General features: G+C 43.1%; 2 protein-coding genes, 1 long non-coding RNA gene and 2 pseudogenes across 3 annotated transcripts; all 5 read left to right on the forward strand.

The window, feature by feature from the left end:
* Positions 1-79739: 79739 nt before the first annotated feature.
* On the forward strand, positions 79740-590866 carry LOC124795438. Its single transcript, XR_007016693.1, has 4 exons — positions 79740-79926; positions 340896-340973; positions 571796-571878; positions 590738-590866. It is a non-coding gene; the product is annotated as an uncharacterized LOC124795438 (long non-coding RNA).
* Positions 391136-391252, forward strand: LOC124796807 (annotated as a pseudogene).
* An 11507-nt stretch (positions 590867-602373) lies between the features above and the next one.
* LOC124796023 (protein tincar) lies at positions 602374-646322 on the forward strand. The gene is made up of 8 exons (XM_047260107.1): positions 602374-602731; positions 614722-615179; positions 618504-618658; positions 620162-620655; positions 622579-622738; positions 622819-622966; positions 632737-632925; positions 643580-646322. The coding sequence occupies exons 1-8, from the start codon at positions 602374-602376 to the stop codon at positions 644693-644695; spliced, it is 3078 nt and encodes a 1025-aa protein (XP_047116063.1). The 3' UTR covers positions 644696-646322.
* On the forward strand, positions 605291-605407 carry LOC124796508 (annotated as a pseudogene).
* A 242826-nt stretch (positions 646323-889148) lies between the features above and the next one.
* Positions 889149-1049853, forward strand: LOC124795033 (phosphatidylserine lipase ABHD16A). Its single transcript, XM_047258810.1, has 12 exons — positions 889149-889255; positions 889346-889396; positions 904486-904725; positions 904812-904882; positions 924347-924513; positions 937982-938099; positions 950076-950211; positions 970475-970639; positions 978102-978286; positions 983280-983413; positions 1048566-1048711; positions 1049275-1049853. Exons 1-12 carry the CDS (start codon positions 889184-889186, stop codon positions 1049383-1049385), a joined length of 1596 nt encoding a protein of 531 aa, XP_047114766.1. The 5' UTR covers positions 889149-889183; the 3' UTR covers positions 1049386-1049853.
* The last annotated feature ends 103580 nt before the right edge of the window (positions 1049854-1153433 follow it).

Consider the following 1153433-nt stretch of genomic DNA (forward strand, 5'->3'; position numbering starts at 1 on the left):
CCTGCGCTGTCATTTGCTATCACAATTTTCACCCTACTGTTTGCAAATTATTTGAACTCATCCGGCAACGTATTTCTCAGTATCTGACGAGGCTATTTTATTCACTCGACGAAGTCATTTCGGTTGTGAAACAGTGGACTCACGAGCAATTAGCATCGCACGAAAGTACTGAAGAAATGCGGACCCACTGACGTTAATTTTTCGGGCAATTAGCTGTCTCAGCTCCTGCGGCGGCAATGAAGAGGCGGTTTGTAGCCTCTTACGTCGGAAGTGAGTAATTTCCTTTATCGTGCACATCTTTCCCAGGCGTTTCTTAGTCGTTTAACGTCACACGAGTCCCCTTTTTACGAGCAATTTAGTGCAGTCGCACGCGACTATTTCGGCAGCGTCTCCGCGATGACTCAAGGCGGAAAGGGGCATAATGAGAATTTTCACAGGTAACCCAGCGATTACATCGCAATGTGGTTGTTACGTGAGATTTTAGCATTACGCTGTAAGCGAAGTACTTGCTGCAAACAACGTACTCCGACACGATCTGTATCTCTACTTCAAGTACAGAAACCTCACACACTGCAGTGGTGAACAACATGAGGGAACGCAGTCACCTACATTGTGAGTGTATGCCCTCCCTTGTACTTCGTTACTGCATTTTCTACGTGGTTCCATAAAATAACATGCCGCCTAACAAACAAGCTTTGGAATCTCTAACATTGGTTGATAATATTTTCATATACATTAATAACAACAACAATAATAATAACAACAGCAATAGTAATAATAATAACAATAATGATAATAATAATACACTGAATGAAGGTAATAATTACGGAGGAATTTCTCCACTCCCTGTCACATATATTATTAGCTTGTAATCTTGAAAGAGCACAACAACTGCTAGAACCCAAAATCTCAGATTTCCAAGCTGTTTCGGGCCAAACAGTTCGTGCCCAGAGCAAATTTTGAACCTGTTCAAAAATGTGTGTGAAATCTTATGGGACTTAACTGCTAAGGTCATCAGTCCCTAAGCTTACACTCTACTTAATCTAAATTATCCTAAGGACAAACACACACACCCATGCCCGAGGGAGGACTCGAACCTCCGCCGGGACCAGCCGCACAGTACAAGACTGCAGCGCCTTAGACCGCTCGGCTTAGCCCGCACGGCAAATTTTGAACCTAAAATTAATCACAAAAATAAGTAAGGTACAAGGCAAACCTACGGTATACGTCTTTGTCGACTTCTAAAAGGACTATGACTCAGTCCACGGACCCACACTATTTAATATTCTTGAAGAAAAAGGATTGGATCTAAAAATACAGGAAATCATTCAGCCACCGTTAAAAAATACAACATCCAAAGTGAAATTGATGGGAAAACTTTCGAAACCATTCGAGATAAAAACTGGGGTTAGACAAGGTGATGGGCTATCGCCTTTGTTGCTCAATGTAGTTCTAGACAGAGTCATGGAAGAATGGGAAAAGAAATTTGAAGAAGAAAATTGCTGGAAACCAATTTCATTAGGAACCAAAAAAAAAAATAACCTGCGAATCCCCTACTTAGCTTTGGCGGACGATCTCACAATAATGGCATATGGTTGTGAGATGGCTATAAAATAGATAGAAACTCTAAAATAATGCGCAGAGAAAGGCGGCCAGCAGATATCATTTGAAAAGGCAGTGTTTACAACAACAAATTTAGAAATTTTCAAATTACAAAACAAATATGGAGAAATTAACAGAGTATCACACATTAAATATCTAGGAGAAATTATCACTGAAAAATATGCACAACAAGAAAGAATATAAAAAGCTCGTAAAGATTTAGGATTAGTGCAAAACCTCTACAATAAAAAATGCTTACCTTTAAACATTTAGACATTACAAAAGAGTAATTAGACCATCAATGCTATATACCAGCGAAACCTTGGCACTATACAGGAAATCGATATAGAAAATCTAAAGAAAGAAGAAAGAAAAATAATTAGGAAAATTCTGGGACCAGGATGGACTGCGAATGGATATAGACTACAGAAAACATCCAAAATTGAAGACCATTGTAACATAGAGACAGACATGAGGAAAAGACGCCTCAAATTCTATGGCCACATAAGGAGACTAACAAAAAGAATAGTAAAATACGTAGATACCCTTTCTAATGGAGAATAATGGATCCAAAATGTTAAAAAATGACTTGGAATTAGCCAAAATCAACAAAGATGAAATAGAAGTAAGGAACAATTTTAAAATAATAGTAGGAAAATGAGAGGTTAAACCAGAGACGATAGCCCGAAGAACCGGAACAAAATGGAGCGAAGAAAGAAGAGCTAAATTCTCGTACACAATGAAAAACTGGTGGGCCAATAAAAACAAATAAAATAAAAAAACAGAAGAATAAGAAGAACGGAAAAGGAACCATCTTTACTTAGCGCCTTCCTCTCTGGGAGCTTTGCGACTAATAATAATAATACACTGAAGCGCCAAAGAAACTTGTACACCTGCCTAATATCGTGTAGGGTCTCCGCGAGCACGCAGAAGTGTTGAAACACGACGTGTCATTAATGTCTGCTGGAGGGAACTGACACAATGAATCCTGCAAGGCTGTCCATAAATCCGTAAGAGTACGAGAGGGTGCAGATTTTTTCTGAACAGTACGTTGCAAGGCATCCCAGATGTGCTCAATAATGTTCATTCCTGGGGAGTTTGGTGCCCAGCGGAAGTGTTTAAACTCAGAGGAATGTTCCTGGAGCCACACTGTAGCAATTGTGAACGTATGGGGTGTCGAATTGTCCTGCTGGAATTGCCCGTCCGTCGGAATCCACAATGGACATGAATGGATGCAGGTTCAAATGGTTCAAATGGCTCTGAGCACTATGGGACTTAACATCTGAGGTCATCAGTCTCCTAGAACTTAGAACTACTTAAAACTAACTAACCTAAGGACATTACCCACATCCATGCCCGAGGCAGGATTCGATCCTGCGACCGTAGCGGTCGCGTGGTTCCATGGATGCAGGTGATCAGACAGGATGCTTACGTACCTGTCAGAGTCGTTTCTAGACGTATCACGGCTCCCATATCACTCCCGCTGCACACGTCCCACACCATTACAGAGCCTCCGCCAGCTTGAACAGTCCTCTACTGACATGCACGATCCATGGATTCATGGCTTCAAATGGCTCTGAGCACTATGGGACTCAACTGCTGAGGTCGTTAGTCCCCTAGAACTTAGAACTAGTTAAACCTAACCAACCTAAGGACATCACAAACATCCATGCCCGAGGCAGGATTCGAACCTGCGACCGTAGCGGTCTTGCGGTTCCAGACTGCAGCGCCTTTAACCGCACGGCCACTTCGGCCGGCATGGATTCATGACGCTGTCTCAATGCCCGTACACATCCATCCGCTCGATACAATTTGAAACCAGACTCGTCCGACCAGGCAACATGTTTCCAGTAATCAGTAGACCAATGTCGGCGTTAATGTGCCCAGGCGAGGCGTAAAGCTTTGTGTCGTTATCAAGGCCACACGAGTGGGTCTCCGGCTCCGAAAACCCATATCGAATTGAAATCTGCATCAATTTGTGGAAGGGTTGCACTTGTCACGTTGAACGATCCTATTCAGTCGTCTTTGGTCCGCTCTTGCAGGATCTCTTTCCGGCCGCAGCGATGTTGGAAATTTGATGTTTTACCGGATTCCTGATATTCACGGTATACTCTTGAAATGGCCGTACATGAAAATCCTCTATTCATCGCTACCTCGGAGTTGCTGTGTTCCATGGCTGGTGCGCCGACTATAATGCGACGTTCAACCTCACTTAAATCTATGTACCCTGCCATTGCAGCAACAGTAACCGCTTCACTTGTCTTATATAGGCGTTGCCGACCACAGCGCCGTAATCTGTCTGTTTACATATCCCAGTATTTGAAAATGCTTGCCTATACCGGTTTCTTTGGCGCTTCAGTGTAGGAGCGACCTTGGAAAGAAATACGAGAAAATATTTGTGCGAGTTGGCGGTTTCGACTATTGTTAATTTATCCATGTTAATGCTGGCTGAACAGTATGACTGTGGATGAAATTATCTGGAAGCTCATTTCTTTCTGTACGCAGGGGACTTCAGAAAGTAAGTCACACACGTCCCCCCCCCCCCCCCTTTGCCTCTAAGACCACTGCGCAACAAGAGTGGCGCACTGTCAGAAGAGGGCACGTACTCTGGGCATCCTGCAGACACAGTTCTGCTATGATATGATACCATGTACATCACAAATGGTTAGTGAATGGCGTACTTCAGAGTTGAAATACTTGGGACAGTACAGTTCTTGTGATCATAACATCTGAGCTGCACACATTTCACCGTGAAATTCTGGAGGTATGTGGACCAAAGGCAATGTCGCGTCCAGCAGTAGTGAAATGTATTAAACAATTTGACCAATGCCACAGAGACTTGAGTCAGTTGAACGGGAAATTCAGATCTTGCACTGTTGGATTTCCATCTCTTCGTCAAACTGAAAGAACAAAGAACATCTGGGATGGAGGGCGGGCGGGTGGAGGCAAATATTTTGCAACGGTCCAACGGCGAGGATGTTCAAGAAGCGCTTGTCGAATGTCGAATGGGTTCACTGTTGGTGATGATTTGAACACTTGCTTTGCGAAGATCTGGTAATACGTTCAAATCAGTAGCATCCATCTATGTCCGTTTGAGGTGTTATAGGGTATTTGATCTGCTATAATAATGTGTAACTTACTTTCTGGAATTCTCTTGTGGCTTTAACTACACCAACATATAATCAGTTGGTCGATACATTTCTATCTTGTTTTTCATCGGTTGCATTTTGAAGTTGCATCTTTATTGCGCAAAATAACAGTGATACAGTTCACTAGCTTACCTGGTGAATATTTGCGTTTGCTTATAAATTAGGTGCTCTTACTTTTGTCCTGTAACTTGTAGCACTATTTTCATCTATAAAGGCGAAGATGGTGCTACAATTTGCATTATAAAAATTAAGTGCAACTACTATCAAACGTAAATATACAACTCAGGAAGCATGTAGAATTATAAGAAACGTTTCATCAACTACTGATATTTAGGATTTGCTTTAAACTTAAAATGTTGAGTGGTTCGGGTTTTATAAAGTCGGGTGTAGACTACGGTCTGCTGGTTATTGCGTTGTACACAAATTAATCCGTCAACCACGTCACAGTGTTGTGCTTTTTCATGTGATGCCTTGTCCTGCCTGAGGTGATATACTTCAAGTTGATTTATGAGTTGCTGCTTCTGGTAATAATTCTGGGCTACCTTTCTTCATGAATATTTCCACATTTCGTTTTATTCTCTGCATACAAATCTCCTTGAGAGAGAGGCCTTCTAACCCCTGCCAGGCACTTTAATGTGATTTTCAGACTATGAAACTTCCTTGGATTTTGAGATGATGTTCTCAAACGGCAATGGCGCAATTTATTTTTATTATTTCATGCCAGTTGGCTTGGTCATTCGATTTTTGCGCGACATTGTTTGTCTTTTTCCATATTCTAGTCCAGTTGAAGTACATATACTTACTTTGTATTGGGTTCCTTTGCGCCGTCTTCGTGGTTCCGTTATATCAGTTTTAAGCCTTAAAGAGTGTAAGATTTTTCTACATGTAAGCGGTTTCTACACATTAACACCTAACGTAATCTAGCTAGGAATTTATGAGGCCCATTTTAATCGGTATGAACTTGCTGGAGGCTCCAGAGCTGCAAAAAGACATTTGGTTATTGGGTCATAGTTGTTTTCCTCATTGAGCCGCATGTAAAAGTTCAAATGGTTCAAATGGCTCTGAGCACTATGCGACTTAACTTCTGAGGTCATCAGTCGCCTAGAACTTAGAACTAATTAAACCTAACTAACCTAAGGACATCGCACACATCCATGCCCGAAGCAGGCATCGAACCTGCGACCGTAGCGGTCGCTCGGATCCAGACTGTAGCGCCTAGAACCGCACGGCCACTCCAGCCGGCCATGTAAAAGTATTATTAATTAGTTAATAGTAATGACGCGACATTCAGTTACCATTTAGCAGTTTATAATATGTTGCACTGCTTGTGCGAGACAAATTAATACTGTAGCAAAAGCCGGGTAGAAAAACCTGCACTGCAGTCGTTATGGGGCAAGTTGAATCGCTTGTATGGTTTCTGAGGTGCGCTCCTGTAGCGCATTCGGCAACAAACTACCTTGGGAAGTTAGGTATGTGTGTTCCATTGCTGCTCTGGCACATACTTCTCTCGTACATAGATAATGCAAAACAGAATTCTGCCCAACGCTAGGCTGAATGCGACCTGGTGACATTGCGGGCATACGACACGACTATACACTGACGAGCCCAAACATTATGAAGATCTGGTTATAGCTTGTTTGTCCGTCTCTGGAACGAAATACGTCACTGATTCAGGGAGCCGATTGTTTGTTGGTAGGTTTGCGGCGGTATGTGGTATTACCTGTCTACGCACAGGTCATGTAATTCGCGTACATAACGGACCACTAACATGTGTACGTGGTGATGACGCCCGATAGCGATATAAGATTTACATCAGGCGAACTTGATCGCCGACACATCAACGAAAGTTCACTGTACCACTCCTCGAATCACTGTAGCACGGTTGTGCCTCCGACACACGGACAATTATATTGCTCCCAGAATGAGATTTTCACTCTGCAGCGGAGTATGCGCTGATATGAAACTTCCTCAGACGAGGTACTGGCGGAAGTAAAGCTGTGAGTACCGGACGTGAGTCGTGCTTCGGTAGCTCAGTTGGTAGAGCACTTGCCCGCGAAAGGCAAAGGTCCCGAGTTCGAGTCTCGGTCGGGCACACAGTTTTAATCTGCCAGGAAGTTTCAATTATATTGCTGAAAGATTGACCTCGCCATCGAGAAAGACATCAAGCACGAAGGGACGTACGTGGTTCGCTGCTACCAGCGTATCTTCGATTACTACCACAGTTCCCATGCAAGCGAAGGAGAATGTCTTCCACAGCGTAATACCGCTCCCATCAGCCTGCATCCGTGGCGCGCTGCACGTTTCGAGCCGCCGTTCGTCTCGATGATTGTGTTTGTAGAGACGACCATGGACCTAGTGTAGCAAAAATGTGGTTCATCCGACAAGCCAACACGTTTCCATTGATCGACGGTCGAATCTCAATGGTCCTGTGCTCACTGCAATCGTAATTGACGATGTCGTCAGATCAAAATGTCTGCAGACAGCTCCATGTTCAACACTGTACGATGAATGGAGTGCTCCGAAACACGTGTGAGTGCACCAGCATTGCGCTCTTTCAGCAGCCCATATCTTCGATAGGATAATCCCCCATAGATCCATAGATGACCATCTATCCTGATTTACAGAGAAAACAAGCCTCGTAACCCCACGTTCTGTGAACAGCCGTGGACGTCCAACTGTTTAGGGCCTAGTGGTAGTCTCACTGTCTTCCTACATCTTTCTTTAGATGCTCACGAACATAGCACAGGAACATTCGACCAGCTTCGCCGTTTTCTCGAGATATTCGATCACAGGCTGTGCGTAATAATAACCCTCCCTTTGTCAAAGTCGCTTACCTGAATGGATTTCTCCATGTGCAGCCCATATCTCCGATAGGATAATCCCTCGTCCGTGTCTGCTCCGCTTACATACCTTTGTCACAGCGTCACGTGCCCGCAACGCAACCAGGGGGCATCCAACGTCACGGCGGGTGGTGGCCACAATGTTTTGCTAATCAGTGTATAAATGGAGCCATGACGAATGGGGAATTATCCTAGTGACGATATGGGCCACAAATGGGAAAAACTTCTGAAATAAGCGACTTTGATAAACGCGAGTATGCTTTGGCCCTAGCCTGGTAACGATCGTCTCGAAACTGCGAAGCTGGTCGGCTGTTCGTGTCCTACTGTCGTGAGAATCTATGGAAAGTTGATTAGGTAGAAGAAACTACGAATAGGCGACAAGATGTTTGACGTCCACATGTTCAGTGACTTGCCCTCCTTGTGCACTAGAAGAGACGGCGATCTTTGGCGGATCTGACCACAGAAGCACAACTGTGGTGCAGGCACAAGTTTTTCGGAGCACACCATTCGTCGCACATTTTTTTAACATACAACTCAGCAGTAGACGACCAATTTCCATATTGACCTCACAACATTGTCAATTACGAGTATGAATGACACAGGCTCATCGAGACTGGATCAATAGGAATGTGTCGCCTGAATTACGTTCCTGTTACATCACACAGGTGATCCTGTCCAGATAAGCTGTCATCCAGGCGGGCGGCTGGTCGAAAAATACACCGTACCGTGGGCGCAGGCCAGTGGAGACACTGTTTTGCTATGCCTAATATCTTCTCCAGCGGCGATTGCACGTTCCGGCAGGATGACTATTCGTGTTACAAAGCCAGGGTACTACAGTATTTTAGGGAACGTGATGTATACTCACGTTGGTGTACTGGCGACCAAATTCGTCTGATCAGACCTCGATAGAACACTTGTGGGACGCTATAGGCCACCAGCCCCACGTCCAAAAACCATCGGCCGGTTTTCTACGGGAACTGCGTGACCTGTGCGTTGACATGCAATTCCACACATCTCCTGAAACATTCTAAGGACTTGTCGAAGCCATACCCGCAAAATCGCTGTTGTATTGTCTTCGAAAGGTGGACCTATAAGCTATTAAGCAGGTGAAACTTCCTGGTACATTAAAACTGTGTGCCGGACCGAGACTCGAACTCGGGACCTTTGCCTTGGAAGTAAAGCTGTGAGGACAGGGCGTGAGTCGTGCTTGGGTAGCTCAGTTGGTAGAGCACTTGCCCGCGAAAGGCAAAGGTCCCGAGTTCGAGTCTCGGTCCGGCACATAGTTCTAATCTGCCAGGAAGTTTCATATCAGCGCACACTCCGCTGTAGAGTGAAAATATCATTCTATTAAGCAGGTGGTGATAATGTTTTGGATCATGAGTGCATAATCAACCAAAAAATACACTCTAAGACAATAAAAGCAACACACCAGGAAGGAATTATCCGAATGGGACGGGAATTGGTAGGTGTGATGCACATGTACGGACAGATAAATTATTACAGTTTCGGAAATATTGGATGATTTAATCGAGAAGACATTGGCAAAGCCGGCCGCGGTGGTTTAGCGGTTCTAGGCGCTCAGTCCGGAACCGTGGGACAGCTACGGTCGCAGGTTCGAATCCTGCCTCGGGCATGGATGTGTGTGCTGTCCTTAGGTTAGTTAGGTTTAATTAGTTCTAAGTTCTAGGCGACTGATGACCTCAGACGTTAAGTCGCATAGTGCTCAGAGCCATTTGAACCATTTGAACATTGGGAAATTGAACAAGTCAGTAATGTGTTGGTCCAACGCTGGCACTTATAAAAGCAATTATTCGGCTTGGCATTGATTGACAGAGTTGTCGGATGTCCTCCTGAGGAACATGGTGCCAAATTCTGCCCAATTGGGGTGTTAGATCGACAAAATCCCGAGCTGTTTGCACGGCACTGCCCATAACGCTCCAAACGATCTCAGTTGGGAAGAGGTCAGGTGACCTTGCTTTCCAAGAAAGGGTTTGGTGAGAACGAAGACAAGCAGTAGAAACTCTCATCGTGTTTGTACAGGCATTATCTTGCTGAAATACAAGCTCAGGATAGTTTGCTATGAATGGCAACAAAATGCTGAGCTGTAAGGATGCTGCTGATGACAACCAAAGGAGTCTTTTCATGAAATGAAATGTCACCCAAGACAAGAATACCTGGTTGACGGATCGTACGGCGACCCACAGTTAGGCTGGAATCCCACCGCTGTTCAGGGTGCCTCCAGACACGTCTTTGCTGGTCATCGGATCTCATTTCGAAACTGGGTTCGTCGCTGAAGGCAATTCTATTCGAACCAATGAGATTTCAGTACGCACTGCGAACGCACTTTTTGGTGTAGAGGTCAATGATAGAGCAAGGGCTGCCGTGAGCTGAGCCCCATTCTCTGAACCGCCTAGTAATGGTCCTCGTGCTCACTGAAGCACCAGCTGCACATCGGATCGATCATAATGTTGAATCCGGGTCTCTGAGTGCCTCTTCGACAATTGCTCGGTCCTTTCGTTCTGTCGTCTCGCCGTGTCCAGCCATGGTTCATCCACTGAATTGGTTTTGGAATTCCAGCTCGAGCTGCAGTTCCCGGCTTATGGAATGTCCTTCTTGTTGTTTTAATGAGTCCTGCAGTGACTTTTGCGGCTTTCCTTCTTTATTATTTTTCGTCAAAATCTTCTTCAGTGACCGTCCTCCACAATTACTCAACACACACTTTCGTCGACGTTGTAACTTTACTGTTGTTGTTTTTTCGCTTTCCCTGTTTGCGTTAGAAATCCTCGATACGGCGGCTCTGGAAACTCTACTCACTTTGGCTACCTTGGTTCCGGAAGCACCCACCTACGAGCACCAACAATTTGCCCTCGTTCGAATTCAGTCAGCTCCGACGTAATGCACTCACAACTACAGAGGACACTGTTCCGACCGCGACTGACGCTTACATTTTGAGGACATTGCACAGGTGCCGTCCAAGGTCGGATACAACGGCGCAACCTTCTGGCTCGGCTGGCATCTGCATTCATGATCAAACACAAGCATCTCGCAGTGTTTCCATATTTCTGTCCAACTCTGTGGTTGCCGAACGAAGACAAAGGAAGCAAACTCGGAACAAGTCACTAACTTTGAATCACTTCGTCATATGTGTAAGTAATTGACAAATCTAGATTTCTCGTTTTCCACACATCATAGTGTGCTGTGTCCTGGAAACCTGAGGTACAGTAATGTGCACAAACAACATCTCGAAAAAACCCTTCTATACTTCTAATGTAGCCAGCTTGTAGCAAGTTACCTATTAAATCATCATTGTTTCTTCAGTACTCACAGCGCTCCCATAATGAACTGTTGCTCACAATGAATGTATCTCCCTTACTGTGAACGGGCTGTAAAATAAACATTCTATTTAAAAACTGTGTTCCATTCTTCATTACGTCTTATGTGTACATATTCTTCTATATTATTTCATGTTGTATGATTTGCTAAATATGACAACAAATCTTAATCACTCATTAATGTTTTTACAATGTTGATGTGAATCTACATTATGTTAATTTCCAATTTAGTGGATCCTCATAACAACTAAATAGTACACTCCTGGAAATTGAAATAAGAACACCGTGAATTCATTGTCCCAGGAAGGGGAAACTTTATTGACACATTCCTGGGGTCAGATACATCACATGATCACACTGACAGAACCACAGGCACATAGACACAGGCAACAGAGCATGCACAATGTCGGCACTAGTACAGCGTATATCCACCTTTCGCAGCAATGCAGGCTGCTATTCTCCCATGGAGACGATCGTAGAGATGCTGGATGTAGTCCTGTGGAACGGCTTGCCATGCCAATTCCACCTGGCGCCTCAGTTGGACCAGCGTTCGTGCTGGACGTGCAGACCGCGTGAGACGACGCTTCATCCAGTCCCAAACATGCTCAATGGGGGACAGATCCGGAGATCTTGCTGGCCAGGGTAGTTGACTTACACCTTCTAGAGTACGTTGGGTGGCACGGGATACATGCGGACGTGCATTGTCCTGTTGGAACAGCAAGTTCCCTTGCCGGTCTAGGAATGGTAGAACGATGGGTTCGATGACGGTTTGGATGTACCGTGCACTATTCAGTGTCCCCTCGACGATCACCAGTGGTGTACGGCCAGTGTAGGAGATCGCTCCCCACACCATGATGCCGGGTGTTGGCCCTGTGTGCCTCGGTCGTATGCAGTCCTGATTGTGGCGCTCACCTGCACGGCGCCAAACACGCATACGACCATCATTGGCACCAAGGCAGAAGCGACTCTCATCGCTGAAGACGACACGTCTCCATTCGTCCCTCCATTCACGCCTGTCGCGACACCACTGGAGGCGGGCTGCACGATGTTGGGGCGTGAGCGGAAGACGGCCTAACGGTGTGCGGGACCGTAGCCCAGCTTCATGGAGACGGTTGCGAATGGTCCTCGCCGATACCCCAGGAGCAACAGTGTCCCTAATTTGCTGGGAAGTGGCGGTGCGGTCCCCTACGGCACTGCGTAGGATCCTACAGTCTTGGCGTGCATCCGTGCGTCGCTGCGGTCCGGTCCCAGGTCGACGGGCACGTGCACCTTCCGCCGACCACTGGCGACAACATCGATGTACTGTGGAGACCTCACGCCCCACGTGTTGAGCAATTCGGCGGTACGTGCACCCGGCCTCCCGCATGCCCACTATACGCCCTCGCTCAAAGTCCGTCAACTGCACATACGGTTCACGTCCACGCTGTCGCGGCATGCTACCAGTGTTAAAGACTGCGATGGAGCTCCGTATGCCACGGCAAACTGGCTGACACTGACGGCGGCGGTGCACAAATGCTGCGCAGCTAGCGCCATTCGACGGCCAACACCGCGGTTCCTGGTGTGTCCGCTGTGCCGTGCGTGTGATCATTGCTTGTACAGCCCTCTCGCAGTGTCCGGAGCAAGTATAGTGGGTCCGACACACCGGTGTCAATGCGTTCTTTTTTCCATTTCCAGGAGTGTAGTTGTTTCCAGGGCTCTCGGGTGTCCAGCCGGATGCGATCGTTGAAGTCCCACGATATTTCGGCGAATAACGTTTCGGCCATCATCACCTGATGATCACCTGGACATCCGAGAGCTCTGGAAACAACACATACGCCGGGAAAGCCTCCGACCACATATAAACTAAATAGTAGATCCTGTGTGGATGAGTTCAAGGTCGATCAACAGATTGAGTTTAAAAAACGTCAAATACCGAGACCTCTTTAAAAGATACTGTTTTTCCTACCATACAATAAACTTTTAAATGCCTGGGATAATTCCTGGAACAGAATAAAACAGCTCAATTCAGAAACCAAAAGGTGTGTAACAACACTCAACTTTCCCGTCAGACGGTAGTTTTGACGTGGTGGAGATGATGTATGAAACCACACTCGATGTTGGCTACAACCGATATGCCACCTGCCACAGTGTCCGAGCAACAGCTTCTTGTGGCGACGGGGGCCTGTGCACCTGCCTATAGAGGTACTACTTCCGGAGTAGCGTTGGTTCAAAAAATGTTCAAATGTGTGTCAAATCTTATGGGACTTAACTGCTAGGGTCATCAGTCCCTAAGCTTACATACTACTTAACCTAAATTATCCTAAGGACAAACACACACACCCATGCCCGAGGGAGGACTCGAACCTCAGTCCATGACTGCAGCGCCTAAGACCGCTCGGCTAATCCCGCGCGGCTGTAGCGTTGGTGACTGCGCTTGCATCGTAAATGAAACATCCCGTAATTGTTACGACGCCGTTAAGAAACGTTTCATCTTCGAGGCCTGAAGCCCACGTTTTATGATCGCCGTTTCCGGTCGGTGTGTCATAAGCGCGAGCATTACCGACACGTCGTGGCCCCTCCACTCTCTTCACGGTTACGCCCCAACGTTAAACGACCACTGCAAAGAAGCGAAGAGCTGCAGTTTTACGCGCGCTTTAATATTCCAATAACAGTGCAGCCAAGAACAACAGCTGAAATGTCCCGCATCGCAGCAGTGTTGTGCAACTACCTTCTACAATACGAGACATAAAGCGCCGTTTATTGAACGAGCAAACTTTCGAGTTGCGTCTCTCTCCTAGAGGAAGAAATCCTTATATGAGGGATATTGTTAATATAATGGAAGAAAGTATTTGCGGTAGTAATATGAATACGCGAGCATACGTCACAGAAAACGGAAACTGTGTGATCTATGATTCATAACACTTTTATTGCTATGAGATATTGATCCTTCAGAAACACGACCATAAGAAAAGTACTTCTGGCCTCTATGTTTCCGTGGTGGAGTGGGACTGGATGTAATTTACGTATCCACACAGATACCTCAAGTTCTGGTACTGATTTATGACAAACGAAACTGGGAGCAATAGTAAGAGTTTTTCACATCAACTGATGATGATGTAGAGTGATTTTTACTAAGTATCTGAAAGCTGTGAGGAATCACCTATTAAAAATGATGCAAAATATTGTCAATAAATCTGTTAGTTCGCAAATTGTTGAGGGTGTAGACAATTCAACTACATTCGCTCAATAGTAGAAATTCATCTCGATCATGTGAGATATCTATGGGTTCCTACAGAGAGTATGCGAAAAACCTTTCCCCGCTTCTAGTAGAAATTTGGTCAAATAAATAAAGTCGTATGTTCGAGTGTAGCTGACAGCCGCTTATATTGGCCCCCTTCCACAATTTAAACTACCTGTCCTGTCCTGCTAATTTAGCAGGGTATTAAGGGATACGAAAAAGGAGGTGGCCTTTCCTGATATCAGGAGGGATTTCGGATGGCTCCACAGAATTAAACGCCTAATCACTACATAAAACTGTTTTAGAATTGTGGGACAAAATGCCTGGCAGAGGGTTCATCGAACCACCTTCACAATTCTGTTATTCTAATCTCGTATAGCGCGCGGAAAGAATGAACACCTATATCTTTCCGTACGAGCTCTGATTTTCCTTACTTTATCGTGGTGATCGTTCCTCCCTATGTAGATCGGTGGCAACAAAATACTTTCGCATTCGGAAACAAAATTGGTGACTGGAATTTCGTGAGAAGTTTCCGTCGCAACGAAAAACGCCTTTCTTTTAATGTCCAGCTCATATCCTGTATCATTTCTGTAACACACACTCCCATATTTCGCGATAATACAAAACGTGCTGCCTTTCTTTGAAATTTTTCGATGCACTCAGTCAGTCCTATCTGGTAAGGATCCCACACCGCGCAGCAGTATTCAAAAAGAGGACGAACAAGCGTAGTGTAGGCAGTCCCCTTAGTAGGTCTGTTACATTTTCTAAGTGTCCTGCCAATAAAACGCAGCCTTTGGTTAGTCTTCCCCACAACATTTTCTGTCTGTTCTTTCCAATTTAAGTTGTTCGTAATTGTAATATCCAGGTGTTTAGTTGAATTTACGGCTTTTAGATTGGACTGATTTATCGTGTACCGAAGTTTAACGAGTTACTTTTAGCACTCATGTGGATGACCCCACCCTTTTCGTTATTTAGGGTCAACCGCCACTTTTCACACCATTCAGATATTTTTTTCTAAATCGTTTTGCAGATTGTTTTGATCTTCTGATGACTTTATTAGTCGATAAACGACAGCGTCCTCTGCAAACAAGCGGAGTCGGCTGCTCAGACTGTCTCCCAAATCGTTTATATAGATAAGGAACAGCAAAGGGCCTATAACACTACCTTGGGGAACGCCTGAAATCACTTCTCTTTTACTCGATGACTTCCCGTCAGTTACTATGAAGTGTGACCTCACTGACAGGATACCGCAAATCCAGTCACATAATTGAGACGATGTTCGATAAGCACACAATTTCACATCGAGCCGCTTGTGTGGTACAGTGTCAAAAGCCTTCCGGAAATCCAGGAATACGGAATCGATCTGAAATCTCTTGTCAATAGGACTCAGCACTTCATGTGAATAAAGAGCTAGTTGTGTTTCACAGGAACTATGTTTTCTAAGCCCATGTTGACTGTGTTTCAATAAACCGTTTCCTTCGAGGTAATTCACAATATTAAAACACAATATATGTTCTAAAATACTGCTGCATATCTACGTTAACGATATGGGCCTGTAATTTGGTGGATTACTCCTACTACCTTTCTTGAATATTGGTGTGACCTGTGCAATTCGAGATAAGAGAGGAGTCGAAAGTTGTAAGTGAAAGTTATTCTTAAGCCCCTGGCATCGGAATACGCGTATCGGTACTTGCAACTTTCAGAAATGGTAGTACAGACAAAAAAGGAAAAACTGTTCTGGCGTAACCACAAGCGCCGGAACGAAGACGACGAACAGAAGTCCAGAGAAGGCGGTGAGGAAACGTCAGCGAATAGCCTCCTGACATGGACCGAGCCGTGCCAGGAGCGACCCGCAATAAGTGAATATAAGAGCCTCGGCCGCTCAGATCTGCTCCGTATACGGACAATAGTGGACAGGATTCGCCGGGCAGTATTAGTGATGTGTGTCAGCTTCCAGGAACGTTACACATAGCGAAGGACTCTAAATTATATTGCATGTCACCCCTCGTTTGCGACTACTACTTGTGAATCTCAAAGTTAAGTATTGTCAACATGCTTATTTGAAATAAAACTGCTAGAGACACCATGTTAAATTCGCAGGACAGGACAGGTAGTTTAAATTGTGGAAAGGGGCCAATATAAGTGGCTGTCAGCTGACTCGAACATACAACTTTATTTATTTGACCAAACAATACAAGATCCAAGAATTTTTTTGCAAAAAAAAGGCATTAATTTTTGGAACTCAATAACCGGCTGAATACGCCATACAATCTCATGCCTCAAGGGTAAGACCACTTTAATTTAAAATCGGCTGAAAGCCAATAACTTAAGACTCAAACCAAAATCAGAAATTTAAAAGGCAGAAGGCCTTATCTTAAATCAGTTCTTTCAATTGGACTGAAGGTCCAAACAATCTCATTCCTTAAGAGCAAAACAAATTTTATTTTATAAAAAAAATTGGCTGAACGCCCATCTCTTAAGACTCAACCAAAATTAAATAATTTAAAAGGCAAAGGCCTTATCTTAAAACAGCTCTTTAATTATGCTGAAGACCCAAACAATCTGACACCTTAAGAGCAAACAAGTTTAATTTAAAAATCGGCTGAAGGCCCATCGCTTAAGACTCAACAAACTTAATTTAAAAAAAAGGCCAAAGGCCTTACTTAAAACAGTTCTTTAAATTAGGCTGAAGGCCCAAACAATCTTACACCTTAAGGGCAAAACAACCTTAATTTAAAAATCGGCTAGAAGTCATACAAAAACAAACAACAAGAACAAACAAGAAAAGGCAGTACACCCAACGGCGCTCAGAAGTTTCCGAGGGTCTGCCTCGAATTCAAACACTAACGCTTGCTTAGGTGAGACAGGCAGTCGGCCCAACGATTCTCGATCCGACGAGAACCAACCTACAGACAGTCAACGGCCCCACCAGCAAGATAACTTCCATTCCACCCGACCAGCACACAACAGGGAGTTCAATGGAACAACGTAGAAGGCATTGGCGCCCACAACCAATTATACATTGAGCTGTCAAACTACACACCATGCTGGACAGCGACAACACGATGAGCAAAAACACTGCCTGAATTTACGTCAACGGCCAGGGCAGGTAACCGGAACGTTAACGGCCCCTAGGCAGAAGATTCCGCTGGCGCACTTAAATTCAAAATAACCAAGTACAGTTAAACTCCACCGGAGGGTGGCTAAAATTTGCCAACATGAAAACACTCGTTGTTGCTCGCGGGAATGTCCCAACAGCCGGCAACGATATCCAAACGACACAACGTGAACAGTCGTGACTTGCTGGTAGATTAAGTCAAAACTCAACTTGCGTGTCTAGGATCGGTGAGCCACGGACCTCGTAGCAATGGGAGCAGCACCACACTCTCTGACCGCGCGTGGACGCCACCAGCGGCCTCGGCCAAACTACGCGCCGCGAAGATTTCCTCGCTGCTCCACGCCAACCGACCAACTGGTCGCACACAGCACAGCCAGAAACTATAAGCGCCAGGCCAAAGATAGTACAAGGTGCGAATATGGATACACACCGCTGCTGCCACTCGCGGAGAAAGACAATAACAGCATAATCGCGATAACCGCGGCAGACTAAACACACAATAGCAACCAAGGTTTAATCCAACACATAATATGAGCCAGCCATGGCTCACTACTAATGTTATTTGTTTGAATTGTTGTATAGCATTCCGACAACGTAGCATCCTATAGGCACCTTGTAAGCGACGAGTGGACAAGATCCCACAAATACATGTCTAATAAACATTGACTCTAAAGTGGATATCTTAAGAGCTATGGGCACCTGTCCAGTAGAAGAAATGTTTTTCACAGTAGCGAATATGAACAAGTGGGAAGCATACTTTCGAGTCCGAACTCAACTATTGACGAATAGACATAATCCTCTTTCAAACCAGAGCCACACTCACTCTGCGTGCAATCTTACTGGCAGCAGCACTCATTACGATACGTAGGCTACCGCTTTTGCAAATTTATATTTATATGGCTTGGTAGAAACCCTATATTTAGAAAAGAGACTTTGATAATATTGCTCACAAACTCCGTACCTTGTCCAATCTCCAATTTCAATTCCAAAAAAGCATTCGATTCTAATTAAAGAGGTTTCCCTGCAGCTACAATATTTCATCATTTACATCGTGCATCCAGAACATTTTTTTACTTCTTGCGATATTATTTCGGCTCAAAACCTTCTTTGACTTACGACACTGCGGAGTGACTCAGAGACTTACTGTGAAATGCAGCTCACGTATTATCTGTGAGGCAAGAGCATTGAATTTCACAGCCTATTTACATCTGCCTCTTTATATATACTTTGTTAACTCTATACTTTGTAACCCTCTTCGTATGCCAGAGGGTTCTTTGCGTTGTACCGCAAGTCTGGGTTTCTTTCCGTTCCAACTACGTGTGTTGCATAGCAAAAGTCACTGCTCAGAGGCCTCATTGCGTGCTGAAATTAATCTAATCTTCTCTTCGTGGTCCCTGCCGCATAGACACGTGGGACTTGAAATTTACAATCCTCAAACCAGACACAAAGGGCAATCAGAAGAAAACGCAAACACAAGTTTGTAGATGTCAAAGATTTATTACACATAGCCCCAAAAACAGAATTACTAAATCGTTTACAACACCGGCGTTCCAATAGCCAGCAATAACAAATGTAATTAAAAACGTTATAAAGTCTTTACAAGAGCATATGGAGTGAAACAAGTTAAATATAGATCCTTCATTGTAACTAAATAACAAAGAGCCCCAGATAAATATAGATGACAAGCATAATTGCCCACAAATTTAACAGGAATTTACCGGGACTAAATCCTCATGGTAAAACAAGCGACAGTACAGAATATTAATTAACAATTTTATGTATAAAAGCAAATTCCCCAACTGGAACCTTAGACCAATAAACAGATAATAGAACAACGGAATACCAACAATTATGTAGTGACTTATTCCACTGAACTCACTCGTGAAATCCCTTTCAAGTATATCAACAATATTTAGGCAGAAAAGACGTTTAAGTTCCACGCAACAGCGGGCACACACCAAAGGATGATGCACCCTAATACAAGAAGGACCAAACTAGTAGGAACAGAGGACGCGCCTTGGCACAGCCCGAACACATTAACGAAAGGAATCTCCAAATAATTACGAGAGAGAATACTCAACTTTTGTCAACTACTGGGACGAGCAGCGACTGTGACAGGATACAGCCAAGTATCGCCGAGCGTCCCCAAGACGTAGCTGGCCTAGGTAACGCCGTCCGAACATATTTCAGTCAACGCGCCGTCCGCTGTATGGGTCAATCCGGAATCGCTTGTAGTACATTGTGTCATTAAAAAAAAAGAAAGGACAGTCAACGAAACCAAAGGATACAAAACAAACCCCCTTATTTCAGAGTTATGCCGTCCCCCCTCCCCCCCCCCCCTTAAATTTAATACCCTTAACACATGCAAGACCTCTGATAAATAGCATGGAAAATATTTACTTCTTAAAGCTCGTAATTGTTTACTCTTACAGGCAGACCCCAATAACAAGCATAAAGTCTGTCGAACCAAGTGCATAAAAACCCATAATACAAGACACCAAAGTCACGATCCTTCAGTTGAAGACCACAGAAAAAATAGTAAGATACTCAAGTAACATTACAAGCACACTGTCTTAACACTAAACATGGCCTGCGCATTATCCTAGAGTGACTAGTGCAGCCTTCACACTACTCACGCTTAGTACTCCTGCCACTGAGCAGTGTTTTACCCTCTTAACGCCACTACTCAATTTATACCGGAACCTAGAGTATAAATCACTGTTTCCGGCTGTGAACATAAATTACTATCAGATTGATCACAAAACACAACTTCAAAGAAATAGCAGATGGCCACCGTTAGTAGCAGCAAACGACGTGAATCCACATAGCATACACAGGCATCCAGCATCAGTTAGTACAACATACACACTTGGTAGTGCATTGGAGGCCAGCACCACCAACCCGCCGCCGTCGCACTCCTCAAATCATAACACCGCTCAGAGAGCACCCAACGCCCCTCCGTAACGGTCACTCCAAGACCCGCCAACACAGCATATGCCCAAGCAACGGGCAAGCACGGTCACTATAGCCCCGGAGCGGAAAACTGAGACATAGCCGGAAGCGCCGCGCTTAAATAACGACCAGAAGAGGAAAACCAAAGAGAAAACGAGCATGCGAGAACGAACGGGATTACTACCCCTGCTAGATAAGAGAATCGATGGCGCCAGCGACTCCCCAACGTCTCAACACGTACAGAGCTAAAGAATACCTCTAGATTCTGCTCTTAACACTAGCTATCCGGGATAATTGGTGTCCGTCTGCGAATTCACGTTTTGCAGCGTTTCTGTGACGCTCCACCGTGAGTCTAACAAACATGTGACCATTCGCGTCGCCCTTCTTTATATATTTTGATCGTTTATTTTGTCCTCTCAAGGAATGTAAAGGTGCGCTTTTACACTCGCAAGTCGTTCACCAACTAGCCATGGCAATGATTGGAAGGGTCTGAACCGAAATTCTGGAATAAATAGTAGTGATGCCCGGGAGCACGGCAAAAAATTTCGGAACACTGAGCAAATTTGTAAACATTTACAAAGTAGCATCATCCTACTGTATTGCCAGGATGGCCGTCCCCTAGACTGAAGCGCCTAGAACCGCTCGGTCACAGTGGCCGGCCAGAACACAGTTCTATGCTGCGATAGCATACGTTAAAAACGAGCGTCATCATTGACGAACAAATACAGAAATTCCTGTAGCTCCGGATTCTGTCTTTAAACATCACAAACATTTAAATTTAAGATACAGAAACCTCTCTGGCATGCATTTATGCTCCAACAGACTAGCGACCATTATCTCAGAAATTGAACTGTGAGCTGACAAAGCCTCAGGTGCTTTTGTTATTAAGATTTGTCGTGACACCTAACAAGATGCTTATACATTTATTTTGTGAGATACATAAGGTTCCTAGCTTTATCACCCAAAATTTTGGACAGTTCACGAAATCACCAGATGGCTCGTCATTTGCAATACAACTGTAGAAGTCAACCACCAACCCTCAATTTTTAAAGAGTGAAACTCCCATGTATAAAACAGCTTTGGGCGTAGTATTATTTTGCAAATGTATTCATTCTTTAAATATTTTACGTTAAACATGTAAGTGAGAATAAGTTTAGAAAAGGTTTGAAATTACACTTTGTTGGACGTCGCTAAGTGCTCTCATTATGAAGCACTGGATAATACTGTGTTGGTAGTTTGCGATCCGTTCTAATCAGAAGCTATTTGTTCACACATCTCATTGTTTATGACTTCCTGTCTATTAAACTATGTGTCGTACTACGATATACTTTTGCAGGTACTTTCAGTAGTGTATGTGGATACTGTCTGCAAAATGTGTTGCCAATAGAGAGAGCGTCACAACTTACACTACAGTTTTACTTCATGGATAGCCATAATGTAGTAAGAGACACGATAAACTTTCTTTTCCTTTCATGTGTGTCGCAAAGGGAAAAACTTCGTAGGGGTTTGAAATCATGTATAAAGATTGTTGATAGTAGTTGAGTTGCCTCATTCTAGTACACTAGATGAATATAGTCTGGCTAATTTGTACGTCGTGAGCTATATTGCCACAAGACATTACATAGTTCCTAACTATAGCACATCTTTCATTGTGTTAAAATTTACATTAGATTATACGTCTTAATGTGTACATTATAACAGCATTTCACACTTTTAATGGTGCTTATTCCAAGCACATCTGAAGACTTTGGTAGTATGATTTTATGCAGTTACGTTCTTCAATACTTAATGAATAAATTACGTTATATATCAATTTAAAACCAGCCTGGCCATCCATTTACCTACAAAGACCCTCCAACATAATCTCTGTAAACCTATCGAGGGCTTGTTCAACCCATGTCACGTAGAACCACTGCTGCGTTTTGTTCTAAATGCCGATCAGGACTCTGTTCAGCAGGTAGTCGAAGTATTTCGCCTCATCATTATCATGTCACACTTCAGACAAATATGGAGCTCGGGTTGGATTCTAGACCCACGCTACCTCAATATCAGTCTCAGACAGTTGTTTATAACATAGACTGGTCGTCCATAAGAAGCAATCCGCGATGCGAAAAAGTGATTGATTTTCAGATATGGCACGTTTTCCGGTACTCGCGCGTCGTTTAAGGGGACCACACCGTGGTTCAGGTCGAAAAAAATCGATTTTCAGTTTTCATCATATATCGATAGATTAAGGTTTTATTGAAGTACTCTGAAAATGATTTTGCTGAAAAAAATTTGTTTCGAGCATTTATTGAGCATTTTCCTACCATGAGTGTTTATGTGACACGCCCACTTTTCTGTCACCCACTTTTCTGCATATATTTTAGGTCTTTATATCCCCTACATTACACGTTAGGGATTTTTTTATTACTCCCGAGTGTGTTGACTATCCTTGCAATGCAACGGTCGCTATTCTTTTGTTTCTTCTGTTTGTAAACAACACGCTTTCAAACACACGGTTAGTTTTGTTCAAGTGTGATTGCGAGTAGTTGTTATACTTACGTTTGCAGTGCTTGTTTACGTGTGTTTTGTTGTGTGTATTGAAGACGACGAAACGTAAAGGCATTTTCAAGAAACGATAATTTAGAGGCAACAAGTCCATGTCGTGGATTGTGTCCATCAGGAGAAAATTCATGGTGCAAATACAATAGGGCTGAGGCAACTGGAAAATCTTATTCTCACCAGCATTTTCTTCCTGTTGCTGTTATTACAGCAATTAAACCTATTTTCAGAGACTTGACTCATCCTGACCTTCTAAGGAAATGTGTGCATGGGCAGACACACAACCCAAATGAATGTTTCAACAGCACAATTTGGAACCGCCTTCCTAAAACTGTATTTGTAGGCACGTATACAATTAAACTAAGAGTTCATGATGCTGTTATTACATTCAATTGTGGTAATATTGGAAAGTGTTGGGCACTGAAAAAGCTGGGAAGTAATCCTGGTGAAAATATGATCACTGGGCTGCAACATTGCGATAAAATGAGGGTAGCCGATGCAGACAGGTCTGCATCTATTATGGCCAAGAAAGCAAGACAAACATCCAGGAAGGCGAAAAAGAAGCTGGAAGACCTGCTAGAGACCAAAGAAGGGCCATCATATGCAGCAGGACAATTTTAATTAACTGTAACAAATTTCAAAAGTTTTTTTCTTTAAAGTCAATTTCCCGCAAACTAAAAATTTCAGTACATATACCCCATTATATCAGAAACTATCATAGATAAATGAATGAAATAACATAAAAAGCCACCTCTGATACTACATTCATTAATATTCCCCCATCAGGAATTTCACAAAGAAATTTATGCAGAAAAAACTTAATATTTTTTGTTAATAAATTTAAAACGTATTTCTTAAAAACCATAAAATGGAAAAAAGTAGATTTTAGTACAGTTGACTATTAGCATCATGTAACATACAGTAAAAATATTAAGGTCATGCATCAAATAGTTTTTTTCAGAAATGGGTCAAACACTTGCCTAAATTAACATGGGTTGGATAGGCCGGGTGTGGTCCCCTTAAGAAGCGCAGTGGGCAGAAAAGCTTGTGCTGAGTTTTTCGCCGTTCCCCATCCACACAATGCGGCTACCAGTCGCACAACCAGCCGTCGTCGGTCGACTTCCGAGCATCCCGCTCTCAGCGGGGGGAAACTTTGCAGACGTGGGCAGGTCCACTCGGGCGAAATGAAGCGCAGCCGCGCAGACGTAACGCACACGGCCGTCCCTGGCTAATTGGCCGCCTTTGTTGTCACCCGACGAAAATCACCGGTTGTCGCTCCCTCTGTGCACTAGTTCGAAAAGAGAACAACTCCTCTCATATTCTGTCATTTAAAGCACCGCGGGAGATCATTATCCTAAAAACAATACCTGCGCACTCTGGCTCGCTTATTGAACATTGTGTGGTGGTGGTGGTGGTGGTTAGTGTTTAACGTCCCGTCGACAACGAGGTCATTAGAGACGGAGCGCAAGCTCGGGTTAGGGAAGGATTGGGTAGGAAATCGGCCGTGCCCTTTCAAAGGAACCATCCCGGCATTTGCCTGAAACGATTTAGGGAAATCACGGAAAACCTAAATCAGGATGGCCGGAGACGGGATTGAACCGTCGTCCTCCCGAATGCGAGGCCAGTGTGCTAACCACTGCGCCACCTCGCTCGGTGAACATTGTGTGAGGGGTGCAACTGCAGAAGTCGCTTTTTCTCTGTCCAACAGTCTTATTGCAAACAAGTCACATAATTTGCTACCTGATGTTTTCTGCAAGGTCGTAACTGCACCACTAAGTCGACTACGCCTGTCAGTATAGACTAATCATTTAGCGTCCAGGTGTCCACACTTCAGCACCTAACCTACTGTCCAGGAGGAAAAAAAAAGCGTTAATGGCTTGCTCTTGACACATGTACTTGGAGGTATTAATCAACCTAGAAATGTACTAGTCGCAGTAGCTACAATTATTAGTCAGAAAATGAAGTTAATACTAATTTAATATTGTTCGGTAAACTGTCCTCAGTCTCTAATAAAAACCTCTGCACTTATATCCCTAACACCACAAGTGATATAGTCTTTACGCTCTGTTTTGACCAACATTGGGCGTAACTTCATGACATTATCTACAGTAATAAAAGGTAATTTTGAAGTTAACATTTGATTTTATATACTAATGTGCACACAGCGTAGTCCATAGGCGAGAAACCACCCTTCCACTACAAAAAGAGGTGGATAAGCAGGAATTAAAAGCATTATAAGATGGGACGGGGGTTAAACCAGCGGCGGTTCCTTTAAAAGCCACCATCTTGCATGCAACTGGTAATTTTCAAACGGAGACCAGGTTATAAATAATTCGACGACATCTGACCATAGCTTTATTCATTTGTTAATGGCGGACATTGCACTACCTCTTTTTCTTGTGCCTTTGTCCCGTATAGAGGCAGGATCCGCATGGTTATGAATGGATTTGGCATGGTTAGTTTAAGGGGTAGCCGTTATTCTCTGGGATGGAATTTGCACACCCCATAAATCTGCTTGTAGTGATATTCATGTGAAAATTAGCGACGTTTTCTAATGTTCGCGAATCGTGTAAATGAGAAGGGACAGGGGTACCCGACTGGTATTCACTTAGTGGAATGCGGAAAACCGCCTAAAATCCACATCCACGCTGTCCAGCACATAGACCGTAGTCGTTAATCAGCCGGGTGGATCATATCCAGGGATGGCGCACTTCCCCGATCCGGAAGCGGAACTTTAACTAAATGGTTCAAATGGCTCCCAGCACTATGGGACTTAACTGCTGAGGTCATCAGTCCCCTAGAACTTAGAACTACTTAAACCTAACTAACCTAAGGACGTCACACACATCCATGCCCGAGGCAGGATTCGAACCTGCGACCGTAGCGTTTGCGCGGTTCCAGACTGTAGCGCCTAAAACCGCTCGGCCACCCTGACCGGCGAACTTTAACACACATGACTCTTCGGTGGGTGTAGACGTTGCACCTGAGTGTGGCAATCTGCACTCAAGCGTATATTTTTTATTCCAGTCCTCTGATAGTCCATCTCCTACAGCCACCTGCCTCTGTCCATCTCCTCCCACACTCCTTTCTATCCATCTCCTCCTCTCTCCTCTCTCTGCACTTCTGCTCTCCCGCCTCTGACAGTCTGCTCCTTTCCCCTCCTCCCTCTATACCATCGAGCGATTGGTGCAGTGGTTAGCACATTGGACTCGCATTCGAAAGGACGACGGTTCAAACCCGCGACCGGCCATTCTGATTTCCCTAAATCACTTCATGCAGATGCTAGGATGGTTCCATTGAAATGGTATGGTCGGTTTCCTTCCCCATCCTTCCCTAACCCGATGGGACTGGTGGCTGCGCTGTTTGGTCCCCTCCCCCAAATGAACCACCTAACCAACCTATCCCTCTATACAAATTCCTCTTCCTCCCCCCCCCCTCCCCTATAAGCTTCACAACCCCTCTATCTCCTCCTCCCATTTTGTTCATCCCTTCCTTACCCCCGCCCCCCTCTCTCTCTCACTCTCTGTCTACTTTATTACTCATTTCCTAATAGAAGGACGTTGGCTCTTACCCCCACTCTGTCTTTCCAGACAGTAAGTAGTGTACCAAACCTGGCTGAGATCGATCTAGGGATTGCCCGTAGCTTTTCCCACGCACGCACATGTCACATATATTTAACCTATTTCAAACATTTTTCTTCACATTGTTCACCTAGCGAATTTCACCCTGTAGTTTCGGTTACACGTAGCTCAATGTTCATGACGTCACATATCATGGACTCTGTGTAGCACAGTGATATAATTTTGTAGGTACTTCCAGCGGCATATGTGGATACTGTCAGCGGAAAGTATTACGAATAGAGTTAGTGGTAACGAAGTAATAATTTTAAACGTCACGTATGATGCAACAGTTTATCACGCACCTCAGTGTTTATTAGGTCGTATTTCCTGAACTATGTATCATGCGATAATATAATTTTGTATACACATTGAGTGGCATATGTTTCACATGTATTCGACATATTTCACACATATTTCTACACATTGTTCACCTAGAGAATTTCGCCCTGTAGTTTCGGTTTCATGCATCTCAGTGTTTGTGACCACACATCTCCTTAACTGTGTGTAGCACAATGATATAATTTTGTCGGTACATTCAGCGAGACACCTGGTTACTGTCTGCGAAATGTGTTGCGAATAGAGTTAATAGCAAAGAAGTAGCTTCATATCTGACGCACAGCGAAAACGTCGTAAGCTATGAACTTTTTTCGTTTACTCATTTTGTGGAGGCTGGCAGTGAGAAAAAGTTTGCTAAAAGTTTGAAATCACTTCTTTTTATTCCCACCCCTATCACAGGTAAATGGTTCTCACACCCACGGTGATTCTTTCTAGAGAGTAAGTGATATATGTGCCTACTTTGGCCGAAAGTGGTCCAGTGATTTAACAGGAGATGTGGAACATACGTATAGGCTTACATATATTTTCATAATATATATAGATAAAAAGTATTAATTGCGCCAGCTGGATGATTGTAATGAAAGCACAAAATATGATTTTTTTTACTGCCACAAAATTTCTCTTTATAGTTCACAGTGAAACTGATAATTTACGTTGATATGTTTGAGCCAAAGCAACTAACATGAGGAATTTAAACACGATAGCAGGGGAAGGAACTGAGACAATATGGCCTCAGTAGTAAAAGGGAGAGAGGGAGGGAGAGAGAGACTAATTGAGTTTTGCAACAAATTTCAGGTAGTAATAGCGAATACACTGTTTAAAAATCACAGTGGGAGGAGGTATACTTGGAAACGGCCTGAACACACAAGAAGTTTCTAACTGGATTACATCATGGCCAGAGAAATATTCCGAAACCAAATATTGGACTGTAAAGCATGCCTAGGAGCAGATATAGACTCAGATCACAATCCAATAATAATGAAGATTAGAGTGCAATTTAAGAAAACCGCTCGAAGCAATCAGCGTGGAAAGAAGTGGGACACTGAAGCATTGAGGAATGAAGAGATAAGTTTGATGTCCCCTAAGGTTGTGGATTCTACGGTAGTGAATATAAGAGTAGATAGCTTAGTTGAAGAGAAAGGTATATTACTAAAAAGGGTAGTATAGGTTTTAAGAAGGTAAATGCGGAGGAAACATTGGTAATGGAAGAACTGTTTCAATTGGTCGACGAAATGCAGTGAAAGAGAAATACAGAAATATAAGTCACTTAGGAACGAAATAATGGAAAGTGCAGGGAAGCCAAGGCGAAATGGCTACAAGAAATCGAAAAACAAATGGTCCTCGGAAGGACATATTCAGAGCATAAAAAACGAAAGCACACTCCGGTGAAGTTAAAGCAAGAGTGGCAGCATCATGAGTGCAATGAGAATTCCAGTGTAAGGTGCAGAGGAGAGAGCGGAAAGATGGAAAGAATACACTGAAGGCCTCTGCGAGGGGAAGGACCTGTCAGATGACGTGACAGTAGGCGAAATAGGAGCCGAAAGGCAGATATAGAGGATCTGCTACCAGAGTCAGAGTTTAAAATGCTTGCGATCAAATGAGGCGGATGAGGTAAATGACATTCCTTCGAAATTTCTGATTCAGTGGAGGAAGCGGTAGCCAAACGACTATTCCAGTCAATGTGTAGAATCTATGATCTGGAGACATAGCATCCAAAGTTTGGAAAAATATCATCCACACAATCCCAAAGACAGCAAGGGCACATAACTGCGACAGCTATCGTAGAATCAGCATAATAGCTCAAGCATCCAATCTGCTGACAAGAATAATATACTGAAGAGTAGAAAAAGCAGAGGATGGCTTAGATGACGACCGGTTTGGCTTTCGAGAAGATAAAGCCACTCAGAGATAGTTTTGACGTTGCGCTTAAAAATGGAAGCAAGAAAAATCAAGACACTTTCATAGAATTTGCCGACCTACAATAAGCGTTCGACAATGTAAAATCGAGCTAGACGTTCTAAATTTCTGAGAAAAACCGGGGTAATATAATAACATTTTCTCGGGCTTCCAGCCGCGTCAGGAGGTTAGAATCCCACGAACTTTCGAACGAGCTCTCCTCAATTGTCAAGTGGTTGGATTGTTTGGGGGAGGAGACCAGACAGCGAGGTCATCGGTCTCATCAGATTAAGGAAGGACGGGGAAGGAAGTCGGTCGTGCCCTTTCAAAGGAACCATCCCGGCATTTGCCCGGAGCGATTTAGGGAAATCACGGAAAACCTAAACCAGGATGGCCGGACGCGGGATTGAACCGTCGTCCTCCCGAATGCGAGTCCAGTGTTATAGCCACTGCGCCAGCTCGCTCGGTGTCAAGTGGTAAGAATAACTGGTGTGTCGCCGTGGCCGAGGGTAATATATAGGGAAAAACGCGAACAACACAATATTTGCAAGAATCAAGAGGTAACAGAAAAATGGAAAATCAAGAATGAGGTCTTCAGATTTTTTTTGTAGAATTTTTCTTGATGCCAGTCTCTAACGAGATTAAGTCAATCAGACAGCTGTTGATATTGTGACTTCTGCTTAGCGAAATATTTACAAATATGTCAAACTACCCAGCATAAAAATGGAGTCCCATCAAGTGCAGATACAGAAACTGAATAGAATTATTTGGACGATCTTATAAGACTGTATTTTCACGAATTTTGAACACAAATTTTTGATTCCACAACAGTCTCAAAGAGAGATATTGAAGTATCTTTTACCGACTTTATATGAACATAATGTTGTTGACATTTGTAATACGATTGTGGAGTCAGTGAGTCAAATCTTTTCAACTGAATCTGGTATGTTATTGTCGATGGCGTGGAAACTTTTTTCCCAGTTAGTGCAACATCACTTGAAACGGTGGACTGTCCTGTGTCGATAGCAAAGTACCACACGATGACATCATCTACTGAGATATCTGACGAGCAGACCGACGACTTGGTTAAGCCCCTGTGGGCTAGTGCGCGACCGGTTTGCCGATTTGAAAGAAGTCAACGGCCGCAGTCAGTGTAGTGAGCCTCAAATTGTCGGAAAATATACCACTGTTCCTCATCCATTTTGTGGGTAAATTTCACTTTACTACTGATTATTTTTCATTTCAGCAAATCCCAACTGCTCGGTAACGTCCCTTTATCATCTCCCACTAACGTCTTTCTCTTTATGTGATCATAAGTACCATAACATTTACCAATGTTTATGACGGCATCTGCAGCTGACTCCCTAAAGCGACTTCTGTAGCCTCCTTGGGACATTCACATACAATTTGTCGAGTACATCTATGGGACTGATATTGCATAAGTTGCCCTTGAAATTCACGGACGTCCGCAACGACGTCGTAGCGTTAATTTTTCTCGTGTGGGTTGTGTGTAGCGCGTCTCGACAATGAGGGGTCTTGAAGGGTAATTCAGCATGAGGGGAGGGGGGATGAGGTCGTGTATCTATCACTATTGGTGACACAAGGTCAATTATCTGGACGTTGAGTATTCAGTATAGTGAAATGTTACGAATCACTTTGGGCACTGAGTAAAGTTGGTTTAATTAAAGCAATCATGTAGCAGTAAGGGTAGCAATATACACAAAGTGTTGTGTATAACTTCGTACACAACGATAAGGAGAGGTGGGCTAGAGAATGGTGCAACAACTATCGTCGTAGGAAATCTGGACCGGAGCTGAAATGATTAGTGAACAAGTTAACACAACAAGCAGAAGATTTTCTTAAAAGACTCATTACAGATAATACAGTCATAGTATTACAATGTCAACAAGGATTGGGCTCCATAAAGTAAGCAAAGACAATGGTGTAGTAGCAAAGTGGCTCCGAGCGCGAATAGGTTTAGTGGCTTCCGCCAGCCGTCTTACGTCGTGTCGGCAGAGGGCGCTCGTAGAACAGAGCCACTGAATATGCGGCTCAGTGGGCGTGCGCCATTGGCTCCGTCAGATTCCGCTTGACCGCTTTCGGCATGAGACAGAAACTTGCCATTCTGTTACCAACCCTGATACGCTGTGGGGTGGTACCAGTATGTGATACCAGAGAAAGGTTAATGGCGACCAGAACATTGAAGTCAAGAACTGTATTAAATATATGTCATGAGTAAATCTATGTTTTACCCTTGTTAGGTAGAAGACTGTGATCAAATGAATCGTCTGAATGCTAGGACAACACGCAAGAGTGTAAGTAATTACCATAATGATAAAAATCAGCTACGGATCACTGATTTATAGTTGAGGAAGCATGAAAACAAAACTTCTCACAAATGCAGCCTCAAGGACAGGGGGAGGGGAACTTCGAAGGACCATTAAAGTAGCCATGGAAATCTTTCGACTTTTGGTCTGCAATCGACGGACGACTGTGCACAATGAATTGTGCCAGAACCCTAATTGATAGGACATTAGTACCTGAAAGTTTGCAGTTCTAGTAGAGATATTGCAATCTAAGTATATCTGGAATGGAGAAAAACGTTTTGGCAAGAGCAACATCTGTAGCACAAAAAAATAAGGCGTTGCTCAAAAGCAACAACAGTTGCATACAAAGTGACTTGTGGAATGAAGAATCTGAGCAGTCCATTCGAAAGTAGACACACACTCAGGATGGAATATTGCAGAACGCTATGGAAGACAGGAGTGTTCTATGTACTCATGTGTACAGTTCTGTTGTGCCTGGTGACAGTCACTTGAACTACTGCCGGGAGGTCCCAAAGACAATTGTAGTCACTGATGGTAAGCCACTGATCCAGTGTGATCTAGCTACGGCCACATGCAAGCGACATCCACCACTCGCAGACGCTTCCGTCTGAAGAACAGACTTAAAGCAACAAACCACTAATGCACGACCAGGTAATGATAAACATTAAAATTACACAGTAAAAGTTCCTGGGCCCCCCTGCTCTTACCCTTCATAACTTGGTGCCTTGTAATAGCGTAGTGGCGCTTCGTTATTGCTTGTCAACGAGTGGCAGCAGCAGCGGTTATCGATAGCCAGTACTGTGGTACTATATTTGATGCCACGGCTAGTATTTCCAGGCCATCGTGTCTCAGGCAGTTCGGATTTGGACAGAGCAGCGAGGAAGTCCGCAGCGCGAGGGCAGGCCGCGACCACTGGCGGCGCGCAGGCACTGTCGGACCGAGGGGCTGTCGCCGACGACCGAACCCAGGATGCCTCAAGCTGAGTGAACCTTATCCAGTAGTGAAACCTCCACCGTTTGAGATCTTACTGTTGTTTGCGTGTTGCTGCTCGCAGGGTCGGTGAGACCAACAGCAACAAGTCCGAGCCTGTCAGGTTGGCGGAAGCTATTAGCCGCCTTCTATTGCTTGGTGTTAGTTTGGATGTAGTGTTATTATTACTGAAGTGCAACCAGCGGTATCTTACTGCCTAGTGGCCGCTAACGCCCCAGTTACCTGCCCTGGAGGTTAGCATATTTTGCGGCAGTGTACTTTTTCCTCGTCTTGCCGATGCTGTCCGACATGGCGTGTAATTTGACAGCTTCCTTGATTGGGATATGGATAACTGTTTTCCTTGCCCACCTGGGTTATGGTGGTTCCTTCTGCCTTTTGGTGTTTTAAACACCAGATTCTGGAGACGCAGTGCTGTCTGTCACTTCGCTCTCAACTGAATTATTCCATCGTTGTACTGGTTATCTGGCGTTAGGTGGATTTGCTAAGAAGGTTTGTCGGCGTTTAAACCATCTCTAGTTTGTGTTGCCCTCCTTGGACGAACATTGCACTTGGCTGCCTGTCTCACCGCTTACACAGCTATAGTCACCTTCCTCAGGTCGATCCTTTCCTCACGTGTAATTCAGGCCTTTAGCCGTTGATTGTTTGTAACACTGCTTGTGGCTTTCAGCCGACAAATAGTTTTCAATTATGTCGTAATAATGCCTTCAGCCGTCACCATAGCCTGTTACAGTTTGTTAAGATCGTTTTAAAAAGGTTTTAGTATTTTTAACGTGTAATTGTCCGCTTTATTTGCAATTCAGGCCTTCAGCCGTTGGGTAATCCGAAATTTGTTGTGGCCTTCAGCCGATTTTTTCTTAATCAGGCCTTCAGCCGTTAATTGTTTGTAACATTGCTTGTGGCCTTCAGCCGACAAATAATTTTCAATTATTTTTTAATAAGGCCTTCAGCCGTTAGTGTACCAAAATCTTTTAAAATGATTGTTTTAAATTATTTCTTCAAATAAAGTGCATGTTTTTATTGTAACCAACGGTAGCCAACGGTAGCTGATTACAGCGTCATCCACAATCGTTGCCTTATTCTGCCTGTCCCTGACTACCAGATAACAGTTCCCTTGTCAATTTTATATTTCTCTCAAAATCGGTACTTTCAGAAAAGCAAATTTGAGACTATGAGACTCGCTGTGTCGTCCGAACAAGACACAGCCAGAGCAAAAGCACCACAGGCGCAGAGCTGCGTGCTGGTGCCAGTGCCATACAGACTCGCCACTTGCGCCAGTTCCACCAGCGCCACGGGCGGCGCTCAGGATGAAGATATTGACTTCGCCTCTGGCCGAGTACAATACGCCAATGACCGGACGATAACGGACACAAGCCTACTCGGAAAATGGAAGAGCAGATCTCGCCCACTTGGTTATACATCATCGTCCAGGGCTGACTTAGACAGGGAACGTCGTTTAGTGAACTCTTAGAAGTGAACAGATAGTTGTTGTAAACTGCATTTGCTATGTACTGTGAAGTTTACCTACGAGTATTTGCACCTATCGATTGACATCCTTTTTTGTGTTATATTACAAACAGTGTTGCAGACTTCTTTATTCAATTAGTCGCAAAGATAAGTAAACCTTTTTAACTCATTTGTGTGACTTTGTTACTAATTTGTTGGAGTGCTGTGGAAGACCATAGGGCATAGCTGTATAATAGTGGCAGGAAGAGATTGTCTTAGCGGTGTACTGCACCAGCCTGCCGAGGTGGACGAGCGGTTCTAGGCGCTACAGACTGGAACCGCGCGACCGCTACGGTCGCAGGTTCGAATCCTGCCTCGGGCATGGATGTGTGTGATGTCCTTAGTTAGGTTTAATTAGTTCTGAGTTCTAGGGGACTGATGACCTCAGATGTTAAGTCCCATAGTGCTCAGAGCCATTTGAACCATTTTGAACAAACCAAAACCGTGTCGATCTACAAATACACCAACAGCATACAATGTCCAGAACATTCCAGTGATAGGAACACTTAACATTGCGGCCACGTATCAGAATCAGCAGAGTGCAGTTTCCTTTCAAGTAATAAGAATTAGACAATCAGTCAATATTTTTGGTGTCGACTTGTTCTATTTGTTTGGAATAAACATTGTGGCCAGTGTACTAGCTGTGTCCCATTTCAATTAAAGTAAGTTCTGTGACGAATTTCAAGAACTCTTTGCTCCTGGCGAAGGTTAAAGCCAATAACGTTGTAGCGCACGTTATGCTTAAAGACAACGAGCAGCCGCGCTTTTTCGAAGAACGTGCGATGCCTATTGCGCTTCGTGAAGAGGTTGCAAAAGAACTGGCTCACTGGCAAGAAAATGGCGTAATCGCAGCAATCTCTGCGAGTCTGTAGTCTTCCTCAGTAGTTTATGTTCGGAAGACATCAGGAAAAATTAGGATTTATGCCGATTTCAAGACCACTGTGAATCCTCAGACAGTTGTGGATACTTATTCTTGCCTTGCCCTGACGAACATGGATCGCTTAAGCGCTGGTCGTTATTTTTCATAATTGACCTTCGCGATGCCTATCTGCAGATTCCTCTTGATGAATCTTCGCAAAATGTGTTTGTCATCAGTCGACATTTCGGATTTTTCAAGTTCCTTTGTTTGCCTGTCGTTAGCGCATCAGCACCTGTCATTTTCCAACGCTACCTACTGACTACTTCTGTACCTTCATGCACGAATTACCTGGACGATATTGTAGTTGCTGGCCTCACAGCAGAAGAATATCTTGCCAACTTGCGCACTTTATTTCAAGTTTTGTCTGAGGCCGGACTCAAGTGTAATAAAGAATATTTAGGCCATGTTATCAATTTTCGAGGAGTTCCTCCGACACAGGCACATTTGCAAGAACCGCCTAAGAATGTCACAGAACTACAATCTGTCCTAGGGAAGCTGTATTATTATATTCGCTTCATCCCTAACGCAGCTCATTAAGCGGATCTCTTGCATCGCCTTCGCCGTAAAAATGTTCCTTTTGTTTGGTCCCACGATAGCGACAGAGCCTTTCAGAAATTGAAAGCGGCATTGCTCAGTGATCGATGCTTGGTTCATTTCGATCGAAACAATCCTCTCATTTTGGCCACGGACGCATCGTCCTATGGAATTGTTGCTGTTCCGTCGCACCGGATTGGTTCGACAGACAGACCTATTGCCTTCACTTCCATGCATCTGAACAAAGCTCAGCAGAACTATTCCCAAATAGAAAGGGAAGCTCTCGCCATCATTTTATGAGTGACTAAACTTCACCAGAACTTATATCGTCGAAAATTCCATTTGGTCAATTACCACAAGCCTTTGCAGTTACTCTTCAACCCGGCCAAACATATTCCTCTTCGTACTGCTCAGAAATTACAACGTTGGGCTCTTCTTCTCTCCAACTACCAGTACGGGATCATTTATCGGCCCGCTTCTAAGTATGCGAATGCAGACGCTCTCTCCCGTGTACCTATGGAACCTCATGCTGACTTCGACACTTTCGAAGCAGCATGTTTTCAAATTGATGCTCAAGAAACTGACATTTTCGAGCAGTTTCCGCTTGATAATCGAAGTAGCGCAAGCCACTTCTTCCGATCCCGATTTGCAAGTTTTGCTCTGATACATGGTCATCTTCTATCAATTCCCATATTTTGTGCATACACATGTTCTCTTGTTGTTCATGGTGTCAATTTGCTTCACTCGGACTCAGGACATTCGCGTGTGGTGACACCAAAAGTTCTTCGAAGACATGTACTCAGCTTATTGCATCAAAGTCATTGGGGTGTTGTCCGTACAAAACAATTAGAGTTCAGACATTGCACATGGCTTGGCTTGGACGCGCAAATAGAAAGGATGTCTGAACGGTGTCAAGCGTGTGCGGAACACCAGAACGTCAGGCCGCCAAGCCAGAGTCGCCTTGGCAGCGTGTGCGCATAGACTTTGCTGGCCCTTACTGGAACACACTCTGGTTATTAAATGTCAACGCATATAGTAAATTCCTGTTTATTGTTCCCGTGTCATTGACAACATCTCGCTCCACTTTGCAAGTACTTGAGTCCATATTCTGCATCGAAGGTCTGCCTGAATTGCTCGTCACGGACAACGGACCTCAATTTGTCTCTGCAGAATTTGAAGATTTCTGTATGGCGAACGGCATACGCCATCTCATATCAGCAACATTCCACCCACAGTCAAATGGTGAGGCTGAATGTTTTGTTCGTGCGTTCAAACAGCAAATGGACAAACTTTACTTGCGTCATCCATGCGAACAAGCCTTGCTTTGCTTCTTGCCCATTTATCGCTCCCAGCCCCGCAACGGCCCTTCGCCCGCCGAATTGCTGCACGGGCGAAATCACCACACGCTCTTGCATTTGCTCCTTGCCCAGCATCGATCGGCGCCTACAGACTTCAGTCAGCAACATAGCAGATCAGCCAACCTGTGTTTTAGAGAATATATGCCAGAAAGAAGCCACGGCAGCGCGGCGTCATTACTAATTCAATTGGTTGGCGTGTGTTTCAGATTCGAGGCCCCGATGGATTGCAGAAGCGGCACCTAAATCAAATTCGCCCTTGTCGCTTGCAAAGTTCTGCCGCTTCTCGTATGTTCAGATTCCTGGCCTTCGTGGTCAACTCAACCTGAGCGCTATCCGTCAGAGTAGGGTCACGCGACGGTGTTTCTGGACCTCGAACCGATGGACATCGATCCGACGCCGCATCCGTCCACTAGCGAACGCCCGGCGGCGCCTGCCACGCCACCAACGCTGGGTCAGCCCCGCGCAGGGGCCTACCAGGGGGCCTCCAGTCAAGGAGGTGCCGCTATGGATTCAGGCCATCAACAAGATGATCTGCGGATGGGTGGTGCGACGCACCTTCTGCGTCGTTTTTCGGCCAGTGTTCCCTCGCAGACTCAAGACAGATGTCGAGATCCGAGTAGCGACTCGGCTTTGGTTACAGCAACGGTCGCCGTTCCAACACTAGTTCCAACAGCCATGCCTCTGCCTCATTGTCGGTATGGTGCTCGGTCGTACGTGACGACGGTGTGGTGGTTTGGGGGGGGGGGGGAGGGGGAGGGGAGAGGGGATGAGTGCCGTGTCATCCGAACAAGACACAGCAAGGGCAAAAGCACCGCAGGAGCAAAGAGGCGAGCTGGTGCCAGTGCCGTAGACTCGCCACTTGCGCCAGTCCCACCAGCGCCACGGGCTGTGCTGAGGATGAAGATATCGACTTCGCCTCGGCCAATTGCAACCCTAGCACAATCCGCCAATGACCGGGCGACAACGGGCAGAACCCTACTCGGAAGATAGAAGAGCGGCTCTCGGCCGCTTGGTTATAGATCCTCGTCCAGGACCGACTTAGACAGAGAACGTCTTTTAGTGAACTCTTAGAAGTGAACAGTCGGTTGTTGTACATTGTATTTGCTATGTACTGTGAAGTTTACATACAATTATTTGCTCTTAACCATTGAGGGCCTTTCTTGTGTTATATAACAAGCAGTGTTGCAGACTTCTATACTCAACTAGACACAAAGATAAGTAAACCTTTTTAACTCATTTGTGTGACTTTGTTACTAATTTATTGGAGTGTTGTACAACCTTCGTTCTCCTATCCTTTTACCTGACCCTGGGGCATAGCTGTGTAATAGTGGCGGCAGACATCGTCTTAGCGGTGTACTGCACCAGAAGCCGTTTCACGGACTCACGAATTCGGCCTACCGTAACAACAGTGGTAACTCGGCCTCCACTGCAGTAGCGACGAGGCCTTTGTAAAACTGTGGACGAGAATCTGCAAAAGGCTATCATTAATAGGAAGGCACACTGTCATGAATCTTACTGTGTGAGGGAAACATGGTTTTTTTCGGGTGTCAGTCTTTGACTTTTTTGGTGCAGACAGCCAAAAATTTCTCTCCTTTTCAAAACTCTTCCTGTCAGAATAGCACTTGCACCCTACACGCTTTATCATTTGTTGGATATATTCCAGTCTCCCCTACAGTTTTTAACCTCTACAACGCAGTACCGTGGAAGTAATTGTCTGATGTCGTAACACATGTCCTATCATCGTGGCCGTTCTTCTTGTCAGTGAAATCCACATATTCCTTTCTTCACCGATTCTGCGAACAACCTTTTCATATTGTCAGTGCACCTAATTTTCAACATCTTTCTGCATCGCCACACGTCAACACAACGATTTTCTTCTCTTCCGGGTTCCTCACCGTCCAAGATCCACTACTGCACAATGTTATTCTCCAAACGTATATTCTCCGCAGTTTCTTCCTCAGTTGAACGCCGGTGTTTGATCCTAGCAGACTTGGGCAGAAATTCCCTCTTCGCCCGTGTTAGCCTGCTTTATATGTTCTCCTTCCTTTGTCCGTCATGCGTTACTTGGCCTCTAAGGCAGCAGAATTCCTTCACCTCACCTACTTCGTGATTTCCAATCTTGATGTTCATTTTATTGCTATTAACTTTCCTGTTACTTCTCATTACTTTAGTCTTTCTTTGGTTTACTCTCCACCGCTATTCTGTACTCATTAAACTGTTCATTCTATTCAAAATGACCTGTAATGCTTCTTCACTTTCACGAAGGACAGCAATGTCATAACCGAATCTTATCATTGATATCGATTCACCATGAATTTTAACCCTCCTCTTGAACCTTTCTGTATTTTCGTCATTCCTTCTTCCATGTATAGACTGAATAGTAAGGGTGAAAGACTACATGCCTGTTTTCCACCCTTTTTAATCCGAATAATTCGTTCTTGGTCTTCCTTTCTTGTTGTCCCCTTTTGGTTCTTGTACATATTGTCTGTCTCCCGTCATTCCCTACAGCTTACTCTTATTTTTCTGAGAATTTCGAATTTCTTGCTTCACTTTACGTTGTCGAACGCTGTTTCTAACTCAAAAATCCTATGAACTTGTCTTGATTTTCTTAAGTCCTTTCACTGTCAAGCGCAACGACAGAACTGCCTCTCCGGCAGAGGAATGTATTCTGTGCTTTCCACCTTATTTGATTTCAAGTTTTCGAAAGTTCTGTTTGACTTTAATACTAGATCTCTTATACATTCCATATCGACTCCCATTTCTTCTCCTACCACTTCATCAGACAAGTCCGCCTCCTCATAGCTTCATGTCCCCTTTCCAAAGATCAGGTCTATCCTCGGCTTTTAACAGGGAAGTTCCTTTTGTAGTCTTGATGTTGACACCTTTTCTTTTAGTTTCACCAAAGGTCGCTTTGAGTTTTCTAGATGCTGAGTCTGTCCTTCCAACGACCATTTCTTTTTAGATTTCTTCACATTTTTCATGTACCCATTTCGATTCACTTTCCTTTAATTTTCTTTTTATTTTGTTCCTAAGTGATTTATACCGCAATATTTCTGTCGTTTCATAAACAAATTTGTAGTTCTTTCGTTCCTCTATAAGTTGAAACATTTCTTCTGTTACCAACGTTACTTCGCAACTATCTCCCTATTATCTACATTTCTCTTTTCAGTTTCTGAGTGCCCTTTTTAGAGACGTCCATTCCTCTTCAACTAAAATTCTTCCTGTGGCATTCGCTATCGCAGTATCAGCTTTAGAGAACAAATGCACATCATGCAACTTTTACCCACAATTGGTCTTACGGACGATGCTCCTACTCTTAATTTTACTCTACATCAATACTGGGTCTCTGTCTGATCCTGGGTGCACTACAAGGCGCCATTTGATTTCGAAATCTTTGACTTACCAAGATGTAATTCTGCTACAATCTTCCCATGTTTCCAAGTATATTTCTTCCTCTTGTGATTTTTGAGCCGTATATTCGCCGTTACTAGCTGAAATTTATTGCAGAACTTTCTCCTCACTGACTCCAGCTATAGAGCTCATATTCTTCTGTAAGTTTGTCTTCTATTTCCTTCCTGCTACAGTGTTCCAATCCCCAGGGATAGATTTTCATCCACCTTTACATACTTTATCTATTCAGTTTCTGACTGTGAAGCACGCATGGTCACCTAATCTTTTTTGTTGTTGGTTTGCTGTAGATTCTAATGAAAATAATCTTACAACTCAACTGTTCACAATTGCTCTTTCTGCCCTGTATCCCACTCCCATCTCGCAGTTTTCCACTGTATTTCATATTGTGCTATATCAATCTGACCAGAAATCCGTATCTTCTTTCTATCGCCGGCCGGGGTCGCCGAGCGGTTCTAGGCGCTACAGTCTGGAACCGCGCGGCCGCTACGGTCGCAGGTTCGAATCCTGCCTTGGGCATGGATGTGCGTGATGTCCTTTGGTTAATTAGGTTTAAGTAGTTCTAAGTTCTAGGGGACTGATGACCTCAGCTCTTAAGTCCCATAGTGCTCAGAGCCATTTGAACCATTTTTCTTTCCATCTCACCGTACTGACTACCTATAACCAGACTGAGCCATTTCATTTCTCATTTGAGAAACAGTTTTTGATATTGCTGAGCAATAGTCATACAATAATTTTTAAATGAATACGCCGCTATTTGACCGTATTGTTTTTTATATAATTACGGCCCAGGTTTCGGCCTTGTATGGCATTTTCCAATGATTGAGTTTCTAGCTTTCGTACCCCATTTCGATTTCTGACATTCCGCGCTCTGACTCATAAAATGCTACCCTTTCCTTGAGCATTCAGTATTTTTGTCATGGCACTTTCTAACACGAGCCTTTATATTACTTTATATCCATTTGACCAGAAATCCTTATCTTCAAAAATGGTTCAAATGGCTCTGAGCACTATGGGACTTAACATCTGTGGTCATCAGTCCCATAGAACTTAGAACTACTTAAACCTAACTAACCTAAGGACATCACACACATCCATACCCGAGGCAGGATTCGAACCTGCGACCGTAGCAGTCGCGCGGTTCCGGACTGAGCGCCTTAACCGCGAGACAACCGCGGCCAGCTCCTTATCTTCATTCCGTTTCCCTTAACTGAGCCCTTCTGTATCTTGACTGAGTCTTTGAGTTTCCTTTTTCATATTCTGTAGCTGTCCTACCATACCCAGACTTCCTACATTCCAAACTCCAACTAGCAGAATACTACTGCTTCGTTGGTTATTCACTGTTTTTCTAATGACATTTTCTGACAAATGACTTTATTTTTGTTGTTGTTGGGCTATTCAGTCTGGAAACTGGTTTGATGAACCTCTTAAGCTGGTCTGTCAACTGTAGCCCCTCCTCTTGTTTCAGTAATTGTTTTGTTTTTTCACGGTAAAGCAACTTTCTTTTAGTTTCATAATTTTTATCGATTAATTCCGCGCCCCTTTCGAATCTAAGCTTATTCACGTTCATAGGTACATGGACAGTGCAAAAGTCTTTTTGAGTTGCTTATAATAAGTATTCATTTGTATTTTGTCATTGCAAATACTTTAAAAGCGATTTTGTGTGTGTGTGTGTGTGTGTGTGTGTGTGTGTGTGTGTGTGTGTGTGTGTGTGTGTGCGTGTGTGTGTTTACGTGTGTATGAGAGAGAGAGAGAGAGATAAAGAGAGTGTGTGTTTGTGTAATCTTTGCACAGATTATTCAGGTCGTTGTCGTGTTTTCATGTTGTACTGTTTATTTTCGTGAGTGATTTCGTAAGTAGTGGCTTCTATGCCTCACTTTCCTGTTCAACAGCACCTGCGTGTCCCGTAATTACTCGGATAACTTTGCATTTGAAGCGTATAATTGGTTTTCCTTTGTGCAAACGTGGCACGCTTTGGCCGCACTGGGAACATAAAAGGCGTCTGCACCAATTATCGCACAAACTCTCGATGGCACAGAGTCGCACCTTCCATAAAGCACATTAAAAAGGGCATTAGTGCGTGCTATGTGATGTACAACACACGAAAATAAAATCTAAGCAGAGACTTGTGATTTCACAACAAGCAGTTTAATGACGAGTTATACTAGTGCATTATTAGGGAAAGGGAGATGTGATCTCCAACTTTGCTATGCAAACTTTTCAAGCTTCGTTACTGTTTCAGGCATCTGAAGAGTAAGAATGATCCCTAGGAAGAATTGTTACTTCAGCTCCAAGATACACTCAACGATCTCTGTGTTCAACGCGTTGAATATATCATGTTCTGCGATGCTTACGTTCAAAATAATACAGTTTGTTTTGAGTGTATTGGAGCACACAATATCCAATTTTTTCCATAAATGCTACTGTGTAATTATGGACTACGCCATAGGAAAGACACGTATGAAGTACACTACAAGAAAAAAAGAATCTGATCGCATTATGTAGTGCGACTCTTTTTCAGCCTTGAATCGTGTGCTTATGATAAGACAAGCTTTATCAAAATCAAGCAACGCAGAGTCAGCGGAAAAGGGCGTTACTAAAGGCAACTTCTTGTACTCGTTGCTGAATGATATCGCGAAACAATGTCGATCAGAACACAACAAAACTACAGAAGCAGCTTCAGCAAACAGCCTTTATTGAACATAAAATTTTTAGGTCTCATCAATTATCTGCAAAGTAATACATATAGACTGATCACCAAAGGAATCGCACATTTTCTTACTGTAGCTTATTACCTCATTTCTCCCACATGTCGACGCCGGCCATATGCACACCGCACGTTAGTAGCCTCAAGGACACGCTGTGTGTATTTTTGTCTAACACTGCGTCCAGCCATCATAACAGCTGCGGTTCGACAGCAACGGAGTCCACATGATTCTTCAGGTATGTCATATTCAACTGACTTTACCCATTGATGTTACAACCCGTAGAGCTAACATACTGTGAGGAGGCTGATGGATGAGTTTCACTAACTGAGGCAAAAAGTCCCAGACGTTTTCTACGGGAGTAAGGACGGGTGATTTAGAGAGCCAGTCGAGGTGTGGTTGAGTGGCCGAATGTTTGTCAAGACAGAAATGTACGCGTGCAGTCCTGTGAACATGGCTATTGCAGGAGCGTCTGCAGCATACTCATCATGAAGATGTAGAAGAAAGAGGAACGTCTGGTCAATTACGTTGAAATAAGCCATCAATTTCAAGGTCACGAATGAACTGGCCCAGGTCATGGTACGAACGCACTCTGAATACATCACAGAACCACCTACAGTCTGAAGTACACACTGTACTGTGAAATTGTATTTCGTGGCACGGTTGATTTCCTACCCACCTAACTGGCAGTGCTCCTCGATCGCTCATAGTTGGCGGCATTTGACTCACAGCAACGCTGCTCCGGAGGCTAACTGGGGTGGCGCGGCACTGAAGAAGTTAGTTAGTTAGTCAGCTGCACTGACAAGGAGAGCGCACGAACTTCCCTTCACCGATTTCATTCATGTTGACAGGCTATGTAGGGAATGGCTAGAACTGTAACACATGTAAACTGTAAGACGAAACTCACAACCGTTTTCGAGAAAATCAAGTTCGAAAATTTTAGGTATGGTTATGTAGTTTGCATGGTCGAGTCCGCAGCCGAGCGAGTAAGCGCTTAGTTCCAATAAGAGTGAGGTTTCTGGATCGAATCTCGCTGCCGTTACTTTCCCTTCATTCCCACTTAATTCTAACAACAAGTTTATTATGTATGAATGTTTAACTATTGTATTATTTTTATCATCTATATCTTGAAAATAAAGAAAAATAATTCGTAGAGATATTGGAAACAAAAACTGGATAAGCGATATCTTTGAATCAAATCAGTACACGAGTTTCGTCATGTCGCCGATGTTATGCGCTGTCAGGCTTGGCTAGCACCTGAATGGTCACCAACCAGGTCTGCCGAGTGCTTTTGGCAAGTGAGATGCACTCAATCCTTGTGAGGCCAATTGAGGAGCTACTTGACTGCGAAGTAGCGGCACCGGTCATGAAAACTGACGACGAAGACCGGGAGAGCGGTGTGCTGACCAAATGTCCCTCCATATCCGCATCCAGTGACGCCTAAGGGCTGAGGACGACACGGCGGCCGTCGGTACCGCTGGGCCTTTAAGGCCTACTCGGACGGTGTTTGCTTTGTTAGTATCTACATTTGTGACAAGTATAAGTATATGAAGATAAGTATATGACGATACTGAAAGGGTAATACAGTGCGTAAATTGAGATGAAAATCTAATGGTCATGGGGGTCTGGAATGCAGTTGCAAGGGAAAGAGTACAAGAAAAGGTTACAGGAGAATGTGGGCTTGGGACAAGGAATGAGAGAGGAGGAAGACTGATCGATTTCTGTAATACATTTCAGCTAATAATAGCGAATACTCTGTTCAAGAACCACAAGAGGAGGTCGTAAACATGGAAGACGCCAGATGATACGGGAAGAATTCAGTTAGATTACATCATGGTCAGACAGAGATTCCGAAATCAGATACTGGATTCTAAGACGTACCCAGGAGCAAATATAGGCTCAGATCACAATAAATAAACGTCGCATGACTAGGGCCTCCCGTCGGGTAGACCGTTCGCCGGGTGCAAGTCTTTTCGATTTGACGCCACTTGGGCCATTTGCGCGTCGATGGGGATGAAATGATGATGATTAGAACAACACAACGCACAGCCTCTGAGCTGAGAAAATCTCCGACCCAGCCAGGAATCGAACCCGGGATTTTAGGATTGACCGTCTGTCGCGCTGACCACTCAGATACCGGGGGTGGACTCAGATCACTATGTAGCAGTGATGAAGACTAGGCTGAACTTTAAGGGATTAGTCACGAAGAATCAGTACGCAAAGAAGTGGGATACAGCAGCACTCAGGAATGACGAGATACGCTTGAAGTTCTGTATGGCTATAGATACAGCAATAACGAACATCTCAGTAGGCAGTACAGTTGAAGAGGAATGAGCATTGCTAAAAAGGGCAATCACAGAAGTTGGACAGAAAAACATGGGTACAAAGGAGGTAACTGCGAGTAAACCATGAGTAACAGAAGAAATACTTCTGTTGATTGATGAAAGAAGGATGTACAAAAATGTTCAGGGCAATTCAGGAATACAAAAATAGAAGTCTCTGAGGAATGAAATAAACAGGAAGTGCAGAGAAGTTAAGACGAAATGGCTGCATGAAAGATGTGAAGAAATCGAAAAGGAAATGAAGGACTGACTCAGCATATAGGAAAGTCAAAACAGTATTCGGGGAAATTAGAAGCAAGGATGGTAATACAAAGAGCGCAACGGGAATTCCACTGTGAAATGCACAGGAGAGGGCGGATATGTGGAAGGAGTATACTGAAGGCCTCTATAAGGGGAAAATTTGTGTGATGTGATAGAAGAAGAAACAGGAGCCGATTTAGAAGAGACAGTGTATCCAATATTAGAATTAGAATTCAAGATAGCTCTGGAGGACTGAAGACCAAATAAGGCAGAATTTCTAAAACCATTGACGGAAATGGCAACAAAACGTCTATTTACATTGGTGTGTAGAATGTTTGTCTGGCGACATACCATCTGACTTGCGCAAAAGTATCATCCGCACAATTCCGAAGACTGAAAAAGCTGGCAAGTGCGAGAGAGCTTAGCAGCTCATGCATCCAAGTTGCTGGCAAGAATAATGTACAGGAGAATGGGAAAGAAAATTGAGAATGTGTTAGATGTCGATCATTTTGGCTTTAGGTAAGTTAAAGGCACCAGAGAAGCAATTCTGACGTTGCGGTTGATAATGGAAGCAAGATTAAAGAAAAACCAAGACACCTTCATAGGATTTGTCGACCTAGAAAAAGCGTTCGACAAAGTAAAATGGTGCAAAATGTTCGAAATTCTGAGAAAACTACGGGTAAACTACAGGGAGAGACGGATAATATGCAATATGTACTATAGCCAAGAGTCATAATAAGATTGGACGACCAAGAATGAAATGCTCGGATTAAAAAGGTTGTAACACAGGGATTTAGCCTACTGTCCAATCTGTACATCGAAGAAGCAATGATGGAAATAAAAGGAAGGTTCAGGAGTGGAATTAAAATTCAAGGTGAAAGGATATCAGTATCACGATTCACTGATGACATTGCTATCCATAGTGGAAGTGAAGATGGATTACATGATCTGCTGAATGGAATGAACAGTCTAATGAGTCTTTGTCTAAGGACTAAAGAAATGAGAAGCAACAGAAATGAAAACAGCGAGAAACTTATCAGGATTGATGCTGACGAAGCAGATGAAGTTAAGGGGTTCTACTACCTAGGCTACAAAATAACCAGTGACGGACGGAGCAAGGAAGATATCAAAAGCAGACTAGCACTAGAAAGAAAGGGCGTTCCTGGCCGAGAGAAGTCTACTAGTATGAATGTTGAACATTACGTTGATTGATAAGGTAAGGAATGAGGAGGTTCTGCCCAGAATCGCAGAGGAAAGGAATGTTTGGAAAACACTGACAACAAGAAGGGGCAGGATAATAGAACATGTGTTAAGACATGAGGGAATGACTTCCACGATACTAGAGGGGGCTGCAGAGGGTAAAACTGTAGAGGAAGATAGAGACTGGAATACATTCAGCACATAATTGAGGACGTAGGTTGCAAGTGATGCTCTGAGACGAAGAGGTTAGCGCATGAGATGAATTCGTGAGAGGCGGCATCAACCCAGTCAGAACACTGATTAGTCAAAAAAAAAAAAAAGGTGTGTAATACGCTCCTGGAAATGGAAAAAAGAACACATTGACACCGGTGTGTCAGACCCACCATATTTGCTCCGGACACTGCGAGAGGGCTGTACAAGCAATGATCACACGCACGGCACAGCGGACACACCAGGAACCGCGGTGTTGGCCGTCGAATGGCGCTAGCTGCGCAGCATTTGTGCACCGCCGCCGTCAGTGTCAGCCAGTTTGCCGTGGCATACGGAGCTCCATCGCAGTCTTTAACACTGGTAGCATGCCGCGACAGCGTGGACGTGAACCGTATGTGCAGTTGACGGACTTTGAGCGAGGGCGTATAGTGGGCATGCGGGAGGCCGGGTGGACGTACCGCCGAATTGCTCAACACGTGGGGCGTGAGGTCTCCACAGTACATCGATGTTGTCGCCAGTGGTCGGCGGAAGGTGCACGTGCCCGTCGACCTGGGACCGGACCGCAGCGACGCACGGATGCACGCCAAGACCGTAGGATCCTACGCAGTGCCGTAGGGGACCGCACCGCCACTTCCCAGCAAATTAGGGACACTGTTGCTCCTGGGGTATCGGCGAGGACCATTCGCAACCGTCTCCATGAAGCTGGGCTACGGTCCCGCACACCGTTAGGCCGTCTTCCGCTCACGCCCCAACATCGTGCAGCCCGCCTCCAGTGGTGTCGCGACAGGCGTGAATGGAGGGATGAATGGAGACGTGTCGTCTTCAGCGATGAGAGTCGCTTCTGCCTTGGTGCCAATGATGGTCGTATGCGTGTTTGGCGCCGTGCAGGTGAGCGCCACAATCAGGACTGCATACGACCGAGGCACACAGGGCCAACACCCGGCATCATGGTGTGGGGAGCGATCTCCTACACTGGCCGTACACCACTGGTGATCGTCGAGGGGACACTGAATAGTGCACGGTACATCCAAACCGTCATCGAACCCATCGTTCTACCATTCCTAGACCGGCAAGGGAACTTGCTGTTCCAACAGGACAATGCACGTCCGCATGTATCCCGTGCCACCCAACGTGCTCTAGAAGGTGTAAGTCAACTACCCTGGCCAGCAAGATCTCCGGTTCTGTCCCCCATTGAGCATGTTTGGGACTGGATGAAGCGTCGTCTCACGCGGTCTGCACGTCCAGCACGAACGCTGGTCCAACTGAGGCGCCAGGTGGAAATGGCATGGCAAGCCGTTCCACAGGACTACATCCAGCATCTCTACGATCGTCTCCATGGGAGAATAGCAGCCTGCATTGCTGCGAAAGGTGGATATACACTGTACTAGTGCCGACATTGTGCATGCTCTGTTGCCTGTGTCTATGTGCCTGTGGTTCTGTCAGTGTGATCATGTGATGTATCTGACCCCAGGAATGTGTCAATAAAGTTTCCCCTTCCTGGGACAATGAATTCACGGTGTTCTTATTTCAATTTCCAGGAGTGTATATGGAGCACTGCAGGATTTAGCTGACACTGATGCTAAAAAAAGGGAAAAAAGAATTATTGCGACATACAGTATATGTAATGAACGACAATTTTTTCATGTTCATGGTTTTCTCCATATTTTTATTGCAGAACAGATCTGATTTATATTCACACCGAATTGTATCACCCCAAAATTCTGCGGCGTACGACGATATCGAAGCATATTACCGAGTACTGTGCCGCAACGAAAGATAGAATTTTCTTACAGTCTTCTCTAGAAGGTTTCTATTCGATTACGTATGCGCAATATTGTAATCATTTTATAATGATTTTCATCCGCCTATGATTATAAACGTCGCAAGGCTGCACCAGTGGAGTGCACTTTGGAGGAGGAAATGCTCTAATACTGCACGTTGGCAACGCCTTTCCATCTTGAAGAATTTCATTGGGCAAACGCGGTTTCGTTTACCCTCCCCTTGAACCGAGCAGCAAATAAAACTGTTCTACTCTCACGTACGGCCTCAAGACGCCGTTTAGAAAATTCTTGTGTAATGCTGTTGTGAGTTTGCCAACTTCGAAGATGTTATCACAGCGTTTCTGTGTTTGCATACGTACTGAACAAAAAACAAAACAAAACAGAAAAAGGAACAGCAAGGAGATTCCATCGATCAATGGACCTCGCTCTTCTGAACCTAAGCGCTTACATGCTCAGTTACGGACTTTTTAAGCAGTTGTGGGTATACAGATTCTGTAACCAAGCCTAAATTTACAAAGTCGAATTTCTCAAAAACTGTTGGGAGTTGCGTCTTCCATTTTACATATGTTGAAGTCCCAGTCTTGCCCTCACACCCTGTCAATATGAATCACCTCTGTTAGGGAATTTTCGTACGGTCCTCTTGTGAATGGTAAGCACAACATCGTCTGTAGGACAGCGCCTCCACCGAGGTGGAAGCGGCGGACAAGCCTGCAGCGCCTCGTCGGGGCCAAGAATCGACGCAGTTGCCGAGGTTGTCCGTATCGGCGACCTGGTCTTGGATGTGTCGGTCAGCTGGACAGAAAGATGCTGCGACTGTAACTTCAGCCACCGCTGCAAGCCACAATGGCTAGCGGCGGACGAATCGTGAGGCGGCAACGTTTCGCTACGGGACGCTGTCAAGACTTGATCTGGTATGACGGGGGAGCACAAGTTGTCGTCGCAGACCAGAGTTGGAGCAGACCAGAGACTTAGTTGGTGTCCAGAAACTTAGACGGAAGTTCCAGACTGCAAAGCGGTGTGCCACTGAGCCGGGCTGCCTGTATAGTCACTATGGTCGACAAGGGGTGTGGCCAACCTGTTGCGGACATTGCCTGCCTGGAGAGCGGATTATATCTTTTCCCAGTGACCAGAAAAGGCAGCAACCATAGCTAGAGGTGGGGAACAGTGGGGGTTTGCTATTGATATAGTGAACAGAACACTAGGAGCGTACTTTAGTCGTCCACAGTCATTGGTGGACAATTGACAAACTGTGAGATTGATAATCAAAATATCCACGGGTGTACTGCCGGTCTACAGTGTCCAACGTGAGATTGATGTTACTGTGTGGCGGCACTGAGCACAGTGAAGGCAGCCAGCAATTGGTGTTTGTTTGTTGTAATTTTGGTAATGTACGATGTGGTTGTGAGGAAGCAAGAGTGTGTGTTCCGTATTAAGTTTTGTTCTCCATTTGAGGGCGTGTCCTACCATTCATTCTTCAGGGTGAGTCACTAACTATTGCCACATAGAATAACTCCGAAAGTATGATAGTAGCTGAAAAATTTGTGGGACAAATGTTGCGTGGGACTACGGGGGCCATAATATTACGTTGGTTTGTTGTTGCTAGGTGGGGTCGCGTCAGAGACATGAAGGTCAACTCTGCTTTTTAAATGGGACGCTGTAGTTTGGTACTTATTTTCTGATAGCGGCTATCGAGACGAATCCAGTTATGTGTAACAGTGAGGTCTTTCAAGGTCAGCAAAGGTCAAAAAGGTGGCATGAACGTCCGTTTACAGAAGGTGTTTGAAGTGATGACCATTGGTATCAATGCAGTGCTGCAATGTTCTTATCATGTATTGAGTGGTATTCCTTATCACTTCTAGGCACTTCAGTCTGGAACCGCGCGACCGCTACGGTTGCAGGTTCGAATCCTGCCTCAGGCATGGATGTGTGTGATGTCCTTAGGTTAGTTAGGTTTAAGTAGTTCTAAGTTCTAGGGGACTGATGACCTCAGATGTAAAGTCCCATAGTGCTCAGAGCCATTTGAACCTTATCACTTCAGCACTTATCGAAGCACATGCTCTGACAATTCTCTCTCGTATATCGTGCAAATAATAAATATTCGCCGAGTACAGAGTATTCATCTAACGTGCCATTGACATGTAAACACCATTCTACGATTTCGCAATACAACAGTAATAGGAACGGTAAGACTAGTATCGTCCAATCAAGCAAATGTGAATGATGTATTCCTCAAAGACCAAATCGATATGCTGCTCATTTACGGAGGATGCCCACGAAATTCAGTGAGAGCTAGAGATTTTCACCCTGAAAGATGTCCTCAACGTACTCACCCTACACGTCGTACATTTAAACATGTGTGATAAATTGAGGACAATTGGATCTTTAACTCATCCAAAACATATCCGGCAAAGAAAAGTTACTAACGAGGAAACGAAAATTGGTACTCTTGTCACTGTGGTTCGAGATCCTTGTGTTAGTTCGCGTCAGATCGCAAAGGAATCTGGCATGAGCCAGAGTAGCGTTGTTCGTGTTCCGCATCGCCGTAAATATCATCCTTACCATATCAGTCTCCACCAAGAATTAACTGGTACGGATTGTATGGGTCGCATTGAATTCTGCCGATGGGCTGAACTTCAGATTCACAGGGATGACGCATTTATTAATTTGATTCTACTTACTGACGAGGCTACATTCGCGAACTATGGAAATGTTAATTTGCATAACATGCATTATTGAGCGACTAAAAATCCATGTTGGCTGCGGAAAGTTGCACACCAAAAACCGTGGTCGGTGAGTGTACGGTGTGGGATTCTGGAGGACAGAATTATAGGCCCCTATTTCATCGAAGGAAATCTCAATGGTAGGAAGTACACCACATTCCTGCAAGAAACATTAGGTCTGTTATTGGAAGGAATACCTTTAAGAACAAGGAACAGAATGTGGTGTCAACACGATGAATGTGCGACTCGTTTTCCACTGATGACTAGAAATGAGTTGCAGAGACAATTCCCAAATCGTTGGATTTTACGCAGAGGAGATGTGTCATGCCCGGCTCATTCGCCAGACTTGACACCCCTGGATTTTTTCTTGTGGGGCTTCGTAAAAGACATTGTTTATAAAGACGTTAAATGCGAGATAGAATTGTGAGAGCATGTGCATCGATAAGTGCCGATGTGATAAGGAATACCACTCATTCCATGATAAGAAGATTGCAGCACTGCATTGATCACTTCGAACACCCTCTGTAAATGGACGTACGTGCCACCATTTTGACCTTCACTGACTGTACTGTTACACATAATTGGATTCGTCTAGATAGCCACTATCAGAAAATAAGTACCAAACTATAGCATCCCACCTAAAAAAAAAACAAAGTTGACCTTCATATCTCTGAAGCGACCCCACCTAGCAACAAAATACCAACACCATATAATGGCCCCCGTTGTCCCATGCAACTTTTGTCCCTCAAATGTTTCAGCTCCTATCATACTTTCGGAGTTATTCTTGGTGGCAATAGTTAGTGACTTACCCTGTATATTGTGTATGTAATAACGCTGAGACGTGTAACTACCGTACATAGCTGCAAGCTTTCTAAATTTTATATTAGTGGTTTCATCTTTCGACTAGGTAGCTTCGTAATGCCCTACTATATGTAGCAGTAGTGAGAGGCTGGTGGAGGCTCTACAACGGACCTAACTTCTTAGCATTGCTAATGAAAATCTGCAAGCACTGTCACTCTGTTACGTGTTCTATAATGATATCCAGAGTGTCCTATAAGTAAATACTCAGCCGATATCTTCCCCCACCATGTCAATTAGCTTACTGCACGTGACATGTAAAGGTTCTGTACCAATGTCTTCACCAAAACACCTCGACAACTGTTGTGATTAAAATGTCACTCACCTGTCCATTTCATCCAACTCATAAGCAGACTGCTTCTCTGCCCAACTATGACTGAGAGCGCAGATATGGAATTCAAGCGCACTTCAGTCGCATGCAAAATACATACATATATGTGATACACATAAACAGCTAAAATATCATTTAGTAAGAGCTGCTGTAGCAGCAAACAACTCTAAAAACGTGAGTAGCCAGTGCAAGTTTGTTATACGAAAGAGTCCTTTCACCGAACTAATTAATCTGATGCGTATTGGTTTATTAATGGTAGTTTGCTTGGTGGGAAACTTGGTAGGAAACTTTAATTACTAAGCAGAGCAATCAACAAAGAAATAAATGATCCCTGATTGGAATTAAATCACGAACTTCCAGCATGCTGGAGTAACTTGGGTCAGCAACCTCTGTTAAACAATAGAACGGCAAATCAGTCCAAGTTGCAAATATATTATTTTTTCGTTCGACTACTAGTCTCGGACCGAGACCCATTTTCAAATCAACATAACAAAGGCGAAACTGGCATTTCCGAAGATCTCAAAAAATGTTTAATGTACGTTTAGAGTGCATACAGATGGGTCTCGGCCCGAAACTATTCATCGAAAGAAAAAGAAAATATTGGCAACTTGGACTGGTTTTTCGCTCTATGGAATAAAACTGTCACTACTAAAGAATAAGTGATGACTTTGCTTTAGATAATGTATTTAGAGTTTTATTTCAGGTCGTAGTTAAATGATTATAAAGGCCTCAGCATAAACTGTTATATCATCACACACTATTATGAGACAACTGAGTAAAGTTCTTGCTCCTGAAATGGCCTTTTACAGCACAGAACGCAAATTTAGCTGAGGTATTACTGGAGAAGAATGGTAAATTGAGAACTGACTTGTGCCCGCAGCTCGTGGTCGTGCGGTAGCGTTCTCGCTTCCCGCGCCCGGGTTCCCGGGTTCGATTCCCAGCGGGGTCAGGGATTTTCTCTGCCTCGTGATGGCTGGGTGTTGTGTGATGTCCTTAGGTTAGTTAGGTTTAAGTAGTTCTAAGTTCTAGGGCACTGATGACCATAGATGTTAACTCCCATAGTGCTCAGAGCCACTTGAACCATTTTTTGAAAACTGACTTGCATTTACTGACGCGTTTTAACAATGTTTATGGATGGGATTCTTCCTGATAACTCGCAGCAATGTAATGTCGGTCGGCAATAGGCAGTGTGATTGCAGAGATGTGCGTGCTGCAGCTTCCTACCTGAGACGACTGCTGTAGGATCTCTGGGGTCCACGCTCCGTTGTCTCGTTGTGCGCTCACCCGCCGAAATACTCCATAATAACTTTCCTTGTTTCAGTAAATTTAATATTAAGCATACGAGATAATTTCCGGAAAACAACAGTCCACGGCTAGCCGATTATGCACCCTGAAGTGCAGTCCACCCTGAAGTGCAGTCCACCCTTTTATTTTTCACAACGCCAGTACTGAATTTTTTTGGAACTTTGCCATCACACAAATTTCAGTTACAGTTTTGAGCATACAGAGCCTTATGATACACAGTTCACCGTCTGAAGTGACAGTCTGTCTCACTCGTAGTGTTTAGCTTTACTCGTAATTGCAACAAAACAGCATCCACCATCGCTCCTCAACTGTTCGTGTAGTAGTCTCCATAGATATTAATTTTTCTAACAGGCCGAAGTTCCTCCAATTAGAACGAAATTACATAATGCATAATAACAGTATTACACAATAAATAATAATATTGATTCTACATAATACATTACATTGTATCTGTACATACAAAATGATTACAATCCAAGATAAGCTACGTTAACACAGAAAAGAAAAAAAATTACTGTAAAAAATACAAACAGATTTCACTAACGTCGTATAGAACGTCAACGATCAGTTCTAGCAGACGTACAATATAATAACATAAACCAAATAAACTAGTTACAGTTATTGGTAGTAAAGGTAGCTCCTCCTGTGATTTTATTCATTTATTATACTGTGTTGTTATGTTTACTCAGTTGAAATGTACAACTAACTGAATTTGTAGAGATTATGATTTCTATTCTGTTGTTCTTTGTTGATGCACGTTTATGTGCCACAGGATCTGAACCAGATACGTGTTGTACATATTTCAGTTGCTTAGGAAAAGTTTCCTATTTTGTAATTGCTATTGTGCGATGCCAATTTTTACTGAAGAGCTGTTCTGGGCCAAAACACTGTTGATTTCTTATTCACTGCCAATCACTTCTGTCGGTGTCCTTATGTTTCTCTGCTAGTGTATATGCAGTTAAATAAACGCTATTGTAAAATAATGCCATACTTGCACAACTGCCAGCCCAAATCCCACTCCACCCGAATCCTGCACTGCATCATGTAGCATGTCTAACGCTTCATTGTGCCGTCAGCACACTCGAAGCCTTATATCATTTGCAAAGAGTCAAAACTGGGACTTGTAGGACCACTCTACACACTAGTCCGCTACTGTCCAATCAGTTTCAGTGTCGCTTGAACCTTGGAGACGTGTGAAGGCTCCAAATGACCGATGTATGCAGTTCTCCTCCCCGTGTCGATATCTCATACTGCGCTGATTTCTTATGACAGACCGGCTCCTGCAAACCACCTCGTTGCTATGTCTTACGTCAGTGTTGCAGGATCTACAGTGACCAGTGTACTCTTTCAAGGGGTTATCTAAAAAGCACTCTGTATGTTCTTCCGTTATGGTGATTTTCTTTGATAATTTTACAACGCAGAGACAGCGTTGAAGAGCCATACTAAGACCACTCGACATCGACTAGCTTGGGTTTTATGGGAAGAATTTCGTGGTCCTCGTCAAACGAGGGAAGCGTGGCGCATTTTTTTTTTTGTTGCGAAAATGTAGTTTACCAGCGGTAACTTCGTCTGCCTGTGGGATAGGAGAGGAAACAGGTACTTCATTTGGTCCAACATAAGGAAACCCTTCTCGTGTTCACCACCACCAGCCGAACTACCCTCTAAGTGAGTACAGTTGAACTATTCATGTGCTTTACGGAACATTCATATCGAAATTTACCGCAAGTTACCAATTATCATGACAAGATTTGAGAGTGCGATACGTAATTTGCACGAACTGCTGAAATTTCATTTCAAGATCACATATTTTCATTCTTATAAAGCAACAGTTGCAATGTTGATACTGTTACAAGACATTACTTTCGTCGATTAGCTCAATTTCTGTGATATTAAACGTTCTAGAGCTCGTTCGGAATTTAAGAGACTTTTGACATATTAAAAACGGCATTAATATCCTGTTGTGTTGGAGTACACTTACTGAATGCTAACACATGTGGAACAACAAAAATATTTTAAATAAAACATTGCACTGTATTTCTAGAGATTAAATTATGTGCCCTGATTTACTTGGCAAATCAGATGACTGATATACAGACTTGCAACATGTTTGCCAAGTGTAGGTTTGAAGCAAAACAAAATAAAGGGTTGTTAATAAAGTTCGTAAAATAATGTCACTAACCGTTCAAGTAACTTCTTCTGCCACATTTATCGATCGTATAGTTTTGCACTGTTCCGTATAGTTTCCTTTAATTACATTTTTCATATTAATTAAAGGAAATACTTCACCAAGAACCCTGGATGAACCAGTTAAAATTATATGTTTGGTTTTTTAAAGATTGTCAGTAGTTTCACATTACCCTCAAAGTGAACAACAAAAATGTTGAAAAACAGTGTGTAGAAGTAGCGTCATACAAACGTAGGTAAAGGAAAGTTACGTGCAAAAATGTGTATTTCACTCTGCAATATAAATGAGCTGTCTGAAAGGTAGAATCACTCCACTTGCGCGGAACGCAAAGCAGTGCCTGACATTTCGCATATCTGCAGAACCCATTTTCAGGGAATATTTCCCGAGAAAGTAAAGTGCCTGAGTTTGAGCGCCTGTTCCATACACGAGATTCGCAAGTTATGTGGTTCATTTACTGAAATTAAATTGTCACTGGCGGACATACTCAAGGGACTTTTCTTATGACTGAGGTAGCTAACATATAGGGTGAATCTTATTGACGTTTAAAAACTCTCGAAGCTGTGTAGAAGGCGTTGAGACGAATAATTTAATACAAGATACATGGGGCCGCAAATGTCGGAAAATATCCTAAGAATGGATGACAAATGTTGAATATGTGACGTCATCAGATGACATACCTCGCTGTACGTGCAGCGGTTGGGTTTGTCGATCCTATTTTCGTCTGTAGAGGACAGTGCTAAACATCGCTCCGCTAGGGCACTCTGTTTTCGTTATTGCGTTATCCGATGTGATACGTTAGTGCTCGCGGTAGTGGTAATACAAGACCGCGATGTATCGATTTACATCGAGCTGCTGTTGTAAAGGATCAGTAGTGTTCTGTACTTACAGTATGCTACGTTCTTTTTTTTGTTTTGTTTTGAAACAATGTAAACAAGTAATGTTTAAGTGTTAATACAAACGCCTGTGCTTAAAAATTAAATGAATATTTCTAAATGTTTTCTTCCGAACTTTTACCAAATACCTGTACAGTGTCATGCCTAATTCATTTCCTCGAGCAGACGGGCACGAGTTAAACATCGAATTGAAACCGTCCTAGAACGCAAACGGCGTGTTTCCGAATATTGCTTCCTATCTAAAATATTATTTACTCACTCCCCTCTACAAGCCCTAGAAGTGTGCAACCGGGATTTCCGAACACTCTGTATAGTGAGCAAGCTGAAACAGAAGTAGGCTGCGGCAGTCATGCAGAGATGAACAGCCATGCACAATATAGGCCAGCATGTAGAGCTGCATCAAACCAGTCTTCGGAACAGAGACCACAACAACAATTCTACCACCAAGTTTCTTGGTCGCAACTTCATTCTTCCAGGTAATAAATAGGTCAAGAGTCTATTATACGCAGGAGGTGACTACAAGTGCAACGGGGGTTGAGTGCACGAGCCCACTCGAATAGCAAACGGTTGTGAAAACACACTAGACCTCTTAGCAACAAATAATCCTGAGCTGATAACGAGCATCAAAACGGATACAGGGATTAGTGGACAAAGGGTTATGGTAGCGAGACTGAATATTGTAACTCACAAATCCTCCAAAAAATATACCTATTCAAAAAAACATAATAATTCACTTGACGCCTTCCTGAGATACAATCTCCACTCCTTCCAAATTAACAATGTACCAAGAAGTGTAGACCAGATGTGGCTTGAATTCAAAGAAATAGTATCTACAGCAATTAAGAGTTTTATATCAGCTAAATTAACAAAACACAAAACGCGTCAGAACACTATTGCAGAAACAACGAAAAAAACATGCCAAATTTAAACGAACGCAAAAGCTCCAAGATAGGCGATCTTTTACAGAAGCTCGAAATTTAGCGCGGACTTCACTGCGAGATGCTTATAATAGTTCCCACAGCAAAACTTCATCTTGAAACCCGACAGAAAATCCAAGAAGGTTCTCGTAGCATGTGAAGTATGTTAGAGGCAAAACACAATCAATAACAAGGCTCCTTTCAGAGTATGCCGATGTAATACCTCCATACTTAGCAATCATATACAGCGTGTGTCATAATTAATGGCGTAAACGCATACAGTTGAAAGTACACGATAATAGAAGCAAAAAAGTCTCAGTGAACATAGGGTCGAAAATGCATACCTTAAGAGCTACGAGCAATTTTTCGTCTTCGATACTGTAAAACAAATCTCTTCTACTGCAAGTTCTTTGGTTTCCATAATTTGGGAACTGTTAGTATGGACCAAAAAAAGAAAAAAAAAGTACAGTAAACATGAGCTCTGAAATGCATTCCTTAAGAGCTATGAGCACTTGTTCATCTTTGCTACTTTGATACACAACTCTTCTAATGATCAAGTGCTCGTAACTTTTAAAGTTTGCTGGACATTTTTTTTCTTATTTTGGTTCATACTACCTCTTCCCAAAATATGGAAAGCAAAGAACCTGCAGTGGAAGAGATTTGTTTCACAGTATCGAAGATGAAAAATTGCTCGTAGCTCTTAAGATATGCATTTTCGACTGTATGTTTATTGAGACTTTTTTGCTTCTAGTATCGTGCACTTTCAACTGTACGCGTTTACGCCATTAATTACGATACACACTGTAGAAACATGCGCTTGACGAAAGGTCCGACCCAAAGATTGGAAAGTTGCACAGGTCACACCAATATTCAAGAAAGGCAATGGGAGTAATGCACTAAATTACAGGTCCACATCATTAACGTCGATATGCAGCAGGATTTTTGAACATATATTGCGTTCGAACGTTATGAACCATCTTGAAGAAAGCAGTCAATTGGAACACAGTCAACATGGATTTAGAAAACATTGTTTTTCTGAAACACAACTAGCTCTTTACGCACACGAAGTGCTGAGTGCTGTCGACAAGGGATTTCAGATTGATTCCATATTTCTAGGTTTCCCGAAGGCTTTTGACACCAACCTCTCAAGTGGCTTGTGATCAAATTGCTCGCTTATGGAATATCGTCTCAGTTATGCGACTCGATTCGTAATTCCCTATCAGAGAGGTCACAGTTCGTAATAACTGACTGAAAGTCATCGAGTAAAACAGAAGTGATTTCTGGCGTTCCCCAAGGTATTGTTATAGATTCTCTGCTGTTCCTTATCTAAACAAACGATTTAGGAGACAATCTGAGAAAACGTCTTAGGTTGTTTTCAGATGATGCTGCCTTTATCTTCTAGTAAAGTCATCAGAAGATCAAACTGCAAAACGATTTAGGAAAGCTATCTGTATGGTGCGAAAATTGGAAATTGACCCTAAGTAATGAAAAGTGTGAGATCATCCACATGAGTTCTCGGTTACACGATAAATCAATCAAATCTAAAGCCGTAAATTTAACTAAATACCTAAGAATTACAATTACGTACAACCTAAATTGGAAAGAACGCGTAGAAAATATTGTGGAGAAGGCGAAGAAAAGACTGCGTGTTATTGAGAGAACACTTAGAAGATTTAACAGATGTTCTAAAGAGACTGCCTACACCACGCTTGTCCGTCCTCTTCTGGTAGTACTGCTGCGCGGTGTGGAATCTTTACCAGATAGGGTTAACGGAGTACATCGAGAAAGTTCAAAGAAGGCAGCACGTTTTGTACTGTCGAGAAGTAAGGCACACTGACATGATGCAGGATTTGTGGTGGACATCATTAAAACAAAGGCGTTTCTCGTTGCAGTGGGATCTTCCCAAGAAATTTCAATCACCAACTTTCTCCTACGAATGCGAAAATATTTTGTTGACCAACCTACATAGGGAGAAACCAACATCATAATAAAATAAGAGAAATAAGAGCTCGCACGGAAAGTTGTCGGTGCTCGTGTATTCCGCGCGCGGTTAGAGAGTGGAATAATTATTGTGAAGGTGGTTCGATAAACACTCTGAAAGCATGTAAGTGTGATTTGCAGAGTATCCATGCCCAAGTACACTAGTGTCAAAAATTAAAGCAACAAACTGCTATTTTCCCGTCCTGTGACTAATTCACGATATAATCATACAGACTCTCAGCAGATGTCGTTATGATCGTGTTCTGCACGGAAGATGGCGTTGCGGTCAACGGAGAACCACACCTGCAATGACGTCAGAACACTTCTCAAGCGGGTTACTGTTTGCAGGGCAGTACCACATCCACAATCGCTGTGTACACAGTCACAGACGGTGCAGTATGGCACAGAGAAGACGTCTACAGACTCACTGCTGTGGAGGGCCATAGGAATAATGGACGCAGGAGAGTTGAAAACTGATGTGGCCCGATGTCTTAATGTGAAAAATGGTTCAAATGGATCTGAGCACTATGGGACTTAACATCTGTGGTCATCAGTCCCCTAGAACTTAGAACTACTTAAACCTAACTAATCTAAGGACATCACACACATCCATGCCCGAGGCAGAATTCGAACCTGCGACCGTAGCGGTCACGCGATTCCAGACTGAAGTGCCTAGAACCGCACGGCCACACCGGCCGGCCCTTAATGTGAATCGTTCTGTTGTTTCTTGGATGAGGCGACAGTTTATAGAGACCGAAACTGTATCCCGAAGACCAGGACAGGGCCGACCACGTGTAACGTCGGAAAGGTTGGACCGTTGGACCGTTATTTGGCTGTAAGGGCACAACGGTACCGCCTTAATACTGCACTGCAATTAGCATCGGACTTCGCAGCATCCGCTGAACGTGTTGTATCGAGGCAAACGGTGTAGAGCGGCCTTTATTGTTGGAAACTTTCTGCCTATTTACCGCTGGCGTGTCTTCACAGAAGGGAACGATTAGAGTGGAGCCGTCAACATGCCACCTGGACGGTCGAACGGTGGGTCAATGTTCTTTTCATAGATGAGTCCCGATTTGGTCTGGAGAGTGATTCTCGACGGAGCCACATCTGTAGGGACCCAAACATTGTGCAAAGAGACCGATATCGAGGAGGATCCCTAATGGTATGAGCAGGGATTATGTTGACCACTCAAACGCCTCTTCATGCGATTGTACAGGTGAACCAGCAAGACTTAACTGCTGTCTGGTAACGTGAGGAGATCTCATGCGGGGTTGTGTGAGGTGCTGTGGGGCCAGACTTTGTACTGATAGACGATAATGGTCGACCTCAAAGAGCACGGGTAGTTGATATTCTTTTACAAACGGAATATTGCACGCATTCCGGAGCCTCCTTGCTCTCCCGATTTGAATCCCATATGGCGTGTGTGGGATGCACTAGGGGGACGGGTTTCATCACGTCAAAGTCCACTACCCACTCTCCAAAACTTGTAAACAGCTCTGCAGGAAGAATGGGTGTTATTGGCTCAACATGAGATTGATGACACCATTCACAGCATGTCCCGTCGTTGTCAGGTCTGTATGGGCCAGAGGTGGTCAAACCCCATACTGAGCACATTAACCAGTTGTCAGAATGTGTGTGCAAATCCATTAAGTTGGAAAAAACAAAGAACATCTTTGTCTATAGTTATGCATGTTGCAGTTGATTAATGTAAATAAGTTATACAGAACTGCAACCAGTCACTTTTTTGAATAATTATGTTTTATTCCATGAACCGGTTTTCGAACCTTTTCAGATTCATCTTCAGATGGTTTCAGGAAGTTACATCATTACTGGTAGTAGCACAATGCTGGGTGCTGGCTTGCGACAGTATAGGCGGCTTTTTTCGGTTAGTGTCCATCTGTCTGCCTCCATTTTGATGTCCACTAGTTATATAAGGACACACACTTCCACACAAACTATATTAATTTACACTTGGCAGCGAGACTTTTCCAGCATCCAGCATGCGCTTTACAACTTTTTTTTTTTTACAAGCAGCAGTTGTAGAGCGCATGCTGGTGCTGGATGCTGGAAAAGTCTCGCTGCTAAGTGTAAATTAATATAGTTTGTGTGGAAGTGTGTGTCCTTATATAACTAGTGGACATCAAAATGGAGGCAGACAGATGGACACTAACAGAAAAAAGCCGCCTATACTGTCGCAAGCCAGCACCCAGCATTGTGCTACTACCAGTTATGATGTAACTTCCTGAAACCATCTGAAGATGGCCGGCCGAAGTGGCCGTGCGGTTAAAGGCGCTGCAGTCTGGAACCGCAAGACCGCTACGGTCGCAGGTTCGAATCCTGCCTCGGGCATGGATGTTTGTGATGTCCTTAGGTTAGTTAGGTTTAACTAGTTCTAAGTTCTAGGGGACTAATGACCTCAGCAGTTGAGTCCCATAGTGCTCAGAGCCATTTGAACCATCTGAAGATGAACCTGAAAAGGTTCGAAAACCGGTTCATGGAATAAAACATAATTATTCAAAAAAGTGACTGGTTGCAGTTTTGTACAACTTATTTGCATTCAATATATAGTCACGGTTCTAAAATATCCATAATGGATAAGCATAAGCAGTTGATTAAGTTCTGTGTTCTTTATATTGTTTCTACTTTATTATCACCTGTTTTGTAGCAAAATAAACGCAGCCTTGAAACATTTCCGTCTATTACTTTAATTTTGGACACCAGTGTAGATTTAGACGTTTGTGACCGTCCCTCGTGTATAGAGTACCAGAATTTAGCATGGTAGTGTATCTGGATATTGGTGAGATTGTACAGAGAGTGGATAAAGTTTCCAAAAGCATCGGATGTGTTCACACCGACAGAGGGGGCTGATGACTCGTGAATAGCTATATCCAGATCCGCCGCTCACCATGTTGATTTAGGTTTCGCGTGGTTTCTGTGTAACGCTTCAGACGCATGGCGGACTGGTTACTTCAGAAAAGGCCGTGGGAAACGTTCCTGTCCAAGCCGAATTCTTTCTCCCCCCCCCACCACCACCACCTCTTCCTTCCTCTGACAGCCTTGACGACGGCGGGCCGTTGCCCCCTGGCCTCGCTGCCAGCCTGCATCGGATGCGTGACAAATTAAGTGAGGCCAGTCCGGCGGCGCCTGGGAGGTCACGAGACGTCTGGCCAAACAGCGATAAGCGGGCCACCTTCCCAACCCACGGGGGAAGTGCGTGCCCGTGGTCGCGTCGCCGTGCAGTGCGTTGCACCCGGCCTGTTCCTTCACACGCGACGCTGGCGGAAGACGTCCCATTGCCAAATTGTTAGTTTCGGAGAGGCAGCAGTGTTGTTCGTCAAAGCAGTTATCGTGACAAGGGAATGGGAAAGCACAAACTACTGTGTAAGAGTCTCGTGGACATTGAGTTCCTAAGGATACTCTGAGGTGACAGAAGGCATGGAATACCTGCTAATATCGAGAATGGCCTCAACATGTCCTTGGGAGACCGATTCAGAAATACTGAACCACTACCTCTACAGCCGTCAGTAATTGCGAAAGTGTTGCCAGCGCAGCAGTTTCAGCACGAAATGACATCTCGATTATGTCGCATAATTTTTCGATGGGATTCATTTCGGGCGATCTGAGTGGCCAGATCATTCACTGGAGCAGTCCAGAACGTTGTTCAAACCAGTCGCGAATAGTTGTGGCCTGGTGACGTGACGCATTGTCACCCATAAAAATTCCACCCTTTTCTCAGAACGTGAAGTCCACGAATGGCTGCAAATGGTCTCCAAGTAGCCGCACAAAACCGTTTCCAGTCAATGATCGATTCAACTGGGTCAGAGCACCCAGTCTATTCCAAGTAAACACAGCCCACAAAGTTACAGAACCGCCACAAGCTTGCACAGTGCCTTCTCGACAACTTGGATCCATGGCTTCGTGGGATCTGCGCCAGACTCGAACCTTACCATCGGCTCTTACCAACTGAAATTGGACTCACCTGATCAGGCCACAGTTTTGCAGTCGTCTAGAGTCTAACAGATAGGGCCAAGAACCCACAGGAGGCGCTGCAGGCGATGTCGTGCAGTTAGCTAAGGCACTAGCATCGGTCGTCTGCTGCCATAGCCCATTAACGCCAAATTTCACCGCACTCTCCTAATAGATATGTTCGTCATACGTTCCACATTGATATCAGCGCTGTGGCCGAGCGGTTCTAGGTCCTACAGTCTGGAACCGTGCGACCACTACGGTCGCAGATTCCAATCCTGCCTCGGGCGTGGATGTGTGTGATGTCCTTAGGTTAGTCAGGTTTAAGTAGTTCTAAGTTCTAGGGGACTGATGACCTTATATGTTGAGTCCCATAGTGCTCAGAGCCATTTGAACCATGTGAACTTTAAGTGAAGGTAGCCGGCCACTGCGTTGTCCGTGGTGAGACGTAATGCTTGGAATTTGGCATTCTCGACACACACTTGACACTTTGGATCTCGGAATACTGAATTCCCTAACGATTTCCGAAATGAAATGTCCGATGCGTCTAGCTCCAACTATCATTCTGCGTCCAGACTCCGTTAAGTCCCATCGTGTGGCCATAATCACGTCGGAAACCTTTTCCCATGAATCGTCTGACTACAAATGACGGTTCTGCCAAAGCACTGCTCTTTTATATCTGCTGTACGCGATACTATCATCATCTTTATATGTGCATGCCGCTATCCAGTGACTTACGTCACCTCACTGTATATACGTCTACCAACAAAGAATTAGAAGAAGGGAATTCTATAAACCCCAAGAAGCTGGACCATGGAAGGAACAAATTTATTAATACTATTTTATTTGCGGACGGCCAAGCTCTCTTAACAGAGAACGGAAGCGCTTTACAGGAAAATGTCTTTAAATTGAATAATGTTTCATAAATTTGTCGAATGGTTATATCTGTAAATAAAACTAAAGTAATAGCAATAGCAAGGAAACATAATGAGCAAAAACAGTGATAAACATAAGATGATAGAATAGGTAAATTCCTTTAAATATCTCAGGGCAGAGGTGTCATCGTACAAAGCTAATTCAGATGTAGTTCAAAAGACACAGAAATGTAACTCTACAAATGGTTGTATATGGAGGTGTCTTAGTGGATGAAATCTGGTTTCGCAGGATACAGCGGGTCAGGTTATGATTGTGGAGGGGGGCTGTAATCAGTTACTGTCAGTTGCACAAAACACACAAACTTTTATTTTCCTAAGAACGACTTAATTAAACAATGCCTTAAAAGGATCAAAATAAAACAATATGCCTGAAGGCCTAGTTAAGAAAACTTGAGATACCTCCTGGGCTGTACGCCCAAAACCACACCGAAAACAAGAACGACTGAAGGCCTGAACACAGGTTATAAAAATTCGCTTTAAAGAATACACGTGGCTGATGGCCTTGCTTAAAAAAATATTTCGCGTGAATACTTGGCTGAAGTCCACACACGAGACATTGAACAGTCCAGGGCTTAGGGCCTGGATAACAAGAATTTCAGATAGAGCAAATCTAAAAAAAAATCATTTTAAACAAATGAATCTTCAAATTTTTATTTAAAATGTCTGAAGGCCTTATCTTATAAATATTTCACGTAAAAGCTCGGCTGAAGGCCACACAATGGACATTGAACAACTCAGGGCTTGAGGCCTGGATAACAAGCATTTCAAACTTTTAAAATTCAGTTTTTAAACAAAACAATCTTCACATGTTAATTTAAGTCAACAGAAGGCCTTATTTTAAAATTGAAACAAACAAAATTAATAGACGGCTGAAGGCCTCACGTAGTACTTCAGACAAAAATGAAAATCACAATCTAAAACCAACATAACAGTGATGCTCAGATATGTTCCAAGGGTCGGCCTGAGGAGGTAGCTCTAACATAAGGTGAGGTGAGGCAGGCAGCCAAGAGTAAGGTTAAATAATCGGATGGCAACCCGACCCAGGGATGGCTGAAGGGCTGACCAACAACCTAATCAGTTCCCTTCCACCCGACCAATAGTACGACAATGGAAAATATCAGCTGAGGACGAAGATACCAGCTGCATTACGTCTTCTAAATTGGCGTCTAAAAACAACCAAGGCACAATAACCACTCTTAAGAAAAAAATATGAACAAACAACTAAAAGGCTATCGAACTACACACCGTGCTGGACAGCATCTACATGGCGAGGAAAAACACATTGCCGGAAAACTATGCTAACGACCAGGGCAGGTAACTGGGGCATTAACGGCCACAAGGCAGAAAATACCGCTGGCGCACTTAACTGATAAGTAACAACCACACAGGAAGACGGCTGCGAAATTTCGCCAACTCCAACACACCATACGTTGCTGCTAGCTGGAACGGCCCAAGAAGCAACAACCGACAATGAACGAAGAGATGTCACAGCTGTTGAGGTTTCATCACAGGTTAACTGATCACTCAACTTCAGTGTCCAGGTTCGGTGCGCAACGAACTTTGTAGCTCTCGCAGCTAGCACCTCACAATCCGACCGCACGTGCACGCCACCAGCCGTCCCGGCCTGACCCCGCGCCGCGCCGGGGAGACTTCCTCGCTGCTCTGTTCCAACAGAACAACTCAATCCAGCACGCTGACAGCATTAAAATAACTGCTCAGGCAGAACCACCCAAGCTACACATGGTTGCCCGAAAACACTTCCACAAACAACTTGAACAATACTATAACAGTCACTGTGGAACAACAAGGACGAATCAAAAGTCGACATACACAGAGAACCCAGAAGCGTGCGATGGGACGACCGACCGAACGACCAACCAAGGTCGTCCCCATTCTAGTCATGTGTGTCGGCAACGGTCGGGCAAGTCATGGCTGTCCGGACCTCACTGCTGCTCCATCCCGACTGAACTCCCAACACACGACGACCCCGAAATACTAGCGGTCGCTCCAAAGATGGTACAACAGGGTTCTTATCGATAAGCGCTGCTGCTACCACTCACAGGAAGGCAAGCCAGGAACTTAGTGGCGCCAGTAAGTCGATTAAGAAATGGGATGACAGTACCGCAAAGACAAGATGTCAGCTGGTTTCTAAGAAAAGGACAGTAAGAAAGAAATAAATCAGCTGAGATTAGGTTTCTGTACTTTTTGGATTGACATTAAGAGATAGAGTACGAAGTGAAGACATACGACAGCAATTCGATGCAAAAACAACAGTGACAAAACGGATAAGGAACTAGCAAAAACAGTTACTTGGCCACATCACTTGAGCGCATGCCACAGTAAGCATTACATTTTATCCAGACTAGAAGATGGGGTGTAGGACGACCAGTGAAGAGATGGACACAACACTTTTGCTTAATTCTTTTGGTTTAGGAACGGGTAAACGCTCACTCTTTGGAATGGAAGAAAAAGATTATTGTACGGAATATCTTCACAAATATGTGACTTACTCGAGGAATGTTTGACTAATAGAAACGAGTACGTTATACTACACGTTGAATGTTCCACAGAAACGGAAGTATCATCCTATGGGTCCCCATAAAACGCAGTAGGACCTTTAATGTTTTCGTTATACATACTATTCGATGAAAACCATCCGGAACAGTCCTCCATACTGCGGAAGTGACTTCTAGATGTCACAACAATAGACCCCACAGTGTAAAAGGAGGCGGGGAGTATTGTATTGTCAGTAAAAAGCAGTAGCAGCAGACTGGGTCGGTCAGGAGAGCTCAGTCACGGGATGTCTGAGTAACAGATCCATCAGGGACATTTGAATGTTTGTAAACTGAAGTGAAAATGCGAAGGAACAACCACAGCTAAAACAAGACTAAGCAGGCCACGTGAACTGACCGACAGGAATCGTCGAGCAGTGCAAAGCATGGCTGTAAAAAATCTCATGAAATCAACGAAAGGAATCACTTGTGAGTTCCAAAGTTCTTCCAGCAGTCCAACTAGAACAATGACTGCCTACGGAGCACAATAATGGAGAAGCTTTTCATAGGCCACACGTATCTGTAATCAATGCTAAGCGGCGCTAAATGTGGTGTAGAGAGCGACGCTAGTGGATAGTGTCATCAGTGAAGTACGGAGATGGTAGTGTAACTGTATGAAAGTCTTTTTCGTGGTTAGAGTGTGGTCTCCTTTTTGGACATAAGAAAATGCTAAATGCGGAAGGATATGAAGACATCTTACACTATTGTGTACTGCGTACAGTAGAGGAACAGTTCAAAGGGGATGACAATCCCCTCTGTCATAAAGCAACATCTGTGGAGCGACGGTCTGTGGAGAGTAACGTTCTTAGTATGGTCTGGCCTGTCCAAAATTCCGACATGGACCGAATGGAACACCTAAGGGATGAGTAAGTACGTCACACCGCTCGAGATGCCAGCGTCCAACATCATCGTCTTGCCTGGTTTCGACTTTTGAAGAAGAATCGGCTGCTATTACTACATAAACATTCAGAAACCTCATTGAAATTGTTTCCAGCAGAGTTCAAGCCATCATAAAGGCTAATGGTGGACACGCCCATATTGCTGCCCAGTAGTAAGTGTCTGGATGGTTTATAAATACCATACATGAAGTTCGCAAATTTAGATGCTGTTTCTAGGAAATAGAGACTAAATTTCACACTCAGGAGTTAAATATAGACACAAAACGGTTCAAATGATTCTAAGCACTATGGGAGGATGGTTGTGATAACTGAAACCGGTAGAGATGGTTCAAATGGCTCTGAGCACTATGGGACTTAACATCTGAGATCATCAGTCCCCTAGACTTAGAACTACTTAAACCTAACTAACTTAAGGACATCACACACATCCATGCCCGAGGCAGGATTCGAACCTACGACCGTAGCAGCAGCGCGGTTCCGGACTGATGCGCCTAGAACCGTTCGGCCACAGCGGCCGGCTAAATATAGACGCAAAAGAGGCCTTTTACTAGACACGTTCAGTAGCGTGTAATATTACGGTATGTTGATAATTTTTACTTTTGGACCGTCTAACTGCAACTGAATGAAACAGAATTTCCGTACCATACGCGTTTCGCCTTTATTCTTTGCAAGGGATCTTCAGTGGCCTGGAATATGTACATAGTTTTACTATTTAGTTTACATTTTCGAACCACTTTACATAGAAAAGTCGCTTATGTCAGTGGATTTCCCCACTTGATAACGATGATTATGACGATGACGTTTGGTTTCGTGGGGCGCTCAACTCCGGTTATTAGCGCCCGTACAAATTTCTTGTCATTGCTAGAATAATTCGCCCTCCCCCCCACCTCACCCCACCCTCTGTCTCTACTCTGCTTGTATTCTGTCCTTACCATGTGTCATGTAAGCAATGTCATCACGCAGCACACAATCTTGTGGTGAACAGTGATGTTTTGGCTCATCACTATATTTGTATGAAATTACTGACTCGTGAACTGTCTGTAATGCAGCGGCGTTCTATGCAGGTTAAAAATAGTATGTTAAATAACTTGCACAGACTCGTTCAACATCATTAAGACCTATCATACAAATCATCTTTGATACTCACATCGTAGATTTTCACAATTTGCCTTGCCCCTTGTTTCCGTAATCGCAGCTGCTGGTCCTGAACCGCAGATAGTCAAAGCGGGTTGCATCCATATCAGGCGCTCTAACTGCTGACACTGCCGTGGTGTGTATTCGTTAGGCCAGATGCAGGCGCGGCGGATTTTTTCAGCCGCAGTCAATTAACCGTCGCCGGTCATATAAATCTAGCGTTTACACACGGTGGTAAAATCTCTGTCACTGTTGCACGCGTCTCCAGATTATTGGCGGTATACTTTCATTATCAAATCAGTTAATTATTGTTTTCAGCACACAATGTTGTTTGAAATCAACAGAGAGCAAATTACAGGTTTATTGTTATTATGTCGACGAGCCAAAAGGAGAAAAACGTAGCGACTAATTTGGGTTCAGCCAATTAATGGGAGAAGAGGGTAGGCTGGAGCTTTCTACACGTAGATGTTTCCATCGTTTTATTACTTCCTTATCCAAAAAAGAAATAATGATGTACCGTGTACATTATCAAAGTTAACATAGAAAACAATAATTAATTTCTTCTTTGGAAACCAAATAATTTTGTTCCTTTTTTCAGATATCTAGCTAGAGGACCTGCTTTCACAGACCATCATTTCTTCAGAGAAGGAATCTCAAACGCAAACGTGATACAGATATTTGTGAAGCACTGTGATAGATTATGCAAAGCAAGTGCATACCTTCCCTTACAGAAGAAATGTGGCAATCAGTAGCAAATGAATTTGAACCTGTAGCAAACTTCTCCCATTGCTCAGGGGTAGTAGATGGAAAATAAATTGAGAACATTTCATCGACCATCCACAGTTTGCTAACGATATTGTCCAAGCCTGCGTTATTCTTCATGATTATCTGAGAGATACAGATCGATACATGTTTGTCGATACATCGTCAATTACAGGGCTGGAAAGTACTGAAGGAGAGAATAGTACAACAAAATGCCTCGAAGAAAACGATGTCAGTAACATTCTACGTGATTTATTTCATATGTCGTTTAACAGTGGATGAATGACTCTGAGCACTATGGGACTTAACATCTATGGTCATCAGTCCCCTAGAACATAGAACTACTTAAACCTAACTAACCTAAGGACATCACACAACACCCAGTCATCACGAGGCAGAGAAAATCCCTGACCCCGCCGGGAATCGAACCCGGGAACCCGGGCGTGGGAAGCGAGAACGCTACCGCACGACCACGAGCTGCGGACTTAACAGTAGATGTTCAAGATATAAGGGCATTTTGAACGGCATGACGTCGGCACAGATAATGATCAAATTAGCTGCTTTCTTGTTGAACACAAGTATTTCAACGCAGATTTTTTTTTATCTTCTATTAGTGTAACACCAGAAGCAGGTCGCAAGCATTATAAAATCGTCTTCAAAACAGTTATATTGTTACTGATTTTCCAGCAATTTTTATATTTCCACAACTAAAACATTTGCCAATAATAGCCCACCGTTTTTGTCTAGATAGTAAAAAAATGAATAATTAAAACAGAAAAATCCTGCAATTCCAAGATCCTGTGCCACTACAGAGTCAGAGTGTGAGCATTACCACTTCTAGAATCTCTTAGTCGAATTTCTTGTAGTACATTTATGTGAAAAAGTATGTACTTATCATTTATCGCTATTTCCTCCAGCACATCAAAGTCGCTACGAACTCTTACGCAGATATTTCTGGTAGCGTCTTGGCCCTTGAATGTGTTGGAGGTTTTATCCTACAAAACAGGCCTTTCTTGAATTGATGAAATTAAAATTTCGTTATCTGTATCTTGGTTACTGGTTATCATGTTTGCAACAGAAAAATCCAGTTAGCAACTGTGTACTTTCACGAAAGCTCAACTCACACCGACGGCAGAAAATCCGCTACGTGCGTAAACGCGCATTTGGTAACGTACGCCACTATTTGGGCGGCGACGTTTAAGCTACCATTGGCGCCAGTGGCAGCCGGCGGTCGCACAGCTACCGGCCAAGGCAGATTTACCGCTCGTTTTTTTCTGCTTAATGCACAAGCTCTAATTTACTTCAGTGGACTACTGTTGGGACGATGGTGACGGTCAATCAAGCGCGGTGGAAAAATCAGGTTTGTGTGTAATCGACCTTAAGGACACGCAAAGAATGAGTCACTTCTTATACACGAAGATTTCGACAGGTATTCTGTGATAGCTCCGGCGGGTGCGTGTATTCTGTTTTGTCATTCTTTGGGAAACATTAAGTGCAAGTAAGCATCTCTCTGGGTGACACCTTAGTAACTTTGAAACAATTCTCGTTAGGTGAACAAGAAACTTAACATATGTCACTGGTAAAACGAGTGGTTGGAGGCGATAAACGCCAAATTATGGTCAATGAAATCAGCCACTCTAGCGAAGCAAGTGACGTTTAGCCGCTTAAGAATAGGACGCTGTCCATTGATAATTCCCTCCTCCGGTAGGGTGATTCACCAGTTTGTGAAGCTTGTGGAACTTCACTTATGGGGCAACACATATTTAAAGACATGTGTTTCTTATGCTGACGTAAGGGCAACCCTTTGCTTGGCTGGAGACGTGTCCATGGTAACTGACAATGTCCACAACAATGAAGTTTGTGAAATGTCGGGACTCCTACCTAAAGTGTTGGGGAGATGTAAATGAGCTCTGCGTGGATGGCTAGACGCTTGTTTTTTATTAACTGGATAGTCATCCATATATAATAGACAGTTTTAGCATTTTTATTCAGCTGAGTCTCGTTTACTAAGAAGGATCTCGTGTCAGGATAAAGTAGTTTTATTCGACTACGATGAAACCAGTCAAAGAAAGCACAAACAGACACGAATTTTTTCAAGTATAATTCATTTTTATTCAAAGATAATCTGCCTTTTAAGCATTTTACTCGGTTTTTCAAAAATATTTTACAGGTCATAATGACATATTTTTGCCTGCAGATACAGTAAACTCACGACTAATTAGCACCCAGCGTGGAAACAATAATCCGAATGTTTTAAGTGGCATAGTATGTTATGTCATAAGGACTTTTTTCAGAACGACTGGTATATTTGAGTACATGAAAATGTAAGCCACTAATTTATTTTATGAGTGACGGACTACGTATTTATAGTCTGGTAACCCTACACCCTAAAAAAAAACTGCTTGTATGTGTTTCTGGAAAATTATGGCAGCAGTTTCGCTTTTGAGACAGACATTGTTGAAACTATGACATGTACACAACGATATCTAGCAAAGGAGCTAATGACCAGGTTGCCGGGAACCCGAAAACTAACATCATAAACATCATTAATATAAGTTTACGAAGTGTGTTTGAAAAATTACGGAAATTTGTGTAACCTGCAAAGATTTTATTTTTTCGTTTACATTATTGTTATCCCCTTCACAATAATAAAACGTTTCGTAGATGACTGTCTACTGGCGTTAAATATGTTGAAAAAAGTATATTTGTGCCATCAGCTGTGCAATTGTATGTTTATTCTCTACCGGTTTCAGTTCTCACAACCATCCTCACAGGAGAAAGATGGTGTACATCAGTAGAATAAAAATACACTTTGGTCAAATATGACCCAATCAAACGTAGAAGATACCTAACTGCCATAATAGTCTGTCTGAACGTAGTCCATATAAATGTTGCTGCGCCTTGGCACAATTACGGTAGTGTGTAATGTATAAATGTGCCAAGATACAGCAACGTTTAAATGGACTACGTTCAGACATATTACTATGACAGTTAGGTGTGTTCTGCATTTGGTTGGGTCGTATTTGACCAAAATGATATATACTTTCTCCTGTGAAGATGGTTGTAATAACTCAAACCGGTAGAGAATAAATACAGACTTGTACAGCTGATAACACAAATACGCTTTTTTCAAAACCCTTCAAAATAGTCCCCATTAGATTTTATACACTTATGTCAGCGCTTTTTCCAGTTCCCAAAATACTTCTGGAACTCAACAGTTGCGATAGCTTCTCGCTCTCTCATAAATGCGTTATTGCTCTCGTCTAATCTTGTGAAACAACTTCCCTCGCAAGTTTTCTTTATTTTTGTTGTTGTTGTGGTCTTCAGTCCAGAAACTGGTTTGATGTAGCGCTCCATGCTACTCTATCCTGTGCAAACCTTTTCATCTCTGTGTAACTACTGCAACCTACATCTTTCTGAATCTGCTTAGTGTATTCATCTCCTGGTATTCGATTTTTACCCTCCATCCTTCCTTCCAGTACTAAATCGGTGATCACTTGAGGCCTCAGAACGTGTCCTACCAACCGATCCCTTCTTCTAGTCAAGTTGTGCCACAAATTCCTCTTCTCCCCAGTTCCGTTTGTTCAGTAGCTCCTCATAGTTACGTGATCTACCCATCTAATCTTCAGCATTCTTCAGTATCACATTTCGAAAGCTTCTATTCTCGTCTTGTCTAAACTATTTATCGTTCATGTTCACTTCCACACATGGATACACTCCATACAAATACTTTCAGAAACGACTTCCTGACACTTAAATCTATACTTGATATTAACAAATTTCTCTTCTTCAGAAACGCTTTCCTTATCATAGCCAGTCAACGTTTTATATTCTCTCTACTTCGACCATCATCAGTTTACGTCCCAAATAGGAAAACTTATCTACTACTGTAAGTGTCATTTGCTAATCTGATTCCCTCAGCATCACCTGATTTCATTCGACTACATTCCATTTCCTCGTTTTGCGATTGTTGATGTTCATCTTATATCCTTCTTTCAAGACACTGTCAATTCCATTCAACTGCTCTTCCAGGTCCTTGCTGTCTCTGACAGAGTTACAATGTCGTCGGCAAACCTCAAAGTTTTTATTTCTTCACCAGGGATTTTAATTCCTACTACAAATTTTTTCTTTTGTTTGCCTTACTGCTTGTTCAATATACAGATTGAATAACGTCGGGGATGGGCTACAACCCTGTGTCACTCCCTTCTCAATCACTGCTTCCCTTTCGTGCCCCTCGACTCTTATAACTGCCATCTGGCTTCTGTACAAATTGTAGATAGCCTTTCACTCTCTGTATTTTACCCCCGCCACCTTTAGAAATTGGAAGAAAGTATTCTAGTCAACATTGTCAAAAGCTTTCTCTACGTCTACAAGTGCCATAAACATACGTTTGCTTTTCCTTAACCTATGTTGTAAGAAAAGCAGTAGGGTCAGTATTGCCTCGCGTGTTCCAACATTTCTGCGGAATCCAAACTGATCTTCCCCGAGGTCAGCTTCTACCAGTTCTTCCATTCGTCTGTAAAGGATTCGTGTTGGTATTTTACAGCAGTGACTTACTAAATGATAGTTCAGTAATTTTCACATCTGTCAACACCTGCTTTCTTTGGGTTCAAATGGCTCTGAGCACTATGGGACTTAACTTCTGAGGTCATCAGTCCCATAGAACTTAGAACTACATAAACCTAACTAACCTAAGGACATCACATACATCCGTTCCCGAGGCAGGATTCGAACTTGCGACCATAGCGGTCGCGCGGTTCCAGACTGTAGCGCCTACAACCGCTCGGCCACCCTGGCCGGCCTTTCTTTGGGATTGGAATTGTTATGTTCTTCTTGAAGTCTATCGATCTAATTTTTGAGAGGTTTGTATTCCTTTCCGCCTGCTTCGTTTATTGCATTTTCTCCCTTAATCAATTATATTCAATATATCTTCTGTTACCCAAGAGTTTTTACTAGCCCTCGTGTTTTTATCTACTTGATCCTCTGCTGGCTTCACTATTTCATATCTCAAAGTTACCCATTCTTCTTCTACTGTATTTCTTTCCCCTGTTCTTTATTAAATAACACAAAAAAGTCGCATAGAGCTATGACCGGCATATACGGAGGACGGGACTTCATTACAGTATTGTTCTAGGCCAAAAATCTACGAAAGAGCAACGAACTGTGAGTATTATCAATCCAAGCCATGAACTGTTTTGCTACAAAGAGCAGTTGCTCCCCGGGCAACAGTCGGAATCTGGAAAGGAAATGGGATGATACATCAGTTTCTACTCCTCGTGGAAGAGTCGCTCGATTGTATCGAGCGGGAAGACTGCTTTGGACAGTATTCCAAGACTTTCAAGAATGTTAGACTATGTACCGCATGAGGGGCTCCGGTATAAGCTCATGGTCATGGAAGTGCATTTGTCAAACGAGCACCTCGTCAAAACATATTTGAATGGAATCAGGTTCTAGGTCAGAATATAGGTAACCTTGACGAACAGTTGCATCGGGGCAGAAGTATATCAGATCTCTGTACATGAACCACTCCTGTATATTCCGTACTTCGCGGACAAGGACAGGTCGCGTACCATTGGTCCTCTATGTTGTTGACACGGCACTCTTTTCCGTCTACAAAGACGGGCGATGAAATAGCGTCTGTGTTTTAACGGAACCAAAACACAGACCAACATCGCTGGAAGACCAGTGCAAATAGCATTGAGCCGATCCAACGGTTGGGGAACGGCTGCACCTTGAGCCAGCATACCCCAGTACCTAGGAGTAACTGACAATCGACTAACATGGAAACAGCATGGGGACGACATCGTCAGAAAAGCAAGAGAAAGAGATCGACTGCTTCATTTCTTCCTCAGCCTACGGACAACGCTGCCACAACATTTTGAGGTAACATTATACCTCACACCGTTGAGCGAATTAGTAGAATACGCCACAGTGTTATGGAGCAGCGCATCGCAGACATACGCTGGACGCCTGCAGCGCCTCCATCACAGAACCTTCCGTCTAGTGATGCACTGCGCGAGACTTTCCGTCCGCCAACCTGCCCAAGGTCACACAAGTGCCTCCCATCAGTGAAGCGTTTCGCCAGGCGTCGCCGCTGTTTTATTCGCTATCAGTACAGAACCACAGACAGCGACATTTACGTACTGACGAGAAATGTTGATGGTTTTAAACACAACTAGTTTGAATCATAACTAAGAAACAAAATGCGAACAGTTGTGCTGAATAATTCAAACAATGTTGGAAGGAGAGAAAATTTTAGTAGCTGCGGAGAAATTACAAAGAGAACTCTTTAGAATGCTCCAAATTTTTGGGAGCCCACATAGATGAAAACACGAACTGGGAGAAGCATATTACTAAACCACTAAGGTGTTCAAACAGTTAAGTTCACCTACTTTTGCTCTTCATATAACTGCTGGTTTTGGAAACGGACGAATCAGCCTCCTGGCATATTTTGCTTATTTGTGCATAAGAATATCTTATGGAATAATTTTCTGGGACAAAGTAACACTTAGAAAGAAAGTATTGATTGCACAAAGGCGAGCAGTGACAATAATAGTTGGTGTTAACCCGCAATCGTCATGTAGTTGTTTCTTCAAGGAGTCAGGTAATTTACCTCCAGCAACATAATATAAATATTCGCTAATGAAATTCGCCATAAATGTTTCATCTTAGTGTTGTCCAAACCTACGAGACTAAAGGAAAAAGAAAGACATTTATTACCGTTATTAAAGGTATATGTGCGGCAGAAAATTCAGTATGCAACATTGGTGATCGTTTGCCCAATAACATAAAACGTGTGCCTCGCAGCAAAGCAAGTTTTAAATAAATCTGACCTAAAAATATTCCCCCGAATGGGGCCCCCCGGCCAACAATTCCATACGATCATTTCATTTTTTTTTCATAAAAGAATCGTTAAAACGATCTATGGAACACGTAAATAACTAGCTGCATAGCTCCATCAGGTGGTCGTGAACCTGCTGTGCAACTAAGATGTTCCTAACAAGCAAGGATTCACCATATATATTGCAGAAACTGAAGGGCAACCAAACGAAATGACAGAAAACGCCGGGCGCTGTGGCCGAGCGGTTCTAGGCCCTTCAGTCCGGAACCGCGTTGCTGCTACGGTCGCAGGTTCGAATCCTGCCTCAGGATTGATGTGTGTGATGTCCCTAGGTTAGTTAGATTTAAGTAGTTCTAAGTCTAGGGGACTGATGACCTCAGATGTTAAGTCCCCTTGTGCTTACAGCCATTTGGACCATTTTTTGACAGTAAACAAACAACAGAGAGTTTGGAGAGAATTTTCAAGTTTGAACCCCACAGACAGTCGGGGATCTACATCCCAAGAAAAAAAGAGCGACACACCACGGAGGATTCGAATGGGACGGAACTCGGTGGTTGTGTCTGTACATGTACAAACAAACAAATAATTACAATTTCAGAAAAATTGGATTATTTTTTTCAACAGAAACAGTTTCACAAATTGAGTAAGCCAATAACGCAATGCTCCGCCTCTGGCTCTAATGCAAGCATTTATTCGGCATGACATTGATTGACAGAGTTGTTGGATGTCATCCTAACGGATATCGAGCCAAATACTGTCCAGCTGGCCCGTTAGATAGTCGAAATCCCGAGGTGGTTGGAAGACCCTGACCATAATGCTCCAGATGTTCTCAATTTGAGAGAGATCCGGCGACCTTGTTGCCCAAGGTAGGGTTTGACAAGCACGAAGGCAAAACGTAGAAAATGTAGCTCTGTGGGGCGAGAATTATCCTGCTGAAAGTTTATTGATCTGATCGTATGGCTAGGGCCTTCCGTCGGGCAGACCGTTCGTCGGGTGCCGGTCTTTCAATTTGACGCCACTTCGGCTACCTGCAGTCGATGTGAATGGTAGGATGAAGATGATGAGGACAGGAAAACACCAAGTCCCTGGGCGGAGAAAATTCCCCGACCCAGCCGGGAATCGAACCCGGGCCCAGAGGATTGGCAGTCCGTCACGCTGACCATTCAGCTACCGGGGGCGGACAGTCGTACTACAATGTAAGCCCAGGATGGCTTGTCATGAAGAGCAACAAAACGGGGCGTAGAATATCGTCGACATATCACTGTGCTGTGAGGGTGCCGTGGATTAGAGTCGAAGCGGTCCTGCTATGAAAAGAATTGGCACCTCGTTGTCGGCTCGTATGACGGGCGACTGATTGGTCTCCCACTGCTGCCCTTGGCGTCTCCAGACACGTCATCTGCCTGAATTTCGTTGTCTCGAACTGCCTTCTGTGATGAGTCCCGCCTCGAACTGAACTCCGTTCACCAGCGAAGACGTGTCTGCGGCGTCTCCAGACATCGGCGGGATACCAACCTAACTGCTGCCCGTCATAGGGTTCAGCAAGCAGGAGAGATGGTCTGGGGTGCCATTTATTTCCACAGTAGGACCAGTTTGGCTGTCATCTGCGCCACCCTTACAGCAAAATGGTACGTTGATGATATTCTGCGCTCCGTTTTGTTGCCCTTCATGACAAACCACCCTGGGCGTACATTTCAGCAAGACAACGTCCACCCGCAAAAGGGAGACTTTCTATTGTTTGGCTTCGTGTTGTATTCATGCTTGACAAACCCTACCTTTGCCAGCAAGATCGCCGGGTCTCTCCCTAACTGACGATCTTCCGTGTCAATTGGAGACAATTTGGCACGACATTCCTCAGAAGGACATCCAACAAATCTCTCAGTCTGTGTCAAGTGCTTGCATAATGAACAGAGGTGGACCAACGCATTATTGACTTGTACAATGTGTGAAGCTCTTCCCTTCTACATGTACATCTACATACATACTCCGCAATCCACCATACGGTGCGTGGCGGAGGGTACCTCGTACCACAACTAGCATCTTCTCTCCCTGTTCCACCCCTAAACAGAACGAGGGAAAAATTACTGCCAATATGCCTCTGTACGAGCCCTAATCTCTCTTATTTTATCTTTGTGGTCTTTCCGCGATATGTAAGTTGGCGGCAGTAAAATAGTACTGCAGTCAGACTCAAATGCTGGTTCTCTAAATTTCCTCAGTAGCGATTCACGAAAAGAACGCCTCCTTTCCTCGAGAGACTCCCACCCGAGTTCCTGAAGCATTTCCGTAACACTCGCGTGATGATCAAACCTACCAGTAACAAATCTAGCAGCCCGCCTCATAACTTCTATGTCATCCCTCAATCCGACATGGTAGGGATCCCAAACGCTCGAGCAGTACTCAAGAATAGGTCGTATTAGTGTTTTATAAGCGGTCTCCTTTACAGGTGAACCACATCTTCCCAAAATACTACCAATGAACCGAAGACGACTATCCGCCTTCCCCACAACTGCCATTACATGCTTGTCCCACTTCATATCGCTCTACAATGTTACGCCCAAATATTTAATCGACGTGACTGTGTCAAGCGCTACACTAGTAATGGAGTATTCAAACATTACGGGATTCTTTTTCCTATTCATCTGCATTAATTTACATTTATCTATATTTAGAGTTAGCTGCCGTTCTTTACACCAATCACAAATCGTGTCCAAGTCATCTTGTATCCTCCTACAGTCACTCAACGACGAAACCTTCCCGTACACCACAGCATCATCAGCAAATAGCCGCACATTGCTATCCACCCTATCCAAAAGATCATTTATGTAGATAGAAGACAACAGCGGACCTACCACACTTCCCTGGGGCACTCCAGATGATACCCTCACCTCCGATGAACACTCACCCTTGAATAAATCACCCAAATTTTCTGAATTAGGTACCGTTTGGATAATTCCTTTGTGGAGTCTCGTTTTTTTTTTCTTAGTTTGTCTTAGTGTTCATTTATTTATCCCGTCATCACCAACAGCAGAAGCATGGGGACCAGAGACTCTAACAAGCTGTGACTCCGTCCAGAACCGAACCCTGGATCTCTCCTGTCAGCTCAGCAGAAGGTACGCGGAAAGAACGTGAAGCGGCCAGCTTCCCAGCGCAGTCACCGGCCCCGAATCGGCCAGCGGCGAGAAACAAACAAGTAGCAGGCAGGCAGCTGGGAGGCGGAGCGGGCAGGTGGTTCGGGTGCGGGATGCTGCGGCCGCGACGGCAGCGCCCCTGGCGGCGGCCGCGGCAGGCGGGGACGCGGCGGGCTGCTGGCGGCCAGTGCGAGTGTGAGCGGGGCGCGCCATGGTCGCCTCTCGACCCTCCGGCTGCCCGCCCGATCGATAGGCGCCGTCGCGAGCCGCCGCGTCCGTGTCGTAGCGTAGCGTAGCTTACCTTACCGTACCGTGTGGTGTCGTGCCAGCCGCCTGCTGCCGCTGCTGTCCGCTCTGCCCCGCTGCTGCAACACGTGTGCCGGCTGCAGCCCAGGCCGCGGTAAGTGACGCGCCGAGCCGCTCAGGCACAAGTCTGACATGACATCCACGTGACAGCGGCCAACACGATTCCTCACCATTAGATTAGTGCCGGGACCGTGCGGGCACTAAAAATATGACGAGCTGTGCAGTTTAAATTTAAACATGCCAGTCCATTTTTCTCTTGACGATGTGTCTAGCGAGGCTTTGGAGCTTAATGGTGTTGTCATCAAGTGACAATATCTGAAGGTGCTCGTGTCTGAAGAGTTTCACTGGTCATAAACCAAATAACGTGCGACCTGTGGCGAGTTATCTGTACCTTAAATGAAAACACTTAAAGTGCCTCCCCCACCCTCACCCATTACTGGCGATCCCCTGAAATCTTGGTAGTGGTGACAGACTGGTCTGTAGTGTAGCCAGTTGGCAGCGTTAGTGTCATATTTAACTCACTTTCCCATTTTACGTAGTTATCATTATAAGAAGAGAAACAGGAAAATAAGTAGAAAAAACTTTTGTTAGATAATTGACAACTCTCGGACGAGCATTTTGATATTCATTATGTAGGGCGATCATTGTACATTAACTGCAAGAAATGCTAGACAGTCACTACTTTTACCCAAAAACGAGACAATTAGAACGAAAATTTACCTCTGCCTCCCGTACGAAAATATAACTTGATTTTGTAAAATGCTGAATAATTGTTCTGTCGGGGAACTATGTGATTAAAAAATTATCCTTTTCTGTTCTTTTATTAACTTCACCATAATCACTGGTTTTATTTCAGCTGTGATCTACAGCAGTTCTCAGATCATTGTTGCAGCGCGAGTAGTATACCACAGAGGCGCATGCGCTCTCATAAATTTATCTCGGGGGAGCTGTAGTTGACAACCGAAGCCTGCAGTTATAGCGGCAATTCAGTGAATATTGTCCGGTTAGCATAAAAATAAAAAAAGATGTACTTTTACAAATGACGGTATAATCTAGTGTTTTACAAGTGGTGATGTGTTAAACATCATGAACAATAAATATGGCTGTTCACAGTCCGCTGTATTGCGTCTTTCGATGAAGTAACGTGTGCTATGACAGCAGTTTTATGCGTGCAGTTCAGTGACTAGCAAGAAGGGTATTTACTTGTGAAAAATCAAGTGCGTACACAGGATACGGCTACGTAAACCTCGAGCATAGCCATATATACACAGTGACTGGTATTAAGTTGATGAGCTGCATTTTGTTGTCTGACTCATTGCGATCCCATTTCTGCAATCGCTTGTTAGATGCACTTAGGTGAGAGGTTGATACTTAAAAGTTAGATTTCAAAGTTCGACGTTTTCTTATGGAAACAGGGATAAGTGTGTTTCTGTTACTCGGATACTTAACAAAAGGAGACAGAATCTACGTAAGAGGCAGCGATCATTTCGCCACTTTTACCAACGAAATTAGTGCAGATTGGAAATATTTTTTTAAAAATATTTCATGAAAGACTAGTTTCACTGTTTGTCATAATCATTATCTACTGATGTATGAAACGAAAAAAAAATCGGTCTACTCAGATATGACTAGTAAAACTTGGATACTATGATCTAGATGGCTTCCTTGTTTCCCCGTTTTACCAGTGTCTGGACTGTCCAGAGGCAAAATCCTGCACGCCACAACCAAAGCGATGCTGCCTCGAATCAAGATTTGACTTCTGAACAAGCTACATCCTCATTGTTGATCCTGTTGCATAACATGACAGGATATCAACACAACCTAATACTTAGATGTCTCTTTATCAATGACACCTCTATGAAGACATGAGGCAACGAAGATGAATACAATATTTAAGTTCCCGACCCTGAAACCCAATACGGTTTTGTGTTTGGTATCATCCCGCTAACATCTACGTCCATACACAATATGCTACTTGTACAAGAGACGAACCTCTTTCTTTTTCAGTTCATTCAGTGAGGTATTTTGCAGATTTTCTGAAGGCAGCCACACCTCCTTCACCTTGGCATAAAGACGCTGATTCAGCGGAGACGGGCGGAGGCTGGAGGCTTTCTGTGCGGCCGTGGCTGCCTGCTCGCCTTTCGGTGGCACTGTTAATCCGCACCGCGCCTCCTGATTGGACTAATTCCCGCAGCAGCCTCGCTCGCAGGGACGGATTGACCCGAGTCCCCCAGGGAAGGCGACAAATCGATTCCGCAGGATAATTGGACGGAGCCTCAAAGAAACGTGATCCTCCCTGTCGGCGGGTATAGTTAATTACTTCTGTCGAGAGCAGCTCACGGAGAAAATTCCAGGGGAACTGAAAGAGTAGCTCGTCTCTTGCGAGTCCAGACCGCGTCCTCTCGAGTTCTCGCTTGAAACGCATCCTGATGGAACGTTCGTGGCGCAAAGGTCCAATCAAAGAAACTGCGGCCATGAAAGAAATGTAAAAGAAACTTCATGCACTATTTAGAGAGGAGATGGCGAAATGCATTCACAATTGAAGGGAAACAGCCCTCGGTAACTATTTTTAAACGAATTAACCGGTTTTCAACACTGCTGGGAGTGTCTTCCTCAGAATTTAAATCAAAGAAAGGTCTACAACATGGTCACAGAATTATGACAAAAAACGTGTAATACAGAGTATAAGTACGGAATCATCGTGAAAGACTGGCAGTACTTATATTCCATTTTGGCATATTTCTTATTTGTACTGCCAGTCTTTCACCATGATTCCGTACTTATACTCTGTATCACACGTTTTTAGTCATAATTCTGTGAGCATGTTATAGACCATTCTTTGATTTAAATTCTGAGGAAGACACTCCCAGCAGTGTTGAAACCCGGTTAATCTGGTTAGAAATAGTGACCGAGGGCTGTTTTCTTTCAATTGCAACTATTCACGGTCTCTGAACGTGCAGCCATGTACAAAATTTTGAAATGTATTCAGTATATGTCCCGGTTTCTGTACGGAGGACAACAGATGAGCATGAATAAGAACTAATCTCTAAAGTAATACTGGTTTTGCGTACAGGTCTCGTGCGGACAATTTGTTTTGTCACGAGCGCAACGTTACATCGTCGCTTACTACATCCGATCGCGTGCCGGGAGACAGAGAAGCTACCCTGTGAAATGTTATTGTAGACACATATTTATGGATATAATGTGAGTGTTATATAAAGATAGAACAATCAGGCAGAATGAAAAATGACTAAGGAAGACAAAAGGTGTACGGCCGATTCTTGAGTTTTGCTCATCAATGAGCAATCCTTGCCAGGTCGGATTAACAGGAAGGCTAGATAAGATTCAACTGAGAGCTGCACGTTTCGTCACGGGATTGGTTAGTCGGCACGAGAGAGTTACGGAGATGCTGAACGAACTCCTGTGGCAGACGTTAAAAGAGAGGCATTATGTATCGCAGAGAGGTTTGTTGTTGAGTTCTCGAGAGAGTACGTTCCCGGAAGTCAGGCGATCTCCGGCATGAGTCTCACGAAATCACCACAACGAGTAAATAAGGGAAATTCTGGCGCACGTAGCTTTACCTGCAACCGTCCTTCGCACGCGTCTTTCGTGAATGGAACATGAAGCTGAGAAAAAGACAGTGTTACCAGAGTACCTACCGCCACACAGCGTAATGTGGCTTGCGGAGTAGATGTAATAATTATTGGACGGGGATGCGCTTGGCTGTATGTAGGTGTGGATATGAGTATGAGTGAGATCTTGTGTGTGTGTGTGTGTGTGTGTGTGTGAGAGAGAGAGAGAGAGAGAGAGAGAGAGAGAGAGACAGCGAGTGAGTTTATTAGTTTATTAACGCGCGCCACTGTATCACTTTGTCATCTGTATGTGCTATTGACATTTTTTGTTTTGGGAGAGAGGAGGAGAGCTTTTCATATCTAGCTACTCCACTCTGTCATCATAAAACACCACATGTTTCGATAACAGTACAACATTTTGAATTCCCTCCGGATGAGGCGAACTGGAATATTCCGCATCGTTGACTAATCCAGACTCTCACCGTGTGACGCTTTACAATACTCAGGATTCAATGGCGCTGAAATAAGACTTCCTTCTGGAATAGGCGTTAACTTTACCTTCAGCACTAACTGGATTCTTTTGAGGTACCACAGCATTGAATTTCAAAAATGGTCATTTCCTCGTGGTATCTGGAAGCAGTAATCCCATGTGACATTGACGGGCAAAAGAATCGTAGTGTCCTCTCGCTAATCAAGAACAGTGTATGATATACGTTGCACCTAATATTCCAAGGACATCCTGTTTCCAAATTATTTGTGTAACACCTTGATTGACGTTTTAACCACGTTTATGTGTGCAAAACAGATGCTTATAATTTTATTTTTTACAATCATGCGAAGTTCTGGATATAAAGTCGCCTCGCTGGTTGTAATTCGGCGATGTGAAGTAGAGTGCGAATTAAGAAGCAACAGTGCACTACAATCTACCGCACCTATAATGACCTGTTGGTCAGAAAAGGGTGCGTAGTACAGAAAATTAGAAACGTATATCTGGGTCTATTTCAGACAGGTGCAAATTTCAGAGCACGTGGACATAACTAACAACATTAAACATGAACGAACTCGCCCATCAGGCGACAAAGGCGAAAAGAAGGTGTGAGGCCGGAGAACGAGTCGTGTAGGCTATGGGTAGTTCTGTTGGTATGAGCATTGCCCGTGAAACGTAAGTCCCTACTCGGCGCACAGTTTTACTCTGAAAGGAAGTTCAAAACACCGCCCACTCCGCTGCAGATTGAGTTGTAAATTCTGGGCATTACTCATTTCTTCTAGTGACCAAGAGGAGGTCCGTTTGGGACGTCCATACTGAGATATCGGTTCTCCATTTCCTTGCCGCATTTTTGCGTTACTACCCTAATGTCGCCGATAAACAGAGCTGCCTATTAAGTAGCGAGCGATGTCTTCGTTCGACAGGCTCAACGGTGGTCCACAACGTGTGGAACAAGCAGCCCACGTTTAGTCGCAGACTACTGCTCACCATATCCGACAGATCGTTTATACACTACTGGCCATTACATTTGCTACACCAAGAAGAAATGCGCATGATAAACTGGTATTCATTGGACAAATATATTATACTAGAACTGACATGTGCTTACATTTTCACGCAATTTGGGTGCATGGATCCTGAGAAATCAGTACCCACAACAACCACCTCTGACCGTAATAACTGCCTTGATACGCCAGGGCATTGAGTCAAACAGAGCTCGGATGGCGTGTACAGCTACACCTGCCCATGCAGCTTCAAAACGATACCACAGTTCATCAAGAGTAGCGACTAGCGTATTGTGACGAGCCAGTTGCTCGGCCACCATTGACCAGACCTTTTCAATTGGTGAGAGATCTGGAGAATGTGCTGGCCAGGGCAGAAGTCGAACATTTTCTGTATATAGAAAGGACGGTACGGGACGTGCAACATGCGATCGTGCATTATCCTGCTGAAATGTAGGGTTTCGCAGGGATCGAATGAAGGGTAGAGCCACGGGTCGTAACACATCTGAAATGTAACGTCCACTCTTCAAAGTGCCGTCAGTGCCAACAAGAGGTGACCGAGACGTGTAACCAATGTCACCCCATACCATCACGCCGGGTGATACGCCAGTATGGCGATGACGAATACACGCTTCCAATGAGCGTTCACCGCGATGTCGCCAAACACGGATGCGACCGTCATGATGCTGTAAACAGAACCTAGGTTCATCCGAAAAAATGACGTTTCGCCGTTCGTGTACACAGGTTCGTCGTTGAGTACACCATAGCAGGCACTGCTGTCTGTGATGCAGCGTCAAGGGTACCCGCAGCCATGGTTTCCGAGCTGATTTTCCATGCTGCTGCAAACGTCGTCGAACTGTTCGTGCAGATGGTTGTTGTCTTGCAAACGTCCCCATCTGTTGACTCAGGGATCGAGACGTGGCTGCACCATCCGTTACAACCATCCGGATAAGATGCCTGTCATCTCGATTGCTAGTGATACGAGGCCGTTGGGATCCAGCACGGCGTTTCGTATTACCCTCCGGAACCCATCGATTCCATATTCTGCTAACAGTCATTGGATCTCGACCAACGCGAGCAGCAGTGTCGCGATACGATAAACTGCAATCGCGATAGGCTACAATCCGACCTTTATCAAAGTCGGAAACGTGATGGTACGCATTTCTCCTCCTTACACGAGGCATCAGAAGAACGTTTCACGAGGCAACGTCGGTCAACTGCTGTTTGTGTACGAGAAATCGGTTGCAAACTTCAGCACGTTGTAGGTGTCGCCACCGGCGCCAACCTTGTGTGAATGCTCTGAGAAGCTAATCATTTGCATATCACAGCGTCTTCTTTCTGTCGGTTAAATTTCTCGTCTGTAGCACGTCATCTTCGTGGTGTATCAATTTTAATGGTCAGTAGTGTATGTATGTATGTGTGACGCGAGGCCCTACAGTGCAACGCAAGCCCCGCCGCGCAGTCTGAGCTGAGCGTGGCGCGTGCTGAGGATACCGCATCCGTAGCCGCCGCTGGACCGCAGCCAGCACGCACGGCGGCGCCTGCCAAGCCCGCGCCCCTCTGCTGACACAGTCGCGCACGCACCAGCTGTGCGTTCACTGTGTTCCACTTGTTACCGGCCGCTACTACAGGCTCCTTCGCGACGTAACCGCGCTTTCCAGTGCTGTGCGGAACCGATAGCCCCGTAGGAAGGCTGCCATCACCACGTGGCGCTCCGGCCCGTTGTAGCATGTGGTGTATCGGATGTTTCCTTCTTTGACGTGAAAACATCTATTCGCTCCTCTGTCGAACTTTCGTGAGAAAGTAGATTTGAACAGCTTATATTAGGTTAGTTCAGAAGTTCGTAGAATTTTTGTTTTGCACGTTGAAAATTTGGAAATTTGTGGTAAGTTATATAACAAAATCTCCACTAACAGTTAATTAGTTCAAAAATTATGCCAATAAAAAGATAATTTTTAGGGTCGTACAAACGGTTAAAACTATTTTAGTGGAGCCTTTATATCAGTATCTCTGTCAGTGCATCCGGATACTGTTCAGGGTTGGCATGTTTCGAGTAGCATTTTAATCACGTGCTAAAACACTGTTTAATACACTTTCTAAATAAAACACGCCTTTGTCGTGTTGTTGTTGTGGTCTTCAGTCCAAAGACTAGTTTGACGCAGCTCTCCACGCTACTCTATCCTGTGCAAGTCTCTTCATCTCCGAGAAACTACTGCAACCTACATCCTTCTGAATCTGCTTATCGTATTCATCCCTTTCTCTCCCTCTACGATTTTTACCCTCCACCCTACCCTCCAGTACTAAACTGATGATTCCTTGATGCCTCAGAATATGTCCTGTCAACCGATCCCCACTTCTAGTCAACTTGTGCCACAAATTCCTCTTCTCCTCAATTCTATTCAGTACCTCCTCACTAGTTACGTGATCTACCCATCTAATCTTCAGCATTCTTCTGTAGCACCACATGTCCAAGGCTTCTGTTCTCTTCATGTCTAAGCTGTTTATTGTCCAAGTTTCACTTCCATACATCACTACACTCCATGCAACAGAACGGCTTTTGCTGCCATTGCCAGTATACATTTTATATCCTTCCTACTTCGACCATCATCAGTTATTTTGCTTCCCTAACAGCAAAACCCATCTACTACTTTAAGTGTCTCGTTTCCTAATCTAATTCCCACAACATCGCATGGTTTAATTCGACTACATTCCATTATCCTCGTTTTGCGTTTGTTGATGTTCATTTTATATCCTCTTTTCAAGACGCTGTCCATTCCGTTCAACTGCTCTACCAAGTCCTTTGCTGTCTCTGGCAGAATTAAAATGCCATCAGCAAACCTCAAAGTCTTTATTTCTGCTCCCTGGACTTTAATTCCTACTCCAAATTTTCTTTTGTTTCCTTTACTGCTTGCTCAATATACAGATTGAATAACATCGGGGAGAGGCTCGACCCTGTCTCACTTCCTTCCCAACCACTGCTTCCCTTTCATGCCCCTCGACTCTTATAACTGCCATCTTGTTTCTGTACAAATTGTAAATAGCCTTTCGCTCCCTGTATTTTACCCCTGCCACCTTCAGAATTTGAAAGGGAGCATTCCGACCAACATTGTCAAAAACTTTCTATAAGTCTACAAATGCCATAAATGTAGGTTTCCCTTTACTTAACCTGTCTTCTATGAGAAGGCATAGGGTCAATATTGCCTCGCGAATTCCTACGCTTTTCCTGAATCCAAACTGACCTCCCCAGAGGTCAGCTTCTACCAGTTTTTCCATTCTTCTGTAAGGGATTCGTGTTAGTATTTTGAAATCGTGGCTTATTAAACTGATGGTTTGGTAACTTTCACATCTGTCAGTGTGTGCTTTCTCGGAATTGGAATTATTGTATTCTTCTTGAAGTCTGAGGGTATTTAGCCTGTCTCAAACATCTTGCCCACCAGATGGAAGAGTTTTGTCATGGCTGGCTCTCCCAAAGCTATCAGTAGCTCTAACAGAATGTTGTCTACTACCAGTGGTTTTTTGTTATAGTTTTATAACTATCGTTATAGTGTTTTAATCAATTTATAAAGAAGTATTTTTTTTCATTTTTATGTATTTTTACCCTGCTACGGGGTAAATCACACGTGAGGGGTAGTGGGGCTCTCACCACGTCTCGTCAAATGTCACTATGGGGTAAGCGATCCATGTTTTTAAGAAAACCCGTCGCGTAAATAATGGATGTCCCTTCAGCTCAGCCTTCGACCATGGCGTCGGAACACACGCCTCTTTCCGACCCGATACCGCAGGGCCTCGTGACGTGTAACCGCATCTATCTATACCTGCGCTCATCTCACCTGTCGCAGTCCGACTGACAGCTGGCCGCCCACAGCCGACCTGTCAGATTCAAACTGCCCTGCGGCAATCGAGCCTGCTTCTCGTTACGTCACACAATCTGATACCTCCCCGCATCTAAACGTTTCCAGAAATACCTCCAACCAGTTGCCTTTTGTGATTCGTCAATTCTTATTTACGTGACCGGTTTCAAATCACCTCGTGATTCGTCATCAGATGGTACGCATTTAATGGAACCGCTCGCAGTGAATAAAACTGAAAAACCGGTACAGGTGATTGGTTGCAGTTGTTTCTGGACACCTTTATTCATCAAAGTCGCACTGTACTACGCACACACACAACGGATAAAAGTTTTATTTCCCGCACCTGCTGGTCTGTTCCAAGTACAGAGCATACTTTCATGATTGTGTCACAGATGTTGTCCGAATTCTAATCTAGAGGCTAAACGCAACATATACACTACTGGCCATTAAAATTGCTACACCACGAAGATGACGTGCTACAGACGCGAAATTTAACCGACAGGAAGAAGATGCTATGATATGCAAATGATTAGCTTTTCAGAGCATTAACACAAGGTTGGCGCCGGTGGCGACACCTACAACGTGCTGATATGAGGAAAGTTTTCAACCGATTTCTCATACACAAACAGCAGTTGACCTGCGTTGCCTGGTGAAACGTTGTTGTGATGCCTCGTGTAAGGAGGAGGAATGTGTACCATCACGTTTCCGACTTTGATAAAGGTCGGATTGTAGCCTATCGTGATTGCGGTTTATCGTATCGCCACATTGCTGCTCGCGTTGGTCGAGATGCAATGACTGTTAGCACAATATGGAATCGGTGGGTTCCGGAGGGTAATGCATGTTGCAGGTCCTGTACGGGCCTTTCTGGATACAGAAAATGTTCGACTGCTGCCCTGGCCAGCACATTCTCCATATCTCTCACCAACTGAAAACGTCTGGTCAATAGTTGCCGAGCAAATGGCTCGTCACAATACGCCAGTCACTGCTCTTGATGAACTGTGGTAAAGTGTTGAAGCTGCATGGGCAGCTGTACCTGTACACGCCATCCAAGCTCTGTTTGACTCAATGCCCAGGCGTATCAAGGCCGTTATTACGGACAGAGATGGTTGTTCTGGGTACTGAATTCTGAGGATCTATGCACCCAAACTGCGTGAAAATGTTATCACATGTCAGTTCTAGTATAATACATTTGTCCAATTAATACCCGTTTATCATCTGCATTTCTTCTTTGTGTAGCAATTTTAATGGTCAGTAGTGTACTTACTGTCGTGATCTAAACTCTTCGTAATTGATCGAAGTACTGAAAATTACTCCGTCCAGTTTGTGTGCCGTTTACTACCACAGATTCGAAATAAACAAGACGCAGTCGCATAAGTGTGACCACCACTTCGCCGTCAAGGTTCTATAACCACTCACAAACGGCAGGTGGCAGCACTGGCATTGGAGGGTATATAAAGCATGTCGGGAGGACGCAGAAAACAGCGCAGTCGATGTCGTATTGCGAAAACGGAGCGATTTACCTGCCCTCCAAAAAGGCATAATCAGTGGCTTTCGGGCCAAAAGTGAAATCATTTCCGAAAGGAGACCGTGTTAAACTATACCGTGCATGGTAAAATGGCGCTCTGCATAACCGGCACCGAGGCAACTCTGATGCACTACGGCCCATAGATGACAGGGTTGAACGATGGCTGCCGAGATGCGTGCTGGCTAATAGATGTGCAGCTATTGAGCAAGTGACCGCCCAGGTGGACCCCGCGATGACAGTTCAGCGAACGTCGTTGCGTAGGTTCTCCGCAGCAGGTGCCTGGTCCATGCACCTATGCTGTCTGCATTTCACTGGCGACGAAGGGTGGATTTTGCACATGAATATCGCAATTGGACGTTCAACGAGCGGCGACAGGCGGCATTTTCAGATGAATCACATTTTATGCTCCACCCGACAGATGGCCGTTAGCATGTACGGTGTGAAACGTCTGGCAAACACCCTGTATGCGCCAGGTTTGGTGAATCTTTCCATGGCATTCCCTGGGTGATCTCGCCGTTCTAGAAGGCACAGTGTATCAACACAAGTACGCATCTATTCTTGGGGACCATGTCTATCCCTATATACAGTTTGTTTTTCCTCGGCAAGATAGCATCTGCCAGCAGGACAATGCAACATGTCACACAGATCGCAGTGTACATGCGTGGTTCGAAGAGCACCAGGATGAGTTTACCAGACTGCCCTGAACCCCAAACTCACCGAATTTAAATCCAATCGAGAATCTATGGAATCACCTCATTTGGCCTGTTTCCGTCATGGATCCTCAACCCAGAAACATAGTGCAGATGGCCACTGCACTGGCGTCAGCATCAATACTTTCTGGAAGCACATTGACTCTCTTTTTTGTGTCATCTCGTTGTCACTGTATGCTTTTACCATGGGATGCAAGGAGAGGATATTGTTTGGTGGCCGGTATCCTCTTCTACAACAGACCCGCCAGGATAGCCGAGAGCGCTAACGCGCTGCTTCCTGGACTCGGGTAGGCGCGCCGGCCCCGGATCGAATCCGTCCAGCGGATTAACGACGACGGCCGGTGTGCCAGCCAGCCTAGATGCGGTTTTTAAGCGGTTTTCCACATCCTACTAGGTGAATACCGGACTGCTCCCCACGTCCCCCCTCAGTTACACGACTGGCAGACATCTGCAACACATTCACACTATTTCACGATTTACACTAGACGCAGACAGCGGGGGTACACTACTTCCGTCCCGGGGGGTATGGGGTGGCGGCAGGAAGGGCATCCGACCACCCCTTAAAATTAACCATGCCATATCCATACTTAACTCTGCCGACCCTACGCACAATGCGGAATCAAGGCAGTAGCAAAAGAAGAAGAAAGAAAGATCCTCTTCTACAACACAAACTGCACACATGTATTAACAGGATTCTTTAATCATAAGAATAGAAAGCTATTTATCTTTAAGCTAATCCATGTGTCGTGGTACAAGCTCTTCTGTAACAGTCCACATTGGCCTCACTGCTGGTGAAGTACAAGTCCCGTTGTGTGCACTACTCTGATCGCTAGGTACTGACTGACTCTCTTTGCGACTGCGCTGACTGACTGCAAGTGACTGACTGGGCCCACCGGTCCGCGGCGGCGATCTAGATACTGGCGGTCGAGAGGGAGTTGGCGGCACGTTTCTTGCGAGTTTGTCATTGGCCTCTCTCCTGATAGGCTCGCTTACTCCAGTGCCTACTATCGATCTTCTCACAGCCTCTTTGTCGACCAGAGTGCTGGCAGCTTACGCCAGTACACTCTTCTTGCACATCTCGCAGAAGTCTGTGCTGCAGAAGATTGTTATCCAAGCTTTTGACAGCTGGTCATATTAATGTGACTGAACAGTGTACAACCAGGTTCACTTATACCTTAAGCAGCATTTGAAATTTGTCTGTATACGGAAATTACGATAAGATGTATAGTGATCAAATAACTTCCGGGAGTTCAGCCAGGTAACACTTTCAGCGACCGCCGATATTTCGGCAGGAGAACACCCTGTTATTTTCAAGGCAAACTGCAATGGACAGGCGGCGTTGCAGTTTGCCTTGAAAATGGCGGGGTGTTCTCCTGCCGAAATATCGGCGGTCGCTGAAAGTGTTACCTGGCTGAATTCCCGGAAGTTATTTGAAAGTTGTATACGCCAGGAGAAACTCAGGTCTCACATGTATGGTGATGTTTTCCACGAAGAATAGTGAGAAGCATTGTCTGTCAAGAAGCAATCTGGTTTCGCTGCAAGACTTCTTCACAGATTAAAGCAACTGGAATCACTCAACTCGAACGGGGATATAACAGTCTATAGGGATATGAAATGATATTATCACATAGGGACAGTGGTAGGTAAAGCACGTGGCAGAGCAGTTCGCTGGTGGGATACTGGCTAAAGGTATTTTGCAAAGGAAATTGCTAACAAAACATTCGTGGGACCCGTTCTGTAGTCTTGGCCACCTGTGTTCTTGAGTTTTGCGCAAGTGCTTGGAAAGACTAACGTATAAAACAAGGATAGTACGAATGGTGAGAGGCTTGCTTGACCCAGGGAAGAACGGCTTGGAAATTCTGGAAACCCTGAACCGGCAAACGCTAGATGAGAGGCGCCAGCTGTCCCGCTACACGGCTGCCGTCTTCTTGCAAATTTTCAAGAACCAATATTAAATTAATATACTACAGGCCCTTAGGTGTCTCTCCTGTAGCGAGGGCGAAGACAAGATGAGACTAATCACACCGCGCACTTTTCCCGCACTTCATACACGAATGGATCAAAAAGTGATCCTAATGCACGTTGCTATGGGAATTACCATCTCCCATGCAGTTAAAGTCGTTTGCAGAGTACAAATGTAGGTGTAGATAGAGCCGAAACAAGCTAGACGATTTCAGACCAGTTCACACTGGACGTCAATAGTACGGCATGGCATGATGTGTGTACATGTTTTTGGCTTCTTTATGCCATTTTTGTACAGGCGTTACGAACCACATGACCACAGCAATATGCTGTATGCATCTTACTGTTGACACTCGCAAGTAATGCGATAGTTATAACCTTCCGAAGAAGGACACTAAGTACCTGAAACCGCTTAAGAAACTAAATTTCTTTTATGGAGCTGGTTGCTGAAGATGGGTAAAACGCCAAGTTTCATGTGTGCTACAGGTCTAGATACTAATTTATATGACCGAAGAAGCAGCCGCCTGTATTTTAAATGGTTCTTTCTGTCTGTCTTAGATTTAGATGACGTGGGCACAAATAGTATAAGGCAGTAAAGCAATAGTTTACTGTTAATGCAGTATAAACCTTTAAGTTTCTAGAAGTTGCTTCTGAGCAAATGGCTCTGAGCACTATGGGATAGTTGCTTCTCGTCAATCAATGTATACCATGACCCGTTCCACATAGCTGAAGTCTCCTTCATGGTATATATGGAGTAAGCTGGATGAATCAATGAATGAGCTAAGACAGAGGTCGAAGTGATATGGGGCATCCTCAAGGCTGAAGTTTTGCCTCTTTAGCTGAACTATCTGAATGAGATAGAGCGATTTAGAAGATGCTTCCCGAACAGTAAAATCTCACCGTCCTTCCTCGAGAAAAACTGTAAGCTGAAACTTCTCGCCACTGCGTTTCTTTCACTGTGATATTCTCTTGTGCAACTCTACAACTAAAGTGAGATTAATAGAAGCGCTGCAGCTTGTGCTACCGCCCATGTGACGGAATGCGCTGTGAAACTGTCAGAGTCCAGTGGAATCATTGCTCGTGGCCGTATGGAAGGCAGCAAGCAGTGTGGCGTGCATGCCACGAGGCGGTGCGAGATATCAGCGCAGGTCCAGACTGGACCGGTTGGTGGGTGCTGCAGGTGCAACGGCCGAACGGGGTCCCGTCTGGAGCCCCAGCCTGCCTGCGTACTCACGCAAGGTGTGCGGGAAAACATCTCTCAGTCATACAAGGTAGGAGGTATTGGCGAAAATGTGAGGGCGGGTAGTCAGTTGTGAGTTTAATTGGTAGAGCACTTTCCTGGTCCGGTCTGCCAGGAAGTTCAGGTTTTCTGTAATTTATTTACAATAAGATGTGATCGTCTCTATGACGCAGGAGTTTTCGTAGTGTTCCCAGTCTGAAATGATTATTACAACAATGAGGACGCATAGCGCCCACGAAACGACAAGAATCGCTGATCAGTAACATCGTTAATTCGCGACTACTTTAGGTGGCGTTCTAGTAATCAAGACATATTTTCGGGGAGAACCGGATTCAGGTCCCTGTCAGTTCTTCCAGATTCAGGTGTTCCGTAATCTCTACATATAAACGGCAATGTCCTGACTGAATGACTCATTATCGCCTAGCCCATACCGCTAAGGACAGAAACTTGAAATTTGGAGAAGGTGTGGATCTTATATTGTAGGCGTCATTTAAGAAGGGACTTGACGTAATTCCAACCCTAAGGGAGTGAAATAGGGGATAGGCCTAAATACTTTTTTGAAAAATTTCGTTATTAAGGCAATTTGAAGCTAATAGGAAAATTGGTATTTTTTTCGGTCAGAAATAAAAAGCACGTGTTCCACCACTTTTGGCATATTAACCCTATGAGTGTGATACAGTGGCCGAAAGCTTTTCTGAAAATGTATCATTATTAAAGAACTGCTAAAGTATTTTTAAAGCATTTTTAAATCTACAAATGTGAACACTGGTATTTGATTTCTCGGTTGCAAATAAAAAAATGTGTGTTTCACTGTTTTTGGAAACTGCATCCCTAAGAGGGGGAAATAGGGTATGAGATATTTTTATGAAAAAAAATTATTGTGAAAGCATTTTTAAAGCTATATCTATGAAGATTTAAATTTGGCTTTACATTTAGAAATAAAAATATATGTGTTTCACTGTTTTAGGAAATTTTGTTCCTATGTGGGTGAAGTGGGCCATGAAAGTTTTGATGGAAATATTTCATTGTGCTAGAATTTTTGAAGCTAAATGCATGAATTTTAAATTTGGCCTCTCTCTTAGAAATAAAACACGCATGTCACTGTTTTTGGAAATTCAACCCCTAAGGGGATGAAATAGGCGGTGATGCGTTTTATGAAAATACTTCATTGCGAAGCATTTTTAAAGCTAAATCTTTGAAAATTGGTGTGTGGCTTCTCGGTTCGAGACGAAAAAGTAGGCGTTTCACTGTTTTTGGAAATTCAACTCCTAACATGGTGAAATAGAGTCAGACTGATCCACTGAGTCATCATTGTCCAGCCCAAACCTCAGAGGAGAGGAATTTGAAGTTCGGAGACGGTGTAGATCTTATACTGTAGGCTTCGTTTGAGAAGGGATTGTCCGCAATTTCACTCCTAAGGCCACGAGATATCAGATGAAATGCCTTTTCAAAGTATGTCGCTACTAAAGGAATTTTGAACTACGAAAACTGATATTTGGTTTCTCAGAAATATTTCAGCAAGAAGAAATGTTTCAGGATTTTTGCAAATTCAGCCACAAAGGGGGTAAAATAGTCAGTGAAAGTTTTTTTTTAAGTAAATAATTACTGAAGAACTACTAAAGGATTTTTAAGGCTAGAAATTCGCCTTTCTGTTAGAAATAAAAAAATACTTATTTCAGTGTTTCTTTACATTCAATCCCTAAGGGAGTGCAATAGGGAATGAAAATTTTTAAGAAAATATTTCGTTACATTAAAAAAAATTGAAATTGGTCTTTCACTTCTCGGTTGCATATAACGAAATATTTGTTAGGGGATGAAAGATGCCATGGAAATGTCTCCACAAAAACTGAAAAGGCATGATTAACAAAAAACTTTGGACTCCAACTACCGGAATAGCTTTTTGGTTAGAAGTACATTCGAAAAACACCATGCTCACATGGCCTTAATTAGCGTGAAAAGCTTAGAAGGTGTTGCAAATTGCGAACAACATAAAAATTCGATTAATAAAAACAAAACAAAACATCTTGCAGGCCGCTCAGTCCACGTGAACGAAGCAGCCGGCGCTAAGATAGTATCTGTTTATAAAATTAAGTAATATTCCTTATTTCTGGTGAAGTGAGATAGTAATCTAGCACTAAAGACCTCGTCGTCGTTTGTTATGTATCTTAAAAATGAGTAAAACACTTCTGTGCTCAAATCAAATTCTCACTCACTGACCTTTGTTTCCAGTTTATGACTGGGTATATTACCTACACGGAGAATTAGTCCTTCACTTCACAGGTACATGCACGCTGTTATGAAAATTGGTATCAGATTAAAACTGTGGACCAGACTGCGCTACATACTTGGTTTGGGTTCGAGTCTCGGTCGGCTACATAGTTTAACCCCTCAGATAGATTCATAAGAGCGAGCACTTCGCTGCGCACTGGAGGATTCACTCTGGAAACAACTCCAGGCTTTGGATAGGCATTCTTTCTTTTTCCAAGGGCTGCTCGTCCAGTAGTGTACGCTGGAGAGCTTCTGTAAATCGTGAAAAGTAGAACTCAGATGATGGCAGAAGAGGAGCAATCAACCGTGAGATGTGCGTCTGCAGCTCAGTATTATAGGAGCGAAAGGTACAGTCTTTATCTGCCAAAAGCTCCCGTGACAGATTTTATTCGTTCGGCGTACAAGTGGCGCCAGTGCAGTAATTACTGTGGCAGCTTGAACTAAGAACTGTAAACAACATATATGCATTGGACCAATCAGATGTGAGCAGACAGCGTTAAGTAGTGGACATGTGACCGTAATATGTCAGCGTTTTTGTGCCTCCGTTTCGAGCTTTATTCGGTAAAACGGCTACAGAGACATCTGAGTCCATGAAAAAGCCTTACGGCGCTAATTTTTCAACTTGTGCACGAGTTTTGTTTAAAAGTTTCAAGGGATGTATGTCTCTGGAGGCCAATGAGAGGCCAGGACCGACGGAATCATTGAATATATTGGTAAGCTTATTAAAACCGACCGTCATCTCTCATGCAGAGCTATCGCTGGAAAACTGAACATCTCTAAATCGAGTGTTCGCGAAATTCTCCAGAATGACTCGATGAAACGGAAAGTGTGTGTAAATTTTGTCCCTCGCCCATTGACTCCCAAACAGAGACAACGACGCATGCACGCTGCGCGACTTGATTGAAATGAAAAATGCGAACAGTTCTTTTTTTTAAAAAAAAAATCATCAACAGTGACGAGGCTTGTTGTTATCAATACGAAATTACCACAAAACGACAAAGAGCGGAATGGGTCTCTTATGGTTGGCCAAGACCGAAGAAGGTGCGAATGACAAAATCAAATATGAATACAATACTCGTCATTTTTCTGATGCTAACGGAATTATCCGCAGCGAATTTGTTCCGACCACCACCACGGTGAATTGCTAGTATTATTTGGGTGTCATGGATAAGTTGCGCAGGAAGCTTCAGTCCGCAACAATTGAAGGAGAGGGATTTCTTTTTGGTGGCGAAGTTCCCGCTCACATGGCTGCCGTTGTAGTGCAGTTACTAGCGAAAAAACAAGTGCCAGTTTTCAACCACCCTCCATGTTCATCCGATTTTGCACCGAGGGACGATTTTTTAATCCCCAAAAATAATCATTCATATGAAGGATCAACGCTTTGACGACATAACCGACAATCAGACAGTTCAGCATTATGCTGCGCGTTGTACGCAAGTGGGGAGAGACTATGTAGAATACCTGAAGCACTAAAACTTTTACCAACACTTACACTGCTACAGACATTCTTTCTGCATTCTGCGGCTGTTTTGTGGCTGTACTTCTCACCAAATGCTGATACCTGTGGTGAGAGATGGCCTTCCAGCTGTCATGAAATACTAAGGGAACGATTCACTGAAATAAAATTATTTTTGGGATTCTTACAGTTTGATGTCTTCACTTGATAAAGGACCGAACTTCTTTTCTTTATTCCTCATAGGTAGTGTGCAGCATCAAATTAAATGAAACATTGCATGCTACTTCAAAGAGTTCGAACGAGTTGGCCCAGTGATTAGGACAGCGGACTCGCATTCGAGAGGACGACGGTTCAAATCCGCGTCCGGCCTTCCTGATTTAGATTTTCCGTGAGTTCCCTAAATCGCTTCAGGCAAATGCCAGGATGGTTCCTTTGAAAGGGCATGGCCGACTCCCTTCCACATCCTTCCCTCGTCCAATGGGACTGATGACCTCGCTGTTTGGTCCCCTCCTCCAAATCAACCAACCAACCAATTTCAAAGGGTTTGTAGATGTAAAGCCGCGCGGGCTTAGCCGAGCGGTCTAAGGCGCTGCAGTCATGGACTGTGCGGCTGGTTCCGGCGGAGATTCGAGTACTCCCTCGGGCACGGGTGTGTGTGTTTGTCGTTAGGATAATTTAGGTTAAGTAGTGTGTAAGTTTAGGGACTGATGACCTTAGCAGTTAAGTCCCATAAGATTTCACACACATTTGAACATTTGTAGATGTAAAAACACATTGCGTTAACTTTGTGTGTGGTTAATTTTAGCTCATATATTGAAGTGTCTGAAATGTAGATAAGAGACTGATTACCATAGATGTTAAGTCCCATAGTACTCAGAGACATTTTTGTAGATAAGATATCGAAATTTTATTTAAAATTGAGAGCAGAAAGGTATCTCATTTCCATCTCGATTTTTAGAGTTTACGGACGGCACACGCGACGTGCCCGGTTCCATCCTTGCGAATCGGGAATTACGTGGTCATAAAAATCTTCATATTTCCCAGACGGTTGAAGATGTAGAAACGAGGTCTCTTACGAATGTTAGAATGGAAAGAGCACATATGTTGCATATGGAAGTAACTCGTCCGCAACTACGAGAGGTCGGCGGAACACATCAATAGCGCTTCAGGAGAACCAAGGGACCGCGTTTAAACATGTTCTCATGACCTAGGGAGCGGCAGAGCATGACGAGTTAAAGAGTTAATGCAGTGTTGAAACTGGCCTGGCTGGGTCTATGGAGCTACTGCTTCGAATTTGTGAGAGTAAAAGCTGGGATGACGTGAGCATTAATATGATAATGGAAAGAAATGTTTCAATGTACGCGGCACGGCCTAGGGGGAAGGGGAATTGCAGAGGCAGGTTAAGACTTCACCACAGTAAATGGGTTCACATAGATGTAGGTTGCGATAGCGGCGCCACACCAGTTCTCAGAATGAAGAACACAACAGTAATATAATATTTTGAAGTTGCCTTATTGCAGTGTCTAAATTGAGTCACTCAATGTTTGGATGTGCCGATCCAAAGACAAATGTATTCTGTTCTGTGCTTCGTAGGTGGTCAAGGGTCGTCCTATAAGCGATCAGGAGGGACCCCTCCGTTGACTCGTTTTTCTTCGGCGCTAAACACCCCTTTATACAAATTCGTGTGCGCTGGCATCTACCGCTCTCGTTTCCAATTTTTCTTTTTTTTTTTTTTTTTCGGGCGAGAGCAGTATTTGCATGTATAATGAAGTCGGTTAACAGCGGAGCGCCCGAAATAAGGGTTCGTCGCGGCCCCGTTCATCTTTTCCGTCTCCCCCTTCTGCCGCTCGTATCGAGCGACGCGGTGTTTCCGGTATCGGCGCGTAACTTCCTCCAGCCGCGCGAGACATCCATCGGCGCGCCGGCAGCAGTAGCGGCAGCAGCAGCGTGATTGCCGCATTGTGCCCGCCGCGGGCAATTTGTTTTCTCGAGCGCTCTCGGCCGCGAGCGAGTTTCGCGCCCCTCTGCCGGCCCGTAACGAGTTTTACTGTCTCGAGCCGAGCTCTTTGGCCGGCGCTGCTCGTTAGCCCGTCGACCGCGGCGGCGGCGCTCGACGAGTTTTTCGAGGGCCTTAACGACGCCCTCCTGCCGGTGCCGGCTAAACCCCGGCGCGTGCCGGCGCGCGACTCAGCTGTTTGGCTAGCGGCGGTGTTGGCAGCCCTGGCTGGCCCTGTCGCCGGCCGACAAATGAAGCCGAATTGAGAGCTCGCCGCGTCGCGTTCTTCAGGCGCGCCTGAGTGATGGGGGAGCAGCGAATGCAGACTGCCTGCTCCCCTCGGCTAATGTTTCGGATGAGGCGTGACCTACCGTGCCGACTTCCCATTACTCTTCTCTCGATGCGTATCGCAGCCTTTCGGTAGCTGCCGTACACCGCGCGCAGATAACACAGCTGGTTTCTAACATTTTAATCCAAACTAAAACCTCCGGGCTTGCATGAAATTTATACGTGACGAAGCAATAAATTTTCTACGGTACGTTCTCCTTCATAAACCAAACTGCAAATTACAATTCTTTGATTTTACTTATTCTACAAAATCTTACTACGACGATTAGGTAGCCTTAGAAGACGAATCAAAACGCAATAAACCCATTTCTAAATCTCTTTTGGGGTTCTGTACCTCAGTCGGTAGAAACGGAACCCTTATGGGATTCACTCTGTTGTCCATCCGTCCGTCTGTCTATCTGTCCGATTTGTAAAAACCATTTTCCTCAGGTACGGGTAGACGCATTAAGTTGAAATCCGTATCACATTATAAGGTCTTACAGTCCATTGGCGATGTAAAAATTCTAAGTTTCATAGTCAATGAAGTCAAAAGATACACCATTTATACCATATGTTTTGATACTCGAAAATTCACACGAAAACCTACAGCTTACTTCCCGTAGACCAAGAATCAAGTAACCTGGAAAGAACAAAAGGTTTCACAATACAGTCAGAGGAAAATTTCCAAAAATTGTTAATTTGTAATTATATCGCACGAAAAAAATATTTTTGTTCTTTGTTGTCAGACGGTCTGTCTGCCCGTCCGTCTGTTAAGATCACTTTTTCTCAGAAATGGGTCGACATATGAAGTTGAAATTCTATGGTCCCTAAGCACTATAATAAACGTAAGCTTCTAAGTCAATCCAATCAAAAAACAGGCATTTACCTCACACATTTTTATACCCGAAAACTCACTCATTAAAACCTATAGGATATTCTCGTTGACGTAGAATCATGAAATTTGGCAAGAAGCAAAATTTCAGTGTCTGATTATTGCCATATAAGTGTGTACAACATAAGACTCTAACAATTACGAAATTTTCTTGTTACAAAAATTATAGACATTTAAATAAGTTGCATTATTTGTGATACAATGAAAACAAAGAGATCAAATTAATACTAATTCACGAATATTTTTAGTTATCTAAGGGACAAAGATTTCCTTCAATTAACAGTTCTGACGAACAAACATTTATTTTTGCGCGTGCGTTGGTTACCTTGAAATATAGCAACGAAAGTCTTCTCCATCCATACAGTCAACAAAATATCAAGATTTTCATCTCCATAATGAAGTATTCCAGATAATTTTTCCCAGATTAACAAATATCAGATCTCCTTCTTTAAAAAAAAAAAAAAAAAAAAAAAAAACTGCTGCTAACTATCTAAACCTCTAATAAGAATGCCCAAGCGCTACGCCGCTGACTGGCGACCAAGTATACCGCAGATTACTTTAAGCACAGTCAACACTCTTATCCATTACTCGTGCAACGCGCTCATACATCTTACATCTTTGTCCCAGTACAGCAAAGGTCAAATATTCACAATGGCAGAAAACATTTTAAAACCTTACATTAGACTTGTCCGCAAATTTTATTTGGGCACTACAGTCTGGAACCGAGCGACCGCTACGGTCGCAGGTTCGAATCCTGCCTCGGGCATGGATGTGTGTGATGTCCTTAGGTTAGTTAGGTTTAATTAGTTCTAAGTTCTAGGCGACTGATGACCTCAGAAGTTAAGTCGCATAGTGCTCAGAGCCATTTGAACCTATACCAGCTTCTTTGGCGCTTCAGTGTATATTTCGAACTAAAGCTGTGTTCTGAGATATTACATCTGGCCGAGGTGATTGGTTACTTAGTCATTAATCTGGCAATATTGCCGATACTAATTCACCTGCTGATTATACAATGTTTTCCAGTGTGATACGTCAATATTTTCTAGCGTGTTGGAAATTTGTGATAAGGACTATGGGACCAAACTACTGAGGTCATCGGTCCCTAGACTTACGCACTACTTAATATAACTTAAACTTACTTACGCTAAGGACAACACACAGACACACGCCCGAGGAGGACTCGAACCTCCGACGGAGGAGCCGCGCGAACCGTGACATTACGCCTGAGACCGCACGGCTACCCCGCGCGGCCTCCAGTGTGTTACGTTGCACAGCATTTTCCTCGTATACTTTCCATCGATGGATACTAGGTCAATATACTTTATCAGCGGAAATTCTAGTACTCGAAAAATATTGCCTGGTGCGTCAACTTGATCAATTTCGGGAAGTTTACTGATTACTGTGAAGATGCGCGAAAGAAATGTTGTTTAGGAATATCAGTTAAAGGCACAAAGTACAGAATTGTATCTGCTCAAAATATAGCTCTTAATGAACCGTTCTGCAGCATGGAGCTTCCACAGCGGCAGTCTTGTGTAAAAAGCGCTCGGTCTGCTATAGTCTCAATTGTGAATCAAAGCGCAACGATTTAAGAATTATGTCTATTCTCTTCATTCACCGTAAACGACATCTACAGTGATACTATAAATATCTTCGTGGCGAGGCACTCTGTCAAATATGCACACATTAAGCAGAAGTAAACATTCCACGGATTATGAAAAGCCAAATCACAGAGATACATGTTCAAATATGTTAAAGATGAAAACCATGGTCTCGAAGCGGCTGAAAAAATCAAAATTCAGTTGTGCGTGACCACTGCCTGCATGTGATATGTTTGGCAATTTATTGGTAGCGCTTGACATGGTCGAAACATGTCAGATATGACATACTGATAAATCGTCATTTTTCAAAAAACCATACAGTCCTGGCGGAATCATGGTCCTAACATTTCATAGTGGTTGTGCAATCGAAAGTACAGACGTTGAAACTGAAGCATGTTCTTACTACTCCCATATTAGGCAGTTCTTCCTTGGTTATTATGTTTATCAAGGTAGACCTGTTTTTCGTGGATCATTTCTGACGTTTCGCTTGAAATGGCTGTCCATGCCTATGTGTGAATCCATCCCGGTGGTACTCTGCCTGTCTTCCCTTGCCCTGGGAAGTGTAAAGACGATTAATCCACGACTAGCCACATAAGAGCAGCTTCTCTTTCCTGCTTCCAAGGCTGAAATCTTACATCTTTTCCGCATAAAATTTCCCTGGGCTCACTGGTGTGAAATAAGTTGCCACGATTATAGACATCTAGTTTCGAAACACATCAGAGAAGCAAATCCGGCACGTTCGTGCGCGCTGGACGCTAAGGTTCTTGAGCAACATTTTGAGGAGCTGTTGCAAGGAGAGAAACGGGCCATTGTTGCACCAAAACTGTCACTTCATAGGTCGGAGGAAGACAACGGCATACCACCTCCAACAAGGAACGTGCCTACCTAGTAAAGCACCGTTGCGTTCTTACTAACCATTGGTTGATGAGAGGTTCACCCTACCTTTAAATAAATTTGAACCGCGAAGTAGTTAATTTTACATACGTAAATATCAAAATACTTTTACGAGCATATGACATAAAATACAAAAAAAAAAAAGACCAGAGTGGCCGAGCGGTTCTAGGCGCTACAGTCTGGAACCGCGCGACTGTTACGGTCGCAGGTTCGAATCCTGCCTCGGGCATGGATGTGTGTGATGTCCTTAGGTTAGTTACGTTTAAGTAGTTCTAAGTTCTAGGGGACTGATGACCTCAGAAGTTAAGTCCCATAGTGCTCAGAACCATTTGAACCAAAAAGAAATTGAAAAAACTGCCAAATGTTTTGTGAATTGATTTGTCTAAAAGAAATAAATAAAACAGATTAGAGATACATTCGATGCACCTTTGAATGACGCTCGAAATCCTGCACAGCACCCGAGATGCTCATACGTTAGTGACCACTGAGCGAAGTATCACCAGACAAATATCTACCACTCACTACTCCTCAAAATTCTAAGCTTCTAAGTCAAACATTGAACGTTAAACGTCCTATCGGCACATCGGCACATGTGCTGTACAATATCCCGAGCGTCGTTCAAAGACGCGTCATAATTATGTTTCTCTAATGTAGTTTATTTTTCGCTCTTAGACAGATCATTTCTCAAAATACTTGATCTATTCTTCACTTATTTCTTGTCTTATTTTTAAGTTTTGATCAGAAAGCATCGAACATGTTTAAATATCGACTGGTGCTCTATTGTTATTAAGAGAATATAAATAAAGAGAAATCAGAGAATTTTCAATTGATGCTGTTATTTGATACTTTTTGACATTTCACTTCTACAGCTAGCGGCAACTGTTCGTAAAGTAATTCAGTTTTCTCTCAGATTACTAATGAAATTTTTGTTAATTACCCGTATTACGTTAGAGTTTCTTGCAAAACTAGACCTCAGGCTTCTGAGTTTCATACGCCATTTGTTTTTTCCCCCATTCTTCGTTTGGCTATGAAAATTCGGACAAAAAACCATTAAGTAGTTTATAGAGAGTCTTATTTTCTTTCCGCTCAAACATTCGAGCAAAAATTACGCAAAATGAAAATATATGAAACAGTCCACCGAAGAATCCAAGTGTAAGCAGAAATGTAGAAACTATTATCTGCTGAAGGTGGCTTTAGTTAACAAGTCACTTATTTCATTAAGTTTGCAGTGTCATTCCGTAACAAAAGGAGCGTTCCTCATGCTATTAATTTTTTTTGCGAAGCTTTCCAAACACATTCTAAGTTCGTCGGTCTCTAACCCCTAAAAGATTTGCGACTGTTATCACTTCAGTATTACCTGAAAGGTTGTCGTCAATTGCCTTCGCTGCAAAGGTGTGAGGTCTTTCATGACGATACATCAGCACAACACCGTAACGATGGAAACTTAGAGCATTACCGTAAAGTAATAGTGAAAGTGAAGAGCAGATGACATCGGTAGTGCTAAAGTCAGGAATCTAGCTCTGGAGATCGTGTGATTGTGGCAAGGCGTTCGGATTATTTCATTTGAATGAAGCGAAACTGCAAATGAATGTGGAGTAGAACCAGAAGTGTCCCTTCTGAAACTGCCAGACTACAAAAGACAGCACAAAGGAAAGGATCCTGGAAAGCGAGAGCCATGGCTCAGGTGGCACTGAGTGAGTCGATTCGGCGCACACCTGCAGATTATCGCCGGAAGACGAAAATGCGGGCGCAATGCCACACCCGCAGTTCTTCTGTCTCGATAAAAGTACGGACGGCGGGAAATTCGGTGTAGGAAGCTCCTCGTTCGTGTAGTATGTACAACATAAAAGATTTTAATGCGACTGGTTACAATGAGAAATGGTTGGAGCCACAATTCCCTGGCCCTCGTCTGTGAAATGTTGTGAATCTCATAAAGTTCATCGAGGACACTATTCCTAGATGTGCCCGTGAAAGTTGCTCATGGGATGTGGAGAGAATAATGAGAACGCGTCTGTTTTGCGAAATAGACTGCACGTATTGTTCTGTAATGACGTCTAGTGAATAGGGCAGCAAGGAGATACCAAAGCAAAAATAAAGAGTCTGTAAGCTGTCGATTCATTGTACATACCGCACGATTTCATTACAGCGCATTGTAATAGCGTGGTGAATCACACTTCCATTGTAGTCTGCAACTTTTCAGGCCGGTCGTACATTCATGCCCAAAGCATTTCACGTCACACCTCTGCTGTCAAGTGTCACTCCAAGCCACATCCCCTCCCTGCCTCCCCAGTCACTGACTACCTCACCATCTCCCCACGACAATTATTCGCGGGCTAGCGACTTCATACAAAGCGCAGCATTTACGATTGGTCAGCGATTCACGACTCAGCGGTAGTTTAATTGAATACAACAGGGAGGGACATCCCTCACCCCTCTGCCCCCCCCCTCTCTCTCTACACATTCCCTCTTTTTTTGCCTCTTCTCCCACTCCCCCTCTCTTCTTTTTGCGAATTTAATGAAGCGTAATGCGCTGCAACACCTGCGGTCGTGAAATGTTCCCAGCGTTCCATTAGCCACAAATTACGGTCCACATTTAATTAACTCCGCGCCTGCGGTGTTCCAGTTGTAAAGGAAAACGGGATAGGGGGAGGGGGGGGGGTAGTAACAACCGCCCGCCGTGATTTCTGTGGGACCGCAGCTCTGTGATTGTGGCCCAGCCAGCGAGAGGTCATTAGTAGCGCAGCAGCTGCAGGATTCTGAAGACGTGAGCAGAGGAATTTGTTACCCAGAGCAAGATTAAACCAAATCTGCTTTGTTCGCTACTTGTATGTCTTGATCCGGTGATCGTGTTTTGTTCGCCCTACCTTTTCCTATTTGTTTCGGACTGTGACTCAATGTTACTCAATGTTTACATTGTTTCCTCAGTACGGGTTGATACCTGTTACCTTCATACCAGTTGTGCTGTTGATCGGTAAATGTAATCGTTTCATGTACATCACATGCACTGTAGCAACAAAAAATCTTAGTACACTACTGGCCATTAAAATTGCTACACCAAGGAGAAATGCAGATGATAAACGGGTATTCATTGGACAAATATATTATACTAGAACTGACACGTGAATGCATTTTCACGCAATTTTGGTGCATAGATCGTGAAAAATCAGTACACAGAACAACCACCTCTGGCCGTAATAACGGCCTTGATACGCCTCGGCATTGAGTCAGAGCTTGGATGGCATGTACAGGTACAGCTGCCCATGCAGCTTCAACACGATACCACAGTTCATCAAGAGTAGTGACTGGCGTATTGTGACGAGCCAGTTGCTCGGCCACCATTGACCAGACGTATTCAATTGGTGACAGATCTGTAGAATGTGCTGGGCAGGGCAACAGTCGAACATCGTCTGTATCCAGAAAGGCCCGTACAGGACCTGCAACATGCGGTCGTGCATTATCCTGCTGAAATGTGGGGTTTCTCAGGGACAGAATGAAGGGTAGAGCCACGGGTTGTAACACATCTGAAACGTAACGTCCACTGTTCAAAGTGCCGTCAATGCAACAAGAGGTGACCGACACGTGTAACCAATGGCACCCCATACCATCACGCCGGGTGATACGCCAGTATGGCGATGACGAATACACGCTTCCAATGAGCGTTCACCGCGATGTCGCCAAACACGGATGCGACCGTCATGATGCTGTAAACAGAACCTAGGTTCATCCGAAAAAATGACGTTTCGCCGTTCGTGTACACAGGTTCGTCGTTGAGTACACCATAGCAGGCACTGCTGTCTGTGATGCAGCGTCAAGGGTACCCGCAGCCATGGTTTCCGAGCTGATTGTCCATGCTGCTGCTAACGTCGTCGAACTGTTTGTGCAGATGGTTGTTGTCTTGCAAGCGTCGCCATCTGTTGACTCAGGGATCGAGACGTGGCTGCACGATCCCTTACAGCCATGTGGATAAGATGCCTGTCATCTCGACTGCTAGTGATACGAGTCCGTTGTGATCCAGCACGGCGTTCCGTATTACCCTCCTGAACCCACCGATTGCATATTCTGCTGACAGTCATTGGATAACGCCAACGCGAGCAGAAATGTCGCGATACGACAAACCGCAATGGCGATAGACTACAATCCGACCTTTATCAAAGTCGGAAACGTGATGGTACGCATTTCTCCTCCTTACACGAGCCATCACATCAACGTTTCACCAGGCATCGCCGGCAACTGCTGTTTGTGTATGAGAAATCGGTTGGAAACTTTGCTCGTGTCAGCACGTTGTAGGTGTCGCCATCGCCACCAACCTTGTGTGAATGCTCTGAAAAGCTAATCATTTGCATATCGCAGCATCTCCTTCCTGTCGGTTAAATTTCGCGTCTGTAGCACGTCATCTTCGTGGTGTAGCAATTTTAATGGCTAGTAGTGTAAATTGGAAAGCTCTAAAAGTGTGTACTAATATTTTTTCCGGCAGTGAACATGAACTAAGCAGTGGTCACTGTTTGATGTACGAGAGGTAAACTGCAGATGTTACGATGCTGCTCTGCAAAATCTCGCACGAGACGCAGCACGGAGCAGAGTCTTACATTAGTAATTCTTCCACGTGTTCTCTTAGGAGACATTAAATGGCGGAGATCCGCCCCCATTGCGAGGGACGTGTCCCCTAGTTGGAAATAGCTTTTTCTCGAAACGGTCGTACCTCACAGGGGACTGGAAGCAGAGGGTGGGCCGTGAGGAGGGTCAGGGAGCGCGCAATTGCTGGGGAAAACTGCAGGCTGTCCATCAGGCGATGCGACGCCGTTGCCGCTGGTACACTGCAGCGCCGTCCGGTGATTCGCTCTCTGTCTGCCTCCAAAGCGCGGACCCGTTTAATAATGCAGCGCTGCCGTACTCTGATGGAAAAGTCTTACTCGATAGAGCATCAGTCCGAATATATCAAAGTTTATCCTTTCTGGAGGTGCTCATCACGTAACTGATATTAAACGATTAAACGTTAATCGCATATGGAATAGACGTGCGTCATTGATATGAGCGTTGTGACCCTGTAATGGAACTAGTCAATGACTCATCTTTCGTTACGTACCGAATTACTTGACACACTCCATAAATTTACTATACGAGACAGAAAAGTTCAAATTGGAATCTTGCATTTCATATAGTTTCAACGACATAAATAAAATGGTTTTGTGCACTTATAAATAGAATATATGTACAGGAATAATATTAATTTCATTATTTTTCAAAAAACTTAATTATTTTTCATACATTGGTTTCATTTCAAAACTAGGTTACCCAATTATTATCACATTTGAAGGCATTCACATTACAACTGTTAATTATAAACTCTCAAAATATCTTTTGAAAAGATATTCGTTAAGTGAAGCCCGTCGGCCACTGTGTTGTCCTTGGTAAGGGGTAATGCCTGAAATTCGATATCCGCGGCACATTCTTGACACTTTGGATCTCAAGATACTGAATTTCCGAAATGGAACGTCCCTCGCATCTAGCTCCAACTACCATCCGCGTTCTAAGTGTGTCAATTCCCACCGTATGGTCATAATCACGTTGGACACCTTTTCACATGAATCACCTGATTACAAGTGAGCCGGCCGGTGTGGCCGTGCGGTTCTAGGCGCTTCAGTCTGGAACCGCGTGACCGCTACGGTCGCAGATTCGAATCCTGCCTCGGGCATGGATGTGTGTGATATCCTTAGGTTAATTAGGTTTAAATAGTTCTCAGTTTTAGGGGACTGATGACCACTGTTAAGTCCCATAGTGCTCAGAGCCATTTGAACCATTACAAGTGACAGCTCCGCCAACGCACTGCGTTTTTGTACCTCGTGTATTCGTTACTTTCGCTGTCTGTATACGTGCCTTTCGCTATCCCATGACATTTCTTCAACCAAATAGCACTGAAGGTGTGGTTCTGTGTCTTAGAGATATTGAGAGACAGAAGTTCATTAGAGGCACCTACTTACCTGTCCACCAGACAGACATTTTGTAACTTTCTGGCAGATCAAAACTGTGTGCCAGACCAAGATTCGAACTCGGGACCTTTGCCTTTCGCGGGCAAGTGCTGTACCATCTCGACGGCACACAATTTTGATCTGCCAGGAAGTTTAATATCACCGCACACTCCGCTGCAGAGTGAAAATCTCATTCTAGAAACATCCCCCAGGCTGTGGCTAAGCCATGTCTCCGCAATATCTCTTCTTTCAGGAGTGCTAGTTCTGCAAGGTTCGCAGGAGAGCTTCTGTAAAGTTTGGAAGGTAGGAGACGAGGTACTGGCAGAAGTAAGGCTGTGAGGAGGGGGCCTGAGTCGTGCTTGGATAGCTCAGATGGTAGAGCACTTGCCCACGAAAGGCAAAGGTCCCGAGTTCGAGTCTTGGTCCGGCACACTGTTTTGATCTGGCAGGAAGTTTCATACCAGCGCACACTCCGCCGCAGAGTGAAAATCTCATTCTGGAGACATTTTGTAGATTCTCGCCTAGTTAATCAGGATGTTTTTCAGAGTTTCATATAGTTCTTTAGTTCACAATTCTGAAGAAAGCACTTCGGAATGCCTCAAAATACTACCACTTCGTAACAATCTGTAGCAACTTAAGACCCTGAACCGGGCACAACGCCAATGATTACGCGGTGAACACGTGCTCATGTATCTAATCATTTGCTAACAGCCTTCTGTTGGAATTACGACATGCCCAGGTAATGCTGCCAATTGGTGGGACGTGGAGTCTAACATTCAGTGAAAAAATCGTAATTTGCCATTTGAAAATGAGGGCTCATATGCAAATTTTAAGGTCAGTTTCGTGTTCAGTGGCAACGAATGAAAGGACGTAAAGCCCATTTTATTTCCATATATTTTGTGTTAAGCAGGACTGTACTTCACTTTCGGGGCGTACACGCATTGCTAATGCCGGCGTCGTCAGTTCTTTGCAGCGCCGAGTACTGGACGTGCCGCAGTGGGGGTGTCTGCATATGAGAGCGGTCAGCAAAACGAGCAGCGGCCGCGGGTAGGCGCGCCCAGAAAAACGAAGCCGACGCCAGCAGCGGCCGGCCCGGCGCGGCCCAGGCTGGCGGGGCGCCAACCCAGCAAATCAGTGCGGCCGGCCACGTTACGGACCGCCGCCTCTCCTCTGCCCATTCACTGCGAGCGGTCGGGGCCCATAATGAGCTCTACACTTCTTCCACCACTATCTCCACACGAAATTCTCACTACCCCTTTAACGCAGCGTAATTATTCCCTTTGAGAGAACTCTGAAAGACCTAAATACATTACTGGCCATTAAAAATGCTGCACCAAGAAGATGACGTGCTATAGACGAGAAATTTAACCGACAGGAAGAAGATGCTGCGATATGAAAATGATTAACTTTTCAGAGCATTCACACAAGGTTGGCGCCGGTGGCGACACCTACAACGTGCTGACATGAGCAACGTTTCCAACCGATTTCTCATACACAAACAGCATTTGACCGGAGTCGCCTAGTCAAACGTTGTTGTGATGCCCCGTGTAAGGAGGAGAAATGCGTACCATCACTTTTCCGACTTTGATAAATGTCGGATTGTAGCCCATCGCGATTGCGGTTTATCGTATCGCGACATTGCTGCCCGCGTTGGTCGAGATCCAATGACTGTTAGCAGAATATGAAATCGGTGAGTTCAGGAGGGTAATACGGAACGCCGTGCTGGATCACAACGGCCTCGTATCACTATCAGTCGAGATGACAGGCATCTTATCCGCATGTCTGTAACGGATCGTGCACCATGTCTCGATCCCTGAGTCAACAGATGGGACGTTTGCAAGACAACAACCATCTGCACGAGTTCGACGACGTTTGCAGCAGCATGGACTATCAGCTCGGAGACCATGGCTGCGGTTACCCTTGACGCTGCATCACAGACAGGAGCGCCTGCGATGGTGTACTCAACGACGAACCTGAGTGCACGAATGACAAAATGTCATTTTTTCGGATGAATCCAGGTTCTGTTTACAGCATCATGATGGTCGCATCCGTGTTTGGCGACATCGCGGTGAACGCACATTGGAAGCGTGTATTCGTCATCGCCATACTGGCGTATCACCCGGCGTGATGGTATGGGGTGCCATTGGTTTCACGTCTCGGTCACCTCTTGTTCGCATTGACGGCACTTTGAACAGTGGACGTTACGTTTCAGATGTGTTATGACCCGTGGCTCTACCCTTCATTCGATCCTTGCGAAACCCTACATTTCAGCAGGATAATGCACGATCGCATGTTGCACGTCCCGTAGCGGCCTTTTTGTATACAGAAAATGTTCGACTTCTGCCCTGGCCAGCAAATTCTCCAGATCTCTCACCAATTGAAAAGGTCTGGTGAATGGTGGCCGAGCAACTGGCTCATCACAATACGCCAGTCACTACTCTTGATGAACTGTGGTATCGTGTTGAATGTGCATGGGCAGCTGTACCTGTACACGCCATCCAAGCTCTGTTTGACTCAATGCGCAGGCGTATCAATGCCGTTATTACGGCCAGAGGTGGTTGTCCTGGGTACTGATTTCTCAGGACCTATGCACCCAAATCGCGTGAAAATGTAATCACATGTCAGTTCTAGTATATTTGTCCAATGAATAGCCGTTTATCATCTGCATTTTTTCTTGGTGTAGCAATTTTAATGGCCAGTAGTGTAAAAACAAGGCTCCTGGAGTACAAGACGTTTTATCATCATTATTAACATCCTTGAGATAACCAACCATTACGAAATAATTTATCCATTTTACTGCTTGTTGAGCTCCGTGGATGTGGGTTACATTACAAGAATTACAGAAAATAGCCACTTTTTTATGTAACTTTATTTTTGCCAATACGCGTTTAGGGCTTTAACCCATCTTCAGTAATGTAATGTACATTTCAATCGTCAGTAAGTATATCGTTAAAACTTCGACAGGAATTTGGATCCTGCAGCTGGCCTATCCGAATTAACAATTTTCTTTAGCTACTACATTTCGTGAGTTGTATATTTACGATATACACTGAGGTCGCAAAAGTACTCCTAACATCGTGTAGAACTTCATTCTGTCCAGCGTAGTGCAACAACTCGACGTGGCATGGACTCAACAAGACGCTGGAAGCCCCTTCCAGAAATATTGAGGCTTCCTGCCTCTATAGCCGTCCGTAATTGATGAAGTGTTGCCGGTGCAGCACTTTGTGCACGAAGTGACCTCTCTATTATGTCCCATAAATGTTCGATTAGTTTCATACCGGGAAATCTGGGTGACCAAGTCATTCTCTCGAATTGTCCAGAACGTTCTTCAAATCTATTGCGAGCAATTGAGACCCAGTGACACAGCGCTGTGTCATTTCATATTCCATTGTTTGGAAACATGAAGTCCATGAATGGATGCAAATGGTGTCCACGAAGCCGAACATATCCATTTCCAGTCAATGATCGGTTCATTTGCACCAGAGGACCCAGTCCATTACAAGTAAACACAGACCAGAGTGCGTCGAAAACCTGGGTCCATGGCTTCGTGGGGTCTGCACCACACTCGACCCCTAACATCAGCTTTTACCAACTGAAATAGGGATTCAGCTCACCAGGCCACGGTTTCCCAGTTGTCTAGCGTCCAACCGGTATGGTCAGCGCCCAGGAGACGCGCTGCAGATGTCCTGCTGTTAGCAAAAGGCACTCGCCTCGGTTGTCTGCTGCCATACGTCATTAACGCCAAATTTCGCCGCACTGTCCTAATACATACAATCGTCGTACGTCCCACATTCATTTCTGCAGTTATTTCACGTAGTGTTCCTTGTTTGTTAGGACTGATAATTACACGCAAACGTCGCTGCTCTCAGTAGTTAAGTGAAGGCCATCGGCCACTGCCTTGTCCATGCTGAGGCGTAATGCCTGAAATTTGGTATTTTCGGCACACTCTTGATGCAGTGGATCTTGGAAGACTGAATTCGCTAACAATTTCCGAAATGGAATGTCCAAACGTCTGGCTCCAACTACCATTCCGCGTTCAGAGTCTGTTAGTTCCCGTCGTGCGGCCGTAATCACCTTGGAAAGCTTTTTACATGAATCATCCGAGTACAAATAACAACTCCGCCAATGCGCCTAACTTTCATACCTTGTGTATGCGATGCTAAAAAAATGGTTCAAATGGCTCTGAGCACTATAGGACTTAACATATGAGGTCATCAGTCCCCTAGAACTGATATACACTGAGGTCCCAACCTAAGGACATCACACACATCCATGCCCGAGGCAGGATTCGAACCTGCGACCGTAGCTGTCGCGCGGTTCCGGCATGAAGCGCCTAGAACCGCTCGGCCACCGCGGCCGGCTATGCGATGCTACCGCCAATTATACGTGCCTATTATATGTACCTATCGCTAGTCCATGACTTTAGTCACCTCATTGTACTTTGCGAGTTATATATTTATGGTATATTAATTGTTAGATGTACTTACTTTCTGCTCTTACTCTATAAATGTGGCACAAACACTCGTTCACATATTTTTCTTCCTTTCTCGAGGCCTTTGTCCCGCTCCAACGCGTGGTCGGCTTTGTTATGACGGATTTGGCAGTGTTAATGGCAGAGGGTGGCCGGATGCCCTTCCTGCTGCCACCCCGAACCCCCTGGGACGGAAGAAGTGTACCCCAGCTGTCTGTGTCGAGTGTAAGTCATGAAATAGTACGAACCTTTTTCAAATGTCTGTGAGTCGTTTGACTGAGGCGGAACTTGGGGACCATCCCGGTATTCACCTAGCAGGATGTGGAAAACCGCCTAATACCCATATCCAGGTTGGCTAGCATACCGGCCCTCGTCGTCAATCCGCCGGGTGGATTCGATCCGGGGCCGGCGCGCCTACCCGAGTCCAGAGAGCAGCGCGTTAGCGCTCTCGGCTAACCTGGCGGGTACTTGTTCACATATATCTTGTGTTAAAACCGCACAGTGTCCGTTTGTCATCTTTGTTTACATCGGAAATTATATCTGTCGGCAAAGTTATATTTAGCTTCGAAGTTCTGAAAGCACAGTTTCAAGTTTAAGCTCATGTATGACAAAAAAAAAAAAAGTTCTAGTTGCTTGGCGTGAATACATTCATTTTAAAAAAGTTTCAGTTCTTTTTAAAGCTTCAGGTATATAGAACCTTAAATACAAGCAGTACTTTCAGAACCTTTAAGTAAAATATAACCTTGACAACAGACATAATTACAGAAGATATGTTTTTGGGCGGAGTCCGTACCACGGATATTATGTAGGAACTGCGCTTTTGAAATTTGTTTTCCCATACTGCATTTCAGTTAATATCCAAGTATTTCTTTTCTGTTTTATTTCGCAGGTCACTTTTTTTCTTTTTCATATAAAGTCTCTTACTATTGCTGTAATACCGTGTTTTTTATTTACTGTATTTTACTGTCAAGTTAACTTGCTTTGATGTAAGAAGCTCTTACATGTAGCAGTCCTTTAAACAACTAGCTATCAGTCAGTCTGTTCTTCTGTTAAGGGTATACGAAATATAAACAGAGTTTGGGATAACCCTGTATATACAGGGTGAACGCTGTAAATACAGGGTGTTTCAGGAAACTCTATCTATGGGGTTCAAGCAATCCGCAACACCTTGAAAAACCACGTGCAAGATTTTCGCACCATCTCACTTGCTACACACAAACTATTAGTCCTTCAGAAAAATGAACAGCGCCTTTTTGCAGAAAATTTAATGTAGTTGAATTGTTTACTGGGACACGTTTTCGCTGGAGGCCACGGTTTTCGAGTTACTCGAGAAAAACGCGTTTGAGTCACTTTCGTAAGTTTTTCATGAATAATTCGGTAACTACGGTCTCTAGTTTTTGAAGGCGTTACGGGTTGCGTAAAACTGATACGTAGGGGCAGCTGAATCATCCTCCACTCTCGACCCCTCGCGGACCAGAAATGCAGATCCAGCAGACGGGGAAAGGCGCTGAAGTGCGCGGGCACGACATTGAGAAAGGAAGAAGTTCGCCGGCGAAACATTTATTACGGCGCTCAGTTAGATTAGCGAGCGAGAGCCCCTCTCGTTCCGCCAATGTGATTAATTACGTGGCAGCGGCGGTAAGGAACGGTCGAGCGCCCGCCAGCGCCGCTCACACGCACCGCCGCAACCCAAACAGCGGCGGCCAGAGAGAGGCAGGCCGTGTCTCGTGTCGGGTCGCCTCTGCCGCTGCCGCCCCCTGCCACGGGCCGCAGTAATTGCTCATTCTGGTAAGAGGCCTGGAGGGGGGGGGGGGGGGGGGCTGCTGGCAGCAGCGCTGGCGGCCGCAGCTCATTAAGCGCCTGGTGGCGGATTCGGTAATGGCTGCGGTCCCTGAACCCGGTCGCCGCAGATCGATCGGCCCGTCCCACTTGCTGCCCGCCAACGTCACATGTCTCGCAGTGACGGGCCCCACCCGCTTCCGATGCATAGCACCCCCGGCTCCTCCGATGTCTTCCGTTCCCCCTGCTTTCGTTAATATAATTTTAACTTTGAACCACCACCGAGAGCTATTTTGCATTAGATTTGGCACACTACTCAAAAATGGTTCACATGGCTCTGAGCACTATGGGACTTAACTGCTGTGGTCATCAGTCCCCTAGAACTTAGAACTACTTAAACTTAACTAACCTAAGGACATCACACACATCCATGCCCGAAGCAGGATTCGAACCTGAGACCGTAGCGGTCGCGCGGTTCCAGACTGTAGCGCCTAGAACCGTTCGGTCACCTCGGCCGGCCGGCACACTACTACTCTGATGTTACGCTATGGTAACATCGAGTGCATATACACTGTCTAACCAATAGTATCCACGAGAGGTGAAAGGAGGCGGAGAGTATTGTGTTGTCAGTGCAGAAACGGTAACAGCACAATTTGTCACTCAGGAGGGCTCAGTACTTTGAACGGGGACAAGTCATTGTAGATGTAAATTTGTGGTAAGGTCTCATGGGACCAAACTGCTGAGGTCATCGGTCCCTAAGCTTACACACTACTTGATCTTAAACTATTGTGTTGTATTGTATGTTAACCGGGCGCCTAAAAACGATGGAGAGGCTCTGCCCCCGCCGCAACCGCAGTGGTCCACAACCCCACGACGACTACCGCAGTCCACTTCACCCCTCCGCCGCCCGATACCGAACCACTCGTTCAGGGTTATTGTGCGGTTCGGCCCCCGGTGGAGGCCCCCCCCCTCCCCCTCAGGGAGCGTCTCACACCACACGAGTTTAACCCCTATGTTTGCGTGGTACAGTAATGGTGATTTACGCCCACGTGGAGAACTTGTTTGCGCAGCAATCGCCGACATAGTGTAGCTGAGGCGGAATAAGGGGAAGCAGACCGCATTCGCCGAAGCAGATGGAAAACCGCCTAAAAACCATCCACAGACTGGCCGCCTCACTGGACGTCGACACAAGCCCGCCGGGCGGATTCGTGCCGGGGACCCAGACACTCCTTCACAGTCCGGAAAGCCGTGCGTTAGACGGCACGGCTAACCGGGCGGGCTTAGCTTAAACTAACTTACGCTAAGGACAACACACACACCTATGCCCGAGGAAGGAGTCGAACCTCCGACGGGGGATGCCGCGCGGACCGTGACAAGGCGCCTCAGAATCAAGTCATTGTATGTCGCCTGAATGACCAATCGGTCAGGTACATCGCAATCCTTCTAAATCTGCCCACCTAGAATGTTCGTGATGTTACCTCAAGTGGGAAGTTGGAGGAGCAACCACAGCTAAAGGTGGACCAGGCAGACCTTATGTACTGACAGACATTGACCACTGAGTACTGCGGAGATTCGTTGCAAAAAACCAGGTGGAATCATCACTGGAATCACCCACGGGTTCCAAAGTGCTGTCAGCAGTTCAGCTACCAGAGTCACTGTAAGTAGGAAGTAAACAGAATGGTATAAAATGGTCGAGCAGCTCTTTATAAGCCACACATGGCCACTGTCAGTGCTAAGCAAAGCTTGAGATGGTGTATAGTACGATACCATTGGACAGTGTACGAAGGGAAGCAAATGATTTCGATTGATTTATCACGCTGCACCCTGAGGCAATCCGACGGATGGGTTTACGTATGGCGAATGCCTGGATAACATTACCTACTAATATCTGTAGTGCCCACACAGAAATATAGAAGAGGCGGTGTTACGGTTCGGGGCTCTTTTTGGTGATTAGGGCGTGGGCCCCTTGTTGCACTTAAGAAAAAGCTACAAGCGGGACGTTATGACGCATTTTACAGAATTGTATACAGGTCACAGTTGAGGAACAGTTTGGAGAGGATGATCCTAGCACCATGACGATGCACTCTATCATAAACCAGACTCTGTGAGACTATAATGTTTCTGAAATGGACTGGGCTGTCCAGAGTCTCGACCTGAACCCAGTGGAACAACTTTGGGATGAATCAGAACGTCGGATTCACTCCAGACACCGGCATCCAACTTCACTACCTTTTGTGGTTCCGGTTCTTGAGGCAGAATGGCCAGCCTTTCTTCCACAGCATTCAGACACATTATTGAAATTGTCCCCAGCAAAATTCAAGTTGTCATGAGGCGAAGACTGGACAAACTCCATATTACAGTCCTGTAATACATATCCGGATACTTTTGATCAGATAGTGTATGCACGCTGCCCAAAAAGTTAGTCCTAATGGCCTCAGTTTGGCGAGGAAGAGGGTCTACAAATTTTTTTTAAGTTATGTTATCCAACTGAAACCACTTATTGATGATAAGATCCCCTATAGCTACCATACTGCAAGATAGCAAGATAGCAACTGCTCCGAATAGTCCTAGACATTTGCTTTGGCATTCACATTGGATGATTTAGCAGGCATGTATGTGTACACCTCTGTGAACATGGCTTCGTCATACTGGAAAACACTTGCTTACTAACAGCGTTGAAGTTCTGCGTCATGTTCATGGTAACATGAATGAATGTACCCAAGAATTGTCTAGGAACATCACAGAATCACCTTCGATCTGAATTATACCCTCTACACATAATGTGGTAAACGTCTCATTGGGGTATCGATGCACTCGATACCCTGTATCGATTGAAAAGAGGTAAAATCCCGACTCGTGACAGCACACTGTACACATCCAGTCAGCTGATGCCTAGGCAGCATGTTTTTGGATCTCTGAAGACGTGAAGCTTTATGTGCCACTGTTAACAGTAGCCCTTACATGGCTCCAAATGTCTGTTACATGTGGCCCTGTACAGAATTTCGCTCGAAAACTGACAAATGGACCAGGATCCAATGACAGCGGCAGTGTCGACCTTGAAAACGTTACACTTGTCTACGTTCCCTCTCAATATTTTTACGTGTCCACTGTTCCTATTCCGTAGTACGTAGCTACGAGAGGTGAAGTGTCCACCCTTGGTGGGCACTAGAAAACAGTCCAGGTACGGGGAACAACGAAACTGTTATTGAACACAATTTCACGAAATTATTCGCCACAGAAAAACATGGATGGTACTTCAGTAAGTGAAACAAAAAGGATGCTATTCCTTGAGTAAACGAAATAAAGTAAAAGATGGTTTGCAAATAACAGAGACACCTAGACTTCCAGACTCACAATGTAAATAAATATGTTTCGTGGTACTCGAAAAAGAGTTGCACACGCTTCAGTGAACACAATCTTAAAGATTTAAGACGGTGAACTACGTTTGTTTAGTCACATTTTCTTAAATGAGCAGAATCTTGAAGTCTTAATAAAATTCAGATTAAAATGAAAAAATAAGTTTCTCAAAAATGGCTCTGAGCACTATGGGACTTAACATCTGTGGTCATCAGTCCCCTAGAACTTAGAACCACTTAAACCTAACTAACCTAAGGACATCACATACATCCATCCCCGAGGCAGGATTCGAACCTGCGACCGTAGCAGTCGCGCGCTAATAAGTTTCTCATTTCAGGTTTAAAACCGAAGTCCAAAATCAAGCTTCAGCCAAGAAGAATAAATACATAGCAACACTTCCGGTGTACTTCTCTGAGAAAGTATTGGAAGCCAACAGTAACGAAATATCTAAGTCTGACAAGGATTGAAAACTTCCAGTCTGACAATACCTCGTTGGCTAGAAGGGCAGCAGTACGGTTATACGAAGTCACAACTATCAGCTCACTCACTGCCACTTGGAGTCCCAGCTGAGGAGCTGGCAAGCTGTCCAGAAGTCGACAGCCTAATCCTTGGTGCAGTGTAGTGGAGATCTTCAAGTTACTGGCTGCGACTGAACTGCTGTCTGCAGCTCGTTTTCTGGCCTAAATAGCCGCAACATCACTTGCAGGCCAATTTTGGATGTGACATGGTGGATGCATAAAGAGGTGTAATTTGCCATCGACCCCTATTGTTGCCATGTACGCCACCTGGTGGCCTGGCCAGAGTGCTGTTGATACCGTCTACTGGTCTAGCCACTGAATTCCAGCGTTGTGAAGTTCAATATCGCCTGCACTGTAGGGGATGAGTTCACTACAACCTGAACAGCAAATCAGTTCTGAGTGGTGTCGTCGGCACCTGGTGTCCAGAGCGCAGTAGCAAAGGGTTACACCAGTCCTTGTAGGCATGTTGCACAGCCCGTGTTGGTACATCAACAGATCAGCAACTTCATTCATGGGGGGAGGGGGGGAGGGGGGGGGGGACGACACTGTCGTACTGTCATGCTAAAATACGATAGCTTCTTTCAGCCATTGTGCCATGTCTTCACCTAGAGCCATCTTGTTGTGTTGATTCCATACTATCACTGGCACATACAACGCCACTTCACTGCCACGATTTACATCAGTGGTGCAGGATCACACAATGGCCTGGTACCAGCCCTACACCATCAAGAATGCCGCAGACTGATCAGTGTAGTCTCTTAAGGGGTGACTAATAACTTTTTATGTTTCAACCAGGATAAGTTTTCCCGACTTGCTCTGCTATATGGCTTCTGTTGGCACAGTCCTGGCGAAATCAGTACGCTCAAATTTGAGAGGGTCGAATCCCTGCGAGGCCACACTAATTTCCTGTTATCCGTGGTCACCTTCGTTAACTTAAGACAAAACGCACTATCATTCATTCTTGTCATGTTAGATCTCAGTGTCGATGGCACATTAAATATCTTTCGTTTTGCTAACCTACAACCAGCAATCAACATTTAGGTTTCTCACGACCTTCCCAAATTAGTGCAATGGATGCTGACGTCTTTTCTTTCAGAAAGGTTTTGGTCAGTCGTTTGCCAGTCTTGACTAACTGAGCCAATGCTCTCTGTCTATGGAGCCGAACGAAAGGTGGAAAAACAGCAGGGAAGTTCAGTCACATGCCCGAGAATGTTTATTTACGAAGTTGTCAACAACATGGAGCCCCTAATCAACATAAATGTCTGCCCCTGTAGCTGAGTGGTCAGCGTAGATCGCTGCTGTGCGGAAGACCCAGGTTCGATAGCCGGTACTGCCAAGGATTTTTCCTTGGTGAAAGAATTGTTACGGATGCACTCAGCCTCGCGATGCCAATTGAGGAGCTACTTGACCGAGCAGTGCGGCTTCACGGTCTGGAAACTCTGCAAAACGGCCGGGAGAACGGTGTACTGACAACACGCCCTTTCATACCACACACTGTTTATGAATATGGCGGACGCAAGACACTCAGGACGAGGACTGTCGATGTATGAAAGTCAGTACTGAATATTCACAGCAGGAAGAAGTGTATTGGAAGTTAAGTAGGTTAAATTTGACTGTCTCATTACCAACGGAGTAGAAGCTCATTTTCGGAGTAAAGGTTGAAAAGAGCCAATCGTTGCATTGTGGCATTCGTCCGACGAGATAAAGGAAAATCATGAGAAATCCAAATTTGAAAGAAACTTTAGCCTCAGTATTCCCGAATACAAGATCATTGCACAATCACGTTGTGTGTGTAAGTCCGCTCATTACACAGTGCGTTAAAAAAAAATACCTTGCGAGTAAAGCTCTTGAAAAGGGAAGTACCAAGTGAAGTGAGAGCCGTAGGTACATCTGGTACAAACAGAACAGCAAAATAATGCAGAGACGTGACTAGACACTATGGTCTCGTCACAGTCGCGAAGTATGCTGCTGCCCTCTGCTGCAGCTGGACTCACCAGTACCGTAATTCATTGTCTGAATGAGGTACGCTCAGTATGTTGAGGAAGACAGACATGAAGCTGAGAACATCGTACTTGCCGTTCCAGGCTGTTCCTATGCTGATTCTGAAACAAGAGTCGTGCTCGTCCAACACAGCGTAGCGTCATCAATATTACGGCCATTTTATACACGGTTATTTCACGCACAGAATGTCATATACTATCACACTGGTACAACTGTTTATTTGTGACACAAAGCGAGGCAGCATACGATTGTCACCTAAACGGGCCGAATTTGCAAATGAGCAGCTATATCAAGCATTATGCCTAGTCATATATGTAGTCATCTTAAGAAATAGAACGTAAATGGTCTTTCCTACCCGATATTCTAAAACTTCATCCTGTTCCCTCTCAAAGAACGCCCAGAGTTCATTCAAGACCTGATTTTATCGTACAACAAGCACACATGTGGTAGTTATGATAATTTTTTATTTGTATATTTGTTCATCAAAGGATCATCTCACAATGGCATATGAATTGTCATGGCAATATCATGCAACTCAGTAGCTCAAATTATATACACACACACAGTATATATAAGCACGCTTTATGGGGACACGATAAGTAGTAGGCCGTGGCCTTGATAAAGGACCGATTCAGGCATTTGCCTGAAATGGCTTAGGAAAACCGCGGCAAACCTAAATCAGGATGGCCGGCCACAGAAACTCTCCATCATCTCAAATACAGGATGCCACATGATGTCATGTGGACTATTGGGGGGCCAAAATTGTCCGTCATTGAAACGACCTGGAAATCTGAATGAAATGACTCGCATGTCGAAACGCTCGTGCATGAAATCCAGCACAGTGACCTTGCAACATCTTGCATGAACCACTGCGTGATGAATGGCAACGCAGTACTAAGAAACTGTGAAATGAAGTTATTGTGGGCCATGCTCAGATAACGTGCACTCTTCACCGTTTCTTCAAAGAAAAAAGGTCCAGCAAGTCCGTGAGTGGAAACTGCGGCTCACACCGTAATCGTCGGAACATGACGTTGTCGTTCATGAAGCACTTGCGAAGTTTCAGTAGCCGAAAAGCATACATTTTGTTTATTAGCCACACCGTCCAAATGAAAATGCACCACGTCTGAAAAGCAAACGTTCTTGACAGTTCGTTCCCTATCCTCCGCCCAACAATCCTCTCTGCCGCATATGTTGGGCAGTGAGCTTCTGAGCAGAGGGCATCGTGTACGGCTACAACCCGAGGCCACTCCTAAGAATCCACTGAACGAAGTGTCTAGAGATATGCCCAGTTGCACTGTTGCCTTTCTGCACAGTTTGCAGGGTCTTCTCTCTTGGGCAACTCGTACCGCTTTAGTATTCTCCGGCGAACAAGCAGGCTCGGCCGAACTCGCTTCGCTTACGACAGTGATCCTTCCCGTATAAACTTATCACACGGCCTGTGAATGATTCTCGTCAAGGGGCCCGCTGTGTGCTAAACTGTTGGCGAAACCGCCTCCGAGTAGCAACAGAACTATTCGTGTCGTGAAAAAGTAATACAACTGCCTATGTTTTGCGCGGTCTTAACAGCTGCATCTCTTAACAGCTGCAATTGGTCCATTTTGTAAAATGTTGTTCGATTTATACTATAAAATTTGCTTCACATAACTTATAACATAAAACGTCGTTTTGCTCTTCATCACTGCACACACTAAGTACACCCGTTGGTGACTAGTGGACCACGAATATGCTAAGAAGCGTTTACTTCTTGCTTTCAGAAGACACTTCAGGAATACAATTTATTTGGCAGCTTCATTTCGATGCCTTTCAAATTCCTCCCGTTGGAGAGTGCTACAACGTTCGGCGGAAGATTCTTCCTGGCGTAAAACTTACGTCTCTCCTCCGGTTGGTTGCCTAAGAGGTCGCTGATTGGTCGCGCTTTGCACGTATCCTGCTGCCTACGCTCTTCCTGTGTTGCAGAATAGCCTCATTAACGAGACCAAACCTGCTTGCAGTAGCTTGGAACACTATATGCGGACGGTGCATGTCCTTGTTACAGCAAACGACCGTGCAGGTAGCAGGAAAACGTATTGAACGTTGCTGCCCATGTAACAGTTTCGTACAAGTGCGCATTGCGGTTGTTTTGCAACAGCAGGTGCATCATTTGCGCTACGTGGACGCTGAGCGTATTAGGTTGTGTGACGAAGCAACCTATTCGTCTGCAGTCTACATGATTCGCTGTCTCTGTCAGGTTAGATATTCATTTATTATCATGACTGCCAATATTATGATGAAACCTAACATCTATTGTGTTGCACCTATAACCTAGATCACTACTGAATCTCAGTAACGGGAAAATTCTCCTCACATCTCCCATCGAAATTATTGGGAATTGTGGAGATAGTAGAATCCTTAATTGTAGAAACACACAAGAAAGGGACGGTAGATCGCCCATGTGATGTCCTATCAGGCTAATTTTCGATATGATACAACATCCAAGAGCTTATCTGTAGTGTATATCGCGCAAAGTGCAACTTGCAAGCTGTCAGAAAACTACTGCCTGTTGTCTCTTTGAAATATAGCTGTCAGACTAATTAAACTTCGTATTAATCGCTCAGAACTCTCAGGCAACAACGTAAGTACCTGCTACCGGCCCAGAGATTTTCACTACTCTTTAGTCATCTATGCACTATCCACATTTCGCTGCTATATAACGGGTGCCCGAGTCGATGATATTCGGCACTTAACTCTCAGTACGTGTACCAATATTATTTGTTACAATTAATTTGACCTATATTCTACCATGACGGTTTACTACTGGCCACACAACACTGAAATGAAAGTCATAAGAAAAGTCTGGTAATACTTCCAGCTACTGCTCTAAGTAATATCTCTCCTATTACTTTTTACAGGGTTATTTGTGTCCTCCCGCAGCTTTTGTGCGTGTAGTATGTGGCAGAGAATAGAGTGTACGCTTACACGACGTCGTAGTATATTCCTAGAATCGTCTGTGATTAAAGAGAGCTTCCTGGAATTTTAAGAGTAGCTGTTTCATGTACGACACTATTTGTAGAATCTCCACTTGAAGCTTGTCCATATATCGTGTCGAGTGTATTTATCTTTAACAAATTTCGGAATTCTTATCGGAATTTCTTCTACAATCATTACAGCATGGTACGCCTGTCACTGAGCAGCTTAAAAAGGACCCCATGCAAGATTGCTGTGTTTCTGCAATATTTCTTTCTCCTCCGCTCTGGAGTAAACAGCGGCTAGGAATACCTCGGGTAGCAGTGACCAGTTGCTGTGCAGGAAGGAGGAAAATAATGTTAAGACGCAGAGACGGCCCTTTTCCTGGAAGAAGCTAGGAGCAAGTATACTAAGTAGTGGCTGATGCAACAACACTGCCACTACTAACTGTCTCACGCTGCTATAACCGCTCTTTGTTTTCCTTCACATAAACAACGAAGAACGACGCTGTTACTGCGAAATACCGCAAGCTGCTGGTCGGTTTCACTTTCACTTGGTTTCAACAACGAACGCCAGAGCCTCTGGGGCTGGCTGTTGTAGATCGCATTTACCACTCCAAATGCAATGTAGGTGAGTGCAAGTCTCCACTGTGTGCGAAGATGTACCAGCAGAGCTGTACCGTGTTAATGGTGTCTTTTGTCGCTCTTTGTTTAAGACGGGTATTATTTATGTAAATACCTTTCACTACTGCATTCAGACTGCTTCTTCACCTCGTATATTAGGAAAATTACCTGTTACGGTACTCCATCTCTTGTATGACTTTCCTATATTTCTTTTTCCAATGCGTTTATAATTGAGAGCTTTTACCGGTGCCTTTTTCCGCACATACAGTCTACATGTTCACTCCATTTTCCGTTATTTTATTTTTTTCGTTTACATTATACATCTCCAAATCCTTCCTTACATCTTCATTTGTTTTACGGTTGTTTCTTTTACATCCCTCCACTCTTCAATAAACTTCAAGAAACCTCATTTCTTGAGCTTGTATTCTTCTTTCTTGGTATCTTGTTACTCACGCTTCACTTCCGTCAGTAATGGTTGGTACTGCTATGGTTTTCTAAAACCCCATCTGGGCTTCTTTCCTGGTTTTATTCTGCAAACTTTTTACCATCGTTATATATAGCAAAGTAAATATATTTAATTTTTGGTTCTTGACATGATTGTATACGTATGTGATGTCGTGTCCTTGATATTTAAAATGTTTACTTGATTCAAGCTTTTATTATTTAAAACTATTTTTGATCTTACTAGTTATACGCCCTGAAATTTATCTTCATTGGCCTTATGTTTCCCATACCTAAACAATTTCAGTGATTGTGTATAGAGTGTTAACAACATTTTAAAGAGATGGATAACTTTGTGTAGGTATTATGTTTCATAGCATTTCTCTGTTCACATGATCAAATGCATTTTCAATATCGATAAACCCAAGATGTATTTCGCTACTCAATTCTCGTCTCTGTTCTCTAAAAATATTCTCATTATTTGATCGTCAGTTTCCAAAGCTTGATTGTACTTCAGGCATTAGATTTTCCATGATATTTTTTGCTCTTGCATTTCAGCATTTTGGCATCTAATTTACAGGCTGTACTCAGGAGGCTCCCGCCCTATATATTCAGAGTTCCACTGAACAGTGAACGAAGAAGAACCTGGCTGCCCTTTGGAATAAGTTGTTCGTTATGGAACAGAATAAAGATTACCCTTCTACATACAGTGAATGCCGTAAAGATGTGGCCTTCTATGCATGGTACACACAGTGCTGAATATGAATAAGCTGTACTTTCATTTCTCCTACCTTACTCCTTGGAAGAATGCACTAGAAGAGATCTTTTCTTCCGTTATTTTGGTCTTAGAAATTGTCTATATGAGCTGTAAAACTGTACTGAAGAAACTGACAGCAACCCAAGTCTTGAAAATATTCCGGACAACATTCACTAATAAATGCGTACGACTAAGTATACATTTCACTTTGGCTCTAGGACATCGCCATCGCCAATCACCAGTTCAGCTTTGCATGCTGGATCACCAACGGAGCGCGGTGGCGCGTTCGAGACACACTGGTCGCGTATTCTGGAGGATGGCGGTTTAGATCCCCGTCCAACCATACAGAATTATGTTTTGCCTGATTTCAGTGAATCCTTGAACCAAATACCGGGATGGTTCCTTTGAAATGGCACGGCCTATTATCTCCCCTATCCTATCCCAGCCTGAACATGTATTCCGTCTCTGATGACCTTGGCAGCGACCGGACATTAAACGGAAATATTCATTATTATATTTACATCTCTCCAATTGGAAGAGAAATTTATTTTTATGTGAGGAGTAATGTCATATAATGTGCTGAAATTGTTCCGCTTCCGTCATTCCATTGAAAATCACAGGTAGATGCCGTGTTTCTTGACTTCCGCAAGGCGTTCGATACAGTTCCCCACAGTCGTTTAATGAACAAAGTAAGAGCATATGGACTATCAGACCAATTGTGTGATTGGATTGAAGAGCTCCTAGATAACAGAACGCAGCATGTCATTCTCAATGGAGAGAAGTCTTCCGAAGTAAGAGAGATTTCAGGTGTGCCGCAGGGGAGTGTCATAGGACCATTGCTATTCACAATGTACATAAATGACCTTGTGGATGACATCGGAAGTTCACTGAGGCTTTTTGCAGGTGATGCAGTGGTGTATCGAGAGGTTGTAACAATGGAAAATTGTACTGAAATGCAGGAGGATCTGCAGCGAATTGACGCATGGTGCAGGGAATGGCAATTGAATCTCAATGTAGACAAGTGTAATGTGCTGCGAATACATAGAAAGATAGATCCCTTATCAGTTACCTACAAAATAGCAGGTCAGCAACTGCAGGAGGATCTGCAGCGAATTGACGCATGGTGCAGGGAATGGCAATTGAATCTCAATGTAGACAAGTGTAATGTGCTGCGAATACATAGAAAGATAGATCCCTTATCAGTTACCTACAAAATAGCAGGTCAGCAACTGGAAGCAGTTAATTCCATAAATTATCTGGGAGTACGCATTAGGAGTGATTTAAAATGGAATGATCATATAAAGTTGATCGTCGGTAAAGCAGATGGCAGACTGAGATTCATTGGAAGAATCCTAAGGAAATGCAATCCGAAAGCAAAGGAAGTCGGTTACAGTACGCTTGTTCCCCCACTGCTTGAATACTGCTCTCCGGTGTGGGATCCGTACCAGATAGGGTTGACAGAAGAGATAGAGAAGATCCAACGGAGAGCAGCGCGCTTCGTTACAGGATCATTTAGTAATCGCGAAAGCGTTACGGAGATGATAGGTAAACTCCAGTGGAAGACTCTGCAGGAGACACGCTCAGTAACTGTTTCGAGAACATACCTTCACCGAAGAGTCAAGCAGTATATTGCTCCCTCCTACGTATATCTCGCGAAGAGACCATGAGGATAAAATCAGAGAGATTAGAGCCCACACAGAAGCATACCGACAATCCTTCTTTCCACGAACAATACGAGACTGGAATAGAAGGGAGAACCGATAGAGGTACTCAAGGTACCCTCCGCCACACACCGTCAGGTGGCTTGCGGAGTATGGATGTAGATATAGATGTAGATGTAGAAAATTAAACAGCTACCTCTCCCCATTCCACCTCTCATTTTCTTGCGAGACAGGTAATTGGCAGCTGTTTGATGAGAGGTTCTAAACACCTCTGGGAGACGTCAGTGCTGAATTAAAGTTAGGTTGCGCATCTCCAGATGTTGAAAAGACCGACGTCAAAGTGCTTGGGACTAAGTGTGTACCAAAAATCACTGCCACGAAACCCGTGCAATAAATCATCTACATATTAATTCTACGTGTTTATGCATCACATAATAATTTTAAGTCAAATCACTATATTTTTCTGGATGGAGGGTGTGTTTAGCTCAAGGTGGTATAGCATGCCGATTTGCTGCAGATAACCAAGTTTTGCAACAGCAGAACCCGACGTACGGAATTTCTCGCCATTGAAGTTTTAGGATGTGAGCGTACCACCAAAGTAGAATATATATTCAATCATATGTCCGTTCACAGGACAAAAAGTTATGCCGCCATTCTAGAAGGGCATCGAATGTCTCTGCAGAGTGAAGAATAACCTTTTCAATTACCTCCACAACATTTACTTTTGTGATACTGATATTTTTTCCTTCTCTAATTGTTCAAGTGTAATCATCTGAACCACTGTGAACGCCTGGGATGCGATATTAGCATGTTCATATTTGCTATATTCTGGCCAGCCAATAAAACTATGGCTAATTTTTTGTCTTGTGTTTACATGAAGATTTCACATCGCAGAGGATGGAGTCTTTATGTTTGCCTCCATACTAGTCATGGACATTTATTCTTAATGCGGTGTTCCGCGTCGCCGGTTGCTGCCTTAAGGATTACGCTATTTAACCCCAAAATGCTCACTCATAAATATAAATACAGGGATCCGAACCTATACACTTTAATTCATATCGATGAAATCTACTACGTACGAAATCTGAAGAGTCCATACTCTATAGCATTCCGTCTTTGAGCTTAGGACCAACTTAGCTATCGCTGTGAGAAGAAACAGCCCGGGGCCGAAATATGGAAGTTAGTGTCTCTCATAGTCTCATATGGGTACCTTTCCACTATCTGAAACTTGGTTCTTCCGTCTCCATCTTTGGTTATCATTTTATTTGCGGCTGTGTTTTCCTGTTGCTGAATCAGAGCATCATTCACAGACATCTGTACTATTTCGAACTTCTCTTCGAAAGTCTCTTTAAGAGTTGGTATGATTTATCATGCAGTGTATTCTATTTCAGCACGACACAACACTGGATTTGAAATTCATTACTGAATCACACAAAGAGAAATACAGCCATATACTCATACTTATTACAGCAAGCTTACGAATTTCTCCTCTTTCCGTGGTTGGTATGTGAGGCTTTTTCAATCCCAAATAAAGAAAAAATCCTTTCTAGTTCGTTAACACTGAGATTCGTACCATTGTCAGGCAACATAGACGTTTGTGTTGTGAAGTACTGTCATGATAATTCATAATCGTATAGCGACAGTGAGTACTCTGCACGAATGCTGACATCCCAGGTTCCGTGTTTTTCCCTTGCCTGAGTGAATCTGATCAGCTTTGCCCTTTCTCCGACGTTATTGTATGAGGATAAATTTGTTTGCGACAGTGGCTCAGCATATAACGCAAATTTTCCACTCAATGAGACAGTGTTAACAAGACGCCAGTTGTCCGAAGTAATCCATATTAGTTGTAAATATATAGCTATACAATATTTGTCGTTAATTCTCTTGACCTTGTGCAGATATTTAATTTCAGAATCAGATTTACGCCAGTAAAATAGTTTGTTCTATTCTCCAACGCTACTCATATAAAATAACAAGACTTAAACAGCTATGTTTTCCTCATGTTTGACAGAGTTTGCCAGTTACGAAGGTAGAAGCACATGTTCTTTCAATAATTGCCGGTATTCCGACTTAGTACGAATTCTATATATTCGAAAAGTGCATATAAAAAGAACTGTTTAAAAAACATAGCTACAAAATATTTTCACATATTGCCTCCGCATCCAAAATGTTGTCAGCTATAATCCGACGTTTACAATTAGTTGTCATTCAGGTTCATATAAGTATGAATGGTCATCTCTAAATTACGTCTTCTTTTCTAGGATACATCTGAAGGAATGTATTATAACAAAATACAATTTTTATAGACTAATTAGAACGCAAAACTAGAACAGTTCATTGTGGTTCAAATGGTTCAAATGGCTCTGAGCACTATGGGACTCAACATCTTAGGTCATAAGTCCCCTAGAACTTAGAACTACTTAAACCTAACTAACCTAAGGACATCACACACACCCATGCCCGAGGCAGGATTCGAACCTGCGACCGTAGCAGTCCCGCGGTTCCGGACTGCAGCGCCAGAACCGCTAGACCACCGCGGCCGGCAGTTCATTGTGGTGGTAGCCTCAAAACACAGAAGTGGGGTCCTGAGATAAGTCTGCAGAATGTCTTTTTTTAAACTGAGTGGTGTTTGGTTTGTGTGCGTTCAGTCATTTTTTAGTTGTACAAATAGATTCTAAAACCAGATAATGCAAGAATCGGTAACCTCTTAAAGAGTGCATTCTCTTGACTATTAAGACATAAGAAGAAATAAAGACACTTACAATCGGCGAGATTCAGTTAGTTAGGTCAAGCATCTTTTCTGCAAGGTTCCTAGTTATGTCGCCGTTTTGATCATCTAATTACCACATCCAACAAGTCTTGTTTCTTTCACTAAATCGACAGCAGTTAACTGTGGGTGGCAGCCCGTCACGCCAAACAGACAGTTGCAAACTTGAAGGTCTCTAGGAGAACAGGCGGTGCGGCGCCAGAAATAGCCTTTGCTATCTGGCGAAATGGCGCCAGTATCGATGACGGAGGAAGGAGGGCGTCTGGTAATCAGCGAGCCGCTTCCGTGTCCGCTCGCGAACGCGATTTCCTGGCGCCAGTTTCCCGCCGCGCCAACGATCTCTGCTTTCCGGCGCTGACGCTCGAATGCTGGTCACGTCCAGGAGATATTACATTCACCCAGCCTCCCATAACACTCTGGACAACGATCCCAATGCGAGTGCATCGAATGCTGAATGTTCATTTTTTCCTTTTTATTGAGAGCAGAATTCGGAAGGTAGAGAAGCAATTGATGAAGCAAAAGACGATATTCGAGAACGTGCGCAGTGCTCCGAGGAATGAGGATAGTTTAAATTCTTCCCAGTTATCGCCGATAAGAATTCACTAACCGTAGTGATATTTTTTTCTAGGGAGTCGAATATTTCATTATGCTCAATCTGCATTAGAATATCCAGGTATTTTGAAAATATTTTGGATGTGGACCTCTAAGCTGCGCTCATTGTAGCAGACTAACGCCTTCATTCACTCTGTTCTTACTTATTTCTTGAGGATGGGACATTAAATTGTCGATCAGGTTGAAGAAAAATAAGGATTTTCTTAGGGACTTCAATACTATGCAATATTACAATAGCCGGGAAGGAAAGAAAAACTAAACCAAAAAGCAAGTTCATGCAGAAACGAAATGCGTACTAAACTAAAGCCTAAGAACCATCGTAATTCTATGTGAACAACTGTGCCCGTATCGTGCCATTGTCAGATAATTCTGCCCTACGATAGTCCTCGTCGAACACTTACAAGGGGACCGGATCTACACATGAGATTTACACATGACCAGTTACGCGTATGTAGGGCTTGGCGAGAAATGAATGTGGTTGATATGGGAGATCCAGATGGCCAAACGTTTAGAAAAAGATAGTAGTTGTGCCGTGGGTTGGGCGAGGCATGAGGCATTTATGTTTAAGTAGTTTGCAGGTAGCTGCCGGCGCAGCGGAAGGAGCATAGAACGTTAATCCGACGGTCGTGCGCTTGCGTGCACATGCGAAAACTCTTTTTTACTGTCAACGTTTACGTTATTTGCACTGCAAATAAACTAAAACAATGCTCAATATAATATATTTATTAATATTTTCCTAAAACGCTCGAAAGGGAAAGGAGAAGAAAAAAATTGTTGTTGTAAATGACTTTTCAAGAAGGGATTATAACTAAATAGTAGAGGACACCGTATTCCGTTAGTTTCATTTTGACATTCAAACAGCCTCGACAGTCGCACGCGAAGAATAGCCGAAAAAATCGACCACACGGCCGTTGGGGACAACGCTAGCTATAGTTAAGGAGCTCAATAGCTTGCTAGCTCTCGGCCGAGTAACGTGAAATTTTTTTTAGAATACAGTGAGAACACTATGCGAATACTGTGAAAATATCGAGTCGACCGAAAATGCCTGATAGGACAGGTGAAAATAATTATGTGACAGCATCCACAGCGGAGTGTCGAATCACCGGTCGAAAATGGCGCGTGATTATACTTTCCATCTTTTGGCCGAAAACGATCTGATCACATCATAAAGTTCCACAGTAATAACTGAAGAACACGTACAAATTAGAAGTAAAATACACGAGGAAGTAGTGGAACTTTTATCGGTGTGTACGTTTATACGCGACGATGACTTTATTTGGTCCGATGAAGTCGACGATCGAGAGGAATATGAAGAAGAGGAGGCTGAATATAAAAATAAAATAAAACGTTTCCACATGCTTCGCAAAGAGACTCGACCCCTTGACTCTTGGACTGCAATGTAATCGCTTGGCCCTCTGGAGCTTTTTTTTTTTTAAAAAAAAAAAAAAAAAAAAGGTTCAAATGGCTCTGAGCAGTATGGGACTCAACATTTGAGGTCATCAGTCCCCTAAAACTTATAACTATTTAAACCTAACTAACCTAAGGACATCATACACATCCATGCCCGAGGCAGGATTCGTACCTGCGACCGCAGCAGTCGCGCGGTTCCGGACTGAAGCGCCTAGAACCGCTCGGCCACCGCGGCCGGCTCTTCTGGAGCTTCGACTCCTGTCATTTTCATTTCTGGCCAAGACCTGCATACACTAAAAATTTGGACGGAAGCGGTGGTTACGATTAGGTGCAGTTTCATTCCTACTGGAAGTACACTGAACTCGCATTCGGGAGGACGACGGTTCAGATTCCGTCCGGTCATTCAGATTTAGGTTCATTGTAGTTTCCCTGCATCGTTTAAAGGAAATGCTGGTATGGTTTCTTTGAAAAGGACACAGCCGATTCTTCCCCTAATCCGAGTCTTATGGTCCGTCTCTAAAGACCTCTTAAACTGAATCTTCGTTTTCCTTGTATATTGCAAGTCATTTGCCATTGCATTTCTTCAAGTATGTACCTTATCAGGTTCAGAAATACATAGTAAAGCTGATGCATGAGCTGAGTGCGACGTAACGACGTGTTTGTGTTAATAACTCTGAGCTGTGATAAGAATGAGTGAAGTGAAGTGAATGCAAACCAACGCCGATGCCATCTGTTCCTCTTGAAAAGGGTCGTGGTCAATATCAGCTATAATGTAACTGCTTCCGCTCTTTCCATCAACCACTGTGATGAAGTTCGTGGAAGTAGAAGCGACATGGTGGCACGCTCTCCCCTCTCCCGACAACGGGAGCTTTATTTGTTACTGAGACTCGAACCAGCGACTTTAAGATACAACGTCACGGAAATTTGGCAACCTCTAGCTCGAAGGCGGGTCGGTGGCAAACGTTCCAATACATTGCCACGGGAGACGGGAGGACATCTGTCAGTCCGGTAACGTCCTGCGTCGGACAATAGGAGAACTGCTGATGGCAGTCCATATTAATGACGTCGCACACATCAATAACACTCCCGGAATGCTTGCGCATATGCCTGTCCCGCATGACAAAATATTGCTGGCGGTTAGCTGTCCTCTGTTCCAGGCACATTTATTCCGCAGCTGCACTCTCTGTATTGCTTGGCCAGAAACTTCGAAAGTAGGTGGGCGTACACTGTACACTTGTGCGAACCATAAATATGATTGATTGCATTTGTGGCGTACCAGCATTAATGCTGCTCTTTATACCATCCTCGCATCTCTTCTATGCATCTGGAAGATTCAGTTTCGCTTAACAGTATCTGATCTTTTCGATAAAAATCCTTCTGCGTATGGACGGTGTCGAATGTGATAAAATTACCGTTCCAGGTTCCTGATGAAGGCTGCTTGCAGTAGCAGCATACACGTGGATAAACTCATCAAGCGCGACGCGTTCGCGCACCCGAATAATTTCATTGAATTGAGCTCTAACCACGACTAGGCGCGTAATGTTTGTTCTGCTCAAATTTTCTGATAGAGAAGCATGTGGAATGAATAAATAAGTGGAAATAAATAAATAAATGGAAATATTCCTTATATAGGCTGCATCAAAATTCGCGTACTGGGAGGCTATAGTGCGATTCCTTTCATACTAGCAGTAGAAAAAAATCTCCCAAAAAATTTCGTCCCCTGCAAATTTCAGTAGAAAATGAGCATCAAAGGAAGGAAATATGGCAGCTCTGTAGTTATAGGTACAGTAAGTACTGTCATTTAATACGCTGTAGGTGTGTTTCCCAGGTAGTGCAGTGGATACTTTTTTGTCTTAAGAGTATTCGAGTTGGAGCGTTAGGTCCTGGCTTTAGATACTTCTTTCTCGTCTTTATTTTCTAGTTTTGATATGCCCAATAACACTGTAGAGAGTCCAGTTTCCTAAACTACACATATCCTACAACTGCAGGTTTTTAACGTTCTGCAAAATAACTATTGGTCAGACATCTGACACATATTCATAATCATCAAAGAAATTACCTAGCATAGGACAGAAGTAACAACAAAAGTTGTCAATGCGCAAATGTTAAAGATATTTACTATATTCCCGACCAGTTCTTTTCTTTTTCGGAAAAGGCCTGTCCACGTCGAGGTAATCAGAAACTAGTTTGCAAACAAGAATCAGGTGCAAAAAGCAGTCTGTTTCAAGAAACATCCCAGTGCCTACCTAAGGCGATTAAAAAGCAACTGAAACGTAAATCAGTATTGCAGATCAGTGATTTAATACCAGCTCCCCTCAAATACTAGTCGAGTCTTAGGCCCTATACCTCCGCATCTCGCTCGATCGCCGTTGCGAGTAGTAGCCAGCTTTCGTTTTGTATAACTTAAGATAACTGTGGAAAATTTAAAGCGCGAATGATAGTACAGGATTTTATTTCGGCTGCAGCTGAATAGAGTCCAACGACTGGCAATTGGTTATATTTTTTTCTGAGTTTTGTAGTTGCAAGCTCTGCAGTTAGAACGTCTACTGTCTAATCTAATGTCGACCGCAGCGTCCATAGCTACCTACACAAAAAATGTTCAAATGTGTGGCCGAGCGGTTCTAGGCGCTACAGTCTGGAACCGCGCGACCGCTCCAGTCGCAGGTTCGAATCCTGCCTCGGGCATGGATGTGTGTGATGTCCTTCGGTTAGTTAGGTTTAAGTAGTTCTAAGTTCTAGGGGACTGATGACCTCAGAAGATAAGTCCCATAGTGCTCAGAGCCATTTTCAAATGTGTGTGAATTCTTATGGGACCAAACTGCTGAGGTCATCGGACCCTAGACTTACACACTACTTACTGGACTCGCATTCGGGAGGACGACGGTTCAATCCCGTCTCCGGCCATCCTGATTTAGGTTTTCCGTGATTTCCCTAAATCGTTTCAGGCAAATGCCGGGATGGTTCCTTTGAAAGGGCACGGCCGATTTCCTTCCCAATCCTTCCCCAACCCGAGCTTGCGCTCCGTCTCTAATGACCTCGTTGTCGACGGGACGTTAAACACTAATCACCACCACCTTACACACTACTTAAGCTAACCTACGCTAACGACAACACACACACACACACACACACACCCATGTCCGAGGGAAGACTCGAACCTCCGTCGGGAGTGGCCATATATATATATATATAGTGAGAAGGGACTTAAGATTATACACGTAGAAATAGAAGATTTAATAAAACATTTTTATTTACTTACTAAAACCTGACTACAGCTTAAGTTTTGCGTCCGCATGCAATAATGTTCGTCAATTACGCTTTTGAGAGATGATGAATGAAATGTATGTTCAAATAGCAAAAAATGTTTTTACTTGATATGAATACAATTTAATAAGTTAATTTCAATTTTACAAGTTTCAGATTTTTTTACCTTAGTTGTACTGTGGGACCTTGTTTCTTGCCGAAATTCATTATTCTAGATCAATGGTAAGCACTCTGTAGGTTTTGATGAGTGAGTTTTCGAGTATCAAATATGTGACATAAATGGCCGTATCTTTTAACTGAAGTGACTTAGAAGCTTAAAATCTTTAAACCTCCAAGAGAAAATAGATCTGAATATGTGACATAAATTTGAGTTTGATACGTCAACGCGTTCCTGAGAAAAAGGGTTTCTAATAGTCGCACAGCCACACAGACAGACAGAGGAACAAAAAAGTGATCCTATAAGGGATCCGTTTAAGAGACTGAGGTACGGAATGCTAAAAGGACAATAGTGAAGCTTGTGCAACACGACACGCTCTTTGGAAGTGTAGCAATCCACCCAACACTTGTTAAAGTTGTTTATTTGTAGCATCAGTAACGAATTGCAAAGATTTTGCTTAGCAGACCGATTCGAATCGCGTAAACTATTTACGCCCTGGTTTAACTGTCGGCAGTGGCCTGCTCGCTGCAGACGCGACGAGACTTAACAGCCGCGCTGACAACGACCAAAATATTTGGCCCGAGGCGAGGAGTATGCGCGCCACATGTCGCCTCGTCGGCTCCAAGCTCTGCTTTCTTTATTGCGCAGACGCGGGCATGGGCGTATCCTGCATATTGCCCACTCACTGAGCCATGCAGCAGCATTCTTACTTCACAATACAGCGTTGTTTCTAAAACGCAAAAACTGTACTTACTAACGTAATAGTGGTGTCATATAAAGAAGATATAATTTTTTCCCTAAGAAAATTTGTGGTTTGTCAACATATCTACATGTACATATACACTCCGCTAGCCACCAAGCAGTGTGTGGCGGAGGGCACAATTTGCGCCAAAGTCATATTTCCCCCCCCCCCCCCCCCCCCCCCCTGTTCTACTCGGGGATCGCGCGCGGGAGAAACGATTGTCTGAACGCCTCAGTACGAGCTATGAGCTCTAATTTCTCTTATCTTTGAATAGTGATCATTGTGCGATTTGAAACTTGGTGGTAATAATATATGCTCTACATCCTCGGCGAAGATCGGATTTCGGAATTTACTGACCTGCCCCTTCCGTCTATCTGCAAGTGTGTCCCACTTCAAACTTTCTGTGAGATTCGTAACGCTCTCGCGATTGGTAAAAATACTAGTCACGAATATAGCCGCTCTTCTTTTGACTTTCTCAATCACTTGAACCAGACCCAACTGGTACGTGTCCCACACAAACGAATAGTACTCTAATACTGGACGAACTAAAGTATTGTAAGCTATTTCCTTTGTTGAAGGACTGCATCGCTTCAGGATTCTACCAATAAACCGCAATCTAGAGTTCTCCTTGCCCGTTACTTGTGTAATCTGATCATTCCATTTGAGATCATTTCGAATAGTCACATCCAGATACTTGACGGATGTTACCGCCACCAAAGACTGGGCATTTATTTTGTAATCGTACAGTAATGAGGATTTTCTTCTTGTTATACGCAGTAGGTTATACTTACTAATATTGAGAGATAACTGCCAGTCATTACACCACGCATTTATTTTCTACAAATCCTCATTGATTCGTTCATAACTTTCGTGTCGATACTACTTTCCTGTAGACTACAGCATCATCGGCAAACAGTCTAAGGCCGCTGTCAATACCACCAACCAGACCGTTTATGCAAATCGTAAAAAGCAGCGGACCTATTACGCTGACCTGGGGCACACCTGAAGTTACGCTTGTTTCTGTTGCAGTCACTCCATTTAGGACGACATACTGCTCTCTGTCTGTTAGAAAACTTTCTGTCCAACCGCATATGTCATCGGATAGACCGTAAGCGCGCACTTTTTGGAGCAAGCGACAGAGCGGAACCGAGTCGAACGCCTTTCGAAAGTCTAGAAATATGGCATCAACCTTGGAGCCGGTATCTAGAGCCTGTTGTATCGGGATAAATCCCCTCTGGCCGCGTTCGGTCTCTAATGATGCACTGTGGACGGGACGTCCAACCCTATGCTTCCTCACTGGTCGACGTTGTTAAGGCAGACAGATCGTCTCACTGAGGTAGGTGGTTCAAATTCTTTTGTCAGGATAAATTAATAATATTTGCCGGCAAAATAAGAGATGGTGGTCTTGTGTCGTTCCTGAGTCAATACTGTTAAGTTCAGAACTTTCAAACAGCCAATTGTGACACTGTTGAGAATCATTACGACCTTCTGTAGTCGGTTTTTCTTTGTTTTACTTTGCTTTCTCTAGTCGGATGACTTTATATAGGACTGCATCTTCACGAGAAACAGACTTTTAACTATCATATCAAGTTGACAATTGACAAAGCCTCCAAAATTATCCACAGACTAGCAAGACTCAACACAACTCAATACAAACTACCTTTTAAGACAATAAGGACTTACCACATTGCGATATTTGAATTCATTGCATGCTTCGCCGCAAGTGCATGTGCTCAAAGACTGAACATACAGACTAACAAGACAATTGAAAGACGAGGTCAGCGTAGTGCACTCCTGAGAATGAGCGGAACCTTCAACACCACATCACTAGAGCCACTTTGCGTTGTGATGGGGACCTTCCCTATAGACATAACAATACGGATAGGGCTGCACTTTATGGATTTAAGAGGTACAGGCTCGATAAAGTCACCGAAACTACAGAAACCAACATTATGAACAAAACACAAATGAAACAATTGCGGATTCAAACATGGCACAGAGAGTGGGACGCAACCGACAAGGGTCGCCGTGTACACTCTTTCTTTCCTGACGTACGCGAAAGATTACAACTGAAACATGTCGACCCAAGCCGGGGGATGGTCCATTTCCTGACAGGCCACCGGCCGTGACCGGTACATTTAAACTGCATGAGACTAACTAACGATGAAATATGCGTTTGCGGAGAAAATGAGACACCAGAACATGTCACACTGCTATGCAACAGTGCGGTTCTAGGCGCTTCAGTTTGGAACCGTGTGACCGCTTCAGTCGCAGGTTCGAATCCTGCCTCGGGCATGGATGTGTGTGATGTTCTTAGGTTAGTTAGGTTTAAGTAGTTCTAAGTTGTAGGGGACTGATGACCACAGATGTTAAGTCCCATAGTGCTCAGAGCCATTTTGCTATGCAACACGCTTGCACAAGCGAGACCTATACAGAATGACAATGACATCATCAGAATAACACGCAATCCCGAAGACTGGAACTCAATAAATGTCGTAGCCGACATTGTATAGAACACGCTGCATGAAGAATACAAGCGCCAAAACCCATATGGAAGGAGGCGTAGAGAAGCACAAATAACGCAACGAACCACATGAGAGGACACAAGCACAGCCACAGATACCGAAACCGAGGAAGGAACCAACACACTAAGTGAACAGGACTCAGAAGGGATCAAACGTAAGGGACCCAAACCAACAACGCATGACTGCACGCCACAACACAATCACAAACAGGCCGGCCGGAGTGGCCGTGCGGTTCTAGGCGCTACAGTCAGGAGCCGAGTGACCGCTACGGTCGCAGGTTCGAATCCTGCCTCGGGCATGGATGTGTGTGATGTCCTTAGGTTAGTTAGGTTTAATTAGTTCTAAGTTCTAGGCGACTGATGACCTCAGAAGTTAAGTCGCGTAGTGCTCAGAGCCATTTGAACCATTTGAATCACAAACAACACAACCGGTAGTAACAATCATAAAACAAACACCGACACCACATACTACGAGTCTAGTAATAACGCAATGTCACTTGGGAGGAGAAGGCTCGAAGAACTTTTATAGCGAGGATCCTACTCCCCAACGACATATTGCATAGTGTTTAAAGTATACTGTACACAAGCAGTAACGTTGTTGTTGTTGTTGTGGTCTTCAGTCCTGAGACTGGTTTGATGCAGTTCTCCATGCTACTCTATCCTGTGCAAGCTTCTTCATCTCCCAGTACCTACTGCAGCCTACATCCTTCTGAATCTGTTTAGTGTATTCATCTCTTGGTCTCCCACTACGATTTTTACCCTCCACGCTGCCCTCCAATACTAAATTGGTGATCCCTTGATGCCTTAGAACATGTCCTACCAACTGATCCCTTCTTCTAGTCAGATTGTACCACAAAGTTTTCTTCTTCCGAATTCTGTTCAGTACCTCCTCATTAGTTATGTGATCCGCCCATCTAATCTTCAGCATTCTTCTGGAGCACCACATTTCGAAAGCTTCTATTCTCTTCTTGTCTAAACTATTTATCGTCAGCAGTAATGTCTTGTTATGTGTAGATAGAAGTATAATCTCTTCTCTATTTAAAGCTACAATGAATTAATTTTATATATCAAATGTATATCCTATATAATGTATCTGTAGAACTAAAAATGTAATGTATTAAGTTATTTATGGAATAATGCATTCAGGTAACAATGAACTACATTCTATTTCTACTAACAAATTTATAAACAGAAATTTATTTATCATATAAGGCTAAAATTCATGTATTCCATGTGTCAAATGCTCAGTCAGTATTTAATCTATATAATACCAGGCGTATGTATCGAAAGTACCATACAGAATATACCGCAAACTACCAACAATAGTACAAACAAATTGCTGTTGAATATCATGTGACGTCCTGACTTGCAACACTCCCAGTAATATACCAATACACACAGACACAGTAAACATACATAAGCACAAACCATTTAAGATGAAAGTAGCTCGAGGGTCTGCCGAGACCTTGGTTCCAATGGCTCTGAGCTCTATGGGACTTAACGTCTGAGGTCATCAGTCCCCTAGAACTTAGAACTACTTAAACCTAACTAACCTAAGGACATTACACACATCCATGCCCGAAGCAGGATTCGAACCTTCGACCGTAGCAGTCGCGCGGTTCCGGACAGAAGCGCCTAGAACCGCTCTGCCACCACGGCCGGCCTACCGAGACCTACTCACCTGAAATAGGTAGAAATAGGCCATTACCAACCAACATGCTACATAGGCTATATTACACATCCAGATATAGTATATCACGTCCCTCTACGGATTACAAATTATTTTCACCACACTCATTCTATTACACTCTTCTTTGACATTTGCATCGTATAAATTACATTCTCATCAACTAGGCAGAAACAAATTATATAGATCCATTTTAACAATAGTTAAATACTCAATTCGCTGTAACCTTAGAGAAATTTTTGTATATTACGTTCTTTATATTACTGGAAAAAGCATTAACAACTGTATACCAATAACACTGCAATAATGAGAAGTGTTTGCTGTTGGATTTAGAAGCATCCGACCCACCTTACATTTCAAGGCGGTGGGTTACTCTGTACTGTTAATGAAATAAATAAATGAAATTTACAGTCAAAATTTACAGTGGCTGACATTTGAAATATCCACTTATAAAAAAATAATCTCTAAAGCTGTTTAGTTATTTAATGGTACTGGTAACTGTTCTAGTCATGTCCATTTTACACAATAGATTTACAAGTAAGATATAAATAGATCTATACATAACCGTTTATCTTATAATTGAAAAATTAATGCTCTGAATCGATATGTTTAAATTACTTTCCGAAGTAAATATCATCAGACATAACTTGCGTTTCTAGCTGAAAGACGATTTCATTTTGCTCACCGATCCCCAAAGCCCGATTTTGGAAGATTTAGAAAAGGCCGTTATCTGAAGCAGACTACATTTGATTCTTTGTCCATCTATGAAAAATCCCAATAAAAGCTCAGAAATCACATTAAGATTCATGAAAAATAATAAGAATTATACAAAAACGAATTATTGTTTATCTCAATTTCTGTAGATTTCTGAACGAAAAATAATTAAGTCCTGGAAAAATATGGTCCTGAAATATTTCCACGCAACAAAATTATGTTTACAGATAAAATGATTTCTTAATTCGGCACAATAATACTATTTCGTGGCAGAGAGCAAGTGATACAGACTGATTCAGCTACGCCTAACTGAGGGCTTTATGCAACCTGCAACACCTTCAGTTATCACGAGCAAGATTTTCATGATCTCTCTCTTGCTACATGCAAACTAGCAGTCCTACAGAAAAAAATGAATGTAATCTTTGTGTAGGAAATTGAATGTAATTAAATTGTGCATTGGGATACGTTTTCGCTAGAGAGTTTAGTTTTCGTATTATTCGAGAAAAACGCTCAAAGTTACCTTCAAACGCGTTTCTGTAGAATGGCTTGAAAACCGTGGCCCTAGCGAAAATATATCCCAGTACAAAATTTAACTACATTAAATTTCTTACAAAAGGGACCTGCTCATTCTTTCTGTAGGACTAAAAGTTTGTGGGTAGCAAATGACAGAATATGAAAATCTCACGTGTGGTTTCTGAATGTGTTGCAAGTTGCATAAAATCCATAGGTAGAGATCTCTGAATCACCGTGTATAATAATGTAGAGAAAGTCCTACAAAACGTCACATTCTACATAATAACGCAATGGCCACAATAGATAAAAACTATTATATGCGTCGTTTTTGTTCCCATAATTATCGTCTAAAATGTGATTAGCATTTTACAGAAATCAAGAAAATGTGCCTGGGCATTGAGTCAAACAGAGCTTGGACGGCATGTACAGGTACAGCTGCCCATGCAGCTTCAACACGATACCACAGTTCATCAAGAGTAGTGACTGGCGTTTTGTGACGAGCCAGTTGCTCGGCCACCATAGACCAGACGTTTTCAATTGGTGAGAGATCTGGAGAATGTGCTGGCCAGGGCAGCTGTCGAACATTTTCTGTATCCGTAAAGGCCCGTACAGGACCTGCAACATGCGGTCGTGCATTATCCTGCTGAAATGTAGGGTTTCGCAGGGATCGAATGAAGGGTAGAGCCACGGGTCGTAACACATTTGAAATGTAACGTCCACTGTTCAAAGTGCCGTCAAAGCGAACAAGAGGTGACCGAGACGCGTAACCAATGGCACCCCATACCATCACGCCGGGTGATACGCCAGTATGACGATGACGAATACACGCTTCCAATGTGCGTTCACCGCGATGTCACCAAACACGGATGCCACCATCATGATGCTGTAAACAGAACCTGGTTCATCCAGAATGAGTACACCATCCCAGGCGCTCCTGTCTGTGATGCAGCGTCAAGGGTAACCGCTGCCACGGTCTCCGAGTTGATAGTCCATGCTGCTCAAACGTCGTCGAACTGTTCGTGCAGATGGTTGTTGTCTTGCAAACGTCCCCATCTGTGACTCAGGGATCGAGACGTGGCTGCACGATCCGTTACAGCCACGAAGATAAGATGCCTGTCATCTCGACTGCTAGTGATACGAGGCCGTTGGGATCCAGCACGGCGTTCCGTTTTACCCTCCTGAACCCACCGATTCCATATTCTGCTAACAGTCATTGGATGTCGACCCATGCGAGCAGCAATGTCAAATGGTTCAAATGGCTCTGAGCACTATGGGACTTAACATCGATGGTCATCAGTCCCCTAGAACTTAGAACTACTTAAACCTAACGACATCACACAACACCCAGCCATCACGAGGCAGAGAAAATCCCTGACCCCGCCGGGAATCGAACCCGGGAACCCGGGCGTGGGAAGCGAGAACGCTACCGCACGACCACGAGATGCGGGCGAGCAGCAATGTCGCGATACGATAAACCGCAATCGCGATAGGCTACAATCCGAGCTTTATCAAAGTCGGAAACGCTATGGTACGCATTACTCCTCCTTACACGAGGCATCACAACAACGTTTGACCAGGCAAGGCCAGTCAACTGCTGTTTGTGTATGAGAAATCGGTTGGATACTTTCCTCATGTCAGCACGTTGTAGGTGTCGCCACCGGCGCCAAGCTTGTGTGAATGCTCTGAAAAGCTAATCATTTGCATATCACAGCATCTTCTTCCTGTCGGTTAAATTTCGCGTCTGTAACACGTCATCTTCGTGGTGTAGCAATTTTAATGGCCAGTAGAGTAAGAAGTCAATGTTTGATGCAACACCTTGTGAGGGAGCCCTTTAGAAAGAGCAGCGGCGGCGCTCGGCGGGCGAGTTTTAAAATTAGCGGCGTGCCGTCTTGTGCTCCGCGCTGCTGGGTCTCATTTGCACAGTAACGAGTAGACGCCGCGCCGGACCATACGGGGAGCTGGGCCCGCCGTTCCTTATTAGAGTTCGTCATAAACGCGTTCGCCGCGCCTCGTAAAACTTACTCTTTTAGGGCGAGAAATTGGGGCGACTTTAGATGCTACTACGTTCGCCCGTGTTCTCCCATCACATAAAAATGTGATTCGGTTTAAACGTTCTAGCGTACGAGTATAGTTAGTTACATAGCCCCCCTCCCTCTAACTCAGAATCTGTAAGGCTAGAAATTGGAGACGTGAGAGAGTAAAATTTAACACGAAGTCTAGCTCTGCCGCAGAATAAATATTTGACGCAGACACGGCGCTAGTTAGAACAGTAATATTGATCCGTTTCTAAAATTAGCCGACCTGAACTGGAGTCGTTAGCCCGCTAACGGTGGTGTCCCCTTAACATCACGGAAACCCGAGTGTCGGGGCGACCACACAACAGCCGGTCAACATGTTTGGTAGTAATAGCTGTGCTGTCCAGGGACTCCGATCTCAGGGCTGTATAAGGAAACGTGCCCAGTCTATGCATGACACTACTGTACAGCCGCAACTATCTCTTGTGTGGTCTGTCATACAACAAGAATCTTTTCGTCTCTGAATCCCTTTTCAAACAGTTTTAGTCAGCACTGTTTTCTTCTGAAAAATATTTAATAATTCAATTTATACTGAAAAGAGCTAACGCTACCATTTCAGAATCATGATACCCTACAGCTCGCAAGAATTTCTGGTCGTCTTATTTGAAGAGAAACCTCTCAGCTGTGTTGAAAACTTTCTTGCCAGCAGGTTTCGCTTATAACTGATCATCACGAAACAATAAACAATATGTTACCTATCTTGTATTTAACTGGAACGCGACGCCTTTCGAGACTAAAGCTCTCATCATTTGACCGTCTGCGTTTAATTCATAGCACATTGCACTTAAAAATAAATAAAAAGAGTTATAAAATAAACCATCGTCTCCAATGCAGATGAGAGTCTCACTTTCGAAACGTGTAGCTTTCTATGCTACATAACTACAACGACTGGTTTTACAATCTTCACCTCACAAACGTAGTAAATAGTATCACAATTTTGGAAGAAGGTTTTGGGAGGGGGGTGGAGTTATGCGGAGGGTGGGGGTAGTAGATGATGTCTATCTTTTAGAGTCAGCCAGTTCAGTTCTTCTTCACCTCCGTGAATCAAATAAATTCGTGAGCCCTCACGCTGTCCTTTGTATACCATCGTGAGTCTCCGCTCCACTAAATGTCGATTGGAGGTTTGGGATTTGATTCAGGCTTTGGCGCACAGTCCCCTACTCATGAAATGTTTGCCAGGAAGTCTCGACCTCAGACCATTCTTCGGCGCTCATGTCTCTTCACCAATTGGTCCATCACGGGGGATGGTAAAAACGTAAAATTGTTGATATTTTTTTATATCTGGTCTACTTCCAAGTCGTTAAATAAAGAGCAGAAAATCATTTGTACGAGACAGGGACAAAAATAGGCTGCAGTGTGTGGGAATCATGCAGACGTTCACCTATATGCATTTAACCTCTTCGTCCGTGAGATTAGATTTTGTGAATGAAAAACTTATATTTGCGGCTGATACATTGTTCTGGGAAAAATTAAGACTAAGGTACTACGTTTAAGATACGGTTGTGATTCAGCAAAATATTAGGCACGCGGCATCAGGACTCGAATACGTTTTTTTATCCCAGTAAGATATGTTTTCAGGGATTTCTTTGGTAGGTTTTATTTATAATCTGTCAACTGAAAAAAAAATATTTTTAAGTACTACAAAATGTTATTTTATAATTCTGTCTGGAACTAATATCAGAAAATTTTTCATACGTGGGCACTTCATGAAGTAAGTTACTCGTTGTTATGGTAGGCCAAGTAACATTTATTCACTACACTTCAAAGTGACACAGATAAATGACACTGTATTTCAGCGTAATCGCCAAGTCTTTGTAAACAACGATCAGACTGTCCTATCAGCAGTTCAGTTCTTAAATGATAAAAATGCGCTCCTTCGTGATCACGGAGCCATTCGAGAACCGCTGGTGAACATCCTCATCGACGGAAAGTCTGCAGTTGCTGCCAATTAGTTCCTCGATTGGATGGACATTGGTGTCTGTGGTCGACCCCGATGGCCTTCCTTCCCGTCTGTGCTGCCTTGGTCAAATTGTTGGCACCATTTTCCGAGAAGTCAAATACCAGTTGTCATAGATGTAGCCTTAAGAATCCTTTAGTATCACTTTAGGAATTATGTACTTACAAAGTGTCTTTCATTCACTATTTTACCCCCTTAGTGGTTGAATTTCCAAAAAGGCTGGAACACGTATTTTTTATTTTCTGACTGAAAAGCTAAATACCAGTTATCGTAGTTCTAGCTTCAAAATTTCCTTAATAGAGACATACTTTCAAAAAGCCTTCGTCCCTATTTCACCCCCTTAGGAGTGGAATTTCGGAGAATCCTTTCTTAATGATGCCTGTAGTATAAGATCCACACCCTCCCCAAATTTTAAGTTTGTATCATTAGCTTTTTGGGCTGGGCAATGTTGAATCAGTGAATCAGTCTGACCCTATTTGACCCAGTTAGGGGCTGAATTTCCAAAAACAGTGAAACACGTACTTTTTCATCTCTAACCAAGAAGCCAAACGCCAATTTGCTAAGATTTAGTTTTCAAATGCTTTCGCAATGAAAAATTTGCATAAAGCGTTTCTCCCTCTTAGGGGTTGAATTTCCAGAAACAGTGACGTGTGCATGTTTTATTTCTAACAGAGAAGCCAAGTACAAATTTTCATAGATTTAGCTTCAAAAATGCTTGCACAGTAAAATATTTCCGTAAAAACTTTCATTCCCCGTTTCACCCTCATAGAGGTTGAACTTCCTAAAACATGAAACACGTATTTTTTTATTTTAACTAAGAAGCCAAATTTAAATTTTCATAAATTTAGCTTTGAAAAGGCTTTTATAACAAAATATTTTCATAAAATGTCTCACCCCCTGTTTCATCCCCTCAGGGGTTCAGCTTCCAAAAACGCTGAAACATTTATTTCTGTATTTGTAACCTAGAAGTCAAATAACAATGTTCATAGATGTAGCTTTAAAAATACTTTAATAGTTTTTTAATAATGATATATTTTCAAAAAAGCTTTCACCCACTATTTCGCCCCAGTAGCGTTAAATTTCCAAAAATGCTGAAACACACGTATTTCTTTATTTCTGACTGGGAAACCAAATAGCAGTTGTCGTAGGTTTAGCTTCAAAACTGCTTTAATAGCGACATTAAAAAACAAAAAAAATCTTCATCCCCTATTGCACCCGCTTAGGGTTGTAATTTCGAAAACTGCCTTGTTAAACGAAGATCCACACCTTCTCCATATTTCAAGTTTCTATCCTTAGCGGTTTGGACTGGGCGTTGATGAATCAGTCAGTCGGTCAGGACATTCACCCGTCTGTTCTTTTGGATAACAATGTGTAGTATTTCCAGTCGAATAAAATAAACCTGTGACAGTATGTGGTGGCCGAGCGGTTCTAGACGATTCAGTCCGGAACCGCGCTGCTGCTACGGTCGCAGGTTCGATTCCTGCCTCGGGCATGGATGTGTGTGATGTCCTTAGGTTAGTTCAAAATGGTTCAAATGGCTCTGAGCGCTATGGGACTTAACTTCTGAGGTCATCAGTCCTCTAAATCTTAGAACTACTTAATCCTAACTAACCTAAGGACATCACACACATCCATGCCAGAGGCAGGATTCGAACCTGCGACTCTAGCGTTTGCGCGGTTCCAGACTGAAGCGCCTAGAACCGCTCAACCACAACGGCCGGCTTGTTTCTTCAATGTATGGATTTGACAGGAGAGGCAAAAGACAACATCCTTGTCTTACATACAATTTAGTACGAGCGCTTCATTCTTGGTCATCCATTCTCCAGTTGACAGTATGATAACTAAAAAATGAGAAAGAATTCTTTAAATTGCAGTCTTCGTTTAACACCCGACACTTTTCAGTTGCTCGTTTGAGGGCTAGCCCACGTCGATGTGCTCGCGGACTGATTGAGAATATTTCGGATAGAGAAAGGTGTCCATTCAGACGCTGGCGGTACACGCTGCCGACACAGCTCTTAAATCCAGAGGTAGAACCGCGAAACCGCAACAAGTTAGAGTGAGGCAAGACGGAATGGGCAAGGCCCTCCGGTAAGCAAAGAAAAACAACAAAAAGACAGACTTTCTTGGCCGTAGGTGAAAACGACTGAAAGTAATAGCATTTCTCTCAGTTGCACGGTCGCATAGCCGTTTTATCGAGAACCGTGTTCACAGTCACTGTGCTAAGTGAAACATTGCATGTCGTGAGTACACACTCCGATTTTATACTGCGTAAATTGTAAGCTACGGTAAAGTGAACCACTGATCATGTGCCGCATCCGGCACTATTACCTAGTATACGAATGCATGGTGACTATTCTTTCCGACACCCGAAAGACTAGATATCGCACAGAATCCGCAGTTATGATATATATTATTTAAATTGAAGTTGGAAGGGGGAGAAAGGAAAGGAAAGGGAAGGTACTATTGACGTCAGCTGCACTGGGGCTTTATGCGGAATCAGTGGCGATGAGTGAAAGTGTGCGCCGGACCGGGACTCGAACCCTCTATCTTCTGCTTACTAGGCAGTTGTATTAACCACTGTGCCACCCTGACACAGTGTTCGTAGCAACTTTGCCGATCCCCATCCATGTCTCCATGTCCTCCGTGCTCGTTACTTTGAGATTCGCAAACTTTTCTTTTTTCTTTCCGACATCTCTGAAAGAACAGACTCCACACCTTCTTATAACTGATTCGCTTTGTTAGGCAATTAATCCACAACTTTCATTAAAATTTACGTTCGATCTCAGGCGGGAATGTGGATAGATGGTGCTAGGTGGTAGTGTGGATCTGTCGGAAGCGTGCAGATGGTCCGCGCATTTGTCACAAACACTACCTAGTAATCAGAAGATCCCAGCATCGACTCACGGTGCGGCACACACTTTTACTCGTCGCCACTGAATCTGCATAAAGTCCCATCGCAGCTGACATCAGTAGTTCCTTTCCTTTCCTTTCTCCCTCCTCCAGTTTCAGTTCACATGCTGTTACCTAGATTGGCACTTTCAGGTCAAAGCCAGGGGTTGGCCATACTTCCTTGTGCTTTGTGGTCAGCTCTCTCTCTCGTTGCCGAAGCGTTCATCTGACTTCTGTGAGGATACGGAAGTGGGCAGTCATCGCACGGAGCCACGAGGCAAATCGGTTACTCGTTCGCTCTCGAGGAGCAGGTTGTGGTTTGTTTGTGGGACCGGCCGCACACAGAAGCGGTCGCGAGCTTGCCGGATCGCGTATTCTGGAGGCGGCGCAGCCTGAATTTACGGCAGTGACTGTAGAGTGTCTACCCAAGGTTGACGCATAGAGTGAGTTCTGGCCACCATCACTGCATGCTTCTGATTGAAATAGGTACTGTTCAAAGTGAGGCCATATCGTCATTTTCCAGTTACCTCTCACACGCATTGAGTTCCTGTGGTTCTATATTGCGACGGGTTTTGTAGGAGGTGAATGCATTTTAGACTTGTAGGTAATGCTACTACACTACTGGAAATGGAAAAAAGAACACATTGACACCGGTGTGTCAGACCCACCATACTTGCTCTGGACACTGCGAGAGGGCTGTACAAGCAATGATCACACGCACGGCACAGCGGACACACCAGGAACCGCGGTGTTGGCCGTCGAATGGCGCTAGCTGCGCAGCATTTGTGCACCGCCACCGTCAGTGTCAGCCAGTTTGCCGTGGCATACGGAGCTCCATCGCAGTCTTTAACACTGGTAGCATGCCGCGACAGCGTGGACGTGAACCGTATGTGCAGTTGACGGACTTTGAGCGAGGGCGTATAGTGGGCATGCGGGAGGCCGGGTGGACGTACCGCCGAATTGCTCAACACGTGGGGCGTGAGGTCTCCACAGTACATCGATGTTGTCGCCAGTGGTCGGCGGAAGGTGCACGTGCCCGTCGACCTGGGACCGGACCGCAGCGACGCACGGATGCACGCCAAGACCGTAGGATCCTACGCAGTGCCGTAGGGGACCGCACCGCCACTTCCCAGCAAATTAGGGACACTGTTGCTCCTGGGGTATCGGCGAGGACCATTCGCAACCGTCTCCATGAAGCTGGGCTACGGTCCCGCACACCGTTAGGCCGTCTTCCGCTCACGCCCCAACATCGTGCAGCCCGCCTCCAGTGGTGTCGCGACAGGCGTGAATGGAGGGACGAATGGAGACGTGTCGTCTTCAGCGATGAGAGTCGCTTCTGCCTTGGTGCCAATGATGGTCGTATGCGTGTTTGGCGCCGTGCAGGTGAGCGCCACAATCAGGACTGCATACGACCGAGGCACACAGGGCCAACACCCGGCATCATGGTGTGGGGAGCGATCTCCTACACTGACCGTACACCACTGGTGATCGTCGAGGGGACACTGAATAGTGCACGGTACATCCAAACCGTCATCGAACCCATCGTTCTACCATTCCTAGACCGGCAAGGGAACTTGCTGTTCCAACAGGACAATGCACGTCCGCATGTATCCCGTGCCACCCAACGTGCTCTAGAAGGTGTAAGTCAACTACCCTGGCCAGCAAGATCTCCGGATCTGTCCCCCATTGAGCATGTTTGGGACTGGATGAAGCGTCGTCTCACGCGGTCTGCACGTCCAGCACGAACGCTGGTCCAACTGAGGCGCCAGGTGGAAATGGCATGGCAAGCCGTTCCACAGGACTACATCCAGCATCTCCACGATCGTCTCCATGGGAGAATAGCAGCCTGCATTGCTGCGAAAGGTGGATATGCACTGTACTAGTGCCGACATTGTGCATGCTCTGTTGCCTGTGTCTATGTGCCTGTGGTTCTGTCAGTGTGATCATGTGATGTATCTGACCCCAGTTATGTGTCAATAAAGTTTCCCCTTCCTGGGACAATGAATTCACGGTGTTCTTATTTCAATTTCCAGGAGTGTATATTATATAGGTACGCTCCGAACAAGATGGCGCAGTGGTTATCACACTGGACTCGCATTCAGGAGGACGACGGTCCAGCCATCCTGATTTAAATTTTCCGTGATTCTTCTAAATCGCCTCAGAGAAACGCCGCCGGGATGATCCCTTTGAAATGGGACGGCTTTTCTTCCCTAATATGAGCTTGTGCTCCATCTGTAATGACCTTGTTGTCGACGGGACGTTGAACACCAATCTCCCCCTCTTCCTCCCCTAAGCTAAGAAGCCATGTCTTACTGTTTCTGAGTTGCTTCACGGTAGTCTCTGACTTTTTTGACATTTCCTTATATTTTTATGAGCTGTAGCGGATTGACATTCATACACTAAAGTGCATGTTATGACAATGACCGCTTGGGATCCAACGGACTATGCCATGGAAGTTACCATTGTCATCAATGATTCCATGTAAATTCAGATTTGATACCGGCCTGCTTGTAAATTGTTAAAATGACCATGTGTTTTTCTAAAATATAACTATATTGTAATTTTATTTTATTTTAAGTAAATTAGTACTTGTCATCGTAAAAAAAATCGATTAGGGAGAGTTTTTGTAAATATTTCTTTTTTTTCTTTTTAACTGAGTAAATGTTGGAAGTAATTGTTCCATTGCTCGTTATGCTTATACTTAATTTCTTGTGATGCTGAATGCTGTAGAATTTCATTGAATCAGAGTGTTTAAAACATTTTTCAGTTTTCAGTTTCATTTCAGTTAAAAAGACAGGTTTATTGTTCAAGAAAATTGCACTTTTATTTTGATCTTGACTCCAGTTATTAATAAATGAATAAGTATCCAAACGTCAGCCTGAACGCGATCAATCGATTCCAGCGTTCTAAGCCGGCCGGTGTGGCCGAGCGGTTCTAGGCGCTTCAGTCTGGAACCGCGCGACCGCTACGGTCGCAGGTTCGAATCCTGCCTCGGGCATGGATGTGTGTGATGTTCTTAGGTTACTTAGGTTTAAGTAGTTCTAAGTTCTAGGGGACTGATGACCTCGGATGTTAAGTCCCATAGTGCTCAAAGCCATTTGAACTAGCGTTGCATTCCCTCCACCCAAGTCACTACGCTACAACCATTAATGTATACGAATTGTTATTGTTGTATTGAAACATTTTTATTGTTTTCTATTTATTACTAAACCTTAGGCAACTGTGGTACGTTAAAAATGGTGTGACGGAGAATGTTCGTGGAAAGGTGTGGGAAAACAGGAAGTAAGTAACTGTGACCGCCACCCGCCCCCAACCAGATCCGTGCCTGACCGGTTCACTACAATCGTGTCGTCAAGGTGTCAGGAGTGGTATTTAAGATACGGCCTTTTCCCTTTCGCAGTTCTCGCCTCGTTACTGTACCGCTGTTTCGTAAAGCTGATTTCTCTCCCATTTCTGGTATAGTTAAATGAGCCATAACTCCGTGTCCCCAACATGCATTAATAATAAAATGAAATTACGTGCGCAAGTTGCGTGCAAGTAAATAATATCCTCTAAATTAATTAGAACACAGTCCGAAGACGTGTAATTCTTGTTTTCCAGGCGAAATTATCTCTCGAAAACACGTTTGTAATCTGAGCCAGAAAAAAGGATAAGTGAAAAGTTCGAGTTACTTTCTACTTCGTGCGGTGGCGTTCTAGCTTCCCGCGCCCGGGTTCCCGGGTTCGATTCCCGGCGGGGTCAGGGATTTTCTCTGCCTCGTGATGACTGGGTGTTGTGTGATGTCCTTAGGTTAGTTAGGTTTAAGTAGTTCTAAGTTCTAGAGGACTGATGACCATAGATGTTAAGTCCCATAGTGCTCAGAGCCATACTTTCTACTGACACTTTGAATGGTTTTCGTTCGCTACATCAGAACAAATTTTAAAGGACATCACTTTACCTTCGCTAGGATTTTCAAGCTCTTAACAGCAGTCTCTGAACACTGATCGGCGTTCTGAGCAATAATGTCGCTATGTTTCAGGTACGAATGTAGAACACAGTAATACCTTTCTGATTACTGCGTATAGAACATGGTGCTTTTGTCGTTGTTACTACAGGAAAAACGACTGTTTTCGGCGAAAGTTTCGATATTTATTCGAGTTACCTTAAAATGAATTGCGTCTTTGCAATGCACCAATTTTTCGTCAGCGTGCTGTTTGACACCGGATGTTGAGTTGGGCGTTAATTTGGCTGTGCGCTTAAATACCGCCGCCTGGCAGCTTGCGTGTGCAATATCAGTTTCATTAGCGCTGCCGGGGACTCAGGAATCCAGCGGGCTACCTGTAATTAAGCTGCTCGCAGGGCCGTACAGGCATTACAGCTGCCCATTAATCCTTGGCCGGGGCTGATGCCGTTCTATTATTAGACATAAGCCTAATGACAGCACACGGCCCCGGGATTACCTTGAGCTAAGAGCTGCTGCGACCCGCCGGCCAAATCACTTTCCCAGCGAGTATCAGATATGTCGCTTTTGTTATTTTATCCCAACATTGGAGAGTCGGTTTATTTTTACATCCGGAAGTTTGTACTTGTGATGTAGGGGAGCCGTGGGCCAATTCTCGCCAGTAGGTTTGCTCCCGCATCATGCTGTCATTCTTGCGTCGCCTGCTGACAATGTCTCTACGCAGAAACAATACTTATTGTTGTTAATTTGTCCGGCATGGAAAATCTGTAATTATCACAGAGACGTTTCAACGCAGCAGACTTAGGTGGTTAAAGAATGTATCACGCACTACGGTCGCAGGTTCGAATCCTGCCTCGGGCATGGATGTGTGTGATGTCCTTAGGTTAGTTAGGTTTAAGTAGTTCTAAGTTCTAGGAGACTGATGACCACAGATGTTAAGTCCCATAGTGCTCAGAGCCATTTGAACCATGTATCACGCACATTTTACACTGAAGCGCCAAAGAATACGGCGCTGCGGTCGGCAACTCCTGTATAAGACAACAAGTGTCTGGCGCAGTTGTTAGTTCGGTTACTGCTGCTACAAAGGCATGATATCAAGATTTATGTGAGTTTGAATGTGGTATTATAGTCGGTGCACGAGCGATGGGACACATCATCTCCGAGGTAGCGATGAAGTAGGGATTTTCCTGTACAACCATTTCACGAGTGTGCCGTGAATATCAGGATCCAGTAAAACATCAAATCTCCGACATCGCTGCGGCTGGAAAAGATCCTGCAAGATCGGGACCAAAGACGACTGAAGATAATTGTTCAGCGTGACAGAAGTGCATCCCTTCTGCAATTCCCTGTAGATTTCAATGCTGGGCCGTTAACGAGTGTCAGCGTAGGAACCATTCAACGAAACGCCATCGACATGGGCTTTCTGAGCAGAATGCCCACTCGTGTACCCTTGACGGCTGCAAAGACTGATATTGGACTGCTGATGACTGAAAACATGTTGCCTGGTCAGACGAGTCTCGTTTCAAATTGTATCGAGCGGATGGACATGTACGGATACGAAAACAGCCTCATGAATCCATGGACCTGTATGTCAGCAGGGGATTGTTCAAGCTTGTGGAGGCTATGTAATAGTATGGGGCGTGTACAGTCGGAGTGGTATAGGACCCTTGATACATCTAGATACGAGTGTGATAGCTGATACGTACATAAGCCTCCTTCCTGATCACCTGCCTCCGTTTATGTCCATTGTGCATTCCGACTGACTTGGAGAATTGTCCAGCAGGACAATGCGACACCCCACACGTCCAGAATTGCTACAGAGTGGATCCAGGAACACTCTTCCGAGTTTAAATACTTCCGCTGGCCACCAGACTCTCCAGACATGAACATTATTGAGCATATCTGGGATGCCTTTCGAGATGCTGTTCAGAAGACATCTCCACCCTCTTGTACTCTCGCGGATTTATGGACAGCCCTGCAGGATTCATGGTGTCAGTACCCTCCAGTACTACTTCAGACGTTAGTCGAGTCCATGCTACGTCGCTTTGAACCACTTTTGCTTGCTCGCGGGGGCCCTATACGATTTTAAGCAGTTGTTCAAATGGCTCTGAGCACTATGAGACTTAACATCTGAGGTCACCACTCCCCTAGAACTAAAACCTAACTAACCTAAGGACATCACACAAATCCATGCCCGAGGCAGGATTCGAGCCTGTGATCGTTAAGCAGGTGTACCAGTTTCTTTGGCTCTTCAGTGTATTATTAGTAATTACATTATAGCTGTTATTCGTATATGGAATCGTTGACACCTTTTACAATAACTGAGAAGTTCTGCATACTGCAAGACAGAATGAAAGAATAGAATTTATTTTACAAAATACCTCTACAGGCCTTCAATATAATCTCTGTTCTTGGTTATGACAGCTTGGAAACTTCTTTATTTCGGACAGGGCACCTGCATTGTTGAACTGTCTGATTACTCGGGTCACCTAACTGGAAGCATCATCAATTGTATCAGAACGTTTTCCATGGAGTTGTTCCTCCAGTTTGGGAAACAAAGTCTGTTTGGTTCGTATCATGACTGTATGGCGGGGGGAGGGGGGGCGAAGTATTTCACTTCCATATTTGTTGACCGCATGTCTCACTGGTAGGACAATAAGCGGCTTTGCATTATCGTTCCAAATGACACCAGCTGCAAGCATGTCAGGTCATCTTTGACGTATTTTCGGATGCAGAATACTTGGTAGAAACAGCAGCATGTAGTACGCGCTTTCTATAAACGTCAGAGGGAACTCTTTTTGCATATGGCAAGACTCTCTTCATGCCACACGCGAAGATCATCATCTGTTTCACCTTTGATTGTTGGCGGCGAAATGTTTTCGACCGTGGAGAGGCGGAAGTTTTCCATTGTGATGACTGAGACTCCAGTTCCTCAAACTCTCGTATCCATGTTTCGTCAAGTGCAGCAATCCCTTTTAGAAACTGCTTTCCTTCTGTTCAATAACTTTGAAGCAATTCTTCTGCGATTTGCTTTCTGCTCTTCACTCTCATCATGCGGAACCCATCTGGCAGCAACTTCTCCCATCTTTAATCTTAAGACTCTGTAAACTGAAGTAACAAAAATTCTGGCCTTATATGCAATTTCCTTGCATGTTACTTGTCCATACTCCCTCAAAACGTCTGCAAAACAGGTAACACAGCGAGCGTACAGAGTCCGAGTTACTTCTGTGGTTGACTGCCAACAGGACCCTGCTCCTCGATCCACTGAAATCAAAATTATTTAGGTCAATGTATAGCTAGCCACTGAAATCAGTTAAAGGAGTCAAGTATCAGCCAAACGGTGAGTAGTCAATAACGCAGGTTCGATTCTGCTCTGGTTCACCTTCTTGTTCGTGAACTGACACTGTGCGTGACATTATGAAGATAAGCCCAGCTCATCAAATAAAGAAAAATAGTAATAAATATACGCTATGGCTTTCATATCTGTTGCAATTCCTCATATGTGATACTGTTATATACTAATCAGATTCGCCAGACACTGAAAATCTCTTCATGGACCTCAGGACCGTTACATACGCTGACGCTTTAAGCAATAACAGTAGTCTGCTTGATATTGTTTCGTCTCCGACTTTATTGAATAAACTATGAAATGTAAACAGCCAAAAAGAAGCATAACATTTTTTGAAGCTCTTTTGCACCTGTACAGTCTTCCGTACGACGTTCGACCACTTTCGTTAAGGTTTCATTGTTTAAGCAGATAAATCTGTGGTCTGCAAGGAATTAGCGACTTCGCACTGATATAAAGCGAAATACTTTTTAGTTAAATTTCTAAACAGTTCATATTTACAAAGTTCCATGTCTGTCATTCTGTCAGCTGTATAGAGAAATAAATTCCATGCATCTCCTTTTCACCGCAGAAATAAAGTCCACTGCAGAACGAGATACGTCAAAAGCAATAATGCGCTCTCTAACTCCATTGAATGTTATCATGTGTCCAAATTTCAGAAACTACGAAAACGACGTACACAATCTGAGCAAACAAGGTTGCACATGCTCACCTGTTTTTGAATGTTTGTACCACTTTCTACCCGTCCACCACCTTAGCGTGATGCCTATGTAGATGCTTTCCTAAATACCTACCTTCCGCCCCACCCCCCTCCACATTAATACACTGCGATCAATTTGACACTGTAACCAAGGTGAAAATTTATGTTTTTGTGCTTGTTTATTCAATTTTGGTTATTCTTTGTTTCAGTTCTGTGCATTTGAATAAGGCCCTAAACGGCCGAAATCGATAATCAACTGTTTACCTTCGCAACTGTGACTGAGAAATAATTGTTTGTAACTAGTCATCAACGGTTTTAATTACATTTCCAATCAAAATGCCATTTTCGATGGAAATCTAATTAAGATGGCATGCAAAGGTAAAAATGTTTTCCTTCAAAAAGTTCTACAAGACAAACCTGCTGTGTTTCTGGTTAGGAAAAAAAGCAAGAGCAACAAATAATAAGTGATTAAAGGTAAACACCTGAAACAGGAATCACGAAAATTACTCAGGCAATCGTGGAATCTTGTGTAGATCGTGACGTCATTTGAGGAAAGCGCCTGCTCTCCTGTCGGCCTGTAATCCGCCGCATTATCTTTATTAGCCGTTCCGCCCGGCGCCCACACAGCACGGAAAAGGGCGTTGGTTGTTTCCCTCTTTTATTTTACGACAGTTTGTATCTCGCCATTGTCAGCCTTACTCGCTGTTTCGTAAGTTGTTTACAGTTACATATTTCCACGCCAATTTCTTAGAAATTTCTCCACTTTCTCTTCTTGTAGGCCCCTTTACACTTGGCGTAATCTCTGTTTAAAATAGCCGTTCTCACACGACACTTAAAGCGTCCGTGGACATGTAGCTGGCTTGGTTTTGAGACGTCACAAAGTGGAATTGCACATTCTATAGAATTCTGCAGCGTGAAAAACAGCAACACACACGTCAGATTTTTGCTTCGTCCGGACGGACGTGGACAACGAGAAGCAAGACCGCGTTCTACGATATAAGCAGAGCTTAAGAGTCGCCATTGTGTCGTTTGCATTGAAGTCAGTATTTGGTCAGTTTTATATTATAACTCGCATTCTATTAATAGAAGCTGTTTCTAACCACCAGCACACTGAAGATGTCTCGAAAACGTGTACGATTTGTTCTAATAAAATGACTGGAAAGACCTTACCGCTGGTTAAAGGATTTTAGTGTATTTTCGTATTATAAGTGGCGTGTAGTGAAATTATGCCGTTTCAAGGCAACGGCATATTGATGATTGAACAAAAACGCGTCTTCTCGAAGCGATTTGCTATAATTAATTGTCAATTAATGACATATCGGCAGTTAGTCTACAAGACGCCATAACAACAGATACGCAGACGTGTTTAACATTTTTTCAAGTTTTTTTAGTACTAATATCAATGTAGATAATTTGAAGGTTAAGCTGTACATCAACATTTGTGTAACGTAATTCCTGAAAGAAAGGATTTGTCAGAGAAACAGTTTAGCCCCAGAGTAGGAGACTATTTCTAGAAATGCAAGTCCCGCAAAGCATGCAGGAGAACTTCTGTAAAGTTTTGCAAAAAACCGATTCCAACAGCTGTAAATTTATGGGATAATTTTGTTGCGGTACTAGTTTCGGTGCTACACACGAAACGAGAAGAACCATGCAGTCGTTTTTGCTTACTAAAGGGACCACTATACCAAACTGGTTTCCCTAGATACCTCTTCGCACGTCTAACGACGTGCAGTTTGGTCCCATAGGAACTCACACACGTCTATTGTGCTGGTATCTACGGAAACCAGTTTCATACAGTGGTTCCTTTCGCAAGCACAAACGACCGGATGGCTTATCTCGTTTCGTGCATAGGAGCTTGAAAATGGTGCCAATGAGGCAGCGTAGCGTAATAAAATTATTCCATAAATTTACAGCTGTATGAAATCCGCTTTCTGTAAGTCGTCGACCAGCTGCAGTGGTATCTATACAAGATGCAGTTACACAGTCTCTGAAGTTTAGAAGATAGAAGAGCTACTGATGGAAGTAAAGCTATGAAGGCTAGTTGTGAGTCGTACTTGGCTACCTCAATAGGTAGAGAATAACAATGTGGGACTGTGGGTCTGCCTTGATGTAAAACACTTTCGTTATTTCTTTATTGTCAAAATAGCTTCAGCGACAAATAACGCAATCACGAGGTTTCTTTAATTCTAAAACATGCAGAAATAGCATACTTATAAAACGTTGTAAAACAGTATTATATGTGTGCTGTTGTTTCGTCGCCATACATCATGTCATCTGCAACTGTATGAGTGGGTGTTAAATACAAAAACGTGAACTTAAGTATGTGAGCGTTATACACTTAGGATTGCGGCAGTGTTCTGGGTACAGTTTTGGTGTGTGCTAGGTTGTTGCGTAGTTTGTCAAGTTCTCTCGTTCGTTGGACGGCTTGCAGCTACTTTTAGACACAGTATCGCTTATTACGAGAAGGTTACGAAAATTGTTGCGGGAGTCCTGACGCCTTCTGTTCCTTCTTTCTCTCTCTCTCTCTCTCTCTCTCTCTCTCTCTCTCTCTCTCTCTCTCTCTGTGTGTGTGTGTGTGTGTGTGTGTGTGTGTGTGTGTATTTCCTGTTCTGTGTCCCGTGTCAGTTGTCTTATAGCGGTAAGGAGTATGTTGTTGCAATCAATCGTAAAACCATGTTGTAAATAAGGTATTATGTAAATATTCACAGAAAACAATACTTGCAACCAAACAGTACAGAATAGTAATATTTTACTATCATTTGTAAGTATGCTATTTCTGCATATTTTAGAATCAAAGAACCTACTGGTGATGCCGATATTTGTCGTTGAAACTAGTTTGGAAATAAATAAATAATAAAAGTGTTTTGCGTCAAGGCGAACCCACCAGCCCATATTGTTGTTTTTGTATGCAAACACGGATCAGTGGAAGAGTTTAAAGATAAAATTATCGCCAATAGAGCACTTCCCGTGGAAAGCAGAGGTCCGACATTCGAGTCCCAGTCTGGCACAAGATTTTAATCTAGCAGGAAGTTTCAAATCACCTCATCTCCGCTGCTGACTGAAAATTCATTCTGTAAAAAACCTTGTTACACACGCTCTTGAAACGGAGAATTGCCAAGTAAAGAAACAGTCTTAAAACAAAAGGTAGATAAGCGCATCGACAAAATAGCTTGAGACGTGACTAGAGATTAAGGTTACAACAGTTTACGGTATTTTACTAATTCGCTTTTTTCTTCCTTTTCAAACAGATCATCTGAACCGTTTGACGACCTGATGCTCGAGAAATACAATATAAATTCTAATGAAATGAACACCCTTAGCTGCTTACAGACGTTGACATACGTCAACGGGGGCAAATGAAAACGTGTGCCCCGACCGGGGCTCGAACCCGGGATCTCCTGCTTACATGGCAGACGCTCTATCTATCTGAGCGACGGAGGACACAGAGGATAGCGCGACTGCAGGGATTTATCTTTGGCACGCCTCCCACGAAACCCACATTCTCAACGTATTGTCCCGCACTACATTCGTAGTGCCCCCGCCCATTTACTCCTTACTCGCGGCGCGTTGCCGATTCCCGTAAGAGTTCGGGCACTGTTTGTGCATTCGCACAGAAGAAGAAGATGGTCAAGTGGCCGGTGAGCCTTAACTATATGTATAAGAAGATGGTATCTGTTCTTTCGGACATGACCGAAAGAACAGATACCATCTTAGTATAAATATAAATTCTTACTTTTGGTGATTTCTGGGGAATTTAAAATGTTGTTCCATCCTTCAGCTTCAGGCAGCACGACTCAGTCAGGCATTTAATACGAATGGGAAGTGAGGTCTGGTCTTTGCGCTTCCTAAAATACGAAATTCTGAAGACGTTAGATTCCAAAACATCGCGTCTCAGCGTTTTGCATTTAGCCGAGCTTGAGTTCTTCAGGACACTGGATACCTGTTAGCACCCTCGTGCACGAGGTGAAATACGATGAACGTGACTGGATGCTGTGCGCTGGGAACGGTGCAGGGCGCCAAGTGATCTGCGATGGCACCCAGAATTAGGTCAGGCGCGGAGCAGCGCAGGCCGGGGGTTGGGCTGCAGCAGACGCGGAAAATTGCCGGAAATAAGGCGCAACCTCGTTACGGCGTAATTGCCCCTAAAATAATAACTGTCGCTGCTGCCGCGACGCCGACGCCCCCAGACGGAAATGCGGCGCTCATCTCGCACCGAGAGCAGGGCGGTATGGACTCCCCCAAACCGGCCTAAAAGCAGCGCTGCGTCTCTGAAAATCAACTGCCCGGTTTCCTGCTGACAAAGAGAAGCAGAGTGGCAACGAAACGCTCTCTGCCATCGCTACGACTTCAGGCAGTCCGAGCTTCGCAACGAGTCGTGGCTGGCAGAGTGCAGTGGGTGTTCCTCCTTCCAATAAATGTAAAAATACTTTACCAAAAGCAGTTATTTTGACATTGCTGTATTAGGCAACGACGTTCCTATCACGTCCTCTTCAAGCCTGTTGCACAGATGACGCCAAGTACCACTCGCGTTCAAGGCACCAATATACGAATCTGGTTCCGTAGATTCAAATATTGGTGCTTTGCCTTACACAAGCACTAGTGGTACTTGGTATCATTAATGCAATACGCTTGAAGACGACGTGACAGGAGCGTCGAAACTGGTTGCCTAACAAGGCAATATCAAAGTAACGACTGTTGGTACAGTATTATTACATTTCATCGACCAGCCGCTGTCTCACGCTCCTGAGCCCAAGACGGAGTTTCATTTACTCCTTCGCAGAGTTTATCACGTCATTTGGAGGCCGTTGTTTCAGGATTTCGAACATCTATATGCCGGCCGCGGTGGCCGAGAGGTTCTAGGTGCTTCAGTCCGGAATCGCGCGACTGCTACGGTCGCAGGTTCGAATCCAGCCTTGGGCATGGATGTGTGTGATGTCCTTAGGTTATTTAGGTTTAAGCAGTTCTAAGTTCTAGGGGACTGATGACCTCAGATGTTAAGTCCCATAGCGCTCAGAGCCAGCTGAACCATTTTGAACATCTGTTTTATTCGAACTTTATATCAGAGAACTATCGCACAGTCAGCTTAATGGATCACGCATCCAGGCTGTCGCCAAGAATAATATATAAAAAAGAGGAAACGAAAACTCGGGACCTGTTAGATGAGGATCAGTTTGGCTTTAGAAAAGGAAAGGACGCCAGAGATGTAGTTCTGACGTTACAATCGATAATGGAAACAAAGCTGTAGAAAAATCAAGGAACGTACATAGCGTTTGTCGACCCGGCTAAAGCGTTTAGTAATGTAAAATAGCACAAGGTGTTCAGAATTCTGAGGAAGTAGGAGTAAACTGTAGGGAAAGATAGATAATACACAATATGTACAAGAACCCAAGGCGAACAATACTGATGAAAGACCGAGAATGAAGTGCCGGACTAAAAAGAATCTAAGAAAGGTTGGTTGGTTGATTTGGGAGAGGGGACCAGACAGAGAGGTCAGTGGTCCCATCGGTTTAGGGAAGGATGGGGAAGGAAATCGGCCGTGCCCCTTCAAAGGAGCCATCCTGGTGTTTGCCTGAAGCGATTTAGGGAAATCACGGGAAACGTAAATCAGTATGGCCGGACGCGGGTTTGAACTGTCGTTCTCCCGACTGCGAGCCCAGTGCGCTAACCACTGCGCCAGCTCGCTCGGTATTAAGACAGGAATATAGCTTTTCGCCCCTACCATTCAGCCTATACGTCGAAGAAGAAGTGACGGAAATAAAAGCAAGGTTTAAGAGTGAAGTTAAAATTCAGGGTGAAAGAATAGCAACGTTAAGATGCCCTGGGCCGCTTACTTTTTGCCCTCGACCTATAACACAACTTTTCAAACGCTTCAGTTCTTTTATTTCCGGTTTTCGCACACTGCATGATACACTTCCTGCATTGCTGTGCTTCGGCGGCAGTGGCCGAGCGGTTCTAGGCGCTACAGTCTGGAACCGCGCGACCGCTGCGGTCGCAGGTTCGAATCCTGCCTCGGGCATGGATGTGTGTGATGTCCTTAGGTTAGTTAGGTTTAAGTAGTTCTAAGTTCTAGGGGACTGATGACCAAAGTAGTTAAGTCCCATAGTGCTCAGAGCCATTTCAACCATAAGATGCCCTGATGACGTTGTTACCCTCAGTAAACGTGAAAAAGAATAACTGAACGTCTTGAATGGAGTGAACAGTACAATGAGAACACGATATGTACTAGGAGTAAACCGAAGAAAGACAAATGTAGTGAGCAATGGCAGAAATGTGATTAGCAAGAAACTGGACGAAGGAATTCTGCTACCTCGGGAGCAAAATAACGGACTAACCAAGGGGGACATAAAAAGCAGATTAGTACAGTCTAAGAGGCCATTCCTGACGAAGAGCGGTCTGCTAGTATCAACCGGCCTTAGAGGAAGACATTTCGGTGAATGTACGTTTGGAGCACAGTATTGTACGGTAGTGAATCACGGGCTACGTAGAGAATCAAAGCGTGCTACAGAAGACTGTTGGAAATTAGGTGGATTGATAAGGAATGAGATGGTTCTCCGCAGAACCGGCGAGAAAATGGACAAGAAGAAGCGACAGGTTGATAGGACAGGTATTCAGACATCAAGGACTAACTTTAACGGTACTGAGGGAGCTGCAAAGTGAGAAAACTGTAGGGGCGGAGAGACACTGGAATACAACCAGTACATAATTGAAGAGATAGGGTGCAAGCGCTACTCTGAGATGAAGGGATTGACGAGGAAATCGTGCCGGGCTGCATCGTGCCAGTCATAAGAGTGATAAAAAATAAATAAAAATGTTAGATGCCTTTCTTGTCGCCACAATCGTCTCTTACGGTAGTTAGCTGAACAGGTCTTTTATCGTAATGATAGGAAACGAGTCAAGACTTGTATGCAAGATTAGTGTTAACATTAATAACTACATTATTTTTTTAATCACACTCACGCAAATACACCAATATTTTATTGACTTCCAGTTTTTAACTAGAAATTCATCAACAGAACACAAGGAGTTGTCCAGGATAAATTGAATCTTTAAGTTGATCTCAGGGTGGGGATGAAAGTACGATGAAATAATAACCAACTTCAAGATATGCGTATCATTAGCTGATTAGCTCCAGTTCTGGAATGATCTCTGCACTTGTTGTTTGGCTTCTTTATATTTTTTCGTATAGGCACAATGAACCACATGACCACAGAAATATGCTGTATGCAACGTATTGTTGACACCCGCAAATAATTCTATAGCTCTAATTTTGTGAAGAAGTGCACAAAGTGTCTGAAACGGGTTAAGAAATTAAATTTCCTTTGATGCAACTGCTTGCTGATTATTTCTATGTATAAAACAACAGTCTCTGAAGGTGAATAAAATACTTAACATATTTATTCTTTAATTTTGTTCATGTATTATGAAAGTGTTTTCCTCTCCAATGCCTACCGTGTGGCAGTTGTGAGGCGAGAACTTCGATAGAAAACATCCATGATAAGCCGTGTACACTTACCTAAGTACATGTGCCGCCGTTTATTAGCAGGTTGAGGCAGAAACTGCTCTCCCTGTAATACCCTCCTGAGGACTCTCTTACGTATCATCCCCACCGCCAGTGCGGGAGACCTGGACATCTTCCTGGTGGTGACGTCAAACGACGAGTCTTCGGGTCGACTGGTTCGGGGCATCGCTGCTTATCTGCGTCCTCACGCACCAGCGCCGCTGCTGCTGACTTTACACGCTCTCTGGGCTACAGCCTGCCTCTGATCAAGCTTTTCCCTTCGGTTCTCATGCCTCCGGGCGACTGGATACGCGTACATGTAGCGTAAATACTTGCATTACACTGTAGGAAACACTGCGACCGGCCGCAAGTTTTCTTCAAATGATTTTATTATACCATTACTAGTTTCGGACCTGAACCCGTTGTGAAATGGTAGCGTTGACTTCTTGTAAGCTTTATATTTGTGCCTTCGTGAAAATCCCTCCTTTACGTATTATAAGACAGAGGTAACAGGAGGGCTTTTCAGGAAGACACATATGTAAAACTTGCAAGAAGTCAACGCTACCATGTGACGGTGGGTTCAGACCCGAAACTAGTAACGGTATAATAAAACCATTTAAAGAAAATTTGTGGCCGGTTGTAGAATTTCCTACAGATGTAATTTATGCAAACAGCTCAGGTGTTCTCCAATCAAAATGGACAAAATAATGTAAATACTTGAGTTTTTAAAAACCGTTCATGTCCCTGCGAACATTGGCGGGACCGTCATTGACTCATAGGTATAGATCGAAATTATGGGGCCAGGAAGTTCTATCAGCATATCTAAATGAATATGCAGCGTACCATCGCTGCTGAGTATTGATGATACTAGAAGGAAGAAAAAGAAATATCTTTTTAAATCTTAATCGGAACATGTGGTTGAAATAACTCCTGTTAATTATTCAAAAAGAGTTTAACATCCACTGTTCAAGTCATACTATTTAACTTTAACCAAATGCACTCCTGAGACTAAATGCTTCTGATGTTACGTAAATTTGAATCGTTAAAAATATACGCAAACGGTAGCATTTGTGTGTCAGATGATGTTTTGAGATAGCTCATCAAAGCAAAACAAACACTTTTTCCTCGTAATGTCGGCTGTTCGTGCACTGATTCTCGGTCGGGCCAGAGATTGTTTTCGCTCAAGGACTTGTGTTGTTCTAATCATTTCATCTCATGTTCACTGCGCAAGTCACAGAAGAGTCGTCAAATAGAAAGCCCTGCACCAGGCCGCCGAACACACTCAGACGACGGCTACCAGCCAAAAATACCATACGATCATTTTATTTCACTTGTAATCAACTATTACAGAGCAGCTATTCCCATTCTGCCAATTGCGTAATATAATGGCGACCATGTCAGGGCGACTTTCTACGCTGTAGTTGTAAAAATTAGCCAGCCGCTGTGGCCGAGCCTTTCTAGGCGCCTCAGTCCGGAACTGAGCTGCTGCTACGGTCGCAGGTTCGAATCCTGCCTCGGGCATGGATGTCTGTGATGTCCTTAGGTTAATTAGGTTTAAGCAGTTCTATGTCTAGAGGACTGATGACCTTAACAATTAAATCCCATAGTGTTCAGAACCACTTGAGCCATACGATACCTTGTAAACAATTCGCACTAGAATCCTGCAAAAAAAAAAAAAAAAAAAAAATTACTGACATTTCCATTTACCTTAGTTTGTTAATGTCAATAGGCATTTTTCCATTTAATGGCAGTTTACATCTGCAAAAAAAAGGTATATTTTCTAAGTATTTTTACAATCTGTTGATAAGAGCCTCTGGCTACGAGTCCATTCTGTGAAAACAGCACATCAATAGCTCTTTCGTTTTCCACAACATTTGCGGTACATGAGATGAGATGAGATGGTCGTATCGCATTGTTGGCCGGGAGGTCCCATGCGGGGGGAGTTCGGCCGCCGTATTGCAAGTCCTCTTTAGTTGACGCCACATCGGCGACTTGTGACTCAATGATGATGATAATGATGATGGACACACAACACCCAGTCCCCTGCCGGGAATCGAACCCGGGCCCCTTGCGTGGTAGGCGGTAACGCTACTGCTACGCTACGGAAGCGGACATAATTTTAGGTGACTCACCCAGTGTAGTGTTGCCAACTGTTACCACGGATTTTTCGTACGTTTTTTGCCTATGTTGCGATATCGTAGTGAGATATTATTATTATTATTAATTGGCGACTCCATGTTGTCTTGTGCACTACGACCAGGTAACAGGTATACTTGAAAAAAGAGACAGCATTGGTCGTATATTTTTTACTATTGCAAAATCGATTTTCTGTCACTGAGTGACTATCTTCAGTGCTATATTGCATAACTTAAATTGGGATGCACTGTTGTCACTAAACTTACGGCAATCACATAGTCTATGTGATTGCCGTAAGTGACCATCTTCAGTGCTATATTGTATAACTTAAATTGGGATGCACTTTGTCACTAAACTTACGGCAATCACATAGTCTATGTGATTGCCGTAAGTTTAGGGACAACAGTGCATCCCAATTTAAGTTATACAATATAGCACTGAAGATGGTCACTCAGTGACAGAAAATCGATTTTGCAATAGTAAAAAATATACGACCAATGCTGTCTCTTTTTTCAATTATTATTATTATTATTATTATTATTACCTTTGTATTGTCTGTGGCGATATATTAAATAATAAATTAGTACCTGATGAGCGGCTTATTGCAGAAACCGGTTTTGTTTCAAATAAACAACGTTCTCTTGTAGGTGGTATCGAATTTTCTCCGACATTACTCTCTTTTATAACCCTAAACAGCGAGGCAGGCGACGAAAGGAGCACCTGCCAGTCTCAGAAGTTAATGAAAACAGCGAATCAATAAAGAGCTGTAAAACATTTTTGATTAAACACAACAGGTGCTAAAAGAAGCGCGAAAACGCTTTGTGCTCTGGGAATGCTCAACTGGTGACAGGGGTGGAAAGGATTGAACGCTCTCTTCCGCCGGTCGGATTGTCGCCTTTGGCTTTGTCGCGGCTACGCGCTGACACCGGGCCGTTGTTTCGGCACACAATAACCTCTCGGCGTCGGCAGCCGCCGGCCCGCCGTGCCGAGAGCGGCTTTGTTGCCGGAAGAGACGCGCTGAGGCGCCGGCCGTCACGACAAAAAACACGGCCGCCATTGACGGCGGAGCGCTTTCAGCTGGTAGTGGCAGCAGCCGGCAAAGACGGCGCCGCGCGGCAGGCCACCCGCGACTAGCGCCTCGCCACTGCTGCTGCCCCCGCTGCTGCTGCTGCCCCCGTAGCCGGCGACACTCGTGGCGAGAGCCCTCCAGCTCTCCAGCTAATCGCCCGGCGCGCCACGGCAGCGCAGTCTCTTTAGCGCCGCTTTACATACGCCGCGACGCCTTTGCTCGGGCACCCCACACACCCGGCCTCTGTGCTCTGCATTTCCCCCACCTCGAGCTGCACTCCTCGTAGCCACCGCTATCACTACTGGCTAAGTGCAAGAGTTTGTAGCCATTCCTCTCCAGTTGCTACTTCAATGGCGCTTATCTTGTTGACAGAAATAACAATTACTCGTCTTTTCCAACTGAATTTTAATAAGTTGATAAGTATGTGCTGCAAATAGTGACAACATTTGGAACGAGAGTTTAGCAGCAGCAATAGCCTGGAGAATGGAAGTTTCGGAGGGGGTAGGGGGAGGGGGGGGAGTGACGTGGGGCTGCAATATTATACGACTTCCCTTTCACAATTACCAAAATTGTAACTTTACATTTGTATATAACTAAATGAGCAAATCATCAAAACCATAATCATAAAACAACAATTAATCGTGGGAACCTTAGCCGGTTACGTATCACACTACTGGCCATTAAAATTGCTACACCACCAAGATGACGGGCTACAGACGCGAAATTTAACCGACAGGAAGAAGATGCTGTGATATGCTTTCCAGAGCATTCACATAAGGTTGGCGCCGTATCACTATCAGTCGAGATGACAGGCATCTTATCCGCATGGCTGTAACGGATCGTGCAGCCACGTCTCGATCCCTGAGTCAACAGATGGGGACGTTTGCAAGACAACAACCTTCTGCACGAACAGTTCGACGATGTTTGCAGCAGCATGGACTATCAGCTCGGAGACTATGGCTGCGGTTACCTTTGACGTTGCATCACAGACAGGAGCGCCTGCGATGGTGTACTCAACGACGAACCTGGCTGCACGAATGGCAAAACGTCATTTTTTCGGATGAATCCAGGTTCTGTTTACAGCATTATGATGGTCGCATCCGTGTTTGGCGACATCGCGGTGAACGCACATTGGAAGCGTGTATTCGTCGTCGCCATACTGGCGTATCACCCGGCGTGATGGTATGGGGTGCCATTGGTTACACGTCTCGGTCACCTCTTGACGGCACTTTGAACAGTGGATGTTACATTTCAGATGTGTTACGGCCCATGGCTCTACCCTTCATTCGATCCCTGCGAAACACTACGTTTCAGCAGGATAATGCGCGACCGCATGTTGCCGGTCCTGCTATCGAACAAGAGCATCATTCAGAGGAAGAACTTCAGAAAATTTGTGATGGGGATCTGTCTATTTCTTCAATAATATATTTAAAGTGCCTGTTAAAATTGAATGTCTTCTGAGTAGTTCCCAGCAATGGATCTGTTTGACAGACTTTCTTTTTGTGCCAATTGGGTGCAATTTTAATGCGCAAATTTAAACCCTGGAATATAAATTTATCTGGAAATTTATTTGCTACCGACATATAATTTTTCAGACTGTAAAATTTAGTACTCTGACTGTCCATTTATGTGTACTTTTTAATAGAACCACACAAAATTACGTGTTTTTGTGTGATAAATAATAAAATGCTGCAGGCTTTGTTTATTGCTATAAAATCAACTAGAAGATTCAAACAACAATTAAATACTTGTAGAAATAAATGTTGTATAGCATAAATTAAAAGTTTCCTATGATTTTTGCCTTAAATCTCGGTTTAAACGTAGGGGTCCAGGGACGCCACCCCGTAGTATATGTTACAGAAAAGTCACCTCTCGAGTTACAGATCAAGTGACTGGACAAGAACCAGTGCTTATGATTCAATTAATAATGACATGATTGAGTTCTGCCTGTAGCTTTAGCTCGAAATATGCAGCACAGATTAAGTTCAAGATGCAAATGCATAAAGCAGGGACTCATCCAAAACTTGTTGAACAAAACTCTTACAAGAATTGTAGTTATTTTTCACATGTGTCATCTACCATATCTGGCAGACAATAGACTTGTAACAAAAAGGCCTACAACTTAAACCGGTAGTTGTTGCAGTCACAACATCGCTGGTACAGTATTCTACAGAAGCACTGTAGGGATCATGTACACGATTGGAGATCACACCCTCAGCGCTTAAATATGGTTATTGAGTCACCGATACTGACTGCAATATAATAAATAACATCAAAATAACGGCTGCAAGTGTTTCACTTTATGACGTAAAATGTTACTGATGTAGCCCAGACCAGCGGTCATTTGTATAGTCATGTTACAGTGTATTAAGCAAGGTTTGAACTACGATACACAGTTAGTGCCCAGGCGCATCATGCGAATCGATTAATTCCTTTTGCAAAAGGTCTTAACTGGGTTTAAATTAAGCTAAGCTAGTGGTACCATTTGTATGTGTACCACTCGGATTTTAAGTGCAAAAACAGTCACCTTCGTTCGGATTTTATGTGGAAGAACAGTCAGCCTTAAATAACTCCGGTCTGGAACGAGTCTCATGGTTCAAATTTGGTCCACCGGTATATCTGACATTGATCTAAGACAACTTTTAACCGTTTAAAAAAAAACTTGCTTAGTTTTGATTTTACGTGCAAAAAAAACACATTTCTCTCGCAAGTTTATGAGGCGCACGGCTTCTATACGTGAAACTTGTACAAATCGATTGAAAATTTGCACGAAGGGAGATACATGGATAAAGGCAAAATGAAATTTTTTACTCGATAATCTCTATGCATTGTCGAGATACGATGGTTTAAATTGACCCAAATGTACATAGCACAGTTCTTATGTGAACAGAATGAACGGAAACCGTTTAAAGCGGAACAAATAAATAAAAAATGCATTGTTACGATAAAATTCAAAACTCTCTTTAAAAAATCTAGCTTCATTCCTAATTTGCGCAAAAAAAGCACTATCTCGTATTTTTCACGCACACGACTTGTGTGTATCAGTTCAAATTTTGTAAGTAGACGAACGCATGTAACTAATGGCCATCCTGTTGCTTTTTGTGAAAGCTTTATCCATTGTCACGATATGAGCGACATGGTTCGATAGACAATAAGGAAACGTGTACCAGATCACTCGCCGCCCGAGTCAACAAAATGTCTGCATCGGTTTCCAGGCAATGACGGAGTGATGTCAGAATTATGGTTGGGTAAAAATTGGGAATCAATATGAAAAAATGTCCCTTTCATAGCACAAAAAAGGTGCGTTAAGGATGTAAATGAAGGGAACTAGTTTTTCGATTTTTTGGCAGTTTCAAAAACATTTAAATTAAAATATCTTGACATGTTCGCGCTTTTTTATGAGTTAATCCTATTTCCCCAGTGGAGTGAGCTGTCGTAGTAGGAAGTTATTGTCATACCTCATCTTGCAATTTACAGACCTGTGCTCAAAAATCCGAATATTCGCCTGCTACAGTAAGCAATATATCATCATAAGACTGAAGAGCATACATGTAATAGCTAGAAAAGTTTTTCTGGTGGGATAAAAGAGTGAATATGTCAATATGTTTTCATTTAGATGTCTTTCAAACTGCCATATAAGCCGATAAGCTAGTTCCCTTCCTTTACACCGCTATCTGCCAAGTAGATACTCTCCCTTTCTTGTGTTGTGGTGGGAGGATTTTTCAAAATAGCTCTGAGCACGATGGGACTTAACATCTGAGCTCATCAGTCCCCTAGAACTTAGAACTACTTAAACCTAACTAACCTAAGGACATCACACACATCCATGACCGAGTCAGGATTCGAACCTGCGACCTTAGCAGTCGCGCGGATCCGGAGGATTTTTCATTTCGGTCGCAATATATATGGCTTTTGCACTTGGTTTCAGTAAGTAATTTTATTGTTTCTATAGTTATATTTTAACCGTATAGAAAATAAATATGTGCAGTATGAGGAAGTTTAACATTAGGAGTAAAGGTAACAGGTATACCAGAACCGCGAGTGTAATAACTCTTCTATTGATAACTGTGTCCGCAGAGGGTCGCAAGTCATAGTGTAAATGCTGTTGAATATAGACGTAACTATCACTTATCAATGACAATAGCCATCGAGAGTTAGCTAGTTAAACTTTCCTGCTAGATGCAAGGGAGAACTCAAAATCGCAACCAAAGTTTTAGTAACTGTATATGGGAACGCTTGCTTCGAACAGCATTTGTGGGCCTCAAATTCTAAAAACTGACGTCGTGGATGCAATGTTGTCTTTCGATGACGGATAAGTCAGTTGGCTGGGAGTTTTCAGTGATATTGGCATAGAATCGAGTCGACATGAAGAATGTGCTGTCAATTGATCAGCTGAGTTTGCGGCAGGCTGAGAAAAGCGCCTTACAAATGCCCGCATTGCTGGGAGCTACGGACCTATTCGCACACGGACGGACGGCCACTGTGGCCGAGCGGTTCTAGGCGCTTCAGTCCGGAGCCGCGTGACTGCTACGGTCGCAGGTTCAATTCCTGCCTCGGGCATGGAGGTGTGTGATGTCCTTAGGTTAGTTAGGTTTAAGTAGTTCTAAGATCTAGGGGACTGATGACCTCAGATGTTAAGTCTCATAGTGCTCAGAGCCATTTGAACCCCCTTTTTTCCTTTTTTTTTTTTTTTTTTTGCAGTTGATGAAAACATTTTCGAGCAGTTAATTGTTCGTCACTCGTGCAGGAAGAAACGGTTGCGCAATTTAATGGAAAGCATCACAACCCGCATCATTACAAGACTTTTCCTGCATTTCATTCACGCTGTGCCACCTCGTGTACCTGTGTCATCTTTTATACAGTGTGAATCATCTAACAGTTGCACCGCAAGTATTGCGGAAATGGAAAGTGCTACTGATGTGCGGTTTTCACAGAATGAATTGGTTGTCAGAGGCTCGTATGATTAGCCGATAAGCAGATTATGTGGTGTGGTATAGTTAATCATAAGCTCATAGGTCCGTGTTTCATAGACGCAACATTGAATCCGCGGAAGTATTGCATCCCCCTAGCAGACCATCTTCCACGGATGCTAGAAGACGTGCTCTGCAGACATGGTACCAACATGATGGCTGTCCAGCCCATAATGCAAGAAGAACTACAGCGTGTCTTCCCGAATTGTTTCCAATTCGTTCGATTGGTCGCAGAGGACCTGTACCTCGGTCATCTCATTCCCGGATTTGACGCCTGTGGACTTTTTTCTATGGGGAAACCTGAGCGATGCCGTCTACAGGGACATACCGACTACACCCAATGATGTGCAACGATGTATTACTGCAGTCTGCTCGAACGTCTCCGCTAAAATGCTAGCAAGTGTGCAGCAGTCGTTCCATAACAGACTGGAAGCGTGAATTGCCGCTGTCGCTGGTCAGTTTGAATACAATCTGTGATCGTCAATTGTCTCGTTACTGGCAGAATCAACACAACTAGTGTACTAGTGTTGTTTTTTAGTGTGTGCTACCACAGGTATTGTTCAAGTGTCGGCGTGGGAACTTTTCAAAATATGATATCTCGTAAACGACTCGCACTAGAATCTTGCAATAAACACCACTGACATAGTTATTTACCCTACTTTTACTTTAATAATGTCAATAGGCGTTGTGCCATTTAAAAAGTGTATCTTCGCACAGAAATACACTTTTTAAGTAGTATTACGATCTGTCGTCCGGTTAACAATACGAGCCTCCGAGTACCAATCCATTCTGTGAAAACCGCACATCTATAGCACTTTCCATTTACGCAATATTTGCATTGCAAGTTTTAGGTGTTCACCCTGCCTGTCAGTGCACTGTAGACAACGGAACAACTCAGTTGCTGATGGGGCAATAAGGGAGAGGTGTAAGCGTGTATAGAGTGTCAGAGGTGCGACGCGCAGCGGAGGCTCGGCGCCGCAGGCAGTGTTTGGGCGCCAGAGCGCTGCTGTAGCAGGCTGGCTGGCGCCTTTGTGGTTGTCTGCGGCGGCGGGCCCAAACTTTGCCTGTGTGCTCCGCGGCTGCTGCGGCTGCGGCTGCGTGACACGGCGCGCTAATTCCCCAAGTTGGCACCCCTGCTGCCGGCTGTCGCCCCGAGCCTCCGTCCCGCTACACTACAGCGCCCCGCTTGAGCGAGCTTTGCCACCGCTGCTCAGGGGCGCTACCATTGCTCCACACAGTACAATCAGTTGCCAACTGGCGAGCAACAATTGGCCTACGCTGAAACGTTAAGGGTGCAAAGTTTCCCAACGTAACCAAATGCAAATGAAACTCATTGCTTACGCTACTATGGGATTAACCCAGAAACCGATACCAGTTACAGGTCACTTATCTATCGCCTTGCAAGGGCAACAAAAGTTTGATTTTCAGTATTTCGTATGATTATAGAGCTAGATATTTAAAATTCTATCATCATCTACTCCTAAAGAAGCATAATCTTATTTTAAAAGTTTAACACAATAAGACATGTATAATAGCGAAAAACCGTGTATTTGTCTTGAGGTAGTGTAACTAGTGGCGCGCAAATACCTGAACTTTTTCAAAAATGTTCAAATGTGTGTGAAATCTTACGGGACTTTAACTGCTAAGCTCACCAGTCCCTAAGCTTACACACTACTTAAATTATCCTAAGGACAAACACACACACACCCACGCCCGAGGGAGGACTCGAACCTCCTCCGCCAGGATCAGCCGCACAGTCCGTGACTGCAGCGCCCCAGAGCGCTCGGCTAACCCCGCGCGGCGAACTTTTTTTCATTCGGTATTTGAGAATGAGAGATAATTTCAGACTTCGTCTAAAATTTTTCCCCTTTACACATTAACGTCACATATTCAACGTATTAACTCATTTGTGAAGTAATGAGACGTTCGAAGCTGTTTCATACATGGTAGCTTGAGTCTTTAAAGAATCGGAGGTTCACTAGTTTAACACTAAATGCCGTTCATTGTCTACAATAAACTACCGAGTCAAGAGTGGATGATAACTCGTGCGGAGGAATTTGAATTAGAAGCAAAGTAGACTATGGAGTGAAACAGGCTGAGGGGTTGTGAAGGCATAATGATAATTTAGCACTGATTCATTTATTAACAACACTACTATTGAACACAGCCATTAAACTGTTAAGTAAAATTCTCCTAAACGATAATTTTAAAATAACATTATAATATAAGCAAAATTTTACTGGTCCATAATCAGTAACAACAACTCCCAAAACAATAATACAAAAAATTTTTATTTGTGCGAAAGAAACAGCAATTGCAATCGTTCACTATCAGTGGAACTAAATCCTTCTGCACGAATGTTACAAGTCTCACTTTCATAAGACGTTCTAACTCAATAATTCTCAAAACGCTCAGTGGGAGGATACTAAACAACTCAACACTGAAACTCTAATCTAAGAGGCACAGTTAAAACATAATTACACATAATAAATACGATATGATCAGATACATCGCAGTGCTGGCGTAAGTCAAAATATTACGCTAACGGAATACCGTCCTTCCATCTATACTGAAAAGTATCGAAACATCAAACTCCAAACTTCAGATTACAGGAACAATGTTTTATCAGTGCTAACGCGAATCTTCTGTCTAAGTCCTTCCCACAAAAAGTAACACTGACACTGAACAAGGTAGACAAAATCACCGTGCTAACAATATTGCGTCTGCAGTCGCCCGTAGTAGACACTGAGCAATCAGGCACACAGTTACGAAATACAAAAAGCACACAACTAAACTAATCCACCATGGTGAGCCATGAAATCCATAAAAAGTATAAACGATTGCCAACTGCACTACGTAATGCTAGTAACGGTCCTTGAACAATACCTAATACAGGGCACACAGCACTAATTAAGCGCTGCCGTTGTGGCCGAGCGGTTCTAGGCGCTTCAATCCTGAACTGCGCTGCTGCTACGATCGCAGGTTCGAATCCTGCATCGGGCATGGATGTGTGTGATGTCCTTAGGTTAGTTAGGTTTAAGTAGTTCTAAGTCTAGGGGACTGATGACGTCAGATGTTAAGTCCCATAGTGCTCAGAGCCATTTGAACCATTTTGAACTAATTAAGCCACGTCCGTGCACTTGAAGGTCTACCTTTCCGGGAACGAGCAAAACACCACCGACTGAGTCTTTCTGTTGAAATGAAATAAATTCTGACATCGTCCGTAACTGGGCACTGAAATGAATTCAATGGTAACATGTGCCAGCCCGGGACTCGAACCCTCCCTGTGTTAGCCGCCGCTCTCTCTGCGTCGACAGCCACTAGCTGACACCCAGCTGAGAAGACTGCAGTGCTGCTTCCCGACAGACTCACGTTTTGTCACTCCGGTCTCCAGCTTGTTGATTTCATATGGCGCTGGTGAGGACTCCACTCTTGATATCAGCGCCTTCCCGGTAATAGCAGTAAACTGCTGCCACCTTAGCGCCACCTACTGAGCGGGGAGGAACTTTGTATGTGCTGTGATATCACGGCACACAAAGACAGGAGAGAAGAAAACATCGCACGGAGTAGTACATTTCCTGTATGCATGGTGTGCAATCTGCAGTTTGTTGGTTTGGGGGGAAGGGACCAAACAGCGAGATCGTAGATCCCACTGGATTATGGAAGGATGGGGAAGGAAATCGGCCGTGCCCTTTCAAAGGAACCATTCCAACATTCTACTGAAGCGATTTAGGGATCGCACGGAAAATCTAAATCAGGATGGCCGAATGGGGTTTGAACCGTCATCCTCCCGAACTGCAATATGCGAATGATCTCTTTGCCGCGGGACTGGTCTGTTGCTGCCCTCTACACTCCACGACACGAGAACCACCAAACCATGAAATAGTTTTCCGAATGGGGCGTAAATCGCTAGATGTGATGTACTCGTAAATGTATAGACAGACAAATAATTACACTCCGAAAAATTGGTTGATTTATTGAAGAGAAAGAGCTTCACGAACTGAACAAGTCAACAACGCTTTGGTTCATCTCTGGCCCTTATGCAAGCAGTTATCCGACTTGGCATTAGTTGACAGAGTTGCTAGATATCCTCTGAGGCATATCGTGCCGAATTCTGTCCAACTGGCGTGTTAACTCGTCAGAACCCCGAGCTAGGTGGAAGTAGCCTATAGGTGTTGACGAGTGACTGTCAAAGTATGTGACATAAGTGGCTGTATCTTTTGATCGCACTGAAGCTTAAACTTTTTACACTCTCAAGGAGCCGTAGATCTTCATATGTGACATAAATTTCAACTCGGTAGCCTGATTAATCCTTAAAAAAAGGTTTTTTAACTGTCGGACAGACAGACTGGCAGATAACAAACTGATCCTATAAGGGTTCCGTTTTTACCGTTTGAGGAACGGAACCCTAATTGTAGAAGACGGTAGAAAAGTCGTGATTTCGGAAATTCTGTAAGAGCGTGGCACCTTCGCTTAGGAAAGTAACCAATCGAGCGTGGATTCCGATTGTAAGCTGTAAAACCAGAATGACGAGAAAAAGTTTATGATTTTAAATACGCGCCACTAGGGGCGAGGGGGAGGGGGGGGGGGGGAGTTAGCGCACTGTGTAGTGTGAGGAGGGTGGGGGATATTCCACAGATGACACTGCGAAAGGAGAAAGATGAGGAGGACTAGTTGCGGTCAGCTGCGAACGATTACATCAGGTTAGCGCCTCGGTCCATCTCTCTGCGAGCTGACACTTCCGTGATAAATCTCCAATTAACTGCTGCTGACGCGACGATTTCAGCGCTAATGTTGTCCAAAGACAAAAAGGAGGAAGAAAAAGAAGAAGTACGCCGAGAGTTTATACGTCTGGGCGAGGCGACCCTCCGGCAGAACCCCTGACGGGGCGTGGGCCATTACTGGCAGCGCCACCTACCCCGGTGGGGGCGCGTAATTGTGCCGGGGTGATAGAGCAGCCACCAGCTGCGCGCCGCCACAATTATACTCGTCCACTCGCTCCGCTCCACTCCGGCCGGGGTCCACTCACTCACCCCCTACCCGCGGCCTCCACACGCCTCCACCCCCGCCACCCCCGCCCGCCGCGGCCGTATCGACCGCCGGCTGGGAGGCGAGCAGACGGCCTGGCGCCGCCGCCTGCCGGTTAGGCTGCCCCGCAGCGCACGCCTCCGGAAAACACGCCAGCAAAGCAATCAACTGCGCGCTACACAAATCGCGATTAAAAAGAGAAGAGCGAATGGTGCCGGCGGCTTGTCCCCACACAGACGTGTGTTGTTACAGCGTCACGAGAACAGCAGCCCACCGAAGCGGTGTAGCACGGTCTCTGAGGACGGAGGAAAATAATTCGGCACGCATCCTATATGTACATGTATGAAACCGAGCAGAAAGGTTGTATCCATGCCATCGTCTGTATTCGGTGTACCAATGGCCAGACACATTACCTTCATGTTTTTTTTACGATTGTCTCTCTGTGCGCGTGTGCTGTACGGAAAAAGGCAACCCGCGGCCGGTCCGGTGTCAACAGGCACCCGGGCTAAAGCTAATAGCAAGAATCTGACCGTCGAAAGAAAACTCAGTCCTTTTTTCCCCTCCAGTGAGCAGCTGTGTTCACGCAGAGCACAATACTGGGACCGATGCAGCGTCACGAGGAGGATAGCTGCCCCCCTGCCCCCCCCCCTCCCTCCCCCGAAGCAGTGCAGCGCGATCTCTCAGGACGGAAAGAAAAATTTGCTAGTACTCGATAAGCACATGTGTCAAGCTGAGCTAAAAAGGCTGTATTCCAATATCAACATCTGCTTTGGGTGTACAAATTGTCAGAACCATAGCGTTCATTTCTTTTTTAACTTTTGCCGGCCGGAGTGGCCGTGCGGTTCTAGGCGCTGCAGTCTGGAACCGAGCGACCGTTACGGTCGCAGGTTCGAATCATGCCTCGGGCATGGATGTGTGTGATGTCCTTAGGTTAGTTAGGTTTAATTAGTTCTAAGTTCTAGACGACTGATGACCTCGGAAGTTAAGCCGCATAGTGCTCAGAGCCATTTTTTTTTAACTTTTGTTTGCGCGCTAGAGCACTGAAGCCGAGAGTGAACGCGCGTAAGCGGGGTTCGTTCCTCATCACTCTATTTTGCAAGCGGTGCGGAAGCATGCAGTCGGCAGTTTCCTCTCACGGTTTTATACGAGCACGCGCTCGCTGAGTGCGGGGCAAGAGGCGAATGGAAAGAGGGTCACCTTCGTCACGACGTAGCGGCACTAATGGTCCTGGCAAGCGTTGGAAGAGATTTAGAATTTCTTTTTCTCTGTCGATTTTCCAGTTCCCTAAGGAGAAAATGGATTTTGTATACCTGAAATTCACCAAGTATCACCACAGCGACTGAGCTTGATTATGAATAACGAAAATTAAAGTGAAAATCGAACAATGAATTTAACGAAGATCGTTGTAAATTTGCGTGAATAAATAGCTGATGAAATAATGCTCCTATTATGTCTGCAGATAAAATCGCTCTGGGAATGGGATGCACCTAAAATCGCACTGGGAATGACAGTTTGGACAGAACAAATGAAAAATATTTACATTGAGGATCATGTAAATGAACGGGTTGCTGTTTCTTTCAATCGCTTCCACCCATGTTCGGGAACACAACCTGTTATCTTTTTATTAGTGCAGAGTCTTTCCCTTTCTGTCTTGACTTACTTCCCTTTCTGTGGACTTACGAACGGTCTCGGATTTGTTGTTGGCAGCAGGTACGGTCAGCCTGTACTGTGAATCTGTGCCACCTCTACCTGACTGGAATAATGTTAGCGGCCAGGGACCGAGCCCATCCACGTGGGCAGCCACTCATGCAACGATTGAAAAATACCCTGTGTTAACCACAACTAGTAATTCAGAAAGGTTTTTCGGAGACCGCTATCAGGCACAAAATTAGTTGACTCTCTTCACTTTTATAGTGAAGCAATATGTTTCATTTTCAGACCACAGTGACAGTAACATTTAGCAAAAGTATATAATCGTTTTTTCAGTCTTGCCGTACGCTGCGGAGAAAGGGAAGGTTAACCGAATATGAGGCAATATTTTCGATTGTTGGTCTGCTGTTCACACAAAAATTATTAAATAATCACTCATCTTTTCAGAGGAAATGGCTCTCTTCTTTTGGTGTGTTCAGTTATCTCCATTGACACGGCTCCTCGAAACTTATTAATCACTGCTCATAAACTTGGAAATAACACTTAAAATACGACATCACAATCACAAATTGCGACGTGGTCGCAGATTAAAATAGTGATCCAGGAAGTGAAGTATGAGTTACTTTTACTTCCGCCGCTGACCAAAACTTTTGGTCTTTAGATTACCGGTTTCAGTCAGCAATGACCATCTTCGGATCAGCAGCAAAAAATGGGAAATGGAATACAACTAGTGATCCAATTACATGTTGGAACAATAAAATATGCCATGATAAAGAATTATTACTTTTGTGGATATGAAAACATGCACTTCAAATATGACGAGGCATAGCCGTTTTGCAATTTGTCCTAAACTCATAAAGCCATAGTGGCTTCGTCACAAAATATACACAAAATCAGCGTAGCATCGTCACTTATGTTTAAAATGTGATGTAAAGTAGGTCACAGTTCTGGCACAGTCATACTGTCACTGCCAGAACTGTGGCCTAGTTCACATTACATTTTAAATATGTGCGACGATCACAGTCACCCATACTGCGCAGGAGAAACAAAATGGCGGTCAAAACAATGTATGTAAAATGTCACAATTAAAAAAAATGCTCCGGGTTATTATGCTGTGGTCGAATGGATTTCATCTTAAAACCCAACTTTTCGTGCGCATCTGCGGAGTACGTTCTCAAAGGGTATCATAGCGTCTTTGAACGTCCGATTCCGATTGTAAGGTACCATAATTTTATAAACAACAGTAAACACTGCTGTGTATATTCGAATCTTTGAGGACTTTTACGCATAATTCATCCCAATGAACGTACGCATGCTGTCTTTGAACAGGATGAGGTGACCTGTCACACTTAACGCGAGTCAATCTAACGAATGTATGTTGAGAAAGGACTGCCAGTGAAGGACTGTAGGCATCGAATTTGCCAGACTTAACCACTTGTGATTTTTTATCTGTGCGGCAATCTAAAGGGAAACGTGTACGCAAATAACCAAAAACCATAGAAGATTTGAAGGACAGTTTTACGTAAATACACACTTCAAAAAAAGTTTTGCATCACCTCGGTTCCAGATTTCCGGAACCTGTACAGAAATTTGGAATAGAGATCAACATAAACATCATTTCTGCCCTTTTTATTCATCGTGTAAACCACACATTCATGTTGCACCACCATGCAGCAAAACCTTCAGAGATGGTGGTCCAGATTTCTGTACACACCAGTACCTCTAATATTCAGTAGCATGTCCTCTTTCGTTGGGGCATGTACACTATCCACAAGCTCATCAAGACACTGTTGGTCCAGATTGTCCCGCTCCTCAACGGCGATTCGGCGTAGATCCCTCAGTGAGGTTGGTGGGTCACGTCGTCCATAAACAGCCCTTTTCAATCTATCCCAGGCATGTTCGATAGGGTTCATGTCTGGAGAACATGCTGGCCACTCTAGTCGAGTGATGTCGTTATCCTGAAGGAAGTCATTAACAAGATGTGCACGTTGGGGGCGCGAATTGTCGTCCATGAAGACGAATGCCTCGCCAATATGCTACCGATACTATTGCACCGTCGGTCGGAGGATGGCATTTACGTATCGAACAGCCGTTACGGCGCCTTCCATAACCACCAGCGGCGTACGTCGGCCATGCCATCCGAAAACATCAGGGAACCTCCATCTTGCTGCACTCGCTGGGCAGTGTGTCTAAGCCGTTCAGCCTGACCGGGTTGCCTCCAAACACGTCTCCAACGATTGTTTGGTTGAAGGCATATGCGACACTCACCGGTGAAGAGAACGTGATGCCAGTCCTGAGTAGTTCATTCGGCATGTTGTTGGGCCCATCTGCACCGCGCTGCATGGTGTCGTGGTTGCAAAGATGGACCTCACCATGGACGTCGGGAGTGAATTTGCGCATCCTGCAGCCTATTGCGCACAGTTTGAGTCGTAACAGGACGTCCTGTGGCTGCACAAAAAGCATTATTCAACATGGTGGTGTTGCTGTCAGGGTTCCTCCGAGCCATAATCCGTAGGTAGCGGTCATCCACTGCAGTAACATCCCTTGGGCGGCCTGAGCGAGGCATGTCATCGACAGTTCCTGTCTCTCTGTCCGAACAACATCGCTTTGGTTCACTCCCAGACACCTGGACACTTCCCTCGTTGAGGACCCTTCCTGGCACAAACAATGCAGACGAGATCGAAGCGCGGTATTGACCGTCTAGGCATGGTTGAACTACAGACAACACGAGCCGTGTACCCCCTTCCTGGTGGAATGACTGGAACTGATCGGCTGTCGGACCCCCTTTGTCTAATAGGCGCTGCTCATGCATGGCTGTTTACATCTTTGGGCGGGTTTAGCGACATCTCTGAACGTCTGTTTCCAGGAGTTCTGGGAACTAGGGTGATGCAATTTTTTTTTTTTTTTTAATGTGTGTGGAAGCTGGAAGAGGGAGAAAGGAAAAGAAATGTGAAGTAACTGATGGCAACAGCTGCATCGGAACTTCGTGCGGAATCAGCGGCAAAGAGTGAAAATGTGTGCTCGATCGGGACTCGAACGCGGGGTAGTTGCTTTAACCATGTGCGTTGACTGACACTCCCACCTAGTGCCACCACTTATCCACAGTCCCCATCCATGTCCTCAGTGCTCGCTAATTTTAAATTCTCACCGGAGGTCGATTGTCAATGTGCATCTGCAGTGATGTTTTGATCCACAGCCCACTGAGGGGTGTCATTTTTATTATTCCACGATGTCTGTTCTTACGCACATGTCCGAAAGAACAGACACTACATGGCCCCCGATACTATACACATATTATGTAAATAGAAGGTGGAGGACGGAGAAAGGAAAGGGAAGGGAAGAAACTAGTAATATGAGCTGCATCAGGACTTAATGCGGAATCAGCGGCAACGAGTTAAAATGTGTGCTGGACAGGGACTCGAACCCGGGATCTCCTGTGTCTTGTGCAGTTTCGTTAACCACAGCGCGAACCAGACGCAGTGTTAATCGCAACTGCGCAGGCTATGTCGGCACGCTCCTTGGCGGACTCACACGCCCACCTATCGCCTCCACTTATCTGCAGTCCATCTACATCTACATGGATACTCTGCGAATCACATTTAAGTGCTTGGCAGAGGGTTCATCGAACCACCTTCAGAATTCTCTATTATTTCAATCTCGTATAGCGTGCGGAAAGAATGAGCACCTACATCTTTCCGTACGAGCTCTGATTTCCCTTATTTTATGGTGGTGATGGTTCCTCCCTATGTAGGTCGGTGTCAACAAAATATTTTCACATTCGGAGGAGAAAGTTGGTGATTGGAATATCGTGAGAATATTCCGTCGCAACGAAAAACACCTTTCTTTTAATGATGTTCAGCCCAAATGCTGTATCATTTCTGTGACACTCTCTCACATATTTCGCGATAATACAAAGCGTGTTGCCTTTCTTTGAACGTTTTCGATGTACTCCGTCAATCCTATCTGGTAAGGATCCCACACCCCGCAGCAGTATTCTAAAAGAGGACGGACGAGCGTAGTGTAGGCAGTCTCCTTAGTAGATGTGTTACATTTTCTAAGTGTCCTGCCAATAAAACGCAGTCTTTGGTGGGCATTCCCCACAATATTTTCGATGTGTTCCTTCCAATGTAAGTTGTTCGTAATTGTAATACCTAGGTATTTAGTTGAAATTACGGCTTTTAGATTTGACTGATTTATCGTGTAACCCAAGTTTAACGAGTTCCTTTTAGCAGTCATGTGGATGACCTCACACTTTTCGTTATTTAGGGTCAACTGCCACTTTTCGCACCATTCAGATATCTTTTCTAAATCGTTTTGCAGTTTGTTTTGGTCTTCTGATGCCTTTATTAGTCGATAAAGGACAGCGTCATCTGCATATAACCGAAGACGGCTGCTCAGATTGTCTCCAAAATCGTTAATATAGTAAGGAACAGCAAAGGGCCTATAACACTACCTTGAGGAATGCCAGAAATCAGTTCTGTTTTACTCGATGACTTTCCGTCAGTTACTATGAACTGTGACCTCTCTGACAGGAAATCACAAATCCAGTCACATAACTGAGACGATATTCCATAAGTATGCAATTTCACTACGAGCCGCTTGTGTGGTATAGTGTCAAAAGCCTTCCGGAAATCCAGAAATACGGAATCGATCTGAAATCCCTTGTCAATAGAACTCAACACTTCATGTGAATAAAGAGGTAGTTGTGTTTCACAGGAACGATGTTTTCTAAACCCACGTTGACTGTGTGTCAATAGACCGTTTTCTTCGAGGTAATTCATTACGTCCGAACACAATATATGTTCTAAAATCCTGCTACATATCGACGTTAACGATATGGGCCTGTAATTTAGTGGATTACTCCTACTACATTTCTTGAATATTGGTGTGACCTGTGCAACTTTCCAGTCTTTGGGTATGGATCTTTCGTCGAGCGAACGGTTGTATATGATTGTTACGTATGGAGCTAATGCATCAGCATACTCCGAAAGGAACCTAATTGGTATACAGTCTGGACCAGAAGACTTGCTTTTATTAAGTGATTTAAGTTACTTCACTACTCCGAGGATATTTACTTCTACGTTGCTCATGTTGGCAGCTGTTCTCGATTCGAATTCTGGAATACTTACTTCGTCTTCTTTTGTGAGGTCCATGTCCTCTGTGCCCGCTAATTTTAGATTCACACCGAAGGTCGGACGTAAACGTGCATCTGCGCTGATGGTTGTGGATTCGTAGCCCACTGAGGCGTATAAATTATATGAATGCGTGGTGTCATTTTCACCTAATGTAATTTTTAAGTAAAAGACAAGATCAATTCAGTAAATACATAACTTTGTATGAGCTTATTTGTTGAAACTTCCTAGCAGACTAAAAATGTGTGCCGGACCGAGACTCTAACTCGGGATCTACGCCTTTCGCAGGCAAGTGCTCTACCATCTGAGCTACCCAAGCACGACTCACGCCCACTCCTCACAGCCTCACTTCTGCCAGTACCTCGCTTATTTGTTATTTCTTTACCGTCTAATTGTTAAATGTTTGTCGTGCTGGCTAATACTTCGAGCGTAATTGGTGAGAATTTTATGCGGCGGCGGCTTTTCTTGCACCACCCTGTACAATCGTAACTAGTTTAAATCAGTGACTAGTACAGTGCTCTTATTTTTTGGAGGTGGGGAAGGGGTTCATGATTTCTCCCGCCTTGGATTCGTGCCTGCTTTCGATTTACGCCTTGAGAGAGAGAGAGAGAGAGAGAGAGAGAGAGAGAAGGAGAGAGAGGGGGTGGGGGAGGGGGGAGGAGATGAGGGAGAGGGTTGAGGAGCACGGGTTAATAATGGCGCGGCAAGCCCTGGCACCGCACGCGGAGCTATCTGGACCACTCAGACTCAGAAAAAGGGAAAGCAAGCAGCGAGCGGGAGCAGTGGTCCGCAGAAAAACACCTGGCAGAGCAGAGCTGACAGATCAGCACAAAGGGGGAGGCGGAGAAAGCGGCGGTGGCCGCCAACTGCGCCGGAAGGAATCGCCGGCCGGCTGAGCGTGAAGGCGCGGCCTGCCGGAGCGAGTAAGCCTCTGAGGACGGCTCTGCGCCAGCGCCGGCAAATGATGCAAATTTCCTCAGGGCGGGAGCGCTGCAAACTTTCACTCGCCAGCTGCTCGGCTCCCCGTGCCACAATGGCCGCGTTGCCAACCGAATTGCTACGGGGCCCCACCATGTAAATAACCTCCCCTTTCAGCGCAGCATATTTTAGAATTTTTTTTTTTCGTTCATTTTCTTTTCTTCCTTTTGTTATACCAGTCTCATCGCAACTTGCTACATCTGGAACACGCCTGATATTCCTCGAAGAAAATAATACTGTGGCTGACTCTTCAGAGGGTAAGATATTCCGTAGTGCTCAATGTGGCGCCCTCTATGAGATGAGATTAAGCCAACTTTTCCCCTAAACTTTCTTATAATTTACACATGTTGTTAGGGCTATCTAATGTTGTAATTTATAATATTAAAAGCCAAAATATCTTTTGTTGAAATAGTTCATTTCATCCTCAGGTTCTTAGATCTGCCAGAAATACAATTACACGTCAGTCACGTCGACATTCTGAGAACATGATCCAGTTACTACAATTCAGCTCCACGCCGGTTTGTCAAATATAAAAAAACTCGAATTCTTCATTTGTGTGGCCATATCGTCCGTAGTTGCTTTACAATTGCTGAGGGTATTTTTGCTTAATGAACTACTGAGAAAGAGAAAAAAAACACATATATCAAAGGGAAACAAGTGGCAATGTCGGCAACACTACAAAACATAATACACACTTAGAAATATACAAACAACGAAAACTGATGTATGAAGAATTGTGCTGTGTAAAAAAATGCATAGTTCTGCAAAGCAGCCTAAATTTAGGCCACAAGTATCAGTCTCTAACGAAGAAAGAAACCAAATACATGCCATTAGACGGTATTTGCTGAAGTAGGCAAAAAATGAAGCAGAAATTATCGTAAGTGAAAACAAACTATTTGTTGACGAATTGTTTCTCCATCCACACCTTTAATTACAGACCGCTGATGATGTGAAACGCCTTTGGGGAGAAAAACACGCATTTTATTGTATTTTTAACGACAGAACAAGCTAAAAAAATACCCATAGCATCTATAAGGAGTGTAAGAGTACTGATGTACGTATTTTTGCTCCTGTGCTCCTTATTGGTGCTACGCATATTTCATTTAGCATTAATGTTGGAGCCATCCGGTCTGGCCGAGCGGTTCTAGGCGCTTCAGTCTGGAACCGCCTCGGGCATGGATGTGTGTGATGTCATTAGGTTAGTTAGATTTAAGTAGTTCTAAGTTCTAGGCGACTGATGACCTCAGATGTTAAGTCCCATACTGCTCAGAGCCATTTGAACCAATAATGTTGGAAGCTGGAGAAAGTTTGTGCTACGGCTCGGACTCGAAGCGTCGTTTTGCTTACGAGGCAGATATGCTGACCATGACACCACCGCAGCACTATGGTCAATATAGCTGCACGAACTACCGAAGTCGATTGCTCTCCCCAACAAAAACTCTAATTCACATCTCCAGCTTGATCACGACATTCGGTACGGACTGTGCATCTGGACCGAGTATCAACAAGGACCATATAGCATGTACGGTGGCAGTACAAGTAAAGAAAATAATTTGTAATATTAAAAGGCAAGATCGCTTGATGTTAAAGAATTTATTTCGTGATCAGTTTCGACAGTAACGAGATGTCATACTCAGGCCCCAGACCTCTCAGAAATATAATTGCACGTCAGTGTCGTCGACATATTGAGAACATACTCCATGTATAACAATACGGCTTCACACTGGTTTGTCACACATGTAAAACTTGCTAAATAAATCTTGTAATTAAATTTTCCCTCAGACATTCAAGTCTCACCTTTATCTACTATAATGGTGGAAGCTGAAGAAATGAATTAAAATTTGTGCCAAGGCCGGGACTCGAATCCGTAAGGGGAAAATAAGCTGGAGACGTGAATTAGAGTTTTTGTTGGGGAGAGCAATCGACTTCGGTAGTTCGTGCAGCTATATTGACCATAGTGCTGCGGTGGTGTCATGGTCAGCATATCTGCCTAGTAAGCAAAACGACGCTTCGAGTCCGAGCCGTAGCACAAACTTTCTCCAGCTTCCAACATTATTGGTTCAAATGGCTCTGAGCAGTATGGGACTTAACATCTGAGGTCATCAGTCGCCTAGAACTTAGAACTACTTAAACCTAACTAACCTAATGACATCACACACATCCATGCCCGAGACGGGATTCGAACCTGCGACCGTAGCGGGCACGCGGTTCCAGACTGAAGCGCCTAGAACCGCACGGCCACACCGGCCGGCCGTGCGGTTCTAGGCGCTACAGTCTGGAGCTTTGCGACCGCTACGGTCGCAGGTTCGAATCCTGCCTCGGGCATGGATGTGTGTGATGTCCTTAGGTTAGTTAGGTTTAATTAGTTCTAAGTTCTAGGCGACTGATGACCTCAGAAGTTAACTCGCATAGTGCTCAGAGCCACTTATTTCATCATATACATCCCCCCACTGGTTGGCCTGGGCCAAATGAAACATCGCCCTTAATTAATTATCTCAAGTAAGTGCAGAAGGGTCCCTTTAATGTTCAATTGTGATTACGCCGTGCGGTTTACAATCTATACCAACCAATGGACTTTATTGGCAAATAAAATCTTGATACTGTGAATGAGAGAAATTTTAGTGGTAATCAAGGAAATTGCAGGATTGTTCAACCGTCGTCTCATGGGCCAGCAACACGGCTAGCGATCCTAATCCCGGTCCAAACGCAATATAAATGCGGCGAAGTTACTCTGGGAGTGCCCCAAAGATGCGTTTTCTATCGCCTCAGACTTTTCGTCGCAAGAAAGGCATTAAAAGAAATGTAAATGAGATCGAAAAGGATCAGCGTTTATACTATAGGGATAAGCAGTTCAACAGCAACCTATAAAGCTTCTCCTAGCGCCTTACGTAAATGAAAAGTGTATACTTCCTATGACGAGCACACTAAACAGCAAAGCTCTCAAACAAACGACCGAGTCATCTACTGTTTAAACTCTGTATCGATTGTGCCACCGCAAACTTTAAGTGCGCTGCCGTTCCTAAAGTTAAGTTCGTCATACATTTTAAGGTCTTGCGTTATAGATACCACACGTAGTACAATGTGTGCCGCATCGGTACTCAACAGCAAAGCACCCTTCTGCTGAAGTGAACAGAAATTTATTCTGACTTACTCAATACACACGGAACAAATTTGTTACTTTCTATGTAAGTCCGCGGCTATCCCTAATTATTAGTCTCACTGTCTCAATATATGAACACGTGAATCACAGATGTCTCCTCATTCGAATGTATTATGTATGTGTGAATGGGTGGGAAGGAAGTTCTTAATAATGTTCATTTGCTTCGTTAAAGGCATCTGTATGTTATAGATAGATAATCTTTTCGCCGTTGATAGATTCTAGTAAACATACGAGTATTAAATAAATTATTTACTCTCTGTTTCCATTATATTATTTTGTGTAACGGAGCCGTAACGAAAACATTTCACATAGTAATGCAATGTAGACTATGCGTTTGGTTTATGAGTGATGATGACAAGTGATGTGTATTTTAGGTCTACTTAAACACTGTGCATGAAGGCATGATACTCATTGACTCTGGCCTTCTTAGGCTATAATTTTATGGGTTCGGTATTCGATCTTCTCTGGATATCAGAAATTTTTCTAAAATATGTGGCGCCGTTCACCTCTGGCATCGCTTTGTGAAAGTGAAGAAATAATACATTCAGTCATCGTGTGGATGCCCTTTAAACTGTATGTCCTCTTAAAGTTTGACAGTGTTCAAATGGTTCAAATGCCTCTGAGCACTATGGGACTCAACTGCTGAGGTCATCAGTCCCCTAGAACTTACAACTACTTAAACGTAACTAACCTAAGGACATCACACACATCCATGCCCGAGGCAGGATTCGAACCTGCGACCGTAGTGGTCGCGCGGTTCCAGACTGTAGCGCGTAGAACCGCTCGGCCACCCCGGCCGGCTTTGACAGTGTCGGAGGAAGGCAATGGTAGGCTACCACTAACAGAACCACTCTAATCCTGTGGGGTTCCAAACAATCTTCAGATTGATAACTATGTTATCTTCGTGCTTACTATTAATGCTGCATTGTTTCTATAGTAGCCTGAGTCTGGTTCATAAATGAAATATGAAGATGCACCATTTTGAAATTCCGCTGCCATTCTGTATTAAAGGGGTGTTCAAAACTCATTTCTAAAATATAAATTTGATATGATTAACCTTTTTTCCAATCCAAGGTCTTTCAACAAGCCATCCGGGACATAACCCTTGAACATTAAGTTCGTATTGGAATTTACTACGCCGTACTTCATACTTCCTATTCCATAGCCTAATTCGCAAGAAAGAAAATTACAAAACCTTTTGTCGATCCATTGTTTCTTGTATAGAAAACGCTAACAAGTATGTCTTCATAAAAGCTCAACCTCTATATACGTATGTCGATAAATTAGCTATGGAATAATTCCATTAGTTGCTCGAGAAATGTTCTTCTTCTCTTTGTTTACATTTCCAGTCATTTACTGGATATCGTCATGAATATCAAGTTTAGCGACTTAGAGGACATGCAAGTGTCTCATATCGAACGTGATGTGTTATTTAGTTATCACAATGCAAGACGGAAGCGGGTACACTTGTTATTTTTCTGTAGACCCGCACCTAAAAATCCAGAGAAAGATGATGAGTTCCACAAAAAACAAAAGTTTGGATTTTTTGGATTTTTACTGTGTAGTAATTCATTAAGGCCCTATTTTAGTAAGTTTAACAAGAGGTGCAGGGGTGAGTTTATGATGTTTGGAAAGTACGAAAGAGCTAGCTGCAGTCTGAAGCGGTTAGGTATCTCGTGAGACGAATCTGAATAGCTCTGAAAGTAGCACTATATTTTGTACGAGGCAATGGTCTGGGTTCGAGTCCTTGTCTAACAAGCAGCTTCAGTCTATTAAGAAGCTACACAGCACTGTGCATTCCTCTATAGAATGGAGGATTGTTTCTTATTTTTCATTAAATAGTCAAAGACCAGGTTACTGATTTTATACATCACGCATATTAGGTCTATCTGGACATCCAGAAGATCTGATGTCTCGAAACACGTCGCTCAATATTACCTAACTAAATGTGTGTCTGGTTAAGGATATCTTTTTGTTTTTTACTACTGTTTTGCACAGTTGCCTAATTTCACAGTTATTGCATGTGCATATGATGAGTCTTTGCTGATCATAGGTGTGGCACGTAGAGGCAAATTAATCGCCGAATGCCCAACCAGACAGATATTTGTATTTGGTATCAGTGCAGTGAAAAGTAGAAGATGCGATGGATATATACTAACAGCAGGTGTGCACAGAGACATTCGTTGTGAAATCTCAAAATTATTTTATTTCGCTGCTTGCTACGAAACTAGCATGAATTCCCCCCCCCCCCCCCCCCCCCCTTCCACAACCGGTAATCTGGTGTCCGTAATCAGTCTAGGTTTGGTTCATCTCATCGACTAAGGCTCTACGCAGAAATGTTGCACGAGCAGGTGTACAAAACCCAATGAATGATTATATATTAGGTACAATTTCTGCAAGAAAAACTGGGGTATGGGAGTGTATACGCAGGTGTAGAAAGAAGACATAGAGAGGACGCCGTGAGTCAGAGAGGCTGCGTTCGCCACGTGCAGAGGAAATACCTTTGCCGATATTTCTGGCGGCGTGGCTTCACGCTCCGCTACAAAGCACCCGCCAGAACACGGATCTGCAGACTGCTGCGGAAGCTTTTCACTCCCCAGTGGCACAGAACACACCTTCGAATGAGACCATATTCGCTGCATACGAATTGCTTCATACATTTTTATAGTTGTGGTCTTTAGTCTGGAGACTGTTTTGAAGCAGATCTCCACTATAGTCCACAATATGCAAAGCTCTTCATACCTGCATCACTACAGCAAAGCTACATCTGGCGAAGTCTTGGTCTGTCTCTGCAATTTGTGTCCCACACACTTCCATACATTACCAAAATAGCATTTCCTCGACACAGCAGGATGTGTTCTATCAACCGATCCGTTCCTTTAGCCCGGTTGTGCCATGTACAGTACATGTACAGCCTCAGCAAACTCTTTACTAAAATCCTTAAGCGACAATGAAATTTAGTTGGAAAGGCTGCTACTAACTCATGCCCATCAACTGTTCAATTCTTCCATTTCGTTCAGAATTTATATGCATTTTTCACTGAAAGCACAAACCGATACCGAATTGTAACTGAAAAATTATCACAGAAAAAAAAAAACAGTTTTACATGTTGAAAAATCTTCGCAATACTCACTAGTTTTGTCGAGCAGAAGTTACGGAGACCATTGTCAACAGTTGTTCCCAAATCAAAGCTCTAACCAGCATATTATCCGATACGGAGCAAAAAGACATCAACTTAAATTAAACAACGCATTCTTTGGAAAAGAGGAATGGTTTCTAAACTGTTCTATTTGCTTTTTTTTTTTTTTTGAACGACATTTTGGAACGATTCAGTGATACAAATAAGATGTTCCAGGACCCGATGATTCTTAAAGCTGTCATGCGTACATTGAAATCACTGAAATCATTTGTTGAATTCAAAAATGACAAGTCTGATAGACACGAAGATGCAGCTAATGGATTATCAAATACTGACCAGTGCGTACAATCACGCACCAGAATCCACTCGATAATATGAAAGAGCAATAAGTTATCGCTATCCTTTAACCAAAAGAGATGCTTAAGGTGTCAGGTTTTATCACAGTGATCGATTAGATACGTGTTTCTCTTACTGAAAGGTTGCATTCATACGAAGATATGAAAGCTGCAAATTTGTATGCTGCTGCACAAGAATTAGTAAAAGTTTACAGAGGCGATTTACAACCTAGTCTTGGTAATGAGTTGGTTAATCGTTGATGCATTTATACAGAAAGGAGTATCAAAAAGGCCAATCTAAAGAGCTGTTCTACTTTCAAATTCTTGACAATTAAAATTTCAGAGCTATATTCCCAAACATTCAAAGTACACGGAGAATGTAATTTGTTTTGATGGTCCCGAACTGCTCTGAAGAGAGCTCATTTTCAAAAATGAAAATTATAAAAAGTAGATTGAGATGAGGCAAAACCACCTGTCAAAGTTATCCTTCTCAGCAGTGAGACTGATTTATTCCGAGAGCTCGATTTCAGCGAACTCATCAATGATTTTTCGTGGAAAAAAGCTCACAAGGTTACATTCGTTAACTACGTGTTTGTTTCTTCTATTTTATTTTATTATGTCATTTTACTATTTTTCCCCGCAACAAATTAATGAAACACTCGAAAAAAAAAATTTAACCTATTTAAAAGTTATTAAGGGCATCCACACTTCTAAATCCGGCCCCGAATGTACTGTTCATCTATACAAGGGGATGGAAACACATTGGCCAGTATAGAAATTGTATTAAATTTATGAAAACTCTGGAACCAAAAAGCACCTTGTAGCTGCCTGTGCAATATCCTAGAAACGCAAGGGCACACATCCTCCATGTCTAGCCCAGCGAGAGGAAGAAAGGAAGGGGTGATGATAAGGCTTTCCCATCGAAATCGAGGTCATTAGAGACGGAGCGTAAGTTTGGATTGTTTCAAGCGCGGAGAAGGAAATCAGCTGCACCCTTTCAAAAGAACTCTACCGGAATTTTCCCGGAGTATAGGGCAATGACGGAAAATTTGAACCTGGGAGGTCGGACGCGGATTCGAATCGTCGCCGTCTCCGATTGTGTCAACCATTGCGCCACCTCACTCGGCAACCGAGAGAAGGCTACCTGCCGGCACTAGAGTTTCACACTCTTCCTTATGTCACAGTACACTCTTTCACAACAGTGTGGTACTTCACGTGCACTCACCTGTCACGCACGTGACTCGAGTACAAACGTAACACAACCCGCTGAAAAAAAAAAGATGAAAATCTAGAAGCTCATTATGTTCCACCACCACAAGACCAACGTTAGTCTCATGTACTGTATTAATGATTTTTAGGCTGGTGGTGGTGGTGGTGGTGGTGGTGGTGGTGGTGGTGGTGGTTAGTGTTTATCGTCCCGTCGACAACGAGGTCATTAGAGACGGAGCGCAAGCTCGGGTTAGGGAAGGATTGGGAAGGAAAGTGCCCTTTCAAAGGAACCATCCCGGCATTTGCCTGAAACGGTTTTAGGGAAATCACGGAAAACCTAAATCAGGATGGCCGGAGACGGGATTGAACTGTCGTCCTCCCGAATGCGAGTCCAGTGTACTAATCACTGCGCCACCTCGCTCGGTTTTTAGCCTGGGGTTGTCTGTATGCAACTGAATAAAAGCTTTTTGCCACAAGCGTTTTGCTTCATTTGGTGTCGTCCGAAGAGCGAGGTGTGAAAGCAAGGTTGGTACCATGCAACACAACCACAAGAAAACGCAGCCGCTGCAAACCGCATCGACGAATGAGCGGCACCGGCGTAGCCACGCCCACAAACGTTTCGCTACACCGCCGCAATTGCTCTTACGGTCGAGCGCAGGACTACGCAACCCAATCCGCAATCATCGACTAAGACGACAGCATCGTCTTCTAGCAGGCCACCTGTGTGATCAATATATTAGGCATAACTCTACAAGAAAATTATTGTTACTGTACTCTGAGTTGGAGACTTGTATTTTGTCTGTATCAAGTGATACGGTAATATTCAGAGCTGATACGTTAATGTCAGAGATATCTGTAAATATTCATGATATGCCTGTAGAAAGGGATTGTGCAGAGTTAAGTAATTCTTCTTGTCTATGTTATTATAAGGAGAACTACAGTGTTACAGTATCCACTCCGTTTCCTCTCAGAGCAAATCAAAGAACCCACAGTTTTACCTAAAAGTGTATTTTCGTCCTGCACAACACTTCAGTTTTTTAAAGCACCGTCAGTGGCAAGAAATACATATACATTTTCATTTGCATGTGTAATAGAAACCACACACATGCATACAATAAAGGAAAAGTGAAAAATATCAGACCACATCAACAACACATAACTGGCACATGCAGCCGCGCTGTGTAACCGTCGTGTGGTCTGAGGCGCCTTGTCACGGTTCGCGCGGCTCCCCCCCCCCCCCCCCCTCCCCCCCGCGGTCGGAGGTTTGAGTCCTCCCTCGGGCATGGGTCTGTGTGTTGTCCTTAGCGTAAGTTAGATTAAGTTGTCCGTAAACCTAGGGATCGATGAACTCAGCAGTTTGGTCCCATAGAACCTTACCACTACCTCACATGCAGACCACAATGATGTACACACACAAACTTTTTGTGTATACGGTGTTATGTTGTGAGACGGCGAAGCAAGCCATTCGACAAAGATATCCACTCGTCCATTAACGACAGTTGTACAACGACCGGTGTAAGTGTGGCCTTGGACGCTTTCTGATATCCTTTTTGGGAAACTACTGGGCGCAGTTACTAATTCAGCAAACGAAAAAAAACGACTCTAAGGACTATGCGGCTTAACATCTGAGGCCATAAGTCCCATAGACTTAGAACTACTTACACCTAACCAACCTAAGGACATCACACACATCCATGCCCGAGGCAGGATTCGAATCTGCGACCGCAGCAGCAGCGCGGTTCCGGACTGAAGCTCCTAGAACCGCTCGGCCACATCGGCAAACGAAATTTTAATATTATGTGTAAATTGAAGGGGGATCACTGCTATCAGCTACAGCGGGACATCAAGCGGAATCAGCGGCGACGAGCGAAAATGTGTACCGGACCGGGATTCGAATCCAGGATCTCGTGCTTAGTACGTAGGTGCGGTAAACACTGCGCCATCCGGGACTCAGACACCATGCATTAAAATAATTGATAAGCCTGGCTGGGCACTGGATCCACTTTCTTCAGTGGGAATGCACAAATACGACCGACATCCTGTGGGAATCTCTAAGTACTAACAGGAGTATAAAGGACAGGGATTAACCGGCCCGTGTGACCGAGCGGTTCTTGGCGCATCAGTCTGGAAGTGCTAGACCGCTACGGTCGCAGGTTCGAATCCTGCCTCGGGAATGGATGTGTGTGATGTCCTTAGGTTAGTTAGGTTTAAGTAGTTCTAAGTTCTAGGGGACTGATGATCTCAGAAGTTAAGTCCCATAGTGCTCAGAACCATTTGAACCATTTGGACAGGGACTGCCGATAGGCGGCGCTCAATGGATCGTGGATCGGCCGTGAGGCGTACCGAGATACTCCGTGCAGTTGCGATAACGTTGTGTCCCGGATGGCGTAGTTGTTAGCGCACCTGCCTAGTAAGCAGGAGATCCCGATTTCGAATCCCGGTCCGATACACATTTTCGCTCGTCACGCTGATTCCGCTAAATGTCTCGCTGCACCTGACAGAGTGATCCCCCATTCAATTTACACACCATGTTCTTTCGAAGGAACAGACACCATGCATTCAAATAAAAATTTAATATACGAAAACACACAGAATAGAGCTCACAAGAGTCGCTGACAGGTGGCATGGTATCATTCGTTGCCGTAGATAACGTCTAAGTCGACAGGTTCAAATAAGCAACACTCCGAAGAAAGAGATGCGGTGTCTACGGTTGCAGACAAAGCGCCGTTAAGCCAGTTCCAGGTAAAACTATCTGCCGCGGGCCGTGTGAGAAATAATTTACCGGTACACCGGCCGGAGTAATTCCACGATGGCGCGTAATGGCGGGGCAGCGGCAGGCTGTGATTAACGCAGGCGGCGCCGGCATGCAGACAGGCTTATAAGCCTGCGCTGGCCCGTCCAGCGGGCGCGGCGCCAGCTTAAAAAAGTCCGCGGCTGCCGGCTGCCTCGTCAACGGATGCGACCACATTGGCAGCACGCATGTATCGCAGCTTCCCCTTATAACTGTGCATTGTCTGTTTGAATATACTGTCTCTTTTTACACTACTGGCCATTAAAATTGCTACACCAAGAAGAAATGCAGATGATAAACGGGTATTCATTGGACAAATATATTATACTGGAACTGACATGTGATTACATTTTCACGCACTTTGGGTGCATATATCCTGAGAATTCGTAATAACGGCCTTGATACGGCTGGGCATTGAGTCAAACAGAGCTTGAATGGCGTGTACAGGTACAGCTGCCCATGAAGCTTCAACACGATACCACAGTTCATCAAGAGTAGTGACTGGCGTATTGTGACGAGCCAGTTGTTCGGCCACCATTGACCAGACGTTTGCAATTGGTGAGAGATCTGGAGAAGGTGCTGACCAGGGCAGCAGTCGAACATTTTCTGTATCCAGAAAGGCCCGTACAGGACCTGCAACATACGGCCGTCCATTATCCTGCTGAAATGTAGAGTTTCGCAGGGACCAATGAAGGGTAGAGCCATGGGTCTTAACACATCTGAAATGAAACGTCCACTGTTCAAAGTGCAGTCAGTGCCAACAAGAGGTGACCGGGACGTGTAACCAATGGCACCCCATACCATCACGCCGGGTGCTAAGCCAGTTTGGCGATGACGAATACACGCTTCCACTGTGCATTCACCACGATGTCGCCAAACACGGATGCGACCATCTTGATGCTGTTAACAGAACCTGGATTCATCCGAAAAATGACGTTTTGCCATTCGTGCACCAAGGTTAGTCCATGAGTACTTCATCGCAGGCGCTCCTGTCTGTGATGCAGCGTCAAGGGTAACCGCAGCCATGGTCTCCGAACTGATAGTTCATGCTGCTGCAAACGTCGTCGAACTGTTCGTGCAGATGGTTGTTGTCTTGCAAACGTCCCCATATGTTGACTCAGGGATCGGGACGTGGCTGCACGATCCGCTATAGCCATGCGGATAAGACGCCTGTCGACTGCTAGTGATACGAGGCCGTTGGAATCCAACACGGTGTTCCATATTACCCTCGTGAACCCACCGATTCCATATTCTGCTAACAGTCATTGGATCTCGACCAACGCGAGCAGCAATGTCGTGATACGGTAAACTGCAATCGCGATAGGCTACAATCCGACCTTTATAAAAGTCGGAAACGTGTTTTTACGCATTTCTCCTTCTTACACGAGGCATCACAACAACGTTTCACCAGGCAACGCCGGTCAAGTGCTGTTTGTGTATGAGAAATCGGTTGGAAAGTTTCCTCATGTCAGCACGTTGTATGTGTCGCCACCGGCGCCAGCCTTGTGTGAATGCTCTGAAAAACTAATCATTTGCATATCACAGCATCTTCTTCCTGTCGGTTAAATTTCGCATCTGTAGCACGTCATCTTTGTGGTGTAGCAATTTTAATGGCCAGTAGTGTATTTCGTATATGGTGCTTTTCCTGATAGCCTTGGTCAGTTAAGACCGTAACCGCGTTACCTGTACGTTAGATGTGTTACATACATATCGGGAGTTACCTCATTTCGACTCCTTTGTTTGCGTATGTGATCAGTATCTTACTAGAGTCCTTTACAAACCGTAAGCTGTGATCTATCTTATTGTTAGTGAAGTAGCCCTCTTCACTGAATCTGCAGAAAGCGTCCTCACTCCTTACCTTACCAGCCCACACACTTCCCAGCATCCTTCTGTAACACCACATCTCAAACGCTTGGGATCTCTTTTTTCCCGTTTTTCCACAGCACACCATTCACTTCCATACAATGCTGGTATCGAACGTGCATTCTCACAAATTTCTTCCTCAGATTAAGGTCGATTTTTTATTCTAGCAGATTTCTTTTGGCCTTGAATGCCCTCCTTTGCCAATGTTAGTCTGATTTTTATATCTTCCTTGTCTCATTCGCCATGCGTCGAGAGGGCCGTTCAATAAGTAATGCCACCTATTTTTGTGAAAGCAGGTAGGTTTTATTCAAGATTCCAGTACATCATATTATTCCCCATTATTTTTTCAAAAACCCTTTCTTCCAACATAATATCTGTTCAACGCGGCGGCCATACGCCACCTATGAGGGCGTGGTACCACTCTACTGTTCGACGTCGAAGCCAACGTCTTGCTGCGGCAATAACCTTCGTGTCGTCCACGTACTGCTTCGCCCAGAGTCCATCCTCCATTGGGCCAAACACATGGCAGTAAAAAGGTGTGAGATCCGGGCTGTAAGGTGAATGAGGAACAAAAGTCCAGTGTTGTTGCGATGATGACAGACGCCCAACAACTCACCATGTTCTTATTCACTGTATTGGGATGCAAATTCCCATGGTGATCAGTGGGAGTTGGTGATATGCACCCTTACTGCTGAACTGGGATTGCGAGATCGTCTGTGTTGATGTTCACAGAAATATATATAATACTGAAATTTGAGCCACGGAACGATAGGTACAAGTAATAATAGTTACAGGTAAAAGAAAATTAGATTCTCTACGGACTGATGTCGTGATTTACGTTGGAGTGGGCTGCTTGTGAAGTCACAAGAGGCAGGGGTCCTGAATCTGCAGATCAATGCGGCGTGCTATGGATCTCCGTTCATGGTGAAGTTCCGTGATCGTGGGATTCGGTAATTAAGGAGATCTACATCTACATCTACATTTACATGGATACTCTGCAAATCACATTTAAGTGCCTGGCAGAGGGTTCATCGAACCAACCTCACAATTCTCTATTATTCCAATCTCGTAAGCGCGCGGAAAGAACGAACACCTATATCTTTCCGTACGAGCTCTGTTTTCCCTTATTTTATCGTGGTGATCGTTTCTCTCTATGTAGGTCGGTGTCAACAAAGTATTTTCGCATTCGGAGGACGAAGTTGCCGATTTGAATTTCATCAGCAGATTCCGTCGCAACGAAAAAACGCCTTTCTTTTAATGGTGTCCAGCCCGAAGCCTGTATCATTTCTGTGACACTCTCTCCCATATTTCGCGATAATACAAAACGTGCTGCCTTTGTTTGAACTTTTTCGATGTACTCCATCAGTTCTATCTCGTAAGGATCCCACACTTCGCAACAGTATTCTAAACGAGGACGGACAACCGTACTGTAGGCAGTCTCCTTAGTAGATCTGTTACATTTCCTAAGTGTCCTTCCAATTTAAGTTGTTCGTAGTTGACATAGCTAGGCATTTAGTTGAATTTACGTATCAAACAGAACCGAATTTCACTCAGAACCGTAAGTAGAGCCTGGTGTCGATATTAGTTAGCTGTATGAAGTGATTGTGGATCGGAAGTTAAACCGATTTGTAGTTGGCATAATAAAGCCTATTAGTAACCCTGCCAGTGCCCATTAGTATGTAATAGTAGCCATTTTGTGGGAAAAGTCTGGTGGAAGGCGGGATCCCTCCGAAACGAGTAAGAAGAGCGCTTCAAGAATGAGAGAACGCTCCCATCTGCCAGGTATCCATAGACATTCTGCAAGCGCATATGAATATCTATGATGGTCTGGCTTTCCGCCAAAAGAAACTCAGTAACAACTCTTTCCTTCGAACGTACCTCCGTCACAAGACTACATTTTGGAAGCTACGTATAGTGCCACTACCTCTAGGGACTTAATGAAACTATAGGGGATGAAGCGAGAAAAAAGTGTTGCATTACTTATCGAACGCCCCTCGTATTTTGCTTCTAAGGTAGCAGACTTTCTTCACGCCATCCACTCTGTGGACGCCAATTTTTGTGTTAAGTTTATAGCTAATCTCGTTTCTGCTACTTCGTCTTTCTTAGGTTTATCCTAACGTAAGATAATGCAGGTCGGTAGGAACAACAATCCTGTAATATTGCACTTCAGAGTTGGTGGTGTGCTGGTTGACACAGTCACGTCTTGTAAATATCTAGGTATATCGTTGCAAAGTTATATGAAATGGAACAAGAACGCAAGGACAGTAAGGGGGGAAGCGAATGCTCGTGTTCGGATTATTGGGAGATTCAAATGGCTCTATGCACAATGCGACTTAACATCTGAGGTCATCAGTCCCCTAGACTTAGAACTACTTTGACCTAACTAACCTAAGGTCATTACACACACCCATGCCCGGGGCAGCCGGCCGCGGTGGTCTAGTGGTTCTAGGCGCGGAGTCTGGAACCGCGGGACTGCTACGGTCGCAGGTTCGAGTCCTGCCTCGGGCATGGATGTGTGTGATGTCCTTAGGTTAGTTAGGTTTAAGTAGTTCTAAGTTCTAGGGGACTGATGACCACAGAAGTTAAGTCCCATAGTGCTCAGAGCCATTTGAACCATTTTTGCCCGGGGCAGGATTCGAACCTGCGACCGTAGCAGCAGCGCGGTTCCGGACTGAAGTGCCTAGAACTGCTCTGCCACAGCGGCAAGTCTTATTGGGATAATTTTAGAAAAGTGGAGCTGGGCAAAAGCCAACAAGTGCAAGAATTATTGCATATTCGGATGAAGAGGTCATGCATGAAAGTTGCCGACAAGAATAAAATACATTAGAATGGAAAAGAAAATTGAGGATCTGTTCGATAACGATCGGTTTGGCTCTAGGAAAGGTAGAGGCAGTTCTGAAGATGCCATTGATAATGGAAGCAAGACTACAGAAAAATCAGGACACGCTCATAGGATTTGTCGACTGGAGACTATTAGGGGTAAGCTATAGGGAAAAAAAGGTACTATACAACATGTACAAGAACCAAGAGAGGACGAAAAGAGAGGAAGGCTACGAAGGAAGTGCTCGGGTTAAAAAGTGTATAAGACATGGATTAGTCTATCTCCCCTACTCTTCTCTCTATACAACGAAGAAGCAATAATGGAAAACAGGTTCACGAGTGGAATTAAAATTCAAGGTGCAAGAATGTCAGTGATACGATTCGCTGATGACATTATTAGCCTCAGTGAAAGTGAAGAATAAGAATTATAGGTTGTGTTGAATGGAGTGAACAGTCTAACGAGTACAGAATATGGCTTAAGAGTAAATCGAAGAAACACGGCGCTGATGACCGCCAGCTGAGTGCCCCACAAACCAAACATCATCATCATTATCGAAGAAACACGAAAGTAAAGAGAATCATTCTGCTACCTAGGCAACAAAATAATGCGTGAGGAAAGGAGCAAGGAGGACGTTAAAAATCAGACTAGCACTAGTAAAAAGGGCATTCCTGGCCAAAAGAAATCTACCAGTATCAAACACAGGCCTTAATTTGAGGAAGAAATTTCTAAGAATATCACAGCATTGTACGGTAGTAAAACACGGACTGTGGGAAAGTCATAACAGAAGAGAATCAAAGCATTTGAGTTGTAATGCTCCAGAATAATGTTGAAAATTAAGTGGACTAATAAGGTAAGGAATGAGGAGGTTCTCCGAAGAATCGGCGAGGAAAGATATATATGGAAAACACTGTCAAAAAGAATGGACAGGATGGTAGGACATCTGTTAAGACGTCACGAAATAACTTCCATGGTACTGGAGGAGTGCTGTAGGGGACAAAAATAGTAGAGAACCACAGCGACTGGAATACACCCAACAAGTAATTGAGGACATAGGTTGCAAGTGCTATTCTGAGTTGAACAGGTCGACACAGGAGAGGAATTCGTGGTGGCGCCCCATCAAACCAGTTGGAAGAAAAAAAAAAAAAACTCAACTATAAAGGAGGCCACGTTTATAATTCCAGTGCGACCCATTCATGGCAACTATTCATGTGTTTAGGTTATCCACCAGATCGAATTAATGGAAGACATCGAAGCATTTCAGAGGCGTGCTGCTAGATTTGTCACCCGTAGGTTCGATCAACATGCGAGTGTTAAAAAAATGGTTCAAATGGCTCTGAGCACTATGGGACTTAACTTCTGAAGTCATCAGTCCCCTAGAACTTAGAACTACTTAAACCTAACTAACCTAAGGACATCACACACATCCATGCCCGAGGCAGGATTCCAGACTGTAGCACCTAGAACCGCGCGGCCACTGCGGCCGGCTCGCGAGTGTTATCAAGATGCTTTGTGAACTCAAATGGGAATTCCTGCAGGTAAGACGAGGTTCTTTTCGTGAAACACTGTTGAGAAAAGATAGAAGACCACCATTTGCGGCTGACTGCAAAACAATTCTACACCACGAAGATGACGTGCTACAGACGCAAAATTTAACCGACAGGAAGAATATGTTGTGATATGCAAATGATTAGCACGTAAGGGCCGCGAACGGAAGAGAAATTAGTGCTCGCTTGGAGGCGTATAAACAGTCTTCCCTCGATCCATTTTAAAGTGGATCAGGAAAGATAATTACTAGTTGTGGTGCAGGGTACCCATCACCATGCGCAATATAGTGGCCTGTGGAGTATGATGCTAGATGTAATAGAAGAAATAGTAGCGATACTAATTTTCGTGGCAGTAAGCGAATGGCATCGAAAAGCAACGGCAGCAAGTTTAGTAGTTCCGGGCGCAGCAGAGGCAATATTTGTAAGTGGCCCACAATGAATTAAAACACGGCCGAGCGCTCGCAGCCCGCGTCTCGAGCGCGGCAGTTGGCACCCGTCGCTCTGGAAGACAATTTCCACCCCTCGTGCGCCTGCTTCCCTGTGGAACTTATCCAATAACAGTCGTTCCACACCCGGCGCAGATTCTCTCTCTGACCGATCCCCCGGCAGGCATTTCAATAAGGCCATTTGCGTATTTATGGGCACGCGGGGTCGCTCGAGGAACCGTAAAATTCCGTAATAACGTCCCGGACCCTCCGGCGCGTCTTCAGGGGCTCATCCGGCTTAACTTGTCACTCTGCTGGAGCGCCGACGCCCTTGTCGGAAGCCACTCGGCTGGCGGGTCGCTCGACGGCAGCTGACCGACAGTCCGCGTCCACAAGTCTTCCGCCGTCTGCTGTTGGGCAAACAGACCGAAGTACGATGATCCGTGAAAGGTCTCTGTTGGATTCCTTTCATGTTAATTTCTTAAATCTGATGTCATTTACGGCATAAATTCCTCTTCTAAATTTACTGTGGTGTTTCTGACTATCTGGGAGGAGACTGAGCAGTGAAACGTGTTACTTTTACACATAAACAAGAACGATCTGTCACACTACTACACTTTAAAACACAGTTTATATGTAATTCATGTCACACAGTCTCATACGGAACCTACATCCGCTTTCTTTTATATGCTGTATATGATAAGATACTGTCATCCCCCTTCCCTTCTGTGTGAGAGGATGAATGAGCAAATGTATTTCTAGTTGCATGCTTGATGGTAGCAGACAAGCCTGTCTGCTAGAGAACAGTAGAACCAATGTCAGAACAGGTAGCTACGCTTTCTAAAAGCAGAGAGGTTTCTATTCTTAGTATGGTCCTGTCCATCCCTTGTCATGTTGGTATAGGAAGCTGCCCCTCTGGACACTTCCGTTTGTATCTGTTAAGCACGCTCAGTAGGGGCCCAGGTCAGTCTGTCTGCGGCGAGCGTCTGAAGTGGTAAGATCTCTGGCTAAGTGCGTGTCTGCTAAGTCCGTAGGACAATGGATTTCTTAAGTTCAGCCTAACTGAAAATTTAATCACCTTTATTTCAGGTTTAGTTCTAAAATATCTAATGTTATCTTAAATTGCAACACAGTGTAATTCGAGTGTGAAGTTCAGAATGTCTTCCGGTAGTTGCTTTGTCACTACTTTGTGAGTAAAGTGGAACCATGTGTTGATCAGTAACTGTAACTAAGATCATCAATCTTAAATGCGAATGTCCATGAGATTATAACGTCTCGTCTTGACAATTTTTCAATATAGCAACTTTTCCTTATGTTCAACCCACGTGGGGTGTTCAAAAATGGTTCAAATGGCTCTGAGCACTATGGGAATTAACATCTATGGTCATCAGTCCCCTAGAACTTAGAACTACTTAAACCTAACTAACCTAAGGACAGCACACAACACCCAGCCATCACGAGGCAGAGAAAATCCCTGACCCCGCCGGAAATCGAACCCGGGAACCCGGGCGTGGGAAGCGAGAACGCTACCGCACGACCACGAGATGCGGGCACGTGGGGTGTACTTTGTGAGACCAGTACCATGTGCTTATACATTTGCTTGACCCATCAGGTTAATAGTAAGACGATAGTAACCAGTTCGAGGTTTTTCTTTTGTAATTGCGTTTCGATGTAATTTATTTTAATTATCAAAATTATTGTGGAGTTACACTCTTTGTGTAAACCAAGTGGACCACGTGAAGCATGTGGTGTAAACATCAAAGTAGCCCTCAGCTATTCTTTTCGGGAAGATTTCACAGAGAGTTAGTATGAATTTAGTACACCAGTGTGTGGTAATTTCATGATGGACAGGATTGCGCTACGAACGTAACTTCTTTGGGTGAAAATTGAATCGATTGGTTGTGATTAATTTCCTCTTGCACATGTTTCAACGTTCTTCGTGTGTTATTTTATGAATGCAGTGTTGTATGTAGTCTCCCAATATATAAAATCACCGGTTATCGTAAGATGAGTACTAAAAGATTATAATTAATGTTAGTCTGGTGGGGAATTTGGTAAGCTAGACTGGATACCTGGTGAAACAGTTGCGCAGTAATGCAAGGCTAACTTCCTCAGATAGCTCACAGCTTTTAACCCACTTTTATGGTCTTGAATATCAGCATAAGTAGCTAACAAAACGACGATCCGTCTCATCAAAAGCTCTACATCCACATATACATCTACATCAATACGACATAAGATAAATAGTGGAGGGAAATCGTACTAATATTATCAATTTTCTTCCTTATTCCTAGCGTAATGAGCGAGGGAAAAGTGTGTTCACGCTGCTGTAAGCAACCTAATTCTCGTATATTATTCACACGATCTCTGTGCAAGACACACTGTAAGTAGGCTGTTTAGGTTTGTATGTTGGTAACGTCACGTAGCGCTCTGTATAAAAATCACTGACTGTGCTGTGTGCAGTCTGTGGCTGGTTTGCATTGCTGTAATATTGTAGTGTTGGGCAGTTCGATGTGAACAGCGCGTAGCGTTGCGCAGTTGGAGGTGAGCCGCCAGCAGTGGTGGATGTGGGGAGTGAGATGGCGGAGTTTTGAGAGCGGATAGTCTGGACGTGTGTGCGCCAGAAAGAGTAAATTTGTAAGACTGGATGTCATGAACTGACATAACTTATGAACACTATTAAAGTAAATACATTGTTTGTTCTCATCAAAATTTTTCATTTGCTAACTACGCCTATCAGTAGTTAGTGCCTTCAGTAGTTAGAATCTTTTATCTACCTGTCAGTATTGGCGCTCGCTGTATTGCTGTAGTTCGAATAACGAAGATTTTTGTGAAACTGATGATGGTCGAAGTAGAGAGGATATAAAATGTAGACTGGCAATGGAAGGAAAGCGTTTCTGAAGAAGAGAAATTTGTTAACATCGAGTATAGATTTAAGTGTCAGGAAGTCGTTTCTGAAAGTATTTGTATGGAGTGTAGCCATGTATGGAAGTGAAACATGGACGATAAATAGTTTGGACAAGAAGAGAATAGAAGCTTTCGAAATGTGGTGCTACAGAAGAATGCTGAAGATTAGATGGGTAGATCACATAACTAATGAGGAGGTATTGAATAGAATTGGGGAGAAGAGGAGTTTGTGGCACAACTTGACAAGAAAAAGGGACCGGTTGGTAGGACATGTTCTGAGGCATCAAGGGATCACAAATTTAGAATTGGAGGGCGGCGTGGAGGGAAAAAATCGTAGAGGGAGACCAAGAGATGAATACACTAAGCAGATTCAGAAGGATGTAGGTTGCAGTAAGTGCTGGGAGATGAAAAAGCTTGCACAGGATAGAGTATCATGGAGAGCTGGATCAAACCAGTCTCAGGACTGAAGACAACAACAACAACAACAAGTGATTCATGAAAGGTATAGGTTAATGTTAGTCAGGGCCATTCTTTTGTAGGGATTATTGAAAGACAGATTGCGTTGCGCTAAAAATATTGTGTGTCAGTTTACTGTTGATCAGAATAAGTAAAGAGAGAAATGTCTGAGTACGTTCAGTTCTGCTCAGCTGTTTGAAAATCAAATGACGTAGGGTTTATCAGCACAGTAATTCATTAATTTTTCAAAGGGGACGTTTCAACACGTTTGTGGCAGTATTATTGTTACACAGTCTTCATCAAATACAAGTTTTCTAAATTTACGCAGTAGGGGTTAATGAGATAGACGGTGCTTTCCTTCCAAAGAGTCTTATTTAATTAACAGCTAACAAAACAGCCGAGATCGCAATAATAATTTACTTAAAAATGATGGCTGGTTACGGCCTTTATGCTGACCATCTTCAGATCTAACTCACTGTAAAGATATAAACAGTGCCAAATTCAACAGGGAACGCAGAAAATACAATGGTGTGAGAAAAAAGACCAGGAATAATTATAATAATTTAACATTTACCAATATGGCTGCAGTCGGCGGTCCACGGAGCAGTTGCGTGAAGTCACGGTCGTTTACTCCTACTGATGGCTAACCTGCCACAGGTTAAATACAGTAGAAAAAGCAAACTTTTACCGCGTATGTGAGCTTCAGCCAATGGATAGTGACTTACATAAGATGCGTTCAAAGTAACGAATAAAATTATAAAACCATTATAAAAGTATTTGTATAACGTTATAAGAAAATTAGCTTACAAAGAAGTATATCAGTTCTGAGCCGTACGCAGTTCGGCAGCTTGCCCGGCGAGTTAAGCACCGCCTTTACCGCTTAGAAGGTCTCTGGAGTTTTCTTTGGTGGAAGAGAGGGAACGTGTTGAGCGAAAAAGGAAGGGAGCGGTTGGAACAGGCGGGTATGGTGGATGGTGTGTCCAGTGGAACGTAGCTGCTTGCTAGAGAGCAGCATTGCCGGCGCACCGTTTTTCTGCTGTGAACGTTGGCGGTCGGCATTCTCCGCGCAGGGCGGTGCGGCTGTTGGTGTGCCGAGCTGAGCCAGCCTAGCCCTGCCATGGCCCTACTTGTTCGCGCATTACCCGGGTTCCTCCCGGAGAATTTGGCGCGATCTGGCGAAACCCAGCGGTCGTACCCCCTTCTGCACAAGATGACCGGAACGTCTTCACCACAGGATTTAGCCGAGCACTGGATCAACGTCTGCTTCGAGTTGCTTCGTTGAGGAAAAAGCCTGGTTCCGCTTCCTTATGTTTATGGTGAGCGTCTTTTGTATGTTCTCCAAACAATTGCCCGCATTGCCTCCTGTTGGTTATTTCTGATGCAGCTTGACACTGGACTTCCGCTTGGATTTTCAATTTTTGTTATGTTGCCGCTCCCCCCCACTTTCATTCAGTGTTTGCGGCAAGTGTTCCACTCTCCCCCGCGAGGAAATTGCCTCATGTCTGGAGTAAATCTTTTAAAAATCTTTCGGCGCCCAGTTTCAAGTAAAGTGCAGACTGTTGTTTTGGTGATTTGATTTTAAGGCCTGAAAGCCTGTGGCTAATTCCACATGTTGTACCTATGTTGGCCTTTAGGAAAGGGATGCGCTTTATTTAGTGACACTGATTTGTTTCTTGCAGCAGTAAGATTTCTTTTCCTCTTAGATATCACAACAACCAAGAAAAATAAATGGATTTTTTTATAAGATGCTTAAATGATTCTTTCTTCTGTTAAATTATATATAAACTGTGCTAAAGATAATTCCATGAGAACAACTGAAGTTCTAAGAACCTCTTTTGTGATCATCAAGCTGATGATAATATCATTGGTATATCTTGAATTGTGGATGATAGTTTGAAGGCTGCTTCAGTATTTATTAAGATTGTGGTGATATTGGCTCTACATTTAAGACGATTGTCTGAAGGACAGACTCAGCATGTAGGCAATTCGAAACAATCTTCGGTGAAATTAAAAGCAATGGAGGTAACATGAAGACTGCAACTGGAATTCCATTGTTAAATGCAGAGGACAGAGCGAATGGGTGGATAGGGTGCATTAAAGGCTTCTATGAGGAGGAAGATTTGTCTGATGTGATGGAAGAAGAAACAGGAGTCGATTTAGAAGAGATAGGGGATCAAGTTTTAGAATCAGAAGAGCTTTGGAGGACTTAAGATCAAATAAGGCAGAAGCGATCCATAACATTCCATCAAAATTTCTAAAATCGTTATGACAAGTGCGAGAACTATCCCACAATCAGTTTAACAGCTCATGCATCCAAGTTACCGACAAGAATAACATACACAAGAAAGAAAAAGAAAATTGAGGATGTGCTAGATGACGATCAGTTTGGCTTTAGGAAAGGCAAAGGCACCAGAGAGGCAATTCTGACGTTGCGGTCGGTAACAGAACCAAGCCTAAGAAAACTCAATCACGTTCATAGGATTTGTCGATCTGGAAAAAGTGTTCGACAGTGTAAAATGGTGCAAGATGTTCGAAATTCTGAGAAAAATAGGAGTAAGCTATAGGGAGAGATGAGTAATATACAATATGTACAAGAACCAACAGGGAAAAGAATGGACGCCCAACAACAAAATGCTCATATCAGAAAGGGTGTAAGACAGGGATGTAGTCTTTCATCCCTACTGTTCAATCTGTTCGTCGAAGAAGCAACGATGAAAATAAAAGAAAGGTTCAGGAGTGGAATTAAAATTCAAGGTGAAAGGATATCAATGATACGATTCGTTGATGACATTGCTATTCTGAGTGAATGTGAAGAAGAACTGCATTATCTGCTGAATGGAATGAACTGTCTAATGAATACAGAATATGGATAGAGAGTAAATCGAAGAAAGACGAAAGTAATGAGAAGTAGCAGAAATGAGAAAGCGGGAGACTTAACATCAGGACTCATGGTCACGAAGTAAATGAGGTTAAGGAATTCTGCTATCTAGGCAGCAAAATAACCCGTGACGAACGGAGCACGGAGGACATCAAAAGCTGACTAGCAATGGCAAAAAGGGCATTCCTGGCCAAGAGAAGTCTGCTAGCATCAAGTATCGGCCTTAATTTGGGGAAGAAATTTCTGAGAATATACGTTTGGAGCACAGCATTGTATGCTAGTGAAACATGGACTGTGGGAAAACCGGAACGGAAGAGAATCAAAGCATTTGAGATGTGGTGCTACAGACGAATGTTGAAAATTGGGTGGACTGATAAGGTAAGGAATGAGGAGGTTCTGCGCAGAACTGGAGAGGAAAGGAATTTGTGGAAAACACTGAGAAGTGACAGGATGATAGAACATCAGGACGACAGAACATCTGTTAACACATCAGGCACTGACTTCCATGGTACTAAAGGGAGCTGTAGAGGGCTTAAACTATAGAGGAAGACAGAAACTGGAATACATCCAGCAGATAATTGAGGACGTAGGTTGCAAGTGCTACTCTGAGCTGAAGAGGTTGGCACAGGAGAGAGATTCGTGGCGGGCCGCATCAAAACAGTAGGAAGAGTTACGACTCAAAAAAAAAAAAAAAAAAAATACTAGTAATTTCTATCCTTCGCCAATAGCAACCTGGCTTTAATTATATATCTCGCTCGAACCTGTTAACTTTAAGTAGCGACATCTGGCGAGTTAATGTTCAGTGGCGCTTTACTCTTAACTCAGTACTGGTTATAGGAGTTTATTTAAATGGTTCAAATGGCTCTGAGTACTATGGGACTTAGCTGCTGAGGTCATCAGTCCCCTAGAACTTAGAACTACTTAAACCTAACTAACCTAAGGACATCACACACACCCATGCCCGAGGCAGGATTCGAACCTGCGACCGTAGCGGTCGCGCAGTTCCGGACTGTAGCGCGTAGAACCGCTCGGCCACTCCGGCCGGCGGATTTTATTTACTGCTGGGCAAAAGCTTTGGTTTCTATTGGATTCTATGAGCGAAATGTCAAGCCAGTCACATATTTGCAAAGATTCTGCGTGTGATATTAGCTCACAAGAGGTTTAACCACTGCTGTTTCCCACGACGACCTGAACGTAAGTAATATCGACGCATGCTGTGGCGTACCTAGGTTGTAGCAGATGGGTTGCATACCCTGAGCGCTTATTTTGTGGGAGCGCAGTTTTTTAATCAACTAAGAACAGATCAAAGGCAAAAGAAAAAGGCAAAATGGAGGTCGAAGGAGGAGGGAAAGGATGAAGAAGAAAGGAAAGGGTTGGAAGGGCATTAAAGTATGAAAGGGAGGTGATGCATGAGGACAAATCATGAGGAGACACGGATTGGACTCTGCACGAGACCTTCCTCTCCATGATATCGAGAAGCTGACATCTGGTTTCTGGCTACTAGATGCAACCAATGCAGCAGTAAGGAGTATATTTTGCGTATCTTCTTTTGTTGAATAAGGCTTTGTATTGACTGGCAATTAATCAGCGAAAAAGGAGTCGCGTTATTGCTACAAACAGTGCTACAGGCTGTTTTCATCCATGTTTTTGAATTTGTCATATAAAAATAATTATTGAAATGTGCACCATTTACTCAATTGCTTAGGAATCTACTGATTGCACTGTCGTGAGAATTTGCAAAATTGGACGGTTTGTTTGTTTTGGAGATTTTAACTGGAAGCATAGTGATTACTGTTAAGAACAGCACGTACATTGTTGTTTTATTTTTGCATTCAGAGGTAGCAAACTAGCAAGGGTGGATGGATGAGGGAGTGAGATGAGGATTAAACAAGAAACGTGGGAAGGGCGGGGTCGCAAAATCGAAGTTTGCTCCAGGCATCAGTTACATTTTTATATAACGATTTCCACCATCGTCGTCTGTCAGCAGTTCTTACAGGGAACTATTATTATTATTATTATTTTGAGTCATCAGTCTTCTAACTCTCCTCTTCCTCTCAGAGTAGCACTAGCAGCCTACGTCCTCAATTATTTGCTGGATGTATTCGAACCTCTGTCTACCTCTACAGTTTCTTGCCCTCTACATTCCCACTGGTACCAAGGAAGTTATTTCCTGATGTCTTAACGTATGTACTGTCATCCTGCCCCTTCTCACTTTCGGTGTTTTCCATATATTCGCCTCCTCGCCGATTCTCTGGAGAACGTACTGATTCCTCTACCTCATCAGTCCACCTAATTTTCAACATTCTTCTGTAGCATATCTCAAATGCGTCAAGTCTCTTCTCTTCCGGTTTTTCCGTAGTCCATATTTCACTACCATACAATGTTCCAAACATAAATTTTCAAAATTTCTTCCTCAAATTAAGACCAATGTTTGATACTAGCAGACTTCTCTTGGGCAAGACTGCCCTCTTTGCTAATGCTAGTCTGTTTTTTATATCCTCCTTGCTCCTTCAGTCATGAGCTATGTAGCTGCTCATGTGACAGAATTCCTCCATCTAATGAATGATCAGCGGACCTGATGGAAAGTTTGTCGCTGTTCTCATTTCTGCTGCTTCTAAATAGTTTCGTCTTTCTTCGATATACTCTCAGTCCATATTCTGTACTCATTAGATTGTTCATTCCATTCAGGAGATCGTATAATTCTTCTTCACTTTCACTGAGGAAAGCAATATCATAAGCGAATCTTATCATGATATCCTTTCACCTTGAATTTTAATACTACTTCTGAACCTTTCTTTTATTTTCGTCATTGGTTCTTCGATGTATAGACTGAGCAGTAAGGGCGAAAGACTACATCCCTGCCTTATACCCTTTTTAATCCGTGCATATCGTTCTTGGTCTTCCCTCTTATTGTTCCCTCTTCGCTCTTGTACATGTTGCATATTACCCGTCTTTGCCGATAGCTTACTCCTATTTTTCTCAGAATTTCGAACATCTAGCATCATTTTACATTGTCCAACGCTTTTTGCAGGTAGAAGCTCTATTGAAGGTGCCTTGATTTTTCTTCCCATTATCAATTCCAACGTCAGTATTACCTGCCTGGTTCATTTACCTTTCCTAAAACCTAACTGCTCGTCGTCTAACAAAGGGACATTCAATAGCGAAATGTACCGGTTCCCGGAAGAACTTTCGACAAAAGGAAAGAGGTTCAATATTGTTTCTCGTTATCCGCCCTCACATCTTCGTTTTGCGCAGCAACCTACGCAACAAGGTGCGCCTGCTGCTTGCGCGCATTCCGTCCCCGCCGCGCGCCGTTGCTAGCGAAGGGGGTTGTGTTTAATTCCGGCTGCGCCGACTTTCCCGTTCGGTTTCGCGGAACCAATCAGCGCCGGATTCCGATACGCTGGTCGATGGCCGGCGGCAGTGCCTCTGCTGCCCCTAGCAGGAGCGAGTCGGCGGCGGCCCGGGGAAGCAAAGCAAAAGCAGCTCTGGTTCCGGGCGCCGCGGGTTATCTGCGGGAGCCGCGCTTATCTGCGGCAAGCGACCTCAGTTCCGCCCGCCCCTGCCTGCCCTGCAGGGTGTAAACACGCCGGCGGACAATGCTCTCTGTGCGTCCTCTGCCGCACAGCACCTAGCGTTCCGCGCACCAGTTCCTTCCAGCTTTTATTAAATTTTTACGCTAGCAGAGCGTCCGACAGTGAGCAGTGTACCAGATACCTGCTAGTGTGGTTTGATATCCAGCGCATTAGTGCATAGAGGCATTGGGACCTATAGGTCAGGAAAAGGCGAAAGCGACTGATTGAGTGACAGATACATTACATAAAACAGATGTATTGAAAATTTCATAGCTCAGCATATTACAATCGTGTGTTCCTTGGAACATTGCCTTTCATCATCAAATATATCGTAACATCAAATTACGCTGAAGCCCCAAAGAAACTGGCATAGCCATGCGTAATGAAATACAGAGATACATAAACAGGCAGAACACGGCGCTGCGATCGGCAGCGCCTATATAAGACAACAAATATCCGGCGTAGCTTTTACCAGTCGAAATCCTGGGAGAACCTATCCCATGGAGTAGGACGGCGAAATACCTAGGGGTTACCGTAGACCGCAGGCTCACCTGGAAGCATCACATCCGTGATGTGAAAGGGAGACCAATAGGATGCCTTCATGCCCTGTATCCGCTGCTAAACCCGCAGTCGTCATTGCCACCGCAACACGGCATCACGCTTTACCTAACATTGGTTCGCCCACTGTTAGAGTATGCGGCCGTGGTATGAGGGAAAGCCGCAGATGCTCACATTGTGACTCTGCAGCGGATACAGAACCGCGCCCTGAAGACTGCCATCTTCCGAGGCGCTTGTCGACGCGCCAACTCCACCAGGACACCGGGATCCTGCCTCTTCTAGACAGGTTTCGCGTCATCGCATGGAAGTTCTACGAGAAGACGGGACGCTCCCGCAACCGGCTCATCCGTGAACCGGGCCAACCACGCGTTGGCCTGACCTGCTGAGGGATTAAGTTTTACTAATCCCTCACCAGAGTGTGTCTTTCTCTTTTTCGTGTTACACCAGCTAGGACCAATCAACAAGAGTGGTAATATATCTTTCTCTCTCTTACAGGAACCGCAGGAATGACAAATTTTGTCTAAACTGCACCACCTCGAGCCAAGGATAGGCTCGTCTTTTCAGCGTCAGCGTCAGCGGCGTAGCTTTTAGATAGGTTACTGCTGCTACAATGGCAGGTTATCAAGATTTAAATGAGTTTGAACGTGGTGTTGTAGCCGGTGCATGGGCGATGGGACACAGCATCTCCGAGATAGCGATGAAGTGGGGATTTTGCCGTACGATCCTTTCACGAAGGTACCGTTAATATCAGGAATCCGGTAAAACACCAAATCTCTAACATCGATGAGGCCGGAAAAACATCCCGCAAGAACGGGACCAACGACGATTGAACAGAATCGTTCAACACGACTGAAGCGCAACCTTTCCGAATTGTTGTAGATTTAAATGCTGGGTCATCAGCAAGGGTCAGCTTGAGAACCACTCAACAAAACATCATCGATATGGGCTTTCGGAGCCGAAGGTCCACTCGTGTACCCTTGATGACTGTACGACAAAAACCTTTACGCCTCGCCTGGGCCCGTCAACACCGACATTAGACTCTTTACGACTGGAAAGTTGCTGCCTGGTCGGACGAGTCTCGTTTCAAATTGTATCGAGCGGATGGACGACTACGGGTATGCAGACAACCTCATGAATCCATGGACCCCGCATGTCAGCGGGGCACTGTTCAAGCTGGTGGAGGCTCCGTAATGGTGTGGGGCGTGTGCAACTGGAGTGATATGGGACTCCTAATATGTCTAGACACGATACTGACAGGTGACACGTACGTAAACATCCTGTCTGACCACCTGCATCCAATCATGTCCATTGTGCATTCCGAGGGACTTGGGTAATTCCAGTAGGACAATGCGACACCCACACGTCCAGAATTACTACAGAGTGGCTCCAGGAACACTTCTGAGTTTACATACTTCAGTTGGCCACCAAACTCCCCAGACATGAACATTATTGAGCATACCTGGGATGCCTTGCAACGTGCTGTTCAGAAGAGAACTCTATCTCCTCCTACTCATACGGATTTATGGACAACTCCGCAGGATTCATGGCTTCAATTGCCTCCAGCACTACTACAGACAGTCGTGTCCATGCCACGACATGTTGCGGCACTTCTGCGTGCTCGCGGAGGCTCTACACGATAGTAGGCAGGTGTACCAGTTTCTTTGGCTCTTCAGTGTAATTCAGACGAAACTTTTTTTTTTCTGCGTACTACCCGGTCGGGCAGTCGTGCGTCTTGAAACACCGCTTCCTTGCACCTTCCTCGGACCGAATCCGCCCGGCGTATAAACAACAAGGGGTCTGTGTACCTGACAGGCCGAATGTGGTTTCTGGGCGGTTTCCCACATCTCACTAGGAGAATACCGGACTGGTACCGTGGTCTCGTTCAGTTATACGATTCAAAATCATTTAGAAACCTTTCGCTCACTTTCACGTGAATAACACCCACGCTGACAGTTGCGGTGCGCGCGTTCCGCGTCCCGGAGGGCGGGGTTACGGGAAGGCAACAGCAATGGCGTCCGGCCACGCCTTAAACTAATCATGCAAAATCCGATCATAATCATGGCGACCCTGCGCCGAAGAGCGGCAAAGGCACAAGAAAAAGAGGAAGAAGGAGAAACTATGTTCCTGTGTAGGCCGTTCTTTTATTTGATAATGTACACTTTATTTCATTATGTAGTGATTAGCTTATTTCGACCCCCTTGGGTATTATCAAGCAACAGCAACAATCCTGTTGTACACCGAACATCCGCATCGCTGTGTGACAGTAGGTACGAGAGCAAGTACCCAGATGTGAAGTCTATACGCAAAATGGAAAAAGTGCAACTCTTATGGGGCCTTTTGTGCCAGCATATAGAAAACGTTAAAATACGTTAGCGTAACTAGCGACGTGGAAACACTCATGGCGTTGTTAAAGTCTTAAAATCGCGTTATAGTATCGGTACGCTTACATTCTCGCGAAAATATTGTAAAACGTCAACGCAAAGAATCGGAAACACGAGATACTATAGTCTGCAGCTGGTTAATGGATTGATTACCTTGACTACATCGCAGGATGAACAGCCTACGGCTTTCTTTCTCTTCTTTAGAGGCAAACAAGTTGATCAATGAATTTTTCGACAGCGTGTAAGTGTCCCTGTTATAACATTCGTTGTGAAAGCGGTAGCAGTTATATCGGTTGGTCAGCATACGTGTACCATTTCAGGACGCTGGAACAGAGCATTGTTGCCACATTATATATAGCGATTTTTCGAAATACTCTTCTGCTGTCGAGTGCAGCCACAAAAGCAAATATACGATGATGTTTGATGAAAGGAAAAACTAATCAGATGCATCTGTCTACTAGACTATGTCATCAAAGAAGACTTTTAGATCAGAATGTGCAACAACAGTTTTAACCGGGGCAGTGGCTATAACCGTTAGTGCTGCATGGAAACAGGTACTTAACGCTGAAATATTGCGGATAAATAAACAGAATTATCCACTAGTTAACGGATTATCGTCGCTACTGACGTTCCTCGGCCGTGGATGTCGACATACTCATTAGTAGTGTATGATAATTTTGTGACTTTGCAACATCTCCATGATGTAATTCGGTCAAATAAATACCAGGTGGTTATAATTAAAGTACAGCACTCACAGAGGTCAAGAGTGGGCTGTAATTATCGTACGGCAGCGAAACTTGGTATACATTCTACGGCGTTAATGCGAAACCGATTTACTCTGGAAGGAAATTAGTTCCAATTTTAGCCAGCAGGTGCAGGTCTGGCGCCGTGAATACAAGAAACATGTATAGAAATATTTCCATATTTAATGGATTAAGAACGGGTCGTGGGCTGAAAAGGTTAAACAAGTTAGAAAGGCATAATGTTGATTTCATTTTTAACCGTGCCTTGTATAATTTGTTCAATATGTGCATAGAGGACGTCGACGACATGCTGCACAGCGACAGATTTGCACCTGGTGACCAAAGTTGGAACTAACTGCTTTCCCAGCGTAAACCGGTTGCGCATTAACGCCTAAGAAAAGTTTCGATGCTACACGATAATTACAGCCCACACTGGCCCTCTGTGAGTAGCTGCATTTAACCACAACCACCCGTACTTCGCCGTTTTGTGCTAGGTTCGCATCGATAAGACCAAGTCTCGTCACCCGCGATGGTTTTCTCAAGAAAAGAACTGTCCGCATTTTGCATTTCAATCAAGCGGCACCAGTCGTTGGTTTTGCTCAGGAATCAAGGCGTGCGGGACAAATTTTGTACACCTTTTTCTCATCTGCAAAATATCGCTACTGATGTACCTCCCTCGAAGACATGGACATAATCGGAAGTTCCATGAATTTGTAGTGTCTCCTTGACATAATTCTGACAACTAAACGCGTAAGTACCACACCGCCCATGAATATGATACACTATTGGCGATTAAAATTGCTACGCCACGAAGATGACGTGCTAAGACACGGAATTTATCCGACATGAAGAAGATGCTGTGATATGCAAATGATTAGGTTTTCAGAGCATTAACACAAGGTTGGCGCCGGTGACGACACCTACAACGTGCTGACATGAGGAAAGTTTCCAACCGATTTCTCATACACAAACAGCAGTTGACCGGCGTTGCCTGGTGAAACGTTGTTGTGATGCCTCGTGTAAGGAGGAGAAATGCGTACAATATCGTTTCCGACTTTGATAAAGGTCGGATTGTAGCCTATCGCCATTGCGGTTTATCGTATCGCCACATTGCTGCTCGCGTTGGTCGAGATCCAATGACTGTTAGCAGAATATGGAATCAGTGGGTTCAGGAGGGTAATACGGAACGCCGTACTGGATCCCAACGGCCTCGTATCACTAGCAGTCAAGATGACAGCCATCTTATCCGCATGGCTGTAACGGATCGTGCAGCCACGTCTCGATCCCTGAGTCAACAGATGGGGATGTTTGCAGGACAACAACCACCTGCACGAACGGTTCGACGACGTTTGCAGCAGCATGGACTATCAGCTCGGAGACCATGGCTGCGGTTACCCTTGACGCTGCATCACAGACAGGAGCGCCTGCGATGGTGTACTCAACGACGAACCTGGGTGCACGAATGGAAAAACGTCATTTTTTTCGGATCAATCCAGGTTCTGTTTACAGCATCATGATGGTCGCATCCGTGTTTGGCGACATCGCGGTGAACGCACATTGGAAGCGTGTATTCGTCATCGCCATACTGGCGTATCACCCGACGTGATGGTATGGGGTGCCATTGGTTACACCTCTCTGTCACCTCTTGTTCGCATTGACGGCACTTTGAACAGTGGACGTTACATTTCAGTTGTGTTACGACCCGTGGCTCTACCCTTCATTCGATCCCTGCGAAACCCTACGTTTCAGCAGGATAGTGCACGACCGCATGTTGCAGGTCCTGTACGGGCCTTTCTGGAAGCAGAAAATGTTAGACTGCTGCCCTGGCTAGCACATTCTCCAGATCTCTCACCAATTGAAAACGTCTGGTCAATGGTGGCCGAGCAACTGGCTCGTCACAATACGCCAGTCACTACACTTGATGAACTGTGGTATCGTGTTGAAGCTGCACGGGCAGCTGTACCTGTACACGCCATCCAAGCTCTGTTTGACTCAATGCCCAGGCAAATCGAGGTCGTTATTACGGCCAGAGGTGGTTGTTCTGGGTACTGATTTCTCAGGATCTATGCACCCTAACCGCGTGAAAATGTAATCACATGTCAGTTCTAGTGTAATATATTTGTCCGATGAATACCCGTCTATGATCTGAATTTCTTCTTGCTGTAGCAGTTTTAATGGCCAGTAGTGTAGATATCTGCTGCAATCATGACAGAGGAGATCGTTGAAAGCGTAAGCATTCGGCGAGAAATCCGAGAAACAATTACCCCGGTCTCTTTCAAGAATCGGAGCAGAAATGCACTCGTTTCACCTTACTTAACCTTGCTGGCTTCTTAGCAACGCTATTGCTAATCAGTATATTTATGCAGAGGAGGTCGCGGGCGTCTTTAGCGAGAAGGTGGCAGGCGGCCGTGTGCCCTGGGCGTGAGTTAATCTGGAGGTGGCAGGCGGAGCCCTTGGTGTGAGTTAATCCGTGTAGCGACAGCGACAGCGGGTGGAGCGGCGCCAGCCCGCCTCCCACGGCGCCGCCGCCAGCGACCTGATTGGATTGCGCCGTAAAGCGCGCCGCACCGCACCGCACCGCGCAGCCCGCCAGCTGGCGCACCCCATACCCTCCTGCAACCCCTCGCTACGCTCCTGTCGAGAGGCAAGGGCGGGCTGGTGCTCGGGGCTGCCACCGATCGCTAGGGACCCTGCAGGCGCCTGGGGTAATCCAAACTACCCTACTTCCCAACAAAAATTCAGCGAAACCTTAGGCGACGGGGACGGCTCTGGCGGTGCAGTCTGTGCCATCGCTGGCTTATCGCCGTCCAGAGTAGCTAATATCACGTACGGCCGCCACCCCATCTCCAGAACAGCAACTGCACAGACCGTTCTTACAAGATATCGGTAATACTTTCATGGGCCAAAAGACTATGAACGCTGTCCAGCGCGAGGTGGACTGCCACATATTGCCGACTGCCGGCAAGTAAGAAAAGTATGTAAGGCAGAGACTTTTTAAGGACATACAACGTCCAGGGACGGCCACAACGGCTCTGTTGGACAGTTCCCGTCATAGAAAAGAGGTCCAAACAAAACTAATTTGATAATTCAATCACAGATTTGAGTTGCCTGGTGGCCGAGCGGTTCTAGGCGCTACAGTCTGGAACCGTGCGACCGCTACGGTCGCAGGTCCGAATTCTGCCTCGGGAAAGGATGTGTGTGATGTCCTTAGGTTAGTTAGGTTTAAGTAGTTCTAAGTTCTAGGGGACTGACGACTTCAGGAGTTAAGTCCCATACTGCTCAGAGCCATTTAAACCATTTTTTGGAGTTGCCTACAAATTTTCAAACTTACTAATAATTCTCTGAGAATGGACGAATCTAATCAACAAGTGATTTAATCAAGTTACCTTCTATTCAGAAAGCTGTTGCACCCAGCGACTGTTATATTGACTCGTAAATTATAGATTGCAGCGATCAGTCGTCCTTTTTTAAATTTTATTGTGCAGATCTAGATTTCGGCTAGAAGCTAGCCAATCCCAATGCACTATTATTTTCACTCAATGCATGTAAACAGTAGTATTAAATGAACCGTGGATAAAGCCCGACCAACAGGCATTACGTGCATTGAGCGAAAATAATAGTGCATTGAGAATGGCTAGCTTCTAGTCGAAATCTACACCTGCAAAATTAAATTTAAAAAGGACAAGACTGATCGCTGCAACCTATAATATACAAGTGATTTAATTCTATGAGAATAATTTTCCCCCGACAACTGCTTACATAGAGGACCATCTACCGGACAGGGAAGAGTAATTTTCACATTCTCCATTTGGCTAATGTAGAAAACGCTCAAAATGACGAGTTTGCTCAATAGCTCCTTGCTATCACGTTTGAATGTAATGTGCAGCCATGTGGCAGCGTAGGCATACCAGTTTTCTCTCGTTCGGAGAAATCGCGTCCAAACAGGTGTCTCAACCTCAGAGACAACAGTTTCAGTGGAACATAATCACCCACTCACTCTATAGTCCTGACTTGGAGCCCAGTGACTATCACTTGTTCCCTAGGTTCGCCGGCCGGTGTGGCCGTGCGGTTCTAGGCGCTTCAGTCTGTAACCGCGTGACCGCTACGGTCGCAGGTTCGAATCCTGCCTTGGGCATGGATGTGTGTGATGTTCTTAGGTTAGTTAGGTTTAAGTAGTTCTAAGTTCTAGGGGACTGATCACCTCACATGTTAAGTCCCATAGTGCTCAGAGCCATTCGAACCATTTTGAACCTTGCTTTTGGGATTACCCTCATATCTTCAAACTTTACTGTCCGATGTCAGTCGAAATAATATGGAACGCTTGAGGCTCATTGTGGATATCGCCCTCGACAGTCATACTTCATCAGATGGCTGGACACTGACGAAATGGAAAGTGTCGCGTCTAAATTAATAGAAAAGAAATGTTCTCGTGAAGTGTACGTGAGACTCTTCATAACACGTTCACGTAATTTGATTACTACTGATAGCCGATAAGGCATTATACTTCACTGTCACTATTCATGTGTGATTTACTGCCATTTACTTGAACATTCTGTAACCGCATGCGCCCGCATCTCGTGGTCGTGCTGTAGCGTTCTCGCTTCCCACGCCCGGGTTCCCGGGTTCGATTCCCGGCGGGGTCAGGGATTTTCTCTGCCTCGTGATGGCTGGGTGTTGTGTGCTGTCCTTAGGTTAGTTAGGTTTAAGTAGTTCTCAGTTCTAGGGGACTGATGACCGTAGATGTTAAGTCCCATAGTGCTCAGAGCCATTTTTTTGTAACCGCATGCTAGTACGTTAAATTGGTGATCCTGTAACTGTGATTGTTTTGTATTCTCAAAAGCAACTGGTTATATTGCTCGGGCAGCCGACACTCTGCGGAAAAAGGCTTGGCCGTGTTTTTAGCACTCCCAGTAAACGCAGAGCTTAAACTTGCAATCAGTCTTAAGCCTCTCCTCGGTGCTTCGCTCGCTGTGACTCGGGTGCCCTTGAACGTAGCAGTGCGTGCTCTGGCGCGGTCTGGTTGCGCGCATTATCGATCGCAGACATAAAGGAGGCGGCACAAAGGGCCGTCAACTCGCTCATTGTTGGCGTCAATTAGAGGCAGCGCAGCGCTCCCCACCGACTGCTACAGTAGGCAGCCGCGCAGCGCGCGCCACAAAGCTGTGTTCAGTACAGCAGGCAGCCCCAGGGAGGCGTTTACTCGCCCTCGTTGCGGGGAGCTTCATTCATTACGAGCTCCAGGACAGGTGAGCTTAGCCCCTCGTCTCCGAGGAAAGCAACTGCTCCGCCCGCTTCCAAAATTCCCAACATCCGCGAGCGCCCTTTGTTTCTCAGTAATATTTAACGGTGTCCTCACGCCAGAAACTGACTCCGTTTGTGGCTCATATCTAGGATTCCTCTGTGGCTGAGTCACAGTTTTGTTACTGAACCCGCCCCGTCCCCCCCCCCCCCTTTCAGTCACTCCGCAAATACACCATAAGAGCGGAAAAAAAACGAAGCACCACTGTAAGATGGCTATAATTTCGCACCTTACAAGCACTCATCCACATACTTTGTCGTGAACTACAAGCACGATTAAGTATCATTTGATAGCTTGTATATCGTGTATACACTACTGGCCATTAAAATTGCTACACCACGATGATGACGTGCTACAGACGCGAATTTTAACCGACAAGAAGAAGATGCTGTGATATGCAAATGATTAGTTTTTCAGAGCATTCACACAAGGTTGGCGCCGGTGGTGACACCTACAACGTGCTGGCATGAGGAAAGTTTCCAACCGATTTCTCATACACAAACAGCAGTTGACCGGCGTTGCCTGGTGAAACGTTGTTGTGATGCCTCGTGTAAGGAGAAGAAATGCGTACCATCACGTTTCCGACTTTGATAAAGTTCGGATGGTAGCCTATCGCGATTGCGGTTTATCGTATCACGACATTGCTGCTCGCGTTGGTCGAGATCCAATGACTGTTATCAGGATATGGAATCGGTGGGTTCAGGAGGGTAATACGGAACGCCGTTCTCGATCCTTGCGACCTCGTATCACTAGCAGTCGAGATGACAGCCATCTTATCCGGATGGCTGTAACAGATCGTGCAGCCACGTCTCGATCCCTGACTCAACAGATGGGGACGTTTGCAAGTCAACAACAATCTGCACGAACAGTTCGACGACGTTTGCAGCAGCATGGACTATCAGCTCGGAGACCATGGTTGCGGTTACCCTTGACGCTGCATCACAGACAGGAGCGCCTGCGATGGTGTACTCAACGACGAACCTGGGTGCACGAATGGAAAAACGTCATTTTTTCAGATGTGTTACGACCCGTGGCTCTACCCTTCATTCGATCCTTGCGAAACCCTACATTTCAGCAGGATAACGCACGACCGCATATTGCAGGTCCTGTACGGGCCTTTCTGGATACAGAAAATATTCGACTGCTGCCCTGGCCAGCACTTTCTCCAGATCTGTCACCAATTGCAAACGTCTGGTCAATGGTGGTCGAGCAACTGGCTCGTCACAATACGCCAGTCACTACTCTTGATGAACTGTGGTATCGTGTTGAAGCCGCAAAGGGCAACTGTACCTGCACACGCCATCCAACCTCTGTTTGACTCAATGCCCAGACGTATCAAGGCCGTTATTACGGCTAGAGGTGGTTGTTCTGCGTATTGATTTCTCAGGATATATGCATCCAAATGTAGTCACATGTCAGTTCTAGTATAATGTATTTGTCCAATGAATACCCATTTATCATCTGCATTTCTTTTTGGTGTAGCAGTTTTAATGGCCAGTACTGTATGAATATTTAAAGGAGACTGACACTGTCACGTACGCCTTGTAAATAATTTTTAACGCTTAGTGCATGAAAAGTGACCGAGTGCCTTTATTAACAGAACGGCGTAATGAATGATTGCCTAGTAGAGGTTGGAACGCCAGTGGAGATGAAACAGCAGGCAGAACTCAAGCTCTGGGTGGAAGACCCGCACAGGTGTTGGTCCTGCTAAAAACAGGAAGTAGGTGGACGGACGTCGTGGCACCTGAGTTCTGGAGCACAATAGGGTGACGGCCGGCCGCTATTGTAGCAGGACCGGAAAGATAACCGGGAATTCTCCATATCTTGGACGCAGGTGAGAGGAACGAAGAAGCGGCACCTCGGAAAACCACGCAGGCTGGGTTATTTCCAAGGACTTTTACCAAAAGCGTACCATTGTACGAGTGTAGGTTTTTCCTCGCACACTCTCCGCTCTGGACGATAGAAGACTAAAATATGGTTGGTCGGTGTTCGGAAGAATCTACAGAGAGGAAGAATACTCCGTGGTTTCGGGAATATGTTTCGATTTCGTAATTACGAGGGTGGGGAGCCGAGCCTTGCTGGGAGGCCAGCGGTGGAGAGACGAGGTCTTCCGTTGTGAGCGCCCGTGTGTGATGGCCGCTCGATATCAGCTTTTGCTGATACAGACGGACTTGCTGTCTATGCTCTCAGGAGGGTTTATAGTTATAACAGTTAGGCACTGTATTGTTGCGAACCTATGCGATTCTGGACTTCACCTCCGGGTTGGAAGTCGTCTTTGAGTACGCAGCGTTCAGTAAGTGAGAGCACTTCTTTGCTTATACTTACGTTGAGACGTTATCTGAACTCTGTCCTTGTGGCTGGGGTTCGCGTTTCTCGTTTGTAGAACACAGAGAGGAGAAGACAGTATTAGCGTTTATTAGTCAGAGGACCGCCTTCTGCCGTCCTAGTGTTTGGAAGCGTTTATTTGTGGCTGGAGTTCTTCCATCGTCGCAGACGAGAGTGAGAACCACCACTTCGACGCACCGGATGCAGTACATACGGCGATATCGCAAGTTGCTTCATCTTATTAGGGCTATAAAGCTAAATACACTCCTGGAAATTGAAATAAGAACACCGTGAATTCATTGTCCCAGGAAGGGGAAACTTTATTGACACATTCCTGGGGTCAGATACATCACATGATCACACTGACAGAACCACAGGCACATAGACACAGGCAACAGAGCATGCACAATGTCGGCACTAGTACAGTGTATATCCACCTTTCGCAGCAATGCAGGCTGCTATTCTCCCATGGAGACGATCGTAGAGATGCTGGATGTAGTCCTGTGGAACGGCTTGCCATGCCATTTCCACCTGGCGCCTCAGTTGGACCAGCGTTCATGCTGGACGTGCAGACCGCGTGAGACGACGCTTCATCCAGTCCCAAACATGCTCAATGGGGGACGGATCCGGAGATCTTGCTGGCCAGGGTAGTTGACTTACACCTTCTAGAGCACGTTGGGTGGCACGGGATACATGCGGACGTGCATTGTCCTGTTGGAACAGCAAATTCCCTTGCCGGTCTAGGAATGGTAGAACGATGGGTTCGATGACGGTTTGGATGTACCGTGCACTATTCAGTGTCCCCTCGACGATCACCAGTGGTGTACGGCCAGTGTAGGAGATCGCTCCCCACACCATGATGCCGGGTGTTGGCCCTGTGTGCCTCGGTCGTATGCAGTCCTGATTGTGGCGCTCACCTGCACGGCGCCAAACACGCATACGACCATCATTGGCACCAAGGCAGAAGCGACTCTCATCGCTGAAGACGACACGTCTCCATTCGTCCCTCCATTCACGCCTGTCGCGACACCACTGGAGGCGGGCTGCACGATGTTGGGGCGTGAGCGGAAGACGGCCTAACAGTGTGCGGGACCGTAGCCCAGCTTCATGGAGATGGTTGCGAATGGTCCTCGCCGATACCCCAGGAGCAACAGTGTCCCTAATTTGCTGGGAAGTGGCGGTGCGGTCCCCTACGGCACTGCGTAGGATCCTACGGTCTTGGCGTGCATCCGTGCGTCGCTGCGGTCCGGTCCCAGGTCGACGGGCACGTGCACCTTCCGCCGACCACTGGCGACAACATCGATGTACTGTGGAGACCTCACGCCCCACGTGTTGAGCAATTCGGCGGTACGTCCACCCGGCCTCCCGCATGCCCACTATACGCCCTCGCTCAAAGTCCGTCAACTGCACATACGGTTCACGTCCACGCTGTCGCGGCATGCTACCAGTGTTAAAGACTGCGATGGAGCTCCGTATGCCACGGCAAACTGGCTGACACTGACGGCGGCGGTGCACAAATGCTGCGCAGCTAGCGCCATTCGACGGCCAACACCGCGGTTCCTGGTGTGTCCGCTGTGCCGTGCGTGTGATCATTGTTTGTACAGCCCTCTCGCAGTGTCCGGAGCAAGTATGGTGGGTCTGACACACCAGTGTCAATGTGTTCTTTTTTCCATTTCCAGGAGTGTAGTTGTGATCACGTTACTTTATTTCTGATTGTAATTTATATGTAAAAAAGAGCATTAAGAGATACTAAGATCTGTTTCAGGGGGTAGTCAGACAGGGCCAAACCATCACTTTAGCGTTATTTTCTGTTGTGCAAATTCATTTTTACACCCGAGTAGCATCATGGACCACAAAGGAACTATCGGAATGGGTCCGACATCGGCGGTGGATGTGATGTACACGTACTGATAAACAAATGATAACAATTTCAGATAAACTGATTTATTCAAGAGAAAGAGCTTCACAAAATCAGCAAGTCAATAACGCATTGTTCCACCTCTGGCCATTATGCTACCGGTTATTCGGCTTGGTATTGATTGACGGAGCTGTTGGATGTCCTCCTGAGGATATCGTGCCAAATTCTGTTCAATTGGAGCGTCAGATCGTCAAAATCTCGAGGTGGTTGGAAGGCCCTGCCCATAATGCTCCAAACGTTCTCAATCTGGGAGAAATCCGGTGACTTTACTGCCCAAGGCAGGTCTTGGAAAGTATGAAGACAAGCAGTAGACCGATGATGCAATGATTAGCACACTGGACTCGGATTCGAGAGGATAACGTTTCAAACCCGCGTCCGGCCATCCTGATTTAGGTTTTCCGTGATTTTCCTAAATCTAAATGGTTCAAATGGCTCTAAGCACTATGGGATCTAACATCTGAGGTCATTAGTCCCCTAGACTTAGAACTACTTAAACCTAACTAACCTAAGGACATCACTTACATCCATGCCCGAGGCAGGATTCGAAACTGCGACTGTAGCAGCAGCGCAGTTCCGGACTGAAGCGACTACAACCGCTCGGCCAAAGCGGCCGGCCACTCCTAAATCGCTTCAGGCAAATGCCGGGATGGTTCATCTAAATGGGCACGGTCAACTTCCTTCCTCATCCTTCCCGAATCCGATGGGCCGATGACATCGCTGTTTGGTTCCATCCCCCAAATCAACCAAGCATCAGTAACTCTCACTTTGTGCAGGCTGGTATCATCTTGCTGAAATGAAAGCCCAGGATGGCTTGCTATGAAGGGCAACAAAACGATGCGTAGAATATCGTCGATGTATCGCCGTGTTGTAAGAATGAAGCGGATGACCACCAAAGGGGTCCTGCTATGAGAAGAATTGGCATCCCAGACAACCACTGCTGGTTGTCGGGTCTTATGGCGGGCGATTGGCAGGTTGGTATCCCCCATCACTGAGAAGAAATCTACTCCAGTCAATCAGATTCCAGACCGAAGACGTGCGCACGTTTCGACATTGCAGGAGTCGCAGCCGCGTGCAAGCTGCCGTCACGCGGGAGACGGGACACGTTTTCGCGGCGTTGCGACGATGACAACCACCTCGATCAACGACTCACTTCGCTTTTGATCACTGGTCTCCGTAGACATTCCCCAAGCGTCTATGAATATCTGCAATGCTCTGGTTTTCCACCAAAAGAAACTTAATGACAGCGCTCTGCTTGTAACGTACCTCCGTTACAGACGCCATTTTGAAGGCTTCTTATAGCGCCGCCACGTATCGAAATTTCATGAAACTATAAGGGCTGGTGCAAGAATGTCCCATGATGTCCCACAACAAATTCGGCACTTTATCAACCAAAATCGGCCGAGAGAGAAAAATGTGTTGCGTTACTTACTGATCACCCCTCGTAAACAAATGTGACGCGGCAAGTATATTGGGAAACAGTTATCCAGTGTGTAACCTGCTGAAGTTTGGGGACTGCAGGAAACGAAAACAAACGCGGGTGCATGATGTAGACCTGTAGCGGCACGTTCTCAGTAGCAGCGGACCGTGGGCCTACAAAAAGCTGCAGCAGTGCTGTGTGGTGTCGGGTGTCGGCTGCAGGGCTTCCTCAACAGGCCAGTCTCCCTGCCTGCCTGTGCCTGCCAGAGGCTGCCGAGAGCACGAATTAACCTGCCGGCGCGCCTTATCTGCGGAGGAGCCTGGCATCCGGTTTCGCAGTGGGTGGCTCGCCAATGTTGCAACGGTAACCCTCGGATACCTGCGGGCGGCACTGGCAAAACTTATTTTTTTGACGGAAGGATATACTTCCTTCTGAACAAGGCTCTAGCTCTCAATTTGCGACAAATATAGTGAAAACGGTGTGCGGTCTTTGTTATTGAATATTTTAGTGAATTTCGATGTTGAAAATGATAAAGATAACTCAATACATTTGTCGTCGTTGCAACTAAACACAAAAATTAAACATTAATTAATCATAACATGTAAACTTTCACGGCCGGCGTCTTCATTAATTAAAACTTCCGGGCTGAATTGCCGTGGTCCATGTATAAAACTTCTTCTCCTTCCTGACGTTTCGTTGCCTACTGCGGGCAACATCTTCCGAGGTGAGTCGGCGACTGGCTGCTAAGCGCTGGAGGTCCCGCTTACATAGATCGCTTAGATGGCACCACCACTCATCACGTGCTTTCGACTTTAAAACTATCTCTGGCTAGCGCCATCTCTCTCGATTACACGTAATCGATTGTCACTTCGTTGGTGCAGAGCCGACCCTTGTTCTTTTTTATTAAAATTATTTTCGTGCTTGTAGATCTCTATAGCTTCCCTATACATGTGGGTATAATAACGTGAGGTCCCAGCCATCACGTTTGTCTCACTAAATTTTATTTCGTGATCACCGTCTTTGACAACGTGTTCCGCTACAGCTGATTTGTCAATTTGTCCCAATCTATAATTCCTTTCGTGCTCCGTTAGGCGGGCATTAACGCTCTTTTTAGTTGTTCCAATGTAAACCATGCCACAGCTACATGGAATTTTATACACACCTGAGGTTGCTAAGGTGTGTCGTGCGTCTTTCACCGATCTTAAACTTTCACTAATTTTCTTGGTAGGTCTAAAGGTTGTCTCCCCTTGAAACTTGGCCAAAACTTTCCCAATACGGTCCGTGATGTTATGAATAAATGGAAGAAAGCTTTTCCAGCCGACGGTTAGTTGTTGTACTTTTTCGGACACTTTTCTTCTAGGGTGGAGTGCTCGATCTATCTCGTTGTTAGTGTACCCATTTCTCTTCAAGGCCGTTCGCAAATGGCTTAATTCATCTTGCAAGACTGTGATAACGATATAAAATTTAGTGAGACAAGCGTGATAGCTAGGACCTCACATTATTATACCCGCATGTTTAGGGAAGCTATAGAGATCTACAAGCACAAAAATAATTTTAATAAAAAAGAACAAGGATTAAAACGACGAGATATGGCCGTCGACTCTGCACCAACGAAGTGACAATCGATTATCTGTAATCGAGAGAGATGGTACTAGCCAGAGATACTTTTAAAGTCGAAAGCACGTGATGAGTGGTGGTGTCATCTAAGCGCTCTATATAAGCGGGACCTCCAGCGCCTAGCAGCCAGTCGCCGACTCACCTCGGAAGATGTTGCTCGCAGTAGGCAACGAAACGTCAGGAAGGAGAAGAAGTTTTGTATATGGACCACGGCAATTCAGCCCGGAAGTTTAATTAATTAATTAATCAGATTTAGTGGTTGTCAAGCTCCGAAGCTGTGTTTCATATTATTTTAAGAAATAGTGCAACCAGCCATTTTTCTGTATTTTTATTCACACCAGTACGCGTTTCGGGTTTTCACCCATCTTCAGTTGGCGTAATACATACTTTAAACTTCAAGTAGCACATAGTTAAAACATTGACTGCGGTTTGGTTGCTGCAGTACGCCCGAGCAAATTAACAATTTTCTTTTCCTAATACGCTTTAAGAGTTGTATATGTACAATAGATTTCTCGTTCGATACACTTACGTTCTACTATGCTTGTTGTCGCTCCTATTTTCCGCATTTATAAGCGTGGGGCTAAGATTTTTTCTTTGACGCTGCACGAAAACAGCGCACTGACATGATGTTTACATCGGAAAATAAAGTCCTCGGTAGTACTTCCAGAACCAGTAAGTAGACTGACTGTAATTTTCCGATGCAAACAAGCTGTATTCCATGTTTTTCGCGCGTCCTGATTGAAGATTTAAATATGTCTTACGCTAGCTGAAGAGGGCGAAAGCTGTAGACATGTAATGGTATAAACAAAAACACATTAAAAAGTAGCTGGTTGCTCTACTTCCTAAAAGTAACAAAACATAAAGGTATTTAAAAATCGACTTTGCAACTAGTGAAAAAAAAACGCATATTTATATCACCACACACGTTTCGTTTTGTTGATATAAAACACCATCAGTGACGTGTAATCGTTTGTTTTCTAGATCTAAAACGCGACAGAGTAGTTTTCCGCGGAGGCTGCCTTCTTCACGGTCTGCTTAACGCGTCAGATTCCTATGAATCTGTAACTTTCGAGTACTTCCTTTGTTTGAATCGTCAGGAAATTTCTGTAGGGGGTGTGGTATTTTATTTAGTCGGCCGAATAGTCATGGATACATCACGTAGTCAGAGAACCATATGCTACCAGAGATTATATCGATGCCTGTGATGGAATTTATAAAACTGCCTGGGAATGCGGTACCAGTTATAGTGGTCGTCAATACGAACGATTTCAGAAAGTACCGACGCCGTATTAACTATCGCGATTTCGATAACTTTACTGTTGCCGAACTCAGCTTCATTAACAAACATACGATGATGTTTGATAAAACAGAAATACTATCCCATACATCTACCTGCTGGGATTCTGTTATCAAAGAATTCGTTGAAATCAGAATCAGTAAAAACAGCTTTAACCGTCGTTCGGTGGTCGGTTCTTGCCAGGTTTGCCCGCGCACTGCTGCGAATCTCACTCGAACGCACGTGTCCTGTCTGACCTCACGCTAGGCGCTGCGTGGTTTACGCAATTGTGGTCGATGATTTCGTAATACTTGTTCAGCACCATCCAGAACTACGATTTGGCGCAAAAGGACTTTCCGTCGTTAGCATCTAGACAGTTAGGAAATTGCCTCATCTCGGTTATATCTGCAACCATCTTCTTCCACACTATATTCATTATTTGGATTTGCAGCTCCTTGTGTTTACCGCCTTTGAATTTGAAACTGTAGGATGTAAGATCCGCCAGTTACGCAAAACACCGTTTTTCCCAAGTTCACAAACATGTTTTAGCACCACTATGTCATCATAAGTGGGTTTCCGTTTTATTTAATCTGTAATGTGAACATTTTTACTAAATGATTACAAAAATTATGTTTGAACTAAATATCCACATAATTTTTGTAATCATTTAGTAAAAATGTTCACATTACAGAGTAAATAAAATGGAAACCTACTGATGATGGTACAATGGTGCTGAAACATGTGAGTGAACTTGAAAAAAACGGTGTTTTGCATAACTAGTGCACCTTACATCCTACAATTTCTTCCACGCTACCTCAGCTGGCTGCAGCCGCGAGGGGTAGCCGCGCGGTTGAGGGCGCCTCGCCACGGTTCGCGGGTTCACGCGGCTTTCCCCGTCGGAGGTTCGAGTCCTCCTTCGGGCATGGGTGTGTGTGTGTGTTGTCCTTAGCGTAAGTTAGTTTAAGTTAGATTAAGAAATGCGTAAGTTTAGGGACCGATGACCTCAGCAGTCTGGTCCCATGAGACCTTACCACAAATTTCCAATTTTTCAGAGGGCTGCGACATTTCAACAGGCTACAGAAGCTTCCAGATGAGCTTAGAGGTGGAAATGATGATGGGATATTCTGTAGCTGAAGCTCATAGAGACTTGAGAGTTACCACTAACATGATATCTACAAAACAGTAAACTGAAACGGATGAATATAGTGAACAAAACAATAAGCAGTCAACGATAAATGCGTAAATAATTAATACGTAGTTGCTTAGTGTTACAGCCAGTCTGTCTTCAGCTGAAATACACCTTCCCCATTTCGTGTGTTTTTCTGAAGCTCAGGAAGAAGGGATTACAATAAATTCTTGCAGTTAGTAAAACTCATTCTGAAATACTATAACCATTTCACAGGATCATCAGCGAGACTATTCAATATCACGTGGAGTTCTTCTTCTCCAGCTCTAAATAGCGGGTGAACACAGTAATGACGTTTATTTCTTTCCCGCATTTGATTTCTCCTTAACAAAACTAAATCCCGAGAGCCACAACAATACCGTTGCCTATTTGCTCCATTGGTGACTGATCGCAGCTCGCACACGGTATATGATGTGGGGATGCACGCTACGCGACACGGCAGCACAGTCGCAACACGGTGCCCTTTGTGGTGTGTGAACCGCTCCTTCGCCTCCCTGGACCTCCTCTACCTGTGACTGGGAGGAACATCTGCCGCTACCTGGCTTCCCTAGTGAGGCCGGCCTGTCCGCAGAGTTCCTCCCTCGCCTCTCGCTCGCTGTTCAGTAGCGCAGACAGTCCGGGCCCCAAAGCCCCTCCTTTGTGGCGGCTTTGACCCCTGCTGTCTGCCGCACAGAAGTGACCCGCTCAACGGTCCGCCGAGAGCCCTGCTGCCACTCGAGGGACAGGAAGAAAGAGGGAAAGCCTGTCAACGCTTTGTGTCTCCTTCCGCCGACGCACAGAACTTCATTCCCGTACAACACGACTCAACTGGCAAGCACGACACTGCATTTTCCTCCTTGCACTCTCTGCTGCTACGGTTTTGACTAAATTTGTACGTACACAGCTGCATCGAATACTGGCGATTTCGTCGATTTCGGCCTATTATGCCATTGCTATCAAGTGAACGCTATGCAGTATTCCTTACGCATACAGCATGGTTGACACGATATCGGCGCGACCTCTTTAAGTCGAGCTACAGTGCACTGACACATCTGATAATAAGTACGAAGGCGTGTAATATTTACTCAGGGTGATTTTTTCCAGCGTTTACAAACTCTAGGCATTGATCGATGCGAGAAAGGTCTTACGAACTTATGTCCGGAAATGTATAGTTTCCTTGGTGTAGATCATTTATTCAATCGTAAATTGTCACAAGGTTCAAAATGGTTCAAATGGCTCTGAGCTTAACTTCTGAGGTCATCAGTCCCCTAGAACTTAGAACTACGTAAACCTAACTAACCTAAGGACGTCACACACATCCATGCCCGAGGCAGGAATCGAACCTGCGACCGTAGCGGTCGCGCTGTTCCAGACTGTAGCGCCTAGAACCGCTCGGCCACCCCGGCCGGCATTGTTACAAGGAGTGCGGTCTATACGCGCTATTCCATCCAACCATAGTTACAGTACGTGTTGGAAATGATTTCCATGTGCCTCAACGCATGTGTGTAAGCGCCGTAACATGTTCTGTCCCACACGTTAACATCGGCCAGGCTGCATCCGAACAGTGTCAAAGGCAGCACGAATACGCTGCTCCAGTGTCTCCACATTTGGACTGGGCTATGCATACACGATGCTTTTGAGAGGGTCTCATAACCAGAAATAGCGCAGGGTGTCAAATTAAACACCTTTAAGCCGTCAATTTTCAACCTTATTTTATTAGGCAACCAGATTCAGCGTTTTACTGCGCTATCTCCAGGTCCCTGACCGACGTGTAGGAGTAATCTACCTCGCTTGTGACCGTTGCAGGGGCCAGAAATACTGGTATTACTAGATATCTGCTACAGTGACTACTTCAAACATTGGTCTGCAGGTGATGTTTCAAGTGGTCATTGTAGCAAATGTCTACTAATACCAGTATTACTGGCTCCTGCTTCGTTCGCAAGCGAGGTCTCATCCCTATACGTCGGGCAGGGGCCTGAAGATGGCGTAGTAAAACGCTGAAACTGGTTGCCTAATAAAATAAGGTTGAAAATTGACGGCTGAAAGGTGTTTAATTTGACATTCTCTATCGAACTGCCGAGTCCCGCGACCATCGCTAAAAAGACGGACATACAGAGAAACCGCACCGGTTGAGCAAGCCATGCAACTGGACCCTCTCGAGCGATCCATTGACCAGGGAAGACACGATTGAGATGACTCCGGACGTTAGCAGCGAAACACCATCATGAAGCAGCCACATAACCCTTAGAATCAAAAATGGCACGTCTTCCAGCAGGTGAGGCAAAGTCACCCGCAAGAAACGCCGATACCTCCGGTCTGTTAGGCGACGTGGAAGGAGGATTGGTCCCAAAATACTGTCAGCTATCTCGGCCCGCACATCCGGCTGCACCGATGCTGATGATTCGCTGAGTTTCGCATACCATCCCGCAGATGACTCTTATGAAAGTTGAAGATACCACTCCGCGAAAAAGTTGTATGACACAAATCCCGGAATCGAGGTTGCCTGCTGAAGAAACCAGTGACAAAACTGCTCCCGACCTGAAAGGTCTGTCGCTAGTAAGCCCTGCACAAGCTGTAAGTGATATGGGCAAAAACAATTGTCATTGAGAATGTTCCACACGGTCGTGTTGCTTACCCTGTACTGGCGGGCCAACTGCCCGGTACTGACACGGTGGTCGCCTTCCACAGCGTTCATAACATTTTCCTCCAAGTATGGTGTCCGAACATTTCGGGTACGTCCTTCATGATTTCCTGCATAAATTCATTAGAGGTTTTTTGTTCCGTATCCTCTCATCGATCAATCCGTAGATTTCCTACACGGTGGAAAAAATATATATAAAGAAACTGTGAACACAGTGTATCCCTAAGCATGAACTGGTCTTTAGGTAACTTATGTTGTTGGTGTACGCCTAAATCACGATTATGAATACATACTCTACAATATGATGAACAGTGTCCGAATACTCCTATGTAATGCGGAAATGACCACTAATGTGACCGGAAGCCGACCCGGAAGAATGCAATAAGACGGATAGTGTTGTTTTCTCATTAGCGAAGGGATGTAATGGTGGAGCAGCTCTTCATAAATCACACATTTCTGAAGTCCACGCTAGGCGAAGCTTGACGTGGTGTAAAGAGCGGATATACTGTATGACTGGAAAAGAGTGATTTGGAGTGATAAATCAAGCTGTACCCTCTGGCAGTCTGATGGAAGGATCTGGGTTCGGTGAATGCCTCGAGAATGTTACCTGTCCTGATTTGTAGTGCCAACAGTGAGAAGGTGGTGTGGCGATATGGAGGTGTTTTACATGGTTAGGGAGTGGTCCCCTTATTGAGCTTGCGGTGACGTTAAATGCAGAAGGATGTGAACACATTTTAGAGGGTTGTGTACTGCGTACAGTAAGGAATAGTTCAAATACGATGATTGATTGTATCGACATGGCAATGCACCCTGACATAAAGCAGCATTTGTCAAGCAAATAGTTTGTGCGAAATAAAATGCCTGAAATAAATTGATTTGCCCATAGACCCCACTTGAACTTAATGGAATACCTATGGTACGAGACAGAACGTCGACTTCGGTCCAAGCCACGGCGCCCTTGAAATGAGTGACGGGTCGTGAAGAATGATGAGTTACCAGTCGTCCACAGACATTTAGACACGTTGTTGACCCATCGTAAAGGCGAAGGATGGACACACATCATGTTAATGTTTATTGACAGGTGTCTGGAAAATTTGATCAGATATTGCACATAACAGTCCAAGTCCGAATGTTCAAATGGCTCTGAGCACTATGGGACTTAACATCTGAGGTCATCAGTCCCCTAGAACTTAGAACTACTTAAACGAAACTAACCTAAGGACATCACACACATCCATGCCCGAGGCAGGATTCGAACCTGCGACCGTGGCGGTCACGCGGTTCCAGACTGTAGCGCCTAGAACCGCTCGACCACTGCGGTCGGCAAGTCGGAATGTCATTTTCAAATTATTACAGGACTGTGGATACAAGTAAAGAGGAAACAATCGTCTACACTTCCTTAAGATAGTTAGCTAAGGCTCCATACCTAGTATTAATTGCGATATTTGATGATTTCACACATTTTAATGTCAACTACATTATGTCTCGTAGAAATAAAATCCTCTCTTCTATGCGGATATCTACGATCTAACCGATTATGAAAGACGCTCCCTCATTCCCGTCACGCACCCACTATAGGAACATAAAAGTAATGTCATTGTACACATTTCAGCGCGAAGCGGTTCAGTGTTTGCAGGCTCATCTTCAGGTACACGTTTGTTACTTCCTTTTTTTTTTCTGCAGCCGCACTGTGCAAGAAGTATCTAATCTTTTCTACTGATATTCAGTTGATGTGATACTATTTTGTTTTCAACTGTTGTCTACAGTCGCAGTTTCGAATCCTGCCTCGGGCATGGATGTAAGTGATGTCCTTAGGTTAGTTAGGTTTAAGTAGTTCTAAGTCTAGGGGACTAATGACCTCAGATGTTAGATCCCATAGTGCTTAGAGCCATTTGAACCATTTAGATTTAGGAAAATCACGGAAAACCTAAATCAGGATGGCCGGACGCGGGTTTGAAACGTTGTCCTCTCGAATCCGAGTCCAGTGTGCTAATCATTGCACCATCGATCTACTGCTTGTCTTCATGTGAATACCAATGCTGTTTACCAGTAACTCGTGCTTGATCCGTGGCCAGATGAAATTCACACTTTATCACACCTCGCAAGGCAACTGAGGCTGACAGCAGCATTCGAAACGCATTGTCGTTGAGTAATCTGAGAGTAATGTTGGCAATTCTTGCCATTGTTTTTCAGTGTAAGAATGAAAACAGTGGTGGATGCTGCCTGCATAATAACTTTTTTTTTTTGTTTCAGGTGAGTGGTGGCGCTAGCAGTGGCAGCTCGCTGTGGTGGCGGTGTCGACTTTCGGCGCGCAGCAACAAAGCGCTAGCCTGCAGGTAGGCTCCGCTGCGCACCTGGCGCCCAGATTGGGCGGAGCTGTTTTTGCTGGCCCGGCCGCCTCTGAGGGCAGGAAGCGACAGCTGCAGCGCGCGGTCCAACCCCAGCCTCCACTCTGACACCACAAAGGCGGCACACTTTCCACACCTCACACGCTCTTCCTTTCTGCACGTACACCACTACTGTACAGCACCAGGACCTAACTTTCGTGCAAGCAGCGAGATTCTTACGGTCTGTAGCATTAAATTTTCCTGTGGGTCCCACACCCGTACAGAAAAATGCCACTCTGGATGTCCAATACAACAGCTCAGCACGCGAATAGTTTGTTTAAAACGAGAGAATCTATTTATTTATTACACTGAAGCGCCAAAGAAATTGGTATAGGCACGCGTAGTCAGGTACAGAGATACGAGTATGTAAACAGGCAGAATACGGCACTGCGGTCGGCAACGCCTATGTAAGACAACATGTATCTGGCGGAGGTGTTAGATCGGTTACTGCTGCTTCAATGGCAGGTTCACAAGATTTAACTGAGTTTAAACGGGGCGTTATAGTCGAAGCACGAGCGATGGCACATAGTATCTCCGAGGTAGTGATGAAGTGGGATTTTCCCGTACGAACATTTCACTACTGCACCGTGACTATCAGGAATACGGAAAAACATCAAATCCCCGACATCACTGAGGCCGGAGAAAGATCCTGCAAGAACGGGACCAACGACGATTGAAGAGAATCGTTCAACGCGACAGAAGTCCAACCCTTACACAAATTTGTGCAGATTTCAATGCTGGGTCATAAACAAGCGTCAGCGTGTGAACCATTCAACGAAACATCATCGATAAGGGCTTTCGGAGCCGAAGGCCCACTCGTGTACTCTTGATGAGTGCACGACACAAAGCTGTAATCCTCTCCTTGGCCCGTCAAAATTGGCCTGTTGATGACTGGAAAAACGTCGTCTGGTCGGACGAGTCTCTTTTCGAATTCGAATCGGTGTGGAGACAACCTCATGAATCCATGGACCCTGCATGTCATCAGGGGACTGTTCAAGCTGGTGGAGGCTGTAATGGTGTGGGGCGCGCGCAGATGGAGTGATATGGGACCCGTGATACATCTAGATACGACTCTGACGGTTGACACGTACGTAAGCATCCTTCCTGTTTGATCACCTGCGTCCATTCATGTCCATTGTGCATTCCGATGGGCTAAGGCAATTCTAGCAGGACAGTGCGACCCCCCAGACGTCCAGAATTGCTGCAGAGTGGCTTAAGGAACACTTTTCTGAGTTAAAACACTCTCCAGACGTGAACATTATTGAGCGTATGTGGGACGCCTTGCAACGTGCTTTTAAGAACAGATCTCCACCCCCTCGCACTCCTGGGCTTCAGGTGTCAGTTCCCTCGGGCACTACTTCAGAAATTACTCGAGTCCATGCCGCGTCGTGTTGCGGCATTTCTGCTTGCTCACGGGGGCCCTATCCGATTTTAGGCAGGTGCATCAGTTTCTTTGGGTCTTCAAAGTATAACCATCAGTCGACATGGTCAGCTTTAGAAGAAATGTTACTGATGGGTTTGTTACTAGGTACACCCAGTGGCTAATCCACGTTCTAAGTCGTTGAGTTCTAGCCGACACATCCTGCCGTTACGGCTGCTCTGCTGCTAACACAATATTTCCCGCATCCTTTTTCACTGACGACTCATTATATAGTGGCGTACAGATACTTTTGCTCAGGTTGCGTATATCAATGGCTGGGCCCGACAACCTGCTTTATATCCATACACCGTCGTTACAGCATCGACGACAGTGGCGTATAGCACTACTGACATTAAGGGGTGTTTGTCAAACGCTTGAAACTGCGGACGCCGTACATAGGAGGCTCCCAGTTTGATTATGTTCCTCTCCTCTGTTTGACGTGCACCACCCACTAAAATTGTTTACCTCCGACGAATATTTTGTCAAAACATTTGCCCCGTCTGGTAGTACGAAGTTGGCGGAGACAAATATTTTGCGGTGCTCTGTTTGTTGGCGTGTCATCTTTCCAGCGAACGCGATCAGCCGAGAGAGTGAAAGGCACGGTAATGTGCGAGTGTACGGTTTCCGCCTCGTTTATTTTCGGGAGTCGTTGTATATTTAACCGAGACGCTCTGCTGTGAGTGTGCGCGAGTATCGAGTAAAAAACGCATCGCCGTCACTCACGCAAACGGAATATCGCCCTTAGGCTTTCTACGTGTATTTTTACCGTCGCACGCCGTGAATCATTTCGTCTGCGATATTCAGTTGAAACTAATTTCGTTCAGACTGATTTATCGAACAGCAAAATCCCTCTCTCATAGCGACATCATGTTTTTATACTAAAGCGCGCTTCTTTCAGATGTCATGAATATTAAAATACCGACAATGGAAAATTCAAACTTTCTGCTGTAATACTGTTATGAAATTATACATTTACATTCTGCATTAATAAAAATGTTGGTTTAACAAACCGTTGAATACACTGTAATCACTTTTTCTACTACTACCGCGTTCTTCTTTATTATCTTTCACAAGTTTTAAATCGTAGAAGTAGAAAGATGCGACAAACAGTGTTTTCTGCTGTTGCGGATTACCAGCCACAACTATGTTGTCGATATCGTACGCTGTCTTTCATTTGTCGCCCGTTTAGCATTTTATGCGAAAGCCATCGATGACGTAGTTTTTTGTTCTTCGCAAGGTTCATTCACGGCCATATTAGGGACTCGTAACCCAGTCCATATCTCTCAAGTCAACGACGCCTATTAAAGACGACGGAAGGAATTACAAGACATTTGTATCATTGGAAAAGCCTCAACTTTCAGAGCCATGTCAATGAATTTCAGTCTAGCATTTGCCTCTTCCAAGAAAAGATTCAGGCGATCCCCAGTATATGGTTCAAATGGTTGTTTCATTTTATACGTAATGGACGTGCTGCTCAGGGAAAACAGTAACTGTGTTGTAAAATATTTGTACCATCCGTGGCTGTACCACAAAAAGAAAAAAGTTTGGCTTGCTCTTGTAACGCTTAAAAGCATCTCCCCACACATTTTGAATGATGTTTCACGCAGTATCAAGCAGTATAGTTTGAAGTTAAATTCTTGTTTCTTCCCAAATATATTTCGTCAAAAATGTTAACCGAGGCCGGCGAACAGGCAAAGTTTGTACTCACCTGTGCGAACGTCACCCTCTGTGTAACTGCGTTTGATCTTCGAAATAAAGTAGTAGAAAACACAAAAAACACATCTAGAGACGACATGGAATGCTGCTCAAAAAAGGTTGAGCGGTGCCATCTGCAATCTCCCAGCTTCTTCCTAGTTGCTGCTATTGTCCGCAATAAGCAAAGTCTTTTATGAAAAATTTGAGAGGAGAGAAGATTACAACAAACTTCATAAATTACTTAGATTTTCGTGTAGAGTTCGCTCCAGTTCTTCTTGTCTAGGAATCTGATTCTTGAAGCCTTGAAGCTGAATTTCTCACATTTTAGGACCTCATGGTTAAAATGGCTCTAAGCACTATGGAACTTCAAATTTGAGGTCATCAGTCCCCTAGACTTAGAACTACTTAAAGCTAACTAACTAAAGGACATCGCACACATCCATGCCCGATGCAGGATTCGAACCTGCGACCGTAGCAGCAGCGCGATTCCCGACTGAAGCACCTAGAACCGCTTGGTCACTAGGACCTCATGGTTGAATTGACCTAAATAAATTTGAAGCTTATTGTTGCAGAATTTTTGTTGTTACATTAATATATTTTGTCACATTTTAGTATATCACAAAGTCTGTTGAATTTTCACATTAAGAAAGCCGAAATTACATTGTTCGCCCAAAGTACAAAAATACGTCCGATCACATCAGAGACATGCTTACTACTCCTTCACTCTGCGGTAATAATAGTATTCCAAAGGGTTTACAATTTTTCTTGACAAATGAACTTCTATTAAGTTCGATTATTATTTCATAAATGAATCCAGAGGTAAACATAAAAAACAGTACTATATTGCGTAATTAATAATAGAAATTTTAAGTGTGCCAAATATTTCGTAATTTCACATGTTTCTAAAAAATAATTTTAACTGTACATTCAGAACTAGTATTTATCGATTATAACATCCATTTTCATAAATTTTAGCTTGAAATATAACATTGTGCGTATAAACTTATATGGAAGTTTTCAGAAAAGCAGCTGAGATAATATTGGCCTGTCCAAAATTCGAAAGATAATACTGCTATCGACAACTACTGTCGAGGAAAAGTAATGCTAGAGAAGGATGTCTCGTTACACATCTCCGACTTGATGCCGAAAAGTAATGTCCTAAATATTTCCTCGTCCATTTGTCTGTTATCTCGTGAACAAAGCGTGTTCATTTTTTGTATTTCAGGACCTAATTATTCGTTATTTTTGCTTGCAATATTCAATAATGCACGCTAAGACGAAAAATACGACGCACCCTGGAAGGAATTATCCAAATGGGACTGAAATCGGTAGATGTGACGCACATGTACAGTCTGAAGCGGGATTCATCACTGGAGACAATTCTATTTCAGTCAGTGAGATTCCATGCCCCGATGACCAGCGAAAGGATGTCTGGTATACCAACCTGTCTGGCTCTTGCCATACGGCCTGACAACCTCGAATGATGGTCTGGGGTGCCATTCCTTTTTATAGCAAGACGCCTTTGGTTGTCAAACGCTGCACCCTTACAGAGAAGCGGTACGTCGAGGATATTCTACGACTCGTATTATTGTCCTTCACGGCAGGCCACACTGCGCTTCAATTTCAGCAAGAACATGCCCGCTAGCACACTGCGAGATTTTCTACTGCTTCGTACTTTACAAATCCTACCTCGGCCAGCAGGTTCACCGGATCTTTCCCCAATTGAGAACGTTTGCAGCTTTATGGGCAGGGCCCTCCAACCATCTCGGTATTTTGACGATCTAACGGGCTAGTTGGACAGAATTTGGCTCGATATCCCTCAGCCGAGTAATTGCTTGCATAAAGGCTAGATGTTAACCAATGCGTTATTGACTTGCTCACTTTGTGAAGCTCTTTCTCTTGAATAAATTATCCAGTTGTTCTAAAACTGTAATCATGTTTGTTTGTGCATGAACATCACATCTGTCGATTTCCGTTCTATTCGGATAATTCCTTCCTCGTGCGTCATATACTTTTTTCTTCCTCGAAGTGTGTTAGAGAGAGATAGTGTGTTATTCAGATTGGTATCAATACTTTTAAGCAGATATAAATATAGAAATTTGTCATTTTTTAGCACTTTTAATAAAGAGAAATGAAAGAAAAAAATACCTGAGACAGGTTGAACAGTATTACAGCCGAAAATACAACAGTACACAGATGAGATGAAGCGTAGAACATAATATACCGCTCGTTTACACTTTGTAGGCCAGCAGTCTATCGAAAAAGACCAGTTGTACTTTCCATGACGTAAATCTCCAAGAAGGGAACAGCAAGCAACAACTTATTAATTTGGTCGCTGGCCAGAAACAGTAAAAGGTTTTCCATCAAATATAAAGTCTTTCAGTATTATTTTATAGAAGGAAACTCCTAAGTAAGATGAGAAAAAAATAAGGTTGTTTTTAATGACGCATTAGCTGTTACCTTCTGTCTCGGGTTCTTCGCCTGACATTAGTTTGATAATTTTTCCGACGTTTCGTCATCACGGGTGGCTGGCATTGTCAAAGCTTCACTCTCCATTGCCAATAGACAATTTACCAACAAGCAGCCACGATAGACTATAAATTTTATACTGTTTTTAATCTGTAAATACCGAAATGTATGGAAACCATATGTATCCATACTGCAGAATGAGCATGGAAGATGGTCCATAAATGAAAAGCGAAAGGCATCTTGTGTAAAATATTCTCTATTTGCGGTAAGCTTAAGACGTCTGAACCATTAATAACTGATGAAGTCATAGAAGTGCTTAAAATTGTCATCGCGTGAAGAAAATAAAACAAATGGTTCTTCCAAGAAGTAGGCAGTGTAGAAGAAGACTCGCAATACAAGGCAGAGTAGAGGAGGGACAACTTTTACTCTCGGATAGGCGAGCGTGCTGAATCGTCGCTGGCCGAGCGGTTCTAGGCGCTGCAGTCTGGAACCGCGCGACCGCTACAGTCGCAGGTTCGAATCCTGCCTCGGGCATGGATGTATGTGATGTCCTTAGGTTAGTTAGGTTTGAGTAGTTCTAAGTTCTAGGGGACTGATGACCTCAGAAGTTAAGTCCCATAGTGCTCAGAGCCATTTTTTGAAGCGCCGCTTCTGGGACAAGGAGGCGCGCCGGCCCAGGATTGAGTCCGCCCGGCGGATTAACGACGAGGATCGCTGCCTCGGTGTGCCAGAGAGCCTAGGTGTAGAATTTACACGGTTTGCCACATCCCACTAGGCGAACAGCGGACTGGTACCAAGTCCAGCTGTAGCTACACGATTCGTAAATATTTACAAAACTTCCGCTCACTTTCACACCAATAACAGTACTCGCAGACAGTGGGGTAAACTTACTCGTAACCCGTGCAGGGTGGTAACTGAGTCGCAACAGGAAGGATATCCGGCCACATGTTAAAAATTAATCCGGTAACAACCAGGCTGTTTCTGCATCTATGCGGGACAAAGGCACAAGAAAAATAAGAACTGGCGTCTGAAAAAGGATTATACATTAAACAGGTGGCTTCTATTTAGGAAGGAAAGTTACGGTTTAAAGTCCCGCCGAGAAAAAGGTCATTGGAACAGAAGATGTATTCGGGAAGTATGGGGAAAGAAATAGGCCATGTCGTTTCCAAAGCATTTGCCTTGAGCGATTTAGGGAAACCACGGAAGACTAAAAGCCTATGTGAGTATTGGAATCGCAGTCTTCCCGAATGCGAGTCCAGTGTGATGCCGCTCGGCTCACATCTTAGGGAAAATCATCATCAGTGTAGGTTCGCAGGAGAGCATCTGTAAAGTTTGGAAGGTAGGAGACGAGATACTGGCAGAAGTAAAGCTGTGAGTACCGGGCGTGAGTCGTGATTTGGGAGCTCAGATGGTAGAGCACTTGCCCGCGAAATGCAAAGGTCCCGAGTTCGAGTCTCGGTCGGGCACACAGTTTTAATCTGCCAGGAAGTTTCATATCAGCGCACACTCCGCTGCAGAGTGAAAATCTCTTTCTGGAATCATCAGTGTACTACGAGGGCCGTTCAATAAGTAATGGAACACTAAATTTTTGTCTGAAAGCAGGTTATTCATGATTCCAGTATACCATATTATTCCCCTCTGTTTTGGCAACAAAACTCTATTCTGCATAAGCTCCATTCAATGCGACGGCCTTACTGTATGCCCGCATGATACCACTCTACTGGTTCACGTTGTAGCCAAAGTTTTTCTGCATCGATAACTTCCCAATCATCAACGTACTTCATCCCGCATGGGTACATTCTTTACTGGGCAAAACGGATGGGCCTTCTTTGCTGTTTATAGTCATCCGTTAGGCAGCGAGAAACCCAGCGGGCACACATCTTTGAGTACTTCCGACTGGTGGACGACTGTCTCAACACTACCAACAGAGACGTTCAGTTGTGCAGCGAGGTCCTTCATTGTGATTCATCGATCACCTCGAATGAGAGTGTTCGCACGTTCCAACTTTAGAGGAGTCACAGCTTTGTGCGTCCGGCCGGCACGTTGGAGATAAGACAGGTTTGCTCGACCTCGTTGCAATGATGACAGACGCCTCGCTCATTGACTCTCCGTGTTTCTGTTCACTGTTAGATCTCCGTAGGCATTCTGCAAGCGCTTGTGGACATCTGTGATGCTCTGGTTTTCCACCAAAAGAAACTCAGTGATAGTTATCTGCCCGGAACACGATTTTAAAGGCGACGTATAGGTCCATCACCTACTGGAACTTCATAATACTGCAGGGCATAAAGCGGGAATATTCCATAATGTCCCACAACAAATTCCTCATTTTTTCAACCGAAAATCTGTTCCATCACTTACTGGACCACCCTCATAAACAATTCGTTCTATCTGGTGTCGTATTCGAACAGTACAACGGCCATGATTTGTCCGAGTGTTTATGACTCTTCGTAATGAGGCTGGCTGTCGGTGAATGCGAAGAAAAAAATGGTTCAAATGGCTCTGAGCACTATGGGACTTAACATCTGAGGTCATCAGTCCCCTAGAACTTAGAACTACTTAAACCTAACTAACCTAAGGACATCACACACATCCATGCCCGAGGCAGGATTCGAACCTGCAACCGTAGCGGTCGCGCGGTTCCGAATTGCAGCGCCTAAACCGCGTGGACACCGCGGTCGGCGAACGCGAAGAGAAGCAAGTGCGTATGTGGGTCACTATGGCAATGCGCGAGCGTGACAAAGAAGCATACGTCACGTTTCACAGCGGCCGCTACTTATCAACGAGAAATTACAGGCAGCGCGACATGTGGCGATGACGAGATTGTGTCGCGGGCTGAGAGGGCTCGAAAAGGCGGCGGCGATTCTATGAATCAACCGCGAACCGCGGGGCAGGGCCACGGGCGGAGCGAGAATAGCGCTCCACAAATAGCGGCGGCGCGGCGCAAGGTAAATAACCTGCCGCTGTTCAGCAGGCACCAGGCGGCCGGGCCCCTATCTGGCCACCTGCTGTCCTCTACCGTCGTGCCTTGGCGGCTCATTTCGTGTCAAGCAGGCGGACACGCGACACGCCGGCCACTGTGCGCATTAAGCCGTAAAGCTGGCTCGACCTTTGTAATGCAGCATCATTACAAATTATTCAAGCGTTTCGTAAGTCAGTACTCGAGATAAATACATAATACAACCCTGTTTTCTTCCAATTTTGTAAGACATTTGTCTATACTTCTATGCACATCTATACCCCATTAGACTAGATGCGCGCGAGCGATTATCGCGTGCTCGCAGCGCCATTTTCTCGCGCGTTTCAGCAGTGCTTCTGAAACAATGGCGCCAGGCACACAAGGCGCGACGCTGCGACTATGCTCGTTAGCCAATGCTGCATCGCGGCGATCTTGCCCATCGTCGCAAAGCGGCAGTCGTTGTGGGTGAATGGGGAGGTGCACACGCCCCAACAAAAACTGCCGTCTGCCTGCCATGAATGCAGCAGGTCTAGAGTGAAAAAAATACCCTGAAATATGGGGCACATTCCTCAAGGACTATCACGATACGATTAACAACAGAACCGCGTGCTTTCAAGTGTATGTGAAGTTTTGTGGGGGTCTGCTGCGAAACCGAAACACACTGATCAGCCAGAACATTATGACCACCTACCTAACAGCCGATATGTCCACTTTTGGCACAGATAACAGCGGCGACGTGTCGTGACCTGGATCCAATAAAGCCTTGGTAGGTCGCACCCCATCTGCTCACACAAGTCATCTAATGCCCGTAAATTCCAGAGAGAGGGAAGACCATCTCTGACGCCACGTTCAACCACATCCCAGATGTGTTCGATCGGATTCAGATCTGACGAGTTAGGGGGGCCAGTGCATCAATTGGAACTCGCCACTGTATTCCTCGAAACACTCCATCACACTCCTGTCCTAGTGACATGGCGCATTATCCTGCTGAAAAGTGCCACTGGCGTCGGGAAACATGATCGTCGTGAAGGGGTGTACGTGATGTGTAACCAGTACGGTACTCATTGCCGTCATGATGCCTTGCACGAGCCCCACTGGACCCATGGATGCCCACGTGAATATTCCCTAGAGCGCAATGGAGCAGCCACCGGCTTGTCTCTGTCCCGCAGTCCAGGTATCAAGGAGCTGTTCCCCTGGAAGATGGCAAATTCGCGCCCTCCCACCGGCATGATGAATAAGGTATCGGGATTAATCAGAGCATGCAGCGCTTCTGCCACTGCGCCAACGTCTAGTGCCGATTCAGTCGTAGCTGCTGATGTCCGCCCTCGTCTCGTGGTCGTGCGGTGGCGTTCTCGCTTCCCACGCCCGGGTTCCCGGGTTCGGTTCCCGGCGGGGTCAGGGATTTTCTCTGCCTCATGATGGCTGGGTGTTGTGTGCTGTCCTTAGATTAGTTAGGTTTAAGTAGTTCTAAGTTCTAGGGGACTGATGACCATCGATGTTAAGTCCCATAGTGCTCAGAGCCATATGTCCTGATGTTAACATTGGTACTTGTGTGGGTTGTCGGCTGTGGAGTCCGTCGTTAGGAGCGTTCGGTGGCTGTATGTTCAGATGTACTTTTACTCTACCCAGCATTAAAGACTGATGTTAGTTCCACCACAGTAACCCTGCCCAGCCTAACACGTCCGACATCTGTAATGAGGGGTGGCCGCCCAAACCCACGAGGTGTGGACGCGGTTTCACCCTGGTTTCGCCACGTGTTTGAAGACACTCACCACAGCGTTCCTCGAACACCTGATAAGTCGTGCAATTTCGTTGATTACTTTATAGACGGCGAAGTACCACAAAGCACCATGGCAAGACAAGTGTATCTATACCTGACCGGTAACTGTCGTAGCGAACACTGAATCTATTTATTGGTTCAAATGTTCAAATGGCTCTAAGCACTACGGGACTTAAAATCTGAGGTCATTAGTCCCCTACACTTAGAACTACTTAAACCTAACGACATCACACACATCCATGCCCGAGGCAGCATTCGAACCTGCGACCGTAGCAGCAGCGCGGTTCCAGAGTGAAGCGCCTAGAAACGCCCGGCCACAACGGCCGGCCAGCTCACTGATACTACATGCAGCGCGTGTGTCATTCCTAGCCAGGTGACGCTCCTATCGCCTGGCCGGGTGTACATTGATAGTAGGCCGCTGGTCATAATGTTCTGGCTGATCAATGTAGGTAAATATTACTGTTAAAGTATTTTGTGTTTGTTTTCTAGAGGTGAAGTTTTTGCTCGAATGCTGCCATTTAAAACTTGGATAGCACTAAGCAGCAAATGCTTTGCTCCTTGGCAATAGTCCTTTCATCTTCAGTTAAGTTTAAAATTTATTCTGTTATCTCAGCCGGTTCATTATAGTCAATGCTTTCCATAATACGGCCAAAAAATACATAATTACACACATTTTGGTAGTGTTTCACGTTTGGGAATAAATAGATTGCCGGCCGGAGTGGCCGAGCGGTTCTAGGCGCTTCATTCTGCAACCACGCGACCGCCACTGTCGCAGGTTCGAATCCTGCCTCGGGCATGGATGTGTGTGATGTCCTTAGGTTAGTCAGGTTTAAGTAGTTCTAAGTTCTAGGGGACTGATGACCTCAGATGTTAAGTCCCATAGTGCTCAGAGCCATTTGAACATTTGAACCAATAAATAGATTCAGTGTTCGCTACGACAGTTACCGGTCAGGTATAGATACACTTGTCTTGCCATGGTGCTTTGTGGTACTTTGCCGTCTATAAAGTAATCAACGAAGACATTTCTTCTACTGTTAAGCGAACTTCCTCCTTGGGTTGATCAGATTTTATTTTCCAGATAACATAGCACACTTTTCAAATCCGTCCCATTTTTCGTCCAGTTTTCTTTTGTGAATTTCGGTATGCACTCTGTGTGCAAGACTCCCGACACAACTTTACAAACTTTCCTTACTATTTTACAAGGTGTTGTGTGTCCGATTCTGCATAAATAATACGGATGAATTAGAGCGTATCCACTGCTCAGATATCTGTAAAAGGTAAGCAGTTCACACTACAGCTACAGTTTTTACTGTTAATTCATCGACGACTGTACATTCATTCGAAAATAAAGAATTTACTTTCATCTTACAGAAAACCATAGAAAGTGTGACGAACGCTCCTTTCAGCAGCCGTGAACTAACTGTTGGTTGAGTCCAAAACCTAGTAGTACTACGTTTTAATTAGTAGTAATTATTTTGCCTTTAAAATCATTTCCGACGTTTGATTCCATATTACATCCTTTCTTACAGTTTCATCTGTGTGTACTTAGCGCAGTATCTGCTGACGTACAACCTCTGTTTAATTTCGGTAGCCATTTTTATGTATAATTTTTTTGTCTAGTGTCCGCTGATTTTTGTTCTGTTCTGTTCCCGCTCTGATTAGGTACAGACGTATTGTCATGGCTCTGTATGAATCTATGTTAAAATGTACCTTAAGTGTTGTAATATAGTCAAAGTTAATTTTACTATGATTTTCATTTCTATATTTCAACCCTCCATGTCACTTTGTTATTAATATTTTATGATTTATGTTTTTTCAGACGATCACGGCTGGGAAAGAGACGCCGACGACCCATTGTTAGTGGACGTATAAGGCCGAACACTTCTCGTGTTCAGTCACTAATTTCAAACCGCGTATATCGCTCCACGTCCCTGAGATCGGTGCGTCGCTCATTTCATTTGCATCTTGCCGCAGTTTTCACGAGAGTGACGCAAAGAATGATTCGACCTGCCGTCCACTAACAGTGACGTCGTTGTGCGACCTACACCAGTCGGACGCAGGCCCCGCTTCGTTCAAATTATTGAGGGTGGTCGATGTTTTATTTTTTAATTCACACTAGCCGCTCCACTCCTAACTCGGCACGGAGCGTTGCAGTTTCATCGCGCTGCGCCGTCCGTATTGCGGACGACAATACGCGCGCGACCGCCATCTAATGGCACTTTCGTCCTTCCTTATTAATTTGGAACGCTAATGTACATTTTTGATTCCCCTTTAAGGCTAGGAAACGTGTCAACCTTCTGTTGCGTTTCTTAAAGTAGTCACAAGCGAAATAAGCAAATACTGGCTGCTTTCTCCCGCCTACGTGCATACTGGTTGGATTCCAATCTAGTACTGCAGCGCGATTTTCGCTGCGATGACGCCGCATCTGCACTGAAACGATTTCTGACGCCACCATCTCGCTGGTAGCGCGCGCGGCTGTTTATCGCTCGTGTGCATCGAGCCTGAGCTAGTATACGCCGAGTGGTGGAGAGCGCTGGTCGCTGCTATCGTTTCTCTCCTTTTATGGTGCGCTGGAAGAATGAATGTCTGTATATGTCTGCACTGGTGTGGATACATCGTCGTCTGATGCGTCCCGCCGGGTAACCCTCACCATCTCAAATCCATTGATCTCAAAGTAGCACTTGCACGCGGCGCCAATTATCTGTTGAATTTAAAAATGGTTCAAATGGCGCTGAGCACTATGGGACTTAACATCTGTGGTCGTCAGTCCCCTAGGACTTAGAACTACTTAAACCTAACTAACCTAAGGACATCACACACATCCATGCCCGAGGCAGGATTCGAACTTGCGACCGGAGCGGTCACGCGGTTCCAGACTGAAGCGCCTTTAACCGCACGGCCACACTGGCCGGCTATTGAATATAGCCCAGTCTCTGTCATCCCTTACCGTTTTCACCATCTAGAGCTATTTATTCCATGGCGTCTTTAACACGTGTCCTATAGCCCCATTTCTTCTTCTTGTCAACGTTTTCCATATTTCTCTTTCCACGCTCATTCCGCGGAAAACTCATTTCTTATCAGTCCATCTAACTTCCATCATCCTTCTAATCTCATCTCTAACGCTTCGGTTCTCGGTTTTCCCATAGTCCATGACTCTTCTATACAGTGCTGTGCTCCAGATGTATGGTCTGTGCCGTGGTTGGCACACCAGTTAAGGTTGGCACTACTTCCTCGTGCGAGTCATTGTACATCGCTGGCGAACGAGGTGTTTATCTAGAGAGAGATGCAGGAAGTGAGGAGCGACAGTTACGGACCGGAGTCACGTCAGTGTGTGATTCGCACCCGATCCGACTCGTGGCTTTGTCGTATACTAAGGCGGAAGATTGTTCTATGGATGTACTGAGAAGGTGGCAGTACTCCGATGGTGCTCCGTAGTAATACCATTTTTACAGCTTATGGAATAAGCGCAAAGTAGAAGCTTTTGTGAAGGTTGTGTTCTGAGGTGTTACAAAGCTGTGTTTCCCGGAAATGTCAAACTAGTAAAGCTGATGCAGTGGGATCTCCATAAGATGCTTAATTTTAGTCTGTCTCACGTGTTTTACTGTGGTTTGGGCATGTATCAAAAGGTCATGACATCTTGGAACCGATGTAATGTGATGTGGTTACATTTAGCTAAACAGGGCTATTAGCGCCAACATTCGAGAAGACAATTACTAAAGGTACTGTCTTGATAAACTTCATCTAATCCTTCTCGGACTTCTGTATTACTTAAGTTGTTGTCCCTTATAACGGTGTTCACGTTCACCTTTAAGACTTGAAACTAGTGAGCTGTTACAAACTTGACTCTTGGGCAACATCTAACTGCATTAGTTCATTGCTGAGCTGTCTATTGTTTTCTGATTTCTATCTCTGGAGGTAAATTAATGGGACTGTACTAAAGTAAACCTCAGCTCGGGATTAGGAAAAATATTTTACTTCATTTAAGGGATCATTTTTGTTTGAAATCCATGTACTCACGTGGAGAACTGAGTGGACAGCGACTGTAAGTTGTGTGCTTGAGTACATACCGTTTTCGTGAATGTGACTTGTAATCATCCTGAACATTGTATGCTCATGTAAACCTATCTGTTGCAGAAATTTGCTTAGGCGATGCGACGCCATAACACATGTAGGATTACAGAGATTTGAAACGGCCTTCTTTTACAGCTTTGAAACTGTGAACGTTGACTGTACATTCAGAGTTCACATCCATTTATGATTCTGGAATAAGTGCATCAGTAATTCTTTTCTTGCTTAAGATTGAAAATTTTATATTTAAAAAATATGATGCGTTTAAACTGTCAGCCATGCTGAGTCAAACGTTTAAACTGTCAGCCATGCTGAGTCAAACGCCCCACCGTTTCCTAAGTTCCAGTATCCTGACCGAGAGAGGTGATTTAGGTTTAGGTTTCCGTGATTTCCCTAAATCGCTTCAGGCAAATACAGGGATGGTTCCTTTGAAAGGGCACGACCCACTTCCTTCCCTAATCCAACGGGACCGATTACCTCGCTGTTTGTTTCCCCCCCCCCCCCCTTCCCCCAACCAACTAGACCCTCCATTACTTATTTGTCCCCTGATTTTATTACAAATTTAATTTCATTTAATAAGCTTTTTTCGCCGATATCAAGCGTCGTGGAATTCCATTTTCTTGCTATATTATTATGTGTCCAGCACTTACATAAATTTACCTCACATTTAACGTCTTCTTAATATCTCTATGGGTTTTTTTTATGTCAGTGGGAATCAGTGTATTGTCATTTTCATATTCGTACGATGTTACTTCCGCTACGCACTGTACAGTGGCTTCCAGAGTACTTAATTTAGATGCAGAACACCCTGCTGGCGGTATCCTGTGTCAGCTGTAGAAAACAGTTACGTTGAAGTGAATAGTGAGTGAGCGCTTTTGTGTCGCAGAGGAAATGCCCTCGTTCAGCATCGACATAGGTGCCAGTTGGCGGCGGGCTTTCACTTTTCGCCGGCGTTCTCAGCGCAGCTGGGTGTGAACCGAGAGCCCGCTAACGCGCGGACCGCCTGCTGCCACCAACACCACTTGCCCCGGTGCAAGGCCCGCACTCAGTTGCTCACCTTGGCCACCTGCACTTGCTGCTTTATTCACATCGGATGTTTCGCTCTGCAGCGGAATGTTCGCTCTAATGCTCGAACCCGTGCCTTTGCCATTTACGGAGCACCTTTAACACGAGAGCCTTTCCTCGTGATAACTGAGTTCACTGCAGCGCCACTGACTCATTACTCATGTAGGGAGACTCGCGTGTCACGAGTTGTCATTCCTGTCTAAAGGTGACGGCCCTAAAATCTGCGCACTTGTGGCATCGACATTTTTAGTGAAGGGCGATTCACAGTGGATCTCAGCGGATTCTGACGAAATTGAGTTTGTGAGACTTGAGTGGATATGGAATGTGCTGGCACTTCTGCGTAGCCCAAGGCACTTCAAGACATTTTCTGATCTCACATTCGTTGGCTTCACCAGCTCACAATCAGACTGTCATCTAGCAACATAAGCTAGATATCGGGCTAAAATACAGATCAGTCCGTCACCACAACCAGGCTTTTCCCTTTCACATTCATTTACTTCGTCAAATCACAACCAAACTGTCACATTGCAAGCTAACCAAACCTCGTGCTAAGTTACAGATTAGTCACCACAGTCACGTGTTTTACTTTCACATTCGCTGGCTTCGCCAACTTACACTATGCAACTAACCCAGTTTCCTCATACAATGTAATAACCCAGTTTCCGCCTAGAAATGGGAAAAAGCTTGAAACTGATAAAGTGAAAATAATCATGAATCGAAACTGGTCGCAGTTTTTCTAACCTTTCAAGATGTATTAAAACTACGAGCGCTATTAGTTTATTAAGATCCGTTCGGTCGCTAAATGGAAACTACAGACAAGGTAAAAAATAATATTTTATTTTCAATAAGTAACTACTACACGTTCCAGCTACTTCTCCACATAGTCGCCACTCCGAGTTGGACATCTGTCGTAGCGCTGTACCAACTTTCCAGAAGTCTCGTCATTGAAGGCAGCCACCTATGCTTTGCGGCAGTTCTGTACGCTGGTCTCGTTGTCTGTGCCAAAACGTTATCTTCATAGCCAACGGTTCATGTGAGCAGAGACGAAACTCAGGAGGAGCCAATACGGGCTTTATTGTGGCTGACTGAACACTTTCCATCAAAAACGCTGGGGGAACACCTTCATTGCCCCTGCAGAGTGCGGCCGAGAATTGTCATGACAGCTATGTTATGTGGGCCGCATGACATCAGAAGAAATCTCTCACCAGGACCTCTTATTTGGTAGGAGATACTATTTTTGAGGCATCTTTATGTGCTCACAGTGCGCTCAGAAATGAAAAGAGCGACGTCGCGCGATCGACGGACATACTAGAGGCACTACCCAACACATATGTGCAAAGTTTTATCTGATTGTAACTGTGATTTCCATTTCGCGATCGGCCAGACACTGAATTAAATGAATAGTCCTCATAATTTTTAATAATACATATTGTAAACTACAGCACGTTTTGCTGCACTGCTAGAGAGAAAACATATTATGAATTTTTCTGTACGCTACCTGCAACAAGCCGCTTATCCCAGCAGCAGCCACAGTCTCTGAAGAATCGCTCATCACAGAAATGTAACTCCGCACAAGCGATCAAAAACCGTCAGATAATGGAGTAGTCACGTTCGACAGAACGTAACGTCGCTTACCCCGGTACCGAATAGTGAAAGTAAGGCTATGAGAGACCGTCCGGGATGTAAAACAGTCGGTATGCAGTAACAGTATTAAGCAATTAGCAATGATAGTAGGGTTTGTCAATGACTAAGCCAAAATTCATAGTGCATGCCGTTAACATTGGTCGTATGGTAAACTCTCCACAGTGCCGTGAGCGGGAAGAATAGAAAAAGTGTTGTCTAAACATTTCGGATCATCAGATATGCCAGTGCCATTCAGTGTCCTGCTGAAAGTTCACTCCACCGATACCTCTCCCGTACTGCAGTTTAGAAACCACCCCTGCCCTCTGGCTATGCCACGCTCCACTATATTGTTTCTGCCACGGATGCCATCCTAGCAACCTGTGGAGCAGAATCCGTATTATGAGGGAACCAGGGGTGAGGTTGTGAATCTTGCCTGGATGTGTCTTTCGGTAAGGGCACTGCGGCGAAAGGCAAGGCCGTGGATTAGATTCTCAGTCCTGAACCCGGCGTCAGTCTGGTAAAACGCATTGTTATAATCAGAGCTAAACAGGTAGTACATGTAATATAAAGGTGCGTCAGTCACTACAGTGACAGGAGAAGTAACACGGTAACTAATTTATCTGCCTGCCCCTGCCCTTTTGTTGGTATTTCAGGGAAACCGTTCATATTTCTGACAGGACGTTTTGCAGTTGAAATGGGAGTTTCGGCAGTAATATTTTCAACTGCAACAGACACTTTTTCTCGTTAAATCTATGTTTATTCTTATCTACTCTGGTAATGATTAAGTTCTCTTTCAGAAAGATCTCGTGTACTTAGATTATGCCGAGATGACATTAATAGATGCCCCCGTCTACGTGTCTATTACCTGGACGTTTAGCCGGTACAGGAAGTATGCAGCGCTAGAGCTGCGCAGACCTTTCACCTTCCAACAGGAAATTAATTTCCTGTCGCTCGTTAAGCCGACATATTCGGTTCGTGAAGGAACTAGGCCTCTAAGAAAACGGTGGCTCGAACCAGGACAAGTTCAGTAAAACATTCACAAACGTGGAAGTACTGTGATTTGGATCGTCGCTTGTGCTACATCTGTGCTCTACAAGACACAGGGAAGAAATGACAATGCGCTTTACTTTTCTGTACAGACCTAGTTACTGGATTTAAGTGTAGAACTCAAAAACCTTCTTTACTAGATAATGGACGCCTGAACGAGAAACAGTTATTACTGCTCTTTGGATGTATTAATTTGTAAACCAACTAACCTGTCTGATATCGAAGAAAGAGCAAATACGAAAGATGGAGTATGAGGTAACTAATTCACGGGGTCAGGACATAAGCCGCTCTTGCGTGAATACATCCATCGGATGGGGATGTTTCGATCGGCTATCTGAGACGGCACCAGTTTTCACTGCCTTTATTTTTGTAGTTAGAACTTATAGCGACCAACATCGTTCACTTAGCCCGTTCTACAGTAGCCATGGAACCTCTTTTTGCGCTATCTACTTGAGGGCGGTATACCACTTACTAAAGGCAGGGCACTAATAAATCGGTTCTAATCTTTCTCTTTCCTGTGAGTAAGCCTTTCTGCTCTGACTTCACCGCCCTCCTTATTTTGAATGTATTTTACGGTTCACCGCAGAATTATGCAAACTGGTTCACCATACGTCCTATAGTTTCATGCTTACATATATTATTTCCAAGTCAACATCCCTTTTTCTCAACTCACATTAATCGTACAGGGATGAATGAGATATCTCTAGAAAGGTTTTTTTTAACCAGTTTCCGACATTGCATATCGATTTTGCGCTAGAACGTATTATTTGTAGAAAATTATAACGTAAAGGAGACTATTAACGATTATAATCAAAAGGGCATCATGGATGCCCAGCGTAATACTATATTTTACGGTGCTAATTTATTAATCATCAATAAGAGACTCTCTTTTCACAGTATCTTCCTACAAATACCATTTTATTTGTTTTAAAGTACTTATCACCTGGATAATTTGTGTACGGCAGTGTCATAAATAATAATCGTGACCCCAGAGGTAGTCCATTATCTCTACCCGTCGTACAAGTTGAGTTTTTTAAACTAATATATTTTCGGAAACGACAAACGTATTCGTCGTTGTAGTCTTGAATTGTGATTTACCTATTGCTACTACGGCCTAATGTGCTTGCCGTAAATGAAAATGGTTGTCTAGTTAAAGTTATAGGTAGCCCTACTGAAAGACTCTGATCTCTGCCCGTCGTACATGCCGGGACAAACATTCCGTTTGCAAAATATGTTTTTGAACACAAATATATATTTGTAATTGCTGCTTCTATAGTGCACTTATGTGTTGCTGCTACAACATAAAGTACGTTGTGCAATCAGAATTTTGTTCAAATGTATGTGCATGGATGTGCACGGTTGTTTCTTCATACTCACAATTACCATTATCCTAACAACTGCACTTATTCCAAATACTGCCGTTATGTGCAATTATAAAAGTGCGAAAGTTTCGAACGGTTCCCATGTTTACAATTAATGCTCAGCTGATTGACGCCGGGAAAACTGTTGTAATACCACGGATAAACTTAGCATCCGTTGCTCCAAGCATGCCTTTTAAATTGAGAAGAAGACAGTTGCCTATTAAAATTGCATTCGCGATCACTATAAACATGTAGCAGGGACAAACGCTGAAAAGATCACATTTGTATCTACCAACCGCATTTACTCACAGACAATTGTATGTAGTCTTTTCAAGGGTAACTAAATCAACTAACATACACATGTCCCTTAAACAAAATGAAAAACTAAGATACACGAAGGTTACACTCTTACGTCAAATATCGTTTACGCCGAGGTATTGTAATGCTCTGTAAAGAATTTTGTTCAAAATTATGTGCATGGAAATGTATAAAAATGGATATATCATGAATTGATGATTATTATCTCACGTCGTTTGATTCATTTTTAAAGATGTTTCAACTACCCTTACAAGACGATTATTTAAAACAACAGAAGTCCGAAAGAATCGCACGGGACCCAGGATTCCTATAACTACTGACATCCTATAGATATATGCACGGCTCCTTTCGTCTTTTGTCTTAATTTTCTTTCGGCTGTGAGCTTTATGTTTCTATTCTTCTTCCAGTCTAAAATATTATTCAAGCACTGTAATTCATCGTTTTTTCTTGGCGTACTTGATGCTAAAATAATCCACGGCTATACTGCGACTGTTGGTGTGCAAAGGACGCAGGATTTTTGCGATCGCCTCTGTCGCCGTCATCAAGTGCGCTGATGGAGTGACGCACTGGTAGCTGAGGGGGCGCTTATGTTATTAGCTCTCCCCTACCCACCTGACGGTCAGTTCGCCAGCCCTCCTGATGATGGTGACAAGATCGATAATCGAAATATTACGCCCTTGGCACTTCAGCAGCCGGACATAGACCCGTGGATTATTTTGTCATGTAAATTCTTCTTCTCTGTGGTTTCTCATTCAGAAATTTTTCTGCAGTATTGCTTATGGTCTTCATTAAAAAGACTGGATTAATGCTGCTTTCTGCCCTGGTGTAATCCTGTGCAAGTCTGTCACCTCTGCAAAACTACCGCAACCTATATCCATTCGGAGCCTCTCAATGTAGTGCTTTCTCTAGTAACAAAAAGACCGTTCCTCGACACCTCAGAATGTGTCCAATGAACCAGTCTCTTGTTTCATTAAGTTGTGCCTCACATTTTTCTCCGCGATGAGATTCAGTACCTCAAGAAAAATGGCTCTAAGCACTACGGGACTCAACATCTGAGGTCATCAGTCCCCTAGATTTAAAACTACTTAAACCAAACCTAAGGACATCATACACAGCCATGCCCGAGGCAGGATTCGAACCCGAGGCCGTAGCAGCAACGCGGTTCCGTACTGAAGCGCCTAGAACCGCTCGGCCACAGCGGCCGGCTTCAGTACCTCCTCATTAGTCTTTTCATCTGCTTGTCCAATCTTCGGCACTCTTTCAAAAGTTTCTCTTCTTGTCTGAACTGTTTATAGTCCATATTGCATACAAAATCTTCCATAAAAGATTTATTTCCGATGTTAAAATATTTATCTTTTCCAAGAATACTTTTCTTGGAATTGCTAGATTTTGCATTTTGTATCCTCTGTACTTCAAGCCTCATCAGTTATCCTGTTTTTTTTTTTTTTTTTCTGCCCACTTTCAGTGTGCCATTTCCTAATTTAATTCCCTCTGCATTGCTTGATTCAATTCGTCTACATTCACAACTACTCTAATTTTACTTTTATTGATGTTTATCTTATATAATCTTTTAAAGTCATTACCGTTCCTGGTTCCTGAAGAGAGACAATAGTCATCTTTCCAGTAATTGTAAGTATAGTAGTATGGATTGTCGACTGATCCCTTCCAGCGTTGTAACATTAGCCAAAAACGCCCAGCTATATTGACAGTGCGAACGGCTGAAAGCAAAGTGAAACTACAGCCGTTATGAATATGAGATTTTCACTCTGCGTGTGCGCCCATATGAATCCTCCCGAGAGAATAGTACTGGTGCCAGACGGAGACTCGAACTCGGGACCTTTGCCTTTCGCGGGCAAACGCTCTACTGACTGAGCTACCCAAGTACGAATCACAACCCGTCGTCACAAACTCTCAGGAGAGCTTATGTGAAGTTTGGAAAATAGGAGATGAGGTAATGTCGGAAGCAAGGTTGCGGGGATTGGTCGTGGGTCATGCGTGGGTAGCTCAGTCAAGCAAGACGAACAACAATGGAATTTTTGTCGTACCTTGTTTATTAATTTTCAAGAGGTGATTTATTTCGGATTATAATGTTACTGGTTTTGAAATATTTGAAGCACTTAAAAAAAAAAGATGGTCGGTGGAGCACTTGTCCGCGAAAGTCCCGATTTCGGGACTCGGTCCGGCACACAGTTTTAATCTTCCAGGAAGTTTCATATAACCGTTATATTTTCCGAAGTCTTTCAGCTGTAGCGTATGACTTAATTATTTTAGCATCCTCTTGGATAAAATGTTGCGGAGGTAACGTAGTCCACCACTCGGACCTCCGGGCAGAGGCTACTAAGGAGGATGTTGCCATCAGAATAAACAAAACTGACGTTCTAAGGGTTGGAGCTTGGATTGTCAGATCTCTTAATTGTGTAGATAGGTTAGAGAATTTAAAATTACAAATGGAAATGTTCAAGTTAGATATAGTGGGAATTAGAGAACTGTGGTAAGACGAACAGGACTTACTGGTCATGTGAATACGGATTTAAAAAAACACAACTGAATTGGGGTAATGTAAAAGTAGGTTCAATAATGAATGATAAATATGAAGGAGGGTAAGTTTCTGCGAACAGCATAGTCAATGTACTATCGTAGCCAGGATAGATACAAAGCCAACACCCACTACAGTAGCACAACTTCAAATGTCGAGAAGATGAGGAAGAGGCTGAGAAATCGTGTGCGGAATGAAAGGATGTTATTCAGATACAGGAATTTAATTTGGTCAAGAGACTGGAATTTGATTAGAAATTGACGAAAATGAAACATAGGACATGGCCTGGGTGAAAAGAATGAAAAGGGAATAAACCTGATAGAATTTTTTACAGAGCGTTATTTAATCTTTCCCAATACGTGATTTAAGAACGATAAAATAAGGCTGTACATGCAGAAGACACCTGGAGATACCGTAAGCTATTTAGATAGGTTACGTAATGGTTGTACAGACACCTTGACACTTGATTTTAAACTGCAAAATATTTCCAGGGCTTGATGTGGTGGATCCTAACTATATTGTATAGGTTACGAGCTGCAAATTACTACTGAAGCAATTGCAGAAAGGTAGGTGAGGAGACATGTTCAGGATAGAGAAGTCTGGAGAGTTGCATCAAACCAGTTTTCGGACTAAAGATCACAATAACAACAGTATTCAGTGCAACGGCTCTTCCCGGGGCATATGCCGCCTTCGGCATACGACGTACTACCTGATCTTATTACAGAAACTCCGAAATTGGAATTTGCGGGAGGAAGGAGCCACATTGTATAGAGGAATATTGCAGCAGGCGCTGAATGCCCGGGAACTCGGCGTGACTGTGCGCTCGCTACCTGCGAGCCCCGGGACTCCCCTCTCCGCCCCTTCGGCCGCCGCTTGATCCCAGCGACTGCCCCTCTGTCACGCTCCCGCAGACGCCGTCTCCCTGCCTGGGCGTCCTGTTACATTGTTGACAATGCCATTTCTCTCCAACGCGTTTCACTGCTATCCGGTGAACCTTCGTAATGGATTTTGTTCAAAATTATAGCGAATATATCAGTGAGAGATACAGCAACTCTGTTCAACGCAGACTGGGTTCGACAACCGCGATCATTGTACAGTAGATAGCGTAGGGTTTCCCTCATCGAAATAACAGGGTTACGCGTTCTGTCCGTCTCTCTCGTGGCAGGGAACTTGCTAAAGCGAATATCAACATGCTGCTCCTGTGCAGTTTTCTTCGGTTATCAGCCGACGATATTTTTCAACGCATGTTTCCTGGTCCTGTTCTGGCGCTATAAGAATTAGCCGGTGAAAATTTCTCAGAAATTCTGCGGTCCCCTGATATAATAACTTTTCAGAATTCCTATTTGGTGCTTTTTTCAATAAATTTCACACCGGTTAGATGCTGCCCGACACAATTTCTTCTCCTGTGCCAACCTCTTCATATCAAGAGTATCAATTACGAGCGTCGTGCCCGCATCTCGTGGTCGTGCGGTAGCGTTCTCGCTTCCCACGCCCGGGTTCCCGGGTTCGATTCCCGGCGGGATCAGGGATTTTCTCTGCCTCGTGATGGCTGGGTGTTGTGTGGTGTCCTTAGGTTAGTTAGGTTTAAGTAGTTCTAAGTTCTAGGGGACTGATGACCTCAGATGTTAAGTCCCATAGTGCTCAGAGCCATTGAACGAGCGTCGTCCTCAATTCTTTATGTTACGATATCTGCTTTCCCCTACTGTTTTTGCCGTGTGCGGTTTCAACTGGTGCCATAGAAGTTATTCCTTAATCCTGTACTTCTTGTCAGTGTTACTACATACTCCTTTCCTCGCCGATTCTAATAAAAATTCTTTATTGCTTATCTTAGCTTTTTTGTGTGGCTATAATAGGCAAACAGTAATTTTTCAAAAAAATGGTTCAAATGGCTCTGAGCACTATGGGACTTAACATCTGTGGTCATCAGTCCCCTAGAACTTAGAACTACTTAAACCTAACTAATCTAAGGACATCACACACATCCATTCCCGAGGCAGGATTCGAACCTGCGACCGTAGCAGTCGCGCGGTTCCGGACTGAGCGCCTAGAACCGCTAGACCACCGCGGCCGGCAGTAATTTTTAAATTTGATACGATTTATTGCACCATTAAGTGGTTTTAGAGCCACTGGACCCTCCGCATCAGGTCCGCCAGTACTACCACCCTAGCATCTAGCTGCAGTACTGCAGCAGCTTCACCTGATTATGGTGCTGCAGCTCGAAAACTACGTATGTATGTGTGTGTGTGTGTGTGTGTGTCTGTGTCTGTGTGTGTGTGTGTGTGTGTGTGTGTGTGTCTGTGTGTGTGTGTGTGTGGGTGGGTGGGTGGGTGGGGGGGGGTTATCATATTCCTTACTATAGGGCAACGATCGCTGTCGGGGTAAGAAACACCTACCTATCATAGTTCAGGAGATGTGACGACATAAACAATGAGATGCGTGAAAAACTGCCGCATCATGCATGGCGTTTAAATTTACTAGTTTTGCACTACTCGCTCTATTCACGATTAATTTCACATACAGTACTCATATACGCCGCCAAATGTACCTACAGATTATATCATGGGAATGCGCATAGTTCAGAAGATACGATGTAATAAACATCGACGTTCATAAAGAACTGCCGCATTGTGCATGACGTTTAAATTTATTACGTCTTTGCTACTACCTCTATTCGCTACACATTGTGGAGGCAGTATCCATACTTGCCTCTGATTGTACCCTAAAAAATGTATCATTGTGTGACATACAATACAAGAGATATGACGTCACAAATACGGAGATACGTGAAAAAAGGCCAACTCATCCGTGAAGTTTTAACACATTTATTCTTTACTACTAATACACACCTATAATCGTGTCAACTTTACGAAATCTCTGAGATCTGGCAGCGCTTTTGACAGCTTTTAACTGCGAAGCGCAAACGGCTGTAGGCGAAAGCAGTCGCCGTCTATACATCCAGAGTCGTTGCAGTGGAGACTTCTGCAAAATCGCGTTGTAGACTCGTGAAGCAGCAATGCCTAGCGTACAGAAACTGTCCGGGATATTCCAAACACAGTTCATTTTTTGCTTTCGTTTGAAAATTGGCAAAATTAATGCCCGGACAATGCCAAGTTTGTCAGCTATTAATACAATAAATCTTATGAAAATATAAAAAAAGCTACTGGTTGCATATTATATCACCAATTTAAATCACACTTTCAGTTCGTCATCCGCAGTGGACATAATTAATTTCTTGTCTTTCCAGTCTGCTTACTTTTCAAACGCTTCGAATCTCTTATTTCCGGTTTTCGCACACTGCATGATACACTTCCTGCGTTGCTGTGCTTCAGACGTACGATCAGAAATTTCATTCTCTAATTAAGGTCGCTGTATGACATTAGCAGACTCCCAGTGATGTATATTGATGAAATAAAGTGGCCACTTATCTAAAGCTACGAACTGATTGACAGACTAGACACGTGTTAGAAACTGCATTGCCACTCAGGAAGAGAGCAGATCACCTGTACCTGCGCACCAGGACGCGGGAGAGGAAAGCAACGGGTGTGCGTGAATAACGTCACTTCCATTATACTGAAGGACGTGCAGAATCCAAGTCCGTTACTCTTTACGTAGTACTCTAAACTAGATGGACTGTAGGCAGCTGTTCAGTGTCAGTTTCAATAAAACGCTTGCGTAATAAGGGCCTAGGTTTGACTGCAGCTGACATTGAACGTTGTTTTACGGATTGAAACTTTTGATATGATGACCGCAACAGCCGAAACGTCATTACAAATATAAGAATACGCCAAGCGATCTAAACAAGTCAGCCCCATATTCAGGACTTCAGAGTTGCAGGCAAACACGGATCCTACACTTCCGTCACGCGCAATCTCACAGTGTAGGTGGTTTCCTTTTGCCATCCTCCGACCAATTGTAAAGTGGTAAGTGTGCAAGCAACTTTCCGGTAAAAGGAAGCAGAGTTCAGAGACATTGTGAATAACAACAAAAAACCCTCAGTACTCAATAACCAATTCAATTATCATAAAAATTATAACAATTAAAATGCTAAAATGATGACATGTTTCGAAAAGCAGCATAGCTGTATGAAGGTGCTTCATTCGCAACTACCGGTTTCACGTCAGTACAGACGCATCTTCAGGTTTATCTGCCAAGGATAGAAATGCTTGTGTGAAATTTTTTGAAATAGTAGAAACGCAGGATCATAGTGTTGGCATTCAACAAAAAACAGTGTCAAATACTCACAGTGGTTATATTTTACCAATGTAGGCGGACAATTACGGAGTCCGCCGGCCGGTGTGGCCGAGCGGTTCTAGGTACTACAGTCTGGAACCACGCGACCGCTACGGTCTCAGGTTCGAATCCTGCCTCGGGCATGGACGTGTGTGATGTCCTTAGGTTGGTTCGGGTTAAGTAGTTTTAAGTTCTAGGCGACTGATGACCTCAGAAGTTAAGTCCCATAGTACTCAGAGCCATTTGAACCATTTTTTAATTACGGAGTCCCAACTTTCGGTAAATTAGCTACGTTAAGAGTCAAATCACATTGGTGGATTGTCATAAAAAATTGGGTATACCCAAAAGATGCCTGTCAGAGTGTACAAAGCATGACTGCTGAATGAACTAAGCCTTGAAAAAATCGGGGAAATATACAATGAGGAGCACACCAAAGTGAATGGGTATAAACGCTTGAAAATTAACTAACGCCTAGGGAAAGTACCATAAGCACACGGGAAAGTAATATGTTTCTCATGTGGATGACTGTGATGACTGCTTGTACACTGTAGTGCCGTGTTTGTGTTGTTATTGACGAAGGGAAGAGATAGATAGAAACCTGGTACATAGTCGAAGAGCACCAAGGTGTTAAGAGCACCTTACGTCTACATCCGGCGGACAGATTACCGTCAACAGCGTCACATGCCCTCAGTACCTTAGGAACTGCGGAGACGTTTGTAATTTAATTTAGGACATTCCCGCAAGGTCCTGTGGTCAGGAACGATACGCTATTTCCCCTCCTCTCCTAACTGGCGAGATACTGGCGGTGAAATCGCCTTACACCAACAGTGTTCGCACCGACCGCTGCCAAAGCGTACGCCACTCGACATGGGTGTGCTAGCGATCTTCTTTCTCCATGAGTCACTGCCATATACACTCCTGGAAATGGAAAAAAGAACACATTGACACCGGTGTGTCAGACCCACCATACTTGCTCCGGACACTGCGAGAGGGCTGTACAAGCAATGATCACACGCACGGCACAGCGGACACACCAGGAACCGCGGTGTTGGCCGTCGAATGGCGCTAGCTGCGCAGCATTTGTGCACCGCTGCCGTCAGTGTCAGCCAGTTTGCCGTGGCATACGGAGCTCCATCGCAGTCTTTAACACTGGTAGCATGCCGCGACAGCGTGGACGTGAACCGTATGTGCAGTTGACGGACTTTGAGCGAGGGCGTATAGTGGGCATGCGGGAGGCCGGGTGGACGTACCGCCGAATTGCTCAACACGTGGGGCGTGAGGTCTCCACAGTACATCGATGTTGTCGCCAGTGGTCGGCGGAAGGTGCACGTGCCCGTCGACCTGGGACCGGACCGCAGCGACGCACGGATGCACGCCAAGACCGTAGGATCCTACGCAGTGCCGTAGGGGACCGCACCGCCACTTCCCAGCAAATTAGGGACCCTGTTGCTCCTGGGGTATCGGCGAGGACCATTCGCAACCGTCTCCATGAAGCTGGGCTACGGTCCCGCACACCGTTAGGCCGTCTTCCGCTCACGCCCCAACATCGTGCAGCCCGCCTCCAGTGGTGTCGCGACAGGCGTGAATGGAGGGACGAATGGAGACGTGTCGTCTTCAGCGATGAGAGTCGCTTCTGCCTTGGTGCCAGTGATGGTCGTATGCGTGTTTGGCGCCGTGCAGGTGAGCGCCACAATCAGGACTGCATACGACCGAGGCACACAGGGCCAACACCCGGCATCATGGTGTGTGGAGCGATCTCCTACACTGGCCGTACACCACTGGTGATCGTCGAGGGGACACTGAATAGTGCACGGTACATCCAAACCGTCATCGAACCCATTGTTCTACCATTCCTAGACCGGCAAGGGAACTTGCTGTTCCAACAGGACAATGCACGTCCGCATGTACCCCGTGCCACCCAACGTGCTCTAGAAGGTGTAAGTCAACTACCCTGGCCAGCAAGATCTCCGGATCTGTCCCCCATTGAGCATGTTTGGGACTGGATGAAGCGTCGTCTCACGCGGTCTGCACGTCCAGCACGAACGCTGGTCCAACTGAGGTGCCAGGTGGAAATGGCATGGCAAGCCGTTCCACAGGACTACATCCAGCATCTCTACGATCGTCTCCATGGGAGAATAGCAGCCTGCATTGCTGCGAAAGGTGGAAATACACTGTACTAGTGCCGACATTGTGCATGCTCTGTTGCCTGTGTCTATGTGCCTGTGGTTCTGTCAGTGTGATCATGTGATGTATCTGACCCCAGGAATGTGTCAATAAAGTTTCCCCTTCCTGGGACAATGAATTCACGGTGTTCTTATTTCAATTTCCAGGAGTGTAGTACTACACTCCAGATACAACACTTTACGAAACTCTTTCCTAATTCATTCGCAATTCTTTTAGATGTCAACAAACACATTATCTGTTCCAAGGAATGTGAGCATCCGTAGCAGAGTGAGTGAAAGAGCGATTGTAAAACGAACGGGATTTACTCACCATTACAGGCAAAATCAACAATAATTGTTTACAGAATTCGTTAGTTTCATGCCTAAGATGGTAGCATTCTCGTTTTTCACGTTGGTATTCCGGTTGATATTGGTTTATTTATCGATTATCATTTTTTATTTGTAGTTTAATGTTGCCATTTGAATTTACATATTGTCATTTTGCGATAGTGAGTGGATGTTAGAAAGAGGAGCACCAAGTGTAGAAATCGGAAGATTTCGACGTATTCTTCTGTTTGACTTCAATAGAAGGTTGACAGCAGCGGAGGCAGCTAAAACATTTGCGTCGTCTATGGGTATAATGCCATTGGACAAGAAAATGGTTTTCACTTTTTAAGGAGGATCGTCTTGACTTTAATGACTCACCACGTTCAGGAAGACCTTCGGGGTTTGGTGAAGTTCGTTTAAACTTCATTACCCCGCTGTGATCTACGTCGATGTATTCGAGAATTGGCAAATGTGATGAACTGTGATCGTTCCATTGGTCGTGCAACATTTGATGCAGTGAGGAAGGTTCAGAAATTGGGTGTATGGGTACCGCTTTCTGCTAGACTGACAAGAAACACTAAACAGGAGTTGAGTTGGGAAGTGACTCCGCACCTACCTTATTCACCTTATCATGGTTCAAATGGTTCAAATGGCTCTGAGCACCATGGGTCTTAAAATCTGAGGTCATCAGTCCCCTAGAGCTTAGAACTGCTTAAACCTAACTAACCTAAGAACATCACACACATCCATGCCGGAGGCAGGATTCGAACGTGCGACCGTAGCAGTCGCGCGGTTCCGGACTGAAGCGCCTAGAACCGCTCGTCTACCGCGGCCGGCCTCACCTGATCTTGCGTCCTCAGATTTTCACCTTTTCCGCTCTCTGCCGAACAACCTTCAAGGAACTTTTCCGGATGAAAATGCGCTCAGAATATGGCTTGACGAGTTCTTCGCCTCAAAACCACGTGATTCCTACAGTCGCGGAATCGAAAAGTTATCTCAGCATTGACTGACTGTTGTAAATATTGAAGTAGAATATATTATTGATGACTAAAGTCTCTATAATCTGTATCTGTTGTGTTTATTAAAGATATGGAGAAACTCTAGGAATTTATGCACCAACTTAATGGTTCCGGTCTTAATTTCTCTTTGTTAAGGCATTTTCGTGCTGTTATGTACATAGTTCCGCGTAGTCAGCGCGTACACAAGTTTCCCACTAGAGCGCGCCCCCGCTAAGCACAACAGCGCAGGCGCAGCGCTCGTCCGTCTCCGCACTACGAGATGGTGCTGCCTTAGAGACAAACCAAATTCTGCTTCCGCCGATCCGCGTATTAATATGTAACGCAGCCAATGAGATTGCTGCTACCGTAGAACCTTTTCTCCTCGCGGATCACACTCGCGCAGTGATACCTGAACGCGTGAGGTATTATAACGAGTGTACAGACCTCCAAGTAGTCAGTCTGCATTAGTCTGTACCAGTCTATAGTCATGTTTCAGTCTGCGCCTAATAAGATTACCATATTCCTGTACGTAGCCATGAAGATAAATGAATAGACACTTTGTCAAGTACCAGAGATATGTGAGAATAAGATTAACGTACCAAGACCAAAGGAACTTCAGATTGTAAATTGTAAACAGCATCCAGAATCAAGTTAAGTAATTTCTATGATTTTTATTATTTTAATAAATGTGTGTGAAAATTAATCAAGTTCTGTTTAAAGTTGGTCACCATAAATCTGCTACTCTAAGCGTGCAAGTGGCATTTCTATCGCCTGACCTAACGGCAGAAGATAAAACACGCCACGATAAGACTACGAGACATATTGCCGACACTCGCCTACTTCGTTAGAGCGACAAGTCAAATAATCTGATGGTGTGTGTACCGAAGGTCTTACAGTACGCACACCACACGTGCATTCATCTACACCGATAAAGAGTTACCATTCATTGCACGAAGCAGAAAATTTATCCAAGTATTTCTGCACCTGTCACTTACGAAAACTGTGTTTCGGAAGTAACAACATCTCTCGGAAATTGGGAGACCGCAAGTCTCGTGTATTTTCTTCAGCGCGCTGGAAACCTTTTAGCCAGTCTCGGTAAGCAAGTAGCCGGCTTTCGAGATGATACGGTCCTTCTGGCTCCGCGCAATCCGCTCTCAGTGCTGGCGAATTGAGCTTACCACATCGGGCTGAGTGGAGACGCTGCCTAGGCAGCCACGTGGAGGCCGCACGCACGCTCTGCGCTCTTTGCGTGAGAGCGGCGCGGCGTAACAGCGCAGCAGCCGCCGCCGGCTATGAAAGAACAATGAGCGCCGCACCGTAGCGCGATCAGCGCCTGGAGGGCCGGCAGCCCGGCACGCAGGCGGGCAGACTGGCTGGTGCATTATGGATGCGCCCGCGAGCTGTCCGCGCTGCCGCCGCCTTTGAAGCGGCGCCGCACTTCACCGCCGGACACCGCGCCACGGAACTCCGGACCACTGCTTCTAAGCGGTCCAGCGCAGCGGCACAACTTTACATGTATTCCCGTCCTCTTTATTCGTTAGTGAGGTGGAGGAGTAACTAACCGGAGCGACCTCAAGTTAGTGTGACCAGATTTCCCAGCTCAAAATATGGGACGCAAATTAGAAGCTGAAATGCATCTTTTTGAGGAAACTTTCGTTACTACTCTATCTTTATAGTAGATTTATGTTAAACTTGTAATGTCATGTGAGCCTCGTTGCCCCCCCCCCCTTTTTTTAACTAATTTGTGTCTGATTTTATTCTGAGAAGCTCAGTAATGTGTGTAAATACCGTAAATGTAAATCTGATTAAAAAAGTACTTGAAGTGAAGTGAAGCGCAGCTGGATAGCTGGACTCTTTAGCGCGCAATCCCCGTAACGATAGTAGTTGTGAATCTTTGAGTATGGACTCTAAAAAAAAAGACAATTGATTTATTAAAAAAAAGAGAACTGTTAATCTGTATCTTGTGGAAAGAGGACGTGTTGCTAGGCCGTCGCTCAGAACGTATTGTTACATTTAATGAGAATTGAGATTTTAGTGATAAAACCGAGTAAAGTATGCGTAAGAGTTGCCAAACATTTATGTATACAAATTTTCTGGAAGTGAAGAATAGAAATATCTTGTTTTTGGAAAAGGAGGTGAACTCTTCACTGTCGTTGCCGTCTATCAAATGGCTCTGAGCACTATGGGACTTAACATCTGTGGTCGTCAGTCCCCTAGAACTTAGAACTACTTAAACCTAACTAACCTAAGGACATCACACACATCCATGCCCGAGGCACGATTCGAACCTGCGACTGTAGCGGTCACGCGGTTCCAGACGAAAGCGCCTAGAACCGCACCGCCACACCGACCGGCTGCCGTCTATCAATCGACAGAATTGTAAGTATACAAAGTTCACTAAAATACAGGAAAAGAAATGCATTCAATAAGTAACGACCTCTCATAATTTCTTAATTAGAGTAATTCGTTCAAATGGCTCTGAGCACTATGGGACTTAACATTGGAGGTCATGAGTTCCCCAGAACGTAGAACTACTTAAACCTAACTAACCTAAGGACATCACACACATCCATGCCCGAGGCAGGATTCGAACCTGCGACCATAGCGGTCGCGCGGTTCCAGACTGTAGCGCCTAGAACCGCTCGGCCAAACCGACCGGCCTACAGTAACTGGATTATGTTCTTGTACAATAGTATGATGCTGAACTCCACCGACCAATTTTGACGTAGCAGGACGTGTAGTTTGAAGGGAGTTTGCGTGCCAAGCAATCTCCTTTTCTCACGAAAAGCAGATTGCTGTTTGATCTCACTTACTTACGACAGTGGTCCCTTAGGTATGAAAAGCTACGTATACTTGGGCTCAAAGCTATCCGCAATACGGTCAAGTAATTGACAGGGTCGTATTTTAAACCTTAAAGAACAATAACTTCCTCCCAATTGAAGTGCGTCAACAACTGGTGCAGAAGCTGATCATTCAAGGAGGCAGCAACCAAAATTCAGGTACCAGTTACGACTTAAAGTAAAAATCTCTATCAAAAATCAATCTCTCTCTCTCTCTCTCTCTCTCTCTCTCTCTCTCTCTCTCTCTCTCTCCGAACACATATATAAATATTCATATTATTAAAAAAAAGTCGTTTTTGTAAACTGCTTGTTGTTTCTAGATTTCCGGAAGGCTTTTGACACCGTGCCATACAAGCAGCTTGTAATCAAATTGCGTGCTTGTGGAATATCGTCTCAGTTCTGCGACTCGATTCGTGATTTCCTATCAGAAAGGTCACAGTTGTAGTAATTGACGGATAGACGTCGAATAAAGCAGAAGTGATTTCTGGCGTTCCCCAAGGTCGTATTATAAGCCCTCTGCTGTTTTTTTATCTATATAAAAGATTTAGAAAACGACCTGAGCACCCGTCTTATCAGAAGATCAAAACAAGTAAGATATGTGTTAGGTGCGAAAATCGGCAATTGACCCTAAATAATGAAAAGTGTGAGGTCATCCTCATGAGTGCTAAACGGAATCCATTAAACTTCTGCTACATGATAAATCAGCCGAATTTAAAGGCCCTAATAATAACTAAATACCTAGGACTTGCAATTATGAGCAACTTAAATTGGAGGCAACACATAGAAAATGTTGTGGGGAAGGCGTTTTGTTGGCAGAATACTTAGAAGATCCAACAGATCTACTAAGGAGACTGCCTACACTACGCATGTCCCTCCTCTTTTGGAGTATTGCTGTGCGGCTTGTGATCCTTATCATACAGGCTTAACGGAGTACACAGAGAAAGTTCAAAGAGGGGCACCAAGTTTTATATTATCGAGAGATAGGGGAAAGAGTGTCAAGGACATGACACAGGATTTTGGGTGGACATCATTAAAACGAAGGCGTTTCTCGTTGCTGTGGAATCTTCTCACGAAATTTCAATCTACAACTTTCTCCTTCATTGGTTCACGGCCGTGTCAAATATGTTGTGAAAGCTGCACCATATTTCGACGAGACAGCTGCTCATCCTCTTCAGGTGCTTACTGACGTGTGGCTGTTCATTCCCCTGCCCCATATGGGCAGGGGAGGGCCAGCAGTGGCACAGTCCACCGCCCTTCAGCCAAATGGCTTTAACAAAAATACAAGGGGAACTCTTACATAGAAAACGGGGGTAAAAACGAGGACCTAAGAATGTAGTAAGTAAATGGAGATGATGGGAGTTAAAATATACACTAATACAGGGACATTGAGGGACAATTAAAAAGTCGGCATAAAGTTAAGAGAACACAGCTGGCAGTTCGTTGCCTACTTAAAATCACTAGAGTCAAACACAAGATAGAAGTCGGCCACAGTATAAAATTCTCACAGAGTGAGATACTTAAAAAACAAAACCACTGGAAACAACGAAACACTCTCAAAGAATAAAAAACCACTGCTAGGGAAGGGAGTTGCCTAGGGATTGGAGGTCGGAGAGGAGGGGAAAAGAGGGGAGGGTCGTGTGGCTGTCTTTTTTTTTCTTTATTGTTATTTTGACACCTTATACAAAGGTAGGGCGGCAGCGGCAATACTACGCAGCTCTTCGGCCACAGATAATACATTTAGTACAAGTGGAGACATCGAAAAACGAAAGAACACGGTGGATTGGCAACAGTAGACACACAAATTTAAAAATACATGAAGTCGTTCACAAGTGCAGCGTCCAAAGAAAAACATTCAGCACTCTCGCACTAACAGAGACGACAGAAATGGCACACGTGAACGAAGGAGCACAAATGACGAAACACTGAATCACTAACACGATGGCACACACAAAAACACTGGCGACGATCTCCAGCACGTGAATGTTCACTTTACTTGTACAAGCCCAGGGACCTGCCAAAAGGGGAAAAGGTGGGGGAGGAGGGAGAGGGGAGGGATAGAGGCCAGTGGCAGAGGAGATGGGAGGGGGAGGAAAGAAGGTAGGGTTTAGGGGAAGCCCAGGGGAGGAGGGGGAGGAGGAAGGGAGGAGGGAGAGAAGGGAGAGAGAGTGCCCTAAGGAAAAAAAACAGGGTGTGGAAGGGGAGGATCAGAGTTGGTAGGGGGGCGGATGGAGGGGATGAGGGCATCATCAGGGAGGAGGAGTTGGTGGAAGCCATCTTGGGCGAGGGTACGGAGAGTGGAGAGATGGAGAGCAGGTGGGATGTGGGAATACCGGCATGGCAGCAGACGGGGGTGGGCAAGGATGGGAGAGACAAGCGGGTGAGGGGAATGAAGTTTATGGGAGGTGTAGAGAATCCGTATCTGTTCGAGGAAAAGGAGGAGGTGTGGGAACAGAAAAAGGTCATACAGGATCCACGTGGGGGAGTGTAGACAGATGCGATAGGTGAAGCGGAGCACATGGCATTCTAGGATTTGAAGGGATTTGTAAAACGTTGGAGGGGCGGAGATCCAAGCAGGGTGGGCGTAGCAAAGGATAAGGCGGGTGAGGGATTTATAGGTGTGGAGGATGGTGGAGGGGTCCAGGCCCCATGTGCGGCCAGAAAGGAGCTTGAGGACATGGAGTTGGGAGTGTGCCTTGGCTTGGATTGTCCGGAGATGGGGGGTCCAGGAGAGGCGACGGTCAAGGGTGACGCCAAGGTACTTGAGGGTGGGGGTGAGGGTAGGATGGCCATAAAGGGTGATATAGAAGTCGAGGAGACGGAAGGAAGGGCTGCTTTTGCCTACAATGATCGCCTGGGTCTTGGTGTGTGGCTGCAATGGCTCGCCAATATATACGCTGACTCGCTAGAAAAGCGCAGGCGCCTAGGGTTGAGGCTATAACGTCATCGTAGAAGAACCATAGAGCACGGCGACATCCAGTGCCCCCTGCCGGACAAACGGGCCACGGACTTCCCATTCGCGATGCGGGGAAAGCACGTCCGCAAGTAGTGGCCCACCGCGCGCGCGGGCCGTATGTTGGCGCCCAGTTTAAGTGTGTGGACTTTGATTCTCCGTGTGTGTTGACTCGGATTCGTTCTTCTGCGACCGATGATGTTTTAAACAACATATCAACTTTCTCCTCGGAATGCGAAAATATTTTGTTGACGCAGAGCTACATAAAGAAAAACGATCATCATAATAAAATGAGGGACATCAGAGCCCTCACGGAAAGATGTAGGTGTTAGTTTTTTCCGCACGTTTTTAGAATGTGGAATAACAGAAAATTATTGTGAAGTTGGTTCGATGAACTGTCTGCTAGACAGTTAAGTGTGATTTGCAGAGTATCCATGTAGATGTAGATGTAGATGTTTATGCTACAACTACACTGATCACCGTACAATTTCTTAAAATTCGGACTACAAAACCTATCAAAATACCTTGCATTACTAATCGGATAAATAGTTTATTGTTGTCACATACCAACAAATCACTTTACTATAACGGTGTCTTTAACTAGGGTAGATAATGATTGTTATTTGCGTAGGTTACTTATTTTCCAATCTCAGTTGGCCTGAAAGTTACGCCGTGTGTAGTTTGTTATATATTGCAGAAGAATTAATGTCATTCAGGCGTTTGATATTTTCAAACGGAATTTTATAAAAATCAGTACATGAAGCATCCTGAAAATGAATCTCATAACTATTTCCTTAACGGCTTCGATACTAAACCTGATCTTTTAATCAATTCATTTATCATTTTTGACCGAGAACACTCTTTCTGCAGTAGCGTTATTGCAACGTAGAATTAGCACAAACGCAGTTATGAGCTAATAATTCTTGCAGGAGTGATCTTGAAGCGTAAGGAATTTGAAAATGATAGACCTCGTTCTGTTTGGTTAATTCCTTGGGTGTGACAACATTGCTCCACATTTGATTATGTTACACGTGACGGTTAGTGAAAAACGGGACAAGATTCGTCCCGTTCGTATTCTGCCAGGAGAACGAGACACTTAAGCTAAATAAGGGATGATTCTATAAAATACGGGACGTTTGGTCACCCTACATTAAGTGGAATGACCACATAAAGCAAATAGTAGGAAAAACAGGTTCCAGACGGAGATCCATAGGAAGAATCTTACGGAACTGTAACTTATCCACGAAAGAAGTGCCTTACAAGGCGCTTGTTCGACCGATTACTGAGTATTTTTTATCAGTCTGGGACCCCTATAGGGTAATGATCATAGAAGGGATAGAAAAGATCCAACGAAGAGCGGTGCGCTTCGTCTTCGGTTCGTTTGGTCGGCACGAGAGTGTTATCGAGACGTTCAACAAATTTATTTGGCAGACGCTACAAGAGAGGCGTTGTGCATCACGGAGGGATTTTCTATTGAAATTTCACGGGAGTATTTCCGTGGAAGAGTTAGACAACTGGAGTTGCGCTCTACCAAAACTATGATTGGTAGTTCTGTTAGAATACGTAAATGACTTAGTAAATGGTAGGATTACCGAAAGTATCGGTAGCACTGGTAGGGAAATAAACAGAAATAAATGTGTAAGAAATCTATATCTACATCTACGCGATTGCTCTGCTATTCACAATAAAGTGCCTGGCAGAGGGTTCAATGAACCACTTTCAAGCCGTCTCTCTACCGTTCCACTCCCGAAAGCCACACGGGAAAAACGAGCACATAATTTTTCTGTGCGACCCCTGATTTATTTTATTTTGTCGTGATGATCATTTCTCGCTATGTAGGTGGGCGCCAACAGAATGTTTTCGCAATCGGAGGAGAAAACTGGTGATTGATTTTTCATGAGAAGATCCCGTCGCAACGAAAAACGCCTTTGTTTTAATGATTGCCACCCCAATTCACGTATCATGTCTGTGACACTATCTCCCCTATTTCGCGATAATACAAAACGAGCTGCCCTTCTTTTTCGACGCCATCCGTCAGTCCCACCTGATGCGGATCCCACACCGCACAGCAATACTCCAGAATAGGGCAGACAAGCGTGGTGTAAGCAGTCCCTTTAGTAGACCTGTTGCATCTTCTTTCTGCCAATGAATTGCAGTCTTTGGTTTGCTCTACCCACGATATTATCTGTGTCATCGTTCCGATTTAGGTTATTTGTAATTCTAATCCCTAAGTATTTAGTTGAATTTACAACCTTCATATTTGTGTGACTTATCGCGTAATCGAAATTTAGCTGATTTCTTTTAGTACTCATGTGAATAACTTCACACTTTTCCTTATTCAGGGTCAACTGCCACTTTTCGCACCATACAGACATCTTATGTAAATCATTTTGCAAGTCGTTTTGGTCATCTGATGACATTATAAGACGGTAAATGACAGCATCATCTGCAAACAATCTAAGACGGCTACTCAGTTTGTCTCCTATGTCGTCAATATAGATCAGGAACAATAGAGGGCCTATAACACTTCCTTTGGGAACGCCGGATATTACTTCAGTTTTACTCGATGACTTGGAGCGAACGATTTCTCTCTCTCTCTCTCTCTCTCTCTCTCTCTCTCTCTCTCTCTCTCTCGCTCTCTCTCTTTCTCTTTTGTCCTGTTATGCACAAACTGAAGCTGAATAAATTTTGACTACCCGTCCAACTAGATCGCTGGTGCACTAACCTCTTTGGTGCGACAGCGCTACGCAGTTGTAAAGTGATCTTCGGTGGTTGGTTACGGCCGGAAGCCCTACCAGAATGCGCGGTATGTTGGCATTCATTTCCAGCGTTCAGCCTACATTTGCCAGCATGCAGAGGAGCAGAATGCTGTGCGTTGGGAAGTATCGTGCACAAAGCTATAGTACTTTATTCGTGTTGTTGTTCCCAATCGTATCATACTCGAGCTAATGTTCTGTAGTACTTACAAAAAAAAAAAAAAAAAAATTAAAATCGAAAAACCAGGTATTTCATGTATGTTAAGTCTGAAATTACCAGAGCCACATTTTTTAAGAGAGGGAGAAACCCACGTGCATTTTCCCTTTCAGGGTTGAAGGATCCTTTTAAACAAGTCAGTGTTTAAAGTCTTACTGCCGTAAGTGCTTGAAGTCACTTTTATAAATATTGCATTTTTCTGTTCGTACTTATTCCGTCAGATTGATAGAACACATGGCTTTGATTCGAGGTTTTCGGCCTGAATATAAGTCAGCTCTTATTTTGTAAGATTTACGGATTGTTTTACATGTACTCGTAATTTTCCTTTGCCTTTTCCAAGTGTCCTACGTGTGGACTTAATAAAGTATGTTATACGTACGTTCCCCGCAAAGACCATTGTGGAACAAGAGTAGCGCATTGCGAGAAGACAGCTCATCTTCTGAGTTTGCTGCAGTACGGATAACAGTTGCATTACAGGGGGTGGGGGGGAGGGGGATGATTCAAATGGCTCAGCCGATTCTTTTGGGAGAAACATCTAAATTAAACACGAATTCGTCGTGAAATTCTGGCTGTATATGGACCAAAAACGATGTCATGTACAGCCGTAGTGAAATGGTGCCAACAATTTGATCAGGGCTGCATATACGTGGTTGATTTAGTTCGGAAAGCACGCCCATCGAGATCGACCACAGACGACAATGAATGTGCAGTCGAGGAGCTGATTCACAGCAGTCGCAGATTTTCCTCCGATAAGGACATTCACACAGCGATTCTCGTATGGCTCCGTGACCGAGGAGCGGAGTTCTATCGTCGAGGAATCGAACATTGATAGAACGTTCGGGCCGTTGTTTAAAGAGACTTGGTGATTATATTCAAAAATATAATGACATGTTTGAGTCACTCTCAATAAAAATTACTTGGATTGCGATAACAATGAGTAACTAGCTTCTTGAAATCCCCTCTTAGAAATACACATGTGGCCATTTTGATATTGTTCCTCTGCTGTCCCTTTATAGTGTGATTTTCTGCATTTTTCCTAAATGACTTCAAGCTGGCACAGTTTCTTTAATAATGAAACGAAGTTCCTCACCATCCTACGTTTTCTCCAGTTTCCATATTCTATGCAACCTTTTCTGGACTCGCAGCTGCGACTGAAGCAAAATAAATACGGAATTGTGCTGTCCCCTTAGCAATCTGTTAAAAAACACAGCCTGCTACATATGTCATACTTCGTAGATTTTTGTTTACGGGTGTGTTACACAGCGCATTTTGTTCCCCGCTTTAGATTGGGAAATGTATCTACTTTTGCAGTAAAATATCACATCTGTGTAAGCCCTTTTTATTATTTATTTCTATATTGTGTTATGACAATGCAACAAAAGAAATACAGCAAGATTAGTTCTTCAGACTACATCGACATCGATTTGGATAGGAATTTCACAGCAGTACCTTTCGCTTCTATATCTTTCGATGATATCTGTCTGCATATCCAGTCTTTTTTTTAGTTAACTGTGTGATGTTGAGATTAGCCGTTAGTTTTTCACTGCTGAGCGAAAGCCACTCGAAGCTGCCTCCATTTGTTCTTATTTCGTGCTGTCGTTAGTGATGGCACTACCCTATTAGTTCTCATTTCGTCTCACCATCTTCTTCTTTGTTTTTCCATTCTTTTTTTTTCTCTTTGGAATGTTCATTCTGTTGGAATCCACTCCACCTATCATCTGTTCTCCAGGCGTGTCCTGCACAATTCTCATTTCACACCACTTGCTGGACTCAGTGTAAGCTAGATCTATGTTTCATTTCTTGCACAATTATTTGTAACTGTGTATCTACATTTTACGAGGGGCTTCATAAAGTTTTACTTATCATCTCAAAAAAAAAAAGCAGATATACATCTGTTGCCCAGTACACACTGAAATCTTCACCCAAGAGCACCATAGGAGGTTGCCAGAGGAGGCAAACCAAAATCGCGCGGTCTATTGAGAAAGTGGTGATGGAATGGCACTGTTTGTTTCCTCTGCTCCACCTGCGTGCAACTATACAGTGACGCCAGGACTTCAATGCGTAACAGAATTGCGGATACGTATCTGCAAACAAACAAAAAATTAATAACGCAACATTTTTTGGAGTTGATAATTAAAACATTATTACTTCCGCTCGTACATTTAGAATGTATCTTTGTAACTCAGTCACTATGAATTTTGTTTTCTGGCTGTACTGATGAAACCTTTGTTTATAGGTTGATCAGAAGTGTACGGATGCTATGGGCTGTGTCCGCAATCCGTCCTTACGACGTCTGTAACTCTCCTCAGGACTTTTTCAACGCCTCTGAATGTTTAGAGCAATGACAGCACAAACGTCCTCAAAAGCTGAATCCAGAGACGGTACTCACGTTGGACGCTGGGATCTGGAGAGGTGGACGTTCTAACTCAGCTCTAACGCGTTCACTTGCGTTCAGTTAGGGACTCTGGACAGGCCAGTCCATTACAGGGATATTATTGTCCATAGACCATTGCCTCACAGATGCTGCTTTACGACAGGGTGTATATCATGTTGACATAAACAATCATCCATCACTCTCCCGTACGCAGTACGTAGTGCTGCAAAATGTGTTCATATCATTATGTGCTATAACGGGACCACACCGTAACCACAAGCAACACCACCGCCTTCACTGTAAGTACTATACATGAAGGCTGGTATGTCCTCCAAGCAGCCGACCGCGGTGGCCGAGCGGTTCTAGGCGCTTCAGTTCGGAACCGCGCGACTGCTACGATCGCAGGTTCGAGTCCTGCCTCGGGCATGGATGTGTGTGATGTCCTTAGGTTAGTTAGGTTTAAGTAGTTCTACGTTCTAAGGGACTGATGATCTCAGATGTTAAGTCCCATAGTGCTCAGAGCCATTTGAACCATTTTTTTCCTCCAGGCACTCGCCAAACCCAAAGTGTCCCATCGGATTTCGGCAAGGTATAGCGTAATTTATCACTCCATATCACTCGTTTCCAGTCATCCATTGTCCAGTGGCGTCACACTTTATACCACTTCAAACATCGCAGAGATGTGTGGCTTCTGAGAACCTGCAAGACCATTGTTCCCCATTCTTTTAAATTCCCTACACATATTCTTTGTGCAAGCTGGAATGCTGGAAGGGCTTTGGAACTCACGAATGATTCTTTCTGCTGATTACTTGCAATATTTATACCCGTCCTCCGCAATGCTCGACGGTCCCTGTCCTTCTGTACATAATATCCGCCGGCTCGTGGTTTAGCTTCGCATTTGTGTCTCCCAATCACGTGACCATCCCTCGACTTAGGCAGTTGTAGTTGGGATGAAATGTCCCTGACGGATTTGTTACTTACAATGACTGGTCTAAATTCAAAGTCACTGCTGTCCTGACCGTCACACTGGTCGGTTACTGCTTCTCTACTGACAACGCAATACTGTCCGCCTCCTTTGGTGGATCTGCCTCTCCTGACATCTAGTGGTCATAGAAGCTTTTGATCAGATAGTATACACTGAAACGCCAAAGAAACTGATATAGGCACGCGTATTCAAATACAGAGACATGTAAACATACAGAATACGGTGCTGCGGTCGGTAACGCCTATATAAGACAACAAATGTCTGGCGCAGTTGTTAGACCGGTTACTGCTGCTACAATGGCAGGTTAGCAAGATTTGAATGAGTATGAAGGTGGTGTTATAGTCGGCGACCGAGCGATGGGACATAGCATCTCCGAGGTAGCGATGAAGTGGGGATTGTCTCGTACGAACATTTCACGAGTGTACCGTAAATATCAGGAATCGGTAAAACATCAAATCTCCGACATCGCCACGGCCGGAAAAAGATCCTGTAAGAAGAGGACCAACGACGACTGAAAAGAATCGTTCGGCGTGACGGAAGTGCAACCCTTCCGCAAATTGCTGCAGATTTCAAATGTGTGTGAAATCTTATGGGACTTAACTGCTGAGGTCATCAGTCCCTAAGCTTACACACTACTTAACCTAAATTATCCTAAGGACAAACACACCCATGCCCGAGGGAAGACTCGAACCTCCGCCGGAACCAGCCGCACAGTCCATGACTGCAGCGCCTAAGACCGCTCGACTAATCCCGCGCGGCCGCAGATTTCAATACTGGGCCACCAACAAGTGTCAACATGCGAACCATTCAACGAATCAACAACAACATGGGCTTTCGGAGTCAAAGGCCCACTCGTGTAACCTTGATGACTGCACGACACAAAGCTTTACGCTTTGCCTGGGCCCGTCAACACCGACACTGGACTGTTGATGGTTGCAAAAATGTTGCCTGGTCGGACGAGTTTCGTTCCAAATTGTATCGAGCGGATGGACGTGTACGGATACGAAAACAGCCTCATGAATCCATGGACCCTGCATAACAGCAGGTGTGGGGCGTGTGCAGTTGAAGTGATATGGAACCCCAGATACGACTCTGTCAAGTGACACCTACGGAAGCATCCTGTCTGATAACCTGGATCCATTCATGTCTATTTCCGACGGACGTGGGCAATTCCAGAAGGACAATATGACATCGCACACGTCTAGAATTGCTACAGAGTGGCTCCAGAAATACTCTGCTGAGTTTAAACACTTCCGCTGGCCACCTAACTCCCCCGACATGAACATTATCGAGCATATCTGGGATGCCTCGCAAGGTCCTGTCCAGAAGAGATCTCCAAGCCCTCGTACTCTTACGGATTTATGGACAGCCCTGCAGGATACATGGTGTCAGTTCCCTCCAGCACTACTTCAGACGTTAGTCGAGTACATACCATGTCGTGTTGTGGCACTTCTGATTGCCCGCGGGGGCCCTACACGATAGTGGGCAGATGGACCAGTTTCGTTGGCTCTTCAATGTAATACACGAGTTTACCTCACTGGTATGTTGATGGCGTCTCAGTAGTGCTGTTTCTTACCCCACCGCAACTCACAGATCCATATTTCGTTGTAGCAGAATTCCCTCCCGTGGGAGGGTGAGGCGGCATCTGCTTGCAGCCAAACCATTATTGTCTGTGGTACCGGGGTATACTCGTGTTTATCCATTTCCCCCCCCAGCTGTCTTAACGCTCCGTGACGACAATGAGAAACGCGGGGCTGGCAGCCGGTGCCTGTTGTTCGTCGGCCGCAGCAGCGCACCCGCGCCACACCCCGTCACGGGCGGCAGAGCCCGGTACGTGGGAGCGCAGCTGCGGGCCGTGTACGGTGCCGTGCGGGGCGCATCGCGTGACTGCATATTAATGCCGCCAGCGCGGCCCCTGCGCTCGCTAATCTGGGAGGCGGCGCTTCCTGCTTCAACACTCCGCGCAGAGCCGCGCCGCCTGACTGATGGTTCGCAGAGCACCAGACACCATCGACCGCGTGCGCCGTCCGCTCCTTCGCCGCGTCCACAGCGCGCTGTACAACATACGAGGGCTGGAACTTTAATAGTGGCAACTATTTATTTACAGCTCGTACAAAATAGAGACGTGTTTCAAACTTTTACTGACCTTCAAAGTAGTCACCAGCATTGTGTATAACCCGTTGCCAGCGATCTGGAAGTCGTAGGATACCCTTAGCACTGCCAGTTGTGTTGACAGTTCGAGCGGCGCGGTCTATAGCCCGCAGTTCTGAAGCGAACGCCGTGAAGTGTTTCCTTCAACTGAGGAAGACAGGACTACAAAAGTTGAAGAAATCAGAAACAGCTTACACCAACGTGCTTGTGCATTGTCCTGCAAAATGATGGTCAGGTCCTGCAGAAAGTGTCTTATGTCTCCATGCTGTTCATTTCTCGAACACAACCCACGACCATCTTAGACACAGAAGTATGACACTTCCTGCAGGACCTCATCATCACTTTGTAGGACAATGCTCAAGCACGTGCAGTGCAAGCTGTTACCGATTTCTTCAACTTTTGTAGTCCTGTCCTCCTCAGTTGCGTGTAATATTACGGTATGTTGATAATTTTTACTTATGGGCCGACTGACAGCAACTGAATAAAACACAATTTTAGTGCCATACGCGTTTCGCCTTTACTTTCTGCAAGGCATCATCAGGGGCCTGGAATATGTACATATGTTTGCTATTTAATTTACATTTTTATCACTGTGCTTATAAATTGTATATATACCACAACATAACACTAACACTAACACACACACACACACACACACACACACACACACACACACACACACACACACACAAACGCAAACACAAATACATACACGAACAGATCACAGATACTTCAATAATTACACTCGAAAGTTTGGCAATAACATTCGATCTTTGGCAAAAACATTTGACAGTCGGCAACAGAAACCAAAACACTGCATTGAAACAAGGGTTGAGTTCATAGTGCTGTGGAATGTGGAAGAAAACCCGCAAATTGGCGTTCATAAGAAGAAGAAGAACAACACCAAAAATGCAACAGCAGCGTAATATGTAAGAAATTGTCCACGCAACCTGTAAGTACAGTTCAAAACATTACCACTTAATAGGAAATACCAAGCACCAGAACTGTTTATAACCTATAGGCACAGTGACAAAGATGTAAATTAAATAGCAAACATATGTACATATTCCAGGCCACTGATGATGCCTTGCAGAAAGTAAAGGCGAAACGCGTATGGCACTAAAATTGTGTTTTATTCAGTTGCTGTCAGACGGCCCATAAGTAAAAATTATCAACATACCGTAATATTACACGCAACTGAGGAGGACAGGACTACAAAAGTTGAAGAAATCAGTAACAGCTTGCACTGCACGTGCTTGAGCATTGTCCTACAAAGTGATGATGAGGTCCTGCAGGAAGTGTCATACTTCTGTGTCTAAGATGGTCGTGGGTTGTGTTCGAAAAATGAACAGCATGGAGACATAAGACACTTTCTGCAGGACCTGACCATCATTTTGCAGGACAATGCACAAGCACGTTGGTGCAAGCTGTTTCTGATTTCTTCAACTTTTGTAGTCCTGTCTTCCTCAGTTGAAGGAAACACTTCACGGCGTTCGCTTCAGAACTGCGGGCTATAGACCGCGCCGCTCGAACTGTCAACACAACTGGCAGTGCTAAGAGTATCCTACGACTTCCAGATCGCTGGCAACGGATTATACACAATGCTGGTGACCACTTTGAAGGTCAGTAAAACTTTGAAACACGTATATATTTTGTACGAGCTGTAAATTAATAGTTGCCACTATTAAAGTTCCAACCCTCGTAGTTTTCTCTTCCGATGCGTATCCGTGAACGCTTCCCAGACCGCCGGCCGGTGTGGCAATCCGATTCTAGGCGCTTCAGTCTGGAACGGCCGACCGCTACGGTTGCAGGTTCGAATCCTACCTCGGGCATGGATGTGTGTGATGTCCTTACGTTAGTTAGGTTTAAGTAGTTCTAACTTCTAGGGGACTGAAGACCTCAGCAGAAGTTAATTCTCTTAGTGCTCAAAGCCATTTGAACCTTTTTTTTGTTTGTTTCCCAGACCACAGGCTTGTGGATCGACTGTTTGGCATAAAAGTGGCGCCATATCTTTTTTTTTAAAAAAAAAAAAAGAAAGAAGGAAGATCGTGTCAGTTGTTTCGACTTCACAACACCGAGCCGGCCTTTGTGGCCGAGCGGTTCTAGGCGCTTCAGTCTGGAACCGGGCGACCACTACGGTCGCAGGTTCGAATCCTGCCTCGGGCATGGATGTGTGTGATGTCCTTAGGTTAGTTAGGTTTAAGTAGTTCTAAGTTCTACGGGACTGATGACCACCGATGTTAAGTCCCATAGTGCTGAGAGCCATTTGAACCAACACCGATGTGATCAACAGTACTGCAGAATCCGTTAGGTGATACGACGGTGGATCAAGGAGTACGCCGAAGTGACAGAAGTCATGGGAAAGCAATATGCATATATACAGATGGCGGTACTGTAGCTTACACAAAGTATGAAAGGGCAGTGCGCTGGAGGAGATGGCAGTTGTTCTGAAGTCATTCATGTGGAAAGATTTCCGAAGTGATTATGGCCACACGATGGGAATTAACAGACGTGGGTCATGTGACCGGGAAGACCAGATTTTTGACCGTGCGATTTTCACCTTTTCAACAACCTGAACAGCGTTTAGAAAGCGATTTCCCAGCGATGACATTCATACAGCGGTTCTCGAATGGCTCCGTCACCGAGAAGCCGTTTTCTGTCGTCGATGAATAGAAAGACTGATTATACGTTGCCGGCCGCTGTGGCCGAGCGGTTCTAGGTGCTTCAGTCTGGAACCACGCGACTGCTACAGTCGCAGGTTTGAATGATGCCTCCTTAGATTAGTTAGGTTTAAATAGTTCTAAGTTCTAGGCGACTGATGGCCTCAGATGTTAAGTCCCATAGTGCTCAGAGTCTTTTTTTTCCGGCGGTTGAATTCAGAGTTGTTCGCTATGTTAAAATTGGCGAGGTGCGAGGTAGGACTCGCACTCTGAGGGATGCGTACAAACTTAATTATGTACACAGACAGTTCATTCGTCCAGGGAATCAAGAATCTCTATGATTTTTGTCTGTTAACGATATTGGCATTGGCCAGATAACGGTCCCGGAAATTACGACACTTCCCAGGATGTTTCAATTTCAAGTTTGAAATAGGCTGACAAATGAAAAAAGAAATATTTTTTGTGTTTCATAGTTATAAATTAACAATATTTGTATTCTTTCCTTTACTTGTAACGTCAAACCTTGCGTCTTGCCAAATTTCAAGTTTCTATGTCAAACGGAGGTGAGTAGGTTTGCAAGTACCAGAATATATGACGTAAATGGCCTTATCTTTCAATTGCACTGACTTAGAAGCCTATAGTTATTAAACCACCAAGGGACTATAGATCTTAGTATGTGACATAAATTTCAACTTGATAAGTGTAAAAATTTCTAAGAAAAGGGTGTCTTAACAAACGAAGGGACAGACAGACAGAGTACAAACAAAACAATTTTTTGTGTGATTAATTACAGATTTACAGCTTTCCGATTTCTTCACGTAGTTGCACTGTGAAACCTTGCTACTTGCCAAATATCACGATTATAGACCAAGGGGAACTACCCTACAGTTTTGGATGAACAAGTGTGTGAGTATCAGAATATGTAACACAAATAGCCGTGTCTTCGGACTGCATTGACTTAGAAGCTTTTTTACACAGTCCAAGAGACATTTGACTTTAATATGTCATTTACATTTCTACTTCATATATTTACCCATTCCTGAGAAGAATGGTTTTTAAGAGTCGGACAGACCGTCCTATAAGAGTTCCGTTTCTGCCGATTGAGTTAGAAAACCCAAAATACACTACTGGCCATTAAAATTACTACACCAAGAGGAAATGCAGATGATAAACGGGTGTTCATTGGACAAATATATTATACTAGAACTGACATGTGATTACATTTTCATACAATTTGGGTGCATAGATCCTGGGAAATCAGTACCCAGAACAACCACTTCTGGCCGCAATAACGGCCTTGATAGGCCTGGGCATTGAGTCAAACAGAGCTTGGATTGCGTGTACAGGTACAGCTGCCCATGCAACTTATCACGATACCACAGTTCATCAAGAGTAGTGACTAGCGTATTGTGACTAGCCAGTTGCTCGGCCACCATTGACCAGACGTTTTCAATTGTGACAGATCTGGAGAATATGCTGGCCAGGGTAGCAGTCGAACATTTTCTGTGTCCATAAAGGCCCGTACAGGACCTGCAACATGCGGTCGTGCATTATCCTGCTGAAATGTAGGGTTTCGCAGAGATCGACTGAAGGGTAGAGCTACGGGTCGTAACACATCTGAAATGTAACGTCCACTGTTCAAAGTGCCGTCAATGCGAACAAGAGGTGACCGATACGTGTAACCAATGGCACCCTATACCATCACGCCGGGTGATACGCCAGTATGGCGATGACGAATACACGCTTCCAATATGTCTTCACCGCGATGTCGCCAAACACGGATGCGGCCATCGTGATGCTGTAAACAGAACCTGGATTCATCCGAAAATATGACGTTATGCCATTCGTGCACCCAAGTTCGTCGTTGAGTCCACCATCGCAGGCGCTCCTGTCTGTGATGCAGCGTCAAGGGTAACTGCAGCCATGGTCTCAGAGCTGATAGTCCATGCTGCTGCAAACGTCGTCGAACTGTTCGTGCAGATGGTTGTTGTCTTGCAAACGTTCCCATCTGTTGACTCAGGGATCGAGACGTGGCTGCACGATCCGTTACAGCCATGTGGATAAGATGCGTGTCATCTCGACTGCTAATGATACGAGGCCGTTGGGATCCAGCACGGCGTTCCGTATTACCCTCCTGAACCCACCGATTCCATATTCAGCTAACTGTCATTGGATCTCGACCAACGCGAGAAGCAATGTCGGGATACGATAAACCGCCATCGCGATAGGCTACAGTTCGACCTTTATCAAAGGCGGAAACGTGATGGTACGCATTTCTCCTCCTTACACAGCATCTTCTTCCTGTCGGTTAAATTTCCCGTCTGTAGCACGTCATCATCGTGGTGTAGCGATTTTAATGGCTAGTAGTGTATGATTTCATGTATCTGTGTCACTTTAACATGTAGTGTAGTGTTCAGTAAAAGATAGACGCCTGCCATTATACTGTGTAACTTGCTTTTTAAAGTCCTCTCATAAAAGGACAGCAAGAGGCACAGGTTGCGACCAATTTTCAGCGCAGAGCCACACCGTTTTCTGTTCGGAAAATTTCTCCGCGCCGTGTGCCTTGTGTGAAGACACGGGATGCCTCGGGGCGATCAAGAGCGCCTTGCGGTGTCTGGACGGGGCGCCGCCCCACGTCTTGAGGCAGGGAGAGAGAGAGAGAGAGAGAGAGAGAGAGAGAGAGAGAGAGAGGATACGCTAGGGCTCCCCCGCGCCGCCGCCTCCCCCGCGATGACTCACGCCGCCCAGCCTTACACCCCCGCCCTCGGGCCATTTATTACATTTCTGGGCCGTGGCGCGGCGCCACGTTGGGACCCCTAGCTGGCTGGCTCCTTTTGCTCAGCCGCTACCCACCTGCTCGGCCGACGCCTCGCTCCTCGTCGCGGCACCTCTTTGCATACAATCTCCCCACCTTGTAATCTGAGGGCGCCTTTTCACGGAATAATAGCCCGGGGCCGCCTAATGGCTTCTCGGAATTCTGGCGAATTCTGGCTGCTGCCGGCGTCTCGGAGGACCCGTGCGTGCCTCCGCCCTCCTCTATTCACAGCGTCACGCGACGGCTTCGTCTGTCGGTTCAGGCGACCAGCCATGGCGGGCGAAACCATGGCAACTCGTATGTTAACATTGTATTAGCGACGACGAGAACCTTTTCTTCGACTCTGTCCGTGTTCGTCCCAAAGAGTACTCCGTCGTGCTAGAAAGAGCGAGTGGAAAGAACACGTCTTGCACGAAGCGTCTTCCGGTGAGTCTTGTGACAAGTATTGCTGCACTGTTTACGATAGCAAAACAACTAAGTAGAATATCTCCTACGTATACAGTCCTCGATGACGAGAGATCTTCTACATCGAAATATGAAAACAGAATTGTTACCCTAGCCACTCAATAAAACGTTAGAGCCAATTATATATATACACTCCTGGAAATTGAAATAAGAACACCGTGAATTCATTGTCCCAGGAAGGGGAAACTTTATTGACACATTCCTGGGGTCAGATACATCACATGATCACACTGACAGAACCACAGGCACATAGACACAGGCAACAGAGCATGCACAATGTCGGCACTAGTACAGTGTATTTCCACCTTTCGCAGCAATGCAGGCTGCTATTCTCCCATGGAGACGATCGTAGAGATGCTGGATGTAGTCCTGTGGAACGGCTTGCCATGCCATTTCCACCTGGCACCTCAGTTGGACCAGTGTTCGTGCTGGACGTGCAGACCGCGTGAGACGACGCTTCATCCAGTCCCAAACATGCTCAATGGGGGACAGATCCGGAGATCTTGCTGGCCAGGGTAGTTGACTTACACCTTCTAGAGCACGTTGGGTGGCACGGGTTACATGCGGACGTGCATTGTCCTGTTGGAACAGCAAGTTCCCTTGCCGGTCTAGGAATGGTAGAACGATGGGTTCGATGACGGTTTGGATGTACCGTGCACTATTCAGTGTCCCCTCGACGATCACCAGTGGTGTACGGCCAGTGTAGGAGATCGCTCCCCAAACCATGATGCCGGGTGTTGGCCCTGTGTGCCTCGGTCGTATGCAGTCCTGATTGTGGCGCTCACCTGCACGGCGCCAAACACGCATACGACCATCATTGGCACCAAGGCAGAAGCGACTCTCATCGCTGAAGACGACACGTCTCCATTCGTCCCTCCATTCACGCCTGTCGCGACACCGCTGGAGGCGGGCTGCACGATGCTGGGGCGTGAGCGGAAGACGGCCTAGCGGTGTGCGAGACCGTAGCCCAGCTTCATGGAGACGGTTGCGAATGGTCCTCGCCGATACCCCAGGAGCAACAGTGTCCCTAATTTGCTGGGAAGTGGCGGTGCGGCCCCTACGGCACTGCGTAGGATCCTACGGTCTTGGCGTGCATCCGTGCGTCGCTGCGGTCCGGTCCCAGGTCGACGGGCACGTGCACCTTCCGCCGACCACTGGCGACAACATCGATGTACTGTGGAGACCTCACGCCCCACGTGTTGAGCAATTCGGCGGTACGTCCACCCGGCCTCCCGCATGCCCACTATACGCCCTCGCTCAAAGTCCGTCAACTGCACATACGGTTCACGTCCACGCTGTCGCGGCATGCTACCAGTGTTAAAGACTGCGATGGAGCTCCGTATGCCACGGCAAACTGGCTGACACTGACGGCGGCGGTGCACAAATGCTGCGCAGCTAGCGCCATTCGACGGCCAACACCGCGGTTCCTGGTGTGTCCGCTGTGCCGTGCGTGTGATCATTGCTTGTACAGCCCTCTCGCAGTGTCCGGAGCAAGTATGGTGGGTCTGACACACCGGTGTCAATGTGTTCTTTTTTCCATTTCCAGGAGTGTACTTGGGATTAAAAAAGAGCAGAGAATTAGGGTGAAGCGTCTGGCTTTCGCGGACGATCTTGCGATTCTAACGAAGAATAGAGAGAGAGCCAAACTTGCATTGGAAAAACCACACCAAATCTCACAGAAAACTGGGCTACAAATCTCCTAGGAGAAAACAGAGTATATGGCAAACAAACCTGTAGATAATCTCCCCATTACTACTCAGTACAGGAAAGTGGCACAAGTTGCCCACTTGAGATATCTGGGAGAGATCATCCAGCCATCAGGACCGAACTCAAGAGCCAATAAAGACAGAATCTCCAGATTAAAAAAAACACATATAAGCTCACTTGGAATCACTATAATAAGGAATCTATTTCTGTCAATGCGAAACTAAAGCATTACAACACAGTAGTCCTACTAGAAGCACTTTATGCTGCTGAAACTACAGTGATTCGTGGTCATACGAAGATCAGAGAGACTGAAAAGCAGGAAAGAAAAATTCTGAGTAAATATATGGGCCAGTGTTTCAGGAAGGAAATTGGATGAAGAGGCCAACTAGAGAGATTTACAAAGACATAGAAACAATAACCGACACCATTAGAAAGAGAAAGATGAAATTTTATGAACATGTCAGAAGGATCAACAAAAGCACGCTCACAAGACAAATTTTTGAGATAGTAAACAAGAGCAAAAACAAGACAAAGTGGATCACTGAAGCCTAAGAAGACATCAAAGAATTGGGGATCACACAAGACACCATAAACAATAGAGAACAGTTTAGAAACATCATAAAGAAACGCACACTTAAACAAGAACATACGAAGAACAGAACGGGAAAAAGATGGTCGGAAGAAGGCAAGAGAGAACACAGTGAACGTATAACAGAATTTGGGAAGAAAGAAGAAGAAATCATGACTACTCAAGTTCAATCGCTCACTCAAAAGGGATGCTCTTCAACAAGATATCTCAAAAGGAAGAAATCGTGGACCAGGGCATCAGACAAGAAGGTCTAATGTGCTATTTTGTATCTACACTATCTAATCGAAAGTATGCGGACACTCCTATGTATCCCGGAATTGCTTACTAGATGAAATGTCGTGTGGCTAGGGCCTTCCGTCGGGTAGACCGTTTGCCTGGTGCAGGTCTTTCGAGTTGACACCACGTCGGCGACCTGCGCGTCGATGGGGATGAAATGATGATGATTAGGACAACACAACACCCAGCCCCTGAGCGGAGAAAATCTCCGACCCAGCCGGGAATCGAACCCGGGACCTTAGGATTGACATTCCATCACACTGACCCCTCAGCTACCGGAGCCGGACTGCTTACTAGATGTCATGAGAGGTCGACCGGTCTAGCGGTTCTAGGCGCTCAGTCCGGAACCGCGCGACTGCTACGGTCGCAGGTTCGAATCCTGCCTCGGGCATGGATGTGTGTGATGTCCTTAGGTTAGTTAGGTTTAAGTAGTTCTAAGTTCTAGGGGACTGATGACCACAGATGTTGAGTCCCATAGTGCTCAGAGCCATTTGAACCGTTTGAGAGGTCGACCCGCCACAATAAAGGAAGGTGGGAGGTACTGTCAGTAGGGAAGCAGTAACAGCAGAAGGGAAAGGGGTATGGGCTAACCACTGGATGCCACCTGCGTAACAAATACAAGAGCGACAGTTCAGACTTTGCAAAAGCTGTCCAAGTCCACTGTTAGTTCATGCGGTTGTGAAATCGAAACGTGAAGAGAAACACTGCCAAACCAAGATGAGGCAGGCCCCTTGTAGTGACGGACAGGGACCATCGGGCACTGTAGAGCGTGGTTGCAAAAAGTCGCAGGAAACCGGCGGAAGGTACTACTCGTTAGTCCCGAAGTACTACCAGCAGTCCAACTACAGTAGCACAATGTCTGTTCCAATGTGTGTGAAACCTTATGGGACTTAACTGCTAAGGTCATCACTCCCTAAGCGTACACACTACATAACCTAAATTATCCTAAGGACAAACACACACACCCATGCCCGAGGGAGGACTCGAACCTCCGCCGGGACCAGCCGCACAGTCCATGACTGCAGCGCCTTAGCCGGCCGGTGTGGCCGTGCGGTTCTAGGCGCTTCAGTCTGGAACCGTGTGACAGCTACGGTCGCAGGTTCAAATCCTGCCTCGGGCATGGATGTGTGTGATGTCCTTAGGTTAGTTAGGTTTAAGTAGTTCTAAGTTCTAGGGGACTGATGACCACAGATGTTAAGTCCGATAGTGCTCAGAGCCATTTGAAGCATTTGTAGCGCCTAAGACCGCTCGGCTAATCCCGCGCGGCCACAAAGTCTGTACGTAGTTAAAAAGAGTGGGGTGCAATGATCGACCAGCTTCTCATGACCCCTACATTCCTATAGAGAATGCTAAGCTGTACTTGAGATGGTGTAAAGACAGTGGATGACTGGAAATGAGTGATTTGGAGTGATGAATCAAGCCACGCCGTTTGGCAATCCGATGGAGGGGTCTGAATTAGGCGGATGCCTGGTGAAGACTACCTGCCATGTGTACTAGGTTCGTGAGCGCAACGGCCTCATAGGCAAACTTCAGTGTCAATTAACTTGGAAAAGGCGCAAAGTATCGAATTTTTTTAACGATTATTTCTCAGCACGTCCTACCCTGCAACACCCTTACAAGCTTCCCACACTTTTTCTGACCACCCTGTAAATGAGTAACTAGTTATGATGTCATGGCTGTCGAATTTCATTAATTTAAGAAGTGGCATGGGTACCAGGGAACAAAGAGAAACTTTATTAACAGTAATATTTAAGAAAACACACAAGGTTTGGCGGCAGGAGTACATCAATAAATGGGCCAGTGCCCCATATAATGTCAGACTCTTTGAGAACCTGCTGAGGAAGCGGTGGTGCTGTAATGGCTAGGCAAATACAACAGCCTTGGTCACCAAGGCGACTAGCCGGCGTACAGCCAGAATATTACAGTGCCTTCTGGAAAGTCCTGGAGAAATCTTTAGGAAGACCTGTGCGGGAGAAACCCGATCAAAACTCCCCGAAAAATCCACAAACGACCAGTTTTCCAGCTGGTAGTAAAGAACAAGCTTTGTGGAATTTATCTGGACGAGTAGCAGTGAGTAATATTTTTGTGTGTGTAAGAATATAAAGAGGAGTAACCGCTGACTCACACTTCTCTCCAATTGCAATTAGAATATTTGACTTTGTATTGTCAGAAGGAGATGCAAGCACAGCCTCTCGCCTCTGATAGTAAAAGGTAGAACTCAGAAAGTGGTAGTTGCTGAAAATGATTAACATATAGACTGGTAGGGAGTATTCATTGATTTGCTCAGATATAAAGCCACTGTAAGACACCTCTCTGAATAGGGATGAACTATTGGAGAATAAATTGTTTTTAAATTGTATCCTTAAGTGTGTGCACCAACATTCACTTCCTGTAAAGCCTACAACTTCTTTCCTAGCTAAGCATCCTAGGAGACTTTCCCCTTCTCAGTCCGCTCAAGATAACTTAGTAGACCTCAGGTCACACTGTCGTCAACGTCCTGATTGCACCACACAGGTCACACCTTCATCCAAAGTTGGTGATAGGGCATGTGCCAGGACACGACAGTGGACCCCTTTTGTAGAGCAAAGATTTCTTCTCTCGCACAAAGCCACTTCTCATGTCTTCTTACTTCTGTCGGTTCTTGCTATCTACCTGTCAGATTGACTCTGTCGTATTGTTAGAGTACCTTACAGAGGCTGGAATCCTTCCTACTTTACGGCGCCGGCCGCGGTGGCCGAGCAGTTCTAGGCGCTTCAGACCAGAACCAGGCGGCTGCTACAGTCAGGTTCGAATCCTGCCTCGGGCTAGGTTAGTTCGGTTTAAGTAGTTCTAAGTTTAGGGGACTGGTGACCTCAGATGTTAAGTCCCATAGTGCTTAGAGCCATTTAAACCATTTTACTTTACGGCCTTATTTGCAACTACTGTTTTCACATTAAAGTATGAGGAGGATTTTTTTACTCCTGTTTACAGGCTCAACTTGAATCATTTTCCGTAACACGTTCTACAATTATCAGAACTGCGCCTCCCGAATAATTAATAACTACTCGTATAATTCTTTATGCATTTGCTTACCAGCAACACACGGAACTAGATAATATGGTGCATTTTCTTTACAAGATTTGTGAGAGATTCCTTACCCGATAATTGACTACTCTGAAGCGCCACATGCTAATCTCCAACACATCTAATAACGAACATAAATTCAGAAATTGAAAAAAAAGAGAGGCAAAACAGTGTATTTTGTGGACTAACGAATAAAGAACAGGAACCAGCGAGAATTGACTACAAATCCAAGTATGGGAAGAGAAATAGTCTCGGCAGATATAGTTTCGCCGTTTTCGTCAATGACGAGCTACAGTACGTTTTCAGGAAAGATTTTGCGTAGCCCACTTTCACATTGTCCTTCTGGCTACCTCAGTTTGCGTGACTGTTCCTGGTGAAAACTGTTTTAACTATCATCGCAATTTTATTCTCCCCATGCTACATTTGTTTAATAAGCGAACGGCTCCCACAAAGAACTATCTATGAAAACTACAGTTTGACAGCAGTAAATTTGGTGTGACCTTCCGTACAGCTGATTTCATATTGCTACCGAATATTCTAGTCTTGGTCCTTTTGGAGATGTTTCTGCATAGCCATATTCTATAAAGATGGAAAATACAAAATTAGCTCAGTGTACGAAAATATTAATATCTTTGCGTGCCCCATCTGCCTTTGGAGCGACGCTTCCAAGGCATACAGATATCTTCTCCCGTGTTTGAAACATTTCTGGGGTGATCCTGTGTGTCGGAGTTAACTCTGAGTCTTGGTGGTGTTGATCTTTAGCCCCACTGCCTTCGCTTTACTTTGGCTCCTCCAATTTGTCTTTCATGCCTCCAAACTTGTGTCGAGCGGGAAGATACTGCCAGAGTCTAATTCCCTACGATAACTTCCTTGGAAAAATTTACCGATCCGTCACATGGTCTGAAGCCAACCGACTTTGAGGAGAGGGACACATATTCTCTCCGGATCGCTGAACCAACATTTATGGTCTATGTTAGCTCTACCTTACGGATGACTTGGTGTTCTTATCCCTCAGACATGAGACGAATTATACAACGTTTGGCAAAAAAGGAAAGAGACTGAGGAACTACTTGTCGTGTCGTACTAGTGCGCGCTTGTGTCCTTACATTGTGACACGTTTCACCAAAATCGATCCACTCGAAAGCAGGAACGGCGGAGCGCCTACGCAGAATCACGGAAAACAACTTAAAGAAATGTGTTAAGAAGAAACAGATGCAGATATCCGTATACTCAAATGGGTTTTACTTTGGAGGTCGCCTCCTCTAGCTGAACATACTTGGTAAGTACACAAACGCAATTTGATTCTGTTTATTTGTATGCTACGTATGTTCCAGCACCGGATTCAGTTCGATCTTTGGTATCGGAACCAATACCTAAAATTGTATCGACACTTAGATTACATTGGATCAAAAATACATGTAACAAAAGTATCAGAAATCTTGTTTGCTATTTTTAAGTATATTCCAAGTATTTCTTTAACACAAAAGCACTTATTTAGGACACAAGCCGAAGTAGGAAAATTATATACGGCAATTAAAAACGAATGTACGTAGCTATTAGAAACGGCTGCAAGTCTTTAATGCATAGCAACACATAGTTAAGAATATACAGAATGTAAAAGAAAGTTCAAAGTTTCGATCGCTGCATAACCGCAGGGAATCGGGAACCGTCGCATGCGCGGAGTGCACGAAGTTCTGTCCCGTAAGTGAAAATGGTCTATCCTGTACATAAGTCATGCTGCTTGTTAAAATTTAACAGTCGTCGTTCTGTCGTGATACGGATTTCTTGGACTGTACCTTTCAGCAAGTCGAAGTACCGTACAATTGAATATGCAGGTTTGCATATTTTTAAATCTAGATTTTCCAAACTGTTGCATCGGTCATCCTGGTTATGACGATGCTGTGTTCTTTGATTTCACATGTGCTTATGAATTGGGCCGTGAAGTGGATTATTGCCTGGATATCGACCTTATGAGAGTCGTGTAGAACACCTATGTAGTGTGTAAAAAAGTGAACTTTCTTTTACATTCACTGAAATTCTTATCGATGTATCGCTATGTATTAAATACACATATCAAAAAACATTTTGCGTCACCCCTGGTTCCCAGAACTCCTGAAGATAGACGTTGACTGTGGATATTGTATCACAAACACAGACACTTTGACTGTTCAGAGATGTCACTAAACCAGCCCAAAGTTGTGAACAACCGTAATTGAGCAGCGCCTATTAGACGTAGGGGGTCCGATAGCCGATCAGTTCCAGTCATTCCACCAGGAAGGAGGTAAAAGACTCGTGTTGTCTATAGTTCAGCCATGCCTAGACGGTCAATTCAGCGGTCCGATCGTGTCCGCATTGTTACTTTGTGCCAACGAGGGCTCTCAGCAAGGGAAGTGTTCAGGCGTCTCGGAATGAACCAAAGCGATGTTGTTCGGACATGGACGAGATACAGAGAGACAGGAACTGTAGGTGACATACCTCGCTCAGGCCGCCCAAGGGCTACTTCTGCAGTGGATGACCGCTACCTACGGATTGTGGCTCGGAGGAACCTTGACAGAAACGCCACCATGTTGAATAATGCTTTTCGTGCAGTCACAAGACGTCGTGTTACGACTCAAACTGTGCGCAATGGGCTGCATGATGCGCAACATCACTCCATTGTGAGGTCCGTCTTTGCAGCCACGACACCATGCTGCGCGGTACAGATGGGCCCAACAACATGCCGAATGGCCCGCGCAGGATTGGCGTCACGTTTTCTTCTCCGATGATGTCGCATATGCCTTCAGCCACACAATCATCGGAGACGTGTTTGGAAGCAACCCGGTCATGCTGAACGCCTTAGACACACTGTCCAGCGAGTGGAGCAAGATGGAGGTTCCCTGATGTTTTGGGGTGGCAATATGGGGGGCCGACGTACGCCGCTGGTGGTCATGGAAGGCGACGTAATGCCTGTACGATACGTGAATGCCATCCTCCGACCGATAGTGCAACAGTATCGGCAGCACATTGGCGAGGCATTCGTCTTCATGGACGACAATTCGCGCCCCCATTGTGCACATCTTGTGAATGACTTCCTTCAGGATAACGACATCGCTCGACTAGACTGGCCAGCATGTTCTCCAGACATGAACCCTATCGAACAAGCCATTGAGTTGTTCCATTAAGTTTCGGGTGTGCAGCCGCAAGAATTCTCCTTCTTCTTGTAATATTTCGGCTGTATAACGTTCAGCCATCTTCAGAGTGAGCCACAAGATTGCCGCTCCAGTGCTCGCTGCGTCCCTTTATACTCGTGTACCGCGCAACTGCGCATGCGGCCACAGATGCAAATGCGCCAGAGACGTTGGTCGGCGGCAGAAACGTGCACAATGCGCGAGTTACATCTATGACTCCGCAGTCGATCTGTGTTGGCATGTCGATATATCATTGTGAGCTGCACTGTGACGACGTCTTTGTGAGTTTATTACACCAAGTGCCGGATTCCATGTTTTATCAAGGTTGAAACCACTATCTCTAATAATTAAGTTCGTCGTCAAGCGAATATCAATTGCCTCCTTCACTATCGAGTCCCAAAAAGATGATGTAGTTGCCAAAATTTCGTCGTTGTCATACAACATACTGTGACAAGTTATTATTTTATCTACAGAAATAGGATTCGGAAAGGATCCTTTATTAGCCAAGATCGCAGTTTATTATTTTTATTGATTACTAGTGTCGGCTGAGGTTGTTACCTGTCTTCAGATCTGTAATTACACGAAAACTGCTTGTAAGGAGGAATGATATGGTACAGTCTGCCAATACAAAATAACCAACGAGGCAAATACATACCACAGGATAAGAAAAAAAATAATCTATATACAGTCACATCGATTATTTTACTAGTGGATAGCTATATTATGGTACTTTTGCGGCACTATTAGATTATCGATACTTGGTGTCTACACCCATACCATGGCTACTGAATCAAAAACATCGATTTATAAATATATCAGAAATGTCGGAGTGTCCCTACGTACACGGACGCAAGAATACATTTTAGTACTGTTTTCGTACGCTGTAACTGAGGTAATCGGCTTTGACGAAAATTGTCACAGCATGTGGATGAAATTCAACATCGAAAAAGAGTCTCCCACGACAAGAGTCATTTCGTTTCTCAAGCTGTGACATAGTCGCGAATGTAAACTGTGATCCAAGAAGAATATAATTTCTTTCTTTAATTCCAGTTCTTTCTTTAGTTCCAGTCAATGAACACAAACAAACAGTCGTCAGACTGTCGATTTCGGTTCATAATGACGATCTTCAGATATTTATTATGTTGAAACAATGTACTCCAGTTTTCTTCCTGGTCCAAGTGCTTAGTGAAATAATAACAGTTACTTCTATTATACAGGAGCAGAGTGTATTGTTTCAACAAGACCAACAGAAGATTTTGAAGATGATTACCCTGAACAGAACTGGATACCCTCACGATGATTTGCTTGTGATCATTGACTGGAATTAAAGAGAGAATTGGAAATAGAGAAAGTTCTTTTGGAATGATAGTATGTGCCAAGTGGATTATCCATCTATTTCTTCTTTACTTGGGAACGGTGATGTTACAAGTACTTCGCTACGCACTCAGATATGGAAGATCCTTTCTCGACGTATTGGATCCTGCATCTTTCGAAAAGCCGACCATAAAATCGTTTTTCCTTTTTTTTCATTTCTCAAGAATCGTATGACCACTTCAAGAAAATTCTAGATCACCAACAAAGAATTATAGAATTGGGTAGTTGTTGAGAGCAACGAGAATGGAAAATTAATTTCCAATATGTTTTCCAAATTTGTCTCAGTGAACATCGGCACCGATTGAAGTGTAAATCAGAAAGTGTGACACACACAATTCGTCGCTTAAAGATATACAATAAACTAAGAATTTCAGCACAACAAAAATAATATGTGAATTTTTGAAGGAGGGACGTGTTCCTTGAAAGTTCTAAATATACCTATAAACGTTTGATGGAGATGTGTTTCACTGTAAAGGGTAGTTTATGGCATTCATAATAAAGACCGAGTTTAGTAAGACAAATCGTGCAGGAAGGAACTAAACCACCACAAGGTGTAAAATAGCCCTTACCAGTGTTATTATGATGAGGAACGAGTAACAAGACAACGTCTTTGCGTGCAGAAAGCACACTCAAGCACAGCTCCCTTCTTCCCTTTTATTTTTTATTCTACCCCTGGCAATAAATAATTCAACGCACCTGTTCGTAACAACGCGAGGAATGATTAAACCCCTCACTTTTTGTCCGATTGTTGCTTCCCATGAATTGCAGATGAGACACATCGATTTTGTTTCCATGTATTAGGATACGCCATAAAACCGTAGAATGGTTGCCTTATTACTACCTCCGGCCGGCTGTCGAGTACATCATAAATAATATCCAGATTACACTGCGTTCTGGCCCTATCATTAGGCCTTGGTAGAAGACGTCTGCTTGAATCTTTTAGTGTAACAAAATGTTGGCTTTCGCGGACGTTTGGTAAACTCACAGAGACAGCAGTAAGATGTGGCGTAAGTTATCCGCAAATTGTTGAAGCTGCCTACTTCATCGTGAGCAGCGTGCGGTTGTTTCGAAGTATACAGACAATTCATGAACTGCAATTGGTAGAAAGGTATTCACATTTCATAACAGCGTCTCAGGAGGAGACAGCATAGGAAATCATAAACCGTCACTTGGCACTGAAATATACGTGGTCGTTAGGGGACCAGAGGTATTTGTAGTGTTGATAGTAAGAGATGTGAAGGAAATAATTACACAAGAATTTTGTTCGTATCTACGCTACAGGCTTTGGTATGAGGCGTCATATAAATCTTGTCTGCATATACACCGATGAGCCAATTCGCCTACTCGTGGTTTCACCTCCTTCACTCACTTTTCATAGATCCTCACAACATTATCACGCAAACAGCCGAGCAGCTGCGGCGTTTCTGAGATGTTCGTTCCTAGATGCTGGGCTATAACAATCTTCCCTTCGCCAAAGTCGTCTATGCCAGTGGATTTCTCCATTTATGGTCGGTATCATCGCTAGAACGATGCCCCATTCGCCTCTGCTCCATTTAAACGGGGTGATTCAGCTGCCCCAACCTATGGGTTTTACGCAACCCACAACGCCTTCAAAAACTGCAAGTAAATTATTCGTATTCTTTCACTCTCTACACCCAAACTGTTAGTCATAAAAAAATGAACAGGGTCTTCCTATAGAAATTAATTTAATTAAATTGTATTACGATACGTTTTCGCTGGAGTCCATGGTTATCTACGAAAAACGCATTTGAAGGGGACTTTTGTACATTTTTCTTGAATAACTCAAAAACTATGGCCTCTTGTGAAAATGCATCCCAGTACAAAATTAAATTTCCTACAAAAGGTCCCATTGCCCTCATCTCGTGGTCGTGCGGTAGCGTTCTCGCTTCCCACGCCCGGGTTCCCGGGTTCGATTCCCGGCGGGGTCAGGGATTTTCTCTGCCTCGTGATGGCTGGGTGTTGTGTGCTGTCCTTAGGTTAGTTAGGTTTAAGTAGTTCTTAGTTCTAGGGGACTTATGACCACAGCAGTTGAGTCCCATAGTGCTCAGAGCCATTTCAACCATTTTTGAAAAGGTCCCATTAATTTTTCTGTGGGACTAATAGTTTGCGCATCGCGAGAATATGAAAATCGTAGGTGTGGTTTTGGAGGCGTTGCGGGTTGCATATAACCCATAGGTAGGGGCAGCTGACTCATACTGTGTACGTTCCTTGCTGTGTCGCATGCCGCCAAGAGGCATTCATCACACGCTGGACAGCTGTCCTCATGTTTCCGCTAATCATAGTAAATATACTGATAAGTTAAATGAAAAAAACTAAGTTATTTACATTTAACGACTGGTAGTCACCATATTGCGTTTGGCGGATAATACATAGCCTGCCTCTGTGGCCGAGCGGTTCTAGGCGCCTCAGTCCTGAACCGCGCTGCTGCCACGGTCGCAAGTTCGAATCCTGCCTCGAACATGGATGTGTGTGATGTCCTTAGGCTAGTTCAGTTTAAGTAGTTCTAAGTCTAGGGGACTGACGACCTCAGATATTAAGTCCCATAGTGCTTAGAGCCATTTGAACCATTTGATAACACATAGTATAGCAGTATCCGTGCCTTTTGCCCTTGCTGTCCTCATGTCTACCGTTTTCCATTCAACTGGTTAAGTCGATTACTACCTGCACGCCTCTACAAGAATTATTTGCTTGACGTATTCCAAACTCTGTCTTCCTCTACAGTTTTTGCCCTCTACAGCTCCCTCTAGTACCATGGAAGTCATTCCCTCATATCTTAGCAGATGTCCTATCATCCTGTCCCTTCTCCTTATCAGTGTTTTCCACATATTCCTTTCCTCTCCGATTCTGCCTAGAACCTCCTCATTCCTTACCTTATCAGTCCACCTAATTTTCAACATTCGTCTATAGCACCACATCTCAAATGCTTCGATTCTCTTCTGTTCCGGTTTTCCCACAGTCCATGTTTCACTACCATACAATGCTGTACTCCAGACGTACATCCTCAGAAATTTCTTCCTCAAATTAAGGCCTATGTTTGATATTAGTAGACTTCTCTTGGCCAGAAATGCCTTTTTTGCCATAGCGAGTCTGCTTTTGATGTCCTCCTTGCTCCGTCCGTCATTGGTTATTTTACTGCCTAGGTAGCAGAATTCCTTAACTTCATTGACTTCGTGACCATCAATCCTCATGTTAAGTTTCTCGCTATTCTCATTTCTACTACTTCTCATTACCTTCGTCTTTCTCCGATTTACTCTCAAACCATACTGTGTACTCATTAGACTGTTCATTCCGTTCAGCAGAGCATTTAATTCTTCTTCACTTTCACTCAGGATAGCAATGTCATCAGCGAATCGTATCATTGATATCCTTTCACCTTGTATTTTAATTCCACCCCTGAACCTTTCTTTTATTTCCATCATTGCTTCCTCGATGTACAGATTGAAGAGTAGGGGCGAAAGGCTACAGCCTTGTCTTACACCCTTCTTAATACGAGCACTTCGTTCTTGATCGTCCACTCTTATTATTCCCTCTTGGTTGTTGTACATATTGTATATGACCCGTCTCTCCCTATAGCTTACCCCTACTTTTTTCAGAATCTCGAACAGCTTGCACCATTTTATATTGTCGAACGCTTTTTCCAGGTCGAAAAATCCTATGAAAGTGTCTTGATTTTTCTTTAGCCTTGCTTCCATTATTAGCCGTAACGTCAGAATTGCCTCTCTCGTCCCTTTACTTTACCTAAAGCCAAACTGATCGTCACCTAGCGCATTCTCAATTTTCTTTTCCATTCTTCTGTATATTATTCTTGTAATCAGCTTCGATGCATGAGCTGTTAAGCTGATTGTGCGATAATTCTCGCACTTGTCAGACTTTTAGCTGTTGTCTTAACAGCATATTGCTTGTAATATTAATCAGTCTGCATCGCATAAGGTCTTCCTTTTAGGGTTTTCTGATTCAGTATGCTGAGGATATCGCCGACTCTACTCTACCTTTAACAAATGTGGCAGTTGTTCTATTAACTTTTTTCCATTTTTTCTATTATTCATATTTCTTTAGTATCGGTCCCTGAGTATGCTGCTCCTGTGTGGAACGCTTCAGCTCATGCTACGCAAGTCGAAATTGCTGTCGACGCCCGCATCTCGTGGTCGTGCGGTAGCGTTCTCGCTTCCCACGCCCGGATTCCCGGGTTCGATTCCCGGCGGGGTCAGGGATTTTCTCTGCCTCGTGATGGCTGGGTGTTGTGTGATGTCCTTAGGTTAGTTAGGTTTAAGTAGTTCTAAGTTCTAGGGGACTGATGACCATAGATGTTAAGTCCCATAGTGCTCAGAGCCATTCTTTTGCTGTCGACGATACTGCAAGGATCATCTCAGGATACTTGAAGCCAACAGCAATGCAGAAACTGTATCCGATTGTTGGAATAGCCCCACCCAACATCCGGAGGGCCACTGCTGCTGACCACGAGAGAACAAAGCAGGAGAATGACCGCCGACATCCTCTGCATGGCAGAAAGATCCCGCCATAAATCCCGCAAGAGTTTCCTTGCGAGGACTACGCCACTGGAGGGAGCACCAGAGGCAATTCGTCTTGCAACATGGAAGAGTTCACTGCCCCTAGACGTCTCACCAAAAGAAGAACTAGCACCTCTCGCAAACAAACAATACCCTGTATGGAGGTCCCTCAACCGCCTGAGAGTGGGCGTCCCCCGATGCAAGATCAACCTGAAGAAATGGAGAATCCTTCCAGCGAGCGATGACACCTTTTGCCACTGCGGGGCTGAAGAAGATCCAAGCCACCTACTTGTACGCCCCCTCCTGGACAACCCGTGCACAGTACAAGATGTTTACGAAGGAAATGACAAAGCTATCGCAGCTGCTATTTTTTGGAAGTGCTGATCGGACTCGGAAATGTAAAGAATGAGTATCGCTAACAGTAGAATAGTACTCAAGAGTGAATAGAAAGAGAATTTTTTAAGTAATGATTATTTTATGCATTCTTCCTATCTCTTCTGCTAGTTATATTTCATTAGGTTCACAGACAATAGTACTCATGAATGAATTATACAAGGATTTAGAAAGTGGTTATTTACTCTTTCTAAAAATTTGTCCATTATCAGCTGCTTTGCGGACGGCCTATTATGATATCGTTCCTGTGGTGTCACCGCCAGACACCACACTTGCTAGGTGGTAGCTTAAATCGGCCGCGGTCCACTAGTACATGTCGGACCCGCGTGTCGCCACTGTGTGATCGCAGACCGAGCGCCACCACAAGGCAGGTCTCGAGATACGGGATAGCTGTCGCCCCAGTTGTACGACGACATTGCTAGCGACTGTACTGACGAAGCCTTTCTCTCATTTGCCGAGAGACAGTTAGAATAGCCTTCAGCTAAGTCCATGGCTACGACCTAGCAAGGCGCCATTAGCCTTACATAGTTTGAAAGTTATCATATGAAATGTCTCATCAGAACGATGTATTCACATCAAAGAATAAAAGATAAGTATTCGAGGAGCTGCATACTTTTCTTATTAGAATTCACTACTTATCCTGTTCCAGACTTGACGCCAGTCGGCGTGTGTGTACGCGTGCCTTTCGGCTCCCTTCTCAGTGTGGCGTAGCTAGCTTGTTACGCCACAACAGTTCCAATGTCCATACAGGTTATTTTTATAACTGACTATGATGCGTCATCGCCTACAGAGTCAAATAGTGAGGTAGGTCTTCACCTGCTCACGGATATTACATTACTTTTACTTATACCGAGACTCGACTGTCAGTTTTCATGCCACGGGATGACTATCCCTGGAAGTCTTCCTGGATTCCGAAGCGCCAGCGCCGTCCGCAAACAGTGCCACATACCAATCAGGACTATCTATTGCGTAATTTAAATAGGTACATAGTTGCAGCCAAGTCATATTTTCTTGAGGTCGCTACTTTTGACTGTGACGAAGTCTCCACGTTGAGATAAAGGTGCAAGGTTCTGTATGCTACGAAATGATGTTGGCCTCAGTCGAAGACTGATTTGATGCAGCTGCCCACGCGAATCTGTCTCTCTGAATAAATATTTCATCCTGCTTCCATTCGAATATGTTTAGTGTATTCAGCGCTTGGGCTCCCTCCACAATTTTAACCTCCCACGCTTCCCTCCAGTTGACTACTCCTTGGTGCATCAACATGTATTCTATCAACCGATTCCTTGTCACTTTTTTGTCATTTATCTTTTTCAGAAACGTTTTCCTTGCTATTGTCAATCAACGTTTTATATCTTTTGTACTTCGTCCATCATCAGTTTTTTCCCATCCAAATAGCAAAATCCATCGACTACTTTTAGTGTGCCATTCCCTAGTCTAATTTCTTCAACATCGCCTGATTTTGTTGACTACATTCCATTACCCCTGTTTTACTTTTGTTGATGTTCATTTTCTAATCTCTTTTAAAGACACTATCCATTCCGTTGAACTGTTCTTCATGGTACATGTCCACCTATGGCAAAATTACAGTGTTTTGTGTAAACCTCTAAGTTTTTATTTCTTCTTCCTAAAATTTTATACCATTCCTGATTTTCTTCTTGGTTTTCTTTACTGTTTGCTTAATGTACAGATTAAATAACATCAGGAATAGGCTGCAACTCTGTTTCACTTCCTCCTACCTCCCTTTTCTAGACATCGACTCTTACAGCTTTAGTCTGGTTTCTGAACAAATTGTAAACAATCTTTCGCTCCCTGTATTTCATCCATGATACCTTCAAAATTTCAGTGTGTGGTGCACTCAACATTACCAAAAGCCTTACCTAAATCTGCATATGCTATAAACGTACGTCTACCTTTCTTTAAACTATCTTCTAAGATAAATCATAGCGTCAGTATTGTCTCATGTGTTCCTGCATTTCTCCGGGACCCAAACTAATCTTCTCCGCGGTCGGCTTCTACCTTTCTTCCATCCTTCTGTAAATGATTCGTGTCAGTCTTTTGCAGGTATGACTTATGAAACTGATGGTTCGCTAATATTTACTCCTGTCAGCATCTGTCTACTTTGCAGTTAGAATTATTAACGTTCTTCTTGGTAAAGGTATAAAAAATCCAAAACAGTTTCTCATTTATGCTGAATGCAGCAGGAAACACCTCATTCAAGGAATATCGTTAGAGTTGACTCCGTCCACACATTACCGGAAATAATTTCAAGGAAAGATGGAGGAAAGATTAGGGTTTAGGCCCCATGACGAAAAGTCCATTAGAGAAGGTACTAAATTCACGATGTATTTCGACACATCTGTGAAAAGGCACATGGAGAAAGATGTTATCAAGAAGCGAGGTACAAACTTGTTACAAGCGTTGAATTAATACTGTAAGTCTAAATTAACTGTCTATTGATTCAGAGTCTTAAAATTTATATATATAGAGTTCAGAATTTGCCTGATCTTAGCGTTGCGGTGTCTTTATTTGATTTTTGGAAGCCGATTGTTGCTTTGATGGACTGATTGGGATGAACAGTGTAAATAAAACAAGGTATTTGTATAAATCTTTCAGGATGTTTGCCGCGCGGGATTAGCCGAGCGATGTAAGCCGCTGCAGTCATGGACTGTGCAGCTGGTCCCGGCGGAGGTTCGAGTCCTCCCTCGGGCATGGGTGTGTGTGTGTTCGTCCTTAGGATAATTTAGGCTAAGTAGTGTGTAAGCTTAGATACTGGTGACCTTAGCAGTTAAGTCCCATAAGATTTCACAAACATTTGAACATTTTTTTTTTTTAGGATGTTTGATAGAGTTATTTTGTAAGAAAACTTTTCGGCCTCTTTGCGATCACTAGGATGATGCTGTATGTAGCTTGATACTGAAACAGGCCATATGGTACATACCACAATTTCGAAAGATTTTGCGGAAACACAATGGACTCAGAAAAAACATTCGCGCGAATCCGAAGATCCTGCAAGCGTAGCGCAGAAGCAGGATCATTATTTCAGAAAATTGTCAGTCGCTCGCAAAAATTTTAGCTTAAATCTTGTAGATTTTATTGCTAGGTATACACATAAGAGAAAAGCATGCCAATATGGTGGGACAAGTGTTATTTCGATGAAAAAGGAATTTCCTAAGCGATTCCTCCGGCATGTACCTGATGTTTCCAAGAAAGATCATACAGTCGGTGGAGCGTTAATTTAAAGTTCGCCGTCGGAGTAGTGGGAAGGAGGCGTAGCTACCTACTGAAGTTAACGGTCCGCTGAACTGTAAAATCGGGGGGAACAAATTATTTTAAACTTTGTTTGCGATTTTGTTTGCGGCGGCGAGCATAACACAGGTGGCCACGCGCGCACGGATTACCGGAGATGAAATTAGTTGTAGGCTTTCAAATTGGGGCATAATGAGGTAGGGGCTAAGTGGCCAGTAATCCGGCAGCGGCCACGTTAATGGAGTTAGGCGGCCGGCGTGCTTGCCGCTGTCCGTCGCGCGTAATCAACTTGTTGACGGAAGCCGTCCGCCATGTTTTATTCATCGGCGCGCCGCGTCTGCGTCTACGGCGTCCGTTGTTTGGCGTGTTGGCCCTGCCCCTTCACCGCACTGGCTGTGTCCAGCACAGCCCTCGCGCCTTGCTGATGAACTGGCCTCTAGCCTCCCCTTTTTCGTGCTAGTTGTCCTGCTACGTATATACGTTGGCAAGCTACGACCATCAAGTGATTTTTGAAGTTAACTTCGCTTGATTGCTGGAAGACCCTCCTGTGTTTCCTTAGCAGGCTAGGCAGCAAACGCGTCTAATTACGCCGCACGAAGACGACTAAGCTTTCTTTAGTAGTGGTTTATTTCTGCATTACATATACGATGGCTGTCCTTTTCTTTTCGCTCAAGGTCTGATGAGTCACGAAAGTAAAACCACATTGAAAATCCTATGTTGGTTTACGCATACGTGTTACACGGTGTTTCTACACTGAAGCGCCAAAGAAACTGGTATAGGCATGTGTAATCAAATACAGAGATATGTAAACAAGCAGAATACGGTGCTGCGGTCTGCAACGCATATATAAGACAAATGTGTCTGGCGCAGTTGTTAGATCGGTTACTACTCCTACAATGGCAGGTTAGCAAGATTTAAGTGAGTTTGAACGTGGTGTTATAGTCGGCGCACGAGCGATGGAACACAGCATCTCCGAGGAAGCGATGAAGTGGGGATTTTCCCGTACGACCATTTCACGGGTGTACCGTGAATATCAAGAATCCAGTGAAACATCAACTCTCCGACATCGCTGCGGCCGGAAAAAGATCTTGCAAGAATGGGAGCAACGACTACTGAAGAGAATCGTTCAACCTCACAGAAGTGCAACCCTTCCGCAAATTGCTGCACATTTCAGTGCAGGGCCATTCATACTTATCAATGTGAGAACCATTCAACGAAACATCATCGATATGGGTCTTGGGAGCCGAAAGTCCACTCGTGTACCCTTGATGACTGCACGACGCAAAGCTTTACGCCTCGCCTGGGCCCGTCAACACCGACATTGGACTGTTGATAACCAGAAACATGTTGCCTGATCGGAAGAGTCTCGTTTCAAATGGTATCGAGCGAATGGTCATTACGATATGGAGACAGCCTCATGTATCCATGGACCCTGCATATCAGCAGGGGACTATTCAAGATGGTAGAGGTTCTGTAGTGGTGTGACGCGTGTGCAGTTGGAGTGATATGGGACCCCTGATATGTCTAGATCCGTCTTTGACAGGTGACACGTACGTAAGCATCCCGTCTGACCACCTGCATCCATTCATGTCCATTATGGATTTCGACGGACTTGGGCAATTCCAGCAGGACACTGCGACACCCCAAACGTCAAGAATTGCTAAAGAATGACTCCAGGAACACTCTTCCGAGTTTAAACACTTCCGCTGGCCACCAAACACTCCAGACATGAACATTATTCAGCATATTTGGGATGCCTTGCAACGTGCTGTTCAGATTGAGTCTGTGTCGCCTGGCCACCAAGAGCTGTTGCAGGACGATTAGATTCACGGATCCAGTTATGTGGCTCCTTCCGTGTATAGCGATTTTACGACTATGACGAGTGGGGCCTGAAGATGGCATCAATGTAATGCCGAAGCTGGTAGCACATAGAAATTCATAAATTTCTACAATACATACGGCTGTTGTTAAATTATTACATCAAGAAGTTCATGCCAGCCGTCGTCCATAATGGACCAACGAAGATGTAGAGAAGTAGCTGGAAGATGTAGCTAACTGTCGCTAATAAAACATTTTAGATTTTAACTATGGCTTCCGTTTCGCTCTCGACGGCGTCTTGAAAAAAAAAAAAAAATCCCTTGCAATTTCAACAAGAAATATCCGGTTTAGGCTGTCACTGGCCATCTTCTTATAGACAAGACGGATAACAATGAAAATTAGCTTTATGTATTGAAATGTTTAAAATACAGTGATGTCCTACTACAGGCTGGACAAAATGGAAGTGGCCCAGTAAACATTTCGTGCACATAAGACAAACAACCCAACTTACACCATTGCGTATCCGGACGAGATGGTGTACTTTGGGGTGTCTGTCTTATGTGCATGAAATGTTTTCTGGGTTAGTACGACAGCTACTCAGATAGTTAGGAACGATCGGTCGCCAAATGGACGCCACAGTAAAAATCAAAACTGTTCTATTTGCCACAGTTAGCTACATCTTTCAATTACTTCTCTACATGGTCGCCGCTCCAACTTAGACTCCCGTCGTAGCGTTGCACCAACTATCCAATACCTTAGTCGTAGAAGAGAGCCTTCTGTGCTTTCCGATAATTTTCTACGTTTTACTGCAGCTTGTTGTATGTACTGAAATGTTGTCTTCATAGGCAGGGGTTCATTTGAGCAGAGATGAAAATCAGAGGGAGCGAAGTCCGGGCTGTGTGGTGGGTGATCACACACTTCCCACAGAAAACACTACAGGAGCGTACTCATAGGCCCTGCAGTGTGAGGCCTAGAACTGTCACGGAGAAGGTGTTGCATCATAGTTTCGTTTTGTGGGGTTGAAATCAGGCGAAATGCCTCGGCAGACACCCGTACTTGGCGGGAGACTATTTTCTAGGCATCTCTAAGTGCTCACTGTGCGCTCAGAACTGAGAAGAGCAACTTGACGCCGTTTATGGGCACTGCCCAACACATCTGTTCAAAACATCGGATTTTCACTGTGGCTTCCTTTTCGTGACCGATCGTTTCTTACTTCCCGAACTACCCTTAACCATTAGTTCACTCTGCATCTCTGTTTTGTAGTTCTGAAGATGGTTAGTGATGCTCGAAATCGATTATTTCTTTTTTTAATTAAGTGGGGGTTATGCGGAAAGTAAGGTCATTAAAAAAAGCTTTTTATTAATAAGACATCTCTAGCACTACCCAAATGGTGCCGTTTCCAAAAGCAAATGACTGTGTTAGGTGAAGAACCGCGCAATAGGAAAGAATTCCACTGGACTCTCATAAATAAGTATTCCATTGTCATTACGCTGTTCTATGCTCGGCAGCCTCTTTGGTGCTAAGCGGTGGGAGTAGGCTGTGTGCTGTTACCGGATTTAAGCCCCTCCATTTTGTAATCATCACGCAACACGAAGATGGACACAAAACTATAATTACGTTTACCTCAACAGATACCCTTACGATTCAAGTCCCACACGCTGCCGTGAAAGGCGTCATTGCGCGCGAGGAAAACGCTTTCCGACTACGTGGCTGGACTTACCTGTCTCTCTCCTAGCCAACAATGTCGTATGACTCCTTCCTGTAGAATAAAGCATCGTCAGTTTCACATCCACTTGTCTGCCAGTCTTTTCATTTGCAGCTCAGTACATTTTGAAAATCGTACGAATGTTTGAAGCCCTTCCTCATTCTCTTTCCTCATGTATCCTTTACAGAAACCGTTACGTAAAATGGTACGTGAAAAAACACCTCGTACTTGTCCTGTTAAAACTTTTTTCAGACCATTAGTGTTTATTCCTTCGTTGTACTAAACAGTTTGAGATTTCGTATTTGTACTTTTGTATCTACTGTTACCCAAGATACGGTTTGCGGTACAGGACGGTGATATATGGCACAATAATTTTTCCTCCTATTCCAACCGTGAAAACGAACCTTGTAACCACTGCTCTTTCTTAGGGGGAGGGAGGGGATGGGGCGTGGATCATCAGTCTTCTGTTTTTGATGCAACCCGCCACGATTATCTCCTCTGTGCCAATCTTTTCATCTCACAGTAGAATTAAGACTGATCTGGAGCTCATTAAGTGAAATATACTGCGTGTCTCCCGTACGAGGCAAGAGCTGTGTCCAGTAATGCGTGGGATCCAATACTGATGCAGACAGGCTCCAATCTGCACACGTTTCGGTCCCCACTCCTTGGACCTTGGCAAGTGGCAGATCGGCTTTAGTCCAACTAGACGACACATTCGCATTCGGGAAGACGACGGCTCAGAACCCCGTCTGGTCATGCAGATATTTTTTCGCTCCAGGCAAATGCAGGGATGGTTGCTTTGAAAAGGCCGCGGCCGATTTCCTACCCCGTCCTTTCGTAACGCGAGCATATGCTCCGTTTCTGATGATCGCGGTATCGACGGGGCATTAAACTCAGAGCCATTTCCATTAGACGAGGTAGGAGCGAAAATCGTTGCTCTAGTAGATCTTCAGAGAGGAGTGTAGAGAATATTTACCCTCAGAACTTGTAGACATTGAAGCTGACTGTAAATACTACGTCCTGCAGAGTGGCAAAAATTATTCATCGAAACGTTAATAGATTCAGGATTAGACTGATATTCAAGATTGATCCGTCCACGTGAATATTTAAGATCACTGTCGCGCATCATATTCATTTCTTTTAATAAATTATTGTAAATAAATTGTTGCTAATCAATGTTGCCGTAACTTCTGCCGTAGTTTGCCTAAACCTGCTTGACCCTGCAATGAGGTTGTGCAGTTGCTGCGTGCGAGTGAATCACCTCAGTAATAGCAACCAGTTTCTGCGGTAGGGGATTCTTTACTCGTCACATTAATGCTTGACATCAAGTACATTTGGTGAACAGAACGATTTCACGAATGCAGAGTCTCGCGGCGATAACATTGAACAAAACGTTGACCGACACAGAACCACAGAATGGCAGCAAAGCAAGTTTCTGTTCCTGATCTTCGTCTGTGGTCGTATTCTGATATTTCCCAGAAATCACTTCTTTACTTGATGAGCGCTGTAGCCGTTATTCCTGAAAACCTTGCGCAGGTGGCTCAGTTCATGGGGCAGGTTATCGTCGCCTGTTGAAAAGACACAAGATCAAATCAATCTTCAGGCTTCCAACGAAAATCCGTCAATTACTGAGACCAGTTAAAGACGCAGTAGGTCTCAGAACACCTGGAGTCTACGAAATACCTCGTGAGTGTGGACAGAAGTACATCGGACAAACAGTACGCACTGTGGAACAACGCAGTAAAGAACATGAGAGGTTTTATCGCCTACGCTATCCAGAGAAATCTGCGTTAGCTGAGCATGCGTTAGAAAACGGTCACCACATAAAATTTGACGATACCTCTGTCGTGGCTCGCACTAACGGCTTCTGGGACAGTTAAATAAGGGAAGCTATTGAAATAAAAATTACCGCAAACACTCTGAATAGAGACCGTGGCTTACAGCTCAGCGCTGCGTGGGATCCAGTGATCGCGCGGTTGAAGAGGGCACATCGAACGCCGACTCAAAACATGCCCATATATGGCAATGTCACGGGCACCGGTGACGTCACAGCCGGCACCAACAGTCCACTGGCAGTCATACCACTTGACAATGGCCAAGGAGTGCTTGGCCGAAAGCTCGTGTAGTTTTAAGCAATTGACGCGGTTGGAAACCCGAGAACATTTTATTCAGAACGATTTCACTTTTCATTATCCCCATCCTCATGCGTTAAGCTTCACCATGATACCTCTCACAATCAACACGCTGCAGCGATCGCCTTCATTAGATTTCCTTTTCTTTTGTTTGTACGTACGTTGTTCGGGTAATGTGCTTCTAACATGCGGAACCTTGACTTACAAGCTGCTGAAAGTTCATACTCGAAACGCTTATAGCCATAAGCGCGGCGGTCTTGAAATGCGATTTGTGTGCGAGACTGAACAGGTGTACTATTTGTCGAACTGATCTCTGCAGGGGCAGGAAGCCAGCTGACGACAGTCAGTCGGCAGTCCACCTGTTCCCTTAGGGCCATAGGGAACGCGAGCTAGTGCCACCTGAGTGATCGTCAGTCCCAGCAGACCACCTCGTGCCACTTTCTGTTCATTCGCACTTAGCTGCTGAGGCACGTATCTGCGGGGTACCCGTGGCTACTCAAGCAGTTTGGACAAGACAGTACCAGAGTTGTGAATCTCTGGAGCTGCAGCATGGACGAGGCAGTTTGAGGGCTACAGATGGGCTAGACGCATGGCGAATTTCCAGTATTCAGAGAAACAATGTCGCGCGGCAGCGAATTTCCATGGGACATGCATAATCGCAATACTTACGATGAGACGATCCGATGGACTGGTCATTGCTCGGTGACTTACAACAGTAACTAACCGATTACATCAAAATCTGGAAAAAGTGTGCTACTATTAAGCTGAGAAAAACAAATGCCTTATGGGTCAAATAACAACAACCAACCGCCGACACCGCAGGCCGCAGTTGTTCATTAGTCGTGCAGCAGTGTTACACTAAGATGAATCTGCTACAGAATGTACTTTATCAGAACGATAACAACCAGGTCAAGAAATGTTGGGACTTCGTTTGATATACTCAAGCTTTGCGTTAGGATTGGTTTGTGAGTTAGTTAGATATTTGTTCGTTCCATACATGAGAATTATTAGAGAAAATATCGGAGTCTGGAGAATCACGTCGATAATTTTAATATTAAGGGCAAAAAATCAGATTGATATTAAACTGAATTCTTTTGAAACCGAACAATTTCGTACATTTGTTATTCTGTGCCAAATATGCCATTCTTGCATTGATGTCTCAACAGTAAATATAAATCCACGGTATTGATGGAGGTGGTATGCGCTTGGCTTTCTCAGACCGATGAACTGACTTACAATAATAATAAACAAACCAAGTGATGGATCGTTTACATTAGTTCTCCTAATATTATACTCGTATCTGTGAGCATTAGGCTTGTTTTCAAACTGTGGCATAGCTGACAAGCTCCGTGGAGGAATAAATGTATTATGAGCCTGTTATAGGCCCAATTCTTTATCGAGTTGTCTACAAGAATCTGAAAGGTAAAAACAGTCATTTGTTGAAATTAAGGGAAACAAACAACAATTCAGACATGTATGAACAAAGTGAATATTTATTTATGAACACATAAAATTCATTTACCGAACCCACTTAAAACTCAAATATTTTCAACCTGCACAGAAATGAAAATAGTTTCAACGCTCCCGCCTTGTGTTATTCATTCTGCAGCAATAAGCATCTGGCCGAGTGGCGATGTGGATTCCAGGCACGCCAGCCACCGCGAGCGGCTGGTTCTCCACATTTTTATGCTAATGTCGCGCGCTCCTTTCTATCTTTGAATGAGCGTTCCGACTCAGATGCTCGTACTGGTAGTAAAAGAAGATAGTTATTACGTTACGCAGAGCATAAGCCGCAGCTCTCTCAAACAAAATGGCATATCGCCAACCTATCCGATCTATAAGTTCTTCTTTCCCAAATTTAAGTACTCAGTAGACGTGTTTTAGACAGATCAAAGTGATTGTACCGCTGACTGAGTATGTGCATGACGCGATGGCCCAGGCCGTAGCTCCACATGCCACTATGCGTTAGTAACAGATGGTATGACTGCACAGAAGACTGCAGGCATCTGGTTTCAGCTTCACCCGGCTATGTCAACTACACAAACGCGGCACAAACATTCGCCAGTTGGCTACAATAAATAAACTCAGTACATAATACGTCACACGCCATTGAAGAGTACATGACACGCCACACTCCACTGCAGTTAACGTTTGCAATAGAAGAAGTCCATGGCAGTTAGATGCTTGAACAACGAGACGCTGTTTGCCAACAATTAACGACATACGAGGTGCGGCTAGAAAAAAACCGGACTGATGCTGGAAAAAACATTTATTTACAATTATTTACAATTTCATGTTATCTCCTTCAATGTACTCTCCTCCTCGGTCTCTACACCGCTCCATACGAATTTTCCACTGTTCATAGCAATGCTGCAGATCATTTTCGGTAAGTCCATACATTACTTCTGTCGCTTTTTCTTTTACTGCTTCAACAGTCTCAAATCTAGTGCCTTTCAAAGCTGACTTGACTTTAGGGAAAAGAAAAAAGTCACAGGGGGCCAAATCAGGTGAGTATGATGGATGATCTAAGATGGGAATGTTGTGTTTTGCCAAAAACGTCTTCACTGACAACGCACTGTGAGCTGGGGCATTGACTTGGTGAAGGATCCATGACTTTTTTCTCCACAAATCGTTCCGTTTTCTCCGTCCTCGCTCACGTAGGGTAGCCAGGACGCTAATGTAGTAATGCTGATTCACTGTTTGTCCCTCTGGTACCCAATCAATGTGCACAATCCCTTTGGTGTCAAAAAAAAACAATCATCATTGCCTTGAATTTCGATTTTGACATTCGTGCTTTTTTTGTCGTGGAGAACCAGGAGTTTTCCAATGCATCGATTGGCGTTTAGTTTCGGGATCGTAAGTAAAAAACCACGATTCATCGCAAGTAATAACATTTTGTAAGAAGGTGGGATCACTTTCAATGTTTTCCAGGATGTCAGAACAAATCATTCTTCGCGTTCCTTCTGTTCAATTGTGAGACACTTTGGAACCATTTTTGAACACACTTTGTTCATGTTGAAACTTTCATGAAGAATCTGCCTAACACTTTCCTTGTCAACTCTTGTTAACTCAGACACTGCTCTGATTGTTAAACGGCGATCTTGTCGAACAAGTTTACCGATTTTTTCAATGTTTGCATCAGTTTTTGCTGACAATGGTCCGCCAGTGCGAGTGTCATCACTGGTGTCTTCGCGGCCATCTTTAAATCGTTTAAACCACTCAAACACTTGTGTTCGCGATAAACAATCATCGCCGTACACTTGTTGTAACATTACAAACGTTTCACTTGCAGATTTTCCTAGTTTGAAACAAAATTTGATGTTAACACGCTGTTCTTTCTGTACACTCAACATTTTCCGACGCACAGACAAAACGTCAACTACTTAAAACAGACGCCACGGGCAGACTGAGTGCAGGAGGCAGATGAAACTCGAGCAGTAGGCGGAGCGAGAGTCACGTGACAGGCCACGCGACTTTCAGCCTTATTGCATTCGTTTTATTGTTTCACCAGTACTAGTCCGGTTTTTTTCTAGCCACACCTCGTGCGATACCTTCTTTTCCGTTATTCGTGTTCCTATCGATCGGTTCGATGACATGACGCATTACATATTCTCAACTGTTCTCGAACAGCTTTAAGGAAAACCTTTAGTGGCTTTCTAAATAGCATTGTCTGCCGTAAATGCATCATTTCAGATATTAAAAGTAAGACTTAAGTGCCTAACGAGAAAGCAACTATTCACGGCGCATGGTCCCCATTAATTCAGAATTCATAATAAATAATCCTCTAGCAATTACGGAGATAAGAGACGAGGCGGGAAAAGCGTTTCGCTTCTTTACCATCAAAAATGAAAGGGCAACCGCGACATTAAACTCATTTAAAGTGTATTTAGATACTTGAGTGCGATACCGCAGCCGCATTTCTTGCGAAATCTAAAAGTAATTGAATCCATAATGGAAGCGGTGTTCCCGGGGGCGATTACTGCGATATTTCTACGGCTGCCAGCGCCTGCAGAGCGACTCAGCCCCTTCCTTCCCCCCCCCCCCCCCCCCCCCCCGCGCCTTTCCCACTTTTTCTGCCTCCCGCTCCTTCTGTGAAGTCGTAAGAAGTAATTCCGAAGACTCGCCCTTCGCAGCCGCAAGAAAGGCAGCAAAGATTGGCCTCGCCGCCCCACTTTTGTTTCCGCAGCTCTCGGGGCTATCGGAAGAGTTATTTGTTGTATGTGAGCTCTCGTAAATCACGCCAGCGCGCCTCCTCCACAACTGTTTGTCGTTCCGACAGAGCAGTTCCGGTGTCTTTCCAGGCGGCTGACTGCCGGCACTACATCAAATATCGACAATGAAGCACGAGTTGCTAGCTCAACGCTTCCTGGCTTCGCATTGCCAGAAAAGTCTCAACACGTTATGATCGTATGGTTAAGAAAACCACCACAGCTATTATACTAGGTGCGTTTATTAAGTCACTATAGGTTTCCTTCAACTCCCTCCACGTGTCAGCTTCTCATGTTGGGTGCTCATTGACAGGACAAGAATTTATTAGGCAGCTTGTTAACTAAGGGGTGAATTTTCGCCTACCTTTGTGTATACGTTATATCTGTGTATCCGCTTCTTTCAGAAAAATGCAGTGGTGAGATAATCCGCCTTGGATTTCGTTGAAACTGTTATGTTTCGCACATAGGTTGCGGAATTCTTGCTCTTTCCAAGTCCTAGCGGATGTTACGGCGTCGTCTTTCATGTCGTAAGCATCCTAGTTTCATTTGGCTGAGATGTGCGATCTCATTTAGATATTCTTCACAATTCCACCTACACTTCTACATCTGTGCTCAGCGAACGATGTGTGGTGGAGGGTACTTCGTGTGCCAGTTTCAATTTCCCTTTGCATATTCCAGTTTCGAATTGTTCGCGGAAAGAACGATTGCTGGTAATCCTTCATGTGAACTCAAATCTCTCTAATTTTATCTTCATAGTCTTTTCACGTGCTATACGTGGGAGGATGCAATATATTAACTCTTCCTAGAACGTATGCTCTTGGAACTTTAACAGTAGCCCACATCGTCATGCAGAACGTCGATGTTTCCAAGGCATTTGACTGTGCGGATCATGTCACACTCTTAGAAAAACTCAGGTTTTATTGAATTGAAGGCTATACACACAGCTGATTTGAATCATATTTAACGTACAGAAAGCAAAAAGTTGTGCTGAATAACACAAATAATGTTGGGAGGTTGGTAAATTCTAGTGAATGGGGAGTTATCACAAAGGGAGTCCCACAGGGTTCAATTTTAGGTCCTCTGCTGCTCCTTATTCATGTGAATGACCTCTCACTTAACGTTCAGCAAGCAGAACTAGCACTTTTCGCAGATGACACGAGTGTTATAATAAATCCCATTCCAGGAAGAGCAACTGAAGATATTGTTAAGGATGTCTTTCAAAGAATTATTAAGTGGTTCTTAGAAAATGGACTCTCCCTTAGTTTTGAAAAACTCACTATATCCAGTTCTGCACACCGAATAGTCATACCGACAATAGATGTAGCATATGAACAGGAGTCAGTTAACAGGGTAGATTTCTCCAAATTTTTGGATGTTCACATCGATGACAACTCGAGCTGGAAGAAGAATATTACTGAGCTCCTCAAACAATTAAGTTCAGCTTCTTTCGCTCTTCGTATAATCGCTAGTCTTGGTAGTAAAAAGATCAGCCTCCTGACGTACTTTGCATATTTCCACTCAATAATGTCTTATGGAATAGTTTTCTAGGGTAACTCACCACTTAGACATAAATTATTGATTTCACAAAGGACAGCAATGAGAATAATTAGTGGTGTTCACCTAAGGACGTCATGGAGGCACCTATTCAAGGAGTTAGGTATTTTAACTGCACCATCAGAGTACATATATTCGCTAATGAAATTCGTTATAAATAATCCATCTCAGTTCGCGAAGACAGTGATGTTCATACGTACAACACTAGAGGGAAAAATGACTTTTCCGATCCGTTATTGAAGCTACAGTTGCTAAAAAAGGGAGTACATTATTCAGCAACAAAAATCTTCGATCATTTGCCCAACAACATAAACTGTCTGGTGGGTAGCAGGTCAAGTTTTAAATCTAGTTTGAAATCATTTCTTTTGGACAACTCCTTCTATTCCATGGACGAGTTTCTGTTTAAGAACTGGTAAAAAAAAAAATTGTACCTCTAAATGTAGTTGCATGTGTAGAACTAAAAATTTCAGTAATATTAATATTAGCACTCTTCATCTGTGTATCTACATCTTGTAATACGACTTGTTCCACATCATAGCAATAAAATAATCGTGAAAATGATCTACGGAACATGACGTAACTAAACTAAACTCTCGCTTGCAGCATCTGTTACCATTATTGGCTGAGCATGTCCGTGACGCTTTCGCGCTTGCTGAATTAATCTATAACGAAATGTGCTGCTCTTCTTTGGATCTTCTGTATTTCCCCAATCCTATCTCGTATGGATCCCACTGATGAACAATATTCGGGCATTGGTCGCACGAGTGTTTTATAAGCTGTCTCCTATGTTGATGGACTACATTACGTGAAGATTTCTCCGATGAATCTCGTTCTGCCATATGTCATAACGGCGATTAATTTTATGTGGTCGTTCCACTTCAAATAGTTTCGTATGCATACTCCTAGATATTTTATGGAAGTAACTGCTGCCACTGATTGTTCTGAAACCGTGTAAAGATACAATAATGGGTTTTTCTGTCTATGAATAAGCAATGCATGTCATTTGTTTATGCTGACTGTCAGAATTGTCACTGCCTGCACGCAACAGTTTTATTGTGTCACGACTTCTCTGTATGTAACAGCATCATCCGCGAAAAGTCTCATGAAAAGTCAACGTTATCTACCAGGTCATTTATATATACTGTGGAAAGTAATAGTCCTCTAACACTACCTTGAGGTACGTCCGAAGTTACTTTTACGTCTGAAGATTTCTCTTCGCTGAGAATGGCATGCTCTGTCCTGTTTGCTAGAAATACCTGACTTTAGTTATATGTAGGTGCAACGAATAACAGCTTTGACCAAACCTGGCGCATGTTACAGTTTATGAGGGTCATTCAGAAAGTTTTGCCTGTGAAAATCATGGTTATGACGGAATGCACGGGTGTGTTGTTGTGTAATGTTGAGAGACCTGCCACACAAGTGTTCATTCCTGAAAGGCTTGCATTTTATGCGTTCTCTGAACGCAATGGAAGAGTGTAGGGGTTCCGCCGATGTGTTACCTCTAGAAAGCAAACACATCGGAGTACTTTTTACATCTGTGAGTTGTTGCATTACGCTATGTTTTGTGTTGAACGTTTCGGAAATTGCTTGTACACTGTTGGTAAGTATTTTGAAAGAGATTAAAGTAATTAGGTCAACAATCCGAATAATTTGTACATGTATTATTCCTTCGAAACGAGTGACAGCGAACCACGTGTCTCTTTATAGAACAATAATCAGTGCATATCCCCAACCAACCACAAAGTTGTAGTTTTGTTGTAAGTTGTGTGCTTAAACTTTAACAGACTTTCTCACTAGCAGTCTTAAAATTGTCTAATTTCTAAATTCTGATTACAGATTCAGATCTAGAATCGGCGTAGCTCCCCAACTTTTGAACATGATCTTATTTATACTCGTTACTTATCAGGCATGTGATTTTTAGCTAATCTGAAATGTATCTGACGGTCTGTAAATTAGACTGCGTAAATGATTGACAAGAATACACTGAATGGCTAACTGTTATGTGATTTAAATGTACCCATTACAGAAACGCAAATGTTGAATCAACATGAAATTTCACTAACTGAAAACTGTTCGTAATATTCTGTCTAAAATGTTCGTTTAGGCCCTACAACAGATTCTTATCTTGCAACGGATAATTTGAGTCTGCTCTGGTTGCACAGACAGAACGATAAACTCAAATAAATCACTCCGCGGCTGTTTGAATTCTTATTCCATTGAATTCAAAAAAGTCTTGACAGCACTGGTTATTTTATTAAAATGTCGGTTTCGGCCTAGGCTTACGCCATCTTCAAACAGCACAATCAGCTGAAGGTGACGATACGTGGAACAGTCAGTAGATGTCAGGCGTTGAAACTGTTTCTTTTAGACTGCTCTTCAGTAAATTAATTTTTGATTCTCTTGTCAAAATTATAAATTAATGTTCACTCAAAAGTGGAAAGTTAAAAATTATACTGAATCATTTTAATGACACAATAATAAGTGCAAACTAATATGAACAATTAGCACTGTCTTTCTCCGCAGTGTCAGGTACAATAATGTCTGCTTCTACAGAATATTTCTCTTACAAAATGTGTTTTCCTGCATTTTTAAAGCAATACTATTTAACTAATCTAAATGGGGGAAAGCTAATTAATACTGAAAACATGATTGATAATCCTTCCTGATTACCAGCATAGATATTACTGGACACAACGAAATCTTTGTACAGCAATAATTTCTGAGCTCGCGCTTGCGTGTAACAAACTCAATGTAAGTTACCTTTTTCTGAAGTGCTGTCTGTTCAGTCGTCTTAAAAATTAATCTTCATCCTCACGTTACAGTCATGAAGCATCTCAAACAGAATTCTCTGTGTGGCGCATCCGCTATCCAAGTTCCTCATTGCGCCATGATAGACAACCTCCTCTTCACGAGTCACCAACTACTAACGCGCAACACTATGACTCCGCTCGACTGTTACATATTTGCTTGCCCGAACTCTACACACAAGGGAACCTCCCCATCGCACACCCCTCAGCTTTTGTTGTAAGTTGGCGCAGTGGATAGGCCTCGAAAAACTGAACACAAATCAATCGAGAAAACAGGAAGAAGTTGTGTAGAACTATGAAAAAAATAAGCAAAATATACAAACTGAGTAGTCCATGCGTAAGATAGGCAACATCATGGATAGTGCGAGCTCAAGAGCGCCGTGGTCCCGTGGACAGCGTGAGCAGCTGCGGAAAGACAGGTCCTTGTTTCAAGTCTTCCCTCGAGTGAAAAGTTTATTTTTTTTTTATTTTCAGACAATTATTATCTGTCCGCGCGTCCGTCCGATGCGAGGTAACTGCGCCGTAGTATGGGGACGCTACACCTAAACAAACATCCAAACACACGATGTCAGTCGACTACAGCGCACGGAAGAGAGAGTATTCCTGCTAACGAGGCTCCCTGGCTGGCAGTTGACTGTTCGCTACTTTGGACGAGAGTGCATTAAATACGTGAGATGTATTCCGTGGGCAATATGAATCCAGCAAATATAGCTCGCGACATCAATAACAATCGCACGGTTTTGCGCTGCGGTCGCAAAACACAGACGCTAAACTTATTACAGTGAACAGAGACGTCAATGAACGAATGGACAGATCATAACTTTGCGAAAATAAAGAAAGTAATCTTATCACTCGAGGGAAGACTTGAACCAAGGACCTCTCGTTCCGCAGCTGCTCACGCTAGCCACGGGACCACGGCGCTCCTGAGCTCACTCTTTCCTTGATGTTGCCTATCTTGCGCATGGACTACTCAGTTTGTATATTTTGCTTATTTTTTTCATAGTTCCACACAACTTCTTCCTGTTTTCTCGATTGGTCTGTGTTCAGTTTTTCAAGACCTATCCAGTGTGCCAGCTTATAACTAAATCTGAGAGGGGTGCGATGGGGAGGTTCCCTTGTCAGTAACGCAACTTCTGGAAATCAGAGACTACGTATCGCTAATGTATTCAGCTTGAGAAGATGTCTAAAGTGACAACATTCCGAGTCGAACGATGATTTTTATTGTATTGGCATTCAGAGATGCACCAAGTGGCAACATGGGAAACAAGCTGTGGCTTACCACCGTTTTAGTTACCATACAAACCTTTCGAACGTCCGAAACGCTGTCGCTAGACTTTTGGTTGACCCAGTATAGATACTGCTTATGCGCCACCTCTGCAGCGTCCTGCGACGTTCAGCGAGGACAAGGATGAATAAACGAAGCTGTCAGCTGCAGCAGTCGCGAGAGGGCCCAGCATCGATCTGATGGAGTGGCAACTAATATTGTCGGCAGAGACGCGCGGCGCGGCGTGAGTAGCCGCGTCAGGTGCAGCGGCTGTGAGGCAGAGCCCAGTGCCACCAGGCCGCCATGTCGCCCCGCACTCGCTCTCAGCACGGGCCGAAATGAAACGCGAGCCGACTTTTGAAAAAGTACTCCCAGGCTGGCCGGCCGTCCCTAAATTGCTGTAGCTCGGCTCAGCTGCGCCATTACAGCGAAAGAGGCGGGGGCGCGCGCTGCCCGGAAACCCGCCATCCGTCTGCATTCCCGGCAGTGGGCGTGGCCAGCGGCGTGTGCCCTCTCATCTTCCAGACTGCGCTTTGCGGCCTGCAACACGCGTACCTCGACTTCTGCCTACCAAGTCCCTACTCAGCTGAGTGCGATAGTCAGTCTGGTTGTTCAAATACACAAACTCATATTTATAAATTAACCTCCTATTTGACTATTAAAGAAGGAAAAAATTAGATTAAAATTTATTACAACATTTTTAATCTAATTTTTTTCTTGGGGTCTTAGGCACTAGCACTGTTGATATTTTTGAAAACGTCTGGTATACGATATATCGATATTTAAGAAATATCATTTTTGGCCCTTGACGTATCTAAATAGAAATCGATATATCGACGGAGAAATCATCGACGTATCCACCTATAAAAATATTGGCTGTACAGTATAAACATGCTGCCAGTTTTAAAGCTGTATAAGTATTGGTTTATTATTAGGTATTGTGTTCATCAACAAGCCAGCAGCCTTCCTACCCCCTTACAGCAAGAACTGAAAGTAAAACTAAGCACGTTCACACTTGGTGATAACCAATTTTCTAGCGATGGTAACTGCATGTAAGTGGCACAATAAAAGGTGTCCGATGCTTGCGTGGTTTGGTTTCGTCAAATGTCGGATTTGTCCGGAACACCTCACTTCGACATCCCTGTTTTTTTTTTTTTTTTGTGCCAACGCCAGCGAGCTAACAGTTGTAATATCGAATTTGTGTGGCGAACGTAAACGTTGCAGATACTGTTGGTAGGGACGAACGCCGATTACGTCAGCATTTCCCCGCACACGTCTCCGCCCACCGCAAAGACTCTAGATTTTTGTTCATCATTTTCAGCAACTGCATTTGAAGAATTCCGATGTGAAGAAATAGCACATCAACTGCACACCAATTGCTTTTAACGCATTGCTATTTCTTCACATCAGAAATCTTATTATAACATTCACCCCCCAAGTGCAATCGGACTTCTTCGTTTGTGCCACTTATACTTGCTTCATACAGTCAAAGAAAAAGACTGGACGTCATGAAGGCTCAGAAAGTAGTAAGACTCCTTCATACAGTGAAAGTAAAATTACGTTGTACTGCAGTTTCAAATATTTACCGCAAATTGCGAAAGAAATATAATATACACACACATCAAACAAAGTTTTGGAACACCTCGGTTCCGAGAGTTCCGGAGCCTGTACAGAAAACTGGAATAGAGATCAACATAATCATCATTTCCGCCCTTTTTATTGTTCATGAAAACCGTACCTTGCATGTTGTACCACCATACAGGGAGAGCTTCAAAGGTGGTGGTCCAGACTGCTGTACACACCGGTACCTCTAATACCCAGCAGCACGTCCTTTTGCATTGATGCGTGTCTCTGTTTCACGCGGCATACTATCCACAAGTTCATCAAGGCACTGGTGGCCACATTGTCCCTCTCCTCAACGGCGATTCGGCGTAGATCCCTCAGAGTGGTTGGTGGGCCACGTCGTCCATAAACAACCCTTTTCAATCTATCCCAGGCATGTTCGATAGGTTTCATGTCTGGAGAACATGCTGGCTACTAGTTGAGCGATGGCGTTATCCTGAAGGAAGTCATTCACAAGATGTACACGATGGGGACGCGAATTGTCGTCTATGGAGACAAATGCCTCGCCTACATGCTGCCGATATGAATGAACTACCGGTTGGAGGATGGCATCCACGTATCGTACAACCGTTACGGCGCCTTCTATCGCCACCAGCGGCTTACGTCGACCGCACATAATGCCACCCCAAAACATCAGAGAACCTCCACCTTGCTGCACTCGCTAGACAGTATGTCTAAGGCGTTCAGCCTCACCGGGGTGCCTCCAAACACGTCTCCGACGATTGTCTGGCTGAAAGCATATGCGATACTCAACGGTGAAGAGAACTTGATGCCAATCCTCAGCGGTCCATTCGACATGTTGTTGGGCCCATTTGTACCGCGCTGCATGGTGTCGTGGTTGCGAAGATGGACATCGCTATGGACGTCGGGAGTGAAGTTGCGCATCATGTAGCCTACTGCGCACAGTTTGAGTCGTAACATGACTTCTTGAGGCTGCACGAAAAGCAATTATTCAACATGGTGGCGTTGCTGTCAGGGTTTCTCCGAGCCATAATCTGCAGGTAGCGGTCATCTACTGCAGTAGCAGCCCTTGGGCGGCCTGAGCGCGGCATGTTATCGACAGTTCCTGTCTCTTTGTATCTCCTCCGTGTCCAAACAACACCCCTTGGTTCACTCCGAGACGCCTGGAAACTTCCCTTCTTGAGAGCCCATGCTGGCTCAAAGTAACAACGCGGACGCGATCGAGCCTTACCAAGTTGTATTAATCGAAAAGTTCGAAAAGTGGTAGGAGAGTCGAAAAAGAGCGGCTCATATCAGACACTCACAAAAATACTCGACAACTTTCCAGTGGGAGGAGTTACAGAACAGATCTTGTGCCTTACTCTAAGGCTCTTCAATGCGTGCATTCCAAGGCCAAACAAGACAAAACTACTTCTTCTCATTCACATCTCGCATAATAACTGCAAGATTAGAAAAATGCTCCTAATCGGAAGTTTTCCGGCAATTGTTACACCCGCGCTCCATCCATGAATACTTCAGCAAGAGCAAAAGTCAGAACTGTGCTGTCCATCGCGCAATTCACGGTGGTCTTTGGAGTACAAATAAATGTAGCGGTGCTGGTGACGGTCATCACGTTGTTTTGGTTCCGGGTCTCGGCGTGCCTCTGTGGATTAGCCCGTATTTTCTGGCTTTAGACGTTCGAGACACTAAGAACGTCACTGATTCAGTTACTGCCCCCCCAGAATCAGATTTCGTCACCCATTAGCAGCCACATTTTCTTACGTCACAGAACTCATCATTTGTAAGAGTCAGTGTTGCGAAATGTAACCAGGCATAAATTCGACAGTCCACTTTTGCCAGATATGCATATTGTATTGATACGATGTGGAAACTGCCGCTCTGCCCCGAATCCGTTCTTTTTCTTTTCTTTCTTTAAAAAAATAATGTTATGAAAACCTCTTTTCGAAACTGTACTCTGGTATTCTTCGAATACAACAGACGCAAACGTCTGTCGCGATTCTTGGCTTTATACTGCTTAAATTGCAGTATACGGAACTGATGATTTTTATTCGCCGTGGATCCGGCATTTGTTGTTGTTGTCGGATGCTCTTACTGACGCCATACCGTCACCTTAAAGAAATTCCACACAGTCCGCTTGCGAATCTTTCCAAACTTTTTATGTTTGTCCGATCCAGCCACGTGTAACAATTGCTTATGATTTATTTCCATCGTTTTTCCTTCGCAATGCTTTTCTCATTATTTCTCTGTTCCTTGGTGAAGGTTTCTCATTTTTTCCCTTCTCTTAAAACCCATAACGTTCTTAATTTTGGCTCTGAAGTTTTGTTTGTTTCGTATGTCTTCTTCAGAAACATACATTAATTCCGTATTTTTTAGATTAATTGGTCCACTTCCTATTCTCTTTTTCCAATTACTTACTATTCTCTTTTTCCAATCTTTTTCCAACATTTTCTGTATTAAAGTAATGCATTCCGCAGCACAGAGTGGATAATGTTCGCGTTTATGGAGCTTACTTTTGTATTGAAGATACCCTTGGAGAGTTCGTACATAGTTTTAATTATTTGCGATCTGATATTAGTTCACTGATTCGAATAGTTTATCTAATATACTTGAATTTTTGGATACTTACAAAATCTATGTAAATTTTTTTCTTCTTGCTTTCGTATTGTAATTGTTTACGCATAAATTCTCAGGATCGAAGAGTGCGAAGCAATAAAGCTTTCTCTATAAAGGCTGTCGAAAATCCTCAGTCAGGATGGTCGATGTGTCAAGCTAACCATGACAGTTTATCTAGTTCACGGATTCGAGTGCAGCCTCCCTCACACTGTAGTTAGCTCTCTATATGTTACACAATACAAGCAAAACAAAAGCTTTCGCAATACTCTGATCCAATAGCTGTCGCTCGGAACACATCGAATGCTGTTAATCGGCTATGGACGCACCGTCGTTGTTAGTGGTTGTTCTCTATGTGATCAACAGGCTCTTCGATTTGTGACAAATCACTTGCTCCCGCCCATACGGGGCACGGCAATCGGTTACGTATCACCCCCGTTAGAAAGTCTCTTTCGTCGCCTCATTGCGTTAACATCCATTGTTTCCTATTTGTGAGTGTTTGACAAGCTACGATGAGTATCAGCGGATGCAATTTTTCCGCATGGAGAAATCTGTTGTACGCCATGCTTCACATAAATCTCCATTTCGTACAATTGTTTGCCAGATTCTGCCGTACTGCGAACTGACGCAAAAAAAAAAAGAAATTAATGCAGCGATGACGAGAAGATCCGACCGCTAGTACCGCACCTCCAACGTTATCGGCATGTGTTAGTGTAACAGAATATGACTATTGTACCATTTATTTCCGCAACAAATTGTTTTCGTAGACATAACTACATTGGGTTTTTGAAAGTGGAGTCAAATTCAGAAAATATGCGTTGCAATCCATGTGTGTGATCCTTCCTGAATATTTCCCATCTAACTTGCAGTTTTAGTCCAGATGATGTACGAATTTTCACGTTGGAAGCCTTGGATGGTAATGTTGCCTTTGCACCCGCGTCACTGCAAAAAGGTGTTAATGAGCCCTGTTTCCGTTTCTTATTAAAGTGCGTGTTGTGAAAATGTGATACGTTTCTGCACAGGTCCTGAGGAGAGGAATTGCATTACCAAATAAACATTATAGAGTGCTATACTGTATAAACAAAACCGTACTGCTGTTCGTGTCTTCGCAAGGAATAAGGATGCACGAAAGGCAATTGCGCTGGTTAATGTCTCTCTGGTACCTAAAGAATGTTGGCTTTATATATGTTTTTTTTTCATTTTGCTTTTGGACTAAATGTTATTTGCAGTGGTTAAGACAGATGAGACACCCTGTACATACAGCATATAACTTGCGCAAGTGCAAATATTTTTATATGTGGTACCTTAATATGTACACACATCAGTATATCGGCTGTTTTATCTCTTTTCTCAAACACGTCACAAACTGTACTACCTGATGTTTTCTGCACGGTCATAACTGCACCACTAAGTGGACTATGCCCGTCAGCATAGACTAACCGTTTTCGTCCATGCGTCCACACTGCAGCACCTGACCTGCTGCCCAGGAGGAAAAATGCAGTAATGGCTTACCCGTGCCAATGTCGGTGGAGGTACTAACATACTACTCCTAATAGCTACAATTATTGATCTACAAATGACTTAAATACTGATATAATGTTTTCCAGTCCACCGTCCTCATTCACCAATAGAAATATCTGCACTTATACCTTATATTACACCTTATGTTCGACGTGGAAGTAGGGGTACAGACTTGTATATAACTCCTACTGTAACTCTGACTCTCCAAGTATACTCTTAATTTACTGTGGTGCAGTACAGTAGTTCAAACATGGATTCCCCAGCTGCCACCTAGGTAAGGTCAAAATGCATGTATAATTACTTTATTATTTAAAAAGACAGCTGTCAGTAATCGTCTTCAGACAAAAATTCATTCTTCAATTACATAACCAAAAAGGATGAATAAAGCTGAACATACCTTATACACAAAGCTATGGTTCACTCCCCCATAATTTTTTACTGTCGTACTTCTGGTAACTATTTAAATTTAGCGTTTTCTCCTTTAGGATATGTACACTACTGGCCATTAAACTTGCTACACGAAGAAGAAATGCAGATGATAAACGGGTATTCATTGGACAAATATTTTATACTAGAACTGACATGTCATTACATTTTCACGCAGTTTGGGTGCATAGATCCTGAGAAATCACTACCCACAACAACCACCTCTGGCCGTAATAACGGCCTTGATACGCCTGGGCGTTGAGTCAAACAGAGCTTGGAGGGCGTCTACAGGTACAACTGCCCATGCAGCTTCAACACGATACCACAGTTCATCAAGAGTAGTGACTGGCGTATTGTGACGAGCCAGTTGCTCGGCCACCATTGACCAGACATTTTCAGTTGGTGTGAGTTCTGGAGAATGTGCTGGCCAGGGCAGCAGTCGAACATTTTTTGTATCCAGAAAGGCCCGTACAGGACCTGCAACATGCGGCCGTGCATTAACCTGCTGAAATGTAGGGTTTCGCAGAGATCGAATTAAGGGTAGAGCCAGGGGTCGTAACACATCTGAAGTGTAACGTCCACTGTTCAAAGTGCCGTCAATGCGAACAAGAGGTGACCGAGACGCGTAACCAATGGCACCTCATACCATCACGCCGGGTGACATGCCAGTATGGCGATGACGAATACGCGCTTCCAATGTGCGTTCACCGGGATGTCGCCAAACACGGATGCGACCATCATGAGGCTATAAACAGAACCTGGATTCATCCGAAAAAATGACGTTTTGCCATTCGTGCACCCAGGTTCGTCGTTGAGTACACCATCGCAGGCGCTCCTGTCTGTGATGCAGCGTCAAGGGTAACCCCAGCCATGGTCTCCGAGCTGATACTCCATGCTGCTGCAAACGTCGTCGAAATGTTCGTGCACATGGTTGTTGTCTTGCAAACGTCCCCTTCTGTTGACTCAGGGATCGAGACGTGGCTGCACGATCCGTTACAGCCATGCGGATAAGATGCCTGTCATCTCGACTGCTTGTGATACGAGGCCGTTGGGATCCAGGACGGCGTTCCGTATTACCCTCCTGAACCCACCGATTCCATATTGCGCTAACAGTCATTGGATCTCGACCAACGTGAGCAACAGTGTCGGGATACGACAAACCGCAATCGCGATAGGCTACAATCCGACCTTTATCAAAGTCGGAAACGTAATGGTAAGCATTTCTCCTCCTTACACGAGGCATCACAACAACGTTTCACCAGGCAACGCCGGTCAACTGCTGTTTGTGTATGAGAAATAGGTTGGAAAATTTCCTCGTGTCAGCTCGTTGTAGGTGTCACCACCGGCGCCAACCTTGTGTGAATGCTCTGAATAGCTAATCACTTGCATATCACAGCATCTTCTTCCTGTCGGTTAAATTTCGCGTCTGCAGCACGTCATCTTCGTGGTGTAGCAATTTTAATGGCCAACAGTGTATTTAAATTTAGCGTTTTCTCCTTTCGGGTACATAGCTCTAGATCTCACTCATGAAAATCCTTCTGATAAGTTCGCTGTTTATACTGTTTTAATGTGAATCTAATTTGAGTGAAACACAGCAAGCGTGGAAATATAGAGACGGCTGACAATTGAGTTAGCGTTGACTGTGCAATCTGTTGTTGCATTCAGTTCTTTCACCATTGAAATATAATTACGGAGCTGTATTGCCTGAGTAGCCTGCTATGCCCTACATCGATAAATTGCTCCCGACATTAACTGCTAGTAAAGGTATCCTGCAATTCATTATGCCGCAGCTGTACGTACATTAACAATAAATATTATCAAAATACGATAAATTCTTTATTCCACAATCTTATGAACTTTATTTTGATCTAGAAATAATTTATAAACATGCATACAACATGTGAACACTTTTTTTTTTCAAATAAAGTCTGTCGATCTGGGATTAAAAAATGCAATTGCTTATAATTTCGTACTACAAAAATTTGTTTTGCTGCCAAAACTATTTTTAAATTTCCATCGACAATCACATTTAGAACGTTTAGTTTGCACTTTAATGGTATGTATGTTGAAGTCAAACGAAGTTGCGAGTTTCACACACATCCGGACCACATATTTATTAATTACCTGCACTGTAATATCGCGGTCTTGGCTTATACATAGCTAGAAACCCCTATAATTGCAGAGAAATAGCATGAAAACAAATTTTGACATCGCTGGTATATTAATTCAACAAATTCGAACTTTAAACATGATATACAATCTTGCTCTGGGGAAATGAAGGAATTCCGACGTTTCTATTACAAACTGACAATTTGTAATAGCGCGAATGTACAGAGAGGCCATTGAGATTGCGAAACACTGCAATAATTTTAATAGAAAAGATAAAGACATTAGCTGGATAAGATATGGATGTCAACATTCCAGCAACAGCGCGACAATCGATTAATTTCAACTGAGAAAGTTGGCAATATCAGAGATCATAGCACAGCAGACGTCACGTGATTGACAGCGGAGCCCTCTGGATGGCTTATATATACGGCGCTCATTCGCGCTCTCGTTGCAATTCGCCGATTTTCCTCTGAGGATGCCTTCCGTTGTCGAAGGCGAAACGTCAAGGGAGGGTCTTATGTATGGACCACGGCATCTCAGCCCGGAAGTGATGACAAGACCTGCCATGAAAGCTTTCATTCTATGATCAAACTGGCAGTTATTTTCCTCGTTCTTGTCTGTATGGCTTTTTCGCTGTTTCCTCGCTGCAAGAAGACCTGCGCCTTTAGAGGTGGCACAGTTGTTAACACAATGGACGTGTATTCTCGACGAACAGAATTCTTGTACCCACCCAACCATCCAAATTTTTACTTTCGATTGTTACCTTAAATCACTCCACGTAAATGCAGGGATAGTTCCTGCAACAAGATCACTGCCGTTCTCTATCATCTCCCTAGTCCAATGGTATCTGATGTTACAAATGGCTCTGAGCACTATGGGACTCAATTGCTGAGGTCATTAGCCCCCTAGAACTTAGAACTAGTTAAACCTAACTAACCTAAGGACATCACAAACATCCATGCCCGAGGCAGGATTCGAACCTGCGACCGTAGCGGTCTTGCGGTTCCAGACTGCAGCGCCTTTAACCGCACGGCCACTTTCGCCGGCTATCTGATGTTACATCACCAACGTCACGATGTAGAAGAGGATTTACGAACGCTTTGTTGTTCATTTTACAGTGTATGGTATAACAAAATCAATGAGCTTTGATGCCTCTTTGCATTGACTATCGTTTGACTTTTAAGAATTTACCGCCTGAGTAATTGGATTCTGCTGTAAGAGGTTTGACTACTCAGCGAGTAGGCTTATGTTCGAGGTCTGACAAGTATTGTAATGTACACGCAAAGTACTTTACGGTGAGGAACGTCACCAATAAATTGGAAAATCAACAGCTGATTCATATTGCAACTTGTGAAATTGATTTCATTTCTTTGTTTTCTTTTATTTTTCCTTTCATTTCTTTTCTTTGCCTTTAAACTTTTTATTCGTTGTTTGTTCTTATTACCTTTTTAGTTACTTTAATTTGCTTTCGCTTGCTCCCCTCTAACTGTGTACCTGTGTGTTGCCCCATTCTGTGTCGGTATTCCTTCGTTTTTCTTTTGACACAAAAATGGTTCAAATGGCTCTGAGCACTATGGGACTCAACTGCTGAGGTCATTAGTCCCCTAGAACTTGGAACTAGTTAAACCTAACTAACCTAACGACATCACAAACATCCATGCCCGAGGCAGGATTCGAACCTGCGACCGTAGCGGTCTTGCGGTTCCAGACTGCAGCGCCTTTAACCGCACGGCCACTTCTTTTGACACAAATAAAATGCAAAACGTCAGCGTAGATGCCAGTAATCGCTAAAGTTAGGGCTTTCTTCCCCGGGAGAAGTCAACTAGTATCAAACACAGGCCTTAATCTGAGGAACAAATTTCTGAGAATGTACGTTTAGGGCACAGTGTTGTATGGTAGTGAAACATGGACTGTCGGAAAACCGGAACAGAAGAGAATCGAAACATTTGAGTTGTGGTGCTCCAGAGGAATGTTGAAAATTAGGTGGACTGATAAAGTAAGGAATGAGGAGGTTTTCCGCAGAATAGGCGAGGAAAGGGACATGTAGAGAACACTAAGAAAAAGAATGGACAGGATTATAGCACATCTGTTAAGATATGATGGAGTAACTGTTATGGAAGTAGAGGGAGCTGTAGAGGGTAAAAACTGTAGAGGATGACACCCAACAAGTAATTAATGACGTAGGCTGCAATTGCTACTGTCCGCAGCTCGTGGTCGTGCGGTAGCGTTCTCGCTTCCCGCGCCCGGGTTCGATTTCCGCCGGGGTCAAGGATTTTCTCTGCCTCGTGATGACTGGGTGTTGTGTGATGTCCTTAGGTTAGTTAGGTTTAAGCAGTTCTAGGGGACTGATGACCATAGATGTTAAGTCCCATAGTGCTCAGAGCCATTTGAACCATTTGCAATTGCTACTCTGCGATGAAAAGGTTGGCACAGGAAAGAAATTCACCACATCGATGCAGATGTAGAGTAGTAGATGTAGATACTTGGTGTTGTACATAAACAACATCTTCTCTTGGTGCACTGTATTTTATTCTACCAGACGCGTTTCGCCTTTTTTCACGTTAAGGCATCATCAGTGGGATCTGTAATGATACAGTTATGATACACTTTTGTTTGATACGTATTATTCGTAGATCTCGCCCCCCCCCCCCCCTCTCTCTCTCTCTCTCACTCACACACACATATATATATATATATATATATATATATATATATATATATATAGGGTGAGTCACCTAACGTTACCGCTGGATATATTTCGTAAACCACATCAAATACTGACGAACCGATTCCACAGACCGAACGTGAGGAGAGGGGCTAGTGTAATTGTTTAATAGAAACCATACAAAAATGCACGGAAGTATGTTTTTTAACACAAACCTACGTTTTTTTAAATGGAACCACGTTAGTTTTGCTAGCACATCTGAAAATATAAACAAATACGTAATCAGTGCCGTTTGTTGCACTGTAACATGTTAATTACATCCGGAGATATTGTAACCTAAAGTTGACGCTTGAAACCTCCGACGTTCTGTTGCGTGTTGTAACAAACACGGGCCACGGTCGGCGATCAGCATCTGCAGGGACATGTTTACGATGACGACCGTGTTTACGAGTGTGGCTGTAGTGCACTGTTGTGGTTTGGTCTACCTGTCGCAGTGTCCGCATGTAGCGCTTGCTGCTATTGTTATTCTGCATTCGTCTCCGCACGCAGACCAACTGTAGTACACCGTGTTACCAGACGTCTGTGATAGTGTAGTGTTGTAGGAACTGTGACCATGGTGTATTCGAACTCTAAAAAGGCGGAGATGATACTCATCTTTGGCGAGTGTCGACGAAATGCAGCTGAAGCCTGCAGGGTGTATGCAGAACGGTACCCGGACAGAGAGCATCCAACGTGCCGCATATTGCAAAATATCTACCGCCAACTGTATGCAACAGGTATGGTCGTAGCACGCAAACGGGTCCGTAACAGGCCCGTCACAGGAGAAGCGGGTGCAGTTGGTGTGTTAGCTGCTATTGCCATGAACCCACACATGAGTACACGGGACATCGCGAGAGCCGGTGGACTGAGTCAAAGTAGTGTCATGCGCATACTGCATCGTCACAGCTTTCACCCGTTTCATGTGTCGCTACATCAGCAATTACATGGTGATGACTTTAATCATCGAGTGCAATTCTGTCAATGGGCATTAACAGAGAATGCGTTGCAGTTCTACCTGTTTACCGATGAAGCGGGTTTCACAAACCACGGGGCAGTGAATCTACGGAACATGCATTACTGGTCCGTGGACAATCCTCGCTGGCTTAGACAGATAGAGCGACAGCGACCGTGGACTGTAAATGTATGGTGCGGAATCATTGGTCCTCACTTCATTTCAGGGGTCCAAACAGCTGCAACATACATCGCGTTTCTACAGAATGATCTGCCAACGTTGCTCGAAAATGTCCCACTGGAAACGCGTCGACGTATGTGGTATCAGCATGATGGTGCACCTGCACATCCAGCAATTAACACTAGGTTGACCCTTGACAGGATGTTCGACGGGCGTTTCATAGGACGTGGAGGACGCATAAATTGGCCAGCCCGTTCTCCTGATCTTACACCTCTGGACTTCTTTCTGTGGGGTACGTTAAAGGAGAATGTGTACCGTGATGTGCCTACAACCCCAGAGGATATGGAACAACGTATTGTGGCAGCCTGCGGCGACATTACACCAGATGTACTGCGGCGTGTACGACATTCATTACGCCAGAGATTGCAATTGTGTGCAGCAAATGATGGCCACCTCATTGAACATCTATTGGCCTGACATGTCGGGACACACTTTATTCCACTCCGTAATTGAAAACGGAAACCACGTGTGTACGTGTACCTCACCCCTCGTGGTAATGTTCATGTGCGTCAGTGAAAAAGACCAATAAAAAGGTGTTAGCATGTGGACGTAATGTGCCGTTCCAGTCACTTCTGTACCTAAGGTCCATCACCGTTCCCTTTGGATCCCTACGTAATTCGGTGCTCTCCGATACACACGATCGAACAGCGGAGGAGTGGTACTCAAGCGTCAACTTTAGGTTACAATATCTCCGGATGTAATTAACATTTTACAATGCAACAAACGGCACTGATTACGTATTTGTTTATATGTTCAGATGTGCTAACAAAACTAACGTGGTTCCATTTAAAAAAAACGTAGGTTTGTGTTAAAAAACATACTTCCGTGCACTTTTTTATGGTTTGTATTAACCAATTACACTAGCCCCTCTCTTCACGTGTGTAATGTTAGGTGACTCACCCTATATATGTATATATATATATATATATATATATATATATATATATATATATATTAGGTCTCAGCATATACTTATTTAGGGTGGCAACTTGTACGTAAACAAATCAAACAGGATGAGATACACAATGAACTCAAAGTAGTTACGTCTTGAAGTCACAGTTTTCTATCAAATGTCTTTATAAGTGACGGAAGACTGATAGTGCATCACAACAACAATGGTATACAAAATGAAAAGTGGGAAGAAAAATGTTTGAAACATAAAAACATGCTTGTTGTTGTTGTTGTGGTCTTCAGTCCTGAGACTGGTTTGATGCAGCTCTCCATGCTACACTATCCTGTACAAGCCTCTTCATCTCCCAGTACCTACCGTAACCTACATCCTTCTGAATCTACTTAGTGTATTCATCTCTTGGTCTCCCTTTACGATTTTTACCCTCCACGCTGCCCTCCAATACTATATTGGTGATCCCTTGATGCCTCAGAACATGTCCTACCAACCGATCCCTTCTTCTAGTCAAGTTGTGCCACAAACTTCTCTTCTCCCCAATCCTATTCAATACTTCCTCATTAGTTATGTGATCTACCCATCTAATCTTCAGCATTCTTCTGTAACAAAATGAAAAGTGGGAAGAAAAATGTTCGAAACATAAAAACATGCTTATGTTTCGTAAATGGAGCGGCAGTGCGACCTCTAGCATCATGTGACCAGATGAGAGGATATGCAGATGCCAACTAAAAACGGAAAGAACTGCCAGTAATTACTTATTTACATAAAAATTGAGAAGTGAACTGTTTTATAATCTACGAATAATACATATCAAAGCAAAAGTGTATCACAACTGTACCATTATAGATCCCCCTAACGATGCCTTAAAGTGGAAAAAGGCGAAACGCGTCTGGGAGAATCAAATGCAGTGCAGGCGTTTTTTGTTTACGGAACAAATACTTCTGTGCTTGCTGCGAAGGATGGCCACGCAAACAAACTCGTTAGATGTAGATACATCTGATGACGAGGCTAGCATCTTCAACATCGAACATGATATAATAAAATGAAGACTATTTAATTACAGTGTGATGCAACTTTTTTTTTCCTAATTAATAAGGGAGAGAGTGTTGGTGGACGGCAGGCTGGGCACCGTATGCAATCTGATAGAGGGACGCGCCAGTGCTGCCAACACGCGCGGCATGCCAGGTAGAGGCCGGTGCATGCGTGCGGCTGCAAACCGCCACCGCCGGGAATGTTAAGCTATCGATTCAGCGCAGCCGCGCTAGGCGGGGGCCGGCGGCGGCGGGGGCTGCGAATATTTCATAGCCTAAGCCTCAATTCCGGGGGCAGCATCACAGTGACACAGGCTCCGCGCCGCGCCTCATATTAACTCTTAAAGTAGACATCATGGCTAGCCGCGGAAAAAAAAAAGAAAAAATATCTGCTGCTACTTATTGTACCAAAATCTTTTCATAGGGCTGTCGCTGAAAATACGTCTGAAAAGAACCTTAAGTTTTTTTTTTAATTCGTGGGGCGTATACTACATAAATTAAAACTTTCATGTGGACCTTCTGTGCAGTAACATAATTTAGTTTATATGTCTCGCAAAACTTCTGGTCGAATGTTTAAGTACTACAGCGCCTCCAGTTTCACTTCGTCACCAATACAAGCTCTTTTGCCATCTAGAACCCACTGAGTGGTCCAAATGCGCGGCAATACGTTGCTGCTGTATTAGTATGTATACAGGATGATCCTCGTAATTCACCGACAATATTTCGGAGATTGTTCAGGGACATTTTCTTAATATTGACCCGGATCCGTAGCCGAGATCTTTAACGTTCGCCTGTGCGTTGGCACCTGCCTCGGAGGTAAGCCGGGTAGAATCCTGGTTATGGAAAAAATTTTCACCGCCGATGTTTCGCTGACAAGGGGAGGTGATCACCAGACTCTGCGTCTGTGTCCTGGATTTTAACTCCGAACCTCTCCGGAGCCGCTCGTGGAGTGAAAGCATGTGATATTGTCGATGGAGGTGCGTGCATCGGACGTTAAGCGTGTTCGCTGCTATTCGAGAAAAGTATACCATGTGCCTCCGAGTTTTCATTCTCTCCCTTCTCTCATCGTCGTACAGTAAGACAGTATACACAAACACTCATTAAAGTTACCTACAGTAAAAAAATACACATAAGGGTCCACATTCCTGCCGGCCGCGGTGGTCTAGCGGTTCTAGGTGCTCAGTCCGGAGCCACGCGACTGCTACGGTCGCAGGTTCGAATCCTGCCTCGGGCATGGATGTGTGTGATGTCTTTAGGTTAGTTAGGTTTAAGTAGTTCTAAGTTCTAGGGGACTGATGACCATAGATGTTAAGTCCCATAGTGTTCAGAGCCATTTGAACCATTTTGAACCACATTCCTCAGTCAACCTATATTATAAGCGATTTTACGTTTTTGCAAACTAATGAAGCAATCAAGGTAAATCTTTTTGCACCTTTTTAATTGATTATTGGACCGCATTATGCAATCTTTTTAAAGAAATTTAGTCACCCCAATCCGTCTGAGGAGTTACATAAAGTTGCCCTGTCCAAAATGAAGTGGGTGCATGACAGAAGAAGTCATCCAGTCTACAAATCTAATCTTAAATAATAAAAAATTCTGAGTCTATAGAATATTGTGCACAAAGTAGCATCACACGTACTTAAAAATTCTGACGAAATAATAAAATGATGGACGTTTGAAATAATGGTGTTTGTTGTGTGTTTTCGGTCACGTTATTTGCAATAAATAATGAATAAATTAATATAAAAATAATTCTATTACTCCTTGGGGACATACCCGAGGAGTTATTCAGGCAAATTTGAGAAAGATATCTTTATTAGTACACCAGAAAATAACAGTATCGCAAGCTGACAGAATGGATTGCGGTCGCGCTAATAAAGCTATCTTTCTTAAATTTGGCTGAATTACTCCTTGGGCATGTCCGCAAAGAGTAGTAGGCTGTTTTTTATTTCAATGTATTCATAATTTATTGCAAATAACGTGACCAAAAACAGGCGACAAATCATCTTTGTTTCAAACGTCCGTCATTTTATTACTTTGTCAATTTTCGAAAAACTGTGCTATCACTCCGTGCTCAGTATCTTACAAACTAAGAAAAGTTTTAAAATTTGCAGACTGCAGGACTTCCGTCATGGACACGCCTCATTTTGGACAGAACAACTTAAAGTTCTCGGATGGGGGGCTTAATGATGATGGAATTTCTTAACAAAAATCACAAATGTTATCTCAGAATCAATTATCCAAGAATCAATAAATAATGTGCAAAAAGATTTCTTTATTTGTTTTCCCAAGAAAAAATCGTAAAAATCGCTTGTATCATTTGCTGACTGGGGAAAATGGACCCTTAACACACAACTAATCTTCGCGAAAATGCAGTTATGTCCCTCGGGGTCTCCCTACCAACCATGCCATAAGACTTTAGTTTTAATGTAAGCGACCCGTCGTTTCCAGTGCCTTATTACAGAGCGATTGCATTCTTTTCATTTCTTACCCCTTTTGTCTTCGTATCTGTATTGAGCTGAAAATATCTGCACAGCAGTGCATAGATCGACGGTACGTGTTGTGTGTCTCGTCTGGAAACAAAATTCTCGTATTCTGTCATACTGGTAGCAGAAGCAATGCCTACTTCACTCTATCGACATCAAGCGTGCATTAAGTTCGGCTTACGTTTCTCTAAGGTTCGTTTTTCCGGCAGTGTTAGTTATATGACAACAGCGATACTCAAGAGTATCGATAGACTTACTAATTAAGACTTGACGGAAATACAACTTGTTCACTGAATGCAACGGAAGAGCGCCACAGCGACTCTACGTTGAACTGTTTATCTGAGGATTGTTGCATTACTCTATCTTCTGTGTTGTAAGTTTTGGAGGTTGCAAGTTGCATGCTTTTTTACTGTTGTGAAGGCGTTTCCACGTAAACTGAGGTAATTATGCTAACAAATCGAAAAAATCCTAATTATGTTGAATGTCTCTTTATAAAAAAAATTATTATTATTAGTTTTACTGATAGCTTCTACTTGGGATTTTGCACTGGCAATTGCTTTGCTTGGATTGTCTGAAAGGTTGTTCGAGAAGCTGCAGCTACTGCAGACAAAGAATCGAAACAGAAATTAAGCTGACTCCATGATTTCCAAGAACCAGATTCTACCGAAGTTCTCTTCAAAAATCGTAACGCCCTGTTTCATACTTCTTTACTTCTGTGACATGAAATATGACAAAACATTTACTGATCTCTGGTTGTAAAAGATAGCCCCTTTAAATCTAAAATGTAATTTTTTTTTTCTTTTTCTCTTTTGGCGTACTTTTGATAATGAATAACATTCCGGAAACTGCTCTCTGGAAACTGCCGCTGCTGCCTCTGCTGCTGCTATTGAAAGCTACTAAAAAGGGGCGTCTCATTAACTGGGCGGCAAACTACAGGCGAACTCTGTGTGCAATGAGTCCACGTAATGTTTCTGCGTTTTAAATTGAAATTGTGAAACTTTACCTAATGAATGACACAGACTGGAACATGAATGATGACGTGCTTATTACGTTAATATTGATTTCTTTAAAAGGTGTTTGGCAAATTTAGAAATATCGCTTAAACAAAAGTGCTCTTCATTATAATCAGGAACTGCAAAGAAATGACAAACTCTGAAAATACTAAGTTTTTTGTTCGGTAGTGTCCTGCTCAAAGAATTATTACGAAACGTATATTTTCATTGTAGGTTACAAAAGTTTGCATTAATTGAATTAATCTTTCCTGAATAGTCGCTAATGTTATATAACTAAGAAGTCGGGGACCTTTCTGTATCAGATACTAAACTGTTATAATGGTGTCAGGCAGCAGCCTGCGCGCAATCAAAGGAAAGATAATTACATGTTACCTTATTATGAAGTCTTCATCAAATCAATCGAAAGCAAAGATATCAAAAACGATGTTATAAAATCTGTTTCCTCGATAAAGATAAAATTTCATCATTCTCGCCATGCTGCTTTCTCGCTCGTGGCTCACTTCACGATTACATTGTCTCTGCGATCAGCCTCCGTGAGGAGCGGCCAATGCAGAGATATTAGTATAGACGCACTGTGTCACAGATGACATTGCGCACTGTCTGAGAAACAAAGTAAGCCCGACTGTCGTCTGTGTGTCCAAGTTATAAGAGAAGCCAATAGTAAATATCAACACACATTTCAACGTTTGTAAGTGTGGGCTTCCACGGCCGTTGTTATAGTCAATAAAATTAATCTGTGTTTGTGACACCATTGTTAATACGTAAAATTCTCCGATGTTTCGGCCACTGTTGCAAATGGCCTTGTTCAAGGTGTTTTTCTAACTATTAGAAAAACACTCTAAGGAAGGTCATTTATGACAATGGCAGAAACGTCGGGGAATTTTACACGTTAATAATGCAGCCACATTCCCTGAAGCGTTGATTGACCACAATAAGTTACTATTCCGTAAGGTGTCACAAAGAACACAGGTTCCTTATATGAAAATACTCTCAAAATATCCCTGAACAACCTCCGAAATTTTACCGGTGGAATTCTGCTTTAGCCCGTATTTAAGAGGTAGCACTCACTCAGAAAGACAGAAGGTGGATGTCAGCATTCATTGATCGTAAGCTTGATCTTTGGATGAACGTAGCGTATTGAGCGCTCGTCAGTGGAAAGAAAAACATCATTTTTCTAAATCATTCTCTGCATTCTCCTAAAACCGTAGCAGCTTATGGCCAAAGGGAGGATATACACATCCAAGAATAATAATCAGGTATGCAGCTATTTCTTTGACTGTTTTCTGTTATTTTTGTCGTGTCGCTCGGTGTTTCGAAGTCACATTGATGTAGCGGGAAATGGACAGTTTGCACTCCGCCTGTATACCCTCTGTGACACTCATACAGCTGCTGAAGCAAGGTAATCCGAAAGAGTAAATACATCCTATGGTGAACGGTTGCCATTTCTTCGCCGTCACAACACTAAAATATGGTCATATATCATTAAATCTTCTCAGCAAACGTCTCCATCGTGTGACGGCCATCTGTTACAGATTTCTAACATTAGACAACCCAAAATACGATGTTTGCTGTGGCCTACATCGGAATATCAATACGAGGGGCTTCAAAAAGTAAGTTACACGATGCGTTCTACCAATCAACTCCTTGATGATGAAAATCCGATGTTTGATCAGGGAGATATTCAAGGAGGACCACTGTGTGAACATCCTCATCATTGGTAAACCTCTTTCCCCCCCCCTCCAGATGTTCTTTTGGCTTACCGAAGAGATGGAAATGGCATGATGCAAGATCACGATATTCCTTCTTTCCTGATCAGCCTCACGTACGAAAGTGTGGGTTCCTGATCAACCTCACATGCAACAGTGTGGGTTCCTGATCAGCCTCACATACAACAGTGTGGGTTCCTGATCAGCTTCACATACGACAGAGTGGGTTCATGATCAGCCTCACATATGACAGTGTGGGTTCCTGATCAACCTCACATACAACAGTGTGGGTTCCTAATCAGACTCACGTACGACAGTGATGGTTCCTGATCAGCCTCACGTACGACAGTGGGAGCTTGGTTATGTTGTTGGCACTATTTCGCTACTGCTGGACTCGTAATTGCGTTTGTCCATGTACCGCAAGAATTTCACCGTCAGTCTGTGTGCAATTTAGGCGTTTTGCTCACGAGAATCGTACTGTTCTGCGTGCTTCAATTTTGGAGAACATTTCCAGTTGCTGCGTCATTTCACTCCCACGCCTGTTATCCACACTGGAGAGAACTCTGCCTACAGGAAACCCAGAACATGCGTTCTCTTCCGACAACTCGTCACTCTTGTAGCACAGTGGAACGACATGTCTAACTTACTTTGTGCAGTCCTTAGGTATCTCTTCGTTATGTGTGTACTTCAACAGATGCTAATTTTATATGGCTGAATTAAGGGTACTTTTTATGCAGATTCTTACGTAACATTAAGCAAGCGGCTAATTACTTTTTTTCTGTTCTAGACCAGAAACGATCGTCTCTCCACCAACTTCTGTGATCACTTCCGAACAAGTGCTACATACACAGTGCAGCAAAATAATGTAAGTATTTATTAGTTTATCCAATAAAATCAAAACTCTTTTTAGTAGTATTGTTCGTATTTCTTGAAAATTATATCCATGAATAAGTAATCCTTCAAGTGGCATTATTTTGACCACACACTGTACGAATTAAGTGGCGTTTACAGTGAACACAGTAACTGAACCACCTGTAAAAGGCTCAGACCCTCATTTGTTTCCGTAATATCAGGAGATATAATGTCTGCAGCTCTTGCGCAGGTTTCACGCAGTGAATACGACGACCAAAATGGTCCCACAGATATTCAGCTGAGGTGAAAGCCAAGAATTTTTATAGCAGCGAAGTATTCTGCTCTCTGTCGACCTGCTTTAGACAATTGCAAACACTACCGTCCGTGTGATACGGCAAGGTCTAACGTTCTTCACGAAAAACAATCGTAAAGTACTGGCTATCGAATTCTTCCAGATTATATTCGAAGTTAGTTGCATCAGAGAAGATTTCCGTTCAAGTTAATGTCATGAAAACATTCAGCAGACCGTAAAGCGGTCCCCAACAGTCGTATTGTTCCATCTGTGTCGAACAGGGTTGTTACTTCTAGACTCTTCATAAATTTCGTATTTATTGTATCATAGACTATTAATATTGGATTTTGACAGCTTTCAAATGCTCTATCGCGTAACGCAACTGTGACATTTGCATTTGTTTGCCATTCGTCGACAGTAGCTTGCAGAATGAAACAAATGACTCCAATTGTTGCTGTTGTTCTGGAGTATACTTGTTTCCAGTAAAAAATTTCGGAGTTTTCTTTTTTACGCAGTTCGTGAATGTATTGGTCCCAGTGCTATTTTGTTTTCAATACATTTTTCGTCCGTTGTGGCATAATGTAACATTGCTACCAACGTTACTAAATTCAAGAAATTCATAAATACTTTCTCTTCCTGAATTAAAGAGCCAACTGAGTCGTAAATGAACTTTGTGTCAGCTTAGTGTCACTCTCTAATGTTTGAGTGCCTTCCTTAATGCAAGTTCGTGTAGGAAAAAATATTTTTCGATAATTTCATTCACTTAATCTCAATATAAAGTTCGCTTTATATTGGTTTTACTGATTTAACTGCTGTTGCACATAAACTAGATTTTGTACAAGAAACTGATGAAATTAACAAATTTTAATTATATTGTGTTACGAATCCTAATTATTCTTTACAGTTTCCAAAACGTATGAAAACAAGACCAATCTTAATTTTCATCAAATGGCTGAAATACGAGGTTAAGAAAAATGTTAGAAAATGACAATGACGATATATTTTTGAATAATACAAATTTTTAAATACGCAATAGTAAGCAAATGCTAACAGAAGAGGTGACAATTGTTATTAAATAGTGGTTCTTAAGTCATCTAAATTAAGCGGGAATGTTATGTATGTCATTTGAAATACATGTAAAAAGCAATACAATGGAATAAAATGAAAGCATTTTGCACAGAACAATGGTTACTGAAATATTCAAAGTGAAACGATCTTTTACTTTCATTTTGATGGTAGATGAATAATCTGTGTCTAAAAAACGAAAGTAACAGACCATCGGATAACATTCATGTGGCACAGCCACGTTTTTTCAAAGTTCAAAACATTAATTGTTCTGTTACAGCCATTACGATGAGAAGTTCCGTTTAGTGCCTTTAACACTGGCAGTTCCCTATTTTCACCTGAGATTATTGCAACACCAACAGCAGAAGAACTCAGAAGGAAAACTCATGGTTATCAGATTTGTGCATTGTTATTATGCACCGTATACTGTGAAACTACTAATTATTCGTATTGCCATTTACATTCCATGAACTGTCATAACTTAAGACACCTTCCCGCTAAGTGCGTCTTTTACTACTTAGTTCTCATTCAAAAAGCCTTCCAAACTTCAAAGACCTTCAAATAATATGGGCTTTGTGGATTTTACTGCCGTGAATTACTATTGCGACTTCCTTCAGAGCGCTCAGGAACGTAGTCACTCCTGCGGGTTAGATTTACTAAAAGCGTTATAACATTTTAAGTACGTAAGATTACTTAAGAAAGTGTTCAGTTAACATGAGCTCTAAAATGCATGCCTTAAGAGCTAAGAACACTGAGGAGATGTGTTTCAGAGTAGCGAAGCTGAATAAGTGCTCGTAGCTCCTCAGGTATTTATTTTAGAGCCCATGTATGTTTAGCGTTTTTTACTTGTTTTCATCCATACTCTCACCTTCCAAAGTTTCCTATCCTAGAATCTTGGCAACAACAGTGCCGGTACCTGTATTCCCCCGTCAGAGCTATCAGAACGATTTTCGCTTGTAACTTCCGACTGGTTCGTTTGCGGATCAGGGGCTCTTGCCTCAAATTGATTCATTTATCCCTCTCAATCAAGCCTGAAACTTTGTAAAATCATCACGGAATCCTCCTGTTTATACAGGCATCGAGCCTGAAAATGCAACGCCATGTAGGGTCGGTTGATAACGTTCCCCGACACGGGTTCCTATCTCATTTTGTTCCTCAAGACACCTTCTGCACCTCCCCGAAATTTGTCGGTGTAATTATGAAATACCCTGTATATACCTCGACGACGATGGCATCATCTAGTATGGTAACCGTCCGTGTCACAAGGCCAGAATCGTTCTACACTGGTGTAGGACCATGATAGTGAACTAACGTTTATTCTTGGGCACCGAATTCTCCTGATCCGAACGGACTTAATCGGGACCGAGCCTGGTGGCGCAGTGGTTATGCGAGAATTAACTTAATTCTGAAAATATGGGAAAAGTAATTACTCAGTCGGAAAAGTGTTGAAAATCAATACGAAAAGGGAAAGAATATTCTGATACAACAAAAAGAAATTACCTTACAAATTAGTAACTAGCATTACTGAGGATAACCCATATACAGCGAGTTATAAACGAGCGAGATGGCGCAGTGGTTGGCACACTGGACTCGCATTCGGGAGGACGACGGTTCAATACCGCGTCCGACCAGCCTGATTTAGGTTGACCGTGATTTCCCTAAAATCTCTCCAGGCAAATGCCGGGATGGTTCCTTTGAAAGAGCACGGCCGACTTCCTTCCCCGTCCTTCCCTAATCCGATGAGACCGATGACCTCACTGTTTGGTCTCTTCCTGTAAACAACCCAACCCAACTCCCGACTTCGGCAATCGCTATCGCGACGTAATCGGCCGCCAGCACCGCGCAAACGGTCATAATTTACGGGACTCGTATTTAGATATCGGGTGGCTCAGACTTCGAAAGCTACCAAGCTAGTTTTCGGATCTATGCCACCCAGAGTCACTGCTGTATTGCTTCACATTTGTGGATCAACATTCTGTTAAGCAGGCGATAATTCTGTTTCGTCTCCTGTGTGTGTGTGTGTGTGTGTGTGTGTCTAGGGGTAGATGAAGGTTTTAACGCTACTGATGTTCACAGACCGTGTTCAAACAGCCATGTGATAAATATTGTTTTAACATTTCTTTTTTGTTGTGTGTGTGTGTGTGTGTGTGTGTGTGTGTGTGTGTGTGTGTCATCAGTCTATCAGTCTTCTGACTGGCTTGATTCGGCCCGCCACGAATTCCACTCCTGGGCCAACCTCGTCATCTAAGAGTAGGACTTGCAACCTACGTCCTTAGTTATTTGCTGGATGTAGTCCAAACTCTGTCTTCCTCTACAGTTTATGCCCTCTACAGCTCCCTCTGACACCGTGGTAATCATTCCCTGATGGCTTAACAGGTGTCCTATCAACCTGTCCCTTCTCCTTGTCAGTGTCTTCCACATATTCCTTTCCTCTTCGATTCTGCGCAGAACCTCCTCATTCCTTACCTTATAAGTCCACCTAATTTTCAACATTCCCTAGTAGTACCACTTCTCAAATCCCTCGATTCTCTTCTGTTCCGGTTTTCCCATAGTTCATGTTTCATTACCATACAATGATGTGCTCCAGATGTACTTTTTCAGAAATTTCTTCCTCAAATTAAGGCCCATGTTTGATCCTTGCATACTTCTCTTGGCCAGGAATGCTCTTTCTGCTAGTGCTAGTCTCCTTTTTATATCCTTCCTGCTCCGTCCATCATTTTGCTGCGTAGGTAGCAGAATTCCTATACTTCAACTTTGGGACCATCAATCGTGGTGTTAAGTTTCTCGCTGCTCTCATTTCTGCTACTTCTCATTGCTTTCGTCTTTCTTCGATTCACTCTCAATCCATATTCTGTGTTCATTAGATCGTTTACTCCATCCAGCATATCATGCAATTCTTCTTCACTTTCACTCAGGATAGTAATGTCATCAGCGAATCGTATCATTGATATCCTTTCACCTTGAATTTTCATTCCACTCCAGAACCTTTCCTTTATTTCCATCATTGCTTCTTCGATGAACAGATTGAACAGTATGGGGGAAAGACTACATCCATGTCTTACACCCATTTTAATACGAGAGCTTCGTTCTTGGTCCTCCACTCTTATTATTCCCTATTGGCTCTTGTATATATTGTATATTACCCGGCACTCCCTACAGCTTACCCCTATTTTTCTTAGAATTTCGAACATCTTGCAACATTTTACAGTGTCAAAAGCTTTTGCCAGATCGACAAATCCAATGAATTTGACTTGATTTTTTTTATCTTCTTTCCATTATCAACCGCAATCTCAGAATTGATCCTCTGGTGCCTTTACCTTTTCTAAAGCCGAACTGATGGTTATTGAGCATATCCTCAATTTTCTTTTCCATCCTTCTGCATATTATCCTTGTTAGCAGCTTGGATGCATGAGCTGTTAAGCTGGATTGTGCGATAATTCTCGCACTTGTCAGCTCATGCAGTCTTCGGAATTGTGTGGATGACATTTTTCCGAATGTCATATGGTATGTTATCAGACTCATACATTCAACGCAACAACGTGAAGAGGTGTTTTGTTGACACTTCCTTCAATGATTTTAGAAATTCTGATGGAAAGTTATCTACCCCTTTTGCCTTATTTGATCTTAAGTCCTCCAAAGCTCTCTTATTTTCTGGTTCTAATGCTGGATACCCACTCTTTCCACCTATCTGCCATCTTCTCTGCATTCAGCAGTGGAATTCTCGTTGCACTCTTTACGCTACGACCATTCCTTTTCATGTCACCGAAGATTGTTTTGACTTTCCTAAATGCTGAGTCAGTCCTTCCGACAATCATTTCTTTTTCGATTTCTTTACATTTTTCATGCAGCCATTTCGTCTTAGCTTCCCTGAACTTCCTATTTATTTCATTCGCCAGCGACTTGTATTTCTGTATTCCTGAATTTCCCTTAACATTTTTGCACTTCCTACTTTCATCGATCAACTCAAGTATTTCTTCTGTTACCCATGGTTTCTTCGCAGTTACCTTCTTTGTACCTTTGTTTTTCTTTCAAACTTCTGTGACTTTCCCTTTTAGAGATGTCCATTCCTCTTCAACTGTACTGACTACTGAGATATTCCTTATTGCTGTACCAATACCTTAGAGAACTTAAAGTGTGTTTCGACATCCCTTAGTACTTCCGTATCCCACTTCATTTCATATTGATTCTTCCTGACTAATCTCTTGAACTTCAGCCCTACTCTTCATCACTACTGTATTGGGATCTGAGTCTATATCTGCTCCTGGGTATGCCTTACAATCCACTATCTGATTTCGGAATCTCTGTCTGACCATGATGTAATCTAACTGAAATCTTCCCGTATCACCCGGGCGTTTCCAAGTATACCTCCTCCTCTTGTGATGCATGAACAGAGTATTCGCTATTACTAGCTGAAATTTATTACAGAACTCAATTAGGCTTTCTCCTCTCTCATTCCTTTTCACGATCCCATATTCTCTTGTAACCTTTTCTTCTCTCCTTCCCCTACAACTGCATTCCAGTCCCCCATGACTATTAGTTTTTAATCCCCCTTTGCATACTGTATTACCCTTTCAATATCCTCATATACTTCCTCTATCTCTTCATCTTCAGCTTGCAACGTCGGCATGTATATCTGAACTATAGTTATAGTGGTTGGTTTGCTGTCGAATCTGATAAGAACAACCCTATCACTGAACTGTTGACAGTAACACACTCTCTGCTCTATCTTTCTATTCATAACGAATGCTACTCCCGTTATACCATTTTCTGCTGCTGCTGATATTACCCTTTACTCATCTGACCATAAATCCGTGTCTTCTTTCCACTTCACTTCACTGACCCCTGCCGTGTCTAGATAGAGCCTTTGCATTTCCGTTTTCAGATTTTCTAGTTTCCCTACAAGGTTCAAGCTTCTGAGATTTCACGACCCGACTCGTAGAACGTTATCCTTTCTTTGGTTTTCAATACCTCCCCCCTGGCTGTTCCCTCCCAGAGATCAGAATGGGGGACTATTCCGGAATCTTTTGCCAATGGAGAGATCATCACGACACTTCTTCAATTACAGGCCACATATCCTGTGGATACACGTTATGTGTCTTTAATGCAGTGGTTTCGAGTGCCTTCTGCATACCCATGTCTTTGATCATTGCTGATCCTTCCGCCTTTAGGGGCAGTTTCCCACCCCAACGGCAAGAGAGTGCTCTGAATCTCTGTGTGCGCCTCCGCCCGCTTTGACAAGGCCATTGGCAGAATGAGGGTGACTTCTTATGCCGGAAGTCTTCGTCTGCCAATGCTGATTATTATTCAGAATTCAAGAGGGGTGGGTTTCGAACACGGAACCGAGAACGTTTTGATTAGTAATCAAAGCTGCTTCCTTTTTTTTTTTCTTTTTTGTTCATCTCAAGTTGTTCGTTGCATTTGTTCCGGGCGCGCGTCCCATGCCACCCACTTCGCCGTTGATTCCTTCACTCAGCTTCTTTCTTATAGCGAACAGCTAACCCTCTGACCGTACACGCTGAGCTACCGTGCCACCATCCTTAGACGACGGGTGCTCTCCTGCTGTTTGAACGTATGTTGCTGATAATGTCGTCTGTTTCCATTAACGCAAAAATTATAGCTGCGCACTGATGATTGTCTAACACGCCCAAGACAATCAGGTGTTTGACGAATAATGGCCACAGCTTCAGCCGAACCGGAAACCAGCTATTCTGGAGTGTCTGTCGATGTCTCGTATACCAAACGCATCATCCCCCCCTCCACCACTCCAAAAGATGAAATCCGTAAGTCAGCAACGTCTCTGATATACGTCAGTTTGAATACCATTTCGGAACGTCACTAACGTCAAAACTATGCACCTGTGAAAGTTTTGTCACTTTTTACCTGCACTAAACTTTCTGAAATTTTGTATACGTAGTTTTGTACACCCGTATATATAAGACTACATTAACTGTACATTCAGAGTTGAAAATTTAAAAGAACTGCAGATGATACGAGGCATGCTTAGAAAGAAAGTGTGCTGTGAGCATTACGGGCTGTGGTTTTTGTTTTTTGAGGCTTGGCAACATCGAGACGCAGAAGATGATTCCATGACCAGAGCGAGCGTAGCACGAACCCGGTGCTAAGTAAATTCACGTTGTAGTGTTCAGTTGCGTGAAAGACGTCGGTAAGAAATGCCGCGCCACGTGCTGTGTCCGCTTCCTACTCACGGGAAGAACAACACCTACCGAAATTTTTTTGCGAATCAAAACGGTTCACGGCGAAGGTGTTATGAACAGAAACGAAAGTCTATAAGCGATGTAGAGAGTTTTGTGCAGGCGGAACAAAAGTTCATTGCGAACAGAGGAGTGGAAGACCTTCCCTTTTGACTGTGCAAAAAATCGACGAAACTATTCGTGAAGGCCGCCGGTTGACAGTGGATGAAATTTCTGTGATGTTTCCACAACTCTACAGAATTCTCTTACAAGAGACACTCATAGAAACGCTGGTACAACGGAAACTACGAGTAAGATTGGTCCCAGAACAATTGACAAAGCAGCTCAAGAAAAATCGGGTCAGAAGCGCCCGCTAGTTTCTTGAGCGGCTTTGATTGGAGGGTGAGGATTTTCTGAGCTGTATTGTGACTGGAGGACTGGAGATGAAACAGCTGGCTCATTACACGCCAGAGGCAGACAATCGTCACAGTGGCGTCACACCAATACCCCATCTGCCAAAAAACTGAAGACCACAATTTCGCGCGCAAAAAAAAAAAAAAAAAAAAAAAATCATGGCCTCTTTGTTTTGGGACCGAAAATGCATCATTTTGGTCCAGTTTCTGCCGCAGGGGGGGACCATCAATATGCATAACGGTATTGTGAGAGCCTGAAACACTCAAAAGGAGCAGAATGGAGGGGAATGATGGCGAGAGGCGGCCGTCCTCACACAGCTTTAGCCACTGAGGTGCTATCGGAGTCATTTGGTTGGAGTGTTTTGCACCACCGTCCTTTTTCCCTCACTTGGTGCCTTCAGATTATCATATTTTCACCTGCCTGGAGGCAAACATGAATGGAATAAAATTTTCAACAGATGAGCAGGTGCAGAAAGAGGTTCCGAAGTGAGGGAAGAAGCTCGCGGGAGAGTTCTTCGAGCAGGGCATAAAGAAGCTTGTACCACGGCTCACCACATTCGTTGAAGAGGATGGCGATTATGTGGAAAAATAGCCAAGTGTATCAACAATATCCTGTATTTTTTCTCAAAATGCACTGTATCTAAAAAAATATAAAAGTCAAGTACACTCACTTTTGCACATGTCTTGTATTTCGTCCGCTGTGTTTGAAACGTATTCACGCGTAGTGACATTCATGGGGATATACTGATAAAGCGCCGGCCGCGGTGACCGTGCGGTTCTGGCGCTGCAGTCCGGAACCGCGAGACTGCTACGGTCGCAGGTTCGAATCCTGCCTCGGGCATGCGTGTGTGTGATGTCCTTAGGTTAGTTAGGTTTAAGTAGTTCTAAGTTCTAGGGGACTTATGACCTAAGATGTTGAGTCCCATATGCTCAGAGCCATTTGAACCATTTACTGATAGAGCGGCATGTTGATTTCGCGATGTATTTTCGCGGCTCGGTAGCAGTTCCGGTTGGTTATTTAGGAGCGCGGCGCTGCTTTTGGTGGGCTACTGGCCTGGGCCCTGGGGTATTTATTTGAGACGCTCTGTTGTGCTCTGCTCCCCTCTCCTCCGCCCCGAGACACGGCCACGTCCCGCACGCCGCGCCCTTTGTTGCGACCGCTAAGCCCCCTCTGGCTGCCTCGCAGCCCTCGCCTTACACTTGCTCGCCTTCCATTCTTCTCCCTCGTCAAAGAGTATCTTAGGCAAATGTACCCGTATTATGAATGTGAAAGAACTTTCCTCTTTTTTCATCTCTCTCTCTATGCCACCGACGCGTGTGTTGGTAAACGTGTCGAATAAAGGGTCTGAATAAAGTGAGCATTTGCCGGCGCCGCAGGGTAAGGAAGAAAGGGTGCCCCCAAGCAAAAATCGGCAGTTGTTTGCAGAGTTATATTTTCTCTGTGCAGCTCCTTTCTTCACCATACACGAGCATGTTGGAAACATCCTACCGACTGCCGCATACTTATTTTTCCACATTTTTTGCAGTACGTACGTGCTTAAGCGGCGTAACACCACTACATCGCGGCCCGCCACGAATTTCTCTCCTGTGCCAAGCTTTTCATCTCAGAGCACCAATTGTAACCTACATTCTCAATTATTTTTTGGATGTATCCCAATCTCTGTTTTTCTCTGCAGTTTTTATCATCTACAGATCCCTGTAGTACCACAGAAGATGAAACATCCCCTTAGAAAAATTAATCAATTACTGTGCTGATAAGCCTCTTACGTTATTTGATTTTCAGACAGTTGAGCAGAACTGAACCTACTCAGACATTTCGCTCTTTACTTATTCTGATCAACACTAAACTGACACACAATATTTTTAGCGCAACGCAATCTGACTTTCAATAATCACTACAAAACAATGGCCCTGACTAACAACAACGTATACCTTTCATGAATCACTTACCTCACAAATATCTTCGTTACTCGAACTACTGCAATACAGCGAGCGCCAATACTGCCAGTTAAATCAAAGATTCTAACTACTGTAGGCACTAACTACTGATGGGCATAGTTAGCAAATGAAAGATTCTGACAGAGAACAAACAATGTATTTACCTTAATAATATTCAAAAGTCATCATATATATATATATATATATATATATCAATTAATGATATACATTATTACAAACCTACTGTTTCTGATGATGGGCATAGTTAGCAAATGAAAGATTCTGACAGAGAACAGACAATGTATTTACCTTAATAATATTCAAAAGTCATCATATATATATATATATATATATATATATATATATATATATATATATATATATATCAGTTAATGATATACATTATTACAAACCTACTGTTTCTGATCGACACACGTCCAGATGGTCCGCTCTCAAAATTCTGCCATCTCTCTCCCCATATCCACCACTGCTGGCGGCTCACCTCCAACTGCGCAACGCTACGCGCTGTTCACATCCAACTGCTCAACACTGCAATAGCAAATATCCCAACAATGCAAACCAGCCACAGACTGCACACAGCACAGTCAGTGATTTTCATACACAGCACCATGTGGCGTTACCAACATAAAAACCTAAACAGCCTACTTACAAAGTTATTGCCTGATGTTTTTACAAGCGTTCTATCATATTGTCCCTTCTTCTTGTTTGGGATTCCCGTGTATTCCTTTCCTCGCTGATTATGCAGAAAACCTTCTCATTCTTTACCTTGTCAGTCCACCTAATGTCCAGCAATCTTCTGAAGCGCGACATCTCAGATGCTTCGATTCTCTTCTGTTCCAGTTTTGTTTGATACTAGTAGACTTCTCGTGGCCAGGAATGCACTTTCTACTAGTGCTAGTCTCCTTTTTATGTCCTCCTTGCTCCGTCCATCAATTTGCTGCGTAAGTAGCAGGATTCCTTAATTTCATCCACTTCGTGATGACTAATTATGATGTTAAGTTTTTCGGTTCTCGTTTCTGTTACTTCTCATTACTTTCGTTTTTCTTCGATTTAATCTCAATCCATATTCTGTACTCACTATATTGTTCATTCCATTCAACATATCCTGTAATTCTTCTCCACTTTCACTGAGGATGTCCGTGTCATCAGCGAATCTTAACATGGACATCATTTGAATTGAATGTTAATCCCACTCTTGAACCTTTCTTTTATTTCCGTTGTTGCTTTTTCGATATACGGATTGAACAGCAGGGACGAAAGACTACATTCCTGTTTTATACCCTTTTAAAACCTTGCACTTCGTTCTTGGTCTTCCATTCTCGTTGTTCCCTCTTGGTTCTTGTACATATTGTATACTACCCGCCTTTCCCTACAGCTTATCCCTATCATTCTCATGACTTCGAACATCTTCCACCATTTTATTCAGGTTGACAAGTCCTACGATCGTGTCTTAATTTTTCTTCAGCCTTACTTCAGTTATTAACTGCGGCATCAGAACTGTCTCTCTTGTGCCTTTAACTTTACCTTACATTATACATTACAAGATATTATTTCCTATTTCACAAAAGATGTTCTAACTGGCTGCTATGAGATGCAATGAAAACGCCATCGCACGTGGCATCATGGACTGTCTCACTCTTTCGAACGTCCTAGCCTGTAGCCGAGCATCGTCACGACGCGGAGTTAAATGCTCTGCACATTAACAACTCGTTCAGCATACGGAACTCTTGTCAGGTGCCCCACAAAAAACAGTAAAGGGGGTAGAAGATCAGGAAAGGCACAAGGCCCTCCTCGTCTTATCCAACTGCTGGGGAAGATGTTGATGTCTTTATGAATAATACTACAGAAGTGTATCAGTCGCATTGTCTGTCGTATTGATAAATTGCCACTGTCCAGCACACGCAGAAATATATATTCCCATTACGGCGTTGTGGCAAAACAAAAGGTCCACGTTTGTGGTTGCCTGTAATTCCGGTCCAAACCATTCGTGCTAAGCCTTCGTTGATGCGTCTACTCAACCATTCCCCGAGAATTTTCTGTAGCTCACAGATAATTGTAGGTTTTTGATGCCATCTTTGCCAGTGGTCGCTTCCTCGTTGAGGAACACTGACGACAGAAATCCCATAATGTTGGTGAACTGTTTCTACAACCAGCAAGAATACTTTCTCGTGGAGGAAAATCTGCTGCCGATAAGCCCTGCACGTGTGCAGGTGATAAGCATAGTATTCGTTTTCATGCAAGATATGCAACTCAGTCCTTCGGCTTACTCCACTCTAGAGAGTCACGTTGCTGTGACTTTTAGTGAGTTTGGTACTAATATCGTGTCACGCTATTTTGTTCAGACTTTGTAAACGATCGCCACACCGCCTCCTATGTTGTCCATCTTTCTGATAGGACTCATTATCACACAGATGCTGAAAAATTGATGCAAAAGTTCGGAGGTGCTGTCTGTCAGAGTAAGCGGTTCGATAAAAACGTGTGCTGTCCCGATAGTTTCTTGAAAGTCATCTCGGCTTACTCCTGGAATCAACAATGGACGATTTGACTTCGACTTAAATAAAAACCAAACAATCTGCAATTAAGAGAATAATGTTGTTTATCAGCGCCATCTACGTTGTAAAATATGCGTTAGTTTATTATGAAGCTTGTAATATGTAATCTAATGTAGCAGCACTAATTAGCCGCGCGGGATTAGCCGAGCGGTCTAGGCGCTTCAGTCATGGAATGTGCGGCTGGTCCCGGCGGAGGTCCGAGTCCTCCTTCAGGCATGGGTGTGTGTGTTTGTCCTTAGGATAATTTAGGTTAAGTAGTGTGTAAGCTTAGGGACTGATGGCCTCAGCAGATTTCACACACATTTGAACATTTGATTACTAATTGCTTTATTGCAAAATCGCCATCCTCTCCTAGACATAAGTTACCAGAATGAAAAATGCTGCTACTGTAGCACAAAACAGGCATATATGGCCTGGGCAGAGGTAGGGATGTAAGAGAACGAAATTAGCTTTTCGGCTTATCTGGCAGCTTCAAAGACATTTCAAAACATATTGACATATTCGCGCTTTTTACGTTGTAGTATAAGTACGCATGACATGCAACATACTGCATCGTGTCAAGTAAAGTAACGTTACATGATGTCGTGTCGTACAACAAGACTCCTGCTATCATGTGATCCAACATGCATTTGCCATGTCGTGTGCAATATGACGAATGCATGGCATTAAAGTTTAAGATGCATTGCATTCTTACTCGGGGGTTCTTCCTGTCGTAGATGCAACCCCACTCTCGCATAATTTCTATTGTAGATACATCCCACTCTCTAGCAGCTCGTAAATTTGTGTCTATTTGTTCTTATGCCCAGCCCCCCTCCAATACATGTAACAGGAAGTGCCCAGTGCGCTGGAGAAGCAGCGATAACTCGTAAAAAAGCGCGATTATAGCAAGGTGGTTTGATTCAAAAGTCTTTGAAGCTGCCAGATGAGTCGAAAAGCCATTTCCGTTCTTTTACATCCCTAACTCTGCCCATCACATATTCGCATTTTTTGTGCTACAATAGGAGCGTTTTTCATTCTGGTTCCCATATTTTACTCTGCCATAATTTTCACGTTAGACCGCCAATAGCTTGACAACCGATAAAAATTTTTGTTGACTCGGATGTCGACTGATCCGGTATAGGTCTTTTTAATTGCCTTTCGAACCATATTGCTTGTATCGTGGCAAGAGACAAAGCTTTCACAAAACAACAGGTCAACCATTAATTACATTTGTCTACCCTCTTACAAAATTTGAACCGATTCGCACAAGTCGGAAACATACTTGTAGGAGTGGCGCGCTTAAACTAAAAAAAATGTGTTTTTTATGCGTAAAATCGCTATGGGGCAAGATTTTTTAAATGTTTAATGCTTATCTTAGATCAAGGTCCGATACACTGGTGGAGCAAATTTGAACCATTAGTCTCGCTCCAGTCCTGAGTTATTTAAGAGTAACTGTTCTTGCACGTAAAATCCGAACGGTGAGCATACAAATGGTGTCATTAGCTGAACATTAATTTCAGCCCAATTAAAATTTTTTTCATGAGAAATTAGTCGATTCCCGCAATTTGCCTGGGCGCCAGCTCTGGTTCGTCATCCAAACGTTGCTTAACGTACTGTAACATAACCACAGTATGACAGATGTGCGAATGGCTATACAAATGTACGCTGGTCTGAGCTAAACCAAAACATTTTATCCCAAATTCCTAGACCAAATAGGAATCGAATACCAAAACATATCTTTTACAGCGTTCCCGCGCCTTAACGATATGTTCTTTGTCGTATCCCCCGTCGCGCTTTTTGACAAAAGAGTTATGTAGGCGGATACCAAGTTCATTCTCCCCTTTACTTTCAATTTATACTATTCTAAGCAACAGAAATACATCACACTGCATAAGGACTAATTATAGGTTTCATATTACAAACCTCCACGGATTGCAAGAAGGCAGGATGTTGCGATTAAAACAAAGCGGGATTCCCGCATGATATCCAGACGTCGTAAGTTTTAGACCTTCTCTAGCTGAACATTTCTGCGGCTGAAGCTTTATTGTGTGATTCTGAATGAACACAAATCTAAGAAGTAGTTCGTAAATATTTCAGAGTGGACTGTAGACACGCGTATTCTTTAATGATTGAGTTCGTAATGTTAGTCATTTGCTTCAGATAGACAAAAATAAAACTTTCTTTTGGTACAGTCAGTAAACGGAGATAATATTTAATTAAGAAAATTAGCGACTACAGCTTTGCGTTTAATTATTTTGGAGAGTTTGTCCCACATGGTCGAAGAAGTAGACACTTCGACATATGTCAAGACTAGTTTATCCAACAACATCGAGTTACACACAACGCGAAGTACACAGTCATTTTCACCCTCGTCTTCAATTATTTGTATTTCGGCGTCTAGCATATTACGGTACGTTTCTCTCTATCTTGTGCTACACAGAATCCCAAAATGATAGATACAGTACATAGTATCCTAGATGACGTGGACGCTATGAAATTGCTTGGCCAGAATATGGATTGAGAGAAGACATTTCCAAACGAGGAAACCTATTTTTAACAAATTTTCGACGTATTGAGAATTAGGGAGACACCTACTGCAACAGGAGTCATTTATCTCAGCCCCACACGTTAACTGCTTGCGAACTCATGAGATGCACTGCAGATTATTTTGTTAGGAAACAGCAAAGACAGATACTGTGCAGTTCGAAAACGGCCCGGTTGGCTAAATAACGTGAGGAAATGAACAGCTAATAGTTGAGTTTGTGGCATGTTCAAAACATTATTTAAATTATCTACTACAGTCAGATGCCTGGACGAAGCACATGAAGAAGATGACGACAGGTCTGGTTCGTGGAAAACTGCTTGCGACATTGGTCACGACAGTGCCGTAGGGCGTAGACATTGGTAGTATGACTAACAAGGAATTACGATCCCGGAAATGAATTTTGCATACAAGTATGGGCGTGTCGGGGACTCCGTCAGAGTTGAACAGCGTGACACATTTCCGCGTAGACAATGACGACAATGTAGAGAGAGAAACTCGGTAACGCATTTACTTCTTACATTCAGTAGTTATACTGACAAGTCTGAGCAACGATATTTTATGGGAACACTATGCACCGAATGTAAACACTTGAAATTAATGTAACTGCCCTGCAAATTCCGATTGAGCTATGCATGCACGCTTCATGAAAATACTGAATGCTTCAAATTCTCTCCAGTTCGTCTTCGTGCTGTAGAAGAATACTGAAAATTAGAAGGATAAATAGAATAATTAATTAAGAGATACTGAAGCTAATTAAAGGGAAAAAAGAAATTTGTAACAGACTAACAGAAAGGATTTGTTGATAGGACACATCCTGAGACATCAAGAAATTGTCATTTTGATAATGAAATGAAGTGGGGGGAGGGGGGTACTGGGTAAAAAAATTGTTGGGGAAACTATTAATTGAGTACAGTAAGCAAGTTCAAATGCGGGTACAAAGGGCAGTCAAATGAAAACCGAACACCCGCCACAGTTGGAACACGGAATGGTTCCATTAAGAAGTAATCACCACACGCCTTAAGACATTTATACCACTGGGAAATGAGACGATCAATTCTTGCATCGCAGAACGCGGTTTGCCGCTGATGGATCCACAACCACACCCCACTCCTGCACCTCCTCGTCCGACAGAAGCCGACGTTCACGCATGAATTTCTTCACATCGCCAAAGATGAGAAAATCACACGCTGAAAGATTCGGGTTGTACGGAGGATGTTACAGTGTTTACCAACCAAGAGCTGAAGCGTAGTCTTCAAGCAATTGGCAATATGCGGGCGGGGATTATCGTGTAACAGGATGATTCTGTCCGACAACATTCTGACAGTCCGCCAAAGAAATCCAAAGCGGTTTACACAGGTTCCGATAAGGTCATGATGATCTTCTTCGACAGCAGGAGTCATCTGCTCGTCGAGTTCCCCGAGCGTGGAATCACAATCAATGCGCAGCGCTATGAAGACACTTTGAAGAAACTGCGACGCGCCGCAAAGTCAAAACGCACAGGAATGCTGTCGGGCGGAATCATCCTGATGTGCGATAACGCCCACCCCCACACCACTAATCAGACGAAGACTACGCTTCAGCGATGTGGTTGAGAAACACTGCAACAGCCTCCACACAGCTCGGATGTTTCATATCTTTGGCGCCCTGAAGAAAGACGCGCGTGGAAGTCGGTTTCAGTCGGACGAGGAAGTCCAAGAGTCGATGCGTTGTGGATCCGTTTGCGACCGACCGCGTTCTTCGAAACAGACACTGATCATATCGTCTCTCAGTAGGATAAGTGTGTTAACACGTGTTGTGGTTACTTTTGAATGGTTTCATTCCACGGTCGCGTCATAGCGGGTGTTCGGGTTTCAAATGATTGCCCCTTATAGCTTCCAGTAGTTATGCAGAGAAGAAGAAGCTTGTACAGAACTGAGTAGCATGGAGAGCTTGTAATGGAGAGTCCTCCTCTAGCATCAATCTTCCCCAGCGTAATTCTCGATACTAGTATTATTTTTCGAATTTTGGAAGGGTCAGCATTATCTCAGTTGCTTTTCTAAAAACTTTCATATAATTTTATACACAGTATTTTATATTTCAAGCTAAAATTTACGAAAAGGAATTACTTTATAAAATATTTTAGTTTCGATTTTATTATCGATAAGTAGTAGTTCCGAATGCACAGTCAGATTTTTTTTTCGAATCATTTGAAATTACGAATTATTTGCACACTTAAAATTTCTATTATTAATTACACGATCCTGTATTGTTTACTATGCTTGTTTCTGGATTCATTTATGACATAATAATCGAAATTAATAATGTAACAAGCCGGTCGGTGTGGCCGAGCGGCTCTAGGCGCTTCAGTCTGCAACCACGCGACCGCTACGATCGCAGGTTCGAATCCTACCTCGGGCATGGATGTGTGTGATGTCCTTAAGTTAGTTAGGTTTAAGTAGTTCTAAGTTCTAGGGGACTGATGACCTCCGATGTTAAGTCCCATAGTGCTCAGAGCCATTTGAACCATTTGAATAATGTAACGAAAACCAGTAGACATTCATTTGTTAAGAAAAATTGTAAACCCTGGAATATCGTTATTTCCGCAGAGTGTGAGAGTCGTAAGCTTGCGTCAGACGTGATCGGACGTATTCTTTGTATAATATTTGCGAACAATGTAATTTTGTCTTTGTTAATGTGAAAAATCAAGATCCTGTATGATACAGTAAAATGTGAGAAAATCAGTGGAAAATATCCAGGGTGTCCCAGCTATCTTGTCCACCCAAAATATCTCTGGAACAATAACAGCTATTGGAAAACGACTTTCACCGGCATCAATGTAGGGCTGGGGCCCATGAATGTGCATATTTGGAAACATTCTAAAACAAAAGCATATGTGTTTTTACCACAAACTTATGTTTTTTTCAAATGGACCTCCTATATTTTTTCTTCAGCAATCCATAGCATGACAAAGCACATACACAACGGCGTTGATTGCATCGCAATATTCCTATTACATCTCGAGATATTAAGACGCGAAGTTGACGCTTGAAACACCCGACATGCGCTTCTATCGCACGTTCTGAGGCTCAGGCGTGAAACCCCATGCTGCCCGTAATCGCGATGTGATTGACATGCGTAATCACACTTCCATAGTTATCAAGAGGTCCGAAACGAATAATACTGTCTGCTGCCATCCTGCATTAACGTCGTACATTCCAGCAGGTATTTATCCCATAGGCTAGGGGTGATGCGGTTCTGTAACATATCTGTGTACCGCAACGTTAGTCACAAAGTTAACTTCGCTTATCGTTAATCCGTTACTAAAAAGGTAATGACGTTCAACGTTAAAACTTTAATTTACTGTAGATCTGGGGCAAGTGACAGTTAATCATTCACTCGTAATAGTAAAATTCATGTTGATGGTTTTAGTGAAACGAGCAAGTGGACTAAAAGTTTTACTGTTGTTTCGGTAAAAATGTTTTGATTTGGGAAGTTCAGGTAGGACATAGAAGATGAATGTAAACATGTTTAACCAATTAGTTTTATTATCACATAATTATCAATGTTATGTTTATGTAATGCGTTAAATGACAAATTGTTGCAAACAAATGTTTCTTAACATCACTGGGTAAAATGGCCCTTTGCAGAAACTTCCACTGTGATACCAGCACTACATACTAAACATAGCGTTCACATCTCATGCTCAAAGTGATGCCCATTGGCTTGCATACATAGGGTCACTCTGCGGATGAAGGATGCCTTACTTCGTGCTACTGTTTCCTCTTTGATGGCTGTACAAGCATCAATAATGCGTTGCTTCATGTCCTCTGGTGTTGTTGGTTCATGTTGGTAAACAGTATCCTTCACTGCTCCCCAAAGAAAATAATCCAGCGGTGTAAGGTCCGGAGATCGGGCAGGCCACCTAACTCGGCCACCTCGTCCAGTCCATCTACCAGGGAACTTACGGTTCAGAAGTCGTCGTGCTCGTAAGGCGTTATGTGCGGGGCATCCGTCATGTTGATACCACATGACCATTCTCCGGTTCAGAGGTACGGTGTCCAAGAGAACAGGAAGATTGTGTCGCATAAATCTGGAGTATTGTCTGCCATTTTGGATGCCATTTATAAAGAAAGGTCCGATAATGGTATCTCCAATAATCCCACACCAAACATTAACTTTCCACAGACGTTGATGCTCCACCTGACGGAGCCATTTTGGATTGTCTGCGGACCAATAATGCATATTCCTCATATTGACAATTCCTTTGTCGGAGAATGATGCCTCGTCGGTAAAGAGAACATCTGCAAAAAAAATTTGGATTAGTCAGAAGTTTTTGCTGAGCCCACCGACAAAATGTTACCCTATTGCGGAAGTCATTTCCATGAAGATCCTGGTGTAAATGAACATGGTAAGGATGAAATTTATGACGTTTAAGAATACGCTGTGCACTTGATTTCGACACACCAACTTCATGTTCAATTTGACGTGTGCTGATTTGAGGATTCACAGCTGGTAGCGAGCACAGCAACCTCAGCACGTTCATCTGTGCTGTTCTAGGACGATGTCGAGGTCTTGGATTTAAGCTTCCCGTTTCATGTAGACGAGATGTGAGACGACCAAACATCCGGCGCGAAGGCGATGGCTTTTCAGGGAATCGTCTTCTGTACAGTCGTTCTGCCTGAACAGCATTTCGTCCACCTACAACAGGGTACAGGACAGGTATGTAGAGTAGGGTAGAAAACAGACATATTAACTTAATAATCATAATGTTCGCTAACAGTACTATCAACAAACAAGCAATCTCATAACGTATTTACCGTCAACGTACATTCTCCATAGATCAGCAGCATTTCTACCATATCTTCATGTGTGTACATTATACTGTACAGTGTAAGTTCCACAACACAACGTTTATTCACAATGTGTACTACCTCCGTGCCGTCTCTAGATTACTCTGATGCACGACTACACTGGCAAGCGGTGTACTGCATGCCAAAGCAACAACAAATGGGATGCTCGGAGGGTGGTGGAGTACAGGAGTTTGCATGGATCGCAAATCATAAACAAGGCGAAGTGGTAACTGTGGCAATAGTGGGAACTACGTTGGACGCTTGACTAGGTAGAGCCAGGCCCTGCGCGACAGGCACAATGGGTCATATAACGCATTAGATAAACCTTATTTTGGGTGTGCAGGATAAATAAGACAACTTGACGGGTGTACACCGATCGGTACTGGTTCATATTGTGTACGTAGATACGTAAAACGTGCAAGAGGGAAACCATTATGTGCTTATGAGAGTTGATGGCAGCAGACCGTATTATTCGTTTCGGACCTCTTGATAAGTATGGAGGTGTGATTACACATGTCAATCACATCGCGATTACGGGCAGCATGGGGTTCACGCCTGAGCCTCAGGACGTGCGCTAACAGCGCATGTCGGGTGTTTCAAGCGTCAACTTCGCGTCTTAATATCTCGGGATGTAATGGGAATATTGCGATGCAATCAACGCCATTGTGTATGTGCTTTGTCATGCTACGGATTTCTGAAGAAAAAATATAGGAGGTCTATTTAAAAAAACATAAGTTTGTGTTAAAAAACACATATGCTTTCGTTTTAGAATGTTTCCAAATATGTACATTCATGGGCCCCAGCCCTACATTGATACCGGTGAAAGTCGTTTTTCAGTAGCTGCTATTGTTCCAGAGATATTTTGGGTGGACAAGATAGCTGGGACACCCTGTATTTACGAAAAAAAAATTCTGCAAACAACAATTTACTCAGTTCTAACCTCCGTAAGGAACCTGATGTTAGAACTTCAGATTCAAGTATCAGACACCTAGACAAGAAAACTGACGCCACCTCAACATGTAAGCTATGTAAACTTGAAAGTTTATTGTAATTTTCGCTCCTCTCAAATCTTCATAAAGGACTTTGCTTATTAATTACTTGGACTGGGCATTGTATAATGTGGACAATAGATGGAAGAACGAACGATGGGGGAGATCACAAGCTGTATCAAGCTACTCTTAGGACTGAAGACCACAACAACTACAACAATAACAACCACCCCTAACAGGTTTAATTCCGCCAGCACATCTTCTTCTGCTTTCTAAACTTCACATAAGTTCTCCCGTATACGTTGTAGAAGTAACACTGCTGAAGATATTGCGGGAAAATGGTTTAGCCACAGGCTACAGGTATGCTTCCATAATGTGAAGCTGTCAGTACGAGTCGGAAGTCGTGCTCGGATAATTCTGAGCACTTACCCACGGAAAGAAGAGATCGTAGGTGTGAGACCGGCACACACTTGTAATCTGCCAGGGTGTTTCAAGTACGATGATAAGTTCAGTGATGATGACTATGTTGTATCGACCATGGTGTTGGCGACCACGAAGGTGGCGACCACGATGATGATGTTAACGATGGTTGGTTGGTTGATTTGGGGGAGAAGGGACCAAACAGCGAGATCATCATCCTATCGGGTTAGGTGGTAGTGGTAAGTCCCTATGGGCCCAAACTGCGGAGGTCATCGGTCCCAGCGGGTTAGGGAGGGCTGAGGAAGGAAGTCAGCCTTGCCCTTTCAAAGGAACTATTCCGGCATTTGCCTGAAGCGATTTAGGGAAATCACGGAAAACCTAAATCAGAATGGCCGGACGCAGGTTTGAACCGTCATCCTCCCGAATGCGAGTCCAGTGTGCTAACCACTGTGGCACCTCGCTCGGTGTTGACGATGAATACGATGATAATAATGACGATGTCTCATAATTTGGTGAAACGTGGCAGATGAAATATCGACCTGCACCGATGGACGGCGCAGCTCATATGGAGGGAAGCTCGGGCTGAAGGTGCGGCACGTGTGAGAGCTGTCTGCAGCAGTAGCAGCAGTGACCGCGTGATCGCGTTACGGCGCGCAATTGCCGGCAAACGGGATTACCGCGGCGCGCGCCAATCACGGCGGGATAGCCTCCGCGAGAAACCCAGGGGAGGGTGCACTTTCAGCTGATCTCTGCCATCTACCGCCCTTCCAAACTCCTCACAACATGTCAGCGAATTGTGAGGGCATGCTGTTGCGCTCTACAGCAACATCTGTAACTTCATCCACACCCAGTTGTTCCGGATGTTCAGCTGAGCTGTTGATTCCATTTGATGCACAATAGTCGGAACAATGTTCCAGCCGTCTTTTTTAGGTGCTGCCAGCTGTGCTGTTATGCGCACTCGGTGCCTGGACTCCAACCCGAATGGGAAGAACTGTTGATATCGCGCCGCTGTTTACATTGTCTGATAGTGTCTGGACTCCTCAGTGTAATGCGAAATTGACCACTAGATGCCACTAGAGGCGGATAGTCTGTATAAGAGGACGCGGGGAGTGTTACAGGTATCAGCAGGGAAGCAGTAACAGCAAAGCAGGTCGACCAGGAGAGGACAGTGACTTCGAATGTGCACTAGGCATTGCTTGTCACCAGAGCAACAAATCCATTGGGGTCATGTCAGCTCTTCTAAAGCTACGCAAGTGGACAGTTCGTGATGTCACCGTAAAGGGCAAACGCAAAGTAACAACCGCAGCTAAGCCAATACCAGGCAGATTTCATGTACTGACGAATAGAGACCGTCGATCATGGTAGAGAGCAGTTGTAAAAAAAAAAAAAAAAAAAAAAAAAAAAAAAAAAAAAAAAAAAAAAAAAAAAAAAAAAAAAAAAAATCATCTTAGGAAATCAACGGAAGTAATCACGGTGCGGTTCCGCAGTGTTAACAGCAGACCAACTAGCACAGGGACTCTGCTTAGGGAGTTAGAATAGACACTACGGTTGAGCAGCTCCTTATGCACTGAAGCGACAAAGTAACTGGTATAAGCATGCGAATTCAAATACAGAGATATGTAAACAGTCAGAGTACGGTGCTGCGGTCGGCAACGCCTGTACAAGGCAACAAGTGACTGGCGCAGTTGTTAGATCGGTTACTGCTTCTACAATGGCAGGTTACCAAGATGTGAGATTTTAACGTGGTGTTACAGTCGGCGCACGGGCGATTGGATCCAGCATCTCCGAGGTAGCGATGAAGTGGGATTTTTCCAGCATGAACATTTCACGAGTGTACCGTGAATATCGGGAATACGGTAAAACATCAAATTTCGGACATCGCTGCGACCGGGGAACGGGACAAACGACGACTGAAAAGAATCGTTCAATGTGGCCGAAGTCCAACTTTTCCGCAAACTGCTGCAGATTTTAATCCTGGCCCCATCAACAAGCGTCAGCTTGCGAACCATTCAACATCATCGATACGGGCTTTCGGAGCCGAAGGCCCACTCGTGTATCCTTCATGACTGCACGACTCAAAGCTTTGCACCTCGCCTGGGCCCGTCAACACCGACACTGGACAGTTGATGATTGGAAACGTCTTTCCTGGTCGGACGAGTCTCGTTTCAAATGGTATCGAGCGGATGGACGTGTACGGGTATGGAGACAACCTCATGATTCCATGGGCCCTGTATGTCAGCAGGGGACTGTTCAACCTGGTAGAGGTTCTGTAATGGTGTGGGGCGTGTGCAGTTGGAGTGATACGGGACCCCTGATATGTCTACATACGAGTCTGACAGGTGACATGTACGTAAGCATTCTGTCTGATCACCTGCATCCATTCATGTCCATTGTGCATTCTGACGGACTTTGGCAATACAGCAGGACAATGCGTCACCCCACAAGTCCAGAATTGCTACAGAGTGGCTCCAGGAACATTCTTCTAAGTTTAAACACTTCCGCTGGCCACTAGACTCGCCAGACATGAAAATTACTGAGCATATCTGGGTTGTCGTGCAACGTGCTGTTCAAAAGAGATCTCACCCCCTCGTACTCTTAGGGATTTATGGACAGCCCTGCAGCGTTCATGGTGTCAGTTCCCTCTAGCACTATTTCACACGTTAGTCGACTCCAACCGACGTCGTGTTGCGGCACTTCTGTGTGTTCGCGGAGCCCTACACGATATTAGGCAGGTGTACCAGTGTCTTTAGCCTACGCCACTGGCCAATGGATGACTGGAAACGACTGATTTGATGAATCATGTTATATCCTGTGGCAATCCGATGTGAGGGTTTGGGTTTGGCGAATGCCAGGAGAACGTTACCTGCTAACAGTGAAATGAGGAGCAGAAGAAATGATTGGACATCACAAACATCCATGCCCGAGGCAGGATTCGAACCAGTGACCGTAGCAGTCGCGCGGTTCTGGACTGGAACGCCTAGAACCGCTCGGCCACACTGGCCGGCTTTTACAGTATGGGGATATTCTTTGTGTTTAGGGCATGATCCTCTTATTGCGATTGAGAAAACGCTAAACGTTGAATGATATGAACACATTTAACATCATTGTGTACTATGTAAAGTAGAAGAACAGTTCGGAGAGAGCGCGTGTTTTTATCAGCATGACAAGGCACCCTGTCATGAAGCAGCAACTGTGAAGCAATGGTTTGTGGACAGTAACATTCCTGAAATGGACTGGCCTGCCCAGAGTGCCGACCTGAACGCAGTGGAACACGTTTGAGGTGAGGTGGAACGTCGACTTTGCTCCAGACCGCAGCATCCAACAGCACTAACTCCTTGGTTTCCATCCTTGAGGCAGAATGGGTTGCCGTTCCTCCAGAGACCACTATTGAAAGTGCCGTCAATAGAGTCCAAGCGACGGTAAATGCGAAGGATGGATGCACCCCATATTAATGTGCACTAACAGGTGTCCGGATACTTCTGTTCAGATAGTGTGTAGCCGTTCGTCTCCCGGCGCCCGCTACAACCTGAAGCTGTATCTCATGACGTATGAAAACGATCTAATCAAATCTCTAAGGTAGAACTGGATTAGTTTTAGGTAACTTATGTAGAAATTCCTGCATCATTATGTTGCACTGTTGACCGATTATGTTCACGAAATTGTAAAAACTATACCTCAATCGGTAGAAACGGAACCCATGTAGTGTCACTTTGTAGTCTGTCTACTAGCCTGTCAGTCTGTCTTTTAAGACCCTTTTTCTTCAGGAAGAGGTAGAGGTATCTAGTTAAAATTTATATCAAATAATAAGGTCTACTATCTGTTGGCGGAGAAAAAACCTTACGTCTCTAAGTCAGGGCAATCAAAAGATACGGCCATTTGTGTCACATATTTTATAGTTGAAAACTCACTCATCGAAACCGCTAGATAAGCTATCCATGTACGTAATTAAATTTGTACGGAAGTCTCAGCGTGGTAGCACGCCAATGTTTTTTAACGAAAGTACGATTATAACGATTCCAGACTAGTTTTGTGACTGGATTAAGAATGTCTTGGTAGCGAAGACGCTGTATGTGTCGTGGTTGAAGATGGTTCAAATGGCTCTGAGCACTATGGCACTTTACATCTGAGGTCATCAGTTCCCTAGACTTTTTTTTTTTGTCATCAGTCTACTGACTGGTTTGATGCGGCCCGCCACGAATTCCTTTCCTGTGCTAACCTCTTCATCTCAGAGTAGCACTTGCAACCTACGTCCTCAATTATTTGCTTGACGTATTCCAAACTCTGTCTTCCTCTACAGTTTTTGCCCTCTACAGCTCCCTCTAGTACCATGGAAGTCATTCCCTCATGTCTTAGCAAATGTCCTATCATCCTGTCCCTCCTCCTTATCAGTGTTTTCCACATATTCCTTTCCTCTCCGATTCTGCCTAGAACCTCCTCATTCCTTACCTTATCAGTCCCCCTAATTTTCAACATTCGTCAATAGCACCACATCTCAAATGCTTCGATTCTCCTCTGTTCCGGTTTTCCCACAGTCCATGTTTCACTACCATACAATGCTGTACTCCAGACGTACATCCTCAGAAATTTCTTCCTCAAATTAAGGCCGATATTTGATATTAGTAGACTTCTCTTGGCCAGAAATGCCTTCATTGCCACAGCGAGTCTGCTTTTGATGTCCTCCTTGTTCCGTCCGTCATTGATTATTTTACTGCCTAGGTCGCAGAATTCCTTAACTTCACTGACTTCGTGACCATTAATCCTGATGTTAAGTTTCTCGCTGTTCTCATTTCTACTACTTCTCATTACCTTCGTCTTTCTCCGATTTACTCTCAAACCATACTGTGTACTCATTAGACTGTTCATTCCGTTCAGCAGATCATTTAATTCTTCTTCACTTTCACTCAGGATAGCAATGTCATCAGCGAATCGTATCATTGATATCCTTTCACCTTGTATTTTAATTCCACTCCTGAACCTTTCTTTTATTTCCATCATTGCTTCCTCGCTGTACAGATTGAAGAGTAGGGGCGAAAGGCTACAGCCTTGTCTTACACCCTTCTTAATACGAGCACTTCGTTCTTGATCGTCCACTCTTATTATTCCCTCTTGGTTGTTGTACATATTGTATGACCCGTCTCTCCCTATAGCTTACCCCTACTTTTTTCAGAATCTCGAACAGCTTGCACCATTTTATATTGTCGAACGCTTTTTCCAGGTCGACAAATCCTATGAAAGTGTCTTGATTTTTCTTTAGCCTTGCTTCCATTATTAGCCGTAACGTCAGAATTGCCTCTCTCGTCCCTTTACTTTTCCTAAAGCCAAACTGATCGTCACCTAGCGCATTCTCAATTTTCTTTTCCATTCTTCTGTATATTATTCTTGTAAGCAGCTTCGATGCATGAGCTGTTAAGCTGATTGTACGATAATTCTCGCACTTGTCAGCTCTTGCCGTCTTCGGAATTGTGTGGATGATGCTTTTCCGAAAGTCAGATGGTATATCGCCAGACTCATATATTCTACACACCAACGTGAATAGTCGTTTTGTTGCCACTTCCTCCAATGATTTTAGAAATTCTGATGGAATGTTATCTATCCCTTCTGCCTTATTTGACCGTAAGTCCTCCAAAGCTCTTTTAAATTCCGATTCTAATACTGGATCCCCTATCTCTTCTAAATCGACTCCTGTTTCTTCTTCTATCACATCAGACAAATCTTCACCCTCATAGAGGCTTTCAATGTATTCTTTCCACCTATCTGCTCTCTCCTCTGCATTTAACAGTGGAATTCCCGTTGCACTCTTAATGTTGTCACCGTTGCTTTTAATGCCACCAAAGGTTGTTTTGACTTTCCTGTATGCTGAGTCTGTCCTTCCGACAGTCATATCTTTTTCGATGTCTTTTTCCTGCAGCCATTTCGTCTTAGCTTCCCTGCACTTCCTATTTATTTCATTCCTCAGCGACTTGTATTTCTGTATTCCTGATTTTCACGGAACATGTTTGTACTTCCTCCTTTCATCAATCAACTGAAGTATTTCTTCTGTTACCCATGGTTTCTTCGCAGTTACCTTCTTTGTACCTATGTCTTCCTTCCCAACTTCTGTGATGGCCCTTTTTAGAGATGTCCATTCCACTTCAACTGTACTGCCTACTGCGCTATTCCTTATTGCTGTATCTATAGCGTTAGAGAACTTCAAACGTATCTCGTCATTCCTTAGTACTCCCGTATCCCACTTCTTTGCGTATTAATTCTTCCTGACTAATGTCTTGAACTTCAGCCTACTCTTCATCACTACTATATTGTGATCTGAGTCTATATCTGCTCCTGGGTACGCCTTACAGTCCAGTATCTGATTTCGGAATCTCTGTCTGACCATGATGTAATGTAATTGAAATCTTCCCGTATCTCCCGGTCTTTTCCAAGTATACCTCCTCCTCTTGTGATTCTTGAACAGGGTATTCGCTATTACTAGCTGAAACTTGTTACAGAACTCAGTTAGTCTTTCTCCTCTTTCATTCCTTGTCCCAAGCCCATATTCTCCTGTAACCTTTTCTTCTACTCCTTCCCCTACAACTGCATTCCAGTCGCCCATGACTATTAGATTTTCATCTCTCTTTACATACTGCATTACCCTTTCACTATCCTCATACACTTTCTCTATCTGTTCATCTTCAGCTTGCGACGTCGGCATGTGTATCTGAACTGTCGTTGTCGGTGTTGGTCTGCTGTCGATTCTGATTAGAACAACCCGGTCACTGAACTGTTCACAGTAACACACCCTCCGCCCTACCTTCCTATTCATAACGAATCCTACACCTGTTATACTATTTTCTGCTGCTGTTGATATTACCCGATACTCATCTGACCAGAAATCCTTGTCTTCCTTCCACTTCACTTCCCTAGACTTAGAACTACTAAAACCTAACCAACCTAAGGACAGCACACATCCATGCCCGAGGCAGGATTCGTACCTGCGACCGTAGCAGCAGCGCGGTTCCGGACTGAAGCGCCTAGAACCGCTCGGCCACACTGGCCGGCCACACACACACACACACATACACACACACACACACACACACACACACACACACACAAAGTTCTTTTTGTTTTTTGCCACATGGTAACTGTGTACAAAGATGACAGTGTCCCAGATGAAACAGTGTCAAAGAGTGGCTATCATTTAGATGTTACGATATGTATGTACTTTGATGTGACTGCAAAAAATTTATGATGTAAAAAGTTTTCATTATATGCAATTTACATTGAATGACCATTGGTTACCATTAAACAAACAGAGAAAGCATTTTGTTATGAAAATTATCAAAAATTTTGTGGTATACAAAGTTTTCGACAAAACAGCGTTATTTTATTGATACAGTCGCTGGTAAGCGAGAGCGTGAAGTGTAAGTTTTGACATCACGAAATCACTGGTTCGATTCTCGCTAGTAGCAATCCTTCTTTTTTTTTGCTTTTATTTAAGTTCTGTCTTTACTATCAAATGGAATCATAATTCTTTTATAAAAGTGCCATCTTTTTAAATTTAATTTCTAATCGCGTGAAAGTAAAATGTTGTTCAGACAAGTTAAATACGTCATTGTTAAATTTAAAAAAACTATACATATATATTGTTCACTATCTACAAATAAAAAGTGTTTTACTTTCTACATAATGTTTCACGTTTTTGCACCATACTTTTATTTATTGTGAGTACTTGCATTTTCTTGCGATTAGTAATTAAAAATAAAAATGTAACGCTTCTAAAAAAATTGTTATTCTATATTTGTAATTACTTCCTCCATTTCGTAATAAATACAAAATTTAAACAAAGGTCACTGCCAGCGAAAATCTAAAAAGTTGTTTCGATACTAATCTTATGTGCCACGCACTCAGTTACCTGGGACTCTGTTTATGTTCGAAATTTTCTGATCTTAAAAGGCGATTCTTTTTAGGTTTTCTGAGATAACATTTTTCGAGATGTGCGTCGTACTGCTTTCGGAAATTAATGTGCGGGTAGTACCTATATGTCATAAGTACTAAGAAAATCGAAGAGGATCGGTGCGTAACTTTCGCTCGTTACTTGCTGGAGCACAGATGGGTCACTGTATCCTGGGTAGGAAGCTGCAATGCCTCGACCATACATTGAGTAAAATGTGGCGTTTCGTTCCGGAGGCGGATTTTAAACAAGTGTTTTGTAATGCGCTGATGTTTGGTGCATGGATATTGCATATTGCTGGATTACGGGATTGGGGAGAGTGAATCAAATAATTAGAAGAGATTACATTGTGAGCACGACAGTTACCGCGGATTAATGGGATGAAATGACTTTTGCATGAGCTGACAAAATGGGCACATTTGCGACTACGGGAAGCGATGGGATAACTGAAAGCTCCCGTGGGTTCGTGACTGGCAGGAACAGGAAACAGTCATTGCTGGTGGCAGGCTTATCTCATTGCTGACGCTGGGGACCACGCACTGCGAATCCCAGAGGTTGGTAGCCGTTCTGTTGAGAGGGAGGGGGGGAGGCAGAGTGCTCTCTCCCTCTCTTAATTGGAATGATATCCGTCGCTGGACTTGAAACTCGTTTTATTATTCCCAAATTACCCACATTGTGTTGCCGAGGTTGCAACTATTTTATTAATTTCCTAGTGACGTGAAGTTCCACTCAGGTCTGTTGTCGCCTTAACAACTTAAGCTGTCCGAACGCGGTTTCAGGACCGACACAAACTTCCATATATCACACTGTCTTCATTTATTGTTTTGAAGCTGCCTAAAGACGACAAGAGATCTGCACATTATAACGAACCTGCTCGTACGATTTACATACCTACCGCTTGGAAAGAACCAGTGTGTAAAAAATAATAAAAAACGTCGTATGGCAACCATATGACACGCTCTGCATATTTTCCCGCTGGCGGAAAGTGGTGGTGAGAGGTACCAGCGTTCCTATTTGCTGGAGAAGTTACTATGTAATAGAAATCACGGTATGCCTAGAAATCCCATGTGATTTGTGACTATTGTTTTTGGAATCGCTAAATTTTTTATCTTGATATCATATTCATTTTATTTTAATTAATATCCAAACACGACGCGTTTCGTAGTTCCATTGTCATATCACAAAAAATAAAAACTTTCTCCCAGAAATATACAAGTACCCTGAAAATGTCGCGACAAGCTTCGAATGTATTCAGAAAAGCACTGGAAATTTTAGAGGATTCCAGGAGAAAAATAGACTACGGATGGCAATTCTTGCCCAAAACCGTCATCCACAGAGGCAACAGAGCATTGTACTCATAGGAGACAAGACCTTTCTACGCAGCCGCTAGCTCCGTCTTCTCCACTGGCGATCTTAGCAATCAGTCGCGATCACTGAACAACAAACAGCATTGCGAGACGTTCCGCCTAAGATCCACCACTGTACAAAGTCACATTTACTGCTCATGGAGTGGCCTAGCTGCAGGCGCTGGCGCCTATAATTTCGATGGTTTGTAGCGTCGTTAGATGACATTTCCAGACACCGGTTCCTGTCCTCCATTTCTTCCTCATGACACCCTTTACAACCCCCCCCCCCCCCCCCCCCAAGTTTGTCGCAACATTTCTGGGACACCATGAACTTTTCAGATTTTCTTCTCTAGCCTACGCGGTAACAGAAGTTTATTACATTTTCTCATCCCATTTTTGAACGATAACGTTTTCTTGGGGTGGGTGCGGCAGTCTTTTCTTGAAATTAGGAAAATGTCCCCAGAAAAAGAAGGTTTTCCCAAATGCGAATAAACGTCTCAAGGTACATGGCCTTGCACTTGTGTTTGAGTTTAAAAGTGTTGCAACCGAGAAAATCTTGTCAGCACTGTATTTCATGGCCTATCTATTGTATTAATACTCTACTGCACTCCAGCAATCGGTATGTGAAATCAAATTAAGAAGATGTATTATCAGAAACCAGTAACAAAGTAAGTAATTTTTGAAAGAGAAGTTATCTGAAACTAAAACAAATTTCCTTTTTCAATACTACTGAAATTATATACATTTCCGAAAGAAGGGACGCCATGCATTCATGTAACTGATAGGCCTCGATGGACTATGAATCGAAAACAATCAGTGCAGATGCACATTTACATTAGACCGTCAGCGGGAATCTAAAATTAGTGGAGTCACAAAATATAAATGGGGAATGCAGATAAATGGTACCGCTAGGTGGGAGTGTGGGTCAGCCGAGGAGCATGCCGAGAAAGTCTGCGTGTTTGCGATTAACACTTGTGTCTGGATGGCACAGTGCTTAACGCAACTGCTTAGTAAGCAGTAGATCCCGGGTTGGAGTCTTGGTCTAGCACACATTTCCACTCGTCGCCGCTCATTTCGCATAAAGTCCAATACAGCTGACATCATCAGTTCGTTATATACTTATATGGTTATGGCGTCTGTTCTTTCGGACATGTCCTAAAGAACAGACCCCATACCCATATAAGTATATAGCTCTCCCAATACCGCGCTGTGGCCGAGCTGTTCTAGGCGTTCAGTCTGGAACCGCGCGACCGCTACGGTCGCAGGTTCGAATCCTGCCTCGGGCATGGATGTGTGTGATGTCCTTAGGTTAGTTAGGTTTGAGTAGTTCTTAGTTCTATGGGACTGATGACCTCATATGTTAAGTCCCATAGCGCTCAGAGCCATTTTGGCAATACCAGTTATGACCTTCTTCTTCTGTGCGGATGCACACAAATTACCAGATTACCAGAACTCTTACGGGACTTGGTAAGAATGTCTTCCACGAGTAATGAGTGTGTTTGCAAGGGACCCTACGAATGTAGTGTGTGAACATATAAGATGAGAATGAGAATCTCACGAGAGGCCTGCGCGACATAGTCCCTGCAGTCGCGCTATCCTCTGTGCCCTCGGTGGCTCAGATGGATAGAGCGTCTGCCATGTAAACAGGAGATCCCGGGTTCGAGTCCCGGTCGGAGCACACATTTTCACCTGTCCCCTTTATATATATATATATATATCATCGCCCCTCAGCAGCTGAAGGTATTAATATATAATTCTAATTTCATCCTTTCCTTTCCTTTATCTCCCCACCATCTACAATTTACTGGTAAAATTTTTGAGACGTTAAAGAACAACAGTTCATTTACAAATATCATATGTTCCATGGTGCAAGACCATCACCCATTTCAAGATAGAAGATAGTGCACTACCAACAAAGTATGGCTTAATAATCTACAGGCTTACGTGTTGAAATAAATTTTATATATATATATATATATATATATATATATATATATATACTCCTGGAAATTGAAATAAGAACACCGTGAATTCATTGTCCCAGGAAGGGGAAACTTTATTGACACATTCCTGGGGTCAGATACATCACATGATCACACTGACAGAACCACAGGCACATAGACACAGGCAACAGAGCATGCACAATGTCGGCACTAGCACAGTGTATATCCACCTTTCGCGGCAATGCAGGCTGCTATTCTCCCATGGAGACGATCGTAGAGATGCTGGATGTAGTCCTGTGGAACGGCTTGCCATGCCATTTCCACCTGGCGCCTCAGTTGGACCAGCTTTCGTGCTGGACGTGCAGACCGCATGAGACGACGCTTCATCCAGTCCCAAACATGCTCAATGGGGGACAGATCCGGAGATCTTGCTGGCCAGGGTAGTTGACTTACACCTTCTAGAGCACGTTGGGTGGCACGGGATACATGCGGACGTGCATTGTCCAGTTGGAACAGCAAGTTCCCTAGCCGGTCTAGGAATGGTAGAACGATGGGTTCGATGACGGTTTGGATGTACCGTGCACTATTCAGTGTCCCCTCGACGATCACCAGTGGTGTACGGCCAGTGTAGGAGATCGCTCCCCACACCATGATGCCGGGTGTTGGCCCTGTGTGCCTCGGTCGTATGCAGTCCTGATTGTGGCTCTCACCTGCACGGCGCCAAACACGCATACGACCATCAGTGGCACCAAGGCAGAAGCGACTCTCATCGCTGAAGACGACACGTCTCCATTCGTCCCTCCATTCACGCCTGTCGCGACACCACTGGAGGCGGGCTGCACGATGTTGGGGCGTGAGCGGAAGACGGCCTAACGGTGTGCGGGACCGTAGCCCTGCTTCATGGAGACGGTTGCGAATGGTCCTCGCCGATACCCCAGGAGCAACAGTGTCCCTAATTTGCTGGGAAGTGGCGGTGCGGTCCCCTACGGCACTGCGTAGGATCCTACGGTCTTGGCGTGCATCCGTGCGTCGCTGCGGTCCGGTTTCAGGTCGACGGGCACGTGCACCTTCCGCCGACCACTGGCGACAACATCGATGTACTGTGGAGACCTCACGCCCCACGTGTTGAGCAATTCGGCGGTACGTCCACCCGGCCTCCAGCATGCCCACTATACGCCCTCGCTCAAAGTCCGTCAACTGCACATACGGTTCACGTCCACGATGTCGCGGCATGCTACCAGTGTTAAAGACTGCGATGGAGCTCCGTATGCCACGGCAAACTGGCTGACACTGACGGCGGCGGTGCACAAATGCTGCGCAGCTAGCGCCATTCGACGGCCAACACCGCGGTTCCTGGTGTGTCCGATTGTGCCGTGCGTGTGATCATTGCTTGTACAGCCCTCTCGCAGTGTCCGGAGCAAGTATGGTGGGTCTGACACACCGGTGTCAATGTGTTCTTTTTCCCATTTCCAGGAGTATATATATATATGTAGGGTGTTACAAAAAGGTACGGCCAAACTTTCAGGAAACATTCCTCACACATAAAGAAAGGAAATATGTTATGTGGACATGTGTCCGGAAACGCTTATTTTCCATGTTAGAGCTCATTTTATTACTTCTCTTCAAATCACATTAATCATGGAATGGAAACACACAGCAACAGAACGTACCAGAGTGACTTCAAGCACTTTGTTACAGGAAATGTTCAAAATGTCCTCCGTTAGCGAGGATACATGCATCCACCCTCCGTCGCATGGAATCCCTGATGCGCTGATGCAGCCCTGGAGAATGGCGTATTGTATCACAGCCGTCCACAATACGAGCACGAAGAGTCTCTACATTTGGTACCGGGGTTGCGTAGACAAGAGCTTTCAAATGCCCCTTAAATGAAAGTCAAGAGGGTTGATGTCAGGAGAGCGTGGAGGCCATGGAATTGGTCCGCCTCTACCAATCCATCGGTCACCGAATCTGTTGTTGAGAAGCGTACGAACACTCCGACTGAAATGTGCAGGAGCTCCATCGTGCATGAACCACATGTTGTGTCGTACTTGTAAAGGCACATGTTCTAGCAGCACAGGTAGAGTATCCCGTATGAAATCATGATAACGTGCTCCATTGAGCGTGGGTGGAAGAACATACTGACGAAACTAAAATGAGCTCTAACATGGAAATTAAGCGTTTCCGGACACATGTCCACAGAACATCTTTTCTTTATTTGTGTGTGAGGAATGTTTCCTGAAAGTTTGGCCGTACCTTTTTGTAACACCCTGTATATACTTTTTCCATGAAAATCTGCAACTCATTAATCAACAATATCTCCCAAATAGTTTTGATGTAATATACAACACTTAAATGAGTAGAACGTGAAATATTTATAAATGTTGCACAAAAGGCAACCCCTCGTCTCACAACAACCACAACTGTAGAAAATGATAGAAACTGCTTATGACAGTCTCTACTGCGCAGTTCTTCATGCGATTCTAAAATCGGCCACTAGACTGAAATATCTATCAAGGAACTCCTGTGTTCCTAGTTACACTATCCTCAAGGTACAACAGTATCCCAAATGGTTCAAATGACGCTGAGCACTATAAGACTTAACATCTGAGGCCATCAGTCCCATAGAACTTAGAACTACTTAAACCTAACTAACCTAAGGACATCACACACATCCGTGCCCGAGGTGGGATTCGAACCTGCGACCGTAGCAGTGGCGCGGTTGCGGACTGCAGCGCCTAGAACCGCTAGGCTATCGCTGCCAGCGCAACAGTATCCCCTGCAGAGTAGAACGAAATACAGATCTGAAGCTATACGCCGGTCGGTGTGGCCGAGCAGTTCTAGGCGCTTGAGTCCGGAACCGCGCGACTGCTACGGTCGCAGGTTCGAATCCTGCCACGGGCGGGGATGTGTGTGATGTCCTTAGGTTAGTAGTTCTAAGTGTAGGGGACTGATGGCCTCAGATGTTAGTGGTTAGAGCCTTTTTTTTTACGGTATGCTGTGTATTTCTGACAGTGGTTTTTTTTTTTTTTTTTTTTTTTTTTTTTTTTTTTTTTTTTTTTAGGGGAATCTGACAATACAGTTTACCGAAACGCGTGATGAATGGATTTTACCTGAGATAGTTACTGTTCTGTGCCAGACACAGTAACATGGAAGACTCAGATAATTTACTTCGTAAAAGGGCTCTTACAATCGCTTGCGTAACGGGTTATTGAGTGAGCCTCTCGTGTCTGTGGGAGCCCTTGGTACCTGCCACAACCGCCGTCAGCGCTGCCCGCACCACCAGTAACGAGACGACCTGGGCCTTCCGCGCGGTGTGGCGACAGTAAGGAGAGGCCGTTGCCCCCTGTCCGACTGCTGCAGTCTTGGTGCGTCGGTCGATACGGCGTGGCGTTCCTGCACAAGGCGCGTCCGGCGGCTCAGCTCTCAGCCGAACAAAGGCTGATGAGCCGAACAACGAGCACCACCTCGGCTGGCGAGCGAGCCTCCCTCTGTACGGCACTGCACCGGACAGCCACTCACCGGAGACCCAGCATCAGCGCACAGACTTATCTTCACCTCTGACTTTAGGCAGCTTCCTCGCACAAATTCCGCTTCGTTTAGTCGGTTCCTCAACATACGTCGGCGATGACAGCTCAGCTATAGTCGTCATAATAAGCTGGACTCAACGGCTTTAGTGCAAACAAAATATACACTGCAGGCCATTAAAATTGCTACACCAAGAAGAAATGCAGGTGATAAACGGGTATTCATTGGACAAATATATTATACTAGAAATGATGTGTGATTACATTTCACGCTATTTGGGTGCATAGATCCTGAGAAATCAGTACCCAGAACAACCACCTCTGGCCGTAATAACGGCTTTGATACACCTCGACATTGAGTCAATCAGCGTTTGGATGACGTGTATAGGTACAGCTGCCCATGCAGCTTAACCATGATACCACAGTTCATCAAGAGTAATACTTGTGACGAGGCAGTTGCTCGGCCACCATTGACCAGACGTTTCCAATTGGTGAGGGATCTGGAGAATGTGCTGGCCAGGGCAGCAGTCGAACATTTTCTGTATCCAGAAAGGCCCGTACAGGACCTGCAACATGTGGTCGTGAATCATCCTGCTGAAATGTAGGGTTTCGCAGGGATCGAATGAAGGGTAGAGCCACGGGTCGTAACACATCTGAAATGTAACGTCCACTGTTCGAAGTGCCGTCAATGCGAACAAGAGGTGACCGAGACATGTAACCAATGGCACCCCATACCATCACGCCAGGTGATATGCCAGTATGGCGATGACGAATACAAGCTTCCAATGTGCGTTCACCGCGATGTCACGAAACACGGATGCGACCATCATGAAGCTGTAAACAAAACCTGGATTCATCAGAAAAAATGACGTTTTTCCATTCGTGCACCCAGGTTCGTCGTTCAGTACACTATCGCAGGCGTTCCTGTCTGTGACGCAGCGTCAAGAGTAACGGCAGCCATGGTCTACTAGCTGATAGTCCATGCTGCTGCAAACGTCGTCGAACTGTTCGTGCAGATGGTTGATGTCTTGCAAACGTCCCCATCTGTTGACTCAGGGATCGAGACGTGGCTGCACGATCCGTTACAGCCATGCAGATAAGATGCCTGTTATCTCGACTGCTAGTGATGTGAGGGCGATGGGATCCAGCACGGCGTTCCGTATTACTCTCCTGAACCCAATCATTGGATCTCGACCAACGCGAGCAGCAATGTCGCGATACGATAAACCGCAATCGCGATAGTCCGCAATCCGAACTTTATCAAAGTCGGAAACATGATGGTACGTATTTCTCCTTCTTACACGATGCATCACAACAACGTTTCACCAGGCAACGCCGGTCAACTGCTGTTCGTGTATGAGAAATAGGTTGGAAACTTTGCCGGCCGCGGTGGTCTAGAGGTTCTAGGCGCTCAGTCCGAAACCGCGGGGCTGCTACGGTCGCAGGTTCGAATCCTGCCTCGGGCATGGATGTGTGTGATGTCCTTAGGTTAGTTAGGTTTAATTAGTTCTAAGTTCTAGGCGACTGATGACCTCAGAAGTTAAGTCGCATAGAGCTCAGAGCCAGCCTTGTGTGAATGCTCTGAAAAGCTAATCATTTGCATATCTCAGCATCTTCTTCCTGTCGGTTAAATTTCGCGTCTGTAGCACGTCATCTTCATGCTGTAGCAATTTTAATGGCCAGTAGTATAAAATAACAGATGAAAGCAGATATACAGCACTGCCAAAACATAAGGGGCGATCAAAAAAATTCCGATCGAGGTCGTTGCTGCAGCGCATATGCAAACCAGCGCGACTTCGACGCGGGTATATGAGCACCGACGTTTAGGCAAGGGGTTAGTGTGAAATTCGCACGGAAACTAAATAAATAAATAAAAACACGCAACACGAAGGAATTATCCGATGGGACGGTAGATGTAATGTACATGTACAGACAAATACATGATTCCATCTTCAGAAAAAATTGGACGGCTTATTCAAGAGAAAGAGCTTCACAAACTGAGCAAGTCAATAGCGCGTTGATACACCTGTGGCTCCCTTACACAAGCCATTATTCGACTTGCCATTGATTGATAGAGTTGTTGGACATCCCACTGAGAGATAAGCCATAACGGGAGTGAACAGTATGGCTCTGGAGAAGAGAGACTGCGCTGTTAGTGAAACTATTTTACGTGCTGCGTTAACATAGTATCACCGACTGAAAGGTCTCAGAAGAGTTCCGATGTCATTAAGCGGTTCAAAGAAGACGAGGATGAAATTCGAAAATACGAGTGAGCACCTGAAAGAGGTAGACATCCTATCGCGGTGGAAGTTATTCACGAGGTTGCTGCTTCTGTAACTAACGGTGCTGCATGTACCCCGATACAGTGTCACGAGAATTGTCCACCCCATGGTCACCTACACGGAACGTTTTCCTGTCTACTTTACACTGATGTCCGTACAAGATCCAGATGGCGCAGCAACTGAAAGCTTAGGATCCGCAACAACGTTCTGAATCTGATCTTCGCTTTCTGGCACGGATCAAAGTTGCCGACATGTGGCCGGGAAATATCCTACGGAGTGACTACGTACATTTCACACTAAAGGGTGCAGTGAATACACAGAACTGCCGAATTTTGGGTATTGTTAAACCGCGTGTTGTGCATGAAAAGTCACTTCACTTGCCGTATGTGTCTGTGTGGTGTAGATTCACAAGCGCCTTTATTTTCGGTCCGCCCTTCTTTGCAAGAATACACCCAGAGAGCCTGTCAGGCGTACTGTGACGTCAGCATATTATCGAGCCTCCTTGTACAACATGTGATTCCTACTTTGCAAGCTGACAAGCACAACAAATTAGTCACATCCTTACGCCAGTATTGCGTCCGAGACTTTTCTACGAGATTGAGATCAGGTGATTTTTTGGCCTAGTCAAGGTGTGATAGGGTTCCTGATTATTCGTCAGACTAGGAACGGATGCAAGGAGTCCTCAAACGTGGCTGTTTTCTTCTTGCAAGATGGTAGTGTGAACATGGTACACGTTATGAAGACATAGAAAAAAGGGAAATACTTAGTCATCGAGAATGTTGACACAAATACCTTAGAAACATCAATAAGTGGCCCATTTCGTGGTGTGAAAACACGCCAAATCATGACGGAATGACTTCTGGTCTGAACTATACTCTCCACATACTGCGGTTAAACGTGTCACTGGGCCGTGGTACAGTCGACACTTTGCATCTTTTGCAAAAAGGTAAAATGGCGACTTATCGGGACACAACACGCGTATGGAAACCACTTTTCCTGTCGCTCGCCCAGTGAAAGATCTGCTGAATACCACATTCCACGAGCGTCTTATCTCCAGAGGTTTTCCAGATGCCTGGCTTGCAAGATCATCTGATCTGAATCCATGTGACTTTCGGGTATGGAGATGACTAAAAGAATGCGTTTGGTCTCTACGTGAACTGAAGGCCAGTGTACAGGAACACGTTGCTCAGATTCCACTGGTACTGGTGCGAGCAACTGTTGACTACATCATTTTCCGGATCCATCTTCTTGTTGACGTCTCTGTTGCTCGTACTGAACAAATTGTGTAAACGGTGGTTAGTAATACAATCAATATTATGCCTTTCTCACTTGTTCGGTCTTTTCTGCCCATGTCCTGGTCGTAACACGTCTTTCTTGCATTCGCAGCGCCATATTTGCACCTGGTGGTCCAAATTGGAACTAATCTTTTTCTGGCGTAAATCGATTTCGCATTAACGCATTAGAATACCTAACAAGTATCGCTGCTACACGATAATTGCGGCCCACACTAGATGTCTGTGAGTAGCTGCACGTTAATTATAACCACCCGGTACTACAGATTTCCGTCTTTCTCATGGTCCATGCCTCTGTTCCATACAGTGCAATGCTCCAAATGTAGCACTTTATCAGTTTTTTCCTGAATGCCAAACTCAACTTGCTGGTCAGCAGAGTCATCTTCTGGTTGAAAGCAGCTTTGGCCATGGCGATTCTTGCTCGGATTTCGTTGGTGCTGTGGGCATCCTTTGTGATAAAACTTCCCAGGTACTTGAACTGCTTCAGATTTTGCAGTTCCGGATTGTCAACAGTTATCTTCAAGTGATTCTCACGTTTTGATATGCAGATCACTTTTGATTTTCCGGTGTTGATTTCCATGCCGTATTTTCTTCCCATTTCCACCAAATTGTTCATCATGTATTGCAGCTGTCTGTGATTTTTGGCGAGCACTACCAGGTCGTCTGCATACTTGGTGTGGATGAGACGTTCTCCTACTTTGAAGTTTCCGCATCCTTTAAGCGCTTCTCTCGCCAGCATTTCTCCATACAGGTTAAAGAGACTTGGCGACAGACAACATCCCTGTCTCACTCTCCTTCCGCTGGCCGGAGTGGCCGTGCGGTTCTAGGCGCTACAGTCTGGAGCCGAGCGACCGCTACGGTCGCAGGTTCGAATCCTGCCTCGGGCATGGATGCGTGTGATGTCCTTAGGTTAATTAGGTTTAATTATTTCGAAGTTCTAGGCGACTGATGACCTCAGAAGTTAAGTCGCATAGTGCTCAGAGCCATTTGAACCATTTTCACTCCCCTTCCTATTTCCACACTGTTCGTTTCTCCATAGTTGAGTCGTACCTTTACCCTTTGTCCCAGGTAAAAGTTCCTTGTAAGTCTCCGATCACTCCAGTTGATTCCTATGCCGTATTTTCTTCCCGTTTCCACCACATTGTTCATCATGTGTTGCAGATCAAGTGGACAGATCGCATAAAAAATGTGGAAGAACGACGAATAGTAGGAGAAAAGTATTCTGCGTACAATTCTTCAGAGAAAGGCCAACTGGATTGGACATGTACTTAGACACGAGGGACTCATACTGATGTCAAAAAAATGTTTCAAATGGCTCTGAGCACTATGGGACATCTGAGGTCATCAGTCCCCTAGGACTTAGAACTACTTAAACCTAACTAACCTAAGGACATCACACACATCCATGCCCGAGGCAGGATTCGAACCTGCGACCGCAGCAGTAGCGCGGTTCCGGACTGAAGCGCCTAGAACCGCCCGGCCACCGTGGCCGGCTACATGATGTCATCGAAGGGAAACTCAGAGGAAACGCAGGACGAGGAAGAAGAAGAATTCAGCATCTGGATGACATAAAGATGGAAGGAGATACAACAGACTGAAGGAAGAAGCTGAAGACAGGGAACAGTGGAATCAGAAATTCTCCGTACGAAGACATGGACCTGCCACTAGGCAGAATACTACATAAACATAAAACTACAGCCTTAGCCGGCCGCTGTGGCTGAGCGGTTCTAGGCGCTTCAGTCCGGAACCGCGCTGCTGCTACGGTCGCAGGTTCGAATCCTGCCTCGGGCATGGATGTGTGTGATGTCCTTAGATTCGTTAGGTTCAAGTAGTTTAGGAGACTGATGGCCTCAGATGTTAAGTCCCTTAGTGCTTAGAGCCATTTTTGAATTACAGCTTTACTTGGCAATTTTGTTCATTTCTTGAAGGGAACCCTGTCATACTGACCCAACAGAGCGCCTGTGAAAAGAAACCAGGCTGCGGTAACTGAATTACGCGATGGCACAACACGAGACTTGATGGAGTAAGGCTCTAGTGGTTCGGTGTGAGCCCGCACAGCCGCGTGGGACGCTCGTAGCGCCTTTGCGGCCAGCATTGACAGCGAATTACTCAGCAGGAGCCGTCAGCCGTCTGCCGTGAGCCGTGAGGCGGCCCTTTTTGCTGGCCTGGCCAGGGCCTCTCACTGCGGCCGGCAGCCCCTGCCACAGAGGGGGCGCGGGCACTGCAAGGTCTTCCCTGATCCGCCGGCGGCCGTGATTGAGCCAGCGCCGCCCCGCGCCTCACAAAGCCGCCTCCTCGCACGCTCACTCGCGCACTCGAGCACCGCCTTCTCGCCCACTCACTCACGTTATAAATGAAGTGGGACACTTGTTGGCGCTCGCCAAATGACAGAACGTCCCGCAGCAAAACAGCCGCTGCCGCCGCACTGGCTGTACTGCTGCACTCTTAATCAGCCGTAGATTATATCGTCTGAAAGAGAGTGTAGATATTAAATGCAAGAAACATATATACAAATAAGTGGTGCAAACCTATGGGCCTGAATGAGAGGCACTGTATTCGCTAAAGCGAGTCTAGCACCCAAAATCCAAGGTATTAGAAAGCAAACCGCTTACCACAGAACATTCATTGAAGTACAAGGTAGGTGGCTTTCACACTTTGCAGGGCATAAACTCTAACACTACACTACTGGCCATTAAAATTGCTACACCACTATGATTACGTGATACATACGCGAAATTTAACAGACAGGAAGACGATGCTGTTATATGCAAATGATTAGATTTTAAGAGCATTCACACAAGGTTGGCGTCGGTGGCGACACCTACAACGTGCTGACATTAGTAAAGTTTCCAAACGATATCTCATACACAAACTGCAGTTGACCGGCGTTGCCTGGTGAAACGTTGATCTGATGCCTCGTGTAAGGAGGAGAAATGCGTACCATCACGTTTTAGACTTTGATAAAGGTCGGATTGTAGCCTATGACGATTGCGGTTTACCGTATCGCGACATTGCTGCTCGCGTTGGTCGAGATCCAATGACTGTTAGCAGAATATCGAATCGGTGGGTTCAGGAGGGTAATACGGAACGCCGTGCTGGATCTCAACGGCCCCTGAGGCAACAGATGGGGACGTTTGCAAGACAACAACCATCTGCACGAACAGTTCGACGACGTTTGCAGCACCATGGACTATCAGCTCGGAGACGATGGCTGCGGTTACCCTTGACGTTGCATCACAGACAGGAGCGCCTGCGATGGTGTACTCAACGACGAACCTGGGTGCTCGAATGGCAAAACGTCATTTTTTCTGATGAATCCAGGTTCTGTTTACAGCATCATGATGGTCGCATCCGTGTTTGGCGACATCGCGGTGAACGCACATTGGAAGCGTGTATTCGTCATCGCCATACTGGCGTATCACCCGGCGTGATGGTATGGGGTGCCATTGGTTACACGTCTCGGTCACCTCTTGTTCGCACTGACGGCACTTTGAACAGTGGACGTTGCATTTCAGATGTGTTACGACCCGTGGCTCTACCCTTCATTCGATCCCTGCGAAACCCTACATTTCAGCAGGATAATGCACGACCGCATGTTGCAGGTCCTGTACGGGCCTTTCTGGATACAGAAAATGTTTGACTGCTGCCCTGGCCAACACATTCTCCATATCTCTCACTAATTGAAAACGTCTGGTCAATGATGACCGAGCAACTGGCTCGTCACAATGCGCCAGTCACCATCTTGATGAACTGTGGTATCGTGTTGAAGCTGCATCCGAAGGTGTATCGGTACACGCCATCCAAGCTCTGTTTGACTCAATGCCCAGGCGTATCATGGCCGTTATTACGGTGGTTGTTCTAGGTACTGATTTCTCAGGATCTATGCTCCCAAATTGCGTGAAAATGTAATCACGTGTCACTTCTAGTACAATATATCTGTCCAATGAATACCCGTTTATCATCTGCATTTCTTCTTGGTGTAGCAATTTTAATGGCCAGTAGTGTATATTCTGGTAGGATTTAAAATACACAATGGACTAATACTAAATGATGTGTGATTCTAATTACGTGCAAAACAAACAAACAAGAAAGTCGTCGGTTCCCAGTTTTTCTTTTACACATTCATTTATGTTGCTTTCCCTACCAATGCTACCAATACTACCGGTAATCTTACCATCTAGTACGTCTTTTATGTAGTGTACCAAAACCACCGAACCAAAATTTGGGTAGAGCGCAACCCTAATTCCTAGTAATTCGAAAAATACGCAGGTGATTTCCGTTTTCAAGAAGCGTCGTGGAACACACGCACATATATATGGACCTAAACCGATGACGTCAATCTGTTGTAGAGTGTTATAAGACGATTTATGCCATACATTGTGACGTACTGGAGACCGGAAATCTCCTCTGTAACAATCAATATGGATTATGCAAACAACGATTGGGACTGGCAATTGCCCCACTCCATAAACGGATGTAACATATTGCTCGTAAATAGTCAGAAACTTCAATTATTCTATGACTACACGATTACCGGACAATCACTGGAAGCAGTCACATACGTTAAATATTTGGCAGTTCACAGACGGAGCGCTTTGAAATGGAACTATCACAGAAATCCATTCACCCATACGGAATATAGTAGACAGATCCAGTTGAAGAATTCTAAGGAAATACTGTCTGTGAGTAAAGGAGGTGGCTTATAAGGGATCCATACCAGATAGGATTGATAGAGGAAATAGAGAATATGCAAAGAACAGCAGAGCAAGCTCTTTTATTGTGCGCGAGTGGTTTACGTCACAAAAACTGTTGTAATCGTGCTGTGGTGGTAAAAATAGCGTAAGCCTACGTTCCTAGAAATGTCAGCCGATAAATTGCTTCCACCCGTGTCTCGCCAAAAGGCCATGAAGGTAAAATTAGATCTGAACTCACACTGAAGCTTATAAATATATTATTTTTAATTTTTTCCAAACTTTGCACCGTCAAACGTGACTGTATTCAATACACTGGAAATATGAATTAAGAAACGCCTTCAGTCACAGATTTTCATGTTTTATGAATTACGCGATGCATTTCGGACCATGCGGGTCCATTATCGGGTGTAGTTCGTCTTAATACATGCCTCATTTTTTTTCTTTCAACTCATTCAAGACTAAAAATAAAGCATGTATTAAGAGAAACTACACTTGATGATGGACCCACAGGGTCAGAAATGGATCATGTACTCAATAAAACACGAAAAGCTGTGAATGAAGGCGTTTTTCAATTCATACGTCCACTGTTATAAATACTTGTTCCTCCTGGGCGCCATTCGCCACTTGAACACAGGGGAGATGGAATTGTCACTAGCACGCAAAGTACCCTCCGCCACAGACCATCAATTGCTTGTAGAAAAGAAATCAGGGTACACCTAGCCTCATTTAGACACTCATTTTTCCCTTGCTGAATACGCTAATAAAATACAAAAGGGAGTAGCTAAGATTGCTCTCAAATACCCTGCGTCACGTAGTGCACATTGGCTTGCAGGGTGTGTATGTAGATGTAACTGAATATCTTCGACTTTCTTGAATGAAATTTTCACTCTACAGCGGAGTGTGCGCTGATATGAAACTTCCTGGCAGATTAAAACTTACCACCTTACTGTAACACCTCGGCTTGAATGTCAAGTGTGTCCAGCGAAAGGCGGAAAGTACTGAAACTGCATCTAGTCATCATACAGTATATTTGCGTGTGGCTCCCAAAGCCGGATTTCATAAACCGATTTCCCAATACCCTTTCTGGTTGGTCACCTAAACGCTCCAATATCGATGCTTGGAATGCGGTTCTAGTTCACGGATTACCACTTCCACCGTCGATTGTTTCTGAATCGTTTCTGTAACGTTCTTGGGTTGTCAGGTAACGTCTTGTTTTCAAAAATTTTCAGCTCAAACGGACGGAGTAACTTTTTGTGCAGTGAATGGGAAGCAGCATGAAGTCAACCTCTAATAATCGATCGAAGAGAGCGCCAGTCATTGTGCTGACTAAATCAGAAATAGAAATATTTTATTTCCAGACGCCATATTTGAGAGATCTGGCAAACTTGTTCCACTCCTTAACATGTAAACATGAGAGCGGAAAACTGTTTCCGGAATACGGTTTTCGACTTCCGGAAGTTGTGTCGCGTGTGAACTTAGTGTGAGTGGGTACTATACGAGGGTAGACAGTGCCTGTAACCTGTTGAGCGGCCGTAGTTGCACAAACGGTACCAGCGATGACCGCGGCGATAATGATAATGACTACGATGACGCGCCGTGCGTCACCTGGCCGCCTGCACGGACGGCGGGGGCGGCTGGTGATGGAGGCGTCAGCTGCCGTCTGATGGATGGCCCGCGCCGTCCGCGCCGCTCCGGCATCGCTCATCGGCCACGATATATATGGCGGAGCCCGGACCCCGGATTGTGCCGTTATAAATACCAATAAGAGTTTTTTTGTTGACGGCGGGCGGGCAGAGCGGATCGCTGCCAGCCGGCAGGGCGCTTTTTAAAATTCCGCCATGATATACGGCAGCCCGAGGCGAAGCCAGAAAGTCTTCCGCGGGGCGCACGTGTAGGAGCAGCTGCCTGCAGTCCGCGCGACCGTGCCGTCCACTTCTCTGCACCCGCGCTCTGGTACCAGGCGGGACGCCTCTGATACGTGCTGGGAAGGATGTCACAACAAGATGTCTAAACAGAATGACACATCTTGTTAGGTCTGCAGACATACAGTGTGTTAAAAAAAGAAGTGGCCCACAGTACTGATCAAAACTACACCGAAGCGCCAAAGAAACTGGTATAGATATGCGTTTTCAAATACTGAGATATGTAAACAAAAAGAATACGGCACTGCTGATGGCAACGCCTATATAAGACAACAAGTGTCTGGCAAAGTTGTCTGATCGGTTACTGTTGCTACAGTGGCAGGTTATCGAGATTTAAGTGAGTTTGAACGTGGTATTATAATCGGCGCAAGAGCGGTGGGACACAGCATCTCCGAGATAGTGATGAAGTGCTGATTTCCCCGTACGGCCAATTCACGACTCTACCCTGAATATCAGGAATCCAGCAAACCTCAAACCTCCGGAAACGCCGAGGCCGGAAAAAGATCCTGCAAGAACGGAACCAACGACGACTCAAGAAAATCGTCCAACGCGACAGAAGTGCAACCGTTCCGCAAATTGCTACAGATTTCAATGCTCGGCCATCAAAACGTGTCAGCGTGCGAACCATTCAACGAAACTTTATCGATATGTGTAGTATCATTGCCACAGATACTACTAAACGCCGACCGCGGTAGCCGAGCGGTTCTAGGCGCTACAGTCCGGAACCGTGCGACTGCTACGGTCGCAGGTTCGAATCTTGCCTCGGGCATGGATGTGTGTGATATCCTTAGGTTAGTTAAGTTTAAGTAGTTCTAAGTTCTAGGGGACTGATGACCTCAAGTGTTAAGTCCCATAGTGCTCAGAGCCATTTGAATCATTTTGAACTACTACAACGCCGCGCCAACACAAGGTTGGCTGCTCGTCGTCTGCCGAGCACAGAACGCTCTAGCGGGCTGTGCAGCTCGACGGAACTGGAGTGTGCCTCATTCACTTCTTAGCTGGATTTAAACCGAGGCTGACGCACTTTCATAATCGGCCCTCAGCCAGTTCGGTAATGTTTGCATTGATTTTCTGAGAAGGGCCCATCAGGCTTAGTCCCTGAGAATATGTGTATTAGTTCATGGTATACCATGTAACGAGATTGTCAGTTTATAGCCACACCTGCAGTCCTACAAACTACTGCAGATAAGTAATTTGATTGTACTATGTGTTTCTTGAATAATAATCCTTCTCTCTAACAGTGTGTCGTACCGCATATTATTGCAACCTGGACTCCTTCCGCTCTTATCAACTCGGCCTCCTACTTATTTGCATTCAGTAACGAGCTGAAAACACCCACGCGTTTTGTGCATCTAAATAGTGAGACACAATAATATGGGCTTTCGGATCCAAAGGCCCTCGTGTACCCTTGACGACTGCACTACACTAAAATTTGCACCTCACTTGGGCCCGTGAACACCGACATTGGACTGCTGATGACTGGAAACATGTTGCCTGATTGGACGAGTCTCGTTTCAAATTGTATCGAGGGGATGAACGTGTACGGGTATCGAGACGACCTCATGAATCCATGGATCCTGAATGCCAGGGGAGGACTGTTCAAGCTGTTGGAGGCTCTGTAATGAAGGGGGGCGTGTGCAGTTAGAGTAATATAGGACCCCTGGTACGTCTAGATACGACTCTGGCATGTAAGCATCCTGTCTGATCAGCTGCATCCATTCATGTCCATTGTGCATTCTTGGGCAATTTCAGCAGGACAATGCGACACCCTAGATGTCCAGAATTGGTACAGAGTGGCTTCAGGAACACTCTTCTGAGTTTAAACAATTTCGCTATCCACCAAACTCCCCACACATGAACATTAGTGGACATATCTGGGATGCCTTGCAACGTGCTGTTTAGAAGGCATCTCTAGTGTTCTGCGTGGTCGCGGGGGTCCTACACGATATTAGGCAGGTGTACTAGCTTCTTTGGCTCTTCAGTGCAGATTTCTCATAATTCGCTGAAAGTTAGGTAATTGATGAGACGGAAGGGGGGTATGCAAACCGTGGTACTCTTCCCCACACAGACCACAGTGGCTCCCGCTTGTAGATAAACTTGCAGTCGAGACATGTTGAAGATGAAAGAAAGTAAAAGGAAGCGGTGGTAATCCGTGGTCCCGGCGGGAGCCTTTGTGAGTAGGAGCGCGCGCGACTGCGCTTGCTGCAGCGGTGGGAGCTGGGACGCAGACAGCCATTGTTTGGACAGAGCCGCAGACGCAGCCGCGGTTGCAGGTGTGGGAGGCGCCTCTGCAATCTGTGGCGGGCGTGCTGCGTGGGAGCGGGCGACGTAACGGCGCCTGGAGAGTGTTAAAGCTCCCCGCCGACCGCCGTAAAACAGCGGGATTTTCAATTCATTGCTCGCGCCACGCGCGAAGGGCCCGGCCGCGACAAAGGCTGTACAAACATTAAAAGCGGCGTTCGCCAGTTGCGGGGGACGAATTAGAACGAGAGAGAGAGGAGAGCGTGAAGCAGGGGAGGGTGAGCCCCTGGTCGCCCTTTGGCAGCCGCGAGAACGTGTCACGCTCACTCCGAGCGGATCCCCTTGCAAGCCCTGCAGATGTTAATATCACGTTTTACCGCCGCGTCTAGAAGTGTCCGCTCCTGTAAAAGGTTATAGAAACAAAAATTCTAGACTGCAAATGCAGCTTTCTTCACAAACATGTATTTGACTACATCTACTTCCATATCACGCAAGCCACCTCACGGTGTGTGGAGGAGGATACACTGTGTACTACTGTGACTTGGGCTTGTCACGAAACGTGCCGCTCTTCTTTGGCACTCCCCTACCAGCCCAGTCTGGTACGGATCTCAGACTGACGAGCAATGTGGTTGAAATGGCTCTGAGCACTATGGGACTTAACATCTGAGGTAATCAGTCCCCTAGAACTTAGAACTACTTAAACTTAACTAACCTAAGGACATCACATACATCCATGCCCGAGGCAGGATTCGAACAAGCGACCGCAGCAGTCGCGCGGTTGCAGACTGAAGCTCCTAGAACCGCTCGGCCACAACGGCCGGCTGATAATTTAGGTTAAGTAGTGTGTAAGCTTAGGAACTGATGACTTTAGCAATTAAGTTCCATAGGATTTCACACACATTTGAACATTTTTTTTCTGCCTTTCCGGCGATTAAATTTATGTGGTCGTTCCACTTCGAATCATCCCGTGCACGTACTCTTAGGTACGTTTTGGGAGTAACTCCTTCCAGTGATTGTTCTGAAATAATGTAATCACACAATGAAGAGTCTTTCTGTCTATGTATTCACAATACGTTACATTGTTTATGTCTAAGGTCAATTGTCACTTCCCGCTCCAATCCTCCATCCTCTGCAAATCTTTCTATTTTTCGCTACACTTTTCTAGCGTGACGACTTCTCTGTATGCAACAGCATCATCCCTCTAAAGCTGTATGGAACCTCCGACGTCATCTACTAGGTTGTTCATTTACAGTTTGAAAAGTTGGTATCACAGGGTAGGTTCTGATGAGTAATAATCATCAAGAAAAAAATTTGATACGTTGCACTGTTTACGATTTAATTAGCTATGAAGTTCGCCAATCAGGTCGTACGCGTGCAAACTCAAGCACTTGCACGCGCTAAAATGCGGTAATCCTTAAACGTCTTCGGGGTTCGTGAGCTACCACTCGCTCAGATGCTCATTACTAGGTAAAATGTGCCCACTTAGGATGTGATAAATTTAAACTAGGTGAGCAAAAGCTACGTCTGTTCTGTGCTCTGTTCCCTAGAAATTCTCTAGTCTAGTCACACATTTGGTCAGATATTCCCTGCGCTCATATTTTGTTTATTAGGTGGCAGTGCAGAACTTTATCAAACACCTTACGGGAATCTAGGAACACGGCATCTATGTGGGCGCTTGTACCTACTGCTTTTTGACTCACGTGGGCGAACAGAGGGACCTGGGTTTCATACGGTCGTTGTTTTCTGAACTCATATTGATTCTTACAGGCCAACGGCCTTGCCGCAGTGTGACACCGGTTCCCGTCAGATCACCGAAGTTAAGCGCTGTTGGGCTGGGCTAGTACTTGGATGGGTAACCATCCGGTCTGCCGAGCGCTGTTGGCAAGCGGGGTGCACTCAGCCCTTGTGAGGCAAACTGAGGAGCTACTTGAATGAGAAGTAGCGGCTCCGGTCTCGTAAACTGACATACGGCCGGGAGAGCGGTGTGCTGACCACATGCCTCTCCACATCCGCATCCAGTGACGCCTGTGGGTCGAGGATGACACGGCGGCCGGTCGGTGCCGTTGGTCCTTCCAAGGCCTGTTCGGACGTAGTTTAGTTGTAGTTTTATATTGATTCATACAGAGGAGATTTCCGTTCTCGAGGAATGTCATAATATGCCGGCATAAAACATGTCCCAAAATTCTACAACAGATCGATGTCACAAACATAGGCCTATAGTTTTTGAAGTCTGTTCGACGATCCTACTTGAAAAAGGGAATTACCTTCCCTTTTTCCGATCTTTAGGAACGCTCCGCTCCTCAGGAGACCTACGGTACGCTGCTGCTAGAAGGGAGGCAACTTCCTTCGCATTCTCTATTTAGAATCGAATTGGTATCTCGTCAGGTCCAGTGGCATTTCCTTTGTTAAACGATTTCACTTGCTTTCCTGTCCCCTGGTCGCTTAACTCGCTGTCTGTCATATTTTCATATATGCGACGATTTAAGGGAGGAACTGTGGTGTTGTCTTGCTGTGCGAAACAGTTTTGGATGAGACATTTAGTATTTCGGCCTTCTCTGTTTGTCCTACGTTTCATTGCCGTTATGGTCGCAGAGTGTCTGGACAGATGGCTTCGATCTGTTAATCGATTTAACGTAAAACCAAAACTTTCTAGATTTTCTATTAAGTAAAATTGAGACTTTGTAAAAGAGTGGGAATATTCTAGTCTCCCTGACGCTCAACACTCCCTATAAAATCCAACCACGATAAGGCTCTATTGCAAAAACTGGTATACTGTCTTGGAGAATGACTGATTTACAATGTTCTTATACAGTGTGTATCAAAAAGAATCATCCGATTCGGCACGTCTGTGTTTCTGAAACTAATAAACATATACAATGAATTCTCGTTTTTGATGATCGGGAAACTTACAAAGCTTTTTTTTTTTTTTCATACCTTTTCATAGGTGACCAATATGCCCCCCTTGAGATGGACGACATGTATCAATGAGGTATTCAAATTGTTCCCACACTTAAGCGAGAACGTCTTGAGTTACGGCTTCCAGAGCTGTAATTACGAGATGTCACAGTTCATTCATGGTTGTTGGTTGTTGGTTGTTGGTAACAGAGGCACATAAACAGAGTCCACAAGAAGAGGGCGGGCCTATTAGTTATAGGGAGCTCCAACGTTAGGCGGGTTATGGAGCCCCTCAGGAAAATAGCGGGTAGGTCGGGGAAGAATGCCAGTGTGCACTCGGTGTGCTTGCCGGGGGGTCTCGTCCGTAATGTGGAGGAGGCCCTTCCGGCAGCTATTGAACGCACTGGGTGTGACCGGCTGCAGATAGTAGCACATGTCGGAACGAATGACGCCTGCCGCTTGGGTTCTGAGGCCATCCTTGGTTCCTTCCGGCGGCTGGCTGATTTGGTGAAGACAACCAGCATCGCACGCGGAGTGCAAGCTGAGCTTAATATCTGCAGCATAGTGCCCAGAGTCGATCGCGGTCCTCTGGTTTGGAGCCGTGTGGAGGGTCTAAACTAGAGGCTCAGACGACTCTGCGACTATAATGGTTGCAAATTCATCGACCTCCGTTATTGGGTGGAGAACTGTAGGGCCCCCCTAGACAGGTCAGGCGTGCACTACACACCGGAAGCAGCTACTAGGGTAGCAGAGTACGTGTGGCGTGCACACGGGGGTTTTTCAGGTTAGAGGGACCCCCCCTTGGGCGAAACGATAAAATACCTGACGGCTTACCAGAGAGGACATTATCATCGTTGATAAAGAACGTCCGTCCTCAGAGACCAAGAACAGGAAAAGTTAACGTAATATTGGTAAACTGCAGGAGTATCCAGGGCAAGGTTCCTGAATTAGTATCTCTTATTGAAGGAAATAGTGCGCGTATAGTATTAGGAACGGAAAGTTGGTTAAAACCGGAAGTGAACAGTAACGAAATCCTAGACACAGAATGGAATATATACCGCAAGGATAGGATAAACGCCAATGGTGGAGGAGTATTTATAGCAGTAAAGAATTCAATAATATCCAGTGAAGTTATTAGCGAATGCGAATGTGAAATAATCTGGGTTAAGTTAAGTATCAAAGGTGGGTCAGATATGATAGTCGGATGCTTCTATAGACCACCTGCATCAGCAACCGTAGTAGTTGAGCGCCTCAGAGAGAACCTGCAGAACGTCGTGAAGAAGTTTCGTGATCATACTATTGTAATAGGGGGAGACTTCAATCTACCATGTATAGAATGGGATAGTCACACAATCAGAACTGGAGCCAGGGACAGAGACTCTTGTGACATTATCCTGACTGCCTTGTCCGAGAATTACTTCGAGCAGATAGTTAGAGAACCAACTCGTGAAGCTAACGTTTTAGACCTCATAGCAACAAATAGACCGGAACTTTTCGACTCCGTGAATGTAGAAGAGGGTATCAGTGATCATAAGTCAGTGGTTGCATCAATGACTACAAGTGTAATAAGAAATGCCAAGAAAGGAAGGAAAATATATTTGCTTAACAAGAGTGATAGGGCACAAATGGCAGAATATCTGAGTGACCACCATCAAACGTTCATTTCTGAGGAAGAGGATGTGGAACAAAAATGGAAAAAATTCAGAAACATCGTCCAGTACGCCTTAGATAAGTTCGTACCGACTAAGGTCCAAAGCGAGGGGAAAGATCCACCGTGGTATAACAATCATGTACGAAAGGTACTACGGAAACAAAGAAAGCTTCATCATAGGTTTAAGAGTAGTCGAATCATAGCTGATAAGGAAAAGCTGAACGAAGCGAAAAAGAGCGTAAAGAGAGCAATGAGAGAAGCATTCAACGAATTCGAACATAAAACATTGGCAAACAATCTAAACAAGAACCCTAAAAAGTTTTGGTCATATGTAAAATCGGTAAGCGGATCTAAATCCCCTATTCAGTCACTCGTTGACCACGATGGCACCGAAACAGAGGACGACCGAAGAAAGGCAGAAATACTGAATTCAGTGTTCCGAAACTGTTTCACTGCGGAAAATCGTAACACAGTCCCTGACTTCAGCCGTCGCACGGACGCCAAAATGGAAAATATTGAAATAAACGATATCGGAATTGAAAAACAACTGCTATCACTTAGTAGCGGAAAAGCATCCGGACCAGACGAGATACCCTTAAGATTCTACAGTGATTATGCTAAAGAACTTGCCCCCTTTCTATCAGCAATTTATCGTAGATCGCTGGAAGAACGTAAAGTACCTAGCGACTGGAAGAAAGCGCAGGTCGTTCCCATTTTCAAGAAGGGTCATAAATCAGATGCGAATAATTATAGGCCTATTTCGCTTACGTCAATCTATTGTAGAATAATGGAACATGTTTTGTGTTCTCGTATTATGACGTTCTTAGATAATACAAATCTCCTTCATCATAACCAACATGGATTCCGCAAACAGAGATCATGTGAAACTCAGCTCGCCCTATTTGCCCAAGAAATTCACAGTGCCGTAGACACTGGCGAGCAGATTGATGCCGTATTCCTGGACTTCAGGAAGGCATTTGATACGGTTCCGCACTTACGTTTAGTGAAAAAAATACGAGCTTACGGAATATCGGATCAGGTTTGTGATTGGATTCAGGATTTCCTAGAAGAAAGAACACAACATGTCATTCTTAACGGTTCAAAATCTGCAGATGTAGAGGTAATTTCGGGAGTACCGCAGGGAAGCGTGATAGGACCTTTATTGTTTACAATATACATAAATGACTTAGTTGACAACATCGGTAGCTCCGTGAGGCTATTTGCAGATGACACGGTTGTCTACAAGAAAGTAGCAACATCAGAAGACTCGTACGTACTCCAGGAGGACCTGCAGAGGATTAATGCATGGTGCGACAGCTGGCAGCTTTCCCTAAACGTAGATAAATGTAATATAATGCGCATACATAGGGGCAGAAATCCATTCCAGTACGATTATGCCATAGGTGGTAAATCATTGGAAGCGGTAACGACCGTAAAATACTTAGGAGTTACTATCCGGAGCGATCTGAAGTGGAATGATCACATAAAACAAATAGTGGGAAAAGCAGGCGCCAGGTTGAGATTCATAGGAAGAATTCTAAGAAAATGTGACTCATCGACGAAAGAAGTAGCTTACAAAACGCTTGTTCGTCCGATTCTTGAGTATTGCTCATCAGTATGGGACCCTTACCAGGTTGGATTAATAGAAGAGATAGACATGATCCAGCGAAAAGCAGCGCGATTCGTCATGGGGACATTTAGTCAGCGCGAGAGCGTTACGGAGATGCTGAACAAGCTCCAGTGGCGGACACTTCAAGAAAGGCGTTACGCAATACGGAGAGGTTTATTATCGAAATTACGAGAGAGCACATTCCGGGAAGAGATGGGCAACATATTACTACCGCCCACATATATCTCGCGTAATGATCACAACGAAAAGATCCGAGAAATTAGAGCAAATACGGAGACTTACAAGCAGTTGTTCTTCCCACGCACAATTCGTGAATGGAACAGGGAAGGGGGGATCAGATAGTGGTACAATAAGTAACCTCCGCCACACACCGTAAGGTGGCTCGCGGAGTATAGATGTAGATGTAGATGAAATAATCACAGACGGGCAGATCCGGTGACCTTGGAGGACACGTGGCGCTCTCTGGGAGTGTCGATCGGCCGTGAGGCGTACCAAAATAGTCCGTGCAGTTGCGATAATGCTGTGTCCCGGATGGCGCAGTGGGTACCGCATCTGCCTAGTAGGAGGTCCTGGGTTCGAATCCCGATCCGGTCGCTCGCTGCCTCTGATTCCGTTTAATGTCCCACTGCAGCTGACAGCAGTGACCCCCATTCAATTTACATATAATGTTTCACAGCTGCGGGATCTGCGTGGGGTCTGTTCTTTCGAAGCAACAGACGCCACGCACTCAAATTAGAAAACAACATTTATAGAGTATAGGACTCGGTGTTAGCAGACAGGCGAATAACGATGTCAGAATTGTCCACATTACGTATTGGCATTGCTCAGGCCCATCACACACTCCATGGGTTGCTCAAAAGTGTCTGCAAGATGGGTACCGAGAACTCTGACCCCCGATCACAAGAGTGCAAGAATAGGAATCAGCCTCGATCACTTGATGCGGCACGCGTGCGGGGGTAATGGGTTCCTGCGCAGTATCATCACAGACGGTGAGACATGGATACTCCACTTTAACCCAGAAACCATGGTCACCACAATGAGGTGAAAGCATCCCAATTCATCAAAGAGGGAAAAGATTCAGAGTGTCACCCTCCGCAGGAAAGGTTATGACCACACTGTTCCGGGACGCGGAAGGTGGAATTCTCCATAATTTCCTCCAGCAAGGGACCGTCAGTGCGCACGCTACTGCGACACCCTCACCAAACCCAGGTCTGCTTTGGCGGAAGAGACCAGGGCTCCTGAGTGAAGGTGTTCTGCTCTTGGGCGACAAAGCAATACCACACACAGCGAGGTGCACACAAGATCAGATTCGTCGCTTCGGATGGGGAGAGTGGATCACCCTTCCTAAAGCCCCGATCTTGCCCCGTCGGACTTTCACCTGTTCCCACATTGAAACCAACACTCTCGGGAAGTCATTTCCAAACCAATGCTGATGTGGAGCAGGCGGTGAGACAATTCCTAGCATCGCAGGACACCGAGTTTTACCAGAGTGGGTTGTCCAAACTGATTTCATGCTACGATAAATGTTTCAGTATCGGTAGTGACTGTGTCGAAAAACAGTGAAAGGTTCATAGTTCATGATACTATGATGTATTTGTTTTTGACAATAAAGTTTACGTGTGAAAAACAATGCCGTACATCGTATTACGTTGATAGTTCTCACGTTGGGTCCTTCTATGTGCGTTTCGCCTTTACTTTTGACACGTTTCTTAGCTGTAGTTTACTGGTTTCAAAGCTGTTCTTCTGCTTCCAGTCTTCTGATTTATCAGCAGCACAGTGCTGAGAATATGAACGCTCGTTTTCATCCTGAAGAAAATGTAAGTTCATATCGTCAGAGCTGTTCTAGCGATAATTCCGACGACTAGAAGCAAAAGAACGGCTTTGAAACCAGAAGAAAACTTATTTTCATTTCCTCAGTGCTGTTCGAGTGATAATTCCAAAGACTGGAAACAGAAGAACGGCTTTAAGATCATCAAAGCGGGCACTGATACAGAAGTCTATGTGATCGCCGTAAGCTTATTGACACCAATGCTTACTAATTTAAGTTATATATTACAGCACTGAAGATGGTCACTAAGTGACCGAAAATCGATTTTGCGATAATAAACAAAAATATACGACCAATGCTGTCTCTCCTTTCAAGTATACCCATTATCTGGTCGTAGTGCACAGGACACTATGGAGTCGCCAATCAACTGATACAGAACCTCAGCTACTAACGTTGCCACTTTCAAAAAATAAAGACGAAACTCGTATCGCGCGATAAAATTGGTTTTATTCAGTAGCACATATAAGGACCGAACGTGACAATTATCAGCCGGCCGCGGTGGTCTAGCGGTTCTAGGCGCTCAGTCCGGAACCGCGCGACTGCTACGGTCGCAGGTATGCCTCGGGCATGGATGTGTGTGATGTCCTTAGGTTAGTTAGGTTTAAGTAGTTCTAAGTTCTAGGGGACTGATGACCACAGATGTTAAGTCCCATAGTGCTCAGAGCCATTTGAACCATTTTGACAATTATCAAATAACACTTCCGTGTTTACTGAAAAATGCAACAGATTACGTGATCAGACTAACATCTATTATTGATCAAAGGAATAACGACATTAGCTGCTAGTGTGCATTGAAGGAATTCAATAGGGAAAGTTCTCTGCCTCGTGATGACTGGGTGTTGTGTGACGTCCTTAGGTTAGTTAAGTTTAAGCAGTTCTAAGTTCTAGGGGACTGATGGCGATAGATGTTAAGTCCCAAAGTGCTCAGAGCCATTTTTTTTAGGGAAGGTTGGAACTATATATCGTACAGGGACACGAACCGTGATTCTTCAGTTTCTCGGGAACGGTCGCCTTGACCGCCTTCGTTTTTTTATCTCATTTTGTTCGTTGTTGTTAGTTGCATTTGTTCGGGATGACATCCGTCCAAGTTCATCGTTGATGAGAGCAGCTGACCCTCTGACCGAACACGCTGAGCTACCGTGCCGGCGCCCCTTTGGCCATCTGGACACGCTTCCTGACTGACTCAAATTCCTAACTTATCCACACACAACTCAGTCTGACATAGTGCACTGCTCATTAATCTCACTCTTCGCAGCGATCACTGATTCCTGTAGGAGTCTGGGCGTGTTTGTGCATCTGCACTGAAAGGACCAACGGCCGTCTCGCCCATGTGTTCTTTCGGACATGTCTGAAAGAAGAGACACCACTCGTTCCACCGATCCCTTAAACTGCGCGTCTGGTCCAGGCGGAGGTTCGAGTCCTCCCTCGGACATGGATGTGTGTGTTTGTCCTTAGGGTAATTTAGGTTAAGCAGTGTGTACGCTTAGGGACTGATGACCTTAGCAGTTAAGTCCGATAAGGTTTCACACACACATCCCTTGATAGTAGAAGTATAAACGCTTTCAAGTTAGGGGTCTGTCATAACCTTCCTACCCCCGTACGGCCGCCTGCTGGCGGCTCAGTTCAACACACCCCTAACCAGATCCTCGGTTGCCGGCCGCGTCCGTGAACTCTCTGCTCTGGGTCAAGAACGCCGCCTGCCTGCAGAAGTCCGGACGGCGGTCGCCTCGGCCCCTGGACTAAGATCAATGCTCCCCACCCCCACTGCCACCCCCGCAACCGCCCCGACTCCGCTGCCGAGGCCGGTGGAGCGCCTCGGCGAACCCTTCCGCCTTCAGACGCCATCCAGACGTCGCGCGTCGTAAAAGACGGCGCCGTCTTTTGTCTTTTACTGTTCCCGCCGACTCTTAATTAAATGGGATCCGGCCGCCGTCTTACCAACACACAGGGCCGTCCATCGTCCGGCACCGCTGATGAAAGGACATCTTCCGGCCTCCTCCTACCGTCTGCGGACACCCGAGGAAACTCGGCAGAACATAGTGACCCAAGGAGAAGGAAGCGTCCGCTTTGAACTTCTCTGCAGACGCCCCGCGAGTTCCGAGCCGTGCCTGCTCGATCTCTCAGCACTGACACAGAGCGACGCGTAGTGCTCTTCAAATGAGCCATCCAATTTCTGTGAGTACAAGGCGGGCCAGTTTCGCAGAAAGACAACACTGCAAGGCACTCCCCTAGTGGCTAAACTTCCGCTGCCGTCTCGCGGAATACGAGGGCGCAGTGGTTACAGCATTGAACTCACAAACGTGTGGAGCTGAGTTCAAATACCTCGTCCGATACTCCAGATTTGTGTTTTATTTGACTTTGTATTACCAGAGGGATTGCTTCGAATGAAGTGTTTCGTAGTCCACGACACGCTGCGTTTCCCACGTACAGAATGGTCTGACCAGCCACCTAATCTGAAGATGCGTTTTCACGGGGCATACTTGCGGAAACGTTTGTCCGCAGTACTGTTCATATCAACACGGACGTAATGTGACTGCAGTGTACAGCCATACTGCGGTATGGCCCGATGGCCCGGTAATATTGATGATGGAGCAGTCTGTTGCAGTTATTTTCCGAGTTGCTGTCAAATTTGTCCACCAAGGGTGGAGAATTTTTTGTATGGCCGAGCCATTCCTATAGCTATCTCGCCCTCACGCTGACAGCATTTGCAGCGCCATATCGTAATCCGAGCAGTAGCGAAATATTATTTCGTTTCAGTTTGAAATATGACGCGTGTACATAGAGGCACTCGATTTGTGTGCTTCTGCAGGAATGTAGAAGTGGGCAACGAGACAAAACTCCGTAAATATGAAACGACACAAAATTCCATAAATACGATACGTAAAACAACGAGCATAGCAATGGAGCACACAAAAATACGTAATGTTTACAAGGGCCGTAATCTGAAAAAGAAAATTCTAATTGCTAGCGTCATAGTAGACCGTCCATAATTTTATTCTACAGGGTGACTCAAAAGTACGCTAACATTTGAAAATCGACTAATTCACGGAATAATGTAGATAGCGAGGTAAAAATTGACACTCACGTCTGAAACGACATAGGGTTTTATCGAAACCAAAAACAAGAGACCGACCGAAATGGCGCAGTGGTTAGCAGACATGACTCGTATTCGGGAGGACGGCGTTTGAAACCCGCGACCGGCAATCCTGATTTAGGTTTTCTGTGATTTCCCTCAATCGCTTCAGGCAAATGCCGGGATGGTTCTTTCGAAAGGACACGGCCGACTTCCTTCCCCATCCTTCCCTAATCTGATTGCACTGATGAACTTGCTGTTTGGAAAATCAACCAATTAACCAAAAACGAGAGCAAAAGCTAGCCAACAGATGTTGTCAATGGACAGCAACCGTCAGTGACGCCGCATGACAGTTGTATGTAAAATAAGCTATATAGAGAGAGGGTATCCACCCCATACTGCTACACACGAGAAAGATCTCTTGCGCACAGTGTTCGGTGAGGATCGCATACCGAGCCGCCATGTCCGTCATGCTTCGCCTCCCAGGTCCCTAAACCTCAGTACGTGTTATCATTGGCTGTGGGGTTACCGGAAGTCACAAGTCTGCCGCGATCTTCCAGCCTCATTAGGGATGCTAAAAGACAACATCCGACGGCAAATTTCTCACCATACATACTGATAAATAACTGGGTGTTGTGTGCTGTCCTTAGGTTAGTTAGGTTTAAGTAGTTCTAAGTTGTAGGGGACTGATGACAATAGATGTTAAGTCCCATAGTGCTGAGAGCCATTTGAACCATTTGAACATACTGATAATCTGTACAGTGCTGTTCACAACATTGTCCCTCGACTAAAGGTATTGTTAATCAGTGACGGCCAACATGCTGATCATTTGTTACAAAGAACATCGCCTTTGCTATAAATCAGTTTTTATGCTAGTTTTTTGCTTTTGCTTCATATGAAGCGCCATCTATTCGTTATTTTGTACACTTTTTTGGTTTCGATAAAATCCCTTGTCATTTTCAAGCATGATTGTCAATTTTTACCTCTCTACCCACATTATTCTGCGAAGTATTGAATTTTCAAAATGTTAATGGATCTTTGCTTCATCCGGTATAAAGTTCCCTAAGACCGCGAAACTCTTTTTTTTTTTCTTCATGACGTGTGTTTCGTTATTCATGTGCGCAACTTGCTAGCTGTCTGAAAAATGCCATATTACAGCCTTGAGCTGCTGGTAAAATCTACAAAGCCTGTTTCGATCGACTAGTCATCATAATGTTCGTAAACAATTCACAGCTTCGTATTAGCCTAAAATAAATATTGTCGTCAAATGCTAAAACCATGAATTAGACACTGTTCTCATATAGTAATATCAATTACATCGTCAGTCTATAAACACCATGATACATTCTTCGGCGTTAACGCTGTGAACAGATTCAAGATATATAACTTACACTGAAGAGCCAAAGAAGCTGGTACACCTGCCTAATATCGTGTAGGGCCCACGCGAGCACGCAGAAGTACCGCAACACGACGTGGCATCGACTCGACTAATGGCTGAAGCAGTGCTGGAGGGAACTGACACCATGAATCTTTCAGGGCTGTCCATAACCCCTTAAGAGCACGAATTGGCGGGGGTGAGGGTGGGGGTGGGGGAAAGAGATCTCTTCTGAGCAGCATATTGCAAGGCATGCCAGATATGCTCAATAATATGTCTGCACAGTTTGGTGGCCAGTGGAAGTGTTTAAACTCGGAAGAATGTTCCTGGAGCCACTCTGTAGCAATTCTGGACGTGTGGGGTGCCGCATTGTCCTGAAGGAATTGCCAAGCCCGTATCTAGACGTATCAGATTGCATACGCCCCACACCATTACAGAGCCTCCACCAGCTTGAACAGCCCCTGCTGACATGCAGGGCGCATAGATTCATGATGTTGCCTCCATACCCGTACGTGTCCATCCGCTCAATACAATCTGAAACGAGACTCGTCCGACCAGACAACATGTTTCCAGTCATCAACAGTACAATATCGGTGTTGACGGGCCCAGGCGAAGTTTAAAGCTTTGCGTCGTGCAGTCATCATGGGTACACGAGTGGGCCTTCGGATCCGAAAGTCCATATCGATGTTTCGTTGAATGGTTTGCACGCTGACCCTTGTTGACGGCTCAGCATTGAAATCTGCAGCAGTTTGTGGAAGGGTTGCACTTCCGTCACGTTGAACGATTCTCTTTAGTCGTCGTTGATCCCGTTCTTGCAGGATCTTTTTCCGGCCGCAGCGATGTCGGAGATTTGATGTTTTACCGGATTCCTGATATTCACGGTAAAAAATGGTTCAAATGGCTCTGAGCACTGTGGGGCTTAACTGATGAGGTCATCAGTCCCCTAGAAGTTAGAACTACTTAAACCTAACTAACCTAAGGACATCACACACATCCATGCCTGAGGCAGGATTCGAACTTGCGACCGTACCGGTCGTTGCGCCTAGACTGTTGCGCCTAGAACCGCTCGGCCACTCCTGCCGGCTTCACGGTACACTCTTGAAATGGTAGTACGCGAAAATCCCCACTTCATCGCTATCTCGGACTTGCTGTGTACCATCGCTCGAGCACCGACTATAACACCATGTTCAAACTCACTTAAATATTGATAACCTACCATTGGAACTGAGCAGTAACCGATCTAACAACTGCGCCAGACACTTGTCGTATACAGGCGTTGCCGACCGCAGTGCCGTATTCTGCCTGTTTACGTATCTCTGTATTTGAATACCTATGCCTATACCAGTTTACGTCGTCAGTCTGTAAGAACCGTGACTGTTAGTGTACTCATTCATCGATGTTAACTCTGTAAACAGATTCATGAATACGATGTATATTTATTTTTCTTTAAAGTTCATAGCCATTTACGGTCCAGTTACAACGTTTTTGTGTGACAAATTACTTTTTTGCTTTACGGCTTGCTGTCCGATATAACACTCCAAAAATTTAAACTTTCAAATATATACAAAAGGTGGAAATATATATAAAAAAACCGACTATATATTATGATCCTATCGAGTTTTAAAATTCTGTCAAGTATTGTATCATAGTAGTGTTTAGTGTGAAGAGCGTTCCAATACAACCTTCAGAAATTAATATAGTGCAGGAAAAGCTTATGTATCCCACATTACCCGACATTTCCCTATTCGTTCTTGGGGAACTGTCGCAATAATTTTGCTTGCGAGAACAGACTTTGCATTAGCCACGTGGCGTGTGTCTCGATATCCAAAAGTGCGCTGGTTATCAGCGTGCTGCTATATCCGACATCGCCTACTTCCTGCTGCACATCCGCCATTTTGCACTGACAGCAGCTCAGTGAAATAAAAGTCTATCGCCGAATACTGTGTATCGGTTTTCTTCCACCCGATATACGAACACGAAAGTTTCGTGGTCTTCTGTCTTTTGTGACTGATTTATTGGCTCAGCGTGAGGGATATTGCTCAGAAAGAATTCTCTCATTCTACTCTGACGGGAAAAAATCGAAAGAGCAAGAGGTTGTTGTGCGACATAAAAGAAAGGTGGTAGGCGTGTTTCTGCGTCTGAAAGATGACGTCTGTTCAAATTTCGCGCCAGTCACATAGGAGTGGCACCAGTAGTGCCACTATGTGGATGCAAGTCAGGTTTGCTTTAAACACGTGCTGTAATGGTCGTGGTACCTTTGAGATTGGAGGTGGTAAGCTGATGTTAATTAAGAATGCCTTTATGGCGACAAAGACACCATTTGCAACATGCCACTGAGTTTGCCGTGTAATAGTCCTACCAGAAGCTGGACGTTCCTTCTGCGATATTGCAGAGAGACTTGACAGGAAAGTAGCCACTGTACAGGACTGATGGCAGCGGCAGTCAAGAGAATACCAGTCGCGAGAAGACCGCGCTTCGGACGGCCACGTGACACTTCCGAGAGGGCAGCAGCTATTGGAGCAGCAGTTGGCGCCACAGTGACACAACAAACCGTTGCAGTTTGGTTACTTCAAGGACAGCTCCGAGCCAGACGCCCTGTAGTCTGCATTCCATTGGCCCCAAACCGCCGCCATTTGCAACTTCAGTGGTGTCATTGGAGGGAAGGGTGGAGGTCTGTTGTGTTTTCTGATCAAAGCTGGTTCCAGTGATGGTCGTGTGTTGGTTAGAAGAAGGCCAGTTGAGTTGATTACAAGCATTGTTTTGTGCTGCTGCTGGAAGCCAGTTAGTGGGATGGAGTCCCATGCCTGTCAACACAGTGACGATTAATGCTGTTTGTAGATGACGCCGGAGTTGCGTCCGATGGTGTCCCTTATGAGCTAGGCAGTTGAGGACCTGCAACCAACTTGCCTGCGTGCTGGACACACTCGACCTACACCTGGTGTTATGATGTGGAGTGCGGTTTCGTATGACAGTAGGAGCAGTCTCGTGGTTATCCCACGCACTGTGACTCAAAATTTGTACGTCGGTCTCGTGACTCGACCCGTTGTGCTGGAATTCATGAACAACTTTCCATGGGGTGTTTTCCAACAGGAAAACACTTGCCCATATACCGCTGTTGTAACCCAACATGCTCTACAGTGTCAACATGTTGTCTTGACCTGCTCGACCTGTAGGTCTGTCTCCAATCGAACACATATAGGACATCATCGGAAGATAACTCCAGTATCATCCAAAGACAACATCAACCGTCCCTGTATTGAGTGCTGCTCGAGTACATGGGATCCGCACCACACGGACTGAAAGAAGACATCGAAGCAGCTCAGAGTGCCGGCCGCTGTCGCCGAGCGGTTCTAGGCGCTTCAGTCCGGAACCAAATGGTTCAAATGGCTCTGAGCACTATGGGACTCAACGTCTGACGTCATTAGTCCCCTAGAACTTAGAACTAGTAAAACCTAACTAACTTAAGGACATCACACATCCATGCCCGAGGCAGGATTCGAACCTGCGACCGTAGCGGTCTCGCGGTTCCAGACTGCAGCGCCTAGAACCGCACGGTCACTTCGGCCGGCCAGTCCGGAACCGCGCTGCTGCTACGATCGCAGATTCGAATCCTGCCTCGGGCATGGATGCGTGTGATGTCCTTATGTTAGGTTTACTCAACAATCTGATAGCGATTGGACACAAACGATTCCATCTGCCACCAGAACTAATAAAATTATACCATAACAGCATTTTGACATCAATTGTAGGATACGGGTCTGGGCCCACAGGCTCACGAGGGTCATGCCTGCCATGGCTGTAGGAAGAGTGCAGCGAAATATGCTCCTGAGATCAGTAGGGGCATACAGAACAACTCCGGGGGGGGGGGGGGGGGGAGCGCTAACAGTACAAATGGAGCTCTGTCCGCTCGATATAAAGATCAGAGAACAAGCGACATGGTACTGGGTCAAAAAGGAAGAAAGGTATAAAATAATCGAACTACTGGGGATTCACGTGGGGAACAAAATGGAAATCAGACGCAGGGGGGAAGATCTTTGGCAAGAACAGTGGGACAATGAGGAAACCGGTCGCAGAACACACGAATTACTGCCCAGTATGAGGAAGCGACTGCAATTAAAACATTTCAAACCTTCAAGAGGACTGCTGCACTTTCTTACGGGTTTATGGACCCTACCCGGCATACCTATGCCGGTTCGGGAAACGGGCTACACCAGCGTGTGACTGTGAGGCACCCCAGAACACGTGGTGTATGAATGTCACCTCTTCGACGACGTAGCGGCGCAATTACGTCAACAGTTACCCATCCATGACACGTACCACCTGCTCAGGCATGAGGGCCACTTCTCAAACTTGAAAAAATTGGCAAACGAAATCTCACACAAAGTCATAAAGGAATTCCTAAGGAACAACAATTAAGATCTCACATTGCTACTGACTTGATTCAGTGCACTTTTCCCGTTCAGCCGAGGCTTCACGGCTGGAATCCGCCACGTCTGGGATTAGGGTGGGGGGGGGGGGGGTTCACCTTTATTACCGATTCAGACACTCACCGGATTCGACATTAGGTTAAATATTAGGTTAGATGTAGGATAAGCTAGGATAGCAACACTAGTATAGCCGGTGCTAGGGGCATGTTCACCGGGATTAGCTCGGTGAACACGGCCAACAACGTAGATTTATACAATGCTGGCGCACCTGTAACGCTGCAGGTAGAATAGACTACCATAAGTAGAAATAGGGTAACAGAATCTAGACACAATAGTAGTGCCCATAGTGTGATTAAAAGAACTAACCATAGAATAAGCTGTAGTAATAACACTTGTATTGTATCAATTTAAATAAAAAAAAGTCTAGGGCCTCAGACGTTAAGTCCCATAGTGCTTAAAGCCATTTGAGCTCAGAGGCAAGCTGCTAGATTAGTTACCAGTAGGTTCGATCAGCTTGCAAGTGTTACGGATATGCTTCGGGAACTCAAGTGGAAATCCGTGGAAGGAAGAAGACATTCATTTCGAAGAACCCTACTGAGAAATTTTAGTGGACCGGCATTCAAAGCTGATTGCAGAATGATTTTATTGCCACCAATACACATTTCGCGTGGGGACTACGAAGATAAGATACGAGAAATTAGGGCTCATACGGAGGCATATAGATAGCCGTTTTCCATTCACGCTGTCTGCGAGTGGACCTGGAAAGGAAACGGCTAATAGAAGTAGAGCATATCCTCCGCCACGCACCATGCGGTGTATTGTAAGGAGATGTACATATTGACCGAGAGCAACAGATATGGAACTCCATCCCACAAACTGACATCCAGCACCTGTACAACGCAACACATCCATATTTGCATGCTTGCATTCAATATTCTAGCGGTTACACCTGTTATTAACGTACGAGGGTGAGTCAAATGAAAACCTTAAATTTGTAATAACAAATCTAAATTTCGTCCTGATCTCCTGTAAGTTGGTAAGCTTGCTACAAACAGCGTGCACACATACCGTCGCAGTATCAGTATAAAGATGGCCGCCCCACTTGTGACTTGCACCAGGGAAGAACAGTGTTCTGTTATTCGGTTTTTGCGTAGTGAAGATGTGAAACCTACAGAAATTCATCAACGAATGAAGATTCAGTTTGGTGATACACGTTTCTCACAGCAGCAAGTCTACAAATGGAGTAGGAAGTTAACAAATGGTGTGCCTTCAGTGGAATATGCTCCTCGTCCAGGTTAGGCACAACGAGTTGTGACTCCACAGAACATTGCAGCAGTTGAAGCCACACTTAATGACATTGCAGCATTTTTACAGATTATTCATGGGTCAGCACACCACATTATGCATGATGTGCTCCAGTTTCACAAAGTGTCTGCGAGATGAGTGCCACGGCAGCTGACTCCTGAAATGATAGAACGACGTGTTGATGCTTGTGAAGAACTTCTTCGGCGCTTTGAACGAGAAGGTGATGGCTTCCTTGCAAGAATCGTTACCGGGGACGAAACCTGGGTTCACTTCCACAAACCGGAAACGAAGAGAGCGAGCAAGAAATGGCGCCATTCCTCATCACCAAAACCAAAGAAGTTTCGAACAGAACCATCAGCAGGGAAGGTTATGCTGACTCTCTTTTGGAACGAAAAAGGCGTCATTTTGGAGCATTACATACCTAGAGGGTCCACTGTCACCAGTGCATCATACACAGATCTCCTAAAAAATCATCTGCAGCCTGCAATCAAATCAAAGCGACGTGGATTTCTGTCAGCAGGTGTCCTTTTGCAACATAATTCGAGGCCCCACACTGCCTCTACAACAGTTGCAACAATCACAGACCTGCATTTTGAGTGTCTTCATCATCCACCATACTCACCAGATCTTGTCCCATATGTTTGGACCACTCAAAGACGCAATGGGAGGAAAGGAGTTCTGTTCTGATGAAGAGGTACGCCACGCGGTGCATGAGTGGTTGCGCGGACTACCAAAAGAATTTTTTTCTAAAGGAATTTATGCACTTTGTAAGCGCTGCAGGACTTGCATTGAGCGTGGGGGAGATTATGTTGAGAAGTGATACAGCTTTGTACCACGTCTGCACAATAAATAATATTTAAAAAAATATTTAAGGTTTTCATTTGACTCACCCTCGTACCAGCATTTCACATTTACAATGACTTACCTCGCGCTGACATTAACCGGTGATTTTGCATCGTTAATCACTTAAAAATGTTACCTAGACAAATGTATTTCCGAAATTTCATTACTCTGCATTAACTGTTTTTTGGAGTTGCAATTTTTTTTCCCCCGTCAGTGTATTACAATATACTGCGTTCGTTATAGGTGACACCGGTTTGACGGAATTCGTTTCCAGCAACAACTCCAAGGAAGGGAGGAGCTGCTGCCAGCTCCTGGATTTTCCTTTCAGGAAGTGTTAGTTTTATTGTTAATAACGCACGAAGTAGGCTCGACGCTGTTTGGAGGGATGAACGAGGGCGAGGCGTGTACAATTTATGCTCCACGCTCCTGGCTATAAAAGAGAAGTGTGTTTAAATGGTAAATAAGCAGCCACTGCAGATGCGTCACACCCAGGTCTGAGTTACAGGGTAAGCTGTCTAGTCCCTTAAAAAAAGGAAAACAAACAGAGCGACTGGATACCCTTTCACGTTTAGGCCCCTCCCGTGTCGCGCTTATATAGCGTCGCTGTAAACAGGAGGCGTGATTTATTGGGCACCGCAATCCCTGGTCGCGTGTAGCGTTTAGATTAAATCACGGCGGTCCCCTCCCCACCTCCCACCCCTCGGTTAATCCGCGCAATATCCGCGGTCCGTGACGTCCTCCGGCCACTGTGGGGGGCGCCATCAGACTTTGCCGTTAAATGCGCTACGCCACTCCAAGATGGAAGCGAGCCGCAACATACCAGTTCAGAATACAACCAAACAGCACCTACTCTGTACCCAAGAACAAATGTCTTCTCGGTATTTTATAATGCTCTTAGATGATGCAGTAACCACACGTTACATTGTTACTAGAAAGAAAATGGCTGTCACGAACTTAGTCACCTTAAGCTGACATACGCTCCCTGTAGTCCACCGGCGCTAAGCGTTGTGATTCGCCGGCCTCATAGATTTGCTGTCGTATGTACATTATCAACAGTGCGGTAACTGAATGTTGTGTCTCTGTGCGAAATGCAGGAGCAAGGGCCAACTTCTAGTACTGCTCCGGTCGGTTAGCGTAAACTGCGAAAAGATATTCGAAAACAACTTAAAATTGTCATATCGAACCTACTTTTTTTTCTTTTGTTTTTTACTAATCTGTCCGCAGCTCGTGGTCGTGCGGTAGCGTTCTCGCTTCCCACGCCCGGGTTCCCGGGTTCGATTCCCGGCAGGGTCAGGGATTTTCTCTGCCTCGTGGTGACTGGGTGTTGTGTGATGTCCTTAGGTTAGGTTTAAGTAGTTCTAAGTTCTAGGGGACTGATGACCACAGATGTTAAGTCCCATAGTGCTCAGAGCCATTTGAGCCATTTTACTAATCTGGCCAACAGTGAACAGGGACGTGTTTTCATAAAAGGATAGAAATTAAAACAGAAACTACGCAATGTCACGATTTTGACAAAAGTTAGAGTGTAGAACTGAACTTTGATACTACGACAGATGAGAATATCCAATGGCTAGAAAAATATAAAGTGACTGCCATCATATCTTAGAAGAAAGATTAAGGAAAGGCGAACCCACGTTTCTAGCATTTGTAGACTTAGAGAAAGCTTTTGACAATGTTGATTGGAATACTCTCTTTCAAATTCTGAAGGTGGCAGGGGTAAAATACAGGGAGCGAAAGGCTATTTACAATTTTTACAGAAACCAGATGGCAGTTATAAGAGTCGAGGGGTATCAAAGGGAAGCAGTGGTTGGGAAGGGAGTGAGACAGGATTGCAGCCTATCCCCAATCTTATTCAATCTGTATATTGAGCAAGCAATAAAGGAAACAAAAGAAAAGTTCGGAGTAGGTATTAAAATCCATGGAGAAGAAATAAAAACTTTGAGGTTCGCCGATGACATTGTATGTCTGTCAGAGACAGCAAAGGACTTGGAAGAGCAGTTGAACGGAATGGGCAGTGTCTTGAAAGGAGGGTATAAGATGAACATCAACAAAAGCAAAACTCGGTTGATGCTGAGGGAATTAGATTAGGAAATGAGACACTTAAAGTAGTAAAGGAGTTTTGCTATTTGTGGAGCAAAATAACATGATGGTCGAAGTAGAGAGGATATAAAATGTAGGCAATGGCAAGGAAAGCGTCTGAAGAAGAAAAATTTGTTAACATCGAGTATAGCTTTAAATGTCAGGAAGTCGTTTGTGAAAGTGTTTCTATGGAGTGTAGCCATGTATGGAAGTGAAACGTGGACGATAAATAGTTTAGACAAGAAGAGAATAAAAGCTTTCGAAATGTGGTGTTACAGAAAAATGCTGAAGATTAGATGGGTAGATCACATAACTAATGATGAGGTATTGAATAGAATTGGGGAGAAGAGGAGTTTGTGGCACAACTTTACTAGAAGAAGGGATCGGTTGGTAGGACATGTTCTGAGACATCGAGGGATCACCAATTTAGTATTAGAGGGCAGCGTGGAGGGTAAAAATCGTAGAGGGAGACCAAGAGATGAATACACTAAGCAGATTCAGAAGGATGTACGCTCCAGTAGGTACTGGGAGATGTAGAAGCTTTGACAGGATAGAGTAGCATGGAGAGCTGCATCAAACCAGTCTCAGGTCTGAAGACCACATCAACAAAGATTGCCATCAAAAGTTAATTATTCTGGTGCAAAGCCTCTGTTTTTTGTATTGTCCGGCCACTTTGTTTTCATTCAGATTGTATAACGATGCACAAAATTTTTTAATGTAATGCAGAGACAGTGTAACAGCAAGAATGAAGTTTTGTGTAAAATGCACTTACTGCGTGCTGAGAACAATACTCTTGTAGTACTATAAAATTTGCGTTTCGCAAAACCCCACGCAAAAATGTGTTTTGCTCGACTTCAAGGGAAGTAGGGCCCTGAAAGTAAGTACAGTTACTTTTGTATATGGTATACCGGCGATCTGGTTGATTGGTGGAGTGACGAAGGGTCAATAAGAGCTGCAAATAAACAAATTTCTTGAGGCACGAAATATTCTCGGTCGTATTTAGGCGAGCCGTCGCATGTAAAAAATCCTGCCGGAGGCATTCAAGTGATCGCGCGCTGTCGGGCGCAGAGTCTCTCATAAATAAAATGCGTTCATACGTGACACGATACAGTAACGATGTCTCAGAAGTTAGCAAAATTAATTTCATAGTTTCCTTAACAACTTACTCGTTAGAAGTTTGAACAAAATCCAAAAGAACGAAATTTCACCAGCGGCCTTTTTTTACACAACGGAACAGATTCACACCTTTTGCAATATTTTATCTTTTGTCTCAGAATACTTTCATATCTCACTATAAAATGTGTACCACATGCATTTACACACTTTGAGAATGTTGACATACTATTTTCAATCCAAATATGTCAGTCGCTTTATTTTTTTACACAGGTTGAATTTTTTTTTAAATTTCTTTTAATGTTAGTTTTTATTTTTTATTTATTTATAAATTATTTTGTAGCAACTGGCAAGAACCATCTTTTGGAAAGAATTCCATCATATTCTAGACTAAAAATAGGGCTACGTAATATTTTTTTCAGAATCTTTACTAACATTTGAAATTATCAGTAAGTGGCACTACCGTAGGGCGGTGGTGTGACGCTTATTTCCTTGGTGGCCACTATAGTAGGCTGGGCACAGGGTGCCATTGTAAAACATGAAACTGTCAAGAAATCATCAAAACGTTATCGACAGGTCATCACTATGGAGTGATTCGGGGATTTATCTGCCTATGTACGAGGGGACTTCAAAAAATAAATAACACTTTGTTATGGCAGTGATAACTTTTATTGACTGCTGCACTACATTCCATCGTGACACAGATACGTGACACTAGTTTTCAACATAGTCGCCATACCTCGGTAAACAACGGTCAGAATGTTCTACCAGTCGTTTAATTCCCCACGGGTAGAAATCCGCTCCTTCGTCCCGGAGACATGCGTCCACGTCCTCAACCTTGGAAAAAGGTCTCTCGCTCTAGATCTGTTGCTGCTCGACGAAAATATGGAGATCGGATGGTGCAAGACCTGAACACAGTGGCGGTTACTTCGAAACTTGCCGTAGAAAACTTTCAAGCACAGCTTGTGCTGTACGCGTCTTATGGGGTGTTGCACAGTCATGCAAGAGAACAATATCTTTGCTTTGTTTTTCCAGATCTCTGAAAAAACTAGCGTGACCACAGTTTGCAGTACTGCAGACGATCTCGGGCGATGGAACGAGCACTGCATATAGAGATGTGCATCTACTTAGCAATGTCCGCAACAGTAACTCTGCGATTGCTGCGCATTATTTCCTCGAATGCCTGGTCGATTCCGTCTGTGGCCTAGGCAAACTGAGGAGCTACTTGATTGAGCAGTAGCGACTCCGGTCTCGTAAGCTGACTTAACGGCCTGGAGAGCGGTGTGCTGACCACATGCCCTTCAATAACCGCATTCAGTGACGCTTGTGGACTGAGGATGACACGACGGTCGGTCAGTGTCGTTAGGCCTCCATGGCCTGTTCGGGTGTAGTTTTTTTTTTTTTTTTTTTTTTTTTTATTAGCACCACCCGCGTCTGTGTAGCTTGGTCAAATTCTTGGCACCATTTCCCTACGACTGATCCATATACCACCGGACTTAACACGAAAAATCTGTATGCAGTTTAGACGTTTGTCCCGCGCACTTCAACTTTGGAGTACGTTTCCAGTTGTCGATCCATTTCAATCGCTCACTGTGCTGCACCTGCTCACCATACAGCAGCAGAATCCGGAACACGTACTGCCTTTCGACAATACGCCTCTCTAGTTGCGCAGTGGTCTTTCGTGGGATATCACTTGAAACATATTTTCGTAAGCCCCTACGTAGGGCCTCGCGAGGTAAGCCTGACCCTTATCTTAGAAGTAGGCTAAATAAAGGCAAACCTACGTTTATTGTATTTGTAGATTTAAAGAAAACTTTTGCGAAATTTGATTGGACCACACTCGATGAAATTCTGAAGGTTAGCAGGGATGAAATACATGGACGGAAACGTTATCTGCAACTTCCGCAGAAATCAAAGTGCAGGTGTAAGAGGCGAAGGCTATGAAGAATAAGCAGTACTTGAGAAATAAGCGAAACAGGGTCGTAGCAGATCCGCGACATTCTGTCCGTACTTCGTGGAGCTTGTGAAGAACCACGGAGAGATTTGGAAAGAGAAAATGTTCAGATGTGTGTGAAATCTTATGTGACTTAACTGCTAAGGTCATCAGTCCCTAAGCTTACACACAACTTAACCTAAATTATCCTAAGGACAAACACACACACCCATGCCCGAGACAGGACTCGAACTTCCGCGGGGACCAGCCGCACAATCCGTGACTGCAGCGCCTTAGACCGCTCGGCTTGGAAAGAGAAATAAAATACAGGGATAAGAAACAAATATTTTGCCTGCAGCTATGGCCTAGCGGTTCGAGGCGGGAACTGCGCTGATGCTACAGTCACAGGTTCGAATCCTGCCTCAGGCATGGATGTGTGTGATGTCCTTGGGTTCGTTAGGTTTAAGTAGTTCTAAGTTATAGGGGATTGATGACCTCAGATGTTAAGTCCCATAGTGCTCAGAGCCATTTGAACAAATATTTTAAGACTTCCTGGAAGATTAAAACTGTGTGCTGGACCGAGACTCGAACTCGGGACCTTCGCCTTTCGCGGGCAAGTGCTCTACCGGCTGAGCTACCCAAGCACGACTCACGCCCCGTCCTCACAGCTTTAATTCCGCCAGTATCTCGTCTCCTACCTTCCAAACTTCACAGAAGCTCTCCTGCGAACCTTGCAGCACTCCTGGAAGAAAGGATATTGCGGAGACATGGCTTAGCCACAGCCTTGGGGATGTTTCTAGAATGAAATTTTCACTCTACAGCGGAGTGTGCGCTGATATGAAACTTCCTGGCAGATTAAAACTGTGTGTCGGTAGAGCACTTGCCCGCGAAGGGTAAAGGTCCCGAATTCGAGTCTCGGTCCGGCACACAGCTTTAATCTGCCGGGAAGTTTCATATCAGCGCACACTCCACTGTAGAGTGAAAATTTCATTCTAAATATTTTGAGGTTTGCCAAACACGTAATTTTGAAGTTTCCCAAGGAGGTAACTCTGTCAGAGGACTAGGAAGAGCAGTTGCATGAAATGGATGGCATTGGGAAGACAACAACAGCAGCAGTACTCTCGCTTCCAGGTTTCAATTTTGGGACGGCGGGCTATGGGAATCACTGTTAGGACGGAGATTTTGCCTCTACATGTATTGCTGGCCGCAGCGTTTAGCACGTCACGCTGGGCTAGAGGGGTGCACTGTGCTGACACGGGTCTGTGCGTGACGTAATCCACGCTTTGTGCTGCGCCGCCCTTTGAAAGGCCGCCGCCACCCACCCACCCACCCACGCGGCCGAGCCCCGGCCTGGTCTGTCGTGTCGTGGCGCTGCTCGCCCAAATGCTCCGTTAATTGCGGGGTGGCGCCTTTTAGCCGTCAGGGGCGGCTGTGATCGCGTCAGAAGGCGAGGCCGCCATCACCGACAGAGTAGGGCAGCGATAGCGCTTATAACGCCCGGAGACGGCTGCCGGCTTCCTGCTCGAGGAGGGCGTTAGGCAAATTAAAAAGCCGAGCTGAGGTACACCGATACCAACACGACGAGGAGACACGAGGGGGCGGAAAGTGGCTGGGGGACGGCCGGCCTGGCTCTTCTACATCGGCGTCCGTAGTGTGCTCATGACCGCAGGGAACGATTCCTGAGAGGACGATAAAGGTCTTGTAGATAGGTGACCGGAAATGCGTTCCAAGTGGAGATAAAAGATCATTGACAGTGTAGGTTTTAATGATTGAAAGCAAACATGAGAACACACGACGCAAGTGGGAGTGTTATGCCTGTACCAGTCTTGTAGCTCCACACTGAAGAGGGCAATGACCTGGATCACCATAATGTAGTGGCCAAATTACCCTTCGTACCGCTAAAAACACGTCTTCCAGCAGGGGACGCAGCGTCACCCGCACGAAGTGCATCTACATCTCTCTGTGAGGCGTTGTGGAAGTTCGCCAGTAATCCCTGCCTGCACCCTGAGACCGAACCGACGCTGATGGTTCGCAGCCGCAATCAGATGGGGATTGGCCGTAGCCTTCAGGTGGGTATTTTGAAGGTTGACGATACCGCTCCCTGTAAAGGTAACCTCACTTGTGATCCGAATGGAATCCCAATTCGGTTTTACAAAGAGTAGTCTACGGCACTGCCTCTTACCTTGTTTGCATTTATCCCGAGTCTCTGGGTCACAGCCAAGCCCCAAGCGAGTAGAAAAAAGCGCAGTTAACTCCTGCGTATAAGAAGGGTAAAAGAACGGACCAGCAATATTGCAGACCAATATCCCTAACTTCGGTTTGCTCAGAATCCATGAACATATTCTCAATTCGAATATAATAAATTTTCTTGAGGCCGAGAGGCTTATGTCCACCAATCAGGATGGTTTTAGAAAGCATCGCTAGTGGGTAACTCAGCTTGCCCTATTCTCACATGACGTACTTGAATTGTGGATGAAGGGCAGCAGGTAGAACCTGTATTTCTATATTTCCGGAAAGCGTTTGACACAGTGCCCCATTGCAGGCTGTTAACAAAGCTACGAGCATATAGATTAGATTCACAGATATGTGAGTGGCTCGAAGACTTTCTCAGTAATAGAACCCAGTACTCTGTCCTCGACGGCGAGTGTTTATCAGCGGCAAGGTTATCGTCAGGAGTGCCTCAGAGAAGTGACAGGCCCGCTTATGTTCCCTATATAAATAAATGATTTGGCGGAGGAGGTGGGCAGCAATCTGCGGTTGTTTGCTGATGTTCCTGTGACGTACTGAATGGTATACGAGATGAGTGATAGCTGGAGGATACAAGATGACTTAGACAAAATTTCTGGTTGGTGTGATGAATGTAGAAAAACGTTAAGTCAGTGCAGATTAGTAGGGAGAACAAACCTGTAATGTTCGGATACAACATTAGTATTGTCCTGCTTGACGCAGTCATGTCGTCAAAACATCTGGGAATAATGTTGCAAAGCGCTATGAAATGGAAAGAGCATGTTAGGATTGTAGCGAAGGCGAATAGTAGACTTTGGTTTATTGGGAGAATTTTAGGAACGTTTGGTTCCTTTGTAAAGGAGACCGCATACAAGGCATTAGTGCGGCATATTGTTGAGTAATTTTCGAGTGTTTGGGATCCGTACCGGGCCGGATTAAAGAAAAACATCGAAATGGTTCATAGGCGAGTTGCTTGGTTTTTTACCGGTAGGTTCGAACAAAACGCGATTGTTACGGCGATGCTTCAGGAACACAAATGGGAATCACTGGAGGGGAGGCAACGTTGTTTTCGACGAGCACTAATGAGAAAATTTACAGAAACGACATTTCAGGCTGACTGCAGAACGATTCTTTTGCCGCCAACGTACATTTCGCGCAATAACTACAAAAATAAGATTAGACAGATTAGGGTTCGTGCGGTGGCATGTAGATGGACGTTTTCCCTTCGCGCCGGCCGGTGTGGCCGAGCGGTTCTAGGCGCTTCAGTCTGAACCGTGCGACCGCTATGATCGCAGGTTTGAATCCTGCCTCGGGCATGGATGTGTGTGATGTCCTTAGGTTAGTTAGGTTCAAGTAGTTCTAAGTTCTAGGGGACTGATGACCTCAGATGTTAAGTCCCACAGTGCTCAGAGCCATTTGAGCCATTTTTTCCTTCGCTCTATCTGCGAGTGGAACGGGAAACGAAATGGCTAGTAGTGGTACAGGGACCCCTGCATCACACAACGTACGGTGGCTTGCAGAATATGTATGTAGATGTAGAACATTTTTTGCTCCTTATCCTCCCAGGAATCGTTTCGTGAAGTTTTTCTCCATTTAGCAATATCACCCTGTGTAAGGATCTGTTATTCCATGTACGTTTGCAAAATGGATTTGTAAATGACGTTCAGTGTGGATTACCAGGCTGTTCATATCGCTAATGGGGCAGGAAGAGTCATGTCTGAAGCGTTCGGTGCTTAGCTGGCCGCCGTAGATCGAGCGAAAGCGCACACTGGCCTCGCCTTCGGGCCATCTAGAGTTAGATTTTCCATGATATCACTAAAACGCTCCAGGCAAATGCCGCGCTGGTTCCTTTGAAAAGATCACGGTTGACTTCTTTCCCCCTCCTTTCGTAATCCGTGCTTGTGCTCCGTCTCTAATGACTGCGCTATCGACGGGACGTTGAACTACAAAATTCCTTCCTTTTTGCTCGCCATCAGCGTCTGTCGCTAAACGTCATTTAACACAGCAGCAGAACACGCGTTTATCGCGAGCAGTACGCGTTTAAACATGCACGGAAATCTATTTCGAACGAACAGAATTCATTGGATTAAAAATCGATCGCTCGTGTCGTACCCAGTCAGTACTTCCACATTTATTACGTTTCGTTGTAGAGCCGTAACGTTATTTGTATGCCATTTCACAGTTTCAATGAACTCAGATTTCGCAGCTGTTTAATTGCCACGCCGACTAGGGAATTTATTTTGTGGGACGGAAACTCATTGACAGTTAACGAATTTAAAAATTTGATTGGGTGACTGGTAACGCCATTTTGCTACAGATCTCTATGTGTCGAGCGTGTGCCCCGTCGATGTACGCCAACACATTTAAGGTAGAGCCTGCAGCTTTGTCGTTTCGTGGTGCTAGTATTGTTCTTTCACAGAACCAAGAGAATTTATCATTGGTCATTTACGGCAAGCGACAGTAGACAGAAGAAATTAGACCTTGATATGAAGTGGCTCTTCAGTATAAATTATCAGAAAAATTGAGCAGCGCGGGGTAAATGCGCGGTCTCAGGCGTCTTGTCACGGTTCGGGCGGCTCCCCCCCCCCCCCCACACACCGTCCCACCGCCCCCCGGCGGAGGTTCGAGTCCTCCCTCGGGCATTGGTGTTTGTGTTGTAAGTTAGTTTAAGTTAGATTAAGTAGTGTGTAACCCTAGGGACCGATGGATGACCTCAGCAGTTTGGTCCCACAGTCCTAACCACAAATTTCCAGAATTTCAAAAAAAAAGAAAAGATTATCTCTTTCTCCCCGGAACATACGTCAAATTTTAATTGCAACAGGTAACTTGTTGCTCCTTCTGGTTACCTCAAATTCACAGCCGCATGAAAATACACCAGCGTGATATGCGTCAGAGACATACGCATCCCTGTTGAGGAACCAGCGACTTGTGGGGGACTGATGACCTTAGAAGTTAAGTCCCATAGTGCTCAGAGCCATTTGAACCAGCGACTTGTGCTTGATAGAAATGCAGATAAATCATTATAATACCCCATGTTCTGTGAGTCGCTATTGATCGCTTCTGTTTCCTTACGGTGCACCAAACTTCGCTTACAGAAATGACAAATTAATCGCAAAGAACGCTAGGCTTTACGCTTTTCCTTGAATTGTCATAAACTGGACTGTCTAAATTATTCAGTAACAAGGTATAACTACTACAGAGTGCGTAGTTTTACCTCTGGATTGCTATGTAGCTTCTATCCTTGATGATACCGAAGAGAGCACAATCATGCCTTGCTTTCTAGTTCTGCCGAGATGGTCTTAGTCGAAGAAAAAATTCTAGCATCATCAGGTGCATCCAGGGAAGCAATTCCTCTTATATCATTATCAATGCCAAAGATCGCGGGAAAGTCGTTGTTCCATCGTTAACTGTAGTGGCAATTGTACCAAGAACCATTTCTCGGGAATCTCAAACCTGTTTCGTCATTCAACGCGAAAATAAAATGAGTGGCCGCGATTGGGATATCGTGTGCCACAGAAGCTCCGAAGACAGTCGGAGATGTATACACTGCACATTTGTAGCCTCATGTGAAGGTGACCGTTTAAGCAGCTGAAACTGGTAACCTTTGTTTTCCACACCGTGATCTTGGCAAACAAAGGTTTTAATTTTTTAAAATCTGTAATATTCAAGTTTACAGATTGCTCTCTCCAAGGTGACACTGTCAATTAATTGAAACATTAATAATACTTTGTCTAGACGAAATCCAATTACAGTTGCCGGCCGGGGTGGCCAAGCGGTTAAAGGCGCTACAGTCTGGAACCGCCCGACCACTACGGTCGCAGGTTCGAATCCTGCCTCGGGCATGGATGTGTGTGATGTCCTTAGGTTAGTTAGGTTTAAGTAGTTCTAAGTTCTAGGGGACTGATGACCTTAGAAGTTAAGTCCCATAGTGCTCAGAGTCATTTGAACCAATTACAGTTTTGTTATCCCCTCATCAAACACCGAGCGAGTTGGCGCAGTGGTTAGCACACTGGACTCGCATTCGGGAGGACGACGGTTCAATCCCGCGTCCGTCTATCCTGATTTAGGTTTTCCGTGATTTCCCTAAATCGCTCCAGGCAAATGCGGGGATGGTTCCTCTGAAAGGGCACGGCCGACTTCCTTCCCTGTCCTTCACTAATCCATTGAGACCGATGACCTCGCTGTTTGGTCTCTTCCCCCAAAACCAACCAACCAACCTCATCAAACGGAATCGTTCGATGTACGTCTTGATAACACTGTTTTAAATTTTTATTTTGGCTTTTTTTTATTGAAAGTGTCAATACTGACTTACTGAGGCAGCAAGATACTTCAGGCGTTCAGTGCCTCGATCTCATTTTTATGACTAGAACAATAATAAACTAAGATTATTCTAAATGTTTGTTACTTACAAACCTAAAAGATCACCTCAAACATATACAGTGTGTGTCTCCTAAGAGTCGCCAGGCGCATTTTCTCTCGTTTTCCGGAGATATTGGCAATTTCGTTTTAGCATTGTGTAGCTGGAGTCAGACCAAACAAATACTGCCCATCACTTCTTTCAAGCGGCGCCCATCGCCGACGGAAAGCGTCCATTTGTTTCTCGTTAGAAAAATGGTTCAAATGGCTCTGAGCACTATGGGACTTAACATCTGAGGTCATCAGTCCTTACTACTTAAACCTAATTAACCTAAGGACATCACACAAATCCAAGCCCGAGGCAGGATTCGAAACTGCGACCGTAGCAGACGCGCGGTTCCGGGCTGAAACGCCTAGAACCGCTCGGCCACAGCGGCCGGCGTTTCCCGTTAGAGACAAAAGTATTTCAAAGCGGAATTTTACGTGCTCATTCGATAGAGTGGTCCTATATTAGTCTAGTCGATATTCGTTTTATCAATATCTATTAACAGTAAAACTCGAAGAACAACTACTACTGCAGCCGTGACTGTAATGGCCTGACCCCGCTGACTGCTACCGCCAGGCATGCAGCGCTACTCAGTCGCTGCTGGATTGCAATTTATTCTTGGTTTTATACTGTCCCTGTTAAAACATACTGATAAAAGAAATATCGGACTAGACCAATTTGGGAGCGCTCTATAGAATGTGCACGTATAATTCCGATTTAAAAGGAACTTTATCTGTAATGGGAAACAAATCGACGCTTTCTGTTGACGCCGCTGCGTGAAAGACGTGGTGAGATTTTTGTTTGGGCTGACTCCTCCTACACCAGGCAAAAACCTGCCGAAACACCACAGAAAATGTCCCTGACGACTCGTGAGAGAAACACCCGGTATACGAAGCCGTGGCCTGCAGCTCTGGACAACGAACGACTACGAGATAAATGTATCTACGGGAGTTGTGGATTAGGGGACTCTACGTAAATAGTGGCGGCCGAAAAATGATTAAAGCAAGTAGATCTCAACGCTTCGTAGCCCAGGAATCGAACTGGCTACCAAAACGTCGAGCGTCACTGCACTAGCGTACATTTTCGACGTCGGTTACGAGGAGACAACTAAGGTTTGGCCGACAGAGACGACCGTGAGAGACAGTGTGCGTCTCCACGGCGGACGGCCAGCTGCGGCGCCGAGTTTTGGCGCAGAGCCCGCGCAGGTGTCTGTCCGGGCGGCCGGCATCGATCCGCGGTGCGTGGAGCGCGTACCCGTGCGTACGCCAGCCTCGCGCTGCGCTCCACGCACGCCGCGTGCCTGCGGGGGTGGGCCCGCTGTTTGCCTGGGCCGCCCCCGCCTCCTGCCTTATCTCGCCGCCACCACCGCCCTCCTTATTTACAAGACGCCCGCGTTGCGCGCATAAACACGCTGGCGGAATTTTTCGCGATAGCGCGCGTGTCGGCGCGGGCGTAAAGTGCGAGTGCAATTTGGGTCTGCTGCAGTTTCGTTAGATACCTGACAGCGCCCTCCAGCGGTTATCTTTTGCCCCACACAGACAAGTACACCTACTCCGCAAGCTATTTGTAGCTTTAACCGATTAAAAACGCAAGAGATCAGATCCTGTACTGGTGTTAACGGAAGGTTCAGTTCGATACGGATAAAAAAAACGGACTTTTACATAATTTCCTTCCCTGAAGTATACACACTGAAGAGCCAAAGAAACTGGTTCATCTGCCTAATATCGTGTGGGGCCCACGCAAACACGCATAAATGCCGCAACACGATGTGGCATGGACTCGACTAATGTCTGAAGTAGTGCTGGAGGAAACTGACACGATGAATGCTGCAGGGCTGTGCATAAATCCGCAAGAATACGAGGGGTGGTCTCTTCTAAACAGCACGCTGGAAGGCAAGCCACCTGACGGTGTATGATGGAGGGTACCTTGAGTACCTCTATCGGTTCTCCCTTCTATTCCAGTCTCGTATTGTTCGTGGAAAGAAAGATTGTCGGTATGCCTCTGTGTGGGCTCTAATCTCTCTGATTTAATCCTCATGGTCTCTTCGCGAGATATACGTAGGAGGGAGCAATATACTGCTTGACTCCTCGGTGAAGGTATGTTCTCGAAACTTCAACAAAATCCCCTACCGAGCAACTGAGCGTCTCTCCTGCAGAATCTTCCACTGGAGTTTATCTATCATCTCCGTAACGCGTTCGCGATTACTACATGACCCTGTAACGAAGCACGCTGCTCTCCGTTGGATCTTCTCTATCTCTTCTATCAACCCTATCTGGTACGGATCCCACACTGGTGAGCAGTATTCAAGCAGTGGGCGAACAAGTGTACTGTAACCTACTTCCTTTGTTTTCGAACTGCATTTACTTAGGATTCTTCCAATGAATCTCAGTCTGGCATCTGCTTTACAGACGATAAATTTTATATGGTCATTCCATTTTACAGCATTCCTAATGTCTACCCCCCGATAATTTATGGAATTAACTGCTTCCAGTTGCTGACATGCTATATTGTAGCTAAATGGTAAAGGAATCTTTCATTCTATGTATTCGCAGCACATTACACTTGTCTACATTGAGATTCAATTGCCATTCCCTGCACCATGCGACAATTCTTTGCAGATCCTCCTGCATTTCGGTACAATTTTCCATTCTTACAACCTCTCGATGATCGTAATATCCAGCACAGATACCGAATGTTTTGCCACAATTTTCACTGCAAATGGTGACAAGCGTATGTTACTAAACCCCCAATTTTTAATGAGTTCCATTAGAACCAAAACCTAACTGGTTCAGAGAGAATAAACTCCCAGCAGTTGCAAGGTCAACTGAGATGGAATCCCTACTTCATCTGTCTAATTCAGTTACTGAAATCAACGTCAGAGTAAAACATTCGCTTCTTTCCGAATTATTAACTGATCAAAAGTTTGCTTCAAAGCGCTGAATGATTATGAAGCATTATTGCGTGGGCTGCCTGTATAATACGAGGCTGCTTCAATAAATAACGAGTCGATATTTTATGCAGCCGTTAATATGGACTTCAGAAACTAAGTTGCGCATGTCCTCCCATGCTACGCACACTGCGCAACGAGTGTCGCATTGTCAGAAGGGAGCACATGTTCCGGATTTCCTGATGACATGTTTCTGCTGAGATACAGATAACATGAGCATCACAGTGTGGGAGTGGAATGGCGCCCCATCTGCACAAGTTCTCCGAAGTTAGAGTAAGCGATTGTTTTTATTTTCGATTTTTTTATGTATTTGCAACATGCTCCATTACAATATCTGTAATACTATATGTGTGTTCGCGTGAGCAGGTGAGTGTGTGTGTGGGTTTGTTGTGTAATGTTTGGCTGTTTGATGATGATGAGGATGATGATCATGAGAGAAGGGAGAGGGTGAAACCTTGTAACAGCACATAGACCACTCCTCTCGGACAGCACCAAGGGGGGGAGAGGGAGTCGCTAAGCTTATCGTCCCCATGAGACTCACGGGTCACCATCAACAGTATCACATTCCCTAACCACATGAGCCACTTCGGAGAGGTTTGATATTTAAACCAGGACACAGGCGCAAAGACTGGTGATCAGGAATTTTACTCTATCACCTCTCCTCCCCTTGCTGGCCAAATACTGAGAGTAAAAATTTTTTCCACCACCAGGCTTCGAACTGGCGCATCCCCGGGCCGACCGCCACCGCACAGGCGTCCGTTAGCGATCTAGTAATGGACTGTTGTGGGAAAAGCATCTAAACAGCGCACTGATTCACCGTGAAATTCTGGCGATATGTGGACCAGTTACGATGTCACGTGCAGTTGTACTGAAATGGTGCCAACAATTTGATCGAGGCCGCACCACCCGCGGCCGCTGTGGCCGAGCGGTTCTAGGCGCTTCAGTCCGGAACCACGAGGCTGCTACGGTCGCAGGTTCGACTCCTGCCTCGGACATGGATGTGTGTGATGTCCTTAGGTTTGTTAGGCTTAAGTAGTTCTAAGTCTATGGGACTGATGACCTCAGATGTTAAGTCCCATGGTGCGTAGAGCCATCTCAACCACTTGAACTATCTTGCACCAAGGGATTTCCATCTCTTACGCCAAGCTGAAAGAATATCTGGGGAAAAAGAGATTCTGTAACGGTCGAAACGGTTACACAGCGGTTCTCGAATGGCTCCGTGTCCAAAGATGGGATTTCTATCGCCGAGGAATTGAACAAATTATTATAGCGTTCCGTCCGTCGTTTGCAACGACTCGGTGACTGTCTTGAAAAAGATTGTCACGAATCTGTCACTTTGAATAGTAGTGCAGCATTCAATGAAAGTTACTTGGCCTGCCATAATAATGTGTAACTTACTTTTTGAAGTCGCCTAGTGTATAAGAAAACTTTGTTGTGGCGCTTCAAATGTACAGTTTCTTCTCCACGTGTGCGAAGTTAACGACTACACCCGATGGCAGAGCCGTAGTGAACAGTGAAAATGGTGTCTACGCAAGACACTCGTTACAAGAAATGTGCTGTAACTCAATTCTTGGTAGCGAAAAAAGAAACCGTGGCTATCATCTTTAAACAAAGGATTCTCTGCGTGAGAAGATGGGAGTGTAATTCATGCAGTGTAAACTTGGCTACGAGCGCACGATAAGAGATTTTACCAACAGGCAATACACGCTGTTATACAAGGTTGACGTAAGGGCATACGAGAACGTTATGGAGACTACGCAAGGAAATAGTACATGATTGACATCGTCATCAAATTCAAACTGTGAAGACTAAAGCTGTTCCGAGAAAATTTTTTTGGAGAGTTATGTATTGAGCGATGGTCCTATTAAGATTACGCCTGTGTTTCTTTTCGTTCTGATGTTTTCCACTGCAGCCCAGAAGTGTCACGTGTATCGTTGTTTCTTTACTTTCCAGGCCATTTTCCACCACTCATTCACACGAGTGCATGTGATGTATAGGGCACAGCGGAGGTCGCCTCAAATCTCATAAAAGGGTGGGGGGAAGGGGGAGGGAGAGTGAGGGAGATAGAGAGCGGTGTGGTAGGGGGGAGAGGGTAGCGCCGGACCCCAGTGATGGCGCCGCCTCGCGCCCACAGCAAAGAGAGAAGCCGCTAATGAAGAGAGCGACGTGCGCTTAAGGGCTTTAATAGGCTCTTTAGTACGCATGGGTGCCGCTATTTTCCGCTTTAAAAGCTGCTCTGCAAGATTAGAAAACATCACAAGCGACGGCGGCTTCGCAGAGCAGAGAAACTTGCTACAAATCTTCGGCATTACAGCGCATGCGATACGGAAAAAGACTCTGGAGGAGTGCTCTTCTCACGCTGATAATGCAAATCGCCTAATTCTCCCCTGTTTCTGCCGTAAACCGCCAAGAATGGAACTGCCCGTTCAGCCGCAACGACGAGTCTGGGTGTCTACCAGTGCTTCTGCCTGAATCCACAGCCTGAAAAGGGGGCGTTTAAGCAGATAACATGTTCGTTTCCAAGTTCTTGCCTTATTTATTTTCTTCGTAGAATAAAACTTGACCGATAAATAAATAATAACCCAACAGCTCTCCACGCCGTGGTGTTTCCAGTGAATGCTGGACGCTGTAGAAGATGCTAAACAAGACACGACCAGGAGTGGGAAGATCGAAGATAACAAGGCACCATGGGCGTTCCATATAGGTCAAGTGACTTGTTATTGTGGACAACAACAATTACTGAGCGAAGGGGGCAACGGTTAGCACAATGGACTCGCATTCGAGAAGACAACACTTCAGATCACCGTTCGACCATCCAATTTAGATTATCCGTGATTTCCTTAAATCGCTCTAGGCAAATGCCAAGATGGTTGCTTTGGAAAGGGCACAGCCGATTTCCTTCCCAATCCTTTTACAATCCGGTCTTGGGCTCCGTCTCTAATGACTACGCTGTCGGCGGGACATTAAGCTGTAATCCTCTTTCTTACTCATAACAAGAAACTACAAGTCACGAGATTCGACACCAACACACTGCACACAGGATATCTGCTGCAAACCATCCCTAGCGCCTGGGATGAAAGGATCAAAACCACATCACATGTGTTATGTTTTCGGATGTTACTCTATCGATTTGTATATCGCTTGTAAATTGGAGCGATTCCGATTCGAGAACAAATAACTGCAATTTTGTCAACCAGTAGCCCACGACTTAGTGGGTAGCTTGCTTCTTTCCCCGCAGCCGCCTGCAAACACACACATCGCTCATTACTGTCGAAGCGGAACGGGCTATTTGTCACAGTTGGAAAAAGCGCGAGTTATCGGCTGTGGTGCGTTAGTCGGCAGTATTTTTGACACGGTGCAGTTTGTTAAATGCTCGCGTGCTCCCTTTGTGAGAGAGAAAATCACGTCCACGTATACACTCCACAGGGCACTGCCCCGTTCATGACGCAGCCCTTTGCACCGTTATTTGTCAGTTTCCTCCCTGTTCCTATCACGAATGGAACGTAGGATCTTACTGTTGGCGCCGGCCGAAGTGGCCGTGCGGTTAAAGGCGCTGCAGTCTGGAACCGCAAGACCGCTACGGTCGCAGGTTCGAATCCTGCCTCGGGCATGGGTGTTTGTGATGTCCTTAGGTTAGTTAGGTTTAACTAGTTCTAAGTTCTAGGGGACTAATGACCTCAGCAGTTGAGTCCAATAGTGCTCAGAGCCATTTTTTATTGTTGGCGCGCCCCGCAAGCGGCCTAATTATTTACCCAGCTCTTACGTTTCTGTCAAGGGAAATATGACAGAGATATTAAAAATCACTTTGAAGTCTGTCTCGAATATTAGTTCTTCACAAATATTGTTTCTTCCGAAGATTCCCTTTTAAGATCCCTAAACAGTTTTATAACTATCACCGAAGAAAAAATTGCAACCAGTTTGAATGACTGATTTCTTTCACCGTAACTGACAATAGCTGAAGAGAAGATCAAAAAAATGTAGACTGGAGCTTAGCCAGTCGTCAAATCTGCTTCAGACCAGGGAGGAGCCTGAGGATATTTTCGTTCTGTCGTTGCAACTACAAGAAAATGCGTGTTTTTCTCGTCAGACGCGTTTCGCTTTGAGATAAAGCATCATCAGTGGTCTGTAATTAAAGATATTTATAATTTGAATTTTTTTTTAAGATCGAAGAACAGTTCGTTAACGATATGTTGCTTTTTGCTTACGGTGATTTCCTTCGTTTTTCGCCTACGTTGGAAAATGCTGTCTGCTAGCACATCTTAGCAGTTTGTCTTCGTTAGACACTGGCACTTGTAGTCTAATTTTTAGTTCCTCTGCAGGACTATGCATTTCTCATGTTTTACACAGAAAACTTTTTCGCACATACTGTTTTCTGTTTATTTTTATATTTCTAAGCGTGTATTGTGGTTTGTGTTTTGTAGTGTTGCCAACATAACATTACCACTAAAGACACAAATAATGAGAAAAAAAACGTAGCAAACCACAGCAATACATTCAACCTGACTACTACAGAAAGGTGGCATACAACGACCTACCAGAATAAATACACACGTGAAATAGGTAACACATTCAAAAAACAAGGCATAAACATTGCTTACAAAACAAACAACTCAATACAAAAACACACCCCAAAGCTGAAACCAAAACCCGACACAAACCAACAATCTAGTATCTACCAGCTCAGTTGCAGACCTGTGAAAAAATATACACTGTAATGACTAGCAGTACATTTGGCACAAGATATAAAGAACATGTTAGAGCATTTAAATACGGTACAAACCATTCAACATTTGCACATCATCTAAAACGAGAATACCACAGATCAAGCAATACTGAAAAAGTTATGAACATCATAAGAATCATTAAAGACGGACACCTCTTCCCTTTCCAAGAAAATTTGTAGTACACAAAGCTTTAACACAAAATAAATATGTCCTCAGTGACTAAATAAATATTAGCAACCAGACACTACATAAAATAACTGAAGAAATTACATCAAAAAGAAAAGAGCCTTTTCCATCCTTCACCCTCTTCCACCCAACGCCATCCCCCCCCCCCCCTCCCAATTTAATTTCACTTCTTGCTCCGCACCTTCTTCCCCAACTCACACTCCATCACACCGCTATACACTTACGTCTAATCTTCATGGCTTCTCTCTCACCAACAAAAAAATTACTACTTCATCACTATTCATACACAGTATATAAATACGAGCAACATAATTAAATAGAATTACACACATGGAATTAAATAAAATACAAAAATAAAGAAAGAAGAGTATAGGTCAAAGACAAACTAGTGGCAATGTCATGTTGGCAACACTACAAAACACGAATAACAGTACATACTTTGAAGTATAAAAATAAACAGAAAGCAATGGTGTGCGAAAAATTTTGCTATGTAAAACGTGAGAAATGCATAGTTCTGCAGAGGAACAGAACAAGTATCGTTGTCTAATGAAGAAAAACTGCAAAGATGTGCTAGCAGACGGCATTCCCCGATGTATGAAAGAAACGAAGCAGAAATCACCGTAAGTAAAAAGCAACATATTGTTAACAAACTGAATTTCGATCTTAAAAACAAATCAAGTTATAAATGTATTTGATTACAGACCACTGATGGTGCTTTGCCTCAATAAAGCGAAACGTGCCTGGTGAGAAAAACACGCATTTTCTTAGAGTTTCAACGACAGAACGAAAATATTCTCAGGAATAGTAAAGGAGCTACGGACAACATGGCCACACAAATGAGAAAATAGGAATGTTCCTTGACGAAACTCCAGACGTTTTTCTTTTCTTTAGCTGTCCTCGTGGAGGTACGGAAAGTAGGCTTTTGTAGTCTGCTTCCTGCTTGTTACCATCCAGTCAGTAGTTAGGGGATCAGACGCAAACATTAAGCTGTCAGAGACGCCCAAAGATAAGCCGTGTGTTGAAGAACATCTGAGACGCTTCACAAGAAAGTAGTACTCAAATGAAATATTTACAGCAACTGATATCGTCTGCTAAAAAAATTAAATTAAATTAAACTTTGTCCTGAATGACACCAACGACATGTGCGTTTTAATTACATTCGCACGTCAAACCGTTGATTAATATCGTGCAATTCTGTCAATAATTTCAATAAATAAATTTTTTCGTTGCCATCGGTGTTATTTTTATTATTGCCACGAATTCTTTCAACAGTTTTCATAATCGAATGCATAATCCGATATTACATGTTGCGTGCATAAATTAATTTTGAATTTTTTTATATATTTATTTGGCTCGTACTGTTGACGGTTATTATCAAAACGGGCTTGTAGCTGAAGGAACAGAAAGAACGTGCCATTATATTAAACAGTCGTTATTTGTGATTTCAGTAGCGCGGAATATCTAAATTATTCATGCAAGGACGGGAACCACATTTTAAATGGTTATGCTGGAATCGGATTTCCGCTGAAGTTAGAAAACTTTTGTGAGAATAATTTGGTATAGTCGTTTGTTTGAATGTTTAATGCTTGGTATCGGCGACGCATTATGAGGAAAACTCGTGTACTGTAATGAACGAAAATAAAAGGATTTACTATGGAGCTATTTGTTTCTTCCCTTCGAAAATTATTCTTTAGTCAAGGGAAACGTAGATCATTTATAAAACTATTGTTCTCGTTCATATAACTTAGATACTTTAGAGTTAATCTAACATTTAAAGAAACTCCCAATCCAAAGACTGGAGTGGTGGGAAACTGGGCTGTTAATACATTTTTACTATTCAGGACAAATTAAATATGTATTTAAGAATAATGGCTATAAACAGTTGGGTTGTTCTTCCGTAAGCAACTTGTGTGAGTCCCTCACGTACACGTTCGTTTTGGTTTATAAATATCTAGTTAATAAGGCTAATTTCAACGTATGTAGCAGAGCTTTCACTCTCGATCCAATTTTCCCAATAAATGGAAGACGTTAAGCAAATAAGCGAGTCAGCTTTCCTCTAGCTTCTTCGTGTTGTTCCAATAGGCTTTCATTCTTTTCTAGAAGGCTTGTTTGCGTTCTGCACTGTTTTTGTTTCGGTTGTTCTGACGCAGCTTCCCATTTGTCTACTTTCTGTCTGAAGGTGTGTCTGTCTGAAATGTCGGTTGGTCCTATGTTTGCGTTTTTGAGGTCGTTCGGAGTTTCGTTCAACAATTTGTTTAAATTATGTTACACAGTCTAGTATCCTTTTTACCAACTCTTTTCTGGTAGTCTGTGGAGAAGACCAAAGAATATCATTCGCCTTTTCTTAATGTCAGTTTCGTCCTTTGAAAACTTTTCTGTTGTTTTCATTGATTGTAACCTATATCCGTCTTGGGTACGTCTTACTCCTAAAATTTTCCTAATGATCTTTCTTTCTTTCTTTTTTGATTTCTTGATGTTCGTGTTTTCTGTTAAGCGTCACAGCTTCGCTTGCGTGGAGGAGTGTTGCTTTGATGACAGTGTCGTAGTGCTGACTACGATTCACAGCTGGAATCAGTCAATCAAAAGGTTGGTTGGTTTGGGGAAGGAGACCAGACAGCGTGGTCATCGGTCTCATCGGATTAGGGAAGGATGGGGAAGGAAGTCGGCCGTGCCCTTTCAGAGGAACCATCCCGGCATTTGCCTGGAGTGATTTAGGGAAATCACGGAAAACCTAAATCAGGACGGCCGGACGCGGGATTGAACCGTCGTCCTCCCGAATGCGAGTCCAGTGTCTAACCACTGCGCCACCTCGCTTGGTCGTAGTGCTGAAATTTTGTCTGTCTTGACATGGACTCTTTGTTCTACAAGTTTTAGACTACCCCTAATGCTTTTCTTTTAACTTTTTCAAGGCGATTTTGCTGCGATATTTTTTCAAGGACTGTCCGTTCGACAAATTATCCGAGGAATTTAAAGTCCGGGCCCCTGTTGACTGTACCGTACATTGTTTTCTGGTTCGTGATTTCTATCTTTGGACGTAAGAATTCAGTTTTCTTGAATGAGATCTGTAACCCTACTTTTTCTGCACATTCTTAAAGTATGTCGAGATGTTTCACGGCAGTCTCTTCGTCCTGCAAGTATAGCAGTTCGTCCGCAAACGCGAGGTATGGTATGAAGAGGTTGTTTCTGGGAAAGCCCAGTAGGATTTGCTTCAAAACTCACATTTCTTGAGTTCTTTCTCCCATTATTCCATACCCTTGCATAGGATGACGCTGAACAGAAAAGAAGAATGCCCATCTCCTTGTCTCACCTTTGTTTGAATGTCAAAGGGTTCAGAGATTTCCCCAGAAATTTTACTTTAGATTTATTGCCAGTTAGTGTTTGTTTTATGAGTTCTCAATTTTTGGGATCTAGCCCGTCACTTCTAAAGTTTAGAATAATAAGGGTTTGTCTATCGAGTCGTACTCCTTTTGAAATCTACAAATGAGCGTACTTGAGGTTTTCGTCTGAGGACTCGCATTTTCAGTGTGGTTTTGAGGCTAAAAATTTGTTGTGGACATGACCTATTCGGTCTGAAGCCAACTGGATATTCTACTAATTTTGGTTCTAATTGCTTTTGTGCTCCATTCAAGAGACAAGATGATAGGGCTTTGCAGCTGACCAGTAAGAGGGAGATCCCTCTATAGTTGTTTAAATCTGATTGGTTGCCTTTTTTATGTAATGGATGGATTAGAGCAATCATCCAGTCATTCAGCATTTTTTCGGTTTGTCAAATGTTTTGTATTATTTGCGTAATTTCTGTGAATAAGATTGGGCTTAAATTTTTCAAGAGTTGAGCTATATTTTCATCCTCCTGTGATACTTTGCTGTTTTTAAATTTCTTGATGTGTGAATAGGCTACTTCTTGTATTGGTGGCGATGACGAACTTTCTATTGTGATTTTTGGATGTATTTTCTGGAATCTCTCTTTGGGCTCCGGAGAATTTAAAAGCTATGAAAAATGGCGGCTAGTTCTTGGCAATTTTCTTTATTTGTCAAGGCTACTTTATACCATCTTCTTTTTCGAAAGCAGAGGTTCTGTGGTGAGCACCGTTTGATTTGGTTCGCAAAGGTCTTGTAGAAATCCTGCGTGTAATTTTTGAAATTATCTTCAGTTCACTCCAGTTGGTCATTGACATATTTTCATCTTAAAATCTTGGATGTTTGTTAGCGAACTTCGAGGAATTTCTTCTGTGTTTCTTCTTTGTTGCAACTGTAATTTTGAAATGCTTTTTTTTTCTCTCTTCTTCTTGTTCTTATTATTATTATCCTACATTTTTTCTTTCGGGAAGCTTGTTTGTGCGTTAAGATGTATTCGTGTATTCATGGTATTGCGTCTTTGACACAGATACTCAATTGGCTAAAAAATTTAAAATGTCCTCAGATAGAAGAGAGGGTTTAACTTCCTCTTGGCGAGGTGGTTATTATTGATGGACGAGGATGGAGAATGAAATCAGCCTTGTGCTCTCGAAAGAGTTCGTCGTAGCATAAGAACTTATGGGATTCAGGGAAACCAATTAAAGCTAAAACTGGAAGATCGAACCGAGGTCTGAGACCTTTTCCTTCTGAAACTGAGTCCACTGTGGTATTGGCAACTGTGCGATCTTGCTCAGTGAATAAATTGCTGACGAGCCATTAGCTCGGACGCGAACAGGGTTAAGTACTGATACCGCCATGGTCCAGACACTCACCTCAAGTGGAAACCACAACTAATCTTTAACTAAATGGCCGTATAAGAATTTGGACTCGTAAACATTGCGATAAAGCGGACTCGCATTAATTTCATAAATTTAAGCCGTTCTGTGAATGATTCGTGAGAGTCGAAACGTACCATGAGGATGTAACTTGTATCTCTTGTTAAGTGTAAGACGATCGGTAATTTTAAATTACGCCAAACACAAAGATGGGCAACTTGAAGGAAGACAACTTCTTAGCCAAGGTCGCATTCGTAAAATTTTGTTTACGATGACCGTTTTCGGTAATCATCTACATCTACACATGTACTCCGCAAGCCACCGTACTGTACCACTACTGACCATTTCCTTTCCTGTACGACTCGCAAACGAAGCTAGGGAAAACCAACTGTCTACATGTCTTCGTATGAGCCCTGATTTCTAATATCTTACCTTCGTGGTCCATACGCGAACGCCGGTTCTCTAAATTTTCTCAATAGCCCTCCTCGAAACGAACGCCATCTTCCCTCTAGAGATTATAAGTTGAGGTCCCGAAGCATCTCCGTAACTCTTGCGTGTCGTTCTTACCTACCGGTGACAAATGCAGCAGCCCTCCTCTGAATTGCTGCGATGTCTTTCTTTAATCCGACCTGCTACGTATCCCAAAATCTAGAGCAGTACTCGAGAATAGGTCCCACTACCGTTCTATACGCGGCCTCCTTTACAGACGAACATTTTCCTTAAATTATCTCAATAAATCGACGCCTACCTTTCACCTTCCCTAGAAAAATTCTCACGTGCTCGTTCCATTTCGTATCGCCTTGTAAAGTTACGGACAGATATTTAAACTACGTGGCTGTGTGAGGCAGGACACTACTGATGCTGTATCCAAACATATGGTTTTTCCTGTTTATCCGAATTAACTTATACACTCCTGGAAATGGAAAAAAGAACACATTGACACCGCTGTGTCAGACCCACCATACTTGCTCCGGACACTGCGAGAGGGCTGTACAAGCAATGATCACACGCATGGCACAGCGGACACACCAGGAACCGCGGTGTTGGCCGTCGAATGGCGCTAGCTGCGCAGCATTTGTGCACCGCCGCCGTCAGTGTCAGCCAGTTTGCCGTGGCATACGGAGCTCCATCGCAGTCTTTAGCACTGGTAGCATGCCGCGACAGCGTGGACGTGAACCGTATGTGCAGTTGACGGACTTTGAGCGAGGGCGTATAGTGGGCATGCGGGAGGCCGGGTGGACGTACCGCCGAATTGCTCAACACGTGGGGCGTGAGGTCTCCACAGTACATCGATGTTGTCGCCAGTGGTCGGCGGAAGGTGCACGTGCCCGTCGACCTGGGACCGGACCGCAGCGACGCACGGATGCATGCCAAGACCGTAGGATCCTACGCAGTGCCGTAGGGGACCGCACCGCCACTTCCCAGCAAATTAGGGACACTGTTGCTCCTGGGGTATCGGCGAGGACCATTCGCAACCGTCTCCATGAAGCTGGGCTATGGTCCCGCACACCGTTAGGCCGTCTTCCGCTCACGCCCCAACATCGTGCAGCCCGCCTCCAGTGGTGTCGCGACAGGCGTGAATGGAGGGACGAATGGAGACGTGTCGTCTTCAGTGATGAGAGTCGCTTCTGCCTTGGTGCCAATGATGGTCGTATGCGTGTTTGGCGCCATGCAGGTGAGCGCCACAATCAGGACTGCATACGACCGAGGCACACAGGGCCAACACCCGGCATCATGGTGTGGGGAGCGATCTCCTACACTGGCCGTACACCACTGGTGATCGTCGAGGGGACACTGAATAGTGCACGGTAAATCCAAACCGTCATCGAACCCATCGTTCTACCATTCCTAGACCGGCAAGGGAACTTGCTGTTCCAACAGGACAATGCACGTCCGCATGTATCCCGTGCCACCCAACATGCTCTAGAAGGTGTAAGTCAACTACCCTGGCCAGCAAGATCTCCGGATCTGTCCCCCATTGAGCATGTTTGGGACTGGATGAAGCGTCGTCTCACGCGGTCTGCACGTCCAGCACGAACGCTGGTCCAACTGAGGCGCCAGGTGGAAATGGCATGGCAAGCCGTTCCACAGGACTACATCCAGCATCTCTACGATCGTTTCCATGGGAGAATAGCAGCCTGCATTGCTGCGAAAGGTGGATATACACCGTGCTAGTGCCGACATTGTACATGCTCTGTTGCCTGTGTCTATGTGCCTGTGGTTCTGTCAGTGTGATCATGTGATGTATCTGACCCCAGGAATGTGTCAATAAAGTTTCCCCTTCCTGGGACAATGAATTCACGGTGTTCTTATTTCAATTTCCAGGAGTGTATTTTTCTGCATTTAGAGCTAGCTGCCATTCATCACATCAGCTATAAACTTTTTCTATCTTGTATCATCCTACAATCTCTCAAAGGCGACGTCTTACTGTGCACAACAAATAACCAAACACTGCTAGCCCACCCAGTTCGTCAGATCGTTTATGTATATAGAAATAGCAGCGGTCCTGTCATACTTCCCTGGGCCACTCCTGACGATACCTTTGTCTCTGATGAACACTCGCCGTCGAGGACAACAAACTGGATTCCATTACTTAAAGAGTCTTATAGCCAGCCACTTATCTCTGAACCTATTTCGTACGCTCGTACCTTCCATACAGTCTGCAATGGGACACCGTGTCAAATGTTTTTCGGGAATCTAGAAATACGGAATCTGCCTGTTGCCCTTCATCCATAGTTCGCAGTATATCACGTGAGAAAAGGGCAAGCTGAATTTTCCACGAGCGATGCTTTCTAAAACCGCGCTGATTCGTGCATAAGCTTCTCGGGTTTCATCTATTTACCGAAATCGGTCATCGTAAATAAAGGTCTTACAAATGTGAACTTAGCCTGAGATAACAAAGATAGCCCACGCGCTGCTTGTGCGGAAGCGTCCTCTCCGTGCTGTGGAACAGTTGCCCCACCAACGCACGCGTCTTGTGTGATTCATACCAGGACAGCCACGCACCACGTTCCGCCGACAGCACCGTTATCTGGCACCGAGGTATTCGGCGTCTGTCAAGCGAGGACCGGGATAAGAGCGTGTAGCAAACCGGAGTGCTAAACGATTCAAGATGCACTGTCTCTCAGTAGTTGCATACGTGATTGTGCAACTCACTCCCGCGCAGCGGCAGACGCGATAAGGTGGAGTGAGGAACGTCATTAGGCCACTAACGAAATTGCGCCTCGTGCTCTGCTTCGACGAGTCGTAACTCAGTTTACGAACCAGTGAGTGCCACGCGCCGATCTGGACAGCACGGGGATTCCTCAACAATTCGCAGAGCATCGCCAGATGTGACTAGAGTGGTTCTGGCGGCGTAATGGTGTGATCGAGAACAGTGTCGAAACGACGTGAAGTTTGTGTGCAGTCTGTGTATTGCGTGGGATGATTTTATGTCGTGTGGAGCTTATGAAAATACAAGATAATCTCTAGCAGGAAATACGGAGTTTGGCTACGAAGTGCGAGCGGGTAATTCAACGCTTGGAATATTCCCCGCGAAAGGACATTGCACGGTATGAGTCCTGGACAAATCTAGGACAGTTGTAATTTGTAAAGAACTTTCATTACAGCGTATAGTCCGTGGCAGAGAGAAAGTTTTGGATCTGTAAACCACCCTTAGGCATTGGCCAAGTCTTGAGGTCGTACTTCATTGTTAGAAACTTCAGATTTGGTCAGTGATTATTTTGAGTTATTAGTATACGAAAAAGTTGATAATACTGTTTAGTGTCAGTCTTAGCGCTCTCCACGTAGTACAGTGCGAATCAAAGATTGGCTGATTTTGGGAAACCGCTCCTCTTAACTGATACAGACGACTGGCCCCGTAGAAAAGTCGTCGCATCAAAAGCTGTAAGTAAAACATATCCTGTTTTTCTATTTTTGTTACTTTATTTCACTCTGTTCAGATAATTAATGTACTTACTGTAGGCTGAGAAAGGACCTAGAAGCTGTGAGAATGAGGCATTACGAAAACTATAAGATGTACTAGTTCGAATATTTACTACAGTAGTTACTATTTCATTGGAAAAAAGTTACAAGAGATTTTAACTGTGTCATATACGTGTGCAATACAACATTAGACTGTGCGTGAGTTAGATATTCGATGACAAAATGGTCTTTAGACCTAAATGATACATACGATGCATCTTATGAGTCTTACGTGATTTTTGTTGTGGTCTTTAGTCAGAAGAGCTGATTTGACGCAGCTCTCCACGCTATTCAGTGCTTCTCCCTTTATAAATTTTACCCTCCTCACTTCAGTTCGTTATCAAATCGACGATTTCTTGATGCCTCCGAATGTGTGCTATCCACCGATAACTTCTTTTCTCCCGAAAGCCGACGCAGTACATCCTCCTTAATTAATCAATCTTCCCATCTAATCATCAGCATTCTCCTGTTGTACAAAATTTCAAACACTTCAGTTCTCTTCTTTTGTGAAGTGTTATTCGCTCATGTTTCACTTACGTATTAGGTAACACTCCAGAGAAATGCCTTCAGAAGAGACTTTTCTGTTCAATGTTAACAACTGTCATTTTTTCAAAAACGTCTTTCTTCCTACTGCCAGTCTACATTTTATATCCTCTCTATACGATTTTCTTCATTTATGCTGCCCAAATAACAAATCGCATCTCCAGCTTTTATTGTCTCAATTCTTAACTAAATTCTCTCAGCTACGTTGATTTAATTCAACTAGATTTCATTACCCTTGATTTCCTGTTGATATTGCCCTCGTAACCTCTTTCCAAGACGCTGTTCACTCTGTTGAATTTGTCTTCCAAACCTTTGGCCGTCTCGCGGAATTACAGCGTCACAGGCAAACGTGGATGTTTCAAAATTTTAGAAAGCATTCTTTCAATGAAAAGTGAACAGCGATCGGTATAAAATATTAAAATTCAGTAAATCAGTCTCGATTGCAACAGATGTTTACCATAGTTGGCAGCCGGATTCGGTCTGTAATTTAGACCATCTTCAGGGCGTAAGCACTGCAATACAATAGTAATACATATTCAGAGGGATTTCTACAAAAAGAGATGGTAACATAGCTAAAAACGTCTACAATAAAAGCTGCAATAATAACCTAATAAACTGTCATACCCATGACGGCGGCTGGTGGTGGTGGATGGAGAAAGGTACGTAAGACACGGACGTCAAATGTTAAATAAGGTAGCTTTACTCGAGAATACGTACCGTAGACCCTGCCATCGCACGTGGCATTACACCATAGACGACCAATCATATACTCATTACGTGAGGTATGTTACATTAAATGGTATACTTGAAACTTATAAAAAAATTATAGCAAAATATACAGAAAAACTATATATACAACGATTCACAAAAAAGTTTGTCATAATCTATTTAAAATAGCGAAATCGATCAAATCATGTCTGTTATTGTCTTGAGGTCCGTGTTGTTACGAATCACATGATGAAAACAAATTGCAAAATGATTTAGAAAAGATATGTGTATGATGTGAAAATTGGCAATTGACCCTAAATGAGTGCTAAAAGGAATCCGTTAAACTTCCGTTACACGATAAATCAGTCAAATCTAAAGGTTGTAAATTCAAGTAAATACCTAGGAATTATAATTACGAACAAATAAAATTGGAAAGAACACATAGAAAACGTTGTGGGGAAGGCGAACTAAAGACTGCGTTTTATTGGCAGAACATTTAAAAAATGTAACAGATCTTCTAAAGAGACTGCCAACGCTACGCTTGTCCATTCTCTTTTGGGCTACCGCAGCGCGGTGCGGGATCCTTACCAGATGAAATTAACGGAATACATCGAGAAAGTTCAAAGAAGAGCAGCACGTTTTGTATTATCGAGAAACAGTGGAGAGAGTGTCACAGTGATACAGGATTTGGGATGGACAACGTTAAACCAACGGAGATTTTCGTTGCGGCGGAATCTTCTCACAAAATTTCAGTCACCAGCTTTCTCCTCCGAATGCGAAAATGATTTGTTGACGCCCACCTAAATACGGAAAAACGATCATCTTAATAAAATAAGGGAAATCAGAGCTCGCATGGAAAGATATAGGTGTTCGTTTTTTCTGCAGGCTGTTTGAGATTGGAATAAAAGGGAAGTATTGTGAAGGTGATTTGATGATCCATCTGTCAGGGACTTAAGCGTGATTTGGAGAATATCCAGTAGATGTAGGTGTAGAATCTTACTCCTTCCATTTCCACCAGCCGCCATCATGGATATAACAATTTATTTGGCTATAATTGTATCTTTTATTCTAGATGTTATTAGCCATATTACCGCCTCTTTGTATAGAAATCCCTTTGAATAGCTTTTAGTATTGTATTGCAGTGCTTACGGCCTGAAGATGCTCTAAATTATAGACTGAAACAGGTTGCCGAACAAAATAAACATCTGTTGCGATCTACTGTTGTTGTTGTGGTCTTCAGTCCTGAGACTGGTTTGATGCAGCTCTCCATGCTACTCTATCCTGTACAAGCTTCTTCATCTCCCAGTACCTACTGCAGCCTACATCCTTCTGAATCTGCTTAATGTATTCATGTCTTGGTCTCCCTCTACGGTTTTTACCCTCCACGCTGCCCTCCAGAACGAAATTGGTGATCCCTTGATGCCTCAGAACATGTCCTACCAACCGATCCCTTGTTCTAGTCAAGTTGTGCCACAAACTCCTCTTCTACCCAATTCTATTCAATACATCCTCATTAGTTATGTGATCTACCCATCTAATCTTCAGCATTCTTCTGTAGCACCACATTTCGAAAGCTTCAGTTCTTGTCTAAACTATTTATCGTCCATGTTTCACTTCCATACATGGCTATACTCCATACAAATACTTTCAGAAACGACTTCCTGACACTTAAATCAGTACTCGATGTTAACAAATTTCTCTTCTTCAGAAACGCTTTCCTTGCCATTGCCAGTCTACATTTTATATCCTCTCTCCTTCGACCATCATCAGTTATTTTGCTCCCCAAATAGCAAAACTCCTTTACTACTTTAAGTGTCTCATTTCCTAATCTAATTCCCTCAGCATCACCCGACTTAATTCTGCTGCATTCCATTATCCTCGTTTTGCTTTTGTTGATGTTCATCTTAGACCCTCCTTTCAAGACACTGTCCATTCCGTTCAACTGCTCTTCCAAGTCCTTTGCTGTCTCTGACAGAATTACAATGTCATCGGCGAACCTCAAAGTTTTTATTTCTTCTCCATGGATTTTAATACCTACTCCGAACTTTTCTTTTGTTTCCTTTACTGCTTACTCAATATACAGATTGAATAGCATCGGAGAGGGGCTACAACCCTGTCTCACTCCCTTCCCAACCACTGCTTCCCTTTCATGTCCCTCGACTCTTATAACTGCCATCTGGTTTCTGTACAAATTGTAAATAGCCTTTCGCTCCCTGTATTTTACCCCTGCCACCTTCAGAATTTGAAAGAGAGTATTCCAGCCTACATTGCCAAAAGCTTTATCTAAGTCTACAAATGCTAGAAATGTATGCTTGCCTTTCCTTAATCTTTCTTCTAAGATAAGTCGCAGGATCAGTATTGCCTCACGTGTTCCAACATTTCTACGGAATCCAAACTGATCTTCCCCAAGGTCGGCTTCTACTAGTTTTTCCATTCGACTGTAGAGAATTCGCGTTAGTATTTTGCAACTGTGCCTTGTCAAACTGAGTTTGGTAATGTTCACATCTGTCAACACCTGCTTTCCTTGTGATTGGAATAATTATATTCTTCTTGAAGTCTAGGGGAATTTCGCCTGTCTCATACATCTTGCTCACCAGATGGTAGAGTTTCGTCAGGTCTGGCTCTCCCATGGCTGTCAGTAGTTCTAATGGAATGTTGTGTATTCCCGGGGCCTTGTTTCGACTTAGGTCTTTCAGTGCTCTGTCAAACTCTTCACGCAGAATCATATCTCCCATTTCATCTTCATCTTCTTCCATTTCCATGATATTGTCCTCAAGAACATCGCCCCTGTATAGAATCTCTATATACCCCTTCAACCTTTCTGCTTTCCCTTCTTTGCTTAGGACTGGGTTCTAGACTGTTTTACTGAATTTTATCAGAAATTTTAATTTCTTCTCACTGAACCATAATTGCCCTTACAAATGTCTCCTTGATTTCCTTCGATTAGCTCTCCAATACGTAACTGTAGTGCGTTGCAGCGTGAGTAGCGGACTTAATAATGTTGCATTTTCACATTTAATTCTCACATCGATCGCGAGATTCTGCAGCGTATTACAACAGGGAAACAAAAGCGCCGTCTACGCCCCAGTAAGCTTATGGAAAGCTCGCTTCGGATGTGGGAGTGACCTAGATAGATGTGACGGTCACTAACAGTAACGCCGCATTCTTCAGTTGGCAAAACAGTGCATTGCTGTGGCGGCCGCCTGGGACAATGCGCCGAGTTAATGCAGCTAGCAGCTGTCTGCTCCGGAGAAGTTCATTAGGAGCGGCTTATTAAGCTGGGTGCAAACGCGCGCTCTGTTAATTACGGATGAGATTCTTTCGCTGACTCTCATCCAATTACAGGCGGGGGGAGTGCAGTCACACGAGCGGAAATTCCGATGTTGTTTAAAGAAAATTATGGGCGTCAGTTAACGCGGATGGGTTTGGATCAGTTTTATCCATTCACCGTGGGATGCTTCAACAGTTACACTAATTTCTGTAAATATCATATCCGGTACACGAATTACTCGTATTTATAGTGCTGCAGTCTATCCTAATTCACTTCCGAATAAAGCATCCTTTCCAGAAACGTCATGAACCAAAAAATTAACAAAAATGAGGGAAACGTCGTATTAATTTGTCCATTTTCCGCTTATATTTCACAATTGCCAATCCCAGAACATAACTTGTTAGAAATCTTAAGACTACAATACATGGCTGCGTGTGTCCGACATACAGGGGTTGGACAAAAGCATTGTAACAATACGAAAAATGCATTCTTGAACATAAATGCAGAGGATAGCCAAGCCTGAAGGTGGCGCTGTCGTATTTGACCACGAACGACAACCGTGCACTGCCCACTACACGTAGCGAGAGTCAGTCTTAGTCGAATAGTATGCTGTGTTCAAATGGTTCAAATGGGTCTGAGCACTATGGGGTTTAACATCTGAGGTCATCAGTCCCCTAGACTTAGAACTACGGAAACCTATGTAACCTAAGGACAGCACACACATCAATGCCCGAGGCAGGATTCGAACCTGCGACCGTATCAGCAACGTAATTCCGGACTGAAGCCCCTACAATCTGTCTGCCACAGCGGACGGCTAGTGGGCTGAATGTCGGAGCTAAGTGAACTCTAGCGTTGCCAAATTGTTGGTACTCTTATGGTGCTTCTGTAACCAAGGCAACCAAAGTTTTTGGTGTTTCAAGAGGCACCAGATCGAAGATCTGTGCTGCATACAGGGAAAGCTGAAAAACTTCACCAGCTACGTCACAAGGCGGACGAAAGTGTGTTTTGAGTGATCGTGAGAGACGGTCGTCGAAGAGGACTGGACGAAAAATAAGGGACCGACAGCTGCAAAAATCACTGCATAACTGAATGTCGCTCTCGTGAATGCTGTCAGCACCCAAACAGTGCGAAGGACGTTCCATAAGCAGGGAACTGCACGGCGAACTGGGATTTCAAAACCACACATCAGTGATACAAATGCGCGTAACAGGGTATGGGTATCGAAGCTATAAACCTGTGCTATGGAGCAACAGAAGAATGTCATTTGATTCTGTTTCACTCTGGCCGAGTTTACATTCCTAGAGTGAAACATAGTGGGAGTTCGGAGATGATTTGGGCACCCAATCGTGGTATTCATGATTAACTGGCCATTTAGGCTGATCAGGTCTCTCCCACCCTACAACATTCACACAGCACACAATATTCACACATCGTTCAGGACTGGTTCCGTGAGAACGACGATGAATTACCGCATCTCCCATGGCCTTCACAGTCACCAGAATTCAGTATTAGTGAGCCTCTGTCGTCTACCTTGGAAAGACAGGAGCGTGATCGCCGTCCGCTTCTATTGGTCGAAACAAGGGGATTCCGTTGGTGCTCTGTTGCTTTTCCGGATCGTGTCCTCAAGGTCCGACTGCCTCAGAATTTTACTGTCTTTGATGCAGAATTGTCTGCGATCTTGCGGGCACTGGAGCAGATGAGACATTCTTCCTGTCCTAAATTTCTTGTCTGTTCCGGTTCACTAACTGCTCTTCACTCATTGCAACGTTTGTATCCAGGAGATAAAATAGTCCAGACCAGGATGCCCTCCTCCAACTATAGCGATTGGGGAAGGTGGTGGCTTTCTGCTGGGTTCCGGGGCATGTCGGCATTGCTGGGAATGAAAGGGCAGATCTCGAAGCCAAGGAGGCGTGTCTCGATCCACAAGTGTCTCAGTGTGCTGTCCCCCTGCACGCACTCACCTCGCTGTTGAGCTCACGAGTCATGCGTCGGTGGGAGGATGAGTGGCTGGAAGTGACTGACAATAAGCTCCGTGTAGTCGAGCCCACAACGCGTGTGTGGTGTACTTCCTTTCAGCCCCGTCGACGGGACGGGGTTCTCTTCACTCGGCTTCAGATAGGCCACAGCCCTATGAAGCATGGCTTCCTGCTCCGACGAGAGGACCCTCCAATGTGCGGTGCTTGTGGCGTCCAGGTCACTGTGCGCCACGTTTTATTGGATTGCGCTTTATTATCTGACTTGCCAGCAAACCTGCCATCTCTTTTAGGCAACACTCGGACGAATGTGGTTAAAGTCTTAAAGTTCTGTGCCATATCAAATGTTTTTACCAAGATTTTAGGGAGAGGATCTTAATTTGCTCACTGTGTTACAAGCTCGCCCATATTTTATGTAAGTGGCCAGCCAGTGACAATTTACTATGGCATTCTTTCTGCTACGTTATCCCTTTCCTTACGTTTTACTTTCTTATGTAGCATTTTCCTTTTTTTGCTGCTTTCTTTGCGTGTGTGCTTCAGTTTTATTAGGTATGCCCACATTCGTTCCCTTTAATGTGTGTCAGGGTGCTGATGACCTCGACGTTGAGCGCCCATAAGCCCCAACACACACACACACACACACACACACACACACACACACACGCACACACACACACACACACACACACCATTATCGTTACCTGAATATGCCACTAATTTGCAGGAAGAAACGGCATAAGATTCCCTTGAAAACCATAAAGGACCCGTGTTTATCGATTCCAATGGACGTCGTTTAGAACGCCGTTCCCTACACCGTATTAGGCACGGTAATGTGTTATCTTTGTGGTGCAAATGGTTCAAATGGCTCTGAGCACTATGGGACTTAACTGCTGAGGTCATCAGTCCCCTAGAACGTAGAACTACTTAAACCTAACTAACCTAGGGACATCACACACATCCATGCCTGAGGCAGGATTGGAACCTGCAACCGTAGCGGTCGCGCGGTTCCAGACTGAAGCGCGGTTCTAACCGCTCGGTCACCCCGGCCGGCCTTTGTGGTGCGTCCGTATTTTTGTCCACCCTCTATATTAGCTGATCTTCGGCTCTTTCGGTAGCCTTGCATCGTAACTTCTCTTAAATTATTCATTTATGGGAGTATTTGGAGAAACGTAAGTTGTATATTAATTTGTGTCCAGGCTGTGAAACAATTAAGGAAAGCACGTCCTCGACCCATAGGCTGCTTGGTCTAAACGCTACAAGGGATGCTTTGTTGACAGTTGAATGCCTTTCTTTTCCTCCGATGTTTTGTCAGACATTTATAAGGTGACTACAGTTTAAGGCGGACTCCAAACCTCGGTGCAGCTTACTGTCTTTCACAGATACCAATCATTACCAGAGGCGGAACAAGCAGTAAGTGACAAGAAAAAGTCATAGGACTATCTGATTTATATTTGTAGTGTGACGTTTACCACTTAGCCTCCAATCCACACGTGGAACAAATCCGGTTATTACTTATCTATCAAGAAAATGTAATTCAGTGCTAAAAAATGTGCTATAGGGAAAAAGTGTACGTGCGCAGACATAAAAAGGGCAATCAAATCTCGACCAACGCGGAAGAGGCTGTGAAACCTGCACGTAGACAACACATCGTGATGTCAATCGGTAACAGATAAGAACACACGAACAACAAGCACTGTCGATCAATAAAAGAAGGCACTTACGGTGATGATGAAAGAGATGTAGTAGTTGCGTGGACAGAATCTAAATTAATAAACTAAATACTATTACGTGTGCTTACTTTCATTCATTTTTATGCATGGTATGATGGTGATTATGATGGAGGCGTTTTATACCTATTTTGTTCTTAATCGTTGGCTTTGCGATACCGAAACTCAGACATTGTTTCATATACTTGTGCGGGTAAGCTCGTGGTCGTGCGGTAGCATTCTCGCTTCCCGCGCCCGGGTTCGATTCCCGGCGAGATCAGGAATTTTCTCTGCCTCGTGATGACTGGGTGTTGTGTGCTGTCCTTAGGTTAGTTAGGTTTGAGTAGTTCTAAGTTCTAGGGGACTGATTACCGTAGCTGTTAAGTCCCATAGTGCTCAGAGCCATTTGAACCATTTGAACTTGGGCGGGTAAAAGTCTATGTGCTGATGTTTGAGAAAAATGAAATACTATCGATTGAGGTTAAGTGATTGACTGATTATAACCTTTTGCTTTTCATACTTTCTACCGCGCAATCACATGAGATTTCACGGTACAGTAATCAATTTCGAACTAAATGGTTCAAATGGCTCTGAGCACTATGGGACTCAACTGCTGAGGTCATTAGTCCCCTATAACTTAGAACTAGTTAAACCTAACTAACCTAAGGACATCACAAACATCCATGCCAGAGGCAGGATTCGAACCTGCGACCGTAGCGTTCTTGCGGTTCCAGACTGCAGCGCCTTTAACCGCACGGCCACTTCGGCCGGCCTTCGAACTAAAGACTGTGGATATTATTATAGTATATTTCTCATACTCATTGTGTGTGAATGCTTCTTGATCTCTTACGTATAACCTACAGCACGCTCTAGTAATTTGAAGTCTAAATATACAACTGTTTTTTGCCACTGATCTCTCTGAGAATAATGAGCGACAATTCTCCCAAGACGTGCGGAGAACAGTATCCCAAAACATTTCCCCAAATGAACCACGTGACCCAGCAAGCTCACTGTTTCGTTTTTTAGACATTTGTTGTCTCCGTAAAATGGTTTACATGTGTTGCGTAAACTAGATGCATAATGATTCAGAATAAATAACATTTTTGTCCCTTCGGAGACGCTTTTGTTCTTCGAATGAATGGGCAACTTGATCAGTCACGTGAACGAAATACAAAATGCACTTCATAACGAATACTGCTGTCGTGGGTAACGTCGATGTCTTGTTTCCTTGGGACCGCCACCAATAGTTTATTGCTGATAAAACAGCATAAAATGAAAGTATTCCACAAAGAACCTCATCGAGATAGGGGCTGTGTCTGCTGAAAACCTATTAAGTTTCTTCATTGAATACTGTATTATCCTGGCGGGAGATAATGCGATATCCTAGAGAACATATTACAAGTTCCAAGTAACAGTACATTCGACCTAGGTCGAGTAAGGATTTAGTACACTTTCTCACTACAGTTCCCTCTGCTGCTTGTCTCGATTTCACGTAAAGAATCAGAGCTTCTGCTCAACTAACCCGGAGCGAATAGCGTCGTCTGCTGGTTCTTTTGTCCAGCACGGTCCATTTGCGATTTGTCTGGGCAGGGACTCTGTTCCAAGCGCTCAGTCGGCCGTGTGTTGAGTACGTACTTACCTTCCACTCTGTCGCACAGTGTCTCTTAAGGGAGAAATATCACACGAGATTTCTCGAGTGTCTCCTGCTTCGTAGCTATAGACACACCTCCCCGGCCCTCACTTTGTGTGTTCTTTTGCCGGGAACGGAACGGCGTCTGGAGGACTCCCGGTGACCATGATGGGATTTACTACGTCATTGTCTGCGGATCAGCCAAGAGACGTTTCAATGTCCGGCAGTGCGGAGGGCTGGCAGCTGGCGCCCCTCTAGCAGGACGCCGGACGCAGAGGGACCGGCCCGGCCGCCCTTGATCGATATTATCTCTGTGACAGGTCTCCCCACACCACTGCCTCCAGAATAGGATGACGCATCCCCGTAAACAGACAAGGTCTTTCTACATTAAAACAAATATTTAAAAACATAGTTTTATTTTCACTGTCGTAAGAAAAATCAAATAGCTCTGAGCACTATGGGACTTAACTGCTGACGTCATCAGTCCCCTAGAATTTAGAACTACTTAAACCTAACTAACCTAAGGACATCACACACATCCATGCCCGAGGCAGGATTCGAACCTGCGACCGCAGCGGTCGCGCGGTTCCAGACTGTAGCGCCTCGAACCGCTCGGCCACCCCGGCCGGCACTGACGTAAGACACTTTAAAAGACACCTTAGGGGATGTCCATTAATAACGTGAGGGGTTTTCTTTAAAATTTGGTCCCTTCCTCTCCTTTTGGTGAGATTTAGTGGGAACCTCCCTTCCCCCCTCACGTAAGGTTTACCACACATTCGGGTAAAAATGATTTTTATTTGTTTTAAATATTGATTGAAACCCTTTTATAACACCATGTTTTATTTAGAAAGTGCATTAAAACGTCTTTTTAACACATTATTAAAAACATTTTAAATTCGCTAAGCCTGAGTAGTATTCGAGGGACAGACAGACAAACACAGACGAACAAAAGACTCCACGAAAATGATACTAATGGTCTGGACAGATCTCTAAAAAAATTACTTTTTATTGAGATATTATACGTATTTATTTACTTTGCAGACGGAAGATAATATTTCTTGTACTTTCCTTTGAATAGCACGATTACGTACTTTTTCACTCTCTTGATTTATATTATCACTAAGAGAATTCTTGTCGGTGAACTTCAGCTTAGCTTCCTTCCACAAACGATTAATTCCTTAAAACTTTTATCCATTATGGATGTAAAACACTGTGACTGTGACGAATAAAGGGGTCCATACATTACTGCAAGCAGTCGCCTGGTCGCAATAATTTCTGGAAACCTTGATTAACTTCGAGCTGGCACGTTTGTTCGACTTGTCGGCATGCTATTTAACACATGCATTGTAAAAGTTTTCACACAAATCCATGTTGAGCACAATAACATCGGCTTCATACGCGTTCCAGAGTATCGCGACTGACTCACTGACTCGTAGCTTTTTCGAAGGTGCGGCACTGTACGCCCCCGAATAAAGTGTGGTACTTGTTTCAAATCGAGAATCCCGGACATGTGCTCGTGTAAAATATTCACTTCATAGCGCCCGCAAAGATTGGTGGGCACTTTAAATTGTCTATGCTCGGGAGTAATTTTTGTAGACCTAAATGAAATCCGTTATGCTAAGGTATGATCTGTGAATCCATCCTTTAAATGAGATTTGGTAAGATTTTGCCGACCCTCCCCCCTCCCCTTTTTGAGCTCACGCAATTAACGGACGTCCTCTTACTGTGTATGTAATGTTGTAGTCCAGAATGAGATTGCCGGCCGGTGTGGCCGTGCGGTTCTAGGCGCTTCAGTCTGGAACCGCGTGACCGCTACGGTCGCACGTTCGAATCCTGCCTCGGGCATGGATGTGTGTGTGTTGTCCTTAGGTTAGTTAGGTTTAAGTAGTTCTAAGTTCTAGGGGACTTATGACCACAGCAGTTGAGTCCCATAGTGCTCAGAGCAATTTTGAACCAGAATGAGATTTTCTCTCTGCAGCGGAGTGTGCGCTAATATGAAACTTCCTGGCAGATTAAAACTGTGTGCCGGGCCGACACTCGAATTCGGCACCTTTGCCTTTCGCGGGCAAGTGCTCTACCAAATTGCCCGCGAAAGGCAAAGGTCCCGAGTTCGAGTCTCGGTCCGGCATACAGTTTTAATCTGCCAGGAAGTTTAATGTTGCAGTGTTTAGCAACAACCTGTCACAATTTAGTTTTCATTTACTACATTGAATGAGTGCCGTTACCGGTTTGGAACTCACACATTCATCGTCAGACGGCTAGAAATCTTTTTGTCAAAACACATAGTACTTTTTTTTTTTTTTTTTTTTTTTTTTTTTACATTTGAGCTACCTTACCATACACAAAAATCCACAGAATAAATTTTTACTGTGTAGCGGAGTGTACTCTGACTTGAAACTTTCTGGCAGATTAAAACCGTGTGCTGAGGGAGGACTCGAACAAAGAATCTTCGCCTTACAGGTGTACTACCACTGAAATATACAGGTAGGCTCGACTCGCGACCCACCCTACAGTTTTACTTTCGCCAGTACGTCTCTCCTAAATTCCAAACTTCGCATAAGTTTTCCTGCATACTTGCGGGACTAGCACTCCTGGCGTGCTGAAAAGTAATACCTTTGAATTTTTTATTTGAAATCTCTTAAAGTTTTTTTAAAAAATAAAACGAACTTTATTAACAAGTTACGTCTTTGTTCTTCATGTATACACATTTATTTCTCAGCATAGTCACCCTGGTGGCGGACACATTTCTGTCAACGAGAGACCAGCTTGTTGATACGATCACTGTAGTATCTTTGACTTCGTCGACGGAGCCACAACTTCACCTCTGCTTGCACTGTTTCATCACTATCAAAGTGAAGTCCTCGAAGCTGTTCTTTTCCTTTTGGAAACAAATGAAAATCGGATGGGACCGAGTCGGGGCTGTATAGGTGAGAGCTTGCCTCTTAGTCATTGCCTCTTTACAGCTTGCTTGCGCCGCGGCCCTGGGCTGACGAACGCTCAGATGCTAAGGACGCGAAAGGCGCGGGGCCAGGTTGCAGCTGTAGAGTAGCACTCAGTTTTGATCCATCAGTAAGTTGCACTGCTTGTACGGCTATCAACCTGACAGAGAACCAAAGGCGTATGATTGCTATTCGTTGACGGTCAGGGAACTTGTTTTCGTGTGTGTGTGTGTGTGTGTGTGTGTGTGTGTGTGTGGACGCGCGCGCTCGCGCCAGTTTCTATTTCTACGTTATTTATTTGTTTGTTTTAAATGAAGTTTCATTGATCACCTCACGCCACGTTAAATAATGACAGCCGTATAAGCAGTGCAACTTACTGATAGATCAAAACTGAGTGCTACTCTACAGCTGCAATCTGGCCCCGTGCCTTTCGCGTCCATTTCTCTTAGCATCTGAGCGATCGTCAACCCAGGGGCCGCGGTGCGAGCAAGCTGTAATGAGGCAATGACTAAGGGGCAAGCGCTCACTTGATGCTGGAAAACTTGGAGTCCTGAAGCGGCCAAGGGTCGCCACAACATGTTTACGTTCAGTGATTGTAGCCAGCCCTGGAAAGGAAGATTTGTGTGAAGTCTTAAACATATAGAGGTGGCAAAGAGCCAGTGCCCGTGAGATGAAACGTCTGCAGGGTGTGTGTAACAAGGGGCGCAACCGTAACAGAGGATCGTAGAAATCGTCCAGTCGCTTGGCCGCTAGACTGACCAAAGTACAAATGCTAGGCGTTGAAAGGCACCATCACCACTGACTATTAAAGAAGTAAATTCCTCCAGCTTCGCACAGTCACTACCGGGGCGTTTGAAAAGTCCTTGCAAGAATAAACACTACTTAATGTTTGGGGTAAACCTTTTTTATTTTTCGACATAGTTTCCTTTTAGACTCATACACTTCGTCCAATGCTGTTCTAAATTGTTGATCCCTTCTGCATAATAGGAATTGTCCAAGTCTGCAATATAGCTATTAGTAGTTGCAACACCTACTCGTTTGAATAAAATCTTTGTCCCGCCAGACATTTCTTCAAATTGGGGAACAAATAGTAGTCCGAGGGAGCAATGTCTGGAGAAAAGGGGGGATGTGAAACGAGTTGGAATCCTATTTCCATTAATTTTGCGACCACAACTGCTGAGGTGTGTGCTGGTGCACTGTCGCGATGGAAATGGACTTTTTGCGGTCCAATCGCAGGCGTTTTTCTTGCAGTTCGGTTTTCAAACGGTCCAATAACGATGAATAATATGCCCCTATAATAGTTCTACCCTTATCCAGATAGTCGATGAGGATTATCCCTTGCGAGGGCCAAAAGACAGTCGCCATAACCTTTCTGGCCGAAGGAATGTTCTTCGTCTTTTTTCGTGCAGTGCTCCCTTTTTAACCCATTGTTTAGATTGTTATTTGGTGTCACGAGTATAGTAACGTATCCATGTTTCTTCTACAGTGACGAAACGACGCTTAAAATCCTGCAGATTCTTCCTGAACGGCTGCAAACGATCCTTGTAACACTTCACAGGATTCCGTTTTTGGTCAAGCGTGAGCAATCCCGGAACCCATCTTGCGGATAGCTTTCTCATGTCCAAATGTTGAAGCAAAATATTATGCACCCATTCATTCAAGATGCCCACAGCACTAGCAATCTCATGCACCTTAACTCTTCTGTCATCCATCACCATATCACGGATTTTATCTATGATTTCTGGAGTTGTAACCTCCACAGGGCGTCCAGAACGTTCAGCATCACTTGTGCCCATATGGCCACTCCGAAAATTTTGAAACCACTTCAAAATGGTTCAAGTGGCTCTGAGCACTATGGGACTTAACATCTATGGTCATCAGTCCCCTAGAACTTTGAACTACATCACACAACACCCAGTCATCACGAGGCAGAGAAAATCCATGACCCCGCACGACCACGAGCTGCGGACTTGAACCCACATATAAACTGTTCTAATCGAAGGTGCAGAGTCACCGTAATGAATGCCAAGCTACTCTTTAGTTTCCTGAAGCGTTTTGCTTTTCATAAAGTAGTGTTTAATGACCACATGAAATTTTTTCTCCTCCATTTTTTGACAATCACTCGGCTTCCTTGATCCACACGAATGCCAAGCAGAAAGAAATAGACCAATATGGCTGAAACTTGGTGTGCGTTCTTTCCAAAGATGCTACTAACTAAACATGACCTCGATACGCGCCGGTGGTGCCATCTCTCAGACTTCGCACGGACTTTTCAAACGCCCCTCGTATTTCACCCAGGCGAAGCTAGATGGTGGTGGTGGTTGGTGTTTAACGTCCCGTCGACAACGAGGTCATTAGAGACGGAGCGCAAGCTCGGGTTAGGGAAGGATTGGGAAGGAAATCGGCCGTGCCCTTTCAAAGGAACCATCCCGGCATTTGCCTGAAACGATTTAGGGAAATCACGGAAAACCTAAATCAGGATGGCTGGAGACGGGATTGAACCGTCGTCCTCCCGAATGCGAGTCCAGTGTGCTAACCACTGCGCCACCTCGCTCGGTGCGAAGTTAGAGGTTAAGGAAATGGCATGCTTCGAATCATTGGTAGGATGCTTCTCTAGCGAACATTTATTACAAAACACTTACACAGATCATGAGGAAGGTTGTTGAAGGATAATGCATCCATGCTAAAACAGGACAACCAGCATGCACAAAGAAGACCAGTGCAAACAGTAACATTTCAACCTTTGTAAAGCTGCCTATGTCGACTGTAGATGGCTTTGAAGTGGAAAAGCGAAGAAACAATCACAGATAAATCTAGACCAGGCAGTCGTCATGTACTCACATAGAGGGATCGTAGAGCATTGCGGAGGGTGCTTGTAAAAAACCGCACGGAATCCGTGGAAGGAATCACTCGCGAGTGCCAAAGTGCTGCTAGCATTCCAGCTAGTACAATGTCGGTGCATAGGGAGTTATAGAGGAGAGGGTGCAATAGTCGAGCAGCTCTTCGTAAACCATACATTTCTGTGGTCAGTGGTAAGCGAAGATTGAGGTGGCGGAAACAGCGACTCCACTAGACAACGAGTTGCCGGCCGATATGGCCGTGCGGTTCTAGGCGCTTCAATCTGGAACCGCGTGACCGCTACGGTCGCAGGTTCGAATCCCGCCTCGAGCATGGATGTGTGTGATGTCCTTAGGTTAGTTAGGTTTAAGCAGTTCTAAGTTCTAGGGGACTGATGACCTCAGTAGTTAAGTACCATAGTGCTCAGAGCCATTTGAACCATTTTTGATAAAATTACGCTGATGACAGCTCCCCCCCCTTCCTAAAACTAGAGCGGGCATTGCGATTAATGACCCTTTGGATAGTCAGGAGAAGTGGTTGGGGGGCTGAGGGAATCCCAGTAGGAGATGGGGTTCCCAGTTTCAGGATTTGTCTTAGAACCAAGAAAAACCGTTCAAAAACCTTGTGCAAAAGTGGGAGATGGGAACTATTTATAATTTAATTCTGGAACAATATGAAATCTTAGTGACTGTGTAGGAGTAAATGTTTACATATATACAGAGCAAAGCTGATGATTGCTGTGTCCCTATGATGTACACAAAGGCAGATAAATAAGCATTTTCCCTTCTTTCGCCCGTGAGTGTAATGGGAAGAAACCCAAATAGCTATAGTGTTCCGCAATTGCTATTACAGGTTTCTAGGGGCTGTAGACGATCTGATAAGAAACCGATGTTTGGAAATGTACCGTTTCGATGCAACATAAGTTTGAAGATAGGATCATTTTCAAATATCATGCTTCACGGTACCAATACAGTGGAAACAATGAGCTCTGATTGGTGTATTGTACAGGAGGTAATCCACGTCGCGTCCCTGCTGTTCGTTGCACAATATCTATCTACGACGCATTCTCTCATACATACAGTCTACAGACTGCTGCGCGTGCGTAGAGCACCGAGGTCAACCCTCCTGGTTGCGAAAATACCGGTTTCTCGCAGCCGTTGTGTGGTCGGACGAAAATGGTATCTGATGGACTGAGGCGACCCGGAAAACGTTATCGACACATGCGTCGTACTTGACCAGAAGAAGGGACCGGTTGGTAGGACCTGTTGTGAGGTATCAAGGGATCACAAATTTAGCATTGGAGGGCAGCGTGGAGGGTAAAAATCGTAGAGGGAGACCAAGACATGAATACACTAAGCAGATTCAGAAGGATGTAGGTTGCGATTAATGACCCTTTGGATAGTCAGGAGAAGTGGTTGGGGGGCTGAGGGAATCCCAGTAGGAGATGGGGTTCCCAGTTTCAGGATTTGTCTTAGAACCAAGAAAAACCGTTCAAAAACCTTGTGCAAAAGTGGGAGATGGGAACTATTTATAATTTAATTCTGGAACAATATGAAATCTTAGTGACTGTGTAGGAGTAAATGTTTACATATATACAGAGCAAAGCTGATGATTGCTGTGTCCCTATGATGTACACAAAGGCAGATAAATAAGCATTTTCCCTTCTTTCGCCCGTGAGTGTAATGGGAAGAAACCCATGAGATGAAGAAGCTTGCACAGGATAGAGTAGCATGGAGAGCTGCATCAAATCAGTCTCAGGACTGAAGACAACAACAACAACAACAACATGCGTCGTGGAGCTCTACTAGAGATATAAAGTCAATGGCGTAATAAATATAAAATCCATAATTAGTCACAGTCGTCAATTAGTTATAGTAAGACAAAAGTGACGAGTTATGGATCTTACGTTATTTGACAGCATTCTGTTTATATCACTTTGTAAGCTGTAGGAAATATTTTATGATACCTAACGATGGTCTGGTTGTGTAATAAATTTTTATTCGCGATGAATCATGGCGTTTGTCAAATACTTACGAGCTGTAGGGAACCACCATCTAAAAATAATAGAAAATTTGGGAAATCAGCAGTTGTTAAGCCTAGCCTCTTAAACAAAAGCAGATTATTTTAGTTCAAAATTGCTTTCTAGGTGGCAATGATACTTATTTATTGTGACCGGTTTGGACTTTATTAAGTTAGCGGGTGCTGGCTGGTGCTAGCGGCTCCTCGGCTGTTCTCGTGCTAGCACGATCGTAACTACATTTATGTATCAGCAGGATAATGTTTTTTCAGTATATCCATTATGGATGACGAACTGCAACTGCGATTTAAATTGACGATTTATTTTGGAATAAATATGCAACCAGTCACTTCCTTGAATTATTGATGTACCATTAACAACTTTTGATCCACTGCTGGCGTATTATCAGATGGAGGTGTTACAGGAATATTATATCGTGGACCAAGTATAGCTAGATGCTGTAGTGATGGCGCTCGCGAAGATGATGGAAGTTTAGTTTTCGGTAACGATACGTTTGATGAAATGGGGACAAGCGAAGCGGCCGTGCGGTCTGGGGCGCCATGTCACGGACTGCGCGGCCCCTCCCGCCGGAGGTTCGAGTATTCAAATGGCTCTGAGCACTATGGGACTTTACATCTGAGGTCATCAGTCCCCTAGAACGTAGGACTACTTAAACCTAACTGACCTAAGGACATCACACACATCGATGCCCGAGGCAGGATTTGAACCAGCGACCGTAGCGGTCGCGCGGTTCCGGACTGAAGCGCCTAGAACCGCTCGGCCACTGCGGCCGGCGTTCGAGTACTCCCTTGGGCATGGGTGTGTGTGTGTTGTTCTTACAAGGGAACCTCCCCATCGCACCCCCCTCACATTTAGTTATAAGATGGCACAGTGGATAGGCCTTGAAAAACTGAACACAGATCAATCGAGAAAACAGGAAGAAGTTGTGTGGAACTATGAAAAAATAAGCAAAATATACAAACTGAATAGTCCATGCTCAAGATGTGCAACATCAAGGAAAGTGAGAACCCAGGAGCGCCGTGGTCCCGTGGGTAGCGTGAGCAGCTGCGGAGCGGAAGGTCCTGGGTTCAAGTCTTCCCTCGTGTGAAAATTTTGGCAAAGTTATGATCTGTCCGTTCGTTCATTGACGTCTCTGTTCACTGTAATAAGTTTAGTGTCTGTGTTTTGCGGCCGCACCGCAGTACTGTGCGATTAGTAGACGAAAGGACGTGCCTCTCCAATGGGAACCGAAAACATTTGATCACAAGGTCATAGGTCAACCGATTCCTCCACAGGAAAACATGTCTGATATATTCTATACGACACTGACGACGGCATGTGCGTCACATGACAGGAATATGTTGTCGACCCACCTAACTTATACACTTCGCGAATAGGTAAAAAGATTCTTCTACCTTGCCCGATTTAGGTTTTCTTGTGGATGTGATAGTCACTCCAAAAAAGTGATGAAAACAAGAGTTTGTCATGTAAACTGGAAATAAACAATTAAAATTTTCACCCGAGGGAGGGCTTGAACCAAGGACCTCTCACTCCGCAGTTGCTCACGCAAACCACGGGACCACCTGGTTCCTCTGTTCACACTTGCCTTGATATTGCCTATCTTGCGCATGGATTACTCAGTTTGTATATTTTGCTTGTTTTTTCATAGTTCCACACAACTTCTTCCTGTTTTCTCGATCGATCTGTGTTCAGTTTTTCAAGGCCTATCCACTGTGCCAAATTATAACTAAACCTGAGGGGGGTGCGATGGGGAGGTTCCCTTGTTAGCATAAGTTAGTTTAAGTAGTGTGTAAGTCTAGGGACCGAGGACCTCAGTAGTTTGGCTCCTTAAGAATTCACACACAGTTTTGATGAAATGGGAAAGTTGTCATGTTTTGGGTTCTTACAGTGCACTGCATTGTGAAATCCATAGCAAATTCGTTCCCATTATGTACAACATCAGTTAGTGCACACAGATATACAGTATATTCCCTCATTCAGCTCCTATGCGATTCATTGCTTCCAGTTTCTAGGGGAAACTAGTGAGACACTGCTTGCATATGCAAATAAAATGATCGAAATTAGGTAACGCCCGATAGATATGCAACACGCTTAATGTACAGGTAACGCGGTTACGATCTTAACTGACCATTGCTATTACGAAGACTACGGTAGTATATGCTTACAGTACTTACGGTAGTGTACGGTAGCCACCGGTAGTTTTACAACTCAGTAAGTATTAACTTGTAAATGATCGAAGCGACATCGATTCTCCGGTTGTGAACATGATCGTTAGTACTGGAAACTCGTTTCTTTCGCTTAAGCGTAAAAAAAAAAAGAAAACGCTGAAGGAGACCGGCCGACATGATGCGCCCTGTTGCCATTAGGCAACCACACGTCCCACTTCGCGTTATCTGGCGGCTCGAGGACAGCCGAAACAACGGAGGTCCTACAGACGAGGTCGAACAAGCCGGTGTAGCGCAAGCTGTGAGGCCGTCCCTCGTGTACGCGGGCGCCGACAGCTAAAGCAGGTGCTTTCAGGTGAAGCAACAGCCGCTGTCCGCCGGCGGAGTGGGGAGATCGACAAGTGCTTTGTATTCACTGCGTGGCGAGCGGATCCCGTGCAGTTCCGGACGGCTGCGTCCCCACCTCACCCAGCGCGGGAAGTGCTCACTCCCCGGCATTCAGGAGGGACTTTAACGGCTTGTACTGCAAGCAGGGTAGTCAGCTCGTGTTACCTGTCGGACGGCGCTACAATCGACAGAGTCCTACCTCCAATGTTACAGCTTACGTAGGAGACTCGACAATGGCGTACATTAGGATGTTATTGCGTGGCTTACTGGCTTAGCCTGGTAGTCATAAAGTTCAAATCTACATTCTTACTCCACAAGCCTCCTAGCTGCGGCTGCATTCCTGGCATTACTCCGCAAAGCGTACTGCTTACGCGGCCGTAGCGGGAACTTCGTGGGTATTTCAATAAATAATGTCTCACAATTTTTTCTCAGAACAGATATATTCTTAAGAGTAATCAACATTTCCCTTAAACATATAATTTTTCTACATGGTCGCTATCTCTTTCTATGGCCTTACAGAAGCGTTGTGTTAGAGCATACCTTCCCTGTTTACAATAGTCGTCCTGTACTCGTAGCCACGGTTTCGCTGCCGGAAATATGCTCTCATCATCTTCAAAATGTACCTCGGGTAGATATGTCTTGACTTCCGTAAGTCATACGACACACTTCCGCACCGCCATTGTAAGGTTCTCATATGTTTTCTGCCATTGTAAATAATTCACCTTTACTGTACTGGAATAAAGATGAATGAGAGCACTGCGTGTGTAGTGAATAAGATCTTTGACTCTGTGTTTAGTTTTGTCTGTGGTTGACTTGTTATTCTATCATTGCAGTGCTGGGAAATTCTTATTTGAGGCAAAGTAGCGTGCAGCTGAGGTTTTCAAAGAATGAGATCTGTTTCCAGGTTGGTAGAGCACTTGCCTGCGAAAAGCGAAGGTCCCGAGTTCGAGTCTCGGTCCGGCACAAAGTTTTAATCTACCAGGAAGTTTCAATGAGATCTGTTTTCTGTGAATCTGGGAAAAGCTGTCTAGAATGCTTTATTATGGAGATGAAAACCCGTTTATAACACTTTCTTGTTCTTTATATTGATGGAGAACATTTTGGAGAAATTTTAAAGGTACGGTTCTAATGAGAAACTTTATAATTGTTAGGGTCTTCTTACGTTGTGCAATCTTTTTGTCAATAATAAAAGTTTGATCTCTCAAAAATGATTTTCTTCAAAGTAAAATCCACCTCCATAATTTACAGTAAAGAGACGGTCATTTTGTCGTGCGTGAATTGGACCTTACCCCTCACGAAGTCACAGATTGTTTCTCACAAGCAAAAAGGACGGAAATTAGCAGCAAGTAGCTTAGTTTCCTTTTGCCGTTGCACCTGCTGATTTGTATTTGCTTTCGAGGACGTTACTACTCCAGACACTAAAACAGCATGCTGAGCAAGAGATAAGTTACTTTTATTTCAGAGCAGATCTCAACTTGCTTTCTTGAGCAAACAGTGTGTAGTCAGGATTGCCTGGTGTTGTGCTAGCAAGCAGATCAATTTTCAGTAAACAGTGTTGGTAATTTCAAATAGCTGTTTTCTTCCGAATAAAGCAGCAATTTATTTTTGTGGATATTCTTAGTCTAACATTGCAGTTCGTATCTTGCTTCGTTCATAATACGTTCCGGTACTGAGTTTTAGTTGTATAGTTTTCACTGAGCCCATAATTAGTTTCCTTTGGCATTTAATTAGATTCATTTGCTTTATTTCAGATTTTGCATTTCATGAATTTAAAGCTACGTATATTTCACGACAGTGTTCACACGCGCAACAGAGTGCCAACCAACAGTCAATTTTTCTCACCAACTGAATACCTTACATAAAGTACACGTTACATGAGGAGAAAACTTCCTAAGGCAATGTATTCATTTTCCTCACATACGGAAAAATTTTTTATAGAAATTTTACACCGCCTACCGACTAAAATACCAGTGTACGGAATATCAGACCAACTGTGGGCCTGGACATGCAGCTTTTCGCGGACGATGCTGTAATATACAGAGAATTTGGAGCATTAGAAAATTGCAGCGAAATGCAGGAAGATCTGCAGCGGATAGGCACTTGGTGCAGGGAGTGGCAACTGACTCTTAACATAGACAGCTGTAATGTATTGCGAATACATAGAAAGAAGGATCCTTTATTGTATGATTATATGATAGCGGAACAAACACTGGTAGCAGTTACTTCTGTAAAATATCTGGGAGTATGCGTACAGAACGATTTGAAGTGGAATGATCATATTAAATTAATTGTTGGTAAGGCGGGTGCCAGGTTGAGATTCATTGGGAGAGTCCTTAGAAAATGTAGTCCATCAACAAAGGAGGTGGCTTACAAAACACTCGTTCGACCTATACTTGAGTATTGCTCATCTGTGTGGGATCCGTACCAGGTCGGGTTGACAGAGGAGGTAGAGAAGGTCCAAAGAAGAACGGCGCGTTTCGTTACAGGTTTATTTGGTAAGCGTGATAGCGTTACGGAGATGTTTAGCAAACTCAAGTGGCAGACTCTGCAAGAGAGGCGCTCTGAATCGCGGTGTAGCTTCTTGTCCAGGTTTCGAGAGGGTGCGTCTCTGGATGAGGTAGCGAATATATTGCTTCCCCCTACTTATACCTCCCGAGGAAATCACGAATGTAAAATTGGAGAGATTCGTGCGCTCACGGAGGCTTTGCGGCAGTCGTTCTTCCGCGAACCATACATGAGTGGAACAGGAAAGGGAGGTAATGACAGTGGTACATAAAGTGCCCTCCGCCACACAGCGTTGGGTGGCTTGCGGAGTATAAATGTAGATGTAGATGTAGACTGAAGCGTTTCAAGCAAACAAAACACAGCTATGTCATTCTCAATGGCGGGAAGTCTTCGGACGTAAAAGTAAGATAGGATGTATCTCATAGGAGTCTGACAGGTCCATTATTTTTCACAACATATGTAAGTGACATAGCAGACGACATCGGAAGGTCCATGAGGCTTTTTGCGGATCTTACTGTTGTATACAGAGAAGTCGCAGAGCTAGAAAACTGTAGCGAAATGCAGGAAGACCTGCAGACGATCGGCGCTTCGTGCAGGAAGTGGCAATTGGTCATCAACATAAACGAATGTAATGTATTCCGTATACATAGGTGAAGATCTAGTATTGTATGACTACACGATTGTAAAGCAATCGCTGGAAGAAGTTTCTTCCGTACAATTTACTGCAAAAAACAGTTAAAGGACGACTTTTTCAAAACGACGTAATTGTCTCCCATTACGACGCCTAAGTTTGAAATTCGGCTCAAAGATGCCTGCAATCTTCCATTATAATGCTGCAAATGCATGGCGCCCTTTGACTTCACCCTCGAGTTCGGCGACGTTTCAAACAGCAAGGCGTCGGCACATACGAAGAAAGGGCCAGAGCTCAGAGGTTCATGTAAGGTGTTAGGTCGGTTGATGATGTCACATTGGTACCAAATTTCACCACAGTTCTGCCCAACGCCACCGGGGACGTGGGGAAGTCGTCAGCCCCGTCTTACCCATATTGTACCCCTTCTTTCTGTGACAATGGTCAGAACCGCGACGCCTAGCGCTGACAGCACGCGGTTTTCTTGTGGGTGGCCGAGGAAAGCATTTCAGACACTTTGCTGCTCGGAATTGGCAAGAAAAGACCTTAGCTGGAGGCACAATGAGCGTCAATAAAGCCACTGCTTTCCTTGAGGCGTTGTTTCTCACACATTTCGTGCTAGTCGAGAACGACAGTTCGCAATGCGATGAGCAACAAGGCAAAATTCTTACCAACATTTGAGACTACTGACACCTCCTGGATGCTTCAGTCCTTCTCTAAGGACATCATGCACCACCAACACAATTGTACGTGATCACACTCCTTTGGAGTGCAGTACGAGCGCAGTTTTTGCTCTGGTGTACCGGGTGGAACCACCAGGGGCTGTTCAAAACCATTCGACGAAATTTGAACGTGATTCCAAGCAATTAAGGGTGCTTATGCTTTTTCAGCCCTCCTGTTTAGGCCCTCCTGTGGCGTGACTACAGAGGGCTGTGACATTGACACACGAGTGACTCAAATGGAAAGTCCTTCTAAGAGCCCCTGTAAGGAATTTAAAAATGTACCTGAACTTTTTTAGCTGCTCAAGAAAGACACAGCTTCAAACGTCTACTCTTCTAGCTCCCTCTAGTGCCATGGAAGCTATTCCCTGATGTCTTAACAGATGTCCTATCATGCTGTCCCTTCTCCTTGTCAATGTTTGCCACATATTCCTTTCCTCTCCAATTCTGCGCAGATCCCCCTCATTCCTTACCATGTCAATCCACCTAATTTTCAACATTCTTCTGTAGCACCATTCTCTTTTGTTCCGGTTTTCCCACAGTCCATGTTTCTCTACAATACAATGCTGTGTTATAAACGTACATTCTAAGAAATTTATTAGTAGATTTCTCTTGGCCAGAAATGCCCTTTTTGCATGTGCTAGTCTGTTTATGTCCTCCTTACTCCGTCCGTCATGGGTTATTTTGCTGCCTAGATAGTAGAATCTCTTAACTTCATCTACTTGGTGACCCTCAATCCTGATGTTAAATTTCTCGCTGTTCTCATTTCCGCTACTTCTCATTACTGTCTTCTTATTCCATTTTCTCTCAATCCATATTCTTTACTCATTAGATTGTTCATTCCATTCAACTTCGCTTTCACTGAGGTTAGCAATATCATCAGCGAATCTTTTATCATTGATATCCTTTCACCTTTAATTTTTATTCCAATCCTGAACCTTTCTTTTATTTCCCTCATTGTTTCTTCGATGCATAGATTGAACAACAGGAGCGAAAGACTGCATCCGTGTCTTACATCCTTTTTAATCCGTGCACTTTGTTGTTGGTCCTCAACTCTTTATTGTTCCCTCTTGGCCCTTGTACATATTGGCCCGCATCTCGTGGTCGTGCGGTAGCGTTCTCGCTTCCCACGCCCGGGTTTCCGGGTTCGATTCCTGGTGGGGTCAGGGATTTTCGCTGCCTCGTGATGGCTGGGTGTTGTGTGCTGTCCTTAGGTAGTTAGATTTAAGTAGTTCTAAGTTCTAGGGGACTGATGACCATAGATGTTAAGTCCCATAGTGCTCAGAGCCATTTTTTTTGTACATATTGTATACTACCCGCCTTTCCCCACACCCTATCCATATTTTTCTCAGAATTCCGAACATGTTGTCCCATTCTTCATTGTCGAACGCTTTTTCCAGGTCGACAAATCCAATGAAGGTTAAGGGCGTGAGTGAGAAATAAACCACCTTCTGCGCACTGTGTCGTCAGTGGTCGGTGTAATCTCTTGAAACAGCATCCAGTTACTCCACGTGACGTAACTGGGAAGAGAAGGCAGGGACTCTCCTGTTCGCTCTTCAGTTTGGGGGAAAGGGGGGAGGGGGGGTTCTCAAACCCTCCCACCTCAAAGCGCTTGAATTGCCAATAATTTACGATTCAATGAATGGACCCACAGGGTTGAAGATATCTCTTAGAGACATTATGTAATAAAATCCGGATTGTTACTATAGTAGTTCAGTATTTTGATTGTGATGGAACCATTTCGCCTAGATTGCCATCTTCAGACCATCTGCCAAAGTTACATTATATTTTTTGTTTTGTTACAATGTTGGTTAATCGTATTTCACGATATGCACATTTGATACTTACGTCCGTATAGCATCAGTGGTCGCTCTCATTGCGTACTGTATTACAACGTGGTGTGGCTTTAGGACTCATGTGCTATAAGCTGTTTCGCTGTCGTCAATCGTCCTTTCTCGTAATTTTTATAATTTGACATTTGATTGTCAGATTCGACACTGACAGTTGGCCATAGATTCTGCATGGTTACAGTTGTTACGGTGTGCTCATGTTATCATTTTAGGCTCTATGTAAGATCTTTGTGTCTATCCGTTTGGTTAAGAATTCAATAAAATTTTGTATGAAATGTTTGTTTTAAATCCGTTTGTTCATTTGAGTACAAAGAACTACACACAGACAGATTGATTACAAAGATCATACATGTAGCCAAAAATGGTGACATCAACACTCCATACCAACTGTAACCAATAGCATCTTTAGCGAACTGTCACATCTGTCAATCTGTCAAAGCACGATTAACATCAGCAGCAAACCACGTAACAATTGACAGCATAAGAGTGCTAAATCTACATCATACTGAATAGAATACTGAGTGAGATCGACCACTGATGATATATGGACCAACTACCAAATTTGGATATCTGAAAATACGATTAACCAAAATTATAATAAAATATAAGAAATATTGTGTAACTTTCGCATACGGTCTGAAGACGGCAATCTAACCGAAGTGGATCGATAACAATAGAAACACTACACTATTATAACAGAAATCTGGATTTTATTACATAATCTCGCTTGAATACCGTTTCCCATCGTCGATGCTTTTATAGCGTTGGTCGTTACCCTGGAGGAAATCTTGTTTTCGGCTGATTATAATGGTACAAAGGAATACGTTCCTCACTTCTGCAACAAACACAGGTGTTGCAGCTAACCACTTCAACACTTAAATTTCCAAGCTTACCAGCAGTTAAGTTTCATACGCACGCCGTAAATGCTGCCCTCACCTTAAAATTCTCCTCTGCGCGGGCACACAGTTTATCGTAACGTGAGAAGCGTTTGCGACGGCAGTGGGCGCTATTGTTTCTCGTGGCAGCCCACATTCGAGCCGCCATTGACTCGTACGCCGGCGGCGACGCCTAATTGGTGAGAGAGGGTAGCCGCGACCGGGAGCACGGCACGCGCTTCGGCGGTAAACCGCAGTACGCGACTCTGCGTCGCACCGCAGCGCGGCAAATTTCCTCGCGAACGCCCGCCTACCTGCGCATAAACGTTAACGGGCTGCGCACAAGGGCGGCCGGAGGGCCCTAAAAGAGAATAAAGGGCCGCGCCAGGGCCGGCCCTACGCGGTTTTTTATAGCGCCCTCAACAGGCCCCGCGCGGACACACGAGCAGCTAAGCGACGCTTGGCGTCGGTTTTGCGGTCTGCCCGCGACAAACGCGAAACACGAAGCAGAGCCCGCGCTCAGAAGCACGTTGCGGGTGTGCCATGTGACACGAAGGGAACGACGTCACAACAGTAGGGATGGCGGTTACCGCTGAAACAACCGGTTTCCAGTTATCTGTTTTTTTTTCCCACACCAGTTTAACCTCACTGTCAAAACTGCTCAAAATTACAGTTTGCTAAAGTAACCGATTTTCTGTTTCCATTTCTATTATTTCCTCCAGTAAACGTAGAAATCTAACAAAGATTTCAAAAAAAATTACTCTCTCCGCTTCAAAATACTTAAAATCAAAGTATTAAATTAAATAGGAAAATAAAAGGAAACTTCCACTAAACTGACAAAAGTTAGGGCATAGCGATATGCACATATACAGCGACTTCCCCAATCGCGCCGGCCGCGGTGGCCGTGCGGTTCTAGGCGCGTCAGTCCGGAACCACGTGACTGCTACGGTCGCAGGTTCGAATCCTGCCTCGGGCATGGGTGTGTGTGATGTCCTTAGGTTGGTTAGGTTTAAGTAGTTCTAAGTTCTAGGGGACTGATGACCTCAGATGTTAAGTCCCATGGTGCTCAGAGCCATTTCAACCATTTTCCCCAATCGCGTACACAAGCTATAAAAGGGCAGTGCGTTGGCAGGGCTGTCACTTGCACTCAGGTGATACATGTGGAACGGTTTCCTGCATGATTATGGCCTCACGACGGTAATTAACAGGCTTTGAACGCGGAATGCTAGTTGGAGTTAGACTTAAGGGCTATTCCATTTCGGAAATCGTTAGCGAATTCAGTATTCCGAGATCCACAGTGTCAAGAGTGTGTCGAGAATACCACATTTCAGGCATTACCTCTCACCACGGACAACGCAGTGGCCGACGGTATTAAAAAAAAATGGTTCCAATGGCTCTGAGCACTATGGGACTTAACATCTGTGGTCATCAGTCCCCTAGAACTTAGAACTACTTAAACCTAACTAACCTAAGGACATCACACACATCCATGTCCGAGGCACGATTCGAACCTGCGACAGTAGCGGTCACGCGGTTCCAGGCTGAAGCGCCTAGAACCGCACGGCCACACCGACCGGCGACAGTATTCACTGAAAGACCGAAAGCAGCGGTGTTTCCATGGAGTTGTCAGTAGTAACAGAGCGCGGGAATTAAGCGTGGAACGTACGACGAACGTACCCGTTAGGACAGTGCGGCGAAAGTTCGCGTTAAAGAGCTGTGGCAGCAATTACCGACGCGAGTGCCTTTGCTAACAGCACGACATCGCCTGCACCGTCTCTCCTGAGCTCGTGACCACATCAGTGACATGGTCAGATGAGTTCCAATTTCATTTGGTAAGAGCTGGTGGTAGGGTTCGAGTGTGGCGCAAACCCTCCGAAGCCACGGACCCTAGTTATCAACAAGTCACTATGCAATTTGGCGCTGGTTCCATAATCTTGTTGGGTGTGTTTGTATGCAGTATACTGGGTCCTCTGGACCAACTGAACGGATCATTGACTGCGAATGGTTATGTTCGTGTACTTGGAGACAACTTGCAGCAATTCTTGGACTTCGTATTCCCAAATAAAGATGGAATTTTTATGAATGACAATGCTCCACGTCACTGGACCATAATTGTTCGTGACTCGTTTGAAGAAAATGGACTCTCCCCTAATTTTGAAAAAACTCACTATATCCAGTTCTGTACGCCGAATAGAGTCATACCGACAATTGATGTAACATGAACAAGGCTCAGTTAACAGGGTAGATTTCTCCAAATTTTTGGGTGTTCACATTGATCACAACTTGAACTGGGAGAAGCATATTGCTGAGCTTCTCAAACAACTAAGTTCAGCTTCTTTCGCTCTTCTTATAATCGCTAGTCTTGGTAATAAACAGATCAGCCTCCTAACGTACTTTGCCCATTTCCACTCAATAATGTCTTATGGAATAGTTTTCTGGGGTAACTCACCACTTAGACATAAAGTATCGATTGCACAAAAGAAAGCAGTGAGAATAATGGTGGTGTCCACCCAAGGACGTCATGTAGGCACTTTTTCAAGGAGTTAGGTATTTTAACTGCACCATCAGAGTACATATATTCGCTAATGAAATTCGTTACAAACAATCCATCGCAATTCGCGGAGAACAGTGATGTTCATACGTACAAGACTAGACGGAAAAACGAGCCTTCCTATCCGTTATTGAAGCTGTCACTTGCTCAAAATGAAGTACATTATTCAGCAACAAAAATCTTTTATCATTTGCCCAGCAACATAAAGTGTCTGGCACGTGGCAGATCAAGATTTAAATCTAGCTCAAAATCATTTCTTTTGGACAACTCCTTCTACTCCATGAACGGGTTTCTGCTTCAGAAATGGTAAAAATATTAATGTTAGCACTATTCATGTGTGCATATATATATATATGCACTCAATATATACACTCCTGGAAATTGAAATAAGAACACCGTGAATTCATTGTCCCAGGAAGGGGAAACTTTATTGACACATTCCTGGGGTCAGATACATCACATGATCACACTGACAGAACCACAGGCACATAGACACAGGCAACAGAGCATGCACAATGTCGGCACTAGTACAGTGTATATCCACCTTTCGCAGCAATGCAGGCTGCTATTCTCCCATGGAGACGATCGTAGAGATGCTGGATGTAGTCCTGTGGAACGGCTTGCAATGCCATTTCCACCTGGCGCCTCAGTTGGACCAGCGTTCGTGCTGGACGTGCAGACCGCGTGAGACGACGCTTCATCCAGTCCCAAACATGCTCAATGGGGGACAGATCCGGAGATCTTGCTGGCCAGGGTAGTTGACTTACACCTTCTAGAGCACGTTGGGTGGCACGGGATACATGCGGACGTGCATTGTCCTGTTGGAACAGCAAGTGCCCTTGCCGGTCTAGGAATGGTAGAACGATGGGTTCGATGACGGTTTGGATGTACCGGCGGTACGTCCACCCGGCCTCCCGCGTGCCCACTATACGCCCTCGCTCAAAGTCCGTCAACTGCACATACGGTTCACGTCCACGCTGTCACGGCATGCTACCAGTGTTAAAGACTGCGATGGAGCTCCGTATGCCACGGCAAACTGGCTGACACTGACGGCGGCGGTGCACAAATGCTGCGCAGCTAGCGCCATTCGACGGCCAACACCGCGGTTCCTGGTGTGTCCGCTGTGCCGTGCGTGTGATCATTGCTTGTACAGCCCTCTCGCAGTGTCCGGAGCAAGTATGGTGGGTCTGACACACCGGTGTCAATGTGTTCTTTTTTCCATTTCCAGGAGTGTATATATATCTTGGATTCTGACTTGTTCCACATCATATCGATAAAGTAATCGGGAAACTGATCTACGGAACATGGCATAACTAAAACTAAACGAAAACTAAAGAACATTTTGGACAATTTGAGGTAATGATTCGGCCGATATGAATCCCATCGAACATTTAAGGGACATAATCGAAAGGTCAGTTCGTGAACAAAATTCTGCACCGGCAACACTTTCGCAATAACGGACGTCAATAACGGCATCGTGGCTCAATTTTTGTGCAGGGGACTTGTTAAGTCCATGCCACGTCGGGTTGCTGCACTATGACGGACAAAAGGAGATCCGACGCAGCATTAGGACGCATCCCATGACTTTAGTCACTTCATTGTAGTCAATCTACCGTTCGCTGCTTTTCTCAAAAAGTGGTAAATAATTGAAAACTACAAAAAAATCAATATTGTCCTATTGATTATAATTTGTTTAACTTTGCTCAAAAATTATGTTGTAATGTGGGATCATACCACTACTTGCTTCTTACGAATAGTCAGTGCTAAAGAGTGAAAACTGAAGCTGAAGAACTCTACTTTTCGTGTTAATTTGTCCGTTTGGAAGGGCTACAACCAGATAGAGGCTTATTACGTAACATAGGCAGCAGATCAGCTACTTTCTATTTTTATTGTATACTATACATTGCCGGCCGGTGTGGCCGCGAGGTTCTAGGCGCTTCAGTCTGGAACGGCCTGACCGCTACGGTCGCAGGTTCGAATCCTCCCTCGGGCATGGATGTGTGTGATGTCCTTAGGTTAGTTAGGTTTAAGTAGTTCTAAGTTCTAGGGGACTGATGACCACAGATGTTAAGTCCCATAGTGCTCAGAGCCATTTGAACCATTTTTGATACTATACATTATACACTCCTGGAAATGGAAAAAAGAACACATTGACACCGGTGTGTCAGACCCACCATACTTGCTCCGGACACTGCGAGAGGGCTGTACAAGCAATGATCACACGCACGGCACAGTGGACACACCAGGAACCGCGGTGTTGGCCGTCGAATGGCGCTAGCTGCACAGCATTTGTGCACCGCCGCCGTCAGTGTCAGCCAGTTTGCCGTGGCATACGGAGCTCCATCGCAGTCTTTAACACTGGTAGCATGCCGCGACAGCGTGGACGTGAACCGTATATGCAGTTGACGGACTTTGAGCGAGGGCGTATAGTGGGCATGCGGGAGGCCGGGTGGACGTACCGCCGAATTGCTCAACACGTGGGGCGTGAGGTCTCCACAGTACATCGATGTTGTCGCCAGTGGTCGGCGGAAGGTGCACGTGTCCGTCGACCTGGGACCGGACCGCAGCGACGCACGGATGCACGCCAAGACCGTAGGATCCTACGCAGTGCCGTAGGGGACCGCACCGCCACTTCCCAGCAAATTAGGGACACTGTTGCTCCTGGGGTATCGGCGAGGACCATTCGCAACCATCTCCATGAAGCTGGGCTACGGTCCCGCACACCGTTAGGCCGTCTTCCGCTCACGCCCGAACATCGTGCAGCCCGCCTCCAGTGGTGTCGCGACAGGCGTGAATGGAGGGACGAATGGAGACGTGTCGTCTTCAGCGATGAGAGTCGCTTCTGCCTTGGTGCCAATGATGGTCGTATGCGTGTTTGGCGCCGTGCAGGTGAGCGCCACAATCAGGACTGCATACGACCGAGGCACACAGGGCCAACACCCGGCATCATGGTGTGGAGAGCGATCTCCTACACTGGCCGTACACCACTGGTGATCGTCGAGGGGACACTGAATAGTGCACGGTACATCCAAACCGTCATCGAACCCATCGTTCTACCATTCCTAGACCGGCAAGGGAACTTGCTGTTCCAACAGGACAATGCACGTCCGCCGTATCCCGTGCCACCCAACGTGCTCTAGAAGGTGTAAGTCAACTACCCTGGCCAGCAAGATCTCCGGATCTGTCCCCCATTGAGCATGTTTGGGACTGGATGAAGCGTCGTCTCACGCGGTCTGCACGTCCAGCACGAACGCTGGTCCAACTGAGGCGCCAGGTGGAAATGGCATTGCAAGCCGTTCCACAGGACTACATCCAGCATCTCTACGATCGTCTCCATGGGAGAATAGCAGCCTGCATTGCTGCGAAAGGTGGATATACACTGTACTAGTGCCGACATTGTGCATGCTCTGTTGCCTGTGTCTATGTGCCTGTGGTTCTGTCAGTGTGATCATGTGATGTATCTGACCCCAGGAATGTGTCAATAAAGTTTCCCCTTCCTGGGACAATGAATTCACGGTGTTCTTATTTCAATTTCCAGGAGTGTACATTGTATACTATACATTAAATTGTGGAGCAAGTGTAGCTAGATGCTACAGATGGAACTCCTTGAACAATTAGGAATTTACATTCTGTAGCTAAAATTACCTAAAATAATTATTAACCTACAAACTGAATCAACCCAGAACTTTTTCTTCCAGGCTTTCCAATTCCTCGCAGGAAAACAATAAAATGACAATAATAAGATATATTCATCCTCCTGCATGAATTATATTCTCCTCGTCATGTATCAACTGTGGCATTCTGTAATTGTTTCACCCTTTTTGTTTATCTTTTGTGTAACTTTCAATCCACTTTATATTAATATTACCTCTATAGGAATAATCCTGCAGCATGCAAGATTCAGTTCAATGTATTATCTGTACTTGTAATATTTATACTGCAATACAATACATCCCAGGCCAAATATTATGATGTAACAAAGTGTGACATCTTTCATATTCATATTCTTTGTAACAACACCCAGTGTCTACCTTCTGCGAAGAAGTGTGAAACGAAGTGCAACTATACAGAGTGTTACAAAAAGGTACGGCCAAACTTTCAGGAAACATTCCTCACACACAAAGAAAGAAAATATGTTATGTGGACATGTGTCCGGAAACGCTTACTTTCCATGTTAGAGCTCATTTTATTACTTCTCTTCAGATCACATTAATCATGGAATGGAAACACACAGCAACAGAACGTACCAGAGTGACTTCAAGCACTTTGTCACAGGAAATGTTCAAAATGTCCTCCGTTAGCGAGGATACATGCATCCACCCTCCGTCGTATGGAATCCCTGATGCGCTAATGCAGCCCTTGAGAATGGTGTGTTGTATCACAGCCGTCCACAATATGAGCACGAAGAGTCTCTACATTTGGTACCGGGGTTGCGTAGACAAAAGCTTTCAAATGCCCCCATAAATGAAATTCAAGAGGGTTGAGGTCAGGAGAGCGTGGAGCCCATGGAATTGGTCCGCTTCTACCAGTCCATCGGTCACCGAATCTGTTGTTGAGAAGCGTACGAACACTCCGACTGAAATGTGCAGGAGCTCCATCGTGCATGAACCACATGTTGTGTCGTACTTGTAAAGTCACATGTTCTAGCAGCACAGGTAGAGTATCCCGTATGAAATCATGATAACGTGCTCCATTGAGCGTAGGTGGAAGAACATGGGGTCCAATCAAGACATCACCAACAATGTCTGCCCAAACGTTCACAGAAAATCTGTGTTGATGACGTGATTGCACAATTGCGTGCGGATTCTCGTCAACCCACACATGTTGATTGTGAAAATTTACAATTTGATCACGTTGGAATGAAGCCTCATCCGTAAAGAGAACATTTGCACTGAAATGAGGATTGACACATTGTTGGATGAACCATTCGCAGAAGTGTACTCGTGGAGGCCAATGAGCTGTTGATAGTGCCTGCACACGCTGTACATGGTACGGAAACAACTGGTTCTCCCGTAGCACTCTCCATACAGTAACGTGGTCAACGTAACCTTGTACAGCAGCAACTTCTCTGACGCTGGCATTAGGGTTATCGTCAACTGCACGAAGAATTGCCTCGTCCATTGCAGGTGTCCTCGTCGTTCTATGTCTTCCCCAGTCGCGAGTCAAAGACTGGAATGTTTCGTGCTCCCTAAGACAGCGATCAATTGCTTCGAACGTCTTCCTGTCGGGACACCTTCGTTCTGGAAATCTGTCTCGATACAAACGTACCGCGCCACGGCTATTGCCCCTTGCTAATCCATACATCAAATGGGCATCTGCCAACTCTGCATTTGTAAACATTGCAGTGACTGCAAAACCACGTTCGTGATGAACACTAACCTATTGATGCTACGTACTGATGTGCTTGATGCTAGTACTGTAGAGTAATGAGTCGCATGTCAACACAAGCACCGAAGTCAACATTACCTTCCGTCAGTTGGGCCAACTGGCGGTTAATCGAGAAGTACAGTACATACTGACGAAACTAAAATGAGCTCTAACATGGAAATTAAGCGTTTCCGGACACATGTCTGTGGTGTCACCGCCAGACACCACACTTGCTAGGTGGTAGCTTTAAATCGGCCGCGGTCCATTAGTACATGTCGGACCCGCGTGTTGCCACTGTGTGATCGCAGACCGAGCGCCACCACAAGACAGGTCTCGAGGTACGGGATAGCACTCGCCCCAGTTGTACGGACGATGTACACTCCTGGAAATTGAAATAAGAACACCGTGAATTCATTGTCCCAGGAAGGGGAAACTTTATTGACACATTCCTGGGGTCAGATACATCACATGATCACACTGACAGAACCACAGGCACATAGACACAGGCAACAGAGCATGCACAATGTCGGCACTAGTACGGTGTATATCCACCTTTCGCAGCAATGCAGGCTGCTATTCTCCCATGGAGACGATCGTAGAGATGCTGGATGTAGTCCTGTCGAACGCCTTGCCATGCCATTTCCACCTGGCGCCTCAGTTGGACCAGCGTTCGTGCTGGACATAAGGACCGCGTGAGACGACGCTTCATCCAGTCCCAAACATGCTCAATGGGGGACAGATCCGGAGATCTTGCTGGCTAGGGTAGTTGACTTACACCTTCTAGAGCACGTTGGGTGGCACGGGATACATGCGGACGTGCATTATCCTGTTGGAACAGCAAGTTCCCTTGCCGGTCTAGGAATGGTAGAACGATGGGTTCGATGACGGTTTGGATGTACCGTGCACTATTCAGTGTCCCCTCGACGATCACCAGTGGTGTACGGCCAGTGTAGGAGATCGCTCCCCACACCATGATGCCGGGTGTTGGCCCTGTGTGCCTCGGTCGTATGCAGTCCTGATTGTGGCGCTCACCTGCACGGCGCCAAACACGCATACGACCATCATTGGCACCAAGGCAGAAGCGACTCTCATCGCTGAAGACGACACGTCTCCATTCGTCCCTCCATTCACGCCTGTCGCGACACCACTGGAGGCGGGCTGCACGATGTTGGGGCGTGAGCGGAAGACGGCCTAACGGTGTGCGGGACCGTAGCCCAGCTTCATGGAGACGGTTGCAAATGGTCCTCGCCGATACCCCAGGAGCAACAGTGTCCCTAATTTGCTGGGAAGTGGCGGTGCGGTCCCCTACGGCACTGCGTAGGATCCTACGGTCTTGACGTGCATCCGTGAGTCGCTGCGGTCCGGTCCCAGGTCGACAGGCACGTGCACCTTCCGCCGACCACTGGCGACAACATCGACGTACTGTGGAGACCTCACGCCCCACGTGTTGAGCAATTCGGCGGTACGTCCACCCGGCCTCCCGCATGCCCACTATACGCCCTCGCTCAAAGTCCGTCAACTGCACATACGGTTCACGTCCACGCTGTCGCGGCATGCTACCAGTGTTAAAGACTGCGATGGAGCTCCGTATGCCACGGCAAACTGGCTGACACTGACGGCGGCGGTGCACAAATGCTGCGCAGCTAGCGCCATTCGACGGCCAACACCGCGGTTCCTGGTGTGTCTGCTGTGCCGTGCGTGTAATCATTGCTTGTACAGCCCTCTCGCAGTGTCCGGAGCAAGTATGGTGGGTCTGACACACCGGTGTCAATGTGTTCTTTTTTCCATTTCCAGGAGTGTAGCTAGCGGCTACACTGACGAAGCCTTGCTCATTTGCAGAGCAGATAGTTAGAATAGCCTTCAGCTAAGTCAATGGCTACGACCTAGCAAGGCACCATTAGTAACATTGCATGTATCTAAAGAGTCTCACTTGCATCGCCACAATCTCCAGATGTACCAAAAGGATGGATCAAAGTTAAGTATTCCAGAAGCTACGTACTTTTCTTTATAGCATTCATTACGTATCCTGTTTCAGACCTCACGCCATCCTGCTTTAGCTTAGCGCGTGCCTTTCGGCTTCCTCTCATTGTGTCTAGGCTGTCTTGTCTAGACACAACAATGTCCACATAACATCTTTTCTTTATTTGTGTGTGAGGAACGTTTCCTGAAAGTTTGGCCGTACCTTTTTGTAACACCCTGTATAGTTATTCTCCTATTTGTTACTTCAAAATAAACGGCATTTAAATTGAAATTGTCGATGTTTAATTCAGGTTTTGTTCGAAAAATGTTCATTTTTAATGTGAAACTGAGGTATGTTGCAATAAAACTAAAAAATAATACAGACTTACCACATAGCACTAGAAACGCAATTTCTTGAAAAAAGTAAAGTTAAAAATACACGAAAAAACATATCAAACGATGCTCCAAAACGGGAGGTATGAATTAAAAAACGCCTTCGGTCACAACTTTTTGTGTTTTATTAAGTACACGACGCATTTCGGACCCCGTGGGTCCATCATCGGGTGTAATTTCATACAATAAAGAGCCATATTGTGCAACTACGAACTAATTTTTCAAAATTAATATTTGTTTGTGCGTCTGCTATGCGTTCCTACACCATTCATCCGATTGCATTGAAACTTTTTCGAGTTGTGTGCTCGCCCGCGAAGCTTTCTGAATTAGTACGACCATACCCCGACCGCCCCTCTAGTGGTGTTGATGTAGTTGAAGGTGAGAATATATGACATGTAAAAATATTGTATTATGGCTGATGTAAGTATTGAATCCACAGTTTTCGGGGACACTAGGGTCATTGGGGCAGTTCTGATCACGCTCCACTCCTGGAAGGCTGGTTCAAATGGTTCAAATGGCTCTGAGCACTATGCGACTTAACATCTATGGTCATCAGTCCCCTAGAACTTAGAACTACTTAAACCTAACTAACCTAAGGACATCACACAACACCCAGCCATCACGAGGCAGAGAAAATCCCTGACCCCGCCGGGAATCGAACTCGGGAACCCGGGCGTGGGAAGCGAAAACGCCACCGCACGACCACGAGATGCGGGCTCTCCTGGAAGGAAAGGCAGACAACTAGGGGTGCAAAGACAGTGACATATCGGCCTAGCTCTGTAACGTCTGAGCAGTTTCTACCGATTTCGGCACACATATCACTTGTTGTATGGAGAAAATTACTGTGACAGTCGAGCAGGCCAAGTACCCCTGTGACTGGTGGCAGGGTAAAAAGGGGTAACATAAAAGCATAAGTCAGGAACGCCTGGTGCGATTTCAACCAAGTCTGGTACACAAATGACGCGTTATTTATCCTAAAAAATTTTGTGGCACTAAGAAACCTCTGATACCTCTTGCAGTGGAGGTGGGCATGAGAAGGTATGGCATTTAAAAATAGTGGAGTTGGAGTGTTTCAAAAGTAGGAAGCGCAAATTGTACCGTTTAACGCGTCAACTAGGTAACGAAAATGAGCACTGCAACAGGCTAATAATTTTGCCAGCGTGATTTGAGGCCTAAGTTTATGCTACACGGCTAAATATCACAATCAAATTTAACATCCTCTATGAAGTTGCAAGACGTAAAACAGCGTAGAACCAGACAGTTTCCTCAGGATTCAGATGAAACTCGCTACAGATACTTATGAAATAAAGTATGTGAACAAATATTTGTGAAATACATGTGACTTATATAGGTGTGTGTGAAATACATGTGATATACGGATGCATAGGCGAAGTGGCAGGCAATAACCTAGTGTGAATTAAGAACTTGGAGATAATCTCGATCCACCGACATGTGTTTACTCGTATTTTATGTGTGTATTCTTGTTTTGACGCAGTCGTCTCCCGAAACACCGGAGGTACCTATGAATTAGACTGTACTTTTAGCGTTATTCCAAAATTTTATCTGAATTCCTGCTTCTTCAACGAAAAACAGCGATGATTAGTTGTACCCCTTCCTTACACGCTTGTTAACACTAGCGCGGCCCCTCCCGATGAAGTTCGAGTCCTCCCTCAGGCATGGGAATGTATGTTGTAGTTAGCATAAGTTAGTTTAAGTAGTGCGTAAGTCTAGGGACCGATGACCTCAGTAGTTTGGTCTCTTAGGAATACACACACATTTGAACATTTTGTTAACACTACACTAAAATTGCTACACCAAGAAGCAATGCAGATGACAAACGGGTATTCATTGGACAAATATATTATACTAGAGCTGACATGTGATTACATTTTCACGCAATTTGGGTGCATAGATCCTGAGAAATCAGTACCCAGAACAACCACCTCTGGCCGTAATAACGGCATTGATACGCCTGGGCATTGAGTCAAACAGAGCTTGGATGGAGTGTACTGGTACAGCTGCCCATGCAGCTTCAACACGATACCACAGTTCATCAAGAGTAGTGACTGGCGTATTGTGACGAGCCAATTGCTCGACCACCGTAGACCAGACGTTTTCAGTTGGTGAGAGATACGGAGAATGTGCTGTCCAGGGCAGCAGTCGATCATTTTCTGTATCCAGAAAGGCCCGTACAGGACCTGCAACATGCGGTCGTGCATTATCCTGCTGAAATGTAGAGTTTTGCAGGGATCGAATGAGGGGCAGATCCACGGGTCGTAACACATCTGAAATGTAACTTCCACTGTTCAAAGTGTCGTCAATGCGAACAAGAGGTGACCGAGACGTGTAACCAATGAAACCCCACAACATCACGCCGGGTGATACGTCAGTGTGTCGATGAAGAATACACGCTTCCAATATGCGTTCACCGCGATGTCCTCAAACACGGATGCGACCATCATGATGCTGTAAACAGAACCTGGATTCATCGGAAAAGATGACGTTTTGCCATTCGTGCACCCAGGTTCGTCGTCGAGTACACTATCACAGGTGCTCCTGTCTGTGATGCAGCGTCAACGGTAACCGCAGCCATGTTCTCCGAGCTGATAGTCCATGCTGCTGCAAACGTCGTAGAACTGTTCGTGCAGATGGTTGTTGCCTTGCAATGTCCCCATCTGTTGCCTCAGGGGTCGAGACGTGGCTGCACGATCCGTTACAGCCATACGGATAAGATGCCTGTCATCTCGACTGCTAGTGATACGAGGCCGTTGGGATCCAGCACGGCGTTCCGTATTACCCTCCTGAACCCACCGATTACATATTGTGCTAACAGTCATTGGATCTCGACCAATGCGAGCAGCAATGTCGCGATACGATAAACCGCAATCGCGATAGGCTACAATCCGACCTTTATCAAAGGCGGAAACGTGATGGTACGCATTCCTCCTCCTTACACGAGGCATCACAACAACGTTTCACCAGGCAACGCCGGTCAACTGCCGTTTGTGTATGAGAAATCGGTTTGAAACTTTCCTCATGTCAGCACGTTGTAGGTGTCGCCACCGGCGCCAACCTTGTGTGAATACTCTGAAAAGCTAATCACTTGCATATCGCAGCATCTTCTTCCTGTCGGTTAAATTTCGCGTCTGTAGCACGTCATCTTCGTGTTGTAGCAATTTTAATGGCCAGAAGTGTAATTTGTTTTTCGTGGACTCCTGCTTATAATAAATACACATACTTGGATTGAGGATTTTTCTTGCAGCATCTCTTTGTTTCCTGTTACGTATTTCATGGGTTTATAAATTCCTTGGTGTAAAACTCTTATGAATCACAGTCCGCCACGTATCGGGTGGTCATGGGCATACTGTGGACTCCTATGTGACAGGACCAAGTTAGCAGCAACTACTGCGCCGCTCCCGTCCCCAGCCACTTTCCGCTCCATCGTGTCTCCTCGTCGTGTCGGTATCGGTGTACCTCGGCTCGGCTTTTTAATTTGCCTAACGCCCTCCTCGAGCAGGAAGCCGGCAGCTGTCTCCCGGCGTTATAAGCGCTATCGCTGCCCCACTCTGCGGGCGATGGCGGACTCTCCTTGTGACACGATCGCAGCCGGCCCTGACGGCTAAAAGGCGCCACCCCGCGATTAACGGAGCATTTGGGCGAGCCACGCCACGACACGACAGACCAGGCCGGGGCTCGGCCGCGTGGGTGGGTGGGTGGGTGGCTGGCTGGCGGCGGCCTTTCAAAGGGCGGCGCTGCACAAAGCGTGGATTACGTCACGCGCAGACCAGTGTCAGCACAGTGCGCACACAGCACCCCCACGGGCCCAGAGTGACGTGCTGAACGCTGCGGCCAACGGGCATCGCCAAAACAAGTAGGGGCCAGATTTCCGTTCCAATTGTAACGTCCCACACCTCACTGCCGGAAAGCAGAACACTGAAAGCGAGAGTGTTGTGGTTGTTGTCATTGTGGTCTTCAGTCCGAATGATTTTGATGCAGCTTGTAACATACAATTCACGGACCGCATGTGTTTGCTCGTTTCTGTGGCATGTTTGCCAGGCAAAGAGGTTTCCTCCAGGCTAGAGTAACTGACTGTCGTTTTCCTGGTCCTCCTAGATGGGTAGTCTTCTCGGGTCGGCTCAACGTCGAGTGATTTCCTCATGATGACCAGTGTTTTCCTCAGCCATTGCCATTCTCAAAGTCCTCGTCGAAAACAGGTTCTTACAGAAGCGCTATAAGTGGGAGGAGCAAATGCCCAATGAAAATGCGCACATTCTGCTCCTGATTCTGAAAGACGTACATATTAAATACATTCATGGGGCGGTTTGTAGACCCCGAAATCGGTCGGCCGGCAGACCTCACGGGTTGTAGGAGTCGCGTGCCATGTGTGGAAACGGTTACTTGTAGTGTGTGTCAGAAGCAGAGACGTGAGTGCTTTTCAGTAGCCTCGCCGGACTCTGATATGGAGACAGACGCACCAGCGTTGGGCATCCAGACTTGTTTTGCTCTGTGTCCCCACGGTGGGAGTCGTGGACTATACGTCATTTGGCAAGGCCCTCTGGCGGAATAAGCTAAGAGGAATGTGTGCGAACTTTCCTGGTGCAACTGCCTTGATGTTTCCGAAGCTTTCCGTTCGCCAACGTTACTTTCGCATGCGGTTACTATTTTGCTTTTGGTTTTTCTCTCGGTTTGCTGTTCCGGCTTCTTTGTACGCTGTTGACGATTTTTGTCCCCAAATTTTGGATTTCTCTCCGTTAGTCCTTAGGATGTACGCACAGTTTTTGCTGTCGACCACTCAGTTCTTTCGGCAGCTCGCCGTCTTTCTCAGAAACCGACACTTGGTACTCCCACACCTGGGAAGTGGGTTCCCATAGTGTTTCTTCGTCATACTGCGAGTTAACTCTTGCATTACAGAAAAGTGAGGGAATACGAAAGTGCGTTCCAGTGCGCGGCCGTGGATTTCTGTTTGAGTCATTTCCGCTTTTCAAGACGGGATTTGCTGTTTAGTGAGTAGACGGGGACCTCACATTAAGTTGTGAAGCTAGGCATCTACTTGGTTGCTTTAGTGATCGAGACGGAGTGTCAGGGTTTTAATTGAAGCCAATCGATACTAATATTGTCAATGCGAAAGCAACTGTTACGTTTTCGCGTCTAAGCCACTGATCCAATTTCGATTATATTTAGTATGGATATAGCTTGAAGACTGATAATTAACATAGACTACTTCAGGAAACGTGTAGTGCAAGATACTTATTGATCTGAAGAACATTAGCAAACAAGGGAAAAATACTTACTCTTTGATAAAGCTATTTAATCTTTGACATTTGAACGTTAACATAATTGTGAAAATGCTTTTATTGGTTGATATGTTCCACATAATACGATTCAACGGAATGAATACAATACTTATACAATTCTCAACGTTTTTCACCAAGACTAATATTTCTGAATGCGAAAGTAACTCTGTTATGTTTTCACGATTAAAATGCTGAAACGATTTTGATTAAATTTGGCATTGAGATAGCTTGAACCGTCAGGAAGAACATAAGCTGGTCTCGGAAAAGAAAACTCGACACCTAAGAGGGTGAAGTAGGAAATTGAGCTTTTTTTTGCATCACTGAACATACCCCACGTTATAAATATTAGATCTGTTGCGCAATGTTCACGTCGTGCAGTGTACAGCTACTTTAATAGCACGATGGATAGATGCAAGTTCCTGCTTGCATCCCTTCGCATGCACAGCTCATCAGCGACGGGGCAGTTGGGTGAGGGGCACAAAACGAGCTATACTTATCCGGAAAACAGGCAGACACGCGAGAGCAGCTGATGTTATGGCACATACAGTAGTCTATTTACTCACCATCACTCATCATAACAAGACTAATGGTGTGTGTGCTCAACCATGGGTGGCAGCTTGTAAATTATACCCATGGCCGTGGAAATTTGAGTACCGTGATTTTAAGTGGCTTTTTCCCGAATTGTCATATACCTGTTTCGTTATTTTGGAGGTTACCGCTGACAGTTGCTAGAGACCAGTTGGAGGCGATAAACTGAACTGTTAGTTACGATATTGCAGTGCCTGTGTTGTTCAGAAGTATAAATACACTCATGCCCAGAAAAAACAGAACACCTTGAATGGTTAGAGATAGGACTTTCATACCCACAGGATATGTACATTATTATGTTCCGCAGAAATTATTAGCATTTCAGTTCCCTTGTTCAACATGTGGCCTTCTGTCTAGTAGGCACAGGGTCCTCCTTGGGCCCTGGTAACTTGATCCATGCGTGATGGCATCGACGCGTATAAGAGGCGAATGACATCCTGTGGTATAGCCATCCATGTTGCATTCACCTGGTTCCAGAGTTCATCTGCGGTGGCGTTGGGTCACAGCTCTGCACCCGTCGTTTCTCCATATCCAACACATTTTCGATTGGCGACAATTCTGGTGATCTGGCGGCCAGGGCAAAAGGCTGACATCCTGTGACACCAAGAAGAGACTTGTTCGTGCAGCAACATGTGGTCGTGCATTGTCTTGCTGAAAAATGGCGTCTGGGGTATTGTGCAGAAAGGGTACGGCTACGGACCGAAGGATGTTATTCACGTAGGTCATACTGGTCACAATGCCATGGACACGCATCAGTTATGATTTGTGGTTGTACCCAATAGCACCCCAGACCATGAGACCTCGAGTTGGGGCTGTATCTGTTGTGCGAATGCAGTCTCTATGATGCCATTCCCTCTGTCTGCGGCGAACCAAATGCGGCCATCATTGCCAAACAAACAGAACCTGCATTCGTCCGAAAACATTAACAGTGACGTCGTTCCATACACTGCTCTCCAGCATATTTCTACGTATTAATCAAGTCTTCTCAGGGAGTGGTCTGGGTGGTGCGACCTGACCCATCTCGTCGTGTTCTACGGCCTCCCTTGAACCATTTTGCACACACCCATTGCACTGCCAAAACACTTGGTCCTACACGGGCAGCAGTTTCCCGGGTGGCTGCATCACATTCTCTCATGCCACTAATGCGCTCTCTGATTTGACGGTACGGTTCGCGAATACGTCTGCGAGGCTTCCTGCACGTCTGCTCAAGTCACACTGATCCATCACTTTCGGTTTATAGCGACAACGAGAGCCGCAGGCACATTTTATCGGTGAGTGGTGTTGCGCCGCGATATCAATGTAGACCCTGAACCGGCGAGGCGACATGGTTCTTATGCTAATCATTTCTCCAGAACATACCAATGTACATGCCCCGTGAATATTAACGACCTATCTCTAGCTGTTCAAGGTGCTCCGTTTTTTTATGAACATGAGTGTACATCCCTGCAACCAACACTGACATGCATGCGTGTCCGAAGGACCATTGGGTCGTATTTCTGAGCAACACAGGAGCAATATTCTGTTTATCTGCCGACACCGGGCAAGTGACTTTCAGTTCTCACCTGTACCGGAATATATGTAATGAATATACTAGTGCAGGCAGTAGACACATGGTTGATGACATATGGATGTCTGGACCTGACCGTTGGTGGCGCTAGGATAGCCTATTAGTAAGTCGACAGCTCGGGATAAACGGGAAATAAGGGTCCCGGTTTGGAACAAATTTTCACTGTCGTCTTTCCATTGCACAGCGATGGTTATCCAAATTCGCAACTGCGAAAGCATTTCATGAACTGTTAATGGTCAACACGCATATTTCAGTGCAGTGGTCGAATCTGAGAATCACTCCTGAAAGTAGTCACACAACTACTACGGCTTTTTATTATTAACGCTGCGTTAGTGCACTGTCTCATGGGTCAAAGCGAGACTCGCAACACTTCTGCAGACTATGTCCACGTGTGTAGCAGTGCAGAGATTAAATGTGCAGCCAGAAAACGCTCCCGATTAAACTTGTCGGACAGTACGTTGCGTAATTTTTCCCGCTCCACGCACATCGCCAAGAGCACGTGAATTCTGGCAGCGGCCTAAGTGTGATACCGCATGACGCAACGTAAGCTCCGAAGCACGGACGAAAGGGGCGTTTCAATCTCTCAAAGGGGGCTCTGAGCACTATGGGACTCAACTGTTGTGGTCATAAGTCCCCTAGAACTTAGAACTACTTAAACCTAACTAACCTAAGGACATCACACACATCCATGCCCGAGGCAGGATTCGAACCTGCGACCGTAGTGGTCGTACGGTTCCAGACTGTAGCGCCTTTAACCGCTCGGCCACTCCGGCCGGTCTTCAATCTCTCGACGCTAGTCTATCATGTGGAGCCTCTTCGTCTCTACGTAACTACAGCAGCCTACATACCGGCAATTCAAGTCAGCGTGTGCACACGTGTATTGACGGCTGTCGCGTCATAGACGGTGCCCATGCTGAACACCCGTAATGTGAGCTAAAAACTTGAATAGACACTCTATCCACTGATAAGTGTCCTATTTCTGTATCTCTTTTAGATTTCATGCAGTCGTCTTCCGAAACCAAAGAGATTCTTGTGAATAACCCCGTGTTTATTGACTATGTCTCACTTAAAACAATTTGCACAGCAATGAAACAAAATATTTTCTTTGTGAATGAAAAACACATGACGTGTGTGACATTCTACAACATTAACCTGTTTTCGGCTATTAGACTATCATCGGGGCAACTTCACACCCGAAACCAGGTTAGTTAAAAAATAAATGTTGCAGAATATTGGGCAAGTGTCGAGCGTTTAATGTATATGTATTATAATATATTAAATATTCTGCCGAAAACTAACGTATCAGTCAATTATCGCAAACGTGTTTCGGTTCTAGCAGTCGACCTTCACGAGGATAGGTGCTTGAACAGAATGCTCAGCTTTTTTCGGGCGCATGTACGCCGCTCGTAAGTGAAAAATAGCTGATACAGGATGTCTTAGAAGGAAGACTCAACTCTATAGTACAAGATAGCCATTTAGCAGCCTAAAGCCGTCGGCACACGGACCGTGCTGTCGAACGTTAACGTTGAGCGTGCCAAGTTGAACGTGCTGCTGAACGCTCAGGAACGAAGCGGCTTGTGCATACGGTACGTGGGCCCCAACGTGGTATACGCGATCGCAAAGAACTCCAGCGGCAGTTGAGGGATGTTTCTACTTCGTAAATCACACTGTTTACTCAACGGGCGCGCGTAAAAATCCCATGTTAGCTCTATTAAAATGCACGTTTCCTCCATCGTCCACGAAAAGGAAAGTACCATGTTCAATCAATAAGGACACAGGCTTATAAAAGTTCCATTACAAACAGTGCGGTACAAATTTGGAATTCTCCTCCGCTTAAGATAAACATTATTTCATCATTCCCACATTTTAGTAAAACCCCAAGGTCAGTCTTACTTGATCACTGTTCCTACCCAGTAGCAGAATCTTTGCAACATGTGAATTACGAGGCGTAAAAGAAAAAGGAGCAAAATATCTTTATACAAGTAGCGCAAGCTGTCCTGTAGATTAAGCCAATCGAGCAACGTCACCCCTCAAAAAAATGTGAACTTATATTTACATAAAATCAAATATTGTAGCAAATACGTATATTAAATAATAAAGTATCAGAACCCAATAAAAACGCGAATGTTAGGAAAAAAATTTTGGCGAACCACCGCCCCAACAAAAGCTCATTACTGGACAACGACGCTACTCAACACGCTAAACCAACAACACGCTCCTTATACTTAATCATATAGTGTTACCCCTTGCTAAAAACGTTAATTGTAGATAATTATGTTGCTAATTGAAATTTAATTATAGCAAATTGTACCAAGAACAATGCGTTTTGGGTGTATCTTCAGTGTGTCGCTGCCTTCAAAATGGTTCAAATGGCTCTGAGCACTATGGGACTCAACTGCTAAGGTCATTAGTCCCCTAGAACTTAGAACTAGTTAAACCTAACTAACCTAAGGACATCACAAACATCCATGCCTGAGACAGGATTCGAACCTGCGACGGTAGCGCTCTTGCGGTTCCAGACTGCAGCGCCTTTAACCGCACGGTCACTTTTTTTTTTTTTTTTTTTTGTAATCTCATTTTGTTCGTTATAGTTCGTTGCGGACGTTCCCTGACGCCCGTTGCAGTTCGTTATAGATCCATTCACTCAGTTTTTTATTACAGAGGGCAGCTAACCCTCTGACCGAGCACGCTGAGCTACCGTGCCGGCTCCACTTCGGCCGGCTGTCGCTGCCTTCAAATAGCCTACTCTCATAATACGCAAGTTACATTAATTCTTTTGCCACGAATACGATGTTTCTCATTATTTTATTGAAACGAATCACACAACTAACAACGGGTTTTCCAGTGAGTCTCAGTTTGCTGCTGCTCAGAAACGGCATATATACATATAGGCTTGAAATGAATGCCAATATGGCGCCTCACAACTCTGTACTGAAGGGAGACAGCGTACGTGTGACGTAGGTGGCGTTCTACCATCTCATTGGTCAACGCTCAGACGCACGCTCAGAATATCTGACATGCAAGATATTGCTCTGCACGTTCGTAAAGACTCCCGAACGAGCTATTCCACGCTATGACGTCAGAAACTCGGCATGCTCAATGCTCAACGTTCGGATGCACGGTCCGTGTGCCGACGGCTTAAGAATGACATTCGTACTCCGCAAACAGGCAAGGGCAAGAGTTTCAGATTAAAGCCTTTACATGCTGTTATTAGCGCTGTACATTTGTTTTTGCTTGAAAGAAGTTCTTAAGTACCTCTGTTTTCCGAAAGAAGAATTTTACAGTCTGGCTTTTTTTTCGAACCTGCAGAAGGTTTTTATAAATTTTTCTACGACTTCGTTCTCTAATAAGCGGTAGAAATCCTGTTCTTTATGGTCAGTTACTTGACATCTGTCAACACCGACATACACTATGTGATCAAAAGTATCCGGGCACGTGGCTGAAAATGACTTACAAGTTCGTGGCGCCCTCCATCGGTAATGCTGGAATTCAATATGGTGATGACCTGCCCTTAGCCTTGATGACAACTTCTGTGCTTGAAGGCTTCTTGGGGAATGGCAGCCCATTCTCCACGGAGTGCTGCACTGAGGAGAGGTATTGATGTCGGTCGGTGAGGCCTGCCACGAAGTCGGCATTCCAAAACATCCCAAAGGTGTTCTATAGAATACAGATCAGGAATCTGGGCAGGCCAGTCAATTACAGGGATGTTATTGTCATGTAACCACTCCACCACAGGCCGTGCATTATGAACAGGTGCTCGATCGTGTTGAAAGATGCAATCGCCATCCCCGAATTGCTATTCAACAGAGAGAAGCACGAAGGTGCTTAAAATGTCAATGTAGGCCTGTGCTGTAATAGTGCCACGCAAAACAAAAAAAAAATGGCTCTGAGCACTATGGGACTCAACTGCTGAGGTCATTAGTCCCCTAGAACTTAGAACTAGTTAAACCTAACTAACCTAAGGACATCACAAACAGCCATGCCCGAGGCAGGATTCGAACCTGCGACCGTAGCGGTCTTGCGGTTCCAGACTGCAGCGCCTTTAACCGCACGGCCACGCAAAACAACAAGTGATGCAAGCCCCCTCCATGAAAAACACGACCACACCATAACATCACCGCCTCCGAATTTTACTGTTGGCACTGGCAGATGACGTTCACCGGGCATTCGCCATACTCACACCCTGCCATCTGATCGCCACATTGTGTACCGTGATTCATCACTGCACACGACGTTTTCCACTGTTCATTCGTCCAATGTTTACGCTCCTTACACCAAGCGAGACGTTGCATTTACCGGCGTGATGTGTGGCTTATGAGCAGCCGCTCGACCATGAAATCCAAGTTTTCTCACCTCCTACCTAACTGTCATAGTACTTGCAGTGGCTCGGATCGTGATGCAGTTTGGAATTCCTGTGTGATGGTTCAAATGGCTCTGAGCACTTTGGGACTTAACTTCTGAGGTCATCCGCCCCCTAGAACTACTTAAACCTAACTAACCTAAGGAAACCACACACATCCATGCCCGAGGCAGGATTCGAACCTGCGACCGGAGCGGTCGTGCGGTTTCAGACTCTAGCGCCTAGAACCGCTCGGCCATCCCCCGGGCCCTGTGTGATTGTCTGTATAGATGTCTGCCTACTACACATTACCACCCTCTGCACCTATTGGCGGTCTCTGTCAGTCAACAGACGAGGTCGGCCTGTACGCTTTTGTGCTTTACGTGTCCTTTCATGGTTCCAATTCACTATCATATCGTAAAGAGTGGGCCTAGGGATGTTTAGCTTTCTGGAAAATCTCGCGTACAGACGTATGACACAAGTGACTACCGATCACTCGACCACGTTCGAAGTCCGTGAGCTCCGAGGAGCGCCCCATTCTGCTCTCTCACCATGTCTAATGACTACTGAGGTCGCTGATATGGAATACCTGGCAGTAGGTGGCAGCACAATGCACCTCATATGAAAAACGTATGTTTTTGGGGGTGTCCGGATACTTTTTATATCATAGTGTATGTATGTTTCTTTAATGTATCATGTTGTGTTCTTAAGTGTACGAGGTGTCCCGCTTAAGAGTCGCCAGGCGATTTTTATCTCGCGTTTCGACAGCTGTTGGCGATTTCGTGTTTGCTACGTATTGCTGGAGTGAATCCAAACAAATAATGGTTATCATACCATTCATGCGACGCCCTGCATCAACGGCGAGCGTCGGTTTGTTTCCCATGAAAAAAAAAAGGTTTTTAAAGCGAAATTTTACGCGCCCATTCGATAGAGCGGTCACAGATTAGTCTAGTGCTACACTTGTTTTATCGACATGTAGTAACACGCCCAGTAAAACACGAGGAATAACCAGTACTACAGCACCACCCTGGCCCTCGCTGACTGCTGCCACTATGCAGAAGCACGTTGCTCAGTCGCTGCTGTAGTACTGGTTATTCCTCGTGTTTTACTGGGCGTGTTACTACATGTCGATAAAACAAGTGTAGCACTAGACTAATCTGTGACCGCTCTATCGAATGGGCGCGTAAAATTTCGCTTTAAAAACTTTTTTTTTTCATGGGAAACAAACCGACGCTTCCTGTCGACATTGGGCTTTGCATGAAACGTGTGATGACCAGTATTTGTCTGGATCGATTCCTTCTACACATTTCAATAATTAAACTGCAAATATCTACCGAAACACTAGCAAAAATGCACCTGGCGGTTCTTAGCAGAGACGCCATGTGTATATTTGACTGCCAGCTTAATTTCAGCCTCCAATTGTGCAATATCGACCTTATGTTCATTTTCCAGTTAAAGTAGCCTGCACGCACGTCAGAAATTTAAAACAGTATCTGGCATACATCAAACATTTCATGCCATGTCTTGTAATGGTTCTTTATTTGCGAAACCATTACCACCCACCAATCCTATTTTTCGATACCGCAGATTAATGAATATTTTTCTGCGTAATGTCTCATATTTTTCACTGTATTCAAATTTGGTTTCATTTTTATATGTATGTACGTCGATATTTTGAGATGTTGAAATCGATATAATATCTAGTGTGAATATCTTTGTACTTACTGTTATCTTTGATGCTCGTTTGTGACTTGTGGCGTGGAAGCGTTCAGAATAGTCAAGTTTTTGTGTTGAATATGAACAGTCTTGACTTTGTGTTGGAAATGAAAAGATGAGTCTGAGTTGTGGACAATGAAAAATGTTGTGTGTTTTATTAAGAGCAGTAACGGCTGCGAAATTGTATGATGAAGTAATGTTTTGAACATTCGAAAGTATAAAAAGTTTAATAAATGTGAATTTTTGTGAAAAGTGAGTGTCAAGAATTATTTTCAAGTGGCCATTGTTTAAAAAAGTATGAAGCACATTGCAATGAAAAACGTAAATCATCAAATTAACCCTGAAAGATTGTCTTCGTAAGTTCTTCAAGTCGGCGTAATTAACATCCGAGTGCCTACCGCACCATCAGCGAGAGTCCTGCTACCTAGACAACATTTTTAATTACAAGACAAAGCCAGAGCGAGATAGTCGTTGGATTGCAAATACAAGATAAGTGATATTATTGTTAATTTTCTTCAGTGACTGTTATCAATTGATGTAGGGATACCTATCACATTAAAGACCTTTTAGTTGCACAATAAAAAGATCATACTTTGAGTGCGCGACGTGATAATTTTTGAACTAATGAACTGTTACTGGAGGTATTGTTATAGTCTAATGCTTGAAATTCGGCTACCTGTACTAATTAGAAAAACCAGGCATTAAAAACCGTATTCATAAATATCTTTTGAATAATTTTAATAGTGTGTGGCCTCTCATCTCCATTTTAGCCGTAGAATTAGAGTAGGTGATGATGAAAGGAAATTAAAAAGATATTAGAGTAGGTGATGATGAAAGGAAATTAAAAAGATAGAAATTAATAGGCATCAGACAATCATGTAGATGGCAGAGAGACTGATGGGGAAAAAATAGCACTTCTGCAGACCCACTGCCCGAACAAAGCGAGTTTCAGGCTGAATCCAGCAACCCACGGTAAACGAGGACCGGGCAGATATGGCGCCAAGCCTGTCAGAATATAAATCAACAAAAATAATTGCCATTAACGAGGACGGAAGAAATGCTCCATGAATAATAATTACAGGTACACGAGGTGTCACTGCATTGTGCTGTCGACAGCCGTGCGAGTGAAAATTAGATATAGCAGTGCCAGCGTGATTTTGAACAGCAGGGAGAAAAATATTCGCTGTGTTTCCTGCCTGCGTTCAGGAGAGGTAGTGAACGTGTGTTTACCAAATATTACGTGATGTCTTCTCTGGTTCAGTGGCAATTAAGAACTTAATAAGTATTCATTATGTTCCTTGAAAACTCACTCAGCGATTGCTATCTATGGTTCGGAACCCGATATATACTAATCACTCGAAAACTGTAATCGTAACTATCTCATCAAGTCGTGTGGTAGCTTACAATATACAGTGGTTCAAATGGTTCAAATGGCTCTGAGCACTATGGGACTCAACTGCTGAGGTCATTAGTCCCCTAGAACGTAGAACTAGTTAAACCTAACTAACCTAAGGACATCACAAACATCCATGCCCGAGGCAGGATTCGAACCTGCGACCGTAGCGGTCTTGCGGTTCCAGACTGCAGCGCCTTTAACCGCACGGCCACTTCGGCCGGCTAATATACAGTGGCTATTCTCGTTAATGTAATTCCATCATATCACAGAGGCAGTTAGCATTTCTTCTGGGACACTCTGCACAATTGCGTATGCTGAAGAGGTGTTCCCTGTGGCAGTCTCTCATTTGCATGAAACATTGCACCTGTCTCTGCGCTGAGTTACAAATTCTCCCTGACACTTTCTGATTCTTGAAGAGACAGTACAATTGGATGCTTCAATTCTTCAGCCATACCATCGAAAATACTGTACACTTCATCTCTTACTTAGATGTCGTTTTATATCAGCAGCAAAAACGCCAGCGACCCATCATAAATGCCGGCCGGTGTGTCCGTGCGGTTCTAGGCGCTTCAGTCTGGAACCGCGTGACCGCTATGGTCGCAGGTTCGAATCCTGCCTCGGACATGGATGTGTGTGATGTCCTTAGGTTAGTTAGGTTTAAGTAGTTCTAAGTTCTAGGGGACTGATGACCACAGATGTTAAGTCCCGTAGTGCTCAGAGCTATTTTTTGAACCCATCATAAATCTATCATATTTCCTAACCATGAGCTGTGGGGGAACCGTGGGCCAATTTAAATGGAGAATTGATTGAAGGCTTCACGTTTCAGACACTTTTGTACTAATTAGGACAATACTTCATACTGAAGTCAGCGGCAGCTCGTACACACACATTTCAAACTGTCTCACAAACGGCTCCTTTGCAGACTCAAGTCCACTGAAACCTTTTTTCTTCTTGAAAAACTAATTCATTAACCATCAGCTGCTTATTATGAACCCATATGTCTAACGGTTTCGGCCATAGATCGTCATCACAGAACGTCTGTCAATATAAACTCTGAATACATGTAATATACACGAAAAAAATATAACAGGACAAAAATGTGGGTACTGGGTATACAATACGCACATGTATTTACAAGGTGAAAATAGATCAGGTGCAAACATGTTTCATGTTCCTTTTAAGTGAAACTCCACAATCAGTAGTCAAATACAAAACTTATAGTAGTAACACAGTATCACAGTGATTAATACCAGCCGCCCGCTGTGGCCGAGTGGTTCTAGGCGCTTCAGTCCGGAACCGCGCTCCTGCTACGGTCGCACGTTCGAATCCTGCCTCGGGCATGGATGTGTATGATGTCCTTAGGTTAGTTAGGTTTAAGTAGTTCTAAGTCTAGGGGACTGATGACCTCAGATGTTAAGTCCCATAGTGCTTAGAGCCATTTGAATAACTTTTTTTATTAATATCAAAGCGAAGAAAAACATGGAGGAACATAAATACATGAAACAAGCAAAGACCATCGTCTGTAAGGTACCAATACAGATGGCGATGTCTGTGATACATCCACTGGCGGTTCAAACGTAACTGTATGACAGAGAAACATTGCATCAACTGCCAAAGGCGAAGTGAGGTATTTCTACTGAACATCTTTGGTAAAACAATTAAAGATTAATGACAGTGAAAGATATCAGCGTTGACTGTAACATAACAAGGAAGTGAAAACCCTTCACAATTGTGAAACCTCATAATTTTTTTAAATAAAGATAACTATACATACATCATGTACTGTGTGCCAAGTAAAGCAAATGAGATACATAATATAAATATATCGTAGTATTGGTAGGGGCTGAGCCATTGCAAGCCTAATTTTATACAATAAATAACGACAGGTTGTACAGAGATTAATTAAGGAACCATATAGTTCTTTAAATGCCAATAGAGCACTGTTAAATAACTAAGACGATACAGCCCATGCTTCTGTGTAACATGTGACTGTCGTATGAAATTATTCAGACTAGACCTGACACGCTAAACATTTGTAAAAAATAAAAGAAGAGAGTAAGTGTGAATGTTCGTAAGACGTACTGCAATAAACTGGGAGTCATACTGGTGTTCACTCAATACCCTAGCATAGGGAAATCATATTAATTAATAATGTGAAAAACCATTTGAATATACACACAGACGTCAGGCTGCACATCGTCCTTAATTGGATGGAAGTGCGTCATTGTCACATCAGAATATTGACGTAAGGCAGTAACACAGAAAAATATACTCTGTAATGAATTTCGGATACAACCATGTATGTACGCCTCAGTCCACACATCACTCTTATTGAATATATAGGTCTACAATTGTCAACGATTAGTATAAGGAACATTATCATCTTTCAGATGTAAACCTAAATTAAAGTTCAGTCTCACATAGAAGTGTACTAAAAACAGTTTGTATTTGAACTGACCTATTCATAGTGTCAAATGGTGTGCCTCTAAATATACGCTGGAAGTATAAAGTTGCAACCACCTTTAAAGTGTGTAAAATATGACCTTCTGTCGGGGTTACATGTAGAGGGAAAATCGTTGGTATGAGTGCCTGCAACATTAAAAACTCTACAAGGCCCGGAACGTGAGAATTAAACAAGCTAATAGCAATCTTAAAAGTGACAACTTAATGCCCAAAATCCTGACACAAAGGAATTAAGACATTAGCTGCCAGTGGGTATTGATTTATATCAGTGGGGAAAATTGAAAATTTGTGCTGGACCAGGATTCAAACCCGGGTCTCCTGCTTGCTAGGCAGATGCGCGGAACAGTACACCATCGGGACGCAGTGGTCACCACAGCTGCACAGAGTATCGTAATACGCCTTCCATCAGACCAAAATTCTCAGTACTTCTGTACGAGGGTTGAATGAAACGTAATGCCTCCACCTTCGTAAATTGGGTTTGGATGGGAATATTTAAAAAAATCAAATGCAGAAATAATCCGTAGAATGTGATCTTTAATTACCAATATTCACTTTTCCACATAATCACCAGCCAATTGGATACATTTCCACCAACGATGAACAAGTTTTGTGAAGCTGTCACGTAAGAAGTTGACACACTTTTTCCGCAACCACAGTCTCACAGTTTTCTCAACGTCTTCATCAGAAGCATAATGATGTCCCAGCAGATCGTCTTTCATTATCGGGAACAGATGGAAGTCAGACAGCGGTAAATCTTTACTGTATGGAGGATGCTGTACGGTGGTGAGAATCAGTCTCTGAAGTTTTGCATCTGGGGTACCTACCGTGCACAGATCTTCCGATAGCCAAGCAAAGCGATAATGAGACCCACACGTTCTTGTGAAATGCCGATTGTGCTTGGAGTTTCTCTCTGAGTGATACGACGGTCGTCCTAAATCAATCTGTCAACTTTTGCTTGTGAAACTCGGCGGTTGCTGTCATAGGACGTCCAACTCTTTGTTTGTCACGCAGGTCAGATGTTCCAGCCTCAACATCTTTTAACTTACTCGCCCAACGACGCACAGTACTCACATCAACACAGTCACCAAAAATTCTTTCATTCTCTGGTGAATCTTCTTTGGGGTGACACCTTCTGCTGTCAAGAATTCAATGACTGCACGTTTCTTAAATCGCACTGATCGACCGTCTGCGCAGGGTTCCATACTTTACACTGTAACAACACAACCGTTCAATGCTAAGGCTTCTCGCCGACTGGAGCTGTAGAGAAGAAGCTACGGAACAAGCCAGTACCTGCCACATATCAATGCTGCCAACTGTTGAAGAGTTACGAAGATGGAGGCACTACTTTTCAGTCAACCCTCGTAGTACCCTGCTCATTAGCCTCAGTACTCGTAGCATCTCGCCAACCTCTGTAGGATTTAGAGCTTGGTGGACATCTACACTGACGAGATCATTGGCCATCATCACCTTAGTTATATATGTCGTGTCTGTTCTTCTGGACGTGTCAGGAAGATCAGACACCACATACATAACTAAGGTGATGATGGCCAAAGATCCCTTCGGTGCAGTTGCACACCAGGCTCGAAATGTCGAAAAGAACAGACACCAGATATATAATTAAGGCGATGACGGCCCGTGATCCTTCCAGTGCAGGTGCACACCACGCTCGAACTGTTACAGGAATCGGCAGATGCCACGAATAATGAGGCTTATGAGAAAGTCACTACATCAGTAGTCTGTGGTATAAGCTGAGTATTTGGATCTGACGGTAAACGTACTGGGGTAGTCTGTGCGGTTGTGGTGGTCACTGTGTAAGCAGAATACCAGGTATTGAATCCCACTCGGACACAAATTTTCACCTTGCCCCAGTTGATATAAATCAGCGCCCACTGGCAGCTGATGACAATTCCTTTGTGTCTTGATTCTTACTGGCTGCAGAATCAAAATGGTGCGTGTTCTCTCGGACATCTCCGAAAGAACAGACACCACATATATACACGAAAACTCTGAGTATCTTCTTAAATTACAAATTGTCAAACAACATTACAATTTTGTATATAAGTCAAATATGGTGGGCAAAGGTTACGGAAAATCATAAGGCAATATTCCTATAATGGTGATCATTATAAATATAAGAAGACCAAAATGTATAAACATGACAAGAATTACATTTGACGGAAGGTGACATTTTGCACACAGTCAGAGATGCAAATACAGACAGAAAAATAAAACTTAAAATTGTTATTAAAATATATAACTTATGGGCACTAATTGTGTCCTGTGATTAAAGAATTTTTTTACATGAAGTTTATGTAACTGACAAGTCTGTAGAACGTTTCTGTTATTATATACCCTTTCCTCTGTCGTTTTCGGTATTAATTATGATATGCCCTGTATATTATCCGGACGATATCTTGATAGCGTCGTTGAGTGCAGAACACATTTTTATTAAATAATATTTACATTTATCTTTATGTGCATCTCCTTAAAAAAAAACAGATATTGTCTGCGTTATTCAAATAATTTACCGCAGGGATCAACCTACAGTCCATTGCAAAGCTGGTCAAGTGAAATAATTTCATTCTTATGCTCGCCTGTGCTGTGTGTGGCGCTCGCGTCTTGCCCTAGCGAAATTATTTCGGGGACTGAAAAAAGGTCGAAGTTTCGTCGTGAATATAAATGCTGTCGGACAGAGGCGCTCCATTTGGGCATGTATATGCATGAACTGCAGCCGCAGGGCGCCCGCACGCTTCCCACGCGCCGCCTGCAGCGCCCCTGGCGGCCGCCGGCCGAACTAACTGCCGCCGTTGCTCATTATTCAAATTATTGCACCCCACGACCCTGAGAATGGCTCCGCGCATTGTTTCTCAACTCTGCAGGGTGCTCTGATATTTAATTACCGCGCTAAAGCAATAAAGAGACGTGTCGGCCAAAGGTTTTTCTCCCGCGTCGGCCCGGAAGCAACCGGGATAAGTTGCGGTTTTGCCGCACGCAAAAAGTTGGCGCTACTTCCGAGTCGGGTAATGGGTCCAAGTCCTACGCAGTATTCAAAGCAGAAGTTTCGGTAATATCTCCACCGCTGGCGGGACAACAATTATGCCAATGGCAGCGCGAGAAGTCAGTTGGACTAAACAGGTAGGTTCCTGGGAACAAAAAAAAGGGGTATTTCTTCTAAGACGTTTTCTGGTACCACGCTGCTACAGCTCTCGTAGTAGCAAAGAGCACAAAAACTTTGCATAGCAGACGACCTGTCAGAAGCATTAAAATTCATAGAAGTTGCCCTGTGAAGTCAAATTTCATTCCGACGTCCTTTGGCTGCGCTTACAGGGAAGGCAGAGCGAAGGAATAACTGCGCAAAGGCGGGAGCAACCTTCCGCCAGCGGGCTTCGCTCAGACGTGAAATGTTATTGACAGTCGCATCGCGTAAAAGGTGAATCAAATTTTCGAGGAGGTAGCATAAAGAGGAAGAGGAGGCCACCCTCCCCCAGCGCGACTAAGGCAGAGTTGCAAACACAGGCAAACTTGACGTCGCTTGAGGTGATGCGGATTAACGATGTCTCGCATCGGGATAACTACGTTCGTTGGGTCGAGTTAGGGTGCTCCGCGGATAACGGCTGATCTCACCTGGAGGTGTGCAGCGCAGATGTTTCCGCGGCGGCGACATCTTTGGAAGTACACCGTAAGGCAAAAAAGAAGACGCACTAGAAGGAGTTATCGGAATGGGACAAAATCAGTAGATGTGATGTACATGTACATACAAACAAATAATTAAAATTTCAGAAAAATATGATTTATTCAGGAGAAAGAGTTTCACAAAATGAACAAGTCAATAGCTCGTTGCCCCACCTATGGTCCTTACGCGCGCTGTTATTCGGCGTGGCACTTATTGATAGAGTTGTTGGAGCCGGCCGGTGTGGCCGAGCGGTTCTAGGCATTACAGTCCGGAACCGCGCGACCGCTACGGTCGCAGGTTCGAATCTTGCCTAGGGCGTGGATGTGTGTGATGTCCTTAGGTTAGTTAGGTTTAATTAGTCCTAAGTTCTAGGGGACTGATGACCACAGATGTTAAGTCCCATAGTGCTCAGAGCCATTTTCGTCACTGTTTCCGAGTAATAATTAGGTTACATCATCAATAGCAAAAATGTAGCAGACACGGTTCTCCAGTTTATATTAAGAGTCGGTAGAGCTTTCGACATCGATAGACCTTCAAGAACCGCGCATTCAACAAGCTTTCTTCGTTCAAATTCTGTTCGAGAATTCAATTCTTAGAGCTGACACAGTAATACTGAAGTCTCGGCTTGAGAACTGCAGACTCCGTCCAGTACAAGCAGCAATCAACGGCTCCTATCTACCCAAGGGGAAACAACCTCACCGGCCGCGCGACCGCTACGGTCGCAGGTTCGAATCCTGCCTCGGGCATGGATGTGTGTGATGTCCTTAGGTTAGTTAGGTTTAAGTAGTTCTAAGTTCTAGGGGACTGATAACCTCAGATGTTAAGTCCCATAGTGCTCAGAGCCATTTGAACCATTTTTGAACCTCACCGGACGTAAAACACGTCCGCTACACACCAAAACCGAATTCTCTCGGTGAACCGATCCCTCGTCCGAAACGCGGAACCACAGTGATCACCACATGGAGTAACCGCAGAAATCCATGTGCGACGTACGACGGACGTATCTGTTACGACAGTGTGGCGAAAGGTGGCTCTATAATGGTGTCGGTTGTGTTTATATGGAATGGATAGGGTCCTCTGGTTATGTCCAGCTACTTGGAGACCATTTGTAGCCGATCATGGCCGTCATGTTCCAGAACACCACAAAAACAGAAACCGATAGTACTTACACCATGGCTCAAAATTAATGGCGTTAAATAATATAAAACCCATAATTCGTCACTGTTTCGCCGGCCGGAGTGGCCGAGCGGCTCTAGACACTCCAGTCTGGAACCGCGCGACCGCTACGGTGATGACCTCAGCAGTTAAGTCCCATAGTGCTCATAGCCATTTTTGATCCAGTTGTTGGATGTCCTCCTGAGGGATATCATGCCAAATTGGCTCGTTAGACCGTCTAAATCGCGAGCTGCTGGGAGGGCCCTGCCCGTATTTCTCCAAACGTTCTCAATTGGGAAGACATACGGCGACATTACTGGCAAGCACAAAGACAAGCAATAGGAACTCTCGCCGTGTACGGCTGGGCACTGTCTTGCTGAAGTGTAAGGTCAGAATGGCTTGCGACGAAGGGCAACTAAGCAGGGCGTAGAATATCGTCAACGTACCGCTGTGCTGTAGGAGTGCCGCGTACGGCAACCAAAGGGGACTTGCTCTGAAAAGAAATGGTGCTCCAAACAATGACTCCTGACTGTCGGGCCACATGGTAGGAGACAGTTGGCGTTGGCGATGTTTGCTTTATTTCGTAGTCAAGCCCATAACCTGTCCAATTTCAGCCCTTGTTCTTTTCTGTTAAAGCAGTTTCTGTGCTTCTGAATTTCTATGGCGTGCCGAGAGCCGTTCGATAGGGGGAAGAAACATTCGCACACTCGGGCTTCGCAGCGCTATTCCTCACATACTAGCAACACGAAATGTCTCTCACAAAATATCGTCCTGCGCATATTTCCGGCAGTAAATGGACGTTAAAGGTTGGCAATTTGGCAACGGTGTAGTCACAGGTATGGTAACTACCTATGTCGGCATATAGGCGTAGTGCTGTGCAGCTGATGCAGTGGATAGCGTTTTTGGTTAGCTCGCAGGAGGTCGAGGGTTCGAGTCTGGATCGATACGTATTTGTTTTTATTTGCTAACGTAGCCAGCGTGATACGGTATCTGGTGTCTCCATCGTCACATAGCGATTACAGTGGGTCTTCTACAAAACATTTGCACTTACATACAACGAACACAGGCCGGCCGGAGTGGCCGAGCGGTTAAAGGCGTTACAGTCTGGAACCGCACGACCGCTACGGTCGCAGGTTCGAATCCTGCCTCGGGCATGGATGTGTGTGAAGTCCTTAGGTTAGTTAGGTTTAAGTAGTTCTAAGTTCTAGGGGACTTATGACCACAGCAGTTGAGTCCCATAGTGATCAGAGCCATTTGAACCATTTTTTTGAACACAGAAATGCAAGTACAATAGTTTTCACTGGTCAGCTTTTAAACATGCATTTTGCACGTCGTGGACGCGAATTGCTTCACATCATTGCATCTACTAGATTCCAAACATGTTTTCTGTGTACTCTCCACCAACACCCCCATCGATTAGGACAAACTATTATTGTCACCACGTTTAGGTCCATTTCATTTCGTTATGGCCATACGTCACAAGTACGGCTAGCAAATTGCTTTCAACATAATTTCCAAATATGTACTATGTAAATTACCGATACATATGGCTTCAGAAACGATCCATGTTGCAGTATTACTTGGCAGAATCAAATTGGCAAATAAAAACAAATACGCTTCGACCCACACTCAAACCCTCGATCTCCTACATGCTAACCCACTGCACCAACTGCACAGCACTACTGCTCTTTGCTGACAGGGTAGTCACCGTGCATGTGACTATAGTGTTGCCCCATTGCCAACCTTTAATGTCCGTTTACTGCCGGAAATATGCGCAGGCCGAAATTTTCTGAGAGATATTTTTGTATGCTGTTATGTGAGCAGTCGCACTGCGAGGTCCGAGTGCAAGAATTTTTCTTCGCGCGGTATAACGCCCATTAGCGAATGAAACAGAGGAAGCGGAGAAATTATGGTCATGCCAGAAGTATCCTACACCATGCTCCGTGAGACGGCTTGCGGATAAAGATGCAACTGTGGAAGGTGGGCCGCGGTTAGTTATTGCTGCACTCGTCATGGTAACGAATGACACATGCCAGTACGTCGGAAGAAGTACTCACAGATCTAGAAGTTGGTAGACGGCACGAGGACATACTTGGAAATACAAAGCGACAGGACGCAATATGAGGGTAATAAAATGGGGTCTTTATACGGCAGCGGACGACAAATTGCGACGATAATGATGCTGACGATATTCATGCGTCCTGATAGCCTGATAATATCCCCGCAAACGTTTAAACGCTAAAAATTACATCACTTCTGAAGTAGAAAACGTGCCAGCGGAAATGAGGGGAAACACGCGACGCGACAATGTCAGGTAAGGTCGCAAGTAAGAGATTTAAAGCTGAAATACAGGGAGAGTGTAAAGTCGTCACCTGAGTACAAAACTGTGTTTCTAAGGAACTATATCAGGTACAGCTACGCCGTCTGTCGCACATGGTAGCTTAACCTACAAAGTATCTTACGGATATACTTCTAAATACACTCCGTTTTACAGCAGCTCGTATTCGAACCGTAAAGTTTGCACAACTGGCTTTGTTGCACTGAACACTTTATCCTTGACGTAAACTCACAAAAAAGAAGGTTAAGAGAGGTTATGTATATGAACATGGTGGCCATGATGTCGATCCGTGCCGGCCGCGGTGGTCTCGCGGTTCTAGGCGCGCAGTCCGGAACCGTGCGACTGCTACGGTCGCAGGTTCGAATCCTGCCTCGGGCATGGATGTGTGTGATGTCCTTAGGTTAGTTAGGTTTAAATAGTTCTAAGTTCTAGGGGACTGATGACCCCAGCTGTTAAGTCCCTTAGTGCTCAGAGCCATTTGAACCATTTTTTTTGTTTTCGATCCGTCTCTAACGGTCCATCTGTCCGGAAGGGTTTTATCTAAGAACTAATAAACAAATAACCCAATATGGTAGTGCAGCATCTTGCTTAAACACTGTCCACGGTTGAAACATCTGTAGTCGAGCTGCAAAGTAAAGTTCCGACATGTCCAGACAAACTTCTGTCGTAATGATAGGATCAGTGAAGAAGAACGGTTTATTAATTGTGTTGTGCATTAAGCGACACCACACATTCACTTCCGGACTGTCTCTTATCTGCTGTACCACGGTATGTGGGTTCTTCAACCCCCAGATGCGGCATTATACTTGTTTACTTTCCCGGAGGTGTGAAGAGTCGTTTCATCGGAAAAACGGAGGTAGTCATTGTCTGCATCGATCCATTCCAGCATGTTGCTAGCAAAGCCCACTCGTCTGGGTCTATCATCTCGCTACGAAGTTTGCAGTAGCTGCACATTGTATGCGTGGAAATACAGCCGTTTGTGTAACAACCTTCACCATAGTGCTCTGAGGTGTACCTGTTTATCTGAAAATATGGCCACCGATTTCCGCGGACTGCGTTGAAATACTATACGATGGTACTCACTCCAACCCTACCGCTTCTTGCCTTGTCTCCATCACTGGCCAGTCCCTTTAAAGTTTTCGTACCGTCCTTTGATGGTCTGCACATCTGTCGACTCTCGACCATAGGCACTTCGGAATTGTTGCTGAACTGTAATAAGCGACCGCGTGTTCAAATGGTTCAAATGGCTCTAAACACTATGGGACTTAACATCTGAGGTCATCAGTCCCCTAGACTTAGAACTACTTAAACCTAACTAACCTAAGGACATCACACATATCCATGACCGAGGCAGGATTCGAACCTGCGACTGTAGCGGTCGCGCGGTTCCGGACTGAAGCGCCTAGAACCGCTCGGCTACAACGGCGACAAGACACATTGCGCTTAGTCCAGCAGTTCACGCCATTGCGACAGAAGCATTATTAAATTGCGCTACCTGTAAGAAGAGAAAGAGAAAAGAAACCAGTGATGTCAGAGCACATTTAGAAATAGGGAAGAAGAGGAAGTAAGAGATAAGCAAACAGTAGTTTCTCACAGTCGAGATGTAACATATCGTACAGGAGAAAGCATGCGGCCTTGCAGTTTACACTGTGTAAACCAAAGTATCCGGACACCTGTTAGTGGAGACTAATATAGTGTGTCCACCCTTCGCCTTTAAGACAGCTTGAGCTCTGCGGGGGACTCTCAGTGACGCGTCTAAATACGTAGGTAGTTCGGAAAGTAAGTTCCATGTGGCAATAAAAAAGGAATCGAATACATATAAAGAAAGCAATTTATTTCACAAAAACATTTAACATTTACACTACTTTAGCCCCGTAATTTTCCAGACATTTTTCATAGCGTGGTGCAAGTTTATGTATTCCTTCGTCATAGAAACTTGCCTTCTGTGTTGTCAACCATGTGGTAACATGTTCCTTACCTCTTCATAGTTACTGAAGCGCTTACCGCGAAGGAACTGCTTCAGATGCCGAAAGAGATGAAAAAAGCTGGGAGCGAGGTCCGGACTGAACGGAGGATGGCCGAAAACTGCCCTGTGAATGCTCTGAAGGATTTCTTTTTGTCACATTCGCAGTGTGCGGTCGGGCGTTGTCGTGAATAAAAACCACACCTTCTGAGAGATTTCCTCTGCGCTTGTTCTGTATGGCGCTGCTCAATTTCTTAAGCGTATCGCGGTAAACTTCTTATTGATTGTTTCAACTCGTAGTAAAAAGTCAGTCAGTAAAATGCTTTGTCTGTCCCAAGGACACTGTGCACATGGTTTTTCGGGGTGTCAAGAGTTGCTGGGTTTAGCCTCAAACGTTTCGGGATATGAAGTCATGGTCCAAGAAACTCTTCTGTTCCTGACGTTTCGTCCAAGACTGCGCTGGACATCCTCAGAGGCGCTCCTCCGCTGAGTCTTGCCGACTGACCGGTCGGACGTCCGAGAGCGTAGGACTGTAGGAAAGAGTTGTGGTCGAAGTAACACGTGATGAGCAGAGATAATACTTGTTAAAGATAAAACTTACCTATCGATTGTCGTCAAAGATAAAATTGTCTAGCGATTCTATAGAGCTACTCTCCATATGTCGCTAAGTTTCATTGCCTCCTCTTTCCTATTAAAATTATCCTGATAACTCTACATAGTCGTGGATAATAATTTGACTTGTAGATAAAATTTCTGTTTCAGAAAACTTCACTTCGTGACTTCCTGACTGAAGAGCATGATCTGCTACTGCTGATTTCTCTGTTTTTCCTGGTCGACAAAGACTTTTGTGCTCTTTTAGCCGTGTATTTACGCTCCTCTTGGTAGTTCCAATATAAATTTTAGCACACGTACAAGGAATTTTGTATACACCACATCTCGAAGGAGGAGGGCGTTTATCCTTCACAGATCGGAGTACTTGACTTATTTTCTTTGTTCGTCTGAAGACCGCTCTCATGTCTTGTTACTGTAAAATCTCACCGATCTGATTCGTCACTTTTTTAATTAAAGGGAGAGAAACTGTATTTTGTCGTCGTTGTGGCTCATCCTTGTCCTTTGGTGTTGCTTGGGTTTAACCATTCGTGGGGACAAAGTGTGGCTCAATTCGATTGATTTCCGTTTCCTTTCAGGGGTGCCATAAGCAACCAAAGTCCCGTCCCCTGCGACTATCTAGGATAAAGATTTCTCGCCATTGTCATCGTAACGTGTCAAAAAATCAAATGCGCTGCCCATCCGTTGTTGTTGTGTTATTCACTAAGAAGTTTAGGCACCCAACGTGCGCAAAGTTTATGAAAACCAAGTTTTTCAGTAACAATCTCGTAAATTACTGTTCGTGAAATCTCTGGAAGTTGACAATCAATAGCATTAACTGTAAAGTTACGGTTTTTCTTAATCACTTCTTCGATTCCATTAACCATTTCATCAGAAATACCGGATGGACGTCCGCTTCGTTCTTCGTCATGCACTTGATCACTCCCTTCCTTCAATTGTAGAACCCATCTTCTCGCTATAGAAGCAATACTCGAATTGTCTCCTTAAACCCCGCAGAAAACAGCATTCAGAAAACAAATTACGCATCTCAATTCACACGCGGCAGGATTTTCGATCAACGGTGCCACTACAATCACTACAAACGAGACAACGACACAGAGCGAGGCCGAAATCGTGTCATTTCGTTCTTCTTGAACGAGAGATACGACTGCGCATGAACGGAACTGCGATCGTAGCAGTACTGCGGAGAAAAATCGAAACGGATCTTACTTTCGGACTACCCTCGTATATGTGGAAGAATGCCAGCCTATTCTTTTTCAAGAGCGGGAACTAGAGAAGGACGCGATCTTGGATGCCGGGATTTGGAGCGACGTCGACGTTCTGACCCATCCCAAAGTTATATCGTTAGATCCACGTAGACAGTTTTGGTAGGCCAGTGCATTTTAGGAGTGTTATTGTCCACAAAAGATTGTCTCACAGACAATGACAGGGCGCACTGTCATGCTGACAGAAACAACCATCGTGGAACTTTTTCTCCTCTGTACGCAGTACACTACGCTGTAAAATTTGTTCGTATCCTTCCGCATTTATTGTTTTGTTAAGCGTGATAATGAGATAACACCCTATCGAGAAAGGAAACTTTAGCCTAACACCACCTCCTCAACACTGTAGGCCCGACACATGATGGCAGTTAAGTTCCCTAGACATTCGCCAAATCCAAAGCATCCCACTTGATTGTCACAGAGCACAGGCGTGATTCATCATTTCAAATCACCCGTTTCCAATCATCACCGAGGGAGGTGGTGTGTGACTAGGGCCTCCCGTCGGGTAGACCGTTCGCCGGATGCAAGTCTTTCGATTTGACGCCACTTCGGCGACTTGCGCGTCGATGGGGATGAAATGATGATGATTAGGACAACACAACACCCAGTCCCTGAGCGGAGAAAATCTCCGACCCAGCCGGGAATCGAACCCGGGCCCTTAGGATTGACATTCTGTCGCGCTGACCACTCAGCTACCGGGGGCGGACACCGAAGGAGGTGGAACAGTGGTTAGTCACACTGGACTCGCATTCGGGAAGACGACTGTTCAAACACGCGTCCATCCATCCATGCTGATTTAGGTTTTCCGTGACTTCCCTTAATCGCTTCGTGTAAATACCGGGATGGTTCCTTTGAAAGGGCACGGCCGGTTTCCTTCCCCAGTCTACTCAAATCCGAGCTTGCGCTCCGTCTCTAATAACCTCAGCTGGCCGTAGTGGCCATGCGGTTCTAGGCGCTCCAGTCTGGAACCGCGCGACCGCTACGGTCGCAGGTTCGAATCCTGCCTCGGGCATGGATGTGTGTGATGTCCTTAGGTTAGTTAGGTTTAATTAGTTCTAGGTTCTAGGGGACTGATGACCTCAGATGTTAAGTCCCATAGTGCTCAGAGCCAGTTGAACCATTTTCTAATAACCTCGTCATCGACAGGACGTTGAATACTAATCTCCTCCTCCTCTTCCTCCAGTCATCCATTGTCCACACCAACTCAAGGGTCGCTTAGTGCTGAATACAGAAATTTGTGCCTAATGAGGTCCCCTATTCTTTTCAACTCCCTGCAGCCATTGTGCCCGCATCTCGTGGTCGTGCGGTAGCGTTCTCGCTTCCCACGCCCGGGTTCTCGGGTTCGATTCCCGGCGGGGTCAGGGATTTTCTCTGCCTCATGATGGCTGGGTGTTGTGTGCTGTCCTTAGGTTAGTTAGGTTTAAGTAGTTCTAAGTTCTAGGGGACTGATGACCATAGATGTTAAGTCCCATAGTGCTCAGAGCCATTTGAACCATTTTTGCAGCCATTGTGCTGTGTGAATTTCTGGTAGCACTGCGCAAATCTCAATGATTTCATGTTATTTTTTTTTACAGCCATCCTCCGCAATACTCCATCAGAACATGACATCTGCTGGGCTTGATTTACCTGTGGTTGTTCCTTTACAGTCACATCACTAACCGTCGACTTCAGCAACTTTAGAAGGGTTGAAGTGTCCCTGATGTATTTATTCCTATGATGACAACTATTCACTGTTCCATGTTGGACGTCACTGAGATCTTCTGACCAACCCATTCTGCTGTTAACTGCTTCTCTACTGACAATCATCTTCGCCTCCTTTTAAATGTATTAGCAGGTCCGCCTCTCGTGACATCTAGTCTTCCGTATTATGTAAGGATACCCGGACACTTTTAATCGCCTGCCGGAGTGGCCGTGCGGTTATAGGCGCTACAGTCTGGAACCGGGCGACCGCTACGGTCGCAGATTCCAATCCTGCCTCGGGCATGGATGTGTGTGATGTCTTTAGGTTAGTTAGGTTTAATTAGTTCTAAGTTCTAGGCGACTGATGACCTCAGAAGTTAAGTCGCATAGTGCTCAGAGCCATTTGAACACTTTTAATCGGATGGTGTACACAATTTTTGTAGCATCGGGCAAGAAGGTAGCGAGGCAGTAGGTAACAGTGGCGGCCAGCTGGTGACCGCAGTAGTCGGCTGTGCCATGCCGCTACTGCTCGTACTGCCGCGGCGGCGGTGCGGAGCGCCGGCGGCAGAAGAAGCCACGGCCAGCGTGCCGGCCCGGCGCAGCGCTCGATACGGCCGGTACGTGCATCCGGCATTAACGATTTTCCACGTCAGGTAGCCGCCTTGTCCCGGCGACTCGGCCTCCTACCGCTCTGGCAATTTCACCCACCGGGCAGTCTGCCGACTTGAAAGTCTTAAAAGATTGGGCCAGCACTTCTGTCGGTAGTCCGTTCAACATCGATAGACCTGCAAGAACCGCCCATTCAGCAAGCTTTCTTGGTTCGAATTCTGTTCGAGAATTCAGTACTTAGGGTTGACGCAGTAATACTGAAGTCTCGGCTTCAGAACTGTTGGCTCCGTCAAGTACAAGCAGCAATCAACGGCTCCTATCTACCCAAGGAGCAACAGCCACACCGGACGTAAACACGTCCGCTACACACCAAAGCCGGCCTTTGTGGCCGTGCTGCTCTAGGCGCTTCAGTCTGGAACAGCGTGACCGCTGCGGTCGCATGCTCGAATCCTGTCTCGGGCATCGAAGTGTGTGATGTCCTTAGGTTAGTTAGGTTTAAGTAGTTCTAAGAAGGCAACCTCCCCATCGCACCCCCTTCAGATTTAGTTATAATTTGGCACAGTGGATAGGCCTTGAAAAACTGAACACAGATCAATCGAGAAAACAGGAAGAAGTTGTGTGGAAGTATGAAAAAATAAGCAAAATATACAAACTGAGTAGTCCATGCGAAGATAAGCAACATCAAGGATAATCTGAAATCCGGAGCGCCGTGGCCCCGTGGTTAGCGTGAGCAGCTGCCGAACGAGAGGTCCTTGGTTCAAGTCTCCCCTCAAGTGAAAATTTCTTCTTTATTTTCGCAAAGTAATGATCTGTCCATTCGTTCATTGACGTCTCTGTTCACTGTAATAAGTTTAGTGTCTGTGTTTTGCGGCCGGCCGAAGTGGCCGTGCGGTTAAAGGCGCTGCAGTCTGGAACCGCAAGACCGCTACGGTCGCAGGTTCGAATCCTGCCTCGGGCATGGATGTTTGTGATGTCCTTAGGTTAGTTAGGTTTAACTAGTTCTAAGTTCTAGGGGACTAATGACCTCAGCAGTTGAGTCCCATAGTGCTCAGAGCCATTTTTTTTGTGTTTTGCGACCGCACCGCAAAACCGTGCGATTAGTAGACGAAAGGACGTTCCTCTCCAATGGGAGCCGAAAACATTTGATCGCAAGGTCATAGGTCAACCGATTCCTCCACAAGAAAACACGTCTGATATATTCCATACGACACTGGTGAGGGCATGTGCGTCACATGACAGCAATATGTTGTCAACCCACCTAACTTGTACACTTGGCGAATGGGTAAAAAGATTCTTCTACATTGCCCGATTTAGGTTTTCTTGTGGATGTGAGAATTACTCCCAAAAAAGTGATGAAAACATAAGAGTTTGTCACATAAACTGAAACAAATGAATCCAACAGTCATAGTTCCACACAACTTCTTCCTTTTTTCTCGATTGATCTGTGTTCAGTTTTTCAAGGCCTATCTTATAACTAAATCTGAGGGGGGTGCGATGGGGAGGTTCCCTTGTAAGTTCTAGGGGACTGATGACCACAGATGTTAAGTCCCATAGTGCTCAGAGCCATTTGAACCATACACACCAAAACCGAATTCTCTCGGTGAACCGATCCCTCGTCCGAAACGCGGAACCACCGCGTGAAGTAACCGCAGAAATCCATGTGCGACGTACGACGGACGTATCCGTTAGGACAGTGCGGCGAAACGTGGCTCTATAATGGTGTGGGCTGCTGCTACTTGGAGACCATTTGGAACCAAGCATGGCCGTCATGTTCCAGACCACCACAGAAACAGAAACCGATAGTACCTACAAAAAATTCAAATGGCTCTGAGCACTCTGAGCCCTCCTCAACCCACGGACAGGCTTTAGGCAGCCAGCGTAGACAGTCATGCCACAGAATGACTATCTGTGTCGTATAATTACTCTATAAAAAGCATGGAGAACGGTTTATCGGCAGTTTCATAGTTCAGTGACACACTGTGTGTGTGTGTCTAAGATAAACAGGACCAATGAACTGACAACTTTCCGTAGTTACGATAGTTTATTGACCGCTCAGTACATACCGTGCTTTGAATTGAAAACAAGTCGTTACCCCTTTAGAAGATGCGTCTGAGCAGAGCTAGGATTCGTTCGTAATGAGAGGAGTGAGTATTTTATTTAAACCTATGTTCTGAAGTCAACAGTAATAGGTACTTCTCATTGTACCACATACCAGGGTTTCTTCCTGATAAAATCACGTTTGGAGCCGGGGTAGAATGACTGCTTAATTGCCTCTGTGCGTCTCGTTATATTATCTTCCAGTCGCTGTGAGAACGACTAGTATGAGATGTAGTAGGCTGATTTAATACTTAGTTAAGTGTCATATTTGTTAGCATTTCCGTTAGTCAAATTCCTGTTGCCCTTCTTTGTATTCATTTAATGCATCCTGGTGATCGTTTTTGGTATGGGTCGAAGCACTTAAGTAATATCATAGCATGGGCCGCACGACTGTTGTACAAGTAATCTCTCTTTCTAGACCGATTGCATATTCCCAGTGCCCGCATCTCGTGGTCGTGCGGTAGCGTTCTCGCTTCCCACGCCCGGGTTCCCGGGTTTGATTCCCGGCGGGGTCAGAGATTTTCTCTGCCTCGTGATGGCTGGGTGTTGTGTGCTGTCCTTAGGTTAGTTAGGTTTAAGTAGTTCTAAGTTCTAGGGGACTGATGACCATAGATGTTAAGTCCCATAGTGCTCAGAGCCATTTGAGCCATATTCCCAGTGTTCTGCCGGTGAATTGGAGTCTGTCTCCTGTCTTACCTATGACTGCGCCTGTGTAATCATTTCATTGCAGATCCCTACAAATATTAGGTTAGTGCATAAGTCCGTAATGTTTTTTGTTTTGCACGTTGGTATTCCGATTGCTATGTGGTTACTTACAGACTGTCCTTTTTCATTTGACGTCCACTCTTGCAACCTGAGTTTACATATTGTCATTTTGTCTTTTTGAGATACTGAGTGGAGCTGTGGACGCTAGGAAATCGAGTGCCAAGTGGAAAAATGAGAACATTTCCGATATATTCTTCTGTTTGGGCTCAAGAGGGGGTGAAAACAGCGCAGAAACATTTAGGCCGTTTAAGGGGATAATGCCACTGGATAGAGTACGAAAAGAAAATGGTTTTATCGTTTTAAGGAGGATCGCTTTAACACTAGTGATTCTCCAAGTTCAGGAAGGCCTTCACGTTTTGATGAAGGTCATTTAAACACATTACTCCACAATGATCCACGTCACTGTATTCGAGAACTGGCAAATGTGATTGTTACATCATCGTGCGGCATTTCCATTCAGTATGAAAGGTTAAAAAGCTCGGATGTATGGGTACTGCATGCTCTAAACCAAAATGACAAAAATCGGCGGGTGGCCATATGTACTTGCTCATCATCAGTTGGCTCACGAACAACATCGACCATACCTATCCTGTACCGTCACTGGTGACGAAAAATGGGGTCTTTATGCTAAGAAAAAGAAAGGAATGATTGAGCCAAAGGAAAGCAGCAACTCCGCAGACAAAGATTTGCGCTCATCAACAAAAGATAATGTTATGCATGTGCTTGAACAGCGACCATGTGGCGTACTACGAATTGCTTCGCCCAGTTGTAACCATCTCTGCTGACGTTTATTGTCAACAACTGAGACATCTTGCAGACGAACAACGACCAGCAAGATAGAGGAAAGTGATGTTGCTCCACGATAACTCCCGCCCGCAATCTGCTAGACTGACAAGAACTCTATACAGGAGTTGGGTTGAAAGTCATTTCGCACCTACCTCGTTCACTTGATCTTGCGTCCTCAGATTTTCACCTTTACCGCTCTCTAGAGAGCAACCTTCAGTCAACTTCCTTTACGGGTGAAAATTCGCTCCGAACATAGCTCGACGCGTTCTTCCCCTCAAAACCACGTGATTTCTACAGTCGTGGAATCGAAAAGTTACCGCAGCGTTGGCAGACTGTTGTAAATAGTGAAGGAGAATATATTATTGATAACTAAAATCTCTGTCATGAGTATCTGTTGTGTTCATTAGAGTTATGGAAATACGCTAAGAACTTAAGCATAACTCAATAACTACACCCAGGTATTTGTATGAGCTGCCCGATTCCGACTGGCACTCGCTGATATTGTAGTCATAGAATACTAAGCTTTTTTCGTTTTGTGAAGTGCACAAATTCATAACACTTCGATATGTTGGTAAATGTGCCAACACCTTGTAGATAGAGGCGGCCTAAAGGCACGCTATCTAACGCAGACGGGCGTGAATTCTGGAACAGGATAAGGAGTGAATGCTAATAAGAAAAGTATGCAGCTCCTCGAATACTTAACTTTTATTTATCCTTGTTGTGTACATCGTTCTTCTTGTTGAGACATTTCCTACGATAACTATCAAACTATGTAAGGCTCATGGCGCCTTGCTAGGTCGTAGCCATGGACTTAGCTGAAGGCTATTCTAACTGTCTCTCGGCAAATGAGAGAAAGGCTCGTCAGTGTAGTCGCTAGCAAAGTCGTCGTACAACTGGGGCGAGTGCTAGTCCGTATCTCGAGACCTGCCTTGTGGTGGCGCTCGGTCTGCGATCACAACAGTGGCGACACGCGGGTCCGACATGTACTAAATGGACCGCGGCCGATTTAAGCTACCACCTAGCAAGTGTGGTGTCTGGCGGTGACACCACACACTTAGCACAAGTTGTTAATCTGTGCGCCATTTTGCAATCTTATCAAGATCCGTTTGAATAACCGTGCAGCTTTTTTCAGACAGTACTTCATTGCAGACAATCTTCGAAAAGTTTGAGAGTACTATTAACTGTCTGCTATGACATAAAACATGAACAGCAAGGGTCCCACCACATTTCTATTGAGCACGTCGGAAGTTACTTAATTCTATTGATGTAGCCTCTGCTGCACAGCCGCAATAACCAAAATTTATGTTCTGCTCGGAGGTGCACCTCATAGGGCGAGTTCTAGGAACAGGTTTCTTATTCTGGAACTCGACATCGAATAAACTCAAGTTTGCGTGATGCACTTTAGTTTGGCTTGCATGAAAGGTCAAGTTCCAGTTTTTATGCCAGCATTTGCGGTCGATGTTCCACAGACAGGAATGCGAACATTTTGTCACGGGCTTGGAAACAAATTTCTACACGGCAGCATTCTCCCACATCTACCAGAACGAATAAATTCTGACGGGGAGAATAGTTTGCAGAAATGTCCACTGAATTTAATTTCTGTTCAACACTGCTCATAAATCATTTCGACAGTGGAGGTACCACTTCGAGAAAAGTATACACGTTACTGAAACTTTCGGAATCTCGTTTCATTAGCATAACTGCGAGCAATTACATCCACGATCCCTGCTGAGTGACGACAATCACACTAAGCTGACTTCATACGCCGCTGACTTATTTTTATTGACAAGAACTTTCCAAGCTACAGTGGAAACGATGGGGTAAACAAATTACGAATAAGGGGCCAAGTAATTTTGCTGTAAAAGTTAGCAAACACCGACGAGAATACAAACCAGAGCGACAGTCATAAACACAGAGTTTACTAACGTAGAATTAGCGTTAGCAGTGCCTCTTCGTCCGAAACGAGCGCAGCCAGCTCTAGAATTGGGCACGTCAGACCTCGCCGGGAAATTAAACTTTTGCAGACTTTACTGGTTTGTGCTTTACGCCTCCGTCTCTCGTGCACTCTCTTGTGCTCCCGGCAGTGACTTTTAATTGTAAGCATAGTTTAAAAGTTTGACAAGTTTTTCTGTTACTCGAATATTTTATAAAATTCTTAACGATACTGATACGTCACATCTTTACCACCCAAAAAGCATGTCGCAATGAAAGTGGAAAACTTTTTAAAGCTCTGCAGCATTGCGCCGAAAAACACCTTATCATTCCGTAAATTATACAAGGTATTTATAAATTTCTTATACAAAAGTAACCTTTAATTGTGAAAAGTGTAAATAACTTAAATAAATGTTTCATACAGAATTGAGTGCAGCATATCTTCAAGTTTTATTCCCGCCTAACACTGTTAGTTCCCGACGTTCCCGCTAGGCGGCATGCGCTAATGAATTATTCCAACAGCCATCACGCCGTCTTATAAAGATGCAGGGCGTACGCAGTGTTGTTTATGGTTTCATGAATCCAAATATACTACTATAGTTCAGAGACAATTCAAGACATGGCTGCTGCGGCTGTTGAGAACACCATTACGGGTGAATGATTCCTCATCCTTAAACAGTACAAACTATACGAGATTCGGCATTACGGCACTGCGTTGGAAAATCCAGTGAGAGAAATGAACGCAGGGCTCAAAATCGGTTGGTCCTAGTGCTTGCACATGTTCTTTATGATATGGGTGTAATACATGTTCCCCCAGTACTCTCCAAATTGTAACCTTCGAAATGTAATTTTCAGGAGCAAGTTGACAGATGCATATTGCAGGATGGTCGACCACACGATTCGATACCATCTTCTCAAAGTCTGGTGTTCGGTCTTTGGCGGTAACCGTGGCCGTATCTCTGTGACGTCATGACACCGTCTTTCGTATGTTGGTAACCACAGAGATAAACTTTTTCCAATTAGGATGACAGCTGTTGGGAAAGCGCTCTTTGTACATTTGTGCTGCTTTACGGGCAATGCATCCTACCGCGCTGCACATAAATGCATGTCTGCCAACTTTCGTGACGATTAACTTTCCATCTTTGACTATGAGTCATGCACTGTAAACACTAACACACCTCACCATGGACAAATCTCAAGCTGCCTGATGCAATGGACAACTGACACCAGGGATAGTGGTGTGCGTGCAGCACAGGTTAATGCGCCGATTCGATGCATGCAGTCGTCGGGTGTACGCTATTTATCACCCGCTGTGACCGAGCGGTTCTAGGCGCTTCAGTCCGGAACGGCGCTGCTGCTACGGTCGCACGTTCGAATCCTGCCTCGGGCATAGATGTGTGTTATGTCCATAGGTTAGTTAGCTTTAAGTAGGGGACTGATGACCTCAGATGTTAAGGCCCATAGTGCTTTGAGCGATTTGAACCATTTTTTGAACACCCGGGATGTTTGCGAGAATGCGGTAGAACTGCACGCGCCGTTGCAAAACATGCATAGAAACTGCCGGTGCCGGCCGAAGTGGCCGTGCGGTTAAAGACGCTGCAGTCTGGAACCGGAAGACCGCTACGGTCGTAGGTTCGAATCCTGCCTCGGGCATGTATGTTTGTGATGTCTTTAGGTTAGTTAGGTTTAACTAGTTCTAAGTTCTAGGGGACTAATGACCTCAGACGTTGATTCCCATAGTGCTCAGAGCCATTTGAACCATTTTGTGTTACGCGATGTACGCTGTGTATGACCATAACATAATAAATATTAATTTCCGACCATTGGTTCCGTATCTCAATAAAATCTGTTGTGGACCCATTAACACCCGTTTCTATATCACCCATCAGAATTGCCACACCATGTAGAACAGTTTCTCAATATAGTAGGTTGTGGGACCACTATCACCTGTTTCAAAATCACCCAGATGACCTTACTAAGAAAATAGGTAATTCGCAACTGTGAAGCCAGAACGAGCAAGAAATCCTAATCCAAGAAGTGCAGAAGAAGAATTAGAAGAAGCAGATAGTAATTCGCCACAGTGCGCTAGTGTTTTTTTTTTTTTATTTAAAGGCGCTTTTCCGAGAAGCTACAAAATGTGGAAATTACGGAGAAAAACATGTTTAGTTTCTGAGCAATGTTTTTTCCCTGTGAAATCGTTAAAATGGCTACATCCACGATATCTAGTTGTAGTGTAGGAAAGGAGGAGAAAGTTTAACGTCTCGTCGACCACGAGGGCATTACATATGGAGCACAAGCTTGGATGGACCAAGAACAGAAAGAAGAACAAGTGGTATTCTTTTCAATTAAACTCTTGTTTCCTGGTCAGGGACTGAATCAGGAATGTTTTCCAGAAATCTGTGACACTTACAAGGGTGCTTCTCGGGGTCCGAGGCTTAAGAAGTAAACGTATTGGTAGTACCGGCAAGCTTCAGTATCAACGAGGACGCACTGCAGCCGCCGGATTTAAAGTTCAGAGCTATGAACACCATAAACACCGAAGACTGTGGTGATTCTGCCACTGCCCCCGTGATGCCTCTGTTATACCCTCTGGGACGTCACGTGTCCTAGGCTTTTCAAAATATGAGAAACAATGCACTGGTTAGATGGTGGCACAAATAATAGAAGCCAGGAACGTCTACAAACTCAATTAGGAGTTATCTACAGACACCACAACTTCTGAATCACGAGCAGCCGTAGAAACATTCTTTCAGCTGATAGCTGAAAACGACGTGGAAACAACGTTCTCAGAAATATGCAAATTTCTGACAATTATCTTCACATCAATGAATACCGATGAGGCTGTGAGATGTTCCTCAGCTCTGGAGAGTATGAAGACGTTTTAAGGCGTACAATGTTAGAGATCAATTTCAGTGCATTAGTATTTCAGCCCGTAGAAGCTCCTGGGCAGCCAAACACGTTAGCACGCCGTTTCTGGGATTCGGGGAGAGGTGTCGGCCCTGGGTCGAATACGCCTGGCGGATTAACGACGAAGAGCGTTGTGCCGGCCAGCTTAGATGTGGTTTTTAGGTGGTTACCCACATCCGACTAGGTGAATACTCCCGTCCGGCCTCAATTACACGATTCGCAAACATTTCGAAAACATTCTCACATTTTCACAAGGGATAACTCTAGACGCAGACAGATGGAGTACGCGAATTCCGTCATCCCGGGTTGGAGGGGAAGGGGGGGGGGGAGACAGGAGGGGGTGTAGGGGTGTCGACAACAAGTGCATCCTGCCACCCTCTTCCACTAACATTGACAAATATTAAGTATTACATTGCCAAATCTAAATTAACATGCCGATCCGACGAATATAATGAAAAAAGTAATTTTTTCCATAGAAAATGGCATTTTTCAATGTTATTTCAGTAAGAAATAGATCAAATTTTTTGGTTCATGGAAGGATAGAAGAAAAAACTGGTTCAAACGGCTCTGGGCACTATGGGACTTACCTTCCGAGGTCATCAGTCCCCTAGAACTTAGAACTACTTAAACCTGACTAACCTAAGGACATCACACACATCCATGCCCGAGGCAGGATTCGAACCTGCGACTGTAGCGGTCGCGCGGTTCCAGCCTGTAGCGCCTAGAACCGCTCGGCCACTCCGGCCGGCAAGGATAGAAGAAATAGACTTTGTGTACAAGCAATGCATATAGATTATTTTAGTCGTTTGTATATGTGGGTCCACGGCCACGGTGTATTTCTTGAGCCAAGCCATTTTCTTGAGTAGGCTGTTTTATTTTTGAAATAATCACTTTATTTCCTTATTTAGCTAGTAGCCAATTTCACTCCCTTGGGCCTAATCAAGCAAACAATACCAAAGCGAAATTAGCTAATAGCTACAATATGAAATAAACTGATTATATAAGAAAAAATAAAACAGCCTACGCAGAAAGCTGACTTCCGTGAATGATTTATTTTATTTATAGTCGTATTTTTTAGTAAAACTGTGCATGTTTCCTATGAACCTTGTAACGAATTTCATGTGGTTTTACATTTGAACCCCGGTTTGGTTTAATCCTGAGCCGCCAGTGCAAAGGAGATGAGGTAGTAGCTGCAAAATATAGGCGATAGTTATAGCGTAAAAAGGTGATGAAATGAAATGATCGTATGGCATTGTTGGCCGGGTGACCCCATGCGAGGAAGTTCGGCCGCCGTATTGCAAGTCCTTTTTAGTTGACGCCACTTCGGCGACTTGCAAGTCAATGATGATGAAATGATGATGGAGAACACACAACACCCAGTCATCACGAGGTAGAGAAAATCCCTGGCCCCGACGGGAATCGAACCCGGGACCCCGTGCGCAGGAAGCGAGAACGCTACCGCAAGAACACGAGCTGCGGACGTAAAAAGGTAATGATCGATGTATACCGAAACAAACAGGAAACTTTATCAAAGTAAAAATGAGGCGCAACCACACGTCGAAGTAGAAGAAATACCTAACTCTCGGCATTTCCCAGGTGACGGACACGATGTTCAACAGTAGGGAGTAAAAAAATAAAAATCTGTTTAAAGAAAATAAAAATTTTAAGATGGTAGTTAGCAGTAAAATGAAATCTAGTTAAAGATGAGGAGCAAACAACCGGAGCCACGGAGCTAGCAGTATGCTGCACGAGGAAACGATCCTTACGCAAGAATAAAATCGGGGAGAGTTAGGGAAGAGCTTGTTATTCTCAGTGAGGACAGTCCGAAGCGAAGTTGAGCCGTGGTTCGTTGCGACTTCGTAGTGTCCAAAACACACAAAGCTGAACACATCTCGTTACTGTGTACCTCACATGTAAAAAGGAGCCTGTACGCTTTTCGGACAGTTTACAGGGCACAAGTGTGATCTTTCATCGCCTCGCTCGTTCGTCGAGTATTTTGGACTTCTACGCCGTATCAGTGGCTCAGAGAGTGATTTTGTGTGCAGTATCAGTACATTTAGCCGTGTGATCTGCAGAGCGAAGCGTGCTCTCTGCGTTATTTGTGAGTACAGAAGCGTACTGAAGGGTCTTCGACGGCGGGCGAATACGTCTTTGTGCGCCGAGCGAGCGACAGCGTGCGTTCTGGAGAGTGCTCGAGAGTTGACAGGCCGCATCGATCAATGGCGAGTACCGCCGGTGCCGACCTCGAGGGCTCTAAATTGCCGTGGAGTCTCGTCGCGTGTCGTAAACCCGCCCGAAGAGCGTTCCCGTGTTCCTGTCTGCCGGCTACTGCGAGCGGTGAACTTGTGTGAACGGCGCGCTGACACCGCGATTCATAATGCAGGTGCAGCGGCAAGCGACGCGGACAAATCGTGACAGGAAGACAGAAAGTCGCTCGGCCAGAGTGCAGTTAATGAGTTGTTCACGCAGATGTGCGGAACGCGTGGAACGGAGTGACAGCTTGTGTTAGGCTCTCACTGTATACAAATTTCACACCCTGACTGTGCTGATTGCTTCAAAGGTGAAAAGGTGGAAAAGTCGTAGCTGGTATCGGCACTCGATGTGTAAGTAATTGTAACTGTTTACAAGGCTTAAATGCACGTTGTCTCGTTGAAGATAAATGATAATGTGCAGTACTTTATACAATCTGAAGTTGTTGATGTTGTGGTCTTCAGTCCTGAGACTGGTTTGATGCAGCTCTCCATGCTACTCTATCCTGTGCAAGCTTCTTCATCTCCCAGTACCTACTGCAACCTACATCCTTTTGAATCTGCTTAGTGTATTCATCTCTTGGTCTCCCTCTACGATTTTTACCCTCCACGCTGCCCTCCAATGCTAAATTTGTGATACCTTGATGCCTCAGAACATGTCCTACCAATCGGTCCTTTCTTCTTGTCAAGTTGTGCCACAAACTCCTCCCCAATTGTATTCAATACCTCCTCATTAGTTATGTCATCTACCCATCTAATCTTCAGCATTCTTCTGTAGCACCACACTTCGCAAGATTCTATTCCCTTCTTGTTTAAATGGCTCTGAGCACTATGGGACTTAACTGCTGAGGTCATCAGTACCCTAGAACTTAGAACTACTTAAACCTAACTAACCTAAGGACATCACACACATACATTCCCGAGGCAGGATTCGAACCTGCGACCTTAGCGGTCGCGCAGTTCCAGACTGTAGCGCCTAGGACCGCTCGGCCACTCTTGCCGGCTGTCCCTTCTTGTCCAACCTATTTATCGTCCATGTTTCACTTCCATACATGGCTACACTCCATAGAAATACTTTTAGAAACGACTTCCTGACACTTAAACCTATACTCGATGTTAACAAATTTCTCTTCTTCAGAAACGCTTTCCTTGCCATTGCCAGTCTACATTTTATATCCTCTGTACTTCGACCATCATGAGTTATTTTGCTCCCCAAATAGCAAAACTCCTTTACTACTTCAAGTGTCTCATTTCCTAATCTAATTCCCTCAGCATCACCCGACTTAATTCGACTACATTCGTTTGCTTTTGTTGATGTTCTTCTTATATCCTCCTTTCAAGACACTGTCCATTCCGTTCAACTGCTCTTCTCTCATCAGAGATATACAGTCGGAATAATGACTGCTGTGAAAGTTGTTACTGTACAACTATTGGAGAGACAGCAACACAGCAAGCGGCGAGAAACCTGATCGTGCTTTAACATCATATGCAAAAATGGTTCAAATGGCTCTGTGCAAACAAAAAAAAAAGGTTCAAATGGCTCTGAGCACTATGGGACTTAACTTCTTAGGTCATCAGTCCCCTAGAACTTAGAACTACTTAAACCTAACCAACCTAAGGACATGACACACATCCATGCCCGAGGCAGGATTCGAACCTGCTACCGTAGCGGTCGCTCGGCTCCAGACTGTAGCGTCTAGATCCGTTCGGCCACTCTGGCCGGCCATCATTTGCACATTCAGACTAATAAAGTTCCAATTCTTTTTCTACTTTACTGCGAAGTAGTTATTTCGCTGAGGTAAAAAACGTCATGGGATATCCCCTAACATCGTGTCGGACCTCCTCTTGTCCGGCGTAGTGCAGCAACTCGACGTGTCATGGACTCAACAAGTCGTTGGAAGTCCCCTGCAGAAACTATGAGCCGCACTGCCTCTACAGCCGTACATAATTGCGAAAGTGTTTCCGGTGCAGGATTTTGTGCACAACTGACCCTGTTAGTTATGTTCCAAAGATGTTCGATTGGATTCGTGTCGCGACTTGGGTGGCCAAATCATTCGCCCGAATTGTCCACAATGTACACTCCTGGAAATTGAAATAAGAACACCGTGAATTCGCCCGCATCTCGTGGTCGTGCGGTAGCGTTCTCGCTTCCCACGCCCGGGTTCCCGGGTTCGATTCCCGGCGGGGTCAGGGATTTTCTCTGCCTCGTGATGGCTGGGTGTTGTGTGCTGTCCTTAGGTTAGTTAGGTTTAAGTAGTTCTAAGTTCTAGGGGACTTATGACCACAGCAGTTGAGTCCCATAGTGCTCAGAGCCATTTGAACCATTTTGAACACCGTGAATTCATTGTCCCAGGAAGGGGAAACTTTATTGACACATTCCTGGGGTCAGATACATCACATGATCACACTGACAGAACCACAGCCACATAGACACAGCCAACAGAGCATGCACAATGTCGGCACTAGTACAGTGTATATCCACCTTTCGCAGCAATGCAGGCTGCTATTCTCCCATGGAGACGATCGTAGAGATGCTGGATGTAGTCCTGTGGAACGGCTTGCCATGCCATTTCCACCTGGCGCCTCAGTTGGACCGGCGTTCGTGCTGGACGTGCAAACCGCGTGAGACGACGCTTCATCCAGTCCCAAACATGCTCAATGGGGGACAGATCCGGAGATCTTGCTGGCCAGGGTAGTTGACTTACACCTTCTAGAGCACGTTGGGTGGCACGGGATACATGCGGACGTGCATTGTCCTGTTGGAACAGCAAGTTCCCTTGCCGGTCTAGGAATGGTAGAACGATGGGTTCGATGACGGTTTGGATGTACCGTGCACTATTCAGTGTCCCCTCGACGATCACCAGTGGTGTACGGCCAGTGTAGGAGATCGCTCCCCACACCATGATGCCGGGTGTTGGCCCTGTGTGCCTCGGTCGTATGCAGTCCTGATTGTGGCGCTCACCTGCACGGCGCCAAACACGCATACGACCATCATTGGCACCAAGGCAGAAGCGACTCTCATCGCTGAAGACGACACGTCTCCATTCGTCCCTCCATTCACGCCTGTCGCGACACCACTGGAGGCGGGCTGCACGATGTTGGGGCGTGAGCGGAAGACGGCCTAACGGTGTGGGGGACCGTAGCCCAGCTTCATGGAGACGGTTGCGAATGGTCCTCGCCGATACCCCAGGAGCAACAGTGTCCCTAATTTGCTGGGAAGTGGCGGTGCGGTCCCCTACGGCACTGCGTAGGATCCTACGGTCTTGGCGTGCATCCGTGCGTCGCTGCGGTCCGGTCCCAGGTCGACGGGCACGTGCACCTTCCGCCGACCACTGGCGACAACATCGATGTACTGTGGAGACCTCACGCCCCACGTGTTGAGCAATTCGGCGGTACGTCCACCCGGCCTCCCGCATGCCCGCTATACGCCCTCGCTCATACGGTTCACGTCCACGCTGTCGCGGCATGCTACCAGTGTTAAAGACTGCGATGGAGCTCCGCATGCCACGGCAAACTGGCTGACACTGACGGCGGCGGTGCACAAATGCTGCGCAGCTAGCGCCATTCGACGGCCAACACCGCGGTTCCTGGTGTGTCCGCTGTGCCGTGCGTGTGATCATTGCTTGTACAGCCCTCTCGCAGTGTCCGGAGCAAGTATGGTGGGTCTGACACACCGGTGTCAATGTGTTCTTTTTTCCATTTCCAGGAGTGTACTTCAAGGCAGTCGCGAACAACTATGGCCCGATGACATGCCACATTGTCGTAAAAGAATCCCATAATTGTTTTTGAAGTCCATAAATGGCTGTAAATGGCCTCTGAGTAGCCGAACATAACCGTCAATGATCGCTTCAGTTGGACCGTAGGTCCCAGTCCATTCCATGTTAACACAGCCGACACCATTATGGAGTCACTACCAGCTTGCACAGTGCCTTGTTGACAACTTCGGTCCATGGCTTTGTGGGGTCTGCACCACATCTAACCCCTACCATCATCTCTTATCAACTGAAATGGTGAGACAACTGACGAGGCCACTGTTTTCCAGTTGTCTAGGGTCCAACCGATATGGTCACGAACCCAGGAGAGGTGTTGCAGGCGATGTCGTGCTGTCGGCAAAGGCACTCGCGTCGATCGTCTGCTGCCATAGCCCCTTAACGGCAAATTTTGCCGCGTTCTCCTAAGGGATACTTTCGTCGTGCGTTCCACATTGATTTCAGCGTTTGTTTCTCGCAGCGTTGCCTGCCTGTTAGCAGTGCCAACGCTCCATAAAAGCCGCTGTTGTCGGTCGTTAAGTGAAGGCCGTCAGCCACTACGCTGTCCGCAGAGAGTGGTCATGCCCGACATTTTGTTTCCCGGCACACTCTTTAAAATATGGGTCTCGAAATATTGAATTCTCTAACTATTTCCGAAATGGAGTGTCCCATGCGTATTGTTTCAACTGCCATTCCCCGTTCAAAGCCTGTCAGTTACCGTAGTGCGGCCATAACCATGTCTGCAACTTTTTCACATGAATCACCTGATTACAAACGACAACTCCGCCGGGGTACTGCTCTTTAATACCATGTGTACCCGGTGCTACAGCCAACTATGTACATATCGCTATTCCATGACTTTTATCACCTCAGTGTATATTTTTGCTTTCCAACTGGCAGGAAAATATCTAGAGACATGAATGACTGCGAAATAAATATAAACAGAGAGGAAACCTACATATGAAATGACGTAAGCTACAACGCCTGCACTAATAAAATTTCTAAATTGCATATAATTGTAGCTTACTGGTTTGATATTATTTTTAATTATTGTTTTGAGGAGACATGATTTACAGGTTGTAAATATTGTTGAAGAATCGTGAGTCATGGACTGTGCGACTGGTCCCGGCGGAGGTTCGAGTCCTCCCTCGGGCATGGGTGTGTGTGTTTGTCCTTAGGATAATTTAGGTTAAGTAGTGTGTAAGCTTAGGACTGATGACCTTAGCAGTCCCATAAGATTTCACACGCATTTGAACTTTTTTTTTTTTTTTTTTTTGAAGAATCGTGGTTGCCCATAGCTGTATTAATCAGTTTACCTCACAACTATTTTCAGTCATAAACGGATTATCTTAAGGTGTTTGCGCAGCAACGCGTAATCATTATAAAACACCATGTTACAAACCAGCATCTCCATTCCACAAGAAATCAGGAACATATATAGCGTACAGTAAATCTGTTATTTATTTTTTTTATCGTATGATGAAAGGAGATACGTATGCACAACATTTATGGACAAACGTGCACAATCACAAAGTTGTACAATCTTACATCTCAAGACCTAGTTCCCTGATCAATACGGTCGCTTCATCCAATGTGTGGTGATTGTCCATTATCGTTCCTTTTACGCTCAAAGAGGACAATCAGTAACGAAATGGTGGATTGTCTGGAAGGAGACACCACAGCCACAATTTATCGAACTAACGGTATTCATACAGTGAACGTGAACAGCCGTCTGAGGATGAAACTGTCCGTTGTAAACCGGTAACTGCGCTGATTGTGTAAATAAATAGCAATATTAACAATTGGTGGTTGCTATTTTCTTCTTTGCAGTGATCAGTTTGTAGAAAATCTTTAAGGTTTGCAGAAGAAAAGGATTTATAATAAACAGTGATTCAAAAAGAAAGAACGGATTTCAGTTGTTTATTAGAGATGAACTATGAAAGGCAGAAGAACATTGTGCATGTCTCTGGATAGACAGAGGAAGGTTTTTTGTTCACATAGACACTATATCACGAATTCAGTATGAGCACCAAGCGTCGCTCGGGAAACATCGAAACGGTAGCCCACCTGATTCTGCACATGAATCAACAGTTCTCTGTGTTTATTGAATCGACAGCTTCAGCAATTCGATTTCTCAGGTCTTGAAGAGTAGCTACCATAGGTGGGACAAAGATTCTCTGTTATATGCCTTCAGAGAAAAAAAAAACCGCAAGGTTTGACATCTGGTGAACTGGTAGCCGGAAAGTAATGAACAAGATCTTGTTGCCCATCTCTTCCAATCCAACGATATGGGATGGTGTTGTCAAGATAACGCCGCATGTCACGGTGAAAGTGAGGTGGGGCGCCGCTATACGTAAAAATGAAATCACTGGAATCTTCTTGAAGTTGAGAAAACAACGAATTTTGCAGCATGTCTAAGTATGACACTCCTGTCACAGTTTCCTCCACAAAAAAGGTCCATAAAAGTGGTGAACAGAAACGACACAAAAACATTCAGTTTCGGTGAGTCTGTTTCATGTTCGACGACGACGCCAGGATTTTGTGACCACCCAGATCCTTATACTATGGCTGTGTGTTTCACCCGATAAGTGAAATGTCGATTGATCCGAAAAGAAAGAGAGTTGAAATGCAGAATTCGTACCTTCTGCTTTAGACGCTGTGACGTAATTGCGGCAGTAACTGCAACAGGCCACACCGTTGTCTGAGTACGTTTAAGTTTCTGGCCTGCTCGTCTTGTGGACTTCCGAGGACTCCGTGTGAATGCATCTCGAATACGCTCGAAATTTTCATCAGACGTGCGTGGCCGATCAGTGCTCTTCACTCTGCATATGCAACGAGGTTCCCAGAATGTTGTATGCCAGTCATAAATCTGATTGTGCTGAGGCGGCTTCTTGCGAAATCGACAGTGGAACATACGTTGCACTGCAACAATGAGTTGGCATCGTTCAAATTCCAACACACAAAATGATCTCTCTTGTGGTATAGTCGCCATGTTGAGATAACCAAACAACAGCTCAGCTGCGTAAAAACTTTGAACCTTCCCCTATCCAGTGACATGCGCAATGTGTTTATATCTTTTATAGTTTCTCTGTAATAAACAACAAAGCTGTCATTTCTTCTAGAATCATCGCAGCGCGGAGTGGCCGCGCGGTTAGAGGCGCCATGTCACTTATTCCGCGGCGCCTCCCGCCGGAGGTTGGAGTCCTCCCTTGGGCGTGGGTGTGCATGTTCTTCTTAGCATAAGTTAGTTTAAGTAGCGTGTAAGTCTAGGATCCGATGATGCAGCAGTTTGGTCCCTTAGGAATTCACACACATTTGCACATTTTTAGAATCATCCGCTATAAACAGGTGTTTGGAAAGCTTTCCTGAAAGTGTTTGTATGGAGTGTTATCTCTTACGGAAGTGCGACGTGGACAATAAAGGGTTCAGATTGGTTGGTCGATTTGGGGGAAGGGACAAAACAACAAGGCCATCGGCCCTATCGGATTAGGAAAAAATGAAATGATCGTGGCCCCATCCGGGGAAGTTCGGGCGCCGAGTGCAAGTCTTATTTCAGTCGACGCCACATTGGGCGACTTGCGTGAGGGTGATGAGGATGAAATGATGACGAGGGCAACACAACACCCAGTCCACAAGGGCAGAAAATCTCCAACCCAGCTGGGAATCGAACCCGGGGCCGCTACATGGGAGGCAGGCACCCTACCACTTTTTTTTTAACACTTTTTTTTCAATCTCATTTTGTTCGCTTTCGTTCGTTGCATCTGCTCGGGGCGGACGTCGTAAGACATCCTTTTAAGTTTCTTGTTGATCGATTAACTCAGTTTTTTTTTTTTATTACAGAGAGCAGCTAACCCTCTGACCGAACACGCTGAGCTACCGTCCACTCAGCTAAGCAGGCGGACATCAGATTAGGGAAATATGGGGAAGACATCGGCCGTACTCTTTCAAAGGAACCATCCCGGGATTTGCCTGAAGCGATTTAGGTTCAAATGGCTCTGAGCACTATGGGACTTAGTATCTGGGGTCATCAGTCAACTGAACTTAGAACTACTTAAATCAAACTAACCAAAGGACATTACAGACCCACGCCCGAGGCAGGATTCGAACCTGTGACCGTACCAGCAGCGCGGTTCCGGACTGAAGCGCCTAGAACCGCTCGGCCACAGCGGCCGGAAGCGATTTAGGGAAATAACGGAAAACCTAAATCAGGATGGCCGGACGCGGGTTTGAGCCGTCGTCCTCTCGAATGCGAGTCCAATGTGCTAACCACTGCGCGATCTGGCTCCGTATAAAGAGTTGAGGCAAGAAGCCAGTAGAAACTTCTGATACTATAGAAGAATGCTGAACATTGGGTGGATGGATCAAGAGACTAATGAAGAGATATACTGAATCTAACTGGAGAAAAACGAAAATTATGGCACAACTCGGGTAAAAAAAAAGGGATCCGTTGATATTTGGTAATGGAGGGAAATGTGTCGGGGGGGGGGGGGGATTGAAAACTGCAGAGGTAGACCAATGGATGGACTCGGTAAGAAGGTTACAGTAGTAATGCGGAGATGAAGACACTGACACACGACAGACGAGATGGAGAGCTGCAATAAACCATATACGAGCTTAAGACGACGACAACAGCAACTGCCACATGAGGTGTTAGCCGTTCCATGGTGCTCTTATTCGTCTGTGGCACCCGTGGTGCGATAAGCTACAACTCTGGTTCATCTTCGGTGTTTCTGGAGGGGACGCTCACCAGCGCTCGATACGTGCAGAATGTTGTTGGGCCTGTTCTTTTGCCATTCTTGCAACAGGACGGTGATGTGTTGGCCCAACACGATAATGCTACCAACTTCCCCGGTCAGCACGATCTCCGGACTTGTCTCCAATCGAGCACGTGTGGGATATGACGAGGCGAGAAGTGACTCATGCGACTCGTCAAGCAACAACTCTTATAGTATTACGTGAACAGGCCGAGTAGCCGTGGCATAGCATATCCCAGGACAGTAGTCGCCATCTGTACGATCGACTGGATGCTAGAATCAGCACTTGCATTGCCGCCCATGGAGGCTACACCACGTAATAATACTGGCGTTTCAGCATGGGTCGATACTTTGTACCTCTGAGCCACTTGTGCAACTGATATGTAAGTGTAATCATTTCTTGTGTTCCATATACACCGTTACAACAATAAGTGTTGGGTGATCTGGAAACTTCCAAAAAGGTACACTAATTTTTTCCGGCAGTGTATCTGGTATGGGTCCCACATCTACGATGGGTAGCACGAATGTAGCGAAGGAAGTTTAGGAATGGAGGTCAACAAGCTCTGAAGAAAAAGGAGGAATTGACGGAGTACAGTGGCAGGACGTGACGCGCAAGCAGAGCGAGACTGCCCCGGCTGCTAACGTCGTGACGACAGCAATCTGCCAAGCCGTCTGTAAAGCCGCGCCAAACGGCGGGCACGTGACCGAGAAGCGGGCCGCCGTCGTTTTTGTGGGCAGCGGCCTTCCGCGATGCGCCGCCGGTCGATACCGAGTGTCCTGCAGCTGCGGGGGCGGCGGGGGGCGCTCCGGGCCGGCCGGGGCGGCCGCGCGATCGAATGCTATACAGTACTGTATAGGGCCGCATTGTCGGCCTCGTCTGGAGCGCACGCCGTCTTCTGAGCTGCCGAGGGGGGACTCGCCCTGCGTCTTGCGCTCCCCAGGCTCCGCCACGAGTCACCACCAGCGGCGGTCTTCATGCGTACTTGGAACCACGGCGTTTCATTTAGGATCGTCTTCGTAATGCTACTGCAGTCATACGCGAGCGCATATACCCACGCATGCGCACGCACACACAGACCCACTACTTCACAAGGTGTTCCGAGACAGTCTGGACGCACCAGATTTTGATGACTATAGTGCCGTTGTTGTCTTCCTCTACGGTTGGCACAGTACAAGCACAAAAACTACGTATAGCTATAGTGTTCTGTGCATATGCATATGAGGGGCATTCAACAAGTAATGCAATACTTTTTTTTGTCGGCCGGTGTGGCCGAGCGGTTCTGGGCGCTACAGTCTGGAACCGCGCGACCGCTACGGTCGCAGGTTCGAATCCTGCCTCGTGCATGGATGTGTGTGATGTCCTTAGGTTAGTTAGGTTTAAGTAGTTCTAAGTTCTAGGGGACTGATGACCTTAGAAGTTAAGTCCCACAGTGCTCAGAGCCATTTGAACCATTTTTTGAACTATTTTTTTCTCGCCCAGTTTCGGTAGAAAAATATGCGGAATTGTTGTGGAACATAGTGGAATATTCCCGCCTCAGTCCCTATAGTTTCATGAAGTTATGATATGTGGCGGCGCTATGCATAGTCTACAAACTGGCGTCTGTAACGAAGGTGCGTTCCAAGCACACAGCTGTCGCGGAGTTCCATTTGCAGATACTCATAGCCACTTGCGGAATGTCTACCTAGACCTGGCAGTGAACAAAAGCACGACGAGTCGTTGGACGAGGCGTCTGTCACCATCGCAACAAGGTCGCCCAAAGCTGTCCGATCTCCCACGTGCTGGTCGGCCGTGAACTGCTGTGACTCTTGCAATTTTGGAACGTGCGGACACTCTCATTCGCGGTGACCGACAGATCACAAACAAACACCTCGCTGCTCAACTGGACGTCTCCGTTAGTAGTCCTGACAGACTCGTCCACCAGCTGGGATTCTCTCAAGGTTGTGTGCTCACTGGGTTGCTCGCTGTCTCACAGAAGACCACTAAGAGCAGCGAAGGACCCTCTGTGTTGAATTGCTTGCGCGTTACGGTGCTGATCGTGACAGTTTTTGTCGAACATATTCACAGATGATGAAACATGGTTCATAAGTTAGAACCAGAAACAAAATGGCAATCCTTGGAGTGGCGCCACAGCATCTCTCCTCCGTAAAAAAAAAAAGTTCCAAGCCGCACCCTCAACCGGCAAAGTCATCGCGATGGTCTTCTGGGATTCTGAAGCGATTGTTCTGTTTGATGTCCGCCTTCACGATGCTAAGATCAGCTCTGAAGTGTATTGTACTACCCTCAGGAAATTGAAGAAACGACTGCCACGTTTTCATCGCACAAAGATGCAAAGGAAATTCTCCTTCTCCACGATTACGCAAGGCCTCACCCAAGCCAGCGCACGCGAGATGAGCCCACAAAACTTCATTGGACCTATAGGCCGAATCTCGCATCTTCCGACTTGTTTCGCTCAAAGAAGGATGCAGTAAGTGGTATGAGGACGATGAGGACGTTATTGATACACCAAGACACTGGCTCCGAGGTCGACCAGTAGAATGATACCGTGCGGGCGCCAGTGGCGACACCTACAACGTGCTGGCATGAGGAAAGTTTCCAACCGATTTCTCATACACAAACAGCACTCGACCGGCGTTGTCTGGTGAAACGTTGTTGTGATGCTTCGTGTAACGAGGAGAAATGCGCACCATCACGTTTCCGACTTTGATAAAGGCCGGCTTGCAGCCTATCGCGACTGCGGTTTATCGTATCGCGACATTGCTGCTCGCGTTGGTCGAGATACAGTGACTGTTAGCAGAATATGTAATCGGTGGGTTCAGGAGGGTAATACGGAACGCCGTGCTGGATCCCAACGGCATCGTATCACTAGCAGTCGAGATGACAGGCAAATTATCCGCATGGCTGTAACGGATCGTGCAGCCACGTCTCGATCCCTTAGTCAACAGATGGGGACGTTTGCAAGATAACAACCATCTGCACGAACAGTTCGACGACGTTTGCAGCAGCATGGACTATCAGCTCGGAGACCATGGCTGCGGTTACCCTTGACGCTGCATCACAGACAGGAGTGCCTGCGATGGTGTACTCAACGACGAACCTGGGTGCACGAATGGCAAAACGTCATTTTTTCGGATGAATACAGTTTCTGTTTACAGCATCATGATGGTCACATCCGTGTTTGGTGACATCGCGGTGAACGCATATTGGAAGCGTGTATTCGTCATCGCCATACTGGCGTATCACCCGGCGTGATGGTATGGGGTGCCATTGGTTACACGTCTCGGTCACCTCTTGTTCGCATTGACGGCACTTTGAACAGTGGACGTTACATTTCAGATGTGTTACGACCCGTCGCTCTACCCTTCATTCGAACCCTGCGAAACCGTACATTTCAGCAGGATAATGCACAACCGCATGTTGCAGGTCCTGTACGGGCCTTCCTGGATACAGAAAGTGATCGACTGCTGCCCTGGCCAGCACATTCTCCAGATCTCTCACCAATTGAAAACGTCTGGTCAATGGTGGCTCGTCACAATACGCCATCACTGCTCTTGACGAACTGTGGTATCGTGTTGAAGCTGTATAGGCAGCTGTACCTGTACACGCCATCCAAGGTCGGTTTGACTGAATGCCCAGGCGTATCAAGGTTGTTATTATGGCCAGAGGTGGTTGTTCTTGATACCGATTTCTCAGGATCTATCCACCCAAATTGCGTGAAAAAGTAATCACATGTCAGTTGTAGTATAATATCTTTGTCCAATGAATACCCATTTATCATCTGCATTTCTTCTTGGTGTGGCAATTTTAATGGCCAGTAGTGTGGTAATATGGCTCGAATGTGTGTCCTGCATATATATTTAACAAAAAGGTTAGCGAGCTGAAACGGAACTCGTACAACACACTTATTTTTAAGTGACACTCTGACTTGGAGTCGCGCCAGCGCCGCAGAAGCCCCGCTGCAGCGCACCCTCTGGCGCGGCATGTCAATGCCCCGATGCGACTTCGCCACGGATTCCAGCGGCTCCCTGACGTGTCTTTCCTAAACGAGGAAAGACGCGGGCGGCTATATTAAGCACGCGCCCCGTCCCAAGCCGAACGGCCGTGCAACCGTTCTCTGTGAGTCTCTCGGGCCAACAGCTGCACCAGACTTGTCAACTCATGTTCAACAGCCGTTTCCTTCCTGTGCTCCACTCTTCCGGTATATCTCACCGAAATACTACAAGTGGTACCAGAACTGTCTGTTACAACTCGCGCGGTAAACGGTGTCCGATGCGCAGTAACCAGTTTTCGTCAAAAACGCTGGGTGAGTTCATTCGTTTGTTCGGAAGGGAAAGCCGGTGAATGGTGAAGAATCGAGGTGCGCACCCTACAGTCTTTATCAAACTATTTTACAGAAACTATTCGGTAAATAATTTCATTTTTGCTTTACTTGTAGCTTTGTATGTCAGGTTCATGATGAGGTACCCATCATTTCGTTAATGGTCATAGTTGTGATATTTACGTGAAAGTAAGACACTAAGCGAAATTCGGAACAGTGTGCAATGAATGATAAATCCAAGTTGCCATGATTTTGCGTTCGGTGCATATTGCATAATATGTTGTTGCGTATGAGATTCAGCTAATACGAGGCGTGTTTTTTAAGTAAGTACCGTTCCGAAATTAAAAAAAGACGTGCTAAGATATCTCAATAATTTTATTGTTACATGAAAGCCTGTACCTTAATCTACTTTTCTACATAATTTCCGTCAATATTGAGGCACTTGTCAGAACGTTGTACCAGTTTTTGAATACCCTCCTCATAGAAGTCTGCCGCCTGACTTGTTAACCACTGCATCACCACTGTTTTGACTTCGTCATCGTCTTGAAGACGGTGGCCGCCCAGGTGTTTCTTCAAGTGCAGGAACAGATGGTAGTCACTGGGCTCAAGTTCGGGGCTGTACGGAGGATGATCTAGAGTTTCCCATCGAAAAGATGTAAGAGATCTTTGGTCTGATTCGCCACATGCGGACTGGTATTGTCTTGCAGGAAAACGATGCCCTTGCTCACCTTTCATGGACTGTTGCTTTGATTCTGGTGTGAAGCAGGCCACCCATGTTTCATCGCCCGTAACAGTTTGGCTTAAGAAATCATCACTGTCGTTGTGGTATTGGTCAAGTAAAGTCAGTGCACTGTCTAAACGATTGGTTTGGTGCACATCCGTCAACATTTTCTGTACCCAACACGTGCGCACAATTTTCGGTAATTCAAGTGCTCGGTCACAATTCCATACAAAACACTACGAGAAACATTAGGAAAGTCATCCCGCAAGGAGGAAATCGTAAAGCGTCTGTTTTCTCTCACCTTATTGTCCACTTCCTGCACCAAACTTTCATTAACGACCGAAGGACGCCCACTCCGTTGTTCATCATGCACATTTGTGCAGCCATCTTTAAATGCTCTCACTAACTTTCTTACTATTCCATCACTCATTATGTTTTCTCCGTAGACGGCACAGATCTCACGATGAATGTCGATCGCTTTTAGGCCTTAAGCACTAAGAAATCTTATAACAGCCCGCACTTCACAGACGGCGGGACTCACGATTATCGGAGGCATCTTAAGCACTCAGTACACAAAGTAAACAAGGAAGAATCAGACTGTGATGGCGCCAGTGCGTAGATGAAGGTACAGGCTTTCATGTAAAAATAAAATTATTGGGATATCTTAGCATGTCTTTTTTTAATTAAAAACGGTTCTTATTAAAAAACCGGCCTAGTATATTAAATTTTTCTTTAGACTTGGGTAGAGGTATCTATCTGTCACCAACCTCGTGAAAAATGATCTGATGTAGACACTCATTTGCGATCACGCCGCGCCAGCGATAAAGACAGAGTGAAATATCCACAACATTCCTCATATTTCATAAACTATTTGAGATATCGAAATGAGATTTTGGCAAATGATGGCACGCAAAGAGAAGAGTGTTCCGCCATATCTTTATTACGTAAAACTTCATTATCTACCGTGTTATTTCAATAACTGCGGACTTTTTCGGTGAAAGAACGTAATTTTAAGGGCCATCGATAGCTGGTGAAACGAGAAATGCTGTGGGCATAGGGACAATATATGTGAAGACATTACAAGTGTTTTTGTACCGAGTATGTACTTTTACATAAGCTACTGACCTTACTTTTCCTCAGTTCCTCACTAAATAAAGTTAATAAACCACTGTTTCAGAATTTTCTCGCAATTGTGCAAGAAGCAAATTTTGACATGATAGCCACAGAAATGTGTAGGTTTTACTCAAAATTCGCCACTCGTGACGCTTCTCTGAAAGTTAGAAATTGTTAACAAGCCAGGCGAAAATAAATCGTTGCGTTTTCCCCCATCTCGGCGGAATTTTTTTTTTTTTTTAGATACTAAGGTAAGCAGAGGTGACGGTAGATCTTTTTGAATGATCACCATGCAACTGAGGATGTGGAGAGGGGCCACTTAATATTTACCAAAAACGTAAGTGTAGGCTTCACTTTAGAACGGCATTTCCCCTCCAGCGCTCGACGTTTCCCCTACAGCGCTCGGAGCTCTCCCCACGCTTCCCCAGCGCATTTGGCAGCCACGGCATTTTGCGCGCACTGTACATCTCTGCTGTCGTAGTTTGAAACCTAGCAGTCTCGAAGTACGGTACGGGATGTTTATGGGGACGCTGGAACAAGCTCGTTGGTTTCCGCATCACAGACGTCAACAAAATGACGACGAATTAAAGGGGGTGATGTGACCTGCATATCGATCTGGTTATCACAAACAGAAAACGTTGGTGCACATATTTATTGGGAGTGAGTGCCCCTCTCCATCTTGCAGAGCCTAATATGCGCTGGAAGTCCATGAAATGTGCGTATGTCACGTCGCGTCTGAATTCCTTGTTGCAGCCTTAAAATAGTTGCTTTGCATTACACCAAATGCAGCAATAGCACACACACGCTCATCTCTGGCAAGTCACGGGCTGGCATACATTTCTGTTAAAAAAAGAAAAAGGAAAAAAAAAGAAAAAACTGACAGAATTCTACTGTAAAACACTTCCTCCTTGCTCTCAGCACTTCGAAGATTCGATGCGATATGTCCACACTGCCAAGTCCTGTGCCGAAGTTATCCATGCTTGTCGGCAAAATACCTGTTTCCAAACTTCTGTTTACTTCGACAGAGTTTCAAATTATATTCTTGATCAACTTAAGCGTCTATTCTAGTTGCCCACAATAGATATGCTCTCAACAAAGCTTCAAGAGACATCAAAAATTGCAAAAGACTTTCGTTAAGGACATTAGCCGTTTCCCGGAATGTTCTTCACCTGAGTGGATCGATTTGAAAAAAAAAAGAAAACAAAAATATCGCTGTTGAGTCTTCATAGGACATGGTGCATATGCAAATGAACTTATAAATAATTTCAAAGTGCCATTCAGTTAACCATTCTGAACATTTAGGAGATTGATGACCAAAGTTGAATACCTCACATGTACAAACTCGTAAATCCATAGTCCCTGCATGTCAGCAGGGGACTGTTCGAGCTGGTGGAGGCTCTGTAATGTCGTGGGACGTGAGCTGTTGCAGTGATATGTGTCCCCTGATTCGTCTAGATACGACTCTGACAGCTGAAACGTACGTAAGCATCCTGTCTGATCACCTGCATCCATTCACGTCCATTGTGCATTCCGACAGACTTGAGCAATTCCAGCAGAATACTGCGACACCCCCACACGTCCAGAATTGCTACAGAGTGGCTCCAGGAACGCTCTTCTGAGTTTAAAACACATCCGCTGGCCACGAAACTCCCTAGATATGAACATTTTTAATCATATCTGGGATGCCTCGCAACTTGCTGTTCAGAAGAGATCTCCACCCCCTCGTACTCTTACCGATTATAGATAGCGCTGCAGGATTCATGGAGTACATTCCCTCCAGCACTAGTTCAGATATTAGTAGAGTCCATGCCACGTCGTAATGCGGCACTTCTGCGTTCTCTCGGGGGCCGAACACGATAGCAGGCAGGTGTACCAGTTTCTTTGGCTCTTCAGTGTAGAAAATGAATAAATCTCTGGATCTAAACGAATTTTGTCACAGTCCCTGTTTCAGTAATTATCGAGTAATAGTAACAATGATAACTGCATGTCTGTCAATAGCTGGGTGAAAGTCTTTCAAATGAACATCACTTCGGCGACTTGGGTGTCCATAATCTACCCCAGCTATCCAATCTTGGGAAGGGAACCTACAGTTCTACATGGAATACGACTCGCGTGTCGTTCCTGGTGACTCCTCACATCCCTGAGAGGTGAAGGCTAGATTAAAAGCTGATTGAAAATTTCCGTGATGCGACCGGGATTCGATCCTGCGACATATCGATCTCCACGCACGAGCATTACCACTAGGCAACCAGTCCCAATTCAGTTCATCAGAAAAAGAGAGAGAAAAAGTTGGACTTGATGCATCACAGAGTGGTAAGGATAAGAAACGAAGAACATTTGGCGAAAATTGAAGAGGCATAGAAATTTACGCGTATAGCTGGGAGTACGGAACGCTACTTTGAACCCCGAACCCCAGAGTGCAAAACGGATGAGATAAAAATACGAGTTCTGCAGACGGGGAAGAGCTTTTCTATTTGAGGGAAGCTTAACGGAAACTCGGATTGGTCGGCCGACCCTCACGCAGCCGACCGCTACGGCGGAGCCCGGCAGAATTGGATCCCCTTCGCCGGTAATCTCATTGCAAGTTTACCGCCCGGCGTAACCTGTCGGCGCCGTCAACAGATTTCGCGAAATTTACGGGGGCTGCGGCTTGTGCGTGCTAGCCGAATTAAATTAAGAGCCTGTTTAAATTCGGGCGCGGCGCAACTCGGCGGTGCGTTGACAAAGGCGCGCACGCGACCCCGGCGTGTAGCCGCTGATCGACAGGGCCTAATCCGCTTGTCGGCGCCAGCAGCGGCAAACACAGGCCGCTATTAGTTCAGCCCAAAGCTGCAGCTGCTGGCGCTGCGCTGTCCTGCGTCGGCTTTCTCGTCCCTGCTTCTAGGGTTGTGCCATGTCATGTGGTACGCTGCTGATAAGAAAATTAATGGAAACCAGCATTATTGTTAAAAATATAACCAATAGAAAGGTATCGTGGATCTTGTTACGTTTGGGAGAAATGCGAAATTTCTGCACGCAGTTATCAGAGTTTAATCTGGTTTGGTTCGAAGCCAGTATAGTCCTGTCATGGTCTCCAGATTATGCCAATACGGTCCGGTCATGGTCGCCGTATTGTAACAATTATGTTTGGTAGAGTGTCACCCAGTTTAAACGAGGGACAAAGAGTGTCTCCACCTTGTGCCCTGCCCATCGGAAAATGAAAAATGATTTTCAAGATCCCTACTTGTGGGGGTTCTAAACTGATCAAGAGATTGGGGAGGTGCACCATGTCTACAACAAAATATTCTTATATCAGAACCGTAATCTTACACATTGGCAAGAACAGCCTATACAAAACTACAGTTGCAGTGAAGAATTCACTTCAGGCACCTGAAAGTAATGCACTGACTTTTGAAAGGAGACAGGCATTGTTAATGAACAACAGAGTGCATACAACGTGCCGTTACTCGAGAACATTAATGTGACCACCATCTATTTTCGACGTCAACGTGCAGTAACTCCTCCTAAACGGCAGGTGGCATCACTAACAGTGGAGGGTACATAAAGCGTGTCGGGGGGCGGGGGGGGGGGGGGGGGAGGGGTCGGAAAATAGTGCAGAAACGGAGAAATTTATCTGACGTCCAAAAGGACATGATTACTAGTTTTCGGGCCAAGGTTAGAAGCATTTCCGAAATGGCTAAATTCGTAAACAGTTCACGTGCCGCCGTGGTTAAAGTTTACCATGCACGGCAAATTAGGTCTGTCCAAAACAAGCGTTAGGAAACGGTGGTGCAACTTAGGCCGTAGATGACAGGGTTGAACGACGGCTGCGGAGATGTGTATGTAATAGACGTACAATTGTTCAACAGCGGACTAATTGGCTACTAACAGTTCAAAAAATGTTCAAATGTGTGTGAATTCTTATGGGACTTAACTGCTAAGGTCATCAGTCCCTATGCTTACACACTACTTAACCTAAATCATCCTAAGGACAAACACACACGCCCATGCCCGAGGGAGGACCCGAACCTCCACCGGGCTCTGAGCACTATGGGACTCAACATCTATGGTCATCAGTCCCCTAGAACTTAGAACTACTTAAACCTAACCAACCTAAGGACATCACACAACACCCAGTCATCACGAGGCAGAGAAAATCCCTGACCCCGCCGGGAATCGAACCCGGGCGCGGAACCTCCACCGGGACCAGCCGCACAGTCCATGACTGCAGCGCCCTAGACCGCTCGGCTAATCCCTCGCGGCGCTACTAACAGTCTTTCCCCAATAATCGCTCAGCGAACATCGCTGCATATGTGCGTCCGGAGTGGCCCATCATCCATGCACCGAAGCTGACTGCTTTTCACCGACAGATGACTACTGGCGTGCACGGCATCAAAGTGAAACCAAAGGGTGGAGGCTGGAGGAGGAACTGTCATGGTCTAAGGAACTCCGTGGGCGATACCGTCATCCTGGAACGCACAGCAGATCAACACAAGTATGCATCTATCCTTTGTAACTACGTCCACCCCTCGCACGATGGCATCTACCAGCAGGATAATGAAACGTGTCACACAGCTTACAGCGTACCTGCGTGGTCCGAACAGCGCCAAGAAGAGTTTCCCTTACCCACTTGGCCACCAAACTCTCCGGATTTAAATCAAATAGAGAATCTGTGGTACCATCTCGATCGGGTTCTTCACGCCATAGATCCTAGACCAGCTGGCCAGCGCACAGGAGTCGGCATGGCTCCACATCCCAGTTGGTATCTTCCAGACACTCACCGATTCTCTGCCAGCACGTCTCGCAGTGACCCGCAATGCAAAAGATGGATTATGTAGGCCTTTGACAACAACTGCTCACATTAATGTGACTCGACAGTGTACTCATAAATACTGCTGGAGAAGGATTTCAGTATAAGCCAGAGAGGTCAGAGAGATCACTGCACTGTCCGCTGCTTGTGGTATAGCGGTTACTGTTGCTGCATCTAGATCGCGAGGTCCCGGGCTCAGTTCCCAGTCAGGTCGGGATTTTCTTCAGTCCAAGACTGATGTTAGTGTTGTCCTCATCACTTCATCTAATCTTCATCGATGCGCAACTGGTGTCAAATACACTTACCACCAGGTGGCCGAACGACAGCAGATTGGGTCTCTTGGCTAATAATGCCATACGATCGTTTCATTGCACTCATGAGATCTCTTGTTACCACGATGGGGTGTTTGAATGTGAGTTGCAGCATCCCAGCATCCAGCAGGCCGCTACAATGCTCCGGCTCGAAAATGTTGCCTGCACTGCGTTAAAATGGTAGCACTTTATCGCGGGCATGTGTCTCTGTCTAAAGAGATGAACAGCCAAACAGTAAAACTAGACGACAAGTGCTTGGAGCCCAAAGCGGTCCTCCGAAAGTGCCATATAACTGCAGCTGCTGATGTCCGAATACGAAGAATGAGATGAGACGGCTGGGTTCCAGGTTTTCATGACCTCGGAGTGACTGCTCCCGACTTAGCTTGTTATGTCAGCAAATAGGCGTCCTGCCAACTACTGAGTGAAACAGTGGACAAACTCTACCTACTGTGACATATAAAGTCATCAGAGCTTTGTATCTGATCGCATTATATGGACATAATCAATTACAGCTGTTTGGAATAAGCTGCAAAATAAAGAGAATTAGTTATTCTACGCAACAATAGCAGCTAATGTTTTCGTTCCTCAGAGGTTTACTGCCTTGGTGCCAACAGACACAATGGATGACGTTACCTGTATCAATGCGCCTCTTCGAAGAAGACTGAGCCGTTCAAATTTTCTGTAGATCGTAACGAATCCCACCATTTTTGAGAAATTGCTAAGTTCTCTCATGATCGTGTCATACGTTATATTCCGGGATACTGCTTGGCAGTGATGCATTCCCAATCGTAGAAGGCAGACTGATACACGTCAGACTTTTGCTTCGTGGAGAGGAACACGCTCACTGAGATGCAAGACCGCTGTCTACGTCACAATGAGAACTCAGGAGACACCATATTCGATTACTTTTTTTATCGATGAAGCCTGTAACTTGTGATTTCTGTATAACAACTCGGGTGTTATGAATATACGGAGTGTCCCAAACAAATACCGACAAACTTCAGGAACAGATTTCCTCACACAAAAACAAGAAAAAATATTGAGTAAATATGGGCTCTAAAGAGCAGTCCTTAAGAGATGAGCAGTTGTGTATTTTCGATACTATGAAACAGATCTCTACTACTGCTAACTCTTTTTTTTCATATACTGAAAGGAGGTAATGTGGACCAAAACAAGAAAAAAAATATCTAGTAAATATGGCCTCTAAAATGCATACCTTAAGAGATATAAGCACTCGTTCAGTAGAAGAGACGTGTTTCACACTAACGAAGATCAGCAAGTTGTCATGGGTCTTAAAATGAGAATTTTAGAGCCCGTGTTTGGTAGTCATTTTTTTCTTGTTTTGCTCAATACTTCCTCCTTACAAACAGAGCGAGCTGGCGCATTTGTTAGCGCACTGCACTCGCATCCGGGAGGCCGACCTTTCAAACCCACCAACCTGATTTAGGTTTTCTACAAATCCCTGAATTTCTTCATCCAAATGCCGGATGCTTCCTCTGAAAGGGCACGGCCGACTTCCTTCCCCATTCTTCCTTCATCCGATGGGACCGATGACTCGCTGTTTGGTTCCCTCCCAAAAATCAACCACTCAACCAACCAACCTCCTCCCTAAATATGGAAAACAAAGACCTTGCAATAGAAGGGATTTGTTTCACAGCATCGAAGTTGAACAAGTGCTCATGCCTCCTCAGGTATGCATTTTAGAGCCCATATTTACTAGACTTCTTTACTTATTGTAACGTCCCCTTAGAAAAATTGTAAATGACTGTGCTAGTAAACCCCTTACGCTATTTGATTTTCAAACAGCTGAGCAAAACAGAATGTACTCAGACATTTCTCTCTTTACTTATTCTGATCATCACCAAACTGACACACAATAATTTTTAACGCAACGCAATCTGACATTCAATAATCCCTACAAAAGAATGGTCCTGACTAACAATAACCTATAGCTTTCATGAATCACTTACCTGACAAAAATCTTCGTTACTCGAACTACTGCAATACAGCGAGCGCCAGTAGTGCCAGCTAAAAATGGCTCAAATGGCTCTTAGCATTATGCGACTTAACTTCTGAGGTCATCAGTCGCCTAGAACTTAGAACTAATTAAACCTAAGGACATCACACGCATCCATGCCCGAGGCAGGATTCGAACATGCGACCGTAGCGGTCGCTCGGCTCCAGACTATAGCGCCTAGAACTGCACGGCCACTCCGGCCGGCTGCCAGCTAAATAAAAGGATTCTAACTACTGAAGGTACTAACTACTGATAAGCATAGTTAGCAACGAAAGATTTTGACAGTCATAATATATATAATTTTGTGACATCCAATTAAAGAAATTTCCTTCTTCTGAAAGACACACGTCCAGATCGTCCGCTCAAAACTCTGGCATCTCTCTCCCCACATCCACCACAGCTGGTGGCTCACCTCCAACTGCACAACGTTACGCACTGTTCACATCCAACTGCCCAACACTACAATAGCGAATATTCCAACAATGAGTCCAACCAGCCACAGACTGTACACAGCACAGTCAGTGATTTTCTTACAGAGCGCTACCTGGCGTTACCAACATAAAAACCTAAAGAGCCTACTTACGTTATTTCTGCATAAGGAACATGTCCCTAAAGTTTTTTGGCGGTTATTGGGACAAGTTGCATGTGCTGTTTGAAAGTACCGGCCCGTTAGCGATCTCTAAAAACATGTCGTTTTTGGTACGCTTTGTTATAATAAAATGACGGTAAATGAAATATTGGTGATAAGAGGCCTTTTGTGTTATAACTTGCATGCTATGAAACTGTGTTCTGAAATATCGACTTTACTGTAGATAAGAGCACTCTCCGTTCAAGAGCGAGTTTGTTTGATTTTGTGAACATGCCACGTACATGGACTGGTGAATTCCGAGATTTCTTACTGCGCAACTGGCTGAACCCTTGCAGTCAGTACCGTGTATGCTACAGAAAGAACCAGATGGCTAGCACATCGACAAGGGAACAAATATATGTTTTAATAGGCGCAGTGAAAGAGGAGCAGTGTCTGTATAATGTTAAAACAATTACCACAATAAACACTGCCGAGCCGAAGTGCTTTTCCGAGTATTTGAAAAAAGAAAATACGTTAGACCTGAGTTAATGGTTCTAAAGGTACGGCAACAAAATTTTTGACTGTGCGTAACGATTCGTTACGCAGTCCATCGACGTGTCGACTATCTTTTTCACGAGTTTCTCTGCTCATCTTCGACGACCGTAACAAAGCTAACGAAGCTGTATTACACGTAACTACTTTCGTAAACGAAACATGTTGTTTGCCTGCCGGAGTGGCCGAGCGGTTCTAGGCGCTACAGTCTGGAACCGCGCGACCGCTACGGTCGCAGGTTCGAATCCTGCCTCGGGCGTGGATGTGTGTGATGTCCTTAGGTTAGTTATGTTTAACTAGTTCTAAGTTCTAGGGGACTAATGACCCCAGCAGTTGAGTCCCATAGTGCTCAGAGCCATTTGAACCATTCTGAGGACGACTTATAAGGTGTGACATAAATAAGTCACGTCGTTTTGTGATGGATGCAGATGATGATGTGGGAGATGATCATGTGACTGATGATGTTGATAACCGTGGTTCTTCGACCGCGGCAAGTCCAATACGTCCACGAGTATTGGAGCAGTACGGTATTCAGACTTTCTGCTGATTACTACTTGTGTTTTTCTTTCTCGGAGCCAATAGAGGAAGACGGGAGTTGTAAAGTTTGTGTGAGGGATTCGCAGCGGCAGCGGTATCGACCTCCGGGCGGGCACAGCCAGCCAGGGGTCGAGTGGCCATTAGCATAAACGCGGCCCGCTGCCCCCTATGTTTATTGCTGCAGGGGATGAGGGGATGGCATTGCAAGGCTCCATCTCGCTCGCTCTGCGCTGCAAAAGGAGCAACACGGCCAAGCGTTCTGCCGGCGATTCACTTTTAACTACGCATTAGTTGCAAACATACGGCAAGCACGTCGGCCACCCGCTACTATCTTCAGTGGACCGCTTACTTAATTACGAGCTTTGCAGTACTAATGAAAACTTACGTTAACGAGAAACTGCTACATTTTAATGCAGGATTTTCCGCGTGCTGCTGGAGAATGGACTGTGCGGCAATACAAGCTGGAGAATGGACTGTGGGGCAGTATAAGGCTAGACTTTCATTACAGGGCTTTAGTGTCATTCGAGAAACGCTTTCGTTTTAGAAGTCTGCTAGCGGCTGCCACCAGCTCTTCAAAGACGGCAAATTTTGCGGTGAACAGACGCCATCTTGCGTTACGTGTCAAAAGGACATCCTGTACAGATTGCTGAGCAGTCAGGACTTGACAGTGGACATCCAGGACTGATGTTGAATGAGAACAGGAAATTAGGTCAAGTAAAGTGCATGTACTTCAGAATACGGAAAACATTGGACGCGCTTAGGATAGCAAAGTTACCAGATTTAGACCCGCCTAGTGAATGTTCGGGAATTGAGACGCGTCTAGGAGAACGGACAAAACATTAAAGAAGTGGGCAACGAGAGAGTTGTCGCTTCGTGATAAGTTCTGTTGGTGGCGTGCATATGGTGGAGTATCGTCTCAGTTGTGTGACTGGATCCGTGATTTCCTCTCAGAGAGGTCACAGTTCATAGTGATAGACGGTAAATCATTGAGTAGAACAGAAGTGATATCTGGCGTTCCGCAAGGTAGTGTCATAGGCCCTCTGCTGTTCCTGATTCACATAAATTATCTAGGTGATAATTTGAGCAGCGCCCTTAGATTGTGTGCAGATGACGTTGTAATTTACCGTCTAGTAAAACCATCAGACGACCAATTCCAATTACAAAATGATCTAGAGAGAATTTTTGTATGGTGCGAAAAGTGGCAATTGGCACTAAACAAAGAAAAGGGCGAGGTCATCCACATGGTTACTAAAAGAAATCCCATAAATTTTGGGTATAAGATAAATCTAAGTGCTGTTAATTCGACTAAATACCTAGGAATTACAATTATGAGCAACTTAAATTGGAAAGACCACATAGATAATATTGTGTGGAAAGCGTAACAAAGACTGCGCTTTTTTGGCAGAACGCTTAAAAGATGCGACAAACCCACTAAAGAGAGAGCCTACATTACACTTGTCCGTCCTCTACTGGAATATTGCTGCGCGGTATGGGATCCTTACCAGGCAGAATTGACGGAAGACATCGAAAAAGTGCAAAGAAGGGCAGCTCGTTTCGTGTTATCGCACAATAGGGGTGAGAGTGTCACTGATATGATACGCGAGTTGGGGTGGCAGCCTTCAGAAACAAACGCTGTTTTCTTTGTGACAAGATCTATTTACGAAATTTCAAGCACCAACTTTCTCTTCCGAATGCGAAAATATTTTTTTAACACCTACCTACGTAGAGAGAAATGATCATCATAACAAAATAAGAAAAATCGGAGCTCGGGGGCGCCCCCCACCCTCTGGGATGGAATGTAAGTGCGTCTAGAGTAAATCTCATGGTCGAGTATGATAACGTTTCCCACACACAAGCGTAGCGTATATTTGAGGAAGGACGTGGAAGGTGGAGCGTTAACGCTCTCGGGTATCCGGGCGATTCATCACATGTAATTGTAGGCGCCACCTTAAAAATGCACTTAATCAGAGACAGTTTCACTGTCGACAACACGTGACAACTTGTGGCGCCCTCTATGCGCCCTATATAAACAGGACCTCCACGGCTTAGCACCAAGTCGTTGGCTCACCGCGGAAGATGTTGCCCGCAGTTGCCAACGAAAAGCCAGGAGGAAGAATTTTTACTGTTAGACTACTGTCTCTTAGTCCGGAAGTTGTAATCAATGAAATATGAACTTCAGCATATCTTATATTTGAGGCAACACGTCTCCCCCAGTGTTATTCACTAGATCAGTAAATAACGTAAAGAGTAACGACCGTAATGCATTGGGATACCTCTGAAATTATCGTTACAACTGTTGATTTTGTCCATAACTCATAATGCTTGAATTGAAGAGCTAGTGGGCGGGATGCGATTTGTATGTGATGGCGCGGTGAAGATTGAAGAGAATGACTCGCTTAATGGACAGGCGGTAGTCATCTAAGACAGTGCAATAGTAAAGCTCGTGGACCGTGATGACAAAAACTTAAGTAAATGAGGGAATTAAAGTAAGCTATTTATCCATCTTGTTCTTGTTGTAACCAACCGAATCACTTTGTTGACGTGGCGTCAGAAGTAAACACAACATTCATCAACAAATGTGTATGCCAAGCTGTCCTCAGTCTAGAACATGGCTCAGCAATCGCGCATCGAGGAAGCTGACCTCTGTGTAATATTAAAAAGTACGTCTTGAATAGAGCGTAAAGGGTTTTGTATGTCACAAAACCATTCACATACACTGCCTGACAAAAAAAAAAAAAGGTAAGGCATGCAGGAGGCATGGCCGGATATCAATGTAATTTTGTACAAGCACGCAAGATCGGCAGGTATACAAATAAATAGTGTTACAAATCTCTCTGACAGAACGACAACCAAAGTTCATTATTGTTGTTCGTTTTTAATGTTGTTTGGTAGGGCATATAAACGGCATGAACAGCGTCAGATGTTCAGTGCTCACAAGGAAAGACACGTAGATTTCACGTACTCGTACGAGAAAGAGCTATCAGCACCTCACATAATTGGAAATGGGCTTAACTGTGGTTCTCCACTTGGCCGGCTGGTCAAATCACGCTGTATCTAGATTTGTGCGGCATTCGAATACGACAGTGACACGATGTTGGACTCCACCGCAACATTAGGGTATGCATATACGCTGAAGATCCAAAAAAACTGGTACAACTGCCTAAAACCGTGTAGGGCTCCCGCGAGCACGAAGAAGTGCTGCAACTCGACGTGGCATTGACTCGACTAATGTCTAAAGTAGTGCTGGAGGGAACTGACACCATGAGTGCTGCAGGGCTGTCCACAAATTCGGAAGAGTACGAGGGGTTGGAGATCTCTTCTGAACAGCACATTGCGAGGCGTCCCACCTGTGCTCAATAATGTTCATGTCTAGGAGTTTGGTGACCAGCGGAAGTATTTAAACTCAGAATAGAGTTCCTGGAGTCTCTCTGTAGCTATTCTTGACGTCTGTGGTGTCGCATTGTCCTGCTGGAATTGCGCAAGTCCGTCGGAATGCAAAATGGACATGAATAGAGGCAGATGATCAGACAGGATGCTTGCTTATGTATCAGGGGTCCCACATCACTTCAACCGCATACGTCCCACACCATTACAGAGCCTCAAAAATGGTTCAAATGGCTCTGAGCACTATGGGACTTAACATCTATGGTCATCAGTCACCTAGAACTTAGAACTGCTTAAACCTAACTAACCTATGGACATCACACAACACCCAGTCATCACGAGGCAGAGAAAATCCCTGACCCCGCCGGGAATCGAACCCAGGAACCCGGGCGTGGGAAGCGAGAACGCTACCGCACGACCACGACCTGCGGACTACAGAGCCTCCATCAGCTCTAACAGTCCCCTGCTGACGTGCAGAGCCTATGGATTCATGAGGTTGTCTCACACCCGTGAACGTCCATCTGCTTGATACAGTTTGAAACGAGACTCGTCCTGCCAGGCAACATGTTCCACTGATCAACAGTCTGATGTCGGTGTTGGCGGGCCCAGGCGAGGCGTAAAGTTTTGTGTCGTGCAGTCATCAAAGGTACACGAGTGGACCTTCGGCTCCGAAAGACCATATCGATGATGTTTCATTGAATGGTTCGCACACTGACACTTGTTGATGGCCTAGCACTGAAATCTGCCGCAATTTGCGGAAGGCTTCCACTTCTGTCACGTTGAACGATTCTCTTCAGTCGTCATTGGTCCTGTTCTTGCAGCATCTTTTTCCGGCCAAAGCGATGTCGGAGATATCATGTTTTACCGGATTCCTGATATTCACGCTACATTCGTGCAATGGTTGTGCAGGAAAATCCCCACTTCATCGCTACCTCGGAGATGCTGTGTCCCATCGCTCGTGCGCCGACTATAACACCACGTTCAAACTAACTTAAATGTTGATAAGCTGCCAATGTAGGAGCAGTAACCGGTCTATCAACTGCGCCAGACACTTGTTGTCTTATACAGGCCTTGCCGACCGCAGCTCCGTAGTCTGCCTATTTACGTATCTCTGTGTTTGAATACGCATGTCTATACCAGTGTAGATCACGACTGACAACCACAGGCACATCTGAATCCCTTTACATCCGTGCCTGCCATCCGAGAACAAGTAATGGGCCTGTGTCATCCTGCTCCTGTGGTTGCAGACTTAAGAACAGCCGCACCAGCAAATTCCCGTTCCATGTGTAGGATGCCCTCAGCAGCGGAACAAAAACGGCTGCATGTGACGTGGTGCAATGAACAAATTGCGTGTACTGCCGGTGAATGTGGTCACATCGTCGGTAAGTGTGGCGGTCACATGGAGAGAGGCCCTGCTATTCCGATGGCTTGGTGGAGCACAGTGATGTTACTGTTGGTGTCAAAGTGTTGTGATCCATCGGCTCAGGTCGCGGCTGTTAGTGACAGTACGTCATGGACATCCTGCATCCTCATGTATTGCCTCTCTCACAACAGTAACGTGGTGCTATTTGTCAACTGGACACTCTTAGTCCATACATGGCACGACTCTCTGTGAACTGTTTGTGTGATGTTGGGGTAATCCCGTGGCCAGCTTGATCTCTTGATCTTTCCTCGATAGAACGTATGTGGGACCAATTCGGCCGTCAGCTCCGTTGCACGACCTGTTCACACCTACGGGAAAATAAATTATTCATTCAAAAATAGTGTGGCTGGTTGCAGTTTTCTTCATCTTCTACATCTACATTGAAATCTATGCTCTGCAATCCGCAGTGAAAAGCATGGCAGAGGATGTGTCCCGTTGCACCAGTTATTAGGGCTTCCTTCCATTCATGTATGGAAAGGACGGTGAATGATTGCTTAAAAGTCTGTGTGTACGCTGTCTAATCTTGTCTTCGCGATCTCTAAGGGGGCGATACGTAGAGGACTGCGATTTGCTCCTAGAGTCATCAGATGGTTCTAGAAACTTTCTAAGTAGGCTTTAAAGGGATAGTGTGCGACCATCTTCATGAGTTTACCAGTTCAGTTTTTTAGTATCTCCGTGACACTCTCCCAGGGGCCATACGAATCTGTGACCATTCGTGTTGCCCTTCTTTATACCTGTTCAGTTCCCCAGGTAGCCCTACTTTGTACGGGTCTCACACACGTGAGCAATATTCTAAGGTGTGTTTCACGAGTGTTTTGTGTGCAATATCCTTTGTAGACCTATTGCATTTCGATAGTATTCCACCAATGAACCGTAGTCTGAGACATGCTTTACCTTCGCCTGAAACTAAGTGATCGTTCCATTTTATGTAAGTATGATCGTTCCATTTTATGGAAGTACCAAAAGTTGCATTCAGATATTTATATGAACTGACCTATTCCAGCTGTGATTACTTGATATTGTAGTCATAGGATACTACGATTTTTCAATTATGAGAACTGCACAAGTTTACATTTCTGCACATTCAAAGTCAGTTACCAATTTTTGCATTACTTTGAAATCTTATTAAAGTCTTACTGAATTATTGTGCAGCTTTTTCCGTAACTGTGTTACCTTTGAAAAGTATATGTTATTATTAATATTGAGTTCATGGTCATTAATATACAACAAGAACAGCTGACGAGCGGGTTTGTAAGTCGTATATCTTTTGTTTATCAGTGTCTCGAAACTGTTAAAGCGAAACGTTCGATAATGGAAGGAAAATGAACTGCAAGACAGCTGTAATTGGTGATCTCTTAATTGTAATCGGTTTGCTGCATTAAAACATCATCCACAGGTGTATTACACAAGAAGGAAAGGATCCCATGTAACAGATACACACATCAAAAAAAGTTTTGCGTCACAGCAGTTCCCAGAACTCCTGAAGATAGACGTTGACTGTGGATATTTTAGCACAGACACAGTCCCTCTGACTGTTCAGAGAGGCCACTAAACCCGCCCTAAGATGTAAACAACCATGCATGAGCACCGTCTACAGCCGATCAGTTCCAGTCATACCATCAGGAAGGAAGTAAACGGCTCGTGTTGCCTGTAGTTCAGCGATGCCTAGACGGGGAGTCGATGAATTATTTAGCTCGCTCGAGGCCCCATCTTTCCTCATTTGTGTATTTCGTTTCCACTCATTGTACTTATGTATGGTTTTATTTCTCGTATTCACTCCGATGTCCTGTTTTATTTATTTTGGCGACTTCCCCTCTTCAGAGGTTTCATTTTTTACTACGAACGTTAGTCGCGTCTTGGTGCGCTAATGTGAGACTGTTGTAAGTACGTTTTAATTTTGATTTTTTGTGCCTGTTTAAATACTTCATGTAAATGGTTCAAATGGCTCTGAGCACTATGGTACTTAACTTCTGAGGTCATCAGTCCCCTAGAACTTAGAACTACTTAAACCTAACTAAGGACATCACACACATCCATCCCGAGGCAGGATTCGAACCTGCGGCCGTAGCGGTCGCGCGGTTCCAGACTGTAGCACCTAGAACCTCTCGGACACCCGGCCGGGATACTTTATGTAAGCTCTACAAAAGTATGTTAAAAGAAGTCTTAAAAATTCTCGGAAAGATTTAAATTTTTTAAATTTTTTTTAAAAGATTCTTATAGAATTTGGATTGTGAGTATTACTTGGGATCCTTTCCTTCGTATATGGTTCACCTCGAATGATGTTTTAATGCAGCGAAGTCGGTTCAAGACAGAAAACAGCAATTACATTCTCTTGCGGTTCATTTTACTTCAAATCATTATCAAGTTTTAACGGCTGTGGCTGCTCGCGTTACGAAGTTCTGTGAAACGGTCGATACTAAGTGAACCGTCCTCCTAGCCCACTGTTGACGAACTTGTGCCTCTGCCGGCCATCCAGAGCCACTGGCCACCGCCAAGTACCGGCGCAGCTGTCGAGGCATCCAATTTCACGCGTACGCCGCGACAAACTGTGACCAAAGAGGGCCGGCACCGCCCACCCACGATTCCTCAATATTCAGATGGGACGTTTGCAGCATCACGAACTCTGAACCCGCGGGTGCGCATGCGGCCGCATATGAAAGTGAAATTCTTCGTCGGCCATGTTTATCCGGGCCCGCAGGCTCATCAATAATTCATTAAACAGTCTCCAGGGCCGAGCGTCCGAGCTTCCGAAAGGAATACGGCAAGGGACGCGGCAGTGGATGCGCGGTGTCCGCCCGCTCCTAAAGATTCATATATTCGCCGTCGGCGGACCACCAGACGGCCCCCGCTCTGGTTGACGTATGAGTGTGTCACACCTCTTATGCCAGCTCAGCTGAACGGTTTACGACTGTGGGGACAGGAGGACGATAAAGCTGCAATAAAGTCCGCAGTATCGCCGCGCCATTAAGCGACTCCCTTGCCCCCTTTTTAAGACGTTTGAATGCCCCTCATCCGACTTTTACGTACTATAAAGCGATAGTGAAATATATCGCCGTAAGATATTTGCTTCTTCCCCGTGTTTTATCGCAAAGATTCGTCTCTCGTGAATAACCCGACGAAATACCCACCTCCGCGGTCGCGGTCGCTAACTCGCGCCTGTGCAGTAGCATTCGACTCAGAGATATGTCGGTTCGAAACCTGATATTGGCAGTATTTGGCCGACGAGGGGAGGAAGGGTGGTGGAGTAAAGTTCCTGATTTTCGCACCAATCTGCTGGATTAAATTCCAGACCTCCTCGCAGTGTCCCACGAATTTAGTGAAAATACTGTTTTTAACTTTTGTGGTAAAATTTTCCAAAAATCTGTAGAGCCCGCTTCTAGCTGCTAAACCTCGTTTATTTTAGAACCGAGGTACAACTGGTTTCTCGATAATGATAATAGTGCCTACTGTGGATAAGACAGAAAAGTACTCACTTGGCTGGATTACATGAAGCTATTAAACCAAGTTGATCTTGCACCGTTCTAAAAGGCACGTACCCTGGCACCATCAAATGCAGTTGATGATGAAAGGATCATCAATAATCTTAGATAATGAGGAACATTTTAATTTGGACCTGAAAAATAGGTCGGATAAGCAGAAGACGAAACTGCGATATCAGAATCCTGAAAATATAGTTCGGTAGCAACTTACTAATGTTGCACTCCTTATAATAATTAGAAAACCAGCTATCTCGGCTGCCATGAAGAAATGATGACATTATGTACAGAGCAGCCGCTAGTAAGTCGTAGAGGAAACTGACTCGGGCCGTACCCACCGCACGGGTGCTGGTATACGCGAGCAGAGTGCATGGGGGTTGTATAAGACCGCGGTACCTTATTTTCCGAAGGCTGGGAGTCGTTTTTCAAATGAAATTGACAACTGAACATAAATGATACAATAAAAGCAGATGTCGTTAGTAACATTACTATAACCGCTTTTAAGACAGTGGAAAAATTCTGGGTAGAGTGCATATTTTTTTAGTTTTTGTACAAATTCCACTAATTAAAAATTAAAACTGAATAAAGTATGAGCTACTGAAATTGGCTTTCAGCCTCAAGGACAACTAGGTCAAATTACAGTAGTGATTACGATTGCAAGGTAAATTAGGAAAATAGCTACAACTGAACAGGGAAACGCTCTATATAAGAGGAAGCTTGTATGTCTCATGAACTGAGGGCATCTTGCTATGTTGATGGTGATCTGTCTGTCGGATGGAGACGTTAAGCTCGACGACACCGAACGTCATAAAAGACACAATTCTCACATATCCGCAAGGAAAGGGGACAACGTGCGCGGAGGAAAAAACACTCTTCCCGACAGGCGGCTAAATCCACCCCGCGGAATATCCCAGCCAGCACTGTCATACGACATTTACGTTTTCATTTGATGAGCTGTCTCGAGATGGAGATAAAATTTTATATTAAAATTTCAGTCGTCAACGTAATTTAAATACGACTGGTTCGTTTATACTGTTGACAAAAGTTTCCGCTTGGGCCCAGTGATAGGACGCAAGCAAAAAAATTTAATTTTGTTACGCACAGAATTAAACAATAGGAAGATGTTCTTCTAAATGGGTGCCAGTCTCCATGAACTTGAAGAACTTCGTTTCCACCGTGTTATTAATTCAAAAGCGAATTTCATTAAGCTCTACCGACAAGTTAGAAGAGCTCACTGCTTTCTCGAGTGCACGATTGGATGATGCGTACTGCTTACGAGGATGATGTGTCTATATTCACTGTGCACTTCACGCCGGCAACCTGATTAGCACTTAATAATGTATGCACTTCAACTAACTACAGTTAGAAACGAAGTACTTGTCCAAAAATGCGGCTTTTCGCGGATGATGCTGTAGTATACAGAGAAGTTGCACCATTAGAAAATTACAGCGAAATGCAGGAAAATCTGCAGCGGATAGGCACCTGGTGCAGGGAGTGGCAACTGACGCTTAACAAAGACAAATGTAATGTATTGCGAATACATAGACAGAAGGATCCTTTATTGCATGAATATATGATAGCGGAACAAATACTGGTAGCACTTAGCTCTGTAAAATATCTGGGAGTATGCGTAAGGAACGATTTGAAGTGGAATGATCATATAAAATTAATTGTTGGTAAGGCGGGTGCCAGGTTGAGATTCATTGGGAGAGTCCTTAGAAAATATAGTCCATCAACAAAGGAGGTGGCTTACAAAACACTCGTTCGACCTATACTTGAGTATTGCTCAGGATCCGTACGAGGTCGGGTTGACAGAGGAGATAGAGAAGATCCAAAGAAGAGCGGCGCGTTTCGTCACAGGATTATTTGGTAAGCGTGGTAGCGTTACGGAGATGTGTAGCAAACTCAAGTGGCAGGCTCTGCAAGAGAGGCGCTCTGCATCGCGGTGTAGCTTGCTGCCGAGGTTTCGAGAGGGTGCGTTTCTGGATGAGGTATCGAATTTATTGCTTACCCCTACTTATACCTCCCGAGGTGATCACGAATGTAAAATTAGAGAGATTCGAGCGCTCACGGAGGCCTGCCGGCAGTCTTTCTTCTCGCGAAACATGCTCGACTGGAACAGGAAAGGGAGGTAATGACAGTGGCACGTAAAGTGCCCTCCGCCACACATCGTTGGGTGGCTTGCGGAGTATAAATGTAGATGTAGGTGTAGATGAAATAAGAAAACGAATGTCACGGTGCGAAAATGATTGAGATTTCTTTAAGACTGAGGAAACAGATAAGCCATAAAACATAAAATTATTGGTCTGACAGCCGTCCAACAGCTTCACTCATATCCGAAGAGGCGCTTTATCTTGGTTGCGCAGTTCATAAGCGTGGGACGGAAGTCCAGGATTCAATCAGCATTTGATATTAGACTTATCTTGTGACAACAGATGTGACATTCAACTCTTGTTTGCTTCATCTTTCTGAGGAAAAGAATTTGCAGCGTGTTTCTGATTCTTCGTCGAATTGCAAACCGCTCTGTAACTTACCGAATGAGCCAACTGTCATAGTGAAAAATATAGGCAAAATGAGGTCTCCAAGGACAACGCTTGGAATAGTACTAGCGGTGCAAAACACATTTCGATTCAGGACACGTTGTTTCCGGCAGCCGTGCTTATCAACACTGGCTCTGAATTGTCGGTATGGATAACACACTTTGAGAGTTTCACTCAGGATCAGTATTATTGCTTATCTCAAAATATTGGCTGCCTAGGAACGTGGCGGCGAAGTCTAACATCAGCATCGGAGGAATCCCGAATAGGCCCCTCCGTTCACCGTTCAGTAGACATTATCTCGCCACGGCTCTTTTTCCACTTCTGTGTCTGTCGAGATAAAAAAAGACTTCATGGATCCAGACAAACAGGTCAGCAACGAGGGGCGTAGCACACTTTCACAGGGGTTGTGTGCCGGCCAGGGGCGGCCGTTATCAACCGGCCAACAGCCTCCTGTCCCCATTGAAGTCGCCTCTTTGTGTCCGCTAATAGCCTCCGTCCGCCAGTCGCGTGCACTTTACATCCGCGCGTTGAACCTTCACTGGTAGCTCGGCAATCCACCTGAAATCCATTAGCAAACGCCCAGCACACGGCGTAGGTATTCAGACTCGGCGAGCTGACTGTGAAAGCGTCGTTTCACTGTAGAGCTAGACTTTTGTGCTTCCCGGTTAAGTCATCAGGTGTCTCATCGCCTGCTGAGGATAATCCGTGGTCATATTCGACTACACTGGTAAAGCTAAAGAGCCTTTAGCATCTGCATACCCCATCTGTGATCAAGAAACCACCTGTATAGGAACACCTGCCAGAAGTCACGTTACATGGAACGAGCGTATGAGTCTAAGTAAATACAAGTCTGCAGTTCATTGGGAGACTTCTAAGTTAGACTAACTCGGGATTTTGACGATCTAACGCGCCATGGAGTAGAAAAAAAGGTTACAGGGGAATATGGATTTGGGACAAGGAATGACAGAGGAGAAAGGCTAATTGAGTTCTGTAATAAATTTTAGCTAGTAATAGCCAATACTCTGTTCGAGAATCACAAGACGAGGAGGTATACTTGGAGAAAGACGGGTGATACGGGAAGATTTCAATTAGATTACATCATGGCCGGAAAGAGATTCCGAAATCAGATTCTGGATTGTAAGGCGCACCAAGGAGCAGATACAGACTCAGATCACAATATCGTAGTGATGAAGAGTAGGCTGAAGTTTAAGAGGTTAGTCAGGAAGAAGCAATACGCAAAGAAGTGCGATGTGGAAGTACTTAACAATGACGAGATAGGCTTGAAGTTCTCTAAGGCTATAAATACAGCAATAAAGAATAGTCCAGTAGGCAGTACAGTTGAATAGGAATGGGCATCTCTAAAAAGGGCAATCACAGAAGCTGGAAAGAAAAACGTAGGTACAAAGAAGATAACTGCAAAGATACCATGGGTAACAGAAAAAATACTTCAGTTGATCGATGAAAGAAGGAAGTACAAAAATGTTCAGGGAAATTCAGGAATACAGAAATACAAGTCGCTGAGGAATGAAATAAGTAGGAAGTGCAAGAAAGCTAAGACGAAATGGCTGCATGAAAAATGTGAAGAAATCGAAAGAAAAATGATTATCGGAAGAACTGACTCAGCATATAGAAAACTCAAAATAACCTACAGTGAAATTAAAAGCAAGGGTGGTGACATTAAGAGTACAACCGGAATTCCATTGTTAAATGGATAGGAGAGAGCGGATAGGTGGAAAGAGCGCATTGAACGCCTCTATGAGAGGGAAGATTTTGTCTGATGTGATAAAAGCAGAAACAGGAGTCGATTGAGATCGGGGATCCAGTATTAGTATCAGAATTTAAGAGAGCTTCGGAGCACTTAAGATCAAATAAGGCAAAAGGGATCGACAACATTCCATCATAATTTCTAAAAGCATTAGGAGAAGTGTCAACAAAACGATTATTCGCGTTGGTGTGTAGAATGTATGAGTCTTGCAAATACCATCTGACTTTCGGAAAAATATCATTCACACAATTCCGAAGACTCCAAGAGCTGACGAGTATGAGAATTATCGCACAATCAGCTTAAGAGCTCATGCATCCAAGTTGCTGACAAGAATAATATACAGAAGAATGGAAAAGAAAATTGAGGATGCGCTAGATGACGATCATTTCGGCTTTAGGAAAGGTAAAGGCACGAGAAAGGGCGAGACTAAAGAAAAATCAAGACACGTTCGACCTGGAAAAAGCGTTCGACAATGTAAAATCGTGCAAGATGTTCGAAATTCTGAGAAAAATAGGGGTAAACTATAGGGAGAGACGTAATACACAATATGCGCAAGAACCAAGAGTGGACAACCAAGAACGAAGTGCTGGGATTAAAAAGAGTCTAAGACAGGGATGTAGTCTTTCGCCTCTACTGTTCATTCTGCACATCGAAGAAACAATGATGGAAATAAAAGAAAGGTTCAGGAGCGGAATTAAAATTCAAGGTGAAAGTGTAGTAGTTATACCACTTGCCGATGACATTGCTGTGCTGAGTGAAAGTGAAGAAGAATTACATGATCTGCTGAATGAGATGGACAGTCTAATGAGTACAAAACATGGAATGAGAGTAAATCGAAGAAAGACGAAAGTAATGAGAAGTAGCAGAAATGAGAACAGCGAGAAACTTAACATCAGGATTGATGGTCACGAAGCAGGTGAAGTCAAGGAATGCTGCTACCTACGCAGCAAAACAATCAATGACGGACGGAGCAATGAGGACATCAAAAAGTAGACTAGGACTGGCAAAAAGGACATTCCTGGCCAGGAGAAGTCTACTAGTGTCAAACATAGGCCCTAATTTGAGGAAGAAATTTCTGAGAATATACATTTGGAAGACAGCATTGTGTGAAAGTTAAACATGGACTGTGGGAAAGCCGGAACAGAATAGAGTCGAAGCATTTGAGATGTGGTGCTGCGACTCGAACCTCCGCCGGGACCAGCCGCACAGTCCAAGACTGCAGCGCCTTAGACCGCTAGGTGCTGCTGCAAACGAATGTTGAAAATTAGATGAACTGATAAGGTAAGGAATGAGGAGATGTGCGCAGAATCGGACAGGGAGGGAATATGTGGAAAACACTGACAAGGAGAAGGGACAGGCTGATATGACATCTGATTTCCAAGGTACTAGAAGAAGCTGTAGAGGGCAAAATTGTAGAGGAAGACAGAGATTGGAACACATCCAGCAGATAATTGAGGACGTAGGTTGTAAGTGCTACTCTGAGATGAAGAGGTTGGCATAAGAGAGAAATTCGTGGCGGGGCTCATCAAACCAGTCAGAAGACTGATGACTCAAAAAAAAAAAAAAAAAATCGCATGATATCCCTCAGGAGGACATCCAACAACTCTATCAATAAATGCGAAGCCGAATAACTGATTGCGTTAAGGACCAGAGGTGGACTAATGCGTTACTAACTTGCTCAATCTGTGAAGCTCTTACTCCTAAACACATCACCCATTTTTTTCTGAAATGGTAATCATGAGCCCTTTATCTGCTGCCAAGCCGCTCCTCGTGGCGAATTGAAATAAGAATAAAAGGGGAAAAACGTGCGAAGCCGCGGCGCATCGCTAGTTGTGCACACCTTCAAGGAGGGCGTCACACTACATCGCTGTATGCTATTCAGTGAGTTCGGTTGGAGATTAGCGGACTCACGGGCCAGTGCCATCGTCATTACTTTCGCTACGTTTAGTCGGCGTAGAATGAGTCGCCGACCGGTGGCCTTGGCTAGCGGCGTACGTGTCGGCTGGCGGCGCCTCTGGGTCCTTGGTCCGCCGGAAGCGCTGCCCATTGCGGCCGGCTAATGGGGCTGAGCAAGCTGTAGCCTGGCCGTGACGTTGGTGTGCCGAGAGCTGCAGCTGGTTTCTAGCCGCATAAATAAACACGCTGTCCACATGGCTGGTATTGTTCACAACTTAGCTTCTGCTTCGTCTTCACTTTGCTGCAAAGTTCACTCGTGCCAGCTCTATCGTTACATTCGACAGTAACACAGACTCCCGTTGGGGAACGTACTAATAATCATCTCTGGCGTAGAGAAACAACTGAAAGAGTTGGAAAGAAACAAGTCGCCGGGTCCGAAAGGAATCCCAGTTCGTTTTTAGAGAGAGTACACTACGGAATTGGCGTCTTACTTAGCTTGCTTTTATCGCGAACCTCTCGCCAAACACGAAGTCCCAAGCGACTGGTAAGGGTAAAACAACGGGCCAACAAAATAGAGACCTATCTCCTTGACTCGGTTCGCTGCAGAATTCTGGAACATCTTTTCAGTTCGAATATGATAGATTTCCTTGAGATAGGAAAACTTCTGTCTACAAATCAGCACGGATTTAGAAAGCATCGCTCTTGCGAAACTCAGCTTGCCCCTTTCTCGCGCGGTATTCTGCGAACCACTGATAAAGGGCAACAGGCAGATAGTATATTACTAGGTTTCCAGAGCGATGTCAAAGTTGGCGTAAGGAGGGCTATGCGTGAAGCGTTCAGTGAATTCGAAAGTAAAATTCTATATACCGACTTGACAGAAAATCCTAGGAAGTTCTGGTCTTACGTTAAATCAGTAAGTGGCTCGAAACAGCATATCCAGACACTCCGGGATGATGATGGCATTGAAACAGAGGAAGACACGCGTAAAGCTGAAATATTAAACACCTTTTTTCAAAGCTGTTTCACAGAGGAAGACCGCACTGCAGTTCCTTCTCTAAATCGTCGCACAAACGAAAAAATGGCTGACATCGAAATAAGTGTCCAAGGAATAGAAAAGCAACTGGAATCACTCAACAGAGGAAAGTCCACTGGACCTGACAGAATACCAATTCGATTCTACACAGAGTACGCGAAAGAACTTGCCCCCCTTCTAACAGCCGTGTACCGCAAGTCTCTAGAGGAACGGAAGGTTCCAAATGATTGGAAGAGAGTACAGGTAGTCCCAGTCTTCAAGAAGGGTCGTCGAGCAGATGCGCAAAACTATAGACCTATATCTCTGACGTCGATCTGTTGTAGAACTTTAGAAAATGTTTTTTGCTCGAGTATCATGTCGTTTTTGGAAACCCAGAATCTACTATGTAGGAATCAACATGGATTCCGGAAACAGCGATCGTGTGAGACCCAACTCGCTTTATTTGTTCATGAGACCCAGAAAATATTAGATACAGGCTCCCAGGTAGATGCTATTTTTCTTGACTTCCGGAAGGCGTTCGATACAGTTCCGCACTGTCGCCTGATAAACAAAGTAAGAGCCTACGGAATATCAGACCAGCTGCGTGGCTGGATTGAAGAGTTTTTAGCAAACAGAACACAGCATGTTGTTATCAATGGAGAGACGTCTACAGACGTTAAAGTAACCTCTGGCGTGCCACAGGGGAGTGTTATGGGACCATTGCTTTTCACAATATACAGGGTGTTACAAAAAGGTACGGCCAAACTTTCAGGAAACATTCCTCACACACAAAGAAAGAAAATATGTTATGTGGACATGTTTCCGGAAACGTTTACTTTCCATGTAAGAGCTCATTTTATTACTTCTCTTCAAATCACATTAATCATGGAATGGAAACACACAGCAACAGAACGTACCAGCGTGACTTCAAACACTTTGTTACAGGGAATGTTAAAAATGTCCTCCGTTAGCGAGGATACATGCATCCACCCTCCGTCGCATGGAATCCCTGATGCGCTGATGCAGCCCTGGAGAATGGCGTATTGTATCACAGCCGTCCACAATACGAGCACCAAGAGTCTCTACATTTGGTACCGGGGTTGTGTAGACAAGAGCTTTCAAATGCCCCCATAAATGAAAGTCAAGAGGGTTGAGGTCAGGAGAGCGTGGAGGCCATGGAATTGGTCCGCCTCTACCAATCCATCGGTCACCGAATCTGTTGTTGAGAAGCGTACGAACACTTCGACTGAAATGTGCAGGAGCTCCATCGTGCATGAACCACATGTTGTGTCGTACTTGTAAAGGCACATGTTCTAGCAGCACAGGTAGAGTATCCCGTATGAAATCTGGCGGTGAATCGAGGAAGTACAGTACATACTGACGAAACTAAAATCAGCTCTAACATGGAAATTAAGCGTTTCCGGACATATGTCCACATAACATCTTTTCTTTATTTGTGTGTGAGGAATGTTTCCTGAAAGTTTGGCCGTACCTTTTTGTAACACCCTTTATATAAATGACCTAGTAGATAGTGTCGGAAGTTCCATGCGGCTTTTCGCGGATGATGCTGTAGTATACAGAGAAGGTGCAGCATTAGAAAATTGTAGCGAAATCCAGAAAGATCTGCAGCGGATAGGCACTTGGTGCAGGGAGTGGCAACTGACCCTTAACATAGACAAATGTAATGTATTGCGAATACATAGAAAGAAGGATCCTTTATTGTATGATTATATGATAGCGGAACAAACACTGGTAGCAGTTACTTCTGTAAAATATCTGGGAGTATGCGTGCGGAACGATTTGAAGTGGAATGATCATATAAAATTAATTGTTGGTAAGACGGGTACCAGGTTGAGATTCATTGGGAGAGTCCTTAGAAAATGTAGTCCATCAACAAAGGAGGTGACTTACAAAACACTCGTTCGACCTATACTTGAGTATTGCTCATCAGTGTGGGACCCGTACCAGATCGGGTTGACGGAGGAGATAGAGAAGATCCAAAGAAGAGCGGCGCGTTTCGTCCCAGGGTTATTTGGTAAGCGTGATAGCGTTACGGAGATGTTTAACAAACTCAAGTGGCAGACTCTGCAAGAGAGGCGCTCTGCATCGCGGTGTAGCTTGCTCGCCAGGTTTCGAGAGGGTGCGTTTCTGGATGAGGCATCGAATATATTGCTTCCCCCTACTTATACCTCCCGAGGAGATCACGAATGTAAAATTAGAGAGATTAGAGCGCGCACGGAGGCTTTCAGACAGTCGTTCTTCCCGCGAACCATACGCGACTGGAACAGGAAAGGGAGGTAATGACAGTGGCACGTAAAGTGCCCTCCGCCACACACCATTGGGTGGCTTGCGGAGTATAAATGTAGATGTAGATGTAGCGTGTTTGGCACAGTGCACCACTGCCCACTACAGACTGTTAGCGAAGGTACGAGCATACGGGATAGATTCCCAGATTTGTGAGTGGCTCGAAGACTTGTAACAGAACCCAGTGTGAATGATATCATGGACATGGTGTACGGCAAGGTGTAGTCGTGGAGTGATTAGATAACTTAGATAAAATCCTTAGCTGGTGTGATGAATGGCAGCTTTCTTTAAATGTAGAAAAAATATAAGTAAATGCACATGAGTAGGAAAAGCAGTCCAGTAACTTTCGAACACAGCATTGGTATTGTGTTGTTTGACAGAGATAGATTAAATATCTAGACATAACGTTGCAAACCGATATGAAACGGAACGAGCAAGTTAAGGACAGTAGTAGGGTAGGCGAATGGTCGACTTAGATTTACTGGGTGCGTATTACAAAAGTGTGATTCATCTGTAGAGGTGACAGTGTACAGAACACTAGTGCGAGCCATTGTTGAGTACTTGATCCCTACTACGTCGGATGCAAGGGACACATGGAAGAAATTAAGAAAGGTGCTCCTAGACTTGTTATCAGTACACTCGATCATCACGTGCCTGTTACAGAGATGCTTCGTGAACTCAAATGGGAATTCCTGGAGAAAAGAAAAAGTTCTTGCTGCAGACACTATTGAGAATATTTAGAGTTGACTGCAGATCGATTCTACAACCCACAGCGTAAGGACCTTGAAGACAAATAACAGAAATTAGGGCTCGTACGGAGCAATGTACACAGTCGTTTCTCCGTCACTTTGTCAGCGCGAGAAAAGGAAAGGAAATGATTAGTAGTGGCATATGGTACGCTCCGCCTTCACCGTACAGTGGCCTGCTGCGTATTGTGTGGATGTGGATGTACATGTAGATATTTTTTATAGCTGCCTATGTACATATACGTACAGTATATACAGGGTGACGAAAAATTCGTGCACTCGGACTTTGCAGCGCAAAATTTCATCCTGCACATATTTCTGGGAGTAAATAGACGTTAAAGATTGGCAATCTGGCAACACTGTAATCATGTATACGGTAACTACCTCTGTCAGGATATACCAGCAGTGCTGTGCAGTCGGTGCAGTGGATAGCGTTTTTAGTTAGGATGCAGGACGTCGAGGGTATAATTCTGGATCGAGGCTTATTTGTTTTTATTTGCTCAAAGTAATTTGCGTGGTACGATATCTGGCATCTTAATAGTTATATAGCGATTAAAGTGGCTATTCTGCTATACATCTACAGTTACACACTACAAACACAGAAATGAAAGTAACATTCGTTTTCATTGGTCAGGTTTTAACGAAACCTTCTGCACGTCATGGACGCGAATTGTTTCGCACCACTGCAACTACTAGAGTCCAAACTTGTTTTATGTGTACCTTCCCCCAATGACCCCATCGATGAATGCGAACTAATGTTCTTGTCACGTTCAAGTCAATTACATTTCGTTAGGGCCTTACGTTACCAGTGGGGCTAGCAACGTGCTTTGTAAATAATTTCTATGGGCCCATTCGAAGAGGGTAGACAGTAAACAGGTTTGCAATCTAGTAGATGCAGTGGCGCAAAACAATTCGCGTTCACGACGTGGAAAAGCCTTCTTTAAAAGCTGACCAGTGAAAACGACTGTACTTCCATTTCTGTGTTCGTAGTATGTAACTGAAAATATTTTGTGGAAGACTCACTGTAATCGCTGTATGATGATAAAGACGCTACATACCATACCAAGCAAATTACTTTTAGCAAATAAAAACAAATAAGCCTCAAACTAGAATCGACATCCTGCATGCTAACCCAAAACGCTATAGACTGCTCCAACTCCACAGTACTGCTCCACTTCCTGACAAAGGTAGTTACCGGACATGTCATTACAGGTTGCCAGACTGCCAATCTGTAACGTCCATTTACTGCCCGAAATACGTACAGGATGAAATTTTGTGAGAGACATTTTTGTACTGTTAGTATGTGAGGAATCGCGCTGCGAAGTCCGAGCGCGCGAATTTTTCTTCACCCTGTATAGCTGTAGCCAGAGCGTATTAAATAGCAGTTCACAACTTTCAGGTCCCTGTGACTGGAAACGAGCGCAGCTCACTTCTGTGAACAAATAGGGCAAAAGAACAGATGCAGTGAATTACAGACCAGTATGGCTGACATCGATCTTTAGCAGGATCCTAAAGTATATTCTTAAGTTCGAATGTTATGACGTTCCTGGAATGAACAATCTTCTCCAAGATAATCGGCAGGAATTCAGGAGAAAATACGTGTGAGATACAACTTGCTTCATACCTACAGGACATCTTAAAACCAGCAGTTATAAGTGAACAGTCAGATTCCATCTTCCTACCGTCTTCGTAGATTTCGGACATCCTACGTCCTCACGTGCTACCTCTCATGCGATATTATCGTGGTGCCATTTATCATCAGTACAATGCACGTGTCTCTGTGAACTGTGTGCGTCATGTCGAGGTAGTCTCGTGGCCGGCAAGATGGCCAGATCTGTTCCCGATAGGACATGTCTGTGAGCAGCTCGGACATAAACTCCGCAGTACCAGTATTCATGATACCAAGGACCAGTTACAACAGTTGCGGCCCAACCTGCCTCAGAAGAGGATACAAAGACCTTACGACACTCTTCTAAACCGAGACTGTGCGTGTATTCAAGCCAGGGTCGTCTGCAACGTCATACTGGTACGTAGTCTCATGCTGCCAAGTTCTTTGCAAATTTAACTCGATTCTGTAATCACTGGAATAACATCACACACCCTCTCAATCAGTGAAGTCTCGTTTTATTTCCTTGCCGGCCGGAGTGGCCGTGCGGTTCTAGGCGCTACAGCCTGGAACCGCGAGACCGCTACGGTCGCAGGTTAGAATCCTGCCTCCGACATGGATGTGTGTGTTGTCCTTAGGTTAGTGAGGTTTAAGTGGTTCTATGTTCTAGGGGACTGATGACCTCAGAAGTTGAGTCCCATAGTGCTCAGAGCCATTTGAACCATTTTTTATTTCCTTCCTTCCTTTCTGAGCGCTTCACTTTTTTGAGCCAAGTGATTTTTGGTAGCAACAGCATTTAGTGAATTTGGTGTGAATCAATCTTTGCCTGACCCATTTTATTGCTTCTCGAAAATGAATATACGGCGGGCGTTCAATAAGTAATGAAACACATTTTTTCTCGGCCAGTTTCGGGAGAAAAAAATGAGGCATTTGTTGTGGGGCATATATTTCCACTACAGCCCCCATAATTTCATGAAGTTCTGATAGGTGGCGACGCTATACGTAGGCTTCAAAACGGAGTCTCTAGCGAAGCTGCGTTCCAAGCAGAGAGCTGTCGAGTCCCTTTTGGCGGAAAACCAGACCATCGCAGATATTCATAGGCCCTTGCAGAATGTCTGCGGAGATCTGGCAGTGAACAAAAACACGCTGAGTCGTTGGGCGTAGCGTCTGTCATCATCGCAACTGTTCTTCCTCATCCATCCTACAGCCAGAATCTTTCACCTTCCTACTTCCATCTGTTTGGCCCCATGAATGATGTACTCCGCTGGAAGCAGTACTTGAATGATGGGAAGGATGGACATAGAGGCTCCCCCAGGAAGGTGGCTTAGGATCGTAAAATTGAAATGGAGATTATTTTGAAAATTGAGGCTTTGCGGGGAATGGAATGGGGAACAGTGTCGTGTTTTGGAATTGTGAATAAAAGCAACCTGCCCACAGAAAAAATGTATCACATTACTTATTGAAGGCCCCTCGTAGTTGCTGGAGATGCTTAGGTGGAACTCAATACATAACAGTAAAATGAGGAGGATGCTATCAGCTCAGTTGAAGCTGTGCGGCGTGCTGGTTCGTTGAGTGGTACTGGCTTGGTAGTGAAGACGTGAGCGCGCCGTTTCGCTGGCCAGTCCGCCGCCTGCTACGCCACGGGACAATGCGAGCCGACAGACAACGGGACGTGACTGGCCAGACAGAGACAGTGGCATCGGAAGCGGCTGTTTGGCGCGCGACACGCTCTTTCGCAGCCGGAAGGTGGCCTCACCCCACCCCTTCTGGAGGAAGTCACGTCGGCGGACTCCGCCCGCACCAAGCCGTGACAGTTTGTACTCGTCATCTCGGGCGCCGTCTTTCATTATAGACAGACAGCGCAATAGTGTTTCAATCGACGATGCACTGGCAGAGTCATACCGGGTGGTTGTACTCGTAATTACAGGGTGGTCCATTGATCGTGACCGGGCCCAAATATCTCACGAAATAAGCGTCAAATGAAAAACTACAAAGAACTAAACTCGTCTAGCTTGAAGGGGGAAACCAGATGGCGCTATGGTTGGCCCGCTAGATGGCGCTGCCATAGGACAAACGGATATCAACTGCGTTTTTCAAAATAGGAGCCCCCATTTTTTATCACGTATTCATGTAGTACGTAAAGAAATTTAGTTGGACCACTATTTTCGCTTTGTGACAGATGGCGCTGTAATAGTCACAAACATATGGCTCACAATTTTAGACGAACAGTTGGTAACAGGTAGGTTGTTTAAATTAAAATACAGAACGTAGGTACGTTTGGACATTTTATTTCGGTTGTTCCAATGTGATACATTTACCTTTGTGGACTTATCATTTCTGAGAACGCGTGCTGTTACAGCTTGATTACCTGTAAATAGCACATTAATGCAATAAATGGTCAAAATTATGTCCGTCAGCCTCAATGCATTTGGCAATAAGTGTAGCGACATTCCTCTCAACAACCAGTAGTTCGCCTTTCGTAATGTTCGCACATGCATTGACAATGCGCTGACGCATGTTGTAAGGCGTTGTCGGTGGATCACGATAGCAACTATCCTTCAACTTTCCCCACAGAAAGAAATCCGGGGACTTCAGATCCGGTGAACGTGAGGGCCATGGTATGGTGCTTCGTCGACCAATCCACCTGTCATGACATATTCTATTCAACACCGCTTCAACCGCACGCGAGCTATGTGCCGGACATCCATCATGTTGGAAGTACATCGCCATTCTGTCATGCAGTGAAACATCTTGTAGTAACATCGATAGAACATTACGTAGGAAATCAGCATACATTGCACCATTTAGACTGCCATCGATAAAATGGGGCTAATTATCCTTCCACCCATAATGCTGCACCAAACATTAACCCCCCAAGGTCGCTGATGTTCCACTTGTCGCAGCCATCGTGGATTTTCCTTTGCCCAGTTGTGCATATTATGCCGGTTTACGTTACCGCTGTTGGTGAATGACGCTTCGTCGCTAAATAGAAAGCGTGCAAAAAATCAGTCATCATCCCGTGCCAGTGGCAGAACTGTACACGATGTTCAAAGTCGTCGCTATGCAATTCCTGATGCATAGAAATATGGTACGGGTGCAGTCGATGTTAATGTAGCATTCTCAACACCGACGTTTTTGAGATTCCCCATTCTCGCGCAATTTGTCTGCTACTGGTGTGCAGATTAGCCGCGACAACAGCTAAAACACCTACTTGGGCATCCTCATTTGTTGCAGGTCATGGTTGACGTTTCACATGTTGCTGAACATTTCCTGTTTCCTTAAATAACGTAACTATCCGGCGAACGGTCCGGACACTTGGATGATGTCGTCCAGGATACCGAGCAGCATACATAGCACACGCCCATTGGGCATTTTGATCACAATAGTCATACATAAACACGATATCGACCTTTTCCGCAATTGGTGAACCGTCCATGTTAACACGGGTAATGTATCACGAAGCAACTACCGTCCGCACTGGCGGAATGTTACGTGATACCACGTACTTATACATTTGTGATTATTACAGCGCCATCTATCACAAAGCGAAAAAAGTGATCCAACTAAAACATTCATATTTCTTCACGTACTACACGAATATGTAATAAAAAATGGGGGTTCCTATTTAAGGAAACGCAGTCGATATCCGTTTACCCTACGGCAGCGCCATCTAGCGGGCCAACCATAGCGCCATCGGGTTTCCCCCTCCAAGCTAGACAAGTTTCGTACTTTGTAGTTTTTTTCGTTTCACGCTTATTTCGTGAGATATTTGGCCCGGTCACGATCAGTGGACCACCCTGTATACTGCTTCCCCCGTATACCTCGCAAAGAGGCCATGAAGATAAAACTGGAGATATTCGAGACGATTTGGAGGCTTACCGGCAATCGTTCTTCCAGCGAACCATTGACGACTGGAACGGAAAGGAAATAAGTCCCCTCTGCTTGCGGAGCATAAATGTAGATGTGTATGGTTCTTGCACTTTCAGATATTCCGCTGACTGTAGTTAACGTGATGTTTACTTATCGCAAAACGATTTTAGAAAGTAAATTTCGTTGCCTTGCACTGGACGAGATAGTTTGATCATCGACACGCGAAGTCAGTGGTGTTGTTTCTGCATAACTACATTGTCTGAGGACTAATAGCACTGAAACATCAGTTACGCGTGCAAGTTCGTGCTGAAATCTCTCTTATCAAATGGTTGCAGGAAATACATTTCCATTACATAAACATGTCATGAACTGCTTCGAGTTTGTTCCACTGCGTCTGTCGATACACAAAGAAAACAGGCAATAATCAACATTGACGATCTTTTAAGATCTATATCTACAGCATATAAATATCCCGCAAGCCATGATACAATCCAACATCGCTATTTGAACCTCCCTTTTATGTTCCACTCGCGAATGGAGCTTTAGAAAAACATCCTAGTTCCTTCGTAGGCACCATCTATTTATTTCTTATGTACTCCTTCCGTGGTTTGAACAATGTAGACAGTAGAATATAGTCTCGAGTATTAGGTCTCTGAAAGTTCGCACTGGTGTTTCCTCAAAAACAGTCCTCTCTCTTCCAACTGCACCCAAGATTGCCGAGCATCTCTACAATGCTGTCGTAGTAACTGAAACAGATAGTTAGGCATCCAACAGCATTCCTCTGGAAGCCTTCCATATCTTTCGTTCAGACCAGGCGAAGCAAGTACTCGGGGAGAGATTGTACAAGAGTCTCGTGTGCTGTCGCCTTTTCAAATGCAAGTAATTCTCTCGACTGTCCTAAGTTGTCTGTTTGTCAGTATTACAATGATTTTGTCTTTCCGTATAGCTTCGCAGTGTCGTCCCGGGATGTTTAATCGATGTGTCTATCTTCTGCGGCATAGTGCTCTTGATGTACCGGTTATTTTGTCTGAGTTACTCAACAAGTACAGTTTTCAAGTGCTATTTAAATTGCCTGACTGGTCACATTCAGAATAAAAGAGTTTCTATAATGCATCTTTGGCTCACTACTGACATATTTCTGTTGCTAATGTGCGCTCGCCAACTAGAATATGTTACTGGTATCTACTCGTCAAAAATTCTTCGACTTGATTATACGTTTGAGAAGATACTCTGAATGATATAGATTATGGATAGAAAGACCTGGAGTCCGCTTGTGATTGATCAACGGAGCTACCAAGAATAAACCAAGCAATGAAAATTTCTTTCCCTGAAGCTAAGAAAGATTACTGAGTTTTTCTTAAATGTAGCCGCCTCACCAATGTCTAGTGGGCGATCTGACGTGGTGATTACGGTTCTGGACTCGCATTCGGTAGGTGCGACTTTCAGATAATTGTCCGTCCATCCAGATAAGGTTTTTCGTGGTTATCCTAAGTCAGTTAAGGCGAATGCCGAAATGGTTTGTTTGGAAGTGGGATATCCTATTTCCTCCACCATCTTAGTCGCATTCTTCTGCTTTGTCTCTAATGATTTCATCGTCGACGGGACGTTGAAGTCCTACCGGCCGTTCTTCGTTTTCACCCGATGTTTGCGGACCAGACCTAACAATCCGCAAAGGCGACTCACACAAGGCCGAATGAATCAGCAGTCTACACAACAGCGTCAGAATATCTGAAACGTGCTCAGAGCTTTCAATGAAGTGACTCAGCGGTCAAGGAACGAATGATAAAGGTTGCTTTTTGAATTACCTGTGTCATAGCGGGGGACACCTAACAGATATGGCCTGGCGCATTAGGGAAGCAGCACGTTTTTAAACGACGGAAGACGTCATAATAATTGCACGAACCTAGTACTCAAATGCAGCAGCCATTCTTCACGAGTCTATCTAAATTTGTTAACCGCACTGCAGAACCAAATTCCAGTCTGATTTCCTTAAATTAGCTCGATAGTCAGGTTCTTAATACGGCAAACCGCGTTATTTATTACTAGCTGAGTACACGGCGTTTCGCGGGTATGTATTTATTCAAATTCTCCTCCCTCTCTCTATACCTATCGCCTCCCCCCTCCCTCTATCTCCTCCTCCCCTCTCTGTGTCCATCTCCTCCCCTCTCTCTCTCTCTCTCTATCTTCTCCTCACCCTTTGTTCGCCTTCTCTTCCTTTTCTCGGTTTATTTCTTTCTCCCCATCTCTCTGCGTATCTCCTCCTCCTCCTCCTCCTCCTTCCTATCTCTGCCCATCTCCTCCTATTCCCTTTCTCTTTTCTTCCCTTTCTCTAACCATTTGCCATCACCTCTCTCTCTGTGCTTCTCCTCCTCCCCATATCTATGTCTTTGTCCTCCTTCCCTCTTTCCTAGTCTTTATGTGGCCATCTTTTCCTCACCCTTCCCTCTCCGTGTTATCACCGCCACCCCAATACGAGGTTACCGGTTCTACCTCCACCGTATTTCCTTCCAGATGGTAATATGTGTACCACGTTTGGTAGAAACAGACCAAGGAGTTGATGAGGAAGTTTTTAGCAATGGCTTCGTCAACTTCTTATTTATATACACTATGTGATCAAAAGTATTCGGACATCTGGCTGAAAATTACTTGCAAGTTCGTGGCACCCTCCATCGGTAATACAGGAATTCAATATGCTGTTGACCCACCCTTAGCCTTGGTAACAGCTTCCACTCTCGCAAGCATACGCTCAATCAGATGCTGGAAGGTTTCTTGGGGAATGGCAGCCCATTCTCCACGGAGTGCTGCACTGAGGAGAGATATCGATGTCGCTCGGTGAGACCTGGCACGAAGACGACGTTCCAAAACATCCCAGGTCAGGACTCTGTGCTGGCCAGTCCATTACAGAGATGTTTCTGACGTGTAACCTCTCCGCCACAGGCAGTGCATTATGAGCAGGTGCTCGATCGTGTTGAAAGATGCAATCGCCATCCCCGTATTGCTCTTCAACATTGGGAAGCAAGAAGGTGCTTAAAACATTAATGTGGGACTGTGGTGTGATAGTGCCACGCAAAACAACAAGGATTGCAAGCCCCCTCCATGAAAAACACAACCACACCATAACATCACTGCCTCCGAATTTTACTGTTGGCACTACACACGCTGGCAGATGACGTTCACCGGGCATTCGCCATACCCACACCCTGCTATCGGACCGCCACATTGTGTACCATGATTCGTCACTCCACACAACGTTTTCCAATGTTCAATCGTCCAATGTTTAAGTTCCTTACACCAAGCGAGACTTTTGGCATTTACCGGCGTGATGTGTGGCTTATGAGCAGCCGCTCGACCATGAAATCCAAGTTTTCTCGTCTCCCGCCTAACTGTCATAATATTTGCAGTGGGTCCTGATGCAGTTTGGAATTCCTGTGTGATGCTCTGGATAGATGTTTGCCTGTTACACATCGCGACCCTCTTCAATTGTCGGCGGTCTCTATCAGTCAACAGACGAGGTCGGCCTGAACGCTTTTGTGCTGTACGTGACCCTTCACGTTTCCACTTCACTAGCACATCGGAAACAGTGGATCCAGGGATGTTTAGGAGTGTGGAAATTTCGCGTACAGACGTATGACACAAGTGACACCCAATCACCTGCCCACGTTCGAAGTCGGAGTTCCGAGGAGCGCCCCATTCTGCTCTCTCACGATGTCTACTGACTACTGAGGTCGCTGATATGAAGTACCTGGCAATATCTTGCAGTGCAATGCACCTAATATGAAAAACGTTTGTTGCTGGGGGTGTCCGGATACTTTTGATCACATGGTGTACATTGTGGACGTCAGCACTGTTCTGTCATTGTAAAACCGAAATAATTTTCGCTTGCAGTTATCTGACGTCGCTTGTGTAAGAACAGTCAATTTGCCAAGAAAATAAAGCATAAAAAATTAAGATTATGAAGCCAAAAAAGCACAAAATCCACTAATATAACACGAGTGTGAAATGCGAAAATACGTAACTTAACGATGTCAGCAGACGACTATACGGTCAAAACTTTATTCGATAGAAACCTTGACGTGCTGTGACGCTACGTAACGGTCCGTTGTCGACCTGTGCGAATGCCGCTTTTTGAAATTCATTATGGAATTGTTTTGACGTGACGTGAGATGCCGGACACTGTGAATTGGCCTTAAACAAACTGCCTCGTCTCGAGATCACGTGACAGTTCCGACTTAATGTTGACAAAATGCGCAGAGCGTAATGACCACTCCAGAGATATTTCTGCTGTATGTGTGATACCAGAAGTGAACATAGGAAAGTTCGGAGATTGACAGTCGCCCGGTAAGTTGAACCAAAGATCTTTGTGTTGAATATTCCGCACAACAAAAAGAAGCTAAGTGCAATATACCAGTGACACTAATATTCGTCCACCCTTGCTGTAGCTACTGTTTCCCTGGGATCTAGGTCGACAGAGACAATAAATGTTCAGTTTCCTGTAGCACTCTTTTTTTGTGTGGCAACTGTAGCAATTCTGCTATTTAAGTTCCCCAATTGATAAGTAAAACCCGTTCAAAAATGGCTCTGAGCACTATGGGACTCAACATCTTAGGTCATAAGTCCCCTAGAACTTAGAACTACTTAAACCTAACTAACCTAAGGACATCACACACACCCATGCCCGAGGCAGGATTCGAACCTGCGACCGTATCAGCCCCGCGGTTCCGGACTGCAGCGCCGGAACCGCACGGCCACCGCGGCCGGCTAAAACCAGTTCAATTAATATATCAGCACAGAGAAATTATTGTGCAAAAAGAAAATAAATTCAATTTTATGTTATTGAATCTTTAAATAGTGTGCAAGAAGAAAATAAAACTAACTTTATGTTATAGAAAATAAAGTTAGTTTATATACAGAAATACGATGCACTGGCATTTTCACTTTTTAAATTCTCTGTCTATTTAATGCAAATAAATGGAGTGAGGTGTTGGTTATGTTGAAGCTTCAGCTCAATATTTGTACAACTGCTTAGCTCACTATATTTCCTCACAATAAAATACTTTTTGTGTGAGAAAAGATTGTCAGTAATAATTCAAGCGGTAGAGCATTTGGCTGCAAAAGCCAAGAATCTGGTTTCGAATTCCGGTCCGGCACACGGTTTTAGTTTAACAGGAAGTCTCAGTTCCATAGAATTTAATATTACCGGACGCAGCGTAATGATTTCTGCGTCTTTGCTAATTCTGAATACGCTGCACTATTGCTTTTCTTACTGCTTATACTTGCTGTAGAGCACGTTCCATTTGCAATTGAATACGCCCTGAGCTGCAGACGCTTCGCAAATCTCCATGAAATGAGTCTTTGTACGTGTTTCTGTTCTGAGTGACTGACGCTGCCGTAACTGTCGGAAAATTTCCAGCGTGTCTCCTTCGCCGGCCAAGGAGAATCACCGTATAATCCAGACCGGTCGTGTGGGAGAGCAGAGGCGAGCGTGCGGTGCGGCAAGCACTCGGTTCCGCCAGAGCGTCGTCTCGAGACTACCGAAACATTTGTTCCACTCCGAACGGGCCCCGCCGCCGACAGGCCCGGAGATCTTCTCAGATGATTGCGGGGACAATTTTTGCTTCGTTTTGGTTTAAAAGGTTCCTTTCGGGACAATGACGGGCGGAGCGATTCGAAACAGAGCAATTAAGCCCTCGTCCCACGAGACGCGCTGCGGAGGAAGAGGATGATGGCAGGCGATAAGGCGGCGACGGGCTAAGTAACGAGCCGAGCCGAGTCGGGGCGAGCGCGCCCGAGCGCAGCCGAGCGGCGGCTGCCGGAGGACGGGGACGCCTTGTTTAGACTGCATTTCCCCAGAGGACACTGCTGTCGCTCTTCACGCTAACGGCTCCTCGCCTGCCGACGGCGCTGCTGCGCCGCTTTCGCTGAGAGCTGAGTGAGAGTTTGTGCTCCTGAGACAAGGGGAGCTGCAGTCTGCGCCTCGGAGATACGCGAGCGCGCTGACAACGCCGGAACGCAAATGTTTCGCCAGCCTCTGGGATTTGTAGCTTTGATACGCAAAGTTTTAAGACGGCATTCTTTGCATTTCTTCGTAACCACTGAGAGAATCTCGAGAGGTTTCTGTTGCTATTCTGATAAGTGGTACCTCGAGGCAGCAGGTACTCTTTTTTTAGCTGGCCACCCCACGAACATGTCAAAACAAAGAAACGTTCATGCTCCCTTTTATGTATCAGCTTCTCCAAGCTCGTTGCTGCAATAACGCTATGCGAAAAATTTAGCGTGTTGTTAGCTGTTTGCCTGGAGGATTCGGAGTGCTGTAGATTGTGTCCAGGTTGATGCCTTGTCCCTAGTTTTCGCAAAGGCGTTCGTTTGATACAGCTCCGCACTGACAGTTTTTTAAGAATGTAAGCATAGCGTTCCAAGGGCAGTCACATTCAATTAAGTTCTCCTGGTTAGGTGATCGCACTGTCAATTCTCCAACGTTTCGCCATCTGTTGGCAATGGCAATGGCCTGTGTGTGTTTTTTATACCTGCTAAATGAGATGTAGATATGTATATAGACAGCTCATCCATCCCGGGAATCGAGAATCCCGACGATGTTTGACTATTAACGAGGTTGATACTGGGAAGATATCGGTCCCGAGACTTCAAGACTTTGGGGAATGTTGTAATTCTAAATTTGAAGTCGAATAATAAATGACAAACGATATATTTTTTCGTGCGATATAATTACAAATAAACAATTTTCGGATTTTTTTCTTTACATGTATAGGATACCTTGCTTCTTACCAAATTTCATGATACAGGTCAACGGGAAGTACCCTACACTTTTTGATGGGTGGACTTGCAAGTATCAAAATATGTGACATAAATGGTTGTGTCTTTTTGCATTCACTTATAAGCTTAATTTTTTCCTATCGCCAAGGGATCATAGATCTTAGTATGTAACATAAATTTCAACTTAATATGTCCATCCGTTCCTGAGAAAAAAGCACTCTTAAGAGACGACCAAACAGTCGAATAACAAATCTCAAAAAGAATTTTTTTGTGATGTAGTTACAAATTAACAGTATTCGTACTTTTTCCTTTACGTTTACGGTGAAAACTTGCAGCTTGCCAAATTTCATGATTCTAGGTCAACGGGAAGTATTCTATAAGTGTTGATGACTGAGTTGTGGAGTACCAAAATATGTGATGGCAATGGCAGTATGGTTGCACTGACTTAGAAATTTCAGTTTCGCAATAAAACCTGGATTAAACACTGAAAATTTCAATTTTGCTGTAAATACTGTTTAGTTTTAAGTAACAGACGGGAAGATAACAAGTGATTATGTGGCCATTTATACACTGAAGCGCCAAAGAAACCCGTATGGGCATGCGTATTCAAATACAAAGATATGTAGACAAGCAGATCGGCAACGCCTATATAAGACAACCGGTGTCTGGCGCAGTTGTTAGATCGGTTACTGCTGCTACAATGGTAAATTATCAACATTTAAGTGCGTTTGAATGTGGTGTTATAGTCTGCACAGGAACGATGGTACACAGCATCTCCGAGGCAGCGATGAAGTGGGGATTTTGCGTTACGACCATTTCACGAGCGTACTGTGAATAACAGGAATCTGGTAGTCCGTACCCGGTAGCTGAGCGGCCAGCGTGACAGAATGTCAATCCTAAGGGCCCGGGTTCGATTCACGGCTGGGTGGGAGATTTTCTCCGCTCAGGGACTGGGTGTTGTGTCGTCCTAATCATCATCATCATTTCATCCCCATCGATGCGCAAGTCGCCGAAGTGGCGTCAAGTCGGAAAGACTTGCACCCGGCGAACGGTCTAACCAACGGGAGGACCTAGTCACACGACGACATCATGAATCCGGTAAAACACCAAATTTTCGACATCGCTGCGGCGGGAAAAAGATGCTGCAAGAACAGGACCAATGACGCCTGAAGAGAATCGTTCAACGTGACGGAAGCGCAACCCTACCGCAAATTGCTGTAGATTTCATTGCTGAACCATCAACAAGTGTCAGCGTGGGAACCATTCAACGGAACATCATAGATATGGGCTTTCGGAGCCTAAGGCCCATTCGTGGACCCTTACTGACTGCACGGCAAAAAGCTTTACGCCTCGCCTCGGCCCGTCAACACCGACATTGGGATGTTGATGACTGGAAACGCATTGCCTGGTCGTACGAGTCTCGCTTCAAATTGTATCGAGCGGCTGGAAGTGTACGGGTATGGAGATAACCTCATGAATACACGGACCCTGCATGTCAGCAGGGGACTGTTCATGCTGGTGGAGGCTTTGTAACGGTGTGAGGCGTGTGCAGTTGGAGTGATATGGTTCAAATGGCTCTAAGCACTATGAGACTTAACATCTGAGGTCATCAGTCCCCTAGACTTAGAACTACTTAAACCTAACTAACCTAACGACATCACACACATCCATGCCCGAGGCAGGATTCGAACCTGCGACCGTAGCAGCAGCGCGGTTCCGGACTGAAGCGCCTAGAACCGCTCGGCCACAGCGGCCGGCGAGTGATATGGGACCCCTGGTACGTCTAGATACGACTCTGAAAGGTGACACTTACGTAAGCATCCTGTCTATCACCTGGAACCATTCACGTTCATTGTGCATTCCGACGGACTTGGGCAATTCCAGCAGGACAGCGCGAGACTCACACGTCCGCTGGCCACCAAACTCCCCAGACACGAACATTATTGAGCATACCTGGGATGCCTTGCAACGTGCTGTTCAGAAGAGGTCTCCACCCTCTCGTACTCTTGCGGATTTGTGGACAGCCCTGCAGGATTCATGGTGTCAGTTCCCTCCAGCACTAAATCAGACATTAGCCGAGTCCATGCCACTTATGCGTGCTCGTGGGGGCCCGACACGGTATTAAGCAGGTGCACCAGGTTTTTGGCTCTTCAGTGTATATTATCACTCAGTTTCTAGATGTTTCACCACATCTGGTTTGTGAACCTAGTAAGACACTGACTACATGCGTAAATAAAGTGATCGACATGTCGTAAAGCCTGATAGGTTCGCGACACACCTAACGTGCAGGGGTAACGCAGGTTGATCTTAACTGAGGAAGGTTACTAGGAAAACTACCGCAGACTACCGTTACTTATGGTAGCCTACGGTAGCTTTACAACTCTAGTTGTTGCTGATGTGAGACGCACACATACTGATGGAGTCCTCGGTTGTGCATGTTGCAGGAGGGCAGTTCCATGGCAGCGTCCGGCGGGGGCGCGCAGACGCTGGGCAGCCGTCGCTGAGGACCCGGTCCACTGAGATCTGCGTGAGTAGCGCCGACTGGCTCCTCTGCTCTGCTCGCCTCTCCAAAGGCGCGTTTATTTCAGACGGACCGGCCCGTAATTAATTACGGCAGCGACGGCGGCCGCTCGAGTATGGCCCAGATTCAGATCCATACACTCGTATTAATTTAGTTCCTCGCGGCACACGCCGCAGGCGCTTTGAATGAAATAAGTTCAAGGCCTCTCCTGCGGCACACTGGTGCAAATTAATTAAGGCACTGAAAGCGACGTTTAATTTTCGTCTTTCCCGCTGGAAATTAAGCCCCTCTTGTAATGGAATCTCCTGCCTCCTTCTGCGTTGCGCCTTTTCCAGATTTGACGTCTTTGTAATCGTCCCTTTTGTTGCGGTGATGTAATTCTAATTATTCCGGCGGTGCTCTCGTTTTTTTGACGCGCCGTAACCTTGAAGCTTCATTTTGATAATGCCACAGGACATCACTGAAATTGCTTTTTCGCGGCTTACTCACTTTATATTATTTTTTCGAAGGTTTCACCCATTACGCAATTGTAGAAAATGAAATTTTTCACCTCTTGGGATCTTACCTACGAAGAAAAAAGAATCTGGCATTGGAAAGATGTGTCTGTCTTCTCATTTCCCCTGGAACATTTTTTTCTTCAGAAATGAGATAAATTTTAACTTTATAATCGATTCAGGGGATATCTTCAGTTCTTTAGATCACATCATTATCATTAGCGTGATTACCACCGTCATTTTTCGTCCACTGCCGTAGAAAGATCGTCCTACAAACTTCTCCTCACCTTTCTCTTTACATTTCAAATTACACTATCTAATCAAAACTGTTTGGACACGTCATTATAATCGGGAATTGACCACTAGAAGTCACGAGAGGCGGCTGCAACAGTATAAAAGAAGGCGCGAAGTGTTGTGTTTACGGCAAGAAAGGAAGGATGAATTGATTGTTGGTGTTAATAACGATCATCCTCCTTTACCTCCACTGTATTACTGCAGGTGACGTGTCACTGAGCACATTTGTTCTGTGCATGCAGTACACGTGAGGCGCCTAGTTGTTTCCACTGTACTGTGTGGAATACGAAGGTTCTGTTATAGTTCACTAACCTGCTGTCTTGAAGTTGATGTCCCCAGCGCAGGAAACAGCACGCAGGTCGTAGGTTCTGTATCTTGGAGCTGAAACTGACTTTTAGCGAGGTTCTATTCTGAAATAATGTGTCGCTTCTTTGGGATGCCACTCGCGTATTTTAATATAGCTACACGAGAAGACTACATGATCTTAATACAACACCTTCTGATACAGCAAAGTACATGATCAAACACAATGTTTACGAAAATGTATCTTTACACTATTTGTGGCACATGTCTGTGCCTCATGACTACCGGAGTGAATCTTTTAATACTGAAAACTGGCAAACACATCCTGTCACAGACAACATGACTGTACATCTCGACTGCCTAATCCAGAGTGACGAACAGGCAATTAAAAATTGGAAACACATCCTACGACAGACAACGTGTCTGTTCTTTTCGACTGCCTAATCCAGAGTGACGAACAGCGCATTGCCGGCCAGAGCGGCCGAGCGGTTCTAGGCGCTACAGCCTGGAACCGCCCCACCGCTACGGTCGCAGGTTCGAATCCTGCCTCGGGCATGGATGTGTGTGATGTCCTTAGATTAATTAGGTTTAAGTAGTTCTAAGTCCTAGGAGACTGATGACCTCAAAAGTTAAGTCCCATAGTGCTCAGAGCCATTTGAACCATTTTTTTTTACGAACAGCCCGAAACACTTGGCGCGCCACACCAGAAATGGCGTGACCCGAACGCTTCCGAAGTGCTTCGTCTGCAATTTCGTCAGTCTTTTGTTTTTGATTTAAATTGTTTTTAATAATTCTAAAATGACTGATTGATAGCCAGCTGTTGAGAGATATTTATATTAAAAAGTGAAGTCAGTCCAATGAGTAGTTTAACTAATAATTATAACTATACTTTAACGTTTTGGCGCCCTTGCTCCGAACACAGCAGCCAATCATAGAGCAGTAGCATTATGCAGGCGGTCTTTCTCACGGGAATGGTACCGAATCTAGCATCTGTCACAGGTACCTCACACCACATTTCGTCATCTATATACTTCTTGCATCTCCACTGCTCTGGGAACAGCTTCTTGGAGCCTAATATGATGGCTGACTAAGCCAGAGATATTACATGTTGTGAGCAGAAAAGTAGTAACAGCAGAATGGTCATTGGATGCCACATGACTAACAAACTCATTAGAGACATTTCAACTCTTGTAAAGCTGCCCAAGTCGACTGTTGGTGATGTGACTGTGGAACGGAAACACGAAGGAACAAGCACGGCTTAGCCAAAACCAAGGAGACCTCAGTTACTGACGGACAGGATGCTGTGTCATCCGAACAATACACTACCAGGGCAAAAACACCACATGCGCAAAGATGAGTGCTGGCGCCAGCGCCGTTGAGACTCACCACTTGCGCGAGTTCCATCCACGCCACGGGCGGCGCTGAGGATGAAGATATCGACCTCGCCTCGGCCAATTGCCGGCCGAGTACAATACGCCAATGACCGTTTCGCCCAAATGGTTATAGATCATGGTCCAGGGGTGACTTAGACAGGGAACGTCGGTTAGTGAACTCTTAGAAGTGAACAGGCAGTTGTAAATTGCATTTGCTATGTATTGTGAAGTTTACCTAAGATTATCTGCCGTGAGTCACTGAGGACCTTTTTTGTGTTATATTACAAGCGGTGTTGCAGACTTCGTTATTCAACTAGGCACAAAAATAAGTAAACCTTTTAACTCATTTGTGTGACTTTGTTACTAGTTTGTTGCAGTGCTGTAGAACCTTCGTTCTCCTATCCTGTTACGTGATGCTGGGGCATAGCTCTGTAATAGTGGCAGGGAGAAATTGTCTTAGCGGTGAACTACACCAGAAGCCGTTTCACGAACTCACATATTTGGCATCCACAGCAGTAGCGATGAGGCCTTTACAAAACTAGCGATGAGGATTTACAAAACAGAAACCGTAGAGCATTGCGGAGAGTAAGGTATAAAACTGCATGAAATCGACAGAGGTAATCATTTGTGAGTTCCAAAGTGGCACCCGGAGTCAAGCTAGCAAAACTGTGCTTAGGGATTTAAACGAATGGGGTACGATGGTCCAGCAGCTCCTCATAAGCCACATTTTTATAAACTCGATGCTAAGCGACGCTTGAGGTCGGGTAAAGAACGACGTCACTGCACAGTGGATAACTGGGAACCATGAACCACGCCATGCACTGTGGAAATCCGGTGGAAGGATCTGGGTTTTTAGAATGCCTAGAGAACGTCACCTGCGTCATCTGTAGTGCCAACAGTGAAGCCCGGAGGGGATAGCGTTGCGGTATGAGGATGTTTTTAGTAGTTCAGATGTGGTCGTCTGATTGTCCTTAAGAAAACGCTATATCCTGAAGAAAATGAGCACATTCTACGTCATCGTGCGCTGTGTACAATAGGGCAACAGACGCAGATAATTTCAAAATGATGGAGCACAGCAATCAGTCGTCCTTTTCTTTCAGGTTTTATTAAAGCAAATCTAGATTTCGGCTAGTGCCTAGCCATTATCAGTGCACTTTTTCGTAGATTCACTATATGTCCTAGTACGTCAGTCCCCTGTTGTTCGGGTTTCTGTCGAAGTTCATTCAAAATTACTGTATAATGAAGGTAGGCTTTGCGGAGAACACACAGAACTGTGGCAGAAGCCCGAACAGGCCGCTCGGGGTAGCCGAGCGGTGTAAGGGGCCTTGTCATGGTTCGCGCGGCTGCCCCCGAGTCCTCCCTTGGGCATGGGTGTGTGTGTTGTCCTTAGTGTAATTTAGTTTAAGTTAGATTAAGTAGTGTGTAAGCTTAGGGACCGATGGCCTCAGCAGTTTGGTCCCTTAAGACCTTCCCACAAATTTCCAAATTTCCAAAGCCCGAACAACAGAGGATTGATGTACTATGACATGTATTGAAACTATGAAATAGTCCTCTGATAATGGGTAGGCACTGCCCAAAATCTAGTTCTGGTTTAATAAAACCTGAAAGGAAAGGACGACTGATTGCTGTGCTTCATCATCTTGAAAGTTCATGTCACTGTCGCTGAGTGAATCCACATTCCTAATCGAAGGTAACTTAAGTCGGAGATAATGACTGTATCTGCAGCATCTCCTATAAAGCAGCATCTGTGACGCAATGATTTGTAGACAATAACATTCCTGAAATGGACTGGCCTATCCAGAGTCCCGACCTGAACTCCATGGAACACCTTTGGTATGAGATGAGTTTGAACGTAGACTTCGCTCCCGATCCCAGTATCCACCATCACTAACTTCTCTACCTTCAAGAACCGTATACTAAGCCGGAAGGGTCCCCAGTATGTCAATAACTACCAAGGGCAACATCCTATGGCAGCGAAAATAGTATTTAACAAGGCCAGTACTATGATAAAGATATCACAGTGTACATGATGGAAGCCACTAAAGGAATATTTTAGGGAATAGGTTTAAAAAATGTATTTCAAAGGCCAAGTCAAATCTTTACAAGTTTACTCCTAGAACAACTTACGCTGTGCCTACGTGACACAAGTTGCCTGTCTTTCAAAACCGAGGCAGTCCTGTCCACTTAAAGCTGCTGACAAAAGGCACCCTGAGACCTCTGCTGAAACTGCTATCGAATTCACGCCATTGGTTTTAGCCAATAGCGTGCGTGGGATACAGGTCACGTGTGTGGGCGCTGGAGTGTTCTGCGGTGCGGAGTACAGTTGCCTCTCCCGCCTGTAATCCAGACCTCGAGCAGAACAGACGTCTTTTCGGAAGGCATAGCCTCTGGCTCTGCTTTTCACGACCGGCCACCAACATAAGTTAACATGAACCGCTTCCCCTTCCGTTGCCCATTTCAATTAATTGTTCGACCTCCTAGACTGGCCTAAACTTGGTAACTTCCGACCTTAGGCGCGCCCCTTGTGTGCCATATACTGAAATATATTCTCTTTATTGTACGTAATTTCCTGTTCTGTCATTTAACGGCAGCCCTGGATGCCCACTCTCAAGTCTTGACCACCCGACCTCCTGCACACTATCGTCACGAGGCATATGTAACAACCTTACCCCCCCCCCCCCCTTCCCTGACCATATACAGTACAACAGTATTGATCAGAACCCGTAATCTGTTAGGAAGTGTCAACTGGGAAGGAGAGCTGCATCTTGGTTGCTATGTCTTTATTTAGTCACGATATCGGTACGTATTTGCTAAAGTTAAGACGGTATTAGTCATCTAGGATGAATTAAGCCTCTTCTGTACGCCATTGATGCAAATGCGAAGTCAATATTGTGGCATAGCTGCCCGACTGATAACTGTGGGAGATAACTAGAAGAAACCATCGTGGAACTCAATCTACAAATACTCAATACATCTCGCAATCCGCCAACATATGAAGGGAAGGTCGGAGCAACGTCTAACACAGACGTCACTCCAGCAAATATGGCAGCGGCGCGCCGTGTGAAAGGCAAAAGGCTGAGAGTGAAATGACATCGAGTGATCACAGTATCAGACGCCACATCGTCACTGAAGGGAAATCCAAGATACTACAGGAAACGTGCGCATGACGCCCAAATCCATTATCAAGAAGGCTAACTTGGAAGAATTCAGAAGAGAATTTCAGTATCCAGAGTCCTTGGCTGGGTGACGATGTAGACGTTGTAGTCCAAGTACTGACAGCGGCCATAGATACTGCCATGGAGGCGTCGATACCTATCAGGAGAGGTCGTTCTAGAGGTGTAACTTGCATCTGTAACGAGGCGCTGCAAAAATTAAGATAGCCACGAGAATAGCCACGAAGCTATAACAGAGCAGCATGATAAAAAAAGGAAGAATCCGAAGACTACATTGATACAATAAGAAAGAGTTATGGAAAACGAAAATGAAACGAAGGAAACACTTCGTGAAGACGAACTGAAAAAACCGATCCCCGAGGAGTACCATACAAAATAGTCTGCGAAAAAAGGACGATCGCCTACAGTCTTGCCCAACAAGAAATGATGGGACAGTAACAGAAAGTTGGGAACAGTCAGCTGACCTGCTAATGGAAACACTGCTTCCTGACAATGGAGAAGAAGTCGAAGCAGAAGATCAACTTATACACTCCTGGAAATTGAAATAAGAACACCGTGAATTCATTGTCCCAGGAAGGGGAAACTTTATTGACACATTCCTGGGGTCAGATACATCACATGATCACACTGACAGAACCACAGGCACATAGACACAGGCAACAGAGCATGCACAATGTCGGCACTAGTACAGTGTATATCCACCTTTCGCAGCAATGCAGGCTGCTATTCTCCCATGGAGACGATCGTAGAGATGCTGGATGTAGTCCTGTGGAACGGCTTGCCATGCCATTTCCACCTGGCGCCTCAGTTGGAGCAGCGTTCGTGCTGGACGTGCAGACCGCGTGAGACGACGCTTCATCCAGTCCCAAACATGCTCAATGGGGGACAGATCCGGAGATCTTGCTGGCCAGGGTAGTTGACTTACACCTTCTAGAGCACGTTGGGTGGCACGGGATACATGCGGACGTGCATTGTCCTGTTGGAACAGCAAGTTCCCTTCCCGGTCTAGGAATGGTAGAACGATGGGTTCGATGACGGTTTGGATGTACCGTGCACTATTCAGTGTCCCCTCGACGATCACCAGTGGTGTACGGCCAGTGTAGGAGATCGCTCCCCACACCATGATGCCGGGTGTTGGCCCTGTGTGCCTCGGTCGTATGCAGTCCTGATTGTGGCGCTCACCTGCACGGCGCCAAACACGCATACGACCATCATTGGCACCAAGGCAGAAGCGACTCTCATCGCTGAAGACGACACGTCTCCATTTGTCCCTCCATTCACGCCTGTCGCGACACCACTGGAGGCGGGCTACAAGATGTTGGGGCGTGAGCGGAAGACGGCCTAACGGTGTGCTGGACCGTAGCCCAGCTTCATGGAGACGGTTGCGAATGGTCCTCGCCGATACCCCAGGAGCAACAGTGTCCCTAATTGGCTGGGAAGTGGCGGTGCGGTCCCCTACGGCACTGCGTAGGATCCTACGGTCTTGGCGTGCATCCGTGCGTCGCTGCGGTCCGGTCCCAGGTCGACGGGCACGTGCACCTTCCGCCGACCACTGGCGACAACATCGATGTACTGTGGAGACCTCACGCCCCACGTGTTGAGCAATTCGGCGGTACGTCCACCCGGCCTCCCGCATGCCCACTATACGCCCTCGCTCAAAGTCCGTCAACTGCACATACGGTTCACGTCCACGCTGTCGCGGCATGCTACCAGTGTTAAAGACTGCGATGGAGCTCCGTATGCCACGGCAAACTGGCTGACACTGACGGCGGCGGTGCACAAATGCTGCGCAGCTAGCGCCATTCGACGGCCAACACCGCGGTTCCTGGTGTGTCCACTGTGCCGTGCGTGTGATCATTGCTTGTACAGCCCTCCCGCAGTGTCCGGGTCTGACACACCGGTGTCAATGTGTTCTTTTTTCCATTTCCAGGAGTGTATCATGGACTATGTTACGGGAATACTATAGAAACAATAAGCTTGTGTACCCCTTTGTACAAAAAGAAATTAGGCAAGCAATTCTCAGGCTAAAAAAGAAAAACAAAATCGCCACTACTGGACGGAAAACCTGCCGAAATAATACAAGCCTTATGTGACTAAATAGGCACCTGCTTACCTGAAGTTTAATGTTAAATTTAATCCATCGTACTATGAAGGAAATGGCCAGCATGTAACCATCCCCTGAAACTAATCATATATACATATTCTGTAATGTGATTCGTCACATATCATTTAAATTAAAAAATCGCGTTAAAATGATTCAGGAAAGATGTAACTAACTAATAAAAATTGAACTCTGCCAATAGTACGTAATATTATCCGTTTGTAATCTGTATTGTCGTCATATCCCATGAAGGAATTGCATGGTCGTTCTAACATATCTCTTGAAGACTTGGAAGTATATTGTATGTAGATCAGGAAGCCTTCGCGGGAGTGTATGACTTCAATAGGTACCAGAGAGATAGAGGGCAGCGGCTTGGCAATAAAAGATGTTATTGGCTGTGGACTGAGTGGGTTAATAGCTGTGAACGGAGGACATTTCTCTTTGATGTGTGCTCGTAACACGTTAGCCGCAGATGGTTGTAAAGCACGCAATGCGATCTTGCACGGAACTCGTTGCCGTGATGGAGACCTCTGCGTGCTGACGTGTCTGTCGTTCTGCAGGGGATATGTGAGCAATGGCCGTTATATCACGCTTATGACAATGAGTGCATTTTCGGCCGAAATGCCCTCTGCCTACTGTTGCTCGTAAACTGATTAGTGTTAAGGTCTTCGATTCAGTGGAGGAACAAGGTCAAACTCCCCTAGATTTCAACGTTGTCGGAGGCTCTTTGGCGAATTCTTCATATATACTCTGCGATCTCTTACCCCCTGTTGAACGTGTACCGAGCGACGAGGAGCAGAAATTAAAGACACCAAAATTACTTAAAAAATTTTAGAACATTTGTGCAATGGTATACGTAAGTTTTGCCGCATTTCAAAGAGCGTAACCCGATGACGTCTTTATTGTAGTGAAGATCAAAAATATCGTCAGATGGATTTATATGAGTTAACACGACATGTACTGTATGTGCTGTGTTTACGACTTTGATGTAACTTTTGGCAGTCCACGATCGGCCGGAGTGGCCGAGCGGTTCTAGGCGCTACAGTCTGGAACCGCGCGACCGCTACGGTCGCAGGTTCGAATCCTGGCTCGGGCATGGATGTGTGTGATTTCCTTAGGTTAGTTATGTCGTGTTTATACCAGATACACTATCTGATCAAGCGCATTTGGAGAGATATCAGTGGACGTTGGTATGGGGTGTGTCCATCCTTTTCCTTTATGACGGCACCGAGCGAGGCAGCGCAGTGGTCAGCACATTGGCTTCGCATTCGGCGGAAGGACGGTTCAAATGCGCGTCCAACCATCGAGATTTAGGTTTCTGTGATATCTCTAAATCGCTCCAGCCAAGTGTCGGGATGGTTCCTTCGAAAATACATGGCCGATTTCTTTCCACATCTTTGGAGCTATGATTCCGCCTCTCATGACCTCGATGTCGACTGGACGTTGAACCATTATATTCTTTCCTAGCGTCTTTCTTTATGACGCTGTGAACTCAGCTACAGACATTTTCATTGAGGTATCTACGTGTCTATGAAGAAAGAATGGCAGCCCATTCTTCCTCAAGAGCAGAAACCAAAGAAGCTAATGATGTTCTATACTAGTTTCTGTAATGAAGTCAACGTTCAAACCCATCCCAAAGGTGTTCCAGTGCATTCAGCTCGGGATTCCGGATATGTCAGTCCATTCCAGGAATGTTATTGTCTATAAACCATTGTCTCACAGGTGCGGCTTTATGGCAGGATGTATTGTCATGCTGATACAATCATTGTCTTTGAATTGTTGCCCTACCGTACACAGCACACATTGCTGTAAAATGTGTTCGTATTCTTCATTCTTCAGCATCCAACATTTTCTTTAGGGCAATCAAGCTACCGCACTCTAATCACGAAAAGAATTCCCATACCGTAATACAATCTGCTTCGTCCTTCACTGTAGGCACTACACATGATGTCAGGTAACGTTCCCCAGGCATTCGCAAACACCAACTCTTACATCGGATTGCCACTGGGCATGGGGTCGTTTATCATTCCAAATCACTGGTTCCCAATCATCCACTGTCCAGTGCAGTCGCTCTTTACACGACCTCAAACTCAGCATTGGCTACAGAAATGTGTGGAATGAGAAGCTGCTCAGCCATTGTGCTCCAATATTTTTAACTCCCTAAGCACGTTCATGGTATCACTTTGTAACTCAGGAGTGAGTCCTTCCATAGATATGATGCGAATCTTCGCAACCAGCCTCCCTGATCGTCAGTACATGAGATCTGCCTGGTTTTTCTTTAACTGTGGTTGTTCCTTTACGTTTCGTCTTCAGAATCAGATCACCAACAGTCGACCTGGATACCTTCAGAAAGGCTGAAGTGTCCCAGAAGGATTTATTGTTCAGGTGACATACAGTGTCTAGTTCAGATTCGAAGTCACTGAGCTTTCTTAACGGACCCATTCTGACGTTACTGCTTGTCTACTGACACACAACTCTCCCCGCCTCCTTTTGTACTGTCGGGTCCGTCTCTCTTGACGTCTAGGGCTCAATTCCACATTGCGTGAGAATGTCCAGATATTTTTAATCAGATAGGGTACACTTTGTTTGCAAAGTGTATGTGATGCAAATACTATAGGAAAAGAGCGTATAACCATTGGAGAGTCACAAGTTACATCAAAGTCGTACACACAACACATAATGTATACGTCGTATTAGTTCTTATAAACCCAGTTGAAGATAATGGTTTCAACAACTGAAACACGCAGTTAAAATAAAATGTAATTGTAAACTTATAGTTTTAATTGATATCAATAACAGTCACGGTAAAGCCTAACCAAAAATGTTCGCATTTACAGAATTTCCTGCTAAGGAAGTTACACATGTATGGCTCAGTGGGTAAATGCCAAACTAAAAGTTCAAAGGTCCGCGCCTATCGCTTTTAGGTTGTTTTCTATCACTTACTGCTTCTCTCACCTTCAGTAATTTTTATTAATGTGAAAAATGCCAAATACACGTAGATCGGAGTCTACATTAAATTGTGCGTCCGCACTGTAACTAATTGGCTAACTCAGTTCAAATATGGGATGATGGCAAAGGCACACACCTACAGCTACATCTACGCAAACCACCTTACGGTATCTAGCGGAGGGTACTTGCTGTATCACTCACACTTCCCCCTTTTTTATTCCAGCCGTCAATGGTCCGCGGGAAAAACGAATGTTGGTAAGAACCCGTGTGAGCTCCAATCTCTCTAACTTTGCCTTCATGGTCTTCTCGCGAGATATAACTAGGCGGAAGCAATATATATCTACTAGAAACGAACGTTCTCGGAACTAATATTGGATGAATATCTCCATGACGTCATTACGATTACTAAACGAATTTGTGACGAAACTCACTGCACTTCTCTGTATCTTCTGTTCCTCTTCTCTATTCTGTTTCTGTTCTATTCTCTACTTCCTCTCTCATTCCTAACCTGTAAGTCTCACAGAGTGACGAACAATACCCAAATACCGGTCAAACCTAACCTGTATACTACAAGATTTTTAGTGGATGTGACTGCTTCCAGTGATTGTTCCGCAATCGCACTATCATAAAATAACGGTGATTTATTACCGTTTATTTGCAATACGTTACATTTGTTTGTGTTGATGGTCAACTGCCAACCCCTTCACCAAGCGTCGATCTTTGCAAGTCTTCCTGCATTTCGCTGCAATTTTCTAATGTTGTAACTTTTTCATATACAACAGAGTCATCCGCGAACAGCCTCTTGGAATGCTCTCTGAATCTGTTCTTCGCACCGTTTCAAGTGTAAACAGTGCACAACAACAGCGGTTTAGCCGGTTTTTATGATTACATTGTCAAAAGTCTTAGATACGACGATGACATGTGTACATGTCAAACATTACTTAACGCTTAACATGTACTGAAGCATAGTCGTATGCAGCGTACCACGCGATAATGGCCTAAGGTCGAAAATGCAGTTGTGAGCCGGCCGAAGTGGCCTAGCGGTTCTAGGCGCTACAGTCTGGAACCGCGCGACCGCTACGGTCGCAGGTTCGAATCCTGCCTCGGGCATGGATGTGTGTGATGTCCTTAGGTTAGTTAGGTTTAAGTAGTTCTGAGTTCTAGGGGACTGATGACCTCAAACATTAAGTCCCATGGTGCTCAGAGCCATTTTGCAGTTGTGAAAATAAATACTTTCTATAGTCAATGCCGAAATGATGTCTTTTGAAAAGCCTCTCGAAGCTTCCGACGCTTTGCGCCAGGTCATACATATTTCGTGGGCAAGTGCTCTACCGACTAAGCTATCCAAGCACGATCCGCGATCCGCCCTCAGAGTTTGCCCCGCAAGCTATGCAGGAAAACGTAAGGTTGGAAGGCAGGAGAAGAAGTACTGGCGGGAATAAAACTTTGAAGGAGGGTCGTAAGTTGTGCGAGGACAATCAGTCAGTAGAGTACTTAACTGCGAAAGGCAAAGGTCCTAGGTTCGAGACCCGGTCCGGCACACAGTTTTTATCTGCTAGGAACATTTAAATCTGCATCCACTCCGGTGTAGTGTGAACATTGGCTCCTACAACATGGAGCGGGCTGCTACCACGGGCAGAAAGCGTTTTTCTGCTGCGGTCGGAGACTGTTAAATGGACTGCTGGCACTGCCTGATAACTATTACGCTTGCACACATTACTCGGAGACGGCAGTGAAACGTGGACTAGTTCGCACGTGCCGTTCGAACTCTGATAGGAACCACGGAGTAAATCGTCACCTAACAACGATTTTAATCTGCAGGTACTTCTACGCCTATACCCCGCAGGCCTTACGGTGCGTGGGCGAGACTTCTTCTGGTACCGTCACCTTTTACCCACTTCCATGTACCATTCGCCAATATCGCGTGGAAAGAATTATTGTCGGTAAACCACCGTAGGAGCTTTAATTGCTCTGATTTTTATTGTCGCTATCATTTTGCGAGACACATGTGAGAGGGAGTATTACATCGTACGACGCCTCTTGGAACGTACGCTCTCGGAGCTTCGACCGTATCCCTGTCTGTGATGTACAATGCTTCTCTAGTAGCGTCTGCCATCTGAGTTCGTTGAGCATTGTAACGCTCTTGCTCCTATAAAAGGATTCTGTGATGAAACATGTCACTTTTCGTTGGCTAGTCTCTATCTCTTCTATTAATACAATCTGCTGAAGTTCCGAGGCGTTGAGCAATAATGAAGAAGGAGTCGAACAAGTATTTTGTAAGCTACATTTCCTTATGATTCCTGCCAGTAAATCTCATATTGGCGCCTTCTTTTCCTATAGTTTTTTGTGGGTTGTCATTGCCCTTTACGTCACTTGGGATGGTTAGTCCCAGGTATTCCTCGGTAGTTACTGTTTCCAGTGATTTATCACCAACAGTTAAATCGAACAGTTTCTCCTCGCTCTTTTACGCGCAATCTGTTACATATGCCTACCGTGAGCGTCAACTTTCATTCCTTGCACTGATCGTCGATGCTTTGCAGGTTCTCCTGAAATTCCCTACAGCCGTCTGGCGTTGCTACTTAATTGCGCACAACGCCATCATCAACTAACATCCTTACGGAGCTTCCGACGTTACCAACTAGACCATTAATATGTGCTGTAAACAGTAATGATCCTATCAAACTCTCTTGGCGTCCTCCTGAAATTACCTTTATATTAGTCGATTTTGGTACTTTAAAAAACGACGTTTTGGGAAGAAAGTCCTAGGTCTAACGATAAATATGGTCGACAGTAAACACAGCTGTTAAACTACCGTAGCCTACCATAGACTGTCATAGACTATGGTAGTTTTCCTAGCAGCCTTGGCCAGTTACGTTTACGTTAGATGGGTTGCATGTCTATTGGGGTTACATTTTGATCGCTTAATTTGCGTATGCGATCAGTGTCTTACTAGATCCCTATAGAAACCGGAACCGATGGATTGTATAGAAACTGAGCGAGGATGTATAAAGGGCCGCGTAACATAAAGAACATTTTTGTTGCAGATAGTTATGCTCCTGTCTGTTAATGAAAAATGAACAGTAATTATACCAAGCTTGAAATTGTCTGTGTTTAATTCAGGTCTTATTCGAAAATTGTTGCTTTGTAATGTGAAACGGAAAGTTGTTGTTGTAGAAATAAGAAAAAAATTCCAGGTTTATCTTACAGCCTTAGAAAACGCGGTTTCTTCAAAAAGAATTAAAATTTAAAAAAATCGAAATAAAAACATGTCAGACACTACTTCAATACTTTGTAGAGTTTACATAAAACATGTCTCTCTTATTCCTAAAAAAAACTTTGGCATTTGCCAATAATAACAGCAAAATCTTACCTTTGATCATGATGAAGAACGTTGTATCGCGTATAAAATAGTAATAATTAAATAGATTTTTTTTTTATTTTTGTGAATGCAAACAGTATTTGCATGGAAAGTAATTGTTTTGGCTACATAAAAGCTCAGAAGTTAAGCTATCAGCTAATTTTTATGGCTTCTAAAACGCAGTTTACATTTTGTAAGGCAGTAAATGCTCAATAGGCTAACACTGAACGATGTTCGGTTCCATTTGCGTGCAAAAGAAACAAACAAGAAACAAAGAGACTTCCTCGGCTCCAAGTTTCTCACTTAAACATTAATTTTTGTTTCTTTCCCTATCAACGCTACCAGTACTACCGGTACTTCTACCATTTACTACGTCATTTCAGTGCTGTACAAAAACAACCGAACCTTAGCTTTGATAGAGCACAACTCTAATAACAAAGCGCTGCCGTGTTCAAACTAACCTTCGGGCGAGGAGAGCTTTACCGTATTTACGTTCAGAGCAAAGCAATATGGCAATTTACAGTATACTGAACTAACTTCATTTTTATACCACAGTAGTGATTACATGTTTCACAATGAAACAATAAAGGCTGTATGGTATCTTGTTAAGGTTCTCGTAAGGAATGCTAACACTGAAACATATTTTTAAATATTGTTTTGCTTTCTTCTGCCTTGTTTAACATACACTATGTGATCAAAAGTCTCTGGACAGCGCCAAAAACAAACAATTTTCATATTAGGTGCATTGTGTTGCCACCTACTGCCAGGTACTCCATATCAGGGACCTCAGTAGTCATTAGACATCGTGAGAGGGCAAAATGGGGCGTTCCGCGGAACTCACAGACTTCGAACGTAGTCAGGGGACTGGGCGTCAATTGTGTCATACGTCTGTACGCGAGATTTCCAAACTCCTAAACATCCCTAGGTCCATTGTTTCCGATGTGCTAGTGAAGTGAAAACGTGAAGGGACACGTACAGCACAATAGCTTATTGGCCGACCTCGTCTATTGACTGACAGATACCGTCGACAGTTGAAGTGGATCGTAATGTCTAATAGGCAGACATCTATCCAGACTATCACACAGGAACTCCAGACTGCATCAGGATCCACTGCAAGTACTATGACAGTTAGGCAGGAGGTGAGAAAACTTGGTGGAGCCGCTGGTCAGAAGCCACACATCACGCCGGTAAATGCCAAACGTCGCCTCGCTTGGTGTAAGGAGCGAAAACATTGGACGACTGAACAGTGGAAAAACGTTGTGTGGAGGGACGAATCACGATCCGATGGCAGGGTGTGGGTATCGCGAATGTTCGGTAAACGTCATCTGCCAGATCGTGTAGTGCCAACAGTAAAATTCGGAGGCGGTGGTGTTATGGGGTGGTTGTGTTTTTCATGGAGGGGGCTTGCACCCCTTGTTGTTTTGCGTGGCACTATCACAGCACAGGCACCTTCTTGCTTCTCACTGTTGAAGAGCAATTCAGACATGGCGATTGCATATTTCAACACGATCGAGCAGCTGTTCATAGTGCACGGCCTGTGCGCGGAGTGGTTACATGACAATAACATCCCTGTAATGGACTGGCCTGCATAGAGTCCTGACCTGAATCCTATGTAACACCTTTGGGATGTTTTGGAACGCCGACTTCGTGCCAGGCCTTACCGGCCGACATCGGTACCTCTCCTCAGTGCAGCACTCCGTGAAAAATTGGCTGACATTTCCCAAGAAGCCTTCTAGCACCTGATTGAACGTAAGCCTGCGAGAATGGAAGCTGTCATCAAGGCTAAGGGTGGGCCAACACCATACTGAATTCCACCATTACCGATGGAGGGAGCCACGAAATTTTAAGTCATTTTCAGCCAGGTGTCCGGATACTTTTGATTACACAGTGTAGCTGCGCTCATTTTGAGGGTATCCGTGTTTATGTGCATAGTTCACGAGTAACTGTGTTGATTAGTTACGGATTGCGGAAGACTAAGGAATGGCCAATACGGCAGTAAGGTTGTTATTGTGGTGCGGTGTAGCGTACTCTTTGCAGTGGCGGCTCTGTCCTCTGGAGGCAGATCGATAGCGTTAAGCCGCGGCTGCGAACGAGTCCCTCGGCGCCGCTCGCCGCAGCTCCAGCTGTCTTCCACAGCCCCTGCAGGAATTGCTGATGCTACCTGCGGGACTCACTCGCTTTGCAGGTTGCATAACCGCCACAGCTTATACACTCGGGGACGCTGCAATAGCAGAGCTGTTTGCCATTTATTCCTGATTAAAAGAGAGCTGTATCCCAACAAAAGAAAGCAGCGCTGAAGTACCTCCATACACATTGCTCTCTTGTCCTGCCAAAGCTTAGTACGGACTTCAATCAGTACGTAAAAAATCACTAAATAAACATAATTATGGCTTTGTCGGAGTAGATTGTGTCTGGATGAATATTAACTTTGAAGCGAACGTTTCTCTGCCTCTTAAATTTAAAATTTGTCTCGTGAGCTAGGCACTGGAAAGGTACTAGGTATATTTTTTCCCTGTAGCTTACACTTGCTAATATCTTTATAACTGTATATATACAATAGAATTCTGTACTTTTGTTTCTTCTTGCTACAGTACTTCGTTCTGATGACTATTCATTTGAATCGAAACCAGTGTAATATGTGCACCAATACGATCAAGACATTTGTGGATAAAAGAGTATTTCAAAGAGATCGCGTCCGCCACTATTATAATATCAAATTTCGTCGAAAGAGGATCTTCTTCATCATAAATCTTTCCACCTTGTTGGCAGCTCTCCATCTGGATCTATTACAAACTAACTTTTTTGATTTCCGCATAATTAGAGACTTCTGGTTTATGTACAATTTGTTTTTAAAATGCCACTCGCACTCTTTCTCGGGCTACCTTTTCTTCTAATGTTATTTCTGGAACATTTACAAGAAACTGCCTGTGTCGTATTATGTGACCAATCCACCCCTGTTTACTTTGTCTCGCCGGTACTTTGCAGGACTTTACGGTTGGTGGTTTTATTTGTTTGTTTTGTCCTTAACAGGTGTCTGCAGCACCATACACCGAACGTTTCAAGAGATTTCCTTTCATTTTTGCCTCTTGTCCACGTTTCGCAGTCACAGACAAATTAGTTCCAAATGCAGCAGCTCTCGGCCATCTTTTCCCTCACTGCAGTACTTACATTGTTTCAACAAATCTCTTTTTTTATTCATGAATGTTGCTTTTGTTTATTTAAATCTTTGCTTTATGTGTTCTTTGCTTCTTTCATCTTCTGTTATGTTACCGCCTAAATATTCTTATTTTTTTTATTTCTTCTAATATTAATGTTTACTTCTTTTGACCTCTTGGAACGCATGATTATTTCTGTTTTTTTTTTCGTAATCTCTACTTTGTTCTTGTCCCTTAGGACTGTATCCATAACCTCCAAGATTCTTTGGAGAGTTCTTTCATGTGGAGCTGTCGCAGCTATGTCATCCGCAAACTTCAGTTTGTGCATTCTTTCTCCATTTAGGCTGCTATCTTTACAGTATTCTTTGCACTCATTTATTGCATAGTCTATGTAGATGTCGAATAGGAATGGAGAGAGGATGCATCCTTGTCTGACGCCTTTAATTCTAGCTTCTTTTTGTGTATTTTTTACTTTACTGTCGCTGTGTGTTATCTGTAAAATTTTTTCTTCATTCTTCTATCTCTTTAGTCTAGATCAATCAAGTTAGAATTTAGATAAGTTTGTTGCAGTGTCGAAGGTGTACAAAAGCTGTGTAACTTTTTTCTTTCGACCCTAATGCTTTCTTCAGTTACCCTCCGAAGACATAATATACCCTCACTTGCGCTTCTGCCTTCTCGGAAGACAAATTGGTACTCAGCTAAATTGACTAAAATTTTGTTCTTAATGCGCCTGTGTATTATTTTTGGTAATATAACAATTGTTTCCTTTGCTGCAGTTGTTATAATGTTTCTTGGATTTTTCCAATAGTGGTTAGTTATTTGAAAGAGGTTAGTTACTTTGAAGTCCCTGTACGTCCTCTAGGCTTGGCTATGCTTGGCAAATGCACACGAGCGACGGAAGAGTGCCTTTCCTTCTACGTGAGCTTCTTGCGTGCTTCTTCTGACATACTTCTGACATATCGATGATGTTTCGTTGAATGGTTCGCACGCTGACACTTTTTGATGGCCCAGAATTGAAATCTACAACAATATGTGGAATGGATGCACTTCTGTCAAGTTGAACGATTCTCTTCAGTTGTCGTTAGTCCCGTTCTTGCAAGACCTTTTTCCGGCCCCAGTGATGTCGGAGATTTGATGTTTCATCGGACTCCTGATATTCATGGTACACCCGTGAAACGGTCGTAGGGGAAAATCCCCACTTCATCGCTACCTCGGAGATGTTGTGTCCCATCGCTCGTGTGCCGACTTCAACACGACGTTCAAACTCACTTAAATGTCGATAACGTGCGATTGCAGCAGCTGTAACCGATCTAACAACTGCGCCAGATACTTGTCTTATATAGGTGTTGCCGACCGCAGCGCCGTATTAACCGTGTTTACATATCTCTGTATTTGAATACGCATGTCTGTACCAGTTCGTTTGACGCTTCAGTGCACCTCTTTATGAGTAGATTATCAACGTATTTAAAATTTTAAGTTTGGTCAGTAATTACAAAAAATATTCAAAATAAATTTTTTGTTGCTCCTGAAAACCGTTAGACAACCTGCAACTGGGACAGCGCACCATGAACCGGCTTAGTCGTGTTAGTGTTACAGGCAAATACAGTGACTACATCGATAAGGCGAAACTGAAGGCGCTAACGGCGATTCCGTTTGCGTTTCCAGGACAGGATGTCGATGACAGGCAGTCTGATGCCATTCGATACGAGCAGCGAGGTCGGCTCTGGCGGCGGAGGAAGCGGAAGCGGCGGAGCTGGGGGCGGCAGCGGCGGCGGGAGCGGCGTCGGAGGCGGCGGGGGCGGTGTGCTCAAGTCGTCGCTGTCGGCGGGCCCTTCGCGCCAGCACGCGGTGCAGGCGACGTCGTCGACGTCTGCGTCGGCGCCGCTGCTGAAGCGCCGGCGGGACGAGGAAGCGGGCAGGGGCGGCTGCCGGCCGCGCGCCAACGGGCTCTGCAGCATCTGGTACGGCCTCTGGGCCGGCGCCATACAGGCCTTCCTCGCCGTTCAGGTGCGTCCATGGCGTGCGCGCGCGCGCGCTCGTGTGTGTGTGTGTGTGCGTGTGTGTGTGTGTGTGTGTGTGTGTGTGTGTGTGTGTGTGTGTGTGTGTGTGTTCGGGGGCCTGCTCCTCCTTTACCAGAGCAACATGAGTCGAAAGCCCAGTCACGGGTGAGGCCTACGAGAAAGATAGGCTGCGGCGCGTACGTCACGAAGCTAGTCCTGCGCTCGCTCAAATCAGCAGCAAACCACGTTTCTACACCTGTTAACTCGTAACTAGGCGTGTCCGTACAAACGAAAACTGAATCTTCTACTGGAATCCGCTACTATGGAATTTTACTGTTATTAGTCCTATAGACCCTAATGATGGGAAGTCCATGGGTCTACTTATAATTTGAAACTTCCTGGCAGATTAAAACTGTGTGCCCGACCGAGACTCAAACTCGGGACCTTTGCCTTTCGCGGGCAAGTGCTCTACCAACTGAGCTACCGAAGCGCGACTCACGCCCGGTCTCACAGCTTTACTTCTGCCAGTATCTCGTCTCCTATCTTCCAAACTTTACAGAAGCTCTCCTGCGAACCTTGCAGAACTAGCACTCCTGAAAGAAAGTATATTGCGGAGACATGGCTTAGCCACAGCCTGGGGGATGTTTCCAGAATGAGATTTTCACTCTGCAGCGGAGTGTGCGCTGATATGAAACTTCCTGGCAGATTAAAACTGTGTGCCCGACCGAGACTCGAACTCGGGACCTTTGCCTTTCGCGGGCAAGTGCTCTACCAACTGAGCTACTTCTGTAAAGTTTGGAAGGTAGGAGACGAGATACTGGCAGAAGTAAAGCTGTGAGACCGGGCTTGAGTCGTGCTTCGGTAACTCAGATGGTAGAGCACTTGCCCGCGAAAGCAAAGGTCCCGAGTTCGAGTCTCGGTCGGGCACATAGTTTTAATCTGCCAGGAAGTTTCATATCAGCGCACACTCCGCTGCAGAGTGAAAATCTCATTCTGGAAACATCCCCCAGGCTGTGGCTAAGCCATGTCTCCACAATATCCTTTCTTTCAGGAGTGCTAGTTCTGCAAGGTTCGCAGGAGAGCTTCTGCAAAGTTTGGAAGGTAGGAGACGAGATACTCGCAGAAGTAAAGCTGTGAGACCGGGCGTGAGTCGTGCTTCGGTAGCTCAGTTGGTAGAGCACTTGCCCGCGAAAGGCAAAGGTCCCGAGTTCGAGTCTCGGTCGGGCACACAGTTTTAATCTGCCAGGAAGTTTCATATCAGCGCACACTCCGCTGCAGAGTGAAAATCTCATTCTGGAAACATCCCCCAGGCTGTGGCTAAGCCATGTCTCCGCAATATCCTTTCTTTCAGGAGTGCTAGTTCTGCAAGGTTCGCAGGAGAGCTTTTGCAAAGTTTGGAAGGTAGGAGACGAGATACTGGCAGAAGTAAAGCTGTGAGACCGGGCGTGAGTCGTGCTTGGGTAGCTCAGTTGGTAAAGCACTTGCCCGCGAAAGGCAAAGGTCCCGAGTTCGAGTCTCGGTCGGGCACACAGTTTTAATCTGCCAGGAAGTTTCATATCAGCGCACGCTCCGCTGCAGAGTGAAAATCTCATTCTGTACTTATAATTTGTTACGGCTGTACTGGCGTACAATAAAATAAAATCATCCTAAAATGATTATCAGTTGCGTAAGGTACCACTTCCAGCCTGTAATGAGTACTCTTAACCCTTTCGTGAGCCGTGGGAAAGATGCTTCCCACTACAATGAACTCGCTCTTAGTCCCGTGGGATTCACAGTTCCCACCTCTGTACGGTGCTACCACCTAGTGAACAGTATAGGGTGCTACTTCCAATCGGAAGTTCCCGCCATTTTTGCTGTACCTTCGCGCAGAGGCATTGTATAGCTGAGTGTTGCTCTGTAGAGGAGCCTTTCAGTGCTGCTTACGTGACATTTTGTGATTTTTTCCTCAACGCTATAGTATAAGGTAAATACTTTAGATTTACCCAAATTTATGAAGGAAAACGTAAAATTGGAACGAGGAGAATTCCAGTTTGAAACAAAAGGAGCCATTTCTACAGTAAAATGGATGGATAACCGTCCAGTTACTTTCCCGTCCTCAATTCATGACACATGAGAAACAGCCACAGTGAAAAGGAAAAACAAGGATGGTACTAGTACAGAGATTTCTTGTCCTGAAGTTGTGGCAGAATACAACAAAATAATGGGTGGTGTCGATAAGTTTGATCAATTACGAGAAAGGTATGCTATTGGCAGACGTTCTGTAAAATGGTGACACAGAATATTTTATTTCCTGGTGGACGTTGCTACAGTGAACAGTTTTCTCCTGTGGAAAATAAGTAAAAGAGAAAGTGGACAGCATGATAAGCTCACATACAGGATCCATCTAGCCAGACAGTTGATCGCTGGCTTCTCATACCAAAAAAGGCGTGGACAAAAACCTGTCTTTCTGGCAAAAGGGGTAAAGTACCTGAAGATTTTCGTCATGTGGCTGTAGGGGAGCATCAACCCATTTTAGGAGAAACCCACTGGACGTGCCGTCATTGTGGTACCAAAGCTGCGGAAAACAGCACTCGCTGTGCTTGTACTTATTGTCAAATACCACTTTGCATAGACCCATGTTTCAGAAAATTTCGTGGCAAGTAATTGTGAACAATCATTGTAATAAAAGAAGTAAATTTATCAAATAAATATGACATATATTGAAAAAGTTGTTTTAGTCATTTAACTCCAAGGAAGGGCAGATGGAAGAATACTTCCCACATTGTTGTGTGACCTCACTTTCACAGTTGGAGTAAATTTGATATTCTGTATGATAAATATACCTATCTGTTAACTACTATCTGCTCTCCATTCATTAAAAAAACTGCTCAATAATTTTGCCCACGAAAGGGTTAAACAGAAGAGACTAAATGCTATAAACACGCGGTTATACCATTTATATCGAGTATTGATCTTAAATTAAATTTTGCTGTAGTACTGTTAATAAGAAAGACTTCATAGTAGCAGAATCCAGTGGAAGATGCAATTCTCGTTAATATTTACACGCCCAACTGCGAGTTAACGGGTTTAGAAACGCATTTTGTCTGCTGAGCTGAGCGAACGAGTTCAGCACTACCTTCGTGACGTACGCGCCGCGGCCTGTCTTTCTCGTGGGCCTCGGTCACGGGGGCATTACGTAACAGAATGTCGGATCACTTTATGTTCTGTCATCAGTCTTTACACTATTTTGATGAGGCCTGCCAAGACTTGCTCTCCTGTGTCATCTCAGAGCAGCGCTTACACTCAGCGTCTTCAATTATTTGTAGGGTACGTACAGATCTCTGTCTTCCCCCACAATTTTTGTCGCTACGTCTCCCTCTGGTGCACGGGTGGGCAGCCAGCGGCCCTAAGACCGGATGTGGCTCGCCATTAGTTTCATTCTGTTCCGCCGAAGAAATTCATGGGAGACGGTGAAGCGCTGGCATTTCACGTTTCACTCATTTTGTTGTCCTGCATTCTTGTGTTTAATTTTGAGAGCTTCTATGTGTGATAATATTCATGTTCTCTTGCAAAGGTGTATTTTGATACATAATTTATGCGATGGCAAGTCGAAAATCTTAGGGCTGAGTTAAAATTTTTATCGATAAACACTGACGTCACGGGTGCTATACCTTCGAACTTACATGAAGGGAACGCTGATACCGCGGTACGGCAGCCAACGGTAAAAATGAGAACACTGTTTTATGGCATCCATACTTTTTAATTTAACCAAAAAGTCTCCTAACTATTAGCAATTACCTGGGCTATGCTACAGATAATTGTTAAGTTAGCCAACGTTGGTTTCCGTGGATGGCTCTCTAAGCTTTTTTGTTTTAAATTTAAAAAAATGCTGTAAAACTGTGTTTCATTTCCGCTCGATAGGTACCCTGTTAGCAAGTCACTCCTATTGGCTCTTGGTCGAGTTCACAGCGTCCAACATGTTAGATTTTTTGGATGTCGCCGTAGTTCACAGTTTTCGTCTTTCTTCTCGGTGGCATCAATTTAACTATTTTCTGGATGAACATAATATGCATGTACTCTTAGATGCCAGTATTTTGATAGATAACTTGTTGGCTGGGCTTGGCTTGTCGGAAAAGGGCGCCATTCACATTATTTTGTTACCTCTCAAATATTAACTTCACGGGTGCTATAGTTTTGACTTTATCTAGGACTGCTGCCGTCGTATCACGTGACGAGGCAGTACACGAGCTTAAGTGGGCATGTGAAACAGGCCCGCGGATAGCCAGAGGTTGGCCATGCCTACTCTAGTACAATAGCAGCTATTTTGTCATGTCTTACAACATGTGCAACTGAAATGTATCTTCCGTCTCGCTGCGCCGCACGAAGTCCAAATTGAGCACACACATACACACACGTAGCGATGAGCAGCGCACGAGATAAATTACACGACTCAATGTTCCGCTGATTTGATCGGATACGTTTACTAATGGACCCAGATTAATTCCATACACTACTACACACATACTATCAGTCTAATAAGGGTCCCCAGCCTCGCTTTGACTTACGATACAGCATTAATATCGACTTTACTCTGATACCACTGATCAACAGCCTATCAAAAGACTCTCGGATTCGACCACTGGATTGGAAAACGAGCAATGCAAACAGCGAAAACGGCGTTTCAAATGATCTCTAGCTCCCTCTCCCCCCCCCCCCCCCCCCTCCTTCGCAACCTATAATCTCCTCTACAAACAAAACAGGATAAAAGTCGAAATTCAAAAAGGAGAAGGATGCACACAAAAACACCACACTTAAATATACTACTGGAACAAAGGAATTTGGGACTTCCTTTAGACTTATCCAAGCCCGCCTCATTCGCGAACAATACCTCCAGGCGGCTAACGACTCCACGCTCTGCTACACGTGTACGCCTGCTAAACTGCAAGAGTCGCGTTGCAAACAGCCAAATATTAAGCTGGTTACCATGCCCACGCTATTGAACACACTTTCGAAACTTTCCACCCGGGAAGGACAACTTGATAACTTCAGATCACTACATGCGCTGGAAATACAATCTATAATACCAACTCCGCCCCAGAGGGTTCAAAAATTGCCTCTTGCACGTTACGAGGGCTGCCGGAGGACTTGTCGATTTCGCGAGCTACAAACCATTCCGCGGAATTATTTTACAGTCAGGCCTTTTGGCCAATGAGCCTCAGCAACAAATGCAAACATCTCCACTGGCCAAACCCAGCTCCCACTAATAGCAGCCAGCAAAGACGTGTTTCTTATCAGGGCTTTCCAAGTTTTTCCTATGTCCGCCTTGGTAGCTGCGCTATCAACCCGGCAAATTGCTAAGCAGAGGTACTCAAGTTCGTTTCCTGGCCGCGTCGAAGATTTTCTCTGTTCGGGGACGGTGTGTTGTGTTGCCCTTACGTTCGATCGTCGTACCTGATATTCCACTATTGAGATGGTTGAATGGACACGCCCGGAAAGCCAATAAATTGAATAAAAGTGAATCGGCACTCTCCGAAAGCCAATAAATGGGAAATAAAGTTTTTCCAAACATGTTCTGGTAAAACCGACCATCCTGAGGAAATCGCTCGCCTTGGAAATAGCGTGGTCAGCAAGACCGGTGCCCATGTAGACGGATTAAAGGAAGACCGACACATTCTCTCGCGGCAGGTCCAAAGTTTCCTTCCAATGGATATCAGAAACTATAGTTCAATTCTTTTATCTTGGCGGTTCGCGCATGCTCGCCCAGACGCGCGAGATTGCTGCGTTGCCAGTTGTACGCGCCAAGAGATGTAGCGCCACAGTATAGTTCGCAAACTTACGTTTAGAGGGGAGCGCGCAGTTTATCAAGTAAAGCCACCACGGCCGCATTAACCCTTTCGCTGCTAGAGAGACGTGCTCCCCTCATTCCGCAATGTGCGCGATTTTGTCATCATTGCACTGGTCGCCTGTGCAGACACATGGTGTTCCGACTGCTTTGACACACTTTATCATTCGATTTCACAAAAACTATTTGGCCCAAAAATTTGATTTTTACACATCTTCTTGACTGATACCTTCCCCCCATAAATGACTTAATTTTGTTTCGATGTTCAATGCAGTTATTGTGCAGCATTAGATGTAGTAAACCATTGCAAGAAATTTTGAAGAGTTTGCAGAGGTAAAAGTCCATAGCATATACTTTCCGTATGGTCGATTTTAGTTGCTACTAGAAATTTCAAAAAATTACATTCAAAGGAATAAAATTCATGAATTAAGACACTCCAATATTGTTTTTAAAACAAAGAAAATATTAAGCAGCGATCAAGGTTTGAAATCAGAACCTTTCACTTAGCAGCCATGCACTTTAACCATTACGCTAACACAGCTCGTCATTCACTATTTTTCCTGGAGGACTTTAAAATATCACGCAAAATACCGACAAACACTGTTGGTATGATTATGAATCACGCACGTTTCGTTGAAGTACAATAGGAAATAAACAATTACCGCTCTTCTTTATTGCGGAAAAGCGGTTAGTGAGATTGATACAAACACCTTTCCTTGCTATCGCCTGAATTAGGAGGCTTATATCTCGTTTGGTTTAATTAATTAATAGAATATGAAGCAATTGGTATAAAGAACGCTTTTTCCAAACTTTCTATAAAAGAAAGTCTGCTATCAAGACATTGCTTTTGTTCAATTACTTTATTTATGACTGAATGTTTCTAAAACTGAAGACACTCGTCCGTGCTCTGCACTGCAGTCGAGCTCTGGCAACGTCGTTCTCTGTTCATTGGCTGACTGTGTTTTGTGACGTCAGATGCGCAGAACGAACCTGAACTCGGCCGCCGTCATAAATGACACGCACTTTAGCTCCAGCCTACCCAATAGCAACAAGACGAGTACACAGATTCGCCCAGGACGTGATCTGTTATCCTGTCCCTTCTTCTACTATCGTTTCTCCCACATTCCTTTTTTCGCTTATCCTGTGGATAACCTCCGCGTTCCTTATGTTACCAGTCCGCCTTATTGTCAACACCACATCTGAAATGCAACGATTCCTTTTTTTTTCCACGAATCACTTCCATATAATACTACGCAGCAGACAAACATCCTCAGTAATTTCTTCCTCAAATGAAGGCCTGTGTTCGGTACAATTCTACTTTTTACGGCGAACAATCCATTTTTGCCTGTGCTAGTCTCTTTCTTATACCGTACTGCTTCATTCATCACGCGTTATTTTGCCTCCGAAATACCAGAATGCCTTCACTTCTTCCACAACGGGGCCCACACTTTCTATTTCAATTCTAACGTTAATGTAATTTCTGGTACTTTTTGTTACTTTTATCGTCATTTTGACTTTCCATCGTACTGGGTAGTGCGAATGCTGCTGACAGCTGTAAATAAACTAGCCTATGGCTCCAAGAACCGTTTTTAATTTCTTTATTACGTAATCGATTTCGGGACTACCAGCTCCATCTTCAGGTGCACCTCGTAATATATACAGTACAGTCAAATGGAAACCGAACACCCGCCACAGCGAGACCATGGAATGGTTCCATTCAAAAGTAATCACCATACGCGTTAAGACATTTATCCCACTAGGAGACGGGACGATCAATTCTTGTATAGTAGAGTGCGATCGGCCACTGACGGATCCAAAACCGAACTCACTCTTGCACTTCCTCGTCCTACTGAAACCGACGTTCACCCATGTCTTTCTTAAGGTCGCCTCAGATGTGAAAATCACACGGTGATAGATCCAGGCTGTATGGAGGATGTTGTAGAACTTCCCAGCCGCATCGCTGGAGTAGCCTTGGTCTGACTGGCAGTGTGGAAGCGGGTGTTATTGCATGCGACAGTTTTCCGACAGGCCGACGGCAGACGGCAAAGCCAACAGCGGAAACATACCACATCTCACCTGCCAAGCAAAGGCCATGATGATCTTCTTCGATTGCAGAGTTCCTTGAGTGTGGAACCACATTCACGTGTATCGCTATAAATACACTTTGCAGAAACTGAGACGTGTCATACAGTCCAAGACGCCCAGGAGAACTGTCCGACGGAATCATCCTATTGCACGTCTACTCCCGACCCCACGCTGCCAATCGGATGAAGACTACGCTACAGCGACTTGGTTGGGAAACACTCCAATATGTTCCATATAGCTCGGATGTCCCACCGTGTGATTTTCTCATCATTGACTATCTGTAGAGAGACATGCGTACACGTCGGTTTCCGTCAGACGAGAAAGTGTGAGAGTGGGTGCAGTTGTGGATACGTCAGGGGCCGACCGCGTTGTACGAAACAGTGGAATGAATGTCTTAATGCGTATGGTGATTGCTTTTGAATGGAACCATTCCAAGCTCTCGTTGTGGCGGGCGTTCGGATTTCATTTGACTGCCCCTCATACATCCACTCAATGTCAGGTACAGTATTTTCGGGATCACAGATGGCTGTCATCGTCGATCAGCAATATGTGCAGGACCCTCATCCACAACACCACACAGAAAGACACCTCAGCGGTCGACAATAGACTAGTCTCGATTATCAGAGTTCCAGAACATTGGTTTTACCGAGTTCAGATCAAAGAGGAGGAAGTTTCGCAGTATTTTTCCGCTATGATCCGGCGCCGAGAGATCACATCCTCTTCTAGGACAGTGATTTCCAACTTTCATCTTACCACTACCCCTGAATGCAATCAGTTTTTATAGAATGATAAAGTAAATCTCAGTGTATCGCAAGTGCTACCTACATCTCCTTTTCATTAGCATGAAAGGAAGCTGACTATTCGCAATCGGGGTAGACACGTCACAAAACTTGCTTCTCTTGCAATGATCCTCTCCCTACCGACATGTCACCCACACCCTGCTTCCCCATTTAAAATCAATCTAGTTAAGATGCGTTCACTACGTTTACTGTTTGTGAATCACTTCATTGTTGGACTCGCTACTTCTGAACTGGCAGAGACTCGAAGACTTCAGGCTACCAATGCTCTGTGTCTGACCACTGCCATTAACTATAATATTACCGCAGAAGCCCTACGGCAGTGTAGTAGCCATTACATAGTTACTGTTGCGTTATGTTATCAACCAGTTCGGTTATCTGTTGTGAAGAGAATTATGAAGGAATTTCTGATCCATTGCGAGGTCTGCCTACAACTTGTAGACGGCATTTTCGCGAGATATTTCAGCGTATATGTTTCAGTTTTACTGTCATAGATTCACCAACACAGTACATGTGTGTAGCGAGTCGACTATATGGGTACGAGGGTCACTCCAAAAGAAAAGCACACTATTTTTTTAAAATCCATCTTTTATTCTACATGTTTGAAAGTTTTACAGTGTATAGATAAATCCTTTAGGAACAATATTTTCAATTCTCCACGTAATTTCCATCCCTCTCAACTGCCTTACGCCATCTTGGAACCAGCGCCTCTATACCCGCACGGTAAAATTCTGGACCAACCTGTTGGAGCCACTGTTTGGCAGCGTGCACAAGGGAGTCATCATCTTCAAACCTTGTTCCACGAAGAGAATCTTTCAGTTTCCCAAAGAGATGATAGTCACATGGAGCCAGGTCAGGACTGTAAAGCGGGTGTTTCAGAGTTGTCCATCCGAGTTTTACTCGCCTGCATGTTCGGTAGTGGACGATAACTTGTATAACTACCTTCTGTTCGGCTTGAAACCAACTGGCGCTATGGAACATCAAACGGTGCACACGCATCAGTCCCCCTACCAACAGATGGCGCCACCATACTTGTAAGGCAAAGGTAGACGCACTGACCAGGTTTCATTTGAATGAACCTCATAATTTAGTTCGGTGACGGAAACAAAATGGAAAGCTCTTGCATATACCTCTCAGCAAATATACACTACTGGCCATTAAAGTTGCTACACCAAGAAGAAATTCAGATGGTAAACGGGTATTCATTGGACAAATATATTATACTACAACTGACATGTGATTACACTTTCACGCAATTTGGGTGCATATATCCTGAGAAATCAAAACCCAGAACAACCATCTCTGGCCGTAATAACGACCTTGATACGCCTGGGCATTGAGTTAAACAGAGCTCGGATGGCGTGCACAGATACAGCTGCCCATGCAGCTTCAGCACGATACCACGGTTTATCAAAAGTAGTGACTGGCGTATTGTGACGAGCCAGTTGCTCGGCCACCATTGACCAGACGTTTTCAATTGGTGAGAGATCTGGAGAATGTGCTAGCCAGGGCAGCAGTCGAACATTTTCTGTATCCAGAAACTCCCGTACAGGACCTGCAACATGCGATCGTGCAATATCCTGCTGAAATGTAGGATATCGCAGGGATCGAATGAAGGGTAGAACCACGGGTCGTAACACATCTGAAATGTGACGTCCACTGTTCAAAGTGCCGTCAATGCGAACAAGAGGTGACCGAGTCGTGTAACCAATGGCACCCCATACCATCACCCCGGGTGATACGCCAGTATGGCGATGACAAATACACGCTTCCAATGTGCGTTCACCGCGGTGTCGCCAAACACGGATGCGACCATCACGATGCTGTAAACAGAACCTGGATTCATGCGAAAAAATCACGTTTTGCCATTCCTGCACCCAGGTTCGTCGTTGCGTACACCATCGCAGGCGCTCCTGTCTGTGATGCAGCGTCAAGGGTAACCGCAGCTTTGGTCTCGAGCTGATAGTCCATGCTGCTACAAACGCCGTAGAACTGTTCGTGTAGATGGTTGTTGTCTTGCAAACGTCCCCATCCGTTGACTCAAGGATCGAGACGTGGCTGCACGATCCGTTACAACCATGCGGATAAGATGCCTGTCATCTCGACTGCTAGTCCTACGAGGCCGTTGGGATCCAGCACGGCGTTCCGTATTACCGTCCTGAACCCACCGATTCGATATTCTGCTAGCAGTGATTGGATCTCGACAACGCGAGCAGCAATGCCGCCATACGATAAACCGCAATCGCGATAGGCTACAATCCCACCTTTATCAAAGTCGGAAACGTGATGGTACGCATTCCTCGCCTTACACGAGGCATCACAACAACGTTTCACAAGGTAACGCCAGTCAACTGCTGTTTGTGTATGAGAAATCGGTTGGAAACTTTCCTCATGTCAGCACGTTGTAGGTGTCGCCACCGGCGCCAACCTTGTGTGAACGCTCTTAAAAGCTAATCATTTGCATATCACAGCATCTTCTTCCTGTCGGTTAAATTTGGCGTCTGTAGCACGTCATCTTCGTGGTGTAACAGTTTTAATGGCCAGTAGTGTAATAATTCCCGCCACGATGGGAACCACTGCACCCACGGCAGCGTAGCAATGTATGAGGAGATGTTGGGCTTGCAGGGGGCGCAACGCAGCGTGCGCGCGGCGTCGGCGCTGGGCTGGTCGGCGGACGTGCAGGCGCAGGTGGCGCTGTGCGCGCTGGCGGCGCTGCTGCTGCCGCTGCTGGTGGCGGCGGCGTGCTGCCGCGTCGGCAACCTGGCCAACGACGGCGCCAAGCTGGGCCGGCACCTGGGCGCGCGCCCCGACCCCGCGCTCGCCGCGTCCTCGCCGCGCCTCTGGGCGCACGGCGGGCCCACCGCGCCCTTCCTGCACCTCGCCTCCGCCTTCTGCCTGCTGCTACCGACGCTGCTGCTCGACGCCCGCCTCCTGCACGAGGGGCTCCTGCCCAGGGGTAAGCGAGGAATCGTTAGCGCCAGGATTTCACCCGGAACAAGTCCCGCCCACTCACCCCCGGTTTTTCCCGGTCTTTGTTCCGCGCCTGGGCTTGGTTTCAGTTGACCCACGTGGTTTACCGCGTTTGGCTGCACTTGGAGTGAATGTTAAATTAATATCTTGCTAGGTCCTAAATTTTGCCACATAATTAAAAGACACGTTACAAAAAACGTGCACAATTGGCCTCAGCTGTGCCAGGTACTTCAACAGCAAACATAAGAGAAAATAATTTAGCACTGAATTCTTTAAATACGAGAACTCAGTATTCAGATGAATAGCCTATGAAGAAACATACTTCTATGTGAGAAAAAGCACCCAAAGCTAAAACAGGAAAAACCTACCCTCAAAGAATAATTTGCTTGGAGAAAGAGGAACCACGGTTTTTAGAACTCAGACAGTATATGCCAAACAAGCACCAGTGTTCACTATAATTCCAGAGGGCATCAAAATTACTTTGCTCTTGCTAGATCGATCCAGGCTGTTTTTGCGTGTTATTCACTGAGTAGTTTTGCTGAAAAGTTTTAGGGGTGGAAGAAGAGCTGGCACAGCATGAAGGACGTTTTACAGCCGTGAAACACTGCAGCATTTATTACCGTCTTAACTGCTCTGTGTCAAACATACACATCATCATTATTATTTTTAAAAATGGTTTGAATGACATGAAATTAATTTATCTTTTGGTTAAAAATAGACAGAACAAAGAATAACGACAGATTATTGTCCTGAGACGTTTGCAACAGCATATAGGACACTAATTACACAGAACCGCCACAATTCTTTATAACCTCGTTTATAATGCGCAGGTATGGCATTGGAAGAATTTAAAAGTTAAAATTCACCCATTACCCCTGCAAATACTAACGAAATATGTCATATAAGCAAATATCTTACTGCTTTCATTAGGCAGTTCTACTTCATGGCATTCTTATATTCTTTAATTTTCGTGAGCTACTATGAGGGTCTACATAAACAAAACGACTTTCACTTATTTCTGTATAACGTTCATTTTAGACAACAGAGTTAGTCGACTGCATCCGTGGCTTTCCTACCGACATGAGAGATTCAAAACCATTGTTTTCGCATTATATGTTTGCTCTGCTGTTTCTCTCAAATAAACGTACTATAATAAGTGAATTAGTTAATGAAAATTTGTCCGTATTGCCTTTCAATAACATCACGTTATTTTTTGTTTTCTATTGCTGGCGATGCTTTCAATTCTCTATAAATATTTTTATTTCTTTAATAATACACATTCGTATTATATTACTATCCAGAAAGACTTAAATTTCTTATAATTACTAAATTTCATCACAGTGTAACATGTGTTGGACTGTGACGATAACAACTTTGATGTAACTTCCAGTTTGCTGAACTGGCTGCTGTTTAGGGGAGGGCCTTCTACTTTGGATAGGCGTGGAGGGGGATGAATGGGCGGGACTTGTTCCGGGTGAAATCCTAGCGCTAAGGGCACGTGGGTAAGCGCACTTCCTATGACCTGTCAGGTCACCCGCGTACTGGATGCAAAATCGTCGATCGGCTCGAAGAAGCGCGAAGAATGTCCGCGTGCTGCAACACCCGGCAACAGTGACAGCACAGACGGCAGCAGACCTCCCTACTGGGAATGAACAAAACATCCGCTACCCGCTTCGACACACAGGCCCCTAGGCCCAACATGAACGGGGACGCACAACTACCAAGCAATCCGATAGATGTCTCTACGGTTACACTACCATGATCCTTTGCGAGTCCAGGGTGCCCGTTTCTGCTCCTCAGTTCGGGAGGAGGCAATTCAAGATAACGGCTCACTGCTTGAATACTGCTCAGCAATGTGGGATCCGTACCAGATAGGGTTGATAGAAGAGATAGACAACATCCAACGCAGAGCAGCGCGCTTCGTTACAGGATCATTTAGTAATAGCGAAAGCGTTACGGAGATGATAGATAAAATCCAGTTGAGGACACTGCAGGAGAGACGCTCAGTAGCTCGGTACGGGCTTTTGTAGAAGTTTCGAGAACATACCTTCACCGAGGAGTCAAGCAGTATATTGCTCCCTCCTACGTATATCTCGCGAAGAGACCATGAGGATAAAATCAGAGAGATTAGAGCCCACACAAAAGCATACCGACAATCCTTCTTTCCACGAACAATACGAGACTGGAATAGAAGAGAGAACCGATGGAGGTACTCAGGGTACCATCCGCCACACACCGTCAGGTGGCTTGCGGAGTATGGATGTAGATGTAGATTTAATATTTATCACAAACAATTCACTCTTTTTTACAATTTGTTGCAATTAAAAATCGTTAATAACATCTCGGTTTTAAAGAGTCGTCAGATCGTTGTTAAGATAGAAGTTATAGTGCAGCTTCAAGCAAGTAAGGTACAGTGTACTGATGAAGGTCAGAAGTAGAAGGAAGTAAGTTCGTATGCGACAAGGTGCCACAATTTTTCTCCATCTTCGCACTTGTTAAAAATTCTTGGGCTTTCGTATTAATTTAATAAAATTGTGCTCTGCAAGGCAACGGCCTTGCCGCAGTGGATACACCGGTTCCCGTGAGATCACCGAAGATAAGCGCTGTCGGGCGTGGTCGGCACTTGGATGGGTGACCATCCAGCCGCCATGCGCTGTTGCCATTTTTCGGAGTGCACTCAGCCTCGTGATGCCAATTGAGGAGCTACTCGACCGAATAGTAGCAGCTTCGGTGAAGAATACCGTCTTACGACCGGGAGTGCGGTGTGCTGATCCCACGCCCCTCCTATCCGCATCCTCCACCGAGGATGACACGGCGGTCGGATGGTCCCGGTAGGCCACTCGTGGCCTGAAGACGGAGTGTTTTTTTTTCTTGTGTTCTGCAGTATTTCATCATATTTACATATAATAGTGCCCTCTATCAGATGCGACTTTGATAGATTTTGTGACATCAGTCTGATTAAAAAACGAAAGATTACATTGTTGCGAGTGTGACGCTGGAAGAACGAGACTAGTACCATACATAGGCCTTAATTTAAAAATGAAATTTCTGAGAATGAAATGTATTCACAATTGCGAATATGGACAACCATCAGAAGTATAATGCAATGGCGACAATGAAAATTTGTGCCGGACTGGAGCTCGAATCCAGATTTCCCACTTATCGCAAGCAGTCGCTTTACCGTTAGGTATTTCTGTTCTTCCTTGTAACAAGTATTTGCTGTTTATTTCGGAATACGTCGCGCTTGCCGACTGTGTGTATGTCTGTAATCTGCATCTAAGTTCTTTTTAACATCGATATATCAATAGCTGATTTTTAATTGTAACAAATCGTAAAAAGAGAGTCACGTGTTTGTGATAAATCTTCAGTGCGCCATTGCCCTCAATTGGCTTCTCCCGAGCTAAACAGCAGCAATGGGACTCGCGAACGATCATGGTAGTGTGACCATAGAGACTTCTATCTGATTCCAGAATGAGATTTTCACTCTGCAGCGGAGTGTGCGCTGATATGAAACTTCCTGGCAGATTAAAACTGTGTGCCGGACCGAGACTCGAACTCGGGACCTTTGCCTTTCGCGGGCAAGTGCTCTACCAACTGAGCTACCCAAGCATGACTCTCGCCCCTCCTCACAGCTGTACTTCCGCCAATACCTCGTCTCCTACCTTCCAAACTTAACAGAAGCTCTCCTGCGAACCTTGCAGAACTAGCACTCCTGAAACAGTTTTAATCTGCCAGGAAGTTTCATATCAGCGCACACTCCGCTTCAGAGTGAAAATCTCATTCTGGAAACATCCCCCAGGCTGTGGCTAAGCCATGCCTCCGTAATATCCTTTCTTTCAGGAGTGCTAGTTCTGCAAGGTTCGCAGGAGAGCTTCTGTAAAGTTTGGGAGGTAGGAGACGAGGTACTGGCGGAAGTAAAGCTGTGAGGACAGGGCGTGAGTCGCGCTTGGGTACCTCAGTTCGTAGAGCACTTGCCCGCGAAAGGCAAAGGTCCCGAGTTCGAGTCTCGGTCTGGAATACAGTTTTAATCTGCCAGGAAGTTTCATATCAGCGCACACTCCGCTGTAGAGTGAAAATTTCATTATAGACTCAATACCTTGTTCTGTAGTAGAGAAGTGGGCTTAAACGAATGTCTGCAAAATAGCCACTTTGCCCAGTAGGCAGGGCAAAGTAGCCACAGGCGGATAAAAGGTAAAAAAAACTCAAAGAACAAGTTTAGGACACAGTGAATAGAAAGGAATTGCGAAATGAAGAACGTAGCCTACACATTTACAGAATGAAATTTATTTAAATTTGAGAAAAAATATTCAAACTTATTAACAATTTACCAAACTATACAAAACGTTAATAGTTTTACTTTCCAAGTTGCAGTGAAACATTTGTCATGAGATCAAAGTCAAATTAGGGTCATAAGTCACTTATCTCTACAATATTCACACACAAACATGTCGTCATCTTCACCACGTCCGGCACATTCTTCATGAGCCCACAGCTTGCAATCAGTGTGTCTTTAGATTAAGCCTCATTACAATTGAAACATTCAGTGTCCTTATCTTCCTTGCTGTATTCTTCTTCATTGTATTCTCCAAAAAGCTGCTTTTTGCACTTTACTCCTAGCTTTCCTATTTGCACTTTTACTTTGTTGCTAGGCCTTTTTATTTCAACATCTGGTTTAGACGTGTTAGTCATTTCTCTTTCTACGGGGTTTGTTCTTCTTTTCTTGGTCTGCTTTTTCTTCTTCGCCTTATCTTCTAACAGCTCGGATTTGTAAGGGCTAGAGGTAATCATCGTTGCCTGACCTCTTCTTTGCCCCTACTTTCTTTGTTGTTGCTGCTCGCCTAATTTGAATTTTGGTAAAGGTAGGCCTGTAATATTTTTTGGGTGTACTGCAAAAGATGTTGACTGTGTTACCTTCTCATCTGCGTCAGCCATGAAAGTGCCCTCATTATTGTTATTGCCACTCACTTCTCCTTTCTGCACCAGCTTCATTTTCAGTAGTAGGACTATCAACTGCTTCTTCACTATTTGTTGCTACAACATCAAATTCATCTTCTTCAATTTGCATAGACGTATTAACTACATCTTTAACACCTTCAGTTCCATTGTTTGTCTCATTTACTGTGTCCCTTCTATTATCATTTAAGTTTTCTCCACAGATCATGCCTATGTCCGATATGCACACCTCTGCAGCAACGAAATCTGCATCTGAAAATATAGACGAGTCAAAGGGACAATCCCGCATTTACGAAATCCATCAATCGCTGTAGATGGTACTGCTGCCAGCAGGAATGCCTCTCCAAGAAGATTACTGATTTGGAATTGTGTTAGGCCGGTATTACACTATCAAATTTCTTTGTCAAAGATTTGATCAAAGATGTGATCAAATATTCCGTCAAATATATTTGACAAAGATCTTTGACGTATCGCTAGAAGGGGTATTACACTGTCATCAAATTTTTCGTCAAAGTTCAAGATGGCCGACAACAACTTGTTATTAACCGCAGCAGTTGCACGTACCGCAATTGCATTGTGTGCACATGCGGAAAAGAAGTGGGGGAAAAAAAGGAACCATACATACGAGGTTGACAGTCTTAAATTCCTGTGATTACAATTTGATAATAAATTCAGTTGGGAGGAGCACACAACAGAACTACAGAAACGCCTTAACAAATCTGTATTTGCAATTTGAGTGTTAGCAGACATAGGCAACATAAAAATGAAAAAGCTTGCACACTTCGCCTACTTTCATTCCATAATGTCATATGGTATAATATTTTGGGGTAAATCTTCAAGTCAAACAAAAGTTTTCAGAGACTAAAAGAGTGTAATACGTATTATTTGTGAAGTAAATTCACGGACGTCCTGCAGAAACCTCTTCAAAGAACTGGGTATACTAACTACTGCCTCTTAATATATTTACTCCTTAATAAAATTTTTCCTAAACAATATATCTCTTTTTCCAACAAACAACTCAGTTCATACATACAATACCAGGAACAAAAATGATCTGCACAAGGACTTAAAAGCACTTACTTTAGTTCAAAAAGGGGTCCACTACTCGGAACACTCATCTTCAATAATTTGCCAGCAAACATAAAAAATTTAGTTACAAATAAAGACCAGTTTAACAGGAGGCTGAAAGACTTACTAGTGGCCAACTCCTTCTACTCCACTGACGAAATTTTTAGTACAAACAAATGATGTATTTATTCATACTATTAGTATTGTTATTTCAGCTTAAAAAAATTGACATGTTCCACATCCACGAGGATCTCCTCAGCACGGATCTATGGAATGAAAAACTAATCTAATCTGGGTGAGGTCGTGGGTTTTACGACGACACGATAAAAGCATTCAACAAAACTTGTTACGTGAGTTTACAGTAGAAGACGTCAAGTCGTACATCAATTACTTAAGAATGGATGAGCATACATTTCTGTATGTGATCAGTGAAGTGTATCCTCATATCACAAAGCACAATATTCACTTAAGAACTGCTACATCTTCAAAAGACAGGCTCACTATAACACTCCGATTCCTTGCTAATGGAGAGGGTTATGTTATGTTATGTTAGGTCCCCAATTCTCTTAATCTATTTTTGTATTCAGGGTGCCTCACGTTGTAAAGCGCCTCATCAGCTTCATACATCTCTATTAATTTTGTAGTTGTCGGCACACACCAATTGTATTTGCCGGCAATACTTATAAAAACACTACAGACGACAGAACGCTGCAGCGATGCTAGCGCTCCATGTGGTAACATGTCACATTGCAGTGAACAGAAGACAAGCGATTTCTTTGATCAAATCTACAGCGAGGCCCTAGATTTGATCAAATATTAAACGACATTTGACAAAGTTCCTATTACACCATCAAATATCTTTGACAAAGATTTTTGACAAAGATATTTGACACAGAAATTTGATAGTGCAATACTGGCCTTATTACCCTTCCTGGGTTGTTTCGAAGAAACTTTTCACAAGCTCTGGCATAGAATGTTTTGAAAGTGCCATAAATGATACATCTAGAGGTTGTAGTTTGTGGCTACAATGTGGTGACAAACACACTACGGTTGTGTGATTTTCTCTGACATGTGGTGTGTCCATCCAGAATAAGTAATACTGGATCGTCAGCCGTAGGTTTTGTGTAATCCAAGAAATGATCAAACCACTTCATGAAAATATTCACCCATTGTGATGGCAGGTAAATGCGGTTCCTGGAGGAGCACCATCTTGAAGTTCAACTTTCATTCTTTGTCTGGGAAATATCACAAAGGGCGGAATGAATGCCCCCCTTGCAGACATGCGTATGACTACTGTTGAAAGCAAACCTTTTTCTGCTGACCTAATAGCACCAACTTGGCGTCTGTCATTACAAGAGAAAACTTCGAAATTTCTAGACTGAACTGTCGTTAGACCAGTTTCGTCAACATTGTAGATTCTATGAGCAGGGTAAAAGTGTTTTTCTTGCACTTCCTGGAGAACGTTGAAAAATCTTTGCACATTAGCTTTATTAAAGCCCTGAGCCCTGGCCATTGATGTGGATTCTGGTTTCCTAAGGCTTATGTTTCGATGTCTTTTCCGAAACTGTGCCACCCAGTCCTTGCCTGCCATCTTTTTTTCTTTATTAAATGGGTGTGGTAGATTATTCCGCTCACCAAGTTGAAACCTCAAGTGTCGTAAATCAGTAACTAATATGCCATAATATCTTCGTCCCATGTCAAAAATATGGCTAAGTTCTTCTTCTTGCTTTTCGTTGAAAACACATCTAAAGTTTCCAAGAATCGTCTTATTTTCAATAGCATCACGATTTTTCTTCTGGAATCTTCGTTTAAGTGTGTTTCTTGGAGCATTGAACTGTTTGGCTGCTGTTGTAAAGGACATCTTTTCTTTTCTTACAGCTTCCAGTGCCTGTTGCATAGCCTGGGAATCCCACGACTGTTGCAGTGATTTTGTCAAATAATTTGACGGCATCTTAGCACATTCGTGCAATAATAGAATCTACGTTTCAAAAATCGGTTAATATATTAATGTTTTAGTATACCTACGTATTTTCAGACAGACTATTTTCTTAATATCAATCAGTTGTTTTAAAATAGATAGCTTAAGCAAGTTATTTAGAGTATGTTCGGGCGAAGTGGCCACTTGGCCACTTTGCCCTACCAGACGACTGGCCACTTCGCCCGATTGGACGAAATTACGCTGATTGTTGTCTGGAAACGACAATACGTAACTACCAAATACATAAATATCTAGTTTCCAAGGTTAAAATATACGTTTTACCAATACTATAGCAATTAAATGTCGCAGTAGATAGATTGTAAATATACGCAATTGAATTGATCATTTCATCAGATGTATAGAAAACACAAAATATGTCACTGCAGACGAGTGCGGCCTTCTATCTCCACGAGACTCGCTCGCAATACCAAAGAAGTCTCTTTGAATAGTTTTAAGTGTTCTTCATTAGGCTGCGTCACTCTCGAAGGGAATAAAAGCAGGTGGCTACTTTACACGCCCTGGCCACTATAGCCGCCCATACCCTACCTCAGTGGTGTTAGTTTGTTAATGCTCTGTATTGTGTCATTACACTGCGGCTCTGCAGGTTAAGTGCTACTTCTACAAACTTAGACGTCCCGTCCTCAAACCCAATGATATACTAATTCCACACTTTTACTAGGCCCCCTGTGATTGGCGGAAGTTAGCTAACTTTGTGCCGCTCTGGAATGTTCACTGTCCTTGCCAACATTAACTACATAACAGTATTGTCCACTGTAACAATAAACAGCCGTTGTGAATTAATTTTGATCCGTATGTGATGTTTTACATAGAGATTGTTAGTACTAATTACGGAAATGAGATAGTCCTTGTAGCGACTCATCGTCAACTTTCGTGTCACCTCAGCAATTCATTAACCTATTACACATTCAGTTGTTTTATGTGCTGTAAGGTATCTGCTGTGGAAGACAGAGGTGCGGGTTGTCTTAGCAGCCAATGCACTACAAACTGATCGCTAGCTTCCACCCCCAGCATCCTCCGCCCAGGGGCCAAGTAAAAAGCATGCAACCAGTATTTGAATTTTATTTCTTTATGCGAAAAGTGCCAAGTTGTACCTTGAACCATCTTCAGTTCGTTAAGTTATTGCCTAGAGCTTTGTCTTAGCCGCCAAATTCATGAAAGCATTGGTAAGAATTTCATTGATGCCAAATTTTTGTGACAAGCAAGTCTATAAATATGATTGCTGCTTGTTTCATATGCAAAAAACTGAACTGTGCTCTCGAGATTCCTGCCTAACCACACCGTCGGAAATCACAATGAATTGAAAAAAAAAAACCCAAACACACAAATTTTTGTGAGAAGAAAGAATATAAATGTTTGTTTCCCTCACAACAGTTTCATTGAAGGAACTCAGAACGGAGAGAGAGCACACTTTTATATGTAATTAATGCCTAATATTGCAGAACATAATTCTGACATATAAATAAGGGTCCCAGAATGTGTTACAAATGTGAAGATAAAAAGAAAACATATATTAGCATGTATTAGGACATGAACATACCTCCTACAACTCTGTAACTGCACGTATCTGACTACATGACCACAGCAATTGCATACAATTTTGAGCATTATTGCTATTCATCTTAAAATCTCTGAAGGATTTTTACAGCCAGTATGTCATTACTTGACATTTAATTATAACAAATTGTACCTAGAGTCAAGTGTTTGCCATAAATCTTACAAGATCTGCCTTGAAACGGCATACTGTTATAAAGTGCAAGTTATAATACAAAAACAACGAAATGCAGTGAATCCAATATGATGGCTAAAAAATAGCGAATTAGGGACATCACATGACTAATTCCCAATTGCAACCAAATGTTAGCCATAGATTTTTCGCTGACTGCCTGTCATACACAATCCTACTTTCCAATTTTAGTCACTTGTTTCATTTGTTTTGGGCTGTGCGAAGAATAACTGCTTAAATTACTGTGTGTGTGCAGTAATTAATCTAATCTCTTTGCAGTCTCTACCGGAGTGACACACAGAGGGGTGATGAAGGTGTCTATATTCTTCATCTAATAGTTGTTCTTGAAACTTCATAATTAGACTTTTGCTGAATAACTGGCATCTCCAGTTGAGCATCTGCCAGTTCATGTTTCTCTGCATTTTGGCGACACTCTTCCACAAGCCAAACAAATCTGTGAATATTCATGTTGCTCTTCTTTGTGTACATTCAATATCTTCCGATAGTAATATTTAGTACCAGTTGATACATCTGAGCAATATCCTATGATGGATGGCATGAGTGTTTCGTAAGCAATCCTCTTGACGATGCCCTCTTCTGAAGTTTTTTAGAGTATGTTGATTAATCAATATAGAGTTGTTTCCTTTTAGATATGCGTATTTTATTTTTCAAAGGCTGCTGTGTCTAAGCACAAACTCTTTATTTCAAATTAAATAAGTGTTACTGGAAATATTTTTAGTCATTTTGCTGCCTAATTTGTAACCACAAATTGGGCACAATTTAATTCGGGCCTTCAAATGCATGAGAAACATTACAGTTCAATATGTGTGTGCTTGAAAACTTACAAAACTCTTTCAATACTTCTCACACTAGCCTTAGAAATCTGTTTCTGAATATTAACACTACAATGGATTACAGGCCTGTCTTCCCTTCTTCTGACCTTACTGAGTTTAATATGGACAAAGAACCCCCCCCCCCCCCCCCCATCTCCCTCAGGGGAAAAAAATGTAGTGTAGGTAGGTGTTTATCTTTCAACAAAATTATTTATCCAGGTTTGTGATAGGGTCAGAACTGAAACTGTTTTATGGCTGGTTACAAGTCACTATTCATATTAAAACCCTCCATCCCCCCAGGTCCAGCCACCCCCCAACGAACTACCACAGGGTCACTTGGAAGAAAAAATATTTCAATATTACAGTGTTTGAACAGAGGACCCTTATATTCACAGGAGTAGCACTTAAAGGGTAGAGCCACTGACCAGTGATATAAATCAGTGGATTAACATAATAACACCATTGGGGGAGCATATTGATACTTTTTTTATTGAATTTGTAAACAATGAGTTGGCAGCTTCCCGTTCTCAAAGAGAGAAAAGTCAGCAGTTGCTACCAAATTGCAGTGAATGTACCAGTTGAAAATATGATGAGCTAAAATTGTCACTACAGTTTAGAAACATGACTTGTGACAACAAACACATGTATCAATGTCTTCAGTAGCCCAGCGTCCCACTTCTGCTGGAACTAGACTCCTGTAACCTTGTCTTCACTACAGGTGGTTATCTCTCATCCTAGAGTCTGGGTGTCCTGCCATTTCGTCTTGCCTTTCCCCCGCATATCTCTCTCTACTCCAGGAAGGAACTAATTGATCTGAAAGTTTGGATCATGTCATCACTACTACTTTTATGTCTGATTATTGCCTCCTAAAGTTAAGCCCTGGCCAGCAATTTTGTATCATAATTTATTAATACACTACATCCAACCACCTTTGTGCCAGAGTATATGTAGAATATTTAGAGGCATTTCCTATAGTAGGGAAGAAATTTTTGCCCATTTGTAAACATATTACAAAAAAATTGCAAACATTAGAAGCAGAGCAAAATATTTCAGTATTAGAAATACCTGTTAAGGAGTTTGCAACAAGAGTCAGAACTTACCTCTGATTGGCTGTGCAGAACTGAGATCTTCAATTGACGTTACAGTCATGTGAGTATCTTTTAAAAGTAACAATTCTCTCATCATGAGTTCATGGTAAAGAGGAAGAACTGCTTCTCTTAGAATTTTTGGCATGAAGATTAAATGTAAACATAACAGTTCTTTTATGTTCTCCATAGGTTATTTTATTCTACATGTTCCACATCAACAAAGTTCTTTTCATGATGTAGCTATAGAATAAACAAAGTGCCTCATCTGATCTAATCTTTCATTGTTTTAACAAGAACCATCACATCTTTCAGAGGCGATATGGCACACCGACCTCGACTTTGTCGTTGGCAACCGTGACAGGTTGGTTGTTCTGAGTTTTCTGAGCACAACTCCAGCAACAACGCCGCTGTCTGTAGTGGAAGGTGGTCCGACAGTGGGATCCGCCTCAGATGGCAACAGCAGTGCACCAGCAACTGGTGGTGCGCTTCCCACTCCACAACCACTAACTGCCACCAACATGACCACGAGTGTACCACCTGCTGCGAGGCTCGCTATCTCTGGAGACCAGCTGCGTGAACCCGCACTGACCATCGGGCCAGTGTCCGCAGAGTTCGCCAATTATGCTGCCGCTTTACTCGTCTACGCCGTCCGATACCCAGCTGTCTTCTGGCACACCAATAAGGCATTTGGAGCACTCTTCTCACTGCAATTACTTGCTAATGGAGTGCAGAGCCTGCTCGCCTATGCTGGTGTCTGCGTTCTCTACAAGGTGAGAATATCCTACTGTTTCATACTCACTAATTAGTGGAAGTGGCTGCACTCTTGTGCAGAGTGCCAAATTGCCATAATTTATTTTCTGAGTGCAAAACCTCAGTAAAGAAAACTGCAAAACATACAGTCAAATATTTGATTCAGCAGATCATTATTGCTTATTATTATCAATGTTTCTGTTGTTAAGCTTATATGAAGAGGAACTTCCACATTTTTTATAAGCATTAGCACATCCATGTGTGCAATCATGGGTATTAACAATTTTAGTTGTGGTAAGTGTTGGGAAAATGTAAGTGTTGGGTATTATGTCTCTATATAGTTTTGCGATATATCCGTTCCTGATGGACAGGACCTTATAATTTTCATTGCAGAGCTGTAGTGTTGTGATGTCGCACATGATGCTCAATAGGAAATTTTGGTTTCATATAGCACTAAGATGTTTGATGGAAAGTTCTGGTAACAAGAGGACTCTGGAAAACAAGTACCAAACAGAACCGTCACTATTACACTGTAAACATTTGTCCCATACATCTTCTATGTTGTGGCAATATTAGGAATAGGATAGATTGCTACTCACAATAAAGATGACCTATTGAGTTGCAGACAAACACAACAAAAAGACTGTTACCCATGTAACTATTGGCCCAAGTGTCCCTCAGCAAAGAAAACACATGCACTTTCACACACGCAAGCACGCCTCACACATATTCAGCCATCAGTACCGGCACCTCTGATTGGATGATCTGAAAGCTGATACATCAGTCAGAAAATCTAATTAGTTGACTACGAGGTTCTCCAATTTCATGTTTAATTCTGTCTTGCAAAGTTCACAGTATTCTGATGAAGCAAACACCAATCATTATAAAATGGCATTGCATGTTGAATACATATATGCTAGTAGTTAATAGCTACTTGAGTAACTTCATTAGGAAGACAGATGCTCCTGACTACGAATGCTTCAGATTATGACATACATATGAATAACATTCGACACTCATCTCATGGTCAATGATGTTAAACTGTCTTAACAGATGAATCTTGATCAAAAACTAATCAAGTGAATTCTAACCTCTTGGGGTATTCAAGTGACTAGATAAGGAGAGATGGTGATGATCATTTCCTGATCATTGTACAGTATCCAAGTGCCCTCAACTAAATCTCAGATCTTGTCTGCACTGTTCTACAGAGACACCACAGTCACAACATATTGTGGCCCACAATTGGATGACAAATTTAAGTTCAGCAACTCTATGCATTCAAAAGGCAGAGGAGATTCAATGTCAAATCTCACTCTCTTCTTTCCTTACACTTCCTTATCCATTTATGTAAATATTAAAACAAACTATACTTTACAACCATTCCATACAATCATCCACTCTGCAAGGCCATAAAGCTGATAACCATACACATATAAATGATATGTAATGGTAGAGCACCTGTACTGTAGGGAGAAATACAGTGTTGCTCATAGCACATGGACTCATCTGTGCTTCAAAAGACAAATACCTTTTATTTGTACAGGGTTTCCAATAGAATAATATAATGTTTTTGGAGGCATAATAAGATTAGCTTATTTTTTTAAATAGTATATACATAGTTTAATGAGTGAAATTAAAATTCAATTTCTTAGTTTTACTTACAATATTGAAATTATAAAATATGTTATAGTTTACTTAAAGATTGCCATCCAATTTTATCAAGTTTTTTTTTCCTCATGCACTCATACAACTTCATTTGGGAGCTTCCCATTGTTCATTCTGTCATCACTGGTGGAGTTGCTGCAATTTCCTGCTGAATGACATTCTTCAGTTCTGTAACTGAATGTCATTGCACATTGAACACTATATCTTTCAAATAATCTCAAAGGTTGAAATCATGGTTATGTCAGGTGTACATTCTGACAATAGAATATTACGATGTCATGGAATCAAACATCCTGAAAATATTTTCTGGAGACTTGCATGGGAATTATTGCTCCACTTTACTGTAGCCAAATTTCATTTGAACCAAACTTATTGTTTTGATAGCAGGAAGTTGTGCTACATTATTATCTACCAACAAAACATTACTGTTGCCTTGTGAGTTGCCTAAGACCAGTACACCTAAACGAACGAGATGGTGTAATGGTTAGCAGACTTGCATTCTCTAGGATGATGCTTCAAATCTCCGGGTGGCCATCCAGATTTAGGTCTTCTGTGATTTACCAAAATCACTTAAGGTGAATTCTGAGATTGTTTCTCTGAAACAACATGTCCAATTTCTTTCCCTAATCTGAGCTTGTCCTCTGTCTGTAATGACTTCATTGTCATGGGACAGTAAACTCTTAATCTTCTGTCCTTCTTCTTCAACATGCCACATGTTGAAACTTTATGTCATATGATGCATCACTGAGAACTGGTCACTGGTGAACTTCTCATAGGTTAACAGCTGACCAGTACAGACAAGTCTGTTCATTGGAATACCCAGACAGAGAAAAATGTGTTTTGCTTACACATTTACACTTCATTCCTATTTATGGACAAAGTTTAAGGTAATAAAGAAAAATTCTTCTTACACATTGATCGTTAATGCCTGATGCAGTAGCATGCCTAACTGTAGAATACCAATGAGACTGTATATTGACAAACTTTCAGTGACAACGTTCTTATTCATTCTTGCACTGCATTTTCATTCTTTTGATTTTGTTTCCTAAGGAGATAGTTTTTTTTCTGAAAAGCTATTGATCCACAGCAATATTATATTCCTCCTGGGACATGAAACATTTCAGTTTAAATTAAAACATGGATAAAATAAAAGCTGCATAATGATAATGGGAGTCTTTAAAACAAACTTCGGTGACAGAAGTGCAATTCGTATAACACATGATAGCTACGGTACTGAAATGGTATGAGTAGTGCTAACATTCAATAATAGTATCAACATTTCACTGACAGTTGTGACAAAATATCAGTGGATACAAATTCATCAGATTACCCCATCACACACTGTACATATAATATGAAAGAGAAACTAACTGTAAATGCAATTTTTTTCAGGGCTGATAAGAAATTAAGAGCATAAAGACAATTCCCCCAAGCAACAATACAGACATTTGGCATATTGCAGGGAACTGATTGTTCAGTATTAAGTGCAGAAATTTTGAATGGAACAAGGATTGAAAATACACACATATTTATGATAACTTCAGAGGTATCTGGATTGTGGAAGAACATCTTTCTGTAAATTGTATAGCTATGGCTTTAGAGGTTTCTAGACTTTATCCTTTACATGTGACATGAGCAGTTTTGAGACAACTTGGATTGTGACTTCTTCTTGCTTACAGGTGCAGGTAGTCGGTGCTGCAGAAGCACTTCCCATTCTTGGCAGTAATGAGTCACCATTCTTGCTCAATCCATTGGTCACGTTGGCGCTCTATGTACTCTCCAGTGTGCTGGTTCTAGCATCCAGTCTTGTCCTCTATCTCTACGGTTATGGCAGGTGAGATGGCTTTCTGTACTCATTTTCTACACAAGAAATGGCCTCCATTTTTCACACAAGAAAATTTAGCTGAACAGCATCCATGGCGTGTAACATATAGGTGTTATTAAACAAAAGGTGAAATTCTTTTTCTGCACCATGTGTTTTTTTCTTTCACATGGGGAATTTCTGGCACAATTTAATTGATTTGTGAGTAAAGGAGACAAGTTACCAAACAATACAAGCACAGACAGAGATTCACATTGCCACTGCCCAGTTATCTTAAGTGTGCCTAAACATTTCATTAAACACAATTTAAAAATAGATATGCAGTTTCTGCAACACAGAAAAGCAGAGGAAAAAGCTGATGATGGAGATGTCTGGCACATGATCAAATTTGTCTTTCTACTACAGATTCCCTGTTGTGAGGTCTAGGTTTTGCTGATGTGCATGGGTTCCACAGCAATTTTTCCAAGTGAGGACTGATGGATGGGGCTGGGTGGGGGTTTGCAAGACTCTGAAATTGCTATTTTTTTATATAAATAACTTGGTGAATTTTGGGATATGTCACACCATAAGAACTAAATTTTTATAGATGACAACAAAAACTTATTATACCCAAGAGAGCTGATGTTTATCAACTCAATATCTGAATAAAAACTCTTTACTTCAGATTCCAGGGGAGGGAGACACAACCCCCCACTCCCACCCGCCACCCAGCCATCACTTGTGGATGCCAATGTTGATGTGATCATTAAAGTGTGTAACTGAATGATGTGGCACACTAGATTTTTTCATGTTTTTTTAATCACAATAAGAAAATGTTGTGCTTTTTGTTTCAGCAGCACCACAGGAGGAATTTTTCACATTCCTCTAATAGAGTGAGATATTGGGAATACAGCCATGCGATAGTATCTTCCACTTATTATATTTAGATATCATCTCTTGTTTTGAAGAAAATGTCCACACCAGTTGTATGTTTCTTTTATTTACATTATGACCAGTTTTTGGCCTCCAAACCATTGTCTAGTGGTCTATGTCATATGTCCTGGGAGGGCAGAGAACATTATGAGCCGTATCAGGATGCTTGACATACACCACTAGATAACAGTCTTGCAGACAGGTCGTGGTTTTAAATAAAAAGAAAAGTACAACTCAAGTGGACATTTTCTTCAAACTATTACAACAATTGAAGCATTGTCACCATGATGTTCCACATGCTGGACAAGAAATTAATGATCTCTTGCCATCATTTATATGTGCTATATGTCAGGCAACTGTTCCTTGTTAACATACAATGTTGACAAGTTTGCTTACAGCCATTATCGTATGCTACTAACATATATTACATTTATTAAAATGTATGTTCTTCCAACTACAAAGCCAATGATGTATTGTAAAGATATTCCCTGCGACATGTTCAAATCCCATTTTGTCAGTCACTCTTGTCACCATGTAAGTAATCTAGTTTTGTGCCTGTACTGTCAATTATAATTTGCAACATTTTTTTTTTTCTTTTGGCAGGTTTCTCTCATTTGTGCATGCGGAGCAAGAACGGCGGGCTGTGCTGGGACGGCGACCTGCAGCACGTGGCTGGGGGTACTTCACACACTGTGCAGCATTGTGTGCTCTGCTTGCCATTGCTGTCTGCAATGCGCCACTCCTGCATGATTACACAGCTGTATATCGTGGCAGCCTAGATGGTGCAGTACTTGCATGTGTAGTAGGTGGCATTTCACACCTTCTACTCTGGGTGCTGTTGTGGCTCCTACTCACCATTAAGCGACGCTGGGCTTTTCGTCTCCGGGTCAGTGTGGCTCGTGCCGAGGTGCGTTCGCCTCGGTCTGTGAGACTTGTGGCTGATGTAAAGCTGTCATCCCGTGATGCGGGCCCTGGTGCACCACTACTTGTAATAGGCAATGGCCGCACCTATGCTATTACGGAGAGCTCACCAAAGCGTGCCATCATGAGTGTTGTGCACCGTGTTGCTGCTGAGCGAAAGCCAAAGGCTGCACAAAGTAAGTCCACTTTCAAGTCAGTAACCTGCAAACATTTGTAAAAATTATGCATTTTGTACATTTTGTACAGATAATGATGATGTATCATTAGGGGAAAATATGCTACAGATCCCCCCACACTGAGCTGAAAATATCTTATGGTGCATGCCTATTGAGGTTCTATTTTTATGAGTCCGGCAATCATTTAAATGAAAAATTAGTGGAGATCTACAGTGGTTTGTACCTTCATGTATGGTTCATGTTCTGTTTGTGTCACACCCATAACAGTGATTTTCCCAGCTGCTGCCTATGAGTGTGAGTCTCTTCATGACTCACAGTTGAAACCATTATCACGAGCATAAAATGTATAATTATATCACACATGTCATGACATTATCATTGGCTCAGAAATATTAAATAATGTACATGTCTCTAAAATCTGGCATATATCACAGGCATTGTAATTAAGGCCGAATTAATGGAGCGAGTAAGAAACTGCAAAGAGGCTATTAAAATGAAAGAGAAGTATGGCAGGAACCACAATGTTACTTGTGACAAGTGACACTGGTATCCACACAGAATGATTTTTGTAGCAATTTGTCTTGTCAATGGAATATACTATCCAATCACATATAAAATCCACTGTAACCTTTGAAAGCCTTTTTATATGGTCATGATCATCAACCAGTTGTCCACCCACATGAATGACCAATGTAAATTGAGGCCAAGGGTAAGGTTGGCCATCGAACAGTGAAACATGCAACTTAGCACACCACATTCAACTTTAATATTTGCTGCATAACTGTTCTTCCAAGGTATCTTTCCATTATGCTTAATTTATGCCAGTCCTCACCTTACACCAGTATGTTATAACTTTCATTCCCTTTATAGGTTGCTGAAACAACAATCATATTGTTCTCTTAGTGGTCTCTCTTTCCTATTTACGTGCCTCTCTCCACCCAACAACCTACTCTACATCACTGTGTTTAACATACTGCTAAATCTTCCTATACCATGGTGAAGATTCAATGATCCTGTATTTCTAATCTCTTTTCTTCCTGTCTCTTCTTCTTATACCCTTTGTTTCTTCCTTCCCTTCACTCCACCCTCCTCTTCCCATCACCTTGGCCTAGTAAGGTTCCAATCCTAGGCAGAGAAGCTATGTATACACTCTGAAAAAGAACTAATGTTCATAAGAAGAGCCACTATGTTGTAGTTCTTATTTATATGTCTATCCACCAACCAATGTTTTTATTAGCTTGATAGTTCCATAAGATATCTTGTGTGTTCAGTACCATTATGTGTGGAAATTTTAACCCTTGTGGTACAAAGGGGTAGAAAGGTACATGGTGTCCAATATTCTAAAATATTGTAATCTAGTCAGTTACTTTATACTTTAAACTATTCAAAAAATGTTTTTCTTTTTTTTTTTAATTTTTCTACTAGATTCCACATAAGTTTTAAACTTTTCACTTTACTTAACAAAAAAATTTAAATTTCAGTAGTAGATGTCACTTTCCCCAGTGAAAGTCATATTCAATATTTCCAGCTTCATGGCCTCACATCAAAAGCTCCCTAAAAAGCATGTTAGTGTAAAAGTCAACAGCAATGAACAATATTCGCATTTTTTAAAAATTTTTTGTGGTGGCCACAAAGTATCCCCCTCCCTCCCCCCTTGATAGTACATGTTATTGAAAGTGTGTTGATATTGCTGAGGGAGTGCTAACAGATATTTTCAGGTTCTGGACCCTACTTACACATCAGTACCTCTTTATGCTAGGATAAATCATATACTAAGTTACAATGAAAGAACTGGAAAAGATATTCATATTTGCATGTTCCTTAAGTTTATTATGATTGTTGTTGATTTATTACCTTCATAGTTTCATATCCTCCTCCATAAATTGCTGTACTTCTATTTTCTTACTGTGCACATTTTTGCAGGTATTGATGATATAAATGAGGAACAAGTGTACTGGTTGCGGCCAAAACCACCTTCACCAAAGACTTCTCCAGATTCTGACAGATTAACATGGTTGAATCGCAAATTAAGCACAAATACGAAACACAAAGTCACATTTGATGATTCACTTTCAACATCAAAGTAAGTGTGGCTCCAAAATAATTTACTAGAAACATTTTGCAAATTAGTTTGATGTTACTTTGGAGGTACATCTATTACAGGAAAGGAAAGTGTCTCTTAGCAAAGTCTCCCAAAAGTGGGAGCAAAGGCAAGAAGGGCCCACAGAATGGTTTGGAGCAAGAGTCAGAAGATGATGGTGACTATGCAACACTGCGAGAGCTGCCTCGAGCAGAAAATGAGGAAAACAAGGTATGCATCAGTGCTTATAAGCCCTGGAGTCTGAAATGTAGATTGACCATAAAGCAAATTATGGATTCGATAAATACTGCTGCTATATATTTTTGGCATGGTCTTATAAGAAAAGCATAAATACAGTGTAGAGTGAAACCATGAAAAGTCCAGATTGAAATATCAACAATATTGTGAAAAAGATAGATTACTACTCTCGACATAATGATGGTGCATAGAGTTGCAGACAGGTATGACGAAGACACTGTTACGTACAAGCTTTTGGCCAAAGGCTTCTTCACAAAAGAAAAATGCACACACATTCACAAAAGCAAGCACACCTCACACACATATGACTACTAACTCCAGCTGTTCTGGCCAGAATGCCAATAAAATGTAGAATAAGACAATTTTAATGACTGGGAGTATAAAGTGAATGGGCTCTGCAACATAGTTGTGTGAAAGTTGTATGAAAAATGAGGAAATTGAATAATTTTTTGTTTCATCCATCTTATTTGCATTGATATAAAATTCAGCTGTATTGGTTACTGGTTTCTGACTGACACACACATTCTCAAACCATACAACTAAAAATCACAAAGTACATATCTAACAATATTGCATACAAACAGTATGTATGTCAACATTATAGGTACTCATATGCTTATAAACATGCCCTGCTATTAGCCACTATTATTCATGTGTTACAAACAATATGTATGTCCACATTACAGGTACTCAATGCTTATAGACATACCTTGCTCTTAGCCATAATTATTCATACAGTATGGTGACAAAAGGCTTCTGTAGAGCAAAGCATACAGTGAGCAATAAGTACCCTCATTGATTAGCCTGTATGTCTGTTGCAGCTGACTGACACAACCAGACTGACAAATACTACCTACAGTAGTCAACAAGATATCTTTGTAGGTGTTGCCCTCATACATACGAGCATGTGCATATTGATGCCTATTAGTTTTCTATGGTGCTGCAGCAACCATTGTCATTAAATGAAAAGATTTTTAAAAGTAAAGAAATATCAAATGCTGATAATTTTGTTTCACAAAATAATGTAGCAATCAAATGAAAATATCCATTTTACATTACATGAAATGTTAACAATTTTTCTTTTTTTTTTACAAAATAACATAGCATCCAAACAGAACATACAAAGACAGGAGGTGATATCATAGCACACCCTCTTGTACACAGCCCCATAGTTTTGTAGCAGATTACAATACCAAGCATTACTACCTTGCCTACAAGGAGTCCATGTTAAAACCTAAAATATGCTGTTCAATACTGTATGTTGGCCACATACTGTCTAAAAATGAAATAAGGTAAAAGACATAAAACAATTACAGCCTTACAAATTACATTATTAGTGTACTTTTGGTACTAAACCCATAGTAATGATTTAAATAAGCATTACACGGCACCATACTGAGCATCATATGATGCATTCATCATTCATGGTGCTAAGGCACATTCAAAACCAAGCCTTATATGTGCATTGATCATATATATAATCGTAGGTAAATATATTAAAATATTATATAACGTGCCACTAATATATTATTACCGTCTGTCCACCTGCAACATTGTTACGAGGGACCCTTTACCACACAACACTGGTACAAAGTGCACTCCGCCATGCAACTCCGTTGAAGCATCCACTGCCATGCAAAATTGGTATGGTGACCTGGTGCTGCAGTCAGACAGGCTTATGCCTCTGTGAGCAATTCCAAAGAGTTATGGCATTCACCATTATAGGGCTGTGGCATCAATTTCATAGTAGTGGGGGACTTTAATTCATTGTGGTGCAGCCAATTTGTTTCAAATATTTACAATTTACCTGTATATACACAAACCTTCCTCATGGATCATTCTATTTATTACCGAAAATCATATCAAAATCCCTACAGTAGTTGCTGAGAATAGCCCTAACATACAGACAGAACTGCAATAGGGGAATTCAATTTATGTATGTATGGCGCTTGAATTTATATATGTTGTTGTTGTTGCGGTCTTCAGTCCTGGGACTGGTTTGATGCAGCTCTCCATGCTACTCTATCCTGTGCAAGCTTCTTCATCTCCCAGTACCTACTGCAACCTATGTCCTTCTGAATCTGCTTAGTGCATTCGTCTCTTGGTCTCCCTCTACGCTTTTTACCCTCCACTCTGCCCTCCAATACTAAACTGGTGATCCCTTGATGCCTCAGAACATGTCCTACCAACCGATCCCTTCTTCTAGTCAAGTTGTGCCGCAAACTTCTCTTTTCCCCAATCCTATTCAACACTTTCTCATTAGTTATGTGATCTACACATCTAATCTTCAGCATTCTTCGGTAGCACCACATTTCGAAAGATTCTACTCTCTTCTTGTCCAAAATATTTATCGTCCATGGATTTTAATACCTACTCCGAATTTTTCTTCTGTTTCCTTCGCTGCTTGCTCAATATACAGATTTAATAACATCGAGAGAGGCTACAACCCTGTCTCACTCCTTTCCCAACCACTGCTTCCCTTTCATGTCCCTCGACTCTTATAACTGCAATCTGTTTTCTGTACAAATTGTAAATAGCTTTTCGCTCCCTGTATTTTACCCCTGCCACCTTCAGAATTTGAAAGAGAGTATTCCAGTCAACATTGTCAAAAGCTTTCTCTAAGTCTACAAATGCTAGAAACACAGGCTTGCCTTTCCTTAACCTTGCTTCTAAGATAAGTCGTAGGGTCAGTATTGCCTCACGTGTTCCTATATTTCTATGGAATCCAATCTGATCTTACCCAAGGTCGGCTTCTACTAGTTTTTCCATTCGTCTGTAAAGAATTCGCGTTAGTATTTTGCAGCCGTGACTTATTAAACTGATGGTTTGGTAATTTTCACATCTGTCAACACCTGCTTTCTTTGGGATTGGAATTATTATATTCTTCTTGAAGTCTGAGGGTATTTCGCCTGTCTCATACATCTTGCTCAACAGATCATAGAGTTTTGTCAGGAATGGTTCTCCCAAGGCTGTCAGTAGTTCTAATGGAATGCTGTCTACTCCCGGGGCTTTGTTTCGACTCAGGTCTTTCAGTGCTGTGTCAAACTCTTCACGCAGTATCATATCTCCCATTTCATCTTCATCTACATCCTCTTCCATTTCCATGATATTGTCCTCAAGAACATCGCCCCTGTATAGAACCTCTGTATACTCCTTCCACCTTTCTTCTTTCCCTTCTTTGCTTAGAACTGGGTTTCCATCTGAGCTCTTGATATTCATACAAGTGGTTCTCTTTTCTCCAAAGATCTCTTTAATTTTCCTGTAGGCAGTATCTATCTGACCCCTAGTGAGATAAGCCTCTACATCCTTACATTTGTCCTCTAGCCATCCCTGCTTAGCCATTTTGCACTTCCTGTTGATCTCATTTTTGAGACATTTGTATTCCTTTTTGCCTGCTTCATTTACTGCATTTTTATATTTTCTCCTTTCACCAATTAAATTCAATATTTCTTCTGTTACCCAAGGATTTCTACTAGCCCTCATCTTTTTTCCTACTTGATCCTCTGCTGCCTTCACTATTTCATCCCTCAAAGCTACCCATTCTTCTTCTGCTGTATTTCTTTCCCCCATTCTTGTCAATTGTTCCCTTATGCTGTTCCTGAAACTCTCTACTCTGGTTCTTTCAGTTTATCCAGGTCCCATCTCCTTAAATTCCCACCTTTTTGCAGTTTCTTCAGTTTTAATCTACAGTTCATAACCAATAGATTGTGGTCAGAGTCCACATCTGCCCCTGGAAATGTCTTACAATTTAAAACCTGGTTCCTAAATCTCTGTCTTACCATTATATAATCTATCTGAAACCTGTCAGTATCTCCAGGCTTCTTCCATGTATACAGTCTTCTTTTATGATTCTTGAACCAAGTGTTAGCAAAATTCTACCAGGTGACTTCCTCTTTCGTTTCTTACCCCCAATCCATATTCACCTACTACGTTTCCTTCTCTCCCTTTACCTACACTTGAATTCCAGTCACCCATGACTATTAAATTTTTGTCTCCCTTCACTATCTGAATAATTTCTTTTATTTCATCATACATTTCTTCAATTTCTTCGTCATCTGCAGAGCTAGTTGGCATATAAACTTGTACTACTGTGGTAGGCATGGGCTTCGTATCTATCTTGGCCGCAATAATGCGTTCCCTATGCTGTTTGTAGTAGCTTACTCGCATTCCTATTTATTATTAAACCTACTCCTGCATTACCCCTATTTGATTTTGTGTTTATAACCCTGTAGTCACCTGACCAGAAGTCTTGTTCCTCCTGCCACCGAACTTCACTAATTCCCACTAGATCTAACTTATAGATTAAAAATAAGTAGAAGGCAGATGAGTTGTTTCAGCTTGATTTGGCATACCTGAAGAAATTTGTGGATTCTTTTTCTCACCTGACTGAGGCCATTATCAAGGCTAGAGGCAGCATTACATGGTATCAGCACGATCTTACCTGGGAGTGACTAATTTTTTGTCTTGTAGGCGTACAGTCATGGGGTAACTACAATGTTGAAGCGCTGTTGTGCATTTCATTTTCTTTCCATTGGCTCTTTTACAATGGGAATTAAATATGAATTATAGTTTGAAATAAAACTTTAACTGACATTTCACACCTTGGGACTAATTTTCTGCAATGAGAGGTCATAATACCATGCACAGACTGTCTGCCATTGCCATGCGCTAGTTCATTTGCAGTTTTCGGGTAGTGTAATGAATATAAGTATTTCACTGTCAGTCACTATTGGCAGGACATTTTAATGTCAACAATCATAGCTCACTCCCTGTTGTCTGATCTTTAACCAAGGTGCAACTGACAGCCAGTGCAACAATGCTATAGGAAATATCAAATAACAAATAGCAAATAACAAATAACAAATTATTCCGGGTGTAACTTACTGAAAACTGCTTAATTTAACATATACTATCTAGAGAGTTTAACATGTTTCATTATTTTACAGTGATAAAGTATTAACAACAATATAGAATGAAGAAAAGCAGAAATAATGTAACAGATAAGCCTCAGGACTTCAAACTGGTCATTTGCCTTTTGTGAGCAGAGCCCTTCCATTCAATCAGTCCAAGTACATTTCAGCAATTGTCTCAATGCTCATATTTGTCACTAGTTTCTCTCCTCATTACTTTCAAATGAACAGTTATCATTTATGTGAAATTTATGTGTTATCATTTATGTATTGCAATGTAATTCATCTCCTTTACTGCATCATAGACACTGAAGTATGCAGCATAATAATCACTAGTACAAACCCCATGGAAAAATGCACCTCAAATACTAACTACAATAGAAAACATATTTCTTCAGACCCTGAATGGCCGTGGATTATCAGTTGAGGTATATACAAGGAGCAAACTGATGATTGGTTAAGTCTCATCCATAAACAAAACAGCTACTTCATTCATAGGCTAACAAAATATGAACATTTAATTTTATGTTTTAATATGCAAACATATATTGCACAGTGACCACATAAATGAAATCATGGAGCTTAGAGCATATATACAGGATGGTCACAATCAGTCTGAAAAGCATGTAAGGGTGTTGCAGTGTATGCTATACTGAGTAGTAACTGTAAAGAAAAAAAATTAAATACGTCATACCATATCCGAGCTATTTTTCAGTGTACACACGAATTCAAGCAGCAGCATGTGCTAAAATATGGTAATGCACAAACATCTGTGGATCTGTGAGTTGCCACTTCTTGAAATGCTGATTGCCAGTTAAAATGTATCTTTTTAGGAAGTGAGCAAAAGCTACTTAGTTCAGTTTCAGGACACCAAACAAAGAACAAGTTTGGTGACACAGTCTCTACCAGGTTGCTTGAATTTATGCGTGTGGCAGCCTGACTGGCTAACTTCAATGCTAAGTAATTGAGAAATGGCACAATGTATCCAATTTTTTTCCCTAACAATTATTTCTCATCACAACCTCCCCTGCAACTCCGTTACATGCTTTTCAGACTGTTTCTGACCGTCTTATATATAGTAAAATCCTAAGTCGCTGAACTAAGGAAGTAACAAATTTGAAACCAACAGTGCATGAGATCTGACTGTTCATTTAGTCAAAATACAAACCATTTGGCATGATACATTGCTCAACATGATTTTTAAAACTCAGGGCCTTAGAGAAGCTTCTTTCAGAATTGCCTCAACTTTGTTGGTTACACTTTTGTGGATCTACTCTATTGTGTTGAATCTTGAAAGTTTCAGGAGTATTTTCAGTTTTGAGAAGAAGAAATAGACCAGAGGTTACAAATATAGTGAATGGAATGAAACATTCGAACTTGCATTTCACAAAGGGAATAGTAGGAGTCATTGCTGCCTAATGAGTCAAGGCATTAGGAAAATATCACTGGAGCTGAAGAGACTGGGTCAAGTTTAGGATTAAAATTAGCAAGCATCCAAACATTTCCTGACAGAATTATTTATTTACTGTTCCACTTGAAAACACATATTCTTTGTGAAAAATGACACTCCTAACAAAGAAACAGGTTCTTTACCCTTGATTTTTGGAAGCACAGGTCTTTTGACCCTACCTGTTTGGAAATCTGAAACTTTGTTTCATGATCATGAACAAAACATCACCAGTACTAATCTTGCCTAAAATGTTTTTGTCACAGCCAGTCATCGTCAACAACTCTAAAAAAAATTAACTTTGATGTCCCATGTCAGGCTGTATGGGACAAATCTGTCACACAGCTTCCAAAAGTGTCAATGGGAAAGTTGTAAATCGAAAGGGAAGTTTGCATTCACTGCTACAGCATACAGTAACATAGTCTTATTGATTCCCAGAGACAGTCAATAATGCCGATTGCAAGCTTATTTGCTGAGATTCCTGATGAAAGTTTAAATCACATTCCCTCTATAAATTTGAAAGGCCAAAGATCATAAATCTAAATTTTATGGTAACACTGTGTGACATATCTAGTTACTTCATGCACTGTCAGAAGGATAGCAGCAGGACTAAATATTATGAAACATGGGCATGGATTAATAAACCCTGCAAAATAAGTTTATTGCTAACGAGAACTTTTTTTACATATTGCAGAAGTACATGTGCTACTTTGTTTAGCACAGTTGACTTCACTTACCTCTCATATATTTGTGATAACACTCTTGTGTACCATTTGTGGAGGATGAATGTTAGCAGCACACAGTGGCACTGTAATATTTACACTTGTTTATTCATTTTCTTCTGTGATTCAGGTATTCATACATTGATTAGCATCCACAAGGAGAATGGAACAAAAGGGGACACTTGCCCATGCTGATTTCCTTGTTACAGCTGAGGTTTTGTCACTGTTCTGCAGTCAAGCTGGATGCACACCTCTGCAGAACAGTACCAAAACAGTGCCTTCAATCTTTTCTGCCACTTCTCTGTTCTCACCTTTCTAGGCCACAGATATGAGCTAATTAGACTATGGCACATGGGTTCAGCACAATTCCCAAGATATCATAAAAACAGAAGCAATGCCACTCATCACTAACCAATTCTCAAAAAGACATCCCAACCTTGCTCCACAATGGAATCCCAGCAGTAGTTAACTTTTTATTGGTGAACAAGTATAACAATGAGGGCTTGCTGATTCTTCATTCAGTTATAAATGAATGAGCTATTGTAGTACACTAATAAGAACACAGCCGTGGTATGCTATAGGTGTAGAGAGCCGTACTTAATCTCAAATACTGTATATCATAATCAAAAAATAAAGTACTGTTTTTGTGCTAGATGAGACGGAAAAAGTGTGCAATTTCAGGCTCTATAAAATTTCCTTTCCAGGACTGGGATGTTCTCAGTGTCTATGGGTGTAATACAGCACCACATACAGTCACAGAACTACAAATCCTGCTTTCCAGTTAGTAGAGCTGCACAATCATGTGACACATGGGAGACATGAGCATTGCCTTGGTTTAGTCCCAGGCTGTTACAAAATGATTCTGCCATGAGGACAGTTTTGGGAGGTTTCCCCACATTCATTGTGATGTACACTGACACTGGGCTGTATTTTACCTAGCCAAAAATAAAAAATGTATCTTGGAAAATATATTTAGCTGAACTTCAGTTATGCCACTCACAATAAACATTATATAGTATGAAAGAAATGGCATAAATCATAAATACATTAACATGATAAGATGTGAAGTATTATGAGAAAACTAACTATTGTAGAAGGCATCAAAGTTCAGTAAATTTATTCATTTATATTTCCCATATTGAGAAGAATTAATGTAGTACTTTCTCTATCATTCTGACATATTTTCTATTTCCAAACTTTATTTATTGTTTCAACTTAACATAAAGAGTATTTTATAGCTTTATTCTATAACTCATTCAGATTCTTGATTTAATCATATGAGGTTGTAATTTCAGCAGTCATATTCATATCAACAACATAAAAGATGTACTTGCATGTACCACTGAAATATGCATATCGTTTTGATGCCAGAGTAATCTACCTTATAAGTACAAAGTAGATTTACTATCGATCTTTTGAGATGCAATGAGTTTTGTGTATTTTTGTCAAATTTAGTATTTGCGGTATGTCATATTTTCAAACTCATCGAATTATTCATATGAAAACTGGATATTTGCCCACCCTTTGAAAAATTCCTACAGATGCCCATGTATACATTGACTGTATTTCCACATATCTTTTTATTCTACATCACATTTCTTATAATACAAACTATACCTTGAATTGTTCTCATTTCACTGATGAATTCAAAGCTGTTTCTGTTCACCATAACATGGCCTGCAATGAATGCTTCAGCTTACTTATGTGTGCTTAAATATTCTTTTAAATGATACTGCATGGTGTATATCCAGATTCCATTTATCTTTTCATTTACGAAAATATCAATACTACTCCCAATAAGACACACTTTATTAACTAAATTGTTACTGGTTACATGTTGCTTATAGAATGCTAATAACTACATTCAATGCTTGCGCAACCATCAAGGATGTGATATCTAACACATTTTTTCCTTACAACTGTTTTAATTATTTTGCATCTAAACTCATAAGAAAATGTTCAAAAGGCCAAGATGCTAGTAAAGCATTTAATTCAATAACCAGTTTCAGGCAAAACTACGTTTACATCTTTGGGTCCCATGCTGTACAAATTTACATATCACCTCCATCTGTGCTATGTACCATGTCACATCACACATATGCATGTGAAGATCATGAAAATCATTGGATATCAGCATGTCAAATTTAAAACAAGCAATATTTACAAACATAAGAATAGCTGCCAAATATAAGTGGTCTTGCTCACACAACAACTGACTACTGACTCTACAAAGTCTGTAGTCCGCTTTTGTGTGAGCATGCCAATGTTCAGTGTTTTTCAAGAGTTTCACATGCATATTTATGATGTGACATGATACATAACACAGCTGGAGGAGATTACGTGAATTTGTAGAGCATAAGATCTGAAAATGGTAATGTAGTCTCACCAAATCTGGTTATTGAAATAAATGCTTTACTAGTGATCTTGGCTTTTCAAAGTTTTTCTCCTGAGTTTATTACACTGCAGATCGTATCCATTCTGGCACAATGTCAGGAATACATATTTTTCTATCTGTCAGCTATTCAATTTAGGGAGTAAATTTCCTACTGTCTATGGAATATCTGAAGCTGCTGTGAATTCTTTGGAAACAGAATACTGTTTACTTCCACAAACTCTTACCTGTTATTGTAACTTGCTCTAAGTTGTGTAATTGCATGCTTACAGCTGCTGGATTCAGCCTCTCGTGAAGACAGCTCCAGTACATATGGGCTTACTAACAAAGATCTGACTCCTGGTGACTACGAAGATCCCAGTCCCTTACTAACACCTGAGCCCCATGGAGAGCCAAGCAGCTCTCACCCAGTAACGGCTCCTGTCACTGTTTCTGTTCACAACAGCTCAGAACCAAACCAGGTACTAAAAAAAGGCTGTCGTATAGTTTTCTAGTTTGTATGACCCGTTAGTCCAGTTAGAAACATAGCACCTCTGTGTGTTAACAATGTATTACATTCTGAATGTAATCTTTTGATATAATTTTGTTAGCAAATACTTGAAAGTTAGGGAGGCTCATACATCTTGTTTGTTGCTTGTTCATATTTTATTGCAACATGTATTTCATTCTGAATAAAATTCTAAGCTGATATGCAACATGAAATCCAATAGAAGAATGATGTAAGTATAAATTTTGTCATATGAGAATGTGATGAAGTCCATTTAGCAAACTATTAGAAAAGAAAAAAAAATCAGAGAGCTAAAGTGCAGAATTCATCGCTACACTGTTGTCTGCATTATATGTTGGGAGCTTACCCAGTTGTGTCTCAAACACAATGCAGACAAAGACGATGAATCGCCTCCTCCTCCCTCCCTCTCTCTTGTTTTAAGTTTAATACTGAGGGATGTTATCTCCTACGTAATCAGATTGTATGTTAGTAAAGAACAAGTATGCCTCTGCCAGACCATTATTTATAGTAATTAAAAAAAATCTTAAGTCACAGGATTGCAAAATGGAAGTACAGAAGCAATATACTGTCATATTTTTGGGTGTAAAGTAAGAATGATGTACATTAATTGTTATACTCCTTTCTAATAATGATGAAGGTAAAAGAATAAGGCTACCACACATTTATTAACTCTTCTTAAATATAAAATGGAGCCTTAAATATTTTTCTGAACTGTGACTTAGACTTGTGCATAAGATTTGCAGAAAACAACTTATTCACTTCAGTGTAATTAACATCTTGCATAATCTATTTATGGATAAATTAGAAAGTCATTCTGACAGCATTTCAGTATGTACTGTAATAATCTTGTTTTATATAATCACTTCAATATATTTAATGTGGGCAGTATACAAGGATCATGTTTGCATGCAGGTTTGAGTTTTTTATTAGTTTCACTCTAATAACATCTATTACTACTCTAAGGAAATAAATTCTAGTTTTCTTAAATCACCTTATCTTTTCAGTTGTAATTTCTGTATGTCCATTGGGACAGCATAAGTGATGGGAATCTACCAGCTCAATTAAGTAAGGTGACAGTTTGGTATTTTTGATGTTGTTGATGGCTTAAGAATAACAGGTGCTTGTCTGCTCCTTCTTTAATACTTTCTTCAGTTTGTGAGAGTTTAATACCTTCTAACACTGCAATCTGCCTGAACTGTATCCTATTTTTAAAACTGTGCTTCCATTAAGCTGTTTAAGTACATATTTGATATTAAGGCTGCATGTTAAAATAAACCAGGGATTTAATTAAACAGAAAGATATTAACACTATTTCAGACAGAACAGGAATGTCATTTCACCAGCTGATGAAACAAAAATAACTGGAGCAGGGTTACAAAATGCATAAAATAGACCTTTATAACTCTTAAAGCACTTCTGTTAGAAGAGAAACTGATATAAAGAAAATAAACAAAGCAAACAGAGATGTACAGATGTCACTAAACAAAAAGAATCATAGTTTCTAATGCCATGTAGGAGCAAGGTGCATGGAAGCAGACAGAATTAACAATGGAGTAGTTACTGAGAATGAACTCCTAATAATGACATGTATGTAGACATTAGGTCAAAGAAGAGAGCTAAAACCAATGACGGGGTGCTGAAAAAAATGAATAAGATGTGAAAGTGACAAAAATTATTGCTTTTTAACTTATACCTTGTCTCTCTCCATGCTGTGAGGTAACTTATCCTTATCCTTTGGTCAATTGTTCTGTACCTTAAGCTTTCCTTCTTCCCCCCCACCCAATATTTCCTTTTTGCTTTCTCTCTTGGTGAGGGAATTCTGAAGACTAGAGATTTGTTCTTATGATCATGGTTTCAGTAATGGGTAAGTAGACATTCCTCTTCTGTTCAAAACAGTGTTGAAAGAAGAATATACATATTCAGTAAAACAATGGAAAATCCAGGATGGAATGTAACAATATTATGAGAAGGAAAGCTGCTACTCACCATATAGTGTAGATGCTGAGTTGCAAGTATACACAACATCTCTGCTATATGGTGAGCAGCAGCTTTCCTTCTCATAATATAAATATACTTATTCATATTTTCAAACTTTGGCAACTGCTACATAGAACAAACGGACTTATTTAACAAAAGAAATGAAACAGTAGCATGAAACATGTTTCACAAAACACAAAATTCCTCTGTCATCAGTTACTTCATATAAGAGACGGTATTATGAAAATGAGACAGATTAGATAATGAGCGGCATACACAATGCTACAGCAGGAAGATGTATGTATAAAAGTGCCCTTTATTAGGAATCAGGAAGGAACAGCGTGAATGTTCACTGCTGTGCCATCTGTCTGTTAGACATGCTCAATGTGAGGTTAGTGAGTTGTGTGGTCATCTAACTTCATTATGGAGGTCAGAAAAGAGGAACAGTGAGGTTTAGCATGGTTTTTGACAGCACAAGGAGTGTTGGGAAGTGAAATTCATGCCCAAATGTCTGCTATATATGGCAAACACAGTATGACATGAGCATGTGTTTATATGGAATACATGATTTTGTGAAGGTTGGGTGTCATTGAAAGACACCATTTGGTTAGGACTGGTTCATCATGTCATTATTACATGTCATTGCTGCAGTGGATGCTGCTGTCACAAACAACAGAGGGCAGATGGTGGAAGAAGTTTGGCTTATGTTACGCATCAGTCACAGTACTGCTCATACCATCCTGATCAAGTATTTGCAGTTCCAGAAAATTTGTGCACAATGGGTTCCACACAGCCTGACTGAGTCCAGAAGTTGAACAAAATGTAAACCTCTCTGTGGCATCCAGAATGGTACACACTGAAGAATATCATTTCCTGTCTCATTTTATCATGGGAGATGAAACATGGTGTTATCATTTTGAGCTGGAGATCAAGCTCAGAGCCAACAAGGGAAGCACATGGGTTCACCCCCAACAAATAAATCCAAGCTATGCATGCCAGCTCTGGAAAAGTCATAAAGACCACTCTATTTGATTTCAAGGGCCTACTTTTTAATGACTAAATGGAACACAGTCACAATTAACAAACAGCAGTATGTGGATGCTTTTCAGAAACTGAAGTGTGTACTCAAGCACAAACGTCTTGGAATGTTGACAGATGGCTTGGATGAAGAGGTACACACCTGGGTACAATCATGGTCCTGGAAGTAACCACAAACATTTTGCCATGAAGGCAACTGATCGTCATGTCTCACAGTGGGTAAAGTGTATTAAAAGGTATAGTGATTCTTCTTCTTGTTTCGAATGGGCCTATTTGAACCATGCTTGTTCAACTGTTGGGCTTTGATCTTTGACCAGTACTGTTGCATCCTCTGCTGGTATAACTCCTTCCTTTCTTCTGTCCAGGGGGTACCTTTTCCTCGGGGCTTTTCCTGAAATCCTCAGACTTTCTTCAGGGTGTGTCTCGCAGAGTGTCTGTTCTGGAGATCAGTTATTCCCAGTTCTTTAATGTCCTTCTCAGTTTCTGTCAGCCAAGTGGTGCAAACTTTCTTGTTTTGCCAGAAGGTGAACAGATGGTTGGTCAGTCTGTTTGGAGGCAATCTTGCAACATGGCTATAGAAAGCTATGGTATCCTGATTATTATTTCAAAATTGAACAGTTAATTTTGCATCTGTCTCATTTTCATTTGATTGCCTCTTATATTGTAGAAAAAGGATAACTCCAGTAGTGACAAGTAACTAAACCACACACAGAACACAAGTTGACTGGGCAAAATTTACAATATTCTGAAATATGAACTTTCAGTCTATGGAAAACCAGGTGCTGAAGGAGAAGAGAACAGGTAATATGAGTTTCAAAACAATTCACAATTCAGTATTGAATGTCATCATGCTGGAACAAACAGAAGACAAGTTCTGATATTGAGCATCAATTTTCTTGTAACTATAGCCTTGTATAAAACGGTCTCAGTTATCATGCTACATCCCCTATACGAACTGAGACATCAAGTTAGCACTCTGTAAGAAACTAAAATGCAAATATGCTCCACAGTGATGTAATGATCATTCTGCTGCATTTCTTCCTTTCTGTGGGACTACATCTAGTAAAATAAATAGGACCTTGGAGATAACACTTGAGAGCTATTTTCTGACCACACAAGAAGATGGAAGTGGTGCTACACCTACTCGTGGACATTCTTGAGTTCAGGGTACCTAGAATTTATAAAATGCTTTATCAGTTTGGAAGCAACTACATCAGTCAGACAATCTAGACAGTTTCTGAACTTTGTGCAGAAACACCAACAGCACATCAAAAATCAAGTTCTGGAAAAATCAGGGTGCTGAGTACAACCACATGAAAATTGTTCGATGAAACAAAAATCTTGCCTCACACATTAGTGTGCTTTGCGTCTGTCGTTGAAATTAATCATAAACATCAAAATGTACAACAATTTTAACTGGGATAGCAGCAATAATCTTAGCAAAACAGGGAAGCAATATCTTGATACTGAGAGACAACAGAGAAACTCACTGTGTTGTTTACATTTTGAAAAGGGTAATGATATCACTACCACCGTTCCAACACAGGCACTGAGTTGGTCTTTGGCAGCCAACACATCACAGTTCTGTAGTTAATTACAAAAATTTTCCCATTTGCACAGAAAATGCTTTGCAGTTCTCTGTACGTAAGAAATAAAGCCTGCATCTGTGCTGTAACAAGGAGATTTCATTACTAAATGTAATTGATGTAATACTACAGTGTGAGCATGGGTAATCAAATAGCATGTGATAAAGTGCCTCCACAGCCAGCCTAGAGAGGTGTGGCTTTGCAACCTGGACAGACAATACAGCAAGCACTGTGCCATGTGCACAACAGCCCAATAAAGCCCAGTGCACCAGGTCATGTTTACTTGCTTATTGAATGCTTAGCTATGAGATTGCCTTTTGATGTGTTCTATAGTTACTAGACTTTGTATTGTTCTTTACTTCATTGTATTCTGTTGTTCTTTTCTTCATATGGAAGCAGAATAAAACTTGGTTGGTGTTACTTCTGATATTGTGTCTGTACCATGTTGCAACAATAATTATCTGCATTAAGGAGACATTCAGAGTTCCATTAGATTCTCATTAGGATAAGGTAGTAGCTGACAACACCATCATGAACCTGATTAGAAAGTTTCCGGTCTCATTGTGGGCAATGCAAATTTATCTTTTCTTTCTGCATCAAGTTCATATTTTACTAGAAGGCTGTATAATACAATGTTATAGTGAAGCAACATTGTTTCTTTCCTCAGTGAATTCTAGAATGTTGGGCCATAATTTTACTCCTATAAAAAACAGCTTAAATTTGATAAGGAAATGTGTGTTACATAGGATACTTTTATACTCCCAAAAATATTACACGTTAAGGCTGCAGAAACATGCAAATCACACTGCTAGAAAGAATTTTAGGGCTCTAAAACTGCTAAGCATCTGGTCTGATTACTCATCAAGAGCTATTTACATAATTAACATAGTGGCAGTTAAATATACATTTTTGAACATTTTCATTCTCAAGTATAAATTCTCAAATACTGTTGCAAATCACTATCTACCGTGAGCTGTATGAGTAATTCTTTCCTACCTCAGTCTAAACTGTGTCATCCTTTATGTAGGCTGGTCACATATTTTTAGCTTGATCATGATGTGTGGACTGCTGAACAGTATCAAGAGATATCATATAAGTCACTTATTCTCACTCTTGTAATACTCCACACTGGTTAAGTCACTCATCTTCTGACAATGTAATATCATCCTTGGTACCTAATCTTTTTTATCATCTTATATGTGTTACATGTAATTTGTAAGATGATGTGCAATGATACAGCGCAACAGGAGCAATATGTTTGCAGCCCACAGCCACATAATAGACAGTGGCTGTGAAGAACTTCTGTTTTCCATTCAGATCCCTTGAGCAAAGGACTGTGCTCAATAATTACAAGAAAGCTTAGGTCACACCTGTCTACAACTAGGGTAGCAGAAGTGATCCACAAAACTACCATCCAATATTCTTGACATACATTTGTTGTAGAACCATCTACAAGAAGGGTAATGTAAGTAATTCACAAAACTGCCATCCCATATCTTTGACATCCATTTGTTGTAGAACCTTAGAAAATATTCTGCGCTCAGATGTAATGAGGTACCATGAACAGAATGATTGCTTCCATGCAAACTAGCATGCATTACAGAAATACTGATAATGTGAACCCCAACTCACTCTCTTCTCACATGAAGTCCTGAAAACCACGGGTTAAAGCAGTCAGATAGATGCAATACTTCATGATTTCTAAATAGCATTTGCCTCACTGTTAAACATATGTTTATTATTGAAAGTATAATCAAGGGTGTACCCAAGGGAAATTTGTGACTGGATTTAGGGTTTCTTGGTAGGGTAAACATAACTTTTACATTGTCACTGACAGATATAGAAGTAGCTTCATTTGTAACCCAGGGAACCTTGCTGTTCATGTCATACATTAATGACCTTGCACACCATATTAATAGTAGCATCAGACTTTTTGCACATGACACAGTTATCAGTACTGAAATAACGTCTGAATAACACTGCACAAACATTCAGTCTGATCTTGATGAGATTTGAAAGTGTGCTAAGACTGGCAACTTACTTTAAATGTTCATAAATGTAAAACTGTGCATTTCACAAAACATTAAAAAATAATATCATATGACTACAATACCAATAAGTCACAATTGCAATCAGTCAACCCTTACAAAGAACTGGGTGGAACAATTTCTGGGGATATGTAATGTAATGGCCACATAGTCTCAGTCACAGGTAAAGCAGATGGTAGACTTCAGTTTATTGGTAGAATACTGAGAAATGTAATCAGTCTAAAAGAGAGATTGCATACAAAACACTTATATGATCCATCATAAAATACTGCTGAAGTGTGTGGGACCTGTACCTAATAGGAATCACAGGGGATACTGAATGTTTACAGAGAAGGGCAGCACAAATGGCCATAGGTCTGTTTATTGTGCGAGGGAGTGTCATGGAACTGCTAAAAATATGAACTGGCAGGCACTTAAAGACAGAAACAAACTATTCCAATAAAGCCTACTAATATAGTTTCAAGAACCAGCTTTAAATGATGCATCTAGTAATATATTACAGCCCCCTACGAATCACTCTGATAGGGATTGTGAGGAAAAGATTACATTAAATACAGTGCACACAAATGTGCTTAAGCTACACAGGCCAACGAAAAAAATTTTTTGAAAAACTTTTTTTTTTACTTTAATAGCTGATATTTATAGATTTTTATGAGCTGAATCCAAGTGTAGCCTTCGTTTTTTTGTGTCACTCATAGTTTTTGAGCAATATGTTTTTTATTATATAGTATAAAAATCCTATGCTATACAGTAAACGGGGAAATTGAAACACTTTGTTACAACATAAGCATGGTTTGTGTTTACAGTAAGCTACTTAAAATAAAGATATGTGTTAATAGCGGTTTCACTTGTCAGCTGGATTTGGTTTGTATTTTCTTTTTCTTTTTTCTTTGATGTGTCTTGTGTATCTTTTTCTACAATGGGTCGCTTGCTGAACTTCTCGGTGAAGTGACCAACAGTAGTCCCCGAAAACACTCTCCTTGCTCCGCATTAACATCTCCCATATTGTCCAGGAAGTAATCAAGGTGACTGTTCAAAAAGTGAACTTTCAGGCTCATTAAACACCCTAAAGTTTTAAACTTCTTTAACATTGTAGCTATAATAGAAACATATTATGGGTCTTTTTCATGTCATAAGAACTTTGTAATGACTTACTTGAATGGTACTCATGCTTCTTTCTCATTTAAGGTCATTGTGGATTCAAAGCTAACATCAAACATCAATTTTCTAATGTCAGGTCCGACAAAACGCCTTCTTTTAGTTTAGCATCTGAAAGGTGTGGAAACTTTTGGCAGAGATACTTAAAACATTGTCCCTCTTTAGGCAAAGCCTTTACAAACTGTTTCATTAGGCCTAACTTTATATGTAGATGTGGTAGGAGTATGTTTTTTTTTATCTAAAATGTTTTTGCATAGAATGTTCTTCTCACCAGGTTTTAATGACTCCCTCACAGGCCAGTTCTTTCTGCACCAGTGTTGGTCCCTAGCCTTACTGTCCCATTCACACAAGAAACATGGAAATTTGATAAAGCCACCTTGCTAACCAAGGAGCATGCATGTTACTTTTAGATCACCACATATCATCCAACCATGAGCAGAATAGCCTATTTTATTTAGCATTATTTCTAGGTTTTCATAGCTTTCTTTCATATGTACAGAATGTCCAACAGGTATAGATGCATACATGTTACCATTGTATAAGAAAACAGCCTTTAAACTAGTTTTGAATGAATCAATAAACAGGCTCCAGTCTTCCTTTTTGTATTCAATACCAAACTCATTCATCAGACCAGGAATGTCTGAGCAGTACACTAAATCATCTTCTTGTTGAAAAAACTTGAAAAGTTGCTGCTCTCTCTTTCTGTACATGTATATGATGGTTCCAACTGCCAATAAATTCTTTTCTCTTAATCTAGAGCCAAGCAATTCACCTTTTTCTTTTGTTAAGCCCAGAGCCCTAACCAAATCGTTGAGCTTTGTCTGAGTAAACAATTGGGGCTCTAGACTTTCTGTATTACAATGGAATTCATCATCATGGAATAGAATTTAAATCATCTGGTGGTTCAGGAACTGACAAATCTACACCATGCCCTACTGGTCGGATGGCAGACGGAAGGTTAGGGTAGCTTATTACCTTCTTGTTTTTCGAATTATGACCAGTAATATCAACACTGCAAAAGTAGCAATCATTGGAATGATTTATTGGCTTCCTCCATATCATAGGAACAGCAAATCTAAAGGCTACCAATATCATCTACATTCATTACACCTCCTTTTTAAATTATTTTAACTATATAACAGCTGTTAAATTCTTTAAGAATCACTTAAGTTAATAAATTTAACTGTAAAATGTGAAGAAATGGTGGGTGATAAAGTTTTTTAAGTATTATATTTGGATTTCCCACCGTAAAAACATAAGAATAAGGTATTTTCAGCAAAAAGGTTTTTCCATTGTTGGCCTGTGCGATCGTTCTCCCCACATTCCATATGTGAATTGAATTGGAAGAAACCCTAATAACTATAAAATGAGAACTACCCTCTGCCATGCACTCCAAGTGGCTGATGTAAATATTTTAATCTCTCACATTTTGACCATTAAGACATTACATAAATGATGCCTTTAGAGTGAATTTTGTGCATAATGTTTTCTATAATTTATCATGTAGTTTGTGGTATTAGTGTAAAAAATGGCTCCACAAATCAGTCATGAATTAATGTTCATCTTCATTTGGATCCAAGCCAGGTAGAAGTAGATGGCCGCTTTTAGAAAAACAAAGATAGGTTTGTCTGGGAAAAGGTCAATTAAAACTTATATACTGCAAAGTGTAGAGATGACTAGCAGTTTCTATGACATTATTCATGGAATGAATTATACTCCCTTGTAAAACTTAAATTGTTTATCCAGTATTCTTCATGTTGTTTGATTAGTTTGCTAAATACTCTGACAGTCACATATTTGTATAAACTGGAACAAAGCATGTTATGGTTCACTAAGTTGCCCAGTCATGAGACAAAAAAGCAGTTATCTTAGGTTGCATACTTGAGCAAAATTTCATGATAATGGATAGTAGTATCTCCTGTTATCAGTAGTCTCACTACTACTGTTCATATCAGAAATACCTTATGCAGCGAATACCATTACGAGCATTTTTTTATGTGAGAGGATGGGCAGCAGTTTTTATGTCAGAAGATATCTCCTTAGAGTTACTAATTTTGAGGATGATGTTGTTCCCCTGTAAGAAAACTAAATTTGCATTAAAATATTGTTATCCAACTAAACATTTTATCTCCAGTCTTTCAAAAATTCGATTACTGAGCTTTGTGCCATGTTACTGCTTTGTGTTTACAACTAGTTGCATTTAAGTTATTTTGCTCTCCTGGTAAGCAAACAGTTGCAGTCTGATGTCATTAGTGTCTGCTTTTTGTTTCAACCTGCTATTAAAACTTCGTTTTTAAACAAAACTTTTTTTTGCGTATTCCTGTAACCATCCAGTTACCCTTTCTTAACATTCTTTTCTCTCTGCTAAGATGTGGCTACAACAATTTTCCTGACTTATTAAAATAATTATGTAATTGAAATTTCACAGCAGTTATGTGTTGCAGTGAAATATGTTTTCAATAGTACATATCATAATGTACAGTTAATTTGCTTGTCTGTAATGCTGATGAAGACTTGACTCTTTATTTACAACAGTCTGAGAACTAAATAACTTGACAGATCAGGTCACTCTAAGAAACTGGAAGAAAGCACAGCCGTGAAATGATATTATAAATCATTATAATTTTGAATAATCTTGAAATAAGTGAATATTAAATATTTAAAAACAGGCGTTCTATGCCTCACAATTGTTTTTACAGTTATTATATTATTTCTCTTATTACTGTATTTGGCGTATTTGTATTTATTTTTCAATGCAGTTTTCGAACTAAGTACTAATCTGCTGTAATATTTTCATTAGTTACAGAGTATGGAAACACCACGCTGTTTACGAAGAGCTGATTCAGGAATGCCTCATGATGAACTGACACCACGATCTGATTCTGTCAGTACTGAAAGTTCTGGAGGTTCACCACCATGTGGAAATCACAGTGAAACATCAAGTGGAGTGCATTCAAATTCCAGTTCAGAAAACCAGCCAGGGAGACGTTCAACAAGTGTTGACGATCTCCCTGCATCAGAACAGAATCCTCGAACACAACCTCCTTGGCGCAGTTTTTCGCTCCAGAGGAATGTACAGCCACCAACATCAAATACAGCAGTTCTCAATCAAACTTCAGGTAGTGCAGGTGCAGCACCACCATCTTTTGGATTTTCTGGTGTAGCTGCCATGCCTTCTACAAATGCAGTTATCGCTACTGATGCAGGAACAGTAGGGGGATGTCCTGCAGTCCTCCTTGAAAATGCTGCAGAGAGCACAGTTGTTATTCGCCGAAAGCAGGTGAGACCAAAGACGAGTGATGGGACTCAGTCTCCTGTCCTTAAGGATGAACCTTTTGGTCGTTCAACAAATATGAGAATGACATCATTTACAGACAACCCGGATGGCTCCAGGCCCGAACAAGAGAACTTCCCATCATCATCATCTACCTTACCTCACTATCCAACACAACCTATACCCATGGCTGCTGTATACCCCCACTGTTCAACCATGCCATTACCAAGTAGTACATCTGGATCGATTGTTCACAACACTACAAATTCATCAGGTACCGGCAGCTGTCACCTTTTCCCCAGACAACATACCACAATACCCACTCACCACAATGGTGTCCGTCTATTCAGTGGGCCAAACCCATTTGTAAAACGTTTTCCACCATACCACCATCAAGTTCTAAATGGACGGCCACCACATATCGCACCTCCGTTAGGGCCACTGGTAGCGATACAGGCAAATTCAAAGACTTGTGGTGTGGATCCACAAAACAGTGGCATAGCTGTACATCACACATTTCCTCAGATCACACCAGTTGTCAAGTACAATCCTCAGCAGCTTCTTCACAAACAGGATAGGGACTCAGCTAATTTTTCAATGGCATCCAGTGGAGATTCTGATCAGTATCTGCCTCATAACTAAAGTTAATTAGAGCAATGGTGTATTTTCATCTACAGAATAAAAGGCCAAAGGAAAAGGCTAGTGGTGTGAATATGAAATGACATTAGCTGCATTAGTTAAATTCAATATCCACATTGTCAAATGGTAATGTGGAAACATTGAAAGCAGTAGTGTGTAATTTTTGTAATGAATTTGTAAGATATATTAACAAAGTCCACCAAAACTTGTTTTAGAGTGAGTATTATTGCTTAATTAAATATTACTGAATTGTATGAAGTAGACATACTTTACATTTTTATATTGAAGCTGGAAATGCAATGAACTCCGTTCAAGTGTTTTGTAAGCACGCATTTGGTGATTAGCGCTGTGTTATTGTTGCTGCTGTTGATCATTTGAAGACAGTTAAGTAACTGACTGATCAACATGACCATATCCTTATATATTTACTTATATATTGTGTAATTTTTATGACAGAGCATATTTTATCAAAATCACTTAAAATTGTCACTTGTGTAGCATATTAGCAGTTCTGAAACACAATTAAATCCCCTTACAGGCTTCTATTTTTTTACTCTGTGTCAAGGTTTTTACAATCTATTCAATTAAATTTGAGGGCCATATAAAAATTTATGTAGTACAAGGTTCTCCTCCACATTTGTAACACCATAATTTTATATGTCATATTGGATACGAGTGCCATTTTGGATTCAGTATTAAAAGTACAGTAGTAAACTTCATTAGCTCATTTTTACCTTTATAAATTATACACATTTATAAGTGAATAGTAAGTGAGTTTGAGTGTTGAAACTAAAGTGCACAAGCAATGTGTAATTATTGACTGCATTACAGTACCTCAGCAGTACTGAAGACATACTAATTTTAAGCTTTCTAGAAGTATAACCAAGTTTTAAAATGTTAAAATATAAAAATTTTAATTTAAATCGCGATACGGATAAGTTATCTCCTGTTGTAACTGTTGCTGTCCTGTGACACAGTTATGTTGTTGTATGTTGTTAACTTGTGATACATCTTCAAATATTATCTTTCTACATATATTAAGGTCACTTTTCTATATCCTAAATGTTCCTCCTGTGCATAACAAAGTCTTGAGCATTATTTTGTGACAAGACTTGTTTAACATCAACATTCGAGTATGGCCTATAATGTAATCATTTAAGTTTATTCTGGAACCACACTGGACAAAGTCATCAAATATATGGAATATTGTTGTTTTATCCCCCAGTATTATCTATTCTATTGTTACTTAAAATGGAAAAATATATATTTAAACTCTCTTTATCACTCTGATTATAAATATTGTGTGGGTATATGTGCAAACACTGCTTGCATTTATATCTGACATTCATTCCTTTTGACTCACAGTGTACATTACATCTGTTACTGCTGTATCAACTACTGTTACATGTACCATACAGATAAATTCTAGGTTTTTATTAGAGCTGTCATCAGTGTGAACTTGCTTACTGCAAAAGTTTTAAGAACAGTAAATGTAAATATAGGTGCACAGGTTATGTATTCTATTTACGCAGAACATGTTTGTTTGATATTGTTCAGATCTAATATGCTTTCTAATAAATTAATATAATAATAAAGTGATGAACAAGCTATGAATAGGAAGCAGTAACATTTTTTTTGAGGGGGGGGGGGGGGGGGGGGAAGGGAGGGGGGGAGTTAGCATTGTATTTTTGAATGGGTAAGCAGTTTACAAAACCAGAAGACAGTATTGTAAAATGACATTCAGCAAAAATATAGAACTGTTGTTTGTTTATAAGTCAATGTTTTTCATAAGTAATCAAGACAATGTACAAAAAGATTCACTTTTGTAATGATGAGGTCATGGCCTTTTAACAGTGTAAAATATTTTGGTATGTTTGTGGCCTAAATGTAATTTTTTTTTCTAAGTAATGTAGTTAATGCAAACAGTGGCAAGTTTTATGACACGTCGACCAAGTTCATTTTTTTAGCATCAGCCTGATTTAAATTGCCAGATGAGTAACGACTTGTAAATATCCATTGATGGGGAAGTAATATAAATTAGAAACCAGTTTTCAAAGCAGTAGTGATTTGCAGCTCTGAAGATGGCAGGGAAATGTTATCCTACCAGAAATGCTGCACATGTCCCATTTTGTTGCAAACCATCTTGTCACCCCATCTCACTAATACTACAAAACCAGAGGTTACGTTTCTTTATATTTATATCTCCTATATTTTTATACAGAATTATTGTCTTTATATCCTGTCCTCTACAGCCCATAATAGTGCTGGGGCAGTGTTTGTGAGTGCTCTCAGAGATTCTAGGGCCTACATTTTCTTTCAATTGAAGGGCACTTCAAGATTAACTTCAAGAGAATAAAAGCATTAGACTTCCTCTTTTAAGCTGAGTCTGTAGCTCTGATGACATCAGTAAGCAAATGTACTACAAAATGCAATGCAAATTACATTTAAAAATACAGATTTTCAAGGAAGGCAACTGATGTGGAAATGTACCATCAAAGATTCAACAAACACTGGAGTTGGGAGAACACAGTAAAGGAGCTTTCACTGTCATAACAGACTGATGCTTTTCCTTGTACAATCAGAAATATTCAATTGCTTCCAAGCTTTAGTTTCTTAGAGGTGGCCTTGCAGCAATCAAAAATAAATGGAGTACAAGTTGGAAATTTAGTTTGAAGGTCTAGTCAAAAACTGTGATGTTCTAATGAAATAAAAAGTGGTAAAATATGTGCTTTATGAAGAGATATACTGCCTACAAGGCATAACTGAAAGATACTTAACATTTACAGAGCAAGATACCTCTTTAAAAATGAGTTTCACAGTCTTAAAACAAATAAAATTATGTGCAAATAATTTTTTTTTTTTTTTTTTTTTTTTTTTTTTTTTTTAAATACTGCCATATAAGCACCAAACGGAAATAGCTGTGCCTGTTATTAACTAAATGTTTTCAATTTAAAATAACTATCAATATAGTTTTACTTTATTTCAATAAGGAGTTTATTCTGTGCAGCTCAATTTTATGAAGTGTCATGCTACATCTTTCAGAATATCACTGGTATCATTATTTATGAACATATCTAAATCTTAAAAATGTGAGTGTTTTCATGTCGGAAAGCTAAATATTTAAATATGTATTAAAATGTAAATAATAAGTATTCTATGTATGTACAAATATAATAACTGCATGATACTGGAGGGATTTTAAGAATATTGACAGCACATTTACAAATATTTATACTTCAGCAGTAAAATAGTCCTTCTCTGCTTATAATTGATGTGATTACAAAATAAATATGCTTTGGATGATATTTACAATACTCTGTCACAATTGTAAATACCACACTTGCATGTTGCTAAGATTGGCAGGTTCACTCCATGTAACTTGGGCTGCAGCTGTCCCTCGGCAGAAAACAGCTTCTGCTTTGAAAATACATTTGAATAATATTCTCAGATGGAGCTTTTGTATCATTAACAAGTATGCAAATATTCTGTAAGGTGTATTATTATTTCACTGGCTTACATTCCATAAGCGTTCCATATCTTTATTCTTAATTTGTGAAACTGATGGCAACAATACATGCTGTGATATGAATTAGTTGTCATCAGTTATGTCATCTTTGCTATGCCTCCACGTGCAAACTCCATCAATAAAGAGACTTCAAAATGACAATACACAATAACAGAAAGTTTGGCTGACAAAAGTTACCTTTTCAAAACACTAACATTTTGCCAGCTTGTTTGATACAAGTTTTATAATCTTCAGTGTTTCATGTGTAGGCATTGTAGAAAATAAAAATTATCAGGGTATCTGTATCACATTATTTTATAATGGATGTAATTTTTATTATTGATTTATTCAGAAGAAGAATGTAAAAGATATTTTTTAATTTCCTTGCTGATTGGTAGAAAATGGTGAATCCACATTAAACAATCTGAAGTAATCAGTTTGATCATCTTCATCCATTTAGCACTCATATTTCCTTTGTGTAAGTAGGATACAGAAGCCTATACATAACTAGCCATGAAAATGTTCCTGCACCTCTGATATTCATTTGAAGTAATAGAAAATTGTCAAAGTTCTAAAACATGGTGTAGCAAATGACTAAATTTTACATGATAATGATTGCTTTTGTGAGTCATAATGATGAATTAAGTCACAGACCTCTGTACCAAGAGTAGGAGCCATAAGATTGTTGCCTTATGTTTTATGATGCTGCACTTCTGCCATTTGTATATAGAGATATAAAAAAACTGCCATGCCCCACAGAGTATGTGCTTGTATAAAGTAAGACTGATTAGGTTGTATGTGTGTAAGATACAATGTTTTGTAATTTGTTTTGGCAAAAAGTAATGAATGACAGTGTATTTATAGATTGAACTATTGATGACTGGAGCCAAATGTATGAGTCAGCATCTGTAACATATAATGTAAGCACTCTTCCCACATGTATTCAGTTATATTCATGTGTATTGACCATTAATAAATGTAACAAATAGAATATAACTTTTTGTGTTATTTTTTCAAACTTAATGACACTGATTATTCCAAGTGATCTTTTAATTGTTGATGTGTAAAGTGTGTTACACCTACAACTTACTTTTTTTTTCAACTGGAGTGATACACTTTTTATGCAGAGTAGATCAGGAAGTTATTTGTCCAAATACAAGGAAACATTATACCAAACATTACAGACTGATATCCTAGAATGTAGTAACTAGATTTTCCAAAAAAGACTGCCAGTAGACCAGAAGCTTCTTTTGCAAATAAGTAGTGTAGTAAGTCATTATAATATACATCAGAATATGATACAAACATCTCTAAATTGTATATCTGAGGGAAAAAATATTTACTTACCAACAACTGAAACAAGAACACAGTAAGCAGATGACTTCTGTGAAGTTTGGAAGGAAGGAGGAGAGGTACTGATTGAAGTGAATCTGTGAGGGCAGGCTGTGAGTCATCCTTGGATAGCTCAGCAGCTGGGCACTTGCTAGCAAAATGCGAAGGTCACAGGTTTGAGTCCTCGTTTGGTAAACAGTTTTAATCTGTCGTGAAGTACTATATACAAACAAACAAAAATCAACATCAAGAATGATTCACCTGACTATAAAGAACTTTATACCAACAATTAGGTATATGATGGTATACAAATGATTTGGATGGCAGGTCTTTTCAAACTTCGAAATTTCAGTATGGTACAAGACCCCACATGCTGCAATCAGAGCAGCTAATTACTGTGTGATGGAATCAAAGAGGAACTAGATATGTTTCTTAGGAATATCCCTCCACATAGTTTGAATGCAAGTTTGATTTCCCTCAATACATAAGAATTCACATCTTGTGTGCGATTATGGCGTTTGTCTTTTACACCACTCAACAATGCAGCATGATGGTTTGTGATCATAATGACAGTGTATAACATGTAGGTGTGCCAACACTAAGCACAAAGCTATATAGTGCCTTAGGACCATGTGGACATCCCACTGCCGTAGTCACATAGTTTGACCCTATACCTGCTCACTGTACTATAGGACTCTTTTCTACCCACTGGTTCCACAGGCATCACTATCAAAACAGCATGTTCTGCAAGAAAACAAATATATAACTTGCACCTCATTTTAGATTTCCACTACTTCTGATCGACTGTCCAAATTCAGCACGACTCTCACTGTAGCATGTATTCAACAGATGCAAGGTAAACATTGGTTAACCAGCGTAAATTGGAAACAATGATGAAACTAATGGAAACATTCAAGTTTAAAAACATTGTTTGAAGGGTTGACAATGTGATAATATACAATATTTTTTTTATTAGTGCTGCCAATTTTCACGATTCTCAGTAAAATTCGTAAGTTTGTGCTCACTATGAGCTACAGTCCCTGGCAAGGATTCATTTTCTCTGAATGGTCTGTACATGCAGCAGGCTCACTATGAGCTACAGTCCCTGGCAAGGACTCATTTTCTCTGAATGGTCTGTACATGCAGCAGATGGAGATCCAAGATGCATGGCTACTCTACCCCCAGCCACCAGGTCCCACAGAGAGATGACTATGGTCTTTAGCATGAAGTTACAACTAAAAGCTGTTTTTGAGTATGCTGCAGAAGTTTTTACTGGGAAGCCCAGACACATCCTCCATATGGCCCCCATCTCCACCCATGCAATTTCCATACTTTTGGAGCCCCGAAGGAAGATATTTGTGGTCTTCAATTTGCTTTGAGCAAAGAGGTGCACACCTGAGTACAATTATGGTTCCATAGGCAACCACAAACATTTTTCCACGAAAGCATTGACCATCTTGTCTCACAGTACGATAAATGTAATAATAGTTAGAGTGATTACTTTTGAAATTATAAATAGTTTACTTACCTTTTCTCATCATCGTGTTTTCATTTAATTACCCTTATAAAATCAGTAGCATGGACACTTCATTATTTTTAGAACTATTAAATATATGTAATTTTAATCTATATAAACAATGTCTTTCTGCACTTGCATTGCAATTATTAAAAGACTGCTAATGGGTTGGTTTTTGTTTTTCCTGTTTAAGATCACAACCAGTGATTGCACGTATTTGTTTGCTTGGAACAGCCAGTGATCATTTCTCTCAGCCTAGTTAGTTTCCGAGTGTCACCTGTGATGGACCAGCAGAGCAAGTTGTTGTTTCATAGTTTAATTCTTAAATTCTGTGCAAGTATTTGTAATTAAGAGATGTAATATTGTGTGTTAGTAATGGTAAAGTGTAGACTGTAGCACAGAAGTCATTTCTTTTGAAGGGTCTCAATAAGATATCAGCCTCCATTGGTGACACATCAGGCAGGTAACAAGTTACATAGTTAGCTTTCTCTGTGTGCTTTCATAGTTAATTCTTTAATTAGTAATGCTAGGATGGGTATGGTGTGTGCATGCTGTGTGTGGGTCCAGGAGGACCTGGCTGCAGTTTACGAATAGCTGAACATGCTTTTGGCTATGGTCAGCCTCTTCATGCCGGTGCCTCAGGGTGTAATGGTGGCAGAGAATGTGGTGTGTTGTATGGGAAACCTCATGTGTTGCTTGTTTTGTGCACGTGCTCTGCTGCAGAGGTACCTTGCAATGGCTTCTGTCACCACAGGGTGAGTACCGTTGTTCAAAGCAGAGAGTCACTGTGGGACTTGGCAATATGGCCTTGTTCATTCACCCTGCAAGTGGACATGTGGCTGCTCCTTGACCAGATCCTAAGCACGTATATGGTAGAGTGATTTGAAAGTTGTTGTGAGCTCCAATTTTAGGCATGTCATGGAGCATCTTACGGAAATAGCCTCCCGGGCCGGAAAAAAATCCAATGTGCACTCTGTATGTCTTCTGGAAGGGGGTTTCATCCAATATGTGGAGAAGGTCCTGCCTGTGGCTATCAAACTTGCAGAGTGCAGTTAGCTGCATGTTGTGGGGCAAATCTTCACCAGTGATATCTGTTTGCTTGGATCCTGAGGCCATCCTCAGCTCATACAGGTGGCTGGTAGAAGTGGTGAAGGTTGCTAGCCTCATGTGCAGGATATAAGCAGAGCTCTCAATCTGAAGCATGGTTCCCAGAATTGATACGGGTCTTTTGGTTTGTAGTTAGTAGAGGTTCTTAGCCAAAGGCTCTGTCAATTCTGTGACAATACTGGCTGCAGATTTCTGGACCTGTATTATTTAGTGGAGAATTGCAAGACTCCCCTTGGTAGGTAAGGGGCACCTTACACAAAGGAAACAGCTACTCGAGTAGCAGAGCACTTAAGTGCACACTGTGCACACTGGGACTTTCTGGGTAGTTTGAGATCCTCTTATGGAAGCTCGCCAGTCAATATGCAGAGAGGAAAAGTAGATCACATATAAAGAAAGAAACTTTGATGGTCCAAATTTTGTCAGTAAATTGTCAAAGTATGAGGGGGAGTGTTCACTACAGTTGACAAAAATAGTGTGTCTGTCGAGGTCAAAAATGAGTCTGACTGTGAAGTTGAACTGATGTGTGTGAAAGGTCTAAGTAAATTCAAGTTACCTACCCAATGATTTTACCAGCCAACTGATCTGCTATGGCAGTCTTAGAATTACTAAAAGAAAGTCTTTAGAATCACTCAAAGAAATTCTATGCTCAGTAGTGTGGAAATACACAGTTCATGCAATGGTAGCTGGAGGCAACCTAAACCCACCAGGTATAGACTGTGACATCTGTGGATTCATTGCAGGTGGTCTAGATAGACAGCCTTGTGAAGTACTTTTGAACACTTTTTCCAAAAACTGCCTTGAGCAGCTAGTTCAGCAGCCCACACACAATGGGAACATTTTAGACCTTGTAGCTACAGGCCTGACCTTCTTGATGACATCAGTATAGAGAAAGGGAGTAGTGATCATGGCATTACAGCAACAATGGTTACTCAAGTTAATAAATCCACCAAGGTTATGAGAGTATTTTCATTAGAATCAGCTGTTAAACAGTTGTTAACATCCCACTCAAACTATGAAGGGACATCAATTAGTTTCAGTATCAAGGATGTACAGTATCATGGATGTAGATGTAGAGGAGGATTGTACAAACATACCATTGTTTGACAGCCACACAGGCTCCTGCATAAACTACATAGTAACAGGCTTCCCTGGCATAGAGAATCAAGTGTTGGAGTTGAAAACAAACAAGTCACCATGTCTGGATGGAATCCTAATTTGTTTTTACAGAGTATTCCTTGGCACTTACAACTCACTTTATTGCAAATCTCTCACGCAGTGCAGAGTCCCAACCACAGAAAAAAGCTTCGGTGACTCCTGTGTATATGAAGGGTAAAAGAATGGACCCCCAAAATTACAGTCCAATATCCTTAACATCGTTGTACTGCAGCATTCTCAGTTCAAATAGGGTCATTCCACATCAAGTGTCCTGAGGGTCCCCACTCAGCCATCTCAGATTCTGTTAAAAACTTATATGTGTATACATATGTGTGTGTGTTGGGTGACTGTGCAAAATTTTGGCTCAAATCTTTCAGTGGTTCCAGAGCTAGGGCCACCTTAGTGGACCCATACTAAATCAAAAAGTGCACGGGGTGAATAATTTGGCCAACTTTGGTATAGCTTTGTGTATCTGTTGTGACAGCCATCACATTGAACTTTTGTACACTAGTACAACTTTTAGTGCTGAATGCAGCTATAGGATTCAAATTGCTCAGAAATTACTATCACTTAAGCTACTTGATCTGAAAGTGCCTTGTAAAATTTACTGCAAAAGATTTAAGTCATACTTTACGCATATTTTACTGTAAGGGAAAACCAGCTATAACCTTGATTTTTGAGCTCCTAGCCAACAACTAGGTGCTCACTACATTACACCAGTATTAACATTTATGAGTAAACAGTTCTGATTTTACTGAACCTTGTCTCAAGTGTCAAACTAAAAATTGCAAATTTACAGCATTTTTTGGGACCAGTTTTTAATATGGCTACCATCTCTAATCTTCTTTTAACTGTCACCACTGGAAAGAGCTCATTTTTTGCTGCAAGAAACATTAAAAAGTAGAATGGCAACTTTCCATATAAGGTTTTTAAACCAGCTTTAAAGATACCTTAGCCTTTGCACATACCGTATGCTCAAGCATGCTTCAATGAACAGTATACAAAAATGAGCAAATAAGCAACATTGTTGTGAACATAACAAAGCAATAAGTTCACACAATGAACCAAGCATCATAAATTTGTTGCTAGAGTTCATGAAACCATTTCCATGGTTCTAGAATTCTCTTCAATGCTTTTCAGCACCTCTGATGGGTAAGTGCATCTCCGACCCAAGGAATTGGCACTTGGAGTTGGCAAAATGCCAATTATCTGCTGCTCTGGGATCCAGCAGGTGTCCTTCCTTAGGGGCCAATGGAATGAATTAGTTGGACCATGTGGATGTATGAAACTGATTAAGGCATCTCGTTCTCGCAATAATGTGTCACAGATGTTTCCAACCCACCATTTGCTGTCATAAATGCAGGCTATGTATTGCCCAGATTGGGAGCAGTCAATTGGATCACTCGAGAAGTGTGCTGATTGATCAGCACTTGCAATAAATGACACTGAGTCACTGGAAACTCTGCTAATTTATAACCATTTTTCATCAATTGGCCTAAAGCACTGGTTTTCTCTGGTCCCCAAACCGTACAATGATTTTCAAATCTCCTTTCTTGCAAAGGTCTTACAACATTAATTTCTTCCTTTATGATGAAAAGGAATTTGATTCTGTGAATTTGTTCATCACAAAATCTGAATATATCACTTGGTGTTAGAATTTGATCTGAAGCTGGCCATTGGAGACTTGCTCTTGCTGCTAATTGCTTTGTTGTGCTCCCAATACCATCACATGGAGACTTTCCACAGCTTGTGGTGAAGAAGTTCCATTCTGGACTGATACTAAAGTCATTGTAATGCTGACATAGATTCATGAAGTTCCTGAAATTTTTGTATTGGGCAGTTGATCCATCGCTGAAATAGCTGATGTGCTTCAGCACTGAAATTGGGTTCGCAAGTGATGAATCAGCTTGGAGCAGAAAACATGAACTGCAACTGTATCATGTCACAAGCAATCACTGATAATGCAGAAGCTAAGAGACTCACGCTTTCCAGTCAAAGCCTTGCACTAAATAACAATGGGATGTAATGTGGCCTGACTATTTTCCTAATGGAAGCCTTGTACAGCGTCCTGCACAATAAATGTAATTTTCTGCAAAATCCATCAGAACAGCCAGCTTTCCAGGTTCTAAATTCTCTTTGGTTTCTTTTAGGTAGTTACTTTGATGCTTTGCTATGTAATGATGGGGTGAGAGATTCACAATTTTGGTCACAATGTTTTGGATAAATTCTTCAATCATTGACTGCTTTGTCTCCAGGGTATCTTGCTCAGTGTGTATCCATTCCTCGTATTCAACTGCTTCATCAATGTCATTACATTCAAATGCAGCTTCTACAGATCTTTCCAATACTTCTAATCAGGGCATTGGTCACACTTGTCGGAGCATGCAATCTTTTGAATCCATATTGCAAACCGTTTTGACTAACAAACTCTTGTAGTCATCCTTAACTGGAGTTGCTACTAGCATCAACTTTATATTTTGATTAGCTGTACAAACACAAATTGAGTATGTTCCTGCTGAGCCAACTGTGATGCATCACTTTGGCTGGAGCTCACAAAATCTGGAAAAGGCAACTTTTGGTATATTTTGTCTGCAATATTCTTGATAGGCTTCTATCAAGTTAAAAAGCAGCAGACATTTCTGCGTATGAACTTTTGGGGCAGAATGTGTCCTTATGGCAACAAAGTCCTTTTTTCCAGGGCAGATTCGACTGACTTCATCACTGTCATAGAATTCTGCTACACTTTCCTTAATATCTTCTTGCAAAACCTTTCCTCACTTTGGATCTGATTTTGCTAATATGCCTTTCTCTTCCTTCAGCTTTCTGGCAGTTTTCACCATTCACTCAGACGCACTGAATTCTTCCAACATTTTTTTAATGCTCCAACTCCTAGGAGCCAAAGTTAAAATCTGAATTTTCTCAGTAGCTGAGGATACCTACAGCTTTGCTTTCAATTCAGTGATGTGCACTTTGTATGCAGAACAATCATGGCATTTTTGACCCGGTTGCGGTTCTATAACATCGTCTGCTTTAGGCCCGCCAATTTCAGCACTTTTGATAGCCACAACTGTTTGAACGTGCCTTATCTTTCGTTTTGCATATCCACTAGAATCCAGGTTTGAAATGCGCTGAAATTTTTATGGTGACACACCACTTGCTGTCAGGCTAGAGTTCAAGCTGTCTGAAGCAACTGTAGAATCATCTTCATCAAACTCTGATGATGGCAATGGCTTGATGGTAACTATAAAAGCAGGGCAATGCTTCTGTCCAGGCTTAACATCAATTGTTGGAAGTTGTTTCAAAAAGTCGGCTGTTGCAACATCAATAGGATGCAGATCTTTGTTGAACACATGATTCTTCTTTTGAAATGGATTGCAGCATGATTTCTGCATTATTGAAACCTGGTCAACAGTTCTGCTTCATGATGTAAACATATTTTGGCATCACACTCAAGCTGAAATACAACTTGTCAAATCAGCAAATTCTGATCCTCCTCAGAGAGGTCACTAAATGACTTCAGAAGGCCTTTGTTCTTGGTGAACTTGGTTAAAGGACACACAGACTTGTTGACTTGTCCAATGGTGCACTGCTCTAGGTCCATATTTCCATTGATTGAAGCCATAACAAGTTGTAACTTCAGCAGTGAATCAACAATGGAGTGAAGGAATCAACCAAGCTGCAAGGTAAACATTCACAGGCAATAACCACAAATGATACAATGATTGACAATTTGCATACAAACATGAATCACACCCAAATCAAATTACATCTTACATAGTGTGAATGTATAAAATGAGAATACTGGAGAACATTCCAGAACATTAAAGAAAATTCTGGAAGTGCCTTGTTATAAAACTGTTGTACTTGCATATAAGTTTCTGGAATCCATGCCCTGTTTTATAAAATAGTCATATCTGCGTATCAAATATCCAGAAATTTCCGGAACACATGCCCTGCTATGAAATAGTCATACCTGCATATCAGTTTTCCAGAAGTTTCTGGAATCTATTATCAAACAGTCATACCAGCATATTGAATTTCCAGAGGTTTCTGGTAGCCATGCCCTGTGTTATAAAACAGCAATATCTGCATCTCAACTTACAGAAATTTCTGGGACCCATGACCTGTGTTATAAAACAGAAACAGTTGTACTGTGCATCAGAGGAACAAAAGTATCATGCTGAAAATAATTTGTACTAACAAATCACATCACAAGTGCCTTGACATTCTCCATAACAGCTCAACATGGCAATACATGTGGTAAGCATAACAGCTTAGGTTTCTTTTAATCTATTTGAAATGCCTTGTATGGAATATTACTATTCTACTTTTTCAGTCCCTTGTAGCACAAAAAAAGGGTGCTCTTTTCACTGGTGTCAATAAAAAGAAGATCGAGTTGATAGAAATATAGAAAACTGATTCTGAAAAGTGCTAGAAATTTGCAATTTGCAATTTGACACTTGAGACAAGGGTCAATAAAATCAGAGCTATTTACTCATAAATGCTAAAACTGGTGTAATATAGTGAGCACTTGATTGTTGGCTAGCAGCCAAAAATCAAGGTTCCAGCTGTCTTTCCCTTATCTTAAAGGATGGTTAAATTAAGGCTTGAATCTTCTGAAATAAATTTTACAATGCATTTTCAGACCAAGTAGCATAATAGATAGCCATTTCTAAGGAATTGGAATGCTCTGGTTGCATTCAGCAACAAAAGTTGTACTAGGATACAAAAATTCAGAGTGATAGATATCAAAGAAGATGCACAAAGTTATAACAAAGTTAACCAAATTCTTCACACTGTGTGCTTTGTGACTTGGTATGGGTCCACTAAGGTGGCCCTAGCTCTGGAACCACTATAATAATTGTGCCTAAATTTTGCACATTGACCTAACACATGCATATGTATACAAAAACAAGTTTTGAACCGAATCTGAGATGGTCGAGTGGAGACCGTTTTTTATTCTAGGACACTTGACATAGAATGACCCAATACAAAAATCTTCCTTGAGACAGAAAAGCCTCTGTCAACAACCCAGCATGGATGTAGAAAGCATGTCCTTTTCTCAGATGATATCCTGAGAACCATGGATGAAGGGCAAGAGGCAGAGTCCATAATACTAGGTTTTCAGAAAGCGTTGGACACGGAACCCACTGCAGACTGTTACTGAAGATATGAACATACTAGCATACGAGCTAAGTTCCCAGATATGTGAGTGGCTCAAAAGCTTCTTAACTAACAGAACCCAGTGTGGCGTCTTCAACAGCGAGTGTTCATCAGAGACAAGGGGATCCATCAGGAGTGTCCCTGGAAGATGAGACAGGACTGCTCTTATTCTCTATATACATGAACGATTTGACAGACAGAGTAAGCAACAATCTGTGCGTGTTTGCTGATGATGCTGTGGTATACGGGGAGATAATGTCATTGAGTGACGGTATGAGTATACAAGATTACTTAGACGAAATTTCTAGTTGGCTCAAAATGTAGATTAATGCACATAAGCAGAAAAAACAATCCCATAATGTTCAAATACAGCATTAGTAGTGTTCTGATTCACATAGTCACATCAGTTAAGTACCTTGGCATACCACTGCAACGTGATATGAAATAGAATGAGCTTGTACACTATGCGATCAAAGTATCCAGACACCCCAAAAACATAATAGGTGCATTGTGCTGCCACCTACTGCCAGGTACTCCATATCAGTGACCTCAGTAATCATTAGACATCATGAGAGAGCATAATGGGGCACTCCACGGCACTCACAGGCTTCGAACATGGTCAGTTGATTGGGTGTCACTTGTGTCATACGTCTGTATGGAAGATTTCCACATTCCTAAACATCCCTAGGTCCACTGTTTCTGAAGTGATATTGAAGTGGAAATGTGAAGGGACACATAGAGCACAAAAGCGCACAGGCCGACCTCGTCTGTTGACTGACAGAGACCGCCAACAGTTGAAGAGGGTCATAATGTGTAATAGGCAGACATCTATCCAGACCATCACACAGGAATTCCAGATTGCATCAGGATCCAATGCAAGTACTATGACAGTTAGGCGGGTGGTGAGAAAACTTGGATTTCATGGTCGAGTGGCTGCTCATAAACCACACATCATGCCAGTAAATGGCAAATGATGCCTTGCTTGGTGTAAGAAGTGTAAAAATTGGATGACTGAATAATGAAAAAACATTGTGTGGAGTGACGAATCACGGTACACAATGTGGTGATCTGATGGCATGGTGTGGGTATGGCAAATGCCTGGTGAACATCATCTGCCAGAGTGTGTAGTGCCAACAGTAAAATTCGGAGGCGGTGGTGTTATGTGTGGTCATTTTTTCATGGAGGGGGCTTGCACCTCTTGTTGTTTTGTGTGGAACTATCACAGCACAGGCCTACATTGATGTTTTAAGCACCTTCTTGCTTCCCACTGTTGAAGAGTAATTCAGGGATGGTGATTACATCATTCAACACGATTGAGCACTGTGGTAGAGTGCTTACACGACAATAACATCCCTGTAATTGACTGGCCTGCACGGAGCCCTGACCCAAATCCTACAGGACACCTTTGGGATGTTTTGGAACACCGACTTTGTGCCAGGCCTCACTGACAGACACTTATACCTCTCCTTAGTGCAGAAGTCTGTGAAGAATGGGCTGCCATTTCCCAAGAAACATTTGAGCACCAAACTGAACATATGCCTGTGAGAGTGGAAGCTGTCATCAAGGTTAAGGGTGAGCCAACACCATGTTGAGCACGCCACAAACTTGTAAGTCATTTTCAGCCAGGTGTCCAGATACTTTTGATCAAATAGTGTAAGTACTGTTCTAGGGAAGGCAAATGATCAACTTTAGTTTATTGGGAGAATGTTAGGAATGGGTGTCTTTTTTGTAGAGAAGCCATGTGTAGAACACCTGTGTGACTCATTCTTGAGTATTGCTTGAGTGTTTGGGATCCCCACCAGTTCAAATTAAAGGAAAACATTGAAGCAGATTAGAAGTGTGCTGTTAGATTTATTACCATTACATTCTGATAATCAAGTGAGTGTTACAGATATGCTTGGTGAACTCAAATGGGAATCTCTGGAGGCAAGCAGCATTTGAAGCTGACTGCAGAATGATTCTACTGCCACAGACACACGACTACAAAGTTAAGATAAGAGAAATTAGGGCTCGTATGGTGGCATGAAGACAGTCATTTTCCTTTCACTGTATTTGGAGTGGACAAGGAAAGGAAATTACCAGCCATGTTACAAGATACACTCTGCCAAGCACATGCAGTGACTTGCAGAGTATGTAGGCAGATGTGGATGTAGAAATCCACCATAAAAGTGTTGGTGATTTGTTGAAACTTATTGTCAAATGGGGTCCAGACAGCATACTGTGAAACTAAAAAATTCATTGAACATATTCTTGCATCAAATGCTTCAGCTAAGAGAACCTTTCCAGCCATAAAAAAGATAAAAAGCTGCACATGTAGTTCACACACTCACGAACAGGATGCTTACATGTATTATTAATTGAAAAGGATATCCTACAGCAACTGATCATGTCTGAGCTTTACAACCCAGTGACCAAGGAATTCATCAAAAACGTAGTTTCATATTTGAAAATAACATTTTATTTTTTTACAACTGCTTCCCTTAACAAAAAGTTCAGTACATTTCAGTGGATTCTCGTATTTCCAGCTACAGGGGAGAGTTTATTTCTGGGCTTATGTGTATGCCATTTCTCTGTGGACTTAATATAGAAGTATGTTGTAAGAATTATCTCAAGTATTAAGATAGGTGTGGAAATAAGAAGATGGCTTAGTGAAGTATTCTGCACAGAGAGAGAGAGAGAGAGAGAGAGAGAATGAATACTTTGCAGAGTCACCAGTTTGCTTTTTGTATGTGTCATTACAGTACGAGTCAAATAGCTGGGTACGGCACACGTGCACATGCCACCCCCTCCCTCCCCCCCCCCCCCCCTCCACACAACACATTATATAATTATTGCAAAGATTTTGTCATTCCAGCAGAAATATTGTGGACCTTGCGGTGTCACCGCCAGACACCACACTTGCTAGGTGGTAGCTTTAAATTGGCCGCGGTCCATTAGTATATGTTGGACCCGCGTGTTGCCACTGTGTGATCGCAGACTGAGCGCCACCACAAGGCAGGTCTCGAGATACGGACTAGCACTCGCCCCAGTTGTACGGACGACGTAGCTAGCGACTATACTGACGAAGCCTCGCTCCTTTGCTGAGCCGATAGTTAGAATAGCCTTCAGCTAAGTCAATGGCTATGACCTAGCAAGGCGCCATTAGTAACATTGCATGTATCTAAAGAGTCTCACTTGTATTGCCACAATCTCCAGATGTACCAAAAAGGATGGATTAAAGTTAAGTATTACAGAAGCTACGTACTTTTCTTTATAGCATTCATTACGTATCCTGTTTCAGACCTCACGCCATCCTGCTTTAGCTTAGCGCGTGCCTTTCGGCTTCCTCTCATTGTGTCTAGGCTGTATTGTCTAGACACAACAGACCTAGTAAACAATATACAAGGTGTGACAATAAAGTAATGATACTGAATTTAAGAACCTACAACATTGCAGCATGTCAGCAGTCGTTGGTTAATATATTAAAAAACTAGAAACCCGCCTCGCAGTCGAGGCGGGTTTCTAGTTTTTTAATATAATAGATACTGAATTTCTTTCCAAGATGTGGCTACCTGCAGGATTGCATAGGCACAATAACTTTGGCCTTGGTCTATAAGCTGCTTCTGGTCCAAGTGGAACATTGATGCAACTGCTCAGTCATGTGTTGTCCTGTAATAAGTTAACATGTGTTTGTGTCTCTCATCATGGAAATGGAACCACATAATATTGTGCAATGGTATGCCGTTTCTTTTTGCGTTAAATTGGGTGAAAACGCGATGACAATTTACAGTAAACTTCAGAAGGCTTTTGGAGAGGAGGTTATGTCAAGAGCTCAAGTTTTTCATTGGCATAAAATGTTTAGTGAAGGCAGAACGAATGTTGAAGATGAAGATCGCAGTGGACGACAATCAACCTCATGGACGAATGTCAACTTGGCCAGGGTGCATGAACTCGCACGATCTGATCGAAAATTATCTGTGAAAATGATTGCAGAAGAACTGAACATCAATCAAGAAAGAGTTCGTCTAACAATAACTGAAGATTGAATTGGATTTTGCAACATGATAATGCGCCATCCCATACTGCTCAGTCAGTACAGCAATTTTTAACCTCAAAACAAATTTCACTACTACCACAGCCACCTTATTCACCAGATATCGCTCCGTGTGACTTTTGTCTATTTTCAAGAGTCAAAACAGCAGTAAAGGGACACATTTTCAAACGATTACAGAAGATGAGTTCCAGAAATGTTACCAACAATGGCAGAAGTGCTGGAAAAGGTGTGTGTAATCAGAAGGGAACTACTTTGAAGGAGACAACAAACGCTACACTTGACTAAAACGGTAAGCAACATTTTTTTTCACATCAGTCTCATTACTTTATTATCACACCTCATACTACTGATTTCATAGATGGTGAAACTGTCTGCCATCACAAAAGAGTCATCACACACAACAGTAAAAAAAATCTTGGAAATGATTTTCAATAACAGAAACTAGAAGACTGATGGATGACCATAAATCAGCAGTGAGATACAGTTTTAAAAGCAAATGGCAAGTTCTAGCAAAGTACACTTGTACCTACCAACACACACAGCACGTAAACAAGTACACTACTAACAAAGAAAACCCCCCCATCGCACCCCACTCAAATTTTTTGGGAAGATGGCCCAATAGATAGACTATCAAGAACTGAAACAGGAAGAAAGTGCACTAAACCATGAAAACAGAAACAGTGTACTGTCCAAGCTCAAGATGTGCAACATCAAGCAAAACTGAAAAGCCAATGCATCATGAATGTGTGGTGAGTGTTGGACTGTGATTGGGAAAATCCATATTTAAATCTCCCTTGTGCCCTATTTATTTATTTATTTCCCACAAAATTATGAACTTTCCATCCAGTCACTGATATGTCTGTTCGTTGTATTCAAATTTGTGTCTGTGTTGTAGTGTAATGTCTGTCTGCAACAGCGAGGTGTAAGGAAGATACCTCCAAGGTGTACATACTTCCTATTTATTCTACACAAGTACCACATGTCATGACTCTAGCTATCCATTTTGGAAGTTTTGATTCTTGAATTCCTTTGTTGTGACATATTTCACACCCGTTATTTGTTGTTTTCCTTTGTATGAGAGATATATGCAGCAACTCACATGCTCTCATTATTCATCACATTTGCTTGCAATGGTAATACATTCTTACCAAATGACTCCTATTCTGAAACCAATGTATCGTATAACAATTGCCAAGACTACAGAAGGAGAACACACATCAGTGACTGGACGGGAAGTTCATAATTTTATGATTAAAAAATATAGGATACAACAGAGATTTGAACATGGATGTCCCACTTTGCAGGCCAATACCATGGCCACACAACCATGACACATTGGTTATTCAGATTGCTTCATGTTGCACATCTTGAGTTGGACCATTCACGGTTTCTATTTTGTGTCTTTTTTTCACAGTGCAGTACACCTCCTTCCTGTTTTCATTCATGATCTGTGCTCAGTTCTTGACAGGCTATCTACTGGACCATTTTACCACTAAATCTGAGGGGTGTGCATTGGGGAGTTTCCCTTGTAAGTAATAACAAACTATTGATCTGTGTGTAATAACAGTGAAATATATCTGGGCCAAAGCAAAGACAATAAACTGTTGTTCAAGGCAGTGCCCGAAAAGTAAATTATTTATAAATAATTCTCTTTGTTGATCACATGCTTCATATACTCAAATAAACCATAATAACCAAGCAGTATAAACAGTCTTGTTACATGCTCGGTTTACGAAATCAGAAATGATCGCTTTTATGAAACACTGCAATTGTTCTAGTGTGCACTAACATGACAGCAACTGGAGATCATTATTTGCCTTTAAATAAACAAAACATAGCAAATTTGCTTAACCATTGTTCCAAAAGATGAAGCTTTAGCTATGAATAAAATGCAATGCATCCGTAAACTTAACAGCCACAGAGACAATACAATAATTAGTTCAGTACTTACGTAGTTCAGTCCAATATACAACCTCTAACCAAGCATAACTAGAATACTGGCAAGCTCTCCACTCATTTTTTTTGTCACAATGACTTTGTTGGTTCCAGACCAAATTTTCACTCTGCAGCAGGGTGTGTGCTGATTTGAAAGTTCTTGGCAGATAAAAACTGTGTGCCAGACTGGAACTCAAATCTGGGAACTTTGCCTTTCATGGGAAAGTGCTCTACTGACTGAGTTCTCCAAGCATGACTCACAATCCACTCCACAAATTTGCTTCCAGCAGTCTCTCATCTCCTACTACCCAGACTTTCCAGAAGTTCTTCCAGGAGAGCTAGCCCCACACAGGAGAACAACTGTAAAGTTTGGAATGTAGGAGATGAGATACTGGTAGAATCTATAGGAGTGGATCATGAATGATGCTTGGATAGCTCAATCAGTAGAGAACTTGTCCACAAAAAGAAAAGATCTCATGTTTGATTCCCAGGGTGACGTTCACTTTTAATCTGCCAGGAAGTTTCAGATTAGTGTGTTTCTGATTTATACATGTTTCATCAGTGTAACAAATGTGGGAAGCCAGACTATCGCTCCTCATTTCTACATCTACATACACACTCTGCAAACCTTTGTGGAGCGCATGGCAAAGGTTACTTTGCGTGAATTGCATGTTAGGGTTTCTCCCCATTCCAGTCATGTGTCGAGTGCGGGAATAAAGATTGCTTAAATGCCTCTGTGCATGTTGTAATTAGTCTAATTTTCCTTTACAGTCCCTATGATAGTTATGAGTAGGAGATTCTTTTCTTAATACTGGTTCTTGAAATTTTGTAATTATGTTTCCGCAGGATAATTTATGTCTTTCTTCAAGAGTCTGCCAATTCAGGTTTTTCAACATCTCTGTGATGCTGTTTCATGAGTCAAACAGGGGAACATTACAATTTGTGCCAACACTACAACTACTGCCTCTACTCTACATCTACATCTACATGGATACTCTGCAAACCACACTTAAATGTCTGGCAGAGGGTTCATTGAGCCACCTTCACAATAATTCTCTATTACTCCAGTCTTGAACAGTGCGCAGAAAAAGCAAACCACCTATATCTTTCAGTGTGGGCTGTGATTTTCCTTATTTTATTATGATCATCATTTCTCCCTATGTAGGTCAGTGTCAACAAAATATTTTCGCATTTAGAGGAGAAAGGTGGTGATTCAAATTTCATGAGAAAATCCTGCTGCAACGAAAAACGCCTTTGTTTTAATGATGTTCACCTCATATCCTGCACCATGTCAGTGACACTCTCTCCCCTACTTTGTGATAGTACAATACATGCTGCTCTTCTTTGAACTTTCTCAATGTACTCCATTAATTCTATCTGGTAAGGATCCCACACTGTGCTGCACTACTCCAAAAGAGGATGGGCAAGTGTAGTGTATGCAGTCTCTTTCATAGATCTGTTGCATCTTCTAGTAGATCTGTTGCATCTTCTAAGTGTTCTGCCAATAAAACGCGTTATTTGGTTCACCTATCCCAAACATTTTATATGTGTTCCTTCCAGTTTAATTTGTTCATAATCGTAATTTCTCAGTATTTAGTTGAACTTAAGACCTTTAAATTTGATTGATTTATCGTGTACCCTAAGTTTAACAGATTCCTTTTAACACTCATGTGGATGACCTCACACTTTTCGTTATTTTAGGTCAATTGCCAATTTTCACACCATACAGATATCTTTTCTAAATTGTTTTGCAATTTGTTTTGATCTTCTGATGACTTTACTAGACGATAAGCGACAGCATCATGTACAAACAAAATGCTCAGATTGTCTCATAAATCATTTCTATAGATAGGGAAAAGTGGAGGACCATTAACACTACCTTGGGAAACACCAGAAATCACTTCCGTTGCTGTATCGTTCTTGATCTTTGTGTCAGCACTTATCGTTATGCCAGAATGTTTCTCTACCCAAAAGCAATGGACCATCGTCGTGTAGGGAGCGCGACAATGGCAGGAGAGGCAGGAGTGTGGGTGCAGTGCTGGACCAAAAACTGTGGCTGCAGGGGACATCAAGCTTCCAGCTGGCAGCTGCTGTGACCACACTGTTCTCTGGAACCGTATATCTGCGGGAAGAGACACTGAAAGCTCATCGTGCAAATGACAGTGGTAAAGTTGATTTTGATGTCGGTGCTGCAAGCCATCTGGACCTGAAATAGAGTACATGCAAGCACCAAGTCGACTGACGGTCTCGCCTCGCATTCCCCATCTGCTGCCACTAAAAACTCTGTGAAAGTCAATATCGTGCAGCACGAAGCAATATTTGTGGCCTTCCTTCAGCGCCGGATGCTGAGGAGGGTGAAGCAGGTGGAGCAGTGTCTGATGGCGGCGGCTGTAAAGCAATTCCACCGGCAGTGGTCCATCTCGTGGGTGCAAATGATAGGAGGCAAGAAATAGTTGAAATGCTTAATCCTTGGCGTGTCGGATTGAAGTTTGGCTTGAAGGTTCTGACACAACGTTCCACTTTGCATTTGATTGTGGATGGAATGGTGCACTAGAGAAGTGCTGTATTCCATCATGTTCACAGAATGTTTCAAATAAATTTGACATGAACTGAGGGCCGTTGTCTGACACTATGACTTCAGGTAATCCTTTGAGGGAAAAAACAAAAGACAACACCTGAAATGTATTACATGACAGTGTCAAGTTCGTTGGCACATTTGAAAAGGAAACTTGCCATATGAGCCAACCACAATCAACCGGTGAGTGTTCCAAAAAGGTCCCACAAAGTCTATGTGCACAAGTTGCTATGGCAATTGTGACTTTGGCCAAGCAATGAATTTTTGTAGCAGAGCGGACTGATTTTCTGCACTTGCATGACACTGTGGCATCATCTGCTCTATTTGGGTGTCCATACCCTGCCAAGTACAGTGTCGACACACTAACAGTTTCTTATGAACAATCCCCCAGTGTCCTTGGTGAAGTAATTGCAACACTTCTTTTTGCAAAGCTTTAGGCATCAACATACGACTGTCTACTGTCATTTTGAACAAGAATCACACCTTTCTGTACAGCAAGTCTACGCTGACAGGCAAAGTACTGGCACACTATAGAGTTCCTTATGCTATGCAAGGAATGAGGCCAAGATGTGCGAATGTATGTTAGCAAAATGTTCAAATCTGAATCAGCTTCTGTGGCCTGTGCAATTTTCTTATAGTTAGCGGAAAAGATTGAAGCAATTCAGAAACCTGAGCATCGATGTGACACCAAGATGCAGTAGAAGTATCAAAGTCTGTATCAAGGCCAATTGGAAGATGTGAAAGTGTGTCTGCATTACCATGTTGAGCTGTCGGACGATACATAATCTCGTACTGGTACTGAGACAACAACAAAACCCATCTTTGCAATTTTTGGGCAGTTCGTACAGGAATTAGTTTCATCAGATGAAACAAGGACTGCAAAGGCTTGTCATCCATTACTAAGTACAATTTTCTGCCATACAAATGGTGGTGGAATTTAGTGACACCACACACAATAGCCACAGCCTTTTTCTCAATTTTTGAATAGTTACCCTGAGCTTTGGACACCACTTTTGATGCAAAAGCAATAGGTCCATCTTCATCACCAATTCTGTGCAAAAACACTGCACCAATTCTGTAAGAGGAAGCATCAACTTGCAATACAAATGGTTTTTCAGGATCGAAGTGAACTAAGCGGAAATCACTGAGCAATGCATCTTTAAGTTTCCGAAAAGCTACTTGGCACTCATTTGTCCAAACAAAGAGGACATTTTTGCGACACAAGCAATGCAATGGACCCGCGATGTGTGCAGCATTTGGTATGAACTGAATATAATAGTTCATTTTCCCTAAGACTGACTGCAATTCTGTGACATTGCGAGGAACTGGCAATTCTTATATGGCTAACAAAGTCAAATGCAGAGGATGTACACCTTGACTGCTTATGACATGACCAAGATACTGCAGCTCAAGTTTTGAAAAAATCACATTTGTCCAGTCTACACTCTAGTCCTGCAACAGATAACATACGAAACAAAGCATGTAAATTTCCAATGTGTTCTTCAGATGTATGACCTGCTACAACAATATCATCCAAATAGCTTGTCAGCTGTTCGAAACACCATTGGAAAATGGCAGGTGCAGAAGCACTGCCAAAAGGCAAATGCAAGTATTTAAACAAGCCCAAATCAGTATTAACTACACACATTTTTTGAGATTCTTCATCTAGTGCTACATGAAGATACCATATCAATCACAGTTTGTGAGTTCACTATAGACTTAAAGTCAACACAGAGGCGAATGCGACCTGAAGGTTTAGGAAGCAAAACCAGTGGACTTGCCCACTGAATAGCTGATACGGGCGCAGTAACTTCGCTATCTTGCAAATTTTTTAAGTTCAGTAGCAACTTTGTCTTCTAATGCAATGGGAACAGTTCTAGCCAGGCAAAATTTCGGCTGAGCATTGTCTTTCAGAGTAATATATGCAACAAAACTGTTAGCCTTGCCAAAACCTTCAGAAAAAGAGTTCCGAGAATTCTTTTAGCAAGCTATCTACACTGTTTTTTGCATGGAATGCAGACACTGACAATACATTGTCCTGAATGTTAAAGCCAAACAAATCAAATGAATGAATACCAAATATGTTCCCACAATCACGTGACTGTAACATCATAAAAGTGACTGTTGTCATATGTGAGCGATACATGGCAGACAAAGTACATTTTCTGAGAATGGGAAGGTCTTGTCCATTATAAGCCATCAGTTCCATGCTAGTTTTAGGCAGATGTGGGGAGCCTTACAGTTCATATGTGTGATGATTTAGAAATGTGACAAAGGCACCCCTGTCCAACTGAAATTTGACATGTTTCCCACAAAGAAGTAAATGAACAAGAAGTTTGTTTGACTGGTGTATCACTGAAGAAACTGCTCACGTGCCAGTTTTGCTAATGCCTTTTGCAGACTTTGAATATACTGCATTAATGACATGGGCATTGTGACTGTATTTTTGTGAGTGGGCCGAATTCTTAGGTTTGTTCCGTTGCAAACATACAGATTGTACGTGTCCTTTCCTACCACAAGCATAACACTAAGTTTGTCAGGAGGGGCAGTCTTGGCGTTGGTGCTGTGAATAACACCAAGGGCAAAACTTATCTCTCTTTACCTGTATAGCCGCCTGTTTAGTGAAATACTTACATGCTGTGGAGCATTGTTCACTCGGTGTGGCTAGCACAAGCTGCCACTGAATGGGCCGATCACAAACAAGGGACTCAACCCAACAAATAGCTGGCTGCTCAAATTTATCAGCTGCCAGAGCACCTGAATCGTACTGATCTAGTATTTGCACTACTTGCTGATATGATGGATCAGACTGTTTCAAAATCTGTTCTCTAAGTTTGACATCAGTTACATTACACACAATCACATCACGGAACATAACATCTGAATATAGCTCACCACAAGCACACTGGAATTTGCATTTCCTTGTCATATCCTGCAAATCTTGTTACCCACTCACGAGAAGTTTGTTCTGACTGTTTTTTACAATTAAAGAATTGATACCTAGCTGCTACCACATTCACTTGTTGGCATAATAGTTTGTTGGTGAATCTACCACCTGTTCATAGGAAAGTTCACTCGGAGTGGCATTAGGAAACAACTTCTGAGTTAATTGGAACACTGCACTTCCTACTGTGGATAATAGATATGGAAGTTTCTCAGTACCTGATATGTTGTGAGCAAGTATGTGTGCATCAAATTGTTGCAACCACTCGAGTCATTCTTCTTCTTCACGTAACTGTCGAAAAGGTGGTATAGCAGAACATGTTGTTCTGTCAGGTGTGCAGCGTTGGCCAGTAGCTGCTGCACTGTGTTGAGCATTTGCTGTGTCTGGAACTGAAACATCTGCATTAGCTGTGTGGCATCTAACACTTGCAGCTGTGGCGCCTGAGCAGGGGACTCGATAGGTGTGGTGGGCATGTTGGAAGAGACAAATGCAAGAAACAGAAAGGCAAGCAAGAAAAATAAGTATAAACACAAAGAAAATTTCTGCAACACCCACCTGAAAACACTGACTACCAAAAGAGAGTGTTGAAGCAAGTAAACACCCCTGCAAATTAAATTAAGGCCCCAGCAAAACATAACAGAAAATTCCATAGCCACAAGGCACTAGATTCTTCTGATAACTCGTCGCCAGTGTGGAATCCTGCCCACTCGCCTCTTATAGGGTGCCTAGGAAGCTGTTTTCTCAGATAATTAGACAACACACAAGCAAATCACATTAACGGAGTTTATTACAGTAACTGAATTGACAATACTTAACTTTCATTTCTATATGATGGGTCACAAGCAACTGGCAACACGCAAATAGTCAATGCCCTTTGATAGATACAATTTCCATGCAAGCTAATCACATAAGTACATAAAACACTACGGCTCTTCTAGTGCTCTCTTCTAGTCCACATCTAGTGCACGTCTTCTACTGTCCAGCTGCGGCTAGGTGGCGTGTCACTTTTATTCTCTTCATGTAGATGCCGCTCCTGTGATGGTGATGTCCTAATCAGCGTGCTATTGGCTGACATCATCTCACAGCCCTCTCAGCTGTATTGTTCTTGATGTGCATTTTCAACTTCACGCGGCGTAATGAATAATCCATTAAATTTCGGGCATGCAGCCGCGCAAATAAAATTTCTTCTACTGATATTTCGGCTGCGTATCGTCCGGCCATCTTCAGAGCGAGTCACAAGACTGATGACAAGGTGCCAAGCGCGGCCTTATATGCTCCACCGCGGCGGTACTGCGCATGCGGGTCACAGATGCTGCGCCGCCTGTGGCGAAAGCGTACGGACGTTCGATGTGCTTATCGATGTTTGATCGGCGGCGATGACACGGTGACGACTTCTCTGCAATTTAATTAGTCCAAGAGCCGGATTCCATGCTTTGTCCAAATTGAAACCTTTATCTCTGTTTATTAAATTGTTGGCTAATCGAATTTCTATGGCTTCCTTGAATACAGAATCCCAAAAAGAAGAGGTGGATGTTAAAATCTTCACATCACTGTAATTCATGGAATGACCCGTATCAATACAATGTTCGGCCACAGCTGACTTGTCTGGTTGTAATAGGCGTGTGTATCTTCGGTGCTCCACACACCTTTCATGAACGGTGCGTGTTGTTTGACCTATGTATGACTGCTCACAATTTCCGCAAGGAATCTGGTACACACCCGCCTTACGAAGCAATAAATCGTCCTTTACAGAGCCGAGTAAAGCCGCAATCTTCGTGGGGGGCCGGAAGATCACCTTAACACTGTGTTTTTCTAGAATACGGCCTATCTTTGAAGAAAGAGCACCCACATAAGGCAGAAACGCCCTAGATCTGAAGAAATTACTATCTTCTTCCGCATCGTATACCTTCTTTTTAGGTTTTACATCGAATGCTCTACGAATTTGTTGCGGAGAATATCCATTCGATTTAAAAATACTCTTGAGGTATGTTAGCTCTCCTTGTAAATTGTCTTCATCGGATACACAGTACGCCTGATGCACTAAGGTCTTAAGGACACCCATGCTCTGAGAAGGGTGATGGCAGCTACTGGCATGAAGGTATAGATTTGTATGCGTTGGTTTCCGATGTACGGCATGTCCTAATGTGCCATCACTTTTACGGCGAACGACAACATCCAGAAAGGGGAGGCACTCGTCTTTTTCTATTTCCATGGTAAATTTAATGTTAGCATGGATAGAATTCAAATGCTGAAGAAATCGATGTAATTCATCCATACCATGGGGCCATACCACGAATGTGTCGTCCACGTACCTCCAGAAGACCGTGGGTTTAAAACATGCTGAGTCCAGTGCCTTGTCCTCGAAGTCTTCCATGAATAAATTAGCTACCAGAGGGGAGAGGGGGCTTCCCATGGCAACACCGTCAATTTGCTCATAAAATTCACCATCAAACTGAAAATAAGATGATAAAAGCACATGTTCAAATAAGGCCGTAATGTTCTTATCAAAATGTTGGTTGATAAGAGCTAAAGAGTCCTTTAAAGGTACCTTGGTGTATAATGATACTACGTCAAAACTAACAAGAACATCCATACTATTTAGCCTGACATTGCTAAGTCTCTGAATAAAATCCATAGAATTACGAATGTGGTGACTACATTTTCCTACCAATGGTTTTAATAAGGAAGCTAAATATTTGGCAGAAAAATATGTTGGTGAACCAATAGTGCTCGTTATAGGTCTCATAGACAAGTCCTCTAGACGCTCATCCTTACCCATCTTGTGAACTTTAGGAAGACCATAAAATCTCGGTGGTACTGCACCTCGTACTTTTAAACTTCTTATGACTTCCTTCGGTAGTGATCTACTCCTTGTACATAATATAAATATTCATGTATCATCCTGTGTCTTTAAATGAATAATTCAATGGATAGATAACTTTTGAATGCATACATGTGTTGAACATAAGTTGCACGCGAGTCCGCGTGTTTTCTAAATTACTGACTTTGGCTCAGCTTGAGTAAGATTTTGTGTACCATTTGGGTACACGTTGACTTAAGAGAGTTTCTTACTAAAGTATTCTGAACTAACTTATGATTGAAATGCCAAACATAGACATTTGTCCTATACTTTCAGTAAGTCATGTTACATGTATGAATGATGATGAATGTAATAAGAGTTTGTATAGAAGGGACTATGTACTGGGATCAACACAGGTCCAATCTGAACCGATGATGATTAATGTATTTCTTCTGACAATATTGGAATTGAGTGCATCATTATCCTGATGGGTATGACAGAATTTCATTTGTTCATACTCCAACTTGAGCAGTTTCGGAACACCGACGGAAAAAATCAAATTCCTTATCGGTAAATGTGTTGCATCAAATTCAAGGTTGAGCTCTATAGTCATCTGCTGCTGATGGTATTTAAAGGTGAAGGTCCCACAGGGAAGGTCTATAATTGCCTCCTTCTCCCGCATAAAATCTAGTCATAGTAACACCGGTACCAAAAGATTTTCTACTAAAAGCAATGTGCACGCTATGGCTCCAATTTCCATTTGAATCTTGGCTTGAGTCTGGAACTTGACTGTCTGGGCCTTCTGTCCTAGTGCACGAACAACTTTGCAGTTTGAAATGGGCAAAACCAGTAATTTTCTAATCTGCAAGACCCTTTTATACAAAGCATATTCTTGACTGACACACTCGCTCCAGTATCAAGAAGTATAGTGGTGGCCACACCGCTTATAATTGCAGTTATTCTTGATTGAATTATTTCTTTCTTCTCTTTGTCTGAAATGGTGGGCTCTTCATATAATTCTTCACAAATGTCCCTACCATTCTGGTATCTAATCATATATATATTGTTCGACCTATTGCCTTCATTTCCATCCTCGGTCACCTGTCAAAGGCATACTAGGACCGATTTTAGTTTGACAGTTTCTGATTATTCGGTTCCTGCTCAGGTGGAATCTCCACTATCCTTGCATTTTGTTGATAGTTAGTGGAAGATGGTGTTACTGATTGATTCCACTGTTGCGGATAAGGATTAACATGCATGGGTATAGCTTCCATAAAATTTATTGGCTGTGAATGCGAACCATATGTTGGTTGCGGATTCCAACCACTAGGACCTGGCTGCTGCCAGTATTCTTGTCCTGACCGCATGTTTTTCGGGTTGTCCTTATGTGGACTATTTTGCCCGTTTTTGGTTCTCCTTTTACGATTAAAATGGTTATTTACATTTTCGTTATCACCCTGTCAAAGATTATTATTCGATACAGATCGGTTTTGATTGCTATTGTTACTGTTGTATTCTACTTTTGATCCATAATTCATTTTATTATTATTTTAACCTCCATTATTGAATTGTTTACTTTTATTTTTCCTAGGACTGTTATTGCACTTGTTCAATGTGTTCCCATTCCATGATGGTTTTCTGTTATTATTATTATTATTATTATTATTATTGCTCCCCTTTAAGAGAGTGATTGAACTTGAATTCATAATTTCATCTCTGGACGTTTTTCTTCTTTGCTTCCCAAAAACTCTTCATACTCTCATAATGCTCCTTCTTCTGTTCAGCTGTCCATTTTTTACCAGGCTGGCATGATGTTCTTTCCTCAAACTTCACATTTTTTATTTTATTCTGGCACTCAGTGCAATCTTTGAGAGTTTTTATGTTGATCTGCTGCAGATCCCTCTGGACTTCTCTCTCAGCCATTCTGTGCCACATTTACTCTTTGTCATAATATTGAAAAGTTTCCTAGCTGTTCTGGAGTTTTCCATCCTGTAGTAATGTGTGTCTAAAATTTGGCTTGGCGTTTTCTGATTTCATCTGTTACTGTGTTGGTCTTTATATTGAGCTTGTTTTGTGGTCTTTTCATCCTAATGCTGTTTTTGTTGATTGCCCTGTAAATCTTCCTGAGAATTTTTCATTCCTGCTTTTCTATTTCCCTAATTTTTGAATGACCATCAATCACCACTGTTTCAGCTGTGTAGATTGCTTCTGGGAGAGTCACTGTTCTACAGTGCCTTAATTTTGCGTCTGTAAATGTACTTCTTGTTGTAATGCGTCCATGTGAGCTTGTAGGTCTTCTGGAGCTTGGTGGTTCTTTGTTCATTGGCAATTCGATTTAATCATGAGGTCTGTATAGTTTCTCCGGGGTATTTAAAATGGCAGACTTGTGCAATTTTACCATGTTTTGTGATTAATGGGGATCTATCTTCTGGCTGTCTTTCCATATATTTTTTTTTCATAAGATATCTTTAGTCCAGTTTTTTGTGAAATTTCATGCAGCTTTTCCACTGTGTGAATCGCTTCTGTTCTGTTATTGGTGATAATTGCAATATCATCAGCAAAAGCAAGGTACTTGACTTTAATTCGGTTCTCTTTTTTGACACCAATTTGTATGCCCTTTACACAAGATTCCCATTCCCTGATGATCTTTTCTAGAACAATGTTGAACAGCACTGGGGATAGTCCGTCCCCCTGTCAGACTCCAGTTTTGATTTTGAAGGGTTCTGATATTTCACCCATGAATTTCACTTTGAATGTTGTTCCTGTAAGTGTCTGTTCTGTGATTTGTAGTATCTTTCGGTCGATCCCAAATTCTTCCATGATTTTATACAGGGTTTCACGGTCCACTGAATCATATGCTTTCCTGAAGTTGATGAATGTAATTACTGTGTTTCTGCATTTCCTCATTTGTAATATCATTTTTAAGCACCAGATCTGTTCCGCACATGATCGACCCTTTCTGAATCCAGCCTAGTATTCATCAATTAGTGGATCTGCTTGGGACTCTATCCTGTTTAAAAGTGTTTTGGAAAGGAGTTTGTAAGTGACTAGGAGCAGAGAAATTCTTCTATAATTGTTTATGTCTGTCTTGTCACCCTTTTTGTGTAGCAGGTGAATTAGAGAGCATTTCCAGTCCTCTGGTATTTGCTCTGTCATCCATATGTCTGATATTACATGATGTTGTTTCTGCATAAGTAGATGATCGCTTAATTTCCAGAATTCAGTAATGATCCCATCTTCTCCTGGTGCTTTGTTATTTTTCAACTGTTTGACTATCTTCATAATTTCTTCAAGATCCGGGGCATGTGAGTCTGGGTGTGTAAATACTGGAGAAGAGAAGACACGTTTTTCTTGGGGTGGTTCGCAGTCGAGGAGGGAACTGAAATACTGGGCTAAGATTTTGCAGTTATTTTTCATGTTAGTTTCCAAGGAGCCATCAGGTTTTTTTGAAGCACAAGCTACACGCTTGATATCCCTGTATGTTTTCTCCGAAAGTCTTATAGAAATTTCTTGTATTATTTTTGATGAAATCTTGCAGGATTTCTTAGAGTCTGTTGTTGTCATATCCCCGTTTTTCTTTTCTAATTAATTTTGAGGTCTGTTTTTGGGTTTCAAGAAAGTTCTTCCAGTTTTCTTCAGTTTTGTGACGGCTAAATTTTTCCCACGCAGTTATTCAGTTTTCGACTGCCTGATCGCAGGTTGCGTTCCACCAGCGATGTTTCCTGGTGCGAGGGGGTTGTTCTAATTTGATGGATTCCTGAATTTTCTCTGTTAGTTTCTTCCAGTCTGTTGACTTCTGATTGATTTGCCTGATGATTTTTTCTTTGTTGAGTTTCAGATACTCTGGATCTGGTTTTGTACTTTTGGGTGGCTTTTTTAACATTCTGTTGGGTTGGAATTTTGTTTTTAGTTGGAGAAGATGATGATCTGATTCAAAGACACCTTTGCGGGTTCTGACATTCAGAATTTCTTTTATATTCTCCTTGGGAAATGCAACATGGTCACTTTGGTATTCACCCTGTCTAAGACTTGGTGATCTCCATGTGGTTAATTTATGTGCAGGTTTTTGAAATTGGGTACTCATGATTTTAAGTCCGAAGTTTCTGCAGAAGTCAATTAGTTTTTCACCATTCTTGTTGGTATGCTTGTGTTTGGTATGGGGGCTAGAGGTATCTCTGAATTTTTTTCCCTTGCCTAACTGTGCATTAAAATCGCATACTAAGGTTTTCACATGGTGCCTTGGTATTTTATTTGTTGTTTCTTCTAGTGTTTCCCAGAAATTGTCCACTGTTTCAGGGTCAATTTTATTGTGATGATTTGTGGGGGCGTGCACAGTGATAAAAGTGTAGGCTTTATTAGCTGATTTTACTGAAAGCAGGGAGCCTCTTTCATTGGTAGACATGAATCCAATCACTGAGTCGAGTATGGAAGTGTGTACGGCGAATCCAGTTCCGAAAAGTGGTAGTCTGTCTCTTACTTTTATGGCAGATTTGCCCTTGTAGATCCTGTAATTCTCTGTGTTAAAGTGTCCTTCATCCATGAATCTAGTCTCTTGCAGTGCAATGATTTTCAGGTCAAATTTTCCCATTGTGTTGGTGAGTTGCTTTAATTTGCCTGTTTTGGTGAGGGTGTTGACATCAATTGTGTTTTCTGTTATTATTATTATTATTATTATTATTAGTACTATTATTATTCACCCCCCCCCCCCCCCCCATGAACCATGGACCTTGGCGTTGGAGGGGAGGCTTGCGTGCCTCAACGATACAAATAGCCGTACCGTAGGAGGGGTATCTGTTGAGAGGCCAGACAAACGTGTGGTTCCTGAAGACAGATAGCAGCCTTTTCAGTAGTTGCAGGGGCAACAGTCTGGATATTGACTGATCTGGCCTTGTAACACTAACCAAAATAGCCTTGCTGTTCTGGTACTGCGAGCGGCTGAAAGCAAGGGGAAACTGCAGCTGTAATTTTTCCTGAGGGCATGCAGCTTTACTGTATGATTAAATGATGATGGCGTCCTCTTGGGTAAAATATTCCAGAGGTAAAATAGTCCCCCATTTGGATCTCCGGGCGGGGACTACTCAGGAGGATGTTGTTATCAGTAGAAAGAAAACTGGCGTTCTATGGATCGGAGCGTGGACTGTCAGATCCCTTAATCGGGCAGGTAGGTTAGAAAATTTAAAAAGGGAAATGGATAGGTTAAAGTTAGATATAGTGGGAATTAGTGAAGTTCGGTGGCAGGAGGAACAAGACTTTTGGTCAGGTGAATACAGGGTTATAAATACAAAATCAAAGAGGGGTAATGCATGAGTAGGTTTAATAATGAATAAAAAAATAGGAGTACAGGTAAGCTACTACAAACAGCATAGTGAACGCATTATTGTGGCCAAGATAGACACGAAGCCCACGCCTACTACAGGAGTACAAGTTTATATGCCAACTAGCTCTGCAGATGATGAAGAAATTGATGAAATGTATGACAAGATAAAAGAAATTATTCAGGTAGTGAAGGGAGATGAAAATTTAATAGTCATGGGTGACTGGAATTCAAGTGTAGGAAAAGGGAGAGAAGGAAACATAGTAGGTGAATATGGATTGGGGCTAAGAAATGAAAGAGGAAGCCGCCTGGTAGAATTTTGCGCAGAGCATAACTTAATCATAGCTAACACTTGGTTTAAGAATCATGAAAGAAGGTTGTATACATGGAAGAACCCTGGAGATACTAAAAGGTATCAGATAGATTATATAATGGTAAGACATAGATTTAGGAACCAGATTTAAATTGTAAGACATTTCCAGGGCCAGATGTGGACTCTGACCACAATCTATTGGTAATGAACTGTAGATTAAAACTGAAGAAACTGCAAAAAGGTGGGGATTTAAGCAGATGGGACCTGGATAAACTGAAAGAACCAGAGGTTGTACAGAGTTTTATGGAGAGCGTAAGGGAACAATTGACAGGAATGGGGGAAAGAAATACAATAGAAGAAGAATGGGTAGCTTTGAGGGATGAAATAGAAGGCAGCAGAGGATCAAGTAGGTAAAAAGACGAGGGCTAATAGAAATCCTTGGGTAACAGAAGAAATATTGAATGTAATTGATGAAGGGAAGAAATATAAAAATGCAGTTAATGAAGCAGGCAAAAAGGAATACAAACGTCTCAAAAATGATATCGACAGGAAGTGCAAAATGGCTAAGCAGGGATGGCTAAAGGATGTAGAGGCTTATCTCACTAGGGGTAAGATAGATACTGCGTACAGGAAAATTAAAGAGACCTTTGGAGAAAGGAGAACCACTTGCATGAATATAAAGAGCTTTGATGGAAACCCAGTTCTAAGCAAAGAAGGGAAAGCAGAAAGGTGGAAGGAGTATATAGAGGGTCTATACAAGGGCGACGTACTTGAGTACAATATTATGGAAATGGAAGAGGAGGTAGATGAAGATGAAATGGGAGATATGATATTGCGTGAAGAGTTTGACAGAGCACTGAAAGACCTGAGTCGAAACAAGGCTCCCGGAGTAGACAACATTCCATTAGAACTACTGACAGCCTTGGGAGAGCCAGTCCTGACAAAACTCTACCATCTGGTGAGCAAGATGTATGAGACAGACGAAATTCCCTCAGACTTCAAGAAGAATATAATAATTCCAATCCCAAAGAAAGCAGGTGATGACAGATGTGAAAATTACTGAAATATCAGTTTAATAAGTCACAGCTGCAAAATACTAACGCAAATTCTTTCCAGACAAATGGAAAAACTAGTAGAAGCCGGCCTCAGGGAAGATCAGTTTGGATTCCGTAGAAATGTTGGAACACGTGAGGCAATACTGACCCTACGACTTATCTTAGAAGCAAGATTAAGGAAAGGCAAACCTACGTTTCTAGCTTTTGTAGACTTAGAGAAAGCTTTGGACAATGTTGATTGGAATACTCTCTGTCAAATTCTGAAGGTGTCAGGGGTAAAATACAGGGAGGGAAAGGCTATTTACAATTTGTCAGAAACCAGATGGCTGTTATAAGAGTCTAGGTGTATGAAAGGGAAGCAGTGGTTGGGAAGGGAGTGAGACAGGGTTGTAGCCTCTCCCCGATGTTATTCAATCTGTATATTGAGCAAGCAATAAAGGAAACAAAAGAAAAGTTCGGAGTAGGTATTAAAATCAATGGAGAAGAAATAAAAACTTTGAGGTTCGCCGATGACATTGTAATTCTGTCAGAGACAGCAAAGGACTTGGAAGAGCAGTTGAACGGAATGGACAGTGTTTTGAAAGGAGGGTATAAGATGAACATCAACAAAAGCAGAACAAGGATAATGGAATGTAGTCGAATTAAGTCGGGTGATGCTGAGGGAAATGAGAGACTTAAAGTAGTAAAGGAGTTTTGCTATTTGGGGAGCAAAATAACTGATGATGGTCGAAGTAGAGAGGATATAAAATGTAGACTGGCAATGGCAAGGAAAGCGTTTCTGAAGAAGAAAAATTTATTAACATCGAGTGTAGATTTAAGTGTCAGGAACTCGTTTCTGAAAGTATTTGTATGGAGTGCAGCCATTTATGGAAGTGAAATGTGGACGATAAATAGTTTAGAGAAGAAGAGAATAGAAGCTTTTGAAATGTGGTGCTACAGAAGAATGCTGAAGATTAGATGGGTAGATCACATAACTAATGAGGAGGTATTGAATAGAATTGGGGAGAAGAGGAGCTTGTGGCACAACTTGACTAGAAGAAGGGATTGGTTGGTAGGACATGTTCTGAGACATCGAGGGATCACCAACTTAGTATTGGAGGGCAGCGTGGAGGGTAAAAATCGTAGAGGGAGGCCAAGAGATGAATACACTAAGCAGATTCAGAAGGATGTAGGCTGCAGTAGGTACTGGGAGATGAAGACGCTTGCACAGGATAGAGTAGCATGGAGAGCTGCATCAAACCAGTCTCAGGACTGAAGACCACAACAACAACAACAACTATTATTATTATTATTATTATTATTATTACCATTGGCAGTTCCTTCAGTAGATTTTCTTACATCCTCCTGCACTAAATCTAATAAGTTAATTACGTTAAGAAACTCCTTTATATCAGTATCAGGGATATAAAATAATTGTTGTCGAATAGTGACTGGTAGTCTTGCTTTCAGAACTCTCAACAAATCTCTAGGTGCTACCGGCTCATCCCAGTGACGGGCCATATTATAAATTTTTCAAAGTATTTCCTTAGCATACCCATCTTTGGGTTATATATTTCGACACTGTAAACTGTTTTGCATAATCTTTCCTTTATAGACGCAGACCAAAATTGCTCTAAAAATTCCTTTTCAAATTCGCCAAAACTCCTGCATGTTGCAGCAGTATCAAGTGCCCACAGAGAAGAAGCATCTCCAGTAATATGAGCGACTACATACTGTACCTTTTTTGTTCTGTCCAGGTTTTTGGCAGTATACTCTTTTAAAGTTTCGAATGAAAACTACTGGGCGGATATTCCATTTACTGTCTTCATTTAATACATGAAATGACCAGTGCTTGATAAGGCTTTCATCATGCACTAATGAATTTAACTGTACTGTACTATTATTTTTTAACCTGTGCTGCACCCTCATGATAGCACGTACAGTCGGTTTCCAAATTCGGCCAATGTTGTGGCGTAACCTGTTGCAGTACAACACGTTGGTTGCCATAACTCTGTTCCCTAGGTGTCTCTGGATAGCTCGCAGGTGAATTTGATACATTGCATGGATTCTCAATGAGTGTTGTTTCATTACATCGCATTGCTGGCCTTTTGGTATTCTGGTTTTCTAAACATAACACTTGAGCCACTTCCTTATTAACTTGGGATTCGATATCTTCTTGCATATTGCCCTGTATAGAATCTGCAGTAATGGCCAAGCTCTAAAACAGCTTATCTAAGTTATTAACTTCCTGCTACACAGTATCAATCTGGACAGGAACATCTTTCAGAGGTTTAATAGTAAAGCACTCTGTCATCAGGCCACAAGTCGCCCATTGGGACCATCCAACAGCCGTGTCATCCTCAGCTGAGAATGCAGATAGGAGGGGCATGTAGTCAACACACCGCTCTCCTGGTCATTATGATGGTTTTCCTTGACTGGAGTCATTACTGTTCAGTCGAATAGCTCCTCAATTGGCATCATGAAGCTGAGGGCACCCCGAAAAATGGCAACGAACACATGGTGGCCCAAATGGTCACCCATCCAAGTGCCGGCCACACCCGACACCGCTTAACTTTGATGATCTGAGGGGAACCGGTGTATCCACTGCAGCAAGGACATTGCCAGAGGTTTAATAGTGCTATTCACAATATCAATGTCTTTGTTGAACTATTCAACAATAGCCTTGTCCCGTTAAACCAAGATTTGACTGAATTTGTCTACTAGATCTTTGTCTCTCTCAACAAATGTTTTATTTATTAAACCTAGAAATTTTCTTTCTCGTTCTTGCTCTTTGAGCTCACATTGTTGTTCCCTTAATATCTCTTCCTCCTTTCGCTTTTGCTCTTTTAGATCCCTAGCTTCCCTACATTCTTGTTCCATAACATTAAGTCTTTGGAACAGAAGTTTTATTAAGTTACTATCAGACAGGGTTGGAGTTGACAAAGTAACAAAGTCCGCCCCCTGCTCTGTTACATTACTCTCAGTCATATCAGCAACTTTTGTCTGAGGATTGCCTGTTATTTCAGGCTGATCCTTAACTTCATTTTCGTTTGGTAACTCTGTTAAAATTTAGTCATTAATTCATGACATATGTCCTAATAATTGCACTGAAGTGTGCTCCATTTGTTCGCTTCGACTCTCTGATACGGCATCAGTATCTACATTAACATCACTAAGTTCAATGGGCTGCTTCTTTGGCCTAACCATTTCAACAAAATTTCTTTACTCACAATGGCAATGAGAGTAAACACTGATAAAAACTTATAACCTATACATACAAAAATAATATCAAGTATAGACAATGTGTGATGCAAAATACTTTGTGGAATTGAGAACACCAACTACTAACACACATAGGTAGCTAATAGCTAGTCCATATACTGTGTGGTATAAACTCTACTTTATGACATTGACAGTTCTAGTTTAATTATCATTTTATCTCACAGCCACAATGTAATGGTAGCTACTCATGAGGCTGCAGCACATACTGGATGAAGTTTTGAAAACTAAAACGCAACAAGTGTTGATCACAAACTGCGTGTACCACATGATGTGCGAACATGAACAAATGTCCTTACCTTAATGCTCATGCTCGTGATGACCCAATGCCCATTAAAATTTATTTTTACATTCCTGTTTGGGGTCTCTCTTCCAGACAATTGCTTTTATCATTTGCACTCCAATCAGTATACATGAAATAAAATAAGGCAATACATTAATATATTGCAATAGTATGATATACCTAAAACATTTTATACATATGTTAATTAAATATGGCGATGTTACAAATTATTTATACATATATATTTTATATCGAGCCCCACGTCGGGCGCCAGTGTGCTGCCTTTTACACCGTGTTGTGAATGTGTAAATTTAGGAGTCCAACATAAATATTTAAATGTATCTACAGTTCTAAATTGTCACTCAATTACTGCATTACCTGGCTAGAATATGACATGAGCATGAATGTGAACTAAATTGAAACACACAACCGTTTTCATATGTTGTCTGTGAAGAAGTGAATCTGTTTAAAATTATTCAGTTAGGTTTGTTGACTACTTTCATACAAACTTAGTTCACTCTTGAATATCACTTCACTTTTATAACATGGAGACACACAACATTGGAATCAGCAAATTTTACTGAAAAGATTTCTGAGCTTTAGCTGAGAAAGATTTATGCTCTGACACCAGCAAAGAATGGTAGAAGTTAAAATAGTTTCTCATAGCATAGATCTGGATATACAATCAAGTTACCTTTACATGGATATTTTTTACAATGGCAAATACATATGTCTGAATTATTCAGCAATTTAAACTCACTGCGTATAGCTTTCATGAAATGGTGGCAGACAAATGAACATCAGTGTATCACAGAATCAATCTGTTCTGATTACATGAAAATAACTGACTGAATTCAATTTGAAAAAACATTAATCAGTATTAAATAATTGTTCTCAGCACTTTCAATCTGAAATAAAACTATAACTCTTGCCAATAAAATCATATAAATATATTACCACTAATGGTGATGTTGTAGCTCGTCTGCAGCAAAGCAAATATTTACTTCAGAGGATCAAGATTAGCAATATTCTTACAGAAAATATGAGATAAACTTGAATAACATTATTCTCAATTTTTCTCCAATAATTTACAATAGGTAGTTTACATAATAGTAACAATAATAATAATAATAATACCAGACCTTATCATAGGCGGCAGATTAAAGTGCATCTTGCTAGCATCATGGCTACTCGAGCAAGAAGAAAGAATGCAACAAAAAATCAGTGATAATAATAAATGTTCTTATAATTAAAAGATATCATTGCTTTCAGTCTATTTTCTGTGGCTTGTGAAGATACTGTCACACTGTCTCTGCACTAGCAAAACCCAAACTGTTTCTCTAACAACACACCTGTCTCTCATGATATCACACATTTAAAAAAAATAATAAAAAATGTTTTTATCAACTATAAAATAGGGGCATGGATGCTATATGTCTTACAATATTGACAACACTGTCCATTTACTGTCAGTCACAGCTTCACTCATATGAAACTAAATTTGCTGTTCATTTTAACTGTTTGAACTGTGGGTTCTTCGTGAAACACTGCATAGTGTATTAATTAAACAAAACAACTATTCAGCATTGTTCCACAAACATTATTGTTAGTGTACAGCCTAGGTTTCAGGTTAAAGCCCTTTTTCTAGAGCACAGCTGATACCAAAAATAGCAACAAACCATAAATAAACATATCAACTTCTTAATCTATCAATAGTTGAATTGAACTATAAAAGTTGACACTTCTGTAACAGTTAGATCTGAGTTCTACAACGGTCACTAGGACAGTATTGACAACAAGTATGAATAACATACACTGGAGCAGGGCAACGTGCACAGGAATTTGTGTCACTGTTTATGAATGAAGGCATCCAGATTTTTTTCTTCTATGTAGAAGTTGTAACACTGCCTAAAAGGTATGAGTTACTGAATTGAGTTTGGTCATTCAATAGTCAATAGAGCAGGTTCAAAAGTCTTTGCAGATGATCTTGTAAATGCCACTTTTCACTATGGCCATTTGTTTATCTTTTCAAGTGAAGACACATCTACCCAGTGTCTGTAGCATATAGAAAAACACTGAGAAACCCTTTGTTTCTGACATGTTGCTTGTTCTTGTTGTTGTGGTCTTCAGTCAAGAGACTGATTTGATGCAGCTTTCCATGCTACTCTATCCTGTGCAAGGTTCTTCATCTCCCAGTACCTACTGCAGCCTACAGCCTTCTGAATCTGTTTTGTGTATTCATCTCTTGGTCTCCGTCTGCGATTTTTACCCTCCATGCTGCCCTCCAATACTAAATTGGTGATCCCTTGATGCCTCAGAATATGCCCTACCAACCGATTCCTTCTTCTAGTCAAGTTGTGCCACAAATTTCTCATCTCTCCAGTTCTATTCAATACCTCCTCATGAGTTATGTGATCTACCCATCTAATCTTCAGCATTCTTCTGTAGCACCACATTTTGGAAGCTTCTATTCTCTTCTTGTCTAAACTATTTATCGTCCATGTTTCACTTCCATACATGGGTACACTCCAGACAATTACTTTCAGAAATGACTTCCTGACACTTAAATCTATACTTGATGTTAACAAATTTCTCTTCTTCAGAAATGCTTTCCTTGCCATTGCCAGTCTACATTTTATATCCTCTCTACTTTGACCATCATCAGTTATTTTGCTCCCCAAATAGCAAAACTCATTTACTACTTTAAGCGTCTCATTTCCTAATCTAAATCCCACAGCATCACGCGATTTAATTCGACTACATTCCATTATTTTCATTTTGCTTTTGTTGATGTTCATCTTATATCCTCCTTTCAAGACCATATCCATTCCGTTCAGCTGCTCTTCCAGGTCCTTTGCTGTCTCTGACAGAATTACAATGTCATGACGAATCTCAAAGTTTTTATTTCTTCTCCATGGATTTTAATTCCTACTCCGAATTTTTCTTTTGTTTCCTTTACTGCTTGCTCAATATACAGATTGAATAACATCGGGGAGAGGCTACAACCCTGTCTCACTCCCTTCCCAACAACTGCTTCCCTTTCGTGTCCCTTGACTCTTATAACTGCCATCTGGTTTCTGTACAAATTGTAAATAGCCTTTCCCTCCCTGTATTTTACCCCTGACACCTTCAGAATTTGAAAGAGAGTATTCCAGTCAACATTGTCAAAAGCTTTCTCTAAGTCTACAAATGCTAGAAACGTAGGTTTGCCTTTCCTTAATCTTTCTTCTAAGATAAGTCGTAGGGTCAGTATTGCCTCACGTGTTCCAACATTTCTACGGAATCCAAACTGATCTTCCCTGAGGCCGGCTTCTACCAGTTTTTCCATCCGTCTGTAAAGAATTCGTGTTAGTATTTTGCAGCTGTGACTTACTAAACTGATATTTCGGTAATTTTCACATCTGTCAACACCTGCTTTCTTTGGGATTGGAATTGTTATATTCTTCTTGAAGTCTGAGGGTATTTCGCCTGTGTCATACATCTTGCTCACCAGATGGTAGAGTTTTGTCAGGACTGGCTCTCCCAAGGCTGTCAGTAGTTCTAATGGAATGTTGTCTACTCCGGGAGCCTTGTTTCGACTCAGGTCTTTCAGTGCTCTGTCAAACTCTTCACGCAATATCATATCTCCCATTTCATCTTCATCTACCTCCTCTTCCATTTCCATAATATTGTACTCAAGTACATCCCCCTTGTATAGACCCTCTATATACTCCTTCCACCTTTCTGCATGTTGCTTATGCTATTAAAAATTTTATCTATAAAAGTTAAACTGCACCCTTTTCTGTTTGGTGTATCTACAATGTTCAGTAGGAATTTGGCTTGCTTCTTTAATCTTTTATTGAGAATGTTGTCAATAATTTTGAATTCAAAGTCATTACTTGTAGCAATTGTTTTTATTGTGTTAAGTTTCTCATCAGTCTTCTTGGGACATGGGTACAGAAAGGAGACTGTGGATCACGTGGTGGAATGCTATATGTATGTAAGCTATTGGACATTAAGAGGAGGCTGAGATGAATGTATCAATAAAGGATTGGGATGCTATATGTATGTAAACTATTGGACATTAAGAGGAGGCTGGGACGAATGTATCTATAAAGGAGTCATTCCTGTAGATTTTAAATTTATGGTTGCTATTTTCTACCTATAAAACAATTTCTAGGAAGTTAACAGTGGATCCTTATCTTAGAGTACCACTGATCTATATTCTCCAAGAAAACAGGTTATCTGCTTCTTTCTTATGAAGTCGCCACTTCCCAGGTGAATGAAATTGCTGGGGCAGGGAGATGGTGGGATAGCAAGGTAGAAGTGGCAGATGTTAAAGTGCTGGGGAGGGAGGGGAATGGAAAGGAGAGAAGTAGGGGAGGTGAAAAAAGTAGACAGAGAGGCTAGTGGGTGCATTGGCAGAATAGAAGGCTGTGTAGAGCTGGAAAGGGAGCAGTGAAGGGGATAGGTGCATGAAGGATATGAACTAATGAAGACTGAGGCCAAGGAGGAAGTTACAGGAATGAAGGATATATTGCAGAGAGAGTTCTCACCTCCACAATTCAGAAAAGCTGGTGTTGATGGGAACGATCCAGATAGTGCAGGCTGTGAAGCAGTCATTGAAGTGAAGAATGTTGTGTCAGACAGCATCCTCAGCAACTAGGTAGTTCATTGGCCACAGCTTGTTGGTGACCATTTATGCGAACAGACATCTTGTTGGCTGTCATACCCATATAGAATGAAGCATAGTGGTTTCAGCTAAGCTTGTAGATAACATGATTGCTTCCACAGGCAGTCCTGCCTTTGATGGTTTGGTGACACTTGTGACCAGACTAGAGTAGGTGGTGGCGGATGTATGGGACACCTCTTTCATCTAGGTCTATTACAGCAATTTTATTTATTTATTTACTTGTCAAGTTCCATAGGATCAAATTGAGGAGCAAATCTCCAAGGTCATGGAACGTGTCAATACACGAAATTACAACATAAAAGTAATAACATACAAAAATAAAATGTTTATGAACCCGAAAATAGTCAGTAAATAAGTTTAATTAAACACAATCAATAACACAACAAGAATCAGCTTAATTTTTCAAAGAACTCCTCGACAGAATAGAAGGAGTGACCCTTGATGAAATCTTCAGTTTCGATTTGAAAGCATGTGGATTACTGCTAAACTTAGTTTATTGAAAATGGATCCAGCAGTATACTGCACACCTTTCTACACAAGAGTTAAGGAATTCCAATCCAAATGCAGGTTTGATTTCCGCTGAGTATTAATTGAGTGAAAGTTGCTTATTCTTGGGAATAAGCTAATATTGTTAACAAGGAATGACAGTAAGGAATATACACATACTGAGAGGTCAATGTCAAAATACCCAGGCTCATGGACAGGAGTCGACAAGAGGTTCATGAACTTACACCACTTATTGCCCCAACTGCCCATTTCTGTGCCAAAAATATCCTTTTAGAATGGGAAGGGTTACCCCAAAATATAATACCATACGACATAAGCGAACGAAAATAAGCAAAGTACACTAATTTTTGTGTTGAATGATCACTCACTTTAGATACCTTTCGAATAGTAAAAATGGCAGCATTAAGTCTTTGAACAAGATCTTGAACATGGGCTTTGTACGACAGTTTACTATCTATCTGAACACCTAGATATTTGAACTGTTCAGTTTCACTAACCACATGCCCATACTGTGAAACTAAAACGTCAGGTTTTGTTGAATTCTGTGTTAGAAGCTGTAAAAACTGAGTCTTACCGTGATTTAGCATTGCTTTATTTTCTACATGCCAAGAACTTAGGTTATGAACCGCACAATTTGAAACCAAGCCAACGTTGCACACAACATCCTCTACTACCAATCAGCAAACAGAAATATTTTAGAGTTACCCATAATACTAGAGAGCATATCATTTATTCAAATAAGGAACAAGAGTGGCCCCAACACTGATCCCCTCCCCCAGTTGACCGTACCCCACTCAGACCCCACATCACAGCCATTCTCAACATTGTGAATACTGACTTTTGCTGTTTGTTGCTAAAGTAACAGGTGAACCAATTGTGAGCTACTCCCTGTATTCCATAATGGTCCAACTTCTGGAGCAATATTTTGTGATCAACACAATCAAACGCCTTACTTAAATTAAAAAATATGCATAGCATTTGAAACCTTTTGTTTAACTCATCCAGTACCTCATAGAGAAAAGAGAATATAGCATTTTCAGTTGTTAAACAACTTCTAAAGCCAAACTGTATATTTGACTGCAAATCATGTGATATAAAATGATCAATTATCCTTACATACACAACCTTTTCAATAACTTCAGCAAACACTGATGGCTTACAAATAGGTCTAAAATTATCTACATTATCCTTTTCTCCCTTTTTATAAAGTGCCTTTACTACTGAGTACTTTAATTGTTCAGGAAACTAATCATTCATAAAGGAAAAATTACAAATATGTCTAAATACAGGGCTTAAATGTGGAGCACAGTACTTTAATATTCTGCTAGAGGCACTCCATCATATCCATGAGAGTCCTTAGTCTTCAGTGATTTAATTACTGACTCGATCTCCCCCTTATCTGTATCACAGAGGAGTATTTCAGCCACCAATCTCGGAAAGGCATTTGCCAAGGAAGTTATATGATTCCCTCTAGAAACTAAATTTTTATTTAATTCACCAGCAATGATCAGAGAATGATTGTTAAATACTGTTCATATATCTGATTTATCAGTAACAGACATATTTTTACTATGAACTGACTTTATATCGTCGACCTTGTGCTGCTGACCAGACACTTACTTCACAACTGACCATATGGTTTTAATTTTATTTCGTGAATTAGCTATTCTATTTGCATACCATATACTCTTTGCCTTCCTAATAACATTTTAAGCACCTTACTATACTGTTTGTAATGGGCTACTGTACCTTGATTGTGACTACTTCTAACATTTTGATATAATTCCCGCTTTGTTCTACATGATATCCTTATCCAACTAGTCAACCTACCTATTACTGCCACTACCCCATTTAGAACACTATAATGGAAAGCAACTCTCAAAGAGCATGAGAAATGTGTTAAGGAAAGCATTATATTTATCATCCATGTTATTGGCACTATAAACATCCTGCCACTCTTGTTCCTTGACAAGGTTTAAAAAACTCTCTATTGCTGTTGGATTAACTTTCCTACATAGTTTGTAATTATATGTGACATTCATGTGAGTATAGAAGCCTTTTAGTGTTAAAGTTAGTGCATCATGGTCTGAAAGGCCATTCACCCTTTTACTAACAGAATGCCCATCTAGTAATGAAGAATGAATAAAAATTAGGCAATGGGTTGTGAGCAGGGGTGGAGTACGGATGAATGAGGATGATGTGAAATTCAATGGGCAGCAAAACACCATGTGGGAGGGGTGGGAAGGGTAGTGGGTAGGATATTCCTCATTTCAGGGCACGGTGAGAGTGTGACTTAGTTGCTCCAGTCCTGTGTGGTACTGAGTCACAAGAAGAGTTCTCCTTTGTGGCCAGATTGTGGGACTTTGGGAAGTAGCGGGTGACTGGAGAGATAAGGCATGGGAGATTTGTTTCTCTACAAGGTTGGGAGAATTTTTTTTATTTTTATGTAAATGTTTCCTTGGGCAAATAAATGTGAATGTTCTGAAATTATCTGGATGACATACCATATTCTTTAATTCTCAGCAATGTGGAAGTATACTGTATGATGTATCTCAATTCACAATGAATTTAGCTTTCATCATTAGTAAACTATATTTCCATTGCTAGTACCTTAATTTTGTTTCTATAGACTGTTAGATGGATGGACCCTCATAATGTCACTTTCCCTGTTTGGGTGCCAAACTGCACAGTAGATAGCATTCACAACACATCCAATTTCGGCACTGACACCTAAGCGCAAAAAACCACTCTTTTTTTTTTAATCATATTCATTATTCAAAATTGGGGTGCACATAAGATTCGATGCCACTTTACGTTTGAGTACAAAGTTGAATCCATCGTTCACAAACAACATCACTGAAATTTAGATTCTGTTCCTTATGTCACAATGCATTATTGTAATTTTCAGCTTTGTTACATTATTGTTGACCTATTACCGTGTAGTGTGTTTGTGTTAGGTAGCCACGAAATGGAAGCCACATGGAGAAGAACATCCTATGATGCTACTTTAAAGCACAAAACAAATCAGTATGCTGAAAAGATGTAACAGGAGGGAGGGACAAGAATTCAGTGTAGCTGAGAGTAACTTTTGCTTAGGGAAGAAACAGGAATTGGCATTATTTGCAACTACTACTACTACTGGAAAGATATCAGATAGCCCTCGTAAGAGAAAAATTCTGATGTTGAAGTAAAAATTTTGGGATTTGTCCCTGACAGGAGGAAGATTGGGCAACCTGTGACTAGTGACACCATAAGAAACAAAGCAAAAGAGTTGGTTCCACTTCTTAATATACTGAGGCTAGCTGTGGATGAGTTGATCACTTCATGAAATTGGCTGGCTTATCTCTACAACCCTGTACAAAAGTATGCCAAAAGCTTCCACATGATTTTGAGAAAAAACTTCATGAATTTTAGTGGTATGTCATCACACTTCGGAAAGCGAAGAATTTTTAAGTGGTCTAAACAGGGAATGCCGATGAGATGCCAATTTGGTAAGATATGCCATGTAATTACATGATTGATGAGAAGTTACCATCAAAAGAAGTTACCATCAAAACATCAGGGTGTGAAAAACAGTGCATAACTGTAATGCTGGCAGTCACAACAGATGGCGACAAAGTTCCCCCTTTCCTAATCTTCAAGCAGGAAACAAGGGCCCTAAAAAATGAAAAGCTGTTCTCTGTTGACATCATTGTTCAAAATCAAGAAAAAGCATGGACAACTGAAAGTTTTAATGCTTGACTTGCTCCAAAATGTATGGGAACTGCATCTTGGAGGGCTTTCCAAACTACCACCAATGCTTTGGCTTGGTGCATTTTGTGGTCATCTCATTGATGATGTAAAAATGACAATCCACAGCTTAGCCGCCAGTGACCTTGTTATTATTCCTGGAGCAATGACTTCTGTGTTACAACATACATTCAGTAACAGTACAAAAAAAACTTGGCTTGCTCCAAAATGAGTGGCAACTGTACCTTGGAGGGCCTCCCAAACTGCCATCAAGGCTTTGGCTTGAGGCATTTTCTGGTCATCTCATTGACAATGTAAATAAGATGATCCACAGCTTAGCCAATGACCCTGTTATTATTCTTGGCGTAATGACTTCTGTGTTACAACATTAGTATAAATAAACCTTTCAAAGGGTACATTCAGGAAAAGTACAAAAACGCTTGACTTGCTCCAAAATGGATGGGAACTGCGTCTTGGAGGGATGTTAGTATAAATAATCCTTTCAGGAACAGTACGAAAAATGGTTTTGTGAACCAATGCTAATGAATATGCTTGTCTTGCTTCTTTTGGTTTTTTGTCACTCTTATTTTTGCTGGAAGTGTATTCTCAGTCAGCAGATGGCACCATAATCTGTTGAGAACCTGACCTACTTGCAACATAATGGCTCATTTCCTACTTCCACCTCTGTCAGTGGTATGACTTGATTTTGCCTGTGGCAATGTGAGTGAGTTTTAATAACAATTTCTAACCTCCTACCCCTTACTTTTCTGTGCCATAAGAGTATTATTATTGGTGAGTTGATGGTATGTAGTACACTAAAGATGATAGTTAAGCTAGTTGTACAATGGAAACAACAGACAATTACGTGAAAAAGCAAAGCTGAGAAACATTTTGAGCGACAATGATGATGGAGCTAAGTGCAGGGAAACTGAATAAGTGAAAGATAATGAGAAAGATACATAGAGAGAATGCTAATGCAGAGTGTAAATACATGGGAGATAATCAAGGCTGAGAGAAATTGAGGAATCAGTTGAGGTGGAAGACAGCAGTGTAAATTAAAACAATGTGAATGATGAGAGAAAGGAAACATACTGGATACACAGTTTCCATCCTCTACACTGGAAAATGCTGATGTTGGGAAAGGAGATTCAAATGAACTGATTGGTAAAGCATGTAAGTAAGTCCTTGTTTTCCTGCAGATACTCAAGAACAGGATGTTGGATGTAGCACATGTAGAATGTTTGCCTGTGGGCATTCATTCTCACTGATAGTTAGGTAATAGTTTTGGTAATGTAAAATTCTGTTTAAATTAATTGTTCAGTTGGTACAATAATGTTTTGTCTTTCTCGCACTTTGGCTTCTATACATAATATTCATCATAGAGATTTATATTTGATTTCAATGCTGTAATTATATCACAATAAGTGGGAAATTAACCTTTATTTTTCTAACAAAATGACTTGTGAAGATAATGAAATGTTAGAGAAGTGCTGTAACAGAACCAGTTGTCCAAATTTTAACTGAACAAAAGTTAACACTTTACATCACGGTCATATCTCAAAGCAATTGTTGTTCACTTTGCAGCCAGCCACATATACTCCCTAGCTCCAACAAGCCTGCTGAGTCAACAATGACAGGAATTACTCCTATTCATGAATGACACTCTTATATCTGAAATAGAAAGGGCCATCTCTTCCTTGTCACTATTTGCAGTTCTTATAGAATCAATGCTGGCAGATTTACCAGCTAGTGGCAAGTTAAGTACTCTGCTTGGTTTATATGACCAACAGGCAGTGATGGCACCTGGCTGGGCCCAGGCCTGCACAAAATCTTCTTGGCCCACCGTTTGCCCCATCCAAATAAGATGGACAAATTTCAGAATCAAAGTCCGAAGTCAAACTTCATTTTATAAAATTAAAATAACTTGTATACAGTTATAGGCATAAAGCAAACCACTGTGCTAATTTGTTAAACAATTTTGTATTGTATTATATTAAAGCTATAAAATAAAACAAATACATTTGAAGTGCATCTTATGATGACAAAGTTAACACTGATCTATCCATCGGTCCCTACATATTGAACAACAAGCAAACGAACTGGTAGACTGATATATTAAATGAATGGTTCTTCCCCAGCTTATGTTTTCTTTTTGCAAATGTGTTTTAAAATTTGCATTAATGGTAAACAGTATCATTGTGGTGTGTTTTATTTTTTGTAGTGAAATGTATGTGCAATTGAAAGTGAACATAGTTACAGTGCAGAATGGCCTGGCTTATCACTTTCTTCAGTCAGCAACAAAAAGTTATAAAGCCAAATTTACAACATCTCTGTCTTTAACTGCAGGAGTTAGTTTTCGTGATCCTGAAAGTGAAGTAGTAAAAAATTTTGTTGTTGATGATGAAATGGAAATGGGAAATGGTGCCACCAGCTATTGTGTAGCACACTGCAGATGATAACTGTTTTCACGATGAATGTGAGAAGTGAACACAATGGACAATGAGTTGGATAATTAGAAAAAATTGGGGGAATCAATGACAAAATAGCATTAGATAATGTCATCAAGATGTGGATTGTTTGAAATTACATGGTGGCATAGTGGAATATATCATGCAGAATGTCATATAAAACACCATATTCAGTATGACTGAAACTGCACTTTTAAGTTTCTGCATAATCACAACCTCAGAAATCAGGACATTTTGAAAATAACCCACAAATTTTTGAAGTGATCATTGGGCTACATTACAGATTAGTCTATCGCCACAGCCAGTTTTCCTCCAGTCACATTGATTCGTTGGCTTCACCAGCTCACACGTAAGTTATAACATTTAAACCTAAACTATAACTCAGGCTATGCTACAGGATAGTCCATTTCCACAACCAGTTTTCTTACTTGCACTTTCATTTGCTTTGCCAACTCACAACCAAACTGTTACATTCCAACTTAACCTAGACCTCAAGCTATACAAAAGACCAGTCTGTTACCACAACCAGTTTTCCTCTAGCCACATTTGTTGGCAATGCCAATTAACAACTGAACAATAACATTGGAGTATGAAGCAGTAACCTAAGAAATCCTCTCATATCCTGATAAACATTCAATAAATACATACGAAAACCAGTAACCAACTTCATAATCCATAACAGCCAGATGATAATCCTTAACATAGCGCTATCCAAGTCGAAACCAAAAGTCAGCAATTCATATTTTTCGCCAAAACAAGTTATTAAACTTAATGATTCTCATTGGCTACAAGCAAGAGAAATGAACCGCACAGCAGCACTCATCAATGGAAGAGATGTCCATACCGTAACTGAACATTACCCTGAACCAAATACCCTCTATTAAGGCATTTTCCTTTTCACTTGTTTGGAGACAGAAAAAGTAATTTCCAGCAAGGTTGGTACAAAATTCATCCATGGCTGGAATATAGTATGATAAATAATGTTGGATTTTGAGGAAGATTTGATAATATTTTTATTTTGTCTGTCTCAGTTGTATGAATATGCAATGTATTGTTGCAGTGGTCGCAGATTTCAAACAGAAATTACAAAGTACATACCAAACAGAAAATTATTTACATACAGTATAAGTGTCCATATTAAAAGTGGTTGTATGATTAAAGACATACCTTGTTATTAACCTAACTAGTTACGCAATACGCTGTCAAAAGATGCAAACTGCTTCATACATGAAAGTTGACACAGCAATTGGTTATTACTGCCACGCCCATGCACTAAGTTCAGGGTGTAAGCTCAGGCGACAGTAATTGATCAAACATATGATTACATAATAACACATTTACTGGCAAAGGTTGGTACACAAACAAACTTGCAAAAGTACTGTCTGAAATGTTCACATACTATGGTCATGTGACTGTGATAAATAGCTAGACCACTGGTCCCAGATGGTGCACACTCCTCACTGATCGAGCACATAGTACGATCTTGCAGTCACAGAGAGACAAAAGATGCTCGTCTGGCCAAATGCACAAATTACCTCTCGTCTCATGGGTCACTGTTTAATTTGTGGGTGCAACGGAATGAGCAAACGCATCAATGGGGAGTGTGCATTGTACTTGACCTATGTTCCACAGCTGCCTGGATCTGTGATCAATGTGAATGTCCACATATCACAGGTGTATAGCTCACACTGGCTTTCACTTTGTCTCTTCCACACCTGTGGGTACTGGACCAGTGCCAAAAGTTGACCTAATGGTAAAATCTAGACTCACTGGTCAATACTGGCCTGTTGCCATCCACTCAAGTCTGTGGTACATTTACCACACATATCCCCCTTTGGAAAACAGAGCTCTGTAGCTGTGAGAAGAGAAAGTGAACCATTTGTGGCCAACAGATATTTGTACTTTGTGCTGACATCAGTGCAGTCATGATGGTAGCAGGATGGTCAGTGGTGATTGGGTGGCAGTGCATGATGTTATGTACAGCTGGTCGGCATGCAGTGGGTGTGTCCTCACATGGCCCACTATATAGTGACAGCAGTAACAGGCATTGCTGTCTGGGAGCTCTCCTAGGCAATGTGTGGCTGGAAATGTTCAATGCAGAGATGTCGCCTTGGAGGGCACTGGCACAAAAACAAAGTATGGTTAAATGAAAACAAAAAACACTAAACAAAACCTTCATCAGGTTACCTTCCATTCGGAAAGTGGATGCACTCAGCGACTGTATGTGACTTATAAATTATAGAGTGCAGCAATCAGTTGTCCTTTTTAGAACTTATTATGAATATTCAAAGAACTGTGACTGACGCCAAAACAACAGGGACTTACATGCACTGAGAATAAAAAATAGCGCATTGACAATGGCTAGTTGCAAGCCAAAATCAGGATTTGCATATTAAAATCTAAGTTCACCAGATGTGCTGTCCATAATGCACTGAGTTCTTGCACATACCCTATATGGAAACATAGCATGGCTGTGGGAGCGCAAAGACTACAGAGAATCTAGGCTCACAGAAAACGCAGTATTGTTGGGACTCGAAGGCAGGTCCAGGAACTGCAACGGACAAACTGGGCTGTGTGGGGTAAGGCATCCGGAACTTGACAAGAACGGCTGTGTGGGGCAAGGCTTTCGGAACTCGACAAGACTCCAATGCAGAGACCGGCATGGGAGTCAATTCAGTATCAATGCCTGACATGATGCAGGCCGAGTGATGCGACAGAGGATCCAGGAACTGCAATGTAAAACAGCTGGTGAGATGGGATGTGATGTCCAGAGCTCAACTCGAGATGATACAGCACTGGAGACAGTGTCTCAATGGCACACAACAGATGCGGTTTGTGCAGGCTGGATCATGTGGCTTAGCATCATTATAGCACAGCAGGGGCATTTGAAATAGACTGGGCAGCCAGCTCATGTGACGTAGTCTGCTGGCTGCTGTGGTGGGGGCAGTCAGCTTGCCCGTGTGGGTGCAATCCAGGCAGCTGTCTGGATGGGATCGAGTAGGCTGAGGTGCATGTGGTTGTGTGGTGACGGCTGGTGGCATCCATGTGCCACCGGAGGCTAAAGGAGTGGGCTGTGCCTTACTGGTTGCATGGGGAGCATTGACCATTGACAGATACTCTGCCAGGTTGAAGAAGTGAACAGTGACCGGGCCAGTCAAGACATAATCCAGCTTTACTAAGTCAGTGTAGACTTTAATTGGTTTGCCATTACATTTGATCTGAAGTCTTCTGAACACAGGTGATCACATGGTGTGGTCCTGAGTAAGGCAGCCTAAGAGTTGGCTGTACCACGTCTATGCGCAATATAACATGCACACAGCACTGTTCAATGTAGCTGCATGCCACACAGTCAGGCAATGTGCATAAACAGCCACGCTGTCAAACTGACAGCTGTCGTCTGTTACTTGACAGGGCAGCAGAAGCGTGCTGCCTACGTGTCAACGAAGGCAGTGGTGACAGTCTTGGCAGTGATGTCTGCCTCTGGCCAGTGCATGAAACAGTCCACCATTCTTTTTTAGATGCTACTGGCCTTGGGACAGAGGAAGGGGACCCATGATGTCAGCATGGAAATGTGCAAAGTGGCATGTCATGCAAGGAAAGGTGCCAATGGGTTCATGGGTATGTCTCCCAACTTTGGCATGTTGTCACATGGTGCAGGTGCATGCCCACTGCTGACAGATTTCCGGAGTCTCTGCCCGATGAAGCGTGTGGCCACTGGAGACACTGTAGTATTTACACCGGGGTGTTATAGCCTGTGGATGTAGTCAAATGCACTGCACCAAAACATCTCTGGGAGAACTAGACTATGTGCGCCTGTTGAGGAATTCTGAACGGGTACCAGCTGCATTGTCAGGCCGCAGGAGGCGTCATGGCAGAAGCTGTCCAATTGTTCACCACTCTCCTGTTCTTAAGCAACATCCTAAGTCACAGGAGAGTAGATAACAGCACAATCGTGAGACAAACAGTCAGCAATAACGTTGTCCACCGGGAAAATGCATTGAAGATCTGTAGTGAACTCCAACATGTACTCCAGCTTTTGTAGTTGGCGTGGTGAACAATTGATGTCGTTGCTGTGAAATGTGAGTTACCATCTTGTGATTGGTGAAAATAATGAAAGGGGCACACTTCTACTGACAAATGGAAGTATTTCTCTGGTACCGAGTGCCGTGGGTTTCGAATCCGTGCCAGACGGCATGGACCTCGATTACCACTAGAGGTCTCTGCAGCCGTCATGTCATAAGCCATGGCTGCATGCATTCTTGGCCTGCGTGTAATGTGAGGGTGCCACGGTGGAGCACGTGGTCCCAGCAGCCAATAGCGAGGTACCTTATCCTGTATTTAAGCACTTGCCTCTTGCTCAGCGAGTCAGTTCGATGTTCGCGTGAGTCTATCAACATCTCACCTACAGACAGCGTGTTTACTTAATTTTGTTTTCTTGTACGAGTGGACATTGTGGATTCGTGAGGTTGCCGCTTGTGATCCCATTGCTTCCTGCATGTTGTTGTTCGAAAGGTCTTGCTCCGTCATCTGTCATTGTCCGTGTCCGTCCTTTCCCACTCGTTTGTTTGTTTGGAGGCTGCTCCCATTTGGTCCTGCCGTGCTTCATTCTTGGCAATCCCATGACTGTTCTGCTCGTGGTTACAACAATTTCACTGCCTGGCACACTGCAAGCAACTCCTGATCATACGCTCTCCACAAGTGTTACAACACTGATAACTTGTGGGAAAAGAAACCGAGTGGCAGCCAGCTGCCGCCAATGCATTGTTGGAGTGCTGGGTCCATAGCAATCTGACTGGTGTCCACAATTATGGCTAAATCCGCATTGTGTATCAGGTGGGTGAGCAGTGTCACTTAAATGAGGACTCAGCAAAGCTTTGTTTCATGATGTCTGTCCAGGTAATGATTGCCCTTCCCTTCGCAGTGGTTTACGCAGCACTGCAGTCAAGGGCTCCAGCACCATGAGAGCATTATGCATGTGGTGCCAGTACAAGCTGATCATACCGAGGTACCAGTGAAGGCCTTTGTTGGTCTGTGGGTGTAGCAAGTTCAAGATCATCTGCACATTGTATGGTAGAGGTTTGGATGTGGTAGGGGTGATTAGATGCCCAACAAATTCGCTCTCAATCACCCTGAATACCCATTTCAGTGGGTTTATGTAGATACTAGCTTTGCTGAGGTGCTGAAAGGCAGTCGTTAGGCAGCTGCGGTGGAGCACGTATGACTTCAAGAATATGAGGATATCATCGAGGTTTGCGAAACAGCCTGACAAGACTCCAAAATACTGTCCAGGAATTCACGAAATGCTGCCAAGTCTAGGCAGCTTTCCAAAGACCAAACTTCAGGTACACGCTCAGGAAGAGTCCAAAGGGGTGACCATTGCCATTTTTTGTATGTCTTCTGGTACCAACGGGATTTGCATATACGCCTTCGTGCAGTCGATCTTGCTGAATATAATCAAATCCGCCAAGGCGTACATAAAGTCTAGCAGGTGTGCCACTGGGTATCTGTCTGGCATCGTCCTTGAATTCAGAGCATGGTAGTTCTCACATGGGCAACATGAATTGTCCTTTTTTGGCATAATGCCTTGTTGCAGCATGGTCTAAAACTTAGCCTTTGCTGCCATGAGGCTATCAGGTGCTTACATTGGTGGCAGGAGGTGGGAAGGTGAAGCATGCTAATACTGTGGTGCAGTGTTGTATCTTTGACTTTCCTCAGTGCACCAGATGGGTGAGTAAGATCCAGGGATTTCCCCAGGATGTCTGTCTACAGTCCAGAGTACACAACGGGTGTTTATGCTAAAGAACACTGCCTGCTGTCACTGTCCCACTATCTTCAAACTTGTTGTAGAGTTGATCAGTCTGTTGTTTGCGGATCTCAGTAAGGAGCTTGTAGTGGCTGAGGAAATCCATGCTCATGTTTAGCTCATTGAAGTCGCCCACAGTGAATCTTTGTGTGAATGTACGGCACAGTTCAAGGTCCACATTATTTGTGATCAGTACCGTACGTTCTTATCATGGGACTGTTTGCCGCCATGAGACACAGTGTTTCAGCCTTTCTACAGTCTGTTACCATTCAAGGGAAAATGGACAAATGTGAACCACTGTCAAACATGTATGTCACACCCCCACCCCATTTCGCTATGAACAGATGCTTTGATACTACACTGTAGCCGGCTGCGTCTAGGCCCAGTAAGAGCTGGCATTTGGGTGTGAGCACACTGAATGACACCCAGTCACTTCATTGCCAAAGTAGGCATTGTACCAACAGTAACCACTTGACCGTGCTTTCCCTGTCAGTGGGGTATCATTAGAACATCTGTCACTGCATCGCCAGTTGTGCAAGCCGGGTCACCTGTAGTCAGGTCTGCTGTTGCTGTGATGATTGCTGTCCTCTGGCCAATCAACCTGTGTGGTGGGTGCTGCCACACAGGGCACTCGAGTTCCGCACTACGTGGTGTAGGTCGGAATCCAAGGTGGAGGATGCAGTAGGTGTGTGTCACTGCGGAGGTGGGGGTATAGTCATAGGCTGCCACGGCTGCGGTACTAGGCGCCTTTGCCAATGTGTTGTGTACCTGATCAGTAAAGTGTGCGAAGGTGTCCACCTGCATATCTGTTGGCATGGCTATTACCGTTTGAATCTGTGCAAGACGGCTGCGCACCCAGATAGTGTGCAAGTCTGGAAGCATGTCAGACTACATGAGGTTCCACAAGTGGAGCAGGAATTGAGAAGGTTTCGGTCACTGCATACGTTGGCTTCGGGAGGGCCGGGTACATGCTTGCGAACCATACCTGTAGCTCACTCTCCAACAGCCAATTATGCCGACAGCTCTTCTATTACCTTCTGGAGTGCCTCAACAGACATCATAATGCATGTACAGGGGAAAACACATGCTGAAGGTAAAACAACACACACAATGTAGCCAAGAACACAAAAAGAATAAACATTCAATATTCAACCCATGTGTGCGCACAGCTACGGCCAGCATAGAAACATTTGTCTGGGAGTTCACTCATGGTTCTATGTCACTTTCACGAATCAAGTCTGCCCTACGTGTTCGCCTACAGATCATGTTGAGATCACCATTGAAACGCGAAAATAGGTTATTTTCACCACTTTCAAGTCTGTTGTGTGGTGAGTCAACTTGGTGTAGATTCAGGGAACAGTAATTTATAAAACACATGATTATGTAACAATACATTTATTCGTACACTAACAGCAAGCGAAAGTATTATCCAAAATGTTCCAATGCTGCAGTTGCGTGACTGCAGTAAACAGCTCAACCACTGATCCCAGAGGGTGCACACTCCTCTATGATCAAGTGCATAGTATCGTCTCACGGTTGCAAGGAGACAAAGGACTTATGTCCGGCCAAATGTGCAAATTACCTCTTGTCTCACAAGTGCACTGTTTAATTCATGGATGTGACAGAATGGAGTGAATGATCGGTGCTTGTTCAGATTAGCGGAGGGTCGGTGAGGAGCAAACATTGTACTCGATCCACATGGTCTGCAGCTGACAGAACCTGCAATCGGCATAAATGTCCACATGGCGCAGAGATCTACCTTGCTCTCACTTCCACTTGGTCTCTTCTGCTTATGTGGGCACTGCACGGTTGCCAAAAGTTGGCCTATTGGTAAAATCTGCTCTCGTGGGCAAATTCTTGCATGCCACCATCCACATGATTCTGTGGTATAGCTGCCACAGAGCCAAATAATGAGCAACAAAGACACTCATTGATACGTCAGCCTACGTGTCTACTGTTTCATCTGAATGACACACTCAACAGGACACCTTGGTAGGTGTCGCTCTCATACATACACACACGAACATATGGCACCCTATCACCTGGTTACGTTGCTGCCTCAACCACTGTCATTTATTGATAACACTTTTATAAGATAAGAAATACCAATTTTACATTACAAGGAATGTTAACAGTCTTTTTTTAAACAACCTAGCACCTAAATTAAACACATAAAGTCTGGAGGTGACGTCTGGCTTGCCCTCCCACATACAACTCTATATTGAGAATGAAATTTTCACTCCGCAGCGGAGTGTGCACTGATATGAAACTTCTTGGCAGATTAAAACTTTGTGCAGGACTGAGACTCAAACTTGGGACCTTTGTCTTTCACGGGCAAGTGCTCTAGTCAACTGGGCTACCCAAGCATGACTCACAACCCGTCCTCACAGCTTTACTTCTGCCAGTTTTAATCTGCCAGGAAACGTGAATTGTGGTTGGGTAGCTCAGTTAGTAGAGCACTTGCCTGCAAAAGGCAAAGGTACTGAGTTCGAGTCTCAGTCCTGCACGCAATTTTAATCTGCCATTAAGTTGCATCTCTATATTGACATTACAAGCTAAAATATTATTGATCTATGTCTTGAAATAGTGATACAATACCAAAAATTGTTACATACCATAAATGAAGCCAATCCTAAAATCTAAAATTCCCATTTTTATTGTATGATATTCACACATTTTCCAAAGAAACAAAATAAAATAAGGTGAAAGATATAAAAAGCTTTGCATTTTTCTTACTTAGATTATTTATGTAACCTTTGGAAACAAATCTCCAGTTACACAAGAAATAAACAATACATAGCACCATACTAAGCAACATCTGACAGAATCAATGTCCTTGGTGTGAAGGCTACATTCAGAGCCAAAGCCTTACTTGCACATTAACATTACATGCATAAAATTGTAGTTACAAGTATTAGATAAAACTGACATTGAAACATCATTTCACAGGCCTTATATTACATAAGAACCTGTTACAAATAACATGTGTTATCACAACGCATAGAGAATATTTCAAGATATAGGTCGATAATATTTTACCTTCTAGTGACAATATAGGATTGTATAGGAGAGGGCGTGCTAGTCAGCTTCTCCTGTCTTTGTATGATTAATTTAGACGATAGGGTATTTTTTTTTTTTTAAATTGTCAACTTTTCTTGTAATGTAAAACTTCTATTGTCTATGTTATAAAAATGTTAGCTAATTGACAGTGCATAGCAAACAAGTAGGTTGCCATATGCTCGTGCATATATGAGGGTAACACCTACCACGATTGAAAGTAAACACACAATATGCTGCAAACACAGTGTAGACACTTTTATTGCTCAAGATGACCAATTTCAACAGTCTTATGGTGCCATCATGAATAATGAAAAATAAGAGGGAATGGTTGGGGGGAGATTACAATTCATGTGACACATCATATAAAATATGCGAAATTTCACATCCCTTATGGAACTTGCTATAAAATTGCCATGTTACATTACATAAAGTCAAAGCATAAAAGACACTCCCCATATATACATGTAGAACCGTTGTGCCATCGATAGCTCATTCCACGTCTCCTGGAACATGATCTTTGGCATGAAGGGGTCATGGAATGTTTGCCACAAGTAATGTTGAGACCATTTGCCAGGAGAGGCTGTGAGTGGAGCAGCATAGGCAGCGCAGGTCTGCAGTGCAATTGGCTGGCTATCCGTTCTACCACCTGTGTGACTTCCAAGTTTGTCTAGCTGAGCATCTTCCGGACACAAGGGACGTGCACTGGAAACAAGAGTGGACACATTATTCCTTTGGCCAACCAGATTTGGATGTAGGCAGTGGGTCGTTGTCATCCTTGCATCTCTTGGCGGCTCCATGCTATTCCACTGTTTTTTGCCACACACTGGCTTCGGATAATCGATGGGCTATTTTTAGTTCGTTGCCTCAGTGCTATGACCAGGTGGCGTTCATCAAGACTGCTCTTTCTCCTCACTGTGAGTGCAATAATTGTGACCGGTTTGTTTCTTGTGCAGGTTTGTGTCTGGCTGCTTCTATATTGTACCCAGTTCAGCCTCCTGTTGTTGTTGTTCCCCGTTCTGTGTCTGGCCAGGTGATTTGAGAAGCGTATTGCTCATATGAAATCATAGTAGTTTCAATTGGTTAATTGTCATAGAGTTGTGATTTGATTGGGCGTTTTAAATATTTGGTGTTTTGTAAATTTTTCTTTGTGTTCAAAGTGTCATTACTCACGACATTTAAAATATTTTTTTTGCCTGGTATGCTGTGCACTAAATCACCAAGTCGCTCTTTAGTTATTTGGAGCCTGCAAGCTTATGCCTCTTAAAGGGGCAAATTTTGTTGCATTTATTTTGGTAGGTTATACTTATGTTTTAACATGAGTGAGTTTCATCAGCTAAACATTTGCTATCTTTTCCATCCTGCATGACAGTTAAGTATTTACCATTTCCATCTCATGGCATGATTTGATGTTGAATCTCAGTTGGCCATTGAATTCCTTTACAGTCAGCTGTAAGTGAGGGTAGTTGCTTTGGTCAGTTACCTTATTATCTTTTAGCAACTTGTCACAACTTTTCGGCCAGCTGATGAGTAAAGTTTTTACTCGTTTTACTTAAAAAATACTTCTCTGTTCATCAGGCTATCATTGTATGTTGTGCCTTGGAGCGTGTACCCACTGGTTGCTTACAAGAAGAGGAGTGTGGTGAGCAAGCATATCAGGCTTGCCCCGGGGCTATTCATCTGGACTACAGTGCCTAATGTGTGGTTGTTTCATATCGTGCAGCTTTAATTGTTTTGGTTTTCTTTTCCTTTTAGGTAAACCCGAATTATTGGTTACATTTTAGTCAAAAACATGTACAGGTATGGAGACAACCTCATGAATTCATGGATCCTGCATGTCAGCAGGGAACTGTTCAAGATGGTGGAGGCTCTGTAATGGTGAGGGGTGTGTGCAGTTGGAGTGATGTGGGCCCCCTGATATGTCTAGATATGACTCTCATAGGTTACAAGTACGTAAGCATCCTGTCTGATCAATTGCATCCATTCATGTTCATTGCACATTCTGACAGACTTGGACAATTCCAGCAGGACAATACGACACCCCACACATCCAGGATTGCTACAGAGTGGCTCCAGGAAAACTCATCAGTTTAAACACTTCAGCTGGCCACCAAACTCCACAGACATGAACATTATTGAGCATATCTGGGATACCCTGCAGCATGGTGTTCAGAAGAGATCGCCACCTCCTCGTGCTCTTTATGGAGAGCTCTGGAGAGTTCATGGTGTCAGTTCCCTACAGCACTATGTGAGACATTAGTCAAGTCCATGCCATGTTGTATTATGGAACCTCTGCGTGTGCCCTACACGATATCAGGCAAGTGTACTAGTTTCTTTGGCTCTTCAGTGTATCTTGTTCAGCGAACAGAAAATGCTGCTGCTATGTAAGGCACAGTTAGACCCCATTAATAATATTTCTAAGGGAGATGTTATGGATGTCATTGCAGAAATAAAGTCAGTTTCTCCTTACAGTAAATTCACAAAGGTATATGAGAGTAAACTAGTGGTTAAAACTCAAAGACTATTGAATAAGGAACTGACTAATGGTAACACTAGGGTCTGGGGCAGGGGGCAGATATAAAACTTGTCAAGAGAATCAATAATAAACTATGTATGAATAAAGCCTTGATAATATGGGCAAATACGGGAAATACCCTTTTGGTTTCTACAGAAAGTGAATATGGTGCCGAGGCTACATGATTTTGGAAGAGGTCAATATTAAAGTGGTAGTGAAAGATCTGACTAAATTTTTTCAAATAGCATTAATGAAGAAGGTGGAGATCATATAGTATCTATTGCAGCTTTGGAAGACACAGAGTTTTCTTTGTACGAACTTAGCTATCCCCCCCTTAAGAGCACAAATGAAGCTTCATAAAGACAGCAAGAGTGTGAGAATAACAATTAATGGTAGATGTGCATCCTTTGTAACTTAGAATACATTTTTGTATAGAAAATTAAAGGAAATCTACAAGTATGAGATGGATTACAGCATTGCTAGTAGGATAAACTTTGTGAATGATGTAAAGCAGTTAGAAATAGCAGATGACATGTTAATGGTTCTATATGATATCGTGAATTTCTATACTTACATTCCTATTAATGGTACACTGTGCACAATAAGAGACAATCTGATCTCCCACGGGAGAATGAGTGCGAGGAAATTAATTTGCTGAAATCTAGCACAGAATACCTGTCATTATTTAGAATTGGATGAGAATGTGAATCAGCAATGTGATGCTCTAGTGATAGGTAGCTATTTATCAGATCTAATAGTGAATATTTATATAAACACACAGGAAACAAAGTTTTTCAGTCAGAATCAAAACTAAAAAAAACTCTTCCCAAACAGGCCATGAAGGCCCAACAGTACCGACTGGCCGCCATGTCATCCTCAGCCCATAGGCATCACTAGATGCTTGGAGGGGCATGTGGTCAGCACCCGCTCTCCCAGCCCTATGTCCGCAGCTCGTGGTCGTGCAGTAGCGTTCTCGCTTCCCACGCCCGGGTTTGATTCCCGGCGGGGGTCAGGGATTTTCTCTGCCTCGTGATGACTGGGTGTTGTGTGATGTCCTTAGGTTAGTTAGGTTTAAGTAGTTCTAAGTTCTAGGGGACTGATGACCATAGATGAAGTCCCATAGTGCTCAGAGCCTTTTGAACCATTTTGAACCAGCCCTATGTCAGTTTCCGAGACCAGAGCCACTACTTTTCAATCAACCACCTCCTCAGTTTGCCTCACTAGGGCCGAGTGCACCCCGCTTGCTAACACCGCTCGGCAGAGTGGATGGTCACCCATCCAAGTGCTAGCCCAGCTCGACAGTGCTTAACTTCGGTGATCTGTTACCACTGAGGCAAGGCCGTTGACTAATCAGAAGCAAGGTTTGTAGGAAAAAGTCAATTTTTATACACGATATGTTGACGATACATTTATTATCATAAAGGGCACAGTGGAAACAAACGACAGTTTAAAGGTGGTATTTAATTTGGATCATAGAGACATCAGATACACATTAGAATGTGAATATTGTTAATGAACTGTGCTGAAAATATAAAGAAGGTAAATGTGTGCATAAGAAAGAGACCAAGTATGTTACTGTAGACTATCAAGGGGAAGTTATCAACAAATTGTTTTCTGAATTCCCAAAGAGATGCAAAATTGCATACAATACCTCCGGTCTTTAAAGAGTAGATTAAGACATGTAGTAATTAAAACAGATGATGATAAAAAATAGCCTATAATAAATTCGAGACAGCTAGTGTCTATAAACTGCAATGCAGTATCTTACAATGTGGTATCTGTGATAAGTACTATATAGAGCAGACAGGTAGGAGTTTTGAGATATGATATAAACAGCACATTAGCCAGAATGCAATGAGCGTTTTACATAGGGTATAAAAAGGGTCCAAATTAGACAGCCTTGAAGAGATGGAAACATTTAAAGTGAAGGTTAAAGAGCCTGATAAAACTGCCAAATAAAACTACTAAAAGAACAGAACGAATTTAAGTAAATTTTTATAATTTTTCAAAGATTTATTACAATTTATGAAGTGTATGGTTCAGATACTGTAATAAGGCATAGTATTATTATGTATGATGTGATGGTTACTGCTCACCGGTGTGTTGCGAGCCTGACATTATAAACTACAAGTACCATCTGACGTGGTACAGTATTTGCACCTATTACATACACATTATTGTGGATATAGATTACAATAGATAGGCCTATATGTAGTATGTAGATAAGATTTTGAAGATGTTATAGCTATAGAACATTATTTTAAATGCTTAGGAGTTATTGTTTGAAACTCCACTGGCAATGCAGTATATTACAGAAATGAATGTGACCATAGTAAATTGTGAGGCAGTTGATACAATAGTGTTTGCACACTTCAGTTGGTTGGAAAAGATAAATGAAATGCTCTTTTGTAGGTACCATGCTTGTGTGGTATGGGGTTTGTGGCCATGACTAGTCTGAAGGTATGATTCATACCGTGGCACCTCCCTAGAATTTTTAATTGTCAGCGTGACCTTTCATATATGTGCCACAGTTTTCATTATATATACTTCTTGTGCATGGATTGGATATGGCTAATTTCGGTAATTTTTTATCTTTGACTATGCCAGGTAATATTAACATACAGTAGCCATTTACAATGACAAATTCATTCACAATGGCTGATAAGCAACAGGTGATCTGTAATATTCCTAGAATGCAGTATCTATCACCAGAAATACAAAGTGGTTAGGGGTTTAAGGCCACAATCTGAGATGGGTGTGTTATGACATTGGATCACTTTATAGTAGACAATATTATATTATGAATGACACAGATAATGCATTTCAAGGTGATATAACGTATGACTTTATATCGTTAGTGTTATCTATGAATGCAACGACTTCGTTCATGCATTGAAATTTAGGAAGATGTCATATGTAATAGTATCAGTTGGCATAATTGCTATGTATATGTGCCATATCTGCTATATATTTGTATTTTTGTAAGCAATATGAGGTTTTTGTTAGTTTTAGTAAGAAGCATTTAGCACAATATAAAAAATGGTAAGGGTTTCGGTTTCATGCCCAGGCATTCCGGCATACAGTATGTATGGTCATAAAATGTGTTGTGCTGTATATATTAATGGTAGCTGTGGTTATTCCCATTCAAAGTCACAGGCAAATGATGTTATATTACTAGTGAGCGTATGGTACATGCATATGTACTCACTTGCCATATTAATGCAGATGATTCCCTTTCATCTGCATGCATCGTGATGACATATGTTATTTTTACCAGGATTTTTGTAATATAAGGCCTATGAAATGATGTATTAATGTCAGTCTTATCTAACACTCTTACATATGATTTTACATATGTAAGATCCAGGTACAAATGAAGCTTTGGCTTAGAATGCGACCTTTGCAACATGGGTAATAACTGTGTCCAATGATGTTGAGTATGAAGCTGTGTATTGTATATTCCTTTCGCAGCTGTAGGTTTTTTTTACAAAATAATGTAGATAAAAAAAGGTGAAACTTTTTTATGTCTTTAACCATCTTTTATTTCTTTAGGCAGTACGTGAATATCATATAATAAAGAAGCAGTGGCAGGAGAACACACATACAACAAGATTTAACTTTTACTAGCTTTCAGAGCCAGTGGCTCCTTCTTCTGGCAGAAGAGTTTAAGGAGGAGGAAAAGGGATGAAGGAAAAGGACTGGAGTGGTTTAGGGAAAGGGGTACAGTTCACAAAAGTCACCCAGAATCCTGGGTCAGGGGGGACTTACTGGACAGTATGTGAAAGAAAGTCTTTCCTTCTCATCCCATCCAGTTAAGTCTCCCCTGACCTGAGGTTCTGGGTGACTTTCCTGAACTGTAATGCTTTCCCTAAACCCCTTCAGTCCTTTTCTTTCACCACTCTTCCTCCCCCTTCAACTCTTCTGCCAGAAGAAGGAGCCACTGTCTCCAAAAGTTAATCCTTTTTGTGTGTGATTTCTCATGCCGCTGCTTGGTGAGTAGATTTTTAATCTCTCCATTGATATTATATTGTCAATAATTTATTATTTTCATTGTTATACAATAAAAAAGACAATTTTAGATTACAGCACTGATTTCCTTTATACAATGTAACAATTTCTGGTATTGTACTACCATTTCAAGCATCGATGTGGCCACGATTTTGTCGAAGGTGAGATCTGATTTGTTAAAGAGGCCCATAAAAAGACTCACGTTTTCCATTTATTCTGAAAATGTCCATAAAGAACGATAAATCACTTTATTTGATAATGATGTTGGAGTTTTTATTTAGGAGTGCTGTATTAGGCAAATCACTAAGACTCACTCACGCTCCACTCTCCCTTCACCCTCTGAAGTGATTCTTCAATCTTCCTTCTTTCAATCTGGATTTGAACTGAGGAAGTAATTAGGAATGGGAGAAGCTAATTTTCTGAGACATCATGATTATTACCAACAGGGTAAACAATTATTCGTGGTGAAAATGCACAGGATCTGGAATTGTTGAATCTTACACTTTCCCAAATTTCCTCATTTAAGTATGCATCTGTCACTTCTTGGAACGTAGAACGATCATTTTTTGCATTACAGAATGCCGAGGAGAATTTGGATCATTATTTATTTATCAGTGGAGAATTTGGAAAAACTAGTTGTTGCAGAAGGATTTTAAATAAAATAAAGTGGATCACAACAATACATTGAATTCCGAAATTGCATGTTTTTCTTTTAATTGTGCATGTTTAGCCTTTGAAAGTGCATGGCATACGTATTTTTAAGATTTAATTGTGCATGAAATTGCTGGCCAGTTATTACAGTGTTACAAGAATGCAAATAGGTTTCGGACGAAAGGGGAAGGAAGGTATGCAGGTGCAGTCGGTTCGGACGAATTCAAGCAGCCCGCCGAAAAAGTCTTTTTAGAAATGAACGAACTGTAGATTGTGCTGTCATCTCACACCCCTTCACAGTTCTGTGTCTGAGCTGGTTTTCATAGTAACTGAGTATTGCGCGGGTGACCAGATTGCCATTTCGGCTACTAATGACAGGATATTAAGCAAATTTTTTAAGGAAATGGAACCATCGCCATTTGGCCGATATTTTTGTCGATCAACGCGATTTTTGGGCGACACGGACAAATTCAAGGATATTTTTATGCACTGATATTAATGTTATTTGTAATGATATTTACCTCTGCCTTGTGAAAAACTGAAATATTGCAACCCCAAAGCTTCCAAATAATGACTCCAGTGCTCACATTAAGCCGCTATAGATGGGTATTTAGGCTTTTTATCTTACCATAACGCTAGTGGACGAATCGAAATAGGTTTCTCTTTTATTTCTCGTTACAAAGTTTTCTATAATCAGAAGCTGTCACAACAGCACACAGCACAAAAACAATAAACGGTAGCACTTAACATTAAATTCAAATGCAAGTAAGAGCTGAAATGATTAACAGAACAACTGAGCTCAGCAAGGCCAACAATTGGTCTTGGCTACAACAGTAATTGTGGTATGCATAGTGTAATTAGATGGTCTACATCTATCGCTGGTCTTGCTGACTATCGATACTGTGCATGCCTTTTTCGTTGTATGACTGAAAATCAAAATATCTTTCAATTTCACTACTTGGCAATTAGGTCGAGTGTAATTTCTTTTAGGAGTTAAAGGGAGAAAGGATCCTTGTTTCAAGAGACAGGATGAAATTTTGCCATGTAATGAGTATACAGGGTTATATAGGGGAAGGCGTTCTAGTTGTCAGCTCCTGGCTTTGTGTTTTTAATTTAGATGCTAGGTTATTAAAAAAAACTATCAATATTTCTTGTAATGTACAACTGGTATTTCATATGTTATGAAAATGTTATCAACAAATAACAATGGGTGCGACAGCACCATAATAAACTAATAAGTTGCCTCATGCTCATGTGTATATGTATGAGGATGACACCTACTAACGCGTGCTGTTGAGCACTAGATATTAAATTTCTCATTTTAAATACGTCGTTCAAGTGAAACAGAAGACGTAAAGGCTGTCATACCAATGATCGTATTTGTTAGTCACGGTTTGATTTTCATGAAAGAAACAGTTCGTGCCTTTTGGCACCATGTTGTGTAACTAGTTGCTGTTAGTAACATGCAATTTCCATAATTATACAAGCACTTTTAATATGGACATGAAGGCCCAATCTATATGTAGATATTTTTCTGGATGATATGTATTTTGTTATTTTAGGTGTGCGGTTTGAGTATGGGTGAGTCAGCCCGAAACCGGTAATCAACAAAGCAATAAATTGCATATTCATGCAACTGAGGCAGAAAAAATAAAAAATCTGTCAAATTTATCTCAGTATTATACAGTTGTGGACCTACCATTCCGAAGTAGCATTTCTCGAATCAGCAAATGCTGCAATTTGTTTTGTCTGTCGATTCTTCCGTCCTTAAACTCATGGCACAAAAAGCGAATTAATTAGTTTTGTAAGCGAGGGTTTCTCTAATTGGAAAAGAGCAACAGAGTATTACTCCAGATTTAAGCAGCGTAGCCCACTCAGATAGCAAGTATTAGATATACTTTGCAAAAGGTGAGGTAGAAGATCGCATTCATATGGCTGGAAAAAAAAAAGAAAGAAAGAAAAACATGTAGTCAAAAAATTCCGGATATTTTGCGATTTTTCCAAAAATCTCAGTTTTTGTGCTCTTAGCGCTTTGACTTATATTTCCGTTTTCAAGAGCACAAAATTCTCTACAAATTCATTTACTACAACTTTCACTGATCCGAAAACCAAGAGCGCTACAATTCATCAAAATAAATAAGTTTTTCAAATTTTGCGCAAAATGGCAAAATATCTCATTTTTGACCACTTTTATTTCATATTCTGTTTAGAAAGATAGAATATATGATGCTGCAAAGCCAAGGGCAGACAAAACCTGAGTGAGATGTCTTGAGCCTAACTTCCTGTACCAGTATGCACCAAATGCGGTCAGTAGGACCATAAATGAACGTGGTCTCACAGCACTTACGAGCGCATGAGCAAGAGAAACACAAACTTTCTCCCATTTTCTAAGAGAGCGCTTGCGTTCCAGTTATCGTTTCAAAGACCAGTTTTGCAGATTGTGGTATCCGGGGTAACAAGACTTCGTATCACACAAAAAGTTATCAGATGGAGGGTACTGTTTGACATCGCACACTTCCTATCTCATATCGTCTAATGTGATATTTGTAGTTACATTGAGGATTCGGTGTCTTTCCTGCAGAGAAACTGATTTTTTTTCGTACTTGGTGCCCAACGTTCTTGAAACAAACAGTTGCTGCCTATGAATCTGTTTCAGTTTTCATCGTATTGTCACCATGTTTCTGGAAAAGGTCAGCCTTTGCATATCGAAAATCAGGACGAGGTGATGTTGATATTTACTCTAACACATCGTCCACAGGAAACTGACACTCTTCTGTGTTGGTCTCCAGGTAGGCAAATATAGCCTCCATCTATTCATCTATTTCTGTCGCAGGTCGGTATCGCCGTTTCTCTCCAGTAGCAGAAACAGCTTTTGGTAGCAAAATCTGTGGTACCACTCATATACAGCTACCAAGTCATTTACGTTTTGAATCCGCCCCACCACTTGCTGGCCAAATTCATCACCACGTCGTCAAGCTTGTTGTAATATAGGAGATTGCACTTGCAAGTTCATTACTTTGTAAACAGAATTTCGTTAGGTATACAGCACTTTTAATTGCTTGGTTAAAGGGGCCTCAGGATTTCCTTTTGCATGTTAGAAGCATTTCTCTTTGAAACTGAAGTGACACATACAGGGTGGTCCATTGATCGTGACCGCCAAATATCTTACGAAATAAGCGTCAAACGAAAAAACTACAAAGAATGAAACTTGTCTAGCTTGAAGGGGGAAACCAGATAGCGCTATGGTTGGCCCGCTAGATGGCGCTGCCATAGATCAAACGGATATCAACTGCGTTTTTTTTAAAATAGGAACCCCCATTTTTTTATAACACATTCGTGTAGTACGTAAAGAAATATGATTGTTTTAGTTGGACCACTTTTTTCGCTTTGTGATAGATGGCGTTTTAATAGTCACAAACATATGGCTCACAATTTTAGATGAACAGTTGGTAACAGGTAGGTTTTTTAAATTAAAATACAGAACATAGGTACATTTGAACATTTTATTTCGGTTGTTCCAATATTATACATGTAGCTTTGTGAACTTATCATTTCTGAGAACGCATGCTGTTACAGCGTGATTACCTGTAAGTACCACATCAATGCAATAAATGCTCAAAATGATGTCCGTCAACCTCAATGCATTTGGCAATACGTGTAACGACATTCCTCTCAACAGCGAATAGTTTGCCTTCCGTAATGTTCGCACATGCATTGACAATGCGCTGAAGCATGTTGTCTGGCGTTGTCGGTGTATCACGATAGCAAATATCCTTCAACTTTCCCCACAGAAAGAAATCCGGGGACGTCAGATCCAGTGAACGTGCGGGCCATGGTATGGTGCTTCGACGACCAATCCACCTGTCACGAAATAAGCTATTCAATGCCGCTTCAACCGCACGCGAGCTATGTGCCGGACACCCATCATGTTGGAAGTACATCAGCATTCTGTCATGCAGTGAAACATCTTGTAGTAACATCGGTAGAACATTACATAGGAAATCAGCATACATTGCACCATTTAGATTGCCATCGACAAAATGTGGCCAATTATCCTTCCTCCCATAATGCCGCACCATACATTAACCCGCCAAGGTCGCTGGTGTTCCACTTGTCGCAGCCATTGTGGATTTTCCGTTGCCAAATAGTGCATATTATGCCGATTTACGTTACCACTGTTGGTGAATGACGCTTCGTCGCTAAATAGAACGCGGGCAAAAAATCTGTCATCTTCCCGTATTTTCTCCTGTGCCCAGTGGCAGAACTGTACACGACGTTCAAAGTCGTCGCCATGCAGTTCCTGGCGCATAGAAATATGGTACAGGTGCAATCGTTGTTGATGTAGCATTCACAACACCGACGTTTTTGAGATTCCCGATTCTCGAGCAATTCGTCTGCTACTGATGTGCGGATTAGCCGCGACAGAGCTAAAACACCTACTTGGTCATCATCATTTGTTGCAGATCGTGGTTGACGTTTCACATGTCGCTGAACACGTCCTGTTTCCTTAAATAACGTAACTATCCGGTGAGCGGTCCGGACACTTGGATGATGTCCAGGATATCGAGCAACATACATAGCACACGCCCGTTGGGCATTTTGATCACAATAGCCATACGTCAACACGATATCGACCTATTTTTGCAATTGGTAAACGGTCCATTTTAACACGGGTTAATGTATCACGAAGCAAATACCGTCCGCACTGGCGGAATGTTACGTGATACCACGTACTTATACGTTTGTGACTATTACAGCGCCATCTACCACAAAGCGACAAAAGTGGTCCAACTAAAACATTCATATTGCTTTACGTCCTACACGAATATGTAATAAAAAAGGGGGTTCCTATTTAAAAAACGCAGTTGATATCCGTTTGACCTATGGTAGCGCCATCTAGCGGGCCAATCATAGCGCCATCTGTTTTCCCCCTTCAAGCTAGACGAGTTTCGTTCTTTGTAGTTTTTCCGTTTGATGCTTATTTCGTGAGATATTTGGCCCGGTCACTATCAATGGACCACCCTGTATATTTGTTCCGTAGGATATTGAAGGATAGCTGCTATCATTCTCTGATCAACATACTTCTTGGAGCATGTTACATGCACAATACTTTCCGCTCAGAACTGAATGCGCCGTCGATCCTGCGAGTCGAATTGTCGCTCGCAGCGTTCCAGCTGGTTGAGCACTTGGTTACAGGCAGTTTACAACGTTGGCTAGTGACAATACACTGATCGAAAAAAATTCGCAAAGCCAAAAAATAATTAATGTAAAGTATTGAAATTTTGGGACTACATTTGTCTAGGTAACATATTTCAGCGATTAACATTGCAAGATCACATGTCAATGCAAGCGCGAGATAAGCCATTGCAAATGTGAAATGCAGGTACGTTCATAGCCGGTGTAGCCGCCAGAATGTGCATGCACTGTACTGTACAGGTTTCGGAGCCATTTTGTGTGTCAAAATGGTTCAAATGGCTCTGAGCACTATGGGACTCAACATCTGAGGTCATCAGTTCCCTAGAACTTAGAACTACTTAAACCTAACTAACCGAAGGACATCACACACATCCATGCCCAAGGCAGGATTCGAATCTGCGACCGTAGCGGTCACGCGGTTTCAGACTGAAGCGCCTAGAACCGCACGGCCACTTTTGTGTGACGGAGTTACATGTCTGTTGCACTTCGTCGGTCAATATACGGTTGAGTTGTCGTCCAGTGCTGTCCCATAAGTGTTCGATCAGAGATAGAGCTCGTGATCAAGCAGGCCAAGAATACATGTCGACGCTCTGTAGAGCATCCTGGGTAACAACAGCAGTATCTGGGCAAGCATTATCCTGTTGGAAAACTCCCTCTTGAATGCTGTTTATGAACCGCAGCACAACAGGTCGAATCACCAGACTGACTTACAATTTTGTAGTCAGGGTGCGTGGGATAACCAGAAGAGTGCTCCTGCTATCTTACACATCACACCCCAGATCATAACTTCAGATGTAGGTTCAGTGTCTCTAAGCATGCAGACAAGTTAGGTGCTGGGCCTTAACTGGCCTCCTTCTAACCAACTAATGGCCATCATTCACACTGAGGCAGAACCAGCTTTCACTAGAAAATACAACAGACCTCTTCTCCGCCCTCCAAAGAGCTGTCACCCTACACCACTCACGTCGCAAATGGTGGGTTGAGGTCAGTAGAATAAACGCTAAGGGTGTCTAATCACCACACTGACGTATAATTTTGCAGCCAGAGGGCGTGGAACAACCACGGGAGTGCTCCTGCTGTCGTACGAATTCGCACACCAAACCATTAACTTTAGGTGTAGGTCCATTGTGCTAAGCATGCAGACAAGTTGAGTGCAGGTCCTTAATTGGCCTCCTTCTAACCAACGCATGGCCATCACTGACACCTTGGTAGAACCAGCTTTCATAAGAAAACACAACAGACCTCCACTCCGCATTCCAACGAGCGCTCGCTCGACATCGCTCAAGTCACAAATGGTGGTGGTTTAAGGTCAGGGCGTCTGTTTTTAAACAATTTGTAAAACAGTTCGTTGTGTCACTGTGGTGCCAACTGCTGTTCAAATTACTGCTGTAGATGCAATACGATGCGCTAGAGCCTTACGCCGAACACCATGTCTTCTCTCTCGTTATGCGACGTGGAGACCGGTCTTCTTAGGACACTACATTCTCATAACCACCGCGGCCAGCAATCATGTACACTGGCTAGGTTCTAGCCAATTCTTCATGCAGTATCGCAGAATAAACATCCAGCCACTTGTAGCCCTATTACACGACCTCGTTCAATATCAGTGAGGTGCTGAGACTGGCGCGAATTTGAACAGACGTCGTCTTTCAGATGTAGCCTACCAACTTCTGTTTATGTCGCACAAATCCCTCTTGGTGTTGTGATTTTTTTCCTGTCAGAGTACGTCTTGGAAGCCTAGAAGAACTATGGATACTGTGTGTATTCTTCTCATGATTGCAAAACTAAGTTCCTATATGCACTGTTTATTCAGTATATAGTAGACATTTCTGGGAGCTACGAGCTCCTACACAAATCGTGGTACAGGCATCAGAAACATTTCTTCCCATCATTGCCGGCCGGTGTGGCCGTGAGGTTCTAGGCGCTTCAGTGACCGCTACGGTCGCAGGTTCGAATCCTGCCTCGGGCATGGATGTGTGTGATGTCCTTAGGTTAGTTAGGTTTAAGTAGTTCTAAGTTGTAGGGGACTGATGAGCACAGATGTTAAGTCTCATAGTGCTCAGAGCCATTTGACCCATTTTTTTTTCTCCCTGTCATTCTTATCATTTGCACTTGTATCCATTGGAACTTTACAGTTACTTGTTATGTCCACTACATCCATACCAATCCTCATCTGGTAGCAAATCAGAAATTGGTTATATCTGTGGATGACGAACTGCAATTTTGACTTAAGTTGTGGATTTATTTGAGTATAACGTGCAGCCAGTTGCCTTTTTGAATTTTTGGTATGATTTATCTTCTGTAGCATTAACTAGTTCATCATGAGCCTGAGGTGTTCAGGAACGTTATCTGCACCATTGTTGCTAGACACTTTGGTCCTGGTGATAGTGCTCTCTCGTGGTGTGGAATGGATTTGTCATGGAGTAGGAGGAGATTAATGTTTAACGTCCCTTCGACAACGAGGTCATTAGAGACGGAGCATAAGGTCGGATTAGGGAAGGATGTGGAAAGAAATTGGCCGTGCACTTTCAAAGGAACCATCCTGGCATATGTCTAAATCGATTTAGGGAAATCACGGTAAATCTAAATCAGGATGGCAGGAACGGGTTTGAACCGTCGTCTTTCCGAATGCGAGTCCGATTTGCCATGGAAATCACGAGGCAGTGTAGTTACCACGACCACAGTTTCTACCTCGGCATGGTGCAGATAATGTTTCTGTAACATCTTGCGAGGATCCTACAGGGTGATTAAAAAAAAAAAAGGAAAGAATGGATTTCAGCTGTTTATTACCGAAAAAGTATATAAACGGAAACACATTCTGTATGTCAACAGACGGAGGAAGGTTCAAAGTTTCAACACAGCCGCTGTTGTTTGTCTGTAGGATCATGGAGACTGCAGCACAAGAGAAATAATTTTGTCTTTCGGTATTGGCGCAAAGTCAATCCATTGTTTAAGTGCAACCTGCACTCCGCCGTCGATTTAGCAAGAAGACGCTTCTGCACAAACAGATTTACGACTGGCATAAAAGGTTCTTGGAAACCGGTTGCATATGCGGAGGGAAGAACACTTGTCGGCCAAGCACGTCTGACGAAAATGTCGAGAGCATCCGAGGTGCTTTGATCCGGAACCCTCGAAGTTCACGATAAGGGTAGGCCAGAAACTTTACCTACTTTCGCCTGGATGCGCGGCGGATTGCTAACCGAAGGGCCCAGGTTCTATTCTAGGTCTGGTCGGAGATTTTTTCCGTTCGGGGAGAGGGTGTTGTGTTGTCCTTGCGTTCGTATCGTCACAATTGACATTACACTGTTGAGACTGCTGTATGGGCACCTCCCATCCGTCGTCAAATGCAGATTGTGAAGCGTCGTCACCATTCCGATGCTCCGGCGAAGCACCAGGTGTGTAATGTTGGCCACCTTGGATTTGTTGTAAATTACTGGTAGCAATTTCATAGTCTCTTCTTGTGTATCCCAATGCGGTACGCACGTTGTTCGCCATCCTGAAATGTCCAAAACGTAATAGAGCCTCGCCAATGACTGCCATCTAAAATGTAAACAAAAATCATACTGACACTTGCACTGCCACCTCTCTTTATCTTTGTCCAACTTGTGCACAAGCCTATATTTCTTCCTACCCTGACTTGGAGACCTCACTGAACGTGAGGCCATTTTCTAGGATGGCCTACGGCTGTGTGTCTGAGAAGGGCTGTGTGATCACTATAGAGGCTCTAATAAATATACCACAGTGGTCTGTATCTACCCTGCCTAAAATCGTAGTAACGATGAGCACATCTAACACCATTTGGCATAAATGCAAATTCTCTGTATGCTTCTCTAAATTGCTCTATCAATTGTTCCACATTAGGTTTATAAAACCAAAGTTCCTCCAATACAATAACAGCAGCAGAAAAATTAATTTTATTTCCATAAAATGTTAAGGCCAACTCGTCTATTCGTTGCTGCGAAGTAGGAACAACGGTGCGGCGCGTTGTAAAACACGCCTGCATACGAAGCCTTACAAGTTGCAGTTACTTCAGCACTTGCGTCCTGGCTACCAAAACAGAAGGTACGAATTTGCGTTTCAGTTCTCCAGGATTATGGCTGTGGACAGTTTTTCCGAACGATTCACATCGGAGGAATCGACGTTTCACCAAAAAAAAAAAAAAAAAAAAAAAGGTTCAAATGGCTTTGAGCTCTAGGGAACTTAACTTCTGAGGTCATCAGTTCCCTAGAACTTAGAACTACTTAAACCTAACTAACCTAAGGACATCACACACATCCATGCCCGAGGCAGGATTCGAACCTGCGACCGTTGTGGTCGCCCGGTTCCAGACTGTAGCGCCTACAACCGCTCTGCCACCCCGGCCGGCGTTTCATCAATCGGGTAAGAATTTGGGGTCACAAAATCCTGGCGCCGTCGTTGAACGTGACACTCATCGAAACTGAATGCGTTTTGTGCCGTTTACGTTCAGAAAGTTTATGGACCTTTATTTTTTGCAGGGGAAACTTGTGGCAGAAATGTCATATCTGGACATGCTACAAAACGCGTTGTTCCCTCTACTTCATGAAGATTCCAATGATTTTTATGCATAACGGCGACCCGCCTCACGCTCACCGTAACTGCAACAAAGACCAGTTCCCAGTAACACAGCAGAAACAATGACCACCTCACACAGTACTGTTAATTATGTAGGTAACAATGGCTGCAACCAAAAACAAATGACTATCGGCCAAAGCCTATCTACTTCTACCGATTCAGGGCTTTTTTTGCTCTAGCTTGGCATTTCGTCGTCGTTATGCAGCGTTTCAGGTTGGGGAGCTGATCGGTCAACTTAACCCTCCGTTGTTCGCGCGGATGACATTCGTCTTCCACATGACTTTCCCGTTCAATTTTGTCTGACAGGGCTGGATTGAGTTCGCGCCATTTTCAGTACCTTTCTGTTAACTCTTCGGCTGTTACTTCCCATCACTGTTGGCTTTCATTTACGAGAGATACACTGTTTATGAAACATTATTATAGTCTGGAGGACTCTTGTCATCCGCGCGAGCTCTGCTGCCACAATCTGAAACAAAGTAAGTCTGTATTACTTTATGGCTATCCTAGATTCAATCGATCTTCAATGTGCATAAATTTAGACTATTGAAACTGATTGCAGCTACCTTCCATGTTACCTAGTATTCTCTTTATTTTTAAATTGTGGAAGAAATGTCAAAGGCAAAAGACCTCGGACAGAGTTTAGCAGAGATCCTAATGTATGGTTGGAATGGTTCAATGAGCTGAGGGATGAAGATACCCACAGTGATAGTGTTGACTCAGAGACTGAGGATTCTGTTCATGAAAGCGGTCATGATTCAGGAACAGAACAAGGAATGTCAGAAAATGATGAATATGAATCATAGGAAGAAGTAACTCAAAAGGATGCATTTTTTTAGGGAAAGATGGAATAACTAATCGGAGGAAAAATAAATATCCTACCAGTGTTAGAAGCAGGTCTTGTAAATTTATTACGCTTTTGCCTGGACCAAAAAATCAAGCTCGTATAAAAAAGACGTCTCTAGGGGAAGGAACGTTAAAGAAACAGATGCGATAGAGATCAGAGCTTTCATTGGTTTGTTATATCTATGTGGATCTTTGAGATGTTCTAGGAAGAGTATATCGAAATTTTGGAATAACTCAAAGGGAAACGGACTTGAATCATGTTATTTATGCATAAGTGAAACCCGATTCAGGTTTCTGCTGAGATGTCTGAAGTTTGATAATATCTGTGATAGAGGTGTTCGCAGAGAGACTGACAAGTTGGCTGCTATCAGATCTATCAGAGAGGTACTTGAACTATTAACGAACAACTGCCAAAAATATACTTGAACTATTAACGAACAACTGCCAAAAATATTTTTCTCCTTCTTACAGTTGACGAACAGCTTTTGGCATTTAGAGGAAACTGCCCGTTCAGGAAATATATTCCTAGCAAACCAGCAAAGTGTGGGTTAAAAGTGTTTCTATTGGTTGATGTAAAAACAGCTTACACTTTGCATTTGGAACCGGTAAGCAACAAGAGGGACCATGTATTGCCAGTAATTCACCTGAAGATATTGTTCTTCGAATGGTAAAACTGTTTCAAACATTAGAATATATTATAGTGCGTACAAATATTACATGTATTATATTTAAATTTAATAAAAATCATAAAACCACTCATAAATACCGTTCAAAGTATACAAATAGACCGCTTGCTTTGTGGATGACACCAGTCATCCGCGCGAGTGACGATGTCATGAATTTTCGCGAGAGTAATGGAGGGTTAAAGTTGAGACTCTGAACGGCTTTTGAGTGCACATCTAGGTCAAGAGTTGCATTTTTAAGTTCAGTTACATTTACAAGAGTGCATCTTACTTTGATCAATGAGCAGACTATACTGTGTGAAATATTACCCGTTCTGTGTAATTGGGATTTTTATGTATCCCGATAAGCTTTAATTAGGAGTCGGGTTTTCAACGGAAAAATCAGGACAGTCCAGCTCAAATGGGGCTACCTGGCAACCTTACCCAACGGTCGTGTCCGTCTGATGATCAGCCTGCAGTGGCTCGAAAACTAATTAATCACACGGAAAATAAACCGTATCAAAAATTCAAAAAAGCAACTGGTTGCATATGATACCGAAATTAATCGCCAATGTTTATATTTTTGCATGGGTCGTTCTTGCAGCGGCCGTTTCAGCTTGAACCAATAATTGTTTTCCCGCAGGTACTATGTATACGTTAGATAGCGGTCATCATTGTGGAGCCTGATCTCGCTGTTCTGCCCTTCGTATATGTCGTTCGAGAAGTTGAATCACGGAACAAATATCGCTGCACTGTTTCTAAGCTCGACGTTAGACAGAAGGCATAAATGAAATGCGCGCATATTAATAGTATAACTACTAGTGAATGAGTTCCAGTTCATCCATATTGTGCTGAGCGAACCGAATTGTTAAAGTTGTTTACGTTGGTAGCCAAAGATATCCTTTAGTTTCTCTGTGAAAGAAGGTCGTCTGTTAAAACTTCATCCAAGTGCTGTAACGTCTGCAGTTTCAGTGGAAGAAGAGCAACTGGAAACACGTCCCCACAGGTAAAAATTTTTTCATGCGGGTCACAAAAATCGTATACTTCATAACACCGACAGCTGCCGCTTGTGTTGTGCCTTACAGCTGAGTGCATTGCTTTTGTGGTTATGTCAGTGCTCTCTCATATTTCTGCACTAGGCTATGTGCATCGTGAATTTGGCTAAAGGAAACAGTGCTGTATAAATATGAGCGAATCAAGAATACTAAGTTATATGATTTGCTTACGTGTCAAACAAAAGCTTGCCTGACTCATCAGAAACTAAAGCGACAACTCTTTTCTTTACTAGTTAACATCAACCAAGGTTGTTATAGCATACATAGAAGTCATTTTCAGCGTCTAAGATATTGTTTCTTATTTATTTTTTATTTTTTAACTCGTTTGAATCACATGTGAACCACGGTACTTGTGTTTTTGCTGTGCTGTTGTCGTCTACCATTTCTGGTGGCCTTGGTGAAGTTTGTAGCTGTTTTCTTGTTGGTACCTTGAACTTTCCTGAAAGTTCATTGTCCCTTCATTTTCCGTATGAACACTATCTTGGGTTCTGTGGACTGTTTCCTAGTCTCATTGTGGTTAACTTCTGCAGGGGACGTTAGGAAGGTTATAGTTTCAATTTCAAAATGGTAGTCCCGCTATTAATTATAAAGTCTTACCTAACATGACGTTCGTGATCTGCAGGGATCCAATGGTTTAACCTTTGTTCGCTACTTTTAAAATCTGTGTCAAGAGGAATGTTCGATATTAGTCGTCTTCTTATGCCAGTGACATTACGTTGCTGGCTGCTGTCACGTCACATTGTGGTGCATATATTCACAGTTTTGTTGTTAGTTGGTGAAGCCAACGAATATTAAAGGGAAAGAAACTGGTTGTGGTGACGCATTGGTCTGTAGCTTAGCCCGAGGTGTGAGTTAGGTTGGGAGATAACAGCTTGGTTGTGGGAGATAACAGCTTGGTTGTGATTTGGCGAATCCAACGAATGCGATACCAAAAAATCTTGGTTGTGGTGACAGACTGCGCTGTAGCTTTGCCTGAAGTCTAGGTTAGTTTGGAAGAAGACAGTTTGATTGTGAGTTGGCGAACCCAACGATTGCGATACTAAAAAAACGTGGTTGTGGTGACAGATTCACCTGTAAGTTAGCCCATTTGAAAAAAAAATCTCCAATACCATCACGTTATAGTCGCTAATTCTTTACGGAATCTTATAGGTCGGCCTACGAGGGTCCGTAGTGTCTAGGTGGTTCTTCTTCTGATGGCTTAAGGAGAAGATTTCGTGGTGGTGGTAGAGTTCACGATTAGCTCTGTACCATCGTCTCCCATCTGTATGGATTTTCGGTCTTACTATCGTTCGCAGGAATTTTCTTTCTTGTACTTCGAGGGCTTTTAAAGGGGTCATAGGAACTCTGCTGCGTAGAGGTCTGACGGTCTGGCTACGTATTATAGTATCTTAATTTGATATTCATCGATAGACGTTTCGAGGTATATATTTTTCTGCAATAGTTTAATCTTCCTTTGATCGAGAACTACCGTTTCACTGAGATCATCTGAGAACCGTTCTCAACGCACTTCCAGCTTTTGGCTCTCTTGATATGCTTGGTAGCGCTGGAGGCGTCTTTATTATTGGTAATGAATTCGGTCTTTCCGGTGTTATCAATAGACCAGTTTTCTCTGTTATTAAATGCAGTGCTTGGAGTAGCATAGAAGCCTCTTGCGTGGGCGTTTGCCAATAAAATCAGGTCATCAGCATAAGCCAGGAATGGGATCCTTATGTTGTCTGCTTTGATCCCTATCCTTAATCAAGTATTCGCTGGTTCATTTACTGATTAGTTTTGTCACAGAGTTAAACAGTATACGTGAAATACCGCCTCCTTTCGTCGTCCTAGAATAATTATGAGTGTGCTTGAATACTTTCCAAGATATTCGATTTTGTAGCGTACTGTATCAGAGTAACCGGTCCAAATACAGGTGGAGGAGGGACGTATTATCACTAGCGCTTAGCTAGACACGAAGGGAATGGTGCAAAAGTATTGTTCTCGATCAGCCGAATCATACAGTGGCATAAATTAAATCTGAAATCTCGACATAGTGTCTTGCCGGTCGAGTGCATGCACAAGTTAATGATGAGTTCGTCGGATAAGAACGTAAGGATATTTACCATCCGCTAGTATCGATTTTCATACTAATCTCTGCTCCAACAAATAGTAATAAAAAATCATTAACAGAACTTTATGCTGCGATTCATATTATGTAGGTTACACATGGTGGTCAGAAACAGCCTGAAAAGCTGAGAGAAATAATTGTTAAGAAAAAAATCGATATGTTGGGCCTTTCCGAATTATTTAACATTGAAGTTATCCAATTAGGTCGTCTCTAGCGCAAATTCAGTCCGACAACCAGAGGTGGTATAGACAAGCGTGCACTTTGTTTGGTTTCCTCAAACCGAGAAACGCAGCTTTTGCTCATTTATTGCTTCAGAAAGAGGCACACTTTAGCTGGTAATGAGCATTTCATCCAGTGGTAACTTATGAACCGACCGATGTCTGTGCATTGCCGCACTTTAACGCGTGCAAGTGCTCGAATTTGCGCGCTCGATGACCTGATCGCTTAAATTCAGCGGTAAACAACTCTGAAACGGCAACGGATAGAATTTTTTTTCTTAACACAACGTCTCTTGCAACGAATATGTCTGACCACCCTGTATACGATGAACAGGAGATGCAAAGTTAGACATCGCTACACAACCATGTTTAAACATTTGCAGTAGCGTATCGTAGCAGCCGGGTGCTATAATTAATTGTTCAGTGCATATACTTAGACTTTATAAAGATGACCGGTAATGTCTCCAACTTTGGTGATAGGAAGATTGGCTCATCTCTTTGATACTGATTATAATTTCTCTCGGTGGAAAGGATTTGTGTGGTAAACTTGCAGATATTGCCTAATTTTTAGTTTACCCAACTCTGCCGACCGGCGATGTATCTCTATTGTTGTGAGTCACTCGGTGTTCAGGGATCATACAGGCATCCATTACAAAACGTTGTCTTATTTGAATCAGTACTGAGTCACTATAAGGCACCTGTATACGTCGTCCGCCCCAGTAGCTGAGTGGTCAGCGTGACGGATTGCCGTCCTCTGGGCCCGGGTTCGATTCCCGGCTGGGTCGGAGATTTTCTCCGCTCAGGGACTGGGTGTTGTGTTGTGTTCATCATCATTTCATCCCCATCCGGCGTGCAGGTCGCCCAATGTGGCGCCGAATGTAATAAGACCTGCGATATGGCGGCCGGACCTGCCCCGCGAGGGGCCTCCCGGCCAATGACGCCAAACGCTCATTTCCATTTCCACCTGTATACGTCGATTGTCTTTGCAGTGGACGTATCAGTTTTACAGCATGTTACTTAGTGTTCTTCTAGAAGATTTACAAGGAAGGAAGATTGGGCAATTAGATCACTAAAGACGGAGTACAAGTACAAGCTCGCATTGGAGGGAGAAACTGACCGTTCACTGTCAACGGAATCATAGCGAAATTCAGTTTAAGCGGTTAAGGCAAGTAACGGAAAACCTGAATATCGATTGTCGAACGGAGATTTGAACCTCCGTCCTGCCATTGTCACCTCTGCTCCATCTCACCCCGGTACTAGCGGAATTGGTAAGCTCTACAACAAAAGGGCATTGAAAATGTGTCATAGTAACTGGAATTATCACGTGCATTCCTTCATTCATTCATTCGTTGTGTGCTGTAGAGCCCATCAAAAAGAACGAGTCAAGGTATACACTATGCATGGTGGCTTAATTAAGAATATTAATGAATAAATGCAATAATTTTACTAGCTGTGTGACCGGTTACGAAGTCTCGTAACCGGTTGGCCCTGACGCAATCTGACTACATATAATAAAAATAAAGAATGACAAGCAATTTCCATTAACACAATTGATTAATTAAGTCTCCTGCAACTATAAAAGCTACGAAACAACAAAGCACAAGTGTAACTGTTCTGTGTGTGGTAGTGTGACTCAACGTACATGTATCTGGCTCGGTTCTTTCTCAATACGACAAAATATTTTAAACACCATTTACAATGAACTAATTGAAAAAACCAGAAATATTATAATTGCACATAGAAACCAGAATTACAAGTCTAATAAATGAACACGATCCAGATGCCTTGTAGACTGTACCTGTGAGCAAGAGGCATTGTCATTAAAGAAAACTGTAATACCTTTTTACCTCATTATATATTGACGAAAATTTTCCATTACACCAGCATCGTAAATCAAAAGCCCATCTCCTCAAATACACTCTGACAATTACAACTTCTTCCATCTATACATTACACCAACCGAACAGCATCTACTCTCTCGCCCAACAGAACAACAACTGCCCTCGACATCCTCTGAACTACTATTGCACCAGTGGAGGCGGTGGAATAATAATCTTTGGCGCAATCTCTGGCGCTGTGACTCAGTGTAGCCACCTTTCAACTAATAACGTGAAAGGAAATCATAAAAAACTATTCCACATAATGTGTTAATAATAAACAGTCATGCTAATGTTAGCTACATTTAACGAAGTAAATTACACTGAAGAGCCAAAGAACTTGGAACCCCTGCCTAATATCGTGTAGGGCCCCGTGAGCACGCAGAAGTGCTGCAACACGACGTGGCATGGACTCGACTAATGTCTGAAGTAGTGCTGGAGGGAATTTACACCATGAATCTTCCAGGGCTGTTCATAAATGCTTAAGAGTTCGAGGGCGTGGAGGTCCCTTCTGAACAGCACTTTGCAAGGCACCCCACGTATGCTCAATAATGTTCAAGTCTGGGCAGGTAGGTGGCCAACGGAAGTGTTTAAACTCAGAAAAGTGCTACTGGAGCAACTCTGTAGCAATTCTGGACACGTGGGGCGTCGCATTGTCCTGCTGGAATTGCCCAAGTCCGTCGGAAGGCACAATGGATATGAACGGATGCAGGTGATCAGACAGGATGCTTAGGTACATGTCACCTAACAGGGTCGTATCTAGACGTATCAGGTGTCCCATATGGCCCCAACTGCACAAGCCTCACACCATTTTAGAGCATCCACCAGCTTGAACAGTCCCCTGATGACATGCAAGGCCCATGGATTCGTGAGGTTGTATCCATACCCGTACACGTCCATCCTCTCGATATAATTGGAAACGAGACTCGTCCGATCAGGCAACATGTTTACAGTTGTCAACAGTCCAATGTTGGTATTGACAGGCCCAGGCGAGGCATAAAGCTTTGTGTTGTGCGGGCATCAAGGGTACACATGTGGCCCTCCGACTCCGAAAGCCCATATCGATGATGTTTCGTTGAATGGTTCGCACGCTGACACTTGTTAATGACCCGGCATTGAAATCTGCAGCGCCGCGCGGAGTGACCGCGCCACGTCACGGAGGTTCGATTGTTCCCTCGGGCATGGGTGTGTGTGTTGTTCTTAGCATAAGTTCGTTTAAGTAGTGTGTAAGTCTAGGGACCGATGACCTCAGCAGTTTGGTCCCTTAGGAATTCAAACACATTTGAACATTTTGAAATCTGCATCGATTTACGGAAGGGTTGCACTTCTGTCACGTAGAACGATTTTATTCAGTCGTCGTTGGTTCCAATCTTGCAAGATCTTTTCCGGCTTCAAGCGATGTCGGAAATTTGACGTTTTGCCGGATTCCTGATATTCACAATCCACTAGTGAAATGGTTGAGCGGGAAAAATCCCCATTTCATCGATGCCTCGGAGATGCTGCGTACCATTGCTCGTGAGCCGACTGTAACACCTCGTTTAAACTCACTTAAATCTTGATAACCTGCCATTGTAGCAGCAGTAACTGATCGAACTGCGTCAGACACATGTTGTCTTATATGTGCGTTGACGCCCGAGTGCCGTATTCTGTCTGTTTACATTATCTCTGTATTTGAATACGCATGGCTATACCTGTTTCTTTGGGGCTTCAATGTATTTGAATACGCATGCTTATACCTGTTTCTTTGGCGCTTCAATGTAGAAAGAAAGCCACTATTCTGAAAAAAACTGCTGGGTCCTGAGGAAGGTCCACCTCTGTAGCTTAGGGAATAGTCCCATCTCCTGCGTCAACGGGAACGTCGCTAGTTTCCCTACCCCCTTCCAGTGTCGCGTGCGCGTGGACAGCTTTTCTTCAGTGTTGTTTGTGTTATCGTGTGTGTCACATCGTGGTTTGGTCCATAACGTTGGTTGCTATGTGTATCCATTGGTAGTGGCGCAGTGCGCTTCATAATGTCGACCATGGCTTCCAAGTGTTTTGTAATTGAATCAACTGTGGGTTCTTGGTGAAACATTGTAAATTAACTAAACAGACACTGTTTTTAGCCGTGTTTCACAATTTATTATTAATGTTATTGCACAACCTAGTTTTCGGGTTATAAGCCGATATTCAAGTACGTTACTGATTCCCAAAGATGATAATCCACACATAAATATGATGACTAGGCAAAGATAACCATTTCAACTTCTTAATGTACATTAAGCTATGCATCGATACCTCAAGAAGTTGAAATGTACTTTAAGCTATGGATCAATACCTCAAGAAGCTGAAATTATTATCTTTGCCTGGTCATCATGCTTATGTGTGGATTATCATCTTTGGGAATCAGTAATGTACTTGAATATGGGCTTATAAACCGAAACCTAGGTTGTGCAATAACATTAATAATAAATTGTAAAACAAGGATAAAAACAATGTCTGTTTAGCTTCCTAGTGTGTTCTTATAAAAGGTATAGTAAGCTAGAGTTTTGACAAATCCACGTGTTTCATGCAGCCTGGGTCTTTGGAGATTCATGGCTGGCTTGCTGATAGCATTCTTATGATCAGATTCGTACTACCTATTTTAATTCTGATAGCTATATGTTTTTCTTTAAGTTTTTGGATTCCCTACGAGTAGATTAGGTTGCTTTTGCGCCATGGTCCTCAAGTTCCCTTTAAGCGTCGTGATTATTCCGTAAGTATAGTGCTTCTTGCTGAAGAGGAACTGGATTGTTTAAATGTCAGAGTGCTCAACGTCCCGCCGGAGGTTGACGACGGTTTACTTAAGGAGGGTTTCCTCACTTGTGGCGATATTAGGGGTATACGACGTGAGCCCTGGTCCACCCAACACCGGTTCCAATGTTATAGCGGTATCCAGTCAGTGGAGATGGCTGTCAAACGTGACACTCCTTCCTATCTAGAGGTCTCTGGTTACTACTTTCATGTAACCTTTCTCTGCGATGAAAGTGGTCGCCTTAGATCTAATTACCTACGGTGGGTGAATGTTTTGAAGTCGTCATTTAAAAACTGACGTTTGCTGATCTCATTTCTGCTGCTCATGAGGTTGGTACTGATGTGGACTGCTAAGGCAGCCAGTCCACAGTGACGGGCAGCCGAAAGAAAGGCACGCGTACACACACGCCGACTGGCGTCAAGTCTGGAACAGGATAACTATTGAATGGTAGCAAGAAAAGTACGTAACTGCTTTATACTTAACTTTAATTCTTTGTTGGTTTACAACGTTCTTCTTGTTGAGACATTTATACGATAACTCTCAAACTATGTAAAGCTAATGGCGCCTTGCTAGGTCGTAGCCATTGACTGAGCTGAAGGCTATTCTAACTGTCTCTGGGCAAATGAGAGGAAAGGCTTCGTCCGTATAGTCGCTAGCAAAGCCGTCGTACAACTGGGCGAGTGCTCGTCCGTATCTCGAGACCTGCCTTGTGGTGGCGCTCGGTCTGCGATCACACAGTGGCGACACGCGGGTCTGACATGTACTAAATGGACCGCGGCCGATTTAAGCTACCACCTAGCAAGTGTGGTGTCTGGCGGTGACACCACAGGTACCATGTCTTATCCGGGTGCAGTGGAACAACAGAGGGATGTGCAGATTATTGCTCCCGAATCTCCGTCTTTGCCCTCGCTGGACGGTGCTGAAATTGTTGCCAAGCCGGCAGCGTCTGCAGAGCAACATAAGAGATGTCGAACACAGGGTGATGAGGAGTCAGACACGTCGTCTTCTCATCCACCCTTCGCTGAAGTAAGCTTTCGGTTGATGTATCTTGTAGTGCTGAGTTCTCCACTCCTGATGGAGTCGGTGGAGCAAAAACAGCTGCTGAGGCCTCTGTTGTTTCTCCTAGTTTTCCTCCTGCTGTTGAGATAACTGCTCCAGAACCAACCAAGAGTGGGTAATCGTTGAGCCGTCTGGCGTTCCAGTGAGTCAACAGCAGCAAATTAAGATGCCCCTGAACTCATCTACTCCCTTGATGTTACCCATTCAGGTGAAGTCCGAACGACCGGTTGTTGTTACTTCTGTGGAGGTGATTGATGATCAGGAAGTGCTGCCTGTCGACTCATCTGTTGTGACGCCTTACACCTCTCTTGTGTGACTATCTCAACTACAGGGGTCTCACCCTGTGGAGTGGGCCTCTGAGGCTCCTTTTTTGCCATCTAATTTGGTTCAAGAACCACCTACGTTCCCAGTTGCAGGTACTGTTTTGGCTCGTAGTCACTGTAAATAACGCGCCCAACCTAAGTGCGCTGCGGCCCATATAAAAAAGAAACATAAAGATTCCAGAGGTAGGGGTGCAAGCCGCCCACCCTCAGACTCGTCGGTGGACTCGGAAATGTTGCTTGAGACACATTGATGACATAATTAAGTTGGTCAGCAGATCGAATTTTGTTTCTTGTTGTTAAAGTATGGAACCTTAAATGTTTCTTCTTTGAACATTAATCACGTGGAATTAAATCTGCGACTCGCTTCATTGCACCAATTTATCTGATTCCTGTGCGGATGTCGTATTCCTACAAGCAGTTCAATTTACTTGCTTTTCTCTCTCGGGTATTTGCACTGTGTTTAATATGGCTCTAGAATGTTCCACGGAAATGCCTTGTTTTTAGGGAGGGTATTCCCATTAAAGGAGTGGAAATTTCGTTAAGCTGTGCTATATGCCTCCATTTTGAGATAATGAGTTCAACTGTCAAAGCCAAGGATGGAATAGATCGAGCGATCACAGTCAATCATGTATTTATGAAAAGAGCAACGAGTTCAATAGAATTATGTCACAAGGTCAGGATAATTTGGTGGCTGAGACATTATCATGAATTCTCTAACATGCTCTTCAAACCGATGAACATGATTCTGGCATTGTGAGACAGACAGCTCTCCTATTGGAAAGTGCCATCAGCATCAGGGAAGACAACAAGTACGAGGAGATGCAATGGTCCAGAATAATATTCAAGTAGTTCACAACTTTGCTGCCACAGGCGCCGTGGATGTCCAGGGGATATGATACATAGCATGAAAGTGTCGTTACCAGTCTGTATCCGTGACACAGTGCAGCTGTTCGCTTGGATGACGGAGTATTCAGACGACACCATCGACCTGGTGTAACAAACAAACGCGATTCATTCAACTAGGCGACATGTTTCCAGTGATCCGCAGTATAATATCTATGACCCCGTGCCAATTGCAGTCGTAACAGACGATATCCCTTGTTCGACAGCAGCACGCGAACAACCATCCGGGTTCGCCGTGTCTGAGATGCTCCTTACCAGGCACAGGGCCATAGCAACGAGCCCTTCGTTAAAAGTCGCTTATGTCAGTTGACTTCCCCGTTTGCGGTCCATATAGTCGCTAGACTGATTCCTCATTCGTCTCTGCTCCACTTATATAGGATGTTAGGGGTACAGGTACAGATTTGAGAGCATTGTTTTTTTAATACGTACCCAGTTCAGTGTGTTGGTTGTTTTTTTCTCTGCATCTAACGGTCTTCCCACAAACACATCACGTAATTTACTACCTAAAATTTTCTGCTCGTTCATAACTGTGTCGTGAAGAAGGACTACGCCTGTCATTACAGACTTTCCGTTTTTCGTTCGTGCATCCACACTTCAGTACCTGACCTGCTGCCCAAGGGAAAATAACCTTTAATGGCTTGCTTTTGATACATGTACACATACCAAAAAAAAGTTTTGCATCACCCCGGTTCCCAAAACTCCTAAAGATAGACGTTGACTTTGGATATTGTATCACAGACACAGTCCCTTTGACTGTTCAGAGATGTCAGTAAACCCGCCCAAAGATGTGAACAACCATGCATGAGAAGCGCCTATTAGACGGAGGGGCTCCGACAGCCGATCAGTTCCAGTTATTCCACCAGGAAGGAGGCACACGGCTCGTGTTGTCTGTAGTTCAACCGTGTCTAGACGGCCAATACCGCGGTTCGATCGCGTCCGAATCGTTGTTTTGTGCCAGGAAGGGCTCTCAACAAGGGAAGTGTCCAGGCGTGTTGGAGTGAACAAAAACGATGTTGTTCCGACATGGAGGAGAGACAGGAATTGTCGATGACATGCCTCGTTCATGTCGTTCAAGGGCTACTGCTGCAGTGGGTGTACGCTACCTACGGATTATGGCTCGAAGGAACCCTGACAGCAGCGCCACCATGTAGAATAATGCTTTTCGTGGAGCCACAGGACGTCGTGTTACGACTCGAACTGTGCGCAATAGACTGCGTGATGCGCAACTTCACTCCCGACGCCCATGTCGAGGTTCATCTTTGCAACCACGACACCATGAAGCGCAGTACAGATGGGACTAACAACATGTCGAAGGACTACTCAGGATTGGCATCACGTTCTCTTCACCGATGAGTGTCGCATATGCCTTCAACCAGACAATCGTCGGGGATGTGTTTGGAGCCAACCCGATCAGGCTGAACGCCTTAGACACACTGTCCAGCGAGTGCAGCAAGGTGGAGTTTCCCTGCTGTTTTGAGATGGCATTATGTGGGGCCGACATACGCCGCTGGTGGTCATGGAAGGCGCCGTAACGGCTGTACGATACGTGAATGCCATGCTCCGACCGATAGTGCAACCATATTGGCAGTATATTGGCAAGGCATTCGACTTCATGGACGACAATTCGCGTCCCCATCGTGCACATCCTGTGAATGACTTCCTTCAGGATAACGACATCGCTCGACTAGAGTGGCTAGCATGTTCTCCAGAGTGGCTAGCATGTTCTCCAGACATGAACCCTATCGAAAATGCTTGGAATAGATTGAAAAGAGCTGTTTATGGACGACGTGACCCACCAACCACTCTGAGGGATCTACGCCGAATCGCCGTTGAGGAGTGGGACAATCTGGACTAAGAGTGCCTTGATGAACTTGTGGATAGTATGCCACGACGAATACAGGCATGCATCAATGCAAGAGGACGTGCTACTGGATATTAGAGGTACCTGTGTACAGCAATCTAGAACACCACCTCTGAACGTCTCGCTGTGTGGTGGTACAACATGCAATGTGTGGTTTTCATGAGCAATAAAGAGGGCGGAAATGATGTTTATGATGATCTCTATTCCAATTTTCCGTACAGGTTCCGGAACTCTCGGAACCGAGGTGATGCAAAACTCTTTTTGATGTGTGTACTAACTACTCATAATAGCTATAATTATTATTCATCAATTGAAGTAAATACTGATGTAATGTTGTCAATGAACTCTCCTGAATATAAATATCTCGATACATTTTCCTAACACTGTATACTTTCCATAACGCTTTGAGTGCCTGCAGTGCTACCAGGTGACATTCAATGTCGCGGTGGGCAGTGGGCATAATGTTTTAGCTCATAATGTCTCTTACCACAACTGGCACGGTTTCTTAGTAAGTTATAGAGTATAGATACATATGGCGGTGATATTCAGAAATCAGTTGCTAAGAACACCAGGAAGGCAAAGCTGAAGCCAATTTTTATCACATTCTGGAGAAGGACCCTGCCATAATGAAATAAGGAGTACCATTGATGCGCTTCATGCACAACATAACAACTTCCGTGCTGGCCTTAGTTTATGAGGAATAGTCTTGCTCTATTTGTTCAGTAAACCACGTTGCTGATTCACGTAACCTGTCGCAGAAGGACACTGTGGAAACATTTTCCATGGAGGGAAAGCGAGTACTCTTCGATGTGAAAACACATTGGTTCAATGTCCCAGTCGGCAAAACTTCACTGCATGGAATTTGGAGAAGGCGTTTGCGTGTTTATGAGAACACAGCTCGTGTACTGGTTATGCTGCGTAAGTTATATTATCCGATACAGCCCGTAGAATTGTCAATGGTAATAGGCAACTTAGCCAGAAGTAATGCAATGGGAAATCACGAAAAAAGCGGTTCGTGTTATAAAAACTGTAACGTTGGATTGCAGCTTCTTGTCAAAGCTGCTTCACATATAAATCGCCGTAGCAGCAAAGGAAGCGAAATAAAATGCGAGAAGGAGAATGGAAGTTCAAAGAAAACAGATAGCAACTCTGACAGTCGCGGACTACATAGCTTCTGTGATAGAAAGAAAGGAGGCCTTACAAGACCTGCAGAATGGAATGAACAGTTTACTTGCCACGTACGTGAGTCAAGGATAAACATAATTAACATGAAAGTGATGAAGATCAGTAGAAAGTTGAATAGCAGTTTAACTAATTACATAACTGGAGACAGTAAAAAAAAAAGTGGCACAATAGCTTGATTTGTCAGAATGACCAAAGAAAGGAAAATGTTAGAATTAATTGAACTGTGTGGAGGAAATTTCCATGAACATAAGAGCTTTACTGGCATAAAAAGTTTTTCCTGAAATCAGGAAGGAAGATATGCGGCAACACTATCTGATTAAAAGTATCCGTTGACCTATTAGTCGAAATTAATACGGAATGTGTCCATTCTTCGCCCTTATAGCACCTTTAACTCTGCTAGGAACACTTTTAGCAAGGTGCCTGAGATGTCTGTGGAGGATTGGCAGCCATTTATTCCTAAAGTGCCGAAACCGGAGAAGTTAGTAGCCTAATGTTAGACGCTAGGGACTGGAGCGAAGTCAACAATAAAACTCATCCCAAAGGCGTTTCAGAGCGTTCAGGTCGGGACTTTGGGCAGACGAATCCATTTCAGGAATATTATTGTGTACAAACCACTGCCTCACAGATGTTGTTTTATGACAAGGCGCATTACCATTCTGATGAGATCATTGCCCCCGAACTGTTCATTACTGTACACATTACACAGTGCTATAAAATGTGTTCATATGCTTCTGCAATTACCGTTTTCTTAAGCACGATAAAGGGACATCCTAATCACTATAAATACTCCCATACCGTAAACACCACCTCCTTCGTACTTCACTGTTGGCACTACACATGATGGCAGGTAACGTTCTTCAGGCATTCGCCAAACTGGGTAGCCTCCGTCGGATTGTCACAGGATATAGCGTGACTCATAACACCAAATAACTCGTCTCCAATCATCCATTGTCCAATGGTATAGCTCTTTATACAATCTCAACCATTGCTTAGCATTATCTACAGTAATGAGTGGGTTATGGGGAGCTATTCGACCACTGTAACTCATTCTTTATAAATTCCTACTGACGGTCATTGTGGTAGCTTGACTTCTGGTAACACTTTGGAGCTCACTCGTATTTTCATACGCTGATTTCAAGCGATTTTTACCAACAACCTCCGCAATGTTCGACGGTTCCAGTCCGTCAGTACACGTGCTCTGCCTAGTCTTGGGTTACCTGTGATTGTTCCTTCGCATTTACGCTTCACAATCATACCACCAAAGTCGACTTGGGCAGATTTAAATAGGTTGAAAAGTCTCTGACGCGTTTACTACTCAGCTGACAGTCAGTGACTATTCCATGTTCGAAGTTAGTCAACTCTCCTGAGCGACCCATTTCTGCTGTTACTGCTTCTCTTCTGACAACACAGTACTTCCCGCCTTCTTTTATACTGGCGTGTCCACCTTTCGCAACTTCTACAGTTGGAGTCAAGCGCGATGGTGCTAGAGTTTAGGCTTGTTCTGAGCATTCTCCGAAAGCCAATGAACGTACAGTAGCACTGTGAGCGCTCTACTGTTAATGCTCGCATTAAACGTGACCGTAGCGAGTTGTTTAGTGAAATTCTATTCCGTTTGTTGCGAGTTGTCATCGCTGATAGTGGAGGTACATGATAAATTTTGCAGAAGCAATCGAGAGACATAATTCGCAGGACATACACATTCTTCGAGCGGAAACCACGCGCAGGCGCATACTGCAACTGTCGTTTGGAAACATCAGTAATGCACTCCCCGTGTCTGCCTCGACAAGCGCGAAGCGCCATCGTTCGTGGATCGGACTATAGTGGTCAATTCCGCATTACATAGGGGTTTCCGGATACTTAAAACCAGATAGTGTGTATGTCTGGAATACGGCTGTGCATGGACGTGAAATGTAGAACATGGGAAATGCGGAGAAGAAACTGGAAGTATCGGGTACATGCTACTTGTAAGAATGTCAAAAACTGAGTGGATAAGGTACTAAAGAAGAGGCGCTAAAAATAAAGTCGAAAACAGTGGAAAACCCCTGCTGAAAGAAGAGACAGTTCAGGAATAGTTGACTTGGCGTCAGAAAGAGCAGCTGGTGGAAAACGTTTCGAGGAATAAAAGGGATACAGGCCACAGAGGATGTTGATGGTGTACCATACGAAAATACACTAGCTTGCTCAACGGCGGATCTCTGGCTAGCTCCAGAAGGAGACTGTCTGGAACACGTAAAACATTAGTTCACTTTATTACAACACAGATACACTCCTGGAAATTGAAATAAGAACACTGTGAATTCATTGTCCCAGGAAGGGGAAACTTTATTGACACATTCCTGGGGTCAGATACATCACATGATCACACTGACAGAACCACAGGCACATAGACACAGGCAACAGAGCATGCACAATGTCGGCACTAGTACAGTGTATATCCACCTTTCGCAGCAATGCAGGCTGCTATTCTCCCATGGAGACGATCGTAGAGATGCTGGATGTAGTCCTGTGGAACGGCTTGCCATGCCACTTCCACCTGGCGCCTCAGTTGGACCAGCGTTCGTGCTGGACGTGCAGACCGCGTGAGACGACGCTTCATCCAGTCCCAAACATGCTCAATGGGGGACAGATCCGGAGATCTTGCTGGCCAGGGTAGTTGACTTACACCTTCTAGAGCACGTTGGGTGGCACGGGATACATGCGGACGTGCATTGTCCTGTTGGAACAGCAAGTTCCCTTGCCGGTCTAGGAATGGTAGAACGATGGGTTCGATGACGATTTGGATGTACCGTGCACTATTCAGTGTCCCCTCGACGATCACCAGTGGTGTACGGCCAGTGTAGGAGATCGCTCCCCACACCATGATGCCGGGTGTTGGCCCTGTGTGCCTCGGTCGTATGCAGTCCGGATTGTGACGCTCACCTGCACGGCGCCAAACACGCATACAACCATCATTGGCACCAAGGCAGAAGCGACTCTCATCGCTGAAGACGACACGTCTCCATTCGTCCCTCCATTCACGCCTGTCGCGACACCACTGGAGGCGGGCTGCACGATGTTGGGGCGTGAGCGGAAGACGGCCTAACGGTGTGCGGGACCGTAGCCCAGCTTCATGGAGACGGTTGCGAATGGTCCTCGCCGATACCCCAGGAGCAACAGTGTCCCTAATTTGCTGGGAAGTGGCGGTGCGGTCCCCTACGGCACTGCGTAGGATCCTACGGTCTTGGCGTGCATCCGTGCGTCGCTGCGGTCCGGTCCCAGGTCGACGGGCACGTGCACCTTCCGCCGACCACTGGCGACAACATCGATGTACTGTGGAGACCTCACGCCCCACGTGTTGAGCAATTCGGCGGTACGTCCACCCGGCCTCCCGCATGCCCACTATACGCCCTCGCTCAAAGCCCGTCAACTGCACATACGGTTCACGTCCACGCTGTCGCGGCATGCTACCAGTGTTAAAGACTGCGATGGAGCTCCGTATGCCACGGCAAACTGGCTGACACTGACGGCGGCGGTGCACAAATGCTGCGCAGCTAGCGCCATTCGACGGCCAACACCGCGGTTCCTGGTGTGTCCGCTGTGCCGTGCGTGTGATCATTGCTTGTACAGCCCTCTCGCAGTGTCCGGAGCAAGTATGGTGGGTCTGACGCACCGGTGTCAATGTGTTCTTTTTTCCATTTCCAGGAGTGTATGAAGATTTACTTAACTTTGTATAATCCATTTCCACTAGAACGTTCTGAGTATTTACAAACGTCTCTGAGTGTTAACGTATCACTTGATACAGACAATTTTACAAGACACTTCACTTGAAGAGTAACTGACATAATGTTCACATTAATGTTCTGCCTAAGACATTTAATACAGTGGTGGCCAATCTAAGACGATGCTTCAGTCTTCGTCATTGACTGCGAATTGGGCTGAGCGTTCCTCTGCTCTGCCGTAAGTAGACGATCCAATGTAGGCGGCATAGCGAAGCTCTAGGTCTAGGAGGTGTGGCTGCGTCAGCGTTTCTCATTCGTTGGCACGGCGTACAGTGACTGTTACTCTGTGGTTTTAGTGCGAGGTGCCAATCTTGCTGTGGCACTCGCCTGTTTGGACGACACTCTAGATATAGTACTTGTACATGGATGGAAACCGAGCGACGTGGCGCAGTGATTAGCACACTGGACACGTATTCGGGCACACTGTCCGGCCATCCAGATTAGGTTTTCCCTGATTCCCTAAATCGCTCCAGGAAATGTCTGGATAATTCTTTTGAGAGGGGCACAGCCGATTTCCTTCCGTGTCCTTGAAATAATCCTAGATTGTACTCCGTCTCTAATCACCTCGATGTTGACGGAACGTTACACCCAATCTGTCTTCATTCTTCCTGAGAGATGAAAACATTAGCAATAGATTGGAAAAGATGGGTGATGGAATCAAACCTGCGAATATATGATTACTTTTTAAAAAATTAAAGGAAAGTTGAACCAAAAATAATATACCATGGAAGTTATTACGAGGGTAAGTGAATTATTATCCGCAAAGTAGTTATAAAATTTTATTGTAATCAAATAGGAAACGTACAAGAACATCATTTTTCGACATAGTCTCCTTTCGTTTCAACGCACTTGGTCCATCGTTGTACAAGCTTCCTGATGCCCTAATAAAAGAAGGTTCTCGGTTGACCTGCGAGCCAGGAATGCACCGCTTCTTTCACTGCTTCGTCTGAGGCAAATCGATGGTCCCTTAAAGAATGCCGGGTACTTTTCCGGCTCAATATTATGTAAAAATCAACACGTATTTCTTTCAGACATTGTTTATAATGTATATGTTTTACAGATTTTTTATTGATATCAGGTGATTCAACACACTTTCGAAACAATTCAGAAGTATTCTGAATATTTTTGAACCTGCTGGGGATAGTAAAAATAATTACAAAGAAATTGATGCAATTTTTTTCCAAAATGCTTCCTCAAATTGAGGTACCATTTAATCCAATGTTATACATTTGAAGGAGACCAAATTTTTACCAGATATGCAGGACATCATGGCTGAGGTACTAGACCTATTTAATTCCACCTGTTATGTATATTTCAGTCCGCAACTCGTGGTCTTGGGGGTAGCGTTCTCGCTTCCCGCGCACGGGGTGCTGGGTTCGATTCCTGGCGGGCTCAGGGATTTTACCTGCCTTGAGATGACTGGGTGTTGTAGTGTCATCATCATCATCATTCGTCCCCATTTCGGTCGGAGGAAGGCAATGGTAAACCACCTCCGCTAGGACCTTGTCTAGTACGGCGGTGCAGGTCTCCCGCATCGTCCCCTACGCTCCTTCGAGTATGGGACCTCATCATCATCATGTATATTACAAGGATAAAAAATATCACATCTTACATTTTAGTTTTTATAATTTTTTCCTAATAAAAATGTTATTTTTTCTGTAATTTAGTTGATTCTGCAATAAAGCTTAGGTCTACTACAGACGTATGGACTATTGCAAGTTACAGAAGAAAATCAGAGCAATGCTTTATAAACTTAAGGAAATATTTGTACCTGAATTCTGAAAAATACAACTTGTAGGAAATTGCAAATGAAGATATGAGTCCAATTAAACTGTGCCTCAGAACATTCCTTAAGCATAGTCTTCATCCTGCAACATTTCCTCATCTTCAAGCTTCCTCTTTGCATTCCTTTTAGCACTTCTTGCTTCTTTGGTAACTTGAAGAGCGAACCTTTCAGCTTCATGCACCCGTTGTCTGTCACAGGCAAGCAATTGACCTTCCAAATTAGAGCCACATTTTATGCCTAAATTTCTCAGGACTTGCGGTGCTATCACTCCATCATTGAAACATATCACTGCATCTACTAAACCAACTATTAATGTGTTTAGCCCTACAAAAACACTAACGGGTAATCTTTCCCATATGCAATGGTTGAAACTTTCATTTGTATTCTGAGTGCCCCCATGAATACATTTACCAAGCAAAACATGGCCACTCAGGTCTCTAAAAATTGGTTTTATTTCGTTCTTAAGGGGCCCAGGAAGAGAATGCTTATGATGGTATATTTGACCACTTTCGTTTGCTTTTTGGTAGCCACACCAAGAATCTGCTCCTTTAGGGCAAAGTCCGTGAACAGGGTGGTCATCTGTGGACAACTTACGAAAGCAGGTGGCCCATACAGCTTTTCTCATTGCTGTAACGTGATTCAGAGGTGCTGTTCGTCTAATGGCCAGTCCATAACAACTCTGAAGAAGGTCTATTTCAGTTTCTGTTAATCTGCCTCGGCCAGACACAGATTTTCCATCAGAGAGCAACTTTCCTTTCATTTCTCTTCGTAGCTTCCTCAATCTAGCACCCATTCTCTTTTGCACATGTCCGCAACACTCCAGTTTTGTCACCAAGGTATCACCATAAACATTGAACTCATTAATTTAATTTTATTGAAAGCTTTAGAGTCCACATCGCCTTGGTACTTCGTATACATAACGTTGTAAACGGACACCGACCTCAGAAATATTTTTATTAGAGCTTCATCACACTCCATACCTCCACTGTAACCATCGTAATTCGTAGAACGCTGATGTTCAATATGTCCTTCAGTGTTACCGTGGCAGGCAGGTGTGGCAGAACTTAGGTAAGCATTCAGCATCAACAATTTTTCCATTCTCCAGAGAAGTAGTACTCACAACACCATTCAAGGAACGATGCCCCCGACGTTGGCGTGTCCCATCAAGTGCAACAGCGATGTCCCTGGTTCCACTAATATTTACAGTTTCATAGATGCTTTAGACACAACCGTGAAGGCACCTAAAAGTATTTTTATGTACTTCCTGAACCTACTGGGAGGAGGAGGAAGGTCCATCAAACCACAAAACGTTTGAGCAGCCTTTCTTCCTCTTCCTATTGCAAGCAATGCATGCACTAACTTCAAATTCACATCATATGAATTATGCACCATGTTCGAAGTCATGTTCGAGGTAGATTTATTGCAGGATCTACACAGAACAACTAATTTTGATGCTAAACTCTTCCTGCTACTTTGTTGTTTAGTTATTCCCAGACAGCCTACATCACAACATTGTTTGCATTTTGCCACTTCCTTTATCAAAGAAGATAAGATGCCCACATCAAAAACAACAAATCCAATGCAAACAGCGTCATTGTTAACACAAATATTTGAATCAGCAGGAGGCGTGCCATGTGGGACTTTCTTCTCTAAAGAACTGATACTTTTAACGGTGTGGCTTGCTTTGTTTGTTAATTGGTTACCACGGAATTTCCTTTTATTGAATTTCTTGATGCGTGGCATAGTTCGTATTCATTGCACAGTAAAGGATATGTACTTGCACAAATATTTGTAGCACTTGGGCAACAAATATTCAGTAACATGTGAACAAACTGCTTCAGCGAAACACAAGTAAATACTAGCAAAGAGAATCATATACAGACACTAGAAACCTGCAGTGTTACCAACATATACAATGTATCATTTGTATAATCTCTGGAAACAGTTCAATTATTTTCGAAATAATACTGGTTTCTGTAAGAGAAATAAAGTGTCCGTGGCGGCATACACGATTGTAACTTTAAAATATGGTGTATATAGGTCAATTTTCATTTGAAACCCTATAATGTATTTATCAATGTAATCAGGAAAGACTATAGAATTTAATAAAGTTATTAAAAATTCGATTTTTCGACCATATTTGAATCAGCAGGAGGCGTGCCATGTGGGACTTTCTTCTCTAAAGAACTGATACTTTTAACGGTGTGGCTTGCTTTGTTTGTTAATTGGTTACCACGGAATTTCCTTTTATTGAATTTCTTGATGCGTGGCATAGTTCGTATTCATTGCACAGTAAAGGATATGTACTTGCACAAATATTTGTAGCACTTGGGCAACAAATATTCAGTAACATGTGAACAAACTGCTTCAGCGAAACACAAGTAAATACTAGCAAAGAGAATCATATACAGACACTAGAAACCTGCAGTGTTACCAACATATACAATGTATCATTTGTATAATCTTTAATGCCTGTTTGAGTGGACCAAACAAGGGATAGTCAGAAGGGGCAAGATCGGGCCTATATGGAGGATGATCCAATACTTCAAATTTGAGTTTCTGTAGCGTTTCAGCAGTATGGGCAACAGTATGCAGACGGGCATTGTCATGCAACAAGACAACACATTTTGACAGTAGTCCTCGGCGTTTGCTTCTAATTGCAGGCTTTAGCCTGGCAGTAAGCACCTCACTGTAACGTACACCGTTTATTGTTGTGCCCCCTTCCCTCACAATGTTCCAGTATTGGACCTTGTGCGTCCGAAAAAACCGTAAGCATAATTTTTCCTGCAGACGGTTGGGTCTTGAACTTTTTCTTCCACGGCGAATTTGTTTCCGTTCCACACTCTGCCGTTTACTCTCCGGCTCGTAATGATGGATCCATGTTTCGTCACCAGTAATGATCCTGTCTAAGAAGTTGTCCCCTTCGTTGCCATAGCGATCCAAATGTTTGTTGCAGATGTCGAAGCGCGTTTGTTTATGCAACTGTGTGTGTTGTTTTGGGACCCATCCTGAACAAACTTTATGAAACGCAATTCTGTTGTGAATGATTTCGTAGGCAATACCATACTAATTTACAGACGATGTGCCACTACGTCAATAGGTAATCGCCTGTCTAAGAGTCACTTCACGTGAACGCTCAATGGTTTCTTCATTTGTGGCGGCAGACGCTCGTTCGGCTCCTTCATCGTGCGTAACACTTGTGCAATCATTTCTGAATTTTTCAATCCATTCGTAGACACTCCGTTGTGGCAAAACACTGTTCCCGTATTGTACCGAAAGTCTTCGAGGAATTTCGGCCCCTGATACGCCTCCCGACCACAAAAAACGGACCACTGAACGTTGCTCTTCTTTGGTGCAAATAGATAGCGGAGCAGCCATGATTAACAAGCACGGCAGCGATAACGAAACTCAAGGTTACTACATAGAACGAAACTAACCTAGCAGCTTGAAAATTGCAAAGATACAACTACAAATAAACAAAGCATGCGTCATCAACGTAAACGACACTACTACCAAAATAAACAAAAATATAACTAAATTGCGGATGGTAATTGACTTACCCTCGTAATAACATAAAAATAATAATTTCAATAATCTGTAAACCCTGTGTAATTCTGATATTCTAAATTGTTTAGTTTTACGGGCTATGCTACAATTAATATAATCATCTGCTTTCTGTTGACAGTTGCTGCATTAAACATGCTCAAGGTGAAAGGCCTATAGAAACGATCGCCAGTTTGATGGAAAATGCGGAACGGATGCACAGAAAGATGAAGAAGATCGTTCAAGACAATACAAAATGGCGAGACGTTATAGTCAAAGCTGCAACAAAGGTATGTTAATGGGTGTCAAACACGTAAGATGGTCAAACAGGATTGAAATAGTGTCACTGGACAAGAGACTAGTCACTTGACTTGTTGAAGTTAATAGCATTAAGGTCATGTTTACGCTATGAAGAATGTGTAACGACGCATGTGTATCTGCTTCGGCCGCCGTGTCTAACATGGGGCGCTAAGGCGAGGTAAAAAAGTGGTGATCTGGGAGCGACTGCTTCAAACTTACGAAAGTTGATTCGCTGAAGTGCGAAGGGCAAACATGTTCTTAGTTCTCCGATTTTGATTTCTACAAAGGAGTCACTCAAAAGTTATAAATTTGCGTCATTTCGTAGCATAATCTCATGCAGTCTTGCATATTTTTTCACAGCTATTGCGAACGCTTCCTTAGGAGTCTGTTTCGACGATTTGAAAATTTCTGATGCAGTGTGCAACCACGAGGAGTGCCAGAAATCGCTAGGAACTTGGTCTGGTGATTTAGGAGCGTGAGAAATCACTTCAAAAATGTTTTCAGGAAGAAACCCTTGCGTCGCTTTCGTCAGGGTGTAAACATGAGGTTAATGCTATTAACCTCAAGTCAGATGATTGTTTTTCAAAACATCTTGATAGCTCACGCAATTGCCACCGTAGGGCTTTTCGGCAGTCTTCCAAAACAAATGTCTCCTCACGAAACTGTGTCGAACCGACTGGTGCGAGGTTGAGATTGTTTCGTTTCGCTGACATGCTACGTTTACACTTCTTTGAACTGTCGCATGCTAGTGCGCACATGCTTCTCATTCATGACACCACGCGTCAGACGTCTCAATCAACTGCGGTGAGTTTAAACAGGTGTCATACTATGCAAGCGCAGAAAACGAATGATTTTTCACTGTTCTTGTAATGAAAATGTCCCCATTTCTAGTATCAATAATACCCCTCACTGTCGCCGGTAGAGTTGTACTGTATGTGCCCTACAGTGCTTTGATCTGTATGACGCGTACGCAAAGAGTGCTTGCGTATTTTAGCTCCATTTGACTGATGAAGTCTTCCAATCATAAGATGTATGGCCACCCATACTTGACACGTAGTAATTCCATGGAAACGTCCTGATCGCTAAAAACTTTATTTATGGCATGTTTCGAGTCGCCATCATCAGATAATTGTGGCAAAATCTACTCAAACGACAAATCAGAAAAGCTAAGGCATAATAATTACAGGGCCAAAATAAGTGTAAGTACTAAGTACAAATACTTGGCCGTGCGGTCTAGCGCACGGCTTTCCGGGCGGGAAGGAGCACCTGGTCCCCGCACGAATCCGCCCGGCGGATTTGTGTAGAGGTCCGGTGAACCGGCCAGTCTGTGGATGGTTTTTAGGCGGTTTTCCATCTGCCTCGGCGAATGCGGGCTGGTTCCCCTTATTCCGCCTCAGTTTCACTGTGTCGGCGATTGCTGTGCAAACAAGTTCTCCACGTACGCGTACACCACCATTACTCTACCACGCAAACATAGGGTTTACATTCGTCTGGTGCGAGACGTTCCCTGGGAGGTCCACCGGGGACCGAACCGCACAGTAACCCTGGGTTCGGTGTGGGGCGGCGGAGGGGTGAAGTGGACTGCGGTAGTCGTCGTGGGGTTGTGGAAAACTGCGGCTGCGGCGGGGACGGAGCCTCTCCGTCGTTTTTAGATCCACGGTTAACATACAATACAAGTACAAATACTTACAATATGCTTAGGAAAGCTCATACAAGTGAACAATACAAGAAAAGCGTACAGTCCCATGTGTAATTTCCGTTACGCGTGTTTGCAAAGGATATTATTTGGAGACTTCGAATGACAGCAGACTCGAGGACCGTTCTGTATCAACTTGGCCACAGATAACGTTGATGTCAAAAATCGAGACAAACCGAGAGATACCTTTTATAATACACAAAACAACGTAAATATTCCTATCACGTTGTATCTGATTATTATCTTCACATTACATCTGGTTATTTTATTTTTCTTTTACAATAAGCGGCATATCGTCAATAAACATATAAAACATAGAATTTGTAAGAGTCAAAACCTGTCATGGGAGAAGATCGCACAGCACATTAGGCAACTAGACACAATGTCCAAGCCGGCCGAAGTGGCCGTGCGGTTAAAGGCGCTGCAGTCTGGAACCGCAAGACCGCTACGTTCGCAGGTTCGAATCCTGCCTCGGGCATGGATGTTTGTGATGTCCTTAGGTTAGTTAGGTTTAACTAGTTCTAAGTTCTAGGGGACTAATGACCTCAGCAGTTGAGTCCCATAGTGCTCAGAGCCATTTGAACCATTTGAACAATGTCCAAATATTCCATCAACGGAGAAAACAATGAAAAGGCCACCATTATAAAGGAAGACATTACAATTTTTAATTACAAGATCTAAACAAAGCAAGAAAACAATCTTTAACCTACTGGGACAACAGATGGGTCACGTCAAAAACAAAACCCATCGCAAAACGGTAATTTTTCCAGCCGTCTCAGGGTGGATTGTGAATGCATAGGAAGAACAAGGGGGAATGATGTGGGGGTGGAGGGGGACAGATGGAGACAGATGTTGAATTACTTGAAGTGGGGGGGGGGGGGCGGGGGGGAGGGACATGCGGAGGTGTGTAGGAAAATAGAAAATAGGCAGAGATTGGGGAGGGGTTGAGAGCCGAGGAACTGGAAGGAAGGGCAGCATGAAGGGATGAAGGGGAACAAAGAAGGAAGGCGAGGGGAGGAAGGAAATGTTGCTCCAATGGAACATTTCCACTAACTTTATATAACAAACATAATGACATTAAATTTATATTACAACAGAAATGACCATGGTTTTTTCAGTACATTATTGTCTTTCAAAGTAGACCATTATGCTGAAACATTTTGAATATTTTTGCAAGTATAACAGTGCCATTAGAGCATATTACTGAATGCGTATTGTAAGCCAAACTCATTGTTTCCATCTTCTGTCAGTACTGTGAAAATATTGGAGGCCTTAGGATTTTCAATCACCTCTCAGGTGACGGAATTCGCGGGCGTATCCCCCATTCTGTTCTATAGAATAATTTGAAACCAAGCGCATTATGCTACTAGTAAGGTAATGGAAGGTACTATTCACAGAAAAGAATTTTCAAGCAGTTCGATAATACCAAATTGTTTCTTTGTAAAGTACCAATGGCGTTATTTTAACATTTCTTTCCTCCAAGCTGTGGATGATGTGAAATGAGAACTACATTATGTGGTTGCTCATGGTAAGAGCTTGTTCGGTGAGGTGTTTTATAGATGAGGACAGAGTGGAAAAAAACGTTGAGGGCGAAACATGGAATGGAATACAATCTGCACATATGGGAAACCAGTGAAGTGGATACTGGCTCTTAGCAAGTGTACCTAGAGCCATCTGACGTGAAATCTCTAACAATTTTGCTGTTCGCCGCCATTCTGTTTGCAACTAAAATACCAGTTGGATGTTTGTTATAAAAACTTCTAGTAGCGCTTTGCCTCCAATACGCGATGTTTTCCCCACGTTATCACCAAATGTCAAAACTACGATTAAAGAAACTATTCGCGTGAATCTGAACGTTACCTGCCTGCCAAAAAAACAATGTGTTAAAAACACAAACTAATCTGCCTCCGTTTTTAAGTACATAATAGGTAGCAGGGATCTACGCTTATGCTTCTGCCAGCCCGCCCCGGGTGTGGAATTGAAAGTACAATAAACGAAAAAAAAAGATACACTGGGATCTATTATAAGTGATATCATTAGTATGTTTGGTGATTTATAAACAGTGTTTTTCAGTAGTTTTATTTAGCAAGAATCTGTGCGTAGTTTTCTCCGCATGTCCCTCTTTCACAGAACAAATTTGAGTAGTCCTCTCTCACAGCGTAGATCAGGCGTGTCCAACCCGCGGGCCGCATGCGGCCCAAAGCGAATGGAAACCGTTTCCCAAAGCAAAGTGCCACGCAACAACGTGGATCCTGGCACACACAGTTCATATAATTTTTGGACTTAAAGTAACGAACAACTTACAGCACGTGGCATACGTAATGGGATTAATATGAGAAAGTAACTCGTCATCCAAAATGCAGACTTACTATGCGAATTTTCTGAACACTCCAATATGTAAAGCTTATGATAATATTTGGACATGAAAAAGGGAAATAACTCAATGGATAATTTCTTGCAGATCTGCGTACAAAAGACTGAAACGTGAATGTGTTATAATGCATACAACTATTTTTAAAATGAGTTAGTGTGTGACACTGTTAAATGTTAAACAAATATTAAAAAAAAATCAAGTATCACTGCGGCTCAAGAAGTGAGCATGTGCCACTCGATCGGTGAAAAAAAGACCATAAAGTCTCTTGTATGTAAATTTATGATAAAGTGACTATCTTGAATTTGAAACTTCCGCTACACGATGCTATTCAGTCATTGGTCCAGTTGCTTTTCGTTTTTTAGTTGTTATTGTTACTGTTAAGTATATTACGCGCGGCCCAAAAATACTCGTCTTCTTGCTTCCATTGTGGCCAAGGTAAGCGTAAAAGTTGGACATCCATGGCTCCCAGATCCTGGGTAGGGTCCTGAGGCAGGTAATACAGTAGCTAGGTCGACGTACTTTTCATTTAAGTCAAAAGTTACACGCTTAGTGTGTTATTACGCCGGAAAATCGATTAATTATCAATTATCTGAAGATAGTGTTCGGATCGTGAAACACAACTTTAAGTTTTTTAGTTATTCTTATGATCATAGATTTTACTTGATAAATTAAAGATAAGATTGCCTGTGATTTATTTCCGTTTGGTGAAGAAACAAAAGACTGATATTTAAATAACTGTAGTGTCTCTTGTTACTTGAATGAAAGAACAAATATCCCGATTTATCACGCCATGGGCTCCTGTAGAGCACATAGGATCTTTCCTTACCGCATCAAGCCAATACACGGCATTCGATTCGCAGTGGATAGAGGTCGTAATGTTCTGGTTCATCAGTATTATAGTGTGGGTCAACACTAAATTGATAGTTATATTACAATGGAAGAGCTAATTCAGTATGCATGGCAATATGTTTCACACAAATAAGGGTCTGTATTAATCCACATAACTTAAAAGAAAGTTTGATTAGTGACATATTCTAGACCGCATCGTATGTCTGCAGTCACGGACTTCTAAACATCAAACATAGCAGCAAAATATTTTTTGGTCCAGTATGCTTGTATTTTAATACACTATCTGATCAAAAGCATCCAGACACCTATTGTGGAAATTACTTGTAATATGGGGTGTGTCCATCCTTCACTTTTTTGATGGTTTGACCTCTGCTGGGGACACTTTCAGTGAGGTGCGTGAATGTCCCTGGAAGAATGGAAGTCCATTCATCCTCAACAACCGAAATCAGAGAATGTAGTGATGTTGGGTGCTGGGGCCTAGAGCGAAATCGACGTTCTAACTGATCCGAAAGGTGTACCATTGGGTTCAAGTCAGCACTCTGGGTAGGTCAGCCCATTTCAGGAATCCTATTGTCCTCAAACCGTTCCATCTCACATTTTGTTTTAGACAGAGGGTATTGGTATGCTGAAAAAACTAATCATCGTCTTCGAACTGTCTCTCTGCTGTACACAGCACACAACGCTCTGAAATTTGTTCTTCGGCGTTTAGCGTTTCCTTAAGCACAATAACGGGACCACATCCTAACGACGGAAAACATACTCACACCATAACACCAGTGCCTCCGTAGTTCACTGTTGGCGCTAAACAGGAGTGGCAGGTAACTTTCTCCATATATTTGGCAAACCCAAACCTTTCCATCGCAATGTCTCATGGCATAGTGTGATTCAAGACTCCAAATCACTCGTTTCCAGTCATTCACTGTCGAGTGGCATCGCTCTTTACATCAAATCGATCGCCGCTTAACATTGCCTACAGAAATGTGTGACTTACGAGGACCTGCTCGACCATTTTACCCGATTCTTTTTATTTCCTATGCACGGTCATTATGCTATTTGGACTGCTGGTAGCACCTCGACACTCATGAGAGATTTCTTCCGCTGGTTTCATTCGATTTTTTAGAACCACCCTCCACAATGCTCGACAGTCTCTGTCCGTCAGTATACAAGGGGCATTTGAAAAGTCCGTGCAAAAATAAAAACTACGTACGTGTTTGGGGTAAACCTTTTTTATTTTTCGACATAGTCACCTTTTAGACTTATACACTTCGTCCAACGCTGTTCTATACTCCTGGAAATGGAAAAAAGAACACATTGACACCGGTGTGTCAGACCCACCATACTTGCTCCGGACATTGCGAGAGGGCTGTACAAGCAATGATCACACGCACGGCACAGCGGACACACCAGGAACCGCGGTGTTGGCCGTCGAATGGCGCTAGCTGCGCAGCATTTGTGCACCGCCGCCGTCAGTGTCAGCCAGTTTGCCGTGGCATACGGAGCTCCATCGCAGTCTTTAACACTGGTAGCATGCCGCGACAGCGTGGACGTGAACCGTATGTGCAGCTGACGGACTTTGAGCGAGGGCGTATAGTGGGCATGGGGGAGGCCGGGTGGACGTACCGCCGAATTGCTCAACACGTGGGGCGTGAGGTCTCCACAGTACATCGATGTTGTCGCCAGTGGTCGGCGGAAGGTGCACGTGCCCGTCCACCTGGGACTGGACCGCAGCGACGCACGGATGCACGCCAAGACCGTAGGATCCTACGCAGTGCCGTAGGGGACCGCACCGCCACTTCCCAGCAAATTAGGGACACTGTTGCTCCTGGGGTATCGGCGAGGACCATTCGCAACCGTCTCCATGAAGCTGGGCTACGGTCCCGCACACCGTTAGGCCGTCTTCCGCTCACGCCCCAACATCGTGCAGCCCGCCTCCAGTGGTGTCGCGACAGGCGTGAATGGAGGGACGAATGGAGACGTGTCGTCTTCAGCGATGAGAGTCGCTTCTGCCTTGGTGCCAATGATGGTCGTATGCGTGTTTGGCGCCGTGCAGGTGAGCGCCACAATCAGGACTGCATACGACCGAGGCACACAGGGCCAACACCCGGCATCATGGTGTGGGGAGCGATCTCCTACACTGGCCGTACACCACTGGTGATCGTCGAGGGGACACTGAATAGTGCACGGTACATTCAAACCGTCATCGAACCCATCGTTCTACCATTCCTAGACCGGCAAGGGAACTTGCTGTTCCAACAGGACAATGCACGTCCGCATGTATCCCGTGCCACCCAACGTGCTCTAGAAGGTGTAAGTCAACTACCCTGGCCAGCAAGATCTCCGGATCTGTCCCCCATTGAGCATGTTTGGGACTGGATGAAGCGTCGTCTCACGCGGTCTGCACGTCCAGCACGAACGCTGGTCCAACTGAGGCGCCAGGTGGAAATGGCATGGCAAGCCGTTCCACAGGACTACATCCAGCATCTCTACGATCGTCTCCATGGGAGAATAGCAGCCTGCATTGCTGCGAAAGGTGGATATACACTGTACTAGTGCCGACATTGTGCATGCTCTGTTGCCTGTGTCTATGTGCCTGTGGTTCTGTCAGTGTGATCATGTGATGTATCTGACCCCAGGAATGTGTCAATAAAGTTTCCCCTTCCTGGGACAATGAATTCACGGTGTTCTTATTTCAATTTCCAGGAGTGTAATTTGTTGATCCCTTCCGAATAATAGGAATTGGCCAAGTCTGCAAAATAGCTATTAGATGCTGCAATCACCTCTTCGTTTGAATAAAATCTTTGTCCTGCCAGCCATTTCTTCAAATTGGGGAACAAAGAGTTCTCCGAGGGAGCCAAGTCTGGAGAACAGTGTTGGAATCCTATTTCCAATAATTTTGCTACCACAACTACTGATGTGTGTACTGGTGCATTTTCGTGATGGAAAAGGACTTTTTTGCGGTCCAATCGCCGGCATTTTTCTTGCAGCTCGGTTTTCAGACGGTCCAGTAACGATGAATAATATGCACCGGTAATAGTTTCACCATTTTCCAGATGGTCGATGAGGATTATCCCTTGCGAATCCCAAGAGACAGTCGCCATAACCGTTCCGGCCGAAGGAATGGTCTTCGCCGTTTTTGGTGCAGATTCTGCCTTGATAACCCATTGTTTAGATTGTTGTTTGGTCTCAGGAGTATAGTAATGTGTCCATGTTTCATCCACAGCGACGAAACGATGCTTAAAGTCCTGCGGATTCTTCCTGAACAGCTGCAAACCATCCTTGCAACATTTCACACGATTCCGTTTTTGGTCAAGCATGAGCAATCGCGGAACCCATCTTGTGGATAGCTTTCTCTTGTCCAAATGTTCATGCAAAATATTATGTACCCGTTCATTTGAGCTGCTCACAGCACTAGCAATCTCGCGCACCTTAACTCTTCTGCCATCCATCACCATATCATGGATTTTATCAATGATTTCTGGAGTCGTAACCTCCACAGGGCGTCCAGAACGTTACTGTAATGTTTACCAAGCTTCTCTTAAGTCTCCTGACGCGTTTTGCCTTTCATAAAGTAATGTTTAATCACCACACTAAGTTCTTTTTCGTCCATTTTTTAACAATCACTCGACTTCCTTGATTCACACGAATGACAAACACAAAGAAATAAACCAATATGGCTGAAACTTGGTGTGCGTTCTTTCCAAAGATGCTACTAACTAAACATGACGTAGATACGCGCCGGTGGTGCCATCTCTCGGACTTTGCACAGACTTTTGAAACGCCCCTCGTATGAGATCTGTCTGTTTTGGATTACTTGTGGACTTGTGGTTGTTCCTTCGCGGTTCCGCTTCACAATCACAACAGCAACAGCCGACAACTTTAGAAGGGCTGAAGTGTCCCTGATGGATTTATTACTCGGGTGACATCAAATTACTGCTCACTGAGCTCGCTTGACCAGCTCATTCTGCCGTTACTGCTTCTCTACACAACATAGTTTTTTTTTTTTTTTTTTTTTTTTTTTTTTTTTTTTTTTTTTTTTTTTTTACACACTGCACTGTAAATCGAAGTACCGTCGTCGACGTGGTGAAAAGAAGTAATTAGGTGCTTAGGTTCACTTTATTATGAATATATGTTTGGGGTCAGCTACTCAGGGTCAGCTACCCAGGGTCCATAAGATACCGCCAGTTGGTGCAATGGGTTAGGGTGTCATGGTACCACAGAACATGGTACCTTATACTGATACAATGGGAGGGGTATTGTCCTCCCCAGAGTTTTTTTATGGTACACTGAGTTATGCAAAATGTCTACCTTGTTGTGCAAGGTCGTCGTCCATTTGCGAGCTGCTTCTACTGTATCCACATGGGGGGGCAGTGTGCAAGTCAGCGATGTAAATACAGCGGCTGGCACGGAGTACCAATCTGAGTAACATATTTTGTAAAACTTGTAGACAGCCAATTTATGTTGGACTGGAAAGACCCCAGACCGAGCTGCCACACAGTATCTTAGAGAGGGCCATCGCCTTGTATAATCGAAGTCTTGCTGTGGCTCTGAGGTCACTATTCTTGGAAAAAAGGGATGAGTTTCTTGGTGATGCCGAAAGCTTTGTTCGTGAGGAGGTCAACATCTTTATGGAGAAAGAAGTGTTTGTCCAAAGTGACCCCCAGGTAAATCACTGTTGCCCCCCAGGGGATATCCCCCCTAGCAGTCTCAAGTTGGTAGGCACTGAGGGGCGTTTCTTGTTGAAACAGATGGCTGTCGTCTGGGCGGGATTTTGTTGCACCTTACTGGTCTTACACCAAGCGGCTGTGGCATGTAGTTGACATTGAACTTGTTGAGCGCGGTTTGATGCGTCATGACACAGACTGCGCGGCCCCTCCCGCAGGAGGTTCGAGTCGTCCGTCGGGCATGGGTGTGTGTGTTATTCTTAGCATAAATTTAAGTTAATTTAAGTAGTGTGTAAATTTAGGGACCAATGACCTAAGCAGTTTGGTCCCGTAGGAATTCACACACATTTGAACAGTTTTGAAGGCGTCGAATGTCGGCGTGAATATGTCTGCTGCTGGTGAGAAAAGCCGCATCATCGGCAAATTGCTTAATTTGTACCCCAGTGACTGTTGGCATGTCATTGACACAGAGATTAAATAGAAGTGGGGATAAAACGGATACTTGAGATACTTGAGGCAGCTTCGTCTGCGCCAGTCGGGTATCAAACGATTGGCCTTATACTGCAACAATCATCTTTCTTTCTGTCACAAAACTGGCTATAAGTTTCACATAACAATTGAGCATCGACGTCAGTTCATCCAGTTTCCGAATTAGTTGTTCCGTTATCATAGGCCCTTTCAATATCCAAGAAGACCTCTGCAATAGCACTAGACACACTGAAATTCCTGGTAACATGTTCTGTCAGACGAAGGAGTTGCAGCTCCGCGGATAATTTACGTTGGAAGCCATACTGTTCTGCCCTGATTGTACTGTCTGCCACCATTGGTTCCAAAATGCGGGCCTGGATGACTCTCGGGAAGATTTTGCCCAAACCACTAAGAAGACTAGCGGGTCGGTAACTGCATAACACAGTACTCCAACGCCTCCTTTTATACTTCCAGGTCCGCAAGTTTTGTGACATCTAGTGGTCAGTTTGCGAAGTTTCGCAGTGCACAGGTCTGTCCGGATACTATTGATCAGGTAGCGTACTGGTGGTTCATTATTACCCCTTTTGATAGCTTAGGCAGGAAGAACAACGGTGTGAGAGTCTCCGACACTAACAAGGGGAGGCCACGACGTTTGGAACGCGGATTTACTGCAAGCTTCGTACACCCGTTGTACTCCGTTGAGGACAACAAAATGTGTAAGCAGTAGCGCGTACTTCTCAAGCGTTATTGAGAAAACTGCAAGATAATTTTGGTCGTTAAATATATACCTGCGCGTGGCCATTGGTACGAGGAAGCGGCAGCACCCGAGTGGTGGCGGCACGGTAGCTCAGCGTGTTCGTTCAGACAGCTGGTTGGCCTCTGTAATAAAAAAACTGAGTGGAAGGATCAACAAATTAACTTGAACGGATGTCATTGTGACGTCCGCAACGACCAAGCACAACGGAAAAAAAAGCGTGTTCGGTCAGACAGCTGGCTGGCCTCTGTCATAAAAAAAAAACTGAGTGAAACGATCAACAACGAACTTCAACGGATGTCATGTGACGTCCGCTACGACGAAATACAACGAACCATGCAAAAAAAAAAAGTGTGGTTAGCGTTCAAGCCCCGTAATCGCTAGATCGCTGGATCGAATCCTGTTCGTCAGTTTTTTTTTTTTATTTTCAACACTCATTTTCTTTACTATTTGTATTACAATTGATATAATGGGAAAAATACGTGTAATCGGATGAACTTTTACTAAATTTACAATGTTATTTAGCAGTCTACAAATTTTTACTACCGCAAATAATATAATATTCATAACTATCGACTACTAAACGACCGCCGGCCGCGGTGGCCGTGCGGTACTATGCGCTTCAGTCCGGAACCGCGTGACTGCTACGGTCGCAGGTTCGAATCCTGCCACGGGCATGGATGTGTGTGATGTCCTTAGTTTAGTTAGGCTTAAGTAGTTCTAAGTTCTGGGGATCTGATGACCTCAAATGTTAAGTCCCATAGTGCTCAGAGCCATTTGAAGTAAACGACCAAACGCATAAAGTGATACTGAAAATGTATGCTTGTCCGTGATTTGAGAAGTCCCCTATACCCGGAAACAGCCCGAAACGACTTGTTACCTGCAAGTTTTGACCGGCACAGACGGCTTTCGAAAGATGTACAATTAATAGTCGCTTTCTACTTTACAAGTTGCAGGGTGGTTTTCTTCGTAAAAAAATGGAAAACATAAAGCTAAACGGCACCAGCTGCATTGAATAAATGCTATTTTTCCGCATACGCAAGGTCTTTTGGTGTTTTCCGTGGGAAAACAAACCTCGTTAACATTTTCGAAAACCTCTCCTTCAGCCGATAGTTTGGAAGCAAACCATGTGTAACGCAGCATTTCCTTAAATATGGGCGCTGATAATTGGTCCTGCCGTATCGAGTGTATTTTAATAGCGTCTTCACGAGAAGCAATTTCTCGTTCTCTTTCGATTAAATACGAACAGTTGTGAACACACGGACAAGCATACATGTTCAGTATCACTTAATGCCTTTGGTCGTTTACTAGTCGCTAGTTATGAATATTATATTACTTGTGATAGTAAAAATTTGTAGACTGCCAAATAACATTGTAAATTTAATAAAAGTTCATCTGATTGCACGTATTTTCCCATTATATCAATTGTAATATAAACAGTAAAGAAAACGACTGTGTTGAAAATAAAAAAAACTGACGAACGAGATTCGATCCAACGATCCAGCGATTACGGGGCTTGAACGCTAACCACTCGGGTGCCGCCGCTTCATCTTAAAAATGGGCACGCACGGGTGTATACCGGGTGATCAAACAGTCAGTATAAATTTGAAAACTGAATAAATCACGGGATCATGTAGATAGAGAGGTACAAATTGACACACATGCTTGGAATGACATGGGGTTTTATTAGAACCAAAAAAATACAAAAGTTCAAAAAATGTCTGAGAGATGGCGCTTCATCTGATCAGAACAGCAATAATTAGTATAACAAAGGAAAACAAAGCAAAGAGGATGTTCTTTATAGGAAATGCTCAATATGTCCACCATAATTCCTCAACAATAGCTGTAGTCGAGGAATAATGTTGTGAACAGCACTGTAAAGCATGTCCGGAGTTATGGTGAGGCACTGGCGTCGGATGTTGTCTTTCAGCATCCCTAGAGATGTCGGTCGATCACGATACACTTGCGACTTCAGGTAAGCCCAAAGCCAATAATCGCACGGACTGAGGTCTGGGGACCTGGGAGGTCAAGCATGATGAAAGTGGCGGCTGAGCACACGATCATCACCAAACGACGCGCATCTGTCGGACATTTTGTGAACTTTTTTTTTTTTTGCTCTAATAAAACCCCTTGTCATTCCAAGCATGCGTGTCAATTTTTACCTCTCTATCTACATTATTCCGTGGTTTATTAAGTTTTCAAATTTATACTGACTTTTTGATCACCCGGTATTTGACGACCAAAATTATCTTGCGATTTTCTCAGTAACGCTTGAAAAGTACACGCTACTGCTTACTGCGAGCAAGATAAGTAAATGCATTCAGAGTGCAGAAGCAGCCAGTGAGCGATACCGCACTTGGTTTCCGGTGTGTGCAGAAGCTGCCGCCGTGCCGGTGCGGCTGCATGGACGACCCGCCGCCGGACCCCGTGTGTCCCGGGAAGCCGCAGGCTGCTAAGGACATCGAGGACGAGCAGCTGCGGAAGCGCTGCCTGCTCAGCATCCAGCAGGTAGGCAGCCCAATGCATCGCCTCCACTCCGTCAGCACCCAGTTGGCTCAAGGAAGACGCTAGACGCAGTAGTTAGCGTTCGCTAAAGCTCTGCTCATGCAGGAAGCGGCCAAAACAAAAAATCTGTTATCATACGAAATATATTTAATATATTTTTTATTCTAATAGCATCTTGCGAACCTCTGGGGTCCGCGGACCACCTTTTGGGAACCACTGGTCTACACCGTTGTCTAACACCCTGGTTAATAATTATTTTTCTAATCGATTTCTACGTGTGTTTATTGCAATGCGTGTATTTTTGTAAAGACTTTTCATTACGTCTCTTAGATGATAAGGATATCCGCATTCAAACATGATCTTCCATACGCTATCATGGCCCACGCTGTCGAAAGCCTTCTCAAGGTCGATATAGGCTATTTGGGTTTCTGTAGTAAATTGCCTGTGTTGTTCCATAATGTTTGTTATTACAAACACATTGTCTGTGCATGAAAGACTTGATCCAAATCCATTTTGTTCTTCAGAGATAATAGCTTCTATGATATTCTTCATAGGGTTATTGATTATCTTTGAGTATAGTTTGTAGCCAACATTAAAAGAACTGACGCCACGGTAATTTTTATAGTCATTACGTTCCCATTTCCTGAAAGGAGAGATCACTTCTACTGTATATCAAGGGTCTGGGATCCTGTTGTCCGTCCAACATACATTTATTAATTGTAAAAGTCTTTTATCTAGTGAGAACCCTCCACATGTAATTAGTTCTGCACTTACTCCATCTGTTCCAGTGGATTTTCTATTCTTCGTGTATTTCAAAGCCTCTTGTAGCTCCTGCACAGTAACTGGATCTACTATTTCGTTGTACATTCTTTTTCCAGTGTCATCTTCGGCCTTCTATGATCACCATAAGTCTGTATAATGATTTATCCACTGTTCATGGGTATGATGTTCAGTGAGGCAGTGAATAGATTAAATTTTATGCAAAGTTAAAAGGTGCAGCCAACCCATATTAACAACATTACATACAGTGTGATTTCGTGATGATGTTACAAACTTTCAGGGATGATGGTGAAGGGCTCTAAGACGCATAGCTTAAGAGCTATGTGCACTTTCCATCTTCTATACTGTAAATTAAGGCATTTCTGCTTCAAGCGCTTTGGTTTCCAAATTTTTGGAGGAGTTAGTATGGATGAAAACATGGAAAAAATGTCGACTAAATCGGGGCTCTACAATGCATACCGCATACCTTAAGACCTTTGAGTACTTCTTCACACCCTCGGGGAAAAACAGATGAGTGGTTGCTATTATGGATTACGTTCGAGAAAACTGTTCCAGCTTCAGCTTCTTAGCTCAGTAGTTTCCTGGACTGACCTACGTCCCTTTCCTGTTAGGCTGTACAGGCTTGTCCCAGGAGCACTGGTCAGTATTCACGGATATGACAGGAATTATCACTCGTCTTCCGTACTGTGAAACAAATCTCTTCTACCGCAAGCCCTTTGCTTTTCATATTTTGAGAGGTGGTGGTATGGACAAAAACAAGAAGAAATGCCGAGTAAGCATAGGCTCTAAAGTGCATACTGATGTGAACACTTGTTCACATTGTTACTGTCAAGAAATTTCCAAAACTTTTCCAAAGTGTTCTTAAAAATGCTTCATCTTTTTTAGAAAGTTAATGAAAAACCTTCAGAGCCGCATTATCTGTATACAGCTTCCTTTATTAGGCAACAGAACCGATTTCTCAACAACATTATACGTGCACTTTCAGGTGATAATAACTTTTGATGTCATAAGGATAGAGAGCATTTACGAAGTACTATCGTTCAAGTTTTAACTCATTAATTGCGTAACCTCTTAAAAGACTGACCATTGAATGGCTAAAGCTGGAATTTATACATTGCAAGGAGAACGTCGAAAGAGTCAAAACTAATGCTCCAGTAAAATACCAAGGCTTTTTTATGATAGACTCAAGGTCGAAAAAGCTGATTGCTTATCAAAGGTAGTCCTAAAATGAATTCCACATTGTAAGAGGAGTGCAGTTAGCACATGCTAGATCTCCGCCAGGTGGATAAAACCATAGTTCATGTAGATCACCCATGATACTGCTAGGAGAGTGGTACAGGAGCTACGAAACTTTAACGTGGTCACCCGGTGACAGCTTCTTGCACAAGGCTATTGAGAATCCATGTTGTGTGGTATCCATTACAGTGGGTTGTTGCAGCAGTCGCGCTGTGGAAGAGGTCATGAGGTGTGCTAATACGAACACAATCGAACACTACTGAAAAAGTAATCACGTCTCTTAAGGAGTGCGTTTTAGTGGCCATGTGTACTATCCCTCCTCTCACACTCGTGAATATTGGCTGTTCCTCCTGGAACACTCTGCATACTGCAAAATTATTTTAGGGTATCTGTCTTGCGGCATTCTGTTTATGTTTAGTCGAGATCGCAATATGATTTCATGATTTTAGTTCTGATGTCAATGAACGTCTTTAGATCTCCAAATACCTTACTCGATAAATTGTTCCTAAATTTAGACAACATTGTCTATGGAGAGCAGCGACCTGAAACTATATTTAGGTTAAAATGAACAGTCGAGATCTTTATTGAGATCTCGACTGTTCACTTTAACCTGAATAAAGCATCATCTCGCTGCTAAAAATGGTTCAAATGGCTCTGAGCACTATGGGACTTAACTTCTAAGGTCATCAGTCCCACAGAACTTAGAACTACTTAAACCTAACTAGCCTAAGGACATCACACATATCCATGCCCGAGGCAGGATTCGAATCTGCGACCGTAGCGGTCGCGCGGTTTCAGACTGTGGCGCCTAGAACCGCTCGGCCACCCTGGCCTGCATCTCGCTGCTCTCCATAGACAATGTTGTCTAAATATATGGATTCTCTTTACGTGTTCTTTCCATTTCTGCTTTTTTCTGTTACTGTAAATATTTTAAGCTCATTTCTAATACCTTCGTTTCTTAATCCGGGTTCTAGTTTACATCCTTTAGCTGATCTGAGGATTTCCATTTCTGACGCCAATATTTGATTTATGTCTTCCTTGTTTGCTATCCAAGCCTCATATCCCTAAAGAAGCAATAGAACAGTTAGCGTTTTACAGAATTTCAGTTGCATTATTTCAGTTGCATTTCTGTACTTGTCTTTTCGTTTAATGTTTTTTTACATTGTTTCGCAGAAACTCTGAAATTTTAGTGTCTTATTAATTACATCTTTATAATAATCAAAAGAAATTTCGCAGCCCAGGTAGCTAAAATGGATTACTTAGGCGATTATTTTGTTTCCTATCAGTATATCTGATCGCACTTGTTGCACTCCCGGGATGCCATTACTTCTGGCTTTCCCACTGATATTTTAAAATTATAATTTTCACCAATTTGGTTTAAATTAAAAACATTTCAGTGCAGTTCTTCTCCTGATGTAGCTATTATAGTCTGGCCGTCAGATTACAGTAATGTTATTATATAATAGTCGTTATTTAGTTTTATTCCTTATTTTTTTGTGTTCTCATTCCACTGTTCAATTATGTCATTTGTATATAAACTGAATAAAATTGGCGAAAGAGAGCGACGTTGTTTAACTCCTTGGTTAGTTATAACGCAATTTTTGCTTATTTTATTCCTTGTTTTTATTACAAATTTAGCTTCACTGCTTAAGCTTTTTATGGGCTTTACGGAGTGTCGCGGAATTCCATTTTCTTGTAATATGGACCAAATATCTGTCCTGTTTAATCTGTCAAACGCGTTGACATACATAGTAGATAAAAACTATATGCATATCATTATTTAATTCCCTTCTTTCATTTATCAGCATCTTTAAAGTGAATAGCTTGCCGCTGTTGTCGAGCGGTTCTAGGCGGTTCAGTTCGGAACCACGCGGCTGCTACGGTCGCAGGTTCGAATCCTGCCTTGGGCATGGATGTGTGTGATGCTCTTAGGTTAGTTATGTTTAAGTAGGTCTAAGTCTTGGGGACTGACGACCTTAGATGTTAAGTCCCATAGTGCTTAGAGCCATTTGAGCCATATTTTAAAGTGAATATATTTTCAATCGCTGCTCTTCCAACATTGTTTTACGCCGTAATCGCAAGTGTCAATCAAAGAGCAAACGATTAACTCTTCATCTTTTCACATAACGTTTCGTGCTGAGACAATACACGACCAGCACTACCTGAATAACTTACGCCTGATCATCTTCACTGTTTGTAGAATCTCTCTGAGACCACTGCCTCGTAACTGCAATTATAAAATGAACAAACGACAAGGTAATTTGGAACTGCATCGGTGAATCCAAAAGTGCTCGAGATTCTCTTATGCACAGGAAGTCTTAAGGTTTAGTTTAGCAGTGTCCACACCGGACGCGCCGCACTGAGCACAAACGTGCGCCGCAGAGCAGCTCAGAACTGCACTGAATGGAGCAGAATGTTCGTAGGTGCGCAGCAATGTGTGCACGCGTGTTAATAAAAAGTGGATAATGAGAATGATCGGTCCAAATAGATACGCGGACGAACGCATTTCGTCAGATGTATCGACACTGCGCGGAGCTTGCTTGTTATTGCGCAGAGCTGCGCGTTTTGTTGGCCACACCCAGCGCGCTGCGCTACGCCGAACCTCTTTTGTTGCTTTTGTGCGACGCGGTGCAGCGCGGCGCGGCTGGTGTGGGCGCGTCTTTACGTTGCGTCCTTCCTCCGTAGAGAGGTTTCACCACTACACGCTGTTGGCCTTACCACTTTCCTTGACGAGGCTGTTCGTGTCCGTGAGAATCTGGATAGCGGGACATGGGGGAAATCTATAGCACAAAATGAAGGGGACGTTCCAGCTGCGTCACAAGCGGTCACCAGCGAGCCGGTTTCTGGCGACCAACTGAACTTAACAGCCACACATTAAAGGATTCATATGTACGCAGGTCTACGACAGATATTATAGCATGTAAACATGATGTGTGCTGAAGACTACCCGTTTATATACAGTTACTATACAGCAAAGACTGTAACATTCATAATGAGCGTTAAAAAGTCACAAAACAATTAATGGAAATCTCAAATGATTTTGCGCGTAACGGCGTTAGAGAAGAACAGCTGCTGACATGTGAAGAACCCCACTGCTGCATAAAATGATTTTAAAATCAGGAGACTTATCTGGCATCCGCCCATTAACGTTATTTATCTGTTACTAGTTGAGTACCTGTCTTTGCCCAGGTATGTATTTATTCCAACTATATTAGTTCATCTCCTTCCCCCTCTGTCTGTTCATCCTCTCTGCCCTCCTCGCTGGCCATCTCCTTCTCTCCGCTCTTTCTGTCCAACTCCTCCACCTTCCATTCTCTGTCCATCTCCTTCTGACCCTTTCTGTGTCCACGTGCTCATCCCCACTCTCCCTGTCTGTACACTCCTCCCACCTCTGTCCATCTGCTGCTTTGCGCTATATCCATCTCCTTCTCCATCGTCTGAGTCCTTCTTCTCCTGACACCTCTACCTTCTCTTCACCCCCTCAATCTCCTTCTCCCCCACATCTCTATTCATTTGCTCCTTCCCCCTCTCTTTGTCCATTTCCTCCTCGCTTTCTCTGTCTATTTTCCCCTCCTCATCTCTCAGTCCACTTCCTCCTCTCTCCTCTCTATGTGCATCTCCTTCTCTTCCCTTTATCTATCAATTTCCCTTCCACCTCTCTCTGTACATCTCCTCCCCCCCCCCATATCTTGGTCCTTGTCCTCCTTTCCCCTGTCGATGTGGCCATCTCTCCCACCCCCTCTTCCCTCTCCACGTTGCCACCCCCACCCCAGTGATTTCTGTTTCTTACTCCCACAGTACTTTTTCCATATAGTAAATTTAATGTGTATCATTAAATGATCCAAGGGTTTAGGAAGATAATTTTACCTTTAGCTTTGCCCGCATACACTCATGCCAAGTATATTTTGATACACACTTCAAAAAAAGTTTTGCATCACCTGCACAGAAAATTGGAACAGAGATCAATATAAACATCATTCCACCCTCATCATCGCTCATGAAAACCACGCATTGCGTGTTGTAGCACCATACAGCGAGACCTTCAGAGGTGGTGGTTCAGATTGTTGTACACACCGGTATCTCTAACACCCAGTAGCACGTCCTCTTGCATTGATACATGCTTGTATTCGTCGTGGCATACTATTCACAAGTTTATCAAGGCACTATTAGTCCAAATTGTCCCACTCCTCAACGGCGATTCGTCGTACATCCGTCAGTGTGGTTGGTGGGTCACGTCGTCCATAAACAGCCCTTTTCAATCTATCGCAGGCAAGTTCGATAGGGTTCATGTCTGGAGAACATGCTGGCCACTCTAGTCGAGCGATGTCGTTGTCCTGAAGGAAGTCATTCACAACATGTGCACGACAGGGTCACGAACTGTCGTAAATTAAGACGAATGCCTCGCACTATCGGTCGCAGCACGGCATTCACGTATCGTACAGTCGTTACGGCGCCTTCCATGACCACCAGCGGCGTACGTCGGCCTCATATAATGCCACCCAAAACAGCAGGGAACCTCCACCTTGCTGCGCTCGCCAGACAGTGTGTCTAACTCGTTCAGCCTGATCGGGTTGCCTCCAAACAGGTCTCCCACGATTGTCTGGTTGAAGGCTTATGCGACACTCATCAGTGAAGAGAACGTGATGCCAATCCTGAGCGGTCCATTCGGCATGTTGTTGGGCCCATCTGTACGCGCTGCATGGTGTCGTGGTTGCAAAGATTGACCTCGCCATGGACATCGGGAGTGGAGTTGCGCATCATGCAGCCTTTTGCACACAGTTTGAATCGTAACACGACGTCCTGTGGCTGCACGAAAAGCATTATTCAACGTGGTGGCGTTGCCGTCAGGGTTCCTCCGAACCATAATCCGTAGGTAGCGGTCATCCACTGCAGTAGTAGCGCTTGGGCGGCCTGAGCGAGGCATGTCATCGATAGTTCCTGTCCCTCTGTGTCTCCTCCATGGCCGAAGAACATCGGTTTGGTTCACTCCAAGACGCCTGTACACCTCCCTTGTTGAGAGCCGTTCCTGGCGCAAAGTGACAATGCAGACGCCATCGAACAGCGGTATTGACCGTCTAGGCATGGTTGAACTACAGACAACACGAGCCGTATACCTCCTTCCTGATGGAATAACTGGAACTGACCGGCTGTCGGACCCCCTCCGTTTAATAGGGGCTTCTCATGCATGGTTTTTTATATCTTTGAGCGGGTTTAGTGACATCTCTGAACAGTCAAAAGGACTGTGTCTGTGATACAGTATTCACAGTCAGCGTCTGTCTTCAGGAGTTCTGAGAACTGGGGTGATGCAATTTTTTTTTGATATGCGTATATTTCACGCATCTCTCATATCTCACCTGTATCTCTAGCGAATTTCGACGTGCAGTTTGTTTTCCCGCAGCTGAATGTTTACGACGTCATATCTTCTGAACTAAGCGTCTCACAATGATGCAATTTTGTAGGTGCATTCAGCGGCATATGTGGATGCTGTCTACTTCGAATTAAAATCAAATTTACACCGAAAGAAATTCGTCAGAAACAAAACACATAGAGAAGTTTGACACGAAAAACATAATAGAATCCAACATAAAGCAGGGAAGGGAAAGACAACAAGAAATATGGGTGGAATTCCACAAAAATTGCAGATAAAAAGCAAAAGAACTGATAGTACCCACGGTGAGGCTCAGAACGAAATGATGCACTAGAAGGATGCAAAAAGGTCTTCCAGAAATACAACAGTAAAAAGTTCTTAGAAAACCTATATCCTATTAACGTGCCCAGATAACAGATTGCAAAACTCACTAGGCAAACCAAGAGAACCTGCATGAAGGGGCAACTGGACGCTATAGAGGAAAATTTCCACAACCATACCACGAGAGAATTCTACAGGAGTTTCGCAATGAAGGTCCGCGGATACACATCTCAAAACATATTTTTCAGAAAACAAGATGGAAGATTCACATTAACAATGAAGACACTTGTCAGACAGTGGCACGTTATTTCTCTGATCTCCGCAACGGCCCTGAACCTGAAACAAGATTCGGAACACGGGATTGCACCCCCACTCACCCAGAGTCACTCCCACCAACATCTGAAGATGTGCACTTAAATTAAAAAAGGAACAAGATATCCAGTGAAGACGACATCATTGCAGAACTACTAAAGAACCTCGGACCAAAGACTTTACAGGAACTTACTCAAATAATAACCACCATTTGGAAAACATAAAAACTTCTTGACGACCGGAAATGTGCACTTATCCATCCGCTGCACAAGAAGGGTGATAGGACGAATGTGAACAACTACAGAGGAATATCCCCAATACAAGTCACCTACAAAGTTTTCTCATCGATCTGACTCTAGAGAACACAAGAACAGTTAGAACACGAAATTGGTGCATAGCAGGCAGGTTTCCGCCCCGGTCGTTCATGCACAGAACAGATTCTCAATCTGAAAACAGTTCCAAAAGACAAGGCTATCAGGGATACTCCAGTAATTTGTACTTTCAAAGATTTCAAGAAAGCGCACGGCTATATTCACCGACAAACCTTGTACAACGTCTTAGAAGAACAGGGACCTGACCCAAAAACACTATGACTAATCAGACAGACATTGGATGACACAATATAGAAAGTTAAATTCATGGGTGAAATCTCTGATCCCTTTATGATCAAAACTGGAGTATGCCAATACGACGGATTATTCCCATTACTGTTCAACCTATAGTTAAATTCATGGGTGAAATCTCTGATCCCTTTATGATCAAAACTGGAGTATGCCAATACGACGGATTATTCCCATTACTGTTCAACCTATTCCTGGACAAATCAATGGGAAAAACAACTGAAAATCCAAGGACAGTGGAAACCAACACGACTAGGACGATCCTGGGACAAGATAGATATCTCAAACCTAGCTTTCGCAGACGATCTGGTCATACTCTCGGATTACAAAGCAACAGCAACAAAACAACAAATAGAAATACGAAAAGGAACGTGGAGTAAAAGTTGGCCTGCAAATATGTTTCCAGACGTCTGAATTCTTTTGTGCAAAATTAAACATACAAAAATTAGATACAAAATACAGCAAGATAAACAATTACACGTTTCAAATGTCTAGGTGAAGGCTTCGAACATACAGGAGGAGAAAAAATCTCACGGAAGACTCGACTACAAAAAATGAAGAGAGCTTACGGCAAAATATTAAAAAAAATAAACTCCTCCCGAACAGGCCTCAGAAAGGCCAACGGTGCCGACAGACTGCCGTCTCATACTCAGCTGATAGGTGTCGCTGGATGCGGATATGGAGGGGCATTTGGCCATCACACTGCTGTCGCAGACGTTGTCATAGTTTTCGTGACTGGAACCGGTACTTCTTAATAAAGTAGCTCCTCAATTGGCCTCACAAGGGCTGAGTGCACCTCGCTTGGCAACAGCGCTCGGCAGACCGAACGGTCACTCATCCAAGTGTTAGCCAAGCCTGCCGCCTCTTGACTTCGGTGATCTGACGGGAGCCGGTGTTACCACTGGCAGCAAGGCCACTGGCACGTCAAAATACAAGGCATGCAGTGAGGTGACAAAAGTCATGGGATACCTCCTAACATCATGTCGAACCTCCTTTTTCCCAGCATAGTACAGAAACTTGACGTGGCAGGGACTCAACAAATCATTGGTAGACCACTGCAGAAATGTAATGAGCCATGCTGCCGGTATAGCCGTCGGTAACTGCGAAAGTTTTCCGGTACACGATTTTGGACACGAACTGCCTTCTAGATTATGGCCTAGAAATTTTCCATGGGGTTCATGTCAGGCTATCTGGATTGGCCAGACAATTCGCAAGAATTGTCCAGATCGTTTTTCAATCCAATCACGAACTATTGTGGCTCGGTGACATGGCGCATCTTCATCCATAAAAATTCCATCATTGTTTGGGAACATGAACTCCATGAATTACTGCAGATGGTCTCTAAGTAGCCGAATATAACCATTTCCAGTCAATGGTCGGTTCAGTTGGACCAGAGGACCCAGTCTATTACATGTAAACACAGCCCACACCATTATGAAGTCACTACCAGCTTGCACGGTGCCTTATTGACAACTTGGGTCCATAGCGTCATGGGGTCTGCACCACAGTCAAATCCTCACGTTGGCTTTTACCAACTGAAATCGGAACTGACCAGAGCGCGGTTTTACAGTCGTCTGGGGTCCAACCGATATGGTCACCAGCCCAGGAGAGACGGGACAGGCGATGTCGTGCTGTTAGCAAAGCCACTCCCGTCGGTCGTCTGCTCCCATAGCCCATTAGCGCCAAATTTGCCGCACTGTCCTAACGCATTCGATCGTCCTAAGTTCCACATTGATTACTGCAATTATTTTACAGTATTGCTTGTCTGTTAGCACTGAGAATTCTACGCTAACGCCGCTGGTCTGTCTTTAACTAAAGGCTGTCAGCCACTGCGTTGTCCGTGGTGAGAGGTAATGCCTGAAATATGGTATTCTCGGCACACTCTTGACAATGTGGGCCTTGGCATACTGAATTCCCTAACGATTTACGAAATGGAATGTCCCATGCGTCTAGCTCCAACTACGATTGCACATTCAGAGTTTGTTAACTCCCGTCGTGTGGCCATAATCGTGTCGGACACATGTGCACATGAATCACCCAGCTGTGCCATTGTACTGTCCTTTTATACCTTGTGTACGCGATACTACCGCCATCTATATATGTGCATATCGCTATATCATGATTCTTGTCACTTCAGTGTAGATAATAACAAATGCCTGTCCGTTCAAACAAAGATCAGACACTACAACACAATAATGAAGCCTGAAATACTATATGTAAGTGAAACACTATCACTCCATGCGAAAAGCAACATGGAAAGCATACTGAAGGAAGAACGCAAAATTATTAGAAAAATTCTCATCCGAAAGATGACAGAAAAGGGATACAGACTGCGCTCTAGGAAAACCACAGAGAAGAAGTAAAACCTAGCAGGTGGTGTCAGCAGGTCACATCCAATGAGTCACCAGCAGAATTCTGACATACATACAGGGAGTCAAGTCAACAGTATCATGGACCATGCAAGTCACTGTTGACCTGGAAAAAGTACAAATTGATCCAATAGATACTGAAGACAGAAACACAAACAGAGACAAGATACACAAGCGAAATGTGAGGCCAGAGACCGAAATCCCCAAGAAACCTGTTACAAAGTAGACTGAAGACAGAAAGAGACTCCGTGGAGAAGAAATGAGAGAATCGTGGAAGATAAGAAAGAATGCTGAAAAGAGGCAGAGTGCTGCCTGTTATCCCACAGTATCTAGACGCAAAATATCTTACACAAATACTCATGAATAGCTGAATTAAAGATGACTGCTGAACTTGAACGACACAGAGAGGCCGGCCGGAGTGGCCAAGCGGTTCTAGGCGCTACAGTCTGGAACCGCGCGACCGCTACAGTCGCAGGTTCGTTAGTTAGGTTTAAGTAGTTCTAAGTTCTAGGGGACTGATGACCTCAGAAGTTAAGTCCCATAGTGGTCAGAGCCATTTGAACCATTTTTGACACACACACACAGAGAGAGAGAGAGAGAGAGAGAGAGAGAGAGAGAGATAGTGATAGCACTGGGCCTTGGGTAAGTCAGGCCTGTGATATTAGTGTATTTAACCGCAATCATATTGTGGGTGCCCAAAGTACAGAACACTTGGCTTCGGACAGCTCACACCATCTACAAGAAAGCCAGTAGAAATAATACACAAAATGTTCAAAACTGTAAAATTTTACACTTCACAAAACAAATAAATGGGTCTAAGACATCCATTCAGTCCGTTGTTGACCAGTCTGGTGTGGGAGTCGAAAATAACAAAACCAAAGTCGAAATTTTAAATTTCAATTTCAAGAAATCGTTAACACAGCAGATTCGTACAAACATATCGTCATTTGGTCATCGGACAGACTCCCGTATGGATGACATAGTGTTGTGGCGTAACAAGCCTGCTACGCCACACTGGGAAGGGAGCCGAAAGAAAGGCACGCGTACACACACGCCGACTGGCGTCAAGTCTGGAACAGGATAACTATTGAATGGTAGCAAGAAAAGTACGTAGCTGCTTTATACTTAACTTTTAATCTTTGTTGGTTTACACGTTCTTCTAGAGACATTTATACGATAACTCTCAAAGTAGGTAAGGCTAATGGCGCCTTGCTAGGTCGTAGCCATGGACTTAGCAGAAGGCTATTCTAACTGTCTCTCGGCAAATGAGAGGAAGGCTTCGTCCGTATTGTCGCTAGCAATGTCGTCCGTACAACTGGGGCGAGTGCTCTATCGTATCTCGAGACCTGCCTTGTGGTGGCGCTAGGTCTGCGATCACACAGTGGCGACACGCGGGTCCGATTTGTACTAAATGGACCGCGGCCGATTTAAGCTACCACCTAGCAAGTGTGGTGTCTGACGGTCACACCACATTCCTCCCCCGCAAATCGGCGAACGGTCGTGTTGTAAGGCTTCCGCCCGCCGTGGGGAGGACCCCATGTTGACGTATGCGAAGAGGTGGGGAGCCTAACAACAGGCGAGGCTGTGCCACCCGCACCCGGCCATTCTGTCCGAGGGGATCTAGGAAACGCCTGAAAACCTAGTCCAGGGTGCACGTCAACATGCGGTGTCTGCGCCGGTAATGAGACAGGAGGGGCCGAAGGGTCGACCTCCATTGCGTCGGGGTACCCGACGCGCGATGACGTCATGTGGTCCGGAGCGGGCAAGAGTTCCATGGCGGAGGACAGCTGGTCACGAGAAGCGATCGGCGGCGCGTGACCCAGGGAGGCGCTTGGCGGCTGCAGCGAAGCGTCGAATGCGGGCGGCGCCGGCGGGAGAACAGGTGGCGGCGGCGGCGGCTGCGGCGGCGCGTCGCCATGGGGCAAAATGGAAGGCATCGTCGGTAACACCTGGGGATGAGGCGAGCCAGTAGATGGGTCCCCAGGGCGCTGACCGGACGGCACCGTCGCTGAAAGCAGAGGCCCCCAAAACCAAATACATCGCGCGGCCGAGGCAGCGAAGAATGCGCCCTGCGAGCCAACGCCGTGAACCTCGATAGTTGCGATAAAATACAACGTCGCCTGGAGCAAAAGCAGGAGTCTGCCGCTGCACTGGAACCTGATGCGGCGGATGCAGCAAAGGCATCAAGGTTCGATGAGGACGACCGTGGAGCAACTCAGCCGGCGAGCGACCATCTCGGGGCTGAGAGCGATACGAAGACAAAAAGAGCAACAACGCGTCCTCCCGAGAATGCGACTCTTTCAACTTCAACATCTGTGACTTGAAAGGCCGGACCAATCGTGCAGCGGCACCGTTTGACTGAGGCGAAAACGGCGCGGATGTCAGATGTTGAATACCATTGGCCTGGCAGAATGACTGAAATTCTGCGGACATGAATTGTGGGCCATTGTCGGAAACAATAGTCTGCGGAAGACCTTCAATGCAAAAGATAGCAGACAACGCTTGGATGGTGGCGGAGGACGTCGCGGAAGACATCCGGACAACAAAAGGAAATTTACTGAAGACATCTACCAGAACCAACCATCGAGCATTCCAGAATGGACCAGCAAAATCGATGTGCAAACGTTGCCAAGGGGAAGTGGCTTTTGGCCAAGCAAAGACTTTCTGTGGCGGTGCGGATTGTTGTTCGGCACACGCCATGCAAGAAGAACACATATTCGTAATCGCAGCATCGATTCCGAACCAAGTACAGTGCTGACGAGCAAGTTGTTTCGTTCGCACTATACCCCAATGTCCTTGGTGAAGAAGCCGTAAAACAGAGGACTGTAACGAACGTGGGACCACTACTCTGGACTGATCATTATCAGAACGCAACAACAAAACACCACGTCGAACAAAAAGTCTCTCCTTGTGAGCAAAAAATCGGCGAACCAACGGATCCTCAATCCGAGACTTTGACAAAGGCCATTGCGTAGCAACAAAACGCAAAACGGTAGCAAGGACAGGGTCAGCAGCTGTGGCTGTAGCTACACGACGAAAATCAATCGGAAACGATTCGACCACTTCATCGGTTTCCGAATCAATGAACAGGCAAGCAAGTTCGGAAGAACCGAATGCTTTATCCTCAGCAACAGGCAAACGGGACAACGCATCGGCGTTTCCGTGCTTAGCAGTGGACCGATACAAGATATCGTAGCGGTACTGCGAGAGGAAAATAGACCAGCGAATGAATTTCTGCGCTGTACGTGGAGGTACAGGCTTGTTCGGATGAAAAAGCGATGTCAAAGGTTTGTGGTCTATGATGATGGTAAAGTGACGACCATACAAGAAATCATGGAACTTAGTAACACCAAACACGAGAGCCAAAGCTTCTTTCTCTATCTGGGAATAATTTCTTTGCGCAGATGAGAGCAATTTGGACGCAAAGGCAATAGGGCGATCATGCGAACCAACTTTGTGCGCAAGCACAGCACCGATCCCGAAATCCGATGCATCTACCATCAACAAAAGGGGTTTCTGGGGATCGAATGGCGTAAGGCAAGTATTAGAAAGCAACGCCGATTTCAACTGGCGAAAGGCGCGTTCGCATTCCGTCGTCCAGACGAACAGAACACCCTTACGGCGTAAGCGATGAAGCGGAGCTGAAATGGAAGAGGCATTGCGCAGAAAGCGATGATAGTAGGTTATTTTACCCAACACACTCTGCAGCTGCTTCACATTTTGAGGGGAAGGCAAATCTTGTATGGCACGGAGGTGCTCTGGACTCGGATGTATGCCTTGGGCATTGATGACATGGCCCAGGTATGGTAAGTCACGAGCAAAAAACACACATTTGTCCTTCCGCAAGCGAAGACCATTTTGTCGCAAGATCTGAAATAACGTTCGTAGATTCGCAAGATGATCTTCTGCTGTCTGTCCGGAGATCACAATATCGTCCAGATAGTTTGCTGCAGTAGGGACCGACGCACAAATAGTTTGTAAATATTACTGAAACAATGCAGGGGCGGATGCACACCCGAATGGCAGTCTTTTGAACCTGTACAATCCAAGATGCGTGTTAACCACCAATACGCGCTGGGATTCGTCGTCCACCGGTATTTGCAAGTACGCATCGGCTAGGTCCAACTTTGAAAAATATTTTCCCGGGCACAGTTTAGCAAAAAGATCTTCTGGGCGGGGCAAAGGAAAAGTAGCAGTCATTAGTTGTGGATTCACTGTGGCCTTGAAGTCCACGCAAAGTCTCAATTTTCCGGAAGGTTTTGGCAAAATTACTAAGGGTAAGGCCCAGAGAGAAGCTTGCACACGTTCAATTACACCCTGTGATTCTAGATCGTTTAATGTTCTTGCGACCTCATCACGCAATGCGTGGGGAACATTGCGCGCTCTGAAAAATTTCGGTTGCGCGTTGACTTTCAGTTCCAAATGTGCTTCATGGTTTTTAGCGCAACCTAAGCCCGGTGCAAAAATGTCTGCAAATTCGTCACACAGACGAGAAACACTGTCTGAAGGCACAGTTTGATTCACTGATAGGACATGATTTACAATAGACATGTTAAACAACTGAAATAAATCTAAACCAAACAAGTTCACTGCAGAAGAAGAACGAAGAACGTAAAATGACACAAGTTTTGTTTGTCCCTTGTATGTTGCAAGAAGAGTGCACTGTCCTAACACAGGTATATTCTGTCCTGAATAACTATGTAACTTAACATTCGCGGCACGCAACGGAGGTGCGCCCAGTTGTTTGTACGTGTCGTGATTGAGCAATGAAACTGCAGCTCCGGTATCGAGCTGGAATGGTATGACCTTGCCATTAAAGTCCAAATCTACAAAAAGTTTATTGTCCTGCTGACGACAAGAGCGACTGTTTGGGGCAATTTGAACAGACACTGGTACAGAATCACTTGCTAATTGACGTGATTTCCGGCGACGTCGACGCACAGTTTTTGTGGGACGAACACAGTCACTGTTAGAGAAAGTGGCACCGGACGGGGTGGAAGTAACTACATGAATGTCCATGGGCGAAGGTCCACGAGCCTGAGTGTCCTTGGTTCGATTCCGGCGCGAAGCAAAGGGCCTGGAATGGTTGTGATTGTCTGATCTGAGCTTTTTCTGGCAAACACTTTGAACATGTCCTTTCCTAGTGCAGAAAAAGCAAATAGCTTGGCGTGACGGGCAATGTTCACGCGAATGTCTAGTAGCACACCGCGGGCATGATTTCACTGGATTTGTGTGCTGGCACGGCACACTTGGTTTAGAGCGCGGCGGCAGCTGCGTCGACGTGCGAGAGGGCAGGTTACCGGGCCGCGCAGCGCGTCCGGCGGGCCGGTTTATGTTACACACTCCTGGCAAAGTTTCAAAAGATTCCTGAGCACAGTCAAGTGTGTCTTGTCTATCCAATATGTCTATCACTTGTTGAAGGGAGGGATTAACTAGTTTCAAAATTTGCTCCCGTATGCGAACATCAGAAACGTTCTGTGCAATTGCATCACGTACCATTGTATCTGAATAAGAAAGGCCACAGTCACAGTCAAAAGCACAGTCCCTAGTAAGGCCTTGCAATGTTGCTACCCACTCCCTATTAGTCTGACCGGCCGTACGTTTCGTACGAAAAAAACGTATACCGTTTTGCAACCACATTAACTGTTTCTTTGAAATAGGCATCTAAAGCAGACAAAATTTCTTCGTAGGACAGAGTTGCTACGTTGCGTCGGGGAAACAATTTCACTATCACACGGTAGGTGGACACACCGACACAAGAAAGCAAAAATGGCTGCCGCTCATTACCATGAATTCTGTAGGCGGCTAGATGAAATCCGAACTGGCGGGACCATTCGGTCCACGACTCGTGCGCCGGGTCGTAGTGCCTAAAAGGCGGTGCAACTGCGAGTTGTGGCTGCGGTAGCGGTGAAGCGGCGGCTGCCGCATCGGTTTGAATGGCACGTTGACCCCGGACGAGCTGTCCAAGGGCATCCAATAATGCCTGCGTCTGCTGATTCTGCAAGCGATAAAATTCGGACAGTACATCTGGAGATTGTGGTGAAGCCATGACACAAATAAATGTAAGCAATCAGAAAGAACACTTCACTCGTCGCCAATCTGTTGTGGCGTAACAAGCCTGCTACGCCACACTGGGAAGGGAGCCGAAAGAAAGGCACGCGTACACACACGCCGACTGGCGTCAAGTCTGGAACAGGATAACTATTGAATGGTAGCAAGAAAAGTACGTAGCTGCTTTATACTTAACTTTTAATCTTTGTTGGTTTACACGTTCTTCTAGAGACATTTATACGATAACTCTCAAAGTAGGTAAGGCTAATGGCGCCTTGCTAGGTCGTAGCCATGGACTTAGCAGAAGGCTATTCTAACTGTCTCTCGGCAAATGAGAGGAAGGCTTCGTCCGTATTGTCGCTAGCAATGTCGTCCGTACAACTGGGGCGAGTGCTCTATCGTATCTCGAGACCTGCCTTGTGGTGGCGCTAGGTCTGCGATTACACAGTGGCGACACGCGGGTCCGATTTGTACTAAATGGACCGCGGCCGATTTAAGCTACCACCTAGCAAGTGTGGTGTCTGGCGGTGACACCACAGTAGTAATAAGCATAACTCGCGTATAGAAACTCCTGAAAGATTTGAAAGAAAATAGGTGACTTGGTCTGGATGGAATCCCAGTTCAGTTTTTCAAAAAGTACACCACGGCATTGGCCCCTTACCTTGCTTGCATTTATTGTGAATCTCTCGCCGAGTGCAAAGTCCCAAGCGACTGGAAAAAAGTGCAGATGACTCCAACAGCCTATATAAGAAAGGTAAAAGAACGGACCCGCAAAATTACAGACCAATATCCCTAACTTTCATTTGCTGCAGTATCCTTGAACACATTCTCATTTCGAATATAATAAACTTTCTTGAGACTGAGAAGCTTATGACCACGAATCAGGATGGTTCTAGAAAGCATCGCTTGTTTGAAACTCAGCCTGCGCTTTTTTCATGTGATGTACTGAGAACTATGAATGAAGGGTGACAGGCAGATTCGATATTTCTAGATTTTCGGAAAGCATTTGAAACGGTGCCCCATTGCAGGCTGTTAAAAATGGTTCAAATGGCTCTGAGCACTAGGGGACTTAACATCTGAGGTCATCAGTCCCCTAGAACTTAGAACTACTTAAACCTAACTAACCTAAGGACATCACACACATCCATGCCCGAGGCAGGATTCGAACCTGCGACCGTAACAGTCTCGCGGTTCCGGACTGAATAGGCTGTTAATGAAGATACGAGCATATGGAGTAAATTCACAGATATGTGAGTGACTCAAAGACTTCTTAAATTGTAGAATCCACTACGTTGTCCTCGGTAGCGAGTGTTCTTCAGAGGTAAGATACACACATAAATGATTTGGCGGCAGGGTGGGCAGCTGTCTGCGGTTGTTTGCTGATGATTCCGTAGTTATGGCAAGGTGCCGAAGTTGAGTGACTACAGAAAGACACCAGACAAATTAGGCAAAATTTCCAGTTGGTGTTATGAATGGCACCTTGCCCTAAATGTGGAAAAACGTAAGTCAATGCGGATGAATAGGAAGAACACACCTGCAAATTTCGTATATAGTATTACTGGTGCCCAGCTTGACACAGTCAAGTCGTTTGAATATCTGGGCGTAGCGCTGCAAAGTGATTTGAGATGGAACGAACATGTTAGAACTGTGGTAGGGAAGGGGAATGGTCGATTTCGGTTTATTGGGAGAATTTTAGGAAAGAGTGGTTCACCTGTAAAGCAGACCGCGTATAGGACTCTGGTGCGACCTATTCTTGAATACTGCTCGATTGTTTGGGATCCGTACCTGGTCGGATCGAAGGAAGACATCGAAGCAATTCAGAGGCGGGCTGCTGGATTTGTTACCGGTAGGTTCGAACAACCGTAAGCGTTACGGAGATGCTTCAGGCAATCAAATTGCAATCTCCGGAGGGAAGGCGACGTGCTTTTCGAGAAACACTATGTGAAAATTTAGAGAATCGGCATTTGAAGCTGATTACCGAACGGTTTTACTGCCGCCAACATACATTGCGCATAAGGACCACGAAGCTAAGATACGAGAAATAAGGGCTCATACGGGGCAAACAGATAGTCGTTTCTCCCTCGCTCTATCTGCGAGTGGAAGAGGAAAGGAAATGACAAGGGGTGGTAGAGGGTAGCCTTGCGGAGTGTCTATGTAGATGTAGATCCATTTGTTCTGGAATTTTTAGAACATATTCTGAGCTCAGGTGTAGTAAGGTGTCTCGAACAGAATCGCCTCAGAGCATATGAAACCCAGGTTGCACTTTTCTCAAAAGACATCTTGAAACCAATGAATCAAGGCAGTGAGGTAGATATAGTATTTGATGAGTTCCGAAAAGTATTTGACTCAGTAGCACACTTCGGCTTATTATTGAAAGTACGATCATGTGGGATACCAATCGAAATATGTGACTGGATTGGGAGTACTCATAATGTTATCATGTATGGAGATTTATCGACAGATGTAGAAGTGTGCCGCAGGGAAGCGTGTTAGCTGTTCATCTGGTATGTTAACGATCTAGCAGACAGTATTAGTAGCAACTCCAGACTTATAGCAGATGATGCCGTTATCTGTAACGAAAAACTGCCCGATATAATCTGCACAAATATTCAGTGAGATCTTGATTAGATTTCGAAGTGCAAGAATTGGCAACTTGGGTTAAATGTTCAAAATTGTAAAATTTTACGGTTTACTACAGTACCAACGAGTCACAGTTGAAGTCGGTCCGCTCATACAAATACCAGGCTGTAACAATTTATATGGGTAATTTTGTAAGTGAAATGATCACATGTCTCACAAGGAAATGGTCCAGTCAGGCGTGTCGAAACAAGCCCTGAAATTTTTTTATACAGGGAGAACACACCGAAAGAAAGCCCCTGTCAAAAATTTTACCTGGTAAGACGCTCTGCAAGTATTTTTAAAAAATGTTGAAAACTACCAAATTCGTAGCTCGCCAGGCAGCTGAGAATTGTACTACTCTGCCGGAGCTGTAGCGGACTGCGCTTGTGCAACGTGTCAGGCACATATGCTTGGTTGATGGTGTAACAGATAACATGATGATTGTAATTCGTAAAGCGAATTACAGTTTTCGATGACAGTTTCTCTGAAACAACTGTCCACAGTTACAGTTCATTCAAATTTGCAATTCATCTAATATCCGTAATAATTGCTAATTGCTTTTGTGGCAGCATAAGTGTTGACATTTGAGATAAAACTGAGCTAACACGTCGAACACCATATGACCGCTGGTGGGCATTTTGAAATATCTCTGCCAGTCCAGTCGCTAATCCGTGGTCATTCGGCGTGTCGTACTTCAAGCCTGTTTGTAGCCTGTGGGCATGTTTTGTATGTTTTAACCATACACCAGAGATTTTTGTGGTGCCAATGAACGACAAAATCATACGCGGACTGGGCAGAATGTATGTACTGACATTGAGTTTTGATGATCAAGAATAGAAAACGTATTGTGACATGTTATATTATTATTTTTTTTATTTTCGTTTCATGAATGCTGTGTAGAAGGTTACAGAAATGCTCGTGAAACAAATTGTACAAAAGCAGAGCATTTACAATAGGCAGCTGTAGAAGTGATGAAATGGAAGACAATTGTCTTGTACCATTTGACAGTTCTTCTTACGTATGGGTGTATGAGGCCATCTGGTCGAAGAGGTCGATAAAAGCCTTTTCTGTGTTATAGTCGATGACCTTAAAACTTACTTGTTTGTTGAGTCACCATGTTTCGCATTAAGCGTTAGAACGTCTCGTTTATCCTTCCATATTAAGACTACCGTTTTGTCTCCAGTCAGTTGGGCTATAACGACCATTTTTATTCAGTTTGACTACATCAGGGGGATTATTCGTTCGATTTGCACGTACCATGCCTTCCAAGTGCGCTGGATTAGTCTTTTAGACAGTGAAACACCAGTGTACCCGTTGTCCGTATAGAGTGTTCTGTTACTATCTGTGAGTCCACCCGGTAATTATGTTACTACCCTCGTGGAAACAGATATGCCGTCTGCTCTTTCTTTGCCAACAAGTCTTTAAATGACCTAGTGTAACTTCCACTAACAGAAAGCTTGAAAACCTTAATCCCATATTATGTCTTTTGTTAGGGATATATTGCTGAAAATAAATACGTCCACGAAATGGTACGCTGCTTTCCTGTATTTTGAATTTCTCCCCCAGAATATCCTAAAGTTGTGAGATTTTGAAAAGCCTGTCTTCTGGATCTCTTTCTGGTTCTTTATTTGATAAATGCAACATCGAAGGTAACAACTTAAATCTTTTACGACTCGTTATTTTTGGAGTCTCAAATAGCAATATAACATTACCGTCTATAAAGTGTTCAAAATAAAGATAGGAGGTAGTCCTTGAAGCTTTTGCACTCCATCTCGATGAATATCAGTGTTTGGAGAAGAGAAAGCAAAATGAATTCTGTCCCTTGCTACAGGTTCCCATTTGTTCCAGTCTGAAAGACTCACAAGAGGGACGTCATCGTTAGATTCATAATCGGTTATGTTTATCATCATCATCCGCAGAACTTGAACTGGGACCGTCAGCAGGCGAAACATTCCGGTCTCAAACAGAAGCATCGGAAAAGCGTGTGGCATCATTTCCAGAAAGAATAGTCTGCATTTCAGCGATTTCTACATCTGAGACACCTCTGCTAGCCATTTTAGTTTAAAATCCGAAGTGAAATAAATCTGTTAAGCTAAAAAACAAAATTCCCAGTTGTGGTCATTTGGTTCCACGATGCAAAATTACTTCCGTGGGCTCCGTGACCACAGGTGTACATCTAACCAAATACATAAAAAATATAAAATAACAGGGTTAGACTAACAAAGGATGTAACATATGATTAAAAATAATCGGTTCAAATGAAGAAAGGGATTTAAGTGTTTGGTCCCACATACCCAGTAACCGAATGCAATAAGGCGTTCAACTTTTTAATCTTAATTGTGTTTAATGCTTTATGTTAAGCAGTGTATAAACCCGGTTTTTGTTCGTAAAATCTGTGTAAAAGGAAGAAATACCTACACGAAGTACACTCCAAAATGAAACGCGCAGAGCTGTCAAAGAAAAACTATCCGGAAGACTTACTGCACAGGGTGGCCACAAAGCCGCGTTACCTCCCATTAACAACCAATGTAAACCACAAACTTGAATAAATAACATGAACAGCAGCTCTTTAGAGGTGTTCTCTTGAGATATGAACCATTTAGAGGTGCTCGTGAGAGGCAGTGCACAGTTACCAAATGTTTCAAATGGCTCTGTGCACTATGGGACTTAACATCTGAGGTCATCAGCTCCCTAGAACTTAAAACTACTTAAACCTATCGAACTTAAGGACATCACACACATCCAAGCCCGAGCCAGGGTTCGAACCTGCGACCGTAGTAGTCGCGCCGTTCCAGACTGACGCCTAGAACCGCTCGGCCACATCGGCCAGCGCACAATTACCGATGGAATCTTCGAGACTGGGCCCTCTGAATCGCAGTTGAAATGAACACTGCTAATTTCAAGCCTTCTTCGACCTGGTTAAGCAGATTCAAGAACTTATACAGTGCAGGAAGTTCCAAAACAACGAAGTTTATTTCAAGTAAAAGCGTAGAGGAAATGCCATTACTTCGTAGCTGAAATGAAGCTGGCTGTTATCCTCAAATCCGCTGTATCTGATGCCGATCAGTGAGGTTTGGTGAAAGAACTGACAGTAAACCACACTTTATTATTTCGAGGCAACAAAAAACACTGTGTTGTACAGTCGATTAATGCTGTGGTATCTTCATATATAGCTATGACAGTGAAAAGAATGAGTGGATTACTGTTTCTGCAAATTTATATCTGTCTTCAGCGACCTCAATGCATTTCAGGACCAAAAATTTAAAAAAGGACTGTTTAATGGCAAAAATCTTATAATCGACCTGTCAAAAGCTGGAAAAATAGGAAAGAATAATGTTTAACATTTCAGTTCGAATAGTTTCTAATCAACTGCAGAAATTAATTCATTGCTTTCATTGGAGTCTTGACGTGGACATAACTATATCTGTTTCTTTCAGAAGGAAGCCGTAAAGACTGTTGCTATAATTCAGATTCCACCCGGAACAACCAATGTGACTTCAAACGAATTTTTACGGCCGTGGAAAGTATTTTTAAGGAAATTATCGGACGATGTACTCGTAGTTTCCGATTGCTCCGTGTCATTTGTGGTTTATCAGGAGAACAATATTCTTAAATTTCAATCATTTATGCATTATTAGTTTGCATCAGCACTATTTACAAATCGTTTTATGTACGCTCGGTATGCAGGACAATAAGAACCTGGATCATTTCTTATTTTAACACAATTCTATATAAATAAAACTAGTAATTACTATGACGTGCCTGAAAGCATTAAATTTCCTTTCGTTATGTGTGCCTGGTATAAGGAAAATATTTGTTTTCGTCATTCAAATGACACTTTGCTATTTGTGACGAAAATGCGTAATAGACAAGGAACTGTTTGATTGTTATTAAAATGTACATTATTCAAAAATAATCTTAAGAACAGTCTACAGGAGATGTTATAAAATGATATATGTGTAAGAAATATTTCATTTCAGTAAATTATAGTCACAAATGATAGAAGTCGTCTGTTATATTGCCTTGATGTACCTTCATCTGCCAGCCACCTTTGTAAGAATTACATATGCAAGAGTTTAGCTTTTGCTGCGAACCGCCTCGTATTCAAAACACTAATGGTACGTGACATTTTTTGTATGGTTTAGATGCTTCAAATTCGCTAGTGTCGCTACGTGGCACTACACACACTTATCACAGCCGATCGCGCGCCAGGCGGGACTGGCTATACAAACTGCTGTCATACACGGGTCTTTGTGCGACAAAAACAAGTAACTTCAGGAATTTTTAAAAAATACTTGCAGTGCGTCTTAGTAGCTAAAATATTGACAGTGAATTTCTTTCGTCGTATTTTTCTTCCACAAAAAATTTCAGGGTGCGTTTCGACATGTCGGATTGGACCATTCTCTTATCAGTCATAGAGAAAACAAAAGACAGATTTCAGTACACTGGTAAAATAATACGAAAATGCAATCAAAAGGAGATACTAACAAAACACTTGTGCGACACATCTTAGGATATCGCTCAAATGTCTGGGACCCATACCAAAGAGGATTAATATGGCATTTTGAACGTATGCAAATAAGGACAGCGCGAATGGTCACAGGTCTGTTTCACCTGTGGATGAGCTCCATGAAGATGATAAAAAAACTGTATTGCAGACGCTTGAAGTTAGCCTCAAACTATCCTGAGAAAGCATATTTATACAAATTTTCAACAACTAACTTTAAATGATTAATCTAGGAAAAAAGTACAACCCCCTACATATCACTCCCATAGAGGTCAAGCAAACAAGATTAGGCTGATTGCAATGGACACAGAGGCTTGTAAGCAGTAATCATTCCCGCACTCCATACGTGAGTGGAAATGGAAGAAGCCCTAATAACTGGTGCAATGGGACATATCCTCAGTCATGCAGTTTACGGCGCTTTGCAAAGTACAGATGTAGACACAGACTTTCGAGATCGTCCAGGGTAGACCTAAAAATATTTGTGGCCTGTACAGTTTTTAATCAGTGCTAACATTTTTTCGCCGAGGCAGCGAGACTTTTAATGTGCGAGAATTCGACTGCTTAGGAAAATAGTGTGCCGTACGTAAACCGAGTGACGTGGCGCGGAGGCTAGCACACTGTACTCTTATCCGTCCTGCCAACCATATGTACGTTTTCCGAGATTTCCCTAAATCGCTTGAGGCTAAGTCTGAGACGGTTCCCTTGAAAAGGACGCTGCCATTTCCCCTCCCTATCCTCCCCCAATCCGAGATTGTGCTCTGTTCCATATAAACTCTCCTCAACGACGCGTTAATCCCAAATCTTCCTGCCTTCCTTCGGTTTTTCCAGAACTAAACATCATGCGTTACAGTTCAGCGGAACCGTGACGGGTTCGGTGAACACCTGCCAAAGGGAACATACAGAAAGAAATAGAATCCGGCAGTTGGTGGGGAATCTACTGTAATTGTTCCTCACATTTCTAGGACGTTAATAATGTGTTCTTCTTTTCAGGAAATAGAACTGAGCAGACACGAGCAAAAGCTATGGAAACTGAAGATGGAATTGGAGCGCTTCGTATCTTCCTGGGCGAGTCGAGAACCAGCTGATATTCCAAAGGTGAACTGTGACACTGCTGATATTACAAAAGACTATGAACTTGACTTTATTGGTTTTTTAATCTAAGTGTATCCAGTAACATTTGTCGGGTATTTAATGAGGATGATATTTCCTCCCCCCTCCCTCCCCCTATACGCAGATTGCGCAAAGAGGACAATCTACACTGAGGAATCAACGTGAGACTAAATGTCACCTGGCAGAGTTTTGGGCACCAACGCGGTAAGGAAAATACGAGGGTGTGCTGAAAAGTAATGCCTCCGAATTTTTTATCTGAAATTTCTTAAGGCTTTTTAGATAAATCAAACGTTATTAACGTTTTACATCTTTATTCTTTATATCTACATATTTATTTCTCAACACAGTCACGTTGGTGATAAACAACACATTTCTCCCAGCGAGTCCCAGTTTGTTGATACTGCCACTGTAGAATGCTTGAAGTTGTTAATGGAGCCATAGCCTCTCCTCTGCTTCCACGTTGATCACTATCAAAGTGAAGTCCTCGAAGGTGTTCTTTAAATTTTGAAAATACACTACTGGCCATTGACATTGCCACACCACGAAGATGACGTGCTACAGACATGAAATTTAACCGACAGGAAGAAGATGCTGTGATATGCAAATGATTAACTTTTCAGAGCATTCACAAAAGGTTGGCGCCGGTGGCGACACCTACAACGTGCTGACATGAGGAAAGTTTCCAACCGATTTCTCATACACAAACAGCAGTTGACCGGCGTTGCCTGGTGGAACGTTGTTGTGATGCCTCGTGTAAGGAGGAGACTGCGTACCATCACGTTTCCAACTTTGATAAAGGTCGGATTGTAACCTAACGCGATTGCGGTTTATTGTATCGCGACATTGCCGCTCGCGTTGGTCGAGATCCAATGACTGTTAGCAGAATATGGAATCGGTGGGTTCAGGAGGGTAATACGGAACGCCGTGCTGGATCCCAACGGCCTCGTATCACTAGCAGTCGAGATGACAGGCATCTTATCCGCATGGCTGTAACTGATCGTGCAGCCACGTCTCGATCCCTGAGTCAACAGATGGGGACGTTTGCAAGACAACAACCATCTGCACGAACAGTTCGACGACGTTTGCAGCAGCATGGACTATCAGCTCGGAGACCATGGCTGCGGTTACCCTAGAAGCTGCATCACAGACAGGAGCGCCTGCGATGGTGTACTCAACGACGAACCTGCGTGCACGAATGGCAAAACGTCATCTTTTCGGATGAATCCAGGTTCTGTTTACAGCATCATGATGGTCGCATCCGTGTTTGGCGACATCGCGGTGAACGCACATTGGAAGCGTCTATTCGTCACCGCCATACTGGCGTATCACCTGGCGTGATGGCATGGGGTGCCATTGGTTACGCGTCTCGGTCACCTCTTGTTCGCATTGACGGCACTTTGAACATTGGACGTTACATTTCAGATGTGTTACGACCCGTGCCTCTACCCTTCATTCGATCCCTGCGAAACCATACATTTCAGCAGGATAATGCACGACCGCATGTTGCAGGTCCTGTACGGACCTTTATAGATACAGAAAATGTTCGACTGCTGGCCTGGCCAGCACATTCTCCAGATCTCTCACCAATTGAAATCGTCTGGTGAATGGTGGACGAGCAACTGGCTCTTGATGAACTGTGGTATCGTGTTGAAGCTGTACCTGTGTGTACCTGTACACGCCATCCAAGCTCTGTTTGACGCAATGCCCAGGCGCATCAAGGTCGTTATTACAGTCATAGGGCCGGCCGAAGTGGCCGTGCGGTTAAAGGCGCTGCAGTCTGGAACCGCAAGACCGCTACGGTCGCAGGTTCGAATCCTGCCTCGGGCATGGATGTTTGTTATGTCCTTAGGTTAGTTAGGTTTAATTAGTTCTAAGTTCTAGGGGACTAATGACCTCAGCAGTTGAGTCCCATAGTGCTCAGAGCCATTTGAACAATTTTTTTACAGTCAGAGGTGGTTTTTCTGGGTGCTGATTTCTCAGGATCTATGTACCCAAATTGCGTGAAAATGTAATCACATGTGATTTCTAGTATAATATATTTGTCCAATGAATACGCGTTTACCGTCTGCATTTCTTCTTGGTGTAGCAATTTTTATTGCCAGTGATGTAGATGAAATTCGGATGTTGCTGCCAGCGTTGACGAGCTGGAGTGTTCTTTCAATTTTCGCTCTGGTGGCCGTTGTATGGAAGACACCACTGAAGTCGGTATGCTTGTGTGGTTGTTCTGGATACTTCGACAGGATGCTTCCTGCAGTAAATGAAGACCCCATATTTTATGAGTTTGTCTGGGGTGTCGGGTGATTCTGGGAATACTGTTACTAAGATGTGAGGTCCGTTATCACTCTGATTATGTAGTGCTTTGCAAACATTGATTTCTTGTTGCGAGTACAGTTCACTTTCAATTTCTATGTTCATGTACTACATGGAAGCTGTGGTTATTTTGGTGGACTGTTTGTGAGAGTGTTATAGTTGCATTTCCTCCAGAAGAGAGGATAATTCGTTGTGAGATGAATGGGAATGTGGATCATGGGTCTTCTGATGATGAAGTCTCCCTTGCGGACAAGTTGCTGGATTTGCACTGCTGCTGGTGTGTACCGCTGAGTGTGGATTAGGTGTGTGTTATGGTTAGAAAATTTGGGGTCACATCTGATTAACAAAAAGGAAAAGGAATGTACTGGGTTTTGTGGTTTTGCAGTGATTTCGATGTGTGTCGTCAGTGTCTGAAAGAGTTACTTGAGTCCTTTTAGTTTCAGTCTTACAATCACTTGTATTGTACGCCCCCGGTAGCTGAATGGTCAGCGTGACGGCTTGTCAGTCCTCTGGGCCCGGGTTCGATTCCCCACTGGGGCGGGGATTTTCTCCGCTAGGGACTGGGTGTTGTGCTGTCCTCATCATCATCCTTTCATCCTCATCTACTGCAGGTAGCCGAAGTGACGTCAAATTGACAGACTGGCACCCGGCGAACGGTCTGCCCGACAGGGGCCCCTAGTCATACGATTAAATAAGTAAAAATCACTTGTATTGCGGCTTGTGTTAGTTGTTGTGATGGGTTTATGTTGGGTGTGGAAGGGAGGTAGTGGGATGACTGCAGGTAGAAATTGTTTACCTGCAGGTACTTTTGTGAGCATCGTACAGCCTGGCCACGATATTATTGCACGTGGCCTCCCGTGGCCGTTATCGGAAACAAGTACATTGGTGGCTAAGAAAAGCTCATCGCACTGTGAATGATTTTAAGGCAGTTGTGCATATACTATCAAGTGGTTCAGTATATCCTCATCAAATATTACGATACGAAAGCACGATAAGGTGACCGAAGGGCTCTCACTACCAGGTGCAATAATATTGTGGCGACTAATAGTTGTTTATGTTGCTAGTGCCATTTTGGTTGGTTCTGGTGTTGGTGTGACTGCTGGCGAAGCTGCAGCGGCTGATGCTGCTGTCGGTTATGAGGTTGGCAATGCGATTCTTGGCAGTGATGCTCCTGATGTCTGGGCAGCAGGCGGCGCCATTGGTGGTGTAGGAGAGTTACAAAAAGGTCTGGCGAATGTCTGACAGATAGTCGTTGCCCACGTTCTTGTCCAAGTAGCTGTTAGTGTCGTGTAAATTGTGGTTGTTGTCACTGTGGCAGCGATTCCAGGCCATGTCATCATTCTGTACTTGTCGTACAGTGGTCCGTCGATGGAGGCAGCGTTTATTTCGTCCATGGCAGGAGAAGGTGATCTCTCAGCGACAGTGTGGTGAAGATGGCAGCGATGAATGTGTTGGCGGCAGCGACAGAACGACGCAATTGTGGAGAGGTTTTAATTAACAGTTTCCAGAACTATAAGAGCAATTTTAGCACTTCATTTACTCAGAGCTAAGGGATTCAAACCCTTGCTGTGAGGGGTATTTTTTTTCCTTTATTGCCCCCATGGGGCAGGGGTGAGCTGGCAGTGCAAAGTTCGTCTGTCTTCAGCACAGAGATTACGTAAAATACTGCAGCAGAGCAGTACATATATAAAGTACAGGGATAAAAGATGAAATGTACTCATGAGAAAGGGGAAACAATTGAAGTTAAAATAAACAAAAAAGGGGTAGTTTGACAAGGCACATTTGCATAAAATCCTCATACAGTTAAAATGACACTCGATGAAGGTGTAGTACTTAAACACTGGTGGAACGAATAGCACAATTAAAAATGGCGTTCACAGTATGGGACGATGGCACTGAACACACACTGCACTTATGTACATACACAGCGAGCACCAAAACACGAAGAAGTAACTGCATCAAAATTCGAAGGACCTGCCAAGGGAGGGGAGATCGGAGAGGGGGGAGAGAGGAAAGAGAGAGGGAGGTAGATGGAGGAGGGGGGCAGGAATGGGTGGAGCCGGTATCACACAAGGGAGCAGGAGATGAAGAGAGAGTGCAAGGAGTGGGAAAGGAGAAGTGAGAAGGTCAGGGGTCAGAAGGGAGGAAACAGCAGAAGGGCGAAGAGAAGGAGAGTGAGCATAAGAGAAGAAGGGAAGAGGAGGGTCAGAGTTGGAAGGAAGGATAAATATTGGGGCAAAGCACATCATCTGGGACAGGGAGATGTTGGAAGTTCCTTTGGAAGAGGAGGTGGTGGGTGTGGAGATGGAGAGGGGGGGGGGGACACATCGGTAAAGGTGCGGCAGCAGGTGGGGAGTGGAGAGGAATGGAGACACCAGCAGGTGAGGGGGATCAGGCGATGGTTGGTGTAGACGATATGGATGTGTTCAACGAAATGGAGGAGATGTGGAAAGGGGATAAGGTCATAGAGGATCCTAATGGGGGACGGGAGACAGATACAGAAAGGAAGGTAGAGAGCATGGATTTGTTAATGGGGATACGACAGAAAAGCTTTTATGAGAAGAAAGAATGAATGTAAATATGAGAGAGAGATATTTATTGTTTTTTTTTGCTTTGTATTTGTTGGTTGTCTCCACAGGCTTGTTAATGACGATGACCTTGCGCTCTGCTGTTGAGAGCCACACAGACAGAAACGCGCAGGATGTGGCGAGAAATCCTTCTGCTATTAGCTCTTTGCGTTCTACCCAATGAGAGAGAGATTATACATAGGGAAGCTGTGGCACGTTCTTTAGCGCTCCTTGCGGTGCTACGCTGTGCTATAATGTGCAGGGCAGTTGCTAGGTGTTTTGCCGCCCTAGGCGAGAACTGAAAAATGACGCTTCCTCTTTTTTACTACCATTGACCTCTCCGATATCCCCCCTTCCACCACCGCCATCAACATCCAGCGGCACAACCATGCAAGTCTCTTATTATATGTGCTATTAATCTTTAATCTAAGGTAGCCATATGTCCTCATTTCCTGGGGATGACCAGATGTCCTCATTTTCTGGGAACAGTCCTCAATTGTCATTTTTTGTGCTTAATTCTCTTAAAACTGATCGAGGACAACAAATATCTTCAAATTCTTACCTTTGTCCTCAATGTTTGACATTTTCGCACCACCAGTCCAACTCTCGACAGAGATTAATCAAGGTCGTTTTTGTTACCGTTTCGAACTCAGTAGTGCCCCCCCCCCCCAATGAACCATGGACCTTGCCGTTGGTGGGGAGAGTTGTGTACATCAGCGATAAAAATAGCCGTACCTAGGTGCAACCACAACGGAGGGGTATCTGTTGAGAGGCCAGACAAACGTGTGGTTCCTGAAGACGGGCAGCAGCCTTTTCAGTAGTTGCAGGGGCAACATTCTGGATGATTGACTGATCTGGCCTTGTAACGCTAACCAAAATGGCCTTGCTGTACTGGTACTGCAAACGACTGAATGCAAGGGGAAACTACAGTCGTAATTTTTACCGAAGGCATGCAGTTTTACTGTATGGTTAAATGATGATGACATCCTCTTGGGTAAAATATTCTTGAAGTAAAGTAGTCCCCTATTCGGATCTACAGGCGGGGACTACTCAGGAGGATATCGTTATCAGAATAAAGAAAACTGCCATTCTGCAGATCTGAGTGTGGAATGTCAGATCCCTTAATCGGGCAGGTAGGTTAGAAAATTTAAAAAGGGAAATTGATAGGTTAAAGTTAGATATAGTGGGAATTAGTGAAGTTCAGTGGCAGGAGGGTACAAGACTTTTGGTCAGGTGAATACAGGATTATAAATACAAAATCAAATAGGGGTAATGCAGGAGTAGCTTTATTATTATATGAATAGGAAAACAGGAGTGCGGGTAAGCTACTACAGACAGCATACTGAACGCATTATTGTGGCCAAGATAGACACGAAGCCCACGCCTAATATAGTAGTGCGAGTTTGTATGCCAACTAGCTCTGCAGATGATGAAGAAATTGATGAAATGTATGATAAGATAAAAGAAATTATTCAGGTAGTGAAGGGGGACGAAAATTTAATAGTCATGGGTGACTGGAATTCGAGAGTAGGAAAGGGGAGAGAAGGAAACATAGTAGGTGAATATCAATTGGGGCTAAGAAATGAAAGAGGAAGCCGCCTGGTAGAATTTTGTGCAGAGCATAACTTAATCATAGCTAACACTTGGTTCAAGAATCATGAAAGAAGTTTGTATACATGGAAGAACCCTGGAGATACTAAAAGGTATCAGATAGATTATATAATGGTAAGACAGAGATTTAGGAACCAGGTTTTAAATTGTAAGACATTTCCAGGGGCAGATGTGGACTCTGACCACAATCTATTGGTTATGAACTGTAGATTAAAACTGAAGAAACTGCAAAAAGGTGAGAATTTAAGGAGATGGGACCTGGATAAACTGAAAGAACCAGAGGTTGTACAGAGTTTCAGGGAGACCGTAAGGGAACAAGTCACAGGAATGGGGGAAAGAAATACAGTAGAAGAAGAATTGGTAGCTTTGAGGGAAGAAATAGTGAAGGCAGCAGAGGATCAAATAGGTAAAAAGACGAAGGCTAGTATAAATCCTTTGATAACACAAGAGATATTGAATTTAATTGATGAAAGGAGAAAATATAAAAATGCAGTAAATGAAGCAGGTAAAAAGGAATACAAACGACTCAAAAATGATATCGACAGGAAGTGCAAAATGTGGATGAAGATGAAATGGGAGATATGATATTGCGTGAAGAGTTTGACAGAACACTGAGTCGAAACAAGGCCCCGGAGTAGACAACGTTCCATTAGAACTACTGACAGCCTTGGGAGAACCAGTCCTGACAAAACTCTACCATCTGGTGAGCAAGATGTATGAGACAGGCGAAATGCCCTCAGACTTCAAGAAGAATATAATAATTCCAATTCCAAAGAAAGCAGGTGTTGACAGATGTGAAAATTAGTGAACTATCAGTTTAATAAGTCACAGCTGCAAAATACTAACGCGATTTCTTTACAGACGAATGGAAAAACTGTAGAAGCCGACCTCGGGGAAGATCAGTTTGGATTCCGTAGAAATTTGGAACACGTGAGGCAATACTGACCCTACGACTTATCTTAGAAGAAAGATTAAGGAAAGTCAAACCTACGTTTCTGTCATTTGTAGACTTAGAGAAAGCTTTTGACAATGTTGACTGGAATACTCACTTCCAAATTCTGAAGGTGGCAGGGGTAAAATACACGGAGCGAAAGGCTATTTACAATTTGTACAGAAACCAGATGGCAGTTATAAGAGTCGAGGGGCATGAAAGGGAAGCAGTGGTTGGGAAGGGAGTGAGACAGGATTGTAGCCTATCCCCGATCTTATTCAATCTGTATATTGAGCAAGCAATAAAGGAAACAAAAGAAAAGTTCGGAGTAGGTATTAAAAGCCATGGAGAAGAAATAAAAACTTTGAGGTTCGCTGATGACATAGTAATTCTGTCAGAGACAGCAAAGGACTTGGAAGAGCAGTTGAACGGAATGGACAGTGTCTTGAAAGGAGGATATAAGATGAACATCAACAAAAGCAAATCGAGGATAATGAAATGTAGTCGAATTAAGTCGGGTGATGCTGAGGGAAATGAGACACTTAAAGTAGTAAAGGAGTTTTGCTATTTGGGAAGCAAAATAACTGATGATGGTCGAAGTAGAGAGGATATAAAATGTAGACTGGCAATGGCAAGGAAAGCGTTTCTGAAGAAGAAAAATTTGTTAACATCGAGTATAGATTTACATGTCAGGAAGTCGTTTCTGAAAGTATTTGTATGAAGTATAGCCATGTATGGAAGTGAAACGTGGACGATAAATTGTTTAGACAAGAAGAGAATAGAAACTTTCGAAATGTGGTGCTACAGAAGAATGCTGAAGATTAGATGGGTAGATCACATAACTAATGAGGAGGTATTGAATAGAATTGGGGAGAAGAGGACTATGTGGCACAACTTGACTAGATGAAGGGATGCGACCATCAGGATGCTGTAAACAGAACCTCGATTCATCCGAAAAAATGACGTTTTGCCATTCGTGCACCCAGGTTCGTCGTTGAGTACACCATCGCAGGTGCTCCTGTCTGTGATGCAGCGTCTAGGGTAACCACAGCCATGGTCTCCGAGCTGATAGTCCATACTGCTGCAAACGTCGCCGAACTGTTCGTGCAGATGGTTGTAGTCTCGCAAACGTCCCCATCTGATGAGTCAGGGATCGAAACGTGGCTGCACGATGCGTTACAGCCATGCGGATAAGATGCCTGACATCTCGACTGCTCAACGACGATTCGTCGTAGATCTCTCAGAGTGGTTAGTGGGTCACGTCGTCCATAAACAGCCCTTTTCAATCTATCCCAGGCATGTTCGATGGGGTTCATGCGTGGAGAACATGCTGGCCGCTCTAGTCGTGCGATGACGTTATCCTGAACGAAGTCATTCACAAGATATGCACGATGGGGGTGCGAATTGTCGTCCATGAAGACGAATGCCTGGCACTATCTGTCGCTGAATGACATTCACGTATTATACAGCCGTTACGGCGCCTTCCATGACCACCAGCGGCGTACGTCGGCCCCACATAATGCCACCCCAAAACAACAGGGAAGCTCCACCTTGCTGCACTCGCTGGACAGTGTCTAACGCGTCCAGCCTGATCGGGTTGCCTCCAGACACGTCTCCGACGATTGTCTGGTTGAAGGCTTATGCGACACTCATCGGTGAAGAGAACGTGATGCCAATCCTGAGTAGTCCTTCGACATGTTGTTAGTCCCATCTGTACCGCACTTCATGGTGTCGTGGTTGCAAAGATGGACCTCTCCAAGGACGTCGGGAGTGAAGTTGCGCATCTGTAGCCTGTTGCGCACAGTTTGAGTCATAACACGACGTCCTGTGGCTGCACGAAAAGCATTATTCAACATGGTGGCGTTACTGTCAGGGTTCCTCCGAGCCATAATCCGTAGGTAGTGGTCATCCACTGCAGTAGGAGCACTTGGGTGGCCTGAGCGAGGCATGTCATCGACAGTTCCCGTCTTTCTGTCTCTCCTCGATGTCCGAACAACATCGCTTTGGTTCACTCCAAGACCCCTGAACACTACCCTTGTTGAGAGCCCTTCCTCGCGATCGAACCGCGGTATTGACCGTCTAGGCATGGTTGGACTACAGACAACACGAGCCGTGTACCTCCTTCCTTGTGGAATGACGGGAACTGATCGGCTGTCGGACCCCCTCCGTCTAATAGGCGCTGCTCATGCACGTTTGTTTACATCTTTGGGCGGGTTTAGTGACATCTCTGAACAGTGAAAGGGACTGTGTCAGTGATACAATATTCACAGTCAACGTCTATCTTCAAGAGTTCTGGGAACCAGGGTGATGCAAAACTTTTTTGTGTGTGTATTTGTAAAAGTCAATATTGCAGTTTCGATTATGTGACTGCTATCAAGAGGAAATTCACTATGTTTTCATGCGGCACATCTTCCGAAAGATGAAAACCGAACTTCGGAAACAATTTTGCGCTGTCTTCTTTACTTGTTAAGGTCTGAAGCGGATTTGCTAGCCCAGTTAAATATGGCACCTGAAAAACAGCTGTTACAGTTTCTGGTTTAGTCAGCACAATCGCTATTTCTCTCCAATGAAATGAGGTGTAAACAGCTTCAGTCTCACATTTCTACTTATCCTTCACTTATCAAAAAACCACTTCGTCCATATTAACCAAAAATTTTTAAAAACAAGACGTAACCTGACAGCCCAAGCACGTTTCAAAACCGGCTGCGTTTACATGGGAGCGAAATTCAATTACGGCAACTAGAAGAGGATTTCCAGAACCGGTTTTAGTAGCCCATGTAAACGAGCTGATTACGTTCCTGGTTACAACCTTCTTGAGTGTATTGCACTCGTAGAATTGCGTAGTAAATATATTGTTTCTGCTGTGCGTGATCTTTACTCTTATCGTAATAGTGGGTGGGTTAAATGATTTCATGGTTGTTTTGATTTCATGAAACATAAGCTGGATTCCTCGCATACTATTCTGTGGTCTCATGTCTGTTTGTTACTGCTAACGGATCCCTGGGTGAACAGTTCGATTTAAATGCATTATAAGTATATTGCTCGTATTGCACGTTATTCTTATTCCCATCACAAATGCCTTCACGAAAGAAGACGAAGTAAATATTCCAGAATTCGAATCGGGAAAAGCTGCCAAAATGAGTAACGTAGAAGTAAATACCCTCGGAGTAGTTAAGCAACTCAAATCATTTAATAAAAGCGAGTCTTCTGGTCCAGACTGTATACCAATTAGGTTCCTTTCGGAGTATGCTGATGCATTACTCCATACTTAACAATCATATATAACCGTTCGCTCGACGAAAGATCCGTACCCAAAGACTGAAAAGTTGCACAGGTCACACCAATATTCAAGAAAGGTAGTAGGAGTAACCCACTAAATTACAGGCCCATATCGTTAACGTCGATATGCAGCAGGATTTTAGAACATATATTGTGTTAGAACATTATGAATTACCTCGAACGAAACGGTCTATTGACACACAGTCAACATGGGTTTAGAAAACATCGTTCCTGTGAAACACAACTAGCTCTTTATTCACATGAAGTGCTGAGTGCTATTGACAAGGGATATCAGATCGATTCCGTATTCTTGGATTTCCGGAAGGCTTTTGACACTGTATTACACAAGCGGCCCGTAGTAAAATTGCGTGCTTATGGAATATCGTCTCAGTTATGTGACTGGATTTGCGATTTTCTGTCAGGGAGGTCACAGTTCGTAGTAATTGACGGAAAGTCATCGAGTAAAACAGAAGTGATTTCAGGCGTTCTCCAAGGTAGTGTTATAGGCCCTTTACTGTTCCTTATCTATATAAACGATTTGGGAGACAATCTGATCAGCCGTCTTCCGGTTGTTTGCAGATGATGCTGTCGTTTATCGACTAATAAAGTCATCAGAAGATCAAAACAAACTGCAAAACGATTTAGAAAAAATATTTGAATGGTGCGAGAAGTGGCATACCTAGGTATTACAATTACGAACAACTAAAATTGGAAAGAACACATAGAAAATGTTGTGGGGAAGGCTAACCAAAGGCTGCGTTTTATTGACAGGACACTTAGATAATGTAAGAGACCTACTAAGGAGACTGCTACACTACGCTTGTCCGTCCTCTTTTAGAATACTGCTGCGCGGGATCCTTACCAGGTAGGACTGACGGAGTACATTGCAAAAGTTCAAAGAAAGGCAGCACGTTTTGTATTATCGCGAAATATGGGAGAGAGTATCACAGAAATGATACAAGATTTGGGCTGGAAATCATTAAAAGGAAGGCGTTTTTCGTTGCGACGGAATCTTCTCACGAAATTTCAATCACCAACTTTCTCCTCTGAATGCGAAAATATTTTGTTGACACCGACATACATAGGGCGGAACGATCACCACGATAAAATAAGGGAAATCAGAGCTCGTAGGGAATGATATAGGTGTTCATTCTTTCCGCGCGCTATACGAGATTGGAATAGTAGAGAATTGTGAAGGTGGTTCGATGAATCCTCTGCCAGGCAATTAAATGTGATTTGCAGAGTGTCCATGTAAATGTAAATGTAGATCCGTTTTTCGTACTCTCGCATTTTATGGAGGCCACCGAAGTGGTCTTTGACTTCTGATAAAATCTGCTGTTTTTACTATCTGTTAATATCATGTGAAAACATTTGCGTCAATACTCTCGTACTTTCAGCATTTGCAAGGAAGAATGGTCTAGGCTCGAAGAGTATAAAGCATACTAATCTACTTCTACATTTACATCCACACTACGCAAGCCTCTGTGAAGTGCACTGTTCAGTGCACTATTTAAAGCAGAATTACATACGCATTGCGTGACAATATGTAATGAAGTTGAATATTAATACTGTCAAAACCTGCTACCATGGGGTTCTCCATTAAACACGAGAAAGTGCGGAAAACGAATGCAAACAAAAATAAAAGCAATATACTTACAACGCATTTAAATCGAAAAAAAGTAATTATTTAGCTGGGAGAGGTAAGTGAGATCTACTCCTCGTATTCCTATCTTCTGCATACGAGAGGAAGCTTTTTCCTCGGCCTGCGGTTGTAAAGGTACGCTCTTTTGACAGCGTCATTTCTGTAGTTTCATTTCGTCCTAGTAGCGTCATGGAAACTACTACAACGGAATAGGTGCCTGTCGCTGACATGGTTAGTGTGGGGACACAGCGCTTGGTTCACACAGCTGCCGCCTACACAGTTCGCTCATGTCAAACATTGCTGCTACTTCTCTAAGGTATTGTAGGATCTCAAAAATAGCCGAGCGGGGACTGAATAAAATATGCTATTTGATCGAAGGCGTCCAAATTTTGCTGATTTTGGATGACTGAAAACTGGAGATAGACGCAATAGTGCAGAAAGCAAGCAAAAAAATGCTGCTGTGTAAATAATAAGGAATTCAAGAATAGGCCAACCTGTCGCTGATTTGTATTACTAAGCGACTATCCTGAGATCCGATCCCAGTTGCAGGTCACCTATCTAATAACTTCCAGGGGAAACAAAAATTTGATTTTCAACTTTTCATGTAAGTAGTGACTGAATTTAAAAATTTAAAATCTGCTCATTGAGAGTTATAATATTATGTGAAACGTTCAAAACAGTGAGACAAGTATTACACATATAAACTGTGTATATGTCCTGAGGAAGCATAACTCTCTGTGCGCAAATATACTGACTATGTTATCAAGGAAGTGAGAATGAGAGCACTTAATGCCTTTTAACAAACTTTACAAATACAGTAAATGCCCAACATTTTTCTCGCTGGCCCCTTTCCCCCCTCCACCCAAAAATAATGAAAGGAAAAGAGATTATCGCTTACTACAGTTTCGTGCTTCATGCATTAAAACTGCCGCATTAGGCATCACGTTTTAAAGTATTGCTTATTTACTACTAACTGTATTCGCAGTACTTTTGCACAGTGTCCACATATTGCTATGAATAAACTTGCAAGTGTATATCACTCTGCCACATTTGGTTCAGGGGGATGTGACGTCATAAACATTGAGCTTTTGCATGAAACGGCGAGCAAATTACACGGACTAGACCCATCCAGTATTTGATAATGTGAGCACTTCGCGACTTCCAACAAACTTTAAACATAATTTCAAACCTGATCTAAACTTTTTTTCGCTAACAAGCTTAATATAAAATATTTAAAAAATTTACTCATTTGCAAAGTAATCGGTGGTTTGAAGCGTTTTTATACGTGGGAATTCGATTCCTTAAAGAATCGGGGATTTATTGGTTAATAATATTACAGGAGCTGTTAGTCGTTGTACCTATAGATAACTGTATTCTGTTTCTCTAAGTTTTTGTAATAGTCTTTTTAAAATTTGTGACTTTTGGCTTGAAGTCATACCGTCGTCTTTGAGTGTTTTAGAATTTTAAAGAGTAAGGTTACATTTATCTAAAAATTACGCAATTAGTTTTGAAATCAGTATATTATTTTGATGTGGGAGCGTTGCTATATCAGTTGTAAGGGCTAATGAGATGTGATTAGCTGTTGGATGAAATCAGTTTGCTGGTTTGCACACAGTTACCGCATCTCGTGGTCGTGCGGTAGCGTTCTCGCTTCCCACGTCCGGGTTCGATTCGCGGCGGGGTCAGGGATTTTCTCTGCCTCGTGATGGGTGGGTGTTGGGTGCTGTCCTTAGGTTAGTTAGGTTTAAGTAGTTCTAAGTTCTAGGGGACTGATGACCATAGATGTTAAGTCCCATAGTGCTCAGAGCCATTTTTTTGATGTCTCCTTCTGCTAACGCATCACATTCATAGTAAGGCGTTAGCTCGAACATGTATTGAGTGGAGGTGGCTTGGGAATGAACCACGATTAAATCTCGTGCGAATTATGGAACTTAATGACTTTTTATTCAGCTTAATTGTGTACAACCAGGGCTTCGAGGGAATGTTTGGCTGTATTTCAAAGTTCAAATGGCTCTGAGCACTATGCGACTTAACTTCTGAGGTCATCAGTCGCCTAGAACTTAGAACTAATTAAACCTAACTAACCTAAGGACATCACACACATCCATGCCCGAGGCAGGATTCGAACCTGCGACCGTAGCGGTCACTCGGTTCCACACTGTAGCGCCTGGAACCGCACGGCCACTCCGGTCGGCTTGGCTGCGTTTGCCCATAATATTTTCCTTTAATGGATATCGATGATTGATACTCGTCTTGCTGTTGGCGCCTTATTATTCTTTATAATGAGTTCTTCAGGTCTGACGGCGGTAATACGATGTTTTTAAGACTGCCATTTTGAGCGGTGGTTTTCGCTAAGACTTCGTCCATTTCCTTATATTTATTGTACCACGTTCTAGGATCCACATAAACTTTATCTTTTGCTGAGATTTTCGTTTTGTTTTGTAGGTTTTATGATGTTCATTATCAGTGAATTAGTCTTCTTAAGAAAGTCTGGTGTGTGCATATCTTGGACTAAGCTTCTGCAATCCGTTAAGTCAAGATGTTTCTCACTGTGTGGTTCCGCAAATAATTTAAAGCTGGAAGTATAGCTGTAGTTTCTGCAGAAAAACGTGAAGTTCCGTCGGAAAGCGAAATCAGTTGCTTTGGACGCAGGAATGCACAACCCAGTCTGCCGTAGTCTCTTGTTTTGGAGCCGTCAGTATAAATCTCGAAGTGCCTCGGAGGATTATCAGCAATGCAAGCTTTTTCTGACTGTTCTGCTCCGGCTATTGTTTTTGTAGGGGAATGGAAAGCATCGGCTGCTGAAGTTATTTCATTATATTGGTAAACAGAAATAGAATATGTTGGCGATCTTTGTTAAAATGTCCTTTATGTCTTTGAAGCTTAAGTATTTTGTTGTTATTCTACTCGAAATGTAACTGACTCGCACTAAAGAGTCGAAAGTTCAATGTACAGTAGCTGCCATAAACAATAGTTCTCTTAGAAAGTCGATATAATTTGCAGTTCACTTACTACAGTGATACACTTAATTTGTTGTATGCAGTATTTTTATCAATGTATTTCATGTAAGAAATATTTTGCAATAATGCTCCATTTTTTTTAAATCTACAAAATTATGAAATTAGCTAAATTTGCGTACAAAAAATTAAAAGAAGGGTTTTTTTTTACGGAGGGTGAGTGGGGAGGGGGTGGCGGTGGGAGGGACATCTAGTGTTGGCAGGTCTGCCAGGGGCGTAAGATCACCTCCCTAAGGCTCTGCCGTTCTTCACTTAGCACTCTACAAGGCAACTCGGTGTGGAACTGGATGCGTAATTCTTCTTCTTCTTCTTCTGCTTTTACGGCCTCATTGGACCACTTCAGTCAATCATTTCTGGTCCTCTTCTTTGGTATTTTCCCCTTCCGAGTGGCCCAGTATCTCTTCATTCGTTCCGATGCTTTTCGTCGTTCCTTATCTGTAAATACCCTTTTCATTGTATGTCGTTTGTCAATTTTTGGTTTAAATCTTATTTCTGTGTCCCTCAACTTCTTTAAATTTGGCGTTTTGTTCTGCAAATCATCCAGAGTTATTTCCAGTTCTTCCATATCCTCTCTTATTTCCTTAAGCCATCCTCCTTGTTGTTTCAAATTCCAGAGTTTCTCAATAATTTTCCTTGATAATCCGGTTTCTGGTGTCCTCAGAATGTGACCACAAAAAGAGATCCTTTTCTTTCGTATAGTATCAGTGATGGGCTCCAGTTCTCTGTATACCACTTCATTTGGAACTATCCGCCATTGCCCAGCTTTTTGATATTTCTTATTTATGCATGTTCTAGCAATTCTTCTCTCTACTTTTAAAATTTTGTCAATTCTGTTTTTCTGGGTGACTTTAAAAAGAGTTTCATTTCCGTATGTAACCTCTGGTTGAACCACCGTCTTGTAATGTTTTAATTTTGTTTTAATTGATAGACATTTTTTATTGTACGTAGACCATGTTAGTTTTTGAGCTTTTATCATTTTATTAGTTCTTGCTCGCCATGCAGGTTTCTCGTCCAATTTATGTGTTATAATTTCACCCAGGTATTTAAATTGTTTCACTATTTTAATTTCCCTATTGTTCACTGTGATGTGATCTATTACAAGTGGATCCGTTACCATTATTTCAGTCTTTTCAGATGCGTAATATTTAACAATTTTTGCAAAATAATGGAGCATAAGAAAACATTTCTTAAAGATATAAAAAAATTACCCTAACTTAACGTATTTTACTTGAAAATCACTTAAAACTATATATTATGTAATTTTTACATTTTTTCAAAGGAATGCTCACATGTTTCCCATTCTGCCCCACCCACGTGGCATACTGGGAGAAGGCAATTTTTTGTGAAATTATTGCAGTTGTTAGGAATATCATCTTAAAAGTGAGACATGAAGTTCTAAATAATCTTCACGGGTTTGCCGCCGGATCACGTTGTGCAAATTCCGCAATATTTTCTCGGAGCAACTGTCCGGCTCTTCAGGTGGTTCAGCCTTGCTGGTGGCTACGTACGACCGACGGTATCCGGACGTCGACGCCCCGTTTCTAGAACTCGAGCGAGATCCTGAAAAATGTACAATCATTTTTAATTCTTAATTGGAAGTTAACTGTTTCTTTATTGAATCCCACAGATCGTGTTATTTTCTGGCTTACGAGTAGACAACGTAGGATGCCTAGTAATAAATCCCACAACCCTGTCTTGCCCAGCAAGACAAGTCTTTTTATCAAATCTATGAGCTAAACCATTTCTTTCTGCTAGTTGATAGGAGAATCATCTGACAACGAGATGTTTCATCTTTGGGCTAAAAAGTCTGCTCTCCATTGACTTCAGACTCATATTTTTGTTCTACAGTGACCAAATTTTTAAATTTCCCATCTGATTTGTCAACTCTGTACTTGGAACTACTGTCTGTTTAACCAACCCATCTTTCCAAAGTTGATCTGGGTACGTTAAACTCCTCAGGTGCTTTTACAAGACGAAACGGCGCAAACAGCCATTTCCATTGATTTAACATCCAATTGCTTTCTGTCAGTCTTTCTAATGTAAGTTCATACCATCTGAAAAAACAAGGGGGGAAAAATTAAGCACAGTATATGGTTTGAAATTTACTTCACTCAAAAAATGATGGGGGTACGTCAGGATTCTATTCAATTTTGCCACATTCTGTACCACTCCAAGACCACATTTCATGTTTACAACTTTTGTGGAGCATAATAACTGGCGGATTTAAACGTATTATGAAACTAATGTGATATGCACTTTAAGATTTCATATCATTTGGGGGCGTACAACTGACAATTAATGGCTTATCTTGCGTTTAAATTCAACAAAAATTATAAAGACACGACTGGAAACAGAAAGAACAACAATTCAACAACATGTCGCTGTACAAGCTAAGTCGAAATAGCTGCCACACCCTCCCTTGCAATCAGAGACATAGTTACAGGATGACAATTATTGAACTATATGAAAAGAAAACATAATTTAAATGGTTCAAACGGCTCTGAGCACTATGGGACTTAACATCTGTGGTCATCAGTCCCCTAGAACTTAGAACTACTTAAACCTAACTAACCTAAGGACATCACACACATCCGTGCCCGAGGCAGGATTCGAACCTGCGACCGTAGCAGTCGCGCGGTTGCAGACTGGGCGCCTAGAACCGCTAGACCACCGCGGCCGGCAAAACATAATTTAGTGCTAAACTACAGCGTGCAGACATTCAGCACCTAAATGTCACTAAAGATAATCGGAGCCATCATTGGCGATGATGTGGCGCAGACGAATAGTGAAATTCTGCATGACTCGCTAAAGTGTCGGAACATCGATGCTGTCGATGACCTCCTGAATGGCAGTTTACAGCTCCGCAATGGTTTTGGCGTTATTGCTGTACACCTTGTCTTTAATATACTCCCACAAAAAGGAGTCACTGCGGATAATGGGGTTGAAAGCATCTTCCAAAACCTTCACGTACCGTTCGGTAGTCAGTGTGCCATCAAGGTTCAAAATGGCTCTGAGCACTATGGGACTCAACTGCTGACGTCATTAGTCCCCTAGAACTTAGAACTAGTTAAACCTAACTAACCTAAGGACATCACAAACATCCATGCCCGAGGCAGGATTCGAACCTGCGACCGTAGCGGTCTTGCGGTTCCAGACTGCAGCGCCTTTAACCGCACGGCCACTTCGGCCGGCGCCATCAAGGAATATCACACCGACTATTCCGTGACTGCACATCAGACAGTCACCATTGAGGGTGAAGAGACTTCTCGATCGCGAAATGCGCATTCTCAGTCTCCCAAATGTGGCAATTTTGCTTATTGACGAACCCACCTAAATTAAAGGGGGGTTCGTCGCTAAACCAAACTGTACATACGACACTAATTTCCATCATGCCCCGCGGCCAACTGTGCAGTTTGAACGTCCTAACGCAAACCGTTCAGAAGTTATGACGATTTTATTTCATGTCGGTCAATAATTATCACCATGTACGTGTCACTGCAGTAAGTTGCAGCACTCTCCAGTCTAGAAAACAGTGCAATGTCATTGTACACCAGTATCCCGTTCTGCCACGAATACCCCTGCGCGAGTCGCATGTCGGTTAAATCATTATTATAACACTATCCGTACCACTGTGTGTCATTGTAAACATCTAACTAACATTTCCGGAAGAAATAGGTCCGATACAGAAGCGAGTAACACTGAATGCAAGGTTAAGGGTGAAGAATAAAATGGGCGTGCTGTTGTCAGTATCAAGTACTGGGGCTGAATGGAGCAAGGTTGTTTCCAAACAAGAAAACGTAGCCTACATCGTAAACATTTATAATGTCACGCAAATAACATTTTTAGCCCAATATCAACGCAGGGTAAAATGAGGGCAAGAAGTTAAACGAGGTGCAATAACTCTGTCACGAGCCATCGGAGGCCACGGGTCCCTTACGCCAAAACACACGGAAAATGTCCCTCAACAACTTACTAAATTTTGTCGAGGTGTTCAGATTCGCTGCCGGCCGGGGTAGCCGATCGGTTCTAGGGGCTGCAGTCTGGAACCGCGCTGCTGCTACGGTCGCAGGTTCGAATCCTGCCTCGGGCATGGATGTGTGTGATGTCCTTAGGTTAGTTAGGTTTAAGTAGTTCTAAGTTCTAGGGGACTGATGGCCTCACAAGTTAAGTCCCATAGTGCTCAGAGCCATTTTAACCATTTTTTCAGATTCACTGCGTAGTCAAGAATGAGAGAGAATGTTTGTCTGTTTCGATTGTCTAATGAAATGCGAACAAAAATCTTGAGACAAAGGCAAAGACACTTTCCTTATAAGCTGGAAGAACGAAGAAATATATTGGTCATGGTTAGTAGGGTGTGGTTGCGGTATGTCCTACAGTATCCATTAGGCTTTGAATAACTCATTGTATTCAAACTACATTTTTCTTTCTAGGAAAATCCGTCTCCGCGAATGAGTAATAGCTTTTAGGTATTATCCTAATGGTTTGAACTTAATTTTTTCCCAAATTATTCTCTGTTGCTCTTTTTACTATCCATGCCCTATCTATACCGTGCAAGGGCACCTATTCACTGGTTTGTAAGGAGAGGGGGGCGGCGGCAAACCAGGAGTATAAAATATTTTTAATATTTTGGAAGACGAATGGCGACTTGTAAGTAGCCGCAAAAAATTTCCGGTTCTGACTTTGTTAAAAACCTGCGTAATACCGACTTGTAAATTATTTTCTTGAAAGAGAAATGCCTGACCACAATATATTTTTTTCCTTTCTCTGAGAGCGTGCGGGGGAGGGGGGCGCAGAGGACTGTGGGCCTTCTTTGCCCCCGGGTATGGGCTCCGTTGATGCCGTGCTGAAGCAGGTTTATACATTTACAGGCACACTGATTTGTTTATGCTGTCGCAAACTACTAGTTCGTACACGAGACGCTTATAAACGCAGCACAGACAGCGAACGCCTTATCAGTACATCCCATGCAACCGAAATGTGTACATAACTGTACCATATTGTGGCCCAGAAGAACTGATCCAGCTGTTCCATAACTGGGCAAATTGAAAGTAGACGTGCGTGTATTACCTTTTTCGGTCCGTCTTATTCTCCCGTCTGGAAGAAAGAATACGACAGAATAATAAACGTCGGCCCTGATCCTCATATAGTTCTGACATTCACCATAATCCTTCCAGGCACACAGTCCTCTTTGTCTGCCTACAGATTATTTCCAGAAACCCGACCAATGGAATTCGACAGTTCTTAGTAGTGAGTTCACTCTGCAACCCACGCAGTTAATCAGCTCCGGCAGAAATGGAGAATCCGCCACATTTTTGTCTCCTAACCCTGTAATCTTTCAAATTATGAATATGGCATCGACTGTGCCCGTGATGTATTTGTGTAGCATTTGTATGAAACGATTTCTGAAAACCGAGGTCCGGGCAGTTCTATCTGTACGTACCAATCGAAAGACTTAATAGCTTCACTTTATCCAGTTCTTGTAGAAACCGAACGTCTGGAATGCTTCGTCTAATGATTCCTAGAAATTAATAATTTGTTCGTAATATATTCGAGATGCGTACGATCCACTTTAGTAGCTGACTCCAATTTCTAAGTGCACTCTTTGATACTGTGGTTGGAATAATTCATTACAGCAGGGCTTCGCAACCTTATCAGCCGGTGGACCCCTTCTTCAGTCGAAAATACATGGCGGACCCCAAGTCAGTCAAGAGCACAGTAACTTTAAATTTCAGAGCGAAACCCTTGGGAACTGAAAGCTTCTTAATGCAATTTCCATGTTCCCAATGAACCACCCCCCCTCCCCTCCCCGCTCCTCACCCCCCCCCCACCCCCCGCCCGCGAAATAATCGACATATGAAATAGGTAGTGCACTGACAAAGCAAGTTTAACATTTAATGATGCCTGGGGCCGCATGCGTGCCAGCGAATGGTGTGATTGGTCGACAAACCTCGCTTCGCGGATGCGTAAAAGGTTTCAGCGCATCTACCGCCGTGAGCCGGCGCACAAACGACCCCCGTATTACTTTGAACACAACTGCTAAGGTTCAGTGACCGTGTCAGAATTATATTGGAACAAATAAGCTCTCGGTCACAAATATTAAGTCAAAATTGACCTGGTTCCGACGCTACTATGAGCGTCGTCTTCAGAATTATACTAGCTGTTCTAAAACATATTAGGTATATAGTACATTAATAAAATTAAAGTTTGTACTGGCTGGAAAAGATGCAGTACTTACAAGTCACATATTAAAAAAGATCTGAGCCGGAAAGGTGACGTCATGAACAGTTGTGAGATGGCGAGCCGCTGTGAACAAGGTTTGCAACCCTTGTAAGCACTGCAGTCAGTACAAACTTTAATTTTATTAATGTACTATACAGGGTGTTACAAAAAGGTACGGCCAAACTTTTAGGAAACATGACTCATACACAAAAAAAGAAAAGATGTTATGTGGACATGTGTCCGGAAACGCTTAATTTCCATGTTAGAACTCATTTTAGTTTCGTCCACCTATGCTCAATGGAGCTCGTTATCATGATTTCATACGGGGTACTCTACCTGTGCTGCTAGAACATGTGCCTTTACAAGTACGACACAATATGTGGTTCATGCGTGATGGAGCTCCTGTACATTTCAGTCGAAGTGTTCGTACGTTTCTCAACAACAGATTCGGTGACTGATGGATTGGTAGAGGCGGACCAATTCCATGGCCTCCACGCTCTCCTGACCTCAACCCTCTTGACTTTCATTTATGGGGGCATTTGAAAGCTCTTGTCTACGCAACCCCGGTACCAAATGTAGAGACTCTTGGTGCTCGTATTGTGGACGGCTGTGATACAATAGGCCATTCTCCAGGGCTGCATCAGCGCATCAGGGATTCCATCCGACGGAGGGTGGATGCATGTATCCTCGCTAACGAAAGACATTTTGAACAATTCCTGTAACGAAGTGTTTGAAGTCACGCTGGTACGTTCTGTTGCTGTGTGTTTCCATTCCATGATTAATGTGATTTGAAGAGAAGTAATAAAATGAGCTCTAACATGGAAAGTAAGCGTTTCCGGACACACGTCCACATGACATATTTTCTTTCTTTGTGTCTGTTGAATGTTTCCTGAAAGTTTGGCCGTACCTTTTTGTAACACCCTGTATACCTAATATGTTTTAGAACATTTAGTCAAATTCTGAAGACGACGCTCATACTAGCGTCGAAACCAGGTCAATTTTGACTTAATATTTGTGACCGAGGGCTTATTTGTTCCAATATGACCCCCGTATTGTTGCGAAACAGGCGTTCAGAGAAGCCACATTCTCCGGCACTAAACTGTGTATGCGTTCTCACTTAGAAACCGTAAAGGCTACTTGGTAATACGACCTGAAGTAAAAGTACACATTTTTTTCACACAAAAAAAATAGTGATCAATTTGGTTTTCACGTTTTTATTCAATAGTTTTATTCATTATTTTACACGATATAGTGAAGGGTGGCCGCGGACCCCTAGAAAGAGCCGGCGGACCCCTAAGGGGTCCGCGGACCACACGTTGGGAAGCCCTGCATTACAGGAAGAACATAATAATTAAACGTCGTCTTGTGTTTGGGCCTAACAGGGCACATCATTAAGAGGAAAGAACGTGCCAAAAATGTCTTGGGACTTGCTGTACATTAAGAGCTGCGACGGTACTACTCTCTAGTCTAGTGAAAGGCAACCTTTTGAGGACTGCACTGCTAGCGTCAATACGGCATGGACAAAGGTGTTGTGTAAGCTTTACTGTTAGGTTTCCCAAGTTGAAAGCGGACATAACGGTCGCTTTGGAGGCCAGAGACAGCGAGATTTTCTCGATTCGCTTCTCCGAGTTGCAGCATGGCATTAAACTCCTGTGAAACGATGAAACTAGCTTCCCGCGGTAACGCACGGTACTAAATCCTACAAGACAGTGCATGGAAAAATGCAGTCGCCCGAAAAAACTGATCTAAAAAACGAGAAATAAAATAATAATTTTGACTGCTACCAACTACCACTAATAATGCAGCATAAATAGGAACAAAATTAGGTTGTGATCATCAAAAGTTAAATTCTCTCAGCACGTCCGACGGTACTTGAATAGCCATTCAGCACGATGTATTGGAAGAGGAGGAGCGGAAGATGAACTTCGACGAGGGGGCCTCCCTGGTCTCCAGACCTCACAACTTGTGACTTTTATCTGTGTGGTTACGTGAAAGATTGCGTGTTTTTTTTATTATCCATCATATGCCTAACACTCTTGGAAGTCTGCGACATCGCATTGTTGAAGCTGTGAATTCGGTGACGAGAAACCGGCTGCTTCGCGTGTGGCAGGAAGTGAGCAATCGTTTTAACATGTGTCTTGTTAACACATGGTGCCCACATTGAATACATAAAAATTTGAATGTTAGAATTGTGTTTCTACCTTTTGTAGTTTGGAATCACTAAATATTGAAATCTGTTCCTTCTTTTTGAATAGCCCTATATTTCCGAACAATCCCGCTATGTAGATACATTAAACCATTCAGGGGAAGTGGTTCCGTTTGAAACCACCTACAATTTTCTCATTTTGTGGCAAAAGGGCAGTGGCTACAATTGGGGACACCATTCAGCAGCCTAGTTGATGCTTCCTCTAGCGACTGTCCCTGGAACCGCTTCAAAATCTGTAAATATTAGCAGGTAGTGAGGCGAGTTGCATATCCATTTTTGTACGCTGTGCGCGATCGTCTTTGTTCTCAAATTGTGACTATATTCTTCTGTATTAGGTAACTTTTATGCATGTATTAAATGCAGAAACTGTTCTGTTTACATTAATACTATATGTACTGCAATAATATCCAAAATAATGCATTTATTTCCGTGAATGTTGTGGTGGTTCCATTTGAAACCACTGCTCCTGTAACGGCTGCATAAGTAGGTGTGACGAATTTTTTTTCTCCCCAGTTTCACGTGATGTATTCTCACAGAGTAAAGGATGAGGAAATTCTGGAGTGCCTTTTCGCAGATATTCCTTCAGATCCAGACTCACAGATTGATGCTAGCAGTGACAGTGAAAGTGACGTGCTAGCTGAAGATAGTGATCTGGATTTGCGAATGAAAACACCCTTTTTATCTCAAATTATTTCGGAAAGTGAGAGTGAGGACCATTTTGACAATGACAGTGATGATAGTTTCAGCACTTATGACGATTTGCCACTGTCTTCAATCGCGAATTTTTCCTGGAGAAAGGACGTCAGTGCAATGAACTTTGCCGCCAATTTTGCAGAGGAAGCTGGTGTACGAGGAAAACTTAAAAATGACAGTGAAGGTATGCAACCAGTAGATTTTTTTGTGTCTGTTTTGTGACACTATGTTAGAACACATAGTTTTCCAGTCTAACCTGTACGCAACACTGAAAGGTGGCAATTTCAGGCCTCTTTCTAAAGCAGAACTAAAAGTATTTTTGGCTATAAACACTCTAATGGGAATCAAAAAACTTTGTTATTATCGTGATTGCTGGTCATGGCATAAGGAACTTCGAAATGAGTACATTTCCCCACTAATGTCGGTAAAAAGGTTCAGCTGGATTTTGACACATATTCACATCAATGACAACGCTGTTATGCCTTCAAGGGAGAGCAGAAATTATGACAAATTATATAAAATCCGTCCACTAATCAATCAGATACTGATAAACTTCAAAGAATTCTATGCACCTACTAAGGAGCAAGCTATCGATGAATGCATGGTGAAGTTCAAAGGACGAATCGCATTCAAACAATAAATGCCCCAAAAGCCAATCAAGAGGGGATACGAAATCTGGAAAAGTTGAAGGCGTAGTGGAAAAATCTTTGGGAGAGTGAGTTGTGAGAGATATGTGTAAAGGCTTGGAAGGCAAGGGATACCACATATAATTTGATAATTTTTTTACCAGTGTCTCACTTTTACAGAAGCTAAAAGATGACGGACTTTTTGTCTGTGGAACAATTAGATCACACAGAAAAGGACTTCCTACGCTAAAAACAGACAAAGAGTTGCAAAGAGGAGAGTTTGAATGGTCAGTTTGTTCTAATGGCACTGCCTGCATCGATTGGAAAGACAAATGCGTAGTCATGTTGCTGTCTAAAATTGATTCCCTGTATGTGTTAAAGAAGTCAGCCGTAAAGGAAAGGATGGAAAAATCACTAAGGTGCCTTGCCCAAAAATAGTGAAATCATATAATGCAAATATGGGATGTGTCGATAAAGCAGATATGATGAACAGTTTTTATGCAATAGACAGGATATCACGAAGGTGGTGGCTAAGGTTATTTTGGTATATAGTTGATATTTCTGTTGGAAATGAATTTATTCTGTTTCGATTATGTAATCCAGCAGCAAATCAAGTGCTAAAGGATTTTCGAAGACGTGCTGCCACAGGCCTGGCAGGCAGTAATGTCTTCAAAGATAGTCCTGGCCATCCCAGTACACCGTCAGAACCATCTGCAAAAAAATTCAAAACTCTTGTTCCCCATGAGAAACGTAAATCGGAAGCAAAACATCTGCCAAAACATGGAACCTCAAGGCGCTGTGTGCACTGCAGCACAAAGAAAGAACCCCACATAAGCAGATGGACATGTTGTCACTGCCTGGTAGCCTTACGCTTATCTGCAGAAAGTAATTGCTTTTTACTGTATCATCAAAAGTGATGACATGTAGCGGGCAGTGGCCTCATTTGAAACCACCCTGTATATGTTCAGTTTATGTATATTTCATTTAATTTTTACATTTTTCTGTCTCACTGTACGAAAATTAATAGAACAAAAACAAGGAAAAATTAAAAATTATTTTTTTTTATTTTGCTCCTGAAAGGGTTAATTAAACAAGTATGGTGTTTTGAATGGAACGACGTACACTTTTTAACGACAGTCGAAGTAAGAAAGAAGAAAGATCAAGATTTAACGTCTCGTCGACATCGAGGCCATTAAAGACGAAGCACAAGCTCGAAATGTTTCAAGGATGGGGAAGGAAATCGGTCGTACCCTTTCAAACGAACTACCCCAGCATTTGCCTGGAGTGATTTAGGCAAATTATGGAAACCCAAATCTGGATGGCCAAACTACAATTTGAATCGTCGTCCTCCCGAAAGCGAGTCAAAGGTGCTAACCACTGGGCCACCTCGTCAGTCGCAAGTTCTTGAATCCTTCGATTCAGTACGTCCTCGTTAGTTCCGCGATCTACCCATCTCATCTTCAGCATTCTTCTGTAGCATGACAGTCGGAAAGATTCAATTCTCTTCTTGTGTGAACTGCTTATTGCATACGTTTCACTTTGGCACAAGGCTACAGTCAACGCAAATACCTGAATAAACCAACCTATTCTGACTGCAAAAGGTTTAAAATGTTCTTTGTTCGTTCGGTATGTTTTTCATTGTTTTTTTCACTGTTTCTCGCATATTTTCGGACTCGATTAAAGAAATACGAAACCTAATATCTAACTTTCTCATAGCAGGAAAATGCATTTCGCCTCACTCAAGAGCAAATGTATATTATGTATTAGACGATTTGTACCTGAAGATGGACCCACAAGTCAGAAATGCATCACGTAATTTAATAAAACACGAAAAAATTATGACTGAAAGCTTTTTTATTCAAACTACCTGTGTATTGAATACAATCACGTTCACAACTTTAAAATACGGATAACTTAAGTTAAGGAAAAGTACCTTAAAAACAAGCTTCGTAACACTTGAATTTTTATTCCAAGTTAAGAAATTCCTTTCTTCAGAAATTTCTTTCTGCGTTTTATATCCTCTCTGCTCGGTCATAATTAGTTATTTTGCTGCCCAAATAGCAAAACTCATCTACTACTTTTAGTGTCTCGTTTCTAATTGCCTCACCAACGCCTGATTTAATTCGACTACGTTCTATTACCCTTGTCTTACTTTTGTTGATGTTCGTCTTATAACTTCTTTTCAAGATACTATCCATTCCGCTCAGCTGGTCTTCCAAGTCCTTTGCTGCCCCTGACGGAATTACAATTTCATAGACAACCCTCAAAGTTTTCATTTCTCCTCCTCGAACTTTAATTCCTGCTCCTGTTTTTTTGTGGTTTCCTTTTCTGCTTGCTCGGTCTGTACATTGAAAACTCTGGGGACGGGCTTAAACCCTGCGTCACTCCCTTCTCTACAACTGCTTCCGTTTCATGCCCGTCGACTCTTTCTATACAGTTTGTACATAACCTTCCGTTCCCTGTGTTTTACCCCTGCTACCTTCAGAATTTCAGAGAGAGTATTCCTGTCAGCATTGTCAGAAGCTTTCTCTAAATATATGAGGGCTTGCTGAAAAGTAATGCTTCCGAATTTCTTATGCGAAAGCTCTTAAGGCTGTTTAAATTAAACAAATGTTATTGGTGAGAACACATTTCTTCCAGTGATGATCAGTTTGTTGATACCGTCACTGTAGAATGTTTGACTTTCTTGGCGGAGCTACAACCTCGCCTCTAGTTGGAAGGCTTCATCACTATGAAAGTAGAGTCCTCGAACGTGTTCCTTAAGTTTTGGAAACAGATGAATATCGGAGGGTGCCAAGTAGGACTGTATGGTGGATGATCGATGCCATGAACCCAAGGCGTCGGGTAGTTGCAGAAGCTGCAGCGCTCGTGTGTGGTCGGACATTGCCCTGCTGAAGAAGAGGGTGCTCCACATGTGGACGAACTCTTCGAATTAGAAACTCGAATATAGCACTCTGTTTCTCAAGCACCTACATAGGTATGTTACATACCGTCACGTTAACGCTTCAATTCAGGACCTACTAGCGGCACAGGATTGCAAGCTGCATCAGCGAAGCAGATCGAGTAATATGCATTGACATGCAATACCTCAACCGATATTGAGAACAGAGTAAAAAATTCGGAGACTACTTTTTAGCACGCCCTCGTACAAATTCTATGAAGATAGATTTGCCGTTGTTTAACCTGTTGTTGTTGTGGTCTTCAGTCCAGAGACTGGTTTGATGCAGCTCTCCATGATACTCTATCCTGTGCAAGCTTCTTCATCTCCCAGTATCTACTGCAACCTACATCCTTCTGATCTGTTTAGTGTATTCATCTCTTGGTCTCCCTCTACAATTTTTACCCTCCACGCTGCCCTCCAATACTAAATTGGTGATCCCTTGATGCCTCAGAATATGCCCTACCAACCGATCCCTTCTTCTACTCAAGTTGTGCCACAAGTTCCTCTTCTCTCCAATTCTATTCAATATCTCCTCATTAGTTATGTGATCTACCCACCTAATCTTCAACATTCTTCTGTAGCACCACATTTCGAAAGCTTCTATTCTATCTTGTCTAAACTGTTTATCGTCCACCTTTCAGTTCCCATACATGGCTACACTCCATACAAATACTTTCAGAAACTACTTCCTGACCCTTAAATCTATACTCGATGTTAACAAATTTTTCCTCTTGAGAAACGCTTTCCTTGCCATTGCCAGTCTACATTTTATATCCTCTCTACTTCGACCATCATAAGTTATTTTGCTCCCCAAATAGCAAAACTCATTTACTACTTGAAGCGTCTCAATTCTTAATCTAATTCCCTCAGCATCACCCGATTTAATTCGACTACATTCCATTATCCCCGTTTTCCTTTTGTTGATGTTCATCTGATATCCTCCTTTCAAGACACTGTCCATTCCGTTCAGCTGCTTTTGCAGGTCATTTGCTGTCTCTGACAAAATTACAATGTCATCGGCGAACCACAAAGTTTTTATTTCTTCTCCATGGATATTAATTCCTACTCCGGATTTTTCTTTTGTTTCCTTTACTGCTTGCTCAATATACAGATTGAATAACAACCCTGTCACACTCCCTTTCCAACCACTGCTTCCCTTTCATGCCCCTCGACTCTTATAACGCCATCTGGTTTCTGTACAAATTGTACATAGCCTGTTGCTGCCTGTATTATACCCCTGCCACCTTCAGAATTTGAAAGAGAGAATTCCAGTCAACATTTTCAAAAGCTTTCTCTAAGTCTACAAATGCTAGAAAGACAGGTTTGCCTTTCCTTAATCTATTTTCTAAGATAAGTCGAAGGGTCAGTATTGCCTCACGTGTTCCACCATATCTACAGAATCCAAATTGATCTTCCCCGAGGTCGGCTTCTAACAGTTTTTCCATTCGTCTGTAAAGAATTCGTGTGAGTATTTTGCAGCCATGACTTATTAAACTGATAGTTCGGTAATTTTCACATCTGTCAACACCTGCTTTCTTTGGGATTGGAAGTATTATATTCTTCTTGAAGTCTGAGGGTATTTCGCCAGTCTCATACATCTTGCTCACTAGGTGGTAGAGTTTTGTTAGGCCTGGCTCTCCCACGGCTGTCAGTAGTTCTAATGGAATGTTGTCTACTCCCGTGGCCTTTTTTCGACTTAGGTCTTTCAGTGCTCTGTCAAACTCTTCACGCAGTGTCATATCTCCCATTTCATCTTCATCTACATTCTCTTCCATTTCTATAATACTGTCCTCAAGAACATCGCCCTTGTATAGACCTTCTATATACTCCTTCCACCTTCTTTGCTTAGAATTAGGTTTCCATCTCAGCTCTTGATATTCATGCAAGTGGTTCTCTTTTCTCCAAAGGTCTCTCTAATTTTCCTGTAGGCAGTATCTATCTTTCCCATAGTGATATGTGCCTCTACATCCTTACATTTGTCCTCTAGCCATGCCTGCTTAGCCATTTTGCACTTCCTGTCGATATCATTTTTCAGACGTTTGTATTCCTTTTTGCCTGCTTCATTTACTGCACTTTTATATTTTCTCCTTTCATCAATTAAATTCAATAACTCTTCTGTTACCAAAGGATTTCTATCAGCCCTCCTCTTTTTACCTACGTGATCCTCTGCTGCCTTCACTATTTAATCTCTCAAAGCTACCCATTCTTCTTCTGTACTTCTTTCCCCCATTCTTGTCAATCGTTCCCTAATGCTCTGCCTGAAACTCTCTACAACCTCTGGTTGTTTCAGTTTATCCAGGTCCCATCTCCTGTATTAACCTATATTTTAAAGTAAGTCTTAGGCTTAGTACTACCTCCCTTGTTCCTACATTTCTCCTGAATCCAAACTATTCTTCCCTGAGATCATCTTCTATAGTTTTCTTCCCATTCGTCTGCAAATTATTCGTGTCATTGTTTTGTAACCATGATTTATAAAACTGATAGTCCGAAAATATTTACACCTGTCAGCACCACCGGCCGCTGTGGCCGAGCGATTCTAGACGCTTCAGTCCGGAATCGCGCTGCTGCTACGGTCGCAAGTTCGAATCCTGCCTCGGGCATAGATGTGTGTGATGTCCTTAGGTTCGTTAGGTTTAAGTAGTTCTAAGTCTAGAGGCTGATGACATCAGATGTTAAGTTCCGTAGTGCTTAGAGCCATTTGAACCAGCAGCACCTGATTTCTTGAAGGTTGAGGGTATTTAGCCTGTCTCGTATATCCTGTACACCACGCGGTAAAGTTTTCTCATGGCTGCCCTTCTGGGGATAAGAGTAGCGCTGACGGAATTTCGTCTACGCCAGTGGCCTTGTATCGATTTAGATCCATCAGTGCTCTGTCAAATTCTTCTCTCAGTATCATATCTCCCATCTCTTCTTTACCAACTTACTCCCATAAATGTGCTGAAATTGAAAGGCAGGACGGCCGGACTCGGCTGTTAACATCACTCAAGGGTGCTCTAACGTCAGGCTCCACCGTTTATCAACTGTTACTTGCTTCCACAAAAACTGTTCACTTAAACCTATGTACACCACATTTCCGGCCGAGGTGGCCGAGCGGTTCTAGGCGCTACAGTCTGGAACCGCGCGACCGCTACGGTCGCAGGTTCGAATCCTGCCTCAGGCTTGGATGTGTGTGATGTCCTTAGTTTAGTTAGGTTTGAGTAGTTCTAAGTTCTAGGGGACTGATTACCTTAGAAGTTAAGTCTCATAGTGCTCAGAGCCATTTGAACCATTTTTTTGTACACCACATTTGAAATAGTTTTTCCCAGCCTCTTCTCATACTCTAGAAGTTATCAAATTCGAAACGACGCCATTTGTAATTAAAATCAGTGGGCTGTGCGTGTAGGCTAAGCTCCAAACTTTTAAATGATTGCGAAGCAGCAAAAATGTGACGTTGTGTAGAACAAAATGAACAGCAATTGTGAAACTGGTGTTAGCGCCCGACACTGTCAAACAAATATGCGATGATTTTTCTAAGGTCCGTTATTTTTGTACAGCTACAGACGCTAGTAACCATGAAGCCCAGAAAATACTTCCGTTAATTGTTCAGTATTATACACCGAAAAATGGCGTTCGAGTGTAATTATCGAAATTAACTCTGGTGAAAAATGAAACTGCCTCTATAATAAGTACGTTTTGCGTCACTGCCTTAGAGGAAAACAATGTTGATAGAAGTAGTGCGTAGCGTTTTGTGGTGACAATGCCAGCACTGATTCTGGGGGAATACAACTAGCTGGAACAACAAAGTACTCGCGAAACTAACTTCTACTTTTCAATTACTTCCCATATGCACTGTACGAAGGAACGTCTAAAAGAATGTTGTGAGTTTATTGAGATCATGCGTTGTTGTCACATACTAAGAGAAGACAGTTATCTTTGTTTACTGCAGTAGACAGAGTATTGAAATTATATGTTGCTTTTGAGTCATTCTCCCTCTCAGAAGAAAAAGCACTTGAATTTCTGACAACTTTGTTTCAGAATCCGCTGATTGAGCCATAGTTATGGTTTTTGCAATGCCAGACGAGTGTATTTCAGGGACAAATACGTAAACTGGAGAAGACAGACAGCAGTATTATAGAAGTAGCTTCGATTTTGGACGACGTTATCGGAGTGTCAGGAAGGCGTAATGAGGAAAAATTTGAATCATTCAAAACGATATTCATGTTACAGAAAATAGAGGTTGTATTAGCTAGGGATATTCAGAAATTTCATTCTGATACTGAACGGTTTTACGAAACATGTGGCGATTATTAAAAATTGTCAAAGAACTTGAGAGAATGTTCCGTTTTCAGATGGATGTTGCTGAACTCAGTGGCCGTTTAGAATTAAATGACAAGGGCAGTAACATTTCTGCAAACTAAAGAATTACCAAAAGATGATAGTGTATTGTTTGACCGGTTCTGCTTCCTCAGCCGGTTCACTGTATCACAATTTCGCAAGCATAGTGATGACTGGCCTAGTAAATCATGTGAGGAGAAACGAACCAATTTTTTTTTTGAGCAGAGTGGTCGCGTAGAAGTGTATTCACAATTACTAAATCTGTGTGGACTCATGTTTAGTGTTCCACACACAGTGCTAACGTGGAAATAGTATTCTGTCTCATGAATGTCCAGTGGGCGGAGGAACAAAATAGATTATAAGTATCAACAGTTGAGGCAATAGGAAAATATGTTTTTAATTATGAAATAGACTGCTCTGACTTTAATGATCACATCATTCTGCGGTAGGATTTTCTTTCTCAAGCTCATAAATCCGATTAATACCAAATTTAGAAGAGAGCAGAAATTTTAAAGTGGGGTTTTGCTAAGCAATGAAAACCCTGCATTTCAATATACTTAAATATTTAATTTTGTGTCTCATAATGCATAGATGTGAAAAAAAGGTAGCTGCGTGATTTATTATTTTGCCACAAGTATTGTTATTATAAAGCCTTTTCTTTGGAGTTATTAAATTAATTATACGTGGTATTAAATGGAATGTAGTCGAATTAAGTCGGGTGATGCTGAGGGAATTAGATTAGGAAGTGAGACACTTAAAGTAGTAAACGAGTTTTGCTATTTGGGGAGCAAAATAACTTATGATGATCGAAGTAGAGAGGATGTAAAATGTAGACTGGCAATGGCAAGGAAAGCGTTTCTGAAGAAGAGAAATTTGTTAACATCGAGTATAGATTTAAGTGTCAGGAAGTCGTTTCTGAAAGTATTTGTATGAGTGTAGCCATGTATGGCAGTGAAACATGAACGATAAATAGTTTGGACAAGAAGAGAATAGAAGCTTTCGAAATGTGGTGTTACAGAAGAATGCTGAAGATTAGATGGGTAGATCACATAACTAATGAGGAGGTACTGAATAGAATTGGGGAGAAGAGAAATTTGTGGTGCAACTTGACTAGAAGAAGGGATCGGTTGGTAGGACATATTCTGAGGCATCAAGGGATCACCAATTTAGTATTGGAGTGCAGCGTGTAGGGTAAAAATCGTAGAGGGAGACCAAGAGATGAATACACTAAGCAGATTCAAAAGGATTTAGGTCTCAGTGGATACTGGGAGATGAAGAGGCTTTCACTGGATAGAGTATCATGGAGAGCTGCATCAAACCAATCTCGGGACTGAAGACCACAACAACAACAAACATTAAATGTGGTTTTTTATTTAGTTGAAAGCAGATTTGGGTCTTTCGCGCGAGAGAACGCGGACCGGCTGCAGACCGAGTGAAATGAGAGCGTTCAGACGAGTGCGCATCAGCCAGTGCTTCGGCTCTGGAGCCGACTTACGAGTTGCAAAGCGAATCGTCTACTACTGGCACTACGCGCGACGAACGAACTTATAATCGACTGATCACACGTTGCAGTGGTGACCATGTGAGCGGGCCAACTAGTAGGACAACGCCGAATGCAGGTGAAAGTTGCCTCTATTTTCGAGTATACAGCCACTGTTATACTGACATCATAGAACTCTAAGGCGCGTTCACGCAGCCCCCATATGCGAGACACTTCCGGGCAGCACTTGTCGTTACTGTTGATGACAGAATAGCACAGGTTGCTTTCCCCCTAGCGATCCTACTGGAACATACAAGCTGCATGCAGCCGTGCGTACCTGCCCCAGTGTGACTCCCACCTCGCCATGAAACGTCTGCGTGGTGACTCGCCATCTAAAAGGTTCTGAATGTTATTCTTATGTCACATGGCTTTGTAAAAAATAAGAACCAATTCGACCTCGCAGAAATTGTATAGTGTCCCAGAAATAGTTAACGCTCGCTTTCTTGATGTCTCAGCTTGTATGCATGGAAATTCTTGCCCTAACAGAAGCTGTTTACGAAAATAGCACAGAATAATGTCGTATGCACTCTTCCTCATGGACCTAACATGATACCCTATCCATCAAGTGTTACCCTTCCTGCATTCAACACACACAAACGTTCCCTCCGTTATGTAGAGGCTCCTATATTTTACACAGATCGCTAATTTGCATTGACAGTTAAACCCGCAAAGTTGTCTACAGATCATCAAATACATACCAGACTCACAAGAATATTGGAAGCCAGGAACATATTTACCAGTGTAACTACAATTGAATATTACGATTGCTCCTACAGTCTGACACCGACTCCTCTTGATGGCTGTGCTTCTGGAACGAATCTCAGTATCTATAGCGCACATAACTTTCCACGTAAAAAATCTCTCTTATACCCTCGCGGTTATCGATGTGCTGAACCTATACATCCCTCACGATAGGACACACAGTCATCCTCTCTAGTCATGCCACAACAAAAAACATAGTAACTTCACAATGCAATACATACCTGTTTTACACAATGTAAGCCGCAATAACTTTACAATATAATAGACACACATTGTACAAAACAGTGCAGTTATCTTTTATATCTGTACAGCATCTGAAAAAATTATGGTATGCCTACACTCACACCGGCTATATGTCATGATGCTCCTCAGTCCTAGGGAAGCACCTTCAGCCTTTTCTTTTTTTCTACAGACGTGACATTCAGCAGCAATAAATTGTTCTACACTGATAACCATATTGCACCGACAACTAAACCTCGCAAAGTGCCATACATATTGTCAAATATGGAAAGACTCTTACTCAATTACACTGCTCTCCCACTGAGGACAGGAACTGGAATATTAGAGTGTGAAACCGATCTCCAACCCAGCAATATGTCACCATGTACTGTGTGAATGTAGGAAACATACAATTAGTATCCTCACCATACAAAATCATCCCTTTTTCATCAGAGCACACTCAGCAGACTGAAGTCGCTCTCAGAATTGTTCTACAAATTTGGGATCGTTTCCCCTTGGCACAAATGCTTTACTGTTTCTGCTCCGAATCTGCTCGCTTTTCTACAGGCATCCCCAGACTCGAAGATTACAAAAACATACTTATTTTTGCATTGTTCACCATAATATTATTCCATTTTCGCGGTACTTCTAGACATCAAGCACTAGGCAGCATCCTACCGATCGCTAGCGCAACATAATTCCCAAGATACAGACTGGAAATTATTTCTCTACAAACCCCAAACTTTGGTGAAGTGCAGCATGCTGTAAACCACTCAGTAACTAGAAACAAATAGAGGAAACTGATATTTCCACTCTCGAATACCAATGTCGGTGATGTAGCAGATTCGAAATCATCCCCTTAATTTACAAGGTCAACTAAGGTGTTTCTCATATCTAGAGAGCTAGCAAACGCATTTTCCACATATATAAACCATTCTCGGTATTCTTGCCTCGTCAGTTCTGGATAAAATTTCGGGCTTTTGACGATTACCTCCATCGTCATCGTCAGGAGCTGACTGTCTTCACTGCTGCTGTAGTAGCCTCTATATAGCCCGAAGACGGCTTCTGATTGGTCGACTTATGATTGGTCGACGATTATATACTGCTGTCGCAGACGGTGTCACTGTGTGCGCTGGTGGTGGCACCGCTTCCGTTTGAACGTAAACATTGGAAGGAACATCTCTGCTGCTTCTCTGCATCAAGCGCTCGTTTCCATGCACAGCTCAGATGGTATCCGCTATTGCAGTTAAAGTTCTTTTGGCTCATTCTTATTTCAACAGCCTCCTTAATAACAGAATCCCAGTATGTGGTGGCATGGGACAGAATTTTAGTTTCATCGAACAAAATTTTATGTTTATTCGTGAGGCTGTGCTCCGCAATTGCCGATTTCTCCAGTTCTCTATTTTTAATGTGGCGTTGGTGTTCTGGACAGCGGTCGGAAACGGTACGAATCGTCTGACGTATATAATTGCTTCCACACTCACAGGGTATATTATAAACTCCAGGGACCCTGAGGCCGATTGTCCTTAACAGGGCGCATCATCTCCTTAATTTTCTTAGGAGGACGAAAAATCGGTCTTATACCTCGTCTACGCAGGACTCTTCCTATTTTGCTGGAAATCGTACCACAAAAAGGAAGAACCGCAATCGGTGTTTCATCCTGTGAAGTTGCAGCCGTGTTCGGGCTATATAGAGGCTACTACAGCAGCAGTGAAGACAGTCAGCTCCTGACGATGACGATGGAGGTAATCGTCGAAAGTTCGAGATTTTATCCAGAAATGACACGGCAAGAATACTTCGTTCCCGTATTTTCCACAAGCTAGATGTACACCCCACATCGATCTTCTCTCAGCTAAATAAAGGCGCGATCACATGTTGGAACACAAACACATACGTTATAAGCCTGATACTCAAATGCAAACATATCATGCACCCCCCTCCCCCCAATACTGCTAAGTATAATACTTGACCAATGATTCCACATGATGTAAACTAATACTGACCGAAAATCAACGATGAGTGGGCATGTGTCTTCTGTTTTTCTTGTGTGTGCCGCCACTGTGTCTTAGAAAGAGAGACATAATCGACCAGATGTTAAAAAACCCGATCACAACAACTACTGTATGTTACTGTCACAAGCGGTCTTGGTTCTAATGGTGGACACAACTGTCCATGTTTAACGCTATACATGGTTTACAAATCGAGGTATGACATTACCCCTGAATGAGGTGTTTTTTTCCGGACAAATACTGTGACGGTGATCGTAGGAATGTGTATTATCAGACCAACACGTAGCCCATGATACAACCTTGTGATAAAATTACCGCATTTTGAAAGTGATTCGGCTAAGGAACGTGGTATGTAAGTGGTATCTGTGACTCCCTCACATCGCCCCAGCTAGATAATTCTATAGTATTTGAAGCGCATTCTGTCTCGATACCATATCAGAGGTTCCGCGATATATCCAGCGAGTTATAGGTGGTGACGGATTGAGAAGAAACACAAACAGTAGTAGCAGATGATGTGCTGATTGAGGTCATAAGAAAATGTACACTAGCTTCTCAGATCTATAGTGTTACGCTATACACTAGAAATGATGTCCATGATTTGGAATAAGGTCTTTCCATTCAAGCACATACATGCGTTGGATCCTATTGACATTTTATTTAATGATTATAACCACTACTCATTCATATTTTTGGCACTCTCATATCTCACAATGAGTCACCTTCCTCGAACCTCTCTGCTGTCAGTCCCTACGCCTCTTGCAACTGATCCCGTTTCTACTGCTTTGCACATGTGATTGTTCCATTTTAAGTCGGAACTGAGCAGTAGTTGGAGAAAACCATATCCACCAACTTCTGCAACCCGTGTAGAAGCAAAGCGACCTGAGTTAGTGCGACAGGAGCATGATTTGACCATTAAGTGGAAATGCGCGCATTGTGGTGTGTCTCCAAACTACTGTACATACAAGTACTACAAATGTGCATCCATTCAAATGTATCAGCCCAAGCCCAAGATGCTGTTATCATTATTCTCAACCCCCCCCCCCCACCTCCAACAGAGAAAAATTACCAACTATAAGAACTGTACTAACCTCACCCGATGTAGAAGTCACCTAGGCGCCATTGCTCACGTGATGTCGCATAGCTGCGATGTGGATCTGGCGCAGAGAGATAATTGTCACAATGCTTCCCAGAATAGCATTCCTAGCAGGCCACCCAGTCTTGTCAAACTGCTACTGCTGTCTGTGTGGAATGACCCTATTAAATATACAGTCACTACAGAGGCCACTTTAAAGTTTGATCACCTATACTCTAGGCAAATGATCATATCCCACAGCCATCTTGGACGACAGCGCCCTCTGGTGGTGGCACAGTGTACTAAGTCAGTTTGAGTCTGGACCTCATGGTGAACACATTGGATGGCCGTACTGCATGAAATTGTTTAAATAAAGACTTATGTTTGGAAGTGAAACATGGACGATAAATAGCTTAGACAAGAAGAGAATAGAAGTTTTCAAAATGTGGTGCTACAGAAGAATGCTGAAGATTAGATGGGTAGATCACATAACTAATGAGGAGGTATTGAATAGAATTGGGGAGAAGAGGAGATTGTGGCACAGCTTGACTAGAAGGGATCGGTTGGTAGGGCATATTCTGAGGCATCAAGGGATCACCAATTTAGTATTGGAGCTGCATCAAACCAGTCTCTGGACTGAAGACCACAACAACAACAAAGACTTACATCCAAGTCCTGTTCCCATGAATCCTTAGTAGGAGGTGGCTGTCGGATCAATGAGGTTAGTCCAAGTGTTCTTTCTTTCGCGCCCTTTTCTTAGCTTAGTAGAGATATGCGAATTGACGTTTCTTTACCACCAAAATTCAAACTTGGTGCCATTTCGTAGGAAGAAGTGGCGGTCGGATGACTTAGGTTAGTGGGGGTAGCCCAAGTGACCTATCTTCCCGCGATTTTTCTTAGGGTAGTAGAGATAACCGCGGTGTGATGCATTATCCTGTTGGAATTTGAACTTCTCGCCACTTTTCTGAGGGAGGGGGGCGTGGCACTTCCCTCCAAAAGCCACCATATTAGATAACGGTACTTGCGTCATCAGTTGACGTCATAGCCGCCATCTTGGATGATGTCATGTGCTGTTGTCAAGTCTACACGCCGCCATCTTGGATGACGGCATCACCGTCATCCGGGATACATCTGGCAACAATGCAGAGTGGGGCTGTATTACCCTTGCCCCAATACTACATTCACTCACTCAGGTTTACTCAACTCACTCATATAGCCCCGTCCCCTTTTGTCTGCGGGAATGATATTTATTTCTAGATACATCTAACTCTTCATAGAGATGTGCACTATAAAATGAACATATTTTTGAAAAATCAATTTTTATTAAATTTTTGACGTCCCATCTCAAATGCTCGGTGGAAAGGGGGGAGGTGGGGTGCCACTGTCAAGCTTTTGCCCTGATTCGGAAATATCGTATATCCGGGGCTGCAAGTTGTTAAACAAAATTTGCTATGATCCTACCATGAGTGCTAAGCATCTGGGCGTCTGGTGGAAGTCGTAACAAAAACGATGATTGACTAAACCCACTATGAAGTCCCCTATCAGATGAAAATCCTGTGCCTGGTCTGCAATCGAACTTTGTCCTTTGGCTTTTGCAGAATGAGTGGCACATAATATTAATCTGCACAAAGTGCCATTGCAGCATTCACTACAATGTCCTGTGATCCTTTCTTTCTGAAAAAGTGAATACCAGCTGAAACAAGATCTGCGAGACTGTGATGACACCTAAACTCAGGTGGTATTTTAATGACCTGCACAGACTTTTGGATTTCCTAAGGGACCAAACTGCTGAGGTCATCGGTGCCAAGTCTTACACACTACTTAAACTAACTTACGCTAAGAACAAAGCACACACCCCCGCCCGAGGGAGGACTCGAACCACCGGCAGGGGGAGGAGGGGGGAGGGAATGGTGGATTCCGTGACATGGCGCCTCTAACCGGGCGGCCGCTCAGCGCGGATGAATAAGTGTCGTTTTAAATCATAACTGAAGAAAAATAGAAACTTTACTTCCGATAAGATAGAGGGTAAGAAAAACAAATCTGTGAATATTTCGTTCTGAACATGCTCGAAACGATTCAAAAATAGGTCCATCAGCTGAATTCTTTCTTTCTTTCTTTTTTGTCGTCAAAAGAGGATTTGGTCGTGTTGACGTGGTTGGATTCGAATTTTATGATAGTTATCAATTTATTGGAAAGGAGACAGCACAAGAACATACGTGAGTTTAGATGGCTCCGTGAGAAAGTGTTGCATCGTATTCCGAAGTCTATTAAGTTGTACGTCCCCTTGTAACTGGTTGGGTAAGTTAATTCAAATATTGGAGAAATGCATGGGCATATCACATTTAATAGGAAAACGCAAATTTTTTATAGCAAAGCGGTCTCGTGTTTAAATTAACATTCTATTTGATTACAACTTTCCCTTATTTGAGGTTTATATTAAAACCTTTTATTGACTAAAGCCCTTCATGAGTTGATAAATATACAGTCCCATTTGGGGGAAAAATATTTTCTTTCAGCAGGATGACGCACTTGCTGATGTGTTCTGATAGCCTTCGTTTAACGTCTACGTTTATGTGTTTACATTGTATTAATAATTTTTTCCGAAGTTTCAGTCCTTGTATGTTATAGAGCTTAATTATATGACCCTCTGGAAATCAATACAATGTGAGATTTTTTACCTCTGAAGTACGTGGGTGGTTTGCAAAGTTCTCGGCCTCACCACGAGAGGTCCACGCTAGCGCAACGAGTTGTTCATGGACTGTTGCCTGTAAACATGTACCACGGCAGTGCTCTTGGAAGAGAGCTGTGGCGGTGACGTGGCTATGTTGTTGTTCCCGCGTAGTGATGTGCGAAGACGGAAAAAAATCGAGATTCGAGCGGTGAGTAAGTACTTCGTAAACAAAGGTATGAAAGCATGCCGACTTCAGAATACATTGGGGAACTGCTTCTTCATATTCAAGTGGAGATATGAATTTAAATTTGGTCGGGAGAACATAGATGATGATCCGAGCAGTCGTCGTCCGAGATGTGTCACTACTTCAGAAATCAATGCTAAAGTGCACAAAATGGTCATGGAGGATCGCCGATTGAAAGTGTGTGAAACTGCTCTCGCTTGCCAGATGTCATCAGAATGGCTATGTCACATTTTAACTGAAGAATTAAAAAGTTATCTGGTGATGGCGCCGCGACACTTGATGCTGGATCAAAAACGCCTGAGAATGGACATATCGGAACAATTTTTGGCCCGTTTTTGGGGAAACGAACAAGATTTTTTTTCGCTGGTTTGGGACCGCAGATGAAACTTGGTTGTCCTACTATACCCCAGAAACAAAACAACAGTCAGAGCAGTGAAAACATGCTGATTCTCTGCCACCGAAGAAAGCAAATTTCTTCGGCAGGAAAGCTCATGGCATTAGTGTTCTGGGATACGAAGGGGATTCTGTTTGTAGCACTGGGCAAGGAATTACTGGAGAATACTGTGATAATCTCCTGGACAAATTGCAACAAAAGATACGCGAAAAAGGCCATCTTCCGTCAAGACAATGCGCTCCCACACGCATGTATCGTGGCCATGGCAAAATTACACGAACTAAGGTATGACCTGTTGCCACACCCGCTTTATTCACCTGATGTGGTTCCGTCAGACTTCCATCTCTTCCCAAAACTGAAAATTTTTCTTGGTGGACGAATATTCACTTCAAACGATGAACTGATAGCCGGAGTTGACAACTATTTTGCAGGCCTGGATGAAACCCATTTTCGAGATGGGATCAAGGCACTGGAACATCGTTGGACCAAGTGCATTAATCTACAAGGAGACTACATTGAAAAATAAAAAACGTTTCAGGGATGTAATTTTTTTCTATCCTGTTCAGAGAACTTTACAAACCACCCTCGTAAATTATCTTCATTACGCTTTTGGGAGCTTTTCTGCTATTTTCTTATGAATTTGGCGACTTGATTCGTGTTTTTCGACATAGAACAAGTAAATAATCCAAATAAATCAGTTACTTACATTCGAAAAAATATTTTGTAACGATTTATGATCAAGTTTTGCTACTCGTTTCTACGATATATTGCATAAAATACGAGGGTTGGAGCTTAAATAGTGGCAACTATTTATTCTTAACCGATACAAAAGAGTTACATATTTGTACCTGTTACTGTCCTTCAAAGTAGTCACTTAGTCAGTAGTCACAAAGTAGTCAAAGTAGTTGGGTAGAATCCGTCTCCAGCGATGTGGAAGTCATAGTATACCGTTAGCAGAGCGTGTTCTGTTGATGGTGCGAATGGAGTGGTCTGCTGCCTGTCGAACCTCCGGAGCAGTTCTGAAGCGAATGCCACGAAGTGGTTCCTTCATCTTCGGGATCAAATCAAAGTCACAAGGACTTAAGTCCGGGGAGTATGGTGGATGGTGCAGTACTTCCCAGTCCCATCGACCGAACAGAGCAGCCACAGCTTGCGCTGTATGCGCCTGCGCATTGTCTTGCCAATTGATGGATGGGTTGCGCAGAAAGTGTCACGCTTCTTTCGCAAAGCTCGTCGCAGGTGATGCTCCAAAAACGAACAGTAATACTGTGCATTGACGGTCTGTCATTGAGGAGGATAACACCATTACAGTCGTACACGAGAATCACCATAACATTAGACCGCTCCATTCGCACCATCAACGGAACAGGCTCTGCTAACGGTATACTGTGCCTTCCACATCGCTGGCAACGAGTTCTGCACAACGCTAGTGACTACCCTGAAGGACAGTAACAGGTGCAAACATGTAACTCGTTTGTATCGGTTGTGAATAAATAGTTGCCACCATTTAAGTTCCAACCCTCGTATATTCTACTTAGTTCACAATGGTTTAAAATTCTGTAATTTTATTGAATTTCATTTTCAGTCGTTTCAAATTTTATCAGAACTACTTCAGTTTTGTCAAATAAATACATTTCTTCATAAATAAGAACGCTCAGCTTCAGAACAGTTTTCTCTAAGTGACTTGTAAGAAATTTATTAAATTCCATTGCAAACAATTGTTCTCACCAGCTTTAATTATGTACAACCGTACATTTCTGATTGACAGATAATTAGTAACTTTTTCTTTTCCGCACATCATAGTGTTGGTAAGAACAGATTTTGTTTTCAACACACTTATGCAATATCGTAAAGACCGTAGGATATCTTGATAATGCGACTGCAACCTCCTCGCGGCCGTCGGCTGAGACTAAAAAAATCGCGTTGACAAGTACTGTGAATGCCTATCTCAGATGAAAAAGACAGTACGCACTCTCAGGACTTCTATCAACTCTACACGAAACATAGAAATCGTAAACACGCTACAATATTAAAATAGAAACATTTAGCTATCGTCAATCAGGCAGCAGTGTGACCAGTACAAATTAAATGTGACACTACAGTGTTCAAACGCCTCCCGTTGCCACGTACAAAGCTGTCTAACCGAACTAAGAACTTCGGTCTGATTCTTCGTATTCTTAAGATATGAGTCGTTTATATTAGTTCACAGGGCAAAACATTGTCTACTCCGTTAAAAGAGAACACATTGGCTGCTTTGGAGCGCTGGAGATAGTTCAGAAATGTTACCAGGTGGTCCCGTGACCCTCCACTTCTGACATAAGTCTTGGTAGTGTAGGTGACATGTATTTTCCAGTCATTTGTATGGAAACTGTGAAGCACGACGGGATGACAGAAAGGGATTATCCTTTTAGGAGATGCCAGTGGCTGTGATATTGTCCAGCGATAACGGTGCCATACCGAAGTGGGCAACGCGAATCTATGCCACTGGCATTAGCGAGGGCTCGCTGCAATCCGCAACAGCGTATGGGAGACGCTCCTCACGACCACGCCTCCCTCACACTGAGGTCAATATACACTGAAGCTCTAAAGAAATTGATATAGGCACGCATATTCAAATACAGAGATATGTAAACAGGCAGAATACGGTGCTGCGATCACCAACACCTTTATAGGACAAGTGTCTGGTGCTATTTTTACATCAGTTACTGCTGCTAGAATAGCAGTTTATCTAGATTTAAATGAGTTTGAAAGTGGTGCTATAGTCAGCGCACGAGCGATGGGACGCAGCATCTCCGAGGTAGCGATGAAGTGGGGATATTCCAGTATGACTATTGCACGAGTGTACCGGGAATGTCAGGATGTAACGCCGGAATTGTCAGGGTTTGTTCGTGTAACCTAAACAGACTCAGAAGGAATCCGGTAAAACATCAAATCACCGACATCGCTGCGGCCGGAAAGAGATCCTGGAAGAACGGGACCAATGGCGGTTGAGGAGAATCGTTCAACGTGACAGAAGTACAACCCTTCCCCAAATTGCTGCAGATTCCAATGCTGGGCCATCAACAAGTGTCAGCTTGCGAACTATCCAACGAAACATCATCGATAGGGGTTTCGGAGTCGAAGGCCCAGTCGTGTACCCTTGATGACTGCGCGACACAAAGCTTTACACCTCAGCTGGGCCCGTCAACACTGACAATGGACTGCTGATGACTGGAAACATGTTACCTGGTCGGACGAGTCCCGTTTCAAATTGTATCGAGCAGATGGACGTGTATGGGTATGGAGACAACCTCATGAATCCATAGACCCTGAATGTAAGCAGGGGACTGTTCAAGGTGGTGGAGGCTCTGTAGTGGTGTGGAGTGTGTGCAGTTGGAGTGTTATGGGACTCTTGATACGTGTAGATACGACGCTGACAGGTGACACGTACATTTAGCATCCTGTCTGATCACCAGTTTCCATTCATGTCCATTGTGCATTCTGACGGACTTGGGAAATTCCAGCTGGATAATGTGAGACCCCAAATGTCCATAATTGCTACAGAGTGGCTTCGGGAATACTCTTCTGCGTTTAAACACTTCCGCTGGCCACCAAATTTCCTAGACAGGAACGTTATTGAGCATATCTGGGATGCCTTGCAACGTGCTGTTCGGAAGAGATCTCCACTCCCTCATATTTTTGCAGATTTATGGACAGCCCTGCAGGATTCATGGTGTCACTGTTTCTTTGGCTCTTTAGTGTAGTATCCAGCTAGCAAGAGCTCGGCCCTAGTTTGTGGCCTTTGCTTCAGCAGTTAACATCATCAAGTAGGACAGTGTGTGCGCCGCGCGGGATTAGCCGAGCGGTCTCAGGCGCTGCAGTCATGGACTGTGCGGCAGGTCCCGGCGGAGGTTCGAGTCCTCCCTCGGGCATGGGTGTATGTGTTTGTCCTTAGGGTAATTTAGGTTAAGTAGTGTGTAAGTTTAGGGACTGATGACCTTAGCAGTTAAATCCCATAAGATGTCACATATTTGAATATCTTACAGTGTGCAAGAATCTTCCATTTGCACTAAACGTCCAGAAATGCCTCAGTTTTGCCAGGGAGTCCGTAGAGGATGGTATAACAGGCGTATAGCACGATTGGTCGTTTTGAGTTTTGTGGAGATTAAGACACTCCGTCATAGGACTATCTTAGTGAGTCATCTTGTAGGATTCTTTCTACCAGTTTTGCCGAGAAGCCCTCGAATTTTACGTGCTTCGCTGCATCAGCGCCGTCAGGGTCTCTGTAAAGTACGACTCTACTTCCTGTGACTCTTAATGATAAAGCGGGAAGCTATATGATTCGGACTAAGGTCCAGAAAGGCACGCCATTACTTTGTTTTTATTTACCAAATACTTTAAACTGATAATATCGACACAATAACGATTAACTGAAAACTAACAACTTCCTGAGAGCATGGTCTTACGACAGAACTAGTTTGGAAGGCATCCTATCGGTGACTGGTGACTATGGGCCACAGGCTGTACCTTGTATTTACACTCGTGATATTTCATAGCCGTTCTCTTATTTCCGTTAGCTTAAGCATTATTCCTTTATTTATGAAGATGAGCGATTTCTGGCGTTGTAATATAGTTGTAAGGAAGAACTCATGACCTGTAGGCTTCCTCTAATAACTGTGATGCAAAAGCGACTTTTATTAGCAAGTATTTATTAAGCACTATGGCTCGCTTCGCGCCAGAATAACTGTGCTTTCGCCACGTACGTCGCTGGTGACGTAACGGACGTTCTTATGTCTAGCCACAGCGCCTCACACCAACACCGACTCAAAGGAAGGCCTCGGCGCTTGTTCGTGACGTCACGCCAGCTAGGCACGGCGAACGCCAGGTCTGTTGCAGGCAGAAACCCTGGGCGTGCTTATCTTTATAAATCTCTTATTTTTAGACAAAATGTTTGGTATTGTTTCGGATTCTACAGTTTTATTTAGATGAAATATTTTCTTTCTATCGTAAAGCTACAAGTGAAGATCATAATTATGTATTACTGAATCCTGTCGAAACAAACGTAGATCAATATGAGAAGATGCTTTGCCCCATTGCAAGCTTCGGAAATTTTACATTCAAGTAACTATATTTACTTGATCCATTTTGTTATCGAAACTTACCCCAACCCCCTTACAATTAACTCGTTTCTTTTATTTATTTATTTATTTTTGTTTGACAACGTCACTGGAAATGTTGTAAGTAGGCTGTTTAGGTTTTTATATTGGCAACGTTACGTAGCTCTGAGTATGAAAATCACTGGCTGTGCTGTGTGCAGTCTGTGGCTAGTTTGCATTGTTGTCTGCCATTGTAGCGTTGGGCAGTTGGCTGTTAACAACGCATAGCGTTGCCCAGTTGGAAGTGAGCCGCCAGCAGTGGTGGATGTGGGGAGAAAAATGGCGGAGTTTTGAAATTTGTAAGACTGATGTCATGAACTGCTATGTATATTATGATTTTTCAACACTATTAAGGTAAATACATTGTTTGTTTTCTATCAAAATCTTTCATTTGCTAACTGTGCCTATTAGTAGTTAGTGCCTTCAGTAGTTTGAATCTTTTATTTAGCTGGCAGTAGTGGCGCTCGCTGTATTGCAGTAGTTCGAGTAACGAAGATTTTTGGTGAGGTACGTGATTTGTGAAAGGTATAGGTTAATGTTAGTCAGGGCCATTCTTTTGTAGGGATTTTTGAAAGGCAGATTGCGTTGCGCTAAAAATATTGTGTGTCAGTTTAAGCACAGTCATGTATAATTTTTCTAAGGGGACGTTTCAATGTGAACTAATTTACATGTGTAAATGTCCAGCTGTTGCCAGTCATTAGATTAAAGTCGTTTTCAACGAAAGGAATTCTAAACAGAAAACAAAATAGCTTCATACATCGAAAATACTGCTGAGCTTAAACTTTCTTAAACATGCACATTAGAAAAGATAAATATTCCCCTCTTGCAACTGAAAGGAGAAACTTTATAAGATAAAAAAATTTTATTTGATAAAACAAATATCTCTCTTTTGCCTCTTCTTCTGTCCCCCACCCCCTCCCCCAACGTGTACAATCGCAAGATATTTCATTAACATTCAGTGCTCCTCACCCCATAGTCAACCAAGATACCTAAAGAAGAGCACCAATATGTTCACAGTTTCTTGTAAAAGCAAACCAGTACAGACGTAACTTCCTCAGATTTACAAATAAGGTAAAAAAAGCGCGAATTCTGTTGCTGCTGGACCATGAAGTTGTTTTTGTATGTCAATCCTTAAAACAGGTGGAAATTTAAGTTCAGGAGTACACTATTTGTTAAGAAGTGCAATGAATTGCACAATTAATTGATTGCAGAAATCTCTCAGAACAATGTATGTTGGTCAACTACCGCCAACAGTTTCACATTTTCCTGTGTCAGAGAGGGAGACACCACCATTATGAGTTTGCCTGCAACAGACGTGGCGTTCGCCGTGCCTAGCTGACGTGACGTCACGAACAAGCGCCGAGGCCTTCCTTTGAGTCGGTGTTGCTCACACCATCCTCCGTTAATCGACGTCTCAATGGGGCACGTAGTTGTGTTAATACTGAACGTTGTACTTCAGGAAAGCAATTTGTGATTGTATACATCAAGTGATGCTTTCATGGTCAGTGACAGTTGAAAATACTCCGCACCCTCCTGTGACAAAGAATTGCGTCAAGATAACTTAGTCTTTTTATTCATTCATGTAATAAAATGAACTAATGTTTCATCTGTTGTAGTTAAAATGAATCATCTCCAGGAGTACTCAAAGAACCCACACTCTGGTCGGACAATTGTAGTTTCGTCTGGTCACAACAGTGATCATACCGTGAATGAAACTGGCCAATTTGTTGGGTTACGAACTCAGACTGTGCAACGAGTCTACAATGAATGGTGTACCATTCAAAATCATGCAACACGGCGTCAGAAGAAATGGTTGTAAAACGATCCTATCTGACAGCGACCGGAGATGAGTATCAAGTCTCGTCAATGACAGTCGGTTTCAAACTCGTCAGGAATTGCTGCTATCCTTCTGAACCGAACGAACACTGTCGAAGGAACTGCGTGGAATGCGCATTTGGAATCGGAAAGTTTGCGAACGGCAGTGTTCATTGCAGTGCATAAAGCTGTACACCTACAGCAGGTCCATCAGCACAGAAACTGGACAATAGCTGACTGGAGGCGTGTAATGTTATCCCGCGAGTTGTCATTTCAGATGATGCGAGATGTCGGAGTGCACCGACAACCCAGTGAGGCATATAGCCCACCCTGTGTGGAGGGTTTAATCCAGGCCAGAGGCGGTCCTGTGATGTTTTGGTGGTACTTGTCGCACCATGACTTGACCCCACTCATTAAGGTAAACGTGAACATGTCAACGTTCTCAATGACAATATGTTGCCTTTTCCTCAACTACTTCATGATGAGTATTTTGTAGACGCTCCAATCATCCTATATTTCGAAGATGACGAAAAGCCCTCTTCATTCCTTGTTTGATAAATGTCACGCACCTCAACTAGCCCTTCAAATCATCCGATTTAAATCCTCAAAAGAACGTCTGAGGACGGTGGGTACAACGTAGCACTTATCATCCCTGCAAATTAGTAGCTGAGACCGGGTGGCTTTAGCTGGATGTCACCTGCCTAAAGAAGCTTGATAACGCTCTTGCTCACCGAGTTGACGCAATTATCAAGGTTAGCAATAGTAAGACGTATTCTTAGCATAAAGATCACTGCTGTTTTGTTCAGAGTGATCTCATTCTGGCTGCAAACACTAACAGACGAACCAGGAGAACTCACCACTACTGAAATAATTGTGGCCAAAATCAACTCCTATTCAGCAGAGTTCCGGTTATTACGTTCCTTTACATCACAGGTGGGCAACCGGCAGTTTGCAGGCCGAATCCAGCTAGCGATTGGTTGCAGTCCGACCCGCGGAAGAAACTCGTGGGTGAGAGAGCGAGGCGTTCGCATTGTACTCCGGCGAGGACGCATTTTCTGGTATTTCCGCCGATGCTCGGTTCGCCTCGGAGTTCCCAGTTCGTGATGGAGGCCAGCGAAAGTTTTGCTAACTCCGCGTATCTGTAGTGCCATTTCGCCGCCGCTGGATTTGAGGCGAATGACCTGCATGTGACCAAAAATTACCAAGTTTCTCTTAGTTGTTTGTCTACCAGAATTGCCTATCTCATTGTTTCTCAATCCTTTCTCGTATTAACATTAGTAAATAATTCTTATCCATTGTGAACGTATTAGAATACTGCTATTGTTGGAATTGAGTGTGTATTGTACTGAATTAGCTGCAACCAGTAGGCTTTATAGGCGTCTACTTTCCCATGATGCCAGGCATCCCATCTTCAGAAGTTTGCATTTATTTACGTCTGAACATTGTTTCTTTACTGATAACGTTGCAAAATTTTGCAACCGAAGTACGACTGCTTCTCTAAAAGGACGTAAGTAAAGCAACAATGATGAGGAAAACATAAAATGAATGTAAGCTCAAAAACGCGTGTCAGAGGTAAATTTGTTGAGGGTATCATTGATATTGGTGCATAAACACTAACGTCATGAACGGTATAATTTTGACTGTATGCGCTAGGAGCGCTGGTGTGGTCTGGCAGCTCACGAGATTGTTTCTGAATCAGGCCCGCGAGTCATCAAAGGTCGCCCATGTCTGCTTTACATGGCTTCAATAAGTTAGAGACACGTTTGACAGAGATAACAGAAAGCTATTTTTGGGATAATATGTGGAAACGTAGTGTTCATTTATTTAGTCGTTAATGCCCGGTACGCAGTGCAATTCGTCTTTCAATTGTTTTTTAAATTATTGGAAGTAGATGCATATAAACGAAGCAGACACACACACGCGCACACACACACACACACACACACACACACACACACACACACACATACACACACACATAAAATTTCTTTATCATTGTGTTATCTGCATCCCTACTAATAATAAAACTGTAAAACCTTGGCGTCTGTCTGATTGAACACGCTAATCTCCAAAACTACTACACGAATTTTCTTGGGGTTTTCACAGATAATTTGGCGTAGCTTGGGGCACTGTATAGGCCCCAGTCCAAGAAAATCTATCATAAAAAACAAAGATATCCTGATTTAAAGTTTTATCTAAAACTGTAATGTCTGTCCATTTGAACATACTAGACGAATTTTCATGGAGTTTCCACAGGTAACTTACACTGATCGGACAAAACCGAAAGGAGTTTTGCGATATAAACGAAAGTTGGTAGACATGTTTCTACATCTGAAAGATGATGTCTCTTCAAATTTCGCGCCATTCGCATAATGCAGATCAGGTTTTCTTGAAGTACATCATGTAACGGTCGTGAGCGTTTGTTACCTTCGAAATTGTAGGTAGTGAATTGATGTTAGTCAAGAATGTCTTTTTCGCGAAAAAGACGCCGTTATCAACATCTCTCTAAATTTGAACGAGGTGATGAAATAGGGCTACGAGGAGCTAGATGTTCCTTCTGCAGAAGGACTTGGCAGGAATGTAGCGGTTGCATGGAGACCGGGTTTCGGACGGCCACGTAACACTACCGAGGTAGAGGACCATAGTGTTCAGCGAATGGCTCTGGCGTATCATACTGCATCTGCAATGGCAATTTGAGCTGACACAACGAACTATTGCATATCGGTTACATTAAGGACAGCTCCGACCCTGACGCCCGTAGCGTGCATTCCACTGACCCCAAACAACCGCAATTTCCGACTTCAGTGATGTTAAGCGAGAGCTCATTGGAGAGCAGGGTGGAGGTCTGTCGTGTTTTGTAATGAAAACTGGTTTTGCTTCGGTGCCAGTTATGGCTGTGTGTTGGTTAGAAGGAGGCCAGTTGAGGGCCTGCGACAAACCTGTCTGGAGCTAGACATACTGGCCTTACACCTGGAGCTATGGTCTGGGGTGCGATTTCGTATAACAGCAGGATCTCTCTTGTGGTCTCTCTCGTGGTTATCCCACACACCCTCACTGCAAATTTGTATGCCAGTCTGGTGATTCGACCTGTTGTAATGCCATTCATGAAAAGCATTCCAGGGGGCATTTTCCAATGGGATAATGCTCTTCCACGTACGAGGGGCGTTTGAAAAGTCCGTGCAAAAATAAAAAAAACTACTTACGTGTTTGGGGTAAACCTTTTTTATTTTTCGACATAGTCTCCTTTCAGACTTATACACTTCGTCCAACGCTGTTCTAATTTGATCATCCCTAACGAATGATAGAAATTGTCCAAGTCTGCAAAATAGCTATTAGTTGCTGCAATCACCTCCTAGTTTGAATAAAATCTTTGTTCTGCCAGCCATTTCTTCAAATTGGGGAACAAATAGTGGTCTGAGGTAATCAAGTCTGGAGAATAGGGGGGATGTAAAACGAGTTAGAATCCTACTTCGATTAATTTTGCGACCACAACAGCTGAGGTGTGCTGGTGCATTGTCGTAATGGAAAAGGACTTTTTTGTGGTCCAGTCGCCGGCGTCTTTCTTGCAGCTCGGTTTTCAAACGGTTTAGCAACGATGAATAATATGCACCTTTAATAGTTTTACCCTTTTCCAGACAGTCGATGAGGATTATCCCTTGCGAATCCCAAAAGACAGTCGCTATAACCTTTCCTGCCGAAGGAATGGTCTTCGCCTTTTTGGTGAAGATTCTTCCTTGGTAGCCCATTGTTTAGATTGTTGTTTGCAGAACCCATCTTGCAGATAGCTTTCTCCTGTCCAAATGTTTATGCAAAATATTATGTACCTATTCATTCAAGATGCCCACAGCACTAGCAATCTCATGCACCTTAACTCTTCTGTCATCCACGGATTTTATCAATGATTTCTGGAGTCGTAACCTTCACAGGGCGTCCAGAACGTTCAGCATCACTTGTGCCCATATGGCCACTCCGAAAATTTTGAAACCACTTATAAACTGTTCTAATCAAAGGTGCGTCACCGTAATGTTTATCAAGCTTCTCTTTACTCTCCTAAGTAATGTTCAATCACCACACGAAATTCTTTATCGTCCATTTTTTTGACAATCACTCGGCTTCCTTGATTCACACGAATGCCGAACACGAAGAAATAGACCAACATGGCTGAAACTTGCCGCCGCGCAGAACTAGCTGAGCGGTCTAAGGCGCTGCAGTCGTGGACTGTGCGGCTGATCCTGGCGGAGGTTCGAGTCTTCCCTCAGGCATGGGTGTATGTGTTTGTCCTTAGGATAATTTAGGTTAAGTAGTGTGTAAGCTTAGGAACTGATGAACTTACCAGTTAAGTCCGATAAGATTTCACACACATTTGAACATTTTTTTGAAACTTGGTGTGCGTTCTTTCCAAAGATGCTACTAACTAAACATGACCTCGGTACGCGCCGGTGGTGCCATCTCTCGGACTTTGCACGGACTTTTCAAACGCCCCTCGTACTGCTGTGGTAACGCAACGTGCTTTACAGAGTGTAGACATGTTGCCTTGGCCTGTCTGATTAACGAATCTGTCTCCAATCGAGCACATATGGGACATTATGGGACGATAACTCCAGTGTCATCCACAAACAGCATTAACCGTCCCTGCATTGACCGACCAACTGCACCAGCAAAAATTCAGGCTGATAGTTTAAAATATCGTCTGCATTCACGGTGCTGCCAATCGATATATGCGAGACGGACTCTCCCGCAGTTTGTTCATGGATGGCATAATTGACTGCCGGTATTTTTTGCTACCAAAATAGCATGTTCATATAGCCATTGATGATTTGTGTAAATTGTGGCCGTTTCTGGGAAAACTTTCTCAATTATGTGTTCGATCGACGAATCATTGACTCAAAAGTTAAATTGAAATGAAATATACTGGGTGTTTACAATTAAAGTGGCGGTATTCCGAGAGCTACACTTCGGGTTGTATTCATCGCAGGACGCTGAAACATAGTGGGTATGTTCATTAATCGGTGCGCTTGCGGAATATGCTGAAAAAACTAATAGTTCCACTTTCTGCCATCAGGTGAAAATGTGGCACTGTTTAAGGAGTCACAGTGTAGTGTGGGCGCAGGAAAAAGGGAGGAACGATCAAACATATGATAACTGTGGGTTTGGCACATTTGGTAGGACGTAGTCACAAGTTACATGTGTTCAGTATGCTATCTCGAGTCAGCAACATGCTGCATCCATAACATAGCATGGTCGACAGTTGCTCGCAGCATATCCAGTGCAATCAGAGCGAAGCGTCGTCATATGCTATCCTTCAGACCAGTAAGGGTCTAGATACATCTCTGACAGACACGATCTTTCAGATACCACCCCACAATCGGAACTCACATGGGTTTGGATCGGGGGATCTGGAAGGCCACACATCTTGAAATTGCCTAGAGATGATGAGGAAGTTACTGAAGGTTTCTAGAAGCAACTCTTTCACTTGGCGAGCAACTTCTTGTGTTGCCTTATCTTGCATGAAAACGGCCGTGTGGAAACAGTTGCGTTTTTGATAAAGTGGAATCAGGTGTTCCACAACAAAGTCCTTCTAACGTGCAGATGTCACTCTACACGTAACAAGCTCGCAAGGTAGCATCTCCTTAATGAAAAATGGACCGTCAATGAAGGAGCTTCTGAAACTAAACTACACAGTTACCTAATCTGAGCGCAGTGGATGTTCCTGCACAATACGTGGCGGAGTAGAATCACATATGCGACAGTTCTGTGCACTCACGTCACCGTGCAGCGTTTTTTGTGCTCGTTCGTCCAAAGAATATTGCCCGACATGTCATCCATTTCCATACTTGCCAAAAATCGAAAGAGCAAAGTCACGACGTTGTACCCTATCATGGGGTTTCATTTGGTGCACATTCTGAATCTTGTAGGAATATCAGTCAAAAATTTGCCGCAAGATCTTTTAAACTGTTGACCATTGGAGAGACAATTCCCCTGTGACTGCTTGCGCACTGGCTACAGCAGCTTCATCAACAACTGTCACGGGAATGCTGCGGTATCTAATTCACCTGTTTCTTCAAATTTCTTGATCTTATTCTTTGATCCATTTCTTGACACGGGGTTTCTTCGCTGCTATTTCTGTCGGCCATATTCCCGCAGTGCAGCGCTGCTATTGCTGCCCTTCTTGTAAAACAACCTAACCAGCAGAGCACGGTCTTTGTTTTCAATAGCCATTGCGTTTCGTACAGACAATTTCAGCCGTCATGAGCGTTTACACCAACAGTCACTCCACAAAAGAAATCAGCATGTGTCACCAAGCGACAAACAGCATACTGACATCAAAACAGCAAACATTTCACATGACTGCCTACAGCGTCGTATTCTCTCCTGGTGGCAGACAATGGAACTATTATTTTTTCAACATGCTCCACGAACGCACCGATACCTACGATGCTTCCACGTCGTACAATGCATACAGCCCGCACTGCAGCAGCCAGAACACCCTCAGTTTTAACTATAACCACCCGTTATTTTGTGAAGACATCAGCTGGAACTTTTCCATTATCGATGTCCAATAAGTGTTTTGAAAATATGGCTGGTGCATTCCACTGTAAATGAATACATATGTTGATCTTTAATGTGCGTTTATGCGCAAGGTGCCAAAGATGTGAGGCTTTGAGGCAAGTGTTTAGTTCATACGCCAGCGTTGTTAATATAACTGGTAGAGTCTGTCGGAAGTCGCCTGCTAATAAAATGAGAGCTCCACCGGAAGGCTGCGCATATCTTCGTAGATCTCGAATAGGTCGATAAAGCGTTCTATCGTTTTCTTACGTGCCATAGTGCATTCGTCTCATGTGGTAAGTTTGCAAATTTGCATTACTTTCCCATGCCAGAACCTTATAAAATATTTCATATTTGAGCCTCCACAAAATGTGTATTAAAAAGGCATCACTGTCTCTCTCGCAGTCGGTTTTAATGGAAAAGCGACAACTTTTTGCTTGAAAAGTTGCAATAGCTACAAACGTTTTCCGGACAACGCTGATCATTTTGCAAAACATTCCGCGTAAATGGGACCATTACTTTTTGAGACAATAAATTCTGAACGGACAGACAAATGGCTTATTTTTATGTAAATAAGGGTAATTGCCATCTGGAAGTTATCGAGAGTGGTATTTCCACACAGTTGCAGAAAGTTGTACACAACTGTAATTAAACATTCAACTGAAGATTTGTAACGTAGTGTAATATCCACGCATATTTTATTCAGAAAAATATTTACGTCATTGTGTGTGGAATCTGAATGAACATTCTCGTGATATTAATACAAAGAAATTCATCGTTACTAAAATAATAAATAATTATTGTCTGTGACATAATTTAATATTCTGTAAAAACGTATATCACAGAATATACCTATGAAAAAAGATAATGAAAATCTCCATCTTTTGTTATCTATGATTCTTCTAGAGTAATCTTTCTTCTTGTTCGAACTATTGTACTGATCGGATGTGATTGATGTCTCATAGCACAGAGGTCTGTAAGAAAACTGTATTATGTTGTTAAGTAATATTGAAAAATAGAGTTTTTGTGTCATTGAAATCAATTCTTTTGTTTGAACTTTTATTTCAATATGATTCTCATCCTATATAATTGTTAAGTTTTCTGGTCAGCTACAATGGGGCGCAGCCATTAGCGCTATTGATCTACAGCGCTGTTTATTGGTAAATGCTGAATAATAAGTGATTAACATCGAGAAATACTTTTAAATGTTAATGCGTATAGTAAAGGTACAGAAAAGATATAATATATATTATTTGTTAGTAGTAAAACAGTGCATGAAGGAGAATCGCTAAGTGGTTGTCTTATGTTAGCCGCCATCTCAGTGAAATACTGCAGCGGCAGTTATGGTCATTATTGCGATAATAATTGTGTATTGGTGGCTCAGAACCCACTCAGAGGTAATAATTTCCACTTAGATTGTGAATAATCTTTAAATATAGTGCAAACAGCATGGTTATTTCGCAACAACTTTTATGAAATATTTTTGACAGGAAATAGTACGTTAGTGCGCGTGTGGTATTGTGTGTCAAAACTGTTCATTTTGCTTAAAGAAAAGTGTTGCCACTTCGAATAACAGTAGCGGTAAATTGGATAGACGATCTGCAACTAGTAATGAGACTATTATGTAACAGCACTGAAGACCGCTAAAAATCATTACTCTTGTGCAGTTGAGATTACTTAACATGCATGCTGGTTGTATAAGATCACTTTTGTGCATGAACTTAGTGCCATTTACACTGCTTAACAGACAACGTTGCTACATGTTCCCTGGTGGAGATTTCTTTAACAAAATAACGATCATAAGCTGAGAGAAGCAATGATTAAATAAATCCTCATGTTACGCTGATAATAAGTAACTGGTTTTGTAGTAGTCCTGCCCAAAATTGTACAACACCGAGACCTCAATCTGCTACCGACACACCACAGTAATTTAATCGTTTACGGTAACGGTGAAATTAAGTATAATATAAAAAAGTAAAAACACCAAAAACTATGGTACTACAGTTGTTGCTTATCCACACTACCATCGCAGCAGATTACTTACTGACAGTTACTGATCTTAACCACTGAGACGTTTCAGATTTTCAGGGTTAAAGAAGAAAAAAGAAAACACAAGACAAAAGACAAAAAAGCGGCGCATCTTGAAGGAATTATCCGAATGGGAAGGAAATCAGTAGATGTGATATGCATATACAGACAAACAAGTGGTTCCAGTTTCAGAAAAATTGGACTATTTATTCAAGATAAAGAGCTTAACAATTGAGCAATTCAGTAACCTGTTGGTTCGTCTCTGGTCCTTACCCAAGCAGTTATTCAGCTTCACATTGATAGGGTTGTTGGATGTTGTTCTGACGGATATCGTGCTAAATTCTTTACAACTGACTCGCTACATCGTCAAAATCCCTCGCCGGTTGGAGGGCTCTTACCATTATGCCCCCAACGTTCTCAAATGGGAAGAGATCCTGCGACCTTGCTGGATAAGGCAGTGTTTACAAGCACGAAGACATACAGTAGAAACTATCGCTGTGTGTGGGTGGGCATTATCTTGGGTTGGGTGGAGTGTGGTGGTTCCGTTAAGTTCCGTTGGCTGATCCCAATGACACTATGGTCGACGGCGCTGGTTCACTTATGGGCCCCTCCTGTTTCAGCTGTTCTAAAGATTTAGTATGTTGTCTCCAGCAATCATGGACCCACTCACACAGATGTTAAGTAATGTTAGCATAGGTCATAGACGTAGAATTCCACAACGGGGGATTCCTGGAAAATACGCTGTAAAAAAAAAATAAAAATAAAAAAACAACGCACCATGAAGGAATTATCCGAATGGGACGGATTTACTATTACAGACAAACAAATGATTACAATTTCAGAAAAAAAACTGGATGATTTATTTAACAAAAAGAGCTTCACATACTGAGAACGTCAATAACACGTTGGTCCATCTCTGGCGCTTATGCAAGCAATTATTCGGCTTGGAATTAAATGATAAAGTTGTTGGATGTCTTCCTGAGGAATATCGTGCCAAATTCTGTCTGACTGGCACGTTAAATCGTCAAAATCCTGAGGCGGTTGGAGGGCCCTGCCCATAAAGTTCCAAACGCTGTCGATTGGAGAGATATCCAGTGGCTTTGCTGGCCAAGGTACGGTTTGGCAAGCACGAAGGCAAGCAGTAGAAACTCTTGTCCTGGGCGGGCGCGCATTATATTGCTGAAATGTAAGCCCAGGATGGCATGCCATGAAGGACACCAAAACGAGGCACATAATATCGTCGACGTGCCGCTGTGCTTTAAGGGTGCTGCGGATGACAATCAAAGGAGCCCATGTGTGGAGAGAATTGACACCCCAGTCCAACACTCCTGGTTCTGCGGCCGTATGGCGGGTGACAGTCGCGATGGTATTCCACCGTTGTCCGCGACATTTCAAGACTTAGACTGGAGTAGAACTGTCTTCAGTGAAGAGTACCACTTAGAACTGAGCCCCAATGACCAGCGAGACGTGTCTGGAGACGCTCCGGGCAGCAATGGGATACCGAACTGACTGTGCCCGCCGTATGGCCTGATAACAAGTAGTGACTGAAGTGCATCTATACATGCTGTATTGAATGCCCGGACAACAGCCGATATGTACACTACTGGCCATTAAACTTGCTACACCAAGAAGAAATGCAGATGATAAACGGGTATTCATTGGACAAATATATTATACTAGAACTGACATGTGATTACATTTTCACGCAATTTGGGTTCATAGATCCTGAGAAATCAGTACCCACAACAATCACTTCTGGCCGTAATAACGGCCTTACTACGCCTGGGCATTGCGTCAAACAGAGCTTGGATGACGTGTACAGGTACAGCTGCCCATACAGCTTCAACACGATACCACAGTTCATCAAAAGTAGTGACTGGGGTATGTGACGGGCCATTTGCTCGGCCACCATTGACCAGACGTTTTCAATTGGTGAGAGATCTGGAGAATGTGCTGGCCAGGCCAGCAGTCGAACATTTTCTGTACCCAGAAAGGCTCGTACAGGACCTGCAACATGCGGTCGTGCATTATCCTGCTGAAATTTAGGGTTTCGCAGGGATCGAATGAAGGGTAGAGGCACGGGTCGTAACACATCTGAAATGTAACGTCCACTGTTTAAAGTGCCGTCAATGCGAACAAGAGGTGACCGAGACGTGTAACCAATGACACCCCATACCATTACGCCAGGTGATACGCCAGTATGGCGATGACGAATACACGCTTCCAATGTGCGTTCACCGCGATGTCGCCAAACACGGATGCGACCATCATGATGCTGTAAACAGATTCCGTATTCATCCGAAAAATTGACGTTTCGCCATTCGTGCACGCAGGTTCGTCGTTGAGTACACCATCGCAGCCGCTCCTGTCTGTGATGCAGCGTCAAGGGTAACCGCAGGCATGGTCTCCGAGCTGATAGTCCATGCTGCTGCAAACGTCGTCGAACGGTTCGTGCTGATGGTTGTCGTCTTGCAAACGTTCCCATCTGTTGACTCAGGGATCGAGACGTGGCTGCACGATTCGTTACAGCCATGCGGATAAGAGGCCTGACATCTCGACTGCTAGTGATACGAGAGCGTTGGGATCCAGCACGGCGTTCCGTATTTACCCTCCTGAACCCACCGATTCCATATTCTGTCAACAGTCATTGGTTCTCGACCAACGCGAGGAGCAATATTGCGATACGATAAACCGCAATCGCGATAGGCTACAATCCGACTTTTATCAAAGTCGGAAACGTGATGGTACGCATTTCTCCTCCTTACACGAGGCATCACAACAACGTTTCACCAGGCAACGCCTGTCAACTGCTGTTTGTGTATGAGAAATCGATTGGAAATTTTCCTAATGTCAGCACGTTGTAGGTGTCGCCACCGGCGCCAACCTTGTATGAATGCTCTGAAAAGCTAATCATTTGCATGTCACAGCATCTTCTTCCTGTCGGTTAAATTTCACGTCTGTAGCACGTCATCTTCGTGGTGTAGCAATTTTAATGGCCAGTAGTGTAACTGTTGGACAGACACATAATACGACTAACGTGTTGTTTGGGCCATGTTGCAGCCTGGAGGCCTGCCGTCACCGGAGCAACTGATGAGGCAGCTGCAGGAGTCTTCGTGCCGCCTGGAGCGTCAGCTGGAGCAGCAGTACCAGGAAGAGCTGGAGCGCATGCCTCCAACCTGCTCCAGCACCGTCTCCCAGCAATCCACAGGCTCCTACGACACTACCCAGTGAACTCCCGTCTACTCAAAAGCGCAGCTTCCAGTTAAAATGAATAAAGTGCTCTTGCAACACACTCACTTGAATCTTTCAACAACAACTTCCTCCAGGCACAGAAACAGGATTGGCTTCTGAGAGAGGATTACAAGATGTTCGCGATTTACTTTCAAAAAAACATTGACTCTGAAAGTAGATGAAAATTATTAACGAAGGTATGAGCACATTGGGTACAAAATGAAATTTGTTACGGTACTGAGGATTTCTTGGTGCGGAGGACACAGTAAGTTATCTTGGATGGGAAGTCATTGTGCCTCCCAGTGAGGTGTATATTAGTGTGCTGGCAAGAACATTAATAGTAATCTCAAACTTTTGGCAGATGATGTAGTTACATACACTGCCAGATAAAAGAAGTGAGGCACCCAAAAGAGGTGAAGGAAACGAACTGAAACGTCACGAGTTGAGAGAATGTGTAATGTTTTTTCAGTGAATACAATATCTAGACAAAGTTACAAATAACTTGAGGCCCTGATCAGTACAAAGTAGCACACTCTCTGGCCTGGGTGTATGCATTGATTATGTTGGGAAGGGTGTCATAAGGCCGTTGTATTCTCTCCTCATAAAAACTGTTCTAACAGGTTCTCAGAATTGGTACTAGGATGGAGCTGAAGTCCGACCTGTTCCCACACATGTTCTATTGGGGACAGACCTGGGAATCATACTGTCCGTGGTAGTACTTCAGCACTGCACAGACAGTTCATAGTAACATGTCGCATGTGTATACAGGAGTTGTCCTATTAAAAAATCGCACCAGGGTACTATCGCTGAAGAGGTAACGCAAGAGGTTCCTCGATGTTTGTGACGGACTGTTGTGTCGTCAAAGTCCCCTCAGTCACTGCCAGCCGCGATGTGAAGTTGTACCCGATGGCTCCTCGCATTATGAGCCAGAAGTAACACCGTGGAGCCTATCCAAAACATTAGAATATTGGGACTTCTCCCACGTCGCCACCATACTCACTGGCGATCGTTATCCGGGGTAGTGCAGAAGCGCGGTTCATCGCTGAACGAAATGCGACGACATTTTTCAGGAGTCCATGCTTCCCAGTCACGCAACCTTTTGTGTGGTGATGATGTTGATGGCACCTTTGCATGGAACAGTAATTCCCTATTCCGGTTGCTGTTAGTCTCCATGTGGCATGACACAGAATGTTGCAGGGAGTCCATTACTTGCTCACAGATGCCAGCACAGATGTGAAGGGCTCACCTCGTGCTTAATGCACAGTATGGCGGTCCTCTCTTGTGGTGGTCAGATCTACCTGACCAGAATCTTTAATACGAGTATGTCTGCCTCACGTTCCTCTGCAGTCCACATTGGGACAATGAAAAAGCCCAGTGTCTCAGACATCTGGATGTTACATTATTTGACCAGCTGGCCAACGGAGACCAAAAATGAGGCCCCTTTCAAACTCTGTCACTCTGTGCTGATATCACAGTCTAATGTGACTACTGGCACCTTTGGGTCTTTCACAGTGATCAGACATCTGTCACTGTTCACTCCACTTATGTACCCTATCAGAACTAGTAACAACACTTACACGAACATCAGTAATGCACTCTAGTTGTCATTCTACCTGTCACAGAGAATTGGAATTCTAATATTTTAGATAACCGTCGATGATCTGCACGTGTACAAAGTTATATTGACATCTGTCCATGTGTTCCCAGTCCTTCACTTTTTCTGTCAGACAGTGTGTCTAATCTACATCTGAATTTATGCAAATCACACGGAAGTACATAGCACAGGATACTTTCCATTGTAGCAATTATTAACACTTCTTCGCCGGCCGCGGTGGTCTAGCGGTTCTAGGCGCTCAGTCCGGAACCGCGCGACTGCTACGGTCGCAGGTTCGAATCCTGCCTCGGGCATGGATGTGTGTGATGTCCTTAGGTTAGTTAGGTTTAAGTAGTTCTAAGTTCTAGGGGACTGATGACCACAGCAGTTAAGTCCCATAGTGCTCAGAGCCATTAACACTTCTTCCTGTTCCACTTATGTGTGGATGCTAGGTAGAATGATCACTTAAGCAACCTCGAGTGTTGTAGTTAGTCGAATCCTTCATAATCATTAAAGAGACGATACTTAAGAGGCTGTAGTATATTCCTAGATTCTTCACGTACAAGTTGATCTTGAAACTTTGTAATTAGGCATTGCGTCTGTCTTGAAGTATCTGCTAGATCAGTTTTCTCAGCGTCTCTGTGATACTCTCTAATGAGTCAAATAAATGTGTGAACATTCGCACTGCTCTTCACCGTACACGTTCAATATCCCCTGTTTTTCCTAGTTGGTGTGGGTCCCGCACACTTGAGCAGTATCCTAGGATGGCTAGCGCGAGTGTTTTATAAGTAATCTCCTTTGTAGACTGATTGCATTTCCATAGTATCCAGCCATTGAAGCGAAGTATGCCGCCTGCTTCACGTACAACTGAGCCTGTGTGATCGTTCCATCTCATATCCTTACATATTCTGACATCCAGGTATTTTTATGAATTGGCTTATTCCAGTTGTGAATCATTGATATTATAGGCACAAAGGAATTAAAGACATCACCTGCCAGCGGGCATCGATTTATGTCATTGGGGCAAGTTGAAAGTGTATGCCGGACTGGGATTCGAACCTGGGTCTCCTGCTTACTAGGCAGACGCGCTGACCACAACACCATCCAGACACAGTGGTCACTACAGACGCAAGGATTACCCTAGCACATATCTCGTCAGACCCCAATTCTCAGCTATACCACACACTACTGACGTAATGCCTTTGATAATTAACTACATTTCTCGTGGCATCTCGACGATTGCCGCAAGTGTTCAGCTTGGTGTGCATCTGCGCTAAAGGGACCGCTAGTCGTCATCGCCTTAAATTACGTATGTCGTGCCTGTTCTTAGGGACATGTCCAAATGAACAGACAAAAATGGTTCAAATGGCTCTAAGCACTATGGGACTTAACAGCGGAGGTCATCATTCCCCTAGAACTTAGAACTAACATACACCCATGCCCGAGGCAGGATTCGGACCTGCGACCGTAGCGGTCGCGCGGTTCCAGACTGAAGCGCCTAGAACCGCTCGGTCACTCCGGTCGGCGAATGAACAGACACCACATACATTACTGATATTATAAGATATTAAACTTTTTCGTTTTGTGAAGCGCACAAGTTTACATTTCAAAATTTTTAAACCGTGTTGCCAGCCCATGCACTACTTTGGATTCCTATCAAGATCGAATTGAATATTTGTGCAGTTCTTTTACACATCAAGTCATTATTGCAAACTGTGTCATCAGAAAAAAATCTGAGGCTGCTATTAATATTGTCTGCAAGGCCAGTAAATTAAAATGGGAACGGTAAGGGCCCCAGTACACTTCCTTGGAGCAAGCGTGCAGTTGCTTCTACATCTGATGATGACTCTCCATACAGAACAGCATACTGTGTCCTCTCTACCAAGATCTCCTCAATCCAGTCAGAAATTTCGCTTGATACTCCACACGATCACCCTTTCGACAGCAAGCGTTTGTATGGTACTGAGTCAAATACTTTTTAGAAGTCATGAAATACTGCATCCACCTGACTGACTTAATTTATTGGAGACACCTCATTATGTTTGAGCTCATAATATGTTCTAAGATTCTACAACAAATGAATGTTAAGTATGTTGAACGGTAGCTTAGTGGAACACTAATATCTCACGAAATAAGCATCAAACGAAAAAACTACAAAGAACGAAACTCGTCTCGCTTGAAGAGGGAAACCAGATGGCGCTATGGTTGGCCCGCTAGATGGCGCTGCCATAGGTCAAACCGATATCAACTGCATTTTTTTAAATAGGAACCCCCATTTTTATTACATATTCGTGTAGTACGTAAAGAAACGTGAATGTTTTAGTTGGACCACTTTTTTCGCCTTGTGATGGACAGATAGTCACAAACGTATAAGTACGTGGTATCACGTAACATTCCGCCAGTGCGGACGGTATTCGCTTCGTGATACATTACCCGTGTTAAAATGGACCGTTTACCAATTGCGGGAAAGGTCGATATTGTGTTAATGTATGGCTATTGTGATCAAAATGCCGAACGGTCGTGTGCTATTATGCTGCTCGGTATCCTGGACGACATCATCCAAGTGTCCGGACCGTTCGCCGGATAGTTACGTTATTTAAGGAAACAGGAAGTGTTCAGCCACATCTGAAACATCAACCACGACCTGCAACAAATGATGATAAATAATAATGGCGTGTGACGAGGGCCTCCCGTCGGGTAGACCGCTCGCCTGGTGCAAGTCTTTCGATTTGACGCCACTTCGGCGACTTGCGTGTCGATGGAGATGAAATGATGATGATTAGGACAACACAACACCCAGTCCCTGAGCGGAGAAAATCTCCGACCCAGCTACCGGGGGCGGACAACAAATGATGCCCAAGTAGGTGTTTTAGCTGCTGTCGCGGCTAATCCGCACATCAGTAGCAGGCAAATCGCGCGAGAATTGGGAATCTCAAAAACGTCGGTGCTGAGAATGGTACATCAACACCGATTGCACGCGTACCATATTTCTATGCACCAGGGATTGCATGGCGACGACTTTGAACGTCGTGTACAGTTCTGCCACTGGGCACAAGAGAAATTACGGGGATGACAGATTTTGCACGCGTTCTATTTAGGGACGAAGCGTCATTCACCAACAGTCGTAAAGTAAACCGGCATAATATGCACTATTGGGCAACGGAAAATCCACGATGGCTGCGACAAGTGGAACATCAGCGACCTTGGCGGGTTAATGTATGGTTCAAATGGTTCAAATGGCTCTGAGCACTATGGGACTTAACATCTATGGTCATCAGTCCCCTAGAACTTAGAACTACTTAAACCTAACTAACCTAAGGACAGCACACAACAGCCATCACGAGGCAGAGAAAATCCCTGACCCCGCCGGGAATCGAACCCGGGAACCCGAGCGTGGGAAGCGAGAACGCTACCGCACGACCACGAGATGCGGGCAGGGTTAATGTATGGTGCGGCATAATGGGAGGAAGGATAATTGGCCCCCATTTTATCGATGGCAATCTAAATGGTGCAATTTATGCTGATTTCCTACGTAATGTTCTACCGATGTTACTACAAGATGTTTCACTGCATGACAGAATGGCGATGTACTTCCAACATGATGGATGTCCGGCACATAGCTCGCGTGCGGTTGAAGCGGTATTGAATAGCATATTTCATGATAGGTGGATTGGTCGTCGAAGCACCATACAATGGCCCGCACGTTCACCGGATCTGACGTCCCCGGATTTCTTTCTGTGAGGAAAGTTGGAGGATATTAGCTATCGTGATCCACCGATAACGCCTGACAACAAGCGTCAGCGCATTGTTAATGCATGTGCGAACATTACGGAAGACGAACTACTCGCTGGTGAGAGGAATGTCATTACACGTATTGCCAAATGCATTGAGGTTGACGGACATCATTTTGAGCATTTATTGTATTAATGTGGTATTTACAGGTAGTCACGCTGTAACAGCATGCGTTCTCAGAAATGATAAGTTCACCAAGGTACATGTATAATATTGGAACAACCGAAATAAAATGTTCAAACGTACCTACGTTCTGTATTTTAATTGAAAAAAACAACCTATTACCAACTGTTCGTCTAAAATTGTGAGCCATATGTTTGTAACTATTACAGCGCCATCTATCACAAAGCGAAAAAAGTGGTCTAACTAAAACATTCATATTTCTTTACGCACTAGACGAATATGTAATAAAAAAATGGGGGTTCCTATTTTTAAAAAACGCAGTTGATATGCGTTTGACCTATGGCAGCGACATCTAGCGGACCAACTATAGCGCCATCTGGTTTCCCCCTTCAAGCTAGAGAAGTTTCGTTCTTTGTAGTTTTTTCGTTCGACGCTTATTTCGTGAGATATTTGGCCCGGTCACGATCAATGGACCACCCTGTATAGTGAAGCACTATCCGGTAACAGATGCACAAATATTCAGTCACACCTTGAGGAGATATGATAGGGATGCAAAGCTGTGCAACTTGTTCTAGTTGTGTTAAATTGTAAAATTATGCCCTTCGCAAAACGAAAGAAAATAGTATTGTATGGCTACAATATCAGTATGTCACAAAATTATAAACAGTCCAGTCATACAAATACCCAGATGCAACAGTTTGTAAGAATATTAGATGGAGTGATCGGAGGGTTGCCATAATTTCTGTCTCACAGAGGTAGACATTTTTCTTAAACTGACAAAAAATGGACATAAGTTTGTATTGCCAATTCCGCTGCTCTTACTAATTTGCACTGTTTGAATGAATTTGAAACAAAATAACTGTCCATTTTTTTAAAAAAGTATTTGCAGGGCACACGTTTGATTCGTGCTTTGCGCTAGCTAAGTGATCCTTAACATCTGCTCTTCCCCCATCTGCAATGAAAACATAACACAAATTACACATTCACTTCATAGTCACTGCTACGGCGTAAAGTCAGCGCCGGCACGCCTGTCGGGAACGGCAGGGAAGAGAAGGCTGTGAGAAGAGGTCAGCCAATCATGCACTCACCGAGTTCCATCCAGGACGACAACGCGACAGCAGCGGCTCCTAGGTGAAGACGACATAAGCGTCGCGCCCGACTGGTAGAGCCTACTTCGATAGCAGTTTCAATGTTAGCCACTTCGTTAGCTATCTCTACTTAGCACAGACTTGTGTCTGTTTGTTCTGAAGAAGACTGATTATTTTATACGTCGCCCTTTGCTTGCAACACATCTATCAAAGTCAAGTATCGTCATTGTCTAGTTGTAACAAAACTCATTAATACGAGTTGTTTGTCTAGCGAACTGCATATGCAGAAGTCCTAGACACAACTGTCACGTCTCCCAATTTTTATGAAGAACCATTCTTCTGAACATATTTCTTGGAATGAACACTTCCTCTTTGGCATTCTGAGTTCACTTGAAACAATCAAACACTTTAATAACAAATTAACCGTGCCTAGACTCGCACAGGGAAACAGAGAACCATGTTACTGAATTGAGATACGGGACGATAATGGAAAGTCACCAGCGTTAGCGCGCCGTAATACTCCTTAAGGCACTCAGACAGCTGCGATAATAAAAACTTGCGTTATTTAGCTTAACAGCTAGAGTTGAAATGTAGATCCAAGCAAGAATTTGGAAAATAAATAAATCGTATGAGAATATTTTTGTGAAATCCGAGACAAACTACTGTTCCGAAAATATTTTTCGGAACACCGATTTCTTTAACCTGAAACCGGGACTTTCCCGAAAAACTGGGACATATGGCAACCCCAACCGATCACATAGACTCAGTCTTATGTAAAGTAGGCGACATACTTCGATTCATTGGTTGGATACTGGGAGAATGCATTAGTCTACAAAGGAGATTGCTTACAGAACACTGTTACGACCCATCACAGAATGTTGCTGAACTGTATGGGACTCATACCAAATAGAACTATCAGGGGATACTAAATGTGTATAAAGAGGGGCAGCACGATTGGTCACAGGTTTGCATGACCTGTGATAGAGAATCATAGGCATTTTGAAGAATCTGAACTGACAGATGCTTTAAGATAGATGCAACTGTCCCCTGAGAGCCTACGTGAAGAGTTAAAACGCGCCAGAAATCTACTGCAACATCCGACATACCACTCCTGTAGGGACCACATAGACAAGATCAGACTAATTACAACGCACACAGAGGTATTTCGGCACTCTTTCTTCCTTACTCCACGTTGTTGTTGTTGTTATTGTGATCTTCTGTCCGAAGTCTGCTTTGATGCAACTCTCCATACTACTCTATCCCATGCAAGCCTCTTCATCTATAAATAACAATTGCAACTTACATCCTCCAGAGTCTGCATACTGTGTTCATTTTTTGGTCTCCCTCTACAATTTTTACCCACCCCACCCCCCTCCCTGGATAGCACAGTGATGGGCTCACTACTGTTTTAGGCAGTCGCGAATTTCTACATGGAACACTTTGAGAAGCAGGCTGTCACTACGGCGGCGATGCGTTTGTCCTGCTTTCTCAGATATGTCGATGACACCTTCATCATATGGCCCCACGGTGGAAATAACACTGCAGCAGTTCGTCAATCATATGAACGGTGTCCATCCCAACATTAAATTTACCTTTGAGATGGAGAAGGATGGCACGCTACAGTTCCCGGACCCTTTAGTTGAATGGAAGGCAGGAGGTCTGCTTGGTCATTCAGTGTACAGGAAACCGACGCACACTAATCCATACTTGAACGGCGACAGTTTTCGCCGTTGTGTACACGAGGGAGCGGTCCTGACCACCTTAATACACAGAGCAAAAGTTGTTTCTGACGACGTCCACTTGCAGTATCAATTGCAGCACTTGAGACACAGAAAAATGTTCAAATGTGTGTGAAATCTTATGGGACTTAACTGCTAAGGTCATCAGTCCCGAAGCTGACACACTACTTAACCTAAATTAACCTAAGGACAAACACACACACCCATGCCCGAGGGAAGACTCGAATCTCCGCGGGACCAGCCGCACAGTCCATGACTGCAGCGCCAAGACCGCTCGGCTAATCTCGCGCGGCACGTGTTTAGAGAGAGCGGCTATAGCAAGAGAGACATTGCAAACCTTTGAGGTTCCCCCGAAGAAGAACGCCTTGTGAATCGGCTGAAGAGGCCAAACTGGCTGCTTTCCTGCTAAACAGTGGAGCAACGAGCAGAGACATGGACTGAGAACAGTCTTCCAGCTCGCCCCCAAGATACGATATATGCTGCGCCCTGCTTAAGACGCGTCGCTCTTCGTGTGCCTGGTGTGTATGATGTCCCTAGCGAATGCAGCAGCATTTGTATAGGTCAGACAATTCGCATAGATGAAGAGAGTTGTACCGAGTACAAGCGACGTATTAAACAAAGGGAGCTTGACAAGTCGGCCTTAGCCAAGCATTGCCTAGAAAACGGGCACTAAATACTGTTTGAAAACACGAGAGACTTGGCTCATGCGTTAACATACTGGCATTCCTTTATAAAAGAGGCTGCTGAGATTAGAATGTGCAGTAAAAATTTTAAGAGAGACAACGGGTACACATTGAATAGGGCGTTGGAGGCGGGCTGTTGATGTCGAAAGGAATCAACGACGAATGCTTGACGCTTGTAGGGAGGTGGGAGCGGCTGTTCCAAACGGAGCGCCGGCCCTCGCGCCACGTGACGTCACTCGGTCCCATGGCGGACCGGAACTGCTATGAGCTGTCCAATCGCCTTCTGCACACTCTTCGTTTTGACCCTGTCTGACTGGTGCCAGCGGCCTGAACCGTGGCAATGTAAGCGGAAAACTGTGCCATCCGCTTAGTACCACTACAGGATCTCATCAAAAGAGAGCAAATTCCGGTTCGGATTCCAGCGATAACATTCTGCCCATCAACAAATAATGAAGGTGGTTGAAGCAGCCACAGAAATCTTCAACCATAAAGGCTACTGCGGATTTGTCTTATTAGACGTGGCAAAAGACTTCGACGAAGTCTGGCACACTGGGCTGCTCCACAAAATGTATATCCAGGATCTCCCCGGAAAGATCGTGAAACTAGTTAGAAACTATCTCTCTGGTACAACATTCTCCGTGAAGACCGATACTTCACTTTCAAGAGGGAGAAGAATACTTGCAGGAGTGCCACAACACTCAGTCCTAGGGTCGACCCTGTACAACCTATACACTTCGGATATCCCTACCACACAGCATGTACAAACAGCGCACTATGTAGACGACGCCCCATTCATCTCCTGTTTGACGAACAGGAACCTGGCAACGAGACGTTTGCAAACCGCCTTAAACAGGACGGACGACTGGACAAAGTAATGGCGCATCACTCTGAACTTAGAGAAGACGCAAGCAATGATGACCACTAGACATCTCTGAAAACGCCGACCTCCCTGAAGATCTATTAAAATGCTGCAACTTCAAAGACAAAACCTCCCGTGGAGAAACACTGCGAGGTACCTCGGTGTGACTCTAGACAAGCGCTTAACTTGGAAGTGCCACATAGAGGAACTTCTCAAGAAGGTCCTTGGCAGGATGGAGATCATATACTCTGACCTCAACAGTAACAGTTTCCTTTAGCAAATCATCGTAGTAGCCGAATAGAAGTTCAAAAAATGGTTCAAATGGCTTTGAGCACTGTGCGACGTAACTTCTGAGGTCATCAGTCGCCTCGAACTTAGAACTAATTAAACCTAACTAACCTAAGGACATCACACATATCCATGCCCGAGGCAGGATTCGAACCTGCGACCGTAGCGGTCGCTCGGTTCCAGACTGTAGCACCTAGAACCGCACGGCCACTCCGGCCGGCGTCTGTAGAAGTCTAATTCCACAGATACTGGAATATGCGTGCCCTGTATGCGGATATGCGGTCAGATTGACGATAGAAAGCCTACACATAGTATCGCATTTCCCCACAGAAGACCTCCATGTTGCTGCAGACATGCAGAAACTGCAGACGCGATTCCGCACCATGGCGGAACAGTTCTCTGCCAAAGCGAGAACATTGCGAAATGACAAAATCTTAAACATGGCTACGAATCAGCAACTGCAGGAATCTGAAGAAGTTGAAGAAATCAGCCATCAAGTTGCAAACAAAGATTTACACATGGTATTACATTAAAATAGCTGATGCCGAGCAGTTCTTGTCAGATATAAAACTGACATAAAAATGAGAATTATTACATGACGTGGCTTTAGATAGCAGCCAGATTACATTTAGCGTAATTCAGAATAAAAGTCCACTGGTAAATGCCCACCTGTAAATGCCCCCAAACAAAGGCTCTTGTCCCGCTGGTGGATCCACCACGCATTATATCCAGTACGATGTCTAGAGGATGATCCGCACTGCAGTAAGTCCGGGATAAGGTTGAAAGGTGGATCCATCAGCGAGGCGACTGGGTGAGGCTTAAGGCAGCCATCCATGACACTCGCATAGACACAGACATACAGAACAATAGAGCAAATGCATTGCATCTGTAGAACATTTGGTTGAGAGTGACTAGGTGCATTCGAGTATAGTGCTATACTGTTCGACTGATGTGCTGTTCTGTAATGCACATAAGAATAATACAAAGTACTGTCTGCATCGTTCCGACAGACATCTAGCACACAAAATAGCGGAGCTGGGCTAGTGATGTGCCATCATTGTGGATCTTTAAGAGCATAAAACGAGGTGTAACAGGTGCGGCAGGATGTCTTGCTTTGTTGTTATTACTGGAGAATCTACACAATGTTGTTACGAAATATCGATAATATAACTTACATAGAAAATGTTACGTTCTTTAGCAGGATGAATTTAAATTTGCTTACATCCCCTACAGAATCGTTTTGCAACGAGTTTTTCGCTCTTTGCGGGTCTTTAGCACTGTCGAAAATAACGTAAAGCGGTTGAAATTGAGACATCGCAATTGGTAATATGCCTGCATTCCTGTGTGTTTGGAGAGTTGTCAGCGGCGGACGGTTACGGCTCTAACGGATAACTGGCTAAATGTTCGTCTATATATTTACGTTGACTGGGATGCGCACCCTGTAGGTATGGGGAAGGGAAATTCTCACGTTCCATAATGCTAAGTGCTGTCGACACACTGTCAAGTAACGAATAGCTTATTATTAAGTTAAAAGAAATTCCCCAAAATCTAAAATTTCTAGATGTCCTAACATTGTTAAGGGGGCGTATCAGAGTTGGAAGGTGTAACAAAAGCAGAGAAGCTCGATTGGTAACCAATAAGAATTTACTTAATGGAAAAAATATCAGAGCAGCAGGAGAAATCAGCTCTGTACACTGTCAACTCCCTGTTGCAGATCCCTGCACGGAGAGTGGAAGTCAGGTGAAGGTGTAGAACGGTGCAGACTTTGAGTTTGCATCAAGTGCATCGCTACATGAGTCTGCAGACAAGCTCTCTGACGTATCGTAGCCGTAGATGGATTTGTTTCCAGACTATGAGTTTCCAATCTGAACCACTCTTTGTGTCTCATCAGGGTACGAGGCGAGTGTTGCTACACTTTTCGTGATTTGGCTATCAAAAATACATGCGTGTAGATCATCGAGAAAAGAAGAATTCTCAGGATTTCTTTAGTAGGTTGGTGAATAGGGCACGCTAATATCCCTGTATAAAGACAAACAACGCATGTGTACGCTGGCAATATTAGCATATACATACGGAAAAATATCAAAAATATATGAAAAATGCCATAAAAAACATAGTATAGTCAAGAACCGAGGAAAACCTGATATAATAACAACAAACTGACGAGAAACACGTCAATTGTAGGGAAATTGACGAAAAATGTTAATTTGCGAAAAAAACTTTCATAATTACGAAAACTGGCTGAGAATATATAAAATTAGAGGAAAAATAGCACGAAATGCGGGAAATTGAGGTGGGTTGGGGGAACCCGAACACTCAAGGCCAAGAGAAGCTCAAAAATTATGCTCTGGCTGCATTCAGTTTTAACCCTCCCCTTCCCCCTGCAAACTATGTGGGTTTTCGTAATACATACTCCAACAAAGGCGACAGAAGTGTTACACAGAGGCGCTATATTAAAGCATGCAAAACATAGGTAATCCCAATCCGTAACAGAGTTCTCACATATGCAATCAAATATAGATATTACTGAATTACGGCTGGTTCTCACAAGCAATGTTATTCCTTAAGTATTAAGGGGAAGAATCAATGCGTTTATTAGACTTAAGCCATTCCCTAGGATGTTCAGTAGGAGGGTGGACCGATGTCACATGTGTCACCCTAAATAGTGCGAGAAAGGGGCGTGGTGTACTCGAGAGATGTGGCGTTAGGGCGAAATTGCTGTATTATCCTAAGCATGAGCAAAGCTACCTAACATAAGACCAGGGCTTCTTTGTGCAAGAGGAACGCTACCAAAGCTATGGTGATGCTTCCTTGAACAGCAATAAGACACTTACATCTCATTTGGCTACAGATCGTGCTGCTTCTTCACGTGCGTTTTCGTGTGGCAGGCTGTGGGTTGTACCTCAACGAATCATCTATTGAAAATATTTATGTCGGTTTTTCTTGGCTCTATTTTATAGTGAGACATAGCCGCATCCATCAAAAGCGATACTACTACTAATTATTAGCATGACTCATGCAGGAAGTGTGATTGAGGGTACGTAATTTTCCGACTTAGAAAGACGTATAAAATCCATGAATTTCCTGAGACAGAACAGCAGTCTCCAGACTTGGTTCTAGTTGGTTTATAAGCAGCTCAAGCGTTGGGTATGCACTGATGATACCGTCCCAGGACGCCAGAATAGTGCAGAAGAAAGTAAAACTTCCTGGCAGATTAAAACTGTGTGCCGGACCGAGACTCGAACTCGGAACCTTTGCCTTTCGCGGGCAAGTGCTCTACCATCTGATCTACCCAAACACGACTCATGCCCCTGGCCTGCCAGGAGGTTTCACATTAGCACGCACTCCGCTGCAGAGTGAAAATCTCATTCTGGGAACATCCCCTAGGCTGTGGCTAAGCCATGTCTCCGCAATATCCTTTCTTTCAGGAGCGCTAGTTCCGCAAGGTTTTCAGGATAGCTTGTCTAAAGTTTGGAAGCTAGGAGACGAGGTACTGGCAGAAGTAAAGCTGTGAGGATGGGGTGTGAGTCGTGCTTGGGTAGCTCAGATGGTAGGGCACTTGCCCACGAAAGGCAAAGATCCTGAGTTCGAGTCTCGGTCCGGCACACAGTTTTAATCTGCCAAGAAGTTTCACATCAGCGCACACTCCGCTGCAGAGCGAAAATTTCGTTCTGGAAACATCCCCCAGGCTGTGGCTAAGCCATGTCTCCTCAATATCCTGTCTTTCAGGAGTGCTAGTTCTGCAAGGTTCGCAGGAGAGCTTCTGTAAAGTTTGGAAGGTAGGAGACGAGGTACTGGCAGAAGTAAAGCTGTGAGGATGGGGTGCGAGTCATGCTCGGATAGCTTAGATGGTAGAGCACTTGCCCGTAAAAGACAAAGGTCCCGAGTTCGAGTCTCGGTCCAGCACACAGTTTTAATCTGCCAAGAAGTATCACATCTCCGCACACTCTGCTGCAGAGTGAAAATCTCATTCCAGCAGGAAGTAGTTTCATCATTTTTAGTTTGGCACTGTAGTGATTTTGGTAGGAAACTTGCTGGGTATGTCTGATGTTGGACAAATCTATTCTGCATTACAGTATCACGAGCATTGCATTCTGCACAACTAATACTTCGGAAACTGTATGGCATGGTAATAGGATGACCGGAGCAGGTGACGTGGTCGGGGATGTAGGGTGTGGCTGCGTAGAAGAAGGTGGCTGTTTTTAGCAATCTTGCTCATTATTGTTGGTTCTTCCATCCAACTTTCCGGTAGCTCAGCCCCACCGCTCATGTCGTGGTGGAGACGTGCCGATGCGTGCAGTCCGGGGAACGTGACGCCGTCTTCGGTCAGCGGCTGTGCAGGTGGTAGGAGGTTAGCAGCACGAGGCCCAGCCTAGTTCGCCTCCTGCAGACGTTGCGGCTCATGATGATGCCGGGAGTAGCCGGTGCAGCAGCGGGTAATGCCTTCCGCTGGCCGGTCCTCAGTGACGGCGTCACTGATGACGATGACGTAACAGCAACCGAACGCCCAATCGGTCGAACCGATGCCGACGCCCACCTCTGATGCCCTTAAATAGTGCAGACTGTTGCTGAATCCGCCAGTTATGCGGCGCCATGTTTATTAGAATGTTCTCGATGAGTTGGCTCACACAACTGCGCCACACGCGGCCCGCGCCTGTGTAATTCCGCTAATGCTGCGTTCTGGCTGTTGATGGCTGCCGCGCACGTACACACATACCGACACTCGTTGCAAAACTGTCACCTGCATAACACACCAGCCAGCATTCTTCCACTGTCTGTCGTGAGGCTGGCGCATCGCGCACTGAAACACACTAAATCACAATTTCACACCATATTTCCTAAAAATAACCCCTTATCCTCTACAATTCCTCCCTTGTACGAAAAGAATTCGTCCCCAAATTCAACCAAAAAGTCAAAACAACTACAGTTCACTTCACAAACACCACAAAATGCGATTGATTCACTATTTACACTGTGTTCATTCACTTCTATCCTCAGTCTAATATTTGTTCATAAACACTACTGTGTTCTGCTGCAGTGCCTCACAACTGTTCTGTGATTTTGTCTGGACCCTTAGGTTAAAGGTTGGAAGGGGCGAGATTTGGGCTACCTTCCTCTTGAACTGATAGTACACTAATCCTATAACAAAGATAAAAATACAGGTGGCAGTGGTTGATGATCCAATAACTAGTAAGTGTTGCTTATGCTCATTACGGTACTCATGCCCTTGTTGAATAAGATGTTACATAGTTATACGTCCATCCTGAGCTGCTAGCATTCTGTCCAAAGAGGCGAGCAAAGTCGGGCCTAATGTGCTATTCAAAAGAGTGAGATTTTCTTTCGTGACAAATTGCACCGGTTGGTCGGGTACATAGATCAATGCGCATGTTATGTTCATGATTGTAGCTCCAGTAATCACGTATGGTAAACAGAAAGTTGGTCCTGAAATGTCACACTGTATGCCGTTAATTAACAGTCCCTGCCCCTGCAATTCTATTCTTTGTGTATTCCCTTGCTCGTAACAAACGAAAAAAACGACTGTGTTTTCCATTACTGAAAATACCCAATGTGGACCCACTTGCTGAAAGAACTGCACCATGCCTGCTATAATTTCCTTAGGGCACTCCACGACTGGTTCTTGAGAGCGGAATAGAGAATACTCACAAGAGTTGGGAACAGTGTGTAACAATTTCGCGGGGCAGATGGTAACTGGACCTGTTCGACAACGCAACAAGTCTTGTGCAGTGAGGAACGCATGAGCTTGTCTGTTACGAACCACTAACATTATTTCCCGTATGGTTAATTGTACGAATTTCTGCAAAATTTCCCACTTTACTGGATACGTATTGAGAGGCACCCACATGCCTTGCTCATACTGTGGCATCAAGCAGTCAGGCCTGCAAGATGAGTGGTCTGCCAAGCGAGTGGATTCATTCTTATTTATCGAGTAACATGAACTCTCGTACTCACAATTAAGTTACAAATTATCCTCCTGTATGAATAATACGCAACGGAAACGCACATCTCACTATCAGTGATTTACAGAACTCTGACTGTTCAGTACGCACTGGCAATACCACATTTTCTTTTTGTCTTTTATTTAACGGCTTTTATCAACACGTGGCCACCGCACTGAATATGAATGGCGCACACATTATAAATTCGGGACATCATGACAATATACAATTCGAAGGAAAAGTCCACCAATCTTTTTCTTTTCAGTATCTTATTTATTCCGATAAATTCTATAACCTAAACACACAAATTCTATAACCTATAACAATAACACATGAGATATTCCGCCCAGTGGGCATGGCTTTACATTGGTGAATCTCTATATTATGGTCTCATAATTATTTAACGCTACAATGCACTTTCTGGATAGGATGGTGGATCTTTTATTATTTCTCACACTTCGACTCTCACAATCATCATTACGAAACTTTCCTCCAGACCGAGCAGTACAAAAGGAACACGCATAACCCACTAATCTTTTGAAACTACCTCGCTACTCTCCCATGCAAACCACACATACCCAAATTACATGACATACACCACACTACAGTATGAAATACTACACAGGGAATAGTCACAACATTATCACTTTCAGCTTTCCCACTTCAATTAACATTTATCCCAGTTTCACACGACACTGCCCCACTTTGTAATTCTACTTTCCTACAATGAACTCTGGAGATATTTGCACGTCTTCCTGTGCAATGCAAGCCAAGTGGCGTTGCTGGATAGACGGCCGACTCACCTTGCTTCTCTCTCAGAGTTTGAATCTAGCGTCACACGGAATCATATCACGCAAAGTAATATTAAGAACATATTCATCACACACGCGAGTCCTCAACTGATACCATGGACGAGTACTTCTCTTTATCCTTTGTCTCATACACAGATTGAGACTCACACAGTACTCACCACGTGGAAGTACTCGTCTCTAATTTCAAGTCCTGCACACGCCATTCCTTAAATATTCCAACTTATGGTACACACGCTATTTCTTAATTATTTCAACTTATTGTATACACGCTAGTAATTCAGCTTAACTTAAGCACACGGAAGTATTTCAACTTATTGCTACACGTGGTTTCATTGTGACCGTTGGTCACTTCCGAAGATTACTACAATCCCATTAATATTACCTGCCTGACATTTAATTCTCCCCACAAAAGTTCCTGAAATAGAGAAATTATTATATCAAACTACTCTTAAATATTCCACATGCATACCATGTCTCCACTCTTTTGTGTTTACGGAGCACAACTAAAACAGGTCTTAACAGCACAAGATCCACCGGCAGAGTGTTGAAACATGGCCGTTCTTGAGGTCCTCTCGCACCTCTGCTGAAGTGGGGGAGCACCTTGCTACCATATTGGTCAGCCACATTTCAGACGCTCAAAGCTCCAGTATATTTCATCTCTTTGGTTCCACCAAAGGTGGCCAAAGGATCGTCTCAAAGATGATCATATATTCACATTCACTATCTGCGGTTAGCAGACGACCATACATTCATTGATTTCACAGATCTCACCAAACTGGATGTAGGCATTTACTTTGTGGGAGTGCACATGTGATCAATTAAATAAATAAATTGTCATTCTTTCCCACACTGGTATCTGGCTTCACTGTATTAATTGAAATTGAGTTATTATTAGAAAAAAAAGTGTTGTTCTGACAAAAATAATGAAGTATGTTGTACCTATTTTCAATGTCGGGCGGTACTGTACCCTTTCAGTATGCTAGGCATAACATTCAAATTTACAATCCTTGCATGTTAATGGTATTATGATACGAATTCTCAGCAGGGTACCCGTCTGCGTACTGGTAACAGTGGCCATTTTGTAATACAAAGATAAGTGTTCGTCTGTTAATGTCGTCAGTAGCTCCAGGAATGTGAGCAACTCCGATTGAACTTTCCATAATCCTTCCCGAAGTTGTTCCGAAGGTAACAGTACCAGGGTTAGGTGCCTGCGCATTGCGTGCACCAAAGCCTCCTGTAGTTCCGTGGCTTCTATGAGTTCTTCCATATTACAATCAGCAAGGAAACGGAGCAGCTGAGCGATTATCAGCTGTGAATCGATATTATACAACCAGTCGTGATTGGCCTTAATCTGGGACGTCAAGGCCGCGGCCAAAGCTCGTAATTGGCGCATATTATTAACTACATCTTTCTGTAAACTCTCTAATTGGGTTGTGTGAAGATCTAGCATTCCCTGGTTGCTATTCACATTATCCTGTACCTGCCGTAGCGTTTCATTAATACTTTTAATATGTTCTTCGTCGGCGGTCCCAAAAACAGTCTTTAGGATATGGCCACCTACGTCTAACCATCCTCTTTTCCTTCGGACATGCGGGATTAACCCTGCAGTTTGCCGCAACTGAGCTTGTAAGTGTGCAAAAGCTGATCATAGTAGCTGATATTCCCCCTGTGTGTCATTAAACCTCGACTGATTAGCCACCATGGAATGAAGTTCATTAAATGTATCCTCCAATATACAGATTTCGTCGTCAACCGCCCAAATATTACAGTGCACCCTTCAGGTCCATTGAGTTCCGGATATAATTACGTCCACATGTCGTGAGAACAAAACACCACTTAATATAGCATGTACCTTCAAGGCTTTAGCTAAGTTGCAACAGCAAAACAGAGAGATAGTGCACACTTTCCCTCTTCTCTCTTCAGCGCAACCCATGACGCTGAAACTGCTGGTCTTACCAGAACGTCACGCCTCCTGAGAAACAAAAGAAAAACAACTCAGATTAGCTCTTCCTTTTTATGTGTGGTCTAAGACCATAATAGCATGTCTGATCGCTTCCACAATTAACTTGGTTCTCTTGTTTATCTACTTCTTTCTTATTCTTTTTCTTAGATTCATCTTTCTCTCCACTAGAAGTTACTGCAGACATAGAAGGAAGTTCCTCAAAATTCCCCTTGAAAGGCCAAATTCGGCTCACATGCACAATAGTGGGGTGAGTTGGAAGCTGTAATTTTACATTCACCGGCGATTTCATCTCGATCACCTGGAAAGGACGTTGATAACAGGATACAAATTTTTTCGTTTTGCCTTTTAGCACATATGGATTAGTCATCCTCACCCATTGTCCTATATGACATTTGAGTAAAGCTGCCTTTCTATTCTGAACTTTGTCCTGTCTCTCTAACGCTTTAGTGTTCATTTTTTTCGCCTGCCGCCAGATTGTTTTCAACTTTGTGGATAAATCCTTAACAGCCGAAATATCGGTTCCTGGTGGGGTCTTGAGCAATTCAAACGGAGATGGAATCTTCCGACTGAACAGTACTTCGTACGGAGACAACCCTGTACTTTCATGCACTTTTGAGTTATACGCCATGGTTACAAACACCAATAAGGTATCCCAATTGTTGTGTTGCTAATTTACATAATAACTTAACATCTTAGCTATTGTATGATGAACTCTCTTGGGCCGACCATTAGCCTACGGGTGTAATGCGCTTGTTCTCAATTTCTTTACATGCAACAACTTGCATAACTGTTTCATCAAATTGGACATAAAGTTTGTCCCTTGATCTGTAATTATAGTTTCAGGTGTTCCGAATTTCAATATCCAATTGATGTACCATGGTGTGAGCCACTGTTTCGGCTCGCTGGTCCGGAATAGCTGTCATAGACACATAGCACGAAAAATGATCTATTATTGTTAAAACAAAGCGATTACCCGCTGGTTTGCACAAACAGTCCCAAGACGTCTAAGCCAAGTAATTGAAAAGGTCTGTCCACTTCCGGTAGTCATTGCAACACAATTTTCTGATGATTCAATTCCACCCGTTGAGCACACGGAATACAATTCTTTACATACTGATCGACATCTTCCGTACACATTGACCACCAATAACTCTGTGCTACCCTCCTTTCCGTTGCTCTTCGACCCCAATGACCAGAAAACATTGAATCATGTGCTTGCCTTAAAATTTCGCTTCGCTATTTTTCTGGTATGACTATGTGTGGACCGTTCCTAGTTTTACGGTACAATATCCTGTCTTCCACGACGAACTGTCACTGCGAGGTAAATCGTTGACAATCTGTGTCAACAATTTGTGCCTCCTCCCATTCGTTCTCATTTATTCCTGTGCATTCCATGGCGCATACTCTATGACTCAGACCATCCGCGTTTCCATGCGATTTACCCGATGATGAATCACTTCAAAATCATACTCACTAAGATGCAAAGCCCACTTAGTTAATCTACTCGTTGGAACTTTAAGCCCTAACAACCACTTAAGTGCTGCATGGTCAGTAATCACCTTGAAACGTCGTCCATACAAATAACACTGGAAATAGGTTATTCCGAAAATTAATGCCAGTAACTCCTCGGTTGTTGAGTAATTTTTTTCTGCATTGTTTAGCTGTCTGGAAGCATATGCTATCGGGTGTTCCCACCCATCTATTTCCTGAGATAATACAATACCCAAAGCAAAATTGCTAGAGTCACAAGATAATATAAACTGTTTACTAAAATGTGGAAAAGCCAAAACCGGACTAGATGTTAACAAATTTTTTAACTTTTGAAAAGCCTCTTCGCATTCTGCTGACCAGTGAAATTTTGCTCCCTTCTTCAACAACTGCGTGAGGGGCCTTGCAATTTCCGCAAATTTTGGAATATACCTCCTGTAGTAATTGGCGAGGCCTAAACAAAACTTCAACTCTTTTACTTTTGTAGATGTCAGAAAATTAATTACCGCCTCCACAAGTTTTGGATCCATGCGGACACCCTCCTGTCCTATAATATGACCTAAATAACGGACTTCTTGCAACAAAAAATGACATTTTTCCATATGAAGAGTTAACTGCGCTGCTTTCAGGTGATCGAAAACTTCGCGCAAATGACGCACATGTTCTTGCACGTCCTTTGAGAAAACAATTATGTTGTCCAAATATACCATACACTGATTAGGTTTCAGCCCTCGTAACACGCTATCTAGGAACTGTTGGAAGGTTGCCGGAGCATTTTTGAGTCCGAAAGGCCGATACTGAAAATGACCTGTAGGTGTTTAAAAAGCTGTCTTTGGTCGGTCTTCCGGGGCGACCTTCAACTGGTGGTACCCGCTTCGAAGATCCAAGGTCGTGAAGTACCAACACTGACCCAAATTATCCAGAGTTTCAGTGATATTAGGCATTGGGTACGGATCTGATACAGTTTTTTGATTCAGGAAACGATAATCTCAACAAAAACGATATGTCTTGCCCCCATCAGGTGATTTTTTACCCACTATTACGACAGAAGCGGACCAGGGACTACTACTGGTTTCTATTATCCCATCCCTAAACTTCCATGACTGGCTGTAAACTTTTTGGAACACGATATGGACGTTTGTACACCGGTGCTTCATTCCCAGTGGGGATGTAATGCTGAACTAACGGTGTGGCAGGCAGTGGACCATGAAAATTAAATAACTCTTTATATTCCATCAAAAGGTTCTCCATGACTTCTCTGTCTTGCCCTTCTAAATATGGTACTTTACCCCTCAGTGCGGACCAGCCGACAGACTCTCCCGGCATTGTGTAATCTGGTGCGAAATCCTTATCCAGTTCATCTTCCCCTATTATCTCCAGATTCACTATTACGGTACCCCGTGCTAACTGCACCTCCTCAGGGCAAAAACTATCAATACTGACAGGCACAACCTTTTATCCTTCTATCTCCCGCACGTAGGACACGCTACGGCGCGTGAAACACTTCATTTTAGCCAGCGGCTCATTCTCAGACAAAGGTTCAACGACACACAACGAATTTACCGGCTCGCTAGCTCCAACATCTGCCCAGATTATTTTTTCTGTACCCTTCGGTATAGTATCCTGCGAGTTAACCCTAATGAACCTTGTACGCAGTTTAGGTGGCTCACCCAACGTCTGGGCAGTTCCTTGTGACAGTAATGGTTTTTCAGCCGCAGAACCTAGGTGAAATTATATTCCGTCCAGTTCTACTGTACGCCGTTCCAGGTTCACTTTTGCGTGATGCGCAACCAGTAAATCCAATCCGAGTATGACATCATAGCTGCTGCCAACAACTGGAAGAACTTCTACCTTCGCCTGGAAGTTCCTCATTTCCACTCGGAAGTTTAACTCCCCTGATCCGAGTGACTTCACCTGTCCCCCACCCACGCCACTTAACGCCCAGCGTGGTGGTTTTAATTCTACTTTACCGGGTACATTTCTACTCACTACGGATACCTGAGACCTGGTATCCAATAAAAATTTGCACGGTCTGCCCCTCACCAAGCCAGTCAGAAAAAAGTCTGCCACTGATTCTGCACTAGGATTAATCCTTACCGGGGGTGTTGCACAGTGGACACACTACCCCCTGCCCCATTTAACTGAGGGGATGAGGCCAACCTTGTGGTTTCCTCTCATGTCTCTGCCAGGACCCATTGCAATTACGTTCCCGATGACCCCAACGTCTGCATTTCCTGCACTGCACTTCCTTGCAATCGCACCTAATGTGTCCCATCCGACTACATCTGAAACATTTTCTGCATTAAACACTGCTTTCCTGTCCCGCGTCTTTGTTGCTGCTTCAACTTCCTCTAACGCCACATTGATTCCGACTGCCTCATTGAGAACCTTAGGGAATTCCATCAAAATGTTGCGGGAGGTTTCAGGTTGTATTCCTCGCAAAAAGGCGTCTAGTGCCCTCTGCTCAGCTTCCTGTAGAATGGTTTCATTAACCCTATCGGAATTCGTTAACGCATAGGTATTAACATTAATTTTTCGAATTCGATCTACAAAAGCTTCTATTGATTCCCCACTCCTTTGATACATTCTATTCAATTGTTCCCGATAAAATCTAGACGTATTTTTCCTCCGATACCTTTCCAGCAACCCTTTTTTGAATACTTCAAATGTATGAGCATCCCTTAATTCTTCATGGCATGTAACGTACGCTCTGGCATCCTCAGTTACTTTCAACTTAGCCACATGCAAAAGTGGTTCTACACCCCAATTTCCCAATTTAGTGGCTGTGCTAAGGTTCTAAAAAAAAATCATAACATCTTTCCCAGCTTTTCCTGAGAAAGGGGTGGCCAAAGACGCAGCGATAGTGTCAAGAATTACTGCATTAACAGGAAACCGTTCCTTGCTCGCTTCTTTAGACCAAGCAAGCTCTAGCTCTAATTCCAACACTCGCTCAAGTAGCTGCTGAATAGCCACCTCCGCTGATACAGACTGCTCCATCACTACCAGCTATCAAATCAAGACTACAGTAAGCCCAGACTATGCTACAGGTTCAGACAAACCACCAAACGAAAAATTGACACTTACTTGTCATGCTGCAGGAGTTGTTGATGCATTGTTGCCCTTCTCAGGTGCCACATATCCTCGTCGATTACCAGCCACAATTGCCTCCAAATCCAGGAAGACCACTACTGTCACCAGTTGTAACAGGAGTGTGTGATGCGCAGGTTGCCCGACTGACACCACTTGTAATAGGATGACCGGAGCGGGTGACGTGGTCGGGGTTGTAGGGTGTGGCTGGGTAGAAGAAAGTGGCTGTTTTTAGCAATCTTCCTCTTTATTGTTGGTTCTTCAGCCCCACCGCTCGCGTCGTGGTGGAGACGTACTGATGTGCGCAGCCCAGGGAACACGACGCCGTGCTCAGTCAGCGGCTGCGCAGGCGGTAGGAGGTTAGCAGCACGAGGCCCAGCCTAGTTCGCTTCCTGCAGACGCTGCGGCTCATGATGATGCCGGGAGTCGCCGGTGCAGCAGCGGGCAACGCCCTACGCCGGCCGGTCCTCAGGGACAGCGTCCCTGATGACGACGACGTAGCAGCGACTAAACGCCCAATCGGTCGAACCGATGCCGACGCCCACCTCTGATGCCCTTAAATATTGCAGACCGCTGCTGAATCCGCCGGTTACGCGGTGCCGTGTTTATTACCATGTTCTCGATGAGTTGGCTAACGCAACCGCGTCACACGCGGCCCGCGCCTGTGTAATTCTGCTAATGCTGCGTTCCGGCTGTTGATGGCTGCCGCGCATGTACACACATGCCGACGCTCGTTGCAAAACTGTGTCACATGCATAACGCGCTGGCCAGCCTTCATCCTCCGTTTGCTGTGAGGCTGGCGCATCGCGCACTGAAACACACTAAATCACAATTTCGCACCATATTTCCTAAAAATAACCCCTTGTCCTCTACAGCATTAACAATATAGCATTATTTTAGGTGTGAATATTGTAACCATAGGAGGGTGTTTCACGCTCTACGATCATTTGTCTCATGCCGGTACCTTCCTAGTACTGATTCCAGACGGTGGAGTAATGGTTCAGAATTGCTATCACGGTTGATTTACGTCAAATGTTTCAAACTCCATCCATCTGAAGCTCCATCATGTATAAACCACACGTTTCTTCTTAAACGTCTGTTATACCACTGCAACACTCTCAGGTCTATTATACACCGATAAGAGGCACTACCCTCCTTGACACGAATGCTTCTGGAGAGATCTTGTGCTTTTGGACGGGTGTTGTGTGTAAGATTAGTGTTGCAGGGAGGACTGGTCAAGGGTGTGTGTGGGGTCTGCCATTCTCCGACATTATCTTGCGAATGCGTGAATAATCTTAGGTGATGTCCATCCACACAGGGAGAGATGGCCAGTCGTAGTCGTAAATATCGAACTATGGTCGATGCGTTGGAAATACGAGTATGTAGATAACCTAATTGCATCGGTATAGAACGCTTTCTGGTATAATTTGGTGCATATGGTCGAACGGACGTACTGCACACTCATCTAGCTGCATTCGTGGTACTTGCCAAGTAGTGGAGGGGTGATTTAGCGATGATACAGGAATTGGAAAGGATTCTGCTGTGTCATTGGCTGGCGTTGAAATTACGGAACAACTGATAAAATTGCTAAAATTGATCGCGCTATCAACTGTGGTGTGTATGACAGTACATCGTCCAGTATCAACAGTGTCTTTCCCATCCCGTCCGTCCACTCTACGCTGTTAATTACCGCCTACTGATTGATTGACACAACTTGGTTTGATGGAAGGAACCTTGGAGGAATACTGTATAGCTACTATTTGTTTCTGTGGCGCATGGGATTAAATGTAGAGGTCATCACCTTCAGGCAGTTGTTTGGAAGCATTCCTCGATGCTGCACTCTCGTCCTATTTCTATTTAGAAGAATGATCATCTGTATTACGAGCAAATTGCTTCCCGCCAATTGATTTGAGAATTGATGAATGGAGTATTGCATTGATTGGATTGGAGACGTACAACAGCTTCCCAAACATCGCTGAGACTAATAACAAACTGCCTCTGGATATTAATGGTAAGAAAGACATTGCGGAAATAGAACCTGGTGCATACGATATTGACATTCCAAGTCGACTGTAACATTGCAACGGACTCCTATCTCAACGACAGTCTAAAAAATGGTTCAAATGGCTCTGAGCACTATGGGACTTAACATCTGTGGTCATCAGTCCCCTAGAACTTAGGACTACTTAAACCTAACTAACCTAAGGGCATCACACACATCCATGCCCGAGGCAGGATTCGAACCTGCGACCGTAGCGGTCACGCGTTTCCAGACTGAAGCGCCTAGAACCGCACGGCCAACAACAGTCTGATTCATACTATTTACTAATTCTTCCCCTCAGTTACAACAGGGTATGAGATTGTTGAGACTCCCACCAGTGTAATATACCTTCTAGTGAGAGTTCGCATATTGGACTATTTGGAGTTGCGTACTGTGGACCAGAATAACCAACCTCTTGACTTTTGTGGTGTGGAAATCATTGTACAATTACATCTAAGGCGGGATGGTCGTACGGTATAATGCCCGGGTACACCCAGAATCTGGGTAGCTAACAGTCCATTAGAATGATTATTTTTGTAAAAACCTTTGCTTTTGTGGTTGTTGAAATTAAATTCTAAGTGTCCACTGACCATCAGAATTATTGTAAAATCTATGCTACTGGGACTGTGGAATTTAGTTGCAGCAAAAGTATCTCCGCATTACTTTTTAGCATAGATTTATATATCTTGAAAAATTGTAAACATTCTCATCCAGTGCTACTGGAAATTAGAAAAAATATTGTAAAAATTATACTCATCCAGTGTTCCTGTTATAGTATTAAGCTGAAAATATCTCCACATTGGAATAGCAGAGTCAAATTGTAACTCAAGAACTATATTGTAATCTCAAGAACTGAATTGTAGTCTCAATAACTGAATAAATGAAAAAAATTGGTTACTCTATGTCTTCGTTGTATAGTCCCTGCAGCTTAGCGGTAGCGTCTCCAACTACCACGCAAGGGGCCCTGGTTCGATTCCTGGCTGGGGACTGGGTGTTGTGTGTCCTTCATAATAATTTTCATCATCATTGACCCACAACTTGCGAAGTGGTGTTAACTAAAAAGGACTTGCAATACGGCTGCCAGACTCCCCCGCATGGGGCTTCCTGGCCAACAATACCATATGATCATTTCCATTTATAGTACAGTATATTAAGGCTGATTACAAAACACGCATGTTACGCGCACCTACCATCATTGTCTCTGACATCCTAACACCGGCTAATTACGGTCGTATCGAAAGGCTCCATGGTGAGCTAAGAAAAGAGAAATATTCGCGTTCGAGGCCGTGCTAGCTATATGGCGCGCAGCGGACGGCGGCCAGTGGCTTACTCTACTGCGGCCGGGCGCACGTCCACTGACCAAGCAAATTGTCAGCATTCCCAGATAGGTCGGCTAGCGAATGAATGTTACATACTGTACGGCTACGTGCAAACCCGTGCAGGTCGCAAATACACTCCTGGAAATGGAAAAAAGAACACATTGACACCGGTGTGTCAGACCCACCATACTTGCTCCGGACACCGCGAGAGGGCTGTACAAGCAATGATCACACGCACGGCACAGCGGACACACCAGGAACCGCGGTGTTGGCCGTCGAATGGCGCTAGCTGCGCAGCATTTGTGCACCGCCGCCGTCAGTGTCAACCAGTTTGCCGTGGCATACGGAGCTCCATCGCAGTCTTTAACACTGGTAGCATGCCGCGACAGCGTGGACGTGAACCGTATGTGCAGTTGACGGACTTTGAGCGAGGGCGTATAGTGGGCATGCGGGAGGCCGGGTGGACGTACCGCCGAATTGCTCAACACGTGGGGCGTGAGGTCTCCACAGTACATCGATGTTGTCGCCAGTGGTCGGCGGAAGGTGCACGTGCCCGTCGACCTGGGACCGGACCGCAGCGACGCACGGATGCACGCCAAGACCGTAGGATCCTACGCAGTGCCGTAGGGGACCGCACCGCCACTTCCCAGCAAATTAGGGACACTGTTGCTCCTGGGGTATCGGCGAGGACCATTCGCAACCGTCTCCATGAAGCTGGGCTACGGTCCCGCACACCGTTAGGCCGTCTTCCGCTCACGCCCCAACATCGTGCAGCCCGCCTCCAGTGGTGTCGCGACAGGCGTGAATGGAGGGACGAATGGAGACGTGTCGTCTTCAGCGATGAGAGTCGCTTCTGCCTTGGTGCCAATGATGGTCGTATGCGTGTTTGGCGCCGTGCAGGTGAGCGCCACAATCAGGACTGCATACGACCGAGGCACACAGGGCCAACACCCGGCATCATGGTGTGGGGAGCGATCTCCTACACTGGCCGTACACCACTCGTGATCGTCGAGGGGACACTGAATGGTGCACGGTACATCCAAACCGTCATCGAACCCATCGTTCTACCATTCCTAGACCGGCAAGGAAACTTGCTGTTCCAACGGGACAATGCACGTCCGCATGTATCCCGTGCCACCCAACGTGCTCTAGAAGGTGTAAGTCAACTACCCTGGCCAGCAAGATCTCCGGATCTGTCCCCCATTGAGCATGTTTGGGACTGGATGAAGCGTCGTCTCACGCGGTCTGCACGTCCAGCACGAACGCTGGTCCAACTGAGGCGCCAGGTGGAAATGGCATGGCAAGCCGTTCCACAGGACTACATCCAGCATCTCTACGATCGTCTCCATGGGAGAATAGCAGCCTGCATTGCTGCGAAAGGTGGATATACACTGTACTAGTGCCGACATTGTGCATGCTCTGTTGCCTGTGTCTATGTGCCTGTGGTTCTGTCAGTGTGATCATGTGATGTATCTGACTCCAGGAATGTGTCAATAAAGTTTCCCCTTCCTGGGACAATGAATTCACGGTGTTCTTATTTCAATTTCCAGGAGTGTACATTAGTTTTTCCTAAGATGTATGCTGTTAAGGAGGTGAAGTGTAAGACCGAAAATAACAAAATATACAGAATGGTTGCATGGAATTACGGCTATCACGCAGCACGAATTGGGTTATGGGAGGAGGAGGCACGTGAACACGTCCGCTTCAAAAGAATTATAGCATACATATATAAAATTATATCTCCTGTGCTTGAAGAATACAACAGATATAGTCATCATCATCATCATCATTTAAGACTGATTATGCCTTTCAGCTTTCAGTCTGGAGCATAGTCCCCCTCATAAAATTCCTCCATGATCCCCTATTCAGTGCTAACATTGGAGCCTCTTCTGATGTTAAGCCTATTACTTCAAAATCATTCTTAACTGAATCCAGGTACCTTTTCCTTGGTCTACCCCGACTCCTCCTACCCTCTACTGCTGAAGCCATGAATCTCTTGGGTAACCTTGCTTCTCCCATGCGTGTAACATGACCCCACCATCTAAGCCTGTTTGCCCTGACTGCTATATCCATAGAGTTCATTCCCAGTTTTTCTTTGATTTCCTCATTGTGGACACCCTCCTGCCATTGTTCCCATCTACTAGTACCTGCAATCATCCTAGCTACTTTCATATCCGTAACCTCAACCTCATTGATAAGGTAACCTGAATCCACCCAGCTTTCACTCCCATATAACCACTCATTGCATTAGCTTTCCTACACCTCGCTTCCAGTTCTTTCACTATGTTGCCATCCTGTGAGAATATGCATCCTAAGTACTTGAAACTGTCCACCTGTTCTAACTTTGTTCCTCCTATTTGGCATTCAATCCGTTTATATATCTTTACCACTGACATTACTTTCGTTTTGGAGATGCTAATCTTCATACCATAGTCCTTACATTTCTGATCTAACTCTGAAATATTACTTTGCAAACTTTCGATCGAATCTGCCATCACAACTAAGTAATCCGCATATGCGAGACCGCTTATTTTGTGCTCACATATCTTAAGCTCACCCAGCCAGTCTATCGTTTTCAACATATAATCCATAAATAATATGAACAACAGTGGAGACAGGTTGCAGCCTTGTCTTACCCCTGAAACTACTCTGCACCATGGACTCAATTTACCGTCAACTCTAACTGCTGCCTGACTATCTATGAAAGACCTTTAATTGCTTGCAAAAGTTTGCCTCCTATTCCAAAATCTCGTAGAACAGACAATAACTTCCTCCTAGGAACCCTGTCATATGCCTTTTCTAGATCTATAAAGCATAGATACAATTCCCTGTTCCACTCGTAACACTTCTCCATTATTTGCCTTAAGCTAAAGATCTAGTCCTGACAACCTCTAAGAGGCCTAAACCCACACTGATTTTCATCCAATTCGTCATCAACTAATACTCGCACTTTCCTTTCAACAATACGTGAGAAGATTTTACCCACAACGCTGATTAAAGAGATACCTCTGTAGTTGTTACATTCTTTTCTGTTTCCATGTTTAAAGATTGGTGTGATTACTGCTTTCGTCCAGTCTGATGGAACCTGTCCCGACTCCACGCCATTTCAATTATCCTGTGTAGCCATTTAAGACCTGACATTCCACTGTATTTGATGAGTTCCGACTTAATTTCATCCACCCCAGCCGCTTTATTGCACTGCAATCTATTGACCAGTTTCTCCACTTCCTCAAATGTGATCCTGTTTCCATCATCATTCCTACCCCATTGTACATCGAAATCTGGAACATTACTGATCGTATTTTCTCCTACATTGAGCAACTCTTCAAAATATTCCCTCCATCTGCCCAAGGCATCAACATGATCCACCAGCAGTTTTCCTGACCTGTCCAAAATACTTGTCATTTTCTTCTTACCTCCCTTTCGAAGACTGCTAATTACACTCCAGAATGGTTTTCCAGCAGCTTGACCCAAAGTCTTCAACCTGTTTCCAAAGTCTTCCCACGATTTCTTCTTGGATGCTGCAATTATCTGTTTGGCTTTGTTTCTTTCTTCAACATAACTTTCTCTGTCTACCTGAGTTCTAGTATGTAGCCATTTTTGATACACCTTCTTTTTCCTTTTACAGGCTGCCTTGACTGTGTTATTCCACCAAGCTGTTTGCTTCATCCTACCTTTACACACTACTGTTCCAAGACATTCTTTAGCCACTTCTAGTACTGTGTCCCTGTACCCTGTCCATTCCTTTTCCAATGACTGTAATTGACTACAGTCAACTAACTGGTACCTTTCTGAGATCACTGTTGTGTACTTGTGCCTGATTTCCTTATCCTGAAGTTTCTCCACTCTTATCCTCCTACATGTGGGCCTGACCTCCTGCACTTTTGGCCTCACAATACCAATTTCACTGCAGATTAAACAGTGATCAGTGTCATCAAAGAATCCCCTGAATACACGTGAATCCCTCACAGCCTTCCTGAATTCCTGATCTGTTATTATATAGTCAATGACAGATCTGCTTCCCCTGCCTTTCCAAGTATACCAGTGAATGTTCTTATGTTTAAAAAAAGAGTTTGTGATTACTAAGCCTATGCTGGCACAGAAATCCAAGAGTTGTTTCCCGTTCATGTTGACCTCGGCTGATACACGTGTGGCATTTGCCATATTGTCTGGCTGATTGTAATCATATTCTCCTCTTGAACTCCTTGAATGCATCAGGTATTATTTGTCGCACTCCATACGAGAATGAGTTCCTGTTGAGCGTTCATAACAGTCTGCCTCATGTCCTCAAAGTAGCCCATAAGCATTTTTAGAGGTGTGCATGCAGTAAATCGTTTGTACTCTGCAACTGCTCTATCCGTCGGATCGTCTATGAACCACCCAGCATTTTCTAAGCGATTCAGATCTGTGGGTGATGCAGATTCTTATGGTGTTGTGTGATGTCCTTATGTTAGTTAGGTTTAAGTAGTTCTAAGTTCTAGGGGACTGATGACCATAGATGTTAAGTCCCATAGTGCTCAGAGCCATTTTTGAGATTCGTATGTTTTAAGGGTTGATGTTATGCTTACATTGCATATAGTGCCAATCTCGGACCCATTGAGTTCAGAGGGTATCTCTTGAAACAGGAATAAAGCGTTACGCGTAAGCTTGGATCCCACTGTAGCGCTGCCGTCGATTTTCTTGAATTATCCCTCCAAATACACTCCTGGAAATTGAAATAAGAACACCGTGAATTCATTGTCCCAGGAAGGGGAAACTTTATTGACACATTCCTGGGGTCAGATACATCACATGATCACACTGACAGAACCACAGGCACATAGACACAGGCAACAGAGCATGCACAATGTCGGCACTAGTACAGTGTATATCCACCTTTCGCAGCAATGCAGGCTGCTATTCTCCCATGGAGACGATCGTAGAGATGCTGGATGTAGTCCTGTGGAACGGCTTGCCATGCCATTTCCACCTGGCGCCTCAGATGGACCAGCGTTCGTGCTGGACGTGCAGACCGCGTGAGACGACGCTTCATCCAGTCCCAAACATGCTCAATGGGGGACAGATCCGGAGATCTTGCTGGCCAGGGTAGTTGACTTACACCTTCTAGAGCACGTTGGGTGGCACGGGATACATGCGGACGTGCATTGTCCTGTTGGAACAGCAAGTTCCCTTGCCGGTCTAGGAATGTAGAACGATGGGTTCGATGACGGTTTGGATGTACCGTGCACTATTCAGTGTCCCCTCGACGATCACGAGTGGTGTACGGCCAGTGTAGGAGATCGCTCCCCACACCATGATGCCGGGTGTTGGCCCTGTGTGCCTCGGTCGTATGCAGTCCTGATTGTGGCGCTCACCTGCACGGCGCCAAACACGCATACGACCATCATTGGCACCAAGGCAGAAGCGACTCTCATCGCTGAAGACGACACGTCTCCATTCGTCCCTCCATTCACGCCTGTCGCGACACCACTGGAGGCGGGCTGCACGATGTTGGGGCGTGAGCGGAAGACGGCCTAACGGTGTGCGGGACCGTAGCCCAGCTTCATGGAGACGGTTGCGAATGGTCCTCGCCGATACCCCAGGAGCAACAGTGTCCCTAATTTGCTGGGAAGTAGGATCCTACGGTCTTGGCGTGCATCCGTGCGTCGCTGCGGTCCGGTCCCAGGTCGACGGGCACGTGCACCTTCCGCCGACCACTGGCGACAACATCGATGTACTGTGGAGACCTCACGCCCCACGTGTTGAGCAATTCGGCGGTACGTCCACCCGGCCTCCCGCATGCCCACTATACGCCCTCGCTCAAAGTCCGTCAACTGCACATACGGTTCACGTCCACGCTGTCGCGGCATGCTACCAGTGTTAAAGACTGCGATGGAGCTCCGTATGCCACGGCAAACTGGCTGACACTGACGGCGGCGGTGCACAAATGCTGCGCAGCTAGCGCCATTCGACGGCCAACACCGCGGTTCCTGGTGTGTCCGCTGTGCCGTGCGTGTGATCATTGCTTGTACAGCCCTCTCGCAGTGTCCAGAGCAAGTATGGTGGGTCTGACACACCGGTGTCAATGTGTTCTTTTTTCCATTTCCAGGAGTGTATATGAAACTCTTGCATGGAAGCGTCAGCGCGTCTTGGTGCTGGATGACAATTGTAATTTGATCATTATTGTTAAATGTGCTTGAAGCGTAAGGTTTATGCGACAGGCATTCCTGACGTATAATTCGCTCATCATACTTTAGTGGACGGGTTACATAGAGTGAGGACGTCATTGTGAGGTTTCAACCCAACTATTTTAAGAAACTCGTAGTTCGCGCGTGTTATCACTTTGTGGTTCGGCAACGAAGTGACGTGCTGTGGACTGCGTGCGCTTGTTTTATACCATACGCCCATCCTGCCTTAGATGTAATCGTACAATGATTTCCTTGCCACGAAAGCCAACAAGTTGATTAATCTGGTCCAGAAATCAAAACTCTAAATAGCCCAGTATCTGAACTGTCACTGCAAGATATATTTCATTGCTGGGAGTCTCAACAATCTTACACCCTGTTATAACTGGGGGGAAGAATTAGTAAATAGTATGAATCAGACTGTCGTTGAGATAGGAGTTCGTTGCAATGTTACAGTCGACTCGGAATGTGCTAACGGGCAGTATGTCAACAGTCTGATCTGACTTGTGAAATTTACTAGGATCCTTCTGCAAATATTGATCTTTTTTGAGACCCAGTAGGCGCCCTATTGAACCTTTCTGGTTAAAGCCAGACGCTGCATTCACAGTACTTATTTCAGATTTAAGTGCAGTGATGTTTGCACGTAGCTCAAAACCTTTTCCGGACTGTATAGGAATTCGTTTAAATCATCAATATCGTATGCACCAGGATCTGTTTCCACAATGTCTTTCCCACCATTAATATCCAGAGGCAATTTGTTATTAGTCTCAGCGATGTTTGGGAAGCTGTTGTACGTCTCCAATCCAATCAATGCATTACTCCATTCATCAATGCTCAACTCAATTGGCGTGAAGTAATTTGCACGTAATACAGATGATCGTTCTTCTAAATAGAAATAGGACGAGAGTGCAGCATTGAGGAACGCTTCCAAACAACTGCCGGAAGGTGATGACCTCTACATTTAATCCCATACTCCACAGTGACAAATAGTAGCCATACAGTATTCCTCCAAGTTTCCTTCCATCAAACCAAGTTGTGTCAGTCAATCATTAGCGTAGAGTGGACGGACGGGATGGGAAAGACACTGTTGATACTGGACGATGTACTGTAATACACACCACAGTTGATAGCACGATCAATTTTAGCAATTTTATCAGTTGTTCCGTAATTTCAACGCCAGCCTATGACACAGCAGATTGCTTTCCAGTTTCTGCATCATCGCTGAATCACTCCTCCACTATTTTGCAAATACCACGAATGCAGCTAGATGAGTGAGCAATACGTCCCTTCGACCATATGCACCAAATTATACCAGAAAGCGTCCTATACCGATTCAATTAGGCTATCTACATACTCGTATTTCCAACGCATCGACCATAGTACGAAATTTACGATTACGACTGGCCATCTCTCCCTGTGTGGATGTACATCACAAGAGTATTCACGCATTCTTAAGATAAAGTCGGAGATTGGCAGATCCCTCCCACATCCTTGACCAATCCTCCCTGCAACACCAATCGTACCCACTACACCCATCCAAAAGTACAATACCTCTACAGATGCGTGCGTGACAAAGAGGGTAACGCCTCTTGTCGGTGCAGTAGACGTGAGAGTGTTGGGTGGTATAGCAGACAGCTGGGAAGAAACGTGTGGTTTATACATGATGGAGCTCTAGGCGAATGGAGTTTAAAACATTTCACGTAAATCAACCGTGATACCAATTCTGAATCATTATTCCACTGTGTGGAGTCAGTACAAGGTACCGGCATGAGACAAATGATCGTAGAGAATAAACACACACTCCTATGGTTACAAGATTCTGCACCCAAAAATGCTATATCGTTAATGCGCAGAATACAACGCTCGTAATACTCTGATGCGGGATATGTTTGTCCAAAATCAAACATAAAGCCACCCCGTAAATTTCCTTCTCGAACACTACGGTGACAAACTTAAAAATGGTAAAACTACTTCCTTCTGCACTATTCTGGTGTTCTAGGATGACTCGTCAGTGTATGTCTACCGCTCGAGCTGCTTATGAACCAGCTAGATCCAAGTCCGGAGACTGCTGTTCTATCTCTTAGGAAATTACTGGATTTTATACGTCTTTCTATGTCGGAAAATTACGTACCCTCAAACGCAGTTGCGCGAGGTAGCCGCGCGGTCTTGAGCGTCTTGCCACGGTCCGCGCGTCTCGCCCCGTCGGAGGTTTGAGTCCTCCCTCGGGCATGCGTGTTTGTGTCGTCCTTAGCATAAGTTAGTTTAAGTTGGATTATGTATTGTGTAAGCTTAGGGGCCGATGACCTCAGCAGTTTGTTCCCATAAGACCTTACCACAGACTTCCAATTTTCCTCAATCACACTTCCTTCATCAGTCGTTCTAATAATTAGTAGTAGTATCGGTTTTGACGGATGCGGCTGTGTCTCACTAGGAAATAGAGCCAAGAAAATGCGACATGAATATTTTCGATTGAGATACAACCCACAGACTGCTGCACGAAAACACACTTGCAGAAGCAGCACGATCGGTAGCCAAATGAGATGTAACAGTCTTATTGGTGTTTACGGAAGCATCATCACAGCTTTGGTAGCGTTTGTGTTGCACAAAGAAGTCCTGGTCTTATGTTAGGTAGCTTTTCTTATGCGTAGGATAATTTAGTAATTTCGTCCTAACACATGTTTCGAGTACACTCCCCTCACACTATTTGGGATGACACATGTGACATCGGCCCACTCTCCTGTAGACGCTCTAGGAAATTGCTTATGTCTGACAATCGAATTGATTCTTCTCCTTAATACTTAAGGAATGACATTGCCTGTTAGAACCGGCCGTAATTCGGGATTTCCTATATTCGACTACGTGTGTGAGAACAGTGTTACAGATTGGGATACATACGGTTTGCACGCTTTATTATAGCGCCTCTGTGTAGTACATATGTACTTCGTGTACGAAAACCCACGTACTTTACTGGGGCAGGGTTAAAACTGAGTACAAGTAGAGCATAATTTTTAAGCTTTTCTCGGTCTGCAGTATCCGGGTGCCCCCAACACACTTCAGGTCCCCGCATTTCATGATAGTTATTCTCTAATTTTATGTATTCTCAGTCAGTTATCGTAACTATGCAAGTTTTTTCGTGATTTTACATTTTTCGTCGTATTTCCCTCAAATTTCCGTAATTATACCAGGTTTTCCTCAATTTTTACCTGTTTTATGTAATTTTCATATTTTTTGATATTTTTCCGTATGTATATGCTCGTATTGCCGGCATACACATGCGTTGTTTGTCTTTATACAGGGATATTAGCGTCTCCTATACACCAGCCTACTAAAGAAATCCTGAGAATTCTTCTTTTCTCGATGATCTACACGCATGTACTTTTGATAGCCAAATCACGAAAAGTGTAGCAACACTCGCCTCGTACCTTGATGAGACACAAAGAGTGGTTCAGATTGGAAACTCATAGTCTGGAAACAAATCCATCTACGGCTACGATACGTCTGAGAGCTTGTCTGCAGACTCATGTAGCGATGCACTTGATGCAAACTCAAAGTCTGCACAGTTCTACACCTTCACCTGACTTCCACTCTCCGTGCAGGGATCTGCAACAGGGAGTTGACAGTGTACAGAGTTGATTTCTGCTGCTGCTCTGATATTTTTTCCCTTAAGTATAAATTCTTATTGGTTACCAATCGAGCTTCTCTGCTTTTGTTATACCTTCCAACTCTGATACGCCCCCTTAACAATGTTAAGACATCTAGAAATTTTAGATTTTGGGGAATTTCTTTTATCTTAATAATAAGCTATTCGTTACTTGACAGTGTGTCGACAGCACTTAGCATTATGGAACGTGAGAATTTCCCTTCCCCATACCTACAGGGTGCGCATCCCAGTCAACGTAAATATATAGACGAACATTTAGCCAGTTATCCGTTAGAGCCGTAACCGTCCGCCGCTGACAACTCTCCACACACAGGAATGCAGGCATATTACCAATTGCGATGTCTCAATTTCAACCGCTTTACGTTATTTTCGACAGTGCTAAAGACCCGCAAAGAGCGAAAAACTCGTTGCAAAACAATTCTGTAGGGCAAATTTAAATTCGTCCTGCTAAAGAACGTAACATTTTCTATGTAAGTTATATTATCGATATTTCGTAACAATATTGTGTAGATTCTCCAGTAATTACAACAAAGCAAGACATCCTGCCGCACCTGTTACACCTCGTTTTATGCTCTTAAAGATCCACAATGATGGCACATCACTATCCCAGCTCCGCTATTTTGTGTGCTAGACGTCTGTTCGGAACGATGCAGACAGTCCTTTGTGAGTATTATTCTTATGTACATTACAGAACAGCACATCAGTCGAACAGTATAGCACTATACTCGATGGCAACTAGTCACTCTCAACCAAATGTTCTACAGATGCAATGCATTTGCTCTATTGTTCTGTATGTCTGTGTCTATGCGAGTGTCATGGATGGCTGCCATAAGCCTCACACAGTCGCCTCGCTGATGGATCCACCTTTCAACCTTATCCCGGACTTACTGCAGTGCGGATCATCCTCTAGACATCGTACTGGATATAATGCGTGGTGGATCCACCAGCGGGACAAGAGCCTTTGTTTGGGGGCATTTACAAGTGGGCATTTACCAGTGGACTTTTATTCTGAATTACGCTAAATGTAATCTGGCTGCTATCTAAATCCATGGCATGTAATAATTCTCATTTTTATGTCAGTTTTATATCTGACAAGAACTGCTCGGCATCAGCTATTTTAATGTAATACCATGTGTAAATCTTTGTTTGCAACTTGATGGCTGATTTCTTCAACCTCTTCAGATTTCTGCAGTTGCTGATTCGTAGCCGTGTTTAAGATTTTGTCATTTCGCAATGTTCTCGCTTTGGCAGAGAACTGTTCCGCCACGGTGCGGAATCGCGTCTGCAGTTTCTGCATGTCTGCAGCAACATGGAGGTCTTCTGTGGGGAAACGCGATACTATGTGAAGGCTTTCTATCGTCAATCTGACCGCATATCCGCATACAGCGCACGTATTTTCCAGTATCTGTGTAATTAGACTTCTATAGACGGCTACTACGATGCTTTGGTAAAGGCAGCTGTTACTGTTGAGGCCAGAGTATATGATCTCCATCCTGCCAAGGACCTTCTTGGAAAGTTCCTCTATGTGGCACTTCCAAGTTAAGCGCTTGTCTAGAGACACACCTAGGTAACTCGCAGTGTTTCTCCAGAGGAGATTTTGTCCTTGAAGTTGCAGCATTTTAGTAGGTCTTCAGAGAGGTCGGCGTCTTCAAAGTCGTCTAGTGGTCATCATTGCTTGCGTCTTCTCTAATTTCAGAGTGATGCGCCATTTCTTTGCCCAGTTGTCCTTCCTGTTTAGGGCAGTTTGCAGACATCTCGTTGCCAGGTTCCTGTTCGTGAAACAGGAGATGAATGCGTCGTCGTCTGCATAATGCGCTGTTTGTACATGCTGTGTGGTAGGGATGGTTCAAATGGCTCTGAGCACTATGGGACTTAACATCTGAGGTCATCAGTACCCTAGAACTTAGAACTACTTAAACCTAACTAACCTAAGGACATCACGCACATCCATGCCCGAGGCAGGATTCGAACCTGCGACCGCAGTGGTCGTGCGGTTCCAGACTGAAGCGCCTAGAACCGCTCGGCCACACCGGCCGGCTGGTAGGGATATCCGAAATGTATAGGCTGTACAGGGTCGATCCTAGGACTGAGTATGTGGCACTCCCGCAAGTGTTCTTCTCCCTCTTGACAGCGAAGTATCGGCCAGATAGATAGTTTTTCACTAGTTTCACGATCTTTCCGGGGAAACCCTGGACGTACATTTTGTGGAGCAGCCCAGTGTGCCAGACTTAGTCGAAGGCTTTTTCCACGTCTAATAAGACAATTCCGCAGTCAAAACTCAGCCACTGTTAGTTCACTGATTACATTACATGAAAAGTTTGTCATGAAATAAATTTCCACCTATTAATAGTCAAGTCGACCACAAGAGAAAGAAATGCACGCCCACTGTCTGTGTCAGTTGCCATCACCATGAAAATTACTCCCTGTCTTGTGACAGGTTCATGTATCCACAGTGTTTGCACATAATTAATGTCAAAACGTTCATGGAAGCTTCTATCATCAAGAAATGAAGATAGATCCACATAACTATCTTATAATTCTCCAAATACTCCAGACAATAAACCAATAAATAACCTTATTGAAATTTCGTTTCATGTTCCTGGGTACACTAACAATAAAGCACCTGGGTGTGGGATTCATATAAACTCAAATGGACTTACGAAAAATACCTGCCATTTCTTGTTGTACTGCTTCAATAATAGTGCCTACTGGTATGTCAGTAATAGTACCCTGCCCCCACATTAAAAATTTGAACTCATCTTCTACTACTGTCATACTTCAATTTCCTTTTTCGTGGCTTCTTGGCCATGTTAAGTAAGGCCAGTTATATCTTTTCTTCCCAACTTTGTTTAGAATTCTGCAATTTAGGTAGACTATTTATCTATTCGTTATTTTCTTCTCTCTTTAGCATAAGTTCAGAAGGTGTGAATTTATACTCTCTGTACCTCCGTTGCAAGCTGGGGAAATAACTGTATGTCCATAGGTTATTCGCACACTTAGTCACTCCAAAATGGCCCCACACCAGATGCATATATTTTATCAACTCATTTTCATGGCTCTCTGGAATAGTACATCATTCACTGCCCAAAAATACTAGTTTATGTTTAGAAACTTGGGGTGTTCCAACTTCCATCGTATTTCACACCAGCACTGGTCTTTCTTCTGTAAGAACAGCATTTCTCGACATAGCTCTGAATTGTATCTCTGTGCTGTTTGTTCCCTCATCAATTATATCAGAAATTCTCCACATTTCTCGTCCTACGATTCTTACTGTTCTAACCCTTCAGGAAATCTTGATAGGACGTCTGCAATTTGATTCTTCTTTCCCTTTATATATTGTATTTGAAAGCTTTGTTCCTGCAGTACCAGTGTCCACCTTAATAGTCTCACTATAACTAATTTGCACAACTGCATGAAACTAAGGACTTGTTGATTGCAGTACACTACTGTGTGTATCCACATAAGAAATAGTGGGTCTTCTTGAAGGTCCAGACAACAGCTAGTGCTTCCTATTCTGTGGTTGTTATATATTCCCTTTCATTAATCAGTAACATCTTATTTCAAAAGTTATCAGGCAGAAGGTTGGCTGACCTTCAATTGCTTTGATTTGAAACAGACAAGCTCCTAATTCCACATTTGCGGAGTCTGTGATCAGGCGAAATTCGAGTTCCATTTCTGGGTGGTGTAATAATTTTACGTTTATCAAGCTGTATTTAATCGCCTCAAATGCATTCTGACAGTCACTTTTCAATTGTCAAGATCCATTCTTCCTCAGTAGACTGATTAGCAGTTTTCTGTACATGACTTGGTCTTGTATAAACCAACAAAAAAATAAAGGTAATCCTAAAAATGCTTTAAGCATTCTAGACACAGGGAAATTCGTAATGACACTGATCCTTATGCTAACTGGTAAAATTCCATTTTCATCTATCATACGGCCCAAAAATTTTATCCTTTTCATTCCAAGATGAGATTTTTGTAAATTGACCTTGGTTCTGACAATCAGAGTAACATGTCTGCAGGATGTTCCTATGGCAAAGTTGCTGTTAATATATTGTCTGCAAACAGCATTAGCTGACATCTCTGCTCTGGCCCCAAAACTGTATATAATGCCATTATAAATACCCCTACATTTGCATTAAGTTCAAAGGATAGTACCTTCATCTGATATCTTCTTCTGGCATATACAGGGTGATTCAAAAACAATACCACAACTTTAAAAATGTGTATTTAATGAAAGAAACATAATATAACCTTCTGTTATACATCATTACAAAGAGTATTTAAAAACGTTTTTTTTTTCACTCAAAAACAAGTTCAGAGATGTTCAATATGGCCCCCTCCAGACACTCGAGCAATATCAACCCGATACTCCAACTCGTTCCACACTCTCTGGAGATGTTAGAGAATTGGCTGTTCCCTCAGCTCGAACAAGAAGCACAACAATTCATATTTCAGCAGGATGGAGCGCCACCACATTGGCACTTATCTGTCCGCAACTACCTGAACGTCAACTACCCGAGGCGATGGATCGGCCGCCATGCAGCCTGTGACAGAGCACTTCATCACTGGCCTCCAAGAAACCCTGATCTTACCCCCTGCGATTTTTTCTTATGGGGGTATGTTAAGGATATGGTGTTTCGGCCACCTCTCCCAGCCACCATTGATGATTTGAAACGAGAAATAACAGCATCTATGCAAACTGTTACGCCTGATATGCTACAGAGAGTGTGGAACGAGTTGGAGTATCGGGTTGATATTGCTCGAGTGTCTGGAGGGAGCCATATTGAACATCTCTGAACTTGTTTTTGAGTGAAAAAAACCTTTTTAAATACTCTTTGTAATGATGTATAACAGAAGGTTATATTATGTTTCTTTCATTAAATACACATTTTTAAAGTTGTGGTATTCTTTTTGAATCACCCTGTATAAAGGTTGTATATTTCCTCAATTGTTGATTTAATTTAATCTGACAATGTGAGGTACACAGATCTATACTTGAGAAGTGCTTGGTCCCATGAAATTTTTGTATTCGTTCATTGATTTTGTCTGAATGAGTCCTCACAGGCATGATGATTGTGTTTATGACCTGTGCATCAAATATAAACTTTACTTTCCCTCTTCGTGTAGATACAACTAATAAAGGACTATAATATGGGCTTGTCAGTGGTTCAGTTATGACCCAATTTATCATCCTATCTATTTTTTCATCCACAAACTTCTTCAGTTTTCACTCAGATGATTTGCCATAGTGTGGAAACACTTCTAAGTTGCATGTAAATCCACGAATTATCCTGGGTCTTTCTTTCAAACCCAAACTATATTTCTCCAAGATCTTGTGCAGCTAGTTCCTTTGTTTCACCTGTATTCTATGAGTTTCTATGACCTTCTCTTCCACCTGTTCATCTATTCCCAGTATCTTCCTTTCTTTTCCTTCTTCTAAACACTTATGATGCTTCTCCTTTCTGATACACTTAATTCCACACCTCTGACAGTACTTTCTATGACATCATTCCTCCCTGATAAGTTCAACTTGTGCTAATTTTCCACTATTGTAAGGGCTGACTTTACCCCTTGAGAAATCCATTTTCATGTCCTTCTCACTCATTGTATCCAATCTGATGTTACAGTCTACAATTAATTTGTGAATCACCAGGCATGCTCACAAAATCGCTGCATTTCCCGCTTTCATTCCTAACATAGTCTATATCCAGACAGTTTATGATTGGATACATGTGGCTCCAATGATCTGACAGCTACATACTGGAAATCTCGGTAGCTCTGTCTTATGGGATAATCTTTTAAATAATTTATTGGGTATTCCATTTAGTGAAACTCTGGTATCTAGTATTATTTTAGGGATATCTAAAATCTATGCCTATGTAGCTGAGACCAGTACTGTAAGAGAAACTTTCTCACATGGATTCATGTCCTTGGTTAATTCTTCCATTGTACTCATGCCATTCTTGTGCATAAAACATGTTGTTGTTCAACCCAGTTGTATTTAATTTAAACTTCCATGTCTGTTTGGATCATTGTTGTCTTCCATCTCTGATATTATGGGTGTGACCCTCTTCTTACTGTTGTTAGCGTCATATACTGGATTATATCTCCTGTTATATTATGCCTGTCTCTTCCTGTTTGGTCTGAAACTGTTGTTGCCATTCTGGGGTCCACAGCTGTTGTTCTGTCCATTAATTTTGCTATTATTATTCTTCGCCCTATTACCATTTTACCTCACTTCTTTTGTTTCTACAATTACTATTATTATAATTGACTTGTAGCTTCTCCAGTGTGTAAAATTTATTGTAGTTTATCCTCCTTCTCTGGTCTTCTTGCAACAAACTGGGTGAATCCAAAGCCAACAAAAAATTTTCCAAACTTTCCTTAGATACATGTACTAACTTCTCCCTAAATTCCATGAGTAACTTGACCTCTGGGGTCCTTAGAATACTTTGGTGATCTACCAGTTCATCCCAGTACTATGCTTTGTTCAAATATTTTTCTAGGTACCTTCTTAGGTTTCTTCTTCTGTGTGAGAATAGTTTGGGGGATTAAAAACGTCCATTTTCAATCTCTCTTTAATGTCTCACAACCAAGAACACCTTCTCAAATTCTTCACATGTTTGACACTTATCAATCATGTCTGTCAATCATAAGCTATCGTCTCCTTGAATATATCCTGCTATATAATCAATCCTTTGTCTTTCTGACCATGATCTTGGGAACACACCATAAAATCTCTTTATAAAAACAGCTGGGTTGAGTGTCCTTTTCTCTGGCAAAAATGTTTGAAATTGCCTATGCTTTGACACCTTTTTCTCCAATTTTGCATAATCAACAGTGACACACTTCCGTAAATATGTTTGTTCAGGCTTCTACAATGGTATTGCTCTCTATCTGCATAGTCAGATAAAGATCCATAATAGGGGACCTGTGGTTTCCAGTATATGTTGTTCTCATTCCTGCCTTCTCTAATTACCCCTCGCATTTCCTCTGAATCCTGTGCACATTCTTGCACATTTTGTGTGGCTTCTTTTTTTCCATTTATCAAATTCTGTCCCTATTTGATCTTAGACTTTCTGAAGTTCTTGATTCATTTTACTCGATATTGGTAAGCCTTTTTTGTATGCTCTTCACAGCTTCTTTAATACTTTTATTAACACACAGCAAATTTGTTGCGTCTTATCTGGCGCCCAGTCTTCTAACTGTTTGGTGAACCTCTGTTTTTGTGCTTGGAACTTTTGTTCCATAAGTACTTTGCATCCTGAAGCTATCTCCTTTACTGATGTAGAAAAATTCTCCACTTCTGTCTCCATCGCCTGTTGTCTTCCCTGTACAGTTTCTAATTCCTGGTTCATTCTGGTTGTCTCTATTGGAAATTGTTCTTGAGCTTGTCTTAAACTCATATGTGAAATTCGTATATGATGGACCCTCATCGTCATGGCTGACTGGACAACCTGGATGCAGCATACACAGATTTAGCAGATTTAGTATATCTTTTTATACTTTCACCAATTGCAATGATTTACAACAAATAGTATTATAATACAACAATTAAAGTACTCAATAAATCTGAAAATAGAAATCCACTGTTTCTAGTCCTGTCAGACCTAAGGCTGTTGAAGTTTCACCCTAGTTTGTATAGGTGTGTGTATGTATGTATGTAATGTAAGTGATGCATTAAAGGTACACTTAATGACTAACTGAAGTAATTAAACTTTGCATTACTAAGAATGTGTAATTGTAATGTCTTGTGGATACTACTTCTACACAGATAAAAATTAATCTCATGACTGAGTGAAATTATTCTCACTAATTATCCAACATCCAAACTAATGTACCCAGGCCTAATGATTTGTATTATTAAAGTCTTGCAGAACACAGGCATTAATCATTATGTCTTCACTGAAACAGTGCGATATAATGTGCTGAAATAAAATTGTGACCTGCAAATAACAATGAAACTGCAGTAATGGCAACTCATCTATCCTGTAGCGGAGAAGCAGCCGCCAATGATCTCAGGTCGCCTGTGAATTTACTGTTCATAAATAGGGTCTTATATAAAATCTGCAGATACTGATTCAGTGCTATTCAGTTCACATTTCGTTATATGATGTGCAGTCGTAAAGCAAATTTATCTTAATTGTAAGAAAACACTTCCCAAATTTCCTTAGCTATGCTTGCAGATTCACCAACAAACATCACTAACCAAATGTCCAGAGTTCCTATATAGAAGCTTGGCATAGATTACTTTCCAGTAATTAAACTTCTTGATATAATTAAGACCGGTAGAATTACCTTTTAACATATCAGTATATTCTTGCTGAAACTTACACCAATGGCTTTTTTATCCTTTCTCTCGTCAAATAATTCAGTTCCAATCTGTTTTGCAAATGGCGTGTAACAATAGAAAGTTATTATCATCAGAATCATGTACATATTCACACTTGCGTCTCTTGTAACAGAGTTCCCATTAATCACTAATTTTTATGTAAACAATCTGTTCATCTTGCAACTACTATATTTCATGAAGTAAACGCATTTCTCCCGAAGGTGAAATACGCTAACTTGCTGTATTGTAAATATTCACCTCAACAACTGAAAGGTCACTGAACTGTTGGCTGATCGGCCCAGCTTTAATACAACAGACGATAAAATATAGCGAACTAGCACAGGGTCGGGTTGGGTTATTGGCCATTAAATTTACATGGGGGAAGATTATATTGTTGGACTGCCGCTCCCTGTCGTTATTGTGGAATTGCCTTAAGCCTAGCTAGTTAAACACAATTTAATGTCTTTTAATCATGTTCCTTCGAAATAAAGGCACCCTGAATTAGTGGAGGTAGTCTGTGTAACAAGACTGACCAAAGAATGTTGTCCGGCATTTAACTTTTCCTTTGTTTTATAAATGAAGTCAGTATGAGACTTGCACGGTTCATTCAAGGTAAATCAATGATAGAACCGTACAGCACATGTTTCATAAAAAAGGATAAACACCATGTTAACGCCTCCTATTAAAGACAAAATAAACAAAACGCCAAGAGACTCTGGTACAGATCCACTTGTCACTAATGCTACAATTTCTCATCAGAAGAAATACATGAGTACAGTTCCGTCCCACAGTGAACTGGTTCTTCCAATTAACTGTTAATTGGTAACTACTCAAGTTGTATAATTTCTGTTCATTTGTTTGACTTATTAATAAATTACCTATTCCCTTATACATTTATCGCAAGTGAAATAAAATTATTTTTAGTCTTTAAAGTGTCGCAAAATAGGATTAATTGGTGTTTGTATTTGATCGCAAACAAATGGGGCTGATTTGTGAAAAATGTCGTAGAATTGAAAATCGATACTGCACTGGTCTTGTCATTTGAGCACTTTACGGCTACTAGTTCGTCTACTCTAGAGTCGTTTGGAGAGCTTTGGATCACTAGCGTAGTTTCATTCACTCAGAGTCACATCTTTGGTCGAAATATGGCTGGTGTTAGGTTGGTTTGGCAATGTATGTTTACGCCCAAGTTATACAAAGTATACAGTGACGCCGCAGTACGTTTTGTGTTTACCAAAAGAAATTAATTGTCTTACCAGGATATCGAATGTTTACCCTTCAAAACCGTTGTTTTATTGTTGTTGTAGGTGTACGAACCCGGCCAACTAGAAAAATTTGGTGACCAAGTCATTAACTCGGTAAGTTAAAACTGCATTGAGAACTAATGTTACTAACGAATTTCCAGAACTGATATTTGTAAGTTGTTACGCTCTGTCCCACTGTTGCTGCAGCGTGATGAGTGGTTCTGCAGACGAACCGTGACAATACATTTCTCTTTCACTTATTTAGGTTACTTGACAGATATATTGAACTTACAGTAAAGCACTGCCTGCAAAATGACACGTTTTCCTATTGGTGGATATTGTGCTGAAAATGCTAGCAATAATTTTAAATCGGATGAATGTGATCTGTACCAGTGTGTGTACGTGATATCAACGTACTTATGCACAGATGTATGGCTGTGTAGCTAAAACTGTTGAAACTTTCGAATTTTCGTATAGTTTGTTATGTAAATCATTATCTTTGTGAAGACATGTACTGGTGTTGCAATCTCCTGTGTTGTATTGTTTTCTACATAGATGAGCTAGCATGTGATAGATTCTGTAACACCGTGCAGGAGAATAATTTGCTGTAAGCTTCTTTACTATTAGCATATTTAATTCTGAGTGTCGGTTCCTGGGTGCTATATAACTGGGACTGTTGCTTTATCCTATGTAGTTTGTGTAATACTCTTGTCTTCACTTTATCTGTTACATTTAACTCACCTTATCAACAATCTGATCATTTGGTTGTTCCTTGACAAGGTGTATCAGTTGCTTCTTCCCATAATAATTCTGTCACACAATGGGGAGCCGTGTATTAGTTGTTTCTTTACTTTGCATTTTTCCTTGTGGAGTGTGTGTGTATGCACCCACACATATTTCCAGAAATAACTCTTATGCAGCTACACTGAAATTCTTTAATTTTTTGGTTGTAGCTAGTTTCAGGGCCAAAGCCCCATTATCAAACATTCATGCTCATTAACACCAGATATTGGCAGATGTAGTTCTACCTAGTACACATGACTCAGGTCACGTATAATATGATGAAGTTAAGCCATGATTTAAGAAAGGAGGTAAAGAAATGCAATCAGATTTCTGTTCCATTTAATATTTGCTAGTATTCCCAAGATTTTTAGAGAATGTAATGTACAGTCGGCTTCTTAACCACCTGACTATAAATAATATATTGCCACAGTGTGCATTTCTGAAGGGTTCCAATCCAGGGAAGGCTGTCTACACACACACACACACACACATATGGGAATATACGTAATGGATTACACAGTAGGTTACAGGCCACTGGTATATTTCATTATCTATTAAAGGCATCGTTATGTGTAAATCATAATAGCCTTTTAAGTAAATTAAAGTATTAGGGTATAATGTAAAATGCTACAATATTGTTCAGATCATAAATGTGTGACAGGGAACAAAGCCTGACATTAGGAATGACCTATATAAAACTGTGAGGTGTAATCCAAATGAGACCTAATTACTAGAGATGTCCCACAAGGTTCAATCTTAGGATCTTTCCTTTTTCTTGAATGTAGCAATCATCCTTCAACAAAAGCATTACAGTATGCCAAGTTCATTTCGTTTGCAGATCATACAGATACTGTGATAAACAGTAAAATAGTTATAACCTTAGAAACATTTTTTTTCATGGACATCAATAAATGATTCCTAGCCAATTGTGTCTTTAAAGATTAAAAAAAAAAAGACACACTCTATGCAGTTTAGAACTTCTAAGGGGTTTTCTGCCAGTGTATGCCTAAAATGTGATGATAACAAGATAGAAAAAGTTGACCAGTAAGTTCTTGGGATCACAGCTTAATAATAAATTCAGCTGGACCATGCTACAGAACTGCTTAATTGCCTAAGCAAATCCATTGCAATGTGTGCAGAGACAGATCATGTAAAAATAAAAAAAGCTAACATGCTTTGCTTTTTTTGTTCCACTGTCTCATATATGATCATTTTTTTTTGGGGGGGGGGGGGGTAACTCATCAAGCCAAATGTAAGTTTCCAGAGTCCAAAAATGTGTTATATATTCTATTTGTGATGCAAACTCAATTATATTCTGCAGGGGCCTGTTTAAAGAACTGAGGATACTAACATCTGCTTCCCAATTAATTTCTCTTTCTCAAATTAACAGCTCAGTCCATTGAATCAGTACTTCAAATAAGAATAATCTTCACAAGGATTTAAGGTTACTTTGGTCCAGAAAGGTATCCATTATTCAGGAATAATTGTTTTTAATAACTTACCAGCAGCCATAAAAAGTTTAGCTACTTATATAGTTCACTTTAAGAAAAACTTAAGGATTTAATAGTGGCCAACTCTTCCTCCTCCTCCACTGATGGATTTCTTAGCGGAACCAACTGATATATTTATGTTATTAACCCTTTCAATATGGTGCCCGAACTCACTTGGGCACTAGGCATGCAACTGCACAAGTGAGACTCAGGTGCTGTCTCAAATGTGTTAATAATATCAGATAATACCAGTATTATATAAGACATGATTTCCTTACAAATTCAGTTCAGTAAAGTGATCAATATCAAAATAAATGTTGTAAAATGATATTTCTGTTTGATGATATGTGACTACATAGCCTAAGTATTCATCACTTATCGAGTTTTGGGGGACACCCATGAAATCTTTGATTTTTTACCGGTTATTAGCAAAACGAGGATAATGGAATGTAGTCCAATGAAGTCGGGTGATGCTGAGGGAATTAGATTAGGAAATGAGATGCTTAAAGTAGTAAATGAGTTTTGCTGTTTGGGGAGCAAAATAACTGATGATGGTTGAAGTAGAGAGGATATAAAATGTAGACTGCCAATGGCAAGGAAAGCATTTCTGAAGAAGAGGAATTTGTTAACATTGAGTATAGATTTAAGTGTCAGGAAGTCGTTTCTGAAAGTATTTGTATGGATTGTAGCCACGTATGGAAGTGAAACATGGACGATAAATAGTTTAGACAAGAAGAGAATAGAAGCTTTCGAAATGTGGTGCTACAGAAGAATGCTCAAGATTAGATGGGTAGATCACGTAACTAATGAGGAGGTATTGAATAGAATTGGGAAGAAGAGGAGTTTGTAGCACAACTTGACAAGAAGAATGGACCGGTTGGTAGAACATGTTCTGAGGCATCAAGGGATTACAAATTTAGCATTGGAGGGCAGCGTGGAGGATAAAAATTGTGTAGGGAGACCAAGAGATGAATACACTAAGCAGATTCAGAAGGATGTAGGCTGCAGTAGGTACTGGGAGATGAAGAAGCTTACACAGGATAGAGTAGCATGGAGAGCTGCATCAAACCAGTCTCAGGATTGAAGACCACAACAACAACAACAGCAACAATGACATTGTCAATTTGACTATGCTGATCACAAATATGACATATTTTTAATCAGGTTTGAAAAAGTAAAACAACATATTGTAATTTAATCAACATGTAACAATACAACAACATAGTGACAAATTTACCATATGAAATTCGGCCAAATCAGGAAAGATTCTAGTCATTACGAGTTAGTAGAACAAATGCACAGAACAAACACCGAACTAACACTTAACTACACTGTTATTTGACTTCAGTGTAAATTGAATGAGGCTAGTTTGTCAGAGTACTTTGATGTGCTACAATTTACCTTGAATGATGTTTGCAAATAACATATTCGTGGTCTGGTCAAAAAATTAGAAAAAAAAATTTCATTAAAAATTTGGGGCTAGTGTAGCAGGGGATACAACCCGTCGGCTTTGGACAATGACGTCACAAGTGGCCAATCGAGAAGCGATTCTTCTTAGTGTTGTAGCTCCCTTCAGTGGCTGATAAGTGTTTTTTGGCTTTTTTTAAAAAAAATCTCACGAGATAGAATAAACAGATCCACTTTATTAAGCAATCAGTAAAAAAACGAAACTGAAACATAACAGCAAAAGCGAAAATGGTAAACTGCTCTCTGGCGACTTGTGACGTCATTGTCCAAAGCCGACGAGTTGTATCCCCTGCTGCACTAGACCCAAAAATTTTTTTGTCTCGATATATTAAAAAGTTTTTATCGGGGATGAATATAAATAACATCTTTGAGATCAACATAGTCTAACTGATCAAAAAGTGAGAAAAAATATTTTTGAAAATTTTTTCCCCCTAAACTTGATAAGTGCCAAGAATTCTTATATGCTACTCAAGAGTGTAGAACATTTGCATGTTTTGTGATGAATGTAGTCTTTGAAATGAAGAAATGTTCAAGAGTTTTTGTATTATTCCACATTTATGAGTACATTTTCTCTTGGGATCTGTGGAAGATAAAATGGCATTTTTTTAAAATTTGTAAATATTTGTGTATTCTTGTTTTGTGACATTTCTATATCCTGGAGGATCTCCTCACTATAGATCTATTGGAATGAAAAGTGTATGTAATCTATAGTACTAAACGGCTAATCCAATTCAAGGCACTCCATCCCAGTTGCAGGTTGCTAATCATACTGTTTCCAGAGGCAACAAAAAAATTGATTTTTAATATTTTGTACAATTATTGACCAAATGTAAAATACAGCCATAGTCTACTCACCGAGAGGTACAATTGTATGTTAAAGGTTTAGCACAAGTATTATAGTTACAAACTATGCATATGTCTTGAGGCAGTGTATCTCACCACACATAGATCCAGACTATATTCATCCAGTATTTGAGAATGAGAGCACTTAGTGACTCGCAACTAACTTCAAATGGAATTTCAAACCTTTCCTAAGCCTTTTTTGCTTACATGCTTAATGTCAAATATTTAAGGCAATAATTCATTTGTAAACTAATCAGAAGTTTGAAGTTGGTGTACACGTGAGAGTTTGATTCTTCAAAGAATTGTGCAGTTTACTGGTCTAATGTAATGTTTGCCACCTCAGTGGTCAACAGTCTGTTGACAAGGTAAAACAACACATATTAGGGACAGCAGGGTGTCCATAATTAAAGTTCCAGTGTCAAAACGCTATAGAATGCGAACCACTGCTAAGAATGAAGTCAAATTTGAACTGCATATTATTAGTGCAGTAGGAAATGTCACGGAACAAAGAATTAATGAAAAATCGACCAGTAGATGATGCTGCAAGCATCAGAATATCAGAATATGCACACGAACAAACAGTTGTTCCTCATTTAGTGTCCGAGAAGCCCAACATGACTGTCTAAATGAAGGATCTCGTGCTGCTGGTAAAGCTCTTTAGCAGGAACTGGTGCCTGTCTGGCTGTAGCCCTACAGAAGTTCCAGAAATGTGAGGGTACAAAAAAGGCATTGATCTGATGCCTGATAACACTGGGGAAAATGATTACAAAATTCAACAAGAAAGGTTCGTTAGAAATGCAATGTGTCAGAGGGAGGAAAGCAGTTGATCAGAAATCTCGTGGTGTGCACAAACACACGGCGCGCAGGATGTTGCCCAAACATTGGACATGCCTGCAAACGCAATGCATAGCTTCCTGTTAACCTGCCAGTAAGAAAAAATCTGAAATATCGTGCTCATGTGGAAGTGAACAGTGAATGGCCATAGAACCCATTTCCATCTCCAAGGACATGTCAATACACAGAACTGCAGAATATGTGTAACAGAAAGTCTGCACACACATCACCTGGTACCACTTGACTCAGCAAAGGTGACTGTGTGGTGCGGGTTGACTGCACCGTGTACAGGGTGTCCCATTCATCTTGCTCACTCAAAATAGCTTTTTTTCTGATAAGTTAAATGAAAAATTGTTCCAACCAATGATTTTTGACATCATTGGTTGGTTCTTGCCGAGGGAATGCATTTTGTGTGTCCCCGCATTTGTAGGAGATATGGGGTGGACGTTAAATTTTTTATATGGAACCTGTACATTTTATTCAAAAATACATTCAATCTCTCAAAGAAGTATTAAAAAATGTATCACACTGCACCATTTTATCCCAAAACTAGTAGCTATGGAAATGTTAAATAATACGTAACTTCTCTAATATAAATATCACTTAAGTTCATTAATTAAGTCATTTAACCTCTTCAAGGAGCATTTTAACATTTTACAAATTATCAATAAAGTTTAAATGCAACAGTACTGCACTGTACAGTAATTGGATCTTGTCATTGTACAGTACCATACTACAATACTTATGACAATGCAAAAGTAACATGGCCCTTTGTAGTAACTCTTACTGTGACACTAACACAACATGGAAAACACAGTGTTTACATTACATGTTCAAAATGGTGACCATTGACATTAATACATAGGGTTTCTCTGTGCATGGCCGGCCTATTTGGTGCTACTTCTTTGTCTGTAATGGCTGTACAAGCATCAGTAATGTGTTGCCGTATGTCCTCCGGTGGTGGAACATTTTAGTAGACAGCAGCCTTGACTCTTCCCTACAGAAAAAGTCCAGCCGTGTAAGGTCCAGAGGTCAGGCAGGCCAACTAACTGGCCCGCTGTGTCCAGTCCACCTACCAGGATATTTATGGTCCACAATTAGTCCTTGTATGGTGTTATGTGCATGACGTCTATCATGCTGATACCACAGGACCATCCACTGAATCAGAGGCACGGCGTCTAAGAGAACAGAAAGAGTGGCTTACAAAGCAGGCATATTGTCTGCCATTTTGGTTGACACTGACAAAGAAAGGACCAAAAAGTTATCTCCAATAATTCCACACCAAACATTAGCGTTCTATGGACATTGATGCTCTACCTGTCAGAGCCATCGTGGATTGTTGATGGACCAATAATGCATATTTCTTATATTGACAATTCCTTTGTTGGAGAATGACACCTCAACGGTAAAAAGAACACCTGAGAAGAAATTAGGATTAGTTAGAAGTTGTTTGCTGAGCCCACTGACAAAATCGAACCCTATTGCTGAAGTCATTTCCATGAAACTCTTGGTGCAAATGAACATTGTAAGGATAGAATTTATAACGTTGCAGAACGCGATGTGCACTTGTTTTCGAGACACCAAGTTCGTGTGGAATTTGTTGTGTGGAGACTTGAGTGTTAATGGGTACGGCAGTGAGCACAGCAACCTCAGCAGCTTCGTCTGTTAGTGTTCTTGCATTTAAACTTCCCATTTCAGGTAGGAAAAAAAAAAAAAAATGAGGTGACCAAACCTCCAGTGAAAGCCAGCGGCTTGTCAGGGAATTGCCTGCTATACAGTAGTTGTTCAGAATATCGCCCACTTACAGAAAATTGCAGTACGGGTACGTACAGTAGAGCAAGATAGACATAATAGCATAATGATCATGATTTTCTCTAACAGTGCTGAACATAAAAATACAAGTTACTAAATTATTTGCTGTCAACGTACTTTCTCCATAGATTGGCAGAATTTCTACCTTATCGTTATGCGTGTACATCAGACACCTTTACACACCAAAAATTGTATTCATAGTGTGTACTATCACCATGCAGTTACTAAGTCACACTGATGCACAACTATACTGGTATGCAGTGTACTGTACACTAAAGCAACAACAAATGAGGTGCACGGCGGTGGATGGGGGGGGGGGGGATGGGAGGAGTGGAATACCTTTGTTTACATGAGTTAGAAATCATAAACAAAACCCACACCTCTATTATAGCAATACAGTGGGTATGTAACGTGTACAACCAAAGAAGTAAACAGTTGGTTTCTTCACAACCCGTGTACTCTTTATTATTGCACATTACGTTTTATTGACAAAAATGGTAAAGTGTGATATATTTGTGAACAGATCTTGGAGAGGGTGAGTGTATTATTGAATAAAATGTACATGATTACATTTAAAAAATTTTACCTCGACATAGTATTTCCTGCATCTGTGGGGTACATAAAACGTACACCCTAAAATAAAGACGACCATCCCAAATAGAAAAATGTGAGCTCTTCTAGGAAACATACCAACTAACCACTATTTTAGCATTAGCATTCGACAGAAACCTAGTAAATAGTGTGCAGTGAACAAAGGGATTTTTTGAATGCTCATAACACCTATGCACTTTGACATACATGCCTCATTTACCAGACGCTGTTAGAAAAAAATCTTGATTTCCCGTTAAGTGCCCAATACTCATACATATTCAAATCTGTGACCGGACATTGTGTACTGGACACCGAAAACAGCTCAGAACATTTTGTAAAAGTGATATCTGCAGCCAAAAGCAGACTACTCTATGTAGAATGTTTCTTTAATATATTTCATTAGTCCTCTGATTAACATCATAATTTTTCTGTAGTACCAGGAGGTCTGCGGACTAATGAGAATTTTGTGTTTTTGGCAGTATTTTTTAATCCATAACTGACAGTTTTGTGAGATGTGCTTTGTTTGTGCAGCATTTATGTGATACAACCTGGGGATTTTGACATTATATTCAGCTGCCTTTCTCAGTCTTCAAATTTTAGTGTCATTGAATTTCAGACCTTTCCTCTTGCTTTTTGTGTTTTGGAATGCCCTCAGTATTTTACCAGAGATGAACAAGGTCTATACAACACAATAATGGTATTAAACATGGTGGAGGACCCCTTTACCATCTTTAATGGATGTGTTTTACCAGTTGCATGGAATGAAATGACTTACATCTGCTGTTTTATTTTTGACTTCCTGCAGTGTTACACACACTAAAATTTGAAGACTGAGAAAGGCAGCTGAATATAATGTCAAAATCCCCAGGTTGTATCGCATAAATGCTGCAGTTTGGCTAGAGTGTTGTATGGGATGACTCCCACCCTCCACATCTTGATTGTGGTGACAGACTGATCTGTAGTGTGGCCCAAGGTCTAGATTACATTGGAAATTTATGATTTGGTAGTGAGTTGGCAAAGCCAGTGAACATGAATGCCAAATAAAAGTTGTATAACAATGAAAACAATCAATTTTTGACAAAATAATTTAATTGGATAGCTAAAAAATCCACTCAACAAGAGGCAGCAGAACACACACGTAATAGAAGGTTACAATTACACAAGCTTTTGGAACCAGTAATTCCTTCTCCAGGGGTTGAAGGGGAAGGAAGATGGGTGAAGGAAAAGGACTGGAGAGGTCTAAGAAAGGGGGAAGATTTTAGGAAAGTCACCTGAAACTGCAGCTCAAGGGAGACTTACCGGACAAGATGGGAAGGAAAGACTGAATCTGTCTTTCCTTTCCATCCCATCCAGTAAGTCTCCACTGGCCCACAGTTCTGGGTGACTTTCTCAGAATTTACACCTTTTCTTAGACCTCTCCAGTACTTTTCCTTCACCCCTCTTCCTTCCACTTCAACCCTTCTGCCTCGAGGAGGAGCCACTGACTCCAAAAATTTGCCTAATTGTAACCTTCTTCTATGAATGTGTTCTGCCGCTGCTTGATGAGTAGTTCTTTAAATAAAGGTTGTAGTAACAGATTGACCTGTTTGCGTTCACACCATATTAAGTGGGTTTTTTTGCCATAAAAATTAAAACTGCAAGACAAATTCAGAAAACCTGTATTAGATTATGGCTAAGTCTCCAGTATTGTGATGCGTATCACCCACAATGCATGACCCATGACCCCAACCCCACTGCCCATCACCCAAAACCTGTAAACAATAACCCGCACTCCATAAAACATCCTAAACTATGAAAGATGGGAAGGTGGATCCAATATATAACTTTTACCCATACCTCTGCATTTCTTCATGAAGAGTTTGCAAATGATGCATTGGAGTCTTTTCTTTCTTCAGACCCACACTTGTGATCAAAAGTATCTGGACACCTGGCTGAAAATGACTTATAAGTTCATGACGCCCTCCATCAGCAGAGCTGGAATTCAATATGGTATTGGCCCACCCTTAGCCTTGATAACAGCTTCCACTCTCACAGGCATACGTTCAATCAGGTGCTGGAAGGTTTGTTTGGGAGTGGCACCCATTCTTCAGAGTGCTGCACTGAGAAGAGGTATCAATGTCGGTCAGTGAGGCCTGGCAGGAAGTCGGGATTCCAAAACATCCCAAAGGTGTTCTATAGGATTCAGGTCAGGACTCTGTGCAGACCAGTCCATTACAGGAATGTTATTGTCATGTAACCACTCTGGCCGTACATTATGAACATTGAAAGATGCAATCGCCATCCCCGGATTGCTCTTCAACAGTGGTAAGTGAGAAGATGCTTAAAACATCAATGTAGGCCTGAGCTGTGATAGTGCCACGCAAAACAACAAGGGGTGCAAGGCAGCTTCATGAAAAATACAACCACACCATAACACCACCGCCTCCGAATTTTATTGTTGGCACTACACATGCTGGCAGATGACGTTCAGCAGGCATTTGCCATACCCTCGCCCTGTCATCGCTTCGCCACATTGTGTACCGTGATTCGCCACTCCACACAACATTTTTCCACTGTTCAATCGTCCAATGTTTACGCTCCTTACACAAAGCGGGGTGTCGTTTGGCATTTACCAGTGTGATGTGTGGCTTATGTGCAGCTGCTCAACCATGAAATCAAAGTTTTCTCATCTCCTGCCTAACTGTCATAGTACTTGCAGTGGTTCCTGATGCAGTTTGGAATTCCTGTGTGATGGTCTGGACAGATGTCTGCCTATTACACATTACGACCCCTCAACAGTCGGCAGTCTCTGTCAGTCAACAGACGAGGTCGGGCTATACGCTTTTCTTCTGTGTGTGTCCCTTCACATTTCCTCTTCACCGTCTCATCAGAAACAGTGGACCTAGGGATGTTTAGGAGTGTGGAAATCACCCGAACAGACGTGTGACACAAGTGACACCAGATCACATTCGAAGTCTGTGAGTTCTGCAGAGTGCCCCATTCTGCTTTCTCACGATGTCTAATGACTACTGAGATCACTGATATGGAGTACCTGGCAGTAGGTGACAGCACAATGCACCTAATATGAAAAACATATTTTGGGAACGCATTGTTGTGGCGAAGATAGACACGAAGCCCACGCCTACTACAGTAGTACAAGTCTATATGCCAACTAGCTCTGCAGATGACGAAGAAATTGAAGAAATGTATGATGAGATAAAAGAAATTATTCAGATAGTGAAAGGTGACGAAAATTTAATAGTCATGGGTGATTGGAATTCAATAGTAGGAAAAGGAAGAGAAGGAAACGTAGTAGGTGCATATGGATTGGGGGTAAGAAATGAAAGAGGAAGCCATCTGGTAGAATTTTGCACAGAGCGTAAGTTAATCATAGCTAACACTTGGTTCAAGAATCATAAAAGAAGGTTGTATACATGGAAGAAGCCTGGAGATACTGACACGTGTCAGATAGATTATATAATGGTAAGACAGAGATTTAGGAACCAGGTTTTAAATTGTAAGACATTTCCAGGGGCAGATGTGGACTCTGACCACAATCTACTGGTTATGAATTGTAGATTAAAACTGAGGAAACTGCAAAAAGGTGGGAATTTAAGGAGATGGGACCTGGATTTTGCTCAGAGTTCCGCTTCTGCGAATTACCCACTGGCCTCCTGCTCCCTGAAAGAGCGGTTGGAACGTCAGAGCCTTTCATTTCACACTTGCCACCTTGAATCGTACAATTCCAAAGTGCCCTAGCCGCTTGCCCTGATATGGCTCCCGGGCCAGATCGCATCCACTGTCAGATGCTCAAGCACCTCTCGGTGGACTGCCAGTGACACCTCCTAGACCTTTTCAACTGTATCTGGGTTTAGGGTGAGTTCCCGTCGAAATGGCGGGAAAGCATCGTAATCCCTGTGTTGAAACCTGGCAACAACGCACTGGAGGTGGACAGCTACCACCCCATTAGCCTCACCAACGTTCTTTGCAAGTTGCTCGAACACATTGTGAGCCAGAGGTTGAGTTGGTTACTTGAGACTCGGGGCCTTCTGGCTCTGTCTCAGGGTGGGTTCCGTAAAGGCCGCTCTGCCGCTGATAATCTGGTGTGCCCGGAGTCTGCCAATCGTGTGGCCTGTGCTCGCTGTCAGCATCTTGTCGCTGTCTTTTTTGACATGTGGAAGGCATGCGATATGACGTGGCGACATCACATCCTCTCTATGCTTCATGGTTGGGGTCTTCGGGGTCCATTCCTGATTTTCATACAAAATTTTCTGTCGCATCTTTCCTTCCGCATGCAAGTTGCGGCCTCCCATAGTTCCTCCCAAGTTCAGAAGAATGGGGTACTGCAAGGAGCTGTCTTAAGTGTCTACCGCTTTTTAATTGCAATTAATGGGCTCACTGCAGCAGTGGGGAGTCTGTCTCGGCTTCCTTGTATGCTGACGACTTCTGCCTATACTTTAGCTCCACTGGCACTGCAGCTGCTGAACAGCAGCTGCAGGGCGCTATCCACAAGGCGCAGTCTTGGGTGTAGCGCATGGCTTCCAGTTTTTGGCTGCCAAGATTTACATTATGCATTTATGCCGGTGACGCACTGTTCAGCCTGGGCCACAGCTTTATCTTGACGGCGAACCTCTTGCTGTGGTGGAGATGTTTCTGTTTTTGGGATTGGTTTTTGATACCCGGTCGACTTGGTTTTCTCATATTCAGTTGACTTGGCTCCCTCATATTCGGCAGCTTAAACAGACGTGCTGGTGGCATCTTAACGCTCTTCGTTGCTTGAGTCACACCAGCTGGGGTGCTGATCAGTCTACCCTTCTACAGCTGTACCAGGCGTTAATTCAGTCCCGTCGATATTATGGACGTCTGGCTTATGATTCGGCATCCCCATCCACATTGTGGTTGCTGGACCTCATCCTTCAGAGCGGGATCTGACTCGCCACTGGAGCTTTCTGGACAAGCCCTGTCAACAACATACATGTGGAGGTAGGTGTCCCTCCATTGCGGGTCTGGCACCAATGATTACTGGCCGCTTACGCTACACATGTTTGTGGCTTGCCCAGGCATCCCAATTATCGTGTCCTGTTCCCTCAGTCGGTCGTCCATCCTCCGGAATGTCGGTCCCGGTTAGGGTGTACGATCGCAGTTCGCGTCAGAGCTCTTCTCTCTGGGCTTGAGGTTTTCCCTCTTCCACCTCTTTTCTGTGCCCCTCTGCGTATACCCCTGTGTTGTGTGCCCCGCCCAAGCCTATGGCGCGATTTGGCACAGGGCCCGAAGGACTCAGTCCCTCAGGCCCTCCGCCGCTGCTTTCTTTCAAGCCTTGCTGCGTTTCAAGGCTCTGTTGTCGTCTATACTGATGGTTCGAAGGTTGCTGGTCATGTCGGTTATGCTCTTACTCTAGGGGATCATTATGAACAACTCTCATTGCTGGCTGGCTGCAGTGTTTTCACTGCTGAGCTGGTCGCCGTCTCTTGCGCCGTAGAGTATATCCGCTCCTGCTCATTTGAGTGACTCCCTGAGCGGTTTATGATCTATTGACCTGTTTTTTCCTCGCTCTTGTCTGGTGATGGCTATCCAGGAGTCCCTCCATACTCTTGCCCGTTGCGGGCGCTCTGTGGTCTTTGTGTGGATCCCGCGTCATGTCGGCAACCTGGGAAATGAACGTGTTGATACACTGGCCAAACAGGCTGTCGGTGCACCAGCCTTGGAGATTGACCTTTCGGAGAGTGACCTCAGGTCTGTTTTACAGCGGAAGGTACTTCGTACCTGGGGTGAAGAATGGCGCACCCTTCCTTCACCCAACGAACTTTGGGCCATCAAGGAGGCTACGGGTGCGTGGCGCTCCTCCTTGCAGGTCTCTCGCAGGGACTCTGTTGTCCTCTGCCGGCTGCGCATTGGTCACACCTGGGTAACACACAGCTATTCATTGTGCCGCGAGGACCCACCTTTATGTCACTGCGGGTCAGCTTTGATGGTGGTCCACATCTTGTTGGACTGCCCACTTTTAACTCCACTCAGGCAGACATTTGCGCTGCCTGATATGCTTCCTGCACTGTTATCAGATAATGTTGCAATAGCTGATTTAGTTTTGAGTTTTATTCGTGCAGGGGGTTTTTATCACTCGATCTAAGTGTTTGTCCTATCTTTTTGTGTTGAGTCTGGCCTTTGGCCTACGATTTTAGACTGGGGTTTTCTGTTTCTTGGTGGTTGGCTTTTCTTTTTTTGTTTCTATGGTCGGCCAACCACTGTCACACTCGGTGTGATTTTAATTCCTTATTTCTGGTCTCTGTCTGTGTCTTTCTTGTCCTGTGTCGTCTCTTGTAATCTTCATTGTTTGTTTTTATTCTTTGTGGGTGTTTCAAGTTTGTGGAAAAAGGGACCGATGGCCTAGTAGTGTGGTCCCATCAATCCCACAAACCAACCACTTGTCACATCATCACTTTCTTCTTGGCAAGAAACATCCAGTGAAGTGCTTGCCCCCTTCAAGTGCTGAGATACTTTAGTATTAGAAAAATTCATTTAGGCTGTGATCATTGTATTTGTGACTGATAAACAAATCTTTATACCACATAATAATAATGTGATAACATGTAATGTTAGTATTGCAACTGAAGGCTGCTCCACTTGTGTCTTTGCTTTATTAATTGAAAAAGATGTTCTGCCTGAGAATGTTACAGTCCTAGTCAGACCCTAACCCCACCCCTCCCCCTTTCCCCATCTACTTTGCTGCTTGTATCCATAGCTACCTTCTAGCTGATTTCTCATTGCCCTCAGATGTCTTTGCGACACCCTTTGGTGAGAGATATGTGATTCACACAGTCTGAAGCCATAGGAAGATCGCAAAATATACCAAGTGACATTTTTTGTCTAGGGATTCCAGTACATTATTTGTGAAAGAAAATGGGAATACATTACTAACTTGAGAACTTTCTTGAATTTGGTCAAGAGAAAGGTGAGACAGTAGTTTATGGCTTTTCTTGTAATATATAGCATGTCTCAGGAAATTGTGATCTCTGTTGGTATAATGAATGAACACATCTGCCTGAATCACTGTTTTTTGTTAATGATGGCTGATTTTGATCTGGCTGGGCATATCATCTTCAGATCTACTGTTGCCAGGATCAATTCCCTAGTAGATGTATACTACTACTCTCCCCTCCCTCCACACACACACACACACACACACACACACACACACACAGTGTATGTCTGAGAAAAGTCAAGAGTCAACCCATCTGGAATTCGATATTAATCATATATTTGTAATATGGGATGGATCTGTTAAACCACTTACAGTGTTAATTTATTTTGTTTCAGCTGTAGATGATACAAAATTAGATTATCTGAAACATATAACATTTCTTCATATTTCAGGTATTATTAAGGTGCAAATATGTTTTGTTTCAGTTATATCTAGCTTGGAACTTTGGGATTTATACATCACCAATTGTAGCTGCAATATTGCACAGGAAAGGCTTATTTGTTGTTGATGGAGTGCTCACAATAGCCAAGTTTATTACTGGTCTTGGACTCGTACTAGTTGCATCTTACTTCATTCGAGGTATTGGCAGGGCCAATAATCAGCAGTACATAAGATTTGTGAGGGCCTTAAATGCAGCAAAAAATGATTACAACAAAGACACAAAGGTTGGTATTATTGAATATTGACACATAGTTGCCACTACTTCGTATTAGGTGTAACATTTTTATATGGATTATTTGTTTCGTTTCAGAAAGCTTTATCAGCATATGACTTCGATTTCTATGCATGCCCAGTTGACTTCCGATGGACTGAAGTTGTTGGGTAGGTTTGCAAAAAATTATATTAATGTGGTTCTCGAAACATTGTTACGAAAGTTAAGATTTGTTAATAGAAAAAAATTAACAGAGGGTTTCTATGGGATAATTAACACAAATTATAATGTGATGGTAGTAATGATGGAGGCACTAGTTTACTGACATCCGCCATATTGTTTAAGTGCAGTAGCAATCTTCAGAAGCACACACTGTTCCACTGGCAACTTAAAATAGTTGGAAAGATATTACTGTCATCTGGAGTGCCATGACTGAACGGCACCACATGTAAATACTTTCCTGTTCCATCTATTTTTTGAGAAACTATATGCCCCAGTCGTTATTATCTTGTTCTTTAATCTTTACTCAAAATATGTGATGCGAATAATAGTATTGTTTTTGTGAAATACGACTTCTCTAAGACAAGGAGCAGCTTTTCTTGATAAGTTGAGCATAATTCTTCAGGTAGTTTACATTTATACTCACTGTGAATCTCCTAAAGAATATGGTTGGTCACAGCTCTAGCAACACACATTTGAATCATCAGTCATAGCATAGCTACTGGCAGGGCCTTCCAAGCAGGGCAGGCCTCAGCAGTGGGTCTTGACAAAGTGTCCCACAAGTTGTGAAAGAGAGGGCAGTTTTTTCTCCCACGGTGCTCCTCCAGCAGTGGTTTGGTATGGGCACAGCAACGACTCTGGATTTCCTAAGCTGGAGACTGGCCAGTGCTGCCAGACTACTTCTCCTGTAAAGTAGGAAGACATACACACCAGAGAGATAGATAGATAGATAGATAGATAGAGAGAGAGAGAGAGAGAGAGAGAGAGAGAGAGAGAGAGAGAGAGAGAGAGAGAGAGAGAACACTCAGTCTGAAAATGTGTGCTTGCTGATAGGGTGTTTGGCAGAACAGTCTCTATCATGCAACCTCAGTGACATATGCCACCCAGTAGTTTTATAAGGCTCCTTCGTGCATGCGAGACTTCGCATGGGTCGACATTTGTTTCCCTAGTGGGATCCCTAAGGAGTGGCGTTAACTTGTATCTGCACCTGACGAGACAGATGCAGTTCAGATAGTACTTACACCCACCCAACAAAGAGAGCTCAGTTGGTCATTCTGCCCAAGTAGTAGTCTGGTCATTCTGCCCTGGTAGTAGTCTCAGAATTATGGTAACATGGTGCTAGTCTGCCATATTACTTACATAATAACCAAGAGAGCAAGCAGAACCTTCGACAACAGTAGCATACATAATGGCCTTGCAGATAATGTAGTGCAACTGGATGTAACAAGGATGTTCGCTCTCTGTCAGATTGCTTTCTGGGGCAATCGTGAATCTGAAATATAATCCTTCTCAGGGCACACCTTTAAATGAAAAACCTAAAACAAAATATTTGAGGCCACAAATTCAAAACAAGATGACACAACTGTTAAATTATTGTGTTTTAGAGTGGATCTTCAGAGAAATTAACAGCAGCCATTCTTTCTGCTTTTTGTAGCACAGCACTGATGTATCAAGAAAGGAACAACTTAGTGCTGTTGTCAAATATTTGCACTTATATTTAAGCAAACTAGATACAAAAGGAGTTTGAAATAAAGAAATCACTTTTAGGGTGCCATGAGGTAAGAGGCAGAGGCTATGATGCTGATAGTTACGGAAAAGAAATAATAAATGATTTAGAGAAGATGAATATACTGCTGGATCAGTACAGAAGTCAACAACACGGTGGTGGTGCATCTATAAGTGGCAAATACTCAGGTTTGCACTCAAGAATTAAAGCATGGGTCCCAAACGCTGGATTCATACATCATTCAACACATAATTTCTGTTTGTACTAAATGATTCCGCCATGAATGTAGTGGAATTGCAACATATTTACAAGAAAGCACAATGTATTCGTGTTTTCTGTAGTGCTCCTGTGCTGTGGTGGTAACAAATGAACAAAACTGTTGCAACTATCAGGCGTGTTACAACTTCAAACTGTGCCCAACGAGGTGGTCTTCCAGATCTGATTCATTGTTACTAGTAAAACAGAATTTCATACGAATTTTGCAGTACCTCTCCAGTGTCTTTTTGAAGATCAAAAAGAAAGCAGAGAGAGAGAAAAGCTTCTAATTTGATGAAAAGTAGCAACTTTTGATTTTGTCATGCCTCCCTTGTTTCAGAATGAGATTTTGGAAGATATTAACTTAGTTTCCAAACTACTCCAGCCTTTAATGCTGATAGAATGCGCCTCAACTTCTTCTAACTGCAAGCAAGAATCTAGTCAATCTAAGAAACAATTTTTAAGTTGTAGTAGAAGCAACAAAAGTACTAGTGAAAGTTTGGAGCCTTGATCGTAAATTGACCTCAAAACGTACCCATAAAATGAAGAAACATTTTGACGAGCTTTCTGCAGATCGTAGAATTGTGAATAAACTAAATTTTCTTCAAGTCACATTTTCAGTGGTTCTATTGATATTTTAATTCAGCACTTAAGCATTTTACCAGCCTACAGAATGTTAATGATTATTTTTCTTCTGTGCCTTCCTGTTCATTGTTTTGAGTTTGAAAGTGAAGATATTCAGAAGAGAGCAGAAAAGCTAGACAGAAAGTATGAATCAGATTTAACCATAGATCCTTCACATGAACTGTTCTGCCTAAAAATACTTATATTGAAAGAATTTGGAAAGAAAGGAAACATATTGTCAATTAAATATCTCACAGTATTTTTGTTTGTGGAAAATACTTTTCTTGTCAGTAGTCTCCACAATGTGCACACAGCTCTCGGTTGCACTTGACTCTGCCAGGTGCTTCTGTTACAGGAGAAAGATCATTTTCTAAAATGAAATCACTCAAAACATTTCTGAGAGACTCGATATCAAGAGTTCAATTTAAGTGCTTTAGAATTTCTAAGCATTGGACATGAAACGTATTCTGTTAACTTGGATGACATTATCAAAAAGGTTGTAGTGCCAGTTGTAGGACAGCTGGAAAGACAAATTTGCTTCAGCATGTTGTGTCAATTTACAAAACTGAAAGCATTGTTTGTTCTACAAGGAATGCATCAGTTGATGAGCTTATTTCACTTTTAACCCAACTGTGGTGCGTGAATGTCTAATGTTTTCATATTTGTTCTTTCAAGGTTTAGTTGTAAACAAGGCTCCCAAAATTTATTTGCACATGCAAGGACACACACACACACACACACACACACACACACACACACACACACACACACCATAGTTACACCACTGTTTAAGGACTTCTATATTCATGTGTTGGGTGGTATTGCAGGGTCCTTAAAAAGTATTAAATGACTTCATAATGGAACACATCTAATAGAAACTGCCACAACACACCAAGTGTCTAAGCTTCTGGGATGCAAGGCTTTAGAAGACTACCCTGTTATGGCTGAGTTGCACAACATCCTTAACTTTGTAAAAGTGTGATTACTTGCTCTGATATAATGGAGATGGAACATGAGGAGTTATGTGAAGAATGGAGAAATGGGGTTCTCATAGAAATGCGGAACTATATGAGGAGAGTCAATGGCACATCGGAAAAATGGCAACATTTATCCAAACCTTCAACACTCTAACGTTACCCAAATATATTCTTACAGACTATATGTCGTCTTCAAGGTGTGACTGTTTTTTCCCTGCCCAATGTGCTGTTTCAAATGTCAAAGATTCGATCATACTACTATCACATATATCAGGAAGGCTACATATGGAAATTGTGGAGGTTCATGAGTTGGGTGGCTCTTGTACACTTTTTCCAAATGGTGCAGCATGACCTGGAAAAATGGGAACTTTTGAAATGCTTAGTGGTCGACATATACAGTCGGCAGCACTGCGGAACAGGAACCTTGAGCTGCAGACAATCTCTTCATTTAGTAATAATGGATCAATGCAATGGTTACCAGTACGTTTTTGGCGTAAAAATGTTTTACAAAAACCATGATAGTTTGGAAATTGCGCAGTGTGTTCGAACCTTCTTCTTCCCAGCATGGAGAGTCATGGTTGGTTTCCCTCAAAACAAACAATAAAAACTTGTATTAAAAACTTTGAAGAGACTGGATCTGCCCTGTAAAAGAGAAACCAACAGGATGACCAAGAAGTGCTTGTACTCCACAGAATACCAAGCTGTATGCATTTCAGTTTTACAGAGGCTCCAGTGTGTAGTTTGTAAGGAAGCAACTGTGAGCAGTGTGTCGTGAATTCTCCATTATGATTTAAAATGTCACTGTAAAAGCTGCAGATCACACAGCAACTGAAGGGGAATTATTACCAGTTGTGATTAGAATTCTGTCAGCTGATTATCACAGACATAAGTTAGGACAGTGGATTTCTGGACAAGCTGTGGATGTCAGCTGAGGCCCATTTTCATTTCACAGTTTACATGAATAAAGAGTGCCCTTTACATTTCAGGAAGGTGAGAGAGAGTATGGTGTACCATTTTGTCACATGGGGTCATTGGTCCTTACTTTTTTCTAAAGTGAAGAGCAGATCACAGTGACTGTCACTTCGGATCAGTATGTTAGGACATTGCAATCCTTTGTTGCACTGCATTTAACAATATTCCACAGCTTCATAAAACCTGGTTTCAACAGGATGGTGTGCCATTGCACATTGCAAGTTAATCAGTGGCAACGGTGAGAGAATTTTTGGGTAACTGTGTTTTCTCAAGATTCGGTGATATAAAATTTGTTGGAGACATATTTTCAGGCCTTTGAGATTCTTATATTTGTATGCCATCACATTTATTCTTTTATGTTATTTGTTATAGCTAATAAAAGTTGGTTCCAAATGACTTTGACAACCAGAATGATATAAAAAAGTTGTTTCTGTCTGTTCTACAAAATGGAGTTCTGGTGCCAACTCTTTAAACAGATTGCCCACACACACAGAAAGTGGGTGATTTTACAGCTTCGGAATCTCTGAAACTAGAGTTAGCAGATCCGTTTTAGCATTGCAGGAAACCATTTAATAGCTAGAAGTACACTTCAGTAACTGTTACATTTTGTGCAAAAGATGAACAACAACAGTAAAGAACAAGTCTTGGGAAATATATAAGCTATCTACTATTTGAATAAGTTGCACACGTTGCTTGGGAGTGATCTCATATTTGGTAAATGAGAATATTTGGCTGCCAAGATCACATGTTGTAATATTTTTTATTTTATTCCCTCATTGTTCAAATTCAACAAGAGTATGTAGTCTTCGGATTTCCTGGAAATAATACTACTGGGTTATGTTTGTGCAATTTATGCACAATAATATTATTTCCAAGAGTTGCATAGAAATATAAGAATTTCAAGGTACGTAAAAATGTGTTCACAATACATTCAAACAATGGAAAGTCCAGGTTGGAATATTACCAGTTATGAAAATTAAAGATTGCCATTGCCATGTGCCGAGCTATGGACAGGCTCAATGAAGAGACACCGAGCTTTTGGCTAAAGCTTTCGTAAAGAAAAACACACACTTTGACACAAACAGGCACACCTAAGTCACACGACTGCTATCTCTGGCCACCCTGGGCAGACTGCAGCTGTTGTGTTGAATGAAAGCAGCAATCTGGAGTGGGAAATGGAGGGGGGATATCAGGGTATGGGTGGGGATGGGGGGAGGGGGAGAGAAGAGTGTTGTTTGGCAGGGCAGTGCATGTAGGGGCTAGAAAATGGCAGGACAAAACTACTGGCTGAAGTGTTGGAAGGCTGTGGAGGAGGGCCAGAAGGGGAATGGGGAGCAGAAAAGGAGAGGAGCAGAGAGGGGAAAAGACTGGTGGATGCACAGGCAGAGAGCAGCGCACAGTAGGGGTGAGGGGTCGTGGATTGGGAGGAGGTTATAGGACATGGGAGACGGAAATTGTTGGGTAAAGTGTGTGGGGCAGTAGGTTATTGTAGGCTGACACCAGGATCATTTCAGGAGTCGAGAATGTATTGTAAGGATAACTCTGATCTGTACAGTGTAGAAAAGCTAGTGGTGGAGGGGAACATCCAGATGGCTCGAGTTGTGAAGCAGCCATCGAAGTCAAGCATGCTATATTCAGCTTCATGTTGTGTCGCAGGGTGGTCCACTTTGCTCTTGGCCACAGTTTGGGGGTATCCATTCATCTTAGTAGGCAGCTGGTTGGTAGTCATACCATCATAAAAAACAGTGCAGTGATTGCAGCAGAGCTGGTATATGACATGGCTGCTTTTACAGGTGGCCCAGCTTCTTATGTTATAAGATAAGCCTGTGATAGGACTGGAATAGAAAGTGCTGGGCTATTGAGTTGGACAGGTCTTACACTAGGTCTTCCACAGGGATATGATGCCTGTGGCGGGGGGCCTGGACTGAGAGTGACGTAGGAGTGGACTGGGACGCTGTGGGTGTTGGATGGGCAGTGGAACACTGCTTTAGGAGGGGTGAGAAGAATCTTGGGTCAGATGTCTCTCATTTCAGGGCATGATAATAGATGCTGAAAGCCCTGATGAAGGATATGGTTCAGTTGTCCCAGTCTGATGTGGTATTGGGCGACAGAGGAAGCCCTCCTTTGTAGCTGCTTCTTGGGTTTTGGTGGGAGGATTGGGTATGTGCGGAGATATGGCATGAGAAATCTGTTTATGGAGTAGGTCTGGGGGATAGTGCCTGTCTGTTAAGATGTTTGTGAGTCATTCAGCACACTGGTCAAGGAAGTTCTTATCACTGCAGATAAGCTGTCCATATGTCCACAGGTGGCCAGGCTGTATGGGAGCGACTTTTTGGTTGGAAGGGATGGCAGCTGTCAAAATTCACGTACTATTGGGGGTTGTTGGGTTTCTTATGGACAGAGGTATGGATGGAACCATTAGAGACATGGTGGTCAATGTCCAGTAAGTTGACATGCTGTGTTGAGGAGGACATGTAAAGTAGATGGGTGAGAAAATGTTCAGGCTGTTGAAGGAACATTGGTAGGGCGTCTAGGGCCTGAGTCTAGATCATGAAGGTATCATCGATGAACCGGAACAATGCCAGAGGTTTGGGGTTTTGGGAGGCTAGGAAGTGCCCTCTAGATGGCCCATAAACAGGTTGGTGTAGGAGGATGTCATATGCGTGCCCATGGCTGTGCTGCGGATTTGTTTTGTATACCTATCCTTCAAAGTAGTAGTAGTTGTGTGTTACAATAAAGTTAGTTAGGTGTATGAGGAATGAGGTAGTGGGTTTGGAGTCTGAAGGACGTTGGGGAGAATATCACCAATTATGAAAAGAATGGAGTGCTACTAACCATAAAGATAATACACTGAGTTGCAGAAAGGCACATTGAAAAGATGGTTACACACCGAGCTTCCAGCCAAAGCCTTCTTCAGAAAAGAAAGGAAAACACACACATTCACGTAAGCTGGCACACCTTGCCATTATCTTTTACCCCTTGGGGCAGACTGCAACTTTTGCGTCGAATCAGAGCACACCATGCAGCTGAACATAACACTCTTGACTTCAATGGCAGCTCACAACTTGGACCATCTGAATCCAACCCTCCACCACTATATTTTCTGAACTGTAGAGATCAGAATTATCCTTATGACACATTCTACCTTCCTGAAGTTATCCTGGCCTCAACCTACAGTAATCTACTGTCCCCATCCGCTCCACCCAAGAGTTCCCGACCCTTCTGCCCTATTACATCCTCGCAGTTCACATCTCCTCACCCTCAATGATAGCCTCAATATCAGTTGTGCAAAATGTATGTCAGCAGATGATCCGTGGTCACTTTCTTGGGGTCCTACTTTAATCAAGGACGTTATGCCAAGCAACAGGTTGCAGGAGCTTCTCAGGTATTTCTGTTCCGATGAAAAGTCAGTCTGGGTTGATAGCCTACCAGCCAACAAATTCACACTTTATCTGAAGTGAGGGGAAGTTCATGGAAAACAGTATTTGTTCTTAATGAACTGGAGAAAATATAACCATAGAAAAATAACCATCAGCAAGAAAAACAAGTTGCAGGTTCACTCAACTGAGGCCCAACAAACGTGACAAATATGTTTCCAAATTCTGAATTGTTGCTGATGTTACGAAAGATAATTAGTGCTTTCTCATACCTTGGAAAAGAGGATATGCTTAGAGAAAAGCAGCCATTCGGAGAATACAGTAGACTCCCGTTCATCCAAATCGCATCTATCCGAAGTTCGATTTATGCGAACAAATTTTTCCAATTTTCGCGGCTCACATTGGCGCTGTCTGACGCGTTGCACAGCTACACTTTTGGATAGCTACACTGACACGTGGCAAGTTTCAACTTGTCGGTGCCTGGAGCCATGCATTTGCTGATGTTTTCCAGCAGTCTACTGCTAATCAGTGCTCTGGTGTGTATCAAAAGTCCGTGTGTCTTCAATTCGTGCATGTGTTGAAGTTTTAGCATGTTTCTTGTTCATATTGCATGGTTTCATGTCATTGCCATCCATTGGAATTGCATGGAAGTACAGTATGTACAGTTTTGCTCTGTGCAGCGTGACGTAGCCCCTTTGAAACTGACAATAAGTGTGCAGTGCCAAACACTTTTTGCCTGTTGTCGGTACATCAGATGAAGTGAGCGTTTATTAATTTAACAGTGAATGTACAATGCACTGTTGTGTTGCTGTGTGGGCTTGTGTAGGTTAGGGGAGAGGGGTGCCACAGCCTGGTTTCAAAAATCGGAAGCTTTGTCCAGTCCATCTCGAGTGTTGTCCGTTCGTGGATCTGTATGTTTTTGATTTAACGTTTCGTGCTCGCGCTATGTGCTTTAAAATGTCCAGAGATAGAAGTGGCCAAAAACCAAAAAAGAATCAGTCAAGTGTCAGTAAAAAAAGACACATGAAACGGAAAAATAGTGTGATCTCGTTGGAACAAAAACTTCGCGTTTTGCAGAGAATTGACACTGGTGAGCCACCCGCGAAAGTTACTGCAGATTTGAACGGCGGTATGAGTATGATTACTGATTAGAAGACAAATCGATCAGAAATTGAAAAATTTTGTTCCATCCAAGCATCAGGCAGTGCAGTGAAATCTGAAAAAAAAAAAAAATGAGAAAAGGTGCACATCTTCAGTTAAAAGAGGCCTTATTTTTGTGGCATGAACAAGAAATAGCCAAAGGTGTGCCAGTTTCAGGTCCTGTACTTCGTCAAAAAGCAATGACTTTTTATCAGCTGATTGAAGGAAAGGGGCAACAATTCCTTGGAAGTGATGGCTGGCTGGATTGGTTCAAGAAGTGGCATGGTATTTGTGAAATTGTCGTCAGCGGCGAATCATTATCTGGGGATGGAGCTGCTATTGCTGATTTTTTAAGAAGAAACTGCACACAATCATCGACAGAGGAGATTATACTGGCGATCAACTTTACAACTGTGATGAAACAGGTCGAATTACAAAATGTTGCCAACAAAAACCCTTGCCTCTAAACAAGAAAAAACTGCATTTTGATATAGAAAAAGCAAAGAAAGCGTTAATGTCCTCACATGCAGTAATGCCACTAGCAGTCATAAACTGTGTCTTACTTTAATTGGCAAATCCACAAAACAAAGAGCATTGAGATGGCAACCAGCTGATTAAACCTTTGCCAATCTTCAAAGAGTGGTTCCAGGCAGAGTTTGTTCCAGCTGTAGAAAAATACATGGAGGAAAATGGACTTCCTGGAAAAGTGCTACTTCTTATGGGCAATGCTCATTCTTACCCAGATGATCTATAAGATGGGGATATCAAAGTTGTATTTCTCCCACCAAACTTCATGTGTCTATGTCAACTGATGGGCCAAGGTGTTCTTGAGGCAATGAAAAACCATTACAGACACAAGCTGCTGGAATACTTAACTGTTGCGATTGATGCTAAAGAAGATTTTGTGCAAGCTCTTAAAAAAATCAATGTTTTTAAGTGTCATTCATTGGATTGCTGAAGTTGGAATCTAATTCCTCCAATTGCTCTCGTTAGGTCTTGGGAAATACTCTTAGATCATAAAACAACTCATCAGTAGTGGGAAGAAGGACGCAACACAGAAACTCAAGCTGATGTGCCAGAAACAGGTGAAAATGACACAATTTTGGTGAATTTACTGGAGAAGCTACTGGGTTGTGAAGATGTGAACTTTGAAGATGTTGGAGAGTGTACGAAAAATGACTTTTTTGATTTAACTGAGGAAGAAATCATCCAAATTGCGGCCAATCAGAAAGCGTCAGAAGAATATGTCTTTGATGATGAAGCAGAGAAAAAGATTCCTCGCAAAGTCGGTTACGAAGCGATCCAAACTGGCCTGGAGTACATGAGCCAACAGGAGGATGCGACTTATCCTGAAATTGTTTGTTTCCAACATTGGAGATTTATTGCCACAACAAAAGTTTCTCAAACACAAAAAAGACTTTTTTTTACCAAAAAATAAATTCTAATGAAGCGTCCTAGAACCTCAACATACACAAGTTAAAAGTTTTTGGATTTTTTACTTTAAAGTTTCTCTAGACAAACTTTTCGTTCCTTTGAATAATCTCTAGATTTGTTTCATAATTTTGTACAGTAATTTATTTTTTACTCAAAAGAATAGGTAATAAAATTAAAACTCCTGTTTTTTCCTGCTGCCAAATAAGGCAGATTTTTTTCTATAAGAACGCAAAATAAATGAGCTTTGTTATTCAGCATTTAAAAACTTTGAGTTTTCAATGGTACTTTGGTGCCTTTTTAACATGTCAACACAATTTTTTCAGTCAAGAACATGTAGGCTTATTCACAAGTGTATCAGTAATATTGTACATACCCTACGCAAGTTTCACGATCATATTTCGCAGTATTGACGCAATTCGGGGTGTTTCACACTTGAAAACAGGGGGACTTGCCATCCCAATCACTTTGGATAGACGGGAGTTTATTGTATGTCATTCTATGTGGCATAGAGCCATTTCTAAATCAAAGCAGAAATGTGGCAACAGACAACTTCTTCACATCTCTTCAGCTTGCCAAGAAGTTCGAGGAAAAACAACTTAGTTACTTAGTACAGTAAACAAGATCCATCATGAAATCCCCAATGAGGTAAAGAAGCCAAATGCTGAAATATACTCCTCCACCATCCTGCGCCGAACTGGCAACACAGACTGCACCATGGCTGTATACCAAGGAAAGTAGAATAAAAATATCATCTTCCTGAGTACACTGCATATTGAAGTGGCAATAAGCAAAGAAGAGAAGAAGAGACCTGAAACCACAACATTTTACAATGCAACAAAATATGGAGAAGACAAGATTGATTAACTGATCTGTAAATATAATACAAATGTTACTTGTAGGAGATCGTTGATTCATGTCTTCTACATCTTGGCCATCAGGGAAATAAATGTGGGGGTCATCTATAAAATCACAACAAACGAGAAAATGGAAGGAAATAAATTCATTCAGATAGCAAATGAACTTAAGGGAATGAAAGAGTAGGAGGAAGAACAGACAAAAGAGGAGAATATGAGCATACAATCATTTAGAAAGCAGGAGTGCCAAATCAGCCTCTTGAAAGGCAACAGATCCAACGAAAATGGTGTAAAATGCCACAAAGCTGTGTGTGGAAAATGTGGGTGTAAAGTAGAACCATTTTTCTAAGTACACCTATCAGATTCCAATGACTTGAGTAAAAAGTACAGTAAAACAATGCGTGAACATGTGCGAGTATAATATGGACCATATATAGTAAATGTGTGTAAAATGTTCTACAGATAGTTAATATATTAAACTCTACAGTTTAGGGAACTTGTTAGTGTGAGCAGTGATAAATCGTGAAAATACTTTTTTGGTCAAATAAGTAAGTATTGTATTAATTATCATTTTAAATAATGAAAGTTGTAACTTGCAAAAAGATAGGGATTAACATACATGAAAATAAAGTACTTGTTTAAGTCAAATACAAAAATACTTTATGTGAGGTTAAAATTACCCCTTTCCGTCATTCTAAGGAATGTCGCAAATTCCGTCATTCTAGTGTTCAAGGAAGATTCATTGGTGTCATGTACACGATTACTTATTGCACCATCTGTCACTTATACATGCATCCACTGCCTTATTTTTTAAAGGGAAAACTAAATGTAACACAATACATTAGTCCTAATATGTGCTACAGTAACTGTAAATCACGAATATTGATTTACTATGAAAATTTATGCACAATATATGTAATGTCTGTAAAATTCTCATCACACGGATTTTTCACTTAGCAATTTTTGTGAAAAATTTCATATTAGCATGCCATAGGTGAACACTGAACATCATTATATCTCAAAAAAGTAGAGTAAAATGCACAACCAAGCACCTCTCCCACTTGTGGTGGCTAAAAGTGAGATATTCTTGAACTTTGTCTTGACAATGGTGAATGTCATAAAAACATTTAAGACACAAATTTTCTCTGCACCAGGCATGCTGAATAAAAAAACAAAAACAAAAAAAAAAAATCACATTCCTTTTATGCAACAGTTGCCTGAGAAGAAACTCAAATTATTTCCATGCAAACATATCTGTACGTAATTTGTTAACTGTAAGAAAGATAATAAAAACAGTATGTATTATGGTTATCGATCTTGAGCTTTATTAAAGCCTTTCAATTATCTGCATCAAACAAAAATAAAGCAAAAAGTATTAAGTGTGAGGATCTAAATTCACGATGTTCTGGTTGGTAGATAACTGCTCTAATAGTTGCAATATATTTCCAGTTGCTCTCAGCTTTTTCAAAAACCAAGGCCTAGTGACCTAAAAACTTTATGGGCAGATTTAGAAAAGTTGAACTCCTGAATACTGTTGCAGTATGATCTTATTAAAAGGGGAATGTTGTTATGGAGTATCTTATCACATTGGATTTTATCCCCACATGTGGCAGTGGTATTCTAGATGTTATCAGCACATATGGTGACAGTATTCTGCTCCATTGACTGACTGACTAATGTGAATAGTTGGATCCCTCATCCACCATTTGTTCTGCAGTGGCTTATGGCAGTACACAATTCTTGGGCCAAGTCTCCTTTTCAGCAGGCTCTTGTGGGGGAAGGGAATCCAATGGCATGGGAGGCTAGGGTGTGATATGACTTTTCTGAATATACTGGGCAACAATTGATTAAACACAGTTGTTGTAATGGATAATTAGTAGGTGTGTGGGAGCTCGGTATTGTTGTGTAACAATACCAGTCCAGGGTAATAAGCCCAAACTCAATCCAAATGCATTATTGGAAAAATCTTATTTAAACATACTGCAATGGAAACGTACTACTGTTTTTCCAACTTCATTGGTTGACATATTAATGCAGACATGTGACCTTCAAGGGAAGCTCTGTGATGATGATCTTCTATAGTGATCAGCATTTGCCGACAAAATGTGAATGTATATTTTGTGAAGCACCAATATTTTTCCCAGTGGATAATGTTCCAGTATGAGTATGAGTGTACAGGTTGCATAGTATTCATTTTGGCCCCAAATACATTTGTGACTCATTTCACAGTGGCCATGTGTCAGTGGCAGGTTTGGGGGTGGAGGTTTTCCTGTGAATGTGGGATGCTTCACAGGATGAGTGCCAAACTTGATGCTGCCCAATATTTCCAGGAGGATCTGTCTCCGGTACAAATGTTAAGCATGGTACAGGAATGACTTTCAGAAGAGAATGAGATTTTTCATTTGGACTCGCCACCTTCTGCTGCAGATCTCAGCAATTTAAACTGTATGGTTGGATCCAAAATGTACCATGTGAGAAAACTGGTCTTACCCTGTGCCAAGAACCTGTGATTACCGTCATATCATCATCGTAGCAGCCTTTGACAAGATACCATAAAAGAAGAGACTTATTATTCGTATCTCAGACCCGTTTCCTCACAGGGTGCAAATGGTCATTGAAGTGGAAGCCATTTATACAGGATATTAAGTGGTAAAGAAACCATATGCTGTGCCCTCTTCAGGGCCAAAAAGTCTTATAAAGAACTGCAAACTGTTCATTCCATTAATTTCATGTCACTTTTAGATTGAAGAAATCAACACAGTAAAACAAAAACAAAAAACTGCTGTATGCAGGACTTGATCCCAAGCCTGTGTCTGTTCACTTCACTGAACAGTGAAATCAGTGTACCAAGTGCTGTGATATTTAGGTATTTCATATTGTTCTGCACTTGAGTCCATCTCTCAGTATGAAGTCTTTTCCACATCTGAAGCCATAGGAATGAAATGGAGTAGGTTCTCTTGTGTTTTTCTGAGAGGGTGTGTGCTTTGTGATGAGTGTAAATAAGATGCCTTCCCCTCAGTTACTCTCATAAGTGTCCTTTACTTTTATCAACAACACTGTACACTCTATAATGTTATTAGCTCTGGTGTAACAGAGCAGTAAATTCAAATTCCAGCCGCCACCAACACTTTCTGTGATGTCAAGTGTATGTGTGCATTTCATTTTGGTTTCTTCAATAACATTTGACCTAAACATTTTTGAAGCAGTGTTCTGCAAGTAAATATACATGAAAAATAAGAATATAATTCCCACTGTTTATTGATTTGTCTTTTTACCCCAAGTGTGCTGTCAAGCAAACCATCATCAGTACTTGTACTACCAGCTAAGATCTTACAACACAGTTTGTTGGTATTAACTTTGTTAAAATCGCAGGAATTGATTTTAAAATACGGTGTTTATTGCTGTCACATACAGACTTGTAAATGTCTTTATTGGGGATATGTCCAACACTGAAGATTACAATGTGGACTGTACAGGGTTTCACTGTGTTAAAAATTGTGGGCTCTTATTCAATAGGTTCAAATTTTAAATCGTGATCTAATCACTTTGATATGGGTTTTACAGCGTTTCTGCAAGTCCATTCACACAGATGACAGAATATCAGTTTTTGCTGGCTTTATTTTTGAAATGTTAAATAGTAAAAGTGAAATTTAAAGGTGACATCAGTTTTACTTAATGTTATTTGTACTACATATTTATGTGATACACTAGGTGAAATAATGTTCTCAGCAGCTCTTTAGCTATGCATTGTAAACATGGATTTATATGTATATTTTAAAAATAAGAGGAGTAATTTGTCACACTGATATACTTTAAATCCTTTGTTCGTGTTGCCTAGATATCTGCATGAAAGTGTCAAGTTTTGCAAGAATATGCTGGAAGACATAAAAGAATGTAATTTACTTTACCATAAAAACTTTAGAATGTGCTGCTTATGAATTAAAATAACCACAAATGAAAATAACACCATAATTCAGCATAACAGTTGTAGTTACACGATCTCTCTCTTTAATAACCCGTTCTGATGCAGTTAATTTCAAGAAATTAATCTACTCCCAAGTTCCTCCGCATCTCAAAGACTGAGAAGTTTTACAGAAATGTAGATACCCATAGTAGCAGTCTGCTGAATATGCTAGAAAATATTCAGATTTACAGTGTAGCCAGATAATTTCCAAATTTGGGTTTAGAATTTTTGGAAGCTGTCTTTTAGGTCAGTCAAGTATTTTAGAGTAGGTGTTGATGTTTCAAGCACACTTATGTATTTCAGTTGGATAATAAGATTAGTTGCTATAAAGACACTTGATATTTACTACCAAGTAGGTAAAAAGAATAATTTTGTATACAAATGGTGCTCATCAGATCTCTCGTGCAATGCCCAGTGTTGATGGAAAGTGTCGGTTTCTTTCCTGTTACAAACAAAATTATTTTTAAAGTGGAATTTAGGTGCCATTTGATACAATGGTCCCACAGTAGTCTAGTGTGATATTTGTTTTATCAATATTATTACCAGGAACAGTAAAACTCAAAGAATAACCAGTATCCCAGCAGTGACAGCACAGCTGAGTCACTGCTGGATTGCTATTTACTTTCATGTTTAACTATCTCTGTTAGTACATATCAATAAAACAAACATCGGACCAGACTTACTGGAGGGTGTTCTCTCGAATGGGCACTTAAAATTTGTATTAAAAAATAGTTCTGTTTGTAATGGGAAACAAACTGACATTTTCTGTTGACACTGGGCATTGCATGAATGATGTGATGAGCAGTAAAAGTAATTTGTTACAGTAGTATTTGTTCACGATAACTGCCCATCTTAAGATAGTAGAGTAGACCAAAACTGAATAACTTAATACCTTTTGGATCCTGACAAAAGGTGCTATGGCTCGTTAACTTCCAACACTTAAAATTATTTTGATAGCCCCTCTCCGTTCCAATATTGCTAACATAGGGCATCTGTATACGAAAGTTGTTTAATGTGAAAGACATAAAATCGTCAATAAATTATTGCACATAACAAGCTGACCATACTGAAACATGAAAAACCACAAACTAAGAAGTATTTGAGGAGGAAAATTCGAGATAAAGGTCAAATACAGTGTAAGAATAATATCTGAGAATCAAATTGAGGACAATAACATCCATAAATTGTGAATCGTTTGAAGAAAAAGATAATCAAGGTGTATAGAAAGCTCAAATTGTCTGAGGCTTGTACTTAAAATTTTTATACTTAAATTTTATGGGGTGGATCATTTTACAAGTGCCTCTCAGGATAAAGTGTATTGTGCTGAGGGTTTCTTCGTTATTTACTCACCTAGTTGAGTAATTCAGTAAGCTATTGAATAAGTGTAGTTTTATATGCTTACTGTTTTGATTGCATATCATTTTTACCCAAATATCATACATCCTATTTTATGAGTTCATGTTTACACAGCAAGGTTAGTAGATGTGGGATACTTAGTGACTTTCGAGGAAGAGAGAGGATTTGATCACAACCTTTTGAAGGTTGTATTGCATGCAAATAGTAATAATTTATTCTTTTACCTCTTGGTCTGAGATTTTCTTAAGCCATTCGTCAAAACAATTGACTTCTTAAGATGAGGAATTTGATATTTATTTTATGTTATCTCTGTGACTACAATTCATACAATTTCATTTTCAGCAAAATTCTGATGGAAAGGTGGGGTCATATGAATCACCCCCCAGTAGAGGCTGGTTGCAACTTTAGGCTGTGTTATGTAATTGCTTTTTGTTGCCTACATTGTCTGTTGACACAGTATAATGCTTTCTGACTGTAGAATGTGTGTGTGTGTGTGTGTGTGTGTGTGTGTGTGTGTGTGTGTGTGTGTGTGGTTCCCCCCCCCCCCCCCCCGCCCCCCCCCCCCTCCCAGCGCTGTGCTGCCTCAGTGTGTTTGGTTCCGGAAAAGCTAGACAGTAATATGTTTGATAGAACTGGTAGACATAATTATTTTATTCAGCTATGCAATTAATGCTTCTGTCTTCCCGACATTATTTCCAAATTGAGTGTGTGTATATATCTGCACCATTCTGTAAATTAAGTTAGCAGCAATGAGTAACAAATATGATTCAGTATATTTCTTTTTAAATAAACAGTCCATGGAAGAAAATTGAATCTTACCTGCAGTATATTACAGGATCAAAGTGAGATAAGATACACTATGTGATCAAAAGTATCCCGACACCCCCAAAAAGATACTTGCATTGTGTGCTACCACCTACTGCCAAGTACTCCATACCAGTGACCTCAGTAGTCATTAGACATTGTGAGAGAGCAGAATGGGACACTCCGCAGAACTCATGGACTTCAAATGTGATCAGGTGATTGGGTGTCACGTGTGTAATACATCTGTACATGATTTCTACACTCCTGAACATCCCTAGGTTCCCTGTTTCTGATGTGATAGTGAAGTGGAAACGTGAAGGGACACGTACAGCACTGAATCATACAGGCCGACCTCCTCTGTTGACTGACAGACCGCCGACAGTTGAAGAGGATCATAATATGTAATAGGCAGACATATGTCCATACCATCACACAGGAATTCCAAACTGCATAAGGATCCACTGCAAGTACTGTGACAGTTACGTGGGAGGTGAAGAAACTTGGATTTCATGGTTGAGCAGCCGCTTGGTGTAAGGGGCATAAACATTGGACGATTGAACATTGGAAAAACGTTGTGTGGAGTGACGAATCACGCTACACAATGTGGCGATCCGATGGCAAGGTGTGGGTATGACGAATTGCCGGTGAACATCATCTGCCAGCGTGTGTTGTGCCAACAGTAAAACTCGGAGGCGGTGGTCTTATCGTGTGGTCATGTTCTTCTTGGAGGGGGCTTGCACCTCTTGTCATTTGCATGGCACTATCACAGCCCAGGCCTACATTGATGTTTTAAGCATCTTGTTGCTTCCCAGTGTTGAAGAGCAATTCGGAGATGGTGATTGCATCTTTCAACACAATTGAGCACCTGTTCATAATGCACGGCCTGTGGCAGAGTGGTTACATGACAGTAACATCCCTGTAATGGACTGGCCTGCACAGAGTCCTGACCTAATCGTGTAGAACATCTTTGGGATGTTTTGGAATGGCGACTTTGTACCAGGCCTCACTGACTGACATCGATATCTCTCCTCAGCGCAGCACTCGTGGAGAATAGGCTGCCATTCCCCAAGAAACCTTCCAGCACCTGATTGAATGTATGCCTGCGAGAGTGGAAGCTGTCATCAAGGCTAAGGGAAGGCCAACACTGTATTGAATTTCAGCATTACTGATGGAGGGTGCTATGAACTTGTAAGTCATTTTCAGTCGGGTGTTCAGATCCTTTTGATCACATAGTGTATAAGTGGTTGGAATTTTGTCAGAAATGGCATTTTAAGTGAACAATATCATTCACTGTAACTTGCCTATTGTATTTTAAACTATATGCTTTGCCATTTGAATAGTATGCTGTGGGATGTTCCAAACATGCATACTTGACTGTATTTCAGTTATGAACTGGGTGGTTTAAGAATGGACACAGTGTCCGAACCACCATTAAATAAAGGCTACTTCTTAATGCAACTCATGACAAATTCCAACAGTTTACTTCAATAAAGAAAAAGTTGTGGTCCTGTTTCACCTTCAGTATGCTGGAGGCCTGTAAGAATAAGTATATCATGAAATGAGGAATTGAACCTCATGTAGAAATTAGTTGTAATAATCATATAGAAAGTTGTTTCAGAAAACACAGCAGCTAATCATCATCATGCTGTTCTTGTGAAAATTAAAGTAAACATCCATTATGAAAACTATATGGTGAAGTGCTAGGTACTTGCTTCCAAATTAGATAATTTTCATAATGAATATTTACTTTCATTCAATTTTTGCAAAAGGAGGTGCATATTCTATCTCTGTATTTTTGAGACCTTGAATGTTTTAACTTACTTTTGAAACTTGATATTACTGTTTATTGACTAGACTAAGTTTCTCCTTTTTGTACATTTTATTACGACATTGAAGAGTATTTTGTGCAACATGCAGTTTTTATCAAAAAATATAATTGAAGTTATTCTGTGCTCTGTGTACTCTTTATTAGGTACTGTTAATTGATTGTTATTGTCTCTTGTATTATAATACAGTTGCTGGAGCAACTGTCGGGGTGCTCTTATTTATATTACTGCAGAGAGCCGATTTATTAGTAAACATACCAAGTTTCAAATACAAATTTGGAATTGTTCATTATGCATTTGCCGTAATTGAAAAATGATTCAACAGGGAGGAGAAGAAATTCAGGATGTACGCTGACAGACCATCGGTTCGAGGTTCAGCAGTTGAGAACGTATTTGCTATACCTTGTCACATTCTCACTTACATCATTGCTCACACATTTGGAGTGAAGTTAATGTATCCTGGATCTATGAAGATGATGCAGTACATGCTGTGTAAGTTCTGTTAAATAATGACAATGATATCCCATTTTTGCTTATTGATTAGTGAGATAAGGAAAACTTATACTTTTAGATATTTAGTGTTGATTATTTGTGTTATCTAATAACTTCTCAGATACAATCAATTCAAATATTGTCTCAATATGGGTAGAGGCAAAAAGTCACATCATTTACAGAGATTTTTGTTCTTGCATTTGTGTTCTTGCACCAACATCTGTACTGCTGTTCTAAAGTAATTTCAAAAACCACTGCCATTTTGTGTGCACTCCCTCCCTCCCTCCCTCCCTCCTCCCCCACCCCACGGTTGCAAAATATTGTTTCATTGATTTCATTTTTAGGCATGGAACAAATAATAATAATCAGCAGGGACAAATAGGGAGCCACTATTTCTTTTATGCATGAAGGCTGCTGTGCAAGGGCATTGGCACGTAGCAAAACCTATTGTTTCTGGTCCATTTTTCTCAGTGTCTCTTTGTGTTAGTTTCTTGTAGGCAGTGAAGAAAGTCCTCAGCCACTCTTTGGCTCAAATTTATAGTGAATGTCATGCTCTGAACTGAAAGGCTCATGCTTGTCTACTCTAAACACTTACCATGATAATATTCTTTTCTTCTATTAAACTGCTTGAAATACCTGTTTTGGGACAGTGGATGGGCAGCTTCACTGTCTAACTACTTGTAATGTTTTAGTGAAACGACTTGTACCATGGTGACACTTCTGATTTTTCATCTTGGTTTTGTACACTTCTTTTGGCATCTAGTCACACTTTGCGATTTGCTTGGCATCACACAGAATGAGATCTTTGTCATTTCATGTAATTTCACTTCTGAAGTACCAGTATGAAAAATATTAGAAAGTAACTATTTACTCAATTGCAAGTTTCTCTCTGTTTTTTTTTCTTCCCCTCCGAAACAGTAGTGTGTGTCAATTTCATCACTGCAAGAAGTATACCTCATATATCTTACAGATTGGTTAGTTTAACAAATACTAACAAAGAGATAGAGGGGCTGGCCAGTACTTATCTCAGCTCAGTACAGCCGATAGATACACAAAAAACAGAACCAAAAATTTACGTTCCTAGCTTTCGGAACAAATGTTCCTTCATCAGTTTGCTGTTCTTTGATGTTCCAGATTTCAAGTACTGACCTTAAATGCCCTGAAATTTTGCTCTTCATGAATTTTCAATGGCTAAAATGGTGTGATCATGCACAACTTTCCACTAGTACAGTGTAACAACATTATGAAAAGGATAGTTGCTACTCACGATATAGCTCTCGACCATTTTCTGACAGCTGAAGCCAAACTGTGAGCTGCAGCGCATGATGGGAGAGGCAACTGGGTGTTGGGTGGAGGGTAAGGAGGAGGCTGCAGTGGGGAGGAGGAGTGGTAGCAGGGTAGGGTAGGGACAGTACTGCCTGTGAGAGCACACAGGGACGAGGTGGAGAGAGAAGGTAGGGCAGCTAGATGCAGTCGGGACATTGGACGGAGAGCGGGGGGATGGGGGGGGGGGGGGGGGGGAGATGGGAGTGGAAAAAGAGAGAAGTAAAAAGACCAAGGGTGCGTTGGTCAAATAGAGGGCTGTGTAATGCTGGAATGGGAATAGGGAAGGGATTAGATGGGTGAAGACAATGACTAATTGAGGTCGAGACCAGGATGGTTACGGGGACGTAGAATATATTGCAGGGAGATTTTTCGCTGTGTAATTCAGAAAAGCTGGTGTTGGTGGGAAGGATTCAGGCCATGAAGCAGTCACTGAAATGAAGAATGTTTTGTTGAGCGGTGTGCTCAGCTCACTTTCCAACAGTCTTTTTGTTGTGCCTATCTGCAACTCAGCATCTCCGCTCTCTGGTGAGCACCAGCTCTCCTTTTCATAACATTCAGATTCTTTATTCATCATTCAGCATTATTATATGCAATAGACTTGTTACATTCCATCCTATATTTTCTATTGTTTGATTTCACTAATACATTTTAGCGAGAAAAGTGAAAAATGCTAGAGTGTTCAAACCCTGTACTGTTTCAGCGATGTTAGAATGTTATAACCAACAGGGAGAACACTATGAAATAGATAAAAAGTTAACCCAAACATTTAGATGTACTATAATGTAATCCTGAAACAAAACAAGCACAGTTTTCAACACAGTAGTTCCAGGACTGTTGTTATTTCTTCTGAGAATATATTTTATACACTCATGAAGCCTCTTTATAAAGTGGCAGAGTATACGCATCACATGTGACAAATAACTTAGAACACACTCCTTGAATCGTTCTGTGGCTAAACTGCTGTTAGGACTGGTTCAGTTAGTAGATTAAAATCCTTCTCAGCTCTGTGACACACCCTTACCTGACAGTACACGTCCACTGTTTGGATGCCATAGGTTTTCAATCTCATTCACTGGGCACTCATGGCTTGGCACACAGACATATGACAGCCAAAATCTGACTGCTTCCCAAGGAGGCTTAGTAAACAAATTTTTTATTGAGGTAGGGAGGGGTGAGGGGGGTGGAAGTTTTTCTAAAATGAAAAGTGGATGAAGCTAAATGTAACAAAGAGAGGATGCCCAGAGATTAGAATTGAATGGTAACAGAAAATTTCAGAAACCGGATTGGTTTAAAAAAAAATAGTAACTTTCAAACAATATAAAAGGTGTATATAAAATTGCCATTAGCGTTGCGCAGTTGACACATATTTGAGAAATGTGAAATTTCTGTGTCAGCTGTGATTTCTCTAAATTACTTTATGCAGGCACTGTTATTTTTCTTTCCCCATCTTTGTCAGATCTGAGCTTGTGCTCCATCTCTAATGACCTCATTGATGGTACATAAACCCTAATCTTTCCACCTTCTGCAGCATTAGTAGCAGCAGTGTTAGTAACTGTAATAATGGTAGTAATAAAATGAGAAATGAAGAAAGCTATTCACTGAAGATCAAAACACCAGAACAGTGCTTTCCACTGGTCGTGTCTGAGTGAAAAATGCTGATTTGACTTTGGAATAACTATAGCTCCACATCACTGACTGATGTTGTGTTTCTGTATTAGTGTAGGGAATAAATGTCTCATCATCAGTTAAGATTTTGTTCTGTAGGCCTTGTGCTCCTACATTGTAATGAAGAAGAAAGTTCAAAGGATCTGTATTCCACGGAGTTTGGTGGCTTCTAGGAAGTACTTGTGACACCCTAATTGTTTAGCCACAGTCTGATGCAAAACACTTGAAGAAATTTTCAAAAAGTCGTCAGGCTGTTGGTATATAATGAAATGCCAGTTTTCAATTTCTTCATGAATTTTCTGCATGTTTATTGGGTGACTGATTTGATTTGCACAGGGAGACAACAGTGTTGTGGTTTGTTGTTCCATTGCCCCTTTCTTCCAGTTGTTACATTGAAAGATTTATTGAAGTAGCTGGAAGCTATTGTATGGTCAGCAGGCATTTCCCCAGACATTTCTATACTTACCACACTTGCTATATTGGTATGAGATACTGGATGTCTTAAAGGATTCCAGTTATTTCTAGTTTTAACCTGCAATGGCGGCATGTCCAGCATGTTATGGTTAAGCTAGTCAGATTCTGTACCTCGGTAAGCTCCTCAGCAACCACCTTCTGTTCTGCTTTATTCCATTTTACTGTAGCTGGATGTGTCCTTGTAGATGGAACCACAATTATTTTCTTGGGACTGACCCTTTAGATCCTGTTTTGTGTAATCGTTTTGCCCAGTGCACATTGTGTCATTCTTCTAATAGTACTAGCAAATTTGCCAGGTATTTTTATTACTAAATTGTCTGCTTATCCTTGGCAAAAGTAGGCTCCAATATTTAACTCTTCAATGAATTCGTTCACCATTAAGTTCCACAGTAGTGGGGACAAAACACCACCTTGCAAACACCTTCTGGTGATGGGCACCTTGCAGATACCTTCTGTTGATGATGTCACCATTTTCCCTTTCGTCAGATGGCTTCTGCCTTTCTTGTACTCATTGTGGTCTTAATCCACCTGCACATGGTGGCCTCAGTGCCATGCTCTTCTGCTACTCTACTCGTAGATCCAAAGGTTGTGTTGTTAATAGCAAGATGCAAAGACCAATTTTCTGAAGGTGTAGAGCTTTTTCCAACTTCCCAGCAAGTTTAAGTGTTGTTTCACATGATTTGCCTAATTTGTGTGTTGGTTTACATGTAGAGGAACCTCAGTTAGCCTCTTCTTCCCTAATGCGCACATTAATCAGTTTTTCTAATATCTCTAGAAGAAAGGAGGACAGACAGATCAGTATCATATCTGTAGCTTGGTATGATCATTTCTCTCGTCTTCAGAATGAAGACAACCCTCAATGTCTTCCAATTATTAGGAATAATTCCTGCTGTTAGAGTGACCCTAAGTGGTCTACACAGGAATGTAATTAATCATTCTTCTTGTTGCAGTAGAACTGGAAAGATTCAATCTGGGCCTAGTGCCTCTTAACAGTGGAAACATTCCCTCCATCTACTGGATTTTTGAAATGAACACAATCTGTGGCAGTTCCCTTTTTCTCCCTGAGATTACCTGTAAACCAGTGGCTGTCAGGGACTGACTCTTGGTGTTTATCTGCCAGAGGGCATTGAGGAAAATGAGTCTGGAGGAGCATATCCAGTGCCTCGCTCACTGTCTGTGTACACTCATCCTCCTCCTTCTGTAAAGTGCCTCCTGAATTAGTTGGGTGATGTCGTGCATTAACTGACCAAGCACCGAAACTTGATTTCAAGATATTAATGGAAATGTGAGAGTTGTAATATAAATTCAGTGTCCACAATAAATCTAGTTTTTTAAGCAGTAAAATAATGAAACTAAATTAAATTCACATGCTCATATCTTAAAATCATATAAAATATAACGAACTCTGAATTTATATGGAAATAGCGCGTGGTCATGTGATGCTTTTATATATGATTTTCATTTCTGCATTTTGCATTAACTGACTGCAAGCGGAAATGTGTCTTCTTAGTTAAGTGATACAAATTAGAGAAGAATGTACTGTCATTTATTTCACAAAATACGATAAGCTTTTATTAGTTCAGGCTACATTTAATGATGTTTAACTGATGCGTGAGGAAAGTTACATTCCTATTTAATTTGCCTGTTTATTGACATAATACCATCATACATAACATGGAAGAATAATGTATTCTTTCTAATGCAATTAAAAAACATTTCTAAAAATAAAAGAAAATATGACAACAAATACTATATTTTTACAGGGTTTACATGCCCTGGGACAACCAGGAAAATGCCAATTTTTTCAACTGGGAAAAATCCAGGAATTTTTAGAATTATGGGAGTGTTTCATTGTCTTAGCTATCAATTTTTTGTAATTTTGACTGGTAGGAACTGCTTGCCTAACAAAGAATTTTACTTTACCCCGCTACTGCTGAATAATATTGCAGCACTGTAAAACATAAATGAGAGAATAACACCAAAATAAAACTTGCAAAGAAAATGTGCCATTTAGAACATCAGAATACAGTGCACACACAAGTGTGTGCCAACAGCAAAATGTGTCAAAGGCTTTAGGACAAAGACTATAAAGTACTTTGTAACAACAAACTGCTTTTTATGAGCACGACATCATAACTATTTATATTTCTAACACTTTGCTGGAAAATATTGCGAATAGTGGTTTGAGAAATGTTACTTTTGAAGTAAATTTCTTTTTATGCAAGATAAGTCATTTACAAGTGATAAACTGCAATGAATTCCTTAAATTAGACTCCCATTCAAAACTTAACGCTGAGGACCATCTGCTTAGAAAAGTTTCGGGCCCAGAAGACCAACCGTTTATACTGTTATTTAAAAATTTTTCTGGCAAGCTACAAATGACTAAACTCAGAGGTTAGTTTTTCATATTTATTTTAGTTCTTTCATAGATTACAAATTATGCAACAACAATGTCAATAAATATACTTATGCTTTTAAAAAAGTGCAAAGTGGGTTCTTGAGCAGTTTCACCCTGGCTTTTCTATGGGAAAGCCGAAGTGCTTGATGGAACACGAATTCAGCCAGGTAACACAAGACATGTTTTGTGCACAGAAGTTAAAGCTATAATTGGGCTTGTCATAACTATTCAGCTGTGCTTGTAGGATTGTGCCTAACCATTCCCTCAGGGAAAAAATGGCAAATAAATTGTTGAAATTGTTGTTGTTGTTGTTGTTGTTGGTGGTGGTGGTGGTGGTGGTGGTGGTGGTGGTGATCTTCAGTCCAAGGACTGGCTTGACGCATCTCACTGTGCTACTCCATCCTGTGCAAACCTCTTCATCTCTGAGTAACTACTGCAACCTACATCCTTCTGAATCTGCTTACTGTATTCGTCTCTTGGTCTCCCTCCATGGTTTTTGCCCTCCCCCTCCCACTTCCCTCCAGTACTAAATTGGTGATACCTTGATGCCTCAGAAAGTGTCCTATCAACCGACCCCTTCTTCTAGTCAGATCGTACCGCAAAAGTTCTCTTCTTCTGAATTCTATTCAGTACCATCTCATTAGTTGAATGATCTACCCATCTAATCTTCAGCATTCTTCTGTAGCACCAAATATCAAAAGCTTCTATTCTCTTCTTGTCCAAATTGTTTATCGTCCATGTTTCCCTTCCATACATGGGTACATTTCATACAAATATTTCAAGAAAGAACTTCCTGGCACTTAAATCTATACTTTATGTTAACAAATTTCTCTTCTTCAGGAACGCTTTTCTTGACGTTGCCAGTCCACATTTTATATCCTCCCTACTTTGACCATCATTAGTTATTTTGCTTCCTAAATAACAAATCTCATCTACTACTTTAAGTGTCTCATTTTCTAATTCCCTCAGCATCATATGATTTAATTCGGCTACATTCCATTATCCTCATTTTGCTTTTGTTGATGTTCACCTTATATCCTCCTTTCAAGACACTGTCTATTCTGTCCGACTGCTCTTCCAGGTCCTTTGCTGTCTCTGACAATTGCAATGTCATTGGCAAACCTAAGAGTTTTTATTTCTTCTCCCTGGACTTTAAACCCTACTCAACATTTTTCTTGTTTCCTTTACTGCTTGTTCAGTGTATAGATTCAATAACATTGGGCAAAGGCTACAACCCTGTCTCACTTCCTTCTCAATCACTACATCCCTTTTGTGCATTTCAGCTCTTATACCTGCCATCTGGCTTCTGTACAAACTGTAAATAGGCTGTCACTACCCGTATTTTATCCCTGCCATCTTTAGGATTTGAAAAAGAGTATTCCAGTCAACATGTCAAAAGCTTTCTCGAAGTTTACAAAAGCTGTAAACATAGGTTTGCCTTTCCTCAACGTATCTTCCGTGAGAAGTCGTAGAGACAGTACTGCCTTGTGTGTTCCCACATTTCTCCAGAATGCAAACTGGTCTTCCCCAAGGTCGGCTTCTACCAGTTTTTCCATTCTTCTGTAAAGGACTTGTGTTAGTATTTTACAGGTGTGACTTACTAAACTGATAGTTCGGTAATTTTCACACGTGCCAACACCTGCTTTTCTTTTGAATTGGAATTATTGTATTCTTCTTGAAGTCTTGGGGTATTTTGCCTATCTCATACATCTTGCTCACCAGATGGAAGAGTTTTGTTATGGCTGGCTCTCCCAAGGCTATGAGTAGCTCTAACAGGATGTTATCTACTCCCGGGCCCTTGTTTTGGCATAAGTTTTTCAGTGCTTTGTCAAATTCTTCAAGCAGTATCATATCTTCCATCTCATCTTCATCTTCATCCTCTTCCATTTCCAAATACTGCCCCAAGTACATCTTGCTTATACAGACCATTCTTGCTTAGCCATTTTGCTTTTAGCTGGGTTTCATTTCCTAAAGTGCTGTGAAGTTCTATGCTGGTTTATAAAACCTTTGCCATTCAAAGGACTCGTAAGTTTTACAGCTCTAAAGGAGAAGTATATTGTCACTTAACACATAATAAAATGTACTGTCTCCAGGGCTTCTGTGTGTTTTCACCTGGGAAAAAGTGTATTTTCATCCAATATTTATCCAGAAACCTGGGAAAAAAGCAGGAATTTTTTTCTTGTCCACATGTACACCCTGTTCCAACAAGTTTGAAGCAGTAAATGTATTTCAGATTCTAAAAATTTACACACCTTATTTGAATATATCAATTCTTGATACCTATTACAGCATTACAAAAAAATTGCATATGTTTGAATTAAATAAAATTAAATGTCCACATTTTTTATGCAGTTCATAAATGCTGGCAGAGGAAAACTGAGTATTGATAGCATGCACATTGTCCTGAGTATCTAAACCAAAGAAATCAAATGTGTCCATGCCAAAAAGTTTTGATTAAATTGTATTTCCCGTACTGTAAATGGCACTAATGTAGTCATATTTTTATATTTGGTTTGCAGAGTGCATACCTCCAGAAAAGAGGTACTTTCACCATTGTAGGATGTAAGCTATGATTTCTGTAGCTTGGGATGTCTCAATTGCGTACATGTATTCTGATTAATAAATGTGACTGAAGCATCAGTATCTAACTGAAATGGTTAATTTAGATTGCAATCCTGTAAAAAGATATGATCAGTTGGTGATTATTGCTCTGAGTATGATTGTCAGTTCTACTTTCAGAAGGCTGTCTTTGTGTAATCTGTGAGTGACAGAGCATTTTGCTGATTATGTGTTTGAGAAGAGCTGATCTGATTCAGGAAAATTTGGCACTGAATACACCATATATAACACTTTACAATTCTTGCACTAGTGTCTGCAGTTTCAGTGAGTGTTTCCAGGAGCAGGCGAGGATTCATAATGAGAAATCATATTGATTTTCATTTTCTCAGATTTGCATGGAACAGAGTTTACTGTGCCAATCTTTCGCAGGCTTACTTGCTGTGTATGACTTGACTTTTGGCAGTGATGGCATTCTGTTTCACAGGAGAAACAATGTTTGCAGCCACGCATTGCAAAACACTTGATGCAAGACTTGGCTGCCTCGTGTATTGCAGTTGGTGCTGTTTGTGGCTGCTGTCAATGTGAGCCACGGTGGACTGTGCACGTTAAAACTATCTACTCTCAGCATGGTAAAAACAGGCACAGTTAAGTCCAATTCCAGGAAGTCTTGCACTTTTCTGAGATTTAGTCATTGTTAGTACTTGTGTGAGAGCAGGATCATAATAGTTCAAAATCACAGCCTGTTTCCTGTTGGCAGTCACATTTTGAATAAGTGCATTGTGAAGCACTTCATTTTGGAATGAAGCTCCACAAGTTTGATTAAATTTACAGTTTCTCATAATACCCTTGAGGTTAGTCACCTACTCCTTGCAAGTCTGATTACTGTGGCAATGTGTACAAAAAAATTTGAAATAAGCGGCAGCTACATGAAATTGGGTGTCAAAAAATCGTGTAATTTCTGAATGACTTCCTCACAGGGTAGAGAGTGGTACTTAACTTGGGGAAACAACTTTGCAACATATCCTAAAAATTGACGTTGTGAATCACCTGTTTTTGTAGGCTACATAGTGTTCTTCGAGACCAACTTTGTATTCCGTCCAGGCCTCTTGGTTTTCATCAACAGAACGGAAAGGAGGAGATGGCATCATGCCTCCGGAATTCTGTGCTTCAGTTGAATTTCGTTGCTGGGCTTCTGTGCATCTAGCAGTGTGGGATTGTTGGCTCTGAAACTGAGTAAGTGCAGTGAGTGGTCACTCTCCTGTATTTCCCATTTCATAAAAAAAGTTAAAAAATTAACCCACTTCTATATGTAAGAAAAACAAACAGTAAAGTTAAAAAATGGTGACACAGATGCGCAAAAAAAAAGTGATCATTTTGTTGATGCTCGATCCTGGTCTAATGTATCCATAGCTACACCATCCTTGTTGCCAGAAGTACCTATTGTGTCCGTAGGTGAATGATGTGTAATAGATAGTTCAACATTTATTAAATTATTAAAATATGAGTGTACTTTTTATGCTATTTACAAGACTGATACATAACTTTTATGTCCTTGGATGTAACTGTCCACATGGACATAGCTCAATGAAACCATGGATCACTGGCTGTCAGTACAATGTCAATCACTTACTGACTATTACCAGATTATTAAGTGTCGTGCTAGGTCCATCTATTCTCCCAGTGAGAGTTCAGAGATCTGGGTTGGAGCTTGGAGTACCGGGACTTAAAAAGACACTTGGAAGGTTACATTTGTCTGCAGTGAGTGGAAGTGATGACAACATTCTTTGGTGGCAAATGCGATGCCAACTATCAGAAGATGATGAGCTCTGGATAGAACAAAGTCCAGTGTATCATGTGAGGAGGCTAATTGAAATCTCTCTACCAAGATGAAGCGTGCAGTGAGCAACACACCATGTTTGGTCAACCAAGGCAAGCTCAATACAACAAAAACGTTGGTGGACTGTGCTAAAAGACTCTGTGAAACATATGATTTGGTGGATGGGCTCGATCATTAAAGAAACGCCTTTAGAAGATACGGCTGCTCTGACAGAAAGATAAATAGGGGACTACATCCTAAAAGTTCTAGAGATTCTAATGAAAAAGAAGCAACTAAAGGGAAAGTTTTCCTTCTGCTTGGGAAAGAAAAACACTGCCACAGCTCTCATCAGCAGAGAACTCACACGAACACAATATTGATAGTTTGTATACCCACAAGAAAGGTGTGCAGATGTTTGAACGCCGCAAAGGACTTATGGCTGCCACTTGCCACAGCAGGAGTATATAAATCCTTTGCATTTATGGTCAAGTATAGATAGTAACTACAAATAGAAGCATTAACAGTGGCCTTAAGAAACACAAGAACAATTTTCACCTGGGCAATAAGTATAAATCAGCTGTAGCAGATCACGCAGTCTGACCTGAGAATCACAAAATTCATTTATCTGATACTGTGATTTTACCAATAGCCAACCATTACTATGCATTTTCACAAATTGTGGACGTGAATGCTAAAGAAAGCTAACAGCATGAGCTCTTCTCCGTTGTAAGCTCCTTAATATACACCGGTGCAATCATAATTTGTCGTGACTCCATGCTCTCTGGCAGCAGTTTGATGACGTGAACTGACAGTTGCGTGGAATGTATAAACAGTTCGGCTCACTGAGCTGAAACTGTAACTGCTTTCTGAGTTGTTCAAGCAGCCTCTGACAATGTCTTCAGCAACAGATGATGAAACGTTATGCAGAGAAATATACCTTGGACTACAGGCTACTGACAATAAAGCAATATCACCATTCCTCTGGATTTCAGTGGTTTTATATATCATTGTGTTCAAAATATCTGTATGTATTTGAATATTGTCAACTGCTCTCTCTCTCTCTCTCTCTCTCTCTCTCTCTCTCTCTTTCTTTCTTTTCAGCACTCAGATGGGGTAAACTTTTAATATGTACCTCTGACTGAAACACACAGCTGCTTTTTGTCAAGTTTTCATTTGCTGCATCACTGAATGCTGCATTTTAGTGCTTGAAATGAAATCGGTGCCACTGAGTGAGTTGTACAGTCGTAACATGTAAGACTTGTCACAAAATCTTCTTGGTGTTCCACGTGGACAGCTGTGTTGATATTCTGTTATGTTTCAATATGTGTCACACTCATTGTCGTCTTCTTCTTCTTCTTCTTCTTCTTCGCCAGAAGATGAAGAAAGGGACACTCATTGAAATATTGCGGAATGTTAACACAGCCATATGGGTGAAAACCTGAGAGTATTTCATTAGCACTATATGCTTGGAATATGTACATTCACATTGGACTTGTATTTATTGGGTGCAGGGTTTAAATCCCAACCCAGTGATACTAAATGAGATTTTCTGTGATTTTTCTGAATTGCTAGAGGCAAATACTAGAATGGCTTCCATAATAAAGCTGTATCCATTTTTCCTTCTTCATTCTGGGCCAGTCCAACATTATGTTATGACTCCAATGACCTTTACAATTACAGGACTCTTAAGCTACCTTCCTTCTTAATGTGTTCCACTGGATATCACCTGCTTTCAACTTTTTGAAAGAAAAAAAAAATGCTGTAATGTTTTCTTTTGTAGCTCTTCTGGAGTAGTCTCAGGATGGCGTGTGATAAACGGGTTTTATCATTTTGTATTTTTTATGGTGTCCCATTGAGAACAACTATCACGTCTGATTGTACTAGATTTTTTAGAGATTAATGGTAATGATCAGATGATGTTTACCTATTCAGTATATCTTGGGTTTGTAAAATGTCTCTGGTAGTTAGGAGTCTTGTACTTTCCTTATTTTATATAGGAAATATTGTACAGAACTTTGATAGACTGGACAGTGGCAAATGTTGTGCAAGAAGGTGGGACATGGATTCAGAATACTTTCTTTGTTTGGTGAAACACCTCCCACCTAAGTCGGGAATGCAGTTTTCATAGGGATGTCAAACTTAGCAATTTCGGTCGAATATGGTGTGGCATCTTCCTTCTGCACGTTACAACACCAATTAACCAAACTAAAGGGGGAGGGAAGCCATTTTGGATAACAGTTTTCTCAGTTAGGCCATGAACATCTAATATGCACTACACTATTTCCTGGTGTACATATTTTTGGAAGCTTCTGAAGGCCAAACGAGTTCAAAAATCTCCCTTTGCAGACATCTTTTATGGTCTTTATTAATGTTAAAATTAGATGAAGGTTTACAGTATATTAATATACAGTATATTGTACTTCATAATTTGTAGCATAACACAAAAACAAAAATACACACACAGTGGAAAGAAACAATCACTCAAATGCACTATTGTTGGCAGTATAGTTTTGTTGAGACCGGTGAGTTCGTGGGTGGGGAAGCAACTCCCTGCCATCCCACACACACTCACCTCGAATTATTTCTGTGCAATAAAGACATTTTTTTCTTTTTTTGCAATATTTGGAGTTGTTTTGTATAATCTGGGTTTCGGTTGAACTGAGTTCAGTTAACTGGGGTTTTCACTGTATGCTACATGAAAGAATTTTCGTAACATTCCATAGCAGTGGGTTGTGTGGTAGTAAATTTGTGTCTGAAGACAGTATTTATTTGCAAGGCAATATCCAGCAGTTCCCTCTGTTACAAAAAGAATGAACAGAATTTAAATATTGTGAGTGAAGAAGTAACATAAAACAGTTCATGGGATATTCTCTTTGTAACATTCAAAACAGGTGAGTTTTCTGTTGTAGATTCCCATACCCTTTCAGTTTTCATAAAATGATTTGTGCTAAACGAAGGGGATCTTCTGTGCAACCACCATCACAGCTTTTCCTTTTGCTAGCACAAAATAAATTTAAACATTACAAAGAATGCATTGTTCTCTTGAGTTCTGCTCAAGAATGATGGGCAGTTGTAAAAGTTGACATGAAACCAAAGATCTGTTTAAAGAATTAACATAATAGGATACCTCTAGTCTCATTACTTAATGATTTAGTAACTTATAATTTTTTATTCTGTAGATTATTCAAGAAACTTTTAATTGTGTGTGAATGTTTTTGTTCCATTTGCAGTCCCAATGCTACTACAAGGTAGAACAAAGTTGATCACTGAACACAATGGTCAACGATATAAGCTGAAATCAAGGGATGGAAATGAAATTGACACCATGTTTGTAGACAATAGAAACAAGTAAGTGTGGCTGCACATTTGCCCTAACAACACATTATAACCAGAGATATTGCTTGCACATGTGCACTCATCAAATATATTTTTTTGATCTACTGCATTAGAATATCTACTTCTTAGTTGTTGAAGAATGGTACGTACTCGTGCCGAAGGGGAACCACAGTAGCAATTCAGTTTCCCAGTTTTTGTAGATCATTCCTTATACATTACTGTGATTATCTCCTTTTAAAATTTGATTTTTCTGTAAAATTATAATTTGGGAGTTGGCCAAAAGTTTCAAGAGATTTCATTTGTTGCAGTTTTCTTGTCCCATTAAAAATTCAGACAAGTTGGATATCATTACTAACACTATCTGTTGGGTCCTAATAGTGAATTATGTGTCTGACTGGCAGATGCAGTTATGCAATGAAATCTTCACAATTTTTTTTCTGCGTTATATCGTAGTGTGAGCACAACTTTTTGGAAAGGTGCTCTCTCTCTTTTTCTTTGCTGGAAGGTGAAAAGAGGGTGTAGCTGTTCAGAAACATGGTGCTCACACTGCAATCTTGTGCAGCAAGAAACCTGTGAGGATTTTATTGCATTGAAACTCCGATTGTAGGTATGACAAGAACTGTAAAACTTAAAATCATATATATTTTGCTACACAATTCTTTATTCCAAAACTTATGTTTAGTGCACTGGACAATGTTTAACTGTCACTTTAAAAGAACACGCCGTTTGGTTTGGATTGCTGTAGGTGGTGTAGAACTGGTACCAGATAGTCATGTGACTGTCCACTACTGACGAAGTCGTGGCAGTGAAGTGATGTGTATGTGCCAGTCATCTCTATGGGAATCAGTAGAGTATGATTACGGTTAAGAGGTGCAAAATGACAGAAAGAAGCTATCATATTTTGACATCCCAATCTCCTAACTTGAACAAAGTTTTCCAATTTGTTTTTGTATCAACATACTGTCGTACAAGTCTATAAAGAATGGTTTACTGCTCTGAGCCATGCAGTAAAGCATAAAAACTGTGGTAATAAAATGATCCTAACCAACAAGGACCAATGACGAGTTTCATGCTTTGTCAATGACAGTCTGTTTCAAACCTGACAAGAATTGCTCCTGCCAGTGAATGTGTGTCTCCATCTCAATCAATCTCCAAGCAAACATCACAAAGAGGACAGAGGACTAGATGTCATGGACATTTGGATTTGGATACCTCGCAAAAGGCCATTACTCACAGTGGCACGTACAGATGCAAATTTCCAATGGGTAAACAACACAGAAACTCGACATATATCAAGACCATGATTGCTCTGTTGTTTTTGTGTTCCTCATAGTACATACATGGGAAGATCAGAAAGTAACATACAGTAATTTTGTTACCAAAAAGCTAAAGAGATTTTAAAAAAACGCGCACCCGCACTCCCCCCCCACATGCGCACACATGCATGCGCGCGCGCACGCACGCACGCACACACACACACACACACACACACACACACACACACACACAAACGTACATCTTCTACCTTCTCTTCTACATAGTCACCAATGTTCTCAACAAATTTCTCCCATCGTGGTACGAGTTTCAGTATGCCCTTTTGATAGAAGTCCTTTTGGTTCGCGTATAGCCATCTGTGGACTGCTGGTTTCACTTTTGCATCTGTGACAAAGCATTGGCTGGTCAGTAATTCTGTCATGGGACCAAATAAATGAAAGTTCAATGGCGCAAGATCTGGACTGTGTGGTGGATGCTGGACCACATGCCACCCAAGTTGTCTGTCAGGTCCTTAGGTATCCAGTGAGCACAAACTTTATGAAATTTCAGTGTATTGTGAATAAAATTGTACACCACACCATAGGAAATGTTTGAACTGCTATGATAAAATTCGTAGTTGCACACGCTGGTTGTTCAAAATTGCTGCCTCAGTGCCTCTGACATTCTGCAGGTTTGCAGCTGTTACTGGCCACCCGGAGTGTGACAAATCACTAAAGTTCACACAGCCCTCTTGGAAGAATGCACCCCACCTAGACACATTGCTACGGTCCATACAGTCATCCCCATATATGCCGTGCGCATCCCTGTGAATTTTGCTCAATTTATGCCCTTTGGCTCACAAATACAGAATTATACTTTACTGCTATTCATAAGCTGATGACGTGCGTACCATTTGTATTTCATAGTTCAGGTGTCTCTCAGTAGAGCTGCATATGAAAACAAAATACCCTCTGTAGTGCAAACTTCAAACTACATTGTCATGAAATTTCAACATTCCAGCTGCAATACCAGGGAAGAAAAAATATTATTGTCAGTTACTTTCTGATCCTGCCTCATACATTAAGTTGCATAAGTTGCATTCAAACATTTTCATCAATCATCTAAGGACTACACAGGAGATGAAGAAATTAACTTTTGAAGTGCAGCCTCCTTTCATGAGAATAGCTGAAGTAGTGTTAGTAGTGGCACTTGATAAGTATCAGTTGCGCACCATGCATAATTGTGTCTGGGTGAAGGAAGAAGATTTTAATTATCAGTGGATCTACCTCTTTCTTATGGAAATGTTGAATATAATGTGAAATTGAGTTGCACATGCCGGTTGTTCAAAATGCTGCCTCGGTGGCTCCAACATTTTGCAGGGGTTGTAGACTTGATCACCTCCTCCCCCCCCCCCCCCCCCCCCTCCCCCCTTGGAGACAAAAATGGTGGTAATGACTAATTAACACCATGAAAGAGTCTATCATGTACAGGAAAGATAAAATAATATTATGTAAAACAAATGATTAAGTGTGTTCAACATCAGGCACCTTGCAAAATTAGAAGAAAATATAACTTTGTGTCTTGCATTTAAAATTGCATGTTCAAGGACAAGGCTAAATTGTCTTAGAGAGAGTTAACAAATGATAGAAACAATACTCTTGTAAATTAGAAATGCTTCATTTCTTGAACACTTTGAAAAACAAAAACTTACTAAGGTCACAGACTCTCTAAATTAATTGAATTTATCCTTGATAATTCAGGTAATGTTAGAACTCAGAATTATCTCTCAGAATGACGCTTAAACAAGCAAACTGCTTCCACCAGAACAAAATTATTTATAAAACAAATTAATCACAAAAGAGAAGTAAATATTTGTATGAGTAGTTTTAAAACGCGATGCTCTAACAAGTGATTTATTGTCTGCATCACAATTTGCTTCCTGTATGCAGTACTTACTGGATAAATCTGTATTTGACCTCAAGAAAGAAGCTGCTAGTGAACTAAATTTGAGAAATTACCTCAGCATGATTTTCTTAAATTAATGAAGTCTTCAAACCAGTAATTCATATTTTTAGATAAGTGCAGACAGTAAAGTATGTACAGCATCACATTTGCATTGCTGGAGCTTTATCTGTTCCAGGCAAATGGACACTTCACAAACTCTGACATGAACAAGACTATGTTCAGATTACTGCTATCTTGACTTTGTTTCTCAGAAACATCAGTAGTTGAATTTCATACAACTCGCAATTCTTTTTAGGTTTCAAAACTTATGTTTATGAATAGTGTGAATAAAATCATTTGTGTGTAATTTGTTGTAGTCCACATGGTTAATAAACTGAGACATTCATCACATACATACTCTGTTAAGTGAACTGAGATCTTTAAATGCTCACGGAGGTGTTAGTATATTTTTCACACAGCTTTATGCATTAATTATTTGGGTCACTCCATATAAAATCTGATAACATATTTATTATAGAAAAACTATCTGCCAGAATACACTGACGGGGGGAAAAAATCACAACACCAAGGAGGAGTTGTGTGACATAAGCAAAAGATGGTACGTGTGATTCTAAATCTAAAAGATGTCAATTCAGATTTCATGCCAGTTGCATAAGAGTGGTGCTAGTAGTGCTGCTATGAGGATACAAATCAGGTTTGCTTTAAATGCACGCTGTAATGGTTGTGAGGGATAGTTGCCTTTGAGATTGGACGTGGTGAGTTGACGTTAGTCAAGAACGCCTTCAGGGCGATAAAGACTCCATTATCAATGGCTCACCAAGTCTAAATGAGGTCATGTAATATGGCTACAAGAAGCTAGATTGTCCTTCTGAGATACTGCAGAAAGACTTCGCAGCAATGTAGCCACCATACTTGATTCCTGGCAGCGGTGGTCACGAGAATGAACGGTCACAAGACGGCAGGGCTCTGGAAGGCCATGAGGAGACTATTGTGTTTGGTGTATGGCTCTCGCTCATCGTACTGCATCTGCAGCAGCAGTTTGAGCAGCAGTTGGCACCACAGTGACACAACAAACTTTACAAATCACTTATTTCGAGGACAGCTCCAAGCCAGTTTCCCTGTAGCATGCATTCCACTGACTGCAAACCACTCCTATTTGTGATTTCAGTGGTGTCAAGTGAGAGCACATTGGAGGTTAGGGTGGAGAACTGTGGTGTTTCCTCATGAAAGCTGGTTCTGCCTCGATGCCATTGTGGACCGTGTGTTGGTCAGGAGAAGGCCAGTTGAGGGCCTCTAACCAACCTGTTTCTGTGCCTGATACCCTGGACCTCCACCTGGCCCACACAGCCTGCCTGCAAATTTGTGTATCAGTCTGGTGATTCGACCTGTTGTGCAGGTACTCATAATCAGCATTCCAGGTGGTGTTTAACAACAGGATAAAACTCACCCATGTAAAGATGTTGTAACCCAACATGCTCTACAATGTGTCGGCATGCTGCCTTGCCTGCTCGATCACCAGATCTGTCTCTAATAAAGTACTTGTGGAACGTCATCAGACAATAACTCCAGTATCGTCCACAAACAGCATTAACCATCCCTGCATTAACCGACGAAGTGCAGCAGGCATGGAACTCAATCCCACAGACCTCCAGCACCTATACAACACAATACATGCACATATATCTAAAAACAAAGATGATGTGACTTAACAACCGAAAGCGCTGGCACGTCGATACACACACAAACAAACACAAACATACACACAAAATTCTAGCTTTCGCAACCAATGGTTGCCTCATCAGGAAAGATTGAAGGAGAGGGAAAGACGAAAGGATTTGGGTTTTAAGGGAGAGGGTAAGGAGTCATTCCAATCCCGGGAGCGGAAAGACTTACCTTAGGGGGAAAAAAAGGACAGGTATACACTCGCGCACACCCACACATATCCATCCACACACGTCTGCTTGTGTCTGCACACGTGCAGATGGACATGTGCGCGTGTGCGAGCGTACACGCGCCCCCCCCCTCCCCCCCCCCCTCCCCCAAGGCAAGTCCTTCCGCTACCGGGACCGGAACGACTCCCCACCCCCTCCCCCAAAACCCAAATCCCCCCCCCGACGAGGCAACCGTTGGTTGCGAAAGCCAGAATTCCGCGTGCGTGCCTGCACCCGTCCGTGCGTCCATCGACGTGCCAGCGCCCTCGCCCGGAAAGTCACATCATCTTCATTTTTATATATTTAAAAAACAAAGATGATGTGACTTACCATACGAAAGCGCTGGCAGGTCGATAGAAACACAAACAAACACAAACACACACACAAAACTCAAGCCCTCGCAACAAACTGCCGCCCCATCAGGAAAGAGGGAAGGAGAGGGAAAGACGAAAGGATGTGGGTTCTAAGGGAGAGGGCAAGGAGCCACCCCAATCCCGGGAGCGGAAAGACCCACCCTAGGGGGAAAAAAGGACGGGCACACACCTGCACAGACACACACACACATCCATCCACACACACACACACAGACACAAGCAGACATATTTAAAGACAAAGAGTTTGGGCAGAGAGGTCAGTCGAGGCGGAAGTGCAGAGGCAAAGATGTTGTTGAATGACAAGTGAGGTATGAGTGGCGGCAACTTGAAATTAGCGGAGATTGAGGCCTGGTGGATAACGGGAAGAGAGGATATATTGAACAGCAAGTTCCCATCCTCGGAGTTCGGATAGGTTGGTGTTAGTGGGAAGTATCCAGATAACCCGGACGGTGTAACACTATGCCAAGATGTGCTGGCCGTGCACCAAGGCATGTTTAGCCACAGGGTGATCCTCATTACCAACAAACACTGTCTGCCTGTGTCCATTCATGCGAATGGACAGTTTGTTGCTGGTCATTCCCACATAGAATGCGTCACAGTGTAGGCAGGTCAGTTGGTAAATCACGTGGGTGCTTTCACACGTGGCTCTGCCTTTGATCGTGTACACCTTCCGGGTTACGGGACTGGAGTAGGTGGTGGTGGGAGTGTGCATGGGACAGGTTTTACACCGGGGGCGGTTACAAGGGTAGGAGCCAGAGGGTAGGGGAGGTGGTTTGGGGATTTCATAGGGATGAACTAAGAGGTTACGAAGGTTAGGTGGACGGCGGAAAGACACTCTTGGTGGAGTGGGGAGGATTTCATGAAGGATGGATCTCATTTCAGGGCAGGATTTGAGGAAGTCGAATCCCTGCCGGAGAGCCACATTCAGAGTCTGGTCCAGTCCCGGAAAGTATCCTGTCACAAGTGGGGCACTTTTGTGTTTCTTCTGTGGGGGGTTCTGGGTTTGAGAGGATAAGGAAGTGGCTCTGGTTATTTGCTTCTGTACCAGGTCGGGAGGGTAGTTGCGGGATGCGAAAGCTGTTGTCAGGTTGTTGGTGTAATGGTTCTGGGATTCCGGACTGGAGCAGATTCGTGTGCCACGAAGACCTAGGCTGTAGGGAAGGGACCGTTTGATGTGGAATGGGTGGCAGCTGTCATAATGGAGGTACTGTTGCTTGTTGGTGGGTTTGATGTTGACGGACGTGTGAAGCTGGCCATTGGACAGGTGGAGGTCAACATCAAGGAAAGTGGAATGGGATTTAGAGTAGGACCAGGTGAATCTGATGGAACCAAAGGAGTTGAGGTTGGAGAGGAAATTCTGGAGTTCTTCTTCACTGTGAGTCCAGATCATGAAGATGTCATCAATAAATCTGCACCAAACTTTGGGTTGGCAGGCTTGGGTAACCAAGAAGGCTTCCTCTAAGCGACCCATGAATAGGTTGGCGTACGAGGGGGCCATCCTGGTACCCATGGCTGTTCCCTTTAATTGTTGGTATGTCTGGCCTTCAAAAGTGAAGAAGTTGTGGGTCAGGATGAAGCTGGCTAAGGTAATGAGGAAAGAGGTTTTAGGTAGGGTGGCAGGTGATCGGCGTGAAAGGAAGTGCTCCATCGCAGCGAGGCCCTGGACGTGCGAGATATTTGTGTATAAGGAAGTGGCATCAATGGTTACAAGGATGGTTTCCGGGGGTAACGGATTGGGTAAGGATTCCAGGCGTTCAAGGAAGTGGTTGGTGTCTTTGATGAAGGATGGGAGACTGCATGTAATGGGTTGAAGGTGTTGATCTACGTAGGCGGAGATACGTTCTGTGGGGGCTTGGTAACAAGCCACAATGGGGCGGCCGAGATGATTGGGTTTGTGAATTTTAGGAAGAAGGTAGAAGGTAGGGGTGTGGGGTGTCGGTGGGGTCAGGAGGTTGATGGAGTCAGGTGAAAGGTTTTGTAGGGGGCCTAAGGTTCTGAGGATTCCTTGAAGCTTGGCCTGGACATCGAGAATGGGATTACCTTGGCAAACTTTGTATGTGGTGTTGTCTGAAAGCTGATGCAGTCCCTCAGCCACATACTCCCGACGATCAAGTACCACGGTCGTGGAACCCTTGTCCGCCGGAAGGATGACGATGGACCGGTCAGCCTTCAGATCACGGATAGCCTGGGCTTCAGCAGTGGTGATGTTGCGAGTAGGATTAAGGTTTTTTAAGAAGGATTGTGAGGCAAGGCTGGAAGTCAGAAATTCCTGGAAGGTTTGGAGAGGGTGATTTTCATGAAGAGGAGGTGGGTCCCGCTGTGACGGAGGATGGAACTGTTCCAGGCAGGGTTCAATTTGGATAGTGTCGTGGGGAGTTGGATCACTAGGAGTAGGATTAGGATCATTTTTCTTCGTGGCAAAGTGATACTTCCAGCAGAGAGTACGAGTGTAGGACAGTAAATCTTTGACGAGGGCTGTTTGGTTGAATCTGGGAGTGGGGCTGAAGGTGAGGCCTTTGGATAGGACAGAGGTTTCGGATTGGGAGAGAGGTTTGGAGGAAAGGTTAACTACTGAATTAGGGTGTTGTGGTTCCAGATTGTGTTGATTGGAATTTTGAGGTTTTGGAGGGAGTGGAGCTGGAAGTGGGAGGTTGAGTAGATGGGAGAGACTGGGTTTGTGTGCAATGAGAGGAGGTTGAGGTTTGATGGAAAGGTTGTGAAGGGTGAGTGAGTTGCCTTTCCGGAGGTGCGAAACCAGGAGATTGGATAGTTTTTTGAGGTTAAGGATGGCATGCTGTTCTAATTTGCGGTTGACCTGTAGGAGGATGCTCTGAACAGCCGGTGTGGATGTGGGAAAGATTGAGGACATTTATTAAGGATAGGAGTCGACGGGTGTGTTCATTGGCTGAGTTGATGTGTAGGTGAAGGATTAGGTGGGTGAGGGCAATGGATTGTTCAGTTTGGAACTGGTATAGGGACTGATGGAAAGAAGGTTTGCAGCCAGAGATGGGAACTGTAAGTGTGAGGCCTTTGGGGGTAATGCCAAATGTCAGACAAGCCTGAGAAAATAAAATATGCGAGTGTAATCTTGCTAGGGTGAAGGCATGTTTGCGGAGTGAATGTAAATAAAACTTAATGGGGTCATCGTGGGGGTGTTGTGAGGGTGACATGGTATTAGAAGGTGGAAAGTGTGACATGAGGTTGAGATGAAAATGAAAATAACTGGAGAAAGTAACTGGAGATCTGTTGTGAAAAAAGGCGAAAAAGTGTTGGTTAAAGCTGGGCTATGTTGATCCTGTGGTGAACTTGGATTGGTAGACAACGATGTGCACATAGGTTAGGTGGTTGTGTTGCCGCCAAAACACGTTAAAGGATGGAGAGATTCGGGGAAATTTCGAAAAAACGGCGTGTAAATGTATTAAAAAGAGTGGTTTTGTGGTGGCAGATTATGAAAATGAGGTTAACAATTGTCTGGCGAAGAAATAATGACGTTAAAACCTGTGGGAAGCGGCTGAAAATTATCAGTGATGTGGGAAGAACGGAAATGGAAATAAAGCGAAAGTTATCAGAACTAGACAAAAAGGTTGTTTAATAGGTGAAAGGAACTGTTTGTGGACTAGAAACGGTGGATTTTATAGCAGCGGTAGTGTTGAAAGCGGAAAAAAATTTTTGTTTATGGTTTGGAAGTGGGTGACGTATTATTGAGTCTATATAGGCAGGATAAAATTGTATAGTAGATTACGGTAAAAAGGAGAAGGTGAATACAAAGTGAAACTACTGGCACAAACAAAAAGAGAAAATAAGATGACAGAAAAGATTTCGAAATGCAACAGTGACAATAACAAACGTAATTGTTGGGTTCAAATTAATGATATAAATTAATAGGGAAACATTCCACGTGGGGAAAAATATATCTAAAAACAAAGATGATGTGACTCACCAAACGAAAGCGCCGGCACGTCGATAGACACACAAACAAACACAAACATACACACAAAATTCCAGCTTTCGCAACCAACGGCCACCTCGTCAGCAAAGAGGGAAGGAGAGGGAAAGATGAAAGGAAGTGGGTTTAAAGGGAGAGGTTAAGGAGTCATTCCAATCCCGGGAGCGGAAAGACTTACCTTAGGGGGAAAAAAAGGACGGGTATACACTCGCGCGCTCACACACACATACCCATCCACACATATACAGACACAAGCAGACATATTTGGTCTTTAAATATGTCAGCTTGTGTCTGTATATGTGTGGATGGATATGTGTGTGTGTGTGTGTGTGTGTGTGTGCGAGTGTATATCCGTCCTTTTTTCCCCCTAATGTAAGTCTTTCCGCTCCCGGGATTGGAATGACTCCTTACCCTCTCCCTTTAAACCCACTTCCTTTCGTCTTTCCCTCTCCTTCCCTCTTTCCTGATGAGGCAACAGTTTATTGCGAAAGCTTGAATTTTGTGTGTATGTATGTGTCTGTTTGTGTTTCTATCGACCTGCCAGCGCTTTCGTATGGTAAGTCACATCGTCTTTGTTTTTAAATATATTTTTCCCGCGTGGAATCTTTCCCTCTATATATATATATATATATCATACACACAAAATTCAAGCTTTCGCAACAAACTGTTGCCTCATCAGGAAAGAGGGAAGGAGAGGGGAAGACGAAAGGAAGTGGGTTTTAAGGGAGAGGGTAAGGAGTCATTCCAATCCCGGGAGCGGAAAGACTTACCTTAGGGGGAAAAAAGGACAGGTATACACTCGCACACACGCACATATCCATCCACACATACAGACACAAGCAGACATATTTAAAGACAAAGAGTGATGTGACTTGCCGGGCGAGGGCGCTGGCACGTCGATGGATGCACGGACGGGCGCAGGCATGCACATGGAATTCTGGCTTTCGCAACCAACGGTTGCCTCGTCAGGGGGGAGGGAGGGAGGGGGGGGGACGAGGGGATTTGGGTTTTGGGGGAGGGGATGGGAGTCGTTCCGGTCCCGGGAGCGGAAGGACTTGCCTTGGGGGGGGGGGGGGGGGGGGATGCGTGTACGCTCGCACACGCGCGCATGTCCATCCGCACGTGTGCAGACAGAAGCAGACATATGTGTGGATGGATATGTGTGTGTGTGTGTGTGTGCGCGAGTGTATACCCATCCTTTTTTCCCCCTAAGGTAAGTCTTTCCGCTCCCGGGATTCGAATGACTCCTTACCCTCTCCCTTTAAACCCACTTCCTTTCGTCTTGCCCTCTCCTTCCCTCTTTCCTGACGAGGCAACCGTTGGTTGCGAAAGCTAGAATTTTGTGTGTTTGTTTGTGTGTCTATCGATGTGCCAGCGCTTTCGTTTGGTAAGTCACATCATGTTTGTTTTTAGATATATTTTTCCCCACGTGGAATGTTTCCCTATTAATTTATAACAATACATGCACATTCGCTTGATTGCATTCGAGATCTGGCGGTTACACCAATTATTACTGTACCATCGTGTCACATTTGCAATGAATTATCTTGCACTTGCATTAAACTTTGGTCTTGCAATGTGAACCACGTAAATATTTTATATAGATAAATGTATTCCTGAAATTTCACTAGTCTGTATTAGTTATTTCTTGGTGTTGTGAGTTTTTTTTGTCAGCGTATTACCTAAAGTAAATGATCATGCACTACATAGAGAGAACTTCAGAAACTTGCTATTTTTGTATAAATCCATTTTTTTATTTAACCTACGACTGTGTTTGTTGCTAACAATAAACTTCAGTTAGAAATAAGACAAATATATTAGCACCAAAACTTTCAACCTGCCAGCAGTTTTATGACTAAACTGAAAACCTGTATACATTGATGACGACGACGATGTCTTAGATATAGATGTAGATGTAGATGTTTATGAGAATATGCTGCAATACACCGGATAGAAGAGGCACCAAGTAACACAGGCATTCCTGTAAAAGTGAAATTAGAAGAAAATGAATTTTTTTAAAAAAAAAATCACTTCCTTGTCCCTAGAGTAACATAAATAATGCAAGGACTAAAGGTCATAACTCATCATATAACAGGGGTGATGACTGGTTGAAAGGCACACAAATAAGATGTAAAACATTGGTGAGCTTATTGGTAGATTGCTTCCTCGGAGCTAAAGTACAAAACCCACATACTCGAGCACAGCTACATTGTCCCATGGTGATACTGGGTAATGAGGGGGTGGGGTGGGGTGGAGGTGACCCTTTACAGCTTTTGGTTGGCAGAGGTTTACTCTGCATCCTCGGAGCCAGTGGTTGCTTCTCATACTGGGAACTGGGTGTCCTACCTTTCCTTTTTAACATTCCCCAACCCACATACCTCTACTACCTGAGGAAGGAACTAATGCTCCCAAAAAACTAGAATAGTTTTGTGTACTTTTATGTGTGTGTATTGGCAGTATTAAAAATTTGACTACTTGATTTGTGGTGAAAATATATGTATTGATTTGTTACTTTCAGACATGAAAATGGAAGTGTCTTAATCCTCTGTTCAGAAGGAAATGCCGGATTTTATGAAATTGGGATTATGACCACTCCAATAGAGGCAGGTTATTCTGTACTGGGATGGAACCATCCAGGTTTTGCTGGCAGCACAGTAAGTAATAATTTATTTTTCTCTTAGTTGTGTGTCTTTCTGATCTATTAATATTTCTTACACACATCATCAAGAGCGTTACGACTACCCACTCAGAAGTGTGTCGCAGCACCATTAGTACAGAAAAACACTGAATTTTATTCTGCCAGGGGCTTTGTAAACCCTTTGTACTTTGCTGGAGGCAGTTGTCACATCAAAGCTATGCACAGGCCCTGTGAAGCCCGTGTAGATCACGTGGTGACATGTGATATCTTCCGATCTGTTGCATCATGCATCCTAAATGTGTTAATATCCATGTGGACTGATGGCCATGTAGGAAAGTCTTATCCATAGATGAAAACATTGACCAATAACTAATGCAAGTGATCATAAATAGTATTAACAAACCTGACAAGTTTTACTCAGTTGTCTACAAGTACTACAAATCTCAGGAGTTGCAGATGAACATTATTAATAGCATAATACGTTATTAATAGCATAATGCCTGTGTATGCCCAATAACTTGAGGCACCTGTTTCTGAAGAAAATTTTTGTCGGATTTCGTCATTTTTAAAAAAGTTATTTCTGTTACTTTCTCACTATTTTTTAATCATTTCGTCAAGGATTTTGCTAAATTTTATTTCCACTTTCAGCAAAAAGAAAAAAAGAAACTAAAGTAAAGATCATTTACAGCATTTTTAGAGGTGGAGCAAATGGTTACTTTGGAGTAACTGTTATCACGGTTACAGTTATTCTTTTATAACAATTGTTTTTAACAGTTATAAATAACTGTCAGTTATTTTTCTCTACCGAATGCTTCAGACGGGGTTCCAGTTAAATAACAAAGTAGGTGGAATCTATCAGTTTAGTTATCAGTGAATTATAATGGCAAGTGGCAAGAATGTCGTATGAATCGTGTCATAACCTTATCTAATTAACTGTCTGATACATTTCAATTTGTGTTTATGGTTATTGGTGTTTCATATTGTATGTGGGTTATTGGTCACTATTAGTAATGTTATCCTTGCAACTGTAAATGGAAAGTATGCAGAACTTCGCCGCAGCACTGTTTAAGTGAAATATTATAAACGTGCTTTTTTAAGTATGAACTAATACGTAAGCTGAAGCCTGTAGATAAAATTCGTAGCTTAATTTCTTGTGCTGTGCACTTAAGAGAATAAGTGTGCAGCCTTGTAAAACAACATGCAAATATACATAACTTGATAGATTCTTTTACTCTTGTACAAGATAGTCCATTTGAGGAAAGTGAGAGTATGCTAATACAAGTTTTAGGTGAGATTTGGAAAACTGCTTGGTTTCTTCAGCTACCATGAAGGTTTTAAGTTTTTGGAGGGAGAATGACTAAATTACATTTCTCGAACCCATCAGCTTGTTGTGTACTCTTACGCTTCCAGTGGATGATTGGTTGTGTTGACCTCATAATGGTTACAGATTTAAATGCCTCTCATGTTATTATGATACCATTTTTCCTCTGTTGAACTATTTCTTCTTTGGGTATCCAGAATGTGAGAGTCAGAATTAATGATATTGATGTTGGAAATATGCATTTGCATTAAGTTTTCAGAAATTTCTCAATAACAAAATTTCCTGTCATGAGGAATACTTGACCTGTCAATTCCATGCTTTGCTTTTTTCCCCCCTTCTGTCGCACATGTTGTTGTTGTTGTTGTTGTTGTTGTTGTGGTGGTCTTCAGTCCTGAGACTGGTTTGATGCAGCTCTCCATGCTACTCTATCCTGTGCAAGCGTCTTCATCTCCCAGTACCTGCTGCAGCCTACATCCTTCTGAATCTGCTTAGTGTATTCATCTCTTGGTCTCTCTCCACAATTTTTACCCTCCACCCTACCCTCCAGTACTAAATTGGTGATCCCTTGACATCTCGGAACATGTCCTACCAACCGATCCATTCTTCTTGTCAAGTTGTGCCACAAACTCCTCTTCTCCCCAATTCTATTCAGTACCTCCTCGTTAGTTATGTGATCTACTCATCTAATCTTCAGCATTCTTCTGTAGCACCACATTTCGAAAGCTTCTATTCTCTTCTTGTCTAAACTATTTATCGTCCATGTTTCACTTCCATACATGGCTACACTCCATACAAATACTTTCAGAAACGACTTCCTGACACTTAAATCTATACTTGATGTTAACAAATTTCTTTTCTTCGAAAACCCTTTTCTTGCCATTGCCAGTCTACATTTTATATCCTCTCTACTTCGACCATCATCAGTTACTTTGCTCGCCAAATAGCAAAACTCCTTTACTTCTTTAAGTGCCTCATTTCCTAATCTAATTCCCTCGGCATCACCCGACTTAATTCGACTGCATTCCATTATCCTCATTTTGCTTTTGTTGATGTTCATCTTATACCCTCCTTTCAAGACACTGCCCATTCCGTTCAACTGCTCTTCCAAGTCCTTAGCCGTCTCTGACAGAATTACAATGTCATCGGCGAATCTTAAAGTTTTTATTTCTTTTCCATGGATTTTAATACGTATTCCGAACTTTCCTTTTGTTTCCTTCGCTGCTTGCTCAATATACATATTGAATAGCATCGGGGAGAGGCTACAACCCTGTCTCACTCCCTTACCAGCCACTGCTTCCCTTTCATGTCCCTCGGCTCTTATAACTGCCATCTGATTTCTGTACAAATTGTAAATAGCATTTTGCTCCCTGTATTTTGCCCATGCCACCTTCAGAATTTGAAAGAGAGTATTCCAGTCAACATTGCCAAAAGCTTTTTCTAAGTCTACAAATGCTAGAAATGTAGGTTTGCCTTTCCTTAATCTTTCTTCTAAGAAAAGTCGTAGGGTCAGTATTGCCTATCGTGTTCCAACATTTCTACGGAATCCAAACTGATCTTCCCGGAGGTCGGCTTCTACTAGTTTTTCCATTCGTCAGTAAAGAATTTGTGTTAGTATTTTGCAGCAGTGGCTTTTTAAACTGATAGTTCAGTAATTTTCACATCTGTCAACACCTGCTTTCTTCGGGATTGGAATAATTATATTCTTCTTGAAGTCTGAGGGTATTTCGTCTGTGTCATACATCTTGCTCACCAGATGGTAGAGTTTTGTCAGGACTGGCTCTCCCAAGGCTGTCAGTAGTTCTAATGGAATGTTGTCTACTCCTGGGGCCTTGTTTTGACTTAGGTCTTTCAGTGCTCTGTTGAACTCTTCACACAGTATCATATCTCCCATTTCATCTTCATCTACATCCTCTTCCATTTCCATAATATTGTCCTCCAGAACATCGCTCCTGTATAGACCCTCTATATACTCCTTCCACCTTACTGCTTTCCCTTCTTTGCTTAGAACTGGGTTGCCATCTGAGCTCTTGATATTCATACAAGTGGTGCTCTTTTCTCCAAAGGTCTCTTTCATTTTCCTGTAAGCAGTATCTATCTTATCCCCTCGTGAGATAAGCCTCTACATCCTTACATTTGTCCTCTATCCATCCCTGCTTAGCCATTTTGCACTTCCTGTTGATCTCATTTTTGAGACGTTTGTATTCCTTTTTGCCTGCTTCATTTACTGCATTTTTGTATTTTCTCCTTTCATCAATTACATTCAGTATCTCTTTTGTTACCCATGGATTTCTACTAGCCCTCGTCTTTTTACCTACTTGATCCTCTGCTGCCTTCACTATTTCTTCCCTCAAAGCTACCCATTCTTCTTCTACTGTATTTCTCTCTCCCATTCCTGTCAGTTGTTCCCTTATGCTCTCACTGAAACTCTGTACAACCTCAAGTTCTTTTGTTTATCCAGATCCCATCTCCTTAAATTCTCACCTCTTTGCAGTTTCTTCAGTTTTAATCTACAGTTCATAACCAATAAATTGTGGCCAGAGTCCACATCTGCCCCTGGAAATGTCTTACAATTTAAAACCCAGTTCCTAAATCCCTGTCTTACCATTATATAACTGTCTGAAACCTTCTAGTACCACCAGGGTTCTTCCATGTATACAACCTTCTTTCATGATTCTTGAACCAAGTGTTAGCTATGATTAAGTTATGCTCTGTGCAAAATTCTACCAGGCGGCTTCCTCTTTCATTTCTTAGCCCCAATCCATATTCACTTACTACGTTTACTTCTCTTCCTTTTCCTACTGTCGAATTCCAGTCACCTATGACTTAAATTTTCGGCTCCCTTCACTATCTGAATAATTTCTTTTATTTCATCATACATTTCTTCAATTTCTTCGTCATCTGCAGAGCTAGTTGGCATATAAACTTGTACTACTGTGGTAGGTGTGGGCTTCGTGTCTATCTTGGCCACAATAATGCGTTCACTATGCTGTTGGTAGTAGCTTACCCACATTCCTATTCTTTTATTCATTATTAAACCTACTCCTGCATTACCCCTATTTGATTTTGTGTTTATAACCCTGTAGTCACCTGACCAGAAGTCTTGTTCATCCTGCCACCGAACTTCACTAATTCCCACTATATCTAAGTTTAACCTATCCATTTCCCTTTTTAAATTTTCTAACCTACCTGCCCGATTAAGGGATCTGACATTCCACGCTCCGATCCATAGAATGCCAGTTTTCTTTCTCCTGATAGCGACGTCCTCTTGAGTAGTCCCCGCCCGGAGATCCGAATGGGGGACTATTTTACCTCCGGAATATTTTACCCAAGAGGACGCCATCATCATTTAACTATACAGTAAAGCTGCATGTCCTCAGGAAAAATTATGGCTGTAGTTTCCCCTTGCTTTCAACCGTTCACAGTACCAGCACAGCGAGGCTGTTTTGGTTAGTGTTACAAGGCCAGATCAGTCAATCATCCAGACTGTTGCCCCTGCAACTACTGAAAAGGCTGCTCCCCCTCTTCAGGAACCACGCGTTTGTCTGGCCTCTCAACAGATACCCCTCCGTTGTGGTTGCACCTACGGTACGGCTATCTGTATCGTTGAGGCACGCAAGCCTCCCTACCAACGGCAAGGTCCATGGTTCATGGGGGGGGGGCTGTCGCACATATGAGGCAATAATAAACACTTCATCTGTCAGTGCCACCTGCCTGCTTTGACGTTTTTTCATTTCACTATTTAGTATTGTGACAGTTACCTGTCTGAATACCTATCAGACTAATTCATGAACTAGACATGTGAGAGCTCAAAATGAGGGGCTAAGTTCTGCATATAACAGAACCGCAACATAGCAATGAGTGTTACTTAACATAACAGAAAATGAACTGACTTGAGCTCTTTGAAAACAAAAACGCATATATTATTCAAAAACATTCATGTTGTGTGCACAAGTACTAGTAGGCCCTAATACAAGCAAATCTATTCTTTTATTGAAATACCACTGATAAAGTATCTGATCTGAATGTTGCTGTAAGCATACCTGTATTCATTCCAAATGTGCCTCCATCAAATGGTTAATTTGTCATACATGTGTCTGAAGTGTAAATATTCCATTGTACAATTTTCCTGAATAAAATTGATGTGCTCAATACTGTGTAGAAAATGTTTGAAAGTCAGTGGCCAAAAAATAACTAAAAAAATTGCAATGAATGTGTACAGGTTGAAAAAACTCGTGTTTCTCATAGTAAAGCCACAAATCTATGTTTCATCGAACTGCACGAGTTTTTTTTAGATCACCTACAATACTCAGATATTTCAGTAAGTGTAAAACCCCTAAAAATATTAACATGCTGCATACTCTTTACAATATCTCATAGCTTTACATGTACTATTGCTAGTACTACTATTCTAGTGACAACAACACAGAGAAAAACAAGAACATAAAATGAAAGTCAATACCCTCCAATGCAACCAGAAGTCGGAAAGAGAGTGACACCTGTTCTGGAACTACACTCCTGGAAATTGAAATAAGAACACCGTGAATTCATTGTCCCAGGAAGGGGAAACTTTATTGACACATTCCTGGGGTCAGATACATCACATGATCACACTGACAGAACCACAGGCACATAGACACAGGCAACAGAGCATGCACAATGTCGGCACTAGTACAGTGTATATCCACCTTTCGCAGCAATGCAGGCTGCTATTCTCCCATGGAGACGATCGTAGAGATGCTGGATGTAGTCCTGTGGAACGGCTTGCCATGCCATTTCCACCTGGCGCCTCAGTTGGACCAGCGTTCGTGCTGGACGTGCAGACCGCGTGAGACGACGCTTCATCCAGTCCCAAACATGCTCAATGGGGGACAGATCCGGAGATCTTGCTGGCCAGGGTAGTTGACTTACACCTTCTAGAGCACGTTGGGTGGCACGGGATACATGCGGACGTGCATTGTCCTGTTGGAACAGCAAGTTCCCTTGCCGGTCTAGGAATGGTAGAACGATGGGTTCGATGACGGTTTGGATGTACCGTGCACTATTCAGTGTCCCCTCGACGATCACCGGTGGTGTACGGCCAGTGTAGGAGATCGCTCCCCACACCATGATGCCAGGTGTTGGCCCTGTGTGCCTCAGTCGTATGCAGTCCTGATTGTGGCGCTCACCTGCACGGCGCCAAACACGCATACGACCATCATTGGCACCAAGGCAGAAGCGACTCTCATCGCTGAAGACGACACGTCTCCATTCGTCCCTCCATTCACGCCTGTCGCGACACCACTGGAGGCGGGCTGCACGATGTTGAGGCGTGAGCGGAAGACGGCCTAACGGTGTGCGGAACCGTAGCCCAGCTTCATGGAGACGGTTGCGAATGGTCCTCGCCGATACCCCAGGAGCAACAGTGTCCCTAATTTGCTGGGAAGTGGCGGTGCGGTCCCCTACGGCACTGCGTAGGATCCTACGGTCTTGGCGTGCATCCGTGCGTCGCTGCGGTCCGGTCCCAGGTCGACGGGCACGTGCACCTTCCGCCGACCACTGGCGACAACATCGATGTACTGTGGAGACCTCACGCCCCACGTGTTGAGCAATTCGGCGGTACGTCCACCCGGCCTGCCGCATGCCCACTATACGCCCTCGCTCAAAGTCCGTCAACTGCACATACGGTTCACGTCCACGCTGTCGCGGCATGCTACCAGTGTTAAAGACTGCGATGGAGCTCCATATGCCACGGCAAACTGGCTGACATTGACGGCGGCGGTGCACAAATGCTGCGCAGCTAGCGCCATTCGACGGCCAACACCGCGGCTCCTGGTGTGTCCGCTGTGCCGTGCGTGTGATCATTGCTTGTACAGCCCTCTTGCAGTGTCAGGAGCAAGTATGGTGGGTCTGACACACCGGTGTCAATGTGTTCTTTTTTCCATTTCCAGGAGTGTATAAGAAATGTAGAGAGTAGAATTCTGTTATTTGTCAACTCTCGGGAACCCCTGATGGCAAGCGGTTATTTCCGTACCAGTACGTAAATCTATATCTACATCTACATTTATACTCCGCAAGCCACCCAACGGTGTGTGGCAGAGGGCACTTTACGTGCCACTGTCATTACCTCCCTTTTCTGTTCCAGTCGCGTATGGTTCGCGGGAAGAACGACTGTCTGAAAGCCGCCGTGCGTGCTCGAATCTCTCTAATTTTACATTCGTGATCTCCTCGGGAGGTATAAGTAGGGGGAAGCAATATATTCGATATCTCATCCAGAAACGCACCCTCTCGAAACCTGGCGAGCAAGCTACACTGCGATGCAGAGCGCCTCTCTTGCAGTCTGCCACTTGAGTTTGCTAAACATCTCCGTAACGCTATCACGGTTACCAAATAACCCTGTGACGAAACGCGCCGCTCTTCTTTGTATCTTATCTATCTCCTCCGTCAACCCGATCTGGTACGGATACCACACTGACGAGCAATACTCAAGTATAGGTCGAACGAGTGTTTTGTAAGCCACCTCCTTTGTTGATGGACTACATTTTCTAAGGACTCTCCCAATGAATCTCAACCTGGCACCCGCCTTACCAACAATTAATTGTATATGATCGTTCCACTTCAAATCGTTCCGCATGCATACTCCCAGATATTTTACAGAAGTAACTGTTACCAGTTTTTGTTCCGCTATCATATAATCATACAATAAAGGATCTATGTATTCGCAATACATTACATTCGTCTGTGTTAAGGGTCAGTTGCCACTCCCTGCACCAAGTGCCTATCCGCTGCAGATCTTCCTGCATTTCGCTACAATTTTCTAATGCTGCAACTTCTCTGTATACTACAGGATCATCCGCAAAAAGCCGCATGGAACTTCCGACACTATCTACTAGGTCATTTATATATATTGTAAAAAGCAATGGTCCCATAACACTCCCCTGTGGCACGCCAGAGGTTACTTTAACGTCTGTAGACGCCTCTCCATTGATAACAACATGCTGTGTTGTGTTTGCTAAAAACTCTTCAATCCAGTCACACAGCTGGTCTGATATTCCGTAGGCTCTTACTTTGTTTATCAGGCGACAGTGTGGAACTGTATCGAACGCCTTCCGGAAGTCAAGGGAAATGGCATCTACCTGGGAGCCTGTATCTAATATTTTCTGGGTCTCATGAACAAATAAAGCGAGTTGGGTCTCACACGATCGTTGTTTCCGGAATCCATGTTGATTCCTACAGAGAAGATTCTGGGTTTCCAAAAACGACATGATAGGCGAACAAGAAACATGTTCTTAACTTCTACAACAGATCGACGTCAGAGATATAGGTCTATAGTTTTGCGCATCTGCTCGACAAACCTTCTTGAAGACTGGGACTACCTGTGCTCTTTTCCAATCATTTGGAACCTTCTGTTCCTCTAGAGACTTGCGGTACACGGCTGGTAGAAGGTGCGCTTGTTCGCTCCAGTAACTATCCTCTCTGGCAATATCACCAAGTTCTACAACCTTTAACTGTAGTCAGGAACACAGTTACCAACTTCCAGGTTACCTATAGGGGTATCCCGTTAACTGCCAGAGAACAAGAACTGTGAGTGAATACGATAATGGCCAGAGAAAAATACTGAACTCTGACAGTTATCTCTATAGTTGCTCAAATTCCTTGTAACTATTTGTACCACCCGCCCAAACTAAATTGACACACAGAGCAGTGACTCAAGAGAATGAGCGTACATGTGCAATGTATTTACACTTGCTTCTATCAGCCATCGCTCTAACATTAACTTTATTTGATGGCTTGTGTTGAAAGTAGGGAGAGTGCACAAAATAGTATGCCATTCTATCAACAGATGGCATGCAGTCTCGCAGTTATTTCCATGGCATACAGAACACCTCCCAGATGGTCTGTCCCTCAGCACCGTAGCCAGAGCTCAGATGAGTTGACGCAAAAGCGTAGTACGATCTTCGGTTTACATATGGTGCGAGATGTCAGTTATTGACATAACTTGTAGTATTAGATGAGCAGTTATCACAGTAACTGCTACTACTCAATAACCAGATATTTCTATCAGTTATGTTATTTTTTGGCATCTCTAGCATTTTTGCAGTGAAACTTCTTTTATTTTTACATAAATTCAAAAAGCATGAAAATTATAAGTCTGACAAAAATGTACACATCAAAGCGTAAATGTTTAGACAACATTTATTCTGACACATTAATATGTGGGGTTTAGCCTATGTACATAATCTACAAATCGGTCTGACAAAGACATGGATACCATGACTCTCATATTACTGGGAGTCAGAACTGTTCTCATGTCAAACGTTGTATTAAAGTATGTTGAAAATGACCTCTCACTATCAACGTTACTGACTGGGATCCACAGATCCTTCACTGCAGCTTCCACAAAATACGCATAGTCTGATTTCAGGGAAAGAAGAATAGAAATCACATCTATTTCTTTACCTCCTCGGCAAGAACTGGCAAATAAAACACTAAAAACTGTATATGGCTAAAGATACACTGATATTGAAAGTTCTTGTAGAATGGGAATTTGCTTCATTAGCTGAGAGATTTCTACACTATCTAAATTACCTTTCATTATGTTTCTTGGATCAAATCGTTCACTGATGGAAGAAATGAACATCATTCCTGTGTCACACTCTATTAAGTGGTTCAGTTTACTAGACTTTCTCTACCTACAGACTGGAACAGCAGTGTTAAATGTACTTGCATTTGCTTCGGCAGTTTATGAGGTTGTCTTGGGTTGGGTTGGGGGACATGCATCCTCTTGTAGTTGAAAGCTCTTTGAAAGGCCACTAAGCATAGATTGTAGAACACGAATTAACGGTACCTAGGAGCACTCTGATGTCAGCAGCAAATTGCAACATTTCGAGCAATGCTTAACAAGAAAATAGGTAGGCACTGATTTCTTTTTTTACTTCATTAGAGGTCAAAGCTTTAAAAAAGTTTCCAGCAACACACTCTCTTAAATAGTTTCAATGAATTCTACTATATCATTGAGATATTCTCCAAGCTACTCAATACTTTCAAACCCTGAGTTCCAGCTTGTGGTAACAGGAAAAGGGAAAAGTTTAGCTTTTGTGGGTTGATCTTCATATTTCTGGTTTAAGAATTGAATGTACACATACTTTCTGTTTTGGTATTAAGGAAGATGTGTTTTGTCTTCAATGACACAATGGTTCAAATCACCAAATTCTGTACTCCAGCACTCCCTGTGTACTAACCTTTCTGAAACTAGAGCTCTAATTGCATTTATACACTTGCCCACATAATGGGCTGAATCGGAAGTTATGGAAACTACATGTCAGTACTGAATTTCAAGTTTCTGAATTACAATCATTATTGCTTGCCAACATTTGTTTGCATTTGCAGTAACTTTCACTCCCCCTGCAAACAGTATCTGAACTGCATCATCGCCACAGTACTTTTATCAGAACCATGAACACACACTATTGTGTCCATCATTTCATCACAAAGATTAGAAACTCTCTCATCTTCAACAGCTTCTTTTAATCTTTGCTCCTCCTCTTCCTCATCCTCCTCCTCCTCCTCCTCCTCCTCCTCCTCCTCCTCTTTGAGAGTACAGAAAGCATATTTAGTTGAGGTGCTGAGAACCATAAGGGCCTAAAGCATACCATTGTCAAGTACACATGTAAGTGAATGTCAGAGAAACCAGTAAATCAGGTTTTTGCAAATGTTCATATACACAATGTGGGCCTACAACACAGATAAACCTGACTCACCATAAGATCAACAGATGTCAGAAGCTTGAATAAATGCTACAAACTTGCAATTGAGAATGGTGTGATTTAGGCCCTTATGGTTCTCATTGCCTCAATTCAATTCTAATTCCCATGTAAATGTAGTAAGTGATAATATGAAAAAAAAAAAAAAAAAAGGTATTCGGTTGTGGGACTTCTTATTGGCAACATAGCGACTGCGCAGCAATTGTGCGTTGCTGTGCCCAACTCACACACACACACACACACACACACACACACACACACACACACACGTAAAAGGGGGTTGCCAGCTTTCATACGTCATCCCAAAACTTCATGCTGTATACATCATAAAATCTTGACAGTTTGGTTAGATTGAGTGTGTTACTCTATTTCTACATTTTAAAGTTCTTGCCACGTGACAGTTGGCAGCACTGACAAGTCCGAATTTTGCTGATTCACAAGGTCTCGATCTCATTCTTGCTATAAAAGTAAGTGTTGTGACAGTGCCACGACATTTAACAGTGCCGCCACGACAATACGCGCAAATGGTGATAGAGGCGCTCCGCAACTCGGCTGAGCGCAGGAGCGCCACCTAGCTACGAACAGCGCCGGCCACATGTCACGGCATGGCAGTTTAATAAGAGATACTGAGTTGTTATCATGTAACCAGCTACTGTTTCTAAGTGAGTATCCACGCAATTATTGGTGATTAAAGGTTATAACACTTTTTGGTGACAAGGATGGGATATTTTCACTCCATTGTGGATTTGTGTGTTTGTGACGGGGCAGACATGGAACAGCTTATGCAAGTGCTCATTGAACAACAAACACAGCTGACGGCTGCTATTCAGGCACAACAAACACAGCTGACGGCTGCTATTCAGGCGTTGTCGACGTCGCTTACTCATCGTCTGTCTTCCTCTTCTCCGCCTCCATTCCCTCCTTACGACGAGGCCGCTGAAGACTGGGAGGATTATGAGAAGCGTTTGCGGCAACACTTCTTGGCTTTCGGCGTTGTCGACGCTCCTATGTGTAAGTCGTTGTTTCTATCTTGGATTTCCCCACGGATCTATCAGCTGCTATCTCAGTTAGCCCCTCTGCGGGAACCTGCCTCTCTGTCCTTCCAAGAAATTTGTGACTTATTGTCTAACTATTACCGAAAAAACACCCACATCGTTGCCGCCCGCGTGGCGTTCTACCGGTGTCGTAAACAGCCCCATCAATCTTACCGGGCTTGGGCGGCGGAATTACACGGTCTGAGTAGGAAATGTCAGTTTGTCACGGACACTCATCATGAGTCTTACACTGATTCAGTGGTTATGGATGCTATTCTACGGCTTGCTCCTGATAAAGAAGTTCGGCAATGTGCCCTACAACTGCCAAACCCGTCGTTGTCGGAAGTTCTAAGCATCGCTCATTCCTTTGAAGTGTCTCACGCTGCTGGCACACAAATAGACGCGTGGTGTGATGTAGGCGCTGTACAGTCAACTTTCGACACGGACAATTTGCCTGTTTCACAGGAGAACGAAGATGTGGCGGCGGTTCACTCGCGTAAACAACGTCGTGTTGGGCCGCAACGCTCGCAGCGAAAATAGCAACCACAGAAGCAGGTTTGTTCCGCACTTCCTTCTTGTCCACGTTGTTTCGTACAGCATGACAGGGCCGCATGTCCAAAATGTTGGGCCACGTGTAATTCATGTAGGAAAAAAGGCCACATTGCTTCTGTGTGTCAGTCCCCTAAAGTTCCTGTCGACGAGGACGAGGCATCGGACATGGATGTTAACTGTGTGCTTTCTGAAACAAATAAGTTGTTTGTTACTGTTCGTGTTCTGGATAAAGACATTTGCATGCAAGTGGACACTGGCTCTGCAGTAACTCTCATTAATTCTCGCACGTATTTGGAGTTGGACTCCCCTCCCTTGTCTCCAGTTACGCGAAATCTGAGAACTTACAATAAACAGAAAATTCCGATCATTGGCCAGTTTGATGCTTCCACTGCCTACAAGTCTGTTGTTAGGCCCCTCATTTTTTATGTGGTGGATCATGCGGGCACTGAAAACCTGTTCGGTTATGATGCTTTCCAGTTGTTCGGGTTCTACATTGATGATGATGTGCACCTCATATCTGAGGATATTCCGTATCAACAGCTGGATGGATTGTGTTCTGAATTTTCGTCCGTGTTCTCTGCTGGTTTGGGTCATGCCAAGGATTTTGAAGCCCACATTACTCTTAAACCTACAGCTCGCCCTAAGTTTTTCTGGACACGCCCTATTCCGGTGGCGTTGCGTGCACCTGTCAATGCTGAGATAGACAGGTTAACAGCTTCAGGGATTCTCCTTGTTACCTCCAGCGAATCGGCATCGCCAATCATGGTGGTTTCTAAACCAAACGGGAGTCTGCGATTGTGTGGTCAACGCTCAGAGCCTCATTGACACTTATCCTCTTCCCCGTCCTGAGGAGTTATTTACCAAGCTCACTGGGGGCCAGTTCTTTTCCAAATTTGACTTTTCGGAGCCGTACCATCAGTTGCCGTTGGATGCTTCTTCCAAGGAATTTCTCATCATCAACACTCCTTGTGGGTTGTATCAGTACCAGCGGTTACCATTTGGCGTCGCTAGCGCACCGGCCATTTTTCAGCGGTTTTTGGAACAGCTCACGGCTTCCGTTCCCAGCTACATAAACTATCTGGATGACATTGTTGTCATGGGGGCCTCCACAGAGGAGCACCTTCGCAATTTGTGTTCACTGTTTCGGGTTTTTCATTTGGCAGGGTTGAGGTGCAATCTGGACAAGTCACAGTTCTTCCAACCCTCCATTATGTATCTTGGTTTCCACTTGTCCCGTGAGGGTATACGTCCTCTACGTCAGTACGTTGCGGCCATTAACGCTTTACCCCAGCCGTCTACGGTCAAAGAACTTCAGACGTTTCTAGGCAAGATTGCTTATCATCACAAATTCATTCCATCTGCGGCGGCGGTAGCTCATCCTCTGCATCAGCTGTTACGCAAAAACGTCCCTTTCTGTTGGTCCGACGAGTGTGAGCAGGCTTTTGTCCGCCTGAAGGCTCATTTGCAGTCGGCGCCTTGTCTTGCCACATTCCGTCCGGGTCAGCACTTGGTTCTGGCGACTGACACGTCACAGTATGGCCTAGGGGCTGTTCTCGCCCATCGGTATGAGGATGGATCGGAACGACCCATCGCCTATGCTTCAAAGACCCTCAACGGTGCGCAACGGCGTTACTCTCAAATCGAAAAGGAGGTGCTCGCTATCATTTATGCTCTATAAAAGTTCAGCGTTTTTTGTATCGGTCTGAGTTTCATCTCATCACCGACCACAAGGCGCTGGTCTCTCTGTTCAGCCCATTGGCGTCGATTCCAGATAAGGCAGATCACCGCTTGCAACGTTGGGCCTTATACTTGTCTCGTTTTCACTATGAGATTCACTGTCGCCCCACGGCCGATGGGCCCTGACCCGGTTTTCGATCATGATGAACTACTGTTTCCACATTGATGAGGAAGAACGTCGTGCGGTCGAGGATTTTCCACTTACAGGTTCGCAGGTCGCGTCGGCTACTGCGCGGGACCCAGTCCTGCGTCAGGTGATCGGTTTTGTTCAACGGGATTGGCCGGACAGGACCAAGGGCTGGCCATCAGATCCCCTTCGCAACTACCATGCCTTGCGCCTTCGTCTGTCTGTTTGTGATGGTGTTGTTCTTCTGGCCACGGCTGGCGCATCTCCACGGGTCGTGGTGCCAGCCTCTCTTCGCAAAGATGTTCTCAAACTGTTGCATGAAGGCCATTGGGGTATTTCTCGGACTAAGTCCCTGGCCCGCAGACACGTTTATTGGCCCGGTATTGATTCGGACATCGCCCACATGCTTGCTGTGTGTGGTCAGTGTGCTCAACAACTGGCTGCACCTCGTACAATGCCCTCTCTGTGGCCTGATCCGGCGCAGCCATGGGAACGGGTGCACGCTGACTTTGCCGGCCCCTTCCTCGGTACTTATTGGCTACTGTTGATTGATGCCTTCTTGAAGTTTCCGTTTGTTGTTTGATGTCCGTCGCCCACCACTGCGGCGCCGACGCTGGCTTTGTCCAAAATCTTTGTGCTGGAAGGTCTTCCATCCACGATCGTCACGGCCAATGGCCCTCAGTTCTCTTTGCAGGCCTTCTGTGATTTTTGTACTGGACAAGGGATTCATCATGTTACAGCACCGCCCTTCCATCCGCAGTCAAATGGGGAGGTCGAGCGCCTTGTCCGCACTTTCAAAAGCCAGATTAAAAAATTCCTTAGTGATTTTTCCACAGATGACGCTCTGCTGCAATTTCTGAGTTCTTATCGCTTCACGCCTCTGGGTGATCGCAGCCCTGCTGAACTCTTGCATGGCCGCCAACTGCGCACTCTACTGCACCTGCTTCAACCTGTCAGGCCTTGTGCTGTGTCCCCTAGTGTGGGAAAATACTTGGTGGGCGCCGACGTGTGGGCACGAGGGTATGGATCTCGCCCTAAATGGATTCCAGGGGTGGTCAAGGCTCTTCGCGGCCGCCGGCTTTGTGAAATACGTACGGACGACGGCATGGTTGTTCGCCATTACGACCAGATGTGCCCACGAGTGGTGGCCACGCCGGTGCCACTGCCCCTTCCTTCGCCTCCACCAGCCCGAGAAGCCAGTCCTGTCGCTGCTGCCGATCTACCGTATGTGTTGATGCAGCCGACGTCGCTACCGTGTCCGAGTACGCCGGAACCAGCCCCAGTCGCGACGCCGCCTTCTCCGGGACCCATCTCGCTGGAACACACCCCCAGGTTCACGACACCTATGGATGCTGCTCCGGAGTTTTCACCCATCATCTCGTCCAGGAGGCACGTTTCACACACGAGCTTCCGTCCTGGACATTTTCGACCATACTCTCGTGTCTCTCCGCGGGATCTTCTCGGGGCCTCACAAGAGGCCATGGATTTCTCCACACTGTCCATGTCTCCAAGGAAGTGTGTTTTTTTCAAGGGGGAAAAGTGTTGTGACAGTACCACGACATTTAACAGTCACGCCACGACAGTACGCGCAAACGGCGATAGTGGCGCTCCGTAACTCGGCTGAGCGCGGGAGCGCCACCTAGCTACGAACAGCGCCGCCCGCATGTCACGGCACGGCAGTCGAATAAGAGATACTGAGTTGTTATCGTATAACCAGCTATTGTTTCTAAGTGAGTGTGTTTGAATATCCACGCAATTATTGGTGATGAAAGGTTATAACAGTAAGAATAGTTTTTAGGACGAGACAGTGGTTTCTAGGCAAGCATTGAACAATTATCTTCCCTCCGAACTACATTTCACTACAGGAAACCATATGTCTGCTTGTGTCTGTATATGTGTGGATGGATGTGTGTGTGTGTGTGTGTGTGTGTGTGTGTGTGTGTGTGGGCGCGCGCGTGTATACCTGTCCCTTTTCCCCCCTAAGGTAAGTCTTTCCGCTCCCGATCCTTACGTCTTTCCCTCTCCTTCCCTCTTTCCTGACGAAGCAACCGTGCATTGCGAAAGCTTGATATTTGTGTGTGTGTGTGTGTGTGTGTGTGTATGTGTGTGTGTGTGTGTGTGTGTGTGTGTGTGTGTTTTATTGTGTCGTATCTACCAGCACTTTCCCGTTTGGTGAGTCACAGCATCTTTTTTTTTTCAAATATATTTTTCCCATGTGGAATGTTTCTTTCTATTATATTGACATCAGTATAAGGTATTCATATTTCTTCCCCTCAAAAAAATGTAAATTTACATAAACTTGGTACATATTTGTTCATCCACTCTCTCTGCTCCAGGTACCAACTTTTTCTGGTGGAATATTAGCTTGATGAAAGCTTGAATTGTTGATAAAATGAATTATTCTTTATGGGTTTTTGCTCGTTTTGCCACTGCACTGACATCTGTGGAATTAAATTGCCTTTTGACACCTGTTGCTTTTAGTGCCTTCTCCTTTTTCCTCTTGGGGAAAGAATTGTTGTTAATATGTCTTTTGCACATGTCCTTTCTCTGCCACTCAGCTCGCGTATCACTGTGTTTGCACATAAGTATCTTTATAGTTTTGTCAAATACATAAAATCCTCCTGATGAAAATTGTCCTTCTGCTAGACTGATAATCAGCAGTGCAAAAACAAATCACAAAATATAAGACTGAATGCACTGGCGATCAGCAACAATTTCAAACACGCAATACACTACCAGGTCAAAGAATGCATCAGATATTGTTGAAAGTCTTACTTCCTTGTGCAGAAAATAAAGTTAGCAATACTTTATAAGACAAAAGGTATCAATATACATGTTGAAGTGGTCTAGAATCAATTGTCATTGATATTTGGATTTCATTGCCACAGCTCGAATTGCTTCAGAAGAAACAATTTCGTCGATTATTTTGCGATTTTGCTTAAAGGTAAATAGTTTCTCATTTTGAGTAAAATTTGTAAAAGTTCATAAAAATTTTGCAATTTTGTACTTTGCAAAAATCAGGCCTCTCTGCCGATAACTCATTTTGTGAATTCATTCTCTTGATAGCTCTTGTTTCCTGCCATGCCTATTAATGTGATGTAACAAGAAGTATTATTTCTCTTGCAAATCTCAACATACCCCTGCCCATTGCATCTGTAGTTGACAGTCTCATTGGTTCGTTAAGGATACACTTGAAAGTTGTCCAGCACTGCGGAGCTCCTTTTACAGTAGGCCTAATATGCATTGAGTGCTGTGCTCCAAAATATTTAAACCCCCTTTTTCATTTGCATATAGTCTGCTGATACTTTTGCATTAGATAAAAATCACATTGCCAATATATTACATTAACATTGACTGTCAATTTTAAAAACGTATGTCAGACTTTGATACAAACTAATAATGGTAGTATGTTAAAATGACATGAGTCGGACCATTTCTGAAATTTGTTTTCAGCTGCCAGGCCACCATAATTCAGCATTTGCCATGAAGATACCAGCTTTCCAGATTCTTTTCAGATGAGATATGCTAAATGAAATCTTTAGTTTCCTGGAAGCCAAAATACACCCTTTGTGTTCCATCATATGCCTTCCATTCAGTCTATAAAAAGCTCATTCTCATTGTTCTGTTATGTGAACATTCAGCCAGGATTCAACAGTAAATTAGAGACTGCCAGAAGGATGCAACAGGGTCTTGCACCACAGAACTAGATCTGGGTGACTTACCAGCTGCTCTGACTGGCACATGTCCCTATCCCACTTCATTTTATTACATTTCACCTTTAGTTTTTCTTTCAATATTGTTTTATCTTTTTAACCCTCTGTTTCCTGAGCATTAAACCTGTGTTATATAGTGACCGGGAGACTGCTGGTCAGATGTGGATGTTGGCACATCTCTTTGGTTTAGTGCATTTCCTTACCTTTTCTTCCCTCTGCTTTTTACCTGTCTGTCTCTGTCTCTGTCTCAGATGCTGCAAAGATAAAATTGACATTTCCTCCTGTCCTCCTCCTGAAAACCTTTAGGCCTTGATAATTAAAGGAGCAAAGGGAGAGACTGATAACTGTGATGATGTTGAGTTCATTTCAACCTCCCCTAAAGTCACTCATTCATTCTCACAATAGGGAGGTTGTTATAATGTTGTAACTGACTTGTATATCTTACAAGGGGACCTTACAGACTGACTCCCTCAGATTTTCTTCATACTTACAGAAACAGAACTTGAAGGTCAGTGCCCAGACCTCAGTTTTCTAAAGCATTTCTCAAAATCATTAAAAAAAGAAATTTGAAGATTTGTAGGTCTGAACAGATTTGAGCAATAATTAAACAAAGCCAATGGTTATAATAGGTTTCTGCTTCAACTTTCACTAGGCCCATTGTATATGAACAATTTTGAGCAATAATTAAACAAAGCCAATGGTTTTAGACTTGTAATTGCGAGATCTCTGCTTTGACTCTCACTAGGCCCATTGTATGTTTTTATTTTCATTCTTTTATTTGAATTCTGTATCTTACATCAAATTAAGATGTTGATCAACATATATTGAACCATATATTTTTAAATAAAAATATCATCAATGAATTAGTAAGTGAGGAGCAACTGAATGTCATTGTCCAATAGACACAGTATTTCAGCAAGCAACCACATTGCCATTATCATGTGTGCTGATGAACTGACAGTCTAGGAGCTGGTAATGGGCTTTTATCTCCTTCTCCCATCTCTCTGACTTGCCACTCCATGTGCAATGTGCACCGAAAGTGCAGGCTGTTGCTAAGCTAGGTCTCTGCAGTATCCTTTCTTCCTGGAGTGCTAGTCTAGCGAGTTTTGCAGCAGGGCTTTTGTGAAGTTTGGAAAATAGGAGATGAGATTCTGGTAGAAGTAAAGCTATGAGGACAAGCTGTGTGTCATGCTGGGGTAGAGCAGTTGCTAGAGCACTTGCCCGCAAAAAGCAAAGGTCCTGAATTCGAGTCTGACTCCAAATACAATTTTAATCTGTCAGGAAGTTTTGTATCAGCGCACACTCCACTTCTGGATGAAAAGAACATTCTGGATGCAGCTTGTAACATTAAAAAAATGCTGTCTACTTTGTCTCTGAGTTTTGCTTCAGACTTGCCTGTAGTTATTTCAGGGCACCAGTTTTCTTCATAAGATGGACAGTGTCTTAGGCAGTACTACAGTACTGAATGAAAGTATTCTAGCAGTGCTGAATTTTTGGGTCATTGCCCTCATCTACAGTGTGTGTGTGGAATACAGTAAGTGGGTTTTAGAGCATTGTCAATGATACAGGACACAAGACATGCCCTTACAGCTGTTTGTCTTAATCTTATTCTCCAACTCTTTTCCGTCATCTCCTCAACTGAATCTTATAAACAGTTTATACACGTTTTTGATGATTATCACAAAGTATTTGACAAACTTATCTTTGACTAATCATTTTTTCATTCCATTGTGTGTATTCAGAAGCTTCTATTGTTTATTACATAAATGCCACAAGATTTTAATGAACCAAATAAATGCTGGATGTCACAGTTGCCATTTGAATGTAAGCTCTAAAGGTTGCCAGAAAGTGACATGAGCCTCACACTAGCTGTTCTTTTTTGTGGATTTCTTACCACAGAATACATTACTTTTCGTTGGCGTGAGCAAGGAAACATTAGGACATTTTTAATTTTAAGTTTTCACCTGAATTGGATGACTCCAATAATAATGTCACCAGAATTAGATATTTTACTGCATAAGATGGACATAAATGACGTTTTTGTTTTTCTCACAGGGAGCACCTTATCCACCTCAAGAACTTCATGCAGTTGACATTGTAATGCAGTTTGCACTTCACAAGCTCGGGTTCATGCCAGAAAATATAGTACTTTTTGGCTGGAGTATTGGAGGATATGCAACAACATGGGCAGCAATGAACTATCCCGATGTGAAAGGAGTGGTAAGTGTTATGGAAATTTTGTGTGGTGTTCTGTTGATTTGGGGTTTTTTATTATTATGAAACAGCATTTGACACTTCAAAGAAAGAAGTCAATATCTTTTTGCATCACAATTAATCAGAGGCATTTGTTATAATTCTGGGCAAATGTTTCTTTAATGTGTGTGTGTGTGTGTGTGTGTGTGTGTGTGTGTAAAATTACACAAGTGGAAGCTGAAATGAATTTTGAGAGGTGTGATGTATAATTAACATTGATATTTTATAGTAAGATATATAAAACTACACATTACTAACAAGTAATTATATATTACATACATATTATCTCAGATGTGCATCAGATCATATACCGAATTCAGTTGTTTATCTGAAGATGATATGTTCCGTTTTTCAACCTACATGTGCTGGACAAAGATGACGCTAAAAGATCAAAGCTGACTTCAGTTGAAAATAAAGTATTAGGTCAGATAGAAGCCTATAACTGAAACTGACGTATTTCATTTGGTCATAATTCCTGGGATCTGTCTGTTTGTATGCCTGTGTGGAATTGTAAACTGTACCTAATTCTTTGTGGTACCTAGTACATCCTGGTGTATGTTCATCACAATTATTTCACAAAAATAGACAAGCTGTTTCTTTCTGCTTTCGTGTATTGTAAAACCTACACCTCATAAGATGGCTGTGGAAGGGTTAACACCCCCCCACGCACACACACAAAAAAAAATAAATACATATATGAAATCAAAATATCCACGGGTGTACTGCTGGGCTACAGTGTCCAACGGGCACAATATTTCGGCGATTATACATGTCGCCATCATCAGGTGAACTGACGGACTGAGCTCCTGTGAACGTGCCAGCACGAAGATCCGTGCCAGCACGAAGATCCGTACGCTATGGCTGCTCAGAGGGAACTGGGTTCGGTCGCGGCGGCGGCCGATTTAAATACCCTCCGTCCACGGCACGCTCCCCCCGCTGTCCGCGCCCCGCGCCACGGTCGCGCGGTGGAATAGATTGCGACGGCGTCTGAGATGACGTCGGAGTGATGGCTCTGTCCACTGTGGTCGTCACAACTATACGTTTGCTCGATTTACTCTTGCCGGCACGTTCACAGGAGCTCAGTCCGTCAGTTCACCTGATGATGGCGACATGTATGATCACCGAAATATTGTGCCCGTTGGACACTGTAGACCGGCAGTACATCTGTGGATATTTTTACTATCAAATACGCCGGGAGAAACTCAAGAATCACATATATGAAAGATACAGGTTGGCAGTCAGGACTGTGCAGGGTTGTAAATACAAAATCAAATAGAGATAATGCAGGAGTAGGTCTAATAATGAGTAAGAAAATATGAATACAGGTAAGCTAATATGAACAGATAGTGAAATCATTAATGTAATCAAGGTGGACAAGAAGCTGACACCCACCACAGTAGCGAAAGTTAAATGCCCACTAGCTCCACAGATAATGAAGAAATGTAAAGAAACTGTGATGAGATAAAGGAAATTATTCATATAGTTAAGGGAAGGGTAGATATAATTGTGATGGGTTACTAGAATTTGATAGTGGGGAAAGGAGGATAAGGAAAAGGAGTGGGAGAATATGGACTAGACGAAAGGAAGGGAAACGGAATCCCCCTCCCCTCCCTTACCTTCCCCTTCACTGCTAGAATTTTTTGCAAAGCATAATTTAATCATTGCTAACAGTTTACAAATCAAATCATGTAAGAAGATTGTATACATGGAAAAGACCTGGAGACACCGGAAGATTTCAGATCAATTATATAATGGTAAGGCAGAGATTTATAACTAGATTTTAAACTTTGACATTTTCAGAGGCAGATATGAACTCTTGTCCATAATTTATTGGTTATAAACGGCAGATTACAATTGCAGAAATTGCAAAAAGGTAGGACTTTAAGGAGATGGTACCTGGACAAATTTACAGAACCAGAGGGAGCATTAGGCAATGAGTGACGGAAATGGGGGAAAGAATAATAGATGAGGAATGGGTAGCTTTGAGAGATGAAATGGTGAGAGCAGCAGAGGACTGAATAAGTAAAGAGCCAAGACCTAGTAGAAATCCTTGGATAACGCACGAGATATATTGAATTTAATTGATGAAAAGGGGAAAATCTAAAAATGCAGCAAATGAAGCAGACACAAGGGAATACAGACGTTTTAAGAATTAGATTGACAAAAAATAAAAAAATGGCTAAACAGCAATGGCTACAGAACAAATGCAAGGCTGTCAAAGTATGTGCAACTATGGGAAATACAGATACCACCTATTGAATGACCAAAGAGAGACTTGGGGAAAAGAGGAGCAACTGCGTTAACATTGAGAGTTCAGATAAGCCAGTACTAAGCTAAGAAAGGAGAGCTGAAAGGTGGGAGGAATATATGGAGGGGCTTTACTAGGGAAATAAAAGTGAAGACGGACATTTGAGACACCTTCTAGATAAGCACGCATCTTAAAGAACTTGCTTTTGGTACGGGTTCAAAATCACCTGGGCCAACGATGAGGGCCGAAGTTTCAGCCAGTCCACATGTGGTCTGGCACCCACATTCTGCTTCAGTTACATGCTGTGAAAAAATACAGAAAACTTTCTCACTCTTGCACGTAGATAATACTAGATGCAGTCATATAGGGTACACGGATTCTGTCCTAGAGAGTAGATAGGAGACTGATGATCTTAGATGTTCAGTCTCCCCAAACCCATTGTCAGCAGCAGCAACAATATTCTAGACATAGAAGAGGACGTAGATGGTGGAAGATAAGATGCTGCGAGAAGAATTTGAAAGAGCACTGACAGATAGCAGTTGAAACAAGATACCGGAAGTAGACGACATCCTCTTAGAATGATTGAGATCCCTGGGAAAGTCAGACATCACAAAACTATACCACCTGATGTGCAAGAAGTGTGAGACAGGTGAAGTACTCTCAGACTTCAAGAAGAATGTGATAATTCCAGTTCAAAGAAAGCAGATTCTAACAGGTGTGAATAGTACTGAATCATCAATTTAATAAGTCATGGTTTGCAAAATATTTACATGGATTATTTACAGAAGTATGGAAAAACTGGTAGAGGCTGACACGGGGGAAGATCAGTTTGGGAGAAATGTAGGAATACTCCAGGCAATACTAACCCTATGACTTTTCTTAGCAGAAAGATTGAAGAAAGGCAAACACATGTTCATCATTTGTAGACTTCGAAAAAGCCTTTGACAATGTTGACTGGAGTCCAGTCTTTGAAAGTGTGTTGGTAGGAGTTATAAAATAAAAGGAATTACAGGTTATATGCAGCTGTGAAAGGCAAACGGTAGTTGAAAATGTAGGAGATATGATTGTAGCCTACCCCCAATGCTAAGAGAGTCACTCCAAAAGAAATGCACACTATTTTTTTAAAAATCCATCTTTTATTCTACATGTTTGAAAGTTTTACAGTGTTTAGATACATCCTTTAGGAACAATATTTTCATTTCTCCACATAATTTCCATCTCTCTCAACTGCCTTATGCTATCTTGGAACCAGTGCCTGTATACCCGCACGGTAAAATTCTGGACCAACCTGTTGGAGCCACTGTTTCGCAAAGTGCACAAGGGAGTCATCATCTTCAAATCTTGTTCCATGAAGAGAGTCTTTCAGTTTCCCAAAGAGACGATAGTCACATGGAGCCAGGTCAGGACTGTAAGGCGGGTGTTTCAGTGCTGTCCATCTTGAGTTTTGTGATCGCTTCGATTTTTTTTTTGACTGACATGCGGCTGTGCATTGTCGTGCAACAGCAAAACATCCTGCTTTTGCCGATGTGGTCGAACACGACTCAGTCGAGCTTGAAGTTTCTTCAGTGTCATCACATATGCCTCCAAATTTATGGTGGTTCCACTTGGCGACTCTTGACGTCCACAAGCAAGAGTCCTTCGGAATTGAAAAACACCGTAGCCATAACTTTTCCAGCAGAAGGTGTGGTTTTCAATTTTTTTTTCTTGGGTGAATTTGCATGATGCCTTTCCATTGATTGCCTCTTTGTCTCTGGTGCAAAATGATGGAGCCATGTTTCGCCACCTGTCAGAATTCTTCCAAGAAATTCATCTCCACCATTCTCATACTGTTCCAAAATTTCACTGCATATCATTTTTGTTGTTTCTTTGTAAGCCACTGTCAACATCTTGGGAACCCACCTGTCACAAACCTTTTTGAATGCCATCACTTTCAGTATTCTACAAACACTTCCTTCCCCTATCCCAATGTGGCAAGACAATTCGTTCACTGTGATGCGTCTGTCAGCAGTCACCAATTCGTTAACTCTCTGCACATTGTCTGGAGTGTGTGCAGTATGAGGCCTGCTGCTGCAAAGACAATCCTCAATATTGCCGTACCTGCTTTCATCATGTAACCTGCTTGCCCACCAACTTACTGTACTGCGATCGACAGCAGCATCTCCATACACCTTTTTCAACCTCTTGTAGATATTTCCTACTGTCTCGTTTTCACAGCACTGGAATTCTATGACAGCATGTTGCTTCTGACGAATGTCAAGTGTAGCAGCCATCTTGAAGACATGCTGTGATGGCGCCACTCACGGGAAAAGGTTGAACTAAGTTTGAAAACAAGTGGGAAAATGTATCTACACACTGTAAAACTTTCATACATGCAGAATGAAAACTGTATTTTTACAAAAATAGTGTGCGTTTGGGAAAATGTATCTACACACTGTAAAACTTTCATACATGCAGAATGAAAACTGTATTTTTACAAAAATAGTGTGCGTTTCTTTTGGAGTGACCCTCGTATTTAATCTGTACATCGATCTAACAGTAAAGAACAAATAAGGAAAAGGAATGAAAGATCAGGTAGAAGAGAGAGAAAAAACTTTGAAGTTTGCTGATGAAGAGGCAGCAAAGGACTTGGAATGGATGGTATGTTTAAAAGAGGTTATAAAGTGAACATGAGCAAAAGTAAAACAAGGGTAATCGAATGCAAACGAATTAAATCAGGCAATACTGAGGGAATTAGACTGCAAAATGAGTCACTAAAAATAGATAAGTTTTGCTATTTGAGCAGGAAAATAACTGATGATGACAGAGGTAGAGACAATATAAAATGCGGACTTGCTAAAAAAAGGAAAGCATTTCTGAAAAAGAGGGATTTTTTATCATTGAATTAAATTTAAGTGTTTTTCATGAGTGTTGCCTTGTATGGATGCAAAACATGGACAACAAGCATTTCAGACAAAGAGAATTAAAGTTTTTAAAATGCTGATGATTAGATCAGTAAATTGTGTAATTAATGAGGAGGTACTGAATCGTACTATGGATAAAAGAAATCATCGCACAACTTCACTGAAGTAGGGATCAGTTGATAGGACACATTCTGAGTCATTAGGAAGTATTCAGTTTGGTACTGGAGGGAAATGTGGAGGGTCAAAATTGTTGAGGGAGACCAATGGATGAATATAATAAGCAGGTTCAAATGAATGTAAGGTGCACTAGTTATTTGGAGAAAGGACTTGCACGGGATAGACTAGCATGGAGAGCTGCATCAAACCAGTCTGTGAATGGAAGACCAAATCATCATGATTATCAACAACAACAGCAAATGAAAGATTTGCATTACATGTAAAAATGTTTTTTATAGACATGAATGTGACAACTAATTACTTGTGGAGAAAATGTATTTATCATTAACGAAAGTAACTACTCAATGCAGACCAGAGTTACAATGGTGGTACAATTTAGTCAAACATCAAACAAGAAAGTGTAAAATTTACTACTGTATGCAGTGCAAGCTTGTAGATGAAGCCAGTTGAACAGACCCCACCTGGTTTGAGGCACCATGTCACTGCTTGCGCGGCCCCTCCCACCAGAGGTTCGAGTCCTCCCTAGGGCGTGGTTGTGTGTGTTGTTAGTTTAAGTAGTGTGTAAGTCTAGAGACCAATGCCCTCAGCAGTTTGGTCCCTTCGGAATTCACACACATTTGAACAAACTCCCTCCTAAGGCAGGGTGCACTTATATTTACATAAAATGGAATATTCCAGAATATACTTATACTAAATTAATAAGAAAGTCCCATAACTTTTAGAAAATGTGAAGGTGAATAAAAAATTATATTTAGTGAGATGCAAACCAGCTACACACTGCTTCGTAAATCCACATCTTTACTCATTATGTTATGTTGAACTTCGGCAACTTATGACCATGTCTTACATGTTATTTCCTGAAGGCTTTAATCACTTACGTTATTAACTGACATTTAAATGTAACAAGTCATACTAAGGACAATTAAGTTTTTTTAAATTTCTGATATATAGGTGTTCAGTGTGCCAATGCATTACAGTGGCACATTTTCATAACATGCAAGTTGTAATCAGAAAATACTTCAATCACCAAATGAGATTTCCCATCATTCTACTACAACTAATCGTACCAATATGATGCATTTTTGAGAGATCCTCACTGTGATGGTGCTTGGAAATGTCATATATTCGTAGGATGTAAGTTACAAAATAAGACCCACGAAATATGGGCTTCAACTGAAATTCAATATGGTGTCTCCCAACATAGTACTGAAGAGAGAGGCGATCTACATTTGTGACATTGCTGGTATTCTTCATCTCATTGGTGTATGTTCAAATGCGTGTTCAGGATTACCGGCCTGCTTGATATTGATCTGCACATTCAGAAAGACTCTTCATTGTGCTTTCTCCATGCTATGACATCAGAAACTCAGCATTGTCATTGAATGCATGGTCTACGTGATGTTGGCTTGAGGAAACCAAGAACCTACAGAGCCAGCAATAATACCATCATTAATCTTTCTTCAAAGTCCCTCTTTACTTTGGTTGAGAGTTAGCTTACACTTGGATATTTTATTTTGCCACTGTATACCAAAATGTAGTGATACTGAACTTAATATTCCACTACACATGGACTGGTTGTATACACTTTCCAAAGTTTACCACTCACTAATCCTATTTAATTGCCGGTATCTTGAAAAGCATTGTAATAATTTATTCCATTCAACATGATCCAAATATATTTACTACTAAATCTCAGACTATTTGTTCCCTCAGATCAGACAAATTGATCGTCATCCCACAAAGTAACTGTGACCTACAGTTGATTACTTCGTAATGGGTGAAGAGAGATTAATCGTGATCTCCAGTCATTCAAATTTGTGATTTTGTAATTGTCTTGTTATTTAAACTGTCTGATGTTCACATTAGAATGAAAAATTATGAAGTCCATATCGACTCACCACGGGATTAGTGACCTTTTAACTTCAAGGGAAATGTATATCCAGCAGTTTTCAGATAATACCTTATGGTATATAATGAAGCAGTCCCTTTTTTGGGTCTATCATGAATTAATTGCTAGCATGCATTATTATGCACATTAAAAAGATAAAAATACATTACAATTTTCTTAATTTGTATCTGAACTAATGTGATATTTTATTTGCAGATACTGGATGCTACATTTGATGATGTTATGACATTAGCTGTCACGCGAATGCCACAATTGCTGGAGCCTATTATAAGACAAACTATACGCAACCATTTGAATCTTAATAATTACCAGCAGCTGGCTAGGTATCCTGGGGCAGTGTTAATCATTAGGAGAACTGAAGATGAAGTAATTTGTACAGAGTAAGTTATTTCAAGTGTTTTCTTGGTTTCTATACTATTTTCAGTATTTTTGTGTTCATCTTCATGTTTGAAACTTGTCTTCTAATTTTGCGTGTGTAGACAAATTGCAGTAAACCTATCAATATTTATTACTGTTCAGATTTCGAAGAGTCTCTCAGTCTATGCAAAAACCCTATGGTGATACTACGTTATACTGCAAAAATAAAATACATTGCAAGTAAATGATCAGGTGAGGTTACCGTTTCATACTGGATGACTACCCTTAGAAGGAACAAATGGCCACAACAATGCATTTGTACAGCTAGTCTTTGAGACAGCAGTTGACAGAAGTGTTCATGGGATTGTAGACTGAGTTAGTGAAAATGTCTGTTTCACGTATTGAAGACAGACAGCCAACTCGCATTTAGTGCTGTGTTTCTACTTGTTGATATGAGAAGAGATGTACTCAAGTTTGAAACATTGACTGTGAGCAGTTGGAATTACAATTTAGGGAACAGTCTAAACACTTTCCATAGAAGGTGCTGGAAGACACTGCAGTATAGTCTGCTGCCATACTATGTAGTTGAACTGCTGTAATTTATAGAGTCAGCTGCGTTATTCACTATATGCAGTAGCAAAAGGTCTGTGGAATTGCTGAACTGAATATCACTATCTTTCCTTATTATGTCACCCAAGGAATTGGTCTCCTGAACATCTTTGTTAATGGAATGTATTGTGTTGCTTAACAAATAGCAGATCTTGTTTAAACCCCCCAGCTTCTTAAGTACCATAATGAAAATTTCATATGGCAGCCAATGTAATGTACAAGGGTGGTTTGATAAGCATGGTGAAAAAGCAAGAAGAAATGTTTATGAAACAAAAAAACACTTCTTGACATAGTCTCTGTTTACGGACGTGAACTTGGTACAGCAATTCTACAGCTTCTTCATCCCATTGGAAAAATAGGTTCCGTTAAACTCTGCAAAATACTCGTAGATTGTAATTATCCTTTCCTCATTTGATGAAAATTTTTTCCCAGCAATCCACAGTTTCAAGTTAGGGAACAGGAAGAAGTCACTTGTGGCTAAGTCTGATGAGTAGGGAGGATGAGGAACTACTTCAAAGCTCAGTTCATGCACTTTTGCCATTGTTATCACTGATGTGTGGAATGGTGCATCATCCTGGTGAAAGAGCATTTCTTTGCTTGCCAACTTTGATTTTTTTTTTCTTCAGTCAATGCAAGTTTCAAATGATGCAGCAATGAAACCTAATCGTTCTGCTTTTTTCCAAAATCTATGAGGATTACTCCTTGGGAATCCCAAAAAACAGTGACCCTCACCTTACCAGCTGATAAAAATGTTCATCGCCTTCTTTGTTGCACTTTCACCAGTCTTTGTCCACTGTTCTGATTGCTGTTTTGACTTTGTTGTTTAATGGTGGTTCCAGGTTTCATTATCAGTCACAGATCGGTACAAAAAGTATTGCGGGTTGTGATTAAACATTGCCAGACATGAGTTGAAAAGTTGTGCCGGACGTGCTTTTGGTCAGCTGTGAGTAATCACAGCACCCACCTCACACACAGCTTCTTTGTAGTCAATTCTCCTTGCAGGATATTATGCAGTCGAGATGCCTACAGTCTCGACAATCTTACAAAATTTTTTCAACTCTCTTGCATTACTGTATCATGGTTTTTTGTAGTGACCTCAACTGGATGGCCAGAGCATTCTTTGTCTCATTTCTTGTTCAACCTCCTTTAAATTAATTAACCCAAAAGTAAATGGTCTTCTATGTTGGTCCAGAATCCACACGAACTTCATCAAATGAAACACACTTTGTAAAGCAGTGGAATGGTGAATGGTGTGCAACACTGCACTGTTTTACAAACTGTGTTTACTGGCATGAATACTCATGTGACTGTCCTAATGAATGTTATTGCCTAGTTTATTGGATGATAATGAGCATAGCTTTGCACTTGTCATCAAGTAATAAAGAAAATTAATATTGCAACTTCGATGGTTCTGTGCAGTTTATTGTATAATTTAGCAAACCATATTGGTGGTGGTGTCATGCCTTTCAGAATACTGGAAACTAATAAATACATTTCAACATACGGTCAGTAAGGGTAACTTTTTATCAGTTTCAAATGGCTGCTGCTTCACCTACTTTCATTATTTTGTACTATAAATAATAGTATTATTACCTCTGTGATTTCTAGTTAGTATTTGAATTGTATTTCTAGCTTCCTGCAAGCTCTTTAGGCTTGTGATTAGCCTTTAGTTGCAATGACTGTGAACAGAGCTTCTGCCGACTGTGATTTAAGTTGAACGATGCCAGGTCGATACAAATATCTTGAAATATCGAAGTAAACCTCCAGTATTGAGTTAAAACTGTTTTGTTTCTGCTTCTTAATAATATATGATTTCCTTCTGGCACCCAGAGTGTTAGATGTAGGAAAAATTCTTTGTTTTTTAAGACTGGTCTAAAGGTGCCCTGAATGCCTTTGTTACTTCATACCAGCATTGGAATTGAACTTTTACTCTAATAAGGCATAGTTAGTATACATTTTCACTTTTCCAAGCACTCAGTAACTATAGATGTTACATTTTCCATTGTGATGTATAATTAGTGTCCATTATATTAAAAAAATAGTGAAAAGTGGTACATAGTTACTCCGATTGACTTTACTGTTTTACTTCTTTTCTTGAACTGTTTGTCACTATATTTTCTGCTATATTTAAGATTTGATTGTTAGTTGTATTTGCAACCTGTGACTCATCATTTATATCCCTTTCTTTTAAGCCAATAGTGACGTTATCGTGTTTTTAACCAATTGTCTTTAGTTTCACTACTTTCCATAAAGCCCTAAGTCTGTTGTCAGAATTACAGATGTTGGCATAATGAGCATGTTTCTTGATTTTTTAAATAATTTTGAGTAGTTTTTGTCATATCAACCCTTGCAGGATCTTTACCTGTTCTTGTGAGAAGATACAATTCCCATTTTCTTTTGAAAGATGCTTTTATCCCTCTAGTGATTGATGGGTTTTACTTGGCTGTTTAATGTCCTTTCTGATGAGCTTGTGTGGAAAGCTATTTTCCAATGATGACATAAATTTATCATGGGTTGGATTAAATTTTGTCAGCATTTGCTGTATTGTAAATTTCATCCAGATCATCTGTTCTAAGCTGTTTTTTAATTTGTTCTGGAGCCAATAATTATTCAGATCCATTTCTACTGAGGATCATCCACACTGTAAGACACTATCTCATTTATCTTGACTACCTGTGCGTAATGATTCTCGACACCACTGACACTAATATTAATTTCACTCATCTTTTCAGTGGTAAGGAGATTAAATTAGGGCAATTCTCCTGTATGTTTTCCTTTGTAAAGCTTTTGCTTCACTATCCTCAGTTTCAGTTACTGTCTGTTTCTGTACACAGCTTTGGTGCCGTTAACAGCCTTTACATACGACTAGAATTTCTTTGGATTTTGTGAAAGATCATTTGACAGTATTCTGCTACGCTAGTCATTGAATAAGTCATGCATTGCTCTCTTTACAGCCAAATCTCTCAATCTATAGCCCTAGCCCTATGCTTTGTGTTACACCTTTTATGCAGTGATCTCTGTTTCTTTAGAATTTCTTTACAGTGACTATATACCATGGAGGGCCCCTCCGATCATGTACTGTTCTACTGGTTACATATCTGTCCACTGCATGCTCAGTTATTCTTTTAAACTTGAGCTATAGCTTCTCTACATTCTCTGCCATGTGCTGAAAGTTTCAAGTTCCTCATCAAGATGTTACATTACTGATTTTTTATGTAGTTTACTGAACATTTTACTGAACTTTGTCCTTTGTACTTTTGTAATAATTGTTGCCACAATCATGTCATGGTCACTGATGTCAATATATATGTGAACATCCTCAAAGAGGTCAGATTTATTTGTTGCCATTAGCTCAAATATATTTCCTTCATCAGTGGGGTTCCGAACTATCTGTTCTAGGTAGTTTTCAGTGAAAGCATTTAGTTATGTTACACAGGATGTCTTGTCACGTCCACCACTAAAAATTGTAATTTCCCCAATTGATTGTTGGATGATTAAGTCTCCACCAATGATTGCAGTATGATTGAGGAACATACGTACAAGTGAATTGAATTTTTCTCTGAAGTTTTAAGTTACATCAGGAGAAGCGTCTGGTGAGCTATAGGATGATTCAATTATCATTTTATGCCCACACATGATTCTGAGTCTTGCCCAAACAATCTGACATGCAGCTTCAGTTACTATCTCTGTAGATTTGAGTTCTTCTCTACTTCCTATATGTCTCTCCTTTCAATATACTCTTAATTTCCCCAAAAATCTCATTAAATAAAGAGGCATCAGATTGTAGCTATTTCTGTAGATTATATAGAATTGACAATAACAGCCATTAATACACAAAGATTTTCTCTTGTGTGTCTGTCACGTGTGTGTACTGTGAGGCTATGCTTTAATAATCACAGTCAAAATGTTTAAGCAAGTTAAATTTGAGCAGGCACCCATTTTAGTATCATTTTTAATGTTGCAGAGACTAATTTGTGATTCTTTGGACTTTAGAAATTATAAATTTTATACTGTGATCTGAAATATATAGTTTTGCCGTTGGATATAATGGCTTCGCAGTTATATTTCGTACTGAGCCACTGTTCATGTGAAATTTTCCATAGATTTAGCAAAACGACCCATAGTTATCAGTGAGATGTTGCCGAAGATTGGGCTAGTGATGAAATTATGATGTATGTTTATAAACTAACAGTTAAAGTTCTGTCCATCAGTTTTGGTGATTTTTGAAAGAATCTGTGCTCAGTGGTGACAGTTGTTAAACCTTGAATTTGGCTATAGATTGACAGGCAAAAATTACACCTATAGCCAAATGTTTAACAATCAATTCATTTGTATGATACATAATATTTTTCTCCAAAAGAAGTTGTCTTAAATTAATGCCTGTTTTGTACTTGTTGTCTTTTTCAGGGACATGAATCTTGCTTCAAATAGAGGTAATCACCTGTTACTGAAATTATTGAAACACAGGTATCCATTGATTGTAGACAATGAAACAGTACCAACTTTAATTGAATGGCTTAGTGCTGACAGTACTCAGCAATGTAAGTAATATTTGTTGTTTATTTATTTTCTTTTGTATTTTGCTTCATGTGGCAAATGTTTTTAAAGAGTTTTTCAACTAGAATCCATACAGAATTTCAAATATGCACTAAAAATGCCACATTTGTTATATTTTGTAAGTGGCAAAGATCACGAGAAACATCATTACCATCACCAGAAACCAAAATTTTCTGTAGGTCAGAGTAACTGATGGCGCTTTGTTTGGTACTTGTCTCTGTATCTCAAGTAACTCGATGCAAGACTGAACTGGAACAAGACTGAGTTTGGATTATTTGTACACTGAACTTTGAGAGTCAAACATATAAAAGACTGATACGGAAAAGAGAAGAAAAACAGACAAGATCAAGGAATTTTTTTTCTTGTCTGCAGGATTCAGAATAAATATGACCCAGTGATGAAATAAGCATCCCAGTGTATGGTTTTTCTGACATCTGAATATTTAGTTCATAATACAGCAGTAGCATGTAGTAAAGGATGTTTTGTACAATCTTTTGTTCCATTTCCTGTCATACTTTTTAAAGGAATAGGGCAAAGAATGAATCTGAATGTCCACTTACATACTTAAAGCTCAGTATCTGAGAGTGTTGATCCTTCTGATAAACATCTCATGTACTTAACAGAACATTTTTACAGTCTCTCTGACTAAGGTTTTCTAAATGTTGCTGCAGAAATGAGAAAATAATCAGTTTTCTTTCACCCATTCTCATGCAAGTCACTGAGTTGACAGTGTGCACAATTGCGCCCCTCGCAGTACATATGAGTTCTTTGATGTTGTCTTTTCCTCTTTTAGTGATTCCAAATACTCGCACAAGAACACAGTAGAGTTTTGTATATTGTTGACTTTTCAGGTGGAGTAAACTTTTTGATTATCTTTGGTTGATTTTACATTTACCTTCAACTTAATGTAGTTTTGCCAGGTTACTGTCAAGTATCTGACTGGTGTGACAGAGTTAAGGCCATAAGATTAATGCAATACCTCAGTAATGTTGAATTTTCTCTCCCATATTATTTAGGGAACTAAATCTTGACTTGGGCAGAGCCTCTCATGTCTGTGCAAACCTAATACAATTAGGATGTAGCAGGTTCCCAAAGGGTTGCATCAAATATCTGGACGACGAGGGTTCATCAATAATAACACATACAAACAAAGAGCTCCATAACATTTTGCACACACAGTGACAAAATGTTGTCATTTAAAAGAAAACTATATTGGCAGAACAGATTTTGTTATACAGAAAATATTTAGCATAAGAAGGGTGTGAAAGTGCACCTGAAAAGCTATCCCCATTTATATTCAGTAAATGGTCAAACTAATAGCTGAAATCTAGAATGAGATTTCCACTCTGCAGCGGAATGTGCACTGATATGAAACTTCCTGGCAGATTAAAACTGTGTGCCAGACCTAGACTGGAACTCAGGATCTTTGCCTTTTGCGGGCAAGTGCTCTACAAACAGCTACCCAAGCACAACTCACGACCTGTCCAGTACCTCGTCACCTATCTTCCAAACTTCACAGAAGCTCTTCTGTGAACCTTGCAGAACTGGCACTTCTAGAAGGAAGTTTTAATAGCTGAAATATTTAAAACTGTAATAAAGCTGTGAAATGACACTTTAAACGTTGCGGCACCAAGCCATTTTCAGTATCATATTACCAAAGGGGGTGGGTACTTTGTGCCCACCATAAAAAAATTAAAAAATAAATAAAATTCGTTAAATGTCCTTGAATTACATTAACATGCTTCTGAAAGATCTATTGATGCATAATCTGGATCCAGAACCTTAATATTACTTTGAAAACTGTTTTCAAAAATGCATTTTATATATTTTACTTTAAGTTTATGAAGTTTAATTATCTTGAGAAAAAATAGTAGTAATTATTGTTATAGTACTATTGAAGTACACTTTAATTAAAAAATATGACAAAAACTTGAGGTAATTTACAAATAGCTTAGGCACATAACATAGTTTTGTGAGAAGTTTTCTTTTTCACCACTTTCTTCGGAATCTGCTTCACTCTTGGAACGTACAACAGCTTTTTTTGTTGTGTTTACCACATGTGTGTGTCTTACAATTGTTGCAGATTATCATTGTTCTGTTCACTTTGTTGTGCCTTTCTGCTTATGAACTGCTTTCACAAACACACAAATGACATCTACCTTTACTTTACCTCTATGAGCTTCATTTGCATTGAAGTTCTGCTTGATTTTCTGTCCAAGGATACCCTCCATACTTGAAACTACAGGCTTTGGCAATCCTGCAATATTTGTTGCCCTTTCTTCAATGTATGGTTTCGTAAGCTGTAGTCCCAGTTTTTTAAGAGAAAGTCACCACTTATTAGGTTTTTTCCTCTTAGTTGAATATTTCCTCACCATTTGATCTATCATGTTAATGTCACCTTCAGTTTCATTATAATATAAATTTATAACTGTTTTCTTCTTAGTGTCAGTAGGTGGACCAGTTGCTGCATCATAATGTTGAGATGATAGAAACAGCAGATTTCTTTTGGTTTTTTTTTCATGGGCCATATAAAAAACAGTTGTGGTTGGAATATTTCCAGTACTAGTATCACTGAAACCAAATTTACTAGAATATAATTCTTGTCTTGAGATATCTTTCAGTTCTTGAGGTATATGTTTGCTATTAGCTTGTAATGTTCCCATGAGAGTTAACTTATGACTCCTCCATAGATCTTCGGCCAAATCAGTTGAAGTGTGTAATATCTGTCTGTGGTGACATTTCGCCCTGAGTTATGTATAGGAACCACCAGGTGTTCGACCACAGCTGCAACGGAATTTGATTGTTGTGTACCATCGTTTCTTTTCCCAGCATAAGACTCCATACTGATAACATATCTGGTTTTAATGTCTGTAAGCATGCATGTAAGTATACTGTATTTACCAGGTTTTTCTCATTCATGAAGACCTTGATGGGACACCTGCCATGGAACAATGACAACATTTCATCAGTAACAGTGTGCATCCCAACAGAATAATATTTTGGCAGTAATTCATTCATTTTATCAAAAACTTTTGATATTGTGGCGAACTTATCACACTTGCTGTGATCGCTTCGTAAATCTCTGTTATCAAATCTTACTATTTTAGTAAGCTGCTGGGATCTGGTTTAGCTCATGGTAGCAGTATAAATAAACCTTCTTTAGGAGTAGGACCATAAATCTGTAACAGATGACTTACTGTTATTTTTCTTCCCCATAATAATAAGTAGCCCTATATATGCAAAGAACTCAAGTCTGTCTGTCTTGGGTATTTTCTGCCTCTATGCGTTTTCTTTGGTATGCTTTATTATGAAGTTGACAATTTCTGGAGACAAAAACTTTTCAAATGATTCTCTTACTGTTCCTACTTTACCTTCGTCTCTTATTCTTTCTCTTTCTGTCACTGTTTTGTGCTACTCGCCTTCTAATGTGAGGAGGTATGGAACTATAAATTTTTCCAGTGCTTGTAATATACTTGTTACTAACATCGCAGGCTGCGTCTTCATCAGTTTCAGGTCCCCAGAGTTCATCTTCAGTGTCTGTAGGTACTTCATCACTGTCCACATCCTCGCCCACAACACATTCCTCTTTTCAGGGTCAGTCACTACATCATCAGTTTCATCAGATTCAATTTGTGAATCTGTAGATTCTTCCAAAATCTGTGATATTTCTCTGTCAGTAAATGATTATTGATACATTTTCAATCACACTTCTGTCTAACACTGGACTAAGTGCCACTGAACAGGAAACAATAAAGAACCAAAGGGAAGTGAATGACTGTTGAGACTATTGTTGCTGTCATCCCAGAGAAATACAATGTCCATGTGATCTAAGATCACATAATTCTATTATTTGTGGAGTAAGACGACTGTTGTGGGAAGTCGCATCTACTACCAAGGGGGGAAGACTTTATGGCCACCTCCCTTAAACTTAAATTTTCCAGCTAAGCTTAAACAAAAAATGTAAAACATAAAAAAATCTGGACTAAGACTTTATTAAAGACAATAAATATTTTTTATAAAATTTTTAAAAATAAAGTACTTCAGTTGATTTCAGTATTTTCAAAAGGTGGGCGTAAAGTACTCCCCACCCCCTCCCCCCTTGGTATTGTGAGGGCTAATCTCAGAAACAGCAATATATGTGATAATATATTGCCATCTGTGCCAGAATCATTCTTTCAACTAGTCATATATGGAAGTTTTCTGAGTAGGCTTGTGATTTTCTGAGCAGGATTGTATTTTCTTTGAGAAATGCAAGAGAAGAGTGTCTGCCAGTTTACCTGTATGTGTTCATGGATTGTAACGTTTCGTACATTATAATGAGTTGCATTTCGTGTAAGTGTCTTGTAGTAAATTCAGCGTTATTTTTAGAAAGAAGATTCAGCACCTGCCAAATATCTGTATATGGTACTTGTAGTATATGTATGTGATACATTCAGTGCTTGAGTCTCCATTAAAACCACCATGATTATTGCATAGTTCTAGAAAATTTAATTTCCGTGTACTCCTTGATGACTGAGTCCCTGTAATTTGAAACATGACTTTATACACCCCTGGAAATGGAAAAAAGAACACATTGACACCGGTGTGTCAGACCCACCATACTTGCTCCGGACACTGCGAGAGGGCTGTACAAGCAATGATCACACGCACGGCACAGCGGACACACCAGGAACCGCGGTGCTGGCCGTCGAATGGCGCTAGCTGCGCAGCATTTGTGCACCGCCGCCGTCAGTGTCAGCCAGTTTGCCGTGGCATACGGAGCTCCATCGCAGTCTTTAACACTGGTAGCATGCCGCGACAGCGTGGACGTGAACCGTATGTGCAGTTGACGGACTTTGAGCGAGGGCGTATAGTGGGCATGCGGGAGGCCGGGTGGACGTACCGCCGAATTGCTCAACACGTGGGGCGTAAGGTCTCCACAGTACATCGATGTTGTCGCCAGTGGTCGGCGGAAGGTGCACGTGCCCGTCGACCTGGGACCGGACCGCAGCGACGCACGGATGCACGCCAAGACCGTAGGATCCTACGCAGTGCCGTAGGGGACCGCACCGCCACTTCCCAGCAAATTAGGGACACTGTTGCTCCTGGGGTATCGGCGAGGACCATTCGCAACCGTCTCCATGTAGCTGGGCTACGGTCCCGCACACCGTTAGGCCGTCTTCCGCTCACGCCCCAACATCGTGCAGCCCGCCTCCAGTGGTGTCGCGACAGGCGTGAATGGAGGGACGAATGGAGACGTGTCGTCTTCAGCGATGAGAGTCGCTTCTGCCTTGGTGCCAATGATGGTCGTACGCGTGTTTGGCGCCGTGCAGGTGAGCGCCACAATCTGGACTGCATACGACCGAGGCACACAGGGCCAACACCCGGCATCATGGTGTGGGGAGCGATCTCCTACACTGGCCGTACACCACTGGTGATCGTCGAGGGGACACTGAATAGTGCACGGTACATCCAAACCGTCATCGAACCCATCGTTCTACCATTCCTAGACCGGCAAGGGAACTTGCTGTTCCAACAGGACAATGCACGTCCGCATGTATCCCGTGCCACCCAACGTGCTCTAGAAGGTGTAAGTCAACTACCCTGGCCAGCAAGATCTCCGGATCTGTCCCCCATTGAGCATGTTTGGGACTGGATGAAGCGTCGTCTCACGCGGTCTGCACGTCCAGCACGAACGCTGGTCCAACTGAAGCGTCAGGTGGAAATGGCATGGCAAGCCATTCCACAGGACTACATCCAGCATCTCTACGATCGTCTCCATGGGAAAATAGCAGCCTGCATTGCTGCGAAAGGTGGATATACACTGTACTAGTGCCGACATTGTGCATGCTCTGTTGCCTGTGTCTATGTGCCTGTGGTTCTGTCAGTGTGATCATGTGATGTATCTGACCCCAGGAATGTGTCAATAAAGTTTCCCCTTCCTGGGACAATGAATTCACGGTGTTCTTATTTCAATTTCCAGGAGTGTATATATAGGTATATGCTCAGACGAGATCTTGTTATTATTAACAAATCAGTGTTCAACTACTTGCAGAAGGTCCCAGTGAATAGACCTATACATCCATTCATTCACAAGGAATATTATAAATACCCTGAACTCTGAGTACATAACTATATTTAACAGGGAAAACAAGGGTGATTGCTTTTGCTGGTATCAAGATACGTTTTTAATCCTTCAGCTGTCTGATCCAGCCTACATTCCTTTGCATTACCCACAGAATGAAAAGATTGTTACATGCTGATCCTGTTGTGTCGATTGTGTGGATTCACATTTGCATTATCGAGAGAGTTTATTTTGTGGCCAAGTCCGTCTTCGTCCAATATTCTTTAGGTCTATGTATGGTTCACCACAGATCTAGTTTGCAGAAGGTGATGTAAATTGGCCCTGCTGTGACACCAGTCAATATTGGTCAACATCTGACGCACAGGCTTCTTCTCAATTGAGAAGTCTATTGAGCTCAGCTTTTCTTCCCTTCCAGTCCTGCTGTAAATTTTGTGTTGAGATACACACTCAATGGACTGTTGTCATGCATCAGTACATTGAAGTGATAATAAATTTCTCACCTGCGTGATGGAAGGAGGAAAATGGGCAGAAAGATGGCTGTTTCAGGGGTATATGCTCCAGGACAACCGGAAAATCTGGAAATTTTTCCATCTGGGAGAAAACCTGGGAGTTTTTCAGAACTCTGGCAATTTTTCATTGTTTTAGTCTTCAGTTAAATTTTTGTAGTTAAATTTTTGTAATTTTGACTGGTAAGAACTGATAAACAGCAAAATGTGTCAGAGGCTTTAGGACGAAGGCTATGGAATACATTGTAACAATAAACTGCTGCCGACGAGTGTGACATCACAACTGTTTACATTAAGTTCGTTTGAGCAGTTGCCTGCAACCTACTTCTCATATCAAATGAAAACAAAACGGATTTCTGTGGTTGGGAGCTATCAAGTGAATTAAAATACATTCACATAATTATGGAAAGCTAACATACATGATTAATTTGTTTTATTTTCCAAGTTTTTGGCAACCGATTGCCTTGGAGAATGATAAAGTTAATTTTGTCAGCTTGCCAATTAATTAATTAATTGTGGCTTTTATTAATCTTTTCCCCAGAGGCAGTCACTTTGTTGGAAACGAAGCGTTTATTCCACACTATTGGCTAGTTTAACTGTCATTGAATTTGAAGTGTCATTTTCATCTTCTGGCATGTTTGGCAGTATGCCATAATCAAGAACCAAACGAGATAATACAGTACTGGTACTCCAAGAAAATTTGCGTCCCGAAAACAGCAATGAAAAGTTTAATATCAGTTCGGGTTCTACTTCATTGTGAATCTGGACATATGAATTTGCACTTTAAGCTGAATTATGCATTTTAGTAAGGTGTACGAAATTCCGATGCTCTTGAAGTATCCTATTTCTTTTATGACGTCATGCAAGATCTCTTAATACTATAGACGTACAAACGTATGGGCTTCCTAAGTCGTCATAGCTGTCCATGTAACACCTGTTTTCTGATACTCTCTGGCAACTGCTGAAACGAAGCTATTTCTAACATGTTTCAGGAAAATATTGCAAATGGTTTTTTGAAAAGTGTCAGTTTGAAAGTAAATTTCCTTTTATGCAAGATGAATGTGTTACGTGTGCAAATGTGCAATGAACTTCTTAAACCACAGAGTGTTTGACACTCATTTAAAGCTTAACATGTTGAGGACTAGCTACTTAGAAGAATTTCAAGTCCAGAAGACCAGACATAGTTATTATTTAAAATTTTACTGACCCATTTCTGTGATGTATCTTAAAGTGTAATAAATGCAAAAATGACCAATTTTATATGTGAAAGGTTAACTTTTTTATAGCTACGCTATGTGCTTTAGTTTAAACCATTAACTTCTCTTATTTGTGTATTCACATTACATAACAGTGATGTTGCTGTTGGCTGACTACACCACGTGACATAAGCTATGATTGGCATAAAAAGGGCATTTCAATCTTGATTTCAATGCTTCGGAAACTAATGTGATGTCTCGAATTTATACTTTCATAATACAAATACAAAAATGTGCATTGTATCATAGTATGAAAATATGCAGCATAATTGTTGCTGCACATCGCAGATATTTCCAAAAGTTTTTTTGTTTCCCAAGTTTTTCATTCTCTTGAAGTTCCATTCTGGTGTATGAAACCTTTACCATTCAAAGGATTGATATTTTTAGAGCTCCAAGGGAAAGCATCCTGTCACTTATCAGGGATAAGTGTATTTTCACGTGGGAAAAAATGTGTTTTTAACCAGAAATCTGGGAGTCCAGGAATTTTTTTTTCTTTAAAGTTCTCTATGTAAAAATTGCCCATGGCCAGTGGCAGAGGAGAACACTTGGCCGTCCCATTGATTATTCCATATTACCAGTGGAAAAATGCTCCTTCTGGAGCACAAGAGAGGCTAATATGCTCATGTTTTAAAAGACTCTAATTGAACAATGGGGTACCAGCAGCCTCATTCTACCTTCCTCAGCACCTTTAAAAATTTTCCCAAAAATGTTGGGATACGAGCATGTCACACTCCTTTTAACACGCAACTAACACACCTCTTACTCCCCTGACTGTAATATCCATCCACTCTCGCTTGCCCATTATCACTAACTCATTCAACCCTGTTAATTGTCTATCTGTGTGTGTGTGTGTGTGTGTGTGTGTGTGTGTGTGTGGTTTCTATCTTTGACTCTCTCACAGTCACAGTCTCCGTTGTTCTGACCTCCTGCTGCTTCTCCCCTCATGGGCACTATCATCCTCTTGCTCTCTGTTACTGCTATTAAAGGCATTATATTCCTCCTATCCACATATCAGGAAGTGCATGCTGTTGCATGCTTACATATTTGTTAAATAGTGATCATGTGTGTGCCAAAATAAGTAAAACTATTGTAAATACCATACCTGAAAATTTCTTTCAAAAGTCAGTCAGAGAAACAACTCTTGAATATGAGAAGTGCTCAGCCAGCAAGTTCATTTTGGCTTTTTGCTACACTTCTGTAAATACAGAGACAACACTATACTGGACACAACTTTGTCCAGGGTGTCCCTCACCTGATTGCTAATATCAGCGAAAGTTTGAGGTCTGATGTGATGTTCACAGTGTTCTACAATAGACGCCAGTAGTTCATAGTCACTGGGTGCTTATGATGTAGTTTCATGGTATAACTACACTTTTTTAGTTTGCACTTTACTGAGAAATTAGAGCAGTTTTCGTTGAATGTTTGTTTATTCATGCGTATTCTTTAAATTATATATTTGTATGTTGATTATTCAAATGAGTAAACCAATTTCAATATTTCTTTACTGTATCTCTGTGGCATTTCTTTTATTACTTGTTGACAATGTGTTTTAATGGATTTGCTGGTAAGTGTCATCCTGAACAGCAGAAGGTTGACCCTTGGTCTTAAATGTTGTGCTGTGGTTTGACTTACGTGTAAACCTGGGCATCTCTCTAATGAAGTGGGCAGAATTGTTCTCAGATCAGAGGAAGGCAAGGACATATTAGCTCCAATATGATCACTGTGGTGGTCAAACAAACTTTTGGTGAGATGACATTACTTTGTAGCAGACACTATTGTAGCTGCCATCATAGGTTGTACTGGAAACACTTATGCTAAATCACCATATTTATTTCTTATTTTTCCTCATACAATTATAGATTAAAGACTCTTTTCTTTATAGTTAAAAATATTAAAAAACACTAGTTAGCTTAATGTTTTGTTGCTTTTTATTTACAAATATTTACTATTTACACAAATGTTCACAATTTTGACCAAGTGTTATCCATTCTCTGGGATACATCTTTTATCGTCATCACTGTATACAAAGTTACGTCTGCATCTGAAGATTTTCACAGCGAAGCAGCCTGTCCTGTAACTGCCTAGCATGACTTCAGAATCATCTGTGTGGAGTTCTGTATTTTCATCATTCTGCACCTAAACAGTACAGAAATACTTTCATATAAGAAGTGGAAATACTATGTTTGACACACCTCTAAAGCTACTACTATGTTTGACACACCCCTAAAACAACAACAACAACAACTACTACTACTACTACTACTACTACTAATAATAATAATAATAATAATAATAATAATAATAATAATAATAATAATAATAATAATAATAATAAGAAGAAGAAGAAGAAGAAGTTGAATGTCTTTTTACTTCTCTCCTTTTCTGCTACTCCCTCCCCCTCCCCTCTTCTCTGCACTCCATCTAACCTGACGACTACACCTAGCTGGCCTAACCTCTCTCCACCTCTTCCCTGCATGTTCCCATTAACAACATTTTACCGTTCCCCGTCCCTATGCTGCTATCCCTCCCCCTCCCTGCCCCATCTCCTTCTTACCCCCAGTCGGTCACCTCTCCCATCATGTGCTGGTGCTTGCAGTATGTCTTCAACTGTGTGTGTGTGTGTGTGTGTGTGTGTGTGTGTGTGTGTGTGTGTGTGTTTTTTTTTTTTTTTTGCAGTAAAGGCCTTGTTGGCCAAAAGCTGATTTTGTGACAGTCTTTTGTTGTGCCTGTCAGTGACTCAGCATAATATTGTAAAAGAGAGAACTTCTTTAAGTAATGAGTACAAAGGGGAGAGGGGGGTGGGGGGGGGGGGGGGGAGATATGGAATATTGAGAAGGAGAAAAGTTTCACATAATGTGCAGTAATGGCACAAAGAGGTACATAACGTAGATTAAAGGTGGGTAGGAACTGCTTCAGTTGTATATGGATGTGGGAGGGGAGGGGTGGGGTGGGGTGGGGTGGGGTGGGTTGGGTTGGGATGAGTGGCAATTGGCCATTGTCTGGAAACAGTTGGAAACTGTCTTGGTCGTGGATGTCAGGCTTCAGGCTGCTGCCTTGGCTGCAGTGACATTGGGCCACCTCAGACAAAGGGTTCGGTACCTGGCTAGTAGATATTCACCAGATGGTGAATAGCGAACAGTGGTGATGCTGTGAAACTCTGTGTAGAATGCGAATGTGGGTGCAGGTTGTACAGCCATCCGCTTTATGGCTTAAAAACAAGCTTGAGATATTGCTCACTGCTGAAAGTATGTCTGCGAGAGAAAGTCAACTGAAGTTGTCCAACAGAAGAAAGGCAGCTGGATGTGATGGGATACCTATATATAGACTATGCAAAAGAACTTGCTCATTTTCCAGCAGCAGTATATCGTAGATCCCTGGAGGAGTGAAGTGTTCCTAGTGATTGGAAAATGCACAGGTCATTCTCGTTTAGAAGAAGGATTGTTAACAGGTTCGCAGAACTATACCCTGTCAGTCCAAAAAAATTCTGAGACACCTCGTAATGTTATGTAGGACCTCCTTTTCGCCAGTGCATAGCATGAACTCAACATTTCGGAAGTCCCCTGCAGAAATATTGAGCCATACTGCCTCCACAGTCATTCATAATTGCGAAAGTGTCTCCAGTGCAGAATTTTGTGCACGAATTCATCTCTCGATTATGTCCCATAAATGTTTGGTGGGATTCATGTTGAGCAATCTTGGTGGCCAAATCCTTCAGTAAAATTGTCCAGAATGTTCTTCAAACCAATAAAGAACACCTGTGGCCTAGTAACATGGAAGAATGTCATACATAAAAATTCTTTCATTGTTTGTGAGCATGAAGTCCATGAGTGGCTGCAGATGGTCTCCAAGTAGTCGAACATAATGATTTCCAGTCAGTGACTAGTTCAGTTGGACCAGAGGACCCAATTCCTTCCATGTAAACACAGCCTACACAATTATTTACCCTCTCCCAGCATGCACAGTTACTTTTCGATAACCTGGGTCCTGGCTTTATGGTGTCTGTGTCACACTCGAACACTACTATCGCTCTTATCAACTGAAATCAGCATTTATCTGACCAGGCCATGGTTTTCCAGTCATCTAGGGTCCAACCGGTATGTTCACGGGCCGAGATGAGAGGCACTGCAGGTAATGTCGTGCTGTTAACAAACACACTCGCGTTGGTCGTCTGCTGCCACAGCCCATTAATGCCAAATTTCACTGCACTGTCCTAACGGATTAGTTCGATGTACATCCTACATTGGTTTCTGCGGTTATTTCATGCAGTGTTGCTTGTCTATTAGCACTGACAATGCTACGCAGATGCTACTGCTCATGGTTGTTAAGCGAAGGCCACTGCCCCATCCGTGGTGAGAGGAAATGCCTGATATTTGGTATCCTTGCCTCAATCTTGACACTGTCAATCTCAGAATATTGAATTCCCTAATAATTTCTGAAATGGAATGTCTCGTGCATCTAGCTCCAACTACCATTTCACATTCAAAGTCTCTTAATTCGGTTCATGGGCTCATCATATCAAAAACATTTTCACCTGAATCACCTGAGCACAAATGACAGGTTTGCCAATGCAGTGCCCTTTTATACCTTGTGTTCATGATACTACCAACATCTGTATATATGCATATCACTAGCCCATGATTTTTCGTCACCTAAGTGTATACAACAATATGAAACTGTCAGAAAAGTTCTCCTTTGGAATGCTGTTCAACTTGTGAATCACAGTGGCTTGAATGTCAGTTATGCCATCAAAGCATTTGCCCTTCTTCAGAAAAGAATTATCCACATTGTGCATTTTAATCAGGTTCTGGCAGTTGTCCACATGTAGTTTTTGTTCAAGAGTCTAGGTGTATTGAACAAAATTAACACGTGCTTTTCTCTTTTCAAAACATTCTGGAAAAAGTCTTGAACTTTTGGTTTAGAGGTGTTGTTCCATTGTGATTTGTGAGACAACACAGACATATTATGGTTACATGTCCACTATTTAACACTGTGTCTTCACAAGTGACAGCTCAAATCACAGTTGTTGTTTACAGTTGTTAGTTCACGTTACAACTATAGTAATTGCGCTGACATCACCTAAACACTAGAAATAAAATCGATCATGAAAGTTTTTGGATGGACATTGTGGGCCTATATTATTGACAACAGTGTGTTGCAGAATTTTGGAACACTCAATGCTAGTGTGTTATGACATTTCTGGGGACTGAAAAATTTTCTCTGTAGCAATGAATATATATTCTACGAGCAATAATCATATGAAACCCAGCTGCCTCTGTTCATCCACAAGACACAGCTGAGGCAGTACATACTGGTGCCCAGTTTGAAGCTGTGTTCTTTGTCTCCCAGAACCTATTCAATACAGTTCCAACTATCGTCTAGTAAAAAAAATATGAGAGTGTGGAATATTAGAAAAGTTTTCCAATTGGTTTGCATAGTTTGTAACTAACAGAACACAACATTTAATTTGTACCAAACAGAAGGTTTCAGATGTAAAACTAATTTCAAGTGTACACCAAGAGAGTGGGACCAATACTTCCACTATATATATGTACTTTAGTATCACTTGTAATCCCTGCACCAATCAATCCTCTGCATGTCTTCCTGAATTTTGCTACAATTTCCTAATGTAGGTAGACCTCTGTACTTAACAGCATTATCCATTAAAAGCCTCTTGGGACTTCCAGTGATTCCACTTGGTCATATATATTTGGTGTGGAAGTTCCATAAGGCCTTTCATTGATAATCCTGTTAATTATGAGGTCTGTTCAAATAATTCTGGAGATTTATCCACAAAATTTCCATACATGTGCCTTTTACTTATTTGTACATTTTCTCCTTCAAAACACTCTCCTCTACAATTGATACACCACACCCAGTGTTGTTTCCACTTGCAGAAGCAGTCTTGGTAGACTGGAAATTAAAAAAAATCTATCTCATTTAGTTTTTTGTGCGGTAGTCTTGCACCAACAAGTATGAACAAGTGGATGTGTTATCATGATGCAAGAGCCATGAATTGTATTGCCACATTTCAGGCCGTTTATTTATCACATTTTCTCATAGGTGTCGCAAACACGTCCCAGTATTAGCATCGATTAACAATTTGTTCCTGTGGTACGAATTCATGATAAACTAATCCTTCAAATTCAAAGAAAACTATCAGCATGGCTTTGACATTTGACCTGACCTGGCGAGATTTTTTTCCTTGGAGACCCTTTCCCGACCCATTGTGAAGATTGAAACTTGGTCTCAACCTCACAACTGTAGACTTATGTCTCATAATCATTTACGATTCTCTTAAGGAACATCCCGTTCTCATTTGTGCAATCCAAAAGCTTTTCACAGATAACAAGGTGAAGTTCTTTCTGGCTTTGATTCATGAGCCTTTGATTCATGAGCCGTGGGATGAAATTGGCAGCAACACAGTGCATTCCAAGATGCTGTGTCAGGATTTCATGAGATGACCTAACTGAAATGTTACATTCTTCTGCAATCTCTCAGTCTGTCTGTCTTCAGTTAGCATGCACAGTTTTCTTGATATTTCTGACATCAGCTTCGTCGGTAGACATAAGAGGGTGTCTTGAATGATGGTCATCTTTCACTCCCATCTGGCCATTTTTTAAACCACGTGAACTTTCATAACACCAAGTGCGAATTAAGCACTCATTGCCATAGGCTTTCTGCATCATTTGATGTGTCTCTATAAAGGTTTTCTTGAGCTTCACGCAAAATTTAGTGCAGATGCATTGCTTCTTTAACTTTGCCATCTCAAAATTTGAGAACTGTGCAGCACAGTATTCTACTCAGTACAGCACTGAACAATAACTGACAGACATACAACACTGAAACTTCTGGCAGTTACACATTAAACGAAGACATTTGCAGGGATGCTAACTGCATATTGCTCCAAAACACCATTTGTGCAAAATTACGAATGTTCCAGAATTTTTTGAACAGACCTCGTACAGAGAACTAGCTACATTAGAAAATTGCCGCAAAATTAAGGAAGACATGAAGAGGATTGATTGGTGCAGGAATTATTCAACATTAACAAATGTAACTTATTGCACATAAATAGACAGAAAGACCCACTTTTGTATGACAGCACAACTGCAGAACAGTCACTGGAAATCACATCCATTAGATATCAGGGAGTATGCATACAGAGTGATTTCAAGTGGAACGACAACTTAAAACTAATTGCATGTAAGTAAGGTACCAGGCTGAGACTCAATGAAAATCCTCAGGAAATATAATCCACCCATAAAGAAGCTAACTTACAAAACCATCATTTGATCAACACTTGAATATTGCTCATCAGGCCGGGTTCCACACCATATAGGATCGATAGAGGAAATTGAGAAGATCCAAAGAAGAGCAACACATTTAGTCACAGATTCATTTAGTAAGTGAAAAAGCTTCATATAGATGCTCATACAACTCCATTGGGAGACATTACAAGAGAGGTATTGTGCATAACATCATTGTTTACTGCTAAAATTCTGAGAGAGTACAGTTTTAGAAAAGCCAGCTGATTGCTACCTCATACTGGTATCTCACAAAAAGACCCATAAGGTAAGTGCAGAGAGAAATGAACTCGCACATTTGCTTATGAACAACTGTTCTTCCCTTCTTCCCATAGGCCATTCAAGACTGGAACTGGAAAGAGGGAGGGAGGGGGGGCGGGAGGGGAGTGATTGTGGTGCACAGAAAGTACCTCCATGACACACCGCAATGTGGTTTGCTCATTATAGACAAATATCGATTTTCATTACTATATATTTTCAATTTTCTTCTGTTCTGCAATCAACAGTGATGCCGAGAAGCTTTCTGTTATTGATTTATCAGCAGTAATTGTTTACCTTGAATGTAATTATAAATCAGAGGGTATGACAATGTGCACATTGCAAGGGAACAGGTACCATTGCTAAGGTTTACAGACAACACTTCCTTTCAAGCTGGGAGTAAAGAAAACATGTTGGAACTAGTGGCTTCTCATACAGTATCCTGTGAACAAGGGATGAAGGGCAGCAGACAGATTTAGATAAGCTGCGAAGCTGAGTGGATAGTCTAGAAATGGAAAGGAAGTAACATAATTTAACATTTCATTGACAAAGGTAACCAGTCCCTTGTAGACACCTCAAAACTTCATTCCTTTTTACTTGTCACTTCAGTGAACACAAACTTTGAGTGTCGCCGAGCCCAATATGTAAGTTTCTACTGATAGGTAAACATGGAATGAAATCTCTGTAAATATCATGAATATAATACCTCATACATACACCACATACAATCCTGTTGGGTAACCATTATTTTTGAGGAAGACTTTTAAGAGTTCTGGTGCAGCCATCAAATATCTCAATTACAAATCAAAAGAATAAGATAAGATAGGATAAAGTGTGTACCAAAGCTTATAGACAGGCATTATTCATGTGCGCCTTATGAAAATGACATAGACTGAAAACTACTAAGTGACTTTCAAAATTTGTAATGTAGACATGGATGTAAACCTTTCTTACTGATGCTATGTTGTGATAAATGAATGCTCTATCACTTTACTCCCTATTTCTTGTGGATAAATACGGTACTTCAACATGCAAACAGTTTTAATGTTAATGTTAAAATGTTGGCTCATCCATATTTCACAGTGTAAAACATTAATATTGATGTGTTATAAAGGAGCAAGCCCTCATCATCACAATTATTATACAAGAATTCATTAAAAGTGATAAAGATTCCATAGTCAGTTCTCTCGTGACTGTATGTTTTTACAATGTGCTTCCAGACAATTTGTCAGTTGATGAAATAAAGTAAAATAAAATAAAATAATATGAAACAGTGTAGCCAGTCCTCAGTATTAGCAGTGTCACGTTTACACCCACTCATGTGCTCGGCCCGTATACCTCCAAGAAGAGGGCACTTGGAATTCAAAGACATGAGAAACACTATGTATAGTGATCTCAAACTGTTCTAATAGGTCCAGTTTCGTACCATTAACCTGTTGTGCAAAATTGTGAGGTCTTCAGTTATCAACAAAGTGTGGCCAATTTCATGAATTGGCTGTGCCAAGGCCGAATTTTCCAAATTTTTAAGCCAAAAATAATCTATGTTCTTCCTACTTCAACATGAAGGACCTACTAGTCTCACAGTATAGCTCCCATTATAACTGTTACACTGGATTTTGTGAGTACCAGTTGTATTTATATTAATTTATTCACTATGTTTTCATGGAATCTGTCAGCTCTGGCCAGCTGTCTTATGATATTCAGCCCAGTTATTCTGTCCTGTTTAGGCATCGGCCCTTTAAATTCCTGAATGGAAAATCCAGGATGGAATAAGGATAGTATTATAAAATGGATAGATTGCTAGTTGCCATATAACGGAGATGTTGAGTTGCATATAGGCACAGCAAAAAGACTTTTAAACAATTAAGCTCTTGGTTAAAATACTTTTTCTGAATTACACAAAACACACACACACACACACACACACACACACACACATGACCACTATCTCTGGCTGCCAGGGTCGGACTGCAAGCAGCTGTGTATGATGGGAGAAGCAATCTGGGTGATGGGGGTAAAGAGGAGGCTAGGGCGTGGAGGGGGGGGGGGATGGCAGGGTAGGGGTGGAGGACGGTAAAGTGCTGCTTGTAGGAGCGTGTAGGGATGAGGCAGAGAGAGGATAGGGCAGATAGGTGCAGTTGTGAGGGTGAGGGGAGGGGAGGGGGGATAAAAAGATGGTGGGGCTGTTGGAGGAATAGAGGTAATAGAGGGCTCGGTAGTGCTATTGTGAGAGCAGGGAAGGGGATAGGTGGGTGAAGGACAATGACTAATGAAGGTTGAGGCCAAGAGGGTAACAGGAATGTAGGATATATTGCAGGGAGAGTCCCACCTGTGCATTTGAGAAAAACTGGTGTCGCTAGGAAGGATCCATATGGCACGGGCTGTGAAGCAGTCATAAAATGAAGAACGTTGTGTTGGGCAGTGTGCTCAGAGCAACTGGGTGGTCCAGTTGTTTCTTGGCTACAGTTTGTCAGTGGCCATTCATGCAGACATACAGCTTGCTGGTTTTCATGCCCATTTAGAATGCAGCACATTGGTTGTAGCTTAGCTCGTAGATCACATAACTTGTTTTACAGGTAGCCCTGCCTTTAATGGGATAGGTGAGGCTCATGACCAGACCGGAGTTGCTGGCAGTGGGGCTGGGAGCAGGGGTCATATAGGGATGGTGGAAGATATTGTGTAGGTTTGGTGGGCTGTGAAATACCACTGTGGGAGGGGTGGGAAGGATAGTGGGTTGGACATTCCTCATTTTAGATTCCGATGATGTAGAAACCCATTTTAGGGAAATGACCCCCCAATTTTAATATTTACATTTTTAACTTGCTTACTCTTATAGATTCACGTATAATAATTATGATGAAGGCTTGCTATTTTGAAAAGTGTCAGTTTTCAGTGTTTTTAAACTGTGGAAAGTGCTTGAGCTGACATTTTGACATTGATTTTAACAACCAGAAACTTGTATTCAAAATGGATACAATCATAGTGTTAACATTTTTCTTACCATATCATTTGATCGTGCATTTATTAATGTGCTACATCTCTGGTTGTATTTGAGGTCAGGTTCACAGAGATAAAACTGGTGAACATCGTTAGGATCACGATGTCTGCCCTCCATGCGCATCGTACATATGAATTTGCTTGGTTTGCTGCTGCGGGTATTTTTTGTAGCCTCAACAACATCAATATCTGCAATGGAATATAGAAGATAGTAGGATTTGAAGAAGAGCAAAAGAAAAGAAAAACAAATAAATCTCCAACAAAAAGTAGTATTTCAGTATTACTACTTAGAATATGGCACATCTACATTGTTTTAAGGTGCAAATTCCATCTGAACCAACAAAAAGAAATATTTCAGTATTACTAATTAGAATACGGCACAGCTACATTGCTTTATGGTGCAAATTCCATCTGTACAGTAAGCATTTTGCAGCCACACAGGTTTCATCTTTTATGTTGTACATTATTTTTGCCATGAAAAGAGTTTCTGTACCTTTCTGTCAAATGTAACTTATAGCTTGGTACACTTCTTTAACTTCCAGTAGTACTCAAAAAGTGTATGTGGTGCTTAGTGGTTGTGAACCCAAAATTTTACTCTGTCTGTGTGTGTGTGTGTGTTTTGGAGGGGGGGAGGGGGGGTGTTAAAGTGCAATTAATGACTAAAATATATTGCCATTGGACTGTCTTTCTCAAAATGAACAATGGCTACCTGGTTGAGACCTGAGAATTCTGTAAGTATTGGTAGTAGAAGTAACAGTAGCTCCCATAATGCGTACTGCGGATTAGGGTAAATGTGAAAAGCTTTTGCACAGATATAAGATGGAGAATTACAATGGTTCAACCTCATGAAAAATGCGTATAGCTCTCCTAAGTATTTTACATTACTTATAGCCGCTTCCAGTGTCTAACAGGGGTAAGGAGTAAATCAAACAAGAGGAAGTCATGGATAGAATAACAACAATATGGAAAAGATGGATTGCTACTCGCCACATAGAGGAGGAGTTGTTGTAGATGAGCACAATGAAAAATATCTCTGTTTTAAGCTTCTGGATAAAGTCTTTCTTTCAAAATAGGAAAAAAAAACCGCACACACACACACAACACACACACACACACACACACACACACGGTTGCAGTCTCCGGGTTCTGGATCCTGACTGTGTCTGATGTTAGCAGCAATTCTGCTGGGGTGGGTGGTGGCGCAAGGAAGCAGCATTGGTTTAGGAGAGGGTGTGATAGCAGGGGTAGGGGTGAGGGAAAGTGCTGTGCTGCCTGTGGGAGCGTGCAGGGATGAGATGGGGACTGGATAGGGCCACTAGTGATAGGGCAACTAGGTACCAGGAGACCATGTGAAAGAGAGGGGGAGAGGAGAGAAATATTGTGTGGGAAAAGAGCGATAGGAGTGTTGGTATGATAGAAAAGTATGTTACGGTGCAGTAGTGGGAGCAGGGATGGGGTGACTAGTGGGATGATGAGGCCATGTGTGTTATGGGTACAAAGGATATATTGCAAGCAGAGTTCCCACCTGCTCAATTTAGGTAAGATGGTGTTGATTGGAAGAATCCACATGGCACACAAGCTATGAAAGCAGTCATTAAAGTGAAGCACAAGCACATGGTGTTGGATAGCATGTTCAGCAACTGGGTGGCCTAGCTGTTCCTCAACTGCAGTTTGGCAATGGCTATTCATGTGAACAAACAGCATGTTAGTTTCCGTGCCCACGTAGAAAGCAGCAAGAATGCCACACATACTCTCAACCCTGTGCCACATATGCCATACATTCTGTGGAAGGTACAACTGTAAGAACCTGTCCAATACTGTACAAACTGCTACTGTCCTGTTACAAGCAGAGTCACATGTGAAAGCAATATTATCTTATAACAGTCTTGGTAGTCCCGCAGCTCGTGGTCTTGTGGTAACGTTCTCGCTTCCCGCACCCTGGGGTCCCGGGTTCGATTCCTGGTGGGGTCGGGGATTTTCTCTGCCTTGAGATAATTAGGTGTTTGTGTGTCTTTCATCATTATTTCATCCACATTCACTCGCAAGTCGCCATAGTGCCATTAAAAAACTTGTGAGCGCGTGGTGTCGAATCCGCCCCCGCGACGTTTCTCGTCCCGGCCACCAATAGCCATACGCTCATTATTACAGTCTTGCTGCAAATTCTACACAGCATTTTATGTGGGTATGAGACCATCCAGCTGTGCACCCAGTAAATGGTCACTTGCCAAACTGTGACGAAGAGCGTAGTTGACCACCCGATGGCAGAACATACTGCTGAGCATAAAACACTCAATTTCAATAGCTGCTTCACATCCCGTGCTATCTAAATCACTTCCTCCTAGCACCAGCTTCTCTGAATTATGTAGATAGGAATTATCTTTACAATGCATACTTTGATCCTTCAATAATCATGGCCTCAAATCTCTGCTAGCCCCACCCCCCATCGCCACCTCCAACCTCCACCCCCACCCCCACCATCCGTACCGACCCACCCCACCCCACCCCACCCCACCTCACCCCACCATACCACACCCCAACCCCTACCCACCATACCACACCCACACCTCACCCCCACCTCCACCCCACTCCACCCCACCATACACACCACACCCACCCCACCTCCACCATACCAAACCACACCACACCCCACCCACCACACCCCACCACACACCCCACCACCACCATACCGCTCACCCACCCCACCATACCGCAACCCCACCACCACCATACCGCACCCCACCCCACCATACCGCACCCCACCATCCGCACCCCACCACCACCGCACCCCACCCACACCCCACCCCACAGCACCGCACCATACCGCACCCCACGCCTCCATACCTGCATCCCACCCCACCCCACCGCACCCCACTCCACCACACCGCACCCCACCGCCACCACACCGCACCCCACCGCCACCACACCGCACCCCACCGCCACCACACTGCACCGCACCCCACCGCCACCACACTGCACCGCACCCCACCGCCACCGCACCGCACCCCACCGCCACCACACCGCACCGCACCCCACCGCCACCACACCGCACCCCACCGCCACCACACCGCACCCCACCCCACGCCTCCATACCGCATCCCACCCCACCCCACCATACCGCACCCCACCCCACCATACCGCACCCCACCACACCGCACCCCACCGCCACCACACCGCACCGCACCCCACCGCCACCACACCGCACCGCCACCGCACCGCACCGCACCGCACCGCACCCCACCGCCACCACACCGCACCCCACCGCCACCACACCGCACCCCACCGCCACCACACCGCACCCCACCGCCACCACACCGCACCGCACCCCACCCCCACCACACCACACCCCACCCCCACCACACCACACCCCACCGCCACCACACCCCACCCCCACCACACCGCACCACACCCCACCCCCACCACACCGCACCACACCCCACCTCCACCATACCCCACCCCACCCCCACATACCCCATCCCCACCTTACCCCACCCCCACCATACCCCATCCCCACCCCCACAAACCCCATCCTCACCTTACCCCACCCCTACACACCCACTCTACCCCTCCCTCCTCCCCCTGCTTGTCCCCTCTCTCCCTTCCCCCCTCCCCCAAATTTCATATTATTGGGTGCTGTGCACATTTCTCCCTTTTTGTGGCCAGAACGAACTCAACTTTGCCAACTGTCCCTCCTGTTCACCATCTCTTTTCTTCCTGTGACCACTCGACCTGGCACAACCCCTTAGTGGAGCTGCGATAACAGGACATTGGGACTGTCCATTGTAATATGTGTGAATATGTGTACACTGGAGCTCTGGGGAAGTGTTTGTCCAAAAGCTAGCAATGTTCTCAGTCCTATTTATGTGTCTATCAGTGACTCAGCACCTCAACTATTTAGTGAGTTCTTACCATTACTCCTTAAATTATTTAGTTCAAAGATGAATTGCTGTACAAGGCAAATTGAAATCAGCTTCTTTACTTAAAAATGGGAGACTATACTACTATAATGCCCCTCACAGTTAGTCTTTAGTACAATTGTGCTCCCAGCACTTGATGAGGATGACTGAATCAGCCATCAAAATATTACATAAAATATAATTTTCACCTTGCTAGGACTCTGGATAAATAGCTACTAACATATGACAGTATTCTTGTAGCATTGGTGAGTTTTTGTTCCGTACTAGTATACAGTTCTTTATTATTTTAATGCCATAAATTTTTCATTAAAAGGTTGAAGAATCAGGACCATGCGCATGATAAAATATGAAGCTCATACATGTATGTTGGAAAATTGTGAACTGTATTAAGAGCATAAGGCACTGTTACATTGCTGTAGACATTAAAGTTTAGTTTCTGTAAATGAATAGTTGCTTCTTGGGTTGATCCCACACATGCAGGTAATTGTCATCGCATAGCTATGGCAGGATGTAAGGAAAGTTACGATTAAGGGAGTATTGCAGCTTCATGATGAAAATGAAATATTGATAGGAGAAAAACTTCTTGGAAGTTGGTAGAATGATAATAGGTAATATTGGAAGGGAGGAAAATCAAAAAATAGGTCCAATTTATTACAGAGGAGAACGTGCTGCCACAGTAAGGATTAGACTTGTAAGGTAAAACACTACCACATACAGTGATATTGAATTTTGCTATTATAATACTTACTTCTAGCAGCATTTGAAACTTGATTGAATCTTCCAAAAAATCTAGGTATTAAATTTGCCAGTACACTAAATAGAGGAACAAATGACACTGAGTAATTATTCATTGTGGATCCAGTGGGTGAATTATTGTTGTTGCTTGTGCTGGAAGTAACTCTTCGCCCTGTAAACAATAACAGTGATTTTAATTGAATCCCATTTAATACAATATAAAATTTGTTTAATCATGAACACACACATTCTGCTGCCCCCCACCCCCCCTCTTTTACACACACACACACACACACACACACACACACACACACATTCTCTCTCTCTCTCTCTCTCTCTCTCTCTCTCTCTCTCTCTCTCTCTCTCTCTCTCTCCACTGAGGGTGGTGCACATGCTGTTGAAAAATGTCTTGCAATCTTTTGAGCTTTAGGTAGCGCAATATGCCCTGTTAAGACATTATTTACAGAAAACCTTCAGTCACTTATCTTCCTTACTATGCTTTCTTGATTTCTTGTCATAGTGATGAAATTTCTAGTCCTGGCATCTGTATGACTGAAGAAACTGTCAGGTAACCCATGTCAGTAAAATGACAAAGTAGCAGACAGTCTAGTAAGTAAGTATTTTGCTTTTCCTTGTCCTACACAAGTATTATATTCTTCTTCTTCTTCTTCTCCTTCTCCTTCTTCTAAATGAGCTATATGTTCATTATACACTGACCAATCACATTAATGTGACCACCACCTAGGTTCGATGTTAATGTGCAGTACCACTCACAGCACGATCAGTGGGGGTTATATAAAGTGCACGACACAGTGCAGTTGTTGTTGTAATGTGGAAATGGAGCAGTTTATCTGATGTTTAGTGGGGCATGGTCATTGGCTTTAAGGGCCAAGGGTGGAAGCTTTTCTGAAACAGCTAAGCTGTTTGTGTGCAGTGCATGGCAAAATGGCACTAACCGAAACTGGCTCCGAGGCTACTGTGGTGCGCCACGGGCAGTAAATGGCAGAGGTGAAGGTGGCTACAGAAATGTATGTGGGTGAAATAGACATGCAGCTGTTGAGCACCTGACTGGCCAGATGGACCAAGGGACTGCCAACAATCTCTTTTCAATAACCATTGAGCAAACGTTGCTGTGTATGGGCCTCTGCAACGCATGCCTGGTTTATGCTCACATGCTGACTGCTATTCATTGGCTACAATGCTGCAACTGGCCATCTACTGAATGGTGACAGATGGCCTTTTCAGATGACTGGTGGCCATTGGCATGTACGGTACGGAACTTTTGAAAGCAAACAGCCTGCAACAATTGTCAGAAGGGTTGAGGCTGGAGGAGAGGCACAGTCTAGGGAATGTGTTTGTGGCACTCCCTGGGTGATCTTGTCATTCTGGAAGGCACAGTGGATAAAGAAAAGTATGCCTTTATCCTTGTGTACCATGTTCACCCCTACGTGCAGTTTGTTTTTCCTTGGCTCGATCATCTACCAACAAGTAACATGTCCCACAGCTCATAGTGTATGTGTATGGTTCAAAGAGCACCAGGATGAGTGTACCATACTGCCCTGACCAGCAAATTCCCTGGATCGAGAATCTGTGGTACCACCTCAATTGAGCTGTTTGCGTTATACACTCCTGGAAATTGAAATAAGAACACCGTGAATTCATTGTCCCAGGAAGGGGAAACTTTATTGACACATTCCTGGGGTCAGATACATCACATGATCACACTGACAGAACCACAGGCACATAGACACAGGCAACAGAGCATGCACAATGTCGGCACTAGTACAGTGTATATCCACCTTTCGCAGCAATGCAGGCTGCTATTCTCCCATGGAGACGATCGTAGAGATGCTGGATGTAGTCCTGTGGAACGGCTTGCCATGCCATTTCCACCTGGCGCCTCAGTTGGACCAGCGTTCGTGCTGGACGTGCAGACCGCGTGAGATGACGCTTCATCCAGTCCCAAACATGCTCAATGGGGGACAGATCCGGAGATCTTGCTGGCCAGGGTAGTTGACTTACACCTTCTAGAGCACGTTGGGTGGCACGGGATACATGCGGACGTGCATTGTCCTGTTGGAACAGCAAGTTCCCTTGCCGGTCTAGGAATGGTAGAACGATGGGTTCGATGACGGTTTGGATGTACCGTGCACTATTCAGTGTCCCCTCGACAATCACCAGTGGTGTACGGCCAGTGTAGGAGATCGCTCCCCACACCATGATGCCGGGTGTTGGCCCTGTGTGCCTCGGTCGTATGCAGTCCTGATTGTGGCGCTCACCTGCACGGCGCCAAACACGCATACGACCATCATTGGCACCAAGGCAGAAGCGACTCTCATCGCTGAAGACGACACGTCTCCATTCGTCCCTCCATTCACGCCTGTCGCGACCCACTGGAGGCGGGCTGCACGATGTTGGGGCGTGAGCGGAAGACGGCCTAACGGTGTGCGGGACCGTAGCCCAGCTTCATGGAGACGGTTGCGAATGGTCCTCGCCGATACCCCAGGAGCAACAGTGTCCCTAATTTGCTGGGAAGTGGCGGTGCGGTCCCCTACGGCACTGCGTAGGATCCTACGGTCTTGGCGTGCATCCGTGCGTCGCTGCGGTCCGGTCCCAGGTCGACGGGCACGTGCACCTTCCGCCGACCACTGGCGACAACATCAATGTACTGTGGAGACCTCACGCCCCACGTGTTGAGCAATTCGGCGGTACGTCCACCCGGCCTCCCGCATGCCCACTGTACGCCCTCGCTCAAAGTCCGTCAACTGCACATACGGTTCATGTCCACGCTGTCGCGGCATGCTACCAGTGTTAAAGACTGCGATGGAGCTCCGTATGCCACGGCAAACTGGCTGACACTGACGGCGACGGTGCACAAATGCTGCGCAGCTAGCGCCATTCGACGGCCAACACCGCGGTTCCTGGTGTGTCCGCTGTGCCGTGCGTGTGATCATTGCTTGTACAGCCCTCTCGCAGTGTCTGGAGCAAGTATGGTGGGTCTGACGCACCGGTGTCAATGTGTTCTTTTTTCCATTTCCAGGAGTGTATATCCTTAGCCGAGAAATGTTGTGCAGCTGACCAAGGCATTGGAGTCAACATGGCTCCACATCCCCTGTTGGTTCCGTCCAAAAACTTGTTGACACTCTTCCTGCATCTCTCGCAGTGGTCTACACTGCAAAAGGTGTCTATTCATAATGAGATTTTCACTCTGCAGCGGAGTGTGTGCTGATATGAAACTTCCTGGCAGATTAAAACTGTGTGCCCGACCAAGACTATTCATGCTTTTGACAGGTAGGGCACATTAATGTGAATGGGCATTGTAATAAATGTCTCTTGTTGTGTAAGAGGTGAACTAGCTTTCATTGAACCTTACATTTGATATTTTTACTATGCATGCATATATCCCCCTTCCGAAATATTTCTTCATGTGTTGTATTTGTCTTTCATACACAAGATGAGCCATGTTAGTAATACGTTGCATTACTGCCATATATCCTTTTTATCGCGTTTTTTTTTCTTCATTGGATTTTATATTATTTTATCCAGTATAATTTAACTTTTAGAAATTTTAATTTTCTACTCTTCGGTTGTACTCTCTTCAGAAATATCATAATTTTACTCCATTTTTCTCTCTTCAGATACTTCCCCTGTATTCCCAAATGTTGTAAAGATTTTGTAATTGTTCTCTATTTTTCCTCCTGTCGTGAAGAGTGTTATCAGAATAATCATTTGTTCTCTGTAATGGAATTGTTTGTTATCTAATGTTTCTTCAATTTTTCTTTCTATTAATCTGTTTATTATTGTAGTTGTCTACTCACAAGTGTGAGATAACAGATTGGTAGTGTGAAACTTCTCTCTACATGTCACACTGCCCGTCAAACACTGGCACCAGTAAGAACCACCATTTTTTTGTTTTATTCTTAAAACATATTTTTAGAAACCACTGTTACCTCAAAAGCTTTCATCCTTTTTGTAATGTATATACCCCTTCCTTTATGCATTTCGTGGGTTTCTTCTTACTGTCTAGAAATTGTACATATGCTTCCTGTATGCAAAACCTGTTCTTTTCTGTGGAATTTGTTCCAATGGCTTCATCTTAGCGTCTCAGGTTTTGAACAATCTTTTTCATTTTATGAGTATTCTGTTGTGTTGGCCATACTTCACTCTACATAAGTTTCTGGAGTTTCCATCTTGATTCATTAAACAGGAGTACCCCATCAATTATTAATAGGTTTTCTTCCTGTAGCCATAATTATGTATCTGTGTTGTGCTTCATTTCACTTCTACTAAACTACCGTGAGATTTCCAGTATGAGTGGGGTTATGTCAAAAATTTGTGAAATCTTTTACTTGTAAAACAGTCATTCACAGCTACATAAATAACTTTTCACCTTGCATTTTGTATTTTATGTCCATTCTACATTTTTATCTACACTTGTCTGACTCTTTTATTTGACTGTTGTTCTGCAAATTCCTTTGTCAACAAAAGTTATGCTGTAAATCCTAGATGATGTTACACATTGATTTTTTACACTCCAGTATTTTGTTTGTAAGTTATTCCAGCCCATCTTTTTAATGCCTTCCGAAATTTTCCGTTTAAACCACCTTTGCTTCTGATATCTGAAAAAGTGTTGCTATAACCAATTGAAACATAGGAGAGAACGCCAGAAGCCCTTGTCTTGCTTCTTTTCCATAGCCTGCATTTGCCAGTAAATCTTCCTCATATTTCTTCATCACTATAATGTTCAAAACTCTCAGTACATATTAGGTTGTGATCTTCTTCCTGAGACTTCAACAACTCTTGGTTTTTCTCGTATATTCTCTTTAATTTGTGCAGATAAACTTGTGGTTCGGCCATGTAAACATGCTGCGATTGTTGGAACCTTTCATGGCCGTGAATGATAAGTATGTTCCTCACAGCAATCATACTTGTTGCTAGTTCATTGATGTCCCCTCAGTCACTATAGAAGAAGCTATTTTTCCCCTTCTACTTTCACTTTTTTCTGTTTATCTTAACTACCTATATCACCAACCACCTGCATAATACGTGTCCTGTAGACTTATTTATGTGTATTTCATGTAAAAGTTTCTTTTGTCTTCTACGACCACATTTTGTTCATTAGTACTATAGTTCAATTCTTTTATCTTGGCGGTTTGCACATGCCCGCCCAGACGCGGGAGATTGCTGCGTTGCCAGTTGTACGCGCCAAGAGAAGCAGCGCCATAGTATAGTTCGCAAACTTACGTTTAGGGGGGAGCGCGCAGTTTATGAAGTAAAGCCACCACGGCCGCATTAACCCTTTCGCTGCTACAGAGACGTGCTCCCCGCATTCATCACTGCACTGCTCGCCTGTGCAGACTCGTGGTGTTTCGACTGCTTTGACACACTTCATCATTCGATTTCACAAAAACTATTTAACTATTTGGCCCAAAAATTTGATTTTTACACATCTTCTTGACTGATACCCCCCCCCCATAAACGACTTAATTTTGTTTCGATGTTCAGTGCAGTTATTGTGCAGCATTAGATGTAGTAAACCATTGCACAAAATTTTGAAGAGTTTGCAGAGGTAAAAGTCCATAGCGTATACTTTCAATATGGTCGATTTTAGTTGCCACTAGAAATTTCAAAAAATTACATTCAAACGAATAAAATTCATGAAGTAAGACACTTTGATATTGTTTTTAAATAAAGAAAATATTAAGCACCGATCAAGGTTTGAACTCAGAACCTTTCGCTTAGCAGCCATACACTTTAACCATTACGCTAACACAGCACGTCCTTCTATGTATCTTCCGGAGGACTTATTACGCAAAATACCGACAAACACTGTTGGTATGACTATGAATTACTCACATTTCGTCGAAGTACAATAGGAAATAAACAATTACCACTGTTCTTTATTGCGAAAAAGCGATAAGTGAGAATGATACAAACACCTTTCCTTGCTATCCCTGAATTAGGAGGCTTAATGCTTGTTTAATTTAATTAATTAATAGAATATGAAGCAACTGGTATAAAGAATGCTTTTTCCAAACTGTCTATAAAAGAAAGTCTGCTATCAAGACATTGCTTTTGTTCAATTACTTTATTTATGACTGAACGTTTCTAAAACTGAAGACACTCGTCCGTGCTCTGCACTGCAGTCGAGCTCTGGCAACGTCGTTCTCTGTTCATTGGCTGACTGTGTTTTGTGATGTCAGATGCGCAGTACGAACCAAAACTCGGCCGCTGTCATAAATGATGCGCACTTTACCAGCTCAAATGTGTCTTTGTTGAAGCACAGGAAAGACGAGTATGTAAAAGGTGTTGACAGAAAAGTGGAGAACCAGGTGCCTCAATCGTCGTTCTGCCTTCTTCATCAAAAGTTTTGGCACATAAACATATTCATGTTCTTCTAACACAGAACATTCTCAATCCTTTTATCCAGTCTCTCTTTGTTGTGAAGCCTTCATACTTATCTCTGTCTCACACTGCCAGTGTTTATGTTTATATCTCTATCTCAGTCTCTCTCTCTCTTTTTTTTCTGTCATTGGTTTACAGTATACCCCACTACTACTGTTTCCTGTCTCACTTACACTGTTTCCTTTTGTCTTTCTTTCCCACTGCCCCTCCATCCACTATATCTCGGGAGTTCAAAAATTCTGGAGGATCCAACCCTATACCCACGTGCTTAAAATTTTGATACAAAATGCACCCTACCTTGTACCTAAGTGTTTAAATTCACTGGTATGGGAGGATCCAGATCCCTCAAGTCTATGTATGGTCTCCGCTCATCTGTATCTTTCATTTTCACTGTCTCCTTTCCCACTGCTACTATCTCCATCCATCTCTCTTTCTCTTTTACTATCACTCTAATCACTCACTCTTTGCAACCCACAGCTATTGTCTTCATCCGCCGTTATTTCTCTTTCACTGCAACTTTCTCTCTCTCTCTCTCAACATCACTGTCTCCTCCATCTTTCTCTACCTATAGCACTGTTTCTTCTCTCTTCCACCATTGCTGTCTCTCTGCTACTCCAATTTCATACAGAAAGGTGTTAGTATGTCCACAAGCCAAAATTTTTGGTGAGGAAGGTGGAATGAGGAGTGGAGCAGCTGGTGTCCCACTTTTGTCAGAACCTTTTTTGTGCTCTGACAGGAACTTTTTTCCACTGGTTTCCTTGTTTTCTCTGCTACAGCCATATTGCTTACGTAAAACGAATTCTACAGGTAAGTAAATCTACAGCCATGTTGCTTACGTAAAACAAATTCTACAGGTAAGTAAAGACTTGGACACATTTATGTACTTTGATACATTTACATAACAACATTTTTTCTGGCTACTTTGCTCATTGATCACAGTTTGTGAAAAAGTCCGGTTTATGATTTGTATCTTAAAAAGAACAACAAACACTATAAAGAATTTGCAATCTTTCCAATTTAACATAATTTTTGTCAGTCATTTAAGTTCTTTTCACACCTGTTGTGATTGCTTTTAGCCCTTTTTTTGTCACTGCAGTGTCACTTTATACATTTTCCCATTATATCGAGACAGCTTGTCATAAAGTTTTACTGACAAAAAAATGCTGACTAAAAACATAGAAACGTAGTTTGATGATCCTAAAACCCTTGCCATGTGTTCACTATGGTAGTTAAAACTACGTCTACACCTCAGACTGGATTCTACTTGGGTAAGTACGATGAATTTCTACCTCTGGATCTTGGTAACAGAAAATGACACCGAAAAAAGTATCAAGGTTCCCTGAGAACATCATCTAGAGAACATAAGATAAAAATTTGAATAATCTTCCATGATAAGAAATTATAATATTGATCATCCCCATAATTAATACTTTTGAACCCAAAGATCAGGGTTTTATTGGGTTTTCTCTGGAATGACCATGAACAAATGGTGCTTTTATATGTCACCTAAGGTCCACCTTAGACCACACCTAATGTAAAAGAATCAACTGATTTGCTCAATTTGCTGGGCTGGAGGAAGTGTCTTAACGTTTAAATTTTGACCCAGTACTGTAGGATAGCTACAGTAGGCACATTCCTCTGATAGGTACACCAGTGGTCGCTCAACCAAGGGGTATCCAAAACACTGTACCCCTTATCCCTGTGATAAATAAGAACTTGAGATACGACCCCCTGGAAAACTGAATTTTCTCATGTGACATGTTTTTATTTTTAACTATATGGTACCTGTGCACTGCCGTGCATCAACTTACAGTTTTTTTACACATTTAGCAGCAATTTCCCATCCCAAGATCAAGGGTTTGCAATAAACGTCCATCCAGTCTTTAAAATGTGTGTGTGCTATTTATTCAAAAGCAGTTCGTAAAAAATATCACAATAGTTAATTGTGTGCTTTCCTGTTTTACTGAGTTGTTATTTCCTTTTTCTACACAATATTTTGACAACCGACTCTGTCATCTTCATCAGTTGCTGCCAGTTTTGCTGTTCTCTGTACTTGCTATTTGGACTTCAACTGGGCAATGAACTATTGTTGGCTCACACCTTTATCTATGGCTGAGTTCGATTTCGTATGCCCACTAAGCTCTCTGATGCTTTTCTGTTTCTCGGAGCTCATTCTCATATTCTGTGACATCCACATTCTCTGTGTTTTCAAATTCTTGTGGATGTGGCGGGCAGTGAGATTTTAATACATTGAGTACAGGACCCCCAGGCATTATTTAAATTTAAATCTCCATCACTGTTTGTTATATTTTTGGACTTCTTTATTTCAGCAGAATTGCATTTTCAGCAACTTGTATTACAAGGGGGCGGGAGAGGATGGAGGGGGGGGGGGGGGGGGGGGGTTGGGAATACAGGGCAAGGGTTTTAGGGTCATCACAAGGGTTCTGAGGTCACCAAACTACATTTCTATGTTTTTAGTCAGCATTTTTTCACCAGTATAACTTCACAACAAGCTGTCTTGGTATAATGGGCCAATGGTCAAAGTGACACTGCAGTGACTAAGAAAGTACGCCCAGCCTTAAAAAAATATATACATATATTGACTAACATTTTACCATACTTTTATGGAAGTGATGACTTGTAAGTGGGGTCCTGGACTTAAAAATATTGAATATGACATTCACTGTGAAAAGTTGCAGCTACTATTAAGACTGGAATTTCTGAGTTAAGGTTAACTGAAAAATTTAAAACATTTATGGAATTTGGTAGAAGACTTAATCAAAAACGTTTTTTAAATTTTAAAATCTGCTAATTTTCCTAGTTGCTTTAGTCTGATGCGTCACTGGTATGCCTTGCATTGCTTTTCAACTATTCTGATTGTCAGCCCCATGTAAGAAATGCCATATTTGCATGAGATGTTTCATACACAGATTTCGATTTTGCAGAAGATCATTTTTAACATTGCTATCGTCTTGGAAACAGGAGACCTTGTATCCTATTGATGATTGTTGTGTATTGCCATTAACGTACTGAGTGCTTATTAAGAGTAGATGGTATTGTGAAATACTGTCAAAAGTATGCATATTGCAAATACTTAGTGTTTTTTAACAATAGCAGTAATACTGACACAAGTTTTGACTTTGGCTAACTAATTTCTTGGTAAATTATAGTTTTAATATTCATTACTCACCTGCATCTGATGTCTGTTCAGTGAATAAGGAATTCCAGTTACCTGAAACAGGAATGACATTATCTTTACATGTTAATTCAGTGTACTGTATACAGTGTCTAAGTGGGTTATTTCTGAACCTTTTCAAACATGGAACCTTTATAGAGCCTGTCATGTTTAGTTATAGAGTCTGTCATGTTTAATGCAGTCAGTTTTGAAATATACATTGTGTTAGACAGGCTGTAATTAAATCATAACAGCATCTGATGAACAAATTTTATTTCTTGAATAAAACAAAGGCACTTAAAAAAATTCTAGATACAGAATGTATCTAGAAAACAAGGCAAATGCATGCAAAAGGAATAAAATACCATGTGCTGCTTCGAAGTGGTAAAGATAATAAAACATTAGACATACAAAAATTATATTAGCACGACAAGCTATACTGCGCAACAATGCCTCTCTTGTTTGCAGAGTTTAAAGACACAATTGTTAATGATTTAAAATTTGTCTGAAACTTTTCTTTTGGCAGTGCTTTCGTGAACACGTCTGCCACCTGATCTTCTGACTTAACATAAGAAACAATAATAGTACTGTCATTTATTTTTTCAAGGATGTAATGGAACTTGATATCACTATGTTTAGTCCTGTTGTGGTGTTCATTGTTTCTCATTAATTGCAGTGCACTTTGGTTGTCCACATAGATTGGCATTGGTTGTTCCATGTTAACTCCAATCTCCTGTGAGACTATACAAAGCCAGAGGAGTGATTTCAGCAGCTGCTTCTTTTGTAGACCTGGCAGCACATTTTTGCTTGTGACATGTCCATGGAACAGATACACTGGTCAGTCCACTGAAATAGGCTGTTGTTAAACAATAAGTATCAATATCTCCGGCAAAATCAGCATCTGAATAAAACATGTATTTAATGCCTTCATCTCTTGTTCCTTGAAGATACTGTAGGTTGTGTTTAACTGCAGTCCAGTGCTGAGGTGCAGAGTTGTTAAGAAACTGACTTAGGCTGACAGGAAACATTATATTAGGTCTTTTCACTTGGCAGCAAGCTTAAATCCACCTACAGCCTCACAAAATCGGAACATTTTCCATGTACTTCATACACTCCTGGAAATTGAAATAAGAACACCGTGAATTCATTGTCCCAGGAAGGGGAAACTTTATTGACACATTCCTGGGGTCAGATACATCACATGATCACACTGACAGAACCACAGGCACATAGACACAGGCAACAGAGCATGCACAATGTCAGCACTAGTACAGTGTTTATCCACCTTTCGCAGCAATGCAGGCTGCTATTCTCCCATGGAGACGATCGTAGAGATGCTGGATGTAGTCCTGTGGAACGGCTTGCCATGCCATTTCCACCTGGCGCCTCAGTTGGACCAGCGTTCGTGCTGGACGTGCAGACCGCGTGAGATGACGCTTCATCCAGTCCCAAACATGCTCAATGGGGGACAGATCCGGAGATCTTGCTGGCCAGGGTAGTTGACTTACACCTTCTAGAGCACGTTGGGTGGCACGGGATACATGCGGACGTGCATTGTCCTGTTGGAACAGCAAGTTCCCTTGCCAGTCTAGGAATGGTAGAACGATGGGTTCGATGACGGTTTGGATGTACCGTGCACTATTCAGTGTCCCCTCGACGATCACCGGTGGTGTACGGCCAGTGTAGGAGATCGCTCCCCACACCATGATGCCAGGTGTTGGCCCTGTGTGCCTCAGTCGTATGCAGTCCTGATTGTGGCGCTCACCTGCACGGCGCCAAACACGCATACGACCATCATTGGCACCAAGGCAGAAGCGACTCTCATCGCTGAAGACGACACGTCTCCATTCGTCCCTCCATTCACGCCTGTCGCGACACCACTGGAGGCGGGCTGCACGATGTTGAGGCGTGAGCGGAAGACGGCCTAACGGTGTGCGGGACCGTAGCCCAGCTTCATGGAGACGGTTGCGAATGGTCCTCGCCGATACCCCAGGAGCAACAGTGTCCCTAATTTGCTGGGAAGTGGCGGTGCGGTCCCCTACGGCACTGCGTAGGATCCTACGGTCTTGGCGTGCATCCGTGCGTCGCTGCGGTCCGGTCCCAGGTCGACGGGCACGTGCACCTTCCGCCGACCACTGGCGACAACATCAATGTACTGTGGAGACCTCACGCCCCACGTGTTGAGCAATTCGGCGGTACGTCCACCCGGCCTCCCGCATGCCCACTATACGCCCTCGCTCAAAGTCCGTCAACTGCACATACGGTTCACGTCCACGCTGTCGCGGCATGCTACCAGTGTTAAAGACTGCGATGGAGCTCCGTATGCCACGGCAAACTGGCTGACACTGACGACGGCGGTGCACAAATGCTTCGCAGCTAGCGCCATTCGACGGCCAACACCGCGGTTCCTGGTGTGTCCGCTGTGCCGTGCGTGTGATCATTGCTTGTACAGCCCTCTCGCAGTGTCTGGAGCAAGTATGGTGGGTCTGACACACCGGTGTCAATGTGTTCTTTTTTCCATTTCCAGGAGTGTATATTAATTTACTGGGCACTGTCCTCAGTGCAATGCTAAGCTGCAATAAGTCAGTGTTGTTCATGTTAATTTTTTTCTAAGTGGCAACTTTCTTGGCAAATAAACATTTCTGTACTTTCATGGTCTTGCTTGATTTCCAATTCTACAGAGTAACTTGGATTGTCAATCTCAGTTTCAAAATGAGTTTTGAATTCTTTAACTTGATTTACTTGTGTGCAGTCATTCATCACAAAAGTGGCAAAAAACATTTCTTTGCCATCAGCTTGAGTATGGAATACACAGTTACCTGAAAGAAACTTTTTGAAATCAAAACATTTTATAAACTGAACAAACTTTTGATTCCTACATCAAGGAGACTAATTCAGTCCATAAAGGCTTCTGTTTAATTTGCAGATTAAATTTGCATTTTTGTTAATGAAACCTTCAGACTGTTTCATGAATATATCATCTTGCAAATCGCCATTCTGGAAAGCAGTTTTCACATCAAATTATGGCATGCACATATTATACACTCCTGCCAAAGACAAAAGAATGTGAATTGATTCATACCAAACAACAAGTGAAAAGGAAAAGGTTTCTCCATGATCCAGTCCGGGTTTCTAAGAGTACTCTTTTGCACATTATTTATCTTTATACCTCATAATGCTACCATCTTGTCCATATTTAATTTTGTAAACTCACTCCCAGCCCACAGCCTGGCAATCTTGAGGTAGAGCCATTAAACCCCCTGTGTTATTTAGTGCTAATGAAGTCATTTCTTCTTTCATTGCTTTGAACCACTTTTCAGCATCTTCAGATGCCATCACCACCATGAAAATTTGTGGTTCATCATCGTCTGCTGCATAAGCCACATAGTTTTGGAAACAAAGTGGAGGGCAACGTTCATCACAGTTTCTAAAATTCATTCCTACTGAGCATTCTCAATAGTATATAGTTCTTGACATTGCTCAAATTCCTCTTCGTTTTCAACAGGTTGTTGAACTTCATTTCCTCTTGCATCTGTCTGTATACAGTGCTGTTGGGCCTGAGTTCATTATGGTACCCAATGGCATTTTAATTGAAAACCACATCTCGTGTGACAGTTATCTTCTGTTTTACAGGATCATCATACGGCCTGTAGTTTACTGTAACTACCTCAATCAACCATTACCATCATCGTCCATTTACTTCGAAATTTCGGTATAAACCATTTGTGAGTATGCATAAAGCATTCAGCACCAAATCTCTTCATATACGTTAATAATGTTTTCTTCATTAACCATTTCTATAAGGCATCTAATCACAATTAGGCTTATACGGACAGCGATAGACTGCCACATTGACAGCTTCTGCCCAAAGTGTGTCTTGAATACCAGAATCGATAAGCATTGTGTGACCCACTTTCCACTGTAGGTCTGATTTCTTGTTCAGCTTTACCATTCTGCTCCGGTGTATATGGTGAACTGGTTTCATGGATGATACCATTCTTCTTGAGGTGATTGTGAAGTTGGTCACTAACAAACTCCGTCCAATAGTCAGTCCTAATAATTTGAAGCTTAGTCCTTGTCTGCCCTTCCGCCAACTGTTGATACTAAGAACACAGAAGTGCTATCACTTTTGTTCTGGAAAAATATGCAAACTTATATGAAGTATAGTCATCTTCAGCTACAACAAAATAGGTAGCTCCACCTAATCATGTTGTGTGATATGTTTGCACATATATCAGCATGAATGAATTCTCCTGGAGCACAGACACAATCTGAAAACTTGAACTAAACTCCTTCCTATGCAGTTTACCATGCTGACATGATTCACAGGAAAACTCAATTGAAGTATTTGATTTTATTTCTGGAGTCAAACCACTGTCGGCCACTTTCTTCAAATTTTCGAAATATACATGTCCCAACTTGTTGTGCCATGATGCCCAATTTGCTTGTTCCACATTGTCCATACCAAATAACATTCTGGAACGTCGATTTTCAGCTTCTACATTACTTGTCACTAGTCTCTCACTAAATACCTCAATCTTATTATTGTCCAGTACCTTCGGCATAAACAACTGGATTATCTCCTATCTGAACAGGAGCTTTGAACTTCACTAGTGGTTTAAGCTTTAAAAACCATTCCTTGTGTGAACTCATGCGTTTTGATGCACCGTTGTCCAGAAGTCACACATTATCACAGTTAAAAGCCAGAATGTTCCTGATTTCTGCTCTTGGAACTCGATGTTTAGGGTCTTGATTTTCTCTTGACAATTTCATCAGTCTTTTCTTGCATTCAGCCCTATAATGACCTCTTTTATGACAGTAATAACAGTCAACATTCCTCTTATACACAGAACTTTTGCTTAAATTGTTTTGCAAACAGTGATCCTTACTTTTATTCCTTTTGTGAATACCATTAACAGCAGCAAATGCAGGTGCCATTTCTTCAGTATGTGACAGATGCAACTCTTCTTTCAGTAACCTTCCTGTTAAAGTTTCGAAAGTCTGCAGAACAGTGGATCACTAAGATCTGCAAGAGACTGTGCTAATGCTTCAACTTTACTAATATGTTTTGCAGTATTATCGCATTTTATAACTGACGAACTGTTGTTTCAACACTAAGTTATTTATTACAGATCACTGCTCACAATTTATCTTAAGCAATTTCCACATATCATTTACTGTAGCACATGACATGACACTTAGAAGCTTGTCAAATTTCATACCAGATGAAATAAATATCATTGCTTTTGTATTAAGCTTACCCCACAAGTTCTGTGTATCTGTGCCTTCAGCTGGTCATACTTTACTTCCGTCAACAACATCTAGCAATTTCATAGCTTAAAAAGATAATTTCCATTTGATATTTCCATTGCCGAAATTTTCCCCTGTCAAATTTTTGGGTACTGGAAAGCCTTGTATGAGTCATCTTTCACCTTTTCAATTTCTAAATAAAGCCCTCAATGTAACTGAACACACTTTGGAGACATTATTGACACAAAGGAAGTAAAACATTATCTCAGTAAATTAATATTTTTTTCTAGGTCTGTAACCTATTGGACAGGCTGTAATTAAATCAGAGTGTTGTATGATGAGCGAGTTTTATTCCTCAAATAAAACTAAGACACAACGCAAAGATATGCAAAGGCATAAAAGACCATGTGCTGGCCAGAAGTGGTAAAGATAGTAAAACATCAGACAGAGAGAGACATTATATCAACACAACAAACTATATTTTTTGACACATCGTAAATTCCACTTGTCACCAGCTGAATGTCACCACAGAGATTTAGATTTCATTTTCAATGACCTAAGCTTTTCTTGTTAACAAAGCCTAGGAACAGCCAAAGTACAATTTGAAGTTTAATTCAGAAAATCTTCGTATTTACATGTTTAGCAGCAGCAGCTCTTGTTTTAAACAAATATAATGATGACACAACCCAGGGCACAAATTATGTCATAGCATGCAGTGACAAATTATGTGAATGCAATGAAACTTTTGGTGATGCATGTCACAGTGCCCCTCCATCGTTGTAACATCGTCTAGGTGTGAGATGTATTATTTTGGTTGGCGTAACATCGTCTAGGTGTGAGATGTATTATTTTGGTTGGCCAAGAAATCAATGAAAAAATGTGGTGGTGAAGACCTTTAAAGAGTCAGAGAAATATGTTGAGGGGATGTGAAAATACAAAGGAAAGGTGAAACATTCAGTGGAAAGTTGTTACCTAAAAGCAAATCCAAAATTTTTGTATTATTCAAGTTTATGCCACTGACTTCATCCAGTCTTTCCATGTTATCAATACTGTTCCTAAAGTTCTATTTTGAAAAGGCCTGCCAAATACCCATCTATGGTGGCTCAAAAAGTTTCCCAACCATAATTTTAATGAGTGTGGGGGATAATTTGTATTTAATATCTTTGAAGGTTCATTCTCAAGTATTATTGTATATTACGCTTGTGGAGTGGGACTCTTACCTTTTGTAATTCAGGTCTCTCTTCACACAGTATTTTCCATTTTTTTGGTTTATCTCTGCAAGAAAAGCAATAAGAGAATACTTTTCCATTCCAGTTCAGTGAATTTGAAAGTAAAATTCCGTTTACTGATCTGATAGCAAATCCTACAAAGCTTTGATCTTATGTTAAATCACTAAATGAATCAAATCTAGTCACTCAGTGGCTGCAATAGCACCATAAGGGAGGGTGACAGAGAAATGGCCAACATACTAACTTAGGTTTTCCATACTTTTTCACTGACAATAATTATATCACAGTTCCTTGTTTTACCCATCACGCATATGTTGAGATAAGGGAGTATAGAATTAAAAAAATCAACAAAAATTACTTGACTGTACTTGATGAGAAGGCTATACAGTTCTTCACCACATATGCAAAAGAATTTGCTCCTCCTCATCTAGGTCTCGTAGATTGCTGGAGGAATGAAGTGTTCCAAATGATGGAAAAATATTAAGGTCATTACCATTTTCAGGATTGATTGTCAAACACATTCACACAATATTGCACTACAGAGCTGATGTCAGTCTTGTGTAGAACTTTCTAACATATTTTATGCTTACATATTATGATATTTCTGCAGACAAAATCTTTGTCAGGATCAAAACAGATTTCAGAGTAAATCATCTCATGATACCCAGCTTGCTCTGTTCGTCAATGAAATATGGAAAACAGTAAATACTGGTGCTCAGGTTGATGCTTTGTGACTGGACTGAAGAGTTCCTAGCAAACAGAAAAGAGTGTGTCATTCCAAATAAAGAGAAATCTTCAGATGTAAAAGTACCTATGGCTATACTCCAACAGATTCTTGTAAGACTAAGACAATTACTGTTCGCAATATATAGAAATTGAATGGAGGATAATCACTGTTTGCAAAAAGGAAACTCATATGTAAGCACATCATTTTAAATGGGCACCAATGTTTCATCAGCTGGGCGATGTTGAATTTGTTTCTATATGGCATCCATTTCTTTCTATATGGTCTTTCACTTGTTTCTGTGTCATCTTGCACTTGTTCCTGTGTGGTCTCTCATTTGTTTCTATATGGTCTTGCATTAATTTTTCCCTAAACATTAGCTGAAAGTCCTCAGGTATTTTTTTCTCTTCAGCATAAAAAACATATTTCCCAAATTCCCCATCATTGCAAATTTCCTCTTGGTCTATGTCTCATATCAGTAACTCCAGTGCTGCTGGCCTGAAAGACATCCATTAATTGATGGAACATGTGTAGCTATCTGTGTTTCACCTTTCAACAGTTTCCTTCAATGACACCAAGAGAATGCTGCATTGTTGCTTTTAAAAAAAGCCACTATAAAATCCTGTTCCCTGTACAGGGCTATCCCAAACTCCACTTCAAGTTCAGAGTTTGTCAGGGGTATTTTCTGATTATTTTGTTATAAAGGGCTAGCACACTCTGGTGGATCCTACAGAGTAGTAATCTAATTTTGGTTTAAATGGCTTGTTACGCTATTTATCTTTTGCCTTTTGAAAACATACTACAGAGTCAGTGAAAAAGTCTGTAATATGAAATTACCAAATCATGCACCCCAATCACAGGGTATAGCAACAACCACCAGACAAAACACTGCACTGCAATGTGCTTGCCACAGCTGCAAGAACACCTGAGCATAGCATTATTGTTCCACTCTTCTATTGCATTCAGTGAAGCCATACATGAGGTGCATATTGGGCAACTATTCATCATACTACTGTGCAATGCTATTGATATACAACCAACGTTTCCAGAAGGGGGGGGATACAGAATTGAGCTGTAGTGAATGCAAGTTTGAGGGTGAAGATCATTGCTAGTTGCATGTTCCAGGGATCATTTTGATCGATAGATTGTAATGATGTGGAATGAGTCATTTTACTTTCACATCACATATTAATTTGTACATATGGTTACATTATGAACACTTCTAAACGGTTTTTCCCCAAAAAAGATATACAACTATGAGTTATTAATTCATACCCACCACTTTCTACAGAAGAGGAGTAGTTGTCAAAGAGAGACTTTCTCAGTTTGTTTAAAATGTTACTGTGCTCTCTGTCACACATTTTAAATTTATTGGTAAGTGATCAGAGGTCATGTTTAGTTTGTAGCATCTTTGGAAAGAACGCACACCAAGTTTCGCCATATTGGTCTATTTCTTTGTGTTTTGGCATTCGTGTGTATTAAGGAAGTCGGGTGATTGTCAAAAAATGGACGAAAAAGAATTTCATGTGGTGATTAAACATTGCTTTATGAATGGCAAAACGCCTCAGGAAACTAAAGAGAAGCTTGATAAACATTACAGTTGATAAACAGTCCAGTTTATAAGTGGTTTCAAAATTTTCGGAGTGGTCATATGGGCACAAGTGATGCTGAACGTTTTGGACGCCCTGTGGAGGTCATGACTCAAATCATTGTTAAAATCCATGGTATGGTGAAGGATGACAGATGAGTTAATGTGCGTGAGATTGCTAGTGCATTGCTCACGCTTGACCAAAAACAGAATCGTGTGAAGTGTTGCAAGGATGCTTTGCAGCTGTGTAGGAAGAATCCACAGGACTTTAAGCGTCGTTTCGTCGCTGGAGGAAACATGGATACATTACTATACTCCTGAGACCAAGCAAAATCTTAACAATGGGATACCAAGGGAGAATCTGCACCAAAAAAGCGAAGACCATTCCTTCGGACTGGAATTCGCAAAGGATAATTCTCATCGACTATCTGGAAAAGGGTAAAACTATTACAGGTGCATATTATTCATCGTTATTGGACTGTTTGAAAACCGAGCTGCAAGAAAACCTCCGGCGATTGGACCGCAAAAAAGTCCTTTTCCGTCACGACAATGCATCAGCACACATCTCAGTAGTTGTGGTCGCAAAATTAATGGAAATAGGATTCCAACACGTTTCACATCCCTATTATTCTCCAGATTTGACTCCCTTGAACTACTATTTCTTCCCCCGGTTTGAAGAAATGGCTGGCGGGACAAAGATTTTTTCAAACAAGGAGGTGATTGCAACAACTAATAGCTATTTTGAAGACTTGGCCAATTCCTATTATTCGAAAGGTATCAACAAATTAGAACAGCGTTGGACGAAGGAAACTGTCTAAAAATAAAAAAGGTTTGCACCAAACACGTAAGTAGTTTTTATTTTTCCACGTACTTTTCAAAAGCCCCTCTTATGTACATCATTGTTCCCTCTGAACTGCAGTCGATTGTTTACTACGGGGTTAATGAGGGACTGAATATACTGTGAAGCAGTAGTCAGAATGCCAACATCCTTAAACAGACGCCTGCAAGATGATTGTAGGTGAGCACCACATATTAGTCTTACTGCACGTTTTTGTGCAATTAAGACTTTCTTTCTTAAAGATGAGTTACCCCAGAACATTATTCCGTGAGACGTTATTGAATGAAAATATGCAAAATATGTTAACTTACTGATTTGTCTTCCCCTAATATTTGCAACGATTCGAATTGCAAATGTTGCTGAACTAAATTTTTTTAGGAGTTCCAAAATGCCCTTGCTCCAACTTAAATCCGCATTAATATGGACACCTAAGAATTTTGAAGTTTCGACACTATTTATTGTTTTCTCGCCATGTGCTACACTTATTGGTGCAGTACCTCTGGATTTGAATAACTGAATATGTTGTCTTTTTAAAATTGCGGATGAGACCATTTGTAGAAAACCCAGTTGATGATACTGTTAAGTACTATGTTTACCGTCTAGTATGTATGCTTGGATTGATTACAGTACTAATTTATCTGCAAAAAGAACTAAATTTGCTTGTTATATATTAGATGGAAGATTGTTTAAGTATATGAGGAACAGTAGTGGACATAAGATTGAGGCTTGAGGAACCTCCATACGTGATTTTTCCCCAGTCAGAATTACGGCCCCAAGTGAGCATTACTGTTGCCGACAGCAAGGGCCGTTAAGTGACTAGGCAAAGTTGGTTTCCAAACAAGATATACGACCCGTACAGTCGGTATTATTGGCAGTGTTTTGCAGTTTTTTTAGTGCAATACATATAAAAAGACAGATTAGAGTAAGAAATCAAAGAAAATGCAATCACTATGCAAAAAGCCGTTATAGTCCGTGGATCCCTTACAGCAAACTGTTAATACCCTTAATCAAAATACGAGGGCGTGCTTAAAAGTAATGCCTCCATATTATCAGTATCTGTTAAGGTATTAGATGTCATGCACACACAGGTTGACTTTCCCTTTTCGCTGTCGCAAATTGCAACTCTTTGCCACTAGAGGGCTCCAAATTGTAGCTTGTAACATAGTGGTGTGCAGCGTAACTATGTTGGTGCGTGAGAAACAGTGTGCTGTAAGTTAATAATTCGATGAGTTTGCCCCCACATGGAACTCCATCTTCTTCAGCACGACAATGCCAGACCACATATAAGCGCTGCGACATCTGCAACAATCAGATGCCTTGGGTTTACTGTCATCGATCGTCCTCCATATTTGATAGTGACGAAACGGTGCAGATATAGGTGAGGTTGTGGCTATGTCAACAAAGTCAAATATCTACAGTGATGGTATCGACGAACTGGGCTCTCATTGGGAGAAATGTGTTCATCGCCAGGGCGACTGTGTGGTGAAATAAATGTGTTGATATGAAGAATAAAGATATAGACAGTTAATAAAGCGTGTTTTATTTAATGTTTCATGAGTTTTCTCGTGATCAAGCAGAAATAAACATTGGCCGAGCGCCATCCACTATATGGTTAACCCTTATGGATTAAAAAGACTAAAATAAAGATAACGGTTTCTCAGGGGTTGGCTACCCCGTTTCAGAACTTCCACCTAGTGGTGTTGAATTAAACTAAAAGTCATCGAAAATGCTAAACCGTATCAGAACTGGTGTAGCCCTTGTAAAAATGAATCCGAGAAAATGGGCCCTTTTAGAACCTGATGACAGTAAGTGCGATTGTGGAGAAATACAAAACATGGAGTATCATCTGAAATGCCGAAATTTTCCTGCATGTTGATCCCTAGATGATGTCTGAATAAGCAAGACTGAAGCTTTTAGGAGGCATTACTTTTCAGCACGCCGTAGTACTCATAAAATGTTTGTGAACAACCTCTGGTATTTTGTTGTTGGAGTTTACATTCACCCTATATTTCGCCAGCTAATGTACTCACGACATAAGTTTCTCTGCGGCTGTATTACCGAACAAAAACCAAATAATTTTTCAACTAAAAACAAAACGAAGAATCTACTTAATTTGCCGTGACTTCACGTTTAGAAAAAGGTTTTCCTTGTTGACCAGTGACAGTCTTAAATGACTTCATGAAGTAACTGGCTGATTCTGGTGTTCTTCGAGCGGAGTAAGCGGCACGGGAACTGTCAGGCGTACTCAGCGAGATGGATGACTTAAAAGTTTTTGGGTGTCCATTATTGTCCTTTCATTTCGACAACCTCCCAGTTTGTGTTCTTCAGCTTTTCGCTGTTTGAAGTCCAATCCAAACTCTGAATTGGACATGTGTAAAGAGGTATTGCCGTATGACATTTTCCTTGCCTATAACACTTCTTACGGTTCGGTATAGCCTTTTGGTTTGTCTTTAATTTTTAGACAGCAGCAAGAAATGTTAGCTAGGGCAGCGTGCGGCATGTCCAGTTCACGGTTAAACTGGAGTCCAAACAGCGAGCACTTGAGTATGACAACCACAGAAAATTGTCCAAGAATCGTGCAAAGAAAATAACCCAGCTGCAAACAAAAGATAAGTGTAAACCCAAACAGTCGTGAAGGGTTATCAGCGACCCCCACATTCACCGGATGGCAGTAAATACTTACTGTATGGTGCGGACAGGGCACCGGTCACAACGAGGCAGAGGAGTGCCGCGGAAGTTTGCGGCAAGGCGGGAGCGGCCACCATGCTGAGCGAGTACTGGCGGCGGCGCCGTCCTCCGCCCACCTTATACCGACCGGCCGCTGACTCAGCTGTCTGCGTCTCTCCCTAGCTGACCTACTCCCCCACATCCGAGCCCAGATTTCACGCCTCTTCTCTTCTGTACCCTTGACTGGTCTCGCTGATTGATGTCCCAGCAAGCATTCAGCTCGCAGGGCTTTGTTGCAGAGAGAGCGACGCAACGTCAGGAACCTGCTTCATAATTTGGTCCGTGTTGGTCTGTTGAATGTGTTCGGGCGCCTGCGACTTCCAAATGCGGCAGCGTCCCTCTCCTCCGCTCCTCCTCTTAGACAGCGCGCCGCGCCGAACCCAAGTATATCGTGGCTCGACTGCTAAATATCGACTAGATCTGAAACTTCCTGGCACATTAAAACTGTGTGGCGGACCGAGACTCGAACTCGGGTCCCGAATTCGAGTCTCGGTCCAGCACACAGTTTTAATCTGCCAGGAAGTTTTATGTCAGCGCATACTACGCTCGATGTTTATGTCCAGCAGTCGGTGAATGTTGTCCAGTCTCGCAGCAGCTTCAGTTCGTATCTCGATCAGTTTTAGTTTGTTGTCTACTGTTTAATTTACAGTACAGATGTCTGGTTGTGAAGACGTGGACGACAGAAACTTCCAGGAGTTTTAAATAGTGATTCCTGTTAACATGGGTTTGAGCAGCTAAGCGACGTGGATATATTGAACAAAGTGTGTTGGGTAGAGAAAGGAAGCGAAGACAAAGGCAGTCGAGAAACCCCCGTATCACACACTTCGAGGCACCGAAATGCGTTGATCTTTTTTTTGAGTATGTACGACGTAAATGATGACCGTCGTCATGAAAAAAAGTGAATTAAAAATAGAAACATACAAAAATTCGCAGAACAGTTGTCGAAAGTCGTACAGTGTTTTTGAACTGCAATTTTGTTAATACATTACCATTTTCCGGCGATTAAAGGATGTGTAATGCAGTGGTTTTTTGTGTGGCATCTAGCATGCTTCGTAAGGAAATGGCAGTTTTCAGTAAGAAATGTTGAATTATCGGTGTAGTCTCGGTTCTGTATTAACTCTAATAATGTGGAGCTTGTTGTAGTTAGCATTGTAGCACATGCTATAAATAGTGTTATCCTGATGTCGCGGCCCCTACAGGAGCATCCACAGGGGCTGGAGTGTTTTTATACATTCCTGACTTAATGCTGGTTCTTCAAACTTAGTAAGTAGGCTTTCACTACATAGTTAGCGCGTTGATTCGTGCTATATCAGGTTTGCTCTCTCACTCTTGAGCATACAGTAAACTCGATTATCCGGGGTCACTGAGGACTTGAAAACCGCGAATAGTCCACAATTGAAGTACACAGTAACGTATTAGGACTGTAAACATTACAGTATCATAATTAAAATCTCTTAACTAACGTTTATATTAAATTCTACTTTAATCATCATAGTCCATGTGAAAATGCGGTACTTACAAAGAATGCTGTACAGTCCCGTTTTACATTACCTTACACTAACTTGAAACAAAATACAGTCCAGCTTTTTCAATGCTCGTGCAGCATATTGTTTACTGCACACGTATTCTAACTAAGGCGCTCAGTCCGGAACCGCGCGACTGCTACGGTCGCAGGTTCGAATCCTGCCTCGGGCATGGATGTGTGTGATGTCCTTAGGTTAGTTAGGTTTAAGTAGTTCTAAGTTCTAGGGGACTGATGACCACAGGTGTTAAGTCCCATAGTGCATTTGAACCATTTGAACGTATTCTAACGTGGGATTTGGATTGTCGCTCACTGGCGACCACTCCCGAGTTAAAGAAAAAGTTTCAGCAGCAAATAGAAATTAGAGAAATAGGCCACCGATAATCCGCAGAGCAGAAAATCCGGTCGCGGACAATCGAGAGTTTGCTGTACCTCAGTACCGGTATGTCCGCGTACCGTTTATGCCAAGCACCATTCAGAAAATGAGTAGAAACAAAAATTCTGAAGAAAAGCTGTAATACGCCATTTGTTCGATGATAAAGCTGCGACTTAAGAGATGGTGAGGAGTTGTACACTACTTTTAACTCTTAGGGAAAGTTTCCGCAAGTATCCCCACTAGAATTACTGTTGCGTCACAGTTAAATGCATCCAGACTTCAGAGTTCCACGAACGTGCCACTAAATGAGATGTTTTTACCTTTGGTGTAATAAGGCTACTGTTCATAAGCCGGTCGTAGTTGTTGTATGAACATGTCGCGAAATCCGGACTGATTTAGTCAGAATATAGTACGTTTTTATTTATTTTTTTGTGTTACTTGTAAGTTATTGTTACTAACTGCGATTTCAGTGAACTGTTCCTCGACTAATCCTTGAGCATTATGTCAGGCTTATTCTGTTAGTATAGTTCTGTCCGTCGTGCAGTCACAGCACTTTTGCCATAACGCTTTTAGGTTGGTCCCTGATGCACTGGCGTTCCTTATCGAAAATCTAATGGTATTTCTGATCACGTTTCTGTTGCCGTTTTTGGCACTTTACTTTTTTTTAAAATCAGTGTTGTAGAGTGTGTTTCATTTAATAGGTAATCTGAAATACACTGCCATCATAAAGTCCATTGTTTTAGGTGGTTTATCAACAACGAAAATTCATTTATAGTTGGTGAGAATTTATAAGGACTATCGTCTTTATTTCTAGCTGGGAAGTTTTGTGTGTAAATAAGCAGCGTAAAGTAACGTGAATCTTCCGTAGCAGTCAAACCGAAAGCCTTGCAGCATGCGGCGAAGCTGCACGACAGGTATTTTATTGTTGTGGATGTTTTTAAAACCTTGGCTCCACCACCGCTATTTGGTGTCAGTTCGAAATTAAGAAAACCATGATTGTTGATATTAATGGAGTAGCCAAACAGAAAAAGCATCTACCACCATAAGAAAATAGTTTTTGAATATGGTATCTGTGAACTGCCAGCCTTATCTTCTCTTCGCATCACTAAACCGTGTTATTCATGTAGATGCGATTTTTTCTGTAGATTCTACATGACATGCTCTTAGTCATGGGAATAATTAGGGATGAACAAAAGTGATACGTAATGAATTATTTGGGAATTAGCGCGCTCTCTCTCCCCCCCCCCCCCCCCCCCCCCACACACACACACACACACAGTATGCGTTAACATTGATGTTAGCGAGATTATTAGCGAATAAACAAGCAGTTGAATATTGCCCAGTATTTCCGCTTTACTTCGCTGTCAGTTCCAGTCCGTTCAATATCACTAAAGAGAATCGGAGGGGTTCGTGCAGGCTCGGTTCGCTCAATATCGCCAAGGGGAAATGCGCAGGCGCCAACGACCAACCTACAACGACCGAGATGTGTTACAGTCTCATTGCCTTGTCTTCTCTGTCGGCAACTTGGTCTTCTGCCGTATTGGGGTATGATGCTTTCAGACTTGCGAAAGCACCTCAGCTGCTCCATCTGGTAAAGTCTTGTTAAACGTTAATTAATGTTAATATACTTATAATCATTAACATTTATAATTTAGAAACGTTTTTACGACTTCTACGCCGGCCGCGGTGGCCTCGCGGTTCTAGGCGCGCAGTCCGGAACCGCGTGACTGCTACGGTCGCAGGTTCGAATCCTGCCTCGGGCATGGGTGTGTGTGATGTCCTTAGGTTAGTTAGGTTTAAGTAGTTCTAAGTTCTAGGGGACTTATGACCTAAGATGTTGAGTCCCATAGTGCTCAGAGCCATTTGAGCCATTTTACGACTTCTACATCGACGGGATTAAATTATCCTACCACCAATGAAGAGACTAATGAAATAAATTTTTAATATCATGCCTCGCAAAAAGAATATTAATGTTTCTTAATTCGTAATATGTGTGCGACAGCAATCCACAAGTTTGTTTTCTTTATATGGGCAGTATAGTGCTTTGTGAGACATTAGTTATGAAAGATGGAAATAAGAACTTGTTTCAGTTGGTCTCTCTTTTCTGAGATTTATAGTCATATTTCTGCTTATGAAATGCAGTATTAGCATTTTCAATTATTTTATACTCTAGCATTTTATGAGATATGAAAATTCAGTGGCAGCTTTCTCAGATTTATAGTCATAAATGATCCAGTTATGAACTGTAGGCTAAAAATTTTCGTTATCGGTATCCTTAAGCATTTCCATAGATTTTTGATGATCTCCTGACGACGTACATACATCGCCCTTCTGTAAGACCATTCCCAGAATTCGAAGATGGGTGGAGATAAGATCAATGTATAAAAAAAGGCTGTCGTATTTATTTGATGATAGTCCGCCATATAAAATTATGGAAATTTGATGGTATGCGTAGTTTCATAATGGCTAAGTTTGTTTAATACATGATTACTGTGTAGTAATGCGCATCGAGTCTTAAATGTGCATCTGGAAACTTGTTTTTGCAAATTCTTCACTGTGAGAAATTACATCATTCAAAATCATATTCTGGTACTGCTGGGTACGATATCTGCACTGTGCATTGATACACATTTTAACACATTTTGTTTATTTTTTTTCCAAGCAGGACTTTCCTTATATAGCGTTCAGAATTTTTAATAGTAACCCATTCTTCGGAATAGTTTCCTTCACTTCCTTTTCGAGGATGTAGACTACTAACTGCTGCATCACAAAAATAAAATTGTCCTCAGCCCGAAGGTAGTATCGATCTAATGTAATTGGGCGTGGTCGTACCGGGGAAGTTATGGCCGCCCTCCTGCACCCTGTGAAGTGACACAGGCAGATATCACAGGATTGTAATTTTTATCATTTTAACGTGAATCCTTAACGACGTTGTAATTTAAAGTTTTCCTTTTAGTATACAAAGTAGCCAATGATTAAAGAACCAGTAAGTGAAAAAAAGAAAAAAAAATCTCGAAGGACTGACCACAGAACGAACCTCAAACTTTTATAGTCTTAAACTTAGTCAGTCAGTGAGTTATGTGGTTCATACGTTATGAATTGCAAATAGATAGTATTGAACTTTTAGATGAACTGCTAACATGAAATGCTGTTCAAAAGCGTATACGATCAGCTTCATTAAAGCTACGGTTCCGCACGTGACGCTTCCAATTTGTAGGAAGCAGACTTCATGCACGATTTTAAAGGTTCTTGTTAACAATTAAACAACTTGTCAGACTTTACTAGTTTGTCAGGTATTTAGAGTGTGCGGCTTCGTTTGGTGTGCTTGAGAGAAACTTTGATTGATGTCATATTTGACAAGCTGGCGGACGTTGTTTGTTTCACCGCGTATTTTTAGCGAGAAAGAGTTTTCTCACGGTATTGTAGGTTACCACAGTTGTGAAAACTACGAGCCAAGAAGTATAAAACAAGAGCACTGGCAGTTACCAGAATGGTAGCGGTGTTGCGTTTCCCATCCGTATATTACGCGGGATATTAATAAGAAAATCAATATTTTACGCACAACGTACAAGCAAGTGTGCAGTGAATTAAAATAAAAGAATCTAAGCTATCCGGGTCTTCCACGGTTCACTTACTGCATATATTCCCACGTGGTAGTATTGTAATGAACTTTCATTAGATGTTTATGGATACATTTATCTCTGACTTTCAACCACTCCGTGGTCCAACGTCTTGTTTTCTTTTGCTTCTTTGTACACAATGCTGATGTCACTGTAAGTAATACTTTGTTTACGTGGGTAGCCATTCAAACTAGTGTCGAAACACTTAGCGACCCAATTCGCACAGTATGCCAGCTGCTTCGAATGTGAGGCTAAATTTGACAAAATACATTATACGTCTGCCCTCTTGTTCGACAAACTCATGGAAAGAAAACAGTAGATTTGACAACCAAGTTTGATCATTTGCATGGACCTTAAGTTAAACGATTTTGTTCGCAGTCACCACAGTAGCTTCAGTGCGCTAAATTACAAGACTCTCCGAATGTCTTCGCAATAAATCACGTATGCATTTTCTAGGTGAAGTCTGTGTGTAGAGTGCTGATTGATTTTCTAGGCAATACTGCAAACGAAAGTTCATAGATAATGGGCAATCATTTCCGCTTACCGTCCAGCACAAGCTACGATCTCAAATGCTTCGGTAATGCTGAAGACACACGCCTACTGACTTCAGTTTTGCGGGCAGTATCATAACTAACAATGTCTGTGAAAACCGTGTTTGCGTTAGAAATGATAGAGGTAAACTGTATCTCCGATGGCCCAGAAAACTCGTAAACCGCAGAAATGTCAGTATTTCCTGAAGACAAACATTGGAAATTTTTACAAGAGGTGCTCGTTGCCGTCTGACGATGGGCCTAGATTCGAAACTAGTTATGGGGATACATCCGTGTTACCTATTATTCATTCAATAAGTGTGGTTGGTTGCGGTTTTCTTCCTCGCTGATATTTAAGAGAACTGCCTAACAAAGGGAAAACTGCAGTCGTGTCACTGGTGTGTCAGTTAATGCTGTAAAATGACTTTTCTCAATATGCAGGACGTTAAGGCATTCCTGGCGTGGACACACTCACTTCTTTAGTTAACAAAAAATCTCGTCATTGGATTAAAATCACAACGTCGGTTGACACACGATTTGCTAAGCCACGATGTCCAGGTGGTCTGACTTGATAGGCCACATGTGCATTTTTTTTATCTACCACCTAGTCACACGCTGCAAACTCCCAGCATTTTTACGGATGTCGCTGATGTGACGTGATGCAATACACCGTTATCACATTTCATGCTTGTACAGTGACATTAATCGAAAATCTTTCAAACTGATGTTTAGCGAGGCCATTGCATGAACATGCGTCGCACGTTTCCATTGACTGTTGGCACATTACAGGATTTTCGTTGCGGTAAACCTATTCTCCAGTTAACGGATATAGCATTGTAACTCGTAAGGAAAAGTGTGTGGAAAACATGAAAATATTTCAAAGGAAATAACTTTTTCAGTTCTGCTTTGTAGTCATTATTATTATTTACAAAATCGGCGATAAGTTGAATAAAGTCAATTCTTATAGAGAAAGTTTACGACAAAACGCAGGATGTATAGTGAGGATATTGATATGTACGTCATGGACCTGTATGTTTATGCCTTGTGCCAACAGCGTGACTTTCTCATTCACCTGACGAGCGTTCTTTATTCGGTTGATCGAAAATAGGCCCTCATGACCATCATAAATGCCCATATTAGGTTATATTTGGAAGACAAGGGCAATGTAAGTATATTTATCGATTTTATTGTAGTGGTTTGAGCATAGTAAATACTCGAATCATCGCTTCGTAGATTTGTTTAAGGTCGTAATTCGGCCTGAAATTCGAAATAAGTTAACCAAATATTCGTAACTATACCCTAAGAGACCTTTGTGGCTGTTCACGATCAGTGTTGAAAGTATTGGATGCAGTTAGATATCGTGATGCACCATGACCAAGAAGTTAATAAACCGCTAAAACAAAGTTCGAATTAGTGTTCTCTATTACAATTTACAGCAAAATTAAAGAACACAGTTCATGGTAGATGAATTGAGATTACCCGTCGATGTCATTTGCGTTCAGGTAAATGTAGTACATTGTTTCTGTTGTTATAACTTTACCGGTGCATCTTGATTCATTCGTCTATTTTTAAAAGCAGCCTGATAGTGTAAATGAGAGCTTCGAAACACTGAAGGAAATCACTGTGGTTCGTAGCGTCGTATTGCATACCAGGATATTCTTATGCAGGTGAACGAAGATTTTGGTGGCACGGCTGTATTCTTCGCCTACATCCTTGAAGTGCGGCACAGTAGTGCATAGACGTACCTAATAACGGCATCCGTTCTTGCTGCCCTCCCCCTCCTGAACCGTGGACGAGATTTGTTCTTCGGCAAAGACTTGTTGCGGTCGGTGCCAGTGAGGCAACTACCGTTACGACGTGAAAGGGTGTGAAGGCAGCAAAGAATCGCCGAGACGTGGAATTCGCGCGGTCATCGAGGATAACATTACGAAGCAACATGCCGTCCGGAAATGTGGACCTCTTTCTACTTCCGCTCATCGCTGTTCATTGTGACCGAATATTGTTGTAGCTCAACCACAGAGTAGAAAGCATACAGCAAAGCTACAGCAGTTCCTGGAGTTAGTTTTTCAGCAGAGGTTCTCTTCCTTTAAAAAATTAAGCGTGTTATTTCGCATTTGTACTTCCTTCACTGTTTGTGTGTAATAGCTTTCATTCGGTTCTGACGATACAAATGGGAACAAATAATTTACATCCTTTGTATCTTCTCGTTTCATATCATAGCAAGATGATTAAGTGCCTGTTTGTAGCCGGCCGGTGTGGCCGTGCGGTTAAAGGCGCTTCAGTCTGGAACCGCGTGACCGCTACGGTCGCAGGTTCGAATTCTGCCTCGGGCATGGATGTGTGTGATGTCCTTAGGTTAGTTAGGTTTAATTAGTTCTAAGTTCTAGGCGACTGATGACCTCAGAAGTTAAGTCGCATAGTGCTCAGAGCCATTTGAACCATTTTTTTGCCTGTTTGTTTTTCGATATTGGACACAGTTACTGTGATATTTAATTTCAAAGTACTCTACAGCATAAAATATGAAGGGCTTGCTGTGGAAAATACAATCGCTGGCTACTTTACGTTTGGGTCATTTCAGGTAATACGTTGCTGTGTGCTAAATTTAGCTAACCTATGGAAATCGTTTTTTACTGCCACTACAGTGTGGAGAAAATAAAAGTATTGTGTTGATAGCGCTGGCTCATTAAGGCGCTGCCTGACGGCGACATGTGCAAGTGGCCTGTTGAGCAGTCGTGAACACTTCGTCCAAGTAGACGCTTGTCTCTCAAATTAGTGATCACGATTCGTTATTGTATTTACTGCTGAAAGAAAATGATGATGATGGTGAAAAACTCTACACAAACGGTAACATAATCGAAAAGCCGAAGCACATCTCGTAATTTTGGACAAAGCTTGTCAAAAGTTTCTTTGCGACACTTAACAATAGTCATTTATTAGAAATATGATTCATACTACATAATATGTTAGAATGAACTTCAAACAATAGTATAAATTAAATTTCAATACAGCTTACCGTTACCGTTATCATTTAAAGCAATACCATACTTTCAGGCTGAAAACACGAATGAAAATTCCAGCGCAGATACAAACATACAGCCGTTGTTTTCTATTGGAAGTGAAGTTGATTTATCAGGTCAATGTCCCAGAAAAAATTAAGAAATGAAATAAAATTGCTGCAAGGAAGAAACAAAGTAGCTTTATTGTCTTCTGAAACTAAAATCATTGGCAGTCACAGCTAGCACATGTGAACGGGAATGAATGTGATAAATTTTTGACTAAAGCTTTATCACAACGCGTTTCTTTAGCGCTTCCGTTCGTAAAAGTTTCATGTAGTTGTTCAGATTACTTCCGTTTTGTGAGAAGTCCATTTCGAGCCGCACTGTAGTAGTAAGCAGCTGTCGTTTCCCGTTTACTCTGGTCCAATATGGCGTCGAGCGCGTTTGACTTAATGGGACACGGGTATGATATGAAACGAAATGTACATGCGCCGTTTCGACCGTCGAGGGCGTCTATTAACTTTCGTTGCCGTATCGATTTGGATCGCGGCGACCCTCCCGTGGAATGATGCTGTCTTACAGTCATCTGTATTTCGGGCATGCAGCCGCTTAAATAAAGTTTCTATTATTGATATTTCGGCCGCGTATATTTGGCCACCACCTGTTGGAAGACTAAAACTTACACACGCAGCTTGCACCGCCTGTGTCGAAGGCGTACGGACATTCGATACGATTATCGATGACACCATGACGACTTCTCTGCAGTTTAATTATCTCGAGAGCCGGGTTCCATGCTTTGTCCAAATTAAAACCATTATCTCTGTTTAATAAATTATTAGGTAATCTAATTTCTATAGCTTCCTTGAAGACAGAATCCCAGAAGGAAGAGGTAGATGTTAGAATCTTCACATCATTGTATTTCATGGAATGCCCTGTATCAATACAATGTTCGGCCACAGCTGACTTGTCTGGCTATGATAAGCCTGTGTATCTTCGGTATGGGTGCTCTTTCTTCGAAGATAGGCCGTATTCTCTAGAAACACTGTGTTAACGTGATCTTCTGGCCTCCCACGAAGATTGCAGCTTTACTCGTCTCTGTAAAGGTCGATTTATTGCTTCGTAAGGCGGGTTTGTCAGATTCCATGCGGAAATTGTGAGGAAACATACAGAGGTCAAACAACACTCACCGTTCATAAACATGCTTATCACAGCCAGACAAGTCAGCTGTGGCCGAACATTGTATTGATATAGGGCATTCCATGAACTACAGTGATGTGAACATCCACTTCTTCCATTTGGGATTCTGACTTCAAGGAAGCCATAGAGATTAGATTAGCTAATAATTTATTAAATAGAGATAATGGTTTTAATTTGAACAAAGCATGGAATTTGGCTCTAGCGATAATTAAACTGCAGAGAAGTTGTCATGGTGTCATTGCCGCCGAACATACGTCGATAAGCGAATCGAATGTCTGTCTGCCCTTGCCACGGGCGGCGCGTGTGTAAGCGAAGGCCTCTTTGTCGCCGACCAGTCTGTGGCTAGCAGGCGCTTACCTTCGCGGTGAAGCATGTGAGGCCGCGCATGGCACCCTGTCATAAGCCTTGCCATGTAGTCTGATGATGACTGGACGATGCGCGGCGAAATATCAGTGGAAGACATTTTATTTGCTCAGCTGCATGCCCGGAGTTTAATGAACTATTTATCATTCCGCGAAAAGTTGTAAATGCACATCGTCCATGTTTTGTTAACAGAGAGACATCACCGCGATGTTCGTACATTTGAAGATTTCACTTGCGAGTTGGCACCAGAACGTGTTGATACATTCCACTACCTGGAAAACGTTTATGTAGTAGCAGTTCACCGATCTGAAATAATGACTGGTTGCTGTTTACAATATGTAACTATTTCCAAGCATGAAAGTAATGTGTGGACAACATAGTTATGTTCTTTTGAGAAATGGTCTGCAAATACCCAATCATTGTTTATGCCTCACTAGTATTAAGAAATTGGAACAAATTTACTGGCTGCTTGCCAGTGGATAGGTCAGATTTTCCCTCAATTTATTCAGTTTGACTAGTTTACTGACTTTACTTTAATTGACCTTTTTTCCGTTTGAGGACCATAAATGTAACGTAATTATGTCTAGTTAAATATAAAAAGTATGTGCGTTTCATACCGGAATAATAAATGTAGTGTTACCATAATACTATACTGAAGCCGCATTTTTAAGACTGTGAATACGGAGTCTAGTTGTAACTGTGGTAGCCATTCTTGCTTACGAATTACAGCAGCAACTCATATCTTCAATTGGCACATTTATTGCCCTATCAGAAATTGTTGCATTTTCTTTTTTTGAAACGTAGAACCTAGCAACTTCATAATTACTTACATTCCCCATTTATGTATCACAGAAAGTACTTAACAATAAGCTTCCCAATGGCATAAGAGTGGAGGTTATGTGAAGTATGTTTAATTTGTCCGAAAAATCACAATTCACTTAGAGAAAAATGAGCTGCTCCCTTTGCACTTTTGAAAGTACCGGAGAGAAAAATGAGCTGCTCCCTTTGCACTTTTGAAAGTACCGGTAACTGAACCAACGCGAAAAATCAGCTGCCGGTATTTTCCTGTAGAAGTACCAGAATATATTACGCCTGCATACATATAAGATGTTCTTGTTTGGAAATGAAGTCTACTAAAATAACTAGCTTGTAAATTTTCTTTTATGCATTGTTTATCGCGGAGACTAAGTTGCCATACGTTTTTATTCTTCTTCCAGTGTATGTCTTTCTATGCTTTTTATTTTGGGCGCTAATTACTGTGTTTTACTATATGATCAACGTATATCGAACATTTGCATATATCGGCTAAATTTGTAAGTCATTGACAATTACAACTCATTCCTGAAAGAGGATTACGTTACTAAGGTCCCAGAATTTTTTAAAAAAGCGAAGGGGAAAAAAAATGTAGCGGGATGCGAACCGACGCACCAGCTAGATTCTTTTACATAATAGACACTAACCGCCACGTCACTGTATAACCTTGCAACTTGCGACTCGGTTTCAAACACTTTGTTGTTTTCAACTGCCGTTATGTTTTAACATTAATCTTACCAACAGCGACGCGTTTTCGAGGGATCCTCAATATCTGGAGCAACCTATTTTCATTGGACATACGGGAAACTTATTAAACATGGCTTCTCCCACTTCTCAGAATTCGATACGTTTCCGAAAGGTGATAGACATCCACGACGCTCGAAACTGGGCATAACGCTGTTGATAAAATCTCGACACATCGATATATAGAAATTCTTCAAAAATTGTATATATATATCGTCCTCAAATCTACCTAGATATATCGATATCTTAAGGCAATATGGAACGCCAATATTCTTATTTTACATTATATTTTTTTCACAGTTTTCGTTATTTGTTGTCCTTTTGAAATTGTAGTAGGACATAATTTTACTTTCACTGTGTGAAGTCATACTACTTCTTGAGCTTTCATCACGTCCAATCATCCTCTTTGTGTGAAGCAAGTATATGTGGCACCAAAGTATTAGTCCAATTGTGGTGGTGGTGGTGTGAATAGAATAAGATTTCAGATGAGAAGAAATAGCACATCAGTTGCGTTAAAAAAAGAAAAGAAATTAACTCAACTAGTGTGCTATTCCGTCACATCGGCGTTCTTCAAAAACAGTCGCTGAAAATACTGAACAAAAATCTAAATGACACGCTTGGTCTTTACTCTGGGCGGAGAAGTGCGAGAGGAAATGCAGGCTTAATGGGCGCTCGGCGCTGCCAACAGAAATTGCGACGTTTAGCTTCACCACGCAATTTTGGCACTAAAATCTGCAAGGTCGCTGGCGTTGGCAGAAATGTAAAGACTGGGAGGGAAGTCGACATGAAGTGTTATGACAAAGATTGATATGATACAAAACCGAACGTCGTACCCATCCGCCACGTTTTATTATGCCACTTGCTGACGTTCATTAATGAGGGTGAAGTTTTTCTGATACATCTCCAATGTGTCGTTGCCTTGAAACTTCGCACTACAAGTCGTAATACAAGAGAGCTAAGTGTGTCAAAATGAATATGGCGCCTGCCGTATCGATATTCAATATTGCGTTGGTCGTCACGTTTGTAGTAAGCGTTGAGAGATGAGTGTTATCTGACTTCTATACAAATCAATGGAGCCGCCATGTACTTTCCTGCTGTCTACGAGGGCTGTCCAAGAATTTTGCCGAGTCAAAAACGTTCAACCATCTGGCACATATCACCACCGCCCTGACAAAGTGTAAGGAGGGGGGAACGGCGAAAGCGTCGCATTTAAACGGCAATGCAGTTGCACTGCCTACCACTTGTTTTATATTTCACATTTCTCAACAACATGGATGAAAAACAAAACAAATATCCAGTATTGTTTAACTAACTTTTTCACCGATTCGTGTACTCAGGTTGCCACGCAATCGCGACTTACTTAGTTCCATAATCGAAAAAAAAACAACACATCTTTCCATGTGAATGTTGATTGAAATATTAGAGCATTTTTGTAACCTGATTATGGAGACGTAAAAATTCTAATTGAGCAAAGCACTGTCGATGGTATACTCTCTGTTTTGTCGCTAAATGATAGTAGACGACGATTGACTTTCTTCTGAACACTTCTATAAGAGCCATATTGGATCGATTTCCAGAACAATTTTACCATATCTGTATTTACTAACCTGGGGGAGGTGTGATACAGTATAATTTCTTTTGTGAGAACTACATTTTTACCAAATGCATTTTAATGTTGTTTTTACAATACAGTGCTACTAACTCTTACAAGTTTCTGAACGGACCATTTACCAGTTCATTTATTTTTCTTTTGAGGGTTGTTTACAGCTAATGCTGTTTCTCATATCTCTAACTTCCATAGTTCATGGTGTTTCCAATCCCTCTCTTTGAAATTCCTAGCATCTTTGACATCTATTGCCCATCTTCTGCGAGCTCAACTTAATTTCCTTTTTTGCTCTGGGAACCACTTCCACACCTCCTTTCTCGATATATTATCATCTATTCATTAGAACTGCCATACCATAGCAACCGCTTCCTCTCAAGAGCTTCCATCATCTTCCATTCCACTTCCATAATTTTTATGATTTCTTCATTTCTGATGTGGTCTAACCCTGAGACTCTTGCACTTCAGCCCCAGTTATCCATTTCTGTGGCTAGTTCTTGGTCTTTTTCTTTCTTTCTTATTTCCAAAACTTATGACGCATGTGTATGTATACATGTACATATGCATTCGACTGTTGTTTTGTATATAGACTAGTCTTCATCAGTTTAGTTGTGAACTGATTGTTCATTATTTGTTTGTCAGATAACATGTTTCCCTTGTTCAGTCCCAATGTGATGAGGTAGTAGTCAAAGGATTCCTAATGTATGTGGCCGTCTTTCAAAATGACTCGTAAAACCATTTAATCTGGCAGGCTTTTGTTATCTGTGTACAATTCTAGACCTTTAGACATCCAGCCAGGTTAATGTTTGTAAGATGGTACAATAGTTAATTGTAGGACTCACATTCGAGAGGAGGGAGCTCAAATCCCCATCTATCATCAAGGTTTGGGTTTTTCTAAATTGATTAAAGATAATATCTGGATGGTTGCTTTGGGGGGAACACAACAATCCTTGACCAATTCAGTCGTGTGTCGTGTTTCTAATTATCTCTTTAGTAACAGGGCATTTAATCCTAGTCAGGGAGTGTGTTCCAGAACTTCGAAGCCTGCTGGGTGTTAATTTTTAGTGCATGTATCTTCTACATATTGTTGCATGTATTGGTTACTTGAGAGAGGAGTATGATGTTACAATATACCACGTGTAATGAAGATAGACATCATTTTCTTTTTAACAACCTAAGATTTTTCAAACTACATCAATTACGTACACCATTTCAAACATACATGACTTAGTTGCTTGCTACATTCTGGTAATAAAGCACACGTGCTCTCTCTTTTCGTCTGTCTCAGTATACATTATAGAAAACTACCACTGTATTGAGCAGCACATTAGGATAAGGTATAAAGTCAGCTGTTTTGTGATGTAAGACGCAAACAACAGTTTGACCACACTGAACCAAAGTTTATTCTTCTTCCACATACAAGTTTATAACAATTGAGAACATAGATACACACACATAGAAACACCTTAGGTACTGATAGAAGCACTTGCTGACAATAAGTAAGAACACAGTACGAGAGCAGGTACGTGTTGCACTGTGCTTATAAAGGGGAAAGCTGCAGCAGTGGGTGCGGTGGATGCCATGTTGTGTGTACAAGTCATGTGACCCACTGCAGGTGACCTCTGATGGCCAGCCCTTGCAGGTGCTATTGTCGGGGTATTCAAAGTATAGTGCGACAGTGGCCAGGTTCTGCTGTGTGTATCCAAGTATTACATGCAGGATTATAGCACCATTCCCCGCCCACCCACCCACCCACCCACCCACTTTGGAAAGGACACTCCACTGATGTGCATATCGAGGCGCTGTTGAAACAGCAGTGGCTTCTATGTCGGATGCTGTAGCCAATGATCGTGTTGGAGGAAAGACGATTGTGGGCCATAATCAGTGGGGACTGGCAGAAGTGGCTCAGCCATGGACACATGGCAGTTGGTCCTCTGCAAAATCCCATAAAAGAGAACTGATGAAAAGGGCACTGGTTATGTCTAGTCATGGCGGAACTGTGCTGATGATGAAGGCACTGGTCATTCCATCAGGGATGTCAGTAGGGAAAGATGCACTGGCACAGCTGGCGGCAGAATCACTGATGGCATTGAAGCATTACGGAAAGGCCTGATAGCAGGTGTCAGGTGCTGGATCCTGGAGGAAAGGCATGAAGTGCAACATCCACATAGAGGTTGGCTCACCCCAGGGCAGGACCATCCTGCGGTGCTGGTACAGCAGGCACTGAGGAAGGCAGCAGTTACATGGCCCTTGTCGTGGTGTGAGGACGCAGTTGGTCATTGTGACGCACTACTGGCCCATCACTGGTGCACACCATACAGAGGCAGTGCCTTCAGCAGCTGTGAATTGTGGCAGATGTCCATTTGAGTCGATGGCTGAACCCTTGTGCTCAGAATGGGGTGCCAGGAATGAAGTGTAATAAGGGCCACTTCAATTGGCATTGGTGGGGCAACTTGAGCAGCTGAAGGTAGTTGTGTGGCTGGTGATCGTGGAGCTTCTTGGCCAGACTCCAATCTCCCACCTGCATAAACCTGTAAGAACTCAAGAAGTGTGCAAGGCATTATCCATGAAGGAGTCTGTGATGTACTTCTTCATTTGAACCTTGATTGTGCGGATGAGCTGTTGTGCTACATTGTTAGATTGTGGGTGAAAAGGAGCAGCAGGCATGTGGAGAATACCCTGAAGGGTGCAGAAATTAGGGAAAGTTGGAAACACAAATGGCGGACTGCTATCTGACACAAGCATATAAGGCAATCCTTCAGTAGAGTAAAATTTGGAGAGGGTCCAAATCGTATCTGCAGTCGATAACAAAGGATAGCAGATAATGTATGAAAATTAAGATAAAGCATCAACAATAAACAACCAGTAAGAAGGTAGGAAGGGTCCAGCAAAATCAACTTGGATGCATTCACACAGACACTGTGGTGTGGGCCATGGAGAGAGTGTCGGTGCGTATTGGGTAGCACACTGAGAGCAGGCTGTGATAAGATGTCACCATCAATGCTGGGCCAAAACAAGTGCCAATGGACCAATAGCTTGGTACGCGAGTCCCCCCAATGCCAGTGATGTAGGATCTGAAGCACATTCAGCCTAGTTAACAGCCTTTCTGTTGCTGAGAGAACACCACTATCAAACACTGAAGTGCAAAGTAGTTACACAAAGGATCAGAATTTCCACCCAGAGGCCTGTCCAGCAAGTCAAGCTGAACGAGGTGAACAACTTGATGCAAAACTGGACCAGCAGTGACAGCAGCTGTGATCTTGGAGCCCATAATACAAAACCCTGCCACTGTACTTTTCCATCTCATAGAGTTCGTCTTGACCAAAAGTAGGATAAAATCCCACCCTAAGACAGAACTGGCATGTTGCACAGTAGGACAAAAATGTATGTCATAGTTGTAGTGAGACAGAAATAAGGCTGCTGGAGGAGAAGTGCTGCTGTGTCAAGGAATGAAGCAGAAGGATTGAACAATGAAGCCAAAGGCTTGTGGTCAGTAATGAGATGGAACTTGGATCTACAAGTTGGGAGTAGCACTGCTGGCCAGATTTTGAGGATTTTTGCTGCATAAGCTATTGGAACCAACCTCACGTCGATGTGTGAGAATGGCCCCAAGTCCATACTGGAAGGTGTGTTAGCCAAAACCAGGTGGGGTGGCCTGGATTGGAAAGTAGCCAAACAAGGAGCAGAATGTAATTTAGATTTCAAAAGTCTAACTCACACTTGCAGGCTGGTAGCCACTGGAAAGGAACATTCTTGTGGAGCAACTTGTGGAGGGAATGGGCCAATGTGGACGTGCCCAGAATAAATTTGTGATAGTGAGCAGTTTCAGCAAAAAATGCATGGAGGTCTTCGACATTTGTAGATCGAGGCAGAGTCGTGACTGTGGTGACATGATGATGTAAGGGCTTCGGCATAAAGGCTTAACACCATCTCGAGAAACTGCAAATACACAATGGATGGCTGAAAGAAAAGGACGACTTGGCCGAGTTTCATTTCAGCGCTGCAGTATGTGAGACTGTGAACAAGAAGGTGCAGTTATGTAAATGCTCTTCTGTGAAGGCGTCCCATCACAATGATGTCATTGAGATAGTTGATGCATCCCGGAACATTGTCAATTGTTCCGGAAAATGCTGAAAAATTGTCAAGGCATTAGCCACACTGAGTGGGAGGCACCGATATTGGTACAGCCTGAAGGGTGTGTTAACCACAAGGAGTCTTTTAGACTCCTCATCCAATGGAACATGCAAATAGGTTTCAGATAAATCAGTTTTGGGGAAAAACTGTGCCCCTCGGAGTTTAGCCAATAAGTTGTCTGGTTGGGGCAAAGAGTAGATGTCAGGCATGGATTCAGCTTTAATGGGAACTTTAAAGTCACCAGAGAGGTGAAGCTGACAAGTTGGCTTTTTAACAATCATGAGGGGGTTAGACCACTCATTTAATGTGATAGACTACATGACCTCAAACTGCGTAAGCCTGCCCAGTTCTGCTTTCACTTGATCACACAAGGCCACTGAAATACGGCACACGTGAAGAAAACATGGCCAGTTGTAGCTTTCAGGGTAATGTGGGCCACAAAATTAGTGACGGTACCTAACCAATCTGAAAAGAGAGACAAGAATTCAGGATATAACTGCTAGTAAGGGATCTGGCATCGTATCTGAAAAGGAAAAAAACCAAAAGCATTGAAAGCATCCAAACCAAACTAATTTGCAGTCCGCATAATATACTATTAGAAAATTGAAGGAATGAATGTGCGCTTGTTGTAACTCGCCAAACAACAAAGTAAATGGAGGCAATGCCGGAGGGCCCAAATCCACGTAAGTCTGTAACCACTTGTAGTCTGAGCACTTGATCAAAGTGTGAGTGATGGACAGTTTGTTATGATTCGTAAGCACTAGAGAGAGACACAATTAACATCCATGTCCTGTCATTTAGTGTCCTATCTGCCTATAGTTGTTGCGACTCACCCAGCACTTAGGGCATGTGATCTTGCCATGTTGCACGAAACTGTATGGTCAAGATGGGAGTGTGGAGCACTGCCATTGCTGTGGCATTTTTTGCTGTTATCGTTTGGCACATCACTGACCAGTGTGGCACGGAAGCCGCGGTTGTATGGCTGCCACATTGTCCTCGCCCCCCTCCCCTCCTGAACTAATTGATGCCTGACATCCAGGAACAGGAGCCATTGCAGCCATGTGACACCAAACTTCATTCTGGTCACCTGCAGCATGAGATGCCTCGAAAAATTGGGCAGTATTTAACACCTCAGCCAAAGATGGACAGTTGCAGTGTAGTGCATGTTGACACACCTCCATGTCAGTAGCCAGCTGAATTATGGCAACACGGAGCATGGAATTGGCATATGAGTCATGATGAGCATTGGTAACCAACTGACATTTGTGATTGAGACTGTTGAGTTTTGATTACTCAAGCCCTGTAGAACTTGGGGGGTTGTTTATAACAGCAATAGAATCCTACATGTGCTGCAGTGACATGCGTGTGTTTATGGTGATAATTTGACAACAACCTACACATTTATTTGAATGGAAGTGGTGCAGTTTCCTGGAGCAGGACTAACTGCAGTTTCCTGGAGCAGGACTAACTGGCATGACTGTTAGATCTGAGGAGGAATCCGAGAAAGGAACAAATATTACACGTTTGCATCAGTGATACCAAAGACAAGAAAGTGTTGCTGAAGTTTCTTCTCATAGGCTTCCCAGTCTTCAGCTGCATCGTTGTAAGGGTTAAAGGGCAGTGGTAAGCCAACAGCATGGGAGCCTGTGTAATCCCTGTCACCGTCAGGTTCATCATAGTAGCCATAAAGCCTGATACTGCTCGAGGAGAGATTTTAGCACTGCCTCCAAGGCAAGAAGAACCAAAGGAACAACCAGGAGACTAAGCACATGAAGTAAACATCACACCTGTTGACAACTGGGTCCTAATGTAAGACACAAACAACAGTATGGCCACAGTGAACCAAAGTTTATTCTTCTTCTGCATAAAAGTGAACAACAGTTGAGAACATATAGAAAAAGTGCCTGCAGCTCTGCACTTGTAAGGGGGGGGGGGGGGGGTGTCTAGTAGATGGCGTGGTAGATGTCGTGCAGTAAGCACAAGTCATGCGGCTTGCTGCAGATGGCTGGCGTCTGGTGGCTGTGGCTGGCACGTGCAGATGCTATTGGTGTAATATTCGAAGCATAGTGTGCCGGCAGCGTGGTGTTGCTGTGCGTATCCCTGTATTACGTACAAGGTTATAGTAAGCTGCAAGGCTAAACTTATTGGTTTATGACTGAAATTGTATTTTTAACATTGATAGTGAATTGCTCAGTATGAGAAAATGTCCAGCACTGTATCATTTCTTTTTCTGTGTACTAAAAAGAGGCTTTTCTTTATTTTTTGTAGCTCAGTTGTGGAACAAACATGCCGTCGATGAGAGTCTCTGCACTTCAGTATTACTTTCTTACATAGCAGAGAGCTCTACTTCATATCCAATGCTTCTTGGTGAAGAGTTTGCAAAGGACCTGAAAATACAAATGACATTGTTTCTTGTAAGTATTTGTTCAAATTTTCATGGACTCTCTCTCTCTCTCTCTCTCTCTCTCTCTCTCTCTCTCTCTCTCTCTCTCTCTCTCTCTCTCTCTCTCTCGCCCCCCCCCCCCCCCCCCCCCCCCCCCACACACACACACACACACACACACACACACACCTACCCCTACCCATCTCCCACCACTCCAGCCTCTCCCTCTTTCCTTTCTCACCAAGCTGCTTTTCCTTTCCGTCATCCCCTCCCTGACCCCTTGAAAATAAATGCCTCTGGTCTACATAGCTGGGTAAATGTGGTTATTAATGAATTAATGAGAACCTTATGCTTCTCTAAATTTTTGCTGTGATTCAAATGTACTTGCTAACTGATGCTGCCATTGTGCCTCACACGGGACAAACAATAACAAGTCTTCAATAGAGTTAGTATGAGTAAATATAATGGAAAACAACCAAGTGTCAGTTCTGAAATAATTAAAGAATGCCACTGATACATATTATCTATTTTTATGTCCTAATTGTTTCTGATGTTTGTATTGGTATGCATTAATGTATTTTGTAATATTGACAGGCATCGAAGTACATGATAGACTTCAGATCAAGTCATTGCACACAGCTGCCTACAAATTTATTCAGAATGCCTTGGGATCTCTCTCCGGAATCTGATTATGTAAAAATATGAAGAAGCAGTAATTATGGAGATACGATTAAGAAAATAAGTGATACACTGTTTATGGATGTATACTGCATAAGATTTTACATTGTAGTGCTTTTATTGTGTATCTATGTATATAGTCAGAATGGTACCATGCATTCCATTTCATTTTTCTTTGTATATTTATTTTCATTGACTCATCATTATATAGAGCTTACAACTGGTAATACTCATGATTTTTTTTTTCCCTTCTCTGTAAGTGTTTAGTGTGTATACAGTTGCTCCATGTGTTTAACTCTCTGTGGACCTTTTGTGGTATTAGGTATTTGCAAACATTTTAAATACTCATTTGACTGCAAAATATGCTTTGAATCTGGATCATGCATGACACTTTTATTTTTATTTTTATTTTCTGTAATTGTTTTGTATCGGAAAATTATGAAATTCACTTAAAATGTAAATTTTTGAAATTGAATAAATAATGTTTTCTTGGTCTATAGAAACCTTTAAGTTTAAATGAAAGGAACAACTTACAGTTATTGTGCACCACATTGGTCCTGATTTTCCAGACTGTCTGTTGTGGTGCTTTTTTTCCCCAATGATTAAGTGTAGGAGTTTTTTACGTATGTGTGTCGCAAGAAATTAGATCTTTAACTTATATTTTACTTTGACATCAATGTCAGAATTTTTGTGACTTCATTTTAATTTTTCCTGAAATGAAATAAACAATTTTTCCCTGAAATGAAATAAACAAAACATACCCACCAGAAAGATAATGTACTAGATGTTGTGCACTATGCATTATTTTTGGCAGTTACTCTGTCCACTCAGTGGGTATTGTAGGCAAATGAATTAAGTAATTTGTACTTCCTATCGCAAACTATTGTTAGGTTTTTATTTGATTTATTGTCAAGAAAGTTGCATAATGTATTTGTAGCATTTCCACATATATAAGACAAGCTTATAATTCAGTAACTGAAATTATTTCTAAAACGAGGAGCACACAGTTTTCTTTCCTTGAGTTCATAACTTTGGCAGCTTAATTGTTCAGATAAATTCAGTGTTTCTGATCACTGGTATTATTTCGTATTTGGTTGATTTTGGAACCGCATTTCCTTAGTCAGTGCATGTGTTGTGAATAGCATGTATCTGAATGCAAAATGTGTTTGTGCGTGTCTATGATTTGACAAGTTGTTGGTGTTATCAGTGTGTGTTTATCCACTGTAAATGGAAAAATTGTTCATCCAGATGATTTCAACTGTGATTCAGCTGTAAGTTTTTATTGTTTGCTCATATTTTTTGTTTATTTTTCATGTGTAGCCATGAGCCACATGTCAGTAAATATTCATAAATGTGTTGTTATAAATAATTTTTGTGCTGAATGTTGTTTCAGTTTATTCTTTTGAAGAAAGACCTCAAATTGTATTTGATAATTATAATCATGGTTGCATATACATTTTGGCTACAGCTACTGTGTTAAAAGGTGTTCACATCAGAAGATATTGCATAGTCGTATAACGTTGTGTAAGCAGAGAATTCCAAGTACATACTGAACTCTATAGGAACATAGGTAGGGCGCAATTGCCTCCCATTTCAATAATTTGCTAGGTCTCAGCTGTACACAGTGCTATGATTTCAACGAAATGTTGGCGTAACATAACTGCAGCTTTAATGATAACAATAATGATTATAATGCCCTGATTTTAGGAGCCTTGTGTGGGGAAAATCATGTGATTTTATCAGAAAATTAAATCTATTAGATGGTTTTTAAGATAAGTTGAATTTGATACGCTGCAGTCCTGAGAGAATCTCTTTATTGATACTGAAGCATCTGATGCAGCCCTTATTTAAGTTTCAACTTGTGATAATATGTAAAAGAGTCCCTGTCCTATCCAGATAAAATCAATTTGAGCAAGAATCTTAAGTTTTCCAGAAAAAACACTACGATTCATCAGATCAAAAATGTAACCTTATTTTATTTAACATAGCCTTAATTCAAGGTACATTAAAAGTACATGCTGGGCTGGAACTTGAACTCAGGACCTTGTGTTTTCCTGGCAACTGTGATCAGCTGAACTACCCGGGTGTAACTGGTGGAAGTGAAGGTGTGAGGGCAGGACATGAGTTATGCGTGTATAGCTCTGTTGGTAAGAGCATTGCGAGAAAAAATCAAGGATCCAAATCCAAGTCTTGGTCTGGCACAAACTTTTTTGATCTGCCTGGAAGTTTCAGATGTTATTGTACAAAGTGTTTAAAAAAGGACTTTACCACTTTAAAAATTCATATAAATTTATTGAAAGAAGGTATAGAGCTGTGTTTAGTGTTATTTTGAAGGGAAACACATCAAGGTGTTTTTTTACCTTAAACTTAAGATGCTGATTATCTTGCACACATCCCATTGGAAGTCAATTTCTTCCCAAACTTGCTGTAGCATTACAGGTGTAGCTTGCTCAGTGGCAGCGTACATTCTTGCTGTAAGTTCAGGTAGAGAAGTTGGCACAGGAGGTACAAACACGATATCCTTGATGAATCTCCATAAAAAAATAATTGTGTCACATCTGGAGAACATGGGGGCCATGCAATTGGTGCATCACGGCCAATCCATTGACCTGGAAAGCGGTCACTGAGAAAATCCCATACGTCAGCCCGGCAGTGGGGTGGTGCAGCATCTTGCATGAAGTAAAAATTTCATTCTTGGTCATCCTCATCAGTCTGTTGTATCAAGAATTGTTGTAACATATCCAGGTACAGTATCCTACTGATGGTTCTCTCACAGAAAAAAAAATAGCGGCCGTACACTTTTTTCTTGCTCAGTGCACAAAAAACATTCTGTTTAGAGCTATCATGAACATGTTGCAATGTTTGATGTGGATTTTCACTGCTCCAAATCGTACAGTTGTGTATATTAACCTTCACTTAAGTGAAAAGTCAGCTCATCCAAAAAGATGATTTTGTCCATGAAATGTTCATTGTCATGTAATCGATTTCACATCCCCATACAGAATTTTATTAGTGTCTTTTATTGCTTGTACGAGCATCAATCTGTACGGTTTCAAATGAAAATGGTTTCTCAATACGCCAAACAGCCATATGTGGGATTTGCAGTTCGCAAGATGCACGCCAGGTCAATTTCGTAGGGTCGTTGTCTCTTTGGCTCAACGACGTCATTAGATGTGCTTGGACGACCTGATGATTTCCTATGTCTTACCAAGCACCCTGTTTCTAAAAAACATTTATGCCACTCATAAATTATAGGCCTACGAGGAGGATCTTTAGTGTTCTTGGCATGGAAATTATGCTGAGTTGTTGTCACCGACATCGATTCTTCAAACCAAAATAAACAGCTAGTATGCTCGTGTCCAGTGAAAGCAGCCATCTTTCACCCAACGGCCTCTAGCATTCCTTACGGTGCGATTTGACACTAGTGAACTATGGGAGACAAAACTTGATGTATTCCTTACAAATTGACACTACAATCAACTCTGTATGTACTATGAATTAATTTATAAGAACTTTCAAAGTCCTTTTTGAAACACCCTGTACTTGTCATTACTTTACATTTTGTCAACTGAGGATATGTTCATGGAAAAAAAGAGAGAAATCTTAGCTACAGCAACAGAACAGAGACAACATTAAATAAAATGAGGTTACAGCTTTGATGCGATGAAGCTTAGTGGTTTTTCTGGAAAAGTTAGGATTGGGGGGAACTGACTTTATCTGGATGTAACGGGGAGTCTAAAAGAGACACTAGTGTGAAAGAATCGGTGGGGATTGTAACTGGTGGTTTACTAAAACAGACGCATTCAGCCATTTACTTCCAAATCACTCCATGAGATTGTCTTTAGGAGAGGAATTATTGCCTAAGGAAAGTCAAAACAATGCTCTGACTCGTTATAATATCGGCTGTTCAGTTGCAGCTGGTGTGTTATCCATCCTCGGAGTTTTCCTGAGTGCTATGGGTTACTGGGCAGCCAGGACTGTTTTCCACTGAGTAGTTGTGATGTAGTTGGGATCTCTTTGTCCACACAAAAGCAAAGTTAGTTTTTAATTATTTTTATACAAATTAATATACAGTATGTATCAAAAAGAATCATCTGGTTTGGCACGTTTTTTTGTTGAACAGGAAACTCAAAAAATATTTTTCATACTTTTTCATAGGTGTTCAATATGCCCCCCTTGAGATGCATGGCGTATGTCAATGCGGTATTCAAATTGTTCCCGCACTGCAATGAGCATGTCTTGAATTACAGCTTCCACAGTTACTGATATGCGATGTCTCAGTTCATTCATTGTTGTTGGTAATGGAGGCACATAAACAGTCGTTTATAAGCCCGCACAAGAAATAGTCACATACAGTCAGGTCCGGTGATCTTGGAGGCCAGTAATGTAAGGCTGAAACAGTTGGTCCAGTGTGACTGATCCAACATTCAGTAATACTTCTGATCCAACATTCAGTAATCCTTCGATTTAAAAATTCCTGCACTTCCAGATGGCAGTGTAGTGGAAACCATGTAAAACTCGAGAGTTTGCTCTTGCCAACAGTATTTTGTTCATGCATATATCTCAAATAACATAATAGTTATGATTCTTTAAAAAATCAGATGATTCTTTTTGATACACCCTGTAGTTCAACATGCTGGTTTTGTAGGTCTCTTTCCCCCATACCGATTTAAACAGAAACTAACACTTCGCCTAGATTCTTCTTGTAGTGCTTTGTGTCAACAGTGGCTATAGCCCAACGAGTGCTCATTTTGAAACTTCATCCATCCTGAAACTTCCTGGCAGATTAAAACTGTGTGCCCGACCGAGACTCGAACTCGGGACCTTTGCCTTTCGCGGGCAAGTGCTCTACCAACTGAGCTACCGAAGCACGACTCACGCCCGGTACTCACAGCTTTACTTCTGCCAGTACCTCGTCTCCTACCTTCCAAACTTTACAGAAGCTCTCCTGTGAACCTTGCAGAACTAGCACTCCTGAAAGAAAGGATAATGCGGAGACATGGCTTAGCCACAGCCTGGGGGATGTTTCCAGAATGAGATTCTGCCTTCATCCATCCTCATTATCGTCTATTAATTTTACAGTACACAGCAATTCTTGTTCCTGTGAGGGTATACTCTACACTTTAGAGAATAAACTAATGCTTTATTTTGCCTCTTTCATATCCTAGCCAAAGATAAAACAGTCGCAAAATTCACTATCAGTGCACCCTGAAATTCTAATCTATATTAATGTTTGCTATAAAAAATATTACAAGTCTCTATTTGCAGATATGGTATAGTAATTACTGCACATGGTGTATTCTTCTGTATTATATCTAACTCAACATGAATGATAAAATTATGCAAAATCCAAATTTTTTCTGTAAAATTTATAGGAAGTCATGCTGCTAAATATTATTTTCTGAACAATAAAGAAAAAAATCCTGTTTTGGATTTATATTTTCAGATGAACTTTGGATAAGTGATGTGGGTACACTGCAGGTCTTTTCCCAGTATGTACTAGTTCAGAAGTGCTTGCTGTTACTCAACAAACTTCAGTTTGTATAGAAATTTGCAATTTCAACTGGGAATCTTAGGGAAGTTTCGATGGAATAAAATGTACTTACAGAGAGTGCAATTTTTACATTTATGTTTTAGTAAATACAGTTGTTGTTTCAAAGACCATATCCATGATAATGTTATGTTGTAATATGTCATTTGAAAATAAAATAGATGACTGCATTATGGGCATTTACAGGTGTGTGACCTATTTATTAGCATTCCAGATTAGTTTAGGGTGAATTAGGAGTTTTTGAGGATAGAAGTCTTAAATCCACATATAGACTCACTGGCAGTTTGTGTGACGCAGTGTTGTTAGTATGTGGCAACCTGCAATCATGAACCTGAATTTCCCTTATATACAAACAACAAGGGTGAACTTTTATTCTGTGAAGTAGAGGAATAACTGTAAATGAAAAGGCTGATGAAACAGAAAATTGAAAGTAAATTAGGACACTTTTATTTCATCAGAACCTTTTTCACCAGGCAATAATCCAGAAATGCTACGAAGTGCATGCTGAAAGAGAGAATAATCCAAAAACATATGAAGTGGACATTGAAGAAATGATTTACAACCCTCTCCAAAATTTTTGTTCTGCTGCAGTATTTTTCTATTACCTTAAGATTGATTGTGACCAGCATTTTATGGTTACTAACTGGTGTTTGGTAAATGCTATCTTGATTTGAATACAACATTGTTCGGACATTATTAATTTGGATGATTTGGGATGCAACTCTCAGGGATCACTGCACTCTATCCTGCTGCACTTGAACATTTTAGTCAAGTGCCACCTGACTGCCAGAGTGCAAGGTGCCAGTGTACTATTTATTTGATACAAAAATCCTTCAGCATTTGTGGAGAGGAACATCATACAGCAATATGGGTTACAAAACTTGCGGATAATTCTGTCCATATATTCACATCTGCCATATTGTTGGTCTAGAGCAACAGTCAGCACACTAAATTTGACTTCAGAGGTTAACAGTCAACAACGTGGATCTCTCTTTTAACTTTGCGCGTGCAGTTAACGATTTCAGTGGTGCTAGGAAAATAAAGATTCTGTGGATTTATATTTGCTGGAAAATAGAGGACATCTTCAGTGGATATTTCTCCTAGATGATGATCATTTTCAACTGTGATTAGCCTATTTACCAAGTTTAGGTCTATTTATTAATGTTCCATTTTAGATTTTCATCCATGATGACTATCGAAAGTATACAAAGTACGCTAAGAGTTTGTGGAAGACTACAAGTGTATTCCGGAGGAATACATCAGAAAATTATCTGATTTATTTATTTCATTTATTTTATTACATTCCTTTATAGCCTTTTACATATAATATAAACACTGCTGTATTGATTCTTAGAGAAATTTTGCGATGTACATTAACACTTAATTTTATACTACACGATACTATGTCCTATCACCATAATTATTTCAACTATTACTAGTAATAATTGTTAAACAAACTATTTCTACTATGAATAAAAACTGCACCTACTACCAAATCTATACCTACTACTGTTATGATAACTTCAGTTTTTGTCTGTCACATTCCCACTCCATTGCTCCCCCGTCCATGGACAAGACCTGCTGGTTCCTTGTGCGCTTTGAGTGCGCCGTGGTTGGTATCTGCCTCTTTCATCATTTATTGGCTCACTGGTTGTAGGGAAGGATTCACCCGTTCCAAGGGAGCATCGTTGTTGCTGGTGATGAGGGCAGCCACATGCCGAACCACCTGACTCCGGTTATGGTTCCTTGGAAGATGAGACGCAGCCCACTGCTGCATTTTTCTCTGGTGTTGTTATGATGATGGCTGCACATGCCTGAATTAAGACTCTTTTAGCCCGCAAAATAAAATAATTAAAATCTGCTAATGTCCTGGTGGGGTCAGGGATTTTCCGTGCCATGAGATGACTGGGTGTTGTTGTGTCGTCTTCATCATCATCATCATCATCATCATTCATCCCCAATACGGTCGGAGGAAGGCAATGGCAAAACACTTCTGCTAGGACCTTGCCTAGTTGACAGTGCGGGTCTCACGCATCGTCCCCTATGCTCCTTGGAGTATGGGACCTCATCATCTCATCAAGTTAACAGTCAATGCTCGCATTTTTTTTTGTCAGCTATATCAGTTTCGACACTTACATCATTCTGAATAGTCCATATTATGTCACACTGCTATCGCCTAAGAGTTACATGGGCTAATGAGAATGACATGAGTGTCAAAACTGAGGTATCAAACAAACAATATATTTGAGCATTAACTGTTAACCACTATAGTCCGTCCATGTAGTCGTGGAAGTAAAATGAATGGCTGTTCAAACAGTTACTGTTGATTCCTGTCCAAACATTTACTAAAATCCTTTCCTAATTAACATGTTTTTAAAAAATTGTAGACGTCAAAACAGCCTTATTCTTCAACAGTATCAAGCTGGGAAATCTCATGTTTTTAAGTTAAGGCACTGTCTTAAAACGTAGGTATAACACTTTACTCACTTGTGACATCTTCTTTCATGGCATGATTATTTTGTACCACATGGATATGGCAGTAATTTCATTTACGACATTCCAAACTAATAAGCTATTGCTCTGGTTCTTGTTGAAGACATAGTTTTCTAACACTGGATAAACACTTCAAAATTCTGGAGTTCCGCCTATTTTGTACATAGTAAGGGTAGTGCAGGACAACACATCATCAACTTCGACTTCATGAAAAGGATAGATTGCTATTCACTAAGTAGACGAGGCATAGAATGGCAGACATGCATATTAAAAAAAGACTGCTAGACATTTTCAGCTGTGGGATTATATCCTTCGTCACGTGTAGACAAAACACACACTCATGTACAGCTCTCACACAAATGTACTATGTTGTCTGGTACTCGCAGTAGGGAGTCAGTCTTTTTTTTTTTTTTTTTTTTTTTTTTGTGCCTATCTGTGTCTCGTCATCTCTGATATATGGTGGTGAGTCTTTCCTTTTCATAATATTGTTACATTCCATCCTGGATTTTCCATTAGTATTTGATTGCTGCTTACTGTCAGTAATTGGGAAGACCAAAGGTTCAAACCTCCATCTGGCAAACCAAATTTAGGTTTTCCGTGATTTACCTCAATCACTTAAGGCAAATTCTGGTTGTTTTCTTTGAAAAGGCATGGCCAACTTCTTTCACCATCCTTCTCTAACCCAAACGTATGCTCCATCTCTAATAACCTTGTCACTTGCAGCGTGTTGAACAAAAATTTTTCCCTTTTTGCAGACCTTTTTCAAGTATTTGATGGTATTTGACAGTAAAAAAAAAAAAGGTTGAAATCATGTTATCAGTATTTAAATCGAGCCCCTTTAAACAAAATTATTTAATGGCATTACAAAAACAAGATTTACTGTTTTCTTTGTTATCGTATTTTTGCTCAGTTTTGAGAGTCTTTGTTACCATTTGCAGAGATAACTAATAATGACTCTTGATAAAACTGTAACACATGCACATAGAAAAAAGTAAAGGATCCATAACATGTCCAGTGCTGTTTATAATGTATGCTGAAGTAAAGTGATTTGACTGCTCTTTGCGGAATAATTACAAATTTATATTTCCCTCGGGTTCCTCAATCAAGTGAAATGAAAACAAGAATGGCTCCTCTGAAAAAGGACATGCTGATTTATTCCCCAGCAGCGATTAATCTGACCTTTTCATTGACAAGATAATTAAACTTGTCCTCTTTTCTGAGTATAACAGGACACCATTTTCTTAAATGCAAACTAAAGCAGATTTGTTTTGAACCAAGTATTCCATAAAATTGGTGACTTTTCTAACAAACTTATGATAACCAATATGAAATTCTGTTATCTGTTCATTGAGTGTATAAGTATCATGGAATAGAGTTGCCATTTTGTTAGGCATGCACCGAATATAATCCAAGAAGACACAAGCTTATAAATGTGTGTGGAGGAGGTCATGTTCTGGCATATCATCAGAGGATACCAATTAAGAAGATGCAACCTATTTAACAAACTAATACAAATGAAACTAATAAAAATCTCACAAAACTACATCGACTATCCTAGCACACCTCCTTTCTAAATCTAATTCCCACTCCATCCTAAACTCGGATCAGCACTGCCTGGGTTTCAGGTAGGATTCCTTGTTTCGTTTGATGATGCTTAGGTGTTATTCCATTGCAACTGTAGGCCCTCTGCAATGCTGTTCAAGTTCAGGGGAGAATACCTAGAGGACTGAGGCACGGATTGAGGAGGAAGGTGGACTAGGATGGTCTGTGCAGTGGTCAGCACATTTGCCTAGTGAGCAGGAGCCTCGGGTTCAAATACCATCCACTGAAAAATTTTTATTTGGTGCTTCAGTGTGCTTATATAAATAATAGAACTAATAAACTTTGCACAGATGTTCAGTTGAATGCTTTGCATCAGAAAAAATGGAAAATTACATATAGTATGATAGAAAAATGCTTCCAACAGCTGTTCAGGTGTACTTCTGCATACAAGCATTTTTTAAAATGGCATGGATATTGAGGATCTTTTCCAGACAAACTTTTTCACAAAACTGAACCTACATGAAAAGAAATGAGCATAAAATAATATAAATAATTTTCCAACCTGTCATTTAGAGAACAGTTCTATTATTCTGGTTAATATCATTAATTGTGTCCTGTGGGTCACTACACAATATATTATCATGAAATGGAACAAGTTAGTTAACAGAATGTTAATTTCACTGATTATTTAAATAAAACTGTAGGCTGATCATTTACAGGTGACTTAACATAACAGAAAACAATATTTAGTTTAATAACAAAAATACATATGGAAAATTTTTCATTGAATAAGCTACAAGATTCTAAATAAAAATTATTCTATGTATTAGAAGGAGCTGCGCAGAAGGAACTTTTTCAGCCATTTACACTGAGGTGACAAAAGTCATGGGGTACCTCCTGATATCATGTTCGACCTCCTTTTGTTTGGCATAGAACAGCAACTTGACACAACATGGACTCAACAACTCATTGGAAGTTCCCTGCAGAAATATTGAGCCATGCTCCCTCTATAACCATTCATAATCACGAAAGTGTTGACTGTGCATAATTTTGTGCACGAATTGACCTCTTGATTTTGTCCCATAAGTGTCTGATGGGGTTAATGTTTGGTGATCTGGGTGGCTAAATCATTCACTCAAATTGTCCGCAATGTTCTTGAACCCAATCGCCAACAGTTGTTGTCCAGTGACATAATGTTCTTTCCTGGGAACATGGCCAAATAGCCATACATAAACATTTCCAGTCAGTGAACAGTTCAGTTGGACCAGAGGTCCCAGTCCATTCCTTGTAAAAACAACCCACACCAAATGGAGCAATCACCATCTTGCACAGTGCTTTCTGGACAACTCTGGCCTGTGGCTTCATGGGGTCTGCAGACACTCAAACCTTACCATAGCTCTTATCAACTGAAATTGGGACTCATCTGACCTGGCCATGGTTTTCCATTCATCTAGGGTCCAACCGATATGATAACAAGCCCAGGAGAGGCGCTGCAAGTGATGATGTGCTGTTAGCAAAGGCACTCGCATGGGTTGTCTGCTACCATAGCCCGTCAATGCCAAACTTCAATGCACTATGTGAATGGATATGTTGATCATATCTCTCACATTGATTTCTGCAGTTATTTCATGCAGTGTTGCTTGTCTGTTGGCACTGACAACTCCATACAAATGCTGCTACTCTCGGTCGTTATGTGGAGGCCGTCAGCCACTGATTTGTCTGTGGTGAGAGATGATGCCTGAAATTTGGTGTTCTTGGCACACTATTGACATTGTGGCTCTCGGAATATTGAATTCCCTAATGATTTCCAAAATGGAATGTCCCACATGTTTAGCTCCAACTACCATTCCATGTTCAAAGTCTGTTAATTCCTGATGTATGGCTTTAATCATGTCAGAAACCTTTTCACATGAATCGCCTAAGTACAAATGACGGCACTCCCTTTTATACCTTGTGTACGCGATACTACTACCATCCCTATATATGAATAAAACAATCCCATGACTTTTGTTACCTCAGTGTGGTGTCATTGGGTAAGTGCCCAAAGATGTTGGTAACAGCATTGTTCAATCCTTTCAGAACTAAGGGCAATTTTTATGAAGTGTATAAACACCTTTTTTCTAGTATTGTAATTATGGATATGATTATTCCTGGGCTCTAATGAATTATTTACAGCAAATGTCATGATATAAAATATGTACTGTGATGCTGTAATTCAAATACATATTCCTTAGTTATTTAGTAGATGATTGAACACAAATATTATTATTACCGGGCACTTTTGTGCTGTGAAGATTTTCTTTCTTGAATATGAGTTACCCCGAAGACATTTCCATATGACATTAATAATGAACGTAGCAAAGTGTGTCAGCTTACTGATTTGCCATTCTTCAAGACATAAGTGGGTGAACTGAGTTGTTTAAGAAGCTGTAAAATATGTATTTGCACCCTCCCCCCAAAACATTATATTTGGGTTACCAAAAATGTTAATACACCTATATTATAAGAATAGTTCTGTGTAGACTGAAATTGGGATGCCATATGTGACAAAGGGAACTCTTAGTATCTATGTATATTTATTTTGTCTGTATTGTTGCAATATCACGAAGTTGTTGGTCAGTAGAATAAGGTTTGTTTAAAAAGTCCGAAGTCAAAGATGTAAATTTATGGACAGAGCCGTGCTTGATAGGACAGACACTGGAGTAATGTTAAAAATCCCGGTGTCCCTCTTATCAGGTGCGGAACTGTTCTGTCCATCAACAGTGAAGCTATTTGAAGAAAGAGGGTATATAGATTATATGGAAAAAATGTTGTGTTAGCTGAGAATTTTTTAAAATATGCAGATTCTTAATAGTAATTTACTAATGTGAAACAACTGTCATAGATGTGTTATATGTGAATGCCAGGAAAGGCACAGTAAAATGCTTACTAGTGATTGCAGTGGCTCTAGAATATATTCAGCTATCTCTCTCTGTTTCCTATCATTGGCAAACGTGTTTTATTCGTACTGGATGAATGCAGTATCCAGTATGACACTTAAATAAATATATACAATACAGGGTGTATCAAAAAGAATCATCCAATTTAAAAAAAATCATAACTATTAAGTTGTTTGAGACATGTGAATGAACAACATACTGTTGGAAAGAGCAAACTCTAAACTTTTACATGGTTCTTGCTAGATTCGGCAGAGTGCATCCACTTCAGTTCTAGTAAAAATGATATGGGAACAACAGAAAGCGTTCTGTGTTCTAAGTTTTGCGCAGTGCAGATCAGTAGTAGCATTGTGTGTTATTTTCGTACTAGGTATGGTGTGGACCCTCCTACAGCACAGAGTGTTAGATGGTGATGTGAGGAATTCAAAGGAACAAGTCGTTTGTGTAAAGGCATATCACTGGGCCATCCCTGAGTATTCGACACAGACATCAATTGCATCTGCCACAGTTTCATGAGGAGTCTGCAGAAATCTATTTGCCGTGCAGCTCGACAACTGAACTTGCCCCCTGATGTCCGTCTGGCATGTGTTGCATCAATATTGACACATGAAACCATACAAAATTCAGCTACTGCTAGCTCTTCATGAAGGTGACAAACAACAACATGTGAAGTTCTGTAATTTCATCTGTGGAAAGACAGAGGATGACAGTTTTCTTCCATCATTAGCGTTTAGTGATGAGGCAACATTCCATTTAAATGGGAAGGTGAACCACCATAATGTGAGAGAATGGGGTACTGAACAACCACATGAAATTGTACAACATGGGAGGGATTCTCCAAAATTTAATGTGTTTTGTGCAGTTTCATGGGAAAAGGTGTATGGTCCGTTTTTCTGTGCCAAGAACACTGTTACAGGAAGCATGTATCTCGATATGCGTGAGAACTTTCTTTTCCTGCAGTTGGAGACTGATTCGAACAACTTCATTTGCCAATAGGATGGGGCGCTGTCACACTGGCATCTGGAGGTGCAGGAATTTTTAAATCAAAGGATTACTAAACGATGGATCAGTCACACTGGACCAAATGATTCAGCCATACATTACTGACCTCCAAGGTCACCTGACCTGACTAGCTGATTATTTCTTGTGGTGGCTTAAATAAAACTCTGTTTATGTGCCTCCTTTACCTACAACAATGAATGGACTGAGACATTGCATAACAGCTGTTGTGGAAGCTGTAACTCAAGACATGCTTGCTGCGATGTGGGAACAATTTGAATATCACATTGACGTATGCCATGCATCTCAATGGGGACATCTTGAACATCTATGAAAAGGTATGAAAAAAATTTTTTACAGTTTCCTGTTCACCTAAAAACAAAATTCATTTTATATGTTTATTACTTTCAGAAATATAGACTTCCAAATTGGATGATTCTTTTTGATATGCCCTGTATAAGGAAAACGCTAGATTGCTACTCACCGTAAAGATAACATGTGGAGTTGCAGATAGGCACAAGGAAAAGGCTATTATGCCTTCTTCAGAAAAGAAAATGCACACACATTCATTCACACAAGCAAGCACACATCATACACACATGATCACCATATCTGGCAGATCGGACAAAAATGCAACTGTCACATGAATGAAAGCAACAATCCGAAGGGAGCAGGGAATCGAGAGGGTAGCAGGATACAGGTGGGGGGAGAGAGGAGTGCAGTCTGATGGAGCACGCAGGGTCTAGACTGCCAACAGAGGCAATATTGGGAGATTGTGGGGGAGGGAGCTGCGGAAAAAGGAGCGAAAAAGGAGAGGAGTGGGGAAAGATGGGTGGGTGCGTTGGCATAGGGTGCAAACAAAGAGGGTGGGCGATGAGAGTGAGGAGGAGCTTATGGGGCAGAGGGAGTGGGGACAGTATGTGACTGTAGGTTGAGGCCAAGTTAATTATGGAAGCAGACAGTGTGCTGTAGATATAACAGTTCAGAAAAGCTAGTGGTGGAGGGGAGGATTCAGATGGCTTGGGTAGTGAAGCAGCCATTGAAATCGAGTATGCTATGCTCAGCTGCATGTTGTACCACTTGGTGGTCTACTTTGTTCTTGGCCACAGTTTGGCAATCACAGTTCATCATGGTGGACAGCTTGTTGGTAGTCATACCAATATAAAAAGCTATGCAATGAGGTATATGACATTGCTGCTTTCACAAGTGGCCCGGACTATGATGGGGTGGGATAAGCCTGTGGCAGGACTGGAATACAAACTGGTGGGTGCTTGGTTCGGGCAGGTCTCGCGCCTGGGTCTTACCACAGGCATATAGTTCCTCTGGCAATAAGTTGGAATTGGGTGCGGCATAGGGATGGATTAGGATGTTGTGAGGTTGGTTGGGTAATAGGACACCACTTTAGGAAGAGTGGGTAGGATGTCCCTCATTTCAGGGCATTATAATACTTAATCAAATCACTGATGCAGGATGTGATTCAGTTGTTCAATTCCACTATATGGCATTTGGTGATGAATGGGGCACTCTTTTTGTAGCTGGTTCTTAGGGGTGGTGGGAGGGCTGGGGCTGCATGAGGAAATGGCACAGCAGGTCTATTTTCAGACTAGATCTGTAGAATAGTTCTTGTCTGTGAAGACCTTGGTGAGGGATCCCTTCAGCAAGGGAATTCTTGTCACTCCAGATACGCCTTCTCCAAATTGCTTGACAGTATAGGAAGGATTTTTTGGTGTGGAAGGAATGTCAGCTGTGGGTGGGTTTAATGTGGACGGAGATGTGGATGGAGCCCGGAGGCCCTGTTGGACAGAAGAGGAGGTATTAAGGTTGTGAAGGAATGAAGATACGGTATCTTGACCATGTGTCCAGATCATGAGATATCATCAGTGAAGCTGAACCAGACTTGGGGTTTGTTGTTTTAGGAGGCTAGGATTGACCCATAACCAGGTTAGCATAGGAGGATGCCATGCGGGTGCCCATGACTGTTTGGCCAATTTGTTTGTATACTTTCTCTTCAAAAGAAAAGTAGCTGTGTGTTAGGATAAAGTTATTTAGGTGTATGAGGAATGTGGTAGTGAGTTTGGAGTCTGGAGGTCACTGGCAGAGGTAGTGTTCAGTAGCAGCAAGACCATGGGCATGGAGGATATTGGTGTATAGGAAACTGGCACAAACAGTAAAGAGTAGCAATCCAGGAGATAATGAGTGGTGATGGTGGAGAGTCAGTGAAGGAAGTGGTTGGTATCTCTGACATGGGAGGCTAGATTTCTGGCAATTGACTTCATGCCCTGAAATGAGGGAAATCCTATCCAGGATCTTTCACATCCCTCCTAAGTTCTGTCACACATCCAACCTCCACAACATCCTAGTCCATCCCTATGCCAATCCCAATTCCAACTTTTTCCCAAAGGGATCATACCCCTGCGGAAGACCTGCCCAATCCATCCACCCAGAACTTCCCATTCCGGTTCTGTCACAGGTTGTCCTATCCCATCAGAGGCGAAACCACCTGTGAGGCCATGGTATATATGAGCTCCGCTGCAATCATTGTACAGCTTTTTATATTGGTATAACTACCAACCAACTATCCCCCATGATGAACGGCCACTGCCAAACTGTGTCCAAAAGCAAATTAGAGCACATGTGCACTACATGTAGCTGAACATAACAGGCTTGATTTCAGTGGCTGCTTCACAATCTGGATCCTTCCCTCCAACTCCAGCTTTTCTGAACTGTGCAGATGGTGTTATTCTTACAACACATTCTCTGCTCCCAACATTATCTCAACCTACTGTCCCCTTATTCTCTACCCAACAGTTTCAATCCCCTCTTTCCCGTCACCTCCTCACCCTCATTGTGCACTACCCTCTGCCAGTGCACATGCCTGTCTTTCTCCGTCCATTCTCCTCTCCTTTTCCACTGCCATCCTCAGTTCCTGCCCCACAACCTCCCTATGCTGCACCTGGCAGTCTTGTCATGCTTCCATGTTGACAGAGCTCTTCTCTTCCCCCACCTGTGCCCTGCTATCCCCCCCTCCCCCCCCCCTCCCCCCTCCTCCGGATTGCTGCTTTCATTCACATGACAGTTGCATTCCGATCTGAGCTGGCAGATGTGGTGGTCTTCTGTGTGTGAGGTGTGCTTCCTTGTGTGAATGAATGTGTGTGCACGTTTTCTTTCGTGAAGAAAGCTTTGGCTGACAGCTGAATGTGTAACACTCTTTTCATTGTGCTTGCCTGCAACTCATTGTGTCATCTTTACGGTTACTAGCAATCTGTCCTTTTCCTTATATTGTTGATATTCCAGCCTAGAGTTTCCGTAGTTTGATTTTATCGAAATATCTTTCATGTCAGCAGAACATTGCTACTATGCTGCCCAGCTTCATCTGTATCTTAGGTTTAATGCTGCTGTTCCTTAGCAACAAGTTGGACTAAATGTAAAAACACAAAAGTGATAGCCAAATATAATTCTTCTCTAGTGAAAGTCAGTCCTCTGATGAGCTGTGCACCATGAAATGAAACACTGTTTTTCTTTGAACTTAGATTCTGCCGCAATATAGTATGCTGGGCTACAGCATTGCGAATTATATCACAAAATGCTACCAGTTTTCTCAACAGTTAAGTTTTCTCTAAAGGGAAGTGCAAAGGCTCAATCTAGCTATAATAGGGGTCAGTGAAGTGAATTGGAAAGAAGACAAAGACTTCTGGTTAGATGAGTATAGGGTGATATCAACAGCAGCAGAAAATGATATAATGGGAATAGGATTCATTATGAGCAGGAAAGTAGGGCAGTTTGTAACAGTGAACAGTTCAGTGATAGGGTTGCTCTTGTCAGAAACGACAGCAAACCAATGCCGACAGGATAGTTCTGGTATACACGCTGACATCACAAGCTGAAGATGAAGAGATAGAGGAAGTATATGAGGATATTGAAAGCATAATACATTACCAAAAGGGAGGCGAAAATCTAATAGTTATGGGATACTGGAATGCAGTTGAAGGGGAAGGAATAGAAGAAATGGTTACAGGAGAATATGGGCTTGGAACAAGGAATGAGAGAGGAGAAAGACTAATTGAGTTCTGTAATAAATTCTAGTTAGTAACAGCAAATACTCTGTTCAAGAATCACAAGAGGAGGAAGTATATTTGGAACAGACCAAGTGATACAGGAAGATTTCAGTTAGATTATACCATGGTCAGACGGAGATTCCAATACTGGGTTTTAAGGCATACCCAGGAGCAGATATAGATTCAGAGCACAATTTAGTAGTGATGAAGAGTAGGCTGAAGTTCAAGAGATTAGTGAGGAAGAATCAATATGCAAAGAAATAGGATACAGAAGTACTAAGGGATGATGAGACATACTTGAAGTTACAAAATTTTGAAAAACACAACCCTCAGTCGCAAACACAATTAATTTGTAACCTAGGTTTCGGTGTCACAAGGGACACCTTCTTCAGACAAAATTAAAACTAAATGTTACAGCATATCATACCAAAAAATACGAAAGCTGCGGTCATACCTGACAGCGTCAGATAGAATTAAAATAAAATGCAACAGAGGTGCAAGCCACTAGGGGCTGCCATGTGTTCTCTGCTACAGTCAACACAAACACACAGTTTTGTGAATATTAAAAGTGAAGCCTGAATTATAGACTAACTTTCCAAATCAGTGAAGCGATATATGAGGTGCTGCAAGTCTGATAACACCAGTCTATACATCTACAATGACTTCATTGATTTGGAGACTGTGGACAACAGCATTCAGGCAAACCTGGAAAGTTCAGAAGCAGTCTCACAATATATCATCTACACCTACAACGATACTCCGCAATCCACCTTACAGTGTGCAGCAGATGATACCCTGTACCGCTACTAGTCATCTCCTCTCCTATTCCACTCGCGAATGACGACTGTCTATATGCCTCGGTATGTGCCCTAATTTCTCATATCTTATCTTCATGGTCCATACGCGCAATGTATGTTGGAGGTAACAGAAGCATTCTGCAGTCAGCTTCAGATGCCTGTTCTCTAAATTTTCTGGAAAGTGTTCCTCAAAAAGAACGTTGCCTTCTCTCCAGGTATTCCCATTTGAGTTCCTGAAACACCTCTGTAACACTTCGTATTGTTGGAACCTACCAGTAACAAACCTAAGTGCCCATCTCCAAATTTCTTCAAGGCATAAGATACAAGTTAAGGCTACAAAGCAAGGCCCTAAAGAGACCAAGAAGGTCTTCCTGCTTGGTAAAAGTCATGGAGTGTCAAGACTGCTACAGAGATCTTTTTGGGATGATTATCAGGTAACTAGTACTGCTAATCAAAACGATGTTATAATATTTAGTTTTATGAAAATGTCACTAAATTTATTTTTAAAATTCCTAGTTTACAGAAACTTCAGCATTACATAAAACTATCAGTTTAATAATCTTATTGGCAAGTTATTAAGACTTAGATCAATTGTGTAGGATCTGTGCATCGATGTTGATTTAGCATTCTCAACACCGACGTTTTTGACATTCCCGATTCTCACGCAATTTGTCTGCTACTGATGTGCGGATTAGCCGCGACAGCAGCTAAAACACCTACTTGGGCATCATCATTTGTTGCGTGTCGTGGTTGACATTTCACATGTGGCTGAACACTTCCTGTTTCCTTAAATAACTTAACTATCTGGCAGACGGTCTGGACACTTGGATGATGTCATTAAGGATACCGAGCAGCATACATAGCACATGCCCGTTGGGCATTTTGATCACAATAGCCATACATCAACACAATATCGATCTTTTCCGCAACTGGTAAATGGTCCATTTTAACACAGTAATGTATCACGAAGCAAATACCGTCCGCACTGGCGGAATGTTACGTGATACCATGTACTTATACGTTTGTGACTATTACAGCGCCATCTATGACAAAGCGAAAAAAGTGGTCCAACTAAAACATTCATATTTCTTTACATGCTACACGAATATGTAATAAAAATGGGGGTTCCTATGTAGAAAAACACATTTAATATCCATTTGACCTATGGCAGTGCCATCTAGCGGGCCAACCATAGCGCCATCTGGTTTTTCCTTTCAAGCTAGACGAGTTTCGTTCTTTGTACTTTTTTTGTTTGATGCTTATTTCGTGAGATATTTGGCCCGGTCACTATCAGTGGACCACCCTGTATACCAAGAATTCAATTTTAGTAATCTTTCACCAAACAAAGCTTTTTGACTGAATACCTTGACTGTCGGAATGGACAGTGTACAAACTGCGACTGAATCCATAAGAACAGCACTCAGTATGAGCTGAGTCCTTGTTGTTTCGATGTAGGATGTTGTAATACAACCTACATGAAGAGTGGTGCTGGTCACTTCTGGAGATATGTTGATGGTCATTACTGTTACACAATACTAAAAAAAAATCTTTAATTCATTATAGGATGGAAACAAGTAGCTTCATATGTACCACTAGAATGAAGTGTCTGCTATATTAGGTGTCTTGTCTTATTGTATTCACCTTTTGTCCTTGAATTTAACAAAGTGTATTACAAGCTATAACTCAAAATATGCTGCTTTAGGTTAGCACTTTCTTCCACTGACCTCTTTGTTTGGCTGTGGCACAAGAAGTAGCAATGTTAGATCTTGAACAGGCAAATGGATTACAGTCAAGCCAGATCCAAGAGATTTCACAGGTCTGATTGCTGCAGCCTATCTGTGTCCAACAGCTTCAGTGCTTTGGAGACTGAGGAAAAAGCATTCAGATAACCCAAGAAGCTCTGAAGCAGGCTCTTAGTTTTGGGCATAAATTACAAGCTAAGTGTCAGAAGAAAATTTTAAGTTATTGCTGGGAAGCAGTCACAGGAGAGGAATGTCTGAACTGCTACAAACTGAAGCAATTACTTGAGAGCTAGTATTTTTAAACCAAGTTTAAGGGTCAGTGATGTCACCTGCTATTTAGGCCCTTCGGGAAGGATCTTGGAGAAAAAAGATCATATGATAATAGTAGAGGGGTGCAGGTCACTTATTGGATACAACTGATGATGACATCAGGCACATCACTGTGGATGCTTTCACACAAATGTAAAGATGTACCACTCTTTGAGTTGTGTGATAAGGCCTGGATGAAGCCTACTGTGGAATGTGTTTCTGGAGAGCTTGACAAATGATGCAGAGGAATGGATGTATACAAATGGATGTTCTTGCTGCACTGCCTGTCACTTTGTTGCACCATACACAGTGTAATTTGTATGTGGATGCTTCTGGTAAGTTGCTAATTGCAGAGCTACCCACTAGAAGCATCCTGTCTGATCTGCCCTGCCTCAGTGATTTTCAACGTGTTCACTAAGCTAGTTTTAGGGTAAATTCATCTAAAGGATACAACTGAAACTGAATTCAGCTATTCTTACAACAGAATGCTGAAGCTTGGACAAAGGCAAGAATATTAAAGGAAGTGCATTTAGTGTCTACCATTAAAACATTAGAAGCCTCAAAAATTCAAAAATGAACTAATAAAAAAATCTCAGGAATGGTGATATACGCAAAATATGGAGTCAAGTCTTGAGGTCCTGTGGGTGAATGAATGTTGTGTTGAATAGCTTTTTGAATGGTAGATCACAATAGTGGATTAAGAAACATGCAAGCTTGTTGCACTGAAGGTTTACAGCCCACCAGCAGGAAAGCTTCATAAAACAGTTACTAAAATTGTTTCTTAGGTTATCAGACTTATCTGGTGAATCATTGTTTGTGCAGATTGTAATGTTGAGTTTCTGTCAGACAGCGGTAACTGAGAGCACATAGAGTGTTTGAAGCCCCCCTTTGGGTTACTTTCTGCAGTGAAATTCTCTGTGAAGTGTGAAGGATGTAATGCAATAGCTACTGACAACTTAATTTTAGACCCATCAGTAATTTAGCTGTAAAGTCAATACTCAATTGTTTATCAGACTGCAATGGTCAAATTTTAACAATAAAATTTAGTGACCATCTATGTACAGATCATATTGTATCACAGAATCTTAAACAACATTCAGGGAGAAAGTAAGGGAGCACTAGGGAAAAATCTATAAAGTGGACAGTGTTCATGGAAAATTTAACTCTTTCTTGAACATATTCCCACAGCACTAGGATTCTTGTTTTCTCCTAAAACAGTTAAGGGCAAAATAGAACAGAAGCAAAGATAAGGGATAAAAGTATCTTGTGCTACACAAAGAGAGTTCTACATAATCCAAAGAATAAGCAGTAATCAGGATTTGAAATTCCATTACCAACAGTACTGGAATGTCCCCCATTCCGTCATTTAAAAAATAACAATGTACTGCACTCAAGAAACAAAACAGTCCTAGAATAAGAGAAAAACAGTTTAGTACATTACTAAACAAGGAAAAAAAGAGGAATCCATTCAAAACAGAGTCCCAAGAAAAAACTCTAGCAGAAACTATGATATTCACAAATCATGAGCTAGTAAATTCAATGATTATTTCCACAACAGCAAGCACTTAACGCAGTAGTAAACAACCAAATACAGAAGCTTAAATTATATTATATGACTGCATGGTATCTGTTCTTTTGGACATGCCCAAAAGAACAGACACCATGCATTCATATAACTGATTCGCCTAGATGGGCAACAGATCCACATTCTTCAGTGCATGTACACAAGTATGTCCAATCTCCTGCGGGAATCTGAGAGTAGCGAGCATGGAGGGAATGGCTAGGAACTACGGATAGGTGGTGCTCGATGGAAATGTGGGTCAGCCCTGAGGCGTGCCGAGATTGTCTGTGCAGTTGTGATAACATATGTCCCGGATAGTGCAGTTGTTAATGCATGTGCCTAGTAAGCACGAGATCCCGGGTTCAAATCCCAGTGTGGCACACATTTTCACTCATCACTGCTAATTCCACAAAATGCCCCAACGCAGCTGACATTAGTAATCCCTTCCCATCCTTTTCCTTTCCTTTCTCTCCCCATCCACCTTCAATTTAGATATAATGTATCCCAGCTGCAGATTTTGCATGGTGTCTCTTCTTTCAGATATTCTTCAATTTACATATAATGTATCACAGCTGCAAATTTCCCTTGGTGTGTGTTGTTTCGGACTTGTCCGAAAGAATAGACACCACACATTCGTAGAACTGATTCACCTAGATGGGCAATGGATCCACCTTCTTCAGTGCAGATGCACAAGTATGCCTGACCTCCTGTGGGAATCTCAGAGTAGCAAGCATAAAGAAAATGGACAGGGACTGCAGATAGGTGGAGCTTGGTGGGAATGTGGGTTGGCCCTGAGGTATGCTGAGACAGTCCGCACAGTTGTGATAACACTGTGTCCAAGGTGGTGCATTGGTTAATGCACCTGCGTAGTGAGCAGGAGACCCTGGGTTCAAATCTTGGTCCAGCATACATTTTCACTCGGCGCCGCTGATTCCATGTAATGTTCCAGTGCAGCTGACATCAGTAATCCCTTCCCTTTCCTTTATTTTCCCTTTCCTAATTTACATGTAATGGTTACGCTTACATTTGCAGACACTGCAAGCACCACAAACAGGCATTAATTTGCACCACAAACAGGCATTAATTTAAAAAAGTATAACTGCTAAAGAAATTACAGAATTCATCAGGTCACTTAAAAATAGTAATTCTGCTGGCATGGTGTTTCAAGCAAAATATAAAAATCTTGTGTTGAGTTGATTGGATTACCATTAAGTCATGTTGGTAATCAGGCCATGTTTCCTAACAGACTTAAATATGCTTCAGTAACACTCATATACAAAATTGTAGATAAGAAAATTACCTCTAATTCAAGACCTTGCAGTCTTTACCAAAGGGCTTAAAAAAAGTGGCCTATGATAGAATTCTGATTCATTTAACTGAGAAGAATGCCTCTCAGTTTGGCTTTCATAACGGATACTCCATGGAGACCGTGATACGAGCCCTCGTATGGGACTGGGCCTGCAATGCAAGGCAGTTGAAGGATCAGAAAAAGGCAATGTTTGTTAATAAGCCAGCAATTACACTGCACAGTGGTGGAATTCATTATTACATAATGGCCTGGAGACAGCAGTTAGAGAGCTTCACATGGGGAAGAATCATCTGAAAACTGGAAGAAGGATGTAGTGTGATGAGTGTGGCCCAGAAGTTTGGTATTGCTCAAAGTATTGTTTCACATGTGTGGGAAGTGTTCCAAATGACACACAGTACTGCCCAAAGGAGAGAAGATGGTCAGTCATGCTCAGCTGCAGCAGCAGATAAGCGCTAAATTGTGAACAGGAAAGAAAGTATCCACATCAGACAGCCTATCTAATTGCAACCACATTTAATAAGACTTCAAGACACACAGTCACTTGCTTCAAGTGGCATGGATGTTGTTTGTTTTGCATGAAGAGTAGTATGTTGTGTTCCATTGACACCTGCACATCAGTGGCACCATTAGCAGTGGTGCCAAGAACATCGGGACAAGACCAACAATGGAGGGGGTTATGTGATCATCACAGATGATAACAGTTACAGTTTGAGTAGTGATTCTGATTGTACCCTCATATGGTGAGAGGTGGGGATGCATAGAGCACACAGCAATATTGTTGAAGGTGATCATTTTTGTTGTCCCGCTGTTATGGTGTGGAGAGGATTAATGTTGCATGTACATAGGACCTTCAAATCTTTGAACATGGTATACTCAATGGTCAACATTATTGTTATGCGAACTGAAGGAAGAGGGGGGAGAAAGGAAAGGAAAGGAAAGGGAGGGAATGGGCTATTGATATCAGCTGCATCAGGACATGAAGCGGTATCAGAGGCGATGAGTGAAAAAATGTGCTGGACTGGGATTCGAACCCAGTATCTCTCATTTACTAGAAAGTTGCATTAACCACTGCACCACCTGTGCACAGTGTTTATCGCAATTGCGCCAACTATCTTTTCACTCCTCTTGGCTGAAAGAACAGACATCATGAATTCAAACAACATTATTGTGTCACTGTACTGTACCCCCATATGCATCATTCATGGATTCATTCAGTCGTGACTTCATTTTTATAGGTGGCAGTGTGCAAGTGCATTGAACTGCACAGGTGGATGTGCTCTTGAAATGTGAGTTTATTCAGTAAATAAATTGTCCAGTCTTTTCTCCTGACTAAAGTCCTATTGAGCATGTGTGGGATGTGTTGGGTAGATGTATTGCAGCATGTTCACTTGCACCAATGACCATCCAGCTGTTGTAAACTGCCCTATCACTATAACTCCATACCAACCCTGTGGCCAACATGGGAGTACATCACAGAGCATATGTTCCATCCGTGGTGATCTCACACACTATTGAGGACCATACCTCGCTTTTCGTAATGCCCCAAGCCATTGTGAACTACAGAGATTTAGTCCAATTATTGACTTTTGTCTCATTGTGTATTTCTTTCAGTTGTTTTCTGTACTGTACTGTAGCAGTTTTTTTATGTCATCAAGCTATTTTACTTGGCAGTGATCCATCATGAAAACATTACCTTTGTCTTAAGTTTTGCACTCCAGTGTATTATGCTATTTCATATCAGCAGTAAAGAACTGTTATCACCAGAAGTAGATGTTAATGGTGTGGTGACTCCCTTTCCTAAAAAAGGAATTGAGGATTGAATTTATTTAAAAGTTAATCAATTTAATGTGAGTGCTAAAATTCAGTAATAATTTTGTTCTTACAGTTTGCCGTGTGTGAACCACTTCTATAAGGGGCCTTCTCATCTGACTGGCTTCAGTAATGTTCTGCCACTCTTGGTGCCACTAACCACTAAAGAATACTAAATGATAAATCAAAGAGTAAATACTTGTGTCTTTTTTTCACGCTGCCTTTAAAAAGCTTAACACAGCACTAAATAACTGAAAACAAAATGTGGATACTTTCATTTAAATTCACTATGTATAGTGAAACTATTGTTCAGTATATTGAAATCAATGTGTATCCTTCGAATAAAATTCAGGGTAATAATTTCCCAAGAGTTTTTAAGAAAAATGTTAATAATAACTACCTCGTCTGGTCAAGTATAAAGGCATCAGTGTGGAATGACTGACTATACAATTTCATTATTTTCTTGTTTCTGTAATATTATGGTAGGTTGTGGATTCTGTGCCTAATGGACCATTGTTCTTTGTCTCTACTGCAGTTTTCCGGGCACTGCATTCCCCAGAACATGAAACTGGGTGGTGGCTTCAGTGTTCTTCAAGGTTATCATCAATTTTTTTTTTTACAAAATCATTATTAAAAGGATTTTTTCCATTAGTTGCCCTTCTCCCATCGCGCAGCAGCAATTTGAAATTAATATTTTTTATCTCTATATCTGAAATTATTATGTTAGTGGGGAATGTAATTGGACTGTTACTATGGTCAGCCATTAAGTAAATCATATTATGCAAAACTGAAGAGGTCAGCAAAGGAAAGAGCTAATGCTCCACCTAGTTAGCTTCGGTCTAATTGTGCTGTTTGTTGTGTGTTTGAATGCACCAGATACTGGTAACAAGTAACTGCATAGGTACCATTAGAATGCACTATGTTCTACACAAATTGTTTTGTCACTTTGTATTTGTGCTCTTTTCTTTGAATTGAATCAAACATACAACATGCTGTAACAGAAAATTTGCTCTTCACCTTTCATTTCCTTGGGATCCAGCCACATAATAAGTTAAAGTGGAATCAACATGTACATAAATTAATCAAGAAATTTAGGTCAATATGTTGTGTCAGGAAACTCATCTATCATTGTATTGACCAAATGACAAAAGTTCAGGAATTACACTTTGGGTGGTGCATCTAAAGAAATTAAACTATTCTTTGAAAGTTGTTTGAGCAGTGCGAATATTATGTAAAGCAGATAACTGTACATCATGAAGAAGCCATTTGAAGAATGTTGGAATTCCTACACTCATTTCTGAATAGATTTAAATGTTAATTTCTTTTTACTCATAATAAAAATCAGTTTTGCCTCAACAGTGTATTACTCAATCAAAATACCAGACACAAAAGTAATTTTCATGTAGATTTTGCATTCTTGTTGAGGGTTCAGAGTGGAGTTACATGCTCTGATGGGAAGATATTCAACAAGCTCCCATGTAACATGAAATTGGGAATCGCTACCAATGCAAAAAAAATTTAAAAAAACATTCCTCATTAGGCACTCTTTCTACAATTATCTGAATATCTAGATTCAGGGACGGTAAAGTTCTCTTAGCTACAAGGCAAGCAACAGTGTATTTCAACAAGCTGCATGACAAGCAGCAGTGTATTGTAAATAGTGTGTTGTAACATGTTGATTCTTTGGAATAACATGTTCCAGCTCTAACCACTCAAGCCAACGAAAGATGTTCTTGGAAGCTGGAAACACTGTTTAAGTAGTTGTTAAATGTGGAACATCACACTGCTGTGAAGGCCTACTTATGCTCTGTTGTCAAGGCTTGGTGGTACCTTGGAAGTCATGGAGCAAAGGGCACGGGTGGATATGTCAACTCCAGAACAAGTGAAGATTATATATGAGAACTGTCATTCTGAAACATCAGATCAGTAAATCAATACATGTTGTAATCTACTTTGAGCTACAAGTTAAGAGAGACCTTTTTCAACCACAATTGTAAATGAAGTTGTACAGTGGCAACATTTTATTTATAATATAGAAGAGCTATCATAAAAGTACTATGTCATTTTAGTAGCTTGAATAGTTCAGAACGTTCTTTCAGCACCCACACCTCAAAAAGGTGATGAAGCCATTGTCATGAGGACACGTCATGGTGTAATGGCACTGCATAGCAGGTCCACTACAGCAAATTACCTCAAGAACAGCAACCACAATATATTTGTAAGGTAAAAGTTGGCATATATACCAACCAGATGACAGATTGTGTATGAGATGGAACCCTTCATACAATAACCCCACTCGTTACACTCCATTTTGTGCCCTAATGCAAGATGCAAATCAGAGGAACAAAAAGAAGAGAACTTTCATAATAATAAAAAGAATTTTCAAGAATTTTGAAGAGAATGAAGGAAGAAGATAAGACACCACCTAGAGCAACCAGGGGTGTTGCCTGAATTCAATTGAATATTCCAGAAGAAATGTTTAATTTGGTTAAGACCAAAGAAGTGTTAATTGATATAAAGTGCTGAAGAAAGGATGTTAGTTGACCATAGCAGTGAGGTGAACAGGAAAAGATATTAACATGATTGAGTAATCTTTAGTACGTGAATAGAGAAGAATTTTATCACTGACATGGAAGAATTCCATATTGTGATTCGGAGACTACAGCTGCAGCAGCAATCAGTGATGGCATCCTTGCTGCAGGTGACCAACATGATTATAGTGGAGGCTCACTTTACAGGTCAGCGAATGGTCAGCTGGCTCTGCAACAGCTACACAGCGACTCATCACTATATGTCAAGTGGCATATTGGCAGCACTATGCAGGTAGCAGTATGCCTGATTAGGCAAGCTGTGAACAGCACAGACATGAGATTTTTATATTGGTTATTTTGTGAAGAGATGCTAAGACACATTTTGTGGCATTATGCAGTGATGTCAAAACATAGTGATGTTATTTAAGTGCTGATAAGTATACTTATATCATTGTCTGTTTTGTATTCTGGTTACTACCAACAGTAAGGAAGGCAATTTACCAGAAATGTTAAGAAAACTAAAAGTGTTAAAGCCACCAATGAAGAGTTATGTAATAGTGTTAAAGCCACCGAAGAACAGTGGCCTGATTGTATGACAATCAGGGGCAAGTGTTGTCAAATTTTAAAAGTCATGTTGAGGAGGTAGCTACAAAAGTAGATAAAAATTTTAATATATGCAGTCCAGCCACATTAATGTGACCACTGTCTATGTTGGGAATGTCAGTGTGCAATAAATACTTGCAGACACCAGGTGGCGCACTAGAAGTGGAGGGTATATAAAGCTTGTCGAGGGGATGCGGTAAACAGTGCAGTCGTTTTTGTAATGCGGGGATGGAGCGATTTATCTGGTGTCCAAACAGGAATTCCCATTGTCTTTCAGGCAAAGGGTGGAAGCATTTGTGAAATAGCTAAGTTTGTAAACAGTTCACATGCCACTATGGTTAAGGTATACCATGCATGGCAAAACGGCTCTATCTGAAACAAGTGCCAAGGTAACTGCTGTACAATGTGCCATAGATGACAGGGGTGAACATTGGTTGTGGAGATGTGTATGGGTGAAAAGATGTGCAACTGTTGAGCAAATTGCCTCCCAGATGAACTAGGGGCTACCAACAGCATCTCCTCAATGAACGTCTAGTGAACATTGCTACATATGGGCCTCCACACCCCGCCCCTGGTTCATGCTCACATGCTGACTGCTGTTCATCGGCAATGAAGGCTGGAATTTATATGCAAATACCACAATTGGACATCCGCTGAGTGGAAACAGGTAGCCTTTTCAGATGAATCAAGTTTATGCTCCATCAGACAGATGGCCATTGGCATGTATGCACGAAACATCTGAAAGCAAACACTGTCAGATGGGTCCAGGCCAGAGGGCATTCTCAGGGTGATCTCTTCATTGCAGATGCCACAGTGGATCAACCCAAGTTATCTAAGCATCTATCCTTGTGGGACCATGTCCATCTGTACATGCAGTTTGTTTTTCCTTGGCATGATGGCATCTACCAACAAGAAAATGCAAAGACTCACACAGCTAACAGTGTAGCGCATGGTTTGAAGAGCACTGGGGTGAGTTTACTTTGCTCCCCTGGCCACAAAACTCCCCAGTTTTAAACCTAATTGAGAATCTGCAGGATCACCTGGATTGGGCTGTTCATGCCATGGATCCTCAACTGAGGAACCTATAGCAGCTGGCCACGTCTCTTGAGTTGGCATGGCTCCACATTCCTTTTGGTACATTCCAGAACCTCATTGGACTCTCTTCCTGGATGTCTTGCAGTGGTTTGCATGTCAAAAGGTGGTTGCTCATGCTTTGACAGGTGCTCACATTCAAATGACTGAATAGTGTAGAAGTGGCATGATTGAATTTGCCTAAGGAGTTACAAATGGAGATAATTGAACAATGTAACTTAGTCAGGAATGAGGTTAAAGAACAATTTAAAGAAGTAAACAATAAGATGAGACAAATGGAGAAATTTTCAATCCATGAATTTGAAAGATACATAATCAAATCTTGGCTATGTGAGGCCACATAGAGCCATTAGAACAAAGTAGAGAATTTGGTGAAGTAATTAGTGCCCCAAACACTTAGACTGGTTCGGAGGAGCATCTGCAGGAGCTACTTGAACAAAACATACGAGAGAAAGTTGTGTCTACTAGTATTATCACCAGTTCTTTGGGCGATATTGTAGGATGCCAAAAAGAGGTTCAAAAGTTCTACGTCTACATCTACATCTACATGGTTACTCTGCAATTCACACTTAAGTGCCTGGCAGAAGGTTCATCGTACCATTTTCATACTACTTCTGTACCATTCCACTCTTGAATGGTGCATGGGAAAAAGTAACACTTAAATCTTTCCGTTCGAGCTCTGATTTCTCTTATTTTATTATGATGATCATTTCTCCCTACATAGGTGGGAGTCAACAAAATATTTTTGCTTTTGGAAGAGAAAGTTGGTGATTGAAATTTCGTAAATAGATCTTGCCGCAAAGAAAACCGCCTTTGTTTCAGTGACTGCCACCCCAGCTTGCGTATCATATCAGTGACACTCCCACCCCTATTGCGCGATAACATGAAACGGGCTGCCCTTCTTTGCACTTTTGCAATGTCTTCCGTCAATCCTACCTGGTAAGGATCCCACTCTGCACAGCAATATTCCAGCAGAGGACAGACAAGTGTAATGTAGGCTGTCTCTTTAGTGGGTTTGTCGCATCTTCTAAGTGTCCTGCCAACAAAGTGCAGTCTTTGTTTCACCTTCCCCACAATATTATCTATGTGGTCTTTCCAATGTAAGTTGCTCATAACTGTAATTCCTAGATATTTAGTCAAATTGACAGCCCTTAGATTTGTGCAATTTATCGTATACCCAGAATTTATCAGATTTCTCTGAGTAGCCATGTGGACGAACCCGCACTTTTCTTTGTTTAGTGCCAAGTTGTGGGAAGCAGTAGAATGGGATTTCCAATACTACAAAAATTTTAATACAGTGAGTCAGCTTAGTGGAGCCTTCAAGAGAGAATTTGTATGTCCCAGTGAGTATACCCTACTTAACTGTATTTAAGCTGTAATGAATACCTGAATGAAGAATTGAGGTTTGATTTCACCATATGTCAATGAAGTAGGCTAACTTTACAGAATAATGTAGGTAGAGAGATAAAAATTGACACACATGTTTGAAATGACATGTGGTTTTATTGAAACAACAACAAAAAATTGAGGGTGCTTCATATGATACAAAAGCAATAATTAACATGATAATTGATTTGCAGCAAAGTTGATGGTATTCTTTATAAGAAATACTCAGCATGTTGGCTATCATTCACCAACAATATTGGTGGTTGAGGGGCAATGTTGTGAACAGCACTGTACAGCACATCAGTAGGTATGTTGAGAACTTGCCATCGGCTGTCTTTTAGCATCCCTAATGAGATCAGATGATCACAGTTGACTTGCAACTTCAGGTAATCCCACAACCAATAATCATATGGATTGAGTTCTGGGTACCTAGGAGGCCAAGCATGACACAAATGGAGGCTCCACATGCAATCCTCACAACACATTATGTGCAACAGATCTTTCACATCGGTAACAATATAGACTGGAGCATCAACCTGCATAAAAGTTGTACCTTCTAGTACATGTTTACTGAACTTCCTGATCATTTTCTTCATAGCAACACTTGTCAAGGATCTCTACCCATGTGAATACCCTTCTTATGGTGATAGCATCATAAATCTGCAGTAGCAGATTCTCCATTCTGATAGTAAAGCTTCACAAACAGTGCCTTTTCTGGTAAAGTTACCATGCTGTGATTGCTGGCACATCTGACTCTCTCTCTCTTACTACAGCTCATTTTATACCTGCTTCTCATGTGGTATCAGTGATGTGTTGCGGCCCAGCACCATCTGTTGACTGGTTTTCGCACTTGTTTTGGTTTCAGTAAAAACCGCATATCATTTCAGGCTCGTGTGTCAAGTTTTACCTCTCTACTTACATATGAATTAATACATTTTCAAATGTTTGTGGACGTTTTGGTCACTCTGTATTATGTGAGCTACTATTCATTAGAACAGTGAAGTGCTGTATGTGAACAGTGGATGTTCTTCAGTGACAGGCATTCTATGATCTTGAGATATGTGGTGTTAGTTAATAAGAAATTATTGTATAATGGGTTGATGGGAGATAGAGATTTAAGATATATTTAAGTTTCAAGTCTGGATGGTGGTTATGTTACTTCCTACTGAGACCACATAGAATCACTGCTGATGTAGTGCTTCTCCCTTAACCAGCATCAGAACTGCAAAGAATTTTATTTACTGGTACATGAAGTGTTAAATGGAGGAAATGAAATTGTAAAAATTTTATTAGTTACATTATGACTGGAATATTCTTTGTCATGCAGTTGTTTGTAGCTACTTAGCAAAATAATAGTGTTATAGCAGAATGCTTGTTCAGCAACTGAACATAAGACTAACATTAAATAAATTTCTAGCAGGTGCTGAAGCATCATTGCAAAATAAATATCGTATTCGCTTTATTAGAACTGAACATTAAATGAATGGGCCATTCTACATGAGCTTATAGTATTACTAGTTTTAGAAATGGCAAGAGATTTTACAGTAAGCTAAGGGCTGTTAATCAAGATTACAATACTAATGTTAAGTTTATTTAATTTAATAGAGGCACAATGGCCTTGTTTACTTGTTTATTTTTTATTATTAATGAAAGAACTACAGTTACAAATCTTAAAATGACATGTTAGCAATGTCACATGAACAGGTGGAAGAGGGAGAAAAAGGCTTTCCACAACTGGAGTATCATGCAAGTGAAAAAGCTGTAGTTGGGTGCATCAGTTGTTTTGCTGCAGTAGCTAAAATATTGTTATCACTGGTGAGGGAGCAGTAAGGAATTGTTTAAAAACTGATGCATGAAAAGAATACAAAATACTCAAGTTACCTCTGATGAGAGAGTACTAATGAATAAATTATTTAAATTATTTGTTGTTGTTGTGGTCTTCAGTCCAGAGACTGGTTTGATGCAGCTTTCCATGCTACTCTATCCTGTGCAAGCTTCTTCATCTCCCAGTACTTACTACAACTTACATCCATCTGAATCTGTTTAGTGTATTCATCTCTTGGTCTCCCTCTACGATTTTTACCCTCCATGCTGCCCTCCAATACTAAATTGGTGATCCCTTGATGACTCAGAATATGCCCTACCAACCGACCCCTTCTTCTAGTCAAGATGCGCCACAAATTTCTCTTGTCTCCAATTCTGTTCAATACCTCCTCATTAGTTATGTAATCTACCCATCTAATCTTCAACATTCTTCTGTAGCACCACATTTCAAAAGCTTCTATTCTCTTCTTGTCCAAACTATTTATCGTCCATGTTTCACTTCCATACATGGCCACACTCCATACAAATACTTTCAGAAATGACTTCCTGACACTTAAATCTATACTCAATGTTAACAAATTTCTCTTCTTCAGAAACACTTTCCTTGTCATTGCCAGTTTACATTTTATATCCTCTCTACTTTGACCATCATCAGTTATTTTGCTCGCCAAGTAGCAAAACTCATTTACTATTTTAAGTGTCTCATTTCCTAATCTAATTCCCTCAGCATCACCTGATTTAATTCGACTACAGTCCATTATCCTTGTTTTGCTTTTGTTGATGTTCATCTTATATCCTCCTTTTAAGACACTGTCCATTCTGTTCAGCTGCTCTTCCAGGTCCTTTGCTGACTCTGACAGAATTACAATGTCATTGGCGAACCTCAAAGTTTTTATTTCTTCTCCATGGATTTTAATTCCTACTCCAAATTTTTCTTTTGTTCCCTTTACTGCTTGCTCAATATACAGATTGAACAACATCGGGTATAGGCTACAACCCTGTCTCACTCCCTTCCCAACCACTGCTTCCCTTCCATGCCCCTCAACTTTTATAACTGCCATCTGGTTTCTGCACAGTTTGCAAATAGCCTTTTGCTCCCTGTATTTTACCCCTGCCACCTTCAGAATTTGAAAGAGAGTATTCCAGTCAACATGTCAAAAGCTTTCTCTAAGTCTGCAAATGCGAGAAACGTAGGTTTGCCTTTCCTTAATCTATTTTCTAAGATAAGTCATAGCGTCAGTATTGCCTCACGTGTTCCCACATTTCTACGGAATCCAAACTCATCTTCCTCGAGGTCGGCTTCTTCCAGTTTTTCCATTCGTCTGTAAAGAATTCGTGTTAGTATTTTGCATCCGTGGCTTATTAAACTGATGGTTCGGTAATTTTCACATCTGTCAACACCTGCTTTCTTTGGGATTGGAATTATTATATTCTTCTTGAAGTCTGTGGGTATTTCGCCTGTCTCATACACCTTGCTCACCAGATGGTAGAGTCTTGTTAGGTCTGGCTCTCCTAAGCCTGTCAGTGATTCTAATGGAATGTTGTCTACTCCCGGGGCCTTGTTTCGAATCAGATCTTTCAGTGTTCTGTCAAACTCTTCACGCAGTGTCATATCTCCTGTTTCATCTTTATCTACATTCTCTTCCATTTTTATAATATTGTCCTCAAGAAAATCGCCCTTGTATAGACCCTCTATATACTCCTTCCACCTTTCTGCTTTCCTTCTTTGCGTAGAACTGGGTTTCCATCAGAGCTCTTGATATTCATACAAGTGGTTCTCTTTTCTCCAAAGGTCTCTTTAATTTTCCTGTAGGCAGTATCTATCTTACCCCTAGTGATATGCACCTCTACATCCTTACATTTGTCCTCTAGCCATCCCTGCTTAGCCATTTTGCACTTTCTGTCGATCTCATTTTTGAGACACTTGTATTCTTTTTTGCCTGCTTCATTTACTACATTTTTATATTTTTCCTTTCATCAATTAAATTCAATATCTCTTCTGTTACCCAAGGATTTCTACTACCCTCGTCTTTTTACCTACTTGATCCTCTGCTATCTTCATTATTTCATCTCTCAAAGCTACCCATTCTTCTTCTACTGTATTTCTTTCCCCCATTCTTGTCAATTGTTCCCTATTCCTCTCCCTGAAGCTCTCTACAATCTCGGTTCTTTCAGTTTATCCAGGTCCCATCTCCTCAAATTCCTACCTTTTTGCAGTTTCTTCAGTTTTAATCTACGGTTCATAACCAATAGATTGTGGTCAGAGTCCACATCTGCCCCTGGAAATGTCTTACAATTTAAAACCTGGCTCCTGAATCTCTGTCTTACCATTATATAATCTACCTGAGACCTTCCAGTATTGCCAGGTTTCTTCCATGTATACAACCTCCTTTTATGATTCTTGAACGAAGTGTTAATTATGGTTAAGTTATACTCTATGCAAAATTCTACCAGGCGGCTTCCTCTCTCATTCCTTTCTCCCATTCCATATTCACCTACTACATTTCCTTCTCTTCCTTTTCCTACTATCGAGTTCCAGTCACCCATGACTATTAAATTTTCGTCTTCCTTCACTATCTGAATAATTTCTTTGATCTCATCATACATTTCATCAATTTCTTTGTCATCTGCTTAGTTAGTTGGCATATAAACTTGTACTACTGTGTTATACGTGGGCTTTGTATGTATCTTGGCCACAATAATTCATTCACTAAGCTGTTTGTAGTAGCTTACCTGCACTTCTATTTTTTTTATTCATTATTAAACCTACTCCTGCATTACCCCTATTTGATTTTGTATTTTTAACCCTGTATTCACCTGACCAGAAGTCTTGTTCCTCCTGCCACCGAACTTCACTAACTCCCACTATATCTAACTTTAACCTATCCATTTGCCTTTCTAAATTTTCTAACCTACCTGCCCGATTAATGGATCGGAGATTCCACACTCCGATCTGTAGAACACTAGTTTTCTTTATCCTGATAACAACGTCCTCCTGAGTAGTCCCTGCCTGGAGATTCAAATGGGGGACAATTTTACCTCCGGAATATTTTACCCAAGAGGACGCCATCATCATTTAGCCATACAGTAAAGCTGCATGCCCTCGGGAAAAATTATGGCTGTAGTTTCCCCTTGCTTTCAGCCGTTCGCAGTACCAGCACAGCAAGGCCATTTTGGTTAGTGTTACAAGGCCAGATCAGTCAATCATCCAGAATGTTGCCCCTGCAACTACTGAAAAGGCTGCTGTGCCTCTTCAGGAACCACACATTTGTCTATTTAAACAAGTAAAATAAAAGGGCTGTAGTTATTAATATCAGAAGGCTATGCTAAGGATCATCGAAACAAATATACTTGTGTCATAATCTTCAACCTTATATGAAATATAACTTCTGCACACCATGGGAAATAACTGTATTCAGTATGACACAAAAGAAAATATCTCAATAGGAGAACACGTTTGACAGATTTTGTGTATGTGAGTTGAAACATCTTTTTTGAAGAGTAATGAATTGTTAACTAAGTAAGGTATTGACAACAATAAATGTAATAGTATCAAGTCAGGGAACAGACATAGCACATCTGCGGCTGGTGTGTAAACAGCTATGGTAAAAATAAATACACATCACAACACAAATGCAGTGGATGGCAATGGTGATCACTACACCAGCTCCTCTGGGAAAAGTGGAGTGTCATCAAAAAAAATTTACAGGGAAGTGTACGCATCGTCTGGATCTTGTTGTGTGTTGTGGAAGCAGATTTGCATTGGGTGGTGCTTGTACTTGCTGATAAGGTTGGTTCCCACGGTGCACCAGTTGGCAGTACATCTGGGAACACATATACTTGTTTGATCTGGTTGAGGGACACTGTAGAAGGTTTGCCATTCACTGTTATGTCCAGTGATTGTACTCCTCTTCATAAGGCTTGGTGTAGACTTGTGTAAGGTGGCCACAATGAGGGCTTAACACCACCTGGACATAGCATAATGTGTATGCTTGTTTCCAAGTCACGATGTACAAAGCTGGGTGTAGTTGGTAGAAAGGGGCGAGGTCTTCTGTTTCAGACATTACAGTGTAACTTGACAAGTGCTCCAGAAGTATAAACTGGTTGAAACTCTAAGGCTGATGATGCACCACTTCAGAGGTTCTGAAGCACGTGGTCTGTGTGTTGTGCCTTGACGAGTTGCACAAAATCAGTATGCTTGACACACTGCTGACATGAGGAAAACAATCGGCTACTAAATTGTCAATGCCCGAGATATGCTTGGTATCAGTGCTGAACTGGACAATAAATTCCAAATGGCTGTATTGATGTTGTTAACAATTGTTGTGTTGTCATAAGGTATATGTGAGCTGTTTCTGATCAGTGAAGATGGTGAATTCTCTGGTTTCTGATTGTGGGGCAAAAGTACTTGATTGCCTCACAGATTGCAAAATGTTGTTGGTCATATGCACTCCACATCTGCTGCGATGATGACAGTTTTTAAAAATATAAAGCATGTGACTGCCATGTGTCTTTGTACAATTGTTCCAACACTGCACTGATAGTAGCCCGGCTCACATCTAACACTAACACAAGGGATGCATGCAGTTTAGGGTGTGACAGGAGAGTGGCAGTCATGAGTCTGCATTTTGTTTTGCTTTGAAGGCAGAGCTCATTATGTCTGTCCACTGTATCAGATAATTTACTTTGGTTTCTGACTAGCAAGTGCTGCTGCCAGCAGTTCTTGTAATTCAGCTGAAAGTGGCAATTGGCAACAGTAAAAATTCAACATGCCCAAGAAGCAGAGTAATTCCTTAATGGTGTTTGGTTGTGCAATGTCTTCTACTTTTTCTGACAATGGTAGTGACCCTGAAGAGGAAATGTGGTGGCCTAGAATTTAAATTTTGACTGGCCAAACACATACTTAGCAATGTTGAGAACCACTTTATCACATTCTAAGAATTTCAAGATTTTGATCAATTGTCATTGGTGCTATTCTGCAGTGGCCAAATAGGCAAACATGTTGTCTAAGTAGGTGAAACAGAGTGGCGGTCCTTTCAGTATTGAGTTAATAAACCTGTATCATGACTGTGCAGCATTACATAAGCCAGCTGTCATAAAAAGATTCTCAGATAAAACAAATGGAGTGATGATGCCTATTTTAGGTATGTTCTCTTCTGTCGCCACGTTTTTAGTGAAAGCCTTTGCACAATGAAGCACACAGGTAATTATTGTAATCCCACAGCAGACATTCTGGATACTGGTCTGGCACTATCTGAGTGTTAAGTGCTTGATAGTCACCGCATGAGTGCCACCTACCACACTTCTAAAGCATGAAGCAGGGAGGAGGCAACTATGGGCTACTTAATGGGCAATAATGCCTTCCTTGTTCATGGAATCAAATACAAGTCAATTGTCTAGGTCTACAGATGATAAGTGGACCATTGTTAGTTTTAATTGGTGAAAAGTACTATGATGTACCTATTTAGGAGCTCCAAGACATCATGCCAAGGCTAGGAACTGTCACAATAGCAGCAATACTTTCCAGTTGGATGATCTTGGCAATGGGAACTGATGTGTTGTATAACTGAAGCTGTCAGGTTGTTAATGCTCTCACAGTCTTGAGTTTGCCATGTCTCACAGCAGGAAGCATGAGGAAGTAGGCTTCTATAATTGATTCAGTGACATAAGCTGTCATAAAGTCCTGTTTGAAGGCAGACTGCAGTCCCAAATCTAATTCAAACCACTGCATACCACACATTGATACTTGACAATAGCTTGTCACAAGCAACCAGAACAATGATCAGTGGCTGAATGCAATGTAACAGAGTATGTGATCCAGTGTCCACTAGGAATTTATGACCTGGCCTCCGATCACTGATGAATAGGTGCAAACTTTGCTGCAAGAGAATCCTAGTTTGCACGTATAACTACTGATACTGGTATACTGTTACACAGCACTGTCACTGTACTGAGAGAGTAGGTGTCATGGCATCTTGTATTTTCTCACCCAGGTCTGCTACTGCGTCTGATGGCATCTCGGCCTGTGATGCTACAATAGCTTTGACTGGTGGTGGAAGGCAGCTACAAGATATGTTGTAGGTTATCTGGCACAGTGCCGGTATCAACTTTGCCTCTCAGATGCCTCAGATACTGTGATAGTTTCTGGTTGCCAATGTCTTCCTGTGTCAGGATATGGTGTACACATTCTTCCTGTGAGGCAGAGACTGCGCATCAATTCACCCTTGAGTTTTTCATAGGAGTTAGTCACAGGTGATGCCATTATCATGTTCTCAATGTTTGCAGTGAAATGGTGATCCAGTTGGCTGACCTCTAAGGTGAACTTCATGCAATCTATAGATATTCCAGTGTAATGGAAACTTGCCTTGACTTGCAAAAACCATGGTGTGAAATTGTACAGCCAGAAAGGTGGCAAATGCATGGCAAGTCTGGACACTGAAGGAAGTGTCACAGTCAGTTCGTCTGTCATTTTACAAATTGATTTTATGGAAGCTTTTGCAGTTTTTGTGCTGTTTAAGCAGGCTAATCATGCTGGGGTCACAGGTTTTGGAAGTATAAGGTAAGACCTATCCAAACAATTTAACTATATGCATGTCACAATATTCAGCTGTCTCATACACAGAATATAACTTCTGTGAACTGTGTAAAATATCATTATTCAGTATAACAGAGAAAGAAAATATTTCAATAGGAGAATGCAGTTGAGAGAAGTTGTACATATGAACAGAAACATCTCTTTTGAAGAACAATGAATCTGTAACTTAGTAAGCTGTTGACATCAGTGAATGTAGTAGTATCAAGACAGAGAATAAACAGAGCTGTTGATGCTGAAAAACAGTGCTCTGGCAGCTGGGGTGTAAACAGTTTGACAGATGTCATAGGCATAAAATCAAAGGATTGAAGAGTCATTAAGTAGATGTGTCTCATCTTATAAATATTGTGAGGATTAAATAAAAATTAAGAGCAAACTTAGAGTTATTCTCAACATAACTTGGGAAGCTACCTTTTAATATACACAGCAAGCATTCATCTATAGAAATGAAGAAGAAAGTATGTTTCACATATGTAAACACTCAGAACTGCATTTTTGCATTGGTTTTTGATGTGAGTGGAATGTGACCACTTAAGTGATAAAGAATAGAGATGAAACTTGTAATTTAGTAGCAATGAATAGCTCCCTGGTGGACAGTCTTTGACAACAATTATTTATCAGAAGGTGAAAGCCTCTTGGAGAAGCACACATGAATGTTATAAGTAAATAGTAAAATCAATGTAGTAGGAATAACATGAGAGAAAGCTCATTATTAGATGTTTTAATAGAACATATGTAAATTATGGCGTTTGAATAAGTATAGGTACAAAGGTACAAATGAAGGAGTCAGGAAACACATGTTTAAAACAAGTGGGACAGTTGATATGTTACTGAGAAACCTCATCATTGAGCTACTTAAAGATAATGATTGAAGGCTGTGCTTACTGTTAAGGATTGAAGATGAGATATACCCAAATTTATGTAGATGTTGGAGAGCAGAAGTATAGTCAAACCCAGTGAAGGAATGGTCTAATCCATGATCAGGTGAATCTGTAGACGAAATGACCTGAACAGTTTTTTGGCAGTGATGATTCTTTGAGTTTACATTTCCACACATATTTGTCTTACCACAGATCTGAGACTTGAATCTGTGGAGAGTGGTGTAAATGAAAACGCCAGGGTATAACTCATTATGGTAAAGATTAACTTACACAATTTCTATATCAGTAAATTTGAAAAACTTGTGCTGTTGGAATCAGTGAATTGAAAGCAAAGTAAATGCAATTACCATTGAGTAAGATTACTGTAATAATGATGTAGCCTGATCAAACAGGACAAATACCTCTCGTGTTTTTTTCTACGAAAATGAATGAATGTATGTGTAAAGTAACTGGGTGAAAGTACAAGGGAAAGCTAATACACATAGAACAATAAAATGTGTAATAGGAGAGTCATTTACTAGATTATAGCATACAATGAACAACTGTGTGATTGAAGAGAGATACACCAAAATTTTGAACAAAGTATGTTAAGCATGAAACGAGGCTAATACAGAGACCCACTATCTTTTATTGAAGCAAGTTGACTCACATGATTGATACTTTTAAAAAATAAAAATGGGTTTGGTCTTAAGTGATCTTTAGAACGGATATTAATAATAATTGTATGAAAGTTATAACTATGGGTATTTTACTGATATTTTTCAATGTTATGTGACATCTTTTGTCATAGTGGGGAAAGTGTGGTGTAACGTGTCGATTCTGTGCAATAACATGTTCCACTTCTAACTACTCAACCAGATGAAAGCTGTTCGTATAAACTGGAAGCATTGTTCAGGCAGTTGTTATGTGTGGAACATCCCACTGTGTGCATTGTGGTTTGCTGTATGTAAAGACTGGGTGCAAAAGATGTCAGCACAGAACATTGACAAGGCACGACAGTGAGTGTGCATCTGCACCTGCTGTGAAAGCCTGTTTCTACTTTGATGTCATGGCTTAATGGTGCCTTGGAAGTCATGGAGCAAAGGACATGGGCAGTAATATCAATGCCAGAGCGGTTGAAGATTACATATGAGAATTGCCATTCAGAAATATCAAATCAGTAAATGGATACACATGGTGATCTATTATGAGCTACAAGTTAAGACAGATTTGTTACACTCACAATTGTAAGTGCATTTATACAGTGACACGATTTCACTTACAGTACAGAAGATTCATCATAAAAGTGACTTCATCGTTTTAGTAGCTTGCATAGATCAGAGCTCTCTTCCAGCAACCACCCCCGTGAAAAGTGAAGAAATACATTGTCAAGATGACATGTCATGGTCTAGTGGCAATGCATAGTAGGTCCACTACAGTGAATTACATCAAGGACAGTGACTGCAAGGAATTTATAAGGTAAAATTTGCCACACATATCAGCTGGGTAATAGATCACGTATGAAGTGAAACCCATCATACAAAAACTCAACCTGTGTCACTCCAATAGGACTCAATATTTACAAATATAAGGCAATATTTTCCTTGAAATACACCATTATGTAGTACAGCGGTAGCATTACCGCCTACCAAGCAATGGGGCTTGGGTTCGATTCCTGGCAGGGGACTGGGTGTTGTGTGTCCTTCATTATCATTGACACGCAAGTCGCCGAAGTGGCATCAACTAAAAAGACTTGCAATGTGGCGGCTGAACCCCAAAGGGGATATCCCGGCCAATAAATGCCATACAATCATTTCCTTTCAATAGCAGATAAACAGTAGTTGTATAGTAAACTGAGCAGGCAGAAACGTTTTTCACAGTAGCACCCTTCTTACTAAGTTCCTTGGTTAAATTTAGATAGCATATACATGAATACCATGAAGTAGTACACTGACAGTATATCACTAATGCAGTGTAAAGATTAAGTTTCTTTGATTTCAAACTTCCTGGAAAGCCAAAACTATGCACCGGACCAGGACTCAAACCTGGAAACTTTGCCTTTTGCTGGCAAGTACTCTACCAACAGAGCTATTAGAGCATGTCTCACAACTCATCTGCATAGCTTTACTTCCCCAAGTACCCCATCACCTACCTTCCAAACTCCACAGAAGTGAAAATTCGTTCTTCTTTGATTTCCTTGTTATTTTCATTTGCACCTTAATTTGTTCCGCATCCATGAAGATTTTTCTCCCTGATGGGATATAAGGAATGTGATGCATGAATGAATTTAAGTATAGGGCCCAGTGATGTCACGTCTTATTAGTGTTTTGGGAGAAGGTTCTTGGTAAATAACTGTCATACACAATTCAATCACATTAATGTGGCCACCTGTGAAAAGCCTTAAAAACAATATTTTTCAGCACAAACCACAGCAAGGTAAGTAGGAAAAGAGTCAATGAGGTTCTGGAAGAAGCCAAAAGGGATGTTGAGTCATGCCAACTCCAGAGCCATGGCCAGCTGTGCAAGGTTTCTCGGATGCGGATCTATTGTGTGAACAGCCCAATTGAGTTGGTCCCACAGGTTACTGAGTGGCTTTAAATCTAGGAAGTTTTGTGCCCAGTGGAGCACAGTGAAATCACCCCAGTACTCTTTGAACTGAGCACATACACTGTTAGCTGTGTGACACATTGCATTGTCCTGCTGCTAGATGCCATCATGGTGACAAAAAACAAACTGCATGTAGGGGTGGACATGGTCACCATGGGTAGATGCGTACTTATGTTGATCCACTGCGTCTTTCAGAATGATGAGATCACCCAAGGAATGTTAAAAAAACACCAGACCATAACATTCCCTTCTCCATCCTAGACACTACCAACAATTGTTGCAAGCTGTTAGCTTTCAGGTGTTTTACACCATACATACTGATGGCAATTGATCTGATGGAGCATAAACCATGATTCATCTGAAAAGGCCACCTGTTGCCAGTCAGTGTACGGCCAGTTGCAGTACTGGCATGCAAATTGCAGCCTTCATCGCTGTTAAATATTAGTCAGCATCGGCACATGAACCAGGCACCCGCTGTGGAGGTCATATGCAGCAACATACACTAAACTGTCTTTGAGGAGACACTGTTGGTATCCCCTTGGTTCATCTGGATGGTCACTTGCTCAATAGTTGCATGTCTATTTGCCCATACATAATTCCTCAGAGCTGTTGTTTACCGTTTTCGTTTATGGGTTTTGGTGCACCACAGTTGCCTTGGACTGCTTCTGGATAGTGCCATTATGCTATGGACAGTAAATCTTAAGCATGGCGGCTTACAAACAGTTTGAAAACTTGGCCATTTCACAAATTCTTCCACCCTTGGCCTGAAATACAATGGTTGTGCCCGTTTGGACATAAGATTAATCTTTAAAAATGAATTACAAACAGTCTCAAACACAAAAGACTTTATTTCAATGGTAACCAGTTTCAGTCAGTATTTGACAATCCCCGGACTCTCATATCATGATGGCAGGTGGCTGTGGTGAATAGAGCAGGTGTTGTAAATACACGAACTTCAACATCATGGAGATATATCACATGCTCCATTCACTCCACAACCTGCTGTTGTGACATGAGAGTCTGAGGATGGTTAGGTACTGACCAAAACCAGTTTCCATTGAAATAAATGTTTTTACAGTCATGACTGCCTGTAATCCATTTTTAAAGTACTTTTAGCTGGAGCGAACTTTCTCCATGAGAAATGTTCTCAAAATTACTTTTAAGATAAATCACTTCATTTCTGCATTACAACAATGACTACACATACAAAATGGTTACATTAATGTGACGGGATCATGTATTAGAGGACAGAGGAAATGGTTTGGACCACAACCTTAATCATACAATTGAGTATGACATCAGAGAATCATTGAGACTGCTCCTCACTCTAGTATGAATGGGATATTTCTTTTTTAGTGATACTACAAGCCTGGGAAGAAGCATGCTATAAAATGTGTTTCACAGAGAACTAAAAGAATCAGCAAGGCAAGTGGGGCATTAATTTTTCTAGTAAGGGGCTCCTTGCATGATTAATTACCAGAAGTATCTAGTCTGATAAATGCATTATTGACTCACCCCAGTGATTTCCAATAAGTTCCCTAGGACTTTTTATGGTAAATATACCCGAAAGACAGAGCTGCAGAATGAATGTAGTTCAGACAGCTATGAGCAAAACAAAATAATACAGTCTGAACAAAGCTATTGATCTTAATGAACACTCATTTAGGCTCTAACATTGAAACATCAGAAATGTTATTAATAAAAAATGATGAAGTTCTAATTGTCACACAGGAAAATGAAAGTATGGATGTAATATCAGAATATGTATTGTGCTTATCAGAACATCACATAGAACTCACTGAATCCAAACAGATACATTTTACAGGTTAATATCATACTACTGTAGAACAAGTAAGAAGATATACAAAAATGGAGTCAAGTCTCTGCCCCTTCAGGTAAATACATATTGTATAGCTCACTGAATGCTCCTCCACAATAACATAAGCTAACAGTACTGACACTTAACATGTGACCAGCAGGAAATATCTTAAGCCCAATACATCAGCTAGAAACAGTTTTAGTAACATCTACAGTCTGAATTATGATAGGCTGCTACTCATCACATAGAGGAGTTGCTTAGTGTCAGATAGACACATTTACAAGTAAAATCTGTTGTGGTGCATGCAGTGTGGCATAGTGGCTAGCTTTCCTGGTTGTGTTGCTGTGGGTCTCCAGTTCATACCTGACCATCAAAAATTATTTATTATTTAGTGTTTATAATATCTGGAAGGTTATTTGAATTTCTTATGTTTGTAATGGTTATGTATCTAATTATTGGCAATTTGAAATAGTCGATGTTTGTATACATAACAGCACTCCCCATCCAGGAGGTCAGTTATAGTTTGGCTATACATTGCTGATTGTAATAAACCTGCTTTTAGGGCAAGGTGTTATATTCAATTGATGATCTTGCTTTTGGATTTGGCCTTTAGTGTAGTTAAGACAAGGCATTTTTAGTGGAGATTCCAGACACTTCCAAATGTCAACATCACCGTGGCTCCTATGAGGCAATGAAAATACCATCACCTATGTGGACAGGAACCAGAATTTGAGCAGTATACGATTCCCATGGTCCATATGTTCTGGAGAGCAATGGATTACAAGCCAGCAGTAAGGTAAACAATGGAAAGTCTTGGATAGAATTATCACAATATTATGAAAACAATAGAGTACTACTCACCGTATAGAAGAGACATTCAGTCGCAGACAGCGCAACAAAAAGATTGCTATACATTTAAGTAGGAGCACAACTCACACATACATGAGCATGGAAGAAGCTGTATGACATGAGTCGTGTGATTGTGATGGTGGTGGCAAAGGGGGGGGGGGGGGGGGGGGAGGATAGCAGGGGTATAGGTGGAATGGTGTAGTGCTGCTTGTGGGAACAAGGAGAGACATAGTGGGAGCAAGACAGGGCTGACAGGTGCAGTTGAGAGGTTTGGAAAAGGAGGAAGGGTGGAAAAGGAGAGAAGTACAGAAGGGGAAAAGACTGGTGAGTGTATAAGTAGCTGGGGATAGAGTTGTCACGTCACTAGGCATGCACTGGGTCTATTTCAAGAAGAAAGAAGTTTGTAAATATGTGTGAAGTAGATCATCTTCTAGGGCTAATATTAAAGAATATGAATTATGAAAATGTACTTTATGTAACTGAACTAATATAATACTATTTGCAATGTTCAGCTGAATGCCTTGCACCAGGAAAAACTTAAAAGTACCATATTATATTGCAGAAAAATACTTCCAAGATGTGTTAAGGTGTACTTTTGCATATGAGCAATTTTTAAAATACCATGAATATTGAGGATCTGGCTGGACTCCCATTCAGGGGACGACAGTTCAAGCCCACATCCGGCCATCCTGACTCAGGTTTTCTGTGGTTCCCCTAAATCACTTCAGATAAATGCTGGAATGGTTCCTTTGACAAAACACAACCAACTTTCTTCCCTAATTTGATGAGACTAATGACCTCATTGTGTGATCCCTTCCCCCACATCAACCAACCAACCAAACAACCAATCTGAGATTTAGAGAATAGTTATATTATTCAGGTTACATATTAGTTACATGTTCTATGGGCCACAGATATATATGTTTCAATATATTGTAATGGCTTGGAATGATTTAGTTTACAGGATATTAATTTCACTAATATTAAAATAACACTACAATCTCACCTTTTATAGATGAATTCAAATAACAGAAAATGGTATTTAGTTTAATAACACAAATAAGTATGGAAAATTTTTCACTAAATAAGCTACTAGATCCTAAATAAAAATACTTCTATACATTAGAAGGAACTGGCGGGAATGAACTTCCTTATTTACTTTCAGATTGAACATATTGGCCATACAGTATCGTTGGGTAAGTGGTCAAAGATTTTGGTAGCAGTGTTATTCACCTCTTTCAGAGGTAAAGACAGTTTTTTTTTTTTTTTTTTTTTTTTGAAGAGGAATTGAGGTCTTTTTCTCCTCTAGTATTGTAATTATAGATGTCTTTATTCTGGAGCACTAATGGAATACTTGGAAGAAATTTCATGAGGTAAAATATGCACTGAAATGCTATAAATAAAATACTCACTCCTTAAACTGTTGTTTAATACATGATCAATTGGAGGGAGCACTACGTACTATTCTTGTGGCACACTTTAGTGCAATGAAGATTTTCTTTCCTAAATATGAGATACCTCAGAACACATTTCCATATGATATTAATGAATGAACATAGCAAGGTGGTCAACTTACTGATCTATCTCTCAACAAGTCTTGCAAAAACATGAAGGCAAAAGTGAGTAACTGAGTTGATCGAATGTGTAAAATATGAATCTGCTCTTTCAACCTTCCTGGGCTGCATTCCGTTCCTTGTGCTCTCCCTTCCTGTCGTCACTCCTTTCCTTCTGCCCCTTCCTTTCTATGTCTTGGTGTCCTTCCTTACTTTGGCCTGACCATCCTCCTAGTTTCTGCTGTCCCTTACTGGTTTGTTCCTCTTTTCTTTTTTCTTTTTCAGCTGACCTCTCTCTTCTAAATTTTGTCTCCATAATGTGGGAAAACTGGAGAAGAAACCTTACATCTTACTTAGCATCTTTGGTGTGTGGCAATACCACCTCTTTTTTCATCTTCTACTCGATGCTGTTGTCCTGTTAACACTATATAGCCAGCATGGTAGCCAGTCCATGGGGGTAGAGTCATTATGTACCCTGTTGGTACAACCCCTTGAGAAAACAGGGATTACACTACTGACACCTGAGCTGCTACCTCACCATGTATACCAAGGAGTAATTGCTTGTCAATCTAAAGCTTTGGAACTCCTAGCAACAGTAACCATACTATGCAGCCATTGCTGTGGGTGGGTGGCAACACATCTGATCAAAGTGAGTAGTATCAGGGTGGATGCTTTGTATATGAAACATTATAACCCTGGATGCTAGGTATCCTTCTACAGTGATCTCTTTAGTTGGGAATGGATCCTTTAATACTGCTTCCTGTGTCCCTGCAGCCTTGCCTTCTCTGCCTGCACCCTGGGAGGAGGGTCAGGCTTGCCAACTTGGAGTGAAACCCTGTCCTTGCTACCTGGTCTGCACCAGGAATGACAGGGACACCTTCACAGCCACAAAGCCATTATTTTTGTAGAAACTATCAAAGACAAATTTGATGAATTGGAATCTCTGAGAAAAATGTGGTCAGTTTGTTGTTGATCAAAATTTCTTCTGTTGCCCAATCTGCAGCTCTTCTTGCCTGTGTCCATTTATGTGACATCCCAGTCTCCATTACTCCTCACCAGTCTTTGGATACAGTTCAGGGTGTCATTTATCATAGGCCCTCAGCCTTCAAACTGATGAACTCTGGGCCAATGTGGAACTGTGGTTCAGCATGTTACGAAACACTGTAAGGACTATCACATTGATACCAATGTTCAATTTCTATCATTTGCAGTGTATACCCTCCCAGAGGAAGTCCAGGTTATGGTTTATTCCTGTGAAGTGAAACCATATGTTTAACCACCGGAAAGGTGTTTCCAGTGTTTGTATTTCAGGCACATGTCCTTCTGCTGTACAGAGACCCTCTTTGCAGTGAATGTGAACTCCCACGACATGTGGGGAGCTCTCCTGTGTTTTGCTGCCCATGTGTATGAACTTTCATGATTGTCTCAATGCTCACATGATTGCCCAGTTCTTAGGAACAAAAAAAAAGGTACAGGAGTATAAATCCCTTTATGTTTATCCTACACAGAGGCTCGTCTGAAATATGACCACCTTCACCATATTTCGATGACACCCAACTTTGCCTCTATTACATCTTTTCCCCCTCCTTCCTACTTCTTATCCTATTCCTACCCCCCACCCCCTCACCTCCACTCACCGCACCACCTTTCAGTTCCCAAGTTTTCTGGGTGCTGCTTTCCCTACCCAGCCAAAAAAATACAATTAGGAAGTCATGTGTAACAAGGTGAACTATCAGTACCTATCTATATTTACTTTGCATGTATTTTTTCAAAATTAAAAAAAAAATTCTGTTCAGTAGCACAAAGGTTAGTTGATAACTGTGTGAATACATGAACAAAGACAAGTAAAAAATGTTGTAAGTTTACAGACAGAGCCATGCTTGATAGGACAGACACTGGAGTAATGCTACAGATCCTGGTGTCCCTCTTATCAGGTGTGGAACTGTTTTGTGCATCAGCAGTGAAGCATTTTGAGGAAAGAGGGTATAAAGATTATCTGGAAAAATGTGGTTTTATAAGAAAATTCATTAAAATATAAAGATTCTTAGTAGCAATATACTAATATGAAACAAGTGTGATAGATAAGTTATATGTGAATGCCAGGAAAGGCACAGTAGAGGGCTTACTAGTTACTACAGTGGCTCTAGAATATATCAGCCATTTCTGTCTGTTGCTTACCATTGGCAGCCATGTTTTATTTCTGTTGGATGAATTCTATATCCTGTATGGCACTTATCCATTATCTTTCATGTCAGCAGAACATTGCTACTATGCCCCAGGGGCTATTATGCCCCAAGGGGTCTCATGGCTCTTTCATGAGTTCATGTGTGGTGCACACAGGGGCCCCAAGCTACTGTGGCCCTTTCTTCCTTCCTGGACTGCATTCCTTTCCCTCTACCCCTCCATCCCTGTCCTCACTCCTTCCCCTCTGCCCCTTTCTTCTCCTCTGTCAGTGTCCTTCCTTACATTAGCCTGGCTACCTTCTGGTTTCTGCTATTCATTACATTCTGATTCTCTCTTTTTTTTCACCTTCCAATTTCCGCATTTTTTGTACACTTTCTAAATTTTATCTCTGTAGTGTGTCCCAACTGTGGATGAACACCCTACACCTTACTGAGTGTCTTCAACATGGGGCCTTACTGCATCTTCCATCTTTTTTTTTCAACTGTGTTGTCCTTTTAAGGCTCTATAGCCAGCATGCTAGTCAGTCCATATGGTGAGGTTGTTATGTACACTTTTGATTGTGCCCCTCTGACAACACAGGGATCACACTTCTGATACTTGAGCTGCTACCTCCCTAGGAGTGGTTGTGTCATTTTGAGCATAGGAACTCCTGGAAATGGCAGCCATGCTAGACAGCCCTGCTGTAGCTGGATAGCACTTATGAGGGAGCCCTGGATTGGAATGGCTGGTTATCAAAGCAGATGCTTTGCATGTTGTTGTGGTCTTCAGTCCTGAGATTGGTTTGATGCAGCTCTCCATGCTACTCTATCCTGTGCAAGCTGCTTCTTCTCCCAGTACGTACTGCAGCCTACATCCTTCTGAACCTGCTTTGTGTATTCACCTCTTGGTCTCTCCCTACGATTTTTACCCTCCATGCTGCCCTCCAATACTAAATTGGTGATCCCTTGATGCCTCAGAACATGTCCTACCAACCAATCCCTTCTCCCCAATTCTATTCAGTACCTTCTCATTAGTTATGTGATCTACCCATCTAATCTTCAGCATTCTTCTGTAGCACCACATTTCGAAAGCATCTATTCTCTTCTTGTCTAAACTATTTATCATCCATGTTTCACTTCCATACATGGCTACACTCCATACAAATACTTTCAGAAACGACTTCCTGACACTTAAATCTATACTTGACATTAACAAATTCCTCTCCTTCAGAAACGCTTTCCTTACCATTGCCAGTCTACATTTTATATCCTCTCTACTTCAACCAGTATCAGATATTTTGCTCCCCAAATAGCAAAACTCCTTTACTACTTTAATAGTCTCATTTCCTAATCTAATTCTCTCAGCATCACCTGAGTTAATTCGACTACATTCCATTATCCTCATTTTGCTTTTGTTGATGTTCATCTTATATCCTCCTTTCAAGACACTGTCCATTCCGTTCAACTGCTCTTCTGAGTCCTTTGCTGTCTCTGACAGTATTGCAATGTCATGCTTTGCATATGAAACATATTAAGCCATCCTTCTACAGATGTCTCTTTAGTTGGGAATGGATCCCTTAATGCTGCTTCTTATGACCCTGCAGTTTTCTCTTCCACAGCTATTTCCTGGGAAGACAGCAAAGCTCATGATTCTTGGCTGATGGGAACATCTTCACTGCCAAGAAGCCATTTATTTTGTCAATGTGACTCTGAGAAGAATACAGTCAGATTTCTGGTTGATCAGGATTTATCCTACCAACCAGAATGTGGATTTTTTTGCCTGTGACCATCATGACGACATCATGGGGTCTGTTACTCCTCACCAGTCTTTGAATATGGTTCAGGGTATCATTTTTCATAGGGACATCAAATAACAAACTGATGAGGAACTCTGGGCTAATCTGGAATAGTGAGGACCTCATTTTGCTCAGCATGATCAGAAAGGCCATAAGGACAATCACATCAATACTGGTGCCTTTATTGTGCTATTTGATGGGTTACCCTCCTGGAAAAGGTCAATATTATGGTGTATTAGTGCGATGTTAAACCATGTGTCCTACCACCCATGAGGTGTTCTCACTGTTTGTGTTTCAGCCACATGTTTTTCCATTATACAGAAGACCCTCTATGTGGTGAATGTGGACACACTCTCCATGAGGGGAGCTCCTGTATTCCATTTTCCATATGTATTAATGGTCACAACTGTCTTTCTCTGTGCTCAATAAATTGCACAGTTTATGAGAAGATACAGGAATATAAGTCTTTTGATTGTTTATTCTATACTGAGGCTCATCAGATATTGACCATATTCACCCTGTGTCTGAGACATCTAACTTTATCTGTGTTGCATCTTCTTCCCCTCCTCCATATCCCAGTTCTGCGCTCCCTCTCCTCTCCCCACCCCCTGTGGTTCCATCGCCCTATGTACTGGGTTCCATTCCATGGTGGCCGCTCACAGGATCCTTCTCCTTGGTATCTCCCTGACAGGAGACCTGCTGCAACACATCAGCTGCAGGACCCACAGTCTGTGCGCTACATTGTTGCCCATTCTCCCTCAGTTCCAGATCTCACTGAAAGTTGCTCTCTCTATGAGCCCTGATCTCCTTGACCTATGAAAGAGAAGAAGAAAAAACAGGTGCTGACTCCATTCTCACATCCTCAGCCTGACCTCTTGTTTATGGATGTCGCACGTCCTTGTTGGTGACAGGTGGTGATTTGGTGGGGTGAGTGTCTTTGGCCTGTTTTCCTCCTATTTTGATCCCCATTCTGTGCTTATTCAATGGATTTCTAACAGACTGCATCCCCAGAGAGTGCATTCACGTTCTAGAGATGATATCTGTTATTTCCTTTTACTCTACAGTTTGTGTCATTCTACAGGAATCTCATTTTACTGATGCTCACAGACCAACCCTTGTGGGTTCTGTACTTTCTGTTGGAACCGAGTCGGATCCTTGAGGACTTCTCGTGCTGTTTGCCTGTTGGTCCATATGGGCGTTGTTAGTACATGGATCCCCCTAAACAGCACATTGAAGTGGTTGCTGTCTGGCTCCACTTGTACTCTGCAGTTGCAGTTTGCTATATTTATCTTGCCCCTGAGAGGCCACTTCACCCACTGCCCTAACGGCCCTCCTCTTCAGCAACTGCCCCCTCCATTTCTCCTCCTTTTTTAATGCCCACCACCAATTGTGGGGCAGTGCTTTTTCATCTAGCCGGGACTCTTCTTGTACACTAGGTTCTTGCAGACCGACAGCTGTGCCTTCTTAATGATGGTTCCTCTACCTACTTTAGTGCTGCTTATGTTACTTTCTTTGCTATGAATATGTCTGTGACATGTCTGATGCATTTATTCATGCCACCAACATTGTCTTTGCCTGCTCAGTGTGGCCTTTTCACCACTAGCTGCTCCTGTGATGGAGCATGGCCATTGCCATCAGCATCCGTGATTGCCAGGTCAGAACACATTTCCATATGACATTAATGAATGAACACAGGAAAGTGTATCAACCAACTTACTAATTCATCTCTCTTCAAGGCTTATAATAACATGATGTCAAAAGTGGGTGAACTGAGATGTTTAAGAAAGTCTAAGACGTTAATTGGACTCTCCCCCCGCCCCCCCCCCCTCCCCCTCCCCCCCACCCCAAAACACCACCACCACCACCACCACCACCATCACCACACAAAAGCTATGATTATATCTTTCTTACCACTAACATTAATACATCTGTATTGTAGTGTAGGGATAGTTCTGTAAAGACTGAAATTAGGAAGTCATGTGTGAAAAGGTGATTTTTGGTATCTGTCTATATTTATTTTGTAACAATACGAGAGAAGGAAAGTTGCTACTCACCATATAGCGGAGATGCTGAGCCACAATAGGCACAATAAAAAGCTTCACACTATCATAGCTTTCAGCCATGAAGGCCTTTGTCAGCAGTAGACACACATACACACATGCACGCACACATTCACGCAAGTGCAACTTGCACACACATCTGCAATCTCAGAGAGCTGAAACTATGCTGCAATGGTTTGCCACATCTTTGCTCTCATCACTGAATATTTCATGCTGACTGCACAAATACTCTGAAATTTGTACTCTGTCAGTCTAGCTAAGCAAAAATATCTTCCTACCTTTCTTAACATTCTTTGTCAGATGCATTGACGTAGATACTATCACAGCCTTATGATCACTATACCTTCCTTTATGTTTACTCATTCAATAAGTTCAGGTCTGTCTGTTGCCAAGAGATCTGAGATGTGACCCTCATGAGTTGGTTCTCTAGCATTTTGATAGCATGGCACTCCCAGTCTATACCTTGCAAGTTGAAGCCACCTCCTGTTACAATGGCATGATCAGGAAAATTACTAATGATATTCTGCAAGTTCTGTCTGAAGTGCTCTGCTGCTAGAGCTCCTGACCCACGTGCTCTGTAAAACCATATGATTCCCATTTTTAACCAATCTTTGATGCTTAACTTCACCAAGAATCCATGATAACTTTGCTAGATTTTATCAAATTCCTTACTGCAATAAACACACTGCCAACGCTGGTGACTAACCTATTCTTATGATGAATATCCCAATCTGAATTATGATTTTGTTCCATTAATGCCTAGTTTCCACCAACTTTCTGTTCATAATACTATCCTTTCCTTGGGTGCTCTTGCATTTTGCTACAATCATATTAACATTTTCTATTTCTGATCTGAGATGATGAACATTCTCTGATGACATTGTGACTAATTTATCAGGCAAATCATCTTTGATCCCATGGGAGGGTTGCTCTAACCTAAAAAGAGCCTCATGTACACACCACACGTACTGTGCTGCCCAGTAGCCACTTCTTGCATGTAGTGCACACTTTACCTATTAAGGGGACTCCCAGAATTCTGTAACCAATAGTGGAGGTCAAGAAATTCACATCCAGTACCATCACACACTCATCTGAGTCTCTGGTTTAGACCTTCCACTCTGATGCAAAACCAGAGGACCACGATTAACCCTGGGGATGATGCTACGAATAGACAGCTTAGCCTGCAATGCTAGTTGCCTTCACCAAATCAGCCACCTGCTGAAAGGAGTTGAGGATGCCCTCAGGACCCAAGTGGCAGGCATAATTCATGGTGACATGTGCCACTACATGCGGCTAGTTGCACCCAGTGCACCCATAATGCTGATCAGCCTCTTTATATCTCCCATGATGCATTTACCACCTCCTTCTCACATTGCATTGATGAAGTTATCAGTGGGTGTGTCAAACACAATTATTTTGCCTCCAGAATTGCTTTTGCCTGCTCAATGTGCCCCTTTCACCGCAGGCTGGTTCCTTGGTGGAGCATGGCCATTGCCATCACCATCCATGATTACTATCAAGTGTATTGATGCCTTAAGTAGCACATGTCTTCTGCTGGGCCAGAACACATTTCCATGTGATATTAATGAGTAAACATAGCAAAGTGTGTCAACTTATTGACTTATCCCTCTTCAAGGCTTAAAATGACATGAAGTCAAAGGTGGGGGAACTGAACTGCTCAAGAACATGTTAAACATAAATCTGCTACCTTCCCTCTTTCCACCAATTCCAGCCACAAAAGTCATTATATCTGAGTTACCATAATGTTAATACAACTATACTGCAGTATAAAATAGTTCTGTAAAGATTGAACTTAAGAAGTCATGTATGACAAGGTGAACTTTTAGTATCTTTGTGTATTTATTACGCAAGTATTGTTGCAATAGCACAAAGCTTCTGTTCAGTAGAAAAAGGTTAGCTGATGACTGTGTGAATGCATGAACAATGTGAAGTCAAAGATGTTGTAAATCTAGGGACAGAGCCATGCTTGATAGGACAGACACTGGAGTAATGTTAAAAATCCCAGTGTCCCTCTTATCAGGTGTGGAACTGTTCTGTCCATCAGCAGTGAAGCATTTTGAAGAAAGAGGGTAAAAGATTATCTGGAAAAATGTTTTGTTATATGAGAATTCATTAAGATATGCTAATTATTATTAGTAATATACTAATATGAAACAAGTGTGATTGATGAAGTGTATGTGAATGATAGAAAAAGTGTAGTAAACTGCTTTCTAGTGATTCCTGTGGCTTCAAAACATATTCTCTCATCTCTCTCTATTTTTTACCTTTGGCACCCATGTTTTATTTCTATTGGATGAGAGCAAATATCCGATATGGCGCTTATCTAACTATCTTTCATGTCAGCAGAACACTGCTACTATGCCCCCGGGGAGCTCACAGCTCTCTCATCAGTTTGTCCCTGGTGCACATGTGGCCCCAAGCTGTTACAGCTTTGCTTCCTTCTCGGCCTGCATCCCCTTCCCCACACACCTCAATTCCTGTTCTCGCTCCTTCCCTTCTGCCCCCGCTTTCCCCACTCTCGGTGTCTTGCTTACATTGGCCTGGGTATCCTCCTGGTTTTTGCTATCCCTTATGGTTTTGATCCTCTTGGTTTTCTTTTTCTTCAATCTTACCTTTGCAGCATTTTTGCTCTCGATTTGTTATTTGATCTTTCCTTCTAAGATTTATCCCCATAGTGTGAGCCAATTGGGAAATAACACCTTACACCTTACACCTTATAAGATCATTAGCATCTTTGGCATGTGACTGTACTGCCTCTTTCAAATTTTACTCGACACTCTTGTTCTCTTAATGCTATATAGCAGCACTGTGGCCAGTCTATATGGTGGGGTCATTATGTACCCTTTTTATTGTGCCTGCTGACAAAACAGAGGTCACACTTCTGATGTCTGAGGTGCCACATCTCCATATATGCCTAAGAGTGGTTGCTTGTCATTCTGGTGCATTGAAACTCTTGGCAATGGTGGCCACTTCAGATGGCCCCCTCTGTTGCTGGATGGCATTCATTGACAAATCCTTGATCAGAGTGGGTGGTATCAGTGCTGACACCAATGTATGAAACATACTAAGCTAAAAAAACGCTGATCATTCTTCTCTGAAAGTATCTTTGGTAAGGAATGGATGGTTTAATATTGTTTCTTATGACCCTGTGGCTATCCCTTCTGTGCCTACCCCTTGATAGGTGGGCCAGGCTCACCGGCTTCAGGTGAATTCCTTTCCCCACTGTTTGCTCTGTACCTGAATTGATGCACACTTCTTCATTGCAACAAAGCCATTATATTATGTAGAAACTATTGAAGACAAGTTCGGTGAAATTTACTATCCAAGTAAGATGTGGTTGGGTTCATTGTCGATCAAAACGTCTTCTGCTGCCCAATGTGTGGCCCTTCATGCCTGTGACCTTCTTGGTGAGATTCTGGTGTCTGTTACTTCCCACAAGTCTTTGTATATGGTTCAGGGTGTCATTTTTCATAGGGGCCTTACCCTTTGAACTGATGAGGAACTTCGGGATAATTTAGACAGCGGCACATTCATTCTATTTGTCATTTTCAGATGGGATGTAAAGACAATTGCGTTGGTACCGCCACCTTTATTGCAGCATTTTAATGTGATATTTTTCTAGTGATGGTCAAGGTTATGGTTTATCAGTGTGACTTGAAGCCATATGCTCCACCACCCATAAAGTGTTTTTGGTGTTTGTGTTTTGTGCACATGTCTTTCCACTGTGCAGTAAACGTGGATGCACACTCCGTGAGGGAAGCACCTATATTCCACAGCTCATGTGTATTAATTTTCGTGCCCATCACTGCCCACACTCACCAGACTGCCCAGTTTATATGAATGGAAGCATAAGTCCCTTGATAGTTTATGCTACGCTTAGATTGGTCAGAAATTTGCCCTGTTTTCGTGACATCTATATTTGCTTCTGTAGCGTCCTTTCACACTCCCCCTGTCCTCTTTATCTCTATACTGCACGATTCACCTCTCCCCCTCCATTGCAGATTCAGCACCCTTCCCATTGGATGGCCACTCCCCGTACCCAGCTGTACAGATGGGATCTCTCCCTGCAAAATATCCTACATTTCCATAAATCTCATGGCTTCAGATTTCATTAGCTGTTATCCTTCACCACCCTGTTCCCTTCGCTGTTCCCAATCCAGCACTACACAGCCCTCTATTCCACCAACACACCCACGGTGTTATACTTCTCTCCTCCCCTGCCTGCTCCCTCCACTCAAACTCTGTCTGACCTCCTGATTGCACCTGGCAGCCTTACATCTTCTTTCCACCTCGTTGCTCAAATCTCCCAAAGCAGCACTTTATCATCTCCCACACCTATCCTCCTAACCATCCCCTTTCCACACCCGGCCTCCTCCTTACCCCACCACCCACACTGCTTCTCCCATCACGCACAGCTGCTTGCAGTCTAACCTCAGTAGCCAGAGACAATGGTCATGCCATTTTGGCTGAAAGCTTACTTGTTTGACAGTCTTTTTATTGTGCCTAACTGTGACTCAACAGCTCTGATATGATGAAGAACAATCTATCCTTTTCATAATATTGTCATTATTCTATCCTGGATTTTCCATTTCTAGTAATGTTAATACATCTGTTTTGTAATATAAGAATAGTTCTGTAAAGAATGAAATTAGGAAGTCATATGTGACAAGTTGAACCTCCAGTATCTTAATATATTTATTAAGGTGCAGAACAGTTCTGTCCATCAATACTTAAATATTTTGAAGAAAGAGGGTATAAAGGTTATGTGGAGAAAACGTCATATTAGCAGAGAATTCATTAAAATATGCAGTTTCTTAGCAGTAATTTACTAATATGAAACAATTGTGATTGATAAGTTACATGTGAATGATAGGAAATGCACAGTAAATAACTTTTTAGTGATTATTGTGACTCTAGAACAGCCGGCAGCTGTGGCTGAGCGGTTCTAGGCGCTTCAGTCTGGAACCGTGCTGCTGCTATGTGTGCAAATATATATATATTAATAGAGGGAAACATTCCACATGGGAAAAATATATCTAAAAACAAATATGATGTGACTTACCAAACGAAAGCGCTGGCACGTCGATAGACACACAAACAAACACAAACATACACACAAAATTCTAGCTTTCGCAACAAACGGTTGCTTCGTCAGGAAAGAGGGAAGGAGAGGGAAAGACTAAAGGATTTGGGTTTTAAGGGAGAGGGTAAGGAGTCATTCCAATCCCGGGAGCGGAAAGACTTATCTTAGTGGGAAAAAAGGACAGGTACACACACACACACACACACACACACACACACACACACACATCCATCCGCACATACACAGACACAAGCAGACATTTGTAAAGGCCTTTACAAAAAAACAAAGATGAGGTGACTTACCGAACGAAGGCGCTGGCAGGTCGATAGACACACAAACAAACACAAACATACACACAAAATTCAAGCCTTCGCAACAAACTGTTGCCTCATCAGGAAAGAGGGAGGGAGAGGGAAAGACGGAAGGATGTGGGTTTTAAGGGAGAGGGTAAGGAGTCATTCCAATCCCGGGAGCAGAAAGACTTACCTTAGGAGGAAAAAAGGACAGGTATACACTTGCACACACACACATATCCATCCACACATACAGACACAAGCAGACATATTTAAAGACAAAGAGTTTGGGCGGAGATGTCAGTCGAGGCGGAGGTGTAGAGGCAAAGAAGTTGTTGAAAGACAGGTGAGGTATGAGTGGCGGCAACTTGAAATTAGCGGAGATTGAGGCCTGGCGGACAACGAGAAGAGAGGATATACTGAAGGGCAAGTTCCCATCTCCGGAGTTCGGATAGGTTGGTGTTGGTGGGAAGTATCCAGATAACCCGGACGGTGTAACACTGTGCCAAGATGTGCTGGCTGTGCACTAAGGCATGTTTAGCCACAGGGTGATCCTCGTTACCAACAAACACTGTCTGCCTGTGTCCATTCATGCGAATGGACAGTGTGTTGCTGGTCATTCCCACATAGAATGCATCACAGTGTAGGCAGGTCAGTTGGTAAATCACGTGGGTGCTTTCACACGTGGCTCTGCCTTTGATCGTGTACACCTTCCGGGTTACAGGACTGGAGTAGGTGGTGGTGGGAGGGTGCATGGGACAGGTTTTGCACCGGGGTCAGTTACAAGGATAGGAGCCAGAGGGTAGGGAAGGTGGTTTGGGGATTTCATAGGGATGAACTAAGAGGTTACGAAGGTTAGGTGGACGGCGGAAAGACACTCTTGGTGGAGTGGGGAGGATTTCATGAAGGATGGATCTCATTTCAGGGCAGGATTTGAGGAAGTCGTATCCCTGCCGGAGAGCCACATTCAGAGTCTGGTCCAGTCCCGGAAAGTATCCTGTCACAAGTGGGGCACTTTTGTGTTTCTTCTGTGGGGGGTTCTGGGTTTGAGAGGATGAGGAAGTGGCTCTAGTTATTTGCTTCTGTACCAGGTCGGGAGGGTAGTTGCGGGATGCGAAAGCTGTTGTCAGGTTGTTGGTGTAATGGTTCTGGGATTCCAGACTGGAGCAGATTCGTTTGCCACGAAGACCTAGGCTGTAGGGAAGGGACCGTTTGATGTGGAACGGGTGGCAGCTGTCATAATGGAGGTACTGTTGCTTGTTGATGGGTTTGATGTTGACGGACATGTGAAGCTGGCCATTGGACAGGTGGAGGTCAACATCAAGGAAAGTGGAATGGGATTTGGAGTAGGACCAGGTGAATCTGGTGGAACCAAAGGAGTTGAGGTTGGAGAGGAAATTCTGGAGTTCTTCTTCACTGTGAGTCCAGATCATGAAGATGTCATCAATAAATCTGTACCAAACTTTGGGTTGGCAGACCTGGGTAACCAAGAAGGCTTCCTCTAAGCGACCCATGAATAGGTTGGCGTACGAGGGGGCCATCCTGGTACCCATGGCTGTTCCCTTTAATTGTTGGTATGTCTGGCCTTCAAAAGTGAAGAAGTTGTGGGTCAGGATGAAGCTGGCTAAGGTAATGAGTAAAGAGGTTTTAGGTAGGGTGGCAGGTGATCGGCGTGAAAGGAAATGCTTCATTGCAGCGAGGCCCTGGACGTGCGGAATATTTGTGTATAAGGAAGTGGCATCAATGGTTACAAGGATGGTTTCCGGGGGTAACATTGGGTAAGGATTCCAGGCGTTCAAGGAAGTGGTTGGTGTCTTTGATGAAGGATGGGAGACTGCATGTAATGGGTTGAAGGTGTTGATCTACGTAGGCAGAGATACGTTCTGTGGGGGCTTGGTAGCCAGCTACAATGGGGCGGCCGGGATGATTGGGTTTGTGAATTTTAGGAAGAAGGTAGAAGGTAGGGGTGCGGGGTGTCGGTGGGGTCAGGAGGTTGATGGAGTCAGGTGAAAGGTTTTGCAGGGGGCCTAAGGTTCTGAGGATTCCTTGAAGCTCTGCCTGGACTTCGGGAATGGGGCTACCTTGGCAAACTTTGTATGTGGTGTTGTCTGAAAGCTGACGCAGTCCCTCAGCCACATACTCCCGACAATCAAGTACCACGGTCGTGGAACCCTTGTCCGCCGGAAGAATGACGATGGATCGGTCAGCCTTCAGATCACGGATAGCCTGGGCTTCAGCAGTGGTGATGTTGGGTGTAGGATTGAGGTTTTTTAAGAAGGAAGTGAGAAATTCCTGGAAGGTTTGGAGAGGGTGATTTTGAGGAAAATTCAAGCTTTCGCAACCAACGGTTGCTTCATCGGGAAAGAGGGAAGGAGAGGGAAAGATGAAAGGATGTGGGTTTTAAGGGAGAGGGTAAGGAGTCATTCCAATCCCGGGAGTGGAAAGACTTACCTTAGGGGGAAAAAAGGACAGGTATACACTCGCACACACACACATATCCATCCGCACGTACACAGACACAAGTAGACATTTGTAAAGGCAAAGAAACTCTTTTTTGTTGCAACAAACTGTCCATTCGCATGAATGGACACAGGCAGACAGTGTTTGTTGGTAATGAGGATCACCCTGTGGCTAAACATGCCTTGGTGCACGGCCAGCACATCTTGGCACAGTGTTACATCGTCCAGGTTATCTGGATACTTCCCACTAACACCAACCTGTCAGAACTCCGGAGATGGGAACTTGCCCTTCAGTATATCCTCTCTTCTCGTCACCCGCCAGGCCTCAATCTCCGCTAATTTCAATTTGCCGCCGCTCATACCTCACCTGTCTTTCAACAACATCTTTGCCTCTGTACTTCCGTCTCGACTGACATCTCTGCCCAAACTCTTTGCCTTTACAAATGTCTTCTTGTGTCTGTGTATGTGCGGATGGATGTGTGTGTGTGTGTGTGTGTGTGTGTGTGTGTGTGTGTGTGTGTGTGTGTGTGTGTGTGCGAGTGTATACCCGTCCTTTTTTCCCCCTAAGGTGAGTCTTTCCGCTCCCGGGATTGGAATGACTCCTTACCCTCTCCCTTAAAACCCACACCCTTTCGTCTTTCCCTCTCCTTCCCTCTTTCCTGATGAGGCAACAGTTTGTTGCGAAAGCTTGAATTTTGTGTGTATGTTTGCGTTTGTTCGTGTGTCTGTCGACCTGCCAACACTTTCATTTGGTAAGTCACATCATCTTTATATATATATATATATAATACAAATTATTTTACAATTGTGCAAAAGTTGATTTTTATAAATTTTGAAGTGAATGAATTGAATTTAATGGAATGGATTATCTCTCAGTCTTAATTTACAACTCTTGTAAACTGTAAGTCAGTAGTATTGTGAACGTACATCGATTTTTGCATTCTCTAAGCTGTTGAGATTTCTGTAAATTAGTTATATATATATATATATATATATTTCTTCTTTCACCCTAAGTACTTCTCATTTTTGACCGTGAATACAACACTGATTTTCATCGGATTTCCTCTTCAGATGCAGTCAACTACAAAGACATGATGTTAGCATAATGCGCAGAAGGAAATGAAAACTTTCATGGTTTTTGCAGTAATAAGAATCCTCACACTTCATATTTTCATAAAAATTATTATTCAGATAATACAATGTCTACTACACATTTCTCACAAGAATACATCTTCTCCCTATGAGAACTAAAGACAGAGTCCATTAAATAATTGACAAAAAAAATTGAATGAAATTTCCATCATTTGTCATTTGCCTTCTGGCGTAGCAAAATACATCTTTTCCAATGCTTACAGCTGTTGTGCTAGTGTTTTATTATAATTGGTTTTTAACTTTTGTCATAGCGAGTTGGGGCTTTTCCTTATGTATCTATACATATGGTTGCAAAATGGCTCTGAGCACTATGGGACTTAACATCTGTGGTCATCAGTCCCCTAGAACTTAGAACTACTTAAACCTAACTAACCTAAGGACATCACACACATCCATGCCCGAGGCAGGATTCGAACCTGCGACTGTAGCAGTCCCGCGGTTCCGGACTGAGCGCCTGAACCGCTAGACCACCGCGGCCGGCCATATGGTTGCAGGTTTGAATCCTGCCTCGGGCATGGATGTGTGTGATGTCCTTAGGTTAGTCAGATTTAAGTAGTTCTAAGTCTATGGGACTGATGACTTCAAATGTTAAGTCCCATAGTGCTTAGAGCCATTTGAACTTTTTTTTTTACTCTAGAACATATTCTCTCATCTCTTTCTATTTCCTACCATTGGCACCTATGTTTTATTTCTACTGGATGAATGCAATACCGTATATGGCACTTATCCAAACATTTTTGATGGCAGGACAACATTGCTGCTGTACCCTTTGTGAGTTTATCCATGGTGTACACAGGGCCCTAAGCTATTGCAGTCCTTTCTTCTCTCCCATGCTGCATTCCCTTCCCTGTGCACCTCCCTCTCCATCATCGCTTCTGCCCCTCTGGCCCCTTCTACTCCTCTCTTGGTGTGCTTGCTTATGGCAGCCCAATTATGATCATGGATTTTACTATCTATTACGGTTTTGTGCCTCTTTCTCTTCCCCTGCCTTTACTTTTCAGAATTTTCCCCCTTTTGTTGTTTGATCTCCCCTTGCAAGTTTTATCTCCACAGTGTTAGCCGATTGTGGAAGAACTCCTTACATCTCAGAAGTTACTTAGCATCTTCAGTATGTTGCCTTACTGCCTCTTCCATATTTTACTCAACACTGTTGTCCTTTTAATGTTATATAGCCAGTATGTTAGCCAGTCCATGTGGTGGGGTCATTATGTACCCTTTTGGTTGAGCCCCCTGATGACACAGGAATCATACATCTGATATCTGAGCTGCTACCTCCCCATATTTGCGTAGCAGTGGTTGCTTGTCATTCTGGACCATCGGCACTCCCTGTAAAGAGAGCCATGCCAGATGGCTCCCTGCTGTGGCTGGTTGGTACCCACAGGGGACACCTGATAGTGGGTGATGTCAGGGCAGATGTTTATGTATGAAACATATTAAGCTAAAAAGCTGGTCATTCTTCTATGGCAGTCAAGTTAGTTGGAAAGGCTTCTTTAATGGTGCCTCTTATGGCTCTGTGGCTTTCCCTTCTCTACATACACCCTGGGAGGAAGGCCAGACTTGCAGGCTTTGAGGGAAACCCTTTCCTCGCTACCTGGTCAGCACCTAGACTGACAGTGATACCTTCACTGCAACATAGCCATTATATTTTGTAGGAACTATTGAAGACAAGTCTGGTGAGGTGGACTGTCAGAGTAAGATAGTTGGGTTTTGTGTTGATCAAAATTTCTTCTGCTGACCAATGTATGGCCCTTTGTGCCTGTGACTATCTTGGCAACATCCTGGTGTCCATTACTCCTCACCAGTCTTTGAATATGTTTCTTTGTGTCGTTTTTCATAGGGTTCTTGTCCTTCAAACTGATGTGCAGTTCCATGCAGATTTAGAATGGTGGCATGTTCATATCATTTGTCATGTTCAGAAAGGCTGTAAAGACAATTGCATTTATATCATCTCCTTTATTGTGGAATTTGAGGATGGTACCCTCCCAAAGAAGGTCAAGGTTACAGTTTATTGCTGTGAAGTGAAGCCATGTGTCCCAAATCCCATGAGGTGTTTGTGTTTGGGCACATGTCTTGCCGCTGTACAGCAGACCATCTGTGTGGTACATGTGAATCCACACTCCATGAGGGGAGGTACCTTGTTCCACATTAATTGTCATGGCATCACTCTCAACACTCTCTGGATTGCCTGGTTTATAAGAAGGAAAAGAAGATACATGAGTATAAGTTCACTGATAGTCATACTATGCTTAAGTTCATCAGAAATATGACCATCTTGATCCTGTATTTGTGACATCTAAATTTGTTTCTGTTATGCCATTCCCCCCTTCTCTGTATCCCAGTCCTCCCCCCTCTCCTCTCCTCTACCTCTGTGGTTCCAAAGCCCTCCCCACTGGGTGCTGCTCCCAGCCAGTGATGGGCCCCCCCTCCCAGTATCCCTCCCCATGGTGTCTGCCAGATGGGATGTGTGCTGCAACAAGTTGGCTGCAGGATGCACAGTCTGTGTGCCCCAAGATCGCCTGCTCTCTCAGTTCTAGATCTCGATGAATCCTGCTGTTACTCTGGGTGCTGTGCCCTTAGACAAACAATAGAGAAGAAGAATAATCATAAATCCTGGGATAACGCAACTCCAGTGCCCCTGGAGTTGCATCTGCGCTTGTATAACCTGAGTCTGCCCTCTTGTTTGGATTGTGCCCCTTCGTTGTTGGTGAGGGATGGTAATCCAGCAGTGTGACCGGCTTTGGCCTGTTTGACTCCAATCTGGATCCCTGTTCCATGCTTATTCAATGGAATTGTAACAGACACTTTCTGGAGAAGCAATTCCTTATCTTCTTTTTACTCTGAAGCTTGTCTTATTCTACAGGAATCTCATTTTACTGATGCTTACTCACCACCCCTCAAAGTTTTCCATGCCTTCTGTTGGAACCAGGTCCACCCTTTGAGTGTGGCATTTGCACATTGGTGCATACAAACATTATCATTATATGGATCCCCCTTCATACCATGCTGGAAGTGGTAGTCGTTTGGGTCCATTTGGACTTTGTGGTTATGGTTTGCAATCTTTATCTTGCTCAGGAGAGTCCATCTAAGCCCACTGCTGTAACTACCTTCCTTCAGCAGTTCCCCTCCCTTCCTCCTCATTGGGGATTTTAATGTCCATCACTCCTGGTGGAGTATTGCATAATCATCTCCTCATAGACCAGTTTCTTGCAACCCTGACCTTTGACTTCTTAATTATAGTTCCCATACCAATCTTAGTGCTACTTATGACACTTTGTCTGCCATTGATCTGTTGATCACTTCTCCTCCCCTTCTCTTGTCATTACTCAGGATGCCACATGAAGATCACTGTAACTGTGACCATTTGCCTTGTTCCTTAGTCCCTCCCAGTGGTCACCTTGCCTTGCTGGACTCTACATACCTCCCAGGTTGCATTTGTCCCCTCTTTGTTGCACTGGATTGATGAAGTTATCCACAGGTGTGTCTGACAGAATTATTCATACCTCCAGCATTGCTTTTGCCTGCTTAATATGCCCATTTCACCGCAGACCAGTCCCACGGTGGAGCACGGCCATTGCCATCACCATCCATGATCACTGTCAAGCCTATCAATGCCTTAAGTAGCACCTGTCTTCCACTGGGCCAGAACACATTTCCATATGATATTAATAAATGAACATAGCAAAGTGTGTCAACTTATTGACTTATCCCTCTTCAAGGCTTACAATGACATGAAGTCAAAGGTGGGTGAACTGAACTGCTCAAGAACATGTTAAACATAAATCTGCTACCTTCCCTCTTTCCACCCATTCCAACCACAAAAGTCATTATATCCAAGTTACCAATAATGTTAATACAACTATACTGCAGTATAAAATAGTTCTGTAAAGATTTAACTTAGGAAGTAATGTACAACAGGGTGAACTTTTTTAGTATCTGTGTGTATTTATTATGCAAATATTGTTGCAATATCAAAAAGCTGCTGCTCAGTAGAAAAAGGTTAGTTGACAACTGTGTGAATCCATGAACAATGTGAAGTCAAAGATGTTGTAAATATAGGGACAGAGCCATGCTTGATAGGACAGACACTGGAGTAATGTTAAAAATCCCAGTCTTCCTCTTATCAGGTGTGGAACTGTTCTGTTCATCAGCAGTGAAGCATTTTGAAGGAAGAGCGTTAAAGATTCTCTGCAAAAATGCTGTGTCATATGAGAATTCACTAAAATATGCAGATTATTATTAGTAATGTACTAAAATGAAACAACTATGATTGATAAGTTATATGTAGATGATAGGAGAAGCACAGTAAAATGCTATCGAGTCATTCCTGTGGCTCTCCAATGTATTCTCTCATCTCTCTCTCTCTTTCATACCATTGACACCCATGTTTTATTTCTACTGGATGAAAGCATTACCCCACATGGCTCTTACCTAAATATCTTTCATGTCTGCATAACATTGATACTATGCCCCCAGGTGCAACTGGGGATCACCTTATGCCTTAAAACTTACTTGTACCTCCTTCAGTGTGTGGCTTTAGTGCCTCTTGCATGTTTTACTTGACACTGTTACCATTTTAATGCTATATAGCCAGGACGGTAGACAGTCCTTGTAGTCTGGTTGATATATACCCTTTTGTTTGAGCCCCTTGACAATACAGGGATCACACTTCTGATACCTTAGCTGATACCTGAGCTGCTACCTCCCTGTATATGCCTGAGTGGTTGCTTATTATTATGGAGCATTGGAACCCCTGGCAATGGCAGCCATGCCAGATGGCCCCTGCTGTTGCTGGTGGAGCCTATGGGTGAGCTCTGATGGAAGTGGGTGGTGTCATGGCATACAATAGCTGAATCTAAACATATTAAGCTAAAAAACTGGCCCTTCTTCTGTGGAGGTCTGCTTGGGTAGGAATTGATGCTTTAAAGCTGCTTCTTACGGTGTAGCTTTCCCTTCCCTATTTACTCCTTCTTCAATGCAACATAGCAGTTATATTTTGTACAAACCGTTGAAGACAAGTTTGGTGAAGTGGATTATGTGAGTAAGATGTAGTCAGGTGCACTATTGATCAAAACTACTTCTGCCATACTTATAAATGCCTGTGGCCACATTGATGAAATCCTGGTGTCCATTACACCATGCCAGTCTATGAATAGCATTCAGGTTGTCATTTTTCATAAGGACCTCATCCTTTGAGGGGTTAGGAACTCTGTGCTAATTTAGAATAGTGGCACAATCATTTTATTATGTTCAGGAAGGCTATAAGGACAACTGTGTCAATACCAGCATCTTTATTGTGGTACTTTGGGGCAATACTCTTTTGAGGAAGGTCAAGGTTAAGGCTTATCATTGTGACATGAAGCCATACATGCGGCCACCCATGGGGTGTTATCAGTGTTTGCATTTTGTGCATGTCTTCCTACTGTGTGATGAATGTGGATGCTCACTCGATGAGGGAAGTGCCTGTGTTCCACTGCCCATGAGCATTAATTGTCATAACTATCACTAGCCCCACACCAAATTGCGCAGTTTATAAGAACAAGAAGAAGATACCGGGTATAAGTTCCTTGATTTTTTATGCTACACCGAGGGTCATCATAAATATGACTGTCTTCATTTGTGTCTCTGATTTCTAAGTTTGCCTCTGTTATGTCCTTTCCCCCTCCTCCCTCCTCCTTATCCCATTACTACATCAAATACCTCTCCCCTTCCCTGTGGTTCCCACACCATTCCCACTGGGTGCTGCTCCCCCTACCCAGAAGTGTTATGCTTCTTTGGCATCTGCTGGCACTGCCCCCCCCCTGCGCCTCACCCCAGAGTCTGCTGTAACAAGTTGGCTGCAGAACCTGTCGCCCCAAGGTTGACCTCTCTCTCTTATTTCCAGATCTTGCTGAAGCCTGCTGTTTCTGTGGGCAACACCCTCCATGAGAAGAAGAAAAAGGCCTGAGATAAAGTTTCCCTGGTGCCCCTAGAGGTTCTGACTTCCCCGTGGCAACCTGAGCCTGATCTCTTGTTTATGGATGTGCTCTGTCCTTATTGGTAATTGATGGTAACCTGATGATGTGACCAGCTTCAGCCTGTTTTCTTCCCATTTACATCCCTGTTCTGCACTTATTCAATGGAATTATAATGAACACTTCCATCACATTCTAGAGATGCAATCGTCTTTTTCGTTTTACTCCACTCCTTGTGTCATTCTACAGTAATATTGTTTTACTGATGCTCACTCTAGGACCTCCATGTGTTTTGTGCTTCGTGTCAGAACCAGATCCATGCTTTGAAGGCTTCTTGTGGTGTTTGAACATTGGTCCACATTAGTATATACCAGGTGATCAAAAAGTCAGTATAAATTTGAAAGCAGAATAAATCACAGAATAATGTAGATAGATAGGTACAAATTGACACGAATGCTTGGAATGACATGGGGTTTTATTAGACCCAAAAAAATACAAAAGTTCGAAAAATGTCTGACAGATGGTGCTTCATCTGATCAGAATAGCAATAATTAGCATAACAAAGTAAGACAAAGTAAAAATGATATTCTTTACAGAAAATGCTCACTATGTCCACCATCATTCCTCAACAATAGCTGTAGTCGAGGAATAATGTTGTGAACAGCACTGTAAAGCATGTCCAAAGTTATGGTGAGGCATTGGCGTCGGATGTTGTCTTTCAGCATCCCTAGAGATGTCGGTTGATCATGGTACACTTGCAGCTTCAGGTAACCCCAAAGCCAATAATCACACAGACTGAGGTCTGGGGACCTGGGAGGCCAAGCCTGACGAAAGTGGTGGCTGAGCACACGATCATCACCAAACGACGTGCACAAGAGAGCTTTCACGCATCTAGCAATATGGGGTGGAGTGCCATCCTGCATAAACATCATATGTTCCAGCAGGTGTTTATCTCCCGGGCTGGGGATGATGCAGTTCTGTAACATATCGGCATACCTCTCACCTGTCATAGTAGCAATTACAAAACCAGAATCACACATTTCCTCAAAGAAAAAAGGCTCGATAATTGTAGATGTGGTCAATCCAACCCATACCGTGACTTTCTCATCGTGCAATGGAGTTTCCATGACAGTTCTAGGATTTTCAGTAGCCCAAATTCTGCAATTGTGGGCATTGACAGACCCTCAGAGCATGAAATGAGCTTCGTCGGTCCACAACACATTACTCAACCAATTGTCATCTACCACCATCTTTTGAAACGCCCACACCACAAATGCCCTCTGCTTCACTAAATCGCCAGGTAACAGTTCATGATGCCGATGGATTTTGTACGGATAGCATCGGAGGGTATGCCTAAGTGCCAACCAAACAGTAATGTATGGAACGCTGGTGCGACGTGCGACTGCACGAGTGCTGACTTCCCTGTGCATAGATGAACCCACTACAGTCTCCATTTCTTCCTGAACTGTCTCAGCAGCATTATGCCTTGTTCTCGGTCGGCCACTACGGGGTCTATCATCTAAACAACCTGTGGCTTCGAACTTCGAAATCGTTCTTGCCACAGCTGCATTTGTCAACAGACCTTTTACCCATTCGAATCCCCTTCCTATGGCGATGGGATCATAACACTGAATTAGCACATTCCCCATTCTGGTAATACAGCTTCTCTAAAAGCGCCTTTTCAGGTAATGTCAACATGCTGCGACTGCTGGTGCATCTGATTCTCTCTCTCTATTACAGCTCCTTTTATACACGATTGTCATGCGCAGTCACTGACGTTTTGCTGTTCAGCACCATCTGTTGGACATTTTCTGAACTTTTTTTTTAAGTAAAAGCCCATGTCATTGGAAGCATGTGTGTCAATTTTTACCTCTCTATCTACATTATTCTGTGGTTTATTAAGTTTTCAAATTTATACTGACTTTTTGATCACGCCAGTACCATGTTGGAAGTGGTTGCTGTCTGTGTCCGCTTGGACTTGCTGTCATAGTTTGCAGTCTTTACCTTGCTGGTTAGAGGCCACCTACACCCACTGCCCTAACTACCCTCCTCCAGTAACTGACCCCTCCCTTTCTCCTCCTTGGGGGGTTTTAATACCTCTCACCCCTTCTGGGGTAGTGCTTTTTTGTCTAGTTTGGGTCGTCTCATAGACCAGTTTCTTGTGGGATTTGGCTTGTGCCATCTTAATGATGGTTCCTCTATGCATTTTAGAGCACTTTCTCTGCCAGTGCTCTTTTATTCACTTCCCCTCCCCTTCCCTCATCATTACACTAGTTGTAACACCATGATCTCTTCAATAGTGACTACTTCCCATTGATTGCTTCCTCCCCTTCCTGCTTCCTGATGGCCAGGATACCTTGCCAGACTTTCCATCATGCTCAATGTCATCTGTATACCTCCATGGTCATGTTTACCCCCTCTTTGTCAGACTGTTTTGATGAAGGTCTCCGCAATGTGTCCAGTACAATTACTCATGCTTCTGGCATTCCCTTTGACTGTTCGAAGTCCCCTTTTCACTGCTGGCTGGTTCCATGGTGGAGCATGGGATTTTCCACAGCCATATGTGATCAATGTTGAGCTTAGAAATGCCTTAAGCAGCCTTTAGTGGCGGATTTAAAAATTTTGCACCCCCAGGCACGCCATATTACATGCACCCCCTCCCCCCCCCCCCAAAAAAAAAAAAAAAATTAAATAATAACTATTACCCGATCACTTCACAATTGCCGTTTTGGGTGGGAGCGCTGTGAGCTGTTTCTGTACTTTGCTATTTGTTGTTTTGAAAGACAAATCAGCAGGCTCAATCAAAATTTAATATGGTTCCGAAACTTTACTTGGTGTACGGCAGCAGACAAAACAAACTTAAAACTGCATTGTGTTAACACATTCTTCTGTCGAAAGACAACAGAAATGAACACAAGGAAAATGATTTTTCTTTTATGGCCTAAAAATTCAGCAGAGCATTTAGGAGACAACGGATTTTTGTTGCGGTATACATTCACTTTTAATATGTTCTTTTACATGAAACCGTTGAAAATGAAAATAAAAAAGTTGTCTTACGGTATAAAAATTGAAGTAAATGTGTCATATGTCAGAATTTAATATGTACTTCTACAGAGATGTGTTCAAAATTAAAATTAAACTAATGTTTTATGATCTAATAACTTGAATGTGTAGCAGATAAAAAAAAAAAAAAAACACGTTTGGTATTAATACGTGAACCTATAGGAAAGTATAAGAAATGAAAATGAAATAGAGATTTTGGTGCACGAACTAATAACTAAATACAGACGAACAAACACAGAACTGGATTTGCTATTATGTAATTTTCGAGACTAGTGTGGAAAAATCAAATTTGTTTTATAATCTAATAGTTAATGTGTAAAGCATTAGGATCTGTGTAGCTAGATGCTGCATAATAAGTGTACACAATACCTTTAATCTATATAAGGGCTGAACAGTTTTGTACTGCAGCTGCTGCTCTCACCATAGCTCTTTCTATTGGTGTTAGCAAAGCTTTTTCGTATTTATCGACAGAACTGAACTACATTATTTAGTAACACTTTTTCATCTGAGCATACTCTCCGACAACATATATTTCCATGATAACTATACATTTCAGCAGACACCAAGAATACGCATTAGTTATAATATACTACAGTATCAGTATGACTTGACTGTACAGCGCTGAGCGGCCTGGGTCATTCGAGTATTGTTTAGTATTGTTGGGTGCCTTTGGTCATGTTTGCATGTAAATGAGTTTTATTTCCATGTTCTGCCATCGACAATCGTAAAATAAACAGGTAATACCTAGAATGAGGTAATATCTAGTTTGTAAATCCAATGAATGTGCTCTAAGTTATAATAAGTCACATTATAATCTTAAATTTTTATAACTAATATGAATAAATATCAAACTCACCAGCCAGCAAAGTTTGCATCTGGCTTTGATGGCAGAAAACTCATTGATCATATCTTCATAGTTCAGGTGGTTATCAGTTAGGTCAGCCTTTGTTAAGTGCCATACATAGAAATATTCTAAGAGCAATGTCAACATTCGGAAACACGGACTGTAACCTCTCTTTACATAAAAATTTACTCATTTCGACCGGTATATCACTAATCTCAGAAGATTTCAAAAGTCCTGCAAAATGTACACACTCACTAGGGAAAGGAAGGCTCTAAATCTGTGTCATATGAAGCATGGAGTTTCGCTGTATGTTCAGCAATATTTTGCAATTTCAGATTTACACTATTAGATCTCTGGAGTATGCCCTTCCAAAGTGTCATCATGAATTCTGTTTATAGTCTGCTGAGTTGATTCAATAAAGCTGAAGCCTCATTTCGCAAAAGTGGCTTTTCAAACATATTATTGGCAGTATGTGTGAGGGCATTCGTTGATAACACCCTCTTGGTTTTCATGCAGACTTACACACACTTCCTCTCTTGCTGACCGATGTGTTTCTGATAAACTTTTTACCATTTTGCTTCTTGGTTTCATGAAAGAAAGAAATTTATCCTAGTACTGTGCAGAAGCAGAGAAAAAATTATGAAGGTTTTGCACTACATTGAAAAATGAACAAGCTTCCCGACAACAGCTTGCAGCACTAGTGCCAACTAAATTCAAAGAATGTGCTACACAAGGCACATAATGCACTTTCAGATTTCATTCTTTAATGCATGCCTGCTAACCTGGATTCCTAACATATTGCTTACATTGTCATATGACTGGCCTCTGCAGTTAGTAATATGAACGGAATTTGTAGACAGGACTTTTAGTATGGCCTCAGCTAAGTTTTTGGACTTGTGTCCCAGGTTTGGTAAAAATGGAAGGAAATGTTCAACAGGTTCACCATTCTTATTCAAATAGCTTAATATGAAAATAATATCAATGGAATTTGTAGACAGGACCTTTAGTACAGCCTCAGCTAAGTTTTTGGACTTGTGTCCCGGGTTTGGTAAAAACAGAAAGAAATGTGCAACAGGTTCACCATTCTTATTCACATAGCTTAATATGAAAGTTAATTGATCAATATGTGAAATGTCCACAGTAGAATCTACTACTATAAAGAAATATTTGGCCTGTTTCATTTCACTTATGATAATCTTTTTATTCATTCAGAAAGAAGCTCTATTATTTCATCACAAATTGTTGAAGAAAGATAACTTGTATGTCCCTGCCCCGAATTTCCATATCATTCATTGTGCTCTGCGAGAAAAGGATCAAACTTGGCTATAAGTTCAAGAGACATCATAAATTGACTATTAAGTAATGAATGGAATCCTTCAACGCGTCCATTTAGGGGAAGTCCACAATTTGTTAGCTTCTTCACTACTGCAAACACCCTTTTCAACACACTGCACCAGTACATTTTTTCTATCTCGGTATGGTTATCTATTGTTCCAAGTGACTTTTTTCTTGTTAAGAGTGATAACTCAGAATTTTTGTGTTCAAGTGAATTCTCATGACGAGATAAAATATTAGAAATGTTTTTCCAATCTGCAATGCCATTAGTAGCAATTGCAACCTTACCTCCAAACAATTTACATGGTGCACAAAAAAACAGCACCAGTGCTACAGGAGTATACTAGAAAATCAAGCAAAGTTGATTCACCATTTAAAAGTTTATGGTAAAATACATATTTGTTCAAATATCTGGTTTTATCGCCTATTGATCTTCTTGAATTAGCAAAATCACTGTTACAATTTTGATTAATGCCACATTGATTCACTGGCACACCATTCTACAGGATCATCACTAACGAGGTTATTTCTTTTTGTAATGTCTGACTTGACACTTAGTTTTATGTGAAACTTGAAATCAGGAACAATTTGCTTTTCTTCATTTTTAACTTTTGTTTTGTCTGTATTTACTTCTTTTACAATGGCTGCAGTGCCAGAAATATCACCTGTAGTACTTGAACTCGAAGTTGAACCAGCAATGATTTTTGCAAAAAATTTATTCACTCTGCCAAGCGCTTTTAGAACATTGGCTTCTCATTCTCGCCTTTTCTTTGATAATTTCTTAAATTCTGACCCACTTAATTTTGCATGTTTGCTTTTTTCACTGCTATTCATGTTAAGACACTTAAAAAATTGTCAAAACAAAAGAAAAATATTGTAAAAGGAAGAAAGATTGTATCCAGCTCTAATCATACTACACCACACATGAGCACAAGCTTTTTACTTTAAACACGGCACACGAGCACAAAGATTTTTTCTTTAAATACAGATCTATGAACTGACCAACTCGGATTACTCAACATAACTGTGCTATGAAAGAACGACAATGCGGAATAATTTATTTTCATTGTTGCCTGTTTCTCTGTTGTCAGTGAACAGTAGAAGCACACCTGCAGGCTGGAATTCATCTCGTAAAGAAAATGGGACAGTCCCTTTTTATGGCTTCTGTTTCCCGCGTTGCCAGAATTTTAGCTGTGATGCAAATATGTTCTGAATATTCTTGACACTGTCTTTCTAATTTAAAAAGCAAATAATTTTTGCAATATCTTACAGTGAGGTGTGCTGGGTCGACTCTTATCCCACTTAGTCTTATAACATTTTAGCTGTTTCTGTGGGCACAGGCTCACTCACTCTCATCTGATACTGTCCCCCCTTTGGGGAAGTGTTTTGGGGAGTTTGCAGCCTTGTGGCTTTTACTCCACTTTGTACTTGTGTGTGTGTTTATTTCTGTGATTTTTGGTTGTCTGTGTGATGTGATGATTGTTCTGCATGTGTCTGGTACTTGCCTGGGGTTGGCGAGATGATTGATATTATGGGGGAGGGAAGAGGATCAGGAATTGGATATAGGGATTTTCTCTTCGACTTAGTCATCGAAGATTATCATTGGGCATTTGTACTTGTTACAGGACATTTCATACTGACCTAGAGAGTGGATGAGGACGTTTCCTGAACTGGAAGAGCTTTCATAGAAGGCCCTTGCCAGGTCTTGGAAGTGCTCTTTTAGGAGTGGGATTTCAGCAGCGGCGCGCAGATCGTCAATAGGGAATCCGAGGGTTAGGCGCATTGCCCTTTTGAGGGCGCGGTTCTGCAGCCTCTGGAGTTTGTCCAGGTGCTGCTTCACTGTGTATCCCCATATAGGGCATGCATACTCCATTACTGGCTGTGTCAGAGCCTGATATACGTTCACACCCACAGAGCAGGGAAGGGAACTGGTTGAGTTGAGGATTGGGTATAGGATGGACATTCTGGCACAGACCTTCCTGTGGACCTCGTCTATGTGGGGTTTCCACGTAAGACGAGAGTCCAAGGTTACGCCAAGGTACTTGGCGGTTCTGTGTGCCAGGGGAGTTGGGTTCTGTTTAGGTGAAGGTGGAGGGGGGGGGGGGGGGGGAGGTCATTGAGGAGGTCCACGCCTTCTGAGCCTCCGGGTGATCAGCATTGCCTTCATCTTTACAGACATGATAGTAATGTACCAGCGATGGGCCCAAGTTTCTGTGTCATCTAAAACCCTTTGTAGCCTATGGATGACCAGGTCCTTGCTCCCATTTTGTGTGTAGAAGGCTGTGTCATCTGCGTACTGTGCTGTGTGCACCAGGGGGGCCGTTTGTGTGTCTGCAGTGTACAGACTGTACAAAACGGGCCCCAGGACCGATCCCTGTGGCACCCCAGCACGAATATGCCTTTTGGTGGAGGTGGTGGTTTCTACTTTGACAGAGAAAGTCCTATTCATGAGATAGCTTTTGATCTGCTTAACTATGCTCGTGGGGAGCCCTTGTGTGTATAACTTCTAGAGTAGCCCTCTATGCCATATGGAGTCGAAGGCTTTGGCTACATCTAGTAGCACTATCCTGCAGTAGCCTCTGTGGTTGAAGCCCTGTGTGGCTGCTTCAACCACTCTCATGACCTGTTGTGGGGCAGAGTGGTTTTGCTGGAATACGAACTGGAAATCTGGCAGAAGTTGCTCCTCTATGGGTTTTAGCAGGAGGCGCTCATAGATCTTGCTGAGAGTTGGCAAGAGGCTAATTACCCTGTAGTGCTATGGGAATAGAGGGTCTTTCCCTGGTTTATGTATCGCGACCACTTCCGCATGTTTCCAGCAAGCTGGGAACTCATGGGAACGAGTAATCTCGTTGGAGATGTTCATGAGGTGTGTGATTGCCGAGGGTGGGAGGTTTTTAACTAACTGATTGGTGACACTGTAGTGTCCTGGTGCCTTTTTTGTGGGGAGAGACCTAATTACTTTCGCCACATCCTCATGGGCGAAAAGTGTGGGTTCGTCTTCTGGATCCTCCTCAGCATTGAGGAAGATGGCCAGTTGATGACGGACTACCTCTTCATGCTCTTCATCCTGGGGTTCTGCCGCTTGAAACTGCTTCTCAAAGGAGTCGACGAGGACGTTGGCCTTTTCAGCGTTGCTGTAGGCCAGACTCCGCTTGCCGTGCAGTGGCGCGTCTTTTTGTGAATTGCTTGGTTGCTTGCCATAATGTGTGATCGTCTACTTTGAGAGCTGTGAGGCGGTTTTGCCATTGCTGGTTTCTGTGCTCATTGAGCGCGACCTTCAGCTCTCTCTGTTGACGATTGTGCAGCCTCCTGGTGGCCTGATCTCTGGTGATTTTCCACTCTTTTGCCACCCTGTTCTTATGTTGAATTTGAGCTAGCAAATGTTCCGGGAGCTTTATTTGCAGGGGCGGCCCATCCCTTTGTGGGGGCATGGCCTCTCTCGATACTTGCAAGATAGAACCTGTTAGATCTTGTAGTGCTTGTTCTACTTTTTCGGCAGTAGGTGGTGGAACGCGAGCGATATCAGAGGTGACAGTTTCTCAGTATCGCTCCCGGTTTGTACGTTTCTAAGACGTCTGGTACCATGGGATTGCTAGTCGTTGCAGTTTGGCACCTGCTCTGGAGGTTACTCTAGAGTTCCAATCTGGGTGTTTGGCATTGAAGTCACCTCCTATTATGCGTTTGCCTTCAATTTGCCCTAGAGCAGCTATGTCTCCTTCATCTATCTGGTCTTGTGGGGGTCTGTAGATTGCAACGATTGTTAGCTGTCCAGTGGCAGTGGTTACTTCCACCGCCACAGCTTCGGTTTTATTGGTAGCTGGTACGAATACCTGGTGGTGAGGGATCCGCTTTGGGTTGGCCTGTGCTTAAGGTAGCTAACGTAGTTGGGGACTGTCGCTTTTATTTCCAGTTTTAGTTGGGTTTCCCCCATCATGCATATGCCGATGGAGAACTCCTTCATGAGCTCTCTGAACTCGACTTCTTGATTAACAATGCCGTCTGTGTTAAAGACACGCATTGTCAGGCCTTGGATATTTGGTCATCTATCCATGATGGGGTTTTGAAACTACTGAGGAAGTCGCAGAGGGGAGTGACTGCTAGACTGCTGCCTGAAGGGCAATGAGGATCTGGGTGTTCTGCTTCTGGGCCTCCCTGTCTCTGTGGCAGCTGCGGTGCTCGAAACGGCTGTCAATGCCAGCCTGCGGCTACAAGAAGATGCGCCTCTTGTCGATAGTGGTAGACCACTTCGATCCCAAGGCACCATTGGAGCTCGACATCCCACAAATCGAAAAGGAACATGAAAATTCTGCTGTCGGGCATCGCCAAACAAAATATACTGCCCACCGTAACTGCTTACTGCAGACCTGAACTGAGTTTCCACCGATACTTTAAATGAAGCAAAGCCAAAGATACTCCTGGTTTGTCACCCATGCAAACGGGGACCTATGACTGCAGGTGCGCGACTCTTGACTGCCACTCAGTGAGTGTGGGCACAGAAGACAGACTACAAAGTTTAAGTAGTCTTCTTGGCAGTTGATGTGGTGTGTTGTCATTTGTGTGAACACTGCTGTTATGTCTACACACAAATGCACTGTTTGTTCCAACACAAAACAAAAATAACCTTTCCTTGAACAAAAAAAGCTTAGTTAAGAAGTTTAATATAAAATTTGCAATGCCACGTACTATTTTACTGCACAGAGTGGGAACTTTTGATATTGTGCAGGCTGGAGCACAATAAATGAGACAAACTAAAGTTTGTTTCTTCTTCGTTTTTCACCAAAAAAAGTAACTGAGTACACAAATAAATAAAATTTTTAAACTGTTGTGAAGTGTATTTCACTCATTATAAGAAATGTGTTTAAAAATGTAAAACATTCCAGGTATCAACATGTTTTGTTAAACAGGTGTCATTAAATCAAAGCTCAGATACTGAAGACCACAGAGCTTTCACATTAATTACAGTAATGGAGGGTTGACTTGATACTTGCCTGTAATTTCTACAAGAAATATAAGTAGAGTTGGGTTTTACATACTGAGGCCCACACATGTTATAGTATTTAAGAAACTGCTGGTTAGTTTATCACAGCCTTTCAGGAGTCCTGGTATTTTCACGGGGAAAATATGGTAGCGTTAAGTAGAAGCTGACAACATTCTCGGAATAATAACATTTCATCCATTGTATTGTAGCTTACTTGAAAATATTTTGAACAATCATGAAGATGATACCAGACAGAAACCCAATTTCAAATTTCCATTTAGTCACCAAGTAAACTATGTATATTTCCAAGCTTGTATTGTCAAATTTCATTCCTAAGGATTATTTGAACTAGTAAGTTGTTTAACAATATTAAAAACTTTTGTCATTTGTAAGCTCAGTTATTTTAAAACATACAAGGTTAAAATGAGTACAGAACAAAAAATGCCCCCCCCCCCCCCCTGTTCCCAAGGTGCCGCCCCTAGGTCCATGCCTAGTGGACCTACATTTAAATCCACCACTGCCTGCCTTGTGCCGGGCTGAAACATTCCATATTGAACCAAATGAAGTGTGTCATCTTACTGATTTGTCTCTCTTTAGGGCTTGCAATAACAAGAAGGTGAAGGTGGGTGAACTGAGTTGTTTAAGAACATGTAAAACATGGATCTGCCACTCTGCCCCCCCTCCCCCCTGCCCCCACTCAGTGCCCAAGAAAATGATTATTTTTGGGTTACATATGATGTTAACACATCTGTATTGTAATATAATGACAGTTCTGTAAAGATTGAAATTATGAAATATGTGTGACAAGAAGAACTTCTAATATCTGTCTATGTTTATTTTGTGTGTATTGCAATAACATCACAAAGTAATTGCTCCATAGAACAAGATTAGTTGACAACTGTATGAATGCATGAACAATGTGAAGTCAAAGATGTTGTAAATTAGGAACAGAGTCATGCTTCTTAGGACGGACACTGGAGTAGTGTTAAAAATCCCAGTGTCCCTCTTATCAGGTGTGGAACTGTTCTGTCCATCGGTAATGAAAATATTTTGAAGAAATAGGGGTATAAAGATTATGTGGAAAAAATGTTGTGTTACCTAAGAAATCATTATAATACACTGATTCTTAGTAGTAGTAGTACATTAATATGAAACAACTGTGATTAAGACATTAAATGTGAATGATTGGAAAAGCACAATAAACTGCTTTCTGATAATTCCTGTGACTCTAGAAAATATTCTCTCAGCAATTTCTATTTTGTACCATTTACACTCATGTATTATTTGTACTGGATGAATGCAGTACCCTATATGGCACTTATCTAAATATAAATATCTTTCATGTCAACAGAATGTTGCTACAATGACATGAAAGATATTAAGCTCCAAACAAGAAACTGGTTCTTCCTCTATGATGGTCTCTTTGGTTAGGAGTGGATTCTTTAACGCTGCTTCTTATGACTCTGAGGTCTTCCCTTCCCCACTTATCCCATGGGAGGAGGACCAGGCTCACCAGCTATGGGTGAAACCCTTTCCTTGCTAACTGGTCTGCACTGGTATTGATGGGGATACCTTCACCACTACATGGCCATTACTTTTCATAGAAAATATTGAAGATAAGTTTTGTGAAGTGGATGCTCTGAGAAGGGTGAGGTTGGGTTTGTTGTTGATCAAAACTTATTCTGCTGACATTAGTGCGGCCCTTTGTAGCTGTGATCATCACAGGGACATCCCAGTGTCCATTACTCCTCACCAGTCTTTGAGTATGGTTGAGGGTGCCATTTTTCATAGGGACTTCATCCTTCAAACAGATGAGGAACTGTCGGGCATTCATATTTTTTGGCATGTTTATAAAGGACATAATGACAATTATATTGATACCAGAACCTTTATTCTGTCATTTGAGGGGGTACCCACCTGGAGAAGGTCAAGCTTATGTTTTCTCGGTGTGACATCAAGCTATACATCCAGCCATCCATGAGGTGTTTTTGGTGTTTGCTTATCAGGTACATGTCTTCCCACTGTACAGCAGACCCTCTATGCAGTGAATATGGATGCCCACTCCATGAGGGAAGACCATGTATTCTGCTGCCTGTCTATTAATTGTCACATCCATTACTATCCACATTCACAGGATTGCACAGTTTACAAGAAGGAAAAGAATTTACAGCAGAATTAGTCCCTTGATTGTTTATCCTATATTGAGGCTCATCTGAAATATAACCATCTTCACCCAGTGTTTATGACATCTAACTTTGTCTCTGTTATGTCCTTTCCCCCTACTCTCTGTTTCTTATCCCAGTTCTGCCCATCCCACTCTCTTTTCTCTCTCCCCAGTGCTTCCCGTACTCTCTCCACTGTGCTGTTCTAACAACCAGGCCAGAGGAGAATCCCTATCTTCAGTTTCTGCTGGTGATGGGGCCCCTTCTCAGGCCCCTTGGTGTCCTTCTACAGGACTCTCATTTTACTGATGGTCATTTACTGATCTTTTGTGGATTCTGTGCCAGCTGCGATGGCTGAGCGGTTATAGGCACTTCAGTCCGGAACCACGTGGCTGCTATGGCCACAGGTTCAAATCCTACCTCGGGCATGGATGTGTGTGATGTCCTTAGATTAGTTAGGTTTAAGTAGTTCTAATGGCTCTAAGCACTGTGGGACTTAGCATATGAGGTCATACCTCATATGCTAAGTCCCACAGTGCTTAGAGCCATTTGAACCATTTGTGGGTTCTGTGATTTCCATCAGAACTGTGTCAGCCCTTTGAGGCCTCCCTACAGGGAGTTAGTACATAGGTCCACTTTCACTTTGCAGTCGTAGTTTGCTTTCTTTATCTTGCCCCTGAGATGCTACTGCTGCCTAACTGGTCTCCTTCAGCAGCTCCCCCATCCCTCCCTTTGTCCTCCTTGGAGATTTTTATGCTCATCAGTGCTTGTGCAGCTGTGCATTATGGTTTAGCTGGGGTCTCCTCATAGACAATTTCTTGTCGACCACATCCAGTGCCTTCATCTAAATCTACATCCTACTCTGCAAGCCACCTAATGGTGTGTGGCTGAGGATACTTTTGGTACCACTATCTGATCCCTCCAACTCTGTTCCACTCGTAAATAGTGTGTGGTAGGAATGATTGCCAGTAAGCCTCTGTTTTGGTTCTAACTTCTCAAATTTTCTCCTCGTGGTCAATATGTGAGATGTATGTGGTGGGAAGTAATATGTTGTTCGACTCCTCCTGAAAAGTGCTGTCCTGAAATTTCAATAGTAAATCTCTCCTTGATGCACAATGCCTGTGTTGCAACATTCGACAGCGGAGTTTCTTTAGCTTCTCTGTAATGCTCTTTTGTCAGCTAAATGATCCTGATAGGGATCCCAGATAGATGAACAATACTCAAGAATCTGGTGAACAAGTGCCTTATAAGTCACTTCTTTCATGGATGAGTTACATTTCCTTAAGATTCTTCCTGCTTTTCCCTCTATCTGTTTCATGTGGTCATTCCACTTAAGGTCTCTCTGGATAGTTACACCTAGATATTTTACAGCAGATGCTGTCTCCAGCTGTTTGCCATCAATAGTGTAGCTGTACAGTAGTGGATTTCATTTCCTATACAGGGTGTTACAAAAAGGTACGGCCAAACTTCCAGGAAACATTCCTCACACACAAATAAAGAAAAGATGTTATGTGGACATGTGTCCGGAAACGCTTAATTTCCATGTTAGAGCTCATTTTAGTTTCATCAGTATGTACTGTACTTCCTCAATTCACCACCACTTGGTCCAATTGGAGGAAGGTAATATTAACTTCGGTGCATGTGTTGACATGCGACTCATTGCGCTACAGTACTAGCATCAAGCACATCAGTACGTAGCATCAACAGGTTAGTGTTCATCACGAATGTGGTTTTGCAGTCAGTGCAATGTTACAAATGCAGAGTTGGCAGATGCCCATTTGATGTATGGATTAGCACGGGGCAATAGCCGTGGCGCGATACGTTTGTATCAAGACAGATTTCCAGAACGAAGGTGTCCTGACAGGAAGACGTTTGAAGCAATTGATCGGCATCTTAGGGAGCACAGAATATTCCAGCCTTTGACCCGTGACTGGGGAAGACCTATAATGACAAGGACACCTGCAATGGACAAGGCAAGTCTTCGTGGAGTTGACGATAACCCTAATGTCAGCGTCAGAGAAGTTGCTGCTGTACAAGGTAACGTTGATCACGTCACTGTATGGAGAGTGTTACGGGAGAACCAGTTGTTTCTGTATCATGCACAGCATGTGCAGGCACTATCAGCAGCTGATTGGCATCCACGGGTACACTTCTGCGAATGGTTCATCCAAGAATGTGTCAATCCTCATTTCAGTGCAAATGTTCTCTTTACGGATGAGGCTTCATTCCAACGTGATCAAATTGTAAATTTTCACAATCAACATGTGTGGGCTGACGAGAATCCGCACACAATTGTGCAATCATGTCATCAATACAGATTTTCTGTGAACGTTTGGGCAGGCATTGTTGATGATGTCTTGATTGGGCCCCATGTTCTTCCACCTACACTCAATGGAGCACGTTATCATGATTTCATACGGGATACTCTAACTGTGCTCCTAGAACATGTGCCTTTACAAGTACAACACAACATGTGGTTCGTGCATGATGGAGCTCCTGCACATTTCAGTCAAAGTGTTCATACGCTTCTCAACAACAGATTCGGTGACCGATGGATTGGTAGAGGCGGAGCAATTCCATGGCCTCCACGCTCTCCTGACCTCAACCCTCTTGACTTTCATTTATGGGAGCATTTGAAAGCTCTTGTCTACGCAACCCCGGTACCAAATGTAGAGACTCTTCGTGCTCATATTGTGGATGGCTGTGATACAATATGCCATTCTCCAGGGCTGCATCAGCGCATCAGGGATTCCATGCGACAGAGGGTGGGATGCATGTATCCTCGCTAACGAAGGACATTTTGAACATTTTCTGTAACAAAGTGTTTGAAGTCACGTTGGTACATCCTGTTGCCGTTTGTTTCCATTCCATGATTAATGTGATTTGAAGAGAAGTAATAAAATGAGCTCTAAGATGGAAAGTAAGCGTTTCCGGACACAAGTCCACATAACATATTTTCTTTCTTTGTGTGTGAGGAATGTTTCCTGAAAGTTTGGCCGTACCTTTTTGTAACACCCTGCATATATGCAATATGTTACATTTATTTATGTTCAGGATCAACTGCCAGAGCCTGCACCAACCATCAGTTCTCTGCATGTTGCTCTGTAAGTTCTTACTATCTTCTAGCATTGCTACTTTGGTACAGACAACTGCATCATTCGCGAATAGCCTTAACAAGCATCCAATGCTTTCTACTGGATCATTTATATATATTGTAAACAGCAACAGTCGTATCATACTTCCCGGTGGTACTCCGGATATTACCTTTACATTTGTTGATTTTGTTCCATTAAGAGCAACATAATGAGTTCTATCTTCAAGAAAGTCTCAAATCCCATCACAAGTTTGCTCTTATACTCCATAAGCTAGTATTTTTTTTTGTGAAACGGCAATGCATGATGGTGTCGAATGCCTTACTGAAATCAAGGAACATGGCAGCAACCTGAGCACCATTGTCTACAGTGCTGTGGATCTCATGGAGGAACAGAGCAAGCTGAGTTTCCCATTATCTCTGTTTGTGAAATCCATGCTTATTTTTATAGAGGAGATGTTCATTTTCCAAAAACATCACAATTCTTGTGCATAAAACATGTGCCATAATTCTACAACAGATTGACATCAATGATATTTGTCTATAATTGTGTGGATCTGCCTTATGACCTTCTGTAAAAATGGGAATGGTCAGTGCTTCTTTCCAGGCATTAGGTACCTTTTGTTGCTCAAGCAGTCTATCATAAATTACTGCTAGAAAGGGAGCAAGTTCTTTTGCACAATCTTTATAGAATCTTTTAGGTATCTCATCTGGTTTTGACACCTTACCACTACTAAGTGATTGTAGTTGCTGTTCAGTTCCACGATTGGCTATCTCAATATCTACCATTTTGACATTCATACGATGATTGAAATGAGGGACAGTGTTATGATTTTCCATGGTGAAACAACTTTGGAAGACTGAATTCAGTATTTCGGCCTTCCATCTGTTATCTTTTGCTTCAATGCTGGTGTGTTTGCTGAGAGAATAAATAGATGATTTTGACCCACTGATTATACATGTGATCAAAATCTCTCAGGGTTTTTACTCATGTTGGTTGACAATGTCTGACTTTCAAAATCATTGAACACTTCTCTCATTGCTCTCCTTACACTCATTTTTGCTTCGTTCAGCTTTTGTTTGTCAGCTATGTCTTTACTTCTTTTGAATCTGAGATGAAGTGCTCTGGTACGGCTGCCAGTGTCAGAAGGTCTAATGATCCACAGTGACAAGCAACCACTCCTATACATGCATGGGGAGGTAGTAGCTCAGGTATCAGAAATGTGACCCCTGTGTTTCAGGGGCCTTAACCAAGAGGGTGCATAACAACTTCACCACACCAATTGACTACCATCCTGTCTACATAGCTTTAAAAAGACAACAGTACTGATAAAAGATAGAAGACACTGTAAGACCACAGGCCGAATACAGCTATTAAACCATTTACAGCTATTAAACCATGGTGGATCTAATACAGCTATTAAACCATGGTGGATCTTTTCCACCCCTTAAAACCTTACTCGGAGCATACTTGTAACAATAAAATATCACTTATTACCAATAATGTTAATACACCTGTATTGAAATGTAACGATAGTTCTGCAAAGATTGCAGTTAGAAAGTCATGTTTGAAGGGGTGAAGCTCTAGTATCTGCCTATATTTATTATGCATGTATTGTTGCAATATCACAAAGTGGCTGTTCAATAGGACAAGATTTGTTGACTACTGTGTGAATGCATGAACAATCTGAAGTCAAAGATGTTGTGAATTTAGGGATAGAGCTGTGTTTGATAGGACAGACACCGGAGTAATGTTAAAATCCCAGTGTCCCTCTTATCAGGTGGGGAACTTTTCTGTCCATCAGCAGTGAAGCATACTGAAGAAAGAGGATATAAACATTGTATGGAAAAATGTTCTGTTTTATGAGAATTCGTTAAAATATGCAGATTCATAGTAGCAATGTACTAACATGAAACAACTATCATTGATAAGTTATATTTGGATGAAAGGAAAAGCACAGTATGCTACTTTCCAGTCACTCTTGTGGCTCTAGAACATATTCTCTCATCTGTCTACATTTTCTGCCATTGGCACCAATGTTTTATTTCTACTAAATGAAAGCAATACTCTATGTAGCACTTATCCATGTATCTTTCATGTCAGCAGAACATTGCTGCTATGACCCCAGGGGGCTCATGGCTCTTTCATCAATTCATGCATGGTGCACACAGGATCCTGACCTATTGCAACCCTTCCTTTCCTCACAGGGCATTCCCTTCCCTGTGCCCCTCCCTCCCTGTCCATTGCTCCTTCCCCTTCATCACCTGCCTCCCGTCTCTTGGTGTCCTTACTTATGTTGGCCTGGGTATCCTCTTGGTTTTTACAATTCCTCACAGTTTTGTTCCTCTTGTGTTTCTCATCTTTCCTTTTCTGCATTTTTGGTCCCCATTCTAAGTTTAATCTCCATAATGTGAGCTAATTAGGGAATAACACCTTACACCTAACAAGTTACTTAGCATCTTTGGCCTGTGGTCTTACTGTGTCTTCTATCTTTTATGAGTACTGTTGTCTTTTTAAAGCTATGTAGACAGGATGGTAGTCAATTGGTGTGGTGAAGTTGTTATGCACCCTCTTGATTAAAGCCCCTGAAACACAGGGGTCACATTTCTGATACCTGAGCTACTACCTCCCCATGCATGTATAGGAGTGGTTACTTGTCACCTTCTGACACTGGCAGCCGTACCAGATGGCACCTGCTGGATGGTGCTCATTGGAGTGAGTGGTATCAAGGCAGATGCTAGTGTATGAAACATATTAAGCTTGTAAAACTGGCCATTCTTCTATGGGAGGCTCTTTGGTTGGAAATGGATCCTTTAGTGCCTATTCTTATGACCCTGTGGCTTTCCTTCTGTGCCTATCCTTTGGGAGAGTGGCCAGGCTCGCTGGATAGGGGTAAAACCATTTTCCTGCAACCTGGCCTACAGCTGGACTCACAGGGATGCCTTCATTGCAACATACCCATTATATTTTGTAGAAACTATTGAAGACAGGTTTGATGAAGTAGACTCTCTGAGTAAGATGCAGTTGGGTTTGCTGTCAATCAAAATTTCTTGTGCCGATCAATGTGTGGCCCTTTGTGCCTGTAATCATCTTGGCGACATCTCCCTGTCCTTTACTCCTCATCACTCTTTGAATATTGTTCAGGGTGTAATTTTTCTTAGTGACTTCATTCTTCAAACTGATGAGGAACTCCAGGCTAATGTAGAATAGCAGTGAGTTCATTTTATTTGGTACGTATAGAAAAGCTATAAAGACAACCACACCAATACTGGTACCTTTATTGTGGCATTTGAGGGGAACACCCTTCTGGAGGAGGTCAAGGTTATAGTCTATTGGTGTGGCATGAAGCTGTATGTCCCACTACCCATGAGGTGTATTTCATGTTCAGGTTCTGGCACATATCCTCCTGCTGTATGGTGGACCCGCTGTGTGGTGAATGTCGATGTATATTCCATAAGAGAAGCTCCTGTGTTCCACTGCCCATTTGCATTAATTGCCATGGACCAGCACTATCTGCATTCACTGGATGACCCATTTTTTAAGGGGAAAAGAAGATGAGGAGTATAAGTCCCTTGATCCTTTATGCTACACTGAGGCTCATCGGAAATATGACCATCTTCATTGTGTATCTGTAACAAATTTGCCTCTGTTATTTCCTTTCCCCTCATCCCTCCTCCTCATCTTAGTCCTGATCCCCTCTCCTCTCCCCACCCCCAGAAGTTCCTTGTTCTCTCCACTGGTGTCACACCCCCTACCTGGCTGGAGAAATGTCTCCCTCCTTCAGCACCTGCTGGTGATGGATCCTCCTCCTGGGACCCCTTCCCCTGGCATTTTCCAGATGTCACACCTGCTACAATACATCATTGGCAGGACCCAGAGCCATGTTTTCTAAGTTCACCCCCCCCCCCCCCCCCTCTCTCTCTAAGCTGCAGATTTCACCAAATCTTGGTATCCGTCGTCCCTGCCTCCCTCACTCCTTGTGTATCCCTGCCTCCCTGTGTGATTGTACAGTAAACTTGTCTTGTTCACTAACAGACCTTTTGGGTGTTCTGTGCTTTCTGCTGGGACTGGGACTGCCAGTGGAGTGTGCATGTTGTCCATACTGACGTTGATAGCTCATGGATATGGCTTTGTACCCCACTGGAAGCAGTTGCCATCTCACTTATGATGATCCACTTACACCTTTGTCCTAATAGCCCTCCTTCAGCAAATCCCTCATCCCTTCCTCCTCCTTGGGGATTTTTTTAATACCCATCACCTCTTGTGGGGCAGTGCTTTTTTGTCTAGTTGGGGTCTCCTCATAGACCTTTGTCTTCTTAATGATTTTGATGCTGCGTAAGTCACTTTCAATGCCATTGACCTTTTTGCTCAGTTCCCATTGTTTTTTTATTTTATTGCACTGGTTGATACATGATGATCTCTATGGCAGGGACCACTTTCCATTCGTTCACTTGTTTCCTCCTTGCCTCCCAATGGTCACGTTACCTCACTGAGCTTTCTGTCTTCCTGATTGGCCTCTATATAGCTCCCAGGTCTTGTTTACACCCTCTTTGTCAGGCTGTATTGATGCACTCATCCACATCATGTTCGATACAGTTATTCGTACCATTGGCATTGCCTTCTCCCGCTCGTCATGCTCCTTTCACCACTGGCTGGTCTGTGGTAGAGCATAGCCGTTGCCATTGCCATATGTGACTGTCATCAAGTCTTGCAATACCTTAAGCGACACCTATTTTCCACTGGTCCTTTTTGCTTTTAAACGCCTTTGCACCTAAGCCCATTACTTAACCAAACAGAACAGGCAGTTGTATTGGGAACGCTTTGTCTCCTCCTAAGGTTACCAATAGCTGTCATCCAACCCAGGTTTTTCCCTCCTGGCTGCCCATTTTATAGATCAATCTGTGCTTGCAGAACATCTCGTAACAAATGTTTTGATGGCATCTGTGTCAGCTTCCTATCCAGGTGATTACCTTCTCCAGAAACAGTGGGCTAAAGTTTCCCACTGATGTTTTATCTTTTTCAGATGGAATCCTAGAATGAACCTATTACTGAACAGAACCTTTTTCTGGCCCTCTCCTTTTCCCATAATTCAGCCTCTGGCCCTGATTCCATACATTACTGCCTGCAGTCCTCCACAACAACAATATCTCCTCTTAGTGTTTAACCATATTGGCTCCAACATGTTTTCGCCTCTCAACAGAAGTATAAATGCTTCAGCGCAGTAAGGATCCATCATTCTTCAATAGTTACTGGCTGCTCAATGTGATCAGTGTCCCCTGCAAGTTATTTAAATGGATGGTGGCACATCAGCTTGTTGGGTCATTGAATCTCAGAACCTTTTGTCTCCTTACCAGTGCAGCTCTTTAGAAGGATGGTCTCCAATCAATCATCTGGTTTGTTTGGTAACTGCAGTTTGGCAGCCCTTTTCTCAGTGCTGCCATTTTGTCACAGTTTCCTTCAGTCTTCATAAGGCTTATGACATGGCTTAGTGCCATCACATTTTACTGACACTCTGTAAGTGGGGTATTTGGGGCCCCTCCCAACTTTTATTCGCCAGTTACTGTCCCACTGGTCATTCCAACTCCAGGTAGACATTGTTCTCAGCTATCTACAGATCCAAGAGAATGGTGTTCCACAAGGTTCCATATTAAGTGGCCTTCAAGAAGGCCACTATTAATGGGCTAATGACTTCTGCCAGACTGTTGTCCACCCCTGCTCTGTATGTGGATGATTTCTGTACCTGGGCTAGTTCCTTCTCAGTGACGTCTGTGGAGTGATAGCTCCAAGGTGCCATCTGGCATGCTTCCACTTGGACTGTCGCACATGGTTTTCAGTTCTCTCTCCTTAAATCATGGGTGTGCCTTTCTGTTGCCATAGTACAGTCCAGCCGAATATGGAGCTCTCTCCTGAAGCCGAATCTCTGATCATGGTCCGCAGTTCAATTTCTTGGTTCTACTTTTTGATAACAAATTTATGTGGTTGCCCCTTATCCATCTTCTGAAGACTGTTTCTGTCAACTCAGTGTCCTTCACTTCCTTGCGTGCACTTCTTGGGGTGTGAACTGTTTGACTCTTCTCCATCTTTATCCCAGGCCTTAGTTCTGTCCCATATATGCTATGGTTGTCACGTTTATGGCTGAGCTGCCCCTCTCACACTGCTCCTCTTGGACCCACTCCACCACTGTGATATCTATTTGGCCACCAGTGCCTTTTGCACTAGTGCTTTTAATAGTCTTCTGGTTGATGCTGAGGACACTCTCCCCCCTTGTTTTTGTTCAGTGGTCATGGTTCCTGGTTTCCTATGCCATCTGTATCTGCTCTTTCCCTGCTCACCCCTTCTATTCCATTCTTTTTATGTACCCAGGACTTCAGCCACTCACTGACCACCCTAGTGTGGATTTACCAGTTGGGCTCTGCCTGCCCTCTGTGTTAAGTTCCTTTGTCATGGATTTGGAGGGATCAATCCTGCAGTCTGAAACCATCCATTACTCTGATGGTGTTCCATTGTTTGTCCCACTTGCTTTTAAGGAGTTTTGAGTTCCTATAATTTTTTATACGGATGGCTCTAAATCCACTGATCATGTCTGATATGCCTTCAAGTCTTCTGTTGGCCAAGAAAAGAACACCATATTTTGCCTGCCAAGTGTGAGGTGTTTTCTGCATAAGTGATAACCATATTCTGGGACCTTTTCTTTGATAAACAGTCCTCCCTCAGGCAAGTTTTGTTGTGTATGAACTCAAGGAGTGGCCTTCAGGCTATTGCCTGGTATTTCTCCTGCTACACCCTGGTCTGTGCCATCCTTGATCTTCTTGCTGTTCTTGACCGTGTTGCTTGTTTGGTTAGTTTCCTTTGTGTTCCCATCCACATGAGTATCCCACGTCATGAACTGGGGGGTGGGGGGCGGGGGGGGGGGGGGGGGCAGCCACTTACCCCCACCAGTCCCCCCATCCATCGCTCTCCCCCTCTGTGTGCAAGTGGCAATCTTTGTATTGGCCATACGTGGTTGACGCATGGTTTTTTACTCTGTAATGAGCTTGAGCTTTCCCACATTTTTAGTTACACCCCCCCCCCCCCCCCCCTCTCTCCAGTCCTCATGCTTATCCATATATTGTGCTGGATTGCCTCCACCTTTTGGCCCTTTGCACTAAATACACCCTTCCACTCCCCTTGTCATGGTTGTTAGAGGCAAACCCTTGCTTGATTATGTCCATCATCAGTTTTACTTGTAAAAACAGTTTGCCCATCCAGAGAAAGTACCTGAATTTCCTTCCAGCATTGGAGTCCCTCAGTTAACTTTGTCAATGGCTTGGCAGGCCTTCAGTCTTGCCTCCACACTGAACAACCCCCCAGGGGGTCCACAACTCTTTTGTGGATACGTGCGTGGCGAGCACGGGGCCCCGAGCTAGTGCAGTTCTCCTTCCTTTCCAGGCTGCCCTACCCCCCTTCCCCATCCCTCCTCACCCCCAATCCTTTCCCCCCCTTACCTTCCCTTCACACTCCCTCTTTTTGGGAGTAATGTATCGAGCCTTCATCTGGAGATGGACATTTGAAAACTCCAGGATCCTATTTCTTTTGTTTTTCTCCATCCTCATGCCTTCTTCCTCTATTGGTCTTTCCCTACGTTCACTCTTCTCCTTGCTTTCATGCCCTTACTTCTGTCTCTGCCTCATTGTCCTTGCCCTATTCTCCTTGTCTTTTTTTCCATGTCTTATTCTCTGCTTTGGCGTTTGAAATTCTTTCTTCTATCCCTCTATCCCTCTCTCTCTCTTTCCTCTCTTCTTTCCTCCCTGTGTGTGTCTGAAGGCCGATCCATGCATTCACACCCGTAGCTGGTGACGGGGTAATGCATAATTCCCTGCCCTGTGTAGAAAAGTAAGGCATGCACGTACCCCCTGGTAAAGGGCAGGCCCAGGGAGGGATGATTGCCTGAGCTGTTACCTTCCGAATGTGCCGGTTGGTCCCTCCATCCGTTTCTCGGGAGGTGTGACCTGAGGTGTGAACAATCACCTGAGGCGAGAGTGCCCTCTGAGAGGGCCCCCACAAGGAAGGAATGCGCCATCGGAGATGCTGGCAATCATGGGGGATTCATCCTCAATGGATTTTTCTTCTTCTTCTTCCCTGTCTTCTGCCCAGCTAGATGAAACTCCTGTTCTGAAAATTCTTCCACCGGCACTGAAGTTTCTTGTTGTCACAAGATCTGACGGTCACAATTTCTAAACAGTCAACCCTTTCGTCATTCAGAAGGGTGTAGATGTGATTGCAGGACCAGTGAAATCTTGTACTTGGTTGCGCAACGGTTTCTTGCTGTTGGAGACAGAGAGTGCCTTCCAGGCCCAAAAATTTCTTTGAGCCACTCTCTTACACACATTTCCTGTACAGGTGGAGGCCCACTGCACCTTGAATTCATTGCATGGTGTGGTATACACCAGGTCACTCAACGGACTAACTGATGAGGAGATTCTGTCTTTCCTCCCTGATCAGGAAGTGACGGCCATCCATCGGGTCATGAAAAAGGTCAACAAGGACCTCGTACCAACCCAAATCATATTCCTGACATTTGAGAATGTGCAATTGCCTTCACGAATTAAAGTGGTTTGTGAGATCATTTCTGTTCGGTCATATGTACCCAGCCCTAAAAGGTGTTACCAATGTCAGCGGTTTAACCATACACGGCAGTCTTGTTCAAGTGCGGCTAAATGTGTTACCTATGGCAGGGACGTCCATGAAGGTGACTGTCCACCTCTGTCCCCTCGTTGCATCAACTGTATGGGTGACCATGCTGCCTCCTCTTGCAAATTCCCTGTCTACATTGATGAGAAAAGTATACAGGAAATTTGAGTGAAAGAGAATGTGTCGACCTCGGCTGCTTGCAAGTTATTCAATAGCAGATAGCGCACTGTGCTTCCGGTAGGTACACACAGTACCGTTCTTGCCTCTCCTCGGCCTACCAGGGAGGTAGCTACACAGACATGTGATGTAACATTTATCGATTTGGTCGTCAGATCGGCCAGTGCTAAGATCGCCCGATCAACGTCTCCTCTTTCTCCTACCAACCCTAAGGCTCAAACATCATCATCTGCTGCTGCTAAGATGAGGACCTCTAAGTCAGATGGTCGGACCTTCAAAACAGAACCGACACGTGAAGATTTCTTGCGTACACAAACTTCATGGCCATCAACTGTTCTTTCAACAAAACGTAATTCTTCAAAGAAGGCTCATAGAAAAAAGGGTTCTCCATCTCCACCGAGGCACATTTCTTCTCCTGTGCCACCCAGCAGTTGCCGTCCCCGGCCTTCTTCAGTTTCACCAGGCCGCACCGCTAGTAGCCGATCATCTGGCGTTTCACTGGCGGAGGAAGCTGTCCAGGCCGCACCGCTAGTAGCCGATCATCTGGCCTTTCACTGGCGGAGGAAGCTGTCCCTCCTGACCAGCTCAGGAAGGTGGCAGACGCAACTGTTGAGTTGATGGACCATGACTCACCACTTTTTGATTGGAGCAGCAGTGCTCCCTCAAAGCCAGGCCCTCAGCAGCCATTGAGGTGACCCTTTCTTGTTTCTTCTTTTTCTTTTCATTTTCATAATGGCACTTCTTCACTGGAATATTCGTGGCATTCGGTCCAACCGAGAGGAACTAAAATTGCTTCTTTGAATGCACTGCCCGCTTGTCATAGGTCTCCAAGATATGAAGTTACACCCATGTGATCGTATTGACCTGGCACACTATACCTCCGTGTGTTTTGACCCACCCCCTATGGCAGGTATTCTGGCTCATGGAGGGGTCATGTTGCTGGTTCGGGATAATGTCTACTACGATCCACTCACATTGCACACAGATCTGCAGGCAGTTGCCGTCTGAATTACTCTCCCCACTTTCACATTTTCCCTTTGTACTGTTTACACTCCATCATTGTCTGCCTTTACTAGGGCAGACATGATACAACTGATTGCTCAGCTTTCTACATCATTTTTGTTGATTGGAGACTTTAATGCCCACCATCCCCTTGGGGGCTCTTCAGCATCGTGTCCGAGAGGCTCCCTCTTGGCAGACCTTTTCAACCACCTCAATCTATTCTGCTTAAATACCGGTGCACCTACCTTCCTTTCGAATGCAATGCATACCTATTCCCACTTGGACCTCTCAATATCCACTATCCAACTTGCACGTCGGTTTGAGTGGTATGCTCTGTCTGACACATACTTGAGCGACCATTTCCCCTGCGTAATCGATCTCCTGCGTCCCACCTCTTCTCCACGTTCCACTAGCTGGAACATCTCCAAAGCCGACTGGGGGCTTTTCACCTTGCTGGTGACCTTCCATGATCAAAACTTCTCCAGCTGCGATAGTCAGGTTGCATACCTCACAGACGTTATTCTCACTGCTGCTGAATATTCCATCCCTCATACTCCCTCTTCTCCATGTTGAGTCCCAGTTCCCTGGTGGACTACAGCATGCAGTGATGCTATTTGTGCTCGGTGACGTGCTTTACGCCCCTTCCAGTGCCACCCTACGATGGCGAACTATATCAGTTACAAACGACTCCGTGCACAATGTCGTCGTGTTATCAAAGAAAGCAAAAAGGCTTGCTGGGTGGCTTTCACCAGCTCATTCAACAGTTTTACTCCTTCTTCAGTTGTCTGGGGTGGCCTGCGCTGGCTATCTGGCACCAAGGTCCGCTCCCCAATTTCTGGCCTGACTGTAGCGAATGAAGTCCTTATGGATCCTGAGGATGTCTCAAATGCCTTCAGCTGCTCTTTCGTGGAGGTTTCAAGCTCTGCCCATTACCACCCTGCCTTCATCCCCTGAAAACAAGCAGAGGTGGCATGGTCACCTTCTTTCCAGTCTTTGAATCGTGAAAGTTACAATGCCACCTTCACCATGCGGGAACCGAAAGTGCACTCACCCAGTCCCTATCCTCTGCTCCGGGGCCCAATGGTATCCATATTCAGATGCTGAAGAACCTTTCTCCTGCAGGTAAGGCTTTCTTCTTCGCACCTATAATCGCATCTGGACTGACAGTCACATTCCCTATTCTGGCGTGAAGCAATTGTTGTTCCCATACCCAAACCAGGAAAGGACAAACACCTTCATTCCAGTTATCACCCCATCTCCCTTACCAGCTGTGTCTGCAAGGTGATGGAATGCATGGTAAATTCTTGATTGGTTTGGCTCCTTGAATCTCAATGCCTCCTTACCAATGTTCAATGTGGCTTTCGTAGGCGCCGCTCTGCTGTTGACCACCTAGTTACCTCGTCAACCTTCATTATGAACAACTTTTTGCGTAAGCGCCAGACGGTGGCTGTGTTCTTCAATTTGGAGAAGGCTTATGACACCTGTTGGAGGACGGGCATTCTCCGCACCATGTACACTTGGGGTCTTCGCGGCCGCCTCCTTCTTTTTATTAAACCATTTTTAATGGATTGAATGTTCAGGGTATGTGTGGGTTCTGTTTTGTCAGATGCATTTCGCCAGCAGATTGGGGTGCCCCAGGGCTCCATTTTGAGTGTGGCCCTTTTTGCCATAGCTATCAATCCAATAATGGATTGTCTTCCAGCTGACATTTCAGGCTCCCTTTTCATGGATGACTTTATGATCTACTGCAGCGCTTAGAGAACATGTCTCCTGGGGTGCTGTCTTCAGCGTTGTCTAGACCATCTATATTCCTGGAGTGTCGCCAATGGTTTCCATTTTTCTGGTGAGAAAACAGTCTGTATAAACTTCTGGCATTACAAACAGTTTCTTCCACCATCCTTACATCTCAGTCCCATTGCTTTCCCCTTCATGGAGACAACAAAATTCTTAGGTCTTACAGTTGACAGGAAACTTTGCTGGTCTCCACATGTGTCTTACTTGGCTGCTCGTTGTTCCCGTTCCCTAAATGTCCTCCGTGTTCTCAGCAGTACATTATGGGGAGCAGATCGAATGGTCCTGCTTTGCTTATATTGGTCCATTGTCTGATCAAAGCTGAATTATGGGAGCTTTGTCTATTCTTCTGCCCAGCTGTCCATCTTACGCCGTCTAAACTCTATCCACCATCGGGGGTTACGTCTGGTGACTGGAGCATTCTACACCAGCCCTGTTGAGAGTCTGTATGCCAAAGCTGCCGAATTACCACTAAACCGGCACGATATGTTGCTTTGTTGGTACGCCTGCCGACTGATGTCAATACATGACCACCCGTCATATTTCTCCTTCTTTGACGACTCTCTCGACCACCAATATGGGGTGTATGTCTCAGGTTCGCGTTCACCTTGAACTCAGCTCACTCCCAAAGGAGAGGACCGCAGATTCGATATACCACTCGAGGCTTGCTAATAACGTCTTTATTTACACAGATGGCTCCAAGACTACTGCTCATGTCAGATGTGCCTTTGTCATTGGGGATGATACTTTTCAATACCGGCTCCTTGACCAGTGTTCAAGCGTTACAGCTGAGTTTCTTGATCTCTATCAGGCTGTTCAGTATATCCACCACCATTGTCATTCTCCCTATGCCATCTGCTCTGATTCTTTGAGCGCCATTCAGAGTCTCCGTGACCCATATTCGGACCACCCTCTTGTGCAACAAATTCAACGGTCCCTTCAGTCGCTAGCTGATACCGGCGCTCATGTCCTTTTTTTTTGGATTCCTGGCCACGTTGGTGTGCCTGGGAATGAAGCTGCTGATGCTGCCGCCAAGGTTGCTGTCCTCCTGCCTCGGACAGCTTCCTTTTGTGTCCCATCAACTGATGTTAGTTGGGTTCTTTGTCAGCGCATTTCATCATTGAGGCATGAGGCTCGATCCACTCTCCATGAAAATAAGTTTAGGGCTATCAAACCGATCCCAACGGCTTGGGCAACCTCCTAATGCCCTTCCCGGTGAGATGAGGTCACTTTGGCCAGGTTGCAGATTGGGCATTGCTGATTTAGTCACCGCTACCTGTTGTCTGGTGACCCCACCCCACAGTGCCCTTGTGGTCATCCATTGATGGTGCGCCGTGCTTTATTGTCCTGTCCCTGTTTTATTCACTCTCGTGTTGTCCTGTGTCTGCTGTGTACCTTACAGGAACTTTTAGCTGATGATGCTCGCGCAGCTGCTTGTGTCCTTAGTTTTATTACATTGACGGACTTGTCCAAAGAGATCTAACTCTTTTATTTTGTTTATCTGTGTCTTTGTAATTACTTTCTGGTGTTGCCCCCTTGCTTTTTTTCTACGCTATTACTGCACTAACGTTTGTGACTGGGTGCTAATGACCTACTCTCATCCCTCCCTACCTCCATCCACCCCAACCCCTCTGGTTGTTCTTACCCTTCCTGTTGCCCCAATGTTCCTTCTGCTAGTTTCTATTCCCAATGACTGTCAATGTTGTTCTTCCCTTAGTTTCTGCCAGCTTGGACCATAGAACTGATGACCTCGCTGTTTGGTTCCTCCTCCAAACAACTAACCAACCAACCAATATTGCTACTATGCCGCCCAGCTTCATCTGTATTTGTTTTAAGGCTGACATTTCCTTAACAACAAGCCTATATTCAGGACAGTGGAAATTAAAATGTCCAGTCTTGTATCTCATGTTCCCAGTCAGCCAGTTTGACATCCTGCCCCCCTTAAAAATAAATAAATAAATAAAATAAAAAAGAGACAACCAAGACAAAACACATTTCTTCAATCCTTAGGTCCCAGTATTTTTTTCTCTCTAATCTTGCTACAGATTTGCAAGGTGTGCTTTTGTTTCTGTGAATGACTCTATTACATCATCAAAGTTCATCAAAGGTTTTGCTACATGAAAAATCAAAATGTCTTTGTCTAATATTGAAAAAGTTTCTAACATGAATAGTACCCAAAATGGGTATGGTTTTTCGATTTGATTATATATCTGTTCTATGTTGTTGTTGTTGTGGTCTTCAGTCCCGAGACTGGTTTGGTGCAGCTCTCCATGCTACTCTATCCTGTGCAAGCTTCTTCATCTCCCAGTACCTACTGCAATCTACATCCTTCTGAATCTGCTTAGTGTATTGATCTCTTGGTCTCCCTCTACGATTTTTACCCTCCACGCTGCCCTCCAATGCTAAATTTGTGATCCCATGATGCCTCAAAACATGTCCTAACAACCGATCCCTTCTTCTAGTCAAGTTGTGCCACAAACTTCTCTTCTCCCCAATCCTATTCAATACCTCCTCATTAGTTACGTGATCTACCCACCTTATCTTCAGCATTCTTCTGTAGCACCACATTTCGAAAGCTTCTATTCTCTTCTTGTCCAAACTGGTTATCGTCCATGTTTCACTTCCATACATGGCTACACTCCGTACAAATACTTTCAGAAACGACTTCCTGACACTTAAATCTATACTCGATGTTAACAAATTTCTCTTCTTCAGAAACGATTTCCTTGCCATTGCCAGTCTACATTTTATATCCTCTCTACTTTGACCATCATCAGTTATTTTACTCCCTAAATAGCAAAACTCCTTTACTACTTTAAGTGTCTCATATCCTAATCTAATCCCCTCAGCATCACCCGATTTAATTTGACTACATTCCATTATCCTCATTTTGCTTTTGTTGATGTTCATCTTATATCCTCCTTTCAAGACACTGTCCATTCCATTCAACTGCTCTTCCAAGTCCTTTGCTGTCTCTGACAGAATTACAATGTCATCGGCGAACCTCAAAGTTTTTACTTCTTCTCCATGAATTTTAATACCTACTCTGAATTTTTCCTTTGTTTCCTTTACTGCTTGCTCAATATACAGATTGAATAACATTGGGGAGAGGCTACAACCCTGTCTCACTCCTTTCCCAACCACTGCTTCCCTTTCATGCCCCTCAACTCTTATAACTGCCATCTGGTTTCTGTACAAATTGTAAATAGCCTTTCGCTCCCTGTATTTTACCCCTGCCACCTTCAGAATTTGAAAGAGAGTATTCCAGTTAACGTTGTCAAAAGCTTTCTCTAAGTATACAAATGCTAGAAACGTAGGTTTGCCTTTTCTTAATCTTTCTTCTAAGATAATTCGTAAGGTTAGTATTGCCTCACGTGTTCCAACATTTCTACGGAATCTAAACTGATCTTCCCCGAGGTCCGCTTCTACCAGTTTTTCCATTCGTCTGTAAAGAATTCGCGTTAGTATTTTGCAGCTGTGACTTATTAAACTGATAGTTCGGTAATTTTCACATCTGTCAACACCTGCTTTCTTTGGGATTGGAATTATTATATTCTTCTTGAAGTCTGTGGGTATTTCGCCTGTCTCATACATCTTGCTCACCAGATGGTAGAGTTTTGTCATGACTGGCTCTCCCAAGGCCATCAGTAGTTCTGATGGAATGTTGTCTACTCCCGGGGCCTTGTTTCAACTCAGGTCTTTCAGTGCTCTGTCAAACTCTTCACGCAGTATCTTATCTCCCATTTCATCTTCATCTACATCCTCTTCCATTTCCATAATATAGTCCCCAAGGACATGGCCCTTGTATAAACCCTCTATATACTCCTTCCACCTTTCTGCCTTCCCTTCTTTGCTTAGAACTGGGTTTCCATCTGAGCTCTTGATATTCATACAAGTGGTTCTCTTCTCTCCAAAGGTCTCTTTAATTTTCCTGTAGGCAGTATCTATCTTACCCCTAGTGAGACAAGCCTCTACATCCTTACATTTGTCCTCTAGCCATCCCTGCTTAGCCATTTTGCACTTCCTGTCGATCTCATTTTTGAGACATTTGTATTCCTTTTTGCCTGCTTCATTTACTGCATTTATATATTTTCTCCTTTCATCAATTAAATTCAATATTTCTTCTGTTACCCAAGGATTTCTATTAGCCCTCGTCTTTTTACCTACTTGATCCTCTGCTGCCTTCACTACTTCATCCCTCAGAGCTTCTACTGTATTTCTTTCCCCCATTCCTGTCAATTGTTCCCTTATGCTCTCCCTGAAACTCTGTACAACCTCTGGTTCTTTCAGTTTATCCAGGTCCCATCTCCTTAAATTCCCGCCTTTTTGTAGTTTCTTCAGTTTCAATCTGCAGTTCATAACCAATAGATTGTGGTCAGAATCCACATCTGCCCCTGGAAATGTCTTACAATTTAAAACCTGGTTCCTAAATCTCTGTCTTACCATTATATAATCTATCTGATACCTTTTAGTATCTCCAGGATTCTTCCAGGTATACAACCTTCTTTCATGATTCTTGAACCAAGTGTTAGCTATGATTAAGTTATGCTCTGTGCAAAATTCTACCAGGCGGCTTCCTCTTTCATTTCTTAGCCCCAATCCATATTCACTTACTACGTTTACTTCTCTTCCTTTTCCTACTGTTGAATTCCAGTCACCTATGACTATTAAGTTTTCGGCTCCCTTCACTATCTGAATAATTTCTTTTATTTCATCATACATTTCTTCAATTTCTTCGTCATCTGCAGAGCTAGTTGGCATATAAACTTGTACTACTGTAGTAGGTGTGGGCTTCGTGTCTATCTTGGCCACAATAATGCGTTCACTATGCTGTTGGTAGTAGCTTACCGGCATTCCTATTCTTTTATTCATTATTAAACCTACTCCTGCATTACCCCTATTTGATTTTGTGTTTATAACCCTGTAGTCACCTGACAAGAAGTCTTGTTCATCCTGCCACCGAACTTCACTAATTCCCACTATATCTAACTTTAACCTATCCATTTCCCTTTTTAAGTTTTCTAACCTACCTGCCCGATTAAGGGATCTGACATTCCACGCTCCGATCCGTAGAATGCCAGTTTTCTTTCTCCTGATAACGACGTCCTCTTGAGTAGTCCCCGCCCGGAGATCTGAATGGGGGACTATTTTACCTCCGGAATATTTTACCCAAGAGGACGCCATCATCATTTAATCATACAGTAAAGCTGCATGTCCTCGGGAAAAATTACGGCTGTAGTTTCCCCTTGCTTTCAGCCGTTCGCAGTAGCAGCACAGCAAGGCCGTTTTGGTTAATGTTACAAGGCCAGATCAGTCAATCATCCAGACTGTTGCCCCTGCAACTACTGAAAAGGCTGCTGCCCCTCTTCAGGAACCACATGTTTGTCTGGCCTCTCAACAGATACCCCTCCGTTGTGGTTGCACCTACGGTACGGCCATCTGTATCGCTGAGGCACGCAAGCCTCCCCACCAATGGCAAGGTCCATAGTTCATGGGGGGGATCTGTTCTATACAGATCTGAAATTGTCATATTCTTCTATAAAATTTGTTTGATGTCTCTGTTTCTTCTCCTCCCTCATTCTAACAAACTATCTTGTCATCACTAATTTTGTAACTATTCATGCCATTGTCAAAACTTATTCTATGGTTAACTTCCCTAACCCTGGCAGAATCAGCAGTTCAGTTATCCTGCATTTATTCTCTAGTTCGTACAATGCATTTTCTGCACTATTCCCAGAATAGAACTTAAGTGGCTGCTGACCAGGGACTGTACAACTGGCCATTAGCAGTGTAGGATTCTGTCAAAAATTTTCTGCCAAATTTCATTTTCTTGCGTACACTGACAAGATAATATGTAATCTTTGCTATCAGTTATTCCTGTTAGTCATGTATTTCTGCTCTTGTAATCTGAATATATGGATTTTGTTAATAATTGATCATTTACACACCCAATGAACCACATAAACAAACAGCAACTAGCATTCATCCATTTGGGTTTATTCGGCTCAGCTCGTATAGCCCCATCCCCTTTTGTCTGTGAGAAAAGTTTTTATTTCTAGATTTAACAGGGATTCCCTGTCACATACACTGTGCATGCATTTAAAAATGAACATAGAATTGGTTCAGGAAACAACTTAGAATGTGTTCAGAAATGTTCAAAAACCAGCTGAGATGTGTTTCAGAATCATATGACTAATCAATAGAGCAATGTGTGACGGGTACTAGATACTTCGTGAAACAAGGTTTTTTTCTTCAAGAATATTACTTTAGTGCCCCCTGAAATTGCCACCCATTTCAGATACCCCACCCTAGTTTGCCCCTCCCCCCCTCCCCCCCTCCCCCTCCAGATCCCGGTCTGCAGTGCACTTACTTTCTGAACATGCCTCATAATATGAAGTACATGACATGGTAGCACCTATTTGAATTTTGTCTCATTCCATTTGTGTAGTGTAGGTGGAATGACTACATAAATACCTCTGTGAAGGGTCTTACTAGTTAAATCTTGTCTTTGTAATCTATACTGGCGCTAAGAGTTGAAAACAAATGAGTCTCCAGGTCCAGATGGAGCACCAATTTGGTTTTACAAAGAGTACTCTGTGGCACTGGCTCCATACTTAGCTTGTATTTATTGTGGATTCTCATCTAATGCAAAGTCCCAAGTGCCCCAAAAGAGTGCGGGTGTCTTCTGTATACAAGAAGTACAAAGAACTGACCCACAAATTTACAGACTAATAATTTTAACATCAGTTTGCTGCAGAATTCTAGAATATATTCTTAGTGCAAACATAATAAAGTCACTTGAGACAGAAAATATTCTATCCACACATCAGTATGGTTTTAAAAAATGGTCATTGCTCTGAGCACTATAGGACTTAACATCTGAGGCTATCAGTCCCCTAGAACTTAGAACAACTTAAACGTAACTAACCTAAGGACATCACACACATCCATGCCTGAGGCAGGATTTGAACCTGTGACCATAGTGGTCATGTTGTTCCAGACTGAAGTGCCTCTCGGCAAGACCGGTCGGCAGTATGGTTTTAGAAAGCACCACTAGTGAGAAACCCAGATTCTCCTTCTCATATGATATCCTGTGAACTATGCCTGAAGGGCAACAGGCAGATTTCGTTTTCCTAGATTTCTGAAAAGCATTTGACATGGTGGGTGCTCCACTGCAGACTGTTAACAAAGGTACAAGCACAAAGAGTAGGTTCCCAGATATGCCGGTGGCTCTAAGACTTCTTCAATCATATGACCCAGTAGGTTGTCCTCAACAGCAAGTGTTCATCAGAGACAAGATTATAATCAGGAATGTCCCATAGAAGTGTGATAGGACCACTATTATTCTCTTTGTACATAAATGACCTGAGGGACAGAGTGAGCAGAAATCAGCAATTTTTTCCTAATGATTTTGTCATTTAATGACTGAGTGACTGCAGCAAGGTACAATAACAAAATCTCTAATTGGTGTAATGAATGACAGGTAGTTCTAACTGTATAAAAATGTAAGCTAATGCATATTAGTAGGGAAAATAATCCTGTAATGTTTGAAAAGAATATCAGTAGTATGCTATTTGACACAGTTAAATACTTAGGTATAATGTTGCAAAGCGATATGAAACGGAATGAGCATGTACAGCTTGCAGTGGTGAAGATGAATGGTTGACTTCAGTTTATTGGCAGAGTTTTAGGAAAGTGTGGTGCTCCTGTAAAGGAGACCACCTATAGCACAGTAGTGCAAACCATTCTTGAGTACTGCTCCAGTATTTTGGATCCCCACCAGGTTGGATTAAGGAAAGACATTCAGAGGTAGGATAATAGATTTTTTACTTTACTAGTAGGTTTGAACAACATGAAAATATTATGGGTTACTTTGGGAACTTAAGTTGGAAGTCCTGGAAGGAAGATAATTTCTTTTTGGGGGAACACAATTGAGAAAATTTAGAGAAGTGGGACTCGTAGCTGACTGTAGAACTATCCTACTACCACTAACGTATGTTTCACCTAAGAAACAGATATTATGGCTTGTGAGGAGGCATATTGACAGTTGTTATTCCTTGCACTATTTGTGAGGGGAACAGGAAGGGAAATGACAAATAGTGGTACAACGTTCTCTCTGCCACATACTGTAAGATGGCTTGCAGATTATATATGTAGATGTAGATGTACATGTGCATATAGGATTTCAGTATATTGCAAGATTGCTCACTTAGCACTGGTTCTTAAAATTTTGTAAGCAGATTGTCATGGAATAGATCAAGGCTACCTTCAGGTGCCTACCAGCAGTGGCTATTGTGCAAAATTTTATCAGTGTGCTACAATGTTGTGGCTTATAGCCTTTTGACTTACAGGGGTAGTAATTGCAACTAAACTGAAAACATTAATTGTATGTATATAAATGGAAGTATTTAACTTTATTTAAATTTTATAACTGATTATTTAATACTGTGAGTGATAAATAAAAGTGAAAGAAAAAATGTCATATCAACAAGATAGCATTTCTAACCCAAAACGAATAGAAAACAAAAATTTAAATACTCTGACATTTCAATACATAAAGCCTAGTTTTTTACTGCAGTACCACTAAATCATTTGAGAATGCCTTAGTAGGTTGATTGGTTGGTTGGTTGGTTTGGGGTAGTAGGAGACCAGACAGCGTGGTCATCGGTCTCATTGGATTAGGGAAGGATGGGGAAGGAAGTCGGCCGTGCCCTTTCAGAGGAACCATCCTGGCATTTGCCTGGAGTGATTTAGGGAAATCACAGAAAACCTAAATCAGGATTGCCGGACGCGGGATTGAACTGTCGTCCTCCCGAATGCGAGTCCAGTGTCTAACCACTGCGCCACCTCGCTCGGTAATGCCTTAGTAGGCTGAAACAGATTATGGAAAAATAAAATTAATACAACAAAAGTGGAAAAATACCACATTCTTTTAATGATGAGTGCCCAAAACGCTTACAGAGCACCACAAAGAACAGTGAATGGGGGCAATATTGACATTTCTTGAGGCCTACCAGAAACATGGTGATTCAGTACTGGATTGATTTGTAACCTGTGACGAGACTTGGGTAAAAACATGTCAATTGCAAGATAAAATTACAGTCCATGGAGGTCACCCCCCCCCCCCCCCCCCCTTCCGAAAACCAAGAAAATGTTTGCGAACCT

The sequence above is a fragment of the Schistocerca piceifrons genome, chromosome 4, assembly GCF_021461385.2.
Source record: "Schistocerca piceifrons isolate TAMUIC-IGC-003096 chromosome 4, iqSchPice1.1, whole genome shotgun sequence".
NCBI classification, from domain to species: domain Eukaryota; kingdom Metazoa; phylum Arthropoda; class Insecta; order Orthoptera; family Acrididae; genus Schistocerca; species Schistocerca piceifrons.

Excerpts from the sequence above, each read along its gene's own strand:
- LOC124795033 (XM_047258810.1), top strand. The coding sequence starts at position 889,184 with ATGGCTGGTGTTAGGTTGGTTTGGCAATGTATGTTTACGCCCAAGTTA. Across the intron at positions 889,256-889,345 it reads AAGTATACAGTGACGCCGCA|GTGTACGAACCCGGCCAACT; the intron begins GTACGTTTTGTG and ends TTGTTGTTGTAG. Across the intron at positions 983,414-1,048,565 it reads TGCTGACAGTACTCAGCAAT|CTCAGTTGTGGAACAAACAT; the intron begins GTAAGTAATATT and ends TATTTTTTGTAG.
- LOC124796023 (XM_047260107.1), top strand. The coding sequence starts at position 602,374 with ATGTATGAGGAGATGTTGGGCTTGCAGGGGGCGCAACGCAGCGTGCGC. Across the intron at positions 618,659-620,161 it reads TATCTCTACGGTTATGGCAG|GTTTCTCTCATTTGTGCATG; the intron begins GTGAGATGGCTT and ends TTCTTTTGGCAG. Across the intron at positions 622,739-622,818 it reads GATTCACTTTCAACATCAAA|GAAAGGAAAGTGTCTCTTAG; the intron begins GTAAGTGTGGCT and ends CATCTATTACAG.